A 1,153,433-nucleotide genomic window follows, 5' to 3' on the forward strand; every position below is an offset into this window, starting at 1 on the left:
AAATCCAGGGCCACACAGTAAGTCATTTAGGCTAAGTGAGCAACCCATGGAAAGCTTCTGTGTGCCTGCTTTCTTTCACTGTTTCTGCATGAGTGGTTACCCCGGCAGATGATGTAGACATTTAATGGGCCGTCTTCCATACCTTCCACATACTTTCTATGCGCATGTTCCTGCTAAAGAGCAATGATGTTGCTGCCACTGATTCTAATTTTTTAGCTCTTCATCTATACTGTTGCTCCACATAGGGCTAAGTTGTTGCTGAGACCTGACAGCCATAAACCCAGGGCTCTGGAGGTAGACCAGCCTGTACCGCCAAGACCTCTCGATCATTTTCCAAGGATGGATTTACCACAGGACCGCAAAGAAGATGCCAAGGAAACTTTGGTCCCATTTACACCACCAACCTGGTGTGTAGTTTTGACCTGACGCCAGGTCTGTGCAGAGCAGGAAGGATTCCACCCTGTCTCCTGCTGGTGCTAACTGCAAACTGCCTCATCTTCAGCGGGGGAAGGGTCACTACTGAATATTTCTGTGGCAAAGTTGAGCTGCTATATGGAGCAAGATTTGTGTCCAGCTGTACAACAAACTTTTGGAAGCAAGAGAAGAACAGGCCGTTCCCAAAGGCTTTATGAACTAAGAAAGTGCAGATGATCATCTTTAAAAGCACACAGCTCCTGTGTTCTCTGACATTGAACATGCAGAGTAGGGACTGCTAGGCTTGTGCAGCATCTTGCACATACCTCTCAGGGCATCTGCCTGCTGCCAGAGTATGAATGTATCTGCTAAGCTTGCAAATGCAACGAGCTACAGGTGCAAGATTGCTCCATGTCTTCACAGGACAGTAGAATTGTCTGAACACTGCTTTCATCATGGTGGGCTACCAGGTTGAAGTTCTTCTTCTACTGCATAAATCTACTGCCTCCTATTCATCTTTATTCTACCACGTCCTTCCCCCTAGTCCTTCCTAGCCTAGTCTCCATGGATCATCTTCTCTATCCTTTTTTCTGTGCTGCCTTGGAAGCAAGGAACATCTCTCTGAAGAAACTCAATGGCCACGATTTCTTACAGCACAAAAGTGGCAACCTCCTGTGCTCACACCTAAGCCTCTAATCATGGCTGAACATTGCTCATGTGTCCACCGCATATGTAGGTTTCTTCACCTTTATGGAATACACGTTAGTCTCTGTTTACACACACCACACACACACACACATGTACGCTTATGAGACCATCCAAAATTACATTCAGGATCCTGTCCTTCCATCTGCTGGAGCCCGTGCCCAGAACCACCTATAGCAAGGCAGTGGAGATATTTTTCCTACAGGTGGTAGATCTTTACAGCTATTGCCTCTGAGGCTGATCAATATTTTTAAAATTCCAACCCATATTTTTCTCCCTTGCCTTCCTTCTTGTTTCTATAGCGATTTCTCTCTTTGCTTTATGCCCCTGCACCAACTTTCTTCCAATGCTGGATGGGTCTGCTTTCCTTCTGCCTCAGCCCTCCTCTACACCGTACCCTGATACCAGCCTGCACAGAACTCCCCTTTGCCGACTCCTGCCCAGACTGTCCGGTGGAGGTGGAGGAAGGAGGTAGGGATCTCTAAAATGGGCGCCATCCCTGAGACAACCACTGCTAAGGTTGTCATGGGGAGTCCAAGATTAGGAGCCCAAAAATCTTAGAGCGGGACAGGTAGTGCGGTGAAGGGCACTTTGCATCCATGCTGGGATTAAATGAAGCCTGATCATTTACACTGGAAACCAATGCATTTACCTGGACTCTCGGGGTGCTATTTTTTAGGAGGAAAACAACAAAAAAAAATGAAATAAAATAAAAAAAAAAATTACGTTTTTGTCAGATGCTTCAGTTATAACATCTGAAGGTTAAAAAGGAGGCAGATAGTTTATATGAATCCTTATATACATGAATAGGCACACATACATATCATACATATGTATACATACAGAGGTACTATATATACATACATATCAACAGAGACAATGACACATATACAGACAGAGAAGCTAATGTGATCTAACGGGGAGATGGGAGTCCGGCATTTCAAATGCTAATATTGTTGGGTTTTTTTAAGATGCTTGATGGCCCTGACTCATTTTTCCCATTTATAAATTAAAGGTGACAATAAAAATTAGCTCTTAAATTGTAATGCCCCTCTGTCGAATAATCGTATGACTTACTTGCTGTGCAGTGTTGTTACTTGGATTGTTCTCATTTAACTATGTTACATTAAGAGCTGGTTGAAAAATGACAATTATTTTCCAAAGGAAAATTGTCATTATTTTGGCTTTCTTTTCTGTGAGTATTTCACTTAAAAAACAAAACAAATCTGGGCTGGGGGAGGCAACCAGAGGAATGGATTAATTTTTGTCTTTTTTTAATCAGTCTGAAATCCAGTCCATTTTTAACAGGAATTTAGTGTTTTGAAGGCCAACATTTTTAATCAAGGCAGTTTTGTTTTTTTGTGCTGTTGGCATTTCTTTTTTAATCTACTAGAATGAAAATTTGCTGCGGAAACATCCAGTTTGGTCAAAATGTCACTTTTTGGTCACCCCCTCCTCCCCCAGCCGGTTTGATGAAAAAATGTCAAGCAGCAATAGCTGTGTCACCTCTGATTTATCTATTTTTCTAGAGCCATTAGTCTCAAGCAGCGGATGAAAAAGCACCGCAACGGAGCATCCGCTCCTGGAGAAGCCAGCCCAGACAGAAAATGTCACTGGTTCCCTGTGCGGTGTTGTCTTTTCTCGCCCTGTCCCCAAGCGGTGGCAGGAGAGGTGGGCACAGTGTGACGGGGATCACAGGGTGGTGGAGGAAGCCCAAAGGAGGTTTGGGGGCGCGCGGCAGGAGGTTGAGCGGGGCTGGGGTGGGACGGAGTGGGGATGCAGGGCGGGTTGGTGCGGGGAGGAGCTCGGGTCTGCTTGGCACTGGGGTTGCAGTAGGGACCAAGGGGTAAGGGCTGAGCACTCACAACCTTGGTCGCCCTCCTCAGCAACATCCAGAATTTACTTGCTCATGCAATAGCCATGGCTCCCTACTCCTCTCTCAGCTGTGCTTTACCAACCAAGAGCTTTGCAGGCAAAGGTCAGTGCTATAAACTCAGGTCATTTTGGGAAGCAGGACAATAGTGATGGTAAAGGTCAAATGTACATTATGTGGCTACTTTTCCAGCAAAGCTTGTAGCCTCTTCCACTCCTGTGGGCCAGCTCAGTGCATCCTGTGCCCTGGGGATCATTTGTCCTGCCTCATATAGAGTGCTCACTCCTACTTTTGCTGCTGGTGAACATTAGGTGGGAGAGGAAATTAAGCTGTGTGGTAGCTACTTTCTGCACATAATGAAAGGTTCTTTATTACAAGAGGGCCTCAAGGAGTTTGCTATCTCCTGAGCATTGTACCAACAGTTTAATTAAAAAAATGTACATGGTTGAGAACTAAGTCTAATTGGGAAGCTCTGAGCAAGCCTCTGTGCCCAGTCTCCGCTGATTTGCTGTTTTCCCTCTGTAGATTGACTAGAGCTTATCAAAATGCTGATGAACTCGATGCTTCACTCTCCTGTTCTTGTTGCTGAGGGTTAGACAGAGATGCTATGCCCGTTCCCCTCTTCCTTTTCCCCACCAGACAAAGGCACCTCTTAGGATGGTGTCAAGACCCTTAATCAAGCCCAGCTCATGGATCTCAGCCGGTAGGGTTATGTTTCCTGTGACCTCCAAGTAGGTTGCCTCATACACCCTACCTGGGGCTCAAGTGCTTGCCCACACCTGTCTTCCAGGCTAAGGATGAGGGCTTTGGTCTGTAATTGCTCACTGGGAGCAGGAAGGAGTTGTTGGGGTGGTGCTTGTGTGGGGTTGCATCCAGGAAAGGAGGACACCCCAGCTCTCTTCCCAGCTGAAATCCCTGGCAGGGGTCCCCAGTGACTCCCCCATTCCTGGTCCTGTGCCAGCGGCTGGAGGCAGGGCTGGACTCGGGAGCTACCTGCCTGCCCATAATTAGGGTGGTGGGGTCACCCTGTGCTCCACAAACATGCAAGACTTCCCAAGTGCAGCAACTATCCATGCGCATTCCTGCCCTGCATGTCAGGACTTGTACCTTATAGCATCTCCCACGTGAAGCCTCGAACTTGTGAGTTGGCTTCCCTGTGATATCTAATGGGACTGTTCTCCAGGGGTGAGACGTCACCCTTCTTCTGCCAAGTCTGTTCAGCTCCTTGCGTAGCTTCTGTACCACTCTAAATCAGAATGCAGCCAGGAACACATACTCCCAGCTTGCAACACTCAATTACTCCTTCTGATATTTTATTTTTTTTGCCTGCAGCTTCAAATTACCTTCAAGGTGCACAGTGCAATTAGCTAAAAATATTTCCTGCTTCGTTTTAATTGCACTAAAACTCTAATGTACCTCCAGCGAGGAGCAGTAAGGTGGAAATTGGTGCCCCAAATATTTCAAATTGATTAAAGCCCAGGATGACTCAATAAGCTTACATAGTACTATTAATTATTAAATGTTATTAATTTTTTGTTAAAAAAAAAAAAACCCTTCCTGAAGCTACATTCTGCATGACGTTTCTGAAACAAGATACTTTTGCTAAGGCGATGGTAACTCTTTCTGAGTTTGAGAAAGATAAGACCAGAATTCCTCCATATAGTTGGAGCAGTTTCCATCTGAAGAATTCACAGCTCTTGGCAAATTTTAGTATCTCAGAATTTGATTCTGAAAACACTTATGTATGTGACTTATGTATGTGACTCATTTCACTGCTATAGCTGAGGTATTTATATGGTTCTAATTTAGAGCTGGATTACGTTTTTGTTCAAAGCCTTTCTTGGTGGAAAATGCAGGTGATCATTCAAACATTATGATTGCTTAAAAAATAATCAAAACTTTTTTGACTGAGAATTTAAAAAGAAATCCAAAACAAACCAATTTTTTTTGAAAGCACTATAAACCAAAGTGCTGGTTTCCTCATTCCTGGGATAGCTGGTTCATAAGATTACTTCAATGTACTTTGAAAAACGTATGGAAAATAAAACCTAAATTGCATTTGCGTCCACTGAAGAGTCTGATCAGTCTCAGTCATTTGTGTTTTTGGTTCACTGTCCCCTCAGACAGCCTGTGCTTATGAAGCCTGTCCCCTTGTGCCTGCAGCTGTGCTGTCTGGGAGTGCTATCACCCCCTGATCCCACAGAGAAGAACCTCAAGGCTGGACCCCTTTAGCTCTACTGCTGAGCTTTGCTTTGTAACCTGTTTTATTCTAAAACAACCTGTGCACTTTAAATGACTGAGGCAGCAGGTCAGTGCTGGTCTAGTTGACTTTAAATGTATCAGGAAGCTATCACAAGAGCCGTTCAGCTGGCAGAAGTGAGGTGGTGGGGGAGACACTGAACATCTGGAAATGGAAGCCCCACCAGCTGATCTTGATGCAGCTAAAAGCTGAAGTGTGGCTGTGACCATAGGCTGTTAAGCTGTGTCTGATGTTTCAAGCCGCATAAACTACCCTCGTAGTTTAATTCTCTAACGCTAATTTTAATGGTCTCATTTTTTGAGATTTAGAAAAATACTGCAGTGATCTGAGGTCCTGAAATTTTGTTGAAGGACCTCAGAAGAACTGCAGAAAGGAGTAATACCTGTACTCATTATTTCTAATACTATACTCTATATATGTAAATCTGATTTGTTTTATTTGGTCTTGTTTTACATTTTTCATACCAACATGACAAAGGCATTGTGGAGGGTGACCATGAACAGACTTCAGGAGTGAGAGCTTACACTGGTCAGTGTGCCTAGAGAGGCCATCCCCAGGGGTGCAAGAAGTTCTTGGCTCTCTTCCCTCCTCTAGTCCTTAGCTCTCAAATGCATTTGCCAGCTTGGGTAGCAATTAGGGCTGGCTTGTTACAGAGATGTGTTTAGGAGGAACCAAGGTGAGACCCAAGAGCTCATTTCACAGAGGCGGTCAGTGAGACGTCAGATAAGGCTTTCTGTGCTGCAATGAATTCAGCAAATTTCTCACCAGTCTTGTACAAATGACAGGCCCATGTTAGTCTAAGGTTAAGGCTAAGGGACTAGGGATTTACCTGAGTGAGGAATGGTGCTGGGGTGGAGATGGGATTGAGTGCATGTCTCACCCACTTCCATGGCTGTGAGTGAAGCCTGCTAGTGATGGTGGAGTCCACGGCAAATGTCAGGAAGATGCTGCCCATCTCTGCAGTCTCTCTCCCTCTCCTGCACTCTCCAGGGCAAGAACAACATCTGAACATCTCCACAGCAGCTCGTGTAAGAGTATCAATAATCAGTAAGAACTGATTCTTACACAATTTTGAAGGAAATTGGAGGTGCTCAGCCTCTTGCCCAAGGGCACATTGAGAAGATGAGTGTCTGAAAAAAAAAAAACCACCCTAGCCCCTCGCTGCTGGTGTGCAAGTCCATTCAGCTGCTTCCTCTGAAGCAAACTCCGGGAAGGCAGGTACTGGCTCCTCCTTCCCCATGGGAATACAGGAGACAGATTAAAGACAAGGGGGAAAAAAAAATCATTTCACAGCTAGTCTGCCCTGAACAAGAAAAGGTTCCCGACACCAACAAACTAATCAACGCTGAAAGCTTATGAGGTCAAGGTTTCCCTTCTCCTCCATTATTCTTTTGATTTTTTCTGACTGGCTGGGACTTGAGCGCTGCCCTAGCAAGTCTATAAATATAAAAAGCCTTTCTTTCCTTCCTCTGGAACACACCAAAGACCATTTGAATACCTGTGGGGAGAAGTTAAAACTAAACCAAGCCAAAGCAACTTGCAAAGAACAACTTGTCCAGCCAGTCTTCAAGTGCTGACCATAAATTGCTGGAAGTCAGGCCCAAGAAGCTTGTCTCTGCTCAACGTGAAATGGGAAAGGCAGCTCTCCCTCCTAAGAGCAGGCTCTCTGGATTCAGTGTTTTGTGTGAAGACTTATGGATGGGAATGCTAACGCAGAGCAACTGGCAGCGCTGCCCGGCGGGGTGTGGGCTGTGCCTGAAGGAGGCAGCCCCGGACCATCAGGGTTGAGCTCTGAATGTGTGGGCTGCCTGGAGCTCCTCAGTGCCACTGCCTCTTCCCCTGTGCTCCACGAAGTGCTGCTGAGCCATCTTGGGCAGCCATCAGTGCACAGCTTCTAGGACTTTCCCAAATCTGGCCACCAAGAAGATCCCAGCCTTTGTAGAGTTCTTTCCACTGGCACCTATAGAGTGTAAAATGCTCCTGAAGCCAAATGAGGAGTGTTTACAAAAGCCCCTTGGTATGGAGGGAAAATGGCAGAGGATGTGGGAATAGCTACAACTGTTGCTGCATTGGAAATATCGAGGGTCTCCATCCTAAGGTGCCGCCCATGCTCTCTGCACTGCAGCACAAGTAACTTTACTCAGCGGTCTTTTTGTGGGAAAAGCAAGGCTGGTACCTCCATCTTTCCTGTCCTTGGGCTCTCTGTTGGGGTCAGTGTCCAATCAGTGCATACGGTTGCTTTGTGTGGTAGAAAAGGGGAAAAGAAAAATGCCCCCTTCCCTACCAAAGTCTGACAAACAGGAATCATAGCTGCAGCATAAGCTTCTCTGATGGATTCTGCCTCAGCAAAATGAAATTAAGATTTCAGCAAACAAGCCCCAATTCCGTGGTACCAGTAGAACAAATGACATCTGATAATTGCTAACTCCTTTTGCTTATTCTTTGCTCTGTTCACCCCATCAGTCTCTCCAGATTATATTTTCAGCTGAGTTTAATGAACGCCATTTATTAAACTAACACCAGGGTTCTGCTCTGGCCTCAGACAGATGTGCCTGCTAATATGAATCATTTTGTTCAATTGGATTATTCTGATGGAGAGCGGATCCCCGCCACTCCAAGGAGCACAAACAAATGGGGAACAGCTCGCCTCCAGTTGTGACCAGCCGCTCGCGATCATTAGGAGGCAGCTCCGGGCTCCACGGGCAGCCTGGCAGGGTGGTGTCCCTGCCGCTCCCGTCAGCCGGCACTTCTGCTCCCTTCCATTCCCTCCTCGCGTACGGAGAGAGACCAGATCTCAGTGTGGCCCAGAGCCTGGCTTGTCGTGGGGACATGAGCATCACTGCTACCTTTTCTGTGTTTACCAGCTGCGTGGGCAACTTGGATTCACCTTCTCCTTTGTCTTGGCGAATGGTCCTTATCTCAATGCAAAACAGACCCCCCTAGCTGTGCATTCTTCCCTTCCCAGTGTGCCATGCCTGACCTCCTTTACATTGACACCTGAGAAAATGCAGGCTACTTACTTGCTATTGATCCTGCTTTACTCTGATCTTCTCCAATTATTTGGGCAAAAGGACAGGGATGATATGCTCTTAAAAGCTTGTATTAATCAGAGAAAAGAGATAAAATCCATCTGAAATCTCCCAGACGGAGATCCCCTCAGTCTATCGTTTGGGATTTTAGTCTTCAAAATTTTGGGTCAATCTGTGTAATACGTTGTGTTCAGGCACCAGACATCCATCTATCTGTCTATCTCAATACAAATCCTACCTTCTGTGAACCATAAAACTTCTAGCCGAGTGACATTACCACTTCTCACATCGACAGAACACACTGAGCACACATAACTTGGGGAAAAATTACAGAGGCAATTTGAAAGATCAGAAGAGAAAAAGCACAAGATTTCTGCTCCCTGAGCGTAAGTGGCCAAATCCCACAAGTCTTTAGCTGGCACAAATCACCATCGCTCTGTTAAAGACTATTTTTTTCACAGGTGAAGGGCAGGCCCAGTACTTCTCCAGCTACCTGTGGTCCTTAGGCCAACTCATTCCAGAGCATTCCTGAAGGAAGAAATTATTTTCATTTTAATCCTAAGCAGCACCCCGGAGTTACTTCCAGGAATCAATGGTGAATACCAGACGCCGGTCTGTCAGAAAGTGGGGCTGCACTGAAAGATAAAAGACCCCGAAGCCAACCATAGCACCAGTCCTTGTGCCTTTACTAAAGCTCCTGAGCATGCTCCTCAGCAAAGCCATCTACTGGGAAGTTAATTCCTACATTCAGGTTTAGGTTTAGAAATGCTTCTCCAGGAGTGAGGTGTTCCTTTAGTCCTGATCAGGATCTGTGCACCTTTCTCAAAATTGCATTACACTGGTCTTTATGGGGAACAGAAAAAAGACCTATAGGAATTCCTGATGGGATTTTTTCTAACAAGGTCTATACGATCTGCACCAAATAGTGCCCTTGTAAGCTAAGAGCAGAAGACAGAAACACTCAAATAGATCACCTTCTGAAAGCACCAAAGAATTGATGTGTAAGACCCCAGTTTCCTAAAGCAGTTTTTGGGCTGCCTGCTTGGCTCACTTTCTCAGCGACCAGTCTGCCATGGTAGAGCAATGTCTGCCATGCAAGAAGAATGCACAGAAAATAAAGAGCATGGCAAGCATTCACTCATCGTATGTCACAGGAGGTGGAATGCAACTTCTACTGATGAGTAGAGATGCTTCAAGAGCAGAGAAAAAAAGAGAATTTTATCCAGCAAAGACAAATTTGTAGCTGACTGCACAGCCTATGGGTTTCATGGCCCAATCATTTCCAAATTCTTAGAAATCAAGGTAATGACAACCTATTTTCTTTTGGAACAACCTGCTTTTTAAGATAGATAGTGTATTACAGCACTCGGACATGACAACCAGGGCCCTGGTCCACAGCACACCCGAATCAACAAATCTGTTGGCTTCAAGGACCAGGCCTCATATAGCCAGAAATCTCAAAGTCAGGTGTCTTGTTGATGTGAGGATTTTAAAGAGTTACCCTGCTCTGCACAGAACAGGTGCTTCAGACAGACCAGCTGCTGGACATGGCCTACATGGGAAAAAAGAGTTATATGAAGAGGCAGAGTGGGAGAGTATCTCTCCCAATAGTGGGAGAAATCTGTTTTCTAAAGAGGATCACTTGGGTGTGCAACTGTGGCTTTCCAGGCATGCAAAAGAATTTTTTACGTTTGTAAATCGTTGTTGTATAAAGGGATTTTTAAAATAAGCCACAGGGATGTGCTTGGTGAAAGGCATGTTCATTCCCGCATCTCTCTGCTCTAAAAAAACCAGAGTGGCCAGAGTGGTGACATTTTGTCTTCCTCTAGAATTACAAATAATTGAAACATCTCTGCTAGGAGAACATTTAGAATTAAATAAGTAATAGAGGGCCTGAATCCTTGGTTGCCATAAATCAGTGTCACTTCACTGACTTCAGAGGAGCTGGTAATTGACGCTGCCTGAGAACTTCACCTGACCATGGTTGTGGTTAGTACCTTTCCAGGCTGAACACTGAATTTTCATTCACTGCTTCTTGGTTGGGAAATGACTTGACTGCTGTTCTTCTTTCCCCTCCAGCTCAGCCTTCTACCCAATATTTCAAAAAGGTTGGATAAAGCTCAGCTAAGTGGATAAATGACCCATTTGAAATAAAAGCTGTCTGATCTCTAACTGCAGTCACAAGGCAGGACGAAAGACACTTGAGAGAGTTTATACTGTAAACCTTCAATTCTCTGCTACAGCGGAATCAAACACTTCAGAGACCAGAGTTTTGATATTCACTTGTATCTGGCCAAAGTTACCGTACCCATGAATTATTCAAATATGCAATTATTGCATTTGATATATCACTGGGTATAACTGTGGGAATGAGAAACAGTGTTCTAGTGCAGCTGATTGTATATGCCTTCCAAACCATAAGGACATCAATTTAAGGTGCTCACATTGATGGAGCACTCTGCAACCCCTTATTAAGATTCTTGCCAACTCCTGTAGCAGTTCCCCTGCAGAGTAAATTTCATGGAGTTTTTTAGCCTCCCTTTTCTTTATACCTACAGTGTAAGTGCCAAACATTACCCCATACAGCTTCAATTCGTGGTTCTGCAGTAGCTCTCAAAGGTCAGTGGCAAAAAGATCAGATCATTTTCAGCCTCCTGATCAATGCTGCACAAGTGACCTGAGTCCTGTGAACCATGTGTTGGAGCTGACTTGTAACTTTGACTTTATTGGGAGTTTCCAGTTTCCTGAACTAACCTTCTCTGCTAATTCACTTTTCCCTAGGGCCAGAGGGCTCTGCCCTGCCTTTGGCCTATACTGTCCATATCGTCTTTATCTGGACAAAACAGCATGTTCATGATGCTGATGTTTCTTTAGACTAAACACACCAGAAATGGATCTATCAGTCTTCAAGCATAGGAAGCATAGGGACCTCTAAGAAGAACTTCTTTTGCCTGCAGTCCTAGACCTTTATGGTCCCACACACTGAGCTTCAAACAACTTGCCCTTTGCTCTCTTCCCAAGTACTTGCATTTGCAAATTGATAACATGCTTCTTTTCTGTCTGCTCATTAGTAGGTACTGCTCCCCTCAGTGTCCCGGTATCAAAAGACTTTGCTGACTTGTCACTTAAATCAAGGTCCTGTAGGAAAACGACCATGCTTGTTTTTAAACCTCCTCTTAGATTTTCACAAGCCTTTTGCATTGTGGTCTTTACCCTCTCTCATTCTCTTTGTATCTATTTTATTTAGCAGAGGATTGCATTCTGTCACTGTTTGCTGCTGCTGCAACAAAACATTTTGGCTATGGGTATCTCTGGTGTTTTTCCATCTCTTTGCCTCTCATTTCCAATTATGGCTGCTTAAAACCCTTTCCTTTTCTTACGTTTCCCAGTTCCCCACTTTTCCTTCAAGTTGCAGTCCCCCATGCACTGGCCCAGCAAATCTCTGTGCTGGATGAACCTAATAAAGAAGTTCCTTCAAAGCCTACTGTTTTCAGGTTACTGCAGCTGCCCATGAACTGAAGCAATCAAAGCTCACACCGGTTATCTCAGAAAGGCTCTAAATCTGACCTACTCAGCTAATTTGCATGACATGGTCCGTATGAGATCCCATAGTAATCTTGTTGGTCAAGTGGCTGGATATATAACACTACCACCCTTCTGTCAACTCTGGGGCTTTGGGGGATTTTACTGTTGGAAGCCTTTGAAGGTCGCACAAGCATATCAAGCTCCTGGTCTTTTGACAGTAGGGACAACTGAGTAGGCTCTTTGCTGGCTGAGTCATTGGGAAAAGTTCTTACAAGCCTCCGAAAGTTTACTTTAGAACACCAGGACCAACTGCATCACCGTGGGATGAGAAATGGGAGGCTGCTTTCATATCTATTATTTAATTCTGAAATAATTGCATTATCTAACATTTAAAAAAAAAAAATGGGGACATGAGTTTTAATGAAGAATTCATGCTCCGAACTGAAGGAAAGTGTTATGGTATTGCATTGTGCTGCTGTATCACTCCCATGACAAATAGTGCAGATCCGTTAGTGACCTACATGGACTCATTTAGATGCAAACACAGCAATACTCCTGAAAAGCTGCCCTGCTTTGAGCAAGAACAAGTTCCAAATATTGCTGAATGGAATTCAGTCTCAGAGCAGTAATTACCGATTGTAATTTTGGAGTAAATGCAGTAATTAATTATTGTCGTTTTCCATCAGTGCATTATATTGTGTGCCAATCTTAGAATAACTACAATAATTAGCAAATGGGATTTTGCATGCTCTGGTATCGAAACTGTGGTTTATGGAACAGACATGAGAATTTTACCATAATAAAGTTATTAGTAATTTAAATGGGCAGGCAGGTTAAAGATGATCAGCCAGAAAAGAAAAGGGTTTCCTTGTCAGTTTTGCAAATATGTTCAATAGTTCTGTTTCAGCCTCCCCCAGTAGCATTCACTTCCATTCTTTCATGTACGAGGACAACAGCACAAAGTTTGGGTTACAAACACAGTGAGGGAAGCTTAATTTAGCCACAGTTGTCAGTGGAAATTAAAAGCAAAAGTAATCCAAAGAAAAAAAAAATATTGTTTGAGCTGATGGTTTTTCAGTACCTAAACAGACTTCCCCAAATGAAGCTGTGCTGATTTTGATCTCACTTTATTCACTTCATATTAAAGCTTGTGCTGGAGTACTGTTTTGGTGTAATTATACTAGTGCAAATTTCCATAATGTAAGCAAGTTCTAAATGATCTAAGTGATGACTAAAGGAAGGGAATGGCAATAATCTGTGCAGGAGGAAGAGGAACTTGTTAGCATGACTGTAGGAGGCATAACTACAAGAAATGGGGTTAGACCCTGATAAAGCATATTTTGTCCGAATTTCAAGATGAACAGCTTAATAGAAAACAGTAAGATCAATGCAACTGCAGAGTAGCCTCTCACTGACAGTAATACAAGACTATCTGAGAGGGATAAGCAATCCAAAATTCAGTAAAAAATACACTTTCGTTAGGACTTGCATTGAAGTGATCTGAAATGACAAGAGACAGCCAGAAATTTTCCATTCAGATCTTTTTGTTTATCGGCATCTGTAATTTTGCTTGTTTGTTTTATTTTTCATTGATAATGTCTTTAAAATGAGGTGTTTGGGGTTTTTTCTCTTATCAGAGCACAGACAAAGGGAAATGCTAAGTTTTCCAGTTTGGTAAGCTGTATATTCCAATGAAAAAAATATCACCTATTCCAGCCAGCTGCAGAAAGAAGCATCTCATACCTTCTACAGTATGTCACATACCAGCACATATTCAAAAAGCTGTGAAGAACCTAAATATCTTTTTTTTTTTTTTTTTTTATTTGATCTTTGGCCTATGTTATTTCCCTCGGCATTTTGGAGAAGCAGGTTGCCTGGACAATGCATTCTTTTAATGTTTTGCCACTACTCATATGAGCAAAGCTGAAAAAAAGGTCTTACTGTTGACCTTTTTTCTTCTCACTCTTCTGCCTCAGTTTTGTCTCACTCAGTTTGTCTCACTCACACTCGCTTTGCCTCACCCGGTTTCATGCCACTCAGTGCTCCCGGTCAGTCCCACCCAGACGTGTCTCCATGTTCAGCTTTAAATAAAACTTCAACAGCAGAGTACCTGTCTGAGGTGGTAAATAACCCTTTGCTAGTGATCAGTCACCAAGATGAAGCCACAGAAGGGGAATGGATAGTATTTTAACTGCCTTTCTCTGCAATGTCTTTTACGGGTCTATCAGCTGGATGCTTCTGTGCTACCCTGTGCTGCCCTTAATACAGGAAGAGCTGTGAATTATGGGGTTTTCAAGGCAATATTGTCCTATCATGGCTATCGTGACTTTGCACTGGGCAACTAGCTTTGAGACCCACAGCAGAGAGCCATAATCACACCAATCACTTCTGCTCCCATGGGGAGGACGAGAGACGCTCGTCTTTCTGCCTGTCCCAGCAGTCCTCCATGGGCTGACACGAACCCCCAGCCGCTGCAGGTTGAACCTGCAACTTTGCCATATCACGGGGTACTTAAGGGCTCCTAGGAATGGCCACCCAAGGGAGCTATGGATTTCAGGGTGCTTTTTTTCTTCATTATCTTGTGCATTTACTGTCTGAAAGACACGTGAAGCGCCTCCGAATCCTTGCTTCCTAGTCCTGAGGGGGGATTTGTAATAGAATATATTGATTTTGGCAGAGTTGACTCAAATGATCCTCCTCTCTTACTTTTTCTTTCTCCCCGCTCTCCCCCCCCTCCCCCCTTTCTTTTTTTTCCTACAACCACCTCTTTAATTATAAAGAAAAAAGAGAACAGAGGAAGCCATTTTGGAAATATTTTGCCATCTGAATTCTTCAGGGCTTTGCTTACTGCAGCTTGTGGGCTTATCTGCCACATCACAGAAACCCTTTCAGTGTTTGACAGCAACTTTAGAGCAGTTGCAAGGAAAACAAAGGACTTCAAATCACTGTGGCCTGGACTCTTGTGTCCCAAAAGGGAGATTTATAAGCTAAAAAAAACTGCATCCAGAATTAAAATTGAGTGAAGATCTTTCTTTCTTGGTTAGGAAAAAACACTCTGGTGGATTACATCAAACTGGGTGCTGCTTGTGTTTTTTGTTGGCAGCTTCTTATTTTTGGAAAGGAGTTCAATAAAACAAAGTTCTCCCTTAGAAAAATCCCAATTAAAAAGTTTCTTGAGCATCCTCTTGAAGCACATGAGTAATTGCCCTGATGTCAATATGGTTATACACATGCTTCAAGTTGGAATTAAGGACCCTGAAGAGCTGTGACCAAAATAAAACTAGATAAAAAACATACAGGAGTTATTGTGTTTCTGCCGGTTAAGGGAGCTGCCTGCTCTCAAGGTTTGCAATAGCTGTCTGTGCTGTACCCATGGTCCAAGACGGCTTTTGTCCTAGTGTTTTTAGGAAACTTCTTGTAGCAGCAATGACACTGTCTACTGAGCGTGCAAGTCAGAGAATTCCAGTGGTATTTTGCAGGCTGGATGGACGTTGCACATCGAACCAGCCATGAGGGTACAATAACACCGTGCTGAGCCAAGAACAGCTGACCTGTGTCTAAGTAAGGCTTATCACTGAGGGCTCAGCCCTGTGGTCACTGCTGTCGCACAGCCCTCGTGGGAAGATGAACTGTGACCGTCATGACTCAAATTCCTCTGCTTCTAGGGTGCTGGTGTGGATGTTTCCAAGCACTGGAAAGCAGATGAGCTGAAGAAAGAGCTGGATCTAAGCCCTTCTGGGTATCCTTGCTATTACCAAGTGTCCTCTCCAGTCTAACCTGGCATGGTAGTCCCTGTGCTAAATCAAATCCTTTCCTGGGATTTGCTTTTCAGTATCTTCCTGGGACCACATACTCTTGGCCAATCCCTTTTGTTAGGTGCGAAAAACACACACAGAATTTTTCCCTGGAGAACTCTCTCCTGCTAGAAGACAGGTACATCTTCAGCTCCTTCAATGGGCTCACCAGGGTGGGAGTCCACAAGAGAATAAGGACTTCTGAGCTGCATTTATTCCATTTTGGTAGGGACTGTCTGTACCTCTAATAAAGGCTCCTTAAGTAGAGGATGAAAGTGATCTGGTGGTAACAACTGAACTGATTTTGCTGGATTTTTAATACTGGTTTTGCATTAAAATAAAAATAAAATCCAGAAAGGCTAAAGGATTTCTGTTTAGAGGTCACAATTCAAGACTCTTCTCTTGCTTTGCAGAAGCAAAGAAAGAAAAAAAAAGTGCTCTAAGACAGAGAAACGGAATTTTATTGCCATTTTACTAGCTGATTTCTTGTTTTGGCATTTATTGGGGGGAAAAAAGAAAAAAAACCAAACAACAACAAATCTTAGTCCTACTACTGAGTGATGTTTTTATAGGAAACAAGCTGAGACCTCAACATCAGCCTGATCGTGAAAAGGTAGAGGCAGAGCACTTTATAATGATCCATGGTAATGAAAATACCATAAACTCATACCAGTCAGTCTTTAAAACCACAGGTGTCTACAGCCCTGCACTTTCTTATACGACCATTACAAACAAGTATATCCTCAGTGATCACAGCTATGCTATGACACAAAGCTATTGCTTCGCGCCAAACTAAAGAGACACTTGTGTTCCTCGATTCCTTTGCAGGTGTTATTGAAAATCTCCCTGACAAAGACATTCCCTGCTTTAACAAAATTGCATGCATGCATCTCCCGCTCTCCCCCAGCAAAACCTGCAGTAAAAAGCCGGTGTGATGAAGCAAAAAGCATTTGGATATGGAAACGTATTTTGGTTTCAAGCTTCCAAGAGGCCTTGTCATAAGCAAGGAAAAGAAAAGAGATTTTTGAAGAGGGAAAATGCATTGACAGTTATCTTCATATAGTCACATATAAAGGAGAGTCTAAACTATGGAGGCTATATCTTGCACGTGAACCTAATATGTTTATTAAAAGTTTTCTTAACTTGCTTCCTGTTGTCTTCAGTGCAGCACCTCTTTCAAAGACTTTTTGTTCCCATTCATTAATTCTCAGTGGAAAGGATACTGCTCTGAAGACCATTTTTTCGAAGATATTAGAGATACCAGTGAAAAATTAGCACACTTCAGAGTTCTTTGGAAGGTTGAAGATAAGGATTTCCTGCCTGTACCTTAGATGAATCAAAAAGGGCCTGAATCAAAATCACTGAATCTTAGACATTACATTGATAACAGTCTAGAAAGGTCACCTAACCCATCTCTCTGTCACTAATGCAGGAGTGCACAATGCTTGTTGCAGTTTAGGGCCACCCTGAGTGCTGGGTTTATTGGGGAATCTCTGGTGTGGAACAGTTTTAACAGCAGGGAGGCTTCCTCTATCTGTAACAAACACGTACAGTCTTATATTTCTGTTTCTCAAAGAATTATCTAATGGAAAAGCCAGCCAGCGGTGGAAAATATTTCCATTTTCGGAAACATCTCCGTTTTTGTTATTGGTGATTGGCTGGGATTCCAATGAAACAAGCTGCTGCTTCTGATACTTTTGACACTGTTACATGTACTAGAAGTTCCCTTGGAGCATCAAGCTGGCTCCTCTCCAACAACACACAGTACACGAGTCTAACAATGAGACCTTCGTTCTGATTTGTCTAGGTCCTCAGTCAAGCAAAGCTTCCTTGGCTTTGGTTGGGTTTTGTCTACACACTGAAGTTAACATTAACTGAGAAAGAAGTGAGCATGGATCCTTCTATTCATTTCTTGGGCTTGGGAAGAAAGAAATTAGGGGTTATTTAGTTGTCAGGGAGACATATTTACATAAAGTTATTATGCTGTGATGAAATTGGATACAGACTATACTGCATGAAGAATGAAGAATGCTTTGAAACGTTTGCGACACAGAGCTATTGAGACAGACACTGTCCCAGTCCAGTCAGCTGGGATGGAACTGCAGCCCGGACCCATTTCTTAATTGCAGATTTTCTTCAGCCACCAGAAATGCTCTCTTTAGCTGAGCAAGGGGAATCAGGACAGCTGCTGGCTCTCCTCTAGTGACCAGGAATACTTTCTAGAGATGCAGGATGCCCCTGAGGTGGGGAACTTGTCTCATCCCTCATTAAGCATCCTTCCACCTCTTTTTCTAGAGAGACGCACACACAAACGGTTCCTGGTTTATGTGTAGGTGCATATCTGTGCGATGTGGCTCTAGCCAGAGGGCTAAGTGAAAAAGGTAGAAGCTAGAGAGTCACAGAGCTGAGTCTTTTTGAGGGTCTACAACAAGAAAGGCTACAACCACAGCTGACACCCCCTTCCTCATGCAGTTACCTGTGCTAGTGCTTTGTATCCAGTTTTTCCCACAACTCTTCAGTAGGGACGATTAGCATCCTTTGGCCTCTTCAGCTGCACCTTCAGCCTCTTCATGCCAATCTGGAAACCATTCATAGCCTGGATAGCAGCTTGGGCACTGGCAGGATTGTCAAAACTCACAAAACCTGTCAAAACATGAGGCAAGGCAGGGGGTTTAATGAGCTGAAGGGGGCCAAGGCACGTACATGCAACGACCACTGAGAATGAACATGGGGGAGGGAGTGAGGCGGGTGGAAGGGAGGGAGTAAGCAGGTGGGAGGGTGGGCAGGTAGGCAGGAGAGTGAGGACAGGATGGTTGCCAATGGGGAACGGAGGGTAGGAGGGGTTGTTACAGATCAGCATCCCAGGACGCAGTGCCTGGTCTGAGTCCCAGTTTGGACACAAGATTAAGTGAAGCACAGGCATCCAAATGCTGGTGCCGCAGCATCAGCACACACAAGATTTGGGTCCTTTGAGCTGTGTCTCAGCAGATGTGATGCATGGTCTCAGGGCACACTGTCTTGCTCCTTTTCCCTCCATCATGCTCTAGACCTTCCTTCACTCATCAACATAACCTTTCCTTTGCCTTCCAATATTCACAATGAAAGGGAACCTGATATACCTATTCCTACTTCCTTATTATGGCAACATAAGTAAAGTGTGAATTTAATAAGTTCTCCATTATGGTGTTCATTGGCACGAATAGTTTGATTGTTGGCCACTTAAGCCATATGAGGAGCTTTATTAACTGGCAATTACTGCAGACTTTCTCTTGACTCTGCAGTTGAGAAAGATGAACACTAGTGCTTTCCTAACATGGTTTCCATAAGTAGTTTCATACCTTGCCAGCAAATCATCCAATGAGCCATGGAGCGCATCCAGCAGTAGAAACACCTATAGTGACTGAACATTGCATTTACAGGCCACCTAAAATGACATTCTTTGTCTCAATGGAAGCCTTGCTCTCTGGGGATCAGAAGACCCAAGATAGGCCAGAACCATACAGGATTCAATGAATCTAATGCATTCAGCTTTGGGAAGGGTTTTTGGTGTAGGTTTATTCCCCCCCCGCTCCGTTTTTTTTTTAATGTTAGCTCCAGGAAAAGGCCACATTTGCCCAGACTGTATTTCACTTTAGCTGGAGTGACCATGGGGCTGAGATATTAGCGAGGCAGGGGGCCATCACATCGTATAAGAATTGCTTCTGCTGCCTTTGCCAGAAATGTCCCTGTGTGCCAACAACATTTCTGAGCACAAACCCTGGGTAAGACTACCTTGGGCCAGCCTGCACTCCAGACAAAGCCATCTGTCTTCCCACCCCTGCAAAGCTCTGGCAGCACAAATCAACCCTAGGAACCCCGTGTCTCTCAACAGACAGGCTGAAATGAAGAGACAGTTTGAGAGCCCTTCAAAAAGCTAATGCTGAACATTTGCTGCCAGGTATACACCTGCTCCTGACAACAGCACCAGGCATGGCTCACAGCCCTGGGCTGCAGTGTGAGTGCGTTCAGCCGCACCTCCTCCCTGGTCTAGTTCCTCCTTGAAAACAAGTCTCACAGATGACACAAGGTGGCTTGTGTTTGAAAGAGACATGCACACACACGCACATATATGCAAGCACACCTTCTCACTCGTGCATTAAAACTGTACTCCCTGCCTTTGGCTACAAACATAAGTTTATGAGAGGTGATAAAACCTATGGTCTTAGCCTCAAAGTAAGACTACAGGTTAACTGAGTACGGCAAACGTGTTTTTAAGAGGGAGGCCCATGAAATAAACAGGCATCCCTCTCCAGCCTCCCCTCTGGAAGCCAAGGCTCCAAGTAACTGTCTGTCCATGCGGTTTTCCTACCAACCACCTGGATGAGGAGGTACCAACACTGCAGCTCTGAAGATGTGAGCAAAAGTGTTGCTCAAGCCTCACAGCAGTCATCAATCTCTAGGCAGAAAACTGGAGAGTTATGTATGGTGAGTAATGAGCTGGAGTATTATTCAACGGTAATAGATCTGCTTTTGCAATCACTTATTAGCCAGTAAGCCCCTGGTAATGTTCCCAGTTTACATTTGACTAGTTGAATAATCTACCAGTTAAGAAGGTCCTATGACTTAGTCTCAGCAAAGAAACAAACTAAACACCTCCTGACTTCACCTGAGCTGATTCACTCTTTAAATACTTCTGGAACCTGCCTTGGAAATGTTTTACTTGAGCTTCAACTTGAAATTTGCTGCCTAGCTACCTCATGTCTTTGAATACAGGGTGTAGTGAAAGCCAGTTATTTTAAAAATCACCTCTGGACTGCTAATACTCCTGTCCAAGACCCATCAGCTAAATCTATAACAGTAAAATAAAACTGTGCCAGGGAAGTTCAGAGAAACTGGAACCCGATCATCTGTACCACCGGATATTTACAAAAGTCCTTGACATAGTTTTGGCTTGTGCCTAACTCCAAACAATTCCTGGACAAATTCTGAGTTATAGCACAGAACAGAGCCTGGTTTTGGTAGTTAGATTGGATGTGGTCATGATATTCTGGAATGTAAGATAATTTAATAGTTTGGGTGTGGGCCATTCTGTGCCAGCTGGCGCCAGTGCTAGGGGAAAGTGCCAGGCATGTTTACTTTACTAATATATATGCAGGTACCAAGCATCAAAGCTGGGTTGGATGCAGCTGGATAATTGCTTATATCATGTCTTTAGAGAACCTAGCTTGTCTGTAAACTTTGACTTCTGCTCTTGTAACTGGCCCTGTTGCAACGTACCTCCTACTGGCTAAACGAGCACATCTAGAGTGTATCTACACGTGCATCCACTTGTGAGCAAATCACCTCGGGATCCTAAAACAATCAGTGGAGGTCTCGCCAATACAGTCAGTGGAGCGTTGGACAGGATTTCTCTCTTTTTCCAGGACATTCCTAGCTGTGCTCAGATGAATGAAGTCCCACTGGCTGTCTAGCAGGAACTAGTGCAGACTGCAACGAAGGCAGGCACCTAGCTTAAATCAAGGTACCTCTGCTGCGGTATTTACTTGGTTCTGCAGTTGGGACTGACATCTCAAGGAAAGGTGTTGTTAACTGGCTAGTGGCTGGGTGAGGCACTCCCTAAAGTGATGTTATTTGCTGAATCAAACTCCTAATTCATTCAAACCCCACCAGACCTGCTGACAAGTATGATGGAAATCTACTATTTGCCTACTTTTGCCAAGACTAGACCTTTACTTAGGTGGCAAGCCCTGGTGCTGGGATGCTGATACCATTGTACCTCTGCAAGAACCTTGCCTTTAGATAAGCTTACAAAACTACACTAGTTTTTATCATCACTTTGTTTTTAAGATGGAATTCTAAGGCCATTTCCTCATTCTGTGCAAAGCTGTAAATAATACAGCATTTTAACAAATGGGACTAATAAGAGAGATCAGAAGTGCATTTGCTCACTATATTTCATCTAGACCAGATAATGAAGCTGGGAGTTGTACTCTGTTGCTATTGGTATTAGTTGCCTACAGATTTGGACCAGATTTGGATTGTTTATTTTTTTCTCCTTAGTTATCCTGATGTCCACTGCTGTAATATAAAAATCTCCACTGGCTAGCAACTCAGGGTGGAGAGGCTGGAGTGGGAAGGCTGGGGAGAGAGAAGGGCAATTGCCAATAATTGTGCATTTTCCTTGTGAGCACGTCCTTGGGACAGAGCAGCTGATTCCACTGGCTTCATGTGACTGGTTTAGTTTCATGGGGCTTGAAACACTCAGAACTTGTTGGTGCATTTGTCTCTCCCCCTTCCTGTTATTTATGTGGAGTTGTATTTGATATTATTGAGCGTATTTGGATGGATACCAAAAAGAATAAAAGCTAGGGCTTATCCTGAGACTCGAGATGTCACACTGGTAAGGGATAGGCAGGCAGACAGACAGACAAGCTGTGTTAACAATATCATATTCCTTTCTCTTTTCAGGTCAGATACCTACTGGTAGATTAGATGACTTTTTTGTCCTTACATGTGCTATTGGCAGTTAGAATCACAGAATGGTTTAGGTTGGAAGGGACCTTAAAGCCCATCTAGTTCCAACCCCCCTGCCATGGGCAGGGACACCTCCCACTAGACCAGGCTGCTCAAAGCCCCATCCAGCCTGGCCTTGAACACCTCCAGGGATGGGGCTGCCACAGCTTCCCTGGGCAACCTGTTCCAGTGCCTCACCACCCTCACAGTAAAGAATTTCTTCCTAATATCTAATCTAAATCTCCCCTTTTTCAGTCTAAAACAGTTACCCCTCATCCTATTGCTACATTCCCTGATAAAGAGTCCCTCCCTGTCTTTCCTGTAGGCCCCCTTGTTTCTCCACACCAGTGTTAATGGTGCTGTTCCAGGCTTAAATATGTATGACTAGGAACAGAATGTATGTACTGGGAAAATAGCTTAAATGCTTTCTGAATGGCTTTAATGTTGGAGCCCATGACTATAGGGCTCAAATCATGATGATAGTACTACAGTTGCTCAAGAAACTATCTGTGTTTTGAACACCACCCCTGCATTGTCATCTGCTCTCTTGAAGGACAAAAGAGAAAGGGAAAGGTTAAAAAGCTTGAAGCTGTTTCTGTGCATCAGTTAATTAATAATCAGAGAAATATATGTTCTGGTCTGAAGATGGCTGGTAGGAGGACAGGATTTTGTGATAAATCTATTTTATGGGGGGGATGTTGTTTTTTTTCTTTTTTTTTCCTTTTTTTTTTTTCCACCCCGGGGATTATGTAAAAAGGCTGTTCTAATAAATGATTTATCAAAGCAACAAAGAATGAAGAAATCTGCTAGGACTGCAGCTCAGGGCATCTAATCTTCCTGGTTTTGCACAGCATATTCCAGGAAGGTACTGATGTTGTAGTCCATGTCTTCTCCTGACCTGCTTTTTTTCCTGTGTGACTGTGTTAATGATTAGCAGGCAGAAACTAGGGGACCATCTTGGAGGGTGCTTTGGTTTCTCCCCGTTTCTTCCACAGGAAGTCTTGGTAGTGGGGCATGCTGAGGGAGCTTCATGACCTTCTCATGATGCCAGCAGGATCACCAATGGCTTTATGTAACGGGGTTGACTCAAGGGCTGTTTTTCTGTTTTAATCAGCTGAGATGATAAAGAAGAGAATTAGCAGTCTATCTCAGAGTGAATTTGAAGACTGTTTTGTAACTGTAAATTTTTCATTCACAGTGAGTAGTGTCTTTGCATCATCATGAATTAGTTTGTACACTAAGTGCAGTCCTGAATGAGCACATCGTTAGGTTCCCATGGATCCCTAATTGGTCTTTCTGAGTTTTCTGTTGCTTTTTGCATGCTGCAAGGAGAATTAGCGGTTAATGTGCAAAACAGCCTTTTGATGATCTGCTACCAGGTTGGAATAACATGTTGCCTCTCTTCAGCAGAAGCTTTTCTCTGGATGGAACCCAATGCTTAGTAATACACTGAGCATCCCCCAAATAAGTAGTCAAGACCATGGTGAATGACAGATTTGGACAAGTTTTTAATCCAGACTCCTGAACAGGGGGCAGATGGTCCTGCAGCAGGTCCACTCAGGTAACTAGGCTGGTCTCAGCTAACGGAAAGGAAAAGAGCAACCTCAAAGCAACAAATATTTAACTTGTCTTAAAACTAAAAAGAGCTACTTGAGCTATGTTCCGGATGCTTTCTGCACAAAACTACCATCTCAGAGATGCTTAGCTTTCTTAGTCCAGAGATTCATTTTTCTGGTTCTGGCTGTCAGTGTATTTGTCTGTCTGCCATGAGGGAACTTCCTTGGCACTTCTTGTTCCTGCCGTTATGAAAGTCACTAGCTAAGGAGAGGATCTCATTCTTCTGAACTTTTCCTTCTTGTCATTCAACACATGTTCATCTCACTAGAGGGAAATGAGAATAACAGAAGAGCAAGGATCTGCCTCTCAGCTTGTGGAAGGCAAATTCCCATGCAGCAAAAGAGAAGAAATGTGACCGTGGGCTGGGTACTAGCGTGGGAGAAGTCCATGCCCCTTGCTTCCCTTACTTCTAAAGTGCTGCTCCCCAGGACATAAAAGGGGGCCTCAGCCAGGCTACTAAGATGGAGGAAGCTGCAGAAAGCACTGGCAATTAGTTAGACTAGAGGCCCCGCTCCTTTCCTTCCCCCAGGCATTTGAGTTCGTCATTAAGGAATTAGTTATTAATATAATTCGCTATGAATATAACTGTGCCCTTAGTGCATGGCTTCCTTGCTTTTGTTACTAACTGGGGAAGGGTGAGATCTAGGAACATCAGGGAGGCATTTTCTGCTGGGAAGGCAACAATAAGGGGTTCAAATCACATGAGTCTTCTCCTTTGTGGGAAGGGTGCTGGGGAGGAGCTCCCATCCTTCTTCCCCATCAGGACCTGACCACCTACATCCCAGCACTTCCCTGCTACTTCAGTCCATTTCATTCCTAAGATTGCTTATTTTCTCTTTCTCCATGTTTATTAGTCTTATCAGAGAATGGAGGTTTTCCTTTAATTGCCTTGCAAGGTCTTTACCTTGCTATGTTCTTTGCGCAATGTACTAGCTGCTGTCTTGCAATTTTGTAGTGCTGTAAAGAATTTCAGGATACAATCTGGATGTAAGTAGCTCTATAATGTATGTGTGCATTGGAAGGTATTGTACTGTAAGGTGATTTATGAGTACTGGAATACTCAATAAAGGAGTATGTCTGCAGATCAAGGGCATATCACTTCAGCTGTTTTCTGGTGTCTAAAAGGGTTGGATGGCTTTTTGGAATATTTAACCTTCCACTAATGTTTATTCATGCCTGAGCATGATCTGTCTATCCAGTTATCCATCCCATCCATCCCATCCATCCATCCATCCATCCATCCATTTTGTAATGTATGAACAACCAGTAACTGACGACTATGCTAAACAATCACTATTAAATATTTCACATCTGCGGGATAAGATAATTGAACCTCAGAATATTAGAAGAATTGGCTCAGAAATTTGCTGAACCATTGATGTTCATTTTAGAAAGTTATGGAATATTAGAAAACCTTCAAAGTGTTCCAGAAAAAAAAAATCCATTATTAATTTTTAAGGATGTAAACTAGATGATCTGGTAAACTCAGTCAATCTTTCATAAACCTAAGTAAAATTATGAAAATTTTGATGTGAGATGATACAGCAAAGAATTAAAAGGAGTATACAATTAACGCCAATCATCATGATTTCATGGAAAATAGTACCTATCAAATGAACCTGATTGCATGAAATCGCAAGTTTGATTAATAAAGTAATTTTTCATAGAGTATACTTAAAATTTTCTAGAGTATTTGAGAGCTCTTATTTATAGAAAATTAAAGTAGCCCATATCAAACTTCTTAATAATTGGATAATAGATAGACAACCAAAAACATTGTAAATTGTGACTTACAATATTGAGGAGTTTCTAGTAGGCTCCTCCAGGAACATGCTGGAAAGTCTGTGCTATTCAATTTCTCTAACATTACCTGGAAGACATCTGAAGTACTTACTAGTAAAATTTGCCAATTTTACAAAAATGGTGAAATGGTAAATAATGACAGAAGTAAGTCATGTTGACCTGGGGCATTGCTTAGGCTGGACTCCGTTAAAGAGTGTTCATTTTAATCCAACAAAATGCAAAATTAAGTATCCAGAGGAAAAAAGTGAGTCACTTATAAAAAGGGGAAATCTTCACTAGAAAACAGTGCTTCTAAGAAGAACATGAATGTCATGATAAACCCCAAAAGCACGAGCTCTCAGCTTTGTGTTGAAATATTGAAAGTCCCAAGACTCAGTATAGTCTTGGGATGAAGCCAGTCTCTGGGGAATATCCTTAAAAGTAGGAAGGCAATGTTACATCTGAGTATGGCTCAGGAAAGATACTTACTGGAATTCTGCATTTAGTTCTGGTGATTTCTCTACAAAAAATAAGTTTTCAGAATTATTAAGAACTACAAGAGTAATTCTAAGTCTGAAAAAGTAATGAAAGTTGCCACAGCTTATTGAAGAGAAGGTTAAATGGTCTTCTGACCATAGTCTATAAATAATTTCCAATAAAATATGGTTTTTTAATATAGAAAGAAAAAAAAGCTTGATGATTTCTTCTGGTTAGAAGCAGACTTTTGACAAATTTAAAATGGAAATAAGTCACTGAGTCTGCATTTTTTAAATAATGAAGGTAATTAACTATTTTGGAACATCTTGTTTAGCAATAGGGGTGGAGCACCTGTCAAATGAAATCTTGATGAAGAAATTTTCTAAAAGGTATGCTACGACTCAAGCAGAAGGTTTGAACTTGTCACATCAGTGGAGGTTATCTGGCATACGTTATTTCAGAATTCAGTCCAAGGGATCAGAATGGTCCCTTCTGATACTGCATATCTGTCTATCTGTCTGTCCATTGGTCATTTCACATTTCAGATATTTATAATATCAGTTCTTGCCTACTTGTCTGGCATGGACTGAGGTAACAGTCATGATAGAGGTGACAATTGATGTTAATGCCTTATAATAAATGGCCCCAAAGTGTGGGCTGCGGACCACTGAGACAGCTGACTGGTACTCGTTCTTCATCTTGCTTCCAGCTGAGAGAAACTGAACAGATGGGAAGGGGAGATTAAATGAAGAGTGAAAGTAGATGGCATGATTAACTTTCTCTAAAGGTCAGAACACCCACTGCAGAAGGTAGCTTGATATACATGAGCATCTTCCTTGTTTCACCTTTCTGTCTTCCTGTGCATGAAACTACTTCTATACATGGAGGCACCATGAACTGGAATGGGCAGACAATTGGTCCCTGTTATTGTGCATTGTCAGTTAGATGTTCTCCAGATACTGCCTCAAAGAAGCAGTATCTTTTCTGAAGACAGTTGAGGGCTGCAGATGCTGACCCTGAATATGGTAATTCAAACCGAAAAAGAACTTTCTTCCTATGATTCTTCTCTTTCACAGTCTGTTTGGATTTTTTTTTTTTTCCATGCAGAAATTACTGTCATGGCTCACATTGAAAGCACAAGGTTAAGATTCAAGATTAGACTAGAATTTGGACAGTTTAAGTTACTACATGGTCAGATCTGGGATTTTGCCTCATACAGAAATCTGGAACTTTTTCTAAAAGAGAGAAAAAGCATAAGCAAAAATCTCATATAGAAACGCACAAAGATTTCTCATCACAAGAATGGAGCTAACTCTAAAAACTTCTATTTTTTCCTGTAAACAGAGCGGGTCTAAAGGATGAGCAGCTATTTATCTGATGCTGTGGGTGTACCCATTCTACTAAGTAAGATTCAGACTTCAGCCATTTGTTGGAGATCCCATGAATCAAATATTAGGCCACTATATATACAAGTCTGCTGTGAACAAGAAGCATTGTGGTTCTTCTAAAACAAGCATAATGTTCCAACCCAGCTGATGATGATCTTCCTCACAAGGAACAAACTAGCTGTTGCCATATCACCCATAGATAGTGAATGGTATTTGGTCTTTTTTTGAATGATGATTAGAACTGAAGCAATTTCCTAACTGCTTTCAGAAATGGAAGGAACTCTTCTTCACTTGCTTTCTGAGCCTTCCTTGTAAATGTTTGATGTCATGATGTGTCAATAGAAGGTTTTTTGGGAAAGCACACAGATGGAAAAAGCAGATGAACTTTTGAGGAGACAAGGTCTTCTACCAGTGTAAAACTAGAATCAAAGAATGAGATTAGTGTAGGTTTTACACAAGTTATGAGTGCGATCTAAGTGGGTGCTCAGTTAAGGATGCACTGAGTTTGTTGCTGAATCATGATTAAGCTTTTTTTCACATTTATTTTGTTGGAGTTGTACAATATAAACAAGATGAAAAGAACTACTGAAGCTTCCACCAGCCATGTCACAGTCCTTTTCTTATCTAAATCTTAATTTCTTTGTTCCCAGGTTCTCTCTTGGATCAATTTGTGGGTTTGTTATAAAGAAGCCATGTATGAACACTGCAGCTACTCAAATCACCAGTCATGCTTCTTGGTCTATAAGAGACAAGCATCATAAACCATGACCTTCCTTTTGATAAAATTTCATAGTGGGGAAGTGAATTCCTTCCTGGGTTGATCAAGGGAAAAAAAAAGGAGAACCAATCAGGAAGGTGCACTGTGAATTGTAATAGTGACTAGTGACTTGTTTTTAATCAGTTCTCTCATGTCCCAGGGAGTCTCTGAAATAGACTCATTCTTGGTGTGGCAACGTATGGAATCTCCCCACCTTGCTCCCACTGACCATTACTTTGATGGACAACTAACTGTCTCTCCTCTTTATGTCATTGCACACCTGGTACCTCCTTATGGTTAGGTTGGGGCAACCCAACAGATATAGAAAGAGTGGAAGCTTCTTTTGTAGGACAGTCTGAAAGTTTCTATACATAAGCCAGAAGTAGTGAAGAATAGTTTTTGGCTGTGCTTTTCAAACCAATACTTTATTTTCTATGGAGGCCACTGTGTGAAAACCAGCTAACAAAACTAAAAGTGAAATCAACAGGAAAAAAACTTCCTCGTGCACAGTGAGTCATTTGGGAAAAAAAAAAAGAAAAGAGAAAATCTCTTCATATCTAGTGCAGGAGATTGCGAACTGGCACTGAACAGTGCTGGGTACCAAGAGGAGACAGAAAAGAGGTACAGAAGTGCATTTTAATCTGGAAGATAACATACTGTTCCAGATCCAACCAGCTGTTACATCTGTAGTCCTTTCAGTGTCAGTGTAAGACCTCTGTGTTTTCAACTACCCAGAATGGATAGGGAAATGATCTGCTTGCTTCTCTTGTCATCAACATCAATGGGAATGGAACACGTTCATGTTATAGCGTAGATGCTGATAAATCCTTGTGGGTCTGCCAGCAGAGCATTCACCATTAATGGGCTTTAAAAGAATACCCTGAATTATGGAGATCTCTGTGAAGTGCCTTCTGTAGTCCTTCAGAAGAGTTACTTTCAGTCTGTGCAACTTGAATTATATCATAGATTGACTAAAGCCTGATATAATTCTGGCTTCTGGGGCCCCTGCCCAATGGCCTGTCTGAACTCTTGATTGACCCTTGGGTGGGAGATGGGAAAATGTGCTTGTATTTTAATTACTGAAATAAGGAGAGTAGAAATATTGCTGGAAAACCCATTGATGAAAATGCCTTTGATTAGAAAACCTGAGAAAGGCCGGATGTTTCTTGATAATTTGGGCAGGGATCTTAATTTGAAAGGATAAGGTAAAAATATGAGTTGCCCTTAAAAAAAGTGGCTTGTGCATTAACTCCTAAAATCAAGTAGCAAAAATTCTTCTTTCATAAGCATTTCTAAAAGCCCAAAACACAATAATCCTTCTGGAGCCTGTTCAGCCATGTCAGGAGATGCAAAATGACCAAGATAAATACTTTACAATTTCTGGGAACTCTTCTAGAGAAGGAATTTAAAGGGTCATTAGAGACCTATCTTTAGAACAATCATATAATTTCATCTTCAAATGGCCAGAACACAATCAGGTTTATAGGTCATATTGCCAAAAAGGGAGAAAATCTGATGTCTGTGAAGTAGCCAAAGACAGCAGCTGCTCTTAGATGTTAGATGCACCTCTTCCCTTTTGTAACATTAAACATGCCTGGCTAAATATCAAGGGGACTGAAGCTCACTTGGTGAAAGGGGCATTGTCCCACTGCCTCTAGGTTTTCCATGGGTTTCACCACTGAGGATCTCATTAGATGTGTGCCCTGGCCTGCAAGGAAGGCCAACAGCATACTAAGCAGTATTAACAATCAGTTAGGGAAGTGATTACCCTCTCTGCTCAGCACTCATTAGACCACACCTGGACATCTAGTTCTGTGCACCTCCTCCCCCCAGCATAGGAAAGACAGTGACAAAAAGGAGTGAGTTCAGCATATGGCAGGATGGACAAGGGCTGGAGCCCTTGCCCCATGAGAGCAAGAAGACAGAGTGTCTTCACAGCGGTGAATAGTGGGAGAATGAGACACAAGGGGCATAAATTGAAGACAGAGAGAGGTCCTGACTGGATATAAGGAAAAGCTTCTTCACCTTGAAGGCCAGCAGGTTGCCCAAATTCAAACCGCTTGATCAGTGGATTTCATTGTTATTAATAATTTGCAGACATATTTGCTATTGCAGAAATATATATTTTAAAAATACATATATAATGTACATATGTCTACATATGGAACATATTACAGATCAAGGCTGGAGAAAGTAGAGATGAGGTTGAATTTGGTTGGGGATTTGACATACATGAAACTAGGAATGGTTAAGCAGGGTATACCTATCTTTACGGGGATCTACAAGTCGTTACCCTGATGACAACCTTTGAAGTTGTCAATATATGCTATTTGAAGATGTTAATCTCACCTGGGGATTTTTTAATTTTGGTTTGCTTACTTGAAAAGGGAAGATATCACATGCACCAATACATTAAACAATGATAAGGTTGCAAAATGAAGCACTCGAGTTAGAAATGCAAGAAATGATGTTACCTATAAAATTTTAATTCTGTATTGTTTTGTATATGCATTAAGGCACTGCTTCTAACCACACATTTCTGTATTTTTCTTTCTCATGGCATCCTTGTTTTAATTACTGTAGAGAATGAATAACATAACAGGGGGAGGAAAATGGCAATGTATCAGACTCATTATTGCAAGTGTTGGAATATAGACAGTAAATAAAGCAGGAAAAGGATGGTTTTGTAGTTGTACAACCAAATGCTGCCTTGGAGAACTGGAATTGATCTCTATTTCTACCATGACATCCCAGTTATATTGAGTAAATCATATATCACAAGATTCTTTCAATAAGATCTCCTAGGCTACTTTTTTACGAGTAAATAAAACAGGCTCTGAGTGCAAATGGTACATCATGGCTTCTATCTATGTGCCTAAACACACCTCTCAAAAGAGGGTGGGTTTGTCTCCACTGCTGTCTAAGGACAGTCCCTGGCCTTTGTCAACGCTGGTTCGTGCCCAAGCAACGTCCAGCCGTGAGTTAATTTTCATGGCCCAAATAGAGCCCATGGCATACAAACGTTAAAAAGATATTGATAGTTGTGACACAGTGTTTGAGCTGATATGCAAGGCCTCTTTAGTTTGCCAGTGAAGATGAAGATTTACTGTGTGATCCTCTTTTCTTGGTGCTCAGTGCGTGACCTGATATTTCACTGACAGAAAGGCTGGTGCCTGTGCCTGCATCTGAAGCGAACATAAACATAGCGTGCCCTGCATTGTGCTAAAGACTTTGAGAAAACTAGCAAACAGACTGATCAGGCTCATGGCATCTCAGATTAGGCATCCAAGATTAATAAATGGTTTTGAATATCTTTCTATGCCTCATCATCCCCTTGGTGAAATGAGGACACCATAAGCACTGGGAAAATGCTGTTACTTAGCTCTGTGAACCTCTCAAACGCTCTGCTTGGAAGGGCCTTAGGAAAGCAGATGAGGAAATAATAATAAATTCATATTCATAGCAGGGTTTGAATACTGTGAGGGAAGGAAGGCCTGAGGCCAAGCACAGAGCTATGAGGATGTGTTGAACAGCTGCTCAGTAACTAGCTAGCTGACAGACTTCACAATGCTGAAGAACAGTCCTGTGCAATGAATGAGACAGGACAGACAGATACAAAGAAGCTGAAGATAGATATATGGGGGGACGGATGGATGATTGGATGGACTGATAGAGACTCATCCATTCTTCAGTTCAAATTCACCTTGCAGGAGAGAGATCTTGGGAAAACAAAAATAAAAACAGATGTAATGGGTAGCCAAAATGCTGTGGTGGGTCTGCAGTCTCTCAAGAGTGGGATGTGGTAAGTCTGTGCACTGCAGATCAATCACCTTGAGTTCAGAAAAGGGGCTGCCCATTGGAGGAAACATTATTTCTGACTTCTGAATAGAAACTTCTGGTCTGAATGAAAGTAGCGCTAGGGACTCTCCTCTGCTGTTTTTAGACATGGGGGTGTTTGCATTTGAAACTATAATAGCCTCGTATCACTTTTAGGACTGTCTGTATGCAATTCAGGTTCATCTAGTCTATCTAATGCCAAAGGGTTTTTAGAGGAGGTGGCAGTAGATAGCACACTGTGCAACCACATGAGAGCCCGGTCAGGTTCTTTTCCTAGGTCCCAATGCTGATGGATTTATTTGAAGCCCAGAGTATTAAGTTTTAATCTGCTTAAAAACTCTCTTTGTTTTTACTCTTTCTTCTGGCATTAACTTTTAACATCAGTTAATTTCTGTTAGTCACATAAATGGCTGTCCCTCTTTGAAGGTCATTAAATGAGTAGCCGCAAAGACCCTGCAGTAATGAGTTCCTCCATCTAATTGCACTATGAGAAAAAAATGCTAAACATTTAAAACGATTGTGCAAATGTGCCTGTGAGTAGATATGTACAAATATATCCATAGCTTTCAAATATATTCTGGATGGATTATGTCTATCACTTGTGTGGAGAGATGGATAGAATAGTGACAGACACACGGACAGACAGATAAATAGAAGATAGATTCTGCTACCGTATTCTTGTCTAATAAATTGTTAAGCTACAAAAGAAAGCAGAAGTCCCTGTGTACAATGTATAGATTTTCTTTAATGTGAGTTATTGAGAAAAGACAGAGCTGTCCCTTTAACTGGAGAGCTGCAAACAGCTGTTCCTTATGCGTACATGCTTGCTTGGTCTGAAAGTTTTGGTAAGTCAGTGCATAACTGACAGTTAGATTTATCTCCCCAATAAGCAATCAACATTATAATAAAGGAAAAATGCTTTCAGTGCACCTTTGAGAGTGCATCAGAAATTAATCTAAACATCAAATTAATTATAGTTTGTAAATGAATAGTGGCTCACAGCCCTAATACTTCTCCCGCTCCTCCTCCTCCCCCTAAAGCCTCCCCCAGCCGACTGCAATGGCTGGAGGTGCTGTGCGCTGAGTTTTATGAACAGCTCCTTCTCTTTCGTAGGCACACAACTCTTTCCTTATCAGCTGGAGAAGAGTCCCATCCTTACTTTGCGGACCTGAAATCTCAGAGCCTGGATGCTTTGGAGCATAACAGAGACTAGCTAGCAAATAATAAACCTTTGTGCCTCGTTCCCTTTCCTCTGGGAGTCCTAAGAACCCCTCTAACAGTGTCCTCCTCCCCTTGGCTTACTTTCCGACTCACGAATCTCTCCTTGGCTGGCTGTCTGTGCCAGGTCCTTCAGAGTGGAGAGGACCACAACAAACTAGTGCTGATCTGAACCAAAACACTCCAGGGATCAGGCATGCTTAATGTGCCTGGAAAATTGTTTCCATATTGTCTCAACTTTGCCACTCAAATGAGTGGCTTCTTCCATGACACTCTGAGCTTTGGTCTGTAGCCGGTAGCTATGTGGGAATGACAATCTGATACTGTCCAGGGACCTGAAACAAAATGTATTGCCACTAGATCATGCAAAATAAAGGACATAGCCTAATTTCACAGGCTAGAGGGAGAAAGGCTTGGTAGAGACTTTCTTAGGAAATTTGAAATCAGTTTAAAGTCAAAAGAGAGAAAAAAAATCAAATTTAAACAGAATACTGGTAACAGCAGCAAACAGAGCTCCACGTCTCTCCCAAGTGCTTTCTAACAATTCCTCTCTCTGGTGAGAATCTTCCTATTTACCAAAAGAAGAATCAGAAAAGTAACCCAAAAAGACTTTGAGCTGATAAATAACTCTCCTCATCCATGGATCTTAAAGCCCTGTGAAAAGCAGTCATTGTCCTGCTGCAAGAGGGCGAGCCCAAGGCACACAGCTAGGTTGACCTATGGTTGTTCAGATGGGGCTGGAACATGGGACTGGAATTTCTTACCCTTACACCACCTTACTCCTGGACCTGCTCATGTCTCTCTATGAACTTAAGGAGAGATGTCTTTTTTTATTATTAAATGAGAAACTGCCAGATTTGGCAGGGCCTGTTGGAGGTACATTGTGAGCAGGTGCTGAGCAATATTTTTCTGATGTAGCTCAGGGTCTGTTGTTCTACTCCTATGTCTTATGGAGTACTGCCAATGCACTTCAGACCTGATCTGCAATACCCCTGGTCCCAGGGCCCTGAATAGCTTTGCTGATGTCCCAGTCTCTTGGTGTTTCTGTTCTTTCTGCTTCAGCTTCCAGGTTGAAACTCTGTAGACCATCATGACCTGCCTGCTGCCTTGCGTCTCCCACTCCACCTTTCTGCCACCACACTGCAGTCTTGAACTGCCATAATGTATTTCTAATAACATAATACAAGCTCTACCCAACCCTCCGCTCTTCTCCTGAGCTCCACTCCCTCCTGTGTCCAGTCCTCATTCTTCACTGCTTTTCTTGCCTTTAATCTCTCTCCTTTGGCTCCCCTGTTTCTTTTCACAAGGTAGGAGTGAGAAATTTAGTAGGCAATAGAAATATTTAACAGTGAAGGTAATTAACTAGTATGACCCTCATCAAATGGTGCTATCATCTCCTCTCTTTTGGCTCTTCAGAGAAGACTGGATGTTTTTCCAAATGGGGTGGAGCACTAGCAACTTCTGAGTGGACTGTCTGTAGGAATCTGGAATAAGACCTGATGTCCATGTTGTACCAAGAGTCAAATAGGATATTTCCTTTAGGCCATATAAACCTATGGACATACGAAGCCCTCGCAGCTTTTTGGTCAAAGCCAGAATGCTCCTTGCTACATTTATGTGGGACATTTCAAGAAGGGGTGGGACATCCCTACTGCCAGTGTGAAAGTACATCTGGAATGCATAGAAAAGGAGGAAAAAACCCAAGAATTGCAGTTGCTTACACTAGGGGTGTCATACCATGTTGAGTGGAGGGAAACCAGTGGGCATAGAAGAGGTTCTTCAAAGTATCCTGGAGTCATTGCACCATGGGAAGAAACTGAAGCTGCCGCACCAGCGGGTATGGGGAACAGGCACATGCCAAGGAGACACATGTGAGGGACAGGGTTGGGGCACAGAACAGAACTGGCCTGACAGTGTCTGCTGCTCGATGACGTGCAAAGAGCTGGCAGATCCAGGTGCTCACTGCTCTGAGAAAGAGGTGACTGGAGGAATGAATTTCCAAGTGCACCAGTAAAGCAATTCCTCCAACTTTAATTTATCTACATTTATTTGACACCTTGGGGTAATCATTTGGCCTCTGCTGCTCCATCCACATCCTCGTTTTTCTAATTTCTGTCATGTCTTCCTAATTAATATTGCCCAAACCTATCCTTTCTCTCTCTTCCCTGTTAAAACATTTTCCTAGAACATGCCTGTCTCCCTGTTTCGCTAGTTTTAACATATTCAAATGCCTTCTCAAACTATGTCTTGTGTGACAACAGTGAATGCTCCTGAAATTAGGACTGTATTGTAGCATCACCCTACAACATAGGTAGAGTTAGCCATGTGTGGGCAGAGTGAAGAATGGCTCTTCTCACATTGACTACTTGCCCTATCAGCCTTAACTGTGTCATTATACTGGAGTTTTCTTTTTGCCTTGTACACAAACTGGTCACATCTAAATTATCTGCATAACTGAGAGGGGAATTATCACCAGAACCACTGAGACCAGCACATAAATGTATTCCATGTCCTCTGACATTTAGCATACCTACACACAGAAGAACTTACACATGTGCAGTGGGAAGGTAAGAGACCCAGCACAGACTCTGCCTTGTGCAGAGACGAGCTCCAGGGTCCTGCAGAAATTGACATTCAGGCTGTGGCACTCCGTGCACTACTTCCTAGATCAGCCTGCTGTGAGAATGGGAGTCACTGTCTCCAAGGAGCATCTGACTAAGTGTAACTTTTCCCTGAGTGAGACAATGGTTCCTGCTGTGACCCTGCCGTTCCAGTGGGAACGGACAGCATGGCCCAGCAGGAGAAACATGCTGGCTGTAAAAGAAGTGCATGGGAAGTGGCTACAGGTATCAGCTGGGCTTTGAGTGAAGGACTAGTGAGAGAGGAGCAAGAAGGGCAGAACGGTGAGGAGCTGTGATGGTGAAATCAGTAAGTCTGAATACGAGAGGGCAGCGCCTGAGGAGATGCTGATATGGTCGGTGCGATGGAGGCTGAGGCCATGGGGATAGACAGGGTGTTGGTGGGTGGAAGGGAGAAGCGTGGTCTGCACTTGACCATGTTACAGCTGCATCATGATAGGGGGGGAAATAAAAGAGAGAGGTTTGAAAAATTGTAAGAGAAAATGAAGGATTTGGGTGTAGCCTGGATGTGTGCGCCAGAAGAAAAGTTGAAGGCAAAGCAGCCTCCCAATTTAAATGACTTTCTTCAGCGAGAAGTCAGGGTTGCTTCTTGTCAGTCTTACACGCTACAGCAAGCAGTCCTGCTATGGAAAACAAGAGACATATTTTGAGCACTGTCACATTTATACATGAGACCGGTGTTGGCTGTAGCTTGCATTCCTCGCTGCTCCTTGTCAGCCAGGAGGCGGCGGCCTCTGAATGGGGAAAGTCAAAGCCTTCGTGACCGCAGCATGCTTTCTTCAGCGCAGGTGCTAATGGTTCTCTGCAGGGTCGTGGACTCCACAAACCAGTAGCAAGGCTCGTGGCTGATCTCACTTTCTTCCTAACACTCCCATTGCTGCCCCTACACTATCCTGCCAGTAGCAGCTGAAGTAGATAACTTTGTGCTGGAAATGCAGGGGAGAAGTCAGAGCCGAACAGGAAGGAATAAAAATCCTATTTTGAGATAATGCTCTACTGAGTCACTCACTTTGGGCCAGCTGCTTACAGGTCGTTCAACAGTGAGACGAGAGCAGCAAATGAAGTAATTTCTGTTCCCATGGAAAAAAAAAAAAAACATGGTGACATTTTTCTCCATTGAATTTTTTAAGTTTGTCTAAAGCAGGACTTCTTGACAATTTCTCGACAACCTGGGGCTAGACTCTGTTACAGCAATTTACTTGGGATCTGCATAGCAGATACATTTTAAAAGGTCATATAATGGTGGAATATCTTTCTGGGGCCAGACAGAATTGTTCCCCCAGGCTACCAGTTGGAGAGATCTAGCTGGGTTAAAAAAATACAAATGCTATGTTTTTACATATTGAGTTTTGGGAAATGTTTAAGCAGGAAAAGGAAGGAGTTTTCTTACTTTCAAAGTTAACAAAAGCCCTTCTTTTCCTTTAGGAAAAGGTACCTTTTTTTTTTTAAAAATTGAATTTCTGAACAAAAAATTATAATCAGCACCCGCTTCAGTGGACTTAAAACAAATGGAAGGCCTGATTATCTGTAATACCCTCCACATTTTCACATTGCTCTGAAGTTGAAGGTCAGCAGGATGGGAGGTTTTGAAGAGCAGTGTGACATCCTTGTGATAATTAGCTACCTGTACTTCTATTTCTGTCCTTTTGCAGGTGGTGCACATGGCAGCATAGGCAACCTGTTTGTCTGAGACCAGCAGTCACCACCGGCACTCAGTGCTATGGGAAAGTAAGTTAACGCCAGAGAAAACTGGTGCTTGACACCTGGGACCCAAAACTGACTGGACATGGATATCCGTGTCTCAGAAGCTAATATAAGGTGGCTCAGATTCACTAGTAATCTCTGGTTCCTGCTTTTGCTTCCCTGTGCTCTTGAGTTTACACCTCCAAATGGCACCTTCCAGCTTTCAGGCTGGAATATCCTACCATTAGTTTTGAAGGTTGCTTCATCAAACAAGTTGATGTTTAGGTTCTCCCAGTAAGACTCAATGTTAAGAAAAATTTCTGCGAAGATCCCTCAGTTCCTGCTCAGCTATAAGCCTCGACCTCACAGTACCTTGGGGAGCAGCAATAAAGCCAACCCCACAACCCTGCTCCACAAGCTAGGTATGTGTTGCTATCCTCATGAACATTTATAACCAAAGAACCTTTGAGCTAAGACGAGTTAAGGTGAATACCTGTCCAGAAATACTCTCCCTTGCTGGCTTTGACTTTCATCTCATTTTTTCTCCATTTGCCTTTGGTCTTTCCACTTGTAAACGTGTGGAGAACCAGGCTCAGTAGTACCCTCAATATTTAGGATAGGAATGGCAATTTCATTGTCAAGTGTCCATTTCTAACCTGTGGGTATCATTGGAGCATTAGTTTTCAATGTCACCTAGAGCTGTGCTTGTCTGCTCGTCTTGTTATGAACTTTTATATGATTAAAGCTGTAAAAAGCAGGTGGGCTCTGGAGAGAATGGGACTAATTCATAATTTCTCACTTGAATTTCCCAATTGCCTCTTTACACCAAACTCTTTTGTCCTTCGTTCCTCTAGTGTTTGAGAGTGCAGAAACCCAAAGACTACTGGTGAAGGGGAACACTGTGTCCCCTTACATCGGGGGACAGGGGGAAATGGCCTGTTGAGACCCTCTGTGAACGGGCAGGAGGAACTGTGCATAGGGAAGGGGCAGGAAACTCTTGGAAGTACCGTCTGACATGCAGCAAAGCTAGCAAGGGATGAGGTAAGAGTTTTGGGAGGTGGGCTGTCCGGGAGAAGGAAGCGGAAGGCAGCAAGGAAGGGAAGCATAGTGTGGAGACTGAAAGTGGTTTTAAAATCGAATGAAACTCCAATAAGTCTTAGCTCTGGAAGTTTGCCTGAGAGACAGAGTCCAGATCAGCTGCAAGTAACAGGAAAAGAAAAGCAATAATTTGTCCCATTGCACTTCTCAGGGAAGGTCTGCAAAGAGTGCAGGATTGCACATCCCAGCGGTGGGCACATGGATGGTGGAGATTCCCTGTCCGCCAGGTGGGTTGGGATCAGATGTGGCAGGTTCCCCGTGCTGTTGCACTGCCAGAAGGGAACCATCACAGCAACACTTTCCCAAACGGTGGGATCCCACTCAGACACCATGCACTTATCACCAGGTGGCTGTTGGCTGGCCCAGTGCTCCATCTGTGGGTGCAGCTCAGGGTGTCCCTACCTGGTGGCTCACAGGCAGCTGAGACTCTGCTCTTTCCATGCTCCAGCTGGTGGATTGAGCCAGCAGTGAGGCCAGAGCTGTGTGAGCGTAGTGCAGCTTTCAAACCCGGCCTCTTAGCACGTCCTGACAGCTGAGGCACAGGGTTAGCTCGGTCTACCTGTATCTACTGTGGTGCTGGCTCAGGTCCAGTGGGCTCAGAATAAGGCTGCCTGCCGTCCGCCGAGCAGCCATCCCCCCAAAAGACCAGGCTTTCGGCTACTGTTCAGCCCTTGTCCCCTTGCATTCTAATGCATCACAGCTGCTGGAAAGCTGCCCCCACAGCTCTGTCTTCCCTTCAACCCCACGACTTGTCTTTCCTTTTCGTTAGGTACAGGAATTCCCCTTCTGCCACGTGCTCCCTCTGCTGACCCCATCAGCATTTCACGTACCCCACCAGCCCCCTCCATTTCGCTCTGGGTGCTTTAGTCTTTTCTATACCCTCCCCACCTCCCCTTCCAAGGAGGGAAATTTTCCACCCTGCCGCAAGCAGCCACAGCACCCTGCTGCCAAACCTTCACCTCTAAGCAGCGCACACAACTCTGAGCATGAGACAATTAGGAGAGAAAGAGGGAAGGGGGAAAGTATTGACAGGAGTAAATTGAGAGAAATCATAAAGCTTAAGCAGAAAGAAAGCAGTTTGAAAGGTAAAGTATTTAGAGAAAGCCCTTTCCTGGATGAATCTAATTGTTTTGTTATCTTTACCCACCAAAGCATTTACTTTGGTTTGTCGCCCGATCCACAAACACTTTCGAGGAGATGACATTACCGAAAGGCAGGAACATCTGCATCAGCTCAGCATCCCCAAACTCCTGGGGCAGATGGTAGATAAACAGGTTACAGCCCTCTGGTCCTATCAAGAGAAAAAGACGACCCATGAATGGAGAGAAATAGGATATGAGAAAGCACATGGTAGAGATTTACTTTGGCATCCCCTCTCTCTGACTGGTGAGGGGTCACCTGTAGGAAGCAGTCTGTAGTCTCAGAGGAATGGACAAAGCGGAAGACCAGGAACTCAGAAAGTCACCTAGAAGCTATGCTAATTTCATTAACCTTCCCAGGACAGACATCAGGATAAAATCTAGAGACAGAGGAAGGCAGCAACACATGTGGCCATGGAAAGACAGAATGAAGGAACCATAGAATCATAGAATCTTCATGGTTGGAAGGGACCTTTGAGATCATCGAGTCCAACCATACACACACAAAAAACCCCCCTACATTCTCTGTCGCTAGACCATGCAATAAGAACAAAAAGAATGAAAGAATGAAGTTCATAGGGTTTTTTTGCTCCTCATAATCTCATTTAATCTGTAGAGTTTTGGGTGACCCACACTAAATCTTGCCTCTTCTCAGTGTCTGCATGCAGAAGTTTCATTGTCCTTCTTGTGTCTGTGTGAGGATTGTGATAACAAGTAGAAACATATGCAAAACCCACAGGCTTATTTTGTTTTTCAGAATTTTACACTCAGCCCCCCAGCTTGCCTCCGCCTGAAGGCTCCCACAAAACTGGACAGTTTGGCCATGTCCCCTATTCTAGAGAGTTCTGCAAGAAAGACTACAGATGTATTTAAATTCAAATTACGAGACAAGAGGAACTGCCTTTTTCACCTCAGTGCTGTAACACATACTCTTACAGACCTAAGAAAGTGCTTGGAAAAATATCCAGAGTGGAGTCTTTAGTTGGAATATGCAGTTTTGTTAAAGTAGAGACCCTCAGAAAATGTTCTGTTGAAATTGTACTTTGGGGCAGAAGAGGGAGAATCTGCCTCTGGTCAAATAGCCTAGAATGAAACTTTTCAATATGACTTTTATTTTTAAACATGCAGTATGTGAGCAAAAAGTCAAAAGGGAACAGGTGCGTCCAAGTGGGTTTGTTGAAAAAAATAAGCATTTAAACCCCTTGCAGTGTTCACTAGCAGAAAACTGCATAGTTTGAGCAGGCAGGGATTGTTTTTGTCATGCTCTTATTTCCAAAGGTACTTTCAGCTGCTGCCCAGCTCTGCACTGACCTCGACAGGTAACTCCAGCTCTGCTTTGCTCATGGGGGTCGAGATGAAGGGGTGCAGTGCGTGTTCCTTGCTGTGAACGTAAGAGGACTGAGGGATGCAGGGTTTTCTCCTTCCTTCCAGCCCACGTGCCTGCAACCCTGTGGCCTGACTTAGACAACTTTCCCCCGTGTACATCTGGGGCAGAGTGTGGGGAAGGAGAGGGTTTTTTGAATACTCTCGTTTTCTTCATCAGGGCATAATTATGGTGTCATAACACAGCAAATTACAACTTTGACTTTCCTGTTAGGGAGAGGAGTTTGCATAGATGCTCCCACCTTTTATTAGCCATTACTCATCCCCCCGGCTGGCAGGAGAAGTACAGCAAAGTCAGGATTCTGACAGATGCCCATTTAAAGCTCATTAAAATTCCTGGGCCTCAGCGTGATTGAAGTCACAGGCTCTCCACATTTCCTTTTGGATTAATGGAAAATGAAGCCCTAATGAATATTTGCTAAGCACAATTTTCCCCACTAATTTGCTAAAAGGACTGTCACGAAGGAACAGCTGATCCTTTGCAACTTGTGCATTTCCTAGAGGTCATGAGGATGGTAACAGGGTTTCTTCCAAATGGGGGGGATAGTGGTATGGTGGGATAATTAACTAATTAGGCACCCGGTCATCTGCTTAGCTAAATTACTTTTGAACCTCAGTGGCCCACAATCAGGCTCCCCTATTTCATGCCAAGCTTTTCCGTCTTTCCCCCACCTCCCGTCTGTCTCTTCCTTAGTCTCCTCACTGAGTAACCATCCTCCAGTCCTTTCTGCAGTTCATTTCCACACATGTGGAGTTATTGGCATGATAAACTAGATATGAAGCGGTCTGAAAGTGTTAAACAAATACCGACCCCCTTAGGTGTCTGTTAGAATTGAGAAAATCCTGCCCAGGAGAAGACCATAGTCCAGAATAGCAGGGAAAAATTCATTCTTTCATCTGAACATGCCCCAGAGCACTTCTGCTGTGGGATTTGAGATCCACTTTATAATAGAATGGGTAAAATCTTGGCTTTGCTGCAATTAGTGGCAAAATTCCCACTGACATCACCAGAGCCAGCAGTTTGCTCTGCAAAACTGGCAAAGTCTTTCAAAAATGCCAGCTGCATTTCCTGGGGTCTTGGATGTGTTGTGCATGAGTAGGGATTCTGCCTGTGTGTGCTGAGAAGCACCTACTAAGGCTGAAGGCAGACCAGGAAGCACACAACTTCATCTACACCAGGTTTGGAGGTTGGGCTCAAGGAGAGAACAACCCTTAGTTCACCTTGAAATCAGCTTTGCCTCACACTGCTCACAGACCAAGAGGAAGAGACCAGGGAGGGTGTGAAAAAGCAGGGACCATCCTCAAAGCCCAGTGCAGCTCTGAAATGTGGCTGGGAAACCCGTGCTGCAGCTTCCCATACCAACCCAGGCATTCAAGGCCAAACCCACTCTGTTCCCAAACACAGAGCCCTTTTAGTGATTTCCAGTGTTGAAAACTGCACCTGCTACTTAGAAACAGCCTGGGATGGTTTGATTTGTTATACCATCCTCACATATGAAAATTCTGCTATTCGAATTTAACGACCAATTTCTTGTTAAATCCATCCATCCATCCATCCATCCATCCATCCATCCATCCATCCGTAAGTTACCTGTCACAGTTAGACTCCTTGCTAAAGAATTCAAAACCAAGCTCTCTCTACCTCGGCCCTTCTACCTTCTTGTGTGTTTTTTTATGCCTGAGTCAAGCTAATCTGTGCACTCCATGGAAGACTATGTGTTTATGTGTATGACCTCGTCTTTGTATATACATGTATATTTTTAAGAAACCAAAGGCATGAGTTGCTCAGCTTAGAATGCTGTGAAGAGCTAAGTTAGTTCTCAGTGCACACATGCAATGAGTTTTAAAGGATTTGATCAGGATCACTGGTGCGAGAGGAAAATTGCAGCTGGTATGGCAAAACCTTAGTGAAGGCTCCAACTATCTCATTGGAGAGAAAGGTCTTGTTTTGCGCTGAGTTAATGGATTGTTGGAGATCAGTATACTTGGCAGTTCAAGGCTGATACAGTGCTAAAATTCTTTACCACAGACTTTACTTCGGTTTTCAAAAGGGCTGTAAGTTAGCTCGAAATCTAATCTTCGTGACACATTATGAGAGTAGAATCAAGGTTCATTTCTACCCTGACATCTACCATGGCTCTTGGTTTTATGGCTTTAAGTTATAGATATTTCTGTTCATTAATACTTAAGCACAGATAGCCTTGATTTGGACAAAAAGGAAAGAAAACTTTTAAGGAATGCACAGTTTACGAATGGTCTTTAAATTACAGGCAAACCATGCTGGATAATGGAAAAATCCATGATTGAGAGCACAGAAGCACATGGTAAAGAATTCTGTGGTGGGCCCATGTTGATTTGGCTTGATTGGACCTGAGCTGCTAAACCACTGTTCTGCCTATGCTCCTCACCCTCCAGCTCATTGTTAGTTTTTTATCATGGGGACAGCTGCAGATCCAATCTATCCCTGGGTGTCCACTGGCAATATGAGTAAATATATACCCGTGCTGACAGCAGTTATCTATCATTGCATCCCCAACACTGGGAATCAGTGGCATAAGAAAAGGCTATGACTAGCCTATAATTAAATGGACTGTAATTAAAAGCCAGTAATTAAAAATGGACTGACTTGCAAGGTTGTAGGAAGTTATCCTGCAGCCCTTTGGTCAGCTACACACCGCACCTCTACGGCAAATCACCAGAGGCTGGAATTTCATTGCCTTTTCTGCACCTGCTTGCTATTCAGTCCCCAGTGTGTTTGAGCACAGGGCAGATGAGAGTCACAAGCCTGCACCACTTTATTTTAATATCTAAGTGTACTTCTGCTTTTCAGAAGCTACATCAAGATGAGTAATGCCGTACAAATTTTAAATTACCCCCAAGTTTTGCCTCGTTGACATGGCCTGAATCAAGACTTCATCTCTAGCTTTGATCATTTTGGATCTCTTCCACCCCAAGCTCCCTGTCAGCTGCCGGCAGCCTCAGTGCTCATGTGGAAGTAATGACTAATCTCTACAGGAACGCTGCAGCAGCCAAGCGACTCTGGGCTTGTTATCCAACCGGGATCTGGGAGCAGAGAGTTAGCGTTGTTATTAACAATGTGATCATTGATGTTATTGTTGTGGTAGGGCTGGTTCATTAACAAATCAATGTTTGTGCACGTCCTTGCAAACATAAAGTACTCTTCTCAGCACTAAGCATTATTATTATTAGAGTTCCCTCTTGCAGTGTTTTCATGTTAAAGGTTAGAGATGCTTAAAGGTCTTGACCCTCAGCTAAAAGGGAGTGTCGTGCCTTAGAGATACTCCTTCTAGTAAGCAACAGAGAAAGCCACAGCATCAAAACACTGCAGGAAAATGGAGGTCACTGGGAATGACAGTTTGCATTGTACTGGTGGTTCATCTCATATATCTGGCCCCCAACCACCCTCAATACCAGCTGCTTACAGGAAGGAGCAAGGAGTTATGAGATAACTTGTCCACTGGGTGACACAAATCCTCAACCCACAGACACACCACGCCTTGCGAACACGAGGGTCTTTGGGAAGTGGGTCTTCAAGGTGTGCACAATAGTTATCTCTTGCTTCTGATGGTTCCTGGCACAATGCTATGCTGAGAAATGATCTGCTCGCCATTTTGTCCTGTGCTTAATCTAGCCCCAGTAAGTAATAAAAAGCAAAGTCCTTCAGCATGGGGGAAACATCTCTGTAACGATACGTTAGGTCTGTGCATCTGTTCTCACAGCAGGGACATGTACTAGAGCTAATCAGGAGCTGGAAGTTGTGTTCCCCAGGAAATTCTGACATCGGAAAAAAATTAATTCCAAATTAGATCGAAATGCCGACATTTCTAATTTTCTTACAAAATGAGATTTCTCCCCCAAAGTAGTTCTAGGCCATCAGAATGTTTTAGTTTGATAGTGTAATCTTGATTCATTTCATTCTGACTGTTACACTATATTAAAATATTAAATGTCATTATATATATATAATAACACGAATGACATAGAATGTATCTGAATTAGTGATCTAACAGAGGATAGAAGTTGAAATGTAATTATTTAAAATTAGGGTCTCTACACTAAGCTGAAGCACCTGACTTAAATGCCTCACTTAGGTAAGCAGTCTCCTCTTCTTATCCTAAGGGAGCAGTGGACTCCCTGGAGGACAATTGGGACAAGCTGAGTGGATTGCCTCTGAGGATGCCACTGCTCCCCAGTGACTGTAAAGGGAACATTACGTGGCATGTTTGCCTCCCAAAACATTTACTTGCAGCAGTGGGAGATTCACGTCTCCTTACTTTTCATGTCTCCAGTGAGGCCATCCAGTCCTGAGGACTAGATAACCCAGGCTGCTGTCATAGTCAATGTAAAGAAATAGGTACTTTTACTACATGGTTTGTCTCTTTCTGATATAGAGATTGTGCTCTAGAAGGGATGATTTCTGTTTCCAGATTGTCAAAGAAGGCTGAAAGGACTAGATCAGCCTCTCTAAACAGCGGGTCTTTGTTCTCTAAATAGCAAGTGTCTGAACTTATGTTACTGGTTTCTAATTAAGGGCCACCAGTGCTTTGTTTCCTATTAAATTCTTTATTCCACTGAAATTGCATTTTTATCCGCATTCATGTTGCTTGTCTCAAGCACAGACCCCCACTGGACATTATTGCCTACGTTGCTAGCAGGTATTTCCATGGCCATTGCACATCAGCATGCTCCCCTCCCTGGGGACTGAGGGGATCTCAGCAGCGATTCCCCATGAGGGTGTTCCTGCATACTACTGTTAGCGCCAATGATGCCCTGCCACATGTGGAAATGGAGAAAAGACTTAGTGGACTGGGGATTCAAAGTAATTGGGCGTTTAATGGCTACTCTCTAGGTGTACGAGGAGGGGAACCAATGTGGTAGGGGTGGCATGCTGGGGCCAGAGAGGAGGACAGCCCATTTACTCACCTTCTCTTTGTTGCTGTGGGATCATGGGAGGTGGCTGTGGGAACGCTTGGCTAATCTGGCCATAAGCAGCAGGATAAGCAGCTATAAGAGAAAGAAAGGGAGAGAAGAAAGACAGACAGATTTCAGTGCTGGGAAGCAAGGAGGTTTCACTCCAAACCACCATACCAAGCTAAAGGTGGGCTTTTCCCCTGCATTTTGGCTCTGTGAAAAGCCATCTCATGCAGCCTAAGATGTGGAAGAAGCACCACAGTCGTGCCCCAGGAGGTGCCACCTGGCCCTGAGCACCCATCCTGCCTTCAGCTTCGTCAGCAGTAACACCGGGGACAGCCATGTGGTGTAAATGGGGGTCTCTGCTGAGCCACGTAGCCACCCCAGATAGCACTGGAAACACATTCATTCACGAGCTCAGCGCGGTGATGACCATGCTGACAGCCACGCAAAGAGCGCATGCACACGTTTCCCTATGTCGTCTCTCTTGTACCCTGATTAATTCACATGCTCATAAAAACTGTTCACATGTGTGCTTCCTCCCTTACCCTAACCTTCATATGCCCACACGCTGTATAGGCACAGTTGTACATACATTCTTGGATATACGTTTTCTTTCATGTCCATAGAGACTTCCTTTCTCTCACACAAACAGAGTGGAAACAGTGTGCAGCAATTAAACAATTTGCCCCACCTCAGCTCCCCCACCAAGCAGACAAGGGGAGCCATTCAGTACCACAGATGGTAGATGATGTGCCTTGCTGCTAAAAATACAGAGTACGGGTCGCCTGCGAGCCCAGAGAGAGGGGGATAGGGGCCATGTGTGTGCAGAGGGGTTAATTAACAGCTCAAAGGGTTGAGCTGCTTCCCATCTATCAAACCTCACAAGCAATAAATGACAATAACTAAAACACCGGCAAATGAAGCCCTACATGGAGAATTAAATTAAGTTTCCAGATACAGTGCTGACATCAGATAATAGCCATTCCTCAGCGGGAGCCCATGATTGCTCCAGTTACCACAGGAAATAATGACTTTGGGGTGGCAGCTTCCTCGCAACGTTGGCCATGGACACCTCGCGAGGGGAGGCTGAACACGGCAGGGTCGTGGTCTGCACCAGGTCACTTTGGCTGGTGTCAGTCCATCAACTGCAAAGGAGCTGCTCAGCATACAGGGCGGTGCGAGTGGAGCCTGACCCACTGGGAGTGATGGAGAAAGCTGCTGGGAAGTCAGGAGTACGTCTGCATAGCTCCTAAGCCAGCCTCAAACTAACTAGCTGGGGTATGGACAGTGTAGACATACCCTAAAATATGGGTAAGTGCAGACATACCGTACCCTGCTGGGCACAGCAGCAGTGGCTCTGCAGGCTCTGGTTGCCCATCTCCCCCTCTCTCTGCAGCACTCAGAGCTGTTATAGAAAGTGTCCACCAAATCTGGGACCCGATTTTGCACTTGTGCACAGTGCTAAGCAGGCTGGACCTGGTCCAGCCAATGAAGCTGCCCTGAGGTACAAGTCAGAGGGAGCCTTTCCCTGGGGAAAGGGAGGAGGTTGTCTCCTCAGGGAGAGAAGAACCTGGGCTTTATAGTTTTTTTGTGCAAGAACTGCAAGTTTAATCTGAGAGCCTCTGTGCCCCAGCTCGCCCCTGTATCAGCAAACATCTCCCTTCCCCCAGACCCTTCAGGCATGTTCAGAGATTAAAGGCTTTAGAGAAGAGAAAGGTTTATTGGGAGAAAGTGTTAATACTAACGACCTGCGTACTGCTGCACTCCAGCGTAGGCTTGCTGCAAGGGGTCTGCTGCAGTGGGGCTCTGTGCTGTGGAGACACAAGAGAGAGAAGGAATTAAGGGGTTAAAACATGACAGGCACTCTCCCTTCCTCTTCCCCCACCAACACGTTGTGTGAGACAAACGGACCCAGGGGCTGAAGGTCCCAGAAGAGGAGCAGCTCTCGCCAGGACTGACACTGTGCTAGGTGCTGTGCAAACTCAGATCTCAGCGACAGCTACAGTCACATGAAACTTTCAATCAGAGCAGAAAACAACAGTGGCATAGCAGGGGGAAGGAGAAGAGAACAAAGCAGTGTCTCCTGCCATACCAACAACCCTTCGAAGGACTGTGTTGCTGCCAGGCAGCCCCCTGTGAGAGAGGAGATGCTGCTTGGAGGGGAAGGGGACGCCACTTGTCTGCTCCAGGGAGGATGCTGTGAATCTCTGTGTAAGGCATGCAGTCCCTTGCTGGCTTCAAAGTGCATTTTCTCTCTTTACAAGTGTGTAGTCCTCCCCCCTAAAACTGTTTATTTTTGTGAAACTTTGAAGTCTAGCTCAAATACAACAAAAGCTAGTTAAGATTTTTTTTTTCTTTTTCCCCTTTGGATGATAGGGAGAGAAAAAGAGAGAGAGAGAAAGAGAAACGTGTTGGATAAGCTCTTTCTTTATCTGCAGCAATAAAATATTTAAAGCAAAGCTTGGCTGAACCTCCAGTCCAAATGTCACCTTGGACCTAATATTTCACCTCTTGTTATGAGTTTAATTTGTATTTATTGGTGCTGCACTGTTATACATCTAAGCAGTCCGTCCGGCTTCTTACTTGTAGAATGATCCCTTAGGGAGCTACCACTTTCCCCTTCATCCCACCTTCTTCCTTCCTACAAGCACAGAGGTGTGGCTGGAGGCAAGGACTTGGAACCTACAAAGGTGTGGGCCTCTTGGAAGGAAATCTGATGCCATTGACCTATCCAACAAAAGACACTGACTCCATGCCGCCAAAGTGTGGGGGAGGTTGGTAAACATGAGTGTTACAGACCCAAGGAACACCAAGAAAGTCTTTTGTTACAGATGCAAATGCCAGCTTGAGCCTTAACTTCAAAGATCACCATTGATCGTGTTGGAAGCTTGCAAGATCTTGCACTTTTCTCCCAAAATACAATTAGAAATGTTGAGAAGACCAAACTTTGAGGGAGAAAGCTGGCCAAGGCTTGGAGGGTTCTGTTTGTTATGGGCATTACTGAATTACACGGACCTGGAGGCTGGGGTAGTCACAGGAAGAAATATGTGGGATTTCAGTATTAGTTTGGAATTTGTTCGGCTGATTTTCTAGCTGACTTTTGGCAGGTCTCTCAGTATGTATGTATGTGAAATGGAGAAGCACTGCCATTATAAGGATTTTCACCCCTTGAAAAGGGGTGTGAGGACACTTCATTAAAACCTGTGAGAGATTAGTGGAAGGCATAGTAGAGATGCAAAGCTATATTTTTAAAGAGCAGATGCTCCAGGAAACTGGAGGAAATGATTGGAAAATATAAAAATTGTTTCCGCTTATTCCTGCCATCTTGAAAAAGAAAGCAAGTAAAGTCTATTCTTTTTAACCTCTGCTCAAAACTGTTTTCCTCTAAACCAGAATGCTGAGCATATTGTTCCAGAAGAAAACTGAACAGCTATGAAAAGTTGAGTAATACACCGGTTCCTGCACCACTTTGGGAGAATGGATCATAATAACTTGGACCCCCGAAAAATGACCAAGTCCCGTCAGGTAGAAGATATCTCCCAAGGAAGGTGAGGGGACATGTGATAAAGGGAGCAAATATTTATAAGATAGCTGTGGTTTTGCAGTCTGCAGTAAAGGAGGTGATCTACTGTGTCTGCCCCAAAGGCAACCGCCCTTCCTTGGTTGCACTCATCTGTTTATAGAGCTAGAAAAAGAAATTATCTTTGCTATTTCGGAGATACACTCACAGCACTTCCTTTCCAGCTGAGGCTGGACTCAGAGCTGAACTCAGAGCTGGACTCTCTGACATGCGAACAATTAGCAGTGATTGTCTCTTCATTGATACGGGAGAAGTCACTGACCAGTACCTGCCTGTGGTCCTTTCCTTTATTCCTTGCCTTAGCTGAGCACAGGTGGGAACTGCCCGCTCTCACAGCTATCGTTGAGTCTACGTCCTGAACAGGACCACCTGCCCCACTGCAGAGCTGCTCTCCTTACCCCATCTGTGGATATCTCGCCTGCCTTTGAAGTCGTCCTCTGTCCATTGTAACTAAGCCATTCTGCTTAGGAAAAATACACTTAAAATCATGGTTTACCTTTAAGATTAAATATTAAAACTGGACAAATGCTTTATTTAAAGGGTTTGGGACAACAGGCCTTTAAATGCACACTTTTTCCCTCCCACATAAAGCTTTTAGAGTTTATTATTTTCTGGAGTCTTAATGACTTGTCAGCATAGGTAGTACCTAACTGGGTGCTTCTTTCTCAGGAGGCTACCTTGTGCCCCAGATCACACAGGGAATTTCCTCCTGGCATGTAGCACATGCAAGCCGGTGGGAAGACTCTCCCCTGGTTTCAGTGAGCTTTGCTCCAGGCTGGGAATCACTAACTTACGGGTAAAGAAGATGCAAGGTGACAGGTCTAATACATAGGACCCTAACATTGACCCAGCCATCCCTGGACGGTCTTGAAAAAGAGTGAGTCAAAAGCATCCCGACAGCATGGGGAGGCGGCAACCCCTGGCTTGGGGCTCGGTGTTTTACTTATAGTCTCATTCCCTACCTTGCTGTTTGGGAAAAGCGGTTGTTGTGAGTCACCGCCTGCAGGAATTTAACTTGGCAGCTCTTAAAAGCTAAAGTGATGACCTTTGCTCACTGAAGAACTTGTCTTCCTTAGCTCAAAGAGTGTATTTATTCCGCAAATGAAGATGTGACTTCAGCACAGTGGATGTGTCCATGCTGGCCAACACGACTGGTGAAGATGCAGGGACACAGACTCCAGGGCCGGCCGAGTACCCCGGAACGAAGCCAAGGTAGCTTGGACAGCCATGAGCATATCTTCATGCTGCTGCTCACTCTGCCAGATGAATTAAACCCAGTGAAGGGCATAACTGCCTGTGCTCCCAGCTGTAGTGTGGGTGAAGCCAACAGCTGGTATCGATCCAGAAATCTCAAGACACGGATTAGACATTTAAGGAAGTTGTGGCCATTCGGTGTTCGGTAAAATGACAGCCCTCCTACTTAATAATCACCCATGAGAAGTTCAGCCAGGGCTCAGATGTACGAGGGGCTCACAATCCAGAGCCAGTCTGCCCCAGGGGTTACGTGTGGCTGTAGGCTGCAGAGCACCATGTGCTAAAATTCAAAGTGGGAAGGAGACATGAGTCATTTCTGTGTCTCAGCACAAGGAGACCATGAGGGAAGGTTGCTTTATTCCTCCATAAGATACACATAACTTAATAAGATGTACAACCCGTGGCCTTCACACAGATCATGCTGTGCTAAGGTAGGAGAGTTACCCTGTCTCAGCCATCCTTTCTATCCATTCAGATGGTCAGTCTTCTCTCTTACTGCAAATATTAGCTAAGCACGGGCATGCAGGGCTGGGAGGAGACCTCAGCTCCTCTGCATGCTGTCTGTGCCCGGGTATGAGCTGCCTGTGGCCCAGAAGCTAAATAATTGAGTAAAGGCTGGTAAGAGCCACAGGAATATAGGAGACACTAGATGAGGGACATGAATATCATAAAGCACCTTAAAGGGGCTTTTGGACCAGAAGTATCACATCTCTAAGTTGTAACATCATCAAAAGACCTTGGATGTGCTGGTGACTATCTGTGCAAATGTGCCCATAGATAACATTTGAAATAGCTTGCCTTATGGTCAGACTCATGAAGATCTTACATCCAACATACAGATATTTAAAAGATTAAACGTGATGTAAAGTACACACTGAGGATCAGCTGGTGAAGTGAAAGAGGCAGAGCGGCTCCTGAGAGGCCAGAGGACAACTATCAATCATGTCATCCCCGCTGAAGTCCATGTAGCCTTGCTGCTTTACAGAAGCTGAGGATCTGGCCTTGCCAGGGCAAACAGATGCTAATAGTAACTTCATTTGGCAGCTCAGGGCAAGAGCCTTATCCCTGGACATCGCATCTATATTAGTTTGATCATTTCCATATCTCCATGGGAAAAATCCTGCTCAGATACAATTGTCTCTCTGCGAGACAATCCTGGCCAAGATGCCACAAGGTGACCATGGCAGATAACCTTCCATAAACCTGGAGACATAAAACAAGCCAATGACCTACTATATGGCCATAAATATAAATTTAAGGAAGGCAGCACTTATTCATTAGGGAGAAGTCAAGAAATGACTCCCAAGTCCTTCAAAGAAAGTAGATCCGTTAATGTCACTTTCTGAATCCTCTGCCTGATGCCAAAAACCAAGGATGATTTCCCAAGTCAGCATGAAATACCAGTGCTTTAAAATTAACACCAGGAAGCTTTCTTACTACTGATATCTCTCTAGACTGAAATCCAACTTTTTAAAGGGGAATTCAGCTAGTGTTAGGCCCAACGTTTAGCTTTTGTCAGAGAATGAAAGGACGGAGGTGGCAGAATGAAGCACATTGTTAAAAATAAATAAAATCAGTTTAAGTGATGCTCTATAAAGAATCCTTTCTGAGATGCCGGTAACCCGGCTACAGTGTCTGTCCAAAACAAGCTGTTATATGGGTGCCCCAGGTGAACATGGTTGTAGGGAGAGAAGGCTGGAGCCTGCTGTGATGGTCAGGGGTGTAAATCAGGAGGAGCTGCACCGAAGCCAGTGGGGGTGGTGAGCTAAAAGGATGACGGTTACTGCCTAAGCCATCAAAAGGGGACCCTCCATCCCCCTCAGTGGGGTATGGGACAGTGTCCTTGTCCCAGCTCAGGGTAAGAGAAAGCCAAGGGAATCTGCTCTCTGCAGTCAGAAGGGCCCACTGCTTCTGAGAGACAAATCAGAGGGGCCCACTGCTTCTGAGGGACAAAAGCAGGATCTGGCATCTTTTGAGATGCTAAGACACCCTGAGATTTCACTTTGGTGGAAGGAGTCAGTAAACCTTACACCTATATGACATCCTCTTCACCCCCTGCTTCTGATTGCCTATGCATTTCCCAACAGACATGCTTTATTCCATCTATTTCACTCTATTTTGCAGTGCTACTCCCTGCACCAGTCTACAAAAACGCGTTATCACCCAGATCCACAGCTTTGTGCTCTGCCCCATCTATTCATTCCTCCCACTGTCCTGGAGGTATTTTACTCCTCTCCCAGGAGCTGCAGCTTAGCCACTGTCACCTCTAGGAGTCTGGATGGGGGAGGAAGACGATCAAAGAGAGGCAGTGCTATTCAGTCAGGGTGGGGGAAATAAAATAATGACAGGGAAAAAAAAATCTATGTGAAGGCCAGGATTAAAATAAATAAATAAATAACAGAGTGGGAGGGCTCTATTCACCTTCTCCTTAAATCCAATTTAAATCACTCTCTACAGCCCTAATCTATATCCATAATTATATCATTTCGTACAACAAGCTTGCGAGAGGTCTTAAGAAATTTATGTAGATTAAAATTCATGGGTGCCATAGTACAGATTCCATATTATTAAGATTGATTAGGACAGCTGATGCTGTGATTAAAGAAGCCAGCGTTTACTGTTGTAATTAATTAGGTATTCAGACACAACAATAACTGCAATAACAGAAAGAATGTGCTGATCCGGCAGAAAACAGAGACTGATCCTGTGTTTTATAGTCTCATTTCACCATTTAGGGGCCGGACACCACTCCGTCAAAGACACGTTGTCCCACTGTCTCTTCCCCTACACGTCAAAGGAGCCGAGAAATCCAGAGCACTTGTGCCCTCTACTCCATCCTCTTAGTTGGAAAAGCCCTTTTGGTGGCATCCCCAGGTTTTGTAGATGCTTGTTTGGGACAGCATATGGGCCTACTATAAAATTCATATAGTTTATCCCTGGAAATTAAGTTTATTATTTTCTTAATAGTCCCACCTCCACGCCACATCCCTAATCAAGCAGCTGCTGAGATGGGTGCTCTGCAAAAACACGATAGGAGTTATGTCTGGAAATGAAGAGTTTCCAGTTGCCAAAGCAAGAAAGACACAGAAGACTCAGAAATGCAGAGAGGTGGAGGTGGCTGGCCAAGGTGACAAATTAATTCAAGCGCAGAGTCAGGACCAGACTTGCCTCCTTTTGCCTAAGGCCATAAACACATAAGTCAGGGTCAGGTTTTAAAAGCTATTAAGGCACTTAACTCCATATTTTTGGTGAGCTTAGTTTAAATCACCTTTAAAAATAAAGCTCAAGGTCTTAACTCACTTAGGTGCCTCTGAAAACATCAGCACAGAGCCTGATTTGTATTTACACCTTCTTCCAGATCAGAGGAGAAAGCACTTTGGCTCTGGAAAGGCTCCCACAACAGCCTTAAACAACCTCATTCATTATGGCCGCAGCACGATTGTTGGAAGTACATGGCATCATTAAAGTAGCTTAGACTACAATTGAAGATGGCAACTTGTTATTATATTTTTAATGAGTGCATTCCTTCACTTATTTATTTTACCAGTAAAGCGTGGTTTATGGCACGTGGCAGATTGTTACAAATGGGTCAAATAAATGTTTCCTAGTCATAATGATATTTCAGGTGCTCACTGTTGCAGTTTTGGAACTGCTGATACAAAATATGAACAGGAAAGCTCTCATGCGGAGATTTAGGGTGGACAAAGAAAACACAGCCAAGGATTTCCTGTGGTAAGTAACTCAGCCTGGGTGCCATTGAGCTATGCACATTTCTAGGGCACGGTGTATGTCTGGACTGAGCGCTGTGGGGCTTGGTTTTCACCCTGGACCTTCCACAGGTGCGGGAGGGTCATTCGATTTCTGTTCTCCTGATTCACCTCCTCTCTAAACTCTCCTTGTCTGACTCCTTTCAGGGACGAAATGTCAGGTGTGGGGTAAGTCAGCCCCTTCCTCTGCCTCCACAAGTGAAGCCCTCATCTTGCCCAGCATCACTAGATGGTGTCTGTTGTGGTCGGGACTGATCCTGGGACCGACTGGCCCGGAGCAGCAGCCTGCCCATCAGCAGAGCTGCTAGCTAATTGACAAGCTAATAGATAAGGCTGTCATATTAGCAAGCCCGCAGCTCCTCCCCTACAAAATTAGCTTGCTTAATGGTAATAATTACAGATGGAGCTTGAATCCTGTCTCTGCTGGCAATGGGTGAAATTGGTTACTGCCTGATAGCTCTTTGTTGAGCCAAGGAAACTGAATTGATGGTCTCAGTTCAGTTCCTGAGACATGAGTTTCTACGGCACAGGAATTCACCCATGGGGGACACCTTTACTGCCAATCCCAATGGTGGCTTGGAAACCTGTGGGCATAAAGGCTTGGCTGCCCACTCTTACCGGCAGCTAGTCCTCCCTGGGAGGGGGCTGGACCTGAAATAGGGTATGAAGTGGAGCTTGCTTTCTTGCTTGCTTGTAACCAAAGGGGAGTGGGAGGGAATTCTGCAGAGAGGAGAGAGAGAGCTAGCCCTGGCAATGGTGTCCAGGACTAGTTTCAGAAGGTGTACTAGGTGGACAGGTTCAGAAGTAGAACCAGTAAACAAGGTGATACATTTATAATATGTTATGAGCAACAAAGGGAACTTTGCTTTTGTATTCCTCAGCAGCCTAAGTCCTGGCTCTGGTCTTGCTGGGCATCCCTTGGCCCAGGAGGAATAATTTTGTTTGGGAGCTGTTGGATGCTATGTGTGTATTTCTGCTTCTTCCTGGGCACATCACTGGGCAGAAGACCACAGAGCAGTCCTCACTCTTTTCTGAGGGCTCTGGTCTGTGCCTCCTTCCAGTTCCCCCATTTTGCTGATCCTTTGCCAGTCAATCCCTTCTCTCTCGTGTTTGCTGCCCTTTGCTCTCCCCATTTTCTCATCTTTCCCTCCCCTTCTCTTCCCAAGGAGGCTTTATTTTTGGAGCGAGCATTTTATCCAGTCCCTCTCAACTCAGTCCAGTAGAGCAGGACCTGATACTGGAAAGCAGAGAGCTGATGGTGTGAGACGCAGCAGAGACCGATGCAGATGGTCTCCACTGTTATTGTACGTCACACACACTGTCACAAAAGAGGCACTGGGCTCTGGGTGGCTAAGAAGCTTTGGCAGAAGAGCACAATCCCTGTTACTATGGCTAATATGGAAATGGCAAACACCCTTGCGCTGCTGCAAAGTGGCTCACAAGACCATGCCATAACAGATCATGCTCTTGTCCCCACTACAAGTTGTGACACATTGCCATGTTCAATGCCTCTATAAGCTGAAAGACTAAAGGGCAGGTATTAATACCCAAAAAAAGCCATCTCTCCAAAGGGGCTCAGACTAGCGGAAGGGGAAATATTTACTCCTTTGTGATTCTATCAAAAAAGTGCACTGTGTGGCATTACATACTGTCTGAGCTTGGAGAAGCTGAGAGCAAGGCTTGCAAAGAGTATGCCTGCAAGGAATGGTTTTCTAGTGCTACTGCATGATCCATACCCTGGCTGAAGCACAGAAAAAGTGAATTCCTGCAGGGAATGGGGCTGTGATCAGAGACCTGGTGAGTAGGGACTTTTGACTTACTCTTGCCTTTGCCCCAAAGCCATGGATGTTTCAGTAGCTTGACTCAAATGCTACTGTGTGTGTCCCTGCTCCAGACAAGGGGAATCTTAAAAAAAGAGCATAGGGGAAGACAGGAAAAAAAACCCAGTGGAACTACACAGTAAATACAATTGCATGCTATGGACCTTTTTTTATAGTGCAAAGACTGGAGTTCTTGGGTCCTTGAGATGCAGCATCAAAAATATTATAGTTAGACACAAAGGTGGATGTGTAGACAAACTGTACAATTAATGGGATTTATTTGGGTCTGAATGATGTGGATGTCATGCCTCTACAGATTTTGATTGTCCTGTTTTGCTATTTTCAGGCAACAAAGAACATTCTGCTACAGGACATAATGGTGTGAACCCACATTTGAGTTTTTTGTGGAGTATGAAAGAGTATCTGACAGCAAAATTCAGGCTTTAAACAATATATTGCAAGTCATAATCATAGCAAGACTATGGTTATGTACATAATACTGCAGCACTGTTGGCCGCTTTCAGAATGAGAAATATACCATAAAAGAAAGTTGTTTGGAAGATGCTGACTTTGAATGGGGACTGGCATGTTCTTTACTTCTCCATAATGTTAGTGCAATTGCATGCTCAGCTTTATTATTTTATTTCTACCCTTGCATTTGGAAACACAGACACGCAGAACCACAGGCCAGTGCCAGTAACAGATGCTACAGAGGAAAGTGTGAAAAATCCCATAATCAACAACGATGGAATAAGCTGCCCAGTGATGAAAATTTCTTTCTAACCCCTAGCAATTAGTGGCTGGCTTATATCATAAAGCACGAAGCTTTGTGTCCCTTTTACATTTTTATCCAGTCTAATGTGACTGTGGATGTTCTCATTACCCATATAAATGTCTAATCCTTTTTTGTTTTAATGCTGCTAAGCTGCAGGTCTCAATAGAACCTGTGGCAAGGAGTAAAGTTTTGGAGAGTGCATAAACGCTCATGAGAAGGAAGAGGATAAGATGGAGCAAACACAGGATGTGTCCTACACTCAAACTGCTACAAAGGAACTTGCTTTCAGTATTTCCTTGCCAGTGAGGATAGGGAGAAGTAAAAAGCGAGGTGAGGGTTTGGCCTCCACTGTTCCCTTTACGCCTCTGCTATACCTTAAGATGTCCCTAAGTTATCGGGAAGCTGAGCACCGAGAGCTTCAGCACTTATAGCTGAAGACACATCGAGGTAAATCCAAACTTTAAACAAAGCAGACTATTTGGATGTCAGCTTTACTGGCAGAAAGGAGCCTTTTTGCCTGCAGTGAAGTGGAGCGGGGATGAGTATCACCTTTCAATGTGTTAGGCTGTTGGTGTTTGTGCGGGGACTTACTGTGAATTGCTGGCTGAGCAAGTCTCTCCAAAACTCGGAGAGAATCAGATTATATAACCATGGATGAAATACCTAACTGAAAGCTTTCTTTAATCATGGGGGGTATTTGGAGATAGTAACAAGAGCTCAAGTCATTAAGATTAATCTAGAAATATCATCTGTTCTCGGATGTCTGCAGTAATGGCTCATGGAAGATTAGCTAAAAGGCGCTAGATAAAGCAGAAAAAAGATAGACATAGAAATGGATGAATAAACAGAGAGATGATAGACTGGCAAACAGGTAGATACTTAGATAGATGGATAGTTGAACAGATGGCTATATTTGTATAACCTTAAAGACACGGTGCTCTCTTGCTGCTGTGGCTGAGCTCACTGAGCACTCTAAGGACTCCTTCCAATCTTCTGATGCCTCTGTAAGCCTCCAAGAGCTCCCCATTCCTCTAAGCTGCTACAAACATGTATACGCATGCTTAACTTTTAGCACAGTAAGCCCCTTGATTTTAATTCTGGTTAAAGTTGAACTCGTGGCTAAATGTTTACAAGGTGGGAAAGCGGGAAATGAAAGTTATTTTTTCAATACTTCTGATATTTCTGGTCTTTCCTTTGCTACATTCACAGCGGTTTTTCCAGTGACATTGTTTGAGCAGTAACTAGGTAAGAGCTTTCTATTTCTACATTGCGTGATATTTTTCCTTGTAGCTCATGAAGTCCCCTGTGATTGTCCAAATTCTAGCTAAAGCAAAACTTGCTGGGTGTCCTGATTGTATTCACCAGACAAGTCGTCCATCAGATGAGCACTCAATTCTTCAGCATAAAAATTTTCCACCTCCAACATGCCCTTGATGTCTTTCATCCAGACTTATGTGTATTCAACTGTAGCTGGATAAGACCTAACTACCCCAATGCTAGAGCGAGCCTTGATGGTGTGAGGTATAATCCTTCTGAGGTAGCTCATGCTACACAAAGCCTGTGTATGTGGACAATCTCCCTAAGACTGAAGGAGGGGGTTGTGGGCCTGGCATTGGTCTGGCTTACCTGGGTAAGGGTGGATGCCATTAGCAAACACAGCTTCTGCGGCGGGCTGCCCATTAGCCTGCGGCGGGAGGCCAGTGAAACCATTCACCCCAATTGGAGATGGGATGCTAGGCACAGCTGGTGCAGTTATGCCAGGAGGCGTGCTTCCACCTGCAAGTGGGGAGGACATAAAATCAGGGCTGGTGAGTACTGGAAGCAATAACAACATGGAGAAAACTGCTGACACAACAGCTGTGACCCCCACACATGAGCCTTCTGATAATCCAAGACATAAAAAACCTCCCAAGTTGTCATGCTAAGAAAGGGACTCCCTGACATTGCTCCTCTATTTGGAAAGAATTTAAGAAAGGCTTGCAAAACTTTCTTCGACAGAATGAAGCTTTTGCTTGGTAATCATGGTCTCATTGCTAGCATCAAGCAATAGAAGACTATAGAAATATCAGTCTTCCTCCTCAACTTTCTCCCTGGAGTATTACCTGTTTAAATTGCTAAATAAACAGACATTTCTTTCCTAGATATCATTTAGCACCAGAAGCAAATTCTCAGTCCCGCCTTTCTACAGCAGTTCCTCTCAATTTCTCTTTGGATATGTCAGCTTTGGGGGTGTACCAGTTTCCAGGACTACTCTGTCTGCACTCTCTCATGAATACACAATTCACGTTCAAATCATTCTGAACATTTCTCAGCACCAAAGAACCTTAAAAGGTTTGGCAAGTTGATTTGTAGCCTAAAGGCAGCTGGTGATACCGTTTTTTAGTGTCACTCTTTGGCCCAAACTTGACTTTGTAGAGTTTTAGCAGAGATCTCCCACTCAAAAGGGGAAAAAATTGGTCTAGATCTCTTTCTTGCATGGAATCATACTTCTCCCCTTCTTCCCACATACATCCTGTAATGCTGCTATTTCAGAAGAACAATTTAGTCTTTAAGTTTTGAGTAGGAATTCTTGAATTTCTGAGGGGAGAATTAAATCCCTCTGCTACCCCATTGCCTTCTCCTATCTATGTTTAAAATGTCTGGGCTGTCTGTGCTTCTTGCAACATATTCAGGATGTTTTGAAGGACCAAAAGTGCGTTTTCAGTAAGTATGAAATCATATTTTTCTCTTACCAGCTGTGGGTGGGAAGTTAAACTATCTGATTTTCAGCAATATCTTTTATGTGTCAGGATATACTACTGATTGAAAGCACCATTTTTGCAGTAACCTCTTTTTAAACTAATTGCAGAAATTTTCTTCATCATAGCAGCAATTCCATGATGGTTTAGTCTAATAATACACTTTAAGGACTGCTTAAATCTGTATTGGTGCTTTAAGAAAGCCCATACAAATGCTTGACATGTTTTAATATGCTCTGATTTGAGTGGCCCAAAAAAGGCAGGCTATATTTCAGCTCTTTTCTTATACCCCAAGCAGAGAAGCTGCTGCTTTCCCTTTGCTTATTTAAATGGTGTTGGCCTTTAAAAATGTCCTCTGTGGAGGTACAGGGAGCCAGCAGTGGCAACTGAAGTCCAAAGGCAATGCTCTTAGCATATGCCATCAGCTTGAAAATCACAAAGGCTAGGTAAAATTTCGGTTGCTGTTCTGGATCTCTCCTTTATTTGCATAGACAATGTGAGTAATTTTTTCTAAAATTGCAGCAAGGGATTTGTGCTTGCTATTTTGTGCATGTCTAAGGAGTTTAGGCATATTCATTGCAATTCTTTAATTTTCTTCTTATAAAGAACCCCCCTGGAGAGGTCGGATCTGTAGTTGGAGTAAAACTGGCATAATGCCACCACAGAGAACAAATGGCAGTGATCCATGCCACTTGTGGGTTTCATCCCTGGTTTGAGATCTCTTGCTGTAGCTACACCAGTTGCAGATTTACAACATGAAGGGAAGGAGAAGAGCAGGAAGGAATCCTAAATGAAATTTCATTTCTAGCCCTTCTGTGCAATTAACAGAGGGGCAGACCCACTGCACACTCACTTTTCACCCTGATTATACAAATGACGGGAGAAATGCAAAACTTGAACCAAACTTTCAGAGATGTCAATTTAATTGCCTTGCAATTATGGACTGCCGTGTGAGATAAAACTGGCTCTTGATGGAGAACCATCAAAATGCCAGCAAATAGCGTAAAGTTTTTATGATCTGAATTGCCCACTGGGACTCCCTACTGCTCTCCATTGACTGCAGGCAAGCCAGGTGAGTTGTTTAAACTGTATGTCTAACTTTTGTACTGTTAAAGCCAGGTTAGATGGGTCCTGTATCTAGCCTGTTAGATTTGCCTGGATCCGAAACTCTTTAAGTTCACAGGTCCAATGGGAACTTTTGAGCCTGAGTGAACTCATGGCCATGTCCCAAGGAACCCACTCCCCTGTAGGTGGGAAGCACAGAAAACCAGCTGGATTAGGAGGCCTGAAGATACCAGCACAGAGGCACGGCGCTCAGCCAATACCTCCAAAGCCTCTAGGACTTCTGGGTTACCAGTGTCCTTTTTCTAGCACAATTTTTCTTTTGCTTAGGAAAGATCAAAACATTACTTTTTTTTTCTTTTTCAGTGTTCCAAACACTTTTTCTAATGCCTGTTTTTCAGAGAACTTTGAAATGTTTCATTTTTATTCCAAGTCAGAACAAAGATATACTTCAATGACTGGAAATCCTGCTATGAAGCAGAATGATCATTTTCCATTTGGCTTCCTGAATGCTAACAAAAGCCAGCAGGAGAATTCATGTTAGGCTTCAGATATCTCCTGGCTACTCAGAAATCGCTGTTAGTGTTGTAGGCTTGCTTGTTCAGACGTTATGTGAAACATTTTCTATGTGCCTTATCACAAGCTTTGAGAGTGCTGTAGTAATGCAAGGAACCATTTCAAAGTCTAAACATCTCACCCAAGGAATAATTGTCAATGGACATTTCCACAACCCATTACAGAGGTTTTTCATGAAGGAAGCTACCCATTCAAGGTAAATCCGCAATAATGCCAACATGCATAGGCTCCATGATCGAAAATATGTCATAAGGACAGTGCAAAATCTGCCACCGTGAAAGAGATCAAGGGATCATCTAAACCAGCATCTTATTTTCAATAATGACCGGTCATGGATGCTCTGGAAAGTATGTAAAAAACATGAGCCTTCCTCTACTGTGCTCTGACAATAAGAGTTTAACAGTCCCCAAGAGGTGCCGCGTACATCAGAGGAGGAGCAGAGCTTACACTGAAGAAGGGCCAGGATATCTTTCATGTGCTGGATACCATGGCAGGCACAGAATTTGTCTGTTGTACTGCTATTTACACACCTATGTCGCAGAACTTGTTCATTCTCAAGGCTTATTTATATGCAAAAGAGCTTGTGCGCTTTGTGGTGAGGCCATCACAAACCACCGCCTGGATTCAGCTTTCCAGGCCCTGAGAGCATTTGAATTCCAGGCAGTCTTTGTTTGACTCTCTCTGCTCCCACCAACACAAAACAAATCTAGCTAATGCAAATATGATAATCTTTCCAGCAGCAGGTTTAAAGGGTGCACATATAATTAAGCCACTTTTCTATTTGGATTTGCAGTAGCTCCATCGACTTGTTGTTTATACATTTATCATTGTGTAAACATATATTTCAAAATGTGTGGTATAAGATTTTTGAGTCAAGCGCTTTTCGTTGGCTCTCCGTAAGTTTGTGTGGAATGAGATCTCTCTCTCTCTCTCTCCTTTTTTTTCTCCCTCATATTCTAATGCAAGCAAAGGAAAAGATACCTATCTGATCGGTAGCTGCTGACATTGTTCCCGGCTACAGATTGCAAAGCGACGCTAAGCTGTGTGTGAGCGGGGAGGTTTTCTTTGGCAGACAGGTTAGCAGAACTCTGTTCGCTAGGAAGGGCCCCCAAGCCTGTACTGCTGCCGTGCCTTATGTCCCTGCCACCCAGCAGGGACATTACTTACTCCTTACTCAGGCCCTTTACTCAGCCAGGAGGCATCTTTCCTGGCTGCTTCGTCAGACAGCCCTTTCCTGCTCCCGTGCTGGTGCAGACCTCTCCATGTTCGGCAATGTAGCTGCCCCTTTCCTCCCTTGCTGCTCTGCTTTGCAGGAGTCCCAGATCCTGCTCTGCCCAGCGGTGCCTGCACCACCGCTGGCTCAGGCATAGCTCACTCCTCCCATGTCTCACCCCAAACCTTTCTCAAACTGGTTCCCTCCAGGTCAGCTTGATGTTTCAAGGTTCACACAAAGGTATTGGTATGCCATGTCTTTCTGAACACAGTCCCATCCCCAGCGCCTCTCATCGGAACAACCTGCATCACCCCCGGGGACACTTTTATCCCAGCCTCTCCTTTATATATTGTCCTCTGAAGATGTATCTTTGAGTCCTCTGCTTCCCTACCAGATTCCGCGGTATATTGCTAAAATGTCAAAATCCTGACTTCTTTCCTCTCATGGTTTGGCCCCACTTTCCCTCCTGCCCTACTTCCCTGCTGTTAGGCCACATGCCACTCTGTGACTATCAGCCCTGCCAGTTCCTTGACCTGTTCCTGCCCAAATGATTTCCTTCTGCTTCAATCCCCAGGAACGCCAGTGTTGTTTCTCTGCCTGTTAAGATGCCCTCTGCATCTTAATGCTCTGCCCACTGAATCATATACTGCAGCTCCTAGCATGGGCTTCTTGTGACACCTCACAGCCTGGCCAGATCCTGGCAGCCCTTCACTGGCCCTGTCTCCATTCCAGCAGACAGAAACCTTCTCACCAAACACTTGCATTCCAGGCAGCACCAGAGGTTTTCCCTGAGTACCTCCTGTCCTGTTTCACGGTAGGTAAAAGGCTTATGTGTCCCAAAGACATAGCTCATCTTGTTAATGATATTGCATCTCACCACAAACCTTATTTTTTTTTGTCTTGGACCAGCCTGACTGTGACAGCACCAGCACTGACCCCTTGGACATCTATATGCACCACCAATAAACAAGTATATGTCACTGAGGGGTGTTTGTGCCATTTGTGCTCAGAGCTAAAGGGACGTTGTGGAAGAGATGAGGCTGAGAGGGAAGGGTCAGGGCAGAGAGCCCTTTCCAGTGCCTTTGCTGCCAGCACCCTTCCTCCTCCCCAACAAGACCTTTGCATCCTGGCTCTGGTGGGTCTCAACCCTCTGGCTCTCCTCACCCACCAGTGAGTGCCACGCAGAGTGGGGTACAGCTAACAGCAAGCCTTTTGACTGTGCCCTTAGAGCTATTTCATGACACGGAAGGTGACCCCAGCTGGCCCCAGCCCTGGCAGAGGTGGCAACAGTCCTTCTCTGCCCCTTTGCCCCTTTCCCAGACCACAAAAAATTCTGATTGACTCCACTCCTCACTCCTGGTGGCCTTCACCAGGAAAACCAACATTTCTGTAACAACCCACCAGGGGTAAACCTGTCAATGAACATGTCCCGCCAGGTCTCCTCTGAGATGTGGCCATATTTACCTGCCCTTCGCCCTCTCCACAGCCCCCCAAGCCCCTTACCTGAGGTTGGTGTCATGGGGGCGGCCGCCAGGCCGTTCATGTTCAGAGCCGCCATCTGTTGCATCTGGGCTGCAGCAAAGGCTGCCATGGGGTTCAGGTAGCCGCCCTGTGCCACGGACGCCATGATCGCGGCTTGCTGCTGCATCAGCTGGAACAAAGAGAGCAGGGAAAAAATATCACGCAGTCACCAGCAGGGCAGCCCGCAGCACCCGCACCAGGATGGGGACCCAGTGTGAGGCACCTGTTTGGAGATGTCAGCTCACCACACTTGTGGTACCCCCCAGCCCTGGTCTTCCTTCTCACTATAGGAGGCAAAGTGCATCGTTGCGTCTTGAGGTCTTTATGGTTCCCACCCCCACAATGTGTTCCATGGTGTGGAGGTCTCCCATGAGTTGTACTCAGTCCTCTGACTACCTGGCCCTTTCCTGATGCGAAAGGCAGGGAAAAGAATAAGTTCCTGAGCGGACAGGTTTCATGGTTTACGTTGCTTATAGAAAAGCTCTGGGAAAGCACTGGTGGCTGCTGATGGGAGACCAATGTATGTGGAGCAGTGGGAACGGGGATCCCCTCTCCAGAGCAGCAAGCTTAGATAGTTGTCTGGGGATAACCTGATTTATTTTAATCTGTCAGTGACAAAAATCAGTTTTTCTTATGCTGCCGGGAGGCTCCCCGTGAGCACTGAGCAAAACCATGACCAAACCATCTAACCATATTACAGCACCTACTTCTAACATAACCAAACAGAGATTCCTGGAAGAGCTATATAAGAGAAAAGACGTCCCCTGCTTTAGCAAGATTAATACCGTGTAGTGGGAAAACCCCTTCCCTGTGGTTTTGATCTGTGATGATTTCCTTAATTTGATTTTTTTTTCCCAGAGAGTGACAAAAATGCTGCTTCTTTTAGGGCACATACAAAAGACAAAAATGAGGAACCCAGTCTACATTTTCAGGCATTTGGGTGTTAAAATTTTGGAGCAGAAGGCTGGTGAATGGTTATGCATGCTGGAAATGTTTTTTACATTAAAATAAGACTTTGCTATCGTCAGACTTCACTATTATTGTTTTACACTCTGAACCTAGCACACGGTCATTGCAGTCCATGTGTACAGTATGGCTGCAGTGGGCTTGTAAAATGCTACTGGTGTGAAGGAGAAGGCACCTTGGATGAAGCTGCCTCTTCTACCCTTCCCTGGAGCTGTATGAAGAGCCAGAAGAGGTATGTCTGAGCCTGTATCCAACCCCCACTCCGGACTGGTGTTAGATGCTTATAGAAAGTGTGGGGGAAAGAGGATGAGCAGAGAGCGAAACCTCACTCTGTTCATTCCCTAGCCTCCAGTAATGCGTGACTTGATAATAATGGTGGAGAAGGAAACTGTTTTTCTGTAGTGACTTTAGAAGTGACTTATGTCTTTGCTGTCTCCAGAATTGGAGGAACTCTATTTTGCTGCTGTCTGATTTCACTCTCTCCCATCAGGAAATCACCCTCTGATGCTGTTGGTTAAATACGCAGGACACGCTTCTCAGCATTAAATAGACCTCAAAAGTCACGGCAAGGAGCAGACTGTTCCCTACTGTTTGGTTTAATGTTGAAATATCAGCTAAATTAACTGTTCATACATACACACACTAAACCAAATCCTTGAAATCACTGCACTCATTCAAATGCTGAAACTTCCCTTGCTACCATCTGTGAAGAGACCAAAGGATGCTCTGCCTCTGACCTGCTGTACAACCATGCACAAGTTGAGTAAACTTGCCTTGGTTTCTCCAGAGACAAAATGGGACACAGGATACCTGCCTCCCCATGCAGGAGTGCCTTCAGATCTACGGGTGAAAAGTGCTGTACTAGAGTTGAGTACTGTTATTTTTTGTAGCCTAATGCAGACTGGTGGCGAGGTGGTGGCTTTCCCTGTGATTGTTAATTACCCTTTTTTATTATACACTGCATAAGACACTTTCACATTTTAATTAGTGATATCCTGTTCTTTGTAATTACTGATAGAGTGATTAGACAATCTTTTCTATTATAGGACAATGCTGATTCCCCTTTAAGGAGTACATTTGTTTCTAGGCATCATTTGAGTTTATTCTCCAGAGGAGGCACTGAGCAGGTGATTTTAGTAAGTATGCCAATGAAGTAAATGAGGAAGGGAGAATCCATCCATCTTTACCACTGGATTGACTCCAGCGCTGAGTGTGCTGACCCATATCTCATTTTCTGTGCTGGGTATTTTCACCTGGGGACAGCTGAGTATGTAACTGGCCGTTTGCAGAAATGATGGCCAAGGTCTGTGCCTATAGAAAATGTCTAGCTCCGCTGATCAAAGTAGCATCTCTCTGAGAGTGACGCAGTTGCAGGGGCTGGGGACAGTCCCAGTCTGGTCTTTGCTGATTTTCTCAGTCTTTCTCCAAAGCTGACCAGAGCTGCATGAACAAACCCACCTCAAAACACAGAGTGACATATGGCCAGTCATGCGTGTGCTGTGGCCAGTCTGGCTGGCAGATAACAGCCTGGTGCTTGTACCAGAGACTTTCTAGGGCAGGCAGGGGACTATATTTTTGTCATTTCTCTGCTGTCAGTTTCAGTAAACTAAATACAAATCGGGTTTCCTCTGAGCTGGTCACCTATTCCAGTCTATGTGATAACAGGCAGAGGAGCCTAGACCAAGATTCATCTCTCCCTTCTGTACCCAAATGCCTCTGGGCAGATGAATTGCACCTTTGTTTCTCCCTATTGACTGTATGTGGAGCCCCAGGCGATCAGTTCAGCTGCACATACCAATGCAGTCAGATGAAATCATTCCCGCTCCTTACTTGGCCCTTGGCAGATACTTTTGGATCTCAGTTCCCAACCATTTAAAAGATAAGTGCTAATCCTTTTTTCATTTGTGTTTCACCTGTGCTGCAAGAGAAGCAGGGCTCTATCTAAAAGATGCTGCATTGCCAATGGTAGTACAAATGACTGTGCCACTGCAAAGACAATTTCCATTTTGGACTCAACAGAGCCAGGCAATCACTTGTGACATTATTTATGGCTTACACAACTTTTTTTCCTGCTTATGGATGTCTCTAAGCTGTTCACAGTTAACTCCATAATGACAGGTGCTCCTCCTGGTTTGCAAACCAGGTAACCTGAGTGTGCAGGTTCCTGTGTACTCAGAGAACTTATAAATTTTCACTTGAAGATGCACGTTTGTAGAACATACCTTGCCTACATGCATGCTCCTTGTTGCAGTGTATGTCACTCATGCATTTCTGCCACAGACCTTCAGAAAGAAGGTATTTTCTGTCTCCTTATGAGAAGAACAAGATGATCCTAATCTGCTGATTAGTGCTGAAGGTGCAGGGTCCGCAACACAAAGCCTGGTGGGCTTCAGTGAAATAGCTGTTTAAAACTGGCTGTACTCCCACAAAGACACAATTAGGAGCATGAGAAGCAAAGAAGTTAAATTTAGCTTAGGGTTAAAAAGCTAATGCAATAAAAATAAAGCCTTAGCCTGTGACTTGGGAAACTAGATTTGGTTGCTTCTGCTGCAGTGGGCATCCCGCAGGGAGCAGCCACCCCATTTCTGTTATGCTCGGTGCTCTGAGGTTACCCAAGATGCCCTGGAGACCTGGAAACCCCCCTGGCATGGTGAAATGAGCTGGACCCCTGTACCTCATGACATGTACACCTTGCTGCAGCCTTCAGAGCCAGCCCACGGGGTAAACCAGGGTCTCCTCCAGAGCTGGAAGGAGTATAGGACCCCATACCTGAACACAGCCATATACGCCAGGTAACTGGCTTTTCTTCCTTGGCTAGAGAGAGGACCCCAACCATGTCTCAGACACATCTGAACATCACAGCCCTTCGCAACACTCCTGCCACCCTTCTGCTGTCACATTCCCCATTGATGCCCTTCCATCTCTGGTTGGAGGTGCTCAGGGGTAAGTGCTAAAGGGGAAGGGGAGGGGGGTCCTTCCCAGCTGCTGATGGCCACAGCCTGTCTGAGTGCAGCGGCATTGCAGGGGTGGGAGGACGGAAACTCGGTCACCTTGAAAGAAGCTGACGGTATAGACCTACCTCCTTCCCCCCAGGGTGGCTCCAGGGAAATTTACAAAAGAAGGGCAAGTCCTGTAAAGGTCACCAGTCTCCCTTGTAAAACCTCTGGGGCATTCCAAGCGAGCTCAAATAAAAGTAACCCCACTCCTTCCCCAGCTCCCCCTGAAGACGAATGTCCCATCCACTCTCCTTTCACTTTGAAAGAGGCCCAGTGTATGGTCCCAGTTAATAAAGCTGTAGAAAGTGAGGCAGTGACCCCACCAGAGGCAAATCAATAGCAGCAGGGCCCCTGGGTATTGTGTACTTTAAAATATGCCATTTGAAATGCAGATTTTCCCTGCCTGGGTTGGGGCCACAGAGCACTAATCAGAAAGGCAGCAGCCTTATTATCTCAGACTGATCCAAGGGGACGGAGAGGAGCCTTTCCCTTCCTCAGCTGAAAGGACGTATTCCCTTTTGCTTCCCCTACTTCCTTGGCGTGACCTTTGCCTCAGCATTTAGAGCTTTTTCCCGTCCAATTTTATAGACTCGTTCCCTCTTTCCTTCAATTTGGTCATCAGTATTGCTCAAATATTTATCTTCTGAGGAGACCAGGAGATGCTACTAAACTGGTTCATGCCCATGGGCAGCACCTCAAGAGCTGTGAACCTGCAGACCCCATCCCATGGCTTGACACCCAATGGGGCAGTTGGAGAGGCCCTGGTAAGGCCATCCAAAATATGGGGAAGGGTGGTAGTGATGGCTGATCAACAGAGATGGGAGGTTACAACTCACACACCCTTTTCCTACCTGAAGTATAGCCAGCTCTATTACCAATGGATGAATAGGCACCTCCACAGGCTTATCCATCCTATCCTGGCATGGGAGATTAAGATAAAAAAACAGCAAAGGATGCAGTTTTGCAGCACAGTTGTGTCAAAGCTGATGTCAGAGCTTGCTGATGTACCTCTCCCTCTCCATGTCTTGCCACTACCTTTGTAGCAGGACAGATGCACACCTGATGCTGCTGAGCACCAGCCCCGTAGCAACACCAGCAGAATGTTGACCACACAGCACAAAACCACAGCACTTGCTCCCAGTTTTCCTACCAAAAGTGGTTCCCTGTGTGGTCACTGTCAGTCTAGTGGCGTGGGGTGAGGACATGTGGCCAGAAATGTGGTTGGGAATAGGGTGGCCTCCTCTGGCATCAAGTGACTGTTAGACAGCAGGGTCATGCAACTGCACTCAACGGCAGCAAATATTATCCTTTTCTTACTGAAGGAATGGCATGAGAGATGAATTGACTTACTCAAGGCCAAAACTTCCTGCTAGTGATAGGACAAGGATGCTACAGCCTGCCTTCCTCCACCCCCAAAGAAATACATGTGAAACTGAAGAAGGGAAAGAGAAGAGAGAAGGACTATTTCTGATGCTGTCTTTTTGAAATGATCATTGCCCTTCGAGAAAGCTTACTCTGAACAATCTGATGACCTTCTTTTTTTTTTTCAGTGTTATTTTCTATCCTTGTCTCTGAGCCACATGACGTTTTGTTTGACTTTTCATATTCTTCACTCAGTAATAATAATAATAAAAGTAATAGCAGCATCCCACGCTTCCCACCTCTAATGATCTATACAAACACTTAGCTAATTAATCCTCATGGTATCCCTGTGATGGAAAGAGGTAAGTAAAGTGATCAACCAAGCTGTAAGAGGACTCATATTTGGTAAAATCACAGAACTGACCAATTCACGTCTGTTTTACGTAACTGGCCATTGGGAAATCAACCCAAAAATATCTCCCAAGCCTTCAAACAGAAGATATTCTGCAAAAAAATCAGAATGGTCCTTCATACATTTTCTAGTGTCTTCTTGGAAACAGAAATTCCTGCTTTGAAAATAAAATTTAAATTTAATTAAGACTTAAAAAAACCTAAACAAATCTACAACACCTGGATTCATGTATTTTAGTGTCTTTCAAAGTCTGACACACAACAGTTTGGGTCTTTAACTTCTTGAGAACTGTGGAAAAAAGCCACAGAACATAAAAAAACATATGCATATAGAGCCCAAATCTAAATGTTCGTTATTTCTGAATTACCAGGGAGCTGATGATCAGAAATATGGTATTAGCCCTGCTAGAAAACATTATGGCTTCAAAATAGCTTACTCCTCTGGAACAGATCAGAACAAGTGCTTTGCATAACAGGTAGTATTTACCAAATATACTGTCCCATTTTCGTCATTTAAATATAATAACTATTATATGCAAAAGATAGTCTATATTCAGTAAATTTTCCCTGATTTCAGAGGGCTAGCTGAATTTTTTAAAGTATCTTTCCAAAATAATTTCACAGTACGAATTGAATAAATATTGGAAGAACCGATTCTTCCCTTCAGCACTACCTCAGATCATTTAGCAGAAATATCCTTTCATCTCCACAGGAGCTGGGACAGGGAGGCGGGGGGGGTACCTCGGCTTTATGGTCAGCGCGGTAGTCACTGCTGCCCTGACTTCCCAAGGTGACCACTTATGACGATGACTGAATGCTACGCAGTGCTGGATGTTCCCACATTTGTTGCAGTTTTTGCCTGCAGTTCAGGAGCTGCAGACATTTGTATTTTTTCAGAGTGAAGGGGGCTGGGGTTTACTGTTGGGGAAGGACTTGCTCCAGGCCGGAGAGCAAATGTTACTGGTGCCTATGTTGCCCCTGTCCCCCTCTGTCTGTTTTTATTCACTAACTCTATGCCTGTCCCCTGCTGCAGGATGCAATCAGTCCCATGGCTGGAATTTGGCCAGGAGACCGTGGCTAACACTCCCACCCTATTTTTTATGCAAACTTGATTTATGACTTTGATCTTATTTTAAATAATTTAAAAATTAAATAATTTATACAGTATCTGTCACTTTCCAAGGCTCCTTCCTTTGTTCTTGCTTTGCTCTTCTGCATTTTCCCAACTTCCCAACCCTATTTAGTCTGTGTGCATTTCCTTTTGTGCACGGTGGGGCAGCAGTGACATGAGACAGGCACTATTTGCCACTTTCTTCATAGAAAGAAGACCTGCGGGAACTTCTGCCACTGTTGCTAATTTGGGCCAGGGCTATGCTACCACCATTCATGGTCTGGTTGGGTTTTTACTGCTCATGATTTTGGACTTGGCCACCCCATCTCTTACCAGGGACTAAGGCTGTGCTGCTCTGAGCTGGAGCGTGTGCTTGCAGGTTCGTTCTCCACTGGCAGCAAATCAAAGGTGGTGCCACCCCACATCAGTCTCCTTCTCTCCAGGCTGAGGTCAGATCTATACCTCAAGCTGGCCTTAACTGAGACTGCAGAAACAACTATCAATACCCAGCTGATGTAGATCCACAGTAGCCTGACCACAAAAAGGGCTAATGGCTGTGTGAACTACAATAAATAATTGCCTCCTAAAAGGAGAAGCTAAATGAGTATGGGAAGATATCGATGGAAAGAAAAAAAAAGCTGAAACAACCCAAAAAACCTGAAACAAATTAGTATAGGGGCACTGGGAGCTTTAGGGATGAAACCTGACTTGTCTTGAGCTGCATACAGAAGAGGTGAGGTAGGTCTGATGTGACTTTCTGTGTCACTGGAACAGCACACAGTGTTAGTGCCAAGCTTTGTCTGGTCTGCTTGCAGGTGGCACATGAGGACAGGAGGCAAAAACCACACACAGAGGAGAAACCCTTTTGCTTCCTGATTTTTTTTTTTATGTCTGTATCTGAGGCCATATGGCTGCTGAATCCAGGGACTAGTTTCTTAGCTGAGAGAGGCTGCCACTGTTATCAAGGTTAAAGTTGCTTAAGCTGAGGTTGAGTAGGTTGGCAGCAGCGGCAACAGGGAGTGAACTGTGACATGGCCATTTGCTGGGCTCCAAAGGAGGTGACTTAGAGAGGAGCTGGGGCCCAAAGCAGTCCTGGTGGCAACACTAACAGCTATCAGTCAAACACTGATGGACTGAGACCCTCGTCGCCTCTCCTCGGGGGTGCTGCTGGGTTTGCAAATCCACGGCTGCCCACTAATCTCTCAAACAGCTGCATTGTGTGGGTTTCAGCTGCACTGTCCACCTTGATGCATGGACACCTTTTTGCCAGAGGTAATGCAGCCCCAGTGATGTGCGTGCTGCCTCTTTAGGGGAGATTCAGCAAGAAACGGCTGCCTAGGGGCCTTGGCAACCTCCTCCACGGGGACGAACCATTAGAAACTATTGATTAACCAGCTGTCATGGGATAGCTTGGGAACTCTTATATGGAGACATCAGTCAGGACTGCAGTGGGATAGATGGGAGGACAGATTATGAGTACGAATCAGAGCATAGTGTCTCATGCTAGTCCTGGCCTTACTACTAGGCACCGAGGCAGCTCTTAAACTTGTGTTATCATCATACCCCTGCGTGAAAACCCATGGAGAGAAAGCACCAGAGACGGATGTGTCCCTGAGGGAGAAGGGAAAATAAATAAGTCTGATCATCAGCTTTATTTATACATTGGCAAATGAGACCAGGGGGTCAAACAATTCACCCAAGGTCACACGAGTTGCTGGTGGCAGTGGCATCAGCTGTAACTACTCTCGTTTTCACTGTTTCACCTTCCCTCCTCTTGACTTGCCTTAGCTCTTCAACTTCAGTTCGGGCTGAGTAAAACTGCTCCCCCTTTCCCTCTCCCCGCTATCGATCTCTCCATCTCCCGCTGGCATTTGCGAGGTGCCAATCACCCTGATATCTGAGAGCCAGCACTCCAAGGTGGATTAATCGGGACCGAGGGAACGTCACAGAGCCTCGGCGCTCCCTTCCTTCCCTTTTGTGTGAGACTGTGAGATGAAGCAGATAGGAAGAGACACAGATAGGGAAGCTGATTGAGAGACAGCATCTGAGCACACTCTGGGTGTACAGGCGCCACATGGAAATGTGATCCCATCGTTTAGACAGCTCTGAAGTCCCCAGGGTAATTGGTGTCACCAGCCTGTCATATCCAATGGGTCAAGATGTGAAACTTATTCTTTCCCCCTTATTAGCATATTTACCAGGAAAAAAAAGAGGATGGGTCCAATTCTGCTTTCTCAGAAATCAATAGGAAAAATATTCATTAGTTTCAAGTGGAGCGGCAGCAGACCCAGGAATTGTTTTCACTCTTTCTTCAGAGATAAATCCTCACTCAAGCACCTACTGTCACAATGTTCTGTATAAGCTGGTGAGAAATAGGCGGAGGGAACTTCTGTGATGTAAAAGTACAGACCTCATCCTCTTTTGCGTCAGTATAAACCTGGAATGACTCTATTATCATGGCAATTAGAATTACTCTAGATTAGAAATGATGCAAGAAGAGTTTTCGGTCCAAAGCATCAGGCAAGTGGTGTCTTTACCACCTCTCCAGCTGCCTGATCAATGCCTGTAGCATGACTCCAGAGCCACATTCTCCTGCCTGAAAACCTCTGCAGATGTTTGTCCCCAGCTGCCCACGGGTTGCCTCCTGTTAGTTCCTCTGGTACAAGGGTCACAGATGTTACATCCCCCTGCCAGGCTGCTGGCCACTGGCCTGGGCTCAGTTGTGATTTACTGTCTCTTCCCCTTCCTGCAGCCTTCCCCAGCCGGGACGACAGCTAAACACAGCCAGGCTGGGGAGGGGACAGGTCTTCTGTTGTGTGAGGAGGGGAGCAAAGGACGAGGCAAAGATTCTCTTTGATTGGGAATAAAAATGAATAGGGAAATATGGAAGGCAAAAGGGAATTTGTCTAGTGGAAAGAAAATTAAAAAATTCAGAATAGCACCAGGGGGTACATATTGACTTTACATGGCTCATGTAAAGGGCAGGTTGTGTTGTACCAAGTGTCCAGTGAAGCATATGACGCTCGGTGGAGGACAGAAATTTCTAGGCCCTCAAGTTAAAAAAAAAACTCACGTGGATGTGATGGGGAGTCCGTGTTGTCTATGTATGAGAAGGAAATAGGCAGGGAAGAAAGAACAGCCTTGCGGTCAGTGTGCTGGAGGCAGTACGGGCACACTGGAATGTGATTCTGAGTCGGCCCTGTATTACTCAGGGCAAGTCATTTGGTCTCTCTCATTCAGATGACGTTACTCTTGAAAATGTGATTAATGGTACTTCCCTCCTGCACGCAAATCCAGCACAGAGTGCAAGAGGGCCACATTTTACCACCAAAGGGATGAAGCACCTCAATGCACTGTCACTGCCTGCAAATACTCCTGTTTCATCTGCTTCAGAGAAGGCAGCCAAAGTCACCTGGCAGTATTGTCCCTGCCTGCTGCAGGGATCACCTCTACCTCCCTCTGAAGTATCTGGCAGAGACTGAGTAACCTGAACCTGATCTTGTCTTGCAGGTCCTTGTTAACTGTAGCCTAAGGAAAGGTAGTTATGCCAGAGGCATCCATTTCAGGGCTTTGTCAGGAGCCCAGCTCCCTGCACAGTCACATTTTCTCAGGGGCCCAGGGTCTGCGTTAGATATGTAAGTAGGATAACTGAAATTAGACAGTGCAACACTGCTTTACATAGCAGATGTGTTTTCCCAGTGTACTTAAATCATACTGTTTTGGGGAGCCGGGATTGTACATCTGCATATGTCTGCTCGACCATTTTAGTATTATCGAGCATGCTTCCATGAATCTAAAAGCATTCCTGTTAAAAGCTGCCATTTTATCCAGTGACCACCCCAAAGACACCCCTGGTGATGCATGGGGCAGCAGGGGCCTGGCCAAATGGAGCAGAGAGCCATCTACCCTGTTCAACCCAGTCTGTGTGGTCTCTAGCAGAGGACCGGAAAGGTATTTGTGCCTTCACAAACATTTTATAGCACCCAGTGATACTGACAAGGGACAGAGAATTAACATGAGCTGAATTCAAGGCCTATTTTATCCAAAACTCTAATGCTAGCTGTGTTTGGATTTCACAGCAATGGCTTAGACCCCATAGGAAATGTCTTTCATGGATACACACATGACCACGGTTTGGTTACTGCTAGAAGCAGATATTGCACCTCTGAAGGAGATGTCCTCTCCTGTCCCAGATGGTGTGGCTCAGTTTGCTCCCATCGTTTAACCAGTTTAATGGAGAAATCAGTTGTTCCTCCTCTGTTGTTCTGCGCGTATGTGCTTTGTGCCATTCTAGGTGTGACCCCTGTTCCCGTGAACATGAGTAGAGCCAGTATATATACTTACTGCCTGTGCATAGGCGCCATACGCTCCAAACTGGATGGCCATGGGGTTGAACATGCCCATTTGTCCTGCCATTTGCTGCATGCGTCTCATTGTACGCTCCTTATCTGTATCAGCAAACTTCACCACCAGGCTAGAAGAGGCTCCCTGCAGGACATGAGACAAAAGAAGACACACAAGTGAATTAGCCAGCTGCACACTGGCTCATGCAATCCATACAACTAACACAGATTTGGTGGCGTGGGATCCACCTGATGTTGATTTTTCCCACGTAACCTCTCAGACCTTTTGAGTTGGACCTTTGCAAGAGGCTGAGAGCTTCAGGAAGGAAGGAAAGGACCCTTGCGGGTGAACAACTGAGGCCAGCATCCCAGTTCCTAGTTTCCTCCAAAATTCAAACTTCTAGGCTGTCATTAATGATTCTCTCTGTTGCCTTATTGTTTCAACATATAGAAAATCTTCTGGCCCAGTAGGTTGTCCTCATCAGAGGACAAAGATCTGGACTCAGTGCAGAAAAATGTAGAAGCTTTTGTTGGATGACTGTGGTGGGATTTGTGAACTGATTTATTTTGATGGAATGTGTTAGCTCTGTCCATGCCAGAACGCTTGAGCTGGATTACCCTTTCACACTGCTGTTTCTTGTAACCCCCATGTCCAGTGAGAAATCCTTGTCCAGCCTTGGATACAGGATTCAGTATGCTGGGCAGGGTGTACATCTCATCACCAAGCAGCATCTCTTCAGCACTCTTAAATTAGGGGAGCAAAAACAGTACCTGAGGGACCCGAGTTTCCTCTCCATGAACATTTAATATTGCAATTTTCTGGGTGAGTTTTACAGTGTTTGGCTTATGTCTGCAGTCAACACTGGTGCAGAACTGGCTGCAGAAGTCTGTGAAAAATGTAGAGCCTTTGGGGATGAAAGAAATCCCTCTCCTCCCCAAAATCAGATGAAAGGTCAGTAACTGAGATTCTTAAATTTCTGATAGGAGGCAGAGATGGGAAGGAATAGATCTGCCAGGGAAGCAAGGCACTGATATTTTTTTGGCTGCCTCCAAGGACGTCCTAACTTCATGGGTTGGTTGATTCCCCACAGCGTGGTCTCCCGGGGGGAAAAGGGGTGCAGGGAGGGGGGATGCGGCAGCATCCCCGACAGCAGGCAGACAGTTGCCTTGGGAGCCAGGCTGCCACCGAGCCTGGGGAGATGGGCAGGTGAGCTGTCAGGAGACTGACAAAGAGCAGCCGAAATCATCACGCTCCCTGGGTACGCTTCCCTTTTGACACACTGGTATTCGCTGATGGAAATACAGTCAGTGGGGAAAATGCCAGCTCAGCCACTGGCCACGGCCATAGAGGAAGACGAGCTCTGTGCCAGAGCAGCTGGGCTGTTGCAGGGCCCTTGTTTTTCTAGCAGAGGTGGGATTGCCTGGGATTACACAGAGGGGAGTGTTATTAACTGGATTACACGCACCCCGATGTAGTTGCAACCAGAAAAAAAATAATCTTGGTGAAAGCAGAGTTGCTCTGCTGCAAATTGGGAACAGCACAGTAAACCATAACTATGGATGCACATATATATAAATCCAAGCTATGCATATTCAATAGCTTCTCCGGATCCTTGGTTATGAATAAAGACTTGAAGAATTAACTTGCTTAAAAAAACCCCAAAACTCTAAGGCCACACAATGAGCGATGTTCCCTGGATTAGCAGCCTGCTCTGAGAGGAAGTGATTTTCATTGGCAAAGAATCTTTCTTTTTGACCTGTTAGTCTCTCTCTAATAAATCTATAACCCACTCAAACAATGTGGTGAAGAGCAAGGGGGTGAAAGGAGTGCTTCAGGAAAACAAAGGGATGAATGTTCTATTCAAGGGTGGAGAGCAGTCTTCAGAACTCATTATGAGAGCAAAACAGAAAGGAAGGTGGGGGGGGGAGAAAAAAAAAATAGACAAAATTCCCCTGCATTTCCGCTCAAGGCTGGGCGACTTTTCATTTTTTTAAATCACATGGTGTAGTTATTGATCCTTCCCCAAATCACACTCTTAATTGCAGCTCATCGACAAATGAATATTTTAATGCATACATTTCCTGCTAATTATCACCTGGACCAGTCCTTAATTAGATTTCAACACTCATTTAATTAACCCTGATCCAAGAGACTGTTTGGTAACCTGAATCTAATGATTTAAACCTATTTGCAGCTGTATTGGGGAGAGGCACTGGTCCAGAGCAGATTGGGCTGTTCAGAGCTGCTGTCGTGGTTTGCAGAGCAGAGGCTGCAGCACGGTGGGCACAATGCAGCGCGGAGAATTTTGAAACTGAATGAGGTGAATGAGTATTCATCTCTACAAATGGGTTTTGAAGATGTGACCTTCTCTAGTTAGCTGGACAGAGAAGTGTAAATAAGTTGGTGTCTTCTTCCTTCCCTCTTTCTTTCTGTCTCTATTTGCCCTGGAAGTCCTAGGGCCAGAGAACTGCCTCAGGAAATTGCTGATGACTCACAGTGTTGAAAACCAAGCTATTATCATAGATGGCATCATGAAAACTTGGGTAACCTCCACATGAATTTCTTGCCCCTGGAGTGTTCTTCCCTCCTGATGTGAGTGGTAGTGACTGCACAGCAGCCGTTTGACCCAATGGGCTCTAAGACTGCTTCTTGTGAGATGTTTTTCTAGGTTGCCTGTCACAGCAGGACTTCAGGCCTCTTTGAACATCACTATCATATACGCAGGTCAAAAAGGCCATTGGCAAATAGAAGCAAGTTAGAGCACACGCTACAACGAAAGAGGAGAAAAAGGAAGGCTTTTTAAGAGTGCTCTGGAACAAGATGCGCATGTAAGCAGTTAAAGATAGGTAGGTAGTAGAGATGCTGCGTTGCTCTTGAATTGAAGGTTGGCCTTGGGGTTGATGCTTTCTGTATGTGGTTCCTCATGTGCAGCCCTTTCACATGGCCCAAAGGAAATCAGGCAGTAAACTCTATTAGGTCACCCAGTGCAGAATTTTTAGCAGAGCCAAACAGTGCTGTTCATCTACAACACCACAAGACTGCTTTCTACTCCAGTGACTCCCACTAATCCACTGGACATTCCCTAAAATGGGCCAGGTTTTCCATGGGGTAAAAGCTGCAGAGCCCTTCATCTGGACTATTTATTGCTTCCGCAAGCAGTTAAACCGTGGTGTAAATCAGCTGTTGTCTGCTGACAAAGGCAATAGGTCCTGTCTGCTCGGTCATTTATTAGTAATACATAATCTCTCTCTCTCTTGCCGGCTGTTGGACTGGACCTTATATTTCTCCAGCCCCCGGGAGAGTTACAGTGGGTAAGTCAATAATGTTTGAAATGTACTTTGAGATCTCTGTGTTAATTTTGCATTTTTAGCGAGGGAAGGACCTGTTTATTTCTCTACCTTGCAGATCCACAGTTGAAAGGTAGTATCATGAAAGTGAGCATTCCTGCTGGTGCCTCTGCAATAGGCTGCTTGGAATTGGCATTTATCTCCTTTCCCATCAAATCAACCTCCTTTTTCAAGTGCTTTGATATCCACTGATGAAAAGAATAATATAAGGGCTAAGTATTATTATGCTTTCCCTATTCTCTCTTGGGCCAGCAAGTCTACTTGACTATCTTGCTTCCTGTGTGATAATGAATTGCTCCCCTTAGTCAGCAGAGTCAGATGCTCTCTAGGCTGGCGGGGCGAGGGAAAAGATGGAGGAAAAATCACCCTGTGCCACACTCACTTTGTAATCCCTAATCAGAGTCCTCTGTGGGAAAAACTAATTTCCCAGCCTGTCTTGACGTGTGAAATAAAGTCATTCTTGAAAACAGGAGCTTGACAGGTCACTTGTGAAATTTCATATTCAACTAAAAATAAAATATCCATTCATTGATATTTCATTTAAAGGCGAAGGAAAAGAAATTTTTTGACTGGTTGTCGGGATTTTTTCCCATTAGTTATGGCCTTCCAAATGGAGTGTACACACAAATTAAGCAAAAGCTTTTCAGAAGACCAAATAATACTGCACGGCATCAGGAAAAGCTGCTTCTCCCTAGAACAACATTCGTAGGAAAAGTTTTGTGAAGATGTTTCCTTGCAGAATATATGCCTGAATTTTCTTTTCCTTTCAACCTTATAAGTCTCCTCTAACTCAGTAGTTTACCGATCTCTACAGACAGTTAGACATCTTTTTCTTGAAAATGTGGTGAATTTGGACCTAGTTTGCCAAAGCCATTACATCGTGTTTCACTTTAAGCTTAGTGAATGTCCCATTGGAGGTAAGCATCCAGCTAAGTACTTTACTGCAAGGGTATTACTCTCATACAGGTGGACTTTTACATCTTGGTTGGCTCATAGGGAGCCAGTCAGAAGTTCTGGGACAAAGATATTTAAAAAAAGGCTTGTTACATTAAAGTTCCAGTGACTAATGCTCTTGACTGTAAGAGATCTGAATGTGCAGATCCTATTAAGCACCTTCCAAAAATGTCAGCCATGCATACCATCCAAGATACTTAAATGAATAGGTGCTACTGTATACTTCTCATTTGTGCAATCAGACCACCTTTCTCAACGTCACCATGCGAATAGGATTGCTCGTGTTGGAAGTTTTGCCTTAGCACTCCCTTTGCAACTGCAATGTGGAGCAGGGAGAATGCTTATCTTCCGCAAACCATTCAGGGTAGTATTTGCACGCAAGGATCCTTGAAATTAAGGCCTGAAAGCCAAAGGAGGATTTATTTGCTTTGGGGTCTGTCAGATCAGGTAATGGTATGATACCTCCTAACTTTGAAAGCAAAACCAGGTGGATTTTTTTTAAATGCTTTTCTTTAAATGTGTAGCTCTACTGAAAATAGGGATGCTGAATTAGCCGGTGGGGGTTTGACCCCAACGTGGGATTTTAGACATGCAAGAAAGAAACTCGTGTCCAATGAAAACTGTAGAGCAGAAGGAATTTTAGCTAGGTAGAAATGTAATTACCCATGCTGTAAGATGGCAAGAAGACCAGGACTAACATCCCTACCCTCTTGTGAAATATGCTGTGTTATTCTGTACTCAGGGCTTCAATTTCATGTCTCATCTGCAAGATGAGTAGGATGGCAGTCACTAGGAGCGATTTCCACTGCACAGTCCTGAGAGCTGGTTTAGACACACTTGAGACGAGAGTGACAGAGACGGAGCGGGGAAAGGAGGCATTCATCCAGGGCTGGAGTGACAGACCCTTTGATAATGCTGCTCCCTCGGTAGAGGAGATTCTTCATGCAATGTCTAAGCAGAGAGAGTTGCTGCAGGAACTTCCCTTCACAGGTCTCCGGAGCTGTAATTTATTTGGAGTGGAAGCTTGATTTAGGTTTTACTTGCCCATACAACACTTAGCAGGTGTCTCTCTGAGCTAAAGTTATTGCTTTCCGCAGGGCAACAGAGTCATTGACTCCTGGTGGCACTGTACCCAATTCTAATTAGAAAGACTTCACTGTATAACCCGGCTATTAGTATGCCCCTCAAATCAAAGCCAGATATCCAAACAACCTAAACTTCAAAGCAGAGTTCTTCAAGCAGCTCTGCGTTTTTTAGCTCAGTCTATGGATGATAAAAGTCCTCACAGAATCATTTGCCTTCCTTAATGCATTATGAAGTGGAAAATGTTGTTATACTGGTAGACTGGAAATTCTAACCTGCTATTTAGGAATATGAAAGCAATAAATAATTCTTTTTTGTCTGTTTGAAGAAAAACTTAAAATCCAGAATTCAAAAGAAAATGTTACAGATTTCCCATTCCCAATAAGAGTAACATGGTTTGGAAGATAAGGTATATTTAGTTCTGTATTTACTAAAAATATACTTTCCCTGAAAATATTCTTACAGCAACGTATGCTGACTTGCCATAATTTTTTAATGAATTTTTATTGCTATTGGTAGCTGCAGCACAGAGTCCCATGAAAGCTAGTTACTGAATGGTCTGTCCTTCAGTCTAAATAGGCAAGGATGAAAATAAGAGAAGTGGAATAATTCCAGAGCCATAAAGCGAATTGTCTTTTGTCACAGCAAGGCAGCATCACAACCAGGTATGGAGCCCTTGATGCTTTGTGACTACGTTCACATGAGCTCCACTCTTCCTTGGCAGTTCAGGATGAGGATGTGAACATGCTAAAATGACTTGGAAAGAAACAGATGTTGAGGAAGGGCTGGCAAACTGGGAAGGTACGTTTCAACTGTGCATGTGGCATAAAAGAAGATTTCAGCAGCACCGAGTTGCAAACGTGCTGCACATGATTAAACATCCCAGATCACTCTCATGCTGTACGACTCAAGGCTATCATGGTGTAAAGCGTGTTGCTTGACTGGGATAGTAAGAAGTATTTGCATTTTTGTAGAATATTTAAACTAAACATCTCCAAGCAATGTAAGACCACAGGATCATTGATTGATAAATAATTCTGCCTGCAGGGAGGTATCGCCCATGCTTTAACATGGTGAAACAGGTGGTCAACCGAAGATGTGATACGGTGTAAACTCAGTGAAGCTCTGCTGGTTTTGGTGGAACAAGAAGTTGGTTTATGTCAAAGGGTCTGCCCTTACTGCATTCCACTCCACCGAGACTGAAATGTGTCTCCTTACTGGTGTGTGACACCTGACAACCGCTATTCCTGTGAGTACCACACAGACCTTTGGGATGGGAAGTCAAGCACATTCCCCTACCTGACTTTACTTGCCAGGGAACATCCGAGGCAAAGTCATTGGTGTTTGGTAGGATGCTTTGCATTTGTGCGGACTTCAATTGAGGGCCTTATCTGAAAGTTATAGTTTTGGTCTAAATACATCTTTGCCCTTTAAAAATTCATTTTGATCTTCGCAAAACACATTTGGGTAATAGCTACTGAACCACTTAACGCTGGCTATGTTTTGGATAGGGATAGCAATCTACCAATTACTAAGGTCTTTCTGTTCTCCTTACAAGAATGTGTGTTATCAATCCAGTGGGACTGAGCAGGAGCACACCTGAGCGGGACTTGGAAGGGAAACAAGCAGAAGCATCCAGTGATTTAACCTTTATTCAGAGCCCACTTAAATCAAAGGGAAGCTCCCACTGATGTAAATGAAGTTTGGAGCAAAAGAAAGAGGAAGGGAAGAAGGGGTAAGAAAGAAACACCCCCAAAGCAAGCAGGGAGGTAAAGACCTAATACTGACAACTTCATTCCTCTCTGTGGTAGGAAGAGCACATCTTTATTGGAGGAGGTTGATGGTGCCTGGTGGAACTCCCTCCAGCCCCCAGGCTGGGAACACCCCTGCCAGGCAGGGAGCATTTTATGCCTCCCGGACTGGAAGCTTATCAATGTCTCTGATATCCCAGAAAGGTTAGCATTTATGAATTATTTTAGCCCCTTCAGGTCTTAATCTCATCCAGATGAGGCAACTGTTGACTATAGCAAGCCTTACAGGGGCTGCTGCCAGTGCCAGGACTTGGGCAACACTCAGTGGTGGCATGGTCCCACTCCTGCTTTCCCCTGGCTAAATCCATGGCTGTTGGTTTGGTTCCCAACTCCCCCTGCACCTGTAAAGAGATGTTATGGTACCAATTAAATCCTTTTGTCTAGAGTGAGGCCATACAGCTCATGAGTAGTTATCCCTCTTATCCCATTTGGAGGCAATGAATGCTGCTGTTCAGAGGGAGCAAAGAAGCCTGGGGAAGATGGCAAATGAAGTCTGCCACATCCTGTGGGTCTCTTCATTGTCCTGCCAGATGCCTGCCTGGGCAGGGAGATGTGACTAGAGAAGTAAAGGCCACCTTTGATGCCAGCATCATTCATACCCCCTGTAAAGCAGCTGGGCTGACTGGATTTCTGTTCTGGGACACAGAAACATGTGATTTATCAGTTCATTTATGGAACAAGGGGGAGGCAGGGAACATGATTTTGCTTTTTATAGAAAAAATTAAGGGAAATTATGGTAACAGTGGGAAAATGCTGGCCCAAAGGTTGTAGAATCAGCTGTCTTGGTTGCAGCAGTGGGTTGGGATGGTCCATGAACCTTATCCGCCCTCCAGCCAGAACCCCCTCCTCAAAGGAAAGTGAGGCTGAACTATCAAGAGCCATTGGATTTTGATGGAAGAAATAACTGCAAATTATCATCTAGGTATTACACATCCACTGCTTCTTTCATCCCAAAGGACAACACATGACTTTATAAATGGTGTCTGGGTAGCATATTCAGAAAAATCATTCATTATTGGAAGGAGGGCCAGGCTTACTGCTGGTGAATTACAAATGGGTTCCTACTGTATTATTATTTTTAAATAGAAGGAATGTGTGTGCTGTGTCTTGCCCTGAGTTAAGCAAGCTAGTCTGTGTCTTACACAAAGACATGGCATTGAGGGCATGTTCTTTAAAGAGCAGAAGATCAACAGTGAAGAGAAAAAAAATTGGTCTAAGTTGGCATCTTTGTCCTCTTCTATCAGCTTCTCCAAAATCAACAGTGTAAAAGGAGGCCTCAGTCTCCTGCATTAATTTGAGCATATGGACTTGCATTGATGATACCCCACTTTGTCCTAGACTTTGTGACTTTGGGCAAGTAACTTTAGGGCAAATTCAACTGTGAGGCAAGAAGGGCACTTAGATGCTGGACTCCTATCAACCTTTGAAACACCCTGCTTTATATTTCTGTGTTGATGTAAAACTAAAGTCTAATGACTTTCCCATTTCCTATTTACCCTGACAGCCTGAGGGGGTCAGCGACTCTCTATCTCTCTACTGACTTTCACAAGACGGCTTTTATTAACTGAGGACTTGAGCCCATGCTGGAATCTAAATGAGAGTAAATTTTGTTGGTTAATTGATACTCTGAATCATGGTCTGTTTAATTGTTATCTATTTGCATTACGGGTTTGTCTGAGATTCTGTTTTATGCTACCTGGATTTTTTGAAGACCCCCAATGGGAAATGAGGTGGTCGACTGATCGTTTCAAATTTGACCTTCTTAATTCTATGTGTTCCAGGTTTAGGTAAATATTAAGATTTAGATGCTCAAGTATTCACTGGTTATTACTTCTCTACTGGGACTGGGAACAAGAATTACTGTTACTTTGTCTATGAACTGGTGAAATATACTGATTAATTGTGTATAAGACCAGTTAATTCCGAGACATTGTATTGTTGCTTCTTTTTCTTATATCTTGTGTCTTGTCCCTTAGAGGGACATTCGGATGGCCTAATTGCAGCCATTTTGAGTATGTATTCTAAACCATCAATTACTTAAGACAGACAGATGTCTCTCTGAGGGGCTAGTCTCTCTCCATCAACTCTAAGAGAAGTGTAGATGATAAGATTACAGATGACCCCAAAGTTTTATACTTTGACCAACACTTTCATGAAATTCAGACAGGTCAACCCTGGCCTTTAGTTGGTAAGCTGCCGAGTGTGGGAACTTTCCTGTAAGAGGTTTGTGTGATGCTTAGCACCCAGCAGTTGCATGTTAGTTCAACAATAACCACATATCCAACAGTAGTAGTCTAAGAGAAAATCTGCTAGAGTTTCTAAGAGGGTGAAGAACATGTTCCTGTTGACGCGAGACCTGCAAACACAAAGATGCGGCTCCACACACCCGACTCACAGATTTGGTTGACTTCCTGAAGATGTGTCTTGCTGGAAGTGGAATACGCTATAAGTTTTGAACTGGAGTCAAACTCCCCCAACTTTGTGGAAATGACAAACCCTCCTTCTGAGCGCTAAAGGCTGCCATGAGCCTGAGGGGAGAAGGGAGTGTGCAGCTGGATGTGTGTGCGTATTTGCGAAGAAGGGAGGAGAGACGAGGAAAGTTTCTCCTATGAAAGAAATGATCCAATTTGAAGCAAGTCCCTCATGGGAAGAGCTGTGACAGAGGCTGCTCTGTTCCTGTTAATTTTCACAGTGCAGCTGTCAGCGGGTCTGTAAATAGTACTCCGTGAAGCCAACACTTCCTATCCACACATCAACCATTCAATTAACAGAAGAACAGAAGAAGGAAATAAAGTGCACCACAGCCTTCTATCACGGCTTTGATGTTTCCCAGCAATTTATGAAAGTGTACACAAATCTAATTACAAGCCCCACTGCTTCCCATTTACATGGAGCTCCTCAAGTTCAGAGCTGTTTATATCAAAATAATTGTTAAAAATACCTCAGCTGATCTACGGCATTGTGGCCCCCCACTCACCGGAGCCACCACGCTGCTCCTCTCAGGGAGTTTCTGCCGACTCAGCGCTTTGGTGCCAGCGTGCACGCATAATAACAGACGCTTCCCCGCCGCTCTGCAAGCGAGGAGCCCAGGCAACAACTTCATCATGCCCACAAAGGCCCATTTTCCTTCTTTCCTCCACCTGCTCGGAGCTCCTTCTGCAGACTCTCGCTGCTTTCCCTTCCATCCCTAATTCACCTAAATATTCCTTTGCTGTGTTGACAGGGGGTGAGAACAGCTGCTCGGCCAGTTTCTGTAATGGGACTGTGTCTGAAGGCAACTTCACAGCGCTTTGCAAAGTCGTAACTGCACCGTAGGAATGCACAGCAATAATAATAGCAGTCATAAAAGTGAGCTGGGGTTGGTTTATTTGATGGGGTGCCTGAGCATCCAAAGCTAGGAAGATGGGAACTGGTGCCCTGTCTGCCAAGAGTTTGAGAGAGGGCCACTGAACATGATGAACTGAAAATGACGTTTGCTTCCTGGGGCAATTTTTGGTAATCTCACATTTAAGTCACTCTCACTTAGTAAACTAAAGAGATGAAAAATTCCTCCAGCTTAATTAATGGCAAAAATCTCTTACAGTATATTAAGGTAGATAGTATATTGCATAAGGCAAGAAGAGAATCCCTTCATCTGACTATTAATGGTGCTTGGATGGGAATTTTTGTGCCTTGAGCGGACTTCTAAAGAACATGGTTGGTGGAGGCTGAAAGTCAATCTTCTTCAAGTTGTTGTGTCATTCATATGTTCTTGATTAATAAAAAAATATTAAATACAACAATTAGAGATCTAATTGGTCTGTCACCTAACAACACTGAGCAATAATTGCATAATTTGACACAGGTGGTTCCTGAGCAGAGATTTGAAGTTGTTTTTGTCATTTGTGTTGTTAAGAGATGCACAGAAAAATGTTGAAATGAAAGCCCCCAAGTTAACAAAGTTTTGGGCTGCAGTACTTTTTTATTTTTTGAAGTTCAACTAAGTTGAATCTTTCTCTGTAAGGCAGACATCTGTTCAGTGCCTGTATCCAAGTCTCACATTTTCCTTTCTTTTCACAAAACCAAGGATTCCATCCGAAAAGTAATTTTCACGGAAGATGTTCAGCCAGGCGTAGACAGACTTGGGATGCTATCGCCTGGATGCAGGAGAAATGCTGTGGTTTCATGAAGCTGATGCAGACTTCTACAGTAAAACAAAAGAGGACCTGACTTGTGTGGTGGGGGAAGCCACCTTACATGTTTCTGGAGGTCTTAATGGTCTTAAATTTCATTAAATATACGATGAACGTAGTGCTGACAACTAGCGTGTTAGGCAAGTTCACAGTACATGCAACAGATCAGGAGTCAGAGGACTCATGCAGGACGCCTGATTTCTGAATCCCAAATTGCTTTAATTGGTCAGCAAACACCCAGAGCAGGACTCAGCTCCCCTTGCATTGGTTATGAAGTCAGGTGTCCACTCTAAGCCGCATGGTCAGGGCAGCTCCTTGTACGCTCAGTGGGGAGACAGATGGCGCCACGGCTCAGTCAGGCAATCTTAGACTGCTTGTCTGAGCTATGTGGGAGGAATCACCATCAGACAAGAGGCCAAGTGAAGAGCTTTAATACCTGACTTGTAGGTGGCTAGTATTATCTGGTATAGAGTCACCCTATATCTTTATCTCCAGCAAGATTACCATGGCAGCGACAAGTGCAGCAGAAGGATTTTGGGGTGGCAAGGGTCTATCACTGGTGAGCTAAGGCAATTGTGGACTCTGAGACATCTGCAGGAAGCAAGTGTTTTTAGCTTTTGTTTTTAAGCAGTATGGGTCTTTTTCCATTCTAAGTTGCACTTCAGGTGAAGAATCACTATTTTGGAACTGGGAGACCATCGGAATCTGACACCTAAAATTAGTTAAAAAACACACTTATATTTGGGTTTTAGTTTGACAGGTTTCAAAGTCTATTTCTGTAAAATAAAATTTCTCCAGAGGTATCTGTTTCTCTCTATCAATTACAATAGAAGCTTAGATGACAAACACTTAAATGGCAACCTCAGACATAGCTCCTTAGCTTCTGGATGTCTCAAATTAGGTGAGACGAGTCTCACCTCAGGTATTCAGTCTAAGGCCGTTATGGAGATCTCCATTATAATTAATGAAAAGGACAGGATGTCCAGAAGGTGATTTAGCCCATCATAGCACAGACAGATAAAGAGGAGAATGCACAAATCTACAGAAATATCTCTCTCTCTCTTTCCTTTCTCCAGGAATCCTAGACGGTATTTAAAATAGATTACAAACTTTTAGACTGTTAAAGCTAAATGAAATGAATCACACTCTTCACTTCTTCTCATCTTTATGAAGAAAATGTAGAAAACAGTACTGTTTTACCCCTTCCAGGAACTAATTCATAACAAAAGAAATTCTGAGGTGCCACAGTGGGTGAGGCAGTGAAAAAGATGCAACAGTAGCGTAGTTTTTAACCCTGTGTACTTTCTGGGTAGGATAAAAGCTGCTGCGATTTAGGTACGCGTGATGAAGTGTGGAGGAGAGTTTATTCCGTGTGGGTGGATGGACAAGGCCGTACCTTAAATGTGTTAGATGTGTTGTGCAGAACTACCCTTTGACATTTGGCCCGGAGACGGAGAAACAGAGAGAAGGAGAAAACCAAGCTGAAGATGACGCCTAGGTAGGAGCATGACTGACGGGCACGATGATAATGTCCACAGTGATTGGGAATGGAGGCGGAGGATAGAGGAGACAGGATTCGGGAGGAGAAGTTCAAGAGCTCTGTTTTATACATATTGAGCTTGATCTGACAGCTAGACATCCACTAGGAGATGCTGGAAAGACAGGCCAAGATTTTAGTTTATACAGGAGTCAGTCCTGCAGTAGAGAAGTGAGATCTGCAAGCTGTCACTATAGAAATAGTAGCTGAATTTGTGTTGGTGGATAAGGCTGCTAGGGACAAGGCTTGGATGAAGAAGAGAAGAGAATTGAGAGAAGAGACTTGTTTATGTGCCCATATGGATGGGGAAGAGACGCAGGAGTGGACAGGGTAACGAAAGCAGAAGGTAAGGGCATATAATTGTTATAAATAGATGAAAATTATGATCCCTCATAAAGGAGGACATGGAGGTCAAGTAACTCACAATGGTAAAGCTGATGAGTTGATAAGAAATATGATTTTAAAAGAGCCAAAAAAACTCTCTTGGCAGCTAGAAGGCACTTTCGGCCTGCTCAAAAGTAAGGGATTTTGGGAAAGTTATTTCTCAAAGCAATTGATTGTGTGAAAATTGGAAAGTTGTAGACCTTAGGAGAAACAAGTGCCTTGCATAGAGAAGTGGTCTTGTGACGGACGGCGGTCAGGCACCTGTCCAAGGAAAGGTTAATAAAAAAATTAAAAAAAAAAAGGAAAAAAACTTTCATAAAAGAAAGTTGCCTTTCGAAACTATTAGGCAACATATGTTGTGTGAACAGGAAGTCACAGTAGAGCAATAATCCTGACAGCTGTGGAGAAACAGGAGCCTGCCGCAGGAACGAACGGCTCGAGACCTGACAAGAATGATGATGGATGCCCCGTTGGTAGTACACGAGGACAAGGCAAGAGACGTTTAAATTGGCTGAACCACAGGAACAACTTTGAGCTGGCATCGCAGCCGGACAAATGAGGCCGGTCCTAATGGTGAGAGAAATGGGAGGGGGGGGTCTGAAGGAAGATGGCAGCAATGCACGCCTCCTTTCCAAGGACGAGGGCTACATCGCCATCTCACCACCAGGTGGCTGCATTTCGCTGTGAACATCCAAGCCCTGACAGAAGCTACGCACCCTGACGCACCATGAGAATGAGAATGGGAACAGAGATCGCTTGCAGGATTTGGCCCATCGCATGCAACGCGCCTCAAGCATTTTGAGGCCCTGTGGGAAAAACAGCGTGTGTCCCATGTCTTGACTCCCCCAAGTGGGAGTCACTCGACACATCCTCACTAGTCTGCTGAGCCGTGGTAACTGCCCGTGTGCCTGCTTGTATGGGAGATACAAGGCATCGCCACATAATTTGGCTTATAATGAAGAGGGTGAAATTTATAATTTTCTACTTGCTTTTCCTGTGAACCAAGAGTAAGTACATGGACTGCTGCTGATGTTCATCCATTTCATGGAAACTCATCAGACCACAGAAACTTAATTGTGAATCTAGGACATGCATCTAGTAAGGGCTAAATTGTGATGCTTTTTAGATGCCGTTTCAAGAACATTTCTAGAACAGGTATTTGAGACAAACAAATCAACAGAAAAAATGGTCCCATAAAAACCTGACTGATTGAAATGTCCAAATTCTTCATTGTTTTGCACATCTTAAGTTCAGCTGATGTCAGCAGGATGGAACTGAAATTTGCTCCCATGTGGTCAAGAGATGAGCATCTTTTCTTATTGAAAGTGTGCTGAAAATAGGAAGGACAAGGATAATTTGGGTACACTAGATCCAGATAAAATCTTCAATTCTTCTTGGGTTTTGTCTCTCCCATCTTCCTCTCACCTCTGTCACCTGAGTTTGCAAGCTTTGTGGGACAGGAACGGACTTTTTATGACACCTTTTTGTGCTACCACACCCCGTGGAATGGCAATTCCTGCCATTCAGTTTACACATATTACCACTTCGCATCAAGGTTTGAAAGAAAGTAATTAAAAGTACCTCTTTGACCTGTCTCAGGAAAAGTGCCCATAATATTTTACTATTGGATGTCAGCATCAAGCCCAGCATCTGTTTTTCTTAGAAGGAATCTTTTAGGAAGAGACTCCTAGAAGTATTGTAATACTTAAAATAATTGAGACCCCCATCTGTAAGGAGATTTTTTTCAATAGCGTCACTGGTAAACATGTACTATTTTTAACCTGATTTGTGAAAGATGGGGTTCCAAAAAATGAGATCTTGATGATTTGCTACTTTTAGAAACCTTTTCCCCTCTAAAGAATTTTCCATTTTCGTCTCTGCAAAGACCTAGAGACAATCTGCCAAGCCGACTTTAAACTTATTTGGATAAATTAATGAATTTACATTAGAGTCTCTTACTGAAAGGAAGACTTTACATTCTTAAATATCCTTTATTGAGCTTTCCTGTATCCTTTCCAAGTTGTCAGCATGCTTCTTAGCCTTTCATGATTTACACTGTGAATAATTAGTAACAAAAATAACGTACTATTATAATAAACCAAAACATGTTGGACCAGATCGTCTTTCCTTGGTGACAGTGGAACGCCTTACATTCCTCTGTGCCTGTGTGATGGTGTACAAATATAATTTTGCATAGAAAATACATTTCCATTTCTGCTTCCCTGAGCTATGAGGCTCAAAACCCCATATTACTAGATATTTGTCCAAATGGAATGAGCCCTCAAATGTTTTGTAGAAGATTCAGTAGTTGGTCTGACTGTCTTTCAAAAGTTGGATGTAGGGCACCACATTTATGCCTAAGTAAGCACTTTTGTACTAGTAGTGAACAATGCCCATCACTGTGTGATTTGTCTCTACCTTCTAGTGCTATCACGTGAACATGCTGCTCTCTGCTGAGTGCTGGCAAAAAGTTCTTTATCCTTCACCTAGAGGCAGGGACTTTTTGTGTAAGGAAACCAAAGAAGCCCTTAGACAGAAGTTCCTACTAGATTAATCCTTCTGAAACTTGAAAGGTTACACTCATGGTGAGTATGACCCAATGTTTTTGGTGTCTGTGAACCATATGTCTTTTTTCCATGTCATTAAAACTGCTGGTGACAGAACACAGCACCCCTTGGCGTTCTGTGCCCGTGTGAAATGGCAGTGTCATCCTGCTGAGCTAAGCACACCCAAGGCCCAGCATGCCTGAGCTGTTGTCCATCCTTCCTGGAAGATGAGTTGCAGAGCATAGATAAATCATCCCTCCTCCTCAATCAAGCCACAGGGCAGCAAAGGCTGGACTGATCCTCACTTGCGCGTGTTACAGGGCTACTCACCGGCATTGTCTGGCTGCCATGCAAGGCATTGATGGCTGCTTGGGCCTCTGCATGAGAAGAGTATTTCACAAATGCACACCCTGGAAGAGGAAAAAGAAGAAAGATAAGAAAGATTGCATGGCTACCACGAAAGTCCATCTAGCTGAGTATCCTGTCCTCAGAACTGACCAATAAGGGTGCTTGTGAAGAAAGTATAACAAGCAAACATGCTTCTGATTATTCCTTCCCAAACTCCAGTCATCAGCAGCCTGAGGACCTCTTAGGACAAAGCCGCATGCAGAATCCCCACACTGCTTATAGCGGGCTTTGACAGACCCAATCTTAGCAAGTATGTTTTGAAGACGCTTATGTTTTGACCTCCACAGTTTCTCATGGCAGAGTGCTGCACAGCTTTACTGTTTATAGTGTGAAAACGAATTTCCTTTTATTTGTATTGGACTTAATGATGAATGCTCCTCCCTCTGGTGTTATGAGAAAGAGTAAAGAGTTGCGTAACAGTTATCAGAAAGCTGCATGTACTTGTTACAGGCAACTACAGGACAGCTGTACAGAAAGCATTCAGATTACTCCAAATCCACAAGGTACCTTATCCTATCACTGTCTGGTAGAGCTCCATGACAGACTGCTCAGAGCGTGTCTTGACTCCAAGCAGCTTTAGTCTGACAAAGCATGAGAGAGCTTCTGATGAAGAAGCAGTAGTGGAAGAGATCCACGTGTGATGACTGACATCTTAACATCACCAAAATTTAAATCTTGGTCTTTCATAGCTACAGAGCCACTGCCTGTACAGGTGTTCTTCTCTGGACATTAGAGAAATGTAGGCAGTGCTTCTCTGGCCTGCATTGCCATGCGAGGGATCTCACACTGATCTCTTACATAAGGTTTTAGGGCAGAAAGGTGCATTTATGAATATGTGCTAGAATGCAGAAATGATCAACACTTCAAAGGGTCACATGCACCACTACAGTGGGGGAAAGTATTGCTAACACTCTTAGCTACAAGGAAACTGACTGAGAGAAGGGAAGAGTAATTTCCATATGCTAAGGCGGTTTTTGGAACAGATTGGGAGAGATCTGAGAAGTTCTGGCTTCCATCCTCTTCTATTACTACCAAAGACTTTTGAGATTTTAATCAATTTTCAGAGCCCTAGTTGTTTCCCTGAAGGGGTGCAGATCACTGCGCAGGGGATGTCCGTCCTGACAATGGGGCAGCTCTCCTCTGTTGCCTGTGCAGCCTCTTTAGAAGGTCCACACACCCTTATGGATCCATACAGTGCAGGGTGAAAAAAGTGTAGTGCTAGAACACCCCACTTGCAAACTAGAAGAATGAGCCCCAAAGGTCCCCAAAATCATCACTGCAGGCTGATAGAAGTGAGATTGAAGAAAGCAGTGATAGCCCCTTCTAAAAATGGTGCACACATATGAAATTAGCTCATAGTTAGGAGCCCTTCACTCCCTCAGCACTGTGCTCAGACTGCGTTTCAGGGAAAGCACAATGATTGTTGCTAATAGTTGGATCTAATTTATAAGGAGCTGAGAGGAGACAATCATGAGAAAATGAGATAGATAAACTTTAGCTGGAAACAATAGGGATCAATTATGACATAATCGCAGCCCAGCATTCCCGGGCTCCTGAGATACTGCGCCTTCCTCTTCATTAATCAGAGATAATCCAGAATTAGGGTGTTTAATTATTTGCAGAGATTCTTTTGTACTTTCTGCCTCTAAAAAGAAGATGCTGATTAGCAAATATACAAAAGCTTTCCAGCTCCAGTCACCCATTGCATTTAAAGAGGGATTTTTGGCTGCAGCGTTGCTGTCATGTTGAAGGCTTCACTCTCTTCAGGTGAAATTCACCCCTGTGCTGAGGAACCTGGTGGACCAGTGGAGCTGGATAAAGGTGAGAATGAAGGGAGCATCAGACATTTATCTTGTTTAATGCCCAAGATGCTAATGGGATCCCTCCTACTGCTTCCAGTCGGTTTAGAAGTAGCAGGGCAAGTGAAAACTCAGCTTTCACTAGTGTATGATGTCAAGGCAATAGCAGAGATCCCAACATTTTGTCTGGTTTTTTTGTGTGTTCAATGGGATGGCTTCTGTACACAACATCAGAAGTGCACGTAATCTGCCCTCCCATTTTCACCAGAACTGACTCTAGTACCTCATAAGCTGAGGACGTGAGTCACGCCGCCTGCCTCGGAACAATGGTGTCTCTTTGACAGGAGATCTGGAGTTTGAAGGGACTTTGACAAACAGAGATATATAACCTGTGCTGAACAGGGAGATACATGTGCTCAAATGTTTCTTTCCTTCCTTACTTCCAGACTATAGAGCTGAAAGGGCTGCTCTTTCTTGTCAGCTTGGACAAGACTGCAGAGTCAGGGCCTAAGGTTATAATTGCAAAGAGTGTTAAGACTCCTCTTGTGGAACTTCTGGTACTGTGGGAAATCTTTGCTTTCTGCGTTACTGAAGTAGACAACTGCTGAATGGAGTGAAAAAAAAAAAAAGGGGAAAAAAAAAACCAAAACAAAAGAAACAAGGCTGTCCAGAGAGCAGCAGTGCAGACCCTGTGGGTCCTGCTGGCTTGCTGAAATGAGTCCACTTCAGCTTCCTCACCTGAGGACTTCTGCGCTGCTGGATGCACACTGGTGAGCTTTACCCGGAGGGGTGCAGGAAGACTCCCTCTCCCACCTTTCCCAGGAGAGACAAGCTCTTTATTCCCCTTCAGGCAGAGAAATGCCTCAGTCTCAGCTCTTCTGCTACCTGGTTGTGTGCTCCAGCCACCATGCCTACCCCTGACTGACTCATGCAGGAGGCATTTCTGCAGCCCTATGAAGGGCATACCTCATGGCTCAGGGCATCACCTGTGGCTTCAGACAAGGTTCAAGCAGCTTTCTGGCTGTGACTGGACTGTGGTGGCTTTAAAGTGGGAAGCTGGGACCCACCTTCTGAGAGCATTGCTTGCATTGAGGTACCTGGAGGACTTAGAGACTCACTGCAGAGATGCCTGGTGGGCCTTCATGTAATGGGTTGGGTAGGGTTGAAGTCTATGAGATCTGATTGCTATCTGGCACTTAGACAATCTGCTTAAATCTCAATTTCGGTGGAATTTAAGCCTTATGGGTTTTACCCAAAATAAATAAATCACAAAAATTGTGTGTCACATATTGGTTTCTAGCAGATGGAAAACATTACAGACTGGGAATAACTTTGTGGGAGTTGTGGCTCGCCTGACTGTCTCCTAAGATAAGGGCACTAGCCTTAAGTTTTCTGTTGGATTGACTGCTCTGTGTGCATGTGTGCGTGTATGTAACTGTGTGTGTGTAAATTAGGAGCTTCACATTCTCAGTAAATAGCACCAGCAAATGGAAGCTGGTAATATTAACTCTGTCAAGGCTCAGTATTGATCCCGAACAGCTCAGTGAAATGCAAGCCTGAGACTGCAGCTCGCTAGCACTAATAATTAAACTGGTTAGCAATATGGAGCTGCCACTCAGACTCAGACTTAAAATGAAATTGTTTAACAAAAAAAAGAAAAAAAAGAGAGCAAGTACGAATACAAGTCTGTGGGTTGGATCTCCTTTGGAACCTGTTTCTTACAGATCTCAGGCATTATTGCATTTATTATTACGCTGTTTAACTCCTTTGTCATTAGATTTTGTTCCATACAATTCCAGGTGGAGGCAGACAGATATATGTTTTTTTTGCTTTTCCCCAATTTACTGATTTGTTCAGTGAATGGTGTGCTTAACCGCCTACCGTTGTGACGGCTAGAGCTTTTATGGGCCAACCTAGCCTACCACTTTCCAGTGGGGCAGCCCCCGTCTTTGGGTGTCATGAAACTAAAGTAGCCATACAACTGAAGAAAGGTGCCCACAGTGGATTTTTAGCCATTTATATCAGGAAGGCTGAGCTTTGCTGACTTACATCAAACAGCCACCCTATAATGCTGGTGTGAAGTCTATTTTGGCCGCCAGTGATTTTATGGAATAGCAGTATCTTTCTCCAGTGTATCACTGTGATTTGGACTTTTTGCCTCCCTGTTGCAAAAATATGCTGGTTGGTGTTGTCACATGTCAAAATATCCAGTGAGATATGAACTGTGTCAGCAAGACTGGTCTCTTCCTTAGTGCTGCACATTCCAGCACAGTTTATGATATATTATACGCAGATCAATATTTAATGGACACATTATACTGTCAAGAGAAGAGGGCTTCCTATTCAAATTGAAGTTACTTTGTCTAGAGAGTGATGGGAAAAAAAATTACCCTCACATTCAAGAGAGAAGCCTCATTCTTACACCTGGGCTGTAGGACATGATCCTTTATGCTAGCCAGGTAACAAGTAATGCCAAAAAGTGGCAGGAGGAGGTAAGGCACCTAGTTTTCTAATGAAACATTTGCACGTTTCAAACAGTACATGTCTACTGAGTGTAATATTTAAATCAGCACCTGTACCATTGCAATTATGACCACTGGTTGATGCGTACCTATGCAATGACCAACTGAAGAAAGGGAAGACCTGGGGCTAGTGAGTGAGAAATAAGCCAGGGAGTCAAGATGTAAAGTAGCAACCTTGGCTTTGGTTAAAGAAAGAATTGACCTGTTCAACAGGGTGGGGAGAGCACATCTTGGGCAAAAGTAAGGTGCTGGGTTCAGAGGGGAGGATCTGCCTTGCAAGCAAACAGCAATAGGCATCAGTTTGCACGTGATAAGACATAGCTTGTCACGGGGCATCTGTTTGTAAGTGCAATCATCTTTTCCTCTCATGCACAAGCAGACAGTCATCACCAGCAAAGAAACGGCCTCCCGTAGTGAATGTGACCCTTCCTAATGTAAGAGATGCTGTCCTGGAGGCTGTTTAGTGACTTTGTGACACCAGAAAATGATATATACGCTGAGAACAGGTCTAGCTTGACAGTAAAGCCAGGGTGTGCCGCAAGCCATCGCCTTACCTTTGCTGTTGCCATCGGGTCCCCGAAGGATCGTGCACTCCTCAATGTTGCCAAATGCCTCGAATAGCCTGCGCACGTCGTCCTCTGACTGCTGCTTATTGAGCATGCCCACAAAGAGTTTTCTATCTTCTGGAACAAAATAAAGAGATGCTTACCATATTTCAGGAGGGATATGAAAGCCAAGATGGCTCAGTATCACATGCAAAACAAATGGTGATTTCATTGAGGTGACATATTTCAGAAGCTGCTAGTCATTTCAGGTGGCTGGCTCAAAAAACCTTAATAGCATCTGACTTTCAATGAGTACTTGAAAATAATTTGGGAATTTAAAAAAAAAACAACCAGCAAACCAAACCAAACAGGTTTGGTTATATATAAACTCTTTAGCTTCTTCTCAAAATCTAGGCACTGAAGTCTTCCAAATCATCTTTTTCTGATCAATTTTTGCAGTCAGCTTGCAGTATCTGAAATGACAACATTGCTCAAACTGCGATCCAAGAGGAATGTGGATAAAGATAGCATATAGAAATACCAAGTGAAAAATAACATAAGTTAGTAGCCCTCACAATACTAAGTAAGATGCAGGAAAATGTGCTTAACGTAAGTTGTTTTAAATCAGGATATAATGGAAGCCACAGTCTGTAAATGGAGATTTGTCCTACTTATGCACTCAGAGACACATAGCTACAAGTTGTATTTTTAAAGTTCATTTGAAATAAACCCAACGTTTTTGGAACACATATTGTTTTTTGAAACAAAGTTAACTTATATGATTACTAATATCCAAGATAGCTCAAGCAGGTGGTATTTCCTGTCAAAGCAGGACGTGGTCTGCTAGTAGATAATTGTATTTTGAATGAGGAAGGCTATTTATGCTTGGACTAAGGCTAAGTATGGAGGTCTTCCGTCCAGTATGGAACACCTTCAGAAAATGTTGATGAAAAAAGGCCAAACTAATGATTGCTGAGTTGGTAGAAATGTCTCAAAGGGCACCAAGTGATGACTCCTAGATCAGGTTTATGTTTAGAGACTAATATGGTTACACCAAGAAAAAAAAAAAAGAAATTTACATAGTTTACATTGTGTATGTAAACAGGCCATTTGCACATGATTCATAAATGTCTTATTTATCATTCATTAAACACTATGTAAATGTGTGAACCAAGGATTTTTTTTTTTCAGAGCAGTTTACAGAGCAGATGTAACCAATTTGAATAAATATACGTAAATAAATAAATAAATAGTTTGATTTTTTAATTTATTTATTTTTAATGCACATGTTAACCTAAAGGTGAACAAAACATTGGTTTGCAACAACCCTTTTCTGGCTGACTAATTGGGCGATTCATGTTGCTTTTGTTCACCAGGAAATCATTGGTGTAGGCAATCTGTTCTGCTTCAACCAGTGTTTGATCAAAATTCCCCTCTCCAAGATGCACCTGCAAATTGGCAAATTATTTTACAGCCTTGCATGAGGATAATTTTTCATGTAGTGGATATTGAGTGAGGATATTTGAAGCTCTCAGTCCTGCAGTGGAGTTATCCACATGAACAAAAAGTGTACTGCCCACAGAAAACGGGGAGTTAAGTTGCATTCAGTTAGGCTGCCGAAATGGTCGGAAAAATAGGTTGAGGAGGGTACACATGCATTTCTGATAGCAAATTAAAAATGGGGATAGCCTTCTGATAGACACATCAGAAGCAAGAAATACGCCTACTTTATGTTGGAATTGATTAAACAAAGGGGCTTTTCTGCGTTTTTACTGGCAACACAAAGTTTAGGCTTTAATGGTGCACGAAGCCCTAACCAACACCATGTAGATTGTCTGCACATGAAAAAAAGGTGCTGTGGACATCTGAAAGATTTGTTTTCTTGTTGGCCAAACTGATCTGCAAAAGAGATGCTCAGAGGTGAGGTATAAGCCTTCGAGATCCAGCTACTGAGGTTGAGTGTGCGCTCTGTGGGGTATCTTTCAGTCTAGACAAAGCCTTGGAGAAAGAGTCTAGTCCAAACTCCGATGTTTTTACAGATATTGGAGGAAAACCCACCCAGCGAATGAGCCCAGCTGTCCTGGAAGATGGGAGATATTTTTGGAAGGGGGCAGAGCAGTGGGAATGAACCATGAACAACACCAGCAAAAGGCTTTGCCTAGAAAGTTTGTGCCTAGTAAATAATTCCAGCACAGAGGAAGCATCTGTTATATTATACTTTATACAGTTTCCCCTGTTTGAAATAAGCTGCATCAGCAGAAGCACTCCTATAGCTGTGTAACTGTATTTTCACCAGGCTTTTTTGCTAATATAAATGTATCATTAAAAAAAAATCACATCTCTCCTCTGTCAGCAAAACTCTCTAGTGTGGAACTGGCCTGAAACTGCCTTGTCTGGTTTAGTTTATGTGAAGTTTAAACCAGGTGTTTTAGGAACGACTTAATTTCATATTTTATTTTAATTTTATTTTAATTTTTTTTTAGCCGCCTTTTCTGCATCTCTGCGGGACACTAGGAGTGGTGATGCCTATCCCCAAAGCTGGCTGGCAGATGTGCTGCTCTGGTGAACTGCCCACAAGGTGGCCATCAAACCACCAGGAACAGGCTCTGCCAAGGGTCAGGACCACCTTCCCCATGGTCTGCTGGTCCAGCCACTCCAGGGGAGGTGGGATGAAGAGATCCCCCATGGCTAGACAGGGCTCAGAGCTGCCTGGACATCACCTCCTTCCCTGTCTCCAAATCAGCGCCCTGTCTCCCTTCTGAAAAACTGTGCCTTGGGTTGTCAGGGGAATCATTTGTCACACCTGCCGTCTCAGAAATCTACACAATCACACACTCAGCTGATAAAAAATGAGGCAGTTTAACAAGCTTTTTTTCTCTGAGAGGTTCCTCTAACAAAATGCTGCATTTACCTTTCACGTCCCAGCCCTGCCAAGGAGCTCAGCAGTGTGTTTTAACAATGCCCCTCACACATCTCCGGTGGGAAGAGAAAGGGAAGGGTCCAGCAGCTGGGACCATTCAGCACGTTCCAGGTCTTAGCTAATGAGTTTATCCTCTAATGGGCTTGTATAAGCCTCTTACACCATCAGGGCCCCAATATGCTGCTCTTCCAAGTCCCAGACAAAAAGCTGACATGCCATGAACCAGATTAACTACTTCTGTGCTGTAAATATGTCCGAACAAGGCCATGAGACTGACAGAATAAAATGAAGAGAAGGTGGCTGGTGTCAGTGGGATATGTCTGACTATATGTGAACACCACAGGTGCTCCCCACCAGAGTTTTCCAGTGTCCTTGAATGAGACTGGAGGGCAGTACCTTCCTGCCAGGTACTTGCTGCCATTGCTCGGGTCACTCTACATCCCACAGAAAACAGAGGCTTAGGCTGCATCTAAGTCCCTAGATCAAGCTGTCCCTGAGTTCTGCTTGTCTGTAGGGTGCATCCCTACCACACATGGCCCACTCATACCACCCCGATGAGTCCCATGCTTCCTCCTATTTCAGTGAGACCCTACCCAAAATCTATGTGTCTCAGGAACCACATCTGAATTTCAGAGCACCGGGCAGACTCAGTCCCACATAACCTCCACTCCCTATCTCAGACTGTGGGACTGAGGGGTAGAAAAACCTTCAGACCAGGCCCCCTAAGACCTGGGCCCCACAGCAAAGTGAACACACAGTCAAGGAGGACAGAAATACCACTGTCCAGGGACAGAAGAAAAGGAAAAAAAAAGACTGGGCACAAACCCATGATCTGGGATGTGGCCAGAGTAAGCTGTGGGCCTGACCGTGTCCTCCAGCGTAAGCTGGTCCATGGCCACGGGAGAGGGAGGTGGTACCTCGCAGTCTTACACAACAGAAGTGAACAGCCATGAGGAGCAGCCTCTACATCCTCCCTGTTAGGAAAATGAAGACAATGATCTTAGCTTGTCTAAAGGCAGGTTTGATGAAAACCTATTCTGTGGAGCTTCCTCAAGGCCATACATCAAGAATTGATACACATCTGAGCATCTCCCCTTTGCTTTTGTCAGAGAGGGCATCTTCAAATTCCTGTCTATGACACACAACAAAGTGACAGTTTCTGTTTCTTTCTCATGCCCAAATATTACATGTTAGTGAAGAAATCTCACTAACTTCACTGTAGAGGCAGTTCTTAATAGTTTGAGTCTGAGCAGTGACACTGCCCTACATCATGGGGGCTAAATGTGGTGTCCATGTAAACCTCTTCTCCATGCTTTTTTGCTTTCCCTCATTACTGTTCACCCTGTTACCAATCTTCCCCTGCAACCCGAGTCCATCATGCCTGCTTGGCCTGTGAAGATAACCATGGATGGTTATTCCACTGTGCTGTGGTGCCCAGAAGACCTGAGGTTTCTCCTGGTGCATCATGAAGCCTTCACCATGAGTGACCTGAGACACTTCCATAATATTGAAAATTAAGTTCAACTCAAGTCTACACTGTTTTGCCATCAACAAACAATAACAGACAGCACTCCCCATCACTCCCAGGAAGATGGGTAGCGAGAGAAAGGCCACAGCAATGGCAAACCAGAGTCCCCAGAGTTGTCTCTTTGGTGACATTTCCAATACCCCCATGAAACCAGGCTCCCCTCTTCTTGTCCACTCTGCCAGCTGCAGAGGCTTGCGCCCATCAGGAAAAGCTGGCTGCGAGGCACAGTGGTGAAGAAATGTAACTTGTCAGATAAATATACAGAGTCTATAAATCTCCCTGGCTGTGTTTATACGAAGCCTCGGCACCTTCCCCAGCGCAAATAGGGGTTAAATTATTCCCTGTTCTATTTGTATTTAAATGTTATGTTTCTATGATAAGCGTAAGGCAAAGGTGTCAGACAGGCCCGGGCGAAGGAGGCGGCATGAGTGAAAGGTGAAATAATAGAGCATTGCAAACCAAGTGCTGAGAGGAGATGGGAAGGGGGGACACTGGAGCGAGGGGGAGAAGGGGGAGGATGGGCACTAATTAAAGAGACAGAAGGGACAATGAGATGCAGGATGTTTGACCCTCTGTGGAGCAAGAGGACAAGAACAAGAATCACAGCAATTGTGGAGGGACTAGGGGAAAATTAGGGTCACTCACAGAGAGACATGACACAGGTTTGTGTTTATCCAGATAGCTCTCGCTAATGTATGTGCGAGCATGGGGGTACATTTAGATAAGAGCATATAAATACACTTGTGTTCTTGTATGCCTCATGCAAAACAAAGAGGTTGAATCCTTGTATCAGGAAAGCGTAAGCCAGCTTTACCATCTAGAACATTGCATCCAAGTCCTTGGAAATAAAGAGGGACAGATCTACCACCTTCGTGGCCCAGGCTAATCAGGAGGGCGAACCAGAAGATCACTGCAGTCCCTTCTAGCCACGAAACCCCTTATTCTAAAACCTATCAGCCTCCCTGTTTCATCCTGAGTTCATTGCCAGGGCATCACACGCGGATAGTGTTTGTGCTTCTTCGTGCAAGAACAAAACTGGTTTTTACATATTTCTGTATGGGAACAAGCATCTTCTGTATGCACATGGCATTCACCAGAGCAGCTCTCTGATGTTACTTGATGCCTTTGGCTTTCTAAGTATCAGGACCAGGTTGCTGGATGGCTTCGTTTCAGAAACCAGATGCTAATTAATTCCATTATTTATATAGCTAATAATTATTTGTCCCTGCTGCTATTCCCCTCCTCCCCAAACATTGCTTGAACACACAGTGAGGGACCAGCTGCAGTGTCTCGGTCCAGGCACTGGGAAGGCCTTTAAGCTTGTCTCCTTGGCACCATGACAGAACAAACGAGCAGACTAGAGAAGTTTTCTGTGCAGGTGCGGGTAAGAAGGAAATGCTGGTGCATAGGATCTAGTGGCACATCTACCAGGGAGGGCGCAAGAAGCAGAGCAGATCTTCCTTGCATGCTCTCCTGACTGGTCCTCAGCAGAGAGGGGAGAAGAGATGGTGCTGAGGGTGTCCATCACAGAAACATACAGAATGATAGAATGGTTTCAGTTGTAAAGGACCTTTCAGGACCTTTCAAGGTCATCTAGTCCAACCCCACAGCAATGAGCAGGGCCATCTTCAACTAGATCCGATTGCTCAGAGCACCCTCCAACCTGACCTTGAATGATTCCAGTGATGCAGCATCTACCACCTCTCTGGGCAACCTGTGCCAGTGTTTCACCACCCTCATGGTAAGAGATGGCTTCCCTCTATCAAGTCTGAATCTACCCTCTCTTAGTTTACCTTGGCCTATCGCTGCAGGTCATAGTAAAAAGTCTGTCCCCATCTTTCTTCCAAGCCCCCTTTAAATATTGAAAGGGTGTAATAAGTTCCCTCTGGAGCCTTCTCTTCTCCAGGCTGAACAACCCCAGCTCTCTCAGCCTGTCCTTACAGGAGAGGTGTTCCATCCTTCTGATCATTTTTGTGGCCCTTCTCTGGACCTGCTCCAACAGGTCCATGTCCCTTTTGTGCTGAGTGCTCCAGAGCTGGATGCAGTACTGCAGATGGGGTCTCACCAGAGCAGAGGGACAGAATCTCCTCCCTCAACCTGCTGGCCACGCCTCTTCTGACATAGCCCAGGACATGGTTAGCTTTCTGGGCTGCCAGTGCACACTGTTGGCTGATATTGAGCTTTTCATCCACCAGCACCCTCAAGTCCATGCAAAGGGATCAAGAATCTGCCATAGCCACAGTGGTGAAAAAGAGCTGTAAATCTGGGTTTTTTTTTCAGACAATCACGGGCAAGGTATCCTCCTCAGGCCAAAGAAGAAAGGAGGAGCTCTAGAGCAGAGAGGGGAGCCACAGGTGCCACGAACATTATGAAAGTTTGGGCTGAGCTCTGAACTCAAATCTGCAAGCTCAAACTGGCTTCCCTCTCGACCCAGAGTGCTCCACCGCTCCCCTCAACCCGTGCTAATCAGGCGGATCAATAGGCTAAAAGCAGGGCATTTCCTGGGGCCTGGGCTGCACACTCCTATTGCCATTTTCACAGCAGTCCTACAGATCCGTGATGATGATTACAGCCCTTTCCACAGGGGAAGCGATTACGAATTCTGTTGTAGCTAATTGTAAATTAGCTAATTATCTTCTCCGTGGTACCTTGCTGCAAAACACATGAACCTTGTAAAATGGAGGTGTTTCAAAAATTAGGACAGGGAAAAAAAAAAATACAACAACAACAACCAAAACCCCAACCCACTCTGGAAACAGTGGAACGCTACCGCTACTTAACTCCAAACAATAGCAACCGAACCCTCCTTCCATCTGCATGGGCTCATAATTCCCGCATTTCACACCCCCTCCCCATATCAAACAACACCCACAAGGGGCTAATGCTGCTGCAGGCTTTAAAATGTTTGCTGAGTTCACCTGTTCCTTGCAGCTGGGTGTTGTGGGGCATCCCTAATCACATCTTAGCAGGAGTGATTTCTTTGTGCTGATCTCTTCCCCTCCTCCCTCCCCAGTTTGCTTTTACTTAACAGATTCTTTATATCCCATACGTTAGCAGATATGATTGCACAGCTGCCGGTCTCTGACTGCTGGAGACAGAGGCTTTGAGACACCCGGGCTAGAGAGAATAACAGCTAATCTGAACAGCTGTGTGATGGGGACAAGCGCAAATGAATATAAACCCAGGTGTGGGAGCATAATTCTCCTGCACAAAGAAGGAAGCTTCATCCCACAGGTGCGTTACTCTCCACTGTTGCATCTGAAAAACTTAGTTTGAAGGATTTCTCTTATTTAATTGCTTGACTGCACTCTAGGCCTTGAATTGGACATGGATCCTGTATATGGAGTAAAAGAACAGCTGTGAGAGAGAGTGGGTCCGTCTGACTCAATGTGCTGCCTCTGGCAATGGCCAATTGTGGATGTCTAGGAAAGAGTATAAGAACAGGGTAGGCAGTTTTGTTAATCCCCCAAAATATTCTCCTAGACTCCAGTGCCCTGCAGTTCAGGGACATCTGGAGTCTGAAGCATTTTTTTATACGTAATAATTTTTGAAGTGTCTTTCTTCAATGTAATTGTTCAGTGGGCTTTTGAACCCATGTAAACTGTGAGCATCCACCACATCCCGCAGCAGGATGTTCTGCAGCTTAATCATGCGTTGTGTTAGGAACCGCTTCCTTTTGTTTATTATGAACATGCCACAAACTGTTTTCAACTGACAGGTCCTAGATCTTATTTTGGAAGAGAGTGGAAATCACTTCTGATCCAGTTATGGAAGAGTGGACCCATGAGGATATGCAAGAGCTTGGCCAAAGCTTCTGCCTGTGCATTTCAGTCTGGCATTTGGGACTCCTGGGTCCCATCTCAAGCCGTGCTCTGGATATTGTGGAAGGCAAAATCACTTTTCCCTTAGTGTGATTTGTTATTCCTGGTACCAGAGAGATGGATGACCATGTAGTTACTGTTACTAAATACTTACGATACATCTCTGCCAAGGACAGCAGCCTCAGTGGAAATATGGGCTAAATAAATTACCCAGTGGAAAAGGCAGCCTCAGTTTCCCCATCTGCAAAAAGAATAACTGGTGCTTGCACCAGGCAAAATTGGGTATTACTGAGGTTCCTCAGTATTTGCCGCAGGCCAGGAATACAGGGAGCTCTGGCAGTAATAAGGAAAGGCAACTGGCAGGCTCGTGGTCAGATCTATGAAAATGACAATTGTGTATTTTAGAGTCATCTTCCAGGGAGATATTTTAATGTCCTGCAGTGGTATGATCCCTAAAGACAGTGCCTGTGTTCAAGAGAACATAGATGTTGGCTGCTGTTGGCCCTGTGAGCGACTGGAAAAAAAATTAACGTGTTGCTTGCCAACTGATGATCCCAAAGTCTAGGATTATGTTTTTAAATTAAATGTGCCTGGGCTTTTTCTCTACTTTCAGGGTCGCCATCACACTACAGCCCTATCCTCCTGAGGAGAGGGAGATGCTTGGCAGGGAACTGGAAGAGGTCCTCGGTCTGCAGCAGCTGCTAAACCATGTCCAGAAGTTGTCTGGGAGAGAAAATATACGAGTAGGATGGCTAAAGTGCAGAGCTAAGAAAAAAAATGGATGGAGATGGAGAAGAAAGCTGGCCTGTGCTCCTGTGGCAAGACCTGCTGTTTACATGCACTGAAGTGAAATCCAACCTTAAACTTCCCGCCTCATCTGGGCAGTTCAGACGGAAGCACACTCAGGCTTCCTCTGTGCAGCTACAATGCAGGTTATGGACAAAACTTGGGCAACAGGCCAAGCAAACCCTGCCATGAAGACATAACCTAAATGATTCTTTTAACAGCAGAATCTTCTTGTACAGCTGAGAATATTATAACCCCAAGACAAACATCAGTATTTCTGACTTGCTGAACAGCACCGACACAACTGTCCATTGCCAAGAGATGCTATTCCCTGTGCAGATCTTAAATGACAGGTTTTATAGTGTTTGATATTGAGCTGGGAAAACAACTCACAATGACCCACTTTGTTAGTATCCCTTGCTTAGGGAAAGCTGGCGGTGAGAGCAGTCTGAAACCTGTGTCACGCAAAGCACAAAGACTCTGCCTGACTTCTGCCTGGCAGATCATAATTCTTCCAAGTTTATTCATTATCTGAAACACCCAACTGGATATTTCTCTGAAATATTCATGAGGTGATGCTTTTTAGGAGAAGACCCAGGAGTCAAAATCTGACCTTTCTAAATTCAATGTATAGCCCAAACACCCACTTTCTCTTCACCGTCCCTCCACAATAGGAAGAATATCTGAATTCAAATCAGCCTTCCAATTATGAAAAAAAAAAAAAAAAATCATGCCTCTTTCCCTAGATATTAGCAGCCTGTGTTTACAGTTCCCATTTCCCGGGAACACACATGGAAACGTTCATGGGAGAAAAGCACCTGAGGAGACCCAGCATCAAAGCAAGGATGCATGCAGTTGTGCTCTAACTAAACTTCGCAGGATTTTCCATGCCTATTTTGGCTTCTTCCTCCTACACATCTATGGATGTTTTCCTGGCCCAGCTTGATGGGTTTTCCAAAGAAGGAGGTGAAGGAGAAGACTGTCTTGTACTATCAAACGACACCTGAAACGAACACTGAATTACATCACACTTTTACACTCATCTTTCAGAGACAGCTCAGATTTGAATACAAGTCCTGCAGCCTTTGGTTCTGGGGAATTTAACACATCGTGATTCCTATGTGTAACATCCCCTTTTCGCTCTGTGGCCGCAGAAGGCTGAGGCTGAGCCTGAAGGGCCATTTGGTTTTCACACTCATTCAGAGCAAAGCTTAGAAGCTTCTTGACAAACTCCACAGGGTCAGCGGTGTCAAGGCTGGTATGTCAGGAAAATAAGTTTCAGTTCCTAAACTCGTCTCACTGGTGACCTGGCAGGGCTTTGAAACCCTTTCCAGAAGCCTAGAAGGCCAGGACATTAATCCGTGGTAGCACTCCAGCCTTGAGCACTGAGGACTGTTGGAAGAGCAAAGACATAGGGAGGAAGGGGGGGTGGGGAGGACATATTTTCACTTGCAGGAGCTGTGACGACATTTCAGATCAAATTAAACTTCAGTTTTTAAAGACTTCAGTGGAGGTAATTGAAACACTTCCTCACAATTGCCTGAACCTAAGTGTTATCTCTCTTTTCCTCTGTATATCATCCCTTTTCCCCCAAGCCTGAGACAGCCCTGCACGGCCACAGCCTCCTTAATATTAAAGACGGTGATTAAATGGGATTCGCCAAAAGACAAAGGGCTGAAAACCTGCCAATTGTTAATCCCTCTTTCGCTGTGCTTAAAAATTCCATTTCCTTCATTTGAAGAAAGGGGGAGGAAGAAAAGAGAATTATACGCCTATGTCTAATTTAAATTCTGGCGTCGCGGGTCCTGTTCCCTTCTCCCTCTCTTGACGTCTGAATATATTCCTTTATTACCATTATTACAGCTTTCTGATTGCATTAAAATTCATCCACACGCTTCTCTCCACATTCCACTTTTCTTTTGCCAGTTTTTTTGCTAATTCCCTTTTTCTCTCCCCCCTTCCCTCCCCACTTTCAAATTATACAGAATGTCATTAAAGATCTCCACAAAATGCCTCAACTCCTTTCTCTTTTGCTTTTATAAACTTGCTGGCTTTCTCCCTCTCCATCCCCTCGTCTACAAACAAAGAAAATGAAGGAGAGGCAAAAGAATACAATAATAATAAAGGAATCCAAGCAGTGTGTCTCATAGGTCTCAATAACACCTTTCCTACATCATACAGCTCCGGGCCTAATGCTCACTTCAGTTATGAAGCTGTATTTCACACAGAAGTTCTGTGTATTATTTGTTTGACGCTTGTACCTGGAATCCACAGCTAAAATCAAAAGTGGAGTGTGCCAGGCTGTGTATGTGAGGGTGGAAAGAGACAATCCTGCCCGTAACTCTGAGCGGAAAAATAAGGAGGTTGGGAATAGAAATGTAATTTCACCCTGCTTTACAGAGCAAGAACTGAAATCCTGTAAGGATTTCCTATGGATGTGAGCAGTGGAACTGGGCATGCAGTACATATGCCCAGTTGTAGGTGATTAGTTCCAGGTTTGAACTTAAACGGGATCCACCCATTTAATCCTTCAGACATCCCACTGACTGCAAGGAGACCTTAAAAGTGAGCTTTTTTCCCCACAAGGCAGATCACCTAAAAATATGGTGTATTTTTGCTTAAACCAGCCCCACTTTATCTAGGTGAGAGCCCCAGTCTGGGAATTTTATACATAATAATGAAGGTGAGAATTCGACCCCTTCCCTATACAGAATACCATCTGCCTCATAGGCATTTAAACTATAAAGTGGGGGCATGGCATAGTGCCAGTGTGATGAGGCTGGGGTGACTGTTCCCCTAACCTGTCTTTATGACTCTCCTAGCCCAGCTGGGAGAAAGAAGCTGCTGTTGTGAAACTTTCATTCATTTTCTTCAGGTCTTCCCAGAATGCCTAAGTAGGTTGGGTTTTTTTTTGTGTGTGTGGGTTTTTTTTTTACACTATTATTTTTGTTGCTGTCACCCTCAATTACACTGGTATAATGAAATGACTGAAACTGGATGAAAAACAGAATTTTCTTTCTACGGGAAATACTGATGTCTCAAAAATGTGCTTCCACTTTGAATTGGAGAGGCCAAAGTTCTTGTGAAATGGAAATTCTTCAGTTGTGAAACGTTACAGGGTATTGTCTCAGAGGAATAAGAAGACTTTGACTTAATAACCTCAAAATATAAAATATATAAAGCAGAATGGCTGTGGTTTTCAGCCAGACAAAAGAGAGTATGTTTTCACACACTGTATGAATAAATGAAAGACATTTCTGCCGTGGGATGTTGCTGCACACAAAAGTCGTAAATTAACTCCAAGGAGAATGAGACAGATTAGTGGTGGTTGTGTCCGCTCACTGCTATTAAACATGAAGATCCAGATGCAAAATTTATCTTAGTCACTAAACTTCCATCTCATGGAAGCTAGAGGATATTAAGGGAAGGGTCACTCTCTATAAAAGCCTGTTTTTACTCTTTCTGGGCACTGCTGGAGCAGAGGATCCTGGGCTAGACAAACCTTTGGTCTAAGCCAAAATGGAAGCCAAAATGTTCTTAGTGGTTTTAATACAATACAGACTTGAAACAAAATTAATCAAAGAGATCCTGTTAAAATGACAGGTTCGTACCTCCTGAAATGAGAACTCGATGCATTAATTTTAAAAAAAATGTCCCCTGGCAAAAATCTTATTGAAATGGACTTGTTCCAGGGGAATGCTTTGCCTTTTACAAAACTACACGTTCAGCTAGATAACCGTTCCTTTGAAATGCCTTGGCCAGCTCAACAAATAACCCAGGAAATGAATGGGTCTGCTTCAGGATGCCGCCTGGCAGGATCTGGCTTGACTTATCCACGTACTCATTTAGACCATTACTCCAAGGTGCGTATGCGAAGGAACATTATATTCCGGAGATGCTGCACCAGTGCTTGAAATAAACATCGGGGATTCGGGGTTAGAGCTGAAGCTTATTGAAGTTAATGAAAAAGAGTGCCACGGAGCCTTGCAGGCTTTGGATCAGACCCTCAATTTGCTGAGCGGCTGCTCAGTACGTCCCGGCTGCTGCTGGGGATTGAAGATTCTCCTTGGCGCAGTACGGCGTATTACAGCTGTGCCAGGGGAGGTGTGGTGAGCATGGGGCAGAAGGACAGCAGAGCCTGAACGGTGGCGATCGCACCTTTCGTGTGCTAGGGTTTGGGACTCTGTGTGTATTTCCCTGATTCCAATCTGCTCCCTTAGCCTCCTTTCGCCACGCTGTTGCAATAAGGAAAAGAAAACCAAAACTCTGCTGATATCTCCAGTGCGGGCAAAACTTGTCCTTCCTCTGAGTGAAAGATTTTCCTGCAAGCCTGACCCCGCGTTTTAAAACATCCGTGCGGAGCAACGAGGGAATGCAGGAAAGCTGCGACCAGACGGAGTGGCCCGAAGTGCCAGGCAGCGGTGGCGGCGCACGACGCAGGGGTTGCAATAAAATTGATAACAAACACACCCACAGACACAGAGGAACCTTCCTGTAGCAAAATCCATAATCAGCCCATGCCCGCCTGGACGCAAGGCCTGCTGGACCCAGCAAGAAGATACCCATAGGCGTGGGATGCCCTGTGCCCTGGTCTGCAGAACCCCCATGCACTTTTTCTCCCTGGATTTGGGCTCGTTCCAAACTCAGGGGAGACCCGTCCCACCCAGTGCATTGAGCCCGAGGTCTCTCCTCTCGCTGGGGAAGGTGAGACTCCTTTGAGGTCACTTAGCATCCCCGTGCAAATGTTTTATTGAAGATTATTTCTTCCACCCACCCTCTCGCCCCCCCCGCGCCCCCTCCAACTCTCAACTCCGACTGGCTTTAAATGCCACTGTCATTTCCATCTGCTGACAGAGCTCTTTAACTGCTGCGCCGAATGGCATTCGCTAAAACCAACTAATAGAGGGAAATGAGGTTAACCTTTAAGAAAGGTGAAAATGAGCCGGGTGCTATGCCAGCAGTAACGAATAGTACATAAACAGCCTCCTGCTGCAGAGGCAGTTTACTCCAGGCGCTGGCGTTGCCGGCAGCTCCGTTTGCAAGTGGGTTTCAGGGGTGAGCTTGGCCAGGAGAAGGCACGGGACCTCTCTGCTCCCACGGCTTGGTCAGCCCTTCTCTGGCAGGCCTGTGGGGACAATCCCACGACTCTGATCTTGGCTGTTGTTGTCTGAACTCACAGCAAACGGGCATTGGCTGCAGTGGATATGTACGACATAGGGGTGGCTTGCACCAGCAGAGCTTTTCTCCAGTCTTTTCTTCCCTAGCATGCAGGGACATGGGAGTGCTCAGGGCCAAATCCTGCCTCGCCTGTCTCCTTGCTGAGTTCCTTCTTTCCACTGGTCTTTTTAAATCTTCTGTGGCTCAGCCCAACTCTACCTATTAGCTCTTACTGACAGACTTATGGCTCTGCTTCTGTAAAAGTGGTATTGCTGGGTGGTCCTGCACTCTCTGAAGGAATATTAATGTCCTTTTGTTTTCTGTCAGGGTTAATGAACTTGTCTCCTCGCTCATCCAAGAGTTAGATAAAATCTTGGTTTTAAACCACAACTTGATCCTACATATGCTATTCCCAAGCTCATACCTGAGTCCCCCTGCTATGCGACTCATGAAGGAGAGAGAATGGGAAGAGCTGGGGACCAGAGACCATACAGTTCCATAGAACAAGTGCAACAGGAGGGGCATCTCTTTGTCTACACAGAAGACTAACAGCCTGGGAATCTTACATGAAGGAACTCAACGCCTTACCAGTCTGGGTACCAGAAGAAGGAGGTACAGCACAATGCCATGATGGGAACACGACAAATATTTATTAAGTAATTTTCTGTTGTCAGCACTTTGCTTCATCTAATTTTAATTAGACCAGAGACCCTGAAGGATGCGTGTACTACCAGCTACATTAACAGCAACTGGCACTATAGGACTGAGTTCATATGAAGTGGGGATACTGGTCTCTTGTTTTCAGTCAATTTTTCCCATTTGTTTTGTATAGATGCCTCTCTGTTTTTACAGAAGTGGACTGAAGTTGGTTCTTCGCTTTACCGTCGCATAGTGCTGACCATACTATTGTCTTTCTCTTGCCATGGTATATTATCCATGCCAAACGTACTTGAAACAGAAAATTATACACCTGAACCAAATGATCAGTAAGCATAAATCTACAAAGCGTCCTGAAAAAAGGGCTTTAGTAGGTATAAATCAACAATTCAGACATACACCATGCAATGATAGAATTATTTCTCCCACCAACACAGCTATGGCCTGAACAGCAAATACAAAAAGCAGTTATCCCATTCCTACCCAAGGTTAGTAGCTGTGGGAATTCATTCCTGATTCAGGGTAAAATCCGAGTCTCAGAAAAGCAAATTTCCAGCTACTAGAGCTTCAATGTCCACGTGGGAAAAGATAACCCACAGTAGGCTCTTTCCACCTCAGATTTCATCACCGCTAATAATGCTTTTTGATTAACAATGCTTTTTTGGGGTATGTGGAGAAAGCAGGGCTGTGCAAGCCAGATCTGAACCTGGCTCCGGTCCCTATTACTGCAACAGTACTGTGACTGTGCTAAGGGGAGTGATCTCTTCCCTTCATCAGTAGCCAGGACTCAGAGACACAGAGAGAGACAGAGAGCGAAGGTGCTGTTTTATAACAAGCCTTTTCTGAGCTTGAGAGCTCACTGTGCTATTATTTCCCCCTTTTTCCCTCATTTCAGGCTTTTTTGTGTTTCATGTTTGGCCCTCGGCAGGCTGAGAGACGTGCTGACAAGTTGTAACTCTCACTCGGCTCTGCGAGGGCTTTGTTCTCTGCGTGCGTGGCACAGACTCGCTTCCTCTTTCGAAATGTGACAGCGAGCGATAACATTGACACAGAGAGCCAGCGCCTGGTCTCGGCACGCTCCCTATGCTAAAGACCCTCTCCAGTGATCTGCTGCATCAGTCAGGAAGCAAAGATGGGCATCGTGCGGGAAAAAAACTAGCAGTGGCGACCTCTCCTTCGTCCCAAAACCCCCTTAACCCCAGGATAGTCAGAGACTCACAGGGCTTGTTGTCAAAAAGGGATTTTCAGTGATCTGGTCTCTCCCGCTGCGTACTGGAGATGCCCCCAGAGCTGCCCCCGGGAGCCTCCCATCCCGTGACCAAACCGCCATGCCTAAGCCATTCTGCAGCTGCCCCACAGCTATCTCCATAGGTTGTCTTTTGGCTAAAATGTGTGTCCTGGAGAGGGGTCAAGTTTTACTATGAGGACATCAGTCAGAGCAACGTCAGCATCGTAGTCTGCTTTGATGAGTATCCTCTTGTGACAAGAGGCAGTCTTTGACTTCTCACTTTAATGTGTTTGGCATCGCATTGAAATTGCAAAAGTTTCGGAAAAAAAGTTCGGCCTCTCTCCAGCTGATTTAAGTTCTCCTTGGTCATAGCCTTTTTTACCAGGAAAGGTACTGCCATAAAGACCCAAGACTTTCAGGCAAGGATGAGCACGACTCTTTAAGACTCACACTTTGATGCATCTGTTTCATTTACACAAGTCTTTTCAGAATCTTTTACAGTTTTTAAAAGGTGAACACCAGGATAGGATCAGTTTGTGCCAGAGTACTCCCCCACCAACACTACCTACTAAAAAGTCATCTTTGTCCTCCACTTTGCTTGTTTATACAGCAAGAGCTCCCATTAGATGCTTTTGCCCACCACCATGCTGGGAGCTAATGTTGACTTCCTCAGCCGTGCTAACCACTTTTCTAGGTCATTGCTTAGGTAGTTTTCTAGGTCGCTGTCTTATGAAATATAACCCCTCATTCTTTAGGCCTTGTTTTTAGCCTTATTCCTCCGTGAGTCAGCTTAGATTTGGTTCTGCAGAAACATGCACATAACGCCTCAGCCAGCCAAAGCTCGTTCAGTGTGACCTACGTGACTCAGATGACTCCGTATCAGAGTCCTGTCCTTACAATTTTCCATTTTGTGTTATCCACAGATTTTATCAGCCAGGATATTTAATTCCACATCATTCATGACAAAGCCGACTAGCATCAGAGCTGGTACTGATCCGTGCAGAACCCTGCTACAAATACCCTCACTCTATCATGCTTTCTCTTTGACAACTGCATTTCGAGATTTGTCCATTACCCATTTCTTAATCCATTTAATGTCTGCCCTCTTGAACGTCACACTCAGCAGGAACTACAAGGAAGTTCCAGTTCTAGAGATCCAACCTTTGCAGCTCATGATAACTTCAACAGATAAGGAAAACTCAATCAGTCAGTTTTGCCAAGGGGGAGATAGGATCTCAAAGACACATAGCCCCTCTCCTCCCTTCCCTTGCCTCTGGCATTGTTCCTTATCACCGGCTTGCACAGCAGGCCTTCACCTCTGTTGCAACACAGTTCTCTAACACTGGCATCTCTAACACTGGCATTTAAGGAACATTGTGTTTTCCTAAGTATGGGCCATGTTCTCCAGCCATTGTCACAAAAGCTGCACATAGTCCTTAGTTATGTCTGTTCTTCACTCTCTGTTATTATGGCTTATTGCTAATGGCTGGTTCACTCATAGGTTGTGTTTGCTATGCAGATGTAGACATTATCTTTGAAATACAGTGACTCACCTACCATGAGAAGACCCTGTTTTTTTCCATCATGCTCTTGCCATTATTGTGTCTGCAGGACCCTGGCATGAAATAGCCTCTACAAGCTAGGCCCACAAAGTGTGGGAGCTGAAGAGACCAGCAACTAAAGGAAAGCAAAGCCACAACTCTAAAGAGTGTTTCATGCAAGGGGAAACACAGGACACTTTTTTCCTTTCCATACCTCATCTTTTTCCTGGAAGCAGAAGTAATTGTATTGAATGCACTCAGAGATTGCCCTGCGCAGTGAAGCAATGTAAGGCAGTAGGATTCTTATCATTCAACTTCCCTGAACATATCTCTGAGCTAAAAACAAAGCTTAGGTCCCAGCTGGGATGACATTTATTTAGCATAGGTAATGTTAACCAAATGAAAGTCAAGGAACATGCACTGAACCCTGCTTTGGCTCTTCCACTGTTTAACTATTGGCTTTCCCTGACTTATTTTTGGCCTGTTCCAGCCACTTTCTCCCAGAATGAGGAAGGGGTGATATGGTGGTCCTTGGTCTCACAGGAGGCTGCTGGTCCTGTCTTTCTTTCAGGTAGCAACACGCACCTTGTCTGAGTGGAAGCTAGGACCCAGAGAACAGGGGCTTAAAGGATCTGGTGCAGGCTTTCCTGAATTTTAGCAAAAACACCGAAAGTTTGCCCATCAATAATCCACTCATGGGTAAAATACAACAGTTTGTCCCCTGCTCCCTAGGTAATGGTCTTACATTCAAGAGAAGGCTTTTATCTCCCTGTTTCTGTTATTAAATATGAGACTAGTTCTGGGCAAATCTCTTTGTTTTTGTTTTTTCATCTCTCCATCTGCAATCCAGGGAAATTTTGGCCTTGGTTGTTTTGAGGTCCAATTCTGAAAGAATATGCTATCACAGCAATAACAGCATAGCCATGACACTGCTCTAACATATTCAAATATTGCCCAAGTAGTAATAGATGGAGGTATTAGCCCCAATTCCGATGTGGGGAAACTGAGGCACAGTGAAGTTAAAGAGGGATATAGCCTGGAAGACACTCTGGGACTTGTGACCCCCTGCCTTGTAGTGCAGCCCAGCAGAAATCACGGTCCTTTCCTCTGTGTCTGGACTTTTCTACGGTGCTTTCACAGCCCTTGTCCATAATCTCGACTCCAGAGAGCTCTGCACAGACCGCTTAAATTACATTAAAGCACAAGATTTGGAGTTCAGTTCACTCAGAAAATGCATGTGTATATCTGTGTGTTTGCATATGGATGCGTGCAGTGTGTGGGTGTGATTCCTTAAATACAAGGCTAAGTGCCTACCACAGAGAATAGACCTTAAAAGGGGTTTCTGAGCTGTAAGTGAGAAACCAAAGCTGGGAAGAAAAAAATAAAGCAAACCGGCAACGTTCCCACCACCACCAGCAACTCAAATTAAAAAGCAATTGTGTGTGTACGAAAAAGAAAGCTTTGGAAATACAGGCATAGATGACATTTGTTGTGAAATGCCTCCCCCACTCCTGTCCCCAAGAGATAAGGAAACGAGCTGGATGCTGGGAGAACTTCAGGTTGGATTCAGGCAACAGAAACATTTTGACGTCAAGCTTCATTTGATGTTACCTGGAGTTCCCCCATTAACTGGCACTGGGCAATGGTGCCACTGCCATCAGCCTCCAAACCCTTGTGTCCCCACAACAGCTCGAGGGAGATGCAGGCAGGCACCCACGGGCAGCCAGCCCTTCCATGCCTTTGCCCCCACCAAACACCACCAAAATGACACCCCACCCTCTGCTTTACATGAGGTCCTGGCGTGTGATGGCATCTCCATCCTGAGAGCCTGGCACGGCTTTCCAGGGAGCAAACCTGCAGGAGGTCTTGGGAAAGAAGAGAAACTGCTTCCCCCCAGGAGAGCATCTCTGACTCAGGACCCTTCCAGGACTCTCCGCTGCTCTGTCTCACTTTATGGAGGAGCAGGGAGCCAAGCAGGCAGTGCTGACAACATCTGGGGATCTGAGGTGGCTGACGGCTGTCAGTCAGTGTTAATACAAGTGAGAGGGACCCAACCGAAAGGTGCACCAGCAAGAGTGGTGGGTGCCTAGCATGGGCGGAGGGAAACCAACTGAAGTATTTAAAACGCCAGAAAGAGTGTGAGAGAGTATTTTTTCCTTGCCTTTGGTGGAGTTGCGGTCACTGCCTCATCTCCATTCCCATCACCCACTGAGTCCTCAAAAACCTCTGCACGGTGCCGGATCCATCCCAGCACGGAGCGCTGCCTTGGAGGTGCTGGAGGGCTGTCAGGATGAGGGCTGCTGCTGATTTACTTCCTCGCTAGTGTTTGGGCGAGCGGCAAGGTAGGGAAGGGGGGATGATTGAAAGGAGTGGCGAGAGAAGAAGAAAGGGGGAAGAAAAGATAATAAGAAAGCCCCCACTGCCCTCTGCCATTGTGCTGTTCACTAGAAGGCTCCCTACAGAATTACGCTGTCGTCTTGCAGGAAAGCATGTAATAACTGAAAATACAGTGTCAAAAGGAATTTTTCAGGCTTTGACAGCTCATAAATTACAGTTCGTTGACTTCTTCCTGGGTCTAGATTTAAATTAATAGGCAGGCAGATATATATTTCTTTTGCTCCTTTCTCCTGAGCAGTAGCAGTTGTGGAAGTGACGCAGTTTCTTGCATCTCCATCTCCCCCTTCCCTCCCTCCCTTATGAGCAGTCTCGCCCCAACGCAGATCAGCTCAACTCGGTCTCAAACCCTGGGGTGTGTGGCAGAACTGTCCTCCCAACGCCGCCTCTCCCCAGCACACAAGCAGGGAAAGCAAAGGCAAAGAAATTCACTATTCCTGTAGCAGTTGGTGTCTTTACAAAATCAAGCCCTTTCAGAAGTGATATTTGGCAGAAAACGGTCATCGGCAAGTAAAGGTCAGAGATGCTCAGGTACGTCGGTGATGGCTGTTGCATTTGAAGTGAAAGCAAGTGAGAAGAATAGGCCTGCCTTCTAAATAAATCAAAATGAGATGAGATGGCCGTCGATGAACAAATGTGCATTGCCCTTTCCATGAAACTGTAGGTGTCCCCCTATAGTGAGAGTAAAGGTGACTGTGTGAATGGGGGGATGGATAGATAGTTGGATAGACAGACAGTTGTGTATAATGTCAAACAGACTAGACAGGGGCTCGTAGCTCCAGAAGGTAGTCATGTTCTTAAAGGGATTACACTCTGCCTGCCTGAAGTGTCTTGCAGATACTTCCATGTGGAAGCAATGTTAGCCTGCATGAAAAATCTGCCGGTCTCAGCTGAACAGCTACCAGCATTTTGCTGCTAGGAGAAATGATCCGAGAAGACGTGAAGTTTGCACAGCACTTGCAGTGCTCTGGTGAGCAGGAACGCTTAGCACCACCCTGTTTGCACAGGTCTGGGGTTGTTTGGTGGTGCATCAAGGCACGGTAGGTAGCTGGGGTGCTGGAGAAGACCCGTTGTTCTTTTGTATGGTGACGCATTTATGAGTTTGGGGCAGGACAACCTGAACTCTCTCAGTGCTCTGCAGTTACGAAATGCTCAGCCCGCATCAGTGGCGGCTGTGAAATTCCTAGGAGGATGTGGATTTGCAACATGTAGGTAGTAAAATGCATCAAATGCTTTTGGGTACTGCAGCTTGAGAAGGTCTCATGTAAAAGGGGGTAATTAATAGTACTAATAGTTCCTGCCAGAAGTTGTAGTCTGTAGCCACCTAAGAAGCAAGGGTGAATACTGGGCTATGGGCTCGGCAGCTCCTGTGAAACAGCAATCCAGGACACGGTGTTTTTTGGGAGGGTGGCAGTGACTCAGAGCTGGAAGCTGAATATTTCCCTCCTTTGCTATAGTAACACAGTGAAAGGAGTGAAAAGCACAGAGCCAGAAGGAACATGGGTCCTGGCTGCCCTTACGGAGGTGTGTGAAGGGACGAGTGTGATAATCACACATTTGAATCATCAGAAAGTTCTTTGCGCTCTCCCTACCGGCTGCGTTAGTGCTGGTGATGAAGGTCAGCCCCGTCCCTCTAAGAAAGCAGCTCCTTGAGATGCGCGGTGGGCTGTGCATTGAGTCATCTCTGGGCTTGGTGGTCCCTGTGAGATGCCCTTTGCTGTGGGGTTTGTCGAGCACAGACGGTGGAAAAGGGAACAGGATCGGGGAGCGATCTGGGGGTCTCTGGGGGTCATGCTTAAGCTGAGCACGGGAATGGCAGGAGAGACAGCAGTGCCGGGTGTCTGCCCTGCAGGGAGGGCCCCTGTGCACTGACACAAGGATGTTTCTCATCGACCGACACCGCTAGGAAATGGCCAGTCGTGCTGGAGTTCCACAAGATCTCGGGGTGCTCTCTGTGTGGGCTCTGGTACATTGACTGCAATGACACAGGAGGGATGGAAACCCAATTTCAGCTCATCCAGGAGGGAAATAACTGATTTGGTGCTTAAGGTTTCCCATTCTGCAGTTACCTAAGCTGTGAGTTTGACTGTTTAGAGGGAGGTGCTGTTTGGGTATGCTGGTGTCTTGAATGGAGAAAGTATCGGGACTTGGTGCTTAGATCTATCAGCTGTGACTCATTTCATGAAAACCTGCTCTGAGGAAGACACTTATTTGCAATGCGTCATTCAAAGGAGTACAGAACGCCCCAACATCGGTGATCCTGGCTTAGGGGGGTATTGGGAAGGGGGTGGCGAGTGTTGTCATTTGGATTTTAGATGGCGATTTGTGCAGGATGGGTAACTATCAGCCTCTCTCACAGCATCACACATACATGTATTAGCACACTTGATATTGGAGTCACTATAAAAACAGTGTAAATGAGTTCCAAATAAGTAAGTGAATTCTTTTGCAGAGTTTCACAAACCTGCTGAAGGTCCTTTTCCATGGCTCCTAAACCACCACAGACCACAACAGTGGAAAATGCTTTCAGCTAATAGATGCTGCTGCCAGAAAGACTGCAGTGATATCCAGCCTATGTCCTTTTGTCTTAATTTCAGCTCACAACTATTTCCCATCAGCTTTTGCTCCTGGCCCCTCACTGGGACTATTTCATCTGCTATGCCCCTACAGCCCTCTGTGCCTTAGTCTTGATGAATGCTTACTGCAATCTCCAGCTTTATGATTTGCAAAACAGCATTTTGCAGAGGACGCGAAGGCAGAAGTGACAGAGAAATAAGGCAACCTTTCAATCCATTTATCAAAGTCCTTGAAGTTCCCATTTCAAGGAAACAATCAGAAACAGGGAGCATAAAAATTGAATATGAAATCCAGGGCATTTTAAATAAATGGAAAGGTTAACAACAAAGCTGACTCCCCTTGATGATGATAAGAAAAAATCAGTCCTGAGACCTGTTGATCCTGGATGGATCTTGTTTATTAGGAAGAGCCAGTTGAATGAACGGATAGAAGAAAAGCACAGAAATATAATGTTTATTCATTTCCTGTTTCTGTTTTCTTAATTGAATGTTTTGCTTTGCAAAGTGGAAAAAAATAGGTCTAACATTATGCTGTAGCCAAGCGAGACCCATTTAATCACACTCAATGGGTCAGAGTCTACATTAAGCCATGCACTGTTGAGCTGCACCTGTATTCCCCTGGCAAAGGCTTCATTAGCTGGCAAAGCTCATCCTGACGTTGCTGAAGACAGAGCGGCATGTATGAACCACCCAACTCACACTTGGAAATGGCAATAGTTAAAGCAACAACTAGGCAGGAACCTCACAACTAGACTTGGGAGCTAAAAAGTCACGGCTGCTAATTTACTGATGCCCATTAGACTGTCTCCTGGCTAAAGAGAAGTTGTTTTTGTGATAGTTGTCTGGCATAATTATCTTCAGGCATAGAAACATTTAAATAATGAAGCTCAGAAGGCGTGATTTTTGAGCTGAGATCTCATCTATTTAGGTGTTTGCAGCACATGTGTCACAATGATATCTCAGCTTCAGGCTCAGTGAACCATAGAGACCTTTAAGAGGTCATATTCTCCCATGTCTGTGAAGTCTGTGAGGTTTCCTGTATCTTCTTGTGGAAAGTTTGATGCACTCCCTTCTAAGGAAAGTGGTACTGGACCACAGGACCACAGGTCCCACCTTCTGCTCATTAGATGTTACAGCTCCATGCTAAAATGAGGCATGGATGGAGCAAGCCCACAGCTCTTCTGGAAAGGGAAGTCCCCTTGCTGCCAACATTTGAGGTCATGATGTCTGTGCTCGGTTCCCTGCACACAAGTGTGCACAACGACAACCAGAGTGTCACAACTGACCATGTTCACCTGTGATGGCCTCAGCCAAGCAGCCGAAAAGTGAAAGAGTGAAGGAGCCCGAGCTCCTTTTTACCCTGTGATTTCAGGTCCTCTGGGTCAGGCCCACAGGAGGCTGGGGGGTAGATTACACTGCCTGTCTTGTGACTAAGGAGAGGACTGCTATGCCCAGGGCGCTCGGTCTGACATCTCTCACCATCATGAAATGTACTAATTGGGTTTCTGTGTGTGTATTTTTTTTTATTTAATGGTCCTCTAGGACACTGAACGGGCATTATGATCAGAGGCTGATGAGTTAAGGATATGGGGAATTAGGCTCAGCTGGGCATCTCTGCCAAGGGCTACAATAGCTTATTATAGTCTTTACAGTATTTCCAGCAAAATGCTTTGAAATCATAGAGCACCTTCTGCGTGAGGGACAGGGAACTCTTTACCATCAAGGAGGCAATGCGGGAAAGAAAGCAGGAAGCTTTTAACCCCTGTCAGTCATCTGTCTGCTTCTCAAACCAAGGCCCAGAAAAATCTCCCCCTCTAGCTGATGGGATGCCTTTGCCATGACACAGTCCTGACAGCTCCTCACTCCCCCAGCACTGAAGCACTCGATTGCATGTGTTTGTATGTGTGTGTGTGCGTGTGCGTTTAAACCCAAGCAGCTCAAGGAAAATCTGGCACCACCTACTCAGCAACCCTTTGATAACCAAATAAAAATAACCGGCAACACCTTCCCCAACCCCCAGCTTGTATTAAGGTCCTACCAACCCCCTACTTCCCCACCCTGTGTTGCAGAACATGTTATTTGCCTTGGCGTGCCGTGCAAAGGACTTTTCTCTGCTAGATTTTGTTCCACAAGGACTAGCTGTTTCTGAGACTCGGGAAGAGACAAAATATCTGTCACATGGGATGAAAGCCAACATCTAATTCAGGAAAACTGGCAAGGAACTGGATTGGTATGGGGTTATCTTAAAACTCCCTTCTGCTTCTTCTAGAGCACCTGGAGCTTCTGAAAAGCTTGATCGAAAACAGGCTACCAGATTAATTTCCTATCTTCGTTATCCAGTATTGCTTTAAGTATTTCACGTAATGTGCCCACCTTTATTTCTCCTCTGAGATCTTTCTGCAAAGTAACTAAGCATGCATGATCTGAAAAGGGGTCTGGATCCTTTGGAGATGATGACTCCAGGGTTCTGGCTCAGCAAAGGACAAGGCAGCAATATTTGCATGCTAGGGAAACCTAAAGCCACAAGTCTGTGCACGTCATCCGGCATCAGGTGCACACAAATACAGAGTTTAGTGAGGTGTGATTAAAACAGGAAAAGGAGTACTGGAAAGAAAGAAAGCAAGAGAGAGGGGGGAAAAAAAAAAAAGAAAAGAATGAATGTGATGGAGGAAAGCTTGCAGCAGTCAGTCCTGCATTTCTCTTTTAATACAGTGACAAGTGCCATGAAGGTGTCCGTGTCTAATAAAGTGGACATACAGAGCCAGGTCAGAGAACAACCTGTTCTTTAATCCCCTTGCTGGTCCACTGGTCCACTGATTCAGGGTCAGACTCTGCACAGGGTGAGGGCAAGTCCTGGGCAAGAGCAGGAACTCCTGGGTCTCCACATATATTTAGTATTCTGTTGGCTGTGCAGAACAGGTGATACCTTCCAGGAAACTAGAAAACCTCCCTTCTTTGAAGAAAGTAAAGAACAGGCAGGGTATTTTGAAACATACTGATTTTCTGTGTTTTTCCTCACTTTCACAGTCACCTCCACTGACTCCTGGGTCCCTGGGGAGTAGGAAGGTGCAGAGGGCAGAGAAGCCAGGCCTTTTGAGGAGGCCTTGGGGAGCACAGAGGCAACATCTGTGCAGCGGGGTCCAAGCACATGTTGATATAACCCTACAGCCAGGCTGAGATGCTCCAGTGCTGTGAGTGGGAGGATGCTCTTGGGATATTTATTGGGGATGAATTCAGGTGAGTTGCTCATGTGACTCTAGTACCGTATCATCTCTCCACACGCAGACAGATGCGGGCTACTGCCATCTTGTAAAGGCACTGGAAGGGTTTATGTGCATTGCAGCACCCTGCTTTCTATTGAACAGATATGGCACGTTGCACCAGATGAAGGCAATTTCCCCCCTCGATCTCGGAGGGTCAAAACCAATTAGCATAGTCCTTCCTACCTCCCCCGAGGGCAGGATAGGGTGTAATGTAGCCAAGGACTGATCTCGCCACGCAATATCATTGGGGGTGACACAGCTGAGCCTCTGATGAGATGGTTGCTGACATGTGTCAGGAAGGATCATGGCACGCTTCCCTACATGCCCAGGTGGATTGTGGGTATGCCAAAGGAGGTGGGGGGCTTGCACCATTTTCTAATATGGCATTTAAGACAAAAAAGAGTGAGCTGAGGCAGAGCAAGACAAATTAATGTAGGATGACAACTGCCTTAAGGAACATCAGATGTCCAGAGAGAATCAAAAGAATTCTTCCCTCAAAGACTCCAATGTAAATTTTTGTATGTGCATCTAAACATGCATGCATACCCCTGTGTGTGCATGTGCCTATAAAGGCAGATTGTCAGCTGATACTCAACGGTAGAGGTCCACTGAAGCAGAGACGGTACATGAAGATGCTTAAAGATATATTACCTGTTTGCTTCCTGCATGTATGAGTTGAACACGTTGACTACAAGTCATTTGTGTATATAGGTATGCGTGCGTCTAAATATTCTTTTCACTCTCTCATAGATCTTAGATACAGAAAGTTTTCAAAGGTGACAAGGAATAAAACTTGTATGTATGGATGTGACAGCTATCTGGAGATTTATCTATGAGCATCTAGATATAGAAGAATTGAATGGTGTGATTGATAGGGCTTCGATTGCGTGCAAGACAGAGAAATTAAGGAAGAAAACTTCCACTGAATGGCTTCTCAGCATTGAATTCCTAAAAGTCAAGAATTGTCTTAAAAGAAAGGGAGTGGAAATACCACAGTTTGAGGACTTTAGACACAATACAACAAGAATGCACAACTATGGAATAGCTGAAATAGGCAGAGATAAGAACTGGTAAATGTATATGGGTTTCATATTATCAGATCCCACTGTTCTTTGAAGTTGATTTACAAACACTGAGATGCTTACAGACTACTCAGTAATACAAAAGCCAACGTTGTTTAGCTGTAAGAAGCGTGGCACCCTCAGCATATCTGCCTGAATCAGATGACTCAGTATTCATCCCCTTAATGAAGCTGTGCTTCTGGAGTGAGATTTAAATTGCGGGTTAAAATACCCACATTTTGTATCTACAGACAGACTGGCCATTTAGATTGCCATAGCCAGTTGAGAGATAGTTGTACAGTTAGGGGATCTCAGTGTGCTATTCCACTTACCCTGTGCTAGAGACCTATATTTGCTCAGCTGCACGGATGTCTAGACCCCAGGCTGCACTGTCAAGATCTCTGTTGACTGCAATGGGAACAAAGGCTCCTCAACCTCATGTAGACACCTACATCTGCAAACCTACAAGTAGGTGTCTCAGTCTGGAGCTTTGTTACTGCTCAAATGATCCATCTTCTGTTTCAGTGTAATGTCGCTTCTGTTTCCAGGGCAAGGAGCATCTCTAGGGTCTGCAGAACAGGATTCAGACTTTTAATATCACATCAGACATCTAATCTGAGTACATCACTCCCACATCCCTTCACAGTCAACAGAGGTATTTGTGCCTCCAAAGGCTGATTCATCCTATCAACACTGTTATCTAAGGAAGGTCGGGCAAACTGCTCTGAGTGAGTGCCCATGTCTTTCAACTAAGTATGAAGTAAGTTTAAACAACTACTTTAGACTTAACAGTTAATATTCAGATGGCTAAATTTAGGCGAGATCAATCCTGCCCATAGCACATAAATTAAACACACATAATCTTCGATCCCTAACTGTGCCTCCAGGTATGTTCTTGGTGGAAGTGGTACAGATATATATCATAGCTTATCTGACTGATCACAAACAACCAACACAGATGAAATAGCCAATATCAAATAAACACAGGGATTTTCTTTGTGATAAAAATCTACAGAGGTAAAAAAAATGCTCAAAATGTGTGTCATAATAACGATCTAAAATTACTGTTTGATGAACCCATAATCTGCTTGCACATAGCACATGAGGAGAAAACCAAGTCAAAAGGAACTGGGGAAAAAACCTATTACTTGAGAAGTATTCCACCATTAACACAATATATAACTGCTACCTGCAAAACAACTTGCTTAAACAAAGGATAAAAGCATTCAAAAATGTGGCAATAGCCAGTAAGACTCTGCAGCTCCTGAGGTTTCAAGATATTTTAGAGAAATAATATTTTGCACATATGCAGCAGGTTTCACCTGACGATCTCAAAGCACTTTGTAAATATATATGCGTTAATTAATCTTCACAGCAGCTCTGTGAGGTAAGCACTGTAAATATAATTATCTTGATTTTACAGATGGTGAACTTGAGACTCAGAGCACTGAAATAACTCCCCCAAGTTCACACCGTGAATCAGCAGCACCGTAGTGACTGGAATCCAGCGGTTCCACTGCCACTTCTCTTTGCTAACCCAGATGACAAAAGTCCCTTTGCTTAAGGTAACAATAGGCTCCACAGGGAGAAAAGGGCTGCTCTGAGACTTCACACTTTCTTGTTGGTGAAGCATTTTCCACCCTTTGAATAGGGGACATGATAAATGCACACAGTGTTATTTATTATTAATATGCTCATTAGCATCTGCATCATTACCGCTGGAGGAACGTTATCAATAGTGCCGGTTACCAGGTCAGATCCTACACCCAGTATTGAACATGGCCAATTCGGGTGGCTGTTTGCTGCTTAAAAGGATGATTTCCTTAATAAGCAGTTCTTAAGAAGGCTTGGGCAGCAATCATGCTTCCTGCACATCTTTCGTCTTCATTTAGTGTGACATTCTTGTTGCATCTTGTAAATAATCTGTGGTTGTCCCCACAAGAGAGAAACACAGTTTGATATAATGTCAGCCTGAGCTGAAACTGAGAAAGCTGAGCTTGCTGTGAAGGGGAGGGTCTCTCAAGCGCCCACATCTGAAATCTTCAACCTACTCTTACCTTAATAAAAAGTCAACCTGCCAGCGTGTAAATGGCAGTGAACAAAAAGGGATGACATATGGCAAACACGGGCGGCAGTCAGTGGTAACGCTTGTGTGTGGTGGAGGCACTTGGGCTGTCAGTGCCGGGGGGGTTCTGCAGGGGCATGTGGTGGTCTCCTTTCTCCTTAAAGTAATAGAAATGCCTCAGAGGATGGGTGATACATTTTGAAAGCATTTAAAGAGAGCTGCCTTGGTGTTTTCATCTTAACTAAATTCCTTCAGATTACTTTATTCGATTCTGCTCTGTTCCTTACACGGAGCCCATCTGTATGGGATGCCTTTGTTTATGGCAATATGTGCTCCAACAGTGAGTCCTGATTTTTATGTTTGGTGAAAATTATCTATATTTATATATTCTAATATTATTTTCTAATGCCCTGGGATTTGATAATTTCACCAGGTGAACTCCCAGCTGTGTCCATGCAGAGCCATGTTGGATCTGAGTATCTGTGTGGGAATTCTGAAGGTTCATACTCTTTCAGACTATTCCCAGTATATTCATGTCAAATACTACTAGGCTTCACCCATTTCTCTCAGTACATGGTAGCTCAACCTCCATAAGAGTGTTTTAATATTCTACTTTCTGATGTGGCAGAGAACAAGGGAAAAAAAAAATCCCCCAAGCCACTGAGAAGGTAATTGGATCTTTTAAGGGTCATCGCATAGGGGCGTCTTGGGCTGACGTCGAATGCCACAGCTAGTCCCCACTTTGCTCCAGGAAGGCATCTCCCCTGCAGCTCAGAGACAGCTGGATGCCAAATGTTCCCCAAAGCCACTTCTGCCGGGATCTGTGATGACCCCCTCGCCCCGGTGCAGACACTTGGCCCTTTACTGTGGAAGTCAGTGGTGTAGAACCTGTCTGCCCGTGTTTCCTCTTGTGCATCTGAGTCTAGCAGAGGAGACACTTGCTTTTGCTGTGAAGGTTAGTATATGTCCTCCTTCCGTACAAATTCTTGGCTGAGGAAATCACTTGTGTGGGTGGCAGAAGGTTATGAGCGTCATTCAAAGCCAAATCCTGCCTTGGGCTCTGCACCATGCCGCCCTCTTGAACATGTGCGGGCTCGGGCGCTCTGTTCTTCCAAAGATGCCATGCTTCCTTTTTTATTTTAATATAGACTTAGTTTCAAATGCACCTCTCAGCTCTGCCTGCAGGGAGTTCCCAGCTGAGGCCAGCAGCAGATGTGCGGGCACATCTGAAAGCAGGGCTTGTCCCTGTGCTCCCTCCCATACACCATCCCGCTGGGATGCACCTTGGCTGCTGGGCATCACACAGGCTTCCTGAAGACAGCACATGCCCTTTTCACTCACTGATCTTTCTGGAAGTATATTTAGGGGAGAGGGTAAGAGAGAAGAGAGAGAGAGGAAAAAGCCTCCAAAGTCAGGTGAGAGATGTCAGCAAACTCTGTCTGAAGCATCATGTGATTCCTTCCCTGCCTTTTCTTTCCCAGGTTTGAAAGATGCCCTGAGGTAGGTTGTCATATTTGCATAGATTTACTTGTAAAGGGAAAATTCTGCTACTGCGCATATCCCTGCTGATTGCCACATTGTTATGGGCACCTAGGGAGTCCGTAAAGAAAAGCAAAAAAAAAATAAAATAAAAAAAAGTAAAAAAATTGCAAACAACAAAAGCCATACTGCATTTCCCAGGAAGCTCTGAAATAAAGATGCCACAGAGAGGAGGCACAGGAGTAAAGCTGACACACAAACACATCTCTTGACGTAACAGACAACCCCAGACCTGCATCCTATTCTAATTACCATCTTTGTTTACAAGTGTATCTGCTTGTGCGAGTGCTTCCAACTACTTTAGCATCGTTTCACTTTACTGCAAATACCGATCATATAAAACAGCTTGAAAACTGAACAAGGGAAGAGAAATAGGGAAAAAAACCCCACCTCGTCTTCCAACAAAACATGATAACTATCCGCCGCTTCTTAAGAGCAGAGCAATTTCCTCGCTGTGAGCTGGCGTGCCGTTCGGGAGGCATGGGCGCAGCCGGCGATACGTGTAAGCGGCATTGCTCGCCAGCTGCTAGAAAATGCTGCTTCTGGATAATTTGCACACGGTGAAGTTGCCACAGGACCTTCTGAAAACCTCATGCTCTTTGTCTTGTGGCTCTCATTTGTGACTGGAGATGGCTTTAACTCTCGAGGATGAAAACGGTTCACGTGTACATCCACTCAACCTTGCCTTGGAGGTTCCTCCCTGATACGGGGCTATTGTGGTTGTTTATACAAGAGCTGCTGAACTCCTGCAGTTTACAGCTCTCCTGAAAAGTTTAAACCACCACTGATTTGAGATTGCACCTTGGGTAACGACATCTGGTAAGAATCACTGCCCTGTGCAACAAGGACCCACAGCTCTTCTCTCTGGAACTGCCATGCTATATGTCTACCCTGAAGCTGTCAACGTTTTGGAAGCTGAAAAGAGTCTTCAGTGCATTATTTTATGATTGTACAAGTTGCCAGTCTTGAGGATCTTTGACTAACTTCTGCCTTCTCTAGAGATAAATTGGTCCTGATTAAACTGTGAGAAATGTCAGTGGTGCAAAACCAGCATCTAAAACATCCCCATGAACTCAAAAACAACAGGACTACTCACGGAAGAATAATCCATTGAAAACTACTGATACAAAGAAAGTACCTCTGGCTCAGGAAATCCCTGAGCTGCCAATTGCAGGAAGCTAGGAAAGTATTACTCTTGTAATTCTCCCTCTGCTTTATGATTAACTACTCTAGGAGATGGGATATGTGTGAGGATGACTGTTGGTCTGACTGACTATAGTTGTACTTATTGTTCTTATGTTCTGTTACTATGCTCCCTGGAAAAACTGAATCGGCACTGTTGGGAATCGAGGGTTACTGCAGCACCCCGTGGAGAACTGTCCCCAGCAGAGTGTTTCACCACGGCAAATTTGTAGCTGCCTCCTACAACTGTCATTGCTCACATTGCTAGGAAGAAGGAATGGGAATGAGCCACCCCCTTGTTGGGCTAAATCACGTGCACGACAAGGCCGGTCCCCAGGGTGGCACTAGCATGTACCACAGGGAAGAAGTAGTAGAAGAAAACAGGGTTTTCTTACTGACATTCTCCTCCCAACAGCTGCTCAAAAAGTTTACATAAAGAATATTTGCAGAGAAAGCACCAGGCATTTAGACTAACACACGCAATATGTCATAGAAATATATACTTCTCAGAAAAAAAAAACGGAGGCTTATTTGTTTTTTAAAAATGAAGACTCAAAAACCAAAGTTCTTTTCAGCTGGAAGTGGAAAATAAATAACTAGTTCTACAGGAATTCTTTGGATGTGCTGGAAAAAATAGCCAGTTTTACAAGCAGCTCTATTTGCAGCTCGTGTCTGTGAACAGGAAAGGTTGCGGCAAGTTTGGAAAAGCACTTTGTTGAATCATTAGAGTGTCAGCATGCTGATCTGGATTTGTACCAGAATGTGCTCAAGGACCATCAGACAGACAGAAATTTCTCTGTGTGATCACTAAGCTCTACAGTTCTGTTAGTAAACAAGAAAGTTATTAGAACTAATTAATAGCCCCCCTCCAAACCCTAGAAAAATCCTTGTTGCTTTAAAAGCCCTCAAAATGTTCACCAAGTTCTTGAGCATCAGCTCACAATGAATTTTTTTAGACACACTGGATACAAGGATGCTACCAGAAACAAGAAACTGTCCCCTTCAGTCCTCTACCCCCAAACCCCAGTCTTGACCAATTACAAAAAGCCGAAACGCAGCATTTACAAAGAGGAAGATGGTTTAACTCGGGAAAGCGAGCCAAAAGATGAACACATAGAGGTGGAGGTGGTTGGACTGATGTTGGATCAGGGAACTGCAGAGATGAAACCTGACTTTTGAAGTCAATAACTAGGTTCAGACTTAGCACTGTAGACAATTACTAAGATAAGATGCAGTTTTACCAATTGTACATCTGTATGTCAAGCAGAACAAATGAAATCCTTGACAGTCTCTTATAGGATACCAATCCAATTTAAAGTGCATGGTACAGGGATGAGAGCAGTAGACACAGGTTAAGATGAATCTTGCTGTTTTGCTGTACTTTCCCAGGTAATTTATTCAGTCCTTTTATTTATTTTTTCATACTATGGAAAATTCTGTGCATGCTCTTTCAATAATAAATTTGGGCAAGCAGTCAACACAAGAATGGGGATTGACAGATTGATCCTGCCTTTTGTGATGAGCTATTTTTACTCTAAGGAACAATATGCAATTCGCTGGTAATCCAAAGCGTTGCTAATTTGATATTAATTTATACTAATTTGATATTAATTTACACTGAGGATACACTCCCTTGAAAGATGCAACTGTTAGAGCAAAAGGTTAACCTCACAGCACAGCTCAAGAAACTGAAGCACAGGCTCACAGCACAGATAAGGTCCATGGCCAAAACGCACAGGGATATTTAAGAAAATGGGTTTATTTCAAACCACTTCTGTTTCAACCTTTGCTCTTCTGCTGACTTCAGCTAGAGAGAGTTCAGAAAGAACCATTAGACTGAGCATCAGCAAAATCACTCCAGATTCGGTACAGGAGAAAGAAGTCATTTCCTGGCTATGAGTTTACTCTAACACAAGAGATGGCCTAAAATCAACACCTTAACTGCTAGCCATCACTCCAAGGTCTTCGTTAAACACAAACTTAGCCAGCTCTGTCTAAACGTTAAATTAATTAGCTGAACTCACGTCTCCACGTGTGTAAAGCAGCATTTCTTGTTTCAAAATCAGGAGCTCTACATCAGTTACTACCTCAGTTGCTGTGTTCGACCCCGAAGGGCAGTATTTAAAGAGTAATTGGGTGTTATTTTGCATTTTGATCTTCTGTACACAATGACCACTGTGTACATCTGAGGACTTGCAGTTTCACAGTGGCATTTTCTACTCCTGTTTCAATGGTGCTTTGGAAAACCCTCTGTAACTTTTCTTCTCTCGGTTCTTTTTGAGAATAGAGTCCAAAATATTTCAATAGGGACACATGACTGCCTTCCACTTGGATGAAAAACAGCTCCCATTTAGCTTGTTCCAAATGAAAGCACTTTTCCTTTGGGTTTCCACTTGCCCCTCAACAGCCTTTAACTCTTATTGTCATGGAAAGAACTCTTATTGTCATGGAAAGCCAAATGGATGGGAGGGGAGGGAAGGGAGGGGAGGCTCCAGACCAGCTACCCTACACCAGCTGTGGTCATTCATGTGACACCAAAGCCTCCTTCTAGCATCCTCCTCAAGAAGTTGTACTAAAGGAAGGTAAGAGGGTAGACCCTGCTCATTGCAGCCATCAGCTGTGGGTTGGAAACAGTGTCCCAAGTGCCCAATGTTGGAACCTCACTTTAATGTTTAATTTCGTGTTTAATTTTTAAAATTTGATTTGATCATTACCATAAACATTAAACAATATTTCCTGTTTAAATATGAATAGGCTGCATTATTTGATTGAAATGAGCGTTCAGATGGCTAATGTGTTTTATTATGGCCATAGAATTTTACTGTTATTTCCCCTCCAGCTGCTGCTGTTCCAGGGAACTCGAAGGGATTCAGTTTTCAATAGGACGTGCTCTATTCGATGGCACGGTGTGGTACACAAGCCTTGCCAAGAAGAGTCTTTCCCAGCCTGGGGATACTGCTCCTGGTAGTTTTATAACACTGATGAGTGGCTGTTATGGTTCAATGTCTGAACAGGGACCTCTGAAAGGCTCTTCACAGCCTATCTCCCCCCTACCTAACATCTCTCATTTGCTATTGAATTGCCAGCTCCCATCTTTGGTTATCCTGTGATAACATCCTCTATCACTCAGTAATTGAATTTTTCAGACAAGTATCTCATTGTTTTCTCCCACGTTGCCCCTTCGTGCATGGTAGGAGCTCCTTAAAGACAGCTGCAATCCCATCTCAGGATGTTCCCTGAAATTTCTCCAAAACCTGTTCCCCTTGCTATCACGCTCGTGTATGACTTTGACAACACTGAGACCGTGAGCCTGTTGAAACCACTTCTTATTTTGCTATGAAACTTTTCTCATTGTTTTCTCTACTCTGTTTTCTGGTTTTGTCTCTATCTTCTCTTTTACTATCCTTGTGTTATAGAAAGTTTGGAGCTGGGTGTGCTTTTTACTGTTCTCTGTAAAGGCACTAGGAAGGTACAGTCCTTCCCCATGACAAGCATTTCTCAGCACTATCTTAATTAGGCTGAGGTGGAAAACAAGAATTCCATTTAGCAGAAAATGTCAAGTTTTCATACATAATTTTTGTTCTGGACCATGACCTTTCAGAAATGCTTGGGCTGCCATCATCACCCTTCCCCCCCCGAACACCCATGAGCACAGACATTAGGATAACTCAGCAGTGCAGGTGTCTCCCATGCCATCAGAGTACGGCTTGCACGTTGGAGCACTTCTACTGCAAAAAGTCCCACCTGGGCCTCTGAAACCTGCCTAATAAAAGCTTTATCAAATCCACTATTTTTGTCCCCAAAGTCTGAATCATGTATGAAAAATTATCTCCCTCAGTACTAATCGTCATGTGGATAATAAGTATTTAGGAAAGCAGCTTCTAGCAGGATGTTTCGATACATCCAGATCAAATTTTGCTGGCAGGCAAGAGTGGGTAGTGGAAGTGGAAATCAGCAACTGTTCTTCTCTATTACGAAAAAAAGCATTTCCAATTTCGTTAAGATGAAGGTATAGTCCAGTTAATTCTTAAGAAGGATTCCAGTAGGGAAAAAAATCTTTACTGTAAAGTTATTATGAAACTCCACCAGAAGAGATGAACTCACTTCTTGTGGCAGAAGCATAATTCTAAACATTTATAGGTGAGAAAAAACTAGTTATAAGACTTCAAATCCAACATGTCCATTAAAGGGAATTTCTCTATTTCTTTGTTTTCTAGGAATTTACTTCAAACTATCTGGCCAGACTCTACAAGAAACATGGAGAGATGCAGGTGAACTTCCATAAAGTGATTCTTCCTCACTTGCCTTAGGAGTGAATGAATGAATGACCCTATGGGAATACCCCTTTGCTTCTTCATTGGTTATTGAAGCATCTCAGATGACCAGCTAAAAATAACCACCTAACCTTCATAGGACAAAAGTTATGGGACATGAACTCACATGCCTCCCCTCAAATGACTTGCTCCCCAAAACACAGCAAGAATAAGACTCACATTCTGCTTTTCTTATTTCCAGACTTATGTTCTGCTGTCTGACTAGCAGTGACCTCATCAGTGGCAATACTTTTCTCTGAGAAAAAAACCAGAGCATATAACATTTCCAATCATGTATTTCTTCTTTTCGGTGCCATAACCATTTCTGATTGCTCTGAAGTCTTACAAAATATATGTATTTTGGTACATTTCGTTTTGTCCAGAGGCAGAAGCAAGTTCAAAGTGAGCAGGGTGAGTACAGTAGTGTCAGACCACACTATGAAGATGACTTAGGGTAATTAGAAATGGTTGTGAGGCCCTCTGATGATGTGGGACATTTCCCATTTAATGTTCAAAAATATTCTGCCTATCCTTATTTTAAGTAATGCTGATAAAAAGTTACATCTCCTGCCCTTGGGACTGTCATCCACAATCTGAGAAAATTCACCACGAGGACTTCCTTCCTTGTACCTTGTACAAATTCCTCTTTTTTTGAATTTTGCACGCACAATATGGCTTCTACTGCTTCCTAGTAGAGATTAATTACACAGATCTCTAAATTGCCTTATCGCAGAAGTTTGAGTGCACGCACACATATCCCATCCAATCTCGTGTTTGCCAGCCATGAAAACCACATATGTCCTTAAGCAATAGCAAATGCTTGCAGCAAAAAAATGCACGCTGCTGAGTTTCTGAAGGTACTATATCCTGATGGCAAATAGATATGACCTATCACACAAAGGCAGACATGAGAAAACTCGGAGCTGAGACCCTTTAAAGGTGTAAAGCAGGTATCCACCTGTGAACCTGTGTGCTCCTTGAACAAGATATGGTCACTGCAATAGTTGTTGTTACAGCACTGAGGTGGTTGCCTTGGTGTGGGAGGCTGAAGCAGAAAAAATCACTGCAAGTCCTTTCCAGCAGTAAGACAGAGTACGTAGCCCACATGATTGCGCTGTTCCTGTCTTCTAGATAGATATTTACAATATGCACTTACATGGTACTCCACATCGACAAAAACAGGCCTTAATTGTATTTGATAATCAAATCTGCTGCTCCACTCAGGTACTGTACAACTGGCAATTCAGAATGAATATAACAAACAGGTTCAATTTTTTTTTTTAGCACTCACCTTGATTTTCCCCTAAACCCAATGCAAAATACAGTAGGTATATATGATCCAGGAGGCATTCCCAGAGCTAAGATGTTTATATTAATAAAATAATACTAGAAATGGGATTATGTTAATGGAAATCAGTCCCACTTGCATTCTGAAAATATCTTCTCTTCCATCTTATGAGTAATATTTGAAAAAGAACTGATTTCCCTCTCCGTTTTTCTCTCTCCCCTCCTCCCTGCCTTCTCCCTGTGTCTATTACACGGATTTTAATAGAAAGACATTCAAATTGTAACACTCAGCAGCCCATGAGAATCAATTATTATTTTTTTTCCATTGCTGGTTACCATATTATTTTGTATAATTGTTGATGTCTGTCATCTAAATTATCTAGCCCAAAAAACGATCACACACGTTGAAAAATAAGAATAACAATAATAATAAAAAAAAAAGTCTAACAACCCTTCACAACCCAGACACAACCTTGAGGGAAGGAAAACACAAAACAAAAGAGAAAATAATAATAATAATAATAAAAAAGAGAACAGCCCATCTAGCTAATTCATCTGCCCAGTAAGTGCATGTGTGTGGTGGATCAGATAGGCTTGACGGCAGGTGATGGGGGTCGGGGCTTTGCACGCACTCTGAAAGGGTTTTGATGATTGCAATTACTCGCCCACGCTTTGACATAGCACACAATGAAAGACTACAATTAGACAACTATTATTGCTAACTGCTGATACCAATGATGTCCATACAAATGCAGCTCACTTTGTCATTGCATTATTCATACTTGAGGTGCATTTGTGTATATGAGTTTGTGAAGGGAGAGGGGTGGCAGTTGTTGTTTGTATTTGTGGCACTGTATAAATTATCTAGATTTATGCGCACTGTCTCTGTAAATCTATATTCAAGCACACAGCCATGTACATTGTTTTTCTGCCTGTGTCTGCAGACTTGCACGCATGGAGGTGCAGCAGGATCCTTGGGATGGCACAGTGCAGTTCTCCTGGCCTACGATCAGAGTCCACAGAAGGACTTACATCGACGTTTCTGGGTTTTGAATGAAGCCCTGGATGGGTATGTGGGAGACAGGGATGCAGTTTTCTGTCCTTGGCTTGTGTCTTTTCAGGCTCTCTCTTTCTTTGCACCACATTTCCCCTGCATCGCTGTGCGCTGAGCGGTGACTTCTGGATACGGCCTTGTTACAAAGAGGTTTACTTTAACTACAGAAGATTTCTAAGCTGACAGAAGACTAAGATTTTAAAAATTATTTTAAAACTGAAATTATTACTTCTGCTCAGCAGACACAACCCAGTGCTGTTGGCAACTTCTTTAAAGAGGGGGTGCAAGGGCTTTCACTGAAATCAGAGCACACCGGCCGTGGTATGCCACTGGAGACTCTGGGACATAAGTAAATGTGGGGACTTATTCTGGAATCGTTAATTTCTAATAACTAATATTAATAATGCTTAATAGTGAGAGAAAGTAATAGCTAGCAAGAATATCCAAAGTCGATTAATGTAATTTGGGCTACAGCAGTCTGGCTGGAAAAAAAGCGCCCAGACAGGGAATTAATTAAGAAAAGCTATTCTATGTTAAACGTACATTATACCTTAATCTGAATGAACATATCTGTGTAGAGAGCCCTTTCGATTTCTTTTATCCTCCAGTAAGGGGAATTCTAGTCAAACGTTGCCAGAAGGAGTTAAGTCACCGGTGGGACAAGGGCTCTGTGCTCTGCGTGGGAGCGGAGCTGCAGGATATGCCGGGGCCGGGTTTAGCCCTTGCTCGTGCCTTAGCTGTGTGCATAGCAGTTCTCACTGTAGACACCAGCAAGACAACCCCTGCATGAGTAATATATTGTTAGATTTATACAGCCTAACTTAGGTAATGTGAAATCCAGAGGCAAAAGCAAATTTGCCCCAATTTTACAATCGATCATGTTTTTAATTGATTTACTGCTGCATCATCAGGATGAAAACATCCACACAGCCCTGCAAAACACTCGTACCTCCTGCCAGTAAACATTTATTCATGAACATTTTTGGACTGCATGAAGCATTCGTCCCAGGAAAGTCAGTCACAATGAAATGAAATGCAAGCGTACCCATTAATGACCAAATCATAAGGCACAAAATAATACAAAACAAGAGTAATAAACCTCTCCAGGGAATTGCATCATTGTTAACGAAGCAAGTAATCAATAGACCATTGTTTGAAAGCGTTCCTTGTTGCATGACTGCTTAGATGGAGACTTGAGCAACAGCAGATGCCTGAAAAATGTTGTGTCCTGAAAGTAGCTACTTTGTGAGAATTGTTCAGGAATCATGAAATCTAGATTTAGGAGGTCTTTTGCTGATGGCAAAGATTTGCAAATTTACAGATTTGCTCTCCCAGCAAAGGAGGCAACACCCAACCTTCTCTAGCCCCTAAATTCCAGTTTGTGATGTACCAGCAGGAAACAGCAATTTGGGTACCGAGAGCAGTGAAGACCCAGCAGGCTGGGACCCCGGGAAGGTGCTCAGATGATCCGTTTGTGCTGATGTCTGTGCTTCCACCGGTCCTCGCGGTTAGAGGAGACAGGCCAAGGGAAAGCAGGAAAAGTGGCACACAGGGAGCCATGGCCAGGGATGACGCAAGGGATTGCAGTGCCTCGCGCTGCTCCCAGAATTGAGGGTCTCTCAACCAGGGGTTCCTCCTCTCGTAGGAAGAGAAGGAAGAAGGACAAGAGCTGGGATGAGACACCAGCTGTGTCTTTCTGTTTGTCTGTCTGCTTGCCTCTCCGTTTGCCTTTCATCGAAGCAAAACGTCCCTGTTTCACCCGGGGAGCCAGCTGCAGAGGTTTCCTTACACCGATGCATTTGGCCTGAGTCAAGGCAGCTCCTTGTTTTAAGTCTCTGGGGCTTTCTTCTGGGAAGCGGGAGTTGTTAATAACACGTCTGGCTTTCCCAGCTTTCGGGGTGGTCACATCGGGTGGCAAGTGACAGGGCTTGTCACAGTTTGTAAATGTCAAGCGGGGAGCAGGGAGGCCACGTGTCAGAGTTCAGGGCCAGGTAGGTATACGTTGCCTCCCACCGTCTTGTAAACTGTCCAGGCTTCTTTCATCTCCCCAGCGGGGTTTCCAGCCGCAGACATGCCCGAGAGCTGACAAAGCGGTGACAGCCCTGCTGCAGGGCGGGTGGATACACCGCAGGGCGGAGAGGGGATTTGCAGGGATGTTTTTGCAGTAGGACAGGATGGAAATAAGGGATTGGGGGTGCTGTCATGGGCTTGCTTTGGCAAAGCAGGTGCCACCCCATACAGTAGCACCCCACAGCACTGGTCCTGCCTCCTGCACTGGGTGTTTTCCAACAGAGCTTTGCTTTTGCAGTGCCAGGAGCAGAGCTCTGTAAAATACCTGCCTATCCATCTAAAAAGTAATGCACTGTGTTTTCAGTGCTGATGTCTAACCACATGAGAAACACCTGCTGTGGGTGCCTGCTCATAGGAAACTTTCAAGCTAAATTCCCCAGCGCTCCAGAAATGAGCCTTTGCTGGGTGAAACTTCATCAGCAAAAGGCTCATCCCAAGCACCTGGATCCTGGCTTGGATCCACGTCTGGAAGCCGCATGTCAGCAAGGGCACCCATTCCCCAAACTGACTGTCTGGGACAGATGTTTTCCTGCATCAAGGAACACTTTTGGCTTTCCAAGGCCTGAACAAAGGAAAGGAACTGCCATAGCAGATGGTACCTTGGACCCGGAGCAGCTTATGGGCATCACAGTCTGTACTCCAGCATTATACACCTTCTTTTGGAGATTATGGTACCAGCGCTTAAGCCAGGTGTGTTAGCCTTAAATACAAGAGCAGCTCTGTTGGCTCCGAGGGGATGGCACAGGATTTAAACTGTGCATGTGTTTAAGCACCTGGCATACGAGCCTTTCTCTCTAGTGCACTTCTCACTCCCCTGGGCTTAATTTCACCTCCTTCCGCTTTATAGTCTGTGGCCTCTGCTGTAAATTCAGAGAGCCAGGGAACTGATTTTTAAAAAATACTTTCTGCTTGAAATATTGCAAGTAAAGAGCAGATGAGAATATATATCAGTTAAATGCTTTTTTAAAGGCATATACGACATGACACGACACACTGGATTCTAAAATTAAGTACAGTAGCAAGGAACCCCCAGCTGGAATTTCCTAAAATATGGCTTTTCTCCTCCAAAACCACTTTTAATTTTAAGTGCTGACTTTCCTGACCCAGAATAAAGTTACAGGCAATGTTTACTAGCCAGCATAGAAAGGAATTGCTCCCTTATTGCATTCCAAGCGTGCAAGCCACTGAAAATCAATATAACAAAGTAGGAAAGAAAGAATAAGAGCATACCCCCTCATCTCCCCGCCTCCGCACGCACAGACAGACACATCCATAGACCTGTCTCTTTCCTCCCCACCATGACAGGTAATGGCCCTCTCTAACCTTAGAGGTTGGCACTGAAGAAAGATGAAGTTTGTCACATTGTTCCTGAGCAGTAAGTTGTACAGCTAGGTCACCTCTGATTTTTAGCTAGTCAGTCAAGGCTACCTTTCCACGAGCAGCACACAGCTGCCATTCCCCAACAAATAGTGAAATGATGAGTCCATGTCACGGCGGAGGACACCATCTAAACTCCTGGTATCCCCTTCAGTTCGGTAACATGATGGGAGATGACAGGGACATGAGACGGGGCTGATGCGAGCCAGGAATCTCCATAACAGGTCTCCTCGTGGAGGCCGCAAGAGGCTGACCTCTGGACATTTCAGAGACACAGGGAGCCGTGAAGAGGTGGAAGGTCACGTCTAAAAACTGCTACTCCAGGGCAGGGGGCTGGGGGAAGGAGGCTGATCACTACTTGATGCCAGAGCCTGAAGGCAGACAAGATGCTGCCGGAGCAGCAGTGATCCAGGAGACATTTTCCAGACATCTCCCTTTCTCAACGCACTTGGTGCTGAAGCAGGAGGAAGAGGAGAAAAAGGAAAGGAGGAAAGACTCATTTGTCAATCCTGCATCCATTGCTAAACTTCCTGCAGAAAGGCTGCACTGCTCTTCAAAGCGATTGGATCTCATGTTTGGTAACAAGGATCCTTTTGATTTCTGTGTGGCTTGCAGACTAGTTTGTGGGAGAAACACATGGTCCTGTCTGCTGCTTTGGGATTTATTTAAGTGCTGCTCTTTCAATACCAAAGCAGAGGACCGGTGCAAAAGCAATACTCCCCTCTGTCTTCCCATGGCACAGTCTAACTGGGGGCTGTGATCCTTAAGAATGGATTTTGTTTGCTGGAGGGGGCCTGAAAGTGTTTTTAACCCATGATGGCATGCAGGGGAGACGTCTTCCGAAGCAGACATCAGCTTCAGGGTTAGCAGCAGTCACTGTGTGTTAAAATTTGTCACGTGTGGGAAGTTAATGTAAGTGGCTCTGCCATCTCAAAAGTTTTTGTGCTGCATAGAGTTTTCCTTCCCCTGGTAATGCAGATGTAGGAGAAGAGAAATGCAGGGCCCTGATTATCCGGCGCTGTGAACTGAAGCTGACCCAAGAAGAAGTCTCTGCAAGATCAGCAAACCCACCCTATCCTGAGTGGTTCATTTCTGCCCTTAAAATACATCCCAGGATGTATCTCTAAGTGATGCAATCCCTGCCAGTCCTCAGCAGCCATAGCCTTGCCTGCAGCCTGACAACTTTATCACCTCCCTCCCTCCCTCCCTCCCTTTGCTCTCTCTCACTCATCCTTTGGTGCATGGGGTATTCAGGGCGATGGCTAGTGCCAATGTTAATGGGAATAACACTTGGAGGCTGCTGGAGGGAATCAAGGCCTCTGTCTTCCCAGGCCATCACTGCTTTGCAAGCTCTGGCTCTCACCTTTAATGTGGAGTCAGCTTTCTTGGCACATGGAGGATTCACCCTGTGGGATACTTTGCTGACTTTTCTATTCACCTTGACTCAGACATGCACAATAGAAATAGCAGCTGTGGACTCCTATGGTTTCAGACCCTGCCCTGTTTCAATTAGAGAGACACACGGGTTTGCAGAGGAGGCTTTCAAGGAGGATTCGTGGGTTTCCTTTTGAGTCTTAACACATAGAAAAAAATAGTTGCACTGAGCTGCCTGTTCCTCCTGAGCACCTACAAGCACCTGGCAAGCAATCAGTAGTTCTGCTACCCTCTTGTCTGATGGAGGAGCACAGAGTGTGTTCAAAGTGCATCGCCACCCCTTTGCACCGGTCACAGCGACACCGAATGGTTGGATACTGGCAAAATCCTTCCCCAAACCTTTGCAGTGAGCTCTCCCAGCAGAAGGACCTGCGGACAACACCAAGAGGTGAAGAGCATTGCTGAGAGGAAGTAATGCTGGAAAGGCAGAGTGTGTCTCGCCTCCACGTCACCTCACCCTGGTAACTGGATAACTTGGTGCAGGCTGGAGCATGGCTGTTGCAATGACAAGGTCACCTCTGTGAACAGCCCAGCCCTGGGGTTGTGGAGGATGTGACCCTGTGGCAGTGAAGAGCATTCTCTCAAGGTCTGCAGGAAAGTACCACCTCCCAGATATCCTGCTCCAGCCCTTAGGCAACACTTTCCTGGTCTAGGTACATCAGCTACTGGTGTGGAGCTGGGCAGAAGCTAATTTGGTCTCCCATCACCTGCTGCTGCTGCAGAGGAGATGGGAAAGAGCTGTGAGGGCAGTAGGTGGTGCCTGACAGCTGAGCACCCCTTGGTGATGATGCTCACACCATGGCACACTCAGCCTTAGGTTATCTTTGCATCCTGGAAGGTCTCTCAGAAGCACCCAGCACAACCTGAGTAGCACACCATCACCTAAAAAATGAAACCACTTGCACAGTTTTTCAGAGGTGCTCTTGTTAGTAAAGCAAGAATCTTCTTCTTGCGTTACTCCTCCACCTCCCTCACTAGGCTGGAGGGAAATAATGTAGATCACCTTCCACGATAAATGCCATCCTCATGCAGGAGGGAGTGGAAGAGAGGAGATGCTAACTGCAAAGATGGGGAGCTAGGGGAAACCCAGAGGTTGCTTGAAAAGTAGAGAGAATTTGTTTTGTATTTAGCCAGTCTTCTTTTTTTTCCCTTTTGTCTTTAAAGAATTGACATGAAACTATTGTAAAAAAAGTCAAGCTAGCATCTTCCCTGAGACACTCTCTGCTTGGCCCTGGGGAAAGTCTGCGTGCTGGCCCGGAGGAAAGGCTGTGTGCTGTGTAGCCTCCCACGAGGAACGTAACCGACGATGAGAGGTAGTGCCTGCTAGCGGGTTGCGGCAATGATAGGGCTTAGAAACCAATCAGGATTTTCACAGCAATCTCAAGCTGTTTGAGGCCTTGCCCTCTGCTGTCATGTGCACACTTGAGATTTTTTTTTCTTTCTTGTTCAATAAATCCCCAGTTTTCTAGACCTTAGAAGTGTACCAAAGTTTCAAAGTGACCCAAGTTCAAGCTAAAGGCTCAGCAGGAGACAAATAAAGGAACCTCAAACCTATTATTAAATAAGTAAAACCTCACAACATGTTTAGGTCTGGCTTACATTTTCTGAGTCCTTGAAGCTGCTAATAAACACCAAGCAAATGGCTGGAGCTTTGATCCTCAGCCCTGATAATGCTTGGGAATATATTCAGAAATATACCCATCAACATTTGGAGACTTTGGAAAATTCTCCATATTTCCAAGCTTGGGCAAGCTTGTGTACAGGAAGGGTTTTGCAAAGTCAGGTTGTATTGGTTTGGCATGGCAAGATTTTGGTAGTGGGGGGACTGCAGGCGTTGTTTCTATGAGAAGCGGCTGGAAGCTTCCCATATGTCTGACAGATCCAATGCCAGCCGGCTCCAAGACGGACCCGCTGATGGTGAAGGATGATCTCACCAGCAACAGTGGTAGCGCCTCTGTGATAATGTTCTAAGGAAGGACAGAAAAAAACCTGCTGCAGAGCAGTGGCTGGAAAGAGGAGTGAGAATATGTGAAAGAAACAGCTCTGCAGACACCAAGGTCAGTGAAGAAGGAGGGGGAGGAGGTGCTTCAGGTGCCGGAGCAGAGATTTCCCTGCAGACCATGGTGCAGACCATGGTGAGACAGGCTGTGCCCTGCAGCCCATGAAGATTAACGGTGGAGCAGATATCCATCTGCAGCCCATGGAGGACCTCAAAGGAGGCTGTGGCCCCATGGGAAGCCCACACTGGAGCAGGCTCCTGGCAGGACCTGTGGACCTGTGAAGATAGAGGAACACACACTGGAGCAGGTTTTCTGGCAGGATCAGTGACCCCACAGGGACCCACATTAGAGCAGTGTGTTCCTGAAGGACTGCTTCCTGTGGAAGCTATCCACACTGGAGCAGCTTATGAAGAACTGCAGCCAGTGTGAAGGAGCCATGTTGGAGAAGTTTATGGAGGACAGTCTCCCATGGAAGAGACCCCATACTGGAGAAGGAGAAGAGTGTGAGGAGGAAGGAGCAGCAGAGACAATGTGTGATGAGCTGAATGCAACCCCCATTCCCTGTACTGCTCAGGGGGAGGAGGTAGAGAAATCAGGAGTGAAGTTGAGCCTGGGAAGAAGGGAGGGATGGGGGAAAGTTGATGGAATGACTACATCAGTGGACAAGGGAAAAGCTACAGATGTTGTCTATCTGGACTTCTGTAAGGCCTTTGACATGGTTCCCCACAACACCCTTCTCTCTAAATTGGAGAGATATGGGCTTAATGGGTGGACTGTTTGGTGTATGAGGGATTGGTTGTGTGGTTGCATCCAGAGGGAAGTGGTCAACAGCTCAGTGTCCAGATGGAAACTGGTAACATGGTGTCCCTCAGTGGTCTGTATTGGGACCAGTACTGTTTGGTCTCTTCATCAATGACATAGACAGCGGGATTGAGTGGACCCTCAGAATTTTGCAGATGACACCAAGCTGAGTGGTGCAGTTGAAACACCTGAGGGATGGGATGGCATCCACAGGGATCTGGACAAGCTTGAGAAGTGGGCCAATGTGAACCTCATGAAGTTCAACAAAGCCAAGTGCAAGGTCAGGGCAAGCCCCGGTATCAATACAGGCTGGGGGATGAAGGGGTTGAGAGCAGCCCTGCTGAGAAAGACTTGAGGGTACCGTTGGATAAAAAGCTAGACACGAGCCAACAAAGTCCACTCGCTCTACTTTGCTCTGGTGAGACCCCACCTGGAGTATGGTGTTCAGCTCTGGGTCCCCCAACATGAGGAGGACATGGACCTGTTGGAGCGAGTCCAGAGGAGAGCCATGAAACTGATAAGAGGGCTGGAGCTCCTCTCCTATGAGGACAGGCTGAGAGAGTTGGGGTTGTTCAGCCTGGAGAAGAGAAGGCTCCAGGGAGACCTTATTGCAGTCTTTCAGGGCTTAAAGGGGGCCTACAGGAAAGATGGAGATAAACTTTTTAGCAGGTCCTATGGCAATAGGACAAGGCGTAATGTTTTTAAATTAAAAGGGTGTAGACTCAGACTAGATATAAGGAAGACATTTTTTACCATGAGGGCGGTGAAACAGTGGCACAGGTTACCCGGAGAGATGGTAGATGCCCCATCCCTGGAAACATTCAAGGTCAGATTGGAGGGGGCTCTGAGGAACCGGATCTAGTTGAAGATGGCCCTGCTTATTGCTGTGGGGTTGGACCAGATGACCTTGAAATGTCCCTTCCAAGCCAAACGATTCTGTGATTTTATGATTCTATGATTCTGTTAAGATGTTCTAAGATTTGCTTTTATTTAGCATTGCTCTACTCTGATTTGATTGGTAATAAATTAAATAGATTTCCCCGGGTTGAGTCTGTTTTGCTTGTGACAGTAATTGGTAACTGATCTCTCCCTGTCCTTATCTCAACCCATGAGCCTTTTGTTGTATTTTTTCTCCCCTCCCGCCCAGTTGAGGAGGGGGAGTGATAGAGCAACTTGTGATAAAGCAACTTGGTGGGCACCTGGCAGGGTCAATTGAACACACAGGATCAGATGCTCATATTATTTTTCATATTTCTAATGTGGAGTCAGTCAGAAAGAGCAACAGAGGAGTCTTAGGCGGAAAGCTTGCATTGAAGTAAGAAAGTAGCTTTTCACCAAAACACAGCTCTCCTTATCCTTATTATTTCAACTGTTGACCAATGATTAAAAAAAATAAATTCTTACTCACAGTCTTCAACATTGCTTTACCTTGCGATCCACTTTTTGAAATGGCCTAAATAAAAGTCATAGTCATGGTCATATATGACCTTGACCTACTGACACTCAAAATACAGCTCCTAGTCAGAATTTACTTCCTGGAGAGTATGATGAATTTAACCAAGCAGTTCCCCTGGACGAATCTCAACACAGACCAACACAATCTTCACTACAGGTATCATAAGGACCATGTTGTAAAGTAATTATGGCCAAATGCAAACTCTGAAAGTCCATGAAATGACTTTCAGCTTGTTGAAGCATTTTGCAGATATTAATTAAACTTTAGATCACCTGGCTTAAATCAGAATAGCAGAACTACTTCAAAACTAACTTTGAAGTTTGCCTGCTGTGAGCAGAAGGCTGGGCTGCATGTCCTCCAGAGGTCCATCCCAACCAAAATTACACAATTTCATGAAACCGACACAAAAATATTGTAACCTGGAAAGTTGGTTGCAGAGACACTGGAAGTTTCTTGCTACAGGCCACATTATTCTTCAAGAGCTAGAGACTGAGCACCATAGTCCTACCTCACTGTCGGCCATCCCCATCGTTCAAATGCCAGAAAGTGCCCCTGACACGAGCCTGGGGACACGAGCTGTCTCTCTGGTGAACAATTGCATTACTTTCAGAGGAAGTAAAAGCATGAAGTGTATGAAGGTCTCCCTATCTGAGCAGATTTGCATGACCAGTTCTGTTAGCAATCGCGCATCTCTGGCACGCCTGGGTAGTTAGATGCTCTTCAAAGATTTGCAGTGGGCAGTTTTAGCCATGCATCTTTTCATCTTTTATAGCTACGCTCCTTATGTCGGAGCCATTAGCAATATCTCTAAACTCCCTTTCAATCATGTTTTACGGTGCCTGTTCAGTGCATTGAGGTACCTTTTATGGTTGAGATGACACTTTCATTATAAGCTGCTGTTTTCAGTGGTTTATAACTTTCCCCCAAAATTACCTTTGGGGGTTGAAATTTTCTCACACTTTCTTATTCACACGCCAGTAGTGAATTTATTTAGAAAGTTGGAAGATAATCTCCGCAGCTATTTTGGAGTTATCAAAACTTAGGGAAAAAAAAAAGAAAAAGAAAAAAAATACTATTTTTGATCATTAAAAAGAAAAAGTACACATGTACTTTCAGCCTCCTCTAACACAAAAAACTGCAGTGGATGCAGGCTCCATGAGAAACCTGTTTATTGCGACTTAATTTGGGCAAAGAAAAGAATTAAATACAATGAGAAATCATAAACTGCTCGGATACAGTGCAATCCCCATAATAAGAGATGGAAAATGTACTTGTGGCTATTGGACACTGAAGGACCCATTGTGCTGGCTTCAGCATTTTGAGTTTCCTGAGCTTTGTGCAGTGGGCCTGTACTATGTCATCAATAAATGCCTTCTGAATTCATAAGCCAAACAGTCATAGCCACTCAACAAATATACAGGCAAATGCGACTAAAGTATTTATCCACCGTTATGAAGGTATTCAGTCACTTTTCAGTACATGTGTGTTCCAGCTGGTCCTTGGTAATACTTGTTGATGCCAATTATTTTCAGGCTTTATTTTGGATGAAGAACAGTGGTCACAGTGTGGGTATATGCTGTTTCCAATTGTGTTTACTTTCCGTTTCAGGAAAAGAAAATGCATACTGTCTTGTTTCCTTCTCAGTGCTTAAACCTGTTCTTTGGATATGTTTGCTTGTTTGTGTGACAGAGGCTTTCATCTGAAGACCTAAACACTATCAAAGTGAGGCTGCTGGGCGAGATGGACACCTGTTTTGATGTAAATTGAAATAATCTTCACAACAAACAGGTACATATTATTATGACCACTGCAAATCTACCTGGGCTTCTTTTAGGTATATATCAGAAGGAAAATAAATATGGAGACAGATTCAGTTTAGATTATTCTCCATGGATCTGCTCCAACATTGGCTCCAGCCAGTGGGTCCCTTTTCATTGGCTTTAATGGCTTTCCAATCAGGCTCTAGGGTCTGATTTTATGTTCAATGACCCGGTTGTTCGTGATGAGGTTTCAGCAATTTCAAAGTAACTGGAGTTGCCAAATAGTTTTAGATATAAATGGTTCACTTCCCTCATCAATTTTACAAAAGCAGCTCCACCTACAGGATCCCCCAAATTAGCGGCAGTTAAGCACCTCCTGCAAAAGGGTCTCTGAATGCTTGCTTGAGCTCTTTAAATTTGCATTAGCCTTCTGTTAGGATTCCCCTGTGCATTTTAACCTCTGCAGGACTGTCTTAAACAGCATCTCCTCCAGACTTGCAATAGTACCTCTCTAATACAACTAAACCCAGAAATCACCACTTCGAGTCTAATATTTTAATTCAGGGAACTCTTAACTATACCCCTTTTGAGTAAAGTACTTAACTACTTTATTTTCATTTCCAGTGCAAGGAAACTTGAGCAAACACACTCGCTTGTAGTTAGGCAGAGCTGAATGCACTCAGCAGCCAGATCCAAACTCAATGAAGCAAAAATCTTTTCCCCCACGCTAGAGGTCACAAATAAGATGATGGTTTCTCTTTAAAAGGCGAGTTACTTCATCCTGCAGTATGATATGCTGTATTTAACGCTTCATTTTAAGCTGCTTTGAGCTCAAATGAATATAAATACCCAATGGTCATTCTCTTTATTAAACTGGAGCTACACAGAGGACTAATAATCTGGTTGTCTTGTTGTTCAGTCTAATTATAGTAGGGAGTATGAGGAATCCCATGTGTCTCCTAACTTTGGATGAAAACAATTAGTCTGCAGGTTTCCTTTTTTGGCTTTTATTATTATCATTATTGCAATTAATAAACTTCATCTTACTCTGACACAGTCTACAGAAGTGCAGACTGCAAAAGCAGGAGAGAAAAGAGGAATTAGGTATTCTGTCTTTTTCACGTGATTTCTGTCTTGCTTTTTGGGTAAGATTTGTTTTGTATATTAGGGCAGTGAGCTCAAAGGCTGGATCCTAGAGAAGGATATTAGAACAAAATGCTCAAAAATGTTTTTTGTAATGGAGGCTGCTGTCAACATTTCTCAAGAATAGGCCAAGCGCAAACCTTGAAGAGGGGCCCTAGGGAGTGATTTATAGTACAGACTGATACAGTAAACGCAATTTGTTTTAATTAAGGCGATGGCTTATTGCATAATTCACATTGCGCTGGCTGAAATGACCGCACCAGGCAGTTTTGGAGAATTACAAGCCGTTCTCATAAATTCCATTAACTGTAATGCAGCAAATGTTGCAGGAAACAGAGTTTCATCAAAACACATAAATGCAACATTCCTACTTCTCACAAATTTACACCAAAACTAATTCTGCAGTATGTCTTCAGCTTTTAGCTCCTGTATATTAAGAAGTATAGTTTTTCACTCCCTTTCCCTGATACACTCAAGAAACCTGCAAATATGATCTGCATTCTAAACACCCAGCCAAATCCTTAAGAGGCAACAAACAGCCCTGGTGCAAAGGAGGCAAACATATGCCCAGGACCACCCAGCTGATTGTGGTCCCTGGACCTGAGGAGGATGTTATGCTGATGTACTGCAGCCTACAAGGCACCACCAACAACAGCATAATTTTGAAAACCGATTGCTGTTTTTATTTGGGAGAGGGTGTTCAGCACAACCTGAGATGCCTGTGTTGATTCACTCCAGCTTTGACTTTTGTACTCTCAAGTTTAGTAGTCTGCAAAAAAACCCCGCGTGATTATGCAATTAAAAAGTGTCTCAGGAAATCGCAAAACAGAAATACAATTGAGCAGAATTAAATTTGCCTCGGTCAGCCTAATATTGGCATTATCAAATGTCTTCAGAGACAATTTTGTACTATTTACCTTCTTTTAATGTCATGTTCTGCTTCTAAGACAAATATAAATAAATATACTGTCCAGCATATATATGGTATAGTATATACATAGAGAGAGCATAGTATTATATACAGTATGAATAGAGCTAGAAAGAACCTAGGGATCTGGAAAAAAAGGGTGCCATTTAGTTGTTAAATATTTACTATTTCAAATGAATCACTCATTGCACTTCAGTTACTCCAGTCCCAGAAAACTGCAAAAATCACATACTTGAAAGAAAACAACAACAACAAACATCTTACCACGTTAGTGAGGTAATTAAAGAGAGAAGGGAAGGAAGGAGAGAAGAAATATCTGGGATCAGCACTGGAATTCATGATTAGACATAACCTTTGTATGTATTTCCTCAGTGAAACAATGATAACCCAAATAAATGTGAGAATCTGATTCCTAATACCCTGTCATGGATTTACCTCACTTAATACCAGCTACCTAAAATTTACATGTCTATTCTGTCTATAAGCAATAGCTGTAGGTTTCCAGAGATCTATTTACAATCTGAGGATAGGGTTTTAAAACAAACAGGGTGAGCCACACACGCTAGCCAACAGAGAAGGGAATTTAGATGTGACCTTTCTGTGCACAGAGGCAAAGCATAGCTAATGTTGTAGGGAAGCTGCTTTTCTAAGGTAGGTAGCTGCTGCAACCTGCTGTGAACATTTTAAAATGTGACTGCCCTGGATGTATGGCTGCTGATGTCAACAGAGAAGCTTTTGAAGTCTCCAGTGAACGTGGGTGATCCCTAGACCATGGTGGCCAACTGGTTGGTCTTGAGCTACAGAGAGTTGGCAGAGCTCCTACTCCTGGTCTACTATATGGGGTTAGTGGTGGAAAAAAGCAATGAGGTACATGTTGGACTATCTCAATAGCTCTTTGTGAAACAAACCACTGGAACTTGCTGAAGCTAAAATTTCCAGCTTGTCCGGGCATCCAGTGGCATTGCTAGCCCAGCACCATCTGCCAGTGGTACTCTATGGGCACACTCAGCAATTGTCTTCTGCCAGGGGTAGCTGGGTCACCCCAGAGCCAGCCCTGGGACTCTCCAGCAGATCAACAGCACTGACAGATGGAGAGCTTGACTCCAACACACCTTTGAGTCTACATCTGTGTAAACAGAAATGTTTGAAGAAAAAATGATAAGCTTGCAATGCTCATGTTCAGCTTCAGTTTTCCCTTCCAACTGGCTAATGAAATAACCCTCTGTATTGTGGTGCTTCTTCCTTCGGTGCTTGCCTTATCTATTTATTTTGTTCTCGGTAGGAGTGCACAGACCTCTCTCTGTATTTCGGCAATGCCGCGATCTCAATTTGAGGAGGGAGAAGAGGCAGATTTAGATGTTGCCCATCTACAGAGGAATGTCAACTTATAATAAGTTGGTGGCTGTGCTCTTTCCTTCCCCTCCCACTATGCTGCCTGTGACATGGTGTTATCAGTTTCCCTCCTGTTCTTTCTTTTGGAGCATCGTAAATATAACAGCAAGCCAGAGATGCTTCTGAGCAAAGTTCCTCACTGCATTATACATGAGTTTGGAAACAAGAGGAGTTTGTTCTGAGTCCCACTTAGCCTCGTGAACTTCCGCAGGTGAATTTCAGGCCTATTTGGCTGGCTAAAGCTGAAGTTTGAATTATTGAAACAACAGGGGGGCGCTTTGGATCTCTTCTGCCAGGAAGGCTGAGGGAGACAGCATTTTATTTTCAGCCTTATTAAAACTTCTCTATAGAGAGGAAGTCGATCTTTTCAATTGCTCTTAATCTCCAGAGAAATCTCCCACTGATCCCTAAAATGCCGAACTTGCAATCCTGGAGCAGTTTTTAACCTGCAGCACTGGAATGTTTCTAATGTTTCCAATACTGCTTAAATGCATCTCCCTTTGCCGATTACCCTGCTGTGGCTGGATGCTGCCAAAGCCTACTATAGTGTTAATTTGCACAAGGACAATACTTGTTGTCCACAGACTTGTGGGACAAGCTGTGGCAGCCTATGTTACGAGCTGGACCCTCCGATCCCCGCGTATTTGATAGGGATGCTGAAGTACGAGCCTGCAACACAATTTCAGGCTCTCAGAAAGAAGGCTCCTCTCCCCTAACTCTGGGAATGGGATTCAGCTCCTGGCTGTGCACATCTACTTCGGACAAATGTCTGTTTTTATGCGGCTGTCTCCAGGTTTTGACAGACAGATTAGCCACATGTCCTACAGTAAGGTGTCATGTTCGTCTGCAAACTGCTGCCTGGACGGGACCCCCTGAGCCCAGGCAGGCGATGCGGTGGCAAAGGGAAGGGGCAGAAAGACAAAGAAGCAGCGCTCCTGGGAGAGGCTGGGAACCGAGAGAAAACTTCCCGTGATGTGTGTAGGATTCCTCTCCCGCCTGCGAGCCGGCGAGAGGGCTGCGGCAGAGGCTCCGCTGGGATGAGATGTTCTGCCTGAGGGGATGGAGCTGGGGGAGGAAAGGGAGGGGGGCGAGTTGTCAGCCGCTGAATCAAAATGAGTTTTGCGAAGACAAAAGACAACATCCCGTCCAGTAATCTGAAGGCATCAGCTGAGTTTTACCTGCACTTTTAACGTGTGCGGTTTAAAGATGATGAGCGTGAGATTAACAGCCTTTGTTTTCAGATTTTAGCTGCCTCCGTTCCCTGGCCTGAAGTGATTCTTTATCTCAATTGCCAGCTTTGCATGTCATTCAGTTCAACTTAATCGGAAGGATCCACAAATCAAGCGATTTCAGGCTGGGGGCTCTGCCTTACAAAGCCTTTGCACGTCAGCAAATAGGATTTTCTTGCACTTCCTCACGGACTTAACAAAGACATTTGCTCTCAGTTTACAGAATTTACATAGTGCAATTTGGACATTTCACAGTGCTGTTTGCATGAGGATCCTTTTGAAGTCAGAGAGCTCGGATGGCCTATATAAGCGAATAGGGATTAGTACTGCATGTACAAGTTGCATCCAAGTCGGAAAGCTCCTAATTTAATGACCAAGTGGTTAAATCAGATTCAGAGTCAAGATCCTCAACTGATTTGAATGGATGCAAATCTTGCACACTTGAAGGTTACACGAAAAGAAGAATTCCACCAACAAAAATTGCACCCTAATATTAGGTTATTAAACTGAGTTGCCATGAAACATTCACCATGATTGCTGCATGTATCCTCAGATCTTCATGCAAAATACACCTCAGTGCACATGGTTTACCAGAACTTTCAAAAGTGGGAGAAAACATGGATCTGAAAACATTGTGAAATTGGACTCCATTGCCTCTCAGTAGTCGTCGTACAACAAGAACACTTTAATAAGATATGCAGACCCAAGGGTACATGGAACACAGCTGGTTGAGAGTTTGTGGAGTCTTTTTGTCAGATACTATATTCAATGGAGAGGGGAAGTCTATATGAAAATTTAAATTATGTGTGATTTTGGATTAAGGAATGGTGACTAGTCTTAGCTAAAAATATTGCCCTTCTTGGAGCAAATGTTTGATCCTGGGTCAAAGTGCAATAGCTGGTGAATTCTTGTTTCGAAGTAATACTTAAATTTTTATCTAAAGCTTAACCTGACTCTAGAAGGGCATAAACGAGTTAAATAATCCCCACATTAAACACAAATGTATATCTCATGTAAAAAGTACATTTTGAGTTGACCCAAAATTAAAAAAAAAAAAAGAAAAAAAAAGACAGACTCGCTCTGGAGTACTCTCTTATGTTCAGGGGATTCATATCATTTTAGCAGAAATAAGCAGAGAGATGTAAACCACAAAGACTTTCAAGCCTTCTGATCCAGCATTATTATGTATCCAGCAGAGATCAATGCCTCAAAGAAAAGTGTAAAATCCCCTGAAATGCCCCATTAAAGACTACACATTTCATAGCGATTAGTATATGGATGTCTGAGGTTCCACCTCTTCTCCTTGTTACTAGCCCCATCTAATGTGATGTTCCCCATATGGGCTGCTGGGGTCACATGAATTTGTACAGAATTGCAGTGGAGAAAAGCAGAGAAGATGACTATATCCCAAAAAACTGTAGGTTGCTTTTCTGTCTATCCAGTGGATTCTTCTTTCAGAATTAATCGCTCTTGCCTAAAAACTCAGTTCCTTCTGGGGGAGTTGTGGCTATGCTTCACACCAGCATAACCAAGTGTTTAGGGCAGGATGCAAATTGTGATTTCTTAGCCAGTTGCCGTGGTTCCATGGTACTGAATGGGTATGTAGATAGGCATAACGGACCCTCCAAATTGGAATTTGGCTCTGGAAAAGAGTCTAGCTATTGCAGCCTTCCCCAAAGTGACATGTTATCTATAATGGTCACACGCTTATGTTTATAGGCTGTAGGCTGCGCCAAGGAATTAGGCACTGAGCTGTTTCACTGGAGCTATGAAAACTGCTTTCTACAAAGTTGGAAGCTTCATTGCTTGTAACCATCTGAGATCAAAGACAGAGAAGATGGGTTTATTGTTGGATCAAAGACAGAGAAGATGGGTTTATTGCTGCTTCTTGGTGTCTTGGAGAGTCCTGGCATTTTATTCAGATAGGCTGATTTGTCTGTCTCTGATGACATGTGTAAATAGCACATCAAAACTTGTACTATACTGTGTAAATGAATGGAGGGGTGACACGGAACTTCTGTCAGGATGAGGAAGCCCAGCATGTCTGATTATCACTATTCCACCCCAGAACCTCTCTCACAGATAGTGGATTGGGGATGGAAGAAGAGATACAACATTTATTTACGTGGATGCATGGGAATCAAAACCTCCTTGCCCTATCCAGAGCTTTATAAGGCCAACTGCTCCCAGGTCCTTAAGGAAGAACTTGTTTATTGGGACAAGCTGTGAGGCTACAAGGACTTCTTTCCCCAGGACCTACACAAACATGAGGAAGACAATCTCGGCCCAAGATGACTAAACCTTCAAAAAAGAAGCAGAAATGGGTAAAGGTGGGAACAGAGATGCTTTGCAATGGCCTAATTTCTGAACACATATCCCGTGTTCCCTGGGAGAAGAATGTCAACCCTTTTCTTGTCCTTTTCCCTTGCTGAGTGATAATTTCCCTCCTAGTGCAATAAATGTGGATGCAATCACCTTTCATAACCGATCAAGTCTACAGGCTCCATTTCGTGGTTGCTGAAGTAAAAAGAGTGGCATTGCTCTGCTCTACTCTCCCCACAGAGACAGCTGAAGCCTTAGTGGTCCCATCGCACCATCCGGTTTGTCAGCATAAAACCGCATCCCTCAGTGGTTTCCTCTCACTCTATAACTGAAGTGAGCTGAGAAAAACTTGTGTTTCTCAGTTCAGAGAGGTTTTGCCAGGCAATCTGAGCATATTTGGGATGACCTGTTCTGAAGCCAGTCTGTCCTTCTCCAAGCACAGAGGTGCATTCATGGCCACCGCAGGAGAAGCTGCTGGCAGATATATCAAAGCTGCTGCCATAAAAGAGACATCCCACTCTCTGAGCTGCAGAGCGCTCTGTCCTGTGACTTTGCTGTGCATGTGCTTTAAAGAAAAGCAAAATTAAACATTACACAGGCTGCAAACACGGATGCATGCTCAAATACATACACGCTGCATGGAAAGTAGCTACACACATACATACATGCACACAGTCCACCTTGCCAAAGCTGGTAGCAAAGACCGTTTTCCGAAGAGTTTGCATACCTCCTAGTGAGAAGCCTGTTTTGTCTTTGAGAAAAGTAGCTTTTGTTTTACAAATAGGGGCTATTCATTTAAGCTGTTTTTTGAGGTGTCAAACATAAAAATGAGATGAGACGTCAATCGGGGCCCACGGGGACGAGGAGGGGAGACAGAGAGCCTGAAAAATGCTTCCAACGCAGGCAGCTTGTTTAAGCACAGACCGTGTTGCAGCCAGCTGGATCTTTGGAGAAAAAGATGAATTTCTACCCATTTAAACATGAATAAGGTGAGATGAAGGGAGGGGGAAAATCCATGAAGGTGAAAAGCCTTTTTTTTTCTCTTTCCCCTGTTATGATGGATGATTTCAGCCTAAAGTACTGAGCCTCTCAGTGAACGAAATATCTACAGTGATTTTGATAAATAAATGCTTAGACCTTGCAGTTGCCACCTTGATGTTGGAGAGAAAGAAGTTTACACTTCATAGTGTGGGATTTTTTTGCACAGGGCTCAGAAGGAGCAAGGCTGGGACAGACCTTCTGCCTCTCCTGCATTTAAGAAAAGGGACTTACTCTTGGGCATCATTCGCCACTGTTTTCTTCACTACACAGGAAAAACTGGAGCACCCACAGAGGCTAGTCTCAAGATGACAAAAGGCAAACTTAGGATGGCATATGAGGCTGCCAAGTGCTCAGAACAGGGAAGGAAATGGGACACTTTGCCCTACTGACTTCCAGCCTTGGCTTCTCTCTTTCCCCATGTTTTTTAGCATGGTGTTATGGCCTGGCTGGTGTGCTGGCTGCCTGCAAGGAGCTGTGAGCAAACACCTTTGGAGCTGAAATAAACTTCCAAACCTCAAAATGTTTGTTAGCAGAGGCAGGCACACACAATCCTGGTGTGGATCCAGCTTGCAGGGTTTCTGAGGTGCAAGAGTTCCTCCTAGCTGTGTTCATGTATCACATGGGTCGAGGCAGTCCCTGAACTTTTTCTTTCCTTCAGACTGTAGCCCCTCACTCAGAGGAGCTGTTTTACCACCTCCTGCAAAATGTGGCTGTTTCTATGGCAGGGCATCAGGGGATCCACTAAAAAGTATTGCATTTATGTATGGTTTTGCAGGAAAATAAAGAAAAATATTCAGTCCCATAGTACCTATGATTGGCAAAACACAATATCCCAAGCTGGAATATAGCTCAAATCATAAGGAAAAGCCTGTACATGTGAAAAGAGAAGCCTTTGATGAACTACCCAGGACTTCTCTTTTACACGCCAGCGATGTTCCCGGCACTGCACTGGAGAAGTGTCCCAGGGAAGTGGTGTACTGTCATTCACCCACTCTGATTCTCCCCCTAGATCTCTCCCAGTCCTGCCTTGGCCAGATTTAACACTGCTTTGCTGATGAGATGTGAACAGATCAGAAGTGTCAAACTATGTCTTGGAGAAACTAGACTTGGGCACTTGTGTCAGGTCCTGCATTAGAAACAAGCATTGCTGGATTCCCAGATCAACTTTCATTTAAAAAAAAAAAACCAAACCCACCCCGAAAAAAAAATCATTCCTTAGCTTTCAGCATATTGGGCATCTGCTTGCATCACTTGTCCCCTGACTCCTGTTTCCAAAGCCCATTGAGATAGTTCCACATCAGCACATGGGAAAGGGCAAATGAGGGCAAAGACATATTTAAGTGGAGCATATACACAGTCCTTTAATTTCCTTCCCCAGCACGGGGATTCCTGATGAGGACAGCCAAGCTCCTACAAAAGGCCGTTGTAATTCCTCTCTCCCATTCCGGCCCAACAATGAAGGGTTTGAGCCTGCTCAGCATGAGTGTGGAGCTACAGAGGAGCAGATAAAAAAGACTGAGCTAAATGGAGAACACAAACACATCTCTGAGCTACACTAATGAGAACATAACTAATATGTTACATATTCCCAGCAGCACAAAGGAAACCTAAGGGAAGCACAGGCAGTCAGAGGTATCGTTTCACTAGCTGCAAGCTAGTTTTATTCACACAAGGGTCTATCTGTCTGTGTATTTAAGTTCCTCTACTGGTTTCTTATACCCTCAGAAATGCCCTGAACTTTGAATCTGAGACTAAATTGCTTGGCTGTATGTGCAAAGCTTCATCAAAACCCAGGATTCAAGGTAGAGTAGGAGGGGTGAGCTTTGGTTCAGTAAAGGTGTGGAGACACTCTTGAAATCCAGCACGACCCCTTTTATTCCCTCTGAAGTTTGCTCAGTTCAGTTAGTAATCAGAGAGCTTCTGAGAGGCTCCAGATTCACCCAAGCTGCAAGATGAAAGGAGGGTTAGAAGGAGGGCTATAAACAAGATATATGTCTATTTTTTCCCCTCTGCAGCAAACTGGCAGAGGCGGCAGCAGACAAGAATGCAGATGTCCATGTCATTTGCTCCCCAGTATATCAGGGGAATGACAGGTCAGCACTTCGGTTTGCGGTGATTTGCATTTCTGAGCTGAGCAGGGTGACAATTTGAGGTGACATGACAGCAGGAAATGTTTGTAGCCATATTGGCCCTTAAGAAACTGGGGACAGGACAGGCAATGTGACATCTCTTATTGGGCCGATGGAGAGACCCATTCGGGGGTATATTTCCAGAAGAGGATGCCCATCCTAGCACCTGAAAAAGATGCAGGGAAGGTTTCCTATTGGACCTGTCACAGGGTTTTCTTGTTGTGTGTGAGAGTGAGGATAATAATAAGAAGACAAAAAACAGAATTTTATTTTGTTCATCCACCCACAGAGTCACATCCTCACCAGCTCACTCTGCAGATGTGGATACAGCACAGCTTGCCCTCCTTTCCAAATTGGTGGCCTTTGGTGCAACAGGGATGTGGCAAACAGCTGCTGTCCCAGGGACTTGCTGGCAGACGCCATGTAAGATCACCTTTCTGAGGCTTTTATTTTTTTATTCCCTTTCCATCCCAGTGAGGCTGATTTGCACACAGGGCTCAACTGTCTCCATCAGTGCTTTCTGCAGTAGAAATTAATTTGTGTTAAAAAAGAGGTTTTACTGAGACATGGGTGAAAGCTGGAGGGAGAGGAGTAAGACATTGGAAAGAGATAGAAAGCAGGCTTCTTTCAGCGCTGTTCTTCCCTGTTCCACCTTGCAGATCCTACTGATGCCTGACACTGCTCTGCAAATAGCCAACTACTACTCATCGGTCTTGTTGGGTTTTGCACTCTCTCCTTGGAGGACGCTTGCCCTTAAACAAAGGCTCTTAAGCTGGCTGAAGGAGAGGGAAAGGCTGAGTGCTACTGTTTCTCAATCTGTGAGCAGGGAGATCAGAAAACGAGCCAAGTTTACGCTTGCAAGAACTTCTGTGAGAATGTTTCTACAATTTCTAATTGGAACACAAGCTTTTGAGGGGGGAAAAAATTAATCAAAATTGTGAAAGCTTTCCTACTGGCTCTAGCCAAGGTGGAAGATACTGTCCAAATTAAATCACATAAATCCCCTCAAACCTTTTGGCTAGTCTGCTAGGCAGGTGGCTTTTTGGCCAGGAAAAAAAAAAAAGTAACATGAAAATGCCTTTACTATGCGAACTGCAAAGGCTTCCCTGCTTTGTTCTTCACGTCGTGTTTAAGGGATGCCTGTTCTGGCCAGTGGAGCATCTCCATTGACTTATAGCAGCTGGAGAGCAGAACCCTGGGCAGATATGTGGCTTTCCCTTGCTGAAACAGCTGATATATTTCATTCCAGAGGAAATTGCCTTTGAGTACCTTATAAAGCAATACCAGAGTGTACATAGGAGCATGGTTTGAAGTCCTAACTCAAGCAAAAGCCCATGGCAAGGAAGAAAGATTTAGCTAGATAGGAATAAAGAATCCGTGCTTTGGAGGTTGACAAGACATTTGTGATGTGCTATGGGGAATGCTGGAGTGGAAAGGACTAGGCAAATGTAGGGTATCATAACTATTATTTCAAAAAATCTGTATCTAGAAACCCCAGCTCTGCCATTAACTAAAACATGAGCTCATCGGAGTTTCACAGAGCTTATCACTGTTAGAGTTTTGGGAGGACACGGTCTAGCTCTTTCTTAAACAGTCTTAAGCACATTTATTTAGTTATTTAAAATGGCACTAGAAATGAAGCTAATTTACCAAGTCCCAAATCATTTAAAACATCTATTACAGAAAATAACATTAAAGACAGAAAGAAAGTAAGCCGAAGCAAAGAGCCCAACTGAGACAGAGTTTGCCTATTAATCTCCATTTATGGAAAGTAGACTGGCATCAGAAGGACTACAGTGTTGGGTAGTGGGTTGTAATTAGTTAATGGCAAAGCTCTGTTAGAGAGAAGCGCTCCTCTTTTGAGCCCACAGAAACCCAAATGGTCAGGGAGGGGAAGAATTTTTTTTTTAGGTCATTTTAAGCTCACTTTATTCTGAAAAGAGAGACTTAAAGTTGATCTGCTACCTGCATAGCAAAGCACTGGGCAGTTTTGCAGCTTTCGGTGTGGTTTCTTGTGAGTTTTATGCTATGTGATTTTGGGAGAGGGCAAAAAAGAAGTATATTGCTGGAGATGACCTCCTGTGGGTTAGAGTGTGACTGCAGCAGAGGTAATGCCTTGTGACTTCTTGAACCAGAAGAATGCTTTGCAGGAGCATTCAAAGGTGTACTGTACCTTTGCTCCTAGCTTTCACACTGCCCCAAAGTCACATGTCTCCACCACACTTACTCATAAATATACCGAACTGTTCAGCCCTTGTCAGGGAGTTATAGAAAATGTGGTAATGAAATTAATCCGACAGATTCCCTCTGAAATGCGTTTGTTGCCTAGGTATTACAGGTAAGGAGCAGGCACAGACAAACCTGTCATTCTGACCAGATCCATCCTTTCTAAGGCTTCCTAGGCTACCCATGCACTATTTGAAGCCCATCTTGAATTTAATTTCCCATGACAGGACTAAGTGCTGCAGGGATTTACACCAGTGTAAGTCTGAAACCACACTGTTTATTTCAGGATAGCTGGGCTGGATCTAAATCAGCCTAAACAAAGTGTTCAAGGAAGAATGTAACTTTCAGAGGCACTTTTATGCTATCTAAAAGCATATTTTCCATCATTTTGCCTAGTCAATTATATGAGAGTGATAACTGTTCAGGGTAGAGGGATCTGCCAGGTTCTCAGGCTGCCTTTATGTGGGGAAGCTCAAGGACCAAGACTGCACAACTCTGTTTTCTGGTAGAGCACCCGCTGCCTTGACTACGTGGCACAAAGTGCTGGCCTGATTGAGAACTTGTGTTAACCCAGAGATGGCACTAGGATTGCATGCCTGTAACTCCAAACATGTATTCAGAGGAATAGCGCTCCCAAAACTTTCCCACAAAATTAGCACCCTTTTTGTCATTCTCAGCAAAAAAGCCAAGAACTAAGATTTGGCTTTGTTCATGTGCCTTCTTGTCCCTCTGCGCCACCAAGAAGTTCAGGTAAATTGGTGGGAAATAGAGTAAAGGAGCCACTCTGTCACTGCTCCTTCAGTGTATTGATGGAGGACACCAGGGCACTGGGGCTGGGTGCTCAGAACCTGGATATTCCCACAACGGGTCAGGGCAATTTGAAGCCTCTCTCTGCTTTGGAAAATTAAATGGCATCTGTGCACACATGCACACGTATATGCATGTTCTGTATGCAAATGCATGCAGAAACACCCCCAGTGTTTAATTTGGCAAAGCCCAAAGGTGTGTCTCTATTTCTGTATGGTCTTTTTCATCCACAATGGCATCTTTTTCTGTGCACATTTGACAGTTATGTTTTGGTTCTTTCCAGCTGGAATGAAACTTATGGTCCAAAAGAACTAAAAAAGAGAAAAGAGACATTGGAAGAGTAAGTGAGGGAAATATGAAGAGCTGAGTGCCAGAGGCTGCCATCCAGAGATTTCTTTTGGCTTTCCCCTTCCAAGAAAACCAGAGTGAAGCAATGTGCCAGTGCTGGCCATCAGATTGCCCTGGCACAGACTGGCTGGCTGCATAGGAAAGATGTCTAGGAATGCCATGAGCACCTATGTAGCTCATCTCATATCCAGGGAAAAGGGTTGATTTAGGGTAAGCAGAACATAACTTTCTTCCTACACCTTCCCCCTATGCTATGGTAGACTGGGACTTTTGGACATGGTCAGTGTTGGTCACAGTCAAATAACGTGGCCCTTTCCTGTTGCATGATTTGTGCTTTCCTATAGTTAGAGCAATATTTGGGAATTTGGGAGGTCTGGAATTAGTCTCGAGCTCTGTCATAAATTTCTGTGGCCTGGGGTAAGTCATCTTTTTCTTCAGCGATAAAATTTTTGCAACCAGCTTTGCTTACTTTTCCTTGGAAATCAACAGGTTTTCACTCCAGCCCTGAAGTGAAGCACAATGCTTGGCTAGGCCAGGCAAGATTGTTCAGTATCCTGTATCCTTGGAGCTGAGCTAGAAGCAGATGATTTTGGAGTAGGTCCTATTTCATAGAGTCACAAAATCATAGAATGGTTTGAGTTGGAAGGGACCTTAAAGATCATCTAGTGCCAGCCACCCTGCCATGGCCAGGGACACCATCCACTAGACCAGGCTGCTCAAAGCACCATCCGACCTAGTCTTGAATGCTTCCAGGGGTGGGGCATCCACAACTGTTCTGAGCAACCTGTTCCAGCATCTCATCACCCTCACAGTAAAGAATTTCTTCCCCATACCTTGTCTAAATCTCCCCTCTTTCAGTTCAAAACCTCATCCTATCACTATACTCCCTGATAAAAAGTCCCTCACCATCTCTCCTATAGACCCGCTTCAGGTACTGGAAGGCTGCTATAAGGTCTCCCTGGAGCCTTCTCTTCTCCAGGCTGAATAACCTCAACTCTTTCAGCCTGTCCTCACAGGAGAGGAGCTCCAGCCCTCTGATCATCTTCATGGTCCTCCTCTGGACTTGCTCCAACAGGTCCATGTTCTTATGTTGGGGGCCCCAGAGCTGGATGGAGTACTCCACGTGGAGTCTCATGAGAGCAGAGTAGACGGGCAGAATGACCTCCCTTGAGCTGCTGGCCACGCTGCTTTCGATGTAGCCCAGGATGTGGTTGGTATTCTGGGCTATAAACACACATTGCTAGCTCATATTGAGCTTCTCATATACCAATACCCCCAAATCCTTCTCCTCAGGGCTGCTCTTAATCCATGCTCCATCCAACCTGTATTTGTGCTTCAGATTGCCCCGACCCACATGCAGGACCTTGCATTTGGCCTGGTTGAACTTCATGAGGTTTGCATGGGCCCACCTCTCTAGCCTGTCCAGGTCCCTCTGGATGGCATCCCTTCCCTCCAGTGTGTTGACTCCACCACACAGCTTGGTATCATTGTTAAACTTCCTGAGGGTTCACTCAATCCCAACATCCATGTCGCTGACAAAGATGTTAAACAGCACCAGTCCCAGTACCAACCCCTGAGGAACGCCACTTCTCGCTGGTCTCCACTTAGACATTGTGACCATCCAGCGAATTCCTTATCCACTGAGTGATCCACCCGTCAAATCCATGTCTCTCCAATTTAAAGACAAGGATGTCATGTGGGAAAATGTCCCACACAAGCCCAGGTAGATGATGTCAGTTGCCCTTCCCTTATCTACCAACACTGTAATCCTGTCGGAGAAGGCCACTAAATTTGTCAGAAACAATTTGCCTTTAGTGAAGCCATGTTGGCTGTCACTGTCCTTATTTTCCATATGCCTTAGCAGAGTTTCTAGGAGAATCTGCTCCATGACCTTGCCAGGCACAGAGTGTAACTGTTTCAGATTAAAGTTGTGTTGAAGTAGGTGCATAAAAGCATCTCCTTCACTCCTTGCAATACCTTTCTTTCCCATCTTGGTATCGCTAAACATGCCAAGATTAACAAAATTGTTTCCTAAACACCACAGTGACTTGGACCCAAAGGGTAATGGTGTTCACAGATACATCAAATCTATATGAAATTTGCTTTCTATTGTAAAGTCAAGCAGTGTGGTGTGTTTCATCACATTTCCTGAGCTAATCATCCAACAAGTGTTTTTAAATGGCAGATAAAATGTTTCTCTGTCTATATTTGTCTCTGTCCCAGAAAGAGGAAAGAGAGCAGAGAGAGAACTCAGTTCTTGAAGCGGGCAAACAAAATGAAGATCTGGACTAGGAAATCAGGTAGCAGAGGGCTATCTCAGAGATGGCAACCAAGCAGGGCTTACAGCATCGATGTGGACAACTGCTGAAGGTCAAGCTGAGGGATTTATAACATAGTTGCTTGGTAGATACGGACTATGAGTGACCCTACAGAAAACATTAACCACTGAAGAGGTCATTGTCTGGGAGCTGAGAGGTGCAGGTACTGCTTCACCATACTTCATTCAAACTCCACACACTTTGCTTTTCATCAACTATAAAAAGGCTCTGGAACAGTCATATTGGCAGACAAATAAAACCTTCTACTTTACTCGATTTCATAGGTTGCAATTTACAAATATTTAGTGGACTGATTCATGTCTCTGATGCCTACATATAGATGCATTTTTGCCTTTGTGCACACACACTCATATATGCACATTTGTATGTAAACATATATACAATGTACAGAATGTTTATGCATGTTATATATATGCGTGCACACACACGTGTGTATCTATCTATGTATCTATCTCCCTCAAACACTTTTATTACGAGCATAATTTTCTCCCTTACCCCTAATGCAAGTCCTTTTTTTAACCTCCTCTTAAAACACCTCTCGTGCCTCATTCTGGTGCCTAATTGGCCTTATCATTAAGAATTTTTTTAACTAATGTCTAAGCTAAATGTTTCCTTTTTAGGATTCAAGCCATTGCTTCTTGTTATGCCTCTCTCAATGATGTCTACATAATATGGATTGATACGCTAGTCAGGGATGGTTTCAAAAAAAGCAAATAGCATCCATTAAGGAATGGCAATATAGGAATGAGTCATATAAAAATATCCATCTATCGGCATATATATTTCTCTCTGCGTGCAGATGGACACACAAACCATTTCAAGTATGCACACTCACACAAATCAGACTGCTGCATTTCAAGGATTTATGACAATTAAAATCCGTAGACCAGTAAGAGCATATTATCTCACCCCCCGCATATCCCAAACTACATGTGCATGTCCTTGCAGAAGTCCAGTAAGTTGTGGCTGACTGAAACACAGCTTGTCTGCTGCTAACTATGCCAATCATGCTCATTTTACAACCTTGTGATCCCTGCTTTCAGATTGGGAAAGTTAGGTGAGATAAATCCTTCCCAAACCCTGTAAAGCTGTAGGTCTGAAACTAGTCATTGTTTTAATTACACAGGTTTGTTGGCTCTAGTGAAAGAAGCCTCTGGGCTCTGATTAAGATCTCTATTTGCTGCTTTAATGCAAAACAGTATTATTAATAGTGTTAGTAATAAGCAGTACAGAATGCAAATCCTGGGAACACATGTTATCAAAGCCTGTGCAGACTTTTAATAGTTGAATGTTTGTAAAGTACTTTTTGATCTTAAAAAAAATGTGCAAGGGAATTGACTTATTATTATTATGACTTTAACTCCACTAACCATGCATTTTTCCCTCACTTTCCTAATTATTTACACAGAAAGTGATGGGCTGGTGATGGCAGCAGACTTTCCTCGGACAGGGTATGATGGTGTAAATACTGAGAGTGAGTAGTAAGGGCTAATTTTAAGATGGATAATGCAGCTATTGAGATCAGAGTTCACTTTCCATTGTAGGTGGTCGGGGTGTAAAATGCAAAGGACTGAGGTAGGCTAATGCTGCTAATGACTTTTTTCTTGTTGGTGCTCAGAAATATGTAAGTATAATCATTAGAAAAAGTTATTACTGTTATAATGAACAATTTGTTGCACAGTGATGCCCAAGCTAAAACTCTTTGATCATCACAGTAGACTGTTCCCTCTTTCTGCTCCCAAAGCCCATTAGAATAATTTGACTCACCTCAAGTTTCAGCACAGCTTGTTGTTACTGGAAATTAGCTACTTTGTCCGATCCAATTTCAAATTAGACAACATAATCAGAAGAGCTTCTGCCACTCCACTGGAAGGACCGTACTTCCACCATCAAAAAACCTCATCATTCTCTTACTTTCTCTGAGTTTTTCTTCATTTTCAGCCTGCTTTTAATTGCAATTTGTTTGGACCTCACAAGAACGCCACAGCTTCAATTTGCCCCCTCACATTCCTGTAGAGTTATCATGTTTTATCTGCTTGAAGTGATAAGTACGTCTCTTTGAAAATTTTTGCTATGCCTTTTTCTGACTTGTCTGTTGAGTTACACTTCTTTTTTTTGGCCCCAAAAAGAGAACAATCTCCTGTACACTGAGCGATATCACACGTACACATAGCCGGACCTTTATTCTGCATATGCCACACATTTACTACGGAGATGTTAAAATCTGGGGGCAGCTTTTTCAAAACCATTTCATTGCTCCATGGTTCACAGCTGATGTGTTTCTGGAATGACAGAAGACAAACTGACCTCAAAGGCCGGACCACATGAAAATGAAATATGAGCAGTATCTTTTCCTTCTAATCTTAGACTCTTACAGAGTGGAAACAAGGTGCTTCATCTCCTTCTTGCATCTGACATAAGAGGATACAAAATGAACGCTCAACAAATTTCATTTCTGAAGATTACCTCCCACAAATCGGAATATGAGATCTTAACTTTGCTGCTGTAAATTGATAAAAAAGCCCTGTAAGATCAAGCCATATCTGCTATAATCCTCCAGTAAGCACAGCTGTACTGCACAAAAAAAAGCAAAAAAAAAAAAAACCAAACCCAAAAAAACAACAGAAAACCAAGTGAAAAGCATGACAAAGGAACAGAACCCCAGGATGAATTTATCTCAGTTTGGGCCAGAGAGATACAAACGTCGCCAGGACAATAATCTCTGGGAAAAAAAAAAAAAAAAAACATGGCAGAAACAAATAAATTTATGTATGCCTGGAAAAACATGCTGAGCTGAGATGCTGTAAAACAGCTTTACTTTCATCAATTTCTCATACCATTGGTTAGGCTACTATTAAACATTGCATTTGAATGCTATTGGGTATATTGTGTGGTTTCTTTTGTTTCTTTGTTTCTGTATGGAGACTTAGTTATCTAATATTGGAAAAAGGGGAAAGAAAAATAACCTGTTTCTACAGTAGATCATATCGACATATTGGGATTTCATCTTGCATAGCTGAATCATTTGTATCTGACAGGTACAACTACATGGAAGATGTTAGACTTCACAGATAAATTAATTCTAAGAAATGTTTATAAATCTAGAGAGCTGCACCCATTGACTTCTGCTCCAAGCAGAGGGAGAGTAACCACATTTTCAGAAAATGGCTTTCCAGTGGCTGTGACAAAAGAGTTTTTGGTGGAAGTCATTCACTTTTTATTGCTTGAAGAAGACAGTGCCAGGGTGAAAAATTTCACTGTAATGTTCATGATGTTAATGAACATAAATCACAGGGCTATTTGGCCAACTGTAGTGGCTCTGGGAGAGCGAAAGGAATGTGTTGTGCTTTTGGTATCATTTAGTTCAGAAGACATAGAAACCAGAATCAAACTTCTCTCTTTGTGGTGTGCTGAAGAGCAAGTGCCTCTGGTCTTAGCTGGAGTCGATGGGTGAGGGAAGAGTGATGGAGGTAACAGTGACGCTAAATGGGGAATTTGCTGAGCTGAGGAGCAAGGATAGCAGGGACATGGGACAGAACAGGATGAAGGCAAGCTGTAATAAGGGAGTTAAGAACTGCCTTTGGTCTTGGGAGCTTTGAATGCGTGGTTTTCAGTCTGTTTTGACCACAATGAGCTGAACTGCCTCCTGCACGGTCATGGTCATCTACCTAAAAAGTGCCTGAGTCATTCGATAATTGATGGGGTAAAGATTTCCCTGGGCTTCATTCTATTGTTTACATTAAGTAACAATGGAAATGTCATCATTGAACTCATGTCTTTGTTCATGAGTCTGTGGATCTTGAAGAGAAAACGGTTCAAAGGTAAACCACTTCTTAAAAGGAATAATAGGTATGAGAAAAGGAAAGGAAGGGGGATTAGTGCTATTAAAAGATGCTATATATAATTTGTATGTTTTCACAATGACGTAAAATTAAGCTTTTTGCTGGAAGGTTGGAGCTGCGGCAGGATGTTTCTGATGCTTTTATTTCCATCTGGGTTAAGTCAACTACATAAGTACACGTGTGCATGCACACGTGTACTTCCTTTTTTGTACAACCATCCATTTCTTCACTGTAATCACTTCTGTTCTAATTCTACAAGATTTTCATGGCCTGAAAACAGTCAAACCAAAGTATGTGTCTAAAACCTATAGCTGAGAGAATCAAGCTGAATATGAAGAAAGGGAATGAAAGAATTCTAAAGTACCTTTTTTGGTCTACTAGCTAAACTACACTGTCCCTCCAGCATTCTGGCATAATCAATGCACAAACCAGCTCTTTTCTTATTTAACTTACTGGTGCTTGTGGTGGTGCTGCAGTGGTCATGGGCAGCTCTGCTCTCTGAATAAATCCTGTAGAGGCATCAAACCACCTCGGTATGCCACGGTGTCAGGCTTAGTATATGAATGTAGACTAGAGGTAGGGAACAAGGTCAGAAGGCAGAGATGTAAAAAAATTGATGATGATGCTGCTATTGGTATGTAAGAATATGAATGTGAAGAAATGTCATCGTTCTCCATGACCATTTAGATGTTAATCTCTTTTCTGAGACAGGACAAAGAATCAGCGCATAATGTTCTCTCAAGTTGTGGACCTCATCTGACTCTCCCCTTGCCCGAGCCTCATCAAACTCACTTCACAAGTGGATCTGTTCTGCCTGCTGCAGTGTCCTGAGGAGGACACTTCCAGATGGCTTCTGCTATATGTTGGAATCCAGGCTGTGGGTTAAGAAGGCAGGTTAAGATTTTATAGAAGTGAGGTTTCACATATGTCTAGGATGGGTCTGTGGAAGGATGCCCATTAATTTTGATGGACTTTGCATCATACACTTTGGAGCTAGAGATGAAAACCAAAAGATATTTATCTAATGCAGGAGATTGTCTGGCAAGTTGTCTTGAAGGTGGTTATCCCAAACAAGCTGAGCAGAAAAGCCAAGTCAAATGGCATGACTGAGTTTACCCAGATAGCGACACAGTGTGAAGTATGATTCGGTATGACAAACAGCAATGGACTGAAGGTCAAAATACTCAGATTATAGGCATGGTCCAGTATAGAACTGCCTGTATTTTTGAACATAGTCCAAAGTCATTGCAGAGTTAATGTTCACTTCTACCTGGCAGACAAAGCCTTGAGAAGTTCTTCTTGTTCCTGAGGTAACTCCTTACATAACTGGCCAGAATAGGAGAGGAGCAGAACTTTTATAATATCTTCCTCTCTGTATTCCCATGCTTTCCAGTCAGCCCAGAATATCTCACTGTCAGTGGATCTTCTCCACAAAGAGAAATAGATATCAGTGTCGCTAGGAGGTTTCCCTGAGGTGAAGACTAGAGGAAGGAAGGACAAAAGCTGAAGAATAGCTAAGAAAAATTATTCTCTTACAAGGTGTAGAGTTACCTTCTCAGAAAACAGAGCAGTGAGTAATATTCAAGAAACGTGACTGCAAGTGCCTCAGGTGCCTCCTGAATTGGTGGGTTTTATTGAGTGCCAAGTTCCCTCTCTGGCTAGACAGTCACCTACAGGAAGCTCTTGGCTAAGATAGTATTTCTGCTGGGCAGACAGAAATCAGCAATGCTGGGAGGATGGTCCCACAGACTGGTAATAAAATGTCTTGCTAATGAGAGATGAGTTGGGCTGCGTACAAAGATCATTGCAAGGTGCTGCTTTATATGAGGACATCTGTCAAGTGCAGTTCACCAGCCAGAAACAAGCCATTTTAGTTGGATATGACTCAAACTTCCTCTGTGTCTATATGATATTTGTACGCTTTATGGAATAAATGTTCTTGTTACCTTCGTTAGCATGTGTCATTGAATATATAATGTCCTGTCACTTTCACTAGTATGTTCTATTGACTATATTGCTGCTTGCAAAGCTCATGTTGAGTTAATGCACCCGATTTATTTATACAATTCATTTTGCTTTATTTCCAGAGACATGCTGTGACCATACTGTGATGCAGATCCTGTGAGAGTGACTGTAATAAATAAACCCAGTGAACAATTATCTCCCAAATACAGCTTCACTGACACAAATCAGTGGAGTATAGTTCTTCACTTACATTGAGGAGCTGGTGGTCGCATACCAAATGTGGAGTTTGACCAACAGGGAGCACAAGCAATGCATTTGTGATCAGAACTGGAGGGGCAGAAGGCAGAAACAACAAAACAGTTTCACTAGTAATAATTTGGAGGGGAAAATCAGTTTCGTCGTGTGTGTGTGTACTGATAAAAGCAATCTTTCTGAATGTCTATATTTTTTCCAAAGCTTTCTGGTGCATTGATAGGTAGGTATGGATGTAGGTAGGTAGGTAGATAGATTATTATTTTTTTTAATTGGCTTTTTTTCTTATGATAATTGCATTTGGAATTAAAAAACACTTTGTCCTTTGGCAAGAGAATGACACTAGTTTTTTTTCCTTCTGTCTGCAAATCTTTTCTTTTTGACTGGGTAACATTTCATTCTCTGTACATTTTCTTTGGACTACTCTTGCAGTGAAACTGCTCTATATGCTGGCTGAGGTAGCATCATACTGCTATTGATGAAAACTGGTAAGTTCTCCAGAAACTGGAACAAATTTCAAATTTCCAAGAGCCGAGTTCTGCGCATCTAGAGGAATCCTATAATCACTAACTTGTTCTCTCTGTAGTTTGAAATAATTCTGAGAGTGCTTAAAACTAGATGCTTCTGCTGAGGGACAATCATGAAATGGATCCCACCTAGCAGTAGATTTTACAGTGTAGGTGTCAACATTTGAGACAGGTGTCCAGATGCCCTGATAGGAAACTGAGATCTCATCAGTACAGTCAGTATAATTTAGAATATAATTCTTGTGACCAAATGGTGGAATCCACTTTGTGCTGAAATGAATCTTGGTCACATTCCACTGACCATATTGCCTAACTCACTGTTGACTACAAAGACAGCCAAGAGAGATTTGCTCACATGCAGATGCAGACACTGTGGACACACATATTCAGTCAAATGAATCTTGAGGTAAACAAATTGAGGAAGATGAAGCCTTACTATTCGGTTATTGTTGTTGTTGTTATTATTATGACTATTATTCAATAACTAGCATTCTGGGGAGTCTTCCTTATTCCATGACTTAGCAGTTACTTTACACTATCCGCTCTGGTGTTTGTAGTTCCTCTAGGCCTCCTGGTGACAACAAGGCATCAGTGAGAAGACAGCAGCTTTGATTGCAAGATTGCTCCAAAGCCCTGAAAAGCTAACAAATGTCTTACCCACTGCCATTCTTGCCACTCTGACCTTTGCGCTCTGAGATATTTAACTCCCACTATGCTGTTCTGCCTTTGCAGAAGATTTGCTAGAAGGATGGCAATATCCTCACATGGACAATGGCTGCCACCTGTGAGAGACCTGCACCACTGTTTCAAAATGAATTAATTTCCTCTCACCAGATGTGACTCCATTCACTGTCATGTCATGGTAGAGGTAAAGAAGAAAAGTAGGAGTAAGTCATATGAAAGGTGGGGGACCACCATAGTAGAAGGAGTTTTATTCTAGTGGGGCTTATCTGGGTGATAAACTCAGCCACTGGAAGATCAGGTTTCTCCCCCCCACCAACCCAGTGCGTGGGTCATAGCTCAGTCTGTCCATCTGCATCAGAGAATTGAGGGTCATGGTGCTAAAGGCCATGGTGCACCCTCATGCAAACACATGAAGTAAGTCCTGGCCTCAATCAGACTGGAAAGAGTGGACACTGAATATCTGTCAAAGAAATCCCAAGTTCTGTCCCTTAAGCTCCTGTTAGCAGCCATACCATGGTTTGCTGGTACTTGAGCTACTGGCAAGAACAAAAAAGACTGCTTTGCCACGGTAGTCATGTGCAGTGTGTCTCCTGAAAAGCCAGTGCACGGCAGGGTGAAGGAAGGGTAGGATTTCAACCTTCGCTCCAAGTTGCCTCGCTTTCCTGGGTTTATGTCAGGCCCTTAGCGTTATTTGAACATAGTTTTTGTGGTTTAATTTGCATAATTGATGAGATGGAAAATTATCTCCATGATTGATGGATGTTCTGCACGCACCAGAGTTTGTCACAAAATATAATGCATCTGTAGGATGAGCCTGCTGCTCCTGCCATGTTATTTCCCAACAGGGCTATAAAATTCTAACTTAACCCCGCAGGTTTTTAGGTTTCTTTTGTTTTTAATCTTTTACAATATAATGTGCAACACAGTAAACAAACACAAAGACACAGCATCAACTAAAGTTACCGTCTTTCTTCATTGTACTCCAAGGACACAGAGTAGTAAAAGGAAAAAATGATATCACGCTTGTGGAATTGATCCAGGAGTTTCCTACACAAAGTGTTCTCACTCTCAGTAAACTTGTACTATAGCTGTATCTATACATCTCCACCTGCTTTGGGTATGGTATATCTCTTTCAGAAGTTTGTATTAATAAAATTTTTGTGTCATTCACAATCGGTTAACAGTGTGTATACCACAATTCATGTAATGAGTGGACTTTATTTTGCTAATTGCTTGTTATAGATCTTTTTACAATTAAAAGATGATGTCAAGTGTAAAAGTGCTCTTTAGCAATTAACAGTGTTTCTTCCCAGCGGAAGCCTGGTTTGGTCTGTTCCTGTTCAGAAAAGCATTGAGACACATGGGTGACTTGAAGCATACCTTAAAGTTGAGCGTGGAATTGCATATGCTTTAAGTCCAGCAAGTTCTCTTTTGAGCAGAGATGGTTTTACAGACACATACAACTTCTTTGATGAACAGTGTATGTAGAGAGATTCAAGTCTCCCCTGTGCTGTCTGCAAATTAGTGGCCAGGAACAGCAGGCGTTTATGCTGTTTTCTTACACCAGAATCATATGGTGGATGGATATGCTGTGTGGGGTATGTCTTGGGTAATTGTCTCAGCTGGGACAAGGTAGTAGATGAGCCCCTCCCTATGCTTAAGGGTGGTCCAGTCCCTCTGGGCAGCCTGAGATGGCAGTTTGAGATTGGTCCTGAGACCCCAGGACACAGTCCTCTAGGGAATGGAGAAGGAGAGGTGTCTTTTAGTCCTACATGGGCTATATTCAGGGAGGATTTACGAAGAAAGAAGGGAGAGAAGGAGGTGACAAGAGAGTTTTCTTGATCCTCAAATTGATCATATCCAGAGACTATGAACAACATTTCTAGGGCACTTTCAAATGATTTCAGCAGACTAAGAGCAAAAGCTAAGCCTAGGATTATCACAGCACTTGAAGGACAGTTTTGCTGTGTCAGGTGAGTTTTCTACACAACTCTAGTTTTGGTATAAGGCGGACACAGCTGCACTGATGTCAGTGAGGCTGGGGAAGATGAACAACACTGTCAACCCTCCAACCACTTAAGAAAAGGTACCAGAATAAAGCATTTACCCCAGGAACTCTTTTCTGTGACAACTCATTGCACTGAATGAAAATTTGTTTCACCAGGAATTTGTTCTCTTAACGACATATAGGTTCCTCCGAACTTTGAATAGGCTTAATCTGCTTTTCTCAGTGATTTAATTTTGTACACGCTAGAGCATGTTTACAAGAGGATAAAAACATGTGTGTGTTATTAAGCCTGTATGTGTTACTATGCACTTTTTCCATCATCTAACATATGTCACTAATGTTCCCTGCAGAAAAAGGATAAATCAGACCAAGAAAGGAAAATAGTGTAGAACTGGGGGGTAGCAATTGACAATATTGTGTCTATGCCCCTAGAAAATGTCTCCAAACTTAAATGATTCAGCTTCTGAGCACTGAGGTAGAAAAATCATATAGTGATGGCCACGGTTCTTTTACAACAAGGAACTTTTCTACCAAGGAAAATGAAAGACATTCTCTCTGTCCCTGGTCCACGCACGACACTGCTCCAGTTTGAAGTGACAAAGGGTTGATTAGTTATGATCGGCTGCTACAGCTGAGGCGATACAGAACTCCAATCAATTCCTCAGCAATCAATTCGTTACACTGAACTCTCTTTCCCTCCATCTGCAGCTGCCTGACATCCATCAGGGTCCCCTTCTCCTGCCTGCAAGTCCTGGTGAGCATCTGAAGATAGCTCAGTGGGCTGAAATGGAGATCACTTGCTCGGCGTGCTATTGGGCAGATAGGCTGGCGGCGCTAACCCTCTGGAGCTGAGCAGCTCAGCTGCGCACTTCAAGTTTCCACTGTGATATTATATTTGACATTCAATTTGAAACCCTAAACTCCTTTAATGCAATATCTCAGCACAATGATAGTAATAAGGCAGTACCACTTGCCTTCGATTTAACTACCAAAGGCAAAGTGGAGGGGGAGAAAACAGACCCAATTATGTTAACTCCTTCGCTACTAGCTCAGTAGGTGACTTGCTTTGTAGGTACAAACTTCCATGTTAAAATAAACTGAGAAGAAACGTAGAGGAGTGCTTCTTTCCAGCTAGCAGCTAAAAAGCTTTGTTTTATTGTGTTTTGCTACTTGGAAGTGCCAGAGGCTACCGTTTTGCTCTGAAAATTTCAGTAAAACTGCATGGAGGTGGTACTGGTTCCCAGTAGGGCTATCACCTTGCATATTTGGCAGGAGACAAACAGTTAAAATCGTACTTTTCTAAATGCAAGGCCACGGTGTGCCTCGATGGGACCCTCATCAAGGCCCCCCTGATGCTGCAGAAGTCTGCCTCCATGGTTTTGTCATCATCCCACATCAATCGAGATTATAGCAGTGGTTTAAAATACTCTCAGGTCTTCTCCTTTCAGACAAATGGTTGTAAATCAGTGCACCAGCTCTCAATATCACTATTTTACCAATGGGGAAACCTGTCGAAACTGAGGCCCATTTTTGATACGAGATGGAAAAATTCTTCACTGTTCAAGCTGAAATACTGACTGTTTACATCCAGGGTTTCTCAAGGCTCAGATCTGGGACTGTCAGTTATGGAGAACTTCGAAACACCATTTCTAGCCCAAATTTGCCTCTAATCCTAGGGCACAGTAGGACTGTCACCCAGATTTTTGTCAACTTTCCAGGCTGAGAAAATATAAAATCTGTCTGTGTTACACCAAGTTTTCCTCAGCTCTTCTACTGATGCTCACCATCCATTAGACTCAGCAGATCTGAGCCAGTGTGAGTCAAAGCAGAGACCAGGGTGGCAAGAAGGGGACCTGGACATAGTGAATCAAGTCTAAAGGTAGCTAGTATTCCTCTTATGCATAGGCTTGTAAAGGTAATGTTTTTTTTCCTTCTGGTAACTTCTTTTCTTTCTCTTCTAGTCTTTTCTCATCTTTTTTTATTTTTTTTTTCTCTCCATGTATAAAGCAGCACTTTATACACTATTTCTTTGACCATGTTTCTAGGCATATGACACATACTGTAGTGGATGGTATAAAACTTCCCCAGCTGCCTCTTCCCAACTTGTCCTTAGACACCAAGTGAATGTCAGAGATCCAGACTCAAACTATTTAAAAGCATTTAGCAGATTTACACGGCAACTCTTCAGTCAAACTTTCTCTGCTTTAGGAAAGGACATGTCGCCCCTCTTGGCAAATCAATTATTCAGATGCTGTGATAGTCCGAGGCATCGTATCAGTAATAAAGTAGTGAATTATTAATCACGGCTTGTGCTGTTTCGATTAGATTTGGGAAATTCAGGATTAAATTTCTGGCACCCTGTGTCTCGGATTGAGCTCAGCCCAGCTGGCCTGACAGGCATGAGCTGGCTTTGTACTTGAGAGGAGGCTGGTGGATAAAAATTACTTGAAATGCCTCAGAACTTCAATTATTATTATTAGTATTTTGGAAGGAACTGGAATGACTGAAAATAGATTTCCAATCTGCAGGGCAGTTTTGGTTTCACACAAAACTTGGGCTGTAACAGCTCAGTCTTTCTTTCCAGTTCCTCTGAGCTCATCTGCTTGCTGCAAGAAAGACTAACTCGGCTTGAAAGACGAGGCAGTCTGGTGAGTCTGTGTGTCTGTGTACAGTATTTACACTTTCCACATTTAATCTGGGCTCTGAGGACACTCCAGGAGACCAAAATCATATTAATTAGAAGCACAGGACCAGCACTCCTACTGCTCTGGCACTATCTGCTGAGGGAGGGAGAGCCTTAATGCAGGAATCGTGAGCCTTGGCGTCCGGGAGACTTTGCTTGCAGCCTGTTTAGGGCCAGTGTAAAAGGGTTTTGGCTTTATCTGCCCTGTCCCCAGCAGACAGCCCTCCCCTACAGTGCCCTGCCACATAAATTCAACCTGACTTCACTCAAATGATATTCTTTATCTCTTGCCTGCGCTTGGTGCGGGCTGCGGGAAGCCTGCTCTGAGGTGCTGGTGAGCACTCCCTTCACCAGGGAAGGGTTTTTTGCAAGCATGGCTGCTACAGGAATGGCAAAGGCAGCCAGGAGAGGGGAGGCTGTCAGGAGCATGTGGGGAGTGACAGGTCCCCCGCGTGTTGCTGGGGGACACGTAGAGAAATGCTAGGAGGTAATGCTGCGTTGTCAAGATTGAAGCGGTACAGCTGAGCACGGCACGGGGCGATGGCGTGCGTGGGAGCTCGGTACTGCAGGGTGTTGGGGGGATGTGAGCTAAGAGGGACCCTGGACCTCAAAGCACCTGGAGAACCAAGGTGGGAGTTCTGGGCTGCTCCCAGCCAGAGCAGAAGCTGTGCCACAGAGCTGTGAAGAAAGAGCATTTCCTCTCCGGTGACTTTCATCCATGGATGAAATTTAATTTGTCCTTGTTGCCTATAGGCATAGCAGATTTGCAGAAGTTAGTAACTTCTTCAGCGGTTAGGCTGGGAAGTAAAGTAACTTTGTCCAGGCCTCGAGGAAATCAAAGGAAAAACCCAGGTGACCTGACCCTACACTCACATCCTTGTCAATGTGAACTGATAGCACAGGTCTGAAATGAAGCCTGCCGGGTTTCTCTCTGTGAAGTTGGCCTTTTGCTAGACATACAACTGAGGGAACAGCTTTTCCCACAAATGTAGTCCAATTCAAACCCCGAACAGGACTCAAAAGTGACCGAGTTGAAAACCCTTGACATGAAGGAAATAACATTTCACTCGGTGTAGTTTTAATTTCATCCCTCTGCCCTGGAGTCAGAGGTTTCTAAGCAGAACAGGGACTGTGGAGTGCATGTGCATTGTGGGGAGGAAACTGTGTGGGGAGATGCTGCATGTAGCTAGTTTCTTACTCTTAGAAGCCTTCATGACTTTGGGGGAAAGGAAAAGCAAAAAAAAAAAAAAGGTTTTAAAAGAATTTTTTTGAAAGAGGAGCTGAAAAAGACATCAAAACAGATCAAAGAAACTCATGGAAGTGGGAAAAAAAGCCAGCGAGAGGGAAAAAAAATAAAAAGAAGGAAAAGCTCCTGCAGTAACATTGGATGAAAATTAAGCTTCTCAGATCTGTTTAAAAGATATTCTGTTTGATCTTTTATATCTTCTGCTCTGATTATCCAGGTTCCTTTTGATGTTGCTGAGCCCTATAGAACTGATATGTAAAAATACACATACATATGAATTAATATAGTGGGTACACATGCACATGCACGCACCCTCTCACGCTGTCCTTGCTGCCTGTGAATGGGAGGTGGGAGATGCAGAGCCCATGGAGATGAAGTCACTTAGCAACAAGCTCCAGTGCTCTGGTCCTGTGTTGTGTGTCCCATGCTATGGTGTCCCTGGGGCAAGAAAAGCCTCCCTGCTCTTTTCCTGGGCAGGAACCACTAGGAAAACCTGCGCGATGAGACGCACAGGCTAAGGGTGGTGTTGGTTGACATTTTGAGTTAGGAAGATGCAGTCGTTTGTTGGCACACGAAGCCCAACTCTGTGCACCTCCCAAACCCTTGGGAAGTTCTGGACTGACAGTCATGATGATGTATGCCTGTGGAAAACAGTGATATCTCTCAGAGGCTGTTCAGAAAAAACCCACAGCCAAAGGGGCACCAGACATCTGGGCGTCTTGGAGCAGCTTGGGCTGCCCCACAGTCTCCAGCAGAGACGTCCCTCTTGGGCCTCTCCTGCCTCCCTACCGCTCCCCATGCTTTCCCAGGCCAGCTCCAGACTCCTCAAGAAACTGATTTTCTTTCTGCCCTCCCCCTATGGTAAGGGAGCGGGTCCGGCCCTAGGGCGGGTCACCGGTGCTATCAAGGAGGACGGGGAAGGATTTTGCAGAGCAGCAGAGACAGCCTCAGCATGCCACGGCCAGCTGCTGTTGCTCGGGTGGGAGGAGGGAGGTGGACAAAGGTTGCATTAAAATCTTCTTCTTGGCCAGGCAACAAGCCTACTTTGCCTCAGAGCCACCACCTGCAGGGCGCTTCTCACACTGGTGTGAAAACGTGACCACTTTGGAGGCAGCAGGACCCAACCCCGCCTGGCTGCAATAAACTCCATGTCCCCCCGGAGCCCAGGCTGCACCACACCGGCCTCTGGTCCCCACTGCCGCGACGCCCACATGCTTCCAAACCTTTAATCTGCTTACCCTCAGGAGGCCCTGTGAGGCAGGCAAAGTGGTGTTAAGCTCATTTTGCAGCAGGGGACACAAGTGATTTCCATATGAATATGGAGCAAGTTGGCAGCAGAGGTGGGACCCGCACTGCATCTACCTAGGCTCTTGCTCTGGGCAGGAGGGCAGCTCTCTGCCTCCCACCTCCACCTCTGTGTGCTTGGCTTTGCATGGCCAAGCATCAGCTCATGCAAGGAAAACTCCCTCCTTCCTGTCCCTCCTCCTCAGGGACCAGCGACTTCCACACCACCTTCCTCATCCCCCAGTCCTCCCATGAGGATGAGGCACGATGAAGCACTCCATCTGAATTTGGGCTCAAATCTATGTTTTCCTGCAATTTTAACACACTTCTAATTGTTATAAATGTTTGTAGAGGAGCGTAGGCAGCTGGGAGCAGTAGGTACAGCATTTTGGGTTTTCCTAGTTGGGGCTGGTACACTTGGTTGCTTCAGCCCCAGGGCGCTGGTAGTCTGGTCCCACCTCACTAACTGCAGTACTGTGTATTTATTCTCATTCCTTCTCTCCGTAGTCTCTCCCCCACCCTCATTCGGATGTTTCCCAAGTAGATCTGTCTACTGCCACTCCCCTTCTAATGCTCCCAATTTAAAGGAAAAAAAAAAAAGGAAAATATACAGCAAAATTATTTTAGTTTTACAGACAGCAATAAAATGATCAAAGGCTTATTTGTAGCTAACAGCGGACATACACCATTCATTGAACTAAGGTGGTGGTGGGGGAAACATTTTCTTCATCTCCCTACAAATGTGTTCCTTTTAAAAAAAATCAATGGAGGCAGATTTTTTAATTAAAGCAGATGCTGATCCTTCCTGCCCCTGATGCTGCTACATGTTTTGTTTTTGTTGTGGCTGTTGTTATCTAATCTGGGCCTTTATTTATTTATTTATTAGCCCCTGACAATAGGAGATTGTAGCTCTGATTTCCCTGCTAGACTTGGGGGAACACAAGGGAGGAGGGCTTGTCAGACGAAAATGTTTTTGTTTTTCTCCAATCTCTCTGCTACCCAGGTGAGGGTCAAACACCCCCTTCCTCGGGCTTCCCCCTCCTCCAGCTCTGTCGATGGATACAAAGGCTAAGCCTTGCTGTCTCCTTCCCTCCGTCCTTTTTACAGATGCAAATCCCCTCTGCTCAAGCTCAAGAGCATTTCTGGGAATGAAATGTGCTCCGTGGAAATGCCTTCATTTGAAAGTGTTATGGAGATCTGGAGCTGAACTGCTGAATGACTGACTTTTCTTCCCTTTTTTTTTAGTAACTCCTTTACTCCTTTTTTTTTTTTTTTTTTCCAGAAGAAAACGCCAATTTAAGGCTCCGATAAAATGATCAAGAAAGCCAACTTGAAAAATTTTCACCCTTCTTTCTGACCCATCACATCTGAATCTCCAGTTTCCTTCCTCTCTCCTTCACACTCTCCCTCAACGGCTCCCCTTATACATGAGATCAAAGGGTTCCCAACAAGGCTTTCATAATGAATGTCCAAAATAAACATGTTTGCTCCAAGCGTGCTGCAACTGGACCTAGCACTGGACTTTGTGGGGCTGGGCAGGACTGAGCACATGGTCCATTTCCTTTCCCTTACTGGTGTTCTGCCTGATGTCTACAAGGGACCCTGGTCTTTTGCTCTTCAAATTCAGGCAAGTCCATAGAGGTGGGCATTCACTCGCTGAAAATGACTGACAGTACCCAGCTGTTTCAATCATCCTAAAATCAAAAGCAGAGAGATGAAGCCTCAGAGAATCTAAAACAAGGATAGGTTCATCCTCCGTTTCAAGAGCTCCTGGTATGAGCTATGATCAGGTCATGACGGAGGGAGATGTCCTGTGCCTGGGCTTTCCTCTTCCGCAGGCCCTTCCTGAACACCATATTTCACTCCCCACAGATGCCTTTTGTCTATGGGACTCCCTGCCTGCCTTCATGGGTTTTGCCTAGACATAACCTGAGGGGTTCTCTTGACTTTCCAGGCGCAAAGGTGACCTGCATCAGCCAAAGATTTGGCCAGCGCATTTGTCTTTATATGTGTCAATAGGACATAAGATCAGTGCTGCAGGGCCTCGGGAGAAATTTGTCCTTTCTGTCCCCCACCACGCAGTTGGCCAGGTGCTGCCGACAGGGAGGGCTTCACACGCACCAAGCACAGACCACTGCTGGAGGCACAGTACCTGACCAGATGGATCGCTGGTCCCATCTGTTATGCAAACTTATACCTGTGTATGTGGAAGGAAACCGATAGTTGAAACTGCCCAGGGAGTGCTTTTTCTCTCCGTCTCATATGTTTCCACATAGCATCCATATATCTGTTTGAGCCTGACTTCCCAGGCTCTGCACACCCCTGACCTTCACTGCTCCTAAAGGCTGCCCTGGGCATGCAGGTCTTCCCAGCCCTACACATGGATTGAGAGGTGTGTCAGAGTGCCTAACTGCCTACTGCACTGGCCAAAATGCACATCATCAAAACAATTTTAAAAAATTATTTTACATTTTGCAAGAGTAACTCTCCCGACCCAAAATGGAACTTCTTTTCATTTTGTTATGTTTTGTTCCCTTTTCAGTAAAAGCAAGCAGATTAATAAGGGAAATTGAGAGAAAGCAAAAGAAAAAGCTTTGTTTAAAAAATGCCTCATCAGCAAAATAGAAGTTTCACATTTTCACTCAAATGAATTGATTGCGGTATCTTATTATTTGATAGGAGCATGCATATATTTCCATTCAATGCTTTACTATTACTTTTTTTCTTTTTTCTAATGAATAAAATATTTGACCCAAATCCTTCCTCACTTGTAACCCTGAGTAGCATTTTCCACTATGTCTACAAAGAAAACTAAATACTGATTTCAAGAATCTGCAGATTTAGAGATTTGCTTCTGAAAGGATGGGATCCATTTGGAGAAACATGTGTTTACAGCAAGACGTGCCTCCATCTGAGATAATCACCCTCAGCTTTCCTCTGTAGGGATCTGGTCTGCAAAGTTGAGGGCACAACTCCCATCCTAAGATAGACATCTACTTTCAGCCAAATCTCAGTTCGCCTGAAAAAGCACTTTTCTCTCTATATTGCAAGTCTTGACTGACTAGCTGAGATGGAAGGATCTACATTTTAATTAGATGTCTTAGATGTGGGTAAATTTAGGGAATACTAAATCTTCCCAACTAGTTTAAAAGTGAGTTCCTTCTTTAAAGCTGTTCAGGACACTAACAGGATTACGCAGAACCTGACGGGGCTGTGGTTTCCCTAAAGCTGGCTGCGCAACAGCACATGGAAATAAATGCTTCTAATTTCAGATCGAATGCCTATGGGCAGAGGCACCAAATGTGCACAACAGCGCACGATTTGTTATCTGCAAGTGCAAATATTCACTTTGTAGAGGAAACACTATTAGCTGTATCCCTTCTCTACTGAACCCTTCTTCTTTTTCTTAATATTATCAAGACCTTAAAATGCATAGAAAAATTATAAGTGAGATATAAACAGCTCCCCTTCCCCCACCACCCACACTTACATAAGCACACACATTCAAAAGAGGTAAACTATATATATCTGCGAGAGATAAAATCCACTTAAAAATGCAATCTGTAACCCTGTTCCAGCTTTTGCCTTTATCAGGTGGCAAGTAAAGACTTTCACACCAGTGGAGTGTAAATTCTGTTGATAAATTCTGCTACAATTTCTTTGAAAGTGTGAGCCAATAAAATGTTATACCTGGAGATTAAATTGTATCCAGCCTTAGTAGAACAGCAGTGACATCTTTTTGGTGGACCGGGGTTAGGGTAAGGGATTTTTAAGCATCTCTCTGTACCTTTCAAAGGGAGCTGAAGAAGGACACTTTATTCTCAGTACCTTGGGATAGGTGTGTCTTTCACTGCAGCTCCTTATAACTATCCATGTTTGGGTGTTATCATGGGAGTAGCTGCCTCGCTATATGCATCTTTTCTCAATTGCACAGTATCGATTGATGGTGTAACGAAGTTTTTGAGTGATAGCTCGACAATGGAGAAGTTCCAGACTCCCTCTCTCTCTTCCTCTGTCAGTGGAGGGGAAAATGTCTTATCCTCAGCATTAATTAAACTCTGTGAAGCCTGATCCTGCTATGGAAGACCTGTGGGTAGATTCAGACTCTCTGACAACGTGTTATATTCACTGGCTGGCATTTACTAGGCAAATAAATAAGAGGATCAAGCCAGCACTACTGTAGAGAGGTCAAGCAAAATCTTTGGTCTGTCTGTGAAATACATGGGCCAAGTTGTCTGCTCTTGCAAACCACCAGAGCTGTTCTGAAGCTTACTGATTTATGCTATGGAAAGAGGAGCTTCTGTAAAGGCAGTGTCTCATGATTATCAAAAATCTGGTGTCGTTAGCACAGTGCTGGCCACGACTCTTCTGAACCTCATCCAGTATGGTTTGGGAGATAGCACAGGTGGGAAACTGTTCCCAGTCTGCAGTATGGATATGGGCACCCTTTTTTGTGATGAAGGAGAGTGTAGCACTGTAAGTGTGAGCATACAACCTTTTGTTCTTATGTACACCGAATGTATCTACAGCGATTGACATATATTAACTGAGGACTCAAACTTTCTTTATTGTACAGATGCACTATCCATATTAAAAACTCTCTAAACAGAGAAGACGTACCTCAGAACACTGATTTTATATATTATCCCTGATTCTATATATTTTTGCTAAACACCTACTGCTGGCCACCGCTTGAAACAGGGTGTTGGATTAACTTTCTCTTTGATCAGAAGTGCTATTAACAACACTTATATTTTAAAATGTCTTTGTTGCCTTTAATGATAGAGCGTTCCTGAGCTATTTCTTCTAACTTTCCCACCCCCATATATACGCTCCTGCTTGATCAGCCCATTCTAACCACTGCATTTCTCCCCCTTGAAAATCAAGGGTGACTTTCAGCTCCCAGCATGATTGGAAAAAATGTCTGGCAGAGAATAAAGCAAAGAGTTGCTTTTCCTTTCCAGAATCTGTGTGGGAGGATGAGATTGGCACAAGTTATTGGCCAAAATATCACTTACGAGTGGCACAGCTCTTCCTAGGACAATCTCTTTCACATACCACTTACAATAACAACAATAGCCTTGGTATCATTTTAAAAGAGAGAGCAGAGAAGGTGTGGGGGTGGGAAGGGCAGGAATTACAGCCCTTATATTAATCAGATAGAAAAGCTCCGTCTCCCACAATTCTTTCATTAGCTGGCGAGACAGGTGCCCTCCGACCTCCAGCATCACTTACTTCCTTGGTAACAACTACTGCTGGCAGATGATCCCTCTTGTAGACTTCATCCATATTCAAAGAGTTGTCACATCCAACTGATGCTAAGAAGCTAATCAAGTGGAATTTTCTTTTAGTTTTCTTTCTCTTTTTGTTCCCCATTTTACTCCGTCTCTCAGGCTAGAAAGATAGTTCCCCACCATGCAGTCAAATTCTTTTGAACCCTGGGAAAAGGCCAGATCCATGGGGAAAGGGAGACAATCCCTTTTCTCTTCACACATGAAGTCTCTGATGATTTTTCCCTTTTTACATGTCAAGCGTACGACTGTTTTGCATTCACATTAACGGCATTTAAGAACGACCAAGCACAACCAGGGGCTTGACTAAGACAGCTGTCACACCACACTTGCTGTTTCAGGGCAGGTTGAAAATTTCCTGTCAAAACTTTTTTGAGATAGAAAGTTAAATTTCCAGTGCTGTCTAGGTTTTGGAGGGACACGGCCTTATTAAAGCATTTGATTTTACAACAGAGAGAAGATGAGGGGAGTTGAGTCAAAATTCCATTTTCCACAGAGAAGGGTAATATTTTCACTGATGTTTTCATTTTGCATGCTTTTTTCCCCATGGTAAGCCCATCAGCTATACTGTGCTTCCTTCCTCTGTTCAGAACCAGATTTGCCAACGTGGTTCTGAAGTATCTAGCAATAGCTTATTTGAGAATATTCTACGTGCATTTGATGCATTTTCTACAAAAATAGTTTCTAACAGAGATTTCATGGTCATCTCTTCTAACCACATGGAAAGACTAAAGTGAAGTAATTTCAGACATTGAGTATGAGAATGCTGAATCTGAAACACCAACTGCATAGGAAAATCTGACACACATATCCTTGATGAGAAAAAAGAACCAGAAGAATAATGAAGATGCCATTTCTGCACTTTTCCATTCTGAGATTTATAGATTTTGATCATTTGAATATTCATCTAGGGGGAAATCTGAAGCCATCGAGTTCAGATAGACAGTGAATCTTCATTCACAACTGTATGTCAGTGGTTGTCAGTCAAACATGAGGGAAAGGGAATCAAAGTCAAGAATTTCTGCTTCAGAAAATATAGAACTTTATTCAGTAAGAAACACCTGAAATATCTGATCTCAAACTTTTGAAAATGATGCATCATTAGACAGAGGCAATTCCTAAAGCAAGTCTCAGTTTTTTCTGAAAAATATTTGTAAGCAACTGACCTGAAGAATCTCTAATAAAAAAGCGTCATCTATAAACAATAGCTCTGTTACAATGCCACTGATTTGTACAACTCAGAGGAAATGCTGACATCCTCCATTCAAGCACTAATTTCAAGCTACTGAAAATGTTTTAAATCCTGACAGCATCTTCTTCCATGAGTTAATTCAAGGGGAATAAATGTGCAAAACAAAGGAAAGAAGGAAGGCAAAGGCACACTGTTACCAGACAAACACTGCTCCCACAAATCTCCCTTATTTCCACCATCTGCTGCGAGGCTTCTTGTTAGAATGTGCAATGCATAATTTACTCCTTGTGTCTTTCCTTTCATCATCCTGTGAGTACAGATTCTTCCATAGGCATCCTTGGTGTTACTGCCATTCCTGTCACTGGTGCAAACTGAAACTGGCTGGTGGATTTACTTACATGGGTGTGCACTCTGCGGGATTGCTGCTGCAACTTCTTAGCAGCCTCTGTCTTCATGACACTACTTCTGGACCTCCCTCTCACTCTCTCTTGTCTAGTAATGTCTTGTCTCATGGAGACTGGAGAGCTAAGTTCATTAAAATGGAATTTGGTGGGTTATTGCACGAAATTACCTCTATTTACATCTGCTGCCTGTCACTTTCAATGCTCTATGCCTTTTATCACTTAATACTTCCACTACATGTCCATGCCAACTTTCAGTGGGCAGCAGTTGTAAACTCAAGTTAGCATTGCTTGCGGCGTGCACTCCTTCCTATAGAAGCCTCCTTTAACGGTCTGTGTGAGCTGGTGTCTTGGCCAAGAATATTTGTTCATTGGTAAGACAGAGCTACAGCTGTGCTGATATCCAGAAATGCCAAGAATATCCATAAATGATTTTCCTAGGCTGAATTATAGCTCCTACACTGTTATTAACTCTTTGGCTACTGCAAAATGTCTTTGTTGAGATCAGCTGTGAAGCAAAGAATAAAACTGAAAGTAAGCTTTTGGCTGGAGTGAGCGCTGAACCTGAATCTTTCATATTTCAACTGGGCTGGGCTGCAATATTTCAACTAAAAGAGAAGTTCTGAATTTTTGCTTGTGGAATGCAGCTTAGCAGTGATTTGATGAGTGACTGCATAACAAAATTCACGCCTATAAGGCATTCAAGAGGTGGATACCCATTTGCGACCTCAGTGCCTTGAGTTAAAACGCTGGTTAGGCCCATGGCAGACTGTGTTGTCTACTGGCTGAGTCACAGCCTACAAAGCAGCATGTTATCCACATCTAGTATACACTCCTGGTTGCGCAGCACTGCTCCAGGTGCTAGAAAATCTTGACAACCAGCCCATTTTCCTGTCTAACCTGCTACATCCATCACCTTCACCTCTGTTTACTTGTGCGAGCAGTTCAGCAGAGACGTTGAAAGGATGAAGAGCAGCAGAGTGCATTATTTCCACAGACCTCAGCAGGCACTGGCTAATGTCCCACATCTGCAGAAGCTCAGGCAATTACATTTTTCTTCTCACTTGCTGTTAACATGACACCCAAACACCTAACTGACTACCACAGCAAAGCCAGGAAATCTGCGCCCATGAAAATTAGGCACATACCAACATGGGACAGCTCAGATGTGTCTCAGAAACATTGGCTTTAAAGGCTTCCTTACTCACACTTTCTTCCTGCCCTTTCGTCAGTGAGTTAACACAGCATCAAAGTGTCTGCCACCCTGATCTCTGACCATAAGCCTATTAAAATTGCATTGGAAGTTAACAATGAGGATGGAAAACAAAGATCAAATGAATAATGCATAAACAAAGCACTTCAATTAGATATTGAAGAAAATAATATAAATATATTAGATAGCAAAATATCTTGAATTATAAATTAGATTGGGAAATTCTTTTTTTTTCCTCCACTGGGAGGAAAAAATGAAAGGAAACAAAGATATACATAGTCTTTGATTGGCTGATGAGAATAAACTGTGGGGATATTTATACTTCTTTGCTGTTCAAGCTTAATGATTTCATGTGTTTTTGCAAGATAACACTTAGGTCATGTGATTTCATCAACCAATCGAGCTGCCAGGCTCTTCACTGACACTCAGTAATGAAGTGATATGGTAGGGTAGGACACAGTCACCTTATCTTTTTATAAATGCATTGAGTGGCATTTGGGATGCCTTCCTACCTTTCCAGTTCATTTGCATTACACAAGAACCCTCTAAATGTTAAAGCTTTCACTTGCAGCGGAAGTTTGACGCTTCCAGCGGCATTCAAGGATATCTGTCTTGGAGTGGCATAAAAATAATGATGTGCAGTTGTGTGTGTGGGGACGGGGCTGCGTACGCGTGTGCGCAACAGCCGTCTGAGACGCTCCGGAGCTGTCTCCGGCACCAAAGCAACGCGTGGCGTCCATCCGAGTTGACAGGCCTACCCAACCTGAAATCATCTGAGTGCAGTTTCTGAAATCGTTTGAAAGTGGAGTGTCAGGAAGATGTTTGCATGGCGGCTGACATCTCCTCCCGGCGTGGTTTAATGACATCCCTCCCTTGTCATAACTCTCACGCTTCACAAATAATAACAGCGGTGGAAGGACTTGGCAAGACGGAGTTGGGGGCAGGAATGGGAACCTGGGGAAGGGCTGGGAGGCAGGAAAGTGCAAATCACTGGAGACAAAACCACTTGAAAGGGCTTGAATCAGCCTGAACATTCGTACCTGCGAGGGTTGTGGGCTTTTCTTGCTTTCCACTTCGCTCTGTCTTGTTAAACAAAGGATACGGATTTTCCTGCCTTTGCCAATCAGCCCAATCTAGAGCAGCAGGCAAGGATGAAATCCTTCTCAGTATGGAGACCTGCCTATACTGTGCTAATTGTCTTTATGTATTTATTACAATATCTTTGGCAGGTGCAAGGAGGAAGAGGGCAGCAAACATGCTGCTGTGTGTGAGAGTTTCTTCCTACCTTCCCTGGGCTTCTGGCTTTGGTGGGACTGGGAGGTGGGTTGCATCTGGAGAGAAATGAAAATAAACACCGCAAAGCGAAAGCTGTGGGGTCAAAATGCTCCACTGAGCAAGTACATATGAGGGAGGTCATCCTCCCCCTCTACTCTGCCCTGATGAGGACACACCTGGAGTACTGTGTCCAGTTCTGGGCTCCCCGGTTCAAGAAGGACAGGGAACTGCTGGAGAGGGTGCAGCAAAGGGATACCAAGATGATGAGTGGACTGGAACACCTCTCTGATGAAGAAAGGCTGAGGGACTTGGGTCTCTTCAGTCTGGAAAAAAGATGACTGAGGGGGGATCTTATTAACACTTATAAATACTTAAAAGGTGGGTGTCAGGAGGATGGGGCCAGGATCTTTTCAGTGGTGCCCAGTGACAGGACAAGGGGTAACAGGCACAAACTTGAACATAGGAAGTTCCACCTAAACATGAGGAGGAACTTCTTTCCTTTGAGGGTGGCAGAGCCCTGGCACAGGCTGCCCAGAGAGGTGGTGGAGTCTCCAATTCTGGAGACATTCCAAACCCGCCTGGACACACTGCTTTGCAACCTGCTCTAGGTGACTCTGCTCTGGCAGGGGGTTGGACTAGATGGTCTCCAGAGGTCCCTTCCAACCCCTGACATTCTGTGATTCTCTGATTTTCTGAGTTGAGGGGTTTGAACTCCTGATTTAGAAAATCAGCTGGGCCGCCTTCCTACTGGCTTACCTTGGGTAAGTTGCCCCATGCCTCTGTGCCTCAGTTTCGCCTTTGTAAGACTGGGAGGAGAAGGCAGTGTTAGGATTGAGGAACGAAGATTAATCCCAGAGCAGACCAGACACATCGGGATGACATTATACATGTTACAACAGTGTCACATAGGGGATGGACATGGTTCTTTTAAAATGCCTCATCAGCACTACATACTCTCAATTAAATGCAATTATAGCCAGGAAAAATGATCAAGAGCTAACTGACAGACTCTATACTAATTTGATATTTCCCCCATTTCCAAAGAAAGAGGCACATTCTCCAAGCGTTTGCTAATTAACGTTGCCCACTTGTCAGTGTAAGACTGGGGAGCCAGACTTCTGCCCCCATTTTTGGTCAATTCAGAGCATGAGGAAAAGGCGCTGCCTCTGGATTCCTGGATGGGGATGCACCCAGCAGAACGAGCCACATCACCCACGAAGTCTGTGCACTGCCAGGCAGAGGAAAGACTTGTTTCTGTCAGGCGTGAAGGCAATGAGAGAGCCAAGGAGCTGAGGAACCAGGTACGCTCCTTCCCGCGTCTCCAGATGGCTGTCTCAGCTGTCTCTGCAGCCATAAGAGGCAGTTTAGGAACGGAAAGCCTGCACCTGCTGCTGAAAGAAACATGATTTTGTAGGTGCCTGGTGTCTGAGGGTTTCAGTGTGCAATAAAAAGATAATTTATAGTAATCGTAACAATCACAGGTGAAACCTTGAGGCCTTTAACAGTCTTTTGTGGGGCAGAACGACCACATAAGGTGGTGACAAGTTTGCTGTCTCAAGGACTGAGTAAATGAATGAACTGCAGTCCAAGGACTATCTCAGTAATAATACAGCAAAGGGAATGCAAAGACCCCCCCTTGCTTTAGCTAATACACCTCAGGAAGGGCTTCTGTACACCCAAATTTTGTCTTCTACCCTCCCTCCATATGTAGCAATCTTTAACATGCAGTCTAATAAGAATAGATGACTGGGGTTTTTTGCTTACTAACTTTGTCTAAAACACAGATATGCCTGTGTTTTATAGAAAAAGTTTGTTGGGCCAAATATGTCTCTGATGTAACACCTTTGAGCACAGTCGAGATCCATTTTAGCCACAGTGTCCAGCTATGCAAGGGGTATCTGAGGGATGCCTACAGCTCCTTACTGCCCCTTGGCCACATACACACCACAAGGTACATGAAGAAATCTCCCAAGCCCCTTTTTAAATGTCTTTCCTGCAGATGTACCGTGGGCAGGCACCTGTGAGGGTGGAGGGTGTCTTCTGGAGGACAGGAGCTTGCGTTTCTGCCTTTGGTAGCAGTGACTGACACCGTGGTAGCCTCTCAGGCTTGCACGTGCTCTGCCGGCCCTCCGGGAGTGTATTTACAAATTAAACGAAAGAGACAACAGATGCTTTCACGTTACTTCACAAGGAACTGAATGACAAGGTCAAGGAAGAGGAAAGAAAGAAAAGAGCTCTCTCAAAAGGAGTGTGTACCTCAGTTGCCAGGATTATCTTAAATGGGCTCACACCTACAGCACCGAGGGAGTCCCTGTGCACTGAGAAAGCCTGTCCTTTGTTCAGCTAGCATCCTTTCTCTTGCTTCTCTTGGCTCTCCAGACAGAGGATAAAGGATCCTAGTGCATTCTCCTTGTCCAAAAGGACTTAGTCCAACTGCTCTTAGTCCATCATTTCCCAGCGCTGCACAGCAGATTCCCTTCTCCGAAGCTGTGTGTGGGCGGATATACAACACATAGAGATTAGCATTTGTCCCAGTCTGTACACTGCTCTTCTACATTTCAGAGCTTGCAAGGAGTGCACGGGTATGTCACTGAGCAGAGCTGCAAAGCAAGGGAACCTCTCTTCTCTTGGAGTGCTTGCTGCTGGTACAAATTGTGTCCCCTGAAAACACTAGGGGTGGGTATGGCACCTGGTTGCTTTGCTGTGCCATGAACATGGTTCAGGTTGGAGGAGGTGTTTGTGAGAGTGATGGACAACACAGAGAGGCAACTGCAGCCTGAATTTGTTGAGGGCTTAGATCAAAGTCTGATGTAGTTAATAGAGTCTTTCCCTTGTCTTCACTGGGCTTTAAAGTAGTCTCCAAGCTCTTTAGGTGCGAATTTCTGGGACTCGTTTCAGCTAGCACCAAATACCTGAAAATTTGGAGTAAAGTCAAGTTGAACCATGCAAGTTCTTTCTATTACCAATGGAAAGATCCAGACTCCTCACTCCAGAGAGTGAGTCTACCCCAGATATGAAAGTATAACGTGAATTTAATGCCAGAAATTTATTCAAGTTACTGGAGGAAAAATGCACAAACCAGAACATCAGCATGAGTCTAGCTGAAACGGTACCAGCAGATACCAGAATATTCCGGTAAATCTTGAGGCAAGCTGAATGGACACAATGCAGAAAGTCTGCTAAATTATAAGTACTACCGTTAAGTGCAGAATGAAATCTAAAATAAGGCCTCTCATGTGGAGATCCCTGTGAATTTCTTACATTTCATATGGCTTGGCTTCCTCAGATGTCTCAATGACCCCGGCTAATGTTTCCTCTGCTATTCACCACATAACAGTACTGGGAAGAGTAGAGTTTAACTATAATTGCCAGAGGGCATTTAAGGTAAATACTATGCAATTCCTCATATTTAACTAAGTGTCTGAGGAGGGCTAACATGTCTATCTTAACCAATATCTTTAACAGAGAGGGTACCTCATACTGTTAGAGATATTTAGGATGAAGTACTTAAGTGTTTTAAGTAGATAAGTATGGGGAGAGTTTTGGTGGCATGTGTGCACTTTCTCTCTCTTTCTGTTTTTGGTTTTGTTCAGTCTCTTTTAATATAAAATCCACATAACCAAAGGGGGATTGCAAACAAAGCAAAGAACATAAATTTTACAAGTGAACCGAGGGTGCATGTAATTAAATCAGAATTATTGTTGAAAGGTTTGACTCTGATTCTTAATGGTGCTGCATCCCCATCTATTTTCAAAGAAATCCCTGGAAACTGACGGGAACTTAACACACTCTGAAAATTTCTTAATATCTTTTGGTCCAAAACACAAATTGAAAAAAGTAGCTACTTCATACTTTGACTACTTCATCCATAAGGGCTCTTATTCCTGAGCATCATCCTCATGCTTGTTTTACAAGTCTCTAACGACCCCAGAGCGGTTGGGATGTCTGTTCATGTTCGAGCTGAAAGACAGCAAGAGAGAGAGGGGCTGTGAAGGGCAGTCAGTAGTGAAGACAAGTTTTCAGTCTTCGAGCTCCTGAGCTTTTCTTCCTTGAGATGAAGGCGGCAAAGGGGCTATTCCCTGGCATGGGAACGAGCCTAGCGTAGTGGAAGAGAACGGCTGCTCACAAGCTCTTCTGATGCAGGCAGGTCCATCGGGAGAGCTCCTCCCGCATGAAAGATCTGTGCTGGCACTAATGAATTTCTTAGCGATTGATTATGGAATCAAAGCTCGTCGTTTGTCCTCAGTGGGCCTCAGTCTAATTTCTGCGTGTGTTAAAGAAGCAACTCATTTTTGTTGATAGAGATTAGGATTAAAACTCACAAGGGGAGGTGGGGAAAAGGATGGAGCTCAAAGCTTCCACCTGTATCTTCTCATCTTTGGAGCTTAGTTTAATAAACACAGAAAACATATGCAGGTGGCTGGTTCAGAAATACTTTGCCAGCATAGCAGCTGCTTAAAAGCTTCCAAATGTTCAAGATGTTTATGAACTGGGATCTATCTCTTGTCATCCTCCATCCTCCACACTCCCGCACACCTCCTCTAATTACAAAAAAATGAAACACTGAATAGTAAGTGCATTCAGATGAAGCTGGAGGTCTGGATTTGTCCCTCCTCACCTCCTGCTATGCTATCAAATCTAGTGATATGTGAGAGCAGTTTGGGCTGACACAGGCTGGTGTCTCCTCCTGTGCTGTCCATGTGTACCTCATGGCACTTCTGGTGTTTTAGAAGGTAATTTAGAGGGGAAATTAAGCCAGTAGGGGTATGTAACTCCAATTCTGGTGTTATAGTCCAAAGTATAAGAACTGCAAGACAACAGAAGAGGGTAGAGCAGTTGTGCATCAGAGGCATTGCATGGAAACTAGCAGTACATGTAGTGATGCTCTCTTCACCTCATTTCCCTATATCCAGGGGACACATCAGTCAATGCTCTGCATGAGCAACCAGAAACTCAGCTTTACCTACACCTTCGTTCCTAACAGAGGTATCTCTGCGTGGTTTTTGAAACAACCCTCCTTGTCTGCAGGAGGACTTTGGGAAGCACTGACCAAGGACTCTTCCTTCCGCAGCCAGATCTGCTGCAATCCAGGCACATTGAGCCTTGGTGTAGGCTCAGTAAATCTGCTCCACACACCAGGTGAGGGAGCAATCCCTCCCACTATTGCACCGTAAAGTGTGAAATATCAGATATTTCTTTTCTCGTCTTTTCCCCATGCCCTGCCCTGCCACCTGTGAAATTTCTGAAACTTTTTTCATTTACGGGGAAAATTAAATAAACAAATAAATAAACACCCAGAACTCAACAATTTCTTATTAAAGTTCTGAACATATGCTACTTAGGAAAAAAAAAATCTAAGTGAAATTGGCTGATAAACTAAGAATCCCACAAAGGGCTGTTCTTCCAATCATCCGGTATTTCTCCTGTAATTTCCTCAGAGATTGTGGAATGATTTTCCAGATGTCTCTGTTCCTTCCAGGTGGCGTGTTCAACATGATTTGGAACAAGGCCAATCTTATGCTTCTTCCTATACAGGGGGGATGATACTGGGCAAGGTACATACATGTAGATACTTCCATATTTTTGAAAACATAAATAGCTGGTTTTCTTGTCAGGCTAACAAAATTGCCCTGTCTAAGAAAGGTACCACATTTTCTGATCAATAAGAAGAAAACCAAGGGCATCTTTTGCTATGGGACAGAGTTTGTAAGGGGTCAGGAGGTGGCATGGTTTCCTTCTGCCCTTTAATTTGACTGACATAAAGCCTGTTTAGCCTCAAAGCTACTTTGGTTCCCCCCAAATGTTATATGTCCGTGCTTGCCTGGTTGAACATAGACTTGCAACAGAAACGTGCAACTGCAGAGCTAGGGCTGCAGGGCATGGGGCTTCTTATGGGGCAAGAAACCTGCAGCAGGTGAAAACAGTAACAGTAGGTTTGGGTCAGTCTGTTGGATCAGGCCAAAAACCCACGTCCTCTTCTGCCTATATTCAGTATCTTGACATCTGGGGCAAAGAGATCTGTTGGGGGGCCTAATCTTGTGGTTGATCTCTGCAGGGTGCACTGACGTTCACAGGAGCTGCAGGTGTGCAGCTGCTAACAGGGACCTCTGTCCATCTCAGAACCTCCTCCATCTGCAAAAGAGCAGACATATCTGCCGACAAACTGGATGATTCCTCACAGCAAAGTCTGCTCTGTTTTTCACCTGATACACTTTTTACCCTGCAAGTTTAACCGCTTCCCTGTAAATGAGAACCATTTTTATTTTTGGTACCGGCTCACAGCTCTGCTCTGCACTATCAGAGAGATTAAGCCAATCAGTACTACCAGTGGCCTCTGACTCCCTGTGATGGAGGGATACGGCAGTGCAAATGCCACAGGTGCATTTTAATACTTGCGATTTTTAAATGACGAGAAGGATCCTCACTGGGAGGAAAGACAGAGCCGGATTTTTGGCTGTGGCAGAGCTAGCTGAGCGCTGCCCTTGAGCGGAGTTTTCATTCTGCCTCCTCCCAGCACTGACATCGGCAGGGCAATAGCCACCTGTTGGGTTTTAAGACAAAAGTAGAAGGGAAAGCATTTTTCTCACCTCTGTATTGGCCCCTGTGATATGCTTAAATGCCTCCAGCATGCCAGCGTCATAAGCTAAGCGTAAGTGAGGAACCTTGGACCTATGTTTCTTCAGCTCTACGGTTTGCTGTTGCAGTTCCCTCAGTTCAGGCTCCATGTACATGTTTTTGCCATTTTCACTCATGTTTTTTTCAATCGAAGCCCAGACTTTTAATGGGCAAGTTTTTCCAGCAAAGTGCCTAAATGTCACTGAGAAGACATTTTCCTTCCTTCATAAAATAAGTGTGATTTTCGTAAAAAATCCTTAATCTTCTACTGTCAAAAACCTAATTTTAATTGAAAACTTGCATCACAAATGGAAAGCATAATACTTATCACCTATCTGTTATGTCCACCTGAGCTATCTATCCAGAAATGTTCTGTAAGGTAGTGAGGCTGCTACCTTGTGTGAATATAGTAAACTTTTAAGGAAAGTCAGGAAAATTAATTAAAAAAAATTCCCTTTTCTGAATTGGGGTAAAAGATGCAACATTTTTGCTAAACTGCTCCTCTAAAACTAAACTAATGAAGAAGAAAAAGCTCTTTCTCAGCTTAGGCTCACTGATACTTTCCATCTCCGTAATTATGTGAATACCATAATGCTGTGCTATGATTTTAACCCTTTACATTTTTTTCACTTTTTACAGTAACCCTTTCTTTCCTGCAGCTTCGCCTGCATTTAATATGTTTCTAGTACACTTTTAGTCCAATAGCCTAGTGCTTTCTTCAACAACAAAACCAATTCAAACATAAATATATATTTAAATACTGAAACAATGAATTTACACAATTTCCACCAAGGTACCTCATGACATTGGGAGATGTGCTGAAACCAACATTTTGCCTTCAACTGTTTTGGTTTTTACAACTAGCTTTTATATTCAAGTGTGGCATCCATCTTTTCCAACTGAGAATGTTTACAAGTTAGATTCTAAGCTGGTCATCCTAGGGTTCTTTTATTGTTATTTTGGATGTAGAAACACTTCCTGAGGGCAATTCATCTGGCTTTTCTTACATGCTTGTATCTGGCTGCAATGAAATCACTTCTGGAGGTGCCTGTTTTACTTTACTGATTGTAAGAAAAGCCTGACATGACTAACCCAGATTAGACATCTGGCTTTTAGGACACCTAAATCAGGGAAGACCAACCCTGCCCCAGCTGGATTGGCAGAAAATGCCACCAAGCCTGTTATTAGCATCCCTATGATCATCCCTGTGTCAGAAATGCTGGCTTCTGCTGACTCCTGGACATTGTTCGTAGGCAAATGAGACCATGCCTTTAAATCTGAGAACAGTGGGGAGAAAAGCCATAGGATGTCACCTGCAGTGCTTAGCTTGCTTAGAAGTGCTGCTGAAGGGCCAGAAAGTTTGGAGACTGCTTTCTACCAAGTCATCAAAGAGAGCACTGGAAGCAGACTATATTTGTCTCTAAAAACCTCTTTTTCATTTGCACCTCAGGTTTATTTCCCCAGAGTTTGCAACAGCCGGGTTCTAATTTTGGATACGTGACTATCTTTTACCGAGACGGTCACCAAGAACATGAAATTGACAATAAGTTTTTGGATGTGGGAATCAGCAACAAATTACTTTTTGAAAGTAATTTGAGCAACACTGAGTCGCTGATAGATTCAGGCCACAAACACTTTCACCCGAATCAAGACAACCTCCAAAACAAATACACCAGTCTGTAAGAAAAGAGCCTTCTCGTAGTGGAGGGATGGTTGGGTCACTGAGCATAGCAGTACTCATTATAGATAGAAAAACATAAGAGGAAGGATAACAAGGGAGATCTTATGTGGTCTAGGGAGAAGAAGGGTGTAGAGGGAAGTGCTGAGGATACTTGAGTTATTCTAGCCTGTTGAGATCTTAAATGAAAACTAAACGGGAGTCCAGAAAGATGAGGGAAGAGAGCAGAAAACACAGTCAGTTTGGCATCTCTGATCTCAGATCAGCCTGCAGTGAGTCTGAAAATGACCTCAGGCTGGAGATCTCCAGCTGTGACTCTGGCACAGATGGTCCCCCTTGCCTTCAGTGGAGAAAGGACAGAAAGAGAAAAGACTGGTATTTCCACCCCTGCATTTACTCCTTAAAAAAACCCAACACCCAACCCTTGTGCCCCAAGACAACAATAAAATCTGCTATTTCCCTCCTCTTTCTGCAGAAAGAGAGGAGTGACCTTGTGAAAACAGACCCCCTGAAGGAGAGGATCTCACATTTTGAGACCTGCAGGGCCATTTTCTTTCCCAAAAGCACCCATGCTGACCTGATCCTGCACCCAGGGAAGGGGCTGATAACAATCCCTCCTGACTGGAGCGGGGACAGACTGGCCGGCACGTAAGCTCTTTGGGAAGTGCTGCCGGTCTCTTGTACAGCTGCCCAGCAGGAGAGGGCTGTCTCTCAGCAAGACCTCGGTGGCTACATCTACATTACTCTGAAAGGGCACCATCTGGAGCAGCAGGAAACATGGCATACTCCACCTCCTGCGGGCTGCCTGCCTGTGGAGAGTTTGCTTGGGCCTGCCTGGTAGCACAGTAACCCTCCAGGTATCCCTGGGCATGCGAGGTACCGTGCGGTGTGGTGCGAGAGGAGTATACTTGACACACCTTAGGCCATTCTTTCAGGCTCAATATCTGCACAGAGGGTGATTTCCTGGTCTTGAGCCCTCAAGGCTCCCCTTAACAGCCACTGTAGACATCTAACATCAAGCGCTGTTCAATTCCACCTGTTCACAAGCAGTTCTTCCCCTCTTTTGGACATGAAAGCATTTTACTTCTGTGTCCACCTAGGTCATTCCTCCCTCCTTCTCTCCACCCAACTGTGCAAAACCGCACACCATGTCAGAGAAGGAAAAGCTGATTTACCATAACAGATCAGAGTGTGGGTATGTCGCATAAAATATGCTGTTTGTGACAGAGGGAGCCATCCAACCAATTTGATAGCTCTGGTCCCAGGGGATTAAAATGCCTCCTTCATCTCGGCAGAGAGCCTGTGTATGTAAAGAACCTGAATTAAAATCTACCTTTTGCTTCGATGCCTTCAAAACACTGCTGCCTCTCATGGGCAAAGCCAGACATAATCCTGGATTCAGCGTTCCCTCTCAGTACTGTTCAGTTTGTTATCTTACCTTGTTTGTTTGTTCCACTTACTTGTGTTTCCCTGACATGAGGATAATCAAAATCTCTGCAGGAGAGTACCATCCTCCCCGCTGTAATGGGTGGGGCTCTGCCTGCATCCCAGGCAGAGTGCTCCTAGGCAGTCATCAGTCTCATCTGGCTAATGGGTTTGTGGTGGTCCCCTAACCACAGCATGTGAGCACCTCCCCATCTTTAGCTACCCAGCTAGCTCACACTGAGCTCTGTCTTTTAAATAGCTAATGTTAGGTAAGCTAAATAAAACTCATCCTAGTTGACTTGATCAAGATAACACAGGTAGTCTGTCATAGAATAAATCATAGAACTTACACTAGAGGCCAATGTCCTCCGCAGCCTTAGGTTCATGTCCCTAATGTGAAATAAAACACATCAAGGGCTACCAAATAGAAAGACAACACCTTTGACTCAAGGATCTTTTGAACTACAAATCATGGGAGAAGGAAATAATACTTTGGGGAATAATCACTACCTGCTTGCTCCAGTTTTACTTTTTTTCTTAGACACATACTCTTGGCCATAATCAAAGAGAGGATACCAGGCAAGGCAGACGTTTAGGCTCTCCCAGTCTTGCCATTCCTGTGTTTCTTCCTATCTCAGACCTTGGGCTAGTCACTTAAGGACAACTTTCTAGTGACAACATTGTTTCCAGCTTCCTTGACCAAGGTCACATTGGAAGTCTGTAAAAGGTCTGAGAATTAATTCCAAATTGCTCAAGTGAAATTTCTACACATTGGACTGTCCACCCCCTGATTCATGGCTGCTGCAACTAATTTCAACTGCAGACTATCAAACTTTTTCAGGAGCTGTCTCTGATCAGTGGATAGTTATTTTTTTTTTTTTTTTTAAAAAAAAAAAGAAGGGGGGAACACATCAAATAAATTCAAACAATAAATAAGCCAGCTCAAATCAAGGTCTGCTCATGGATATTCAGTAAGCTGCAAAAGAATCAAAATCTGTTGGATAAATTATTCATTGCAAATTATTTGTTCATCTTGACAGTCATAAAATTATACAATCCATTAAAAAAAAGTCCAGTCACAGTATTTGACTGCAGCCCTATGCTACAGAGAAAAACCCACTAGGGTGGTATTTAGGATAAATGACATGCATGTGCCCTGCTGATGGAATCTGGGGGTGTCCAGCACCTCTTAATTCAGCCTGGGAGATGGAGTACCATACAGGTACCTGCTCATTGCCTCTGGGAGGGATGGTTTCCTTTACTCTTAGGGGATCTGAGGATACTCCTCCACATTCCTCCCTCTACCCCAGCAGAAATAAGAGGGTGTGGAGACCACCACTCTCACACATGTCAAATGATTTAAGTCACAGAAATCCACTTCAGCTTTGTGCCAATGGACTCTCTTCAAAGTAGGCTGTGTTTCAACACCTCCTGCTTAGACATATCTGTGGCCCTTTTTGCCACCTTAATTCAGGGACTAGAGGAAGACTGTTGCACGTTTCTGCCACCTCCCAGTGATCCTGTTATAGATTGGTCCTTGAGTTTGTTGCATCAGACAAAATGGAGAGCAAGAGTGTGTTTCTCTACTTCCTCCTGTCTCTGTCTTCCTCTCTTAAATATACACCTGGAACCTTTCCCCTGCACAACATGATAAATCTGCCTCTACACAAGGGAGGGGCATTGAGCTATGCTGATAACTCATGGCTGGGCACAGTCTTTGTGTTCACTTTGTATTGCCAAGTGTAGAGGGCTTGGACTGAGGTTGATAAGCACAGAGGCCATGTTAGCCGTCACTTTGCTGCAATTCATCGTACTTCTTATGGCCTGCATCACTGAAAATGCACTTTATTTTCAAAATGAGAAATACAGCAGAGCCCTTATCAACATACAGCAAACCGTACCAGAGGAGCACACACTTCAGTGCAGCGAGTGCCATACCAGGCTCTTATATTCCATGCATGGGCTGAAACAAGTGGAGATGACTTTGATTACTTTTACACACACACACACACGTACATTCACAGACACATATATGTATCTGTGTGCACGTGTGTGCAAAGCCCAGTGTGATCTGATCAGTATTAGATAAAGTTGCAGACGTCAGAAAGTAAAAATGCCTGTTACCAAAGCACAGAGAGAATAAGTGATTCTACTCTATTCCATGCAGCATCTTACATACTACCTTCATCACTGTGGTATTTATTTCTCTCTCTGATTTTTTCTTCTTTTTAAGGTTTGATCTCAGGCCAGGTTTTCTAATGAATTTAGTGAAAGGATCAAAGGATGAGAATCACCATCTGCCTAAAGAAAACAATAGTATTTCCAAATGCATGATGATATCTGGCAGGGAAGACAGATTGTTGGGCTCCTTAACTACATCATAGAAGGGAGATGGGAAGAGCAATAGAGCAGGAAACTTTATCTAACCAGATGCCAGCAAAAATTCAAGTCTTCCCAAACTACTGCCAATTATTTTATTTTGGTGGCTTGAAAGAGGAAAAAGAGAAGGGAAGGGAAGGGAAGGGAAGGGAAGGGAAGGGAAGGGAAGGGAAGGGAAGGGAAGGGAAGGGAAGGGAAAGGGAAAGGGAAGGGAAAGGGAAAGGGAAAGGGAAAGGGAAAGGGAAGGGAAGGGAAAGGGAAGGGAAGGGAAGGGAAGGGAAGGGAAGGGAAGGGAAGGGAAGGGAAGGGAAGGGAAGGGAAGGGAAGGGAAGGGAAGGGAAGGGAAAGGGAAAGGGAAGGGAAGGGAAGGGAAGGGAAGGGAAGGGAAGGGAAGGGAAGGGAAGGGAAGGGAAGGGAAGGGAAGGGAAGGGAAGGGAAGGGAAGGGAAGGGAAGGGAAGGGAAGGGAAGGGAAGGGAAGGGAAGGAGAGGAAAGGGAAGGGAAGGAGAGGAAAGGAGAGGAAAGGAGAGGAAAGGAGAGGAAAGGAGAGGAAAGGAGAGGAAAGGAAAGGAAAGGAAAGGAAAGGAAAGGAAAAAGCACTGTCATGTGAGAAGCAAGGAGTAGATGTATTTATCCTCCTCCTGGATTGAGCCCCAGCAGTGCAGAGGGACCGGCAGGCAGCAGTCAGACAGCCAGAGTTTATTGAAATGAACTCATGTACGTCCAAGGCAGCTCCTCTCCTGCCCCATTTTTTCCATCTCTTGACAGATCCCATTAAGCCGAACAGTGAGCTAACTGGTTTGCAGAGCCCCATGGGCTGTTGCAAAGGAGTGGATGCTTACACAGCTCTGTGGTCATTTCTAGGTTGGGGGGAGCTGTTGAAACAATTTAGCATTTGCAAGTATTTAGCAGGTAGAGATTTAGAGGAGGGAGAGAAATTTCAGATTTTCAGCCTAAGACCCTGGCAATGGTTTGGGACTTCAAAAAGCCATAAAATATACTCCCTTAATAACAATGCATTTTAATATGCCTGAGAATTAAAAGAAGTGCTAAAAAGATACTGAACAGCTTTGTAAATCTTGGCTTGTGAATGTGCATTCTGTAAACCACCAGGTCTAAGTGAAGAAGAGGGATTTCAAAGAAATTTAGACTTCCGAAGAGAAAACAATTCCCGTCATGGATTGCTGGACAACCACGGATCTTGGGCATTAACCTCAGTGTTCATCTGCACAGGGGCAAATGATGTGCCCATACCACCAAGCACCCAGAAATCTCAGATGAACACCCAGTAGCCTCAAATTCTATTTGCACACTGAAATAAAGGAGATTTCCAAGGGAAAATGTGGACGTATGGTGATCCTACTTAAAGAGGAATGATGGTGTTTCTGCTTTCTCCTCTGTAGTTGCTTTTGAAAAGACCACCAGACATCTATGCTCCTCATTAGGAGCCTCACTTCCTTTGGAAGCCTAGACCTGTGGGATTTGTGCATGGAGTGGCATCTGAGCCCATTCTCCACAAGACACAGCAAGACAGAGGAGGTTGCATCCCCAACCCTAGACATTGTGAGGTGTCATCTTTGCAAACACCATCTCTCTTTAAGAGAACAGTCCATGCTAGCAGAGTATTTCTTAATGTTGGTGTCAGCCTCTGCCTTCCAAGCAAGTTACAGGTACAGAAATGTAAATGAGGTAAGCAGTGGTGGAGTGAAAGGGGAGACACCAAATCCACAGCCCTAGAGAACAAGCTAAGCAAAGAAAGACTTGCTCAGACCTTTATTGCAGCATCCTCTCCCTGACCAGCTACTTGGCATTCCAGCAGGGTTGGTTAATCCTTTGCCTTTGATGAATCTTTAATCTTGGCACCTTGTGGCTGAAGCCGGCACTAACTAGCAGATCCTGGCGATCAAAGTCATGGACTTAAATATTTCATTTATAAATAAAAAATAATAAAATAAAAAATAAAGACTTGGCTTCATAATAGCAATAAGGAAACTCCAGGGGGGTTGTTATTGCCAATTAATCACACTCTTGGGACTAAAGAAGAGCTCCACTGCTCCTTGTAACTCTAATTGCCCTATGGGTGCAATTATCCGTACCCCCCTCTTCCTCTCCCTGTCCAGCCAGACCTTATGGCTTAATTCCAGGGTAGGCTTTCTAGTTTTTAACCTCTGTTGATCTAAGCTACCCTCTCTACAATCCAGGCTGGGGATGGAGATTGATAAGACTAATCCTTCTCCTTTTGTGTGAAATGTTCATTCTGGCCAGCTGCAATGCAAGTGTATTCACACCTGCTTCCATGCGCACAGATCCAGGCTGCCAGTGAGGACACACAGGGGAAGCCCTGTGCTGCAGAAGAAAATCCATGAGTACTATCTTTTTGGGTAGGCTCTGCAGCTCACGTCCTAGAAAACACATAGTTCTCACCTTCTACTCAGGACCTCAAACTTCCCACTGAAGCTGTAACCTCTACTTGGATCTCAAGGGCTGGACCTTGAAATTTTGAGCGTGGAAAGAAGCCTCCTCATTGCTATTTGTGTTACTTTGAATGTTTGGCAAATGTTAGAACTAGTCCTGTTAAAGACACACAGCCTGTTATTCAGTATTCATTATTGAACCCTTTCCAAATTTGAAGCCTGGACCTGACCTACAAAACATCTAAACCTACAGATAAATAGAGGCAAGTGTGACACTGCCATGGGACTAGCAGAAACAGATACTTGGGGAAAGGGAAAAAAACAAGGCAAGGAGAACACATCTAATGACTTTTTGGGCCTATTTATATGTTCTGCAAAAAGGAGTAGAACCACCTGACTGCGTCCCGTTAAAAATGAACTGCCCTGGATCCATTTTAAGTGTGCTGCCTGACAATTTCGTTCCGTGGACTCCAGTTGTTACAGTGGGAGAAGCAGTGAATGACTGTTCAGCTTCCCCGAGACGTTTTACATACGTCTGTCATATGCCAGTTTTATCAAGAGAAAATAAAGACACAAGTTGGCTCCTCAAAGAGAAAATTAAGAGTTAATGTAATCACTTTCTGTGGAGCAGAAATGTGAGAATACAGGGCTCTCTACTTTAGCAGATGGGGATTTAGAAAGAACCAAATTCTAGAGGATGAAGCCTGACATGCAAAGAGGAAATAAGGTGCCCCTTTTTAAGAGTGATTAACTATTAGAAATCTTTACCAAGGACTATAAAAGATAACCTGTCACTAGCTACTTTAAAATGGGATCAGATGTTTTTCTAAAATATATATTTTACTTCAACAATAGCTCTTGGACTTGAAACGGGAAATAATTCAGAGAAGTCTGAAGGCCTGTTTTATGTAGCAGGCTAGCTTAGATTGTCAAACCAGTCTCTTCTGGGCTTAAAATGCATGAATTATTAAGGTCTGATACTGCGTCTCCACGGCAAAGGTTGCTTTCTCTGAAAGGCTCAAGCCTTTAAAGGTTCACTTGTAGCTACTTGTAATGTTCATCACCTGCTGTAGTGGAAGCCCAAAGCTTTGAATTCAGGTCTTAAAGGAAAAAAAAATAAAAAATCAAGGACTGGATTCAGACTGTACGTGTTTTGTGGCTGATCTGAAGTTGTTCACCCTGCTATGCCTAACCACGTGAATTGAGGACTGCAAAAAAGCTGTCATACTGCAAGTTCGGAGCTCTCCGTTTCCTTGAAGAAACCTGGTCTGTAACAATAAAGTTTTCTTCATATTTTTATTCTTTACTCTATCCTCAGCTGGTGTAAGGGAACAGAGCTCCCTTAACTTCAGCCGAACTGTAGCAATTTACCACATCTGAGAATATGTCTCATTTCACCTCTCCATTCATTGATGGCATCATCTCTTGAGAGAAGAAAAAGGCAAACTTAATTCCCATCACCCATTCATTCCTTGCTTTCACTGCAAGGCAACTAACAATTATTGCTGATCACACATACACACAAAACTTTGCAGAGAGTCACTGGAGTTCTTTTGCAAAGAAAATGCTCTAGCTTTCATGAAAAACAGAGATTGAACAGTTCCTATGCCTTGTCCTTTCCTCCAGCATTTAAGGCCTGGAAAGCTTGCTGCTTGTGTTGTAATCTTACCCAGCTACAGGGTATGTGACTGTGTTGCTTATTCCTCCCCTGTGTAATGTAGACCTCCATGCCTCACATGAGCCAGAGCCTTGTATGAGTTATACGGCTATTATGTTATAAGTAGGACTGATGTATTACAGAATGCTGCCATAGATCCTATTAATGGCACTCGGGCTCCATTTTTTTTCTCCCTGTAGTAAATTCTGCACTTTTTTGGAAATGGACAGCTTCACAAAGATGCAAAGACCCAGCACCCAGCAGGGGATTAGGCAAAGTTTGGGGCTTGCAGGGTTAGGTGGTAGCAGAGCACCTCACTTCTCTGCAGTGCCAGGATTTACGTTGACGTGACCAGCCCCTGCTGATAAACTAGTGTCTTGTCCAGCCTTGAGCAGCACCCCTGCCAAGAGGTTCCCCCATTCCCACACATTTCACTCCATTGCCCGAATGGCTTTTACCATAATAATGTTTTCCGTTGTGCTGAATTTACAGTTACCTCAGCCCCTCACTACCATTCATTCCTTTCTGCCTATTGACAGATTTGCTGGTATCTGCCCTTTTTCTAACACTCTTCTACCCAAGAGCAAGATGTAGCCTGATATTCACATGCAGTGGATTTTTGTAAGAGATGAATCTGGACCCATTTTTCAGGCTCAAACATCTCTGATCTTCACTAGGTATGCATATTTCTGGGCTGTAGTCCCATTCTACTCTCAGTTCTTTGTAACAGGAAGAATCATAAAGTCCAGGATAGGCATATGTAGAGACCTCAAATCTCTATTTGGATATAATTTAGGCTTGGTTCTTCTTTTAATAATTAGGATTCAAACACAACATGAATCCTTTCCTTCCATGACAGTCTCATTCTCTTGGAACTCTCTTCTTACGAAGTTTGGCTTTTCCAGCTAGTTACTGAAGTAGGAAGGGAGTGGAGAGATATGAAAGGTAGTTGGATGATTCTTCCTCCTTTCCCAAATTTTGAAAAGAGGACAAAGACTTTTATGAATAAAAATGCCTTAATACTGTGGCTTTTGTCTGTATGTAAGTCTATCGGCTAAACCAAGTTGAGTCATGGAATCAGGCACTGTGCCATGGCCATCCTGATGGTTGCGGGCCAGGCACCCTTTCCAGGAAGAAATTTAGATTCACTCACCCTGTTCTGCGTGGAAGAGATTTTAGGTAGGTGGATAAAAACTGCACTGTGTCACTTGTTCCTTGGGCCAGAAAATGGGCCTTGGCTGGTTTAATTTACTAGTGTAGATATATGTTCTAAGATTGCATCGTGTAGTAATGATAACACGACAGCGAGACATGAAAGTTTAAAGATAACAGTATCTTCCTCAGTCCTGCTAACGGCTCACTGTGACTCCTCTGTATCTTACAGTTCATTTTCTTATTTCTTTCCCCTATCCTCCCTCCTTTCCAAGACCCAGCCAACAAGCACTATGTAATTTCTTACTGGATGCCTGGAAATGGGTTTGAAAAGAGACAGGTTCTTTGCTTGGAGGAACTGTGGGGTTTAGATATATTTAATGTTGCCTCTGCTCCAGCCTAACTAAACGTTCAGCAGTACAGCGAGCAAGTGAATGAGCGGTTGTAAAACCATGATGCAATCCCTGCCTGTCACATCTGATTTAGCAAACAAAGTCGGATGGTCTTGCAAATAAAAAAAAAAAAAAAAAGGAAAATAAGCATAACCAGTGCTTCTGTGTTGGAACTAAGCATTAAGAATCAGAGAACTGTATTGAAGCAGTGCAGCCAGCACATCCATCTTAGCACATCGGACCAAATGGAAATCCATGGCCAACAGATACGAGAAGCCTAAATACCTCAGTATTGGTAAGACAGACTCAGCCTGATTACAGGGAAGGCAGTGAGGCACAGAACTGGGGTCATAAATCTGGTGTGTAGAGTGTGATGAAGGCAGGTCTGACCAGGGGCTGGGATTCATACTGGCTTAGGTGAATGAAGTACAAGGGATTAGGGAATGCAGGTCTTCTTGAACATATATTGAATTTACCACTAAATTAATCAAGACTTTTTTCCAGATGCTCCAGATGATCCAGAGCTCTGACGTGTCTCTTATTGCCAATGAAATAAACTGCAATAGCATGTGGGGAGGGTTCATTGAAAATATATGTCTCAAAGTGACTCACTCTGGTGGTTGGAATGAAGAAGCACCTGAAGTCCAACGTTAATGCAAAAACGTTTGTGGCCTCAATCAGAGATGTGCAAAGGAGCAATGGTCTATTGATTTGTAACCACTTGCCCCATATCAGGAAAATATCTCACAAAAAAAAATGCTAACCTCTTCTGATTATCATCATGATGTTGGGAAGTTTCTGTCACTTTGGAGCCTGATTTGTAGGATTTTGGTGACGTGGTGTCCTTGTCAGGAATATATTCGCTAAATCCAGGCTCAGCTTTGACCCTGAGTCTTCCTGAATTGGATATGGTTTAATTCCTAGCTGGTGTATATTTTGCGTATATACAACACAACAAATCCTTTTTAATAAAGGGAAGAAAAGGCAGATGTAACAGGAGAATTGATACTTCTGTGTTTGTCCTGTTGGGTCCAGAAGAGAACAGATAAGTGATGAAGTAAAGAGAGGGTAGAAAAGAAAGAAAGGAAATCACAACCAATTTGTTAAACTAGCCTATTTTTCCATCATTCCCTGATTTGTCGTTTTACCTCTTTTTTGTTATTACTAGGGACATTAAGATGAAGGCAGTGTTCTTTCTGAGTTGCACTCCTGCAGCTCCTGCTAGTGGAGCATCTCTGAGTGCCTCGCTGATATGACCACACAAAACTCCACAGCACCCTTGTGAGAGGAGTCAATATCATTAAGGATGATTGTACGTTTCGATACATTTTCTAAAGCTCCATCTATGTTACAATTAATCTCCAATTCCAATCCAGTATTTGGTCTTCCAAGGTACACATTTACTTTCCATCGCGCGTAGTAACGATTTTCTGTCCCTGGTCCCGACTTTCCACTGGTGTAAATCTATAGAGAGCCTGCTCTGGCTCATTTTACACCGGCCCATCATCTCAGACTTTCTCTGATATTTGTTGTCTGGTGGTGTTGTGGGTCATTAAGATAGATGCTTGTGGCTACCTCGGGACAGGCGGATGTCAGTGTTGGGAAGATGTGTTTCCTTATATGTGGTTTGCTGCACTCAGTGGGATGTTTCAAGGTGGGAAAGACTATCTGAATGCAAAGTGGAATTGAGTGCACAGACTGCCACAACTGTTGGGCTAGAAGGTACCTAGAAAGAGCTCATTTTTCTTGTAAGAAGACAGGACCAGCTATATCTGTGTCGTTCGGGACAAAAGTTTGTCTGTGATGCTCTTGCAGGTCTGTAGTCCTGGAGAGTCTGTGCCCTGTGTGAATAAAGGATTTCAGCTTTTCATTGACTTTGCCATTGTATAGTGTGTCTTTTGCAGTAGTAAATTTTACCGTATCATAAATTTTATTACTTTTATTGAAATTTTATAAAACTAGCACCTGCAATCCTGTAATGAAGTGAGCATTATAGGTTTATTTTTACAGTAAGTTTCAAAGCATTATAATCACTGGACTTCCCTCTCCCCCTATTCCTCAGCTCTTGGAGGAATAAAAAAATCATCATATAAAGCAAGACATGATAAAACCTCAAAGAATTCCATATGTGTCTGTTAAAAAAAACCACCTCCAGCTTTTAAGCAGCTTTCATGCTTCTGTAAAGCTTGACTCCTGATTTTAGTTGTTTGGGATTGGGAATACTACAGTGGAAACCAGCAAAGAAAAGCATGGGCTAATTTGTCTGCTTGATGCACATGAGAACTGAGTATTACTCTTCCCAAACTGGAAGCAGACAAACTGTACAAAGCATCAGATGATAAGAGATGACTGTAGCTGTCACTTGGTTAAGCGGGCACAGACTGGGGAGAGGAGACAAGTGCTCTCCTCCAGCTTTTGGCTAAGTCTGTGATTCACCCACCTGGGGTCACATCTTCACTTTCTGGAGGAACATCCATAGCTCACACCGAGGTGCTGGGGAGCCCCTCACCTGTGTCTGAGGGAAGACTTGGGCTCCTAATTGTCTAGCATGGCTGCACAAGAAAGGTGTATAGTAATAATAATGCAGTAAATGAGAAAGCTGGCTATTTGAATATGACATCCTTTGTCAGCTTTATTTCACTTAATAATGTGGCATGGCTTGGGGAGGAAAAAAAAAAAATTAACCTTGCCATTTTTAAGACTGAATTGCTGGGAGTTTTTCTGCTGAAATTCATGTCCTTAACTTTCTTTGATATTTAACAAATTCTTAGTTTTGTCTCGATGGAAGCCTGTTTCAGGAGGGATAAGAGCTAAATGTCTGTGTATGTATGTGTATAGGGGGAGAGCGTAAAGCAAGCCGCCATTTGGGAATTGGGTGTAAAGTAGCCTGGCATTGATTAAGGTCGTTAAAAGAAAGTGGGAGGGGAAGTGTACTGAAAATGAGTGAAAGAACGGTATTGTAATCTGCTTTATTGCATTCCCGAGATGCTTGACTTAGCCTCATTGTCATAGCAAGATGATGTGTACCCTACGAGTGTATAAAAATATATGAACTCCTGGGACAATATAGTTCAATCTGCTCTGCTATTACCCATCATGCTCATCTGAGCACACTACAGCTATTAGATCTGTTTGTGAAACAGCTGAGCCCATGGATGGATCTCCTGCAAACGGAGCCTGAATGTACAGTTGAGACAGGGTCTGAATGTACAATACATGGAAGGAGAAACAATGGAAATGAATGTACAATGGGGATGACTGCACAATGGGAGGTGCCAGAGGAATGAATCTGCTCCAACTGTGGATATGTAATGGTAAAATAGACAGATCGCCATCTATAATTCATGGTGTTTGCTTCCCCCTTCCCCTTGTCAGATAGCCCTCAGTCAGTTTGACTTGCAGAAGCTATTCTTCACTACTGAAAGTTGTTAAAAAGCTGCCGTGTTTAACTCCAGAGGTAGTTGCAATTAAAACACAGGAACTTAGCTATGTATGTACAGAAAACCATGATCCCGTGCTCCTTCCTTTTCCAGAGGGGCCAAAGTAGGGCTACCTCTGGGTGGAGAAGAATGACATTAAAGCAGCTCTCTGCAACATGCATAAAAAGGCAAAACAGAACAGCATTCAGAGAAACCAAGCTCCCTGTTAAAATGATGTCAAAGGTTAAGAATATATACCAGAAACATAATGCTAATATTCTTAAAGGGGTTCCATCATACTCCTAAAAACAATTCATTTTTAAGGCACCTGAAGACGACTGTTGTGCCATAACCACTATTAACACTATCAACACTGATGCTTCGTTATCAGTGACACCATGAAGTAACTGAGTCACGTTCTTCTACGTTATGACAGCTTTTACATATATGTGCTTTTTTCTAATGATGGCATTGCTGAACAGACTGAAAAATACTAAGGTGTCACGCATTTGCATCTCTGTCTGTAAGAAAATTTTCTGCATTCTTACCACTTCAGTTTGGAAGTATTATAAATGCTCCAAATGCTTTTTCTTATCTATTCCTGGGATACTACTCTCCACCAGGGGAGGAAAATGAAAAAAAGAAAAAAACCACAAACTAATAAAAAAAGCTTGTCTTGTTATTTCCTTCTCTGGGTAATTGCATTTTCCATACCTCCCCCTTCAGAGGCATTTACAGTGAGTTCTGCCTTCCAATGCTTCTATTGATTTGTAGCTCTGCAGGGTGAAAGCCAGACCCTGGCAAAGCCAAAGGGAGTTTTGACTTCATTCTTTAAGAACACATCCACTGGTGTGCTGGATCAATGCAGAGTCAGAGCGCTGGCCTATTAAACTGGATTTGTAACTACTGCTCAGAGCTACAGCCATGCAAGCAGCCAAACCATACCGCTGAATTTAACCTTTACTTTTTGACTGCCTTTTTAGTGCCTGGGTAACGTGGATTAGTGTCAGGTGAAGGCCTGGGATGTCCCTTTCCACTCATACAGCTGATTTATGCATGGAGAGCTGCCCACCTGCTTTAGCCCTGCAAGTTGAGACCCGGTTCAGAGCCAACCAAAGGGGTACAGTCGAGATGCTGCCGCAGTGCTGACTACTGGTGTTGAGGTGCAAGGCCATACAAAGTCCCCCAGGCACAGATGCCCAACGCGGCATGCAGTAGTGGACTCTGTATGGTAGAAGGTAGGTTTGGCCCAAAGAAGGTGACATAATTCCCAGTACAGCCAGCAGAACTCCAGCAAGATAATTCACGACAGAGAAGGGGACAGAGTCCATTGCATCCTCTCTGAGACCACATCAAGCTTAAGAGCTGAATAAGCCGTTGACCTTGGCCTGTTTGTTGGCTATACCATCAGATCAATTAGATACAATTGTTAATAGCATAGCCTAATTACTTCCTAATTTCTTCAAGAATACCCCAAGCATAAGAATTCAATTAACTGCAACTATACAGAAAGTTTGAAGTCTGAGTTATTCTCTTATTGACATCATTTGGATGAAGAGAATGTGAGCACAGATGTTACGTTTCTTAAAGAATCCAATTTTTAATTAATTTTAACTTATAAGTTAATGAATAGGCTTCTCTTGTAAATTCTCTGGAAATTACTTCTATCCTCCAAAAGTACGAACACTAAGTTTGAGAAGGATAAGCTGCTGTTTGCTTGCGAAACATTGAGACAGAATCCCAGACTTCACTGCAAAGCACAAAATTTTAAATTACCAAATCAAGGCTATATTCCTGCTTTTATTAGACTTCCTTATGCTGTATGCCCTCACCCCAAATGAAAAATACAAGGCTGTCAGCAGCTTCTGGAAAATACAGGGAATTGTGATATTAGGTAATGCTTTGCCAGATTTTCCTTCTTTTCCTCTTAGTCCTGCTCCACTTCCTAATGGACTGTTAATGCAGTTCAGAGTGCATGATCTCTAAAATACTTTGAGGACTGCTGAAATGCACGGCATTATCTTAAGATAGCAGGGAAGGGATCTCATCCAATGTGTGCAGTGGAGTTTACTTCCAATGATAAAGACTCTTGGTTTTGGCAGGAAATTTGTGGAGGTGAAGTGATGGGAGTATAAAGTAGGCAGGGGTTAGAAAGCCGACACGCAGATAGTGGTAATACAAGCCCTAGCACAGGTAACACCATCCCCTGGTATCGCTGCATGGGGAAACTGCTCTCTGAAGGTCCTGACAGACAAATAGGGAAATTGGCATCCTTCCCCTCCCGTGATCACTTCGATGAAAATCCCATTGCAGTCCACCTCTCCTGGACACCACACTGGTTCACACACATATATGCTGGTTTACGCAGATATACACGGTGCAGACAGGTTACAAATAGTGGTTACTTTGGTTAAGACAGAGCCACAGTTACTACTTATCTCCCTGTTTGGGTAAATGCACTAACACGTGGAGGCTGGACATACTGCAGTAACTGCTGCAATGAGGATCAAAGGTGTATGGTTATCTCCCTTTAAGCCTTGGGATGACAGGAAACAGCTATATCCTCCCCTTTTCGCAGTTTCATATGTGGGCAGCTATTTGAGGAGGGTTCTGATTTTGTTAGCACTGCAGTAATAGTAGCGTAACACAGAGGTTCTGGCTTAAAAGCCTTTCATACTCTTGTCCCAGCAGGAGGCTGCACTACTTGAACATGCTGGAAACTGAAGGCAAAACAACTTTAATGCAAAGAGAAAGCTCTGGGATCATAGAACACATTACCATAGGTTGTAAATAAAAATTAATCTCCAAAAGATGAGCCTACATAGCAGAGCTAACTCTAAGAGCCCCGGGTTGGGTGTTAGCTGTGCAATTCGAGCAACATGGATGGCAACGGAAAGCGGCAAAGAAAAAAAATCCCACTGAGCTGCTGAAGGTGCCACCAGCCGTTTGTCTGTCCTGGGCTCAGTGTTTCTGCACAGCTCAGCTGCCTGTCGTACGTGTGCGACGTGGTGGAGGGTAAGCTCAGGTGCACCCACATAGGCTGCACTCCTGCATTGCGGGCAACAACTCATCTGAAGCCTGACCTGTGTGGTGCGTTGAGCATGGCTTCACTGAGTGACCCTAAGGCTCGAGATCCCAGACATGGTCCCCATGTCCAGTTTGCTAAAGGGAGGATGAGGAGAGACTCTTTATCAGGGAGTGTAATGATAGGACACAGGGTAACGGGCTCAAACTGAAGGAGGATAGATTTAGGTTGGATATCAGGAAGAAATTCTTTTCTGTGCGGGTGGTGAGGCACTGGAACAGGTTGCCCAGGGAAGCTGTGGATGCCCCATCCCTGGAGGTGTTCAAGGCCAGACTGGATGGGGCTTTGAGCAACCTGGTCTAGTGGGAGGTATCTCTGCCCATGGCAGCGGGGTTGGAACTAGATGAGCTTTAAGGTCCCTTCCAACCTGAACCATTCTGTAATTCTATGATTCTATGATTCTAAGATGAAGAGGTCTCTTGTACCTGACCTTACTGAATTTCTGTAAGACACTTGTGAACTCCGTAAATCCCATCCAGGTACTCTTGAGGTACAGGCGAGACCAAGGCACTGCTAATCTGACCATGTGTGGTGAAGGAGAAGCTGGACCAGATACCTTTGGAAGTCCCTTCCCACCAACACTCTAGTGATTTCCCTACAATATTTTAGCTGATATCTCTTTGTCCTTCTCTAGTTTGTCTCCATGAGCTGGCCGTTCAGTCTGGTGCACTGACGTCCTCCAGAGAGGACCTGGCTCCTCCACTGAGAATTGTGCTACCACACCAAAGCATCTCTCGGTTTCTCAGCAGTGCTCAGCACCTGGCACAACCGCGTTTCACACCTGAGGGTTAACATCCACGTTTATCTATTTTTTCCTATGTTGCTAAAGTTTGAGCATAATCCTCTCAGCCATTTTTTACTCTAGCGAGGAGCGAGAACAGGACGCTTTTCCTATTTGGAAAACTGTGAATCGTGTTTGCTTTTAAGCTTTGCTACAGAAAGAGAAAGCCAGCCGGCCTTTGAACCCTGACACAGAGGCAATTCTCACTGAAGATGGGTTGGTGTCTTCACTAGATTGCAGAAAAAGGAGGAGGGGCAGAGACAAGCATTTCAAAATGTGGTAATGAAAATGCTCACAGGAAATGTGTTAGATCAGTAAATAAACTCTAATGGCATTTGCACTTATTTAACATCCCTTTTACACATCCAGTATGGCTTAAGGGAGCCTTAATATAAATGTGAATTGGGGTCATAGAGAGAGAAACAGATACAAGGAAATGGGCACAAACTCGCAGTGATGCTCTCAACTGGGATGCACTGGGTATGTTCCCACACACAGATGCAGACACACAGACGCATGTGCTTTTCCTTAAAAATACTAAGCTTTCACTGGGCCCCGCTTCCCATTAAAGAGGACTTACATCCTATGAAAATTCATAAACTCTGCAGGCGTTTCCACGGCGATTTGACGGAGTAATCTCCCGTCATCTCAGCTTCTTGGTGACAATGACAAGAGGAAGATGGATTTATCAAATACACAGTGACATGTTTATGACCCTGTTTTGCATAAGCAGGAACCTGAGCCAAAGGCTGTGCAGCTTGAGATAGCAAGAGGGTTTTTATAAATATTGTGACAAGCAGAAGTGATATTTGGAAGAACATGAAAAAAAAAAATCTTTCAGTTTTTTTGAGACAGACCGCATTGTGTGGGGCGGGGGAAGAAAGCCTTTTTTCCCCACTTCTCCACAGTTCAATTTCCCCAAGAGCATGAAGACTTAGCTCTTCTTCTCACCTTGAAAAGTTTTCTGTTAACCCTTCTCCTCCCTCTGTGCAGAACACCCTTTTTATAAAAGTGTCGTTAGGAAGGGGGAAGAGGGAAATGCTCTCCATTTTTCAATGACACAAAAATAACACCGAAAAGCTGTAAGAACACAGATGGCACCAATAACTCCATTTATAACATGCACACAAACATGCCAGGCCCAGCTCCAGACACACTGCCGCCTTCACCAGCATGATGGGGAGAACCAAAACAGGGGTCTCACACTATTTAAAACAGTTTTACCCTATTCTTGCACACAAAACCTTACTATTATGATTATTACTGTAGTTCCTAAACAGTGGTCTAGATAGCTCACAGGGTCCACGCAAAGGACCTACCCTCTGAGGTTACTTGAGGCTGCAGGAAGTTTCTGTCTCTTTGAGGCAGGATTAGATCTATGGTGGTGTGAAAGAGCTTTAGTGCCCAGCTTAAGTAGGGTCTTGCAGAGACACCAGTTCAGTGTCCCAGGCTGGCCGCTGAGAGATGGACATAGTCTTCCCTGCTCAAACTTAGGGGCAGATGAACTGTTTTCCTGCATGTCTCCTTAGCAGCCATGCCTGCATGGGAAATAGAGCTGTCAAGGGATGGAAAGACACTTTCTTTACACCCATTCTTTATGGTGCCTTGGCCAGAGGGTGTGGAGATGCTCTGAACGCGGGAATCAGGAGTGTGCTGGGGTTTGCGCAGTTGTGCCATAGCCGGGGGGAGGGGGGGCAAGATGCACAGCAAAGGCAGAAGCAGGGAGCAGGGATGTTGCAGAGCCGAGGACTGAGCCCCACAGTTTTACATCCACGAGTCCCACAGCAGGGGGTATCCTGAACACTGCCAGATCTGGAGGCTGGCAGTGAGATAATAAAATGTTTGCGCTGTCTTTCAACTTCTGAGAAAAACAGGAGGGCTGGTGAAAATGCAGTAAATGAATCACAAAGAACTAAAGAAGGAAAACACGAGGAAGAAATGTGCTTGGATGTGTCTTTCCTCTCTGGATTCCATCATTTTTGTGATAATTTATACACTAAATTAAAGGATGAAGCTAAGAGAGCAACTGTGTGGAAGGAAGGGTTGTGGGTACCCAGAGAGCTCATGTGCTAGACAGACTCGACCAAGACCTGCAATGCTCAATGTAAAATACAGTCTTTGTTTTAAATTTGTTTTCCTCTCCCCTCGCTCTTCTTTTTTTTTTTCCTTCCTCCAGATAAATATATTAATTAAATGATCCTTCTTTAGAATTACACAGAAAAGAGAGTTCAGAAACATTTATTGAACCGACCTGTAAAACTAGAGCAAAATCAGCTTCTCTGTTGTTCTCTCTAAATGATTTTTCCATTGCATTTCACATCTTATCAGGGACTTGTTTGGGCTTGAAGCTCTGAAGCTTTTTCTGTAGGTCAGTTCAATAAGGCACTCAAAGCTGCTTTTCTCTCCATTGATTGGGATGTTGGGTATGATTTGGGGTTTTCTAGTTTTTTTGAACGTAAAATAATAATCTGGTTTTCTGTCTTTTATTTCTTTTATCTTTAAAGGAAAATAGACATATTCTCATTCTTGGCCCATCACAAAAATATCCCCTTTCTTAGAATGAATTCATCCCATTTTGTTAAATCACATACAGAAAGGACTTTAGCTTCTCCACTAAACTGCAGTGTTACAAAATTTGGCTCATAGTTTTGGACTCAAACAGTTATTTCACCACATGTGAGATAGGAATGAAACAGCAGCTTCATCAGCCCTTCCAGCCCATGGTAAATTGACCCTCTCTGTATGCACAATCTATAGCCTGTTGCACAAAATACTTCATTTGTCCCAACTTCTGTTTTTGACATCATCTGAGGAAGAGGTGGACACATAGGCTGAGACTGGGAAGGGACAAACATCTGACTTCATGAACAGTAGTCCACATCACAAGGTCAGAGACAGGCTCCAGACTCCCATCTGCCCCTTGGTGCCATTTTCCTCTGAGCGCCCTTCTAAATTTTCACTAATTAGTCCTGTTCCCAGAGAAGAACCACCAGAGCGTGGCATGGCTTCAGACAGCTTCTGGCATTGCCTCAAACAGCCTCCTGGGTCTACAGCAATGAGGAGGGCTACATAAAACCCCGAGGAACCTCTGTGACTCCCACCGGGACTTCTCTGGAAGGATAAAATCCAAAAGCCCCTCAAATAACAGCACTACACAAACACAACACAGCTCCTCCCCACAGCTCCTGTTCCATCTTGAGGCAGCATTACAATATCCCAGGTGGATAAATCCGAAATTGCTATAGCTCTATACAGAAGTCACCTTTCTTTTTAAGCATTAGTAAAAATTTCCTATCTCCAGTTGACTGATTATACATTTTATCTGTTATATTTCTTCTTCCTCCTCCCTCCAGCCTCCCCCCCTCACAGCAAACAGTTTTGTGCAAACCTTCTAAGATTTCTGTGGGGAGCGGTAGGCAATAGAACTCTGTTGTCTAATGGGACTTCCACCGGCATTTGGCATCCTTCCTGGCATTTCACCCTTCATATTATAATTTATAGTGTAATGTAATTTTTTTCATATCACGCTATAACATAAATTATTGCCAGTTTGTCCTTAACACTCAAGGAGACAGTCTAGGGCTTTTCAAACCAGGAAAAAGAATGAGAGAAAGAAAGAAAAAGAGAGAAGGGAGAAAGAGAAATGGAAGGAGGGAGGGAAGGAGCAGAGAGAGGGAAGGAAGCAAAGGAAGGGATAAGAGGGAGGGATGAAAAAAGGAAGGAAGGAGGGAGGGAGGAAGGAAATTTATTTACAGAAGCAAAAGCCCCCAAACCGAGCCAGTTTTTCTAAAAGTAAACTTACTAAACAAAATAAAATAAAAAGGACAACTCTTTGTCCCAATAACTTATTAAAATGCTCTGCTTCAGCCTAGGATATATCAATGAGTTCTCAGTGGATCAGACAGGAGAGAGTCTGAGGAACAGACCATCAGGCTGAAAAATAATATATTTTAAAGTTTCCTTATCTTTCTCACTAGTATGTCCCTTAAATTATTAAAAGTGAAAGACATTTTAATATCACTTGGAGGCTGTTTGTTCATTTTTGGCATCTCATTTAGCCTGGAGAATAACATTATGGAAGACAGTTTTACTGTCTATTTACTTTATTACTGTATGTTATTTCTATTATGGTCGCAGTTAGAAGCCCCATTGGGTTAGGTGCTGCACAGATGCATCCCAAGGCGTGAGCAGCCCGTTTAGCTAAGGACACTGCAGGGATGTGCTCATGTCCCCTCCTCTCAGAACTGGCAAAACCATGCCCTGCATGCAGCAATGCTGGCAGAAGACTGCTTCTGAATTCTTCATTTGCATCACTTGAAGAAATCATCACGCTCCACTGGTTAAAAATGCCGTCCCTCTGCTCATGTATCCTGTGTCTCCTTTTGGAAGCTCCACCAAGGCAGCCAGAGAGCAGCAGAGGTGCCCTGGTGTGGTCAAGCATCTGGGGACACTCTATGAGCAAGTCCCAAACTCCAAAATGAAGGGACAGACTGCCACCCTCTGCCATCATTAACTGGTCTCAGTGGCAAAAAAAAAAAAAAAAAAAAAAAAAAAAGAAAAGTGGAAATAAAATATTTTTAAACATTCATATGATAGTTTGGGGTTTTACTTGAGGTTTGAACTGTCAGGCCAGAAAGGACCATTTGACCCTTGAATGTGGCCTCCTGTATCCGACAGACTGGTCAGTCTCCCTGGGCAAACTCCCCATGTGAGCCCTAAGACAGTTCACCAATGTATTTAGGGCTGCACGGCAAGGCACGAGCTGGTTCCACCCTTGCCTGTGGTTGCCGTGCTGCAGCTAAGTGTGCTGCTGTGTGCCAGGAGGACTTGCTTGTGTGCCAGGACAGCTGGAGTTAAAAGCTGTAGCCAGCTCCCGCTCACAGCAACCTGGGCTCTTACACCGGCTTTGGGTGCTGGATCACAGCACACCCCACACCCCTACGCACAGGGGGACATCATGAGGGGAAAGGAGTTTTGGAGGAAGTGAGTGCCTCCTTCCCCCTTATTTTGGACAGTGCTCATGAGGCACCAAAAGCTGGGAAAATCTTTGGGCTTTTGATCAGGATTTTTGCTAGAGGCCAGCTCTCCCCTCGTCCCCTCCCTTCCTTCTCTTGCCTCTCTTCCCTTCCCTCCCAGTTTTCAGTCATTGAAAGAGAGCAGAGAGGTTACAAAAACGCCCAGAGCACTCCAGCTGCAATAATCGCTACGGCTTTTGCAGGATTTACACTCTGCAGTTGTAGGATTACACCTATAAACAGATCTAAGAAAAGAAAATTAAAAAAAAAATACTATGCCATCTTTTCATCCCTCTCCTTTCTCCGTGCTCTGCTTTCTGCACCTCCCTGGCCCAGAAGCTCTGACCACCCAACTCTGGAGTCCCAGTGATTTTCCTGCCTCTCTCCACCCTGTCCTTCCCTCACAGCCTTGCTCAGCTACTTGAGCACAGACTTTTAGGGCAGCACGTCACATAGGACTGCTCTTGGGATATGGTGTGTATTTGCCCTTTTCCCACATGGGTGCAATGTGTGCAGGATGCCTGTGGTTTAGCAAAGCCAAACACTTCACCATGTGACAATCAGCCACATACAGAGTTTCCCACCTTTCTTTCTGATGCGCTGCTCCAAGGCCTATACACCCTTTGCAAGGTCCATTTTATAAATAAATTTGCAAAACTGAAAGATCTTAGAAGCTGTGTTAGAAAGGAAAATCCTCATTGCTTTTTAGAGGAAGGAATATTGATAACTCCATTGGAAATAAGAGAAATGAAGGTGCAGAAGGGTCCTGTCACATCAGCCTGAGGTTGCCTGGTGGAAGAAGCCAAAATAGTGATCCCACTGCTAGAAGCCTCTCTGCTTCCCGGGAATTCCTCACCGACTTTATCCTCTTGCTTTGTGAGCAGCAATTTAGAAATTTCATCCTTGTTTCCAACTTAAGAAAGAATCCATAAAATCAGTCTCCCACTTTTTCCAAATGTCATTTTCCTGGCCACATCTGGTCTTAAGGCTTTGCTTGCAGCAGATCCAAGCCCTTCCTCTGTTTCACAAAGAGGGAATACAGGTAGGCTCCTGTTCTCATTCTGCTGCTTAATCTAAGGATTTATCTGGGTTTCATTTTCTACCTGATTGTAAATTAAGTTTGTCCATCCTAATCTTCTCTGGGGGCAGCTCACAAGAACCACAGATGCTTTCTGAGCCTATAGAGATTTGCACAGGAAGGATTGCAAAGTGAAGTTGCGCTCTTGAGACAGAGTCTGTAGAAACAGACGCACCGGTATTAATTACTTGGCTAAAACAACACACGTGCCTCAACTGATGCTCACTGAGTGGACCCAAACAGCACTCTCTTACCTCCTTCCATATACTTACTACTTACTCATATATTTTTATTGTATAAGTCTGTGTCCAGGTTTGTTTCCTTTGTTCTGTTCTGTCTTCAGATTCTGAGCAGAATTCAACTCAATGTGTTTCCTTAGATACTTTTTGTTTGCCAGCTGAGCAGAACCACTACATTATAGGGGCGCATGTCAGCCCCTCTTGGACTTAGCCCACTCCCTGTGTTTTTGACTTGACGGTTTTGAATTCAATCGATTGGTAAATGGCCAAATAGTGAGAGAAATTGCTTTCTCTCATTACTCTGCATGGCTGTGTCATTACCCTTTAATATTGCATCGTTATTGACTGATGCAGCCTGTCAAGACATGACCAGCGGGATGTAATGCAGTGGTAGAGATGTGCAAAATATTTCATTCAAAGTTTACTCCTCTAATGGGCGGCATGCTTATGGTTGACAGAGGGAGAAGAGGAGAAGTGTGAAACCCCAGCAACCAAAACAGACAAGCCTGCTCTTCACCTTGGCCTGGACTTCAATCTGTGATGAATGTTTTGGCAGAGAGTTGCCCTCATTCTTTGTCAAAAGGACTAGATCATATCTAAACCATGCCATTGAGACTGGAAATCCCCCAAGCTCGTCCTGCCCCTGACATGCCTGTTCCTTGACCTAACAATTCTGTGACTTTTCCCTTTAAATACTGTTATACCTTAATGTAACCAATTAGATGTGGTCCAAGAGATATAAACCAGAAAAAGAAGATAGCTTTCTGTTCTTGTTGAGCTTCACAGCTCCAAGAAATATATATATATATAAAAAAACACCAAACAGGTGGTATGAAGTTGCTTGTCCCCTGGGTTGGACTGGCCAGCCCTGGGGTTCCTGCCTCCCTCAGACACATGACATGACTTTGGGCACTGTATTAATGTTTGTAATCTGCTTTCTTAATTTCATTTGGTATTTGGAGACTTCTGCTAAATAGTCTCTTCCCATTCAAGACTCTAGTCTGCTACATCTACATCTGAGCAATGCATAGGAAATTAGAGAGGTCAAACACAAATAGAAGAGACTGGGGAAGAATTGAAAAAAAAAAACAAAACACAAAAAAACCCCACCCCAAAATGACTCTACAAAGAAAAGATGAAATATTAGAATCTGACATTGTGACATAAAAATAGGTGTTAGTTCACCTGTCCATGCTCAAAACATATCTATGTTTGCTCATTGCCTACTAACTGTAGTCATGTCTAAATTAACCCCCAAATAGCTGGTGGCATATGGGCATACTAATGAATGCCTGGAAAACACTGTTCGCCCAAAGTGTAATTGATCCATGGAACTCCTTGCTGCAGGGAATTGCAAACACGCCTTTATGTGTGTGCAAAGAAATGACCAGAGAAAGTCACGGGTGAAAAATCCACCCTGTGAAGCTAACTTCACAGGGAAAGTAGTGCAGCATGTCTTTCTCACTCTTACACTCCTAACTGCTGCTGGCTTCTGTGGATAGGTGGTACTGGTCTAGATAGCCTGGCTTGACGCAGCTGTTCTTATTTCCCTGTGTTCAGGTAGAACACGTATTTTGAAACAAAAATATATTGTTAGTAAAGGGACAGAGAAAAGTGTGAGAAAGAGATTTTAAAATCAGTTAAGAGAGAAAGCAACAAAGAAAAAAAAAAAAAAGAAATAGTGCCAGAGGGCTGGCTCTCTGCCCTACTATTCTGTTTCCCCTCCCCCTTGCCATCTTAGCCCTCATTTGGGAAAGAAGACCCGTCAAATTAAAGCTGCATAAAAACTCATTAAGAAACAACAGGCCTAGATGAAATTGCCACTGGGATTACACTGATGGGATGGTCTCCCCCTACCCTTTCTTTCGTTCAAAGATTACACACCCTTTTTCTCCTCCAGGGCTCTTGCCTCCATCCTGGTCCTGGCTAACTCCACTCCTGCATGAACCCCTGGGTTTGAAAGGTCCATGTGGGTAGAGAGGAGGAGAGAGTGGGCGTTGTTTGTTATGCCTCCTTTTGTTTTTAATTAACCTCCGGTGTTTTCTTTGCCTAGAGAGCAAATCCTCTCACCCTGATTTTTTACACATGCTTGCATTCAGACTGCAGAAAAGTTAGATCTAGAGAGAGAAGAACTGAAAAAGTTCGAGGGGAAAAAATGCTTCTCCGACAAAAAGAAGAACATTATACGGAGAGGGAATTGCAATCTGTGTAAACTTTACAGGCCAATCTTTGCTTATTAATCCTGGTGTGAAGCAAGCCCAAGAGGACAAAACCACTCACAGATTTATAGTGAGCTACCAGGCTTCTGCAGCTCAGGATTCCTGCAGCAAACTCGCATTTCAGGGGCTTGCAGATGAATATCTGTGCTGGGCTTTAAGACTGAGGTGTGAAACATAACCCACCCCTCAACCCCCCACAATGGTTTTTCTTGCTTTTTAACCCATGTGGTTCTTAAACATGGTAATGGTTCAACAAATACCAACACTGAAAGAGCTGTGCACTAAGCCAACTGATCTGTGGTTATATCTGCAGCACGTAGGGGTACTTTTGTCCATCTGTGCTCATGCCCTGTGACAAGACCGCCTGAGAAGATACCTAGAATGTCATGAGAGCTCCTAAGACAGTAGGGTAGTGACAGTGCAGAAGTGGCACATCACTAGGCTACAGTGGAGCTAGAAAAAAGTGGAGTCGGTGTCTTCATTGAACTGTTTAGACAGGAGTTCCTGGGATTGCTGGGGACTTTACGTACAGTTACAGTTTAGATTTCACGTGCCTTAATCTCCAAGAGTGATCTGAGTTCTAAATTTACAGGCACGCACTTGTCAATGGAGTTACTTTCCGAAATATGGGAAAAATCCAAATACCAGTTTGCGGATGGACCAAGTAGAGATCAAGGAGAGGTATAAAATATCCAACATGCCACTTTAAGAGGAAGACAATCAACTTGACTGACTCCTGGTCTAATTGTGATTAAACAAGAGAAAGGAATATTTTAGATATGTATTGAAACAGAAATGGCGGGTGGGGTGGGAAGGGAGGAAGGCAAGATTTTTGCCAGGCATATTAACTCAGGCATAGTGAAAGGCTGGAGTCATAATTTACATTTAAGCCTTCATTCCACATAAATTTAGGTTAAAGATATCTGCAGAAACTGAAGAGCAGATCTCCCTAAAAACCCATTATTTGTGTGGACTTGTTCAACAGCAACACAACATCGTGCTGTGGAGAGGTTGCTCACTTCAGCACCCTGAACCTCTCCATGTGTATTATCATCTTCATCTTTTTTGGTTTCTCCACTTTGTTAACTGTGCTGTTACATAAGGGAACGTACCAAACAACAGCTTTCCTGTGAAAAGCATTATCTTTCTGAGGGAGAGACAGCCCAGCAAAAAGCTTTCTGTCACTTTCAATAGGGACTTTGGGCTAAATTCTCAGCTGATGTAAATCGGTATAGCTTCACTTAACCTTAAGTTGATGAAGCAGCTTGAAACCACCTGATGTTCACCTTGGAGAATCCACAGGACATGTTGGCTTACAAGATAGGTATTAAAATAATAATGGTAATAATGACGATGACATAAATGGAATTTGCTATGGGGCTGCTGGAACACCACCAGCAAGTTGAAAATGCTGAGTTCCTGTTCTGTAGACCAAACTTGTGAATTCAATGCTTTGTGTATCTTCACTGAGTAAATAATCATTCCACTGCTGTTTTGAAACCAGTGAAATTCAGAAGCAGAATGAGTTAGAAGATACAGTAAAAAACAAAATATTTCAAATCCTCTGTAATTGAGTCCTAAACTCATTCACCATGTCTGCTATGACAAATTCAAGTGGGGGAGCCACATATGTAAAGTATCACTCATGCATATATATCATACTGAATACCCATAGAAAACAATGCTGAAATAGTTGGATTTTCATTTCCTAAGACCTGGATTTCTCCCCCCTGCCCTAAAAGGGAAATGCAGTCACTGTTAATGATAGCGGGATCTTTACTGTGAAGGAAGGACAGCCACCACTGAACAAGGTTACTCCCACACAAGGCAATGCAATACACGCAGGTTGTGTGAAGTGTGTAGATAGTTATGGTAGCCTTAAATCTCGTGAAATTGAGCACACTTCCCAGTCTTATGAAGCACTTGTAAATTGGTCCTCCTATTCTTTGCTTCCTTTAAGGACAATTCCATGCCATCTCAACCTCTTTTCTCTTCCAATACCAAAGAAACCCTGAGGGCTATGAGGTTAAGAAACTCAGTCACAAAGTCTTGGGTCTGTTGCCTATGAAGGGTGGGCTGGGACCATAGCGAAGGGTTGGCAGGACCCTGGAGAAGCTCTCATTGAACTAGCTCAACTAGCACAACGCAAGACCAGCTTCCACTATGCTATTACTGACAGTTGCATCTCTCTCATTTTTAATCTACCTCTAGTGATGGAGAGTCACAGCCTCCCTAGACAACCCGTTCTACATCTTTTCTTTCCTCACCATTAGAAAGGAGTTCTCTTAGTCAGAATCTTTCTCCATTCAATTTCCTGCCTCTTTCCAGTGGCAATAAGGAAGCGAATAGATCTTCAGACAAACAACAGAAACCTCGTTCTCTCATTAAAGATGTCCGTTGTAACAGCTGTTAAATGACTGGTGCCATAAGATGCAGACAGCACAGAGAGTTATCCTGACAGGGACAAGGGGAAGGACATGTCCTTCCACTTTCTTTTCCCAAACTTTATTAGAGCCAGTCTTTGAAAATTCAATATTCATTCTGAGCTCCTGCTTAATAAACTTGGCAAACCTGACATTTTTAAAACAAAACAAAACCATGCTGTTCACTTTCCCTTTTCATTCTTAATTGGCCCATCTAAAAGCAATCAAGTGAACATTTAGCTGCGGTAGAAAGAACTGCAGGAGACCTCTCCTCCAAATGCCATTATTCAGGAGTGCACAGGAGTGTGGATATGTTTATGGAGAGTGGGAGGCACTCTGCAAATTCTCTCTCAACGATGACACAGGAGCAGGAGGAAACCCAGAGCTGGGACCATGGGGGGAATGTAGGCATCGCAGTGTCCCAGTGTTGGGGACTAGCTGTCCGGGGGAAGTCACAGCCAGCTGTGCCCATGCCTTTGGCTCCTGCGATCAGGGGCATGAGGGGAAATAAGTCATTGAAGAATAAACTGTATAAACAGCATACTGAATGGGGAGCTGCCTGAACTTGCCAAAACAAAACACTACAGAAAAAGGGATCTCTTAAACCTCACCCTTCAACAGGTCTCAGTTGCCACCCTTCGTTAGGGGGTTGGCTGGACAGGATGTAGATGCATGAGATCCTTCTGGCGCAACATGCCCACCCAGAGGAGGGCCCCCTCTCAACTAGATGTGAAAGGGAAGGTAAACACCAGGCTCTAAAGCAAGAGAAACAGAGTTGTGTGTAAAGCATGGCTGTAAGCCTGTCTCTCCCACAGCTGAAATGCAGACCTGCTAAAGCACTTAACCTGTTTCATGTGGTGTTGGAGGTGTGGAAATCCTGGCTGGGCTGCTTGGTGTGTGCGGTGAAATACATCAGGTGTAGATCACCTTAACTTTTCACAGCAGGTAATACAATTTCTAGAAATACACACACAAGTGTGTCTAGGGCAGGAACCAGATTTCAACAGTGGAGCCATACAGAACGTATAATTATATTTTGCATTTTTAATAGACTTATTAGCATAATAATGCATTAGTCTCATAGAATATTAATGTGATGCAGAAACATTAGCATATTACTGATCCTTATTCATTAATATATTAGACCCTTATTGTATTAGTGGCACAATCTACTAGAGAAAATGTTGCTTTGTGTCTGATACTGCAATTCAAGAAAAAATTGAGATGGCAAATAGAGAGCCTCTCTGTGTCACAGGCATGCCTGAGTCTAGGTGTTAATGCAAGAGTTGAGAAGAAAATGCTTTTGCAGGCAGAAAGTGGTTGATATTTGAGCAGTTTTCTCACTTTCTTTGCATTCAACCTAAAAACATTTCAAGCTATTTCCATTACAATATGAAAAATTGTAGTGCTGTAAATCCTAAACCTTCAAGAATCTCAGAGCAGGAGGTAACAGAGTCCCTTTTCTGGCATTCAGATGCCCTCCTAAAATGTAGGGAACTGAGTTCATATCATTGCTTTCCCACCATTTCACATTCTGGGCAATACCTCCTCTGGGGACCTGGTGGCCTCCCTAGTGACCAGCACCCCCATGCAGAGCTTCCCTGTGTCAGACACTACCAAAAAGATCATCTCAGCAGCTTGTACCCCAATACCTTACGCTGGGGATGAGTGACCTGACTACCTGTTTACCTGATTTTCTGGCATTTGTCCACTTTCTATACCTCCAACCAGAACTGAGAACATTGTCCTAACAAAAGCTTAAATGAAAGTGTCCTATGAAAAGACCTGAAAAATCCTGTTAAATAAAGGCCCACTAAATTCCTCTGTATCTTTGCTAAGATTTTGCCAGATTGACATCAGTCCTGGAGTCCCATGACTAACCTGTTCTCTTCATCCACCCCTTATTGGGGAGGGGGACCTCTTTGAGCTTGTGTGGTTATCCGTGCCTTTGTGCTGGTGAAACAGACTCAGAGGGCATTTTTAAGGCAGGCTCCTAGGACAACCAGAATGTCAAAACAGGATCTCTTTTTGTGACAGGGACTCAACACCCCCATGAATGGGACTGTATAATGCAGTCGTCTGCTCAAGCTGTGTACTGGGCTGCATGACCCCGATGTCCTTATGACAACTGAATAAACATTCGCTATAAGCTACAGAAAACAAATATCATCTAGCGACTTAATCCCATGTCTCTCATTCACAGACAGACTGACAAACAGGACTAATTCCTCTTGTTAATACTTTGAGTATAGCCAGCAACACTGACCAAGATGACTCATAGGTTGGATTACAAGCTTTTTGCAGAAGAGGAAAATGTGTGAAACAGAAAAACGAAGAATGTCAGTAGGGATGCAGAGTCTTGAAGTTTTTTGTTCTCTTTTCCTTTTGAGGAAATGAAGTATAGTCCTTTCCAGAAGCAGATATTCTCCAAGCTCCAGGTAACCCTCACAAGTAAAGATAAGAAAGAGAAGGTGAAAATCATAATGTTTACTCTCTAGAAAGCATTTGCATCTACCTGGCATCTCTATGGCATCAGGATTGTTTTAAATTCCTTCTAAGGAGCTCAGCAAAGTAGGTATTTTGCTCCTAAAAATAATATACTAGATTCCCAATAAACAAAGCTGTTGAATTGAACTCACCATAGCGCAAATTTTTCTTAATCTTACATTAAAGCCAATAGACTATTTTCCTGTTTATTTTTTTTTCTTGATGCATTTAAACAGCAGCTTTTCTCTTCTCCTTGTGATCATGTTAAATGTTTAATTGCTCTTTGCATTTGCTGATGGCACAACATAAGCCCCTGCAGTAAAAGAGATTTGTGCTAAAACTCAAGTGCTTAAGAAATAAAGAAAGGGGTTATATTTTGGGTCAGTTCAATTATCTCTATTTTTTTGGAATTATATCTTAATTTTAATATAAGCTGCAGCACAGAAGTGCAATTAGCATTCAGACAAAGCAAGAAAGTCTTGCCTGAAGTTAACTGATGTGTACAATCCATGCAAGGGATTCAGGAAGGTTAGACGGTGCAGATCACTGCCATAACACAGCTAAGCCAGGCCCTCAGACGGTGTAAATCAGCACTGTCAATGGAACCGCTCTGATTTACACTGGATAATTATGTCCCCCCACTGCTATTGAAGATGGGCTCAAGATGACAGCATTGGAGTCATCACTAGAATACAGACTTTTTCTGTTCCAAATTACATTAAAGCCATCCAGTTAAGACTGAGAGCTAGAAACCCAAGCAAGCCTTTTATTAGCAGGTATCAAACTATTCAAAACCCATGTCAGTCACCCCAAATAAGCCTGATTTGAGTAATAAGGAGGCAGCCTTGCCTCCCCCTTTCCCATCAGTCCAAGGCAGATGCTTTTAATTCCCATTTTGAGCAAAACCACTACGTTCCCTGCCTGGCATAAAAGGGATGTTGAGCACAGGAGAGCCAAACTACTCTCTGGTGGGACCTATCCCCTTCCAAATTAATGCTTCAGGTAGCAATTGGTAGATATTTACCCTCCTACCACATCTGGCTCCACATGTCTGAATCTACTGTAACCTAAGTTTTTTGCCGAGCTAAGACTCTTGTCTGACAGAAAAAGAAAAAAGGAGCAAACAAACCCCCTTTGTTTCTAGTCTCAAAACTCCCAACCAGTTTGAGTTGGGAGGTTTGCTCAACGGTTTTGTCTAAGAGCCTTGATTGACAGAACCTGTCTCAACTCAGAGAATTAATGAGCTTGTATTTTGCAACGGGCTGGGAAGGGAAACAAGCCGGAGAGACCCTCGGTACGACCGTTAGCGCTGCTTTGTTCCCGTCCTTTGTTCAGCACTTGTATAGTGCCCAGCAGACAGAGGCTCTGCTGCTTGGTGGAGAGGGGGCCCAGGTGATCCTGAAATGCAATTAATGTGTAACAGCTCCAACCAATCCATCTAATTTACTGCCTGCATTTCTCCTGGGCTTGCATTCCCCTTTTTTTTTTCCATGAAGGATAGCCACTCATCTTAAAAAAAAAAAAAAAAAAGGTAAAAAAATTAGGAAAGAATACACAAGAAATAATGTGTGGTGGTTTTTTTTTTTTTTGGCTTCACCCTGCTTTTTCCCTTCCTGAGCACTGTTTGGGGACTCCTCTATTTAACAAAACAAGGTGAGCTCATCAGCACAAAAGCTGAAAGTTTCACAGGGTCCAAGACTGATTCCATCTACAGAATTACTTTTTAACACATTCTGAGTTAAAATTATCCCCTCTGAGCCAAATGCAGATTGACAGCCAAACACCAAACAATCACATTTTGTTAATCCATTTACAGAGGTGCAAATGCCTAATCCAACAGCGGTTTCCTCTGACACCACAGCAGTGTTGTGGGGCTTTTTTTTTTTTTTTTTTAAAAAAAAAAAAAAATTAGAAAGATTTGGAGGGAGACTCTTGTTACTCTTTAAGTGAAAAGAGGGATCCTAGGAACCCCTGGGGCTGTGGGATTGCTCACCACCATCTCAAGCCTGTTTTGCTTGTTTATAGTTCAGAATGCAGCTTTTGTGTCAAAAACTGAAGCCTTTAACATTTTCAAAGCCTGTCTTCCTCTCAGTTGTGGTGCACATGCTGATGGAGCAAAACAAGGGCACCCAGAGTTCAGTAGCTCTTATAATTGGACCTAAACCGATTTCAGTCTAAGGTCAATTTGAAGAGGAGGCTTCAGATGCCATTCAGAAATGACAGGAGAGCCCGATGTAAACCCTAATATTGCAGGAATAATACAGCACTGATCATTGCTGGAAAGTTGCTGTCAGGATTGTCTTGCTTGCACATAAGCTATGGATCTAGATCATTCAGACAGATAGACAGACAGACAGACAGACAGATATGGGTAAGGAGGTGAAATTCTGTCCGTGTCACTCAGTTATCCATTTGAACCTGATTTTCTTCTATGTAATTTTGTGTGCTTTAAAACAAAGGTGTCTATAACCTCATGACCTCATGGGAAATGTGAAATTGCACTAATCTGTAATAGAGGTAAATAGTTACATCATTCAACAGATGTGTACTTATTACTGCATACCTAACCCCTCTTACCTATTCTTTTACTTATGCATGCATCTTCCAGTTTTCAGTGCCGTGGAAGGGGAAGCATTCAAGGCTTAATATTTGTCTGCATTTTTTTTTTGAGCGGTCGACACAAACACAGACACACACACTCACAGCTCTGCAGCAAACTCAGCCCTTTTGAAAATGGTTCATCGAGCACTTCTGAAACATCAGTGTGAAGGCATTAGATCACACTTGGGATACTCAAAAGCTATGCCCAATGTTGAAAATTCACCTATCCTATTTGCTTCTGCATGGAAAAGCCACTACTCCATCACATGACCTTTAGAAAATAACTGGATCCCACTGTAGTTTGAAAACACATGTGCTCATGTGGGGGTTATTGCTTTTGAGGATAAATAGCAGGGCTGGAAAAAAAAGAGTGGAGGTATATGACATGGCCCTTTTGCAAACTAGCAGGTGTCTCGGTCGACATCAGGCACGGTTAGAGTGGTGGAGCTAAGAATGCTGCCCCTCATCATGCCTCCTAAGGACAAGAACAAATTTCCATCTTCCACCTCATCTATCCTTAAGGAAGAAAAGGCTCAAAGGGATCTGCTGACCACCCACTGTCCCGAAGATTCAGGGTCTGAGTTAATCCCATCACACTAACAGAACATAACAATGTGTTGAGAGTACTTACCACATTCCTTGAAATTGAAGAAAGTTGCTGTGGTTATTAGTAGCTCCTAATGATATTTGCATAGATTAACAGACTTTAATGCAATCATGAATGCTACAGTCCCGGGGAAAATAATGAAGAAATCCATTATGAGGTAATAAAGTAACTAAGTCAATACAGTAATAATTTGATCCCATATTAGTAATAATTTCATCTCCTGCTGCAAGGCAATTTTAATGCACATACCATTTCTGGACAGTTTTATAAATATCACCTTTGTTTGAGATAATTAATTAGCAAAATCAAAAAATATATTGCTGGTATTTTATACGATAAATTAGTCATTAGGTTTAAACTGGCAGGCTGTAATAAAACTTATTAAGATAAATGTGCTGGGATTCTTAACACTTCAGAGAAGCTGTTCTCCTCTGTCTTAAGGCTCTTCTCGTGCAAAACTATTATCGCTGCTGGGTGGTTTCTATGTATGTTAAAACCCAATTATGAAAATCATGTTTATAACCCTGACTTGCTTAGCAATAGGAGCCGAATGCATTAGCCCATACCTGCCCAGTGGACGAGGTTAAGGTGAGGGTGAGCTGCTGAGGGCCCTATTATCTCGCTTGCCATCATCACTCAGAGCCCAGAGCCTCCTGCAAGACTGAGCCGAACGAACTTCACCTCAGAGGAACTCAGGTCCAGGTTATCTGCTGATAGGGGAATGTTTCGCATTCAGAGGCAGGAGAGGGGGAAGAACATTAATCATTAGGGGGGTGGTTACCAATTCTAGTTTTCTACTTCTGCTCTTATTTTGTGACTACTGAATCATTTTGTGCTTTCCAGAAGTGCCTGGAAATCACAATGGACCTCAGCAACATCTGTGACAAAGTGGCCATGGGAGCCAAAAGCTATTACACTTTACAGTGACCACCATTTCCAGCCCTCTGAAATATTCCCTCCACGTGGCTGGGGCTCTGAGAAAGGCTTTGCTGTGTGTTTGGGGAACTGCCCCAGCCAGATGGCACAGGTTGGCTGAAACTGTCAGAACTGGATGGGGACCAGCTTCTTGCAAGGAACGCAAATCTTCCTGTCTAATGAGCTGGTCTTGGCTCCTGGAAGATTGTGCTGTGTGGCCAAAGCAAGGATTGCCATTCTGGGCTTCATGACACCACTATCCAGGAACAGGGGTATTAAATCATTAGACTGCCTTTTCAAAGGGCATCATTTGGTTCTTGCTTAGACATCCCCTGAGCCAGTTTGCTGTCATCTTCCCAAGGCATTACAATTTCCCACTCAGGCCAAACTCGGCCCTTTCCCCACAGTTCCTCATCTAGCTAAGGTTTCCAAATCCATGTCACTTTGCATTTGGAATGGTAGTAAATGACACAAATTCATGATCCATCAAACTCTAGTCTTCTGTATGGGCCAATTCTCAAAGCAAAACAGTGATGTCCCTAAAACCTCATTCTCATTTATAAAAAACTCAACAGAGAGTTCAACATTTAGCTGGGAGCAGGCCATGAGTGCTGCTGGAATCTACTATTAAGCCAATATTGTAGCCAAGTAAACAGCCAAAAGACGGAAAACGTGGCAGAACCCATTGCTCCCCCCATTCAGAAAACCACCTCTGGTATAATATCATTAGGGCAGCACAATACATTATAGAGCTAAGAAATTCATTCTACTCTAGAAATACTCCCTTTCCTAGTACACCACGGGTGTCACTCTCGAAATAAAATGATAGAATCAATACTTTATCATACTTGTTTAGCTTCTTTGGGGAGAACAAATGTTTTTCCCACCAAGTAGCAATGCCTTTACTTTGTGGATACTTTCTCATTGATGTACAAAGTGCTTTATGTACAAGCTTGTTTTAGGAATTCCATAAGCTCTGGAGTGCTGGAGGCTGGAAGAGCAACTGGGGCAAAAATAATTGTACAAGCACTTTGTTCTGATAGTTTTTGCTTAGCATGCTCTACTGGCCAATGTCAGGGAAAACTATTGGACTACATGGACCTTCGATATGTGACAGAATAGCAGTTATATAAACATATCGCATCCTGGTGCCAACTGGCATGGTCAGTTGCATTCAGTCTGTAGGCTGTATGCCTTGCTTTTCAATGAAACCTTATTAGACTTGAATTTCCAGTCCTGATATTAAGTATGTTAATTGGAAAGCTGTTTAAAAGTGTTGTGACATGAAGAGGACTGCAAGTCTAGGCAAAGCCTCAGAGATTATTCCGTTTGCTGTTATTTGTGGACACGTGTCAACCCCATTGTACTCTCTGTTCTGCTGGCTCTGATTTGGTGCTTTCGAATTAGATTGCTCAGAGGGGAAGTCATGTTTTTTCAGGACCCGCTTTTTGAGCGAAGGTTTCCTCAAAATGGTCTGAGACTCCTAATTATCCATTAGAGCTATTCCTTTGGCTGATCGCTGTTAGGCCTGCTGTGTGGTGGATGCGTGTGACAAGTTCTTCTCAACGTTTGTGACCCACGAGTCTTCTGGCATCTCCAAAATGATGCTTCAGTGATGTTTGTTGGGTGGATAGCCTGTTGGCTATTACACTTCTCTCCCCTGCCTGCTGCCTGAATTGAGATCATGGAACCAGAATAAAAAGGGACTATTTTTTAACTAACACATTAAACCACTGAACTATTAGGGAGAATTGTGTCTTACTGGTAGCCCTATCACTAAGGCCTCCTGGCTACACAGGATGAGGTGACAAAGCTTTTAAGGACTGCTGGGGTAGTCCCGGGAGGTCTACCCAATTTGGCCAAGGTGGAAATGCACCCATGCCGTTGGCCATTTTGAGCTTAGCCAGTTCATGACGGTTTCTGGGAGCCTTGCTGCTCAGGCCTGTTTTGCACCAGGGATCCTCAGCTCCGTGGTTATGCTCAGCACCTTTAAATCAGATGACCTCAGGGGTGAGGGGAGCGAGGAACAGGCCTAGGCATAATCCCTTCAGCATCTCCTGTGGAAAAGTGGCTTTAGCGACAAGCGTCTCACAACTGCCTTTCCCACAATCGTTCCCCTTGTCGATACGATGACCTTTCAGAGGCGGAAGCTCCTTTTTATTACTCTGTGCACTGGGGTAAACCAGGCCACACTGTGTTATCTACCCAATTTATCAACGCTATTTACAGCAGGTCCATTCCACTGTCTGGCTTAACTCAGTGCCCAGAGACCCGGCATTGAGAGAGGAGGCGGCTGCTGAAGAGAAAGAAATGTCAATTCCAGCCTAGTCCCCTAAAGTGAAATAAAAGAAACAAAGTAAATAAGGAAGGAGAAGTAAATACAGTATCTCCAGGGTGATTACGTCTATCTAGTCCAATACAGGCAAGCATGAAACCAATAGAAACACAGTCTTATCCTCTTAGTTATCACCACACACAGAATGTCATCTCTTGGTGGCCTAAAAAGAAAGAAGCATGCCACATCCATCTTTAATGAATATGACATATCTCTCACCCGCTTGTATTTCAGAAACTCCAAACTGCTGAAAAATGAGATAGGAGAGTCTGTTCTCCCTGTTTGCCCTGAATCATGAGGATGGATTAAGATGGGTTTTGTTCGGCTTTGTTTTTTAAGGATTACTTTGGCTAATTTTGTGCTTTCTGTGCTTTAAGTGTTCAGGTTTTTCAGCAGTTCCCCACAACTCTGTAATCAAGATGCAATCTTTTTCTAAATGAAAGAAGAGCAGACTATTATATGCACAAATGCTTGTGAAGTCCGAGGGTAATTGGAAAACACCAAGTGTCATGAGACTCGCTGTGAAATCACAAGGGTGGCAGTCTGCTCCCTCCATCACACTCAGATCACCTGAGACTTAGGCCTGCCTTTCTAGCAGGTTAGAATTCACTGAAGCGGCGAAACAGTCCCTGCCCCTTCCCCTGTGGTACCGTTGCCTGGTCTGTAGGATGCTTTGAGCCATGCAACGAAGGGGATGCTGCTCTGGTACTTTGCAATGTGTCTCAGCAGGTTTCTCCACACCACTTCTTCCTGCCATATGATCTGTACTCCCCTATCCCTTCAACAAGGATCATGCCATGGTCATCCATATATTCTTCAAATGAGTTCATATATTCGTTACATATTTCTCTGTCCTGCTCCCCTGCACCGCGGACCAGTATCAGGCCTTGACAGCTACAGTAACGCAAGACTAAACAGGTAGCCATTAGTACCTTGGATTTTGTCTTGTATTGTTTAGACCAGTATTGAACCATTGCATGGATGGTCCATGGGGACTGTCGCAAACAAAAGAATTTGTTTCCCTACAGCTGAAATATGGCCCCCCATAAACGCCATAGCTGTAATGTATCACGATGTCTGGCCATAGTCAGAAATCTAAAACATGTCCTCACAGATTTACAAATCAATCAGAGCAAAATCAGGAGACCAGGTAGAGGCTGCTTTTTTAAATCACATTTGAAATGTGAAATTAAGAGAATAGCAAGAATAAAACATGAAAGAAAAGATCTGTGTATAAAGAATAATTCAGTCAGGTTCCACTGAAACCAAAGGCTCTGTTCAGGTTTCCTACTATAATTACACTTTATTGCTGCCTCTCTCTGATGGCTGCCTAGGAACTAGCCTTTGACAGCCCTCCCTCTAAAGCAGGCTTTCTAATTTACTGCTCTCTTGGTAAGAGATACCTGCCTACTCCAGGCACCTAAACCAGATGTCTGGCTGAGACTCTAAGGAAAGAGTGTGCTTGCACATGCCTTGAAGTCAGAGCTTCATTCTAGCCACCGTGGACTTTGGCTATGAAGCTGATACAGCAGATGGCAGGAAAGGAGAAAACATTAGAGATCAAGACCACACTCCTCTTCATCCTTCAGCAGCGGAGCAGGGAACCAGGTGAGGATGATGCCTCATAAGGGGAGAGTCCCTGGACGCTGCACTAGGCTTGCTCACAGTGCGACTTTTGACCACCTCAGGTTCCCCGCAGTGGAAGAAAGAAGCCCTGGGACCATGCAGAGGCAAAAGAGAAAGCACTTAACGGGATTAGCTTGTACCAATTCCAGAACAGCCACCCCTCCTGTAATTCCCTTTGTAACTCCCTCATTTACCCTGGTGAGCAGAATGCAGTCCATCGCTGGTGACAAGCTGTTCCAGCGTCACTATCATTCAGCTTTTGGCAGCTGCCTCCTAAGAGTCTCATGGTCATTTGGGCACTGCCAATATTGCAAGATACCTTTAGTGCTCCTATCTGATTGGCAGTGAAGTGTAACACCACTAGCACTGAACTTTCTGCAGTGTCTGTTAAAGATAAGGGGGGGGAAACTTGAATAATTTATGTAGTTAGTTTAATTTAAATAATTTATATGCTAAGCATTGCAAACAGAGCTGGAGTTGATAATGAGTCTGAGAAGAACATTTTGAACTCAGTTGCAGATTCTACTGCATTGTAATTCTTGCAGGATACAGGATTTCCTAGCAGTATAAAGGCCGTGGAGTGTAAACAAGTAGTTGCTTGAAGAAGAGTCTGTACAGACTCCTTCTTTAACAATTACCACCAGATCATCTTACGTTCTCTACAGCTTGTTCAGTTTGAACCTCCCGAAATTATCAAGAGCTGCATGCATTTCCCCAGGCCGCAGAGAGAAGCTTGGCTCCATTGTTTGACAAATAACAGTTTGTAACTGGTGTAATCTGTAATCAGGAATCAATTAAAGAGATATCAACAGGAAAGGAAAGATAAGGGAAAACCAGGAGAAAATCAATGAACAACATGAGGGAATTGAACATTCAAAGAGTCTTTCTTAAGCCACTGGGTCCTCTCAGAGGATTCTTTGTGGCATGTCCCATAGGCTTTGTCTTTGCTTCTTCATCTGTTTTTTGGCCATTTTATAGGAGGAAGCCCTTCTCTTTAGCAGTGGGGAAAAAGAAAAAAAAAAGAAAATCCAAGGTTCATTGAGTGGCCACTGCCTTTTACACTTATAATGCAAGTGAAATACATCTGAGAGGTTGCTTGGAGCTAAAGAAAATTGATGCTAAACTTTGTGAATTCTTGCATGAATTCACAGCGAATATCTCCGGGAACACTTTAGAGATGTACATATCCTCTTCAGGGATGCAAGCACCAAAGAGATCACTGGCACTTACCTCATGAAAAATAGTTTACCACAAATCCTTACATCATTTAAGAACCATCTTTGTCATAGTAGACCAGTTATTTGCTATTGGCTTCTTTTATAATGGGTTGTTTGGTTGTTGGTTTTTTTTGTTGTTTTGTTTTGTTTTTTTCTTTCCTGTTTGAATTTCTAACATCCTTAAAAACATACTTACTAGTTTCAAAGAAGCCACTAGAACTGCAGTAATGAATCCATATTACCAATCCAGCAATTGCTTAGAGTGTCAGGATACTTTGTGTTGATCCATGACTGCTCCCAGAGTTCTGCTGTTATGTGTGCAAATCACAGCTTTCAGTTAAGAAATAAATACCTTTCCGGACATAAATGCTGTGAACAAAAAAAGGTTGAACATATGAACCAAGTCTGAGCCACAGACTTGAAAACACAAAAGAAGGGAAAAGAAACCACAAATTTAACCACTGAAAAAGAAAAAAAGAGTAATGTTTTTTGAGCAGATCAGTGTTGTGATTTTTAGGGGGTCTTATTCATCGATTTCAAACATCTGCAGGTTGCCACTGTTGTGAAACCATGAAAAACTTTTTGAGCTTTTTCTTGTAAAATGCTAAGATTTGTGTCATTTCCTCTCGTCATTTCTACAATATTTAGGGAATTCACATGCTCAGTGAAAAAAATATGGTCAAGCACAGAACTTGTTTCAGGGGCTTTCCAGGATCCCAAGGGGGTCAAGAACCAAAGCTTAGTGTGAGGAAGTCCAGAGGTTACCTCCCTTCCTAGAGTGCCAAGGAAGACAAAGAGAGCCCAGGCTTTTTTTTTTTTTCTCTTGTGCCTGACACACGGGCTTGTGAAAGATCATACACATACAGAAGACATAGTTGTGAGAGTATCTACCTCAGATGAAGGACATAGCAAAGCAAAATTAAGGAGACATGAGCTTCTGCAGTCCACACCTAATCTTTCTCACTGAACCCCTACCTTTTGCTTGAAAAAGCTTGTACTTCAATATCCAAAGCAATCGTTCCACTGCTGTCTGTCACTGAGTTTTAGGATCCCATGTGTAACAGGAATAATGGGGCAGAAATTTTGGTTTGGTACAGCCAGTATTTTTCTTTTCTGAAGAAAGTGTGAGATAGGTGACAAGGTAACTTACTCTTTACCAACAACAAACAAAAGCAACAAAGTGTATCTGGGTACCATCTCCTTAGTCCTAGTAGTTTATCTTATACATCAAAAGTTGCTCCAGCCCCTCCTGGTGCTGAACGAGATGATATCCAGAGGGCATTTCCAACCCCAACTATTCATTGATAAGCTGAACCTAATTGAACTAAGAGGGAAGAGGGGGGACAATCAGGGACTAGCCATCTTAGGTATGTGTCATAGCATTTCAGCATGTAAAGGTGGCTAAAAATAAAACTTATCCAATTGAGTTAATTTCTTCTCCAATTTTTCAGCAATCATTATCAAGACAGACAGTCTGGATTTACACTACTGACCAGAATTTAGCTTAGCCAAGGATGAGATAAAGCCTGGCAAGGAACAGTAGACTTATCTATATTTGCGTTAAGTATTTTGGGTTTTGGTTGACGTGCTGCAGCTGAAACACTGTGGGTATTAAAAGAGACAACAGAATTTGCAGTACTGAGCTGTACGGTGTTGGTCCTTGTCTTCTGCTCAGATGGCGTTTGCTGCCTTGGAAGATGGTGATCTCCCCATTTCACCCTCGTAATTCACTGGGTCAATCATGCAAAGCTAGACGGAGAGAGCAGGAGAATTATTTCCTGACCCCATGCACCATCAGTTGAGAGATTCCTTTATCTTTAGCTGGTGATGCCTTGATACCAACTGGAAGCTATTGCCACTGGTGGTAAATAAAGGCATTTAAAATCCATTACAGCAAGATATGTAATGGGTTTTCTTTCCATCAAGATCTCTTTGTCTTGTTCAAGACACATGCAAGAATGAGCCCTTCTCCCCGTGGTGGGTGGTAACAGTCAGAGCTTCTTTGACCTCCTTGCATCTGACAGCCCTTTCCCTCTGCTCTTTAGGGAGGGAAAGGTTAAATGTCACCTCTGCCTTTCTTGTTTCCTTCCCTGTTGCTCTCTGAGAAAGAAAGGCCTGAAATTCATATTGGTGACATCAAGTACAGGGTTTGCTGTGCTACTGCACTTTTAAATTAACAAAGCATCCAAGCTTATCTCTCCTCCTCTCTCTCCTCCTCTCTCTCTGCCTCTTGGCTTCTTTCTTTCTCATTCAAAGCTAAGCTGACCAAGCATTCCCTCTGCCTGATTTCCATCTAGGACTGAATGTCACTTCTCTGCCCTCCCAACAGCAGGCTCAGCTTTCCCCATTCCTCACTGATGATGGAACTTCAGCAAAACAGTGGGAAGAGGAGATAGAGGGGAAGCTGATCATATGCATCGGTCTCTCTCTTGAAAATCCACGTGGCATCACACAATACACTTCTCTCTTTTGCAAACCCATTTTTCCACACAGCCTAAAAATTCTTTCTAACCCACCCAGCCCTTTCCCTTCTTGCCTTTCCCATTTCCTTAAAACCCCTTTATACAGTCTCTTTTCCCCCTCACTTGCTCTGAGGGATTAGAGGAATGAGGTTGAGTTCACCAAGTTATATATTTAAGTCTTTTTCTTCCTTCTTACAATATTTATCACCAGTGCTAGCACCACTATCACCACTAATCTGGCTGCTTGGTGTTAAAATTTTGGCTGAGCCAGCATGGAGAAGGTAGAAGAGAACAATGTCACCATGGCAGGTATGGGGCTACCTCTTTCTTACCAGTTCCTTCTAGTCTTGGAAATAGCAAATTGAAAAATAAATAGAGAAGGAATTAAAAGGAGACATAGAGAAAAGTTCCCCTGCGGAGAAGATAGGTGTTTAGGCTAGGGGGCTGGTGTAATCCACTTGCAATTACTGTTCTTTTGCTAGATTCAAGAACCTCACAGACATGAAATATATCTCCTTCCCCTCTCCTGAACTACTGCATTCAGGACCTGTATTTGTGTATGATGTACATCTACAACCGTGAGGCTCCTCACTTGGTAAAGAATAGTCGTCACTTCCCTTTCCTGGACTACTCCCACCCACTGTACTGGTGAGATGTAACTCAATACACTTTGGAAAACAACATCTGTGAAACGTCAGGGTATTTTTATTTTTTCTTTTTTGAAGAAAAAAACTTACATGGGGAGTCTAAACAAAGCAACCTGAGTTGTTCAAGTCATTGGGTTTGCTCAAGCCTGAGGACTGTATTCATAATTATTATTGTATTTAATTAGTAATAACACATCATCATAAATTATGCAACAGAAAATAACTTTTATTCCCTGCCGTTAATGTCTCAAAATCTAGTAGACAAGATGCTTTATGGAAAAGCGCTGGTCAAACTGACTGAAAACACAACCACCACATCATATATAGCAAACAGTTTGGGCTTTTTTTATGTTGTTTTTTTCCCCCTTCAAAATTATGCACAAAACACTTAATACCACCTTTCAAGAATGTGTTTTAGGTCAAATGTCCCGTTTTCTCTGCTAAGCCCACAGATCATTTTCTCCTTTAAATAGGGATAATTTTCTATTGTTTGAAAAAAGGTAATTGAAGGACTTCTGATGAAAGCAGAATCTTCCCACAATTCAAATAATAGTGCTGAGAGCCATTTCTTGTGAGAGCAATAGTTTAGCTGTCTCACGTCCCCATCCTTCACAGGGCCGGGTTCCCCTGCCAGGCTACAAATCCCATGGCGCCCCCCATCCACAGCATTTGCCTGAGGCACTGCGACAGCTCAGGTCGGGCCGCCTGGAAATTGAATTTCAATTTGAGAAAAGTCTGAATGTTCTTCTTCAATCAAAGATGTCAGACTGAAAAAGTTTTAGCGTTTCTGGAACTCATTGTGCCAAGATGGGTTTTGATATTCTGCCTTTTCATTCCAATTCAGGACAAAATCAAATGTTGACAAAACTGTAATTGCTTAAGTCAGCTTTCCTATTTAGGTTCATTTTGTTGGAGCAAGGCAGGAGTCTGTGAGGACATTTCTACTTCTGCTTAGACCATTTAGGAACAGTTTTAAAATCAGGGGGAATCAGTTGCCCTCTTAAAGGAATTGTAGTGTTTGGATTAACTAGTTTACGTAAGGCCCCAGTTAAAAGGTAGAGTAGTCCAGGTGTACGGCACCTGCTAAAGGAGTACAAATGTGCAGGGCACATGAAACAAAGTGCTGATCTTATATACTGCTGGTTCAAATGTCTTTCATGTTTTTGGTGCTTTAACTGTGTTTCAAAAAGTTTCAGAGTGAACATAAAGTTCAAATAGAATCTAGGACTAATGCTCAGTTGTAGAAAATCTATTTTCTATTATTCTGTGTAAAACAGAAGTTGTAAAACTTGAAGTTCTGTGTAAAACTTGAAGTTTGTAGCCATGCTAACTAGCTTACTGATGTAAAGGCGGTTGCGTGCTCACACCTGATACAGATAAATTAACACTGCAGTGTTTTGTGCACAGTTTTTTATTAGAGATTTTAGTGCCATACATAGGCAATTGCCCTTTGCCAGCTGACCTGATACAACTCATCAAATATATGTCCTTAGCTCTGCCACCTCTGCGTGCAAAAAACACCATGAGAAGCACAAAAGGTGAATGGCAACTGTAAGCATTGGTATTTTGATAATATTAAAGCACGCAGCCACACTTCAATCCAGTGTGATTACACTAGTATAAGTCTGTTGCAGACGAAAACTGAGGTTCATTCCTGATTTTAGAGCCATGGAGAAGAGTAACTACAATATCATATACCTGTGAGACGGCACCAGTAATATTTAGTCACCTCCAAGTTAAATATAGATTTTCTTAACTGCTAACCCTGCCCAATCCAATTGTGATCTGAACACTAAAGTACCCTGCTCAGCTTTTGACATAACTGTAAAGAAATAAAGATGCCATACTTCATAACCTGCAAATGGCTGTACGGGGACAGATCGTGGATCCAGGCTAGCACATCCCATCTCTGACAAAGGCCAGCAGTGTCTGTGTGGGAAAGCTGTAAGAGCAGGTACTGATACTGCCTGAGGATTACTTTCTTGCCTTGAAACTTAATTGATAATTTTGTTGACAAGGCGCATGATGCAGAGCACCTTCATCATGCACTTTCTCACAGGGAGACTGCCGAAATGAAACCATCACCCTTCTGCTAGCGATGGACTTTGCAACTCGTTCGGCAGCCGACAGTCAGTCGCTGGGCTTTCACATTGCAGCAAGGGAAGAAAAGGCATTTCAAAACATGTTTGCAAGACAATCAGCAAGGGATACTCAAGGGCAAACATAGCACCCGAAACTACTTGTAATTCACATTTTGTTCCTGAGGAGGTAGCGTGTGTTGGCAATGTCCCTTTAACTGCATTGACACCGCCGCAGCAACACATTCTCCCTGCCAGAAACCAAGTCAGTGGCGATTCAAAGACACACCGGACTACAGCAAATGCAAGCATGCCACTTTCAGTGCCTTTACTGATTCATAGTATTTCTCTTCAGTCCCCTATTTCTCAGGGAACTTTGTGACTGGACTTTGTCTGGCATTGCAACAGCCATGAGAACAACTAACCCATTTCCATGCAGAGGAATGAAAGCAGGAGGATATCAAATGCCTGTCCTGAATGCACCTGAGACCCAGCAGCAGCAGGTATACACCTCTGGGATAACATGGGCTTGAATGACAGACATATCCCTTTTTTTTTTTTAACTGCTTAAGAATAACTGCATGTATAATTTAAATAATTCCGCCATGCATTATCATCGCTTAGTTGATCCCGACATATGTCAGCTGCTAACTAAACGAGTAACATAGGCAATAACACAAACAATGTCTTTTAAAACCAATCTAAGAATGGAACAGTTGAAGCAAGGCCTCGCTGTATGGATGATTACACTGAGGCAGAGTGAATCAGGTAGGAGCTGCCCGAGCTGCCCGAACTGCCCGAAGCTCAGCAGACCTATGGTCTCAATCAAAACTCTTCAGTGATTCTTTTAAATAACTAAGGTTGATAAAGTTAACAGTCAGTTAGAGTTATACTTCTGACTCATGTGGAGAAACTAGCTCATGTTCCCAAATTGCAACAAAACCCAGTCAAAATAAATCTTCCTGTTTACTCCAGTGCTTTTGGAAGATGCTCAGCAAGTACAGAAGTGACCTTTGCGGAACCACACAGAGTGACTGTCTAACAGTTCTCCTTTCACACCTCACTGAAGGTAATTCTTGATTTTGTGTGGCATGTACCCTCTGCTCTCTGCAGACCACCATTGAAATCACCTGAACCCATGCACAGGGAAGGCATTGACAGAGCGCGACCTCCAGTCTTCTGTTCAGTGTGGGGATTGACAAAGCAAGGCAGTCTCCTGCCCTGAACCCAAGGATAGCTATGCACTGAAGAGATCTCTTCTGATCTGGGACAAGCATTAAGATGGAGAGTTTGGAGATGTCTTAGCATCAAGGAGATTTTAGGGCAATTTACCTATTTGTGGGAATTTTGGGCAATTCCTTCTGAAAAATGCCAAGGGCTGCTTAGCTTCACTATTTCCCAAAATATCTGATAAAGAAAACAACAGACACTGTAATGGAGATGTGAGAAATGGCCATGAGCCATGTACTGGCTGCGTACTGTCCATGAGCACCAGCCACCTAACGGAAGTCATGCTGCGTTTGGGAGACCTTTACTCTCTTTCCCGCAATAACCAGAACCCCAATGCACCACAGACTAAGCTAATTCCACCTACAGGCAACAGTGACAGTCGACCTGAACATGCTTTCCTGGGACCCCAGTCACTGGGAGTCTTGGTGCTGAGCAGCCAAGCTATGCTTGCAGAAACTGTTCTCCACCCTACTGAGACCAAAACAGCTGCCCTGATCAAGGTAGGCATGATGTTTGAGAGCACCTTTACCAGGCCACACCTCTCAGGATGGCCAAACAGCCATGTGGCATGGTCCTCAGCGCAGAAGGGGGCTGTCACCGCCCAGCCTGGATAACTATGGTGACAGAGGAGGATGTTAACCTCCTCTGGAGGATGTTAATGTCATGACAAGGGCCAAACTTCCTTCCACTTGTTGTCAAAGTGCAGCATGGCTTGTGAGCAGTGTATTTCTTTCAGTAAGAAAAACTACTTTTCTGACTGGTGTGAGAAAAAAAAAAATCTGAAACAAACAAACAAACAAAACCCAGGGAGGCATTGGGAAAGAAAGGGGTGAAAGGGTCCAAGTGTGATGGTAAAATGTATGTCTCTCTCCCTAGACACATAAACACAAAACCCTATCTTCTGAACCAAAATCCTGATGTTGGAAGGCATGCAGGCTCAGAGGAAAATAACTGTAATTTGTGTGAAGAAGGCATTTGCAGCAATTCATTATAATTCCTTGCTTGCTGTCACCCGTCTCTAAAGTCACTGGCAATGCAGTACTTGTGTGAAGTTATTAAGGCCAAACTCTCTTTAGATTCACGGCAAGTGCCGAATGACAAGGCGAGAGCCCAGGCAGTGATAAAGTGAAGTGACATGCCATACCCCCTTCCTCTCCCCCACCCCATCACCACCATGCCAAGGATGAAAACACCGTGGATTTTGCAAATGAGAGACACCTCTCCTCTCCCTGCCCTTTGCTGGGCTCTGCCTGCCACACACACATCTCCTTGAAGCATGCACCCAGAGGAGGGGGCAGTAGGCAGCAGAGGAAGGCAAAGGAAAACGCGCTTTTCCTCACTTTCCTTCTACAAAGATCACACAGATTTCTCTCAGAGGTTCCCAGGCAGATGGCATATATGTGAGAGACAGAGATAGGCAGGCTGGGCGGGGGAGAGATCCAGGTGGGAACTTTTCCGCTATCTGAGATAAAGACGTCTCTTTAAAAAAAAAAATTATATATCTATATATATAAATCAATTGCTAACTTATCTATATCTAGGTTTATCCCTCTATCTGTGTTTTGCCGTTCATTTCAGTAACCCTCCAGACTAGACGGAGGAGAGATGAATCTCTTACAGCTGTACAGACTTCCAGCAAACAAAATGTGTAAGTAAAAGGTGATCACTCTAGGGATCAGGGCTCCTTTCAAACTACATTTCTCTGTCCCTTTCTGTTTTTTCTTGCATCCTTGGCCTCTACATTTTTTTTCCTTCCTCTCCCTGTCCCTTCTTTTCCTAAGCTGGGCAGAAAAATCAGCTTAAAGGATAATACTGCTCAGCTTTCAGTAGGATAACATAGCCAGCCCACAGGGAAGAGAAAACCTCAAACCCAACCAGAACGATGAAAACAAGCAGGTTATTAAAGGTCTTCCTAAAGCGACAGCTAAACTCGTGTTTGCAGATACTCACAGGCTGTTGCTCAGCAGTGAGGATGTCTGGTTCAAATCCGAGTACTTGCCAACAGCAAGCTTGTAGGGGGAAAAAATCCTCTCCTCTCTCCTAGCCCCTTACTCTGGAAAAGCCATATGCTATTTTAGCAGTGTAGGGATGCTCATAGGCTTTGAGCATAATCTGTCAGAAGCCAAAGAGGAATCACCTCGCCCAAAAGATTTCTACAAGTTAAATTAACCTGCAGTCAGCTTCTGACCATGTTAGGTTTAAAACTGCAGTAAAACCTATATTGCCAAAACTTCAAACAGATAAGTAAGGCTATTAAGAGGTACCTGATGGGACTAGATATTTAACTGGAGTCTGCTGTGTTCTCAAGCACTGGGTCATGGCCATCTCTTAAGTTATCCTTCACGCTATGGTAGTGATGACCCATCTCACCTCCCTTTAGGCTGGGGAGAACGTGTAGACCTTTTGATGAATGTCTGAAAATTCAACACATTCAAAATCTCGGAAAAGAAGGCTTGCAAAAGTCTTCCGTAATCGGTGCCTGCAGCCAGGGAAAGGTCTATCAGCAGCCACCCCTCACTGTTCTCCCAAGAGGAAACACCAGTGCTGTTGACTTCTAATCTTAGCATGGGGAGAGAGGTTTTGCCCCTCAAACACCTGACGCTTTTAGATGAACTCACCCCCTTGGCTGAAGCACAGAAGCCCATGGGGCATGGATGTTCCATGACAACAAAGGAGAGGGACCCTGACTCCTCGAGGGAGAAGGGCACTCTTACTCCACTGAAGGCAACAGGAGTTGGGTTCTGAGACGTGTTGGGAAACCCAGGAGTGAGTTAATTCTGAGCAAAGAGTTAAGGCTAGGGCACAACATAAATGCACCCACTTGTTTAAATTAAAATTCTCCATAACCCTTTTATTTCCTTGCATCTGATTCTTCCCTGGCAGATGACAAGAATTTGCTGGTTGGTTGTGTGTTTTTTTCTTGCAGTGAAAAGCCACAATCAATCATGCTTTCTTCTGACCCTGCAGTTAGAGGGAAACAGAATGACTCTGGGCTATATTTTCAGACTCCACAGGTTGCTCTGACTCTGTATGTTGTGCCCCCTCCTCCCTCTCTGCCTCCATGTTACAAAAGATCAGGACTCTCTTTTATAAAATAGTTCTGGCATTTCTATTATCACACATGCCTGAGAACAGGGATGCGATTGCACTGAGTAGTGTGAAAAAACGAAAGGAAAGGGGGAAAAAAAAAGAAGAAAAATCAAAGCAGAGCTGAGTTGATTATTTAAAGAGCTGGGTGAAATTTGCCATCCTTTTAAGGCATCCTGGGCTCTGGAATATCACTGTGTCACTTAATGTTTGCAGTTAAGTATTTACAGATCTGTTTCCATGGCAACCGATTCTTCAAAGTTACTTTTACAATTCTGTTTTCTAAAATGTGTTTCTTTGGTTGATTGCACAGGGATATTTGGAAAGCAGCCAGGTCTAAATCATGATTTTTTTCCCATTAAGGAGAGGTCCTTTCTAATCATGTTTAGTTAGTTCTTTGATGGCTTTATCTTGATTCGAAAATGTATTTTGTTTTTTGTTAGCGGGTGGGAGAGGGAAGCGGGGAGAACAGGAACAAGCATCGTGGGGCTTCAGCAAAAAAAAAGGTGTTGGAAATTAGGAATGTGAAATAACCTTGTCTGAGCTGATTTTATTTATCCTTTCATTGTTTAGAAGAGTAGGCCTTTAACCACAACAAAATAAATAAATAAATGCCCCTCTGACAGTTTGAATGCATTTTGAGGCCACAGGAGAAGATGACTCACTTATTAATTAGTCAGGGAGATGGCAGCGCAGGGAGGGATGATGAACACTAGAAACAGTGCAGAAACTGAGACAAGCGTATCCAGTATGTGTGAGGGTTGGTCGCCCCCAGTTGTACCGAGATACCTGCTTGGGGCCAGTGAAGGTTGGCCCCACTGATAAGGAGACACATCGTGAAGCAGTAACAGGGAAACAGTTGTGAGCTTCGCCACAGCTTCATTTGAAATGTGTCTTTGTGTAAACGTGAAAAACGTGCACAAGTATCTTGAGCCCACTGGCCTATGCTCTTGCCACCACTGCAGCAACATCTCCCCATCCCTCCATCTGGCCCCCAGTCCATCCCAAGGACACAAAAAGAAGCACAAGAGCTTAACTAGAAAGCAACACGTCAGGAGCCATACAAGCATACGGGATAGATGGGGAAGGGACGTACATGTTCCCTGTCACAAGGTATTGTCCTTACCTGAAGTAAGAGATACATTTAAGCTTGTCAGGATGTCTGAGAAAGCAGTGTGCTTAGCAGTGATTTAGGACTGGTGTAAACTTTAGGTGCATGTTGGAGGGAAAATCATCTCAGATGTGCTTGTAAACCTCACCACAAGCAAGGAGTCCTGCAATGCTCAACAAGCCACCTCCCAGGCAAAGGCGTTCTTGTTGATGAATAGCTTCAAACAGGGGAAAGAAAAAGTATTGAGCTACTTGGCTGGACCAACTGTTTGGGGTAGCTGAAGTTGAGCCTTTAGTAATCATTAATAACCCACTCCTGTTTTCCACCATGCTACAGCAGGCAGGAAAGAATATCTCAGGGGAAAGGATAGGACCAGAAGACAGCATTACAGAGTGATCAGAGTATCACTGAGCATTAAGCAGAAAAAATTGGTGGGGTATCTGGCATTGATAAAGTACATTATGGATAATTCCAATGAGATGAGGAGAGATGGGGAGAGGGATAGCCTGATCCGTAGTTTCCTGTGCTTTGTGTGAGACAACATCAGATGGTCAAATCAAGGAATGAAGAGTCAGGACTCCCAGGCTGTCTTTCTAGCTCTGCCACTAATTAAGTATGTGACCACTCAGGCACTCTATGCCTCCACTAACCTAAACTTCCAGGATTGTTGTCAGGTTCAGTTAATTACTGTCTGCAAAGAGCTTAGAAACCTACACAGGAAAGACGCTAGACAGGTACCCTGGTTTTAATGTTAAAGTTCAAAATATTATAATTGGAGAGCTGACGAGGGGTGTGGATCTGAAACTGAAGCAATGAAATTACGGGAAAGCTTATAAAGTGAAGGAAAACTAAGAATAAAAAAAAACAAAAACAAACAACTTGAAGAATGAAGAAAGGAAAATGAAGACTCCTAGGCAGGTGACAGGCAAGGCGAATTTTGGCTGACTGAGATAATAAGCCACACTTTTGAAACTTTTTCACTTTTTCCTCTTGCTGCAGAAATGCTCCATTAACTCTCAGAAAGATGTTTTACCATTTGCCCTTTAAAGGCAAAGCTGAAATAGTAGGAACATCATAGCAAAACATATGACCCAGCTTTTGGCACACCCTGTGGCTCCAAACCTTTAATGCACAACACAGAGCCTTGTAATCTGAAGGCAGATGATAAAGAGACGTTGCCTTGCTACCATGTTTATTAAATGGACAACAGCTACTAAGAGGACTAAGAGAAGTTGCAGGGGGCAGATTCCATACTCGCGGGGAATGAAGGGACTTGATTTCTCCTGATTTATTTACCCTTCAGCCTATTGGGTGAAAAGAGATCTTCATGACGCACGAGCCTGAAGACAAAGAATAAACAATGGGTGGGCATGGTCACCTCAAAGAAAACTCAGAAAGGAAGGTAAAAGAAGATGGAAGAGGAAATCAAAATCAAACATAATAATAATGGAGTTTGGCAGTGACCTGCTATATTATTAATTTTCGATGGCTGGTGGGTGTTCATAGCCTTGTAAAATGGGATCCAAATCACAAAACCAACAGGTAATAATAACTGCTCTTACCACCTTCTCTTTCTCTCCCTTATCAGTTACTGGCTCGTCCAGCTGAGTGGTCCGTGAGTAAGTGGTTGTGCTATGAAAAGAGAATGATGCAACCAGCTCTGGGTAACCAGCTCTGGGTAACCAGCTCTTGAGCCTCCAGGCTCAAGATCCCAATTGGAGAAGGAACAGAAAAGCTCCCCCATGCTCAAAGGCACAGATTTTCAGCTGCTGGAAATGAACCCTTCCTTCCTAAAGGCAGCAGAGGCACTGTCTGTGTCTGCATGGCTGAATAAAACAGGGCTAGGGACCTTTCTCTAGCGCCAAGGCCAATAGACAGCATCTGACTATGCGGGCAGTAAAGAGGTCTGCTATTTTGTGTGGGCTGTGCTCAGGGTAACGGGAGAGAAACCTCATGTGACAAATCACGGTTTTCAAAGCCTGAAAATGAGGGGTGGCATAAGGGTATATCAGCACCCATGAGGATGCAAAGCCTTCTGGAAATACAGTGGAGGACAGAGTAGGGTGGAAGGAGACAAACTTGGTAGAAATTCATTCACACTACTATTGGAAATTGTCCTTGGCATGATGTATGCCCTCATGTAGAGACCGGTGAGCAGTCTAGAGACAGGCCAAAACTGGCAAGTGACATGCTAATGGTTCAGTGGTGTGGGAAACTGTAGGGCAGGGCTCATGCCAGTCCATCCTGGACTGTTTTATTTACAGGTAGAGATGTAGGAGTTATTGCCCTACAAGACAGCAACCTGTTGGCTTCCAGTCCTGCAGTTGCACTTTGCTTTACACTCTGTTTAGAAACCCAACCCCAAAAGATTCTAAGATACAGGTTTTCTGGAGGTCTCTTTAACATTGTATATTATTATTTTATTAGGATACAAGTAAGGATTTTTCTTTGTATTTATAAGGGAAATATGTCAGTGAGGAGTCAAGACAAACTATACTCCATAGCACATGTTATGCAGACATCTTGGAAATAAAGTTTTCGAAGCCAGCAACTGTTTAAGACTTTCATATACAGTGTAATAAGTCTTTGTCCAGTCCTTCTGGAATGAAACAAGCTGACTTCACTAATAGTCTATTGAGTTCTCACATCTCTATTATAAATAATTGTAGTTGTAGACATTGAATTAATGTTATAAATATACTATTTATGATGTGCTTTGGGAAAGGACTAGTTCTCTCAGTATACATCATGTTTTGGTTCATTGTTTTACTTTGCCTTGCTGCAGTGGCCAGGTGCCCTGCAGGTTCCCGAGCGATCGCAACCTGTGCTATGGGGGCTCTGCCTTCATATTCATTCCTTCGCTGGGGAGCTGGGAGCTTACCATCTTCTTGGAGTCTTTAGGCATCTAACTTAAATGGAAATGAGTAGCATACAGATGAGGTTCATCTAAGGATTAAGTGTCTAAGAGTTAGATGCCTACCCTGAGCGTGTCACTTAGCCTCCCTGTGTAGTCAGGGGAGAGCAACAACAGTCTGGATACCTGCTTGGGGCCGGCTGGGTGATCTCTTTTCATGCCCATTTTTCTCTATGGCCATGAAAGAAAATCAGCTCACACTTCTTCCCCTGACTTCTAAATGCTAAAAAGAAAGGAGATGAATCCCACCCTTATATAATGAATAGGTGCCTCCAGATTTCTCAGGATTTGCTTCAGATAGCTACAGCTAGAGAGTATTAACACTCCCCTCTGTGCTCAGACTCTGATCCATCCCTGTGGCTGTTTCGTCTTAGAAATGTGCTGTCAGACTTGGATTTCCAAAAAAAAAAAAGCCAGAGGACTGAGAAACTTTGATGGGATGAAAGCGGCCATCTGTACCAGGCCCCAGTGAAAAACCTAGACTGAGTTTTCAGAATAATGCTATTCATGGAGTGGTAGGATTGCCTCCAACGGTGCACTTTTTTGTAAGAAAAAAGTTTGTTGGCTGCTTTGAGTAAGTTCTCACCATGCTTTATGTAGCGATTTCCATCAGAGGATCTGAAATATCTTACACAACTCAGCCTACAAGAGCTCAAAACTTGTATGATATTTGACATTTTCATGACCTGGGGTTTTCTTTTTTTGATTGAGTAAACTGAGGCACATTAAGTTATCAGACAACAAGGGGTGCACGAAGGGCCAATAACTCATCTGACAAAATATAAAGTTACATAGATGACCCTGTGGTTAAAGCACTCATCCAAGAATTAAAAAAAGAATGAAATATATTTGTTATTTTACATGGACACCCATTATGAAACAGAATATTTCATTTGATCTAATCTCTAGTTCCCCCCCAAAACACATGGAAAGACTCACTATGCCTTGATTAAGTAAATGTGCATGAGTAGTTTAATGGGGTTTATTCTCAGACCGTACAGCACTTTCCACACTGGACTCACTTCCAGTGTGGATGATCTGATACTACTGTTGTCGTTAACTGGAACAGCAAGTTTGTAATAAGGAATCCCTTTCCAAGACTAAAGGCACTAGCCTGTGTCCAGTGCAACTCTCCTTGATATCAGTGGAAGTTTTATATATGTGCAAAGCGTATCATTGTTCCTTGTATTCGTGAAAGTTGTTCTGATATATTGTTAACGTCCTGTAAGTTTCAACACATGCAACATGTGCATACACACACACGTACTCACTCACTCACTCACTCACTCACTCACTCACTCACTCACACACATACAAGATAGAGTCTTCTGCCACTTTCTATCTGGCAACATATTAATCTTGTGTTTTGCATTCTCTAAAAGCTTCACCATTATAACATAATTACTGCTGAAATTGACCTTTAAAATATATTCTAAATTTCAAATGTCTTTAAACCCCTCAGTGAGCACCATTTTTCAATTTCACATATTGTTTTCTTTTTTAGGAGAGGCGGGACAAAAGATGGGAAAGAGGATTAACAAATGAATGTCAGCATGTAACATATGCATCTAGTGATAAAACAAAATCTTGCAAAAATTTACCTGGGCATTTTTAATATCCAGTGTTCAAGCAGTTATGATTTCCCTTAAGGTAAATGAAAATGTAATAAGACTAACTAAAATGTTGCATTTGTGTCTCACCCTTCCCTGAAGTAATTCAATCAATCAGTTTAGCTTCACTAATATTCAAATCTGTATCTGATACTGGCAATATAAAAGTTCAAGTACTCCTTGGCTTCTAAATACATTTAAACTACCTTTATTAGAACATGCACTTTCCTAAATTTGTATTAGTACCTAAAATTGGCTGTGTTTCTAACTATCCTTAAAGGAAAACATAACCTTGCCTGCAAATGAGATGCTGAACTGTGCGTGGAGGCAGATTTCTGTAATGCAGCATCTAAGACTGAAAATGTGAATATTACAATGCACAAATGAACTTGCGTATGCTCACATTACTGTGCAAATAAGAAAGTATAAAAGCACGTGGTACAACTTCCATCCAGCAGTCCTTGCGTCCAGCTTCATTCCTTCAATTTCCCTACCCACAGCAAAGGGAGTGCAGAGGACCTGGAGCAGAGGGGAGCAAACCCCCATCTCCTGCAGGAACTCTCCACTGACAAGGTGTGTCCCTGCTCCGGTGTGCGGCATCCAGGGGAAGAACAGCCGAGGAAGGCTGCCATTCTTCTGGCTAGTGACATGCTGCCGTGGGTTTATTCACATGGTTTCCAGTTATGGGCTACCCGAGGGAAAACCCAGCTGGAAAAGATGGTTCGTGGACCTCTCACTCTGTCTTCTCCCACACAGGCAAGAGTATGGTCTGCACACCAGAACCACTTGTGCACATATAACTCTACTCATCCTTGCAAATATACGCTCAAAGGACGCTTTGCAATCTCACGCTAACAAAGCCCACTTAGGCTGGGTGGGAGGGAGAGGGATAAAAAGCGAGAGCGAACTGTACCCACAGAGCCCCCCAGCCTGTGAAGCACACGATGCACTTCAGAGGTTGCTTTGAGTACCCACCAGCACCAAGTGTGTGAAGGCGAGCGTAACTCTGGCTGTCCGCTCAACTTCTCAGGCTCCTTCTTATCCGCATAGCTGCCCACATCCCTGAGCAAAGCACCGGGCCTGAACAGCACCTGGCAGATGAGCCGAGGTATTGCCTGCATGCTCTGCAAACCTTCCCTCATGTTTTGTCCAGATGCCTTCCTAACTGCCCATGAGGATGCTGACACCCCAAAGGGATGCGACTTCAGAGAACCAGCTCCAGCCCTGGGAGGTACACGGGCAACATCAGGCAGGCAATCATACTGCAAAAGTGTGGATCGGGCAGCTCCCAGATTGAAGTAAAAGGGGACAGCCTCCCTGGAAACACTGGTTTTGTGTCCATTTTACTCCAGCTGAGGATCCAGTCCATTATTTCCAATTAGGTTTGATGGAGGATTAATCCAATCTCAAGTGTCAGTTTTCTGTCCCCTGACAGCTGCTTACGGCATGAAGTGCATGCTGTAACCTGCTGGCCCACCTTACCTTTCCCTTTATGAAAAAATGCCATGCAGAGTCAAGCTCGCTAGAAATGAAGACAAATGAAAAATCATCGGAAATCTCATTAGTGACCATCCAACAGCTTCGCTGAAAGGTAGAAGGTTTTCGCTTTCCTTTGCACACACCTGTTTTAGGTTGTGGGGTTTTGTTGCGTGTCATCCACACACACAGCCCTTCTCCGTCGTCCCCTCTATGGAGTGGTGAGGTAATGCAAATAAATTGCTCTGCCTACTTTGCACAAAGGTTTACATATTGTTCTGTTGATACCGTTTTTGGTGTGCCTAATAGATGTAAGGGGGAAATTTCTGTCCGTATCGCTTCTAAAGTTTGTGTATTATCTAACTAGCTCACACTGCTTTAGAGGTTTTAAGCCCTCCATAAGAAGTCCTTTTGCCTGTGAATCTTTCATGTTACACCTAGGTGTCCTCATTATAAGGGCTCTACTATTTGACAAGCAATGCTTGTCTCTACAGTCGGTGATGAACACAGCATGACAGGCAATGTGTGCCTCTGTCCAAGGCACTGAATCACAATAAAATGGTAAATTACTGTCTGTCATAGCTAGAAACTGCAGTGACTAATAACCAATTCCCTATTCTACATAAGATGAGGTGTGTGTGTGGGGAGGTTGCACTCATTTGGTGGTGGTGGGAAAAGCTCGTGTTACATTCCTCTTTATTAAATCCTTGCAATTGAAAACGTACCTGGACACCGAGAAAGAAAGCAGAAGAGGGGTTTTAGCAGGAGGAAAAGCATGAATTACTAGCAAATGGCACTGTTGCTAGAATATTTTTGGACAGCTCAGAATTTGTTATTGTTTGGGGATCATCAGGATAGAGATATTTGCAAATGGGATTCACTCTTCTCACTCTCTGGCAGAAATACGGAATTCAGTTTTGATTAAAATGCAATAATAATTGTGAGTTGGACTGTGTGTCACTGCTGCTCAGAAAGGCCCCCATTAGAGAAGCCTCTCTTTTAAAACAAGCCATTCATCATCACAGTATAATTTCCAGTAAATATATTGTTTGTTCAACTGTAATGCTAGAGATAATGTTTAAAATTCTCCCCTCATATCTCATTATGAAATAATTGATAGCAACATGGCCATTTCTTTTCATTTGTGAGGGTATTTTGTTGTTGTTTTTCTCCCCCTCTTCCTTTAAGGCAACCTCTTGAAACAATCAATATCAGCAGTTTCAAAAGTGTGATACAATAAATAAATCTCTCAGACAATGACAGAGAACATCCTTATTACAATAAATTTACCATAAATAAAACTGTGTGTGATATTCCTAAGAGCCATTTTACATGAATGCCTTCAAATTTTGTGCGAGGAGAGAGAGGAAAAGGGGGAGTGGGAAAGAGAAGAGGACAAAGATATGTATTCAACAAATTGCTTCATTCTCAAAATATATTACATTTGGCTTTCTGTATGGTGCATGCAGAGTAAACTCCTCCCCCCTTGCAGAAATACACTGTATTGTTTGGAGTTGTTTAATTAGATTTGCCTTGATTGTCATATATGACTGGATTATCTGCATCCTTTTTTAATAAGATACATTGCTACAGCAGAGTTTGTAATTTATCTGTTCTCTCACAGAACACTTTTGGAGTCTTTCTGTTGAAATATTGTAACAGCCCAAAATCAATAAGGACGAGCTGCTTTTTCCACTGAGGTCCAGCTTTGAAGTGACCCAACAAGAACATACCAAATGTGTTTAAATATCAACACAGGTCTGAAATGTAATTTATACCCTGCTTGGTACAGTACAAAAATTCCTACTTTGCAGTCTTTTCCTCTCATTTCATATGCCACAATCCGGCATTTCATGTGAGCTTGAATTTTCAGAGAAAATTTCTCCTCTCCCTCTCCTTCTCATCCCTGCTGGCTTACAGTAAAACTGGGGCTCCACTGAGAATTTGGCACCCAGCTTTCTCAAGCCTAAAGTACGTGTTTTAATTTAAGTACATAAGTGATTTGCTGAAGAGGAATCAAGCATATGGTTAACCTTACAGAGATGTCTTCTTTGACTTTGAACAGAGATGCTTCAGGTGTCTACACAAGAGACCAGAAGAAGGAAGGGCAGATTTTTATGGAAGACTTGCAATCTGTTAGGATTTTATATTGGTACTGGGACACTGTGGCATAGAGGTGGTAAAACACAGGCAGACGTGGAGAAAATGGGCTCCTCTGAAATTTTGAATTGCTTTTATCCAAATACTTGTTCTTTGTTGGAAGTCTTATGCTTTCCTACTGACTTGTGCTGGTGCTATCTGAAATTGATTTCTGAAGTTCAGAAATATGTCATTTAGGGAAAAAAGAAGAAATAATACCTGGTAGGTGGTATATGTTTTGTTATTAATAGTAATACTTGGCACTCAGATGTCACTTTTCATCTCCAAATCGCTTTACATAATTAACTAATTCATCTTCACCATCCCTGCATGAGGTGGAGTTTTTCACTGAGGCAGCACGGGAGCTCATGCATTCAGGACAGACACTGTTCATAGAGCAATCAGGCTGCCCAGATGGGACCACTTTTGGTTGAAAAACAGCTGACCTGTCCTAAGGACAGGGCTGCCTTAGGACACTGTGCACGGATACGTGCTAACGGAGTCTTTACTTTGAAAATGTTGGCATGTGTCTCCCCAGTATTCACCCCATAGACGTGCAGAGAGGGATGCTGTGCAGACCCTGTTCTAGTGACTCCCCTGTCCAGGGCTGTCCCTGTGTCCTGGTGACTCACTGGCCCTCTGGATACTTGGAGGGCACTGGGGATGTGTTACCAGTCTCACCAGCGTCTCCACACATATAGGACCTACATATCCATTCACAGCCGTACTCTGCCTTCAGGAGGAGCCGGTGGACACAGGGTGCCTCCTGGTTCAGGTTTGTTGTCAGAACCTGCATGCGAGGAAATCTACTGTGAAATCTGCCTTTCTTCGTGTTTAGATCGGCACCAGCATTTCTAAGCAAATCACGGCAGTGACAAAGGGCACCCTGTGGACTTGGCTGGAGGCCCCTTGCTCAGCAACTATATTTGCTGACATGATTATATTATTTTCTTCTACATTTTTTTTTCCCTATGGAATGACAGAACTTTTGCATCAGGATCCAATGCAAAGCACCTTGAAGTCTGCTTTTCTGCCCTTTTTACAATGATCTGGTCATGTCTATGGGCCAAATACAGATACCTCCACCCTCTCTGTAAAAAGCTTGGGAGAACAGTTTTAACCCTGCCAGGCGTGCAATGATGACTTCAGTGGCGCAGGTCCTGGCTCTGCACAAGAGATCATAACAGGCATCTCCCATCACTGAGCTCTGGGGAATAAATAGCAAAACAGTAGAAGCTAGTTTGAGGGGACAACACAGGACACAAATCCCATGCAGGCACCACGCTCCTTTCAGCTTCTTCCCCGTTGATGCAGAAAGCTCAAGGAGAAATGACTTTTGTCACAGGCTCCCTAATGTGGAACCAAAAATTAGGCTGCGCAATCTTCCTGCGGGTTTAGGCATGTGCTCTGCTGAATGTGGGAAGCGATTAGCTTTTTTCTTGGTGCGTGGCCATTCGCACGTGCATGGGAGGGCCTCTCTGCCAGAAGGTGATTTGTCAGAACTTGAAATGAAAGTCAAACCCTGCAATTAGAGGGAGCGGCTGTACTTAAAAGAGAGATGTAGAACATCCCAGCGCGTGCTTGGATTTATCATATTGAAAGAACATAGCCCTCTTTCTACGCAGTTGCAGTTTTTGATAAACGGCCTACATTAGGACACCTCAAAGGTGCACTGCATCATTAATTACCAGGGTATATGCTGAAGAAGAAGTTAATAAAACTTGTCTCTTGCATGGAAGTGAGAAAGCTTACTACCTGATGATTCCTGATGGAAGAAGATGTTTCTGAAGCCACATGTGCAACCTTGTACAGGTAATAATAGCAAAACACTCAGGGGAGTCTTTTATGTTTGAAGATGTCATTTTTCTTTTTGATTTATAGGATACTAATGGCTTTTCTCTTTTTTTTTTCTTTTTTTTTTTTTTTTTTTTAGCCAAGACCCATGGTAAAAAATCAACAAATAATGCTCAGATTCAGAGAGAAAAACAGAAAAGCAAAGCAAAGAAAAGAAAAGCAAAGCAAGGAAAAGGAAGGAAAGGAAAAGCAAGGAAAAGAAAAGCGAGGAAAAGAAAAGCAAAGCAAAGAAAAGCAAAGAAAAGCAAAGATAAGCAAAGAAAAGCAAAGCAAAGCAAAGAAAAAAAGAAAAAAGAAAAAGAAAAGAAAAGAAAAGAAAAGAAAAGAAAAGAAAAGAAAAGAAAAGAAAAGAAAAGAAAAGAAAAGAAAAAAGAAAAAAGAAAAAAGAAAAAAGAAAAGAAAAGAAAAAGCAGAACAGAATAAAATGGGACAAATACCAGTCTCTCTGGGAGGAATGCCAGCCACTAGCTCCGCTATTATTATACTGGAGAATCTTATAAAACTCTAGCCATTAATAACGGTCTGCTGCCAGATATTGATAATTTATTCAAATTGTAGGTCTGGATTTGAGGGAGCAGATGTTCCTCATGCAGACACTTTCAGAAAATGAATTCCAAAGAAACAAAATAACATTCAGTGCTATCAGTAGAGAGGAAAGGCAGTATTTTAGTGTGCAGTCAACATCTGGACTGCCTTCTATTTTTATTGCGCCTCTCGCCCCTGGTTCTCTCCTACCCATCCATCGCTACCACTGGATGATTCTGTTGCTCTTCTTTGATGTCAAGTAAATAAATAAATACTATGTTTTGTCTCCTGCTTGTGTTAGAATATATCACAACTGATTTCACTGGGAGTAATGGGATTCGACCAACTTTGAATGACTGAGCAGGAGCAAAGCCTCCAAACAAGCCACCTAATAGGAAGAGTGGAAATTAGTTTTGATACGGAACAAATTCCTCTAGTCATTGCAATGTTTTGAGGCTGCTCTACCCAATATGGGGCTTAGTTTTGCCCTCCAGCAAATTCACAGATGTTCTTTCTCTCTCTGATTCTCTCTAAGCCTTGCTAGGCTGGAGGAACACTGGGTATTCATAACCCCAAAATCTCACTGGCACAGATGCTCCAAATTGAAGCAAGCTGTTCTATCATCTTCTCCAGTTGTTGGCCACTCCATTTGAAACCATCCTAGACATGGGGCAACAGAATGTGCTGTGTGTCCAAAAACTGTTAAACATATTTCCTTGGGCACAGTGACAACTGTTGATGAACACTAAACAGCAATGCTTGCTACCAGTGGTCCTGTTCTCTCCAAAAAAGAAGCCAACCAATAGGATCAAATCCAGAGGTCATAGTGAGATCGCGTTGGCCAGATCTTATCCCTGGGAGGTCATTTTGCTTTCTACAGATCTGTGTAGTTCTGTGCTGCTTGGAAAGGTAGGTAGGTCCAAGACTGCCAAGGGAGCTAGGATGGTGGTCTAATTTTCAGCACTTTACAAATGACTGTACAGACTTACATTCCCAACCAGCCCCATTTTACAATTCCCATCCATTCCCAGCTAATCTCATGCACTAACTTGTCTTCCAACCAGTCTCACATTGCCATCTGTCTCTGCTCCTGACTGATCCCAAGTTGCCATCTGCCCCTGGCCAGCCCTTTTTATCTATACCCCATTTGGAGAGGTACACAAATGCTGATGCTCAGGGGTGTCAGGCCGGTAGACTCCAGTCCAAGCCTCTGACTGCCACCCGGCTTTCATAGCATGCAGTGACTGAAGGACACTGTGCTGACACTCCCCACCCCCCCCCCAACCCCAGCTGCCCCACAGCCTCCCCCTTTGCAGAAATTGCTACAAAGGATTGTTTGCAAACAAAGGGAACCAAAGACGGATTAGTCTAGGGAAATACACAAGACAGTGGGAAGTACCAGAGAAAAGCAAGAATAGTCACAAGCAATTTATTTGCAAAGGGTGTGCAGATGCAGTTGTGGGTCAATGCGTGTGCTGAATAATCCGAAAACTAGTTAAGAGTCCCTCTGTTTGCTCCCCACTGCCCTGTGTTCATTGTCAGTAATAACAGGCATCCAGGCTCCTGCCTGGTGGAAGGCTAAAAGACTAAATTCCTCCCAAAGCTTGAAGTATGGCTTTCCAGACCTCTTCACGAAGAATTCCCACTGCTTCTGAGGCTGCCTTGGTTGGAGGTCTGTTCACTTTGTGGGAGAAAGAAAGCCTAGCTGTCACAACATTCCTCTGGGGCAAATTGTCTCCCTTTTGTCTTCCCTGTGTTTAAGTGAGAGCAAAAACCTCCAAATTTCACTCTGATGGTGACGGCACTTCACGGCTGGATAGTAGAAGGAGAATGGAGTCGTTAGCTCACTTCCCATCCTTTGCAATGCTGCCTTGGCCGCCTCCGACGCTGCACTTCCCATGCATGACATGTGGAAAAGAGTGGAAGGATCAGGGCCTAAAAAGTCTCTTAATTTTTCCTGTGCCCAGTTACCAGCTGCTACTAACTTTGCAAACTTTACTGAATGCTGCTATGTCTGGTGCTAACTATCTTCAGACTTCATTCCAAGTAATGGGAAAAAAAAAAAAACTGAGGGGCAATCAGCTAGTTCCATGATGAATGAAGCCCATGTCACTCAGAGAAAATGAATATTTCTTTGCAATAATGACCAGATGGTAGCAAGACTCAGATCCAAATTAAAACATGCATGATAAATGCCAAGAAAACACAGAAAGACAAAAACCCAACCTGGAGTGAAATCTCTCTATAAATCTTTTCCCCCCTACAACACAGGCACTTCTAATGGGAATTAAATTATTAAGAGATGTTGCAAGGAGAATACAAATGTGAGAGTCTTCCTCCTTCTTGGAACTTTTTGAAAAGTATTTCAGCACAGCCAGCTGGCTTTTCTTCTCCATATGAGACAGCACTGGGCTGAATGGGATCTTTTCATGTAGAAGCATAGGCAAAATACTAATACAGAAAATAAATTATACATTGGAGTTGGCATAGAAACAGAATATATTTTGCCTCCTGCAGAGTTGACCTATGGAACTCCTTGCTGCAAGAAATTATTGCAGCTGAAGCTCTTAGAGGAATTAGAAAGGGGATAGTATTTGCAGATAGCAAAATACCATTCAAAATTATATTAAACAGAACAACTGTGGATAGTGGTTTTACAATATCTTAGTTCCAGGTGAATGCTAAAAATAAATTAATGGTGTTAGAAAGAAACACCTTTATGAAAAACATAGTTTTTTCATAAGGTACGTGATATTTGAAAGTGCTATGATCACGACAAAGGACAACAAGGACTTCTGGAGCTGATCTAACACGGCATTTGCAGGGATAGTTGAAGGAAGTCTGTGTCCTCCTGGATGGCTGCTGGGCAAGCCAAACTTAGCCCTTCATTGTCCAACCATGCAATACCCTCAGAAACCTTATTTTTAACTGTCTGTTTCTGATCCTGCATAATCTCTTCTATGTTCCCTTCCTTCTATTTGCAAATCTCACAGTGGTACAAAATGGATGGTCTCTCAGGGAGGGCTGGCTGGCTCCTCCCTGTCAGCACTGACACCTTTTGCGAGCACTAAGTTAATGAGAAATATTAAATTACAGGGGCACATGCACACTTTGGAAAGAAACATGGTGTTTGATCCCCTCAAACTGCCAAGCTCTACTTAAAACCGATAACAAATGTTCTTCCCCAGCAAGATGTGATTAGCTTTTATACCTGTGCAGATTGTACAAACACACAGGAGGGAGCTTTTAAATATCATTGATTTGCCTATTTGAAATTATTAATTTCAAATTCTGCTGGAACAACCTTTGCTAAATTACACTGTGCCAGTGGGAGTTAGAGGACCCACAAGTCTAAACTTAACTTAAGAATGGGAGGGGGGAGGGCTAAAGAAGAAGGAAAAAAAAAAAACCCTGAAACAACTAAAAGTCCATTTAAACTCAGTAGGTTTCCAGTTAATTACATTTTCACACCTATCCCAGTAGTTACAGATGTATTTATAATGTATGCCTGCCTCGGTGGTTACTGAATACTGCATTCTCCACGGACTCTATGAGCCAGGATTTCTTTCCTTCGTCTAAAAGACCTTCCGTTTTAATTGTAGTCACATCCAAGTACGGTCTCGGTTCAACTGTAATGGCTCAAACTGATTTCCTTCCCTCCCCATTTCTCCCCTGCTTTCCCTGTCTGTTCTCCCCTATATAAAGGGAAAAAATGGATGTTGTGTGTGGTGACATCACCGACATCTGGAGGAGCTTGTTTGAGAACTCACCCATCATTTGGCTGTGCAGTGGAACAGATCCACGCAACTATTTCTCACCACAGCGTTCCCACAGCATCCGCACAACACACTCCATATCTCTTCGATATTAACGCACCAACCACTCCCCTGTACAGGTCCTTCCCAGAATGGGAATGCAATCCCTCTCTCTCTAAAGGATTTCTCCTCCTTAATCCTGTGTGAGGCAGGACTCTGTTATCTGCTCTCCATGTTGTTGGTCCCACAAGAAGGGCCACAGCTGAGATTCAGCCATTCATCACCAAGTCAGAGCTGGTGTCCCGTGGCTCTGTGGATTGAAACCAGCTCCTTCAGAAGTCAACTGCCCTGTCTTATTTTTAGGAGAAGATGAATTGCTGTCTGTAATTACCTTTCCCTCTCTGCTGGCTCTAAAGGGAGACACAGGTGACTAGCTCAGTCACAGATAAACTTTCCCAATACCTAAGTTAAACCAGATGAACCCCACCCTAAGAGACTTAACAGGGCCATTTGAGGATGCTGTTGCAGAGAGGACTGAATGTGGGTACACCTCAGGGAGTGAAACCAATGTTACTGAGACCACTCGGTATTTGCGAAGGGTTTCGGCACCTTTGGGATGGAGGAACAAGGAGTGCAGACAGAGTTACTCTGCAAATCCCATCCGCTCTTCTATGCCTTCCTGTGAAATGATGAAATTTTTTGAGCTTGTCACCTTGGGTCAGAAGTTCCCAACTCTTCTGAGCAGCACTGGAGAAAAGCCCCATTATTGCACTCTTAAGCCTGTATGCATTTGGCCTCTTTAAATTTCTTCATATCCACCTGGATCCATATGAACGACTTCCTGCTAGCTTAAGAGGCTCTGAATGACAATGTCAGCCCTGAAACATCAAAGGCTCGCAGCACAGTCAAAGGTTTCTTAAGGGCTCTGTAGAGGCAGCTCCCACGGAAACTACAGCCATCACAGAAACTGACGCCATCACAGTTGTACATCTTTCGGTTGTACAACTAGGGACGCTTCCTCAGCTTGCCTTCTCTACTGCACACCTCAAGTGCCAACAACGAGACAGAATTCAAAAACAAAACCAACAAAACCAAAGTGATCATGCATCTAAATTTGCCCCCCATGAGTAGAAAATGAGAGAAGAGGCTGCACTGGAGAGAAACTGGTCACATTGCTTAATGCATGACTGGAAGCACTACTATGCTGGTGCTGAGGATGGGATGAAAACCTATCTGGAACAGAACAGCACTCAAGAGATTATTCACAGCCACAGCATAAACAGTGAAAATTTACTGGAGTATATAGACCACCCAAGTGTGCAGCTAAATGAGCTTCATAGTAATGAAATTGCCATATCCCCCTGAATTGTACCTCAGTAAGGCTACCCTGCTGCTTCAAAAGCAAATTCAGACGAGATGATAGGAGCCTAGATGATTAGAATACAAGCCATAGGGAGAAGATAAACCATCTAAGTTGATAAGGATAGCGTGGTCTGCTCTGACAGAGCAAAAACAGTATGAGCATTCAAGGAAACAAACAGGCTGTGGAAACACAGCGACGGTACAGCTAAGGTTGCAGGAATGCTCACCTGAAGTCATATTGTACTGTCTGAAAAAACAACCTCTGATTGCTGGAAAAGACAGCAATTCGTCTGGTGTCAATCAGCACAGCTCCATTGATGTCAGCCTCTTTTCTTGGTAGTGTAATGTGCTGTTTCTTTGCTAATATAATGCAATATAATTTCACACTTTTTTAGACTTCAATGCAGCTACGCAGACTTCCACCAAGTAAGGGTTTGGTTGACAACCTTATTATGATGCACATTCATAAGACAGCAGAGTTAAGATTACAGAAGCAACCTTAACCTCCTTTCCTGACATCTGAGTGCTCTACTACAGAGCCACAGCATTACTGTAGCGTGGTTTGCTCCCCAAACACATCAGCCCGTTCTAATCACTTCAATTTACAATCCTATCCCTGCACGTCTTGAAGAGCTTTATGAACACAACCGAAGGCAGTCTCCCTACCCAACTACCACAGCTGATCTGCAGGTGGCAAAACTGGTGCAGGGAGGTGTTGGCTGGTTCACGGAGGTCACGCAGGTTCAGGTTGCCTCTTTTTCTTACTGATTTTTCACTTTCTCCCCGATTACACCTTTTTACAGCCGCAGTCAGCACGAAGCCATAGCCAGCAGCTTATTGTTCCTAGGAGTAGTTCTGGAAGCTGGGGAGGGTCAAAACACCATGGTCGGCTTATTGTCCAAGGAGGGAGCTTGGGCTCAGGTGTTATTCTCTGGTCATCTCTATCATTTTGCTACTAGTGTACAGACTGGCACAGTGCCAGCCCTGGCCAGCTAGCCTCTCACAGGCAATACCTGGGCACCGTCTGCGGGGTACTACAAGCCAGGGGCCTTTCCCAGTAGGGAGAATAGATGTTGCTGTCTGGTTTTAGGGAGAAGAATATTTCCAGATGCCTGGGCATGAGTTATGCTAGTCCACTTGCCTGCAGAGCAAGAGGAAGTCTGGGGCTAGATCAGACGTAGCTGCTCAGATATCCCTCTCCTGGCACTAACGTTAGCACAGCGACTTCACCTTTCTTTATGCAGAGCTGTTTAAGCGAGGCGCCTCTACCAAGACATGGGGACAAAGTCCTACACAGAGTGCTTCGCAAGGGGCAGACGCTGCTGGGTGCTGAGAACATCCTGCTTCTGAGACGCTCGTCAACTGAGGGTTGATTTGGGTGTCCCTGATGTCAGCTCCTGGGTGCTGAGGCCAAGAGCAGCTGAGCGGGAAGGCCGCTCCGTTGGGGGACGGGGCTCAGCCACTCTCCCTGGCTCTGAGTGCTTACTCAGCAGAGGAGGGTAATGGGAGGTGGGGAAAGTCAGGGAGGAGGGAAAGCGAAAATAAACCTTACCAAAGCAAACAAAAATGTTTTCAGCTCCTGTCAGGAAAAGAAAGATTGGAAATGACATCAAGTCAACACTCATTGATTCTCTTTTGTTATGACCATTATATAGAGCCTTCCAATCTCTTATGTTTTCCTGACTGGCAAACGTTATCTGAGCACCTTAACCCAGAGTCTCTGGGCCACCCTCTCCCCTCTTCTCTTTTTTTAAATTATTATTATTATTATTTTTCTCCTCATTGTTTTTAAATCACTCTCTTTATAACAGTTGTTTTTCACATTAAATAACATCAGATGAGAGCTCGCCATAGTCAGAAGAATGAAACTGTCATCTCTAATTTGCCTGGCAGAAGCTGCGTTGACAGGAAGTTGTCTGTGGTTGTTTAGAAATAAAATAATGCTCTGAGGAGAAGTGCAGAAACTTAATAGGACTTTAAAAACAACAGGAGCCATGGGGACTGCAGATGGTTCCTAGGCCTAAGGACTAAATAAACAATGATTTTATAGGCAAGAATGTAGCCTAGGGTAGATGGCCTCTAAAGAGATGTTCACACATATTGTGTCCAACATCATTAGACTGCCCGGTGGGAGCAAACGTTCAGCAGTTAAAGACATTTTGAAAAGGAAAAATCAGCCTCAAAAGATGCTTTAAATGAACAGGAGGTGGAAGAGCAAACTGTCTGAAGAACTTCGCACAGCTAAATGACTCACTAAACATCTGTCTCAGGGACCAATAATTTGAAACTGATTGACTTACTGGGTGTAAAATATATAGATAAATGTAGAGGAAAATAAATAAATAAAAAACGTCCAAAAGGGAAGGTGGGATTTGCTGCGGCAAAACAAGAGATGGAGCTTGGTGAGGAAGGAGGGTAGGGAGGGGGAGATTCATAAATAAGTAGCGATAAAGGCAGCAGGGATGAGCGCTTTCAAAGGTCCGAAGCACAGCTCACATTCTCTCTCTCTCTGAGGTTTCATTTAAGCCTGGCACATCCGAGTGCAGAGATTAAAAAAAAAAAAAAAAAAAAAAAGACAACCTGATATTCACTGATTGAAAAAGCAAACACAGGGACCAGCTTCGAAAGGGCTCCAGCACTGCGATTTTGAAAATAAGGGCCTTGGAACACCAAGTGCAATCTTCTACCCAGGGCTGCTAAACTCTTTCTGCCAAGCCATTTACATGTATTAGGCCTTCAATCAAGTGTTTTTTTTTTCCCTTTCCCCCCTTCCCACCCCCACCCCACCTTCTCTCTCCCTCTCCTTTATGCAGAGTGCTCATTTCAGACTCTCCCTTTTGTTACACCTGTTTGCAACTGGGTATTTTGCAGTTAACTTCAGCTGGCCTCTTCATATTTATCGCTTTCAAGACAGGCAGAAGGTGGGGTGAGGGGGAGAGCACCCAGCCAGGCTTTTTGTAAAGAGGTGTGGTAAATTTTTCGTCTAGCATTTTTTGGCTGGAGGGTTAGCTACAAAGAAAGGAATGTTGATGCTGCAGCTGCTGCTGGGAGACCTCTTTGTGCTATGGATTGAGAAGAATGGTGAAAACCCTATTGTGTTAAAGCCAAATCCTTATTTTTGTATCTTGATAGCTATGTGTGTGTATATATATATATATGTGTGTGTGTGTGTGTGTTAGATTGCAAACATTTTCTTAAATAATTACCTGGAACTAAGGTTGTATTTCTAAAATAACAAATTCTTTTATAACTGGGAAGATCAGAATTTTTTTCTTGGCAGCAATGTCAAAATACAACATTTTGACAATTTCCTGAGATTTCTCTCTGGATTTTTGTTGCTTGTTGTTTGGGGGGTTTTTTGTTGTTTTTCTTTTTTTTTTTTTTAGGTGAAAGACATAATTTTCAATGATCTGGCATTTCCTAATAAGCTTAGCAACAAAAGAAAGCCATCCAAGCCAAGCAAAATATAATTTACTGGAAAATTCCCCACCCTCTCACTGGACAAGGTCTGCTTTTGTTTTTCAATCTTACTTTTTAGCCTTCCCCTAAAGTTGGCAGTTTAATTGATATAAACCAAGTTGACCTGTTTTTTTTTTTGCTCATTTGAGGGTACTTGGATCATACTCTGTGTCCCTTGAAGCAGTAGAAAAATAGCACCAGTGCTCTTGAAACTAACAGGATGTTCATCACCTTGGGTTTGTAAGACGAACACCAGATAAAGAGAATCAATAATCTATCTCAGAGCAGCAAAAACATCAGAGCAAGCCCTTCCACACAACCCTCAAAGGCTCACAGTGAGTCACCATCAGCAAATGCGGATCTTGTTTATGCCTCTCACACTATCAGGATAACACACTAGAAATAACACCGCTATTTAGATCTTGCGTAGCGTTTGTAGGAGGGAAACAAGCCTCTCAAAGCTCTTGGCAAAGGCGGTTGAAGTATCACTATCCCCATTTTGCAGACTGGGTGAAAGAGGGACCCTCAAGAAGGGTCTGAGAGTCATGCTGGAGACTCCTAATGAGCGGCTCAGTGCCCCACCACCGGCCCATGGACCCCTCTGCTGTCCCTGTCACCAGAGGCGTCAGTGGGGAAACCTACTTTGTCTGCAAGCACTCGGGGTGGACAGCCATTTCAAACACTCACCTTTGAAAGCATCTGACCCGTTTCCACAAATACTGTATTCCCAGGAGACAACTTTAGCCATGCCAGGACAGAAAGGGTGATTCCTAACTCCAAAGGTCCAAAACATCTCTAGAGAGGGAGCAAGTCTGTGCTCCTGGTTTGAACGGGTGCTGAAGAGCAAGCTTGGTTCTGCCCCTACTGCTCAGCCGCCATCTCTGTATGTGACCTTCATCTACTCTCCTACGCCAGTGTTTTCAAATGCGGGTCCCTGAAATTAAATGCCTGAATCCTTATTCAGACATCAAAATAGTTGGCCTTCATCTCAAAGTTGCTAAGCAACCATTGCTCGTGCAGGAGCCAACGGGATCTGCAAACACACAGTGGTACCATCTCACAAGCGTGTCACTCCTCTGGTCCCTAAATGATGAAGAAAGTTTAAGCACCTGAGTATGAACTTTTAGACCTTAATTTCTTCATGCCTTAGTGTTCCCTTCTATTAAATGGTTCTTGCACCTCGCTGAGTGTGGGGACCTCTCCTGCAGCATATCTGAAAAACACCTCAGACTGCTTGGGTGAAAGAAACTGCAGGCAGAAAAGGGGCAAAGCAGGGGGTCAAAGCAGATAAAAGCAAGTGAAAGCCCTCACACAAAACAATGTGGCATTGAGGTGGTGCAGAGCATAAGCAGCTTTCACTTTTCTGCAGCTGTGATATATAATTAAATCCTCGTATTAATAAATGACACCTCATAGACAAAGCCCTGGTAACTTCATATGCCCATGCAGAGTCCTCTAATAGGTGTTTGGAAAGCCATGTGTGGGGGCTGGCATGGGGAGGTGGGAGCCTGCAAGCAGATACGAAGTTCAAAGAGACTCCAAAAAAACATCTAGTGTAAGGATGGACAGCCTGGTCCTGGGGTCTGGCTAACAGTTAGGTTTATTTACAAGTGGGAAGGCAGACAGGCTGGCAGACCAACCAACTAGCAATGTGCTAGGGCAGGTTGTGTCTGAGGAGGGGAGTATGGCCCCAGGCCTCCTCCTGTGGGATGCACCGGGTCAAGTCGAGGGCTGTGCACACATTAATGCATTGGTCTAGTGCCCTGACTACCTGACTCAGGATCAAAGTAGTCCTGGTCTATTGCAGCGTATTAAATAGTGACCAAAAATTGTCCCTGCCACTGGAGCTTGGTAATTATATGCTTATACTGTTACAATGGCCCGCGAGGTGTATTTTTGTCTACATTACCTAGCGTTCTACTAAACAATCCCTTGGATGGTTAGGGAATTAAGATGGGCCAGAGACCATCCTTAATGTGCAATGTGCACGTGAACACCCTGTTTTGGAAGCGAAGGGACTTCAATAACTGAAAGCTCTCTGTGTTGGTTGGTGTCAGTGGTTGAGAGAGGCCCCGACAACATTTACTTTAACAGTCACCAGAAAAACAAGAATCTGGACATCTTTAATCTAGTCCAGTCTCCTGAATGCACCAAACTGAAGTATTTCACCCATTAGCTTCTGCGTGCTCCTTGTTTGAACCAGAGCCTCTCTTTAGAGCAACATTCAGTAGCAGATTTTAGCCATGGTTTCTTCTGTCACCCACACAGCATTCATAGATATTAGTCATGTGAGCCTCACAAAACACCTATGAAGTCATCTAGTGTCTTTATAAGCATTTCACAGGGCTAGGAGAGGGAAAGTGCCCCATGGACCAAGTACCCCACGAGCATGTGGAACCTCGGCAGAAATGGGAGCAACGCTGAGATGTAGAGATTCATAGTCTGTTCCACATTACATCTCTGGTGGGTGAAACTCAGTCTTGTGCAGATGAGGAGGGTGCTGTCTGGTATGGAGGTAGGTAGGGTGGGGAACAGGAGACAGTGTGGTGCATCATGGTCAGTAGCTGACAACAGCTGGGGAGGGTAAGAACAGAAAGCAACAGAAAGGAAAGGGGATGAGGGACATTATTAGGGATGCTTTTTATGGCAGTGCCCAGAGAAAAATCAGAACACTTGAAATTTGGTCCATCCCACATAGTCCAGGACATTTCAGTGGAATTCGTTCTTCCTTGATCATCCAAGACTTTTTCCCAAACTCAGAAATTCCTTCTTTGTTATTACCATTTTCTGTCTGCCTTTGCCATGTCTATCTTAGTCTAGACTGAGTTTAAGAAGAGCAGGAATGTCAAATAAATGAATACACCACTATTTCGATGTAAAGGAAAACCTGGATTCGGTGGCAGAGTTTGGGGCAAGACTCCAAGTCAGTAGTGTTCAGGTGCTTTCTTGTCTAGCTCCAGCTCTCTGGCCTGACCCCACTCCTCCCCTCCCCTCTCTTCTAGAAAATAAATTAAGAGAGATTCTGATGAGCAGGGACATGAGGAAGCTGTGACATATAACATGGCAGTCGCTGCCAGGCTGTGCTTGCACAAACAACCCCCTGGTGCTTGTGAGGGGGAAAAACGCAGGAAAAGAGAAAGCAGAAGCTATAAGCAGCCTGGCTATTTTCAGGTCCCGTTCCAGGCAAAACTGGTACTAAATTATTTACCAACCAATTGTGTGAAGGAATCAAATCCAGTGGCATCCACATGCGGCACTCATAACCTACTAACTGCATTAACACAGCTGAGGATTAAGGGAGATTTGAATCAAAGTAATGGGAAAGAAATCATGTGCTGAAGTATTTAGATGTAGCCACTTTTCATGCTGCCTTGATGCCTAGGGACTCATCTTCCCCCTTTCCTGGCAAGTGGCCGCAGCCAGCTACCAACCATCAGTGCTGACAGCTTCCAGCTCAGCCAAGCTTCCATTTTGGAGATCGAATTTGCAGACACACAGCTGGGTCTGGGAGGAAAAAAAAACAACAAACCCACAAAACAACAAAACCCAAACAAGAAAAGAGACAAAGGAAACTAAAACAAACTCCCAGCGCTTTGGGGACTATCTCAATTAGTAGCAGGGGGCTGGTAATGGGAAGGGGATGTCTGTTAAGGATCTTCCAACTTTTCCCAGGTGATTCTGCTCACCAGCCAACACCTTTTGCTGATTAGTGCCTGATGGGATGGGGAAATGAACCTGAATAGCAATAAGGCAGACAGCTGAAGCAGTTAATCTGTGAGCAGCAAACTGCTTTGGAGACAGGCAGTCTCCCCCTTAACTGAGGGAGAAGGAAGGAGGAGAAGATCTTATGATTTGGGGAAGGGTAGGGGGAATTGGTGACTGTCTCTAAGAGAGCCTCCTGCCTTTCACCAGTACTGAAGAGCTGCTACACCAAAGCAGACCTATAGAGCTGCAAATTTAATCACCTACCTCCAGTATTGGTAGGCTATACTGGTGTTGCATGGTGAAGGAGCGACCTGAGCACGGGATCTCCTACATCTGTGCTTTCTGCTGCAGAGCTCACCCGTGCTGACGAAGAGCTGGATGAGTAAGAAGCATGGGATGGAGCAAGTGCAGCACAAAAGCAGCTACAGAGGTGAGGATTTAGTCCAATGCTGAGTTACCCAGCATGCCTTTTTTTTTTTTTTTTTTCTTCAATGGGCAGGAGTAAGTCCAGGCTTTGGGATCAGGCAACATCCTAATGCACGCTCAATGCAGAGGATCTGCAAATGAGCGTCAGAGAAGCCTGGCTTTGAGAGTGGGGCTTCATCCCATAGATCACTACTCAGACACTGCGTGGAGTGGTGTTTGATAACAGTGGCGGCAGTGAGAAGAGTTATCTCTGCAGAACCTGTACACCAAGGACCCAGTCTGGCCCTGCATAGTTAAACCCTGGAAGTCATCATGCACTCAGCTCACATACGGGCCTCGTTTTACAGGGAGACGGAAACACTGGAAAAGACATTGAGGTGACATCTCTCCTGGGAAAGTTACACTGGGATCTTTTTAAGCTCTTTCTGGACAGCAGCCACTAGAGATGGGCAGGACATGGGAGCTCTGGTGAACGGCTTATCTGAAGGACGCCATTCCTAAGCATGCAGACCTGCACCCGGCAACAGCCTGGTGTTGAGAAATGGGAACAGATGGCTCTCCTTGAGCCATGTTAACTGCAGCCTGAAATCTTTATTCACTCCCAATACTCTGTGTAATGTGAGTTTTTTACCTGGCAATCAATGACACAGTTTCCAAGGATAGCATTTACTCTTTCCAGTAAAAGGTGGCAGGATCAGACCTTAATGGTGGGAGGGGAAGGAGGCAAATTGAAGAACTCCAAGCGTGCCTGAGTTGAAAGTTACAAAAATAGTAACTAGTCTGGACTTCCCCCAAATCCAATAGCAAATGAAATCCAGTGGGACTTTGCATACATTTCATCTTGCAAATGTTTCTTTTGCTCTCTCTCGTGACAACTCTACAAGACAGATCTATACATATCTCTTGTACATTGCATAGATCAGGGAACTGAGGCATGGGAAGGAAGGAGAAGAGGGACATGGCTTGCTCTGGATAGCTTGGGTTCATATTGGTGTTTAAACCTCAAGCTTGGCTCAGGAAAGATGCCGTATGAACTGACTGAAGTCTCAAGAGCTGGTCAGTATCAGCTGAAAACAGGACTGCCCATGGGATGAGATAGTCGCATTGTAGTAACTGGGTGTAGGGAGAGTTGTGAGAGCTGTGTACATGTAGCTTTTCCTAACTATATGCAACACTAGCTATAACAACAGATCTTCCAAACCACCCAGCACCCCTCAGCAAATCCTGTTTGAAAACTATAGTCCATTCCTGTCTGCGTGAATGATTAATGCTATGGCCTTGCACATACAGACAGGGACTCATCAATTTCTTTAAATGGTGATGGCTCTCGAATGCTTCACCTAATTTCAATGAATTTGCAAACCCCATTTCATTTTACTTGAGCCTGTCCCCCAAGGGCTTACATTTTGCAGTTTCTCTGAAATTGTGTATTGCTTTAGATCTGTGCTTTGTAATCGGTTAACCACCTACTTAGCAGTGCCTGTCATTTGGGGTTTTGGTTTTTTTAGTAGTCTTGAATTGTATCAAGACACGAGTCCTAAATAAAATCAAAACACGAGTCCTAAGTAAAATTCCTCCTGATAACTTCCACTTATGGAGTCACTGTTGGGGGAGCTGGGCAGCTGGTGGAGGATAGCAAAGCTGAGGCAAATGCTGCTATTTGGAATGGACAGCTTTGTATTTAATAATAAAACAAGTCACCGAGTGTTTAAACTCTATTTTCCTACACCTCTTAGCATACAGCCTGATCAGAGTTTGACTTTCCTCTACAGTGAAACAGCTGATTCAAAACCAAACTGACCTTCTTCGGTTAGTAGTAATAACTATGAAAAAAAGAAATAGCAATCATGGGCATCTCCTTAACAAAAGGAAGCACTCAATTTCATGCAGGAGCTATTACATTCCTTTACGCCAACACATTCTGAAGCAGGCTATAAATGAAAAAACCCAAAATATTAAAGCAGAACAGACTTGCCATATATTTTAACTTTTAATCATCCTATCAAACTGATTAAATAAACAAAGGAAGTGGAGATTTATTTGGCTGAGGCAAGAAGGGAAACTATGAATGCATTGAAGGATCGGATATGGTGCCAAACCAGAAGTCAGATAGAGAAGGAGGTATATCTCTGGGATAGTCTTTCCTTTCGATTACCCGGTTCCCAGCTCGTTATTGTGAACAGACACCAAATTTGCAAATGAAACAAGATTTAACTTACAGTGTAAATGAACCACCTGCCTCCTATTCTAGCATGATACTACCCTAGCAGGGGCTGACCCTGGAAAGAAACCCTGGATATAAACCCAGCAAAAAAGGTTCAGATCTGAGTTCTCATTTCAATCTTTTTGCTATTTTTGGCCCAAGTCTAACCATCCTAAACACTGGCGCAACTTGGAACAAGATTCTGGAACAACCTTTACTCTTCATATTATTAAATCTCCATCTGCTGTCAGATATCACTCTTTAATTTTGTTTTTACCCCTTGCACTTGAGAGTTACAGTTTGAGTAACAAAGGCTGTACAAAACACAGATGAATCATACAGGCAGGTTAGGGTGAACAGCTCTTGTATTAGTCACAAAAGCCTGAAGAACGAGATGAATTATGTGCGTGCCAGTCGTTGGGAGAAGATTCATTAGACCACTAGGCCTTGAGCTTGGTTAAAATCACACCCTTTTAAATCACCCTGGAGAGGTTTTCTGGTGCAGAGGATAACTCACTAGAGAGAGACTGAGGGAGCTGGGGTCTAGGCCGGCTCTGACATGGACAGCAATGTGACCTTGGAAAAGTAATTTTCACCTCTGTGCCTTTGTTTCCCCTCATATCTTCTTTGTGTGGCCTGGCAAAATCTATGAGTCAAGAACTACTACCTCTTAATAAGTGTAAATATGTCACTCAGGACTCTCAAACCACTCACAGAGGGCACTTGGAGTTGCTACCAAAAGGCAAATGGCGATGCTGAGGCTACACATGCACATACAGGCAGGAAAACTACAGTACCAAGGCATGCTTCCCATGGGAAAGCGTTTCAGAATGACAATGCAGTGCAGGAATTGCACTGGTCTTACCCACGAACACCAGGCTTTACGTCATCAAGCAAGAACCAGAACAAACTGGAGAGAGGGAGAAAGAGGAATTTAACTTAGAAGATCTGAACCCTTACCTGCCATATGAAAATCGAGATTGGCTCAGTAGCTGCAGAAAATTTTCACAACTTTCAAGGACCAACAAATACACAGGCCAGAGGCTGCATGTAACCAGCAAGCAAGATGCAAGGAGCTTATTAAGCGTTAAGTATAAACAAATACAAAAATGAAATTAAAAAGAAAAAAGATCCGAGATCAATACTCTCTCAAATACCTGTCTTATCATGTCTGGCTTGTTGATTGCAGCCCAACCAAAATGACCTGCTGTGAATGATTCCCAATCCTTTTCTCCTTCATTTTTATTTTTTCATTCCTGCACTCAGATAATCTTTTATTGATATGATACACGCTTGTAAGAACAATGCTGCAGAGATTGTGGACTTGCATCATTTCACAGGCAATGTCATGTTCAGGACTTTCACATCCTGTTTACCAAAAGTACAGAGGGACACAGACAGGCAGGATTTTCGAAGCCGTCTAACCCCAAACCAAATAGATTTAAGTAAGAGTTGGAAAACCCAAGACGACAATTAATTAAATTCACTGTGCAAAGTCTGTTCGGAAGCAGGTAAGAAGGGAGTTTTTGTACTCAGTAGTGTTAACTTACATCAGCGGACGGTCTGGCTCTTTGTTTATTGCTTCCATTTTAAGAAAGGTAAAACTGAGGCTCAGAGAAACTAAACTCGGAAAAAAAAAGGCCATAGTCATCTTGTTGAAACTGAAGGGAATTCGTGAGCATAATTAACCAGCGAGGGTAATTAACTGTTGAGACTAGGGATGTGGCAACCTCTCCATTGCTTTGAGACTTTTCAAGGCACTTATATAGCTCTGGCTGAGATAGAAGCTGTGGGACAGATGCAAGAGTCACTAACTGAAATTCTGCACGGTGCATGAGGCCAGGCAGAAGGGTCAAAGGCTACTCCTAGCCTTCAAACCACCCCTGAAGAAGTGCAAAATTTGGAAGTGCCGTCATTATTTGTCCCAGCCCTTTGCTTTTTACTCCCAATACAAGAGCCCAGAGTTTATCCATACAATTGCAGCTCCATCTCTTCTCCGACTAAAGAGTTGCAGCTTCTACAAGGAACTGGAATTTATGAGTTTTCCATCCAAAGCTTCTCCTTTAAAATAGAAAACAAAACAAATATCTCCTCTCTGCTTGCCTTACATTTGACTCTCCATCTCAAAGGAATTCACAAAGGAATGCCAAAGAAATATATTTAGATGGCATTATTTGGACACAGTAACCAATCTGATTAAAATTAAATGATTGCATGAACACTTTGCATGTATACAACAACTCATGGGCCATTACACCCTCTAATTGTATGAGTTTGGCGTGCTGGATGTTGTGAGGCAACATCATTGAAAACTCATGGAGCTGAACAAAGCAGAACCTGAGGCATGATACACTTCAGATCTAGAGGATGTTTTGATTTGATTCAAAATCATGCATACCAGCCAGGTTCAGGAAAGCTTTGTTCATCCCTTGGTCACATGGATGAAGGGATTTTCAGCCTTTTATGCCTCTGGAACAGCAGTCCACAGTTATTAGTGCTGTTTGATTCCAGTTAATGTCTTCCACATCTGCTGCTTGTAAAGGGTCGGAAAAAATCTCTCCACTGGCTCTCTCCTCTGTCCTGTCTTTGGACCCCATGCCCCAAATCCTCATAGTCTTGTCAGTCCCTCATGTAGTCTCTTTTCCCCTCTAACTACCATCCCTTCCTCCTCTTTAACTTCTCTATCAACCTGCTTTCCCTCAGCTTGAAATTTTCCTTCAGCTCCTCATCTCTGTCCATGTTTTTCTGCAGTCCTCAAAATCTCCCTCAGTCTTTTGATATGAGACATTGTTGCTCTTATCTTCAGCTGTTCAAGGTTTACTTCAGAGCACATAAATGTGGTTAGCTTTAAGAGGTTCTGAACCAGCACCTGCGTTTGATAGCACCCACTCTGTAAGCACCTCAGATCATTTAGCAGCACATTAATTGCCAAATGGGATGTGTGGGCTCCCACACATTATTTGCTGTCCTTAAGGAAAGCATCTTGGTCTTGCAGCTCTAACATTTCATTCATAGTTTGCTCAAAGCGTGCTGAGAAGGGGCAATGGGTAAAACAGTTGTCCTTTCTGAGAGGGATGCTGGTCCAAGGGGAACAGTTTTCCCTTTCTAGTCCTTTCCCATCTTTATTTTCTGTCCTTTTCCACTTCAGATGACAAAAGGAAGTGAAAAAGTCCACAAAGGTACTGGAGAAGCTTGGAAAGTCCCAGGAAAAGGACCTCTAAGAAGAGGCTGATAAGGAAGGTGGGTGTAGTTCAGGAAACTACACAAAGTAAGGGCAAAATTTGGCCAAGACACAGAGGAACCAGCCCCAGAAAAAAACACCAAGTAATTTCTGTAGCATCAGTGCATGTTTTTTGCAAGAAAGGCAAATGCAGAAAACTTGGGATCACACCTGAATCTATTGTAGGGAGTTATAATTGTTCCTGTCACTGAACAGGGTTAAGATGGGATTACCAGTTTACATTACCATTGTTGCCCAGTGGACTGGATAAGCTACCCAGGAGCAGGCCAACTTCAAACAAATGTGACAGGTCCCAGAAACACCACCCAGCTCTCAAGTGCATGCAGAAAGGGTAGGACACGAGCACCAGCCTTTGAATCACTGCAGACCAAGATCGTATCATCCTGCAGCTGTCATCCTTCCAAATATAGAAGGGGATTCACTGACAGCCTCAACTTCTTATCTTTGCTGCTGACCTTTACTGAGTTACACAATTGGTTTCCTGCGCTGAAGAGGACTCAGATTCACAGTTTACTATGCACCGGTTGTATCCACTTTTTGGTTTGCACTTTTACATTATTATCTTTAATTTTCTTCTTCCAACTCTTGAGTGGGTATTAGAAAGTCAATACAAAACCTATTCCGGCCTTTTATTCTAAAATAACAGCACTAAGCTTGTTTATTTACACTGAGACAAGATGATATTTGTGACAGCCTAGTCAATAGTTCAATGGCACGATGCTAACTTTTTTCTTTAAACTCAAATTCACTTTATTTGTGTGTGTTTGTCTGTCTCTCCAGATTAACTCTTGTTTTCCAGAATCAATATCAATATTCTCCAAAGAGTTGAAAAACTGCTCAGACAACAGCTGGTGAGCAAGACACGTGGCCTTCAAATGTCCCACCCTAGGGTAGAAGTGTGCTGATTCCCATGAATGAAGGATCAGCTACTCATGCACTGAATTTACAGCTCTCAGCTTGCTTAGAACTGGACCATTTGGCAGAATTTGCTTTAACAGATAACAGGGATTATTTCTGAAACTGTAAGATATTCCTGCGAAGGAGCCCCAGTATGCCCTTCCCTCTGCAAATTAAGACTCTTGGCTCCTATCACAACTTTCTGGTCATCCTGTTGCTGTTGACTAATACCTCTGGTCCTGGGAGCAGCTGAGAAAGCAAGGACAAGCAGGCAATATCGCTCAGTGCTCCCTTTGGGAAGAGGTGAATCATTCATCGCCTCCTTGATAGAGCTTAGTGCCCCACAGCAACAGAAGAAGAAAACCTTGGTCAATTCTGATAGTATTATTTTTCAGTCATACTACGGTAGAACGTCTTATGCCAGGTTCTATGCCTTTCTGTACTTCAGTTTCCCACGTGTGGAACAGGAGGGATGTAAAACAATGCATTGCTATAGATGTTAGTTGATAAAACTATATATATATATTCAAATTTTAAGTCTCAGAATGAAAGGTTTGATTTTCAGAGGAGCTGCACAACTATTTTGCCCAAGAAATCAAAGGGAAGTGTCTTCTAGCGATGGCAAACCCCCAAAGCATTAATAGTATATGTAATAGCTTCCCCACAAAACTTAGTGTTGGGGTTGGAGCCCTCAGCACCAGAGCACTGCTTCAGTCAGGGGTGTTACCCACTGCATGGCAGCAGTAGACATTTCTCTGATGTGGGACCACCACCATTGGAGGCTTTTGCTGCTCTCTTTTGCGGTTGGGTTAAGGTGTTCAGCTTGTCTAGGGGTCACTGAAAAGAAAGGCAGTCCCCCAAGAAAGACTGTTTTTCTCCTGAGAAGCTTAGTGTGGCTGAGATATAAAGCACCCCTCTATTTCTAAGCTCCTTAAAGCACTTCCCCCAGACTGGTTAGGTTTAAGGGGGCTATCCCCTCCTCCACTCCTGGCAGGGGAAGCTGAAGGGACCTGCAAGCGCACTGAGCCTGGGGCTGTTTCTAACAACACTCTGGGAAGGGAAAGTGGTCAGACCAGCCTGGACAAAGGAAATTTGTTCAGATCACAAGTTTTGACTCAGATCAAAAGCCAGAAGTGAGGTTGCTCATCTGAACGATGCAAACCTTCAAGCCTGAGAAACAGGTGTCTGAATCGAGGATGCCCTGTCAAGTCCCCTCTTCTTGACTGATAGAAATAAAGTCCCCAGGATATTATGTCTCAGAGCTCCAGGCAGCTGTATTGAATACTGGGACACTTTATCATGCTTTCCATATACTTTCCTAGATGCAGGTTATCTACCCCTTGCAAATCCAAAGCAGGTAGGCTCTTTGCTTTTGATTCAGGTCTGACTGCCCTTCGAGTCACCTGCTATGGCTCTGAATTGTTGCAACTTTGTGTGGAAGGACCATGATCCAAGTGTACATCCTCCTAACTAGATGTCAGACAGACACAAGTGCTGACTTCCCCAAATACTGAAAACCAAGGGCTCTGCCTGAAAGATTTTAGCAGATGTGATACCTACCACCTGGTCTTTCACATCCCTCTCACCACCTGTGAGCTTTTGTCACCATACAGTGGAAATCTATGCCACTGGAAATGTGTTAGCTGCAACTCTGTGACCATATTCATCCTACAAATCCTGGGATGGACAGATACACTGATGAGGTATAAAATAATGCAGACATTTTTTGCTGTAAGATCTGCAGTGTAAGACTCATCAGAAAGTCCCACCAAGGTAAGCAAGGTTATAGCTCTCCAGTGAGTCTGACACATCTGAAGTAGCTTGTGCTTGTGCAGCAAGCTTTCCTGACCCCAGTGAAGTGTTTGCCTTCATAAAGTGCGATCTACATTTGCAGAACCTGAAGCCTTGTGATCCTGTAAAGCATGACTGTCAGGAGAATCTGACTACCTTTCAAAGGAAAATAGGGTCTTGCCTGAACTTGGTCCATTTTCTTCCCACGTGGAGTCTGGGGAATGAACAAACCCCATAACCCAAGACAATGCTCACACCAAGTCTTCAAAAACATCTGATGTTCATCTTGAACATAAACTCTAACTTCCTAATTTCACTTGTTCCTGCACCTTTTTCATGTTCCACCTAGCACATGCAGGGCTTTTTTTGATCTTATCTGCTAAATCGGAGGCATCGTTTTGCCTGAAGCTTGTCTCAGACCATGGACCTGCTCTCAGAAATTACTGGGTTTCCTGTCCTGCAGCAAATATTTCACATCATTGCTGTCACCTAGTCCAGAAATAGCTGCCTTTTGGTACTGGCTACAAACAGCGGTCTGCCAACTTCTGTAAGGACACTGTGGAGAGAAGTCATACAACAAGGGCAGAGGTGGGTCATGAATTATTTCTGAACTCTGGTTAGCAGTAAAGTGGTGCCTGGGAATAAATGCTAAACTGTGGAATTCAGATGTGGCTGGCTGATTATTTCCCGTATTCTGTTGACCCTAAAAGTCAATAACGCTCCCATATGGCCCTTCTTTGAGATTCCCCTTTTCTCCCTATAGCAGTGTGATTAAAATACCCTAGCCTATTTTGATGGTGCCATGTGCCTCTTCCCCATGGATTTCTTCGCTCTGGCTGTCGGCCAATCAAGGCTTCAGCAATCTGATCAGCTGCATGATTTAATGAACCCTCCTTTTGTGGGGAAGGGCACATTCCTTTATAAAAACTGGTGACATATCACATTTCACAGGATGACCTCTACTTTCATAAGATGATGGGAGAAAATTGGTTTTGGAAATCGAGGAAGATTGCATCTTGTGAAACAGAATCCAGAGAGTGACACGGAGACCACCTTTCCATTCCAGTCCATTTAATTTTCAGGTTTTGATTTTGATGGGGAGCTAAATATAGTTTGGGTCACTAGACCAGAAGCACAAATAACGAACAATGAAAGAAACCCTTCTCCCATTCCACTTCTTTACTCCAGGAAACTCTCACACCAAATGTATATACTCATAGCCAAATAAAGAAATAGAGCTTGTCCTCCATGCCACAGCAGCAATCTTTTTGGGGAGAAATATACTTTTATTAACAATATCCTGAGATATTGTTCTGCTGCTATTGCTCTGCCCAAAAGGTGGATTTGAAGAAGTAGAATGCAATGGTCCAGACATTAAGACCTGAACCCAGAGGTGTTGTCTGGGTTACAAAGTCCTACTTTAAACCTAGAGACTTTGGCACCTACAAAATTTTCAGGGTCTTATCCTGAATTCTTGAAGATAATAGCAAAAAAAAGTTACTGTTTATAGCAAGTAGGATTAACTTTGAGAGTTGTTTAGAGAACTTAAGAATGATTCTCTTTCATGAGGTCATAAACTTGATGCTCTAGGCTAAATAGAGTCTGACAGGCGTGTTTGTTCGGGATACATTTATTACTGAGCTATCCAGGGACATTCACAATTACTGTCGTGAATCGTCTGATGATTAAAGAGCAGAATGAGCAAAACGGAAGATTAAAGGCATAGAACAAGGAGCAGAGATGTCTGTGCTCACTGAGAGCACCCATCTGACAGGAAATTTTGAGCCATTCAGGAGTTGGTGTGTGTACTCTGAAACTTGCTGTATGTTTCTTAGCAACCACCCTGCTTCCATCACCTTTTACACAAACAAAGGACCAGCAAAGGGCACAGATCTTATGGTCTCTGAGCCTTAGGTCTGCACCCTTAGCTCTTCAGAGAGCCCATCATGCAGAATTTGGACACTAGCAGGGACGTATCAGTGCTGCTCAAGTTTCTGCTTCTCTGTGTCCCTTCTATGATGCTTTCTAATCCCTACTACCTACAAAATACCTTTCATAATCTTTCCACTTTCTGTGTTACTGGCATAAAAACATAAGTGGCAGAAGTACCATTAGTTTCTACAACCTGGTTTCTTTCTCCAGCATTGTCTGGCTTCCAGTTTACCCTGTACAAGGTTAACCCTTTTTCTGAAGTACTATGTAAAAAACTTGGGAGGTATATTGTGGTAATACCTGCCTTACAGCTGAAGCTCAGTGACTCACCCCAGGGGTGGATGGAGGGGGAAGAACCTACCAGATTCCACCTGAAATGAAAGACAAAATGTTTTCCTCGTGTGCCCCTGTGCCATGTATTCATTCACTGTCCCTGTGACTCTTTTGAGTCAGATCTGCCTGGACTCGCTTCTCCTGGGAAGCTTCCCAGAGACGACTAACAATGATAAAAGCTCATCATCATTTAAGATGTGATTTGATCTAAATATGTATAAGGGCCAGCAAGTGCGCCAACCCCCAAGTAATCACGAGGATACATTCTAAAGAGCCTACAAGAGAGGAAAAGGTATATAAGAAGAAATAATGTTCCACCGGTAAACTGTGGGGTAAAGGGGTGTCCCAAAAATTTTACCTCTAGGAACGTTGAGACGACAAAAGAAGAGGGACACTTAATAGGACAGCCCACAGTTGGGACAATTCAGCACAGCTTCACCTATTCCTTCAGAATTCCTTCTCTACATCAATAGAGATGTCCACGTAAATACATCCTAGAAAAAGTGTGGGGACACCCATGAAACGGCTAATTCAGGACATAGCATATGAAGGGCCAGATTATATAATTGACTGCTAATATCTACCTTTTCATTTCTTCATTCCTCAAGGAATATTTTCCCTTTGTCCTTACCTAGAATGAGCCTGAAGAGCACCCTGCCTGCAAATGGGACTGAAACAAACACAAGAATAAAGAAAAAAAAAAAAAAATCCTCATCCCCAGAGTCTCTTCCCTTGCAAACACTTTTCTTTCCTTGTGTGCATGGCTACATGTACTGCAACTTTATGACTGTGCTAGGTTCCCCTGGGGAGCTTCAAACTTTCTTAATGCTTATGACCGCCAGTCAATTTCCATCCAGAAATATCCTCCATAGAAAAGACGTGAAATAGGCAAGGAGAAAACAAATATTCATTACTCCAGGAGTTAAAGTAGCATCCATTTGGACTGCACATCTGTAAAAGGCCAATAAATTGAAGGCAGTGCTCATAATTACATTGCAGGCCAGGCTGAAAAAATGATGCATTCCTCTGGAGCAATTTGCTATTGTTAGGGTTTAGGAAACTTCTCCCTCTCTGCTGCTGCCAAAAGAAAAAAAAAAAAAAAAAGCGAAAAAAGATACTTCTTTTTTTGGATGTTGATGATTAAATAAAAGAACACTGAATGGCAATAGTCATTAGACCAGCAGGAGGAATAAATAAAGAACATCATTGGTAGTTGTAAATAACGGATGCCGTTTTGAGCACAAAGCAACACATCTGGTAATTATTCTCAATTCCACTCCAATTGCTTTGATTTGGCGGTGTAAGGTGCCACAATGAATTCTGCCTTTATTTATTTATTTATTTATTTTCAAATCAGTGTTTAATTGTAAATTGCCTTGGAGGAATCAATGGGATTTATTGCTTCTGCCATGTGAGGTGTGAAATGTTTGCCATTACTGAACAATGGATTATTTTTTAATAATCTCTGCCTAACGTTCTTTTTGCTTATAATAGGGTTGTTTTGGCATGGGCAGAAGTTGCATTTGATCCTCCCCTTCCTCACATGCATTCACTTTTTGTCTCCCTGCTTAGATTTCTTTATGGCTGCTCATTTGATATCTTATGAACATTATTTCCTTTACTGAAACAGAGCTTAATCAAGACTACTCTGTGAAAGCCTCTTTATGTGACATTCTGCCTATTACCTTTAGGCAGATGTTTTGGAGGGGCATGTTTGGACCTAACTAACACATATAGCTCATTAACCAAAAAATATGATTTTTTTTTTTTTGTCTTTTCTTAGTCCTGATTATTTTTTCATTATGATTTGTGTTTGTCTTTAGAAAGAATCCCTCCTACCCATTCTTTCTCTCTCCTGAAATTCAAGATAAAATCCCTCCTTCTCTCCAAAACAAAGGACAAATTAAGAATTTTGAGCTTTTCTTTTCCCTTTTCCTTTTCAGTAATTATTAGGAAATTTCAAAATAAAAAAGAAAAAGGAATTTTGAAGAGATTTTCATTTATAAAAAATTTCTGTCTTTGACTAACATCATTTGTGGATGTCCCAGTCCTCTGTCAAGAATTTCAATTTACTCTTGCACATAGTATGTCCAAAGAGCACCAGGGTGGTGGGGACTATTGCACCTTTAAAATGTCTCTGGGCTTTGGCTTCTTATCTATGACACTGTAATAATGAACCCTTTTTTCTGAATTGTCTGCTGAGATTATAACCATGCCAGGACTTCTCTTTCATTACAGTGCGTACAGTACTTAGCAGAACAGGGACAAGTCACAGTTGCTTTCTCCAGATGATACTGTAATTACCACATTAATTTGTATAACAACCTTCAATCCTCTGGCTGGGACACTCCTTCCCCTGAGCCACACTTATTCCTTTACTGGACTGACACATCCTCTCTCCTTAGGACAGGACTCACTTTGGTTGAGTCTGAAATGCTTTGTTTTGAAAACTAGGCAGTGAGGGAAGATTTTTTTTATTATTATTATTTTAATTTTAATTAGGGAAAACTCTTTTTCCATGAGATTAGCTTTACTTTAAAACTAAACAAAGAAACAATCCCCACTCTCCAGGCTTATAGCACATCAGTTTGAACCTGATGACAGTATCTGTGGGGAACCAGAGCCCAGGCGGTTGCAGGCACAAGTTCTCAGACTGGACTGTGGCTCCCCAGACTTCAGTAGAACCCAGCAAGCCCCAGGAACAGTCCCAGAAAACCAGAAGGAAGATGAGGAGCCTCCTGTTTGCCAGCCGTGAAGATTCTGCTTCCCAGGGGATGACTAGGAAGCTACCTTCTTAAAGCCACTCTTCTGCAGAACAGCAAAGTCACTGGAGCTGGGCACAAAGTCCCCTCTCTCTTCCTCCGGTGACAATCACTGTGCCTTTAGCTCCGCCATGGAACGGAGCAGGTGAGCTAATTAACACAATAAGTCATAAAAAGACTGTGCCAGTGGGGAAAATGGAGCTGCGTGAGCTGTCTGTATTTGTACCCTGTGCAGTCCTCCTGTCACAAGACTCCAGCTGTATGATTAAGAATGACAAGCGGTAACCCCTCCGGTCTGGGGGTCTCCCGGCTCCCCGGCTGCAGTGGTCTCATCCCATTTTCTTTCTCAGAGTTAGAGCAATTAGCAACAGAAAAGACATATTACTTCATCTATCCCACATGCTCACTATTCTCCTCGGACAGAGCGAAATGAATCCCTATATTCGTGCAGTTCATTGTCCAGCCAATTTTCAAATGACTCAGACAATGAAGATTCCTTCAGAAAGCTGTTTCATTGACTAATGTCTCTCTCTCTCTCCGACTGATTAGCTCCCATACATGAAAGGATAAAATTTATTTGGGGAAGAGATGAAACTGAAATGTTCCCCTTGCAGAGCATTCACCAGACAAGGCTCCCCTGGGCATGGTTAACCCATATATCAACCAGTAGTCTCCGTTTTGCCCATGCCATGTTTTGTGTCCAGTCAACACTTCCAAATCTGGGATGCAACTTCTAGTCAACCACAGAGACAAAACTGGAATTCACATCGTTAGAAAAGAGTTCACTTGTAGCTGTTTTGTTTAAAACAAAAAGAAATCAGTCCGGGGGGCGTGGAGGGGGGAAAGTCTGCAGAGAATGGAAATACATGGTCCTGGTTATGTTCCCTCAGCAAGATTAAGCTGTGTTCAGGGCTGAGTGTGGCTCAAATCTAGACAGAGTCACACTTTAAATGTGTTTGGTTTTTTTTTTAATGGATTGCAGTAGTTGAGTATGTGGGAGGGAAGAAGAGAAAGGAACAGAGGAGAATGGAAGGAGAAAGGATTCAATATGTTGATCCAGATCATACAAACTCAGTGGCTCTCAGACCCTTATTTCCTCCTTGCAGGAGATAAGGATTAAGATATTTCCTATGAGCAGCTGAATCAGAGGATCATCTTTGTTATTATTTTTTTCTTGGAGCGAATGTCCCTGTTTAAATTCTACAAAATAATAATAATTGAAGACACACAGAAAAGCTAGGTAAATTCCAGGCACCACAACCCATTGGGAATGAATGCCGTTTTCAAGTTATATTTGTTTTTGCATTTGTTTTCCTTCTTTTTAGCTAACAGTGCCTCTTACTTAAATATCCCCTGAAGGGAAAAAAATATTAAAAACTACAGAATAGCTGACACAAAGAAAAGGACTGAAAAGAGCACCTGACGAAAGTGGTTATTATTATTCACCATGATACACACTCACAAATACACATAGACATTAATCCTTCACAACCTCTTTACTAACAACTTCTCTGACAGTTGAGAGGGTTCCACTTCAGTAATAAGAATTTATTGCACTTTATCAATAGCAAGATCAAAATTGCCCAGGAGTGTCCCTTCAATCCAACAAGCATGTGTGCACCCAGACATTTTGTAAAACTTTTCGGGCTTGATGCAGTGCTCATTGATATCCACAATGGTGTTAACATGAACCGTACTGGGTGACGAATGAGATATTCAGTTTTCTGTTCCATTCCCATTCATGAAAAAAAAAAAAAAGAATATTAATTGTTGAAGCCTGATTCTGGTGAGTGGGAAAAATCCTCAGCCCATGGATGGAATCTTTTTCAGTGAACTATAGAAATTAAACAGTTTGGGGGAGGGAGGGAACTATCCCTTTTGCACTAAAAAACAAAGAAATAGAACTCATCACTAGGATAGATCACTGCAGAAACTTCTGTGTCGGTATAACTCATGGCTTACATCTCCAGAAGATATAAAGAAAATGAGCCATCCAAATCAAGAACTGTTGCCCATTCCAGATTACAAGTGCTCACTGGTTCCAGACCTTACTCATGAGTCTGCGCAAACACAACAAAAGCCAAGTGAGAGAAAAATTGCTTCCAAGTCCCAGCTGAATCTCATCCTTAATGAAGCAAGAGACCTGGAGATGGGCATAACCTTCAAGCGCAAAGATGCCAGTTACAGGTCACCATGGAGGAGTATGGAGGCTCTGGGACTGCAAGCCAGGACTTCCACCACTCGAGCTAAAGAACAAACTACTTCTGCAGGGCTAGTGCCAGGAGTGAAAAATAATAACTATGGGGAGTTGTTCAAGCAATCTCAGCAATATCTCTTGGAGACTAAGTTTGAGTTAAAGTCTGACCTGTAAAAATCTAGTTTCAATTACTGTAAGGGTCAATTAGACTTGGGAAATATGTATTCCCACTAAAAAATTATGTGCTCGATCCATCATCAGAACAGGTATAGCCAAGCATGGCCTGAGGGAATCTGGTCGCTGGAGTATTGCCCCTGGTTTCCTAGCTCAGTGGTGTGTTCAAAGGCTCACTGTAAGATTGGGAGCAGGGAAGAGGAACTTGCATGAAATGTGTAAAGAAACTCTACAAAACTCTCGCAAGCCCCCAGCCATTTTTCCCCTGTTATTTCAGGGAGTTCTGCCAGATACTGGACGGCATAGAGATTTTGTCTGCTGCTTTATGGTTCTGTCCCTTTACCACAGAACATCTCACAGGGGTTGGTGGACATTATCCTTGCAGCATATCAAAGAACAAGACAAGTAATATTACTGTTTTAACATCAGCTGAGTGCAAAGGTGGTTTTTCCCCTGTGTGGTCTGTGCTGCTAGATGGCAAAGGCTATAATCCAATCCTGCTTGGCTGGGATATTGCTCTGAGGTTGTTCTTCCGCCAGTGAGGTTAAGCCAAAAAGGGATAGCCATAAGATTTAGGTAACTAGAAGTAACTCTGCAAACTTCTGTCCTCCTCCTGAGTAGTTTCTTCACACAGTCTGGAAGAACTAGAGATACTTGAGACAGACATTCCTCACCTAATTCCTAGCTTGATGTTTTGAGTGAAGAAATGAGATTACCTGGACCAAATAATCTAATTGCAAGTGCATGTGTGAGTGATGGTCACAGAAAGTGGCCTACCTTCAGCAAATAAACCTCATCTTCTGCAAAAGACAACGCTGGCAACACCTCCAGCTGTCAAGCTGCCTGCTCTTGTCTGGTTCATCACCTTGCACACATCCAGCTATAAAGAGGGTGGTCCATGGCGTGCAAGAGCACTGTGCAGAATCCTTCCCACCGGAAATGCCCTCCTTACCACCTGGCGGAATTACCTCCCTTACCCTCCCCCTGTCCCCTCTCTTCTCATTTTCTGTTCCCATTAATTAGAAGTGATAGAAACCAGCTCTTTTTGCAGTTTCATCCTGTTGGTCTTCCATACATATAAACAACTTCTCTGGCAGGATAATGTGTACCAAAGCCTGCTCTAATGTACCCCATAGTAAATCAAACTGACTTTTAAGAACTTTTGTGGAGTTACTGCTTAGTCACCGCCATTTGAAAAGAAGAAAACCTGGTCCTATTCTTTCACCTGTTTGTTATAGCTTCTAGAAATTATGGTGATATTACCTAAGGCAGGCAGGCAGTTGAAGACAGAAAGAAAAAAATAAAAAGAAAGAAAGAAAGAAATAAAGAAGGCAAGAACAAAAGAAAATAAGACATTCCTACTTCCAGTAAAAAGAATATAGGAATGAATCCTAAAAAAGAAAATACTTTGACAAATTGAAAATCAAACCCGATAATTTTTCTGCAAAATTGCCACTGACTTTTAAAAACTCTAAAAAGACATAGGACCTGAACAATGCATGTGCACACAGCCCACATAGTTATGTGCAAATCCACATATTCAAATCAGTGTGATTTTCTTTGAAAGAAGGCATTAAATTGACTTTTCTTTTACTGAGAATGCTACAATGAGGACAAATAAGTATACACTTAAAAAATCTTGATCTAAAGAAATAAAGGGAGGGAGCATTTTCTGATGCTCATGAAAAGCAGTAACTCTGACATGATGTTGATTTCAACTGGCGTCTCTCTGAAATACAGGTTGCCATATGATTGGTACCAGCTGGGGGTGTATTCCAGTTGTTGTTTGATACTGTCCTTGCAATAAAAGTTATATATATATATACACACACACACACGTATGTTTTTCAACTGCACTGATAACTTGGACTTTGTAGACAAGGTATATCAACTCTACACCAAAAATCTTTGCTAGAGAACTTCACCTATAGGTTGCCTGTAGTACGTTACACCGTATACTGTAAACACCTGTGTCCAGAGGTATGCTTGGGTAATGCCCAGAGATTTGACTTCCATCCTGGGAAACACAGGGATTTCAGAAGGTAAGCTGAAGCACCGTTTATCTTGTGGCTAGATACACTGACACACATCTGGGGCTTTGGAGGTCTGCTTCAGAGTGTGCTTTCCTGCACTTTATGATGAACAGAGATGCTTTGAGTTACAACTCAGATTTGTCTATTCCATATGACAAACATTCTAATGCAAAAGAGTTTGGAAGAAGAACTGATACAGGCTGGACCATGTCAAAAGAAAATAAGATTTGTTCACACACCTTTCTTAACCCTGAAGTCCATCTAGACAACTTGAAGATATGATTGAATAACAGAGAGAAGCTTATGTTTGAACAGTACTTTTTATGTTACAAATATGCTATAAATATGCTATAATATATGCTATGATATACCAGAACCATTTCATAAGCCCGTGCTCTTTTACTGTTACCTTCAAGTACTCCTCACTGAAAAACAGCCACTTCTGATGTTGTGCTAGTTGCTAAACAGTGCACAGGAACTCTCCCTGGTGGGTCTGGCTGGGGAGGGAAGGGAAATGCAACAAGCACGCTGACTTTTCTGCTGTGTGAAACACTGTTGAAATCAGCAGAAAGGAGCTAAGAAATCTGTCTGACATCCTGTTAAAACCAAGAAGCTGTTACTACAGAAGGCCTCTTGACAGGGTATCAGAGTGCACAAACTGAAACAAGTTGCTTCATGGGCAGCCGAATGTGTAAACCCTCTTCCAATGTCCCTAGTCCCATGAGTTCATTGATGTCTAATAAAAGATGGGCTTATGAGCGTTAATGAGAACTCTCTGCTCTGCCTGGCTGCCTATTTTCATGAAATTTATAGGAACACAATAGCTTTGGGAACTCTTCCACCCCATCAACGATAGGTTAAATTACCCAGTGGGTTCAAAGCTCACAGGAGGAGCCCTTGACGGATTGGCTGATAGATGGGCCCAGGCACACACTTACAAACAGCTTGATTGTACAAGTCTGATTTCCTTTGGAAAGAGGGAGCAGGGGTTTTATTGGTCCTAGCCAATAGATGGGAAAACTTACAGCAAATAGCCTCCTTTTGCCTTCTTGAGGCATTGCTTTAATGACAACTCAATGGCAAAGCACCTTCTGGCTTTTGAAGACATCACTTTAATGCCTCCCTGGGCCAAGTGTCCTTGCTGAGCTGAGAAGCTATGATACCATCACCGATGAAGGCAGTAGAGCTGCAAGTGTGCTGAAAGCAAAGTTCTGGAAGGGAAGGAGAGCTTTTCAGAAGCATGCCCTTCATTTTAAAGGGCAAGGCCACGGCTTTGAGAAGCTAAACAATTTCTCTGAAGCACGATTTTGTTTGTGCTGCAGGGGTATTTACTGTTCTAAGATTTTCTGCCATTTGGGTGGTATAGGTGGAACAGATTTAAATAAAAAGGCAGGGGAAAAAAATCAAACCTACAAAGGAGCTTTAAAAGGACAATATCCCAACCCACTGTCTGTCTGGGGGATTTTATTTGGACAGAGCTGTTGCTGAGCCTTTTGTGACCAGACATTTGTATGTGTTTTACTGCATGTTTGCACGGCTGCATGCAGGAGATAATATAAGTGACAGGCTAGTGATGATGGATTCCTACAGCACAGAGGATGCAAAGAGGTCAGGAATGGGACTACATCCTCTCCAGTATGATAGGACCACCTTTTTTTTTTTTATTTTTTTCCTGCAATGCCAGCAGCGAGATGTTCCGCATCCACAGGGGAGATGCACGTGGGTGGATGCTAAGGTTCTGACAGGCTGGCCTCAGAGGCAACTCCCCTCCAAGCTCCCCACAGATGCACCCCTATGCCCTCTGATTCACTTCCCAGCACATTTAAAAAAGTCAGAAGACTCATGCAAAGCTGTGGTGGGGAAAGAGGGCAAAATTAATAAAGAGGAAGGCCAAATTTAAGTAAGGCCCTGAATAGGATATAGAAGATATGACTTCTGCTCCACGGTGTGTAATGAAGTGCCGCTCCCAAACCACAGTGTTCCTCAGTTTCCTGGTACATGCACTGAGCAAGGCAAAGAGGCTGATATAATCCGAAAGAGGCTTTGAGAGCCACTGACAGAGCTGCAGAAGGACTAAGTACTATCTACATCACCCAGCAGGGCAGCATCCATTTCAAAGCCATCTTTCTGCCCTTCTTCACTTTGTGGGTAAAGGCGAGGAGCTTTACGTTGCTGGTCCAGCAATGGGAACAGGAAGGAACTGCAGTTTCACTTTGCATCCCACTCTGTTCTTTTCTGTGGTCAGGAAGATGTGTTCACCACTGGCTTAGAGTTTGAAGCATGTCTGTAGGAAGCAATGTTTAACTGTGGAAAGCTACAAGAACTGGAGGACAGAAAAAGGAAAAGAAGGAAAAAAACAGTCTGAAGCATACACACACGGGGGAAAAACTTCTGCACAATTTCTATGCCAATTTCTGCAATGCTCAACCTATTCTTTTTAACACCAGCTTGCCAAAATAAATTATAGTTTGCATTTTCAGTGGTTGCTTTTTTGGCTGTAGTTTTTCCTATGCTCACATCTCAGCTCAAAGTATATTTGCAGGAGGGGAAACCAATGTGTGCCCTTCCTGGTAGCAAATCCACTAAGTGTCTTTGCACTTCATCAGGCTGTGAAAGGCAGACTTCACACCGTGAGAAACAGTCCAGGATAAATCAGCCCATTCACTCTCCTCATTCATCTTTTGAATGTCTTTTGCACTTGTTCAGATTGTATCATGGTGTAGATAATGCTGAAAGACTCTTCAATATTCTCCTTTAATTGTTGGCTGTTACAATGTTCAGCTTTCAAAGAGGGAACGTGATTGCTGAAGAAAATCCAAATAAACAAACATCAAATTGATAGTAAGAGGATGCTTGAGGCTCAGGTACTTGGACTGTTCTCAAGGAAAGCTTCCATGGAGACATTGGTCTAAAGGCCTCTGGAGTCTGAGTAGGTTTTGGACCAAATCCTAAATAGTTTCCTGAGTACACACTGGTTTCGGACCTCACGCCCTTATCTCTGGAGGTTGAATTTTCAGAAAGCAGAGAGAAAACCTCCCCCCCAGTTAGGAGCAGACCGTCTGCCCTTGCTGTAGAAAGTCCTGCTGGCAGTCAAAGCAGCTGCTTACGTGGAGAAGATGCCATTAAAAGACTAAGTCATGAATTTCACCTGTCCTTTGAAACATGCAAAAAGAGCCAGACGCAACCAGAGAAGAGAGCGCACATTACACCCTGTCAAGAAACCCTACAAAATCTAAGCATTTATGACATGCTTCTGCAGGGGTAATTGAGCATTTGGATTGTGGATACCTGAACTGTAATTTTTCAAAGACGTCAACTGATGAATGTGAGGATTTCCCTGGATTTCCATCTTTACTCCGAAGGCAAAACATATGTGGTCTATGAGCTCTGCCAGCTCATGTGATCACAGTGGGTTCAACAAAGGGCCATATATTTGTTTACAATCTGTTTGGAGCTGGTACAGGACTATTTCCTGCTATAAAACCAGCAAAACTCTGACCAACATGTCTTTCTCTTTTTCAAGGGTGCAGGAGAGGACAGTCTTATAGCAATCTGCTTGTCCTAAGCTTCATGTCTGGTAGAGCAGCCCATGGGTTTCCCTGAGCCACTATGAGGTGGGATCAGAGTCCTGCAGCCTATTTGCTGGTTTTGCTGTGTTCAGTGTCAGGACCTTGAAAACAGCAGCTAGGAATAATGGGAACCTCAGGGTCAGATTGGCTTCAGGACTTTCCTTTGAACATTTTGCCCGCAGGAGGGCCAGCATATCAAAACAAGAGTCACATGAAGTATAATATTCTACCCTGGCACTGCTAAATGATAACATTCATGATAGTTCTTTCCCATTCTGCTAATTGAAATAGAAGCAGCAGGTACATGAACACTCACTAATGTCATCCTTTTTCTTATAACCAATGGAAAACTTCTCACACGGCGTTCTGCCTTGCACACTTAATCTTTACTGTACCCTGAGCGGTAGGGAAGCACAGAACTCCCTTTCTCCAAAGCAAGCGTCCCAAAGAAGCCAAGAGATACGTCCAAGGTAACCCAGGCTGTCAGTGACAGGGCAGACACATGAACAAAAAGTTCAGGTTGGCTCTTTAACTTCCAGGCTGTCCTTTTCTGCTCATAACAGAAACAAGTGACAGAAGGAGCCCAGCAACATCCACCGGCTTAATAACAATCATTACTATGCTAGGAGACCGGATGGATAATGCAGTCCCAAAGCATGGACATGAACTAATGTCATCAGCATTGGTATAAATAGGGTGTCTGCATTTAATTAATAAATAATAGGCTGCAATGCTAATCTCCTTCTGCTAACTCTTTTCTAAAGGTGCAATCTATTAATCACATGTCACTGCCAGCCTGGTCACTTCTTTTTTTAGATTCAAGACAGAAAAAAAATAGCTAGAAATAAATGGATCCTAAATACAGCAGGGCAATTGAATAGCACAGCCAGCATTATGATCCACTGCTGATTTCAATCCTTAGCTACAAGTTTTTCCCCCTAAGGACGGATATAATACTTTAAAGAGAGAGTGAAGGCTTGCGATGTTGTTAAAGGTCAGCATGTTACTAATGCCTGCAAAATGGAGGATTTTTTCCCTGATTATTTGCCCACGGAAATTCTGTCACTCTACAATGTCTGTCGACGTGTAATAAGACCCATTTCTGTGGGCACCGGCTCAGGCTGGTGAGATATTCTCTTTGAGATGGGGACAGCATAACTTTCTGAAAAGCACTGGAAATACCTCCCCTGTTTGGCATATGGTGAGACTAGGAAGCTAGAAACTCAAGGAGAAGAAACATTTGTGTTGGTATGGAAATGCGGTAAGAGGGAAATGACAGCACTGCTCATCTGGGACCATATAGAAGGAGCCATGCAAATTGCTTCCTTTGCATGTGAATATCCACTTTCCAGGAAGCTTCCCTCTCAGTGCTATGAATGAACTCCTTTGTGTCCTTAGACACAATGAAGATTTTCACCTGTTCAGTTTCAGGATTATCACCCTGCTGTGCCTTTTCTAGGGTCTCTTTAGAAAAACCTGGAAAACTTTGCCCCAGGAAAACATTGCCCCTCGTGGTTTTGTGTGTGTGTGGGGGGTAGGCATGTGCATTTAGGTCAAAAAGAAAGTTTCCATCCAAATTATTTTGATTGGAAGATACATCCTACTACTTTTAGTTGTTACACATAATTGATCTCAAAAATATATCCTTACTAATAGAACTGTATTTTCAAAATGATTAAAAGCTTTTCAGAAAGTTCATCTCCGCAATTCCAACCTGTTTGATATCAAAGAAGTTGTGCATAAGCCTCAAAAGTGTCATTCTCTGGCTAAATTTCTTTATTCTTCAGTCAAATGTAAGTCAGAAGTCTCAGCACAGAATGTCTGGGTGAAATTTTACAGTCAGTTTATGCAAGAGGTTAAATGAGATCTAACGATTCCTTCTAGATCTAAAACCTATTCATTTCCTTTTAATCTAGCCAGAAACACCAGGAGAATGGCTAGTGCTCCAGTGTTTTGGCCTTTTCCTCTCAAAGTCCAAACTTCAATAAGGGAACATTACAGGCTCTAATAAAAACCACATTGCCTGTAATACCAGGGAAGAGCGCTGGATCACACACTGAGATCAAGGACAGGCAGGGATAAATTCAGCTCATTGCAAACACTGGAGAATATACTTGCATCAGGATTTGAATTTCTGTTGTGAGACATTATGTTTGACTCCTGTTTTGTTCTAGGTGACTCTGGTCCCTTTGAAGAGTTCCCTGTAAAGAGGCAGCTGGCATTCAGGGACCGCTAAATGCCAGTTTCCTCCTGCACCCTTGTTTCTTCCACAGGACCCATGGACCTGCCGCCCCTATAGCGAGTGGCATGGTGTCACAACAGGCTCCCTGTCAGTGCATTGTGTCCCCCAGGCATCTGCTGAACCTCAGTTTCTTTTCCACTAGCAAACCTGTACACCAAAGACAGCTGCTTGGCTCTAGCTGTGACGAACTACACCAAAGAGGACCACATGGTATGAGTGTGCGGGAGGAGGGTCCCTGTCGAGAAAGAGGCCGTCCTATTAGCTTAAGGTCTTGCGTATGTTATTCAGAATGTCACTTGCTTTGACTCACAGAATGTGTCCCCAAAAGGAGCTTTGCTTTAAGGCCATCCTTAATGTCTCCTTTCCCTAGGTAGACCCTAACTCCACTGCCCCTGTCCGGATGTATTAGTTTCACTCCCAGTCGTGCAACCCAGCACAACACTTTTCTCACACCTGGAAGACACTGTATGACAGGTCTGCATCCAGACACTGTATCTGGTCTTATCTTTAGAGAGTAAGCTCTTAAGGAAAAGAGGGCCTCCATCTGTTTTGTATTGTACGATGAACCTGGTGTCATGGTTCATAACTGGTCTCCCAGGCGCTGCCGCAAGATAGATAGTAAATAATTAGATTTCTGATCTAGGGATTGGAGAGACTGCTTTGGTTCAGTCCAATCTCTAAAGTCATTAAACTCATACTATCTTCATCCCCCCTTGCCTGAGGTTCTGGCCCATTCTCCCACATCTCTTCTTCATTAGCTAGTCATAATACTAATAGTCATACTCATTTTGGAAAAAGAAATAATCCAAGAAAGCAACTTATCCAATGTAACTTACATTGTGGCAACATAATTTCATGTTAATTGGATGGCTGCTTGGAAGCATCGGTATTTTGTGGTTTACAATCAATGCATCTGGTCATTCATCAGTGACTCAGGAGATAGATAAAACAAATATTTGGGGGAATTAATTACGATTCATATGGCAGTTCATGGGCAGGAAGTATTTTACTAGCTATGAATTCCTGCATATTATGTTTGATGCTACAAGAAAGGCCAGTCCTGATGCATTTGAGTTACTTAGCCCGTATTTTTAACACTCTTCTAGTCCCGTTCATTGGGCAATATCAACATGTGTTATGAAAAATCCCTGCTCTGGCATGGGACATGTCCTGCTGCAGTTCCCACAAGCATGAGCAGGCAACGTCTCTTACAGGAACAAGTCTGACTTGACTCCACTGTAAAAGTGAGAGGAATGAGCCCCACAAAGCTGGCTCCGACTATATGGAAGAACATCATTATTTGGGGAGATTTTCAAAGGGAGTATTTAGACACCCAAGGCCCATTGGCTTTGTGTGATGTTTGAGTAGTGAAACACAGTTGACACTTTTGATCTTCTCTATTTATTTAACCAAGTTACTACTTTGGAACTAATGATCAGAGAACCTAAACACCTAATAATCTCTAATGTACGTAGCCTTGTAGCACCAATGCTATTTTATAGAAGGAAACTGGAATTAGAGCAATATGTTGGGCGAATTTTATGTATATGTTCAGACAATCAAAGATAATACTAGTTACCAGATAGAAATGGAGTGAGAATAATACCCTGACCCTAAGTAACTTCTTCAAGGTCAAGGAGAAACTCTGTGGCAAGGCAAGAAGGTAAGCCTCAGTCTTCCAAGCTGCATTCTATTGCCCTGTGTAGAGCTTTCTTTTCCTCTGTGCAGGATCAGGCTGCAAGACTGCCCTTAAAATTGAAAAGAAAGGAAACAGTGCCTCACTAATTGAAGCCAACTGTTTATCCTCCCTGGGGGAAAATGTTTCAGTGCAGTGCTGCCTTGAAAATTACCTCTCTACAAATGATATTACAAGGGGCCATATTCATTTTCCATCACAGATTCCAAAACAGGCTGGTCTTAAAGATAAAAATATTTCTCTTAATTATGAAAACACAATTTAAAGACACTGATGTTGCGCACTGCTTTTAATTTGAAGTTTGTTTTTTTGTTTTGTTTTGTTTTGTTTTTTTGTTTCAGTCCACATTCTGCCATGTGAATGGGAGTGGTTGCAAACACAAATACAAAAATAAAAACGGAAATTGACTTTAAAGAGGAATTAAAATTGATCAGATTATCTCTATTGCTCAGGCTGATTGGGATGCAGCCCTTCCTATTCGTCCTATTCTTCCCCCCCTATTCTTCCCACATTATAAAGTAAACACATTAATAGAGAAAGATGCCTTCCCTTTTTAGGATAAACCCCCAGCATCCCCTACAATCCATAGGTTTTATATAGCAATTTTTATTCATAGATCTTAACTGGGGTTTCAGAGAAGCCATGTATCATCATTCATACAATCCAGATGGAAAACTGTGACACGTAAAGGTGAAAGTTGCAATTCATCTTACCTCTCTTCAGGTGTTTAAAAGTGAGATATCTAAATCTGAGTTAATTGCCATAGGTTCATTCCAGATTCAGTGGAGAGAGAGAGAAGGAAAAATTCCAAGCACCATTTATCCCATCTGTTTTAGTACGGGGTGAATCACAGTTTAGAAGTGCCTCTCTGCCTCCACTGTCCATAGGAGGAGTCTAGGTGACTAACTCAGACTATATGCCTAATACTTAGGCACTAAAGCTAGGCAAAGCGAATGCTGCTTGAAATAACATTTTAAGGACAGTGGCACAGAAGCCCTATTTAAAATTTCTTCTGTCCTTAAGTCCAAGGCTCCTAAGAGGGCCAATTTCTGCGTAAAAGTACTAGATACAGTTTACTCAGAGAGCTAAATTATTTACATAGGGATTTTCTGCCTCCCAAACTGAGTTCACGTACGTACTGCAAACTATATATAGCAATTGGAAAACACTTTGTATGCCATGGAGAAAAGTTTTCTCAACCTCCAGAATCTCCTGAGCCCCAAAACTTCTTGCAAGCTGTGATACTATAATCTGGGATCTCGGCAGGCAAGGGCCAAAACCCTTCTCACTGAAATTCCCACTCAGAGAAGAGAGAGTTCTGTCTGCCTTGAAACTGCAGGGTTGAGCCGTTCTTATTTTCAACTGCTCAACTGTAACCTCTGTGTGCCAACAGTTGAGGGTAACTGACTATAGCCCAGACATTTCCTAATTCCTGCATCCCACTAAAACTCACTGTCCAGAAAGACTCTGTATTACTCCAGAGTGAAAGGTCTTTGCAAGCATGCAACAAACAAGTGACAGTCGTGAGGAAAGGAAACAGGCACACAGCATTACGTGCTGAACACTGGACTTAGTTTATACCCTGGCAATACTTTAGGCAGCAGTATAACTCTATGAACTGTACCAGATCTGGAAACAACAACTTTTAAAAGTGTTTAGGTGCTTTATTACACTTGGGGTTAGATGAATAAATGGATACGCATTAATTACACGTGTATGTCAGATGCACGAGACTGTAAGTTGACAGAAAGAACTGAAATTCAGACCTAGATTAATGACAGCAGGCAGGGGGAGAACCTTCAATAGCTTATAATATTTTTTTGTTGCTAACTATAAAACATGCCTCCTTTTACCCCAATTCTAAGTGACCTGCAACCAGTGAGATTTCTGCCCGCTGCCTCGGTTTCCTTTGCACTAATTCTTCTCTTTGTCATTCCTCCAAACATCCCATTTTGCACCAGACCTCTTCTAAGACCTCTGCCTTCTGCTGCAATCAGCAACAGCGGCGTTTTGACCTGAGGACAGAGACTGGATGTTATGTACTACAGGCCTCGCCCAGGGATCGCTTGTGCATTTTCATTACGGTATCACTTGGTAAAATACAGAAAAGGAACCCACACAACAGGAGTAAGGACAACACTAAGCCCCTCACACCTGGAGAGGGGCTGACTGTGTAGGGGATGTTGGTGCAACACTCCAGGAGCTGGGATTGGACTCAGTGTGAGAACATTTCGATCCTTTGTGAATGTCAGACCAAACGCACACGGAAGGAGCTTGGAAAATCTCAACAAGCAAATGAAATCTGTAAGGTGTGAGCATCAGTCACCCTTACTTTATTCAGCATCAGGCAGAAAAATGACCTGTACATTCCCTTTCCCCTAAATGCTTCTCCAAAAGAACAGCAAAACATGCCTTCCATTTTTTAAAGAAATGCCCATGTAACCATAACTACAAGTTCGTCAATAGAAAAATACATAATAAATGGCTTGTTATTTCGACTCTTTTGTGAGGCAGTTCATTAGAAACTTCATTTGTCTACATGGATTGCACTTATTCAGCTATATTCTAATAAAATGCACATTGCTTCCAATAAAGGGAATGCATTTGCTATTGATGTGCTATAAACTACTATACAGAGAGGTGTTATTATATCCCTGTGTAATAACAAGCCAATTATAATGATCAGCAAAACCTTTAGAATAAAGTCAATGCACGAGGAGTGATTATCATAATGCATTCCAACTGTTCAGTGCCATAAATGCTTTGCAATTAATTGTGGAGCGTATCTATAAATGTATTATTAATGCTGTATAAAAACCCATTGACAAGCAACCTTTGCATTAAAAAAAGATACTAGGATTGTAATGTGTCCCTGAGTTCACCTAGGAGGTTGAGTTGTATTTACAAAGGTGGAATTTTTTATAGGATTATATTTTTTATTTCCGGCACTCTGCTCCTCCCATCACTTCTTCCATTTTTGCTTTGCTGTTTAAAAAACTCCAGATACCACTCTGCAGTGTGAGGGCCCTCGATCATACACCATACTTGATTCTTGGTCCTGTACATATCAGTTTGGGCACAGGTACAGGCTTTCACTGGTGTCTTAACCCTATGACACTGTCGGCCTGACATGCATGAATGCCAAAGGCACTAGATGCAAGAAATGAGTGAATAAAAGAATATCACAACCTTAGCAGGCAACACAGGAAGGGTGAGAAGGAGAGAAGAATCGAAGTTACATGAATAACCAAAAGTTGTGTGGTAGCAGAGAACAGAACTGATATCAAAACCTCAACATGATGAGTTCCCCAGCCTCTGCCCAGGCTCTGCTCTAGACTCTCCTCCTTTTCTTGTCAGTAAACTGTTAGGTTACAGATGCTTCACAAAAAATCTGCAATATTGGTTTTGGGGGTTTTTGGTTTTTTGTTTGTTTGTTTGTTTTTTACCTTTTATTGCCTTAATACTTGATTTTAAAAGGTTGTCCTTAGGACATGTGCCAGAACAAAATGTCCTGTGGATCTTTTCCAGTTCCTATTGATGGGCACACTCCCATCGATTTCAATCAGAAGGGAAAGGGCAGACATGAACAAAAGTTTGATGTCCCTTATATGCTTTCAGCAGGTGAGTGTGGAATGGAGCGCATCAGCCTTCAGCAGAGTCATCAAATATAAAAAACTATGCACGAGGATCCGCCGGAGCCTTTTTTCTCCCCCAGAATTAAGTTTTACCAGACAGTGGAGTGCATAAATGGTGTCATCCTGGGCCACTTTGAATTAACTGATCCATTTGCATGCTGGTACATTCTTCCTGCTTTAAAAATACAGCCCTGTGAGGACACCAGTGTGTCAGCTGTCAGTAGGGTCATGCAATTCTAAATTTCCGCAATAAACCAGGATATTTTCGTTTCCCATTGACTGTCATCAGTCCCACAACAAGCCATGGATAGAAAGTGAAGATTTCCATGAGCACTAAAATGCTCTTTCTAGATCAGGTTTATCTTAGGGCTAAAGGAAAAACACTACAGATTTTTAGAAACATTCAGACCTGGAATAAAATCCAATGGGCAGGTTCCCTTTGATCCCAGTGGTTTTGAGCATTGCTGTAGAAGGATCCATTACACGCAATGATGTCTAAACCTTGGTTCTGCCTTACAAAGACTGTGGATTCACCTGAACTGAGAGAAAGGAGGAATGTCCAAATCTGGGTGAGTTTCTTGATTCTGCCCTGGCCTTGATGCATCCTTTTTCACATGAGGAGAAAACCAGGACATACAGGCCAGAAGGGGCCAGAGTGATGCTCAAGACTGTGGGATATCTAAGGTGACCTGAGTGGTTCAAGGCCAAGCTCCTTCCTCAGCCCTTGACTACATAGAGAGAGAGGTGAACACACTTCAATGTATTGATAACTCTCGCTCCCAATACTACAGAATGTCTGATAGCCATTCCTCAGGAGCCTGCCCTGTCAATGACACCAAGGTTTTCCGTTGGTCCTGATGCTTCCCCAGCCTCTGAGGAATGAAAGCTGCCTCTCAGTTTAATATCAAGATCTTTTGGTTAGGTCCTTGCTTTTTCTTTCTTCCTTTGACTCATGAGCTCATCTCAGAGGATTTTTTGGCAGAATATTGGATCATTTTTAAACAGTCATTCCTTCTCTTTACCCTTCACACAAAGATACTGCAACTCAGGACGAGTATGCTGTTTAATATTGGATATGTAATAAATAGAGAAAAGGTCTTTAGATTCAGGTGTGAGAGCATTTTTTGGTTTATTTTGGATTTTTTTTTTATTATTTTTTTTAAATCTCTCCTGCAAGAAAAGTCAAAAACAGATGATTAATCATGTTTGGGGCAAATGTCAGGAAGAGATCTATGAGACTTAGGAGAAGGATTTGGCATGGAGTTGGAAATCTCCTTTTAAACTGTAAGGGAAGATAAAGAGGAAAAGAGATGCTGTTTAAACTGTTGTGGGCCCCAAGGGAAAGAAAGGTGAATATGAGGCCCTGGGTGGACAAATGATTTGTCCACAGTTCTTGAGTCCAGACCTCATAAAAGGTGAAGACAGGAGCTGTTACTGTCCAACTAGTAGTCTTAGCCTTTCAAGTGCAATGATCGCAGCAAAGGCTGGCGCTTTGCAAGTCCCTGTTTGTGCCTTGCTCTACGCAGGCTATAAAAGGGTGAGTCATACTGGGCTCATGGCGATGTTGAAAGAGTTAATGGGGATGAGTTCATGTACAAGTAAGCTTGTATTTTTTCCCCCAGCTGTGAGAAGGAGGAACATTATCTGTCTCCCTGGAGTGTTTGCCAGTGCTATCTCCCTGCTCCTGTGAATGTGTATGGGGACCATAAAAGAAATAAAGATGAGCAGGTGAAGAAAAAGCTGGTCACATAAAGGTAGGTTGTATGGACTGCCACTTGGAAACAAGACATTCCCTCAGCCTGCTCTCCACCTTCTGGGGTGGTAAGGCTTTTAAAGAAGCTCATCAAAGGTACAAGATAGGGAACTGCTGGTAAAGTGGGTTCCACGGAGCTTGATGTGCCAGGCAACACATGTGGCTCAGTAATATGGAAGAGATGAGAATTATGAAGCTACAACTCTGATGTGTCCCAGACTTCAGGACTTGCATGCATGCCTGCATAGCCTAACCTCCAGCAGTGCAGGAGAGGATATGCTGAGCTCTGCCAAGATTGCTGTCTCCCTGTTTACCCTTAACTCTTTCCTCAGACCTTTCTGGTAGGCAACCAAACCTTCTCTTCTCAAAGCACTTCCAAGAAAGAAGGAAATAATTCTCTATAGCATTGTTATATCAGCATGAAGCCAAATTGAGCTCGAGGCAAACAAATTTTGCTTGACTTCGGCACCTAAAGGCCAGGATCTGGCTAGTACCTGGATGGGAAGCTTCCTGAGAGGTTTTGTCCACCAGCAGAAACCACAGAATTCTGATCAGTTAAAGTGAAAACAGCTAAATGCCAAATAGTTTGTGGGACCTGGGGCTGTGCTTGTCACAGATAAACCCTGCCAGCTGCATCAGAGAGCTAGTGAGAAATGGCCTGGATGAAACAAGAAATAGATCCAGACTTTTGTCCCAAAGGAAAATAGGGCTTAGAAGCTGTGGAGAGGCCGTTCTGCCCCCATCATCATTGCTGAGCTGATGGAAGGGAAAAAAATGGAACAGATCACAGTGTACGAGCAAGGCACCACTGTTTTGCTATTTACTGTAAATGAGCGCTTGGACATTTTGCTCTGAAGCTGGAATAAGCCATAACCAAGCAGATAATTTCAGAGCCTGCACATTGAGTAATGGGTAGAGGAACAATGCAAGTCAGTTGAAATATTAAGTCCAAACCTTCCAGCTGCTGCTGTCACGTCCCCTAAACCACGAACAAAAAAGGACACACTGCACATGCCTTCCCCAAACATGCACAAACAAATTTGCTTGAAAGCACAAACACAGAGAGAAGCTTTAGTAGATTTGTGAAGTCTTGCATGCACAAAACACTGCAATGTGATAAACTGCAGACTCTCCTGTAAATCTCTCAACACCTTCTCTGCAGGACATTGCACCCTCTCAACCCTAAACCACTTTGGACTTCGCCTTTTTATTTGCTTTAGTACAGGAACATTCTGTATCCCTTCCATAAAATGCAGGAGGACCCCAAAATCACCATGAACTGTTTCTTGGTAGAGGCAACACCGGGCATGGGTAGCACACTTTGTACATCTTTTCATGCCTTCCTTTACGGACCTTCCTCTGTCCTTTGAGAGGAATGTGGGAGCAATGGAGCATCTAAGCATCACTAACGGAGTGCAACTGGAGTAGCAGAAGAGTAATTTCCTTTTAAAAAATGTTACTCCCTGTACAATCTAGTGGGACCTCGGGGCTGTGTTTATCATAGGTTAACCCTGCCAGCTGCAGTGAGAGTTGCCTAGTGAGAGCTAGAGATATTGTGGATAAAATAAGAAATGTCTCCAAACTTTTGCCCCAAACCACAAAATAGACTTGAAATCTTTCCCTAAGTTTGCAAAACTTCAAGTCACTGATATCTACAGACTATTTTTTGATGTGAATATGAGACAAGGAACCAAGAAAAATCATCAGCTACAAGATGAAAATAATAGAAAATTCTATGAGTTTAATTAGGATTTGTCATGTTCAGAATTTAATATGGAGTTATAGCTGCATCCCTGAAATCATATCGGACTACCTAATCTATGGTGAAGTAGTTTCTGTGTAGTCAAGCTAAATTTGGACAACACAAAGGTCAATGAGCGTTTTTAAGATACCCTTAATAGAGCTAGAGTTGCACTGTGATTTTTCAGAAGGAAATACAGAATTGTTGCCTTTTTATCACATTCTATCAATTCCATCACTGCTAAAGTCTCTATAAAATGTCAAAGGACTCTGACCTTACTATCAAGTATTTGAAGCTTCATGAAGCATTTTGTAGAAGGAATACCCCTATATAATGTTTTGTAGCTTGACTATACACACATGAACAAACAGGCAGAAACACAAAATGCAAAATTTTCCCATTAATTTAGACTGTTTCCCTAGAGAAATGTGCTGAGAATACATTCATTTCTAGTTCCTGTGAGATTAGGCAAATGTAAATAATGCCAGTTTTTATTGAAAAGGATTGCACTCTTTGTCTTGCTCCTAGTCCAATATGGGGATTAACAAACAAAATAATAAAACCAGCCAAACTAATAAGGGGCACTCAGCATTTCCATTTTGTTGGGTTAAGCGTAATTTCTACTAAGCAATATTTTGGACTCTTCCCGAAACCTAGATGGTCTCATAGTCTAAATTCTTGCTCACGCACACTAAATGCTAACACACCCACTTTCAGTTCAACTGAGAATCAAGACCCAGGAAGCGTTAAAGACCAACAAAATCCTGACTCGAAAACAACAGGAAAAAATGCTGAGCAGAATCTGTTTGGGGGTTAGAGTAAATTTTAGGCTCCCATCAGCTTTGGGTTGTGGGATAACTTACGGGAAAAGTCAAAGATTCCTGTTTTAGCAAAATGCGGGTATTTGTCCCTAAATAAAACACAATCTCACTTCCTCAAGAATACTGCTCACCTTTCCCAGTAAAAGCCTCCTTGCAAGCTACAGTTTCAAACAGCACTGCATTCTTTCCTTTATACCTTGTCCTGGCATCAGAACTACCCATAAGCCAGAAGATAGAGGTGTACTCAGAGCATGGGCTTTGGGCAGACCTAAGACTTGTGCTGTGCAGAATTGCTGCTTCATCTTCCAAGCCCTCATCTTCCCTCACGTCCCATCCAAGTACACGGATGGGGTATAATAAGCTACAACTTAAGTTCCTTTGTTGTTGAAGTTGACCTTTATCTTGCAGCCCTAATGAAGTCTTTTGATGTGCTCCTAAGACACACGGCCTCCTTTTTAGCATTCTGTTTGCCATGCCTGCTTTAACCGGTGGGCTCACGAAGAACGTAAGTTTTCATACAATGCCTCCCTTGGGTGCCAATTGTTCTTTTCTCCCATAGTTGCCCTTGAGTCATGCCGTCCTGAAACATCACCAGCCCAGAAGCAGCCTGTCAGTGGGGAATTAGGACAACGTGTCTTTCACTCCAATGATGAGTGCACCCGCTTGGCCCCTGCATTATGATCACCGCCGATAGGAGTGATATGGAAGCGGAGAGGGTGAGAAAAATGAGGTTTGTGTGTGTTGGGGAGATAATTAGCTAAAATACAATGGGGAGGGAACCACTAGTGTGACGAATAATGTGGAATCAAACCGCCACCAGAGCCCTTTGCAGTTCAAACCACCCCTCCTGAAAGCAGCTGCTCTTAGCAAGAGTTTGAAAACCCTTCCCAGAAAGCCAGACATGTGTTCTCTATTAGTGATTTGCATTAAAAAAAAGAAAAAAAAAAAAGATTGGGAGCTACATACCCTGTAGGCGCACTAAGCAAATTGGCCAGCCTAATTATTATTTTTTGCTATGTCTAATTAAATAGACAAAAGGCCCTCCCTTCACTCTCGCTGTCGGCACGAGCTCCACTGGAATGTGCATAATGTCCCCTCATTTGCCCAGGCAGCTGAGCCTTTCCCTTTTCCCCTAGGAGATCGGCATTGACAACTGCCCATGGCTTACCCAATCCTACTCAGACACAGAGCCAGATCGTCAGACAGGATGGGAAAGGGGGTAAATTGACCTGCTTCTGTTAAAAAACACCGGACGATACCGTATGATGTGACATGCCTTTGTTGCAGGTTAGAAACATGCCGTGGCTCTGGATAGCAGAACGTGGCATTGCAGAGCCCATCAAATACTTTCTGCCCAGTGTTGGCCAAATTCCCCTGAATTTACTTTACAGGGACTCTGAAAGTGCAATATTTATCCCTGAGCTTTCTGGCGCTTTTCCAGCATTCAGCTCTTCTCCTGCTCTGCAATTACACCGCACCGCAGCCCTTCCTTAACAGAGCCTCCGTCAACCTGCCGGTTTCACCACTCCGTAACACCAGCCCTTTAACTACAAGCTACGTACAAAGTCTTCCAATGACTTGGGTCACTGGAGAGTTTCAGCCTCACACTGATGCAGTCAAAGCCTCTGGAATCCAAAGCTTTCAACTGAAAAAAGAACACAATTCCAGTGCCTTTCATCTGCAAGGCATTTTATTCCTTTCAAGTAGTTGTTGGTGGGGATTTCCACTAATGCCAGCACAAAGATAGTCGTCCCATAAATGAGGAAGCGTTTACATCTGTGGTGGAAATTAAAGAGTTTGCACACATCTAAGAGTCACATCATTACTAAAGGACAAAATTTACTCCCACGTATATATGATACATAACCACTAGTGTTTTTAATGCATATATGGGCAAAAGCCTCTCCTTTTTTTCCACAAGGAGATAGAGAGGAAGGAAGCACCATGTCATTCTATATGTGCGAGTATATACATATATATATATATAAAAATGTACAGATACACGACAAAAAAAAGCAAAATGGTAATTTATCCAGCATAATGGACCATCTCACACTTTCTCAGTGAGCTCTGTGTTTGATCTGACAAACAGGCCCCTATTAGAAGAGTAGGGTGAAGTATCACCACATCAGTTCTGGTAGAAAACCTTTTAAAGGAAACATCTTATCACTGGTGATCTATTGAACGGTCACTTAGCCGAGCCTTCCAAATCCACTGTGCAGGATGGAAAAGCAAAAGACCAGCTTCTCATTTCAGCTACACCTGTGCAAATCCCGAATAACTCCCTGAGACTGAGAGGAGTCTTCAGCTTCCACAACAGGTTTATCCAGATAAGCTGATAAAGGTGCAGAAAACTCTGCCACCTCAGAATTTTCTTTTTCCAAAAGCAGTGTTGCTTCAGTCCAAGCAGAAACAACATAGTCAGAGAAATCATAAAATATCTGCTTTATCCTAACCAAATTAAACACCTCTGCAGCTCAGCCCAACATAGGTCTGAAAAACCTACATTGCCATCACCGCTGTTAAACTTTGTTAAGTCAGCGCCTGATGCTTCACTTCTTAACGAGGCAGTTATTTGTTTCCCAGGCAATCGCTGGCACCTGCCTGCCTTTTAAAATCAAATAATAATTGAATATGAGGAAAGCGAGACGAAGTAAAGGAGATTTAATAAAGAGAATCTTTGCTGCAGAGGGAATTTCTTTGGCAGTGATTACGTTACTAATTGATCAGCACATTGCCTGAGAGAAGCCAGAGACAACAATTATACTTAGCACTGTGGCTGAAAGCAATGCAGTCAACTACCTCCTCGGCTTTCGCTGTCCGCTGGTTTCACCTGGATTGGTCTGTTCATCTGTAAGAAAGAGCAAAGAGAGAACACAATTAATGGTGGAATCAAACATTCATAGACAGAGGCTTGCTTTGTTTGGTTTTTTTTACCATGCATCATAGTTAAGACCAGAATTTACTCCATGAGAGGGGAAAAAGCACTTAGTAGGCAAATAAGTAACAAGAGAGTACGGGCTGTTTCTTGGTCCACGATAAATCAGTGTCACCCCATTTACCTGACAGAGGCTTTGTTGAATCACGCTGGGAGAGGGATCTGACTCATTTCACACAGGTCATGAAATATTAAACATAACTTTTTAAATTTCTAATAGTTTCCTCTGGAAACACTACCATGTCAGAGCAGAAATGCTTTGTCAGAACATCAGGATCAGTGAAACTTTAATTGCAAAAATTTCTTGAAATTGGCATGATGAAAAGAAATTGGAAAAGTGAATTCCACCTCCACTGCTAGCTCAGTAGAATAGGCACCTGTAACACTGCAGACTCCATTTCATACTTGGGGAATGGGATTTGGATCTGTTTTGTCCACATGTTAGAGGAGCGTTGGCTATTGAGATATGTTTTTTATGGGTGGGAGAGGGTAGAATACGAATCAAACCATCTCACTCTGTTGCTTTTTCAGGCACCTTTTTCCTTTCTCACATCAGAACATAAGCAAGTATAAAACCCTTGCCATCATGCTGCAAATAGGATTTCTGTTCTACAATTTGTCTCCCTCCCTCTCAACAAAAGCATTGGGGACCATCATGATTCCCAGAGCTGTTAAATCCCAGGATAGAGGGCAACAGATGTCCGCAATCATCTTCACTGGTAGTGCCTAACATGATGTGGGGGTCTGATGAACAGGGGTGAGGATATACCCCTCCTGCTAATAGCCGGAGATGCAGATTAGATCAAAACCACCTGAGATCTTAATCTGAAAGTCCTTCCTTGCCTCTTTTTACATGTTATTTAAAGCAATCCGTACACTATACAGATGGACGATTCAAAATATTTTTCTCTGTGTGACCACCCCCGAGTGGAATGAAATTATCCTTTAGATTTGGCAACCAAAGAAAGTGCAAGTTCAAACAGGCATCACAAGGAGCAGGAAGTCAGAAGGCAAAGGGAATCTTGCAACATATTTCTTCCCAGTAAAGTCAGACGACAAATTGGCTGATGAGTGTCACAGGGTGCCTCATGTGATACAGCCCCTCCCTTATTTGTGACTATTCACAGTTGGGCAGCAAGGCTATTAGTTTTCTTTTTTTCCTAATTTCCCTTTTTTTTTTTTTTTGAAAAGTAGTTCATAATCATTTAGATTTATTCTAATTGCTCTGCACACATATTTAGTAATAAAAAGTTATCAAGCTGGCTGACAAGTAGGTTAAGATGATGGAGAGCCTAGCGGATCCTGCTGCATTGTTGTCTCAAGAGGAAAATGTACTTAGTCATAAACTGACTGCAGTTAGACTCGCACTCAGGAAGAGAAGGATCTATGGCTCCAGACGCTACTGAGCAATTTCTGCTCTCCAGTATGCCTGTATCATCCAACATACTCCAGACAGGTGAAGTGCTAAAACCAACAAAGAACCTGGTACTGGATAAACTTCGTATCAGACCCTGCTTCTGCAACTGTAAAGACCTGTCACTCACACAGGTGTCACAAGATACTAGCAAATGTTTAAAAAGTGTAATTTTAAGATTGGTGTCTGAGAGGAAAGGATGAATGGTCTTCTGCGCTGCTTGTTCGTCTGCACTGATCATAAAGGCGGTCCATGCAGTTAGAGCTAGGTGAGATGAACCCCATCTTGGTTCTCATGCACAGGATAATGAAGACAAACTTCTCAGTTACTGTGCTTTAACTTCCCCCAGCTGCTCGACCACTGCGATTGGTTTGTGTTTATAGCAGATTGGTGTTGACACCATCTCTGCACCAAAGCCTGACTTGAGAGCTGTTAACTTTGGACAGTTGCACTCATGCTGTATATTATCAGTTCCTAATGTGGACACAATGGCTAATCTAAATCCAATGGTCAGAGGTCCCTGCTGCTCACTTCAAGACAGCCAGAACCTGCATCCCAAGCAGTCAGTAAGAGAAATAGTCACAGTAGCCAGGAATTTGCAGGAAGCGTGCCCCAAGAGGCAATGCCTGCAGTCCAAAATGGACACAGCCTTGCAATGCAGAACGCCAGCCAGCATAGGTGCTCATCTGAAGCCTGCTATGGGCCATGATAATCCCACTGAACTCAAGTAAGCTTTGGATGTAGCTGTTAGAAAAAACTAGACAAAACTCTTCCTACTTGTCTTTGAGTAGGACGTGGTCAGTTTGCAAAAGGCAGAGGAGATCATTAGACCTCTTAACAAAAAATGAGAGGAGACTAATAATTGTTTGTTTTCTGTTCGTTTCTTTTTTTTTTTTAATATGTATATATTGAGGCATGAGAAAAAGACAACAATCCTCAAGAAGAAAAAAATAGTGAGGGAAGGAGCATACAACAGAGGGAGGAAAAACTGAGGAAATTAATAAGTAAAAAGCTAGTGTAATTTAATGTACACTATGATTTATACACTTGACAATTTCTTTATAGACCAAAGAGAAAGTGCTGCCTGCATGAAGCCCATAATACAAATTGAGATCATCTTGACATGAAAGACACCAATTATAGGGAGAAACACTGAGAGGAAAATAATTAAGTTTCCTCTCTCCTTCTATGGAACTCTTTTTTTTTCCTTCATACAGACACTCTGGGAGCAAGGAGCTAGCATGGGGAGCAGAAAAGGGCTAAGTGGGGAAATAAAATGGCAGAAAAACGTACCTTCCCCAGTCTGGGAAAATGCTTTCTTAAGGACAAGGCAATTCAGGGATTCCAGCTCTTCGCTTACTCTTCAGCTGGGAATTGCCATGGGTTTATTGCTAAGAAACCAAAGTTGGTTCTTCTTCACTGCAGTGAAGACACTGCAGACTTCTGAATAGTGGCTAGGGGAATATTGGTATGGACATCTTTAATATCTGTCCTGTCTTGCTGGACCCTTAGAGTCTGATAAGAGAAAGAAGATTTTGCCAGTCAGCAAATCTCATTAATACCAAGGGTATCCACTGGGGATCATAGGAACTACAGATGTGGCTGTGAGGTTTTATTGATCCCTATGACTAGAGGTCTTCAAAAGAGATTTTGCAACACAAGAAAAGACCTAGGTAGGCTGATCCAGCATTTGAATTGACAGAGGGACTGGATGAACTCTGTTAGGCTCTCCTCTAGGATGTGTTACGCTTCGTCCATTGCAATGGTCCTTCTTTCCTCCGCTCATGGATGTTCTTTGTGCTCTCCTTTGAAATAAGATCATGATTCCTCATTCTAATTTATCCCTTTTGGGCTGCCAAAGTGAAAAAGTATACTGTTTTACCATTAATTAAGCCAGGAAGATTTTATCTCCTCTTTAGCCTCTGTCCTATCCTGTAGGACCTTACTGAAAATTTTTATTCTCTATATAAACTGTGAAGATTCCTGACATTATGGAACCAGAATGCCTAATAGTCATAAAACCATTATAAAACAGGACAATATGTTTATTATCATTCATGGTTTGGTTTCCTATTTGGACACAAATTTACTTTGAAGTGCCTCACTCAACAGCAATGCCATAACAGAGGTGTGCTGGGTGCCATTGAGACCCAAAGGGATTTATGTGACAGTCAAAAAATTTAATTTGGGTTTCTGGTTACATATGACAGACCCATTTTCAAGGGGGTGGCAAACAGATGGCAAACCAGAGTTTTATTCACAACTGTGTTCCCAGTGTGGCCTCGGGCAAAGCCTGTCTCTGATTCCCCATCTATTTTGGGAACTACGGGCACTGGGTGCCCCTACAGCTGTGAATCGGCCCCTTTTCAGGAAGAGAGGTTGCACATCCTTCTTCCACAAATGACATAAACGCTTGGGTTGATGCAGGAGCTAGATCTTCTGTTGCATCACACTTCTCATTTTACTTTGATCCTTTGCACATTCATCTCTGCTGAAAACCACCTTTACTATCACCTTTGCACACCTTGGACAAGATGATCGTACTTGTTACACTTCATACCCTTCATTTTGGCTTTTCCTTCTCTTTGCCTGAAACCAACCTATTCAAATAATGCCAGATGTCATCCCTTCATGCCAACTTGCCACTTGGCCCACCTACCCCCAACCCAATCCTCCCTGCAAGTAGAAACGCAACATCATTTTTCATGTCCAATTACAGCCACCGTGGTGCCACTGTTAAAAGACAGCGCAGGTACTCCTGTCAAAAAGGGTTTGAGTTACAAGAAGCGATGAATTACAGCAAGCCCTTTTTCAATTCTCTGCAGAAATGAAATGTCAGAGCTTGCTGCTGTATTTTTCTCGGCACCATCAGCTACAGGCCACTGCAGGAATTAGACAGGGGACAGACGCTTTTCTGCATCATGATTTTTTTTTTCCTAAGGTTGTCGTGTTCTCCCCCACCAACCTTTTACTGCTCCCTCTGGCTTTGATATTAATTTAGAGTAGGGAGAAGGATAACCTGGGAAAGAAGAGTAGGAAGAAGAGACAGCTGATTTCTCACTGTCTCAATCTTTCTTCCTCTCACTGTTCCTACTATCCTTTCCTTTTCTGTCTCACTCACTTTTTCATTAGTCATTAATATACCCGGTGTTTCTAGCCAGGACTAAGGCTTTACCAGGCTTAAGAATGGACAATGCAGAGACGAAAAGAAGAAGAAAGGGGAAAAAATAAAAAAGGATGAAGACACCTGAATCGCTTCAAAAGTGATCTGAAACAGGAAGGAAAAGTGAGAAGTGGACGAGACTACCTACAATCACTGAAATGACATATGGTTAGGAAGATTGTGTTCAAGGCAGAAGACAGCTGCATTGGAGATAATCTGCCAACTGTGTTTAAGGAAGAATGCACATCAGGAGATAAAAAGTGATTCTAGATTTTGCATGCTCTATAAGACCAAGGAAGATGACCACAGTGATCACCTGTAATAATAGTCCTTCCACCCCTCCTTAGAGGGCTTAAGAAACTTGAGTACTCCCTGAGAAAAGATTGGAGGCGTTGATTAAGACTCTGTATCAAAAACTGTGAGAAGAAGTATTCTATTGTCCATGTTTCCTGAAGTTCCCAAAGAGCCAGTCTGGTACAGTGTAGAAGATAGAGGTGTTAAACTCTGACAAGGTCTGTTTCCAGTTCTACACTGGCCTTCTGCATCAACTTGGACATACCATTACATTTGTCTCTTTCTCATTTTTTCTTCCCGTACAATGAAGATAAAAATACTCTAATGTACCATGAAGATGGTTGATGAAAAAAAATGTATCTAAGTGCTGTGTTAAACAAATAAACAGATAAATGTCCAGTCATTTCTATGCCTGAATTATGTGGACAGATATAATGGCAAATAACAAACTCTTCTTGCTCAGTCATGTTCTGTTGTGTTTGGTATTGTTCAGGCATCAGCCCTTTAAATCAATGATGAAACACTGCTGTGACCTAATCACAAAGGATAGGATGCTGATGTGAGCTAGCAGCTCTTAGCAAATGCTTATTGGGCACTACTGCATCTCTGTAGATGCTGGCTAGCCTCATGGAAAAACATCCCGTCCCAGAGCAGCTTCCTTCCTAAAGATACCATGTAGTTCTTGGTGATCTCATGACATAGCTCAGATGTTAATTAGAGGTATGAATAGTTTGATAACCGCTCTGAAATTTCCAGAAAATATGGTTACTCCTTATTTCTTCAGTGGGAATGCTTTTTCTGTTCAAAATCTCCCCCCAAAACACAACGAGGAATTTCATTTTACCACTCCTTCCAACTTTTTGGGGGTCTGCCATGTACGCAACAGTAATTCCTCTGAAGTCAACACAGCTATTTATGTGAGTAAAAGTACTGGCAGGAATGTGTTTGTAGGAGTGGGGCATTGAGCAAAACCTGCCGTGATTGAAGGCCCTAAGGAAATGTAAAGTATATTAGTGTCAAAGTTGGAAAGGCCAAGAAAATCACCTACAATTGAATTGTGAGTGTAATTGCAAAGTTCAAGTAAATCACTCTGTACCTGATTTTGAGTGACATAATTGAATTATAGTGTTCTAAACTAGATAGCCATAAGAGTGAATCCAAAGCAATCCCTCTCTGAAGAGAAAAAACAAAGTTAGGACCGAGGCCCTCAGCTCAGGGAAATTTCTGTGAATGTTGAAAAACCAGGATAGCTGCTTCAACGTAGGTTAGCTACACAAGCAGCCTTCTGGTTTTGCATATTGCAGCTGTAAGGCATGGAGCAAAACCTGCCACCATGGGAATAAAGGTCAATGCTGTGGTTACATGAGTTGCCATGTGAATACACATTACGTTTGTGTGGGCAGTGCGAATTGATGCAATGTGGGATTAATGGAAGAGTAGGGAGAGGAAATGTTTTAGAAAGTTTGGTGAAAAAAATCACATTGGCTTGCCTTGTGGCAAGCACTCACTAGTAATGTATTGCATCTGAAATTACTCTATCCCAAACCTTATCTGGGTAGTGGACTCTTAATTCCTCCCTACCACCTTCTTCCCTGCCTGACAAGATGTGTGTCATAGACATGTACACAAATAGATGAGAAGACCTGAAATGGGAATGTATGAGATATGAAAAAAAAATCTTGAAGGGTCTGACCTTTACAAATCAGTCAGTGCTCTGGTGCCTACCCCTGAGAATGATTGCTACTGGCCATCCCTGCAGTCTGAGAGTATTTTCTATATATCATATAAAACACATTATAATCCATCCGTCTAACTATCGATTCGTCTTTCCACTTGTCTTGTGTATATAGATGAACCTAGAGGGGGCTTAAGTTCAGTTCAGGTTCATGTGCAGAAGCCTGTGGTTTGAATTGAAAACTTTCTTACTACTAAACAGTTTGGGCTTGAGTTGAAGAAACTGCTGATCTTGTTAAGCAAAATAAAACCTTTCCAAACCAACAAAATCTTTTGTTTGTACTGGGGGAACTAAGCATATAGTGCTCAACCTCTTGGTGCCTCTGCTTTTAAATGAAGTGGGGAGGGGTAAAAGGGAAACCCAGACCTAGGCAAGTTTGAGGACAGTAAAAGGAACAAAACACGGGAGCTTGGAACCAGAAAGTCTTATTTTCCAAAACAAGAGAGACAGCACTTCTTTTTTATTTATTTATTTATTTTTATCAAGTACTGTTTCATATGCAAATGTGCATGTGAAGGAGACAGCAGACAATCCCCTTAAATCTTTTGGCAGTCACACAGTGAAAATGGTGTTCGATAGTCTACTTTCACCTTCTAGACTGTGCCACCACACACACAATATGCCCTAAGGTACTGGTGCCCTCTTCATCCAGATGGGTATTTATTTGCATGCATGGATCTTGCCTGGCTTGTGTGCTTAACCATTTCCTGGGAAAGAAGGGGGCCTGGTGGATGCTGACTTCAGCTTGGGAAATGTGTCTGTAGTCCAAGACTCCTTGCATATGTGAGAAGCCCCTGGACATTCAGTGAGTACACTCAGGCATGTAAAGAGTCCCAGGACTGTTCCACTGGCGATGCTAAGCTATATAAAGGGGTCTATTTGTCTGTGTATCCTGACAGCAGAGGTATAAGTTTTGAAGGGACAACGTGCTCATTAAATATAGTTCCCTGCTGCTACCATGAGCAATCACAATGTGAAATTCTGTTCATAAACACGTCAAGTTCTAATATAAAACTAAGTAAGTCTTTTGCTGTCCTTTCCTTGCTTCTTCCCCAGTATCAGTAGGGATACACTTTTCCACAATCTTGCCTCTCTTCTAATTTCCCACTTCAGTTTATTTCAAGATAATTTACATCCAATTTAAAAATACGCCCAGACCATCTTTTATCTAAAATCATTCTTCTCTATCCCTGGCATTTTCTATTAGCCAACTCTGCATGCATTTAGTAGAAAGCAACCAAATTCTCTTTTAGCCCAGGTAGTGTGATCCCCAATTCTGTCAAGGCAGAGCAACAGCATAGACCACACATAGGAAGGTAGTTCACGCAGACGCAACCAAGATGGCCTTAAACTACACAGCATGGATAACAAATATCTGTATCTGGGTGGCAACACTTAACTTAAATGAGCGATGCAAATATGTGCCAAGGGTGTTAGATCAGGTTTGCAACGCGTACTCAGGTCGGATGTTTGCAGTTGTAGGTTTATTGGTGCCTGCGCTGCCTAGCTGAAAGCTTGCTCTTAGACCTTCTCTTTGAGCTGTCCCACAGATGCTGTCTCTGTTGATCTGCTCTGGGGAGGCCCAGCACTGCCTGCAGCTGGTGCTCGCCCAGGCAGAGGCGCAGTTCGGAGTATGGTCAGGAGCTGCCTTGGCGAGGAAGTGCAGATAAGGGGAAATGTAGGGTGTTCTCTGCATATTGGGCATGTCATGATTTTGAGTGTGTTGGGAGCATTTCACAGTGGCCAGAGGCCTCTTCAGCATGGACGTGAGTGGTGCAGGCAGGCAGGACAGAGGCATTATGGACATAACCCCCGCCCTTCACTTAGAGATGAACATCTGTTGTCATCTTTTCCTTATCCTGAGCCCATGACCTCTGGCTGTTGGCACTTCCCTGCTGTGCTCATTCCTCTCTAAGCTTTATCTCTTCTTCTGAAGAAAGACCCAAATGCCGCCTTTGCCACTAATGGTTGCTTGGCTTTACTCTGCAGACTTTAGGCAAGGCCAAGCTCCCATTGACTTCAGTGCTTTGAGTGCAAAAGGAGCTTGGCCACCATCCATCCAAGAAGATTAGACCTTCTGTGCTTGTGGCTTTGTATGCCTGGCCACAAAGATAAGAACCACAGCCAGCCCTTTTGCCCATGGAGAAATGCTTTCCACAGCACTGCCATTTAACAAACAACTGAGTAAGCAATGTAAATTAACTAGCTGCTTTCACCCACTGCCAGAACCATGAAATAAAGGCTCTCTCACTGATATAAATGTGCAGGTAGCCTCAGGGCCTGAATTAAAGCATAGCCTCCCCAGGAACTCGAAGAGGCTATTCCAGGGTTAAAGTTGCAAGCAGGGTTTTCCTTGGTATTGGGTTAACTCTACTCTGAGCCAGAAAGTGATTTTCCTTCAACATTGGTCCTGCCTTCAAGGCTGACACACGTTCACCCTCTTCCTCCCACACTAATTTCCTTTCTCCCAAGGTAAGGGACCTTCTCTGTGGAGTAAGCTTGCCGCAGGATAACAGATAGCAGTCTGTGACCTCAGTCCGGCACCCCAGGAGGGCCAGACCTAAACCTGTTCCAAGTAGGTCACTGTGGCATTTCTGGAGCATTCCTTCTCAAGGCATATCCCTGTCATGATACAGGTGGTATGGCTGTACTCTGCTTTCAGTTCTATTAACAAACAAATATAGTCTAATTATTTTCAGATAACCTGAAATAAGTCCTATTTCAAGAAGAAAAACAAAACAAAACAAAACAAAACACAGCAGCCATGCCACCTTCTCCACTGGTTTGTCTAAACTGATTTGAAATCACACCTCAAATTAGATACGTGAAAACCTTGCCTAAAGATAAACCCCTTAGCTGTGCACTGGATCAGAGCTGCAGTTCCTGAAGGAGCTGGCAAAAGGAAAATAATAAAAAATAACTTAAAAAAAAACCCACAACAAAACAAACAAGCAAAGACTCAGGGAAAGAATAAGATTATCTTAATCTTGACAGCGCCCCTTTAAAGAAAATCTTCTGTGGAAGGACTTAGAGCATTACCTTTTGCTTCAGTCCTCCTTCACAGCTACGGAATGCATATCAAGGGGGTATTTTAAGCCCATCCAGCTACCCAAGTTAGTTCTCTGTTCCTAACAGCAAATGAATGAGCACAAGCAGGAACCTTTCTAATATTAGCACAGCCTTCAAAAAGAGGAGAACACAAAAATCATTATCTTCCCAAACATTTCCTGAATTGGGAAAAGCATGGAAGGCTTAAAAAACAAAACAAAGCCCCACAATCTTTCCAGATTCCAGATGCTCTGAGTCAATGCAATTCCCTGTGCTGGTTTCAGCCCATACAGAATCAGGCCCTCCAATGCACAAGGAGCTACCTCTCACCCCCACCTATGTATAACTGGTATCATCTGGTCCTATGTTTTGACAATTATCTATAACATAATTACCAGACTGATGAGTATCGCTGATTAATTATGCCATCCTTCAAAGTTGATCTGGGTACTTACAATAAACAAACACCCTGGTTGGGTAACAGAGGTGATTTCGCTGTGTCTGTTCCAGCCAGCAAAGGCTAGCAATCTCACTCTACCATGTAGGGATGTGGTCGCAGACTCCCAGGGATTTGTTTCCGATCTGTCATTCACGTAGAGCTGCTTCTCTTCTGGTCCCTGACTGCACCCTGGTTTCCCCCCTCCCGAATTATAAATATTTCCTCTCCGCTGAGATTTATCCGACAAGACTGATGCCTGATACTAACGCATCGCTGATGCTTTCCTCCTCTAATTACGTCTAAACATTGCCTTTATTTCTTTTCTTCCCTGAACAACCACTTTTTTCTTTTTTTTCTTTTTTCTTTCTTTTTTTTTTTTTTTTGCATCAACATGTACCAAAGCATTAAACAAGACATTCCATTAATTTCCTCATCATCATAACTTAAGCCTGGGACATACCCTTTAAATATTCATTCAGCTATGAAAACTGGGCATTAAAATTTTAATAATGTCAAGCTCATTTGAACTGAGCTCCTGGGGGACTATTACGATACAATTAGAATAAATATGATGATTGATTTGGTGTAAAGGTTCACCTGTCCACATCTGTTAGTGGCCAGAAGCAGCATGCCACCTCTGGCACCACAGCCAATGGCTCCAAGTTGCTTACTCCCTTCCTCTTTTGCTTTTCACTTGCTTGCGAGCTTGACCCCCTCGCTTGCTTGCATAAAGTGTTTGACTGGGATAAAATGGAAGAGGCAAACCAGAGAGGCCTCATAGAGGTGAGGCAACTCATCTGGCTGCGTTTTCCTCCCTCCTTCCCCTTCTTGTGCTGTGGCATTTGATTGAAGACGGAGCGTTGATCAGAGCCACTAGAAGTTCAGCTATAAACTTTCTGGCGGTATTAGCCATTAACCTTTTTACAGGATATGTCTGAACTCCCGGGGTCTGATTCTTCTGTGTGGATTGGTAGCAAGCCTAAGCAGCATTGACATGTTTGAACCAGTGTGGAAGAGAACAAGGCTTGCTGCTTTCTAGCAATGTTCTTCTGAAATGACAGCAGAGAAAAATTCTCAAGATGTGATGCTGAGAGTAAAAACAAAACAAAACAAACAAAACAAAAAAACACAGAGAGGGGAAACTGAGCAAGAAACCACATGACTTAAGGGAATTTCTATTTCAAACGCAGAATGTTCTCAAATACACAGACAGATAATTAAAAGATTTTAGTCCACTGGGTGCTGAGCATATATGAAAATTTGGGCCAGATTGTACTTTTTCTCCCTGCAGTGTGAATTGGGTGCTACATAGTGTAAATATGAAGTGAGAGAAACTGGAGCCATGACCGCTGAGAACAATCAGGGTTTGGGTTTTTTTTTTTTAGATCAGCTATTTTAAATAAACTACTCATTAATTCTTTGGGTTAGGTTATAATGCAATCCTCTCTGTATTTAAAGGCAACCCTGATATAGTCCTGCTTACAAGCACTGACTGTGTTTCTAGCTTTTGGGGCTTTACCATCAGTCTCCTGACATACGGCGCTTTCCTTAAACCCTCAACTCCTGGACCCGAGCAACTTTTTAACAAGAATTTTAATTCTGGAACAAAATAAAATTCTTAATGCTGAAAATACAGATCAAAGAAAACAAATACGTGAAAATAAAAGCTATCTTATTTATATTATCATATCATACATGATTACTCAAGATAATGTATAACTGACGCATCTTTACAGTAGGCAATGTTAATTATTGGAAGCATTATTAGCTTTCCGATGTTTTAAGCTGTTTCTTTCCTTGCTGTACTTTGCTTAAAGCAGATACTGATCTGATATCTGTCACTTTCTTTTTCAAATTCAAATCCAGTTCCTGTTCCTATTCATCAGCTCTACTTCTGCATTCTTTACTTTTCAAAACATAGTAAAAATATATGAAGCTGTCCCAAAAAACTGCTGAAAACTAAAGAAAACAAAAAAACTTTGACTGAACTTTATAGGGCAAAAATGTACATACATCAGTCTTTAGATAAAATCCTTACATTTAGGATCTGCTCTTATTGTCAACATCTTGTTGCTTCTGTATGACGGACTTGGCACTTTATTTAGTTTACTTAGCAAGGAAACATAATACCTCATGGTAACAGTCATTTGAGAGCAACAGGTCTGTTTTTAGTGTTGGATATTGCTCTCTAAGAAGACCTTTGTCATTTACTTTGTTACCAAGATAATTCTAACCATAATTTTTTGTGCACTGTATACAATGACTTTTCCCATCTCAACCCTTTTATCCTTGCAGTTTCTGCATGAAAGATCATAGCTACCCAGCTCTAGTTAGAGGAGCTCCCGTGACTATCCTCATTTGCTGTCAGATCACATAACTGAGGTGACACAGGTGAACTGTGGGTGTTTCTACCCTGACAGTAAAAAGTAAAATTTCTTGGGTTAACACAGCTGTGGGAAATGACGGCAATGAATTGGTGCCAACTCTTGAAACCATGCCTGTTTGATTCCTGAAAGCATCCAACAGCACAAGATGTCAACCACAGCTAGCACTAAAGGCGGTTACCAAAGGTGCTTATTTGTAACACGTGTAACTGACTCCTGCAACGTTTCTGTGTCTCTTTGGGTCCCCCTTCCCTGTCCCCCCACCCCTAAAAAGGAAGAGATGTTTTGAAATAAACTCCGCCCATTACACATTTCAATATGGAGGCTGGAAAGGGAGAAAATGGTCTCTTGACATTGATTTTCTCAGAAGGAACGGAGCAATTTGGAAAGTCTGAAGTCTACTTACTGTGAATGCAGAGTGTGAAAAGATACGGCCTTGGACTATTTTTTGAAGTCTATTACCTATCTTCTTCTTCCCCACTTAGTTTTCTCTATGGAAAAAGGGGTTAGACAGTAATCTTTACCTTCAAGGCCCATTGTGAGGATTAATTAGATATTATTCCTACAAAATTGTAAAGTTCTAAAATGCTATATAAGCTCTCAGTGTTATTATAACGTGCCATACTCTGCATAACGTATACTGTTGCAGTATTACCCCTTGGTTGTTCAAGACTACAGAACTGCTGCTTCTAATTGAGTTAATGGCTTCATAGGTTGGTAATTTAATAAAACAGACTGCTTAAACCAGCAAGGTTTTGATTAAATGGGGTGTGTGCAAAGGGGAATTTATATTTGTTAGAGGCTCCATAAATCCAAGGTATCAAGGCACAGATAATGCTGGTATAATAGTCAATTATAGAGAGAGGAAGGAAGGACAGAGCTGGAAGCCATCTTGGACATCAGTGTCATGTACCGCTGTAGTCAGATATTTTGGGCTGGTCTCAGGGGTATGCACAAGTAAGCGACGACGTGCACATACAGATGAGACACTGCAGTTCTCCCACTGCTCCCAGTGATTTTTTAGAGACAAGGAGGCTGGAGCCTGGGTTATCATACCCCTTACGTGACTTTAGAGAGAAATGCAATTGTTTCTTTCCAGTTGGCCTTACCCCCTAGTTTAGCTCTAATAGTGGAAGGAAAATTGGAAATTTTGGGAGAGGTCCTATTTGCTTAATGAAAAGACTTAGCTTGTACTTTAATCCCGGGTATCTCATGATATGCCTTCCTGAAGCAAATGCCTGCCCTTGCCCATACAGAGAAACGGGCTGCTTGGAGACCTCCAGAGGGAGCTCTTGGCTGCCTAAATTTAGACAACTAAATTATGCAGACCCAGTTTCCTAGATGGAGAAATTAAGGGTTTACTCCGGGAAGCCTGCTTCATTAGGTACTTAAAATGTAGTCAAAAGTTAGTTACTTCAGTACACAGGCTGATTCGCACCTTTGACTCCAGCGATTGCCTGTCTGCAGTGATTTTGGACTGCGGGAACAGCTCCAGGAGCTTCCACTGCCTGCTGGAGTCAGTGGGAAAAATGTGCCCTGAGCATGGAAAAGCAAGGGAAAGAATCCCTCCATCTTGACACTTTTCTGTGCTGTAAATGACAATTCATAGCTACTTCTGTGCCACAGGTCATCACCACTGAGAGTTAAAAGTTTTTTGTTCTTGCATCATCTCTCAAGAACTCCAAGTCAGGCAAATCTGAAACCAAAGCAACCCTTTCTTTTGTCCATCTGAGCCTGAAAAATGAAGTAAGCCAGTCACAGCTAGCCTGGCTATTTTGTATATAAAAACCAGCACCCATAAAGCTAATGAGAAGCTTTTACAGCTGTTTGTTGAGCATTGATAGATAATCAGGAACAGGTCCAAGCTGCAAAGTTTCATCTGTCAAAAGCTGGGCAGAAACTTTCCATAGTAGGGGCCAGCCACAAAATCCAGATCCTGACACAAACACAGCCAGTTTAGGAGGGCATATGGTGGTTCTGCTAGTGGCTGGGATTATATCTTGTTCAGAGATCTGGCTCAATTAAACAGTTACTCACTCACATCTTTATCTGACCCAGCCAAGCTCACCAGCCCAGACATCTGCACTTCCACAAAGCCCCTTTCAAACACAGGAAGCTGTTGGGGTTTCATCAGAGATGCAGATGCCTGACCCTGCAGATCCAGCCAGATGATGGGGACCTGAGGCCAGGTGTGAGTCCTGAGCAGGCTTTCTGGCAGGGCAGCCAGTATTTTGTGGCTCCAAAGGAGCTGATGTCAGCTCTGCCACTTCGTAGGGGAAGAGCTGGCTCATCAGAAACAAAAAAATAATAGGAGAGTGGGAAGTCTGACATCCGAACTGGATGTTTTGCCTTCTTCCTAAATATTTTGCTTTGGTCTGATGACAGGTTATTGGTCCTGTTATTTGCTAGTCTCTAGCCTACCTTATAGCAGGGGTCAGGTTGCCATGAAAATTGCCCTCCTCAGCTTTAAAATCTGTGAACTTTGCTGAAGTTCAGGAAAGGTTTATGCCCTCACGGAGCTTTGAGTAAAGACTCAGGACAATTTGCTTGTGGCTCCAGGTACTGTGCTCATTCCCCACAAGAATCTTATTAGAACAACATCAGAAATGTTGTTTCGATTAACATTAATTTCATGCCAGGCCAAAATACCCCTCTCCCCGCTGTGACAAGCTCCGTTAAGCTGGTGCTGGACAAAGGGAATTCAAAATTCAGCTCCTTCATGTGAGATGGTGTGTGCGTGTGTGTGTGTGCTTTAACTAAATCATTTATGGTCAATAATGCCAGGTTATTATAGGTCAATAACTTTCAATTATTCACTAGCCTTGCTGTGCTCCCACTGTCAGGCAGCACACCGGCATGTCGGCTCTCGAGAAGCAAAAAGCTTATGATGGGAGCTTTGGAAAAGCAAGCACGAACACAGCTTGAGCAGAGAAAAAGAAAACAGAGGAGGGGGAGAGTGTGAAAAGTTCTAGTTGCTCTCAGGAGTATCTTGGGGAACTAGAGTGTGACATGCTCTGTCTTTTTCATACATGCACGCACACTCAGCCCCAAAATTCATTTTTCCTGTGCTCCCAGCTGGTCAGATGTGAGGCAGTCCAGATCCCAGGGCTGCGTGACCACAGAGCTGGTCCTGAGCGAACATTACCTCTCATTAAGGTCTACAAGCTTGGGCTTAATGCCACAGTAGCCTGTGGGTTGTCTAAGCTTTATGGTGAACAGTTAATGCTCACAGCTGCCTGCTTTGTACTGGGCACCCAAGAGAGGAAGAGTATCAGGTTTTTGTTTTTTTTTTTTTCAAATCAGGGTGCAAATATCAAAACAAGAAGCAAAAAAGAAGAAATCAAGAATTGCAGGACAACATGAAAATTATAATTGCCCCCATCACTAGTGTACTGGCACTAATGCTCTGCCCTGTGTCTCATGAGTAAAAGTGGTCAGGAGCCTCGAATGGCAGGCATGTGTAAATAATAGTCTGTCCTGGCGGAGACTGGAGGAGCCAAAAGCCAGCCCTGTGGTTTGGCAGTGACTCATTTTGCTCCTGCAGAGGGTCTGAGCCTTCTGCTCCTGTTTTGAGATGACAAGACAGGACGCAGGAGTTGAGGGATGGACTCATCTCTTGTAAAGGGCAACCAGTGGAAAATGAGCTTCTGTATAGAAAGTGGAAAGAGAGAGTAAGTCAAAGCCTGGGAGGGGAAACAGGGAAGAATAATTATACTTTTTCATTGAAAACGAGGTATCTGCCTAGAAGCCTTTTTGACTTTTTGCTGATCAGTGCATTGACCCTGCGTCCACTGAGCACTGAGAAAGTGCCTCCTCTATGAAACAGCTCGGCACCGATCACACTCTATACATGAAGAAGGACTCGGCTTGGGGGGAAGTGCCTTCTTTTCCTGATGTCTCAGGCAGCAGCTACTACTGAAGCAGGTAACATCCCGGTCAGCCTTGGCTCTGTTGACTCCCATGTCTGCACAGCTGCCATGGGCAATGAGGAGTTAACAGGAGCTCTGAAGAGCTGGTCCGTTTTGAATGTGAATAATGGGAATACTCTCCTTCAATCGTGTATTCAGCACAGGGATGTACAGAGGTATAAAGTTAATCACTAGCTGGGCCACCCCTATTTCCAGAAAAAGAACTTTAATACCTCCTTTATCCAATGAAGTACCATTGTTATACCTGCATATTATGAAGGGTTTATTAAACCGGTGATAATCTATTCAAGATAAAGTGATCTGTATGGCCAACTGAGCACAGATCAGACAGAATGATGGGAGGTTATTGTTAAAATATGCAAATTCACATCCTATTGAAATGCAAACCCTCCAGATAAGATTTTTTAATAAATCTGGTCTTTTTTCACTGCATGAAGGTAACCTAATGTTTATTGACTTCAAGACCATATAATGGAACGTAATATCTATTAGTCAGATCCTTGCCTCTCTTTCGATTACTGGAGGTACATGTTCTGGCTCCCGAAGAATTTTTGTTTTATGGTTTGGTACAAAAGAAAAGAGATTAAAACCCCTGAAATTAATTAACTTCCTTCTACCCAACACCCCCCTTCCTCCTCAACTGCTGTCATTAGTTACCCAAGTAAAAGGAAGCAGTACCCATCAGCTGAGAAACTGTCCACTCTTTTCAGTGTTAGGAAAAACAGCCAAAAGGAGAAATGCTGCTAATGCAGAACACCTCTGTACAGCATAAAACAGAAATTAAGACTTTTGAATACCTTCCTTGGATTTACTGTTACCATGCCAGAGAAAGTTGAATAGAGTTTTATTTCACCCTTCTGTAAAATAGGACTATGAAACAGGTTGACCTGACTTCTATGTGTGTGTGTTTCTGGGTGTAAGACTTGTTTAACGCATATATTCAGACTGATTTTATGAATTGAGGGGGACAGGTAGTTACAGAACAAGACACAGTCAGATACCAAAGCAGCAGGCAAAATAAAGGCTTTTATTTTAGTGAAATACCAATGCTGTGATAACAAAAGTTGAGAACCTATTTCTGCTTAAAGGTCGCTTCTCCTCAAACCCTGTAAAATCTACATGCTGTTATAGATTGATCCGAAATTTGGTGTGTCTTGTGGAGGTGGAAAGTTCCAAACTGAAGGTCAGCAGAGTGAAAGTATCCTGATATATGGCTTCCTAGCATCTTGGAAAAGCCCTGCCCTTCTCAAAGAGTCTTTTTCATATTACTGATAGGCTCTCCCAGCTGTTTTGTGATTATGTTCGTATCAAAAATGGTCTCATCCACTCAACGTTTACCCCAGCGGGTTCTTGGTCATCATGGAGCGGATGCAGCGAGACAGAGGGAGGGCTGGGCAGGGACTGGTGTCACTGCAGGGGATGGGGCAGGCAGCTCAGCTACGGGCATGTACAGGAGGGATTCAACATGCAACTGAAGATGTGCAAGCCGGGAGGTGTAAATGTCTGCCTACACTTGGTTATCTGAAGCAGCTACGGCTTTTCTGACCCGTGCTGTTCTGCACAGACAGAGCTATACAACAGCCCAGGGGTAAATTTTCTAAGTACGGCCAAACACCTTTATAAATCTGGTCCTCTCTCTCACTGCAGACCTCCGGCTTCTGTTGTGGCTGAAGAATAACCCAAGCTAAACCTTTCTGGACAGTTCGCCTATTAGGCTGAGGAGGATGTGCATAAAATGTGCTGCCTGCCTGCGTGTCTACGGTGGGAACAGCGCTTCCCATCCCCAGTCTGCACCGCTGCCAAAACACAGACTCTCTGCCCAGGCACCCTTCTCATCAGTCACTTCACTGGGTATACCACCAGTTACAAATTAGCACTTAATCAAGATAAATCCCATAGGAAGGATATGGATAATATGCAATGCATTAAGCCTGCAAATTAAGATGGTCTGATTTAGCCCTGGCTTTAAAACTCCCAAGCTTGCATTAGGACTAATGATGAATGGATGTACGTCCCTGGTTGGACAGGAGCTCTGTCAGGGCAAGGCTGCCCAGCAGTGACAAAGCGAGTGCGGAGCAAGTGCTCTGCTCAATGTTCATTAGGCCTTCCACACTCTCCCTGCTCGGGAATGTGCTTTCCCTTGCCGTGGATGGTTGTAATAGTGACACTTCTCTAGGATCTATTGACTTAATGGTCCCGGAGTTCATTAATAAAACCTAACTGAGGGCAGTGGCCCTTGGCATCATTTTCCCACTGATCAGAGTGGGGAAACTGAGGCACAGGGGGACATATTTGGAAAGAGTAGTGTGCACTGTGCCCAGGGCTTTCCATTCACTTGCTAGCCAGGACCCTGTACGTTACCTTGCTTGGGCAATCTCAATCACATTTGGGAGTCTCTTGTTCTTTCACTAACTAGCTGCAGCGATGTAGGTGACATTTTGGCTCTCTCAGTGTGGCCCGAGGTAGTTACAGCTCAGTGTCCTGAATTCCCTTAGCAGATTAGTGGAGGAGCGGAGAAAGGACGCTTTTTCTCTCTCCATCTCCTGGGCTCCAGTATGGATGATGCGGCAGGATGATCCTCAGTGCTCTTTGCTCCAGGTACAAATACAGCTGTTCCTAATGAGCGCCCTGCTCCGTGGTGCAGCATGCTTTGCAAATACACAGTCGGAGACTGATTTTGTCCCTGTATGACTGAGCAGTCACAGAGCTCTGGCTAGCCTCTCGTCCTGCCTCAGCTCCTGTCAGACCTGAAAAAAGCCTGTTTTCAGGGATCCCATCTACTATATATAGTCAGGAAAGTAAACTCTGTGTGAGATCAGGGAGGAAGAAAACCCCTTAGCAACTTGCTCACCCATCAAGGTCAGGGTCCACATGGGCTGGAGTACACCAAGGTATGAATCCTGCAAAATGCAGGGGAGCTACTCTTTTAGAGGAGGTTCTCTGTCATGGAGACTTCAAAAGAAATCAGTTTAAGATTCACAGCTGGGGAGCCTCAGGAACCAGCTACAGTCTGCCAAGGGTTAAAGGTCTTTGTTCTGGCTGAAGAAGTACTTTAGGGAAGGAAAATTCTTTAAAATAACAAGCATGGTAAAATCTGTGGTTTTCAATGTACTTTTCTTCAGATTTGCACTAGTGTGCAAGCTTGTCACAATAGGGTATCTTCCCTGGGTGTCATACTGCACTTATTACTGGAACGACTACTTTCTACAGTGCGTCTCTACTTTATGGCTTTTTAAGATATGGATGCTGTCATCATATTCCCCAGAGATGTGTTCTGGTTCATGGAGAGGTTGTTTTATATAATCTCCCGTGAAAGATTAAAACAACAGCAGCAGGAACAACAATAATGCAACAGACTACCTCCTGAGAAAAACAACGAAGTGGTGGCACAGGCAACAAAATCTCATCACCCACTGCAAAGTGGCAGACTTAACTCAATTCACATGGCAGCACTTCTCATTCCACGGGAAGGTTGGATCACATTCATCTCCAAGAGAACCAGCCCTGTCACCTCACACCCCCACCCCCCACCACCCCCCGCCCCGGGAAGAACTAATATATATTACTTTATCAAATGACATTAGAGTTTTTCGCAAGATCCAGGTGGCTTGGGACAGGACACAGAAGTTATGACTGCACTTCTGTGTGACAAAAACAAGGCTCCAGCATGGCTTGGCGCCTGCTGGGTGCTGTGATCCACAATGCATATCTCCTGGTGCTCTGGGCTGCTGCTTATCTGTCCTCACCTCTTCCCAATCCACCCCACAGGAGCAAGGGCTTGCATTTGCTCAGAGACCAAACCCAGTTCACTGTACAGTAGCAAGTACACTACTGATGTACAGGAGAGCCTGAACGGTAATGAGCATGTGAGTGTACGCAAACAAAGGAAAGCCTGCCTCCACTGAAGCATGCCATCTCTCCACTGCTTTCCTCCCATCCAGTATCACCCATCTGTTCTACATTGCCATCCTCCCTGATGTGACGCCATCCAGCAACTCAGATCAGGTACCAGCAAGTGGAGCTCTCTGCCAGCCAGTGCAGATCCTGATAATATCCTTTTTTCCCTGGCCAGAAATTGTCAAATCTCACTGTTTATGACTAATTTTCCTTATGCCTCCCTCTGCTGCCAACAGAGCAAACCCCTGTTAAAGTAGAGGTGATGGCAGGAGAGAAACTGGGGGAGAAGACCCTACTATTGATTTAATCGTCCCTGAGGGCAAGGGATTACCCCAGGGTACCTCACCCTGTGATCCAAGGTGTCAACATGCCCCAGTCTAAGCAGAAAGTGAGATAAGCTGTGTCCAGCCAGAGGTCCGCAATAATTTGCCAGGAATTGCCAAAGCCAGAGGTTCTTATTATCACTGTGGCTTTTTCATTGCCAGACAGCACTTTAAGCCACATTCCAATAACACGAAGGCTGGTGTGCGTCTTATGCAAGAGGGGAAAGGTGTCTTTTTTTTTTTCTTTTTCCTTTCTTTTATTTACTTCCCCTATAAGATAAGAGGCCAGCAGCTGCCAATCTGCAGGAAAGAAGAGGGCTTTGTGACAAGGGAGCAAGATCAAGGTGGCTTCTGGTTAATTTTGATAGTGCTGGAGATGCATATTGCACTGAAGGAACATGATATGGCATTGTCCTAGGGTTGGTGTGGGTGTGTTTGTGTGTGTGTGTATGTGTGTGTGTGTTTCCCTAGCTCCCAGGCTGGAGAAAAAGAGGCCAAGCAGGAGAGATCTGTGTGTGCTTGCACTTGACTGTAACATGCCTCTGGCTTTACTTCAAATGCATATTAACACCATGAATTTGAAAGTTTGACCATGAACATGTGAGTTAAATACTTAGGGAAAAGACTGTTCAAGACAGACAAATGAAATGTGAAACTGCTGGTGGAGGACAAGGGAAGTGATGTAAAAGCCGGAAGACGTAAAGAGTGAAAACCAAAGACCTGTTGTATAAAAGGAGCTGAAAGAAAGGGGTTGAAAAAGTCTCATAAAAAAGAAGTATAACAAGTGCTGTCATGGATGATTATAAGGGTTTGAACCTGTCACCTACAGCAGCAAGAGCACTGGCCTTTCTCACTTGACCTGAGGAGATAATGCTGTTAGCTGAGGGTAGAGAGGGCAGGTGATGAGTCGCTGTTCAAATACAAAGCAAAGTTGTCCTTTCACTCCAGATAATTAAACCAAAAACGTAAGCAAACAAGGCCTGAAGTTGTGCAATTGCCTGGCAAAGTCCCTGAAATCCTCTAAGAAAAGCTGCTGGACCTTCTCGTCTCGACAGCATCCACCCATCTTTATGAAATAACATTATCTTGGGGATATTCTGTTCTTTGGCATCTGTTTAAAAAATACCAGTCTAGACCAAACCAAACTACACCTGCAGCTGCGTCCCAAAGAGTCCTGTGGTGCTTTACAGTACACCGAATTAATACAGCGGCTCCTGCATGGTGTTGCTGAAATGCAGCCATTTCCAGGAGGTAAAACAGACACCATTTAACCACACACTGCTCAGCTATGCACGACAGTAGAAGTGATGGGAGAAAGCAAATTCCTTCTTCAAAGGACAGGCGCAAATGGCTTATCATTTTTTCTTTACCTATTTTGTGCTCTTGCAATGAACATTCAAACACTTGTGTTGTATAGCAAGGAATATTCGAAAAACCCCACATTTCCAAGACACGTATACAAATATTAAATGAAGCTGAGTGCTCCATTTTCACACAGATAGGTGTCTGCTTATTCAATCCAGAATATGAAACAACTCCATAAGATTTTGGTGATCGATCACAACTCAACAACACAGCCTGAAAAGTGAGTATGCGTGGATAACAATCCAAATATGCAAAAAGGGAGAGAAAATGCAACTTATAGTTAAGAATAATTACAAAGGATGAATTAACAATTAGCCAGTCATTAATATAAATTCTTTGGGATAAGGAACTAGAGCGACCAGCTCTGAATATATTTAGCCTGGAAATTAGGAAAAGAATTATCTCCCATCAACAGCGTGAAGTCCTAGAGCAGTAGCCCAGCAGGAAAAGTGGAAAGCAAGGTACAAGAACAAGTTCAAGATGGGCCTTGATGAGTTCATGCAGTGGCAAGGGATCACACTTGCTGATCTAGGAATGTCTTTCACTATCATGTATTTTCCCCTTTTTATTTTACTTTTGATTTTACTCCAGAGCTATCAAAGCAAGGGTGCCTCTTGCAATACTGTTATTAGCTCTGAGGCTTGGCTTAGAAAATGCTTGGATTTTGATTTTTTCTTCATTTTAAAGTAAATGTTGTTCAGCTTTTCTACAAACACTTTAGATAGAAACTTAAGTTATATTTAATTATTATTAGGGTGAATCAGCACCAATTAACATGCCTCCAAAGGCAGGAGATTCAGGAAACAGATTAGCAACTGTTGTTGTTGTTGTTTTTTAATGATAAAAATATTGTGAGAACTGGCAGAACAGCTCAGGAGTTTCAGTTTTCAAAACCAGTTTCCAAAAACCTGGACAAAGATGTTTTGATTATCTCTTCATCTGTTCACGATACTTAGTTTTCTCATTTGAAAGTCAAATAAGCCGATGTCATTTGAAATGAGAGACACTGCCTGACGCATGTGAATGGGAGTCAAGGATTTCTGTGCAGAGTGGTTCAGAAAACTGCCAATTTGTGTGTGTGCAAAAGTAGTCACCACCCTCTTGACAAAGCCACTGAGTCTGAATCAGGGACCTCTGGAGCGGTGGGCTCCAACTCCACAGCTTGTCTTGAAAAGCTGGCAGATGCCAGCTGGAGGCTTTAAAAACTCATATCTTCTCAGAGCCAGAAAGGACGGGGCTCATAATACACGAGTTTCTGATGCTTTTAATTTCTCGCACACATTTTGGGAAGGGACGGGTAGGAGGCCGAGGAGGAGAAGGATTCAACAAAAAACTAAAACGCACAAATTTTTTTTTTCTAGTTACTGGCAAACATTTGGATTATTATTATACATAAAGAATGATAACATTTGAAAATGCAAAGACATTATTCTTTTAGTTGAAAGCTGATTTTGTTTCCTGAACTCCCCTCCCCTGGTATTTCATCAACACCCAGACAACTTCAACTTAAATAAAACAGCAACAACAAAGGCGTGCATTTCATAGCATTTATTTTGGCTGAAAAGCCAGTTCGCATATCCGCACATGCACAGTTTCAATCAACACATTTGCCAGTGCTGCTCCTGTGTCTGTATCTCAGCCCCGCTATTGTCTTTTATACCTCAGTTTCCCTACAATGAACATCTTAATCACCTTCCCTCCTCACAGGTATTTAATTAATAATTTCAAACTTCTTTAGAGATGAAGAACAGAGAGGCAACCTTGAACCCTGAATATTTACATCTATTAACTTTGGGGTCTGGATCTCAGTTTTGAAGTGTGGGGTTTACATCGAACATTGTAAGTGACATTTAAAATGCAGGGATAGGGATTTTTGGTGGAGAAATAACCTAATGATCAATACAGTACAAAAAAAAATAATAGATAGATTGAGAGATAATTCCTACTCTAAGGATTCATAACACCTTAAAAAAAACAAAACAAAACAAAACAAAAAAAAAGGAAAAAAAGAGGAGGAGACATTAAAAAGGAAAAAGAAATACCACTGAGATGTGCAATAGAACTGCCTCCAAGTAGACGGCTGCTCTAAGACGTCTCTGCAGGCATGATTATTCCTGGCTGGGAGAAAAGCCCCATTAAAAAGCATTTCTGCTCCCTCCCCTGGCTATGGGACATCACCCTGAAGAGAAATCATTGGCAAGCCTGCCTTTTTCTAAGAGGGCTAGTCAAACAAATTGTCTTTCTTGACAGAGCTCCTCTCCTCGCTTCTGCCCTTTTGTCTTTCTCTTTTCTTGTTATAGTTAGGAGTGAACATTTTGGCACGTTAATTAAAAATAGTAATAGCTGCAACAGAAGAAAAAAGAGGAGGGGTAAGTTGGGGGAAGCTGAAGGGGGACAGTAACTGCAGCCCTAATTAATAGAACTACTCTCAATTGAAAGCCAGTCTGATGAAGACTCTTGTCCTTGAACAAATACACTGTGTGTCTGCATATGTATGTATATGTGCATATATAGAGATGAATGTACACGTAAACACAGCTACTCTGTTGCTTAGCAGCCAGTAGTGCCCTTTCATGAGAAAAAAAAATATATATGTGACAAACTGTCTCAAAACCATGAAGTTCCATGAGCATACTTCTTTTTCGTAGCTATTCTGACACAGTGGAGAGTGGCCCTGAAATTAATGTCTCATCCAATGGACAAAGACAGAACTCAACTAATTGGATTCCCATCTGTTCCAAACATAGTCTCAACATCACACAATAATAATAAATAATACGGTAATCATGGCTAACAATTAATCTTTTAGTTTAGATTTTTTACGGGGTGCTGTATGGATCCTAATTTCACAAAAATATAGATTGTCGTCTGGACATATCCACTGGATGAAAAAGAAAAAAAAAAAAATCATAGTCTGACCACGCACAATCATGTCAGATCTTTGGATATATTTCAGGAGAGCAGGGGCTGTCTAATCTAAATGCCTCCTACAGTGAAATACAAACTGGAACTTAACAGAATCTAATTTTGATCTAAACCCAAAACAAATGTGAACCAAACTGTCAAATGACTATTTAAAGTCACACATGTGCTTCTTGTTTAAAAAAATTGTGGAACGAAGAAGCACTGAGTAAACCTTTTCCATTTCACCTGGGGAGAGGAGCAGTACACCTATGCTCTGGGGCTCACAGCATGCCCCTCACCACCTCCTTCTCCCTTCAGCATGTCTTTATGTTCACTAGTCCCAGCTGCAACCTGGTTGGCCCAACAACCGTCTCCTGATTCTGTACCAGTGCAATGGTAGCTTCAACGCAGGACTTTACAGCGGTAGAGGTAGCAAAGAGGGATTAAAAACTGGGCAAATTAGCTTTATAATAAACCAAGGAGAGATTACAGAGCTGACATTCCCTGATGTCCAGTTGCATGCCACTGCCCAAGCAAGAAGCCCTTCTGTTCGGTCCTCTCTGTGGACATTGCAATAGGAAAACTTCCACAGACACCCAAAAATCCAGCTGTAATGTAAAGGGGGACTAGGTCTGCCAAAAGTGATCTCCGAAGAGCCATTGCAAATCTCTGTGTCAGAGCTGGTTGTGGAATCAAGATTTTCTATGAACTTGTGAACTTCCCCACATATCTATTAACTTTTAATGTCTACAGCAGCTAGTGGCAATGAGATGCCTAACTCTGTTTTGCTACATGAAAATCACCTCCTCACCTTTTTTTGACCTGGTTGCTTAGCAGCTTTGTTTGATGCTCCTTAGTTTTAATTAATGCCAAAGTCAACAGAGCTATGGAAGAGAAGCAGGGCTAAGCCATGAAGTTGTTACTCCACATTGATGTGAGCTCTTAAACATCTGTTACAACCCAAATCCAAAATAGCCACCCTTTAGTGGTGAGAGAAATGTTCTCTATATGGCTATAGCTGTAAACAGATGGATAGATATAAGGTGATGTGTGGAGATGGAACAACCAGTTAGTAAAGTTTATAAAGTACTTTGGGGGTCCATCTGGACGGATAGTAGTTTATAAATGTAAGATCGTTATCAGTACCTCCTAACAGCACCCGAGTATCATTCAGCACTTTCTGGATGGACAGTTAAAGAAAACACATAAAATATATTCCTCGGTAGATGTTTTCAGTCAGACTCTCTTACTTGCAATAGCAGAGATCTGGGCTTTCATTTGTACAGACCATTCCCATTTGCAGTCACAGGGAAAAATCCGCAATAGCTCAACTCATGAAGTTGCTGGATTTGTTATGTTTGAACAACGAGGCTTCACAGCACAGCCCTGGAAATAAATGACTGGTTTGGGAATTTGCTAGTGGCAGGTCTCTTGCCATAGTAGGGGACAGGATGACTAAAGGGATAGTGATAGGAGAGGCATAATGGGTTTTGTTGGTGTGTTGTTTGTTTTTTGTTTTTGTTTTTGTTTTTTCCCTCAGGGGCACTGCCCAGAATTAAATTCAAGTTGGTAATGATTGGTAAAAATAGATCGCCTTTCTTGTGACAATGGGATGCCATTCACACAAATGTTGGACATCAGCAGAAGTTCTACAAACTCCTCATTTTCCCTGTCCTTGTGAGTATGGCTGGGGAAGAAAATGGAAGATATTGCTCCTGGATATGACTTGGAGATGAACAGAAAGTTCCTGAGGATCTCACTGAGACTTCTCCACAAGGTCAGGACAATCTTATTCCTTATAACACTTCTTTGGCTAAAGAAATCTGGAGGAGTGTTGTGTGGCTGCACTCTGGAGGAAGCCTGTCCTCTTGGGTCTTTGTCACCATTTAGTGTAAAATCAGGCAGTATTTTCAGAGAAATTTAGGGTTTGAGGTCTATGTTTTTTTCATGAAACAAATGTGGTGTCTATGGAGAATCTTTTTTTTTTTTTTTTTAAATCCTGAACACCCCAAAGATTTCAGTCTAGAGATGCTGCCAGAGGAAGTGTGTTTTCATTTCCTATGCTGCCATAATTCTGTGCTGTGCGATGGCTTCCCCAGAAGTACCACACCTCTCAGGATGAACTAGCTTTTTCCACTAAGACTAGAGACTATTATATATACTATACCCATGTAGTCTAATTTAGGATTATGGTTTATGGAAGAAGATGTAAACATGAGTTACCCGAATTACTATTCACAGCGTGGTGGTATTTTCAAAGATAAATATTTATTTATGCATTCAGTTATTATTTGTCCATGGAATCAAAATATTCCATGGACAATTTTAAGGACCTCATATAATTGTTTTTGGCAATTTTTTATTTTTTTTTAATGAGGAAAGAGAGCGTAAATGGAATTGTTTACATTTTTACTACAGACCTTACTTCTTTTTATTTGTGTTGCTACTGATGTGGTATTTAAGCCCTTGTTAAGAGATAATGTTGGAATAAGCTGTTTCTTTACTCAAACTTAATTTCCTGTTGCAGTAGATTGGAAAACCGATGATAGAATTGGCCCCTAGTTTTTTGTCTTGGGGATCAGTCCACTCAAATCTACATTTCTTTTTCAAAACCCATTTCAAAACTTTGACACTATCATTAACTGTCAAGATGAAGGTCAACCAAAATAAAGATGGCAGGTTCTCAGGGAGGTCTGCCATAAGAGACCAGCATGAACTTGTCTTTTAACAGCCTGCCCATCTACCTTTCATTAGCTCTGACTTAGGGATGGAAAGGAGAAAAGCAGACCTATTCTGACGACAGGGGAGCTACATGATCCTGCTGGACTAATCCTGACATTTCTGAAAGTCTTTACATTTGACAACTAGAAGACTGGATTATAAGGAAGTAGATGGGTGAGCAGACAGATTTTAAGTGTTATTAGTCACATGCTACCAAACCCATACATAGTCAAAGTAATAAAGCATGAAGGAGGTAACACACATGATGGCCAAAAGCCCACAGGTGTAGAGGCACACCATCATGTAAGCATTTACAAAGTACCTGTAACAACAGTACTATTTAGGTGCTGAGTAAAGTCGCTAGTCATTGCAGCATAAACGAGTTGCACACCCAGGACAGTTACATTGACCCCACAAGAACTGCAGAAGGAAGAGTAACAGACTATATACAGGATATGTACCATATGAATAATTGCCTCCAAAGAGGACTAAGACAAAGAGATGGAAGATGATGTCAAGGTCAATTTATTTTTTATTATTTTTTTTTTTTACTGCAGCAGCCAGACAGCTCTCAAATGGTGGATTTGAACAGCTCCAATACAACAACGTCATTAAAACCCAACAGTGCTCAGGGAATGACATAGCTGAGTAGCTACCAATGTCTTGGCAGGTGAATATGAAGGTTCACGCCATTAATGACTAGCATTTGTAACACCTGCTTTATTCCATTTCAGCAAATACTCCACTTCCAAAGGAGCACCAGGATAACGATGGGGAATTGAGTCAACATGCATTTTGGGCTCACACAAGCCAGCAGCCTTTGGCTTGGTCGCAGGAAGATCAAGCAGAGACCCCTTTCTACATTGTCACCAGCCAGCTCTCAACATTCCTGCTACAATGACTTTCACACCTGTGCCTATTAGTCTCATTAATACTCAGCATTTGCATTGTGAAACGGATTCTGGGCCCCACTTGTAAAGGGGCAATTGTCTGTACACCATCAATGTCACAACCTGGGTCCCAGATTCAGCAGAGAGCTTCAGCACGTGCCTAATTTCAAATACAGACATACAACCTATTCAACTCAGCATGACAGGAGCGTGTGTTCAACCTGCAGCATGGGGCAAGGAGGCAGCAGATGGGAAATTGGCACAGCAGGGACTGACACAGCATGGCTAGCTACATGTTTTTTTGGTTATTTATACCTGTAGGGATGAGTGGAGAGGGAAGGAGGGAGAAAGGGGGAAGCAGGCATGGAAACGGCAGGAGGAAGAAAGGAATGAAATCAACACATTACATGTCAAGGCACAAGGACTGAGAAAAGTTCTCTAAAAGAGACAGATTCCCCAGTGAGGTTTGGGTCTGGGTTTTTTTTTTTTGGTTTTTTTTTTTTTTGGCAGTGTCATTCAAGTAGCACAATGGGATGCTGAGGCTCTTTGTTAATAGGCATGAAGAAGTTTAGTCACTGGAGGAAGATGCCAAGGAATAGGAAGGAGGAGTGAATGTTTTATGTGAGTGACAGTGTTCTAGCAAAGCTAACTAAAATTTGTGGAATGAGACTTGTTTCCCAACAAGCACCTATTAGCGACAAGTGAGCTACTCAAACTAGTATGTGAATGTCTACCAGAGAGCTGAGTACATCCTACCATTCGTGGAACAGATAGTGCCACACTGACCACCACTGGTGCTACCTGATTAAAGTGTATTTGTTAGCAAAACAGAACAGGAGCTGCAATCGTCTACTTCCGAACTCCACTCTGATCTCCGCTGTGCACAGCTTTCCTAGGTCTAGGAGACAAACAAAGCCTTCAGTGTCCTGTCTCTCCAAGACTAGCTGCTTACTTAAAGTCACTTGGGAACTGATGCCGACCTTGTGCGATGTAAAGATGTGGTCCCTAGTCAAGGCAGTGTGGGCTGGATGTTAATAGTTCACCTGGTTTCAGAATCAAAAGGCACTTCTTGTTCTCGTCCATGTAACGCAGGGATTAGTAGTGTGGAAGCTGACTCAGACAGATAGGGAGGACTTCTCGCTCGGAGTTAATAAAGCAAGGAATATCCCACTGTGCTAGCCTATATCTGTCTGGCTCCTGGCAGATGCTGAACATTGTCTTCTGTAGGGCTTTTCTGGTGGGGTTGACCCATGCTGGGGGTAAGAGGGCAGCCTGGCTCTGTGTTATACTTGTGCCCCAGGAACAAACTCCCACCAAGGCAGTACCTTGTCCATACCAAGGCCTACGTGTCAAATACAAGGGGCAAACATTGATGCAGAGTCTGCAACATACACTGGTAATGAGTGGAAGAAGGGGGAGAAGCATGGGGAATACAACAGACCCCCTCACAGTCATATAACTCATTGGGATGAAGAAAGGAACTGAAACAAGGACACTGATCCACAATTTAACACCCTCCGTTCTAGATCAGGATGGGCCTCTTCAGAGACCCATGCCAGGAGCTTATTTGCAAGGTACTTCAACCCTGACCCCTAAAGCCCTTGGGAGTACACTGGGTACACTTTGGAGAGCCCTGCTGGTGCCTAATCTCTGCGTGAAACCAGCTCTGATAAAGAGCAACTCTGGTGGCCAAAAATGCCGCAGTGATTTTCAAGCAGACTACAAGCTAATCCCCAGGATCATGATTAACATGTTTATTTTGCTCAGTTAAACAGATTCTGATGTCCAGGGCTGGGTGTAAGCATTGCTAAGAACACAGTCACTACGCTGCCAGCTTTGGGTTGCCTTTGGTGATCTAGATGGACACCCCTGACTCTATAATAACCCTGAGCTTCTATAGAGTGGGGAGGTGAGGTGTTTTTCCTTTTTTATTAATTTTATTGTTATTTATTCAATTTTCCAGACCTAAAAGCTGCTCTGGTCTGCCATTGAGCAGTCTTTTCAAATATAAGGCCATTGTTCTTCTTAATTAGTCACTAATTATCATAGATTTAGGCAATATATTTTCCCTTTCATTTCTCATCTGAAAAGATGTTCACAGCCCTGGAAAATAACTTCCTTCTTCTTAGTAGGAAGTTTTATATATATATACAAATATATATATATGTGTATATATATATATAATTCCCTTTCTTCTTAGTAAGTAGTAGAAGAAAAGGAATTGAGAAAGATGGAGAAAATATCTCTCTATTTTTGTGGATGCTGCCAGGTTCTGTAGTCAGGGTTTCGCATAAGATGGGAAATGAAAGGAGCTTGGTCTCTTGGGCATTTGTTTGCTTTTTGCTCTCAGAAGAACACTTAAGTTACATGAGTTTGAAATAATAAATGGTTTACTTAATAGCCACTAATAAGAGAACATTCTTGCAACCCACACCAGACTTTTCCTGACTAAGAGCCAGGATATTTGGTTTTGTATGACTTGATTTACATGTTAGCTTTCATGATTAGTGGGAGGTGTTTTACACCCCCTCCCTTTATCCCCCAAGCATGTGATGGAAGAAGAAGGTATAAAGCATGAAGCAGCTTTTAGGGAAACCACACAGCAGAGTGATATCAGGAAAAGCAGACCTCAGCGAGAGATCATGAAGTACAGAACAGGAAATTTTCTGTTGTGCTTTCTGCAAAACACCATCCTGCTGCTGACATAGTCCAGATACCTCAGGAACTTTCTGTGCCCTTTGGATACCTTCCCATAACCAACATTTTGGGTGTACTGTGCACGAGCAATCACTAATTGCATCAGAGGAAATATGAGCTTAATTCCAATTGCACATACAATTCCAGTTTCTTCTGATCTACAGAGACCTAGGCAAGCCAGTATCTCTGCCTTCTTATGGAATCTGGTAGTCACTGACATGATCTGTGGTCCCTGATGCTATGCTCCGAACTGTCCTCTCTTGTGGTGTACCTTCCATGATGTCCATTTCCCATTCTTCTCTGGGCTTTATGTGTTTATCCGTCCATCACAACAATAGCTGGGTGACTGAAGGGTTACAGGCTCAAGGAATGACATAGCCAGAACTAACACTGCCTTGGGGCCTGAAGATAGGTTAGATAACCTCTGGGTGGCTCCACGTTTTATCATTTCATGCCTTATCCTCCCAATATGTTCCCAATAAACAGAAAAGTCAATTGAAAACTAAGTTTTAAGGGCATCTGAATAAGTCAGAAATATAGTGAGCATCCAGAATACTTTCTGTGAAAATAAGGGAGAAAAGGCTTTTGAAATACAGAAAATAGATGGAATTTTTCCCTTTTCAAAATGGCGTGTGTTTTCTTTTAAACCAAAAGGAGAGGACTGGTCTAAAGCCTGAAGAGCACTTCACTGAAATTCAGGAAAACGTGGCAGTACTTCTGCCTCTGCTTCTCCCTTGGTATTTTTTTTTGTGTTTTTTTTTGTTTTGGTTTGGTTTTGGTTTTTTTTTGTTTTTTTTAAAAGTTCTTTGTCTTTCATTTCTCAGCATCTTCTAACCTCGGAGTTGCTGAAATATCTATTTAAGGATAAGACCCTATGTTGGTGTAAACACAGAAATTGCACAAGAAGGCAGGTCCAATGAGAGGCATAGCTTCAGTCCCTGCTTTACACAGACTTTTTATGTGATCACGGATAGAAACTGGGCTTTCGTCTATAAGGGCAAGGTACCATGGCTCTTGAGCACAACCAGGGATGTCCATGCTGTCTGCCTGATATCCTGTATGTTGGGTATGATCTGGGGTAAGTCAAATGTCTTTCTAGGCAGAGAAACTCCTGCATGGACCAGAAGACTGGACCATAGCAGTGGTCTGCTTACTGGTATACAACTGGCTGAAGCCTGTACCCTGAAATTTTGAGCCCAAACTCAAGTGGTTTGAGCGTCCCTGCTCAGCAAGGGCAGCAGCCCTGTAGCAGGCAATGTCACTAAGGGGCTGCACGCACTCAAACCGCAGTGTGTTGACCCCATGGTAATGAGTCAGTTAAATTAATATCTGGGTAGATAGGTTTTCATTAATCAAGCATATGACATGGAGAACAAACAGTCATTGAAAACATCTAGGCAAGCCTGGAAGAGTGCAGCTGTTAACAGTGCATGCTACGTTATCACCACATATTTAGATTGTTATTAAGTGAACTTAAAGTAAGGCATTCTCCATTTGTCATTTTCCCCTAGTGAGTTCAGCTACCAACATTGATTTCTTTTTTTTTTTTTTTTAATCTGAAAACTTGGCTATTAACTTTTCAAAACTTATTAATCTGTTTTCACTCCATTGGTAGCAGCTTCCCCCCACCTTCTACTTAGCTTGTTAAAACTCAGAGTTGATTAAATATGACACAACAGTAAAATATTACATAAGCGCACAAGTAAATTTTTATTTCATTATCAGCACAAAGTGAGTCATCTTGAATATGACACTGGTTTGGCTCCATTTTCTCTCACTTTTCTGCTCTGGTTTTATATTTAATCACAGCTTTTTTCTCCCTCTCTTTGCGCATATGATTTTGTTTTTCAAATCCACAGCAGAACGATCCAACTTTGTTCTTATGCTATTAATTAACACCACGCTCTAGTTTCCAACATACTTAAATGATGAATAAGGTTAAATTCCAGACAACGTTCTGTACATTGCCATCAATTAACAATTTTCGAGGCAGTGCTTCATTAATAAACATTGATCAGCAGAGCCCTTGTGTGGAGTGCATTGGAGCTGTGAATTTGTACCAGAGCTTCTTTAATATGTGTGCTGGAGTGTGTGGTGTGGATGAGCGTGTGCACGAGTGTGTATGTGTGCGTGTGTGAAAAAAATCAATGCAATAACCTAGGAAACTCATCAGCACATCATCTCCTTAAAGGTTAATTAAGAATTTGAGGAAGAACAGAGGGGCTGAAGCAGAGGTGATGGACATCCGTGTCTCTCCAGATCATTAAGTACTAATTAGGTTTGGAAAGTCTATTGAGCTTCCTTGGTCTCATCAAGCCATGTGATGGTCCCTGGATACCTCAGTGTGAAATGCCATCAGCACTATATCTCCCTTTATGAACAGGATGCACTTCAGTCTCAGGTGCGCCTGCTGTCTCTCACTCTGTGTGTGTATGCCTCTTTCAGTATGTGCCTGATTAAGCTATTTCCTATACTGCATAAAAATTGGATGGAGAATCCCGACTGTTTCTGAATCATGTGTAACACAGCATTTTTACTGGAAGGCTTAAGAGGCGAAAAAAGGGGTTAAAAAAAGCAAGAAATGTTCCTGAAAGGTATAAATTCAGAACGAGCAGGGGGAAAACTTACAGGTCCATATGAACCCCCTTCTGTACTGGAAGCTGATTTAGGAAGGACTTCCACACTGGCCTTCCCTTACCTATGCTACCTGAGCTCTAAATGGAGGTGGGGCAGGGCGGGAGATCCATAGAAAAAGTTATCAGAGTAAGACCATGCAGCTTCAAAGAGACCATGATATGTATTTTGTTAATTAACTTTTTTAAAACACTTTTAGCAAGAAGTGCTGCACAGCTGTATCCCAGAAGTGGTGGCAGTTTTTAAGGAATGTCTTCCACGGAAGGTGAGATGCTGCTTTTAACTTAATTTCCTGGCTTTTCAGTATTTTCCAGTCTACAGGTCTTACAGGCACAGACTTTTCTCAGGATGTTTCCTTTAAATTGAATTGGAAATACAAATTTCAATGCTCAGCTATGGACAAGGATCTAGCAAGCAATCCAATCTGTGCCTGAAAGAAACCTTTGAGGTGCTCAGGGACTGAGTCAGCTCCCGGTGCTGATGCGCGAAGTAATACAAACCAGATGCCAGTGACCAGATAGGTTCTTCTGGCAACCAGTCTTGATGGTGCTATTAGGAAAAAAGCACAGCTGGCTCTGTTATGAGGGTTCCCTGAACTTGGTAGATCAATAATATTTGTTAATTTTAGCTTTTAGGCAGTCTTAAGCTAGTAGGATGACATAAAGCTGCTGAAAGGCAAAGGAAGAATATGCCTGGTAGCACTTTGTCACTGTCAGTCCAGAGATCCTTATTTAGGACTATGCAGGAGGTGTCTTCCTTATATTAAAAAGCTAGCCTGCACCCAGTAACACACCTATTGCCTTTCTCAGGATGGAGAGGAGAATAGTGTGCTTTAAGGTGTTAGCACTTATTTAACAAAATGATACTGGAAAGGGTTCTCCTCTCAGCTGGCATTTTCAAGGAACACTCGCTATAAGGGAGGACGTTGACACTGGGGATAGTTGCCATTGCCTTTTTGAGACCAATTGAACTTTGACTTTGATTGCACCCGATGGAATGGAAGTTAATGGTTCACTGGCTCAAACTGTTATTTATTTACTGTGCTATTAACATTTTGGTTATTAAGACCAAGTCCAGTTGCATTAGGAACGTTATGGGGGTGAAGGGAGCAGTCTGGGAACCACCAGGGTGTGGGTTCCTTAGGATGCTTCTAGAATTAATATCAACTGCCTCCCACTCTCACCACTACTGCCAACCAATTTTCAGCAGGAGATGGCTGAATGGAAAAGCAACTGATAATGTTGCAGCTTGCACGTCTGCTCCGGAATATCAAGGACCCCTTGATAAACCCACTGCAATGCCTGGAGCACTTCATCTGCAGGCGACTTGCTCTCTGCAATATGGAGAGGATTGCCACTAATCCTGGCGCATTACTGTTCACTTGACAGAAGTCGCCTGAAACAACTTGCGTCTGTTCTTGTCCTGATTTGCTGTCTGTATTTATTAAGAGCACTGTGTTTAAAATGGCACACAATGTAGCCTGCAGATAACATCTTTAGCTTCCTGTCTATACCAACAAAAAAACAAACACCCCCTCCCGAGAAAATCTCCTCCAAACATTGTCACTCCCCACTTTGTTCAGCCATGTCTCTGCTGCTGCTTCCTCCCCAAGAGGTCCCTGCAAGAGCAGTGGTAGTAGTAAGAGACACGTTATCTCTGGTTTTACTGATTACCATTCCTGAGCTGCTGTAAAATAATATTAAAAAATGAAGTTTAAAGCCACATGGTGATATAAAATGAAATATTAACCACTCAAATCATCTCTATTTCCATAACTCCAGTAGAGAAAGTTGTTAGACTGACAGAATCTGTGGTCTTCTATCGACCAATGAGACCTTCATGTTTCTCTCCTTTCTGGCGTAACTGACCATTAACCTCCAGGGACGTAAAGACACAACAGCATCTCTCAACATTCAATCTTAGCCATTGTGTTTATAAGTAAACAAGACTCACTGCTGAAGGCTGAATACAGTGATGGTTATATGATGGGGGCATTTATTTACCAAGAAAGAATGTGGTTTGACTCAATGAATCTTATAGTTTCCAGTAAGGGACCTACAGTATTTCCATCTGGATTGGTTACAAATGTTTCTCCTCACTTTTGATGCCTCTTAGTTTCAATATCGTCATAGACCAAGAAAAATTATCAGTTTGAGTAGCAGAAGACAGTTCCCAAGCACGCCAGCAAAAAGAATCTGTGTCTCCCACACAAAAACTGTGGTTCTGCCAATTCAACTCAAAACTATCATTTAGAAAAATAAGTCTGGGTGGAGATGGATAATAATTTTTATTTTTTTTTTAAACAAGGTAGTAGAGAACCTAAATGCTTTTTAAACCCTTTGTGCTTCCTTCACTAGCCCTTGAAGATTTTATCTCACTAAGCTGATATTTCATTGTTAGTGGAGAAAGTTTTCAGACCTATCAGATCCTTAAAGACCTATTTCTACTCTTGGATGGAGAGTATGCTTAAGAATTTAGCATCAAGCAAGATTTTTCTTGTTCTTTTTTGCTCCCAGCACATTGGTCTCATGAAAAATTTCACCGCTTACGCGTGTGAAGGATGTATGTGCATGTGTGAGGGTATGCATATGTATCAGTCTGGCATATTTTAAGTCTTTTTATATACATATATATATATACACACATACATATTTGTGGAGAGGACATGTGTGTGTGAAGAAGGAATACTGTCATATCTGTCCTGGACGTTTGTGTACTTTAGGCAGTGTGCAGATAGAGAATGGTGTAAGTTAAAGAAGAAAGTTTATATTGTGGTAACAGTCCTAGACAGCAAAAGGAGTTAACGGTAAAGTGTAATTCTTCTGATGTCTGTAATGCACTGGAAGACAAACCTGTGGAATATCTTTCCCTCTGTCTTTAAAATAAAGGACAGGTTTGCAAAGCAAGGCCCTGTACATCAACCTAGTCCGTGCAGCATCCTCACATTTGTCTGGGACAGGCAACATTAGGCATGGCAGACAGTAACGGCGCTTTCAACTGAGGGACAGATGGCTGTCCAACACTGACACCACAGGTGTCCAAGACTTTTAATTCGGTTTCATTCAGTAGATCTTTTGCTCCCCAGTCCCTTGCCACCGCTGTCAAACTCTTCCAGAAGCAAGAAAGACTGTGGGGACAGTGTGATAGAATTACAGAATGTGGTAGAGCCATTTGTTAATCCGTCAGGGAAATTAGTCCATCAGACAACACCCTGCTTCACAAACTAGATCTCTGGGAAACAGGTGTGTACTGTGTCTGTGCCTCTGTGTGTGTCTGTGTGTGTGTATGTGGGGTAGTGGTGGAAAGCTGTGGATGCAGGAGAGGGGACATAGAAGAGGACTAGCTAGCAAGCTTTAGGATGGGAGGTGAGGAAAATGACAGCCAGATCCTGATGGGATATAACAGCACGTCCAAAAGAGCAAGACACAACGTCTGCCACAAACCAGCCTCCTATTGGTTTCATTTGAAAACCTCAGCTCAGAGAGGGGCACAAGTTCTCTGGCACCAGAGAGATCCATCTGTCAATGTTCTTGTAGGTACCAGTGGGAGAAGAATGGAGTAAAGGTTCCCTTGTCCTTTTTTTTCTTTATCCATTCCCGCAAAGAATGCAGTGCTTGGAAGCTTTAAGCTTTTAAAGTTACAGATAGGGATGTCCCTGCCAGCACAAGGCAGTCCTTGTTAAGCCTAGATCTGGCCCTAGGAGTGGAAGATGCCTTGTGCCTTTTGTGCACTGCTGGCCTTTCACTGTGATGGTCTTTCTGAGAAGGCAGACCTGCCTGCAGCTGAGTGCTTCGGGAGCTCTCTGTGACAATAGCTATGCTTTGGCTTGCCTGATGAAAGTTCAGGGATGGAGCCTTCCTAAGCAACGTCTCCTCTCAGCTGGTTCTAGGTAAACCCCGTGTAACCCTCACGGAGTTACTCAGAGCTGGAAAGGGACAGGGAGACTCTGCCTTGTCTGGCCAGGCACAACATTTACAGAAAAAAAAAAAACCAAACCTCTCTGGGAGTTCTGAAGGCAATGAAACCAGGCTTCCTAAGGGTTTGTTCTGTGAGCACCAACCCCCTTTGGATTTTCTGGTGTCTAGTAAGAGGTGTGCTCCAGTGCGTCCCCTCTTTCTGTACAAGCACGGTGCTCAGAACTGCACATTACAGCGTATTCCTCTGTGTCAGCCCTCAACAGAATCTTCTTTGGGAAAAAGCCCCTATCCTTTTTGGGCTGAGAGGAAGGAGAAGCTTACTTTATGTATCTGCTCACTTCTTGAGGGATATTGGCATTGTGAGATACGATCCTCCAGGCCAGGACTACTAGGGTAAAAAACTGTCACGCTACGGGTTCATAATCTGCATGGGTTATAGATCTAAATCACTGTATGCATCCACTCTCCCTGAGGAGAAGGAGAGGAAGAGGGGAGGAATCATAAGTTGATACCTGAAAATTTTGATTATTTTTAAGGAGGAATCTACAAAAAGTATTTTCCCAACTTTTAGACACACAACTTTCCCCAGAAATCAGGAAGTATCAGAAGAATTTCAAAAGCATCTTACTAAGGATAAGTTTGTTTGGAAAGATATTTTCCATTAAAAAAGAATATTGCAAATGCTCACTTTTTTCTGTGTTTTGGACATAGTTTACATTGAATTGCCAGTCCTGGATATCAAGTACTTTACCTTTGATGGAATGATATGAATAAATAAGCAGTTTTCTTTGCATTCCCTAAGAATAACCGTATGTCCTCATCCTGGCTGCTGGGGATGCTAAGCTCCCCTGCTTCTCCAGAGACAGGCAATGCTGCAGGGGTATATTCCCGCCCATACAACCAAAGTGCAAAACATTCTTCAAGCATTTGTTCAGGGAAATTGCATATAGCATTTTGACAAGGCATGCTCCTTACACTACAGATGAGCTAGCTCAACTTTACATCAGCAGTTTGTTCACGATCTCTGCAATTTTTATTTTATTTATTGGATGAAAGGAGTTGTGATTTGGTCAAATTTGAAAGTTCAGATGATTTTTAGTTTTCTGCGTTAGAAACAAAACTCCCAGGCCTTCTCCTTTTTGCTTGTCTTTAGCTGAGGTGAACGGCCTGATTCAAATTTTTGCAAATATACTTCAGCTGGTCTCTGAGAGGTACTCCGCACTGCAGAGGAATGAGTCACGTTGTTGCTTTCACTTTTACACTGGGGATACTGCTCCTGCCAGGATCTTGCCATTTACTTGGAGAACTAGTCAGTGCTCCTTTTGTATTGCAGATTGTCATCCTTCCCTTCCCTTTCCCCCTTCCTCCACCCTCTGGGAACTGCAGGACAGCATTTTTCTACTGTCCTACGGAGACAGACCTCGGGTAAGTGACGTTGCCAGATCCCTGGAGAAGGAAGGAAAACAAAACTCCAGCAAAACAGAACCTGTTCCCTTTCACACCCCAAACCCTGATTACAGTCCCTTTGTGCCAGCTGCACCATCACACTACTGCGTTCTATCTTGCCATGATTCTTTTGGTGGAAAGCTGCCTATGCAATCCGTGAGCACTGTTGGAACAGCCCAATTTTACAAGCATAAAGTATTATGATTGCATTGATTTCCATCATAAATCATATTTTCCATCCTCTGTCTCTCTTTTCTTGCACTGACTGAATTAAGCCTTGGTGTTTTCTTTAGCTGCTGCCAGAGCTGAAGCTTGAGATGATATTAGGGTAATGATGATAAATTTTACCCTCAAGCCAAACCATTTCCACATTACAGATAATGTTTTTTTCCAAATAAGTTCTGTTATTGGAATCCAGGACCCACCACATCTGCAGGCTCAGAGGCTGCCTCAACACAGACTCTTTGCTGTAATGCATTTATAGATTTGAAAATTTGCTCTGAACAAATAAATGAGAGAAAAGAGGAAAGGATGAATGAAGGAATGGAGAGGGAGGACCAACCAGAAGCAGGAGAAAAAGAAGAGAAAGAAAGGGGGAAAAAAAGGAGAAAGGAAGAAGACAAAAAATAAGGCAAAGAAGAAATAGAACAATGGGGGGGAAAGCAAATAAGGAGAAAAATGAGATAATGCACACAGCAAATTACTAGCAAGCCTGCTACGAGCTATGTGTGTGTCTCTGGGAAGGGGCAAAGCTGGCCCTAGAGACAAGCACGCAGATCCACAGCGAAGCATTTCAGATTTCACCCCTACCTTCTTAAAAGACAATTCCCTGGCATCTCATCTCAGAAAGGCCTTGAACAGACTAATGTAATGTTCCTGCAAATTCTCAGCTGTCCCCACGATGAACTAGGATGAAATCAAGCTAAGCCTGACCCAACATTAGTATCTGTACTATGCCCTCAGTCTCAGGTGGTGTCTTACTGGTCTAAGGTTATTCTCATTTTTCTGAAGATACTGCAAAGCAGGTCATCTTCCAGCTTTCGTCTGAGTGGAATTCAGTCCATGCAATCAGGCCTGAAAGACAGTGTCCCATGCTCAGCAGAGTATAGATTCTGGGCATGGTGACCTTCAGCAGAGCAGATGAGGGAGGCCAAATCCATTACTTACTTGTTCTTCATCCACTATAAAGGAAGGCTGTTCAACATGTCACTGTGGCACCTTACCCTGTATAACCCTGTATAATCCTGTGTCACTCATTGGTGCTTCATCCCTGATTTGGAGCACGGCTCAATAAATCCTATGCTCCCTGTGTGGTTTGTAAGCACCTAAGTCCCTCTCTGTTCTGTTCCTCACATTCATCAGGCCATACCTGCTTGAGTGTTTTTTTCTTTCCTGGAACACAGGAAATTCCATCTCAACATGAGGAAAAAATTCTTTAAGGGTGGTAGAACACTGGAACAGGCTGCCCAGAGAGGCTGTGGAGTCTCCTTCTTTGGAGATATCCAAAACCCACCTGGATGCGTTCCTGTGCAACCTGCTCTAGGTGACTCTGCTCTGGCAGGGGGTTGGACTAGATGATCTCCAGAGGCCCCTTCCAACCCCGACCATTCTGTGATTCTTGTTATTCTACCGAATGAGTGAAGTCCCTCCCAGGGGACCACAGGCAGAGATGTCTGCTTCAGCAGCAGGCTGCCCTTGGAAACCAGGATGCCTCGGAGCAACACAGGAGTTCTGAGGAGATCTGGTTGGAGAAATCACCTACGCACACAGACACTCCCATGGAAAAAAATACACCTTGCTTCCTACTCTATTATTGTCATGGTTTGTCCTGCCAGGTGAGACTTTCTGAGGAAGCTGCTTAGCATCTGCCACCATTTATGCATGCAGAGGAAGAACAGTTTCAGATCCTTGTTTCATCTTAAGCTGTAAAATTGCATCTCATTAGCTTACACTGTGACAGTGGGATTCATATGAATGAAAGCAGGTATCTGTGACACAGATGTCTCCATCAGAGATACCCACCTCAGACTCCTTTTAGAGTCTGTGGAGGCAAACACGCAGTTCTAGCTTGCCATTGGTCTCATCGTATGGTGGACACCTAAGTCAGTCAGATGAATTCCCCACTAGCTCTAAAGGGAGTCCAGGGTGACTTGCTTAGCTATAGCAGCCTACATCTGTGATCAGGAGGATTGCATGCCGCTCTACCTTGCTTCTACCTGGTCCAGCTGCTTACAGACAACTGACTCGTCCTGTATTTGTGTGGCTTATATAAGCATCCCCAGCGTGATTCAAGCTGGCAAATAATACTACTGCACAATGAAATAGGTATACTGCACAGAAGCAGCAAAGAGGTGTCTATCAGAGGAAAATTAATTTAATCACAGTGCTGGAATATGAAATGAAGGTAGAGAAAAAGTGAATCCCACGTGGTTCGCTAAAGATATTCCTTGTGCTCAAAAAGGAGGCATGATCTCACAGGCAAAGGCTGACTTAGCATGACAAGCCTCTGGGCTAAATTCTCCTGAAAAGGACAAAGCAGAGCCCATGGTTTTAAGCTCCAGAGAGGTTTGGAGTTACAGCTCCCTGCGGACTTTGCTTCTTAGTCCTGGACAAGTTGATAAGTCTTCAAACTTTACCCCAATAGCTCTTCGCTCTGAACCCACACAAGCATTTCAAAACAATCTAACCTAATGAGCTAAAGGGAAATGTTAGACTCACAGGATTTTTGCCTGGGCATTCTAGTAGTGCACAGACATTTGAGTCTGGACTTTACTCTCAGTAGAACAGAAGCAAAGATGGTGGTATTGGCTCTAATACAAATCCTCTCCCCAGGTGTCTGGTATCTGACGCCACAGCTCCAGCAGTAGACTAAGTAGGTCTGGGCATGGGTTTAGGCACTTCACTGAGAGCACCCAACCAGTTTTATTGTTAGCATGGTCCTTGGCATGATTTTAGTTGATGCCGACTAGTGCTCTCCCACACCACGCTTTGATATGGGGGATAGCTCAGACTGGGAATGGTTCCAGATGAAGTCTGGATGAAACCAGTCTGTTTTGGGAGGAAGAGAGTTCAGCCACATGGATGAGCTTTGTTTTGTGCCGGTTGCCCTTGGGTCCAGAGAACAGGTTGTTTTAGCTGTGTAGCTGTTGCTTTACTAATCCTGTCCAGGTAAGCCAGCTACCTCCTGCAAACTTTTTTCGTCATGCCTCAGGTTGCAGAAAAGCAGAGGAATATCTGACATCCTGATTCACATTTCTTCATCTGGAGCTCAGAGTTATTGTTCTTCTCAGCCCTAAGCCAGAAGCCCTCACTGCAACAAGCCTGAGCAATGCTGAAATACAACCTGATGCAGATGGTAGGGGCCAGCTCTGATCTGGCCAACATATTTACAGCAGGGAGAAGGGAAAAAAAAATGAACCTGCAGAATAGGTAGGCAGGTGACGGGCAGTTTATTTCATTGGCAGTGCTGGAGTGCCTACTTCACGGGATGCTAAATGCAGTAACTGGGGAGAAGAACAAATTTAAGAGGGAAGAAAGAGGGAGTGAAACAATCAGTGCTCTTCAGGGTATGAAGGGAACATCCTGCACTTCCAGAGCAGTCTCAAAAAAGGAAAACAGCCTCACAGTGCTGCCTTTGCAGGGTCCATGTCTTTATTATTCATATCAGCCCCTAAAGAGGTGCTCTCTCTGAGGACATGAGTCATCTGGGAATGCCAGCAGCCCTATCCTGTCGCTGCTGCAAGTCTGGGTTGGCACAGAGAGCATGTCCCGAGCTAAGCGTGCCAGATGATATGTCCTTAAAATTGGGCTAAACCATTTTACATGCTCACCTGGATGAATCAAGTTCGGATCAGTCTGGTTAAGTCTGGCAATCCTACCAGCACCCTACAATGAAAACCTACCTGATACCTTGCTGCTACGGCCAGAGCCATCAGAAAACTGTGTTGTCCTCCATCATTCCTCAAGGCTAACTTCTTCCTGATAGTGCTGACTAACCAAATTAGACTTCCACTTTGAATCCATATTCCTATACCAAATCCAAAACTCCCTGAGAATGCAGCAGGATGCCAACAGGTAGCGCGGGACTAAGTGATACATTTTCCTCTATTCCTTTCTACCCCACAGTTTAAAAAAAATGAAGAAAGGCTTTATGAGTGTGCTTTCACCTGTGGAGTGCGTCCTTTTTCACCATGCTCATTGTAGGAAAGGAGGAACCACAATGAGAATGTGGAATTTAGGTGCAAACAATGTGCAGCTTGCTATACATGGCTCCTTTCAGTGAATGGATTGGCCGCACGGGAGATCGGCAAGGTGGACAATGCAGCTGGGAACTGCATGACAGCTGAGGCTGTAGCTGTGGAAACTGAAGCAGCCATAACAGCAAGCAGCACTTAGGCTTCAGGGTACAAAACTATGCACCTGCAGATACCAGGAATGACCACTAATTTGACTGACCAAGGCAGTCAAAAAGAGCCTGGAGCCAAGTGTCCACAAGCTTCATATCCCAAGAAGGGGACAGTACGGCACAGTACTCTTTCCTCTGCCTCCACGAACTGACCAGAAATAAAGGCACCATTTTTGCATTGCCTGATAACTATGAAGTTGCAAAGGCAGGAATCTGATCACCCTTCTAGGACCTCACGGAGAAGGTACCTAAGAGGACAAAGTCACTCTCACATTTACTAACAGCCAGTATTGCTGCTGGCAGGCTCACCACAGGGAGAAGCATTAGATAAAGCACAGAGAATAACCCCATCTTCCACCTTGTACAGGAGCATTTATAACCCAGTGCAACAGAGCACTTACATTTACTGTGGCTGTACCAGACAGCTTCAGTCTGCTGGGCTGTGATGCTAGGCCTGGTTTTGAATGAAAAGAAATACTAAACTAGATTGGGACTATTTCATGGGTGGTATTTTATTTTATTCCATTTGAACAATGTTTTGGTTTATCTTGCGTTTAATTTGAAGGATTGAGTAGTTTCCCAATAAATCCCATAGTAAGATCTACATGAGAAATACAGTTAAAAAAACCCCAACCCAACAACAACAACAACAAAACCCTTTCTTCTGCTGCTGCTGATAACAAGGCCTATTACTTCCCAGCCTGTGTTTCGTTTCAACACCGTATAATCTCTCAGCTGCAAACAAGAGACCAAGACAGCTCTGACTAGAGCTACCCTATAAATGATTTTGTCCTTGATGTTTGTTCTCACTGGACAGGTGCCAAACTCCCTGCCATGTGTTTAGGTACAGGTGGTAAATAGGCTTTTTGGCTGGTTCATAGGTAATTCACAGGTAGCTTGCTAGGGAAAGCCACGTTTGCACCCAATGACAAAAAAAGAACTGTTTAAAAAAACCCCTGTGTCCTGAAGTTTAACGCTTCAGCACAAGGCCCAGCACATTTTTTTCCCCATTTAGACACAGTGGATGACGTCCCCCACCTCGTGGTATTTTTTTCAGCAAAGCACCTAACCTGGGCAATACAGCATTTCATGAGGTTATATGAACCACACCTATCCTTTGCTGTTGCCTCTCCCAGGCACTTGCTGACGTTTCTCTCTTGATCTGCCCCAAAGCTGACAAAGGCCAACAGCAGTCTGGAGCTCCTTGGCTGCCCCAAATGAGTGAGAGTGTCTCTGTTTAAGCTAATGGGTACGGGCTGGCCATGATTAAATTTAGGCTAGGAATGAAGAGGAGACAGAGATGTGGAAAATCCTTCCAAAACAGAACAAAGAACGGGAGTGATCTGAACAAACCAGATGCCTATAGCTGAGCCAAGCCCCTTCTACTCAATGGAGACAATTAAGCGTCACTTATGAATCATCTCACCCTAACAAGGAATCCAAAATAGACAAGATGAATCACAGTCCAGAAACACCTATTTTTCTCCCCTCATTGTAAAAGCCCAAGGTAACTATCTGAGACAGAGACATTTACACTGTAGGTGGTTAAAGTTAGGTGAGTTGAATTAAAAAAAAATAAAAAAAATCAACAACAAAACCTTAACTGGTTTTAGGTGCAACAGGACACTCGTATGAAGGTTATTGACTGAATGAGATGATGCAAGGAGTCCACTGCAGGTCAAATGGGACAATTCTTGCAGCAATCTGTTAGTAAAAAACTACCTTCATGGAAACTGCTCAGAACCACTGCTATAAAAATCTGGATACTTTCCTTTGAAACTAACGCAGCACTTCTTGGTTTATGTCGGGATAGTGAAGAACTGTGTCTTCCCTGTTAATTTGAATTTAACATCTAAAGACTACAAGGTTTCTCTTCTCTCTTTAATTAATCTATTTTCATCCAATATTCCTCTGCTTAACAGAGATGAATCAAGGGGTTGATTTATATAAGGAAGAAGCAGAGATTTATATGGGAGTGAGGGTTCTCCTGACACCCTTTTCCTCAAGTTTGTCTCAAATGCCACCTTTCAAGACTCCTTTCCCCTTTAATAAAGTCAACTTTTCACATGGTTATTTCTGCTACCATTGCTGTCTCAAATCTCATAAAGAACATTGAAGTTTCACTTGCCAAAACTAATGGGAAATAGTGGTAGGCAATGGAGAGGAAAGATGGAGAAGATTCTGTGTTCTGGGTACCTCTCTTTAATGAAAGCATGTTGACCTTTTTTATTAAAACCTCTGTGTGCCTCTGGCATAGGTTGGATCAATCGTAAAGACAGGGGTGGATCCCAGCAGTGCATCCCAGCACACGCACAGTTTAACTGAGCCATAAAGGGGAGCCAACACACCTTGTCCCAAATGTATTTGTACCTTCTCCAGCCCAGGATGAAGTCCTGCCTTCTTGCTTTTGCTAGGAGTTAGCAGGATTAAATCACACTTCTCACACTAGTGGGATATTTTTAGACTAATGAAGCATCTCAGATCTGGCAATTGAATTCCCCTCTCGGTGTCCTTGTGTTGAAGCTGACAGAAATGGACTCCAGTTCTTTAGTTTGGAAGCAAGGGGGGAATTTTTGAAAGAGCATGAGAAGTATAATTCTGAGGTGCCTTTACTTTGATTCTCACAAAACAGACCACAATTACATGTAGAGGACCCTGGCATAAATCTCCCCGGGCCACAAAGTTTGAACCTATAGCTGAGAGCTTTTTTTCTGAGATTGGCCTCATCACTCGGGAGAACAGATCCTGAAGCCAATGACTGGAGTGACATGATTTTTTGCCATATTCGTTTCCATCCTCATATTTTTTCTTCACTTTGTTGCATATCTAGCATTAACAAAGAAATCTGTGTGCACTGCCTGGCTTGTCCAGTGTTTCAGATCTCCTGCAGGCTCCACCTCAACTGTTTCATCTTTCACAACAGCGGCTGGCACACTCTGAGTGCGATTCCTCTCCGACTACCACCTGTCTTGAAACCCCCATGATAGCATCGGTCCTGACACGTATGAGATAAAATCAAATGCTACCCCTTCTGTTTCTTCTTCCGAAACAGGATCTCTTTGCACTCCTATCTCACTAAAGACCTGAGTTTATCTGAGCTTGATCTTCTGCTAAATAATAATTTTTTAACATATCACCTGGTATTCCAAGTGATATGAAAACTGTTTCGCAGAACTCTGCTGAGGTTAGCTGGATGCAGGTGATTTCAGAGCATTACTTGGATCCCTTCAGAATTTAAGTTATCGTATAGGGAGAAAACCACCACCCACAGGCATCCTTGCCCCTGACACACAGGTAGATAGATGGTCATAACTTGCTCCTTTTCCTTTTCCCTTTCCCTCTTTCCGTCTCTATCTCCGTTTTTACAGGGTAATCGCCTCATTTGGGCACGAATGTAACTAACAATCGACTTCATGAGTCAAAAAGCCACAAGATGGCATTATAGAGCAATTAAACGGAAAATCTGTGCTGGAATCTGTTTTTCCCCTCGCCGGTGGAGGAGGAATTACGAGCAGCCGGCACTCGCTGTAAGAGGGGACAGGTGTTTCAGAGCAGCTTCCAACACAGCCACTGTCCCTTCTGTTGACGGTCTCACCTGGTTAACTCTTATTAACATTTCCAAGATTTCAGACGAAAGCTCTTCAGGAGGCAGAGGAGAGCGCATACCTCTTCACCCAACCTTTGTTAGTGTTATTTTCCTTTTAATGCACTGCTTTTTCTTTTTCTTTTTTTTCCTTCTATTCGTCCCTTGTTCATAGGTGTATGTGCTCGTGCTTGTGTTGGTTTTGCGGGGTTGTGTGGTACATTAGTCTGTTGTCCCTTGGGGGTGTGGGTATGATATAAAGTGCCTGTTTGACCACAGCATGTGCTGCGGACATAAGCATGTTGTGGATGAGCGTGGGGCCTGAAGTACCAAAGGAAAAGGGCGAGCGAGGGAGCATGTAGGGTGTGCTTGTGAATGGTCTGCACACACAGATGTCACACCAACTTCTCGAGGTTACCCGCCTAAAGCACACGTGTCCACCGTGCTGTGGTATGTCTATACTGTGGCCACCTGGTCTGGGAAACAGCAAAAGCTTTCAGGGGAAAGTTGTCTTGGGAAACAGTTGTAGGTGCCGTGCGTATTATTTTCCTTGCGCTATGGCAAGCTATGTGGCGATCAAAGCGCATGGCGAGTGCGCGGGTATCTCTCATGGCACAAAGCAGGAGTGCGTGTTGTGGTGGGGTGTGAATTATTCAGGCAAACGGTGCCTGCGTGGCCATCCTGGACACAGCCCTGCCGGCTTGGCCCTGCGGGGCAGCGGGCAGCACCGCCACTCCCACGTTTCGACTGTCTGTGGGGCGCGGGATTTACACGTGCATGAACGTTGTGGGGGGTACACACAGCTGGTTTCGGACAGTCAGAGCCCGCTGCAGCAGTGAGAGTGGGGAAAGGGAACGGGCAACATTCGTCTTGATCCTTGAAGCACTTGTCAGCATTGAAGGGGAAAAATGAGGGTGGAAAAAAATCCAGCCCCGTTGCTGACTTTCCCTGCAGCTTGGCAGAGAATGCAACACTCGCAGAAACAACCGAGCTGCTCACCAATACCTGATGTAGACCAGCTTATTTTTGCAAATAATATAAAGTCCCCTTTATTTCACACCGTGCATTGTTACGGGCCAGGTCAAGGAATGCATTAGGGCTGATTCCTCAGAGCATCCTGCAAATGAGACAGAGCTCAGGCTGAACATGCTTCGGAAATCAGCGATTCGAAATAAAAGCTGGGATCACCAGACTTCTCCAGTGTCTCCTTTCTCTTTTTTATGGTCAGTGAGGGCAGGTACTTTTCTTGGGGGCTGCTAGTGAACAAAGAGATACAAAGGTACAGATGTTGCTGTTTTACATGTGGTTCTGTTTGAAGGAGCGTGTGAAGGAACTATTTCCCTTTATATTAGAAGTCATCTTGGTATTGTTATTTTTATTACTCTTACCACTATGTTTATAATTGTTACTATCATTAAATTGTTTCTTAGTCACATTGGCTAAGGAAATCTTTGATTTTTTTTTCTTCTCTTTTCTTTTTTTTTTTTTTCTAGCTATAAAAGAGCTAATAAGTTGCCGCATTGGGGCTCCAAGGAATTGATGCGAGATTATTCCCTCTTGGATTACTTTCTTGATGTTTTGTCCGGCTTTATTTTAATATTAGTCATCATTGTTTCATATTTGCATTTTGTTCCAGTGAGGGATCATTTCAATACTGCATTTCCTTAAATACAAAGCTCCCAAAAGCTTACAGGCAGAAAAGAGCGTAAGGGTGGGCTCTCTGTGTACTGAGGTGCTATTTTTCATGGCAGTCTGTGCCACACTCGTTCCTTTGCTTTCCTTCTCATGCCTGAACCTCCCTGTTTTAGAGTGCAGCTGTGCACCAGGGCTCAGCCGGTGTTACAGCTCCCTGCCGACACTGGGACAGGCCAGACCCTGTCCCCCACCAACCTCCCCGTGGCCATGTGGTCCTACCACCCTCCTGTTAACACCACTTTTGTTCCTTGTAAGACACAGAGACGGTTCAATCGGTTAGTTCCATAAGAAGCTACTCCAACTTTATTTTTGTATTCAGTTGCCCTGTTAGTTTCCATCAACACAGTGAGCTGATTTTGCCCAGATGAGCAGCAGAGATAATGCCATGGAGGGGACATAACAAGTGTCCCCATAGAGGACCCAGCTTCTGCTTTCAATAGCACTAAGTTGTTACACTCAAGCAGTAACACAGTGTTTTGCCTTTACAGGAAAGCTGTGAACACTTTGCGGTGAGGTTATCCCTTTGAATGGTCCATACAGAAAAGCAGCCTGATCTGCCAACCTGCTGTGTGTGCAAGCCTGACCTGCTCTCTCCCCTTCCCCTCAGCCTGCCTGGAACCACCTGACCCATTCCAACCAGACGCGGAAAAGTAGGACCAGCTTCCAAGAGAAAGGTTTCTGAAGCAGATCATGAGAATAGGTGGCTGAGGTCTAGCAGAGGGTCTGTGTCAATGCCCCTGTTAAGGGAAAAGCACTGAGATGTCATGCCACAAGGGCACTAGGCCACTCGAGAGTCAACACAAGATGGGCAAGAGAATACAAATATTCAAAGGGCAAACATACCACAGGACACCAGAAGGCCAAACTGCAATGCAAAAAGCCATAGGGAACTACTGTAGATGGAGCGGCTCATCTAATCTGTGACCCCCCCGCCAACCTCAACTGCAGGAGCATCCAGGTCCTTATGGGGAATCCCAGACCCTATGCTACTACCTATTGCTACAGTATTGCTAATGCTGCTGCAAAACATAGATGTGAAGTAGAGAAACAGAGCAAAAGGGAGATGTCTGGGGCGCCGAGATCCCAGTAAAATGATTCCTCGGCATAACTAAAAGAGGAAGGCATCTTTAACACTAAGAGCCCAATATCACGGTTATTCATGTGATACGAAGAGACAGTTCTGCACAACGCCTTAGAGAAGAAATCCCCTCTCAGGAACACTCTGAGGTCCTGATTTAGCACAGACTTAAAAATGCATTTGAGTCTCACTATCTCGAGTGATGCCTACTTCTGTGTGTACACCACGGCTTTCAGAAACCGCACCAGGGCACGTAACAGCTTACACCCGAAGAGAAAGCAGTCGTAGGCACAACACAATTACTGACGCTGCGGGTTCAGGCTGCCTCAGAGACTTGTCTTTAGCAGCTACCCCTTTGCTACGCGCAACGTGGGGACACCTTTCTGGCAGGGTATCATCTGCTCCAGGTTGAAACAGCTTAGCCATTACGAGGACAAGGTGATCGCCCTTGTATGGGAGATTTCTGCTGAGCCTTGGCTCGAAGGGTCTCAAAATTTGCTCTTGGGAAAAAATTCCTTTCCACCAGGCTATAAGCTACACTGTAAGAGAGGGGAGAGAGTTGCACCGTCTACCTCCTAACACTGTGAAATTGGTGAGAAAAGACAGAAAGAATATATGGAGCAGAAGAAAGGGGAGTGACACGGGTATATCTCAACAGCTCAGAGATTAGCGAGCACACCTCTGAGTGGGAAAGCTAATGCATTTACCTTTTATCCAATGCTGATTTCATGTAAAATACATTCAGAAATGTATTTAAAAAAAAAAAAAAAAAGAGTGAAAGAGAGGCTGGGGTATTCTTCAAGAACATAGCCTATGTATATGGTTACAAAATAAGAAATAAATGTTTTATGCAATTATTATAGAAGACAGTATGATTAGACCTGCAGAGAAAGATAGAGAGAGGCAGATAGGCAGAAATATAAAAGAAAAAGCCAGAGAGCTAGCTAGCTGTTAGGAAAGCTGAGTATTATGAGAAATTATTGTGTAAAGTAGTAGTCGTGTAGAACAATAGATTAGGGAGAAAGAACTCTTAGCCTGTCATGGGGAAGGAAAAGTAGCGCAAGTTCAGGATGCAGCGAAGCATCCAAAGGATGGTTGAGTGGGTTAATAATGTCACAGCGACATAATCAAATTAGTAATGCTATCTTGGCGATGTGGTCTAGTCTATCAAGGCATTTACCTGGTTACATTGTTCAAAACAAGACCACTCGAGAGGCAGAGGGGTCCAGATGTCCTCCCCATCCTGCGCCCTGGGCAGGCACACGCCATCCCCTCTTACGTAAACCCTCACCGCAGGGAGAGGGGAGTTAATGGGGCAGAAATCGCCGCCCGGCTCTCTCCTCCCTGCCTCGGAGCTCCCTGCCCTGGATGCCAGCTCCCAGCAGCCTCGCTGGGGCGGAGGATGGGGTGAGTGTCCTGGCTGGCACAGCAGGAGGATGCCCTCTCTGAGACAGCTCTGGCAATCAGGGCTGGCTGCAGGGAAGTGGCATCAGCCTCCAGGCACGGGTAAAGCCAAGGCGAGAGGAAAGAGTGTCCCTGAAGCCCTTCCTAGAGGAAAAAGATCTACTTGGGGAAGGATCAGAAGTTTCGTTATGTATCTCCTCCCCCCCCAGTTCGTACCAAGCAGCACAGCCTCGCTAGGGCTGCAACACCAGCTTTTCTTTCCCCATCGTCCTCTGTGATTCTCTGACTACCTACTCCCACAGGGCTTCCAGCCCGAAAGCAAGCTGGGGGTCGGCATACATTTACTAAAGCAACTGATGTAACACAAACATTTGAAATAGAGAACTACGTCTTGCATCCTCAGTATTCTGTGTTCAACCCTATGGAACATGAGAAGATGGGAAGACACCTGAGCTAAGATGAATCTAGTTAGCCAGGAGAATAAGACAGGAATAATGGGATAAGGACTGGTCTTAAATGTTGTATCATACTTGGGACACCCCGAAGATAAAGCAGAAGAAAACACACAAGGATGTATGGTAGGCATACATATAGAGGGATAAACTCATTTCACAAGACTGGGTATGTCCAGGCTAGAAATGTATACAGGGAAGGGAGAAGGGAAGAGACATCTTACAAGGACAGTGATATGCGAAGGGGGCATAGGAATATTCTTACCGTTTCAAAGAACTCATTTGGGCTGCTGCTGTGTAGGAACAAATTCCCACGTCTCACTTTATCAGGCTGAGATTAAAATGTCTTTATATTTATATAGTTACCTTTCACAGAGGTGCTTCATTTAAATACATATATGTAGTGTATGCATACGTATATGGGAAAAAGAGAATCAATAGATGCAAGGGTCTTTCCTTCAAATTCCCACAACCTAGAAAGGATTGTAAAGGCCACTGACATCTGTGTGAGAAAGGGCCTGTCCCCAGCCCTCTCTGTCTGCTCCTCTCTCCCAGGACAGCAGGAGGTAAAGTAGAGAAATGCAGTTCTCCCTGTTCCACCTCAGTGAGGAAGAAGCAGCCCAAAGAGTCTCCGTGTCCATCAGCAGGACTCAGAGACAGGCACGGGGCTTTCATGGAAGAAAATAGAAAATAAAATCAAATTAGGCTTAATCCGAAAAGCAAACGTTTGCAGGGACAAAGCCACCGCAGGGATTGTCATTTCACAAATTGTATTAATCTGGGCAAATAGTGCTTCAGAAACAGTAACCGTGGTGTTTATGCTGAGTTCCCCCTCCTGACCTTATCTTGCCTCCCTGGGTCCCCTCAATATGGGCCAAACCCTTATCACTTTGCACCACAGGTCTCGTCCTCATCATTGCAATCACGCAAACCTGGAATTTGTGCATGAATCCGATAAGGAAAAGAGATGACTGAAATATGACTTTTTTCCTTTAGTTTAACAAGTAGTGGGAGAGATTAGTGGCTCAAAATGACAAAGCAACTGAGCACCCAGATCCCCGCGGAGGAGTTCTTGCACTTTCCAGGGGCCTTGTGTTTGTGAGTAGGAATGCGTTACCACGCTGTGCATCTGAGGTCCAAATAAATGTGCAAGACTGAGCAGGTAGAGGGAGGGTTGGAAAACTAAACCATACGTAAGTGAAGTAGGGTAAGCAGGAAGAAGCACGGACATAATTATAACCAGGCTTGCAACACTTCCTACACTCCTTTTTGGTCCAGCCAACACATTGGCCACCTGTTTGCCTTGCGAGATGCTTTGCTATAGCTGTAGTCCTGCATTTCAGAAAGGAGATCAGAGGACAGGGTTTTTTCTGGAAGCTGATGAAATATCTCTCCCTTTGCCTATCTCAGTATTTCACCTGATCACTTGGCATCTGGACACCTACAAATCCAAGAGTTTTCTATGTACAACTTTCACTGTGAGGAAAAGCAGAGGATAGTGGAATTCAGTTCTGTGGGTGGAGCCCGCACAGAAACAATAAAAGAAAAGCAACCTTTTTTTCCTAATAAGTACTGACTCAAAACAATACTGTGAAAAGAGTTCTTTGGCTTCTTATGCTACAAAATCTACCAGACCTCCTCATAAGCTGGGGAGGTGGAGGCAATTTTTCTTTGCTTAATTTCAAAGCCACTAAAACATCATGGGTTTGAACATTTCAGTTCAATCTCTAAAGCTATTGAGTTCATGTTCTGATTAAGAGAGGTAGAGAACAAAGGAACAGAGAGTGTGTGGGGGAAGCAGGTAAAAGAGTAAAACCTAGCACGCTGAAAAATGAGGCAGAGTGAAAAATATATTGAAACTGTGAAAAAAAAAGTGTTAGAAGTGTAGAAAGAGAAAAAAAAAGTTATAGAAGAGGAAAAAAAAAACCTATCTACTGTATCTACCTAACAGTTCCCCCTAATCTTATCTGTCATGCTAATTACCAGATTTAGGTGTTTGTACGTTATGCAAAGACAAGGGTGTGTGTGAGCCTGTGTGCCTGGCTCCTGACAATTCACACGTACAACCCGCTGATTTCCCCCTTTAGCCAGAGGAAAGGTTTTTATTTTATTTTATTTTTTTTTTTTCCCAATTGAATCACCGTCAGAATGAGCTGAATTACAGGAAAGATGAGGTTAGGCAGCTCATGTAGCTTTTGAGAAATCCAATAAAAAAAATCCAAAGGATTCCCCAAACCCCAGAACTCCAGGAAATGTGCTAGTTCCTGTGTATTACATTGTTTCCTTCCTAACATATTAACGTCCAATACGCAGCAATACGCAATGGCACGCTCTGGTTTACCTCTTCTTACTAAGACTTTCATTCAGCCTGCGCTTCCGTACAGCCTTCTGCACCCCTCTGAAGCTGCACTGAGTTTTGCCCCCACGTTTGCCCACGCCAAAAATCACTAGCTGTGTCTGAACCGTGCTTTAGGATCCAAAGGGAGCTTAAGCAGGGGAAGGCGTTCAGAGGGCAGTTGGTGCTGGTTTAGTAGCGCGGTGAGGTATGCAACAGCTCAAGTGACAACTACTCATTAGCAGCTAATCCAATCGCTCCTGCTAATCCAATCAACCTGAGTAGCTGAGAGTCGTGGCTTTGGTGGTTTTGCTCTCTCGAATACCCCGGGAAGCGGAGTGAGGACTGAAGGCAAACCGAGCTGGCCTCGCTGCGCCCAACAGGCTCAGCCCCGGCGCCGGGGGCATCACCTCCAAACTGGCCTCGGAGCCACACGGCAAAACTGCGACAGGGCGAAAGTCAAGGGCACCCCCTTGCAGTCTCTTTGCAATACCGCAAACAGCCTTCTCACTAGTTTACGAGTGCCGGGGACCGGCTGGAGGGTGGCTGGGGTGAGGAGGGGGAGGAGAAGGAAAGGGTTAACCCACCGCTGTCCCCTCCCCGGGGCCCCCACTCCCGCAAATTGCAATCCACCGCTGAAATTTTTCAGCAGCCGCATCGATATCATTCCACTGCGCCTTCATTACCTTCTAAATAAGGGCCAGTTGGGCTCAGAAAACATTATGTGGTGCTGTTACGACTGATATAAACCACCAAAGTGGCATTTTGCAGATGAGAAGAACGAGCAAAAGCCCCACAAAATCCTCTGCAGTTGGGTTTAAACGAGGGCTGTAACTTCTCACACATGTCCCGCTCCCAGTCTACAGGAAGAGGCTGATTAATCCTGCATGTGTTATGCCGGAATATTGCATTACTGGAAGCAAAGAAACCCCTTAATCATATTGCTGGTTATGCCAGAGGTCTGTTTTCTCTCAAGTGCATCACATTAAGAGCCATCCCTGGGCTACAGCACCATCCCAGGCTATTTTTCAGGTTGTAGCACTACACACAGGCTTTTTTGTTCTGATTTTGTTTTAGTGGCTGACTGGCTGGGCTGTGGTTAACCTTCAGATAACCATGAGCACCGAGGAAGTTTTTGAGGGGAGAGGAAGATGGGATTTTATCACCTCCTATCTCCAAGAGAAAGCCCGATTTGCAAAGAAGAGCTTTGCTTTTAATATCCCTTTGCTGCTTGTTCCAAAAGCAGGGGATGGAAGAGCTATATGCCGTATGCAGGATGGGAAGCAGTGCTCTGTCTCTCTCCTTCTCTACCCTCCTTTTCCACCCTGACCTGAAGAAAGATAAGAGTTTCACGGGGAGGACTGCTGCCTGCAGCTTCAGCCCTTTGTGAGGGCACAGTTCAATCCTGATTAGGCGTGTGCTAGCTGACAGGCCATCCTCCAACCTCATTCCCTCCCAGTGTAGCAAGGCTGGTCATTACTGAGAGGAAAACAGACTCCTCTAGACCATACTCACTTGGGAGATCTGCAGCTTTGGGAGTCTGTAATTCCTCCCCAGGGCCATTATGGGAATGGATAGGGAAAGAAAAAACACTGTCTTGCTGACACAGTCCTTCCCCAGGAAGCCCACGGGAGCACGAGAGAAATGCAGACGTCTTCTGGGATGACACACCATGCACCTGATCTCAGTTCCCTCTCCCAAAACACCCGCGGAGAGACCCTTCCCCATGCCAAGGAATAAAGGATTTCCTTCTGATACCACGGGAAAGTTCTTGTTCTGTGTTTAGCCCATAGCTGAGATTCAAATTTGCGCCTATGGCTGATCTTCTGTAAAAGCAGAAAAACCCTCCCACTTAAAAAAACCCTGCCCTTCCCCAACTAGAATATTTTCAGAGATCCGACAATCACATAAAAAACCACAACTAACATGGGAAGTCCTGGCAGCAGTTTCAACCGTTGCAAACACATAGACAAGACCCGTGACAAGAAATGATGTCCCACAAAGCATGAAACGAAGCAGAAATGTCTTTAGGGATGGCTGATTATTGCACTCAACCCCAGGAAGGAGGAGGTGACAGAAGGAAAAGAGCCTCTGTTTGTACAAGCCACTTTGGACTTTCCCTTTGAACGGGGCACAGGGGCACTGAGTCTTACGGCCTTTTTAATAGGAGCATCTGCTCTTGTTCCCATCCCAGCTGGATGGCATCTATGCATGTTTGCTGTTAGCGAGATGTGCCATGTGTCATGAGGAGGAACGTATCCTGGGCAGGGAGCACAAGCGTGGCTTAGAGGCCTTTACACCAGGGCAGCAGGTCCATTTGTTTGGCCCGGGCACTTGCCTGGGGGCAGCAGCTGCATTATCTGTCTACTGTGGAATTTCCAAATGGTAAAGCCCCCAAGGTTGGATGTCATTATGAAGGTAATATCTGTGCAAGTGAGGGTGTGGAGGGAGGGGGCTTCATGGGTGACTTCCACTGTGTCTTCTTTTATTTCACTTTATTTTTATTTTATTTCTTCCACTGACATCTGGAAAGTCCTCTCACTTCTACAGACCCTCTGAACTCAGGCCATCTGCGGGATTCTCCTCCCCGTCAGTGATCACCTGCCCCGCAGGAGATTGATGGTGATGGAGAGGGGTGTAGGAAATGTCACAGGGATGTCCACATGGTCAATAGCAAATTTGCCAAAATGGGATTTCTGTCTAGTTCAGAGGCTTGTGACACAGCTCCTAACACTTTGGTAGGTGGCACAGAGCCGGAAATGCCAAAACAACCCTATTTATTTGATTTGTGTTCTCCTTATTCCACCTATGCCCTTTCTGTGTGGAAATGTCCACCAGCAATTTTTAAAACACTCACATGTATAGGGCTAGTGGGGGCAGATGGAGAAATTCATCCCATCCTACCCCTTGTAATATATTTCAGGGGCCCCATGGAAACCTGCAGCAGCCTCTCTCCTCTGCCGATCAGCAGCAAATTTAACTGCCCCATCTGCCACCCCAGCCTTCCAACAGAACATAAAATGGGTCAGCCCTTATAGCTAAAGGACAGATCATACACAAACTACCGTATGCAGTGGCTTTTACATGGTTTAGTCCAAATGACTTGCAAGCAAGGTGGTCAATCCCCAAATCTGAAGTAAGAGCTGCCAAAGAATGGGGAACAGTTTCTGCTTTGTAAAGAAAACTTTGCGTGAGAAAGCTTACTATGAGGTTTGTAACAGGAGCCTGCATGTATTCGAGCTGGGTATTAATAATAAATCCAAAGAGCTACAGCACTGGCTCCCTGCCACCCACCTCAGCAAACCCGGCTGAACCTAGCAGACGCAAATACAAGTCAAACTCTGTAGGCTGGATGCACAACAAGATACTGTTGTCCCATCTGTAGCAGCGTACATGCCAGTGGATATCAGCCTACCACAAGGCAAGGAGATACACGGGGAAGCGGTTGCTTTTCTCCTTCCCACTTTTTTTCTGCTCTGAGCTGGGAAGGGAGCCTGGAAGTCGGTGCCATGTCCGTGGTGCTCCCAATAGACTGGCTTTGATATGGCAAACAGAAGAAGATGCTCAACATATGCTCTGTTTGTGCTACGACACAGGGACACACGTTATGGGACCAATGTGAGTGCTACCTGCGATGCTGATGCCCCAAATTGTTCACAGTGCCTTAAGATACTGATTAATCGGGCTCTCCCTGTTTAAACACCATGAGTGCCCCCAGGAGCCGCCAGCACCCATAGCAAGACCAACATCTCTGCAAAGGCCGGTGGGAAATTCGCTGGACATGACCTGGTTAGTGTCTCCGAGGCCTAATTGGCATCCTCTGCTATCGGTCTGGCTTCAGCTGCCAGAAGAGAGTAAACCGTCTCCTCCTTTCACAGATGGGATGGGGGAAGGGGTGACCACCGTGTGTCTGTGTGTCGGTGTCAGGGGATGGCAACAAAGGATGTCAAGAACATGGTGCTGCCAAGGCGCTTGCATATTTGGCTTATAACCTGATGAGTGCAAGGCAGGTGGCAGAGTCTATGTCATGCCCTGTGGGGAGTGGGGAGGGAAGGGAAAGAAAGGAGGAAAAAATAAGACTGGTGCAGATGGGAAGTGCCAGCTCTTCTCACTGGAACAGAGCTGTTCAATTGGGAAACCCAGCCAGAGAAACTTCAAAGGGCCAGGAGGGAAAGAGCAGAGCTGGTCAGTGTCAGCAAGCATCTCTGATCCTTCCCTACAGCCTGCTTCATTTCCATTGTAAAGATCTCATTTTGATAGGAAAATAAATTGAAAAAAAGGAAAATGATAAATGAGGAAAATCTCAGAGATTTCACATAAGTATGTAACATGGGGGGGTTGTGTGAGTGTGAGCTAGAAAGAGGAAAAGAGAGACAGAGATATTTTTTTTTTTTAAACCTACAAAAAACTTCTTGGAACAAAACACACATGAGGCAATGCCAAAAACTTGAGAAGGAGAGTGGTTACACACTAATTTAATTCTCTAATCCCCCTACTCCTGTCACTGTTTACTCACTGATAAATGTGCAGTAGCTTCAGCAAGACAGCCACATTTGCAGAAACTGACAGCCTGACTCAGAGACTATTTACCTAAAGACCATGAATATTAAAACAGGTTTCCAAAAGGGCCCCGTCTTGAAGGAGAAGATTAGCATGGGGCCTCTTGCTGACAGACTCTTCCCTCTCCACCCCTCCTTCCCCCACTCCGTGATGCATCTCTTGTGCAAACACTCAAGAAGTATCACCTAGCAGAAGAACTGAAATATTGGAGTGATGCCCTGGAGCTGTGCATTCAGCTTTAGCCTGACAGCAAAAACACCCATCCACCCAAGACAGAAGTTGGGGTTAGTCTTTGTGGGTGGGTTTTTTGGTTTTTTTTTTTTTTTTTTTAATGTTTATTTTTTATTTTTTATTTTAAATAAATAATTAAACACAAAAACAAAACCCAAATATTTTTGTTATTTTTTTCCCCTCTTTCTAGAAGGTGAACTATGAGCACAGACTCCTTTAATAGAACTAAAAAGGCAACAAAATTATATTCCAAAGTCCCCATCCTTAAATGAGTTTGTCTCTGATTCCTATGATGGTGTGTGGAATTCACTAGAAAGCTAGAAAAAGAATAAAGTAAAACTAGAAAGGGCAGAGAAAAGGATGACTGTAAAGATCAAAGGGAAGGAACAGTTTCCATAGAATGGGGAAGATAAAATGCGCTAGATACCCTATCTGAAATGAGACAACACAGTGGAAATGAAGTTGATGTATATTAAAAACATGAATGAAATGTCAAAGGGATTTTTAAATGGACAGCTAACAGTCACTTATTGTATTAAAAAATAAAAAAAAGGATTTAAACTATCTGGGAACAAGTTTGAAATGAAAGTAAGAATTTTTATTTGTTTATTTACGCAACATATATTTTACTGGAGGAACTCTTTGCCCCAGAATCTTGTGGGGACCAAAATTATAAATAAATGCAAGAAAACCTTAAGAAATTTATGGAAACCGTGTAAAAAGTGCTTTTAAAGGAAATGATGCAGGAGCAAAGAATCACAGATTGCTAGAAGAAGAGAGGCAGATTAGGCCTATAGCCATTTGGCAATGGAGTTAGAAGCACAATTTATTTACATGTCCTTTTGTTTCTCTCTTGCCTTATTACTCTTCCTCTCTGATGGGTATGAGGAGCACTGCTTTTCCACAGTGGAAGCCTCCACACACACAGAAACAGGGGTGTGCTTGTATAGGCCATGTGGGCATTGAGTATAACTCCCTTCATGTAGCCTGGGATACTAACATACAGCCTACTGGCCCACTGTCTAACCCACCCTGGTCAAAGAAATACGACTCATGCCTCTTACAATGGATGACAATGCGACAGTGTGATGCACTTGTCCTGATACAAACGGTACCACTTATCCTTGGAAATGGGTAAATATCCTGACGCTGAAGGCAATGACATTCTGCCTCTCTCCTAGGACAGCGAGCTATTCAGACAGAATTAGAGTTCGTGATTTTCCAGCCTCTCAAGCTACCCGAAGATGCCTTGATGTAGATGCTCGTTTGGTGTAAAATGGCACAGCTCTGTTGAAGTCAGTGAAGTTATTCTGTTGTTTGTTTTTGTCCCCAGCTGAGGGTCAGGTGTTTTGAATACAAGCCTTTGGGAGCATTTCTGCCAACTACATGATGGACAAGGATAAGACAAGGATGAACATGTTTGGCTTCCAGGGGAAAGGGCTAATAGTCCTATTTGCACTCCCCCAGCATCCCTGGACACCTCCCCAACTGCAACTAGGCAGTCCTTGTTGAGAAAACTACTCTTAGTAAGGTGGCCCTCAGCTTTGCCTGTAGCAGAAAAACAGATTTTGGGAGAACAGTGCCAGAGGCCTCTTGGTCTGAAAGGCTTTGCAAGTACATGATGACTGAACGTGTGAAAGAGTTAAACCACAAGGCAACCTGGCACACAGCTCTTCTCTGGCCAACGTCAGACTTCTGTCTCAACACCAGCCCCAGAAACATCCCCAGCCCCTTCAATTTTCATGATTCACACCTGCCATGAGGCTAAAAGTACATCTAGCCAGAGGAAGATGAAGTCTCCTTGTGAATACACTGAAGGCTACGGAAAGACACCTCTTGTCCAGAGAGGACAGGGTGAGGCAGGAGTGAAAGTGAATGGAAATATCCCCTAAAACAGATAGAAACCCTTGATGAACATTTCTTGCAGGCTGGAGCTGGTATCTCGTTAAAGGAAGACTTTAATTATAACCAGATCTACCACATGAACAGGCAAAGGTGTGTAATAAATAGATGGAATATTAGGAATGTCTCCTGGAAGCCAAAATGCACCATCAGAATGCAGTTGAAGTGAGAGTCCCTCTGGTCTCAGAATTTGGCTTCAGGACAGAGTGGCTTCTTCCAGCTTCTCTTTAAAGCAACTCCCTCTGCAACACCTCTTTCTACCACCTGAATGCACTTTAATTACTTTTCCCACCATAGGTTTTTATTAGAAGATGAGGAGCTCTGTCATGACCCTGAGTATATACTTGCATGGACAAATCAAGCCAACTTTAGGTCCAATTTTAAATGCAAGCTCTAGTCCATGCTCAACGGTTAAAAACTATGTGCTACGAAGCTTAAAATACGTAAGCAGTGTTTCTTGATGATCTAACAAGAAGCGTTTTTGCTTTCTGGGACACCCTACATAGAAAAGGTTTTGGAAGCCCTTTGCTTTAGTGATTGCCAGAACCTTGGAGTGGAGTAATGCAGGCAAGCGTCACTCCATGCTACATTTGTTTCTTAATGCTTTTTCTAAGCATTCCCTTTTAGATCCTTGAACAGATGGGTCTTGTGTAAGTTTCTCCCAAGGAGGCTGAACAGGTATGGTTTTCTGTATTGACTGATAGCTTATTGTGGACTTAATTATTAGGAAGTTTTTATCTATACGTTGTTCTCTGTCCATTAGATATGCATATCTACACATATGGAATTACAGCATCCCAGGCATATAGGCAATATCGCCTTGATTTGGGAGGGTCCTGTAGCCTTTTAATTAAAGCCATGCCCAGGCTCCCAAAGGGTAGACAAATCCATTCTCAGTCATTGCCCAATTGACTCAACCATATCACTTGCAATGGGCCCTCTCCTGTTGCCTGCAGCCTGTACGTGGAATGCCACTTTTCTACTCAGTGTGCCCAAGTGGTAGACTGACTTACTGTGGACCCATGGGTGCGTGTCTGTGTCCGTGTGAATTGCCACAGAACCACTGCAAGGTGGTGTGCCTCCTAGCCCTCCTTGCTTGGGGGAGCTCCTGTGATAGGCATATTACCCAGTAATGGCGGGTATTGCTCTCGTGATGTGCCTTAGCAGAACAATCACACATCCCTCTGAACGTTTCTGTGCTCCTCAGGCACTTCTGCACCCCTGACTCACGGTAAGACCCCATGTATAAAAATTAACACACTGGGAATGGAGAAACTGGAATGATCTGCAAAGACATCAAGGTACCTAACTTCTATTTAGATATTTTATGCCCAATACAAGGCAGATTAGGGTCCTAAGGAAGAATTTAAACACATTATCATTTTCATGGGTGTAGGAGTCTGTCAAGGAACATACCTCCAAGACTCTGAGGAAATAGTTTCTGCTTTAACACCCCAACCACGCATGCATCACCCAGTAGACATGCCGACAGTCCTCCTCTTCCTGCTCCCTTCCTTCGTCTACAGTAAAACCACACTATTCAAACTTTTCCACTATCTGTAAGAGAATCTGCCATTTACACATTTACAGAGCAGTAGACACAACACCAGTTTAATGATATAAGGAGAGAAAGAAATAAGGAGCGATCTGTATATAATGTATACACATATATTTTAAAGACTCAGCAGGATGGACTCTGCTGTCATTTTAGTTTATTGAGAAACAGCTAAATATTAAAGAGGGCCAGGGCTGATGGAATTGGATGGAAAGTTATATCTCTGAATCTATTTGTAATCACCTGCGTCTCTGCTTCTTTTCTCATAATACCTGCAGAGACATGACATACTGCTAGCTACCCCTGGAGCATCTTATAAAGAATGCAAGGGTTTTCCAGCATCTGGTATTCAGGTGGTGTTGGACTGGAGCACGCGTCAGCCCCGATAAGGCAGGAGGGAAGAGATCGGTTCAGACCAGGCGCTTGCAGAGTTTGCCCGGAGAGGGAACATGTGATGGCTACGCAACGGGAGGGATCACGGTGTCAGCAGCCCTGGTCTGACTGAGCCGTGTGACTGTAAGAGACCTCTAAATCTCCAGCTCTTGTCTCATCATCCACACTTGCTCTTTGCAGCTCCTGCACTGAGACAAACCCCAGTCTCATGTGCCTTCCAAGCTCTACATGTGTACGCACCACGTGCGTTTCTTTATCTCTGCGCGCCCGCCCTTTCCTTATCCTTTCATAACAGCTCCAGATGGGTGTGATTAACAACACATAGGCCTTACACACCTTCTGTGGGAAGTAGTTTTCAGCAAATTTACCCAAATTGCCTTAATTTCACAGGTAGGCAGAGGGAAAATGAATAACCCAAGTCATGCAGAACACCCAATGGAAAAAAAATATGGGAACAGAATCCAGATTTATTTTTTTCTTAGATTTTTCCTCTTTTCCTCTACTCTTTAGGCAATACCATGTCCTCTACTCTCTAGGCAACACTGGTATAATTTTAAAAATCACAGCTGTGGGGTTGAGAAAAGGACTGAGAGGCTTTTAGAGATTTTTTTTTTTTTTGATACATATTTTTTTGCCAAATTATTTTTGAGTAGATATTATTTTTTTTTAAGAGCTATTCATGAAGGTGCATGGGAGAGACATTTCGTGCACTACAGCTGGATTGCAGCCGTCCATCAGGAAGGCAAGACACTCAATACCCAGTTGTAGTGGATGGGTTTGATCAGACAAGGAGTTTAGCTGGAAGGATGGGTACTCGATTTAGACCTTAGTTCAATTCCCAGCTCAGCTAGGTTGCTCGTCCTGTCTCTAATTCCCCACATCTAGGACACTGAGTTAGTATTTTCCTGCTTTTCCAAAGTTTTTGAGGCAGTAAGTCAGCTAATGATAGAGAGGCACTTCCACAGTCTGACACGGGGAGTACAAGCACCTAGGCAGGCAGATAAATTGTTTCTGTTCTCTGCCTGGAAGAGCATAACTTTTGCAGTTGTGTGTTTCCAGTAGGAGCATTCATAATTATGAATTCAGCAAGTCACTGCTCCGTGCATATTCCACAGCTGCTCATGGAGAAATCATTGTCTGTGAGAAATGCTTCTGGTTAACGTGTGTGCTGCAACAGGCATAAAAATTGAGCACAAACGGGTTATGAACAGGCAGAACAAATTCAATTCGGGAGTCACAGGGCTATTGTGTCCTGTACAATCGTCTGTTGTCACAGAGCTCTGCATAAGATCCAGGGACAGACATAGGAAACTTTGACTCAATTTTCAAATTATTTTTTTAGTTTGATTTCCTAAATAAATGAGGGATTTTGTGATTATTGCGCATCTAAATGTCTATTTACATATCTATCTCTCTTCTCCTCTCCCCTCAATAACTTTGAACCAATTGGCACAGGAGGTTTCATTTGCAGCTTGATAGATAAGAAAGAAAGTAATCACGAGATGAAATGCTGTAGGGAAATAGTCTGTTATTTTTTCACTCTCCAAGGAATGTATGTTTTTCAAAAACTTTCCTGGAAAAGTGGACTTCTTTTGCAACATCGTCCTCTCTTACCATTAAAAATGAAGTGAATAAATTGAGATACTTACTTGAAGTAATTTCTAAACTGAGAAACGCAGCTGTTAACTGTGTTTTACTTTGTTTAGTAGGACAAAGCAGAGATCACCCAGCCCTTTGCTGACTGGAAGACTAAAGTATCGAGCAAGTGTTGTCTCCAGTACTTGGTCTTAACAGGTTACTCCTTTAATCTCTCATTTCTCAGACTGATGTTGAGGGGTCTTAAAGGCAACAGACTCTGAGCTCAGGCTTAGGAACTGCTGGCATAAATTAATCTAAAAATCACCAGCCAGGCAGTCATGTCTACTGCTCTATTGCCAGTCAGTCAAAAAATCAGTCTGGCTCCAGAAATTCATTCTGTGATTTAGGGCCAGTTTTGCAGCCATCCTTATAACTTCCTTAGGCTTCCCTATGTCTTGTCAATCCTTAAAGCTAATATAAATAACAGTAGCCTTCATGCTGTTCTGACTTTTATGGAGGAACAGATTCAGCCAAAGCCCAGTGTAAAGGACCTACACAGCCCATCTCCTCCCTGTCTCTGTATACTCTTCACTCACAGATCAAACCTGACCTTGCAGCAGAAAGACCCAGTGGGTAAAGAACCAGCATGGGACTTAGCTGCAGGCAAGTCATTAGCCATTTTCATCTGCAAGCTCATTAATTTCCACATGTCCAGGTGTCTAAACAATTTCCAATACCTGGACTAATGTACATCTGTGCCATGGCTTGCCACCTACCAGATAGGAGGAAAACCCACTGGTCTGTTTCACAGGAGGAGAGATTTCAGTAATGAAGTCCCATCCTATAGTGCCCAGACACTACAGAAACAGCGGTGCTACTTAGCACTGGTAGCAGTGCACATGCATCCTTGTAGATCCTCTCTTTGCCCCATAGGACAAAATTCAGCAAAGACAGAACCGGCTAAGCTCAAACCTTAGCTAGGGTAAACTGAGGTAGCTAATGAACTACCATTTTGCACCAGCCAGAATGCCACCTGCCTGGCTCTAGAGTAGCATGACGAGCTGTGTAAGCTGGGTGCTCCTCCACACTCCTAGGAAAACCAGTCAAGCAAGAATTCAGATTAAGAGGAGTGTGCACAAATGTTTTCTTAATAATAATTAATACATGATTAATAGGAACAAATTCTGAAAATAAATGATTATAAGATGTCTCTATAGCATGCCACCAGGATGATGGGGATAAATGATGCCGAGGCACCTGAAAGTTGAGAGCCCATTACTAAGCATTTATAAACGGGAATGCATAAAAATATTTATCCACGTCTTTCTGAAACGTGCTCTAATGTGTCTTCGAGCAATTTATCAGCTAAAAAGTAATTTTCATTAATCACTTATTAATTATTAATAAAGTGTTTTTAAGTGTCACCTTAATTTAAAGTGCTCCTGACTCAAGGTGCACTTCCAGACTTTCGTTCTTGAAGGAGATCTTGACTCCCAGACCTGAGTCCTTCAGACTCAAGTGACCTTGGTACATCCTTCTTCTCCCAACCCACTCTAGGCCCCCACAACTGTTAGGCTTGCAAATGGGACTAAGTCATGTTTCTGGAAATAATAATTTGTCATTTCAGAAGGAAACTTGATCAGATCCTCTCTGCCCACTCACAAAGCTGGATGCCCAGACCTGGAAACGCAGCATTCAAATGTTTCAATTTATCATTACAGTGGAACCCTGAAGAGATCACATCTGCTAAGACCATAAATTGGACAAGATCCCACTGCAGAAGGAGTAGGCTCAGCTCGATATTCCCATTCTTGAACAAGGGACCAATTAGGCAGGCTTATTTACCTGCCATAAAATGAGATGTTAGCCAGTGGGAGAAGTCACTTAAGGACAACAACAACAAAAAGTCTTTCTGATCTCTCTGTTAGAAATGGCTAGCCTAAGAAACAGCAGCTTTTCATGTTCTCACTTCAGCCTGTACATCTTCCTTCTGTTTCTTCATTCCTCCTTTCAAGTCAGTCCCTGCCTGTCGCTGACTTTTCCCCTTCATCTTACACATTTTGTCTTCTTCTCTGTCCCTTTTCTCTTTTTTTTTCTCTTCAGTCTTCTTTTACTTAGTTTTTCCTCCTCTTTTGCTCTCATTTTTACACATGCACACATCCAGATAAGATTTAATTTTGAGCTTTACTACTGAACAAGCAATCAAAAAGGTCTTACATCTCAGAACAGAACCTGGGCTACAAAATGAACAAATTGCTCACACTGCCTTCCCTTCATAAGATTTTACACTGAGGATTGGATCTTCCACTTGCCAAAACCTGGATTCAGGTCCCAAGAGATAGTAAGGGGAAAATCTTCAGGCTTAAAAAGTGATATTTCCTGCTTCTGCTCATAACCTCAATTCAACTTCTTCACTAGATGGATAATGGTGTGAGAGCATCCAGAGTGGAAGCAGAGAGAAGCAGACACACATCTGTCAGGGATGGTCTGTGTACATTTATCCTGCCTCCGTGCCGGGGGATGGACAAGATGACCTCTTGAAGTCCCTTCCAGATGTACTCGTCCATGAGTCCGTGATTAATTGCCTTCATGATCTGCAGTTTATCTATCCAAAGAAATAAGCCTCAAAATCTCCTGCAAATATGTATCCTGTGGGCTGCCGGAGGATATTGCCCCTCTGTCCCTGGAGTGCTGCACCCTAATTTAGACTCCACAGAGGGGATGTCTCCCTGTTCATCCCTGCAGAAATATAGCTCCTTTTCACATCCCCTAATAGCAAAAGAATTAAAGAATAAAGCTGATTTATCTCAGTAGAGAAAAGAAAGAAAATTCAGCCTCTAAATGGGAAAGAAAATTTCTATACTTGGCTTCCTCTGAGGACAGAGACAGGGAACTGAATCTTGGTGAGGGCTGCTGATGGCATATTGTGGTTTCCTAGCACTGCCTCTCCTCCAGTAAAAGCAAGATTAATTTGTGGCCGCCTTCCTGGTGTAATGAGATGTGGTGTGGCACAGAGCACTACCACCCCTGCCAGAGGGGAGACACAGGATAGAAGCTCGTGATCCCTCCTCTTTTCAGCCAGAGGCTGTCCTTTGCTTGCACTGAAGTAATGTTCATCCATGTAAGGATGAACATGGAAAAGGGTGGGTATATTTTGCCAAAGCTGGCCAAAGGGAAGAAAAGTGAAAACAGTGAAAAGGAAAGGAAAGATGACAATGAAGGAGGGGGTTGGACAGAAATCTAACATGAGTATCTTATGAAACACAGATGTGAAGGATGGGAACCTATTACCTGTCTGAAGAGATACAATTGTGAACGTGTCCACCTGAACTACTGGACATCTCCAGCTGATTTATTACAGGTACTTCTTTAACTGTGAGATACATTTAAGCCTAAAGTCATCTTTTTCTCTTCACAGGCCATGGTGGACCAGCTCAAATAGAGATTGCTGTGGTACTGACATTTGGCCAGATATAACTTACCCAAAGAGAATTTAAACTGAGTCTTCACTATGGCAGGGAGGGCTGGGAAGTAGCGGTGTGGAGAAGCTGCACATGGAACATTAATTTACTGAAAAGGTGCCTGGTTAATGAACACAATGCATAATAAAGATATTAAAGACTTAATGTTGCATCTTCAGACTGGCCAGATCCAGGCTACAAGGAGTTTATATTAACCTTTCAATAGTCATGGCAAAAATAATAGAGGAAATTAGTTTGGTATCACACTTTCTTCTGAATCATCAGAATTCAAACTGAGTTAAAAATTCATAGGGGTGAGATTCAACTCACTGAACATAGATACCTACAGTGGCTGTGTACATCTGAGCTAGCCACCCTCGACTCCCTTGTTAATCAAAAGAAAGAACTAAACACTTCCATGCACTTCAGCAATTCATTTCCTCCTAAGATACATATCTAAACCAGAGATCAGAGGATGGTATAAAAAGAGTCTTATTTATATCCATTGGCCATAATGGGAACTTACAGTAAACAGTTCAGATGCAGAATTCTAAAGGTAGATGGGATTTCTAATTTGTAAATTCCAAGTAAAAAAAAATAAATTAGAGGCAGTATTCTCCCATTCTACAGAGTTTTGCAGGAAAATAGCATCATCTCTATGGTTCCCTCTCTTTAAGAGCTATAGAGCAGAGATATGATTTTAAATGGAATATTTCCTGGTAATAGGAAAAAACCCTCACTATTTTAACTTTATTTTTTTAAATTCAACTCTCCTGACCAATTTTTCATTACTTTTCTTATTTCTTTAGTTTTCCCTGTCTCCTTCCAACAATCTTACCGCTTGTTTCTTCACTTACTTTTCATCTTGAATACAAAGAGCAGGTTGATCCCAGCTCTGGCCCTGGAAATGTCAGGCTGAAAATGTTACTCTTGGAGTGATTTGCATGCATTACAAAGTGACAGGTGACAGGAGCACACAACCTCGGCTAATAGATGATTAATGATGTGATGTTGGCCAGCACTGTTGACTCGTTTTCCTGCTCTTCGGGAAACTTCAAAGGCAGCTGGCATTTCTGTTGCCTTATGACAGGCTCATAGGCGAGTGTAATTGTTTAGTCCGTATGTGCCTAGCACAGATGTAGCCATGAGCATGTTCATGGAGCACATTTATCTGTATGTGTGTATATGAGGCAGTGTGCAGAATTGTATGCATGACCTCCTGCGTGTTTCTGTGTGCATACGAGCTCCTCATATACAAACTGCCTAGTTTCTGTGGGTTGCTGAGAGCATCATTATCCAGCTACTATATTCTGAATAAAATACCATGGCCCATTTGGGGTTACAGTCTAAAGGAATGAAAGAAACTCACTGGAATTTTAATCTGTATGGAGAAAAATCAGCCCTAAAGTAAACAGTATGTTTGGAAGGGAGCCCAGTAACTAGCAATCAGAACAGGATTAGAAATAGGTCAAGGCTGTAAAGTTGGATGTTTTCTTCACACCCCTTTATTTCTCAGAAAAATTTGGGACGGTCTAGGTCATTATAGAGACTAAGGATAGTGGCAAAACGTGACTTTAGATTTCAACCCCACCCAGAATTTGAGGCATGGGCTCACTTCTGATGCGTGCATTTTCACTCTGGAGTCGAGTTAAAGAAGTATTTGGAGTTTTCTAGAAGAATATTCTTAGCTAGGATCCTCCCAGCACATACAGATTCCAACCTCTGGATTTAAAATCCTTGTACTTGGCAAAGGTGAAGGAAAGATCATTTCCTACTCTACACATGAACGCCTCTGCCATCTTCCCTGGGTTTTCTATCCCACAGCACACTCTATTCAGGAATCTCTTTCAAAGTTGCTCAGCATTAGTGGAAAAGCAAGAAAACTGAAATTATAGACAAGAGTTAGGGTTTGCAGTTCTGAACAAGGATCAGCCAAATTGTTTTTTTTTTTTTTAGTAGAAATTAGTAGATTTATGAATCAAAATTCTGCACCAAAAGTGTGTTGGTTTTTTGTTGATGGTTTGTTGTTTTTTGTTTGTTTGTTTTTTTCCCTTAGATGGAAGAGAAAAAGTGTGAACTTCAGTCTCTCTTTAAAACAACAAGTTGCTCAAGAGCCAATATTGCATGAAGTTGTTGTAGCACAAAGGAGGCATGTCTTTAAGGAGAGCTTAAAACAGAAACATTTTGTCTTGTTCTTCCAATAGCTATCATTTGGAAAAGTACAATGCAGATATCTAAAGCTGAAAACGTATGAAAACCAGAGACAAATGGCCAGTGGAGGCCTTGAAAGTTTTGCATCTTTTTGTTGATTAAAAGGGGAACATACGAGAGTCGCTGACCACTGACTGAGATAAATCTTCCACACAGAATCACGTAAAATTGGATTTGAAAAATCCTCGAGAAATCAGCTGCGTTCTGGGCAAGAAACCTGTCCTAAGCAATTGAAGCCCATGTCTGAGCTCTGAGTGATCCCCAGCATAGGACACACTTGACAAATCAGTTGGACCCAGGACAGATTTTGAGCCTGTGTCTGAGTGTCTGCTTGAGCATCATCTAACGGTGGCTTCTCAGCTCTCTAACTTGGACACAGAGGGGAAATAGGCCTGCTAGCTGCTCACAACTTGAGGCAGAGGCTTTGGTGCTTCTGAAACTATCTCTTTTTTGGTTTTCCTTGGCTTTGCCTTCTTTCCCTACAGATCGTTCACTTTGTTAACTCAATCTAAAGACCTACCATGTACACTTCACCTTTCCCAGCCCTCACTAACCCTTCAATTTAAAGGACATCACCCACTCCAACTCAGACGCTGCTCCAGACTGGGCAAGACACAGAGTGTCAGGACACCAGAAAACAGAGAGAAAGGAAAGAGCTGGGAGCGCTTTGATCTATTTCAGGCCTGTCGGATTAAGCAGGTCTGGAGGTCTAAGTGATGGCACTTGTACTTCATGCTTGCTTAAGCAGAGTAGGCTTGGAGAAAGCTTCTCTGTGGTTGATGGAAGGAATTTGGTGGGACTAGGTTAGGTCAGCCTTTCTGAATGTTTTCCCCTACCCCAATTATTAGTAGTGTTTACAAGTCATACAAGGGATTTTTTCAGCCCAGCCCCAATAAGAAGACTGGCCTCCCTTGAACTAGCTGGTGAATGGAGACATCCCTTTGCTACTTAGAGTGGAAGAAGCCAGATCTGGGCTCACTGACACAGTCTTTTTTACCAAAGAGAAAGCTTTGGTAAAAGCTTTCTACTTCTGTCCTTGCAATGCTTGGCTTTCCCTCATGGTGAAGTTTTGTCAACATAATTCCTCCTATAAGCAGCAGCAAAAAATGTCTTAGCACTTTGGGCTTGTGACAATACCAGCTCCTAATCTGTGACTTTTGTGATATCCACATCACAGACTTTCAGGTTAACCTGTGTTGATACTAAAAATGTGTGTTGTTGTTTCTAGTGCTCCTGAAAATGCAGTTCATTGTAGAGATTTTATTCAAAGTCTATTGAATAACATGCATGTGCATGACTCTTTGTGTGAATGTGTCAAAGGGGGACGTCAGAGTGACAGAAACAAAAAAGGTAAAAGTCAACCCACAGAAATAAATATTTTAACTTTTTACTATTGTTATGGCACATGAAAACATAAGTATTACCATGGTAGACATGTAGGTGTATACACACATATAAACTAAGAAAAAGACAGATAATGAGATGTGGCCATTGACTGGTACTACTGATGATTTTAAAAACATTAATTGGTGCCTTTTTTTGTTTCTTAGCACTTTGAAAGACTGCTTTGAACACTTTTCCCTAGCTTATTGATAAGTATTAACTTCAGGTATATGTACCATGCTGCTACTTTCAAAAGCTTGAAAATTTAAAATTAAAAAAAATCAATTTTCTTCCAAATGAGCTTTGTGAAGACTAGTAAGTTCCAAAAAAGCTAAAAACAGAAAGTAAAGAAGGTTAAAGTTTTTGTCTTACACTTGTTTTTGATGGAAATTAGCACAAACAGCACTGGAAATTATTTTCATCTTCCCTTATTTCACCCTATTGTTTTAAAGCAAAATTTGCATGGCAACATTTAAGAAGAGTGGCTGTTTTTTTAATTTTATTTTCCTTCCAAAGCTTGTACTGAGCAAATAAGGCTGATCTGATTCCACACAGTCTTTCTGGCTGACATTAAGAATGGAAATCTGCAATAAAAAGGAAATTGTTTTGAGGAAGTTTTCGGCAAGCATAATAGGTCCTGCACCTGGGTCATGGCAATCCTAGGCACAAATACAGCTTGGGCGAAGAATGGCTTGAGAGCAGCCCTGAGGAGAAGGACTTGGGGGTGTTGGTGGATGAGATGCTCAACATGAGCAGGCAATGTGCATTCACAACCCAGAAAGCCAACCGCATCCTGGGCTGCATCAAAAGAGCCATGGCAAGCAGGGCGAGGGAGGTGATTCTGCACCTCTGCTCTGCTCTAGTGAGATCCCACCTGCAGTACTGGGTCCAGCTCTGGAGTCCTCAACACAAGAAGGACATGGACCTGTTGGAGCGGGTCCAGCGGAGGGCCACAAAGATGATCAGAGGGCTGGAGCACCTGTCCTATGAAAACAGGCTGAGGGAGTTGGGGTTGTTCAGCCTGGAGAAAAGAAGGTTCCGAGGAGACCTTATAGAGGCCTTCCAGTACCTAAAGGGGGCCTACAGGATGGATGGGGAGGGATTCTTTACCAGAGAGTGTAATGATAGGACATGGGGCAATGTCCTCAAGTAGAGAGAGGGTAGATTTAGATTGAATATCAGGAAAAAATCATTTATATAAGGGTGGTGAGGCACTGGAACAGGTTGCCCAGGGAAGTTGTCAATGCCTCATCCCTGGAGGTGTTAAAGGCCAGGCTGGATGGGGCTTTGAGCAGCCTGGTCTAGTGGGAGGTGTCCCTGCCCATGGCAGGGGGTTGGAACTAGATGATCTTTAAGGTCCCTTCCAACCCGAACCATTCTGTGATTCTATGATTTTGTGATTCTGTGAAATGGGAGAATTTCAGAGGGAAGTTGGTAACTGGCGATTACTGCTGACACTTGCTGTAGTACTGGAATCGTTGCTTATCTGCTACAGAATTGGGACCACCTCAGGATGGAATGCACTTGCACTGGGTCCTGTCATTTAAGACAACAGGAGTCTCGGCATGTCCTCAGTGGTATCAAGATTAGTTACTTATCCTACACAGCAGCTGAGTAGAGGAGGAACAGTAATTTCTTTTAAAGTATTTCTAAGTCTATTAGACATAGAAAGTTCCTGGTATGCTCTAGGACCAAAAGGCTTCCACTCCAGAAGTCCTTTGTTGCTGTCTTGGACGGTCCCAAGATCAAGCTCACTCCCCCTGGCTGGCATTATTTCAAGAACGAAAGTGGCAGCGCTATGAAACAATGGAAGTAATTACAAGCTCTTGAAACTATTATGAAAAGTGAGATGTAACATCCTGAAGTTTCTCCTCTGATCTCAGTCATAACTTCATACTGTTACATCTTCTACAACCCAGCTCCAAAGGACTTGCCAAAATGCTGCTCATGCCTTCTAGACACTCAGCGTGTGTATCCGATCAATCCATTTGATTTGTAGGTTAGGACTAAGTCTTACAGTCAGACCCAATGATCTCATTGCTGCTAGCATGAATGCAAAATACTTTGAGTGAAAACAAGGGGATTGATCTAAAAGGACACAGGTAATTTAGAGCAAAAGTTGGGCTTTTGTGTATTAATTAAAAAGTTCGCTGTAACCTATGGGACACATCAACTCTCTTCCAAAGGTTGTCATCTCTGTGCAGCCAGCCATTTGTTTTGCTTTCTTCCTGGAGAAACTTGATTTTCATGATGGGCTATGCCTTTTGCTACTATATCCTGTGGGAGAGAGGTCTGGTCAGATGATTAACATTATCTTCTCTCTTAAATATTACATTATTAAAATCGGGCAGGGGTTTTTATGGCAGCTGACTAATTAGCCCCACATCTCATCTCAGCTGTCAAAAATCTCTATTCATTGACAGTTTACTTTAAGTGGCTTAATTAGCATAACAAATGACTCACCAAAAGTTCTGTAGGCATCCTGTTGATTAATGTCATTTATCTTGCAAACCAGCAGTAGATTGCTGAGTTGCTCCTAACAATTATTATATACGTTTATATACATTATGTGTCACTCTCAGAGAAGGAATGCAACTTAAGAGCTATTTGCAGACTTTTAATAACAATAAAGAGCTTTCATCAGCTTCAACAAGATGGATGAATTAGGAACCAGGAAGAGGACGAGCCCAAGTTTCCTTGCACATCACCCTGCAAGCCTTCAAGTGATATAATGAACAGAAATGTCTAAGGACATGTGATCAGACTGAGGAGGAAAGAGCCTGATCAGAAGCCTTAGAGTCTGTCTTTTTGACTTTTGCCTACTGTCTGAATATGCCTTTCAGTACATTGGCCCGGTATATGGTACCTTTGCTCATGCTTTACATGCTCTGTGGCTAATGCACAGAAAAAAAGAAAAAGGCTGGGTTCTTCAGTTTCAGCTTCAAAGACTTGCCTTGGGATTTATGTGCCTAAAACTCTTATGTGATTTGGAAAGCCCAATGTCCTAAGCCACTGTGGCCAGAACTGATAGCAGATCAAGGGGCAGAGTACAGCAGCAGGGCTGCTAATTTCCTTTTATAACAGGACCCTTGAGTGACAGTGCATCAGTACTGAGCAAGGCGTGGAGGGAGGAGTTCGTTTTTTTCCTCAGCTCTGCCACTCACCTTTGGCGTGGCCTTACTTAACCTCCTCTCTGCTTTTTTCCCGTCCACTTTGATTTTATCCACGCTGCTGATGAGGTCTATGTGGTCCTTGCCACAAGGACAGTCCCTCTGTGGATGTTTACGCAGTGCTTTACCCCAGCTAAGGTCAGGGCCTCAGAAACCCTTGTTATATAAAAATACAATGCTTCACCACAGAGCAAATTCCAGGTATTCAACACTGTGGGGGAAAATAGGCTGATTATCAGCTCCCATCAAGATAGTGTCTCTGATCAGATGACAACGTTCTGAAATTTCTACAGATAGAGGTTTTCTGCCAATGAAATCGGAGATGGCCATACCTTACGCTGAAAGGCATTAGTATGGGTGCCTCTGTAATCATTATGAAAAAGTATGTGTGGGTTTCAGTTGTTTCAAAGTAATTCTCCTAGAGGAAGAAGCTTTTATCCCTGAACTCTTTAATAAGGGCTCTTCCCCCAGCCCCAGGAGGGACCATGCAAGCTTTAAAGAAAGTACAGCAAGTGCTCTCACTACTGAAGCTACTAGGAGTATATTTTATAAAGCAATATTAAAGAAATACTGAGAGCAGAATAATTTAATCAGATTCATGAAATCAAATACCCCCAAGGCAGCGATGAAGATGCAACTCAACAAGTGCTGGCATTTCATTCCACAGGAAGAGGAAAATGCATCAGCTCTCTTTTTTTTTTTTTCTTTTTCTTTCCTTTTCTCTTTTCTCCTTATAGAAGTAAAACTTGATGCTAAATAAAACTAAAGTCAAATAACACTAGGACATGAGGATTAGTGCAAAGGCACCTTGGGCCTCCGCTCAGTCACACTCTGTCCTGTCTCTCCTTGTTTGGGAGCTGGAAACTATTCACTACTAGAGAGTTGCAGGAAAGGTTGTTGTCAAGTATTTTTTTAAAAAGCAGGTTTCTGATAACATGATCAGTCACTGGCAAAATATTCTATCACCTTTTCTCTCTACTTGCATCTTGTTGCCATGACTGTATTCTCTTCTGGTAAAGGGCAACACAGCAGACCTCCTCCTGCTGCAGAGAAATGTAAAAATAATATATGAAAATGGAATTGAAAAATTAGCAGAGGGAGAACTTTCTAAATCTTGAAACTTAAGGTGCCCATGTGTCCTAAGTGTCAAAAATTTCTTGCAAGGACAGAGCCTATCATTTTGTTCTTTTATGCTGTTACTTGTACATTCAACTGATGGCTGCTACCCTTATTGGGGTTGATGCAGGAGAAGTGTTTAGTTCTATCAGTGTAGGCTATGGAAATGAGGAGTAAACTGACTTTGATGGCAACTTCTACTGCTAACTAGGAGGCCTTGGGAAAAGCTCTTGCTTGGGAAAAGCTCTTGGAGGAAAACAAGGTATGATTCCTCAGCATCTGCTATGGCCCCCTGAAATACCAACTGAACAACAGCTTTGAGTGTGTCTATCCTTGAACCACCTCCGGAAAAGTCAGTTTATTCTTGTTTGCCAGGTACATAACTAAGGCCGAGACATAAATTCATCTCACTTAAATTTCACCATCTAAAAAGTTGGACATAAGGTTCATTCCAGGCATCTCCACTTGCTGTATCATCAACAGGGAGTCAGGTGTCCCATGCAGTGAATCATCCTGTGCTGCGAAAGGTGGCATCCATTGCCTTACAAAGGTGCCTGTCCCTCCCTATTGACTATAAAAAGCTAAGAATAGTAGTTTAGACTGAATACCTGCCTTTTTACAGAGCTAAAATTAGCCGAGAAGGTCCCATCCAGCTGTATTCTCCAAAATAACACAAGGGAAAGTGGATAGCAGAGTAAATTATGCCTTCAGTTCACCAGGGATACGTACTGTGCAGGGGATCACCCTTCCTTTTCATATGGCCATCAAACCATCACTGCAGTGAGGGGATGGGGTTGAAACATCAAATCTATGCACCTGAGATCCAGATGAATGCAGGCCACAAGCACTAAATCTGAGTGAGTACAGAGGAACAAAACATTTAGGCAGTGCGTGATTCTGACAAGTGGCAACAATATCCCTGAGACAGATTTTTGAAGAGTATGGAGAGAAAAGCCTTCAGTTTATGATGCATATTTAACAGCTAAAATATAGCAGCAGTACTGTCCTGTCCTGCCTCATGGCTTCTTTTTCCAACAAGGCCCTCATAAATTCTGCCTTGAGCAAAGCAGAACTGATCGGACTCAATTTATTCTTCTTTAAAACACACACACACACACACAAACACATTCACTAGGGAAGGATATAGAAGTTCCAGGAAAAAGCCGTAACTCAATTGCCATTATAGAACAGAAAGATAATTAAGTAAATGTTGGCAGGGGATAGCATTGAATAACTTTAGCAGAATGAGTTCTTCTTAGCTTTGCCCTTTGCAGAAAGTATACCGCGTTCTCCAGAGACCCCACCCTAAATTGCTTTGGATAGCTTCCTTTTCCCTGAAGGAAATCAGAGACAACAGGGCTGGAAGGGAACTCCAAAGGTCAGTTTCCCCCACTACAAGGCAGGATCAACTCAAGCTAAGCGGGTAAAGATGCATGTTTTCTCTGCTGTTGGGCGGGAGATTGATCTGTGTGTTTTATAGGTACGCAGTTAACTCTTCCTGTATCACTTTGACCTACAGTTCAGAGCAAAGATAAGTTTTTTAAAAAGAAATTAATAATAAGTGAGACATAAGTAGACACCCTGAAATGTATCTGGCTTCTGATCGTGCCTGAGTATCCAGAGGACAAGGGAGCCATGAGCTACAGTTACTAATTATTTCCAAGGGCAGATAAATAGCAGCTCTGCTTTTTATTTGTCCCGTGTGGTGATCCACTGGGTTTGTAGACTTTGGCACATTTTATGTCTCAAATTTATCATGAGTTTATAGCCAGCCAATAAGTTAACAGAAGAAGAAAAAAACCCCATCATTGTAAATCTTGTAAAACTCTACTGTTTTTAACTAAAATATGAGAGAGAAAAAGCACATGTGAGAAGAAAAGGAAGAAAACAGAAAAGTAAAATGTTAAATTGGTTAGTCTGAGTTCATTCTCATTGAGGCAGGTAGGTTTCAAGCAAGGTGGCTTCTCTTTAATGTCAGTGGGTTTTGGATGCTACATTTCTAGCTCTTTCTGAGTTCATTGAAAGAATTGTATATAAAATGCTATGCGTGTGTATATATATGCACAGCTACCTTTAAAATATAACCATGTAAAATCAAAATCTTAGAAATAATTTATCTCACTTTCTATCATGGAAGGTTATTCAAGCTTCTGGGTTATGAATCTTTGTCTAAAACATATTCTGCAATCTTTGCATAATCATGTCACTGTATTTCATAGACTACACCTTCAAGAATCACCACATGATGTGTGAAATGAAGCAAAAATAGCAGATATCCTTAGATTGACTTTGGTATGGCAGTGTTAACTTCTCAACCTTCACAAAAACCAATGTAATCTTAAAGTTTCAAACACATAAACAAAAATACTTTTGAAGGGGAAACAGAGATGTACAAGTGGGCCAGTTTCATTTAATAGAAAAGTTACCACAAAGAAATTTTGGACTATCACCACACCTGAAATGTGTGGTAGGCTCTGGATGAGAAGAAAGGTTTCATGACTGCACACTCACAGGCAGTTTCACTCTTACATGACATCTTTACTGCTGCATTTTGTATCTTAGGGTCTGTTGTGACAACACCTGTTCAGAGAATCTCATTTAAAAAATGGTACTTCCAACAATGCTGTCCTGTGCTTTTATGGGAAAGAGAAGATGATCAATCCGAAAAATACATCTTACTGAATCAACAAAAAAGCAGCAGTATCATGCTTATCCAGGACATTGGATAAAAAGTATACACAGTATACACAAGGAAAAGTATACGTACTTAGCATAGGGTATATTTTATCTCAGTCAATCCTAACTCTAACATTATAGCATTTAGTTTGATCTAATCATTCTAGATCCTTCCATGATCAAAGAAAAACACATACTTCCAAAGAGAAATTTCTTTTGTTCTTATGCATAGCTGGAGGATGTAGAAGACAAACTTCCTTTTGTGATGGTCCTCTTTCTCCATTGACTATAGAAAGGTTCTAGATGACCAGATTAGCCTCAGCATCTGACTTCCAGACATCTAAAGGTTATGTATGTTGAATCCAACACAGTAAGATCTCTCATTTCAGCCTGAAGTGGCTAAGATAACAGTGGTTGAAAAGCAGCTGAAAAAACGTAGATGTTTTTGTTTAAATGCAGTATTGGAGAACATAGATGACCTGATTATAATTTATGATTTGTATTTTAGTGCTACCAGGAAGCTTAAGCTGCCTAAAGACTTTACAGTGTAAACATAGATGATGGATAGGAAAGGATGGAAAGTTACAGGAACTCTGGCAATGAGATTAAGTGGCTTCCTGAAGGTCATAACAGCTATCTTGTTTACGGAAAAGATAGGTATTGGAGCTGGATTTCTTGAAACTCAGCTCAGGGACCTAACTGCAAATCTCTTCTTCCTTCTTAAAACCATGCTGAACTACTTAAGATAGAATGACCGTTCCTCATGTATGAGTTGTGAACCAGAGCGGCACCAAAACACTAATAAGCATGATCAAGAGCCTAAAAAATATATATCAGATTGCTCCTGAGAGCCACAGTGAACTCAAACACCTGAAAGTGAAATCAGAACAAGAAAAGCGCCTCAAATGGGAAAAGCATCGGCTCCTAAGTCAGCAACACATGTTCCTTCAGATAAGCAGTTTTTCCACCTTAGTACTATGAAGGTATAGAGACAGTACAGCAATGGGTAGCTGGAGAGGAAATGGAGAGTGTTAGACACAGCTTTGTGTTTCCCTAAGGATTTGAATTTAATCACAGGTTTTGTGGGGCCCAGGCATTTAAGTTGGGTTTTGTTTGGGTTTTTTTGTTTGTTTGTTTGTTTTGGTTTTTTTTTTCAGGTTCTCTCTACATTCATCTGAAAAAATAACAGCACCTCTTGAGAATGAGTCAAATTGACAAGGGACTGAACTGGCACCTGGAATGCCCTTTCTATGCATGGACTGTAAGGAAACCTAATATTGACCCCACTGAGAAACACAGTCTCAAGTTTGATAGGGAGAAACTACCCACAATGATCAGGTGAATGGCAAAAAAAAATCATGTAATGTGGATCTGGATAATTTAAGAATCATTCTGTGGATGAGCAGGGTTTGACATTGGGCATAAAGTGTTGCCAGAGCTCTGCCACTGATTTCAGGAGAGCCTGGATTTTACGCATGTGTAGAAGCCCAGATGAGGAGCTCAGTTTACAGGTAGGACAGCCACAGGTTGTCTAAGCTTGGGACAGGTATCCAAAGGATGAATAGGACATCTACAGGTGGTCTAGGCTTCAAATAATCCTCTAGGAGATGATTACCAGCAGCAGATCTCTGTTTCTGAAGCTCATCTGTCATAATTTCTTAGTGAAAAAGAAATGAGGGAAAAGATCTGCCAAAAATATATATGATGGATCAGCCAAATTATTTCTAAATGGTACCTTAGTCAGAGATCTCCACAGGGGACCAGCAGCCAGCTGCACTACACTATAGAGTAAATGCTACTGCTTTGGAAAAGAATCAGTGGCAAGTGATTTGCATTAAACACTTTTTTTTTTCCTTTTTGTTGTTGTTGTTTTTGTTGCTATTTTTGGCGAAGACAGAACTGCATCAGCATGTGAAATTCAGAGAGAAAGTGCCCAGTTGCTGATTTCCAGTATATTTTTTGTCTCCATGTTTAGAGATTTCACTCCCAGCAAGGGGGGAGGAGGAGAGGAGTAGCAGGGTGGAGGCGGTGATAGGGAATCCAAAAAAACCAAGCAACCAGAGAGACCATCCAGAGCCAGAAACAGCTTTTGTTTTCCAACATTTTCTTTCAAGCTCATGAATAAACAGAAATCTGTGAATTCAGAACACCTGCAGTTAGCTAGCCTTGGAAAGGAGAACAGAAGAGGGAGAACTAGACCTGTGCTGAAAGCCACTGAACTCATGAATATGAACAGGGGGCATGGAAGCAAATGAAGCCCAGGGATTCATGGATCTCATCATGGGCTAGAGATGCTTTTAGCATATGGCTGGTATGCAGCAGGCTCTTGCCATTTTCCTGCTATTGAGGCTGCTTTGGGGACTGCTGCTCTCCTGCACATGTTTGTCCGGGAGGATTATTCTCACTGATACTGTGTGATGAAATTCATATCTAAACACTTGCTGCAAGTATATGTAGAGATGGCTTTAGCCATAAGCCTGGTCACTTGCCCAGAGCAGCACATTGCTAGGGGCAGTTAAATGGCTCTGCTCCTCCTTGTCTTGCCTGCTTTCGTCTAGGGAGGTGTTGGGTGTGCTGGGCAGATGTTAACGCACATCCTGCAGCCACCCCAGCTAAAAGGAAAGGTCAGAGTTTTGGGGCTCTGCCCCCACATCCACTCCTTACCTCCCATGACAGAAGCAGCCCGTCAAAACCCAGCTCCTCATCCTAGGAGCGGAAAACACTTGGATGCTTCCAAGTGTTATCTCTACAGATGTGTTTCATAGACCCAGACAGACATGGATTTATGTGTAAATACAACCACATAAGCATCTATAATGATTGCTATAAGGTTAAATATGTGGGTGTGTACATTAACATGCTTCGTATATTTGGACACATATGTATGGATTTGAAAGGCAAGAAAAGACATTAAAAGATTCAAAAAATCTAAGGCCAGGAAAGACCACTGGAACAATCCAAGAGGTATTCTGCCTTGCATTAAACAGCTTTTATTATGTAAAGTAAGGTCTGTTAGGCTACGGAACATGCTGAAATCATACAATGGGATGAGAAAAACAACAAGAACAAACAATGAAATATTTAATATACTCTAGTGGCACTGCCGCAGTCTTTAAAGCACAGGGCAGTGCATTAACACTGTTCACTATGCCTAACTCAAGTAGCTAGAACTCAACTAGGAGAGACAAAAAGTGGAGAACAGTCCTTTTGCACTGAAAAAGCCCCAGCCGAAGAGAGATTTGGGCACTGTACTTGAAGAAATATGTGTATCAATAAGTGAATTCAGAGAAGGGAGGGTTAGAGGCTGAGAAAATGTGAGCCACAAGAAACAGTCAAAAGAATTGTGCCTGCTTAGAGAGCAGAACAAAAGAATGAGTAAGGATATGAAAATAGTCCTTGAATATGTAAAGCACTTTGCTCAGAAAATGGTTATGAAGAGGTTTCAATTAAAGTATGAGATGCTTATGCCTGGAAAAGTTACATATCTTAGGGTAAGATGGCTCCTATCTTCTTGCTCTTGAGATGTCACTTTCTCTCCACTGCCTGTGGAGCAAGGGCCATCACTGGCAGGCTACGCTTCCTTTTTGATACCTTTTCCCTGAGTATGTGCCACTTGCCACAGTTAGACAGGACACTATTCTGTGAATCTTTAATCCAACTCAACAGGATAGTACATGTGTTCTAACATAAAAAGCCCTACCAGAGTATCCCTGAATCCACTTTGGATTGATGCGCACAGCATGAACATGAAACTATATCTCATTTGAGGTTCCTCGCCCCACAGACAGCATGTAAGGATGTAACTCACGTCCAAGAATCAACAGCCACATTTTAAATACACTGCAAATTCCTGTGATTCCTGCATTCCATTGATCAAATTAATGAAAAATTTCACCTGGGTAAAGCGACAGTGCCCAAGTCTGACGTGGAGACATTTCCTACATTTTAAAAGATCCCTGAGATTATGCGTAGGCTTTGATGCCTTACAGAGGAAACTCTGTTGGAAGGGTTTGGTTTTATTTTAGGTTTTTGGGCTTTTTGTTTTGTTTTGTTGTTTGTTTGTTGTTTTTTTCCCCTGTGAAATTTCCAAAACTCCACCTATCCTCAGTGAGATTATTTTGGTTGCTTGTCTTCCCCTGCTGCATGAGAAACACATTTAGAAGTTACTAAAACCAACTGATGCTCTAGCCAAATTTTGGTTTCCTTGGCCTGCCTGAAACATACTGCTTGTGTGCATTAAAAGGACACATGTACCGTGATTACCGTATCTGCTGTTCAAGCAGATCTTTTCTCCCTTGGTCTACCTGTCCTGGATGAGGATAGTTTGCTTTTAACTCCACCTGAGGCAGACTCACTCAAGCCTTCACTGTAGCAAAGGAATCAACTTAAAATTCAAACACCTGACTCTCAGGTGACTGAAGACTCTTCACTCCCGAACACTCTCTTGACCACCCAGCCACGTCTCCAAGGTATGTACCTCAAAGGCTGGCAGGAGCTTCCACGCACTAAGAGCAGATTTAGTAAATGGGACCCAGCGCTCAGACTGTAGGTGAGCTAATTCGGTGTCATTAGCTGCAGCCAGGCCTTCATCTCCTCATTAGGAAAGAGATAAATTATGCAAAGTGTACTCTCAGTACCAGCAGCAAGAACCAACAAACCCACAGAAAAGAGGGAGACGGAAGGAAAAATATGCTGCAAAGCAGGGCAGAGTAACTACAACATGGTGTTGGGAGTGGTGGGAAGGAGCACTCATCCTGTGTCAGCACCCGGCTGGCAACGTGGTTGGGAGCAAAAGGCTTTGGCTTCCTTGGCCCCCATTTCACTCTGCTGAGCTGCAGTAACAGTCAAGCTGAAGCAAGGATTCCTCCCTTGCATGCTTTCCTGTGCTCCAAAGGTCCCTTGCCGGAGTTACTGTTAATGCACCTAGGACTTTTGTAAGAAATTGAGTTATGTAAAACTCCAGAGCCCAAGAAGGAAAACTTTTATCTTTTGTATCCCAAGCAGACCCTCCAAAAGGGAGCCTTTTCGTTGACATCACTATGCAAAGCCTGATTTTTTCATAATAGCTGTCCCTTGAAGCATGTTATCAATGTGAGATCCTCTCTGAGGTTTGTTTATTTCATTTCCAGAAAAAAATACAGTAGGGAAGAAAGTGACTGTGTGAAATATCCTACAACCAGCTGAATAAGATAAACTATCCAAGGTGTGGGCAGGAAAGAAATGGTTGACTTTAGCTTAGATACCAGACCCTTCTCAATCCTGGCCCCTGCAGGACTGTCAACATGGTGACCAACCATTCTGGCACCATTCTGTGGGAGGGAAATCCTGCCAGAAGCTGGCTGGACTCACATTAATTTTGTCCTGGCCAACAAAGACTGACCAGATTGCAAAGACTGTGACCTTTATTTGTTTCCCCTCCAACAGCTCCCTGGAGTGTTTGGTTTCTCAGACTCCTCTCTGCCTCCTCCTCCTTGCCTAGCAGCCGTCACAGGGGCAGACAGAGCCCTGACAATGCACCCTGATGGCGAACCTGCCCCACCGGCTTTCAGAAGGAGCACTGGATGCTAATACGGACAGAGTCCATCACTCATCCCCCCAGCACAGGTAGGACTGGCTGGAAGGACAGCACATCAAAGACAGACTACATTTAGCTGGATACTTTCCCTCAATCACTGCATTAGCTTGTCCTGATCCTATAGTTAAAACCAGCTATTTATTCTATCACTACACGCTGGCAAAGATATATTGCACCAAGTCAGCACCTACAATTATTATAGTACGGAAAACCTTTGCTGTAGCACGTTTAGTGCTGCTATTTATCAGACACAAGGCTATTACATCCTGGCTCCCAACAAGGCTATACAATTTTGGCACCCAGGAAGACAGCAGGTGCTCTGAATTAAGCCAGAACCCAAAGACTTTCTCTTCACCTTCCTCTGGCTTTTCTTAATAGTCTAGCAAGGATTGGGGGGCTATCAGGAAAGCAAATGGTTGCAAGAAAGCACTCTGCTTATCTGACACTATGTCTTGGCATCATGAAATAACATGTGTAGGGGGGGAAAGTTTGCTGTGTTGTGAGGGAGGTGACAGGGTCTGTGGAAATTACAGAAATTAGAATCCAAGTAGGTTATACAGTTCCTCAAGGTGCCAAAGCCACCACTATTTAATTACAGTAGATATTTCTTTGTGAAATGCTTATCCAATACTACCTGCTACCCAAGAATATTACATGTCACGATATACCTGCCAATCCAGCCATCAGAAAGTGTACTGATAACTATCTTGCCAATAATCTGCACTTCGATTATTTTTTTTTTCATTTCTTCCAACAGAACGGTATTTAAGAAGGTATTTCTTAAAGAGTCCTCTCCAATTTTCTATCTTCAGGATTGCTAGTAAACTGAAAATTTGGTTCACAAAGTATGCAGATTTATTGTAGTGATTAAAAAAGAAAGAGAGGAGGAAATGCTAGAGAATAGTTGATTGATCAGCAAAAAGGGAATTGTTTGGATACTTTCCTGAAAGCCTGTTATTCCAGAGTTGTCTTTCTTCCCCTGTCACTAATTTTCAAAAGAAATTCAAGCCTGAATCTAAGAGACATCCCTGATGATTTCTTACTGAAAGATAATGCATTTTTTTTGCAAACATGATTTTTCAGTAGAAAAACGTTGTCAAAATTACTTTGATCAGCCCTTGCCAACATCTTTCCAGCCCAGAGTTGCTAGCGGCTACATCGAGTAATCTGGGTGTGGCCGCTGTGGAGATGTAGAAAGCACCATTGCTGGTGATTTTACATGTTCAAAATGCCAAAAGACACTCGACGTCTGTCAAGTCCAAATGTTTGTAGGGGCAGAAGCAAATCTGGAGAATTTCTGCGTTCTATAAGAGGGCCCAAAGGCAGAGAAGAACTTATAGGAATAGCTGAATGGGGATCAATACCTAACCAGGTACACAGGACTAAGTAATAATTTTCACTGTGGGTTGGATGCAGAACACTTTGGGTCACTGCTGTCAAAGATCTTTTCCTTAAGATGTTCTTGAGATACTTTAAGATAGCTAGATTTAGCTTTATTCTCACCAGCTTCCCACCAAAAGCATCTTTTCATAGTTGGTGCTGCAGGTCTTAAGGTCCCAGGCCACCTGTTGGCAGGAAGGGTGCTGTCATCTGAAGCATGTTCTCATCACATTGTGGAGCTACTACTGACCACGACTGCCTGATTGATTCCTTTGCAACATGATATAGGTTGCTCGTGGGATTTTGTGTGATTTATTTATTTAGGTTTGATGCTACGAGACCGCAGTGCCATTTTCATAGAAGAAATAAGCAGATCAGGCTGTATGACTGAGGAAAGTAGAAAAAAGAAATGAAAATATTCTCAATAATAATGGTAATATTAATAACTAACGCAAAAGGGAGATTTTGCTTCTGGCCACCTTTGCTGATGTACAGGACACACAGTGAGTGGATCTATTGACCTGATATTCCTGCTTACTGTGCAAGTGTTACTAATGTTAGGATGACTATATTTAAGAGATAGCAGCCCTTACGAGGCATCTGCTGATGGAGCTGCAGACACCACCAAAGATTCATGCTACTAACTAGAGGAGGGACCCAGACAGTGGAAATAATTTGCTTAAAAGCATGTTGATTCGGACATCACTAATCTCGGCATTGATCTCTGCCGGCATTAACTTTGCTGTTAATGCAAATAACTGAACATAAGGATGCCATTAATTGTATTGATATAATGGAAGGCATTGCCCTTGACTTCAAGGCCCCCCTCCTTGATTTAGAGCTTGCCAATGACTCAACATTTTTGTCTTCTCTCCCCCTTTCTGCTTGTCCAAAATGATGTTTTATTCCTTTTTATGTCCCTGTTATACTTGGAACATCCTGTCTCCACGTTCTGCTCCTTCAAATGGTCCTTTCTTCCTGAAGGTCCTGCATTCGCCTTCCCTCCCTTCCCCAAGTGCAATCTCACAACTATAACAGAAAAAAAGCAAGACCATATAACCAGAACACAACAAAAGCAACTTCTCTGAAGAATTCAGAGGGAATTCAAATTCCCTCTGTGATTCCTTGGACCAAGAGTATTGTGGGTTACAAGAATGAAGGCTTAATGAAGAAAAATCAACTTATCCATATGGTGTTTTTGAGTGTGTTACTTCAAAACAGTGCTTTTTCCTATTGCCTGGTTTCCAAACTCAATACTAATGAAAAGTGATGGATCTAGAAGAGTTAAAAAAATGGCTTGGGGATTTGAAACTTTTTTTTTTTAGGAATGGATTTAGGGATTCTACATGTATAGTTTCTACAAAAGAAGGTTAGGAAAATTCTGTTGCCATTTATTTTTACCTATCAGAAGCAAAAAATTCTGATGACAGAGGGCGTTTTAGTTTAGGACGTAAAGACACCACAAAATATCACACTAGACAAAGTAAGTCTAAAATTACAGTACAATTTATTTTAACTGTGAGTCGGCTTTCTAAGTCAAAAATCTTTAAATCAAGTTAATTTTCTGCAAGGCATGTTTAAGACAAGAAACAAAAAAGAATCATACATTAGGGAGAAAGTTATTTGTTTTCCCAACAAAAGTGTTAATTTGGACCAGACACTTACCAAATACATATAAGAATCACTTTCTCTGACCCAAAGACTTTGCAGTGCCAAAAGGGAAGAGAGAGGAAGAGAAATGCTATTGCAGATCTATCATGGGCAACTACAGTTTTCATTGAATAATAAAACAAGCATCAATTAACTTCACATTTTTCTCAGCCATTATTAATTGTTTGATTTCCCGAGGGTACTATTATGGTAGAAACTGGTATTGAGTGGATCTGAAGAAGAGAGGGTATGGGGAAGATGTCATATGTGTAAGTGGCTTCCTGGATCAGGAGGCCTTCAGGCTGTCTTTTTCAACCAATCACCACAGCTTAGTTTAAAACAGGGTTGCTGACTGTTTGAAATGCTGTCAACTTTGAAATAATCAGAGGCATAGCCTCTGGAAACTAGCACATTGTGGGACTGTAAAAGGAAGCCCCTGCAGGGAAGAGTAGGAATAGTGTACGTAGCAGCATTAAATTGGCATCTATTTGTCAAAAACATCCTTTGCCACCTCTCTTCCCTAGTAAAAAATTCCACTGCAAAAAGACCCACTTGCATCCTTCAGTTCTTCAATTAGTACCTGAATTGTAATCAATGACTTTCCAGTCCAGGAATCTTTGAAGAGATGGGAAAACGAATGTTGTTTTTCAAGCTGAACATGAAAATACAGTAATGATAGTGGGGTTATATTGGAGATGCATGCCCGATAGGAACCTTGGATGGGCTTGATCCATTTTAAATCCAAATCACTTTTGGTTCCTTAATCCAGAAAGCTTGCTAAAGAAGTATGCTACTGCTAAATAGTTCTGTTTAGGATCTGAAGCTGGATTTTCATGTACAGTTGTCTATCGTCATACATCTGTAAACGCATCTTCAACAATTGCCTTACACTTAAAAAGGGTTTTCTCTTTGCAAAGTAGTGATAGAAATGTTAATTTTGAATAGCAGTTCTGTAAGTGGGAGACATTTGATTAGCTCTATCTTACAGTTTGGAAAACTAAGGGACAAAGGGTTACTTGAGCCTAGTTTAAAAAAAAATAAAATTATTTGTATTAAAAGAACACATAGAGCTCCAGACATAAACCAAAACCCCTTAATAATCAGCACTGTAAAGAAAACAAAGAGAATTCCTGTGTCAAGTGGCTTTCACCCAATTATAAGACAAGTGCATATGGACAGGTGTATTATCACAAAAAAATAACAAAAGTTACTTTGTTCTTTCCCCTTCTTTTGACTGTATGGTATCCATGTGAGTCTTAGTCTCTCCTGATTTAGTGAAAATGGCAGGAATGTCCTGGTAAACTGAGGAAATGGGTGTATGCTCTTGGTTTAGCCTTGATTTTCTTCAATGTGGCTAATGCCACAGACTCCACTTGCCCCAAATTTTCTTTCTTCAAAGCAGGCTATGAGAAATATAGTCTGGGATGCTTCCGCCCAGCAAAGCAGCAGGATCTTGGTAGCATCTACCTTTTCATTAGCACATAGAATATAACATGATCTGTCTCTCCTTTAAACTAAGAATCAAGCCAAGTCACTCAGAAGGGCCAAATTTCATGCTGCTTTAGCTCCACTTCGAAATCCAAGACCGAACTGGAGACCCCAAATATGCCACAGATCAGTCAAATTTCAGTGGTTCTACAGTTCCTGAGGAGAAGGAACAGATGGACAGGAACACAAAGAGGCTGATTGCATAAATCCTGTTTCTTAAGAAACTAGACTAAAATTAGGTGTTTTAAAATCCAGATCGAGGGTTAATTTTGTTTGGAAGTAGGTGCCTGGATACTAACACATATGGCTAGGACAGTAGCTGTTTCTGTTACTGTTGTCAAAACCAGGTTCTTATATACCCAAATCAGTTCTGGTATCTCATTACAGACTATTATGTCATAAAATGAGGCCTGGATCTCTGTGTATCCAGGTAGGTAAGTGAGCTTTACAGTCATTTTCGCTTCAGCTGTGCAACCTCCTAACAATAACTTCTGGTTTCAGTCAATTACTTTATAATTATGTTTTAAAACGTCGTGTCTGATTTGAGCCAAACTCTTGGCTTTTATCTTTGCCAAGAGAAAGAAAGTGTGTGGCATGAAATTGCAATATTAAAAGCAAAAACTGTGCCATATATAGAGGTACTCACAGTTCAGGGCTATATTTCTATGCATAACTTGGGGTATGGTTCCACAACAGAAATCCTTCCATCACTGAGCCCTCAAAAAAGGTTTCAACTTAAGCATTTGTGAAATGATCCATTGTTAAAAAAAATACATTTTTTTAAAATAATTAAAACAAACAAAACACCACACCCCCCAAACCCTCAGTCCTAACTGAGGATGTGATCAGCAATTGATTTGATTTAAAGTTCATCCAAACAAGCAATTTTGTTGATACAGATGACAAATGAAGTAATCCCTTGTACAACGGTGGTGGGGACAGGAAGCTCTAACACCGAAGACTGGTAATGTGTAATGGTAATGTGTATAACTTCTTTCTGAGAGGGCAACAAATGATTGTCTATTCTGACACATACTGTAGCTCTCAAAATGCTGGGGAGACTCCTTCTTGATTTCCTTTTTCTCACCTCCCCAGAGGAAAGGTTCTGCCCTGTGATGAATTTGCAGAGAATTATGGAGAAGGTGAGCATCTTCAGTGCCATCCTCGAATATGCACGCTGTGCTACAGGGTTAAAACCTGCTGCAAATCATGATCCAGCTTCAGCCGACCAGGGCTTCCACAAATCTTCCTCCCATCGCTTCCCCCAGCATTCCCCTCCATGTGCCCTGATATGAATCATCCTTCATGGTAGGAAAGGAGGACGATGAAAATGTCTGGCAGTGCCCAAATACACTGGTTTAAGGACTGGAGCTGTAGTTCTGAAACTACCCTTCCTTTGCCCAAGGCCAAAGCATTCCATGCTGAGTAATCCATTAGGACTGCCACTAACTGTGTATTCATGGCACTCATATGCAGCGCAAATCTCCATCCTGGCTTTGAAAAATCTACCCCCAGTGTTATTCTAATGCAGCTGTTTGTCTCCTTGTGAACTTATAATGATAATAATGATAATAATGATAGTAATAATGACTGACATTTATATAGTACCTTTCATCCAGAAGGATCCCAAAGTGCTTTGCAAACTGATTTGCAAACGACCGCATACCCATATTAAACACCCCATCCCTATGTTAATGCAATGTTAATGTTGCAAATGTAAAGCGGCAAAAAGACGGGAGATGCAAAGGTTACAGCTTCAGGAACAACATGCCGTGCATCTTGCCTATGAAGGTCTACCATTCACAACGTCACCTGGCAAACACTGTGCAGCAAATAATGCTGCCCAAAGCGAAGGGAAGGTGCTCAAAATCTTGTGCATCTGGGCATGAAGGTAATTGGGTGAGTGAGGTGGAAATTTCACTCAGTCCCCTTCCTCAGATGCTGATGTGGAAAGCTGAGTTCTCTAATTTTCTATTTTTATTTGCTGCAATTGAGAGGGCAATACTAGCTGTAGATGCCCAACAGTTAGAAGTAATGTGGCTAATGATGCTGCAATTGGACAAGGGAGGGAATGGAAAGGATCCTGCTGACTTCAGTGAATGCTGGATCAAACATTTGTTGAATTATCTGAACACTAGCAAAATTTCACTCCCTTTCATGTACTTATTATTGTTATTGTGAATTGCTCTATATTTTCACAAAGGGGAAACTGTTCTTTCCTTTTTCACCCCTTTATTCTTCGAACTGTGGGGAGGACAATCTATTTTGGAACCAGATCTCTCATGGCAAGTTTCAGCTGAAAGGCATTTTACATCCATTTGAGCTATGTTCCTCTGTTGATAGAACAGATGAGCCCAATGTTAATGGTGCAAACGGTGCTGTTTTCAATGCACAATTAACCAGGTCAACACCGTGATGAATAAAAAATAAAGCTGGCATCAGGGAGGACCCCATGGAAGTTGAAATCAGTTGTTTAGGTGCTTGTGACTCCCAAAATATCCTTATCTCTCAACAGATACTTTTTTTTCTTTCAGGTAAGATCAAATCACCTGCAACAAAAGTCTGAAGCAGAAGTGTTTGAAAGAGAGGAATCTATGTTTGATAGTGAATGGTTTAGCAAAAACAACAGCCCCAACCCTTTTGACTCCAACCAGCTGTGAGTTGCTTTTTGGACCATCTGGACAGAGAGGGAATTTTTATTTTTCTTTTTTTCACTATTGCAAGATGGCCTGATGAACAGGGCAAAAGTGCAAGCACAATAGAAACTGACTGTATGCACAGGGCAAACACCCACCATCTCATTGCTATAGTTTCTTAAAAGCAAATATTAAAGTGAGGTTATGTGTTAGGGCAGTCATTTCTCACAAAATGGGAAGTAGATTCTGTCTATGCAGACCACTTACTTGTTCTGGCAGGAGTTTGGCATTAGTTTGGACTTGTCTGTCTGAACTCCTGCCGTACCTTTTATTGCAGAGTAAACCTCTCAGCAGAATGGTGAAAAATACGTACAATTTTATCTATCAAGTTCCTCAAGGCTTTTCTTGCTCTGTTTTGAGAGGATATTTCCTGCCAGCTTTGTGAATCTTCACACAGTGATGGTACACAGAGGAGAAAAAAAAAAAGGGCAAAAAAAAAAGCAGCAGCAATATATAGAATACAAATGATTTATTTTGAGCAGGACTTCAACCTGTGTTTGCCTCAACATCCATATCAGCTCACAAGGGTTAACATTTTCTCCCCTGTAACTGCTGCTGTTAAGGTAGGTGGTAGAGTGGCTTCCCAAATCTCCTGTAGTTACCCTGGGGGTGACTTTTGCTGATCACTTTTGCACCATGAAGGATTTCATCCCACCTTGGGTGAGATTCTGTTCTGGATGGCTTTGCTCAGCTATGGTAGCAGATTGGTTAATAGTGTCATTTTGGAATTTCTTATTAACAGTCTAGAAAAACTGCAAGGTTGACAGCACTATTAGATATGACAAAGTCTCCTTTAAAACACTGACTGTTTGACTGGTGAGAGAAAAAAAAAAATAAATCATGGCATGATTTATACCCTTCTGTACGAGTCACAGACTCTCCTCTATATCTTGTGTCCAAGGAATGATCGCTCATCTGCAGTCTGCAGTGTCCTCAAACAGCTCGTCACAGATCTCGTGTGTCACAGATCACACATCTTGACTCTATAACACTGAAACACACTCGTGTGTCACGTTACACTTTTCCTGGACAAATGAACCCCTTTTGGCCCCCGCCCCATAGGAGGGTTTCCTCCCAAATTGAAGTGTTTGTAATTGATCCTTACGTTGTCCTGAATGGGAATGTCATGCCTGTAACGGATGACGCTACTGTTTGGGGTGAAGGTTTCATAGCTGGATTGATAATGTGGGAGGGTATCTCAAACCAGAAGGCCACTTTCAAATGGGATTGATGAGTTTATTAAAACAGATTTTATGTATATACCTGGGAGTTTTTGAGTCACACAAGAAAAATGCATTAGGATTAGATTAGATGAGATTAGATTAGACTAATAAAGCACAGACGTAGTGAACCAGATCAAACAGTCGGTCTTAGTTCAGTAGACTGTCTCAGACAGTGGTCAATACCATCTCCTCTGCAACAAGCAGGGCACCCTTCAGTGGGCAGCTATGGGGATAACATACTCATAAGGACAATGTCTTCCTAAACCCCATTAATTAGAAGTTGGTTTAGGCACTGAAGCAAGAAAGCATTTATCCACTCTGAAGCTCTGGGATTGTATTTTTTTAAATCCTCACAGTTGTAAATCTGGATGTTCTTGCTACCTAATAGAAGTCTAATCCCATTCTCGCCCTTCCCCCCCTCTTCCTAAACTGTCAAAATTTTGGTTTCATAGACTAGGAACAACATTTTTAAAAAAGCCACCTCACTTGCAGCTTTTGCTTGGGTAGGACTGAGAAAACTATATAACAGCTTGCAATAGCTCTGCCCAGCCTTGAAGAAACAAGGGAGAAGAATGACTTCGGTCACTGAAATCAGAGATGACCAATTTTGTGTTATCTGGCTGTAATCGTTAAAGCAGCCTGAAAAATGCTCTTCCGTGTATTTTCACTTTTCACATTTAGCACCCATTTCCTTTATGAAACAAGTCTAGCAACTAAACCAGCTTGGAAGGGGTCCAGGGGACATGGTTAGCATTCTGTATTTTAGACATCTTAAGTGCATGTTTCTTGGCTGGGCCACTGTCTTTACACCCCATTTGAATAATACAAGGTTTTACTGAGAGGGAGAGGAAGAAGTATTGTCCAAGAGAATAAGGAGAGATATCAGCTCTGCCTCATTTCAAATGCCAGCCCAGTGTCTCATTTTACTGGATGAGTTGTGTAAGGTCAAAAGTACAACCACAGGGCTCAGGGAGAGAGGATACTGGTAGTATTTTTCTGCATGAAGCTTCAAAAAGGTTTAAAGACAAAACAAAAGGTTTTTTAGGAAATATCTTATAACTGCCAGACAGTGGAGGTTTTGTTAGTTTGGCCAGTGTTGCCTGTTTGCATTTCTCAAAATCTGTGAAGTGTGCATGTAGGTTTGATTATTGGTGCAGGGATTTCTAATGCAATCAATCGTATGAGATACTGTTCTTTGAGGTACTACATTTTTGGTTGGTTCACTCTGTTATTGTGGTATGTCCTTTAACTTGTCCAGCCATTAATTTGACCATCTATAAAACCTTATAAACAACAATCTGCCTCCTAGAGAAAATATTATTTTGTTTTTGCACCCCTGAGTTTTTACATAAGAGCCCAAATATTGTTCTCAAGTGGCTCCATGAGCTAGTGGGCAATTGCCAGAGGTCTCCTTTCCCCTCTGTGGGTAGTGATCTCCAGATGGACTTTGTATCTGGTAAGGAACTGCTCCTTTTAAAGCAGAGGAGATGAGAGATGCAACCTAAAGACAGAGTTCAGCCTACAGAGGTAAGTGAGAGTATGAGTCATTCCAACTCCCACCAGGTGTTGCTCCGACATTCTCTAATAAAAAATTGCAGCTTTCAGATGAAATATCTTATTTTTAAAATGTACTTGTACATGAAATGTTATATTTTTCCAGGTGAAAGGGGAACATATTTTGAGCAGATGCTGTTTTGCTATTTGCCCACTGAGTCCCAGTTTTGAAAGGCAGGACTTCCCATCCTGCCATCCAATCATGAAGAGGTGAACAGGATTTAACAGTTCAAATCCAAAGTGGTATAGAAGTCTTGGCAGACACCTAAAAAAATCTATACCCAGAAACTGTCTGAAGAACATGTCTCTGCTTATCTATGCTTTCATGTATATGTGGGGTTTTGTTTTATTTTGTAACAAGATGTATTGACTAACTGGGAGCATTTTATTAAAGAGAAAAGTCTGGGTAAAGCCAGCAAACTATTCACTGCCAAAATTTACCCAGAAGTACCTGTGTAATTGAATTTGGCTGTCTCTAGCAAGATATTTGATTTTCTATAATTGGATTGGCTAATGGGGGGAAGAGGGTGGGGAGAAGGAGGAACTGGAAAGTTATCTGTCTCCCTTGACAAAATGATCCAGTGACTTGGGAAATTTCTGTGCCCTCAGGGAAAGAAGGGCCAGATAAAAGCATGAAAACAAAGCAAGTGATGGACTGAAGCAAGAGGTAGGGCTAGAAAGCAGGGGTTAGCCCATGGCTCTGCTATAGACTCCTGTGATGCTTGTGGGCAAGTCATTTCATCTTCCTGCGCTTAAATTCTCCACAATGTGCCTGTTTCGTTTCATATTCTGAGTGCTTTGGGGTGCAAGTGTGTTGTGTGCTATAGTGCAGTTGGATAAGAGCTGAACCTTGCTGCATCACATAGCAAAAACATACTCTCCCATTGAATAAGCAAAAGCCAGTAAGTAAATGAGAATGTAGATAAGGGGTTTTGAAGGGCTGTCACATCTCCAACATACATCTCTTTCTACCACATTATTGTAGACATATTGGATTAGACAACTTGGGCCATTTATTTTGGGGCATTCAGCAGCCCTGGACATACCAGGGCTGTCATACCAGTTGTGTGTAGTACACACAACTCTACTGCCTGCGTGTGTTCGGCACGAAGCACCCTGAGGTTTCCCTTCAGCTCATTTCCTATGGTGATAGATGCCATTATCCTATCACAGGAGACTCATGATACTAAATGTTATTAGATATTTTTAAGGAATAAGAGGAGCTCTACTGGATCAGAGAATAGGCCCATTCAGCTAAAGTTCCTCTCATCAGCTCTCCCCAATAGTTGATGCTTAGGACAAATGAAAGTAGCAGAGATTATATTACACTGAATACTCTCCTAAACTCCAATCACTTTCAGTTCAGGAGATTCCTGAAATGTAGTATCTGTACAGTCAGTAACCTTTCACTGCACTCCCATATCCGTCCTGCATGCTGGACCCATGAAAAACAAGGAAAGAAAGCCAACCCCACCTTATACTATAGCAATGTGATTGCCAAAAATCTCGTTTCTAATAATATGGAGCTCACACTTGTCACCACGTCAAGAGCAGATGGGACGGGAGCAAGAATTTAACAAGGAGGATAAATACAGAGACCTACACCTTATCTAATCCCTCCCCACCCATACCAGTAGTACTTTTACCCTGGTGGTATGAATACATTGTGTTTGGTGGTATTGTGACTCTTTTTGATAACAGTATGAAGAAATACTCTAATGCTATCCTTATTCTTCATTAAAAATGCAACATTTTCATTTTAAAGCATTTTAAAATGTCTAATCAATCTTCCTAAAACATGAGACAGATTTAAAGCCAAGATGGAATAAAATCTTTGATTCTTGGACACAACTGTAGTTTGAAATGAGTGCTAGAGCCCTTTTTTAGTAAGATTTTGGTTTTCTGAAGACATGAAGTTGACGTGATCAAGTTGTGTGTGTGTTAGTCTATGACTCTTTCTTGGTTACAGTATTGCAAGGTTCAGCTGAATGTACATCAGGATAGGAAAAAAAAAAAGCCTCAAACAACAAAACGCAAGTTGGTACTGTCACAGAGGGGAGGGGTTATGTTAGTATCTCACTCTTGTTAGACACCAGAGAATCCACAAAGTGAGAACCATCGTGAACATTTTGGCCACAAGAAAACATTCAGCCACTGCACGCGCCTTTTTAGACACCTGAAAATCTAATCATCAGGCACAAAGTCAGAGGAATTCCAGATTCACACGTGCATGGCTTGCAGAATAAATTCTATTTTATTTTGTGGATAGATGAGCTATTACACTGAGGATTGTAAAACTTTTTGGAATTAAAACAGATAGAGGAGGAAGAAAGAAAAAGAACACATACCTTAATCTTTCTTTAAGATTTAATGACAGTCTGCTTCTAAGAACAACCTGTTGGGAGGGCTGGTTTTATAGCCTCACAAAACTGCAGTCTGGGTTACCCTTGGTATACCGTTCCTTGACTGCCTGCTCTTTGTAGGAAAATGTGCTCTCTACTATCAATATACATGAAGTCAACTTCCTTAATCAGTTTAAAAGCCTTTTGAAAATGTATTTTGTGGGTGTCTCACTAGCTGAATCTTTTATTTATAGGCTTGTACTGGGATGGTCATTTGAATTTTTGTTGTGAGTCCATATTTTATTATACATTTTATTTGCTTTTTATTGAAAGCTTTCTGAAGCACTAAGATGCTGGGCAAGTGATTGAGTAAAAGCAAACTCATTTCAAAACCCTTCCCTGATCTTTCTGCCTCTTCCCAATGCAGAGATGCGCACACGCAGACTTCTGCTCTCTATTTCATAGCACACACCACTACTTTCTTTTATTTTCATCTTCAGTGAAAACCTAAACAATCTGTGCTGTTTCTAAGAACAAGCAGCATCAGAATGCTAATAGATGTGATAGAAGTGGCACTAAGTTTATTTATTTTGAAGGTAAGTTTATTTATTTTGAACTAAACCTTCAGAAACAGAAGAGCGTCCTTATTTTCTTAAAAGTTTAGGGTCTTTTTTTTCCCATTTTTCAAGAAGATTTGTAAAAATTAAAGTTAAATATAACTTAAAGATTTTTTGGAAACTTTTAAATTTTAAATAAGATAATTTTGAGATCATTCTTTTTCCCTTCTTTTGTAAAAAAGAATCTGTAATATTATTATCAATTTTTTGCATGGGGAAGATACATTTTTCTTGAAAAGAGAATGAAAGAACAGTGCTGTTTTCTGATTTGCTTTGTATTTTCCTGTGCTGTTCCTCATTTACTGGCAATCCTTCAAAACGGGCTATTCCACAGACAGATGAAGTCCCAGCATCCAAGTCCATAAAGATACTTCCCATTCAGACCTCTGGCCTACTCTCACTTTCCTTTGGAAACTGATGAAAGATAAAATCTTACAGGAAGCCAGTGATCTGTTCAAGAGCTTTTCACGACTGGTGACCATGCTGCAGGAGGAAAACGCCCCAGGTCCCAAAATGCCATCACTTTTGAACAGAACATCTGCTGATAGAGTTACACACAAACATAGGAAGAAAAATGAAAGACATAGATGAATACCAAGGAGAATTTTCTCAAATGAAAAGTGTATTAGGTTGTAACCACCATGGGAAATAAAGCAAGCCCTTTTATTTGGGATCTTGAATACTCAATCAGACAGAACAAGAGGAATACCTAACAGAAAACAATTGGCAAAATCGCATTCTACATCATCTAATCCATCCTCCTAGCTCTTTTTTCAGAAATGTTGAGATTGCTGATATCTCCTGAATGTGTCTGTCCACAGCCATGTTATTGGACATTTACTCATGATGAGTGTCTCCACAAAACTGACCATTTATTCCAGATCATCCTGATTAGAGACAAAGGAAACCCTTCATGTTTATATTTTACTTAAAAGGTTCAACCAACATCTCTTAGCACGATAAGCTATATAATGTATATCCAGCTTATAAAAAGCCAACTTTCCAGGAACATTTTTTTTAGGTTTCTGTTACCCTCATTTAGTGGGTCTTTAGTACCAATGGCATGTATGTTTGTCAATAGATTTACAGCAGTGATCTTATAAATTACACAACCACATGATGAAGAGCAGAACAGGTGATTAACTGCATCAACCACACACCTTTGACCAGGTCACCTGCATTTTGTACACTGATTTATCACCTCTATGTGAGAGAACCAAACCCAGGATTTCAAGAAAACGGTAGAACTGCTGACAGGTCAGCCTTCAAAGTGCTCAGATATTAGTATTTTCTTCAGCACTTGCAAATAAGTGTCATGTGCTGAAGTCAGGCACATGAACTCTTGTCGCACTTTAACACCACATGGTCCAACTGGACACAGATTGACACGTGCCACATGTACAGTTCATGCTTTATTTTTTTTTTTTTAAAACATGCGTAATAATCTGAGACAGCTTGGAAGACTGAACACCTGTAAAGTTGTGATGCTTACTTTGTACAAAAACAAATATTTTGGTCTGGCTGAGTGAGCTAGAAATCTTGTAAGAACAAATTTCGCCTAAGTCTTTTGCATAGCTCTCAGGTCAGGAGGAGCTTTTCATCACACTATTACTTAAAGGTATAAAGAAGATAGCTGGAGATTAAATATTCTTTGGAGCAAGCAAGATTGGCCTGGCAGGGGATGGGGGGTTGAACACTAATATGACGATCACACTGTCACCACACAGCCTGATTTATACCTTTCCAAGAGGAGGGCACACTCAAATAAAGCGTCTCCAACCCCTTTTGGTAAAGATGAAGCCAGAAGAGTGCGTAGGACATGACTACATGATTTTTCACATGCAGATGCAAGTGCACCTTCAGTAATCTCTATGCACACAGGAACTTTTAACACCACGGATATCACAGCGCTGCAAAGAGCTAAGGAGTCCTATTGAGGAGTACAAGATAATAGTTTGGGTTTGGTGCCTCTAGGACATTTCTCATCCAGGAGGCCAGAGTAAGTTTAAGTTTATGCAGCCAGATGCGGTCATTGAACACGGATGACTCCATCTGAGCTAGTCACGTTTGATTTTCTCTATAATCAACAAAGAGAAATGGGTGCTTTTGGGATACAATTCATTTGACTGATTTTAGATTTCAGCATTAGAATGAGAGGAAGCACATCATAAAAGAGTATACTTCTCTCTACCGACTGTAGCAGAAGCCCATGCTGATTAGCTCAAATGTATATACCTAAAAATCTGTGCAGCTACAGATGATGCGTAGCATGTCTGTATAGACAGACTGTAATGGGAGTTCTAGTAAGAAAAGGTGGGACAAGGGAGTAATTAAATAAAATCTCATCTTTTCTTATTCAGAATTTAAATATAGAATATGGTAAAGTGGCTGAACAACAATTAACTGACAGAGTTAATGAGATAGGGGGAAAAACACTCCAAACAGAATGAGCGGCAGGTTTGGTGAATCAGGATTCCTGTGTGTACCTTGTAAATTTACAGTGTCAAATTGACATAATTTGAAGGAGATGGCAGACGCTATTCTAGCAAAAAAAAAAAAAAAAAAAAAGGAAAAGAAAAAAGCAGCCCATTTGTAATTTGCATATGCATATTTATTTATTTGATATAGCAGTAAATTCTGCTATTCTCTGAGCGGCACCTTTGCATCTTACAAATTTCTCCCCATTTACACAATTGGTGCTGGCAGATAAATGTGCCGGCTGGTGAAACATTCTCTTCTACGCTCTCCCCTGCCAAGTGCACAGGCCCTCTTGTTGAAACACAAAGGGTAACCTGCAAACTTGGGATCATAATCCAGTCAGAAACTATTTGCTGTGGGTCATGCAAAGTGGCAGGACCTCTATTGTGTGCTCGCCAATAGGGTGGAGAAATAGGCTATAACCTGCATGAGCTACAAAGAGATGTGTGAGGTCCAGAAAACACTATTTAGCATGAGCTGAACATGTGGTATGGATAGTGGTTAGGGCTGCGAAGTGTTGTCCTAAAACATCAACACCCCAGCTGCTCAATCAGAACTTCTGAGTTCTGCTTCCAGCTTTCACCTGTACTGTTAATTTGCATGAAAGATCTGAATTCCTCAATAGCTTTGTTTATTCATTAGTACAGCAGTTGTGTGCTGTACTACAGGCTGTAAAGCTTAACGGTCATAAATTCTTCCTTACTGCTCATTCCCAGAAGAATCAAACACAAAACTTATATGTTTCCTCATCTAAGACAAGTTTTCCTCTGTGTTACTCTTCCTCCCTCTGCAAAGTATGCCCAGAAAGACAAACAAAGGAAGAAAAGGTTAACAGGGATATCACCGGTAGTGGCCAAGAGGTACCCCTTGGCTACTTTCCTTAGGCCCCACAGACCTCTCCGGAATAAGGAAGTGATTTTCAATTAGACATCAAACTAATAAGGTACTTCTGATGCTCCATTCCTGCAGGAAGACATTAGTAATTTGTTTGTTCCAAAGGCGCCACTCATATTCACACAAAATGGCATTTAAATGTTAATCGAGTCAGGGGATGGGGAGTGCTTGCCAATCACTATGCAACTTAAGGTCAAGGTTTTTGTCTTAAAGGAGGACTCAATGTTAATTTTAAATTTAAAATTCTTGACAGATAGCAGGTTTTCAAATGCCTGCTACAATCTGGCTTGTTTGATTCATTTTAATGAGTAAGTAACTCCTGGCAAAATGAAGGTTTCCCCATGTCTTCAAGGAAATGGAAGGGCAAAGAGGCACAGTGGACTAATCCTGCATCCACTACAGGGAACAGCAAGCAAAACCAATTTAGACTCCCATTCATCTCCTTGCTCCCCACATAGAGACCAAAAAGAGTAATTTACATTCCCACGAACACTAGGCAATTATTGGAGGTTTCAGTTTAAAAGGGGAAAAAAAGAAAAAGTTCTCAATATTAAATTCAGCTTTGACTCTCTGTGTTGGAGGAACATTTTGTGTGCATGTCTCTGTACATCTTTGGTTTTGTTGTTTCTGTGCTTTACATTCTTTACATTCCTTGGTAGGTTTAGGTTGGGTTTTTTTTGGTTTGGATTAATTTTTTTTTTGTCTTTTTTTTTTTTTTTTTACACTTCAGAGTGTAACTTTTAAATGGTATAAAGACCCTGTGACCCCTTCCTGCTTTTTTTCCCAAATGTGTCAGTCCCTAAAAAGAGCCAGAGGGCTTTGCCGTATTTACCCCTGGCTGTTGTAAGCTGTGGCTGGGGCTGACATCTCTCTTGTGCAGTTCTCACCATCGCTGCACAGGTACATGGCAGACTGTCATATTTCCTAGGCAGCCTTGCAGAGGGTAATGGATTCAGGTTGCCACTAACTCAAACTTCTGTCTTGAGCCAGGTAAGAAGATACAAGGACTACTTCAGCTGATTTCGTGGCTGAGAGAAATGAGATTGGAAGGCAATGATCTGAAGGACTGTGAGTAATCAGTGCAATCACTAGAGACCAAAAGTTTTGCAGATGCCCTACAGAAAGGTGGTGAAGTTAAACTCTGTTTGTGTTCAGGAGAGAAATATATTTTCTAGGGTACAGTGCATGCAGTGGCAGATGAAGGAGGACACATGGATCTCATAAATGTAAGAGGTCGTATGAATGTCACTCAAAATAACTTAGGTCTTTCTGTTGATGATGTCCTCCATACAACTAACTCAGACACACAGACTGCCAAGTTAGCTGAAATGAACTCCACGCTAACTTGCATTGAACTGAGTTGCTGACAATCTCCCAAGGCTCTTAAAGTCTGCAGGACAGGAGAATGCTGAAATCCCATAAAACTAAACAAAATCAAGCACATAGAGTCAAAAGTAATCTCAAGAAAAAGAAACAGATCCAACTTATGAAATCACATGGTCCCACCTTCAGCTAATGCAGTACTGTTCCCCCAAAATTTACTGCTAAATTTGCTGTTATTTCAAACCAACCAAAAAGGCTTTGAGTCTCAGCTTTGATAGTTCCTGGCCTGTGTGATGGTGCTTAATGTGAACTTTTATATGTATATATAGATAGTCCCCATATATTGCAATTTATTTACTTATTTGTTACTATCTGTTTTATTTTTCCTTACTGTGTAATTAATTCTGAACTCCTTGTGTAATTTTTCCTTCTCATGCCATCACTTCTCTTTATGGAGTTACCTAAATTCTTATAGTTAATCAGGAAAAAGATTGATGAAATGAGTTGTCTTTGCAATTGTTCATGGAATGAGTAAGTTCAAACACACAGAAATAAATTCCTTACTGGTCCTGAATACTTTCTTTTATAAGTGACAGGTCACTTACTTTTTCTGCAGAGTGAATACCAGTAAGATGGTAGGATACAGAAATATGGCACTAATAAGTGTCATCACTGCTATCTTTTCTCCATTTCTCATTTAAGGAAACTAAAAGAATATCCCAGGAGCCCAAGCTGCCAAATAATAATATAAAACTCATTGTTTAAGGCAGTAGTAGAACAAGTGCTTTGAATGAAATAAGTTCAGTCTATGATTTTCCATTACAAAGAAAAGGAAATCTATAGGCTCCATCAGATTTAGTTAGTTTCAGATTTAGTTATTTACAGATTCAGTTAAGTCGTGTCAAGCTATTAATGTAATCTGCAACCTAACCACTGTGAGTTATCTACAAGAATTTTTAATTGGAACTTTCCTCAGATAAGTGTTCACATCATTGTGATGTCTTTGAATAAGTCTATGTCAAGAGTAGAAATAGACTTAGAACTAGATTGGAAATCAGGAGAACTAAGTTCCCATCCAGTTTGTCAGTAACCAGCTGTAATCTTGGGAAATGAATTTCATGTCTCCCAGCTTCAGCTTCTACCCCATGTCTTAATCCTTGTTAATTTTACTTGTAATTGGACACTGGGGACTATACTTGAATGAGCGCATGCGCAACACTTGGAACAGTGGGATCTTCATCTTGGTGGTGACCACTGGGTGCTACTGAAATGCACATCAATAATAACAGTCAAAGCAACTATCCTGCCTCCCTCACTCCACCTTCTCCTTCATCAGAAACAAACAAAGAGACAAAAGCTAAACCAGGCTAAATAAATTCCTAAGTGAAAAAAATAATAATTCAGTCCTTGTTCAGATTATTATATCAAGAAAAGAATAATAATAAAAAAGCATTATGTAAGCTCTTCAGACACTAAGGTTGGAGAATTTAAAATTCAGACAGACCATCACATTACACTGAAAGAATAAATTCTGCATCCTGACTGTTTAAGCTCTTCTCTGGACTTTGGTTTGTTAGCTTCTTTTAGATGCCCATTTCATATACAGAGAGATGGCCTTGTGTGGCCAAAAACTGCCCTGTTTTGTTTTGAGTTTTTTTTGGAACACCCAAATCTATGTAGTGACTTGTAGCCTGAAATATTACCATTTCTTGGGAAAAGCAAAATCTAGGGCGTTTCAGTAAGCATGGGAAAAAAATTACTTTTGTTTTGTCTGGGGAAGCAAGAGAAGGAGTTAAAGTTAAGATGAACCGAACACATGAATGCACTGCGCCCGCTGGGGTCTGGCTGTATATTCATTATACAACGTCAGGGTCTCACTTCCATTCCTCCTAGTGTAATTTAGGTAAAGCCACCACACAATGCCTGACCTTTCCATGGGACAAGCTCCCTGCCTCCCTCCTGACATGCTGCAGTAAATTTGTGTGTAATTAAACATAGTGTTCCGACACACTGGGTCTCTGCGGCCGCCTGGCCTCCCCTCTCCAGCTGACCTTTCAGATTGAATCCAGCACAGACCACCAAGGCCGGGAAATGGCTAGTATCAGAGTGTGGCACAATAAAGCAAGGTATGTCTGCTCAGATTAAAACACGGTCCCTGCTTCCCCCTCCAGTTAGGCTGGTGGACCCTGCATTTCCCTGCATGCTCCATGTTGAATCAGGAGCAGGAGTCATGGCAGAAGAGTAGGAAGGCAGCTTTGCTCCTCAGTGATGCTTTAGCTATCCTTTGGGCATAAGATCCCAGCTACGACGAAAATCCAATGGGCAAACACTAAGTATGTGGGAAGACCAGGTCCTTCTCTAAGGAGTTCCTGATCTGAACAACCATCTTTGGAAGGATGAAGGCTCTTCACAGTAGGATCCTTACAAGGTTACACATCTTGTGGCTGGCCTGGGCTGACCTAGCCATCTATCAGATGACTTAATGACACTGGATGATGAAGCTGGGAGGAGATGGGGAATGGTCAGATTAACAGTCTAAGAACTGCAAGAACCTCCTCTAGTCCTGGGAGTTCACCTAAAAAACCAGGACTTCTGGTTGCAGGAATCTGAGGGAAAATATAATGATAAGGTGCCATAAGGGGTATGTTTAGAAACACAGCTGCTTTGAAAAGAAAATATTATATGGCAAAACCAGGTGTCTAAAGACATTCTTTGGAGGTTGCACATACCATTCTGGAAAGGCTACAAGAGCAAGTAGCTGTTGCAGAGGACTTGGTTACAAGACTGAAAGTTAACTCACCTATCTTCATTCATCTATATCTACATTTGAACTAGCCTTCTAGTTTTACTTTATGGTCCAAGGAAAGAAACTGAAAATTCCACACATCTGTCCGGCCTGGACAGCTATGCTGGGTAGGGGTTTTTATATTTAAATTTAGATTAATAAGGATCAGTTGGGGAAATCCCACCCCAACTTCTTCATTTACACACTGACCAGTGAGCACAATTGCAGTGATATAAAGGGATCTTGAAGGTCCTTTAGGGCCCTGAAAGTCAGATTGTCTGTTCCCAGCTGTATCAACCTCAATATATTCAAGTGAAATGACCTCTTTGTGCTTCATTTTTTCTAATAAAAAAAAAAGAAGACAGTGTAACAATAATATGAAAAACTATGTTCCTCTAAATTACAGTAGTATATTATCACCAGCTATGACTAGCATTGTCTAGAATAATTGAGAGTGTGAGAAGCCTGAAAATGAACAATTTTGAATTAACATCCCCTCAAGCAAATGGTACCGCAAATCTGGGTATGTCCCTTGGAAACACTTCTTTGCTATGACAGGCGTTTAGGACTAAGATTAACTTCCTGTTAGTTGGAAACATCATTATCATGCTGGTTCTTTTCTGCATCAGGAATGAAGACACCACAAGGGAGAAGGCACTGCAATATACTTTGAGACCAGTCTCCATCATTAGAAACTCTGCTGTTTATCAGCACTGTCCTTCACAGACAGTTCTAACAAAGAAGTGGAGGTATCTCGGGCATCTAAATGACCTTTTTGGGTTCAAGATTTTCAGATGCACCATATCAAACTTATTACTAAAATCTTTTCACATAACCTTTCCTCTGCTTTGCCTTTACAGTCTGATGTTAATAATTCTCAATCCCATCTTGCTCATGGCTCATGATCCCATTGTCCTCTAGAAGTTTCATGATATTTTCTCCGCCTTTACATTCCATTATTTTAATGGGGAGAGAAGTTAGATTTATAGGATGGTAATTGCCAGGACCAGAAGTAAGAAACAGAAAAAGACCTATTTTTTTGTAGGTCATCCAGCCATTTCCCTTGCCAGTGTCTGAATGTTCCTTCCTGCATACGTTCTTCATTTTTGCCCAATGTGCCTGTAAGTCTCCTTAGCAATGGATTTTCCACCCTTTCCTTTGGGACCCCATGGCTTGATATACTCCACTGCCAGTAGGTGTTTTATTCCTGATATTTATTGTGAGTTTTTCTTTGCTTAATTGTATCCCATTATTCTTAGTTATATCCCCATGGACCATCTTAAATAATTCCTTCCGTCATTGGCATCTTTCCCCTTCAAGTTTGTGTATTTATTTCTCGTCCTATTAATCACTCTTTAAGAACAACACAATCTTTCAGCACCTTCATCCTTGAGATATAGAGGAGACATCTCTACCTCCACCAGTTAAGGTCATTCTTCCTGTTCCGAAAATCCCAGAGATATCTAGGCAATTTCCTCTGCCTATAGACACAAAGGATAGTTAAGAGAAAATAGATAAGCTTTACCACATAGTGGAAGGGTGAGAGTGTTAGAAGAAAAAGCTGAAAGAAAAGGATTTACATTAACGTGACCAAATCCATCTAGTAATCTTAAAATGACAACCATGGGAGTTCTCTGGTACTCTCTGCTTCCTTGTGGGATCTTAGGAAAAGTAACCCACATTCAATTGGTCTACTTAGTAACCTTTATTTTATCCTGCATCATGAATGATATATCAAAACACTCCTCTGAAAGACAAAATAAAACCAAAGATGTGAAAAGAAAATGCAGCATTTCAGGAGCATCAAACAAAAATACCTGGACTGATCAAATCTGAAGGAGGTCATCCTCCCCCTCTACTCTGCCCTGGTGAGGCCGCACCTGGAGTACCGCGTCTGGTTCTGGGCTCCCCGGTTCAAGAAGGACAGGGAACTGCTGGAGAGGGTGCAGCAGAGAGCTACCAAGATGATTAGGGGACTCGAACACCTCTCTTATGAAGAAAGGCTGAGGGATTTGGGTCTCTTCAGTCTGGAAAAAAGACGGCTGAGGGAGGATCTTATCAACACTTATAAATGCTTAAAGGGTGGGTGTCAGGAGGATGGGGCCAGGCTCTTTTCAGTGGTGCCCAGTGACAGGACAAGAGGTAATGGGCACAACCTTGAGCATGAGGAGGAACTTCTTTACTTTGAGGGTGGCAGAGCCCTGGCACAGGCTGCCCAGAGAGGTGGTGGAGTCTCCAACTCTGGAGACATTCGAAACCCGCCTGGATGCGTTCCTGTGCAACCTTCTCTGGGTGACCCTGCTCTGGCAGGGGGTTGGACTAGATGATCTCCAGAGGTCCCTTCCAACCTTATGATTCTATGATTCTAAGTAGTTTGGCTCTTTCTGTCCTGTTCCCCTCCCACAAATTAGCAGTTTATAAAATTCTCTTATACAGACTCAGAAAGAAGCAAAGTTCTTGCTGGATGAAAAATCTGTTTTCTGCCCACTTGGAGTTTTAAGTGTATATTTTGCAACTTCTAGGGATCTAAAATACAGGATTTCAATTCAATTATAAGGTGCAGATTTGATTGCAGAGTGCATATTGGTGCTAGGCTTCAGTATGAATATGACCATTGTACTTCTCCTTATATCACCAACATGCAGTGAGGATTGTTAGGTTAATGTCTGTAAAGGCCTAGGAAGTGGTGTTTAAATGTTATTCTTATGATCTTTTTGGGTTTTGGGGCTGCTTTTATTTCTATTGAAACTGTCACTAATACTTCCTTGACCTTTTGATTCAGCTGCAGCACCTTTGGCAAAAGAACTCCCTTTTGAGGCTGCTGGTATTTCATCCACTGGATTTACACCTGAACCTGGAGCACACTTATTTACAATCAGAATTAAAGTATGGGACAAGGGCTGTTGAGTTAGTTCCTCAGCCCTGGCCAAAAGTCTGCAACACAAAAATTATCAAAAGAGGAGGCAGAAAACAGAGATAAAGTGCGTCTGTCTCAAGCCTTTCTTGCCAATGTCCTCTTTTTGCAGGTTTTGAAGTGGGAGGAAGGGATGTAAATCAAATCCAACAGAGTGTTAGATAGAGTAGAACTGACATTTGAAGTTGCAATACCTTAAAGTCAATATCATTATCTCTGATATTTACTGTAGCATGCAATGCTTGGATGAAATGGTAAAGTTCACCTATTTTCCCCATACATACAATATTGTCATATGTGCTGTCGCACACACACTGACATACACACACACAGCGAAATTAGAACCAGCTTCACCTAAACATGCAGTGTAAACTTCCATCTAAGGACAACTGCTTCTGAGATTCCTCAGAAACATTGTGCTGGTGGGTGAGACACTTTTAAAATGTGATTCAGGTTATATATAGGTTATCTCACTCAAATGCTTTTTCCAAGCATAAATGTCGATACTATTGGGGACAGGTAGTTGGCGAAGAAGACTAAAATGGCTAAAGAAATACAGTATCTGAAGGGGGCAAATTTTGGGACTTGTCAGGTGGGTGCAAGATAATGAGAATCTCGCCTGTAGTTAGACATCTGCAGTCAGACAGTCAGGACTTTTTGTTTGCAGTCAATGGAAAGAAACAAGCAAGCCCTGGAAACACGCAGTTGAGTTATCTGAGATGTGTATTTCAGGATGTGATGAATCATTCTCAGGAGAGAACTATTTCTCTCCACTGACCATAAAGGGAGTCTAGCATAACTGGTCCAGACTTAGATGTCTCTCTTTTGGCCTTCAAAGTTAGGACAGATAGCTCTCACCCCAGGTTATATTTTTTCTTTAATAGGGAAAGATTATAGATCTTTAGTACAGGGGAAAAAGGAGAGTATGGTACCAAGGACTCCTGCAATTTCCTCATAGCTCTCTAACGAAGCTCTGGTGTGGTCTTCTGCAAACTTATCAGAATGGTGTGGAATCTCCTTCACTCAGCTTAGGCACTGAAATCACTGAGTTATTTCTAAACATATCCATCAATTTCCTACTTTACCAATGGGGTCTGCTGAGTGCCGCTGAAGACTTCCAGAGAAAAAACTTTGTTAATTTAACCCCTGCACCACTGCTGCTCAGGTCACTATGTTATTAATGGAGGAACTGAGTCTAAGGTATTCTAACCTAATGCAAGAATATCCTTTAAACCGTATATTGGGTACTATTTTATGTTTGTTGAACTACCTGTCATGACCTGACATACATTCCTTAAGTAAAGCAAGGTGAGAACAGATGTCTGCATTCCAAGCAAACTCTATGTTTGAGTCCTCTTTTCAGTGAATGAATACATCTTCCAATTTACTTTTCATATCTTTAAACAACATACTATATACTATCATCTCTCTTAATGAAAATCGCACTTTGACACCACTCGTGCCAAGCTGAGCTGTCTTACACTGAACTCAAATCCTCCTGCTGCAGCCATGCAGAGCACAGACCGAGATCTCACTAAGTGTCTGGTGTCTCAGACACTCACATCCTACTATGGCCACAATATTTTCTCAGACAGGACCCAATAGCATGGAGTAGTCTACAAAAGAGGTGCCTAGAATTTTAGTGGTGTGTTCGACTACTGCTGCTGGCAGTTGGTAAAGGCTAGTGGAAACTCCTGGACCATAGCAGAGAGAGATCCTGACTGATCACCTGAAAGGCAAGAGAGTTGTATGTTTAGAGCAAATTATGCTGGTGATTGCAGCAGATGACTGAGACAAGAATTTCTGTGCACAGATAGGAATTCTAGTGCTATTTCAAGGGACACCAGTGTTTCTAGACACCAGAATGCTCCACACTCCAAGTGACTTAAATGGTTTCTCCTAAGAAATTAAAAAAAAAAAAAAAGCCCACAAAGATACAAAAGCACCCTCCCTCCCAGCTCTCAGTTTCATTATTCATAAGCCCAGAGTTGCCTTCCTGAGAAATGACCACCAACATGACGTCAACTGTCTTGACTTCAAAAGGAATCCTGCTCATTTTCATGCCTTTGTAATTTTACATGAATTAAACACTTTAATGTGATCAAGAGATGCATTCATCATGTATGGCATTATCTTGGGAGATGAAGGTATTTCCTTTTTCCCTGTTTTCTTGATGGAAATATTCTTTCCATTACTTTGCCATTATTTGAAGGTTTGGCCTTCAAGAATAATCATTGCTATTGCTACAGCACCAGCCAAAGTGGAAATAGCAAAACACACAGAGAAACTGAGAAGACAACACTGGAATGAACAAAAAAAATCCTGCAAAGCACTTTCACTTTTTTAGAGGGGATTTAAAAAGCTGTCAATTTTCTGCTGCTAGCTGACTAGTTCTCTGTACCTCTAGCCACAACAAGCAATAATAATGAAACTTTCCACTTCTTATTTCTTTACCTGAGCTTCTCAAAACTCTTGACTAAATCTGAACTTGGCAGCCTGGCATCTGGGAAAGCTATGTAGGCTCTGCTATGAATTCTTTCTTGGCTGCTTTCAGGATTCATTATTCAAAGACATGTGCTTGGATGGCAGGAGTTGACTCTTTATAGGACAGAGGGCCAGTGCTGAAGTAGATTTGTTTTTCAAGACAGGGAGCATAAAAAACTCCAGTGGGAAATGGTGTTTCCTGCCTTAGACACATCAACTCCAATCAAAAGAAAATGGTGGCATCTCCTTTCCTTATTCGGTGATACCAGTGCTTACCCAGACACTCTTTCTCCACAGTTCCTGGATCTTAGCTTTCCATTTAAAGAGATTTGCTTGCTTTATGTGGGTGCCAAGGTCTGGGCCCCACTTTACGCCCTACTTTTTTTTCATTTATTTATCAAACACTAACAGTTTTTTGCTACTGGTTAGGGAGCCTTTCTCACTTTAGCTCTTGTTCTCTGAACAACAGAGTTTCTCTTACTTTCTGCCTTAAATTGCACTTGAATTTCTGTTTTTCCCTACAATAATGGGACTACATCTGGAGGTCCTGAGACTCAATTATGCTCAATCTGTTAATGATGCTCCACTTTCTCACTGCCCCCATCTTGAGGGAGCTGATATTTCATTCACCTGAAGTGTGACAATTTTTAGCTATTCTGGGACACTCTTTGCTTGGAAGCCGTTCTGCAAAGTGTTTTGTATCTTAAAGTGCAGATTAATGTTTCCCTTGTAAGAGCATCAGGCCCCTTAAATGAGATCATTCTACTCGTAAGGACTGCAGTCTCATTTTACTGCAGTAAGTCCATCAGGTCCAACCCCTGCCGATCCTATCGATCCACTCTGGCAGCCTGAAATAACTTTACAATGGGTGGAAGTCCCTGCTGGAGAATTCCCTCAGCCCTTGGATAGGAGGAGGAATGTACTCTGGCCATGCAGCTCTTCTTCATGCAGCTCCTGATGGAGGTATGGGAAGTAGAACCCAAGTTACAGACAATGTAAGGTTCCTCTACGTTTTGTCCATATATGCTCCAGCCTAGTCCCAAGCAGCTGGACACACAAAGATAAATAGCTTTTTTCCTATTTATCCTCCTCCTTCTCTATGGTCTCTCTTCTTAACATAGGAATAGGGAAAGAAACAAAAACTAAGGACTTCAATTTATGTGCTGAGACTAAAGCCCATACATAATACCAAACCTTTTGGAATAACTTGTCCAAAAGCTTCAATTCTGTTTTCCTCAGGGGTCTCCCAAAGCCCTATACTCCTAATCAAAAAGGAGAACGAATGGGTGAATACTCCAATATACTCGGTTAGATCATCCTGTACACCTACTGCTTTAAGTTAAAAGTTTTGTATAATTCTTCCCATCCCTTTTTATTGGAAAACATGCTTTACTTTGCCAAAGAAGAATGAGAAAAAACAACAGAAAACCGCAGGAGGGCTCATTGCTTTCTACTGCCAACGAACAGCTGCAGAAGAGACCAAGCAGGCTGTTGTCTGGAAACTGGAGAGGGCAAGGAGAGCTAAGAGACTCAACAGTCAACCAAGACCTAGTTCACCAGGAGGAGATCTGGTTTAGTTAACCGTATTGTAGGTGACCTTTGCATTTTGTGACTCAGTTGCCCTACCTAAAAAAAATCAAAGCAAAGATAAACTGAAATGTTATTGCTGCTTCAAGAAAAATAATATTGACTTCCTTTGGAGCCTGCATTTTGGAACTTGCTTACTGGACAACATAACCACCTCAAGCCAGATCCTAGTCTTGAGGTGTATATCATCAGTTCAATAGCTCCCAACACTATGAGGCCTTGACCTCAATTAAACCCATATCCTATGGAATTTAGGAGGAATAACATGGGTGTGCCTTATAAGGAATTCAGTCAGGCTTATAGTTTAATAAACAAATCCGGGTGAAAAGGGGCTAATAAATAAGAGAATTACTGAAAGAGCAAGCTGCCTTTTGCAGCCAGAAAAGGGCCCTAAAACAATCCAGAATTTTAGTTATGATAGCTACAAAAAAAGAATTTTTTAGGTAAAAGACAAAAATACACCTTTGGCAGCATTTTATTTACTCATTTAATTGATATTCACTCTCCAAGCTGATGCATTTTAGTATCAGAGTGGGATGATCTATTACTTAGCAAACAGAATGATCTAAAGTAGAGATAGAAGAGATCTACCGGGACAGATTTTCAAGAAATTTACATGCACTCTTATATACACAAAATATGAGCATCGTTGTACACATAACTATACATGCAAGTCTGCATCAATGCATATGCAAATCAAGCTATTGTGCAGAGTATTATGCCCAATCAGTGATTCAATTGGTGCAATTAACCAATTTCTACGCAGAATTCTTGTAACTGGGCATGCAAATTAATGCAACTGCATGCAAAGCTTACACCAGCATTTGTGTACCTAAATGTTCTGTGTATCTAGCCCATTAAATCAGGGTCTATTTTAATTAAAATGTGTAATTCAAGCCAGACCAGATCACAATGTACTTGGAAGTCCAGTAAATAGAAACAAGAACATGTTTTCTGATATGATATGTTGTACAAAAACACCACGAACCCCCCACTACTTCCCTTTTATTATGAAATCGCAATCACAGCCTATCAAACCTTAACATGGGCAAAACATTTCTCCTGATGTTCAGACTGATTTTTTCCTCGCTCAACTTAATCTTATTTCCTCTAGTCATCCTCCCACTCTAAACACCATCTCCCACAGAATCATAAAGTGGCTGCTGTGTTTGCTTAACTCAATTACAATATTTCTATGAAATAAATTATGTCTGTATGAAGAAAAGAGAACCACAGATATAGAAGGGGGATCCTCTTCTATGGGTTTTATTGGTGACAAAAGGGTCTTATCGTTTTGACAAGTCTTGACAGTGTCCCATTCTAGTAAAAGTAAACCTTGAATGGTACTCACTAGGCCTTGTATAACAATGCCCTAGGCTTTTCCTCAGTTCATCTCAAAGCCAGGCTCAAATAGGAACTTTTCTACGGATGGAGAAAGTAAAGCGGCAAAGAGGAAGCATTTTCCATGGGATCTAACTCTAAATCAGTAACTGAGCAAGAATGAAGTCCAGATCTCCTGAGACCAAGTCCAGCAGCAGACTCCAGTGAATGGGAGGGTTTTCCAAATAACCATATCCAAAGCCTTGTTACTTAAACTGGACCTACCCTAGTAGGTCACGGCAAACTCAGGCTGTGTTCAGAAACAGTGGACTGATCTCTGAATTCAGTTCAGGAACCCTTAATATAGTACAATTCAGCCCTCAACGTTGCAAAATCACAGAGACATTTGGATTGGAAGGGGGTCATCTGGTCCAGGCTCCAGCGGAAGCAGTGCCAGCTTACACCAAAGTCCCTTCCTTAAGCAGTATATGTTCATATAATACAAAGAGTGTTATATAGTTTCAATCCTTTGGTAAATGTGTTTTCTGTAAGTATGGCATGAAGGGAAAAAATCAAAACCTTAAAGGTGAAAACCTTGTCTAGCTACAAAGATGAGGTTTATCTACAGCTTTTGCTTATATGGGTGATGGTGCTAAACCGGTATAAACTCGTGGTACACCACTGAGTTAAACCCCCATAGTTATAAAACATGCTTTGGCTAATGGCTTAAAAACATTCTGCTTTATCAGACTTACGTAATATTCTGCTTTGCAGATCACATATCTTACAGCTATACTAGAAGCACTTATTCTATGTTCAAGGTCCCTTTTCCTATATATCAAACAACACAATAATGAAGAATTATACTGAGTTGCTAAAATATTAGAGAGAGAGGAGGAGGGAGAAACACATTTTTGCAATGTTTTGAACCGAGTGTCACTGGGATTTTTTAATGCATAAGAGGCAGAGTAATTTTGCTCTAGTTCCACATTAATTCCTGCACAATATGCATTGGGGATATTATTTTTTTACAAGACGTTTTAAAACCAGGCCTGAAAACAAGCAAAATCCATTACTGACTTACAGTAAATTCCTAAAGGATTCTCTGTACTTCTGTTCCTACTTCAAAATGGCTATACACACACACACACACACACAAACAGATTCAGCAAACATGGCAGTATATTTTAAGATTCACTACCCTGAAGAAAATAAGACAAGAAACAGTAGTCCCCATTCAGCAAATTTATTGTACTTCCTTAATTTCCAAACCTCAAAAGCACAATGGGCACTTACAGTACATGATCATTTTTAATTCCTAGAAAGTGATTTAAGATGGGAACATTCCTAACGATGACTTCCAACAAACCATTCAAACATGGCCCGGTTCCTAGATTTGAACACTCTGGTAAAGCTTGTAGCCTTATGGATGCTTCATATTTAATATGAAGTAGAATTAAGCTTTTAAAACTATTCTTTGCCATGAAATCAGGAAAAGTTAGTGGGTGAACTGTAAATCTGTGACCATATATATGCATGTATATACCCACACATGCTCTATAATACTGCAGTAATGGAAAGGCAAGTGGCAAATATGGTTTCCCTTACATAAAAAAAAACGAAGAGAAAAATGAAAGAAGAGATGCTGTGTTATACCTCCTAATGTTATACAGATAAGGAATGAAAATCGAAGAGTTTACTTAGATGTCTGGACAGACTGTACAAGCCATGTCTATTGAAGCTGTTCCTTGAGATTAAAGGGGTTTGGACCAGATCCTAAGGAAAGCTGTGGCTGCAGAAGTGGGAAACAAGTTGGAAGACTGGTGAATGAACCTCAAACCTTCAAAAGACTGAGAGTGAGGAGTTGACTTTGCACACCTGAAGGCCTAGGTACTAAAAAAAAAATAACATGGTAAAAATATTACGCAAGTTTTTACTTTCTGGCAACATTAGTTTGCACATGAAGTCTGGAAGTGCTGTAATGTCTGGAAAGATACCGGCAGGTGAGAACAAAATGGCATAAATAATGCCAGCACTGTCTAGCTCTTACCCTGGGTGATTTGGCTTAGGTTGAGGATTAGGCAGGTAACTGAATTTGCCATCAGACTGCCATGGCTCTTTGCTTGTTGTCAGTACTCAGGATAGCAAGTAGCACAGTTTAACAGCACTGCTTATGCTCACAGAATGAAAGGCATGGTAGATAAGTGCATTTCAGAAGTCTGCTTTTGAGACTGCAGATGGGAAGATGAGGCCAAGAGAGTTAGTTTTCCAGGTTTTATTCTGCAAAGGGATTGTAGTTTTGGATGCTCAATTTAAGTCTTCTAGAGTAAAGCCACTGGTTGTCCTGAGTCCTCTCTGAGCTCAGATTCCTATTGCTTCTCAGAATCTCACATCGTCTTTAGTCTGCAGTGGTTTATGTTCTGTTCCTTTCACCTCAAGCAGCCCACTTTAAAGTGCACAAAATCAGAGCCTGCTTTGACAGCTATTGCTCAAAGTCTCAAGTTTGCCATAAACACAGGGAAAATGCTTCAGAGTTGGGATTTGAATTATTAATCTGCCAACTTTTGTTGCTGTATTGTCCACAGCTGCCTAGACATGACAGATACGGCAAGATGAGACCTGATGCAAAGATAGGCTCTCCTTAATCCTTTGTCACATCACTTCACCCGTGGTGCATGCAAGGGACTGTGAGACACAGCACATACCCCATATATATGCACATATATAACCTCTCCCTTTGTTGCACATTCTACACTAAGCCAAAGTTTTGGAGATTAGAAGAAGCAGCAGTGAATTCAAGTGGAAACAGCAGAACAGAAAGGCATTTTGTTGTCACAGGAAAGATTTTTGGTCTCTCTCCTACTACTTCCCTGTAATGTTTTATTAATGTATAAGTAAAATCTAAACAGCCACCGAGATTTCCCCATGAAAAGCAGGGGAGGAGGAAGACTTCATCTCAGTTCTATTTTTAAAGCAAGAGAAGGAAGGGGGCGGGGGAAGTGATTTTATATTTAGACTTTCAGACAAAGAAAGGGAAGATGGAGCTAGTAAAATGGTACCTTCAGAGTGTGTTTTGGGTTAATGGGATGCTGATAATGCAAGCCCTCAGCCTTACAAAAATAAAAGATCCCTGGCTTCTCCTATAAATTTGCTGTGTCGTTTACATATAAACGACTCCCCGCTATTTAGCCTCCTCCTCTTTTTTTCCTTTGGACTTTGTATCTTCTCCATCTATTCTGCCAGACAATAAACCAGCTGAACTCATCACCAGAATTTATAGGCTAAGGATTTGCTCTGGTCACCAGCCTAGGGCAATGCAACACAAAGAGGTTCAGTCAGGTATAAAGGGAAGGAAGTAGCATGTGTACATGAGCATGTGACGGGGGAAAAATAAAGAAAGATAATTATTTCCAATGGTAATTCTTCTATAATGATTACAAGATATATGGCTGTGTATGTGCATGGTCACGTATATACAGCTGAATTTGGGTTTGTTGAGTAGGAGATTCTTCGATGTCCTATACCCAACTTTCTTGTGAAATAATGAACTTGCCTGCATGTAAAAGTCAGGTTTAAATATATAAACTGCACACAGTTCCTGTGGGAGGTCTGTTCCCGTGCTGCCTTGTCCAGCAGTGTGCAGGGGTATGAAATTTTATTCTGGTGCCTGAAGAACGTACGGAAGTGTGTTACAGCTACACGTATGTTAGCGTGTTCTGACTTGCTGAAAAGCCTTTGAGTGCTGCCTGTGAGTACGGAGGCTACATGCCCGTCAGAAAGTCTGTATGATCATTAGCGTGCATACCTGTGTATTCAGGCACGTATTGATACACACTGACTTGTATATGGTTATGTCACATTGTGTGAGTGCGTTTTGCCTTGTTTGAAAATCTCGGTGAGAGTGTGTATATCTGCCTTTAAAAATTGCATTGCCGCAGCATATAAATATTTATATATGTAACTGTCATAAATCTGTCAGCTTGGCAAACGTATGAGTCGCCAAGGTAACTTTGGGAGATTTTTATTGAAGAACTCATAAGCTGGAGTTGAGGAATAGCTGAAAGAAATGAGAATTAATGGCTACTCAACATCACTATCATAAAGTTAGTTATCCCAAGTTCCAGAAAATGAAACAGACAGCATATTGGCGACCACAGACACAGTTTAAGTACACCAGGTTGGCTAAAATCTTAATATTTTGACTAAAACTAAATGAGAGTACCAGGTCAGTGTGCTGTGTACTGCTGGGGAACACTGGGCAGTCACACTTGGAAACTGAAGGCTGTTGTCCTCCTGTGCTACCCTAGGATTGCTTTTGGAAGAGCCAACAGGATTTTCAGTTGGCTTTTGAATGTGTGGCAAATTACAAAAGGCCCCTTCAAACAGAAATGCTTTTTTAATTGAGACGTCACTTGCATATAGGCACGTAATCATTTGTCATTGTGCAGCTATATAGAGGCACTCGGTGACATAGTTAGCTTTGCTAAGTTTTAGTCAAAGGAAGAATGCAGCGATTTAATATTGCAAAAGATGTTATCAGAAACTGAGAACACCTTTTCCTTAGGGCTTGTCTACAGAGGAAAGTCTTTCCAAAGGAAGCTGGGCAGTGTTTTTTCACCTGCGGCCTCTGTTGGCTGACATAAAAAGCAGTTCAGAAAATAACTGTAAATTTTTGAATACACCCGCATTCACCCTAATTCCCAGTCCAGCTTCCCCTGCCTTCCCGGTTTTGCAGCATAGGCAAACACTTCTGCCATGTCCATGCACAAGGTGCTTTGTTATTCTAGGCCGAGCTCTTGTTACAAGCTTGGCATACCTGTTTGCCACTGGATTTGATCAAAGAAGCAGAGATCCAAGAATTGGTTTCATACCACCAGCTGCTACTCCCTCCAAGCTACAAGGGTTACCTCTGGTAGTACTTTGAAAGCACAGAGTTACAAGATATGGCGTTCATTGTTTTAGAGGTACACAGTAGTTTCTTAAATGTGGGAATGCTCATAAGTCTTATTCTTCCACTGGTTACTGGCTTGATAAATAATAATAAAAATCCTTGTGCATTTTTTTGGGGGCGGGGATAAAGTAGGTGAATTTTTAAAATTAAAAAAAATAAAATTAAAATATGTGCTTACACTTCCAGTGGACTACCCTGCAAAGCACACCTCTAAAATCTGCCAACACAGCTGGTGTTGGGTTGTTTTATGGCCTTTGGTTCACCAGCAAGACCACAGAGCCACAGGCCCTATTTGGACAGGAGAGAGGTTAGTGAAAATTGAGAGCATATACTCTAGGATTTGCAAATTAGCACAGGGGTGTGCAAGACTGAGACTGTTTGCACCCTGAGAGACATTGCAGGGACTCACCTCTCCAGAGACACTTCTGCGTCTTGGGGAGACTTCTGCAGTGTTGCAGATACAGCTGTCATAACATTTAAATATAGCAGGCAACATTTCATTTCCATGTAGGTAATTAATTTCCCTTCTATTATTATTATTACTTTTATTAGGCATTCACTAGGACTCCTGTTTCATGTCTCAGCTTAAGACTAAGTACTGCAGTCTCTCACAGACAGCTTCCACCTTTTCTTTCAAGCACTCTATCAATTTATTTATTTTTCAGTGCGTATTCTTCTTAATATCTTCTCTTTGGGTAGCAAAAGAGAAATCATGAAACGAAGTTGTTGTCTCTCAATATATTTGTACATATTCATATGTACAAATGTATGGAGCTGTAACTCTATATACATCCGTATTCATCCACTCATATACGTACACACCCACAACAGAAAGAAGCACATTTCTACAATTTTAAAACTGAGGAAAAGGCTTTGGTGGGATGGAGAATTGTTTGTAGCCAGCGAGAGCCTTCACTGTGGCGGGGGGAGCAGGATGAAAAACTGATAAGCTCAAGGACGTGGGAAACCGCCACCTTTTTCTCCCAGCACCTTCCCGAGTTGTGGACAGGTTCGCATCCCAGGCAGTAAGTTTGCCTGCAGTATGTGCCAGACCAAAACGCGTCCCTCAGGGACGGACAGCAGGGGAATGCCAGGAGCCTCTGGGATCGTGGTGCTGCTCTCCACTTGTGCTTGCAGGCAACAAGCACCTTTCATCCCTGCTAGGTCTGCCTGTCTGAGCAGAGCCTGCCTTCCATGGCATTGCTGTAACGATGCCTCGCACCGGGACAGCTGGCCACACTTGGCAGCGCTAGTGAATAACTTCTAAAGCTGAAAGCAGCTTTCGCCTTGATTTCCATGTAAGTCAGTCTTGCTTACTATTCATCAGACCCCTATCCCTTGCCCTCCTTCCTCGGGCATAATTGGCCTCTCATTATTTGCACATTACGGAGATATCTCACTTATCAGGGAGCGTAGCAGAGTCGGGGAATCAAGGAGAGAATGCTTCCTGCCTGCACTCTTCGCACAAAAAATCTTTCTGTTTCTTTATGGTGGAAAACAAACCCAAACCCCAGCCTTAAACAAACAAACAAAAGCCGAAGATGCAAGTTTTCAGACAGCATCCAGGCAGCGCGGCGCTATATCAAGTTGGATTTATGACATCCCAGAGTGCAGGACAATTCCTTAAAACACACTCACAGTCAGGAAAGTGACTCTGTATAAAATGCCATCTGGGGTTTCCATATTTTATTTTCTCTCTCTGTCTTTCTCATAACGCTTCCAGGTTGAGTTTGTTAAGTCAAAAATAATTTTTTTTCACTTCCATTCTCAGCTCTGGCACACTCCCCTAAGGATAGGTCATGTATTATCTAGCTCTTATGTCATCTTAGAGGAGAAAGATTCTGCCAGAAAAATGCAGTTTGATCATTTTCATCCTTACACCTTGTCTGTCACCTTGCAAACCTGTGGAACTTCTTCCAGAGAGCAATGGGAGGCTAAATACACCAATATTCCTTTGAACCTTTTTCACCTGGGGAAAATTATTTTAACTAAAAAGGCAGACAGTGAAACAGAAGAATTGGATTATTTTTGCAGATGTTTTACAGTTGAGTCTTGCAAACCTGCCATTATGAATTTTTTTATTATAAACAGCTCTAACTCAATAATGAAAAATATTTTAATCTAAAACATTTAATGATATATCATAGGTAAATTGAAATATTTATTTCTATTGTGCTGAGGGAGCATACAGCTGTTGTGCTAGCAGGGATGAAAGATATCATTTGGGTCAAAACAAATGTTTTTAAAAACTTTTTTGTTTAGTGAGAAAAAAAACAAACCAACAACTAGAATAAATAGCTAATTGTTCCTTGTTACTTGTAATGTTCCACTTTGGAAACGTGAGAAATGAGAAGGAATCAATGGTGCGGCCCAATGGAAAAAAAAAAAAAAAGAAAAAAAAAGTAATTTCTTAATTAAAAATTATGAATGTAACTTTTGTTGTATAGAATTCCCTACAGAATATCTCAGATCTTCCTCACTGTGACTTCCAATAGCTACTTAGAAAGCTGGCCTCGACATCAGTACAATTATGATCTTGCTGGCTAGCTAAAGTGAAGTGAGAGGCGTCTCTTTGTGCATTGAGCCTTTAATTAAGCAATAATAAATGAGATCTACCCATAATTCTGTGTGTCAGGCTTTGGCTTAGGAAATATAAAGACTGAGGAGCTGTGATTCATGTTCGAATATAATGCATGGTTAGGTAACATCCAAACTGATCAGAGAGGGGAGCCAAGGTCCTGATATAACCCAACCATTCATCACTTATCAGCTCTAACCTCCTGACAACCAGGGCACCCCTCCCTCCTTTGGTAATAGGTTAATTAATTACCAATTTAGAAGTAATCTTACAAATCAGCTGTTGCCCTTGATAAGAATTAATTGCAAATACTTTTTGGGGAGGAACATATTAAATGGACCTTTCTTTAAAAGAAAATATCATCAGAAAGCAGATGAGGAGTAAGACTCCTAGAGTGGTTCCAGAGATAGGAGAATTGTCTGAATCCTCTTTGGTGGGGATGTGGACGACAATGGAACTCATTAATTTTATTTATTGAGGAATTACCAAGATAGTGATAAAACTAAGCTCATTTACAAGCCTTCTTAGGCCACCCATGTTAAAATCCCTCTGAAAGAGGAACTTCACCCACTCCTCCTTCCAGTGGGGGATTAAAATACAACCTCACTTTCCAATGAAATTAGCCAAGCTTTTTAATTCTCTTGGGTAAGATACCTGATACTTAAGTTAGGTATGTGGAAGGTAGGTCTCTAAGCTCTTCCCCTAATCAGTGGAAATCTCTTCTCTCTATTCACATGGTGAAATGCAAGTGTCCGCTTTGGGTTGAGATGAACTGTGACCCAAACTTCAGTAACTGTCCTGTCTACCTACCCACAGACTGTAAAGGCAACCTCAAGTCAGTTGTTCAGATGAAGACCTACATATTTCAGGTGTACCAGTCTTTTTGGGTAGCGTTCAACTTTGCCCTTTAACCTTATATAATTTTTTTCTGCTGGTAACTTTAGACTTCCTTTAGAGGTAATAGAGGAAAACAGGACTTTTCAGGATGAGAAGGTTGCCCCCTTTTAGATATCTGCTTTAGTATGAGTATCATCTTTCAAGTGCTAACTCTTGTCCATGGGCAGAGGTTTAGAGATATAGGTGCTTATATCATGCAATGTCTACGTCTATGTATTCCTGCCTAGATAGTTTGGCTACCATCTGCCCCAATGCCACAGTTTATTGAAAAGAATAGATCTGACATCTGACGTGCTTGAAAACTACTTACATTAGACTATTTCACTGTGCTGAGACTGAGCTTTCACCACGACTGACCATAGGCATAGGCTGATCTTGGAACAATATATGAAATATGAGGTAATCGTGGCAGTCACTGATGTTAGACAGCAACATTGAAATCCAGAGCCAGATCTCAAAAATGCAAGCCTCTTCCAGCTTTCAGAGCTTTGAAACCTGAGATCCAACCCATCAGAAAGACAGGTACTAGCTACAAAGCATTCAGTAAATCTAGATCTAAACTCCTCCAGACTTGGAAGGGCTTTTCACAAGTAGAGTAGTCTTCTCTAATAAGAATTCAAACTCCCTGGACCTCCTGATGTTTATCCATTACTAGAAAAATATATGCTTCATTTCCCATTCCCATTAACATGGATAGTTGTGGCAAAGGTGCATGAGAACCAGCAGGTTTATAGATCTGTAGCCATATGAATTATCAGCAAGATGCTTCGACTCCACTGGAGTCCAATATTTACATCTCCTGCACCGAGCCATCATGAAGTCTATGCATCACTTGAGACCTACCTAAGCACTCAGCTGGGCTCTGCTCTCTCATATCCTGTGCTGCAATGAGATCAACCCAAAGTATTCTAACCATCAGTGATATCCGGCACAAATTTTCAGGAAGAATTTGAAGATTGGTTCCTATTTTATGGTTGAGAGTTTGCTTATTTATTACAATAACTAAGTAAATAAAAAGAGTGGCATATTACAGAGTCTTATAGTTCAACATTATATTCTCCCATTGGGTAATTATTAGATTGGTGATCTGATTTTTCCTTTCATTACTTTTTGGGGTTTTGTTGGTCAGAAAGAGCTGGAAATGCTTGCAAGAAGATTCTGCTAAAAAAGAAAACCTACCCATCTGTGCGGAGAAAATTGGAAGGGGAAAAAACCCCAACAACAAAAATAATAAAACTCCCACATGTCTATAATTTCAAAATAATCATGATTCAATTATTTCAAGACAGGAAGTGTTGGGTAAATGTCACTAGAAAATTACTTTTTGCTTTGAAATTGCAGTTCATACCTAAAGGACTAATAAATATAGTAAGATAAAAAGCAAGTTAAACAGTTTAAAATCATGATATTAAAATACATTCAGCTGATCTAATATGATTTTCTGAACAGTTTATTTGCCACATTTTTTCCCAATTTTACTTCCCATCACATCTGGAATGGAAAATATTATATAAAAAGAAATCTCAAAACCTCTCCTCCAATGGGAAGAAACAATTCCTGTCCTGCTCTGGTGTGTCACTGCCTAGTTTTGGATGTATAATTAGAACGACATTATTTAGCCATTCCACTGCTGATGAAGATTCTCCTTGAACTCAGTGGTAGGGGACAGCATTTGTGCCACAGGAAGACCTATTTTTCAAGCCTCCCTGTCACCAAGAAATTCTAAGTGGCCGCAGAAAGAAGCATAACAAACACCACGAAGTCATAGACACCAATGGGTCTGTTACAAAAGCGTGTGCTGCTAGGAATATGAACAGCATTGGTTCTATTTCTAACTACAGCACAGTTCCTAAAATGTTTTCCCTAGAGCCACGCAAGCCTGTTGTTGCAAGAAAATGAATGGAAACTAGGTTTGTTAGGTGGATTTTTATTTTTTTTTTCCCCCTCCTGATCAACACACGGAGCTGAAATTTGGCTCTTGTATAGAGCCTTCTGAGTTTGATATAAAAAAGCTGGCCTCAGATACAAGCAAACCATTTATTAGTTCTTGGGCAAGATTCAGAGTTTCATTTCAAATTGGGAAAATTCTGCTGGTGAAACTCAACATCTTTACCAGTCTCAGAATAGACAGGGATGTGAAATTCAAAGGGAGATTTTTATTTATTTATTTATTTTTAATCAACGAACCTGTCCGAAACTGGAACATAGCCTCCTCTGAACAGAATCCCTGGAGATTCACAGTCCCTGCTAACCCTTCAGCCCTGCATTCCTCACCAAATAGATGTCATACATCATTTCTGAAACTCAGACTGCAAATGGGAGCTGAGAATGCGCATTTCCTAGAGGCAGGAGTAAATGATTCCCCTGACATCTCTTTTTCATATATGGCGTTCCACCACCTATTGTCCACTCCGTATGCTTCCTTCTCCCTGGTAATACCCCCAAGAGATGGCTGATGTCCTGCAAAATAACCAGAGAATGCATCTTTAATTGGGTCCAGAAGAAACTTTATTACCCTGTAGCTAGCTTCTTTGGTTTTTTCTATAACAAATTATCCTAATGATCTGACCCAGGACCAGATGTTAATTGCAATGGAAAGTAATCAATTTCCTTTACTGAGCGTGAACTCATTTGCAAGGTTAGTCAGTGAGCAGATATGGAGTTCTTAATGAGGCAAGAACCTAGCAGACCTTCTGGGTTCCTTGTGTCGATTCCAGGTTTACTGCATTGCACCCATTTTCACTCTACCCATCTTTAGCCAGGCCACCCTAACAAAAAAAGTAGCAATGAAAAAAACTGCAATCTGTCTCTAATCACTTGGTAAAGGATGGAAAAAAAAATATTAAAATGCAACAACCACAGCCATCTGAGAGCGGTAGATTCTGAGAGACAAAATCACCCTCTGTATATGTATAAAAATAAAAATAATAAATATGTAAATCACACAGGAAATTATGGCTAACGGCATGTTGTTTAATAGAGGGTATTATTATAAATATGGGAGATGCTCTAACAACAAATTAAGCCTGCAGTATTCCGAGAAAGAGCTCAGAGGACGCAACCTAAATTCTAACTTGGCTGCTGTCTTCGGTGCTTCTGTGCATTCGTCTGGGTTTTATATTACCACCGAGCACAGCTTTAAGAGGGAAAGGTTGGGCCATCCAGAGCGATAAAAATATAAAGAGGGGAGGGTGGAAGCAGAAGGAGGTGCTTAATCTTCCAGTGAACTTCTCAAAAGATAGTTTTGTAAGAAAAAGAGCTTTCACTGTAGTTGGGTGTGAAGAGTATTTTCTGTCCTGGGGAGGACAGGGGGAGGAAGGTTATCTGTTCAGCAGCCACCAGGATGGCTGTAACAGTGCAACCTTTAGTGTATTTGCACGAATGGAGCTGAAAATTGGAGTAAACACCATTGTTGCGAAGAGCAGTTTAGCGTGCTGACCTAGGACTTGCAGTGGGGCAATTACACCCTACTGCTGCTTATGGTAAGTCTCTAGTCTACCCTAGCTCTATGAAACAACTTTTTTCCTTTTCTATTAAGAGACAGTAGCCTTGCCCTCCAGCTCTCTCTCAGTTCCTAATTCTAATGCAAGCCCTGCTACTTTCCAGCCCAATTTTTAGTGTACAAAATCCTGTATCTACCATTTCACATGTGAAAGGGGACCATAAATTTAAATCAAGGCCTCTTCCAACCAAACTTAGTTTTAAAATATTTGAGAATTAGCCCCACTGCATCAAGATTGAACCTCATATCTCTTTTAATTGGGAAACTTTAGATACAGAATGAAATAGTTGTTTCTTACAGGGTGATCTTCCACAAAATACTCCAAGGTATATGGGCTGTCATAAAAATTTCTGTCCCAAAGATACTCCTGGACAGGAGGAAGAAAAGTATGCTATCAGACAAGCGATAATAATGTCTAGGACCATCACTCCCTTTCAGAAGAAGGTGTCTCACATCTCCTGTCCCAGCAAATGATTCTGGGAATTGACATTTTTGTGGACCGGCAGTACCACTGCATAACTTGAGTGCCTCCAGACAAGAGGGCAATGTGCTACGCAAGCAGTGGAGGCAGGTGAGCAAGGGAAAGCTAAGGGAACAAGGATTAATTAAAAGAGGAGAAGGGAAAAAAAAATCCATCCCTATAATATATTTTTATTCATATATATTATAGCAGCTAATTGCAAAACTGAAATTTCAGTGGCCCCCAATGGAGTTACATAAAGCACTAGTAATTTTCAGTGCATTCAGCTAGAAAGGGGTATTGGAAGGTGCATTCTGCATCTGTCTACATTAATAAATAGCAGTTCAGTAAGAGGCTTTCTCAGTGACGAGGTCACCCCCGTGTTGTGCCTATATTAGAGACCCTTTCAAAGTGCACACGACAGGTTGTTCTGCTACGTCAAGGACAGGGTTGAACGAAGCCTGGCAGCTTCCCAATTTGGTTTGAGGTGAATATGAATCCTGGAGGTGAGGGGTGTGTGCCCATGGTTGAAAAGGAAAATGTGGTTTTCACTGTTGTCTCTCATGCACTTTCAGGGGCAAAACTTGAGTGAGGGATTTAGCATGGGGTGGCTTCCCCACCAGATTGAGTTAATGGGGAAGGATGTTTAAGGACAAAAAAGTATCATGATTCTTCTGTCTGAGAAGAGCAAGTGCATCAGCTTTGCTCACAGAAAAGAAGCTGCAACTTCCAGCGTTTGCCCTGGAGTTATCTCAACTCAGGGAGCAGGAGCAAACATGCTTTATAAAAGTCCTTTCCTAGCGGTCTTTCTCACCTGGCCTGTTTCTGCATTTAAAGTGAAAATCAGAGGAACAAGTGACTGTCACTGAATTTGTGAGAAGATAGGACTGATAACTACTCATGGCATTGGGCAGCTGAAGACTTTGGACCATCGTGCTGCAGAAGCAGCTCTGGCCACAGTCAGCCCTAGGCCTCGAGCCCATCACTTCGCTCTCTGCCTGCAACAGGGAAGGAAGAGCTGCCCCTGGGGCTATGAGGCACCAAGGTGCTTTGGCAAAATTGATAACAATGCAGTGAAGACCTCAAACCTCTTCACCTGGAGTTTGATATTATCTACTCACAGCTCTGCAAGCTCAAAGCCCGTTCATCTGCCTGTCAGACGCCAGCCCAGATATCTGCATGAGTAATCACTGCAGATCCAAAACACTGCATGTGACTTAGATGCCACTTTCTCCCTCGCTTCTCCTTTCTGACTGTTATTTTCACCTGTTCCCGAGAAGAGACATCCAAAAGCACTTCCTTGTCTACTTATCACCTCTCCTTTCTCCTCAGAGTCTCTGTGCACCAAGAAATAAACATTTTTTGCTGGATATTCAGTGAATATGCCCTGACTTTCATGAGGTTGCTTATGAAAAACTTTTCAGCAGAGGATGCTGAATGTTACCAGGGAATACACTGAGTCATTAAAATAAAGCTTCAAAGAAACTACAGGAAATAGCATGGGTTCACAACCTGTGCCATGAACCCCAGACCCTACAAAAACACATTTTCTTGCTCCACGAAGGGTCAGCTTTGGACACACTCAGACAAATTTATCCAGGCTTATTAGCCTGGGATCCCAGCCAGCATGTTGGAGTTTGCAACAGAGCTCCGAAGAGGGGCTTGGGTGCAAGGTGTGGGTGGTGCAGGAGGTGTGGAAGTGTAGAGAGCATGGAAAGAGGGAGGTGGAGGCAGTGACAGGAGCTTGGGGCACAGGGTAAGGATTCAGAGGATGCTCAGGGAAGGAAGGGGAGAGGTGGGGTCAGCATCCAAGGCAGCAAGGACACACGGAGGAAGAGGAGATGGCAGCAAGCGTGGATCGTGCGACTGCCATGATGCTGGGCTTAGTCACCCACTCCACTGGTAGCCAATGCGCCAGTGTCCCAGCAAAGGCGATGTCCACGTGCACGGCACTTAGCCAGTTGTGCAGTGCTGCATGTGGGGAAAAAGAAACTTCTTCCTGACCCCTGCAGGCAATCAGTTTACGCCCTGAAGCATGAGATTTGATTAGCCTCATTATCTCAGCTTACATAACTGTAAATGTTATTAATGGTAATAAAATTATCTAGCCTGTTTTAATAATACAGCCACAGTATTTGTCTCGATGACCTCCCGTGGCTGTAAATCCCACAGGGGACTGGCACACGGCAAAGTGGTCTTTTTTATTTATTCTAAATTTACCAGCGATTAATTTCACCAAGTCACTCCTTGTTCTCCCATTATGGGATGGAGTGAGAAGCCACCGATTAAGACTCAGTGCACCTTTCCTAATGTCAAACAGAAGTAACTCCAAGTCTGATTAATAAATTCAGGAGTAGACACCACCAGGCCTTCAAGCCTTGGGATTAATCCTCTCTCCCCAGCTGTCAACCAATGTATTCCCACGATATCATGAGACTTGGCCTGGAATCTTGAAAACCCACCGTGCAGTTAAGGAGATTTGGTATGCTAGATGTGAAGTCATCAGTTACTTGAAGCCTAAACTACAATTTTGTCTTCCAAGTATCCCAAAGTAACACAACTGCTCTGACCTCTGTGGAGAGGTCTTGCCAAGAGAGATACAACAGCATAACTTTAGATTTCAGACATAACATTTTACTCCATCTCTGATGTTCTGCTTTCTGCCTCTGCTGAAGCAACCAAGCAACAGTGCAAATCTCGCTCCCACCAGAGGATGATGTTTCCCCCAGAGGTCTTCCCCAGCACGTACTCAGGGAGTGTTCAAGAGAGAAAAAGCTGAAGATGGCCACAAACTCTTTTAGGTGATGTATATTTGCTCCATACTATAAGAGGTGAAGGAAACTCCGGCCTCGTCTCATCTTATGCAGAGAAATAGCTGGGTAAATCAGATAAAAAATGAAAGAAAAACTTATTCCTTGTCTTGCCTGCAGCAGATTGTACCTGCCTGTACAATTTTTATGGAAATGCTGAGAATCTGCTCCCATACCCACACTTTTAAATATAAAGGATAATATTATGGACAAAGTTAGGGATTATTTAGAGAGTAGAGGAGTAATAAAGAGATACTACTTTACTATTCTTATGCATATAGTGATGAACTGTGTTCTCACATAGGATGTGGGGGGAAGGACAATTTCAGCTTTTTCTTTCAAAAGTGAAGATACAATGATATAATTAATAATGTTTTTGGCTTTTTTCTTTTTTTTAAATGGGTTTTGCCTTCTTGTTAAAAATACCCTATGTAAACTTTTGCTTATTGTCACAAATGACGCTGCCCCTAAGTGACTATACTGAAATGATCCTAGATGAAAATAAACAATAAAGTCATCAGGGAGGTTGTGTTGTTGGTTAGCCTAACATTATTCACACCTTAGATTAAACCCTTCCATTTCTTGTTTCTCCATTTGGAGAAAGCATTTGTAGAGCCATTCCGATCCAAATGAGAAACTGGGGTAAAAGAATTGCTCTGGTTTGTAGGAAAGAGGGCAATTCTTCAGAGACCACATCAGGGGCAGGGAAGAAGCAGGTGGATGAAGGATGAACTTGCACTGTGCACCACGATTACAGCATTTGTTCACTTATAGCATACGCACACAGCGTCCCATTCCAGAAGCCGTTGTGTGCTATTCCCTCCTGAGGATACCACAGGTCTTCAGCAACAAACTGTGCAAGACCCAGATCTGTTATAACAAAAAGACCCCCGAGACTTTAATCTACATACCCTCAGTAGTTTTGAGAGGAGGGAGTGTGGGCTCCTGCCTGAGGGTACAGCTGCTAGTGTTGCCATTGGGCTGTTTCACCTGTTCGACCAATAGCTCTTTAATGTTAGAGCTGAATCCAGCCCGTGTCCTCAGGCGAGACAGAAGGATAGTCCCTCGTTTTGGGCAAGAGCAGTTCCCCAGTAAAGGCAGCAAGAGGCAGAGTGGCTCCTGCAAACCCCACCGCCTTTCAGAGCAAGGGGCAGCTCTGGGTAAGCCTTATGGAAAGTCAGCGTCCTCCGGGCCTTCGCCATGCAAATGCTGCTCCTCGTTACCACCACGACGGCGTAAATCTGTGTAGATAAACTCTCCACACTGAAGGCAGAGCTGAATTCCCAGTCCACAGCATTGACCTACTAGTTAAGCACTGCAGTGCCGTTTGCTGGATTCCCAGCGCAAACATATGCTTTCAAACACAAATTGGGATTCTTCTAGCAGATTAAAGCTGTTTTCCTTCCCTGGAAAACAGCCTGTGAGGAAGAGAGTTAAAGGCTCGGCTGCCTTACCGTGCTCCCTGGCTCAAGAGGATTTAATATTCAAGTCGCTCGTCTTCCATCCTCCCCCACCCCCCCTTCCCCTCTCCCCCCCCTGCAGACCAACTCCACGTCTGGTGCCTTCCTCCTACCGATTTCCCTCAGGTCAGAAGAACTCTGTCATCAATCCCCCACTGAGACTTATTTCCAAAGATCAGCACTGACCCAGAAGTCACTTGGCACCGCACCATCAGAACAGCGTGTGCCGGCGCTGCTGAGAGGAGAATCTCGCAGAGACCGGATTCAGGATGTCGGGCCGTCTGCTAAGCACTTGTCAGGCTCCCATATTTCAGAAAGAAGTCTTTATGCGGCTGACCTGGTGACTGGAGGATGTATTTATAAAACAATACACAAGAGCCAGTCTGGTTGACCCCGTCGTAATGCTCTGCATTGCTAAGAAGGGCCTGTGCTGGGTTCCCGGCTCTCACTGCTCTTGCCCAAAGGCAGGAGCAGGGCAGGAGGAGGCTGCTGTAGAGCTTGGAGCCAGGGTCGGAAAGGGGTCAAACACTCAGCATTGGGGATGAGGGTCTATGAGAAGAGTGGATAGAGATGGATGTGAGTTACCTTTGGAATTCTACACCCTGTCATGGGCAGTGGGCATCCCCGGGGTCACACAGAGGAAGGACCTCAGGGCTGTTGTGAGGTAGGGACCAGTTCAATAGGATTCTTCAGCTAAAGAGCCTTCACTAGAAACCCTACACAGCACCATGTTGTCTTTCCTGCTCTGGGACTTCAGTTGTTGCTTAGTGGACCACATCAGACACCTCCATCTGGCAGAGAAAGTCCAGGGACAAGGGAGAAGAAACAGCACTGTCCTGTGGATACACTCAGTCCAGGAAGACGCATGAAGATTATTTGTAAGCACAAGCCATAAGTTAGCTTAGACCTTGTGAAAGAACGAACTACAGAGCCCTATACTAAAACTTAAAAGGGAGGGACTTTCCCCCAAAATAGACAATGCAAGGAGATGCCTCGGCACTAAGGAACTAATCCTTCTACTTAGAGTTTTCCATCCCATTGGGATTATATCTGCAGCAAGTGATAGCACCTCCCAGCTCATCGTCTCTCAAGATAGTATATATCCCTTCAAAGGAGGAAGCCTTCTCCACAAGAATACCGAGTACAATTTGCAAACATCCCTCACACAATCTCTGTGGTCAGAGCCTGAACAAACTGATATATTTTTCATCCCAGCCCAAATACATCCCTTGGCTCCTGCCAGCTCAGAAGGTTTCCCAAATCTGGGTCCACTGGATTTCATCCTGCATGCAGGCGTGGGGTGGCTGATCCCACAATCAGAGCAGGACAGATGGAGAAAAGTGCCTTGCTTTGGATACATAGATGCCAACCATGAAGGAACTTCTTGATAAAAAGCAATTGCACTGACTGTTCAGAAGCTATCTGTAACCGTACCTTTTCGCTGCATAAAGGGAACCCATGCCAGGGACCATCAGCGCTGACTTTGCCAGTGTTAGTGGGTGTTTCTAAGCAGGCAAGCACCCAACAACAGTGATCTTTATTCAAGCAGTGTTGAGGGTGCACATCTGAAATTTGAACCAAAGCCTTTCGCTGTGGTTGGTCAGAGTATGACATGCCATTATGGTTCTGTCTTCTGGGGTGCATGAAATACATTTTTGCGGTGATATTTCAAGTTGTCATACTCACAGCTTTGAATTTTGCATTCTCTGAATAGTGTTAAATCCTCAAGGGCTTAAGCGTTCAGAAGAACGGAAAAGGCCACTAATGGGAGATGGAGAAAGAATTAAAAGGACCCAAAACTTAATGCACAGCTAAACACAAGCATACACAAACACACACACAATCAACTCAGTCCTAGTTTGAATGGAATTACTCCGGGAAGAACAATTCCTTTCACTCCAGGAATTACTGGGTGAATTTCTCCAGCCCATGTTATGTAGGTCAAAGCAGATTATTGCAGTAGTCCTCGGGGCTTTAACATCTATGAATATACCCAGCTGATTGCTGAGCAGGCCTTTGGAGTAACTTGATGTAACGTGTGCTGATACTGTTCAGACACAGGGGGTGGGTGCATGCCTGAGCTGAGAGGACTGTATTTTTTACTTATAACTCATGATTTTTAGTGCTGAGATGCCAGATTCGCACCCCGGTTCACTTACTTTCCCAGCTTTCACTTTGGTTTCTGTGCAGTCTGGGAAAGGGATGTGGGACTTCAGCTGCCACTGCAGACCCATGGTACAACTTTTCTTGGCAGCAGGCCTTAAAATCCCTTTTCCTACCCTTTTCTCAGGGTGGCACTGGTGCTTATCTGAGTCCACATGGGTCCTACACCAGGCCTGGTCAGGCCAGCTGCACGAGCTGGTTAGCCTCAAGCCTGATGGCGCGGCAGGGAGAGCACCAACACGCAGCTAAGGGCAGGAGATGGCAGTCCCCCTTTTTGTGGCAGGTCGCCATTGGAGCTATTTACTTATATCCTCAAAACACGTCCTTTGCTGTCCTTAGGAGCTCTGGTGATTTATTCAAGGCTGACTTCGGACTTCACTCCCCTCTAACTCAGCTAAGTGCCTCAACAGTGACAGCAGAAGAACCGAAGCCGCCTCCTTTCCCAGCGTCTCCGGCAGAGGATGGCTCCGGCAGGAACCAGAGCTGGCATCTGTTGCACGTTGTGTTAGGACCCGGGGCTGTAAACTGTAGCAGCATGGAACAGACATGCCTTCTGCTCCACCGCCTTGTCTGCGGGGAGCAGCAGACACTAGGGAGAGAGGGAGACAGGCACCGCTACAGACTCCTTATCATAAAACACCAGGAGCCCTGAGTCAGAGCAGGGGTCAGGTCACGAGGCGTTTTAATCTGCAGTCTTCCAAGCACAGGTCCAGCTAATTTTCAGGGTCCTTTTCTCCCTCCTCCCCTTCCACATAGGTACTGAGTTATCATGACCTCAGTATTCATCCCACGGTACAGGTAAAACCAACATTAATTCTTTGCTCTCCATCTCACCATTTCTATTTCAGGAGCTTGTAGTACCATGGGATGCAGCCCGTATACTCTGAGTTTGGCCCCCTGGTAAATCCTCAGAGGTGGCTGTACCTACTCTTTCTATGCCCATTACTTAAAAAAAAAAAATAATAAAAAGATGACCATATTAGTATGCAGAGAAAGCCAATTTATACAGGGCATTAGGCATGCAGTATAAATGAGGTTACAGGAAGAGCAGAGTGGATAGTGAATGTTTATGGAATAAGTTAACAACTGGGAATGATGTTGCATTTTCCATGCAAGCAGACAGACAGATATAACATGGTCCCAACAGGGAAGAATAAATCCCTGTAGTTTGTGGCCTACTTTCAGCTTCATTAATGGAATAAAGGCCAGGAGGCATGATGTCATGAAATTAGCTTCCTAATTAAACATTGCCTTTGCCTTTCTTCCCCTCCCCTCTGTGGATGAAGTCAGTGGCTTTGCTGGCTCAGTGCTTGCTATTTGTCAAGGGTTGAAACCCCTTCTGAGCAGGGTGTTTAGATGTCTTTTCCAGCATCTCACAACAGCATGATCTACAGTCTGAGCCCCAGGGACTGGCACCCTGGCTTCTTTTCTCAGGACACCTTTAAAGAAAAAGGACTCTGATTCTCAGACATACCCATTGCCTTTCAAACACCTGCCTCTGCAAAGTTCTCCAAGAACCTCTGAAGAAATGTGCTATGTATAGCTATTAAAGATCCTAAAGCAAATTTGCTGGCTGTGACATTTCAATGATATAGTGCTTACGCTGAATATGTTCTTCCACCCCAACTTTTCACATAAAGGAGAGTCAGAACACCAGCCATAACTTTGGACTGTACAACCTAAACTAAGTGATGAACTTGCCTTATTAGGTAGCAGGAGATTGGCTCTTTGTTGTTCTGTCCTCTCCTTGTTACTCCATGTCCATCACTGTTGAAGGACCAACCTGTCTGATGGCCTGAGGAGATGGGACCAGATTAAAAAATATTTTCTTTCCTTCCTTCTCCAGGCACGTAAAACAACGCTGAGGAGCTGAGTCTCTGCCTTGTGAAAGGAGACCAGAACCAGGTCATACCCATTCTCTCCAACCCTGCCTAAATGCAGTGAAGAAGTAAACCCAGAGGACATCCTACTAAAGAAGGGAAGATCTAGTGTTTTCCCTACTAAAGAAGGGAAGATCTAGTGTTTTCCTCTTTTTGTGCTTTTGCAATATTTTGATTGGTAAATCCACCATTTTTCTCCATGGTTTTTTCTTACTGTGGGTGAGTCATACACAAACACACAAAAAATATTTTTCCCTGTTACATAATAATTTGGTTTACAAAAGTAACTCCAGGAAGAGAACAAAATTCAGTAGTATCATTAAAAAAACTGGCCACAGGCTTTCAAACCAATCCAAAATTTGTGGCATCTTGATACACTCTTGTAATGCAATATCCTTAGATCAAATCCTTAGTATAGTTATGATCAGAAGCAAACAAGACCTCTCCCACGTTTCTGCACGTCCGTCACTGGCATGAACATGTTTGTTACTCTTTTCTGAATCTACAATATGGGGAGTGCACTGACCTTTCTCCCAGAAAATGTCCATACCTTTACTTTGTCCATTCAGCTAAAAATGCTGCAAATACAGTATGGCCATGAATAATAGAGAGCCCAAAAGTTGATGTTGCCAAAAATGGGTGACTCAGGAAGTGGTTCAGACATATGCATGAGAACATTTAGCCCTGCAATTCATCAAATGTGGATGCGTTGCTCATATTTATCATTTTTATTCCAATACCAAAGCAGAATCTACTGTATTTATTAAAAAAGTAGCAGTGCCTGCAGCAAAGTAGTTCCCTGAAGATGAGCGTACCTCAGTGTGAGGCCAAGATCCCACTCTCCTTGCCTTCCTCACTCAGGCTGTGTGAGGGGGATACACATGTCCTGATACATTTCTGTGTTAGAGTTGACAGTGTGGGCTTTTGGATGGCTCTGGTTTGCTCCTATTAATCTCCAAATATTGACCCCACACCTCTGGCACCACTCCAGTTTCTAATTGATCACCTATGGGCACCCTACATCTCCTTAAATCCCAAATGTAACAATCTAGGGTTTCAAAATTGAGCTGAACTGTAAATGTGCAAGTTCCATTGGAATGTGACAGATATTCAGGGGCTCAAACTCTCTTTTGCCTCAGCCATCTACCCCCCACTTGATGAACCATACAGATGCTGGCAAACTGAGAAACAAAGCAAGGAAGTGAGATGCACAAGGTGCATGTGTGCCAATGCTCCAAAACATAATCTGCAGCCTTAACCCCAAATCAAACACCCTATCTACGCTGCACAGCTCCTCCCTACTCCCCCTTCCTGCTCTGCAATACAACTCCCAGTGTGATACTACTACAGGGCATCCCTGTAATGTATGTTAAGTAACTGTGTGTCTCCGGGTGCGCTTGTCTCCCATCGAGATGGAGCTATTTTCTCTCACTCTGCATCTTTTGTGCAGGTGTGTGCTTTACAAACAGAAAAATCAGCACTCTGCAAAAGTGTTTCTGTTAACATTTATCACCCCTTCCCTTAGTCATCACCACAGCAGCCCTCTCTGGGGAACGGGAATGCTAATTCAAGGGAAGATGTAATGCTAGCCCGTTGGGAGCCCTGGATTAGAACAACAGCACAAAAGAGAGAAGGAGGAAACAAGAGAGAGAGAGAAAGGGAGAAAGGGTCCTTCTAAAGACAGAGTCAGAAAAAGAGTTGAAGTCTCATTCTCTTTTATTGCAGCCCCATGCTTTTTAATTGTTCCGCCTGAGTAAATCCTTCCTCTGTGATCCTGTTGTTAATGAAAAAGTCCATTGCGGTCATTCTGCTGGCTTTAAGCTTATGCTTGTCCAACGGTTTCTTGAATCCCAGAGCTGTTAATATATCTGGAGTGGAGCAGCTGCAGGGCAACCTATTTCTATGATAATGTGTATACAGAGCTTTTATCTTTTTTTCGGGGGGGGGGGGGTGTGAGTGTGGGGGGGTGGGGTGGAGGTAGGGAAGAGGAGAACGATGCTTAACTGTTATTCCCTTTCTGCTCCTTCACCTCTGGTCCTCCTCCTAAATATTTCCAGAGAGTCTACCCAGAGCCCCAGGTGTTACTATACAACTTAAATTTTGATAGGCCACTGTTAGGGGCTCAGACTTTATCTATATCTGAGCTGTATAAGGCTCAGTGTTGCCACTGCAAAATCGTGAGTGTACAATGGTTAATCTGTACAAAGAACTAGGCTGGTAAAATGAAAATCCCAAGCTATCCCAACGTGCTTTCAAACTGCAGCGAAACCTCTGGTTCTGAATTCCAAGAGCAAAATGATTTCACCCTCCAAGAGTTCCCATAGATACACAGTGACTGAAATTGAAATCCGGAGTTTCACCCTATAAAATTGTTAAATGTTACAACATAAAACCAAACCGTTTTTCAGATTCCATCCCAAACTGCCAGCATCTGTGTTTGAGGCACCTATGCGTTGTAGTACCACATGGAAGCCTATTATAATCAATGTCTACATGGTTAAATTTAGTGCTCATTTCCCTGACACACAGGTTTGTCGAAAAGTGTGTTCTCTTTTTCCCTCCATTCCTCTTTCTGATGAAAGTTTTAAAAATTAACATGAAACGAGGAGCTGAAATCTTTCCAAAAGTCTCTCATTCTCCTCAAAAGACAACAAACTCCCAGTCCCATCCTTCAATTTCCCCACTTAAAAGGCCAAACACTTTTTTGATAGGAAAAAAATGTAAAATATATATACATTAGCTACCATTTTCCAGTAGACAATATTCCTATTTTTAGCAAGAAGTGTAGTAGAGTAAGGATTGCACTACAAAGCTAAGCATGACATGTAAAAATAATCAGCACATCAAGACAGAGAACTTCACCATATTATCTGTAGAGACCCTTTGGATCTCATTTGTATAAGAAAGGAGAGACTTCCTTCATTATGTACATCAAAAACATACTCAATTTGAAGACTGTAGGACACATTATTTTCCATAAAACACTGCTAAAACCAGAGAGACCTGTGCAGGCAATGAAGAAGCAGTAAAGAACTCAGCTCTTCCTCTTTTACTTTTTAATATTGGCTAAAGCCAAATCATCCAAACCACAAACTTTTTTTAAGTGCCATCATCACAATCTCAACCTTGGCGAAGGGTGTGGCCAAAACACGGTGAAAAATCAAGCTGTTTCCTTTTGTTTTCCACCATGCTATAAAACAGATGATTGCTCTAACTTACCTCTATCCCACCCCCCAGTAATTATTTAGATGATATTGTCACAGAAGGGTCAGATAACAGAAAACTTGATTCAGAGTCTCATGGATGCGTTGGGTCTAAAAAGGGCAATGGCACTTCACTTATGTTGACTGAAGAAGTTTGCCCAACTTACTCAAATGCTTGTGGGATACAAGAAAAGTTGTATTTGCTGTTACAACACAACCATGTAGCAATGTAGATTTTGACTTTTTTTCCTGTAGCTTTATATTTTGAGGCAAATATTCTTCTGGTAAACCCAAGAAAATGAAAAATTCAATGACCAGTATCTTGATACTTTGCATTTTTCTCAACCTAAAGACAACACTGTGTCAGTGAAAGGTCTTGTTTGAGCATCTGGAGACCTGAAGATTTACATTTTTAAGCAGCATAGAATAGTTTGCCAATGAGAGCAACTTTAAAGGTGAAAGTAAAATTCAGTCTGAAGCTTATTCAAATCCTTGGCCCCGTTTAACTGCAGCTCAGCTGATGGTCCTTAAGAGCACTCTACCTGTCCAGTTGTTGCAGATTATACTCTACTAATCCCTCCCCATATTGAATTAAATTGACACTGTATTTGAAATTTAAAATAAATGGGAGAGAGCAAGGAAGCAAGCGGAACCTATTCGACAAAAAAAACCCCAAATGTTCATTTGTAATCTCATATATCAAACACACTAACTTTACAGTGGGAGGTGCTACTCAGTCAAGCTTGTGTTGACATGTTTTGACAAAATTCCTTTCTTCAGGTTGTTTGCTTGATCCTGGAGTTCATGAGATTAGAGCCGTGCTATTTTATACATTGTACAATCTCCTAATAAGGAACAGTGTCTGGTCCCTAGAGGATGTAAATTAAAACAGACATGACAGAGAATAGGAACAGTAATACAAGCAAAGACAAAAGTTGAAGGGCATCATTTTCAGAGAAGGCTCAGATAGCAAAAGCTTTCAAAGCCCAGTTCTTTTGATTGTCGGGCAGAGTACAGTGGAGTCTGGTGCAAACACCAGTTCTGGATGAGGGGATAGGGCAGCTGGGTTTTTACTGCTATGTGGACATGGCAGTCCTGGCCCCATATAAGCACAGGCATTTCTACCTCAGAGCTCCCCTCTGGTGCAAACACTGCTTGGAAATCACTCTGAAGTTCTTGATTTGTTGCTTTTGAAAGCCTTATTCAAAACTGATGCACAAGGTCAGCTATCGAAATCCCATCAGAACTGGAATCAGAATGGAGGTTTCCAACATCATAGGCCAAAGTCCATATCAGAGGAGAGAGAAGGTGGAAAATACCTTCTGAAATTACTGTGTTTTTTAAAAAGTGATTTTTGTCACTAAAACTATGGATGGTGAATAGATAGGGCTGAACTGCAACCTGCACTCCAGGTTTGGAGCAATATTTGTAGCTCAGACAGCTTTCTCCAGAGGTCAAGTTTTTCTGTTCTCTAGTAAGTATAGAATTCACATCTATAGTCACCATTGGAGACTAAAGACATTTGATTTTAAAGGACAAAACCAAAACAAAAATCCACCATAGATCCAACTGAGACTAATATATTTGGCTAGTTTATGGTCCAGGTCCTGGGACCTGAATCAGGTGGCTTGGGAAAAATATTTGTACTGTTTGCCTACTTCCATGTGGACCTTGAGTTGGAATGAAGGTGCTTCCAGAAAAGCTACAGCTGCGTGCAAGGGGAGGAATCACTAACTCAAGCCCAGGATGGTGATATGCAATGAACTGAACTGGTCCTTTTTCTCCTGCAGAAAAGATGTGTTAACTTGGTGACTTGGGGAGAAAAGAAAAGAAAAAAAAAATCGTAGAATCATAGAATGGTTTGGGTTAGAAGGCATCTTAAAGATCGTCTAGTTCCAACCCCCCTGCCATGGGCAGGGGTACCTCCCACTAGAACGGAAAAAAAACCCAAAACAAAACAGTAAAAGGAAGCTGGACCCACACCAGCTCAGCCTTTGCAAAATCCAGGCTTGGCCTCAACCTTGCCACAAGACAGAGATGAACAGAGCAGCTCCCTCTCTAGGGGGCTCTACCAGGCGTATCACAACGGTACCAGCAGAACTGCAGATGCTTTGTGGCAGGTATCCTTTAAGGACCTGGGAAGCCAGCCCAGTGCCTTATTGAGCTATTACCTCCTATACAAACATTACATTTACTACCCGCGTCCCCACCAGAGGCATTGCGGTTTCATCCTGGCTTGCTAGGCACAATGGCTACTGCTCTCCTCTTAGTCCTTCTCCTTTTTTGTTCTTCCCTGCTTCATTGTTCTTTCTATCCTCAGGAAGGAAGGAATACAGGACATTCCTGCTTCAAAGCCCGCTGCTGTCTACTGATCAGTGCAAAGCTGTAGACGCGTGTTTCCATTTGGCCCTCATTGTCTGCTCTGGATGAGCAAAACCAGATTAGCTTTACTCCTACCAGAAACTTTAGAACTTGAGAAAGCAGAACTATTCCTGCCTTTAGTCTAAAATTACAAGTATATCTTTATACACTCATTGCAAACCTACACTAAAGCATCATGGCTTTTTTAGCTGCTGCAAGGAACGCCAAATAATAACGCAGCTTGCAAATTATGATTTTCAATACAGTAGTTGCTGGCTCAGGCAAAGCAAGTAAGGGGGGGGTGGTGGTGGCAGAAAACCCAAAAGCATTCTGGGTATTTTTTTTCCTTTTACCTCATTAAGCTTTGCTTCCAATTACATTTTAATGATGCTTGATGTCTTCTGTATGCTAGCATTTACTGCAGTCTCTTTAAATTTAATCGTCTTGATAATGGGTTACTCTGACACTGCAAATTAGGGGCTGAAAGAAACCTTTTGCCACATCCAGAAAAAGCTCTATGTCCATTCTGCAGCCTGTTGCTACTCAGCAGGAAATAGCAGACTTGCATTGTAGTGTTCCTTCTGCCTCATGACTTCCTGCTTCCTAAATGGTGAATTAAGGATGAACAAATCACACAAGGAAAAAACAAGAGAGAGATTTCTGGAAAGCTGTTTTCTACCAGTGTGTCTAAAACCACTCTGGGGCATGGGGCATCATCTCAAGAAGCTCATTTTGCCCAATTTCCTCCACACTCATTAGGAGTTCTAATGGTTGTTTTCTTTCCATAACCGGTAGCTAAGGGGAATTAAAGGAATCATTTTTGAAGATAGTCTTACTTTTTTTCCAGCACCTCACATCCTCATACAATAGGCATCAAGATAGTATCCATTCAAGTTGTAAACTCAGCCTCATGTGAAAAGATGAAGATAGTGAAATTACAGGCTCATCACCCACACATTTTCACACCTACTTGTGCTGTATTTTGGATACTGCTTTTGCTAACGGTTTATATGACTTCCCATCATCAAAACAACTAATCACCTAACAACCGCTGGGCCAGGACCCTTTCTAGGAGTTGAACATTTTCCCATCCCTTCTTAGTTTAGGAGCACAATAAATGGAAAAAAAAAAAACAAACCAAAAACGTGCAGGAAAAGAAAAGAACACAAACAAAGAGGAAGAACACTTGGAGAGAGGGAAAAAAGACAAATGCCACAAGTCGTAAGTCATTTGAGGGTGTACTGGGATTTAGGTCCAGTAGAGTGTCCCCTGGCAGTTCTGAGCAAAAAGGGTTTCAAAGGAGCTTTATGGATTTGGCTTTTGATGCAGAAGTTGGTTACATTTCCCAGTTCTCTTTTGGTAATATTTTACTCTGCCAAATTATTATTTCAGTAGAAAGCGATGGCACCTCCAAACAGCACGAACTCCTTGGGCCGTTCAGTGGAATAGGTCCCTCTTCGGCCACAGAGACAAGCAGGGAAACAGCACTTTGTTAACACATCTGGTTTGCCTTTGTAAAAATGAACCTACAGCTTTAGCTTGATCCCAACTTTCCAAGTGTTTCCCAACACAGAACTCACAAATTGCACCAACAATGGTGCCAGTAGGCTCAAAAAGAGGGAATAATGGGGCAAAGACACTGGTTTCTTTCCAGCTGCTATGTCCTACTGATAATGGGGCACAGTAGTGGAACAGATAGTAGTGGTGGAATCATTCCCGTCCTCCATCTCACATAGGCACATCTTTTGCAAAGCAAGGGTGTTACTGAGATAGGCACATGATTTTGGTTCAGAAGGTGGCAGGCGGGTGCAAACAATGCAGATCCTTCTCATCATGTTTACAGAAAGTAACTAGTTCGCTTAATGGCTGTCCTATTAAAGACGATAATTAAATAGATTATGGAAGCTGAACTAATCTAACAGCTTCTATGACAAAGGCAAACATTTATTCTCTAGGTCTGATGGATCACATTATTCATTTTTTTTTCCCTCTGTCCTGTCTTTTTTTCCGGAAGGAACTGTTCTGGTACATCAACGACCATAGTTTCAGCCAGCACTGAAGGCCATGGTTGAAGCCTTGCACCTCTGGAGGAGTGGAAGGGATTACTCCAGATGTCCCTGTAGAAACGGCTCTTATGGCTAAACTCTGGAAAGCACTAGACTGTTTATATTTACATTATGGTTCTCAACTGATAACTGATTTTTCTAATTGTGAGTTTTGTAAACTCTAATCTCTATAAAATTGACCAAATTGATTATCGTATTTTTCTCAAAGTGGGAGGTGTCTGATCCACCATCCTTCCACAATCCCCCCCACCCCCCGACCCTGCTTCCTTGGAGGAGCATGAAAGAACAATGGGATGACCATGAATAAGAATATGTTTTTGCAACTATTTGAAATTTCTAAAGTGGGTATTAATTTGTCTCTGAGAGTTTACCATTTTTTAAGTGCCTCCATCCCTAAATTTCTAACTTACCATTTTTACCTCCATTGTTTTCTTTCCAACACATCTCTTCTGTGCTAAAACAAATTTAGAAAGTAGGAAAAAAAAACCAATCCAAAACTCACAAACCTTCTGATTTTAACCTTATAAATGAACTTGAAAGAAAATAATATCCATTACTGCCAAGATGTCTCTCTTACAAGCAAGCACTACTATTTTGGGGAAGCAGAAGGAAAATCCTGGCTGTTATTCTCAGTCTTAAAATAACCCTTTATTTTTTTTTTTCCAAGGGGTTGATTTTGTTTGTTTTTAAGGATCTGATTTAGGTTAAGTACGGTATAAAAAAGCAATCAATATCTCAAGGAAAATGTCTCACTTCAAACAACGCTCAGCCTAACACATCTCCATTTGTTCAGCTTCCTTTCCATTTCAGTGCTATTTTAATGGGGTCTCCTCCCTTTTGCTCTAAAATAATCCCTTTACATCTTTAGAATCAATTTCTCAAAGGCCCCAAATGCCATCCTGTTGCTTCTCTAAAACCCTCGGAAATGGACTGGAAACCAGAGAGGGTCAGGCTCTCCCTCCAGAGGTTTCAAACGCCCACTGATTCAAATAGGCATTGCTTTATTGAGGAAGGCTGCTCTCAGCACATTCGTATTTCTGCTTAAGTGCTACCCCAAGAAGTTGCATGAAGGCATAAAATGTAACCCTTCTCTCCTGCCTCCAACCCTAAAAATGGGTTACTTTTCTGGCTTTGGATGAACATGACTCTAATGAATGCAGCTTTCACCTGGGCCAGGATCAACATTGATATATGTGGGGAAAGTTTAGCTGAATCCAAGTAAGTTTTGCTTTTACCTCAGCTACAGAATTTGTGCTTACTTGTGCTACGCATTGGTATTTTGCAAAAAGCAGCTAAATCCTCCTATTTGCAAGTGGGGAAGTTAAGGGCTTTGCCTAAGTGCATTAAACAAATTGATAGCAAAATTAGGACTAAACCTCCATCCTCTGGTATTGTCCTTTTCTTCTGAGCCTTGCTAGGTGGTAAACTGCTCTCCTACAACCAGTTGATCTAGGGCCCGCATTCTCTTAATTATCAGCTCAGCTCATATTCCAGTCTAAAATAAATAAATAACTAATGAGGAAAAAGGATTCTTTCTTCAGATTCCCACTACCTTTAGTTTCCTTTCCCTCTCCACCCGCCCATTTATCATTCAGGGTACATAAATAATTGAAAAGAATAGTACATAAAATTAATTGTAGAAAACACAGGCTTTTAAATTCTCATCTGCATTAAAAAATAAAACAGGGATGCTTAAGCACTCCATTTTGTAAAGTCACTTCTAGCAGACTTTCTGCATCTGCATAGAATTAGCCGCAAGACTTAGCAGCACCATTCATCCTGTGAAGATGTTCTTATCTGACACCCATAGATCTTTATCATAGGAAAACATTAATTGAATATTTATTGACGAACACCAGAGAGAGGCGAGAAAGAGAGGCTGACAGAGTGGGATTAGAAGGAGACAAAAAGAGGTGAAAGTGCATTTGGAAAAGTGGGAATGGAAAGAGCATACAGCCGTTCCTTTTATTGATGGCCCTGACTGGTCTCCCTCCTGCTATATTCGTGCATTATGTGACAGCAAAGGAAAATGAGCTCAGTGCTGTTCCTCAGCAAGACCTTACTCTAGCCAGGACAACTGAATGCTATAACTTTAATAAAGGACCTGAAGAGAAAGGCTAGAATGCTTTGTGCTGTTGCCCTCAAGACACTCAGACATAGAGGAACCTGCCCAGGACAAACAACCACCACGATCACTACCAAGGACAACCTCTGCCAGCTGCCCTGAACAAGCCCATCACATGACCAGGTTGAATCCTGAACATTGTGTTCTACCCATTTTTCCTAAGGAAACAGGGCTTACAGAGACATGTTATGTTTATTACCTATCTCCTTGCCCCATTCTTTCTCTGTCAATATATCTTATAGCAACTGGGCAATTTTAACTCATTTTGACAGAGTGAAAGAAAATTCTTCAAGCCAAAAAAAGACATTACTTTCATAGACATTTATGAGATTAGGCAGCTGAGTGAAGGAAACCTTTGTAAACCTCTTTTTGAGAGAAAGCTGAAGTATGTTCACCTCTTTATATTAGACATTAGAGAATCCACAAAAAGAATGTGATAAGAGAAAGGAGTGAGACTGGATAACACTGGAAACTGGGCTCCATTCCTTCTGCTGCACAAAGATAAGTTATTTTTGTCACCAGCACTTAAGTGCCTTCTAAGCATAAATAAAGTGACATAACCGATGTCTGTCAAAAATGTTTTGTGTCCTCCCTCTTATACCTCCCCCATCCGAGGGAGAAGCATGTGTTGAGAGAAAAGAGTTTGCTCTGAAGATTTTATAGTAAATGGTTTTTGTGGGTTGCTGTAGAAGATGGGCTGATGAGGGGCAGCTGGAACAAAACACTCTAGGATACTCTGGAAAGCAGAAAAGTAGAAAGGGAAGTGGAAACTGGGGTGAAGCAAGAGACAGGGAATAAGGAAGGGATAAGGTGACAAGGTTGATAAGGGAATTCTGTTGGGGTCAAATAAATGGACTTCAGGATCAGTGAAATCAGGACTGGCATTAAGACATCTGAACCTGCAGTTCTGTCACAGGTTTAATACGGATGTGTGGTGTCCAATTTCCTCATTTCTCAGGATCTGGGGACATGGAAATGACGTGTAGCCATCTCTCAGATAGGTGGAGAGGGATTTTGGACTGGAGGAGAGGAGCACTGGGATGACAGAGCCCAGCTACACAAATGTCATTCAGAAAGAGACCTAGAACCAGGATGTTCTGAAGTAATACACCAATGATGGATTAATGCAAAGAGTAACAGAATGGCATTAAAAAAAGGGGACAATGCAGGATGAACACCTGGAGGGAGCACTCCTGGCAATGAGATGATGCAGTAGGTTCCTGAGGGAAGCAATGAAGGCTACTTGAGATGCTAAAAACCAAGCCAAATAAAACACTAGAAAACATTCATCAGGAGGTACTCCCACGTTGTCCTCACTTCACTATGGCCATCCTAGCAACTTTCTAACTGTAGGTGTAGAAGCCCAGCTTCTTTTCCCCCCTTTATTTTTCTGGAAGAGCTCCCAAACTTTCTTTCAGAAGATATTGAGATTCTCAGCTCACACTCTGCTATTGACAGAAGACCTCAGGTTTGTTTGCGCCTTGACTGGGAGTCAGATAATCCTGACACAAACATTGCATAGACACGGCGGCTTTGCTCTCGCCAGCAAACTCACTGATGTGTGGCCCAAGGGGGTGTGTGTGCCACTGTTGTGCTTCTCTTAAATCTTTGGTTTTTTTAGTGGAGGCATAGCAAAAAGACAGACATTAGCAACTCCAGCATGGAGGGTAGCTGCCTTCCCCTGTGCATCTCACTTGGGGTCTTCTCTGCTCATGGGCCTCTGGTAAAAAGGCCTGTCCTTCTCCATGTTGTTGTCCCTGGGTTAACTTTTGCTCAAAAACTCCTAAAGGTTGTTAGGAGGAAAGACGGTCCAAGCTGTCAACAGCTACCCGAAGTCTCAAGGGATGTGGTTTTAATTCCCTCTGTGGTTTCAGGCAAGACACTTAGCCCGACATCCACATAGGAAAATGTCAAAACACTGCATTTCAACACAGTCAGTGTTTCATGGTGAAAATGCCAAAGGAAAAATAAAACCAAAACAAAATCTTCGTGTTTGGGAATTGTGCTTTTTGTTTCAAAACGCCTTTGGTAAAAAAAAAAAAAAGAACCTTTTAAATGGGGGGCAAAAATGGGGGCATTTAGGGAAAAAACCCCAATAATTACATAATTTTCCATCATTTGCCCTATATGAAGCAAAGCAAGAACAAAGGATTTCAGGCTTCCCCTGAAAGAGATCACATTTTTTTCTTTGTTTCACACAAAAATCGTACATTTTCATTCACTCTCCAAACTGCAATTCAGCTTTGACCATCCAACACAAAATTCCAGCTCTAACTGGGAGTGTATAAAGGAAATTGAGGAGAACAAAGGAAAGAGTTGACAATGAGATAATTTCAAGTTGCTTCTTGTTTTGCAGTTGTTTTTTCAATCATAGATAAACAAAAGTAAGCCAGGAAGACAAATCTAATAGGGGTGAGAGTCTCTTTGAACGTATGTTCCTGACACAGAGATTTCTGAAATAAAATAGTCTGGCTATCAGCCAGTTTCTCTGCTTAAGACTGATGTGACAAGTAATTAACTGAGATGGGGAACATATCTTTAATGCAGCAGTTATGTATAAGCTGCTCTGTTTGTGTATCTGTTCCTTTTCTCCTCCCTCTCTTTCTGACCAGCAGACTACTTGTATGAGACACTTTGAAAGCCCATTGCTCAGGAAGATTTTGATCACAACTTTCCTGCAGTGGTGGAAGAACTCTGGGAGGGCATTCTGCATTTCATCCTCAAAGCGTTTAAAGGAAGAGAGAGAGAAAGACAGAAAGGAGGACAGAAAGAGAGAACTAAGGAATTCAGAGGGATGCATTATTCAGCGCTCTTGGAAATAACCCTTTTCACTGGCTCCACTAAGCCCGAATGCCCTGGAGGTTTTCACTATCTATCTTTTTCCAATGCAGCTCGGAAAAAAAGCTCACATCTGTCAAGATCACAGTTTCAAGAGTCCCAATTTATTCAGCTGAATGGGATAAAAGCGCCTGTTGGAAAAAGATTTGAAAGAGGGGGTGGAGGGGTGGGGGAGGGAGACTGTCCAGTTCCTACATCTATCTATCTTTCTAACTCTGTGTTCGTGTGTGTGTGTGTGCATAAAACACACTCATTCAGATATACACACAAGGAAAGCTGTCTGCACCCCTACCAGCACAGAGCTGTTTGTCTATCTTCACGCAGGGCAGTTCTGCAAATCTCACATCTGTCAAGAGCTGGGGAGATTTACATGCATTGACCTATAGATATGCAACCTAAGCACATATGGATATGGTATAAGGAGATATAGGTATATACGGAGGCTGGGAGAGTGAGGAGAAGGAAATATAAGGGAAAAGCTTAAAAATCTTGTTGACTTTTTTTAATCTCTGCCCTTCTTGATCTGCTAAATGCTGTCACAAAAACATTTATTAATATGCAAATTCTAAGTAGCAATCTGGAGCCAGTCAGGTTGCGCTAATTTGCACATTAATATCCCTCTTCTGGTTTGCCTTTGCTCTCCAACGGAGGAGAGGAGACAGAGGAATCTCGTGCTGTATCCTTTTAAAAGGCTGCCACGGCGGTGGTCCAAAGTTTCATTTGAAATGCTGATGCACATTTGAAAAGGAGAAATACAAACAGCGCCTAACTCAGATGCAGAGAACAGGGCAGAGAGAGAGAATGGAGAGGGTATGAGAGAAACCACTGCCAGATGTTTTCCCCCCAAATCCCATAATTGCACCATAATTGCAGGCTGCAAAGAAGGCAGCACCATAATGAAATTGGTCTCAGAAACTGGCTTTGGAGTTCTGATTGTTTTCTCTTGTGGACTGATTTGTGTTTTCTCTGGCCTGGTTGCCTCCTGGGACGGATTTCCCTACAGACTGTAGGTCACAGATGCAAGTGGCAGGGCATGGAGGAAAGAAATTAAAAAAAACACATATCTCTTTAAGGAAAAAAATGGAGAGGAGAGGAGAGGAGAGGAGAGGAGAGGAGAGGAGAGGAGAGGAGAGGAGAGGAGAGGAGAGGAGAGGAACCTTCCTTAAAAAAAAAATTAGCTTCATCGTTAAAACCTGGTTATAGCACAACAATCTACTCTTCAGCCTGGAAGAGACATAGCTGAGGTAGGAGGTAACAGAGGTCTATAAAACTCTCAGTAGCATGAAGAAACTGAATGATAAAGAGCAGATGATCAGTGCATGACTGGTTGATGTCCTTCCACCTTAGGAATAAGGAACTGTCATGTGAAATTAGCATGTAGTGGGTTCAAGATACAGAAAGGAAGTTAATTCCTCACACAGTGCTTAACTCATGAAATACCTTGCGTCCAGATACAGGTACAAAAGATATGCCTAAATCCAAAAGCTGTTGGAGAATTCAAAAGAGAGAAGTGTAGTCAGTGCTCCTAACTGCAAAAGAGCTCACCTCAGAGAATGCCCGAGCCTGAATTTGCTGAAAGAGTGCTGTCAGGACCTAGTAAAGTGTTTTTGCCTTCACCTTATACCTTTATTTGAGCATCCACTTACAGCCACTTTTGGAGAACAGGCTGCTGGATGAGATGGATTTTTGGTCTGAGTCAGTAAAGCTCTTCTTACAAAAGTTGGGCTTTTGCTTAGCAAACTAAATAAGAAAAAAAAACAGGAAGTAATCATGAGAGCTGAACACTAGAGCAATAAAGTGTCTGAACCTGTAATCATAGGAACATTCCTGCAACTTGCTTAGATAAATCCTGCTCCTATGGATGGTGCATTTTCTCTTGGGCAAGGTAAGGCTGAGGAATAGAGTCTTGAATACTGTACTTTATTAAGGCAGATAAATGCTTTAGACTGGCAGGGTTGGGGAATCTGAAACATTGAAACAAGAGACTGGCAGGTTCTTGAACTGTCTTTTGGAATTTTCCCTTCCGATCTTGTGTCACACTGGGAAGTGAAATAATTGAATTCTTATATATTCAGCCCTAAAATGAAGAGGAGTGGCTTTGTGATCTGAACCTAGTCGCCTACCCCTAGTATAACTTAAATTGATTGAGATCTCCATACCCTGGTCTTCTTTCTCTACAGGCTAGGTTGAGACCTTCAACGTGCTTTTATCATTTGATACCAGTCACTTTTGCTCCTGACTGCCCTAAGTCAAATGGAGTCCAGTGACCCTGAGGTGAAAGGATCATTTCCAGCCAACTTGATCAATAGCCTAAGTCTGTTTTGCAAAACTGTCAGGCAGATTTACCAGCCAGGTCACCAAGTGTACTTACCCAGACTTTCACTCATGACGTTGATTGTAAAGCTAATGATATTTTCTTCACACAGTGCAAAAAGGAAGAGTTCTGTTATGGGATCAAGCTATAAAGTCCTCGTTGGTGCAGGTACTTCAGTCCCCATAACCAATTGTAATTTTCTGGTAAACTGGTCCAATGTTATCTGCCTTTATTTTACACATATACATAAATGGCAGGTAGAGAAATGGAGCTACTCATCTCATTTATAAGTGCAAAGCAGAGTTAATGAGGATGAAACACATCTTACCTAATTTTAGCTACCATGAACATAAAATATCTACTTTAACCTATTTGTTCAGACTCCTTCTACCTTAAATAAGGAGAGACATCTCTGCTGGAGATTTATCCCATTCTGAGACAGTTACCTGCAGAGGATGTGAGAATGGACACACCTTCCTCATAACTGTCTGCAGAAGAAACAAAACAGCTATTTTGGATTATGTGCACAATTTTGAGCAGTCTGAATCCAATGATATGATCACCCCTCCTCCAGGAGCTAAAATGTCTCCAATCTAACCTTTGGCCTATACTGGGTCCACATTTATGGGGATTTGCACCCTGTGTCAACATTTATCCTAGGGCAAAGTCAGGTAAAAATGCTAGCAAAAAAGGACGGTGTTTGCTTTTACTCAGCACTATGAAAACAAGCATATGGAGAAAAGTACAAGAGCCACTACTGCTATCATGGGGGCTGATGCAGAGATGGTTAGAGAGGGAGATGCCTCTGGTGAAAGCTGGACCCACTGACAACAATCCCAGACAGGCAGGGGAAGGTGCAAGGTCAACCTGTATATCACTGGAAACTAAGCACTTCCAATCCATTAATTAATTACACAGCTGGAAAGAGGGGACTGCAAAAAAAAAGGTGAATACAATGACATTACTGACAACAGGAGCCCTCTATTTATCAGTCATAATGAGCTTCTTCCGCCCCATGCATCCTCCCTCCCCCAGTGCTGCAGCTGCACCGATGTGACTGAGCGCTTGGGCTCCCCTCTCCACTCCCCAGTCAGTCCCCTCCTTACCAACCTGAAGGTGACTCAGTTATTCATGTTACTTAGGCTCTGGGGTATCTCAGTCTGTATCAGGCTGCTTGGAGTGTAAACACCACCCCACCAATGCAACACATCTGCCTGCTTTTTCCTTGGGCTTCTTTGCCCAACAGGTCCTTTTCCTCCCCTTTGACATCTAGTGCAGTGAGCCCCTGGCTGGAAATGGAGGGCTGAAGACAAAAGTGCCACCACCTGCTGTGAATACTTGAAGCCAATGAAGTGTGCAGACAAGCATGTTGAAAGTAGGGGCTTTTTTCCACCACCACCCCCTGTCCCATCCCTCCCCCCCGCCCCCGTCCCCTCTAGTGATACCGAGTTAGATCACTTGTTGCAGGAGATGCTGAAACAACCAACCACAGAAACAAACTTCAGAAAGACTAAACAAATTCACTGGTCTATCAGTATCTACTGAGCACAATGACTTCAAAGCAGGAAGCCCTTACAACATTAATTTCAGGGGAAAAATCATTGCCTATTCTTGTATTATGTTTACAGTCACCTACAATCGACTGTTTTTAAAAATGGGATGCTAGGATAGATGGACCTGTGACCTCACCCACATCAGACCTACTCTTAAGCTAGCATGCTATGAATCAACACACAGAGCACAGAAGCCACAACTTAGACCTGAGACGACACCAGCATTTGTTCTGTCCCAAAGTGTTCCTTCTGGGCTTGCGGAACAGAATCCTCCACTGTGGCCTATTGCTGGAGAATGGCCTTACTATACATAAGGAAACTGAGGCAGAGCTAAGTGATGCACAAAGATAGGAAAACCTACTTTTTTCATGGCAGGAGTGAGAACACTTCCCTTTCTGTAAAGTGCACGCCTTTTAGTTAACACAATCTCTCTCTTCCAGTGCCAACTTCATTAGGTAGCTTGGAGTTCATGTTGGAGAGAAGTGTGCAACAGATCAAACAAAACCTCATATTTCTAGGAGGGGAGCTGCAAACTCATGAGTTTCCCATATGACCAAAAGAGTAGAAAGCTGTGAACTTGTCATTTGGGAGAAAGGAGCTGGGGTGCAGATGGTACAACTTTAATAGTCTTCTCTCATTTGCAAAGGCTAAGAAAAGGAACAATGCCTATTACTGTCTCCTGCTTTACTCCACACTAATGGATGCCTCTGAACTAGCAGAAGTCGTTCCCATTAAATTCCTGCATTATCAGGCCATTACTTGACAGGGCAAAGATTAATCGCAAACTTTCCGGGGACCATTTATTCCATTTGCCAATCTATCTCTCCCCGTTACGCTGCTTTGGTTGTGTTGTCAATTTTTCAAGTGCCAAGGAGTTTGGACCGATCCAGTTTTCTGTCCATCCATCTGTCACACACCTGTCAATCTGGTTCGATCTGAATGCGCTGTTTGCTTTGGGAAAGTCAGAGGGGGAGGGGAGGTGGGCGGGATGCTGGATGGTGTAGGAGGCAGAAGTCCCGTGTTTGAAAAATAAACAGAAAACAGATTAGCAGGCTGTATTATAAAGAGAATGGAGGATTCAGAGAGGTCATAGAGGTAAGACTGAAAATTTAACATAAATTTAACATTTCCCCTAGTGCTGCAGGCTGACTCATGTTGTTAGTCTGAGAAACTATGAATGGGGTACCTCAAAACACGCGTGGATTTATGATTATAGTTCATTTTGTTGTCCTGCTTGGTGCAGGGCAGTGTGTGAAATGGATTGAATGGGAGAACAGATCTTTTAAGAAAATAAACTTTCAACTCAGTGGTCTAAGTCATTATTCAACATCTTCAGAGCTTAGCACCAGGAGCGCTCAGGAAATGTAGCAGAGGGAAAGTGAATTGTACAAACACTTGAGAGAGGAGTTAATTACCCATCCTGATTTTCTTTTAATCGGTATGCATTAAGGCAGTGAGTTTGTTCGCCGTTAGTTTGCTTTTGAAGAAGACGACCTTTCCTTTCAAAGGTGTTCTACTTCACCACCAGTGTATTTGTCCCGTGACTAAAAGGTGTTCTCACCTCACTGGTAGATATCACAGAAGATCCTGCTGTTCAGCTCAGCTCAGAAATAGCACCCTGTTCTTTGCCACACAGTTTGTACAGATTCGTAATTTGGAAATGGTCTTGGTTCTGAATTACAATCAGAGTAAAATCCATCTATGTTCAAGAGTGATTTAATTGGACACAGTGGCCCAGATTCTTCCATGTAACTTCAGGTATTTAACTAAGATACTAAAGCTTGGAGTTCAGCCATCCTAAGCTCTCACTGTAGTCAGTGGAGAAAAAAATAAGCAATTCAAATATTAAGTGGTTGTATTCCCTCTGGAAATTACTCCTTCCCACCTTTAACAGACTATGGTTATTAGACAACCAGTATAAGTTTCTCAGGTAATTGCCTAAAGCTAGGTGGGTTGAGTCTAAGCCACAAGTCCATCTGGGATCCGCCTTTAGCTCAAATGATCCTGATCTCCAGGAAACGGGAAATCCTAGAGTTCAAGGGCTGCAGCATCAGTTTTAATATTCAGGACTCTCTTGACACTCTTGTTTATTCACTCCTATTTCACATCAAATTTACTAGTAACCACCTGGCAATGATTACCTTGCTCCTCCTCCCCCATGATAATTAACCAGACTTTGCAAATAGCTTGACTCCAGTCCAAATTGGTCTTACTCATACCTTCCTTAGAGCACTTGTGCTCGAAAACTGGGGACAGTTCCCTCAACAGGGACATCCTTGTGGATCCCCTCTTGGTTTAGGATCTTTAGCATGACAAAAAAGTAAGACCTAAACTTTGCAAAAGCATCAAGCAACAGAAAACCTTGAAGAAAAGATGACAAAAAAATTGCAGCTGACAAAAGTCAGGTTCAAAATGCTACACAGAAAGCTCCCATGACTGATGTCTGAAATCAAAGATGCACAACAGATATGCTGATCCCAAACCCAGATGAGCTGGAACAGCCAAATACCCCTCCATTCACAGAGCTGTAGTGTGGTGTCTCTCAGAAGCACCAGGAGTGGGGGACAATGATTTTTTTTTTTTTTAAGATTTCCTCTTTATTTATATGCATACAACAGTGTAGAAGACAAATTTTGATTTTTAAACTTGTCTAACAGTAAATGACCTCCACAGAGTTTATGCTTGTGAAGATCACTGTTGCAGAATTAGCCCTTAAGCACCTTTACCCCTTCTTTTTTGCCTTTTCCCTGTCTTTGAAACTGAAGGTTAAACATGAGACAAAGTGGAACGATGTTCTCAGACAAGTTTGAAAAATCAGACCTGCCAGCTTTATCCCATTGCTGTGGAATGCCAGCTCCACTTTCATCAGCCCACATTAGAGGTTTCTCACCTTCAGTCCATTCAATCAAGGGAAAGCAGTGCAGGCAGATGGAATAGGACAGTTGATCTAGCATCTACAGAGTCAGATTGGAACAATCCTTCCAGCAAAGCCTCAGTGGAGATGGAAAATAAAATAAAAAAATAAACAAACAAATAAATAAATAAAAAGAGGTCCTTCTGCATTCCTTCTAGTAACCCTCCTTCTCAGTGTTTCATCACTTCCTTTGTATGAAGTATCAGACAACAGTGTCTCCATTTCTGACTTCTTGCATTAGAAAAATTTGTGAAATGGAGGAAAGTTTAGAGGATCTTGGAATATTTCACACTCCTTAGGAAGCTTACAATCATGTGTTTCTTGTTTGTATCCAGCTTAAAGTGACCAACAGAGGCTAGAAGGATGTTGAGGTGACCTATCTGGGGTAAAGTAGGCAAGAAGTTTCTAATGGAGAGCCCTTGAGTCACATCTAAGCCTAACAATTCACAGCAATTTGCACTGTTGTAACAGGTGCATGAGGGAAGACAACTAGATAATCATAATGTTAAAGATAGGTCCTTCAGGATGGGACTGAGACATCCTGAATGAGGCTGCCTGGAGAAATCCAGCCTGGTGAGAACACCAGCCTCCAAACTTGATGATTCCAAACATTCGTCAACACGGACATGCTCAGGTAGGATATTTGGGAAAGAAAAAGGTGGGACAGTGACAAAATCTTCTTTAGAAATCCAGCCAGCAATACTCTTAGTGTCAAATGCAGGTGAAGTCTGTGGAGCTGCCTCCTGTTAGGCCCTCCTTCCCTGCCTCCAGGCTAGCACTGTGAATGATCCTGGAAGAGACTCTCTCAACACACGATCACATCAGGGCTACCTGTCACTCTCTGCTTCTTTTCAACTCTTTCCTCTTTACTCCAACTGCAGGTCCCCCCCCTTTCTTCTACCTTTAAAGTGGTTTGTTTGTTTGTTTTTCCAAAAATGAAACATACTTCTGATCTCCCCTTAAGATTCACTTCTTTCTTCCATTCAAAACTGACATATTGTGCCTCTCAGTTTTCTTTTTAAGTACTCACTCAATTACCAAACTGGTTGCTAACTTTGTTTCTAAAGCAGACTTTTTTCTCCATTTATGAATCCAAGTTTGTTGTTATTTTAAGCACTTTTTCAGCCGAAATGTCAGAACTTCGCACTTCAAAACAATGCAATGGGGGAAGCAGCACATTTCCCCTTGCTGAGTAGGGGAAAAGGCTGTGAAACAGCTGTAATAGTCATCAAAGGTTTAGAACAGGACAGGGCTTTGACTCCTCTGTCATGATCTTAGCAAAAAGATAGGATGTAAAAGCCTATCAGACAGTTGAAATAGCAAATGGTGTATTACTACTGCATACACAGGAACAGTTAGGGGCAAAATATGTAGTCACCTACTCTCATACCCAAAGCTGCCTCATAGCATGTTTATATTGTTCTGGTCAATATGATGCCAAGAGCAAACTAGACTTTTGAGGCACTGGATATCCACACAACAAATGTCCTAGTATGTAGCAACACTTTATTTGCTTAGATCAGCTAGAAAAAAGTGATGCAAATTCAAGGCCTCTGTATAGATCCACTATTTAGGCTTCCCGTGTGCAGCATTTCAGGCAGTAAGAGACAGCATCTTAAACTGTCTCTCAGTTGTACCTCACCGTCTCTCCTGCTTTATTTAAGTGTCAAGCCAGCGTCATTGAAAACAGAGGTCAACAACTGATTGTGCAGGTGCCAAAGATGGCATGGAGTAAGCCAGAAGAGTGGAGAGACGTGGCTTTCTGAAAGACACATTTGTGAGAGACAGGTGCCTCACACAGAAGCAAGATGTTGCTGATCAGCTGTGTGTGTCTTTCAGTGGCAGTCTCCTGGCTTCTGTTGGGTTTTTACCTGTACATGTAACCTCTAATTTTGGAAATAAAATGCCTTACACTGAAAAAAGAATAAAAAAAAAACAAACCAACATATCACTATTTAATGGTTGCTGATTCTATAGTTTAATTCATTATTGAAGTTTCACCTTGCTCTGAAACAATTATGAGTGCTCATATGATCAGTTACCAAGTCTCAGTTGGGAGGTAACAATTTATGGCTGAGAAGCTGGAGGTGACAACTTCTGAAAGTGCCTTTCAATAGCATCCCCCTTCAGTTGTGATAAATGTGTGTAACGATGTAAACACATATCTAGGGAAAAAAAAGTGTTACAGAAGAGTAATGTTACAGAAGAACCACAATCAATGGTGTATGCTGGTGTACAAAGGTGTATGCTGTATTATGTACAGTACAATAGAGTGAAATAGTTGCATGTATTCTCAGAGAAGAAAAAGACCAGTGGAGAAATCTAAATTAAGTCCAATTTTCTATTTGATGAAGCATGATGCAATGCAAAGCCTTTTGTAAACTGACCATGACTGCAGACTTGCATGAAGTACTGAAGAAAGATGCCCCATGAAGACCAAAAATCAGTGAGAAAGCAGTAAGCAACTAAACTAACAAGTGATACAACGTGAACACATGTTGCCCCCATCCTTTTAGCTCAGCAGAGAGTTAAATCTGCTTCAGGACGGCACCAATAACCTTGCCCAGCCATTCTTGTGTGCTGTGCTCCCACTGGGAACACTAGAATAGGTTCCAGGAGGGTGGGGATGAGCAAAAAGGGAGCAGGTTGCTAGTCTTCAGCAATACTCTGTTTATCCAGCTTAGCCATAAAGCAACGTAAATCAAGCATGTCATCCTACCTAATTGCATGTTCATATAGGACTTAATTGGTAATATTCCTGCAACCCAGCTCCTCAACCTTCATGTTGCATTGAGTTCCTCTCAGAGACTAATGAGCTTTATACAACAACAAACATTTAGGTCTGTTGTTCTAATTCATTAACATAATGGGCAATACAATGAGCAGTTATGATAATAAACACTAATAAGAGGTACTAGCAACACTTATTCCTAGCAATACCAAGGCTGTATGGTATGCTTGTACAGTGGCAACGGAGTGACAAAAAGGGCTACAGTCCTTCTCAGTGGTTACCCAGAGTATCAGTTCCGTGTCTTCCAGGTGAAAGTGACAGCACTTTATAAATAATTGCTATCATAGGTGATGAAACAGGACCAAAACATCACAAATGTAGAATTTTTTTTTTCTTTTTTTTTTTTTTTTTACAGTGAAAGAACTTGAGAAAGGAACATGGAAGACAAGGCAAAAATGCTGTTGAGTAATTTTTGGAAATACACTGGCCAATCTCAATAGCTATGGACTTGGCCGCTGCCTGAAGAAATTTAAGCTGGTCTTCTGTTTGTAAATGCACTTTAGTACGTACAAGAAATGTAAACGTTAACACTGAAAACGTTTGGATTTGTTTTTTTTTTTTTCCTTGCCACTCAGGTCAGCCATCTTTGACTAAAATTTATTTTCCGTGATCAGCTGACACTGTAACTAATCACTGGGACTATCTGGTCCCAAAATGCACATGTGTGTGCACATACACACTTGAAACATTTTTTTCAGACTTTGCTGAGCATAACTCTGGTTCACTGCAGCTTAATCCACTCTTATACAAATCTCTCTTGGATTTTGGATTATGTGTAGAACACCACGTTGCCAGCAGAAAAGCTCGTTGCCCTTTTTATTTCTTATACAGATAAAACCAGGTAATAAGGGAACCTTGCTGAAAACTGTGCAACATGATACTGATAACCTTCAGCACAAACCCATAGCCACTGCTTTGTTACATTTTAAGGAACGATCTAAACAAGCTCAGATGATACACTGTCCGGTCCTTTCAAAATTTGTTAATCTCGTGCCTCTTCGTCCTTTTTGGATCATGGCAGAAAATACTTTAATCTAGTTGGGATGGCATGGATAACCTGCAGGTAGGACAGACCTATAGAATCATGCTTTGTTCTTTGTCATGTCAAATAAACCACCTTGAATTAACAGTTGCATACTTGGGAAGCAAGGTATCATTTACCTTTTAACTTGATTGCTAAAAATGGTATCCCATTTACAGGACAGTTTTTTTTTCCTCCCTTTGCTCTGCTATGAACAGAGACCTTTAATTTCTACAGTCATACTCAGGTTCTTAGTGACAGACATTCCGTGAGTAAAGAAATATAATGCTACAAAAATGTATGATTTCTGAAACGTATGGCCAGAACTTTATCACAGTGGAAATATTTTTTTCTAATTGAAATCTGTGCTGCTGTTATGACACTAATTCAATTATTCCTTATATTTCATCCATCATAATTTTATCTGCTTATAAAAGAAAAGTCACTTTTTTCCCTGACATAGGTAGAGTTGATTAAAGAAGGAAGGGGTGAATCTGTACTCCAACAGCATCCTTTTGCAATTAAGCATAAGGGCAGTATTAAAATAGATTCATAGAATCATGGAATCATTTAGATTAGAAAAGACCCTTAAGATCATTGAGTCCAACTATTAAAATAAAATAAAACAGAATAAAACCATGTGGAGTAAATATTAAATATCCCAAAAGCTTACAAGAAAAGATCATGCAAAAAGCCACCTGACAGTTTAACTTCATATTCCTGAAAACCTGGATACCCCTTTGGACAGTTCAGATCAGAAATGTATTGGAGTTTAGGGAAGGTTGAAAAACGTTTTGCTGCAGTAAATGAGAAACTCTTTCAAACAAGTCTCAAATCACCATCAAAGACTTCTGGATGGTGCTGAGAACCTGTGATATGCAATGCATGGTATAAAATACGTCCTGTGCTGGCAGTGCATCATCTTTCATAACTCTGCCATTGCTCATGGACCCTACATATTTTGGGAGTCTGTACAATGACTCAGATTTTCCACATGCTTCCTGCCAATAAACAGTATTTCTATACAGGCAATGACTTTAACTATGGTGGGAGTTAATATCTGTAAGGACATGAAATGACCACTCTGTTGACAGTCTCAGATATTTATCTTCTGTGCCTGTGATTCATGCATCGTGGCAATTTCACCCATATGTTTGGCTGTGAAATTCACTTATTGAGTAACAAAATGCCATAGGTATAGCTATTTTTTCACAAAAGATCACCAATGAGTCTCTTGCTATGAGCCTCACTGGGGGAAAAATATCAAGGAGGTTGTTTTATTCTCTTACAAGATTCCAAGAAGACAGAGAAGAGTGTCTCGTCTATGCTATCCAGATTTTAAGCCTAGCCTCTAAGCTAGTCATTTATGTCAACACTGTAATCAATAAAGAGTGATCTGTACCTCCACAAAGGACACTCATTCCATCCTAAAATTGATGGTACTTTAGAAATATAGGTAATATTAGGTGTGTACAACTTTCAGATGGTTAGAGGGAATCTACTATCTTCTGTGAACTGCACAGGCAGCATTGAATCTGGCAGTCCAATGATTCAAAGATTCAACTATTCAATGCTCTTTTGAACTCAGATGTTGCATAAGACATAGTGCTTATGTTAGGCATCTATAGCAAGTAATCGGAACATGATCATCCTGGTCTCTTCAGTAAGAAAACCTAGCTTAGTTTCCATAGGGAAATAGAAAGGCACCTAGAGAAATGCTTTCCCTGAATCCCTCTCTCTCATTCCAATATGTGTCTTGTAGGAAACCTGCCCTTCAGAGCAGGAGATATCTTTTAATGTGGTTTGCACAATGTCAAGCAGACAATTTGCCTAAAAACCCTCTAACAACTGTTGCCATCAAACCATGCCTTCACAGACACGGAGATTCATCAGTTTGTGTACCATCCACTCGTAAAATCTGCTCATCTTTCTCACTCAGACTGTGAACCACAGCAGCCACAGAGGTGAACATATGCTACGCATCCTTTGGAAGGTTTTGGGTTTTTTTTTTTTCCAATGTTCTGACAATGTTTTTTACTGACCTGCAACAGAAGCAAGCCTGTGATTCAAGGAGAAAGCTTTTTTCAATTAATGGGGTATGGGGATGGGGAAAGACACATTCATTTGTAACCTGGGAATTCTGAGGGGTACCTTTGCCTCTGGATCAATATTGCTGGTGCCACAAATGTCTCTGCCATCCTGCTCTCCTCTCAACAAAAACACACATAATTTTTCTTCCTTTCAGGTCTCCTTCCTATTCATCCCAGAAGGTTTTACAAATCTTACCCCTTCCTATCAAAGCAAACTCCTAATGGAGTTTGGTTTTGGAGGAGGGCAAGTAGGGAGAGAATTTGTTTTAGTAAGGAAACTTATTCTTTGTTTTCTGTTGTCACAACCCTTTGTTTTCCACCTGGAAAAAATACACCATACTTCAAGGAAAAAAAATATTTCCCAGAAAACAAGAAGATGAGGATAGGACTCATTGGTAGCTTTGAATCCCATCTTTGACAATCTCACCATCCATTCATCTACAGCTTGACTGTGAAAGATCTATTGGCGGCAGCTCACTTAATGATTTTAGAACTAGTACTGCTGGTGCCCCAAGTCAATTTGCCATTAAACAGCAGAGACTTGGAGCCTTTCCACTGTACAGTCTAATTTCTGGAGGGAGAGGAGATGGGAATTGGTTTCTCTGTGTGTGATGAAAAGTTGACTCTCACCAGCAAAGATTAGAAATCTTAACAGATCTGCAGTTTTCTGATGTATATTTTAGAGGCATTTGACATTATTCAGAGTGCAAATCCATGACACACAGAAATGGAAAGCTAAGCCTAGCCAAGAAATGCTAGCTGCCACAAAAGCTAGTAAGCATTCTTTCTCTCTCTTTCTTTCTTTCTTTCTTTCTTTCTTTCTGAAAAGTGAACCCTAGAGTTACCCCCAAATATTGGCTGTAGCTAGAAACAAACCTCTCTAGACAATCATGCAACAGACACAGAAATATAACTTAATACTTCAGATGGGATGTCTCTGCGAAAATTGCAAATGGATTGAGTTTAGATATATGGTTTACAAGATATTGGACTGTCATTAAGGCCTGATGATCTTCCCACATCCTTCCAAAGGAACCCTGACCAAAAAAAACCAAACATAGTTATGTTTCCAGAAAGTAAGTGCATTCATTCAGATATTCTGAAGAACTTTAGACCCTTCAACTTCAACTGCAAATTTTTCAGGTGCCTCTTGCCAAATTTTCTTAAAACATGGCAGCACAGAGCAGTTGGTGTTAGCCCAGCTCTCCATCAGTGCCAAGCATAGCACCAATGCCAACAGTTCTCCATCACTGCTTTTGTCTGACCCTCTACATAGCACAGGGCACTGAATTTTCCCATTAGCTCTTTATTAAATACAAAGACTTTTTCAGTTAAAATTTATCTTCCAAAAGAGCCCTTGATTCTTTTTGAAGAAACTAATAGAAAGCACGCCACTCATTTTTCAATAGCCAGTTACACTCACCACTGCTTAAAGAAAACAAACAACATTTGTCTGATTTCAACTTCTGATCTTTGTTTCTTGCAATGCTTGCTCCGTTAGATTGAAGAGTCTTTTATTACCTGGTATTTTCTTCCTTCTGAGGGCTGGCTACATGGTTATGAGCTAACAAGTCAGTGCATTATGTACAGTCATCACTGCATCACGCACGTGCCTTCAGTTCAGACCTTTTACTTGGTGACTGCTGTGCAATAATAGTATGGCTGGCTGGCTGCTGTGTCTCACCAGGGTGGTGGTGACTTCTTCGGTGGCAAAAATATTGTTTGTGATCATGTAATTGCACTCAGTTCCTTCCCCTCTGTCTCTGCTTACACTCCCACTCCTCATCTGTTTGTTCATTTGGACATGTTGTTCCCCATTTTTTTCTTTCTAAGTTGGACCTCTGTGCCACTGTCTTCTCCTCCTCCTCCTTTCCCTTACTCCCTGACTTCTTGCTGCTCCCAAAACCTGCTTGCCTTGCAACACCACCTCCTCAGCTCCTGCTGGTGGGGCTGGCAGTTATGTTTCCTTGAGGAGTCAATGTTAATAATGGCAGAAAAATCTCATTAGCTTGGATTCTGTGACTTCATTTTAATGCCAGGGAGCTATATTTCAGCATCAGGAGACAGCGATTTAGACTGCAAGCTCTGTGAGACAGGGTCTTTACTCTGGTTACTCACAGTAACAACTTCTTCTCACTGATGATGTTTCTTCTGGGGGCCCAGTAACAATTACAGTAAGTGATTTATGTGATGAGCTGTGTAAATAATTAGGTAGCAGTCTCTTCCTCTCACCTTCCCAGGACCTGTCTGCACATGATCCCTGTAGCCTTTGATTATCAAAATTGTCCAGACCCTTCCTGGGTGACCGTGAACCTGGATTAATTCAGTCTGTGTCTGCCTCAGTTTCTCATGGGATGAACAATTATAATACTTCATGGTTCAAGGCTATGAGGACTAAAGTTGCAGTGTTTGCATCATGCTTTAGCATCCTTCAGCTCAGGATTAATTCAGTGTCTTGTCATTTCAGGATCAGAATACTGCACAACCTCTTTATTTTAATTTCATTTATGTTTCCAACATTACTGGATTTTTTGCATTTAGGAGCATATTTTTAGTGGCTCCAAGGAAGGGCAAAGAGGGGTTTGTCACTGAGTTTCGTTGGAAGATGGGAAGTCAATCACCTTTTGTCCTTTTGGAAAGCTATTAAGTATTACAAAAGGACTGGTAAATCAGATAAAACTTTCTGGCAATAAATGAGTGATTCTTCTTTCAGGTCAGAGGAGGGACAAAATCCTAACAGCAAGTGTCATAACCCTCTGTGAAATGAAACGGCTGAATTGCACAAAATTTCCGTCACTACCATTTAAACATGAACATACTAGGAAATTCACTGGTTTATCCAATCCTAAGGAATGATTTAAGTGGCAGGATGCAAACACTGGCTCAGGCATCTTTAGAGCAGTAAGAATCATTCCTGATTAACTTCTGGCATGTTGTGACTGAAACTCGCTTGGATGCCCAGGCTAATAATTCATTCTTAAGACCAAGCACGAATTGCCAAGGATCTATTCTAGACAGGATTTGGAGTAGGGAAAAACAGGAAGTTCTGTGTGATCTTAAAAGGAAAATCCCTGGACTTGTGTTATTCTAACAGATTCTGGCTCGCAGGCTTTATTTGCTTTTCAAATTTCTTAAGATCTCCCCATTCCTTCCTTTCATATATTCATATTCAGCTTTAGGAGAAAATTAACCCTTAAAAATAAATAAAGGAATTATAGCTAGATAGAGACATGAATTCTGTAGGTAACTGATGTTTGCTTGAAGCCTTTGGTGGTCCTTGTCTAGTTTCTAGGATAATGAGATAGATACAATTTTTATATTGCTATTGCAATAATAATAATTATCTTCATAAATTTATATTCTACTCACGGTGTCATCCCATCATCTTCATCTAAACTGTTTGGCACAGATCATTCTGTCTTTCTGGTGCTGGTCTAATTTGACATCTGGGAAATATCTCGTACAACTCACACCCAATTTTAGGATTGACAGATGACAAAAATCTGGAAACAGCTACCATCATCTAAAAATTCCCAAAGAAAATTATGGCATATGCCTTCAAGTGTAAATGGTACCTGGGTGTTAGTATTACACAGCAAAAAAAGTGGAAATACCATCTTTAAGAGAGATCTGAATGGGTCTGGGAACTGCTAGAGGATGATTTGGTCATCTACTACTAGCTCAATTCTAGTACCATAGACGGAACAGTCCAGCAGTTTTTAAACTTATGTCAGATTCCCAAGAAACCTATATGCTTCTTATCAGCATTGCTACCCAGTTTCTCTTTGTTATCCATATTTGAATTCAAAAAGTTTAAATATTTTCTTGAGGAAGAAAAACATCTCTCCTCCATCTAGTCTTTCACCAAAACACGATTAAATCTTTTTTACTTGAGTAAGTGGTGATTTTGTTTGAGGGGCAGATGTTGGAAGGCAGAGAGGGCTGATGTATCATTGAACAATGACAATTAAATGAATTTAATTTAGTAGGTCATAAAGTTAATGTGCCTAATTGGAACATAAGGATAGAAGAAAGAAAAGAAAAAAGAAACCGTTGTATTATCCTTTCTGTTTCTTTCCCGTTTCTTTTTAAGGATAGCCTATCATTAGTCATCATGAAAGCTCTCGGTGACCACTGAAACAGAGGAGGGACCTTTGACACAGCTTGATCAATCCTAATTGAATAGACCAGAGGGACAGCAGCCAAAAGGAGGGGACCCATTCTTTGCATTTGACAGCCTCGTCCTTTTTAGTTTGTCAGCTGTCAGAAAACATTGGGCCACTCTCAGGGTGCACGCGAATGCTTTAAGTTGCCATACAATATTTTGCTACATGAAGAAGATTGTTTTTAAGGCTGGAAAGGTGTCCTGTCTACTCGGAAGATCTAAGATTTGAATGTAGGGAGGTACCTGCTGGAGTCAGTGAAGTAAATGGAAACTTTTGCTATGTGAGGCCTTGCAACTTCTCAAGTTATCAGAAGGTTTGGTTCCAGTCCCCATCCCATATATCCCAATCCAAGTTGATCATATTACGCTTTTACCATTTTCTTTCTGCTTTGCACATGACTAGGGTATGAGGCAGAGAAGTCTGAGACTCGGTATTTTCTGTGACACGTTCCCCTTGAAGATGCTTTCTGAATACTTCTGCATTTCTCTTGAAAAGTTAATAGCTTAAGAGAAAAACAACATGAACTCCCAGAAAAACTGCATATATGGGAGCAGACATTCACTGTGTTTGCCCTGTTGTACACGGGCAACATCTTTTTGACTTGTAAGAGGATATCCTACGTAAGTCCTAGCACAACTATCACTAGACCTGAGCAAATACTTATAGGAATATAGAGGTGAGGGAGGAAAGGGGGTGGAGAATGTCTGCCTTCATTCTTCCTGGCCTCCCATCCTTTTTTACCCAGCTATGCTGGTATGGCATCACTGCAACCAAGGAAGTGGTTTCCCATGAGAAATTTCAAGCAGTAAATGGGGGAGTAGAGTAGGAAGATCTAGAGTTGGTTAAAAAAGCAGAAAAAAATCTTAGACTAAAGAACATCAGCAAAGACTTTTGTTTCACACTCACACCAAGCACTTTCATACTCAGATCTAAGGCCCGTTTACTAGCACTGACTTCCCAACATCTCCTCTTGCCTTCCATTACATGTAATTTTCTGTAATCAATTTTGCCTCTCCTGACTATTTTTTGCATCCAAGCACCAGACCACAAAGGGAATAAACTGCTTTCACATTGCTTTCATCTTGATGATGAGTTTAAAATGCTGAAAATCTCAGAAACTTCATCCTAACCCGGTCTCCATCACAGCTGTAACAGTCGAAACAACTAAAAAAGTTTGCAGGTGCTACCATCTTCTGTTAGTCAAGTCTCAGCCACAATTGCATCTCATTTCTTCTCTCACATTTTGACAGGTCAGAAAGGAACTTAACAAAGGTCCACACTCTTGTCACTTTCCAATCATCTCCCCTAGTGCATTGCTTATAAACCACACTTTCTTTTCTGCTGTAAGGACAGTCTCCCTTCATGTATTTGGCAGAGCAAGTGCACACAAAGGTCACAACTCCTCTAGCCATCAACCACATCAAGAAGACACCTTCTTCATGAGTTGTAGAGAAGTGAAAATTGTCACATTGACAGTTCCTCTGTACAAAGTTTGGAATTTTATATCTATTTCTACAATGAAGGATTTGCTGCAAACACCTGTTCTTGTATTGTTCTCAAAAGGACCCATCTCTAGGCAACTGATGCACTGAACAACACTAATAAAATTAAACCAAAAGAGCAACCACTTCAGCAAAACTGGAGAAAAGGAACTCTGAAAGTAAGAATGAATAACTTTAGAAAGGTCAAAATGGTCATCAACACTGTCATTACTGCAAAGGTCTTAAACGGATCCTGCATGGCCATAGAGGGAGCTGACAGCCAGAGGGAAGGTCTGAAGCAGGGCTGTGATGGTGAAACTTCCTGTCATATTCTAGAAAGTGTATCAACACTGAAAAGCCAGGTGAACTGAGCTGCACTGGAAGTACCATCTGAGCACTGACAGGTCATACCTGTAAAGAATTCACAGGAATCTGCTCTCTCATTATTCAGCTTATGCTGAGAGATATGAATTTCACCTCATTGCATTGGTTACTCCCGTGACAGATGAGCAGGGCTATGTGTCCAGGAACAGCAAAATGCTGTATTCTTTTACTGTATTTCTACTGACAAATGTCTCCCACTGTGGCAGCTTCACAGGATTTTAATTTCCGCCTAGAGCAAAACAGGTACTGATGTTGGCCACCAAGTCACTTTTAGTCCCAGAAAGGGGAGAGGCCATGAGGGAGATAGTGTAAACTATTTACAAACAAGTCTCAGGCTGTAATTTAGAGGACCCAAGTCTCTGCTGAATGTAATCCTCCAATAAATAAACAAAAATGATGTGAAACTCACGTTTCTTTGCCTTGGTGTTTCCAACAGAAACTTTTGATTCTCCAGCTGCCCATGACTCACAGACTTGTGTTGAAAACCAATTTAAGACCCAGCATAACTGAATACGGCACCACACTCAGCCAGCTGTGGAGATTCATGCCAGTGCTTCTGCCACAGGACAGATGATGAATGGCCGGCAGTGTTTGGGAAGATTCTGCAGCCCAGAGCATATTGCCTTGATCTCGAATGTCAGAGAACAGGTCGTCATACTGCTACCAATAATGGGAATGTGGGAATGTCTGGTTCCTATACCTCTTTTTTTTTTCCTTTTTTTTTTAATAGCAAAGAGAGGTTTAATATTAGGAAAAGCAGAAGGGAAGAAAAGCGTAAGGTTTGAAGGTGGGTGGCTATGAAAAATTACAAGCATAAGGTGCCAGGGTTGTTGGCAATGTTTTCTTCCAGCTTAAACAGGAAATTCAAAGGTGCAAGACAACCCTGTCTATAAGTAACACATCTCACTCTTTGGCTTCAAGAAGAAAACTCAATTTACTCAGGACAGAGATACATTCTGGAGAGAGGAGAAGAAAATCATCTGTGACTGTTACCATTGATGGTCATCAATACAATGATAAATCAGTTTCTAAATGTATATATTGCTCCATGTGGATTGTCCACCTGCTGCGGGAACCAGGAAGTCAAACTCTATAGCTTCTCATGCACAGAAATCTAACTAGATAATGGCAGTTTTCTCTACTGACCTTGACATGAATCAAGGACATACTGAGATCTTTTCACGTATGATGACATTTTCCTTCTAGTCTATGACCATATGGGATTTCCTCCCTTCTTCCCTCACATACACATTTCTCAAGTATTTGAGCACAAAAGTGTTGGATCATATATAAACATCTCATGGTGCTTTAAAGGCTTCTTTGTCCCTCAGCAAGGAAAAAAGTTCCCAGTTCAGATTCTCAAAAAGCACAAGAAAGAGAGAAATGATAGGAATAAAGTTGTGTCCTTCATACATATGGAAATATCGCAGCAGGGGGTTGAGGGCAGGACAGGGAGAGATTCAGAAACTGGAATGACCCGCTGGAAAAGACACATACTGAGTGATGGACAGACAGAGCAGGGTTAAGAAAAGGAAAGACCCAAACCAGCTGCTTTATAAAGGACACAGGTTACAGTAAAACCAACAGAAAAAATAAATATAACTTTTTCTTTTTTTTTTAACAGTCAGAAACAAAGTAGTTCCTATTTCAGTATTCCTCTCCTTGGACCTCCCATGTCCTACTATCAATCTAGTTAAGTCCAAAGACACGTGAACCATTTGCTAGTTGTAGCACACTTTCTAAGGCATATATTAACAAAGAAGCATCAGAAAGAGCAAACTGATAGAACAGAACTTAAATGTGTGCAGCAATCAGCACCTTACCATTGTGGGCAATTTGGGTTTCGTCACCATGGGTCTATGATGTTCTAGAAACAACTCTAAGAATTTGGTAGAAAGTATTCCTTGCTCAAGTATTCTTCAGTAATTTGGTACTGAAAATTTTATGAAACTGGTGAAGAATTACTGAAGATTTTATTGTGAGGAGAACCTTTGATAATAGTGAAGTTGCCATGCCTTTAAACTTCAACTGAAGAGCAGTAAAATTTGGTGTAATTGAGAAACAGTTGCTTAGCTCATTACAAAATCAGATGTGCTTTTTTTGCGGAAATTAATGTGAAGACAAGAGGAAAAGGGGAAAAAAAAAGACAAGAGAATCACTGTATGGCTCATTACAAGTAAATTTGATTCTGTTCAAACAACCCTGACTACAGAGACATTTGAATCAGCAAAATGAGATACTTAGCAAGAGACTGGTAAATCTCAGTCTTGCTGGACTGTCCTAGCTCTTCATCCCTGTAGTAGTAATCAATCGAAAAGATTCATTTGTATTTCACATCTGGTTATTATAGAGATGGTTTTTGTGTTAAGACCCTGAAAGTCCTAGATATGCTATTTCTAAAGCAGAAACAGAATAAGGAATGACACCCTTATTCTACAAAGTCAAAAAAAAACCAACAAAAAGTGAGCCAATTCTTGCATGATATTTACAATAGCAAGAGGAGACTCTTTGCATATTTTTGTGGTGTCCCCCACTCCATGCCTTTTGCATGGCACAAAGCTACATTTGTTTAACTCAATTTTAATGATAAAATCAGTGCTAGTATATTATTGCATTCATTAAAAAAATTGGGGAACAGTTAAATGTCAGCTTTCTCCAAATGTAAGCACATGTCTCTCCCTCTACTTCTGCTGCTAACTGTGCAAGAAAGTCTTTAGAAGGAGATTCTTAACCCAGCCGTCAAAACCAATACAGGCAGGCTATAACTTGTAATCAAAGATTGACCTCACTCAGATTGTATAGGACTCTAGGGAGAATCTTGGGAACTACAGATCGGTGAGTCTGACTTCCAACCCTGGTAAGATGACAGAGTTTGTAATAAACAATAAAATCATACAGTACATGAATTATATTTTCTATTGGGAAATAGTCAGCATGGCTCCTGCAAAGGGAAACCCTACCTCAGTAACCTGCTGGAGTTCCAGCAGTGACAGTAAACACATGGATAAAAGGCAAGCAAGATTCGAGAGAAGAGGCTTTTCAAGAGACAATTCAATAGGGATTGGTCCTGGAAGCAGTTCTATTCAATGTCTTTGTCCATGACCTGGAGAAGAAACAGGCAGAGGAATATCTAACTTTGTAGATATGATAATCACTTCTAGAAAGTCAAAATGCTTACCTGTTGTCAAGGAATTGCATACATCTCATAAAACTGTATAAATTGTTGTCAGATGAACTCTGGTGTGGATAAGCCTAAGTTAATGAAACTAAGAAAAAAAATACCTAAGCCATCACTGATGGTTCACAATGGTAAACAACAAACTGGCAGTTACAGTTCAGTTAAGAAATCTTGGGCTCGTGATGACAGATGTCTGAAATCTTTGGCTCAATGTGCAGCTGAAAAAGCCAATGAGGTACTGGGGACCATCATGAAGGTGTTGATAATGAAACAGAATACATCATTTTGCCTTTCCCTAAAAGGTGTGGTGTACCTGCATCTTGAGCACTGTGTGCTTTTCTGGCTTTCATACCTCATGGTAGACATACTGAAGTTACGCAAGGTACCATGAAGGGCAAATATAATGATCAGGGTGATGGGGAAGCTGCCTCCTGAGGGGAAATTGAAAGATTGGGACAATTCAGGAATCTGAGGTATCATTGAGATTTACAAAAGGTGAAACCACTGTATGAGCTGAATGTAGAAATGTTGCTCGACACATCATGCAATAAAAGAGGTATAGGAACAATAAAAGTTGCAGTAGGTTTGTTTAAAACAGATAAAAGAAAAAAGACTCTTTATGCAGTAAGTGGTTAATCTCTGGAACTTGCTACCATGGGAGATTGCGTGGAAGGACAATATCAGCTGGTTTATAAAGGAGTACATCTAGTAAGACGTTTGTAGACAATATGGCTGTAAAATGGAGACCAATAGGATAAGTCATGGGGGTACAAGAGGAATAGTCTGTAGAAAATGTCTGGTTTTGCATGCTCTCCCTGAATAACATCTTTCCGGATTCTGCTGCAGACTGAACACCGGAATAGATGAAAAATTGGTCTGATTCAATGGGCATTTTTTAATTTTTTTTTTACATCTATGTGCTACTTTGATGGCAGACATGATTTCCATGCCCATTTTCGAAGGCAGGGCCTAAATGCCAGTTCTGAATCAAAAGCGATGTAGCGATGGTCGATCAGTTTACTCCAAGCTAAATAGCTATACTGAAAATTAAGGGATACAAGGCCAAGCTCATACACAATTGCATGATCCAGCCTAGAGATGACTTGCACTTGGCCAGCTCAAAGCTGTGTGAGAACTAACTAAGGTCTACCTGAAAAATATTTCATGGGTATACCTCATTACAATCTGATATCTCCAGGGTCAAAGGTGTACCAACTATCTTCTGGGACACCAAGTCAGTTTCCCTGCTCCTGCAAACACCTTTTTATCTATATCAGGAGGAAGTTTAAGGTAGTTATTTTTCTGGGACTTTGTAAGAAGTCAGTATGATCCATACTGGCTTCTGACTGAGGATATATTTTGTGAAACATTAGCTCATTATTTATCTTCTAGGTCTTTTATACCCCAGGTGGGCCAGTGGCATGAATATTTCAAAAGAGGCTTTGTTTATCACTCTGAACATAATATAAGAAAAAAAAAAAAAGGCTCTTCTCAGAGGCAGCTGCTTCTTCTGATCCAAGAGTTTGGGATGACCTGTAGCTGTCATTTTTATAAACCTAGTCAGCAAGGGCACTGGAGTCTAAATGATACTGACTGATGCTATGGAAATAGCTTGTCCTTTGTGAAGGCATTTTATCATAGCCCTCATAATTGGAAGAGTGAGTGTATAGATCCAAAGCAGGGATTCACCGGGGAAGACCTGGTTATGCTGTTAGAAAAATCTTCTCCCTAAAAATAAGGTATCATTTATGACCTATTTTTGGTCACCAGCACATGACTGGGAATGAGGAATGGGTAAAATCCTGATCTCATCTAACCCTTTGTGAGTCCAGGACACAGTGATGCCCATCCGTGTTCCATTGCAGGTATGGGAAAGGGCCTGGCTTGGGTCTGCAGAGCAACAGACACAGTAAGTTAGGAACTATTTGAGCTTTGCACTTGGGTGAAAGTCATCCTTGGCACGATCCCAGTGAAAGACATTCAGTAGAAGACAGAATTACACATTCAGTCCATTTGGCTGTATGTAGTAACTCTACTTCCCTTTTAAATCCAGAAAGGGGACAGGTTTTGCCATCTGTTACTGTTAATGAAAGGTTGAGTGGCCCAAGACACCCGTCCCTCAGGTGGAATCCTGTCCACAGCTACAGCTACAGTATTGTAATCTACTGAAAACAAGAAGTGCTTTGGGCTTGTGCTAGCCGAACTATAGGTAGGATCCCCATCACCCTCTGTTTATGAGACAACTTGATCATGAGCTCCCCTCAAGAGTTTAGACTGGCCACTGTGTTCCCTCTGTGCCTTGCATTTGTCTTTCCAGAAGTACAAGCTTTTCACCTGGTTCATGCACCATTACTACACCTAAGGAGTGAGAATACCTCAAAGCTCCTTCTGGTCCACGTTCACAGCACTGGCAGTTCTGTATGGGAAGATATAGATAAAACTCTGAATTCTATCATCTCTTTCCAAGCAGATGGTCAAAAAACCCCCACTTTAAACAGAGGCATTAAAAGGCATGAATAAAACAATACATTTGTTTCCCCATAGACGTTATTGCTCACTTCTAAGAATAAAACACAAATAGGATGGTGCAACTAGCAGTAAATAGCACAAGGGTACCTGATTGCCCACATGATAGTTCCATGTGCAGTTTTTGAATAGTTTCTCAGAAAGGCCTGAAATGTAGAGAGTTTGAAGGGAATTTAGGGGACTTGCTTGCTGCTTGCTTCCACTCTATACATTTAAGATTAGGAGACAGACCAGAATATTATGTATGCCAACCGAATGCACCACAGTTGCACCAAGAAACCTATTTCAGCTGCAGCATAGCATGTTGCTAAATCTATAGTGAAGATAAAGCTTACTATACACACTACAATGCTCATCAATAGACAGTACTAATACTTATAGTAAAAGATATTTTTAAACTGGACACGTTCTGATGCATCCTCTCTCATATTCATTCCTCAGAACCTCAATAATGATCTGTGAGAACTCCTTTAAAACCCATCAGGCATAAAATCATTTGCAACAGCGTTCGTCAGCAAAAAGTATTCTGTAATAAATAGATAACTTTGGGGTCCCGTTTTTTGACGTACAATCTGTGAGATTGCCTTTGCATGCAATGATGATAGGATCAGAGCAGAAGATGTCAGGTTGCAGGAGAAATTTGGGTTAACACTTTAACCCTTTAGGCATATGGGTTATTTTATTCATGTTTTATACACATTCTAATTTTTGTTATGATAATGTGACTCCAGAGTCATTCATTTATCTGAAGACTTTTAGATTTATTCCAGTGAGATCAAAAGGAAGACAAATTAAACTGACATCCAACAAATAGCCTTCCAACTATGTAAATCAAGAGATATGAATCTACAGTTACTGATAGGTACAAATTACCAGTAATTGGCCAGACAAGGTAAGAGTTTTTTCCTATTCCACTTACTCTTTCTCAAAATTCAGAGGAAAGAAATGTAATGAATCAAAAAAATGGAAAATACCTAAGAACTCATCAGTCTCTTTCATTTATCCTAGACATTATTACAGACAAGTCTTACCAGTGTCATTGTCACTTTGATTTTCTAAAAAAATAAGAAATAAAAAATTAGATGTTACAACCATTAAATTTCGCTGAAAATGGGTAAGAAGACAAATCATAGAGAAGTTTGGTTTGGACCAGTTTCCAAATCATCTGTACAGACTGGTAAGTTTTGAATAATTCAGTTAGAGAAGTGTTTGACTTCCTGAGTGATTTAGATTTGTGAAAGAACCAGGTGAGGTTTGGCTTTGCGATCAAAAAAAGAGATTCCTTCTTCTTGTTTTCAAGTATTGCTTTTCTTCCCGAAAGGTGCAATATAGGATGCGTATAGGAGATGGACCATAATAAGAACCAGAGAGATATGGTATCTTAAAGCCTCGGAGAAGTCCTCATTTGAATTCTATTCTGAACTTCCTGGCTTAGGCCTCTGTCTACATCCTCCTGCTATTATTCTCTTTAGTTGTGCACTAACAACTTTAAGGCTCGTGCAGCATGTAAGCTGATTGCTTTGAATATAAATGGGTAGACTATTAAAAGCAGAATTTAGGCTTCTAGACTCATAAATCATAAAAGGAAGCATAAATTCTGTGTTTTAGTGGAGATTTAAATTCCTAAATGGGTTTTATAGGAGCCACATAAGACCTATTGACAATACCCCTTTATGATAAAAAGTAAATAGAAGTGACAAAGTCAGAATTCAAAATGCCACTGCTTAGCTCCCACTAGCCTAAAGAAGACCAAAAAATGGCTGGAGGAAATCTCAGAGGGAAACAAATGATAACATGAAATTAAATGTGTAATATTCCTTTTTATGCTGTGTGGGGGAAAAAAGCACTCAGAGAATGAGCTGGTACATTTGCATAACAAAGGAAATCAACAACAACAACAAATTGCCATCATGTTCAAAGCTGATAATTGCACAGATGACAACAAGAAAACGCCTTTCTTCTCAGCTCTCTAGGGGACGAGCCTTGTCGAGACGAGGAAAAAAGGTGGAAAGTGACCCCACTTGCTTTCATGAAAATTAGCAAGCTCACAAAATGTCTTTGGTACAAGGGGGTGGCCAGTGAATGGTGTGAATGCTAATGAACACAATGAGGGCAGAGGCTCAGCCAATGTTCCCATCAACTCCATCAGACGATCAACAACTGGCAGCAGACTCTTCTTCAAACCGCCCTCATCCGGCCTACCTACGTCCAACTCACCTTGTCAACAATCTCTTTTTGGAGAAGTGACTTTTGAGGGAGTTTGGTTTTTTGTTTTTGTTTTGTTTAAAATTATTATTTGTTTCTCTGTTGATGTTTTTTTCAGAGTTGCACTGAATTTGAATTCTTCAAGCCCTGTGAAATGTGGTAATCTCTCCTGTTTCTGAATAGCATGGTCCCAAGTAATGGTCCTCAATTTTCCAAAGACAGTTATCCGAACTTCTCACCTTACTGGGATCAAGGGTAAGGTATTTGCCATCACTATGTCCTCTGAGGTTCACAAGCCCTAGAAGAGCTCTTGCTCTGGAGAAAGAGGTACTTCTTTGGGCACCAGGAGATCACGAATTGTAACTGGTTTTGTCAGCATGAAAATAAGTATTTGCTTTGTCTGCAAGATGAAACATAGTTCAACTTATCTGATGACTTCCTAGAAATACCGTGGCTCCAGAAGTCTACTAAAAGTGCTGAATAGTAGTAGCTGGTTTTGTTGGGGTTTTTTTTGTTGGTTTTTTTTTTTTTTTTTTTTTTAAAATCATCCAGTGGTAGGGTGTCCTTGAAAAGAGCTATGAACCTTTGAAAGTATGTGACTGATGCTGAAAGTCCTAGATAGAGAGGCAGGCTGTAAGAGACCAGGACTAACTGATACATCCCTATTTGACTCTTTTTTACTATATCCCATCTCTGCATCACCAATGCAGCAGACAACAAAAACAAACGAAGTCACAAAGTCTTATTCTAGTCCTTCTTATTCTAGGAAAAGTTCTAGTAGAACAAATATAGCCCCCATTGGCAAGTCTCCATAGACTTAAGAGGTTTAAACTCTGAAATCTGTCCTTTAACCTTCTGGAAAATATAAAATTTAACAGAGTTTCAACTATTTCATTTTAAAAAAAGCCCCTTCAGAGTTTGAAGAGTTTAAGACAAATTAAAAACAATTCTAGAGATATAAATCATTGAAGTCAGTGTATACTCTATAAGGCAAAATGTGTGCTTGGATTTTAATGTCTTTGTTACAGAATTCAGCAGCAGTTTTAATTTTCTGTCATGGTCAATAGGATTGATTAAAAAGCAAACAGCTCCTCCTTCCACCTCCCTCAATAACGTAGAGAAGAAAAACACAAATGTCTAAAATCGGTCAGGTATTGTTTTGTTTTTAAATCCCCTGGGATTTTTGTATTTGGTTTTTGATGTCTAGTTTGCTTTTATTCATTCCAAAATAAATGGATGGCAGTCAGAGAGACCTTGAATAGACAGACGGTTAAGGTACTCACATGAGATCCCTGGGTTCAAGCCTCGATAGGAGACAAAACAGAAACTTTTGCCTGAGGCTTTAACGTGCTATGTATCTTAACCTGTCAGTTCTTCCAGTTGGAAGAGTTTTATCTTGAATAAATAATGAAACATTTGTAGGGAAAAGGGGTGGAGGCATGAAAGCTCTGTCATTGGGGGACTCATTTAGGAAGACTGAAGGCACAGATTCAAATCCTTCTTCACCAAAAAAGGTGAAGCAGATAAAAGGCTTTCCTATCACCTAGACAGATGCAGTATACCATTGGGCTGCATTCAGTCTCTCTCACGTGGGTGGATTTACCTTCTCCACTGGTGGCCAGTAAATATGAGAGATGGTAGCAGTATTCTAAATGATAGCTAGAACATGTTGAAACCTCAAAAATCTGTCATTGGGTAGAACTCTTTCTTTGCAATCAAAATTAGGCTCTAAGAAACAACTCTGAGCTGCTGTAGCAATAGAGGATTAGCTGACCAGGAGAGGAATAAACACCTATATGGGACTGGTAATGGATCCTCTAGCTGTCTGCAGAGTCCTCTTTAAAAGGATCTTCATTTTACTTTCTAAGCACACTTAATTGAAAGCAACTGTAGGAGTTCACTGTAAGACAAAAGAAAATTTTACTTCTAACTGCTCCTCTAAAAAGCTCAGATGTTTGCAACTCAGGACCATCATACTCATGCTATAGAGCACAGGCAGCTTTGCTTTTGTGTCTGCTTCATCTCCAACAATCAAATAAAAATGAAGTAGAGACCAGTTTCTCATGAGACCTCAGGAGCAGTCTGAGATATTCACCGGTTCTACATCTGTGACAAAATGAAAACATGAATCTGAATTATCTCAAGGGAACCCAGGACGCAAAAGTGTGTCTGTGTGTGGAATTGAACACTTTGTTGTTTCCTTACTTTATTTTGGATGGGTTACAAGAGCAGCTCATGAAGACTTAATCAGATAAGTGGGTCCTTTCTCTGCTGGTTTCCCTGCCTGGCTGATGAAGTTCAAGACCTGTAAGCAATGGATGAAGAACCAATTGGCACCTCTGTGGGTGCAGGTTCCACTAGATGCATCTTTAATGAGTTACTGCTGCCAGGTTTAAGTTGAAGCAGCAAGTCTAGGGTCTGCAGATAGATGAGTTTTTCCAACTGAGGATAGCAGGTGCACAGACTGGACTGTGAAAACAAGGGGGAAATGGGACTGGCTTGCATTGATCCTGGCTGAGCGCAACAATCTGAACCAGGGACAACTTTAATGGGCTGTGGGAGTTGTACTGAGAGTGATGAAGAGGGGGGCAGGCAGAGGGAAGATTGGAAATGCTTTGAAGTGAGAATCTTCAGCCTAAATCCATCACAATGCATAATCAAGTACATATGCAAAGCCAGGCTTGAGGTGCTGCCTGGAGGCCCATAAAATCAGTTGTATGCAGTGCTGGTCATTAGCAAAATGTTGACTGTTAATGCTGTTAATTTTCTGTAGTGTACTTCAGTTTACCGATATGACAGACAGAGCTGGAAGCTACTTCCTCAATATTTTAACCTAGTTCCTAAACAGGGACAAGTAATTTCAGACTTTGTGGAATTAATGAGGCCTGTTTGCCATTGGCTTGCTCGTGACTGGATTCTCTGATGTCTAATAAAGGAAGAGATCAATTAGCTGTTCCCTCAATGAAAGCACTGAAAGTGACTTTCCCCCACCATTCTACCTGCTTCCAAAATTCATGTTAGAACAGAATATATTCAAACTTTTTTACCCCCACTGCTTAATTTACCTGAGATCAGTTCAAAGTTACAAAGGTTGAAGGACAGACACAGACTGTGATCATATAGTCTTCCTTCCCCTTGAAGCCGGATTTGTAATTTCAGATTAAGTCAGAGCTGCTTAGGGATTTCCATGGCAGTACGATATCATTTGTCCAGTGAGCAGATTGAGATAACAAAATTATCATGACTACTCCTCAGCTGAGGTGATTAGCCTTTGCCTCACCAACAGCTGTCCCTGTTTGGGGGTCTGATCCCACCATGCCATCAAACCCTGCCCATGTGTATAAGGTAGCAGTCCCCTATAATATTTGGAAGGGTCTGGCAAACATTGAGAAATAGCACACCCTCACCAGAGAAGGAACTGGCATTTAACCCCAACTGGTAGACAGTGAATTGAGGGAAAAGGGAAAAATAGGTTATGTGAGTTGTTCAAACAATGAAGAAAATCTGTGGCATAAGACTACATTTATCTCCCATATATCAGTTTAGTACTTTCAATGATACCCCATCTTTTAAATGTTGGTATTTTGGTATTTGGTACAATCCTGCAGTACTTGCAGGGTTGAGTCTAGAGTTTGGTGTAGTTTTGTATCTCTTAAACCAAATTAGGATCTTTCAAGTGATAGTTTGCAGCAGGAACAGGACTATAAATTTTCTCTCATTAATTCACCTGTGTAACAGGACCATTTCCACCAGTCAAGACTAAATTCACCTCCTGCCCTGTGCCCTCCAGACAAAATGCAACACTAGGTCAATCTCCAGCAGAAGAGAGAAGGCAACCCTCCCAAACCCCATGTCCCTGTTCCCACTTGACATTGGATATATCTTCCCTTTATTTATTTCATTTCCTGTGCTCAGTGTGCAATGAGCCTCTCCAGGTTCATTTATTCATTTCACTTTGGCAGCATGTCACTATGCGGACAATCTATTGAGGAGGAGATGGAAATAATATTATGCCACTGAGCTGATAATACCTGACTTTAATATCTCTTAGCAGCATCTCCATTGTGCTATGTCAGTGAAACAGATCAGACAGTATAGGTCTCCAGTGTAAACCAAAAAGGGGGGGAGAATACTTCTGCTATCAAAATTAGACTCCTAATACATCAGCAACAGAAGGTGAAGGGGCAGCAGAACTGCAAGGGAACAGATCAGCTATCTTTCAAGTACCGCCTCTGAGCAGGTAGCTAATAAACATCTGTATTTAACTCCAAGCACTTTTCCTCCCTCTCATTTCTCCCATCTCCTTGTCTTGTCTGCTCCCACTAACACACTAGGTTGGTTATATATAGCTCATTTTAGTGACATCATAACCATTCCGTTGGTCATTATCATGTTACTTAAACAGATTTACAGTCTGTGCGTTTGAATAAAAAAAGGACAAAGGGGGGATGTTCAAGGAGCCATGAGAAAAGATATTCAAGAAGTGTGGTTAAGACAACCCTAAGAAGCTGTGCGAGTGGTTTGATCTCTAAATCAAGTCAGTAAGTCTGTCTTGTAGGTAAGACACAGGGCAGGGAGTTGGGACAACATGAGCATTGTTCTTGATCCTTCCTTTTTTTGGATATCTGACCTTCAGGGATTGTTTAGCTTTTCGGTATCACTGTTCCTGCATCTCCAGCTTGCGTGTGAGAGAGCATCTTCTGTGCTTTAATAGCTAGATGGACATGTAAATGCTAAACGTATTCATTCCTTTGATTCGCTTGGTATGGCAGCAGTGGAGAACATCATTCAACGCTTGGGTCCAATAGACCCTGATCATGGGTCAGATTTGATCCTGAATGCCAATAATTTCATCTGAGGATGAGGGTGGAGTTGAATAGAAGGATATTTCTAATCCATTAAATATCCTCTGCTGCCTCAGCAAGAAGCTCATCAAGGGAATCATTAACAGCGTGAAATTTTTAAATGTGTGTTTACAAATGGTTCTATAAAGAAGATGCCTGGAAAAGCCTTTCAGCTCTTCCAAGTGAATTTCATTGTCCACATCAGCTTGGATAAAATGCAGAAGGTTGAAGAGGTCAAGTCTGAAACAAATGGACCTCTGTTTAACTCTTCATGTTGTGGTGATGCTGGCTGTCTTCCTTCTGCCTCTCCACCGCTCCTCAACCTGCCTCTCTGGAATTCCTCTTTATAAGCCAATAACTACAACTTATCCCTCCCACACCGATTGCTGGCTTGCGTACCACTGACATCTCTGCCTAAGATTGTGAGCTATGAATGTGAAATCAGAGTTCAAAGAAGAATTAAAATCCTGCATCTCTGTTCCTACAATTGCCTCATACCTATTTATAGAGGAGCAGTCAGCATGAGGTGGTCCTGTTTGCTGTATTACAAGCCTGGTGGAAAGTGTGAATAAGAACTGTGTTAAGGCAAAATAATTTACCAGAGAGAAAAAGGCAAAGGAAAGAAAATAAAAAATAAAGTTTTTAATGGCTTTCTGTCTGAACTTTCTGAGAGGCTGCAGACACAGCATCCTAGTTTTTGAGATCTATGCACTGATGAGTTTTCCCCTTTTTCTTTTGCTGCTAAACTTCCTCATGCAGCCAAAATACAAGTGGTCCCTCGACACTGATTTATATTATTTTTAGCGATGTGCAGGCAGCAACAGTTTTAGGCCCTCAAAGCCTAATAATATTTTTCCTTTAAAGAAGAAAGAGAGAGAGAAAAGTGATCCTCCACAGCACATTGGAGCAGGAGGAGGTGACGGATAAAAGTTGGGACTGGCAGATTCAGCACCATACCCTAATTAGATGGGAACTTAGCATTTGCTGTGTGACTTCTGCCCTGGTAAAGCTCTCTTCTGACTAGAGGAAGGAATAAATTCAGCACCTCTTAAAGCCATCATGGTCTAAAATCTGCCCATCTCTGTAAGCAAACTCAAATTTAAATGATCCTGACTTCAAACTCCTAAAATAGCATGTTCTAAAATACATAAGCCACCTACTTTTAAGAGTAAGGTACTGGAATAAGATTCAGGACACCTCAGTCTTATTATCAATTCTGTACTAAAATTTCAAAGTCACATTGGGCAAGAGGCATAATTGAAGCCACATTTTCTGAATGGGCATATTCTTTTGCTTGTCTTGTTTCTTCAAACAAAAACAACTTTGGAGGGGGATTCTCCTGACAAGTAAGTCCATGATCTCAGGCTCTTCTAAGGAATAAATAGTCAGAAGTAATTCAGTACTGGCATATCTTCATCAGAACACTGGAAGTAACCTCATCAGTACGGATTTAGACATCTACAGTATTGGCATGTACATCTGAGATAGTCACCTAGGTCACCTTCACAACCCACAAGAAATAGTCAATTCTAGAGCACGATCCATTTAATTCAAGTGTAGATGACAGGAGAATCACTCTCTGGAATTGCCTATTTCTCTCCACTGACTGTGCATAGAGTCTAGGCAATTAGGTCAGATGTGCATTCATTACACATTTATCAGTGAATCCCAAATTGTGACACCCCCCCGTGGAAGACACCCTCCTCAAAGCATCTAGGCTTTCCACAATTGGGCTTGTAGTTAGTTCTCAACTGTAAGATCCTTACTAACCTATGGAGACTCCCCTGAGAGCCCAGATTTTCCATGATCTGCTAGATTTCAGAGGGTTAGAATAGGAATAAGATGAGTGCTGATGAAAATAGGAGTAGATTTGTGGACACTTTTAGGCAAGAGCTTTGAATTTCTTCCATAGGATAAAGACAAGCAACACACACCTCCAGATATGAGTAATTCTCCCTGCAAGGGAAGCAATGCACTTTGACTTCTTGTGAAATCTTGCTTTAAGTGTGAGCAGCAGTAGGCATTCTCCACGGCATCTCTACTAAGGCATCCCTTTCACAAAGCAAGAAGAAGAAACACCATTCTTACTCAGGAGCCTAGTTTCACAAAGCTGGTCAGAACTACACATTTAATTGAAACGGCCCAACAAGTTCAAAGGTTACAACTAGGGACAAGGCAGAATGGAAGAATAACAGACACTGCGAGAAAGATTTCTTAAGATGAACTGCAGAGGAAAAAAAATAAATAAAAGGAACCAAACATAAAGAAAATCAACAGCCCAGCCTGGAAATCACCCCACTGCCACAAAGGAAGTAATTCATTTACATTCGCAAGGAACCCAACAGCAGCTGGAGGTGTCTGGGCGCTGCCATTCCGCAGATGATGTCAGGCCTGCAGAAGATTTTTCAATTAATCTCTCTTGACCCTATGCCTTGAACCCTCATTCCTATTTTTAACAACCCCATTTTGTTGGATGACCTTGGGACCCAGTGACCAATAATGCCCATTTAAGTAACTGCGGGGGTGTCGGTAAGTATGCAAGGAGAATTTTCAAGGGGCTCATTATATAGAGAGTTAGTTACCACAAAGAAGGGCTCTCTCTCTCTCCCTCATTCTTGCCTGTAAGCTAGTAGTTGTGGACCTTAAGCAGAGACTCGGTCGTGCTAAACACACGAAAAATGCTATAAAAATGTCATTCTGCATGTAGATCATTATAGAATGTGGAGAAAAAAAGAAAGGGCATATGAACATATACCAATCAAACTCACCAACACCATGAAGAAAACCATATCCCTTCCTGCTACTAAAATATTAGATAGAAAAGAATTGCAACTAAAACAAACAAAAGAAGCCTAGGCCTTGTTTTACAGCACACTGCAGAACGTAGGCTGTTCCTGTTAATCATTTTGAAAGACTAACACAGGAAGGATTTGGCTTCAAGTTCATGCATGTACATGAAATGCAGAGAACAATTTTTTTTTAAGTCACAAGAGACAAATATACATCAAACCACTTTGCCTCACCAATTTTACAGAACACAGTTTTACGCTCACAAGACACGTGCTCCAAAACTTCCAGAGAGAGATCCAGCGATAAGTCTTGGATGCAAACTTAACTTTTATTACAGTATGAAAATATGTGTTGTACCCTTGTAAGCATTGTAAGGTTATGAATGTGTTCTCTTTACAGTCTTCAGTACATGTGTTTGGCAGGATGAAAATTAATATATTTCTGTGTTTTTTTAAAAAAAAAAAAGAAGAAATTGTCATCTGTTGAACAGTGCTATGATGACAACATCGGAACGAAAGCACTATGTGCTGTGATGCTATGCAAGCCTTTATGTACTCTTCTGTCGATGCAATGACAACCAGCTTGGTCCTCACTCTAGGATTCAACCAGCTCTCCTTTCAGCAAAACTCTGTGGATCGGAGAGGGGGAATGACAACAGGTATGGCTAGGCTTAAAGGAAAATGAATGATAAACCTGTTAGACAGGGCTAGATTCTATAATTCTGTGATTCTACGATTTGAAGATACCCACTGCAAGGGAAAGGAGAATTTTCTTTGTAATGTTTCCACTCTTGTGGTTCTGGTAGGTAAGAGCTGAAGAACAGGTAAGAGGATTTATAGGAGTTGTATGGGTGTTGTTGGATTAATGCTATTAATCAGAACGTAAAAACTGTCATCCTGGGTCAGACTAGAAGTCTGTAACAAAATAACCTGTTTCTGACAGTGACCTGTAACAGATGTTTGCAGAAAGTGTATAAAAACCATGGCAATTACAGCATGATCTTTCCCCTGGCTGTACTCTCATGTCTACAATCAGCAGTTTAGGAACTTCCCAGGTTTTTGTTACTGAAGCTTTCAGAAGGTCTGCATGTAAAAAGTTACGAAATCCACCAGTAAAGTCAGACATTGCTGATGTTTACCGGTGAAAAACATTCTCTGTCGTAAGTATGAATGAAGAGTGGACAGCTTGGTAACATTACTCCAAACAAGCTTAGGTCCTTGTCTAAAACCACCTTTGGCATATAGGGAGAGCATACCATTTTTCTCTGGGATGCCATTCAAGCCCCATGCCCACCAGATGATACCAAAATGCATGAACCTGGTGGATTACATGCTGAAAGGCTGGGCACGGTGCTGGAGCAGGAAGATTCTAAGGCTGTCTAAAAGTTCATAAATTATGATAAAACTGTTCATCCAGCATCTCTTGAAAAGCTCTTGTCCATGTAATTGTCCTTTTACCACTCTCGCTGGGTCATCGACTAGCAAGGCAGCCAATGCACTCTGCCCCAGTAGCGTTACGCAAAACTGATCCTAAGCAGCGATCAAAGGAAAGCAGAAGGGCAAAGCGCCAGCAGAACAAAGAAGATAAGGCCCACAGAAATCCATCAAATTTTAAAATGCATCGGATGCACTAACATCTCGGAGGAGACTCAGATAAGGACACAAGTAACTCTTCTTACATATTCCTTTGAGGCTGAACTTTGACGCACAGCCTCACCAATTCTCCAACAGGTCTGCTCACCTCTTTGTTCGCTCAAGAGCTTTTCTCTTCTAATGGAGGTATTTCATTTTGCTGAGCTCTATGGATTATTAAGAAATAAGAACTAAAAATCAAAATGCTGCTGTGTGCATTTCTCCACCAATCATACAAATCTCACTTGCCTCTGTTTGCTCTTATCACTCTAGTTTGATCCAGGAGAAACCTTTTGTGCGTTTTTCCAAAACAATCTTGCCACTGCTATGTTCAGATCTTGTTTCTATATTCTGTATATCCTGACATCAGGCAAACCCTCCCTTTTTTATTGTCTCCTCCGATTAATTCCTATTACAGCTTTTTTCTTTCCTTTCCTTATACCTTTTAATTCTCCTTTCTTTTTAATTCACTGGCTCTGTACCGGTGTCGCTTAGCTCTCAGGAAGTATTTTGGGACATGCTCGATTAAAAAAGATAGAGGAGATTAAATTCAAGCCGTTCTTTATTTTTATCTTGGTACTTCCATTTTCCCCTGTCAGTATAATATCTGTAATAACTGAAGTATTCATATATTTAGAATTTTAACAATATTTTTTTCAGTTCAAATATTCTAACTTCACTGTTTTAAAACTAAGAGATAGAAACTTATATGATGGATTTAAATAGGACTCTAAATTTCTTCTTTTAAAACATATTTTAGTGTTTTAATTGGATTATTATTTACATAACAGCTCTCATGTTTTCTGGAAATTTAAAATGAATTCATGTCAAAGTTACAAGATTTCTTTGATGTTATGTGGCATGCCTAAAGTATTTTGGGTTTGTATCTCTTTCTTTTCAAGCAGATACTAATGGAATTGCCTGATTTACAGAGATGTAAGTTTCAGGGGAAAAAAAATTAGACATACTATGAAGCTTTGGTCATTGCAAGTTTAACCCTCAGATAATCCTCATTCTCCTTAACTGAAAAAACAAATTTAATTGATTTTATTTGCCTGTCATTCTGTATATGGAAAGGTGTGGGGTTTTTCATCCATAAAAGGCTATGCAGTTATTCAGACACAACTCTGAGAAAAAAAAAAATAATCAACCTTCCACCTGGAGTTTTGACTCATGTTCTCTTTCCTTCAAGTCATATGCCTGACTTATTTGTGAAAACTTCCAATAAACATGAATCTGACACCCAGCCTAATATGCTGGAATCAAAAGCTATTATTGACTTTGCCATATTGATCAATGGTGGCCCAAGCCCCGTAATAGATTACGGTGTTTCTCTCTGAACACACTGGCTCAGCTGTTCCCTCTCTGCATTAAATGAACGTTCCTCTGTGAGGAAGTGTTAAAATGACCCAGTTCAGAGCCTCCTGCTCTGGGCCTTGCCCTCCCATGGATTGAGCACACAATGCACTTCCAGAGCCACGTGAACACCAAAGCAGGAGGTTGCTACTTCTGTTTGGAGGAGGATTTCATGTGGTTCTTTGCCACTCATCATTGCTATACCTGCTCTTAGCAACACATCCATCCCATTTCCCATGGCATGTCTCAACAGCGTTCATACACTTTTACTTCACCGTTCCACTGCATGTGCTATATCCTCATCGTATAGACTGGGAATGGAGCCACAGGGAGGCTAATTGACTTGTCACACAGAAAGCTCATGAATAAGAGGAAGTTTAAAGCCACTTCTTTCATGTCAACGGTGGGTGTATGAAATGTTGACTAGCTTCTCTCTCCTTGTGTTCCTCAATCTGATGCTCTTCTCCCAGCTCTACATTCCAAGACAGTCACTAGGTGAAAAGATCTTCTTGAAAAGTATGGGAGGATGGCTTTTCCATGACATCAGTCTGAGCTTATAGCAACACTGAGAAGGACTATCTTACGCCTAGAGGTAACTTACACTTCAGTAGACTGTAGTCATGGTCTTTTCTGAGCTAACTATAGGTGTTGACCACAATAGATCTGGGAACAACACTGATTGCCTCCAATAAGCAATAGCAGCAGCCATCTGGAAGGCAGCCCCTATGCTTTGCACTGCTCTGGGCTGGGATTTAGGCCAACGATCAGCCCATCTAAGTTCCTTATGGAAGCAACCTTTCATGAGGGGTACAAGAATACAAAAAACACAGGAAATTCTTCTATCTCTACAGCTGCCCCTTCTCTTCAAGCCAAAAAAAAAAAAAAAAGCAACAACAACTCATGTTTTGTGGAAATACGCAATTCAGAAATGCTTAAATGCAGAAATATCTAAGGAAATTTCTACTTCTCTTCTGAACAAAAAGGTGTAATCTGTACTGAGCAGCTAGTTGTAAAAATTGTTTCAATATTATCTTTTCACAGGAAAAAAATATACATAATGGTCAAGAGAAGTGAAATGAACACATAAATGCTGTTTTCAGTGAAACCTTATATTTGTCACAGGTTGTTTTCCTAAGTTAGAATATTTCCACTGCATTTAATCAGAAGAGAAGCAAAAGATTAAAGAAAGGCAGAGACGTTCAGTGATCCACTCAAGAAAGGTCACAATTTGTAAGTGAGACTCAAGCAGGTTAGGATCAAGGTGTGTACAGGAGCTACACAGAGGAAAGCTAGCATTGCTCTTCCCTCAGAGAAAGCCCTCAGCCAACATTTCCAGATCTATTAATCAACAGCTTTTCATTCAAACTGGAAGAAAACAAAACCGTGCTGTGAAGCAAACAATGGACATCGGTATTGAAATGAAAAAGATACGGAGAACATAGGAGTTTTAGAGCAGGTGGCATCAAACCCTTCCTGAGCAAGTCAAGGGCTCGGCGTCCCCAAAGCAACTCGGCAGAGAGCTCCCCAAAGCAATCTCTTACACAGTCTTCTGTAGTATGTAAATTTATTGAAATACAGTCCCCTTTGCCTACTGGGAGATGAGTGCGCTGTGATCCGTCCTCTCAACCCACACTGACACAGGCAGCTGACACTGGTTTTGAAGATTTCCCTTTTGTTTTTGCTGCCAGCTCGTGGGAGGGGGAGAGAAGGAGGAAAGGGAAAGAGGAGGGTGTAACGCGCCCGCGAGTGTGTGTAGGCAGGCCAAGAGAATCTGTGCCACCAAACACCCAGATGGCAGGAAAAAGTCACCTTTTACTAACTGGATCTGAGGCAGATTTTTGTAGTGTGTGGGTGTAAGAGAGGGCAGGGGCTGTGAGGAGGATGCAGGAAAGCAGAGCATGTAAATGCACATATGTTTGCCCCAGAAAGAGGGAGACAAGGGCACACAGTGGATAAACAGGCTTCTGTCTGCATGTATAGAGTGACAGAGTTGCACAGGGAAGAGGAGTTACAGAGACACCTGTCAGGAGCAGAAATCCAAGCACCTGATAAGCCTCCCCTTTGCAGAGGCACATGGGAAGTCTCAAGCTTCCCACTGCCCTTGCGAGGTATGTCACAGGACAATTTCTTTTTCCCTGCATCCCCTGAAATGGGCTTTAACAGTGGCAAAAAACTGTCTGTCTTGAGCTGGATTATCTCTACACCCCTCGAGGTGACACAGTCCACGTGCAAGTCAAGGGCCACATTCTGTCACTTCACGCACCTAACCGAGACTGTGCCCCCACCTGTACCTCTTTGCAATCTGAATTCCTGGCTTTAGGAAGAAATGAGCAAGCAGAAACCATTCAAACCAACTTTTCTGGGCTTCTATATATCTATGCTAATAAACTAATCCAGGCCATGGCCTGTTCTTTGACCCTGCGGGCACAAAACCCTTGCACATGTGGAGTTAAATTCTCTACCTTCTCTCCAAAACTGGGTGGGCTGAATCTCACTTGCCTGAAGCAGTCTGTGCTATCCCTTAGACTGTACCCAGGCACTGTGGCAGAGTGCTAATTAACATGGGCCCAAAACATGGCAGGGAGTGTGCTAATAGCAAAATAGTATGGATAGACCATTGCCACATACTCACAGAATGGTTGAGATTGGAAGGGACCCCTGGAGGTCATCTCCAGCCCCTCTGGTCAAGCAGGTTCACCTACTTGTCAGTGCTCAAGCCTGTGCCCATAATTTACCAGTGTACAGGGATCCTTGTGAAGGTCCTGACTCTTCCATCTTCAGGGGTTGAATCACACTTGCAGTTTCCATTTACCTGAACTATCTGAGATGCTGGATGGCTTATGGCTCCTGGCACATAAACACAACTCAGAGTGATGAGAAGACTGGCTGGAGCTGGTGAATCCCGCTTTGGCTGGGCGTATGTGGGATACACATAAACAGTTCTCTAAAGATACAATTAAATACCTCTAAATATCCCACATTAATTGCATGATAAAGATATATAAAGACCCTTGCAATTCTCTCCATAATAGGAGATGGAATGAAACGCATGCAAGGTGGCTTAAGGCCATGACCATTTAAGATTCGTGATTGTCAGATCTGTTAAAAGGCTGACAAGTACTTCCAGTGAGATCTGACCAGGCTGGGGAAGATGTAAGCCTTTTGTTGACCAAAAAGAGAAGGGATAGAGGGATCATTTCAACTTCGGTTGGAGTAAGGATGCAAAACTGCACAAAGAAAATCTGATAGACAATGATCTTAAAAGCCTTGCACAGAGAGTATGCTGTGATCTTACATCTCTAATGAACACAAGCTATGGCTCCTGGGTGTTGTGTCTCAAGCCGGAATGGACCATTTTGATTATTATTTTGACTCCCTGACAGCAGAATTTGTCAGGAATTCCGAGACTGAAAACCGTGCTCTGTATTCCTCACTCAGCAAAACAGGCCAAGCATCACCCAGTGCCTCTGCAAATAGAAGTATTCTGCTCACTATCTTTTTTTCTGATAACTGCGCAGGAAAAGATTGGGCTTCTTATTCTTGATTTAGACCCAGTCACCAAAGAGATGCTCTGCGTTGTGCTAACACGGAGGGATGTTAAGTCACCTCACATGCTGGCATGTGCCACAGGGGAAATCCTCTGGGAACACCTCGACAGTGAGTATCAAGGCAAACCTTTTTGAATGCCTTCAAGAGATACCAAAAAGCAAATGAAAACAGGGAAAAATAATCCCCTCACGTCTCCTTCTCTGAAGGCAGCAGATGCTTTAGAATTCACTAGGCAAGGTCTGCCATGTAGCAGACAGTGGGGCGGAGAGGGTAGCTGCTCTGTATGGCTTCCTCCGCTCCCCAGACCTGCTCCCAGGGATTGCATCTGCATGTGCCTTTTTGGCATTTCCATATATCTCTGGACAATTTTTATGCAGATCTTTGGTATGGGAAGCTGGGTTTGTTCCCTGGCCCTCCTTGGCCCTCCCTCTGCGAGGGAGGGAGCCTTGTGCGTGGCAAACAGCATGCTGTGCCGGCTGTTAGTAAGCCACCAACTGGCCAGCAACCAGGAACCGCTGCAAGCAGCATTTCCAGCTGACTCCAATGCTTTAATTGTTCACTCTGTGTTAAACAGAAACGCATTTCTCTGTCTAGGGATTATGAACACAAGGCTTGCCTCTCCACCCTCCCTCCAGCGTTTTTTCCTTGACCTGGGGAGGTTACTCCCTCTGAGAGGAGACACCCTGTTGTAGAGTTTGCTGCGACAGCAGGAAGGGACACCAGATCATTAGCACTAGTAATCGAGGGCGCTAACCTCAACCCTCATCCCAACCTCCCATGCTGCACATGCTCCTGCTCACGTTAAGTGAGAGCTGGTCCACGCTGGGTATTTCCAGATTTACTTATGATGAGCTGGACCTTAGCAAGGGCCTCATGCAAAGCCTACTGAAGCCAAGGGAGAGACTCCCTCTGTCTTCATGAGCTTTGGATCAGGCCCATAAAGAGTCGTCTTCAGCACAGCCAGTAGACCGGTTCATTAGGAGATATGGATCAGTGCAACAGCACCGACTTCCACAAAGTGAGGCCAAAGTACATTCAAAACTACATTTCAGGAGCTCCACTAATGGAGGAAAACAGTATTCCCTGTAACAATGCAACAAAGCTGCGACGCCTGGACTGAAAGTTATGTTGAGTCATTGCTGTAGCTCCGTATACCTTCCAGGAAGTTTTTAGGCAGTTTTGATCTCAAAAGGGGTCGTTTAAAATATATGTGAACTTCACTTGCAGAGTGCTTATTTCTCCGCCTTTGGAAAAGAAAAAGAAAACAACAAAAAAAACCAAAAAAACAAGGAATTTTTTGCACTAATGTAAAAAATATCTCAGAGATTACTTAAGTCAGATGTTGATACACAAAAGCCACACCTCTAAACATTTATTTTAAGGAAATACGCATATAATTAACTAGTCTGACCTCTTTAATACCACTGATTCAAGGTGATGCAAGTGTCAATTACTGAGTGAGTTACTCTGAGGTCTAGACCAAAGTCCCCTGTAGGTCCCCTGTGGAGTATGACAGTCCCTTATATCAGATTGTTGTCCCTCCTTGGCACTTAAGGTGTTGTCACAGACTTGCTAAATGGACCATTGAGGAAGCTGCATTCTGAGCAGATCCCTTTCTCCACACTGTCATGCAGGAACACATGCTATTTTACCAGCTTATATCATCAAGTATGGATCACATAATGCCAAATTCTGCCAATATAGAGCAGATTTCATGAAAAATTCGTTTTACACTTATCCACTTCATCCTGGATCAAAAAGCAAAAAAAGTGCCTTTTTTTCCTAAATACAAGCATTGGACCCCTCTGTGATACTGTGCGGTAGACATCTAAACCTTTGCCATCTGAATTTGAGATAGTCATCCCATTGCAGACAATTCATTTTGAATGAACTGTTATTGGACCCAAGCATTTAAAATGATTATTTTAAGGGCAGACAGGCCATTTACTCTCCCCATTGACCACAGAAGGTATGCAGATAATCAACTCAGATTTAAACACCTGCCTTTTAGACGTTTAAATAAACCCCATCCCTGAAACTCAACTTGAGTGGGAGATTCATATAGTGCAAGGGAAAAAGGCTTGATTTGTGCTACAGATTTCTGTGGACAACACTACCGGTAGAAGATCCCTAATCCTCACCATGGTGCAGATGAAGCTACTCCAGCCAGCTTGAGAGCTCGCTGTGCTCCTGGAGAGAGTCTTTGGCTGCCCCTGTGCCGTGAACAGATTTACTGTTGCATGTGTCTGTGCCAGGAAAACTTATAGTTTCTGAGATGTGTAAAGTCTCCTATCACAGATGAGACTGAACTGGCATCCATAGATATGAAGAAAAGAAGTTATCACCAGAATATTTTAATCTCTCTCTGAATACACTGGCTTTGAGTTCAGGTTCAAGTCAGTTTCTCCAGCATCTGAGCTCAGCCACACAATGCAGGATGGGTTTGACAGAAAACTGCATCCAGTTTCATGTGAAACCAGCCAGAAGAAAAAAAATCACAAAAACAATGAAGCGAGCAAACAACAGAAAAAAAAATATAAAAAAAAGCTGACTTAAAAACTAGGAAGAAAAATATCAAACAAAGCAAAACAGCTGTGCGGCAAATAACACGTCGTGTTTTTTGCTTTCATGCAGAAAGTTTCAGCAAAATAAAATAAAAACAAAGAATAAAAATGTATTTGTCTGTATCCTTATTCAAGATGAATTCCCAGCTTCTCTGAGTACCTTCAGAACACTCTTGGGGTTTAAACCTCAGAGCCACAAGAGTGTCTTGCTGTGGATAATGGCAGTGAGTGAAAGATTGCGGATTGTGTAGTGCAAGACTAACCTGGATTCCCACCTTACAGCTTTACTACCCAGCTGATTTCCCCAGGCACTCATGCAAACATCTGGGTGTTTGTGTGCGTGTTGACATTTATTTCTTTATTTTTTAATGCCATGGGGAATTGAGGATTAGGTTTGTTATTTCCACTAACCAGGCATTAAAATATCTTGAGCCGATCACACCCGTACCGAGTTTGAACTGAAAAGTACTAGGCAGAGACAAGATGACACAGACATAGAAAATAGTAAGAGAGATAAATGCAAACCACAGCGGTAGCACAAACAGCACCCAGATGTAATGCACCGAGTAAACTTGTGATTTTTTTCCCTTCCTTTCATATTGTGGTAGATTAGCCACCAGAGGGAGTCCAAGAGACCCCCCAAGATCTGCAGGATAAACACATCAGCTTTTGGCAAAATAAAGGTAATTAAACATTTTCTACCGGGGGATGCAGAGTTCAAACCAATGTGAGCTGCTTTAGGTCACTGCGAGATCTGCATCACAGCAAGATTTCTCAGAAAAGCTACATCAGACTTAATTTACAGTTTAACTTCTCCAAGAAAACAAAGAGAATAAAGAAGTAAGTTGATACTGTTAGTGTTATTGTTGGTGCTGAAAATGGTCTTCTCCCTGTGTATTTCTAATTAAATAATATTACGTGTTTATAGGTCAATGGAATGGAAAAGAAGGTCAGGAGACCAAAATCCAAAGGGCAAATGGTGCCTCATCTGTAGCACTACACACTTGCTCATGTTTATGGAAATGCACAGAGATATTTAAACACAAGTGCATTACTTACTGTTTGGTAACAGAGGAAGAGACCTGAGATTTCACACTGCCTTGCATCTCCTAGTCTGATTTCAATGATGGAGAAGCAGTTCTCCCAGGGGACTTGGAAGGCACGAAAGATGCCACAGGCTGCTGTTTATGGCCACATCAGGTTAGAGAGATACTACCACACACAAATTTAAATCATATCCCTCCTTATAAGGCAGGGCAAGAAGTAACACTGGAGGGCCAGAAGAATTGACATGACAAAAAAACTGGGTTGTGCTCTGCTGTAGAACTTTTGTGGCAAAAAGTAACCACATAAATGTCAGGAAATACATCTTCCTCAGGAGATCCTACTGCTCTCCTCTGGTCTAAATTGGGATTATGATCTTAATGGCCAAAAGCTGAGCATTTGTCTTCAACACTGAGCTACAAAATCCCCATCCCTACCTTCCTTCTAGAGCTCATTGGCTGGAGAGTCAAAAAGTTCCTTATTTCCCCCTCTCTTTTGTCCTACAGTGATGAAATCCTACAAGGCTAGTCTGAAAACAGATGGGTTTCTGCAGAATATTGACATTTTAAGCAGGAAATGCATACATATGTGGAGGAGGAAGGGACTCGTACTATTTCTAGGTAATATGGGGCTGATCGTGTTTTCAGTATCATGCTGGTAGTGATAGCTGAGCTGTGCTGTCCAAGAACATGTAGCTGAAACAGATAAGGCAAGAGAGAGGTGAAACAGGAACTAAGACATGTGACTATGGTCATAGAGCAGATTGCTGGCAGAGTACACCCTCATCCACTACACTACACAGATTGTTCCTTCATCATATTTGAATTTTTCACCTGTTAATACCTCACTCATGGTTGCATTGGGTTGAATATGATGTATCTACAGGACTCTATACAAGAGTTTTGAGCTGAGATATAAAAAAAAAGACGCACAATACTTAGCACAGTGATTTGGGAGCAGTTTGTCAAGGAGATCAGGCTGTGGTCGGAGACAAATGAGTGGCTCAGGCAACACTTACTGGACCAAAATCTGCCCAATCTTTGAGGTGAGACTTGAAAAAGAAGTCTGACCTCTTCCTCCTACACATGAGGAATGTGAGATAACTTTCCCTGGCAAGCTGTCTGTTCTCTGGATCAGCAGATTAGTTGGAGTGATTACAAGAAAAGAAAGGATATTTTCCACTCAGTTATTTACAAATTGGACCTAATGAATTATTGATCAGGTGAGTAGCCCTCTGCACAGCCCTCTAGGAATCCATCCTTTCCAAGTCACGTTCACAGCCCCCTGGCCCAGTAGGGCCAGCGGAGATGTTTCAGCCCTTACACTAATGCAGCCACTGTGGTTTTCCAATTGCATTCTCAGTCCCTGCCTGCAAATTAAACCATATTAATTTAGATGGAAAGAAACAGAAATGGGGAAAAAAAGCCAAAGTTATGCATCTGTATAGGATAGATGTTATATCCACCGCCCCAAATCAGAAGAAATATTGTCCCCATTGTTGAAATGGGTGAAGAATAAACATAAGACTCAAAATCAGGACACCTGAGGTCCTTTATTGTCTCTGCCACTGAAACACTGAACAGGTCGCTGACTATATTAGCCAATGTAATTAACTGTCAGCAATGAGAATGTACAGCCTGTGTAGGTCTCATTCATGTCTCTCTTCACAGTCATTGGGGATTGGACCAAGTGCCCCACCAGTCTAGAGTGCAACTCACCCAACTAAACACAGATATCTGCTCAAGGACAATGTGAATCATACCTTAAAACTCACCATCTGTCTTTCCTACCTCTCCATTAACTATAAAGGGAGCTTAGAAGTGGAAGCCCACACTGTATGGACCTAAAGGTAAATTAAATGAATACCACCACTGATCTATCTGTGTCCTAGTTCTCCAGCTGCAAATGGTACCCAGTCTCTCATGTTCTTGCCTATTCTGTCTCTGTGGCTCTATGTAAATCCTCAGGCTTTACTGTCACATCCATACTGGTTAACACAACACTGTTTCATCTGCATCCTTTTGTTTCAGTATTTCTTTGAGGAAGAAAATGCACTAAAAATACAGGCATCAGAATCTGGACTCTGGATAGAAATGTGGTCTTTGATTCCACTGCAGAAAATACAGTAAGAGCTCAGTTTTCATGGCTGTCCCTTAGTCTTCACACTCAGATGATAACAGCTTGAGCTGTTCCATGCCAGACCTTTTACCGGCACAAGGCAGTGTCACAACACTGAAATCAATGACACTACTTTAAATTATATGGTTGAATACCTGTTTATAATCTACACAGCAAACATTTATGCTTCACATAATGTCAGTTTTATTTTTTCAAGGGAAAAAAATATATTTTTATTTACTATTATTTTTTTTTGCATAGCTGGTGAGAAGGTTAGAGTCAGTCCTTTCTCTCTCCTCCTCTCTGAGTACCAGCTGTTCTTCATGGGGGGATATATGAGCAGTTTTATACAGTTTTAATATCCACCAGAAATTACATCTCACTGCCTTTAGGGACTGAACCTTTAAAATTCAATTTCAAATAAATATAATTATAAAATAAGGCAGGAAAAAAAAGGGCAGGAGAGGGAGAGAGAGTACCAGAATTCAGTTCCTCACTGTAAGAGCTTCGAGGCACAGCCAGTGGGACTGTGTTCTTTAGCAACAGTAAGAAAAACGGCCCAGGGCTCTGAGATTAGCATGTTGATGTTTTGGTCACCACCCGCTATATGAAGCCAGGGATGGCAGAATCCCATGCTGCAAAGGAGGAAGGTGAGCAGGAGCTTTGCAGAGGAAGTTTTTATATCTTCCCAAAATCTGTCATAATCAAAGAAACAATGAAGAGGTGAGAATGAAAACACAACATGAAACAGAGCTGAAGGGAAGGAGGACTGCTGAAGTATCATCTCAGGGTTCTTCCCCCAGAAAAGTGAGGTAGCTCCAAACAACATAGGGTCTCAGGAAGCAGAGCTGTAATTCTAGTAGGAAAAAAAACAAAACAAAAAAACTAAGCACTAAAAAAGAACCATCCCAAGGCCAAAAGCTTTTCAGCGTGTTAATTTCCCTCAAAAATGACACAGAGGGGATGATCTTGTTGTTAAAACGTAAGACTGGTGTAAATGTGCAGACATGCTAGTCCTCAGAGAGGCAGTGAACCTTACTTGCATATGCAGTGTTTCTAACAAACCGACGTTTTCAACTGGTGAAGACTTCACATTAACATAAAATTAAGAAAGTCCTTGTTTACAGATCTGAACAGCCCTGAGCCGATTCCCTTCTGCTCAGTGAAGCTAAGGGAAACAAAGCATATCTAGCATTTTGCAGCAGTGATCTGCTATTTATTGCTGGTAATACAGTAACGCTGTGCTCTATCACCTGTTGGGACCCCAGTGTAGGCACATCGTGAGCATAACAGCCAAGCAGGAAAGAGAAACAGACGCACGGAAAATGCAGGTGGGGGAGGCTGAGATTGTAGAGTAGGTCACTCGCAGGGTTTTGTGCCCTGTTCTTCGGATTGCACTTCATCCAGGGAGCACAAACGTACTGGGAGAGTTACCTGAATGCTGAAGATGGACTGGTTACAATTACAGCTCATCAGTGTGATTGGAAACAGAACTGGTGCTATCGATTCTACGAGGAAATTCGCGTTCATTTGGAAAATCCTTCTATCAAATGCATACAAAGAAGTGACTGTGAGAGATGAGGAGCTACCTGCACACTCCACGCTGGCAACAGATGCTGAAGGTGCTGAGCGACTTGCAAGACGACTTTTGCATGTAGGTGCCCCCTTCCATGTCTAGCACTTCCCCCATGTACTATCTCTGCCACACTTCCCGGGACGAATCTGCTTTATCCGAAGGCAACATTAACACTTCAGAAAAGATGTACATAGGATAGGGCATATGGCCACAGACTATTTGGACAATGTGTATGCTGGGGTCCAACAGCTTACTTCTGATTTTCTGGGCAAAATCCAAGAGTGCATGTTCCCTGGAAATCAAGGTAAAGAACACTTTATGGGAAGAAATTCCCTTTTCCTTTCATTGGTAATTCTCAATTTTTAGCCAATCAAATGACCCAGCTGTGAAAGACTGAGTATCGCTGAGGATTTCTGAGAACTCAAAAATCACATAAAAAGACGGAAACAGGATTTAACAAAACAAGTGGAATTACTAAGTCAGGAAACAAACTGAAAGGGTCAGACTCCTCATTGGGTCAGACACCTTGCAAAGTTGCTCAGAAGGCCAGGTAGCAGATATTATTATAATATCTTGTAGCAGATATTATTATAAAATCTTGTTCTGGGACTCAATGGTCCCAGAAAACCTCTCTCCTTTTCTCTAGCAATTTTCCCAGTCACTGCTGGGACCTTGGTGGAAATCCTTGGAAGCAGATTTCCTCTACAGCCTTTCCAGGTTATGCTCCAATGACCAACTTCTCTCAGCCCAATCTGCCCAACTGCAGCAGGACACAGTCACAAATCAGTCAGCATTTAGGGAGTCCCTTCTCTTTTATCTCACCTTGCTCTCTGTCTGCTACTTTACCAGGCCTTGTCCTTTCTTACACAACTTGCACATCATCAGATAACCAAGTAAATATCATTTCGGAGAGCTGCCCCCTTTTGCCATGCATCTGAATAAGCACCGGGTCTGCAGTTATTTGTTTAGCCACTGAGCTGAACAAATTAGATTAACACAACACATGCAGTGAGGGGAGGAGGACACGAGGAGGGGGGGCCCATCTAACAGAGAAAGGAAAGATGCTGGGGAAGTGCTGTCGTCATGGCAATTAACCCTGCCTTGGCAACAGTGTCCTTCGTTCCCCCAGAAAGGTAATTCCCCTTTCCTCTCCTTCACGTGCGTTGCAGAACTGGGACAGAGCTGCACAGGATCAAAGCTGCGCTTCAGATCTCAGGAGGTTGTGACAGTTGCATTTGTGCGAGGGGAGATGTGTGGGAGAAGCTTCCTTCTGCTAAATTCAGTGACACACTGTTAACAAGACAATACAACAGTCAGGGTTGGTTGCTGTTTTCTCTCCCTCTTTTTTTTTATTTTTATTTTTTATTTTACAGCCCAATGAGACCTTTCATTATATTTCAAACATGTTTCCTTTAAAACTGTTGTGAAGATTCCCTCCTACTTCTTCCACTGCTCTTCTTCTTTCACTGCAACTGATAAGCATCTCACTCTATCAGGTCCTGGATTACACACGAGACACACAGCATGGGGTTGTGGCAAGCCAGCTTGCTCTTCTCCCTTAGAGATGGGCATCTCACAAGAAGTCTGCTCTTACGAAGCCAACTAGTCACCGTCATCTCTAATATCAGGGAAACTTAGCATGTTCTTCACCCACAGAGTTGGAGAACAGGTCAATAACATAATCAGACTTTCTGTTGGTGTAAATTAGTGCAGCTCCTCTGAAGTCGAAGAACTTAGCATCAAGAGGGACCACATTAAAACACGCAAACATTGGAAAAGTTGTTATCCATATTTTATAGGTGGCACAGCAGAGTCAGAAAAGGGTGATTTACAAGGAATCGCTGTCCTGGCAGCAGCCAGAAATCTCCTGCATCATAAACCAGCGAGTCAAACACAAAACCTCTCTGGTATGAAACAGCAGTGATCATCTTACAAACAGTGCAGCGGAAAGCCCAGAAATAACCAAAAAGACTATACAGAAATTTCCCTGCAAAAAAACCTCTTCAAACTGCATACTACCAGTAACAAATGCACCCATGATAAGAAAAGGACCAGCTGTACCAAGGTAACTTAATCAGATTTGTCAAAAGATAACTTTGTGTTCTATAACTTCGACTTGGAGCTGGTACTTGTTTCAACTCTCTGCCCCTCTAATTGAAAGGTCTGGAGACGGTGGCCTCTCACTGTTGGAGACATAGCACTGGATTGTGATTTTCTATTTCTAAAATAAACTCTTCTGCAAAGGGGGAAAAACTCCCCCCAGCACATGAGAACATTTCAGTGATTCCTCTTCTACCACAGAAAAGAGTGGGCAAGAGCTTAGGTAATTGGAAAGGGGATGAATCTAATTGCAAGAAAAGCTTCACTAGATTAATCAATTTAATGTCACCTCTGATAATTCTTGAAGCAATTCTATGTAGATAATCAGGATGTATTGATAATCCAAACTAATGAAGAGGTGTGGAGAGATGGAAAACCTTTTTCCTCAGTGTACTATTGTTACAAAAGGCACTTTTGAAAGAATGAAACAAGAATTTTCCTCCTCTTTTTTTGTTTTGTTGGATGAAATTTGTCTCTAGAAAATTTTAGCTTGACAGAAAAGGATTGAAATATTTTTGTTTTTCTAATGAAACTGGAACAGTCCTGTTCTTTTCCAGGACTTTCCTAGATTCTGCACTATTTTCCAGTGGTCTTCAAACTGAAACAGGGCCCTAAAGCCAGAAGTTAATTAACTAGTTCATTGGCCTCAACACTAAATAACATTAACTGCAAGAATTCTATTTCTCAGTGGAAATTTGCAGGGGAAACTAGTGGAGATGGTGGTAGAAGGGTGACCTCAGAGTTAGATAAAACCTGTAAGGTGTAGTAAGGTCAGAAGCATCGAGTCTGTGCTCATATGAGGCAACAATGCCGGAATGAATTTGCTCTAGGGTCAGTGAAATGACCAGCCTTGGGGAACAGTATGAGCTTTTGGACACTATGACTAAGCTATGGTTCATGCCAGATTTAGGAGGGATGATGCATGTATGAACAATGTCAGAAAAAGCAGGGTAAAGGTAATCATTTCTCGGTGCTTTCCTTGCTGCAGGCACAAAGGAGGGCGTTAAATGTGATGCCTGTGAATACAAAGCAAAGAGTTAACTATCTTGTCTGCTGCTTGCAGACTGAATGATCCCCAGAGGCACTGCCTAATCTACTGGATTTCCCAAAATGTAATTCCTCTTAGCCAAATTCAGCAGAAATCTCTGCATTTTTCCATAACCCTGTAGGCTGCTGTCATGGTTTAACCCCATCAGCAACTAAGTACCACATAGACATTCGCTTACTTCCCCTGCAGTGGGATGGGCGGAAGAGGATTGGAAGGGTAAAAGTGAAAAAAACTCATGTTCCCAGGACGCTGGGAACTACTGCCCTGTCAGCCTCACCTCTGTACCTGGGAAGATCATGGAACAGATCCTCCTAGAAGCTATGCTAAGGCACATGGAAGACAGGGAGATGATACGAGACAGCCAGCATGGCTTCACCAGGGGCAAGTCCTGTCAGACCAACCTACTGGCTTCCTACAATGGAGTGACTGCCTCAGTGGACAAGGGAAGAGCTACGGATATCATCTATCTGGACTTCTGCAAGGCCTTTGGCACAGTCCCCCACAACATCCTTCTCTCTAAGTTGGAGAGATAAGGGTGGTGGGTGGACTGTTCAGTGGATAAGGAACTGGCTGGATGGTCACATCCAGAGGGTGGTGGTCAATGGCTCAATGTCCAGATGGAGAGGGGTGACAAGTGGCATCCCTCAGGGATCTGTACTGGGACAGGTACTGTTCAACATCTTCATCAATGCCATAGACAGTGGGACCTGTGCATCAAGTGTACCCTCAGCAAGTTTGCTGATGACACTAAGCTGAGTGGTGTGGTTGATGTGCCAGAGGGATGGGATGTCATCCAGAGGGACCTGGATGAGCTAGAGAGGTGGGTCTGAGCAAACTTTATGAAACTCAACAAGGCCAAGGGCAAGGTCCTACACTTGGGTCAGGACAATCCTCATTATCAATACAGGCTGGGGGATGATGTGATAGAGAGCAGCCCTGTGGGAAAGGACCTGGGGGTACTGGTGGATGAAAAGCTGGACATGAGCCAACAATGTGCACTTGCAGCCCAGAAGGCCAATTGCATCCTAGGCTGCATCAGAAGCATCGTGGCCAGCAGATCCAGAGAGGTGATTCTCCCCCTCTACTCTGCTCTCATGAGACCCCACCTGGAGTACTGCGTCCACTCTGGAGCCATCAGCACAAGAAGGACATGGACCTGTTGGAGTGGGTCCAGAGGAGGGCCACGAAGATGATCAGAGGGCTGGAGCACCTCTCCTGTGAAGACAGGCTGAGAGTGTTAGGGTTGCTCAGCCTGGAGAAGAGAAGGCTCCAGAGAGACCTTACAGTGGCCTGCCAGTACCTGAAGGGGGCCTACAAGCAAGCTGGGGAGGGGCTGTTTGCGAGGGTCTGTAGTGATAGAACCAGGGACAATGGTTTTAAACTAAAGCAGGGTAGGTTTAGACTACACATTAGGATGAAGTTCTTTACAATGAGGGTGGTGAGATACTGTAACAGGTTGCCCAGAGAGGTGGTGGAGGCCCCATGCCTGGAGACATTCAAGGCCAGGCTTGATGAGGCTCTGAGCAACCTGATCTAGCTGAAGATGTCCCTGCTTACTGCAGGGGGGTTGGACCAGATGACCTTTAAAGGTCCCTTCCAACCCAACACATTCTATTATTCTATGATTCTATGTGTTGAGATAAGAACAGTTTAATAATTGAAATAAAATAAAATAGTACTAGAAATAATAATTAAAAAATGTATTGAAAAGGAAAATAATAGAGAGAAATAAAACCCAAGGAAGACAAGTGGTGCAAATCACCACCAACTGACCGATGCCCAGCCAGTCCCCAAGCAGCAGGCTCCCTGCCAACCTTCCCCCTAGTTTTATTGCTGAGCGTGACATCATACGTGGTCAGTTGGGGTCAGCTGCCCTGGCTGTGTCTCCTCCCAACTCCTTGTGCGCCTGCAGCCTACTCACTGGTGGGGTGGTGTGAGGAGCAGAAAAGGCCTTGACTCGGTGTAAGCACGGCTCAGCAATAACTACAACATTCCTGAATTATCAACACTGTTTTCAGCACAAATCCAAAACATAGCCCCATATTAGCTACTATAAAGAAAAATAACTCCACCCCAGGCAAAACAACCACAGCTTCCATACTCAGCTGTACTATAGGAGAAGAGAGGGAATATAAATGATGTGCATGGGAGGCATCTGGAGAGCCAGACTCCTAGTGTCTGCTTCCATCACCAAAATGGCGACAACGCTTTTGTCAAATCTCTTAGGACAAAACTTTCAAAACTGGAGTGCTTAAATTCAGACACCTCCACAGGTCTGCTGAGGTCTGAAATCATCAAATGTAAGGCCTTTAGGTGCCCTGTAAGTGTCAAACCATGAATAAAGGCATTTATGCCACGACTCTGATATCGCCTCTAGGCAGCTCTGTCTTCCCCAGTTCCAAAAGGAGGCTAAAAGTACATATCCCCAAAGGGCTACTGCATGGAGCTGAGATGCTTGCAAGGGACTTTGGAAGAAGTGTCAAGAGGTCTGAGAAGTCAACCTCCCTCCCATCCTTTGCACTCTCCGGGAGTAAAATTTACTTCTGCAAAAAGAGTGTCTAAAGCAAAGTTTTTACAGGCCTTAATTTGTGCTGGATACTCCTCAGCAAATACTATTCCAGATGCCAAAGGCCAGCTGCAAACTCCACAGCAAGAGCTAAAATCAATTTGCAGCCAAAGTAAAAAGGCCTGGATATCTGTCCCTGGCCCCTTCGCTTTCCAGCAAAGCCATGAAATGAGCTGCTGCCTTTGGTTACATGGTTAATTTCAGAAATGAAAAGACCAGTAGCAATAATAGCATTGCTGGCTACATGGTGTGGAGCTCAGGAAAGAAGATGCCGGTAGCCTTTGCTATCCAAGCTGTCATATACCATCTCAGAAACAATTTCCTTCCAGTTTTTGGAAAAAATAGAACAGGGTTACTTCTGGGGAAGAAATTCAATCTTTAAAACATATATTCAGGTGAGTGAGGAAGGACTTAGATAAACAATAGCGTGTATCGCTGAGAGCCAAAGAAAGGGGCCAGAGATTACAAAAACAATGTCAAAATTTGAGGCACTCAGAGAAGGGAAAAGAGAAGTAATTTTAAGTGTCTGGGGAAGAGGAGAAAACCTTTTTTTATTTTTTTTTCTGCAAGATGAAAAATATTTCCTATTATGACATAAATGAAACTGCCCTTCAGTGTATCTGGAAGATGGGCATTTTATTTTCCTCTGTCTCTCAGACTCAGAACAAAACCAAAAAAAAGAAACTTTGTTTTCACAGTTCACTAGAATAGTCCAAATCCTCTAAACTGTGCTAAATCCAGCAAGAGCAAAGCCTGATCACCAGTGCCACATCTGCCATTTGACACAGGCTTTTCAGAGACTTCAGACACCAGGAGTCTGCTCTCCTGCTAAGTGAACTGTTACATTTCATGTTTGCTGTTCGTGCCATTCCTCTGTCTTTTTAGGCTGAAGAGGGCTGGGCTTATACACTTAAGGAGGAAGGTTAAAGTTTGGGTGATGTTTTGTTGCGTGAGGGTTGTTTTTGGTTTTGTTTTGTTTTGTTTTTTTTAATTTTGCTGAACCAGAACTTTCTGGATGATAGGGTAAAAACAAGTAAAGAAGTGTCTGGCATCCAGGAATATATTACACTTAGGCATCTAATATTCCTCCAAGGTGAGTTCATCCCTGTGCTAAGCACCAGCAGCAGGCCCATACGGTGAGGACTTTTCCTGTCAATTATGTTGTGAGCAGGGCATGGTAGGTGGATTCAACCAGTGATGGGTTTCTGTACCAAGGCTGTGTGTACCCACAATGCTGTTCAGGCAGGAACAATAACACCTACTACATGACCCTGGTATGTTTTATATGCTTAAAAGTGACTGCTGCCCAATGCCATTATATTTCTTTAAAAATAAAAAAAAAATATGTTTTTCCCCATGTAGTTTTCCAGAGGCTATAGTTTGTCTCAGTATTGCTCAACCACATTTTCCCTTTCATGACTGTTTCTTGATGTATCTGCAGTACCACTTCACAGTTGGTACTTTGTACCTCAGCAGCTTCAGAGACGGGAAATCCCACCTGCTCAGCATGGAGACAAGACAAAACACAAAATAGGGAATGTGCCTGAGTTGATTGTATGGACTTACTGTGTCCAAGCAAATCCTGCTTTTTAGTGTATTAACATCAAAATATGTCTGTGGTGAAACATCCCCTCATTTTATAAATAAAAAACAAACACAAAGGTAAAGTGGGACCAGATCTCCCAAATCTCAGGTTGGTGCCTTCACCACAAAACAATCTAACCCTTATGAGAGTTTTGGCATTTCTATAGAGGCAAGAAGGGCAAGAAAAGTAAGAAGGACATGGACCTATTGTAGCAAGTCCAGAGGAGGGCCACAAAGATGATCAGAGGGCTGGAGCACCTCTCCTGTGAGGACAGGCTGAGAGAGTTGGGGTTGTTCAGCCTGGAGAAGAGAAGGCTCCAGGGAGACCTTAGAGCTCCTTTCAATACCTAAAGGGGGCCTATAGAGGAGATGGGGAGGGACTCCTTATCAGGAAGCATAGTAATAGGACAAGGATTAAAGGTTTTAAACTGAAAAAGGGTAGGTTTAGATTAGATATTAGGAAGAAATTCTTTACTGTGAGGGTGGTGAGACACTGGAACAGGTTGCCCAGAGAAGTTGTGGATGCCACATCCCTGTAAGTGTTCAAGACCAGGTTGGATGGAGCTCTGAGCAACCTGGTCTAGTGGAAGGTGTCCCTGGCCGTGGCAGTGGGGTAGGGACTATGTGATCTTTAAGGTCTCCTCCAACTCTAACCATTCTATGATTCTATAAAGGTCTTAGAACTTGATTTAGAATAGTAAAACCCTAAATTAAGTCATGTGTGATTCAAACACATAGCACAACAGAGATAGGGGCTCACACAACCCTGTTCTCCATCACTAGCAGAAATACAGATTCAGGAGATGAAAAAATAATAATTATATATCTCACCACTACCTCAGTCATCCATGGTAAACATGAATATATAGAGCTATAGACTGCATGGTTCCTCTGCTATGAATGCTTCTTGGACTGGCAGATGAAATACCGTAACTCTTTAAAGGCTAGCCCAGTGAGGAGAAAGCCTTGACACTCCACTGTATTTAAAATGTCCATGTTTAACTCAAACTCTGGTATGAATTACGCTGCATATTTTTGGCTGAGGTTAAATTGATTCATAATGATTTGTGCCTCTCTCCTGCCTAGTAACTTTTCATTAGACACACAGATGTCTTAATAACAATTGGTTTGGCCTCAGCTTCTTTTCTAACCAATCTCACTCCCAGTATTTGCGCTGGTGGATGGGAATGGCTGAGATTTATTTATTTCTGTTACATGTGGAAAGCGTTAACTAACAAAGACTTCGGCACTGTCACATCAAGCCATGTTTCAGTCTTAGTTCCCTCTGTATAATTCAGTAACTGTAGCTTCTTCTTACAGGGGGACAACAACTCTGTGGCTCATGTTGGGTTATATCTCCTTTTCCTGACTGAAATAGCAAGCAATTGCCCCCAGCCCCAAGTATGTTGTCAGCATCATGGCAAGAAAGCTTACACATGACCAGAAGAGCTTAGAATCTTACATGCAAAACATGTTACTCCATCTCCTACCTCGTTCATCCTTAGAATCATCAACTGCCTGTTTAGAAATGTGATCAAAAATGAAACTGAGTGAGATGGTTTTCCAAAAGTTCAGAGACTCAAGGGTCTCAAAGAATTGGCAGAACTGAGTTGTCCTTTACTTTGACTTCTAAAGAGCTCCAAGTACTTACAACCATGCTGTGCATTGACCACCTTTAGGATGTGCCATCCATGCTGTAAGGATCAGATGTCTCACCCATTGTGCCTCAACTTTCCACCTGGAAATGAAGCTTTTCCAGCATTCCCCATTGAATTTGAAAGCTTTTTAGATCATTTTGCAGTTCACCCTAGATGCCTGCATAACGCTGACTGTACTGGGGCTCTGATTATTGGCACATTCTCTGCAAAGTGACACACTGTCATTGTGTATCAAAACCATATATATATATATTCCAAACAAACATAATAAGATACTGCTTTTTTGGGATGATTTTTACCATATTATCAAATTGTGAACAAAGGAAATAAAATCCTGTTCTGACAGTTCTGAAGTGTTTGGAAGGAAAATACAATGGCGCCCCTGCTCTCTTGGATTATTAGTTTCTAGAATTACTTCCCCTTCCCTTTTTTCTTCTGGAGGAGTCGGAGGGGGGGAGAGAGAGGGAGAAAAAAAGTATTATAAAGTGAGAGTTTAACCCCATCAGGACCTTTTTATAATGCTTGCACAGCAAACTCGGTGGCAGCAGCAATAAAAATAATGAAAGACTTTGTCTCTCTGTTGAAATGACACTCCATGTTTTATAAGCATTTCAAATATTTTCACTGAAAAAGTGTATTTCAACAAATAGCAAAATACACCTCAACAAGGTTCACAACACTTCCATCCCAAACATTTTCCTTTTTTAAAAAAACAAAACAAAACAAAACAAAAAAAAAAAAACCCTGCTAAAAAGTTGCCTTGTGGCACTTTTTCAATCTCTTCTAGCAGTCATGGTGATAATATTTTTTTAATTTTTCTTCAACCTGCCACTTTCAGGATAAGCCCTTCCATTCCACTCCCAAATGGGAGTAAAGGCATTGCCTTTGACAGAATGACTCTAGATTGGGACTAGTATTTGTGGGGCCTGAATGTGATTCAATAAATTTTCAAGTGCTTTAAATTTGAGTGTAACATCTCACCTTGGCTAACATTTCTGAGTTTTTTTCACTCTTCCTCTCCCTTTCCTTTTAATACACTTAATCTGTTCCTCGGTTTTGCTACAATAAACTCTCTAGATTAGTATTATTAATAAAACCCTACCATCCACCCCCTCATTCAATTAATCTATGCATCCTTTTTTTGTGTGAAGGTGTCTGATGTCAACTTTGATGATTTAGTGGCCATAAAAAATAAAAATAAAATAATAAAATGACCCAATAAGCTCTTAAAAATAAGGGGGAGAGGGAGGGGGTGAAGAGAAGGAGGCCCTGTGGTACAAAACTATAAAAGGTTAGATTAGACTTTAGCAGAAAAGTCTCTGTGATAATTACTGTTATCTGCTGATCCATAAACTCCTCACACAAACTGCAACAGTAAACCAAAAAACTGACACTTTAATAGCAATGTGCTTTGTAGCGCGGGGACATCTCTCCTCCTCCTTCCCACGTCTCTGTGCCTCCGAATGCTTCATTTCCTCACAGCCCTCTGACAGGCGGAGCTGACAACCCAGATTCCTAGCAAGCAGTGAGCAGCTAGAGGTCGGCACTAATTACTGCTAAACTTTTGCAGACTCACAGCATGATCTAGTTGGGAAAGGAGGAGAAGGACGGGGTGAGACGGACCATCACTTTGGTAGTTTGGGATATTTTTTTGGAAAGGAGAAGGAAATAAGGGGATGCCAAGAAAGTCTGGGAGAAAAGAGCTGAGCCTGTCCAAAATACAAGTCCCATCAAGGGTCCACCGTTCCCTGCCGACTCTCATATGGCATAAAGTGGCATGGCTCCACCAACCTGAGTTGGTTTACATTGCAAGCTGTGCACCAGTCCCCAGCACCTGCAGCGCAGGCATTTCTTGATTCAGAGCAGAACAGGATCTGGCCACCAAGTAGATGGAAAGGGAGAGATCCAGAAGCATCGGGAAATCTTCTTGGACTTGGCTTTTGTGACACCAAATAAAGAGCAGATTCATCAATGCCAACTTAAGGATGCAGCTCTGGACAGGGAAATTGAATGCTCTGCTTCTCATGTTTGAAAATCGTTTTATGAGTGGCAACTTTGTGCTATTCCTGTAGATTCACACAATATTAGCCTCTTGCAGATACCAAGGGGGAAATTGGATAAAGCGGGGAAAAAAATATAGCTAAGGAAGAGCAAACTTCAAAAGGAGGGTTTGAGTCAGACAATTGCACTATATGTAACCATGCAAAAAGCACTCTGAAGTTAACGATTCCATAAAACAATTAAAAGGAAATTGCAAATTTGAATGATAATTAAAGACTCTAGGCCAAAACATCAGCTAGCATAAATCATTAAGGGCAACAGACCTCTGCTTCTTTCCACCGTCCCCATCTTTGTCTCATTTCTCAACCCATTAGATTTAACAGGAAACTATCAGCTGTCCCTAAATATTTTGAACCACATAGTAAAATTCGAGAGATTCACACCCAGTTTCTCATGTCCTATAAGAATAGTGAAAACTCCCTCTGAAAAGATTTTACTTTCTGTTTTATGGTATCAGGTTTATTGACTCATTTTCTATAGAACACTTAAAATTTGATAACATCCTACTCAATTCAAACGGAATTTATTCTGAACAGCAACTTCTGCAACACTTTTATTTAAAATATGACCCAAACAAACCAACCAATAAATTTCTAAGCCAATAACAACTGGGACAATACTAACCTAACAACTTGTAACAAAAGCTAAACATAAAATTGGTCTAACAAAATAATTAACAACAGTAACAAAAAAAAAAAAAGTCACCATTTGTTCTAGATTCACACACTCTAGGAATACAAGGAGACACTGTGATTTTCAGTCTGACCTCATATACAAAACATTCTCATAGAATCTCACACAATAGTTTCTGCATCAGGTCAATTTATTTTGTCTAGGATAAAGTACACCTTAAAAAACAATCCGATTTTCATGTGAAGATCCCCTACTGATGGAAGACCCATCATGTTCCCAGATACACGGCCCAGCAGCATCCCTTTTTACGTACTCTTTTAACCCCCCCCCCTTTTTTTTTTTTGTTTAATCTTAACCTGCAACTCCAGAATCATGTTACATAAACTGAATGTGTACCTACATCTATTTTTTTTTCATGTGGTAGCAATATTCAGGCAAACACATATGCTCAAAATTTGAAGAAACAGGTGCCCAGAAAGAAATTCCTGAGATCAGAAAGCACAGTGTTTGTTCTTCCAGGAAACCATTATTCTGATCAGCAGGCTTTCTGTGAAATTCCTGCAAAAGTATATATATATGCATATATTACCAGTTTGAGGGAGAGTCTCAGTAAACTGAAAGGGAGAATGCATTTGAAGCAGACAAAAGATTTTTATTTATTTTTTAACTACACTGCATAATTACCCAGTGCAACAAATTGCCACAAGGTTCCACGAAAGCCAAGACCTTACCGTAATTCCAAATAGGATTAGACATTTATATGCATAATGAGAACATCCACAGTTGCACTATCTCGGATAAGAAATGCTAGGGAAATAACCCTCATGCTTCTAGGCATAAGTCAACTGCACAGGAACAAAGTCGAGAAGAAACTCAGTTTATTCTGTACTTATCCCTTACATGGAACTTAGCACTTGTTCTGTGACACCCAAAGGTGAGCGTTATCTGGAGGTAGAAATAGACCGTTGGTTTAGTCAAGCAGTTCTAGCAAGATTCAATTATGCAAGTGTAATTTTCAAGTCACTGGTGAACCCAGAAGGTCCCCTCCTCACTTGGATTAATCTTTTTCACTTACATAGCTATCTTGTGTACAACAGTTAAACTTACTGTCTACAGATAAACGAGAGAGCAAACTTGGATGTGTATACAGCTACAGGATTGAATTGAGTACGATCTTAGGAAAACCTTTAGGATGTATTGAACCATTCATAGACATCTATCCATGAGATCAAAACATTACCAAATAGACTACATGCCCTCTCAGAGCTGTTTCTACAAAATCCTGATGATTTCATTCCTATTGAGTTTTGTAGGATTTTGCCATAAGAAACTGTTAGGTCAAGAGTAGTGCTGAATTAGTCTCATTGTGCCTGTGGTAAGCAAAAAGTATATTTTCATCAGTGGCTGATGCTTCAATTATGGGTCTTTTTTTAAAAATTAAACAATGCATAGAATTGAAGGCTGCAATAAGCTGACAACTGTTTAGGACCTCACTGGGCTTTCTTGCTGATACAATCACCTTCTCTTTGAGGACCAACCACTAGGCTTATAAATCCACTTCTGGTTCTGCTAACAAGATAAATCCTCCACTGCAATCAAGCAAGATTTATCCTTTTAGACAGGGAGATCCTAGGTTACATACTGCTAGAGTACAAGACTACTGACAAATAGGTGTCCTTTGTATGGAACAATAGACCACATCTAACCCATTGTCTTCCTAAGTATTGCTCTCTGCTATGTTGCTTTAAAGAGCTCAGGCAGAAGACTCCCCAGAAACATCTTTTCTATCCATACTGAATGTCATGCTAGTCTTTGGCATAGTCCTGTCTTTTCTGCTTAGGTGTTCTGAGACTGACTCACTTTTTTTTATGGATTTAGGTAGGACTTAGCAATGTGGGTAGGTGGCTCCTCTGAGCTCAGTGCACGTTGTAAGTAAGTGAACCATAACAAAGTGAGAGAAAGTGACACAAAGCAGTTTGCCATTCAAACAGCTCCGTTTTGTGCAGCCCCCAAGACTGTGTTTAAAAACTCTCATTAGCAGTATGCCATTTGATTATTTCTAAATTGTGAGGCTGTAACAAAACTGGCCTTTAAAATCACCCTGCCATGCCCAGCTGGTACCCTATGCTGCACACAAGCCCTGAACACAACAGCCAGATCCATCTATGCCCTCGCCGTGAGCTTTCCATTACAGTAAAGTCTCATTAGTCCAGACCGAGAGGCACACAACAGCACCCAGCAACCAGCAGATCCCACTCAGAGATGAAGCAAAACAAAATCAGAGGAGGGAGGAGTGGGGGGTTAAAAATATCTCAGAACCTCAGCCTCTCTCCCGGGCAACTTTCAATACCATTTATTTATTTATTAATTAAAATCATTTAAGCCACGGAAACAATCTCTGGAGACGTGGAGGCTCATTTAGATTTTTTAGATTTTTTTTTTTTTCCCCTCCTTGCCTTGTTGGAGCATCCTGGAATGATCTGTGCATGCCTCCTGAGGGCAGATGTGGCACTAGCAAAGCCAGAGGCCAATTTTCAGGCTCTTGTTAGGCCATGAAAGACTCACAAGAGAGAGCCTCTTCTTTTCAACTTTTCTGTCTGACCAGAGCCTATGAAATAAGCCCTGAAGTTCTGACTCCACTGAAATCAATGGCAAAACAGCTACAGCTTCCCTGAAAACAATATTACAGTCAGGGCTCCTCAGCTTTGAAGATGGCCTCAGAAACAAGAGATAAACTCTGTCCACCTTCTGCTGCCCCTTGAAAAACAATCTCGAAGCATAACAGCATTAGGATAGTGGAACTAGGCTTTGGCTGAGAAATAAAATAGAAAATATAACATCCAGGTTCGAAATACAACGTGACTTCTTGAGATAGAGTTGGCCCAGCAGCCACTGACAGCAGAAACGAAGGAGCCAATAAAAAGCCAAAGACCCAAGTAGTGGTGCAGTAAATGGCTTCATACATTTAGTTTGCAGCTTCCTAATTCAAAGCTATGACCCTTCTCTGTGCCTGCAAACGAGGCTAGAAAACACTGAAAGAATAGCTCTTGATTTGGATGTTACAGTCACCCGCCCCAAAACCACATCTAGCTCTACCTCAAGTTACCAGCAAGTCTCCATGTCCCTTATCTCAGGGGAAATGCGAGGTCTCAAGGGCTGGGGGAAGAGACTGCTTCAGTGCAAAGGCCCTGAACTGGAGGGGGACAGAAAAGGAAGAGCAGTGGGTGCTGAATCTACTCCTGGTGTAACCTTATGGGGAAAACGAACCTTGGAAACATGTGCAGCTGTTGGCCTGAAATCACCGAGAAACAAGAGATGCCAACAGGAACCTAGCCCCTCTCCCCACTTCGTACAGAGCCTGGACTCCAACACCTTTACCTACCTTCAACAAGGACACACCTTTATCCCCTCCTGGAAACTACTTTTTTCCAGTTTAGCTCCATTCAGTTACTCTGGGTGCTTTTCCAGACACAGAGATCTCTGCATTCCTCTGGCAAAAAGCTCTGCAGCATCAAAGTCCTCCCTCTGTCTCTGTCTCTGTCTCTGTCTCTGTCTCTGTCTCTGTCTCTGTCTCTTTCTTGTTTTTTCCTTTTTTTTTTTTTCCCCTCCACAGCCCCTCACATTATTCATCATAATCATAAAACATTCATTTGCGCTTCTGACCAATTGGAAGGCCCTCGCGGGAGGCCATAAAGGGGGGGTGTCAGGGTTATAATGAATGTAAATGCCAGGTGTTTAAGCTGGATAATGTGCAATTTGCAACTCAAGCAATCTGCACAATAAGCAAACCTAACGTTATGGTACCTGATAGGGGCACGATGGCCATTCAGAGAGAATGAAACATTTTACGACCTCTATGTTGCCCTGATCTCATGATCTAATAATAGTCCAGACAAAATTAGTTCCTGCTATAATGTCTTTGAATGTTTGGGGGGAGGCGGATGGGGAGGAGGGATTGCAAGGAGTTGGAGAGGGAGATGAAAATTATATCAGGTGGCTGAGCTGAAGTTTCAGAGGATCAAAGGGAATTGCGAGCTGGATATGCTATTTAAGACAATAACCTTCTGCTGAAAGTGAGGAGGTCAAAAATGGGTCTTTCATAACTATCTCGCACACACATATATACACGTATACACAGAGCTGTTCCCCAGGATTTGGCTGTTGATGAAAAAAATAAGTTGATTCTTGTGAAAAGGCTGATTTCCTGGCAGTGAGAGGCTGGACTGCCTGATTCCCCAATGCCTAATGGATCGTCGTCACTCAGAAATTAGCTAATCTAGGGCTGGAAATAACTGAAGAAGAGTTATTCCCATCTCGCCCCCCGATCCCAAAAGCGACTTTCATTTTGTTTCTTTCTTCCCTGCAAGACCATGTCTGGCCTGGCAAGAGAAGGGGAAAGGCAGGTCTCCATCCATGGCTGCTCTGCTCTGGTAGAAGGGCGACCCCAAGGAAAGCCTCTCCTCTTAGGACAAGAGGTAATGGCCTCAAATTGCACCAGCGGAGGCTTAGGCTGGAATTTAGGAAAAAAAATTCTTCACTGAAAGGGTTGTCAAGCATTGGAACAGGCTGCCCGGGGAAGTGTTTGACTCACCATCCTTGGACGTATTTAAAAGATGTGTCAATGTAGTGCTGAGGGACGTGGTTTAGTGGTAAGTTGGCAGTGCTAAGTTAAAGGTTGGACTTGATGATCTTAAAGGTCTCTTCCAACCATAACGATTCTATGATTCTATGATTCTTTTCCCTGCAGTCTGTGCAATGCTCTTTGAAATGTTGTTCAGATTGCAAGGAACACTGGAAGGAAAGAGAAAGAAAAAAAAAAAATCTTCCAAACAGGGTGTTGAAAGCTTCAGAAAGCGTGGTTCCCTTTGGGGAATTTGGTCAGGTTTTTTGGTCTAACCCACATGATATAAACACTTTCCTCTCATGGTACAACAGCTCCAGACAGTGCTCACTGTACCTCCATGGAGCAGGAGGGGAGTGCAGAGGCTAACTTGCCAGCTAGGGAGAGCTGTCAAAACTGCAGGCCTGGCTGAACTCCACCAAAAAATCCTTCTTATCCTTCCCTATCTCCACGTCTTGGCTTCACTTTATCCATCTCAGCCCTGATGTTTCTCCTCTGGGTGAGCCTCATGACATGCACAGACCTTCCAGCACCCACTTTACTCCATCTAACCACAGCAGCCTCAGAAACTCTGCTTGGCCTTTGGACATCGCAGCTTGTGTCCACCCTCTACTGCAAAGACCACTTCATAAAGGCATCAAAAGAATATCAGAAACGGTAACATGAAATTTCTTATCGTTTTTTTCTTTCCAAAGCAACGTCACAGCTCAGCACAGCCTCATGAGCAGCATCCAGCAAGCTGGATATACTCCAGGAGTTCACATCTATTTCATTTTATAATGTGGCTTTTTTTTTTTGGATTTGAATCCAGAAGAGAAACATTAAGCCTGCTGTTTTGGAGCTTTTTTTTTTTCCCTAAACACTTTATGATGAATTCTTCGTCTACATATTTTGTGTTTCCTGTTGTGTAGAAATGTGTATGTGTGACATTCAGATAGATATCCCACCTGTCTGAAAGGTCTAGACAGCTGGATTTGATTCAGATGTTGCAAAGCTGAGTTTACCACTGTAACTGCTGAAGAAAAACTGCCATTCTGCTCTTGTGAGTTTTTCTTTTTTTTTTTTTTTCCAGAACCTCACTTTCAGAAAATTTCTATTGGACTGAACTAATTTTAAAGTTATGTTAAAACAAATTTTGTGCACCAGCCACCATTAACATATTTAGAGTTTTAGGAGATAAATGATGATAATTCAGCCACAAACTCTCCCTGAGTTCCCATCAGAAATTTCCCGCACACATGACTATAATAATTGCCAAACAAGCTGTGATAAAATTTGGCTTTTTTTTTTCCCCCTGAACCTTTGTGAAATCAAAGGAACAAGCCAAATGCAAAGAAGCATCTGCCATAGGTCTGATGTGCATACCAGCATCATGCAACACCACACAGGGAAATTGAATGCTCTGCTTCTCTTGTTTGAAAATTGTTTCATGAGTGGCAACTTTGTGTTGTTCTTGTAGATTCATACAATATTAGCCCCTTGCAGATACCAAGGGGGAAATCGGATAAAGTGGGGAAAAAGATACAGCTAAGGAAGAGCAAACTAAGGAAGAGCATCACACAACTTTTTCTACCCAAGGCCTCTCAGTGTTCCCTCAACCATTTTTTCTTGCTGCAGTTTGCTAAAGTTGTGGATCAAGGCTCCTTTCCCTGCAACTTTCCTGTCCTTCCGAAGTCTACAAATTTAGGTATGAACACTGTTTCCTAGAATACACACCAAGGTTTGCAACCTGGCACACCTTCCTTCCATTCCTATGTCAGCTTCCCACAGGCCTTACTGGCATTTAACCACACTTAAGCATATAAATCTCTTAAAACCTTGAGAAGTCAGCTGCATGACATTGCCCTCCCACTTGTACATCAAACGTAGAAGATAGAAGATGAGACTTTATCCATATCATGGTCATAAAGTGACCCATGGTGAGGTGCCATTTCATTTGAACTTTGGGCTGTCTTAATCCTCAGCCCTTTACCACCTGAAACCTCTGTCTCAGAAACTACTCAGGGCTTCAGCTAGTCTCTATGAGTTCAATAATTTCAGGTGACCTGCAAATAATAATGTCTACTTGCACTCAGGCATCTCTCTACAGTTTTGAAGACAAAATCCCCAGGGAAGGGGTAGAATTGCCAAAACTATTAATCATAAGGATTTAAAATTTGAAAGAGTTGTCCATTCTGTGCAATACAGGATAAAGACCAAAGTGGAGTTATTTCTTGTCCTTCTTCAAGCTCCATCCCAATCCTTAATGATGGAATATCCTTTCTAGGTGAGCATCCTGTATCTAATATTTGCTGCCAAAGAGATTTAGACAACGAATAGCAGAACCTGGCAAAGCTCAACGACTCCTTTCTCGTCTACCTGTGTTTCAACAACATAGCCCTAACTAGCTGACATTTTACCAGAAAGAGGGATGAAAGGTAGCTTGATTTTCTGTTATAATTTACTGGTTTGGCTTTTTAATTGTGTGTGTGTGTGTGTGTGTGTGTGTGTGTGTAAAAATATGTCAGATCTTGGCAGGGCAAAATGCCCCTTCAGAACTTAAATTCTGCGGATTTTATTTTCTGGAGCAGATGATGGTCTTTGTTTATAAGGAAAATTAGGCCAAATCCAACATTTTCACAGATGGAGGAGCCTGAATTATTTATCAGAGGTTCATGATTTTTCTCTTCTTTTTTTTTTTCTTCTTTTTTTTTTTCTAACTGGTAAATAATCAAGTACAAAAAGGCTGATATTTATTTCAAGACTGGGATCAACTCCACACCAGCAAAGCTAAAACAATTTCTCTCCATTTTATTGCCTCCCTCTTTCTCTCCCTCTCTTCTTTTGGAGATACTCCACTTGTATAAATAATTAAACATTCATTGGGCCAAGAAAGAAGGAGGAGGAGAGAAAGAGAGACTGACTTTTTGGTGTTGCAGTTGAAACACACACAGAAAAAAAGTTTCATACAATGAAAAACAAATGAAATGGCATAAATTAGCTAGTTCCAGCTGTTTCAATTGAGGACACAGGGAACACTGAAGTAGAGACTGATGAGATAATATGTTCCCATGGAAACTTTCCTCCTAATGCCTAATCATTAAAAGGTTGGTTTAAGTCATGCATTTGGAAGCTTTGCATTTTTGGAAGCTTTGAATTACTCTGTCTTAAAATGTTTCCTTCTTTAATTTGCTACTTTCTCCATGCATTTTTCTCTTCTTCTCTGTGTTTAAAGCCTACAAAAAATATTATCATCGACTGTACTCATATGTCAATATGCGTTCCACTTGCTCAGAGTCTGGAGAGACACAAATATCCCTGGAACAAGAATGGGGAATGTCTATGCTAGGTCCCAAATTATAACTTTTTTTTTTTTTTTTGGACATGTGCCCTGTCCTAAAGCCACAGAAGTTGCAGAGTACAATTGGATGTTTGAAAGAGATGTAACAGGAGAAGGAACAAAGAAAAAAACCAAACCCAAACAACCAGGAGCTCTTATGAATTGAGGCTAATGTGAATTAACAAGTACTTTGCACTGAAACCTTACACTGACATGGAAATCTAGGTCAGGGTATATTCAGATTACTCATGAGGAATGCTGATCAAAACCCTACAGGAAAATGCAATCCTTATCAGCTTGATCTACCCATATCATACTAGCCTGGTGGTTCCCAAACCTTCTTCTTGGATCCACTTCTAAGTATTTAACTCTGCTCTACCAAAAAAGAAACTAACGAACAAACCCCTCTAACATACTACTGTGGTTCTCGCTTATGGTCAAGATTGGACCCTTTTGCAAAGATCAGTTTCAGAAAGAAGCAGAAGCACATGGAGCTAGCTAAAAAAAAAAATAAATAAATTACAGCACGTGAAATATGTTACTTAACTTTAGAACTCACTCTCTGATGGAAATGAATTATATATCCAGAAGACAATAGTTTGAGAAAATTGTGGTATTTCAGTTAGGTGATGCCTCTTTGACACTTGAAGAGCAATGCAAGAATTCCAGCAGGTTGAGGAAAGGATAGATCCCTTATCTGTACCATGAAAGGCTGACATGAGAGTCCTCATGCATACACATAAGTCCAAGCTTTGACAGCACCTCCTGTGAAACACCCAGTAACTTATTTTTAGCACAAAGAACCAGTAGTAAAGGGACAGCTGCGAGAGATCATTACTTGAAGTTTAGCAAAGACTTGGCACAACAACCAGAAAAAAAAAAAATATCTGATCAGTCTGCTCAAAGTCCTGCAGATGCACTCCTTTCAAAGCAGCTGAAACTAAATTGGTTTTCCCTTTGATGGCCATTAAACCTGGGTTATGCTCCACTGATCAGTTGATCTAATGGAGAGGTCAATTTTCATGAGATGTGGTGGATAGGAGAGCTAAGGAGATGGGTCATTTTTCATTCAAGCATCTGGCTTTGGCTTTAACAGAAATTGTCTTGCAAGAGGAGTGAGATAAACACAGAAAAGTTTAATGAACGTTCTAACCTCTTTCCCTATAAACTTCAACTCCATCACACTATTATGCTTTGCTTAATCTCAAGCAAATAACCTTAGAAAAAAAAGCAGGGTGATGTCTGGACCAATCACAATCACAGTACTACAAATAACGCGTTCGCCAGTAATTTATCAAACATCCCATTTGCACTCCAGAAACTTTTTCCCATGCTCGTGTCCTCACAAAGCTCTATCTGCTTCCCTGCAGAACATGGTAGGGGTGGATCACTTGGGGATGGGGGAAGCAGGCATCCCTGCAGCAGCAGCCTTTGCTCCCCAATTCAGAACAGTTTCAACCAAAGGAAAAGATACAGACCTGAAAAGGATAAAACTACCAGCAAGTCAAAGCATCTGTTATGTGAAAATCGTGTGCCCTGGGAGCATAAGCCAGTTTTACAAAATGCCAAACAATCACATCTGTCCTTACAACAAAGGAGAGAGGAGTCCTTCCCAGGAATACACAGCAAGGGACCTTTTCCCCCTACATAATTGTGAGTTCTGTCACCCAGGGATTAGGTACAGGCTTTGCACACTGTCGCAGAACAAGGAATTTGGCTATCCAAATGGATTTCAGAACACATTTAGGAAATAATTATTCCATATCAATTTTATCATTTCCTTTTTTAGAGATACAAGTTAAAACTAGGATATTTCATTTAACAAAAAACTAGATGGATATTCTGAGATCCAAATAACTAATAGTTCCAAGTTACATTCACTTATCTTAAAAGAATTAGAGCAGTTAAAAAAAAAAAAAGCCATAGGTCTTTGAACTATCCAAATACATTAAAAGAATATAGTATAATTAAACATGTATTTTGCCAGGGATACCATGTCAGAAACAACCACGTAGCACTTCTCTGCAAACATTTTTGGTCTAGCTGGCTATATCTACAAAACTAAAACTTTATGAGATTTATTCTTTGAATGAAATGTCAGTGATAAACTAGGATAAAACTCAGTATGTAGCTAAAAGGCTCTTATTACATACCATTTAACTGTCACCACTCAGTAATTGCAATTACAAATTACTGTAGCTTTACAGTCACCAATCTGAGATTAAATACTCGGGAAAAGTACTGAATAGACACCCCAAAGTAAATGATCTCTGTCCTAGTTTGTTAATAATCTAGGCATTGAAATGCTTGGATAAAATGGACTGATGGGGTGGGTTGGGGAGACTGGTACAATGAAAAAAAAGGAATTTGCTAGGCAATCCCAAATCACAGATTGTCACTTAATCATCAAAGGACACACGGGAAATACCTCAAAGGCATGGACTAGGCATGTGGAAGAGACCTAACGCTGTACATTGTGGACTGTATTTGACAAGCTCTGAAAGACTGACAGACTTTTTCTCCATATGGATAAGTTAACTGGGAACCATAATTTTCAAGACAAATATAGCATTTTGGAACAAACACAGGAACAAAGGAGCATTCTGGACACACCAATTTCTTGTTGCCAATTTAAGCTCCTGCCTCAAATGCTCAAATGGAACAGCACATGGATTGCAAAGGCAGAAACAAAAGAAACCCTATCAAAACACTACCTCCACTCACTCTGCTGGGGAGATGATGATAAAGAAAATAAGATACCGGTGACATAATAGCCCAGCTGGTTAGGACACTATTGGAAAGTGTTCAGATACAGCAATAAGGGGATAAGAAAAGTAGAATTGACAAGAACAGCACGGAGGGTGAAAGTATGCTTAAGGAGGAGTTTAGGAGATGAATGTGACAGCAGCTTTGGAACAGGTGATGCCAAAATAATCCTGCTTGTAGAGCTCAGACTCCAATCTGGCTCCGTATCCTTGGCATTCAAAGGACACGCCTGCTCCTGCCTATGGCTCAGCCAGCCCACGGAAAGAGCAGCCGTCACCACCCATCTCTGTCCAGCTCAGCTTTCCAACAGAGTGTGAAATCGGCATTTGGATTTGAAAGCCCTGATTCAAAGCACCTGAAATTTGTATCTGCAATTTTAATTGACTGAGAGACCCTTAAAAGGAGGGAGCTAAGCACAGCCTGCAGGTACACAATGCCTGACAGCCAGTGTTAACAAGGACATACTTAGCTTGCCTGAAGAAACAAACAAGCACAGAATTGATAACTATTTCATGAATGAGCTGTAACGTGTTGTTTTAAAAAGATGCTGTCAGAAGAAAGATACAAACAAAACAACACATGTTATTGAAGGGCAGCTGCTATTATCTGGACTATTAGCAAATGGAAAAAACTATTAAAGCAGAAACAGTGTTAGAAATCTAATTCACTTTTCAGCATTAATGCTATTTACTGCTTCACTCTTCTCTTAAGTTGGAACAGAGAAAACGGACTAATCAATTTTCTGTCCTAGTCCTAGCACAATTTCTTAGCCGTGCCTGAAAGAGTGTGGTTTTGGACTGTATACTCAGAGCTTACAAAGTAGGCAGACATGGTCTCAACAGACAAAAGCAGTTGTAAGGGATGGAGGAAGTTTAGAAGAATGTTGACAACAATATCAGGCTTAGTTAATTTCATCATTTCTGGGGATCATTTAAACTATAATTTATAATTAATTTTTTATTTTCCAGTTTCACTTAGAGTGTCCTAATATGTTCAGGACTCTGGTGTGCTCAAAACTGTTCCCAGAAGAAAACGTACTCCCTCCCATTCAGTAGCATATAGCTAGATAAGATAGCTAATGAATTTGTGAAACCAAACGCCACACCTCTCCCTAACTCCTTTTCATAAAGTTCTCATGTCCCATCAAGGCTCCTAAAGAAATTCTGCGGCACAGACAAAACCCAGCTCCTGAATCCTATTACTTTAGATAAAATCTTACTGCTTACACTCCCTGTCAACTTTAACATCTGTGGACCTTTTGAATGTAGGGGACTATGTAAAAGGAAGAGGTAACACGACTTCTGGGGCACAAAGAGGACAAAAACATAAATTAAAATAAGGATTTCAAATTTTACTGACTCTTTAGTTTTAAAGTTTGGAAATGCTTCTGCTGAACTTCAGTTTGTGTAAAATCATGAGTGTTTGAAGCATAGGATAAGCACTTTAAATGCAAGCCAAAGGAAAGCAATATACTCACAGTACTATTTCCATTTAAACTGCTTAGCCACACACTTGCAGACATGAAACAATTCCGCCGAGGTCCTTCTGCACTCAGGAAATTCTTCCTGGGTCACTGACCATCATTTAAAGGGCACATCTCAGCCCAGTGTCCAGCGTGAATTTTTCAAATTAGCCTTCAATTGCTGCCTCTGCAGTACACATGATTGTGCTCAAAAACCCTGAGCTTTTCAGAAAGGCCCCTATACCCGTTTAACAACCAAAAAACAATACAAGAATATACACTTACTATATTTCACATGCTGTGCTACCACAAACAGGCCCTATAAAAGTGAGACACCAGCTCCCTTAAAGACTTTTTATTAGGCTTGCATGCCTTTCCAAGAGAGCTGCTGTGATTCAGCCCAAGTGACGGGGGCCTGGTGCAGGAATGACTGTAATCCCTTGGCCTCTATTAGATCTAGAAGGTCAGAAGAAATGATGCCTTCTGTCCTCAAATGCCTCTGCGTCCTTAATATTGAGGTAGGCATGGGAGAGCCTTTTGCAAAGGTTGGTTCAGATAAACATCCTAACAGCATGGTAGTGTTGGCTTAACCCCAAAGCTATGTCAGCTGTTTCTACTGTCCTGAGACCTTTGTGTATCAGGGATGTGAAAGTCCTGCCAACATCAGAGGCATCTACTACAGAGTCTGCCTTGCCATCCCTCCTTGAAACTCACCTTTGCAGTGACACTTCCAAACCACTCAACACCCACGAGGCAGCTGGTGTGCTATCACTGCAACTTCCCAACCAAATCATAATCCGCTCTCTATTACCTTGCTCTCCCTCCATCTGTTTGCTGTGGCCTCTCTCAGGTGTTCACATCTCTGAGCGGTTCGGGTCAAGGACCATCTTTCCATTTTGCATGTGGTAAGCACTAAGTTCTTTAGGTCTTTTACCTTCAAATAGCACCTTCTCCTTTCAGGGCAATGCACACTGTAATGAATCACCAAAAACGGTCCTGAGGACTAGCCCAGCTGTGAAGGACTGGAGTAGCCTGTGTCAGCCTCAAACACCTTCAGGTTTCCCACTTCTCACTTGTTGCTCACAGCACAGCAGGGATGCTGCAGTGGCTCCAGAGCAGTTTCACGGGCAGCCCCCAACCAGAAACACGACACGTGCCTTGCAGACAAAGAGAGAAAACTGTCCGTCCTCCTGCACCATGCCCTTGCCCTTGGTCCCTTTGGACACTGCTTCCATCAGCTCAGTGCTGTCAGGACTGTAATCTTTGGGTTTGTGTCAGGGGCGAGTGGAAATTCCATCAAGTAACTAATGTGGATATAAAAATAACTTTACTTGCATTTCCCCCCCCCCGCTAAAAACAACAGCAGCAACAAAATGTACTACTTTCTTATTTCAGTGCCAGATATCTGATAACCTGCAGCACCAGCATTAAGTCTCTGTTTTGCTTTTTCTTTTTCTTTTAATTAAAACATAACAAACCAAAACAATCTTCTTTGGTCATCCATGATTTAAAAAAAAAAAAGAAAAAGGAAAACAAACAAAAAATTAGTTGGGAAGTTACATTGGGAAGGTTATAATATCCTGTTCCAGTACACTTAAAGCTTCATTTTATCCAGAGAAGTAAGTTAAATAAGGTATAATTATTCTATTTACTTTAGAAATATCAAGTGATGGCTTGAATCAGACCTTAAGAGGGCACCATCTTCCCCCAAAGTGCTTAAACTGGTATCCCCTCCCCTGCTCTACATCTGGTCAGCTCTGTTTGCCCACTGCAGAACAGATACCTTTTTCCACTACTTCACTTACCTAATTTGATCCTAACCTCTCCAGAGCAGAATCCATCTCCTACATACTTGAACTCGATCTACCTCCATAGATCTACCTCCATGAAAAAGTTTGGTGTTCCCAGATTTTTGCTGGTGTCCCATGCAGGGTTTTATGACTGTTGAAGTCAAGGCATACTCATGTTCTTTTATGGCATTGTAAGATACTGAAGCAATGGGTTGCAATGGGATCTAATTTGACTCTGTGGGAAGTCCTGTCTGTTTACTCCTTTATTGGCCTTGAATATTGTGCACGTAGAGGCCCAGATTTAGGAAACAGTGGTAAGTACCTGAGCAGATTCTTCCCTCTTCAGCATTTAAGCATATCCTTAGCTGGACGTACAGCATGTGTTTCAATGTTGTCTGAAATAGGGTTGATTTCCCAAACTAGTGCTGCAATTTTTAGGCCAGACTGATACTGCCAGTGTAACTTTGATTTTCTTCTTTCTCCTAAATCCTTTGTTTTACTGTCACTGTCTATAAAAAGAAAGGCTTGAAAAGCAACCTTAAAAATACATAGAGTCTCTCTCCTTTCGTTTCCATTTTCGGTGTCATGGTCTTTAAACCAGCCTGGTGACTTTGAGTTTCCTGACGCTATTCCTGCTTTCCAAACCCGGGCTTCGGACATATTGCCTGGAAAAGTGAGCAACAGCCTGGGTTTTTGTGGCAGCGTTGCCAGCGAGCCGTTTGGTAGCACACTTAAATCAGCCACAAACCAGCCGGCCCAGCCTGTAAGGGAACGCGCTGGGCTGCTGAAACTCTTCTCCCGAGCGGGCATAAAATTGAGTCGTGTCCACTTGAGGGTAGGAATACTGCAGGGTCTTTTTCACAAGCATGCCCCAGTGATCGGGAACAAATTCTTTCCTTTCAGCCTGTCCCCCTGGTTTCTATGCACTGGGTTATGTCTGTATAAATATTCTAGGGACCTGGGACTTGGGGGCTGAGGTAAGGTGGAGGAAGCCAAAGAAAATACATTTTAACTAGCAAGGACAGTCGCTTCTCCTCTTTCTGTCACCTTGTGGGCTTTTGCAATAGAAGAGATATTTTATTTGTATTTAATAAAGCCCAGCGGTAGAGCTGCTTATGAATCAAGCCGCATCATGCATGGAGCTAGAAAAAATATATATTGGGATTTTCTAGCTCGCTAGAGTTATTAATCTGGCTCAAAGCCTGCAGTAGGATTTAATATATTAAGTGAAATTGCAGGCCTTTGCCCCTGTCTTTTCGCTAAGACAACAACATACATACGCCATATTAGATTCCATTTTTTGTACATTTCAGATAAGGAGTGGATTAAATAATGAATGAGATTCCCATTAGCTTGAAATTTTGCTTATTTCAGGCAACCTTCTCCCCCCCCCCCTTTTTTTTTTTAATCAAAATGACTCCATGGTGGAATATTTTTGCATTGATTTGAAGGGATTTTTTTAAGAGCTTATTAAATTTGCATTTACACATCTGACAATATTTTTTTTGTCCCAGACACTGAACACTGCATTTAAAGAAAAAAAAAAAAAAAAAGAAAAAAATGAAAAGATAAAGAGAAACCCACCCTGCTTTCATCTTGAGTTTTGTGAAATATTTCTCTGACAGAGTGTGTAAAGATTGGAAGAAGTTTGGGATTCCCCATTACTTGAAAAAGTCAAGTGAAAGACTCCAATGTGCCTTTGGTGGACATCAGATGAGGGTCACTGTAATTGAAACAAGAGATAGAAGACACCAGTGCTTCCCATTCTATGCACTCCTATCAGATTTGAAAGGGATTGTCCCTTGCAAAGCACATTCTGGTATTCTCACCAGAATAGTGGCATTCTCACCTCAGGCCCCCAGGTCCTCAGCTACTGGCTTTCCACCACCCTACTAAGAAGATGTCTTTTCTTGGGCTGGTATTAGAAAATGCCTGTTAATTTCAGTGAGCACTAATATAGAATTGCGTATTGAATTAATCCCAGATTGGAAAGCAGAGATGCTGGCTTCAATTTCTTTACCAACTAAGTGGCAAGTTTTCCCATGTTATTCTGACTACAAACCGCTACCATGAGAAGACAACCACATCTTGTGCTTGAGCTGCCTAGGAAAATGTTCTACCAATCTGTTTTTCTTTGGAAATGCCAGCAATAGATGACCAACAATTGGCTTACACAACACTAGACCAGGCAACATGGTCAAGGTCTAGTCAAGTTGCTGTTAGGATAAAAAGTCAGTTATGCTTAGACAAGGATTTTTCCTCATCTCTACTTCTCATGTTGGAGGGAGAAGTTTCCCATCTCTGCACTAAGCCTTTTCTCAAATAGCAAGATAGGGTAGAAAGCAATCCTTCCCTATTACCCAGAAACATTGGATGCAGGAATCCGCTTGCCACCATTTGCCCTTCCTTGCTATCAAAACACTATATAATTATTTATCATCGTTATCTTACTCCTAAAAAAATTCTCTTGACATTCCACTGAAAATTCCCTTTGCTCAATTTCCTACTACAACTTCTAGTAAATCTCCCTTTGTACCATCATAAGCAGTTCATCTCCTGCCTTGGAATTTACATCCTTGCAAGTATATGGAGATAAATATCACCTTCCCTTCCTTCCCCTCCCCTCAGTCATCCCTTAACCAAGCTACATGTATTTCGTTCTTTTAATCTCTCCTCATAAGTCAACTCTTCACAGGCCCTGCATCATTTTTGTGGCTCTTGTCTGAACTCCCTCCAATTTGGCCGCATCTCACTGGTGAGAAGACGCCAAAATGGAAAAAATGGGACGAGCCACTTTCCGCTATGTTTATTGCAAACTTGCTACCGACACTGGGCAAGGATCCCTCCGTAGCCCATGGGGCAGGTATCATGGAGGCTGGTTTCTCCATTATGATATTCTGCTGACAGAAAATGATGCTCTGAAACTTCACGTGAAAATAAAGTTGTCCTAGCTTCATAGCAGCCATGGATATATTCTTTTTTTCTCTCCCATTACTTTTTTCTGTTTTCTGTGTTAATAATCAAATGGTAACTGAGAATGTATTTTCATCAACACCTGACTCAATGAACACAAGGTGACCCAGTGTACGGAATAGGAACTAATGACCGTGCTGTCTTAAAGACCAGCCACACCTAGGCTCTGTTCTTCCCTTCTCCCTTTAAATTCCCTTTTGGTCCAGGACCGTGCAACCCAGCGACAAAGGAAAAGGTCCTCAGTGACTGCATTTCTCTGCATTTTAGGGCGTTGGAGGCTTGGTTCACTAGAGCAGATAAAGCACTGAGATCCCCAGCCAGGCGTGCAAATCCTTTCTTAGCTATTGGGATATACTGGCTTTTGTACGGCTTCTTAAAGCACAAATGCAGTCAGCACAGTAATGACCTACCACCCAACACATAATTGTATATTTTTACCATTTCAACGTCCTCAAAATCTTCCTTTTGAATCAGAAAATCTCTGTGCTGGGTGCTGGACAGGCAAGACATAAAGCAAAAAGCCATCTGCCACCCCCTCCACACACACACTTAAACTCTGTTTCAGCTCAGTGCCAATAAATAGCAGAGGTATGCAAAAGGACAGTTTTGGTCAGCCTGAAAATCAGTGATTTCCACATGGTGGCAGCTGACTATGGTTACTGGAATTTTATTTACAGCAGTATGAAAGCTTTTTAATTGTGCAGGAAGTAAAACACCAAAGGACTCCTCCCCTCTATCCCGTATTTGCAGCAGAAAGATTTAGTTTGCAAATCTGTCCTGTAACAGATCCTTTGCACTTTTATTTTTCCACCAAAAGATATACTGGTTATTTACAAACACAATTAAATGTGGAGAGGAGGGACTGTAAATTGCAGGGACTCAAGAGGAAGGTCTACCAGCCAGGCCCAAATTTAAAAGCTGGATTCAATGAGTATAAAGTGTGGCAGTCCCCATGCAGCTTAGTGAACAACCACTTTGCAGAAACGGGGAGAACAGAGTGAAAAGCCTGAAAAGTTGGGGAAAGTCAGGACACCTGGGTTCTTTTCGTGTCTCAGTCACTGTGTGATAATATTAAGTCATTTTTCGTCTTTGGGACTCAACTCTTCTGCCTTTAAAAAGCCAGATCTTCCATCCATAGAAATTTTGGGAGGTCAATCACATGTATAAGAGAGGGTCGGGAGAAAGGAAAATGAAAGACCTATGTTTCTTTGCCTCTCTCTCTTCCTGATTGGCACAAATGGCCCCCATATAGGCGTTCAGATCCATTCAGAAACACATGCCACAACACAAGGGATGGTTTATTTCTTTAGCTGGGTTAAATTTTCCCCTGATAGGGAAGGCCAGGTCACTTTGGGGTCTGCCTGTTTCTGCTATCTTCCAGGGAGTCATCGTGGGCTTACACACACAGTTGATGCTACTCTTTAGATTGGAAATTCTCACACATTTCCACTGATGCCCTCCTTAGCTGTGGTCCCAAAATGTGTCCTTTGGGAACTGCTGCTCCAGCATTTGTGTCAGGGTGGATAAAAACCCTCCATATTACAACAGCCAGCGGAGATGCCCACTGTGCACTGTGCTCCCTTAGAGTCCCAAGGCTCACTCCACTAATGGGCGCTGCCCGGTCCTCTTGAGGAGGCCAACTGTTTAAAAAAAAAAACCATGGCATGATTTGGAAATAAAACTGACAGCGACTGCTGGATTAACATCTATTAGCCTGAACCAGAGAGACTGTCAGTCTGGGCAAGGCATTCCTCAGGTGGCAGCTGCAGTAGCTGAAGTCTGTCGTTCTTAACGATAGCTCAGTAGCAGCAGCAGCAGTTCAGAAATCTAAATCTTCTGATGGATCCACTGGACTGCTGGATTCTAATTATCCATCAATTAGATATGTCTGGTCCTGCCTTGCAGCTGAGCAGACGTTCTTTCAAGATCCTTTCCAACTACTGCACTGTACTAGGATTTTCTTGATAATGATTATCTGTGATGTAAAGCTGATGTATAGAGCAAGAAGGGATGGACAGACAGAAAAAAATGATTTCAATTTGCGTGAGAGGTGGGATAAAGGTCAGTGAAACCAACAAAGTAAGGGGAAGCTCTTTCCTTTTACAGATTTTGAGCAAACAGCTTCCCTGTGTTTCTTCCTCCTTTTCTTGCAGAAAAGAGACCCCTCTGTAAAACTCAGAGGCAGCAGAAGTCTTTTGTAAGAAAGCAGGAAACGAATGATAAATATAGCTTAAAAGCAAAGGAGCTGAGCTGGCAACTACTAAGAGATTGTTCAAAAACTGCTATTCACCCAAAAGAAAGGGATGGGAGGAGGGTGAGAGTGGGTGAAGGGGAATCCACTGAAATGAAGACAAATAGACAAAAGCAACTGTCATCTGCTTTCATTCTGTGTTCATGATAAGCTCCTGTTTCAAACTCCAGTGTCCGACACTACTGGTTTGGTTTTCCCTGTAACCCCAGAAAAAGTACTATTGTCAAAATCCTCTCTGCCCCTGCACCACAGCCTTGCTGGAACGTCCCACTCACCATGGGCAAGCTGTGTTTGAATGGGACAAGAACAGTTGTGGCTTCTCTGACATGCTCTGGGGGAGCTCTGGGCTGCCACCTCTGTGTCTGGACCCCTCACTGTCCCTCAGCACATGTCCCAGCAGCTACATCAAGCTGCCTTGCATGGTATCTGGAGAAAGCAAGGAAAGGACAGGGAGACGGAAGAGGTTTACTCCATACTGTTCTCTCCTTTTCCCCCACCACCTTCATGGGCAGCTGTGGAAAAAAAGATATCCTACTGAATGCTCGGCCATCCCATGGGTAAAGCAGTTATCCAGACTCCAGAACCTTAATGGGGAAAATCATCTCTCCTGCTCCTGCCTGCAAGGATGCACTTTTTGTGCTCTGGATGTTGACACCAGAGAGAACACTAGATCCATTGTAGTCAAACAGAAGTTGTTGCTCAGAACGAGAGAAATGGAGATGAGCCAGCCTCTATTTTTCCTATCAGACATCTGACCAACACAGATCCTCATAGCAGGTATATCTATTCATCCTAGAAAGAAGAGAAAATTGTTCATATTAGGTCATACAATCTGTGCTGTCTGGTACAGGGTTTATTATCCTTCCTTCATCTTGTCCAGGCAATATCTGCACTTTTCACACCAGCACTGTGTTCTGAATGGTAAGATGAAGTATGCTGCACCACAGGAACAAAAGTCATCCTGATAACAAATGGTACCTAGAAAAGCTGTGGGCTGGGACCACTGGATTTCAAGGGAGGCATCAGTTCAAACCTTATAGGGTTCCGTGACCACCGTCCTGCACAGAGGTGACACAATGGGCAGAAACTTTCCTTTGAGTGATGCACATTCTCTCAGGGTCCCACTGAGCAGTTACTTGGTAGTTCCTCATCACCGTGTGCAGAAAGTGGTAAGTCACTTTCACTGAGTTCTTATCAAAACAATTTAATCTTGAATTTGGAAAGAAAAATACATCTTCATATATTTAGCCACAACACTGATAGAGGAGACTCTAAACAAAGTAAAAGTTTGCGGGGGGGGGGGGGGGTTTGTTGGTTTGTTTGTTTGGTTTGTTTAGTTGTGGTTTTTTTTTGAAAAGGCAAGATCAGAAGTTCACCATAGACTTCTTCCAGGAGGTTCTTGCAACCTTCCTTGTCTCAGTTTCCCTACTCACACACTAGGGCAGTAACAATTTCCACTCTCTCCATGAAATCCCAGCAGCCTCAGTACTTTTAAAACTACAGTTACCTAAGGAAACGTGCTACTGTTATCATCAAGTTGTATATTTTTGCCTTTCTTAAGCAAAATACTCCGTATTTTCCAAATACTTTGAGATTTTCATGTAGCTCTATGGTACTGAAATATTTTATGATGTGAGAATACCTTTTTACCAAGTTTTTGTTGCTTTTACAAACAAAAGACTGTGTGGAACCACAGACAGAATAAATCAGCAAAACCCTGCTGATGTAGCCGTTGCAATAATCAAATTATTATGTACCAGGAACACTTCACCCTTTGGATCTAATCACTGCAGTTGTCTCTTCTCCTGCTTCACTTTTGTTTTAAACACACCTTTACAGGTCCTGCAGGGACCCTGCTTGCTGTCTCCCTGGCGGAAAGTTGTCCTGCTTTTATGAAGTGTGAAAGCAGCTTCTTTCCCTGTACTCTTCTCTATTATTTGAAGCTAAGCCCCTGGGAGAACACACGGCTTTTCAGATAAGACCCAAAGGAAAGTATGTCACCAGGAGAAAAATTTTTGCATACTTCAAAATACCCTATGACATTATTTTTAATCTCTGCAATAGGGTTAATGGCCTCCCACTTGAATTCAAGGTTCCAATGCCCATTTATAAAGGTCATCATAAACTGCCACAGTTATCAGTTTTTCAACCCACAGCAGCTTTGTCAGTCTGCCCATGGTTCCTGCCCAATGAATCCTGGTTCAAGCTTCAATCCTTGCCTAAGTAGCATTCAGAATACCCAAAAAATGAGGATGAAATAATCAAAACAGCAGTGCTGGACACAACTAATTATTCCTCAAGCCCAGCACCTATTTCAGACAGTAATCAGGAGATGTTTATGGATGAAGGATAAGAAAGAGCACAAGTCAATCCCTCCTAGCCAGAGCCTCTTATCCTCTGGATATCAGCAATTATGGAAATTTATGAGAAACAGGTTATGTGGGTGATCATATCTGAGAGTCACCACTGATTCCTTCTCTGGAAATTCGCCTACTAACAATTTGCCTAGTACTTTTTTATTAGTATAATACTTACTGTATTAATATAATATACTTATTTATTATTGCCTATTATTTATTTATTTATTTAAACCTCCCACTCCAGGAATAATTTTTGATCTTCACAATGTCCTGCAACAACTAGTTCCACATTTTGATTATTGCTTAGGGAAGATTTTTTCTTTTCAACAGAGCAACTTCCGCCCCATATTTAGATCTTCATTTCTTTACTCCAGACTACCACAAAGTGGCCGCTTTGCTGGAGCCTAGCTAACTTTTCCTCTCTTTGCCTCAATGCACTCAGCACTGACTGTACATATCCTGGGTCTTTCAATGATACTGGTATCTTTCAGGGACATGGCATTTTTCTAAGCTAAGTGGCATAACTTCCATGTACTGTGAAAGCTTTGGAAGTAATGATTGCTTTCGCAAAGTATGAAACCAAACTAATGAAGCTTGGCTTGCTACAGATTTGTATCTTAGGCCTCCCATGCTCTCCCATCTTAATAATCCAGCCTGTTCCATAAGTTCCACTACGTCCAAAAGACTGTGAGCTCTATAGCTAACCATGCGTGCCAGTTGCGTTGGCTGGTGTGTGGGTGCAGATTGGGCAGCTGCTGCCCTGGCTGAACTCTGCCCACCACCTTCTCAGCAGGGAAACGCATTTATATCCATTTTATCTGCCAAATTTTGGACAACTTGTGGAATTGCAATTATCATCAAAACCTTCAGAGTTTTCTAAATTGTGGTTGACCAATCAATAGGTTCAAAAATACCATGGGGGAGTATAGGCAGAAATGGGGGTAACGCGGAAGCACGTGAACAAGCACATGAGGTTTGACTGTGTGACTGAATAAGTTGTGTTTTCTTTGGAAACAAGGCCAAAACCATAGCTCAAATCCAAGCAAAATGAAGGTTTGCCTCACTCCATTCCTCCCACTAGACAGCTCCAATTGGAGCCAGTCTGTTTACCGAAAGCACTCGTGTGTTACAGGCTACTGCAGTTGGGCAAGTGAGAGCAGGAGGCAGCAGAGCCTTTTCTGCAGCCTGGGGTGAGCCTCTCATATGTGGTCTCGCTGAGGAGCAAATCCTTCCTCTCCCTTACGTGTCTGGTGTATCAGATGCCTCCTCTCTCTACACCCACTGACATTTCCTCCTGAAGAGGAAGAGCAGAGATGAAACTCCAATGACGGCGCATTTCCTTATCATGCAGGTCCATTTAGAGTGGGCAGGGAAAGGACATATCCCTTTCCAATGTTCCCAACTACTGAGGATTCCCTATCAGTGTATTTCCATTTTTAATTCTTTGAGTGGGTCGATATTTGGGTGGGTCAGTAGGGAAAAGAAGGGTGTGAAGAATTTAATCCTGTCTGTTTGCCAAAAAGCAACACAAAATCTGCTCCAAACAGAAACAGACATATTTGAAAGAAAAATGAGAGAGAAAGAAAGTAAAGAAGGCTTGGGCTGTGTAGGGGGGTGGGAAATCTTTTTCACAGATACTACTGATGTTCAAGTTGAAAGGACTGCAAGAAAAGAAAGTCACCATCAAGAATGAAGACTTCAAGCTAGGATACTGAGTGGTCTCAGCTCCCACCATGCCAATGCCAGGATCGCACAACTTGTCCTTCTTTGAGTTCTGCTATTTGATTCATTTCTTCAGAGTCTAAACATGAAAGCAATAAAAGCCGTTGATTAGGGTGGCAATGATGAGTCAGGAGGATCCTTCTCCTCTAACACTGAGCTTGACTATTATAAGGAAAGCAGTATTATCTCAACAGTGGATCTGTCTGTACCTCAAATCTTTTTGCCTCATTTCCTGCTACAGGTTTAAAGCAGCAGCTTGCATCCTTTACATGTCTCCTCCGCTTGCAAAATTACCACCAGAATCAGCAGGTCCCTTTTCAGATGATCTTTGTTTCTTCCCTTCTTCCTCTCAGTCTTTCTTATCCCCTCTATCAGAAAGTGTAAAACAATGGCCCTTTAGGTCAAAATCTTTTGTTTAAATCTCTGAAAGATGAGACTCAAAATGGATTTTAAAAAGGTCAGAGATCTAAGCCTCCAATTCTCTGTGAACATGAAAAGCCTGAATCTGCTCTAAGACTCCACTGAGCAGAAAGACATGGGGATGGGAAAAAATTTACAGGGAACTGCTGTTTCTGAATCTGGTTTATCATTTTCCCCCTCTTCCCAACCTACCACCTCCAAAAAGTGGCCACAGCATCTTCCCTCTGCAATTCACAAAAATCAATAATGAACAGGGAAATCTGTATTCTTCCTCTCCATGTTGCACTGCCCTTTTTCTGTAATGGCAACACAGAATACCCCACTGAGGTGTCTGTCCTTAAAGACAAATAAAGCTAGAGGGAAGGGGAGAGGGAAAGAGAAAAAAAAAATACACACTGAAAAAGATAGGGAAAAAAAAAAGAAGCTGGAATCATCCAACAGGGAACATATTTCACAAGCTTTAAAGTGTTCAAATCACAACTGTACCTGATTACCACGAAGTACATCACTCACTTTAGAACCAAATTTACCCACACAAACTTGGTGTTCTTTCCCTGTTTATTACTGTAAGTTATTGCCCTCCAAAGTGCTGACTCATGAAACTCAGCTTATGGAAAACGTTCTATGTGTTAAGGCAGCAAATCCTCACACCATCTCTGCTGCTGCTGTTCATGTCTCTCCTACTACAAGTGTCAGCCAGGACATAAAGCAAGGGATTTGGTACTCCTGTTTTCTTATTCTTGCTTCTAACATTAATGATTTAAGTGATATTGGGCATGATACTCTAAATTAGACTGCCCCTTTATCTACCCAGTTGTCTATAAAATGAGAAATGAGTGCCCTAATCTCAAAAAACAAGCATTAGGACATACTGAAATGCTTCCCTTAAAAACTATAAGCTTTTTATATTTTTTTTCTCGATTTTAAGATTGTACAGATTAGAAATTTATTTCTAGAAAAGATGTGAATTGGAAACTCAGCTTCATATATAATCATGTTTCTAGGAGGTGAGGCTTTATGGGAGGCCCAAATATCTTCAGGCAGGTGAAAAACATATACAGAATCAGAGAGGAGAACAGGAAGAAACAGCAAATCTGAAAGCCTTTCCTCAACAGAGGAGTCAGTTCTCAACAGTTAATGTTATCAAAAGTGCTTTGGAAGAATCTCAGGAGAAAGGTGTAAAAAAAGTGTACAATGGTTGTTATTTGCTTTCTGAAAGCTAAATATCACATATTAAAGGCCAGAAATTCACAAGTCCAGAAGGGTTTAGGTACCAAGAGGGTATCTCTTCCAGCCAAGCCCAGACAGACTAGAACAGGGAAGACTTACTATTTACATCTACTTTACAATTAAGCAACAGTACAAACATAATATTACAGCTTCCCTTAGCTCAGTGCTAAAGCTCCTGGTCCCAATCCTGCATGGGCCTCCTGTACATACTTAACTTGGTTTTCATTGAGTTCAAAGGGATTACTCATGCATGTAATGTTATTCATACGAGTGAGTGCTCACTGGATCCAGGGGGGGAAAAAGCAATGCTTTTCAAAGATTCAGAATATTCAGCAGCCTTTATTATTAATTATCACTCTGATTTACTTTTCATTTAATATCATGCTGCATTTCTTCTTCATATTTTATAAACACACACGCAGAGATCAGCATCTGCTGTTGTGGATTTCAGCGGGAGCAAACCCAATGAACTACCACGAGAAAGACTCTTCTCGGTTTTCGTTCTGGAGGAACAAAACCCAGGAAGCCCTACAAATCACACCTGAGAGAGACCTTCTGCGTGAGTTTTAGTCACTAGAGGTCTGGATGGGAAATGGATTTTCCTATGTACTCAGATAAAAAAAAAGAAAGACTGAAAAAACAGCACTTTAATTGCATTCAGTCTATGGGAAACATCAATTTTCCATTGAAAATCAAAATATTTTTTTTTTGCCAGAACTTGATTTGCTTCTCCACCTTTCCCTTTTAATTTATCAATACTAAATCACTACTTTCAGGGGAAAAAAATAATCTTTTAATAAAAACTAGCTAGATCAAATACCTAGTTACTCCCAAATACGGCTTTAATAGAACAGTTTTACTAATCCTTATTTAAACACAATTTATGAACAATTCTCTGCTTCCTTTTTGAGGCCCTCTTCTCACCTTTTCCGAATGATACCTTTTCTGGTGGGAAGCTGGAAAAATCAGACCTACCTCTCTTACATTGCATGGGTGCTCTCTTTTTTCTCAAGCTTGCCGCATTGCTCTGCCACAGATGATCTATGGTCTCACACAGCTTAGCAATGGTAGCACACGTTATTTTTTTTGGGGGGGGGGCAAGGGGTACTGTCTGTAATGGATATTCTCAAATGAGCCTTGTTTCAGAAATATGGGAAAATGTCATTTACAGTGACAAACTTGCCTGGTGACACAGCCAGGCTGAGGATCCTACACCCCTTTGTCAGCACTCGTAAAGTGCTGGTGAGATGGGCCATCTACAATCTACAAGGAGTGGGTCTTCCCTGTGGACAAGTCATTGGGGTTACTGCCTCTTCCCAGTGTAGAATGCGGACAGATATTCCCACACACACTTTATACAAACTCGGCTGGACAAATCGGGTCCTCCACAGGAAAGATCACCATGTTTCTGCACTGAAAGCTTTCCCCTAGGAGACCCTCTCACTTTCCACTGACCATACAGGGAAAGCAGGGACCTGTAACACCAGGCTATACAAGCACTCCTTCCTGATCCTCCCCCGAAAGGTGAAGCAATCTGCCCGGTTACGCAGTAAGTCAGTGGAAGCCTACATCTTCCGGGTCCCATGCTAGTGCCTTCTCCACAGCTTTATGCTCTTCCCTTTGTTTTAGCTGATGCCCTCTAAACTGACAAGACCAACTTCCAGAGCCCTTCTGGCCCCGTCTGTCATCCCAGCTGAAAGAAACTCCATTCAGGCTGTCCAACTTGGGCCAGCCCGAGCAAGTGGAGCTCACAGATGGTTAAATGCATTTGACATTTCACTGCAGGGCCTGCAGCAGAAATCCTTGCCTGCTGTAGCTGGAGCCCTGGATAGTAGCGAATCAAGGCTCATGGCTCCAACGCTGTGTGTGCACACTCTGCTGTGAGTTAATATTATTGGCTCGCCCCTCAATCATGCCTTTTCCAGCTAGCTGCTCCTGTCAAAGCACATCTCATTAGGCCTGAAGGCTCAATGAAATGGAAATTCATGTTTAAATTTAAAAACAACATATTGACCCTGGGAGCCAGTGATGTCTACATTTTTAATAACTTACTGAGAATAAAAGGAGTGCATGTGTACGGAGGAAGGGGGAGGGCTGGGCAGCAGGAGAAAGAGGGAATGAGCGGATAGGGCAAATAGCCAGCCAAGGACTCTGGTCCTCTCCGCTTCCCTCCAGCTTCATTCTCACTTTATTTGTCCCTCTTGCTGTGTGGAAAAGAGCTCAGGCTTCACTTAAAGGGACCTCATAGCCTCAGCAGCAGAGCATGTCCTTATAAATCTTATACTATATACTTATACCATAATCTTATACTAAAACAATTAGGGAGGGAGAAGAGCATTGTCTGATGCAGCCTGGACACATACATACCCATCCACAGGCATGTGCACACACACATCTGAACCCTGGTCCCTAAGCACCGAGCATCCCAGTGAGATGCATTTTGCTTGTAGAGAGAAGCAGCGCGCTGAAGAGCACGAGCAAACACGGAGCCTTTTGGAGGAGTATGTGAAGACAGCCGTGCTGCATGTGACTTGCCTTGTGGCACCAACCCCAGCCCCCTACACCTCGTCATTCCCAGACAGAGAGACAGGCACAGCTCCCTTGCTCCTTCCACCATGCTGGTTGGGTAACCCGAGGGGGAGGCACAGACAGCATGTCTTCTCCTCTGTGATTACAGAAGGAGTGATGCTCATTCTGCTGGGCTTCAGTGTTCTCTGCTAGCACCCAGGGAGCCAGGGAAGGGGAGGCGAAGGTGGGAGGTCCTCTTAATGTGTGATCACTGTAGACCCCATGGAATTGCTTTTTTTTGAAAGCAAGCAATCTGACAACGTCATCTTGGCTGGCATCCAGCTTGGGAAATCACATGATGCATGGATAAACCCGCTCTGGCTGCTGCGTCTCCAGATGGAGACGGGTCGCTGCGCTGCTGCACAGTAGCAAGAGGCTCCTTGTGCAAACTGCACCTCAGCAGGAGGTGAAAATCAAGACTACTCATTTTTTGGGGGAACATGGAAAAGAGACATTTGCAACAAGCTTTGAGATCTTTGGATGGAACTGCTAATCAAGGAGCAAAATTTGCCTGTCTAAAAAGGGAGAACTGAAATCAGTTTCAAAGAGCTCAGTTGTTTCTCCTGTGCTCCTTTCACTTTCTCAGCATGGTATTCCTAAAGTACTGAGAGTCCTCTGGTGATGCCTCTGGTCTGCAGCTCAGCCCTAGTCATCTGTCTAGTTCAGAAGGACATTGTTGTCTGTGTACCAGGAACCTGAACAAAACAGGACTGAAGACTGCCTGACCTACGTTACTGTTCAAAAATGTCCACTGCAACTCAAACTAAGCTCTAAACATTGTAGGCATGTGAATTCCTCAGGTTTTCCTCATTTTAACATGACATCTCCCGTGCTCTATAGCTTATTCTTCTGTTGTCCTGCAAATTATCCTCCTATCCTTTCTTTTAGACTGTTTACCATTAGCCCTTGGTTCCACATGGCCTTTCCTGTCTTCCTTCTTTGCAATCTTTACTAGTTTGATGATTTCCCAAGCATTTTTCATTCTGACACTGATGGGTTTTGTTTCATACTGTTGTCATTTTCCAGATGTATTCAAAGACTGTTCAAAGAGTTTAAGGCCAAATTTCTCTATCTCGCCTCCTTGACATCACACACCACAATTTCCCCTCACTTACTGAACACTTTGCTCTTGGCTAAAGCATCTTTTCTAGGAAGGCATCCAAATCTTGATTTGAAAACCTGAGGCAATGAAAAATTCACCAATTTGAAGTTGTGACAAAGTTCAATTACACTCACTGATCACAAAAAAAGCATACCTTACTTATCATTTTTGTCTGGCTTCCATACACAGGTGTTAGTTCTTGGTGTCACTTTCCCAGATAAGCTAGAAAAATGTTGTTGTTCATGTCATCTAAGTTATGACACTCTTAAGCACTTTTCATCTTCTGCAGACCTGCTCCGTCTGCCTCACCTTCTCCTTTGTGGCTCACTGAGTGATTTTCCATCCCCAGCACCCTTTTCCTGATGTCCCAGATATCACCACAAGCCCTCACTTGCTGTCCCTCATCACCCAGGTGCACTGGCGATGTGTGGTTTACATCTATAAAGACCTATGGCGTCCATTCAGACTGGTGTGCAGGGGCTGTGAATCCTCTTTGTAGGCCAAATAGCAGATACCTCTGAGCCCCTTCAGACAAGAGCCTACACATCTTACCAAAAAGCTACAGAACTCCTTCTGCATCCCACCTAACTCTGAGGCCTCACGTGCAGTCAGGAGGGGGCAGAAAATCTGCAGGGGTCACATGTGAATGCCATTAAATAGCCTTTAGGTTTCTATTTTATTTATTAATTAAGCTAGATGAGGAGTGCAAAAAGGGATGGAGGTACTTTGTTTCTCAATTTGTGTCTATTATCTATTGAAATTTGACATAATGTCTCCACAGTTCCCCTTAATATTCCGCTGTATATAGAATGTGACTAGCTCCACCATCTAATGTGACAGCTTAGGAAGATTAAAAAGAAAAGCTAAACTAGCAGTAGTTGGAGATGAGGAAAAGTAGCACATTTATGAATAATTTCAGTTGAATTCTAACAACATTGCATTCCCTGGACAGGACACATTTATTATCTTATTCACCATGACTACTGCAACATTAGTGATTTGTTACTGAATCAATTATTAATTCATATGAGTGAATAAGGCTCTGTCACTTAACTCTTCAGCTGGCCGTGCCCGTTATATACTGATTGCGATTTTTAACTCTATTTTCTCTCCCCTTCAATCATTCTCCTTATCTTTATCCTCCCTGCGCATCCATAGTGAAACAAAATGATGCTTTCCATTTCAGAAATCCATTTGACAGCAGCCGCTTGTTTTCCTTTTAATTGTGAGTCTCTCCCCTGCAAAGCTCCTCTTTTGACACACCAGCTTTGTACCCAAATGGCCAAGGAGACAGTCTCAGAATCTGCTTGGATAAGACCCAATCTATGAAAAACTGGTTAAAAAGATCAGTCAAATAAAGACATTTTCCCTCAAAAGCTTCTTAGGTTCCCACCAGTGAAGCTGCAGGAGCAAGACTTTAAATTTGACTTTGAGATCTTCTGTCACTAGAATATAAAGCATGCTACAACAAAACATGTAGATGGCAGGTTTTATTCTCCAACAGAGAGATACAGGAACAGGTGAACTCATGGACTCAGGGCCATCAACCAAAGCAGAAGCAAAGATACAAGTGATACCCACACCATCCAACCTCACGCTTGCAGCTAGTACACGTCTGTCTGTCAGCTGGTTAGAGAACCAGGCAACACATTTGAAAAGCTGGATTGTAATCAAGGCTCCGTCACTGATTTACTGCCATGGGCAGTGATGGTCACATGTGAATTTTGTCACCCCACTGCCTTTGGAAAAAAAAAAAAATACACACACTAGAAAGAAAAGGGAACATACTAAAATCTTCACGATATCCATTACAAGCAATTGAAATGACAGTCATTACTTACTCCTTGTCATGTGCAAAGCACAGCCTACCTATCAATGGTCATTAGGCAGAAGGTAAAAACAATCATTTTAACAGTAACTACTGGCAATGAAATATATTGTGATTGAGCTTTAAGCTGTGCTTAAACCTTATGTGTACAGTGACAGAAAAATGCAAGCTACTTAGCTCCAGACCAGGACTAGTTGTTATCTGAATTTCTCCTATATTCCACTGGAGCAAGCCATCAGCAGTTCATCTCTGCCTGATGCAGGTGAAGTGCTCCCCTAGCTGCATTTCTGGTCTTTCAGATCAGACTGTGTCAGCTCAGGGTGGTAATCAGCCAGTCCTTAGTGTTGACCAAAGCAATGGCTGTCATATGTGAGTGCTGCAAACGTAGCCACCTGCCCATTATAACAAGGAGCAATGTCCAGCCCTAGGGAAAGGAAAAGATTGCAGCATCTCAAGAGTGCTCTTCTTGGATCTCCCAGAAGGCTTGAGTCTGTCCATGCTCATTATTCAACAGCACAATCCGCAGATAATGCTATAAATGATATATATACTCAGCAAGCACCCTGGGCCCCATACCAACATGCCTGCTTGAAACTTGTTGGTTTTGTTTCATAGGAAAGTGATTTTCACCTCCTAAACCTTTGGAAAGGATGAAGGGTGTTATTTTTTTTCTTTACTCTGCCCTTCTCAGTCTCTCCCCAAAAAGTTTCAGCAGGAGAAAGTTTCAAGACAAGTAAAAATGATTTGGTGTAAAACCTAAGCCAAGATCTCGCAAAGGGAGTTGGTTATGTTCGCTAGAACTAGGTTTCCAGAAGGTAGAAAAATGGTAGTTCCCATATAACACTTTTGAAGCACATCAACATAAGGCCATCCTCCAGCAGTGATGACTGAAAATAGAGGGCCTTCCAATATCTATCAAAGGGACGCAGTCTCTGATTGGAAACACCCTGGCATCCTTTGGATTAGCAGAATTGTCCAATAACATAGATCAGTATAAAACTAGAAAGATAACACTGAAAACAACAGAGATCTTCCAATTGACTTCACTGCTACCATATATGAAGCCTTCAGGACACATGGCTCACATCCTTCCTACCAAAGAGAATTTCTTTCACGGTACGGTGCACATCAAGGGTCAATGCAAAACCTTACCAGCCAGTTTTGCAAGGGTAGTATTTAAATGAAAAATTTTCTTAAATTATGCTTTGTAGTTCTTTAATGAGAGACAAGAGAAACAAGATAACATTTTTGGGGAGGTGATTCTACATCATGCTTACAGTGAGTAATCAGGTTGCTCCTTTCACTGTTGTCACCTGATATAAAAGTTTCTACTGCCACAACAGGACTAAAGGCATCTGACTTATGAACAAAGTCTCTCTTCCTCCATCCTCCTTGCAAATTCACTGCTCAAGCTGGGAGCACCACAAGAACTAAAGTAAATAGCCTAAATGATGACAGGTCAATTAGAGGATTGAAATCATGTCCGATTTCATAATCTGAAGCGTTATAAGTAACACAGAAAGGATTTATCTATATGCGCAAGAGTAAATATTTGATTTTTATCTTGACATTGTCCTTTCAAGGAAAGTCAGAGAGGGGAACAGACAGAGATTATAAAGAGGATACTAATGTATTGAAAAGCAAATGGTTTATGGTTAACGGTGAGGTAGCGTAAGGGGGATGCCACCAAGTCACTGTAGTTGTCGGAGAAAGGGACCAGTCCTGACGATATGACCCATTCTGTCTACTAAGGGGTTAAAAAGGGCCTTGATTAATTACTCTGTGTGACATCAACCCTCTCATGCAGTCACAACCAATGTCCTCTGCTTCTGCCCCACACATCCTGCAGTCACACAAGGTGGTACACAGATTAACATTCACATGCAAACACAAATACATGTTGCACTGCCTGTTTTGCTCAGAGAAAAAAGTATTTGCTACAGTCGCATGAGGAAGTCAATGGTAAAAAAAATAATGCTCAACCCTCTACAGTCCTATTCCAGCTAAAACTGATCAATATCTGGCTGCTTATTTTGTCAATTTTTTGTCAAATTTTTGTCTCACACTTGGTCTCACCACACCTGCCTCAGTATTATCCAATATTACAGTTCTCTCTCACGTTGACAAAAAAAAAGGACGTAAAAGTCTTGAAAGTCATTTGCAAGAGTTTTATTCCATGCTTCAAAAACTGAAATTCACCCTCAGTTTTACACAATTCTTATTATAATTAAAATGGCTGTGAAAGACAGGCAAGGTCTCTGCATCAGCTGAGCTGGCTTGACATGGACCTCAGGAAAACAAAGCTACTCATGGAAAACGTTTGTTTATAAAAGCCTAAAAGGACAAAAATGGAAAAAAAAAATCCTCTATCATTTAAGCCTGACCATAAATCTCAGTAAGACTGCAAAGTTGCAGCTTGCTTGGTATATTTTATAGACAGAGATCTTGCTGACTTGGCTGACACTAGCTAGGAGGCGGGGAAGGCAGGAAAGTTGAGATTTGGGGTGGGTAAACATTCCCATCCATCAAGCGATTGGATTTGCAACTAAAGCTGTGAAAGCCACATCAGATTAACGTTGCCAGGGCAGGAATGATGTGAAAATCATCCGTCTTTAATGCAAGTGACAGTAGGGACACGGAATACACACATAGGGCCAGGGCAGTTCTGGTCCTTCCGTATGTTCAGGCCAAGGTGCCATGCAAATCCACCCCATTTCTACTACTGGAGTACCTCCTCATCTCTTTGCACTTGGTGGGGGGCAGGGAAGGGAGGGTGGAGGACAGTGTCCGACAACCAACCCTGCAATTTCCCTTCAGCCTCACATCTGCTTTTTTTTGGAGAAAGTTGCCCAAATCGTGCTGAAGCACGTGAAAGGAAACATACTGGGGCTTTTGTTCTCTGGAGTCTCTCATCGAAGGAAAGAGTTGAGACTGGGAAATTTAATTCGCTTAGGACCTTTGTGTCTTAATCCGTGGAGGAAGTTTTTCAATCAGGTGTTGGGGGACAGGGGAAGGCGGCTCTGTGCGGGCTCCGTGGGGCGCAGGCGTGTGGGTGGAGGGCAGAGGGAGGTGAGGGGCTGAGCTGCGATCAGTCACAGAGCTCCCACCCAGCCCAACAGGAGCCAGCCAGGCATCGCTGCACACCAGCCTTCAGGAATGCAAAGCGGCTTTTGTGTGTAGGTCATTTCAGGACGATAATGATAATTAAAAAGAACCCTAAAACACACTCACACACCAAATGATGAGGGTAAGTGGAGACTGTGGGTAAAAAGGGAATAGGTCCAACTCGTCCCTAGGGGATAGATGGAAGATGCATAGGAAACAAATTAGCTTTAAAAAAAAAAAAAAAAAAACCACATACAAGGAAAATCTATGGGAAGGAGGAGGCTAGGAAAAGAAAAAAAAAAACAAGCAAAAAAACCAACACAACACAACAACAAACCAGAATAGAGTGGGACAGTATACATTTGGACTGAGACAGCAAAGAGACAATGAAAACTGGCCGACAGCAGCCCAGGTTGCTTGACTTGGGTAGTACCTCATTGTATCTAGGAGCTACCTGCTTTCTGTCCTCGGCCCTTTCACACCTATGTAGCCTTGCAAGGGCACGGACCAGGGTGGACCCTGGCATTGAAACAGGCATAAGTCCACTGGGGTGTGGCAATGTGAAATGACCTCCGGTCTCATGCAGAATAGGATGTGCTTCCCCCCCCATCCTCACCCACACCCTGACTCTCAACATCTACAGCTATCAGAGTGACATCGCTTCCCCTTGCTGTTTACAGCTTGGTTCTGCAGAAAAAGGACCAGTGGCTTAAGATTTGTACGGTACTTGGAAATCAGAAGCAGGCTGAGGAAACAGCAAAACATTGTTTGGATGCGTGACACCTATACATACACATAAACCCATCCACGTAGATACAAACCCGCCCCTCTCCACGCCTGACTTTATAAAAGGTTTGCTTCTACTTTAAGGACATAGTTCAGGAAGGGCAGCTGTTGAATCACATTTCTCCATAGAGCACGCAGCTCTGAAACAAAATGTTATCATGAAAATCCCTGTGGGCTGAAGCTGGGAAGGAAAAACAGACTCCTGACCTGCAGTTGTTAAAAATGGCTTTTTGCAGATGAATGGTAATGTGAAGCGCTATCTTACAGAGGGTAAAAAAATAACACTGGGAACTCAAATTGCGCATACTTTCAGCACCTTGAAAAACAAAACAAAACAAAACAAAAAAAACCCAGCACAGTCTGTAATCACTATCAGAAAGTAGTATTGGCACAAGTCTGTGGTGTGCTGAGCACCATGCATCTACTCCTCAGATAACCTGACAGTGATACCATGGTTAGAAGTTGTATATCTCTGCTCAGACCCGGAGAGATCTCTACCACACTGTGCACGTGCAGCTGGTGGTCAGGCCCATGACAAGATGGTGAAAGAGAGAAGTTTGAGCAAGAAAGAGAAGGGACTAGACCTGGTTCCTCCTGAACTCTGAGTGCTGTAACTCAGCCAGCAGAGACACAAGAGCCACAAGCCTTGAAACGTCCAGGTGGGTCTCTGTGATGGTTTTGAAGCAGCCAAGGTCATGGGTCAGACAAGTGACATCAGGATTTGGCAGCAGCTGGGCGGTATGTTTAAAGACATCCATCTAGATGCTGACAGCAACACCCTGTAGCAGTGCTTTTTCTGCCTCCTACCCCTGGATGTAAAACATCAGTATCTTTCCTCCTTCTCATCAGTCTTCTCTACCAGAATCAAGGACTTCTGTAATATCTACAGACAGATCCTTTTCACTCATGATCCTGACAGGAAACTCTGTAAATGATGAAATATAAGCAATATTTTCCATAAAAAGAGAAAGCCATCTCAGTGTTACTGTAATCATCAGAAATGAGCTGAATTCAAATGTTAGCAAGTACATCTACAATTGCGAGGTGGAAACAAAACCACTGCTTACATCAGGTGCACTGTGCCCCTGACAGTCATAGCAACACTTTCTTGACAATTTTGGGGAGAGAAATGACTGTCACCCACGGTTTTCAAAAAGAAATCAGGACCCCTGTGAGCCCAGAGAGCTACTGAGAGTCTGATCTGAATTTATTGCTGCAGACGGAGGGGGAAGTAAATGGTGCTTTATGAACTCCATCATTTATTGACTCACCAACATTGTTTGCTTTGGGGAGGCCAGCGATGCTTTTAAAACCTGTCTTTCTTCACACTTAAAGGGATCTGCATTTGTTTGGCTGGCTGTACTGACCTGATGTAGCCAGCGCCACCCCTTCACGTGGCCAAGCATGCTCCTTCTCCCTTGTCCAAGTACTGAAAATGCTCCTTTTCACAGCTGTTTTTCTTGAAGCCTCCTGACACCCCTGTAAAGACACCTCTCGGAAACCCCATGCTTCTGCTGGTCCAGAAGCAAGCTGTTGTACATTAAGCAATAGTAACTGGGAACAACCAGAGCTTTTGGGAGCCTCCAGAGAGTAGATAGTGTCCCCTCTGTAGCCTGTCCTGAGCACAGCCACAAGAGCTGCAGGAGGTATCTACTTAAGCTCTTCCTGCCTCAAACACTGGTCTAGCAGACTGACTCGGGTTTAAGATCCTTACATGACCTCAGGCAAACTGACTCACATAGGAATCACCTTCCCTAACTGCAGCCAGCTAGAAGTTAGGCTCTACTCTAAGGCAGCCATCAAGCTCTTTTCAGAAGCTAATAGAGACAGACAGCCACCTCAAGAGATGCTTTACCTCACTTGTGGATAGGATGGTCTGCTCTCCAAATGTTTCTCCCCATAGACAACAGAATAGTCTAGATGACAAACTTAGACTAGATAATATCCCAGCTTTAAGGGGGTTAGAGCTCAAGGAGGTGAATCCTGCACCCCTAGTCTCTCTGCTTCACTTCTCCACTCAGAGAGCTCTTATTCCGACACTTGTTTCAATCCAGTTAACGTAGTGAAAATGTAGCCCTGAAACTGAGATCCTTAAAAGGTAGGAAATAAAGGTGGCCAGGCATCTAAGGCAGACACAAGAAATTACTGCTAGAGCTAAAGGAAAGAACATGATGAAAACACTGCCTGTGGACAAATAGGAGTAATGGGAAGGATGACTTAATCCAGAGGCTCTGGCCTCTACACCCAGTTCTCTCCTCCAACTCTTCAACATCTATGTGAGGCCAAAGGACAACAGGCCAAAGATCTTGGTCTTGTCTTTGTTGCTGTCACAACCTCATCTAAACAAGGGTCACTGACTATCCACACTCAAATGTCTAGGCCCAAAACGTGGCCTTATTTCCAGTCGGTCACTAACCACTCTATTATAACCAGTGCATCTTGCATGATTCTGACTGTGCAGCACAGCTTGGACTCTCCATGTCCCAAACGCAAGCCCAAAAGAGTTGGTCTTTGCATGATGGCCTCAAGGTACAAACAAATATCTCCATAAGTTTTGAACTAAGAAGTTCTGATTTCTGGTACTTGCGTATTTAATCATTGGATTTCTTGATGTCTGTCAAAGATAAAGTAGCAACTAAAGCTCCAAGAGTTGGACAATGTAAAAAGTTTCTTTTCTACATGTCTGAAAAAATGAGTTCAATCTGGGTTTGGTTTTCTGCAGGAAGCTAAGCGATTATCCTTTTCTCATACGAAGATGAAACATGTAGGAACTAAACATCTTTCAAACCTATACATCAAGTGCCGTCAAATTAATTTCAAACCCAGCAACAAGTTCAAAAGCTATTGCATGGGAAGAGGAGGTGGGAAGGGGTGGAAGATGTGGAGAGGCATAGGGAAAGATAAGGAGTGCTAGAAAATGAGATGTTTATTGAGGAGCATTTCTGCACAACTGTTAAGTTACCCTAGAGAGAGACAGGGCTGGAAGAATTACTAGAAGAAGAAAATCTCAGTGAGAAGAGGAACTATGGTCTCATAGCCCCTAGGCAAGTCCTGTTTCCCCCATGTATGCCGTGACTCTGAGGAAGGTGTGGGAGCAATCTTGCCAGCTCAGTGCTGAGGGACACGTCTTCTGCTCAGCTCTTAATGTCCACTCCCACTTAAGCTGCCACAGAATAACCTTGTGCTCCCCGCTGTGCCACTGTGCAAGGGCTGGCAGGGGAAGGGGCTCGGGGATAATGAATGAAGCTCTATATTAGCCACAGAAGCACAAGACAGTCAAATGAAAAGGTAAAAGTATGGTCATGAAAGACAAGCAGTCACTCCGACTGTGTGCTGGAGGTAATTACTGCTATATAAATAAACCAGAGGAAAAAAAAATCTTTTAAAAATCTAATTACCATGCAGCACTGTGGGTTTCAACCTTGGTCAAGTACAGGCAGACCTGATTTATGCTCCATCATAAAATCCTAAGCACGAGGCTGGTCTCTCTCTCTCTTTACAATATGAGTCAGGGAATCAGCACAGGACACTTCTCAGAGAGGAGCTGCCTGATAGATAGATGTGCCTACATCTGGGTGGGTCAGCATCTCCAACAAGCCCAGGACTACATGAGTAAACCACCTGCACGTACATTTATCACGGTTTTCCCTATGCAAGGAATGGCAATGCCTGTTTTGGGAAAAAATAAAATAAAATAAAAAATGCTCTCAAACCTCTGTTTCACTGGACTTTTAGTATTTCTCATGACCTTCAGTAAGGCTATTTCCCTTTTATTCAGAGCTATCTTCTTTCTTTCAAGCATGTCATGAAGGCATTTCTATGAAACTATTATAATTGTGTAGGAAAGGGAAACTGAGGTAAAGGCTTTATCACTGAGACTTTTGGCTCCTCCTACTCAAGAAAGAGTTTTGTGCTCTGCTTTTCTGAAGACCTCAATATGAACATTTTACCCTCCATCCCAAGACAGATAATGACCCAAAGTTAATCTTTATTTTCTGTGTATTTGCTTGTTGCAAGACAAATTTCATCCAGGAAGAACAGCAGGTGAGTAAAATGCAGCAGCTAACTCTAAATGTATCATCATTTTGAACTTGCAGAATTGAGGCACATTCAACAGCAGAGCAAAGTAAATCCTAAAGCACATCTGATTCTCCTCATGTGGAACCAAGTGCTACACTGCAGCCTCTTAACTGCAGAAACACTTCTGACAGCAATCAAGTTCAGACTGGATTTGCAGCTCCATGTTCAGAGCTGTTGATATAAGTGGACAGGAAGCAGATTTCCTATCAGGAGTGAACAGGAGACATTTTTTCCCCATCCCAAACTGAGAGAGAGAAATCAGAACCTATTAAGTTAATAATTTGTATGTCAGTAGACATGCACACACACATATAATGATAAATCTGTTAGGTCAGTGAAACATCTCATATAAATTTCAAAGTGTAAAATTGTCTTAAAAACCCTGCAACTTTACTCATTTAACAGGTTTCGAATCACAGAGTTGTTTAAAATCTGAAAGCCAAGCACTTTGCTTAAAGCCATATCAAAACAATATGCTTCGATAATTTCTAAACATAAACACAGATCTGAAAGTGGTGGGACATCCTGGGGAAAAAAATAGCTCATTGTGTCACCTAATTTTTTCCAGCACTTTTGGAAAACAAACAGCTAAACCAGGATAACTATTAAACAGTAACAAAAGTTAGGAAAAAAATACTATCACAGTTCAAAAATAAGATATTTTCCCTATCATCGTTAATGAGATTTATTACCCAGCATCTGTTATCCTACCTTTAAAAAGTCAAAGCCCACTTTTAATAATTGCTTCTTGCTTTTATTCAGTATCTGGCAGTCACACAGCTTCCTTGATTAAACCTCAAAGCAGGTAAGCGCTGTGATTCAGAGGAAGAAGGATTCAGAGGTAAAACAAATTGCTCATAGTTTCAGAGAAATCAGTGCCAGAGCAAAGAATCAGAGGTCCAAGCTCACATCCTGTATAATAAACCACCCTGCGGCTAAAGTCTTGGCTACTATTCCCCACCATTAGAGCATTATTCCCCACCATTACTGTATTTTGCAACCTTGGTGGCAGCAAAACCTCTGTAGCTGGAGTAGTTACACACAAACATAAATAGCCTCATCAGAAGAGACCCTGGCTGTTTAAACAGTTAAGCAGGTGGGTGCTGGGGTTCACGGGGCTGGTCATGCATAATACCATCGGAAAGAAACCAATAGGTGCAAACAGGTTGCAAACGTCTTTAGACCTGAAGGCTTACAACCTGTGGGGGAATGAAATTCTTGAAAAGCCCAAGTGAATTAATACACAGCTTTACCAAAGGCTGTGACGTGGTAGCAGCACTGGGAGGGGAGGGGAGTAGGTAACTGAGATGCCCCACCTGGTCTCATGTTAAAGACGTTACAGGAGAGCGTGTGGGGTGGGGAAATAACTCACCCATCTTGTACCCACTTCTGACAATCATCTTTTTTTTTTGTTTTTAAATTAAGATCTCACCGTATTTTGATGAATTTCATATTGGACAAAGCAAGCAAAAATATTTGAGCTGAAATTTTACTAGCTGTGAAAATCTCAGCTGTGAGAGATAGCACTCCTGTAGCAGCAATTCTTGAAGTGTGTTTATCAAAACCATGACCCATGCCTCTAAATTTTATCCTATCTTCCTGCAACCCTTTCAATCAGGGAAAATGTAAGCAGAGAGTTCAAACTGCCTACAGATCCACTTACATTATATTCAAAAGTATAAAGAAGGGGACAAATATTAAAATGTTTCCACACAAGTAAAAAGATAGAGAAAGCTCTAAAAGCAACTGGAATAGCTCTTGGGAACAGCTCTTGTCTCTTGAATAAATACTTTGCAGTTTACAGCTTTCTATAAAAAAAGATATTTTTTTTTCTCCATCTTTCTGCTAGCTTTGTGTTGTAAAACAACAAGGAGTTCGATAAGCCTGAGAATGTGCTGCCTGTATGTGTGTCTGAATATGTGCATTTTAGACTGGGTGTAAGAAAAATGCATGTAGAGCATGTGCCACATACCGAGACCGTCCCTGCTCTAGACACTTTGGTACATGCCCGCAATTCAAGGAGTGCACGAGAGGCACAACGTGGAGTTTCGTAGATGAAAGACACCAGTGGAAGGCAGAACTGCAGGGACATCAAGAGGAACTCAAATCTTTCTCATCAAACTGAAGTACTTACTTTTTCTTCCTCTGTTCTCCACTCTCACCTTCTTTCTTCCCTGTCTGGCTGTGGCCTTCACACTTATAGGCATCTCTACTATTTTGAGCATTCACAGTTTACTGGACTTTTCCCAGACAATCCTTGCTTGAGAATAGGATTTCATTAAAAAAAAAAAAAATATTATTCATGTTAGCACTGCAGGAGGGGTCATTATTGCTTAAAAGAAATCAAATAAATCTACATAAGCTGATTTTGAGGAAGGCAGGCAGTTGTCAACTCGTAACAGAATAGCGCCGTGGTCACGCACGATGAACACACTCTCTTATTGGGGTGATCTCTCTCCATAGACTGGCCAACGAAGATTTTTGCTCACTCCTGTCTGATTCAGTTCACCTCAGGCAACCTTTCCCCAACTTGTCACAGCGTAAGAATCATCAAGAAAAAAAATGCAGTGTGAAATCTGGAGAAGTTCAATAGCACACAAAATTTTTATTTGTTCTTTTAAAGAAATAGGATGTGCCACATTTATAAATGGTCCTTCGGGTTCTAGAAGTGCCTGACCCATACAATAAAAGAGCAAACGTTTTAAGTGTTTAGCTCCTACTTTACTACGTAGAATAAGTGACAAGATGTTCAAGTCTTGAAGGCAGAATATCCCTGTGAACAATAGGAATTGCTCAGTAAGAAACAATCTCTAAAAAAAACGTACAGGGACCTTATCTAGGGCAAAAAAGACTATGCAGTTAATATCTAGGCTATTACTGTTATTCTTTTATGTCACATAACTTATCCTGTGATGCAGCCTTCCCATCCTGGAAGCAGGGGAAATATATTTATTTTTGTTTTAATCTCACAATAAAGTTACGTGGACACAATCTACTAGAATTTCCTGAGAACAGTGACTGAATTCCTGAAAAAATCCTAGCCTTTATTCTGATTCTTAAATTCCTTTAAATGTGTTGAACTCTGAACAAAGACTATTTTTTTTTCTTTTATCACCCCATTAATGTATATTTTTAAAGGAAAATAAGATTTTATATAGTACTTCCTGCATATGTCTCCAATGTTGCGCAGAATTAATAATAGAAGTTCTGAATTGCAAAACAGAAATAAATTCTAAATAAAGGCATAATTAAAAATGTAAAAGGGCAGACTTAGGCAAGAATAATTCTACTCCAAGAGCAGGAGAAAAAGTGAGTCCAAATCTCAGATGAAAACCTGACCACTCAGCCACAAAGCAAAACTCAAATTTACCAAACCACAAAATTAATATATTTATTCCAGCCTTTATAGCCTGCAACAAGGGGCAGGACAAAAAATGTGCACTTCTAAGTCTGCCGTCTTTCCCTAACAAAGGATATAAGGAATGGTTAGGAACTGGTTCTCTTGTAAAGTATCAGAGGAAGACACTGAGCTACTTAGCTAACTGTACTTATATGATTAGTGGGATGCAGCAGAATCAGGCAATTTAACACCAGTGTCTTGGAGGGCTAAAGCCTTCATCACTCAATAACACAGTTTAAAAGAACTTTGCTCTGAAAACGCGTAGAGCTTAGCTAGGGAGCCCAGGCTTTACATGTGCCCCCAGGTTTCTGCCCCTCTTTCTGGCAAAGGACCTCCAGCCCCTGGGATGGCATCACAGTGTTGCATCAGCGACACACCCAGCTCATCAGGAGAGATTTACAGCTGTGTCAGGCTAAAGGAGGCTGAGCGAGGGCAGCCGCACGGCAGAATATTTATTGTGCATCACTTAGGAGACGCAGAATATTGCTTGGACACTTTAATAGATGCATCAGTGTTAACTGATTTGCTCTAAGGCACCATATGCTAATCAAATGGGGTGCGATGCATAATGTCACATTAATGTCGTAATAAAGGAAATCTCGATGTGTTCCGTAATGTCTTTATGATTACCTTTAATTTTAGATAGCTAGTGAAAGAATGTGTGTTCAATACCTGGATCTGCTGTCTAATTACCTAGGATATAACAAGAACCAAATGTACGATAAAAGGCCAGGGTTTTTATTGGAGATCACTGGTGACAACATAAACCATAAATAAGTCTTACAATCTGTACAAGCCTGAAACACCACAGTCTGATCGGCATGTGAGATTGTTTTAGGCATATTTTGATTTCTTTTCATCTTTAGTCACCAACTGGAAAAAGGAAATATGTAGACACAGAGGGATATAGCTTCAAAGCCGCTCCCAAGAGGATTAAATACACGGGTCCAACAGATGTTTTACATTTACTTCTACAAATAAACATACTCACAGTTCTGTCATTCAATTCAAGCCACCCCTTATGCTTTCAACAGCCTTTCAGGTAAAGTCACCTTAAGCCTGCTCATCTTTTTCATAAATTGTATTAATACTTCCCTTCTTAACACACACACACAAATACACCTACCACTTTGAATTAACTTCTGAGAGTTTGAAGCAGTACACAGAATAATCTCTTATAAACAGCATTTGGGTTCAAGATTTTTTGTTTTATGTAATTTGCCTAATCCTTAATGTATTCTTCATAGGGCAATGGTAATTATTCTCATTTTATAACTGGGGAAACTGAGGCACAGAGTTTCAATAATCTGATCCGTGTGACAGTATTTTGGAGGTGGGATGAGGTGCCAGGTCTCAAAACTCCTAAATCACCATCTGAGCAAATAAGTGTTTGGGATAGAGTTCTGCACATCAAATAGTATATGCTAGAAGAAAATTTTGGCTGTGTTGTGTCAGGTAAGAGAGGGATTAGGAGTCTTGTACAAAAGAGACACTGATTTAAAGTGCTGTCCTTGTTATGAAGATTCTCACCCCAAAACTGGTGTTTTTGCCTATGGGCACAAATCATCTTTTTACCCTTCTTTTGTAGTAGAAGCTTTCAAACCAGGGCCCCTGAGGAAAGGTTTTGCAACTGAGACAGTGAAATTGGAAACAGAACACAACTGAGAAGTTATGCAGGAGCCTTCCCAACCAGACCTGCTCGATGGTGACGTTGGAACCCCTTCACACAGACTGGCTCCAAGGTGGCTTCTCCCCAAATATATTCAACAGGCTTACAAGAACAGAGTTATTTCAGGCTGGTGTAGATGAAACTAAGATCAGGATCCAGCCATTATGACTGAAACAGAGAGGAAGGATGGGAACGAGTGAATTCTGGATCTCTGAGTTAACTACAGTCTGCTGCACTAGTATGAACCGGAGAAAAGACCTGCAGGTCAGTGGAGTCACAACAGGGTGGAAGTAGTATAAAACTAGATGAAAACCAGGCCCAGGAATTAAAGCAGTAATGCTGCCTGGGCCCTAAGAGACAGACAGAAACCCTTTGATAGACTAAAATCCTGATATGCTGCAAGAAACAACCTGCAAGTGAGTTCCCTATCGGCATCATTAATGCATTCCCCAAAGCAGAATTCAGAAGGCTCTTTCCAGAGTAGCAAAGCTGTAGAAAGAGGATCCCTGTTTAATGACACCAGTGAATGCTTTACCTGATGGGGAGACAAAGAAATTGGCTCCTGCTCACTTGATATCAACACAGGCTTGGACTGGCGCAAAATTCATGGTCAGAACAGGTGCAAGGCACAGAGAAAAGGGGAAAGGGGGAGCCACTTAAGTAGTAGGGCAACTAGAGAGTGGTTTTACAATTTATGACCCCTTCTGGAACATGGACTCGCTTTCATCATAATCTGTTCTTCTGCCTTCTGGATTTATGGAAAATGTGGAAGAGGTGCTCAGGATCAAGTACAAAAAAATCAAACAGCCCTGGGGACAGTCTTGGCCTCAGACAAGAAAGAGATTTGAACTCTGCATCTAGGCTAAGAGTCAAGTTTTCAGCTCTTACAGGATTTTAAGTCTGGACTTTGGTTCCAGCCAGCTCAAAAAGCATAATGCTGATACTAGGTACAGGAGATTTCCTTCTGCCTCTTCTTTTCTTCAAAGTTCAGGTCTCAAATCAGTGTTGCTGTTTCTAAAGCTAGTAAAGAGAGCTGTGAGGAATCCCAAAAGATCAGCTGATCCAAAATGAAAGATCAACAACCAGTCGTTCATGGATGCTTGTCTAATATCATCTTCACAACCTCTATGGACCAAGGCAGCACAACAACCCTAAACAACACCCTTGTGCTTAACATCTTTGCTGGTCAGTTCCACATCACTTCAGCTTTCTGCAGCTCTTTTTCTATATTTTGAAATTACTGTTCCCAGTAGTAGCTGTAAAATGTCCAAACACAGAAGTTAACCAACTCAGTAGAAGCACATCTGCCTGACTTCTACGCTATAGAAGCCAACAGTCTGTTTCTCTGTCATCCTTACTTTTTTTTAGTCATTAACTCTACTCTTATATTTAATGATTCTGTTTTCCCTCATCTTACTAATGCAACTCATACAATTTCTACTGCCACTTTCTGTGTTTATATGAAGTTTAATTTGCATGGGGATGCCCTGATTCTTGAACTCTGCGCACTGCCTCAGTGTTGGATACCAAGATATAGGTTTTAGCATCTAAGTCAGATGGATGTTTGAGAGGAATTTGTCACTCTGGTACAACTGGACTGCTCAACATTAACACCGTCCAGTAGGTGATTATGAAATAACTTGTAGATGACCAATGCCAAAAGGAGACTGTAGAAAGGAAAAATCTTGGCATAAACTAGAAACAAAAACAGACAAGGAAGAGAGATTATAAAATAATTCAAAGCCTTATGACTAGTTTAAAGTTCTCCCCAAGTACAGCATAGAAAAGCACTGGCTGATATAGATAACGCAGTTTCTGCTTATCCTACAAATATTGCTGCACCATAGTCAAAAATTAAACATAGCACTTCAGCCCACCTCCAGACGAAACTTAAGTTGAACCTGAATATTTCTGTGTTTGCCTAACCTGTATTTCTAATGCTGTTTGTTCTAAGTCAGCAAGCCCTAGTTTCCACAGGGAATGTTTGAACTTAAGTCCTAATCCATATGAACGATGGCAAGAACACATAAAAGCGGGAATCGTAAATCTGAAGCCTTTTATTTTATTTTATTTTTCATTGCCTGATCGTTCCATAGCCCTAAGCATTGTGGTTTCCACAGAGGGTAGCAACGCATTGCCAGCAGCATATCTAATTAATTCCTCCTCGCCTGTTCCATGTGGTTTCCTCACTCCCCCATCCAACTGACCTATCGTTTCTCTTCAAGACAGGCTAAATTAATGATGATGAAACTAAGGAAGTGAATTATTTAATTCCAGAAATTACCAAAGCTTACATGAGCTCAACGTCAACTAGACCAGAAGGATGAGTCCATGCCCTTGGGATTGTTTTTCTGGGCTACTCCCTATCTTCCTATCCAAATCAATGGGAATTTAGCTTGGTCTTCAGTGGGTGACCTTTTGATTCTCAAGAGGTGTATAACACTTGGCATTTACTCTGTGTAGTCTCTTTCATGAGAAGGGCTCAAAATATCTCTCCACATCTAGCATCACAAAATCCTCAAGGGGAAAGTAAGCATTATCCTCATTTAATTAATGCATTGCCAAAGGCTAAAATATGAACTAAAGGAGACTGATTCTTCAAGGTATACAGCTTGCTCAGATTCTGGTGAGGTTGGTGGGGAGATGACCACAGTCAACACCAAACAGGATTATCCTGCAAGACAAAGGTCAGTTTTCAGATCACAAAATTGTGGTCCAGCACTCTTCATCCAATGTTTCGATCAACGCCTTCACCCACTGCTGGGTCAAGACCCAAGTGATAAAAGTGATAAGATACATTTTAAATTAATTTGTTTGTGTTTGTGAGCATATGTACATAAGCTAGCCAATCCTGCAGAGAACTTCAGAAGCACATAAACTGATATGGCCCCTTTCTCATGCCAATCAGTAACTAGAAAGGCTCACTAGGAAGCCACCAACCTTCACAGGGCTTGGATTCCATTCCTTCACTGGCCAGAGCCTGGCACATGGCCCTGTGGTAAGTCACCACTCTCAAATCCTCTGTTCAACTCCTATTTCCATCATCTTGACAATAATGATGAGTGTCTTACTATCAGCAATGTGCTGCCTAAAAGCAAGTAAGAAGGAAGCAGAACTGAGGCATAGAGAAGCTAAGTAACTTCTTAAGTCATGTAGGATGTCTACTCTAGCCAAGAAATTCAAGAGAGTTAACACAAGTCTTTGTGGAATTAAAATTCTGTCCATTAGACCCCAAGGAAAGAACCAAGATGTAAACTTCCCTCTGCCTATTCTCGCCTGCCATTTACCCTTTCCCTCCTCCTTTGTGGTCACAAAGCTGCTTATTTTCATTACATCCTAAATGGTTCCAGGCTTTCTTGCGACATTTGAAACATACTTGATGACTTGATTGAGATTCATAACAAACATGTAAGCAGACAGCCCCCTAAATTAGCTAGAGAATCCTGTTAGATGTATTGTTAAAAGAAAAGAAGGGAGTAATGGGGGAAAGGGAAACTTTACCATGGTGCAGACCAAAGTCAAATGTCCAGAGTTCTACTGAAACCCAGCATATTTTTTTTTCTGCATAGCAGCTGTAAAACAGAATTAAGTTAGCACATCACTGAAAACAGGATCTCTGCTATGGAGGATAATGCCTACCATTATCTCAGAGCAATTTGCTGCTCTATATTCAAAGAACTCCTGAGTTTCTACAATAGGCAGTCTAATTGCAAACATTTGGCGTTAATGTTTGATGACTAGAAGCAGAACAAAGCTAAGGTGTGTTTCAGAGTAGTATGTGTGCTTTCTTTGCATCAGGGGCAGGATAAGACATCCATTAGAGGTGAAGAGATAACTGCAATCTTCTTGGAAGGTTTTATTACTGTACCAGGACTTAAAGAGGTGTTCCTAAACGCACCTTAAACAAGTCCAGGTGTGAGACCAAGTCACATTTAAGTATTCTGACAGAGGCACTCTGAACTGGGGAACAAGGATTTCAGCATCTGAAGCCAAATAAACAAAGAAATGAAGGGGAGGGACAACCCAGTAAGTCAACCACCAATCATAAGTCTACCAAGCATTGTGCAGCATGCGCTGTCAGTTATGGCTATCAACCGGTTTTACTGAACTAGCCTGAACTACCTCCAGCACAGCCCTGTGAATGTTAGTTATGGAGAAATTAAAGTTGTCAGCTTGATTAATGCCAAAAAATTTCTTCAAAATCTGATTCTCCAGTTGTGTGTTTGTGTTCTCTTTGGCCACAACTTCTGTTGCCCATAAAACGCAGGTTCTGCTACAAGAAAGTTCAGCTGTGAGAACTTGCATGTTTTGCAGAATATTCATTAAAATATTCATGAAAATTTAAAATTCAAGTTTCTGTAATGTTTAATTATTATATTATTTTTTGTATTGAGGCAGTTCTCTCAAGTATGTATAATTTTGTAATGAAAGCTATTAAAACAAACACAAATAAAATATGTTTATATTTTGACAAAACGTTTTTTTTTTTTTTACCTGAAATTCCATGAGAAGGCTACCATATGAGTACGTGTTTAATACACAGAGTTTATAAAAGAAAAGGAGTCATGCAAATCTTCTGTTAGAGTACCTTCCTTAACTGTTAGTTAGGTATTCCTTAGTGTGTGCTCCAACCAAGTGCCACTGTTATAAACCTATAAACAACGTGACCCATAAAAATTCAGCTCCAGCTTCCAGTTATATATTGTTACTTACTATTTACTTTATTATATTAGACATCTCCCATGCTCCAGGTATTTTACAGCTCGTAAGATAGTTAATGCAATTTAAATATATATAGTGACTGTACTGAGTTCTCATTCGGGAAAGGAACTGTAATCTATCAGAAAAAAAAGCTAATTACAGTTTATCCCATTGATTTATTTCTCCCCAAGCCTCCCCTCCCAATTTTTTGTAAGCATTACAAACCTTAGGTTGTAATTTTGATATATGTTTCCAGATAGATTAAATACCAACTAATTCTCATATAAAACTGGTAGTTTGATCAATACAGCTAAAAACTTCATTCCTCACATATGTATTTCTCGGTTTCAGAACTATCAATTTTAATCTCACATGTCGGGATTAGATAATAATCAGGCCAGGAATTCAGATCAACAAAATTCAGCAAAACCTCCTGTTTGAATTCTTTAGTCAGAAAAGAACAGTTGATCTCTCTTTGGCATAGGAAAGATGTACTGGATAACCTCACCAGGCTCTGTCCAAGGCTACATCCTACTCTTTTACCATCTCTCCCTTGCCTTCCTCCCTCTCCCTCTGCTCCCTCTCTAGGGAGTAACCTCCTAGAAACGGATGTGAAAGAAAACACACAAAGTAAGCTAGACAAGGCAATTTCTGAGATTATTTGCTTCCCAGGCTAGAAACAAAAGAGGAGATGGGGGAAACCACCAAGGTTTGCCCTCACGTTCTGCAAGGAACTGAGCAAATCTGTTTTGCCCTTCCTGTACGATACAAATGGATTTCTCGTCGAGTGAGTCATTTCATTTCCGAGATAGCCCCTACGTCCTTCTTATGATGGAGGACACAAGAGAGAAGAGAAAAAAACAATAAATAAAAATCACTTGGATTCAGCAGTGATGGGTGTGATGTGGGAACCTGATTAGAATGTCATAATGTAGCCCTGATATAGGAAGCTAAATAGAATAGAGCAAGCAGCCTACACAGCTTTTGCTTTCAAATAACATTTGTTGTCACCCTAAAAAAAAAGAAGGAAAAAAAAATAAAAAAAGAAGAAAAAAAAAAGAAAAAAACAACCAAGCAACAGAACTGGTGCTGGATCTCCAAAACATTTTCTACAATAACTTTGAAGAAGGTCATGTGAAGAGGAGAGGAAACTGGAGCCCTTTCCCTCCACAGAGGAAAACAAATGGGTGACACTATGCTAATGAAGACAATTCACTCCCAGGATGAGTCATTCAACATCAGCAAGGTCTCTCTCCTGCCTGTTGATTCATATTCTTTTCTCCCTAGCATCAAGAAGTCGTCTTAAATGGGTTGGCTGGGTGACCTACCCACTAACAAGTTTGGGTTTGATTTTGTTATTTATTTGGTATTAGCATAGTGTCACCCCCAGGAGATTTTCCCTTCAGTGATGGAATATCCTCTAGGTTATCTTCTGTGGGGCAGGATGGAGTGAAACTTGAAGCAAGACATGATGCCAGCTTGGCCTCCACCTTGCAGTGAAAAAATTAAGAGAGAGTTTTGTTTGGTTTTTTTTGCCTTGAGATCTCATTGTCGCTGTATGAATAAATCCTAACAGTTCTGTTTCTCTCGTCTGCTTTAACACACAGGAGCTTTTAAATAGATCAGCCCCTTGGATGTGAGAGCCCAGATCTGAACTAGCACAGTGGTGGGATATAGGTCCAATTATGGAAAGCTTCCTTGAGTAAAATTATTTAAAAATTAAAATAAAATGACAGTGTCCACAATGCTTGTTGTTACAAGAGTATCAGCTGCACTAGGACTCTACATCTGACCCAATCGACTGCAGCAGAAGAAATTGTAAACATTGTCCTTCATAGCTAGAGCACTTTATTTTCATTTAATGACAACTATGATGGTCTTTTTAAGCAGCAAGCAAAAATTAAAGTACTATTTTTAAGTGTGTATTTTTTAAATGTACCACTTTATGGAGATATTACTAACCAGATAGCTGGTATAAACTGTCATATTTCCAGTGACTGAAGGCAGTTGAATCAATACTTCAAACTAGGTTCAATATTTGAATGCAGCAGTAAGGAAGGTGGTGTAATCCACTGTTATAGATTAGATGGCAAGTCAATCGCAAATTGCACATTACAGAAGAATCTTTAGTTAGAGAGATTTTTATTCTAAAGATAGCTGTTTTGGTTTTTTTTTTTTTTTCTGAATGGTAAATATTCTTTGTACTAAGTCATTTAGTCCAGGTTTTCCCTGGTGTCATGCAATGCAGGATTTGTCTCATGCATCTATCACATTGTCAGTAAGACTCAATAAAACATCAAATTAATTATCAAAAAGTATTTAAGATCAAAATCTTTGATTGCCCGTAATGAGATGTCCAATGATGCTAATCGCAGAAAAAGTGTCTGTCTAGAACTACTTATCAGAAACACATTTCAATGTGAAATAAGCAATGATCAGTATGACAAGAATAATAAAAAAAAAATCAATTGCACATATATTAAGCAAGGACTCTCGTACATTAAATATTCATTTTATGCTTCACATTAACAGCTATAACTTAGTAAATAAATTTTAATGTTTATTGGGGATTTCTTAAATTTCAGCAATGATCTTTTGAAAGAAAAACTCAAACCTATTTAAAGAACTTTATGAAAAGATGACTTTCAGTTCCATAATTCAGATGAATGCTTTCCTGCAAGTTGCAAGAACACTGATAAAAAGAAATCCCTCTTTACATTTTACTCCTTTTTGTTTAAATGGTTGATTTTCTGTCAACCAGGACGCTGCTTCCGTTCTCCATGAAATTAAAGGCAAGACTCCCATCTGCTTCAGCAGAAGCACAAAAGTGGCTCAAATTCACCATGTACCCTCTCTCTCAACAACTTACAAAACGCTGCACCGTCTTTTCCCTGTCCAGACAGGCCGATGCTACGTTGCCTGGACAGAGAGCTGAGCCACAAAGAGGCATCCAGACTAATGTTTCCCAGCTTTTGCTATACGAGTAAGAATCCCATGTAACTAAACAAAAGCTGAGCTGTGCTACACCAGAGTTACCAAGTCTCAGTGGCAGCAGTACCTGGCTCTGATATTACATAGAAAGCCACTGGAGGTGACAGATCACTTGTGATGGGAAAAAACTACCTGAGCTTTGGAAACTTTCCTCCTCCCTCTTGTTTGAATAGCAGAGACTGTGCTTGCCTGGAGCTGCTGCAGGGGCAACCCATGGATTGTACTCCCTTATATCATCATTAGCCTAAAAAACACGTGATCCATGCTCCAATTTACCAGTAAGGGCTGGATTGATAGTTCTGTTGAAGGCAGCTATATCCTGACAGCTCTGCTGCAGCAGCAGTGAATGGTATCTCGTACTGAGGTTGGATCAGCATATCTGCTCTCGGTGAAGGTTTGGGATGCAAGAGGGACAAGTAACTCCTACAGAAAAGTTTATTTTTTGTTTGGATGGGGATTTCTTGAGAAGGGCGTGTGGGTACATGGAATGTCACTCTACTCTCTTCCTGGTATACATACATAGTCTCCTTTATGGATAGGTACATCGTGTCTCCACAACTTCTCTTATCCACAGCTTTGGATGGGCTCCTGGGCACCTGTCCTACACCTCTGTGTAGAATTACTGGGTGCTGATCTCACAGCTGTCATACTCCACTGCAGAACCGGGTCCTGTGGGAAACACTCTTGCAACAACTCTTAAGATGGTGACAGAGCCCTCATTTGTTTAAAAAGGAGGAAAGCATTTCATATGAAGCTCTAGTAGTGTAGTATTTTTCCATACTGGTAAATTGCTTGTCCCTGCTCTCTATCTCATGGAGACAGTTTTGAGGAAAGGTGCAGTGACCTGCCATGGTGGTAATGTTTCCACAAAGTCCTGATTTAAAACCACTTTGTGGTGTTGCTAGGCCAAACTGGACATCCAGGTGAAAAGTGGGAGGTTCTCTCTATAGTCAGTATACAGTTCTTTTACTCATCTCTCTCCTTGTCATTCTTTTTAAAATTTATTTTTTATTTAAATAATATTACATCTGTGAACGAGCAGATTGCTAGGAATTTTGCAAGCAGGTGCACAAATGGTGGAACTAATGAACATTAATTTTCCCAATTTTCTTTCCAGTTTGGATTCTCTGGTGTCAAAATAATATGTTTAATCTTAACTGAGGTTTTTCACTCTGTAGGGATTAGGCTTTCCCTCCTCTATCCACAGTGCTATTTTCATTAAATTCGTAGAAAACAAATACTTTTGAGAAGGCTTATTGTAGACAAAAAAAAAAAAAAAAAAAAAGAAGAGAGAGAGTAAGCAAGCACGAGAAACTTAACTTGTCCACTCAGTTCAAAAGTTTGAAAAAAGGGAAGAATGGAAAATAGAGCTACAGTACAGAAGTTTAAAGCCTGTGTTCTCAGAAATCCATACTTAAGAAAAAATCAAAAAGTTTTTTGGTGATTTCAAAGGTGTAGCATCTTGATCTACTTATTACTGATGTTATTGACTCTCATTTTATTCACTTGATTAAGAAAAAAACAATAGATAAAGAAAATAGATTAAAACAATAGGTAATAAAAATGGATGACAAGTTCAAACAAAAAAAAAATGGTTATATTTGTTGACTAGTTAAACTGCATATATAGCCAGCTCCTGAATCCTGACACTGAAGTCTCTCTGTCTCCTATACCCTCTCTTGTGTATTTTTCCCCCTCTTTCATTATCCTACAAACTGATCTGACATTACAGTACAAACTGGTCTGGCATACTTTCTAAACACCTCTGAAGCTCTTGAGCTTTGGCTGCAACCACTGGCAGTAACTATAGGTAACGGTGGCTATTCCTGTCCTTGATTGCGAAACGCTAGGAAACAGCATCAGGAGCGTAGACAGAGAGCAACAGAAAAAGTCAAGGTATTACTAAAGCAAGGAGGTCTGAGTCCTGCCTAGGATGAAAAAGGCTCTGTATGCCTAAAATGGAAATCCATCTCTTTTCAAGACAGAAGAGCCTCTGGCCGTACATAGCAAGTTCAAAGTGGTAGGTGCAGACCTGCCATGCCAAATGGGTTTTAACTTGTGGAGGGCAGCTTAGTTCCCAGTTTCAGTGGGGACATGTCGGGGAAGGATTGAGCCTATAGGTGTTTCACACCAAATTGGAAGCAAAACACACTGTTTCTAATGCAGCACACAGAAAAATAAAAAATTATCTGTACCTGTTTTCTCTTGGTAAGACTCTTCAAGTAAAACAGTTTTCCTGTGCAGTGTTGCAAAAATGACAGCTGCCTCAAAAGTTGTGTTTTGTCACTTTTTGCAACATCTCCTGTTTGCTCAATTATTCAGTGGCCCAAGGGAACAAGCTGAGTCTGGTCTTGTTCAAAAGCTCACGGACTGAGCTGCTGATCCAGAGCAGACTCTTTTATTCACAGGTAGTTGAACAGCAAAGTTTCTGTTGAGACAGAGGCCACCTAGTGCCAAAAAAAGTATGATATTCTGCAACATGGACACTCTAGTACTAGGCTGAGGTCTCCCAGGAAGTGTGGGAAGAAAAGCAGCTAGCAATAAGAAAAAAAAAAAAAACAAAAAAAAAGGAAAGAAAAAGTAAAAAGATTATTTTAGACAGATGATTTTCTGTTGAAACAAAATTACTCATTTTGATTCAACCAGAAATCTAAAGTATTGACTTATTTTCAGGTCATTTTGTAATTTTAATGCTTTTTCAAAAAAAGAAAAAGAAACTTTCTGAAAGGAACATTATGAACTTAACTTTTTGAAAAGGAAGAAAGCAATCATTTTGTCACCTTCAAAGTGCAGCCTTTTATCACATTTCACATCTTGTTATTATCCAAAATGGCCATTAAATTTGACCTAAATTAGTTAAACCCACATCCACTTGTTGTTGAGCTTAAGATTTAACAAAAATGTTTAACTCTGCCCTTAAATCTTGGGTCATGGGGAAATAAGGATCAAAATCTTGGCTTTATCACACGTTTTCGGTGAATAACATGAAGAAATTTATTATTCATTATACATTAGCTTGTTCAGCCCTCTGGATCATTCTGGAACCCTTCTATGCAAATGCCCTCAGAATCCCTGAACAGTTTACAATTTGAGTCCAGGATACAAAAGCAGGAGAAGATAAACAGGAAGGAAAAACAATGAGACAATCCAGAATTGTGCATTATGTATAAAACATTTCCCTTACCATGCTGCTGTAGATTTTGTCTGTATATATATATATATAAAAAAAAGTCTTCAGAGCAGACATTATTTCGTACTGAATGTTTACAGAGCCACAAGCACAACAGATCACAACAGCTAAGCAATACAAATAGTTCCAACTCTTACCAAAGAGGCCTTTGAAAATATGTATCTGTTTCTAGATTTTGTGAATTCTGAAAAACAGACAAAGTATTGCGCATCGTATGAGCAAAGGTAAAAGCTTTAAACACACCACCCAGTCTTCTTACTCCACCATCTCTTACATGCTGCAAAGAGAGTAGCCCTTCTGTGTTGGGCATCTAATTCTTATGTTCTGCAGATGCAGACCTTTAGTTCTTCATCTCAATTCTCTGTCACACTTAAGCCATGTTCCTGCACTAGGCAGTATGAAACCCTAAATATGCAACTTCAGTATAAAAACGACATTTCACTTTAAGGGAAAACTAAGCTACTTTACACTTTGCCAGAATGACCATATTGCTAGGTGGGGCAGAACAGATGAAGGTCAAAAACTTGCTCAGGGTTAGGACGGCTGATGTGCCTAAGCATGTGCAGCCAGCAGCACAGCAGGCAGTGGCTACCACAACGTCCAGGCACAGGATAGACACAGAACATGTAAACTCATACACTTGTTTTTTATAGGTTAAACAGCTTCTCTAGACAGCTCATTAACTCATTGCTTTGCTTGTTAGTTATGCTATATTCTTCTGAGAAATTGACAGAAAGGTATTTTCAGTTCTTAAAAGTTAGCTTTTTTCACCTATGCCTTTCTTTTTTTGGTCCATGCAACTGCTATCAGAGGTGAGCGGCAAATTTCTAATCAACACATTTAATCACACTGTCTCTTCAGAGAGGCCACTGTAGTGCTCACGTAATCTCATTTGTCTGGGTTCCTAGAAATTACTTGGAAAAACAACAGTGTGCAGCTGCAGAAATGCTGCAGGGTGAATAGGGAAAAGAGGTGCACCAGCGTCTTCCTCAGCTCCAGCATTTCTCCCTCAATTTAGAAAATGCAGAGGATCCAATTAGCACCACTGAGTGGGGTTTCTAGAGCTATTGATGGGACTCTGCATGGAGCTCTTCACCCAGTGAGAAAAATAGCATATCTAACCCAAAATACAACCCATACTACTCACAGGTTTATATTATATTGGCTAACTGGTAGTGGAGAGACTAAAGTTATCATCACTGTTGCTTAGGGTTTGTTATATGGGGACATCAAATACATGTTGGAGATTTCAATGGACAAAACTGACAGCAACTTAAAGGGGCACCAACTGTTCAATTTATCTCATTAACTTCAGGCTCTTAAGTAACCTGTCCTTCAGAAATGCTTCAAGAGATTTCATTGACTGCAGAGTGAACTGAAGGAGATTAGTTTCTAACTTGACACCTCAGCTGTAGTGAATCAGAGACCAGCAGTCAAAAACATGAGACTGAATGGCTGGTTCTCTTCACAGCTGTACTGCCGGTGACTTGTGAACAAGCCTTTTTTTACCCCACTTCGCTGTCATCCCTCTCTGTTCCTTCCTTAAAATGGAAGCTCCCAAAGGTGAAGGACACCTCTGCACATTTGTGAGATACTAAACCCTGTAGGCTCCCGACTTTCACTGGGGCTTGTGGCAATTATTGACACGTAACTTTAGAAGCGGAATTACTACATCACCAGCAGAACTCATTTTGACAAGGCAACAGTACATGTTAAAAAAACCCACCCTCTGAATTAGATGATTCTAATGGAAGTACAATCTTCTACATCTGAGCAGAATATTAATGTAGAATTGGAAACAGCACCTTAGTATTAGGAGCCTAGTCCCTAAGTTCAATATATAATGAATGAACAGAGATTGGCATAGCCAGATGGCAATTCAGATCCTAGGTAGGCTGAATTGACCCCTGGAAGTGTCTGTGAATATTAACAATTCCCCTTAATGATTTGGAAAGCACGTCTTAATTTACACTGAAGCCTCTAGTGTATTTCTTTCCTTTCCCACCCGCCTCACAAAATGTTGACATAGAAGACACCAAAGCAGAAAATCCCCAAAAAAACCTCTTAAAGATATGATTTTGTCTTCTTCTTTTTGGAACTCTCTATGCAACAGATTGGTTTAACCAGCTTAGTTGTACTTTCCGGACTAAAACACCATGGCAAACTAAAATTTTATAATTCTAGATTTCAAGTAATAGATCAAAAAGCATTTTGTGCCATACAATACAAAAAAAAAAAAAAAGGCAAATTCTGTGTCCATTGACACAAATGTCAAAGGTCTCATTTTTTCTAGGTTTTAGCTATAAACGGTAGGGCCATCACAACAGTATTGTCAGAATTAGGACTATGGTAAATGATGGTGGAGAGAAAAAAGAACTTCATGAAATGAAGTTGCCCTTGCACCAATATATCGTTTTTCCGTGCTTCCACAGAGCATAGCAGTTGAAGAGGCAAAACCTGGACATAGGCCTATTCATATGAACAGCTGCTCCTGCTAATTACCTGTCGGTTTCTAAACTCCTCATCGGAAAGCAAGGGAACGGCATTCCCACCACTAGAACTATTAAAAGATCATCTGTTTCTATCATCAAACCAGAAATGGAGACACATCTCAATAGGATGCTTAGTAAGGAAATTTGGTAGGGAACTGTAGTGGACAAGGATTCATTTATCTCAAATTCTGCCATTGTATTTCTGCCCAAGACCTTTTCTATTACTACCTCCTATAGTGGGGGATTCTGCTCTGAGAGTACCATGACTGGGGTTCCATTAGGAGCTGCGCATTCATGAGTAACATAGGAGGGCAACAGGGAGGGAGTATACGTGGTTGACCAGAGACATGAAAAATGAGATGGGAGTAACATTGTCTGAGAGAAACACTGTCCTTCAATTTGAAACTCACTGAAATCTTTTTCACTAGCCCCTTTTTGTTTCAGGCTGGGAAGGAAAATCCCAGGCTATTTGCTTTCATGGGCCTTTCACAGTCATTTCAAGCCTCTGCTGTAACTGTAGGTGTCAGGTATCCAGGAAGAGTGGAAGCAGAAGGCAAAATATAACTCATGAGACCAGCAATGTTTCAAAAATTTTAAGAAAATCTACTGGGGCCAAATAGATTTTTCCTGGGACACTGTCATCAAACCATGAAAGGAGCTGTTCAGATCTTCCAGAAACATCTCGGGGAGGAACAAAAGTGGGATCCAAAAGACTGGATCCAAACCCATTGAAGGTAATAGAAAGATTCCTGCTAACATCAGTGAGGTTTGGATCAGGCTGGCAACTGCTTACCAGGCATTTGCACCAAGTCTTAACACCCCGTGCTAGGAAATAATTTAATGCATCCACAAAATTCAGATGGTTTTATGGAGATACTTCAGTCATGTTCTGGCTCAGACTTTAGAATATATCCAGTCTTATCCAGTTTATGTAAAGAGCAGACATCATGAAAAATGTAATCAGCTCAGTAAAAGCTTAGTATTAGCCACTGTTAAAAGCCCACAACGCTTTTGTTCAGTATCAATATGTGATATCAGATGCAACAGAGGAAAGGGTTGGTGGATACTGTATACAGTATGGATTTTTCATGCTGACAACAATTAATTTCTCCCACAAATGAAACACCTTTCATATTATTTTGTCAGGGAAATACCAACTTGCCATCAGTAGGGTCTTTTGGCAGTGTAATTTATACATACTTTTTACCCATCTGTTCGCATTAAGGCTTTCTGTTGTTTTGGTGGTGTGGGTTTTTTTGTTGTGTTTTTTTTTTTTTTATATCCTCTTCCAATTCTCCTTGAAAATTGAAAGGGATTAGGTTAGGATTAGGTTAGTGTTTTAAGCAAAAAGTCACAAAGATGGATGAAGATACTTTCAAAGAGATAATACATTGGAGATTCCTCACTACCAATTGTCCCTAGGCAGGAGAATTTTCTGTATTTGTTTTTTTTTTTTTTAAAAACCTCTATATAGTTTATAATCATTTTTTGTTCCTTCTGTCAAAGTAAACTGAATGAGGTATCACTTAGCTTCATTTCCTGAGACCTGACCAAGGGTCAGCAATTACCTTGAACTGATGTCTGACATTAGCAAATAGACAATCTCCTCTGGTTTCCCACTTGGTGAATCAGCAGTCCCCATGCTAATCGCGTCGACAGATTTTGCTAAAGCAGAGGAAGGGGAATTCCAGGCTGACAAATAGGTCCCTGGAGAAATGCACCTGTCAGTTACAGGAGAGCCTACATGGCTCTGCAGAGGCAAAAGCAACAGGACGGGTCCGTGCCACTGAAAGTGATATTCACAGGGTCATGGAGAGAGCGAGCTACGCTGATGCACACAGGTTACCGGGGCAGCATGCAACCAGTAGGTATTATCCACCACAGACGCCAGAAAGAAAACCAAAGCAATGCATCATTTAAAAGAACAGCAGTGCAGAAAGAGGAGACGCACTGGTCAACTGACCTTTTGCTCCTTTTGTTGTTTCATGCTGTATTGCTATCCAACACCTATACACCGTCAACATCCTAATAGTCTTTAGCTCTGTTACCCAAAAACATTCACTCAACCAGTTGTCCCAGAGAAAAACACTAAACCTTCTAAAACTTGCTACCCTCCTAAAATATTTATTTTTCAGAAAAAGGCCCTATTTTATTTTTTTTTTTCCCACTCAAAACCCAACCACCAACTCCTGGGACAGGTCCTGAGCCAGAACGAACTACAACATTTGAAATTTTAATCTTGCAAATGGAAAATCCAGAACTGCTACACTGTTCAACGTTGGAAGAAAAATACAGGCAGAAACAACACCTTTGTGACGTGTCCTGGGAAAGGTGATTTTAAAAGGAGTATGAAAGATGGAAACAAAGTCAGGAAGACAGGGATGGGAACAAAGAGATTGGGCATGGGTTGTGGTCTCTCTTTCCTCTTCCTCCCCACTCCCTGTAACCATTATCTCTGTCACACCAAGATGAGCTGGGGACCTGCCAGCACTTTAAGACTATTTCATCCCACATTGGGAGGTGCAGCACTGAAGGTACAAAATTCCTCCCTTGACTCAGAAATCTCCATTAACTCCCCACTACTGGTGCAGCTCTGCTCACTGAAGCACTTTGCCAAGGAAAATGAGTACCACTATGAGCTGGGGAGACCATCTCGCTGATGTCTCCTTCTCCCCACAGAGCAGGAGCCAAGTCTGTACAGTCCTACAACCAGGACCTGGCAGGACAAGGCAGAGTGAAACACAAAGTTAATAGCACCAATATTGCTATTATCACATTAGCACAAGCTCCAAATCCTTTTGAATTACAAGCCCATCCTGGGATCAGCTTTCTCAAACAAGTCATGGAAAAGCAGGGAATATACTTCTCCCTAGCTGTCAAATCGTTCCCTCCTCTCAAGCAAAATGTAATTTTTGCTTTCAAAGAAGTGAAAAAAGAAATTTCATAGGAAATTGGCATTTCTATACTAATAATGAATCCAATCCAATTTTACTCATTAAGAATAGAGAAGCTTTAAGAGTGCCCTGAATTTCCAGTATTCAGGTGGCCACTGATGCCCAAATTAGCTCTGTTTCACAGTTGTTATTAGTAGTGCTTTGTACCTGCTTCACAACTAACAAAACAGTTTTATATTAACACAGGGACCTAAATAGATTTGTCCATTAAATGCTAGTACATTAGACCCAAGGTGTCCCTTACAAGTATCCCAGTGGAGTTTTCTAAACAATCTTGGCTAGAGCAACCTTGGGAAGCAAGTTTACTGAGAAACATTGCTATTAATAATAACCCTTCCAGGGCTGAATCCAGGGTCTAATGCAGAGCTGTTCTGGAAGTGTGACTAAAGCTACACCATCCTAGTGGGAAGAGGGAAAAATAAACTGTTAGCAGTAATGTGAAGAAAAAAAAAAATCCCAGCAGAGAATGATGTGATCAAAGATTTAGATTCAAAATGCATTATATTAAGTAGGGTCTTTTTTTCCCTCCCTGCATTGAAAATGATATTGCAAGAGCAACAAAAGTATATTCCTGACAGACCAAAATAAGATTTTTATCTCTAGAGGGGAAAAGACTTGTTAATTTCTTGGTGGGCTGGGCAAAGCAATGAGATTCATATTGTTGTAATTATTAATTTCTTCAGTAAAGTGTTAAATCTCCAGGTACTTTACCTATTGGCTACATTTTTTTCTATTTCCAGTAAAGCTATTTCATGTCTCATCTTCTCAGAGGAAAGATATCTGAATGGAATTAAGGATGCATGATCACAGCTAGCAAAATGAGCAAAGACAGGGAGAGGGACAGAGAGAAAAAATTAAATTCCTGATAGTTTAGACTGCCCAGGAACAGCAGTGGAAAAATATTCTCTGCAATGTTAATTTGTCCTTATTTTGATAGATTCTGCTATCCTGCATACAGTCATTTTTCACCACTTTGGTTGTGCCAATGAGTACATACTGGTTGTATCAGACCAAAAATATTCTCTAGAATGGGATAGTCTTTCAAGATAGTATTGACCTAGAAGAAGCACACACAGGCAAACACACCCAGTCTGAATACAAGCACACACATATGTAATTTCTGCCCACAATTCTTTTCTGAAAAGCAACCACCAGTAGCTCTGATTCCTGCTAAGTTGCGCTAGGATCAGAGACTTTGTGACTGCAGATCTGCCTCCAGTTCTTCCTCTTCCTGAGAAAGCTTAACTGGTACAGCCAGGAAGAGTAGACTGGACAGAGAAAGGAAAGTTGGACTGATAATCACTTGCTGGAAGTCACCATCCCAGTCTTTCCCTACTCTTCACTCCAGTCAACAAGCCTGATCCAGGCCCTCTTTCCCCTGGCTGTGACCTGCTGTGGCTCATTTGGCAGGATAGTTGGGAACCAGTAGAGCCAGTGGTTTCGGCATCCTGCTGGTCAGGGGACCAAGAAAGGGGCCACCAGGGAGCTGAATCCAGACTCCCTTCATCCAAAGCCAGCGCCAGGCCAGAGAGGATTAAGGTATCAAAATATGTGATGCACTAAACAGCAGTCTGCTCTTTTTAGCAAGTGTCTTTAAAAAATATTTAAGTCTCAATTAAGGAATTTGTTCAGCCCCAAATTATTTAATTATTTTTTTTGTTTGTTTATTGAAAATGCCAAGATGATTGTGCTGAGGGACAAGCCAAAAGGTTTTGTTTTTAATCTTTCTTTTTTTTTTTTTTTTTTCTTTTTTACTTTCCCTTTCTTCTTTTTGCTTGCTCAGTGCTATTCATAAAGCATTACCACCTAGGGACAGGTTGCAAGGGGTCCAAATGTGATGATGGTTTCCATATCACTACCTGAGACTAGGAGAGGCCAAGGGGGAATGTACTTCGTACCAAGCTTAATATTTTCAAGGAACAATGCCCGTTACAAACCCACAGTGCCTCTGGGCCCCCGATTCTTTTATTAAGAATCAGTCAATGCAGCTCCACCTTGGGAAAAATCAGTCTCCAAGCCTCAGCCACGAGTCTTTCTCAGAAAAGAGGGTTCTTGCCATGCCCTTCTGGTTCCCTCCTTTGGCCTCGCTGCAGCAGACCAGGATGCTAATTGGAAAAGCAAGGCTAATTAAAACCAGAGAGGCAAAAGAAAATGGGGGGGGAGTAGTGGAGGGAAAGGGGGTGGGGGGGTGGGGGGAAGTAAATTCAAGCACATCATAAAGAACATTTCTGCCCTGCTGTTCCTAGGAGGGATCTCATAACAGTGGTGCAACAGCCCAGAGGCTACAAGGAAAAAAATTAAGCTACTGTGTATAACAATGAAAACATCAAACCCTTTGTGTACCATCAAAATGGAAACCAAGAAATAAAGTTAAGATGCTAAACATGTGTTTGAGGAGCACTGAAGCATGCGGCATGTATTTGACTTCCACCTTCTGGGGAGTGCAGGGAGGCATGACTGAGATCTATTAAAACCAGTGATGGCCGAATACTCCGCAGGTGCATACAGCTCCAGTCAGGGCACAAACCCTGAAGTTCAGACACACAGATTTTGAAGGGTCATTCCCACCAGGCAAACACACTGCCTTCCTTTCCTCTGGAGAGAAGTATCCATCATCTCCTGGGAGAAGGTGTCATAACCTTTCTCAGTGAGGATGCTTTTAGATGCTATGTATGCTCATCCTTCCACCGGACACTTTTGCTTCTCTCACTCTGGGACCAGCCTAGGTCCCAGCTGCCACAGCAGGGAAGTGACTTTACATGCAAGGAAGTCACATAAGACCTGAAGTTTACAGGAAACCTCTCCTCGCAAATCTGACACGACAATTCCTCATAGCGTCTAACGCACTGTTGTATACAGCTTGCTGATGTAAAATTGCAGTTGTAAAATCAGCAAGGCACAGAAAATGTGAATATCAGGATCTAAAAGGTAAGAATAGAGATGCTATTTCTCCTCTCTAATTATAGACTTTTTTTGTTCTTCTCTAAGAATGACAAGGCCAGGCTAAATCTCAGGTGAAGTAGAAATCTTTCTTTTTGTCCAGCAAGTCAAAGGGGCAGAAAGAGGCAACGACAGGTCCAAGATTGACTCTCATTTTTCTCCTTGCACATCCCCTTCTCCCCTTTCTGTGGGGCAGTTTCACATCTTTTGCAGTCCCCAAGGGTCCCCAGTGCTGTTAAACCCTTTGCTATCTCCACACAGTGCTCACTGTGTTTCCTGCAGGTCACTGGATTCTCCACGTCCCAGCCTGCACATCCGAAGGAAGACCTTGTGACCACAAATATGGACAAATATGGTCATATTCCTGACCACTCTGATTTCAGCAACCCAGAGGTGACAGCCTTCCTCAGTCGTACAGCTTAAGCCTCACTTTAAGGCCATTCAGACACAGGGAAATTTAAAATTCTCCAGGAAATCCAAAGCTTGTAGGAATACATTCAAGGCTCTAAATAAACTGGTAGGAAAGACTGTTTCCCCCCCTATAGGACCACTTTCATTTCAGCTGAGAAAGGTCTTCCTTTGCTTCCTCACCAGGATCACAGTGTGATAAGACCTTAAGGACAAAGAGAGGAAAATAAATAAATAAAAACAGGCAAGGACAATCGCAGAGCGGCCAGTGTTAATGTCACCATATAAAGGGTCTGTCAGCATTTCCATTAGAAACTCCTATTTTCACAGGTTTATAACTTGGCCATAAAAATTCACTCTGAGCAGCAGCTGGAAACTTGGCAAACAAAATCTCACTCAGCTTTGATTGATTTTTCTTTTTCTTTCTTTCCCCCTGTTCCCCAACCACCTTCATCCTCTATCTTCCCCCGCTCCCCCCTTCTTTTCTCCCCCTTCTAGACATTAAGTTTGGGTTGAGTTAACCAACGGAGTGCAAGAACAGGCATCCTCCTATACGTTGTCAGATGCACTAACACTGCCCACATTTTGCCTTTTGTGGTTCCTACTGCTTTGTTTATAGGGCCTGCAATCTTTGGGGGTTTTGCTTGGCTTCCAGACATTTTGAATAATGCATTCTCCAAAATTTTCAGGACAGAGCTCTACTTTGGGCTGACTGCAAGTATCATGTTACAAATGCACCAAAAACCCTGCAACTTCTTTGAAGAGAAATAATTCATTAAAAAGAGAGAGATTCATCATGAACCTGCATGTTGCAGGCAGTCCTTCACGGCATGTGAAGTCCATCCAGAAATGTCAGGATAGCTCAGTTAGAAATAGGAAAAGCTGCGTCTCCTGGCCTGTGCTGGTTTTGACCCACCAAATCCCTTCTCCTGTCATACGAAGGCTCATCTACATGGGATGTTTAAGTGAATATGACAGCAGCCATCTTGGCTGACACTTGAGACTAAACTGGAGACTCTAAGCATGATGCTGCGCAACTTGAATTAAATTGCCAAGGCGGATGGACCAGGCACGGAGAGGGGACGCATAACATATGCTGAACAGCGGGAAGGCAGCTCTGTAGGTGTAAGGAGTGACTTGAATTAAATGCAGTTTGCCCTGGTACAAGTCACTCCCCCAACAGCAGCTCTGAGTGTTCACAAATAAAGGCAGGGAGAGGAAGGAGGGAAGGAAAATAGGTGCAGCAGTATCATTGGACAGGGAGATTTAAAAAGAAATCCCACCGAAGGCAGTTTTTTCAGGTGATGCCAAGCAAACAAACATTGTGAAAGTGGAGCAAGGAGACTGAAAAGGGAGGCACAAAAGGCTGAGAGTTCAGGTTCAGAAACATCCCAGTGTTTGAGATGCTTCTCTGAACTGCCTGAGTCAGCAAAAAGGAGATGATGATGGGGAGGCAGTGGCCTCTACCATGAAATTTTCCATCCCAGTTTGTATTGGCAAGAGCATAAACTCAAAATAAAAACAAAAGAGAGATTAAATGAGGAGGAAAAAAAAGACTAAATATTGACAATCTGAATTTTGTGTCATCACATATCAGGGGTCTATGTGGGATTCTATCCATGCCTGCACACTGGCTGTTGAATCCCACTGAAGGTTTGTTTTGGGTTTTTTGGGTATTTTTTGTGTGTGTGTTGTTTTTTTGTTTTTTTTTTTTTCCCCACCACATGTCACAATATAATTCAAGCTGGACAAAATGAGGTGACAAGACCAAAATAGCTGTGGTGTGTATTATGGATCATCTGAAATATTCAGTACACTCTTTCTATTTTTTGCATCAATCTAAGCAAAATAAACAATTATATTAGAAGGGCATAAGGAAATGACATCACTATGGAAGTAGCCTCTTTATATCGTGATCTCATTTTTCAGACGCTGCACATAGAATTATCTTTAGAGTGCGACGTCTCCCTCTGCTTTCTGTTTTGCACATACTAAAACTGCCTAAGAAGAAATTTAGGGCAGTGTCTCTGTCTTCCCCCAAGTATTTTATATTTCTGCATCAGTGAAACAGGAAAAGTGAGTTTAGATGCACACTGAATGCAAGCTCTGTCAAAATTGATATTCACGGTGTTTTTATCCAAATTCCATACAATCATGTCCTGTCAATGACCTAAGATGTAACCCTGCTTGCTCAGTGGCTTAGGGTTTATCCAATAGAACACACGAGCTTGTCTAACTCAAACTCATATGTCTCAATTATCCTGCATGCAAATAAGATAACAATACTTATCTATCCTTTGGAAGAAATGTTGTAAAAATTGGTCCTTTAAAGAAAATAAAAAAAGTCATCCTCAAATTAAACACGAAGACAAATTTAGTTAAAAATCATATGCTCATATTTCTGTCAGAGTATGTAAGCTCAGCAAATGCTTATTTTCCCCTGTTAGAGTAGTGGTGTCCCCTAGCAGTGAAGGAAAGGGCAAGCAAATAAAATGTCAGGAGAGAATTGAGGCTGCAAGGAAGCTCGCAGAGAAAAGAAGGAACGCAGTAATTAGGAGAAGGACTTAGGGAAACAGTTACACCATCCCATGGAGTAAGAGATCAAGTGGAAAGGAGAGGAACCAGGAGAGACTTTGTTTTTGATGTTTTTAATTGATGCAATGCATGGCTGGTGCCTGAAGATTTGCTACCAGTTTTGTTATTCTAATTAGTGAAGTGTACAGACAGGCAAACCAACATCAAAACCCTGATCCATCGCGGCAGACCTCAGGCAGCTTCAGCAGCAACTGAGGAGATGCGTAAAGCACTGTGACACCAAACACCTACACACTGAAAAAAGAGATTTATGGGCTAGCGTGCAAGAGTGGCAGGGAGACTGTCCCTTGTTGTGGGACAGAAGCACCTTTGGCAAGATATAGCTGCAGCACCAGGAGTAAGGCTGAGCATTAAAAGCACAGACACAGGGCTACGAGCTTAAGCCTGCACTTGAGGGGGGTGGGGGTGGGTGTTTGCTTTTTTTTTTTTTGACAGGGTTTCATGAATATGTTTGATATGTAGATGTAGATTTATATCAGTTATGATAGGCTAAGTAAAGTTACCAGATAAGAGAGGCTAAGGAGGTGTATGGTTAGGGATTAGAGTGCGATGATAAATGATAATATGGTTTCATAATTAAAGCAAATCTTATGTTAAGAAGGACTAGAGTCTGTTTGACTGGTAGATAGGGTTTGGGGTCTATTTACAGTCCAAAGGCACATTTAAACTGCTGAATCTCCCAGTCCCAAGTAGATCCTTTGATTGTGTGATGAGCATGTTTTTAATTTTCTTACTGACTCCTCCTTATTCAGGGCACATCCTGGTTTCTGAAGGAATGAGTTTTTTCTTCGTGATTGCTATCCAGGAGTTGAGCTTGGAAAATGTGACCTACTTCTGTAAATATTTGACCTCCCTATCCCTTGCACATCCCATTCTCACCTTCCTCCAGCTCCCCACACAAACTGACAGCCAAACACCTTCCTGATGGCTTCATCTCTCGTGGGGTAGGAGAAGGGCAGCAGAAAACAGAAAAAAATTGCACACAAAAAGTAGCGATGCTGATGTTTTCCTCTGAGGGTGTTCATTTTACAGTTCACAAAATGGCTACCCAGCTATAAAACCATCAGTGAGGGATTTAAGTACATCATATATATATATATATATATATCAAGACAAAATAAACCCAGATTTAACTGGGTATATCACAGTCCCAAGTAAACAACTCGAGGCATCGTGGCTATGTAGGAAGCTAATCTTGGTATCATATAATCCCAATTACCAGTTTATTATTTCTTCCACTTCCATTCAGAGATGTATTTTCTAGTCTGATAAAGCATATGCCAACTTGAAATTAGGAATTGGGGCTATTCACATGTAAGAGCTGGACCTGAAAATTATTCTTTGACATCTTAAGTTTGGAATTTTTTCAACAAAAATGAAAATAGTTTTAATAATCTAGTTTTTGTTATTTTTTTGTTTGGTTTTTGTTGTTGTTGTTGTTGTTTTTTCTTTAGAGGGAGGATATATTTTGATCCTTCACAGAGCTCCTTAAAACACAAACAAAATAAATCCCTTTAACAGTAATCTCCACCTCTGTAAAGATTTCCTACTCCCTGTCACCCCAGTCTTCCCACCATTCTGCCTTTTTTTTTTTATTTTTTCCTTAAATGACTCCAGGAAATATTTTTTTTATTTTTTTTTTTTCAAAACCTTCATCTCACCCCTCTCCCTGAACAGTACTTCCCTCACATAAATACCACGAGGTTTATTTTTCTCTGGGGAATCCTTCAGACCATTGCTAGAGGTACAGCATGGCATTCAGATGGTTTTAGTTTCTTTGGATTCAGGCTAACTTGTGGCACACTGTTCCCAAATTTACTTGTTAGATTTAGCTAGACTCCTATCAGTGCTCAGTATACGATACCTGCAGCGTCGTATACAAGCCTGAACACGTACCAAGTTACATATGCTTGTGGGTGTATGCACATTGTCACACAGATGAAACGCGTTCTCAGTTGACTATCAAGCATCTTTTAATCAAAGCCCCTAACTTATTCTATGTAGTCTTATGATCACCTCAAAATACTTTGCTATAGAAAGAATGGGGTAGCCTGACGTGATCACTTACAATGGAAACAGGAACACTATGACCAAGGAGACCAGTAGAGAATGCAGGATTGAAATAATAAATTTCAGGAAAAGTGATGCCTTTCAGCAGCCAGGCAGTCAGAAACAGAGCTGTAGGGAGTTATCTGACCTCTGACAACCGTGCCTGGGACATGGGAGTTTATGGACATCATCACACACTGCTGGTTTCGCTGCCTGCAGCCTCCACCTACCCTGTCCCTCAGGCAAAAGCATTCAGAGACAACCCTATTCACTTACTCAGGGGAAATTTTGCATTCCCAAAAATGCAGATCACAATGAGATTCCTTCCCAAAACAGAAAGTTCACAGGGTCCCCTGGCACCTATAATTTTACACACACAAAGAGAAAGAACAGGAGAACACAGCTGTATTCACCAGCACAGATTATTATAATTTCAAATAAAAAAACCCAAAGGCCAGCCAAACACTCTCTGGACATCCACATTAGTATGGTTTATGGCAGGTCCAAATGTAGAGGCCATTAAAAAAAAAAAATCTCTCTCTTAGAAGACATGTCCACAGCTTAGTGTCTTTTGAATAACATCGTCGCCTTCAGTACACAGCATTTACTTTGTGAATCATATTTCCCAAGAGCAGTCCTTCATTTTTTCCTCCTCATCTTTCTTCTTTTTTCCACGAATGGGAGGCTTAAGCCCTTGAACACTGGTTCCCCACAAAACTAGTGTCATCTGTGGCACTTTATACAGATACCAGATAAGAACCATATTAATTATGATGTTTTCCATGCTTCACTGCATTACTACAGGCTCCACAAAGAGTTAAACTCCTTTGCTAGAAATGATGTGTAGCAAAACTGGTGTGGGAGTCTAGTATATTCACAGCTTCAGACAAGTTACGTGTGGTATCTCAAAAACCCCCACATTCTTTGAGTCAAACTTGCAGCAAACGTTTACTTTCAGCACAACCAACTAAACCAAAGCAGTGATAATTCCCCATGGACACAGTGAAAGGTCTTCACACCACCCAAGTAGACCCAATGCAACTTCTTACATAGGCAGAGAAAACCAGTTAGCTCTAAAGAGTGACTCCAAAGGCGACAGTCAACATGTCTGCTCCAAATAGCTCTCAAAAGAGTCCTGTCCCGTTGACTATGAAGGGACATGAACCACAGATGGGGAGCTATACTTCAGTGGTCTGAGAATCCATTCACCCATCTCCCATTCCTTCTCCAGTGACCTGACTATCTGCAGCAGTTTATGAGTGCTTCTGTCCACTGCACCAAGGAACCTGATTCTTTACCAGCCAGAGCGGCACTGACTTTGCTCTGGGATGCAGAAGGCCCATATCCAGCCTGAAGAGGTGACACTCCAAGGAGCACTGGGTCAAGACCCACCACAGTACACACTTACTATTCTGAATCGAGGAGAGACATGTGTGTGAGGATGGCTGCCTGCAGGAAGACAGAAAGAGTTATCTAAAGGTTAAGTGACTTATTTCAGAACTTGATGCATTTGCAAGAGACATTTAATGCTAGGAAACAGCTCCTATTTCCTCCTTAATAGGAAGGAAAATTACAGTCTCTAACAGTAACCTGAAAAGATGCTGGAAGCTAACCCTGGAGCAGGGGTTCCTTTTCTGGCTATGGATGTTTTTTGCCACACTTCATTAGAATGGGTGGTTGTGAGAGGAAAGGCAGTAGAGAAGCTTCAGTGCTTCAGCATCCTTCACAACAGCAAGGGCTTTGCAAATTCCCGTTTCTAGCTCAATTAATATGGACGTACATAGGGGCAGCAATTTAGGTGTGAGTTTATGTACGGCTAGATAGATGCAGATATCCACGCAGTATGCTTGCATATAGATATATATTTATCAATGTAAGTATATATAAGATCTTCAAGACAGATAAAATGCACACAGCTGTTAGCAGCTGAAGCGGGCCTTAATTACACACAGGTTGTCATGGTAACATCTGACAAGCTTTGCCTTGCTGGATGGGAACATTTGCCCTCTTGGAGTTTCAGTGTACCAAGAGAGAGCTTCTAAGGGAAATTAGAATAAATTTCACAACTTTCCCTGGCCTTTGTGTCTTCCTGCCAAGGCAAAAGGCTGGGAAATGGTATTGCTCCACAGGCCTGACACATCAGAACAAGGCAAGAGTGAAATGGTACAGGAATTTAAAGGATGCTGACACTTAAAGTACTTTGTTTTACTGAGAACTAGCATCCAACCTAAGATCCCAAAGCATTATCATCATTATTTTTTAACTTATATAAGGCATCATTAATGTCAATAAGTCTGGTACATGAAATCATCAGTGGTAACATCTGAGCTTTTATTGATATTACTCAACTAAGAAGACTGATAGGAGAAGGATGTTACCCATTTCACCCATCATCTTGTATCAAACCAGTGACACAGTCAGTAAGGGAACTTAGGTCCGTTCTAACTATAAGTCCGTATTCTCTGTTTAAAGGCAGCTGGTTTAATATGCATTCATTGATGTCTTACAGGACTTCTGAATAAATTCTGCCTTTCAGTGGAATAGCATTAGAAAATGTTCAAAACTAGAAAAAAAACCCAAAAAATACCAAACAGTCACACAACCAGTAATGGATCTGATTCAGGAAAAAAACAGAAATCACTTGGGCTGTTTATTTTAGTAGCAGTTTTCTGAGAAAATACTAAATAGTGAGGACAAAACCCTTCGGAGTAGAGACTTGGAAAGAAAGTAGCAAAGCAAAACTCTTGCCTTTCCCTCTGCCAGAATCAAGTAATTCTTTGTTTTCCCTTCAAATGCGTTGCAAAGGTATTTATTCCTAAGAATAAGATGTTCAACAGACACCCCCCCCTCTTCCTTCCCATATCTTAAAAAATGAAATAACACAAACAGGAGAAAATGCCATGTATCTAAAGCACCACACACCAAGACTGCTTTAATTCATCTGGCTCACATGTGCATTTTCCTGAATAGTTGGCAAAAAAGCAGCACCACAGTGCACTGCTTCAGCAGTAAGCATCCAGCTGGTGAGAGTGGTTTCAACACGTTCAGGAAGCAGACAGTGGGAGTCAACGATCTGAACTTGGACTTATAAAGATAAGGGGACTTCAAGTTTTAATTAGTCAACCTAGACTTCTCTTATAGGCAGAGGAGATCAACAGGCACAGAGGAATGTGTCTCTGAATGTGCCTGTCCCTTTCCTGGCTATAAAATGTGCCCAGGACAGCCCACTTGGGCATGGACAGTTGACTGTCAGACGTTGGAGGTTGGGCAAGGTGAACCTCCTCCAACAGCTCTACAAAAGCCAATGAACATACAACAAGTGAGCGTGTCAGTGGCAGCTCTGCTTAAATCATGCAGATGTGGCTCAACAGCCTTACTTTGCTCTTGCACAAAAGGATGTTAGCAATGCAGAATTCATGTGTTTGTACAGCAGGCCTCCAAACACTACTGTAATACATCTAAGAAAGAAGAACTGAAAAACCTAATGAAAGCAAATTTGCATACAAATGAAAGTTATTTTTGTATGCACTATTCCCCCACCTCCAGTTTCATTCTCTTCTCAGAACCTCAAGGATGCATAAGACACGAGGAATTACTGCTGGACAGAAACCTTGTTTCCATTTCCCACAAAAAGAAGAAACAGCAAAATTTTTCACAAAAAATACTTGGCTATTACTATACATTGATGCATTTAAGTAAAACGGAGAAAAAAATCTATCTTTTTTTGTAACTTAAAAGGGGGAAAGAATACTGTTTCAAAGTGGAAAGTCAAAATGCTTCATTTCAGAAAACTGAAGCAAAAATGAGAAAAGGAATAATCCCTCTGAGCCTCCCCAAAAATTTCAGAGGTTACAATGCTCTAAAAAGTTTTATTACAAGATGACAATTTTACATTAAAACCTCTCTTTAAAACAAAAAATATTTTGAGAAAAAAAAAATTATTTTTAACTGAGCATTGAGTATGTGTTATTTTGTCTCTGAAGGCTTCTCGCTTATTAACTAAGAGATTTTTGCATCATCCTTTCCTGGGAACCTATGTTTTTAACTTCCACTCTTCTCTCTCTTCCTTCCCCTCCCCCCTTTAATTTTATTATTATTTTTTCTTTCATTTCATAAGCTCTCAGCTTTTTAATATGAGAGCCTTTTATTTCTATAAAACTGCAGCTGCTTTCATTTAGTTTTATGGATTTAATGTATTTAGAGGTTCCAAGAGAAGCTTGGAGCTGGCGGTATTATCCAGACGTTTGCTGCTTAGTGCCTTTTCTAATGACAAGACTTATCTGATTCAGAACATTTCATATCTGTAGAAAAATTAATTCTCTCTCCCTTTGTCTTTAGGCCTCAAGATTTAATTTGTTCAGGGGATTCTTTCAAGCACTTTTTTTTTTCCCCTTTGCAGATACCCTGATGACTTACTTCCAATGCTGAAGTTGTTCTTCCTGCTGGCATTTACGTCTGAACCATTTGCAACTTGGTACTTATGTACCTTCCCATCGTCATGGCATTTGAGTTCCTTTCAGTATTTAAAGTATCTTGTCCTCCTGCTCTGTGATGTAGAGGTTGCTATTCTCACCATTTTACATACACGGAAATGAAGCAAAGAGGCAACTAGACCTCATATCTACAATTGATCCATATTGATTTCAATATGAGCTATGCGTCTAAAATACTCTCCTGCACGTAACCTTAAGTGATTTACTCAAGGTCAAACACAAAGTTTGCTGAAGGAGTGGGAGGGAGCGAACTTGGGCAGGTATTAAAGGTCACCATGCTTTCTACCAAAATACATCCCAATCTATGGAATGGCATCTCTGGAGGCATTGTTTATGGTAAGCCAAAGACACGTGCCCATGAGATAAAATTGGTCAATGAATGGTTGAAACTTTTTTGGACATTGACTTCAATACTGAGAAGACAGTAAGATATGTTGGGTAATTTAAGATAGTTCCAGAAATTAAACTAAATAAGCTAAAACTGTCCTGTGCTGGTTGCAGTGGACAGCATATGAGGCAACCTATCAACGTTCACAAAACCCTAGGTTCTTTTCATGGGTTTGATCATTAGACAAGTATATTCATTTAAGACTACTTTGTCCTCTCATCAGAGTAACCCAAGGACAGCAGCAGGATGCTAAGGCATGGACCAAGACTTTGCAATTACTGAAACACCAATTTAGTTATCACTTGCTATTACTCTGTCACCTCTGTAGCACAGGAGAAAACTGCACCTGTTCAGAAGCACAGTTATTATCCATATCTATTTTCTCTATTTCATCTCTCTACTTTTTGTCCTCAGCAATAACTCGTGAGGACCTTTAGAAGGCCTCATACTAGCCTTCCTCTTCACCCCATCTATTAACCTGATCAGCAATGAAAAAGTTCATTGCAATATTCATCCATCATTTTTAGGCTTTATGGTTAATATCCTTTAATACATTTATGGGGAATTCACACCTTGCAGAAGCACCATTTCTAATCACTTAGGACAGTTCACTGTCTTGGTTAAACTCTTCCTGCATTTTTCTTGCAATATTGAGAACTAAACTGGAGATACTGGAGATTCCTTATGAACAGTTTTCAGGTGACTATTTCACCTACACTGCTGAAAAAAAAAAGTGTATATTATAAATTAACAAGAAAAGCTGTTGTAATTAGATCTGAAATTAAATCTCTGAAGTTGTGAAGTGTTTGCAAAAACAATATGGAGGAAAAAAGAAACCAACCCTAGGATCAGACAATAAACTTTCCCAAAAATCATCAAAACTTTTCTGCCTGTCTTTCAAGTAAACTACCTGTGTCTCCTACTTCTCAGAAAAAAACTGAAACCATTTCAAGATTTGAATTTGGGGGGTGGCTGGGACAGGGACTGCGCAGAGGCAGACAGCATCTTTAAGAGCTTACAACCCAAAGAGTTAGGACAGCAAAAGGAGGTGACAGCAAGTGGCTTTTCAAGGATCACAGACAAAAAGGTCAAGCAAAGGATAAGTGGAAGCAAAAGCGAAATTTTCATCCCAAGGGAGTCCTTGAGTAAGGTGTAGAGAGAGATGGTGCCTCTCTAGCTGCTAACTCTACACATGGGCAACTTCCCTGAACATGCACATTTGGGCAGAAACTGCTGAGGGAAGCGCTGCCTTGGGTACTCTGGAGACATGAACAGCAGAGGACTGTTCTCCAGCTTCAAGATGTGACACACAGGCATCCTTCCTGGAAATCCACCCAACTAACAAAACTGTCGCTCTTTGGGCCAGTGCTTTGCAGTTCTCTCATGCAGGGTCTAGAGGATGGGGAGTTTTTTCTCACCTGGAGGAGGTGATAGAGATGTGATGGGGGTATTATAGCGGTGGGTATTCCCATGCATCACAGCTTTCTGGGCTCCTCTGCAAACACATTCTCCCTTGTTTAACTCCCCAACAGAGCTGCACACAGAGCTGAACTCTGTATGCTCCATTTCATATCCCTTCCCTTATAAACCTTTATTAAGGCTTTATGTTACACAACTATCACCGATACAAAACTATTGCGTTTAGGCTTCTAGGCGACCGAGTGCATTAAAACTCCTTGCGTGGAATGGCAGGAACCAATTCCTCATTTTTACTGGCTGGGAACTGAACCTTAATAGGCCACAGAGCACAAAACTCATAAACCACCAGCGTAAGGGGAGGAGGAGAGAGGGGGAATAAGGAGGGAGGAGGGGGAGAAGTTTGCTGCTGAGGTTTTGAAATTATAACAGAAGAAAACAAAAGATGTGAAGCAGGGCGCGGCGAGGAATTCTATCCACGCATGGTGGAGTTAACCTTGCCACCAATGCCCAGCAGCTGGAGGGGAAACAAATAAAGTGGGACCATGCTCTAAACAATAGAAAACATCGCTCCTTGACAATGGAATAGCAGCAACCTTCATCTCCAGCCCTCAAGCTCCTTGGGAGAGGCTGGGGATTGCTGGCTCAGGCATGAGTTACCTTTGCCTAGCAACCGGTGCAAAGTCCTTCTGTCACAGTGGCCTACAGTCGCTTCGTCCCACATTCCCTGCTTCTGCACGCGCTATGCAGGGTCTCTGAGCTCATTTGTCAGACTTTAAGCCCATTTGAAGAACGTGTTGCCTTCTGTAGTGACTGCAGGTAGCATGATGGTTTGCACCTTTGGGTAGTTCTTCCTGTCCCCCTTCATCTTATTCCGCTTTTGCAGCCCCTCATTGGGAAGTTCTTGGAGGAGGGACTACCTGCTTTGAGAAGATACTTAACCCACCAGACTCACCTAGGAGGCAGCGCCAAACACTCCTGCAAGTACACACTTCTCTTTCTGCCTAGCTATGATGTTAAAATGTCCATTTCTGCTGATGGAAACACATTCTGCGTGCAATGATATTTTTAAAGCAGGATGTGGGACAAAGTGAAAAATAAAAGACAGTTGGAAGCTAATTTGTGAGGACTGCTCTCCCTGGTACATATCAGGTGCTGTAAATGCAGAAACAATTCTGCAGATCAGAGAGGAAAAGTCAAGTCTACAACTCGGAACACTTCCCAGTTAAATTACATTCTGCAGCCATTTATTTTGATGCTGAAAGTTACTGCCGGGATCCCGCCACGCTGTGTCACTCTGACCTGAACCACAACGGGCTGGGGACAATACTGCTTCCTGGAATAGCGAGAAGTCATTTTACCCCCTTGCCCAAGAAAGGAACTTATTAGGAAATTAAGCAAGCTGAAATGCAGAAGGCAAGCCCAGTAAACGCAATTGTGCTCCAGTCAGCATCAGAAGGGCTGGCCTGTCTCCAAAAGTTGAAGCAAGTTAGTCCCTGCGTCAGGGTTGCTTCAAATCAGAATGGAAGATAATCACCCACTTCAGGCACTGGAGGGGTATTTACTTAGTGTGTTCTGACTTTCAAAATGGAAAATAGTGAGATATATGGCAGCAGTTACCTTTCAGAGCTTAAAGTTATCATAATGCCATTCTTCTAATTAAAAATCAGAATTTTAAGCACAAGGGCCGAAAGGAGCCGGATTCCAGAAGTAAGCGCAGCCTGTATCAGGTAAGATTACCTCAGGAGCTGCCTGGTATCATACCCTAGACCACCATCAGGAATCCTCTCCCCTCACCATCAGACTCCTCTTTCAAAGTATTGTGTGTTTTTTCACGTTTTAAAACTTACAGGAAATGATTTTCAATTACAAAATCTGTGTGGACAGAGGGAGAACATATGAAACCAAGGAGAGATTTTTGGGGTTCCCTCCACCAAAATGTTTTTAATTTGAAAATAAAATGCAATACCAGGAGGCTGCTGTACAGGTCAGATGTACCAGGCCTTGGCAAATTATACCCACAATCCAGTCTGGTGGCCAGCCTCAACTCAGTGCTATGAGCTGCTGAATTCAGCCATGCTAACCCTAGACCAGCACTGACAGGCGGTTACGCTTGCCCTGCTGGGTTGCTAGGGCAGCACCAAATTTTCTCATCAAAAAGCTCTTCTCTATAAAAAGGTAGAAGAGACAATGTTTTTTTTAACATTTTTAATGATACCAAATTCAATTGAAACGAGCTACTTTGTCATCACCGCTCGTTATCGATTGCAAGCTGAACATTCTCGGCAAAACTGGGACGAGCAAGAGTAAATCTTACATAAAAAGCACAGTTCTATTGATCACAGCAGCCGCCACTGGCCCTCCACTGAGGCAACAACCAGCTACTTTAATAAAAATGTAATCCTCCAGTAGAGAGGAACCCATCTGCCTTCCAATCCACTCTGCATCATACTCTTCCAAATGCTCTTGAGAGAGAAAGCAGACCAGTCCATCCCCCTGATAAAACACTATTACTATGCAGTGACACCATCGCACTTGATTTAAGTACATCTGGCATTTTCAGGTGTAATGCCTGAAGCAATAATACTAAAAAACCAGAACAACGCTAGTAACGCCCTCTGGGAGTTGCATGTGTGTGAACTAAGTAACTTATAGAGTTCCTATTTCCATAGTATCAAGCTCTTAACATTCTGTAATGTATTTATCCAACTACTACCCAGGGGAAGGAGAGGTCAGTGCTGCTCCTGTTGCTTTCCCAGCACTTACTTAGATCTTCATTTTCTATTGCATGGGAGCTGGAGACCTGGGTCTCGGCGTGCACTGTGGGCTAAGAGCTTGGTCGTGGTCAAGTGGGAAGGCATTGCTGTGGCTGAGACCTGGCTTTGACACAAGTCACAGGTCAGACTCCAGGCTCTGCTGGAAGCCATTTGGTCAAACCAACTGTGATAATTACAGCAGGTGTCCCTGAGGATGAACCTCCATTTCTACTGCTAGGAAATGATATCCATCTCTCCACAGACATTGTTGCACACATTTCCCTTACCACTATCCACACTGCCACATCAGCGTGCACTTTTAAGCTAAACACAGGGAAAAGGAGGACAAGAACCCCCTGCTCTTATGCTGAAGCCCATAAGAAGTCACTTGCCCTGTCATTCTCCTCTTCTTCCAGTTTTTAGTCTTAGACCTAGGAGCTCTGACTCCAAATGGTGCCTGTGAAGGAACCTTGGTGACCCCTCCTGTTCCCCATCCTCTTCACACTCTCCACAGCCCTGCCTTTATGCTCGCTTGGCCCATTTCAAAGCAAGGATCATGACAGCGGGCACACATATGGATTCAAGTTTGCTCTTCTGGGCAGTACTGGGCAGTCTGGATTCAGTAAGCAGATGAGGTTTGGGAAATGACCAGGGGTGCATGGAAATGAAGAGACGGATTTTGATCTCACACAGAGCAATAGGGCAGGGAGACACAAAGACTGATGGAAACCCACAGGGATATGCAATTGTCCAAGAAGATAAGTTGAGCAAGGGAGCCAACCACCCTGCAATCGTAACTTAAGAACAAGCCTGGTTCCCTTCTTGTGGTGTAACCCAGGAGCAAGTCCTAGCAAACGTGGAGTTGCCACTCGACGGGAAAGGGGATGAGGAGATGGAGCAGAAGCGGGTGGGGATGATCAGTTCCCCTCTGTCACAAACTGTCACACAATAAAGGACGCACAGAGCTCCTGCGTGGCCATGTGATGCCGGGGACTTCAGGGCCTCTGCTCAGCAAGCTGAGGAGTTAATAGAAGCAAAACAAATCCCCCTTATTTGCCTCAGGGTCAAGGGTCAGTGTAAGTAAATCATTAATTAACACGCTGGCGCCTCAGTGCTATTGACAGGGTTTTGTGTACACAGTGGGACTGTGGCACCCCCTGCAATTAAGCAGGCAGTGAACTTTCCTCCTCCTGCTGTCTCCCGCTTGGCTCAAGCAGGCTCACTTACTCCCCTGTCCTTATGGGAGGCTCCTCTCTGTTCCTCTGCTCAGCACAGGGCACCAGCCTCCCTCGTGCTCACACTTCTTGCCTGCCCAACACAGCTATCTTCAGAAACCAAACTTCCTCATTTTGTTGCTTTCCAACTTCATGCAGCACCTGCTTCTTTAAAAAAAGCCTCACTGGCTATGCATCCATCAACATATACATTTATTTTACCTCCCTGCTCGGGTAAAGCTGCACCTACAGCCTCTAAAGGGCTCACAGGTGCCTAGTGATAATAAAAATCTGGGATCCTAATACCTTCCTAATGGCACCTGGATTTTTTTTTATTTTTTTTTCCTTCTAATCAAAACAGGTCTGTTGATAGCCTAGCCTGATTTCTATGCCAGCTGGGAAATTGCCATATAAAAAGCAGTCATTTCAGAAACTCCACAGTCGCAGATCCTTTTTAACAATCAGGTCCACGGTGTCAGAGGAACTCCTAAGAAATTTGTTTTATACTTTTCTTCGCAGAGGAGTTTGCTTTCTTTTGGTTGCTCTGGGTTTCAGAGAGGTCTTGGCCTGCTCCCTGAAGGTCTGAGGTTGATAACAAAGACCAGCTGTCTCAGAGCTACATCGTGCTGAGATCAACACAGGTTTTGAAGCTGAACTTTGAGTCCCAGGGAACTTCATCTGAAAACCCAGGATTGGAGTTTGTCATTCCCAAACCCAGAATTAAACATCCCATTGGTGTTACGAGATGGGACAGCCCACAGTCTGCCAGTTCCCAAACTACAAACCAGAGACTGTCCTGGCAAAATCCTAATGTATAATTGTGCAACTATTAGTTGAAAACAATTGCAGATGCTCTTATATACATTTGAAATAAAAGCGGCTGGACAGACACCTTCCTCTACTCTTGAAGCATTATATTACTTCAACGTCATCTTAAAATCTTGGACATACATTTCATGTAAGATAAGAATAACATGATAAACATGTTCTTAACACGGTAGCACTTCTGAAAATCCCCCCCCCCCCAACACCTACAAATTGCTGTCATATTAATCTGATTACCACCACCATTTCCCCCCCCACATCTATCTTTTCTTCTTTTAATTATTTATTCATTTAATTAATTTAGGAAGTTCAAGTAAGCACACGGTCAATTCTTCATTATACCATTGAGAAATTGCTACTTTGGGGAAACAGTATGGTAAAGGTGTCTGGCACAAAGTTGGTAAACTTTCCCCAGCATTTTCTAGAGGGAAAACAAAACCAGAGTCTGTGCAAAGCCCCTTTTCTCCCTGCCAGTTACAGGCACTGGAAGGTCTGATGAAAATTTGGAGGGGGAATAATATGGCCGAGTGCCTCCAGAAGCTGTGCAAGGGCTTTGCTCAGGTTTCGAGGCACCTTAGCTATCACAGACTAGTACGTCCTCAAGAATTTAGATAACTCAAAAGTCTGCCTCATTTCAAAGCTTAAATGCCAAGATATCAGTAATTTTAAAGGTGCCTCCAATGCATTAGAGACAACTGAAATTTCAAGTATGCTTGCACTGCCTGTCCCAATTTATTCCTCCTTTATACCCAGGTACTCTCTTGCACATTGTTACGAGAAATGGTAATCTTCAGTGGTATACTCTATCTGCATGAAGACAGCGTCTACACGCTGCAAAATTTCTCCATGCACTGCACTTGTGGCTTCTGCATCCTGGTATTTCTGGTCACCAGGACAAAGGTTGAGGGAATCAACACTTTCCTCCTCTTTCAGAGTATTCCACTGGTATTTGCTGTCTTTGTCTTTTAGCATCCAGTTCACAGCCCTTGTGCTAGTTACATGAAAATGCCACCCTGTACGTTTCCCGAATCCAATGGATGTCTAAAGCAGAAAGCTGCTAGCAGCCAAATTAACAGCACATAATTAGTCTCATGCATAAACCTCTTAAAAAAGTACAGGGCATTTGGTGTCAAGATTAGACAATTAACTTTGTCAGAGCACAGGAGAATGCGCTGAAACGCTTACATTTGCAACGTAGTCTTAAGTCTGCAATTCTCACCGGGACTCATGTGAGTAAATACTCTAGGTCAAAGCCTTGACAGCCTTATTTAGATTTTGCTCACTTAGTGCAGGCTCTGCTCAAGTAAAGACCACATATAATCCAAGGGAAGACTTCAGAGCTTGGCTCTGTGTTTTGACAGCCTGTAAAAGACCGGCTGGATCGTACAGGATCAGCAAAAGTAAGCCCTTCCATATATGCAATTCTGTCTGAAACCAGTGCTGTTTTACAGGCTAGCCAAAACATGACTGTTCACTGCAGCATATTCTGCAGTGACCCAGCCAGCCAAGCTTTAAAAATATCCCAAACTGGGGAAAGGCTTCTGCCAGTTCCCTTTATGGTGAGATGTGGCATCAATAGAGTGATCCATCAGCAATTCGTATCTATGATCAAATGGACCCTTTCCCCAGGGAGTGGCAGACCCAGGGAGATTAGCACCTGTCTCTCTTCTGTTTATCACTGGCAGGTGCTTAAGTGAAGCAAGATATCGGCTCTGCTAAAGTGAACAAAGCTCCCAAAAGATAAGATGGATGTACTGGGCCACTGAGCTAACGCTCACTCAGGAAATAGAGCAAATGAGTCTCCCTCAGTTTAGCTAAGGTGGCTTTATGAGCTGATAGGAAGAACATGGCAATTCATTAATATGGTAAGTATTAAGAGTCAGTGTACAGTTACTAGGAGAAAGCCTTCTGCAGCACAAACAAAAGAAATTTACTGGCCCTGCAAAATCTGGAGACCTGGGTGACTCTACAATGTCAGGCACAAGCTAGCTCTGTTCAAGCTAATCCCAGAGATGAAAGATCAAGGGATCCGGGGGCAGAGGCATGGTCATGAGGCCGCTCTGATCTGGAGGCAGTCTGGCCTCATTCGTGCAGCACCTGGGCTAACAAACCCCCCCTTCTCCCCAGATAGCACTCCATGTATCTTAACTCTGTCAGCCGGATAGCTGGATCTCTGTATCATATTCTGCTTTGCAACCACCTGTTGTAAATACCAGATAGCTGAAACAGCTTTTGTAAATAGGATGTCTAGGTTAACTATTATAGGAATCTCTTCAGCATTGAAGAACTCAGGTGTGCGGAAGGCAAGGAAACAAGGAGCGAACATAGCCACTAGGTTTGTGGTTTGATTAGACCATGCAGAAGCTAGAAGACGATGTTGTCATCACTATGTGAGTAAGGAATGGAGCAGAAAAAGCATCCCCCTTCTTTCAATTTTGCTTATATGTTATCTAGAGATCTGTAGAAGCACACGTGTCTTTTCTTCAAATTACTAAGCATATAGCAACAGAACAGCACAAAGGTTGCACTCATTCATTGGGAAGCAGAAGTTTGGTATTGTGATGCTGTTTCTTGAACCACTGAAGTCTCCAAATTTTAACAACTCAGAGGCTTTGCAAAAATGTTAACCCAGAAGCACTAAAAGACTTGACACAAGAACAGAATTGCCTGTCAAAAACTCTGACCCAAAATGCTGGTGTCTATCCTTTGTAGAATATAGATAAGCCTTTAACATAGTAAAAGTACATGTCTTGGCCTTCTCAGTTTAAGGAAAAAATAGTTCCTTGTGAATTTGTTTAATGTAAATAAAACCTCTATTTATCTTTGTCTTTAATAAATTCATACATTATTAGAAAATCCTTTATACAAGAAGACCCACTGAGCTATATCATCTCATTTTAAGAGATTTCCTGTTGGTGGAATACAAAGCAGCCACCTGCAATCGCCTAGTGCTCGAAAGGATTTAAATAAACACACACAGATAATTAGATCAGTTAACCTTGCAAATTAAAACAAGCACATTGCATTATCTCCAGTTTATCCTAAAAGAAAATATGAAGTTGCCTCAGATAAATAGTTTAATAAAGACAGTGAAGAGCTTATACAAGCAGCATAATGCTAAATCTTCTAAGCATGTGGGCTAATAGGATGAAAACCCACTTTCTGACTAGCTTCGTTTTAGAGAACTGGCTACCGGTTTTCACAGGACCAGGGAGTCAATTTTAATTCACAAGCCATGTTGTCAGAGCAGTTTCTCCTAACATCACTCAGACAGCCTAAGCCACTGGTTTTGGGTCACTCTCTATTAAATGGAAAGGAATGGGTAGGATGATGGGCCACATTCAACTACTGCTCTCCAACGGCTGTAGAAGATAGCCAAACATTTAACCTTCATAAGGCTGAAGTTAGGGCAGATGAACCATACCCAGGGTCACAAAATGCCACTTTATGACTCAGGCATCCACTTTTTCTTCATAAAGTAGTAATTGAAGTTGAGGTAAACTTCCTTACACAACCAGAAAGCTAGGCACAGCTCATTAGTTACACTACAGAGAAAAAGTGGGTTGCTCTTTTGATTGAGAGTTGCTCTAGCATCTGCGTGACACCAATTGTGCATTAAACATCAGTGTGCCAGCTTGGGTCACAGTAGGTCACCTACACGCAGAGAAGTTTTCCTTGTGGTTGGCAGCTTAGGTGTGCAGCACACAAGCTGCACCAACAATTGCCTACCAGTGTCAGTCTCCTAGACATCATCTGTGTGACCATCCATGACCAGGGCTGGCCAGAAAAACGCTATTCCCTTTAACAAACATTTCAAGGCTATGAGGTGTATTTCTCTCTTCTGAAGAGACCTGTATTTTAAGACGAGAAATATCACTGCGTATTATCCAGTGTTTAGATGTGATTTTAGAGTAGAGTTTTCTACCAGTTTCAGAGCAGGTTTACTTATTGGTTTCTAATCCCAGATGTCATCAAAAAAGGATAAACAGAACATCTTGGTCAAAACACTGTCCTGGATCTGCGACACCATCACAAAAAGAAGTAAGCTGAAAGCAATATTGTTTCAGAAAACATTTCAGGAGGAAAAAAAGAAAAAAGTTTTGTTTGCTTATCTTTCCATCATCTCTGCTTGCAAAAATTTGGCAGTACCTTATGTTTTAAACAGGAAAGGAAATAGTTACAATTTTAGCAGTGAACTGGACTGCACTACACATCCTGCACACTGGTAGCTCCTATAATCACATGCCTGATTGCACCTGTTTTCATGACCAAAACTGATAACCTCTCAAAAACATTTCAAGAAAACCTGCTCTCAACGACAGATTTAAGCGTCTTCTGATTGATTTTTGGTTTTGCTTGATTTTTTTTGTTTTGTTTCTTTTTTCTTCATTTGTTTGTTTGTGTGTGTATATATACATATGAATGAAACCCCACACAGCAGAAGTGAATGCCATTCAAGTACCAAGAACAAAATAGATCTGCTGGCTACAAGAGTAGCAACATTTTTGCCCTAATATTGACCACAAAACAAGTTTGTGTAAGATTCGGAAACAAGGCGATTCTATACTGAGGCTAGTTAGGAGATCTACAGAGAAATAAGCTGGTACCCTAAAAAAAATAAATAAGTTTAGAGTGAGCACTTGCTGCTATATCACCTAATCTGACTTACTGTGTCACTTGTGCCACTGAGGTTCGTAGAGGTATTACAGGTCCTAGCAGAAATTGGTACCTGCACAAGTAGCCTTCACAGAAGTATCATAGAATCATAGGGTTGGAAGGGGCCTCTGGAGATCATCTAGTCCAACCCCCCTGCCAGAGCAGGGTCACCGTAGAGCACAGGTCACCTTAGAGTTGCACAGGAACGCGTCCAGGCAGGTTTTGAATGTCTCCAGAGATGGAGGGATCATGGGGGTTGAACTGATTCTTTTTGTTCAGGATGCATTTAGGTTGCACACCAAGCATATGCCAGAATCTCAGTTTGATCGTCAGGCTTATTTCTGTGCACATAATGAAATTCCTAAGTCAAGGCTTGATTACCCACTGCCCTTGGTTACCAAATTGTTCTGGTTAGCCTAGCAAACAAGCCCAAATTTGCATCTGCTGCTCTGCAGATAAATCCCCTGGGCTGGCACAGGAGAAGGTCATGGCATTGGGAGTGCATCTCTTAATGCCACAGGCTGTTCTATGCAGCCCTGTAAATAAACACAGGGGGCTTAGTTACCAAGGCTATCCCTTCTGCACCTCTCACTGGAACTTGAACGTTTAGAGGAAAAAAAAAAAAAAAAACAAAATGGAAAAAAACAATACACAACACCAAGATAAAAAAGGCCAGAAAATAAACTGGCTGCTGCAATTCTAAGGAACAGATCTTTCCTCATCTATTTTACAACCCTGCTTTCCGCTGCAGATCCAACATACTCAAGTTTCATTTCAGAAAGTAAAGCTGCTAAGCAGCTACCAAATGACCTTTGCCTCTCAGATGAGTATTTATGGCAGGCAACACATACATCAACAACAACAAAAAGTTTCCCCAGTAACGAAAATGTTTCTGCCAGCAATGTGTCTTTTACAAGCTTGCAAGATGTACCGAGAGTCTAATAATCAGATTAAAATCACATCAAACTATGTTGGGAAGTCAAGGTGAAGGCCTTTGGATTGTTCTCATGAATAGACCTATCCAGACCTACCAGGTGATGATAAATTCAGGTTTTTGCTTGGTTGGTGTTTTTCAAATTTATTTTATGGGCTTACAGTTTTTAAAAGCCAAGAGGTGGGAAAACAGTTGATGTTTTAGCAATTCTTGCCAGCATCTGACAATAGTGAAATGGTTAAGAAAAAAACATGTTTTCTTCTGTGCAGGGGTGGCAGTGGGTCTGGTAATAAATACTTGATCTTTATATGCCACTTTACAAAAGAATTCGAGAGCTTTGTCTTCCTTTTACAGGTGGAAGCTGAAGCCTCAGAGAGACAAAGTGATTTGCTCAATATCATTCATATTTCTAACAGTTAACCTAGGAACAAACTTCAAATCTCAAATCCCAGGATGGGGTTGTATTTCCTCTTCCCAGGATCCCTGGGAACCAAATTAGCGAATGGGTTTACAGCTTCTATTTGCTGCAGAACCTGAATGGTCAAGAATTTTAAGTTGCTAAACACAAGGAGAAATGCTGAAGTCCCAGTGCTTTATTTCGGTCTCCCCTGGAGTGCTTGCCTGAAAGCCTGGTTTCAATCTTTCATTTCCAGATAGCATACAGAAGCCTGTGTATAGGTGCTTGAAACGGATACTACATCCACGTTGCTCCCTGCTTTCCCCTTCCCGCAGAAGGCCACCTGGGAAATACAGACAAGCATTGACAAAAGAAATACTGTCCTCTGTCAAGGTGGATTATTAGGTATGAAAACAGGAGTTCAAAGTGTTAACACCTGCTCTGCACATGTAAAGAATAGTAAAAGCCTACCCAGATGTCTGTGGTACCTGAGGTGAGCAGTACCCACTCAGACTAGCTACAAGTGAGCATCTAAACTACAAAAACCTACCCAGTTTATGGCAGCGATGCCACAGTCACCCGTGCATCTCTCTACAGTACAGGGAGACAGTATTCTTGCCTTCAGGCTCAGATTAAACAGGTTTGTACAGATCAGCAATTCAAATAGCTTCAACTACCCATCTGATTGTGCACAAAGCCAGTTTGGGAAGGTTCAGGTGAGAATGCAAAACCAATGGCCAATAATCTCTCTCACCCCTTTTACTTAAGTCCAACAGAGGACAACTGTCCATAGCCTGTAGGAATATGCATCAGGGCTCTCTACATTATAAAAGAGTCAGTGAACCATGGGAAAAAGCCGATGCTGAGTGCACCCAGGAAGCTGTAGGACAGCCTTGGCTGTCTATAAGGATGCCTATAACTTACTTTGCATTCTCTCTGGCCTTTGATGGCCAAACCAGCCAGCCTAGAGTTAAAGTGCTAAATCCCAGGGAGAGAGGTTTTGAGAGAGGGACAGGTAATAGCTGGATAAAGAGACTGATTTCAGTGAGCTCACACAAAAAAACACTGCAATGCTAGAATATCACACCCGCTTTACCTTAATCTAAAAGTCAAATCACATGACTGCATTTTCCAGTTTAACTTGCACGTCTGCCACCACCAAGCCAGCTTCTGAGGATCTTATTCACCTACTCACTGCACAACTCCCACCAGCTTCCCAGTATAAGGAAAACAGCTTCCTTGGAAATAAAAGAGCTCTATCTTTAGTGAGACTTGAAGAAAGCTCACTAAGCCCTGTTCGTCTTCCTCCCACACATACTGAGAATGGACACTAGGGATAGCTCACACAAAAAGAAGGGTTTATCATGCCATTGACTTAGATCTACTTGCAGGGAATCCAGATGAAGTTTTTTCACTTGCTCCAATGGGAGCAGAACAAAACAGATACTGAACATATATTTAAGAAAAGTCTACCCACCTATTGCCAGAAAATCCAATCTACTTCATCCCTTCCCCCAGTACTAAGTTGGGTTCTCTGCACAGAAGTGAGTCATTTTTAATTGACTAATCTGCAGAGATAGGAAAACCAGCTACAGAGAAAACCTGAAGAGTCTCCTCATTGTCTTTCTTCTGGAAAAATTCTATTGTGCTTTAATTCCAACTTCATAAAGCCAGTAGATTTTCTACACAACTGCTTAATCCTGTGGGCTCCCAAGATGACATCAGCCACCAGTGGGACTTCACCACATGGAGAGGTGGCCTCTCCCAGACACGTGAGCATTGGTTGTGGAGGCATCAGTGAGTCAGCAGCAAGCAGATATACAACGTGTACACACAGGCCATATGCTACTGAGTGTATCATCTTTCTGTAGTAGATCTCACAAGCTCCAACATGTTCATGGAGGTCCGTGCCCTACTCTAGAGAAGTGGTCACTCACGTCATTACAGACATACCCAAGGCTGGTTTCACTACCAAACCAAGCAGAGTGATGTCAGACCTGAATCACCTGGAGCCTGCGTTGAACACCCAGGGACCAGTGCAAAGCATTATGAAACAGTTCACCCAGACCAACTTGCTGAGCTTCAGCAAGGAAATTGGCAGCTAGTGAGAAAGATGCCTCAGCAAACCCAGTTGTGCAGAGCAGTTTTAGATCTGACCAGTGGAAAGATTTGCCTGTGATGATGAATAAGCTTGTGGTGGAAAGTTGTCAGTGCTTCCTGTGCCAGCCCTTTGAGGACTGTGCTGACCTGGTCCACACAGTCTGGGTCATAATCTAGAGAGCTTAATATAACAGGATTTTACCAGTCTCTTCCTGTTAGAGTCTTCTCCTACCGCACTGAAAGATGTTCCAGCACTTCTTGATGTATTCCAGTTTAGTGAGGGTCCTTCTTTTCTTTTAAATCACTTTTAAATCATTCTTTTACTTGTTTTTCATAAATTTAAATCTTAATCAGAATTACAAGCAGTATTTTCATTTAAATGAAGCTGTTTTCATTACATGAAATTGCTTCAGTGTACTTTTGAAGGAGGTTTCCATAATGCTCATTTTCATAGAGAATCTGAAAAACTATGAATGCATTCCTTTCCAAAAAGTCAAAATTTAACTCTATTTAACCATACCAGCTTTCCTATTTCCCATAAAACTGTTTTCCTAGATTTCCTGTTGAACATGTTTCTTTGAGGATAGGCAAGGAGGTGAAATTACGGTCCAGAGGTGGATAGTCATCCGTAAAATGGATTTGAAAATTTGTTAAAATTTAGATTGCAGTTTATAATTCATAATTATTTTAACAATATGTATCCTGTGCTGCTGTACATCTGAGTTACCGTATCAACTATCTCTAATGAACGGTGGGGATTCTTCTGGTGAAATAAACATAGACCCTTGTATAGTTTACTTTGCAAGGCTCATGAGGAAAGAATTTGAAAGAATTAGCTGTGGGAGAGAAAGGCATGCTGCCCTCTCACTTTGAGTATGTGCTGATAACTTTGTCTCCGGAATGTTTCATCCAAACCAGCAAACAAAACAACTCTTCAGAGGACTAGCACCTCCTCACTTCAGACAAGATAGAAAATACACTTTATGTAGCAGGAAAATTAACAGTTATTTACCCTGCATACACTCTAGAAGAGAGGCCATTGAGGCAAGCCAGGAAGTGTGTGATCTCATAACGAGTAATCACAGACTGAAATGGGTTCATGTCTCCTACTTCCTAACAAACACTTTTTCAAAGCATATCATCTGCATTTTTTCCTATCTTCTGAGGACCTGTGTGCCAACTACTTGTACCCTAAGAAGAGTGGATGCTTAAAATTAGAGAAGAAATGCTAACTAGGAATGAAACTAAACTCTTCAGGCAAATAAACAGACCCTGATGAAGTGGGCATCAAGGGACGATTTCTAATTTTCTTCTTGAAAGCAATATGTTTCATCTGTATGCCACTTATGAGTAAGTGCTTCTTTTCTTCACCATGTATCAGGATGAACCAGAACGGTACCAAACCCAGTAACACCATAAGGAAACTAATATCCCTGAACTATTAAAAAGAGCTGTTTATTGATTGTTTTTTAATAATAGAATTAAAATTATGGGGTATGAGGGTTATTTGTTCAGAAATATTAACCAGAAATTATTTTCCCTAGAAAAAATATGGATTTTTCTTGCGTTCATGTGGACAGGTGTATTACTTATTGTTTAGACTCCTTACTTTTGCATTTTCCTGACTGTATAGGTAGTGGCAAAGAAAAAAATGCTGTTGTTGTTTTGGGTTTTTTTCCCAAGGTCCAAATAGAATTGTCTTGTGAAAAGAATTTAATTTTTTTTTTATCAAATTTTCTGAGACATAAAACACAAACAAAACCCAAGTTGTGCAGCAAATAGTGTTTTCAGAGTACTGGAAACTAATGTGAACCTCTACTAATGGGATTTGCAAAATTATTATTTGCATTCAATTTTCAGTGCCTATGTCATTTAAATTTTGAGAAAGCTTTTCAGAAGCCCCAAGAGATAGAATACAGAAGATGAGAGCTAGTCAGAAAACTGTACATTAATACTTATATTTTCAATGCATTTCCTTTGAAGGTTTGCTTGTAGCTATACGAAGAAAAGACTCATAGGAAATAGTTGCCTATACTAATTAATATCCTGCATTGAAAACCATTTATCCAACTTTCAAAACATATTCTGGAGCCACCTATTGCTTCAAACAATAAAGGTTATATTGAAGGGCCATTTGAACAGGGAGAATCTTATAGGGAAGGAAGGACCAAAAGATATTAAAAAATACCATCAGAATGGCGTGACAAACACTCAGGCAAGTTTCTCAGTCCTCTCTTTCTTGCTTTTTACCTGAGATACATTTAGTCCATTAAAGTTCTCTATCTTTTACTTAATACAACAAACAAAATGTACAGCATGGGTATATTAAATATTTCTCCAAAGTTTTAAGAAAGATGTTCTGCCTTTTCTTTCAGACAAACTGAGCCTTTATTTCCCTCCACCTCCTTCTGAAGAATAGCGGGGGAAGGGCAGAAGAGACTTTCCTTGTGAAATCAAAAGCTACCCTTGAATCAAGTCTGATAGGCTGCTGAAAATGCAGCACAGAAATGTGTTTCTGTCAGTGAAAGACCTTGTTTGTAACCGTAAGGATTGCATGCAGCACGTTGTTTGATCCTGGGAGGACTTTGATCTATGCTAGCACCTCAAATATAGCAAAGGATGTCACTAAGCTTTGGAAAAAAAAGGGAGAGGAGAGAAGGAAAGGGAAGGAAAACGCAGAGCAGAGCAGGTTATCACACCTCTGGAGGGAACTAGGTTTCACTATCTACCCAAAAAAATACCATTCAGAAACAGAAACGATTCAGTGAAAGCATCTCAGAGCAGCTCTGGGCATGCAATTTGAAACAAATAATTTCTTCACCTACATGACTTGACTTCAAGGCCTTTTGTGAAGCATGAGTGAAATGAAATTCAGTGGTCTCTCCTTGTTTCCAGTTGTCTCACCAGAAGTGAATGAGAGTTGACTGAGGCTCAGTGCTGAAAGTATTCTTGAGGGCTAGAAACAGATGCTGATATACAAAAGGGTAGGCAGATCAGGACTCCTGGGCCACCACACTGCTGTGAGCACTGATCCAGAACGGGTAGGGCAAGATGTACAAGGCAGTCAAGGCCAAGAGACGACTCTACATGTGAACAAGTCAGAAGTGGGTGCAGGTCTGTGATAGCCTGTGAAATGTTGTGGTGTGAGTGGACAGCGTACAGCTATGGCAGGGAATCTCAGTGCTGAGACAATACAGTTAGGACCTATTCTGCATACGGGCAGGTGCCTAAAGTTTGTGCATCTGTGAGCAGACAACACTGAAAGGAAGTTACCTATGACCATCTCATTCATATGCCAATGTGCCATTCCCTCATCTCTCTAAGACACTGTTCATTCACAAAAAAACCAACGTGCAACCTCCCCATGAAATAATAACATGAAAAAAATTCCCCTTGACAAAAGTTCCTCTTTCCTGCTTCAATTCTCACCCAGATAAGGGGAAAGGACACATACAATAAAGCAAGACAGTGTGAATGCTCCACATTTTTCCTGTGCTCATCAATGCTACAGTAACTTTGAGGAGCCTTGCTTCCTGCTAACCAGATTCCCTTTCTGTGACCTTTGGTGAGATGTGGTGGAACATGATAGGCATCTTGTATTATGTCTGGAGAGAAGCAGAGAAGAGAGAAGTGAGGAATACTTAATACAATGCAGAGGTTCAGTGCAGTGACAATAGTCTCTATTATTCTTGACATGACCCTAATACGAGCATGGGGCTGTTTGTAGGATGCCTCTTTTTATTGAAAAGTATATCTGACCCAAATTTTATTACAAATGTCAAATACAGTATAGACAAGTACAGCATGAGTCTAAGAGAAATTCTCCTTTTAAAAAAAAAAAAAAAAAAGAAAAAAAAAAGCAATAGTAAGAATGTCAGTCTTCCCTTATTTATTTTCAGGTCAATCATGAGAAAGAGGAAAGAGACAGTCCCTTTCTGAAAGGCAAGAATCATCCTGAACCATCACCTTATATTGGAAGAAAGCTTTTCCCTCCCAACAGTTATCATCCTTTGTCAGCATCACAGGAATGTCTAGGACGCTGTAGTCAAAAGCAGGAGCTGTCAATGCTAAGCACTGTACACAAACACAGATGCACATGAAAGGAAAAATCCTACTCTGGAGAACTCTAAATGTCTACTAATCAAAGAGGTAACAGTTGGGGGAGGTTAATTAGCCCCATTTTGTAGGTAGGATATCAAGGCAGAGGTGGGTTCATTGACTTCTGTCACATAGGTAAGTACTGAATCTAGTTTTCTTAAAACCTGATTCTGTTTCAGTCCTGAAAACTATACTTTATCATAGGTATTTTCTCTCTACATTTTCTCACAGCCTCACTTTCCCACCGGAAAGAAGACAAAGGAGTAGTTTTGAGATAAACAACTGAGGAGCTGCCAACGTCTTAATGAAATCTGAGGTCAGCTACAGTAAATTCCCAGTTTGTACGCCTCATCCCCTCTCATTACAGCATGTGAAGACCCTATATATTCTACTTAAAATCAACGAGGTCTGCTATCGTGCCTCAATGATCAATACAAAAAACTTCATCCATGCAAAAAAAAAAATAATCCTTAGTATTTCAAGTAAATTACTTTGTAAGTTCCATAAAAATAGAGGGGAGGAGGAAATAAAGGAAGCACGTGTGCAAACGTGTTCAAACAGCCAAGAATCAGGTGAGTAGGAAAGCCAGCATCTGTTCACTTCTTAGTTTGAATTAAGTAAGGCAGGGATTTGTATCAGGGAAGCTCCATATGTCAAGCAAATGTCATGCCTGCCTGTTTGGGTTGATTTCTGCTTTTCTGGCCCTTTCATTTGAACAAGAATTTTCTAACAGATCCAAAAACTCAGTCTCAAATAAATGCACGACAAAAAACACCATGATCCCTCAAATGGAAAGGTCTTGAATTGACATTTTCTAGAGAAAATACTTTCATTAAAAAGAAAAAAAAAAAAATCAGACGTAAGGCCCTAGCAAAGTCTTACGCATTTTCAAGCACACTGCCTAGGATGGGACAAAACAGGAAAAAAAGAAAGAAAAGAGAAAAGGAGGAGTTAGATGATAAGATGACAGAGACTAATAGACCTCCGCGTCAAGACAGCAATGTTGATTTCCTCTAGATATGCAGAATCAGTATCTAAGTACAGCATTTGGGAAGCATAAGCATTGCATATTAGTGTTATCATTGCAAGTGTGAAGGAAAAAGACCCACTTGCACTTAGACTTCTTAAGGAGAAATCAGGGTCAGCAGTCTTATTTGCTTCAGTCAAAGGAGAAATGATATGAACTGCTCATTCTGGAAATGTGCCTTTCCTCAAAGGATGAAAAGTAACTTTAGGATGGACAAACTGATATGTATGGTAACTCACACTCCAGGTTCAAAAGAGTGAATAAAGGTTTTAGCAACTGGGTGAACTGGTGGTTTTAAGTTTGCAAGAGAGATACTACAGACTTACTGGCTTAGGATTTCCGTATATCACTGACCTAGCCCCTGCTTCAGAAGCTAACCCCCTTAAAGAAAAGCAGTTTCCATTAAGTGGAACAAGAAGAAAATTGGAGCACTGTTTCTATAAAACTAATAGTAGACACAAAGAAAAGGAATGGGTGTGCAAGCAGACAAAGGTAGTTGTACATTGATGTGATCTGCAACTGAACGGTTGTGCAGTCCCTATATGCTGAATGAAGTTAGTTGCTAACTGTTGCTTTAATTGTAATTTTGTTGAAGAAAATGCTCCATGACTAAAGTCTTTCTTGGGAGAAAAGACTCCAACTGTCTTCCCCAAATACCTGGGTTTCGATGAAGGTTTTCTGGGAAGTTATTTTGTGTGTGTGTGCACAGGCTACCAGATAGAGAATGATAGGAAACAGAACTATTTCTAGGGGAAAAAAAAAAAAAAAGACAATTTTCTCTGATGGAATAAATGCTTCCCTTTATAAAAATTATTTTTTTTTGAACACTATTGAGTTCACCTGATACAGATCTGATTTTATCCCAGTTGATTTAAGTGCTTTAAAAATGAAGTAAGGAAAAAAGGGTCATTCACTTTGATTAAAAGGGCATTAGGCTAGATTTCAAAAAGCCATAGGGTAGCATATCATCTTAGTTAAGTTCAAGGTTAGAACTGGTACTAAAAGGCAAAGCAAGTGAAATCAAGAGGGCTGCTGTTAAATTTGGCTCTTATAATAAAGAACTCTTCTGGACTCTGGACAAGACAGTGGAATTCAATAAGAGTGAGCAGAGACTTTCTAGGACTCTCAAGGATTTTTTCCGAGATATAAATGCAGAGACCTCCAGTGGCTCTGATCTGTATCATCAAGACACCACAGATAGGTGCAAGACTTCAAGTAACACCTCAGGAGCAGTCCTGCCTGACTGGATGGGCTATGAATAACCATAATAACAACGATTATAAAGAGCGTTTGCACATCAGTGCGAAAGAATGAGGAGCAAAGAGGATAAATGTGACTCTTAATCTTCAGCTATCTGCATGCGAAAATATGATTAATAACTAGAGAGGCTTAACATAACCTCCTCAGATAACGAGTGAGGTGGCCTTCTCCGAGCCCTGATTATCCTCTTCTAATGGCCTTCATTTATTGTGTAAACTAATAACCAAGGCCTAAGCACTGAACACTCCCGGGTCTGCAGGAAGAACACTGGGACCAAATGTGACTAAATTGGTGAAGATTGCCCAGCAACACAGTGTGTTTCTTGGGGGAGGATGGGGAGGGTGGGGGGTCTGGGAGGACAACACCAGGAGGAGGGAAGGAGAAGCAATGTATCCTGAAAAGAAACGAAGCAGAAAGTAGCAGTGATCTGCCTTTAAGCGTCAATCTGCTGGTATAAATCCCCTGCCTTTCAACTGGGATTGCTATGAGTTTTCAGCTGGAGTTGGTGGAAAGCCAGAATACAGGCCCAAGGTGCTAATACCAACAAAGAGAGGCATTGGTAATGAGAGGATCTGATTGCAATGCTATCCAGAAAGTCAGCAGCAATGCCAGATCTGGAGAGTAACTCGAGTTGTCAGTCAGAGTTTCAGTACTGGAGAGCAAAGAGGCGCTCAAAGAAAGCTGGATTCCCCAAAGTGAACAAGTTCAACAACACAACCCTGGCCCAGAAAAAAAAAAGAAATGACCTTCCAGCTCCCCTGGCTGTATCTCTAAAGTGCAAGCACAGCTGAAGGGAGGCAGCTTTGCAGGGCATCCAAAGAAAGAGGATAAGATTCCCATTTGAGCTGCACTGGTGTAAAGAAGCTTAAACTCTGCAAGAGTCCACGGAGTTACTCTGAATTTACACCCAGCAGACAAGAATACAGAATGAGATCCCCCTCCCCTCACTAGGAAGCATATTTCTTAGCTGCACAGTGAACATCACATTAGATTATCCAAACTGAAATAATTGTAAATACCCAATTTATCTGGACTCATTTGTGCTGTCTGCTTAATTGTTGCACTTCACTCAACAAGGACAATGAAATTAGTTTGGACAGGCTCACTTTAGAGGCATTACCACTGTGCTATGGCAGCTTGAGTTCAGAGTGCTGATGGAAAAGGTTTAAGGCTTAATAGAATAAAAATAAAAGAGAAACGGATAGCAATATTGATAAATTTGGAACCTCCACTGGGACATGAGACACCATCTTTGAAGGGTGTCACATCTGTATTTTACTCTTTGTAGTGTACCCACATTTGTCGAGCTTGTACTATAGTTTCCCAAAAACATGCAGAGCCCACAAACATACACATTTTCTCAGGATCCCAGTCAGCAGCAGTCTGCTTGTTGAATGCTAGTGACATGTTGTGCCCAGCTTCCCCAGGAGTGTTATAGCCTCTCCCCTCCCTGGTGAAAATGTGTGTCGTATCAAGCAGTGTGAAGGTACAGTGGTAGAAAAAATAACAAGCTGGGAGCAGAAGGCTGCTACCATCAAAACAAGTAGCCTGCAAGGCTCTCATCCCCACATACACCCCACCTTCCTTCCCTTGTGCAGAATAAGCGCGTGCACAGAAATCAATGCCTAGTCACCCCTCAGTTGCTCTAAGGAAGAACAGGCAAGAGAACACCGCATGAACAACCCTCTCCTGGATGTCTTGTTTCTCTTGGGCAACATGAACATACACAGAAATGCTCACATACGCTGAAAAGCTCACATACACTAAGCCTCATAATTTCAAGAAACATGAGATTTACAACAAGCCAACTCTGCTATCTATACACATGTAGCATCACAAAATGTGAAAAGGATCAGCAACCTAAGTCTCTCCCTTTTTCTGGAAAAAAATATGCAGTCTCCCAGGCAGAAGTAGTTGGGAAGAACAGTGTTCCTCCTCATCAGCTGTAATCTCAAATCATTTCACCAGGCAGGCACTACGTGAACACAGGGTAATGTTCGCAGAAAATCTACAAAGGAGATAAGAGATGGCAAGGACAGACATGCAGAGTGAAATGGGACAGAGGAGAAAAGAAGGAGAAAACACTGTTCAGCCAGACATGAAGTACGAGTGTGACTTTATTGAGAAAGGACACCGCAAAGTAACGCAGAAGACAGAAGCAATGTCTCTGATGTTTACCAAGTAAAATCTTGACAGTGAGTCAACCATAAATACAAAGACCCAGAAAACCTGATTCCAGTTTTACCACCCAGGAAACAAAATACTATTCCATTGATCAAAGCTATAAATGAAATCAGGAACTCATGCCAGCATGTATTATAAGTTACATATTTACCACGCAAAATCACTATAGTAGCATAGAAATGACTGAGCCATTCACAGAACAAGAGAAAAGTAAATTCACTCCATCTGTTTGAAGGAGCAACTGGAGCTTGGGATGGATTAGGTATAGCTGGACATGACTTGCTCTGCCAAAACCTGCCTTCAAAGCCAGAGATCAAAAAAGTCTTTTTTTTTTTCAACGTAACAAATAAAATATGCACTAGAAAGTAGCGGAGGCTTTGAGGTTTGTGGTTTAACATACCTAAGGGTAAAGAAAGAGAACAACTTCCTTCTAGCACTATAGGATTCATTTGGTGCTGAAAATGTATGCATCGACGTCAAAATATAGTCCAGAACTCAAAAAACATGTTTTTAAAAGAAATTTTATTTTAAAAATATGTTGGGTTTGTGTTTGGTTTTGGTTTTTTTGGGGTTTTTTTTGTTTGTTTGTTTTTTGTTTTTAAGGGGTGACATGGTGGGAAGGGGAGGAGAGAAACAGTATGGGAAACAAGATATAAGAAGTTCCCATTAAAAAGAAAGAATGAGAAATGCACATTTCTTCTTTGAAAAACAGGTTAGGCTTAATTTTGTCCTTGTACTTACAGAAACTAATCAGAGAGATTTGACATTGCTGGGAACCTGCCAAGTGCAGCAACTCGTACATGCAGTGCCACTGTAAGTCTCTCACTGCAGCTACTCGACAGAGCAAAGTCACTTCAGATATCTACTTGCCTGAACTGATAGTGCAATCTCATGGTCAGTCATTCTCCACCACTTTCTCTCTGCCAAAGTAAGATTGCAGCAGAAGTGAAGCACAGAAGCTAAATGGGTTACATCGTGTCAAGTCCTTTCAAAAGTTATCTGTAAGTGGAGAGACGGGACAGTTTTTGCCACTCCCAAAAGCATTGCAGCTCAGCTAGTTATTTAAAAGGTGTTCTTAACTTTAAACACAGCTTTAAGCTTAATGCACAAATCATGCTCTTAGACTATTGAGTAGAGGATACTTTTAAAAGATCTGCAGCCAGTGGTTGGATTTCACATGGTAAGGCTTGTAGTCTGTCTACGTTGCAAATGAGTCCGTTATCAACCTGCGTAGATGTTTCTAATCTACATAGCATAAGTAGCACTAACAGAAATAATGTTTCAGGCAAGTTTCAAGTCCTTATTGTATAATCACCCCCCAGGAATTACAGTCATGGAATGTAGTTTCTCCACAACATTCCAGTCTGGAGTTTGTGTTTTCATTGCTATTATACATGTTATTTAAATTAAACTAGACCAAGACACACCTCTATGGATTTAAATTATAATAATTTTGGTGGTGGACATACATACTCTTGTGTATGGTCTTCAACTTTTGTACTTTAAAAAACAATAAAAATTACTTTTGTCTCTCTGAGTATCTGAAAGATTTAAAGACATGTATACATGGGATGAAGAAATATAGGGCAGACAGCTTACACCAGTGTAAGCTATGAGTAGTACAGCTACCACTGGTAAACTTGGTAAGCAGTAAACTGGTATAGGTGGGCATACTGCCACAGGTGGAAGTCCAAATGATATAATTATACAGCATCTTCATCTAAGTGCTTTATTGAAAGCTTACATTGGCCTTGCATTACAGATCACTGTCAGCACATGCTTCTCCATTACTATGTAGCACAAATATGGGAAGTGGTTGTTTATGGAAAGGTTAGCCTACGAACAATGACCTCTGGACAAGGTAATGCCACATAGTATCGCCCATATGACCGAACAGATGAAAAGTAAACTAACTGCTAAAGAGTGCCTCTTCGTTTCTTTATCTGTCTCTCTGTGACTGAGAACACAGGATGAGAAGCATAGAATTACTGCTTGCAAGTTATTCCTTAGCATATCCCATCATCACTTGAATCAGTAGGGTGATGCAACTGGAAACTCCAGTGTTTAAGGTTCATTAGTATCTAATGTCAAACACTGTTGAAACACCAAGAAGCCAACCATCTTTAATGCCTATAGTTTGGAGCTGGGACCTCTCTCTAGTAAAAAGCCCATGGGAGCTACTAAGTGGCCCAGCAGGTGTCAGGGATGCTCAGCATTTTGTGAGATCAGATATTCAGAAGCAAAGATTCTTGGTAGAAATATGCTTCCTCATTTAGAGCTATGGTACTGTTCAAGATGACATCATTTCAGCAGTGACAAATATAGCTGAGTCTGCGCTTTCCTACGCCATATAAATCCCTTGACCTCAATCAGATCACTGCTGATTTACACTTGTGTAAATGAAGTCAGAATCAAACCCATGGCATTCACAAATGTAGGCCAGAGTAAGCATTACTCACAGACAAGAGACAACCCTTCAGAGGAAGGAAAAAAGATCATTTTCATGCAAATATCCTTATAATAAGGAACAAGAGATAGAAATAAGAGTATGAATGAAATGCAATCAAGAACTGCTCTGCGATCAGATTTGCTTCTAACTTTATGATGCTGCATCAGCTGCTCTTAAAGTAGCTTAAGCCCAAAATTTGACCTACCTGAAACTTGTTATATATAATTTTTCATCAGGGATCTCTGAGATAACTCAATCCCTAGGCTTGGCTTTGAAGGTAGCTGAAGGTGCACAGTTACTTGCAGGATCTGAAAAGATTCGATTGCTGTGTTCTATGAAAATGGAAACTTTCTCTTTTTGCTGAGATACAGGTTTGCCCTCAAATCGTTACACATTATCTATTTATTTATGCATAAACAGTGGCATTATGGTTTGGAGAATAGGGACCCTTTGATGGGAGGTAAGCTTGACTAGCCTATGGGAGTTTACTGCTATGCATATAAATGAAGCCATACATACAAATATGCAGAACAGATAAGTGAAAATATACAGCATCTCTTTAAAATGAAATACTTTGATTGCTCCAATCACAAGAAGCTGTAAAACTACCCTGAAGAATTAACAGCCTCAGTACATGCTAACTACATCCATCATAAATTCGTCTTTAGTTTCTGTTATCATATCACTCTCTCTTGGGACCCCCAGTCCTGTCATCATTTGCCCTTTATAATTTATTCAGCTTGTACTTGCCTGAATCCTTTCTACTTATCATTCATCTTTACAGTTGTACATAAAATTAGATTGATCCTCCTATGGCAGACACGTCAGAGAGAAAAGTTGTCATTGAATAACACATAAAGCAAATGAAGGTCCAGCAAAAGCTTTTGTTGAATAACTTGGAAATCAGCCCTGGAGAGCCCAAAGGTGTCAAATTAGAAAGACAAGAAAACACTGCCTTTATAATTTGTTTTCTGCACACCGTTTTCAATTGCAACCTAATTGCAAACACAACTGAGAAGCCTTGTTCCCATTTTGCATATCAAGCTAAGCTTGGTTAGCCACCACAAATGTGATGAATACACCAGCCTCAGCTGAGATAACAGCATGCGTCCAACACACTGGTTCTGTCAGAATGCTCACACTATACCCTTTTCCTCCAAAGCTCTTTGGACTGGGTGGCAGAGAGAGAGAGTTTACTTTGTATTCTAGAGGCTGCTGTATAGGGATACAGAAGCCAATCTTTAACTAGTGAAATGGAACTTTAATGTTTACCAAGCAGATAGGACCCAGGTGTTTCATCTCATCTGGTGAACAGAACAGCACTCTCAAACTACAGGGTTTTTTAGCAAATGGAAAATGCATATGGTTTCCTCTCCCTCTTTTGTCCCCTCCTTTCTCCAAAGCAAGATCCAAGTCATTTTACTGGCTGGTCAGTCAGAAGGAGGAAACAAGGGGTAAAAAAAAAATAATAAAAAAAAAAATCTTTTTAACCATGACATTGACACCCCAAAAATTTAAAGCACTGGAGGATTTCTACAGGACTGGTTTTTGCAAGTCTTTTACCTCAAATCTGTTTTTATTCCTTTTCATCTTCATTTTTAACTTCAGAAAACAGACATGTTTCTCCCAAGGGAACAATTAAATGTGTTTTCTTTCAAAATCTAAAGGGCATGGTGAGCAGACTGTGTGTTCAGCAGGCTACTTTAATCAATGGAACCCATCCAGCCTGCCACTGCTGACCAAATTGCAATTTACATTGGTAGAGAAAACTTTTGAAATGGGAAGGTGTGGGAATATAATACCATTTTTGGCATAGAAAAGTGTGCAGGGTGATATGTGCTTTAATGATTTTCTAAAAAGCTTTTGGAAAAATCTTTGAAACATTAAAAAAAGACAAGGAGATTGTAAAATTACAGCAATGTCTGCTTGAATGGTGAAATTCATGCTATATGCACAGGACTTCTGAAGTCCACCTGACACTTATGACTCACTTAAGCCTTAAGACAAGGATTCCAGAAGGGCTAGATTTTACAAGACACCCTGTCCCCTCCCACCTCCCCATGCTCAGTTGTCTTTCCTCACATATACATAAGAATTTCAGCTGGATAAGACCAGTAGCATTGACCTTTTTTTTATATACTTTTTTTTTAAACTAAGCACAACTTTAGTTTCATTAGAGAGGTGGGTTTTTGTTGTTGTTTGTTTGTTTGTTTAAAACTGGGTTTAATATGAGTTTTATGAGCTCACCTGTCTTACAATGTTAAAGATACATATTTTTGCATATGATGAATAAAGCAGAATACACTTTTTTCTGGATGGCAGAAGAGACAAAGGATATCACAACAGTTAAGAAGAAAACTAATTATGTTATGGACTGAAAAATTTTGCTGGCCAGTAGTACGACTCTCCCTTTCAGGAGGAATAGATACAGTAAGAAAACCCAGTCTATTTCCCAGCCTGAATAAGACCCGCAGATTGCTGAGGTTAACAGTTTCCTAGCTACTTAATTTCATAGTTATTCTTTGCAAGTCTTACAGGGAGGTTTTAACATTATGCAAAGAGGCAGTGCTTCCAACCAAGGCACTATTCGCTCCCATTGCCTGAGAGAGCCGCAAAGAACTAGAAGAAAAAAATGCCGCTGTGCTTATCATACATGAGCTCAGTTTATTTGTGCTATAAATAAAAGTAGATCATGATAGCGTAATTACATTTCTCAGCATTATCCTCTGCCATTCGCTTCAGAAAGAAAAAAGAAAGGGGAGAAAAAGTTGGCTTCACTATAATTTGTAATCAAAATGACTACACTTAAAACATAATTTGATTTCCTTGATTTCATTTCCTGTGGAGCTTTCTGGGGCAAACAGATAACATTATACCAAATCTGCAGGCAGATCATTCTCACATCCCCTGCACTGTCATTGTGTAGATCACTTTCCTCTGCTCCCCGTGCTTTCCCCAAGACCATGGGCTGTGTTTTTGATATTGGATTTTATCATCAAAAGATATATCAGCAGCAGAAATCCCAAGAGTGAAACAACTTTTACTTTCTCTACTTTCTCTCTCTTGCTCCCCCAAATTACTCTTCCTTGCCTAATTTGGTTTTTATGAAGTTAGAGGTGGGAAAAAAAAAAGAAAAAAAGAAAAAAAGAAAAAAAAAAGAGTAGTTTCCCACTACGAAGGATTAGCACAGATTATGGTGAACAGTGTTAATTATAGGTGGGGAAAGAGAATAGTGCATCTCTCCAATCTGTTCTTGATTTCCCCCGTGTCTGTCTGGCTAGTAATAAGCCTCCTTTAATCTGGCAGTCCCCTTGGTGAAATCAGCACCACGGACAGCAATATTGATTGCTTCTGAGAAACCATCACAGCTGCTCAACCAAATTACCTTTGATATGTGACCTTTAATGTAATTACTGCAACATCAAAGCATTTCTATAAATTATTAAAGAACTAATATACTTCATCATCCAGCTACTCTATTATATGTAAAATAAACAATCACAAGTAAACGCTAGAATTTGAATTGTCCAGCACTCCTGAAGTGCTCTTTGCACATACATACACACCCTTTTACGTTAACCTTCAGTTTTAGGCAAGAAAATTTCCAACCGTCCAAAACAGACTAATGCATTTAGATGAAGAGTATTCAACTAATAATTTTATGTTTTACATTCCATTCTAGTTGGTTCAAAATATCTGTCATGATTCCTGCCCGCCCAAAACCAAAGTGCCGTAAAGACTTTATTAATCAACACATACCTGCTTGGAAGTCCTTTGATTATTCCACAAGATGAGTTTATGTCCCACATATAACATAGAAATATGTGAAACATATTTCTGTCATCTTACAAAGCACATCCAGAAAGTAATTACTGTAAAATATGTGCATGTAGCCACTCCACTAAAAACAAAGTGATACATAGCTAAGAGGCAAGGCGCCTGAATCTGGACAGAAACTCCTCATGCCTCACCATTTCCATACATTAGCATTCATGTGCATACTATTAAAAATGACTCAATTCTGTGCTTTATAGTACAAAGAACGCAAACAGCAATATTGCAAGAGCAGGCAAATACACAGTTTACTGGGGGATGGTAAAGAAGTGTTGTGATTCAATGGCTTACTCAAACAGTACTGTTTTCTTTTTTCCTATACCAGGTTTGTTAATTATTTTTGATACCTCCTCAGTATTGCTGTTTGTGTCACAGACAGTAAAGGGTCAAGAGAAGGTGTTATATATGTATCATTTGTGAACTCATGTGAATGAGGACTTAGACCCCTGACCTTCCGAGTGCTTTTTATTTTATGGTGATGAACTATGCTTGATATTGTTGGTGCATGTTATCAAAAACAGTCAGGTAAATCATAAATAATTCTCTGCTGCTCACATAGGAACCATAAAACTGTATCCAGGCATGATAGTTTATCAAGAGACAAGGCTGGTTTCCTTAAATAAACTACAGTGACATCATTCAGAAGATGAGTTCAGAAACTTGGCAGAAAGCTGTATGCAGAGGGTTTGCTGGTGGAAAGTAAACCTTTATCCTGAGACAAACAGAACTGGAAATGAAAGAGATGGAAGAAGTCAGTGCTCAGAACTCCCAAAAACCTGGTTGAGGTTTTAGGCAGAGGATTCATCATTCCCAATTCAATCAGATCCTGATGTGTCACCTCAAAGTGCAAAACAAAACAAAAAATAAGCCTTCTGAAGTCAGCATGTTCAGTATGGTCTATATGTGATAGAACCGACATAAAGCAAAGAAGAATATTTTGCCTGTAGCCTATAATCAGTCAGTATAACCTCTGAAGGAAGTCTTGATCCTAGTGAAAAAGCTGGTTGAATTTTGCCACTGTTCAAGTCATGAGTTTTCTCTTTAAGAGTTTTGTGATTTGAAAGCTTTAAAATTCAGACTGAGATTCAGAACTGTGGACGTATAAAAAAGTAAAAAAAAAGAAAACCTAAATCATCACTCCCCAACTCTGAGCCCTTAGTCTCACTGACCCAGTGTCTTGAAGATATTCCCATCACACAGCTTCAGCATGAGATTTTAACCTCATAGGGAAGATATGAGTAAATGATCTGGCTCCTAGTGAGGAGAGCAAACAGCCTCAGTGAAAAATATTAGAATTCCAATTAGTATCTTTTAAATACACAATACTCTATTCATCACAAGCATAACTCTAGTTTTGATAAATACATATTTGATTTCAAGCATTTTTGCTTGAAGAAATATTCTTCAGGAAATTTCAGGTAAAATGTTACCTGAAACATCTCTATTCAAAATATTTTCATTTTTTTCTGCATCCAGTTCTATACTTCAGAGGAGAGAGAAGTAGAAAGAAAACATCACCTGTTAGGGAAAAAAAAAAAAAAAAAAAAAAAAAGGAAAAAAAAGGAAAAAGCTAAACCCCAAGACTCAAGTTACTTTCAATCTGTGGCTAACGGGTTTCTAGAAAAAAATAATTCAGAGGGAGTTGTCAGCTGACAGAAATATATTTTTAGGGAATGAAGTATGTATATATTTACATAAGGTATGGCCTTTAAAGCAAAGATAGATGTAGATGAGCAAGTGCGTGGGCATCTCCATACTGGCAAGGTGGCATAGAAATAGGTAAATAGACCCAGGATGATGGAAACAAGCAGAGCAGAATCAACACTTTCTTCAGAAACATAGAGCAAGTGATGTGTCTTAGGTTTTGTGGAAAGGTAGGTTATTGGTATGCAGGGCTCAGTCATTCAACACGAACTAATAAAGGCAGACTTTTGTATCAATTTCCTCTCAGTTTAGATGCAACCTGGAGCCCTCAGGATCCCACTTTTAATTACTCGATCACTGACTTTTCTGTTGTGGTGAAACCAGCGCTTTTCTAGCCACAGAAGTGCTGTACTCGACTGTTTCCGATCCATGTAACCTGGCTGAATCTAAATGGTCTCTCTCTCTCTCCCTCCTCCTGGTTACTGCTAAACTGGAAAACCATCCCAGCAAGGCAGGTCTTCCCCATATAATGCTGATTCTATTTTTAGTTCTGCTTGTGTTGTCTGAACCTTAGATCTTGCTCATGTGAATAATTTTCCTCATTATCTTGTGTTCGTCTCTCCTCTCTCTTCTCCTTGTCTCACCGCCTTTCCAATCTGCTACAGCTGCTTGAATACTAAAGTAACTGAGTCAAACCACTTTGTCATCAGGAATATGTTTTCATTTTGTGATAACTCAATAATGTGATCTGTTTCTTGATTTCTTGCTGCCACACCTTGCTTCAGAGAAGGAAAATAGTAAGAGGTCGCACCTGGTGAGGGCTTCTAATATTTCATTTTAGTGGTCAGAATCCTAAAGCCTTTCCTCAGCTGAGTAAGGCTGGTAGAAACCAGCCTATAACCAGTTAATTACTGTTTTCCTGACTCCCGATAAGAGCAAAAAGCTTTTCATTTTATGCATGGAAACCGTTTGGGTGGGTTGGTGGTATCTTGATTTTATTAGCACAATGCAAATAGTGAATCATCCAAGCAACTGGAGACATTATGCTTCCAAACCCAAGATAAGAAATCCATATGTAACCCATTTTAGATTTTTTAAAAAAAGAAAAAAGGTATCAATCTGGACTCACCCCTGGCAGTGTCTTCTGTTCATGCAGTGCACTCTGGGCCTTTAGAGCAGACTCCCTTTCGCAGTATGTTAGGAAGGCACAGCCTGTAAAAAAAAGGCAAAACCTCAGTAAGCACAGTGCTTCAGAGGGGATCTGTTTAAAATTGAGACATAGAGCAAACCACTTTCCTGTCATCACCCCATTCCCAGTAAAAAAATAATAAAAATCTCCCCTTAGTATGTAGTAGTAAAGAGTCAAGAAATGAAGCAACCATCGCTTCCTCTTGAGCCCTGATGAAAAGGGAGCAATAGCGTGGCTGTGAGTACTTATTTTCATGCAGAGGGCTGTACAGGATTAGGGATCTCAAAGAACCCACATGGTGACAAGGTGGGGCATGAGGTCCCACTCTTACTCCAGCAGCAGCACTGGGAACAAGCCCCTTAGTGCCATATCATGCCGAATGTCTCATGCCTTTCTTTTGTACCAAGTACTTCAAGTAAAGGGCACACAAGGACTTGGGACTTCCTACTGCAGGTGACTACACGTATTGCTTAGCCTGACTTGCATCCACAAGTAACCTCCCTGTTTGCATCACACCAGAAAGCCACCACACTGCACTTGCTGCTGCAAGGGCTTATTGCTTCCAGCCATGCATACAAAAACAACTACAGAAAAGCCCAGGCAATCAATTCACAACACCCATGTTGCTTTACAGGTCATTAGAACTTCAGAGGTGCTCCAATGCAGCATGTCTTTGATTCTTCAAAAAAGTTTTCTTATCAACTACAAAGGCTAAAGCCCTGTCATGGTAGGGCAGAACAAAAACCCCACTTTGCCTTCTCTCCCCACCTCCATGCTTGCCTTCTGGTAAATCTAGTCAATGTTGTAATGTCTTACACCAGTTGTGTGTGTGTCTGATGTGATAAGATTATTCTTTCTTACTGCACTATACTGAAAACCTGCCAGTTCCTGCAGCAAAAGAAGTGCTTGTTATGCAGAGGACATTTTCTCTGAAGTTGCTACAGAATGTCCGCAACCTCGCCAGCTCCTTAAAATGGAGGTATCATATCTTTCATGGTTCAGGCAGAATGTCCATCAAACTGTGGGCATCTTCCAAGAGTAGCACAGGTAGAGAGACTGCCAAAGAAACAAAAGTGTCCCATAACCTTATCTTCACCCACCCACCTTCTCCCCATGCATATAAAAAAGTATGCAACAGGTGAGTAAACAGTAAACTATAACATTTTTTCAGCTCCAGTCACCACTGTGGTATTTTTGTCCATAAAATGTTCACTGTTTTATCAAAGTTGTTTCCTCAGGCAATATTACTGAAGAAATATGAACTTGTTCTTTTCTTCTTTACAATGTTTTTAATAGATTAGTAGGCACAAAGGACTAGGGAGATTTTTTTTTTTTTCTATAAACATGCATATATATTTTCTTGAAGATTATCTTGTGGAAGTCACCATACTCCTCTCACAATGCAATTACAAGCTGGATGAATGTTTCAATTGGGCATGGGGAAAAAAGCCCTATTTTTCCCTATTTCTTACCCTATATTCCTTTCTGAAGGTCTTGATCTTTTCAATTTATTTAAGCCAATCACATTTGTTATGTCTTAATAATTGAGACTCAGAAGCAGAAGTTGATAATCAAGGAAGGAGAACTGAACAACAGCAAAAGTTTGCATACCCTAATGGGAATTATTTGGATTCATTCCCCTCTAACTTTAAATGGATGAGTTTTCAGTTAATCTGCGTCTACCACAGAAGAGGAAGAAACTGTGGCAGCGTATACAGCCAGTAGAAGTAATGGATTGAAAAGGATCCTTAAAAGTCACCCATAGCTTTATAATCAAATGGAAAACTGTGCTTAAATTTAATTTCACTGCTAAATCACGGGCTGAGGCCTCTCTGTTGACTAGACACAATAAGAAAGTCTCCCTTTAGTAGCAGACGTGGAGCAGCTGATACAGTCTAATTAGGCACATCATAGTGCACTGTTATAGAGATAAGCTATGCAGTGTAAAGCTCCCATAATGATAGCTATATTTTTATCCTCATTGTGATGGCCATGACAAGAGTTCAGGGTAACAGTGTCCTGCAACTCCTGTCATATCATGACTGTAATGCAGGCTGAGTAGACAGAAGACTACTCCTCTCCCAAGGAGCAAAGTTTCTTTCCAAGATCCACGTAAGGTGTGAGTGTGAGCAAGTTCTCATGAGGGAGAAACCTCCATTAAGTCCTCTCCAAACATGTTTACAAAAGTAGTAGAAGTAACAAACTCCCAGAAACAGCACTTAGTAGAATGCATCCAAACATCACTGATTTTCCAAACAAGGTGCTAAGTACAGAAAGACGTTGAAATGAAAAAGAAGATATCAAGTCTCCCGTATGGGGAGACAAAGAAAAAATATGTTTTTCAGGAACAAAAAAATAGTTTGTGGAGGTGTCTCTTTTTCTCTTGCTCCTCAAAAATATCACGTACATGAATTACACTCTATTCCACTCTTTTTGGGCAAAAAGTAATTTATTTAGGAAACACAATACCTCATTTATTTTAAGAATATCCTGATTGCTTAAAGACAGTAAGAAGTTCCTTTCCAGCAATGGTCAGATGGAATAAAGTAGATCTTAAAGTTCATAATAGGCCTCAAATCTGAACTGGAAAAGGCCAGTTCATGGGTTTTTTTTGTCTTCCCTTTACTTATGATAAGATTGCTCTATAAAGCACAAACCCAGCATCAGCCATCAGCTAGAGCAGTATTTTTCAAATTAGCACGTGGCTTGTGATAAAACAATACATCTGTATTATTCCACCCTACAAGAATTTCCATATTTCAGCTCCTTGTGCATTAGGATAAAAGGCAATAAGATTTCTCCCCGCCCTTAGAAACATCATAATACTTGATCTGTCCTTTGTATTGTGGTGCTTAATGGAATTACAACTGTAGCACTGATTTCAGGTGTTACTTTTCCTAGGCTACCTCTTTCAATATGTGTATGTATGACCCCTCCAAAGGATTCTTCCTTCCTGGAGAATGTTTCTTAAAGAACAGAGCACTGAACACTCAGATTAACACTATAGGATACAAAACCCAAAACAACTGAGTGTTGAAATAATGTCATATGAAATAGCTGTATTGGTCTTTACAAAGAAAAGTGAAACTAATGAAAAAGGTTATTTTTTTCATTTTGATTTCCCAGATGGAAAACAATTTCAGAACAATTAATTTTCCCCACTGAAACTTTTGATTGCGTACAGAACCACTTATTTCTCTGAAAACAAAACAAAACAAAACATTTTATTAGTAAACTCTTACATAGCTCAACTTAACAGCTCACTTGCCATCAGCTGTTTGGGCTGGATGTGAATCTGATTTCTGGATGAAAGGCTTCATATTCCATGACAAATCATTTGTACCATCTAGCTTCTTGGAACAGCCTATGTTCAACAGTATAATGAGTATTTCTGAACACATCTTTTAAGGAAAGATAGAGTGAAGGCTATGCACTATTTCTGTCATCTACCGGATGATAATGACTGAGTGAGTAAAATGCTTCAGAATTATATTTGAATTTGAACAAAAAAAAATATCTAATTGACTAATTATTGATAATGAAGGACTTCCTCCTAGCTGTTCCTAATTTCAATTCCATTTCTCTCAAACATGCCAAGTTTTCCAGACATATGTCAATCAGCTAAAAGATTCTTTGTGTATTTCCAGCTGTTCATTTCCTACCAGTGGACAGCTCTTTGGGCTAGCGCATAAACGTCTGGAAACTCCCAGCTGGCAATTAACTCTCCACCTATTGAACTGCAGTCTCTTGGAAACATGAGGATGTATCAAGTGGTCTCCTGGGAAACAAGGTTCTTAAAGAGAAGGGGGAAACAAAAACAAGAGCTTGAGATGGAAAAACAACAGCAAAAAAACTATAAAAAGAAAAAAAAAAAGCTCTATTTTAATTTTACCTCCAGGGAATTCAGTAACATAAATAATAATTGCATGGAATACAGATGGATAATGATTGCACTTATGGCAACTTCAACCCCACAGTAAGTCTCCTGGAGATTTTGCACAAGCCTGGGAGGCAAAACAGTCAGGAGACGCATTCTGAGCTGAACAGAATAATTCTGGAAACTTAGAATCATTTCACCCCACTAGTATTCAGTTCATCCTGGGACAAATGAAAACAGAGTCTTTACACTTGACATATCAATGCTTATCACTTCAGTGAATCAACTGACTCTCAGTCTCTTTAAACCAGATAAGTAGTTCTGACCAGTTAAAAAGCTCTGGCCAGCTAACTCAAATTTCGCCATTTATAGTTAGTTATCTTAAGGTCTACTTGACCTAGCATACAGTCGAGGAATAAAGCTTTGGAGAAACCTTTGCTTTACATTGGGTGTAAGAACTATGCACAGCCATACCAGGTGCAGGCTTTTAGCTTCAAGGTTGCATCTTCACAACATCAGATTCCACCTGCTACCTCTAACCTCCCAGTTACCTCAAGTATATTCATTATCTGTACATAAATTAATCCTTGCTATATATGGTGGGAGATGAAGATGATGCATACTGGAGGTCTATTAATAACTGTAATTAAAGGCTTTTTCCCCCTTTCTTGTTTTATTCTGGCAGAGCGCCACAGGTATCCTGGCACAGTTTCTCCTCTTTGCCCATTGTTTAGATCAAAGAACAAGCACTTAGTGACTTATGACCCCTTCTTCGTGTGATGTGTTATGGTGACAACTTATGATTTTATTAGAACTACATAGCCTCACACAAGGCATGCCTTTAGCTTTTCCATACAACTTGATCCAGAGGCATTGTCTAAGAGCTAGACCATAACCATGATCATTTCCAGGTATTTGCTGTCTGTCTGAACAAGGCATTAAGGGTCAGGTCTAAAACTAGTGAAAAAAAATGCTTTATACACTTCAACAGGCTTTGGGGAAGGGGCCCTTAATCTTTCTGGGCCTATGTTTACTTTTTGGCATTACAAGGGAAAATTAAAAAGTTTGTTAGGTGCTTTAAGACTCTTGGATAAAAGCCGAGAACTAAAGCAGACTCTGAGCTCAGGGGTGTAAATCCAGTCAAGGGGAGAGCTTGCATGTAACTCAGCAGAACTATGCAATTACACCAACATAAAATTAGGTTCATGATTTGACCCATAATCTATTGCCTCTCTCAGAAGAATCCTTGGCTCAGACACTGACCTCAGCTAAATTGGTGATAATCCAGAACAGTTAGGACAACCCTAGATTTTGAGAAGGCTGTGGTGCAAGCCAGTTTTGGTTTCACAAATATTTTTGACTGTAGAGTATGCACCCAACCAGTTATCACAGCTCAGCTGACAGGCAATAACTTCTGAAACAACAGCCCTTCTGACAACTGTAGATAAAATCAGAATCATTCCCTAAGAAAAGATAAAACTATCCCAAGGCCATCAGATTTTTTGTTAGTTTTTCTTCTTTGAGTCCGTTAACTAGCTTCATGCTCTTAGTTACAATAATATTAATTGACTTTAACAGTGAGGTTTCCTAAATTGGCCATCCTATGTTATTTTATCTTAGAGTCCTGTATAGCGTATGAATTGGTGAACAAGATACCCTTCTGTTAACAGTTGCTCAAGAAAGAGCAAAGAAATCGGTTCATAGTGTCTACTACTGTAGAACCTTTTCTCCTACCAACTTTAATGTACCTAACCTCCCAAAACCCCAAGGCAGAGAAGCCAAGAGCTTTACTTACAGCAGCACACTATGGAGCTAAAGACAGCAAACTGCAATTCAAGCACAACTCTCCAAGACCTTCATGCTGTATACAGAAAATGGAGGCGAGTAATAATGTTGCATACCTTAGAGCACATGCTAGTTCTCATGTCTAATTTAAGAATAGCTACAGTCTTGTAGACGAGCTGCTTTGAGAGCAAAAAAACTTGCATCCCTTGGAAATAGGAACTATCAAGTGGCCACAGGTCTGAGAATGTCATTTGGTGGTGCTTCAGTCTCTCTGTGCCCTAATTACCTTTAGAACATTTAGAACAAAGTGTACAAGTTATCTGTGGTGGACCAGGGGTCTGTCCCCCATCTTCCAAGCTCTAGGTTTGTGTTTAAGAGAGCTCTCCCTCTGAAAATAAAACAGTTCCTTGCTTCAGGATGCAGGGACCTGTTACACAGAGAAAGATTGTAACACTTAAGAAAACTCCTGCCTTAAAATCAACATCTCAGATTATGTCTCCCAGCTAGGATTTCAAAGTGAAAAAGAAATCTTTTTTCACTTTAACTATCCTAGCTCTACATGTCTCGTTTTGAAACAATTCTCATTTGCTCTGTCTACAGTGAACTGCCCAAGGTTTAATCACTTGAGGGTTTCAGAGATTGAGCTGAATTTTCTTGAGGAGGACACAATCAATAAAGACTTTTGGAACTGGAAATGTTTTATCCAATTTCTTCATCTGTTTCTCTCTCAGTGATTAACTACCTTCTGACAAAAGTTAACATCTTTGCTGGTAAAAACATTCACTTGGCTAGAACTTTCTTTCTCCATATCCCCTGCTGCACAACTACTGAACACTAACTGTTTAGAGAAAAAGATAGGAATAAAAAATCTTCCTAGATATCAGCTTCCCTGTCAATTATATTGCAAGGCAGATTAACATCCGAAATGCCCTGCTGTGTGGAATGTTAATTTTCTTTTTCCTCTTATGTTATTTTCCATTAACTATTATGATGCTGTGATTTTCATACTATATATAACTTGATAGGGGTCTGTATGTAAAATCATACATAAGGCATGCTCATATACATCCACGAACCAATATTAAAAAAATAAATTAATTAATTAAGGGGCCAAATCTGGAAGCACAGAAGTTAACCATATTTACAGAATATTAGCTCACTCAAAATGCATTTGTGATATTTCAAAATGAGACATGGATACGCACAATCCAAATCAGAGTCCTTCCTCAGACTAAGCAGTGCTTAATTACATTTAGTAATGTCCAGGCAGACAGCAGAGAGACTTGAGTAACTGTCAGCGTATGTAAACGTTTCAAGAACACACAGACAATGGTTTCGTCTTGATTTTTGATAACAAGTAGGTTTTTAATGAAAATACCAGTTTTAAAAAGCTCATATTTCTCATAGGATGTTTCAGTGAAATATTTCACTAAGAATTGTTTCTCGTCCCTGTGATGCAATTTCTGATCAAAGCCTACCACAAGAGAAACTTATTTCAGGACAGTCAGTAGCCCAGACTCTAATCTGAATCAGGCAAGCAGTGTCTTAAGCCCAGGACTTCTACATATCAGAGCAGAGTGCATTGTCACTGACAGACCCCTGAGGGTCCATCTCTATTTCTTCTTTGGTAACTCTACAGATACCTTGCCTCCATCCCACCGCAAAACTGGAAAGCTTTTGATGTCTCAAACTTCTTTCCTCAGGATGAGGGAACAGTTTCTGGATGAAACTCACACAAGGATAAGTTTGTCCTGTGGTCTTGAAAGTTTCTTGCAAGTTGCTTTGAACCATCCTTTCCTGACTAGTACGCTCAAGATAAGGTATAAAATGAACCATTGATTTGACATAGCATACACAAGGTGTTGTTTTCCCATAACTGCCAACATTTTAGCTTTAAATTTCATCCTGAAACCTCTAAGATACCTTTGATCATGTGAGCCCAGGACAACCCAAGATTCACTGCTCAAGTTTCTGCAAGTGTAGCCACCCAGAACATTTTACTTCCCAGAAAAGGTGTCTCATTCCCACACACAGAGCAAACCATCAATGAATAGACATCCCTATAGAGAAACAAGAATAATTACTGGTTAAGGTAGTTGTCAACTCAAGAGATTGATGAAGAGAGGCCTAATAGGGCCTGCAAATATTTGATGCTTTGAATTACAATAGAAAACTTATTTTTAAACAAACCAGCCTCACTTCAGCTTCTTATTTGTTGCCTAATAATTGTAGACTCCATGTTGCAAGGAGAGATGCATCTCCTCAGACCCTATCCATCAAACAATTAGGGCATGCTTTTGATTTTAAAGTATAAAAAGGTTGACACTAAAGTGAAATTCATGATCAAGTGGTTTTCCAGGCCAAGCAACAGCATTCCCAGTATTTCAGAACTCAGTCACTGATGAGCAATCATGGCCAAACTCTAGGGATCACTTAAGTGAGGATGAGAATAAGTAGGTTCCAGCTTCTACTCTGTAACGAAACATTAATTTTAAGTTAAAATCCTGATCACCTCTAAGCTTGGTTCACTTCAACCTACCTATTCAAAGACAAATCCAAAATACTTCTGTTATCCATTTTATATTGCAACCTCAGAAAAAAAGTTAATAACAATTTAAAAATTATAATGAAATCTTCAAGTTTTCTTGTTTCCAGGGTGGTGATAAACAAAGGAAACATAGAAGGTGGGTTTTTTGTCTTGTGATTCACTGGTGAAAGTCAAGAATATAACTAGAAACAATCCTGCTGTTGAAACACTACGGCTTGCATTCAGACAGTTATGGGTTAAACCTCCTTAGAGTACATGCATTAATTAGGCTCTGTACCTGCTCTTCTGGGTCCTGCCTTTTGAATTCTTTCTATTGTTAGCAGCATATGAATAACTCAGTGGATTCTCTAAAACACTTAGCTGTTTCAGAAACTTTCCCCCCTCTTTATTTTATTTTCGTTTTTCGATCCACTTCTTTTGGGAGACTTCTTCAAAAATTCACAACTAGTATCCAGAGGTTATGCTACTGTTAAAAAACATTCACTTTGAATGCCTTGAATCTTAACAAAACAAACCTAAAGAAAACCACCTTTAAACAAATTAGACAGTTCTGCCACATACAACTTTTTCCAAGCCTTGCCTTTCTGCATCCACATAGGGTTGTTTTGGTTTGTTTGTTGGTTTTTTTTGTTGTTGTTTTTTGCTTTTTATTCATTTGTTTGGTTTTTGATTTACTGCTCATTATATTTCACCAGGGTGAGGAACAGACTTTTCTTGGAAAATAACATCAACTCAGTGTACAGGAAATGTTAAAAACATAAGAAAAGTTAGAATTTTTACCCTTAAAAAAAATGTCAGGGCCATGCAGTGAACATCTTGTTGATTGCACCATCAAATGATTAGTTATTTATGCATTTGTCTCAGAAACAAGCAAGTAATCTGTTCTAAATGCAAACTTCTATGTTTTCCAGTCTCATATTCCTTCTTCTCTGAGACAGGGCATATGTGTCAATATATACTTCTGACATTTCCAGCTCAAGGTTGAAACCAAAAGACAATGAAACAACTGCAGGAAAGAGCTATTATTAGACAACTTCTGGCCCATTCAGAAGCAGACTATTGTCATTATCTAGCTGGAGTTATTGTTCTTACCGGGTTTGCCAGCCCATGTTTTTCCAATTCAAGAAGTTCAGATTCAGAGTGAACCTTTAAGACACCTCTCAAAATCGACCTCAATACCTTTCTCCTATTTATGATCAAGTTTTTCTCCTCACCTCATATGCAAGAACTGTAAACAGGACAACATTAGAATCTCTTTGCTAAGTTACACAGGGTTTTGTTAAGTTTAAATTCAGGTAAGTGCATCTGAAGCCACCTTAGGGCTTTTATGTTACAAATCAAATCAAAACCCACAAAGAATGTATTTCCAGATTCCAGCTGATATAGTAATGAAAATCTTCAAGCAGCAGCTGCTTCTACAAGATGATAATCCTGAGACTGGAAGTCTCCAGAAACTTGTAAGAGTCACAATATGAGCCAGAGAAAACTCTCCAATACCAGCTGGCTTCATCAGATTTCTGGAGACAAATTTCAGCTGTCAGAACAATTAACATCCAGGCTCCCATAACCAGATGCTGTTTTCCATATGTTTTGACTTTGAATAGTTTCTTCTATCCTCTAAGTGATGTTAGGAGCAAACAAGTATTGTCTCTTATCTCCTATTTCTTTCTCCTTACCCTTCTTTCTCAATTTGACTTGTTCGTTAACTATAGGCAGTGGAATAGAATGAAGTAGGATCAAGTTCTGCAAGCAGCCAGAGATGAAGTAATATTAATCAACAGACCTCTCTATACTTAGGGCTGTGAACCACAAGACACATACTCTGTGTGTGTGCATGAGAAAGAAAGCGAGGTGAAATGAGGTGCTCTAGGAGTACGTCACGAGAAAGATGGGAAAGACTTCTCAAAAGTCCTACCTGTTATAGCACAAAGACAGAGAGGGAGGTGCCAAGAACAAGGGCGTCCACTGCTTCTCTGGCAAAAAGCTCTAAGTTGAGCCATTGTTGCATTGTACAAGCTTGCTTATGAGCCTGGCTCAAGGATAAATTACTTAGGTACAAGACAAGGCATGCAAAGGCTGGAATAAGATTTAACTTCCTGTCCAAAGCCACACAAATAGTTTAGAGTAAAGGTCAACCTTGAACTAAAACCTCCCAAACCTCCCAGAGCTATGAACACCTATCAGTCTGGTTTTTTTAAATGTGGAAAAATTCCTGTGTAGACTGACAAATACATTATGTCCTTAGTACATTCTCTCAAAAAAGGTGCACTTCCCCATCCCCTATTGCTGGACTGAGTTCCTGGATATGTTAAAAACAAACAGTGTGTAAATTTAAGACTAAAATGTCCAATTTTTACAAAAGGTATAAGGATGTCATCTTTGAAGTGAAAAAGAAGCAGTGAAATTAATTACAGCAAGATCTGTGTAATTTACAAAGCTTCAGTGCACTGGGTTTAAAAGGGCTCTTGTCAGTGTGAAGTGAAGGAAGTACAATTTCCTGATGAATAGAGAACATAAGGTAAAGTGTGTAGTAATCACTACCGGAGAGATATTTTGATCTTTTTTTTTTTTTTTTTTTTTTTTGTTGATCAACTTAAAAATTAGTGAATAACAAGTATATAGTAGATTGTTTCAGTTAAACATTCAATACAGCTCCCAGTAGAAATTTTTGTTTTGAGAATTGAATTCATATTAGGTTGGATGAACAGTGTAGCTCCCAAAGCATCGAGCACTGGCAGGAGGAATGTGCATGATAAATGTCTGTTGCATCAAGATGGAAGAGATATCTAGGAAAGCAGAAGATCTGATCTTAAATTTAAACAGTGCAGCAACAAAGATTTCACACATAAAGAGGAATAGAGAATTAATCTCAACAGATCCTAGAGGGTTCTAAGCCCCTTAATAATGTGCCCAGTCATCTCAATCCCTGCTGGGGAGGATTAGCCATGCCTAGCACCTTGCATGATTCGTATCTCAAAATACAGGTAGAGAATAGCCATAGAGGCAAGTATCTGAATGTTCAACAGCACATATGAAGCTGGAAGGCAGTAATGTCAAAAGACACTTTCAGATGACAGCGGACAATATCACATAAAATAGTGTGTATGTCACTTCCAGACCAAAGACACCTCCTTCCTTTGGTGTCAATAAAAAATCCACATCTAAAATGATCCTGTCAGCTATGATCATCTGGAAGTGTTCCAAAACACATGGAAGGAAAAAAAGGAAAAGAAGAGATGGAATTTAGAGATAAGTAATAGAAATTCTTAATGGGCTGGAAGGACTGACTGAGGGAAGATCAAGAGAACTAAATATGTATATCTTAGGTAAATGATGACTCAGGGGGATAGATGATAACCAGCTACAAGCCTTGGAGGTGTAAACACAAAGCTCAGAGAAAGGTTGTTCAGGGTGATACTAGAGAATAATAACTAGGAGTAACAATACAAAATTCAACAATAGAACATTTACTGTGAGCATCAGGAATGCTTCCTAACTGTTGGGAATATCAGTGTTTGCTCACCCCGCACAGCCCCCAAGGTGGTTTTGCCTCTAACTGATGTTAGGAAAGAATATATTTAATTTAATTTTAATTTCAGTTTACATTTACGGGTGTAGTGCATGACCACATAACCTAAGTTTTTCCAGATCCTACAAGTTAAGGGACAATAGTAGAATAATCTCTCAAACGTGGTTGAGGGGTGTCAATGTGTGTGTGTGTTGGAGGCAGGGGTATAGAAAAGGCAGGGAAGGAAACGGGAGAAAGAAAATTTAAACTAAAATGCCTCTCAGCGCAAACTTTTAACTCAGCAATTTTCCAACATCTTTCATGCCACTGTTCCACAGGAGTGTCCTGTAAACTGTTTGTCTCCCTATTCCACTGTGAAGCATAAGGAGAGAGAAATGCTTGCAACCCTAGAAAAAAATCAAGACCACAGATTCTTATGCGATTTAGGACAATTGCAAGTTATAAGATGGAAGTTTATGACCCTGCAGAAGGTAAAAGTAAACATTACTCACTGTCTCTCCCAGCCATTAGAGCAAATCAGTCCTTCATGGAACTTTTATTACTCAAGTCACTTGAAACCATAAACAAAAGTTAATACTGATCCAAGAGCAAAAACATTCAGAGGGCCTCCACTTCCTTACTTCTTCCTATTTGTAACATTTACAATTTTATCCAACAGTTTAACACATTGTCTCACCCAAGAGAAAGCCCATTGTTGTTGAAAGTAAATCAGAATGTCAACAGACTGGCATGGAAAAATGTATTAAAATGCAATTCATCCATGGTCAGCTGGGCAATTGCCTACAACTTTTAAGGGGCTGGACTGAGCATCCAGTCCTTGACCAAGTTTTTCCTGAGTGTTGTATTTTTTTTATATTATAAAGAACAATTTCAGGGAAAAAAACCTGAGAATCAATTCTTAAAAAAGCAATTATAATTCTACTAGTTTTTTGTTGAAGTCTAATATGACATCTTGCTTGATATCTATTTCTCCACCAATTTAATATAGATGAGAGAAGCTCTAAACCAAGAATGAACACAAAGGCATGTCTGCAGCAACACAGTACTATCAAACAGTTCTCAATGGGAAAGTACTCAAACTGTAGAGCAGTTTCCTCAAAAGAGGCTAGTGGAAGCCATTTTGCCCAAAACATTAAAAGACAGATGAAAGAAACTTTCTAGGATACTTCCTGAATACAGTAGCTTACCAAAACTTTCCCTGTTAGCAGTCTATGAATCATGGGCTAGTGGATGCCTGGAAACAAACACACATTAATGATGTTTTTTCACTTTATTATTTTTTCCACCAGGAAAGCTAAAAATAGTGAGACAGCTGCTGAGCATCTCTGTGAGGCTGAAACTCACTGGAGAATCCATGCTGATGTCAGAAAGTAGGAGAGTAGATTTTAATGAGTTTAAAAAGACCCAAACAACAAACAGTGTTGTCTTCAAAAGGAGGGGATTAGATCATGATATAAGGATGATGGTACTAGGTCAGACAAAGTCCATCTCATGCAATATCCTGTCTCCAACGGTGGCCAGAAGCAGATGCCCCAAGAAGAGCGTAGGCAGAGGATGTACATAATGCCTCCTCTGGGTATCCTTCTCAGTCTCCAGGCCTTGTGGCTCAGGGACTTCTGGGCCGAATGTGATCTCTGTGTATACAGTAATCACTTCATGAAACTGAATCTCTTATTTTCCACAGGCATTTATTACATTTTAACATTGCATTTGTTGTTTTTTCTGCAAACAGATTTAAGGGGGTTTGTTGGTTTGTTTTGTGGTTTTTTTTTTTTTTTTTTTTATGATTTATAGTGAATAAGTTTTCCAGGAAAAGTAGTACACTCCTGCAAGCTACATTTTAAAAAAACATGCACCATAAAAGCCTGCTTCCAGACTCACCACCTGTAATTTGATCTTATTGAGCAGTCCAAAAGGTGAATCAACAGCTTACAACTTTAGAAGTGTGACCCACAGGGCTCCAGCGTCTTACCAACCCATTTACAGACAGACAGGGAATCTTTCAAGGCCCAAGTAGATCAGCCAGCAGAAGCTTTGAGTTGAAGCATTTGTTAAATATTTTGGTTCCAGTAAATCAACATGGCTTGATACAGAACTAATTTATCACAAAATTTCTTCTCTAGTTCTACCTCTGCTGATAAACCAAATTTCTCATGATGATACCTCCTGCATGATAATAAGAGAATACACACTAAATAATATCCCCTTAACCCCCCCCCAAAAGATTATATATATACCCACCCGCCCTCCAAAGACTATAAAATCTCTGCATGGTCCTTACATTTTTAAGAGCAAAAATACAAGATTTTCTAGACAGTTTTTTAGCTGGTTTGGGGTTTGGTTCTTTTTGGTGGTGTTTTTTTAGTGCAAATCAGAAATCAGGAAACATTAGAATTTAAATTGTCCCTATAGCAAAAATACATTAATATATGTATATGTTACAGGAGTTGTCAGTTATACGATTACACGCTATTTTTCCATTCTCTGTACTCTAGCTTCTGTCACTGGACTGTCTTTGTTCTGTACTTGTACAGATCCTGGCAGATCAGCATCCTCATCCAATTAAATGCATGCAGCCACTTGCTCCAGTATAACTGAAATAATTCACCATGTGATATGATCACAATATGATTTAATTGCAACAAATTATGTTTATCAGGATAAGTAGAATGTTATGCTATGGCTAAGAAGGCAGGATTCCTTACCTTGGGAAAGAGTGGAAACCAGAAACCTCTTGTCTCAGTTATTATTAAACAGCCCCAATACTGGACATCTCTGAAAGGACCATCTCTTCCTCCTAACCTGACATGCATACAACCTTTCTTCACACCACTCAGACTCCACTCAAACAGTACTTTGTTTTTTCCCTCTACTGTCTCCAAGGATTTCAGAGATGTATTACCCAGGATGCATTCTGTAGGAGTTTAATACCCAAAGATAATGAAGACATGTTTTGTAGATGCTTGCTTCAATTCTAAGTGTCTTATTAAATTTAACAACTAAATGGACAAAAATTAACATCTATAGCTCATGCAATATCAATGTATTTCTTTGATATCTATATATTATGATTCAACATGGCAGAGTGATAACATGACATTTAACAATTTGTGCTCAGGTATGTCCAACTGAAAAGCATTCTTCAGTGACACCTCACTGACACACTGGACTGGGGGCTGATCTCTATACATAATGACAGTATTACTCTACCTCTTGTCTTTGCCCTCCATGGAATACACCCAGGTATCCACAAAGTCTCTCATCTGCTCTGCATTATCATGTCTAAGATTTTCACAGCTCTTGAGTGAATGCCCTGCAGCCACACCACTGCCCCTTTGACTATGATTCCTGCAGAACTCATGAAACTCTGTCCCCAGAAGGACTCCATTTGTAAAGGCTTTACTTGCAGCTCACAACTCACACCAGGAAGGAATACATGCCATCAGTCTTTCCCTTTACACGTGATTTTGCACTATATGTTACTTTGGGAATGAGAAGGCAAGCCAGAGCAACTTGTAGCTACTTTTTCTTATGGTTCTGATCATCATTCAAGATCCATGTTGGTCTTTGCAAGGTCAGAGACTGCCTGGAAAGGTAGCAAGTCAGTGGTCATCCAGTGAGCATTACATGACAGGACATGTTATGACATATCAAAACATCCAGGGGTGTTGCTATTCCAAACTAGTCTTTCAAGATCTTAGAACTTTCCTTCCTTCAAGAGCAAAAAGAAAAGGACAGTAGCTTCATTGCAGTGTGTTTCTCTAATGCTGCCTCCAGCAGTTAAAACAAAGCCTGTGCAAAGAGTAATATTCAACATCAGGGAAAAGAGTACCATTGCCATTAGCAAGGCTGTTGTGAGACCTCAGCATGAACAGGGAGTACCATTCCCCCCAACTGCTTTCCAAAACGTGGAATACAAAACCTCAAGCCAGAGAGATGTTACAAAGTTCGTGTTTTATGCAAGAACTAAGAGCTTGCTCTGTCTGTCTAGAAAATGGAAAAAAAAACTCAGCATAGATAGGATTGCTAGCTACATCCCCACAGTAAATATCAAGGAGAAAAAAAGAAGCATTTAAAATAAAGGACAATGTTGCACAAGGACAAATAAGTATAAATTGACCATGAATAAATTTGATTTGGGAATTAGAAAAAGGTTTCTAACCATCAGAGGAGTGATGCTCTGGAACTGCTTTCCAACAAGGCTAGTGAGAGCAAACGACCTAATTAGTTTAAAGATGAAGCTCGATAAACTTATGAAAGGGATTATGTGATGTGGTTGTCTGCAATAGTAGAGAAGAGATCCTGATGATCCAGGATTTCCCCCCAGTCCTGTGCGCGGGGTCACATCCTGTCAACCTAAATTCTCAGCTGCAGTGCAGTGATTTACCAGGCGTTACCCTATTCTAAAACAAGACTGGCTTCTGTTTTCCAAAAAAACATAGGTTTCAACTTACATTGAAAGGGAACATTTCTTACAAGGCTGAAAATGCAAGAAAAAAGGGGGGGTGTGGGGTGTGAGCAGAAAGCTCCTAAAAAGCTCTATAGAAGGTGTGAAATGAGAAACTTAGAAATTTGTCATTGAAATTAAGGTGGGGGAAGAAGGGAAAGATTATTTCTATTGGAAACTTGGGCAAAGTACTCCATTATTTTGAGAATGCATATAAGCAGAAAACCATCTTGATATTTAATAAAAATAAGTCCTTATATTTGTAGTTTTTGTTGCAAGAGATAGCATGTCCAGATAAGCATATTAGTCATGCAATCTATATTTTCTGTTCAACTCTACAAACTGAGAGCAGCACTTTTGGCTGTGTAGCAGTAGTAGGTGAATCACAGAACTGTCAATTCATATCAATTACTATGAATTGGAGCTTGGGAGGTCAGCTCATCCAATTAGATACCAAGACACATGGCATACGTAAACCATTTAACATTTTTTGTCCAATTCATTCCTAGAAACCTTCAGAAATAAATAAATAAAATATATCTATATTTTGGAATCATAATGCAATATACACTGCCTCAGTCTGAATCCTACTGAGCATTAAGGTGGCAGGTAGAGGAGATTTAGAATATAACTATTCCTCCTTTTTCAATAAAAAACTTTATGCTGTACTTGTCTAAAGTTAAAGCTGTCCCAGGATTACCCCAACACTAGTCTTGATATTAGCCATTATTTTTTTCCTTAAGGTAACTGCTGAAGTTCCCAGGAAAGATCAGTCTTGATATGCAAAGTAGTCTCACACTTCAAGGAAAATTATTTTCTGATAAGAATACAGAGCAAGTACCTCTGGACTCTTGAGAGATCTTAAGGGTGTCTTAGATTCACCAGACAATTCACAGGGGATTTTTGCCTTACCACTCCAACACTTAAATGCTTCCTGAATTAGATCACTGCAATCATGGCTATTAAAGCCATGGGGACAGACCTCCCCATTTCTATCATTACCAGAAGGAAACCAGGCTGCACGGACACGACCCAAGGTCTAAGTTCTCATCTCAGCCTTCACCTAACGTAACTGTCCTCTATACAGAAATGCAATAGTTGATGAGTAAAGTGTATTAAAATTCCTAAACCATAGGATTTTCTACCCATGTTGCAAGAGTCTTTCGCAATTTCGATTCCTCTTCTCAACCAGTGCTACGGAAAAGGAAGAATTTGCTATCCCCATTTCACAGATGTTGAAAGGATGTTTTAGAAAAAAAAATATAAAAAAAAAGCAGAAAAGCTCTGACTACCTTTCCCATCTATGCTTATAGAATACTTAGTAGGTCAGGGCTGTTTATCCTAGATACCAAGTTAAAACCAGTATTTTGCCTCTTTCAGTTTTTCCCAACTTGTCCATAGTGCATTTTACCTTCTCTCAACTTAGTCCATAAAGAGATTTGGGATCTTTTCTGGAATGGAAGATGTTCTACAGCTACAAGCTGTTATAGCAACCAGCCTGCCTACTGCTCTCCTGGGCACCTGCATTATGCAGAGCTTGGTGTTCTCACTCTTCGCTTCAGGATTTGGTGCGACACTTCTGAAACACAGCAGACTGGAGAGGATATTTAAAAGATATAAAAATCCTTAAGAGTAGCTTCAAACATGTAACTTTTCCAAAGTTGTTAGGAAGAGGAGTTTTGAAATACAGATGTGTTGGAGAGAAGGGCAGATGGTAGGAAGGATGTAAAGTAGCCAGAATGATCTGGTGGCAGACACTGATGTTTTCCCACCTTGTCTCCCCTGCTTTGGTTTTACACATTAAGAAAGAGGAATGGGTTCCTCTAAAACCTGTCCTCCAGCTCACTTTCAGGATGCATGACCAGTCTTCATTCAGCAGATTTATCAAGTCTCTCTGATTTTGATCTGTGGCAGAGGGCTGATACTTCCAAATACCTAAATGGTTCTTGAACATTTAAACACCTGAAATGAAAAGTAAACAGCTCCTTCCTTCCCTCCCACTGCAATGTCAATGTCTTTTCCTAGCTCTCTCTTACTTCTGCTACACAATACTCTGCAGGTTTACGTTAAAGAGAAGCCTGTTCTGGAATCACACACACACACCATTCTTGCAGGAACAGAATAATATAGATTCTGAAGCTCACTTACAAAGATGCTTAAATGTATGTATAATGGCTCATCATTCTGTATCTTTAAGAGATGAACAATGAATGTCAGAATCTTCTTTAAATTATCCTAACTCCCTTAGGAATCACTCTGGAAACTTCACACAATGTTTTATTCCTTTACTTATGCCCTTTTAAAACCTGCCAAGTTGCATCTTTAAAGCTTGGGCTTTATTCCACCAGTTGTGTGAACACAAGCCATTTGTGACTCAATTCCCTTAGGCATGCAAGGGTCAAAGAATACAAACATACACTAACTCAGACAATTTCAGGGAGGTTATTTGGGAATGGGGAAAGAGAAGGAAGATGGTGTAAGGTCTAAACAATGACATTATTCCTGAAATAAAAGTCACAAATTTGAAGTTTATAAGGAGTTTTGTTCTGAATGAAAAGGCTGTGATAAATCTTTTTGTTCAGGGCAGGAGGCAGAGGGACCAAAAAACCTCCAAACAAAGCCTCATTTTAGTATGAGTTATTTCTCTACCCTTCCATGTTCTTGTTTGGGGCTTTGACTCCTGACGTCCACTGACAGAGATTTGCTTTAGGACACGTTGCTTACAGATCCCGTCTGCTTTGCAGCAGCAGATGTCAGGCTCTTTCAGGAAGGATTTGGAAGCATCTCCTCCACTGTTTGGTGTTAATCAACCAGCATGGCTGCAGGAAACATTAAATAAGAGACGGGCCAGACAGAGCAGACCGGTCCCTCCATGACACAGGTAAATATGCACTTTAAGCACAAAGCCTTTATTCCCTCTCTTTCCCTCTGTCCCTTAGATCAAGCACACCATGGGCTTGCATATGCCCTGTATTGATGGCCAGCAGGTTAGGACTAGAGTGCAGGCTTAGATCCAGCTTCCTTACACAGTGCAGCGGTACCCTGAGGCATTTGAGGAAAAGCTACGGTAAGACAAATCCTCTTGCTTCCAGCACAGAATACAGACAAAGCGACAGCAGATCTGGATGGGGAGCAGTTGGCCTTGTTACAAAGTGTGAGGAGTGAGAGCAAAACTAGGCTCTGGGCCTGCCCAAAGTTTGGCTCTAGTCCTCTGTGGCTTTATTCCTGCTGCAGCTACAAATGTGTGAGTCTACAATTTAGTAATAATATACTTCTTGACTGACCTTTCCTGGCAAGTTAATGACAGGAGAGAGTAATAAGGACATGCTTTTTAATCTAACGTCAGTCAATAATAGTATACAACTAATAGATTTAGACATCATACATTCAATAATTGTTTTTACTTAAAGCCCTTACAGTTTGCCCACTGAGACACAGCATGTCAGCAGCAGTCGCTGCCTATTGATAGGCACCAGCAAGACATTTATGCATACCTTTCTGGCTAGTTTACCTTCTCCAGGAGCATCCATCACGCGAGTATCTAAGCACTGAGATATACACTCATTTATATACCCACACATTTTGGCTCAGCTGCCACAGAAGCTGGGATCATTATAAGTTTCTCAACAGAAAGCTAGCTCCCCTACAAGTACACCCATTTATTTCATCTCATTGTAAGAGGAGCTTATTTATACCTTCTAATACCTAGAAATTCCAACTAGAATCGGTACTTTCTTCATGCTAAGAGGCATATGCGTACCTGGGACCACATTCAGATAGGCTGAACACAAAGCTTTTTCCAATATCTACGTGTGTCTAAATAATTCTTCAGAGGATTAATTAATCCTTCAGGGGATTGTTGATGCTTCACTCAAAGTCACCCATCAGGGAACAGCACCTAGATTTTCATTCACCCAGCACTGATCTACAGTACTCCTCAGCTATTATTGACACTCAAACATCAATCTTTTTGGAGAAAAAGAACAGATTATCAGGGCTTCAGTTAGAACTGAGGTATCTAGAATGACAACAATTAACTTACGGGGGTCTTTTTATGCAAGCATTATTATTCTTCTTCCTTTTTGTAAGGGGCAGGATACACATATTAATAGTTAGTTATTTAGATAGTAGCTGCCCCAGGGTTAAATTGCTAAAAACACCCTTCTTGCTTGTTATCCTTATTTTATTGGAAGGATTAGGTTATTCTCATTTTACATGGGAAAGATGAATGACCCAGTCCACTGGCAAGGTCTAAATTGCAGCCCTTTGCATGCTGAAGTCTTCCACCACTTACTCTTGTCACAAACAACACCCTGCAATCCATTTAGTTTCATTTACAGCAGATTAATTCCTCTGTGACCTTTGGCTCTGCTGTCAAACAGGCCTGAGACAGACAAGAGCTTAGGAACAGCAAGTGCATTTGATGATGTCAATCACTGGACCTCAGGGATATTCTTAACTTCTCATGTGCCAGAATACCACAAAGGAAACCTGTCTCCTTCTTCTTCTGGATGCCAGTGTCCACACCAACTGTGTTGTTGCTAAGCCAGCCCTACACAGCCCCCATGACCACCCATAGATGAAGATGGAATGCAAATATTTTACGTATTTTAAGCTTACTTTCAAGTCTCCCTCTACTCCTCCTCTGACAATCAGATTTATTTTCTTAAAGTTACATTTTAAAGGCAAATTCCTTGACGTAAGGGTCACACTGCTCAAATTGTTACTTCAGCAATTTTATTGCCTTATTGCCATCTGCCTACCATTACCCAGTGGTCCTTGCACCATCATTACTTTGCGTTAAAGACTCTACATCTAAGAAAAAAAGCAAGCTATAGTCACTCTGCATAATGAAAAGAATAGCTAAATTCAACTAGTGCCCATAATATTCTCCAATAGAAAGGTCTCTCTCCCATTCAACTCCATCAGGAGTAAATTCAACATAATTCCTATCCAGAAGCGAGATTTTGTCCAGAAGAGAGGGAAGACAATTTTCTTTCTGAGGCACAGGGATTGTCTGTGGTTAGAAGCTAGGAATTACTTCTGTCTGTCTTCCTTCCAAAAGGGGAATAAACTATTGACATCAACTGTCAGAGCTCTACTCTTCATTGGACTTCCTCGAGACAGAAAGCAAGGCTGAAAGAAAGGGAAGGCAGTTAAATTACAAGGGGTGGTTGGGCTCATCTGCAATACTTTGCTCCCAACTCAGCAGTGCTCAAGAGCACGATGGGAGTTGGACTCCTCGCTATTTCCAGGGCACCACCTGGCAGAACCGCAGGACTTCTCATGTCACCTGGCCTCCGTGCCAGTCTCTTCCTGCCGCACTACACAAGTTCTTAGGCTTTCTTTCTCTCCTCCATGAATTTTTCATGGAGACTTCAAGGTTTACTGCAGAAAGTTAGATATTTCCATTAAAGAGAACACCCTGAGTGGAATCAGAAGCATCTTTTCAGTCTCTGTTCAGGAAGTCCTTCTGCAGAGCTGGCAATCGCTTGTGGAAAATTATTTTCCAGAGCGCATCCAGACCCTCTTCCTGTAGCCATATGTTAAAAAATCACGCTTCATAGTCTGAAAGGCCCAAAACGATTTGAAGGTCTGTCATTTTTCCTTTCTCACAACTGTAAAAATTCTTAAAATAAGTTCCCCATTACCAAAAAGAACTTAGATTTTTCAAAAGCAAGCAATAAAGGGAAATTTGCAGAACTGAGTCATTTCTGCCAACATGTTTCTTGAAAATAATGATCTCCCTCCTCCAGCAGATACACTTCCTCTTCCAGAAAAAAAAAAAAAAAAAGAGAAAAAAAAAAGAAAAAAAAAGTGTATCAATGTAGATAATTCTCACCTTCATTTTTAACTATTGCTTGTTACAGTTGGGACAAAATACAAACGTGCAGCAATAAGAGCAGTTTCAGCTATTAATCTATTACAATAAGCACTCCCACATCACTTACATTTTTCCACATCACTTTTTTGAGCAACATCTCTGACCAGTCTTTCCTCGTCTCTTCCATTTATAAAACTATTTTAGAGTACATTTTGTTTAGTAGCTAGTGCAATGGGCCCACTGATTTCAAATGCTACGTTACTACATCAAGTGATAAGTTAAAACATTAAAAAAATCCTAACACAAAAGCACACTTTCTCAAATCCTTCCCTGTATTTTTTTGTATTAAGAACACCTGATTGCACTGTGTTTCAAGAAACATTATTAGATTTCATTGGAGATTATTTATTTAATTTAAAAGAAACCTTGCCAGGAATGGAATCTGGTTATTTCCAACTCTGTCAACACTTTTCTAACTTCCTATGTCAGGTTTCTATATGTGTAAGAGAAGTTTTAAGTGCTTTGATCTCCTTAGACAAAAGACCCTGCATGGTTCTGAATGATTATTATTAAGAGTACTGTGTAATGTTGTATGCCTGTGAATTTATATGCATGACACTCCAGGCATATGAATGGGTACAGGAACAGAGATATGCAATGTTGTATAAAACCACTAATGCTTAGCACTTATGTACTGTCTTTTAGTCAAAAATTTTGAAAATCTCTCCAAAGCTAAAGGAAGTGTCAGAGCACAAATATCACAGGTAGAAAGAGACGCCAAAAGTCTCTTGCTCAGTGCTAACTGTGAGGTCATATTCAACCACCTGATGAGTATGGTTGTGTCCACACCAGTCCACCAGTCACCTTCTTTAACCAGGAGTTTTGTTTCTCAAGGATGTGTGAGAGGATAAGAACAGACAAGGGCGAGTGCTTAAAGAATTCACCAAATATCTAACTATTTCACACTTTTCTGACCAACATGAATATCTTTTTCCTCCTTCCTTCCCTTTATTCTCACATCCCCAGCCTGTCCAATTCTCTCAGAAGGGATCTTATAAAATGTACCTAAAAACTGAAGCATGTGTTTATGCACTGCTCCTTTTCTAAGGCCAAAAAGAAGTAAAAAAAATAAGTTGATTTGATATACTGATGCGTGCCTTCTCTTCGTGCTCCCCCCACCCCTTACACAGATCTTCCAAAAGCAGCAGATGCCCAAGTGCCATAATGCGACATGGGGATTTGCTCTGGGAAATTTGTTTTATATTTAAAGGACTGAATGCATTGGAGGGTAAAAGCTTGCCTACGCCACCAACACATGCCTGCCTCTTACTGTTGTCTTGGGGCTTCTGCAGCTTATTTTATAAAAATGTTTCAGTTTTTTTGCCTGCCTGAGCTGGGGCTTACTCTTGGTGTCTGCTTTCCAGATATAGGCAGTCTCCCATGGTCCAGAGCCTAGAATTATCGGAACAGAACTGGGGAAGGCAAAAATTTAATTTCAAGTGGCTTGATAGAAGAGAGTTTAGACCTGTCTCAGTTTGATTGCTTGAAAGATTCCCTTTTCTCTCCCCATCTCCAGCTGAAGAAACATGCTACAGAAGCTACTCATATCATATTCATAAAAACTGGCTATCACATGTTAGAGACACTACATATCCAGGAGATTGCTCAGCTCCACCACATCACTTAACAGGCAAGTGGACAGTTATGAGGAAGTTTTACTGTTCTCCAGATCCAGTAATCCGGAAACCAAATCCAGGTCTCCGGATTTCCTCCCCCTCCAAAACAACAACAAAAAAAAAACAACAAAAAAACCCCAATCCAACATGTAAGAAGGAACAAGTGTCCTGGTTTCTACCTTGGAGTTGCATGATTCACCCCTAACCTCTGAGGTGGCCCCGGAGAGCTAACTTCTTGTGTCTCACACAGGAGATTTGCAGAAAGCAAGGCAAGGATGACTCTTCCACTTCTCCAGGGGAAATCTGAAACCTCTCTGTGGTCATAAAAACAATTGCCTGAAACCTGTGAACTCACCATTGCTTTCATAGGCACCCTCTAGGTCACTACAAGAATACTCCATCCCCAGAGAAACAGCTATCTCTGAGCCACACTGTATTGCTATAGCTGCTCAGGACACAGTGTGTCATGTCCTAAATAATGGTACCCTGTTTTGCACCTAGATCTCTTCTGACTTATTTTCAAAGGACAGTTCTTTGTTTCCGAACAGTGGCAGATTCTGTAGTTATGTACAATTAAATATGAAGGGGGAATCAAGAGCAATTTTAAGGGCATATGGATCTGGTCTTCTGCCAAAGTGCTTTATTCTATAATGAACTCTTCCTTTTAAGCCACTTTGCAGACACTTTGGTCTGAACCCAATATCAATAATATAGGTTAAATTTCACATGCTTAACAATATTTAACCCTGGGGCCTCTTCTTGGGCCGTTAAACACCAGACAGTACACCAGCCTGGGGTACTGGGATAGGAGGTGAAATCTGGGAAGGTAGACCATTGATGGGTAACTAAAAAGAGAAAGAGAAACCTTGACCTCAGCTGTACTAGTTCAGCATTGCAAACAGTAAAGCAGAGCTTCTCTTTCGGGCTGTTTGTAGTCACATTTAAATAGTCAATAATTCATCACTTACAGTGAGAATGTTAAATGCAGAAAGCAGCAGAATGTAAATTGAAATGGCTAATCCTTTTTAGCATGATCCATTAACAACAAAAAATTAAAGGTGAATGGGAGAATGAGAAGAGACTTCATGGGCGAGTGCATTGGCCTTTTGCCTCTGAGGAAAGGTCTGTACTCAAAGCTTCATTAGGTCACAAGTATAAGTGGGTCACACAGGTCTAACAGACGTTTATCCATATCACAAAACCAGTGACAGTCTGCAAGTACCACCCGGAGCCTCAGATAAAGCCGAGGTTATGAGAGGACCCTGTTCAATTCTGTGCATCCCCCAAGCTGTGTGTGGTACTGAGGACACTGCTTTATTTCTTTAGCCCTGCCCCGCATCTGCAAGGGAGTAGTAACTCCTGTGCATCTCCATAGTGCTAGAAGGATAAGAAAGTTAAACCAAATGCTTGGGGATTATCATTATGGGGGAAGGGAGAGGATATGACAAGTGAAAATGACACTATCTAAAATACTGATGTCACTGTGTGTGAAAACTGGGATGTAGCAGCTGAGCTGGAGAGTAAGGTAGCAAGAGAGGATGGAGTTTAGGATGCAGTTTTACACTGTTACTGTGTTTTCATTTAAAATCTTAACAGAACAGTACCATGTCAGAGGCAAAGCAGCTTAACAAGTACTCCCTGTTGATCTGGGATGACAATCTCCAAACCCTTAAAACAAATCAAATGATCAACCGTCCCATTTTAACCAGGATACTGAAAGACTAAAGGACCAGCTCTGCAAGTGGGCATTATAACTTTTCAGTGCTTATGCTTAACCTATTCAAATTGAACACTGACATCACTACAGATGTTCTCTGCAGGGCCAGAAGTTTGGTGCTAGAATAACATTTTCAATTGTTTGTTGAGCTACTAGAATTCTAAAGAACCAGAAAGTATTATCAGAGAAATATATCAGAATGGGGCCTGAGGGGGGCTTTTTGGAGGGTTTGGGTGTGTTCCTCTGGGACTATGCTCATTCATCTTCTCTCCAGGACAACTTATTTACTCCAAGATTTTGTTGGGTTTTCATGACTTGGGTACCTCCCACCCCACCACCACTTTTCTGAAATCTGTGCTCCGAAAACAGTCCTTTCTAGGCAGTGCTCCAGAACCATAGCATTTCTACTGGGAAATGATGACTGCAAACAAACATAGCATCTACTTAGCAACAGAAAGAAAAAGAAAGAGAAGTGGGTTTTCTTTTAGTTTTTATAAAAGGCACAATAATCTCTCGCCTGAAGAGCAGTGTAAGTGCTTCTCATAAAACATCATAAAACAATACAGTCCTGTAAAAACAAACAACATGTCAAAGCCCTATTTATTCCTTTCATTAACCTGATCTAATCCCAAGAAGTTTCTAATGGAACATGCATTGAATTGATGAGTCTTCCTCCAGCTCCTCAACTTACCCAAAAGAGATGGAACAAATATAAATATATCTACACTTTACACTCAGTCTTAATTTGTTCAAAGCTTGGAAGAGCTTAAAAACCCACCAGTGCCTCATGGAAAACTGACAAATATTCTATTTAGAGAGATTTTGGCTGCTTGTGCCCTTGTTTTTCCTGTGGTGTTCCCTTCCCCCGCAGCAAGGGCTTATTCACATTGAGGACACGAGTGTTTTATTGACATTTGCTGAGAAAGCCCTGCCATCCAGCATAAACCACCCCCCTGCTAGTGGAGAACTGTTCCCCCCAGCCCTCAATTGTGGTATGAATAGTCAGGTAGACTACATCCCTCCTTCTCAAGACCTCCCCACCCACTTGCTATGCTTTTTCTCGAAGAGAAATACATTTGTCAGATTTAATTAACATGTTCTCCCTGACCTCTGTAATGTTCATCACGGGTCTTCCCCTGTTTATTTTCATCCCCAGCTCCTTATGAACCCCAATTCAGAACCCATCTCCCAGTAACTAGATTTTCTTTCAAAGGTCTTGCTGCATAAGGTTACACAGGAGGAAGACGGGATGTGATCACTAGAAGGGAAGGGTCTATTGAGGGAAGAACTACGCCTCCAATTTTAAGGAAGTATCTTTGTGATGCCGATAGCTGTTGGAAAATAAATGGATGTATTTGATCTAGCTCAACCTAGGAAGAGCAGGCAAACATACTGCACTTCATAGCTTTATCTCTACCAGAAAGCAAACGTTAGCAAGGGTGCTGCTCTGTGGAAGGCAGCAAGAGTATATAAGCAGATGGTGTTTGAGCATTTAACCACCGCAATCCAAGCATGACTTGGCAATGAATATACTAGAGGCCTTGTTTACCCTAGAGCTTTGGACAGTGCAGCTGCTACTCCAGTTCTGGTAGAAATTTTCAAGCACAGGTATGCTTGGTGAGGGGCATGGATCACCCTAGATGGGCAAGAGGCATTGTCTCAAATTTAGCAGTGTACTCTGCACATAAGCTCTCCAGACACTCTACATTGGTGGTCTGCACACTGAATCCTAACCCTGGTAGATGATAAGTGCATCAGCACCTGAGTAATAAGAAATATTTGGCCCACAAAAGCTGTGTCAACCAGTACTTCTCTGTCTTCTCATCAACCAGGAGTGGAGATGTGTTTTAACTGACCAGCTGTAAACTTCATCCTACCCACACCTTCCTCACACATTTCTTCTCCACTAGCTATCTGCATGAGGGTGAGAAGATGAAGCCTGTCTTTTTTTTTTCTGCCCATGATGAAAATAGCCATGGATGTTTGGAGATATTACTTACACATATCTAAAGATGGGAAGAGAGCAGGATGGTCTATACAGGAATAGAAACTCAGGAAATAACCAATAGCTCTACATTCTCAGGCAAGAACATGAGTCTCTGAATGAATTGCCTGTGATTTAGTCTAAGCCTATTTCAACAAACATCCTCTTTGGTCATAAAGACCAATAGGATAGATAGAAATCTAGTTCCCTACTGAAAAGCCCAGAACTTGACCTCCAAAATCAGATCCCAAATATTCCCTATTTCTTAAGCAGCAAACCAAATATAAACAAGTGCAAAAACAAATCCAAATTGCCTTGATGTCACACTGCCTGCAGTGCAATGGAGAGGTGATCCCTCGCCTCCCATTACCCACCCCGATAATTCTTTTATATGGAGTGTGAAATAATTAGGAGCAGCAAAAATAATTTAGGAAACAAGAAGAAACTAATTGTATAAGCTTGTTTGGGGAAAACACAAAGGACAAAAGCAAACCTGGTAGAGATGCTGACAGATACAGTACCGGTATATTAAAGCCCACACATGTATTAATAATAAGCTAACTAATGGTCCCTTGCACAATACACAATGAATTTACTACACAGCAGCCTGGTGCTGTGGTGCACTGTGACTCCATACCACAGAAAAGATCCTGGTTTGTGAAGCAGGAGAGTTTAATATTGTGTCCAGTCCAATGACTTTACACTGCGTTTAGGGAGAAACCAAGGTTTCAGAGTGCAGCTCTGGGAACCCAAAAATCTCCAAGCCAGCAATGCTGCTGATTACATCTTCCAGATCCAGGCAAGTCACAATGTGCACCTCTTCAAAATGTTAAAGCCACATACCTATAAGGGGCATTACTCCACAGCAGCACTGCTCAGGCCTCTAACTAATGCTGCGGGTCAAACTTCAGGGATTAAATTCATCTTTCTGCTTCAAAATGCGGGCCTTCTTGACTGAGCTAAAAGATGCTCTCCATCAGCAAAACAAATCAATGGCAACATTTGTTAATACCTGAGATCCTTTTTCTCTCCTTGGAGCATGCTGGCAAGACAAGAGGTTATCTTAGCTTGCTAAATGGAGAAACCAAGTTATGGTGTTAATTGGAAAGCTTGCTGAAGATCACACAAGAAGCTGAGGAAGTGAATCCACAGCTACTGCATCCATCTCCTACCTTGACAGATAAAAGATCTTCAAAAACTAGGGAGAAAGTCAGAAGCCTGAGGTCAGATGGTGTGTCCCTGACTGCTAAGCACGAAGTCTGCTTGACTGGACCAGCAAACCCTGCCTCGCCTCTAGTAACATAGGCTCTTCTTGACAGCAGGTCGTCTGTAGGCTAGACCACATTTTAACTTCAGGACAGACATTTGCACTCTCTTTAATATTGTTTTGTACCATGTCTATTTGTGCCCAGAACAGATGGGTGCAAAGTGCGGATTTGCAGTGTGAATAGGGGTGTAAACTGGTCACAACCATTCTGGAATCTGCTATGTTCCAGGGTAAACACTCCCCCATGAGGAGTCTCTGTTTAGAGAGGTGATCTGCAACCAAATAAAATTAAGAAACCCCACAACACACACAACCACACAATCCCATAAAACACAGTTTTGGCCTTATGCTAAAAGAGACAGCATCTCTTTTAAAAGTCTCACCAAAAAAAATCAACTTCAACAGTTTTAGGCATCCAGTCTAGGCATTTTAAACTTAGCCAGTGATGAAGTTGCTGACTGTCTATAAACACCAGCCCAGATCTGCTTGCACAGTATTGTTGTCTCCAGCAGTGCAACTTCACTGGCTGAGCTCACACTGTATCCTGAGATTTAACTGCTAAAAAAAAGCCCTTTGCTCTTTGAGTCACTGTCTCAAAGAAACTAGCCAAGTACACTTGATCCTCCAGAATTACCTTTCCTGATCATAAGCCTCCTAGATCAACACACTCGTTCAGAAACAACAAACTAACACACTTTGAAAGCCCCTTCCAATTTTTCTGACCGAAGGGCATTCACTCAGGCATGCTGCTAAAACTCACCAGAGTTGCCCACCCAAAACTCCTCTACCATTTCAGTGCACTGCTGCTTCTTTCTCCAGCACCCACTGCATCTGCTGGGCAGCTGTTTGTTTGCCCACCTACAGCACATCACCCCAGCAGTGGCTGAATGTCAGTGCCAGGGCTAAAGTTTTCCTCTGTGCATATGCGCAGTTTTGTAAAGCACTTCAAAATCAAAGGTGCCAGTGAAACACAAGGGTATTATAAAGCCCATCGTTTCCTCACAGCCAGCTTGTCAACTAATTACAGTCGTGTGCTTTGCTGAGAAGCTCTGAAAGGTATCAAGAGCAAAACCCCATGGCATCATCTGACACTGACAATGCTGTAGCCAGGAGTGCTGCCACTTTTTATGCTTTCTTGACTGGCTTTGAACTGGACGTGAACTTGCATAGATATGTGCCTGATGCACAAGTCAAGTGCACCAGTGCAGTGATCCACCAGACTTTCCATCACTTTACACTTAACCGCATGCCAAGCCTTCATAAATTACACTTGCTGCTTTCCAGTCTGCCTCTGACGAGTGCACAGTCGACCTCAGTGTCACTCGTGCCAGTGGTGCAGAGCGCAGGCAGCAGCTTGGACAGAGGACTCCTCGGCAGAGCTTCTCCTTCTGAAGGAGTCATCACAAACCCACTTATTTCTGCCTTGCCCTCCCTGAAAAGCTGCAGGTAATCTGCAGTATGGATGGACTAACAATGTAGAACTTGACAAGAAAATGATTCGTCTGAGGTTACTTAGGAATAGTCCAGGAAAAAGACAGGAGCACAACTTGGTCACATGAATCTCAGTGCATCATCTTAGACACTGGCCTTCTCTTGAGAAAGGACTGGTATTTCAGCACCAGTTACTCTTTGTTTGATCCTGCCTAGTCTCAAACACATGGATAACAAGTCCAAGCAGGTGACTGCATGGGTAAATTGAGTCGGGAAAACAATAAACATCTTCCAACTTCTCATTCTAAATGCTTTAACAACACATCTCCATTTCTTTTCACTCTGTATAAGAAACAACAGGGGGTTGAGGGTTTTTCCATCCCCCTCCTTCCTCACAATCACTTAAAAAGAGATTGTTCTGGCTTTTAACAGATAGTTTATGAAAGGAATTAAATGACATGGTCGCCTGCAATAGCAGGGGGGCAGACTCAGTGACCCAGGGGGTCCTTTCTAGGGCTGTGTCAGCCTATGACTAACGTCAATAAAAATGATTTCATCCCAGCTTTTACATGTAGGCAGGAGAGCAAACAACAAATTAATGAGAACAAGAAGCTCTGAAAAGCTGGAGGGAGGGGGGTGGAGGAGAACGACAAAGCACACGCGCAATGTTCAGTGAGGGGAAAGCAAGCGTTCAACTTGGACTAAAATATGACTTACGAGGCTGTTCATTTCCACCCCTACTCCCACGTACCTGTAGGGAATAGAATTTAACTGTCCCAGCTCTGGCTTTGTAAGTGATTTGACAAATTGTTTTCTGTGCTGCTGCCACAGTCACCCAAAATAGGTAAAATATTTCATTTCAGAAAGGAAAACATTTACATGAGGACTTGACCTTTAACTCAATGTCAGAAGCTCCCTAGGTGGGAGGCGAGACTGATGGGAGCTTCAGCAGAGTCTAGAAACCTCCTGGAGTAATTACTGTCTCCATGGCAACAAAACACTGACATGGGAAGGTGGGGAAGAAGGGAGAAGGGGGTTACAGACCTAAAAAAACACATGGGTTCCCACCCACATACAACTTCAGCCATTAAAGAGTCCTGGGTCATTCTCCTAGAGTGACAAGGGTTTGGACAGCCCAAATGGGCTTCCCTCTTGTCTGAATGGGGGATTTAGCATGGGTGCACCTTTGGAGTACCACACTGCAAGGCATGGCCCCAGGAGAGAAGCAGGATGAGAGCAGTCTCCACCCCTGCTCATTGCTCAGCCTTCTGCTGAGGCTCTCAAACAAAGGGTAAAGAGGGACAAATGCAGAGAAGATGCTATGAGCTCTAGAAACTGCAGTTCATCTGCAAGTGGAGCTACAAAGCAACCGAAAATGAAGTACAAATTTCTAATCAGAACTACTCAAAAACTTTCCATTTGGGGGGGGCAGGAATAATAAAAACAACAAAAACAACACCACAGAAGAAAAAGTTAGAAAAAACAAACTTCCTTTCAGAGTACTGCTGGCCTGCTCTCTGTTCTTATCATCACTTAACAAGAAAAGTGGACTGCCTGATTTTTAGATGCTTCACCATAAAATCAGAGTTTCTGTCCAGGAATTTCCACAGAGCAGGGGGCATTTAGCAAGTCACCAAGACAGGAAACAGAACTAAACCCTCTAAAAACCAAAGCAGTGTGCATAATAATGACCATCTTCACAAAATAGTTGAGGCTGGAAGGGACCTCTGGAGGTCATCTTGTCCAAGATGACCAAGACCTTCCCTCACGTTGGTCTGTATCACACGGAGAGGTGATGTATGGTCTGCTCTAACTCCAAAGGCACTCTGCGTTTAGGAAAATGCCATCTGCCACAGTAGCAATGCTATGTTCAGGTCCTATGTGACACTGTGTACTCAAGCCTCTTAACCCAAATTCCTTTCTAATGTAATGGCTGGAAGTGCTTTGAGAGAGAACGGAAGGTGGTGGGGGATGAACAGAATTTTGCTTCCTGATTTTAGTGCAAAGAAGATAATATTTTTCATCTTGGTGCTAAGCAACAAATGTTTCCTCCTCTTCCATTCAAGGTTTGTGTTTTAAGCCATTTTCTTCTCTTTACTCCCTTCTCTTCCTCTCCTCCCTCCATTTACTTACAAAAGATGTTCCATTCAGTTTAATTGGAACAGATGGAAATATAGAAAGTTCCTTTTAAAAATATAAATAAATTATATACACACACACATATTATGATCCAGAGAGGGGAAAAAACATCAAAATCTCTGAGAGCAGAGAATACGAAGAGCTAGTACTCATTGTTCTGATGCTGAACTCTAATTTTAGATGTGTTTACAAATGTGTGCCTCAAAAAAAAAAAAAAATACAGAAAGTGCTGCTCCATAATATATGCTTTTGCTTCTCTTGCAGCTAATGCTTTTTGCTAGGAGCTAGTAGTTGAAATCTTCTTGCAAAGCAATTCCATCCCTCAGAAATAGGGAAGAAGTGGCCTATGAAGTTCACCAAACACTTCCCTCCACACACACAACTTGCGTCACCACATAAACAACTTCCCTCGTTTTCCCACCACCCCCTTCTTTTGACCCTGGTACATTTAACTTTTTCTACAATTAGACATTTTGCATCTGAATTTAATGCTTCTGACAAGTGACAGCTACTGGATTGACAACCTGAGAGAATGACATCCTATTTATCCAGAAAAGGGGTACAGGAAACCATAGCTCTCTACCTACCACATTAATTCTACCATGCTCTTGGAAAGGCTTTTTCATGGGTAAATCTGAAAGCACTTAAGGAGGTCAGTATCTTTACTCCATTTGCCAATCAGAAGACAGACTCTTGGAGGAATGTGAAGTGACTTGCCCCACATCAACCAAGAGATGCATAGCAAAGCCGTGTTTGCAATCCACCTCCCTCAGGATGAGTCCTCTGTACAACTTGCCCACCCACCCCTCCATCATAGAAGGCAATACAGAAACATAGAATGGTTTGGGTTGGAAAGGACCTTAAAGATCACCTTGTTCCAACCTACCTTCCAGTAGACCAGGTTGCTTAGAGCCCCATCTAGCCTGGTCTTGAACACTTCCAGGGATGGCCCATCCACAACTTCACTGGGCAACCCGTTCCAGTGTCTCACCACCCTCACAGTAAAAAATTTTGTCCTAATATCTAATCTAAATCTCCCCTCTTCCAGTTTAAAACCATTACACCTAATCCTATTGCTACACTCCCTGACAAAGACTCCTTCACCATTTTTCCTGTAGGCCCCCTTCAGGTATTGGAAGGCTGCTGGAAGGTCTCCCTGGAGCCTTCTCTTCTCCAGGCTGAACAATCCCAACTATCCCAGGCTGTTTTCACAGGAGAGGTGCTCCAGCCCTCTGATCATCTTTGTAGCCCTCCTCTGGACTCATTCCAACAGTTCTATGCTGAGGACTAAAGAGCTGGATGGAGTACTCCAGGTGGGGTCTCAGCAGATCAGAGCAGAGGGGCAGAATCACCTTCCTCGACCTGCTGGCTACACTTCTCCTGATGCAGCCCAGGATGAAGTTGGCTTTCTAGGCTGTGAGCGCATGTTGCCGGCTCATGTTGAGCTTCGCATCCACCAACACCCCTAAAGTGTGTTTACTCCTCAGGGTTTCTCTCAAACCATTCTCTCTCCAACCTGTATTTGCATTTGGGATTGCCGTGACCCAGGTACAGGACCTTCCACTTGGCCTTGTTGAACTTCATGAATTTTGCACAGGACCACCTCTCAAGCCTGTTCTGGCCCCTCTGGATGCCATCCCTTCCATATTTCATGCGTTACAAAGGCAACATAATCCAGGAGTGCAGCACAGGCTGGGATCTACCAAGCTGGGGAGCAGCTCTGTGGAAAGGAAACTGGGAGTTCTGGTGAACAAAAAACTCAATATGAGTGAACAATGTGCTGCTGCTGTGGCAAAGAAAGCCAACAGGATGCTGGATTGCATCAACAAGGGCATCACCAGCAAAGATAAAGAAGTCATTATCCCACTCTACCCAGCGCTTCTCAGGATACACCCGGAATACTGTGTTCAGTTTTAGTCACGGCTATCCAAAAAAGATGTGGACAGGCTGGGGAGCACACAGAAGGGCCACAAATGTGATCAAAGGACTGGGAAGCCTGCCATATGAGGAAACACTGAGACGGTTGGTTTTGTTCAGCCTTGAGAAAACAAGGCTTAGGGGAAATCTTATCGTGTTCCAGTATTTAAAGGGTGGCTACAAAGAAGACAAAGACTCCCTTTTTACAAGGAGACACATGGAAAAGATGAATGGCAGTGGGTACAAGTTACTCGTGGGGAGATTCCGATTGGACACAAGAGGAAAACTTTTCACAATGAGAACAATCAGCCATTGGAATAATCTCCCCAGGGAAGTGGTGGATTCCACAACATTGGACACTTTTAATCTGCCCAGCTGGGCAGGGTGCTGGGCCATCTTGTCTAGACCATGCTTTTGCCAAGAAAGGTTGGACTGGGTGATCCTTGTTGTCCCTTCCAAACAGGTATTTCCTTCAGCTCTTACTCCAGCCTCAAAAGTGTATTTTGAGATCAGATAAACACTCCACAGACAATGCAAACTGCAGAAACCACTGGAGCTGTCAAAGACTTCTTCATGGTGTCCCTCTGCCTCACCATGAATAGTAAGATATATACTCCCACTCATTTCCTGTAAGCTATTAAGACAGCAATTAATAGTATTACTGCCATCGTGAATAACCCTCATTTTATACGTTGCCTCTTTCTCAGGCATGAGGAGGATCAAATTTGCAGACAAAATAAGCCTGACAGTCTATTTGCATATCTCCTCCCAGCACCACTGAAGACCTCTGAGCAGGAACATAACACCTGAAAGATGCTACCAGTCTTCCAAGGGACAGAAAACCAGAGCAGAAGGCTGTATTTCTTTCACATTGAGAAATTCAGACTAGCTGAATTTAATTTACTATTTAATTCTATGGTAAGAACACCACAATTAGCAGGCTTTATTAGCCCTGTTGACTACCAAAGCTCATTGTTCATATCATATAACCACAGCTAAAACCTCACAGTACCAGCCAGAAAGCAGAAAGATGAGAAATGAGGCAGGGAGGAGTCAAGGGCTAGTCTTGTTTGGGATGTTTTGTTCACCTGAAGATACTTGATGTCTTTCTACCTGCACTGTACTACAAAAGAACAGTAGATTCCCCAGGATCTGCAACTGACAGTTAGAAGTTGCTAGGAATATACACTTAATACAGGTGGAAAGACAGAAAAAAGGCTGAACTTTCTTTTTTATTAGTACTCTCTCAGTGAACATTTTTCCAACCACAAACCTCCAGAAGGAACAGGAAATCCGAGGTGTAGAATAGCTGAAAAACGTACAAACAGCTCAGGTTAGCAAGACTCATAGGCTGTACCTTGAGGTTTCTCCAGATGACTCAGACAGTGTCCAGATGGATCTCTGCCTCACCCTTGAATCTTACATTGAGATTGTTAAAGGAAGCCAAGATTTGTACTAGAACTTTGTTGAAGATGGATCACAAGTGACCTGGATGAGCAAGGAAGCAGAGATACATGGATCTTTTGAGGGTGCAGAGGGGAGAAAGAAGGAAAGTGAACAAGTATATGTTAGATGTAGATAGGCAGCAAGGTCAGACTCCACCACTCCACCAAACATCCCCTGTCTCTCAAGCAAGATGTTCCAGCCTCTGCTATAGAAAACAGTGCAAACAAGGCAAAATACTCACAATATGACTGATGTCTCACCACCCTTCCAGTTCTTTACATAAAACTTTGAAATATTTCTACCAATTTTAGACCTCTCCCTTGGGCTTTCTGTCACTTTCTGTGAGTTTGCATCATTAGGTAGTTTCCTGGCTAAAGGAAAAGAGAGGAATTGATGTAAATTTGCATCCCCTTGATGCCATTCTAAACCAACCCTATCCCTCATTGAAGCTGTGCCAGTCAAACACTGCAGGAGAAGATCAACGCCATGCTGCCTGCTGATGTGGAAGATGTGGGTTCAATTCCAATCTTCACCACAAGCTTCCTAGGTGACAGGCAGGTTTTATTTTCCTTCTGTAAAACAAGCATTGCATTTCATTACCCCACAGGGAATTTGGGATGATAAAACCCCAGTGATGTTTCAGCAGCTCAGATTCAAAGCTGGTAGAAATTTTCTATTAGAAATACTTTGGAACTGGGGGAGCAGAGCTATTTTGCCCCCCAGAGTAGTAAAAAAAAAAAAACTCCACATGCTCATTTCTGAGGTTTTTGGTTACTACAAAAAAAGAAGGAAAAATTAAAGGCAAAGAAATATTATCACCTCTGTGTGTCCCTTAGGCCAATTTATTCAACAAAAAACAAGGCCACATGGAATTTGAAGAGACACGTACCAGCACTATTTTTTTATTTTTATTTTTTTTTAAATTCTTGTTCCTTTTTAGGAAAACAGTATATTCTGGTCAATTCCTGAAGAAAGGTAAGGGCCACCCTAGAGCCTCACTCTCTTTAGACATATCTTGAGACAGCCATTCTTTTTCCGCTCCGCTGACAAACAGCACTGTTGAACTAATGTGTGAAGATCAGAAAACCTTTCCTCTAAACAGGCAGGGCCGATGAAACCAGGAGTTACAAGGTAGAGGGTGAATAACTAGAGGAGACAGAAAGTAGTGTAATTTCATACAGAGGCAGATCATTCTAATCAGACAGACAATTTAAAGATGCATTTTGTCTTTTCTTCTTTATTGGTAATGAACATAAATCACAAAGGTAACAAAATCCTCGGTGCTCCCCCTCCCCCCCAATTACCTGCCCATAAGCTCTAAAAGAACGGAAAGCATGAAAGAAATTTTGGCATGTTTTATTTTGGACCATCAGGCAGCAGTTTGTACTGATAGATGTATTTTTGAGAGCATACAGCTGCCTTATTCACTAATTAAAGCTTCTGAGAGTGTAATGAAAAACTGTGTGATTTCACTGCATGGCAAACGGCCAGCACAATTTGTTCCAGATACACAAAAGAGATTTGAGTTGCAGATTATTTGAGCATGGGTAGGGTGAGTTTCATGCAGGTGTGCAGTAAAGGCAAGGGAAAGGGGGCTGGCACCGTATTCCCAGCACACTTGCAAATCCTACCATTGGAATTTTTTCCAGAGACAAAACCCCACAAAGCACCGGTGACATTTACCACTTGTTCCAGTGTAGCAACCCTTACCTAAGTGGCAGACAGTATATGCCATACGTACCTGATAACACTAGAGGGAGCGTGTAGAAGAGGAGGGGGAAGAGGAAGAGCAGCTACATTTTTGTTGAGAGCAGTAAATTTGAAACCTAGTGTAACTTTTATAATATGCCAAAATGCATGGTCAAGTAAAGGGCAGGATACCTGCCTTCCATTCCTTCCCTTGAAGTATATTAGCTGGTGTGAAAGTCCCCAACCATTAAACATCTTTTGTTCTTGCTACCAAAGGGAAGAGAAAAGCCTCTTTCACATTGTGAGAGGAGACAACCATAAAACAGTTTAGGCTTGCTGAAAAGTGAGCAGCACTCATGCAACACAGTTCAACAAAACAGTCTCCAGACAATGGCTTGTGTATGAACACGTCTCCGAACAAAGTTGGTGTTTCAGCAGTCAAAAAGACAGAGGCTAGGCAAGACGCCAAGACCAGGAACCCCAAGAATTGCTGACCGGCTAAAAAAGCACCAACTCCACAACAGTATCTATCCCAGAACATCATTGCAGTATATCACCCTGACCACACTGGCAGCAGCCCTGAGCTAGCAGAGAGTATGAAAGATGCATGCTATCAAATTTGCATACATCAAGCAGACAACAATATGACCAAAATTAAAAAGCTACTAATACATAGCAATCTGCCAAATTGAAATTCTGGATTGTTCAGATGTCCAACTCCATGTCTGTATCTATTATATTTAGACATAATCTCTATGACTATCAGCAGCTGGAACATACGAGGTTTGCTTTCTTTGGGATTTGGAAGAAAGCCTCACTCTTTATCCCAGTGCTCCATAAATAGTGCTTTTCCCGCCAATTTCTCTGCACTATAATCCAGATTATATCCCAAACCTTCAGTCAGATGCCATCAGCTTTCAGATATTAAGAAGAATACTGATCCATGGAGAGAAAACCTGTCAGAGAACCAGATCACTTTCACTGATGGAAACAAACATATTTTTGGGGATAAACCACAGCTTCAGGCACAGTTTTGACAATCTGATCAGTACAAGGAAAAGTCGTCACTAAATACATGTAGAATCTTTAAGGTAAGCTGTTCACAACAGGAGAAGGAATAGGCGACTTCTTACAGATTTGTTTAAGTTTAGCAGAGGGCAATAGGGCTGCCACAATCTATATTTTTAGCTATGCAGTTGTAGAAGTCACTGGGTTTTTAGAAATGGTGTTGTACTTAGAGAAAAAGAATTATCAGCGAGACTTTTTTTTAAGGGAGTTTGGAAGACAATAGCATTGTCAAATACTGGACACCCCCACCTAAACATCCAAATTCCCTGTAAAGGCACCCTTCACTCTTAATATAGCTGCAGGGAACAGCTATGTTTCTTTGGTAAGTTCTTTTATTATTTCTAAAACACAACATGATTTTTTTTGGTTTTCAAAAAGTTAATTTTGTTTAGTTGCCTTTCAAAATAATTATTTGTTACTTAACAAAGAAAATCTCATTAGAACTTGCAATGCATTTGTTTCCTACATTTTTTTTTCCTCCTCAGAATAAAATTTACTATTTTCCTGCCTGCTCTAGCTCACAGTGAAATCAGTCAGCTGTCCTATGCCTCAACAAATCACGGCAATTAGCAACAAACACCACCACAGCACAAACATTTCTAAAGACTGTCCACAAAACACATCCAAAGACAATATTCAGAACACATGTATCAAGAAGCTCTTAAAACACCAGTCATGGAAAACCTAATTAATCTGACTCAAAACAAACACTGTGGCCAAACGCTAAGTCACATTAACCAGGCTGTAAAAGACTTCTACAGGAACAAAGTGAACCTTTGACATGGTCAGTGAAGCAGTACTGCGATTCAGAGAGGGAGGGAGGTTGGGGGGATGGAATGGTGCAAACGACAGTGTGCTCAGCGTAAAACAAGCACGAAAGAAGCTCCTGTTCAAAACATATGAGTTCCATACAGCCCTGGTCTAGGTGTATTTTACCATGAGAAATTATGGGAACTACAAACCAACTCTCCCACTAAAACAGTGGCATGATTTTTCAGAACTGCTGAGCACAGAGATGCTCCCATTGACTTCAGTGGGATCTGCTGTGTATTTGGTATCTCTGAAAGCTAGGTCACACACTCAGGTGCCTATATATGGCCTGAAAAGTCTAACTTTAGGCACCTATTTAAAAATAAGTTACAGAAAACTCAACTTCTGTTCCTGGAAGTGCTATCTTTGAGTAAAGAAGTGAAGCCCAGAGGGGGCCAAGCTTTGCCCCTGGCATTTCAGATCCTGTTGCCTTCCACACAAGAGTAGTATTCAATCTGTTGCTGTGGCTGTAAAAACTCTGCAGGAAGATACCATGGGCCCACCTGCATTCGGGTTGAACAAATGGTTCATGGTTATGAAAGAATGGGGAAACAAAGACCCCTGCCTGGATTACTAAAAAATATGTCAATATTGTGATGATGGTCAACAACAATTTCTTCAGTCCTTTATTCTAGTCAGACCACATGTCCTTAGCTACTAGCTAAGGAACAGTGCCACAACATGGTTAAAAAGCTGTTATGCACCACCCCAGAGTATGTGCATTTCCCATCTTAAAAAAAAAATAATTTAAAAAATCCAGTTTATAGTGAGAATGGCAGGTCACCTTGAAAACATCAGGAAAGAATATAGCACTGGCAGGTTCACACGATTTAGAGATGTTAACTAGTGACTTTACCAGCCTGCATAGCTTCTGTAGTATGTTAGGTGCTTCAAAAAGTTTATGACATTGCCTGTTTTTAAGCATGATAATATATGAGGATATTACCTCTGAACAACTACCGTGCTTCATTTGACAGAACAGGTCATAACGAGCCTTCACTTTATACCTTTGAAGCTTTGAATCAAGGGTAGGATTTTTGTCCATTTCTGTACTAAAGATGCTAAAATGGAAGTCCCTTTTCTCTCCTTACCAGAGAGCCTACATTTTTTCCACAGCTCTAAAAAAAGTGAATACTCTTAAATCAGGGACATATGTTGTTCTAACACCTGATATTAAGCTGTTACACCACTGAAATATGAAAGGATCGAATGCATTGCTGTGTTGCCACACTGATGAACTAAGGGTTTATACAAGTCCAGCTTTCTTCAGTAAATGGTTTTTCATTACCAAAAGGTGGCAAAGAACTTCTGGGTTTTGGAGAGCATTTGCTATTGGCCAATATGGTTTTAGTTTTTACTTGACTAGAATAGACCTGGAGACAGAGATTCCTCCCACCTCACTTTAGATACATGACTGACGCTCTCAGAACAGAGTGTGATGGCCCTATGTTATTTATGCAGACAGTGAATGAAGAGAGAGGGGTCTCAGGAGGGTTGTTTATAACCACAGCCTGCTGGGTCAGGCCCAATGTCCATTTATCCCAGTATCCTGTCTCTGGCAGTGGACAGTAATGGCTGTTAAGTGGAAAAGCACAAGAACAGGACAAATACGTACGCTCTCTCCCTAGTATACTCTCTTAACCTCTGCTACCTACATCTCAAAGCCTTGCTGACCCCAAAGTAGCAACCTTAGACTAAAAAACCCTGGAATGGAGTTATCTGAACATTTGCCTTGTCACTTTGAGTTGGGGAACTTTTGCCAACCCCATCAGTGCATCAGAAGCTCATCAGTGCATAGGTAATGATATAGAAACCAGTGCCATAATATCATTGCTTCAAAATCTTGGGAGCATGTTCTTATTCCATTGCAAGATACAAGCATGCCTCTGGAATCAGAGGTAGAAATGCCACAGAACCAAGATCAAACTACTTTTTGAGCGTTCAGGTAACCCAATAATGCAGAAGAACTGTGGGAACGTCTAACAAGAGAAGTCACCAGCATTAGTCTTATTTTGCTGGAGAGATGCTGTCAGAGTGCCTTGCTTCAAGTTGCAAAAGAGTTAGGAAGCAATGAGACTCCTGACCCTCTGCGCCGCTGTGTCAAACCCAGTCCAGGCATCTTCTGTCACATCTACAGTAACTATTTATCAGGAGCAAAGACACTGCTGCATGCTGGAAAGGTTTCTTTGGGACTTCCTGGGAAACACTTTGAAATATTAAAATGCTATTTTCAAAGGCGTTTTCTAAGCAATATATTTAGCTTTATAAATTCAGCTCAAGAGCCCAAAATTATCATAGGGTTAAAAAAAAAAAAAAAAAAAGCAAATGCAGAGGACTTTGGAGATTCTCAGGAAAAGTTGTTTAACAAACCATTTTTCCACAGTCTGCCTTTCAGCTAGCAGCAAACACACGGTTGTGCTACTCTTCAAAAGGCTTGCAGCGAGTCTGTCAGACACCTCCTATGTGATGCCTACAATCCCCAGAATCCTATGTAAAACACTTTCAGGTCCTACAGCTTTTTGCTCCCAAACTGATACACGGATCCAATAAGCAAGTATTATGTTATCTGTTTAGCCTGTCCAGTCAATACATTGCTATTTAAGTTGCATTATCACTGAGATATATTTGGTACAACATCCGCAGGGACTGTGTTTCAGAACACTTAATTGTTTGCTACCAAAACGCAGGGCTATTCAATCCGCCCCATGCTAGTCAACAGGAGGCCTTGAAACATGACCCTATCTCACCCCATATCTGCGTTGATTTCCCAGACAGCTTTAAGGAGAGGACCTGGTCAGTGTCTTCTGAACTCCAGTACCAGCTGCGACTGCAGCGGACTGCAGAAAACTTAGTCCTTGTATGTGCAGAGCTCACAGCACAGTACTGAAAAAATGTCACAGAGCTGCTCAATGCACTCACCCTCCACTAAAACATGGTTCGAGTTGAAAATCAGCCAGCGATGCCCAGTGTGATTCATAAACAGTGCTTTAGGACAAAGTGAAGGAGGAGAGCAGAGAGCACTAGTAGATGGCTAACGTTTAAAAGGAAGAATTTGGGGGTGGTGGGGGAGGCAGGACTTTGGGGAGGGCTGGGGGGTGGAATAGTATTTTAAATTAGCTCTAAGTTAGCAGTGTCCGACTGAAAAAAGGGAAAACTCCTGCAGTCACAGGACTGACTGCCTCCTCATGGATCTGATAGCCAGGCGCAGACACAAGGGAAAACATTATTATCTTCTGCTTTGCATGAGTTGCTTATTACCATGTTCCCTCAAAGCCTCCCAAACAGAGAGAAAAACATCTCTCACCATCAGGCTCCACCAAGGTGACATGGTTGCTGGGAGACTCACAGTTGCAGATACCTACTACAGAGAGGTAAAAAGACAAATCCATTCTGCATGTGTGACCAAGGCTTGTGGCTCAGCCACTTCCAGCTTGCTGCTGGCAGCCTCGATATTACCTCTAAGATAAATGAATAAGAGTTTAGGTCTTATTGGATTACTGTTTATTGAACTTTATAAATTCCAATTAACAGACCCCTGAGCAATAAGAGACGTGTAGTGTACTCTTCATTTTATAGTGCAATTATTACTGAGTTTATCCTCAGCTGAACAAGAGGTATTAACGGATAAAACATGGGAAAGAAGACATACTAATAGATAAAAGCAGATATTGGAGACAAGGAGATAAACAGATACAACTAGGAGAAAATGCAGAAGGCAAGAAAGAGCACACGTGTTTGGCTGATTAGGTTATTTCATTGCTTATACTACTATGCGGAGGCCTACAGGAAATAGGTGAGACAGTTACACAGATGAGTAAGTGTCCTAAATATGCAAGCAGGAGGAAACAGATAGGTAGGGGGAAGGGGAAAAAGAAGAGGTAAACAGCAGTCAAAATAGTACAGAATTTGGAATTTACTGTTCTGTTTTGGTTTGTTGTTTTTTTTTTTTATTTGTTGCTCTAGAGGCATGAACATGTTGAGAAAGATCTCCCTATTCAGCATTTTGTCAACATGCAGAGAAAGTTCTACTAGTGAAGCTTTGATACTATTTAAAGGAAGGAAACATGCTCAGGGTATTCAATCATCAACTAATTTATACAAACAAGATGCAATGCAGTCCCTCCATTCCCACCCCAATATCAGAGAGAAACCAAGCTGCTAACACAAGATCTATGGAAACTCAGCTCCACTAAAAGCCATGATGAAAGGAAGGTGGTTTTAAAGCACTGCCACTACAGGTCTTTCAGGCCATCCTTGCCCCCCTCCTCATTCCCACCTGCCTTTTTTTTTAATTTTTTATTTATTGGGCCTGTGCATACTCTCTTTTTCAGAGATAAGAGAAGTATGTATGTGTATAAACTCTAGCAGTTACTAACTACATTGATCCAGTCTTCATTGCCAGGGTTTCCCGGTACTTTCACGTGCTAAATATAAGAGCTCCCCTACCTGTCTGCTGCAGGTATTATGAAGTGGAAAAAGGAGAGAGATTCATGTCATCTTCACATCATGCTTGAACTTTCACGTTATGATTCTCTGCTGCTGGGAATATTAGTTTGGTAGTTTCCAGTTCCTTCTCCCCCATCCCACCATGGTCTCGGAGCCCAGATGCCCTCTACAAATTTAGGTGTCCCTCAGAGAACTTGCAGCTTACAAGATAACGCAAAAGGTGGATGGTGGGTGTTTTGCTTCCTAAAGACCCAGACACAGTTAACATCAGTTAATTCAACTCAGGGATCCAAACGAAAGGTCATTTCTAATGTTGGACAGCTTCTTCTTGTCCCATAGAAAAATTGACCCAGCAACACTAAAGCAAGTTGAAGACATGGTTTCATTGGCAGGCCTAACATTCTCCTCCCTGTGAACTGACGTCAAGGGAGATGAGGATCAGGGAGATGATCAAACATGCTATGCAATCACTAGCAAGTTAAAATAAGGTCAGGTGGCTACGCCTAGGTTTTGTGCATACTTGTGACGAAAGGTGGCCGTGTCTCAGCCCAGTTGCAGCCTGAACACAAGGCTTGCAAAGAAAGGGTAGAACGGCAGAGCAGCACACAAGGAGGAACACTGTTGTTATGGTATTTAACTTCTACCACATCTGTGACTGAGCTTGAAACTAGTCCTAAATCTGTTCGCCCACAAGTTATTTCTTCTCGTTATAGACGAGTTGCAAGGAAGAGCTTGCCATGATCTTGTTCAGTCTCCCTGCTCAAAGAAAAATAGATTTAGTTGTCACAGCCTGGTCCAAGTTTTGTCTTTTCCTAAGGGTCCTGAATATGAACTGCACTGGAACTGCTGGTGTCAACTGCAGTAAGTAACGGACTGCAGCAAATACCCCACATACTAGTAAGAGACCCAAACCTTGATCACCCTCTCTGAATGCTATACTATCTGGCAACTTCTGCCCGTGCAAAGGAGGTGTTAGAAGTTTGATTTGGTATTTCTTTGAATGAATGAACCTTTTTTAACATGAGGAAGAAGATATGAAATAAGACAAGACTTATAACTCTTTTGTAAAGCTTTCCTCCAGACATCAGGGTAATTTTTCCATAATGCAGGAACAATCGAGTTTAAGCAACTTGATGGCCTCAGTCCTCCTTTTTCCAGCTCCCATCCCTGCAGCTACCTCCAGCCATGTCAATCACAGGAGTTACCTACACTTCTCAACTACTTTGCTGCGCTCTCTTCACCTTTAGACACTTGGAAGATGTGAGGTCCATCCCCTTTAAAGCTATGCAGTAGCAAGTAAAAGCAAAATATTTCTCCAAGAGTATGTCTTGTTGATAAAATACAGTGGGCTTATGCAAACACTGACACAACACAGTGCCATCATCAAAGCTGCAAACTCTCCTTCAGGTTAGAGGTTGCACAATGCCTCAACAGCTACATGAAAGACAGCAAACAAGCCCCAGGTCAATGACAGTTAATCTACTCCAGGAACTTAACATATCTAAGAAAGTATGGCAAACTAATAATGGCCAACCCCCTGCCTACCCCCTGTACCACCTCCTGAGCCCCCCGATCCTGCAATAGATCATACAGAATGGATTACATTAATTTTCTATAAACTATATCAACTTGAGTGACATGTCCTTAAGGGTTAGGTGATTGATATCCACAATGAAGTCTTATAATCTAAAATCATATTAATATTAATATTAAAGATTTTCTGTCCTTTATGTGCATCATTAAATTCTGAGTATAAGGTGAAATTGACAACATACATTTTGACAGCTTATCTATAATAAATATGCAAATCTCGATACCAGCATGTCATCACAGACTTTGCTGCTCCTTGAAATATCAGAGAGATCCTTTCTTTATATGACATTTACAGTGAAAGATCAAATATAAAGCATTTTGTATGACTGAGATTTTCATTGGCTTAGTCTTCAAGCACAATGATAGGGGCTTCATATTCCATTGGCACCAGCATCACCCCTCCTCTTGTCTCCTCTTCATGACACCATGGTGGGGAAAAAAATTTCAAGTGCTTCCACTCTTTCTTTGCTGTTCTTGCAGCAAATGAATTTTAAAACAAAAATACTCTCTGAAGGCATCCTAGTAACACCTTCCCTTAGGTTCACATATATTACCAGAGGAGATGATTCAACACAGTAGGGTTGGATTTAACCCAGAAGAGGAATTAAAATGAGTTAATAGACAGGATGCCAGCTGTCCTTAACCCTGTGAGAGCACCTCAGACCTGTACAATTCCCTATACACGGCATAGGGAATTTAGAAGCCCAGCCCTGATGGAAGCAGCATTTCAGAGCAGTGCCCTGCCTGTTCCTGCCCAATAGTCACACAGTCCTAACCCACAGATACCCACTCTATCATATAACCTGGAACACAGCATCTCATGCTTCTGTATGCACAGAAGTTCAGAAGTCCGGCAACGTGGTCTTTCTTTTCTACCCTGTTTCTTCCTAGGTCTGTGCACATGCAGTGTGAGACAATGCCCCTCCTGAACTGCAGCACAACGCTTGCAGTGAAGAGATCCAAACCAGCTGTCCTGGGCTGACTTTAATACATTTTGCAGCCCTCAGCCCTTTCCTACCTTCACAGTCCTTATCAGAGGCTGCTGCCAGACAACAGTGGCAAGAACAGTGCTTTGTTATGTGAAATTGCTGTGACTAGCACAGCAAACATCTAATTTTGATTGGGAATTTGAAGCATAACTAATCTAAACAACTAATCACAATTTTTACACTACCTTGAGAGAGAATGTGCACACGTCCATGTGCACATACAACTGCTCTCATTATCTCCTTCTAAATTAGTCCTCACATCTTCTTTCAGCAGAAAAAGAATTGAAAGGAAATATAAAGAGTTTTTCAACACAGACAATAATTCATAAGAAACCATCCTGAGGCTATGAAATTTATTGTTTCAAGGTCTGTTATAACTGTTTATTCCTGACAAGGGCAGGGCACAGGTAGAACAGGAACAAAAAGATCAAAAAACACTGGTCTGTCTTTACTTCTGATGTCTTCTGGCCAAAGCCTGACACTGGCCATGAAATGTGGGATATAAACAGGGCAACATAAAAGCCTGAAGGGTGCGATAGGAGCTTCGCCATAGAGTCCATATGTTTATATGGACAGTTGTGCTGAGCAGGAGATAGTAATGCAAGGTAGCTCACCCGACGCTCATTGAGGGATTAAACACTGAGCCTTTTCTATATAGCAAAAGCGTGAACCCCAGCAGTTTGAACAGAATAACCCCCTTCATCCTCAGGGAAGGCAGAAGATTTATAGTTTGTTCAGGTGTTGAAAGCTTCAAGGTCTTTTATTACCAAAAAATGGGTAGGGATTAGCCAGGGAAGACTAGCCTCTTTTCTATAGATTTTTCAGTGCTGCCATCTCACTATCGCCTTGCAGCTACCACTACTCACCTTTTACTATAGTCACAGGAACCTATATTTAAAAAGCATCTAGTTTTACTCAGTAGCATCTTCCCGGCCACGACAGGGTTTCATGGAGATTTAGTGCTTCAGAAAGTCCACTTTCCAAGTTGTTTGAGGCCTGTAAGGGAAATCCTGCTGCCAGAGAAGGAAATCTGTGTCAAATAAGGCATCTCCCAATTCATCCTGTCAGCAGCCAGCCTCTGCTCTCAGCCACACCACACAGCAGCTACACACCGTGAGATGTGGTTGAGGGCTGCCACCTTGCCTGCCGTCTCGGAACCAAAGCACCAACTTCCTAAGCTAAGAGATGCAACTCCAAAACCTGAACTATAAAGAAAGTGAACTCTGCAGGAAGGTCTGAAATCTCTGCAAACTATGGAGACACATATCAACGGGACATGTTGCCGATGCTGACCCCAAGACAGCCTGCGTTCTTCTGAGAAGGAGGGGGGAAATAAAAGAGGTTTTATTTCTTCTTCCCCTGCACCATTCTCACAGTTAACACTCAGCTCTTGTGTTGCATTCATCTCTGACTAATCCTTCCCTGCTTTATTTTTTATTTGTGTTGACTTGACACGCCTTAATCCCTGAGTCAGCTCCTATTTCTTGTTAAACCAAAGGTAAATTATACGAAGCCTACCCAGCAATGTTAAAGCCAGCAGGATTTATAATGCAAAGCACCTGCTAAAAATACCCAGGCGAGCATACCAACTGCAAGAGCTTTCTACAGTGTTAGAGACAAACATGTCACACCCATAAAATGCAAAGCAAGATGGGGGTAAAGCAATGCAGCTTATGAGAGACCAGGGTCTCTGTCCTGCACCTGGGACCTCATGAAAGAGAAGGCAGAAGCAGGAGAACTTCCCTTTTGGGCCCTGCTCATGCAACAATTTTTCACACTCCCTTCCCCTGGCACCATGGTTGTGCCACCCCTCACGTGAGCATCCCCCGGGTCACTGGCTACACCATGCCTGCGTAGTGCCTTGGAGCAGGCGGTGTGCTCGCTTGCCATCATGCACGTATTCCTTCTCACTCGCAGGGACTCTGCACAGAGGTGTTTCATCTCACCCAGGGCTCTGCTGTGTGTACTCCCTCACCCTCAGCTCGCACACGCTTCATCACTACCATTCTCCTGTACTCTATTTTTGCCTCTCTCTCCATTTGTGTCACCGTCTCGGTGTCCAACACCTTGCCTGCCTCTGCCTCTTGTACTTGGTACACATTGATGCGTTCCCCCTACATCCACGTCCCCAGCGCTGCCTGCAATTTGTGCTTCCTCTCCCTTCCTCCTGCCTGTCGACATCAGTCTCTCTTCCGAGCTTGCAAGAGCCCATGTGCCAGGCAGGAAGACGGTTTTTTGATTCATCCACATTATCAGCAAAGTGCATCCAGATCTGAACAGTCCTGTCAGCTCTTGAGAAATGAAACAATAGCAAGTATCTGGTGAATTTCATGGTTATCAACACTCCTAATCAGGCAGATGAACTGGAAAAAAAAGCATTCATTACTTTGAACTAATGATTCCTTAACATCTTTGCTTTTCGAGACTTGACTAGCTTCAGTCTCCTATTTTTATTTTTAAATGAAATGAAAGCCCTTTTTGCCCAGGGATTTCTGCAGTATCCCAGAGCCTGAGGTCTCGTTCGCTCCCTCCGCTCCTCCAGCTTCTGTTTGCGGAGCATCATTATCATTATGTAATGATGTTTCTGTTGAGCTTGCAGAGTTGCATAGTAAAGCACATTAACCTGGCGATAACGGATCACTTACATTTTTTATCATGATCTATTGCCGAGTTAGCACACCGGGCCACTTCCAACAGCACCGCACACTCGATAAATTAGTATGCTGGCCTGGAACCCGTGATGGAATATTGTTTGGATTTCTGGTGGCTCTGCAACTAATCGTATTTTTCCCCATCTGTTTGCTTTGCTTTGACTCTGGGCTGTCAAGGGAGGGGGTTATAGGTGTTGGGAGAATAAGAGATCTCTCTGTCTAAGATTTATCCCTTGGCACTAATTGCCTCACCCACTCCTTCATTAGGACATGTCCCATCAACTCACTCCTGGTTGATAGCCTCCAACGCTGCCCATTAGAGGCAAGGTGGTGAGCCTCTCTTTACTGTTTGTAGGGACAAAAAGTTTTCCACGCCTGCTAGAAGTTTCTGTAATCAGATCAGCTCAGGAGCCCTACATGTCTGAAGTTGTCTCAGTCACATCTGGAGCAGGATTGTGCTCTCCAAAGTTTTGACTTCCTTCTGTATTGGTCTTGTTTAAACCCACATACCTCAGAAAAAAAAAATAAAAAAAAAAAAACAAACTTCCAAAGTGTGCCTTAAGCGAAGGGAGAGCTGCCTGTGTGACCAACAGCAAATCCCATCTGACTTCCAGATCCTAACCCAAAGTAGAAATTATAATGGTTTTTGAACTCAGTAGGTTTTTGTGGGGATAACAACAGTGGAGAGTCTTTCCAGGCTCAACAGTCAAGACAGGGTCCTTGCACAACAATGGCAGGACCAAGAGATGGACACCTGCAGTCATTGGAGCTGACCTTTTGGGCCAAAGAAAGGAAAAACCTATTGCTGTATCCTCTTTGCTCATAGTTTCTGCAGTGGACACACCTACCACAGCTGATACAGAGGGGGCTTTTTGTCTCCCTTTTCTTGAAAGCCTTGTTTATTTTCCCTGCACTTCAACAATCAGGGGCAAAAATAAATTGCATTGCCACTGTTTACGTGGGGCCTACAAACCCATATTATGGCATTAGGTATCTCTATTCATAGTCCATTGAGAGCTGCCCTGTTATTACTGCAAGCTAAGCAGGTCACTAGAAAGACCTAGAGGTCCCAATTCTGGAAACTTATGCATGTAATCCTTATGCCACTGCTGACCACAAGTTTATTTGTGTACTTAAAGTTAAAAAACTTCATGAAGTGCTTGCAGGATCAGAGTCCTATTTCCCTGGATGGTAGTTCTGCTGCTGGTAAATAAGTGCCAGGAAATAGAGCAGATACATGCTGGTTTGTGCATCCCCAGGCACACAGAAGACAGAAGCAAACTCTAATATTTACCAACCTGAAAAAACTGTAAAAACCTGGAGTTTCCAGCTTCTCTGACAGTACTAGCAGCAGAAGAGTGAAATAAATTAAATAATCATGCCATAAATACTAATTAATTGCCATTAAAAAGTACTCAAATCGTTTAAAAGAAAAATGCAGCCATTAATCAGAATAGCTCAGGTACCTAAATAAATATTTACTATTATGCGTGCATATTTAATCTACCTACCCATCAAAGACTAATGCTCTGTTCCTTGCCAGTGAGGCTTATTAACATCCTAGAGGGATAAAACCATGCCCTAGAACTGTGCAGGAATGGGGCATAGGGATTTAGGAGTAAAACAGTTGCATAGGTAAAAGCATAAGCCTGGAAATGTGGTCCTATATATAGACTTACATACGGGAATAGCCTCATCTTATTACTTGTATTTAAACTAACAGCTCTAGGCCTTAATACACAAACTCATTGTCCCAGGCAAGCCCTTCTTAATGGATAGATCCCATCCTGAAGAGCTCCTAAGCCCATACATCAAAGTCTTCTCAAGATCAGGATTTAACATATTGTATTAATGAGAATTACTTTCCAGCGACTGTGCAAGAACAGGTCTATCTATAGCTTTCAGAAAACAAAAAACCTCTATGTTTGAAGTCTGCTCAGAGATGATTTGTTAGGGAGGTGGGTTGAAACAATTTTCAGGAGAAAAAAAAATTCAGATAGGAAAGTAAAACAGAATTTCTAAGCTTTAAAGAAGGGGAAAAAAAAGACATAACTAGCTTTGTTTCAGAACACACAATCCAACTCAAAGCTCACAAACAAGAATTAAGGATACTCACCATCTGGAACAGAGAGATTTAGCAGTCTACTGCCTACTGCAAAATGAACCCTTTAGGGCCTTTGCAATGCTTCTGCCCCTCATTTTAAAGGGTCATCCCCAAAAAAAGCAGACTAGAAAGTGCTCTCATTGAAGGAAAACTTTAAGAAGATAGAGCTTGGTGGAAAGAAATGATAAAAAGAGAGGACATTGGGGGCTTGTTTAGATGCTATTATGTGATGCTTCTGGGGTTGTCCTGAACTTGTGTGCTCCTGCTTTTTGAGCAAATTGCTTTTCCAAGTGTCTTTAGGGGAAATTAAATATAAACAATTAATAAGTATTGGAAAGATTATTTTTAAATGTTCTCAGTAGGCATTTGCTGTGATTGCTATTATTTCTAATAAAGGAAGGGGGAGTGTTTGAGGGATTTTTTTTCCTAATCAGGCTTTGCTAATTTTCTTTTTTTTTTTCAATGAAATACAAATAGGTACTTCATTAATGACAAAACTAAGAAAGACTCAAAGAACAAGCAAGTATGTTAAGCTTATAAGTGGGCCTTACTGCAATAGCTTGTTTGGTCACTTATCTCAAACTTTTGCTAACTTCTTACACAGAGAGAGTTAAAGGGTTGTAAGAAGGCAGGGGCTACTCTAAGAACCAGGCTTTTTAAACACTACTGCCAGTAAAACAGCACATATTTCCCCCACTTGCTAACTTCTCTGATGTCTTGTTTGTTTCTGTTGAAAGTAAATTTCAAAGCTTATGTATTCTTTAGCAGTTTGAAGACTTACTACCTGATAGCTCTAACTTTCCAAGGGAAGCTCCTATTCTTCCTGAAAGAAATGTTAGAATACTACATTCTAGGTAGCACGTTTAGGATAAAAAACTTACATTCATAAACAAAGAAACAGGAAGTACTCACTTCTTAGTGACTAAGAGCTAAAGCCAAAACCAGTCAGGTACGTATCTCCAAAAGGATTTCAATAACGGGTTTACCATCTCCATAACTTTATAGATGCAACTCTACATCATTCTCATTGTGCATAGATCATCCACTCATGTATAAAAGCCCAGGAAAAATAAAAATACAGAATCATAGGGCTGGAAGGGACCTCTGGAGATCATCTACTCCAACCCTTATATGGCCTTATAACGAACCCCTCAGCTGCAGGGCATCTGTCTAGCAGATGGAGGGAGGAGGTGGAGGCCATCAGTGCTGTTTTGGCACAGAGGGAAGGAAGAAGACTCTCTTGTCACTCACCTTTCAGTAGTGTTGAAGAATCTCCTGCTTTTCATTGATGACATTGTGGTTTTGTTGCTTTGTTTTCCAAACAGCATATGTACTGCTCTTGCCTTCCTCGTGGCTCTGAGCTGTGGCTGTACAGCCAAACAAGGGAGCAGAACATGGAAGTGGCTCCATGTGGTTCAGATGCCGTCTCGGACTTGCACATGCAAGGAGGGAGCAGGTGTGAAATGTCACTATAACTGTGTGGAGTCCCTTGCATGAGCAGTCCAGGGTGTGTGTCTGTCTCAAATCTAAGTCAAACTTCCAGCTGTGATGTTTTCCAGAGACATTTGCAGGAGGGGGATAAACTAACCTTGGTGACTATGGCATCCCCTTGAGGAGAAAAGTCCTCCTAGGCTGGTTCAGCAGGAGGATCTTAATGTGAGCAGTTTAGAATGACTGTAAAATGGTGAGTTTTAAGGTGATATAGGTGTGTTTTTTGCTGATTCCTTCTTAGGATTTATTGTCTTTCTTTTTTGCTTTAAGTGTAAGGCAGGTTCAAATCAATGGTTTAGAAAATAGCACCTTGATTCTCTGTCCTTGACCCCAGCCTGTTTTTCTCTGCGAAGAAGCAAAGTTGTTTGTTGTTTTTTTTTTTGTCAGCTGTTAGAGAAACTACAAGCTTTGTGTTTCCATGACCTAGCCTGGTTTTTAGTGACAAGGAAATTTTAAGAGAAAATCTTCAAAAACCCTAATGCCCTAAATGTTTCGGGTGAACATTTATCTCATGTATGTGTGTGGAGAGAGTGGTTTTGGTTGGAGGTATCAGGCATACAGGAGGGCAGGCAGCTGACCTAGGAGTGCTATGCATAGTGAGGGGACACTGGTGCTGGAGATGGTTTTCTGGGCTGATACAGGTGAGCAAGTACCCCACCAAGTACGTGGCAGTGATTTGATATGACAGCTACTACTGCTCCCAAAGCAAATGGTGTGCACCAAAAAGAAACAAGACGGTGCTTTGGATGCTGCATTAGCAGGGGATAAAGATGTTTTGCTGCTTCTTGTATTTTAATTCTGGACCAGAGAGAGCTTGAGAGAACGATGCTCTGGTAAGGGCATTTATGCGACCCAGAGGAGACCTCAGATCTGGGCCCTGTTCCAAAATATGGATTTGTTAGAGAAGGCGTATTTATGCTGATGGAATAGGTGCTTTTGGGGTTGAGTAGAAACTGAGCAGGGCATTTGAGGTTGGGACATAAGCACCACAAATTATGGTCTAGACATTTTTCTTTATTTATTTATTTGTGGCTGTAGCTCCAGCTTTTTCCTATATCTCAATTCCTCTTATGCAACTGGAAACAGAAGCAGTTTTTACTTTCTAGGGGCAAGATAAGAATGTAGGTTGTGAGGTGCTCCTGCATGATGATGATGGAAATTCTATAAGTGTATAAAACTCTTGCTGACCTCACTGATGGCACAGTGCATGGTACAGCAGAAGGAACACCAGGCTGGTGGACAAAAAATTTAAGTTCATTTTTTCCCTTGGCTGCTGAGTTGCTGCATGGTCTTACGTGTGTGACTTCCTCTCTTCTGTTTCTTTTGGCTTGCATTTTTGTTAAAGCATGAACAGCACCTTGCACTGTGGGGCACTGATTGCAGCTGAGCTTTCCAAACACAACCATATCACATAAGGCAAACTTATGAATTATTTCTACTGGTTGTCTGATAGAAAACAAATTTATTCTTACTCTTGTAGTAGAATGTCATTACTATTGCAAGGAAATGGAGTTTCTCCCAGCTGTGCAGAGCTGGTGACAGAACTAGGGAGCTCTAGATTTCATGTGAATTTGTTAATGCGTGAATTGTCACTGATTGGCAAGTAGAATTTTCCTTCATGCTTGTTTGTGGGTGAAATTCATTCCTCTCTGTTTAGGCTTATATAGGTATTTAAGCTGAGACTGATGTAGAGGCCTTGAGGATTGCATAGGTCTGCAGTTGCTCTCTACAGAGGAGTTCAAGCTTTTAATTTCATATCTGGTCTTAGCTGTCCTTTAAGATGGGGTATGTGTTGGTGATATTGGAAGTTTCTTCAAATCACCTGGACTTTGGAGCTAGAATCAGATTTGGTTTGAAGAGTTAAGCAACACTGATTTCAGTGGAGCATTTATTTACAGTAGTGTCCTGAATCAGGCACTGGGAATTTCAATGACTCTTGGTTTTGCATTGGTTGACTGGAAGTCACATACTGTTTCCTGCCTGCTGTAAGGCCAGAAAGACTAAAAGGTCTGCTTCCTTTTGCATATCAGCTTCTCTTCTAATGCTAGACAGAGACACTCATTTAGACCCAGACCTCACTAATTTTGAACCCAAAGACTAGACTAAAGTTTTCTGGTCTGCTCACAGGAAATTCAGGGTACTGTGTATCTTTGTAGACTACCAGAAGCTGTTCTGTGGAGAGTGATCAAGACAGCTTGTGTGGGGCAACCTGTCTGACAGCTGGTGTTACTCACTTACCTTCTCTCCATGGAAAGAGGATGGCATTTTAGCTTAGTTTTCAGAAGACAAGGCCTATGTGATGGTGATGTCACTGCCTTTCACTCTCCGCTTCTCCACTCCTGTGATTTCTGAACCTATTATCTAACCTCAGATAACTTGACTAGGTCAAAGATCTGAGTGACTAAACTGGAAGAAATTTTATGAAAATGAGTGTCTGGGTAGAGAAGAGACATTTAAATTAAAAGTGCCCTAGAGAGAGACCACAGGGAAGGCTGGGAAGGCTCAACCATATTTTAGCTGAAAGAACTCATGTTCTATTAGGCAAAAAACCTTCCAGGCTTCCCAGCACATTTAGCTGTCTCAGATGGCACCTGTTGAAGGACTGCTCTTAGTGAGGCGTTTCTTATCAACACCACCGAGGAATAAGAAGGGAACAAGTTTGGTGCTCTTGGGTGACAAGTCAGTGCAGCCAGAACTACTTTCTACCAGGCTCCTTGTTGTCCATCCTGCATACTTAAGGGTCAACTTAATTCCCTTCATAGGTCAGACCAGGCACGGATAGGGATTGTCTACATTATGGTCTGCTATGTGCTCTTACAGGACTTCAATTCATCCTGTTTCAAGTACTTCCTAACACACCAAGATTCGTGGTCTCATTCTTAGCTTAGGCATTTCTGGGCATGACTGGGCTAGTGGCCCCATGAGGTTGGATGTGAGCTTGGATGTGAGCTTGGATGTGAGCTTGGAGAGACCAGCATGGATTTCATCTACAGAAACAAGAAAACCACTCTATGGCCTGCCTTCTCCTCCGGACAGTATGAAAATTTCACTGTTACCCCCTGCCTGGCATGAGCCCTGCTTTTATTTCCTTCACTCTCTCATGACTGTTGTTTTAGATTCTTCCGCTGACTCCAAAGTACTGCATGAAGCTCCAGTGTCCATGGGAGTTTATCCTGATGGACTCCCTAAAAAAATAACGTCAGCAGATGGAGCCGTGTACCTCTGCCCTGAGGTTCCTAAAATCATCACATCTAACTTGGTCCAAGCTCATAAAGTTCCTTGGATACTTGATGATTCAACAATTTGCGTACCCTGCTCGGAAACAAACACTGAACCTGTTTACAAAATGTACAGGTGCTGGAATGTGCCTTCCTCATCAGGGATGCATCTACATGAAAACAGACAAAAGACGCCTTCCAGCAATTATGCCAGTGGGTACCTTTTAAGCTGATTTCTTAAGGAAATGTGTTTTTTCAAGCACCTATGCTGTCTGCCTACCTAGGAATGGCTCTGTCTGTCAGTCTGTCCTTCCTGTGTAACCCTGAATCTCACTGGGCAAATTCAGCACAATATGATAGAGAGGAGAGGTCTCAGAGACTATTATAAACTTCATTAACAGGATGACTGATAGTGAAATCACTGAAGAAAAGGCTACTAAGCTCACCCTTTAGTAGACATTAGGGAATCTTCATGGAGAGCGAGACATCAAAAGTGAAGCATCACCAGTTTTCTCTGCTGTCTGAACAACTTGTTTTTAGCTCTGCTGGACCTGAGTGAGACAGGGGAAGGACGGATTTAATTCCCCCGCCCTGGCAAGGGAATATGCTTAGCCCCTGACATCATTATAGACGGATCCCTCTAGGGATATTAAAGATGGAGAGCATAGTTCAATCTTGGTGGCGTCATGTCCAGAGGGCCAGTGGGAGAAATCCTCCTTGCCTAGTTAGGCTTAAAGGGAAACTTAACACGAGGAGGATGACTAAAGTGCATTTAGAGCGAGTGATTTATGTAAAACTATAACCTTTATAAAATAGGATTAAGTGCCAATGTGCTTACATTTGGATGGGGAACGCTTGTTATTTGCCCTGCAAGAGTTATGGCCAATAGGTCTCTGCAAACGGAGACCAAGGAAGAGACAGAGAGTCTCAGCTGCTTTTTCTTTTTCCCTTTGCTCTTACCCCCCTCCTTCTTTCATTAAAGCTGCACATCATACGAAGTGGCACCAGCCTCAGAGAGTCTCTGACAAAGCCATTGCATGGAGCCTCAGGACAGAACTTGCTGCAGTTCATGTTCTCTCCCTCTGCCCTTCCTCTCCCTGCCTTTTGCTTTCCGAGTGTACATCCAATAAGTCAGGTGAAACTTAATCTTGTTTGCTCTGTCTCTAATTCTCTCTCCTTTCTCTCTTCTCCTTTTCTCTTGCTGCTCTGTTTCCTTGTCCCTCCTCTGCCCTCCAGCTTCAAGTTGTGTTTTATGTTGCTCTAGAACAGTAGCACTTTTCAGGCTTACCTTTATTCTTTCCTGTTTCTGGCCTTCTCCCTTAGTTGCGGATCAATAAGTGCAAACAGTGGGCAAGAGAACATCAGTGGAATAAAAATGAATTGATACAGCTCAGTCCCTATTTTATGTCTCTGAAATTGTCGAATGGGCTGATTTTACAGCAGAGGTGTGCTTGGAGCAGAGGGAGCAATTCTGCTTGTTTGCTCTGAGGCCCACAGATATGGGGTGCTCCTGCTCAGAGACTCAAATGCTGTCTCGAAGATGAACCCTTCGCCCAGGAGGTGAAGGGTGTTGATAGAAACGATGCACTGGTCTGTGATGATTAGTAGGGAGCTAATATCACAAGGCCTCATTTGCCACCATCTCTCTGTTCATATAGCACAGTCCTGGGTACTTCAAGATCTGCTTTGGGTTTTTTTTCAGGTTCTAGGTGCCTGTAAAAATCTACCGACAGGAGATCTGCTCCTGGGTCATGAACTCAGATCTCTAGTAAGATGAACTGTCATTGACTTGCATTTTTTATTGGTTTTTTTTGTTTGTTTGGTTGGTTGGTTGGTTGGTTTAGTTTGGTTTTGGGTTGTTTTGGTGTTGTTTTTTTTTTCCCCCAAATATCATTTAATTAGCGGACAAGGTGTGCTATAATTACTGAGATGGGAACTCAGGATGGTACCTTTATTTCTGTGCAAAAACTTTCTCCTTTTTAACACCACCTGTGGAAAATGGAAACATCATCCACCTAAAGTGATGGAAGTGGTGAGCTCAGACCACTTCAAAATAACCACTGCCCAATGAAATCTGACTCCAGTAATTTCTTGGGTTTAGGCAAATCTTCCCCTTCGCACGCTAGTGGGAAAACAGAATTATTGGTAGACTTTGCTTTTCACATCTGCTGCTGCTATCTCAGAAGGAAATTGTGAGTATAAATCAGCTGGGGGCTCTGATCCAGCTATTCTCTCCTCTTTTTGAGTGCAGATTGCTATGTTTTCCTCCCTATGAAATGGGAATTAGACTCATGGAAATGCAAGGCCTGTAAAGCTGATTCTTATCACGCTCCAGTTTTCTGCTGGTATTATTGCATCGACTTCCGCGTTCTTTGCTCCTGGTATATATCGGTATTTATGAAGATAAGAGTTGGTGTAATAAGATTCCTCAATATTAGCGAGAATAATTAATTTCTAGTCTGATCCCTAACATGACATGTGCCAGTTATTGATGGATGAATAGTAAAAGGGGCAGGGCCTTCGCTCAATTTGAATTCTGTCTCCTCCAAACCTTTTCAATATACTCTCAACTTTAGCCAGGAGCTGCGATGTTACATTTCTGTAGTAAGTCCTTTCTCAATTTTTTCAGCTTGACTCTGTATGATCTCTCTCTCAAATGGTTACCTGCAGCTGTCAGGATTAGGAGCATTGATCTGCTCTCTAGACAAAATATGAAGACACTTTCACGACCTGGCTTTCTCAGATTTCCCGTTCTCATGCTCTTGGCTAAGCTGGCCATACTCTTGACTTTTCTTCCAGTGCTTTAGTGCTGGACCTCAGAGCACCACATTGAGCAGGAAGCCAGGAGAGCACAGAGGCAATTGAACTCCCCCCTCCCAACACCCAAGATATCCCAAATCAGTTTGATTACAGTTTTGCTTGAAAGCTGCTGGGTTCCTTTGAGCCTAAATGGTTGTCATGTTTTACAGATGGATTATTCCAAATCCTTAGGGAGGGGAAAAATTAACAAGGAAGATAAAGGAGAAAACCACTGTTGCAACAATCACACCAGCTTCAGCTACCCGATGGCTGCTGTTGTGTAATGCAATCCCCATATACGGTGCATTACCGACTTCCAATATGCGGTAATATTTGCATTAGCATTAGGACACCATCAAGCCTTTACTTATCCACATAGTTAAAATTGTTATCTGTATATGAACCCCAGAGATGATATATCTAGTTGTCAGCAGTGACCTGATGATAATAGCAGTACAATTTAGTTACAATATACAATATCATTAATCATCCAAATGTAGCATAAACAGAATGGACCATTTGCTAAGGTCTTGCCGGGGGTGGGAGGAAGGTCCCTCACTTATAACAGCTGTACACGCCAGAGACTTCCCTAAGGAAAGGGGCTGGCAGGATGGGGGGGAGATTTTCCATCGAAATCAGAATCACCTTCAAGGGTGGTACATGCCTCTATTTATTAGCATTATGCTACATATGCTAATGGCAGACTGTACACTATTTCTGAGCATTAACATCTGCTCAAAGCAACAGACTTTCACTTACAGAAACTGATTTAAACTCAGTGAAGCAGATAAACACAGAAATCTAAGCAGGTGGCTGCGACTGAAGGAAGAATTCTCAATTCCTGCACTCAACCGATGAACTTCACTAAAACCATAATTAATATTCAGATAACTATATTCCGACACATAGAATAAACAAGATCATTTAAAGGATGCAAATGTCTACCTGGGATGAGGGGAGGCAGGGGCTTGGGTTTGGAATACAGAGTGGTTTGAATAGAAAGCCAAAGCACTCCGTAATTTTGTGCTGCTGCATTTGATGTTGGCCTGGGCCAGAAAACACAAATAGCAAGAGGATGTTATAGTTTCGTTGACAGTCACAAAGTAGGAATTAAACTTTTAAACAAGCAGTTTGTGGAAGGTAATGACAGAAATGAATCTTTCCTTTCAGGATGCTGGATGGTGTAAACATCTCGTTACAGAAGTGCTGGTAAATTCGGTCACTACTTTTAATACCCCAGCCTTTCATTTGGGAAATGTTGTACAGTCATGATAAAAATATGAACAAAAGACATCTTTTTTCTTTCTCTCCAGACACACTTACTCAAGTTTTGTTTTGAGCTCTGATAGCTGTTTCCAAGTGAAAGACTCACCAGTGTTTCATCCACATGATAATGTTGCAAAAGCAAGTCTTCCATGTTTCTCAAACTCCAGGCTCATCTGAAAGGTTAGATGGACTTCAAATCTAATCTAGCTGAACCTGAAGCTTAGAGTGAAATGTTAAATGGGGGTGAATTTTACATGGATTCAGCTTTTATTGCAGGCATTTGATCTGGTTCCAGATATACCTTTTTTCCAAACAATTATGGGATAGTTCTTTTTCTTATACTAGGGGTATATATCCTTACAGCCAGTCCTAAAAGACATATTCAAACCTTGTATGCTCCAGCTAGGTCTCTGGACTGGTATTTCCTTCTGGGTGCTTCCAAAAGACTCTGCTCAAGGCTTTTTTGTACCATCTGAATTACTTTTCTCCTCTCTATTCACTGGACGCACGGAATTAGGTGAAAGATGCAGTGTGCATATGGTACTGTTTTGAAGAATTGTGGATCACTTCCCCACAATGATGAAATTACTCATTATATTTTATTACATGAAGAAATGAACCATGTCAGGCTTTGGAAATCCCTTGGGCTGAAAATGGTGAGAGGCTGGGAGAATTTTTGAGGGAGGTATTGCATATACTTGCCCTGTTCTTACCGTTCTCTTGGCATCTGCTTATGGCCACTGCTGGGTGCAGAGCGGCCTTGTGTACTCCATACCTCTGAATCAGTATGGCTGTACTTACATTCTTAATAAAGCAACATTTTTCTTTCTTTTTTCTTTCTTTTTTTTTTGTTTTCATCTTTAGTGTTTAAAAGCTTTTCTAAGCAACCCTCAAAGATGTAAGCTTTGTTTATAAAGCCAGCACCTGTGTTCACTGGACTCCACAACAAGGTGAATGGGAATGAATAGCAAGTAAAGTAAAACTTAAAGGATAATTTTGAGACCTGAATTTCAAAATAAGGCATCATGTGCATACTCAAAGAACTAATTTGCCATTCTTTTTTTGGTACTGCTCTTTTCCAGTTTCTACAAGCCTGGTGTGCTTTGCTCTGCTTCCCCACAGCCAGCTTCAAAATGTGTGAAAATGTATGAGAATCTCTTTTTTTTATTATTATTTTTAAGTACATTTTCCAGCCTGTGTGTCAACTGAGAAAAACTGACTCTTAAAGATTGAAATAGTGCAAAACAACAATTAGAAATCTCAAAAGGTAGTGTTTTGAGATAAAATGTTTGAAGGTCTTTCATCTCAAGATTTTTAATCCAACATTATAATTTGGAAAGTCTGTTCCATTTTTATGAATGCAACAGACCTGGGAATAAAGCTCTATTAACCTTTAAACTCAGATTTCTTGTTTTCCTTGAAATCACAAGTAGCAACTTCATGACCTTCCAAACTAATAACAACAGTGTACACTCTTCTGTGTACACTGGGAAAGAAATGCTATGCTATGCTGATCTTTTGGGAAAAGTCCTAGGATATTAGATACCTAAGATACCTATATATGAAGATGCGAAGTTTAGTCCTGTTGATCCACCCTCCTGCATTTTCACTACCCAGGTACAGGTCCCCCTGTTGTCCCTCTATGAATTCTGGATGTTGGAGCCAGCTAGGTATTTTTTGTCCTACAAATTACCAGAAATGTGAGGGCAAATTCTGCTACACACATACAATCCGTTTGACATGAGTGAGGCTGCACCCCATTAAATACTTCATCATATGCTCAACAAAGTCAATAATAAAGCTCCTACTGGCTTCAACTGTGCAGGATCAGGGCCAAGCTGGGGGCAGAATATATGATGTTATTATCACTTTAAAATTATTACCTTCCATATGTTCCCAAATTTGTGGGTATTTAAAATGACTGTTAGACACATGCATGACTTTTTGAAATTATGTTCAAAAGGATTTGTTACTTCAGAATATTAACAATCTGGAGGATTTTTCAGATGAAATTATTAGGCTGCTGTAGTTTTTTCTTTTTTTTTTTTTTTTTTTCCCCTTTGTGCTTAATTGTATGCACGCGAATGGTTTCATTGACTGCTTTAGAGGGGTGCGAAAAGATCTGCCTGAAAAAGTGTTCTGTATAAAATCACAAGGGGAAAATGAAAAGAATGCCTACCAATCTGTTAAAAAAAATAAAATCGCCCAAGTGTGTGGTATCAATTTGCAGGGAAGAAAAAAAGGGTGTTTTCAAGAGCCCCTAATGCAGTCCTAAGTAAGTCTTCGCTGCCAGTTTAGAAGAAGAATTTGTCTGAGGAAAAACAAAGCAAAAGCAGCCACCAGAGAAGGAGCATGCCTGCAAAACCAAACTTTCTTTAAAAAGCATACTCGCATCCATTGCCAGACCACACTGCAAAATGTGATGCAGTTACAGCCATCTTTCCCCCCTTGAATTCCTCTACCTTTTTCTGAGCGTGTATTAAATGCCTGGCTGTTATCCACTCAGCGCAGTAGGGTCACTAAAGATCGGATGATATTCTTTTAGAAAGCCACGACTGAGTGAAAATACAGCATCCGTGTTTGAGGACAGGGCCCCAGTTCTGCACCATGTTATTTATCCAACCATCAGGAGACACAGACTCCTGTTGCCTAGAACAGGAACACCCATGGGGTTAACGTGGAAGGTGTGGAGATGTTTTCAGGATGGGGGCTGCTGGCCTAGAGGGCAGGAAAATGTGTGTGATGGGTGAACTGACTCTGCAGCTAAGCCATCCAACTGCCCAAAATACGTGGGTGACTCTGTGCCCCAGGGTATCCCTTTGGGTATCGTGAATGCTGGTACTTTTGTCCTCCCCGCAAGCGAGGGAGAGGTATAAGGTTTGCAAAGCAATCAGAAATCTCTTTTTGAGCAGTAGGACAGCTGTACAAAGATGTATAGTTATTATAGACATATATATAGCAAATAAACCCGACTGGAATCAGGACATCAAAAGACTGATGCTCTCTCCCAAGTATTCATCCTTTAAGTACTGTGTCTTTCTTTCTTTCTTGTTTTGTTGACTGCCTATTAGTGTGCTAATCTCTTGGGGGAGATTACTGAACAAATAGCTGTTGGACAAAAATAATGACAGGGAAGGAAAGCATGAAAAAAATGTAAGAAATGGAGGAGGGGCCAGTGAAGGTAGAAGCAGAGGCGTATGAAATCGCTGGCCAGTTTAAGAGTGAAGGAGGGCAAAGAGAAACAAATAAACAGAAAAGGGAAAGCAGCTTAACACAGAAGGGACTCAGAACCCTTGTAGGGTCTGTCCCTACCTTCCCCAAAAGGTATAAAACCACGTCCTATATGGGAGTGGTAGCGGACCATGCCCAGTTCCCCTCTTCGTGGTTCCTGCAGGGGCAATGGTTGCTGTCCCCGTGAACGCTTCAGATTAAAACAATGACTTCCTGACCTAAACACCCCGACTGGGACGTGGGAGCCATGACAGTTGTCCACGGTTCTGGTGTGGATGGGATGCACGCAGCTCACCCTAAGCCATGGGTGATGCTGGCCACCGGTTGTGCCCTCCACCACCTCCAAGCCCAGCATCCTCAGCCCCTGCTGCTGCCCAGCCCTGGCCCCACAGGAGGCGCAGCTGAAGGCAAGACAGGGCCCTAACTGATTTTCCAGCTAACTCGTTCAGAAAACAAATCTATTTTCCACATTATGTGTCACACAAATATTGTCGCTTCCCGGGAGGAGCTATTTATCTATATTTGCCTAGGATTGCTTCTGAACTGGACATTGAACCCACTTCCATGCAATGATTAACACTGGTGGTGGAGCAAACAAAAGGAAATAGCTTGGAGTGAGCTGTTTTGTTTGTTGGGTTTTTTTGTTGTTTTTTTTTTAAAGAAGAAAAAAAATCCCTGTGGTCTGCTAACACTACAGTCAAGGGAAAGCATTCTGTAATCTGGGAACAGTCCTATATATAGCAATATGCCTGAGTGCCTCTGGGGAGCTGAAGCACTTATAAATCTCACGTATTAGATGGAGGCAGAGTACAGCACTCTCTCTGTTCATATGGAGGTGGCTGTTTCTAGTGGTTCTTGTGCATCTCAGAGTAATATCCCCATACTCCAGGCTGCCGCTTTAAGAGAAGAAGAAATCCTTTTTGCTTTTTTTCTGGCCTCTTTGTCTCTTTCCTAAGTTCTTTTCTATTTTGTCTACTTTTTGCTTAGTTTGGAGAGACTGAGAGCAGACCATTAGCTTGATGACTAGACTTGCATGATTTTTTTGTCAGCTGATATTTGTAGAAGAAAAATAGCTTAGCAGGAAGAAAAGCTGTTCACAGATTTGGAGGAAATTTGGCAAGTTGTTTCAAGCAGGACATAAAAAGGATAAAGTCAAAACATTTTCTTTGATTTCTAAAAAAAAAAAAAAGTTTATGTGTAGGAATAATTTCTTTTCTTAAATAGCCAGGACACGGTGTTGTTATTATTTTTTAAGAAACGTATAGATGCAAGATGCCCTACCGTGAAAGTGCTCAAAATACTTTCAGATTTTCTTCTTTACTTAGAAAATAAAACAAATTAATTTTTGAGCTTAACCTAAATTTTTTTTTTCATTTCTTTTTTTTCTTCCACCACTGGTAAAAAATATCCTGAACCTCCCAAGCCAGACTTCGTTTGCAGGTCTGTAATTCTGATTCATCCCTGGAGCTGCAGTCTCTGGCTTTCACTGCCATGTTCATCACTGATGTGCCCTGTGTCCTTGGTCAAGTCATCAAATCTCTCACTGACAATTTTTTTCTCCACACGTGGACGTGCAGCACCTTGCACAGAGGTGACGGGTCTTGGTAGTGACCTGAAGGTGTCACTACTACACAATGAATACTGGTACCCTCCACATCCTGTTCTTTAGCAGAAGGATGGCTGCACTGCAGTTACAATGAACATGCAAAAAATTGCAATAGGTATCACAAAGTACAGTTTTAGCACTTAAAAGACACCAATATATTGACCCATTTGTGTCGATATTTATTCTTTAGCAGCTGCATTACATTGGCATATAAGCCCCTATCTAGCTTCCATTAAAATCAGTGACAAACTCCCATTGATTTAAATGGTGCAGGATAGAGCCCTAAATCTTTAATGTAGTCGTGTGTGTGTCTGTTTTTTCTAGATAATGTAACCACTACAATGTAAAAATGCATCTATTATGTGCACTTTGCTCAAATATCTGTAAATGTAACAGTAATCACCCTTTCATATTACATGCTCTGTATCAACAAGTTATTTCTACTTAGTGAGAAGGAAAAAAAAAAGTTCTTTAAAAGTTCCAAAAATGCAAATGTACCTCTGTATAGAAATTCCCAGCTATCGCTATCTATAAATATTAATTCTTCATAGCATACACCAAGGCTGTCTCACACTAGGAATTTCACTCCGAAAGATTCAATCCTTACGCAGTCACTGCATGCAAATATTCCTCGGTGCCTAAACATCCCCTCATTAACAGCACCAATTGGGTTAAGATAAGGCTGGCACTTATGCTGAATGCTATCCCCAGGAATGCCAGATCCTTTTCAGTCTTACTGCAGCTTGATCCTGCAGTTAGGATCAGGTTATGGATGGTTTTACTTGCCGTAATCAGCAGCTGCTCCTGAAGTGCCTTCCCCACTGCTGCCCCACAGCGTTGTTTCCACTCAGCGACAGTGAGGAGGTCTTCTGATCTGCCACGGCTTCCGGGTTTGGTGGGGAAAGGATGTTACAGTGATGCCTAAATGTCCCTTTTGGGGGACACAGGACCTCACAGGACCAAATCCTTAGTAAGTGAAAAATCAAGCACTTTACCCTTCTATCTGCTGGGGGTTTGGTTGTCTGGAAGCAAAGAAATGGAGAAAAATGCTTTCCCCAGACATATTTGCAGCCTTTCTCACACACTGCCAGCTTCCCCTTCTTCCCTGCCCCACCCTGTTGGTGAACACCTGCAACTCCTGATTCCATAAAAGCAAAGGCAAAGGATTGCAGAGTTGTCCCCCATGTGAAAACACATGGTTAAAGCAGACCCTCCCAGGCCACGTTATCTCCCCAGTGCTCCTGTCAGAGTGGCCAAGATGCAAAGACATCCCTCTGTCCTGCCCTTTCTCAGGTTGGGGTAAAGAAGAGGTGGAAGGTCAAGAAGGGGCCTGCTGGGAGACATCCCAGGGTGGCTTTCATGTTTGCTGGGTTAATTATCCAAGACTGAAAGCCATCCCTCTGGCTGCCACCAAGCCCCTCTTCACCCCTGGCTCTTGCCCGGGCACCTGGAGCAGTTGGGCTGCTGAGATGGCTGCCAGCCACATTGCCGAATATCGTCTCAGCGTCTCCTTACACTTCCCCTGTCTGCTGGTATCCATCTGGTGTCTCTTGTCCCCTGCTTGGCGTCCCAGTGCCTTGAGGCAGGAGTTATCTTTTTGTCCCCCATCTGTACAGCACCCTGCACAGGGGGGCTCCTGGCCTTATTGGGGGTGACACGGGGGACAGCTCTAGCCTACAGCTGAGCCAACCACAGAATACGAACACACCGTGCGAAGCAGAAGGGTGCATTTAATGCAGAGAGGAGACTGAATTTTCCCGCTTCTATCTGTTTTCTTTACACCATTGTGTGGACTTTCTTTCACCCTAAGAGGAGCCACGAGCTCATCCTGGTGTTGGGGTGCACCCCAAAAGCTGGCTCACTGTACCCTACAGAAAAGAAACAGCCTTGCAGAAGTGCAGCCAGTTCCATGGCAGTGGTGTCTTTCAGCCTGGTCTGCAATAGGATTTGGAAGATGGGAATTAACATGCATTAATCCTGCAGCCTTGTTGAAGCAACGTCTAAATAGCTTATATGTATTAAACACTCACAGCATTTGCTGCCTGAGCCCATTACTGCCTTTCAGCTAACACCTTGAGAGAAGTTCCTAACCAGACACCAAGGCAGAAAACAAAATAAAATTTTTGACAGCTTAATCTTAGGCAGGGGTGCTTGGAAAGGGAGAGTTAGGGGCACAGATTACATCTCAAGTGACCCTGATGCTGTTTTAACCGGCAGGTTTCCTATAGTCCTAGCAGGTAAAAGCACAGAAAACCATAGCTATGCTATAGTGACTCATGCTCCTCGAGAAGACTCTCCCTGCATGCTCCGAGTCCTGACTTCAACCTCACAGTATCAGAGAAGAGCCAGCAGGCTTGTAGGAGATAACTGAACTTAAATCAACACCTTCAGCATAATTTTTTTGGTAGGCTTTAAACCTGTTCCATGAATTGAAGGAGCTGTATTGGCATAAGGGCTCTCCCACCCCATCCCCCTATAGACCTGCATCTAAACTAGTTATCTGTCAGGGCTGTGATTGTTTTGGGATATATAACATACATGTTTAGCTTCTGAAATACCTTCTAGCCTTGGTGATTTTGCAGTAGCTTTCATAAGGTTTGGCTCTGGCCCCCCTGTTGTTCTGTAGCTGCATCTCTGATTATGTGAATGTTAGTGTCCGGGGAAGGGAGATCAAAAAGGTCCCCATTTGTCCTGATTCTGAGAGGCTCGGGCCTGATCCTTCCCTGCTAGTTGCCGTGAGTAACTCTGCCCTGCCAGCCCATCCCAGGCAATAAGGGATTGCTTGCGAGGAGTAAAGGTGGAAGAAGAGGATGTCAGACAGCCCCGCCTGGAAAGATTTATAAATGCACCATAACCGACTTCACAGGCTTAGTACCTTGGAGAATAATTGAAAGAGATGTTCCATATTGATCTTTTCAGAAAGTTCAGTTTGTCTAATCCATCCCCTCCCTAGAGCCGGGTGAAAAATGTTTGAACTTGTAGTGCTGGGGTTGGATTCTGCTCTCTGTCACCTGGATGTAAACCTAGGGAGAGAACTCTGAAGGCCATAGCAAATTTCATGGTGTAAGGGAGTGCAGAAACCAACCCCAAGCGCAGACAAAGTGTACTGGTGTGTCTGTAGCTGGACTTGGTTTGTGGAAAACCAATTTTGTCATTGCAGGTTTCCAGTGATGCTATGGGATGGGCATTATGTATCCATGTTGTGAAGTGAATGCCAGGGATTTATTGCATGAAATATGGAGAGGAAAGATGATTTTGTGATTAAGAAATCAGACCAGGACTTGTATAATCTGTGTTTGATTCCCAACCCAGCTGTAGATTGCTCCTCTGCCCTTGGATAAGTCACTTATGCTCAGATCCATAAAGCTATTTAGGTATCTAACACCCATTGATTTCAATGGGAGTTGGGCTTTAAGTGCCTTTAAGGATCTGAGTCTTAATCTCAGTGCAACTCAGGGTTGGGAAACAAACCTATTAGATCATGATCTGGTACTTCTTTTCTCCTACTGGACATGTGCTTGTTTGTGTCCATTTGCAATATGGTAGGTCTGTACGTGTCTCAGCAGCATCTAGCACCATGGGGCCCTGGTTTCAGTTGTTACTGGAAAAATATAATACAAATGTGATCATTTCCAAAAACAAAATTAAAAATAAATAATCAAAAGCTAAACTACAAGAAAATAATCTAAGGACCTTACTATTACAGTCTATATTTGAATGTTCTCTTGTGCTTTAAAAAAATATTAGCAAACCCCATGTCTTTTGCTGTGCATTGATCTCCTGTGGCCTTTAAAATTATTCAGCCTTTCTAGCGATCCTTCCTCAAAGCATCTCAGTTATTTCACAAGTGTGAATTAGTCTTTGCATCCTACCCTTCCAGACATGGGTTATTATCTTGCTCACTTCACAGTTCAGGAAACTGAGTCACAGAACTTTGCCCCAGACAAAAAGTGCATAAATAAGCACTTAGGCCTTGAAACAGCACAACGTCCCAGTAAATGCTGCCCTGGAATGGAACCTTATTTCAATCAGATCCTGGAACAGTCCCCTTGTTTCAGTCAGAGTTACAAGTAACTTTAACCAGGTCTCTGGGGATTGGAGTCCCAGTTCCACTCCTCTGGTTACTAAACCACTCTTTTCTGATGTCTCCTCCTGCTCTTCACTAGGTTTGTTCTTCTATTAACAGTGTTCTTCTCTCTAAGGTTGTACTTCTCCCTCAATAAGAGCATGCAATGTGTGGTCCTTCGTGTGATTTTATGCCAATAGTAACATAAAACCAAGCAGTCACAGAAAACACATTGTTTTCAGGGTTGTGGAGTCTTTCCGAATGGAAATTGTATAAAACTTTTACCAAATACACCATCAGATGTCTGCCAGTGTTTGTACAGCATGGGGACTGCAGGTGTAGCCTTTGCTAATAGCCACCAGGGAGAGATGGAGAAATGACGGAGAGTTTTCTCTATTCTTATTCCCCCAGGCTACCCCATGCTGCACATGAGATGTGGGGAAATTTCCTGCTTGCCGCCAATGGTTGGGCTTTGCAGAGACTCAGGCATAGCTGTGTGTTATCACACTTGAACATGAAGAGCCAACCTCAAGATCTGAGCCTGCTTCCAGAAAGGGTAAGACACTTCTATGAATGAGCACTGGATTCTTTTTGTCTGGGGCACATTTTGCCCAGCAATAGCAACTAACCTTGGTATTCATGGATAGTTTTAAAGTGTAAGTAAGTTCCTAAACTTGCAGTACTGCCCTCCTGCTCTTTAGGTTTCAGTATCCTAAAGAGCCAGATCCTCTCTGAGGATTCACTGCAGGGAGGCAAATCTGGGGAGCACCAGGGGTGAATGAGGAACCAGAGACATCCAGTGCTTCCTGGCTGTAATGGTTCATACCATCCTAAAAGAGCAAGAGGATTTTGAGGGGGCGTTATGGCTTTACTTCAAAACAACCTCTCAGTATAAAGGAATTAATTCATTTCCTGAATTAAAAGGAGACTTTGAATGCTTAGTGGAGTTTCAGTACACCTAAGACTTGCCTAACCAGGACAAAATGGGTAGAATCATGCCAGGAGGAAGCCATTATCCTTATCGTATCCAGGAAAATGGGAGCAGTTCCACCTGGCATTTAATACATGTGAGTGTTGCTGATGGGTTTAAAGCTCTTCTGGTTTTCTTGTGTGTGGGGAAAAAAACAACAAAAAACGATGACAGAGCTCTCCAAATAAATTAAAGGACTTTCTTTCCTCTACTTACTTGCCCTCTCTGTCACATCCCTCACTTTCACTCCTTCCTTTCCCTCCTATAAAAAATAATCAGTGCAAAATAAATGAGTGAAAAGCCAGCATCTTACCAAAGCATCTTTGTGGAAAGGTTTAATTTCCTGCCCTGCTGTGGTTTTGTATGTGTGTGTGTGTGTTTTTCTTTTCCCAGAGGAGAGAAGGAAATAAAGAAAAAAGCAATGGGAGAAAAAATAAGGAGAATAAAGAACTTGACAGCCAATAAAGAGAAGGAACGTTTAGGAAGAGCGGCTTTATCCTGCCCTCATTTCTATGAATATATTTTCCTTGCACCAAAAGGATCATCCACCTCTATAAGGATCTGGAGAGGGGGTAAACGTAAAGCAGGCAGTGTCAATCAGAGAAATAAAGTTTGGCATTCCTACACCATCCCTTCCAACTCGGAGCATCTTTGTAAGAAGCACCAGCAGCCACACAAGACAAACTATGGGAGCACTCAAGGGGCTTGTAATTTATGACCACTGGCAAGGGGGTCTTTTTTGGTCTCTGCCTATTGTGCAGGCAAGTGGGGCTGGGTTGCATCCCCGGCCACGCGGTGAGTGAGTTGGAGTTCCACCGTCCTTCCCTGGAGAGAAAACCAGGATGCTGTCGTTGCAGGATCCGAGCGCCGGGCGAGTGTGTGCGGCAGAACAGATAGGAACGAGCCACAATGTGGCAGCATTGTATCTGGTGTGTTGAAGAGACAGCGAGAGTCAAGCTAGGCTGACCTTGGTCCTGCCTATATCAAATGCGAGCTGATTTATTAGGAGCGGGTCAGTGCTGAAGGAGACATATGAGGAGTAAAGTTTGTTCTCAGATACTTGTGCCTCAGTAACTATCCCTCTCTGGAGAAGAGGAAAAAGGAGAAAAAAAAATAAAAATAATGGGGTGGCTTAATTATTATTCACCAAAACAGTCCGGATTCCCTTGAGCAAGAATCTGGCAGAGATCTGCCTGTTAGGAAATATCTGTTAACACAGTATGTGCAAGTCCAACAAGGTCTGATCCCTGATACTTCAAGTGAATGTCAATTTGTTAACTTTCTGTGAGATCTCAAAAGTTCTTCATGGGGAAGTTTTATTTATCCAGTTTTGTAGAGCAAGGATCAGAAACACAATGCCGACAAGTTAAAATATCTTGAGTTCTTTTAAATCAATCCCTAACTGACAGTGTCCAGCTTGAAACACCAATTGCAGTAGGGACCCCCCTCCCCAAAGCACACACACAACGAGCATACAAAAAAGTAGGCACTAAAAAAAGTGACAGCCAGTTTTAATTTTTCTTTAGAAATTACTTGCTCAGCGTCTACAGAGTAAACCAACAGCTGAGCTAGTGATAAAAAAAAAAAAGACATCTCTTCTAACTCCGAGCTCTCAACAACACCGTAATGGTGCGTTAAAAGTCTAGATAGGGCTGCGAATCAAAGACTGTCCTCATGGCAGGACTTGGGTGAGGTGCGTGGCTTTTCTTGGCTCACCCCAGCGGCTCACCTGAAACACAGAGGGAATGAGCCACCAAGACAGGCTGCTACCTTGTAAGGTTCATTTTGTCTGCAGCTCCTCAGAAAGATTTCTGTGCCACTCTTTCTCCACCCCTTAGAGTAAGAATGGCCCCCATAAAGAGAAAAAAGAAAAGAGAAAAAAAAAAACAAAAAGAAGGTAAAATGCATTTGGGTTGTATAATTTTAGCACGAAGCTGACATAAAAATAAGGGCTTCAGCATCTGGGCTTGGTGAGGGAGAGGAAGAGGAAAGAACTGGAGGGGGGGTAAGGGAATAACAGTTTGCTGTCACCTGAAGAATTGTTCAATGCTTTACTTAAAAATGCTGATAGCTTCTGCACAGCTGTATCCACGATAGAAGCAGCCTGCTGGCACATTGATAAGTATTAACACGAGTGCAGATCTGGGCATGATACAAAGAGATGCAGCTGAATTAAGGCAATGCGCACAAAGTAACCATTACCTGGCAAAGGATTGTTTTGATTCCAACGTCTTTTGTTTTGATTTCAGATCAAAGGGAGGCTAGGTGGTTTAGGGCTGGTGCTTCGAGCTGCATGGCTAACTTATCTGTGCCATTCAAGCAGGCATCACATTGTCTGCTTGTAAGGAGAGAAAGATCTGAAACACACGAGGGAAGGATGGGGAGACAAGGGGGAAAAGCAACAACAACTCCATACTGGGGAGAGGTGTAATCTCAAGTCCTGCAGAAATGCATTTAAATACCTGGCTTTCTTCTTTACAAAAGTTGGGGTGCAAAGTCCTCCTGCTGTTCTCAGTCTGGATAGTCTCACGCCAGATCCAGATCTGAGGTTGTCTCTGTTCTTAGGAAGCTCTGGCTCCTGCACTGGGATACGCTCTGGGTCCGCAGCCCTGAGCCAGCATAACACCACCTTGTTACCGAAAACATTATCCCAATAGATCATGGAGCGTGGGCACAGCAGCACTGGTGTAAAAATGCCTGATGCCAGCATGCTTTTACCTTCCTTCTCCTATTAGCATGTGCATATGTGTATTTAAATGTCAGTGAAACCATTTATATACAGGTATTGTAATGCCTCTAATAGAGAAGTTTGGTCATTCTAATCATGCTGCTGCAGATAAAACAGTGCAGATTTTCTTCAACAGACCTAAACACAGTCCTCCAAAGTGTTAAGCCCTGTCAGTTCCTGCTGGCTTCAAGGGAACCTCAAAGCCTCTTTTGAGAGGGTCTCAGCAACTTTCTCTTCACCCCGAAGGAAAACGGGGCCCCAGGTTAATGAAAAATAGGACAACCTTATACTATCAGCTGTCTGAGAGGGTGCCTGGTATTTTCACAAAGAGCGACAGAGAAAATTCAAGTTACAAAGGCGTTGCACGACCTCAACATAGTGAAGGTAAATGTAAAAATACAGGCAGGAGCCAGACACAGCTGTTCTAAGACAGGCTCACTACGTGCCCTGCCTCAGTTTCCCTTTGAATTTGAGGCAGAAGATGATGCTGGCTTGCACAAATCAGCATGATGAAGATGTTGCAGTCAAGTTTTCTGACATGCTGCTAAATGACCCGCTGTCTCTCTACCATGTGAATATCTTGTTTGTGTTGCATCAGAGTCAAAAAGATTTGCTTTTCTGCCGCCCCTGCTGGAGCCCGCACAGAGATGAGTTGCGCGGTGTACGATCCCATTCCAGCCCATGCAAACTGCAGAGGAAAAAAGAGAACTCCGACTCTTTCTCTCCGTTCTTACTCCCAGCAGACCGGGACAAATCCTGATCTCATTTATATCACCGTAATCCTGAAAAAAATTCACGGGAGTCAGTTCTCTAGATTTACATGGGCATAACTGAGAGCAGAATTCATCACAACGTCTTCATAGATGGCTCCTAAGCAAGGAAAAATACTAAGGCCTCCTTTATCTTGACGGCACAAGATGGCTCAATAAATGTAAAGCACGTGTTATATAACAGTAGAATAATCTATGGTATTGAGGGCTCACAGATCCCGAAAGTCTTTTCCGCTTGCAAGGGGCGGGGGGGGGAATTAAATAAGGAGAAAAATATATATTGAATAAAGTGCTTGTTGCAGAATATTTTTTTAAATACTGAACTGTGAAACCTAAAGTAGGGCAATACCCTCCCTTTCAACAATACTTTGACTTCCTACAGTCAGCAGATGCAATATGCATAGGATTCAGAAAGATCCCATTAAAATTCATTAAACCGTGTTTCCAGCTATTTAGTAAATTTTGAAGAAAAGAAACCTATTGCCTCTTCTGCTCCATATGATGGCCTCTTTGAATGTAATTAACCCTTCATTCATGGGTCTTTCTATCCAACTAATCTCCCACCCCGTGCCTTCCGCTGCATTTTTAATACCGCAGCTAATACCGCCACCTAAAATCCTCCAGCAGTCACCATGCAATAGAGCTCTTTGCACAGGCAAGGTACTGTAAATCTCCATAAACAGTGCTTGGATGAACAGCAAATTCAGATAAGTGATGTGTTCTTTTTCATGCCTTCCAGTTACAAACGGGGGATGCTCTTCATCCTTCAAGGTAGATTTTTATCCAGGAATGATGTTGGTTTCATACCTGCCCAGGGGATTTAGCTGCTGGGTTTGGGGATGCTAGGCAAGAAAAGGTGTAAGGAGGGACAAAAGGGCATAAATAAATAGTGAATCAATAAATAGTGGCCTAGTAATACACATGCAAATAAACCTCAAAAATTAAAAGGCAAAATAATAATGGATCCAGGAAAATCAAGACATATTTTCCAAAGTGTCAACTTTGTCTAAGGTGTAAAACTCTGGTCTCTTTATTAGGTGGTCGATAGAGACTCAGGACCCGATCTGGTCTAGTCCTGACTGCGATAAACTATGACCAGTTTCAGATCAGAGATCCTATTTACGGAGGTGCTAAGCGGAGAGGGGGATTATATCATGCAAAACAGAAGCAACCAAAAATATTCCTGTTCCCCCCTTCCTTTTTTCCCATCTGATAAATGAGTTGGTTTGTCAAAACAGGGATGGGAGCTGGAGGGGCCAGGGAAAAGGGTTTGGTTTAGAAAAAGAAAACTGAAGATGAGAACTGAAAATGTTCCGTGTTTCTCTTTGCTCAGAGCAAATCCCATTCCCAGGACAAATCTAATCAGAAACTGTCCATAAAAAAAAAATCAGGAAGGAAATATTTTGAAATATAGGAAGGGTCTTAGCCCAATCCACGCTGCAAGGTATACAAGGTACATGGTGTTTCTTTCATGATTTCAGTGTTCTGCCACAGCTATGAAGGAGTGTTATTTCTGAGTCACAGAATTATGCTTTTCACTTGGCTTCTGTAATACCCCTACGCTTAATTATTTCATCTGAACTGCAGATTTCCACAGATCCAGCAAAGCATTTAAGCACCTGCTCAACTTTAAGAACCTATTGCGTTCTGGGAGGCTTTCCACAATATGAATTAAGCGCACACTTTGCTGGATGGACGGCTCTATACCATAACTACATTTCATCTGGAAGAGATACAGGCCTTTCCCAAGGGGTTTGTTGCCGTTTCGTACATCGGTCTAAAATTTGTCCATGAGTGTATATGCCTTTTTTATTGAAGACTTTGTCATATCTGATTGAACTCTGGCACAGTGTTTGTGATCAGTCTTGGACAACTCGGAAAGGACTAATCCTGGCACTGCAGGAGGGATGCGAACGTTACAGCTTGTGTATCGGATGCGAGTATCACCCTAAGCCACTGGGAAGCCAATCTGAAGTCTGCCTGGTTTACAGAGAGGCACTTCCATTGCCTCGCACTGCCAAATTTTAAAAAGAAAGAGTGATTCTGTTTAAAATGCACAAGCCATCTGTACAGAGGATGAGAATTTCAAAGTACGGCACAAGTCTTACTTTATAGGAAAGTATTATTGTCATTGTTCTTCTAGAGCTGGAAAGGAAAGAGAAAAAAATGTATAGGAGCTCAACTCTGCAAAATTTGTGGACATAAGTGGCAGGCTAAATGCTACACAGCAAGCTGTGGAAAAATATCAGCAATCAAAAGCCAAAAATCTGGTCTCCGAGCTTCCCGTTGAAAGACATGCAACGTACTATCCTCCTACCCAAGAAAGAGTAGCAAGTACGCGCTAAAAATTTAGAGGTTAAACACCCGTATAGGGGGATATGTTAACTGCTCCAAATTCCACTGGCACTGGGCATGTTGCCTGTAACGCCATGGAAATGTGTGTACAAGTTAACAGCAAAGTTCAATCGCTGTGAGAAGATGAGTATGGATTCGTCCGCTTTAATTGTTTCCATGATTTAAGCGTTAGGCACCAGGAAATTAATCTGGGCAATAGTCAAGACAATCTGCACAAAGCTGGGTCCAATGTTGCTAAAACAAGCTGGCTGAAATGAAAAAGTGCAGCTGTGACTCTCCGCCTGATACCAACACACACACACAAACACACGCACGCACACAAAAACGGCCTCAATTATTATTCTTATTATTTATGGACACGGATGAAAAGCCAAAGGGGACATGGTAATGCACACAGATGCTGATTAGCTGGAGATTATATTGATGATGTAATAAAAATTCACTTTGTCTCTTAAGCTGCACCAGGACAATCAAAGAGAGATTAGATAAAAATCAGAGAGAATGAATAATAGAAGGGAGAGGTAACATCGTAAACCATAACTCCCTGCAAAATGTTCTACCTCTGAGTACCCCCCGTCAGAATAAATAAGGGCTGGAGGGTGTAAATACAGACCAAATGTACATAAGAAGGAGGCAGATGTGGCTTTGTACGTGTACTATTTATCAATAATCAGCCAGATATGGGCATCTACCTGCACGGGTTTGCAAATACACACACATACGCATCTAGATGCGTGCACCTTTCTAACTCAGTTGAATGGATGATGAGAGGGAGTGAGAAAGAGAAGGTATTGTATTTGGAGAGGGACAGATGGACACAGAAAAGCGTATGGGGTGAACAATTAGAAGCGTATGGGAAACAATCTGAGCGAGAAAGGTATAAACTTGCAGGAAAAAAACAACTCAGTCTCTACTTGACAGGGTAAGACACACACATGCAAACCCCCACATGCACATGTATTTACCTAGACATACACCAGTGTGCATCCCTGTCTGAAAAAAGGATCCCTCCAGCCACAAAGAAATCACGATCAGAGGGAGATGGGAGAAAACTTTCTCCTCTTAGAGTCCGTGCTTGAAAAGGAGCAGAACTCCTGCACGTCCAACGTTGGTTTAAGTTTACTGACCATGTTTAATATTTGATTAAACCTTTGGCATAGCTGACTATCCTGATCTGAATAGATGATCCGATGCTTTCCCTGGTAGTAAAGCCAAGCATAAGTAATAGCTGTCCTCTGACTACTGCTGCCTTATGCATACGAGTAGAATTTTGCCGCGTCTGGAAACCTGCTACCTGCTTCTGGATTCTTTTCAGCTGCTCAGTATTTTCAGCTGCGCTTTATGAAATCAGACAAAAAAAGCCCAAAATGCTTCTCCCAGACATGGAGGGGCCTGCAATTTATTTGTAGCTGAGGGAAAAATTCCTTCCTTCCAAAGTCTTCCCTGGCTTAAGTATTTTACCTGTTATCCTCGCTGTACTTTTTTCCTGTGGTTTGCATTATTACTTGCTAAATACATTAGCAAATGCTCATCAGCTTGCTCGGCAGCTTGGGGATGTTTGTGTGGTTGCCCACACACACACACGCACACACACATACACGCAGCAATTTTATAAATAAATCACAGTCACAGGGGTGAGGAGAGGGCATGCGGTGCTTCGTAAGGGAGCAGAACAGCAAAAAAGAAAGGACATCTCCAGGATCAGAAAACCGGGGCTGTCAGAGTTTCTCTGCGCCTCTTAACGCCTGTTAGACGGCCACTGCTGCTGACCACAGAAGGTGACAGAAGGGGACTCCAACGCAGGCTGCTTTTCCCCTGGCCACCTAGGTGAGGAAGTGTCTAATCCCTCAAGCCAGACAAAAAACAGGCCTAAATAATCAGCCTACATGCTTTACCCCTCAAATGAGACAAGGATTGCTGGGAGAGGTAATATCTTTTATTAGACCAACTGATACAGTTGGAAAAAAATAGACAAGCTTTCAGGCACACAAGGAAGTCTGTCGTTTTTTTCCCAGCTATATCAGCTGGACTAATAAAAGATATTACCTCTCCTTACCAATGTTGTCTCATTTATAACCTTAGACCATCACCGCTAAAGCTACAGCATGACTTCTGCCTTAAATACACACAAAGCTCTTTGCAAAGCTGGATATCATAAATTCCTCTTTACACATTGCAAACTGAGGAAGAGCAAGGTCTAGGAACAGGATCTGGCAGGACGCAGAAGGTTAGTAAGAGGGCTGGGCTAGAAATGGGCTCCTAATCCCTTCCAACCTACCTCTGAATGAAGAAGACTCTGATGCAGCACTACATCAGAGGCTTATTTTGCCTTCTTGCGTTACTTTGCGATCGCTAGAGAAGGGTCCTGCAGCCGAGGGGTAGTTATGTTTCAAAACAGCAGGGAAAAATATATTTGCAAGAAGCTGAACTATAGTCCCAAAAGGGGCTGCCAGGAATAGTTAAGAATAAGATCACGATTTTAAGAATTCAAAGGAAAATGTATGCAGGATTTTTGTTCAGGTGTGAGAGATCTGCTGCTGATTTAATGGAACAAGAAAAGTGAAAAAAGAAAGGTGCGATTGCCTTGGTGAAATTATAGACTTACTGCACTGTTTTGTTTTTTTAATCTTTGAAAGAGGACATTAAGCTTTGAACCTCAAAAGAAAAAAAAAGACAAAACACCTTTTCTGTGTACTCTCTCAGGACTTTACATACAGAAATACTTATGTTTGTGTATCTCCGTGTACGTGTGTGTACTTTGTCGGTGCAGTTCTGTCTGCCACTACCCATGGCCCTTTTTTTTCCTTTTTCGTCTTTTTTCTTTTTTTTTTTTTTGAGAATACTGGGTTAGGTATGGCTCCCTTTTTCCAAACCCTGTTCAGGGAAGAACTGAGAAAAGGGAGGAGAGATAGTTAACGTGGTCTGAGAGAATCAGAGTGGTGACTCGCGACATGAACCAGTGAAGTGCTCTCTACAGGGGTGACAGCCAGCGACAGCACGAGGGCAAAACGGTGGTGCAGAGCTGAACTGAGGGAAGAGGAGTGTGAACAGAGATGGCGAGAGCCGGGGAAAAGGGTCTGTAGCGACAGAGGTTGGCTATGGAAAATAAACGACTCTTGAGCACAGGTAGGCTGAGAAGGACGTTGCAGGAAACGAGCAGAGAGCCTGGAGCGGCACCTGGGGAGGGGACCAGACCCTGGGGAAAGGTTTGAGTTTGTGGTCCACGCACACACACTTGCCCCTGCAACCAGGGGAGGAAGCTTGAAGGGAGGATGAGAAGGTGGTTTGGATGCAAACTGGGCCAGCAAAAGCCCAGGTGCGGCACATGGAAAGCAAACACAGGGGTCGGGGTTGGAGAACAGAGCCTGGTGAGCCAGCCGCTCACCTGGCAATCGGACCTGTGTCTTTTGCCGGGTAACAAGGAGCAGGCTCACTGTGCTCACTAGTGGCTCAGCTATTTCCTTTTGGGTTAAGAAGCTGCTGCCAGAAGTCCTGTCCCTGGATCAGCATAAAGGAGAAGACAGGGGAAAGACACACCTATTGTGCAACTCCTTTTATGAATAAACTCATAAAAACTAATTCTACCAGCACCTCTCTGGCCTTTTTCAATGAGCCGGTCAGTAACAAATGATCATTTAACAGCACAAAGTAGCCGTTATATGGGAGAACAGATTGAGGCTAATACAACACACGTTCTCCTCCAAACAAGAACCCAACATTCCTTCTTCAGTTTCCGCCCCGCCCCCGCCCCCTCCATCTGCAAACCCTGTGGGTAAAGCTGAGTAAATATATAAATAATTAAACAAACAAATACTTTCCCTGCTGCCCCCGGGCCTTTGAAACTGAGACTTAGTTGGATTTCAGGCAATCAAACAGCATCACGTTCACACACTCACACTGCACGCACGCTTCCTCTCTGCCTTTGACAGAATATCATTGACTTGAGTGCACTGTGATGATTTCAAATAGACTAGGGGTTAGATAATCGACTCTACAAACATACATACACACATGCACACTCTAGCTCCTCCATTTATTTCGAAAGACATAAGCACAGATGGGATGGAAACAAACACACACAAAAAAACAACCTCACATACATTGCTATTGATGAACTAACAAAAACTGCAATTGAAATAATTAAAAAAAAAAAAAAAGGGAGCCTGATTCACTTGCTTGTGGGATCTTTGTTGTAGAAGATCACCTGAAACTATCCTTTTAAATGAAAAGGTTTCTAAATTAATTTTATTGTTACTGGGTACTTGAGGTCACTGGAATCTTGTTTATTCCCCACAATAAGCTACTTCTTATGTAGCGGCAATGAAAACTCCCTTCTGGACTACCTTGCTCTGCCAAAGTCAGGGACATTCACATCCCTGCTTAAGGATGCACACGGTGTCTGCCTGTTGTTTGTGAGGCTGGGTCAGAGTCTAACTATTGACTTCAGAGAGTGTTGGGTCGGTCCTCAGCAAATGGACGACGACTGCCAATTCCATCTGCCCATACTGAGGGCAGGAATACACTTGTCTAGAGAGAACTTGCTCTTTTTACTGACCCGGTGAAGGCAGATGCCTTCAGCTTGATCCAAATCATATTGCAAACAATAGGTTTGGATCAGGCCCTTAGAGAAGAAAGGTGGGATGCAGCCCTTCGTCAAATCCTTGAGCTTTGCAGCTCCCTCAGTTGCCATAACAATGAAGAGTATATATGTGATTCACTAGAAGAAGAAAGAAAAAAAAAATCAAGATCCTGAATCAGTGAATGATATTCCTGCAGAAAGAGAATTACAAAGGCTGAATCCTTCTTACACAAAGAAAACTGGCAAAATTGCCATTGACCCTTTCTTAGCTAAGCAGGCACAAATATATATTTACAAGTGAAATGAGCAAGGCTAATTTTCCACCTCTCCACTGCATGTTTTTTGAGAGCATGTTTTCCTAATCTGCACTGAAAGGGGCTCTGACGTAACACATTTGTCATCAGAGATGCACCAAAACCTTTACTGAGACAGAAAAAAGTCAAATTTATGCCATTAACTTCTCCCTCTTAAAAATAAATAAATAAATAAATAAATAAAATAAAATAAAATAAAATATAAATCCGACTGGCCTAATATTACAGATGGGGAAATGAAAGATCAATAACTCACTGGAGCCAATGGGAATCTTTCCATTGATTCAACAGGTTTCAGATCAGGCCTGAAGGCACCGAGCTTAAGTGACTCCATCAGAGAGTGTTGGTGAGTAATTATCCACGCTGTGATTAGAACCCAGGCATCCTCACCACCCGCCCTCACCCACCAGATAATGCCCTTCCTTTGAATGAAGCTGCAGGCGCAGGCAGCAATTTAAAAGGGGCAGCACGGAGGTGTATTAGAGACTAGGAAATAATCCAGAATGAATGAATGAATGACAATGCTTGATTTTCTTCTTTCTTTCTTTGCTTGTTTAATTTGCTGTTAACTTTTACTAACCCATAGTAGGATGTAAAACCTAGGACCACTCTATCACCCTTATCGCCTGCAAGATCTTTATGTTCATTTCCTTTCAGTGTTTCTATGGGTTGGCTTGCCCCCCCTATCCCCCCCCTCCGCCCCCCCGCCCCCGTCTATGACTAAACTTGAAGTTAAATCGTTTGTAAGATACTCTTTTCTTTGGTATCAATATTGGCTGGATCTAGACTCTTGCAAATAAACATGCAGCAATGGTATGCTTTTAAAGACTTTGCCAACGAATTTTTGTTGGTTGTCTTGCCCATTTCTCACTTCCACTCCTACTTTTCTCATTTATTGCCAGTATCTTGAATGAGATTTCTTTTCCTTAAAAGAAGAAGAAAAAAAAATCATCCATAATATATATAAAAAAAAAAAAAGGAAGGAAAACAAAGCAAAAAAAAATGACCAGACTCTCTCCGAATGCACAAAACCAGAAAAAAACCCACAGGATAGCATAACTGAATAACAATATATCTTTATAAAAAAGGGTGAAAAATTGCATCCTCATCCATGTATTATTGAAGACGGAATGCGATCAAATAAATTGCTTTTAAAAGCAATTAAATGCTCACAAAAGAAAAACACTTGCCCTGTAAACTGAAAAAAGGCATAATGAAATGCAAACCATCTTGAAACTACCATACGGAAACTGGAATGAGACACTTCGAGCTGAATGGTATAGTGGAAAAAGCGAACTAGCATACCTAGATAAGGCAGCCTATTGCTGAAGAGCGAGTAGTTAAGAAATTCAGAAACAAGCAGGTCTGCGTATATGGATTTAGACAAGTTAACAACCTGAAGGCAGTCACAATGCATACTATCAGGTATCTTGCAGAACTGCCCGTAACTTAGGACCCAATACAAACACTGCTGCAGGCAAGGTAGAGTTTTCCTGAAGACTTTGGAGCAGGTCTGTAGCTGTTCTGCAAAGTCCTTTCCCGTCAATTATAGATTATGCATATCATAGAATATACGTTACTTCTACCCTCTTTTTCCCTGCATTTCTTAAATGCTGCTAAAGAAGTGAAAAAGTAAAATAAATCAAGCACTTTCATTGCATTGCTGTGTTGAAAAAGAGTTCTCTGGGATTAATCCTGTTCTGACCAGGGCTGAACTGGTTGACCAAAATTGTCCTGGATGCTCTGGGTTTCTCAGGTCCCCGGCTCCTCAGCTGCTGCAAGACAAAGACCCAATCCCAGAGAAAAAGGTATCTCATTTTTCTGTCTGGGTGAGGTGAAATAATGCGCAAGGAACAGACCCCTGCCTGTAAGAGGCAAGAAAACTGATTTTTCTCTGGGTTAGCTTTCAAAGAGGTGCAAGCCAGTTCAATATACTCAGCAAAGGTATCTCCCTCTCCCCGCCCCCCCATGCACCATTTCAAAGAAGTGCATCTTTACCTTATTATATTATTAGAATCAATCAATATTATTAATATTACATGTGGGCAATTCTGTAAATTCCTCATAGTTCTCCTCCCTGCCTGTTAACAGCAGGTACATTATACAGTCTCTGGTTAGATTGGTCAACCAGGCTATCGATAGTCTTAATAAGCAATATCTATATTGTGACCTTTGCTCACAGAACTGAATCTCTCCTATAGGGCTGTCAGATTCCTTAAAGAAGTATTGATAAGCTCATTACTGTATTGCTACATATAATTTTAGGTGTGATTTTCACTCACCCCCAAGCATCTAGTAACCTAATACTTTTTTTTCCCCCTCCTAAAGCATTGGCCTTTTTACAATTGATCAAATAGTGAATTAGAGCATTATAGAGAGGAAACATAATCAGGGGATTTCTACAAGCACACTGTGATATATCTTTTGATCTTCTGACAACCTTCATCCCTCTGGATCCTAGGAAGGAAGCACTGTTTTATAGGATATTATTAGGCTGATGCTGCTTTATACATCTACCTGCAAGAAGCTACTGAATCCGACAAAGATATTTGTGTGCGTTTGCAGTGAGTGATGCATATTATGTGATGTGAATCTATCCTTAGGGACTGAAAAGGAGAGGAACTATGTGCAAATGTAAGTCTACCCTTTCGATACATGTGTGCATACACAGTCTCTGTGTATTATATACACAGGCATTTGAATTAGAAACAGGCCAAATATGCAGTCAGATCTCATCAGACCAACTCTGTCTGCAAAGTTCCATTTTTATTCTGTTTGAAGAAGCTTCATGTCCAGAGTTATCTGCCCCAGCACATTGGGAAGTCAGCCGGGTTGGGTTGCCTCTAAAATATTTCGGAGACTCAGACGCAATGCACAAATAAACCAGAGATGGATTAATTAAGTGTGACTGTATCATTAAATTAGTATAATGAACAAACAGCTATGTATCATATTAAACTCTGCATATAATTCCAGGAATAGCCTGTTAAGTCACCTGCCACTGTCACGCAAGAGTGTGATCTCTGTATTGTCTTTTAGAAAGGAACTATTTACAGACCTATATCCACCTGTCTGTACTGAATGCATGTTTTTGTTAATATGCATATATAATAAACGCATGTGTGTGATATACAAATGTGGCAGCCACACTTCTATCTCTCTGCATATGAACATTTCACATAAAAGTTCATTGTCGGACGCACCTTTCATGCAAACTATGTCTTTTTATGTTTTCCAGACTTAAACAAGGAAATTAGAGACCTCAGCCACGTAAAAAGGAAAGAATAGCCTGCATTACAAACTGCGTCTGCACTGCACCTTGGTCTACCAAAGTGTAATCAACTGTCTGGCACCAAAATACTTTGAGAGACTTAACAGTGAAGGCCCTTCTCACCGGCAACTGTATATCCCAGGAAGCATCAATGTTGACAACAAAGCCATCTATGAAATAGTTAATGTTAAACAATGATTGTCCATGTTCAACAAAGGAGGGAGAAATAAACAGATAAGGGTGAGGTAGATCGAAATCTGCATGCCTCATTGGCTGAGCTGTCGGATATTTCTAATGCATCTGAAGGGTTTGTTACTAAGAACCTGTTAAGTAACTTTAAACCTTTGATCTGTAGCCAGTCTTAACAAAGGTGACAATTAATTAAAGGAGAGTGCATTGCAATAAAGTTACATCGTGGTCAGTTTATATATACTGTCCAAAGCTGGTTCACAGAAGTCACTGTCAATTAAAGTCTTCTTGGAGTCCAGTTCATTATCAATTTTTCCCCCTTGCCTTGATCAATATTTTTTGGCTGCTTCTGCTTGACAAACTTAACACAATGTCTATATCTATATGTCTCACCATTCATTTACATGGAATAGATGGACGTATATGATTTATTTTTAGCTACTACGTATGGTCAGGCACTTTATTTGAGAGGTTTAAAGCTCTCATCCATCTTTATTTTAAGGAGCGACAATAATAAGCCCTCTCTTCCATCGAGGGGATGTCAGTTGGACATAATGAATGCACATTAAAAGCTGCATTCACCTGTGTGTGCATTCAGGCTGTGGCTCACGGTGACAAAAGCAAACAAATGCAATTTCTGTGGTGACATCCTGACTCTAGCGCACACCAAGTGCTGCAGCATAAAGTGATTCAATAGATCCTGCGATCCCCAAAATGTGACGATGCATCTCAGGGAGTTACAGAGAGAGATATGCCCCTATAATATATACCCCAGCTCAGTTAGTGAAGCGACGGTGGAAGAAAAGCCATAACTTTAGCTCTACATGGTTATTATTTTTTCCTTTTTTCCATTGGAGATTTTAATACATAAGGGTCAGTCCACCATGACAAACCACGGCAACAGTCATACGGGCATCGGTGGAGCAGGTAAGTGAGTGAGAAATCTGGCAGGGGTCTGACTTTTGTCAGTTCCTCAGCTTTGTTTTAGTTTTAGTTTTAGTTTCATTTACAGAAGGAAAGCTAAGTTAAAGGACAAGCCAGCAAGCCTAGAAGTTGGTAGCATTAACTGCAAGTGTCGTGGCTTGCTGTGTGAATCCCTAATCCAGAATTTTAAAGGGAATGTGAAACACCGAGTAAATGCAAGCCCACACCAGGATTTCCAAACGTGAACCCACCGAAGTCATAGCAAAAATCTCACTGACTTTTGCCCATCAAACAGGCAACGGACCTTCGCTCCCTTAAGTAAAGATGATGCTGGGATTAATGAGACACCAGCCTGTTTGTTAAGGCTGGGATCCAGCTTAGCTCACTTAACACCTCGCCTGCTTGGTGCAAACTCTTACAGGGCAGAAACCAGACAACACTTGGTGGACAGGTGATTTTGAGCCCTGCAGCCTCCTGCAGGAGGCTGCAGGTTATGGAATATTATTGCAAGGCTATAGCCAGCACCTACGTGAGTCTCTGGGCATCTGATGATTTTTCTCTATTTTAAATGCAGGTAAGCGGACCAACAGCCTAGATCATCTCCCCGACTTTTTCTCCCTTGGAACCATTACTGCCTGTCGCATAAACCCGCCTCGGTTCACACTTGATTGACGGGAGGGATGGTAACAGCTCCTTTAGTGTCGTTATGGTCTGTCGGGTCAGTGCGGCTGGTATGCAGGCGCACAGGGTATGCATGATAAAAAACACCCTGACGACTTTCTGAAAAATGTGGCTGTGTATTTCCAGCTCTTAAGGGTAGGGGTGGCCCTCCTCGGTCATCCAGCCCCTTCTGCCCCTTGCTCTTGTCCACCGTGCACAGACAGTCCTCTGCCCGCCCTCCTTGACAGGTACAATCCACTTTTCGGTTGAGCACAAGACACTTTCTACAATCTCACTCACTCTTTACCCAGGTAAAATTTCCAGATACTTTCTGACAACTTCCTTCAAAAGACTATTCCATCAGCTGCCTGGCTTTTATTATACTATGCAATTTGAATCCTCTGCTAAAGAAAGCCCCGTCTGTGTCACTGGACACTGGCCGATGCAGGATATGGGACCAGATGAACCATGCTTTTCATCCAAGGTGACAAGGATCCTCAATTTTTTCCCCTACTTCAGTGCTGACAATCCCGATCTCTTCTGGCTGAATATAAGAAAAAAATAAAATAAAGTAAAACCAAACCGTCCCCTGTTTCTGTTGTAATACTTCAGAAATTAATAAGTTCCTGATTCACCCTTTAATTAAAACCATCTTTTGGACAAGTAAATGCAATGAAATTTCGTTGTTGACACTATTTTTTTAAGAAAAAAAGAAGAATCTTTTTTTTTTTTTTTCTTCCCTGAAATGCCCAAAGGCACCAGTATATGTAGATATTGAGGGACAAAAAACAGTCGTAATCTATAAATGTGTAGGAAATATAAGTCTAACCTGAAGAAAGGTAAGAGAAGAAACAAAAGCTCTAGAAACTCAAAGTTTAATTTCTTTCTTTCCTCCACATTATGTAACTTTAAAGCAAATCCATTCTTGTAAGGATGATTAGTTGATATGGTAGTGGGTCTAGCTGAAGAACAGCTTTCAGTGCAAAACTTAACAGCCAAGCGAGAGATCCCAGAAAATTGGAGTTTGTATTGGAAATGCTGACACAACCGTAACAACAACATAATAACTGGCTGCAGCTGCTTTTAGAAACCAGAATCCATGTCCAGACCCCTGAAAAAAGAGTTAACATATAACCTTCTAATTTATGAAGCAATCTGGGCTATCTGTTTGACATTATCAAATGCACATGCATGCTCATCTGTACGGAAGATTATGATGTACAGGGGGTTGCTTTTTTCCTCTCTCTTCCATCAGGCTATCCAATTGCCTTTTGATTGTTTTAAGGGGTGGTTCTTTAGACCTAAGGCATAAAGCTTCCTCTGTTTTATTCCAGTTTGTTTGTGCATTTACCTCCCTAAAACTTGTTTGGTTTACTACCGTACTAAATGCTGTATGTGTTGCTTTCACCCAGGCAAGCCTTATGTTTCAATTATGGAGGAGTTTATTCAGCACCTGTATTGCGTTGTGCTTCTTTTCAACTAAATTTCCATTTCCCAAAGGCTATATGCATGAAAGTGTATACATCTCTTTTTCCTATATGTATACATACACACAAATCTATACATTTATACATATATATCATCTTAACTAAATGCTCATTTTCTTTGCGCCTTTGAATTTCTGAGTTATACAAACCCTTCATAAACGTCCTTAAACTTAACAAGGTTTTAATTTTTCTATCATCTATCTTTGTAATCAAACAGAACAGAATATAATGAATGGAAGCTTTGTTTACCTACCCCTGAGGTGTCTTAAATTTCAAAATTATTTATACTTTTGAGAAAGTAAAGCAGCAAAAGAACTAAACTATTGTTCTCATACGGCGTTTTTCTAGCTGCGTTTAATGCTTACCGAGTGTGGTTTGGGTCAGGTAGGAAGACTGTCCTAACCACAGGATTCCAGTGGTGGGTTTCCAGGAGGTTTTGGGGGATTTTGTGCTTTTTTCCCCCTAAATAAGGGTTGAAAGAATGCTGTAGCTCTTAGGTCTATGGAAGAGTCTTGCTTTCTCACTGCAGACTATCTCCACTCTTTAAGTGCACTCACCCGCATGTGTTTCAGTAAATCTCAGTTAAGTGTGGAATGTTGATTTCTTCTGACTTACTAAATAGAATATTATGGAGACCTGTGTGTTTTAAATTAAAACACATCTCAGGCTCTGGGTACAAGCAAGCTTCGACAGAACAGGCTGTTTAAACCTATGGGGACAATCCTATATTTAGATTACATTAATTCATAAATATTATACTAAATACCACTTAAATTGGCCTTAAATGACTTCAAAGATAATGCATTATAATATGGCTGTCCTGAGAGCACTAACCTTTATGTCTCCCAGTAACTCAGCCTTTAAGCATACTCCACCGCTAGATAAGAAAGGGGGAAGTTATGAATGAATGGCTTGCTAAATTGTTCAAGTGTGATTAGTTAACTCCATGTGTGCGAGTGTGTGTGTGTGTGTGCGCGCGCGCGCGTGTGTGTGTGTGAGCGCGTGGGTGGGTCAGCTCAGCCCTGGTAGATTTCTACCCGTGGATCTCAGCACACAGTCTCTTCCCAACCCTAGACCAAAGTACCACAGCAGAAGCCTGTTCCTGCCCCGTGTGGAGAGAAGTGAGGACAGGGGAAACATGCAGCAGCTATGCTCGTGCCATGAAAGCTTGTTTTCTTGGGAATCTGGCAAGCCTTTCCCGCCTTCCCTCACACACTGCTTCCCCCGTACCCTCTTCTCTCTTTGCGTGTCTGCAAGAGAATCGTGTTCCTCTGCCTCTTCCCTGGTATTTGGCCTGGTGTCAGCCGGGGCTGCTGGTAAGAGAACCTGGGACTTCACTCTCCTTTTGCAATAGTTTTTTTGTGAGGGGGCATAGTCATGTACTTTATCTTCAGGTTCTTAATTTGCAGTTTCCTCACGCTATACAGGAGAACCACAATAGGAACTCTTCATAATATTTTCAAGAATACACATCCTGTGCTCTCATTTCAATGGTTTTACACCTGAAATTACTCTGGTTGCTGCTTTTTTACTTTAAGCTAATTCCCGTCTCTTCTTTCCTCTCGACACAAACCCACCTTCTCCCCTTGCACACCCAAGGTTTGCTCTCCGTACACTTAAATAAACTACAGCCCACTATTAACCCTTCAGGGTATACCACTGCCACAGCCTCATCCCCTGGATTAGGAATGAAATCAACTGAAAGTGATGGATCAATTAATGTATAAGCATTATGCATCACTCATGGAAATCATCTTGGGGTTTCATATTGCCATCCTACCCCTGAGAGCCAAGTTGGACTATCTTTATGCAATTCTTCACCTATGCCTGCAAAGCAAAGCCAAAATAAGGAGATCAGAGTGAATACTATGCTTCACATATCTGCATTTAGAGAAAGGAAAATTTTAAAAAATAGATTAAAAATGAAATAAAATGAAATAAAAAAATAAAAAAAGCCAAACACAATCCTCATCCTTCAAAGCCCCGTCATGCTTTTTGACTTAATAGTAATTAATCACTACTGGCAAGAAAGTAATTTTTTTCCAGGTAGCCAGAGGCACATTTTTATCAGGATTAGCTAATAAATCAGCGGCATCGCTAGAAAGGAGTTCAAACTCTTCTCGGATGTACTAAATAAAACCGATCTCTGAAACGCTGGCAACTCAGTGTCTATTGAAGCTTCACTCAAACCCTAGCCTGCGAAATAACAATCATCATCATCATTTCTCCTTACAAAGTCCAAAACTTCTAGGAGGTTAAAAATGATTGTTTCTTTTTCAAGATGAACTCATGCAATTTGATTTGATGAGGTGACAAGATTTTCCACCTGGCTTTTTTCCTAGGTTGCAGCTTTTGAACAGAAATGAAATGAAGGGAAATGAAGTTAGTATCTTGCTTAATTCAGGAATATGTGTTAAACACATCCAAGCAAGATAAATGATTCCTCTCTCCCTCCCTCCCTCTCCCCCTTCCTGAGTTTGTCTCTGTGAATACAAGCATGCAGTAAAAGAAAAACTGAACTGAAAGAGGAAGAATTCACATCTATGAAATAGAAATTAAAGTTAACGCATAGATTGATTAATTACAGGTTTAAGATTGAACATAACAAAAGAATAAAATCTCATCAACAAATCAAAATAACCTCCCTCCACCACAAAAATGCTTTACCGAGGTGTTAGCTCAAAGATTTCCTCTACACTACGTTGAAGGATTCTCTTCAGTGTAGCTTTTACTGTTGTTATTTTTATTTTGCAGAAAGCTTAGATAATTTTTGCAAACACATGCGTGCACACACGAGCTCAGTGGCTACTCTTACTACGCCTCATCTATTAGACGAAACCTCCCAGGACCTTTCCTTCCCTGTGCTTCTTACTATTATTTTTATTGTTATTATTAATAATTATTATAGTATGGATGTCATGTTTAAATGATGCCCATCAGACCTCGCTGTGGCTTCTAGGAAGCTAGTCTGAAAAGAAAGCAAGGTTCGAAAAGGCAACACTGATCGTTGCAAATATGAGAAGGGTGTTTGGAGCGACCGGCAAGAAAAGAAAGAAGAGATATCCTATAACTTAGACTGAGTCCCCGGTCCCTGAGCCCTGAACATTTTCTGTAGCCTGTGTGAAACTGGTACTTTTCACTGTCAGGGTATATTTTCACTCACATTTCCTGAGGGTGGAAGAGAGGAGGGGAATGAGTGGGAAGGGGGAAGAGATGCCTGCTAAACATGCCGTTAAGTTCAAGATTTACAACTCGCCAAGGCATCTGGAAAGCTGGGAAGCCAGTAATGCCATTACCAGTGACTGTCCCTGACAGGAGTCCACCAAGCTGGAGTAGACACCGCTACTGAACCTCTCGTGTAACAGATGCAACTTCCACTCCCCCTGTACCCCCCTCCAAACCCTTCCTCCTCCTGTACTAAATCTGGAGTCACACCCCAATCACTTCTGATCTGATCTCTATTTTTTTTTTAAATAACTATATATTTAATGAAATAAGCACACATGCACAGACAAATATATATATGCAGAACATGAGTTAATAAAGTGGCTCACTTCACTCCTGAGTCTCTCCTGCTCCTAAGCGGGGCTACCATGCAAATTATCTTCAACTTCCTCCCTGCGAGTCCTACTTTCCTACCCGAGCAACTGAGAATCTCTCCCCCACTACACATACCCTCCCCCACCCCCAAAACGTAGCATCATCTAATCTGAAATGCACCTCCGGAGAGCCTAAGCTAAGCAGGGAAAGGAGCGGGCAGAGACGGAGAGAGCGAGGCATCGCGTGGGGAGTATGTCTCCACTGTCTTTAAAGAAAACCTAAAAAGTTCCCGGGATGGACTTTGGGCACATTAAAGTAGTGCTTGGAATATGCCTGCTCAGAGACTTCTCCCTTCTGGAACTAAACTGCAACCCATCTCTTCTAGCTCACCCTCTCCAACACACACACACATGTCGTGATTTCGTACACCACCAACCCCACCACCCCCCACCCCGCTTGAGATAGATAGGCTTTTTTATTGTTGTTTATGTCCCCGTTCCCACGCTGAAGAAAACCAAAATTAAATACTCCCCCTGGAGCAACTCACTCTCCTCTGTCTCTGGCTTTGGAAAGGACTGCAAATAATAATTGTAACAGCAGTAAAAATTAAATTTTAAAATGAAAAAAAAAAAAAGGAAAGAAAGAAAAAGAAAAGGTGCCGGTGCCAGAGACACAACAGTTGTAAAATAGGGGCTTCCCAGCTCCGCGCAAACACACGGACACACACACGGACACACACACACCCCTGGCTGGAAAATGTGCGGCTCCCAAAGATAAATAAAGAAATCCTCTTCCTCTTTTCAGCACCACCGGCGTGCGGACAGCTCCTGCCCGCCCCGCCGCCCGCTCCTGCGCTCGCGAGTGGCGGCATCTCACCTCCCAAAAAAGAGGGAAAAGAAATAAAAATACTAATAAATAAAAGCTGACTCCCTTCCCTGCCTCTCTCTCTTCTCTTTCCAGGAGGGTCTATTATTTCTTTCCCTGCCCCCCAAGCCTGCCGCCTCCGCCCCCGGGCCAACCAAAAATGAAATAAAATGAAATGAAATCGAAAGGAAAGAGAGAAAGAGAGACCCAGAGAGGGAGCGGGAGCCTGCCTTCCTCTCTCGATCTCTCCCGGGAAAGTTCAGGAGGTAACTCACCTTTGTGCATGCCAGTGAACCTGTCCTTCAGCACCGTCAGTTCATAGATCTTCCCGAACTCCTCGAAGAGCGGTTTGAGGTCTTTCTCGTCCAGGTTACGGGGGATCTGCCCAATAAAGAGCTTAATGGCATCGTGGTCCTTCATTGGGATGGTGGATGGGTTTCCGGGACTATGGTTTAATCCGTTCATATGCCCGTTGGTGCTGGGGTTGCTGTGATTGCTACTCAGGCTGGTATTGTCTGGTTGTCCGTTTGCTAACGTGGCCATCTTTATATACATAGAGAAAATCTTCTTTCCTTTTTTTCCCCCTCTTCTTTTCTCTCTCCCTCCCTCTCTCCCTCTCTCTCTCTCTCCCTCTCTCTCGCTCTCTCGCTCCCTCTCCCTCTTTCACACACACACACACACTCACACACACACACACTCCTCCCTCTCCGTCTCTCTCTCTCTCTCTCTCTGGGTCTGATCTGATTTTTTTTTTACATTGAAGATCTGTGTCCTTTCCGTTTAAACAGGCTGGATCGGTTCAAATTCCCAGCCAGACTAGGGGGTGGGGTGTGAGTGTGTGGATGTGTGTGTGTGCGGGGAAGGGAGGCTGGGGGTGGGGGATTGCTTTTGCCTCTACTCTGGCTAAACCCCCTCCTCCCATCCAACCACCCCCCTGTCTGTCTGCCCGGGAGAAGCTTAATGGTATCTTCCAACACAGCCCCTGGCTATAAATAGCACTAGGCGCATGGCTCTTTGAGAGACAGTCAATTTCTATTGTGCCAAGTGAGCAAAGGGGAACGGTTGCGTTTTTAGGACCAATGATGATGATTTTTTTTTTTTTCCTTTTCCTTTGCAAGCCCTCCGATCAATCGCTGTCGTTATAATTTCAGTGATCATCAGGAAATCTGCCTTTTTATTTGAGAGGGCGAAAAAAACCAAACCCAAGGTGTTCTGACTTCTTCCTATTATGTGATGTCTCTTATTTATTATTTACTCTTATTATGATCTCGCAATTGATAATAAAAGCAGTTCAGATACGGACGAATCCTCGGGCTCAGAGGTTGCTTTTACTGTTGTTGTTGTGGTTGTGATGTTACAAGCTCTCTTTACTATATCTGTTCTTGTTGCATCTAAAAAAAAATGCATGCTCTTTAAGCTCTTTTTTAAAAAATTATGCTGATGATGACGACATCAAGCTAGGAAAGGCACAAACTGTATTATTGTAGCTCTTTGGAGGGAGAAAAAAATATCGGGATGACTATTGTTTATTTTCATGCTGCCGATATTTATTTTACGTACAATCAGTGCGGGCGTTATCTCCTATACTAGCTGCGTGTGGGGTGTGTGTGTGTGTATTGGAAAGGGATTGATTAGATAAGATTTTGTTGCCCGACTTTCAAGCCATCAGAATATTCTGTCTCTCTCTGATGGAAACATAAATCGTATTTTGTAGTCATCAGGGATCGGGAGTTGCTTGTCCGAACAATGCTCTCTAGACAAAGTGTACTGTATGGTGGAAATGAAATCAGCTCTCCTTTCACAGCATCTGGGGGTGGGGAGGGCAGGGAGGCTCGGATTAAGGACACAACTCCCCCTTGTCCCCCAAATAATAATAACAGTAATCCGGACAGTAACAAAACAAGGCTCTGCGTGTGCTCAGAGCAATTTTTCTTTTCTTTTTTTTTTCTTTTTTTTTTTTTTCTTTCTTTCTTTCCTCCCCTTTCCCGTGCAAGCTGTGCGGAGATGAAGCTCGGAGAAACACCAGCAGGCGAGCTCGGAGCAGCCTGCGAGTTACCTGTCCTGAACTCCCCCCTTCCCTCCCCCAGCCTCCGATCAAGCTGCAGCCACAAGCCTCCCTCCTATCTCCCATACCCCGGGGGTGCCCGCAGCCTCCCCCCCGCTACCTCCCGCCCGGCTCGGGCCGCCCCCCGGCACCGCGAGTGCTCCCAGCCATTGTTCCCGGCGCCGCCGGCTGCTCCCCGCGGCGGAGGCGGCGGCGGCCCCGGGGGGCGGGCTGGGAGCGGGCTCCCCCCCGGCCGCCCGTCCCCCGGGAGCGCTGGTAACACGTGTGACTGTAAACGGAAGGGGCAGCCGTGGAGGAGGGAGGTTATTAGTTTAAATTTGCAACGTTCCTGCATGTTTTATTGACCGGAATTTATTTTTATTTGTGTTTTTAAAACAAACAAACAAAATAAAAAGGGGCAAAACGACAACACCTTTGTAGCAGTTTTTACTTTATTTGGGTTTTGTTTTAGTAACAGAGAAGCAAGGCAGTGTCCTGCCCTCCACCCCGCCTTAAAAAATAAAAAGAATTAAAAAAAAAAAAAATCAACCCAATGCAGGTGTCTCAGCTATTACAACTACTCCTGTGACTGCGAGTCCGCCCGTGCCTTAAACGAGCGCCCCTGCCAGGAGACGAGCGCGGAGGGGCCCGATGCTGGGGGGTGTACATCAGGGCTGCGCCCCTCCCCTGGACGACCGACGGTCCCCGCGGGGGCGGATAGTGGCGTGCGGTGGGGCGGGGACCGGGCGCTCCGGATGCCCCCCATCCTCCCCTTCCCCTGGTGCCCGCACCTGGGGGCGACACCCGAGCCCGGCCTCCGGCAGCCTTCGCTGCTTTTTACGGCTCTTTAAATATCTTTCGCCGCTAATGGGGAGGCAGCTGCTGTCAGGCGCCTAATGCCGGGCTGGTGGCAGGCACCGCGCATTGTCTGCTGTCTGACCAGGCATGCTATTTATTGGGGTCTAAAGAGGGGATCTGTCTGTCTTCCCTTCCCGGGCACGCACTTACAATGTTTAAAGGCTAAAGATGCGGAGGTCTGACAGCCCAGGAGTTGCGGGAGGGTAAAACCCTCAGACGGACCCTCTCCCAAATTTCCAGCCCCATGACTCACCTGCTTTCAAATCCTGCCTTTTGCCTTGGCCTGTGATAAAAGAATGACGACAACAACAACAAAACCCGCATGAAACAAAATCTTCCGGAACCCCCCCACCCTGAACCAGGACACTAAAAATCTTAATATCCACTCTTTCTGAACCGTAAAACCGCACCTGTGGTAGAGCTAGGAAGCCTCATTAAAAGAAGACTTGTTAAACCTTTTTTAAAGAAGGAATATCCACTACAGTGAAAAGTGAAACAGCACCCGGCACTGATCCATCCCAAGGATAGCTCTGTTAACACCTTGTCCACGAGCAGGCCACTCTGCCTGCAATCACAGCTTATCCCAAATGAAAGCCAATTAAAAGAACAGGGCAGTGAAAAGAGTCGTTTTTTTGCTCAGTGAGGGTGCCCCTCATACAACAACATATATTTTTTAAAACTTTGAGCTGGTCCACGCCCCGTTTTCACAGAGCCGTAAGTATAGTCATTTAGAAATGGATGCCGTTCAAGTACAGCCCCCTGGTGCACAGGCACAGCTGTGAGGGGTGGCAGGATGAAATAATACGGACACAAATATTGCTACAAGGGCTCTGAGATGAACACAGCTGCTGCTGTGGATGGAAATAAGCTATACCCCATAAGCACCTTTACACATGTACAACGGGCTGTACTAGATTTTAAACAGATACAGGCAAAGGAGGAGTGAAATTGTTATCTATAAACCAGCCTTTGCCGAACAGTTCCCAAGTGAGAAATGTTCCCAGTGTAATCACAGTGGGTCCAGTTCAGCAATCCATAAGCAGGGGAGTCTGCGGGAATTTTATAAGAATAAGGTTTTTTGTAACAAGCTCCAATTTCTCCCAGAGACTAAAAATTATTTATCTGCTTGGAACCAAAATAAAGCAAAATAAAGCACTTGAAGTTTCTCCCCGCCCCCCCCCCCTTTTTTTTTTTAATATGTGTCTACTTGCAGGAAAAAAAGCTTCCCTCTTCCAAGCCCATTTACAGCCCTATTTGCTCCTACTCCTCACTCTGTTTAGTGCATTTTGCGGGGGGAGGAACACAAACACTATTTATTTTGGAGTAGATCACCAGGAATTCATACCTCCTCAGAAGAAAAGCTACCCCCCAAATTATCATATCCAGAAGAATGGCCTAACACTGCCAGGGCAGGAGCAGGGAGATGGAGCGGGACCAGCCACAGGTACGCACACACCTCGTGTGGGAAAGGGTTTGCAGCACCAGGCTTTGGCTTTTAACGTGCCTTTCAAAGGGCTTGATTGATTGCTGTTAATCCTGTGAACAACTTCGGTGTTGTTAACAGGACTGCCCGCATTAGTAAAGGTACTTGCATGCATTAGTATGCTCCTCGTCCCCATGACGTCAATAGACAGCTTTCCAATGACTTCCAGGAGGGCTGGATCAGGCCCTTGCTAGCAGCAAGTTTTTAATGAACACCGTTTGGTGCAGGGAAGGGGGGCATAGCGATACATCAGTCCTGAATATCTTCATTCTCCAGGAAACGAGCAAGTACAGAAGAAAGGCAGGAATAGGCCAAAAGGTTGCTGGAGGGGAATTCTGCTGAACTTCAAAACCCTGGACCCATAGCACACAGAACCGTCATTCACTGAATGCTATAAAATAAATTGCAGGACAGTTTTGTTCCAAATAAATAAACAATATGCCTGAATTTTGTTTTTAAATAGAGAAAACAAATTGCAGGCAAGTTTCATTTCCAATAAATAAACAATATGCCTGAATTTTGTTTTTAAATAGTAATTTATCCTTTTTTAGACCTAGGTAGCTGAATCAGCCCGTATACTCCCAGATTCTCTGCTAGATTTGCCAAATAAAACACGAGACGGTTAATAGCAAAGATACACATTCTGATCACAGCTCAAAGATACAGCTCTCAGCCACTCTTAAAGGGCCCAATCCTGCCAAGTCTTCTAACTTATCTGGGATTGTTTACTTCAGCTTGTTAGGCTTTCTAGGGAGCGCTGACAGGATCAGGGCCTATTAGCTGTGTAATCAAATAAAATAATTGAGAGCTGCATGTGAGCCTGTAATTCATGTAACAAAAGGAGAAGGACCATCATCCGCTAAACTCCGGGTGAGAACCCAGGGATCAGGGAATGGGCTCGATCCTGAAAACCTTAATCTGCATTGTTGTTAATCAGTCTGCTGTGGTCAGAGGGATTATTCATCTGAGGAAGGATTACTCATGTGAACATTTGCAAGACTGGTCCCTGAATTAATGTGTAAATCAGTGTGCGTTGTTTTTTTCTTCGTCTTCTTTTTTATTTTTTTTTCCTTTTGCCTTAGAATCAAGAAGGTTGATTGAGGAGAGAAATGAAAAAATATTTGTATCCAAAGGAGCTTAGTACAGGATTGTAGTCAATGTAGGCAACAAAAGGTATCACTGTAATAAAAGGGAGCTTTGTTTGTGGAGGCCTTTTGTTATTAAAGTAGCACTGGTGAGTTTCAGGTGGTAAAGTGAAGGCAGCATAGAAACCCGGGGTTAATACAGGACAGAAAAATAGAAGAGAGCGTGTATGCCTGTGTTTGCATGTATGTTTAGACACAGGATTTGTGCAGAGACATACTTACACATCATTACACTCCACCCAATGGATTCTGCTATTTAAATAGAGCTCTCCAGAATATTCCTATTACCCATGCTGTGAACTCTGTAAACATGTTGTAATAGTCCTTTGAAAAGAATATCAAGTTTATTATCTCCCCATCCGTTTTCCATAATATGTATGTCCCTGTACATAATGAGTAATGAAAGCAGGCAAGCTTGTATTGTAGGAACAATAATGCTTCATGTTAATATGGTCCTTTTCATCATCAAATCATTGTGCAATCATTAACAAATTAATGCTCACAGCGCCCCTGTGAGGAAGGGAGATTTCGGTTTAATAGGATCTGGTAGCACCACTGCCAATTACAAAGGTTGCCTGAGACTTTCTGTAATAAAATCCTGTTCAGCTCTGATAAACTGTGCATGTTTTGGCTGAAATTCTCTAATTTGGGTGCCTGCGTTCAGTTCAAATTCTTTAGTTATTTCTGGAAAATTTCAGCTGGCGCTATTTGTCTGTCCCTGAGAACGACCCAGCGGAGAACCGGGCTGGTTTGAACAGAGTCAAATGAGATGCTTTGTAAAGCTCTCCTGTCCTCATGCTTTACAGCATGATGCTAAGAGCTGTCAGGAGGTGAAGCTCTTTCTCAAGTCTTTTTGCTATCTCGGGGAAAATCTGCCCCAAAGTGGCCAATTAAAAGCCTTGGGAAAATGGCAGTTCTCACACGCTCACTAGAGATGCAGATTTCCAAAATCAGATTCCCCAGTGACTCAGCTCTCACCAGGTATGCTCCAGCAGAGACAAGAGTTATTCCTGTCTTTGCAGTACTGGCCTAGGACAGACCAGGAAAAAATGGAGTCTGGATACCTGAGACAAAAGCAGGGAGTTTGTCTTCCCTGAGCTTTTGGGGACTGACAAGGAAAGCCAAGAGTGAGGCTAGAGCAGAAACTAAAAAGAGACAGCTGGGGGGAATATGGAAGAGCTGGAAAGACAAAGGAGGTTGGAGTATACTGGGATGGGTTGAGAAGATACACAAATAAGGAACAGATTGGGCTTCAGACTCAAGGATGGTATCTGTACTGCCAAAGGAACCAAGTCCAGAGCATGTTTTGTTTTTTTTTTTTTTTCTATTAATTGCCTTAATATTTGCACAGTTTTTGATACGGGTTTGGCCCATATCAGCCTCCCAGGCACCTTCTGGGTGCAGTTTGGAAGTCTTCACAGACCGACAGAGTGTTTCCAGTAGGCACTACAGACAAGGATAACGTATTTTTTGGGAAAAGAGATTTTAGCTATATGGGTATGTGGTGCCATGTCATTTGGAGCTAGAGTTAAAGAATATTCCATTTATTTGTTTGCATTGACACAGTTAGCCATGGAGAGCGAGGGAGGAAAGGTTGTGCTGAGACACAACAGTCTGCTTCTCAGTAGCAAGAATCTTGGAAAATGGTGAGAAATGGGAGGGGAAATGGGGAACCGTCTCTGGTAGGGTAACAGATAAAAGGGAGGGATTAATATAAGGAATGTAAAAGAACATTGTAAACTGTAGAAGGTGTAGTGGATCTGAGAGTTTGTGGGGTTGGCAAACTTGGACAGAGCACCGGAAAGCTAAGTCAGAAAAAAGAGACAGATTTAGAGGAAGCCAAAAAGTGAAACCGGATATGGGACTGAAACTGAGAGAGGGAATACAGAGTGAGAAGGGGTGGGTCTGAGACAGGGATGAGTTAAAAGAACAAGAGGTCATGCCTGGAGGAGAATATTTGCCCCCAAATGCCCACTCTCCTGCGTGCTTGAAGCAGGAAGCAGAATCCTCCAGTCCTCTGCAGTCGACAAACGACACTGCACATGCCATCTACTCTGTGACTGATCATGTAATTAAAGGCTGAATTAGAATGCATCTGTACAACAAAGGAAAATCCAGGTTGTGCACATAACCTCAATTCTGGGGGCTCTTAATATTTAAGTGCTTGTCTTTGCAACCAGAATAATTTCCTTTTAATTAGGGCTTGTGTGCGTGTTATATGTGTGTATATGTGTGTTCACAATTATATTTATTAATTAAGATGATGGACATGAAGCAAAGAGCTGTAAGGAAAAAAATGCGCTACTTTTTTATTTTCTTTTTTTTTTCTCTCTCTTCTCTCCAGTTTGGGATTAGGGGAATTTAACTTAATTTAGGTTAAAGATGGATTTTAACCAAGCTTTTTGGGAGTGTTGGCCTCCCACAACTGTAGTCACAGTCAGCGCATATTCTTGAAAATCGGGCCTAAGTCTGGAAAGGACTTTAAGCAGCTAATTCATATTTGGGCACCCAGCTGCTTGCTGAGCTTCAGAGAAAACCAAGCGTGGAGATTAGGCGTGTGACGTTAGCATCCTAAGTCAGTTGTCACTTTTCAAGTGGAGGTTTATAGCCTCAGGGGAAGCAATGACAAAATCAGTGCCCAGATTCAGAGCACCGTGATATCCCATGGCATGTTTTACTTCTGAAGCTATACCCAGTCTCACTTTGAACGATATATGTTGTAGGCACAGTCTCAATGTTGGATTTGTTTGCATGAATGAATACTTGTTTTACAAAACCCATTCTTGATCCTATTTTATTCTCCAAGTAGCCAGAGGGAATGTCAGTCAGGGTCCAGCATCAATGCTGCTGATTTCTCGTACCTCATTCTAATGCAGATGCATGGCAGATGACCAAGTGCTGACAGTGTGTGTGTATGGGGTGGGGTGGCTGGGCTGGGGGGAGTGCACGTGTATGTGTGCATCCACACATATGCATGTATGTAAATACTGTAGGCAGAGAAGGAGGGGACTCTGCAGTTAAGCGTGCAGAAAGGGTCCTCCTCAGCTTTCTGTTAGAATTTCATAGTATCCTTAAAGAAAATATTTTTTCCTTGTTTTGTATGACCCCTCTCTGTCTCTCTGCCTATTTCACTATCTCTCTATCTGTCTATCTATATATCTACAAATCTATCAGTACTTTGCTGTCTGATAGATGGTATCTCTACCTGCATTATTTGTTAGTGGTGTTGCAAATATGCTCAGTTTCCTTAATGGTCAATTGTATAAATCCATCCTAGATTTTTTGGGTGTAATAAACTTTAGATCTGGTCTTATACCTTTTAAAACTTCTATTTCTTGTTATTTTTGACTGTTTCTGTCCAGGATAGTAAATCATCTATACCATGGACGCTCTTCTAAAGGCCAGACATGCAGATGGAGGCTGTAAAGGAAATAAGCAAGGATACACAAACTGTCCAGGGGTTCAACAGCAGAGGGAGAAACTACTCATGGTTACCTGTTTAGCCAACCCACCATTAATAAGCCTATGGAACAAATACAATAGATTGTCTGGCTGCTGTGTGTGCACACAAGTGTGTATTCTCTAAGAAGGCATAGAGTCTTGGTCACTTCAAAACAACTTCTCCACTTGGGAGTAGTTTTCGTCTCAGACACCCTTCTGGCACCTCAGGAAAACTGCACGTTGCATGTACCTCCCCATGATCTTAAAGTAATAGTTATAGCACAAATGACAGCGTAATACAAAGATTCAGCCTCCATTTGTTCCATTGACTGCAATAGGAGGGTGAAGAGGTCTTTTCCTCTATTTCCAGCTCATGGGTTGTGCTGGGCCTGAAATTAGAACAGACGCTTTTTCATCCTTTGTGCTTTCTGCATGTATCCATTTAATTTAGGAGCCCCAGTTACTTCTGTAGTTGATGCTGAAAGACAGGTGTTACCGATGGCTGTTCATCCCTCCAGACCTTTAGCTGAAGGGGAAAAGGTAAATTTGAATTTAGAAAGCAAAAGTGGCAGATCTCTAGGAGGCAGCATATGAGAAAAATGCTTAGAGAAGTTGTCAAAGGAGGGAATGGAAAAGGGGAAGAGAGAGAAATTGAGAGGGAATGTAGAAGTGAAGAGAAAACTATAACTCACGGGGAAAGCAAGAGAAGGCAAAAGAGCTACAGTTTGCTGGAAGAACTAGGAAAGTCTTGGTGAGGAAATGGGTTGAGATAAAAATCCAGAGCTTATCAGAAAAGAACTGGGTAGGTAAGAAAACTGAGGCCTTTCTGAGGAAGCTCTGAACAGGCACTTAAGGAAATTACATACAACAGCTTAGAGGCATAAAAACAAAGTCAAAGAGGTCTAGCATGGGTTAAAATGTCAAAAAGGGTGTAGGCTCTTCCAGAGTCCATAATGGAACAAGATGTTTCTGAATCTTGCCGTACTTCCACAGTCTTCAAATTCATCTACAAGACTGACAAAATGCTCCAACACTGTCCACAGTGTCTCCTCCTGGAAACCTTCTATCAGCTATCGTGTTGTGACAGGAAATAATACAATGAGTATAAAGATGTCACAACCTTTGTGAATTTATCTACACCAAAAAAAAAAGTACGTAAGATAATCAGAGACATTTGTACATGAATTTACATACGTATGTTGACATTGAAGCTTAGATTATGCCAGTATTAGTTTCGCGTACAGTTGGAAGGCAGCCTTTTTGTGTGAAATCATGGGGCAAGTTTAAATACGAGTTTAAACTTCCTCGCACTGGACTGACTGGAAGATATCCCATCATATTGATTGACAAGTCATCTCAAGCACATGGAAGAAGTCAAGTGAAATACTGGTATCCAAAGTAGGATCAGTTGAAGACTGAGAGTAAAAATGGGAGAGTTCCTGTCCCATAGTTCAGTTTCCATGCATTGGCTTATACTGTGCTTCTGCTGCCCTACTAAATCCCAGATTGACAGAATCAGACCTTGATTTCCAGGGTCAATTGATTTTGAACAGAAAAGGCCTGGTCTTCTTCCCAGTCTGTGCAGAGGAAAGGAAATATTAACTTTCTTCTTGGTTTTAACTGCAGGAGATGTCCAACTGACTAATCAAAGGCGTGCATGGTATCTGTTTGCAACGCAACTTGAACAGAACCAAGACCCCACAGAGTGGGACATGAAGATGAGGCTGTACCATTCTTTAATCAGAGAGAGAAATACATAGCAAATGGCGGTCATGCGTTTTATTACTGTTGCCTATGAAATCAATGGGGGGGAGAGGCTTCCTTAGCAATGCACCTGAGAGAGAATTCTGCTCCCTTGAAGAACCAAGATCAGGCCATGGGGAAATCAGCTAGCTATACGATTTTACATGGTTGGAAAACATTATGTAATGAGATTATATCAACATATTCACTATGTTTGGGGTTCAGTTGTTATGAAATGGAACATTTTTAGCAAAGAGATGTCTACCTCTAGGTTATTTTTTTCCATCTACACAGTTCAACTTTTTTAACTCCATATAGCCTGTGAGCCTCAGGCCTGAGCAAGCTTGTCCTACCGATGCGTGGTCCAATCAAGCTGTAAGAGCCTGAAATGTTGGTTGTCTTCCACAGTCATCTCAAGAGGTCAAATTAAGGAAAGAGCCTTGCTGGTGGCTTGTGAGTTTCCATTACAGAAAGAGGACTGGTCTGGGTTTCAGAACACGTAGGAGTTTGTGCTTAACTGAAGATGTAGGTACGATTTTTGGTGCCTTGTATTCTGCAGGGAATTTGCTTCCCAAAGGAGAAAGTGCTGCTGTCCCAAGGCCATCAGTTCCTTCTATCTTTGCATCTCCTAAGCCTTGCAGAAAACCTAGATCAGGTGTCACACGCCGTCCCAGAAAACCTCAGCTTTTTAATCTTAAAGCAAGAGCTCTTTCAAGTAAATGTGAATTGTGTCTCAATGACTGTTATAAAATATCTTTGTCTACATTGTGTAAGGACCTGCTCTTTTGTGACAAACAATCCAATAAGAAACCTCGCAGTTGTTTAGTTCCTCTATTCTATTTCTTATGAAAATAAGAACTGTGTGAGGGAGAAACCTCTGCCTGAGCACATAAGACCCAAAGCCATCATAGCCCAGCATGCACCTCAGTTTCAAAACACTAAGATTAATCTCAAGTGTTTTTAAGCATTGAAAGTTGCAAGGAAATCTTTATTATTACCTCTCAAATATACACTTCAAACATACACTTCAAATACATAAGTATGCATTTCAAAAGAACTCTTTCAGCTGTGATATCCCCTTTTCCTTCTTTCAAAGCACTCAACTTGGTCAGCAGCATATTATATACTAAGTCATCCCCAGTTATCATATCTCATTGATTTTGTTCTATTTGCCATAAAGCTTATTGAAGGTTTGAAAATCAGAACTCAATAATGCCAGGTGAGTTTACGAGGGCAATGTACCTTCTGATAAACCAATTAATCAGCTGAACAATCTCAACGTTCACCCTAATATTTACCTTAATATTTAGAGACATTTTTGCCACATACAGCTTCCAATGGTTTTAATGTCTATTGTGACATTATAGGATAATATTCTTTTTGTACTTAAGCTTCTCTAAACTGGAAGACACTCTGTTATCAATGGATTTACATGTGAGTTGGGGCCAGGCTGAACAATATTAATTACTTAACTGAGTACTGAACAGCTTGTAGACCCAACAGTGTTTCTGTGTCCCTGAGCTCATATCAGAATGAGATTCAGGACCGCATCAAGGTTCCTATGCCATCGTTTCCATGGAAAGAAAAGCGAGACATGCTGTCTGGATGGGAACTACTGTGTGATTTTTTTCAGATCACTCTGGTTTGGGCAATCAGGGGATTAGAACAATGATGATTTAACCAAAAAAAACCCCCAAAAAACCCAAACCCAAATCAACAAAACAAAAAAGAATTTGCTGGTTAGTTTTTATATATGTTGCCTAATCTGAACCCTAAAGAACTCAGTAGACTTTACAGGGTTCCCCAGACTTACATTGTGCTGGAAGTGAGGGATGTGAACAGAGTTTCGTTCCTGAATCTAACATCGCTCTTAGTAGGGCCATCATGTATTTACACTGACCTCCAATTTCCCGCTTGTACTGGGTAATGGACTCAGCAATGAAGAGTCATTCTGAGTCTTTAATACTGATTAATTTGGATTTTGGGTTATACAAGACCCCAGAAAACAGGTGGTGAACCTTCAGATGAATCTCTGGATGACATTTTCATTCCTGCGTAGTAAAATTCAGGTCGTGGAGATGCTTTTGTCTATTCAGCACAGAGTGTGACACAGCAAGACTCACAACTAGTCACTAACTCAAGTGAACTCCTAAAACCAGGCAGGAAAGCTTTAGTCCTACGTTCATAAGTGGTCCTTGAATGCACAGACAAAAGGTTATTGTGGTGCATAAATACTGTATGATACATAGCAGTTCCCCTGGACACAATAATTTCCTGGGAGATAATTTGATGGTGATGGACTGAGGTGCATGGGAATCTTAGCAACAATGAAACGCTCTTCTGCAATACGATTCAATGCTTGTAGATAGAATGAATGCAAGGGGCTGAACGTAACGCTGTTGCTGGCCCTTACCCAGTTTTCTGATTGAAGAACAATCTATAGTCCAGTACACACTCAATCAGCCAAGGTCCAAGATGACAGAAAAGAAAGAAAAGACCATTACAGTCAGAAATGCAGTGTGCAATATGAGGACTTGGCCATGATTATAGCCAAGTTTATTTTTTTTTAAAGAGGATGGAAGGTATGACGCTCTTGAAACCATCCTCTCAGACTCTGTCCAGGGGGAAGTTCAGCATCCCTTGGCAACAAGGAAACAGATTAATATAGAGTTAATAACGTTCCCAAGGCCAGCATTCTTCTCCTGAAACAGATTCTAATATAGAAGGCTACATGTGAGCTATTTTTGTGCCTACAATGACTGCTGTGTTTGCCTCCACTCCCGGCATCACTCTCATTGTACTGTATGTAAAGCACTTTGGGACACATTGGCTATGAAAGGAAGTTCAATTTGTGAAACCAAATTCTATTCTACCCTCAGTCATTGCACACTGAGCCGGGTCAGCTCTGCATTCATTTCACTACTTTTTTTTTTTTTCAGAATTTACAGCTCCTGCCTGCCTTCAGAGTTACCAAGGAAGCACACATATGATTTTATGTAAGTCATACAGATATTACATTTTTATGTGTAAAAATATATACACAGTTACACACACATACACACACACACACACACACAGAAAATCTGTAGAAATGACTCATAATGAAAAGCAAGAGATGGGGGGGCGGGGAATATCAGTTCATGCCTTTCTTTGCTTGAAATTTTCTATTGCTTTTCTGCTGAATGATGTTCCTGTACTATCTACATAATGAGTACCCTCTTTCTTCAGATAATTAAAGAGATGCTGCCCATATGCAGCTAAAATTATATATTTATACATGGCGACCTTCTATTAATAAACATGTGAGATTGTTACAACTGAACAAAACCTCACAACTCTTCATTATTTCCCACCACTTAGGCTCTTTATTATCCTTCTTCTTATGCATGTAGCATTGGTGAGAGATGCCAAAGAAACAGTCTCAGTAAAAGAACAAGGCTGTGCAGCCTGTTGTCTCACACCTGGAGTCTGATGATTTGGACTGACTCCTTGGTTCTGATTGCTGGTGTGGCTGTGGACCAGTCTGCTGTGTGTTTCATGAGCTCTGAAATGGGAATAGCATCATTTCCCCCTTACCTCTCTCCCACACGCAGTCTTTCAAGGAAACTTAATAGAAAAGCATTGTCTTTTTCAAGGCCAAATACTTGCCCATCTAATATCACTGGTTGTCTCCAGACTGTAATCTTATGTCCCCCCACCACTATTTGAAAAATCTCCCTCAATGTGGTGGCTTATTTTGGATTCCATTTTTGTTGTCTTCCCTGTAACATTAGAAACAGAGAAAGTTATGTTAGACCAACAGATGCAGCTGGGAAAAAGTCTCCAAACCAACCACCAAAACTCAAACCCATGAAATTCAGTTGCATGTGCTTGAAGAGATCTCACGGGTGAGGGACTATCTATTAGGCTTTTTTTTTTTTTTGTTTTCCTTGGCAATATGGCTGGATTAATAAAAAGATCTGTCTACTTTCTACTCCAGCTCACCTTATTCCTATGCTTAAATCATCCTCAGTATGAAAACACTATCACCATAATGTATTGCACCTCTAGAAGAAGAAACAAGCAATACTCACCTCTGTAAAACAGTCTATAAGAAAATTAACTTTTCCTTTCTCAACACACAAAATATATACAAAGCAGCCTCTCACCTTCTCTGTGCTAAGGAAGCTGACATCAGCTGCTCTTGCTCCAGACCAGTGGACTCGGGTGACCCACAAGGAAGAGGCTGAAGAAGAAAGCTAGATTTTTTTCTTTGGGTTTCCCATTAAATGAATACATGAAGAATAATCTCATACACATCTCTTTCTGCATGACTCTGGCCAAGAAAAAATGCAAATAATGAAGTTCAAGTTTAAGCAATGTGGTTTTTGCCTATTTCCCACAGCCTGGCCTCAAACCCCAGCAAAAGGATTTACTCCACTCTTCCTTTCCTGCTCAGCATTCATCATTTCATCTCATCTTCCTGCTCCCCTGCCAAGGTATAGGTTGGTTTTTGGTTTATTGTTTTTTTCTTTTGTTTTTGTCTGTTTTGTTAAGCCTGTTTACAATCATTCCTTCTTCTCTTTCTCCTGTCTTCTGCAATCTGGAGCCCAGGAGTTGGGTTGCCTGAAGGTCTAGTTTGGTGTCCCTTGTTTTATTGTTTTAGCTCATTTGGTAGCCAAAAAGCATTTCAACTCACATTTCAGTTCCCCAATAAATCCTGTTATCCCTGCCCAGTTGACAGCCTTCTCACTCACTGTCATTATTGACTACATCCTATTTGCCCTAATCTAGTTATCTAGTCTTTCTATCAGCTTATTTTACCAGCCCCCACCCAAGAAAAACTCTTTTGATTCCAGTAGCAGGCTGAGGCAAAGGTGTTTCTGTCCTCTTTGGAGTGGATAATTCAAAAACTCATAACATGTGAAAAGGTAGTTCTGAAAGAAGACTTTGAAAACTTCAGTGCAAAATATCTCAGGACAGTGGTTCTCCTCAGAGGCCACATGCTGAATGATTCCACCCAAGCCATGCAACAAGCAACCACCTAGGAGTAAGATCTTTGAGACTTTACTCCATAACACCACACTACCTAGCCAACAAAATCCTCCACTCCTGCCACAACTGGCAGAAGTATATCTCTACACTTGCCCACTTCCTAGCCTCTCACAGGCTTTTCCAGGTACTCACTGATGAAAAAGGCTGTCTTGGCAGAGAATGTTTTGGCAAACTACATACTGTATTCCTATCTCCCATGAATAATATAATGCTTTTCATCCACCCTCATACATAATTATGTGCATCTGAGCCTGGACTAAAATTTTGTGCTAAACTATGACTTCTGATTATCTAAAAGGAATATCTTGAAAAGTTTGAATTTTGTATGTAAAACACCACCTTTTACATGCCAGGCCCTTTGGAAAAAGTACTTAGAAGTTCTCTGTGTTCAATCAATAACCCCTAAGTGTCTTAGATGGCAGTGCAATGTTAGACATGTCTTTTTCAGATGAGATGTAAAACTGTGGTCCTAAGAGGCCAGAAATTGTTGAGGACAGTGTCTGTTTGACAACAGCTGGAATCCAGGCAAGGTTTTAGATCTGTAAGTGAAGGAAAAATCTCTCCTTCACTGATAATGTAGCATTAATACATGGAGTGTCAATGATTATTCTGTTTGGACTTTAGGTGGGACAGACTGTGGGATCTTCAGTAATTATCAGTAGGCGGGACTGGATTTGATATCTTGTTTGAAGGAAGGCATCTGCAAGATCACAATATCCTTCATGACCTCAGCAGAGCCCTGCTTGGTAACTGGCATGGGGTGGAAAAGGAAAGAGGTCTTTTACTGACTCATTCCCATCTCCTGAGTCACTCGGGTTTCCCTTGCAGGTCTCCAACTAAGCACTATTCTAAGGTTGTATTACTGGCAATGCCATAATTAAAACTGAGTTGTGATACCTTATAATGTAAATTTCTCCCGCATTACACTGTAGTGATTGAATTCTTTCTCCAATTTTTGGCTCAAATTCATCAAAAGAAAAATACATTTTCTAATATTTTTCTCTTCCACAGTAAAATATACTGATGCTTTTACCAAGAAAACCTTTAAAGACAAAGTATCTGAAAATGTGAATATTTTTTTTTCTGACATTTTTTCAGTGCCTCCATAAAATTTAAGACAATCTCTCCATGCTTCCTATTTCACCCTCTGACTCATCTTTAGGATTTCTCAGTCATCTGCTGTGTGGTGGGAGTTGAAATAATCAGAAGAATAGGTAGGCCCTTGTCCCCTTCCCCCCCCTCTAATGTCATAACTGAATCAAGATATGCCAAGGAAAAACCAGAGACTTGACAAAGATGCATTAAAAAAAAAAAAAAGTTATAAATTAGCTACAGTGTTAAACTAAATGAATGCAGAAGAATCAAATTAATAGTAGAATTGTTTTTAAACCTTTTGCTCTTGTGGAAGCAAACAATTCTAACAAATAAGAGGGGACAATTCAACAGCTATAGTCCAGGAGACGGAGACTCAATTTCCTCCTCAAACACGAACTTTCTGTGTGACTGTTTCGCTTGCCTATATGTCAGGAAAGAATTATAGCATCTCTTTCCCTCACAGGAACATTGGTAGGGTAAATACATTGAGGACTGGGAGGCACTCAGGTCCAGACTCGTCCTGCTTATGTCTAACACCTGTCTGAGGAAACCAAGTAGAAGTTTAGTTATTCAAGGACACAGTAAGTTGAGGCAGAAGGACAGACACCTGCAGAAGGCAATTCAACCTGCTGGAAATGTAAGACATCTGCAGGAACTGTTTATCATTTTCCATTGAACCCCTAGCAACTATATACAGAGGGGTGGGATGCAGTTGTCTGAACATAGGTATCCAATGATCTCTCAAATGCCCAACAGTAGATGACGTAGATGTGCTTGGGGCAGACAGATATGACACAGGACTTCCAGGACAGAGTGGGATGTCCCACAGCTCTTTCAATGACAGTGGATGTCTATGTTGAAGTAAAAGAATTTTGCTCAAAGTGTTTAACATAGGTAAATAACTTTGGCCTCCCAAACAACACCAGTGAAAAGGAGTTAAAAAGGGAAACTCAATTAGATGTAGAAACACCCAGTTGAAGACTTCTGCTGTGAGAATATTGTGGTTACATTGGAAAGTGTGTCGAACCTCAAAGGTACCTTTCCGGTTCATTTTCCCCTCTTCTTTCAATTTTCAGTTTCACCTAAACTGTTTGTTATCCATAAATTCAGTTGGGAATAAGGACAGGTAGAAGATGAAACGGGTAACACTATGTTACATTACATGTGATTTCCTTATGGTCTCTTAGAGTAGTAACACTTCCCAACTAACCTCAAAGGAAGTGTTTTCTATACCTCTGTTCTCAGACTGGTGGTTGCTCTGTGGGTGCACAGGCATAGCTTTGTCCCTCAGCAGGTTTTGCTGTGCTGGTAAAAGTATGGGTGATCTTGCAGCTCTGTTAAGAGGTAGCAAAGATACCATGTAAAAAAATCTAGATCATCCCTGGAAATGCCATGGAGATGTTCCTTACCAATATTTCCTGAGCATGTCATTCATAATGAGCATCTTACGAGGAGTGACTGAGTGAACTGGGGTTGTTTAGCCTGCAGAAAAGGAGGCTGAGGGGAGACCTTATCACTCTCTACACAGAAGGAGGTTGTATAGAGATGGGGGCTGGTCTCTTCTCCCAAATAACAAGTGATAGGATGAGAGGAGATGCCCTCAAGTTACGCCAGAGGAGGTTTAAATTGAATATTAGGAAAAATTTCTTCACCGAAAGGGTTATCAAGCATTGGAACAGGTTGCCCAGGGAAGTGGTTGAATCACCATCCCAAGAGGTATCTAAAAGACAGGCAGATGTGGTGCTGAGGGGTATGGTTTCGTGATGGTTTTGGCAGTGTTGTCGTTGATGGTCGGACTCGATGGTCTTAAAGGTCCCTTCCAACCTAGACGATTCTACTATTCTATGATCATCTTAGTCTCCCTGTGGGTGTATCTATGGCCCTCATTGCTCTCGCCTTTGAAGAGACCCTTCATCTCAGAAGGTTGCCGGTCTTAAGAAATTTAAATTAATAGGTTGGTTGCTGCCAGCTCCCTGTAAAGCCAATGGAGAGAGACAGAAAGCCCTAGTCAGTGATCCATACCTAAGGTGGGCCAAATTCGTCTCCTGATGTGCTGTCTCCATCAGCCTAGAACACCTCTGCACCCAACCTAGGTACCCCAGCTCAGTTACAGTTCTGCAGGCCACAGTGACTTAAAAAATTTATATTTAGAAACTCCAACAAATTCCTTCCTCACCAGTGGAGATACAACCCCGATGTATAATGTTATTCCCTCTCCCTATCATTGGTTTCTTTCCCCATCTCTCAGCCCAGAGCCTTGCCTCTGCTTCACTGTATCTGAAAGATTATAAACTTTCTTTTCTGCCCTCTTGATTACTCCTTCCAACCTTGCTAATAGCTGACCAGCTTTCCACTGCACTGTAGCACAGTATATAATAACCTGCAATTATTGTCCATTTAGGCTTTCCCCAGGGTCTGCTTTATTCCTGCCATCAGTGGACATGTACACTGCTTTTCTGCTGATTTTACTACCAGATTCATTGCTGCTGAGAAGAAAAAAAAAAAAAACACTGATGATCTACAACCTGTTATATAATGTTCCCGTCTGTCGTTCTTTTTTTTTTTTTTTCCCCCAGTTCCTTGGCCTACTGTAGAGACTTTAAGAAAATTGCTTTATAATAGGCCTTCCTCAGCTGTTGCATTCTGTTCTGTATTGGATCACTCCTTAAGTATTTTGCTGCTGCCTTCTGTACTTCTTCACAGCAGTTACAGTTTACGTGTTACCTGGAGGTCAGTGTGCACAATAGCTTTGCTGCGTTTTCACCCTCTTTGACTGGGCTTCTCCACCCTCTCTTCTGCTCTGGACAGCCAAGGCCACTAGAATGCTAGCTCAGATATTAGTTTATTGTCTTTCATTTTCATTAGGAGGTAGGAAATTATTACACCGTGTCTGACCTATTTCTTAGCATCTGCACATGAAATTTACTCTATTGATAGAACATCTGTCTCCTGTCTTTCTTCTTGGTCTTGGATTATGGTCCAGGCCCAGGTTAGGTAGGCTAGTAAACCTTTCATCCTATGAAACTCTTGGATTGAAATGTAATGAATCTCTCAAGGCAAAGCCAAGTGGCAGTTATGTGACTTATAAGCCAAAGAGTTGCTGGTGGGTGTAAAATGTCTAAACAATTCAGAGAATTCAAGCTATTGTACACATGAATTTGCAGAGGCACACTGTTGTTACACCTACCTTTTGCATGTGTTTAGTTGGGTTTTTTTGGTTGGTTGATTTGGGTTTGGGTTTGGTTTTCTGTTTGTTTGTTTTTTTCAGTATACCACTGATTAATTCCACTGTCTTTGAATTTATCCAGAAGCTGTTCCTGTAAACATTACAGTTGGCATTCTGTGCACTGTCATGCAGGTCCACATATATGCTGCTCAAAGGGTTAAACATATACCGTTGCTCAAACCAACCTTTGCTGCAAATCATTAATATAAATATATCCGTACCCTTCTTTAGCTCCCCTAAACCACACTTACGCTTCGTTAATGGGCATGGTCATTCATGTCTAGATCCAGTCAGTTCAGAGGTGGCTTCACTGTGGAGTTGAGCAGAGGCAAGGAGTGAACTTTGATCTTTTGTTCACAGCTTTACACTGTTGCTTCACACCCTTATATGCCCCATCTGTCCCCCATAGGCTTCCTGGGGGTACTTGGACCTTCTCTCCAGGAGGCTGTTTGTGCTACCCTCTAGTGGCCAAAGCACAAAGAATACAACGAAATTAAGAGCACATACCAATTTTTATGCAAAGGTGATCACAGATATTTTCTTTTGACAACATGAAATCAGAGCAAACCATTTTGGAAAGTGGAAAAAAACCCACCAGATATATAAATCTGTTTGAAGTCAAAGGTTGGGAATGAAGTGGAACTTTTAAAATATGAGTGTCTTCTAAATATATGTAATTTGCATAATACAAAACCTTGATGAAATGGAAGGTGATTTTAGAGTCTAGGCAGGGACTCAGAGTATTTTAAATATACCAGAGATTTCTTGTGTGAACAGAAGGCAATAGTTTGATGTTCCCACTCAACCTTAGTAAAATATGACAAAAATACTGAGTTTCCCCCACTATTTGTCTCTCGTTGACTGTAAACTTTTTCAGTGACAGAAACTCTCCTACACTGTTCATACAACTCAGTGAAGTTCTTTGCTTAGTTGAACCCTACCACAACAGTGAAAGGAATAAATAATATTTGATGAATTACAAGATTGTAGAAGATGAGATAAGCTAGGACTTGATGTTGGAGACTACTTACCAAAGAGAGATGTCTGAGAGCTGTGGAGGAGCATGAGACAGTGTTTCCAAAGTTATTGAGCCATCGGAGGTGCTGGATACTACTGTAGAGCTCATGTAGGGCAAGTGAGATTCAGGGGAAGATGAGGAATGGTAAAGGGACAACACAGCTAACAATCCACTAAAGAAATATGGCCAAAACACATGAGACTTTAAGTGCTGCCAAGTCCCAACTGGCACTGAGATTTAACATTTATAAGAAAGCAACCAAACATCCCCTGGTATTCCTATTCTTCCTAGTCCTCACCAACAATTCTTTCAAATGTCCTTTTAGAAATAGGCCTATTCTGACTCTTAGAAAGTCATAGATTTTTGTAGAGAAAATAGGCTCAACAAGAACCATTCAAAATCTTGTGGGGCAGAACCAGCAGAAATAATTTTCTTTCAGTCTTGCTTTGCAGACCAGTGGAAGCAACACTTGGCAGAAGGCCTGTTTTGAACCCAAACTTGAAGCAGGGATTGTATTTCTTCTTGTAATGTTGCTGGGAGCTATGGAAGAAATGTTCCCACACACGACTGGACTAAAGTCCTTCCAAAAAGCTAAAGGCCCTTTAGTAAAGAGCTTCAGAAATCTCAGAGGTCTCCTCTGTGCATCTACAATGAGGAAATTTAATTACTAGTTGTTTGAATATTCAGATGGTTCCAATTGCTTTCAAAACACAAGGCTATTGATTTCCAGTAACAGTTGTGTTCTCACTTGGGATAATACCAAACTACTGTTCAAATGACAAAGGCACAACTTAAGCAGAAGTTAAGACCATTAGTTTAAGATAAAAAATCCCCAAACTTTTTAAACTGCTTTAGGTAGCATGAGGCATCATCTAATTTTATTACCTGGTAGTTCATAATCATCTTACAGTAATGTGCCTAGGCAACTCTCTTTCTTCTGCTGGATATGTGGAAGAGGGTTGCCATTTTGACTGGGCTTTGCTCCTGGAGAACTATCTCCTATGGGGCTATTTTAGTCTCATGAAATAGTAACCCTTAATGTGAGGGGCTTGATGCAGTAGATAAAAATCAAAATAAGATTCATAAAAAACTCATGAGTTTAGCAAATAGAGGATAAGACAGCAGCTGAGAATTTTGAATTACAAGCTTAGTGGTTAGATCACAGTTGCTTAGTGTTTGTCTTCAAAGCTGTACTCCCAGGAAGGAGGGCAGGCAACCTAGATATTAAGTGGAAGATCAGATTAACCCTGACGTTTCTAGGTCAAGGGAAGAACTGAGGTCATGCCTTTCCCATGCCCACCAAAGTCACATCTGTGTTGATCAGAAGTGCTCATGGAAGTACTGATACAAAATTCAGGAGGGCAAATGGTGCCACTATTCTTTAAAATGCAACATGTCAACAATTACTTATGTTTTCACTCACTACATCACTATGTATGTTCTACCCTGTCTCTCTAAAGCAATCTTATAAATCATTGAAGAGAATGGTTCTATTTTTGCCTCAAATATCCTAGCCTTAAATTCTTAGGTATATTTTCTAAATTAGGTCTTCAGTTTACTAGATCATTTTATTACTTGGAACTGGTTGGTTTTGGTGTTGTTTTTTTGTTGTTATTTGTTTGTTTGTTCGTTTGTGTTTTTTTTGGTTTTTTTTGTTTTTTTTTTTTTTTTCTGGTGCTTACTTTGAAGAATGATAGCTTGGAGGCAGAACAATCAAGAAAGTAGCTACTGTTTGATGAAGTGCAGTCATCCTTTCAGGTTTCTGGAATACACTTATCTCCTGGTTTTGTATGTTACGGAGAGTTTCTGCTTAAGAAGAAATAAAAAGTTGACTTTGGTTAGTAACACATGGCAACTAACTCAGGGTTAAACTGTAGCAAATCTAGAATCATGAAATAATCTATGCTTTTGTCCTTCTAAGGAAGATTTTCTGCCTATTGTAGGCCTGATACTTGTTGACTGTGTTTTAAAGAACCTCCAGCAATGGAGATGTTACACACTTTACAGTTTACTCAGCTGCTTGACTATTCTCTGTCAGGAGAACATTTTCCTGTGTCTAATTTAAATCTTTTTCTTTGCTGTAATTTAAATCCATGCCTTCTTTTCTTATCCACAGTGAATCTGAAGAATAATTCGTCACACTTGTCTTGGCATCTCTTGAAGAACCTTGCCTCCCACTAGTCTTTTTTCTAGACAAACTGCACCAGTTCCTTCAATCTTTCTTTTGGAGACAAACAAGACAGGTATAGCTTAATCATGTAGCAACATATGTATGTCCATGGCCCTGATTTTAATATCCCATGTTGTTCTTTTCTCATTAGGATCATATTTTTGTTAATTCTTGTTTCACATATCAACATAAATAGGAACAATTTTATATTTGGCCTTGATTGCCCCTCTGCCATCTCACTGTAGTTTAGAGAAGATGCTACAGCATATAACACCTGTAGTGATGTCTTTTTCTGTAACTCCAGTACTAGTAGATGTAAGGACTTCAGGAGTCTGTGTGTAGTAACTGTAGGTTTCAGAACAGTGATTGTAGCATTTCCATAACACAACTGCAGTTTTCCATAACAGAAACCCCAAGCTGTAGCAGCCAGTAAGTGGGGACATTGCTGCATCCCTGCAAAGCATTGGCGCCTGGCAGTGGGCAAACACTTCAGTTTATTTCTAGGACTTATGGAGCAGAGAACAGTTATCGTCCACCTTGCCATGGACAGATTAAACGGAAAATCCTGTTCAGTTACCTTCTGTGCTACCTGTATAACTATGGGTAAGTCATTAAGTATTCTCATCTAAATTTCCTCTCTCTGGAGCATGGAGAAAAAGGTTTCTTGACCTCATAAGGAGGAAAGAATTTAAAACTGTATAATGGTACTAAAAAAAATTATAAGATGCATAAGTACCATTACGGCAGGAACAACCACTCTGTAACAAACTGTGAAGCAGTGACACCTTTCAGATTATGCACAAAGATCCACATATACGAAAGCAAAGGAATACATTACAATGACTATGGCTTTTACTGTTTAACTCATAAACAAATGTATTTGCTCCAGGAAAAGGTCATTATATGTATAAAAAAATACATGCCAGTTTACCTTAAATGAGATTTCACATACATATTAATTTTACAATGAATTTACACTGGACAAATTTCATTTTCTGAATAGTATACTTACGTATCAAAATCAGCATGAGAAATAAATAAAAAAAAATGAGTTCTTATTGTAGCACCACTTTAAATGTCCGTTTCCTGATAACTACTCGTTTATTTGTCTATTTTGTGGGCAATGTGGAAGTCCCAGTGTTTTCAATAGGTAGGATTTTTAAAATATGTGATTTGCAAACTATGCAAACCATGGCAATTTGTGACTTTAAATGTTCCTTAAGTGGAGAGTTTGTCATTTTGTAAAGCAGATAATAGTCCCAGATAATGGATTCTTAAGGAATTGTGGGATCTTGTCACCTCTAAAAAGTAGGTCATTTCCTCCCAGATAAGCAGCTCTCTTTGCTGTGTTATTCCTAACGTTCATGACACGTCCCATTATAAGGCCCTATATCCAGTTTCTTACAGCTTTGACATGTTGGGTGTTTGCTTGTCTTTGTAGGAAAAAAATACAACACACCAACATAAAACCCCCAAAACCTAAACCACTAGCTTTTCTGGAGAACAAGTCTAAAGAAAAGTACATTACTTGTCTTATCTACAAATTTCTGGTAATATTTTGTTAATTACGCTCTAAAGCTCTGATAAGCTGCAGTAAAGATTCAAGATCTCTGATGATGCCCTTTGGTTTGGAGATGTGCCCCTTGCTGTGATTAGGACTTGACTGATGTACAGGCTTCTAAAATTCACAAGCTTACAGAGCTCTTAGAGATATCTTAAATTTCAACTGCTAAATTCAATTTCAGCTCCAATTGGAGTTCAGAATTTTGAGCTGCAACACTTTCACTATTTCAGTACCTGAATGCAATGTCTCTCCTATACTTTCTCTGGTTCTCCCTCCTTTCTCCTCTCCTCAGATGGGTCTCACTGGAGAAGATGAGGCAATTGCTTCGGGCAAATATGGGAAAGAGAAGATTTGGCTTGAGAATGGTGAAAGTAGCTCGGAACAAGGAATTTTTAAGGAAGGAGGAAGAGAGGAGGAGAAGGAGTAAAAAAGGAAAAAAAAGAAACTGCAATTAGGTAATGGTGGGAGGGAAAGGGGGAAAACTAAAATGGACTGGACTGGACAGTTAAAGGAAATACGAAGATGGATCTAATAAAAAAAAATGGTTTGTGAGACAAGAAGACAAGAAAGGTCTGAGGATGGATTCTATGCTGAGCGCAGAAACCACTGAGGGCAAAGAATATACGTAAAGAGGGAAATTATTTTAACTGACAAAACTGCTGAGTCTTCAGTGACAGATGAATTCACTGTAGTTGGATTTTGAACAAGAAAACACAATATAAAGTGAGTTATGCTGAAAGATCAGGTACCGTCCATCTCAGTACCGTACTTGCAAATTTAAACTTTAATATCTCAGTGCCTCAGTTTCTTACTATGTAGGACATGCAATCAAAGCACTGAGGGGTTGTAAAGTAAAGCCCGTTCTACCCATGCATTGAAAAGGAAGGTAAATGTCTTAAAAAACTTCTTAAAAGAAAGAAAAGGGGTTTTGCTTGTTTGTTTGTTGTTGTTGTTTTTTTTTCCCCACAATTAAAATGTTTTATTAAAATAATGACCTTTTCATTTATTATTAAAATAAATTTTTAATATAATGGTTATATAAATTTCCCAGTAGGAAAAAAAAAATCTGACAGTTAAAAATACACCTCCGTCCCTCCCACAAGTATTTAATTATATGAAAGACTCTAGTTTTCAGGTTTACTTATATATGCTGCCTGTTTTCCTTAGAGTCATGTGAGAGGAGCTAGAAATAAAATCTAAGTCTGTGAAGCTTTTCTGCTACAAGCCAGAAAGCTGCCAGTGCAGTGCTTCTTGATGCAATGGGAATGGTGGTTTTCCTGAGATGAACATTTGCAGCATCTAAACTCACTTCCCCAAGCAACCATCAGATGGTAGCAATGCTTGTTTGCTCTCTACCATGGACTCGATTCAAACTGGGATGCAGAAATCGAGGCCATTATCACTAGTCCCTACAGCAACCCAGTTGCCTTTTGAGAGTGCCCTGATGTTAGCATTTCAGAGGACACAAAAGCTGCAGATCTGTGTGTTAATGCTGAGGCAGACACTATGTAAAACAATCTGATCTCATATGCACAGAGTTGTAGCCAATAGCCACATGCATGAGGGAACAGATGAAACCCAAGGGAAATGCAGATGTCCTGTCCCTGGTTTTGTTCTCTAGGTTTTGGTTTGCTGCAAAGAAGGACTTTAAGGGGTGCAGAAATAAAAGGAGTGAGAAAATTACCTTGGGACCTTGAAACTAACTGTAGTAGAGACTCTTAGGGAAATCGATCCAATGTCGCAGAAGGGTGATAGAGCAGACTCTGGCAGCATGTAGGAGTCCTTGGTGAAGTGATAAAAAGCTTTCTTATTGAAGACCTGGCCTGAGATCACTGAAAACAGCCCTCTACCATGGATACTGTTAGTCACGCGTCATCCTTGAAGCTGAGCACCCCAACTTTAAACGTCAAACAGTTAGACACCTGAGCTTGACTTCCCATCTGTGTTCCCTGTATAACTCATGGGGAGACAGAGACCTCGAGAGAGAGAAAAAAAAAGTGCCCAGGCTTAGGTTCCTGACTTGAGGTGTGACAAAGCAGCCTGTGAAGGTGGCTTTTTCTCTCTTCTGACCAGAAACAGATCTTGTTTGACTTGCTAAGATTTTGGCCTTAATTTTAGGAAACTAAGGTAGTATAAATCAATACCTGTGATTGCCATTGAAAGGCATAGTTCCCAACACTGCTTCTGCTTTCTCTTCCTAGCCAAAAAATAAGAGTAACTATATAAATACACACACGACATGCAGTCACAAAAATTTGTGACCACCATATTCAGTTCACTGACAGTTTTAAATTAATTAATTCCTCTCTAGTTGCTTAAATTACTGATTTTCTCCTGAGATATCAGTGCTATTAGGACTTTCATCAGGAGTTAGGAAGTACGTCTGTTCACTAGTGCTATTTTTGCCAAGATCCCATCATGTCCAGGACTGACTCCATTAACATGTGCCTTTGCTGCTGAGAGGTGTCTGATCCAACTGCCCTGGGAGAGCTGCCCTTTTTGGGGTCACTTTGCTTTGCTGCTTGTTGCTCATGTGAGACCTTCTTTGGCAAAATGTCCCTGTTATTTCCCCGCTGGCCCCTGTCCCCTTCATCTGAAAATGTCTCCTGCTCCATCTTTCCAAGGTGGCAGCTTCATTAAACCACAGGATGGACACTTGGGGCATCTTTACTGTTTGAGACAACTAATCCCCATCAGTAAATTACTAAACTGTAGCCCACTGTCAGACTTTATGATGGCAGGTGTACTATATTTAGCAAAAATAGATTTGGCATGCCTGATTACCTGTTTAGCCGTAGTGTCTCCTAGTAAGCTCTGAGGGAAGTGAGAATAATATTCTAGAACAAGTACATTTTTTTTTTCTGTCAGCATAATCAGACCTATGTTGGCTTTGCTCCAGAGAGATTTTTCTTTTTCTTTTTTTTTTTTTTCCCCCCTGAGTCACTGACATTGAATTTTTTTACTTGGAATGGGCTTATATTTTTGGCATGTATAGCAAGTCTTGACAACTTCTTAAATGTCAATTTATATTTGTCTATCATAGTTTTTTTTAATAACTCTTTGGATTTTTTCCTTAGATTTTTCAATTCTTAACTGGTTATAGTAGATTCCCAGAATTAATTGCAACATCTGGGTCCAGCCATGAACCGGGTCAAATGGAAAGTGATCTGGGCTGGTTACTCCTATTCTACATGCTTGTCACCAGGCATCTCAGACACCTTGCTCACCCTGGTGGTGTCTTCTCAGGACTGGGATATTATGTTGTACCTCCCCAGATTCGTGGGTTCTCTTTCTGAGTTGTTGCTTTAGAAGTACAGTATGAATTTTGTCAGGCATTTGTTTGCGCTTAATCAAAGAATAAGCTCATACAAAACCTTTGCACTGTGCTGCTTTGCACTTCCAGGACATGTTCCAGGGAGAGGGACTGAAGTTTTAGCTGTCTGACAACTTTGATTTTGGCTTGCAAATCATATCGAAACCAAAAAAATATATTCTCAGCATGGTGGTGGAAGCCATGAGATGGTTACATCTGCTCAGGATGGAGAATAACTGCATCATTTATTTACTACATTTATATGCAAAGAGTAAAACCTTATTCTCCATTTAAGTGCGTCAGTATGATGAACTCTGTGTGGCTTACCCTTGGTTTTCACCATGCTGTTGTAAAAGATCATTAGTGGTATCTTCCCTAAGCAACTGCATTTTACACTTACTGTAATAGCACTTTAGAGTGGGGTCCTTCCAAATGAATGTATTGTGTCTGCATTTTTTTACTGAGATTTGCACCAAGTATCCAGGGGGCATCACTGCCTGGCACTGGTTTGGATAGCTGGACTGGTGGCAACTTTTCTGTATTGCTCATCTGTACATTTTCCCTTTCTTTTGCAACAGGATGATTGGTGATGATTTACGTGATTGACTTAAACACCATGTTGAATCAAGTCATATATTTGTCTTTGTGTTCACAATCTTTTGAGGCTGCCCAAAGCCTTTGGTTATGCTATTCTAGCATTCCATCCAGAGCTACAACTGTGAGCTATGCAGACCTCTGTGCTGTCCAGAGCGTTACTGAGGGTTTTTTTTTCCTGCTTGATTGTTGTAAATGCTTACACAGTGAAAAATAAAAGTGTAGTTCACACAGGTATATATCAATAATGGGAAGTCCTTTTGGTTAATGACACATGTAAGCTGCTGCTAATTCTTCCCTCTCAGCAGTATAGAAATTCAGAAACTTACATATATACAAGCTGCGAACTTAGTTATGGACATGTGACCTTACTGCATAGTCTGAAGCTGGAAAATTTCTCCCCATGATTGCTCTACCTGGCTCAAACCCCTATGACTGAACCACAACACTTCTTTCTGAAAGTAGAACCAGTTTTTGTCTTGTCACTGCTATAAAAGGGAGGGAAGTGAGCATACATGATGCAGGTGCTGATGACTCCTGCTATGTTTCTCCTCTCATGGCAGTGACAGGGCTTATGGCACGATGTGGGCTTTGAAAACCCCAGCTGTATCTCTGAGCATGAGATGTTATAATATAAGTCTGAGCAAACTTGTTGGAAACAGTATTCTTTTGACTTGCAACAAGAATAACACCAGCTGATATATATCAAGGCCTCTATTTATTTTAGCCATTTTTTTTTTGTTGTTGATAGAGTGATGACTAACATTTCTTTCTTGATGGAGAACAAAATAAGGCGGATAAAACACAGTGAAAAGTTAAATCAGAGGCATCTGTGGTTACTGAAAAACAGCATTCATCAGTAGGGAAACACATTGAGAATCTGGGAGTGCTGGGATTTCTCTGCCTTCAGTTTAAATGTCAAGCATCAATATGATATTTTTCTTAATCTATAGAATTTAGGTTCAGAGTCTTCTTTAAAAAAATAAAAATAAAAAAAAAAACGATTCCAAAAAATTTCTGATCCCTGTGTTAAAGATCTTATTTAACCTTCACTCAGTTATCCAGTGTAAAGGGGAGAATGTCCAAGGACATAAGTGGAGAGTCGATGCATGCGTGAAAAGCAGGGCTTCTTCTCCCTTTAGACAATGTACTTGTCCAAGGAATTCTGCAAGAGGTGATTCTGAAAGAGGTGATTCATGGTTTGAAGAAGTTGAGAGCTTTTCAGATTTTTTTTTTTTTTCAATTAATAATGAAAAGACTATAATGTAGAAACTGAAAAGCTTACAAAAATAACAGGCATCTGTTTCTCTTACAATTTAGAAACACCCAGAACATTCCCCCCTTGAGTAAAATAACCCATCTGTGTGCCAAGAAAGACAGAGAGATTGCTTCCTCTTCACTGTTGGTAAGACTTATTCCCAGTTTCAAAAGATAATGTATGTGGAGGGAGAAGAGGAAAGAGGAAGTCATGAGGAGGGAAAATGTGATGAGCAAAGAATATCCACTGGCATCTGTCGAACCAGGGCAGCTTATTGTCAGTCCTGCAAGCTTCAGTTATATCAGTGCAGATTTCTCCATTATGTTAGACATACTTGATTTTAATCGAGGAAGATTCTCAGGTGCCTTGAACTGATTCTGTGGTAAACATGAGCAAACCTAAATAGCTGCCTTATTATAGTTTATTGTGTAAGTGTTGGTTCATAATAAATCATTGTACTCTTTAGAAACAAGCTTGAAACAAGTACATAAATATTAAATGGCCTCAGGAATAAAGACATTTTTAGCAGAAATATTGAGTGTGGTTTTCCAAATCCATTGGGTAATCCAAAATCCCCATAGTCATTTAAGGACCAACATGTACTGCCATTTATAGTAATGTAAATTCAGTTTAACTGTGTTGAAGTCAATAGAGTTATTCAAAATTAACATAAAAAAATAAATAGAGTTTGGCCTCCAAAATATAAACAACATAATTGCCTGAAATTCTATCCATTAGGATAAAGGAATAAGAATTCTATACCTTTGCAGAAATAGGAAGTAAAGTGATCTATATTATTTGTGCATATTTAGGCAAAAAAGATTATACTGATTTCATTCATGTAATTAAGCTCTTATACCCTAATCAGAAACCTTCAAGCAGAAGTTATTCATTAAAAAAAAAAAATATTGCTATTTTACATTTTAATAATTCCAACAGAAAAATACCAGCTCTGTGTCTTTTGCAAAGTAGAGATATTCAGACCAATTTCAGTTTGCAGGCCCTTCTTCTTTTAGGAGTAAGTGGTAGAAAAAAACCCAGAAAAAACAGTTCCTGTATCCTCAGTTGCTGATGCTCTGTAGACTTCTCACATCACAGGGCATAGTCTCTTAAGGATGTACGTGTTGGGCCTCAGTTACCTGAAGCCCAAATTACATTTGCACAGGTTGTCCTCATATATACACTTACAAGATACAGTTTGCCTGTGTATGTGATGAGTACATAGAAATGGGAGACAACTGAGTCCATGAGAGACATGTAACTTAAAGGCATCCATCTGCAGTAACACCAGTCATGTTAAAGTCCTGCCAGCATAGGGGAAGGAACAAAGAGCTGGGGGTCCTCAGTGCTTTTGGGAACTCCCTAAAATGTAAAATGTGGTTTTTCCCCCCAATACAGAGCTGACCACTGAGAGTGTGCAGGAGCATGACCTGATTCAGTATAAAGATAATGCTTAGGGACTGTGGCAGTGGAGGCATCCCAAGACCTGGTCATCAAATGGAAGATCATTAACGCTCTTCTGCCAGGTTGTGGGGATGTTGTGAGGAACAATACATTGAAGAATGCAAGCGTTTACTCAATGGTGGTATTGCAGTTCCTGCTGAAAAGTGGAGTAAAAGGAAAAGGATGCATGTAGAATGATAACACCCTCTCCTTAGAGTATTTACTTATACATTCATAAGTAGTTAGGGCTCAGTTCAGCCTAGTAGGTCTATGCCACTCAATGTCCTGTTGTCCAGGACCATCGTTTGAGGTCCAAACAGGGACCCAAAGTCCTGTGGGTAGCCTCATAGAGCACAGTGGACACCATTGCTGAAACCTATCCTCTTAGGACATGAGAGCTGACTTTCTGCCCTGCCATCCATCAGCAACAGACTCAGTTGCAACTACATGGGACAGAAGGCAACTTTGGGATGATGTGTTGTATATTTGAGTGCTTGATTTATGAAACATAGTAAAGGCAAACAAAAGCTGCCAAAACTTGTTCACAGGGAAGCTCCCCATGCTTCAGCTAGGAGACATGCCTTTAAATACAACCTCAAAACATTTATTAAAAAACCAGAACAATTTGTATTGTATTCAATAATGTTTTCAAAGGATTGTCAACCTCTGTCTGCAGGTGCCTTTTCTTACAACATATAATCTATAGCACTCATTTCTACCCCCCTCAATAACCATATAACAGAGATATGCATTACAGAAAATGTGTATAGGTTTGCTTCTATTATAGTCATGATCAAAAGGCTATGATATATTGAAATATTTGCTTTGTACAAATACATCTGTTATCAGAGGGTTCTTTAACATAAATGGTGTATTTTCTATAATGTGCTCCGTCTAATGAATGGTTCGGCGAAAGCATGAGAACAGAGCTATGTGTAGAGAATGCAGTAATTTCTCTTTAACATGCAGGAATTCTGAATACAAGTAAATGCATGCCAAATTTTATTGCTTCTAAATCTGAATAATTGTATTTCTGAGCTGTGCATCTGGGTAGATAATAAAGCCACAAAACAATTTAATGAAACATATAAAAAATCAAATGACATTACTAAATATTATAATATGCAGAAAATATATTTTGCATATTGTCACCTAATCTTTCATCCACATACTAACAAATAATGCAACAATAATTGAAAGTCTTATTATCCATCTACGTAAATTGAGACCAAATTTACCTTGTTTCCTTTTCTTTGTGTGTGTGTGTGTGTGAACATAAAAGTGAGATTGATCTTATTGCTTTATGTTTATGGTACATTTTTTCCATAATAACTAAGGTGACCAACATAAGTCTTTTTTCCATTCAAATCAGTCCTCAACTCATATTGTGATTACGTTACCTAGCCAAGTACTTCTAAGAGGTAAGACTTGAATATGTGGCCTTCATTGGTTCCTGTCTTTGGTGCATAACTCTGCAGGAATGAAAGCTGGATTACCATAACGAAAGTGGGAGTCCTCATATATAAATTCAATGTCTAAAATTCACAAGTATGAAGTGCCCTCACCATCCATTATAGGCAAAGAGCAGATATAGGTAATGCAGAGGGCAGTACTGCTGACTCATTCCAGAGCCTATTTTAGGATGAGGTGAACTGCCCTTTTGGAGGTGTGTGTTTCTTTTGACTCTTAAGGAATCCTAAATGTCTAGCTTAGGCTTAGAGGTCTAACTTTTAGAGGACCATGTAAGAAAACAAGAACCTCACCTAAAGAGGTTAAAATACTCACAGGCTCCAGGAGGGAGGGATCTCTTTTGTTCTTGCAATGATTCTAGCACTTTGTCACTGATTTATTCTGCTCTGCCATGGAAGAGGTCACTGCAGACTTCCAGCTGCTTGTAATGTCTGGATTTAAAGGACAGTGATCTGAAGCGTCTGCTGCAAAAATGTCTTTTGCAAAGGTAAGCCTGTATCATCAAAGGCCACACAAACAGTAGGAAAAGGACTGAATTTCCCAAAGACCAGAGCTTGGTAATATTGTTCTGGCTTTACTCGAGACGACTGTCTCCCCTTTCTTTCCTGTGATGTGTTGGCCCAGATTTTGACGTGTTTCCATAGAGCAGTGTCCCATACCACAGGATGCTCAGATGAAGTCAATGCAGGAAATTGTGGCAGGTTAAAGGGGGTAAGACTCTGCCTTGTTTCAAGAATATAGAATCAATTCCATTTTTATAGTTACCACCTACACTTACAGAGAAGGATTACCACCATCACATCTGTGCCTTTGCTGCTGGAAGGACATCTGTTCTGTCTTCTCTTCTTCACTTTGCTTTCCTACACACACCAGGTCAAATTAAGAGTCTTGAACCGTACTTCATAAATTCTGGAAAGGTAAACTGGGGACTAATAAACACCCTGACCCAACTAGTAAAAAAACTTCTCTCCTTGTGAAGGAAGGAACTGTCCTCATTGAAGACAGAAACTCCATACTGTGAGATGTTTATTGTATTGAAGACAGTACTTTTTTTTTTAAAAAACACACTGTGATTGTGGGAAAAAAATTCTGTAAGAATAAAGTTCCATTGTATAAATCATAAACTTTCCACTCTGGGTATCAAATGCACTGTGTGATTCCTTCTGCTGTTCTTACAAACAACTTACACTGCCTTGATATAAGATAGTGAGTTAAAAAATTTGAATTTTCTTAACAGAAGAGAGAGTAAGAAAGATGTAGACATAGCTAACCCTGGTGTCCACATTCCTTGAGGTGATACCAGAATGAGTAAAAATTCTTTGGGAGGAATATAAGTATAAATATGCTGAAAAATAGAGATTAGGAATTGCCACATAGAGATTTGCTACAATGAAATGGTGAGCAGAATAATCAATGCATATAAAAATATTCCCCTTCCTTGATTTAAGAATGAAATGCCTGTAGACAGGTTTCCCTCTCATTCATACTGGAGTGTTTTATTATATTTCACAGAATGCAGAAGAAAACTTGGCCCTTAATCTGTAAAAGGAAGTTTTCAGGATGAGGAATTTGATTTGACTTCAAAGAATATGAATCAGTTCTTTCTATTCTGTAGTCAATTACTTCCTTTCAATGCAACTCCCATTGGGAATTAAGCTTTCTCTGATGAGATGTAGCTTTATAGTCCACACCAGTTCAGCCCTGCCTCTGAGATTCTTTTCCTTCCTTCCTTCCTTCCTTCCTTCCTTCCTTCCTTCCTTCCTTCCTTCCTTCCTTCCTTCCTTCCTTCCTTCCTCCCTCCCTCCCTCCCTCCCTCCCTCCCTCCCTCCCTTCCTCCCTTCCTTCCTCTCCCTCCCTCCCTTCCTCTCCCTCCCTCCCTCCCTCCCTCCCTCCCTCCCTCCCTCCCTTCCATCCTTCCTTCCTTCCTTCCTTCCTTCCTTCCTTCCTTCCTTCCTTCCTTCCTTCCTTCCTTCCTTCCTTCCTTCCTTCCTTCCTTCCTTCCTTCCTTCCTCCCTTCCTCCCTTCCTCCCTTCCTTCCTCCTTTCCTCCCTTCCATCCTTCCTCCCTCCTCTCCCTTCCTTTTCTGTCTTCGTACCTTCTTTCAAACCAAGATTTTTCCAACAATTTATTGATGATTTATTTAGACAGCCGCTATATAAATCAAAAGTAAAATTCTGATAAAAGAGTCACAATTAAAACTTTGAAGCTTAAATGAAGGAAGTTATATTGTCCAGTATGTCTAACAGGAGATTTATACTTCAGGTATTTGATTTATACATGATTTAAGATGTCATACAATCTTGAAAAATAAAACTCCAACAGGTCAAGATCTAGGATTGAATAGCTCTCTACTTATTAAAAGAAGAGGATATTTTAAAAATAAATAAATAAACAAACAAACAAATAAATAAATAGTTCAAAGCATTCCACCTCATTAATTCTAAACTGAATTGTTTATTTGAATGAGTGCTAATGGTCTCTAATATTGTTAGTATGTTAAAACATTAAAACTGTGCATTTAAAATAGAACACATAGATATAATATACTTTACATATTCTTAGGCAGTATAAACATGAAGCACTGTGTGCCTGAAATACATCTCCTTACAATTTCCATTTGTGATGGTATGGAAGTGATGAATTTTTATTTATTTTTTTTTAGGATTAATGTGAATTAGTATGAGTTTTTGAGTGGGGTCCAAATTTCAGGTTTTTATGGAAAAGATACATTTGGAAGTGAAACACAATTGTGAAGTTCAGTCCTAGATTCAAATTTGAATGCTTTTTTGAAAGTCCGAAACATAACATTTTGCAGCTACATTTTCAAAAAACTTACTAGTAATGAGCTTAAGTAATGAAACTTAATGTAATGAAACTTAAGTAATGAGCTTCCCCTCCAATACTTTCCTCTGCCCCCACATGTGATCATTTTCAGATGTTTAACTGGAAACAGATATATTTACAAAATCTTTCCCATAGTTGTAAAACCAGTGTTTTTAGCTCAGTTAAATGGACACTGTAAATTTAATTCAGGATTAATATGTAGGCTTGATACACTTGCTATTTTCTGTAATTTAGTTATATCTAATCCATCTTTCTCTCAGCCATAAAATTGGAGAAATATACTCTAGTGAAAATTAAGCAGGGGCTATCAAAAAGATCAGAACTTGTTAAGAAAGTGTGATTTCTCTGTTTCAAAGTGATGTATAAATGAGATGTGGGGCAGAAAAGTGGAAAAAACATATTTTTTCCCCCTATTTTTAATTTATTTTTAAACTTTCCTAACAGTACATTAAAAGTGTCATTTTACCTACTAGATCTGCAGTGTTAAATATCTCCATATGATGTCTTAAATGCAAACAGCAAAATATTCCAAAATTGTAATTGGAAATGAGGAAGTGAAATAGATTGTAAACCTGAACTGAAACTGATTTTCCAATTTCAGTGTCCCATTATGCAGAAGCATAAAACACAACAAGTAAGGAGATCAGATTCTTCATTAAAAAATTGAGAATAAAATTACTCAAAATGGAGTCATTATCTGCAAAGGGGGAAGGTTGCAGACATCTTGGGGGATTCATATAGGGAGAAGCTATGCTTATCCTTTCCTCTTCATGGGTGAGAGAGGAGGCTTGGTGCTTTTTGTTCTTGCTATATAGCTTCATGACATTGGAAAAAGGATGAGATTCTGTGATCTAAGGTGGAATTTATCCAGACAAGGAAACATCTTTTGTTTAGATTCTTAGCTTTACTTTCATGTTCTTCCCCTTTAATGTTAAACAGGTCACAGGACTTACAACCTACCCACCTTTTAAAACTATCCATGCTTCCTTCCGCTGCCTGAGATATCCAGCAGTGATTAGAATTGCTTAATATTTCAGGCAGAAGTGTGGGGTGGAAATGCTCTAGCTTATTGGTAAGCAAAATAGGCAGCACTGGTCTCACTGGTAGCAGGAAGATGAGTGGTTTATCATCAGACATTATATACTTGGAAGAAATAAAAAAAATCAGGAAAAATATAAATAAAAAAGAGTGCAAAGTTTTATTGTCAAGCGCGGCTGTCACTTCATGAAACCAGAGTCATATATAAGATATATGTGACATACTAATAGGAAGTAATTTACCCAAGGATGTTTTTGTGCCTTGAAGTGCCTTCAACATTTCTGCTTTGAAAACTTTGCAAGTGTGTATGCATCAGAGCAGTTACCGAGACGCTGAAGTTCCCAATTTGTGCACAATGTGACTTTTATAATGCTATTAAACTCATCTCATGGAAAGCGGTGTGCACAAAACAATGATACATGAGATCTCAAGGAGGCTGCTGAGCAGGGGAGAAGGCTGGAGTGAGGAGAAAGCTTTTATAAAGTCACTTTGAGAATGCACCTCTGCTCCAGAAACCTTCTGTTTATTCACGTTGCAAATTATCTCCTGCGCTTTGGGCTGAGATTCGTGCTGCTTGCATTCCTCACTCCCTCTGTATAATAAATTACATGCAATTTATTTTTTTTTTCTCTCTCTTTAAAGTAAATTTCGTGTTGATGAGATGCAGCCGATTGACAGTCCTGGTAATTGAACTCATGTATTTATCTCTAGCATGGGGTAGTGACAGCCTAAGATTCCCTCCTGTCCCATGAGCTCCAACTTGAAGGAGTGGCCTAAGATGAGGACGCAGTGTCTGTAACTCTACTGGTCATACAATCAGCTCACCATTTTCCAGCTGAAGTGTGACCTTATTCTCTCTTACCCTTGCTCCTTCTTTGCCCACCTGCCCTGCCCTTTTCTTTTTGGCATCTAGACTTCAGTGGGTTTTTGTAACCTGTGAGCAGTAACAATCACAAGGAGCACAGTTCTGGGTACATGGATTTCAAGTAGTTTATTGGAACACAGGTAAAGCTCACAACTACACAACTGAAAATGCCACCTTTCCTCATGGTTGCATGCTGGAACAGTTCTGAGCACTACTTTTGTCCTGTGGGAGCCAAACCGAGGGCACCAGATTCGTTTGCTACAGAAAAACTGCGAGATCATGATAACTCAGGGAGAGGGGACACAGAGATTTTCCTGTGTGATAGGAAAGCCTAAAACTGTGATTTTTCTTTGTCCATTCATAAAACACAAACAAACCCTGAGATCAAACAAATAAACCTCTTTCTGCAAAGTGAAATTCCCTGGAAAAATAAATTATGAGGGAGGTGAAGGTCAGCCCAAATATTTCGCTGCCATAAATTCAGAGTATTTCATTCAGACTAAAACTACAGATGATTTTTTAAATGCTCTAAACCAATGGTTTTTTAAGCTATTTCAGAACTTTAAAAGAAGTATCCTATGTGGAAAGTTTTGGTACAGAATACTTTGTCACCATCATTGTGTTTTGTATTATTCCTCACAGGAAATTTGCTTGAAAACAATAAATATTTAGGCATTTTGAAAGATGTAACTTTTATTACCAGGCAGGCATTCTGACAGCACTCCTTTGAACAGTTTTAAATGACAGTGACTCTGGCTCTGAAACACTCTGCCCAATTTAAAGCATCTAAATTAGGAGTACAGTTACTGTGGTCTTCTATTGTCAATGGAGAGAGAGAGAGAGAGAGAGAGAAAGAGATGCCTCCAAAAGCAATTGAGGATCTTCAGATCTGACTCTCCAGACTCCTCTGGTCACAGTGGCAGAAATGAAGCTATAGTAATACAAGCTTCAGTTACCACGCACGCATCCATCAGATCTGGTAGACACATGAAGTCCATGTGAACTCCACAACTACCACTGTTTTGGTTAGCCAGGTGAAGACCAACAAAGGTATGGCTGTACAAGTCACAGTGAAAATTCTGGAGTGCTCTGTCAGTACAGCCCTCTGCTTCATGAAGACTTAGGATAGATAGTCCTTAGTCATGGGCTTAAATATGTTGGATGTACTCAGGCTTGAATTCAATAGCTAGAAATGAGTAAAACACAATACAATTGGGTTTAGGTATAGGAATATCTGTTTAATGAGAAAAAGATACAGTCTTGGGTCTGTCCTTTTTCTCGACTGGCCTTCAGAGCTGATGTAGGTCAGCAGCAAATAAATGGTCTAATATTAAAGCAAGGAAAAAGCAGTGGAAGGTGAGCCATGATAACTTAAGACCTAATCCTGAGATGGTGCAGTTGATAGATTTCCTTTTGTTCATGTATTTTTCCTCCTAAAGACACACCTTGGGTCTTTGCCTGGGATTTGGAGGTGGAAATCTCTATATGTCACCTCCAGTCCCTGTTTATCCCCCGCCCCCTTCAATTTACTTAATGGTATTCAGGGAGAGTCAGACTTTTTATTTTTCAAATGACATCAAGGCATTCTATTAAATATAGGATTTGGGACTTGCCAAATCAACAAGCATATTGTCTCCCGTGGAGACAAAAGGTGACTGAACAGTTTAGCCAGCAGACATACAGGCAAAAGTAATGCTCCACAGTAAGAGGATTGCTGGCTCTATTGTTGGGCCCACGACAGGAACCAACTTATTGCAACATTAATTTCCCATCTCACATGGAAGTTATTTAAGGGAGAAGACTAACAAGCAAACAGTGCCCACAGTCTAATCCTATTGTCACCCTGATGGATTTATATTTGCTACTGGTTGTAGGGGTGGAATGAGGCTGCTTTGTTATTATTTGAACTCTATTTGTTGGGGGAAAAAGCAACCCCAGGATTAGGAAAACATGGCTTCTGCTACCTTTAGATAGTCAGGAGCTGCCGTTCTGTTAATGTAGGTATAAGATGACTAAAATTATATCTTAGTGATGCAGAAATTCTTCACTCGGGGATGAGAGAAATATTTTTAACTGTAATTAAGACTCATGAAATGTCTCATTTTTTGGCTACATCCGTTCTTATGACTTCATGTCATTTCTCATTTGCCTTTTTCCAATATCTGTAGCATCAGTCACAGCAGTACATTGGGCCGAGTGTAGTAGTTAATGCATGTAGTGCAGTTTCTTACTCTCTGCATCTTGGAAATACCTGTAGAAATTCACCTATGGGTGTATATTTTCTCTGTAACCCCAAGATGCGACATTAGTTAGTTTTGCAGTTACAGGCAACTACTTTGTCTGCTTTGAACAACAGCAGACATCTCCATTAGATTAACCATTCAAATATTTAGTTATCCAGGTTTGGACAAAGTTTCAAAGCCTCTAGTAATCCTTTTTGCACAAAGCTATTTAACTTTACATGCACAGAAAGATCATCATATCTTTGGATCACCAAGTAGATATACGATAGATTCAGTTTCGCCAAATCTTCAGCTGATGTTGGTTGCTATAATTCCACTGAAATAAGTGTCACAGTGATTTACATAAGTGAGAAAACTAGACCAGTAGCTTTTATGGCTTTCTTGGAAGTGATTGCTCTTTTTCAAGGTATTCATGGTCGGAGTGAATAATACAGGAGGAAGTCAGGAGTTCTCATTGTTTGAGTCAAAATCACAAATCCAGGTCATTTACAAGTGGTCACCATTTCTTTTGCTTAGCAATGCCAGAGAAGTTTTATTTGGTAAAAAAACAACAACAACAAAAAAACCAAAACCAACCAACCAAAAAAGAAACAAACCACAGAACAAAACAGAAAAAGACAAAAACTGCACACAAATGTTTTGGGGTGAAAATGACCTCCAATTTTTTTTTTTTTTCCAGAAGGTTCTATGATTTTTTTGTTGTTATTTTTAAAATTTCCTGAAACCCATTACCTGACAATGTACTCAACATTTTTACCTTAATTATGCTTAATAGGAAAAAATAGAAAACAGAGAAACCCCTAACATTATAAATTGCTTGTGAACAGTGTTTACTCATTTTTCAGCCAGTTTTAACTGAAAAAAAATATTTTTCCTGACAGGCAACTGGCTTAAAGCAGAATCTTTCCTCCTTGAGGCATATCCAAACGCTGTCTTCCTTTCCTATTTATTTGACTGCACCAGACTAGCATTCTGAATGGCACCATGGCTCTTTCTAATGCTCCTCATTATGTCTTTTTATTATGTATATGGTTTTTTTCCCATGTATGCATATTATATTTTTTGCTGCTCAATACTTTATTCCATACAGATGGAACACATGCAAGGGCCTGTCAGCCTGACAGTCTTTCTCAGTCTTCTTTAAAAATAATCTCTTTAAGTATTTCTTGATCCAGATCTCTGCCTTATGCTCTTTGGAGCAAGGAACATATCTGATTTTTAAGTACAAAAAGTTCTTTTCTACAATTAGTAAAAGCATTTTCAAGGGTGGAAATCTGATACACAGTTCTCAAAAAAGCCCAAAATATGCAAAATATCAACCAGTCCTGTTTGCATAATCCTGGTGCTAGAATAAAGTTTTTATACTCCATAAATACCTTCCTTCACATAGATTTGAAGCATTTGTATTGGAAGTGTCGGATTGTACCATTTTAAGTCCTGTGTGAGGTCCCCAATCTCCCCTTATAGCCCGTTTCTGAACTTTAGCAGCCATCATCATCCAGTCCAAGACTGGAATCTTTGATCAGAAATTACTGCAGACCCCAGCTCAGTGGCTCATTCGCACTTCATATAACCATAGCTATTTGAAAATTATGAATTTGGGATTCATTTTGCCTAATTCTAGTTATGTGCAGGGTAAGTGTCTACATATGAGCTGGTTTTCTGAGCTCTAGTTGCTAAGATTGTGGGACTCCACAGAGGGATTCCTCTGCTCAGATATTGTGCCTATTTTAGGCGGAGCTTAATTATTCTCCAGAATACATTGGCTGTACCTGGAAAAGGATCCAAAGTGCTAAGCTCGTATTGCAGGACAGAAGGTACTTGATAGTCTTGTATTTTATCTGTTAGCCCAGTGTGAATGCCTTGGATAGTCAGTTAGTCAGTTAGGTCAGTTAGACTTGAGCCCTAAATGTCCAGAAATTTCCAAGCTGTCTTGGTTCCCTCTGGAATCAGCAAGGAGAAAGAGCTGAGAGGAATTGGCTTTAGGAGGTGGGCATTGTTCACTCTTCACTGTAAAGGAAAATTACATGCCTAACTTTTAAGACTGCTGGAGTGGTGTGCTGTGAAACCCACATTTGGTTGCGTATATGGGATGATGTCAACCTTTTAATAGTGCTTTTAAAGAAACACATCCTTTTGTCATGCCTTGAGAGTGAATCTTAATCTACTTTTATTTGGAAGATTGTTTCTGGCCTTGATTTGTAGAGAATACTACGCTTGCTTACTTATTTATTATTAATTTTTATTTACCTAAGCAGTGGATAATAATCTCCCAGGGATTTTATTTATTATTAACATTGATACAACACTGATTATATACAAATATTTAGAATCACGTTACGTTAGACGCTTTAAAAAATAAATCAAATGATACAATTTCTATTCCACAGAATTTGCAGCCTGAAAGAAAATATGTAACAAAAGTGTCCGAATAAAGAGGTGAGGTTAGTAAGGAAGAACAAAATTAATTGTACTAAATCCATAGCCAGTCAGCAGTAGCAATTATAAGTCATTACCTGATATTCTTCAGTGTTTTAACATGTTTGGATGACAGTCTCTAGACACGCTAATGCCAGTGTAAGTGAATCATATGGGGGATGAGTGCCTGTAAGCAGACTTGCTATATTTGGGAGAATAAATATTTGTGTTATGAAAACAAACAAAACCAAAACAAAAACCAACCAAACAAACAGAAAAAAACAACAATCAAAAAACCCCAAACCCTAAACACATTTTCTTTGGAAACTTTGCAACAGAATTCCATTTATATTTAGTGAAAGTCATTGTTATGGAAATAAATTACTTTACATTAAATGTGCAACAGTTCAGCAAAAAGTTTATGAACGTATTTTGATTTTTTTAAAAGAAACATATTTTTGCAGTGCTTATAGTAAGTTTGGTCTTGTGGATTTGATTCGAGAAAAAATACACCATGAGAGTTGAAACAGATTACCTGTGGAGGAGAGGGAATATATGTTAGACTAAAGTTAACAAACAAAACATTCACAGAAGCCTACACCAATTTCACACAACCTTCTCTCTAGAACAGTGTCATGCTGTCAAGTGTTAGGTACTAAGGCACCCATGCTGGCAGGGCAGTTATCTTAGACAACATCCACAGGTATCAGAGAACAAGAGTCATCTATTGAAAATTATTTTCAGCATAGCTGAGGTGAATCTCAGCCGAAAGATTTGATGCAAAAAGACTAGATAGGTGCTTGAGTTTATGCATCAGGAGCTGATGTAGCTGATTTAATTGGACAATATAAAATAATTTACTAATTTACATATATACATATGTACTGACATATGCAGGACTGTGACCCAAAGCCACAACACAAATGCGATAGACTCATGCACTTGTTTAAGAACAGGATTATACTTACATATTGTCCTAACTAGAACATAAAGTCCAACTGTTGCAGGATCATCTGTACTATACAAACTCTAGTTTGTATCCTATAGTCCATGAGTGAAGTATCCAGCTAAATGAAAAATGTATATGGCTGTTGAGGGAACAAAACAGATTTGTGACATGTACAAAGCACAGCCTGACTTCTCCAGTTTGGATGGCTGAGCTGGTTCCGTCTTACAGGGAGTTTCTGCTGCATAAAGGTGCAGCCATTCTTCTACCTGGCTCACGGTGCCAAGAAAACTGCGCATACTGACAACATAATGCATACTTTCTAAAACTAAATAATAACTTGTTTTTTTTCTTTTTTTTTGGTGCACCACCATGTATTTGTATAACCAGTCACATTAAGTTCATATACTAACCCTGCTTTATAAAGCAAAAAAGAATAGGCAAGTGGGTTTGATTTCACTGAACTTATAATATCTATAACATGGGCTTCTTCATTGGAACTATTCATCTAGACAGACTGTAGAGTCAATAAAGAGCAGTATGCTGAGGATGTGATTGCTTTGTCGTATTTCAGTTGTTAGGAACATCCTATAGGTGCCTATATCTGTGCACTGACAGTGGAGTGAGGTCCTATGACGTACAGAGACGCAAGTATGTACCTGTCCATTGGTAAGTCTCACCTTCATTTCTATTAAATCTCTGTGCAAAATGTGATATGTGATAAAGTCATTGACTGAAAAGGTTTGTATTTGTTTAATTACCATCATTGAATAAATACATTGGTCAACTAAAGATGTTTCAAGAGGAATAGTTCTGACAAAGGCAGCTGCTCTGTATCTTGCCTGGTGTGGATTCCCTGGTGTTTAATGAGAGGTGGTGTTACAAAGTTTTCACTTGCAGTGCCTTTGTGTATTTAGGCCAACAGTTTCTTTAAAGGTGCAGAAATTCAGTATTTTTTGTTACTTCTGTCCCTCTGGCAAAATTAGTTAAAATTGGCTAATGGATTCAAAAACTACTGAAATGGAGATTGAAAATCTGACACTTATGCTTTGTGATCATAAGCATTGAATTTCCTTAGAAAATTGCTGAAAAAATTCAGCTATCTCTTAAAGTTGCCCAAAAATATAAGAATGGTTTGAAGTCTACAAATGATGACATCAATTTCTTAACTTGTGTGTTATATGTATTCTCCCCTGCTCTCTAAATTAATTGTTTGCTTTGTTCATTAAAAAAAAAGAACAAAACAAAACATTTAAAAAGGCAAAACTGGGAATGGGTAGTGTCTCAGTCTTGCCTATCATAATGGAGTGCCTCTCTTGGTTGTTCTTTAGGTGTTATCATGCTGTATCTAATAAGTAATAGTGACAAACTGCAAATACCATGGAAAGTTGCATTGATTATAATATTAATTAAGAACAAACAACATAGTTTTTTTTCTTTAATTCAGGGGAAACAAAGCACAGCATAGAAATTGAACATAAACAGAGTTGGGATCTGCAATTCATTTTTCTTGTTTACTATGAAATTGGGCCTAGTTAAGTTTCAAAAATGCTAATGAGGAAATAAATTAGGTAGCAATTTTCCAAGGCAATATCTCATTGGATTTGTATTTGTTTACTTTTATCTATATTTATCCTTGTTAACCCCTTTTTTTCCTGGCCATTTAATATCATCCATTTTGGTTTTTCCCTCTTTCTGTATTTGCTTATTTGTTTGGTATGATTGCATTTATATGTTTCCAAGAAATGAATATCTAGACTTCACAGAAACAAAGCAGAGAGAAAAAGGTAATAACCCACTTTGAGGGTCCTGTACTCTATTCGTGTCTCACTGTCAGCTGAATAACCACATAACTCATGCTGGATTTCCAAAAAGCTCTTGACATTTGACTTCTATTCACACTGAAGTCAACGGTAGTTCATTGAAGCCAGTGAGATCAGACTTAGGCCAGCAGTAATCACTTTTGAAAATTCTGTCCTTAATCTCCAATAATTTCTATTGACCTTTGTGAGAAGCTTCTCTGGAAGGAAACTTGGACTGTAACGAAACTTGAAAACAAGAGGCAAATTAAGATTTTTTTTTTTCTTTCTTAAGGCCAAACTATATACTCATAAGATTAAATACAACTGTCCTGTAAGTATGGCTTTTTTTCAGCGGGAACCATATTCACCATCATAAGAAAGAGTTTAAGAGTAAATTATTGCATGACATGAAATGTACATGGCTCAATGTAATGTCATAGCACTGTAATTCCCTTAAGTTTTGCTCTTGGCAACATACTTAGTACATGGGCATTAGTCTGGGTAGAGGAAAGGCAATGTACTTGAATCAGAAAATTCATCTGCAATGCAATTCCTTTCCGTTCCACAGGATTGTCACCATTATGAAGTCAATTTTCAAACCACATATAGTGACTTTGAGAATGGCACTCGAGGACCTGCTGATATAAAACCTATCATTAGCAGGTCAATCATTTCCCAAAGCAGTGACAGATATTCAACATTATTTTCAGAGATAAATGAACAGTCTTCATCGCAGCTCCTCTCCTTGTTGGCAATTTCAGTAAAGAGGCCAAGAGGTGAATAGCCTGTAGAACTTGTTCTCTTTTCTTCATTCCTGGGGTTGACTTTTTTGAGTTAAAGACCTTTTGGAGAAAGTTTGCCCTCTCACAGCCTTTTTGCAAAAAGTGGCCATGTCTCTGAGTTTCGAGCAACCAGCAACACCCATTGCTAAAGGGCAGGAGCTAACCAAGGAAAGGTCATTCCAATTCACAAAGGGCTTTGATATTTCAGAATAGCTGACTTTGTTATGAACTGAAGGAGAACCTCACATTTGAAATTCTTTGTGTAAAAGAAAAAATGTCATGGTCCTCAGGAAACCCACCAGAAGAGCCATCCTGAAGGTATGAATAGTGGAAGCTCTTGGGAGGGTGGCTGTACAGAGGTTCCACAAGTTTTCTGTTTCTCTTATTCTATACATTAAAATGTGAAGCCACTTTGATGAATAGCAAGATGCAGAGGGGCTAAGGTGTTTAGGAAGTTTCCAAGCTTTCGTCTCCCCTTTTATGTAAAGAGGCACAGTGGGATCCCAGCAATCCCCATAGCCAACTAATGAAGAAAATGGAGAGAGACCCTGACCAAAGAGAAGAGAACTTTTTTAGTGGAACCCAGTCATAGATTCCAACACAACTCTGTCAACATACAACAGCTGTCATAAAACATTTATATTTCTATGAATCATCACTTTCTGAGGGAATAACGTTCCTCGGGGAATTTCCAATGAGCAATAATGAGGATGCAGCACTTCTAGAGGTTAGGTGTTGTGTTGCTGTTTTGTTTGTTTGTTTGTTTGTTTAAATTTATTGCTATTCTATGTTAGCTGCTTAAAGATAAATTTATGGGCCACCTGAGGCACAGGGACCCAGCTTTAACAATACTTTCCATGCTTATTCATTCTTTCATTTGTTTTTCAGAATGTTTTACGAGCATATACTTGTATTAGCAATACATTCAATGTCAAATACAAGGTAGATTCAGACAACAGTGGGTTTTTTTCAGAACTGGAAAGTGAGTGTGGCTCCCTTCTATGCTAGATGTGTAACTGAATAGATAGACAAAAAAAGAGAAAATTCTAAAAATAAGGCCTTATAAATGTTTTTTAATGGAGTGGAAGACTTCTAAAGGCTAATTGCATCCTGGGCTGCATCAAAAGAACCGTGGCCAGCAGATCCAGAGAGGTCATTCTCCCCTCTACTCTGCTCTGGTGAGACCCCACCTGCCGTACTGTGTCCAGCTCTGGAGTCCTCAACAGAAGAAGGACATGGACCTGTTCAAGCAGGTCTAGAGGAGGGCCATGAAGATGATCCAAGGGCTGGAGCACTTCTCCTATGAAGACAGGCTGAGAAAGCTGGGCTTGTTCAGCCTGGAGAGGAGAAGGCTCCGGGAAGACCTTATAGCAGCCTTCCAGTACCTGAAGGGGGCCTACAGAAAAGCTGAGGAGGGGCTGTTTGCAAGGGCATGTAGTGATAGGACAAGGGGCAATGGTTTTAAACTAGAGAAGGGTAGGTTTAGATTAGACATTAGGATGAAGTTCTTTACAACGAGGGTGGTGAGATACTGTAGCAGGTTGCCCAGAGAGGTGGTGGAGGCCCCATGCCTGGAGACATTCAAGGCCAGGCTTGATGAGGCTCTGAGCAACCTGATCTGGCTGAAGATGTCCCTGCTTACTGCAGGGGGGTTGGACTAGATGACCTTTAAAGGTCCCTTCCAACCCAACACATTGTATGATTCTGTGATTCTAAAACACAGGGGGAAAAAAAAAAAAAAGAAAAAATACATCTACATGAGGAAACATGGTTTTTAGTTCTCATTATGTTTCTGTTTAGATTGTTCCTACTTGCATGACCATCGGCCAACACATCAATTAGATTTTTAAGGAGCTCCAGCCAGACTAAGACTTTTATTTTATTTTTTGGAAAGCCTTATCCCTCAGAAATGAAACAGGTCAATATAAGTTCTGCATGTAAACTAGATCCATCCCCTGCCTGAAACTTCCCATGGAGGCCTCTCTGTAGCTGTCATATCTCTCTGACAAAGCACAGATACTCACAAATAGAGGATCACCCCTTTTTCCACTCTGATGAGGTTTTTCTCTACCAGACCAAGACTTCCACCCTTCTCTTCTATACTGTCTAAATGCTTGCATCAAGACCTCATTCCTTGAAAGAAGAAAAGGTGCCTGTTTCCTGCTAAGCATCTCTTTAACAAGCTTCTTTCTAAATAAATATCATCCATTACATAACTGTGTGTGATTTATACTTTTCATCTAGAAAGGTGTGCTGATCCAGGCACCAAATCCAGATTAAGCTCCCTTAGGGAATGAATTCACCCTTATGAAACTTCATCTTCCAACTCCATTTCTCATTAGAATGAGTGTTTCCTTTTCCTCTTTCATTCTGTCCTGCACTTTATTGTCTCTTCTCCTCTTCCTTTGCATCAAGTGTGGTTACCTTACTCTTCTTACATTAAAACAAACAAACAAACAAACAAAGCTTTATTAAAGGCAACCTTTCAATTAACTTTTCTAAGTAAAATGACTGTATTGGGCAAAAGTTGGTGCAGTAGCCAATAAAATGTCAGATAATATTGAACCCAGTATTGGACTAACTTTGCAACCCAATAAGTTATTATGTGCAAATGTTACAACTTGATTTTGAAGAGAATACACGTGTATGATGAAGACATTTTATGGCTAAGCTGAGTGATTGGTTACAGCATTCTGATCCATCTCAACAAGATATACTCAGATAAAAGAATCTGCTGATATTTAAGACTTGACAATTTGTTATCCAAAGACTACTCTAAAAATGATTTTGTGATTCTCTTCATTTAAGTGTGGTTTTTGTGAAAGTAATAAAACATAGTTTCCACAGTAACTGACTACAATCAGAAAGTCTTCTTGCTAGCTAGCAGTAAATTCCACTAAGAAACAAAAATGAGACAAAACAAACATTACTGGTTGTCCTAGCTGCTTCTTGAAGCTGTTGTATGAAAGCTAGTCAAATGGTAACTTGGATTTCTGTTAAAGTTTTAAGCCTTTTCTTATGCTTAAGATTTTGTTATGGGCTAAAGGGAAATGTAACAAATATGTGAAGTCAAGAATTTATTATTAATAAAATTGTAAGTTTAACAGTATAATTAGACAAATATTATTAGTTCAGATTTCTGAATTACAGAATAAGAAAATAAAGAATACTTTTACCAAGAAAAAAGTCTCAGGAATATAGCAAAGCAGTTATAATTTTTATACACACGGTAGTACCTATCCCTTTTTAAAACATTATAGTCACCTTTCCTCTATCCTTCTGGATCCTACAACACTAGTCTTCCTCAAGCAAGGAAACATTTAGACCAGGTTATCAGTGTTCAGAGTTCTCCAATTGGAAAAGGGTGATGTTAATGACGTTCTTTCTTTTTTGAGGGACTGACCTGGGCTATTTTTGTATTTTCTAACATATTTATACACCTTGCTCTTTCTTCCTTGTTTGCAGCTTCATATTCATAAAAATACCAGTTTACTATATATAATGTGTTCTACATATGTTAGATATTTGTTCTTTGCTGTCTTTGTCACCCTTAAAGTTGATTTCACCCAGCTTCAAGTCTTCATTTCTTTCACCATTGGTGACCTGCTTACAGCCTTGAGATCCAGAAATAGACTGTAGAGCAGAATCCATTTTTCCTAACTTATCCCATTAAAAGTTAAATCCAATCTTTGATTGAAAAGAGTGAGAGGAAGAGAAGTACTTCCAAAGGACCAAAAAAAAGGATACAAAATTGTATAGATTGAATTACATACTGGAAGTTCTTGTCTTTCTTACTTCCTGAGAGTTATACAATCATAGAATAGCCTAGGTTGGAAGGAATCTTTCAGATCATCTGGTCCAACCATCAACCTAACACCAACAAAAAACATTACTAAACTATCTCTAAGTGCTATGTCTACCCGTCTTTTAAGTACCTCCAGGGATGGTGAGTCAACCACTTCTCTGGGCAGCCTATTCCAATGCTTGATAACCCTTTCAGTGTAAATTTTTTTCCTAATATCCAGTCTAAACCTCCCCTGATGCAACTTGAGGTCCTTTCCTCTTGTCCTATTGCCTGTTACTTGAGAGGTCAACCGTCACCTCGCTACAACCTCCTTTCAGGTAGTTGTAGAGAGCAATAAGGTCTCCCCTCAGCCTCCTTTTCTCCAGGCTGAACAACCCCAGCTCCCTCAGCCACTCCTCACAAGACTTGTGCTCCAGATCCCTCACCAGCTTTGTTCCCCTTCTCTGGACCAGTTCCAGCACCTCAATGTCTTTTTTGTGGTGAGGCGCCCAAAACTGGACACAGTACTTGAGGTGGGGCCTCACCAGTGCCAAATACAGGGGGATGGTCACTTCCCTAGTTCTACCCACTACACTGTTCCTGATACAGACCAGGATGCTGTTGGCCTTCTTGGCCACCTGGGCACACTGCTGGCTCATATTCAGCTGACAGTTGACCAACACCCCCAGGTCCTTTTCCACCAGGCAGCTCTCCAGTCACTCTTCCCCAAGCTTGTAACGCTGCATGGGGTTGTTGTGACCAAAGTGCAGGACCTAGCATGTGGTCCTGTTGAACCTGATACCATTGGCCTTGGCCCATTGATCCAGACTGTCCAGATCCCTATGCAATGACTTTCTACCCTCAAATAGGTTGGCACTCCCACCTAACTTGGTGTCATCTGCAAACTTACTGAAGGTGTACTTGACCCCCTAGTCCAGATCAAAGATATTAAAGAGAAATGGCCCCAATACCGAGCCCTGGGGAACACCACTCATGACCGGCCATCAACTGGATTTAACTCCATTCACCACCACTCACTGGGCCCAGCCTTCCAGCCAGTTTTTAACTCAGTGTAGAGTACTCCTGTCCAAGCCATGGGCAGAACTCCTTCTTATAACTCCTTCTTTTAGAACCAATTATAGAGGGAGTTTATCCTCCTTACTTTAGTGCAATGTTTAACATTTAATGGCATGTCTATCCCGTCAATCTACTGTGCTTTCATTGTGCTAACAAAGATCCCAGACTATTAAGAAAATATGAGAAGTTTTTTTCTGAAAAACATGGCTAGAGCTTACACAATCTTTCCCCTTCATCTTCAGTATTGGCCAGTCTCTTTCATTGCCCTCAGATTTAACTATTTTAATTTAGTTGAAGAGAAAGAAAAACCACCAACCCTCCAACCCAAAGAAATTGTATGGAAAGCTCCTACTGATTTCCCTTAGAACTAGCTTATTCTGTATTTATTGGTGTATGCAGGCATTCTGGATTTCAGCTAAATATTACCTAAACTGACTCTGGTGATCTGGAAAGCAATATATTTTGGTGACGTGGCTGCAAGAGTAAGCCAAATTTCTACCATTGGGACTTTTTTCTTCTATCACTCTTAGTTCTATTTAGTGTCATCAATTCAATGAAATATATTGCTCTAGAAACAATTAGAGCCAGAAGACTTTGTGTCCCTGCTCCAACTCATTTTCTCTCCTTAACCTTGGGCAAGATTTTTAATCATTATTTCCTTCCATATGTAATACATAAAATGGGGAAAGGGGTGAAGCCTGATACCAAAGATAGCAAATTTCAAGATTCTGGAATGATCTAACTACCATATGAATACTGATCTGTATATAGTTCTTACACATATAAATAATCATAATAAATGTTGTAATAGGTAATAATGCATTTGTTTGCTGTGCCTATTCCTTCAAATGGAGTACAACCAGAAGAACAACAATAATTGGTATGAGTAATCAACCATCACAACAATGAACATTTCAACTGAAAATGAGTACCAGATGCTGAATGAAAAATAGTGCGATAAATGGATAATATTAACCTAAAGGTGCGAAAAAGAAGCAAATTCATTTCATCAACAATTTCTGAGATGATGAGGTTGGGCTTTTTTCTGAACTGGATAAAATATACCAAAAATGTTTAAGATTACAAGGAAAAATAGTATTACATCTCAAAAATAACAAATTTTCATCTTTATTTAAGTCATTAAAAATTGTCTATATATTAGAATCTAAGACAAAATGTTGTAGAACATAAAAGTCCTATTACAACACAAATATCAAGTTTTTGTTCCACAAATAATGAAAAGGGACATTTCAATGCCATTAGAATCCTTCCCATATTACGTTAAATTGAACTGTGAATTAAATCAATCTTATTTCCTAAAGCTTTTCCATTTCAATGGAAACCTGTACCCTTACTTTGTACAATTTGTCAACATACTTCAGACCAGATGCGGTCATAACACATATTCAATTAGTCCTGATTCTGTCAGCTACAGAAGCTAAGATTTGACTTCATCCCACATTGCTGCATGTAAATGAATGTCTCATTCAGGGACTCTGTCACCCATGCCTACTTTCTCACTGAACAGACTGAGACCATCATTCAACAATTCACATGATAACAGGTTAGATCACCCTCTGGAGAGGGTCAGATCTCTCTGTGTTGACTCTAGGTGGAATTTAGACCATTTAGACCCCTAATTTAAAACCTTATTTATGCTTAAGCTTTGTTAAGAAGAATATAAGATCTTTATCTCATGTTTTAAAGATTTCTAGTGATTTATTTTGTGTGTGGATCAGTACTGAAGGTCATCAATGTAGCTGCAGAGAGTGTTACCATGGAACTCCTGGATTATTAGGAAGTTAGCAAGACTATACCAACATTCATAAAATAGCATATCCTGCCTTTGGAATTATTATCCAAGATAATTTAACTACCTGTTAGTGAAGGTTTGTTTTTCCACGCATTGAGGATATCCAAGCATAGCTAATTTTTTTGGTGATGTTGCTGTTGAGCACTTGGGTGAAATATGCTGGAGTTTAAGGTACTGTTGCTACCTTGAACCATTTCTGGTTTTAAAAAAATTCCTGTATAATACATCAGTTCAAATACATAATTGCATTTCAATACCATCTGGAAATGCACAATTGTTTTGACACACTTTCAGTTTATTTTGGGGCAAATCATTCTCCGAATCCCAGTTTACTGAATCTCTGTTTCTCACACTGTGAGTGAAGTTCAATACTAAAGCTTTAAATTTTTGTGAAGAAAATAATCATCCTCAATACATCTCATCCCAAAGCAGCTGCACTTTGAAGGAATAAGACTTCCACCACCTTGTCTTGGCCCCTGATCTGGTGGAAGTGCATTGCGCCTTAGGCTGAAAGAAGTGTAGCCGTTTCTATTCACAAGCTGTTTCTGGACTTTGGTGTGCAGAGACACTGGATGCTGTCAAGACTGGACTGGTTTTGTGCAGGTCAAGAGCTTTTTGATCCTAATGATGGTTAACAACAAAAGGGGAGGCACTTCAGCATTGTTCCACCAGCTGGGCACTGACTGCCTGGGGAACAGCTTTGCCGAAAAGGTCTTGGGGGGCCCTGGTAGACAGTAAGTTCACAATGAGCCAGAAATGCACCCTTTCAGAGATGATGGCTAATCACATACTGGGCCACATTAGCAAGAGCATTGGCAGCAGGTTGAGGGAACTGATTATTATTTTCCATTCAACAGTAGTGAAACCAGGTCTGGAGTACTGCATTTCACCTGTATGAGAAAGATATTGAAACATTCAGGCTTGTCCGGCAGAGAGCTACCAAGATGTATGGGTGTCCAGTGCGTAAGACATACAAGGAGAAACTGGGAGATCTGGGTTTATTTGGTCTTGAGAAAAACAGAATAACTAAATGTCATTAAACACACATTAAGTAGTTAAAGAGAGCCAGACTCTTGTTAGAGGTAGACACAGAAAGGAGAAGAGGCAATGGACACAGGTTACAGAAAGTGAAATTGATTAGAAATTAGGGAAAATTAGTGTGGTCAAACATTAAAGAAAAGGCCCAGACATGAGGTGAAATCTCCATTCCTGGAGATATTCAAAACTTGTCTGAACAAGGCCTAATACAAATGATATAACTTTTAAATTGTTCCAGCTTTGAGTCATGCTGACCCTCCAGGAGTTCCTCACAACCAAGACTACTCTATGATTCTATGATCTGAAATGTGGGAAGCTGGAGTTCAGAAATCAAGTAATCTGGGCTCACAGGTGCTGACTCAAATGTCTAATTGTAGATGCTCTATTGAAAATGACAATAACCATAAAAATAACCATAAATCCCATATGGTTAAATTCTGTCCGTATCAGCATAAAATTAAAGCAATACCCAAATTAAAAAATATGAAAGAAAAAATAAATATTGAAATAACATTTCATTTAAAAAAATCCCAAAACAAACCAACTAACAAACACTTCACATAGAAGATTTTAAATATTATACTAAATAAATAAAAAACAACCTATGTGTTTTATAGTTTAATCCTTAAATGAACTAAATGGTAAATAACCAAGCCTCTAAAAAATACTAGAAAACTCAAGTGAAAAAAAACACTTAGAAGACAATATTTTTTTGTATTTCCTGGATGACATCTGAAAACAAAACCAACAACAAAACCAAGCCCAAGTAACTAATGTTTCATACCTCCTTAGGAGCAAACGAAGGAAAAGAATTCATGTTTCTTGTCTGGGATCACATTCCTCTTTCCTGTCCAGGAATTCAGCTTCTTTCTAATGTCTAGTTGTGCAGGAGCTCAGGGCAAGTCTCCCTACTACTTCATAGCCATGCAGACTGTAAAGAATGTTTCAGCTGATCATTTATCTCAAGACAGACTGAAAAAGAAAAAAATGGACCCAAATCAGAAGACAGTTTCTTTCTATATTTTTATTATGTAAAGGGGGAACCTATAGGGATTTATGGAACAGGACCAGGAAACTACATAAAAGTGTTTTACCTGAGAATGATGTGACTTCTGTCAGGTGACTTTTAATTGTTTCTGCACCTTCTTGTGTGCAGTGTGTTCAGTGGGACTATTGCACTGATAAGCTCTACTGCTTGTAACATTTGCTGACATGGATACATATTCCAGCAGTTCAAAAACATTCTGAGATATCTGCACGTATTCATGATAACAACCTGCAGCTTACAAAACAGAGTGTGAAGTAAGGTGAATGAGAAATATTGCCACTCGGTCACCGGTATTCCTTAGGTCTCAGTGGCCAGATTTCCCATTAAGAAGTTGTGAAATGCCCTAATAGTCTCATTTGGGGTCTCATTATGTTATTACAGCTCTTCCCCACTTCCCTCTGGAGTATGACTTTGTGGCAAGGTTTTATACGAGAAGGGTAATACATCTCAACAACTGAGTACTACTTATCTTCTCAACTGTTCTTCTGTGCAGTATCCCAGAGCCAAAAGAACAGACAGGAGTACATACTGAAAAGCCTGTTCCTAAGAAATTCAGAGCACCCAATTGTATATGAACAGATGTGAAGGTCAGTGCTTTCTGATGTTCTCTGGGTTTTATATGCAGATTAAGTAGGAATTAATATTTACCCTATCTATATATTGCAGCCTAGAAAGACTGAAAGACTAAGACTGCCAGGTGATCTTTGACATCATACGGAACATCTACTCTATCCATTTAAATGATGCTTTTCCCTGGGATGAGGACAGATCTTTTTTTTTTACATTTTCAGGGGATATGGTAAGTCTCTTGGAGATATGGGCTGTCCTTTGTGTTGCAGGTTCCTGCTTTGCTTTCCTCTTAGGATCCAGAAAAATCCACAACTGCACCTCCCCTGCTACTATATGTACTCACAGACAATTTCCAGCCTCTCATTTCTATCAGAACCATATTGAACTTTCCTAATCTGATGTGCAGAATCCATTGGCACCTCTCAGATTCTCGTTAGGAAAGAGTTAACCTGTCATACAGCTTCATGGACATTCACCACATCCATACTTCAACTAATATTGTCTTCCCTGTGAATGGTACCACTTTATCATGGCTGTCTGAAGATAGAACTTTTTACTTCCCAGGGAGGCAGTTATAAAGACAGGCTTTTAGTCTTTTCTGGCCTGGAAGGGGAAGGACCAACAAATGCTGCATTTACTAGGAATATGAGACAGAATTTCTTCAAGGCAGTGAAGGCATTTAACATGCTCATCTGTCACTACAATTTGACTCTCACAACAGGGGCAAATTTTTAAATTTAGGGATTCTAGGAAAGCCCTGACTGTGGAGAGGTTTAATAAATGTCCCAGACTGGGTAAAGAAAGATGTATCAAGTTATTATTTCTGATTGAAACAAAAACCCAAATATAATACTAATTCTACTCTGCCGGACACATAGCACACTGGAAAAGGGAAATATAAGCTAAAAGGAGGGAGCAAATAGTTCCAATGTGTTTAAGTGTCCTGTGTCAAGGATTCCAGAGAGTAAAAGGTGATTGTCTTCAGGAGTTTGGCATAATAGAAATGCTTATAACATCAATTGTAAGCATCCATAGTGCTAAGCAACACAGTAAATAGGAGTCATGGGCACTAATAAATGGGTAAGCATCTGTATCAGAACCTATCAACTTAAGCTCCTTTTATAATTAAGGGAAAGATAGATCAGTACATCCAACGGATGGTTCATCTCATCCAAAACCAGCTAACTAAGGTAGATCAGCTGGATTGTCATCTGGACATGCCACCTTTCCTTCAGTGACTGTGAGAGCCTAAACTGACCTATATGTCTAAGTTCAGATGCCCAAATGTAAGTGATAAAAATCATACCAATGTGACTCTCACAATAACACCAGTCATTTATCTTAATGATGGAGTGAAACAGTCAAAGAGTGTAATAGAACAGCCATAATGTCGGTCATTTCACAAAATGTCTGAAAATTTCAGTTATTTCATGAAATGACTGCTTTCACCATCTGACTGTAACATACAGCTAGAATTAGAAATGAACAAGCTACAGCCACGTTCTTAGTTATTGCATTTGTATCTGAGCACAGTTGTTCTCTCACTGTGGCTAAATCCTTATGTAGGTTCTTATCAGGAAACTTTGCTATTGCAGTTGCTCTTTAGCAGATAACAATTTTTGCTGTTCTGTTCTTTTTTCCCCTCCTATTGTTACCAAAATAATAATGATTATAAACATCACTTTAAAAGCATGCCACGCTAGGGATGGCTGTGCTGCAATATATCATTCTGAACTCTACCTTATTCGTTTATGGTGAAGCATTTTATATTAATGTTTCCATTGCTTATCACAAACACTGGCATTATGAGTGCTTAAGTCAACTCAGCTCAGTTATTTATTAGGATGGGTTTCACTGCCATTTCCTAGAGTAAAATCCTTCCTGTTCCCATTCAGGAGAGCTGGTTTATTCCTGCCAGTCCCTGCTATTTGACTGTCTTTATGCATCACACACTTGAGTCCATTGACATTAAATAAATTGATAACACATTGGATTAATGGTAATTAATAATTATGCTTTTCAGACAAGCAACTTCTTCAGATTATGTGTACAGGTTAAAACACTGAGAAGTTTAGAGCAATTAGAAAACAATCTAACACCTGAGCATCCAGTCACATGCAAAATTTCAGGTGCTAGAAACCTCGACTCTTGAATTCCAAATTCAACACTTCTGGGTTATTCTGATTCTTGTTATTCCATACAATTTCCTGAAATACACTTAAGGCCTTGACCTTTGCTGATGAATATTAACTAGTCCAAGGCAGTGTTCGTAAGCTGTGCTTTCCTGTCTTCCTTGGCAACTTTCCTGTGCATCAGGAAAGTTATTTTTCCATGGTGAGAAGCTCAGGTGGCAATAGTGAGATGATTTCTTTTTTATCTGATCCTTTACCTGTAAGCTGCATTTCTTAGGCTACTCTTGAATATGCATTTTTTTCTTCAGTTTCTTTTCTTGAGTGCCTCACAACAGAGAAGATTTTGTATCACGGTCTTCTCTGTTATAAGCAGAAACTCTTATGCTGGACTGATGATATTCTTTACCCTCTAATCAGCTTCTTCTCAGGAAAGAAAGAAACCAGACCAACTTAGATGTGAGCAGTTGAATTTGATAGCAACCAAACATAATTCCACTAAATGAAGGGTGTCAAATGGAGCTTTACTTTGAGGTTTCATATTAAAAAAACTCTGAGTCCTGGATTTTGTAGGATTATCTTCAAATCACTTCCCCTCCCCCCCCCAAAGCTATATGTATATTTTTTAAATGAGACAGAGTTGCTTCTCCTTTTCCTTCTCTCTCTCTTTTTTTTTTTTGTCTGCATCTTGAAGAATTGTTCTAAAAATGCTACCTTGAGTGGAGAGGTGTAAACAAAAATCCAATGGTATTGTAGTCCATGATATATCCTATTATGAGGCAAAAAATAACTACCAAAATGCATGCATTGTTTGATAGCTAATCCTAACAAATAGACAGACCTGTGTAACTAATTGATTTTTCACTTGGCTGGTAGACCCAAAAAGATTTTTCTTGTCCTCACTGAAAAAAAACAAAACCAAAACCTTGGAAAGAAACAAAAGACCAATTTGTTTTGTTTTCATATCTCTTGTTTGAATTACTGAAGGAGCTTTTTAAAAAATGAAAGTTTCATTTTTATTTGAAAATACTGAAAGGAAATAACACGTTTTTGCCCATTCTGGAAGCATGAAATTATTTTTGTACTTTATGATTCAGTGTGCAAATAGTTCTTGTACTGCAGCATATCAGCCCATGGGCTGACATCCCATCCTGTCCCCAGGGTCCTGCCTGGCCATCCTGGGGCTGTGTATGACACTTGCTACTCACTGTGAGCCTAATCCTTGGCCCCACCTGTGAGCTTAGCCTCACCCTGACACCATGGTCCAGACAGATCATGGTGAAAAACAGAAAAAAGAGCTGTTATGTGATTTTATGATGATATATATTGGGTTAAATGGTCGTAACATGGCAAACATACCAAGTTCAACTTCAGAAAGCATTTACATACGTGTATAACACAAAGTCTGTGAGACAGTATTAGTAGTACTAGTGTTTATACGATTTAAATGAAGGAAGTGCTTAAGTTCTTTGCTAGGTAAAGGATTTTAGGAAAATAAATTTTGTGTAATGAAAAAATCTAGTAGTGCAATGCACACAGTAATGAGCACAATCTAATAGAAAGTTGTACTGAAAGTTCAGCAGAAGAAGAGATTTCTGGTATATCAAAAGCAATGGTAGTTAAGTTTACTATTTCCTGGTGAAAGAAGTATTGAAAGAAAAAATAAACACAATTGCTCCATGAAGGACTACTTTCAGAACAAAAGAACCAGTAGTTCATAGGGCATGTGTCATTACTTGTCAAGATCAGCAGTAATTGGTTTAATTTTATCCAAGAAAAATACTTTGGAAAAGTAATTGAAAATCTGGGGAGGAAACAGAAAGGGAGGAAAATGAGTATAATATTGATTTTTGAAAAGGAAAAAAAAAAAAGAATGATCATGGTAGTTATCACTTCCTAGGCCCAGCTGAAAACTACACTGAAATAATGGATCAGGTACTACAAAATAATAATTAGGGAACTTCTAGATAATTTCATGAGCACAATAAGCACTGTGGGCTTATTAAAGGAAAGTAGTGGAGAGACTCATAGCTTGGATCCTCACTGCACTGCACCTAATATATCTTTCAGTATCTCTGCAAAGATAGAGAAAAACAGATTTGTGCCACTAGTAAGTCAAGAGTTTTCTCTGAATTGCCTATAGAGCCATCCACAGGAGGTGTCCTGAAGATGTGGGAGGAACCTACATCAAAATTCTTCTGCTGTGCATTTTGATAAAACAGTTGAAGATGCATTTTTCAAAACAGCATTATGTGTCACAATTCCTGAGGTGTGCCAATATTCAGATGTTAAAGAAAAATGTTTTGGATTCCTGGTATGAAAAGGAGGATATTCTGAAGTCCAGAAAACAATCAGGAGACAGTAAGAATATTTTTCAGACCTTTTAATTTTCACTATAATGGTGTTTTGCACTCACTGAGAAATTCGTTTAGAGTGCATGCTTTATTTGGGACAATGCCATCTCTCTTGTAACATTATTGGATGCCACTACATGAATCATATTGCATGTATCTGACTCTCTGGGAGCTAGATTTTGAAGAGACCTTAGCTGTCCACCTTTGCTGAAAATGTCATCAGTCAACTTGAGTCTTTGCCTGAAGGTGTAAAGCCATGCTGCCAAAAATGACACATATACAAGTAGTCCTTCCCCACCTCACCTCCAAATAAAAAAAAATAATACTTAAAACATAGCCAAGTGGCATCAAACTTTTGCAGCTCTTCCATCCTCATAGTGACTGCTTAATTATTTGGGTTGGCAAGAAGAAGTCTGGCCTAAATTGGTATATATTCCTTCATAAAGAAAAAACATTTTTCATTTAGATGTCTCCTTAAACCTCAAGAATTGAAAAGCTTTACAGATATTAAACAAGTCATTCTTAATCATGTAAACTTCTCAGCTGAGTAATTCTACTAAGGTTGATAAAACTACTCACAGGAGTAAGTGCTACTGGCTGAAGTAAAAGTGGTTGGGAATGAGCCCTCACTTTCACCTTCCCTGCTCTGAACTACAAGTGTTATTACGGACCATTACTAATCAAAATCTCACAGAAGGGGAAACTGAGCCATCAAGAAATGATTTATTAAAGGTCATAGAATAAATCCTGGTTGCAGAAGATAGATGAAGTGATTTCTAGCCCTTTTCTTTAAATTTAAGATTAACATTTCCCATCATAAGAAATTTATGCACTTGCGAAGATTCATAGAAATATAGTAATAAGTAAATAAATAAATAAATAAATAACTGTACGTATGAATATATGAGATCTTAGGATTTCCAAAGCAGAGACTTCTCTACTGCTTTAACTTGATACAAACTACCTTGCTAACAGGAGGAATGTACTTGATTGAAAAAACTTTTTGATTAATGTGTACTCTGGTCCTATTTGTTTGTGGGTCAGAAGGAAAACCACAATCATTTACTTTTCAATAAATTTTCAAGGTCATAAGAAACTCCACTTTGATGGTTACCTGGATTTCAGTTTGTGCTGGGCCTATGGGGTGCAAGAAATGGGTGATGAGCCGGATGAAAAATGAGTAATTGTTAACAATAAAAAAACTGGTCATCTAACACAGATTGAAAGCAAAAATTATTTTTTAATGAACATAAATAGCCATTTAGCTAAAAGATCTGGGAACAAAGGGCCCAAAGGAAGGAGCGCATAGAGAGTAGGAGACATTTTAGTTTTGAGTTTCCAAAATTGAAAGTCAAAATAGAAAGAAACAGAAAGATCCACAAAGACATCCAGTTAAATGTCATTCCCTTTTTCCAGGTGTAAGTCAGTTATGATGCCTGTAAAGTATTTGGGATCTTTATGTTGGTACAGAAAAATAAATAAGAACAAATATGTTTCAGAAGACTTTGACCAGAGGTATGTTACACTGTATTTTTAGCTACAAAGACATCTGTTTCTTCTCAAAGAAAAAAAAAAAAAGGAAAAAAGAAAGAAGACAATTTCGTTAACCAACCAACCAAAGAACCTCTATCCCCCTCCTGTCAAAACAGGGAGAAAAGAAGTCTTGAAAAATTTTAACAAAGGGCCAGTCTTTGGTGTAAGTTGCTAACTCTGCTGATTTACGCTAGATGAAAGACATGTTCAATATAAAGAAGAATGAAAAAAATATAATGATAATGAGCTTTTATATAGATCTCAAAGCTATTTCATAAGCTTTGTTCTTTGGGAAGCACCTGGCACAGTCTGGGGGCTGCAATAACCTAAAAAAGAAATAAGAAAGGATAAGTTCTGCAGAGGCACAATGATTTTGCCATACAACATATGGAAAATGGAGGACTCTTAGTAGAAATGTTGATCACTGGATGGTTAGGAAAGAAAATCAATAACATATCCCTAAGACATATTACAATGTGCAAATACTGATATTATTGCAAATCAACATGTAATACTGTAGCATTAAGTTTTAGCTTGTAGGCTCCTTAAGGAAGCTTTAGGTTGTAATCTCTTTGGGACTTAGGGGGAAGTTCCTTCTCTGTTGTATGCACAAGCCAGCACACTGGAGTTTGCCAAAGGCCTGGGGCTTTTCAGCAGTAGCATAACACAACAAGTTTTGTGAAGATATCTTTAACTTCATCCAAGACAATTACAAGTTTTGGATAAGTCAGGTTTCATTGTCTGCTGCAGTAATGCAGTCCCTCAACCAGCAGTCAGAATATAATAATAAAATACCATCAATGACTGCAATATTATGCTCTATACTTGCAAGCATGAATCCTGGGAGATGCTAGATAAGCTGCCAAGAATCTCAGGGGATAGCAAAGTTGCTCCGGACTTTGTACAATTCTGATTTCTAACTGAACTTTTATATTAACTTTAACCTTTGATTTTAGGGTTGTTTTCTTACTTTTTTTCTCTTTTTCTTTAACTGATTTTGGCTCAGTCAGAGCAGCTGTATGAAACTAAGGATGCTGGAGGGAGCTGAGACAGAGATTCCATATTTTTCCACTGAGCCAGACTGATAGAACTCTTAGAATCATAGAATCACAGAATCATAGGGTTGAAAGGGACCTCTGGAGATCATCTAGTCCAACCCCCTGCCAGAGCAGGATCACCTTAGAGCAGGTTGCACAGGAACACGTCCAGGCGGGTTTTCAGTGTCTCCAGAGTTGGAGACTCTACCACCCCTCTGGGCAGCCTGTGCCAGGGCTCTGCCACCCTCAAAGGAAAGAAGTTCCTCCTCATGTTGAGAGGGAACTTCCTATGCGCAAGTTAGTGCCCATTACCTCTTGTCCTGTTGCTGGGCACCACTGAAAAGAGCCTGGCCCCATCCTCCTGACACCCACCCTTGAAGTATTTGTAAGTGTTGATAAGGTCCCCCCTCAGTCGTCTTTTTTCCAGACTAAAAAGACACAAAACCCTAAGCCTTTCTTCATCAGAGAGGTGCTCCAGTCCCCTAATCATCTTGGTAGCTCTCTGCTGCACGGTCTCCAGCAGTTCCCTGTCCCTCTTGAACGGGGGAGCCCAGAACTGGACACAGTACTCCATGTGCGGCCTCACCAGGGCAGAGTAGAGGGGGAGGATGACCTCCCTCGACCTGCTGGCCACACTCGTCTTGATGCACCCCAGGATGCCATTGGCCTTTTTGGCCACAAGGGCACATTGCTGGCTCATGGTCATCCTGTTGTCCACCAGGAGTGCCAGCTCTCTTTCAGCTGAGCCCCTCTCCAGCAGGTCAGCCCCCAACTTGTACTGATGTATGGGGTTATTCCTCCCCAGGTGCAGCACCCGACACTTGTCCTTATTGAATTTCATAAGGTTCCTCTTTGCCTAACTCTCTAGCCTGTCCAGGTCTTCCTGTATGGTGGCACAGCCTTCTGGTGTGTCAGCCACCGCCCCCCAGCTTTGTGTCATCAGTGAACTTGCTGAGGGTGCACTCTATCCCCTCGTCCAGGTCATTGATGAGTAATATATTGAAGAGGACTGGACCCAGTACTGACCCCTGGGGAACACCACTCATCACTGACCTCCAACTAAACTCTGTGCCCCTAATCACTACCCTCTGAGCTCTGTCTTTCAACCAGTTTTCTATCCACCTTACTGTCCATTCATCAAGCCCACTCTTCCTACGCTTCACTATGAGGATGCTGTGGGAGACCTTGTCAAACACCTTGCTTAAGTCAAGGTAGACCACACCTACCGCCCTCCTCTCATCTATCCATCCAGTCATGCCATCCTAGAAGTCTATCAGATTAGTCAGACATGATTTCCCCTTGGTGAATCCATACTGAGTACTTCTGATAGCTTTCTTTTCCTCCACGTGCCTTGAGATGACGCCCAGAATGAGCTGTTCCATCATCTTTGCAGGGGTGGAGGTGAGGCTGACCGGCCTGTAGTTCCCCGGATCCTCCCTCTTGCCTTTTGTGAAGACTGGAGTGACATTGGCTTTCCTCCAGTCCTCAGGCACCTTGCCAGTTCTCCAAGACCTTTCAAAGATGATGGAGAGTGGCCCAGCAATGACTTCTGCCAGCTCCCTCAGCACTCTCGGGTGCATCCCATTGGGGCCCATGGACTTATGAATATCTAATTGATCTAATTGATCTCTCACTCAATCCTCCGCAACCCAAGGGAAGTCTTCTTCTTTCGCTGTTGCTCCCCCCAATGCCTGGGACTCCTGAGGGTGGGGCTGAGCAGTAAAGACCGAAGCATAGAAGGCACTCAGTAACTCCGCCTTCTCCGCATCCTCCGTCACCATGGCTCCTGTCTCATTCAACAGTGGGCCCACAACTTTTCTGGTCTTCCTTTTGCTTCCAATATACTTGTAGAAGCCCTTCCTGTTGAGCTTGACATCCCTAGCCAGGTTTAATTCTAAGGCGGCCTTGGCTTTCCTTGTTTCATCCCTGCACGCTCTGGCAGCATTCTTGTAATCCTCCCAAGGGGTCAGTCCATTCTTCCACTTATTGTAGACTTCATTCTTCCACTTGAGCTTTTTCAGAAGCTCCCTGCTCAACGATGCAGGTCTCCTATGTCCCTTGGCCGATTTCTTGCTCTTAGGGACACACCGATCCTGAGCTTGGAGGAAGTGGTCTTTGAATATCAACCAGCTTTCTTGAGCACCTTTGCCTTCCAGAGCCCTGGCCCACGGGATCTCTCCAAGCAGTTTCTTGAAGAGGTCAAAGTTAGCTCTCCGGAAATCCAAGGTTGTAATTTTACTTCTTGCTGTTTTGTGCGTGGTACCCATGATCCTGAACTCTATCATTTCATGATCACTACAACCTAGGGTGCCCCCAACCTTAATGTCCTCCACCAGTCCCTCTGTGTTTGTCAGTACAAGGTCCAGGAGTTCTCCTCTCCTCATTGGCTTCTATACCACCTGTGTCAAAAAGTCATCACCAATGCACTGGAGGAGCCTCCTGGACTGTGCATGCCTGGCTCTGTGGTCTTCCCAGCAGTGATTGAAGTCCACCATAAGAACCCGTAGGCTCTCGACCCTCTCTTCATCCGCCCCGAGTGAGAACTCGATGCATTCCAATTGCTCTCTCACACAGAGTGCAATTCCACCACCACGCCTCACTGGTCTGTCTTTCCTGAAAAGGACGTAGCCATCCATGACAGCATTCCAGTCACGTGAGCTGTCCCACCACGCCTCAGTAATTGCAATGAGATCGTGGCCCTGCAACCGCACACAGATCTCCAGCTCTTCCTGCTTATTCCCCATGCTGCGTGCGTTGGTGTATAAGCATTTCAGAGAGGGAGTCGTGTGTGTAGTTTTGACCCTTGAGATGTAGTGTGCCTTCTGGCTCTCAGAAATGCTGGCACACTGGCCCACGAGCGCTGAGCAGCTACGCCCTGGCACCTCACCAGCAAGCCCAGTACCGTCCCCTCCCCCCTTCAAATCTAGTTTAAAGCCCTCTCAATGAGCCCTGATAACTCTTGTCCTAGAACCCTTTTTCCCCTGGAAGTCAAGGTATTCCCGCCTGCTACCAGCAGGCCAGGCATTTTGTAGATCAGGCCGTGATCAAAGTACCCAAAGTCCTGCCGGTAGCACCAGGCTCTAAGCCATGCATTGATCTGCTGGCTCCCCCTCTTCCCTACTCTTCATTTAAAAATCTGATTAGGCTGAACTGTGTGTTGTAACAATGTGGCATTCAATGAAAGGTCGATCTTTTCTGTAAATTCTGCATAAACAGCGTCATGACAGAGTAAAACTGGATATGATCAGGTATACAAACACATTTTTGGCTTGTCCAAAACAGAGCACAATTGTTTTGCCACATAACCAAACCCTTCTGTACAAATATTTTTGAACAGAAAAACGACTCAAAGCAAACCCTTTTTACTTGGGTCCAATGGTGTTTTCACCCTCTAAAGGGCACTGGGAATTGACTCCAGGTACCAAATACATCATTGATAAGTGGGAAGGATACCAGGAAGGAAAAGGGGGAATTTATGGAACCAGAATTACCTGTCTGTAAGTATAAAAGGAAATAAAAAGGCATCTGACAGCGAAACAGACTCAATTTGAATTTCACCTTCAATACTTAAATAAGTAAATACTGGTCTTGGAAGCATTTCTTGCAAGAGCCATAGGAATTGAGAAATACGGGGCCATGCTGCCTCCCTGCAAAGAATCACCAAATGTCAGGACAATAACTAAATGATTATTTTTCAAACTCAGCCTATATTTAAGATCAGAATTACTAGGGAAGCACTTGCTAGTTATTGCTGATTCAGAAAGAAAAGCAAGTGTGACATGATGTAAAACTGCATGTTGAAATTAGGGTGTACATGGATTTGCTTTTAAGCTCAGCATGCTTAGGGCCTATGTAGTTAAGGCAGAGTAAAATCCTCTGGGAATTATTAGCCAGCATCACATCAGCCAACCTTTTCTTGATTGACTGGGTTTCTGAGTCTGCAGCAGAGCAAACAGCAGCATTTTCCTGTATTCTGATTTCCCCTTGCTGTTACAAATGGTTATATGGGAGTGAGGACATGCATCGTAGTGAAACCTCTTGGTGCCTAATAATGGATGTTTCTATATACAGGCAAGTGGTATCCTATTATTCTCTACGTCCTCTGTGCAGGGAGAGGGGAAAGATAGACTATCATGAAAAAAAGTTTGTATTCATTATTTCTTGGCCTTAAGAAAATGTGCCCATCAATCCATCAAAAACAAATTTTATTCTGTAATATTAACGTTTAAGGCTATGCTCTTCTGGTGTATTGATTCTCCATAGGCAGAAGGACTCTGAAATGGAAACAATTTTAGAAATGTAGTTTTCAGTTTCCTTAATATTGTATGTTCCTGTTATGAAAGAAAATGGCTTTTCCTTCACCCTTCTCTTTTTCTGTACTATATATATTAGTCACAGGGAAGTCGGCCTTGTACAAGTCCAAGGACCTTACATCTCTGTGAAATTTCCACAACCAGTTTGTTTCTTAAATAATTAAATGTCATCACATCTTTTTTTTTATAAACATCGCAATAAAATACTGGCCCAAAGTCAGGATTACAATCAGGATTTCTTTTTTTATTTTTCACTGAGCCCCCTGCCACAGGGCAACAACTGAGTCAGGAGATCAGTTAAACATATGCTTAACTTGGACTGTGCCCTCAAGAATTTGAGCATTTACCACTTCTAAAAGATGGAGTTAAACTTGTGCTGAAAATTTTCCTTTATTTGTGTGATTGGGGGGGTGTTTAGGCAAAGGAAAGGTGAATCTTTAACTACTTTGGAACCAAAACCTTGTATTTAAGGAGCACTGCGGATGAGTGTTAGGGAGTGTTACGGAAATAAATGGTGCCATCTTGAAAAAATTTCTGGGGAACTAAATTCCAGATCTTTAAAGTTGAGGCTGGAATTGGGATGGCAGCTAAAATCTCACATCTCTACATCTGGTGCCTCTATATCGTGGCTAACATACATGAATGCTTCCACTGCCAGTGCCTCTAGTGTGTGACGTGGTTTGAAATCTGTTTTCCCTGTTGGGGAACAGAAGGTTTAGGTCTCCAGCTCTGTCAATTTGACACCTCTTGACAGCACAGACCTCCCTCTTTGGCACTGTGCTTCTTAGCTTTTCCATCAAATGTCTCCTGCTTTTTGAAGAAAGAAATCACTTAATTCATTATGGCTGAAATGCAGTCCTCTACAGATTGCCAGCATATGATCTGTACAACCCTAGGGCACTGTCTGCCAGGATCTAACACAGGGCCTTCAAAAAGGACTTGGGAGGCATTTTAGAGGTGAATGGATCTTGTTCTGGACTACTGACTACAAAGAACTTCAGTGCAGAGGAAGAAAATGCGCATGAAATAATATCACAGATTTCATCCAATACACTGTTATTTATATAACAGCTACTGATAACCCACAGAAGGTGTCTAAGCATGGCTTACCATAGAAGATTGTGTAAACAGGAACACTTGATAGACAGCTGTCCTTTTGAGCCAATAAAAAGAACAAATGTAGCTTGTTTATAAACTCTGCTAAAATGAGATCTAAATGGCATTAAAAGAAAAAAGAGAAGAAGGCCTATTTATAAACTCTGCTTCCACGCTCAATGTAAGTCTGCAGGCTAGAAGTGTGAAAAGTCTTCCACCATACGGGCTTGCAAAACACATGGAAAAATAAAGATGTGTGTATTTACAGAAAATATCCCAAACTCTCAGGCTGCTCTCAGCTCCCAGGCAATGATCACAGTTGACGGGTTCCATGGTGTTGCTGTACTACTCATTATGTCAAGCATCCATCTTGGCTCAAAGATTTCATATGTCCCTGCCTGCATATTGCTGCTGTGATTAATTCTCTAATTCACCAGAGGAGGAAGTGCCACAATAAAAGATAGGTGGAAGGAAAACTGGGGTCGGCATTATGTCTGCAGTGCTGTAGGAAAACATAATTCTTTGTACTCATCTGTTAATTGCAGTCAACACTAAATACGTATCTCTGAACAATTACTCCAAGTGGTAATTGTGCGGTTTTCAAACACCACACAGCCTCACACAGCTTTCCAATTTCTCAAACTCAGTCACTGGCTAGATGATGGTACAAACCAACTTCCAGATTGCAACCTCCCGCTCCAAGCAAACCCAGAGCAGATAGACCAAAGCCAGCCACATCACTCTGGTGCACAGCAGCCAAGCTGAGACCAGACCCTTGCCACAGAATCACAGAATCACAGAATGGTAGGGGTTGGAAGGGACCTCTGGAGATCATCTAGTCCAACCCCCTGCCAGTGCAGGATCACCTTAGAGCAGGTTGCACAAGAACGCGTCCAGGCGGGTTTTCAATGTCTCCAGAGTTGGAGACTCTACCACCCCTCTGGGCAGCCTGTGCCAGGGCTCTGCCACCCTCAAAGGAAAGAAGTTCCTCCTCATGTTGAGAGGGAACTTCCTATGCGCAAGTTAGTGCCCATTACCTCTTGTCCTGTTGCCGGGCACCACTGAAAAGAGCCTGGCCCCATCCTCCTGACACCCACCCTTGAAGTATTTGTAAGTGTTGATAAGGTTCCCCCTCAGTCGTCTTTTTTCCAGACTAAAAAGACACAAAACCCTAAGCCTTTCTTCATCAGAGAGATGTTCCAGTCCCCTAATCATCTTGGTAGCTCTCTGCTGCACGGTCTCCAGCAGTTCCCTGTCCCTCTTGAACGGGGGAGCCCAGAACTGGACACAGTACTCCATGTGCGGCCTCACCAGGGCAGAGTAGAGGGGGAGGATGACCTCCCTTGACCTGCTGGCCACGCTCTTCTAGACGCACCCCAGGATGCCATTGGCCTTTTTGGCCACAAGGGCACATTGCTGGCTCATGGTCATCCTGTTGTCCACCAGGAGTGCCAGCTCTCTTTCAGCTGAGCCCCTCTCCAGCAGGTCAGCCCCCAACTTGTACTGATGTATGGGGTTATTCCTCCCCAGGTGCAGCACCCGACACTTGTCCTTATTGAATTTCATAAGGTTCCTCTTTGCCCAAATCTCCAGCCTGTCCAGGTCTCACTGTATGGCAGCCTTCTGGCACGTCAGCCACCCCTCCCCGTTTTGTATCATCAGCAAACTTGCTGAGGGTACACTCTATCCCTTCATCCAGGTCATTGATGAATATATTGCACATATATATTTTAAAGTAGGTTTTGTTATGAGTGTTCTTCACTTAACTGAGATATGCTAAAGTCAAGATAGATGCCTTATTGGGACAGCTCTCAAAGACCCGATTTAGCCAGTGCTAATGAACAGTAATGCCTGATGCTTAATCAGTAGATTATTATAGGGGGAAAACCAGTGCAGCAGAGATGTGCATTTAACGTATGCCAAGTGATTAAGTGGTGATTAACCAGGGGTTGAAATTCTGAGCTCTGGACTTTTAATAAAGTGTCAAATAAAGATTAAAAGGAAGAAGAAAGAGTAGTCAAAGAAGAAACTCAGTAAGCTTCCATTTCATTACTGTCTTTTTATTCAATGTAGGGGTTTTTTAAGTCCTATGTGTAAAATCCTGTAATAGAGATGGACATTTAGGATTCAATATTCAAACAAAATGGATTGGAAAGCCTGCCTGTTATCAGGTTGTTTTCCATGTTACCTATGTTTTCAATGCATTAAATGGTATCCTAGTTATTTACAGTATCACTTCACAATATAAATAAATATCTTTGTTACATTATTTTTCTTAGCTATATTAAAACTCCACTGCAAAGCATTTAGTAACTTCACAAACCAATGATCACATTCTGCAGATTTTATTCAGCTTGGACAACAATCACTCGGGAAAATAGCATTACTGAAGTCAATGAACGGAGGCACCAACGCTACTGTGCCATGAATGTGGGTCGTGCAATCAAAACCTGTGGTAGCCAAACTACTTTACTGACTCCAGAGCACTTATTAGCATGCAGTGGAAGCTTTCAAGGTGGTTCTACTCTCCAGAGCTAATGATTCATGCCAGGTATTATCATCATGCCTTGAGTGCTGTTCAACTGCTGTCCCTCTCATCAGATGCAAAGGATTTCATTTCTGGATAGCACAACATGATAAGTTTTAATTCCTGTTTTGTACAGGCAGAAGTGGTAGGTACCTTAAACCCATGTGTGGGAGCAAAAGTTCCCCTGCAGGAAAAAGAAAGCAACGAGAAGCAATAAATTACCTTCATGTTTTTCTTCAGCCTCAGGACTAAAAATTATGTGGGCTTGAAGAACCAGGCTCCAACTACCCTTGCATTTGCGTAGTGCTCTGTGTTGTTGTGCGAAGGTGGCAAATTACTGCTCAGTGTTCCCTGTGCAGCCACTTCACGGTGCTTCCCAAATGTTTCACTGCAACGGGAGAGGAGGAATATTAAGCATCTTCTCCCAAGTGATGCTCCCTAACGTGGGAACTGCTGTGATAAGGTGATGAATTTACCACAAACTTGCCATGCCAAGTGGACCCTGAAGGAAGCACCTTCAGAGTGCAACTGAGGTTGTACAGTGAGTTGGACAAGAAATTAAAAGTTGCCTTAGTGAATTGATTCTTCATTTTTAGAGTATTTCTGAAGTAAAAACAATCAAATAAACAATTAAAAAAAACAGCAAAAAAAAAAAGATAGAGAAAAAATGATACCTTTATCTTCTAGACCTAAAATTATCATGATTGCTTTATCAATACTTGGTTTCTGCAAATAGTCTGCTGCTTATACCTTAACTGCTCCTACTGCAGCTGAAGACTGATTTTTAAAGGATTTTAATTGCCATAATTAAAATCAACATCAATGAAAGTAAAAGTAGCTCAGCATCTGTGTACATCAGTCTATTATAAAGTTATTATGTCATAGCTGATGGTACTGTGTAAATCATTTCCCAGGTAGTGTTACACTGCAAATGTCCATGCATTGAACCCAGTGGTAGTTATATGCAGAAGTATTCTTTGGCAAAGAGAAAAAAAAATCAATCCAAGAAGAAAATCTTTATGCTGTGTGGTTTTCTACAAATTCAGAAAAGGCTGGACTGCAGAATTTTCCAGTGATACTTGTTCACTTTCATGAGTGTAAAGAATTAATGACTATAAACACCTTTATCATTCAATGAAATAGGGTTTTTTTGGAAGACATGACATGGATTCCCTAGTTATTCTACTGTATTCCTTGCTTCAGCTAGCTGAAGAAAGGATTCTTTCTCAAACATGGAAAATCTTTATTTCTTACACCAAATTTGCCCCTTGAGGTTGTAGAAGGGTTCAACCTACTCTCAGTTTGAAAAGTGGGGAACTTGCCCCTACAACTAATAAAAAGGAATGCTACAGCAGGGCTGTGCCACCTGTGGTTCAAGCCAAGCCAAGTTTTTGTAGCAAGAGTGTAAAATGAATAGCCATATTTATCATGATCTTGAGGGTCATGTTTCCACTTTTGACCATCCTCACCTCTCTGTATATCTTTTCTGTCGCCATCTGGACCAAGCAGGTACTAGCATCTGGTTACTGGAACACATGGAAATCACTTTTTTAAAGGGTTCTTTAGTTCTTCAAACTATTGACCAGTCAGATCCAATCCAGGATCAGATAGAAAATGGATAAATACAGACACTGTCACCAAGAAAATAATAATTGCTTATCCATAAAGTCTTTAAAAACCCCTGTGTCTTTCTCTCATCTTAGTAGTTTTTCTATCCTTTGCAACTCAGTCCTGCAAACAGTCTTTTGATGAAAACTTGTTCATCTGGTCTTGACTACTGGTATTCTACAGCTGGGAATATACATGTAACACTGCAGTGGAGAAGTACTGAAATCAGAGGGAAAAAAATAAATTTTTACGAACATAGCAAGAATATGCAGAATGTTACCTTTGCCTACTCAGATTGCTGATCGCTGTTTCTCCTTTTTTCCAGTGACTTAATCTCACAGGATTTTGAATTTTAACAAAAGAAACCACTGCCATTAAACTCTTCAGTATTCGCACTGATCATAATATTGGACACTTTCGGGGATTGTATTCATGCTTTCCCACTGGAAATAGCTTTTTGAAAAACTCTGCTGAATTGCTTGTTACATTAATGTAAAAGAGTCAGAGGTGAAACCTGTGGCCACTGGCAGAGACATACCCTTTGTTTCATCTCCCATTGTCACTGCCTGGCCTGCAGTGCTGGGCACTATTATCAGGAGAGACTTGTTTGGATAAGCAGATGCCATAATGTAACAGTCATAGCCCATTTACGAATCTAACACAGGCAGCTTAACATAATAATAATAATGAAAAAAATCAAACATAAAATAATGGGAAAATATGTGTATTGTTTGCTCTGTTTGACATCATAAAAAAGATGCACACTTGGGATGTTTATGCCCCAGATTGTTATTTTCTGATAATGTACCTGGTTAAAGTAAAGTTTTCCCTCTGGATGCATATATAACGCTTAGATAAGAACAATTCACAAAATCCTATTATAGTGCTGCTATACACAAACACATTTTCGGATGCTTCAGATAATATCAGGTACATATATACAAGAGGAAAAGGTATTTCTAGGAATATCATTATTGGTGGCACATCTGTTTAAGTTTCTATATGCACTGGTGGCTCTTTCTTTGAGGCAGACATTAAAAACATTAAAAAATAAATTTGATTTTTTGAACTAACATTCTATTTTAAAGAAATAAAGAAATAAACAAACTCAAAGTTTTAGTATTCCTCCTCCCCCCTAGCTACCATGTTTACTTCTTTCTCCCCAGAAACAAAATTATCACCTTTAGATCTCCAAGGTACTATTTCTTTTAGTATATGTTTAATCCCACCCAAGAGGTGGAATGCATGAAAATTTTGATCTGTCAGGAAACATAAAATGAACTTTTTCTTGCCTTTTAATAGATACCTAAATTAGTATTATGTCTAGCTCTTACACTCTGGGAGACACTGTTTTATTGCTGTTGCACTACTCTAAAGGACTCTTGCAGTTCCCTACACAGCACAGGGGAAACCAATATCTCATTGTTGAACCACTGCTTCTGTGTTCCTATAGACCTGCACTGTAACATCTGTACCTACCATAGATGACTTTCATGACCCCATACAAACAGTTTAATCTATCTTTTTCATCAAGACTTGGGGGGCAGTCTTGGGGAAATTTCTACGTTTGCCTCTGGTTTCCATTTGGCAAGTCATTTCTCTACTTGCGTTTTTGTTTTCACAGCTGTGTCTAATGAATTTGAAACTGGCACTAAAGGGCACCAAGACATACAAGCATACAGCAGAATGCTAGAGGCGGAGCGCAATCACTGCCAATCCCTGAATACCTGTAGGTAGTACTGGAACATATCCTTAGCAGAATTTACCCTGGGTAGTTAGTAGTTTGCTGGGAAATTTTAAGATAGCTTTGTAATTGTTTTAAATCTCTTCTGTTTAATATAGATTTAAAAGTATCTGGGTGTGTATTTTACTAAAATATTCAGGCTATCCAAATATTCAGGCTAATTAAAAATAGTCCACACTGGTCCTGTTTCTTTCATCCGAGAATCTGCTGTACAAGTTAAAGGAGATAATACCACAGGCTATAGAACGGCCAGTATTACATGAAGTCTAAAAAATCAGCTTCTATAATTATAACATGTTTTATCTTTCACTGTCTTCAGCTATACTTGGCAATATATTTATAAATATTGAATATTTTATAGCACTTAAGGAAGAAAACACTTCCAATAAGAAAATCATTAACATCTTTTTAGTAGATTTAAACTGTAACTTAAACTAAAATAAGTATTACATTTTGTGATTTGTGTAGAGTATTTTATACTGTAATTGGAAAGTTATAAATGCAATGCAGTTGTAAAGCTAGGAACCATTTGGTCAAGAATCAAGCAACTAACAGGAATGTCTCTTCAAAGAACAAGACTCCTTGTACTAGACATCCAGCTGGTATAGACATTATCATAATCTCACAAAAACAGATTTTATAAAATATGCTTTAGAAAGAATACTGACTTTCAAAAATGTAAAGAGCAAAGAGGAAAGTAGGGGTATGTTAACAGAATATATCATAAACAGCTCTCATTCCACACTGTAAAAAAACTTCTTGTTGAAATCAAATCAAAACTTCCTGATGGTTCCTTATTGAACGTGGTTTTTTCTAAGAGTGCTCTAAGCTTTTGAACTCAAAGAAACATACATTTATGGCTCAAAAAGGCTCTAGAGGAGAAGGTGATTACTTCTGTACTACTCAAGTTTTCTCTTCATCTTACAGATGCCTTTTATTTTGATCTCCTGATAACCATGAAATAGTAAAATTCTTCTGAGATGTCTACCTGGAAATGCTAGATTTTAGTTTGTACACGATATGAGCCTAACCTGTAGCAGTAACTGAGGCAGTCATCATAAAATAAAAGTGTGATCTGTTTTACCACATTTTACTACCTAGCAGAAAGGAGTTTAATCTAAACTAGCCTCATAGGCTCCTCCTGTAGTGAATAAAGGAATACTGAAGCTTTCATCTTTTGTGACGTTTGTCATTTAAGATGTGTGGTATATAAAATGAAGCCAAGCAAACAAACTCCTGCAACTACCTGTCTGATGAAGGGGACATCTAAGTTGATTAGTTCAAACAGTTGAACATTTCAGCAAGTCAATAGGAAAAGGTGGGTATCTGAGGGGAGATTGGGTCCAGCTAACTTAAATGCCTAAACTTACATACATATTATCTGTCTCTTACAGCCTTCAAAGCTTATTTCCTTCCCTTAAGTAGAGAAATGAGAGACTTTGTTTGGTGTGTTGCTTCAGGAGGCATACACATTTAGGGCCAGCTTTGTCTCGCCTCATGGACAAGAAATGGAATGCAATTGTGGAGTTTGAGTGGTTATTAGCAGGAAATATTTGAAATATAAAAAGGTATACTGTTGGATAGTGTATACAGTATCAAATCAAGACTTTGTTAGGAGTGTATTCTTTTTTAGCACTGGATGTACTAAATAAGATATATCTACACTGAAGATCAGTTTGGTGAGAGTTTTTTGAGCCCATTGCTGAGGCATAGCAGAAGTGTGTTTTAAAGTTGTATTGCTGAACAAAATTAAACATTCCTTCTCAATAGTGCTTACTTATTTAAGCTTAGTGGTTTTAAACCAAATTCTTACATGTTCTAATCAACTTAGAAAAGTTAAACCCTTCTTCCTGCTTGCAACTTATGTTATATATATACCCCTTCTTATCAATTGGGGGGGAATAAAAAAAAAAAGCTAAAGCTTGTGTACATAGGTTACTAAGGAAAACAGCAATTTTTTAAATTTTTTTTTCCTTGGTTATTCGATTTGGAAAGCCCTCTTAAAGAGCAACCCTTTAAAAGACTCCTCTGAGAAGTGGAAGAACATTTCCTTACTGTTTTATAAAAGGGATGTTCACTGCAATTTACTTGAAGCAGAATTTCAGCTTGTACTAAGCCTTATGAAACTAAATGGCCTGAATAAATGTAAAAAGTTAAAACCTTGCCTTGAAAGGAGCTCTGAGTCATTCTTACCAGACACACATACACACAAAAGCCAGTCAGAAGTGTAGTACATATCCACTGAATTGACTTCTGTCTTGAGCTACATTTCTAAGGCCATGGAGGTGTTAAAAGACTGGATGAGAAGAGATAATTTTGAATCCAGCCAAGCCTGAAAGAGATGCACATTTTTTCCTTGTCTAAAGTAAGAGAGAAGGTTATAAAATCCCCTGAAATAAAGAGGCAGCTGTCCTTCTTCTCAGCTTTATAGTACGGCCAACAGCTCTTCCAGTTCACTCCTGGGAGTTTGCAGTAACCAGAGGCCAAAGAAGAAGAACTGACAACAAAAGACAATACAACTTGACATAAAAGAGAAGTGTTCAATAGCTCAGTGTTATTCCTTCCATGAGATGACATCACTGAGATTACATTAGAAGAGGAAATGTGCAGCTGGGAAGCTTTGTCACAGAACTTAATTTAAATTCTCTTTAAACAATTTTACCAGCATGTTGAAATACTATTGTCATGTAAATGGCTGAGGGCTTCTATTCTTTAACTCCAGCTTTTTTAGAATATATATTCCTGGAGAGGACACTGAGGCTAAAATTTGGTAAACAAAGATTAGTAATGGGATTTAATACAGATTTAAAGTTCTTGATATTCATTGATTTGCCTGTCTCAAGACAACTGCTTGACTGGCTTCTTTTGATTAACTGACTTAAAGGCTTTCTTTGGTTTCTTAGGATTTATTTAAGATTAGTCACATTCGCCCGCTTATAAATTGCTTAGGTTATCCATGATATACTAAATAGGATTCACCAACCCTTTAATGAATTTTGCCCCTCTATAAATTATTCTAATTACCTGTGATACAATATTACTTTTTCTGCTACTAATTTTGATAATAGAGTACTTGGTTCCCTCAAGAGTCAGCTGACTCTCCAAGGTGTAATACCTTTCAAAAACCCCTTCTAGAGAAATATGCAGGAGACCAAAGTAATCACTGTTTGTGTACTGTTTTCCTTTCAGTTTAGGTCCTTTTTTCTGAGAATAAAATGATCATAGCAAAGAATCATCTATGTCTTCTTTTTTTGCCTTTAATTATGACATGACAAAGAACCCTGTTTAAGAGACTAAAAGAAGGGAATCAACCCTGATTCACCATCCAGAAAGCTAGATATTAAGATTTATCTTCTGCTTTTATAATTTCTTCAGATTATAAATAGCCTGCAAGTTTTCAAATAAAATGAAATGGCACTTAGTAACTTGAAATAACTCCTTCTTCTAGCCTCACAGTATTATCAGCAATCAAAAGTACTTCATGGTCATCTTTAATTTCATTACTAGTTCTTGCTAAACAGGACCTCTTTTTGTCATGGCTTTCTTTTCAGTTTGAGAAATGGGGAACTGCAAACCAGCATGTGTGATGCGATATCAAGCAAATTGGAAGGAACTGTAATCAAGAACAGAACTGGCAGACAAATAGATGGATATAATGTAACGTGAAAGAGGCAAAAAATTTTATAGGAGGTAGTTATCCCTCACAAAATTTGTTAAGAGTGTTTTTAAAGAGTCAACAAGCATATGGATAAAAAGCACACTTGGATTTTTGAAAAGTCCCTTACTAAAGGCTTGTAAAGAGACTAGGATATTGCAGAAAGAAATAGGAAAGACTTTTCTTGGGTTAATAACTGCTTAAAGAAGTAGATGTGAAGTGTAGGAATAAATGGTCAGTTTTCTTGTTGGAGGGAGGTGATCAAGGGAGTTCCACAGGGATGCTTTGCTTTGCAGTGGAGACAAAATCTGTTGATGACATTGAGGCAGTCAGGATAATAAAATAAATCTAACAGTCAGGAGCACAGATCTCATGATGCTGAATGATCGGACAACAAAATGGCAGGTGAAATTCAATGTCGATAAATGCAAACTAATGAAAAAGGGGGAGAAAAAAACTAACTATGCAGAGACTGTGCTAGGCTGTCATGTCTCAGGAAAGTGATCTGGGAAGCACAACAGAAAGTATCACCAGAACATCAGCATATTGGTCAGCAGAGGAAAAAACTGTAAATAAAAAGAAAATATCATTATGTCATTACCAGTATAAAGTACACCTGTGTTCTGAATCCTGTGTACATTTCTGTTTCCTCTACACTCCAGGCTAAGAAAGGATGTAGTGAGTAGAAAAGGGAGAGAGAAGAGCAAGTAGGAATAGTAAGAGCTGTGATAGAACTTCTGATAAGGCAGTCGTGGTACAGATGTACCATATATAGATGGGAGATCTCAGTGGACTGGCGGTTAGCAAATGTGATGCCCATCTACAAGAAGGGCCAGAAGGGGGATCCAGGGAACCACAGGCCTGTCAGTCTGACCTCAGTGCTAGGAGGTTATGGAGCAGACTGTCTACTTAGGCCCTCACTACAGGAAAGAGTGTGTGTGTCCAGAGGTGGGCAACAAAGCTGAGGAAGAGCACAAATTTTATGAGTAGTGTCTGAGGGAACTGGGGTTTCCAGCCTGGAGAAAAGGAGGCTGAGGGGAGACATTATCGCTCTCTACAGAGTCATGAAAGGAGGTTGTAGAGAGGTGGATGTGGGTCTCTTCTCCCAGGTAACAGGCAATGGGACAAGAGGAAAGGACCTCAGATTGCGTCAGGGGAAGTTTAGGTTGGATATTAGGAAAAAATTATTCACTGAGAGGATTGTCAAGCATTGGAACAGGCTGGCCAGGGAAGTGATTGAGTCACCATCCCTGGAGGTATTTAAAAGACTTATAGAGGTAGTGCTTACAGACATGATTTGGTGGTGGACTTGGCAGTGCTAGGTTAATGGTTGGACTCCAAGACCTTAAAGGTCTTTTCCAGCCTAAATGATTCTATGATTCTATAAAAACCATGAGTGACATGGAGAATGGAAAATAGGCATGAATTCTCAGTGCTTCTCACAGTTTTGGCTGTAGAGGGCAAGAAATTATATGATCAGGAAAGTGATTCAAACCTTTTCTAAGCATTAGAAATGCAACTTAGTTAAGCAGTTACTAGAGACTACAGCAGTGTTTGCGGAGCACTTGTGTGCATTTAACTCATGCAGACACACATGCATCTCTCCATAAAAAGTATGATAGCGACATATTTTCCTTTTCTGCACAACTGTTCATAATACCTACATAAGAATAATCCCTGTCTATTAAAATGCACACCTGCTAGGTGTCTCTGTTTATACATGCATATATTTATATTGGGACTACCAAGAAAATATTGAATTCCTAACTTCAGCAATCCTCTGAGGTGCTTAAAGCAGAGATTTCACTGGATAGAGAACTTTTTTATTCTTCTTTAGTTTTGAGTGACATGCAGGAGAAAGACGCAAGAAGCCAGATTGCAACCTCCCTCCCCCGAGCAAACCCAGAGCAAACAGACCAAAGCCAGCCACATCACTCCCGTGTACAGCAGCCAAGCTGAGACCAGACCCTTGCCACAGAATCACAGAATCACAGAATGGTAGGGGTTGGAAGGGACCTCTGGAGATCATCTAGTCCAACCCCCTGCCAGAGCAGGATCACCTTAGAGCAGGTTGCACAGGAACGTGTCCAGGAGAGTTTTGAATATCTTCAGAGACGGAGACTCCGCCACCTCTCTGGGCAGCCTGTGCCAGGGCTCTGCCACCTTCAAAGTAAAGAAGTTTCTTCTCATGTTTAGGTGGAACTTCCTATGCTCAAGTTAGTGCCCGTTACCCCTTGTCCTGTTGCCAGGCACCACTGAAAAGAGCCTGGCCCCATCCTCCTGACACCCACCCTTTAAGTATTTAGAAGTGCTGATAAGTTCCCCCCTCAGCCATCTTTTATCCAGACTGAAGAGACCCAAATCCTTCAGCCTTTCTTCATAAGAGAGGTGTTCCAGTCCCCTTATCATCTTTGTAGTTTCCTGTAGCCACACAGTTTGATGAGAGCTTGCCACCACAAAGCTTCTGGAATAAGAGATTACAGTCATATGACTTAAGCTCTGAAAGTTTCTGACATTTAATATCAGTAATTAAGAGTTCAGATTGGTGGCTGAATCAATAACCCTTTGCAGTTATTGATCAGAAACTGTCGCCCTGCCAATCATGGAGCACAGCTGACCTTATGAAAGCTGATCTGTGCTTCTAGCACTGTCCCTGTACCACCTTCCTACGGCCAGCATGCTTCAGAAGTGCTTAAAAAGATATGCAGATGCTGTCATCAGGATCTGCTTTGACAAGGGTCTGCGAGGGTGCTCAGCAGCGTCTGGCTGCTACAGTTCAGTTCGTACGGAAGAATCTTCAAAGGCCTGAAAGGCAGGACCACTGAAGAGGTGCTCCGTCGGGCCCCATGGACCGACCCGCCTCTCAATCTGCCATCTCTCTGCTGCCAACCCAGAGCAGCTGTCCCCTCTCCCCAGGCTGAGGCAGCACAATCCTTTCTCTCCCACACTGAACACAAAAGTGCTTGATGCACCCTTTGCAGCCCAGACACCTTCACACACTGCAGGATGAAACATGTCCGCCATCCCTCCCCACCGATCACTACCTAGGAAACATCACTGGGCACCACAGGGCAGTACACACTACGAACTGTGTATGGAAGGCACTTACCTGTGTGTGCAAAAAACACTTATCCAGAGAAACACCCCACTGAAAAGTTCAACTGGGCACCAGTAATTTTTTTTTTTCCCTGTGGATCTCTAATGGCTTCCATAAGCAAGTTTTTAGATTTTATTTCCCATCAGAAGTGCAGGAGTATCAGTAAAGTTACTATCTGGCAGTGGTTAAAAAATTAACGGTAGTATTACCACTACTACTACTATTAGATAATACTAATCATCATCATCATCATCATCATCTATCAATTAATGGAGTATTGTAATATTTTATAAAAGCAGTCTTCTTTCCAAAGACAATATTGAATTTTCATTCACCAAGAATAATTGGCTGGAATAACTCCCTTCCCCCGCCTCCAGCTATTATATCAACGATCATAAATATCTTAATTCACAAGTCTTTCTCTTGGACTGGTCTACCATGGTTAGCTTAGTTCAGAGAATCTTTTACTTTAGCATTTCCTCTCTTAGCATGTAGAAGCTCTAAGGTGCAATAGAAAACGCAGTTCAACCAGCCAATTTAGCCAATGAAGGAAAATGAACACATGAAACATCCCATAAAACCTGTGAAACCTGTGACTCCCATGAAACACCCAGGGGACATTCTGAATCAACATATCTCAAATCTTTATTTTTAAAAAGTTGTAAAACTTTGGCAGAAAGTAACCCTAACAAAGCAAAACAAACTCCAACATATAATCTATTTTTCTTTCTGGATTCTGTAGTAGCAAAAGGATACTGCCACCTCTGCCGTTTCTTTCACTGTGACCTGCCAAATTGGTCCCAGTTAATTAGCGGGGAGTTTTAAAAGATTCGCAAGCCAGTGTTCAGAGTCTTCCCACTACTGAGTAGTATGCTTTGTCTTTGCTGCCTTGTGCCGTTCCCATGAGTGGCATGTGACAGTATTTCACATCTTCCTTCACACAATACATCTCTACAGCCTGGTTTAATACCTCGTCCTGAAGGAGAATTAATAGTTACTTAACTTTTTTGGACTAACAACAGGTAAGTATTTTTAGACTTGGAGATATTTATAGATCTGGATTTTAGTCTTTAGAGATATTAATGTCACAGAAGGGCTTAGATGTTAAAAGCAATTTTGATTAAACTTTAAATTAAGAAATATCTGCAGAAGTGGGTATCTGTGGAAAGCAGGAGAGAAAAGCATGAACAAGGAACAACACCGGTTATCTTCCTTTCTCTTGAGACAGCTCCCCTCTGAGCTGAACCTTCTGAGATGGGACATGTACACAGTGCACCTCCTTCAGAAGCCAGCTGGGAGCAATAAAAGCTGCAGGATGCTGTAAATCTGCTCAATCAGCTAATGAAAATTAGCTCTGCTGATGTACAGACCAAGTTGAGTATGTACCTCGCTGAGTGCAGTGAGAGTTAGCTATGGATGAGGAAAAGTCACTGTGCTTGTCTCCACTGTATGCTGCCCAATTAAGCCCAGTCATTATGTTTACCCTAATTCAGCACTATGCTTCAGCTTCGCTTGGCAGGGAGTGTCACATGAAGCAGAAGAACCTAGCAGAGGGCTGTCTGATAATGCTTTGAAAGCCTGTTTCATAGGAAACACCTTGCTGGTATCTTGTTGGACTATATGGCCTTTAAAGGTCCCTTCCAACCCAAATCATTCTATGATCCTATGATCTCACCAGTCTAAACCAGAATCTTAATGTTCACTATCAGACATAGTCAGGCTAGCAAGCACTGTCAACATGGGGAAAATGAGATGTAAGTTGTTGGTCACCTGAAGGCTGTTTCACCATTAACATGTTTTAAATGAGAGAAAGGCTGAAATTACACTCAAGACCTGAAACCTGGGCACGGCCAACCAGACATAATGATTTTGCCACTTCTGTGTACCATAATATGCAAATACTGAGATAAAATCCCCATCCACACAATAACCTAATAAATGGGGACAGGACTACAAAGTAGGGTTTCCATTTTTCTCTGTTACTTGCTCAGTCCCTAGGGTACAGAATATTTCCACCATGGATATCAGGCATCCTATCTATCTCCAATTACCCTATGTTAGTACAGGCTTTCAGGAAGGAAAAGAAATTGCTTCAATTCACTTCAAAAAGACTGAAGATTGAAAAGTTAGTCACTATATTCCTGTGTGAGCACTTTCTTTTCTGAACTTCTGGGTAAAAGGTGCCTTTCTCTAGCATAAGAAATTGTCAAATGCTTTAAGGATGTCTATTGAAAGTAACTTAGAAGTGAAACAGACACTGAGATGTTTAGTATCCCCAGGACCTAGATGTTTTGGGCCAAGTCTAGGAACACATATAGGCATCCAGTGACCCTTTCTATTAGGAAACTGGATCCTTCCGAGACGTCCGAGATCTCCAGGACTGAGAGAAGAGTTTTCAAAGTTAAATGTTTTCACTTTCTGACAAAAATGGCAACAGGTACTAACATCACCTGTGTTTGTTACACACCTTTTTGTGCGGTGACCCATCTGGGACCAGAGAAGGATGTTTTCTCCACTGAGCTTGCCTGGGGATAAGGGTGCTTTTGTCCTGGGAGGTAGTTGAGGGTTTGAGCCCACTCTGGATGAAGAAAACATGCTGTTTCCCACTGCCCATGTGAATGCACCAAGCAAAAGGTTTTTCATCACCTTGAATACTGTGTCCAGTTTAGGGCCCCTCACTACGAGAAAGACATTGAGGTGTTGAAGTGTGTTCAGAGAAGAGCAACAAAGCTGGTGAGGAGTCTGGATAACAAGTCTTATGAGGAGCGGCTGAGGCAGCTGGGGTTGTTCAGCCTGGAGAAACGCAGGCTGAGGGGAGACCTTATCGCTGTCTACAATTACCTGAAAGGAGGTTGTATAGTAGCAAGTGATAGGACCAGAGGAAATGGCCTCAAGTTGTGACAGTGGAGGTTTAGATTGGATATTAGGAAAAAATTCTTCACTGAAAGGCTTGTCAAGCATTGGAACAGGCTGCCCAGAGAAGTGACTGAGTCACCATTCATGGAGGTATTTAAAAGATGCGTAGATGTGTTGCTTAGGGGCATGGTTTTGTGATGGGCCTGAGAGTGTTAGTTTAATGATTTGACTTGACAATCTTTAAGGTCTTTTCCAACCTCAACAATTCTATGATTCTAAGAAATCGTGAAGGATCTCCAAACAGGAGGAGTTTTCACCAAACCTCACTGAAACAGTAGGAAAGACTCAGGATCCAAAGGATGATCCAGAGTGTGATGGGGCCATAAACACTTGTTGTCCATGCTAAACCTTCTGCTGTCATATGCTCCTTGTTGCATTACCTGTGTTAAGCAAATGTACCAGCATATATGTGCCTTTCCTTATGCTGTGAATATACCTTAATTTTTTGGTGCAAACACACCATCAGCTGTTCTGCTCCTTAGCACCCCATCTGCAGAAATGGAGATGACAACACTTTCCCATTTCAGTGAGCCTGATAGTGGAGGCCTTCGTGATTTCAACAGATGGTGCCTTGGAATTTAGGGGAGGAAATCAGCTGGTGATCTGGATTTGGAGAGCTACACACACTTCATTTCATGCATCACATTGGGACAAACCTCCTGTTGCCTGTTCCTCAGGTTGGGAGCTTGCCCAGGGGAGGGCTACCTAGATACTTCATTTCACACAGTGGCTATTTCAATTTTAGCCCTTTTTCTGCACAGAGACAAAAGGCTTAATTTTACAAATAATGGCAGAAAGCGTCTAAGGCAAGAGAATTTAGACAGATATTGGCTGATGTTTGAGAACTGTAATAAATAATCTCCTCCTCACCCACGCCTCTCCCAAAAATCTACATACCTTTGTGCATATTTTATAACAGACCCTAATAAAGAAATAATCCAAAATGGCACCTGTTAAAAAAAAAAAGAATAACCCAAAAATGTAGGTTATTGAAATATGAGTGTAATATAGAAAAGATAGCAGTGCTGATATTAATGACCTATCTGTCTCCTGGTGCACTTAAAAAAGTCTCTCATGTATTTTATTTTATTTTTTATTAGAAAGTGTATCATTAGCTCTAAAAGATCTTACTGGGGAAGGCGAAGAGAAAGATTTGACTTTTTAAAAGCCAAATTCAGCTAGACTTTTTTTTTTTCTTACTTAAAAAAAAGATTTTTCATAAACATTTTTTTCCCTCTGGCTGGAATATTAGGACAGTATATTAAATTCCCGCCTCCAATTCCACAAAAGGAAGACCCAGCTACATTTACATAATAATGTCCCTACTGTGCTTTTGACAGATGGGTTTCATCGACACAGACGTACTGTTAGGGGCTTAGCAATAGATTAAAAAAACAACAACAATACAGTGTAACATAATAAAAGTGTATTGTAATGTACATCATAACTTTTGGCCAAGGTTAAATTTCCAGTTGGTGTATGAAAGTCGTATTCTATTAGACAAAATGGATGTCATGCTGCAAAGCATTAAAGATGAGTTGACTGAGCCATTTGTTTTTATTTATATTACATTATATTTTCCTTGATTCTATTTATGCAGCTGGTAAAAAAAAAAAAAGAAAAAAAAAAAGAAATCCTTCAGTCCCTCTTACTCACCTACAGTTCTGCACCACAATGTTATTGACAGTGAGTGTTTCCATGGGAGGCTGCCCATGGTGCAGGATGCTATACCAAGCCACCAGATTCACCTGCTGTAGTTGCAGCAGTCCCACGTAGACATACCTGAGGCGGCAGCAAGCTCTTACACGGTTAGCCAGCCAACCACAGCAGTACCAAGCTCAACGAGCAACAACCTAGACTTCCAGTACAGCTCTGTCCACACTATTCCAGTCACCTCTGTAGTGAGAGCTGGTTCGTGCTCTGCTCTGCTTATAATTTGAGACCTGACAGGAGTTCGTGTTGCAGCTCACTAGCTCAGCTGCCATTGAGATCCCAGCTGTCCCCGCTCCTCACTGCCTGCTCTAAGCCTCACAGAATAAACAGCTTTGTAATATAGGGACTCTTGGAAGAGATATCGAGGTGAATTTAACAGGGTGGGATGTGTAGTCCTACCCCAGGAGTACCATTCATTGCAGACCCACTCTGGGCCAATTTACAGGTGGGTTCTGTGCATTATCTTCTCCTCATAGCACCTCTGCATCTGTATCCAGTTATCAGGAGATTCTCCAAAAGCCTCTGAAGAGAAAAGAGACCAGCCTGTGTCTTATTTTTATTGTTGTGGGTTCCTTCCCCTTTCCTCCCCCCTCCAAGCTCCAGCGAATTTGTGCCTTTCTTCAGTAACGGCTTTGTGCAGCTTCACGATAAAAGTCATTCACCAAAGAGACAAAGCGGTTTTCTCTGCATGTCTCCCTGAAAGGTGCTCTTGGTTGTGAGAGCTTCACAGCCTCTCTTTAATGTCAAGTTATATAGTTTTGGGGGCTTTCCCAACTCCATCAATCCCCCTGACGGCACAGACACTTTGAGTGGAGTGGTGAGGACAGAGCTGATAAACTACAGCCTCCTCCAGTACTGGACTCTGTCCAATGAGACAATAATGCTCTCCCCAGGAAGCGGTTTATGCTCCTTATAAAAACATTTTCCAACCAGGAGGTGGTAGCCAAGATGCACATGGAGATGGGTGCCACCAGGCATCAAGTGAGGCTAAGCTCGCTGGTGACACCATCCTCTCCTTAACAATCGGAGGCAATGACCTGAGGCAATGGCCACCTTGAGTTGTTCCTTCCGTTGTCATGGCAACATGCAGCCAGAGGGTCTCATCCTGCCTTGAAGAAGCCATCGTGACACCGTACGCAGAACTGTAGTGGAAATCACTGAGAGAATCCATTCACTGGAGAGGAGGGGTGAAGGGAAGGAAACTTGACATTTAAAAATTTGGGAAGTAAATGGTTAAACAAGGAGTGGCTGACCCTGCTGGCTGTCACTCTAGGTTTCCACCAGTATCTGCCCATTGGGCTAAACACAGTATGGCACACGTAAAGAGAGTTCTCATGAGAAGAATCTCACAACCAAAGGGAATAGACTTGTACTAGAAGAAAGGATCTTTATTTCTCTGCTCCACACGGAGAAGGCAGAGATGGACTCAATCTGTTATCCTGTTTACACTTTGTGTTTGCAGAAGAGAGAGAAAATGAATCCCAGATCATCCATAAGGCACAACAAGTGTGTTCGTTCTTATATACCCCTTCCCATGAACTTCCAAAATGACCCCTGGAATACTAAGAGGTTAAGTATTATCTGAGCAGGCTGGTGTTCCTGGTTCGTCTTTTGGTCATGACAGACAGACAGTGAGATTGTAGGTACATGCCTAGTCAAACAAGTCATTGGGATGGATATCCAGACAATGAGGTAGAGGCAGTATGTTTTATTTTCCCTCTTTACCCTGTGTTATAAAGTATAAGAGGTCACACAACCTTTTGGTTCTTTCCAGTCTCAAATTCTGTGCTGCCATAGCACCACGATCACGTCAGAACCACAACTTGATTTACTTCTTATTCTGGAAAGGGACCCTTTTTCTGACATCACATTTCTGAATTTGACTTCTGATACTCAAAACCAAATACATACGCACGCAGAATTGCATTTTGCAATGGGCTAACATGGCACTAATCCAAATTACTCTTTATTTACAAGTAGAAGTACATTACATATACCAGAAGGAAGGGTGGTTTTGCTTGTTTTTATTTCCTAATCACATTCTGAAGAGGTCATATGTGAAACATAGCTGCAAGAAAAAAAAAAAAAATCTATTTTTTTATCATCTTTCCTCCTCATTTGTTCTTATAAGGTTTTACGACTCTCTGCTTTCAGTTTCCTACCTAAAGCATGTCTCCAAATTATAAATGAATATTTTTTTTTTCTTGTTCAAGTCAAGTTTTAGTCTCCAATTAATGAGGAAAATGCACTGAACACCAGTGTCCTGTTCTAGGGTTGTTGATAAAGTGAAATCTAATTATATTCTGGTCTTTGCACTTGTTGGAGACTTTTAGAACTTGCTTATACTCAGAGTCTATATTCAAGGTAAACCAACGTATCATATCTGTGTTTTGACAATCTGCATCAACTTTCACTACCTGAAGAATGCGTTAGTGACCTAGCATCTGTCTGCACAGGGCTGCAAATGGGAAAGAAGAAGGAAGAGGCCATTGTGATGTGTGCAGTTTAACCAGGGAAAACTAAGTCCAGCCATCTGAGGATAGTGATGCTTGCCAAACTTGCAAATGAATCCACTTTCATGAAAGATCTGTGACACTGGGATAGGCACCAGGGAAGGATCCAGTCATTCTGATTAATGCATAGCTCAAACTTACAGGCAAATCTCTGGTGGAGATACAGGTAGTTCTTTCCAACAAAAGATGGAAAGAAATTCTGCGATGTCTAAGTACTCATTGTTTCCCCAGGAAAGAAAACAGCTTTCGTTTCAGTATCTAAACTCTGATGTGCAGTGGGTAAAAAGAGAGTCATCCATGCAGATAAGAAGATCCTCAGATGCTGCTGCAGGGCTAACTCAATTGCTTTCCTCCTGTGTTTGCTAAAATTGGTACCTCCTGCGCAAAAGCCATGATAAACAAATAGCTGTATCATTCCAAATGCACTGTCATCATCATCATCATCACAGGCCTCCTCCTGGCCACTACAAGATGAAGGCCTGACCTTAAAAATGGCACCCCTGGCTCGGACCAAATGTGACCATTTTTGTCCCTGCCATCTGTCTATTCATCTTGATGATAGGCAGCCCTGGCTCTGCTCACTGCCCATCCACTATGAATAGACGAGTGCCTGCAAATGAGGTTCACTTAAATGGAGGGAGTTGATACCAGCCTCAGGAAAGTATTTTGCACATCACAGTAGGAAAGGGCTATTGTTTCTGTTCAGATTTGGTTTTTATTTCTTGCTGTGCTTATAAGAAAGGAAATTTTCTTCCTTGGGGGTAATGCAGAAGTGAGTTCACTGTTTGTGTGGGTAAACAGTTAAGGGACAATAAAAAGGTTTCAGGAATGTGGTCCAAGCAGAAGGGGCAGAGTGGGGCAAGGATTGGAGATACCTGAGAGAAGAGTAAATGAGTGTTTTTTCTGAGGTAAATACTCAGAAGTAAGACCATAGGGAAGGTAATAGACCTCTGGAAGGCATTTGGGATTTATTTTGAAAATCATCTGATTAAACCATGTTCCTCATGCAGCCAGTAAAAACACTGAGCTTTTTTCTCACAAAAAGTCTTACCTCCTGGGAATTAATGGAAATTTAGAGACTAACATTCACAGAGAGAGGAAATAAAGACCAGTGATCAAAATGCAAAAAGACCTGAATTAATGTTCCTGTTCTGCCATGAGTATCTTTTATAAATCTGGACAAAATATCTCAACCTTTCTACATCAAAGTTTCACAGGTAGAGACCCACAAAATGGATGTTATAATACTTATTTACCTTACCAGACCTTGGAAAGGGCACACAAATGGGAAGAATCTAATACAGGGGCATAATTTTTCTACAGACATCATTGTCTTATCATGCTGGGTCACTTTAACACACTTTAATAATAGAGTGTGTTGTTCAGGCCCCAGATTTTACCTTAAGCTCACACTGGTTTCTATTTCTACCAGGACTGCAGTTGGGCATAATTTGTTGTTTGACCATATAATACTGATTCTGTAAGTCTCTCCTGTCCTTGATGCACAATAACAGTGTCGTGGTTGTAATCCCTGGAAAATGTGTCTGATGGAGAAGAGAGGAAAAAAAAAGGGCAGGTGTTAGGCAGGATGTGGACAGCATATTCTGGGAGGCGTATGAGGCAACCAGGGGAAAAAATATTAGTGTGATAGGAATGGGGGAGGAGAGCACGCTGTATTACAGAGAGTGGACTGGAGGACTGACAAAGTGAGCTGTGGGTCCTGGGCGGGAGTGGGGAGGATGGCTCAGACAAGAGTGTCATTGTGTGCTGCTTGGCTGCTTCTCCAGATGGAGACTTTTGAGGCCAGACGTCACTGACAGTTTGCCCATAAGTGGTGTGCCAGCATCTGAGATATTTATTGGGTCGGCACTATTAATCCCTCACTTACACAAGCACTTAAATTTGCTGACAATTGTTTAAAAGTCATTAATAACATTTAACGGTGCTAAGATGATCAGCTTTTTGTTTTGCCTCTAAGCATCCCTAATGTAGGGGACAAAGCCAGAGGAATACAAAGCAGGCGTCACATCAGTACAAAAATACTGGCATTTTGCTTTCAGCGTGATCATTATTATTTCGGCAACAATTGTGTCTAGACAGCTCAGATGAGACTGGGGTCTGTTGGTGATCAGTATGAAACAAAACAGACTGCCTTGAAGAGATGGTCATATAAATGGGCAGGGCAAAAGTAAGGTGGGAGGAGAAAAAAGAAATGCAGAGAAAAGAATTGTTCCAGGAGGCACAGCAGGTCTCTGGTCAAGAGAGGAACAATATTCAGATCTACTGATTACTAAACTGCTATTTAAACTACTTCCACAGACTTCTGGCATTGGGCTGTAGGATGACTGCCTAGTGTACTGGGAAAAAAATCAGAACTGCATTATAGGATGAAGACGTACTTCCTTGACTGCATTGTGCATCCCCATACAGATACTCGGTCAGATCACCTCTTTTCTTCGGGCTTTTCTGGTAGTGGGTGAGTTTGGATGGTCTTCGTGTGAGAGGGAAGGACTGGGAAAAATTGCATGCTTTGTACGAAAATACAGGGCACAAGAAGGACCTACAGGATCTGACTGGAATGACAAGACATTTCCCGTAGCCCTGGACAGTTCCAGTGCAAATGATCCTTTCACTGGTCTGGCCTGGTTGCACTTTACCAAGGTGAGATGTCACATCATGAATTCTTGCCTGAATTTGGAATTACCATCCCCCCTTTTGAAAAATGTTAATGATGTGCATCACTAATCAGAGCCACTGAATGCAGCATCTGGGGACTTTATTGGGCAGTTGGAATATCACAGGAAAAGTGAGATTGCCTCAGGATTAGCCCACATTCATGCATACAGCTGCCATTCATGCAGCTCAGGGACAGTCCTAGATGAACACTGTTTCGGACCTCCTGTTCTTCAGAAAGTGAATCTCTCCCCTTTCTTTGCCCAGATTCTATCACAAGACCTTCCCATCACAACATGGTTAATGAATCTGGTCCTACCAGTAATCTGGTAGGACAGAACTGGTTACAGAGGAGATGAAAGACATCCACCAGGTTGTTTAATAGCTCGACTTACCTGGCCTGAGACTCTCTATGTGGTGACTGGATCTAGAGGTCTGGCATTATAGATAATTTCCCCAGATACCATTTGTGTGCCTCTACTGCCCATTTGAGGTTTTGGATATGTGTGTCCAGGAAACTATAGATTTTAAAATGCAAATCCTGGAAGGGATGGGACACAAAGGTGGTAAATCCACATCTAGATTTCAGAAAGAAATGGAAACATCACCTTAGCCAGGAACTTAGATCTTGCTGCAAGCCAGAATACAGCACTTTAGCACAGCACATTACCTAGATTTAGGTGGCAGCTTGTCACTGTGGGACCTTGTGCTGCCTTTCTGTTGTGACTAATGAGCCTGTATAGCCAAGTGGGCTCCTTGTGCGGCTACTAGAGGGGAAAGAGAAACGTGATCTTAAAGTTTATGGGGTTGAATAGAGCCCTTGAGCACATAGCCTCACTTTTTTCCTCCTGTTGCTGCTCCAGATTTCATTTTACTTTATAAAGGAAAGAAAACAGCAGCAATGTGGTGAAATTCATTAATGTCTCCGGTTGCACAGGTGGGATAACTGTGAAACTTTGACAGATTGCACCAGAGGTGAGCAAGCATGGGGATCTCATGGCCTTGGTGTAGGCAAGAGAACCTGGGGGTGGAATTCTGGTCTTGGTATGCATGACCTAAACAAGTTACTTCAGGGACTAGCTTCCCCCTGCATGACTACACATCATTGTCTCCACTGATGAAGCAGAGAGGAAGGGTTTCAAATGAAAGCTGATCTCTAGAAATCTGTGTACCTGGCCAAGGGATCATCTTTGAGATGGAGGGCTTGACTTAGACATCCCAACTAAAAGAACAATAAGAATGAGGAGAAAAAAATAAAAAGTCATCTTTAGTGAGGGAAACATAGTTTAGATCTTTTTTATAATATTGTAGTAATTTTCTGCCAAAACTTTTTTTTTTTTTCCCCCCTCTCTGCCTTTATAAAAAATGACTCTGGATGCAATAAGAACAAGGTGTTCTAATTAAATAGATTTGTTTACATCTCCTAGCATGAAAAACTAATTCAGTCTGATATACTGTAGTCTCTTGCACTATCTCTCTCCCACTTCATGTAAAATTACCCGTTTTAAGTAGTATTTTATTTAAGAATATTTAAAAATGGCCTTGATTAAAGAAAAAGTGATTTAAGTTCCATACTGTTTATTCCTTAAACTAAAGGTTTCACTTCAGGGTGCAAGAAGACGGGAGAGGGAGAGCAGGATCTGTGATATCTATAACAATATTTCCTCCCTGGTTTATTGCATTGCAAAGGTCCCTACCTTTACTAGTCATGAGAACTCATAGCCTGTAGCTAGAACACGTTTTTATTAAGTGAAGGTTAACACCAGGGCCAAAACAGATCTGCTGTAATATGCTTACAAACATAATATCCTGGCCCAGACCTGTGCCGTAGTATCAACTCCAAAACAGAAGCAAATATAACGCTTCCTGAATGTAACTGTGTTCCTACCAGTGTAAAGTCTTCTGCATGTTCTCCACCCAGACTGAGCTGGAGCATCCTTAATGGTGGCACAACAGGAATTATGTGGAGGATAAACACTGCAGATGGTACGAGATCCATCTGCAAAAACAAAGAAATGAGAACAAACTTCAGCAACTCACAATAATCTTTTGCAGGTATATAGAACAAGGCTGGATGAAGCTGCTGCAGGGAAGAATAATACTCCAATGAATTTGTTTCTCATGTTTTTGAGGCACTACTCACAACAAGATAAACATGAATTTTTACTGCCACTCAGACAAATTTCAGTTCAGGGACAGGGAGCTTAAATGACCTGCCACTGAGAGAAGCAGAACCCAAGCGTCCAGTCTATCCTTGAACCAGAAAGACAGCAATGTCTGGTAGCAGCACAAATCAAGCAACAACGTTATGTACAGTACAGTCCCTTCTATGTGGGTTGTCAATGGTGAAAGTAATGGACTACTTGAAGTAGGGTTCAGATCTAAGTGAAATTCCCCTTGTAGAAACTCCAGTTTAAGTGCGTTTCCTGAGACTGTCAAGTGCCATTGCAGCAACGCCAGGGAGGCTGAGGACCCTCAGTAGGTAACTGCTGCATGATCCTTTCATTCCTGGCCCTGCATATGGCCACTGTAGGCATCTGTATTCATCCTGAAACTGAGCTTGGAAACTGGTGGCTGCAGAGAGACTTGGGTAGTTCTTGGACACAGGCAGAATGCTGTCTTAGTGCATATCCCTAGTTGGCGAAGGTGCACAGTCCTTATGACAGCCATAGGAACACATCTATTGGAAGAGAAGAAAATTGAGAACAGAGCCTATAGACGGCTAGGCATAATCTAGTATTGAATGAAGATCTGTGTCATATTCTTCTCTGTAGACTGAGTAATCAAAGCCTTTTTTAACATAATAAATGCAAAATTTATATCTAGGGAAAACAAAGTTTTGGAACAGTTTATTTCTAAATCATAATACCTAAATGAAATTAAACTGTGCTAACTTCCGAAGTTATTTTTTTGAGGGCTAAGAAAGTTGCTTTTACAAGTTCTCACTCTGCTCCAGCTCTCTGGCACCCAGAGTTGCAGGAGATGTGGGGATGCTAAGGAACTTGGCTTGTGCCTCCCTGGCAGCTGGAGCTGTAGGGAGGGTGGGAGCCTGTTGGGAGCTGGGTGTTCAGCCCCTGGCCCCCTGCCTGCTGCAAGGCTCCTGCTTTTGTCAATTGCCTGTCTGTGCACTGAAAGTTAAATTGACAAGAACCTTCTGGGGGAAGGATAAAGGGAACAGCCAGAGAAAATCATTGCCATCTCTCCAAACCCAAAAAAGAATTTAAAAAAAAAAAAACAAAAAAAAAAGGAAAAAAAAAGCCCTTGAAGTTGAAAATTTCCACAGAAATTTAATTTGGATTAAGAGAGCATGTTCAACCTGGAAATCATTCCAATGGGCACGGGAAGAAAATGAATCATGCAGAACTCTCCCAAGCTTCTGATGGTCTCAGTGAAATGTTCCTATCACCTTTCAGGATAATGATCAACACTTTCCAGGAGACACTTAGGACCTTCTCAGGATTTTGCGTTAAGTTTGGTGTAACTCAGAGATAAGGCACACAGAGGGTAAGAGCTCCAGGGAAGAGTAATTTTCACCTTTCTGGTGCTTACAGCATGATAAAAAACTTTCCTCCGTGCTTTTGAATTAATTCCTCAAAAGTTCCAATGCCTGCACACCCATTTGTTTCCTCATTGTTTTTATTAAACAAGAAAGGCGAGCTTTATTACTGCGCAAATGAAAGCATCACCAGAAGATAGATACTTCCCAGATTCTTATTAATCTCTAAGACTTATGAGGCCGCCTAAGTTCCACAGAAATTAACATACTCTACAGATTTCTTCCAGCAAATCACTGAGTCCTTGCCACCCTATCTGGAGAGAAAGGAAGCCAAAAAAGCAAAATCAAAGGAGAATAAATCTGCATTATTAGGAGGTTGTTGCAAGTCAAAATGTGCATGTGCATGCATGTCTTTTTCTACAGATGTAGGGCAAGGCTCTGTGTTATGGTGTGTCATCTACAGCACCATTATAGTAATTTACCATAGACTGTGGTTGTATAGATTGAACTGTGTGCCACATGTAGAGGTCATAATCATAATTAAAGTACAGCTGGATTTGCAATTCAAAATAATTTAAGACTAATCTCCAAAACTGCAACTGTGCAAATTAATACAGTAGGGCATTGAATTTATTCTTTTCCCTACTTTTCAATGTAAGATTACCCGTGTCTAACAGCAGGCACCCTTAATGCCTGTATAGTAACAATGTTTAATATCCTTAGCAGAGACCAAGGTCCCATAGCAGTGACTATCATCACATGCATGAGACAGACCCTACCCCAAACATAAAAGTCAAGAAAGAACCTAGAGGCACAGCAGATAGGTGAAATCATTTAATTATCCAAGTCAGTAGCTCAGTAGCCAACTGAATACTCAAACCAGAGAATTCTACCTCTAACACCTTAAAAAGCAGAGTAAGAGAGAGAGACAAGCACAAACAGCACAGCAAGCCCTATCCTAAACCAAGAAAACATAGCCCAGGAGCGCAGTACAGGTTGGGATCTACCCCTCTGGGGAGCAGCTCTGTGGAAAGGGACCTGGGGAAAATAAGCTCACTATGGGTGAACAGTGTGCTGCTGCTGCGGCAAAGAAAGCCAACAGGATGCTGGGTTGCATCAGCAAAGGATCACCAGCAGAGATAAAGAAGTTATTATCCCACTCTACCCAGCGCTGGTCAGGCCACACCTGGAATACTGTGTTCAGTTTTGGTTGCCACAATCCAATAAGATATGGACAGGCTGGAGAGGGTCCAGAGAAGGGCCACAAATGTGATCAAAGGACTGGGAATCCTGCCATACAAGAAAAGGCTGAGAAAATTGGGTTTGTTCAGCCTTGAGGAAAAAAGGCTTAGGGGAGATTTTATCACCATGTTCTAGTATTTAAAGGGTGGCTACAAAGAAGGTGGAGACTCCCTTTTTACAAGGAGCCACATGGAAAAGATGAATGGTAGTGGGTACAAGTTACTGCTGGGGAGATTCTGATTGGACACAAGAGGAGAATCAGTCATTGGAGTAATCTCCCCAGGGAAGTGGTGGAATCTCCAACATTGGACACTATAAGATTCAGCTGGACAGTGTGCTGGGCCATCTTGTCTAGACCGTGTTTTTGCCAAGAATATTTGGACCAAATGATGCTTGAGGTCCCTTCCAACCTGCTAGCCTATGATTCTATGATACAATTAGGGTAAAGGATACTTATGGCACTGGCAATATTCTTTATATTTTCTGCTCTTTTCCAGTGGCAAATTCCACGGTTTGTAGCTTTTTGCTTCTTGAGTTACAGGGATCTGGTTAGCTGATAAGGATGTTGTGCAATGCTGGGAAGGTTTTTGCACTTTTTTTCCCCATTTGAAGTAGATGTTTTTTTAATTCTTGTGATGTAAGTGGCTAGAAAAAAGTTTTTCAAGACAAGAGGTGACTGAAGTATATGTCTCTTGTGATCCTTATGTGGCCTGTGTTCCCCACTATGTTCCCTTTGATCTCACCCACTCTGCTGACTCCTATCTATGCATCATATATTTGCTGCAAGTCAGTATTCGTTAGCTAGTGAATGTGAAACAGAGAATGGGAAAATTAAGAGTGCTGATTGCTGAGTATCATGAAAGGTGTTCCTGATGCACCAGCAACACCTCACTGAGTCATGTAAGGTGTGTCTGGACTCTGAGTGACTGTGACTTGGCATAGACAGCTCTGATGTTGATCACCAGTAGGTTCAATCTCATAGTCAAAATGCTAAGACTTAAATACATGATGCCTACACTTCAGTAACTGGTTGTTGCCACATGAGCTTAATCAATGGCAAATAAAAGCAGGTATGAATTAGTGATGCAGTCTTGTACAGAAACCTAAGATCCACTGTGCAGGTAGAGTTTCTCAAAAGTCTTTTGCAGCAAAACATTTGTTGCAATAGACTTTGCATGACCAATGGGAGGCATTTCTGGGCCCCAAAACAGCCTTAATAGAGAACTCATGGACAACAAAATAAGAAAAAGGAACTGGTTTTGTAACAAAAAGTTGTTACTGGCATTTTAACTAATAATTAACATAATTAACTAATTCAACAAAATTGAGCAAGCTTGAAGACTGCAACAAATAGGAAGAAATACAAAATGAAGGTTTTCTCTCTGTGGTGACCCTGATAATGCCTGTGACTGGAAGGAATGAAGTAGCTCAGGTTAACATTCATAGCCTATAAGGGGTGCCTGATGGGAGGAGGGTCATGGAAAGGAAAAAAAAAGGCCCTGACATAACATTGTCAAAGAACAACATATGTCATACCATCAAAAGAGGGCAGGATGTCCTGGGTTCCCCTGAGGTGGCATTAAAATCATACCTTGCACCTTCACAATCTGTATCATTGCTTATTTGTGACCGATGCTGAGATATTTCAGCACACCATGCAGTTTTGATAATAAAGTCACACTGACAGTAAAGTCACACACTGGGTGACTTGTGACATAGTGTGTCACTCTTTGTTCCTGGAAGTGTTATGGTACACTGGAATATCTGTCTGAATATTGGTTGTGCAGAACACCTCATGTAAGTACCAACCGGTCTGCACATATTTTGCCACAGTCACCTTCCCTGGCTGGAGAGTAGCAGAAGACCACCACTGATGTAGGTAAAGTTCAGTTGACTTCTGCTTGCCCCATATTAGGGGAGCACATAGACAGTAATAAAGATGAGCTGTTCTGCATCAATTTAGGATGAGGTAAACATACAGTTTCGTAATTAAGCCAATCTCTTTCAGTTGAAAATCTTAATCCCTGATAACTAATTTAAACTTTTTCCTGAAGAAATGAGACACAATTGTTTGGTTGTCCTCTGTTTAGTGTGTTCTTGTAAGAGCTTTTTGTTGTTGATCTTTTTTTCCCTCTTCCTCCCCCCCTCCCCACCTTCTTTGATTTTTGGTTGCTGAAGTTAGCATTTCCAGTGTTCCTTCTTTAACAAAAAATTCCAATGTATACGCATTGTGTTCCTCATTTATGCTTCCCCACTACCCAATTAACGTCACACTAAATTATATACCTCCAACAGATTTAATTCCAGACCACTGAGCTGTCGCTTTTAACCCTCTGCATGTATGTCTACAATATTTATGAGAAAGCTGTACTTACTTTAACAAGTAATGAGCGATTTCTATAGGTTTTAACAATTCAATTTGTTATAAGAAAGAATATGTTCCTCCACTGAAATCTGTGGGATGGTTCCAAATACATACAGAAGGATTTTGATATCTATTCTGTTCTCAAGGTTTTAGAATAGTTTTCCCAAATCCCTATTATGCTGCTGTGGAATGAAAATGGATGGATGTATGGCTAGAGTTAAGCAGAGATCTGGGCTCATTTCCAAGCTCCATTGAACTCTTCTCAGATGACCTTGAGCAAAGCACTTGAGATGTGGTCCAGAGTGTTTATTTCAGTGTCCAAATGGGGCTTTGAATGAACTTAAAACCTTAAATTCCAGGAAGCTGTTTTCAAGGGATTGTCTAAGCTTAGAGACACACAAATCTCACTGCAAATTTCCATGATACTTGAACTCAGAAAGGATGGGGCAATCACGAGTTGCCTGGCCTGAGGCACTGGAGTGCAGTCAGGCCCTTCACATAGATAGACTTCATGAAAAAAATTCTAAACATGAAATGCCTCTCACCACTCCATTAATGGTTCAACTTGAAATGAATTTATTGTCCATGTTAAGGAAGAAAAAAAAAGAACAAAACCAGGCCCTCAGCTAATTGGTGCAGCCTGGTTTGTGCCTGTATTTTCTGGAGAACTCTGGCTGTGGCCATTAAGTTTATCATTTGGAATTAAACCCAGAGGGCTCAGCATCAGTCTGCTTTTAAGAACTGGGCCCATGAATGGACTATATCAGCAACATTTTTGATATCTTGGAGAGAGACCTTTCATTTCCCTCCAGGTAGGATCTAATTATCCTATACTCAGTGTGATGAATGGGGTGTTAGGTCCCAATGAGAGGCGTGAGCCATTTTTACAATGCAGACGTAACACCAGAGAAGTCTAGAGGTGGTAAGTGACTCTTGAACCATTCCCACACAACCTCTGACATGAGAATCAGGAGCTCTCCCAGCTCAACGACCAGCATAGAATCAATGAAATTGATTGTTGGCCATTATGAAGTGAAAGTGAGTACTCTGAGTCTTGCTTTTAAACTTTATTGCTACATCTCCAAATATATTGCTATATGATCATTTCAAAAGGAAGTACGAGGTTAAATACCTTTTTGGCTTGGCCCTCTCTATCTCAGTTTCTTTCATGTAAAATGGAAATAGACATACTTTCACTACTTTCCATAGCTATTGAAATGGAAAATATGCGACAGTCTGAGGAAATCAAATCCCATACTTCCAAGAACATAAGAAACTTACATAGATAAACACTGGTTGGTTTTGACACCAACAATTTTCAGAGGACATTTTTGGGGGGGAGACACAATTTACCTCAAATTAGGCAAGTATGAAAATTTTCAGTTCTCATACAATCTTTTGAAAACTTTTTTTTCACTTCCATCCTACCTTATCCCAGGCATATTCTGCTTCATGCATATTTTTAGTATTCATGTAGTGGTTACAGTCCTTCAACTTCACCAGACTTATCTGTATCTCGTAATCAATCCTTTGCATCTCCTTTATTTAATAAGGAACCAAATGATATCCTGGTATTTCTTAAAAAAAACCCCCAAACCCCAAAACCCAAAAGTATTAGCAAACATTTTCAACAAGACAAAGTCCATAAAAGCAACTGCAAAAAGCTGAAAATTACACTTGCTCACTCTTTATGCCAGATCAGCCAAAGCAGATCTGATTCAGATGCTATTGTTCAAACTTACCGGTATTTCTATGTGTTGGCATGAACCTCCGGTAGTAAGGTTACCCAAATCCTCAGCCAGGTCTGGCCAGTACTGTTAGCCAGGCGGAGTAAATGAGCCACCATTCGTACTTATTTCATAGCTATTCTTAATACTTCTGTTACTTAGTCACTGTTGATGAGGGAACAGAGCAATCCACATTTTGAAGTTTTGATTGGTTTTCATTATCATTCAGAATGACAAGGCAAATCTCCGTGTACCTGAAACTTCTGTTTTTTCAAGGAAGCCCAGGAAGAGTTCCTGATTTTTTGTTATAATTCCTGTAAATCATCAAAGTTCTGGGAAGAAGAAAGCAGTATGGTCATCTTCCCTTTCCAACTAAGGGCAAATGAAAGCATAAGAAGGATCAAAAATGGTACAAAGGCCCTGTAGTTTTCAATTAATTTATCTTAATTAGGAATCTAAAAGTTAGTGGTGTGATTTGGCTCAGGGATTAAGACATCTAATTTTAGATGTCTGCTTGTGAGATAAATGCCCAAGTTCCCATTATAGAGAGTAGAGGTCTAGTCAATACAATTAGTGGTTTAGAAAGAAATGAAACTAATGTCTATATCTCGTCAACCAATAGCTCCCCAAGCTTAGACACCTAGCTTATATGTAAACACCTAAATTTAGACATATAGTGGCTTGAGTCAGTTGCCTGAAAATAGAAGTCTGACGACACTTGCAATGTCCTTGCATTTTGGAGACATCCACACAGAGCTGGCCCACGTGACGCAGGACTTCAGGGAGATGCCTTCTTTTTTTGCATTGGACACTGGAGGCCAGATATCATGCCCTACTACAATTTAAGTGACCCTAATTGTCTGTTTGTGGTCTACTGAAAAAATCCCCCAGCCACTGAGCTTAGCCTAGATTAGTCCTAAGACTTTCAGCTGTCTGTGTACAAGTATCTAGAGGTTCCAGTCTATGGGAAACAGCTAAAAAGGGCTGGCAGATACCACATAAGATCAAAGGTATGCTGTACCCAAAAGATAGAGGTCGGCTAGAATAACCCAGGACCTATGTTTAAGCAATTGAATTGAGTTCTAAGTGTTAAGCTAATCACCTGAGGCTTGTTTTCATAGTCTGTGGAGAGAAATACAGAGAGAAGTTCATTCCATTCTAAGATACAGGTCAAAGCCAGGTCAGATGAATTGGCCTCCAGATTTCTCTCAGCTGACAGTAAAGGGAGCCCAGTATGGCTAGTCTCTGTTTCCAGTTTGGGAGACAGAGTTGGTAAAAATGCAGGTTGCATGGGAGTCCATATAGCATGCTAAGCAGCCAGGACCCATCAGCCTTCTAACAAAATACTCAGATATACCATATGCATTTATACTGTCACTATATGCCTTTCAAACTCTATTACTGACAACTGACTGAAGAGACTGACACACGATGTGTATTACAAACATCTATATTGGGATGAAATCTCTGGCAACAGTGCCCATCAGTACAAAACAAACCACCATATCTCGCAGTCCTGAATAAGATCCAGTGCATAGATCGCATATGACAAATTTGCAGACAGCTTGTTTATGACCAACAAGCCATTTTTTTTCTGTGTTTTCTTTACAAGCTAATGCAGTTAAACTGCATGGAGCTTTTCTCCCAGAATGTTCCCAAAGTATTTCATAAATTGAAAAGATGCAAAGGAGCTGGGCAGGGGAGGAGGAGGAAATAGAATAAAAGTTTCAGCACTGCTGGGAAAACGAAGCCCTTTTTTCTGGGTTAGGGGTCTGGCAGTTAAAAATGGTAAAGGACGTTGGTAGCAGATATCATCTGTGAGCAACATCAAAAGGTTAGTTCTCAGATAAAGTGTGGGATCTTTTAGTAATATGACGTGGTACAGACTGGAGGGGTAAGGCCAGAGGCATTTACTGGGTTTGATTTCCCCTTTGATTTCTCCTTAAGCACAGGGTCCGATTCTCGCTGCACCTTTGAACCAGCTTAGCTAGTGGAGGGAAAGGAGAGAAAGGCTCAGAAAACCTTTTCCCACATGATACTAAAGCCATCTGCAGAGGGAATCATATGCCTTAACCAATTGCTCAGTGTGAGGTGTGTTATGTGTCTGTTACATGTGGTGTATAACGCAACACTGTTTAGATTTCACTACACAGATTCGTGTCTTCATCCTGGAAATCCCTGTGTAAATCCCACTCCCCTAAACTAGCTAAACTAACAGACATCCCTAGGGTTGCGGCTGAGCATATTTCAGTCATAGTTTTCAGTCATCATCACCGTCATAGATGGTTCCCTAAATTTCACCTGCCTTGTTACTGCTTCTTACAGGTACTAAGTTTAACAAATGCTGAGAATCAGCAGATTCCCATTTTCTTTGAGGTTTGAGTGATCTGTACACTGGTATTACTATACCAAGAGCTCTTACAGTCATAATCACTGAGTTCATTAAAGCCAGACACTGCATTAGGTATGGTCTTTCATATTCAATAAATGAAGCAAAAAGACTTCTTTCTGAAAACAAACAAACAAACAAACAAAACCAAAACAAACAAACAAACAAAAACCAAAAAAAAAGCCCAAAACAAAGAGATTAGAGATCTAAAGTCCCAAGACGTGTATTCATGGGAGGCAAAAGGGGGAAACTGGCTGGCCCAGGGGGTTCTGCTACTGCAAACCAAGGACCAAAGGGCTGTGAGTGCAGCCCATGTGGCTGCAGGCTGGACAAAATCAACCTGGATGCAGATCAAAATCAAAGCCATGGTTTAGAGTTTATGGGAGATGCAAGCAGGTTTTTAGAAAGAAACAAAATATTGCAGATACACTCACTGCCTGCAGAAAAATGAGGTTTTCTGATTATTTTTTTTTTTTCTACGAGACTTCCATTGCAGGGTACCTGGTTTCTACCACTGTGTTCTCGTCCTATCAGACAAAACCATCTGAGACCACCTAAACCAGATGACAGAGGGATGTGAGGTTCTTGTAAGTCCACTCTCTTTTGACTGACAGCACTGAGGCAACTGCTGCAGGAACAGGAGCTCACCTGGGGAAGGAAAAGCTCTCCTGATTCCAGACAAGGGTGTGTGGGGTCTAAACTAAAATAAATATCTCCTAAAAAGGACATTGATGTCAAAATGATGCAAAGGCCTTCTTCCAGTGGTCAGGCCCAGGGTCTGCAGTTCGGCTCACTCTGGAACTCCACTTTCTTCATGGGTAACTGATCACCCACCTGGCAGCTTCTTCTCCTTTGCCCAGAGGACAGACAGCTTTGTCTGTCCACAGCCTCTTCACAAAGTCACCAGCTCTTCTCTCTGCTCGGTTCCTGCTCAGTGCCCTGTGCTGCAGCAGGAAATGTTATTGCACTGGTGACATTTCCATGTGCAGGTTGACATTTCCCTTTGGAAGAAGCTACTCACTTTACAGTCCCTTTTATTTATTGTTACTTTGGCTCATGGGCCACCATGGAGGTTACTTTAACATAGCTGTAATTAAGGATCTATGATGATAAGGTCCTTTAAGTAGGGATCTGCTATTTTTATTCAACTGTAAAAATTACATACACCCACAGGGACTGTGTAAACCATAAATATAGACATGGTTGTGATTCAGAGCTCAGCAACAGTGGTGTACATCACAGTAAAAGCACTATATTTAGGAGACTCTTACTGATGCAAATTAGAAATAACTAATAATATATACTATTAAGCATTCTATACTTACAAATTTTGAAATATTGTGCTGGGAAAATACAATTTTTTTTTTTTTATTTTTTTTTTTATGATGGATAAAGTTGCTTTAAGGTCACATTCCAAGTCAGTCTGGTAAGGAAACTAGTATTTGTGAAATCTAGGTCAATAAGTAGTATTTTGGATTAGTGCAATCAGTAATTAATTGGTGTAAGAGTAAGAATACGCATTATTTTTTATTTGTTTTTTACTTGAAGGTTGAAATAGAAAACTACAGGGTTAGAAAGGAGGAAATAGTATCAGTGTGAAGCTGTTTTCATTATTTTCATTTATTTTCACTCACATATACATACACAAAATGAAAAGAACCTCAAACTGAAGATTGACGAAAATATTCAAATAAAAAGTTAAACTTTTTCTTTCATTTGAACACGCAGCAGGAAGGAGAGGATTAATCTTTGAAGGGAATTACAGAAAATGATATTTTGGAAATGGAAAGCTGTAATGTTTCATTCTCAAATATATCAAAATATGGTATCATAATAAAATCGACACTAAAACTTTATTTTTATTCAGACAACAATTTATTTTTTTTAGTAAAACCAAAATAAAATAAACACTTGTAAAAGTAACAAGAGATAGGACAAGAGGAAACAGCCTCAAGTTACTCCAGGGGAGTTTTAGATTGGATATTAGGAAAAATTTCTTCACCAAAAGGGTTATGAAACGTTGGAACAGGCTGCCCAATGGAGAGGTTGAGTCACCATCCATGGAGGTATTTAAAAAATGTGTAGATGTGGCACTTAGGGACATGGTTTAGTGGTGGATTTGGAAATGTCAGGTTAATGGTTGAACTCAATAATCTTAAAGGTCTTTTCCAACCTAAATGATTCTAAGATTCTATAAAATTTTTTTTTACTAGTCTTAGAAATTCCTTGTAAATCCAGGTTCTTAATAGTTGTTCAGAAAAAATGTTGATGCTTTCTGTGAAGCAACATAAGAGATGGAGCTCTGAATTAAAAGGGCTTAGGGGCTTTAAGATACAAATTATTGTGTTCTTTTGTAACATTTCAGATCACTTAGTGGACCTTGATTAACAGATTTAATATGAAAAAAGAAGTGATCCATTACATGTTGTAATTATTTAGATACTTACAGAATCGTAAAAATATTGTTTGGGAAACATCTTTTGAGGTCTGTAAGTCTATCTGCCTATTCAAAGTGGGACAGTTGCCAGGATTGTATTAAGTCAGGCATGGCTTACCTGGTCTTGAAAGCATCCAAGGATGGAAACTCCTTCAATTTCCTGGGTGATTTGTTCAAGGGTTGCACAATCCCCAACTGAGGACATTTTCCCACTGTCCAGCCTGAACTGGCCAAGCTGCACCTTGCAATTGTTCTGCTTGTTATAATATCTGTTACTGCCAATAAAAGTTCATCTTTGTAAAGGGAACTTTGTCAAATTATTGTAATTCTTTTATTTGGTTAATATTTTCTAATATTTTTTAAAATAAAATTTAAGGTTAATAGAATTAGTTACACAATCCCCTATACAGACTATTCTTCCATGCTCTTGCATTCCATATAATGAATGATGTGTTAATATAAAATAAATAGAAAATAAAATAGTAATGGTCCTATAAAACTTTCTCTTATTTTATTGGAACGCATGGAAAATTGAACATTCTAGGCAAATGAAGTTTATATGTTTTCATCACCTTCTCTTTGGGGCAACTCAAAGGGTTTTACATCAGATTGGTGCAGCATAAGTAATTTCAGACTTAAAACAGTTGTTCATTTTTTAGGAATATATTGGGTGTGACTTAGTCCTTGGAAAATTTAACCCCCTGTGGACTTGTAAAGTGCAACAGGCTAGAAACAAGGAGAAACTGATTCAAGGGTTTTCTAGTGCTGCTGAAAATCCTGAGACATTTAGACAAAAATGAATAAAAAATGTTGATAACTTTTACCACACTTTAAATTTTTTTCACCTCTTCCGTCTAAGCATTGGTCCTTTGAAAATATATCCTTGAGGGTCCATGTTGCACATGGACAAAAGTAAGGCTTGTAATGGTAAATTCTTATAGAAATCCTGATCCAAACCCTTTTATATCAAAGATTTTTGTCTGTAGAAATTGCTGGCCTTTAGATAAGGGCTAACAGTAAATTCTACTTCAACTCTTTGGTGCCACAATTACATTATGTATTTGGTCTGGGTATAGCTCAGAGGAGACTGAGACCAAACTGGAGACTCCAGATGTAATCATATTCCCATCATGCTCTGATGTTTACCATTTCTTTATAACCTTGACATCAATTGTTTCAAATGGCTTACCATGAATACTGGAAAAACATGAGGAAAACACATTATTTATCTTAAAAATGTCATTCTGCAAACAGAATCCCTCTTAATGCAGTGGGAGGGTAAAAAAGAGGTCAGATTCATTTAAACTTTTCTTGTCCACAAATCTGAAATATAATAAATACTACCATTCATTGAGAGGGTAATGATAAACAAAGAACACTTCTAAAACCAAATTAAACAGCTGGACTAAATCATAAATACACTGAATTAATTTTTAACTAACTTTCGAACAGGGGTGCATTTCTTCTTTAAATTTGCACAAAGAAGTACATGTAAACTTAAAGTACATATTTGCTTATTTCTACTTCTTTATATTGTCCTTTTTAAAAAAACAAACAAACAAAAAAACTACCACCAACAACAAAAACCAACCCAAAACCAACAACAAATCTACTGGAAGATGCAGCATAGTGATCAACTCTCAAAATATCAAATCCAGATACTAAGAAGGGGACTATTCTTAATGAAAAGCAAACAAACAAAAAAAATACAAACCAAATGAAACCAAAAAGCACACACTATTAATAAATACATTTTGAAATGGCCTAAACAAAAGATTACATTATCAAAACAATCCCATTGGTTCCTTATGCACATTTCACTTCTTTGTTGTAATAACCTGTTGGTTTCCACTACCAATTGCAGAATCTCTGGAATAGGGATCTTTTTCCAAAAGATAGGTATGCAGTGCTTGATATAAGTAGACTATGTTTCTTATTTGGCATGGTAAACACCCTCATCGCTGTCATTGTCTTAGGAAAAAAGAAATAACAACCACCTGGAAATAATAGAAGGCGAAGACTTTACATAGAATAACTACATCATCTTCAAAACCTCACAAGATGCAGTCCATATAGACCAGCAGTTTTAAAGGAAAGGACTGCAGCTGTTGTTCATTTATTGACAACAAACAGCTGTGACTGGTGAATTCACTATGTCATTTATGTAGAATTGAAGTTCCCTTCAGCTTCTGGTTAACCTTGCATCTGGCACAGTCTGTAGGTAACCATCATCTCTGATAGTTTCCAGACTGATAAGCCGAGTACATGTCTTAGCTTCTGTGAAGTGTCTGCTTATAAAGAGAAACATAGCAGGTGTCTAGCAGCATATTAAAACTCTTGCCACACTTGTGCATGGGATTATATAGGTTTCCTATAGAACAACTGGTTGAGAAAATGGCCATAGCCCTTTTATTCAGGATGCTGGGGTTCATAAATCCAAAACTCTAGCAACATAGCTAACATTTTATTCATCTAGTCAAGATTTTCATAAAGGAGGCAGCTCTGTCTGTTACAGTCTTTAATGAATTTTGAGAAACGTTCACCTGTAACACTTTAATTTTCTCATTCCTTTGTGTTTTGTCTCCCATATTTCTCTGAATTTCATTAAAAAAACAACAAACCATTAACCAAAACAAAAAAACCAAAAAATCTCAGAAAAAAAAATCTAGAACTTAATCACTTAATGCCACATATATATATATCTCTCTACACATTTTTAAAGTAGAATATTTGCCCTTAAAATTGGCAGGCTGAGCTCTGTGAACTGTAAACCCGGAAACAAAATTTCTGGTGATGTATCAGGACAAAGTTATGGTAATATTATATCTCTTTAGGGGTATAAAACATGTCCGCATTTACAAGAAAGGGTACTTCTGTAGGGTGCTTCACAGAAAAAAGGCAAGCTGCATTTCCTTGTGCCAACTGGAAGGCACAAAAATGAGGCTACTGAGACTGAAGCAGTAATAAAGGGGCTAGATTCATTAGCTCAGAGTCATCACTGTGCTAACTATGTTCACTCAGCTTTGGGACACCTCAATGTGTGTCAAGAGACATCTCCCGCCCACCTGTACCACCTCAACCATGCAGAAATCTGTGCTGAACTATGCCTTTTCCTTAAGAAATAAAGAATATTAAGAAATAAAACTTCAGCCAGAACACAACTGAAAAAAAGTCTCCTCTGATTTTGAGGATACTAAACAATGGAGAAAACACTGTTTCCTTCAATAGTTTGTGCCTCTGGTTAATCATCTCCTCCGTTGTGCCTAATTTCTAATTTGAATTTGACTGGCTTCAGCTCCCAGCCATTAGTTCTTGATGTGCCTTTCCCCGCTAGATTAAAGAGCCCATTAATACCAAGCGTTCTTCCCCTGTGAAGGTACTGATACGCTGTACTGCAGTCACCTCTCAGTCTTCATTTTAATAGGCTAAACAGATTGAGCTCTTTAAGTCTCTCTCTGTGAAGCATTTTCTCTGGACCTGAAATCATTTCCATGGCTCTTTTCTGCACCTAGCTCATTTTTTTTAATAAACTCCTATTTTTCTTCATGCAGATGCCACAGTTACATTGTACTGTCAGCCCTGTGAACACTGAATGCTGAAATAAAATATTTTCTCCACTCCTTCCCTATTTATGCATCCCAGGATCACACAAGCTTCTCTTTTATAAGTGCCAAGTTTAAAACTGTGGTTCAGTTTCCAGCATTCTGTGCTTCATTCTGTGTGTGGAGTGCATATGTTGTTCCCTTATATACAATTGCATTTAGAGAACCAAACACAGGAAAACTAAATATCATGGGTGGCAGAGAATGGTTTACCAAGTAACACAGATGCCTTTGTATGGCTGCTTGAATGTCGTTAATATTTATCCCTCTACGAGCTAATGGAAGGATAAATATAATGTCTTTTGTAAATGCTATCAGGAATGATTTTATGTTTCCTTCGAGTTCCCTGTTTAAAATGCTGATGAGCATTAAGCCTTTCTCTAAACTTCTAGTATTCACTGGTGATTCTCTATTAGTAACATTTTTTCTCACAGCTGTCAGTTGACCAGATCTCAGGGTAGTAGAGAGAACTGTGTGTGCTTTATTGATGCTCTGAAGTACATATTTTTAATCAAAATGGTGTGCTGAAATAAGGCATACTATAATGTATAGCACAGTAGTAGAATTACTTTTACCAAGCAACTTCTAAGCCCCTCCAAACATAAAACCAGGTTTGCTTTATGGGACCTATTTTCCATAAAACCTTTATTATTATTATTATTATTATTATTATTATTATTATTATTATTATTATTATTATTGTTATTGTTATTATTATTGTTATTATTATTGTTATTGTTATTATTGGTTTTGACTATATTCTCCACTTTAATTTTCTATTTGCTGAGTGTCTTGTAAAATTTTCCATTGTCTTACCCAGAATTGACACCTAACTTTTTTTTTCTCTTTAATAATGGAACAATAGTGTTATCTTTCTTGAATGCTAGGGCACTATTTTTCCAAAAAACTATTACAAGTTCCCATTAACAGGAAGATGGGCACTTAAGGCCCACGCTCAGGTTCTTGAGATGAGAATTTCAGCCCCCCTGATTTGTATATGTCTATGCCTAGAAAGAATATTTCTCTATCTTTATTAGTTACCACTGGACTGAAAAGTACTTCATTGACCTCATCTGATACAAGTGTTTCATATTGCCTCTTTCAAATATGAAAGATAACTTTTCATAGAAAATGTCTCATTTTGTGCATCCATATTATCGTTTTGTCTATTGCCATTTAGTAATGGAAATATTCCAATCTTAGGATATCTTTTACTCCTACTACACTTAAAAAATTGACTTTTTTATTGGCCTGAGCCCTGCAAGAAACATAATTTTTCCTTGAGGCCTTTATGAATTTTCTTTGCATTTTAGCTTCTATTCCAGACAAACGAGAATACTTATAATTGGGATATTCAGTTAACATACTGTTAGAGTTGGCTGTACCTGGTTCAGATGAACTTCCATTTCCTACAAGCACTGGGAATGTCTCCAGGATTGAGCTGTTCCAAATATACTGCTTTCAAGCTTTTAAATTGCTAATATTTCACTTTGAATAAATATTGTAACATGCAAAAAAGTGAGATTTTTTACTGTGGTGCTTCTATAGTGCAAAACATGTTCTAAAATTAAAAAAGAAAAAAAGACATGGATATTTTATAGTTAGCAATCCTATTTTTATTTCTATTTCTGACCAACCTTTCTTTTAATATCTGACAAATTTTTCCTACTTATAACAAAAAACAAAAAAAAAAGATTTAGGGGATTAACGTTTACTAATGGGGGGTAATGGGCTTGGGTTGCTGAAAATGGCTGTTTGTAAGGCTCTCTGGAGACCTGTAAGTGACCTACTCAGGGGATTTTGCAGAAAACAGCCTCAGTTTCTCTCCAAGATGCTAAGTCAGTTTGGTTAAATAGGAAACATCTCCAGATCCCTACATGATCCTTACTCACCATCATCCCTTTGCGGCTCATGTGGAAATAATAAAAGAAAGGAAATATTGGCATTAACTGTCAACCCAAAAGCTGACACAACTCTGAACATTGCATGAACATTCTGTTGATAAACAAGTTGAAGATATGTCTATTTGCACAAGAATTTGACCCTCTTATTATCACTATATCTTTCCTTAAAATTGCAGTGCAGCAAACCGAAGCCTGTCCTGTGTTACCAGTTCTTCGGCCCGGGCGTTTAAGGTGTTTGGGATCCCTTTATTTTGCTGTGGTAATTTCTGATATTTCTTTCTTTGTCCCAACAAAACATCTTTTTGACAGAGACGAGAGAAGGTAAAATACGAAAATACTGAGAACTCCTATCCCTAATGCTCAAACATGCATAAAACCACATAAGCAGTAGTCTGAACAGGCATTAATTATAACTCTTCAAAATGTTTGCATGGCCTATTTCTTCTTTCCTTATGTGCATATTTATATGTATCTGCATGTATTTGTATATATCCACACAAAAGTATGCACATGCATATAAATAAGTACAGATTGAATGTGCATAAATCATAGAATCACAGAATCACATAATTCGTTAGGTTGGAAAAGACCTTAAAGATCTTCTAGTTCCAGCCCCCTGCCACGGGACCTTCTTCCACTAGACCAGGTTAGTCAAAGTTCCATCCAACCTGGCCTTGAACCCTTCCAGGGATGGGGCATCCATAACTTCTCTGGGCAACCTGTTCCAGTGTGTCACCACCCTTACAGTAAAGAATTTCTTCCTAATTGCTAATCTAAATCTACCTTCTTTCAGTTTAAAAAAGTTGCCCTTCATCTATCACTCCAGTCCCTCCCTATCTTTCCTTTAATCCCCCTTTAGGTACTGGAAGGGGCTATAAGGTCTTCCCAAAGCCTTCTCTTCTCAAGGCTAAACAACCACAATTCTCTCATCTGGTCTTTGTAGGAGAGGTGTTCTAGCCATCTGATCATCTTTGTGTCCCACATCTGGACCCACTCCAACAGGTCCATGTCCTTCTTATGTTGGGAGTCCCAGAGCTGGATGCAGTACTCCAGGTGAGGTCTCATGAGAGTGTAGTAGAGGGGCAGAATGCCCTCCCTCGACCTGCTGGCCACGCTTCTTGTGGTGCAGCCTGTCTTATCAATATAATATCTCTCTCCTCTCCCTCTTTCCACATGAACTATTAGGAAATTCTAACTTTGCTTGGTTTAAATTACCTTTATTTATTTATTACTTAAATATATATTCAGATATGAGTAGAGACCCATCTGTTTTCCTGAATGAACTTTTATCAGTTATGCTTCTCAGGTTGCTCAGGGAAGACTATAAAACCTGGGTGTCTTCCAAACGGTCGTGGTCCATGTGAAGGGCTATCTGAGGGACTGCAAGAACATGGTCCACATTGCCAAAGTAGCAAGTGAAAGGCTTTGAACTGAGAGGTGAGACAACAGGTGCAGGAGGTATCTGTTTTTTTACTTTACAGAGTCTCTGTTGATGTTTTTCCTCTTTACATTCTCAATCTTAACATGGCTGGATTTTTTTTGGAAAAAACTATGCAAAGTGGGATTTTTCAGTGCAGATCATGTGATACATGGGATGCCTCCCAGGAACTTAAATCCGTGTTGGTGCATTCTGATGCAGAATTTGTGTCGATGCTAACATGTCGCTTTCCCAAATGCTTCAGAGTCCTTTGGGCTTCCTATGAAGGTAAGGATTTATCTTCTACTCTCAGAACCACTTTTTTCTGTCTGGATTAGCCATGAGCAGGAAAGTCATTAACATTTACGAACTGGGGATTAATAACACTCCAGAGCATATTATATGGTTTGTTTATCCCCTGCCCAGCCCTTTAACCTATGTCTGAAATAGGTGGGGGAAAAAAAAAAAAGATAGCACAAGCCCCTACTCACTTGGAAAGATAACTAAATCACAAAATAGCTGAAGTTGGAAGAGATGTCTAGTCCAACTCCCCTGATCAAATAAGGGTCACCTATAGCAAGTTTCTTAGTACCACATCCAGACGGGTTTTGAGAATGTCCATGGGTGGAGACTATGCAACTTCTGTGGTCAATTTATTGCAGTGTTTGACCACCCTCAAAGTTAAAAAGTTTCTTCTTATGTTTAAATGGAATTTCCTGTATTTCCATTTGTGCCCATTGCCTATTGTGTGCAAACTTGCCGAGGGTGCATTGTCCCATCAGTCAATTAATTAATACAGATTTTAAACTGTATCGACCTTCCTTATAGACCCTTGGGATAGACTACTAGGAAATGGCCTCCATAGACTCTGCTGATCACAAGCCCTTTCAGAACAGCAGTTAGGCAGTTTTCAGACCACCTCAGTGTCTATTTAACCAGACCATATTTCATCAGCTTGTCAATGACAGGCAATGTCATAAGCCTTGCTACAGTCAAGAGAAACAAAATCCACAGCTCTTACCCCATCCACCAAGCTTTTCTTTTAGTCATAGAAGGTTATCAGGTTTGTCAGGCATGATTTATCCTTTGTAAATCCATAATGACTACTCCCAATGACCTTTTTGTCCTTTATGTGTTTAGTTTCCATGATTATTTGCTCTATCATCTCAAGGATAGATATAATGTTGACCAGCTTGCAGTTCCCCAAATCCTTCTGATTGACCTTCTTGAAGACAGAAGTGATGTTCGTTTCCCCAATTGCCATGACTTTTCAAAGATTATTTGGAATGGTCTCACAATGACATTGACTAGTCAATATTTGTGTGTGCATCTGATCAGGTCCCACGTTGTTGTGTAAGTCCACTCTATAAAAATGTTCTCCAACCTGATCCTCTTCCACCAAGAGTAAATCTTCTTTGCCCAGACTTTCCCACTGCTCCTGGGGATTCCCCAAGGGCTTTAGGAATCCTGATGTTAAATCTCAACAGTAAAGACCAAGGCAAATACAGTGTTGAATACCTCAGCCTTTACCTTGTTGCAACTCCCCTGCCCTGTTCAGAAGCAGGCCTAAATCTTCTATGAGTTTTCCTTTTTGTCGATGAAGAAGGTCTTATGTTGCCCTTCATGTCTCTTGCCAGAGTCAACTCCAAGGGGTCTTTCCTAAAGCCATAACTACACACTCTGTTTCTACATTCCTCCCAGGTCACCTGACCCTACAACAACTTCTTGCTTTTCATATCTGAGTTTTGTCAGAAGGTTCTTGTCTATCCATGCAGGCTTCCTGCCACCTTTGCTTGATTTCCTGCTAGTTGTAATGGACTATTCTAGTGCTTGGAGGAGGTGGTCTTTTAAAATCAACCGTCTCTCCTGGACCAGTCTTCTCTCCAGGGCTGTATCCCATGTGATTCTTCCAAGCAGGTCCCTGAACAGGTCAAAGTCTGCTGACCCAAAGTCCTTCTGTTTGCTTTTTTACCTCCTTTCATGGTTGTGAACTCCACCATCTCATAGTCACTGCAGTCTATCTCCCCTCAGCCTTCACTTGTTTAAGCACTGGACTATTCCTCTGCTAGTGCCTACCTCACTCTAACTGAAGAGTCAGTCTTAGAAACAAATAATGACAAGTACAGAGCTCTCTTTTGTTTATTAATGTTGGACCTCTTGTGAGATACTACAGCAGAAATTATTATGAGCCTGATCCAAAGGACATGGAGGTCAACAAGAAGATTTTCAGACTATGCTTTACATGTTACATTTCATGACCATTTTTTCAACACAAAAAATAGAGGACACCAAATTTAATCAGTAAAAGGCAAACACAAGTCTAACAAATGAAGGGTTTTTTTCTGATTGTAAAGACTAAAAGCTTGACGAGTTGTTGAACTCCTTGCTGCATGAACATTTGGAGATTGAATATCTGTATAAGTTCATAAAAAGCCCTTCATGAAAGAAAAAACTGTCAAGACTAACACACAAAAAGGCCACCCCTTATTGGGTGCCTCTGCACTGCAAATTGCAGTCAGCTTTGGACACTGAAACAGAATGCTGACAAAATGCTGCTATATGTTTACCTTATCGGGGCATCCACAAATTGTCAATATTAGAGAGAGGATACTCACTTTGGTGCATTCCAATATGCCAAAATATTGTCATACAGAGTGCTGATGTAAGATTCTAAGGTGCTTGGGGCAAAAATATCTGAAATGACTGGGAGATTTTCCATTGTATTTGATGGAGTTGAGATTCAACTCTCACCAATTCATTTTTGGAAATCTCTCATACTTCAATGTCATAAAACTAAAACCTCTGCATCAATCCATTATGGCACTGTGGGTCAAAATTTCAAAGATTTCATACTTGTTAAAAGGACCTACTTTTTAAAAAGGATGAAATTTGGCTGGGCTTTTTGAACACCTCTCCCGTCATCAAAATTTGAACTTCTCAACAGGATAGAAAGGTAAAAAATGTTACTTCTTACAACAAACGCCAAGAGTAAATATGATGCAAGAAGTTTAGTCTTGGTATTTATGTAGGTATAAAATAAATAATCCCACCTTGAAGTGGTTTCTTGGTTTTCATGTTTGCATTTCTTTTATACAAGAAATTTTGCAGATCCAGATTAATTCCTTGTGTAAGTCCATGAAAAGCTCTCCATCGACAGAAGGGATAGGTTTGCTGGGTAACCTTTTTTCATTCCAGTCAATTATAAGCCCAGAACTTTACTCATTGTTTCTCTTTGTGAACTAATATACAGTATTGGATTTCCTCTTTGTATTTTCATTCTTCCTTTGTGTAGGCATCTGTTTTTCTCCTCTTGTTAGTTTCCTCAGGGGATGGCACAAAGGAGTCATTACCAAGAAAGCCTTCAAAACACATCTTTTTTTTTTTTTTTTTTTTTTTTTTAATTAAAATAAAGTATGTTTCTCCTTGTATTGAGCAACATTTTACAGATAATATTTTTTGTTGTATTGCTGGACAGGTTATTGGAATTATTAGTAGCCAGAAGACAACATGCAACTATAATGATGTAAATCACCACCGGATTGAGAAAGAGGAGAGAGTAAGGACAGAACAGAGAAGAAATGAGAGAAAGAACAATGACAGCAAAAGCAATGGACCGTATCTTCCACTGTTGTGAATCATACATATGCTTTTATTAACAAATATAGACTAGTTTATGGTGCTATTTGCTATTGTGTGTATCCAAAATCATTACAGAGCAGTTTTGCTTTATTACAACTGAGGTCAGAACCAGGATCATGCGGAAGAAGTGAATGACACATGTCCTCTTGTACACTGAGAACCTTTCTTGTTCTGCCTGGTCTGGTTGCTGAGGACAGGAATGACATTTTCATTTGTATTTAATATGTACTAAATGCTAAAACTAAATCTAGCTGAAGTTTCTTAAATTGACACTGTTACCTGGCAATTGACGCAGTTGTCATTTAGCATTGTACACTTTTAGTGACAGGGTAACAACAGTCTGACTTCTGTTATACAGCACCAAGCAGAGTGTAGGGTCTGGTCTAGAACAACAGTACTGGGTACTCAGGAATACAAGTAATGTAAAGCTTGTTGAATTTTGAGAAGAATTATAACAAGAGAAGAGTCAAAGTAAAATACCCAGGACCCTTCCTGTCCTATATTCTTATTAAAACAAAATCTTTCTCACTTTTATCCTTTCTTTACATTTCTGTGCTGAAGAAATATATACCTGGTAGCAGTATAGTGAGCTTCCTCTCACCAGAATTTCATCCTATTCTACGATTCATGAGATGAATCCTCTGGTGGCATCTATTTTACTCCACGGATCACAGAGATAGTCTAAATACTTCCTTAGAACTACTCATGTCTAACAGTAGGTGACATGAACCCTACTTCATATATCTATAAAATTCTACACTCACATTTGGACCAATTTACTTCTAAAAGTAAAGCCTGGCTGCAAATGTATTTTCTGTTTTGCAAGAAATTTTGTTATTTCCATTGTTTTCACTCTTTTTAACTGGATGATAATAATAGAATAAATGTAAAATTTACTTGGGAATAAGAATCTGAAATAAAATAATAATGATTTGTATATAAAACTTACTTTTTCAAAGAAAGTGAAATGATTCATTGCAATGCTTATGTTTGACTTTATTCACTATAAGCAGCTTTAACATGTTACAAAAAAGGTTGTACTGAAATGGGAACATATGGAAATTCTGTTCCATTATAAGCTTATCAGAACAATCTTCTCAGATTTCTCCATAAAATAAATAAATCAATAAATAAATTCTATTAGACATTATTAGGCACTCCTCCCTCTTTTTTATAAAAATGAAATTAAATAAAATTAATCTTTTGTGGATAAATATTACAGCTCAGCCATGCGCAGTATGAAGGGAGAGGCTGCTCTATCTTGTTGAAGAATCAAAGAAACATTTATGAGAGAGAAAAAAAAAAAGTGGAACATCCCACTTTTGTTTCTCCTGCATAAATAATGCAACCCAATGACAATTAGCATTTGGAGCATGGTTTCTCGTCATATCAAGCACCACTTCAGAAACCAAATGATATAGACAACTCCCTATTACAATGGAAAACACAGTAGGACAAAGGAAAGTATTTCACTTCACTAGGAAAAATCCTTTACTTAAAGGCCAGCTGCAAAAGAGACAATGATCTTTGCTCCTGGACACCTACTAGCCATTATCGGGAAAGTTCCTCTGAAAACATACACATGCACTTACAACTTGGGCTCTAATGAGGGCTTTGCTGTTTGATGACGACACATCTGGCATGCTTTCAGAACTCTGCAGTCCCAATTATAAAGCTGTCCAGCAGGAACACCCATTACAGATCTGAGCTGCCAGGCCTTCGAAATGAGGTTGAAGAAAAAAAAAAAAAAAAAAAGAAGAAGCAAAGGAAAGGGGTTAAAGATGAATAAAAAAGGAAAAAAAAAAAAGAAAAGAAAGTAAGGCTTGATTTGGGAAAAAAAGGGGGGAAAAAAAGGTAAAAGGTAAAATGCCTTTAAAGAAAAGTTGTTCCTAGAGCCCCCTATAATGTGACAGAGCTAATTTGTGCCTTCAAAGATCTAAAGAACCTGCTAGCTGTAGGTGGCAAAGAGGTTACTTCTGGCATGGACTGTGGGCATCAGATAACATAACACAGAAAACTTCTGTCCCCCATGGAAAAGTTAATGAGATCAACTCTTTTAGGATCCCCTAAAAGAGTTCCTTCAACCTCGCCCCATCCACATTTCATTCTTGCACCCAAACAAAAAGTGTCTGGTTGAGTTTAATTGGCAAACCAATGCTTTGACAGCTGGGTTTTTTTCCTTGCCCTTGGGGTTACTCAGTGTAGCAGAATTAGGCCAACTTGTTAAAACATGAAGTCAATTTTCATGCATTTTTTTGTTTTGTTTTGGTGAGGGAGTGTGTGTGTGCATTTTAATTGCTATTGAAAATCTTGGTTTGGTAATAAATTTCTAGAAATAGCAAACCTTTTAAATCTGTCAGCTTTCTTGGCGTGAAGTCCCATCATTTCTAGTGAGGTTCAAAGTTTCTCCAAGGCAGCTCTAAGCAAAGCAGACGGAGAATGAGAAGTGATATATGTTTCCTGAGGTGGTATATTCTAATTTACGTATGTAAGAGACACAGTTACAATGCTATAGGACTCAACTATTATGTCCTTTATGCGTTGAACATGCAGGCTATGGAGTCAAAACAGGGGGATGACCACATTGCATGGAGCTGTGCCAAGGAACCATTTCTGTAGTACCTGAAACAGCAGTCCCTACATAGAAAAACTGTACACGGTAACTATTCAGCAAATTTATTCCACATTACAGAAGCCATGATACTGGTTTCTGTTACAGAACGACAAAGGATCAGATATATAAAGCTAGAGGGAGTCTCTATAACATTAAATATTGGTCTCATGTAGAACTGCTATCTCAGTAGTGTCCTTTAGCACACTGATCACTGGTACCCTTGGTCTTCCCACTATGAGTTTGTGTCTGTAGCTTGAGTTCAAAGCATATAAACTGACTAAAAGGGTCTGAACTCAGGACACGCACGGAAAGGATGGGCTGCAGGGCATTTGGTCCCAGCTGCATCTTTTCTGTTCAGACGATGTCTTCTGAGAGCTTGCTTTGAGAGTACAAAACATTCTTGGATGTTCCCTAACATGGGAACTGGAGACGATGGCCTCAGTCCATGCCTGCATGGAGGCCATATGGAAAAGAGAATGTCTGGGTTAGAACTCAGCTTTTCCCAGCAGAGGACTGTAGGTATCTTCACATGAGCCTTGGGAACTGAAGTAAGTTCTCTGATGTACTAACCTCATGATGGTAAAATAATATTTCTTGTTCAAGTAATCTCTCCAGATGAAATGCTTGGCTGTCTAGATTCACTGCAGTGCCTTCCACAAACTCTACTTTTCCCTGGCATTCGTTGAGTCATTCCCCTCCCTACTCTGTACATCAGACAGACAGAGAGGATTATTTTACTCCTTTACCCACCTCTATGGTCATTTATCCAGGCCATTTGCCCCTCTGTCAATGGGGCTAAGGGAAAGCAACCCTCAGTGTGCTATGTCTCAAAGTATAATCTTTCCTTTTTTTCACCTCTTAGGATAATGTGAAAACATTTTCCTTCAGAAAACATGTTTATGCAGCATCAGCATCAAAAAGCCATTTTCTTGTTTTCCCTAATGACTTTATCAGACACACAGCAACACAATGAAAGATGTTGTTATTCCTTTCCCTTTCCTTGATCTTTATGTTTTCATGGAAACATCATTAGTGAGGATAATAGTTATGCCAGAATATATGCAATACATGGGCCTGACACTCTCATTCCAATGTGTCGCCAAGATGATTTTCTTTATTTTTTTTTTCCTTTTTAAACTCCCCAGCATTCATCAAAGGCTCTTTCAGAAGTAGAAACACTGGGTTATCCCTCTGCCATCTTTTAGAAGGGAGGATGTCAGAGACTTCCCCTTTACCTTTCCATGTACTGGAATTGGTATTTGCATAGGCTGGTGGCATCTCAAATATCAGAGATTTGAATTCAATTTCTTGCTTTCTCCAACCTGCTTTGTGAATTGCTTTCTCCCTGGAGAAGGAGGAAACTTGGTCTATGCCAGCTATGCTGACTACCATTATGATGAAGTATGATCTCCCTACGAGTGCTGGCAGAAATCTCTACTATAATTAAAAATGATATAAAAAACCAGCCAAAAAAAAACCCCAAACAAATTAAAAAAAACCAAAAACAACAAAACAAACCACAACTATTTTCCATTGTCTGTTTGTCTTGTTATCCGTCCTGGCTAACCCAGTTCTTTTATTATTAAAGTTTTTGCACTCAGGGGTGGTGATTAGAGTATGTCAATCTAGGTCCCAGCTTTTCTAAAGTAATAAAATCCATAACTAGGAAAACTTTGCTGAGAGGTGTCACCGCATTTGTGTGCTACCTAGCAGCTGCTGAAGAAACCATGACTTTAGTCTCACACTATGAGCACAGTCATTGTTCAGGGAATTATATACAAATTTTGGCTGCCTGCATCTCCATTTGTCTGTGAGATGTTAGCAGGGAGTGCCTACAGGAAAATCAATACCTAAAGAAGACAACCGAGCTCAGCTGTGAGGCAGAAACAGCCCATGTCCTCAAGAGTTTAGAGACCCGTTAGACAGTGGAGACAGAGAGTAAATAAGGACATAATATTACACACAGAGCACACCCAGGAAGAAGAAGAACTCACTTGACTGACTCCCAGTGCAACACTGCTTTTATATATAGCACTTAGGGCATGTCTTCAGAGAACAAACTTCCATTAATTTGTATTTGGAAGCTATGTAACTTAAACTTTTTGTGAAAGAGTCCAAATAGATAAGCTTTACTTTTCATGGCTTGCTAGCTTGCAGTCAGGAAGCAGAGTGGGTTTATTCCTTTGTCACACAGGGAGGAAGCGGATGCAAGTCTCTGCCATGGATTGGTGTATCACCTCCCAGCCACAGGCTCTCCCTGACCTCTGAGGGCACCCACTCAGCCGTACTCTTTGGCCATGTGCTGATGAGCATGTATGTATGGAACCAAAATGGCTGACTGTCATTTGAGCTTGCTACAGTAGGTCTTTATTTCCTTAACTTTATGGGCTAGTTTGCAGAGAATTATGTATTTTTTGGAGGGGTGTTTTTTGCTCAAAGGAAAAGGTTAGAAATGCACATTACTTTTTGAATGCTTTCTCAGCTGGTCTCTTAAGAAGAGACTCCTGCAAGCCTTCCCCCTCAGCAGAGAGCCTTTCTCTCTGTATATCACTGTAGTCCCCTGTTCACAGTTCATCTAGAAGAGAGTGAACAGCTCAGACTCACTTCATAGCTCTCAGGTCCCAGCTGAGATCTGTTCATGAGATGCTCTACAGTACAAATCAAGGGACCCTTAGGGCGCTGTATAAATTCATAACAAGAATAATCCATTTTCAGCATTGCATGCAACAGCACTTAAAAAACAAAATAAAAGACTGTGGAAAACACTGGAGGAAGGTAGAACCACATGGGAACCGCAGCATGGTGTTGTAGAAACACCAAATCCTCCTACACCCAGTGCTGTCAGGGTGCCTGACCAGTAGGCAGCACAGGTGGGAGCTGGGCAGTCCGCTTTACAGAAGGGGAATGGGGGCACTGTGGGGCAGCGGGTGGGATCCATCCACTTCAACAGAGGATGTGCCCACGTGAGGAGTGGGATTGTCCTAGGTTTTCCTTAGAGATAATGGTGGGACTTGAGAGTGCAGCTCAGACCTGGAGCACTTTCCAAGGGTGTGTCTCTCTCTCTCTCTGTTAAGTTTGGAAGGAAATAGGGTAGTTAATCATCTAAAGAAGATAAATATCTAGAATCAAGCAGGATGAGGTAGGCCCAGGTGCATTACCAAAAATTAAACAGAAAAACTGTGATAACACTCAAATTATGCCACAGTTTATCAGTCCCTGGAGTAGACCTGAAATCATTTTTTGGTTACAGTCATTTTCCTCCTCCTGCCATTCTCCTCTTCTGTTTTGTAACCGAGAAATAATAAAACTCAGTAATGTAACCGGATCTTGGGACATAGCAAGATGAGTGGAAAGCCTCCTTGCATAAAGGAATCCTGAAGCAGTTTGAGACAGGTAGACCTAGGTTTATGCCTCATACGGACACCTGTCTCAGATATTGGAAACAACTGATTTTCACTGAGGAATGGTTGAAAAATTATGCTCCTTCCATTGTATGGAGCTCATTAAACAGTGTTTGTACACTGAATTTGTCTGGAATAAACAGGACTAGCTCAAAGGTTCTTCTAACCTGCCCTGCAGCCAAAAGATTTTTGTGACAGCCTGCAAACCACTGAATCAGTTTGAGACAGAAACCCTCCAATTCTTTACTCTTTCACTAATGCTTAGCACAGCACTTCCAATGTGTCCAGTGTTAGTGTTGCATCTCTGACCATAGCAGGTAGCAAAACAGGTCATGGACTAGGACTCTGTACCACCAAGTGCTAGTCAGTGTTTCAAAATATGGAAGATCTTTTGAGCATGTGCTTAAAATGTCTCACAGTTTGGGTTTATTAAGCAATCTATATCCAAACTTGATTAACTGTCTTTACTTGGACTGAATTTTGGCAGTTTAATGACAGCACTACCTCATGAGATTTCCCATAGTTTTGAAATTTATCCAGGAATATAAGCTCTAAGAACTATTTTCCTTGTGTGTTACCATTATTTCTCTTTTCATTTCTGACAGAAGACGTGTGGGGAAAAAAATGGATGAAAAGTTGACCTAACATGTTTGAACGACCCCAGAATCTCAAAACTAATTGGATCCTTAAGACAAAAAAGCACAAGTAAACATTGATACTGGAATGCCAGGTACTAATTTCCAAATAATCATTAGATTGACTTAAAAAAAAATAAACTTTTTTTTTCTTGTTTAAAAAAAGAAATCTATAGAGTTTTTTCTTCTTGCACAGTCATTAATTATTTAAGTTAATAATAAAAACATAAATAGGGGCTGTCCAGTTTCCAGGAGTTGTAGATTCATCAAGAACTAGCAAAAGTGAGAAACAGCAATGGGGAACAGACTTTATTAACACTCTAAAAGCCATTGTAGCTTCTAAGAGTTCAGGAGATTTAAGTATAAGCAAACATGTTATAGGGTGTGCTGGCAAAATAGGGGAATTAGCGCTGAAAACCTCATCAAAAATACACTGAAGTCAACGGAAAAACTGCTATTAACTTCAGTGGGCTTTGAATTAGGATTTGAGTTCAAGTGCTTTGACAGGGCTGCAGGAAAGGATGAAAAAGAGCAGAACAATAAAGAATAAAGCGGGACTAGGGTGAATGGTGTAGACTCCAATAGCAAGAAATAGCACGGAAGTTGGTCCGTAGCAGGCAGCAGGACTGTCAGGTGACTGCAGAGCTCTGTGTGTGAATTCACGTAACATCCATTTACACCGTTTCTCATATGCTCACTTTTCTGAGGAGTAAATTCACTCAACTTTTTTTTTTCTTTTTTAAAATATATATTAATTTATTTTTAGGAAAAGAAAAGCATGCTGTTGAATATTGGTGGCTGCAGGATGCTGAGTAGGAAGGTAATGATTTATAATACATTATAGGAATGGGCATGATAAAAGTCTGCAAAAAGATTCCATTGCTTTGCAGCCTCTGGTCTCTGCATAACTTAAGCAACAAGGTGCCTCTTGCAGACTGCGTGGTTTTAACCTGAAGCTATTACCAGCATTTGAGATAACATATTGTTTAATCCTTCTAACTTCAACATGAATCATTCAGAGGAATGTGGGGAGGAGGGGAAAGACTGAGGGGAGGGAAAGAGAAGGACTCTCATAAGAATTACTAGAAGTGTGAGCTGCAGGATCTGATGATAAGGCAGAAAGAGCTGCTGAGCCATCTGTGTCGGGAAGGTAGGATACTATGTGACAGCTCTCGGTGATCTGTGAGCACACCTACTCGGCTGCAAGATGAGGAGCATACAGTGGCTTGCCCCTGGGCTTTGCTCTCTGTCAAGGGGTATTTGAATCCCTGCCCAATGATGTCTCTTTTGAAGCCATTTATTTTCCTTCAGCAATGACCACTGCTGATGTCATTGGAGCCCTGAAGTCTTTTCCCTATGGTGGGTCCATCTCCATGGTGAATCTGTCATTACTGCCAGTCAGGGCCACATCAGAGCAGACCGTGCATCTCACCTCTCATGTCCCGCCTCTGGGATTAGAAAGACTTTGGGGCCTTGCAGTGCCCTTTGGGACTGAGCTGAGATCTCAGGGATCCAAGCCAGGTACACTTTTGGAGCAGACTATTTACATGCAATACCCACAGGATTTCTTGCGGCAGTATAGGACCAAAACCAAAGGTCAAAACCTTAGTCAAAACTGTATGCCCAGCATTCAGGGAAGCTCTCTGTGCCAAAAGCACTGCCTCTCTGCCTTTTCTTGGGCTCACTTTCACCACCTCTTGGCTTATTTCTTCCTGTTTCAAGAACACTATAGAGTGCAAATCTTGGTGCTCTTTTTACAGGGAAGCCTCCATCTTACATATTCCTAACGTGTCAAGTACTCTAGTTTCAGGGCTTTGATACAATCCAGCTGTTATACTGCAAAGAACAGCTTGTTTCCTCTTTTTGCTGAGCCTGAAGGATGTTTTTTGGCCAAAACATTAGCTTTAAAACATCAATACATTTAATGAGATTTATATCTGCATCCAAAATTCACCCGTGGTGGCCTTTCAGCCTTTCAGTCAGGTGTTGGCAGCCTTACACTCTTGACTATTTGTTTGAAATTCAAGCTCGTAAAGAGTGTTTCTACCCATTAAGGTGACACGAATTAAATATTCCCTTGGAGTTGACTAGTGTATAACCAAGAAAAAGTGTTTTTTTTTCCTGAAGGCAGGAGAAACAAGTAGTAGCAAACAGTTGCACATCAGACATACAATCTCTGTCTTCTTGGTCCTATTTGTGGCCACAGAATGGAAAAAAATCTGCATTATTTTTCATCCTGAATCAAGGTGACTTTACTTTATTGACCCATTGGTCTTAAATTGCAGTGCAGAGGAATCCTTGCAACAAAGAGATCTCTATTTCCTTTCTGACTAATGTGTGTATAAAACTTGCATATAAGATATTTTTTGTCTAGGCAACCTTGCAATCTTCTCTTCACAGTGCTGGGCAGAGTTGCGCCCTCTTAGGCAGCTGAGAATTGGGCCTGAGAATCCATAAGTGCTTCAACAATTGCTTGTCGTTGTAGGTAACTGCCCTGATAAAGCTGTGAGATAGCTGGACTGTGGTCTGACAAGGATGATGGCCCTTGACTCCAGCTTGAACCTCCTTGATGCAGATCTCCCCCGTGCAGGAGATTACATAAGGCAAAGGGTTCAGTCCAGCTGTTTAAATGTGGACAGCTAGAGGCAGTGGGGAGTCTTCAGGGTGTCTGCCACCTATACTCTCTCGGACTGAATAAAATATTACTTTGGGCAATCGATCTTGTATAGATCTGTTTTTCTGGGCTAGGAGAAGGAAATACGCAGTTCCATGCTGGTTTCCCATCTTCCCTTCTGTCAGTATTTCTCCTTCCATTTCTGTAGTAATATTTTCAAGGAAAAAAAAAAGCATCAAAGTTTGGAATACAGGCTCATTTTATCTCCATTATGCTTGTTATTATTACTACGAGTAGTAGTACTTAGCTTTTTATAGCTCTTTTTCTTGTATATTTCTTAGAGAACTTTGCAAAACAAGAAAACAAGGAAATGTTCTTATCTTGGCTTTTCTGAGGCACTGAAACACACAGAAAAATGGAATAATTTGCCAATCGTTAAAATGGAGGTTAGTGCTGTGGCTGGAAATAAATCATAGGTCAGGTGAGGAATGGTCCACTGGTCAACATGGTAGACTAGCAGTTTCCAGGGTAAGGTTACCAAATGTCTGGAAGACTGCCTCATTTTCTATTAGGAATTGTTCTTTACATCAGAAATCTCTGTTTTAGATGAGAAGAAATAATATGGGGCAATGCACCAGGGCAAGTGTCATATTAACAGGTAGGAAGAGAAAAGAATCTGAACTTAAGAGAAAGACAGAAGTGACTGGAGAAATTAAGTTGGATACAAACAAAAAAATCTGAGAAACCTGATTCTAGGTGATGTTGCCTCCTATTATAATTGGGAATTCAGTCCCATATTTTGTAGAAAGAGGAAAAATATTCACACATGAGTCGTCAGCCCCTTTATAGACACATGAACATCCTTTTTGATTAGGCTGAAACCAGGATTTTCTCTAAGCGTATTTCAATCCCTGAATCTCTGGTTCCTTTTTCAATCCTAGATATATTTAACAAAAAATAAAAATAAAAAAAAAAGAAAAAGGAAAAACCTCTGCACACTGCCAACTCCATTGGTATCGTTCACAAATGCTTACAAGGATTACAGCGCGGTAATGAGCTTTTGTACTAATGGTACATCTTTTAATAACTGCTATCTGCACTTCCAGTTGTAAGTGATAAGTGAGGCTATATTGTTAATGACAAAATGCCTCACCTTTCCCCTCCCCCTACCCTGATACTTCGTCTCTCTCTGAATTCCTCAGCTGAAGGTTGGAGAGGAATTAGAGTTAATTCTGAAGGTGTTGCCTGAGACCCGATGATGCTGTTGTATGTGGCTGGCATCTCCCAGCTGATCACAGGGCTGAGCTCCTGCTCTGCTGGGTCCCTCTGGGCTGTGGCACTGGGCACTTGCACTGGAACGTGGTGAGGATGCCCAAGTGAAAAACAGTGACATGGTTCCTTTCATGGCAGAAACAGATAACAGCAGGGAAGAAGAAAATGTAATCATAATAGCCTTGTTTCAGAGGCAGAGAGAGCTGTGAAGGATCAGAAGGTGGGACTTAGGCAAAATGACTTCAGCTTTCTGCTCTGCCTTACTGTGTGATGTTGGCCAAGACATTTATTTTCTCAGCGCCCCCTCTGAAAAAAGGCTAACAACACTTCCCCATCTCACATGAAGGATCGGAAGGGAAAGGGAATGGATATACAATCATTCAGTGAATGTCAGGTCATTACTTATTGTGATGGAGACATAATGTTGTGAAACTTTGTTGCTCTGGAGCTTTTTAAGAACAGATTAGACAGTGTCAGCGCCAGACTGCATTGCTCATCCTCCCTTGGGTGCAGCTAGGTCCGTGTCCTGTGATTCTGTAGCTGCAGCTACATCTGTGTTTAAGCTTTAACTTCCCCTCCTAACACACCCTTTTTTTTTTCTTTTCTGTTTTTTGTTTTTTGTTTTTTTTCCTCTTTATTTGTTGAGGTTTTTTTTGGTTTTGTTTTTGTTTGTTTGTTTGTTTGTTTTTGGTTTTTGGTTGTTGTTGTTGGTGTTTTTTTCTGAGAGAGATTTAATTTCCATAGAGTTTCACAGAAGAGCAGAGATCCAGCTCACATTGTAGGCTTGCACGGTCTCTATTCATCTTGAGGCTTCCCTCTTGGACAGCAGAGTCAGTATTGAGCCAGGCTCTCTGGGGTCTCAGTCTATGACCGTATCCCCTCTCCTAGCACAAGCTATAGTCTTTACTCATACCCTGATTTTCTTCCTCATCTCTCTTGTGTATAGGAACACTTCTACGCAAGGTTCAGAGCTCAAAGAGTTTCTGGAGTGTTGTCGAGCAATGTCCTCTAACGTGGGTCTCTGGTCTGGCTCAGCACGGTTCCAGCCACAGTCCCAGCAAACTTGGTCCACAGCATGGCAAATTGCATGAATGGCAAGGGTGGAATGGATTCATTCCTTTTCATGGGAAGAATAAGACCTTCTACACAGAGTTTGTAATGATAAGGAGATGAATAAAACCTTCTGGAAAGGATTTTTCATGGGTATCAAGTGGAAGTGCTACTTATATTTGTACCGGATGAGCAGTTCATCTTGTTACCATTCTTTATAATCAAAGAAATAAAGAAAAAAAAAAAGCCTTAAGAAACTCCCTTTATTATTTCAGTGATGTATAGAGCTGGCCAGAAAATTGAATTTTCAGAAAAATTCCAAGTCTTAGTGTCTTTTTTTTTTTTTTATAGTTTTAATTTAGAACAAAATGTAGTCTGGAATTTCATGCAAAAGAGAATATTTGCAGAGGGAAATGTCAGAAGCACAGTAAACACAGCTATCACTACCACCTGGAACTGTTTAGAAAAATTTCCATGGAGAATTTTATCAAAATTAGTACATTCCAGAAACATTTTGGTTTTGCTTAAATGGCATTTTCAAGCAGAAAAAGGTTATATAAAAATAGTTTGAGAAGTTGTATGGCTTTATTTTATTTTATTTTATTTTATTTTATTTTATTTTATTTTTTTATTTTATTTTTCAGTAAACCCATTTGCTTGGATTTTTAGAACTAGAGATAGAAGAAAATCACTAGACAATGTAAGTGCGGATAATAATCCTACCCTGGGAGAGAAATGGAATATTTTAATAATGTGAGGTCCTTGTGATCTCTGCCTGCTAAGATTATATGGTAATAATATTTTTTGATGCAGAAACAAGTGCAAAGTCTTTACTGTACAAAATGTCATGATGGAGAAACCGTACTATACAATAGCAATACAAGACCTCAAAAAACATTTAGGAATGCCCCCCTGCAAATACCCATAAAAATCCTTGCTTCAAGTCTATCAAAACATTTTGTTGAAAAATATATATGTATTTCTGCTTATGTGCACATTTATATGTGCATTTATGTATTTCATATGAAAAAAAGTAATTTTCTTTGTTCAACTGTATTTTGAAATGTTAAATTTAAATATTCCATTAAGATGTTCAAACAGAATGAGTAATGCTCAAAGTTTCTCTTAATGTACTTCAAGCCAAAATTTTCAGCAGTATTTCATACTGATGTATACGTACATGCACACACACGCACACACACATACACACGCGCACACACACACACACAGAGCATTTTTATTGAAATAACATTTCTGATTCAGTTTTAAATATCTTCTTCTCACCAGTTCTATTGAAGAGCTAGCAGGTGAGAAATGTTGCATAAGAAGGGGGCAAGTATGTAGTGTTATTTCTCCAGAATATTCCCCAAAGACTTCTCGTTTCAGGCTGTTCCTGGTCCAAAGGCAGTATCCTTGGGCATAATAACTCTCAATGGATTTTTATCTCATTCCATCTCTTTCCCATCTTTCCCATAGGAAATTTAGCGTACACAACATCTTGTTGCAAGGAGTTCCAAGTAGTACATCCTTTTGTTTATTTATAAATTCCCATCTGCCAGTTTCATTTCATGCCTTAGTTCATATTTTGAAAGATCCAGTAAACAATGTTTTCATAGACCCTTATCATATCATGTCTCAGTCATCTCTTTTTTAGGCTTAGAAGTTTCGTGCATGGATGCTATTTCATGCCTGTAATCTTTCCTGTTGCCTTTTTTCTGTATCTTCTTTTTTGTCTTACTTACTTTAAGAAATGAGGAAAGTAGAACTGCACACAGCATTGTATGCAGGAGCACTGCAGACTTGTATTGCTGTCTCTCTCTTGCATTCCTAAATTTAACTACAGGTGAGCTGGTATTTTCTTAGCAGTATCTTTTATCATCCCATCACCTAATTTCTAAATAGTTCTGAGCCCATCATGGCATAAACAAAGTGAAGATTTTTGTTCCCATGTTCATCAGTGAACCCTGGGACTGAGTTCGTTTTGTGAGGAAAAAGGAACATAAGGGACAAAAACTTCTAGGATGTAGTAATACCTCCAGATAATAATCCTAGGCAAGAAGTTCTGGATGAAGACCATGACAGAAAGCTGTTTTCTGCAAGAAAGGCTGAGTGAGCTGAAAGGTGATGAAGAGTCTGATGCTGAGGGTATAAATCATTAGAAAATAAAAGATGAAAAAAGGTTAAAATAGGAATTAAAGAAAGATTAGCATTGTCTGGAATCATATGTATAGAACACAGTCTGCTAAAGGAGAGCACTATGGTGAAAAAAAAATTCAACATAAAGTCTGCTTACCCAGAGAAAGAGAAGAAACTGAGGCAAAAAAAGTGCCCAGAGCTAGACACTGTTATCTCTGCTGCAGAACTGGCAGTTCATTTAATAACTTTCAAGCCTATGTCTTGGTATTACAAGCTTTAAAAGCTCCAGCTGAAAACAATCGCTATTAATAACCTGCCTGCTTTGCAATATGAAAGCAGCAGGTACAACAGTGAGACACCTATAATCCCCCCATGTTAGACAGCAGCAGAACAGCACTCAGCCAACCATGGAGGAGAATCCTATAAAAATACCCAAATCCATCTCTCCATGATGGATGGCCTTTGTACAAGCACTAAAGTGTATTCCCTTTAGTACCACTGTCTATTGATGCTGAGCTACTAAGTAATCTGAGGGAAACTAGGAGGCGATCGCCATGATAAAAAATAAAATGGATTGGGGATAAAGCTGGAATTTCGTTGAAACCATCATGATCAGAACAATATTGCCTGAGAAATGGGGGGCTTTATATCTGTCAACATGTCAGTGTTTGGACAGGAAACCACAGTCTTGGAGATTGGTGTCAGAAGAGGGATCTTTTTCTTCCATAAGCACCATGCATGTACCAACATGAAATACAAATGCAATCTTGCTGACTAGAATTCATGACAAGTAGCTCCTGAGAGAACAGTCTGAAACCAGTAAGACTGCTCTGATATTCCTAGAAGACTTCTTATATATTCACTAAGCATTTACTCGGCATTTACTCATGAAATACATTCTGCTAATTCATAGGACTCTTTTCTGAAAAAATCAAAATTTATTTCTGATTTTTTAATTGAACCCAATCCTGCATATCTTGTGTGAACTAATGAGAGGGAATCATTAATGCTGACAGAATGACTCATAGGATCAAGCCCTACACAAGTACTAAGACAAAGATCCTGATAGCATTAGTGGGATATGAAGCTGATTGAAAGAAGAATTAGAAACCAAAAAAAAAATCAGGAAAGATGTGTTAACATTGCGATTTTGAGAAAGAAAAACTGTCAACAAAGTCACATAGGAAAAAGTTGGGATTTGACAGCTGAGGGCCACCCAGATTTCTGAACAGTATGGGAACAGAGATGAATGTCCAAAAACTAAGTCAACAATTCTGGAGGAATAATAACATCATGCCAGGAAAGAAAAACGGACTGAAACATATTTCCTCTCTGCATGTGTAGTAGGGATTCAAAGCTGGGAAGAATCATAAAGTCACAGAATATGTGAGGTTGGAAGGCACCTCTGGAGTTCCTCTAGCCCAACCCCCAGCTCAGAGCAGGGTCACCTTGAGCAGGTTGTTTAGAACCACGTCCATTTGGGATTTGCACATCTTCAAAGATGGAGACTCTACAACCTCTCTGGGCAACTCATTGCAGTGTTTGACCACCCTCACAGTTAAAAAAGTTTCTTCTTGTGTTTAAATAGAATTTTCTGTGTTTCCATTTGTGGCCATTGTCTCTTGTCCTGTCACTTTACTACCCCTCCTAAGGAATTTATACATGTTGGTATAAGATCCACCTGAGTCTTCCCTTCTCCAGGCTGAACAGTCCCATCTCTCTCAGCTTCTCTTCATATGCCAAATGTTCCAGACCCCTCATCATTTTTGTGGCCCTTTGCTGGACATGCTGCAGTATGTCCATGTTTCTGTTTTGGGGGGCCCAAAACTGGACCCAGCACTCTGGATGTAAGCCTGCATTCTTTTTCTGCACTAGAACCACATTAGGTCTCTGAATAGGAAAGAAACTATGGAGCAACGTTTTGTAGGCTTTTATCAGGATGATTTAAAATAATTTAATAGAACCACTGGGAAAAGATTGGCAGAGAAGAAGAAAGTGAAAGCTATGTGAGCAACTCTTACATCAGCAAGGGGAAATAGTGTCCACTGTCTGTTAAAATGTTTTTAGGAAGAAGTTTGGTTGAAAACACAAGATTTCTGAGGCTTCCAGGTTTTTGAAGTCTCCAGAGGGACATTCATGAGCAGTAAGCCTAGAGTTCAGCTGCTCTGAACTTGATCATTTGATGCAGAAACCTCCAGTGCCTTTCATGAGAGTATTGTCTGGCTAAACTCTGAATAAGACCCTTACAGGGCAGTCTTAGCACCTGTAGCAGTTTAAAAAACTTTTGGGGATGGGGAAGATTTCTCTAGGCTGAAATGCATCTCGCTCTCTGAGCTGAATAGATTTATTTTGTGCAGAAAATGCTTTAAAATCTCTAGGTTTGAGTTATCTGCGGTTGGGGAATTGCAAGTACTTTTCATGCCTGAAGACCATTTCAGATGCTTTGCTTGTGCACAAATAATTCAGTGTTTGGGGAAGCAAAAACTTGGCATGGAGATCATCTGCAGCAAGGAGCAAGAGACCAGCTTCTTAAGGAAAGGAATAAAAGGACTAGAAATAACAAAAATGAAAATATTAAGGCCACAGGGCTGGATAGCGTGTTTCTCCTAGAGAATGTCATGATTCAAAGGATGAAACACATACTCAGATGAGATGAATACCAAGAATTTTAATAAGTCTTTGCCAACTACTATCTTTGAGGATTTAAGAAAGAATATTTTCTTGGGGGCAGGTTATTCAGTAACCTGTAATAGCCTTTTTTATTTGGGGTTGGGTTTATTTTTGTTTGTTTCGTTGTTGTTGTTTTTTTTTTTTTTCTTCTGTGTCTTGTGTTGATGCTTACATTTTTCCTTTGAGGCAGGCAAGCTTCTTCTTATGGAGAGAGGACACTGAACCCATTAACTCTTATTCTAACCCAGCAAAATGAGTCCTGTGTTCGTCTATTACATGTTACATACTTTTGTTCATATGGATCATCCAAATGAAGACAACACATGGAAAAGCATATACAATCATCTGTGCTCTGCGGGCGGAATGGGGCATAGTTTTGGAGTTGGGTTCAGGTCACCTAGCCTTTTCACATTTAAATACCATCTCTAGGATGGCTTGCGTAGGTTCTACCAATATTCAGTAGAGGGATGTAGGCAGTGATATGTAACTTCAGTGGTGTCAACCTAATTTGAATCATCTATTGCTCTTGCCCTGTTCCTCCCATTGCTATTATCACTGCTTTAATGATTAGCACAGACTAAATCACTACTGATGTGAAATCCACCCCAAAACTTGAATAAATGTGTAAGCAAGAATTCATAGAATCATAGAATCATAGAATCTGTTGGGTTGGAAGGGACTTTTAAAGGTCATCTAGTCCAAGCCACCTGCAGTAAGCAGGGACATTACTTCATATTGGAGGGTTATAAGAAATCTGGCTGCTTTCTGAAATGCATGGGAGTAAAAGGAAAGGGAAATAAGCACCAGGAGGAGGAAGAAATTATTAGGTTAAAGGATACAGTTGATGCAACACTACCTGGAGGTAAATTGGCAATGAATAAATGTGGGATAGAAAGGGAGAGAAAATTCCTAACGTAAAAAAAAAAAAAGTTATTTTTAATTTTTATTCAGAACATGGATCTTCCAGCTTTGTAATATGAGAAGCAGAAAAAGGAAACTTAATTCTCTTTTAATTTAATATAAAATGAAAGCAATTTTCTGAGGCAGCACCTGCACTTTGTGACCAGAAAGTCCCTACTTTCCTGTGGCACTGATAGTGCAAGCAGAATTTGGTTCATATAAATTTATTTCCATGTGTTTCACACATCTTATGGGAATTAATCCTTTTTTTCTTCATTAGTGTGAATATTCATTACATATTGCTTTTATTTCACTGTTTAAATGTTTATACAACTGTAACAAAGTCAGTCAGAGAACCATATTACATTAACCCAAGTAAAAAATTTCACTGAATTTTTAAAGACTTTAAATTAAGTTAGTGAGAACTTTAGCATTTAAAATCAGAAGCCTCAGTGTGTATTACAAGTCATCGGGGCTGCCAAGCCAATTGAAAGTTCCACCTTTCCTTATAGAGGGATCTGGATAACTGTCCTACCCTATGATATCTGACCTTAGCGTTTAAGGGCCTCCAGGCCTGCAGGGGAAAGATTTAATGAAAATAAGAAAATCAGGTTGCAGATTCATTTCTAAAAAGTTTTGGGCTTGTATGACTCAAAGGATCACGGGTTATGCCTTAATGCCACTCTTGAGAAATAATTTCTGTCAGGAAAGCTTTGTATTTAACTGAAAGGTATGATGGAGATAAGATGGCGTGTTTCACATGCCTTACATTGGTTAAGGATAAATTTAAACTTGGTCCTGCATATCAGTGTAGAGATCTCACATGACACAGCGTGAAGAAATGAGATCAGCAGAATAGATCTGAGCAAAAAAAAATTGCCTTGTGACGTGCATGTTAAAGTCAATGGGAAAAGCAAAATTCTTAATTCCCTGACTTTCATGCATATCAATTTTGTAGCTCTGTAGTTGCATTATTTTGAACTTATTACGATTTGGAGGTTGATTTTTATAACATTTTCAACTACTATTAGTTTTAGACCAGAGTTTGGATGCTCAGTACACAATCTCTTTTCACTGCAGAAACCATAGCAAGATCAGTCTGTGTAACTATCATGTACAGGAAATTAGGATAGAGAGTTTTCATAATTCGTGGGCTTGCATACAAATCTCCAATTTCTGGAACACAGAGAGCACTTGCCTGTGTCAGACCTGAAGATAAAAGCCTGTGAGTGATTCTGAGGTGGTAAAATACGAAGGAGACAAGGACCAGATAAAAATCTTAGTAGATAGGACAGACAGATATAAACACTAACCCTGGATAAGATTTCAAGCAATAATCTAATCAATAAACATGTGGGCAAATGAAAATGCAAATAAGCCACAGAGATATAAATGTTCAGGAAGAAAGAAAGATTTCTGTAATACTTACCTGTATTGCATTGACTTCAAGTAGCCCTTAAGTGGAACTGACGGTATTACAAACACAATAAGCACTTCTAGACAAACTGGAATAACAATCACTTCAGGAGCCTGGAAGCATTCACAATTCTGCTGTTGTCAACTCTTTCAGTGGCTTTAATTTTCAATGGTAAGCACAACTCCTATATAGTGTTGTCAAAACCGCAATGAAGTTATGTCATTGAATATTAAAGCGCTGGCCTGCAGAATGCCAAACACACAGATTTGAATTTCATGCTCTCTACTAAACATCAAGACAAATATGTCTAATTTCATAAAAACTTCACAAGCCCAGAAAGGCTGACAATCAGGCCCAGCGTTACCACTTTGCCAGCTGAAACAGGAGTTTCTACTGTAGAAAAACTCTTCCGAGGAGATCTGAGGAGGGGAGAAGCAGCATGGGGTTAGGACTCACGGATGCAGCATGAGATCAAAGCATAAAGAGGTTGGAGTACTAAAAGTACAATTCATCACTGAACAGAAAATACATATTTGTGTAGGAAAATGTTCTTGTGCTGTTCAGAAGAGGTTGGGAGGTGATTCAAGAAGTGCATAAGAAAATTGTGATATTTACCCCAAAAGACAGGAGTTTCATTTGCTGTGGAGTTTTCCTGATTCCAGCCTTGACTTTTGAACCATGACAGTGACTTTTCAACAGAAGGTGCAACACACTTTTGTCCCTCACCAGAATCCAGAGGGTTGCTGTGTCGCAGGCGGAGTGAATAACTTCACTCGTAAGAGAGTAGTGAAATGTTTATTAACACAAAACAGTGATGTAACAAAGTTAGTAGTGAATGCGACAGTGTTTTACGAGATTCGATGCCAGGGTACACTTGATTATTTGCTGCATAGAGGCCAGGGTCAGACAAGCTCTCAGGGAGACCCTCCCGTTGAGGCACGAGGTTCAGAAAGGACCCCCTTGCTTTCTAAACTCCTTCTCAGAGAGGAGTCTAGGTGAGGCTGGATCTAATCCTAGTCCCAGACCTGCTCAACGGTTTATGTCTAAAGGATTAGATATGCTCAATCAATCCTTAGATCACTTAGCTAAGATTTCAAAGTTTAGCATGCTATCAGTCACTTACTGAGAATCTGTTGGGGCAAGGAATCTCTCAGCCTCGAGGAGAAGAGCCTTAAGTGAGCGTCCCCACTCAAGGGGAGATCCTGTCATGCAGCCTGCTGCCGTGCAGGAGAGCTCAAAGGGCTCTTGGGCTGTCCACTATTTATGGAGTAAGATAATTGACCTATAGTCATATTCTCATGGGAACAAGATACTTAGGTCCCCATTCCAGATGGTGTTTTGGTTATGTTGCCAGCCATCTCCCACAGTTCAAGTGCGACTCATAACAACTCCCGCTGATGGCCATGGCTTGAGCAGGAGCCGGGGGGGAAACAGGGGAGAGCACACTGCCACATGCTGCCTCCCTCACCCTTTGTCCCAGTGCCACCTTATGCTCCAAGATGTACTCAGGGCCTCTGTTTCTCCCTGTCTTCCCATGTGTTCATGAGACAAAAGATAACTTTTGGTAACCTTTTTGGAACCTGTAATTTCTCTGTTAAATCCACTTATATCTAATATATGCTTTGTCGTAGGTTTTGTTCATGTGCAAGATTACAAACAGTAGTGAAGGGCTGTTACCACTAGAAAGATGCGGTGGGGTTAGATGAACATGAATTTCATGGTAATCTCTAGACTAGAGAGGTAGTTTTCTTCTGGGATGTTTTTGAAAAAATTATTGGTTTGACTTCAAAAGTAGAATTTTGTACCCCCTTCTATTGGATGAAATGCATCTATTCAAGGAATAGATGCCCAAAGCTTACTCGATGCTCAAAATAGTCTGGACACTAGATATTCTGGACAGAATGAGTTCCATGCTGAAGTATTCCTGGCAGGCAACAAAATAAAGAAAATGAATTGCTCAGTCTTATGTGGTCTACAGTTTATAGATAGCACTGTAGAAAGAAGTGTTCACTGCGCTGGGTTTGTGCTCTGTGACCTCTCCAGTCTGCGACTGAAATCCACTAAACTCTTTTCATCTAGGTATCCTAAAGCTTTGAAAATTAAAAATCATTAATTACCCTGCCTGTATTTTTATTGCCTAACAAATAATCAACAATTATAATAATTAGTGGGATTTTTTGTTGTTGTTCCATACAGCACCAAAAGTGTATTAGAAACACCACATTTCTCCCAAAGTTACATTAGTTTCGAGATATTTCCCTCTGATAATTTTATTTCCTTGGGGGGGACATCTCTATGCTCACAGAAATATTTTGGATGCTCTGTTTTGCCAGTGCTTATGCCCTCTGAGATCTTACATTATTAATAATACTAATTACTGCAATTATTTATTATTAGATGAAGGATGGGAGAGTTTCCAGCAATACACAAAGCACAGAAGAGGTTGTAAGCCTTATCCTGCACGGGTTGTGGTTGAACTTTCAGACCCTTGTGTAGTAAGAAGCCTCTGAAAGAGAGGAATTATACTTAGCAAAAGAAGCTGCTAAATAGACACAGAAAATAAATAAAGACCGCATACATCCCTGGACTTCTTACTCAAAAGGTCACACTAGTGGGACTGATAAAAGAAAGTATAGTAAATGGTATAATAATCCAGAATACAGATCAGTATCTGGAAAGGATGATTAACATCTGATAATTTCATGAGGTATACTTTAATTTTCTGTAGGAGATGTCCTCTGTCTCTTCTGGAGGACAGAGAAGTGCCTGGTCACACAGATGCAGGTGTACTGAATGAATAACCATAGCTCACAGTGTACACTGTTATGCAAGTTTTCTGAGCTAGAGTGAAGGTAAGAGAGATGCCATATCTGCAGATGCAGAATCAGAGCTCACAAGCCAGTAGGAGAGACAGAACTCAGACACCAAACAGCTTAAAGTAATGACCCAAGACGGTGCAATGTCATAGGGTAGTCTGACTGGCACAACAATCTGTCCTAGTCAAAAAGAAAATTTCACATCTTAGATGTGCAACAAAGCCTTTTGTTGTTACGGATAATGAAAGCTCAGAAATGGAGGATAGAGCTTTGAGAAAAATTATCTTCAAGGAATGTGAAGTTGAGGAGGGAGCATGCTGTCTGGAAGGCTGGCCCACCACATCTCCTTTTTTTTCCCAAGAAATAGAGAACGACATCTGGTTCTTTTCCTGTAACGTAAAAGTGGAGGTCTTTGACTCATCTAAGAGGTGAAACAAGAGCTTAAGCAGATCTACACATATTTTTAAGATTTTTTTGGTAAGCAGACATCTGTTCATCACTATATAACTCTGATTAGATAATTTAAAGGAACTGTATTGGTCTTCACATAGAACTGGAAAGCAACCAGTAGTTGATATAAATCAAATACTGTGTCTTCAGCTTTGTCTAATGCTGGAGAAACACAAAATGCCACCTGGAAACTACAGAACACATGCAGTACACCTAAGCAAAGCATGTGAGGAGGCGAGACAGAGAAAACAGACAAAATCATCTCTGTAAATATGACAGTGATGTTAGTGACTTACAGAAGATTTTAGGTATTATTACTCCCTTCAAAAGACAAGTGTGCTTCCCCTGTTCTTTTCTTTCTGACACATGCCTTCCTACCAAAGTGCACAGCAAGTAATTTTTATATCTGAAACATATTCTATGGAATAAAGAATAACAGATGGACAATTGGAAATGGATCCAATCCAAAAGACTGCTTCTGAACAACATCTGACTCAGGAAGCTTTTTCTTTAAAAAAAAAAAAAAACCAAACAAACAATCCAGAAAGAGAGGGGTTTTTGGTTTGGTTTTGTTTTTTTTTTTTTCATGTGGACCTACCCCCACTCCCCTGTATGCTGAAGGAGGAGTCCTACTTTAGCTTCCAAATGGCTTATTGCCAGCAGAGTATGTATTAGATACAATCACAGAAAAATAGCATTGCAAAGGATCTTAAGAGGGCGTGTAATCCATGTAGTCCTTTCCCCAAGGCAGGATCAACTACTCAAGCCATTTGCAAGAGAAGATTGTCTATTTCTTGTTCTCATAAAGACCACTGATGAATTGCAAACCATGTACTTACACATTTTACACCAGAATTTGGAGAGTACAGGTCAGATTAAAGTCTTACTTGCTGACACTCTGCAAACTCATAAGAAGAAGCAATTCCACTTTCAAACAGCTTTCAGTCTCAGTAGAAAAAGCAGCCAAGGGAAAGAGATGTAACATGTCATCGTGCTTATTTTATATGGAATTTCTAATTTTTTTGAATTAGCCTAATCCATCTTTTCTTGCGGCTGACAGTAAACCTCCAGTTGACCACAAATGGAGTTAACAAAGGGACTACAGTTCTGCACAAGGAACATGCAGAAAAGACAAAAAGTGCACATGGCACTCCTGTATAAGCCAGGTCTCTCACATCTCAATATGGTGCCAAACACTTCTATACCTAGCCTAAAATTTTTGTCTCACTGCGCATTTACAAAAGAATATGGTGCCTTTAAAAATAAATAAAAAATAAAGCATAGTACATGATGGAGTTTTCCCAACACAGCATGCAGCTGTGGAGCCAAATAAGATTATCCACATTCCCTGAGCGATGGTTTATGTTTTGACATTGACTAACTCATCCATGCTCAGGGCACAGGCACTCAGACAATCTCCATCACCAGTTTCCCATTAGAAATCTTGATCTCCGCTGAAACAAGCTCAATTCCCTTCATTATTTCCCAGCCGACAGACGGCTTGAGAGGGAGGATATTACAAGTGTCAGTCTCTTTGCCTCTGGACAGGCCATAGATGACACAAGAAGGAGAGAAACAAACAAATAAAAAATATCTCTGTTTACGTGGCAACTTTTTAATGTGTTTGTTGTACCACTATGCTTCATTCGTTCTCCCAAAACTAGTTTACCAGGATTGTATTCTTGGAAATCCTTCAGCAAAAGTGTTTTCTCTCCCCCTTTTCTCTAAATTTTTGTTAGGCTCTTGTTATTTCACTGAAAGAAGGAGCTGGCAATCCATCTTGAAGAGCTACTTTGTTATTAGAAGGAGTTATAGAGCTCCTCAAATTAATCTTTGTGTAAAATTTAAAAAATATTTTTGAGAAGGGTGTTGTTTTCTTACTAAAAAAGACAAAGAACAGTAAGATGAACCTTAATGTTGACTTTTCCATAAATATCTTCAGAAGGATCATTTTATTTGTATTAATACTTGCATTATTTTGGCAATGAGAGGTCAAGATCAAGGTCTGTGAGTTAATGAGCATTGTCACAGCTACATTAACCGCAGCAGAGATGTGGTGCTTTGTGCAAACAGTTAGTCATAAACACAGCGAAAGATAGTCCCTGTCCTGAAAAACTTATTTTTCAAAGGTAGAAAATAAGCAAAATTGAGAATAAGCATGAAGCAAAAATAAAGTGTGTTTTCCACTTAATACAAACAGTATCAGTCATTTGAGGAGAAGAGCTGGTTCTGAAGATACATGCAAGTGTTTTCTCATCCTCTGCTCTTGCCCCTGTGTGTTTGTGGTATACCCCATAGTTTTCTGTGTGGAGGTGCTCCAGAACTCTTCTTAGTCAGCAGCATTAGAAGACTCTGTGGCTATGTCAATACAAGTAAATTAAACATTTGTTGGTCCATTCCTGACTATTGAATCTGAATGTCATGAAATGGCCCTCATACATACTATAGCACTTTCTTGTCTTCTAAAAGAAGATTTTAACTGCCTATTAAGAATGGCCCCTGAGCTATGCTAGACACCCAAGCCAGGCCAAAGAATAGCTTGAGAGACCGGTAGTTGTCAAATGCCAAAGCCATATCAGGAACTGTTCTAACTGTTTAGTAGTATCAGTAATCATGTTCTAGTGCCCATGAATGTTCCCAGTCTGTATTTTATTCATTAACATATCCATTCCCTACTGTCCCCTCAGGGGAACTGCGTGATGGCCAGTGAAAAAGCATCAACACACAGGAGAGTTTTATTAAATGCATGAGTAACACCATCTGAGAAGAAAGATAATAAAAGATTGGTAGTGTAGGGATGTGAGTAAGGTAGTTATCACCAAAGAGATTCTGTAGCCTCTGGAATATGAAAATACTAGTATGGACTACATTAAAAATTAAAACACTTTCCCTTAGCTGTTCACCATTTTGATGAAAGTTTTCATTAAAAAAATAACCATTTTTTAATACATTAAAAACCCTCTAACAACAGGCAACAGAATTAAAATATCAACATTTTGGCATTAAAATAAGGAGGAGAAACAAGAAATACAGAATCATGGATAACAGAAATGATGCAAAATAAAATAAGTCAAGGAAAACTAAGGGAGGATGTGTGTAATGTCTCAAGAAATCTAGTAGTGACCTGCTAGAGGATGGAGGAGGAGGTGTGTTTTACTTTATTGTGTATTTCTGTAGAGTGCAGTAAAAGAAAAATTCTACCATCTGTCATCTTCAAGAAATTGGCATGCTATGACATTGGACAGGTTTGTTCATACTTCCAATCTGCTGCTCGCTTATTTCAGCTGAACATTTTTGTTCTCCACTTCTCCCACGTAATTTTTATTTTTATCATTATTATTATTATTATTTGGAAGTTGGATCATGTTCCATTATTTTTCTGTAGCTTGAATTCTTCAAGCTAGAAGAAAATAAAATGATAATAATGATAAAAAAGAACAATCTACCAAAAAATCCTAGACTGCCTCCATTACCCGGCTTGATCTTTTTTTTTTTTTTTTTTTATTTTTCCAGATGTCATTTAAGTATACTTTTTAAGGTGGTTAGGCTTCCCTAACCCACTGTTTGGGATGCAATATTAAATGAAATGTGTCACAATGAACATTAATGTAACATTAATTTTTACTTACATTAAAATCCATAAGGCAATATAAATGAAATTTTTGTAAGTAGGTTATGTCTCTTATTAGGGAAAGTATGTTTCTTCAGAATATAGCAGGAAAATGTCTCTGTCAGAAGTTACAATTGCAAAGCCAAAAGACAGGATTCCCTTGCTGTATGTCACAGAAAGCCCTAGATGTGGAATTCACCTAACCTAGCTAGCCCAGCTGGGTGATATGTGGATATCAATTCTCATCTGGTATCCCAACTTGGGATATCTCTACCTCCATTACATGCTCCAAAGGGAGGACACGAAAAAAGAAGAGCTTACCATTTCTCACTGACAACCAGGAGGACTTAGACAACCATTTCAGGGTAGAGGTCCACCTTTTAGACTGTAAAGGTTAGAGTAGAAAAATCTACTCCTAAATCACATCAGGATTGCCAGGGTCCTAAGTATGCTACGTCAGGGATTTGAGAGGGGAAAGCTTTAATTAGTTCCTGTAGCTACCGAAGTTTTTCTTAGAATTCATCTCCTTCTTCATATTCCAGATTTCCAGTTATTGGTACGTCTTCATATTTCAATCACAATTTAACTAAAAAGCAGACTTAAGGAATGTCCACGTGGCTTTCAGCTGAAATTTTAGAGTAAAATTTTAAGGTCAACCAAGTTATTTTCTAGAAAAGCCATATAGGAGTAGAAAAAGATACAAATTCTGAATTGCTGAATTAAGCAGGCCCATATGATAAATAAGCATATTTGAAATAGACCACTGAAAGAGCATTTCCTTGGTGTTTCAGTAAAATAAGTTTTCATCATTATTGAATTTATTTATGAACCAGATTTCTCATTTGTACAAATTGGGATAGTTACATCATTTTTGGTGAACTGAAATTATTATAAATATGTAATTAAATGAGGATCTAATTTTTTGGGTGGATGACTTTTTGTTCAGATTAGGGAATATTTTGTGTGGTTTTCTTTTGACTTGAAGGGAAAGGATGAGGATTTGGGATTATCAGGGAAGGCAAAAAAAACCTAGAAAAAGATTCATTAGGCTGAAGCAGCAGATAGACCCACAGAGAAAAACTCCAGACTCAAAACACTGAGAGTGGTGATGACTCAGGGGAGTTACACTAGGCTTGGAGCAGTGAGTCTTATAGCACAATTTGGCCCATGGCCTGGAAAAGAGTCCTCTTGCTGTCTGTCAATGTTCGAACGAATATTCTTCAAACTTAGCACTCTTTTTATAGTGTCTTCCATCTGGGGATCTGTAACATCAAGGTGTAAGAGAGATCAAAATTTGGCCAGGTAGTTTATAATTCAGGGAAAAGTGTTTCTAGCCCAGTGACACATGCTATGTAATCAATAAATAACAGTATTTACAACATCTGTGAAAAGAATTGCCTTAGTAATTAAGATATAGGTAGACACATTTCTCATAAGCTAGGTTTAAGCGATCAGTTGTACCAGTATTAACGATTGAATGTAGCTTCTTTTTTTTTTTATTTTTTTGAGGGGGGGGGCGTGTAGGGGCAGGGAGGGATAATGGTTAGAATGTGGCATTTGTGGAAATTCCAGGAGAAACAACTGAGTTCTAGAAATTCCATCCAGTGAAAATTAATACAAGCAAAGCAGATAAACAAACAAACAAACAAACAAAACCCAAAAAGCGAAAAACACCAAAACCCAACCAAAACTAAGAAAAGAAAAGTGAAAATTCTTTGATTTGTCATAACCTCCCTTGTAAAGAATCTGTCTCCACATCCTTTGCATGACACAGTGCAATATTTGACCCAAGAGTGAAAGTACAGAAGTTCTATCCACTGTCTCTGGAAAACTTTGATCATCAAAAATGACCCGATCCTGAAGTCATTGTGTGAGCTTCAGATGATATTATCTTTCAGTTTTAAGTGATGGAAGAAATTGAGACAGGCCAACTCCTCTCCAAGGACTTCTAAAATTCACCCTTTTTTCCATCTCCTTCCTCTAATTAAGCAAAAAAAGATGAAGACAAGAAACAGAAGAGAAAAAATAACAGAACTTCTTTGGCCCCTGGCAACCTTCCTGGGGAAAGGTTTCTGGCTCCAGAACTGGTGCTGAGTTTGACACCCAGCTTGCAAGAAGAGCAAACAAACCCAAGAGGTACTTCAGCATACCCTCCACAGGCTTTGTACAAATGCTCTCACTCGTGATTTGTAGTTGACATTCAGAGGAGGTGAACAAACTAAATTTTTCATCAGGCAAGGGTGGAGAAAAAAGGGAAGGGAAAAATCCTTCCTGAATGGACAATTCAGGTAGTGAGAAGAAACCATGAAGCATGCCATTAGCATATATACCAGCAGACGACTGCCATACCTCCTGCCAGTATAATTTTTCTCATCAAAAACCCCTAGTTGTTCTGACTGTGACAATACTTGGTTGGCCTTTTGTTACATTCTCATCTGCTTCTGGTTATCCAGTCATTAGCCATCAAACTCCGCCGTCACAAGCCACTACCATGCAATTTTTTGGTTCACTGTGGGTCAAGGATAACAAATATTTTTGATTACATCTTATTTTCTTGGTGTCTTGGAGGGGGGAAAAACAAACAGTTAATCTATTTCATTTTACTGATTACCATCAGGAGTTCTGGATGGGTAATTTTGTGTCGTTACTCTGTCCCCATCTCATAAAGTTTCATTTACTGCCTTTTTAAACAAATGATGACTCCAAATCTATTTGTCACACAATAGCTCTCAAACATGCCAAACAATAACTATTACTATTCTTGGCTTGTTTGATCCAAATGGCATTTGCAGACATTATTCCTTCCCTCTCCTTGATATGACTTGAATAGAAACCTTTAAATAAATAAAACAAAACCCAGAGCAAACCTTGAAAACAATAAACCAACATCCAAGCCCTGCAAAATAATCACAAAAACAGTGGCTGTTACTGTTGTAAGTGGGGAAATCCAATTATGAGATGCCAATATAGTTCTCTTTTCAATTGCTTCAAAAAGATTCATATGTGTATAATTTTTAGGTTGATTTCATTGGCTTTGTCAAAAAGAGACAGAAATTATGTAGCTGAAAGAGGACTTAACCCCCAAAATTCTTCATGTACATAAACATGCAAATACACGCACAGACATACAAACACACACACACAGAGTGATCGATATCAATTTTCAAATGTACTATTGATTTCAGTAGCCCTTAATTTCAAGACAAGCAATAGTTTCTTTTGTAATTTCCATGCTGCTCATATAACTGCCATCATTGCTGACCTGTATGTTGTCAAATAATATTGATTGGGTATGAAATGAAGCAAGAAGGGGCTGGCAGCAAGGTGTGTGATGGGAGGGGAGAGGAAAAAGGGTGCCTTCTTGTTAGCTAAAGGAATGAATAAAAGGGATGCAACAACTCTATAGGTCAAGTAGCTGAGAGGGCTGGGTCCTCAGGCTGGGTTTTGATCTCCTTGAGATACTTTGCATCCCTGCACAAACTGTTATCCCTTCCTGTGCCTCTGTCTCCCCCTCTCCCATGGTGGTTTCTTCTATCTTTCAGACTGTAAAACTCATGCAAGGGGATTTTCAGCTTTAATTCATTAAAAGTACTTCTCAATTAAGCCAGGGAAGAAGGATGTTTTTATGACTAAGCCACTGGGGCCTTAGGAGCCACATGTATTCTCTGTGCTCCACGAGTGGCTGATGAATCCAGAAGCATGTTTTCTAGATCACTGACAGTTCTGCATGGTCCCTGTGCACGACCTTCATTCTCCAAGGTGGGGCTACAATTTCAATTTTTTTGTCTGCCTTGTCCAGTAAATTGTACAGTTTTTATTATAAGGTGTGGTGACATGGACCTGTTGGAATGGGTCCAGAGGAGGGCCACGAAGATGACCAGAGAGCCGAAGCAACTATGCTATGAGGGCAGGCTAAGGGATTTGGGGTTGTTCAGCCTGGAGAAGAGAAGGCTGCGAAGAGATCTTACAGCAGCTTTACGGTACGTGAAGGGGGACTACAGGAAGGATGGGGAGGGACTCTTTATCAGGGAGTGGAGTGATAGGACACGGGGTAACAACCTCAGACTGAAAGAGGGTAGATTTAGATTGGATATCAGGAAGAAATTCTCTACTCTGAGGGTGGTGAGACACTGGAACAAGTTGCCCAGGGAAGTTGTGGATGCCCCGTCCCTGAAGGTGTTCAAGACCAGGCTGGATGGGGTTTGGAGCAGCCTGGTCTAGTGGGAAGTGTCCCTGCCCATGGCAGGGGGGTTGGAACTAGATAAGCTTTAAGGTTCCTTCCAACGTGAAGCATTCTGTGATTCTGTGATTCTGTGATAATGATTGAGACACTTCATACGGCTCTTATGGGTCCCTGTCCTTGAGCTTCCGGAGGCTGCTGGTCTACAGATATGTACCTGGAAGTGCTGTAACCATAGCAAGTGCCATAAGTGCAGGTGCACTGTCTATGGACCAGACAGCAGCTTCAGGATTAGATTTCAGAGCTCATTCAAGTGACCAGGTGACTAGAGCATTCACCAGAATTGTCAGATCCCTAGATTTACTTTGCTGGACTCTATCAAGTATCTTGTGCTCTCTAAATCAATATTAAATCCGAAGTATCCTCATAATCATGTCTAAACTTGGAGTTATGGATATTTGAAAGAAGCCTCTGGCACTCATACAGAAAGGAGAATACTCATTCACTTGCCTGGACCACATGCTGACTGGTGTAATTATATTCTTCCATCTCAGATTTCTCCAGCAGTATCTGCTGGCTTTGATATCACTCTGAACTTCCCATCCTGATCTGCTTTGTAGTATTGCTGTGCGTTTTAAATCACCTGAATCATCCATGTATCTGCAGCGATGGTACCACAGCTGAGTCACGCATTAGTGTACATATCTCAGCCCAATTAATCATATGAATAAGATCTCATGACTACATGTTATCCAGAACCTTTCATCCTAAAACATTTTACATGTAGCCAGGCTATATGTATATGCACATACACATACATATATTTATGTATATAGACACACAGTGAAAGAGAAGAAAGGCCAGTAAAGCAGTGTTTGGATCCAAATTTGGGTCATAGCTGTAAAAGATACAGCTTCAGGGTATCCTGGTACTCTGTGGACTTATTTACACTAACAGTTCACTTAACTGACTTCATTAGGATTCAGGAGAATTTAGATGCAATATACCAGGTTAATCTATAGCACAGATATGAGCCGATGGGTAAAATCCTAGGCCCCTTTGGAATCAACGCAGAAATTCCCAAAAGACTGAAAACTCCTTTCTGTCTAGGAATTGTTCCCTTCGGCATGACAGTGCACCCCTCACTGGAGTGGGAAGCAGCTGCAAAGCTTTAATGAATGAAAAAGAATATAATATCCTGCTAAAACTAGAGTGGGAATTATAAGTAGTCAAATCAACCAGCAGTTACTCGAATTTAAATCTATTGAGGATGCTGGGGTTAATGACTAGTTTATGCACTACATTTCCTTCCTTTAATATTATTTTAATATTGTTGTATTTTATTTTAATTACATTCAATCTTAGTTTTTCTGTTACTTTACAGAGGAAGCACATTTGTGGTCGCTAGCTCGGGAAAAAAGCAAGAAGCAGTGTCGAACTTACACCATCACATGGGATCTAAAGCTTGGTTTAATTCTGGTTAAGACAGATACAAATTAAAAACTACTTTCCTTTCCCTGCAGACCCCTTATTTAAAGATGACAGGTCCCTGAGTGTGTATGTTTGTGAGACTGAACGTGCTACTGAAGGATCATGAACAGAGCCCAAGAGAGATGTACAGAAAAGGAACAGACAGATGTAATGGATGATTTCAGATACTAAGTTCTGTTTGAGCTTCCCACCCTTTTGAAATGTGTCTGTCCCTCTTGTTCTGTGTGAGAATGTCTTTTACCTTTCAGTCTGCTTTGGAGAACAGCAAAGTAACTAAAAGAATCACACGGCATATGGAAAATGATGGTACACATGCAAAGAATCTATTGTAGAAGCAATGGGTCTTAAGTCTTAAAACTGTGCATTCTGGTGTATGATAAAGGAAAGCTTGCATAGTTTCAGAAAATCATTACTATACTCTCCAAGGATTTACCTATTTAATGATGGGGAAAGTGCAAAATATTATGAAGACTCACAGAGAGAAAAATCTCAAATATTATTTCTTGGTTGCTAACTGCTAAAAAAGATTGTTCAAATTTTGTTACATTTATAGAAATGTGTGCCAGCAAGAAAAAAATAGTTAAATAAATAAAGGAAAGATAAAATAAATGTGAATGCAACTGAGAGCATGAGGTTGTTCAAATCGCTAGAAACAACTGACAGCTTGGGAAAGAAAATTCTATGGACAAATTCATTTTCCCCCACCCCTTAACTTCATGTGGTCGATGAATGGCATTCCTTCACAGTTTTATCAATAGAATGTAATTCTGGCCAGATCATTCTGTCAAGAAGGAACAACATGAAATCATTTTGTCGGTATAAATAAATCACTTGCTGTTTATTATTTCTTTTCTTTGTGGATGAAATGGGGCTATTAAAGTGTCTTCTGTAGCCCAACATAAGAATGGAGGAAGACGCTTCATTGTAGACAAAGCACAAAGTGCAGGCAAAATTGCCATCATACAAAGAACTACAGAATGCAAAAGATGCAATAAAGTGAATGCAAAAGAGCCTTTGATTATCCAGTGCCTGATTTTTAAATGGATCTGTGGTGATAGTGATGTTTTGAGGTTTGGGTGTGGAGCTCTTTGATATAAGCACAGTAAACACATAAAATCATAATGATCATTGTACTGAAGGGCTTGAGAGGCAGTTGTCATCACCGATTAATATATAAAAAAGTTGTGAATGTCCAGTTCAGTGGACATTCTTGGTCAGATGGTGTCTGCTTTTCATAGAAATGTTTCCAATTTTTCATCCCAAATGTTTCCAGTTTTCTTGTGAAAATTCAAAAGTGTTGGTATGTGTGTGGGGGCGTTGATCAACCATCTTTTCTGGAAGTTACTTCCTCAAGCTCATCTTTACAGTGGGACACTGCTTTATCCCGCTCCAGTCCTTTCTCCCACCCACAGGTTGCTAACTCCTCCCTCTTTCAATCTACTTCTCAACCACCTGTGGCTCCATCAAGGGAACGACAGAGGTCAGAGCACCTCTGTTAGTACTGCCCAGCTCCTTAACAGTATGAGCTCTGCATCACAAAGCAAAGAAATACTGTAGAAGATTAAAGTTTGGGATTTTTCCAACTGACATTTTTTCAAGCTAGAACCTCCCACATTTTTGTTGATCCACGTTTATACACTTCCATACGCTCATGGAAACATCTGTGTCATAATCTGGCATGCCAAAAGAAGAGATGGGTGAGTGTCATAGAAGCATAGAAACATAGAATTGTCTGGGTTGGAAGGGACCTTAAAGATCATCTAGTTCCAACCCCCCTGCCATGGGCAGGGACATCTCCCACTAGATCAGGTTGCTCAGAGCCCCATCCAGCCTGGCCTTAAAAACTTCCAGGGATGGGGTTTCCACTACTTCTCTGGGCAACCTGTTCCAGTGTCTCACCACCCTCATGGTGAAGAACTTCCTCCTAACGTCCAATCTGAATCTTCTCATCTCTAGTTTTAATCCATTCCCTCTAGTCCTACCATTACCCAACATCCTAAAAAGTCCTTCAACAACTTTCCTGTAGGCCCCCTTAAGGTACTGGTAGGCCACTATAAGGTCTCCTCGGAGCCTTCTTTTCTCCAGACTGAACAACCCCAACTCTCTCAGTCTGTCCTCATAGGAGAGGTGCTCCAGCCCTCTGATCATCCTCGTGGTCCTTCCCTGGACACGTTCCAGCACGTCCATATCTCTCTTGTAGTAGGGGCTCCAGAACTGGACGCAGTACTCCATGTTGAGTGTAACAGACTTTATCTCCCTGTAGGTTCCCAGAACCAGGTAGGACAATATGGGACAAACTGTGCCTTATATCAAACAAGGACGGGAAAATTGAGAGCTGTTTTGCTAAATAATAAGCTATTAGTCATCACCAAAAAGAAAAAAAAAACACAAAAAACCCCCACAACAACACAACCCAAACAGTAGATTCATAAAGATAATGCCTTTCACTTCAATAAATAATTCAGGACAAGAACTCACCAGGATACTCTATATATCACAGCAGAAAAAGAAACAGACCTAGCTGTTGGTAACCCAGGGTACGCTTTGGATGGTCCTTACTCTCATACCAGGTGTTCTCAGACTCTGGGACTCTTTGCAAATAATTCTAGCTTTCTGCAGGGCCCTAGAACTTCAAAGAATACAATCATTGGAGTGATGAGCACAGCAGGACATAGCTTTCACATGAAATTGCAGCATGCATTAAGGCAACATAGTTTAATAATTTTAAATGAATATGTGAAGAAAGATGAAATTTTGAGTTCATGTTCTTAGAGCAGGATGCATGTAAACTAATCAGTAGATTTAAAGTTGCCCTTCTCAGGAAGACAGGTGCCTAAATCTGGGTTGCCAGAATGATTGCCACCTTATATTTAACACCTGTATCCGCAAATGCTCTTTCAAGTCTAGTCAAGTTGGTAACTGTAAGTTCACTGCCACCTCAGTAGTTGGATCACAGTTTAGTTTCCCTCTGTGTTTATAGTGATTTAAATTCAGACCTCCTCAGTTGTGGATGACTGAACTAACTTCAAGACAGTACATTGTTTCATGCATGGAAATGTTTTATTTGTGCCAAGAATTTCTCAGAGGTGTTCATGAATGAGCTGAGAAAGTACAATGAGCTGAGAAAGCTTCAGGACAGTCTTTTCATTTTATCCAGGCTGGCAAAGAAGAGATATTAATTAAATTCCCTGAATAAACAGTAGTCCCACTGCCCTTTTTGGTATTTCCTTAGCCTCTTCAAGATTTAAAAAAAATCTGTACAAAATGAAACTGTTTCTATCAGAGGACTTGAGCTCAAGCCTGTTCAGAGAGCCCAAAGCCGTGCAGTTGGGCTATAGTTCTAGGAAAGAAGCATAGAACAGGTTCTTAACTTACAGGCCTGAGTGTTGTATGACAGCGAATTTGGATGCAGAAGACTAAAGCAATAACTGGGCAAAGACTAACCACAAACTCCTTTCATTAATCTAACTCTGCATCAAGCAGCTGACCATTGAGCGCTGGAGGCTCTTAGCCTGAACCAGCTGTCCCTTAGACAAGAGCAAATATATCTGTTGCCTGCAACCTGGTTGCTGCTCTGGAAGAGAGCCAGGGTGGGATGGGGGAAGAGCAAATGATCCAGGCACTGTCAGGCAGGGCGTCTTTCATTCTGGATAGATTGGAGAGCTGTGCTCCCAGGGCAGAGGCCCTGGGGAAGGATAATGCTTCCCTGTGCCCTAGTCTTCCTGTCTCTAGTTTTCTCAGTTATATTTCTTCCCCTTGTTTTCCACACTCCCCCATGTTTATTGGCAGGTCTAGTCCATGCAAAAACAAACTGTAAATGCTTTAGAGTTCATTTTTGTTGTTGTTGTTTTGTTTTGTTGTTTCTTTTCTTCCTCAAGTCCCCAAAGAAACATCAAAGTACAAAGGAAAGAAAGCAATACTGAGAATAAGAGTGAAAGCCAAACAAAAAGAAGGAGGGAAAAAAAAAAGAAGAATAAAAGAAGCTAGTGATGGCCCTGGGGAACTTTCTTCAAGGGGGTTAGGCTTCCTTCAGAGAAAGTTTAGATATATGTTTGTTTGTTTGCATTTTCAAATTGGGCCTGTTTGTGCAAATTCAGAGGAGAACAAAAGCAATGCAAATTTCAGGGGAGGTGTTTAGTGTGGCAGGCTGCTGGCAGGGCCACCTGGCTACTGTAAGCAGCCCATTGCCCGCTGTGCTCACCTGCTTAAATATTAACAATGAGGGGGGAGAGGGAAATGTATCAATTAAACATCAGGAGTGTCAGAGCAGGGAGATGGATTGTTTTCAGAACACAATGCAGGCAGTTGCATACCCTGTCTTCTGTTCCTGGCTACTTAACCCTCTGAATATTAACCCATGTTAACATGTCTTCCCTCCCTCCCCACTCTTCCCTATGAGGACGTGCTTGCAACACAAAGGGAACAACATTCATTTCCCAAAAGTGAGGAAGAGAGATTCAATATTAGTCTGGAAGCTGACTAGAGCTGACTGCAGGTCCAGATCAGAATCTGGCACCTTTCTTCTGCAGAGTCTCCACCAGACTAGTCAGGTGTTTTGCATAAAGTAGAAAAGAGTCACACAACGTTAAGTCTTAGTGAGTGCAAATTAAACAGCCTGATAGTTGCTGAGGATCCTGCCTTCACTGTGTGACAAAGGAAATCTGTGCCAAAGCCAGGAAGCAACCTCTGATCAGTCTGAACTGGAAGACTTTACTTAATTAGTCTTAACAATAATAACATACTTGATCAGAGTTAAGATCCATCAGCTCCAAATCCTGAGTGCTACCAATAATGGGTGTCTAGGGGTAAGTGTAAGAAAAGACTTAAATATATATGTGCATATTTATATAAATATATATAAATATATCTATATAAATGTATGTTTCTTCTGTACAAACTCCTGAATGACATCCTGAATGTAAACTGTTTTCTATATCTTTAGTAACTCTTAATTGAGTAATTTCCATGAGCTTGTTTTTCCTTGAATGCATGCGGACTACTGACTTCCATGATACCCTGTGGCAAGGAGCTCTTCTAGTTACACGGTGCAGCTTAGGTGTTAGATGTTAAATAACACATAGATAAAATTGTGGTCAGCTAACAAAAACACTTTAGGTAGTTGTATTCTTCCAGCATATTCATATTGCCACATACACCAGGTTTTGAAAACCTATGAGAGGTTACTTCAAATTGTGGCACATTTCTTGAATGGGCTTTAAAAGAGGTTAGCCTGGAAAGTCTAAAGCAAAGTTCGTACACAGCGATCTGGATGGGTGATGGCTTGAAGTCATATGTAGTGCCACTCAGCCAGTGGGAAACATGCTTTCACCTACACGGATTCACCGGTAAGCTTGGCGGTCATTATGGCAGATGGTCTGGTGGTCTTAATTTCCAAAAATCCTTTCAGATCTTATTAGTACCTTAATTTCATACTGGCCTCATTTTGGATTGAATTTCAAGAGATTTAAACTAGAACATTTTTACCTCTTCAGCTGGTCCATTTAAAATACTTGCTGATAGTTCAAATCTGCAGATAATTTACTCTCCCAGTATTTCTAAGAACTAATTACCTGTGTGTATAAAATGATGAAATCTCATTATATTTTCTTTAAAAAACCCACCATGCATTTCATTACATTATCCAATTACTGCTGTGCTTGTACAGTATTATGTTACTGCCCGATCACAGGCTATTTACTGTACAGATGTGTTACTTTAATTAAACAAATGCAACTAGTCATACAGAGCAATGTTTATTCGGAACAAAATTCTCAAGCACTGGCCATTGATCCTGACTTTAGTTTAACCACTGAAGGGTGAATTCAAGGCTTAGTTTTGCAGAAAGATTTGTCTTTCAGTTTCCATAAACTTTTTAGGAGCAGTGGTTGCTTGGAGTTTCTTCAAATCAAAGTCGACAGTCTAAAGCTGTATAAAAGATTTTTGCCCTGAGATAAAACCTAGAATAATGTATTTAAAATTATCATTATTATTTTTCTATTTGCAGTGGTGAAATCAGATGAAGTAAGGATGAATGAAAACATGAAGCAGAGACATCCAGAGAAGATGAAACACAACTGAAAAGGAGAAAGGGAGCAAAGAATGACAACATTTGTTGTTCAAGGATCCTCACTAAGTCAGTTACACAGGAGGTAGACCTCAGTTCTCTACAGGCCCAGAGCAGTGTTGTACCCTCTTAACCAAGCCAAAAACTTACCATAATCACAGAAGACCAGCTCATCAACTGTGAAAAAAAATACTGTTGACTTCCAAGAAGATTCTGTATTTTAAAACAGATGAGCAATTGGACAATAATACCTACCTGCAAAGACAAAATATAAGAAATTTTAAAAGGGATTGATTAAAGAGTGCCACTTCTTGCATGTAGATATCTTGGTCTTGCAGTTAGTCTTCTTCTGAAGGAGAAATCAATGACTGCATATAAGGGTTCAGCTCATATAATGTATTGATATTATATAAATTAGTTTTTTAACAGACCTGATCAAATCAGAATTTGGACAATCCCAATTTCAGAAACTTCAGCCCACCTCACTGTATGCAATTCTGTGTTAAGTTAGAAAAGCTATGACAGAAAAAACCCTTCCTGAGCTGCTTGCCACAGCTCCCCACAAAGGAACTGCAGCAAAGACTTAAGGATGATACAGCATTTCTAAAAAGAGAAACTTGCCACTACTCCAGTGGTGTTGGCAACTCCTGAGGCTGTGTGTGAGTGCCATCTGCTGACCCCTGCCATGGGAAAACAAAGCAAACCCTAGTGGTCTCACTGTTCCTCTGGATCTGCAAATGCTTCCCACCATATTGAGAGCAAACCTGTTAACCTTCCCCATAATGCAATACATTCTCTAAGGCGGTGCTTTCTCCAGTTATTCCCACTTATTGTCTACCCCTAAGAGTTCATAACTGTACAGTCATGCAACCGCTCTACGCTGCAACTGCCTTTTAATCTAAACCCTATTCCAACAGCCATCCCTCACTTACTGTCTTGACATAAGCCTGAAGATTTCCTCAGCTCCTACAAACATAATGTCTGCTAGAGCTTCCTGCAGCCAGGACATACCTGGAACCACCTCTTCTTCTTACGTCATGCGGAAAAAAATAGCATAGTGGGACATCAAAATCCATGCATTTGTTAAATTTTGCTTATATAATATATGAATGATGTTACAGCAATAAATATGTCAACCTGGGATTGAACTACGAGCTCTGTATGTCCTAGCTTTGCCACAGGTTGTTCATGTGACATTGGGTTTGTCACTGAATCATCCAGTGACTCAGGTCTCTATCTGTAAAAAGGGGATAAGAATATTTCCTCTACTTGCCTGATCTGGGTGGATTGTGAGCTCGTTAAGGCAGGCAGGCAGGTACTATATCTTTTTATGCATTTCTTACAGAATCTGCCACAGCATGTTCCCTCTGTCATTGTGAGGACTTCACAGCTGCAGTACATACAAAAATATGGTAACATTAATTTAAAACTCTTTTGAGGACTCACATAACGCTGTTTTTGGATTTTCTCTCTTTTTTTTTTTTTTTTTTTGGAAGTCTTCTTCACAGGGGAAATTTCACTCAGAAAGAACAATAGAGACTAAATTAAACTGCAACACCATTGGGAGAGATTCAACCATTTCAAGTAACTGTATTGATATCTATATGCATGATCTAGCTACAGTGGTACAGGATTGGCAAGTCTGGAAAAACAGAAAAATTGTCCTAACTTAGAGAAGCAGTAGCGTCATGCCTTGCTCACAGTCTTAACTTGCCAGAGAAAATCCTCCTCTTTCAGATTGCCTTAATTTTTACATCATCCAGACCCTTCCCCAGAAAGCTTAGTGTCTCAAGCAGAGCAGGGATTTGCTAGCCTTGTTCCACAGACAGGAGTTAAAAGCCAGAGAACTGAAAGGGCATGTCCAAGACTGCAAACACCGTCATGCTGCCAAGAATGGGAATTGAACCCAGACCTTCCCTGCATTACACTGCAGAGAGACACACGTGCACTCCGAGCCAGCAGTATTTACATCTGTTGGTCCTCTAATACCGTGTGATTGTGTTTGCACAGAGCAGAGCCCAGGTGAATAGGCTGTACCTCTTGGCTGGGCTCGAAGGCTTGGGCATGCTGACATATGACGTGTATTTATATAGGTTTTAGTTGGCCTGGAATATATGCAGCAAAAGAGCTTGACACAGCCCTCAGCGTACAGCATCAACACATCCCAACTCTTAAACTTTGGCCACGAGAACAGCTTTTAAGAAATTGCTTCTTTAATGTAGAAGAGAAAGTCGAATAATACATTTCTTCCTAAAAGCCACAGAACAAAGTGAGAAAGAAAGAAAAAAAAAAAAATGAATCTTCCCTCCCCCACCACTTCCAAACAGCAACAAATTTCCACCTCTGTAGGCACTACATTTCCAGCCTTTAAATAAATAACAACAGCAAGGCCAACCTTTCTATCTCCCCTATGTAAGAGGAGAAACATTCTGGCTTTGCCACATGTCCTGTAATTATGGGTCGAACCCCTGTTCACAGGGGTATCGATCTGCTGCTAGCTGAGTCTAACTCATTAGGTATTCCTTCATTGTTTCCTATGCAAATTAAGTTAATGAGAATTAGGAACATAATGGAGCCCATTCACCGTTCTAGTTGGTGGAAAATGGGTTTGACTACCAATTTTCCATTACAGCTGTTTTGTAATTACTCTGGAGCACTCTGCATTCTAATGGAGATCCTGAGCTGATCTGACAGTCGCTTAGCTTTTTTTCTTCTTTTCCCCCTTCCACTCTCCCATCTTCTCCTTCCCAGAAAAATGTAAGATTTTTTTCCATTAAAGCTCTGGAATTTGATTTCTATTGTAGTTGGGGGGAAAAAAAAAAAAAGAAAAAAAGATAAAAAAAGATTTTTTCCTTGAATAGCTTGCCCTTTTCTTTTTCCTGAAGTCTGACTTGGGGGTTATTCTGGTTTTAACGCTGGAGTTAGTTTGCCGTGGGAAAAACAAAGGAAAATTAAACCTAAGGCATCATGGATTTTATTCCTTTTTACCCTGGTTTCTGAAGGAAATGAGGCTTATCATGGTCAAAGAGCACGTGCACTTCTGCCTATCTGTCTGTCTGTCTCACTTTACAGACTGATTAGCTCATTTCAATCAAATTTAGCTGAGGGTTGGAGGTGTCAAGGATATTAAATTACTACAAGCTTCAGAGAAGCAGCATCTGAGTAGCAGAGAAACACTCTATGAGCACGGCTGTTAAAGACAGGCTGCAGTGTGAGCCCGCTCTCATTAGACACAAAAGAACCCACACAGGAGAACGTGGTTTTGAACATCTCAGACACAGGATCAGGGTTTGCACCTTCCCTGACACAGCACAGTCCTGCCACGAGACACAAAGCCAGCGAAAACCAGGCTTCATTAGCTCTGGTGATCACAGAATGAGTCGTTTTTAAGCCATTGAGTCTAAAAGCACCCTTAAAGCTGCAAAAGAAGTTCAAGGCTTCAAGTCTTGGAAACTAGTCTCAGCTATTTCTCTGCAGAACACATATTATTAATCATGTTAATTACAACAATGCCTATGGGCCAATCAGGTATGGGGCTGCACTGTGCAATTAGGCACTGAATAAACACTGAATAGTAGCTGATCCTGGCCCTGGAAAGCTTCTTAGTCTTATCAGACAAGTCACATATGAGGATAGGGAGAAGCTGTAAAATGTGGAGTCAGGTGTGGCAGTGGTGATGTTCCCATCTGTGTTGAGAATAGCAGTAGCTACCCTCGGGTTCTTCCCTTCACCATACAGGGCATTAGTGCGCTGGAAACTTTCTACATATTGGGCTGTGAAGTTCCTTTTACTTTTCTGCTTCAGAAGAAAATGGCTGGGGTGTGATCCCGAAATAAAATGAATGAATATAATTCTGAAGAATGTCGAAGTAAGATGCCTTTCCATAATTCTTCCATGAAGAAATGAAAGTTACTAACACCAAAAATATTTTTGCTATTAACAGTAAACATAATTTATATGGCCAAAGATCATAAAAGACCTTGACATGATCAAGTATGCTGCTGTGCTCAGAACAACAGAGTTGGTTGCTCTTGCACAGTTCTTATGAATTGCCTTTTTGGGCTTCAACTCAATTCTAGGGATCTCCTAGAGTTCAGTAAGGTAACTTGAAGGATTAGCAGCTTGTGATTCAGGGTCCACAGGTCACCTTGCAAAGAACAAGCCCAGATTTTTGGGACTGTTTACCATTCCTTACATCTTTTGAAAAAATGGGTACATCCAATCCCACATGGTTTCATTACTGACTCCAGTTAGTGCAAGATGCGTAACAGACTTGTTCGTAGTAAACAGAAAAATTCCCCACCTTTCTTAATGACAGCAGGATGAGACTGATGGTCAAGAAAGGCCCACAGCTACATGGAAGGAGGCAACAGGAATACAGCTGGATACCTCTATACAAGGCCAAATGCACACTAAATACGTCATACCATTTGGATTACGAGGGAGGTTTAATTGAAATGCACAAACCAAAAGGTCAAATTCATGTAAAATTTAAAGGCCATTTTTATTATTTGACATGGAACAAATTGTAACTTTATATTGCCTTTAGATGCAATTTTGTTCAATGAAATTAGATTAAGCTAAAATAAAACACGCCCTTTAAAGTGTTAAGATGAAATATTAGAACTTATTATGGGTGGAAAGAGATTTTGATTTCTCTAATAAATACCAAGGAAAATATTTGGTGGAAAGTACAGCCACCTAATTTGCATTAATACAAATGAGAACTATTAAGTTTAGCTGATTAGCATATTCATATATACTGTAGGCACCACATATTCAAAATAGACTCTGATTACTAACCTAAAGTACTACATTTAAAAGCAGAACCTTTGAAACTCAGAATGCACCATTCATTATATTTGGAACACGATACCAAGGGAAGGATTTTTGTATTTATTCACAAAATCTCAGAATTTAAAGAACCTCACAGTTTTCAAAAAGAAAGATAAATGAGGTAAGGCTGACTGGTTTGGGAATGTTTCTCTTTAAATGGAAAAATAAAATGAAAGAGAACGTTGTCAAGTGAAAAGAAAATCACAAATACAATGGAGACGTGGTTTCTTGTTGATATGGCATCCAGACATTAAGGCATTTTATCCTGATAATATTTTAATTATTGCCCTTGTTTTCACGTGAGAGGCAGGGTAAGTGAAATGACTACCTAAAAACACAGAGGAAGATTTGAGCTCAGATAGAATCAAATACGTTTTTTTTTTTTAATTATTTTTTTATTTTGTTTCATCTGCAATTTATGCCTTATTTGATATCTTCCTCTGACTGGGCATTTTCTTCCATTTGTCACAACATGCATCACTCAGTCTTGCAAACCAATGTGGCACGTAGTTTCAACTCTCTGAACTAGCAAGTCTATCTGAATAGTTCCATTGACTTCACCAAAACTAGTTATGTTTAATGATCTTACACATCCTAAATAGTTTCATGGTATAAAATGCTGGCAATTTCAATCCATCAGTTACCCTTTTAATTTGATTGTTGGTAAGTATAATATATATATATAAAAAAAAAATCTTTTCACTCTTTGGCTCTTTTACCTAGGTGGTTTCTATTTATCTTATTTTAGGACTTCTTTTCTTCCAGTAGCTGAAGGATTTAATCATTGCTCTCTGATGAAGAAACAGAGGGGGAAAGTCACTGCTGTGATCTATCCAGACCCTTAAGGAAAGAGACAGAGGGAAAAATTACTTTTTTTTTTACTTTTTTGCTCTAATCACAGTTAATGCTAGTGTTGAATTGGGGTGGCTATTTAATAATGGCCATGCAAATTCCTTGAAAAATATGGGATGTTGACACTATATTCTCTGCTTTAAGTTTTCCTTGGAAAGAACTGCATGGCTGCTGGACTTCCATCAGTGAAAAAAAATTATAAATTAAGAAGACTCTTTAGGTGTCATGACTGACCTTTAAGCATGTAGAATTTAAGAATAGGAAGGTCTATTCAACAGTGAACTTGTCATGTGGTATACCAATCACAAACTGGAATTTCAGAGCTGATTGCCCTGATGAAATCCTAGTGTTGTTTTAAACCTATGATTTTAATAGGAGCTTGGGAGTTTTTTCCTTCCTTTTTTATTATATTTTTATAAGGCAATCATTTCAGCATTCAATTCCCCATCATTGCTGGTTTTCGTTTGTTTGTTTTTTGATTAACAAGGAAAGTGAAACAATTTTCACAAGGCTACTATGGATGCATTCAGCCACTGAGATAAGATACACCATCAGAGATTTACCGCTCAGATTTGTATTTTCGTCTCCCTCTTTACAGTAGTTATATTCAAATCTGGCAGTTTCTAGCCGAAAGATTAGACCTCCAGCTGTCATAGCAAATTTAACTCTAATAGGATCTTAGGCAAAAATAACAACAGCAACAGCAACAAATTGTCCACTAGTGAATTTTCATGGTTCCACTTCTCTGCCCAACATTTCTGGAAACTGGATAAACTGCTGATATAGAATGTAAGAGTGAATCACTGAAAAGTGGTTCAGAGAAGTCCTTCCTGGGCAAATCCTATCCCAGATAAGGGAATAAGAATTCACACTAAGAGAATTTCAATGAAAACCATAACATCAAGATGTGTCCAACACAGCAGTTCATGCTTAATCTCCCAGTGGAAAGGGCTAAAAGAAAAATCATTGGTAAATGTATAATAGACTGGATGTGGCAAAAATCCTACAAAGATACATATTAAAAACGAAGTAGACAGAATGAAAGAGATGAGTGTATACTCATCCCATTCTCATAATATTTGTACACATCAATCTCAGATGCACCCATCTTCACAATATCTCACAGGTATTATCATCCTTATTTTGCATACACCGAGGCACAGAAAAACTTCTTGTATTCAGGCCTCCAGCTTAAACGATGTCTCCTTCCCTTCAGTAGAATTAAAGCTAGCATTACCAGCACAGATTTCTCTAAAATAAAAGGAAAGGTTCAAACCCTGGAAACTAGAAGAAGCTAAGCATTTAGTAGGATAACTTTTTGCTATGGATACCTCAATGGGAGTTGTAGGTGTGCAGCATCTTTGAGGATTTGACCTATCACTTTAAAAACAGGCGGTGTGAAGCTTATTTTCTCCTGTCCTCACTCACCCAGACTGTTCTTTGTTAAGAACACTATATTCAGACGAAAAGATAGTTTTGGATTTCATACTCAAAAGGTGTAACTTGAATTCCTGAGCTAATTGAATTAGATGAATGGTTTTCCCTTGGACCTTACTGCGTTCAAAACTTGTCATTTTTCATTTCCATTAATGAGATACCATAGACATATACTGGCAGCAATTCCGGCAAGAATGAAAGTGGAAAGAAGAGCAAATGGTCAGACTATCCTTTTTAAACTTAAACTCTGAAGGCTGTTAGGGAACTTTTCTTTCCCTGCCTTACTACTGCAGATTTTCTTTTTCCTTTCTCTAAATAATCCACCATTCATCAGAGTAGGAAGAGTCCAAATGAAGAAACACAGCTCTATTACGGCATCCTTTACAAAAGCTTCAAAACTTCCTGTTTTCCAATTTTTTCTTGTACAGAATAAGACAGGCCTAGGTGTGACCATATTTAACAAAACTGAACCTAGAATTCCTCATTAATTTTCAGCACTTTCCCAGCACAGCAGAAAGTTTCCCAGGAGAAGCTAAAAAGGGCTAAACCTTCAGATCAAAGCCAAAAAACCTGGTTTTGTTAGGGGAAAAAAAGAAAAAAGGAAAAATGCACTTAGAAATATAACTTCAATGGAGCCCCTGGGAAAGAAAACAGTTGGGTTTTGGTATTTTTCTGGGTTTTTTATTTTTTTTAAAGGAAAATTAAGTCATAATAGAGGATTTGGAGAAATTATTTGGAACACAATGCAAAGAGCTGCTGAATGGACAGTATTAATGTAAGAAATAAACTGGCACTTTGAAGTAAATTGGCACTGGACCAAGAAGCTAGGAGAGTTTTTGTCTTATAGAGAACTAGCACACTCTCTGATCAGGAGGAGTGCTGTGAGTTGCCTTTAAAGGCCGTATTTGGAGGAGTGCAATTTCCTATTGCAGTAGATGTGATGCCAGTGAAAAAAATCGCACTGATTCTTCAAGAGGGAAGCTCTTTAGACTGAACTCATTGGAATACTTCAGTGATTAAAACCAGCATGGTCAGGCTGGGTTATAAGGGATTTTGTCTTCCAAGGATCTGCCTCACATGCAGAAAAGGCACAGTGATGTTAGGTACCATTTCCAATGGGACATTGCTGTTGTTGTCTGCAAGTGCTCCTGGTGAAGGATGACAATGTATTTCAAGTATTAATAAAGATTTGACTTCCATTCTCTGTGTAAACTGGAGAAAGCAAAGTACTCCCCTGACCACCATTACTGCTACTATTTTCTCCTCCTCCTCCAAGTTGAGTAAATATTCCTCCTACCATATCGTTTATGATTAGTATCACCTTGTGATTAGAAATGGAAGACTGCAGCTTTATTGGGAATTGGGCTTGCACTTTAATCCAGTCACTAGCAACACTGCCCATCATTATCTCTTTGCTGGGAACAACATTTAGCAGATGAGAGGGAGACAGTGTTCCCTGTTTCTCTCACCCACTGTTAGGTACTCACCCATACGAAGTCAGGATGTGTTTTTTAACAGTGGCATGACCTGTTTCTGCTAGAGTTTTTATTTTTCTGCAGCCAGAAGCTTTCAAAGAAATCTCTAGCATTAATTTGTTTGTGTAACACCCTTGAGTAATGAAAATGTTTGGACTTTGGGCTGAAACGAGTAACCCCCCTTTTGAAAAAAATATTAGTGACAAAATTAAGAGCAGGACCATAAAGCCACAATCTGAAGCTACAGGGCAGGTTAGTGCCCCTTGTTTAGACTAAGGCCTATTCCCTTTCACATTCAAGAGTGCAATAATATATTAAATGAAAGCACCAAAACGTAATGTAAATTGGTACTGTGTAGTCCTTTGTGAGTAGAAGTCCACTGAAAGCCGGGAACCAAACAGTCTGTCTCTAGGTCCGTGAGTTTCATGACTTTGAGAAATAGCATACATCACATAATATCCTTCAGGGAAACATTTAAGTGCCCAACTCTATTTTCTGCCTAGGGCTGCTTGGAAGCATTAAATAACATTCCTTCAGTTTGGGGGCTTTAAAGAACTTCCAGGTTTTTACTCTAAAACTCAGCAAGACAGATGTAAAAAACAGTTGTTTCATAATTTTATCCAACTCTCTTAGTCCTTTGGCAAAAAAAAAATAATAATCCTTCCTTCCTCTCAAAACAGTATGAACTACAATGCCTCATATCCAGAAGTTGCACTTCTTATAGTCAGTCAGCTCTCCAATACAACTGAGAGTTGGTTTTACTGGACTCAGAATGAATTTATTTTTAAGTCACACAGGCAAGAGAAGCTTAGGCAAAACAGAAAGAAAAATGATCTAATTCACCAGGAGATTGCCATTTAGTTTTGGATCTTGTCAGCAATTATAAGTGGAGGTGCATCAGCATAACTGTGGAAATATTGATTCACTTTATGTCTTTGGTACTTAAAAAACGAAGATATACAGCATAAACTAAGCTAGATCTTCAGTTAGGGGAAAGTGTCATAAATGTATGGAAGAAAATATAACTGCCCTTGTTTACATTAGCAAAAGGACTGGCTTATGATAAACTCAGAGAAAAAGATGAACAAAAATTTCAAATTTTTGCATCTATTTATATACATATATGTGTACATCTAGATAGTGCTTATTAAGTTTATAAAGTCAAGCACTTAGGCATTAGTAAACACCAGAAACAAGGTTGCCAGTGCTATTTGCCTTTTCTCTCATTGTGGCTGTTGATTATGAGGCCAGTTTTAATTACATGAAGACATGTTGTTCACTCCATGGGTGTCCTGCCTCACTCAACACTCAGGTTGAATAGGCCTCATTTTGTACATAACGATCCCGCACACACTTTCCCACCATGCATTACCAACCATGGGATTCACCTTGCCTCCTTACAGAGATTCCACAGGTAGACATTTATATCTCAGCTATCTGCTCCAGGCTCCCCCTCTAAACAGGCATTTTAAGAGCTGACCCATTTTAAATGTGTGTTTTAGTGTGAAATGAATCACCCCCTAAGGAGAAGCACTTCTCTCCCTTGACTATAAAGAGACTTTGACTAGCTCAGATAGAGCCCTCTGCACTGCTGATGCCTCCCAATGTATGTGACTCCAGCTGTTATCTAGCACATAGTCTTTAAACCCTGTTCCGAACAAAGAGATATTATCAGTCCTGTGGGTAATCTGGTTGTCCCTGTAACACCACCTGAGTGATTCCTGTAACACATTCACACTGCGGGCAAGAGGGTTCAAATCAGCCAGCTTCCAGCACTAGTGTTTGCTAGCAGAGCTATCAAGCCCATCTAACCTCATGCCATCAATAATCAATGGAAGGAGAGAGTTCTCTCCAGAGAACAATTCTCCACAGACTCATGAGAGAGGGTACAGGGATGTGTTCTGTGCTTAAAGTTGAGCGAACTGAATAACTCTCTCACCCAGGACTTCCTTTTTTAGACTACTTCATGTAACATTTTACATGCTGAGTGCACAGTTCCTCTTTCCTTTCATTACTGCTGTGACCCAGCACACACGTTCACAAATCAGACCCCAGGGCCTGAAGTCAGGCACCAGAAAATGAGGAAGAAGCCATTAGTGACCACACCTGAGAAGTTCAGTTCTTCAATTGCAGCACACACAAGGTAAAATCCTGATCTCCAAAACAGGTCAGTGTCTTTTTTAACTCCATGCGTCCATTTACAACAGACGAGTATGGGATTATTTATTTTTTTTTTCTAATTTCACAATCCTTTCTAACCACCAGGATATATCCATCCATTAGAACAAAATGAAGCAGAGATTCTTAAGGCCTCAAACCAAAGAGAAATTCTCTCCCTTGGTGTTGTTATGGCATCCACGTAGACTTTTTAAGCTAGAAAAAACCTGATAAAAGGTAATGAAACTGCCAAGTTACCTTCTTAATCTGTCAGATGGCATAAGCACATCCGTGGCCCCTGCAATTCTGTTGACCTGTTGTTTTTTCTCTTTTGCCTGCAGGCTCAGACTGTCCTATCCTGAAGCTTACAGCTAAGAACGAGGAAGTGTCTGAGAAGAATGGATCTGAGATGAATCCAGCACAAACTCAGGCACAAGTAGAAATGACAGTATATCTTCTGTGTCTCTGCAGATCTATATTTTATTTTTTTTTGTGGCCCTGTCATCTGTTTCTTCTGCATTCTTGCTGTATCATTTTACAACTTAACAGAACTTTAACTTACTACTCCTATCACTTGTTTCATTTGTTTTCTTCAGTCAAGCTAAAGCTTTAGTGGTCTTCATCCGCCTGACTCCTGGTTCCCATCCATGCAAAGGGATGCAGTGTCCTATCACTTCCAACTCCCTATCCAGTTGGTATTCAAAAGCTGGTGCGGGTTTATCCTGTCTGTTCTGTTTGTCAAAATGTATCACACACTTCTGGGTTTAGTTCACTCCGAATTCCACCAGAGACTTTTTACTTCCCTGAAGTGTCTGAAAATAGCAAGAAAGTCACTAAGAAGCAGACTATTTCCCTGGATGGATGACATATCCAAACCTAAGTTCACTGTAGTTCACACAACAAAAACTAGAATGCCCTTCAGGTTCAGACTAGAGCATGCTCAATGGGAAAAGAAAATGATCAAGGTATTTAGCAGCGACAATCTCTGTTCTCATGTAACCTGTACAAACTGATGTTTTCAAAAGCATGTGAATTTCCCTCATTGGGGAAAGTTTGGCTGTCTGGAAGAAGGTACATCACTGTTATGGGGATACTTTGTGACTGCCAAATTTTGACCATACTTTTACCAAAGCATGGAGGTATTTAGTCTTTTCCAAAACAGATCAAATTATCATTCAGGAAGAAAAAAAAAAGCATGGTATTTTTGTTTCCTATTTTCATCCATAGAATAATGAACCATGTTGTCTGAGTTCAAAAAAGCAGAATTAAAACCAAACAGATCTCACCCACAACTGGAGGTAGACACACTTCTGGGACAATTTCAGTTACAGAGACTGAAGGTTAGCACTTATTGTTAGGTTATATGACAAAAGCTCATTGGCACACCCACATGGGAGCACAGAGAGAAAATAGTGGGTGAGGAGTCCAAAAAAATTCACAGCCAGTTTACTTTCATGCCCACCACAGGGGACATCAACCTATCATAGGCTGATGTCCACGAGCCCAGAGGAGCACAGGGGTACAATGCCAGGCAGGAACCCAAAGCAAGGAGTCCCAAGAAACAACTACTCTGTCTGCCCCCCTGATCCCAAGCTGTCCAGCAAAGACTTCACCCTACTTTACAGGTGTCACACCCATCACCATAAGCCATCAAGACCAGCGCTTGGGATCACCTTTTGGACAAAGAGGGAGTTCTTGTCCAGCAGTGTGAGACGTTACAGAATGCAGAGGAAAAGCATTTTGAGATTGTACTGGATTTATTATGGTATATTTAGGGGAGGAACCAAAGGAAGGAAAAGGGAAGGATTTAGGTGATTTGGGAAGGAACAAGTGTGGGAAAATAGAGGGATAAGAGGCTAAAAATGCCTGGTCAGTGCACTTGTCTGGCTGTGACCTGCTCCTGCAGCACAATCTGTTATATCTGTTATTGTTATATTCTTTTCTTTTCTCTTTCCTGGGTGAAGGCTCTGTATCCCATGTGCGCATGTGTGCTTTGGGTTTGAATCCAGCAACTAGAATCAGACCATGGGAGGGACCCTCTGTCCATTTGGCAGCAACTGGAGAAAGTGCAGGTGTGGAAGTAAGGTTATGAACGTCAGAGAGGATCAAGCTGGACGGGAGGATGAATATGTGAAGTTGCACAGGGGGTGTCAGCCACAGGACCAGGGGAATCCCATGCAGCTCTGTGTGCGATGGTCTGTATCAGCAGCTGGAGTAGGGCTGCGCCCTCAGGAGTTCATAAGTCAAAATGCCAGCAGCTGGCAAGACTGATATGCAGGGACAGCTATTGGGTAGAGTAAGTGTCTGAGGCCATTGCTGGAGATATCCACCCTGTACATATATACATATCTATACATATACCCATACATATATGTGTTGTCACTAGTGGACCTCTACTCTCCTCAGCCAGGCGGGGAGCAGGATAAGGCTTTTGGTGCTGGCTATATTTGTCTGAGTGCTCTGACTGTCTGCCTGTGATCTTTGTGGCCAGACATATATGTAGATATGAATATATGAGTATATATATATACACACATGTGGTGTATGTGTGTGCTCTGTGTATGTGTGCCCACTGGGAATGCATCCTCACCCTTGGTACTGGGTAGACCAGGGAATGAGCAGCTGTAGCAACCTCACCTCTCTTCGGCTATTGGATCCATGTGATAAATTTCTCTCTAACACTTGTAACTAACTGAATACACACCATTAATAAAACGTGTAGGAGAATGGTAATGTTAGGTATTGGTACCAAATGCTCTCAAAACAATATCGAAGAAATAACTTTCCTAAAACTCTGCTCAGAAGACCACTTTCCACAAGCTAGTCAAGACTTTTCATGGACTAGTGTGTTGGCAAAGATCTAGAAAAGTTTATTTAATGTTTTGTGAATTGTCACACAGTCCAGATATGATCAGTGAAACTTCTGGTTACAAACATCACTATTAAGTCTCCTAAGGAGGTCTTGGTATATTGGGACAAAATGGTACAAACCACTAGATTGAAGCTGGAGTAATCTAGAAATTAGAAAATATTATTAATTTGCCACTGCTCATTTACAGGAAAGGGAAAGAGAAATGCTTGATATGTATTTATGTGTGTTGTTTCTTTAAAGACATATAAAGTGATGTGTTTTTTTTTTGTCTGGACATGTCAGACTCTCCAACTGATGGGTAATATTAAGACGACCAGAACTACTGTCATTGTAAAACCTGAAATTTTGATCTGAGTCAGGAGGGAGCTGGGACAGTTTATTAGATTATTAATAATGTTTTAGATAAATATACTCGGAAATCTTTGGAAAGAAAACAATTTTTCATTATTTATCAAAACAGAGAAGGTGGTTGTGGTTTTTTTTTTTGTTTAACCAGTTTGTTTTCTCATGCACTAGCATTTTACTGTGACATTTACTGGGATTTCCCATTCTGCAGCAGATATTGTGTAGCTTTCTTCATGTCAAGTGACTGCTTCTTTTGCTTCAGCTGCAAAGAAACCTCCATCTCAGGCTGGATCGCACCTGGTTCGTTCCTTGGTATTGGAAACAATAACAATTAGCACACCCACCCCCTCACAAGGATCTCTGGCTGGGATGCTGAATGGCTTGAAGATCATACACTACTGTATGACATTCTCTGGGTCGTGTGCATCCCAGTGCTTTTCTGTTTGCAAGTATCTTTAGAGACAGGTTGGTAGGAACAGCTCCCAGGTTTGATAGGAGGACAAGAAGAAGAAACCAGCAGCAAAAAAGATTGAGCCATACTCTGCACGGTAAACTAATAGGAAAATAAGAAAACACCTCAAGGCTTGTCATGTCAGGGCTGCAGCTTTAACCGCGTCTGACTCATGGTCCCTGAAGTCACACTTTTCCACTCCAGCTCTGCTACCAACTGGGAACCAAGAAAATGAAGTCTTTTTAGGCAAGGGACAGGAAGCACAGGAGAAGAGGAGAACATGGAGAATGGTTTGAACTCTTAACTACCATGCAGGAAATATGGATTTAACTGACCCAGAAAATCTGTAAACGAAAATTCAAGCCCACTCTAAGGAGTGGTTAACAGCATCAGCAAAGAAACAGGCAAACACACTTCAGTGAGGGATAGACTCATCTTCGTCGCTGACATGAATTTGTATAGCTATGACTGCAGATTATACTTACATGTTCTCTCTTCCAGCATAAGGACCGGGCATTTTCTTAGTGCTAAGGGAAATCTATATGATAAAACAGGCCCAGAAAAGGAGGAAGTAACCTTTCTTTTCTCTTTTTACCAGTTGTACAGTAATAGTCAAAGACTAACCCAAAGCAATATAGCAAGCACTTGAGGAACCTTGAAAAGGACTTTCAAGTTCTCCATGTGTTTCAATTTTCCTTACTATCTCTTTATTCTTGCCATCAACAAGAATGTTGTCCAAAGCAGGGGTGGAGATTAAATGAGTGGTTTTCCCCTTACAGTGCACTTCACAGACATTCACTTTTATGAATGGCTGTCAGAAGTGAATGTTTGTCTCAGAAGATTTTATTCACCCCTTGTTTGTCAGTTAAGACCCAACTGCATTTGTTATGGTGTCTGTGGCACAGATACAAAAGAGTAGAGTAAACCAGAAGATTTCTAATGAAACATTTCCCAATTTGAAATAGTTAATCTGTCAAAAATCAACATTCATTGTAGGGATCTGAGGACCTTTGTTTAGAATACAGACCTGTTTTCCCATCAGCTTTCCCACAATTTGCAAATTTACTTTTTTATTCTACCTCAAAACAATATATTTTTTTAAACATTTGGGAATGCATTGGGATTTTATCCCTTTGTTTAACTCTACAATCAATGGTGTGTTTGGTCATTTAAGAGCCTACAGTCTAAGAAACTCATTATTGTTAGTAGTGATTGGATGTTGCATCCTGATATGGACTAATGCATTTGGATCTCTTGAGCAAAATTAGTCTAGTGTTACCAGGCATTTCTTAGGATCTTATATGTACCATGAGAAGCAGAGACAAAGCAGATGAAGTGACCAACTGAGTCAGTGAGTCTGTCTGTTCATCGCTGCTGACATACATGTAACTAATGCACTGCTGTACATCCAACAGGTTTCCTTTATAATCTGCTGGGCTTCTTGACCTTCTTGTTCTGGTTGAATAATGTTTGAATAAATAGATATACACATAAATGGAGTGACAGAGAGTTGAAAATACTCTGGAATGCATTTTGATTTCCTTTGCTTATGATCTATTGAATATACCTGATGCATTCTATGTGTTCATTGACTTTTCTATTTGTTTCATACTTGTACTCATTTTTACTGATCACCATCCTGCCTTCTGTAATGTCAAGATATAATGAAAAATCTTCCACCAACAAAGGTGTCCTTTGATATTTCTTATGGCTTTTATATATTTTTTCTGGATCTGTGCCTGTTGCTTTTTGATGAAGTTTCAATTGCAAGCACGCAGTCATAGCTCAGGATTTGGCAACTGGTTTTTTGTCCTTCCTTTCATTGTATTTTTTTTTTCCTTAGCTATTTTATTCAGAATTGCCGTAGTTGTGTAGAACATTTATTAAGGATATTCATAATATCGTTGCTATCTGACTGATAGGGAACTAACAACTAGGCAAGTTAGTGTACTAATGAAAAACGTAAATGTGAATGAAGGTCAGTTATTTTTTTACCCAAATAATTGTCAAGTGTGACAATATTGACCAGAAAAATTCATCTATTTAAGAAAGGTAGAGTGTTTAAAAGGTATTAGTGACTTCACGGTCCTTTTGCGTCAAAACAGCTTATGTGAAACACAAATTTCTTATACAATTTAAAGACTTTTTAGAGAGTGTTTTCTAAGTGCACTGTTTTGTTTTGCTTTTGGTTTTGTGTTTTCTTATTCGTCTTTGCTTTTCCTTTATTTTTTTTTTCTTCTATGTTTTTATTGTTTGAATATAAAGGACAAAAGGACCCTAGAGGGCAGACTTAAAAGTGGTGTTTTCTCACCTTCACACACACAGTGCTCTGTAGTGAAGGAAAATACTTAGAGCAGCTTTCCGGGAAGGAGGGGAGGAAGACTTTCTAAATGCATTTTTCATCAACATTTCTACATTCTTCCTACCCAGGAAAAAAAAAAAAACAAACAACCAGTTTGATTCAAACATCTGTGAATTAACATGTGAAATCTGGTATGAATTTAAGATAGTTGTTAAAAAAACCAACCAAACAAAACCAAATAAAAATCCCTGTAAGAAATGGAAAACAGAGGTTCCTTGCTGGGAAATTTCCTTTTTAAAAGAGAGACCTGCATGAAAACAGATTGCAAGTGCCTGTTTTACTGGACAGGAAGGCATCCTAAGCAGAAACAAGGAACAAAATCTTTTCTGACTGGCACCCTCAGTAATAATCCCAGAGGCTGTGAAAAATGGCAGTGATCTGAAAGGTCTGATTCCCCCATCCTGCACTGGCGTGAAACAGGGCTATGGATTCCAGTGGATTTATCTGTAGGCAAACCTGCTGTTCAGCCAAAATAAGGCATTTGTCTCAGAAGACATGTTTACCACAGGTTATTGGGTGTTGTACATGAATTACGGGGTGAAGCTCCCCTGGCTGTACTCTGCAAATTGATTGCTAACTCCCATGATTTCAGTTCATTTCTCATGATAATTTTTTTCTCTTTAAACATCTACGTTCTGGAGGTAAGCGTTTTGGAAAATGTTTGTGTTTATATCTGTCTTTTCTTAAGTAATTTGTAGGCCCTGTAGCCACAAAATTAAATACACGGACGCGAGAAGAGAAAAATCCTAAAAAATACCTGAATCAACCAGAAAGAACCAGGAAAGTGTTTGTCAGCACACCCTTACAATTTTCAACGTGTTTCATGATTCGATAGCAGGAAGGGCTCAGTCTTGGTATTTGTATTCCTGAATCGGGGAGCAGTGTGGGTAACGACATCTAATAGCCTCAAAATCTGTACAAGTAAAATATATCTTTACAAATAAACTTCCAAAAAGAATGTCAATAACAATGAATGCTTGGGTGAAAAGGGTGAAAAAGTCTGTCTTGCTCATACTATGCCTGTTCAACAAATAGAGGAAGAATAACAGACTGTGAGGTGTCAGTCTGGTGCCCTTTTTTTTTTTTCCTACAACTAATTAATTTTGTACATGGAGGAAAAATTATTTAAGTAAAAAAAAAAAAAGAAGAAAAAAAGAAAAAATAAAATAAAATAGAAAAAAACCTTTGTAGAGCCTGCCTAAATCTGATTAACTTTCTTTTGTAATTAAATTGCTAGAAGTAACCTAAAGTACAGTTAGCTAGACACATACTTAATTACTACATGATAAATAAATATCCTGAATCAGAATCTGACTTCTTGGTAGAGGAATAGCAGACCTGGGTAGATAAAGTGGTTGAAACAATGAAGGAGATGTGAGAGTGTGGCTTGGATCCTTCTGCTATATCTAGAACCCTTCGCATTTGAATAGAAGAACCACAGATTATAACTTCCCTATTTGATGATGATGCCATCTTCACAGCATCTCCCTCCTAGTCAAGCATGGTGAAGTGTATGGAGAGAGCATCTGGGTACTCATCAGAGTGGGTCTGTATCTCTTCCCAGTGACCTAACAAAGTTTGACAGTAAATATGACAATAATTTAACAAGATTTGATAGCAAGATACACTTGATTATTTACTGCAAAGAGGATAGGGTCAGACAAAACTGTCAGAGAGACCCTCCCATTGAGTCAAGATTCATAGAGGATCCTCTTGCTTTCTCAACTCCTTCTCAGAGAGGAGTCTAAGTGTGGCTGGATCCAATCCTTGTCTCAGACTTGGTCAATGGTTTATGCCTAAAGGATTATACATGCACAATCACTCTAAGACATAATCTTAGTGAAGTGAAGCTTCAAAGCTTAGCATGTTATTAGTCATTTATTGAGGATCTTTTGTGACAGGGAATCTCTCAACCTCAAGGATAACGTTGAGAGGCATCCCTACTCAAGGAGACATCCTCGTGTGCAGCCCACTGCTGTGCAGGAGACCTCAAAGGGCTCTTGGACTGTTCAGTATTTATAGGCCCCATTTCTCATTGCGAATATAGTCACTAAAGTGCTGGAAAAATTCTTGTTCTTTAAATCAGTGCAGTGCTTTCACCAGTACAAGTCTTATATGATATTGTCTGTTCAAAGGGTGCTTGCTATGGTTTTGTTTCTTTGAAAACAGATTGAAGAAAAGTTTGAAGGATGCATCTTCTTGAGCCTCACAAGGCTGAATTCAAAGTTGTCTCCACATTTTGAATGAAGCTTTGAAGAAGGTAAAAAGCAATGTGAGTTCACTCCCGCCTGCAATTATACTGCTGATAAGATGTTAATGAAGAGAAGCGCTGAATAGAGTCTGCAAAGTAGTTATAATCAGGTCTTGTTGTAATTAAAATTGTCAACAAATTGACAAAGACTTTTAGTGACTTGTACTAAAACTGCTAAGAAACTGGAGCTGGGAGCATCTGTGCACACACTAAGGCCACTAGCTGAAGAATTGCGTTGTTTCAGGATGACCTTTTCCTTAGGAAATTGCCCATATAGAGGGTCAAGTTAAAGGTCTTGTCAGCCTAAAGCATTAACTCTACCTCAGGCCAACTGCATCTATTTTGTGAAAGTGTATAAGAAGTCAGGCAAGCACAGAGTGATGCTTTGCCTCTTTGCTTCCCCTGGCAATACACAGTTTCAGGACTCAAGACATTGTGCAGGTGTCCAAGCTCCTAAAACTTCTGGATACTTTTAGACCTGCAAAGGAACTGAACTTTCTCAGTGCTGAAATACCTGCATGTATGTTTAATACATATCTAAGCACCTCCATATTTCAGTCTACCCATGCAAAACTCATTATGTACATGTTGTAGCAAACACAAGACCTGAAGTGTAACGAAATGTCAATGTTGTGTGTGTACAAGATAAAAATTACATTCCCACAATGGTAGTGGAAGGGATCTTCTCAAAGTCTTTTAGAGGCTCTGTAGAGTAATGTAATTCAATAAAAGAAATCTGTGGTCTTTTATTTGCAGTGAGGGTATAACCCAGGGAAACCATGGAATTAGTACATTTCATAGGAAATTGGACTGGGTTTGGTTAGTATGCAAGGTCAGGCTGTGGATGACTATAGAGGAGATTTGGTTGCCAGGCTGCAGTTTTTCTGAACGAGGTCATCTCAACGAGTATAATGTTATATTTTTCTCCTTCTATCGTTGCATCAAAAGTTCATGGAAAATCATTAGTGGCAGTTTCACAACCTTCAAAAGGTATCACCCCTTTTATTCCACTGTAGAAGAAAACACACTGTGTAACTCTCAGCCTTTCATCCTCAAGTATTTGCCACTTAAAAACAAGTTTGAAAGCAACTTAAATGTACAACACATCATATATTTATAAGCCAGGAGATGAAATCAAACAGCCTAGGCTTGAGGGAAGGCTGGAAATAGCCCACATCTCTTTCTATAGATAGACCCTTTTGCATATGGCACCTAACTTCTGAGTCAAAAATATTCTAACACGAGGTGTGAAATAAATCCTTGCTTTTGAATAGGACAAATGCAACGTGATGTGATTAAAAGAATGATTGTAATATTGTATGTCCCGAAACATTAATAAGCTGGCATTACAAATGCTCCCTGGTAACCGATTTTGACATCAGCATTATTAAATGTTAATCAAGGAAGAGGAATCACTAGATAAACATTAAGCAATAGTGATCATGGAGTGTTAGTAAACATGGCAAGGAACAATATGTTCGCACATGTGGCTAGAGCTGGAATCTGCACCATATTTTTTATTAGTGTTATTACTTTCTGCTTCTCTGGCTGGCTTGCATCGCTGGACATTCTGGGATCTTTTTCTTCTAATTTTGGTTGGGGGAAGAGGAAGAGAGAATTTTCTTTTCTGCTTGAATTTTTCTTTCTTTTAGAGCAAAATAAAAACATTACTAGTAAGATTTGTGAGGCTTAGAAGTTTGTAATTATTTCTTGCAAAATTTTTAACACCTTTTTTAAAGGCATCGCTTCTTAGTCCTGCTAGTAGTAAAGAACAAAGAGTGATGGAAGAATGTTCTGAAAAAGGATGTTTTCCATTTTTTTCATGTTATCATTTGTGAAACTGAAACTGAACATGAATTAAGTGTTCTCAAAGTTTGAGTTCAGAAAACTCTGTGTTATTAAAAAAAAAAAATAAATTCAGTTTTCCATGCACTTAGTAAATATGCATTATGTTTCTTCAGGTTTAAAGATAGGCAAGTCAAAAAAACACACCAAAACAAAACAACCCCCCTCAAAAGTAGGATAGTTCCTCCTGAAAAGAGAGCGAAGGGTGACTTCACAGCAGTTCTGCTTTCCCCTGTGCTGGCAGAGGCTCATTCAGGCTTATTTGCAACCTCTGAGAGGACAGCCACACCGATTAAACACTTCTGTCAGCCTGGATTCACCTGAGAGGCATTGCAGTCCTGCTCTACTTCTTCCTCCTTTCTACACAACTGACATGTCCCTCAGCCTGGGGGGGCTTTATGTCAGTTGGGGATTCTTCCCTGATGGGGAACCCTTAGTGGCCAGTCTAAAGCAGCTGGAGACATCCTTTAAAATGCTAGAGCAGTTGTAAAGGGAGAACTAATCAAGATGATTGTCCTAAATTTTGCTTGGAAAACTTATTTGCTTGGCCTTTAGGGACAGAGCAAATAGGACAAAGAATGGACTTTTGTCCAAGCATGAATTGTGGTTTTCGTACTGTTTCTTTTTTAGATTCTTTTTGATGACAAAATAAAGTCTCTCCTTTATTACCTGTTCGGTATTTTGAACGTGTTTTTCAAAGCCTGCCAGTAGATGTCAAGACCCAGAGGACAAGTGCATTTTAACAACACCCCATCAGACATACAGATAAAGGTACATATTTCTGGTTGCCGCTTTTCCCTGTGCTCTTGGCTGCACTACTTACAGTGTCAGAATGACACGAGTGCTGAGTTGTCACCCAGTTCTCCCAGACAAAGGCTTGATAATATACAGTCAAAAACCTCCAAAATACTTATTTTCTATTTCAGAGTACATAACTGCATAATGTAAGCCCATTCATTTTAGGATATGTAATCTGAACCTGTTACACCAAAGGGGAAACCAAGCCTTCCATGCGCCATTCCCACTTCAGTTTTCAGTGCTGTCTATTTCTTCAGCCAGACACATGGAGTTTGTGTCTGTCTCTTATTTAAAGCAACTGACTCATGTTCTGTACCTGAGTCCTCTGAGGGTATACTCCAGGTAAGGACCATATCCATGCTTAGGCACGAGGGAAAAGTTATCTTGATGCAGTCAATGCCATGAACACAGGGAATTGATGACTTGGCATTCAAGTGCCGAGTCATCAATCATAAAGAATCAATCTTCACTCCCTGAGGAGCTGGCCCCAGGCAAACATAATTCTCTCTCACTGCCACAGACCTAATAGCTCTTGTCCCGTTTGTAGGGAGTGTATTTGTTCTTATTTCAACATTGATTCACTTGGCATTCAGGAGTATTTTCCAGATTCCCAGAAAATGTCACCTAATTCATCCTCTCTAAAAGGGGTGGTGATGCTTGTATATTAAAGTATCCTAATACTTGTTTTCCCAGTAGTATATTGCACTCTAAGAGCTGAATGGAAAACAAGATCCTGTTGGCTCCCATATTGCCTTTTGTGCATGTGATTTGAAAAAGGGGAGTGGTAGACTCACAAGGAGGGCTCTTAAAAGCCTTTGAGTGCTTTTAACTCAGTCAGAATTTTTGTAACTGTCAGCAGGTAGGTTAATCAGTAAGCCTTATTATTTGTATTCCAAATGCAACTCAAAGGCTCATTCTGGACTATGACACCATTGGAGTCAGGACTGGTAGTAACCACAGAAGGAGAGCTGGTGCCTACGTGCTTAAAGGTTACACTCTAATTTTTAGATCTCATAATTTCTTCTTCTTTTTTCTATTTTTTATTTTTTTCCTGGGCCAAAATGTCCAGAAAAATGTCAAGGCAAGCAAGCCCACTAAATTCCAGAAATTTGGAGTGATGACTCGGGAGCATAGTTACTATAGTCATCAGACAAGGGAAAAAATATTTTTCTGGTTTTTTTATTCTTTTTCTTCCACTTAGATTATTCTTAGTCTTAGACAGGGAGGCAGAATAACCATCTCCCAAGCACCAGAATATGTAACTAGCTAATTATATATGAAAGAGAGGAGTGAATTTAGAATGCTTTTTTCTGCATAGATTTTTATAATAATTTGTGACCTCTTGAAAGCTGGTATTTGGAGCTCCATAATGCCCATAATTAAAAATCTGCATCACATTTTTGTCTTTAGAAGCAGAGCGGGTACTCAAAACCTGCTGGAGAGATCACTTTTCCAGAAAATGGAAGATCTTTTTCAATGTTTCTGCCATGCTTTGGGAACAGGAACTCACATCTCCTCCACAATGAAAACCAGTCTCTATCACCAGGGCATGCAGTGCTTTAGGACATTCCTCTCCTCAGATGTGGCTTTCCACTTGGCCTGAACTGATCTAACATTGTGCTACAGGCTAAAAGGGTTATCTCAAGCATCCCCTGCTCCTGACTGTGATCTCCTGCTGCTACCTTACATGAGTTCCAGAAATCATGCAACCGTGGAGTGAGATGATGCAGTTCACTGCTCTGGCTGAAAAGGAATTCAGGGGGAAAAAAAAAAACAGAAACCTAAATGTTTGATTTTCAGTCAGAGAAGCAAACTGATGAGACTCACCTTGTAGTCACCAATGTGCTAAATCTGACACGAGGTCAGGAATGGGGATAGAGGGGAAGGATGGATGACTTCTTTCAGGTACAGCCTGCGTTAGATCATGAAATGACAGTGCCCACACTTGAGTTACTGTGTAATCAAGACTGACAAATTCACGTGTTTAGAAGTTGGTTGTGTAAGAGGATGTAGGAGGGATCAGACGTCTTGACAACTTTGAATGCTACTGGAAGTACAAAGCAATGTAAAGTTTTTTTAGGCAGTCATCAAACTGTTCTCTCCTCCACTTACTAGACAATAGGTCAGATATCTAATCCTGCTCCTCATTTCTTACATTTCTAACATTTTTCACAAAGTGGAAAATCTTTCTTTTTTTTTTTTTAATATTTAAAGGAATTATGGGGAATAAGCCAAATTAATAATAAACAGTTTGAGAATTTAAGCAGTGGAAAGAATCCAGATTCTGTTTTTGTCATTTCTCAGGGTGAGATACACTGAAGTGGAGCTAGAATCTCTCTTTTTTGAGATTCACTCTAGATGAAATTAATGTAAGGTATGTAATGGCAGCAACTTAACCTTCAAAATTTATCTTAAGTTGGACTTTCATAGTGTGGGAATATTGTGTGGGCTGTTCATATAGGTCTGAAATTCCCTTCTTACAGATAGCTGGGGTAATGATAGCAAATTTGCACCTTGTTACTCTGTCAATAAATTCCTGGTCTACAGGGAACTTGATAATTACTTTTCACTTGCATAGAAAAATTTTTGTTCCAACTGCTTTGCTGATCTGGAATAAATAATTAGCAATACCAGAATTTAATGAAAAATTCTGGTTTACCTTTACAGACACAAGAGTTTCAAAATACACTTACATAAAGTTTGAGCAAGTCTCTAAACCGAACCTCCGAACCATCCAAGTTTTGTTCATCCTAAGCTTTAATGCTTGGGAAAGTGACCAATGAGGCATAAAGCAAATCTTATTGCTTCATCAGATGGTGAGTGCAATTTATGATCTACTGACAAACCCAGCAGAGAATGCTGAAATATTGTGGTCACGCCTAATAAAATAGCAGGTACAGTCTACAGATAGGGCAAAGACTTATCTCAGCTTCATGCACTAATCTCAGCGGAAGCCAACGGGATTAACTTCGGCCTCAGTTCAACAAAATATTTAAGCACATGCTTAAGACCAGCCTGTGACTACAGGCTACAAATGAAAGAAAGTAGGAGTAAACTCTCAGGGAAACTGGACAAGGTGGCCCTTTTCACTCCTTTTACTAAGTCCCATAGCAGGTGATCTTAAATACTGTTTAAGTCTCCTTTGTAAGACTTTTTTTTTTTCAGATTTGAAAGGTTCTTAAGTATATGTTTTAAATTAAGGTTTTCCGTTTAGCTGAGGTAAGTTTTGAATAGAAAATTTGTCCCACAGAACTAGGACAGTGATGATAGGCAAGTGATCAGAAGGTTCTCTGGCCAAAGAAACACACATTAGATCTTTAAAAAGTGGTTTAATTAGCCAGTAGGTTTGCAGGAGACCCAGGCAGCCATTCGCAGTCCTTGCAGTCTTCCTGAGACAATGAGGGACCTGCTTGCATGATGAATCCATGATTATCTTTCTCTCCACACATTTCTGCTCGTCCTTCTCACCTAGCTTAGGAGAGCTCTTTTCAGAGAGAATTTCAAGGGCTGCTTTATTTGTTAGGAGACAAGGAGGCACTAATAAATTCCTCTGTGTGAGGTATTTAATTACATAATAATGTGTACACTAATCAAGGTAAATGTGTTTGTGAAAACACCTTGATATGGGAACAGTTAATCACCCAAGGCATTGCTTCTTAACACACCTTGGAAGTTAACTTAATTAAATTAATTAGAACAATGAAAAAAATGAACTGTTTATTGGTCTACAATGGCCCGAAGCGAGTGCTTTTCCACCAATGCTAGGAAATCTCCCAGACTGCAAGTCATTTTTTTTTTTCTAAGCCTCCAGTTCTTGCACTTACAGCAACTTGTGAGGAGCCTGAAACTGATGACATTATCCACTATAGCCTTAACACCTGAACTGTTTGTCTGCAGGAACCAGGTGATTCTTACCCAGAAGTACTGTATCTGATGCCAAGACCCACATCACCTGTGGGCTGGTCTGTGCAGTGATGTTCTATTTAGGAAAAAACAGTTAATAGGCAGGGGATATGCTTGCTCACAATCAAAAGCCAACAGAGACGTGTAGAAAGACACCTTATTATCTCTAGTAAACTTTGTATTGGATCTCATTATCCATTATCGCTTTCTACCTCCAAATATTGCATCCAGTACAGCCATTTGCTAACCTGTTTTTCTGGTGGATCTAGCTGACAAATACGATTGTGTTTTCCCCTGTGGCTTCAGCAAAGTCTTGTTGACCACAGCTTTGACAGACATACAGCTGGTCTATAGGAATGTGGTTGTGTGTTTGGTCACACATGAAGCTGCTGTTAGCTGTATGTGGACGCCAGGGCTGACTTAAGCTGCAGATTCATGTAAAATTTAAGATGCTATCAGAACAACATTGACATAGGTAAAACCAGACGCATTCTTCTAATCTTTCTTTCCTGTTCCCTTGTCTTCCCCTTTTTCGCTCTGGAGAGAAAGTTCCCATAGCATTATGGAGAGACAGATCTGCTAGATGAAATAGACGTATTTTGCTTGCTTACCTTAAACGAAAAAAGCTCCTTGACTTTATTCTGTGTGGCAAAACAAAGGTTTGCTTTAGCACATGATGGAGAGGATATGCTTCCGGAGGTGGAAGGAGGGGCTGGGTGAGCATGCTATGGGTCTTCTTTATGAAAGCAGTAGCTTATGCTGACTTAAATCATGCATGAAATTAATACTGTAGCAAGTCACGCTGAGTGATGTAAGCAAAAGGTTTGGCAATCTGGCAGACAAATGGTTGTTCATAACTTTTGCTGTGCCTTGACCTTTTGGAAGTGACCTAGATGACTCTTTCTAGGACACCCAGAGGGGGCTGGTCAGGGACAGTAAGGCCCATTGATGCCTCAGGACCCTGACAACTCCTTTTCATTTGCTCTCAGATGAAGCGAGGGAGAAAGGGCTTCATCTTTGCCACCAGTCTGAGATAGGGATTAGTCTTTCAAGCAAGGGAATAGACCTTCTTTCTTCATCATGCTCTCCTGTTTGTGCTTGCAAAAAGCAAGATGTAATTTCTGAGTGGACACATTTTAAAGAGATGTATATAAGTTATCACCAATACTCAAGGAATAATAATAATGGGCCAGGACTGCCTTGTTCTAGGCATTTTGCAAATACTGAACAAAACAATGGGCTTTGCTCCAAACTGGTACTCTAGGGTCAGCTGGCGTGCTTTGTGTTTGCCAGTCTGAAGAGCAGAATGGGACTATGCACTCAAAGGTCCAACTTGATGATCTTTCAAAGCTGGTTGTAATTCTTGATAAGACACCAATGGCAGCTTCCAGTCCTCCATAAAACCCTGTCTTTTGTAGTTCCCAAGATTTTAGTAGCTGATGCGACTGTCCATTCAGAACAAAACCAGCATTCTCCCACAGACTGATTGCTTCACATTGTGCATCCTAGGAACTTGTGCATCCTGGGAAATTATGCAGATGCACAAATGGATCCAGAAACAGGCTAGATGTGTCAGTGTGGCTTTGAACCCCAATCCATGTGTCCTGCTGCTCAGCTTTGCAGTTTGAATGCAGGCACGTGTTCATATAGACAGATGAGTCCCAGCTCCAGAGCTGACATGGCCAACAGCAGCCCAAGGCTCTCCTCATTATGCCCTGTTGGTGAGTGTTGATGTGCCCTGTGTTATGGAGATCTTGATTTACTAACCTGGAGTGTGTTAGTGGCTGAGTCAAAAATGAAAAATACCCACAAAAACCAGCTGTGAAAACAGTGCTGGTATTTTCAAAACCAATTAATGATTTTGATAGACAGTTTCTTCCTAGAGAGCAATTGTTTCTGTCAACTCTTGTTTCGTTATCAGGACCTTTGAAGGCATCTGTAACCAGTTTAAGAAATAAGGACTGTGAAGAAATGAACTGCAGGTACACTTCTGGCTTTCATTTTTTAGCCATGTAAATTAATGTGTCATTGCAGTACCTGACTTCTACTCCTGTTCTTGCTCACCTGATCCAGTCTGCCTCAATGTCACAATTGAAACACAGCATATGGAAAGAGGGAAAGGGAAGGCATTCCTTGAGTATGTGACACCAGTGTTCTTTGCTTGTGTTTCCTAATCATACGTTTTCCAAAATCTCTATTTTCTTCTGCTTCCAGGTTTTATATAGACTGTTTTTCTATGTAGGTGTCAGTTGTTCTCGCTTTGCTTTCTTGTTCTTTTTTTTCCTCTTTATGTATGTTTTTTAATCTTAGAATATTTTCTGTTAGTTTGTGTGCGTGTGCAAACACGTTTATAATTTTCCTGGGACTCTTTCATCAGAACCTATTATCCCAAACCTGTGTTGTTGCTATGTAACGAAGCCGTGCTGCTGTTTCAACATCTTTTTTTTTTTTTGCCTTTTCTCTGTTCTTCTTTCAGTTCTTAATTCTCTCTCTCTTTCTCCCAGACCTTTTTCTATTCCTTCCTCCCTCCTGAAGAAGTCCAAAAAGCATACACCACATAGACACATGCTCATAAACACACACATAGGCACACACAAACACAAAGAAACACCAGGGGAAAAATACTCTTCGATTCCTCCTATACTGTTTGGTGACTTATTTATTTATTTTCAAGGTCTCTCTTGGAGCTGAGAAATAAGACACGACAAGGCGTGTGTTGTGCTGAGATAACACATACCTTGGGGGAAATGTGAAACACAAGGCAAAGAGGAGTGCCTTCAATGACCCAAGATGAGAGTTATCTTGTGGTAACACACACATAGATGTGTCCCATTACGGCTGTGAAAGATGGGGATGGAGAGAGTGGAAATAAAAGGAATCCTAGAACTTAGATTCCTTTTATACTTATTATTTTTAAGTTAGTCTGCAGCACATCCTTCTGTCATTAAAAGGAGAGTAGGATTCTAGCCAATAATCCTACGGGAAGTCCATTATAATCTGAAATAATACATGTGGAGATGATAAAGCCAGAAGGGACACTCACATTTACTCTTACTATGGATAGTTCCATATCACAATTTATTAAATGTCACTGAGTTACTAAGCACTGGATTCAATGTATTTGATTACATACCTTCCCAAAAGGCATCCCTACTACTTCTGAAGACATCAAAACATGGGGAATCTATTACTTACTTACGTAATTTGTTCCAATAGTTTATGAACTTTACTATTAAAAAATTGTGCCATCCACCAGATTTGATTGTCTGCCAGTTTGAACGTGTCCAATCATTTGTGCTTGTTCTATCATATCCTACCTTGTTCTACCTATATTGTAGTCAAGTCACCTTTTGGCTTTCATTTCAGAAAATTAAGTGAATTCAGTTCTTTTAGTCTTTCATTAAGACCATTTTTGAATCTTTATGATAATTTTTCAGACTTCTTTATCCATTGCTTTATGTCAGCACCTTCATTTCTCAGAATTGTCATGACTCTCATCTCAGCAGTACCATTTACAGAAAATATCATTTCCCAATCACTACTTCTCATTCCATAGTTTAAACACTGAAGGAAAGTTTACATAGGCACACTACGTATATGTTTAAAAACATCAACATGGGAACTCACAATGAGTTTCTGGTTTTCAAAAGTGTTCAGGGTCTCCTTTCTAAAGAAGGTAAAAATGTTTTGGACCTTCTTTTTAGGGGTATGACCTTGGCTTGTGTTGCAATGAAACATTTTTATTTGGCCACGATTTTTTGAGACAGCCAGGCAATTTCCCTGTCCTCATCATTATTTACCAGCCTGTCAATCTCTGCGCCATCTGCAGATTTTAGCTGTAGTGATGTCTTATTTACTTTCACATCATTGATGAAAATATTGAATAATACTGCACCAATTACCAAACCCAATTAGAAACAGCTCCCTCCTAAATCCTGGGATGATATAACATTAGGTACTGCATTTTGAGATCTGACAGTTAGCCAGTTCTTAATCCATTTAGCATATGTTTTATTGATATTGTATAGTGATAATTTTTAAATTAGGCTGTTGTTCAGTGCTCAGTTAGAAATATCCAAACATTTTAAAAAAAGAGTTTTACGTTTTATTGTCCGTTTCAGCCATCCTGAAAAACAAACAAAAAAAATCAACCTAAGAGACTCTATCTACATTTATTTGCTTTAACAAGTGGCTTTTCTTTCTAAAATGCCAAGCTTTTGATGTCACTGGAATCTGCCAGGAAAGATGGCTGATCCAAGCGAAAAGTAAGAGAAGATTGCTGTGGTCCTTCCTTTGGTGCATGAACTCGTCTGATACCACGTGCAAAATCCTTCTAAGTGCGATCTTAAAAACAACTGTTTTTCTGTGAGACCTGGGTGAATTGAATTCAGTATTTGTTGTAGCAAATTGTGCTCAATGCCCCACTAGAACAAAATCCTTAGATTAATAGATTTTAAGGCCGGAAGGGAACATTATGATTATGTGCTCTGACCTCTTGCATAGCGCCGGTCATGGAATTTTAGCCAGTAATTCTTGCCTCGGGCTCAATATCTCATGATGCATAACAGCCTATTACTACAACAAGTGTTGGACTTTAGTGCTGCCTACATGAGAGTCAACTGCTTTCAGTACCAGTTTGGGGGTAACTTGGGGCTGGTTATGCAAATGGCTGTGAAGGGAAGGTAGAGCATTTCATATTCATATATATATATATAAAAAAATATATATATATAAAAAATACATATATTACATAGAATCATGGAATCATAGAGTCATGGAATCATAGAACAGCTCAAGTTGGAAGGGAGCTCCAAATATCATCTGATTCCACCTTTTGTAGGAAAAGGAACATAGATGACATTATGACTTTGTCCAGTTGAATCCTGAAAACGGTCAGTGTTGGGGACTCTACAAATCCCTGGGGAGGTTGTTCCAGTGATTGATTGTTCTCACCATAAAAAATTTCTTTCTTATATTAAGATGAAACTACTCCTAGTGCAACTTGTTCCCATCCTCCTTTGTCTTCTCCATGTGGCTCCTTATGAAGAGAGAGCCTCCGTCCTCTTTGAGGCTGACCTTTAAGTACAGGAATACTGTGATGAGATTCCCCTAGGCCTTCTTCAGGGTGAAGGCCTCATTCCTTCAGTCTTTCCTCACAGTGCAGGTTCTCCAGTCCTTTTAACCTTCTTTGTGGCCCTCCTTTGGATGCTCTCCAGTCTGTCTGCATCTTTTTTGAACTGAGACCAGAAATGGACACAGTACTCCAGGTACAGCCTGAAAAACATTGAGTAGACTGGGATGATCACATCTTTACCTCCACTAATAATGGCCCTGGAGATGCAGCTCAGGATTCAATTTGCCTTTGTTACTGCAGCAGCACATTGTTGACTCTTTTTCACCACTGGGACCCCGAGATCCCTTTCAATAAGGTTGCTCCCCAGCCACACAGATCTTAGCCCATGCTGGTCTCTTTGGTTATGTCATGCCAGGACATTTCCATTTTTTAAGTCTTGTATTTCTCTTACTTTTTTGTTTGCTTTGTTTCCTTCCCTCCCTCCTTGCCCCTCCTCCCCCCCTGCCCCACCATCTTTTACGTTACAATTCCTCTGTTCTGGAGAGATAGCGTGCACCATGCTCTAGCTGTGGACTTGACATGGCTCAGGGTATGTCTATCCTGACAATCTAGTTTGGATCAGGAGTGTGTTTCTGAAGCGACCTTCTGGATCTTTCTCTATTATTGCACTTTGGTTCACATCACAAAGTGAGGTTGGAGTGTGTGAATGGGATCTTTTTTGGACAAAACTGCTCCCAGTGATGAACCTTAATAGAACAGCTAATGTGCTTCTGTAGCTTGTGTTTATGGGACCAGCTTAGGGCTATTCTGAACAAAACCAAAACCAAAAACAAAAACACCTTGGAAGGTACATAATGTGGATACTGGGCCCTCAGCAGCAGTTGATTCTGCATATCTACTTAAGTTGCATCCTGTGCATCATGCTGCTTGCTAATGTAAATGCATCCTCAGATATCTCCACATCACCCCACTCTGTGCAATGCTCTGAGGCTAAGCACACTGCTTTGCAAACAGCAAGAGCCAGTCCCAATCCAGAAGCACTCTTTTAGCTTTATCTGTAAGCAAGTAGGCCATGTTGGTCTCAGCCTGCACTAGGAGGTTAGCTGCTTTGAAGTTAGCTGCAGGGCATGGTTTATCTACAGTCTGAATAATTATGTCATCAATAAATGAAAGTTGAATTTTTTGCTGTGGTATCTTTCTATCCTCCAATGATATATTGCTTCAGACAACAGCTCTTCAATGTCATCACCTTTGCTGAGCCACAGACAAGAAGCTGGGTAGTTCCATTTATGTCATGCATGAAGACACATATTTAGAGGGTGTGAAGTTGTTCCTTCAGATTAAAACCTGATGGCACTGACTGTCAATGACCTGGGGTAATCAGAAACTGTCTTCTAACACCTTTTTACTTTAAAAAGAGAAAGATGAAATGTTAGGAGTCTTAGAAACCTGGAATAGAATGAGATTTTCAATCTCGTGGTACCTTAAAGCCATGATTCCAGTGGTCAGTGAGTGTGTTTCTTGTCTCTCTGTTTCTTAGGATATCAGGGTATGCATCCAAGCTGACAACCTGATTGGTAGTCCCAGTTGTTCATAACCAGATCATCTGAGCATGTATAATGAACAAACTACATACACTAGAGGCTAGGAAGATATAGATGGAAATTTTGATGCTGTGAAGAATGTGCTTTCTGAGCCAGCCGAAGATTTGAGCATTCAGTGGGACTGATGTACCTCGTGTAACATACAGATAACCGCTAGCAATTTTTCTGACTGCCCTTTCTTCAAGGACAATGAACTTGTTGTTGCTTCACAGAGAAAAATTTAGATCTCATATACTCCTTTTTTAGTTCTTCACTCGATTCTCACGATGCTGGTCAAGAAGGTAGCCTTTGCAAATATGAACAGAGGAAAAACATAGTAGGGATGTAATGAAGTGAATTCTTCAGCATGTAACAGTAACAGATTTTTATACCAGTCCTGCCAAGGGCTCTCACCATGAATGACATGCACAACACTAACTCATATTCCCAGGAACCTAATACTTAAATTCTTTTGAACACAGCACTAGAAACAGGACATTCTAAGGGGTTGTCATTCTACTCAGTAATAATGCCATATCCATTATTATCTTCAAATGCCCCTTTTAGAACTTTGCTGATCCCATTGAATATTCTGGGTAGCTGAGTTTTCAAAACATATTCATTCCCAGTAGAGCTCTATGCTCTGTTGATTGGCTGCCTCCTTTCCTGATCACGCTGTGAACTTTAGTGGATGAAATTTTATACATAATCACGCTGCATTCTTTGCTGATTGAGCCGCCTATTATCACTGTTTATATAGCTATTACATTCTGCATTTGCCAGTCCAGTTTCAAGCTTGTTTTTCCCCCAATATATTATGCAAAATAAACTGAACAGGAATTACAGTATTTCCAACCTGCTGTGTCTTCAGAATCTAAGATAGCAAAATGCTTAGGTTTTCTTTCAAATAGTGGGATAAACGCTTCTCCAAAGATTGAAGCTGCTGGTTATGGAAAGCTTGTGCCACTTACTATATGCAAAATAGGGAGATTTACAAAGAAACTGATTGCATCTTTATTTGCTTTATCAAAGAATCTAAAACCATAGCTGAAACTATAGAAAATGCACTTTAGTGGTCTTAAAACAAATGATATCCCCAACAGATTTGTCGACAGCTTAGCACATAAGCCCAGACTGCTGAAGCAAAAAGCATCTGGAATTTCTACTGCTAGAATATGCACCTTAATAAGGAAAAGATTCAAAAGTTCAATGCCTGAATTGTACAGCTTGGTCAGCGGAGTTTTTGCAGCTGAACAAGCGTTGTCAGTGCAGCTGGCTTTACCAAAAATAAATAAATAAGGGGAATGAATAAACCGGCACTGAAAAATATGAATCTTCCCTAATAATAAAATATGCAAAAATGATAGTAAACTCTCTCCATTTATTAAATTAAATTATGCATCTCAATCAGCAAAGTGTGCAACAACTGCACTCAAGAAGGGCGTCACTAAATCAGGGGAAGATACAGCCCAATCAGGAAAATTTAACAACTCGATCATTAAATTAGGCAACACTATCAGAACCAAGGTAAATAAAAAGGAGATAAACTGTGCAGGATGATCTTTGCAGGCTAGAACAGTGAGAGGGAGACTGAAAGACACCATTGGATAATAAATAGGTCAGTCTCCCAGGGGACCAGACCTTTAGGTGATGTAAATGGTTATTTCTCTAATGAAGTCACTGGAGCTTTATCTGTTCTTCTGAAGTAAATACCTGGTACAACAATTGTGTTGCGACTCTTTCCTTGTAGAATGTTACTTCTTTTGTACACTGATGATCACTGCTACTGCTACTTACCCCAACAGGAGCCTACTGCTGCGATAAGCACTATAAAGCTAAGCAAGGAATTGAAGTTTAGTTCTTACTTGTGCACTATTGCTCTTTTGTGTCTTTCCCCAAATAATTTTTTGTTAAAAAAAAAAAAAAAGATAAAAAATGTTGGGTGATCAAAATCCAATGTAAAAATCTTTCATAAATGCTATGCAAAAGATCAGTCTTCATGCTCAAATGTTTTCTGCCAGCCTTGAAACTGGTAAGTCTACAGGGGGTTTGGTGTAGGTGTTGCAGATAGCTACAAGGGGCTAAAAGGTATAAGGGGAAAGTACTGAATACAAAGAAAAAGGCAGTGACTCTGAGGTGGTGATTCCTGGAAATGAACAGAAAGATTTGAATGGGACAACGGTCAGTCCACGCAGCCCTTGTTGATAATTTTTTAGCCTCTCTAATGAGACAACCTGTTGTAGGATGGTGTGTCTTGATGGTAATTAGAGGATCCTTGGATATTGCACATTTTTGAGAAAATAATAAAACCAGATAAGATGGTATCAGTGGTTTGTATAGCAGGAAAGGTTTGTGTAGCAGGAAAGCCTTACAGGCAGAATTGTCAGTAAATATGTCACCCTTTACTGCTAATTTCTAAGATAGGACTGACCTCTTAATGATGGCTACAAAGCAAACATGCCCTTACATCATAAGAGCCAGCCACTGCCCTAGAGGGTTTGCAGTTTGCTAGACAGATCAAATGGAAGTATGAAGAGATATGAAGGGATTATGTGGCCAAATTGAGGAACAAATGGAAGTCAGTATCAAAGCTGCTGAATCACACTGTCCATACTTGCTCACAAACTTTAGTCCTGTAACGCAGGACTCAGTAGATGATTGCCTTTCACTAACCTGAGTCGATGTTAACTGTCAGTCGTCACTGATGGGCATCCTATCTGTTTCTGAGGACTGGGAGCCTGAATATTTACCCAGGGCCTTTGGTGGGTGCATATAAGTTTTTCTAGCCTGTGTCAATATGTCGTTGCTATTATCTTTACCTGTATCAAGTAGGCTAAAGGCAATCTGTTCTGAAATCATGTCTCCATTTTTTTGGGTAGACATATGCTTAGTCAAATCCTTAAGGAAAGCTGCCACTAATACAGTGTATGGAGGAGCTGAAGTTGCTGAGAATTACAGGTGTTTATTTAACCTTGGCATACATGGGAAAACTATAATGATTTGTTTTGTACCTGAAGCCCCAGAGAGGATTATGCTGCCCGTCTACTGTCTGTATGCGAGTTGTATGAGCAAGGCAACTTAAAAGCCACAGCCAATTTCTGTGCTTCATCAGGATCAAACATTTCCATTAAAATACTAGCTTTTAAACATTAACATTAGTCTGAAATAATTATAAAATAATGCTCCCTGCGGCCATTACATCCTTAAGCGAGACGAGCTGATCTCTGCTGTTAGTATTCTCAGTACTATTTTTCCAGCTTTCTTCTTTAACAGTTCTTTTCAATAAATTCAGTGCTCTTGAAAATCAGATACTAACTAAAACAGCCCAAGAAGGCAGGTGCTAGAGAACACTAAACACAGATATGCATAAAAATGTGCACACACACGTACACATGCATATATACACACAAAATAAATGTCCTTACGCGCACAAGCATGCAGAAGCTCTCTGGAGGCTTTGTATTCTTGACGGTTTCATCGCGTGTCATATTTTACAGGTCATGGGGCCACAAGAGAAATGCATGCACAGTCTAAATTCAGCTGTCGGAAAATGGCAGAAGCCTGAAGGAACCATAGTTTCAGGAGCTGACAGAGATACAATTCACAGGAGTTTAACAGGGCTTTGAGAGTTAAAATGTCCTTTCATCTTCTGCATGTTTCCCATGGTAAATTACTATTCTGCTCCCACTCAAATCTACTGGAGGTGAAATATGCAGCACCTCTGGGGCAGGGCTGGGTGCCTGGGAGACATTGATTCACCAAACACACAGGCATGTGCTTCAGAGCCACTGACTTCAATAAGAATTGCCCACTTGTTCTCGTCCCTTATTGAAACCAATGGCTCTGAAGCACATGCCTGCGTGCTCTGTGGAGATAAAACCCGAGGGGCTATCATGTTCTAATGCTGATTCGGATACAAGCATGCAGATCCCTTAAACTGACTTAAAAATCCCATGAAACGTAGACACACACATTTCAGCACTTTGTCATGCCTTGAAAATTAAGGCATCGGTAATCAAAACATCTTCTCTGTAACACTGGATAATGCATGAAAAGGTAAAATACATATGATAGGACACAGTTTTACCTGAAATTATTCCTTAAGGAGCATTAGGTCTTTACTTAATGGTGTAACCTCTTGTTATAATAAGAATTGGAAGTTTGTTTATTCATTTACTTACTTATTGGAGGGTATCATTATTTAATTTCTGAATTCAGTGTTGCACTAGGGACGTAGAGGATTGGGCAGCACTTGCCCTTTTTCCAGATGCAACAAGAGGACAATTTATATGTACATTTGGTGAAGGATTCTTAAAAAATGTAAAATATTTCATTAATCAGAAACTTACCCCATTGGTTCGTTTCATTTTTATACTTTACAGAAAGGAAGCTGCTGCCGATAACTGTTCAAGGCAGCTGGTGTCTTATTTGAGGTTGTTAGTTGCGAATGGACGATCATACATGTCCATGTATTGGGCAGAGTTTGTAAATCCTCCTCAGGCTGGATCTCAGCATTGGAAACATCTGCAGACTTCTACAACTCCCAGCTCACTGCAGTGACTCAGTTCTTTGCAACCATTAATGAATCAAATAACCACATCACAGTATTGTTAGTGCCAGGAGAGAAGGTGTAATTAATTTCACAAAATATAGATGTTTATATACGAGGTGGTCAGTTCAGGACATCCCTACAGTCAATGGACAGAAAGAAACACATTAGATTATGTAGATGATTAAATTCGTGTAGGATAATTGTGCTCTTTTTTAAATTGATTTTTCTAAACTGTTGCAAAAAAACCCCATGAAAGACACTTTGGAAGGAAAGGGCCAAAGTTAATTTTTCAATGAAGACTCTTTGGGAGGAATACAAATAAATTAAGTTTCCCTTAAGCCTCCTCTTCCTCCCTCCTCTCCCTTGTACACACCCCAAAAAAATCCTTTTTACTATAAGGGAAAATCTTTTGTCTTAAGGGAAGATTGTGATGAACATTTTGACCAAAGTCATTGATCATCTTATATATTGATATAACTGTCACAAGCTCTGCCACTGTTTCAAAATTGTATATTTCTTATCAGAAAATGGTTTAGGCTATGTTAAACTTTTTTCTGCATGCCATAAAAATCCACTGAATTTACTGGTATTTATACATGTTCCTAAAGGCAAGGTTTTGGTTTCAGCATTCTTCTGAATGTGAGTTTCTGCTACTCTAAGTATGCAAAAGTACTAATAGATTTTGTAAAAAATAATTTTAGCTGAACACCAAAATAGACATTAGCTTTCTGAGTCCCCACAAGGGGGCTGAATCCTTGCTGTTCAGATACTTTTTGAAGTACTAACTTTTAAGTACTTAAGTTTGCAACTTGATAATATTCTTGTAGCACAATACGTGTGCAAATTTAATGATATCCTCAGCATTCATGTATTGTACATTTAGAAGGCCTTTTTTAAAACAGATACTTCTCTGAACAGTAATTTATTATTACAGTATTACAGTACCTCAGAAGCTGTTTCTCAGAAATACAGAGCAATTTTAAAAAGGAATAATTTTTCATATTAATTCTTGTTTGACCATGTCCCTTCCAGTATGAAAAAGCATAATTACTTTATTTTTTCATGTGACCTAACCTCAAACTGTCTTTAGAAAATATTACTTTTACAAAGTACGTATGCAATTTCTTTAAAATATATTGTTAAGATGTTTCTTTAATGAGAATCTGCGTGCAAAATTTATACTGTGTGTTACTATCATTATATATCTAATTGGACAAGTGCACAGAAATGGAAAATGGAATTTTTCTGTAAGCTGACAAAAAGCGTGTATGTTTCCAGGTGTAAAGTATTTAACTGTATTAATCTGTAGCAGTATAATTGTATTGCTGAGCCAAACAGGCAGTCTTACAGTCATTGAAAATTAATCTTGAAATTTAATACTAAATCTCTGCATTTACTGTTCCATTTTCTCTATTACTGAATGCTATATTTCCTTCTTAGAACAGTGCCTATGTAAGTAGTAATTTTCACGTAAGTACTTTACTCTGGTGTATGAAAATAACATGCAATAGTATCATAAGATGCTAAGGACAGGATTTATCGTTCCTACCTTTAGTTGTCTAAAATTGGGTACGTGGTCTAAGCTAGATAGCTGGACTCTCTTTGTATTCAGTGGAGAGAAATGGGCACCCTCAGAGACTGATTTGTCCTGCCTGTGTCAGACATCTGGCTTAAGTTGGGACAAATCACTATTTGAAGTTGTCGGTTTTTCTCTGCTGACTGCAGAGAGACCCTAGGTGATTATTTTAGGCCATTCACCTTTCAGACAGCGAAGGTTAGTTGAGATGAATCCTATCTCTAATTGTGGAAACCCAGATGGCAGGGGAGGGGAAAAAAAAAAAAAGAAAAAAAAAAGAGATGAAACAAGAGAAACAAAACAACAGTAGCTAAAATATGTTTCTTGCATTTATTCGAGAAAGAACAGGCAGACACTGTATTTAAAACCAGTGCATAATGTTCTATGTTAATCATGTAAATGCCACAGAAAGAAAATAGTGTTCTTCATGTGTGTGGATACGTGTAAAGGGACTAAGCAGTTTAACACATGCTTATGCTTCCAAAATATCTTTTGGATTGGACCCAAATTAAATTTAGTGAGGCCCAAACACCTGTTTAAGGCTGTGATGACACTGCCATATGGTGGGTCAGTTGCTGCATGCATGCAGACATGATCAGGTTTATTTGGTCAGTTCAAGTAATAATAACCCAGACACCTCTCCGGGAGCCAAAGCATGTTTTTGGTGCATGAGATCCGTAAGATCCCCAAGGCAGCTAGCTTACAGCTGTCTTGGGCTACCTGCCTGTGCTATAGTAACATCTTGCTTTGTGGAAATACTTGAGGGCTGCCTTGTGCTGTCACAAATCTCAACAACACAGGGTGCAAAAAACTCACGTCCCACTCCTCCAGCCTCACCTCTACCTCCATCCCCATGTACCAACGTACCGATGTACCAATACTCGCAGCAGGGTATTCAGTGTAATGTCACATGTGTGTTCATAAAATCTGAAACGGTAGAATAAGTACATCACAATTTCCAGGCTTCAGGGTTTCCTTTGTACTATTTTGGGTCTTTTACCAAGCATAAAGGAAACAGAATGCGATGTCACACTCCCACCCTGGATGGCTATGTCAGGCACTGTAGCATGATATGAAAAAAAAAAGAAAAAGATCAAAGCCTTGGCCTTTACAGAAAAAGACTGGGTTCAGCAATGTTTTTAAGAAAAATAAGATAATTAAAAAAGCTTGTTCCTCTTGGACTATAATTAAATGCAAGCACAATTATAAAACTACTTAAAAATAGGGAAAATTATTTAAAACCAGTTAATTCAGGATTTGGAAGTAATTTGCATTTCACAGACTGAAAAAAAAGCCCCAAAGACAACCCTAATCTGGGGTATATTTTTGTTGGTATTTTTGTTAATCTCTAAAAAAAATTGTATTTCAAAGAGAAATTAAGCTGTAGTGAAATATATTTACATTAGTGTAATTCCATTTTTTTTGCCTTGAAAATATGGATATTGAAACAATCAAACAAAAATCCTTATGATACCAGCAACACTGACTATTTTTTTTATTATTTGAAGAAATAAAAACATTTTAAAACAGATTTTTAACATAAGTATTCTACCTGTAAAATGTTTAGCCGTTTGTAACTGCTATGAGTGGATCCAAATGACCGTATATAGCACAGACCATGTTGTAGGTTCAATCTGAATTCACATTGGCTGCTGTGTGTGACTGGGATACTGCAATGATGTGCATTACCAGCATTTTACATGTATTCTCTGTGTTAATTTTTTATAGTAAACATCAGTTCCTTTAAAGTCAAGGGAAAATTTGCCACTCACTCTTTCTGCCTTCAGTCTTTCAAATGGATACTTACCCATCAGAATTCTCAATTGAGGGTTCCCTTTCTTTCACCAGAGAGTGGAAATCCTCGTTACTCTTTCTAGTTTACTAAGGACCAGACAATTATTCATAAGGCTAAATGTATTTCCACTTTTTCCATTCCATTCCAGCTCATTTCCATCTGAGGTAGTCCCCTATGTTCCTTTGTACTCAATGAACAGAAAGACAAACTCTTTGGTCACAGTCCATCCCATCCTGAAGTAACTGGCTAAAATTTCTCAGATGAACCATACCCTAAAATTGCCTGGTTCTCTACTTGACTCTGAAAGACTTTAGGCCAATTGAGTCAGTGTTTGTTTACCAGGTTCAGGTAACTATAACCACACTCGATGAGCCCTGCCTCTTCCTTTGTCTCAGCCACTGCAGTCCAAGATGACCAGTCTCTTTTCCCAGCCTAGGTCGAGCTGTGCCAGTCATTAGAAGTAGCTGAAAGTTGCTCTGCTTTGGTTATTTATGTTTAACACCACAACAATAAATGGGCTCAGGTATGGCTCACGGTTTGAGAAATCCTAATGATTTCAGCAGGTTGGTTTGAACTCAATTTGACTCCACAGCCCTACATCTAAAAGGCTAAGAGTTAAAAATAGACCTCTACTGGGCAGAAATACTGGAAAATCTGGCCCCTGATAGGACATTATCTTTACCTATACTGTCTAGTAGGGCTGTATGAAAGAAATGTAACTGTATGAGCAAAACAGCTGGTGCTAAGAATTTGATGGCCACACTATAGGCACTTCAAGAGTATTTGTTTGGGACTACCCATAGTCTGAACCCACAGATTGCAGTCCCATTAGCAGACATAATGCATCTGAAGAACGCCTGGAATATATCTTCTGGTCTAATTTAATCTAAAAGGAATACAGTTTTCATGCTCCAAGACTGTCACGTAATGCAAACGAAGGCATGGTAATGAAGACAATTGGGAAATTTGTTTCAGAAGCACACTTCTGGTCCAAAGTAAAACACTGATGTAGATGCATCCACTAATAAGTGTGATTAGGGCTTATTATTATACAAGCTATGTGCAGTTACTTACAGTCAAGAAGACATACTTTACAGATGTAATTTAACAATGTAAAGGCCATAACCTTAGTGGTGAAATGTTTTCTTATTCATTTCTCTGTCCATAGTAAAAAGTACATTTATGTAATCTGGACTGTTTGTCCTTTGAAGTGATGTTAATGTATTGTCAGGAAACAAATCCTTTTTGTTAAGAAATCTGATTACATGTTTGAGTTATTGACCTTTTTTTTTTTTGGAACTTTTTTTTTTTTTTAAGAAGATGCTCATTAAGATCTTTTGTCTACAAAACAAGTATGTTTTCCTATGCCATAGAGCAACCAAATTCTAATTGCTGGCTTCATTATACAGAAAAGTAGAAGTGTAACAATCAAGAGCCTTATTACACATACATAATTGAGTTTCATTGCAACTTATGAAAACATAAACTGTCTTAAACACACTTGCAGAAAATGTTGCATCATCAAATCAACACTTTTATTATACAAAAGTAATTGTATTTAAAGACACCAAACATATGTTACATATACAAGAGAAAAACCACAACAAAACAGAACTCAAATATGATTCAGAAGTCTTAGTAATTCTCACATCTTCAAGACTGTTTTTATTTTGCTCTTTAAATTAATATGACACAACATGAAAGTCAGTGGAACTAATACCAATTCAATACACTGCAGTTCCTTTTGGACAAAGTCATTTGAACAAGGTCTCACTTGGTACAGAAGATAGGATTCATTCAGAAGTCTGCAAGGTAGACATCTGCAACTGAGTTTATGGTCTAACCTTTTTGTCCATGTTAGTAGCTGGAGATAAGCTTTTACTGAATGTATTTAATTTCATTCTAACCCAGACTTCAAAAATAATGAACACATGAGCCATTGTCTAAAATGCCTACTTCTTTCTATGCAATCAAATGTAGATACCTGCATTGTATAAATCTCAAGCTAGATACGATCAATCCAACTTCTATCAATCTTCAACATGAATTATTAATAGGGTTTGAACTGGAACCTTCAGTCCAAATCAAAGGTGACACTGTATTGCTGGACTCTCTTAGTAAGAAGAGGCATTGTATGTATTGTGAGACATTGTCAGCTCATCTTCTAATATTCAATGTCTTCCACTTTGGAGACTCACTGAGAGTCAATCAGTTTGTCAGCTAAGATGGTAGCTTTCAAATACACCTTTCCCACTTCAAGTCTTGATGTAGACATAGTGTCTGGTCATTTATCATGATATTCTGTTGGAAGGAGTTGTTAACACAGGCATGTCACTCGAGTCCAAGCTTGCTCTTTGAGTTTGGACACATTTGGGGTTTCCCTTCTGGAACTCCTGAGTGAAGCAGGCAATCTTTCGTAAGAGTGTTTTTCGTTTTGTTGGCATGTTTCTTCATTTCAGCAATGTGATTTACATGGGAATGAGCCTTCAGGTATGAGATAGGCCCAGATAATTTAGAAGGGAACAATGCAACACCCCAAGCAAATTCATAAGAAACAGTGCACGATTAGGGGAGCTAGATACCCAAGTTTCACTGGTTTGCAGTATTTTCTCCACATTAAGGATATATAGGTATATATTTATTTAATATATCATCTATTTCCCATTGTCTGGCATTTTACATTTTGGATTAAGCTACTCTCATTTTCAATTTTTAAATTACCTCCTAGAGAACAATTAAAAATCCATATTTAGTGTTTAAATTTCACTAGTTGCTCTGAGTTTAATTACTATTTCTAGTGATATTTACTCCTAATGCCAGTATTATTTTAGGTTATTAGCCTTGTTTGAGATGTGAATAAAACACATAGAAGGGGTCAACTCTCTAAAAGGACAGTCTAGACTCTGAGAAGGATATCATAAATTGGGATGAATGGACTTACCAATAGCAGGGAAGAGATTTCCTGGTTCCTAGGTCAGAGTCTTCTCTGAGAGACCACCATTCTAATTCAATCTTATCTCAATTAATCTAATCATTGGGTAGTAAGTTCCATGTTACATCTTTTCCTGATCCTTAGCAATAAGTAATTAGCTCAGTATAAGCATCTGACATTTTCTCCTGACCATTAATAAAAAACAGTGCAGCTATTCATTCCAGTCAGTAACACCTTGACTGTCTTCCCCCACAAATAAATGGTGAGAGCAGGAAATAACATAAAGTTGTTTTTTTTTTTTTTCCCTTGGGACTCGCAGTGTCTTCTTTGCCTTATCCATCAACTCTTTTGCTAGTATTTGTAATGTGCCCTAATGTGACATCTTTGCTTGGTTCCACATGTTTTATACATCAGTTCCTCTAACATTCAAGCAGACTTTATAGAGATCTATTCAGAGACTGATATATGTGCACTATTAATTGTATATATTATATATAGTATATGAAGCGAGAGGGAGAAAGAGAGAATCTGATTACTCTAGGGCATCGGCTCCTTTCAACCAATAATAATTTAACATCTCTATTAACTACCTTTTGATGTTCTCTGTAGAGGGTACATACTGTTTTATATACAGGATGCATAATAAATTCCTATGAGATTATGCTGCAATTGAGTAGAAAGTCTATAATGCATAAGTGATGGAGCTGCAAAGCAGCTAGGAAGGATTTTCCTTTCAAAATAAGGTCACGTATTTATATCTCAATAGGGCAACATGATGGGTGCTGAGGAGCAAGAGGCACCGAGTGGCACTTTCTGGTGTGCTAAGCCTTTCTGTATATTCACTGTTGCTGGAAAATGAGGTGATACATGATAAGAAGAAGACAAGTAAGAAAAACTCATAACTTTCTGAACCTCCAACCAGGGATTTGGGGTGACTTTCTTCAATATAGAGAAAAGAGAGGGTGGGATTAATCTGAGCTATCATGAGCTGAATGAGGGATCTCTTCTCAAGGAGGCTACCACTTTTAGCCACTTTTAGCAAGGGGGATTGCTGAACCCTGAGAGATGTTCACTTGTGCTACAGGCAGTCTCCCCCTTAATGCCAGAGGGAGCCTAGGGAACTTGCACAGACTAGAAGCCTATCTCTCGCAGGCAAGAGGTTGGCAGTGGGGCATCCAGCTCACTGTGTGAAAGAAAGATATTCTACATCCCAGCTGTATCTCTGATTCTTTGAGACTTCAGAAAACATTTTTACTTATTGTGGCAAAGAAACTGTATGTTGTGACAGGTAGCATATCTGCCTCGGAAGAAAGGGAGCCATATTCCAGTCTGTGTTGGCATAAGACAGATCAGGGACTTGGTTGGTTTTGTGAACTGCAGAAGGGTGATTGATCGTGCCTCCTATGCAAGGAGCTGACACTCACTGTTGCAGATCCCATCCTGGACCAGCATGAAGTTCTGTTGAAGTGATACGTTTCCATAGTAAGTTTTGTTTTGGACAAACCAGTGTTTTCCCTTTGAGAGAAATTTATTGAACGAAATGCCAACCACCTCAGTTGGCTAATTCTGCCCTGAAGATCTTCGCTTACCTTCCATCAGTTGGAAAACAATCTTGTTTAACTATTTGCATTGTTTAAATTTGGAAGTATAGTCACAAAATATTGTGTTTTCCTAGAGTAATTGTATATTAGAAAACAAATTTTCTGATATTCTTAGCGAGAAACGTAATAACAAATGTTATTTAACTTTATTCAGGGAGTCCTGAAAGTTTTTATTTAGAAGTAAGGCTCAAAGAATTGTCAATTTTTAAATGTTGTTTTCAGGAAATATCAGTTTGTCGTAACTAAACTTGTCCAAAACCAGAGTTCATTCCAAACATAGAAGCCTCTCAGCTTCTATGAAATGGAAGAATATGCATAACTGCCAAAACGTTGTATGTTGCTTTTCAAACCAAACAAATAAACAAAATCAAAAGCCAAAACAAAACAAAAATCCCAAGTTGGGCCAGATGCTTTATGTAATTTGCCTTTCAGGACATAAGTTAATGCGTTAGAACGTACCTTAAAAATTAATTGAAAAAGAGTTGGAACTGAAAGGACAAACTCAGATTCAATCAATTTTTTTAAGCATCGATTTTTAAAAATCCCGTTTTCCTTATCTGAGGTAACATTGATTTTTCATATATTCCCAGTTGTCACAAATTTAGAAAACAGATAAATTCTGGCTTGGTTTTAACTAGAACCATTGTCACATCCTATATGCCTTGGCATTTCTGTATATTGTCTATGTTTTTCAAAGAAAAAACCTATGAGTCTGTGGTCCAGTTAGGAATACAAAAGTATAAGATGTATATGCTTATGCATGCTTGAGAGAGGGACAGAGACTATGTAGGGATCCATATGTGTGTAGGGACTCTGAAAACAGTCTGATTTTTCTTTTATTCAAAGAAATATGTACACATTTGAATGCATGAGTGAAGTCTCTCTTTCAATCATCACTACTCTGTAAAACTAACCAAACGATTTCATTGAGAAATGTAGGATGTTTCTATCTTCTCCCAGGTAAACTGCCTTATGCAAAGCAGAGGTGGAGAAATAATAATTTGTCCAAATAATAAGCAAAAAATAAAGTATCTAAACATGAGAAAAGATTCCTGAAGCACATGACTGAGCGAGAGGTTTCTATCTCCCCATGTTCCTCTTATCTAAATAGGGGTAAGGGGGGTAGCTCTGATTCCTAGCTAATCAAAAAAAGTTGTGAGACTCTGATTCATTCAAAGTCTGGGTGTGGATCCATATTCATCATTTTCTTAAACTGAGAAAAGAAAAGAAAAGAAAAGAAAAGAAAGGAAAAGAAAGGAAAAGAAAGGAAAAAGAAAGGAAAGAAAAGAAAGGAAAGAAGGAAGGAAAGAAAGGAAAAGAAGGAAAAGAAAGGAAAAGAAAGGAAAAGAAAAGGAAAAGAAAGGAAAGGAAAGGAAAGGAAAGGAAAGGAAAGGAAAGGAAAGGAAAGGAAAGGAAAGGAAGGAAAGGAAAGGAAAGGAAAGGAAAGGAAAGGAAAGGAAAGGAAAGGAAAGGAAAGGAAAGAGAAAGGAAGAAAGGAAAGTAAGAAGAAAGGAAAAGTAAAGAAAGGAAAGAAGGAAAAGGAAAGGAAAGAAAAGAAAGGAAAAGAAAGGAAAAGAAAAGAAAGGAAAAGGAAAGGAAAGAGGAAGGAAAGGAAAGGAAAGGAAAGGAAAGAAAGGAAAGGAAAGGAAAGGAAAGGAAAGGAAAGGAAAGGAAAGGAAAGGAAAGGAAAGGAAAGGAAAGGAAAGGAAAGGAAAAGGAAAGAAAGGAAAGGAAAGGAAAGGAAAGGAAAGGAAAGGAAAGGAAGAAGGAAAGGAAAGGCTTTTCAATTCTGATTTAAGTTTTAGCTGGGCACAAGCTAGAGTCATGTATAGCTTAAAATATAGTTTAAAAACAGAAATCTCAATGTAAGGCAGCTTAAAAAACAAACAGTGTGTGAGCAACTGGTTCCTTTGAAGGATTAGTGGTCTCTCAAGAAGGATGGAAACCTTATTTTCAGTTCTTCAATTGTAGTTCTAACAGGATCCTCAGGAAAGTCTCTTTCCATTCCTTCTCAGGCCTCACTGTGTCTATATTCCCTGTTCATCTCCAGAGCCCGCCTGTCTCAAGGCTGCCTCTAAATGTTTTTCTGCCAAGGCTACCCCCCTGTCCTCTAGAAGTTTCTACAGAGGAATAAACTCAATTAGATTTCAGGAATAAGTTATTTCCCCTCTATGTACCACGACAACAGCTGAAACAGGGCAAAAGAGAGCTTTGCTCCATATTGTGTAGTCCTCTTTTAAACCAATTTGAGCTGTAGGACACTTCAAGTTGACAATACAGGAATGTCTTTGCCACTCAATGGGTTTTAGGTTTCTCACTGAGAAGTCAACAAACAACAAACAAATGACACCAGTGAGAAAAACAGTTTCCAGGCAGTGTAAAAGACATTAAAGAAAAACACATTAAAAAAATGAAAGGGAAAAGATATTAAAAACCAATGGGAAAAATAAGCATAAATCTGTAGATTATTAAAACTTCAACTTTTCCTTCAAAAAATTATTACTTTATATTTTTAAATGGTTCTAATGCTAATGTGCCTCGTGCACTACTCATTTTGACTAGTCAGCTATAATAAGCGCGACTACATTGTGGGCAATATCATTTAAAAATGTAAAACCAGTGCAGTACAAAAGGCAGCTGGCTCAGTGGTGCAAGACTAATGCAAGCATAGCCCTTCATTTCTTGTTACCTCATGTTATGCACTCATTTCATCCTCCTGCTGATTCAGATGCTTTTTAACTCTGTGCGTGTGTGAACACGTGTGTGTGTGTGCCTGCACACATGTATGAGAATGCATGCACGTGTCACACGTGTATGTGATGTGATGTGACTACCAGTTTAGGGTCTTCGAGATCAGAATGGCACAGAATAGAAAAGGAGAAAAGACAAAGGCATTGCTCTGGCACAAAGGAAAGCACTGAGTCAGGACTGAGTCACCCAATCTTGAACCTCCACCCACCCCCACCTCTTCAAAATCCTCCTGCAGGTAAGGACACTGGTCTAAAGAGGTATTCACCTGGTAAAAAAGCTTACATTTATGGAGAGTGACTGGCTGGGAGGAAGGTAATGAAATGTGATATTTCACATGACGGTGCAGTGCAGAAATCATGCAGAATGACTGTCAAGTGTCAACATTCAGTGAATAAGACCAACTTGAAGACGAAGTCACTAAATTATTTTTGCGCTGCACTGAATATCAAGACAGAGACTGGCCTCATCATGGCCTCAGATCTCCAGTTACATTTCACAGCTACGCTTGTGTCGCCATTGCTTGCCCTTAGCTTTTCAAAGCTCTATATTTTAAAGGCTCAGACAACAAAACCCACTGTAAGGAAATAGTGGCAAACTATTAAGTCGTAACCAAGGATAGGCCGTGAGCAATATTTTAAAGAACACAATTTTTCCTTTTGTATTCTATTTGTTGCTGCTTCTTGTGAGATGCATATAGGTTTTCTGCAGATTTTGGAAGTAGATGATCTGTCTTTTTTTCTTTTCTTGTCTTTACCCTAAAACTGACTTTGAGCAAGCTGCATTCCTACTTCTCATGCTTTCACTTCCCCATCTTTTAAAGGAATGAGAGACATTTTTAAAGGAAGTTTGATAAAGGCTGGAAGACTCGAGTGCATGTGTTGCTAATATACAGCTTGGGGGTTCTCCTAGCTGTCACATATTCCTTTATAGGACTTGCTGAATAGTAATTATGAACTCATGCTTCACATCATGAGTGTGGTTGTTATGATTATTTGGAGAAAAAGAAGAACATGAAAAACTCCCTAAAGTGGCTGCTTGTGCAGGCTTGGCCCTGCTTTTTCACTGCCTGCTTTTTTCTTTTGTTCCTCTTCTCATTCAGTTCCTCCATCTTCTACATCTCAGAATATCTTCTATTATTTCTGAAGAAGAAAATCTCCCCCTTTTTCATGGCTGTAGCTTGCTGCTTTCTGTGATTTTTTCCTCTTTTCTTTCCTTTGCGTACTTACAGCTAAATCTGCCTCACTTCAGCTTCTCTTACACCTTTTCGTATAAATGTGTCATTCTTCTGCTAGTACTTGGATGCTGCTTACTCTTTACAACTTCTGCTATCATGTTGTGCCTATTCTATCCCTGGTAACCTCTCAGGTCTTAGCTTCCACAGCCATCACCCTTGCTTTCTACCTCCAGGACTATTTTTGCAACATCTGCTTCTATTGATGGTCTCTCTTCCACTGCTGCTGTTGTCTCTTCTATTACAGAATGAGAATTGAATCTCACCTGAGCCCTGAGGGTTTCTCCTGCACTCCTGGGGATGCTGTTTAGTCACTGACATTTTCCCTGCTAAGAGTTGTCACTGTGATTGCTTGTACATGGCATCTCTTCAGCATGAGAAAACATGCCCTAGCAAGTGACATTTGCCTTTGACCTTTTGTAAGTCTTCTGCCTACTATGTGACAATTCCTCAAGATAAGAGAACTCATAGTTTTCATGCTGCCTCTTTTATATTTAGGTGATTACAGTGGCCAAGCTTTCTTCATTGAATGAGAGATCCAAAGGAGCATTTCTTTGGAAGAGCTCAGAGGAATCAGATATCATTTCAGCTCTTTGGAACCGAGTGGGGTGAGAACCTTATGCGTTGAAACATTGCAATGGTTTATCCTGAAAGGACGTCCTATTTGCTCAGGCAAAATATTATTCAAAGATATATAATATAATATAATATAATATAATATAATATAATATAATATAAAGGAATTGTTTACTAAAGGGGTTCTGTAAAATTACTGGGAATTGACTTTAGGCCTGAGGATATCCCCTCTAATCATGCGTGAAATCCAGAGAATGGACTCATGGACCATGTTTTGCTTCTAGATGATAACTAAACTAAGTTAAGCTAGCTCAGTCCTTCTCAACCTGTGATCCATGAAGAAATCAAGACATAACCTGGCAAATCATTGCAGGAAATCATCATAGCTTCTCATTTACTTTGCCTATTTAGAAGGTCAATTCTCCAAGTCAGATATCTTCATTCTGTACCTGCATGACAACCTGCTTGAAGGATATGGAACTTCCTACTAAGATGTGTCAGACTCATCTACCTTGATAAATTTATGTCTGAGAGACCCCTGATAGAGCTGGGACCAAACTGTTCAGCCTATAAAGCACAGGGTGATTAGCTTGGGTGACACACTGGGTGGATATGTGTAGACGGTTTCTATTTTTGGCATTTACTTATTCTGAGCTAATCTCTCCAGAACATCTGAAACACTGCTCAGATACCAAGAGTGGAGTAATAGATGGTGATTGATAGTTTTCACTTTGCTTGCACAGTGCATCCAGCTCCCCTCATTCACTGCCCATTTAGGTAAGTTGCTTTTTACATTTTAACAATTCAGCAGAGACTAAAGTTGAACTCACACCATTACAAAGCTGGCAAAAAAAAAAATGTCTTTGTTCTGAATTGTCAGAGGTTCTTTTCTATCTCCTATTGCTTCCTTACAGGATCTGAGATGAGTCAAAATCTGTCAGCCTTGTTTTATTTTGAAAGTAAAGTCAAAATGCTTAAGGAATTTTAGAAAAGCCAAGTTTAAAGGGATGAGAAGAGCTATAGCAAGCTTGTATGGACTCCATAAAGGCAACAGTATAGATATTTGGAGTGTCACAGTATAGGTATTCATGATCTCATGGGAATCATGAGAGAGAGAAAGAGAAATGTTTTAGTTCTTCAGATTAGGATATCCAAGACATTATCAATATCCCAGGCTAGAAGAGCAAGAGGCAGAATTGCACATGCTTATGCAAACCAAAGACGCCTGGGGAAAAAGAAAAAAAGCCCAAAAGCTTACAACATGGGCAAATTTGTAATTATTCTGACACTGTTAGTGATTACTGCCAATGCAGTCTTTTGGAATGGCTGCATCCCTTAACAAAGAATAGCATACCAGTGCTGTTAGGGTAAGCCTTTATGACATGTGCTTCTGCAGAAATGTTTGAATAAACAAATAGTGTAATAGTTGGAACTGCTTTATTCAGTCTTAATAGGCATCTCAGATACACATGCCTTCTTGACAGGCCTGAGCAAATGCACAAAAGCCACCTTTTTATTTTTTTATTTTTTTTCTTTTGTGTGGCTGGTATTACAACTATATGCATCTATGACAGCCCAGTTGCTAACAGACCACATGAACACAAGCCCCATTCCTCCCTAAATCCTGCTTCTCACCCACACCCATCCAAATGCACAAGCATGTCTGGCTGGACATCCTTAAGTACAGTAATGAGAAAATGATGGAAATCTTTCGCGTAATATTGCCTTTGTTACGAGGCAAATATAGTCCAGCTAAAAGAATATAAAAGAAACATAACAGATAAACAGTGTCTTCTGCAGAAAGACTAGTTTAAAGCAAAATAGTGCAGCCACAGTTTCAGTAGCCTTTCCCTTTTGGGGTTGGACTAGATGACCTTTAAAGGTCCTTTCCAAACCAACACATTCTATGATTTTATGATTCTATGATTCTATGATTCCCTTAAACACTTGGCTCTACACATAGATGTCAGATACTGGTTTTCTTGGATATGAGTCTGGATGAAGAGAAGAGTTGTTGAGGTTTCTGACAAAGCAATTCATTTAACTTCCTATTGACTCCCCGTACCTGTGAAGAAGTGGGGAGAACTTCATACAAATAATTTTTGTCATTTTTTTCGAATCATGGCCCCTGATACAACTGAGTTCAGGATTCAGCAGGGGTCTCTGGTTTGTATAAAACTACAAAGGGCAGCAGTGATGCAGGAAATCTAACTGTAACATACTGTTTGAAAGTGTCTATTTTTCCTAACTTATTGGCATTTTGTTACTATGAAACACAAGAAGAAAATTTGGTTTGTTTTTTTTTTGCTGTGGAGCTGTTTTCCATTTAAAATATTATCTGGATTAACAGCTCCCCTCTGCCACACACATGCATCCCCATGCCTTCATGGCAGCTTTGCTCCCAAGTTTCACCTTTAAATGCTTACTTGCAGCAAAGCTTCTGAGTGACCTGTGAACCATACAGAAAGTCTCTGAAGCCCCAGGGCAAAAGGGTTAACTACAGATGACAAAGTGCAACCGTCACTGCTATAACTAACCCTTCATGCCATTTTTTCTAATAGGCTTTTGCACTTTCAAATTGCTCCGTTCTCAACCCGAAAGAAAAAGCTACTGATCCTGGGGCAAGAGCAAGTCAAAAATAAATGACAACTTGATTTAGCTGGGATGGCCTGTCACAAGCAGACTGGTGATTTGTTGCTTTCTGCAGTTGTTTAGTATACTGTAGCCCAGCCAGGTACAGTCATTTATATGGGAATGGGCTGGCAGCATTTGCTCCCATTCTGAGGAGCCTCTTCAGAAATGTTTCTGAGTGTGCAATCTGTATTTATAGCACCCACTGCACTGGTGCAACTCATAGCTTTTCCACCTGACAGGACCTCCATGCCACAGGTTTTGAGACACAAAGCCCTCTGTACTATTCCTATCGTATAAGGTCCTGGGGTGTAGCAGCGGATTCCCACGTGGCCACATCGCCACCTCCTTACCAGCACCTCTTAGTAAAAGGGTTTGTTCATGACTCCATGTGCATTCAGCTTCCTTATGCTCCACTCTTCCACTCCATGCAGCGCCATGTTGTCTAGTCTGCACCTTTAGACCAGACCACTGAAACATGGAAATAATAGGACTGGATTGAACCAGTATCCAGCAGTATCCAGCTTGGCCAATATATTGTCTCTGAGAGTGACCTAAGCAAATGCCTAGGGAAGAACATACGAACAGGACAACTATATTTGATACTCTCTCAAATACTCTCCCAGCATGTAGCAAAACTCATTCAAAAGTCTCCTAGTCTCCAACATTTTGAGGGAATTCCGCATTCACATACATGGCCTTTAGTTGACAGCTTTTAATGATTTTTTTTTCCTATAATTAGCTCAATGAGTCATTCAGTCTGTGTCATCCTTTTGCCTTTGTACCATCTTTCAGTGAGGAGCACCACAGCTTCATTACATGAAAGGACAGAACCTGCTAACATGCCCATGTCTTGCCACCTATGTGTCACTCACCACTTACACTCTAATTTGGTGTTTGCTCTCCCTTTTTTTAACAGTCCTGAATGGAGGTGAAAAAAAGAGACCCTTGCAATTTCTATAAATGTCTAAGTACACAAGCTTTACATTTAAAGTATTTGTCTTTGTCATCCTAAGGCATACCATCATTCACCATCTCAAAATTTATTGTCTAACTGTCTCATTTTCCTATTTATTTGTCTCAATGGTCTCTGGTTGCACTGATCTCACATTCATAACAGAGGCCTAGAGTCAAGATATATAGCTTTCTGTTTCATCAGAATCAAGGAAAAACTTTGATTTTCCAGGTGGAAAACTTTGAGTTTCTATTTGCAAGGAAAATGGGTTGAACCACATTATCAAGGGAGACAAACCACATTTAGCTTTTTGACTCACCTTTATAAATTATATTAATCTTTAATGTGAAGGATGATTTTGATATAAATCTCTGAAGTTTTTCCATGTTTACATCAAAGTGAAAGACGTAAGTGAGAATGTTACATGCTCCTTTAATGCTGAAGCGCTCATGTTTAGAAAAGACCTAATGGTTCATGGCCACTCCTCAAGGTTGATTTATCACCTGTAGTAATGAGGCTTCTAAATTAGATGCCTTAACTGTCTAAACTTAACTGTGATTAAACCGTGATTACATCATTAACTAAACTACAGACCTCTTAGATGCAATTTCTTTACTTTGTTGTTGAGTGCAAAAATGCCCCCAAGCCCAAGCTTCTTGCATTGATTATTTTCCATAAACATTTACAAATAAATGGAAGAAGTGCAATAGGTGAGCATGGCTAGACATGAGGGCTTGTAATATATCTATATTTTACATAATATTCTTAAATTGCAATGTTTGCATCAGGGACAGGCTTTGACTCCACTTTGGTACAATTTCTGGTGCAGTGCAGCCTTAACCCATGACTATAGTTTCTAGTCATTACTATGTTACAAATAATAATTTGTAGTAGTAGTAAACAATATATTTAAAGGCAGAAGACAAATATAACCAATAGCAGAATTGTGCAATGCCAAAATGGCATTAGGAACCAGTCATCTGAAAAATAAATCTGTTTGAAGAGATCATATTATGATGCTCTGACTTTACTGATTAGAAATTCTATAGGCCAGAAACGTAATTTTGTTCAAGCCACCAATAATAATTAGTGATATAGAAGTCTAATTATTTGTTGCTCTTTCCTTCAGAAATTCCATTTCAATCATTCAGAAAGTCTTTGTTTATTTATTGCTAACTAGCGTAAAAACTCCAATTTATACCATGAAATTAAAAAGTGGTATTGGTAGGAGCTGCCTTCATGCTGCAACTCATATCAAGGAGGGGAAAAGAAAGAAGGAACATAGTGCTGCTGTTTGTTAATTAATAATAAGGCAGCCAGGCATTGCAGAACACTAAATCCACTCCACTACAGCTGAGATGTAAGTCTCCATTTTCCCTTATTATCTATATTTCAGTCATTTCTAAAAGCTCCTGACTGGTTTCAGGGTGCCATTGTACAGATACAGAATTGATGCACGTCCTTGAAGAATGCCAGCCTGAATATAGTCAAACATAGAGAGAACTGAGCCAGTGAAGCAGCCTGTCCATTACTACCCAAAAATAAAAGTAAGGAAATAAATGTCTCCTTTCTTTTAGTCTAGGATGCAAGTCAGTGCATCCCATGCCCTCCACCTATGTAAAAACTGAATTCATTTTTTTTGACTCACGTATTTCCTCTGTTTCTCAGAGGAAACAGAGTATTTCCTCTGTTTCTCAGAGGAAATTGTTTTAAGGTAGAAATTAATACATTTTAAAGGAATCCTCATATTTATTATTGAACTACTATTTTTCTTTAAGCCATTTATTGTAGTTACTAATATCCAATTATTCAATATTAGAAAACATTAAAACCATCTAAAGCCAACAATATAGATGATTAGCAAAGTGAGATTAAAACCACAGCCAGGATATGGGCTGCTTGTTTTTAGTCATAATAATGAAAAATAAGGTGACTGCTTTCTAAGAGAGGAAAATTCAGAACTGAGAAATTTTTCAGAACTGAGAAATGGGCTGGAAAATTTCTGTGGGCTGTGATCAGAAAGCATGCTTAAAGACAGATCACCTCTTGCTTCTGCTCAATAGGATAATCTTGTATTAGTAGCAGTTATAAACATTTTGAGATAGTATGTTAAAAATTTTATTAAGACAATTTAGAATTAGTAAAAAAATAAAATTACTTTTCTCCATATTAAGAATTTTAAAATTTTGCTTAAGTTCTCGGGTTTAAAATGGTGCTGCTTTGACACCGAAGCTCCGTTCCCATTAGGGTTCACATAAGCAGATGTTCCAAAACCTTCCTTGAAATGCAATCCCCAAGTATACATAAGTGAGGTAAGATTTTTTTCCTCTGTAATAGATTGGCCACTTTTGAGTAGTCTTCAAGGTAAAGCTTAAGTTTTTTTCTTTGTCATTAATCATCCATATAATCAATCGCTTCACAAAAGTCTTGAAGCTGTTGTATATGAATTCTTCATCTCTTAGTTGTACTGTGTTGTTATTTAATTAACCCTCAGGATTTTATTTAAGATATTAAGATGACTTTTTTTTTTGTTTTTTTTTTTGATTTAATGTATCTCTTCCTTTGAAAAATCCCATTCCTCTTTGCCTGGTTCCCTGAATTTTCAGACTATGTCTGGAAATTAATGTTGGTTTGACCTGGCCCTATGTAAACTTCTGAAATTTTTCAAGGGCATGAAAAAGCATGATATTTTATTTTATTTTATTTTATTTTATTTTATTTTATTTTATTTTATTTTATTTTATTTTATTTTATTTTATTTCTTTTTTACTTTCAGTCCATGGTCAGAAATAGATCATTATTTCTGTACACTTATAATACAAAGTTTCAGCTACTTATAGAGTCACTTTTTTTTTTTTTTTAAATTAAGACCCCCAGAGATCAATTGTTATTGAAAAGAAAAAGGGTCTCTTTATTAATTCATAAGCTTGTGTTCTGCAGGGGCCTTTTTGCCCTTAAACGTTTGCACATATCTATATCTCACAGTGCTTTAAAAATAATATTTCCTAAAAAAACAGAAAAGTAAACTAAAAAAGCCTGTATGTTGTTTTTTTTTTCCTCTCAAGTAATTTTAGACAGTCATATTAGAGGAAGAGTTGCCTTTGTTTCCTCCTCTGTTCAAACTGGGGAAAAATAAACATCCACCAGGTGCAGGTCCCTCAAATCTCAGGAGTGGTCAGTGAGTCTGCAGTAGTGCCTTTCCTCTTGCATTGACTACAGAGAAAACTTAACCTGGTGAAGTTCTTAATATGGAACCTCCTAATTTGGCATCTTTGTTAAATATCTCTAAATAGACAGCATAATTCTTTGTCAGCTATGCGATTGGCTTAAAATCACTGTTTTAAAAATCTGGAGACAGTTCAAGCCATATGTATTCCAAGCCAGAACTACACTGTCTAATTTATTCCTGAGGCTATGTTGTGGTTGGTCAAATACTTGAGATATACCTATTTGGTTTGGTCTGAAAGCAGGTTTGTTTTTTTTCCTTCATTTTTTGTTCAGATTACAAAGCCTGCTAACTTTCTGTGTTTACTAGACAACAGTTCACACTCTCATGAGGCTTACTTTACACCACTCACCTAGGAATCTGGATATAATTTTCTGATAATGAGCCCATTTTAGATGTCCTTTTAATATTTTATGTACTACAGAAAAAATGTTCTTAATTGTTTGGCAACTACCTTAACTTCATAACATATAATCAAAAGTACGGGCACTGAATATCCCATTGCCAAATACCATTTGACTTAACCAGACAAGCAATGTGGCAGAAAATGAAATGACATGGCCAAAGTTGTGATTTATAAACTTCTAGTTTTGCCCACTACTATTGTAATTTTTTGAGACAATATGGGAGCCGGTTTTATTTTTTTGTTTGTTTGTTTTAGTTCTGTCCTGCGTACATCTTCATTTATTTATTTACCTTTCCATAGGTAAATGTCAACTGACTTATCACTAGAGCAAAAGTTGAAATTCCTAGCTAAACAAAGCATCACATTTCCTTTGCTTAAGAAAAAATAAAAATTATAATAATAATAAAAAAAGAGGATACTTTTCACCTGGCTATTAAAACACTCTAACAAATCAGAAAAAAAATATTCTGGAGTAGTATGTTAATAATAGAAGGAATGGCGTTGGAAAATGGACTAACTTTAAAACGGGACATGATAAATATATAGATTGAATTATCAGGTGTAACTGCATTTGGTATCAGAGGACAGGAGCTCAGATGTCCTCTCCTACTTCTCTATGGTGTGTTCTCTTATTGACTCAATGCTTTAAATAAAGCTCTTCGTATAAGAGATCATAAGCAGGCAATTGAAGAAAGTCCACCTATTTGGACCACCTGCATACATCCTAATTTCTGGTTATACATCTTGATTTAAGCATGCCTCTCTACTGTCTTGAGCCACCTATCATTTTTGCAAAGCAAACTTTATGGCAGGTATTAACAACTTACTACATTCAATATGCTACTGTTTTACTGCTGCATTGTCCAGGCAGAACTCAGTATTGAATCAGATCCAAAAATGTTGTAAATTTCAGGTATACTGGCAACTAATAACTCCGGTATACCTATAGACAGAAGTTGTTATACGGATCTTTTTTGTTAGGGTTCTGTTTCTGTTCATTTCATAAGCAGAGTCTGCCTAGTAAACACAGTAACTAGAAATGGATAAGGAAAACTGAGTAAGGCTCTTGCTGGAAAAAGTATCTCTTCCAAAAACACCAAGAAAATGATACAAAAATATAAGTGATAAGGAAATAATGAAATATAACCAGCAATAGATATGGACACATCTTGATCAACAAAATGTAGAGTTAAAATACAATAAAACCAATACTGTGTATCTTACTTGTTGTATGTGCAGAGACACCTTAACTAACATAAGTAATTTTAAAGAATGAAAGTCAAGGGGAATAATGTTTAAGGGCTGTCTAAGTAATGTTAGCTGAATATTATCTGATGAGTTAAGACAGAAAATAATGAAAATACCAATTCTTTTTTTCTTTATTCAAACTCCTCTTGAAATGTAGGGAGGTAAATTGCAGTCAGAGGACTCTATGGCCATCAAGTCAGTTATTTTACCATTCTGCCTCCATTATCTTACTCTACACCTTTATGGAGATGCAAAAATGGCTCTGATCTCTCTGGACATTACAAGGTCAGCCTGCCTTTCAGTTCAGTGGACTCCTTAAAGTGCTATTGTCAACTCACAAGGCTGAGTCAGATAAGCTGAGTCCAGGTGGCGGCTCTACAGGAGAGAATAACTGCCTTTCCCCATTCCCCTCCCACCCTTCAGTCTACACTGAACCTGAGGAACCGCAGGAACAAGCCATGGATCAGTAAATTGGCAGAGCTCAGAGATCAGCCAGTCAGTCAATCTTAAGAGCAATTTATTCTTGGATTTGTGGATGCTGTGCAAAAGGGTGCTTAGAAAAATCTAGGATAGGGTAGTTATTAAAGGAGATTAAAGGGTATTATCGAGTGCTTCAGCAAGTTATAATTAAAAAAAAACAGGGAGAGAGGAAAAAGAGAGAGAGAGAGAGGGAGAGTAGGCTAATTTTTCCAGTCAGTGAAGTTTCAAGGATGAGAAGCCTAGTTTTGCTTTGTTATTGGCTTCAATATTAATTATACAGTATTTTTTCCACTTAACAAAAAGAATCAGCTCCTTCAATCCAAACTCCCTAGTTAATTTTTTTAAGGTAATAATGCATACATAAGACACAGTCTCAATGTTTTTGCCAATTAGAGGTGCATCAGCCTAGCACAGCTGCTGAAAATTTAGCCTTCTCTTAAAATTGAGTGCCTCATGACACACAGATAGCCCAGGTATGAATCCTATCTTCTTAAATGGAAAAGGTAATTCAGCGTTTGCTTCAATCATGTAAAGTCTGATACAGGACAGCATCTTTCTGCCTCTTCATCTGTAGAGAGAACTGTGTGAATTTTATGGTGCTATACATAACTTCAGACTACATAACCTGAAGGTCTCACGTGCCCTTAAAAAACTGTCTGTCTGTCTGTCTATCTATGTAATGACCTATTCTTTTGCACATTCACCCTCACTATAGCATCTGATTGCCCTCAAACCAAGATATTTAAAGCCATAAGATGTTCTTAGAAAGCCCATACTAAACATGAAACCCAAAGAAAGTAAAATAAATTGGAAACCTTTCAAACTCCTAAGGAACTGAGCAATTTTTATTTTTATTTATTTAATTATTTATTTTTAATCTTGGGCCTTGATGATACTTACTTGGTTCTACTGCTTTTACCCTGGCCAAGAAGCCAAATGGCAAGACCTAGGTTCTGTGGTCAGCTGAAATCTGGGAGTGTTTTGTTTTTCTAGAAAAGATACATTTTTTTTCAAAACTACACAGCAAAATCCAATCTTAGAGCATGAACCTCTTTGATTCTCCACCCTAGTTTTGTCTTCAGAGGTTGTTTCATTTTCCAGATAGGTGATGGAGCATAATCTGCTTTCAAGATTCCTGGATTTCTGGACTGTGGATTAGGACCCTTCCTTACCTAAAGATGAGGATATTCCCATAGACATTAACATTCTCAACACTGCAATACACCCTCATTTTTCATATGCAATGTCTAGGAATGGCATGCAGCTGATTAACACTTGTTGACCATGCTGAAACCTGGTAGCCATAGCTAATTCCTCCCCTTGTATTCAGACCGCATTCAAGATTCAATTAAAATCTTCTCAGCAGGTGCTGTATCTTTCACTTATCAACGCTAATGACCAGGTCTTGAAACCTCCACTATACTGTGTGGTGCTTTTTGCTTCCCGGAGCTGTGCAACACAGAACCTGACATAGCCAGAGCTTGTAAAGACCCTTTACGTCCTTAGATTCCAGACCTGCAAGGTCACTTCATCAAACCAAAGCTCATTAAAAAGAAGGAAGAAAGGTGATCTACCATTCTGACCTCGGATATTGTAGCTGAAAAAGCCCTTTGCCATTTATATTTCAACTTTCAATGAGTATATGACTCAGTACTGGAAGGATTTGTAGCTGACACTCAATAGAAGCTGCTCTCGAATTTTGACAAATCCCATCTTGAGCCGAGAAGAGAAACAGATATTGATCCTAAGTGTACCTAATTCATCTCTGCACTTGTAATCCCAAAAGAAAATGGCTTCTATGACCAGAGGGCGTTCAATATTTTTTCCATCTTGTAAAATAAACAGCAGTTATTTTGGTGTGTCTTCACGCGTCAGGAGTAACATTGTAAGTAAATAAAGCGCTGATTTTTTTCTTCTCCTGTTTCCTGAGCAGAGTTATAAGAACTGTTGGGTCTTTTGATTGGACTAATTAAATTGTATCAAATAATTCAGACTGATGAAAGTCTGGAGGCCACAACACCACAGCTGAGATCTATGGCTCTGAAAGGAAGCTTAGCTCCTTTATCAGAGAACTGTATTTTAGTAGGGATCATGTAACAAATCATGAAGAAATTCATTTCACTCAGATGATCTAGCCTCAGTAGCAGTGTGGTGTCACTACCACTTGAAGGGTACTGAGAGTGATGACACGTGGAGAGATAAGAGGCTGAGATCTGTTGTCAATTAAACTCATGTAAATTTGGGGAAATCCTATTGATTTTACTGGTGTTGCTTAAGATATAGACTGAGATCAGAATCTAGTCCCAAATTTTATTTAATGATGTTGCTTTTTTCAGCATGTCATATAAGAACAATTGTAAAATATAAAAGGTCCCGAGAGCTGCTCGTGACAAGAGTCAAATAGAAGAAACCAAGCATCCTACCTGATGCATATTTTCAGTTTTTAAAGCACAATCAACTAAGAAGGACCTAACTGTGCATATTGTGCATTAAGTCCTCCTCTGATATGGGAGAAACAGTCTTTTCTGGAGAATAACCAGAGCAGGCATTTGAACTTGAGTCTCCTACCATTATTGGGATATGGAATTTTAGGGGACAGCTGCGACTCTTTCCTGACATAGCTAAGATTCACTAAATATGGTTAGTTCCTGTGAAAAGTTTTCATTTCAATGAATCAGTCTTTTCTGTCAGGAATGACAATAAATGCTGAAAAAATTCCTATCAGCTCCAATAACCGTGCAAGAGAGCATCTGGCTGCAAAAGACTGGTGAGCAGGGGTGAGCATCTTATAGACAGGTGAGCGGCATAAAGTGCAACTTAGCAGGGTTTTGACACTTTTAAGCAAGAGACTGTTATGGGAGGGAGAAAATGAGGAATTCAGTCCACATTTTAGATTTTTAAGGGCATTGTTATCTTAGAAACAAGGGTAACATGGTGTACTTTTGTGTATATGGATGGTTATTGAGAATGGGTGTCACATACATAAGCACCCAGATTTTCCCTTTCTAGATCTGATTTCAGTTTGCTTTTTTTTTCACTTAGAATTTCTTAATTCGTTGTTAAGTGCTTGTGCGAGTTCAGTGGCATATAAAAAACATCTCATCGGTGTCCTTTTCCTGGACTAAAATCTCAACCTTCTGGTGAAACTACAAAGCCCTAATTCAAACAGGTACTATGAACACGCATTTCCAGCAAGACCTTCCAGAACGTCTGGTTATGTTCAAATCAATGGAGGTATCTGTCTGAAAGAAAAAGGTGCATCTCAGTAAGACTACATTCATGGCCTACTAAAGCCATTCCAAAGTGGTTGCCTATTAGTAGCAAGACAGTTAAGGTAGAGAGGTGGCAGGTAGGAGGCAAGCTTTGGTGTTCTACTAGATGATCCAGAAGCAGCTGTAGAGATCTGACCCATGGGACCCCATGGGGTTGCTGGATCATACCAAAAGTGAGTGTAATTGTCCCACTCTGTCTCCTACAACAAAATTCATCTAAGACGAAAGGAAGGGGAAGTCCTGGATGCTGACATATAGGCAAGTGAGGGTTCACCTTCAAGCAGGAGTCCATAGCTTCTTTCAGGAATATCAAATGTCTTCTGAATTTTCAGCTAGCAAGTGGACAAATATGAGCTAAATGATGTCAGAACAGGAAAAGTTCATCCTGTAAATTCAGCAATATTTTTGTTCAAAAAAGAAGGATTTAGTTACATGTCTTGTGGTCAGAGAAGTGCAAATAAGGAATTTATTCATTGTCGGTTTTGTTTGCCAATATCTTGCTGTTATGGGTAACTTCTAAAACATGGGGGGCAGCAGAAACTATTTCTTCATGATGAAGAAAACACAAAATGTGTGGCAAATGGGAAGTTTTGGGAGAAAAAAGATAAAAAAGAAATGCAACACATGATTTTCTTTTAAAGACAGTTCATATAGAATATTTGTCTCATATTTTTCACACTTCCAAAGATTTTTATTGTTTTATTGCTTAGGGCAACATTGACGATGATGATGCAGATAGCAAGCAAAATATAGGACTTAATTTTCTGTGGATTCTCACGAGTAGCTGTCAGAAACACCCAGTTATTTCCTCAGCTGAAGTATCACATAGCTCTGCTGGAGTTATCAAAGTCCTGCTGCGGAACAGCTTATAAATGATCTGGAATTAATACTGGACAATAAACAAAGGAAACTACTCAACCATATTTTCAGACTCCTATTGTAGGGGTAGGAGAATTTGAAAATAGATGGGACTGTAAAGATGACTTGGAAAGCAGGCATCATAAGGACAGCGTGGAATGGTGTCACGGGCGGAGTGAATAACTTCACTCGTAAGAGAGTAGTGAAATGTTTATTAACACAAAACAGTGATGTAACAAAGTTAGTAGTGAATGCGACAGTGTTTTACGAGATTCGATGCCAGGGTACACTTGATTATTTGCTGCATAGAGGCCAGGGTCAGACAAGCTCTCAGGGAGACCCTCCCGTTGAGGCACGAGGTTCAGAAAGGACCCCCTTGCTTTCTAAACTCCTTCTCAGAGAGGAGTCTAGGTGAGGCTGGATCTAATCCTAGTCCCAGACCTGCTCAACGGTTTATGTCTAAAGGATTAGATATGCTCAATCAATCCTTAGATCACTTAGCTAAGATTTCAAAGTTTAGCATGCAATCAGTCACTCACCGAGAATCTGTTGGGGCAAGGAATCTCTCAACCTTGAGGAGTGGAACCTTAAGCGAGTGTCCCCACTCAAGGGGAGATCCTGTTGTGCAGCCCACTGCCGTGCAGGAGAGCTCAAAGGGCTCTTGGGCTGTCCACTATTTATGGAGTAAGATAATTGACCTATAGTCATATTCTCATGGGAACAAGATACTTAGGTCCCCACTCCAGACAGTGTTTTGGTTATGTTGCCAGCCATCTCCCACAGTTCAAGTGCGACTCATAACAACTCCCGCTGATGGCCATGGCTTGAGCAGGAGCCGGGGGGAAAAAAGGGGAGAGCACACGGCCACAAATGGTCAGGTTATTTAGGTATTCTGATCATCAGATGAAGCCATGTGAAATCTGTGACATATAGAAATGAACCATAATGCTAGTTGTATTTACTTCCTTTGCTATACCTAATTCCCTATTAAATAAATAAATAAAGCCATCTGGCAAGCTTACAGAGTATTGGACATAAACATTAATGGCAGTGCTTTTGCACTTGCATATCACTTTTAATCTAAGGTTCTTAAAATGATGCACATTAATTAAGCCTTACGACTCATTGTTGAGGTCCATAAGAAAAGGCAGATAATACTTGCTGACACTCTCCGAATGTTAGGAAGTTAAATCAATAACAAAGATTCTCAGTTAGTTTTAAAAATATAAGCTGATTAACTCAGAGGTTTGTATCAAAATCCCAGCAAACAAATGTATCTATACATTTCTCACTTTTTAGTTTTGGGTTTTTTTTAAGTGACTCTTTCCAAATTTTCTGTTCCTTAATTTCTGGGACTGTTTTCTTTATCCCTTTATGAAAGAAAGGGAAAGATGAGCTGCCTGAGATCCTGCAGGATTCTTCATTCCGAAAATGAAGGACCTGTCCAGGCTGTATAACCAAACACTAAGGAGCACACTCACAAAGGCCTAGGTTCATTGTTCCCTAATCACCTGATTGGTTATAATTATACAAAATACACTGAGGAGCACATTCACAAAGGCCTTAATTCATTGTTCTTTAAGTACCTGACTAGTTATAATCATACAAAATACTCCATGATGTTAAAAGCAGGAGTTTAATTTCTCCAGAGGTTAATTCAGCCTTCCTCTGATCTCAGTTAACTGGTGAAGGGACTTACCTCTTCTCATGGACTAGACAGGGAGCTGAAGGGAACTATATTTCAATTTAAAAGCCCTGAGATGCTTCACAAATTAGCAGGATTAATCTAAGTCTAAGTCTCTATGTGTGGCTGACTCCTTCAAATAATGTTTCCATCAGAAAACCAGCTTGAGAGTATATGTATCTAATTGAAAGCAACTTGAGTGACAGTCAAAATAAGAGTCTTCTCAATGGAAATTCAGTTTAATTGAGTAGAGTTTATCTAGAAAGATGACAGTATCCTTAAAAACCCAAGATATTAACCTGGTTCCTCTGTTTCCAGTAGGAAATTTTACCAATTGTTGTGCAGCCAAGATTTCACCCCATTTGTTAGTGGAAACTCCCATTTGAAACAGGTCTGGGTCACCCCAGCCCTTCAGCCCAAGTCAAGAGATTCTTAAATTGCACTCCAGCAGTTTATTTTATGTGTCTTCTTTCTTTTCCTTTCTTTCTACTGTGAAGTTTCGGAAAACTGCTGACCCCTCTGTTCTCTGAGCACTGAATACTAGACAGTACTTCTACTTTAATACAGAATTTTCTGTAATATTGTCCTTGGCCAAAATCCTTTCTTATCATTATTAAGCACATTGTTGATTCTACTTGACTCCCTTTCATGTACATGCAGGGACACACCATACTTATATACTGTATGTAAGTACATATAAAGTATCTTCTCGCATCTATAGACCCATTAATATAAATTATATTATTCATTTCTATTTCTTCCAGATGAATACAGTAGAATCAAGAGTATTCTTCCCTATAGTAGGAACAACAATATATTGTTGATAGAAAGATACCTTAATAAGACAAAAACTACATTCAATGACAGGAACAATAGATTTCATTGGAAACTATGACAGGAAAGAGGCATTGCATTGTTTGAAACACCTGTGGTTAATTATCATAGCTCAGTACATTAAAATCAGTTTCCAACCTCATATATCTTCATAGACTGTTTGGCGATATTAAGTGATAAAGGCTTAATAATCAAAAGTACTGAGTTAGCAAATGTTTTCTAATTTTAATAACTTCTTGTTGTAATTACCAAGTCTTGGAGTGAAATGATTTAATTAGAAAGTAATCAAGAAGTGTCTACTGTTAATTGAAGGAATTATAAAAGATCTACATTTTTAATATATTTCTTGGGTAATAAAATTAAAGTCTGTGATAATTATTTTATAAACCATGCTGATAAGAAAAGTTTGATACCAAAATGAGATATTGTGTATAATAATTCCCATAGCTGCATTTGCCTTTGGCAGGTATAACCCAAAGCAAGGATACTTTGGACATATCCATTATCTGTCATTTCACATCTTAGAGTACTTAAAGAATGTCCATTCATGCTCACAGCTCCTATGAGAATAGCAATAATTATTATTATACCTATTTTCTCAACTAATAAAGTGAGGTTAAATGCATCAGGATAAGTCATGGCTATTTATAGGTTATATTGAAAAATTTCTGTCTAATCTCCTTTTGATAGAAAACTGGATTTCTAATTAAGCTGTTTTTTAAAAGAAATTGAGATGATTGTCTCTTCATAAACATTTTAACTTTTCAGAAAGGACAAAGGTACATTTCAAATCAAAACAAGAAAGCAAGTATCAATGCTTCAAAAATGTCCAGCTAAACCTGAAATAATTTGAATTTAGAAAAAGTCTGCAGATCAGCTAGTAGGATTCATATAGTTCATATTCTTCACCTTTTCATTATTCTCTGACAGGAGTACTGAAAATGGATAGTATTTCCCAAAAAACCTCCATGGTTACGTGTTCCCATGCTGAACCATACTCAGCAAGGAGGGTGTCAAAAATGCTGAACGTGTCATAGGGATAAAACCTTTTTTTCCTGACTGCTGCTTTTTCTGTTAAACATTTCAAGACACTGATCATCCAATTTAAAACTTCTGTCGTGAACTGCTATTCCCTCTTGGGTGTCTGTTGAAGTTAATTTGTCAATGCACAAGAAGCACAAGGTAAAGTTCTTCTAACACAGGCTTGTCTGAATAGAAATGGTATATGTAGGTATCTGAAATGGTACATGCTCTTAGGTCCTAGGCTTGCATGAAAATCTTGTATTCTAATAAATAAATGTTATTAGAAAATATGTTTTCCATGAAAAGGAAAAATGACCTGCTTGCAGGAAAAGTGATAGAGCTAAAAACACAGACAGAACTGTTTTCCAACCTGTTACAGAAATAATTGGAGAAAACAAATACATTCTAAAAAATGAGAAATTAACTCATTTTTTTCAGGAAAATGCCATTATAGGTTTAAAACTTCTAGTTATTTCTCCTGAAAAGCACACCTGTTTAATAACAAAACCAACATCACTATTCTTTTGGTTTCTGTTCTTAATCCTGAAGGACTTTTCAGATTGTCAACAAATGATGTCATATGACACTTATGGTCAGCAGCCACTAGTGGGATGAAAAGTGACATCTGAATAGCTGACCAAAATTCAAATGATCTCTTTGACTAACAAGACTGCAAGATGTTAAAGCAGTGATTGACAAACTGTCAGGCACTTCAGATCAGGTTCACAAATGCACGTATATTTTATTCCTAATTTATACATGCTGTTAGTACATTTGTAGGTGCAAATAAGACACTCACATGCCAAAAGTGTACTAAGAGCAGGAAACTCTTGGTTCACATACATATGTGAATTCTTTTATCAATTCAATTGGCTTCTCTGGACCCATACCTTTTCTTAGTTTGGTAAAGCTTTAAAAACCCAGCCAATCAACCCAACAAAAATACCCCAAATATTTTACTTCTCTAGAAGTGTTCAGAGCAAAACTAAATGTAAATTATTTGACCATAAAGAATAGCTGTTTTGTTTCTGTTCTGCCTTAGACAGAAGAGATCACCTTGACATAAGGCATCTATTTGGAATTAATGACTGGTTGGTGATAATGCTCTCTAGGTTTTCTCCAGGCCATCAGGTCCTACCAGCTCTTCACTAATCCCCAGGAGCTACCTTTGGTCCTGATCATTATTGCTTAAATAAACACATCTTGAAAACTTAGGAGGTTACTTTTCGTTTACCTGCCACCTACATTCATTCTTCAGAGACAATCTGTCAGCAAAGGAGATATGAGTCTGTGTCTTCACTGTGAAAGAAAAAAAGAAAAACCTCACTCTATGGCATGTTTTATATGAAGGAGAAAAAAAATAATGATAAGTTACCTCTAATGGTTACCTTGCAATACCAAATTTTCTGGATGACTTCTTTTACAGAAGGGGAAAATCTATTTTACAAAAAGAAGCCCTCAAAAACTTGGGAAGTGGAGGCATAGGGGAACTTTTTCATCCTTTTGGATACAAAAAGGGGAGCATTACAAAGACTGTTCCCAACTGGGCATGGATTTATATGTTACACAGAGCACCCTTATTTACTGAAATACAGAAGTATATGCATGAGGAATTCCCAGCTGCTGACATTTTGTGAGCTTTTAATAGTACCATTAGTCAATATATCAGTATGCAGCATATCATATTGACTAGAGCTGATGTTTATAGTGGAAAGCTATTGACTTATGGGATGAAAAAGTGGATATAATTCAGCTTCAGGCATTATTGCCCACTGGAGGTTACTTTTTCATGTACAGGGACAATAATTTGCCCTGTAAACTGAAAACTCTAGGCTCACTATATATTTTACTATGTACTTTAATAAGACTTTTTTTGCCCTAAATGTGTTTTACATAGAAGCCTGAACTTCAGCAGTAGTATAACCTATGTTACCGTAGCTGATACTAAAAAAGAAAAAACGAAACCAAAAAAAACCAACAACACAAAAGACCTTAAGTGGCTCACTAAAATATCTTAATTTTAGAAATGGTCAATAACACATCTAGATATAGATGTAAAGGTGTAAAGGGATACTTCCTACATATTTTTCATACTGTATGATGTTGCCAGTATTCTTGAGGTTGGATTTTAAATCCTAAAGTGACTGCTACTCATTTATGCATCCTTAGTACGGGATCCTTGGTATAGGATTTATCTCAGCTAACTCTGTCTCTTCCAAGCAGCCAAACAGGTTGTGCATAGAAGTTGTGAAAATCCGTGAGTCCTTAAAGATTTTCCCAGATCCCTAAGCAACCTTGTCTGACTCTACTTTGAACAAGAATTCGGACAAGATGGCCACTTGAGATCCCTTACAACCTGAATTCTCCTATGATCTTATGAATTCAATCACTCTAAAAATTTATACAGGCTTTTTCTGCATTCAGTGGAGAGACATAGACAGTTACAGAAGTTAGGTCACATCAGCAAAAGATAAATGTCTGTTACAATTGGGAGGAAATTCTCTCTGGACCCACTCTAGAGGGAACGCAGAAGATTAGTCTGTATTAGGTAATTAACAGACAGCTAAAAATGGTGATATGGCGAGGCACTTCACCTTGAGTACACAGATTACCCATAAGTTGAGGATCACATGATTATTCCAAGATGTTTTCTTTATATGGGGCTCACTCATCCTTGATCACAATTGATGACTTAGGCGGCTACCATAATACAGGTAAAAAAAATGCATAGAAAAAAAGTATCATATACATTGACTGACGAACTAATGGGATGAATCCTACAGTTTTAGTAAAAGACTGGCTTGCTAACCACAAGACGCATACACTTCAGCTGACAATAGATCTTGATAAGCTAAAAAAATCCAGAATTAGCTTGTCAATAGAAGAAATGAGTCAATAGTAGAACAAATGCTATCCACTTCTAATCATAGTAATGGCACAATAGACAATATTCATTATCCACCTGTCAAATCTTGGTGTGAAAAAAGGCAGTAAGAGATCAAGGATAATATAACTGTAACAATAATAGTAAAAAAACCAGCAACAGCAAAACCAAAAAAACCCATCATATCCTAAAATTAGTGACATAAATCAATGAATGTTTTCTTGTGTCAATTCACATTAAAATACACTGTATGAGACATAATAACCCAGAGTATTTTAACACAACATGACATCCTGTTTTTATTTCATGAATTATAATTTGACTTGATTTTTTTCACCCATTGGATAGCTACTTACTATAACATAATATGTTCAGGGATTTTCCTCAGGTTTCTTGGCAGGATACTCACTTATCTAAAACATAGGAGAAAAAAAAAAAAAAAAAAACAACAAAAAAACCCCAGTTCTTTCCTCTTGGTAGCATTCATCCCAACAGTGATACTGTATAACTGGACTAAATAGTTTCAATCGTAGTTTGACAGCTCAATGCTAACTTTTTCTCATAGGAAGGAAAGTCTTTTGAACTAAAGGATAAGATGAGACAGTTTTGAGGGCTTAGGTAAGCCAGGTTTCCCTCTTTGTAGAGTTCCGGTGTTGTTTTCCTGCTAGGCAAAGTATTTCTTCCACTACCTGCTTGGCCCTTGATTAGTACTGACAGCATTATAGGGTGAGCCAAGATGGTGTTGTTAGCCACATCGAATTCCATCACTTAAAGGCAGGTGTCTGCATTGCAGGTGTCATATGTGGGTTGACTATCTGAGATCCCATTATAGTCAAAGGGGATTATGGTCAACGTGGACAGGTTACTCTAAAATAGACAGACACACTTTATTTTTTTCAGGCAAGTGGCTTTCTAGATTTTTCAGTGCATTGACTGAATTGCCATTAACTGCAATGAGAACCAATTTATCACCATTGCCATATGTAGGTTTCTGAATCTGGAGATGAAACCCACCTGTAATACTCAGTCTAGTTGGCTACACATGTACATCTATAATGTCATTTGAGATGCTGCAGTGCATCTAAAATATTTGTGTGGGGTTGGCAGATGTGACGCAATTTATAGGTGGGTAAAATTCTTCTGTTCTTTTGGAGTGGCAACCAAAAGGGACACCCAAGGGCATCTCGAATGACACTAGATAATTATGTCTAGGCAATTTTACTTTATACTTAGTGTCTAATTTATGACAATCATTAAGGATATATCTATACTGAGAAATTAAATGGGACTAGGAACATTTCTGGTCATTGGGGTCAAGCAACAAAATAAATTTGGGTCTATGCTCGTGAATTCTCTAAACTTCGAAGAAGGTGAGTGCACTTGGAGTAGTTATTAGGAGTGGGTAGTTCTAACTCCTAAAATGCTCCCAGGTGTTGGCAGTGTGTTAGCTGTTATGAACAAAATCTGGATAAGAGACAGTCCTTATAGCTCACTAATAGGGTCAGGCATGCTTGAGAGTCCTTCTGGGCATTATTTCATTTAACAGCCATCGCTTAAGTGCCTAGGAATTGAGCCATGTGGGTAGGCATTAACAGATAAACGTTCCAGGTTGAGAAACTAGAAATCATAAAAATTCTCATCTTCCCACCTTCCCACTCCAATATATCTGCACCTCAATATATCCAAAATAATTTCAGTCCTTTTAGATAATGTATCTCCGGATGCATCAAGTTCTACCAGAATTATTTTTCTCTCTTTCTCTTGAAGTAACTGTCAGTCAGCCCTGGAGTTGAGGTATTGCAATAGGTTTGTATAGGTTTGGTATTTCATTCACTCCTCTCTCTGTCTCTGTTTTTCTCTTTCTATTCAGACACAGAGCACAATAGGATTGCCACTGCCAAAACCCTCACTCCACTGGAGTGAAAACCATTCATTTGTCGTCTCAATTTTAAGATTCCTGACTCCAAATGCAAGGTTATTCTCCATGGACGTAATGGGACATTTAGCAATTCATTCATTTTCTTCACATGCTACTTATTTAGACACTCAGCAGTTGGCAGCTTTGATGTGAGTAGTAGAAATTATAAAGACATTACGTATCATAAAAATATAAATGAAAGAAAACATAGGCCCTGTTTTATATCAGACTAAATTGACTAATGTCATACTCAGGATATTTTGTTTTATAAATTATAATCGTTAGAGGAGGTGTTTCCTTGAGTGAAACACTACCTGTCTGTTTCACGTATTACACCAGCTCTTCACTTTTTCTCCTGTAAAGAAAGTGCTGTGCAAGACTTCGACACAAAGAAGTAAATGTATAAACTCAGATAGCACACATATGAATAGCATAGAGTACGCTCGTGTTTGACATCTTCAACATAATTAAGATCTTTGAGTGTCAGTGAAAGAGAAGAAATAGTATATGGAAGGAGTAGTAAAACTCAGCTGGAAAAGTCAGGCTATGATTGTTCTAAAATATTTACACCGAAGGGGAAGAAAAAAGAAAAAAAATCCAGCAGTTTTTCATGCAGTTGTTCTGTCCTATTTTCTGGCCATTTGTGGTGGTTTGACCCAAACAGCAACTAAGTACCCAAATAGTTGCTCACTCACTCCTACCCACGCAGTGGGGCAGGGGAGAAAACAAGAGCAGCAAGAGTGAGAAAACTCATAGATTGGGATAAAACCACTTCAATAAATGAAGAAAAGTCAGGAATAAAACCCAGCCACAAGTGATGCAAAGGCAATCAATCACCACCTCCCACAAACAGACTGGCTCCCTGCCAATCTCTAAGCAACAGCTACACTGGAAGACACATCCCTCCTCACTTCAGTTTTTAATTGTGGAGCATGAAATTGCATGGTATGGAATATCTCTTTGGTTTCTTCAGGTCAGTTGTCCTGCCTGTGTCCTCTCCCAACTTCTTGCCCACCTCTAGCCTACTTGCTAGAAAGCCTTGATGCTGTGCAAGCACTGTTCATCAATGTACAAATCATTGGTGCATTATCAACACTGTTTTGGTCACAAATCTACAACACAGCATAATATGGACTCCTATGGAAAACGCTAAACTCCATTCCTGCCAGATTCAGTCCACCATTATAAGTGCTGTTCTCAAAACAGTGACCCATTTTGATTACAGAGCATGTATATAGTGAGACAAAACTGGTAGGTCTACTCTGGGGAGTGAACTTCTAGACATTTGAAGTAGTTTTTTTATATTGCAATTCAAATAAAATGGCATATTAAACCAAGGATCATAGTAAGTCAGATCACTATGAGCCAGATCCCACAGCCAGTAAGAGTGATGCAACTAAGGCTGGATAACATCTTCGTCAGCGACATGGACAGTGGCATGGAGTGCACCCTCAGCAAGTTTGCCCATGGCACCAAGCTGTGTGGGGTAGCTGACTAGCTGGAGGAAAGGGGTGCCATCCAGAGGGACTTTGACAGGCTGGAGAGGTGGGCCCCTGCCAACCTCATGAAGTTCAACAAGACCAAGTGCAGGGTCCTCCAACTGGGTCGGGGCAATCCCAAGCACCGATATAGGCTGGGCAGTGACTGGCTTGAGAGCAGCCGTGAAGAAAAGGACTTGGGGGTGCTGGTAGATGAGAGGCTCAACATGAGCTGTCAGTGTGCACTAGCAGCCCGGAAAGCCAATTGTATCCTGGGCTGCATCAGGAGAAGCGTGGCCAGCAGGTCAAGGGAGGTGATTCTCCCCCTCTACTTCACTCTCGTGAGACCCCACCTGGAGTACTGTGTCCAGTTCTGGAGCCCCTACTACAAGAGAAGTGTCCAGAGAAGGGCCACGAGGATGATCAGAGGGATGGAGCACCTCCTTCTATGAGGACAGACTGAGAGAGTTGGGGTTGTTCAGTCTGGAGAAAAGAAGGCTCCGAGGAGACCTTACAGTGGCCTACCAGTATCTTAAGGGGGCCCACAAGAAAGCTGGTGAGGGACTTTTTAGGATGTTGGGTAATGGTAGGACTAGAGGGAATGGATTAAAACTAGAGATGGGTCGATTCAGATTGGACGTTAGGAAGTAGTTCTTCACCATGAGGGTGGGGAGACACTGGAACACATTGCCCAGAGAGGTGGTGGAAACCCCATCCCTGGAAGTTTTTAAGGCCAGGTTGCATGGATCTCTGAGCAGCCTGATCTAGTGGGAGGAGCCCCTGCCCATGGCAGGGGGGTTGGAACTTGATGATCTTTCAGGTCCCATCCAAACTTAACAATTCTATGATTCTATGATTCTATGATATACCTCCTTCCTTCATGCACTTTTTGATTTGGGTCTAACCGCCTTCCTCTTCACTATGCATTTTTTTCTATTAATTTTCTTCTAATTTTTTTTTTTTTTTTTCCCCCAAACAGTTTCTCACTGGAAGCTCGAAAAGGTTTTGGAATCTCCCTCCTTGTATATATTCAAGACTTTGCTGGACAAGATGCTGAGCAACCTGATCTATGTTGGTTTGGCTTTGAGCCAGGGTTGGAGCAAGGGACTACAAGATGTCCTACACAACTGATACCACAGTTCTGCTCTGTGTTTACACACTTCTACGACTGCCAGCTATCCTATACACAGCTACAATCATTTAGATCACCATTTCACCAATTTCGTGGTATCTACAAATATCCAGACTCTCCATGAGTGGGTATCCTATCTGTGTTGGCGTTCTCACTGCCATCTCAATTCTGTGATTCTGATCTAATGTCAATTACTGTGGGAAAATCAAACCACTTATATTAAAATTACTACTGTCAGACCTAATGTCAATCATGGCCAGTCCAGCCTAAACCAAAACACAAACCCATCACAAGTTTCTGAAGATTCAGATACATATAGTTTAATGTTCTCTTTTCCCCAAATTCTTGTACTGATGTCAGCTGGAATTTTTTTAAGTGTTTTTTGTCTTTGTTTGGTTGGTTTTTATCCTCTGCCATTTCATTATTTTTGAAGTCATCAAATAGTATTCTGTCCACAGAGTTAGGTTGAATTGGTAAAGTGTATGGCTGAAATGTATTTGAACAATTCTGGGTTTATATTTATTCTGCTCCTTTTCCTCAATGCCGCGTGAATATTTTAATTTTGCTTGAAAAATAAAGTATCTATTTACTATTAAAGCTTGATAATTTTTGTCTTAATCTTTATCTCTTTTGCTAATGAGTCTTGAACAACTTCAAGAATATGTTTTTTCCTAGCCTTTTGATGTCCAATACAATTTTGCTGTATCTACATATTTTTTGGCTTCGGTTGCTTATTAGTGATTCTTCTTTCCTTACTGATTTTTCTGTTATATTTTTCATTCAGTATAGTCTAGCAACATTTTATTTGAGTTTAACTTTTGCTTGGGATAGAACTTTTCAGAAGTTTCCTATGTTGGAAAAGGAAAATACTCTTTATATTCTTGTTCTGGATCTGTTCCACTCAGCGGATTTCTCTGCCTAATTTCCTTTTGTCTTTTATCTGTGAAAACCTTAGTTACAGACCTACTTTCATCCTTTCATTTAATTTGAATAGCATAAACTTAAAATCATTATATCCAGGGTTAATTTTCATGCCTGCCTTATTGTCTTAACACTACCAGATCTTACAGTGGGATCAGAAATCTTTCAACTCTGGCATGTGACAAACCTGCAGGTAGCTAGGACTGATATGCTATCACAGTGAAAATATTCTGAATAAAAGGTATGGCCAGTACAATTTTGATTTTTCACAGTGCTAGGAATGTCTCTACAAGTATAAGAAAGAATAAGCTGCTCTAACCAGGATTAGTATGGGAGAAGGCTAATTGGTCTTTCACCTTATTTTTGCTGTCATTCCTTCAGGGATTAAGTTAAGCCTCAGTGTATGTTTCATCACAGAATCACAGAGATTATACTTTGTATCTCTGTCTATCATCCAGACACTTCCTCTAATGTTGACTAGATTTTTATAAGCCTCACAACTCATCATGCGGTTCCTTTTAGTCAAAATATGTATATAATTTATGGTACCAAAGGCAGGTGTCAGGGTAATAGAATGCAAGGCATAAGACAGTAACATGATGGCTAAATCTTTACTAAGTTTCCTGATTTCCCACCTTTTACCCATGCTGAATCTCACCTTACCTATGGGATTTTTGCATCTTTAAATTAAGAAGATGTTAATGGGGTGTCTATGAGTCTGACCTCAGACACATAAAGCATTCTGGGTAGAACTGAGATTGCCTACTATAGAGCAATATAACCCAAAGTCATGACCTGGTCCTTTAAAATAAAGCTCCACTCAATGACAAAATAGAACTGTTGTAGGAAAATGTCAGTTACTCAGCAAAATTTAAATGAGTCAGAGAGACCAACTCTTTTTCTTTCAGTTCCAGCTAAGAATCTTCATGGATATTGTGAAATTGTCTATCATTGTGATATCTGAATCCTTAATTATTCATAGAATTTCCTGCTAGCCTAAAGGCCATGAAAAATCATTGTATTAATTTAACATGGGTTTCATCCTATACAGCTTCAAAAGACTACAATCTCTGCAAATGGGATAATCATACTTTCAATCTGGTACAATCCAAGAAATCATTAGGGAATGATTTCTTGGCCCTACTTAGAAGTCCACTTTAGGATAAGCTGAGTTATGCCCTAGAAATAACAATTTCTGATTTTGACTACAAGATGGACTAAGGGTAAGACCAACTCTAGATATCCATGTTTATTCAGACAAACCCTACCCTTAACCTCCCTGTACAACTAACGGAAACAGGTACGTTCAGAGGATCATTCATCCCACATAAGATCCTTGTCTAAGGAAACTGGAATGAATAGCCATGTGAATGTGTTAGTCTTTCTCTACTGAATATGCAGAAAACTCTTTTTATATAACCATCTTAGACAAAATGCCTAATTTCCAGTCAATTAAAATAAGTTAATTGCATTTGAACTTTTAACTGCACTTCAGACAAAGACAGGACTTCCATCAAAAAATTCCAGCTTTAATTCTGGGATCTATGCTTGTACAGTACATTCTATAAACAAACAAAAGCTTTATTTCCTTATTTGAAAGTACCAGGTGACAAAAAAATCTGCTATAGTTCTTGATCAGTCATTCTACTATTTTCTATCATTTTTGCTAAAAATTGGTATTTCTTTGCAGAACCAGTCTGCCAAGTTTCAATTCCTGACCACTGGGTCTTTTCAAGTTTTTCCTTCTAAGACTGAAGAAACCTCTATTATCACATTTTTATTCCTTCAGTGGGTATTTATAGACCATGTCTAGTTACGCCTCTATCTTCCTTTTGAAAAATTAAATAGAGCATGGAGTACTTCATTGCACAGTGTTTTCAAACCTGTAATAATTCCCTAGGAACTTTTCTGAACACTTTCCAAGCTTTTTCAATATCTTTTCTCAGCTGCAGGTATCAAGACTGGACAGTTTTCCTGTAATGGTCACACCAATGCCAAGTACAAACTAATAAAAAGATTCCTTTCTCCTGTTTGATATATTTTCATTTATGTGTTTAAGGATCACATCAGTCCTCTGCAACATAACACGTTATTGGATCCCATATTCTGCTGATGAGCTACTACTGATTGTCGTTTTCTCCTTCAAGTCTTTTACAAGATCACAGCTTCTCAAGGTAGAATTTTCCATCCAGTAAATATAACTTTGATTTTCTGGTCTTGGGACAGAAATGCAGCTGACTGAGGTCAGTGTAATTCTGTTCTCTGCCATTTTCTGCTAGATCAGGATCTGAGCAAGGATTTTATTTCAAGAACTTGTTATATGAACTTGATAAAGCCCTTTGCTTAATTTTACGCAAGGAATTAAAGCTAACCTTAATGTGGTCTTAAAGTCATTCCTCCTGAACATCTAAACTATATGTTCAACTTTATCTTCAGGAGCCATCCATGATGATCTTGGAAACTCTGATTCACTTCTTACTATGCTGGTCTGTTTCCCGTATTTCTCCTAGTTCTTCCCTGTCTGAACTGTGCTTTTGACCTTCATATTTACCACAATATTTGAAAGCAGAGAGCTGTTCATCTACGATAACATATTTTTCTACTCCCAATTTCCTTTCCTCTTATATCCCTTCTCTACTTTCCAAATTGTCTATCTAAAAAAAAGCTAATAAAAGTAATTTAAAAAACCCAAACCCTATTGCGTAATTTCCAAAACTATTCCACTTCACAAATCAGAACCACAATGTAGGTAAGATTCCCTGACTACAGGACTGGGAAGAGTAGTTCATGTGGCTTCAATCTTTTGGAGGCAACCATAGATTTAATTTTATATATCTATGTAGACTTACATGGTATCTCTGTAAGCTTCAATATTTCAATGATGATATCTTCCTATTTCACAATATGATTGTAGGGCTAAATGAATTAGGAGCTTGTAATGAAGGATTCACGGTGTTGCAAACCAGGAATTACCTCCAAGTACCAGGCCTGCCTTGTGCAGCTGCTTTAACAGATTTACAGCTTTCTGCAAATGATATGCATGATGCTTCTTCTATTTTGAACCGAGAGCACTTGAAGGAGATACTACAGTTTCCAGTGATGTGGATGCTAATTTACATCCTATTGGCAGGTACTTAATGTTATCAGGTGTACTAGGTGAAACTTAATAAAGGATTAATGAAGACAGCATGTTTCTTCCTGCTTTTATTATTGCTCCATTAGACTTTCAGTGCATTACGTTTTTTTTTCCTTCAACTTCCCCTCAGCCCATGAACAAGTCACAATCAGCCAGAACCGAGCACATCAGAATGGTATTTTCCTACCAGCTCCTCAAAAAGGATGGTTTTCCCTCCTCACAACCGTTTTTCATCTTGTCAAATCTTCTCCAAGGACTTAGTCCTCCTAAGGAATGCTGCTATTTTCTTCTCTTTTCTAGTTCATTGTAGTGTCATTTTCTCTGTTGCCTGGCAGATCTCTCATCAAGAAACAAGCCTTATTTACTTGTGATCTCCACTTTCCCTCTTCCTAGCCTCTGGGGTGGGTCTCTAAATGTATGAGACCTCTCCTGGTTGTGATGGTAGCTCTCATAAGCACTTCTGCACTGTGACGACAATATCAACTTGAGATAGGTAGTGGCAAGTATCCAATCCCCAACTTTGGGGAGAAGCGCTGCCCCTTCCAGCAGACACTTATCCCACTTGCCCCAGAAGTGTCCCCCAGCACTCCAGTCACAGCGGCTCTGTACTCCATCATTTTCCACCATTTCAGCCTCCATTTTATGGCAGGGAGACACCATTTTTTATAAGGTCCTGATCCACATGTTTTCATAGTGCTTTGTGATTGGCTGGCAGGACCGGGAGCTCCCTTCCACTTTCCCTGGAAGTGCATCAGAGCAGAAAGCTCCTGCCCACATGGACAGGAACATGCACACGTGCAGACTGCTATTTTTTTGACATCATACCCCTATGTGTTTTCATAACATGCTGTGGTTGGCTGATTGCCATTTCTTGAAAATGCCATACACACATGATCTCAGAACAACATTTGATTGGCTGCTCATTTCCTTTGACCAGGAAGTACTCACATATATACATTTTACACATATATCTGTCTCTGTATGTGTGCAAATATGCATAAATACATGTATCATTTATACATACATACACTTGATATATATTTATTTATATTTGTATATATATAATGTATACATGTAAATATACACATAAAGATATGTAATTTAAATATATATTAATAAAAGTGTAGCAATATAATGTACAAAACATTCTTTAATAAATGGTAGTGAAATTAATAATTAAAATGTGAATAGAAAGTAATTAATCAAAAGCAAAAGGAAGGTTTGGAGCCCACCGTTTTGCAAGTCTCTTAAACAAACCCTGATATGTTAGGGGTTGGGAGAAGTTAACAGAGGCTTGCTTGAGTGTCATTTGACGGGGGACGTATGAAGATGTTGGAACATGTCTAAGAGCTTCACACCTGTCTTAGGAGATGGCCAAGGCTGATGCCGTGTTTTCCAAGCACACAATGATTTTAAGTTCATCTTAAAAACAATAGGCATTATGCAAGTGTACTTGGACTGTTGCTCTAAAAGGCAAAACAGGTCCTGAAATGGCTAGGACTTTTGAAACAATTTTTAGCAGGTCATGCATGTATTCAGAAATTACAGACTGACCAGGAAAAAACATATTTGTAATAATTGTAAATAAGCTGTTAAAGCAATATAATGTTGACCATCTTATTACTAATATATGACACTGATAAGGTGAAATCCAATACCCAGCTGACCTGTGCTGCTATGTGACCACTCCACTTTGGAGTGACAAAAAGAGCTAAAGCATAGCTCAAGAGAGGGATTTCAGCGGGTGTCCTAGTGGTGGTTGAGAAGGAGCTGGCAGCCATGGAGCTCTTGGGATGTGATTTCCCACAGGATCCAGTGTACTCCTACACTCTGACCCTGCAAAGCTGAGGCTGGAGACCCAAGTTGCTGGGCTGGTTTCCAGAGTAAAGCTGGAGGCAGCCACAAGGAAGCTCACCAGGCAATTCCTATGGGTACAGAGACAGTCCTCCTGTCTTTTCTACTCATAAATATCTAGGTCATAATCTGCCTGGTGACACAGCGCGCACCACTGGAGGAGGAAAAGAAAGTGGCACAACCACCGACCAGCTTTTAGGGGCATGGCAAAGTGCTTTTGAGGGATTTTCTCCAAAATGATTTATTTTGTCCCCACCTTGCTGGGTGACAGGCAAGGCTGGAGTTGTGAGAAGGACACTGGGTGGCTCTGGAGAGGAAGGGGACATTAAAGGGACATGTTTCACAACAGGCACAGGCATGTGTGACACAGGTACCTGGTAGTGTGTGGGGCAGGATTAAAGAGAGGCTGGGGAAGGCCTTTGCTAGGTATTGGAGGTTAGAGTGCCTCCTCAAACAGCTTGGGTCACTGCCTTCATGGCCCACCCTCTGTCCGTGTCTGTGTCCACGCATCATGTCTTGCTCATGTCCAGATCTCCCTGTGCTGATTCCTGGCCCCTGCTCCCAGATGACCCAACATTCTGTCTCTAAGGAGAGCGTCCTTCCTAGCCTTGGTGACTTGGTGTATGCATCTGCCTAGCTTTTAACAGACTTAGACTGGAATTCACAGATCTGCATGAAAACGTCTGCTCGCTGAAGTAAATGGCAGAGTGTTGCTGACTTCTGGGGTGCTGAGATCTCATCAGGAGACAGTATCTCATCCTGGGCTTCTGTTCAGGCACTGGCATTGGCTTAACTTTTTGCCAATCCAGAGGTCGCCAGTGTTAATGTTTATTTGTTCAGTGATCCCACTGGACTATGTATTAATCATTATGGAGGATATTTGCCTCACCCGGCTTTAGACACCCAGCTTATTTGTTTATTTATTTATTTACTTATTTATAGAAACCTTTATAGATGATGAGAATAAATGTTAAAAGGGTGATTTGTTCTATTTTAGGTACATACCTATCTTAGGATGGGATGGATCACCCTGTGGAAGTGTTTCTTCACAGAAAGAATTTAGATTACCATATTAGCCCTGGAAACTTTGATGGTTAAAGGTAAATCTTGACCTACATGAAAGTTTGAAATACCATCTCAAGATTTCTTTACTCATCTGAAGGAAGGAATAACACCATCTACCTAGTACTAAGTCTTGATTTATGATTTCTAAGTAAAAGGTAAAAGCAACATGAGATTTTTCACCACTAAGATGATGACAGAGTTTCCTTTCCTCCCCAGAGATTACACTTGGTCACTTAGTTTAAGTGAAAGATGGGTATTTATGACCAAGTGATAAGAACAACAATTTGAAATTGTAAGCAATATCTATACAAATTCATATCTGGTAACTATAAGCAATGCTATTTTTTTTAAAGAAACCAAATAATGCAGCTGGTCTGACCCAGGAGATCACTTCTTGTCACAGCAAAGGAAGCTCTGCTGTAGGGTCCAAAGACATCATGACATTTAACGGAGAGACTTTTAAGTTTCTGCCTGAATACCTTGCATCAAGTGATGCATCATCACTTTCCCCCACAAACCTATCAGCATAAACTTTGTGCTGTTATCAAAACTCTGCAGATTGCTCGTCTGCTTTTTGAGACTCCTATTTCTTGATATGAAGCTTCCATGTTGCCCAAAGCTTAACTGCCTGGATCACATTTTTGATACATGGTGTCGTACAATCCAAGCACATGGGCTATCTGAATAATACCACATTGCTCATTCGCTTGCCTCCCACCACGGTTCAGCTCTCATCAGCAGCTTCAAAAAAGCTCACAGCACGACATGCTTTTTTGCTTTTGCTTAGACTGCAGTGGTCAAGCTGAACAGTGAAAAGTCTGTGCCAGATCTTTTCTGGCATTTGGATCTCATCAACTGCCAGACCCTGTAAAAGAAATAATCTCCCGATTGAAGACAGTTTGTGGTGGAATATGGTGATGGGGTAATTGTTCGAACAGCCCAATTTGTCTTTCAGAGCCAGAGTTTTCCACTGTAAAAGTCACTGATTATCAGCTCAGCCAGTGTAGGAGGCTTTTTTCCCCCCTCCAAGCTACAGGACATTGAGTTCCATAATTGTTTACAGTCAAATGCCTATGCAATAGTTAATTGCCTTCTGTAAGCTGCTTGGCGAGTGGAGCAAGAGGAATGGTTAGATGAGTAGAGCTAGAGTCCAAAACACTGTGGAGCTTGCAGCAATAGGATCCCTGCTGATAAGAAACAAACACGACTGCTTCTGTGTCATTGTTTTTTTGGCTGCATCAGGCAAGTTTTGGGAAAGTTATTGTCTCTTAGCAGGCGGTGTAATGGGCAAGCACAATGTACTAGTTCACCAGCTTTTCATCTCCAAACCCATGCTCAAATTCTGGCTCTAGCCACTCTTCAGATTTACTTTAGTACACCCCCATTTATGCCCATTTCACACACAGTGGCTGATGCAGTCAGGCAAAGTTTGCTTCAGGTTGCTGCTGAGGTGCCCAAAAAGAGTCTCGGAATAACTATATGCTGAAGGCCAGTACAGAGGTGCATCAAGAGCAAAGTGTGTGAAAAGACAAGGGCCAGACTAAGACAGAGACCAACAGGCAGGTTTGGGGTATAAAAAAACAGTATATCTGCAAGGGTGCAGTCCTGGAGTAGCAGAAAGAGTTGTAAATCATGACTGAGGAGTATTATCTCTCCAATATGATTTTCAGAATGGGTAGAATATTTTACAGCTTGATCAGAAAAAATAAAAAAGTCTTTCTTAATTATAAAAAAACAACCAAACAAAAGATTTCTCTTTTCTTTTTACTGTAGCACAGAGCTGTGTTCAATCCTGCAGGGAATGTTTTTGAAGATCAGGGGATTAGCTATGTTATTGTGTACCCTGAAACCTGAATTTCTTTAAAGGATTTTTCATGCTTGCTTCTTTTGAAGAATCTTGTAATTTACAAAGATACCAAGGAAGAAAAACAAAACAAATTAAACTTAGGTGTAAAACAAGTCCTAAGGTACTTTTTAATGGCAAGTTAATACAGGCATATAGTTAACATGATGATACTATTTCTAGAGTAAAAGGTATTTAAAAATATTACATCTCTTGCTGGTGCTTAACTACATAATAGGACCACATTTTTAAAACACTTGTACATGTTCTTAGCATTAAGTAATTAAGTAGTTCCATTATTTTTACAAATATATCACTATTTAGTTCCATAGCTTTAAGCATATTACTAGTTTCATTACAATGTTAACTAATATCAGAGCAGTAACGGACACAAGTAAAACAAGATATGTCTTTTCAGGAACTAAATTTTACCATTCCCATGATCATTGTACTAAAAATCTAATCTTAGATGGCCTGGGTAAATCAATAGTTTAGCTAGTAGAAGTTAAAAATAAAAACTAAACAATTATTTTTAGTAAATATTATTTTTTTCCACATATTTTTGCAGAGGACATATGAAGATTTTTTTTTAATTTATTTTCGAAAAACTTAAAACAAAAAGTATGAACTTTGATTTAAATTTTGATATGATAAACTAAATATGTGACTTTGTTGGGTAGTGAGAATGAATTTTGGAGGACATGAAGATAGTAAGGAAAAGCAAATACATTAAAATACCAACTGCCCTTTTGAAGGGGATGGACTGAAAAATAAAGAATTATTTATTTTCTAAAACCTTTCAAAGAAGGCCATTCATATTTACCGGTGTTAGCTTGTTAGCTTGTTACCAGTGTTAGCTTGTTACTTTAATTCTCCTATGGAAATCACTCCAATGAAAACCCTTTATGTCCAGAAAAACCCATTTCAACCATTAGTATTTTCCCAAACTTATTGTGAATTTAGACCATCTGTTAATGTTCAATAGGAGGTGTTGATTTTATTTTTGTTAGTTTTTCACTGTTTGGGAATTTTTAAATGAGAGTGGGGAAAAAAAAAAAAAAGAAAATTCCCAACAAAATTACTTTCACTTTCCATTTGGCTACTTGCCATCATTAATTACTCAATTTGTTATATGGAATTCCTCAGTTCTAACAATAGTCTTACAAAGGCAGTGTCAGAATGGATACGTTTGCAAAAGACTGTGCTGGCCAATTAATGTATGACATATTCTACTTGTTGGAGAAAAAAGTGTTGGTGATACTTAAAAAAAAAAACCAATATTTTTGTCAACTTATGTCTTTCTGGATGACAGAAGAATTAATAGTAAATGCTGAATAAAGTTCTGAAAAGGAATTGAAATACCTTGGGGCAAACATCAGCTGCCTGAATATGAATGTCTAATGCCTTTTAATCCATTTTGCATCAATAGCTGAATGGAAGGGGGATAACATATAATATTGAAAGCAAGAGACCAGTGTTTGGGCAACTGAATCACAGTCCTAAGATTTGTGACTTTGAAGTGATTTAGGCACCAAATGTCTGCTGAAATCAAAGGGATCACAGCACTTCAGGGTGAAGCAACCTACATTTCATCATTTTTCACTGATATTTAACCCATACATTTATAAGCTCTGTAAATACAGTGAAAATTTGGTATCTGAAATTTTGGTTTGTCTTCAGAACAGTTTTTGTCACATTAAAGACTAAAAAAAATCCCAAACCCCAACAAAACTGGGATGGCTTCATATACATTACATACACTGGTTTTTTTTGTTGTTGTTTTTTGTATTGTTTGTTTTTGTTGGTTTTTTTGTTGTTTTTTTTTTTTTTTTAAATCTAGGACATCTCTATTTTGTAGAGCACAGAAACAGTGTGTAGGTTAATTTTTTATCTACTTAAACATTTTGAGCTGCAAGTCATTATTGCGGTGATTTATGGCAGCTGCTCTATTGCCAATCTTAACACAGTATTTTTCTTATTACTTAATTGTTCTAGTAGTGCTTTAGCCATTAGTTTCGTAGTTCTGAAAATAGGAAACAGGAGTTTTCTATTACAGATGCTTGGCTAATTAGTTCAGAGTCTGTCTAATGGGGACTATTAAAAATGCAAATAAGGAGTGATCAAATAGTGCAAAGTTTTGTCCTGACAGAGTATACTAATAAGTTTCTGCCAAAATAAATACATAAAATGATGGAAGAAAATAAGGCTTTAGATGGGACCCTTAACTATAAAGGGGATAGCACAAAGATAACATGGATGACAGCCAAATACCTTACGACATTTAAATTTGGACATAGCTGTAACAATATTCCTTGGGGGAGAAGGGAAGGGAGAGAATCCTGCACTGGCTTTATGATAAAGGATAAAGAACAACAGTAAGTTTCTCTGTCTGTGACCTGAGCTCATTCATAAAACATCAAAAGGTTGGGCCATGAAAACCTCACATTTTTTATCATTGTGTTATATAAACATGTACATCCATGTAAGCAAGAAAATACACAAGGTGCTGTGAGGGAATAGCGATCAAACACTCACAATTTAGCCTATCTTTTATTCCTTTGTAAGATCAAAAACATTGTAGCAACTCTGTATAAGTTGTGTCACATGCCTTTAGGAGGAATGATCTTCGGACCTTTTAAAAAAAGGTTGAAAAAGCTGGCATAATGACATAAAAAGTGAACCTATAATTTTCATGATGCAGTGAATGTACTTTTCTGCAGTGTCTCAAGAAACCAGTAGGAAGGGGCAGAAGTTAACTGGGTGGGAGGCAAATTTATTTTCAATTCAAATTAACAAATATTAGTATAATTTTATTCACCTTAAACAATGTTACAAACATGAGGACCATTGTGGACTGCAGTGTGCTAATCAATTTAGACAATAGGCTTGGTACAATTTTCATGTTACGAATTGTCCAGAAATGAAATGGTATCTGTCAGATATCCTGCAAGGAGATTTTCTGCCTATATATTTCAGGGTTACTTTTCCTTAAAAAGAAAATATTTCTAAAGCAGAAGAAAGTCTGCAGAAGGAGTGAAAAAGTCTAGAAATGGATAATACTGGAAGAAAAACTCAAAGGAAGAGGTAGGATTGCTAATAGATAGAAAGGACCTTTGTAGTAATTTGGGATTATTTGTATTTTTGCTTTGGTGAGATTCACTTCACCTTTGCTGCCAACTTTGTCTAGGTCTTCTTCTTGCTCTTATTGCGTTACTGAGATGCCTTTTTATTGACTTCCATGCTATTTGTAGGAAAGAAGTTTTGAAATCTTTCCCTTCTCTTCCTTTCTGCTCTGCTCCACATAAATCCCAGTCTAATGTTTTACTGCTCAGTGGTCCTTTATTTGTTCCCTATTATTGTTCCCACTGATCGGAGAGTCTTATTGATTTCCTCCCCCCATTGCTACAGTGGGACTGTCATTTACGTGGCTGTCATACGCTGAAACCTCAGGGCCAAATTCTTGCCCATTAGCAAGCTGCCTTGCCCTATTTAAAAAAGACGTTTGGTGTCCTGCCTGTCTTCTAAATGGGCCTCTTGCTGGCTGTAGCTCCTGTTGCAAGTGTCTCTCTCTGTGCTGATTAGAGCCTAAACTGAACATTTGCTAAGGAGGTCCAAGACAAACTTCTTTATGCACAGGGTAAGCCATGCATAAGATTGGATCCCAAAGGCAGCAGTACAATCAGCAATAGTTTATATACAAGTTAAACAAACACTCAGAGGGGAAAAGGCTTTACGGGGTATAAACATGAGCAGATAACTAGGCTCATGACCTCCTTTCCTTGTAAAATGTTACTCTTCAGCTGTGGTCATGAGCTAAGTGACTTTGCCTTCATGACTTTTCCTTGAGCATTAGTCCCTCTGGATTATTTTGGTGATTTCTATTGAAACAAAAGGAATAGGATCCGGTGGATTTGGGTGGAAGGGTCTGTAATGAGCAAGCTGTTCCCTCTGGAGATTGCAAATGCTTTTCTGACTCCAAAAAGGCATATGGTGGCTTTAATAGGGGACATGACCTGCATTCACTTAACAGTGTTCAGCATACCATCATCTTTCTCTCAATTCTTCTTGTTAAAGCTCTTCTACTCTGTGTACATTTTTCTATGTACACACACATATACGGGGAAATATGCTGAATAATTTCATAGTAAAGTAACTAACACACTCACTTTAGATAGGAAACAGTTCAGAATAGGCAGAAAAGAAACTCAAAACCTCAGTGCCCACATATCCTATCTTCCAGACTTACCGGCAGATGAGAAGCTTCTGCTTTCTCTGGTTTTAATCACAAGCCCCAGTGGGGAGCTGAAAAAAAATTCTGTGACAAAAGTTTCCTCTGCAATGCCATATCTTCATGAAAAGTTTCAGTTTTGATGATTCATCATTTTCACACACACACAAAAAAACCACATTGTGTTGAAAGATTTCTGACCAGCCCTAGTAATGAATCCATCTGCTGCAGTCAGCGAACACAATTATGAGACAAATCACCCACCTTCAACAATAAAGCTGAGAATAGAACCCCGGTTCTTTTTTAACACACACACACACAAAAAAAAAAAAAAAAAAAAAAAAGAGAGAGAAAGAGAAAGAAAAGGCACAGACTGTTACCTTTTGATCTTGAGGAGCTTTTTACTATCCTCTATTAGCAGATCACTTATTCTAGTCTCCCAGGCATGGCCCAGCTGCAAGAGACAGACATGATCTTATACCCACACACAGATGCACACAGAGAAAAAGAGAGAGGGAATCTGTGTATGTCCTTTGCCTACTCTGTGATCATTAAAAATCTGATAACACTTCTGTTCAAGAATGAAGGTTAGACCCCACCTGCTAGTCATTCTGCCCAGGTATCTGCTAAACACTGTCTTCTTTATTCTCAGTAGTATGGCTAGGTAGCTGTTATATACCTGCTGTGCTCTGCACAAGAGACGGCTGCATATGAATGGGCAGCGAATTGCTCTTGCTTTGTGCCCGGTCTACCTTACAATGCATCAGTGTGAAAGCCCATTGCTTCTGAAAATGATAAGAAAGTAAAGAATGTTATTGAAAGATCAAACCTGAGGCCAGATTTTGCCTGAAGACTAAACTGCTTTATGAGCAAAACACTGAGGTTCAGGTAATCGATGTTCAATGTCCATTTCTACCTCAGATTTCTTTCAGCCCACTGGGGACACCATTTAATTTAGCTGTTTGCTGTGAAACAGAGATTGTGCTCATTCTGCCTCTACCCTCCAGCCTCTCCCTGGTCTTCTCTACTTACACTGTAAGATCTTCAAGTCAGGGAATTTAATGTGTTTGTACAGCACCTCGCACATGAGGACCCATCTCCCACCTGGGGCGTCTACACATCACAAAAACCACACAGCAACCATTTGGAAATGAGAGTTTAAACACAGAAGTTGCCATTGTTTGCGCCAGCGTAGTTAGAGTTAACCCGTTCCAATACCCTTCTCCTTCCCTCCCCAAAATAGAGATATTCCACTGTACCACATCTGGCATTTGGGGATGGTGTGGAAACCAGGTAAAAAAAGAACAGAAATAATCACAGGGCAGATACCACCTGCCTGGACTTCTCCATGGGAATGAGTGATCTGACAATTATAGACTTCAGGTGCTGTGAGGAATCATCTTTCCAAACTGCTGCTAGGGGGAAAAAGACTAGTTCTGATCTGATATCTAGACAGTCTAAGAGATATTTTTGTCCTTGAAGCCTAATAGTGGGGTAGTGGTAATTATAGGAAAAAAAAATAACCTGGAAAAAAGGTGGGATATCTTTTTTATTTCTTCTCCATCTATTCAGTTCTACAGAAATGTTGTGGGGTTCCTATACATGAAGCACCACTTTAAGGAGACTTCAACCATATTATTATTACAAATTTAAAGACGTCTGTTCTGTGAGATGCTCTTTTTAATCTTAATGTTTATATTATTGTCGTAATTTCTCTTTAAACTGCTGCAGAAAGCTGCTACAGCACTGCCCAGAGAAGTGGGTTTATCATTTTACACAACAGTGCCTTGTTCTCGGAGGAGATGGGGAGATACCCCTACTGCTAGAAAAGAGGGAAACAAAATATGAAAGCCACGAGCAGTTGGGAGAGCAAGAAAAGGAACTGAAATGAAGGAAAGAGGGAAAAAAAAAAAAAAAGAAAGTGGGAAGGGAGGAGGAAGAAAAGGGAAAAAAAATAGACAGGAATGGGAGAACAGGATAACAAATATGCCCCATGAATATGGGACGCCTCAAAGAAACCTTTCTATATAATACCTTAAAAATTTATTTCATTTTATTTAGGTGTGGGTTGAGTGTGACCTCGAAGGTGTCTATTTAAGAGCCCTAAAGGCTCCCACTGGCTATTCAAGCTAACAGGAACAGGCAGCAGCCATCTGGGTCCCTTGCTGCACAGAAAGTAGGAAGAGGAGACTGCCAAATGACCAACAGCAAAAAAAGCACAACTTCCATCTCTTTATTAGGCTTTCAGGACAGTTCACTAAAAGTCACAGGTATCACAAATCCATTGGCACCTCTGGAAATGATAAGGGAGAGGCAGGGGAGGACAGGTACTTGTCTGAGAGAGCAGGCGTAGGCCTTCACGGCAAAACTTCTTGTTGGAGGCTCTGCACTGATCCCATTGATTTCAGTGGAAAAAAAGCAGATCATTTATCATCACATCATACCCTTTATACCAAGCATTTCAAAGGAAGAGTGGGATGGGAGAAAAGGAGCAACAGGATAGGGAAGAAGAATGTTGATGAAGGCTGAAGTAGATGAGTAGGAGACTATGGAATTTGGAAGTGGTGGAGAGCCTGGATTTGAAGCAGTCAGCAGAGGGCTCCAGCAGTGAAATCTGGGCTCCAGCCTGATTCAGTTGCAGAGATGCTGCAGTTATTTGCTGAGCTGCCTGGCATTGTTTTGAACTATCTGAGAAACCAGTGGCATTCAGGGCAAATTACATCTAATTTTCTGTACAAATTGCCGAACTATCGGACCCAGCAAATGTGTTTATTAAAAATCAGAGGCATAGGCATGGGTCACATCTTTGTGGCACCAGATAATCAGACAGACACTAAGCCCACTAATATGGACAAATTGCATTTGATTTTTCATGCTGGAAAGGTAACCAATAAGGGCTCCTTCATCCTTGCTTTCACTGTCCTGAAGTATATGAGGCCCAGAAGGGGGTGCTTGCCTATTCCAGTGCTATTGATTTATTTGGGGACCTCAGTCATTGACCCACACTCATGATTAGGACTGAGTAAACATTTCTTTCAATTTGTAACTCATGATGTTTCCTAGCAATGTGGAAGTAACTACAGAGAACTGAGATTGAGCTGGGAGAAAAGTGTGACTCTTCAGAAATCTCTCCTTCCACCTTGCAGTGGATATTCAAGGGTCCTTGATGTGATGGTTGTATCAGGACAGGTGATGAGAGACATTTTGGAATTTATAGAGGTGTTTAAGAGAGGGGCTAATGTTGAAACACATGCAAAGCTGCTGGGAGCAGACCTGTTATCCAACTGACCTGTCTTGTTTCTTTTGTTAAAAAGTATAGGAAAAAGACCTGTTCATTTGTGAATCTACTGGTTTAGGTCATATAGTTTTGAAATTCAAAAGGTCAGCAAATCTGTTACTGCTAGCAAACAAACTAGGACTTGGTGTTGAGTTTTGGTGGCACATTTTAGTTTAAGGAATGCACAGGGTCTGAACAAATTTTTCTCTCCAATAAAGGGGAGAACAATAGTTTGGATGGGTTTTGTGTGTTTGGTTGGTTGGTTGGTTGGTTGGTTGCTGTGGGTTTTTTTGGTTTGTTGGGGTTTTTTTTGTTTGTTTTTATTTTTTTTGTTTGGTTGTTGTGTTTTAGGTTTTTTTTGTTTGTTTTTTTCTGGGTGGTTTTTTTTTTTTTTTTTTATACAAGGACAATCTTCTTTGAAAGGTTTTAAGGAAATCGTCAAATCCTGAGTTGTGAGGCAATTCATAGAATCTTGATCCCTCTTAATGTGTCTACATATGTACAGAAATTTGAGTTAGATCTAAACAGAATATTACATAGGAAAATCCCCCACACATATATGGATAGTGATGGTAGACAAAATAACTAATTTAGAATTAATTGGGTCTCTACGATAGAGACAAATCCCAATAATTAAAAAATTAATAATATTTTTTACATCAGAAGGGAAACTGTGAAGGACTCATTCATCTTGACTCTTCCTGTCCTAAATGTGTGGAGATCCAAGTCATAAGTGTTTGCATACACCAAGACAATTAGTTAATTGAACCTTAGTTACAGACCTAGACTGAGATTTGTAATTTGATTGGAAATGAATCAATTTGCATAGGCTTATGTTGCTCTGTTAATACCTATCTTAAAGGGATCATCTCATCCAGACTCTTGTCCTACTGAGAAATGATCTTTTTTGTGCCAGAAACGTATCATAGTGCAAGGTCCCAGTCTTTTAATGCTATATTTCTAGCCATAAATTGTATTTTTCAGTTAAAATTAGTTAAGTGCTATACAATGGCATTTGGAATGGAAAAGGCATGGACAAAATTTTCCATATTGAATGGCAAGAATATTTTCTGATAAGACTGAAAATTCTTAAGGGATAATTTGTAGAAAAAGTGGTGCTATATATCCAAAGTGAAACATTGAAGCCAAAGCTTTAATGAAGGAAAAAAAAAAAAAAAAAAGAGTAGAGGGGTTTTTTTAAGTTTCGTCTCCACCTTGTTAAGAAGGGACAAATTTGCAGCTGGACGTGCAATTCTCCCCTTCTACAATGGTGCAAAATAATTATATGGATCACTGTAGGCATGTTCGTTCAAGGTTCTCCTAAAAAGCTTGATTTATTCAGAATTGTAAAGCCTGTGTTTTTGATTCTAAAAGGTCTTTGTTTCAGTGCCCACTTATGTAATAGCTGTCATCTTGGCTGACATTTAAGGCTTGAACTGGATATAGTCAAACTGAAAGTGTTAACTGTTATAGCTTGAGTGCAAGTTCCCGGGTCCTTTTGTTAAGGCTGGAATAGGCTCAGAGCATCTGCAGATTGAGCACACAAGGAGACCTGCAACACATAATCTCCAACCTACTGTGAGTCCTCTGAACAAGAATTATGCTGGAGCATAAATTTACGCACTATAGGCATGCACAATTCCTATTGGTAAACACATATATAAGAAAAGGATAAAAAAATTTTTTCATAAGATCAGATGTGTTGTCATCAATCCACCTCCCTACCCCCCCCTTTTTTTTTTTTTGTTTCCCCAATAATTGTTTGTAGGGAAAATTCAACTCCCAGATAATATTCCCAGAACCTATCCATCTGATGAAAAATATTCAACTAAAAGCCAAAGGTGGATGGAGGTGTGAAATTTTTCCATGATTGTGATGCAAATGATGGATAATCAATGAATGTGCTGCTTTTGCAAAAATATGAATCATCTCTGCAATGTTTTTTGATCAACTCTTTAAAGCAACAATGATCATTTATGTGCTTGTGTGCTCTGATGAGACTCAAAGGCTTGAGTAGTCAGTAATTCTGTTCTGCTGGGAACTCGTGACCTGTCGAAAACACAGCAGCATCCAGTCCGTAAATGAGCAAAATTTCCAAATTTACATCTTGTGCAATTTCTAAAATTTCTGCATAGCAAAAAAGAGTACTTATATAGATTTGCACAAACCCTTCTCAACCAGACAAATCAAGGGCAGCATTTCTTTGTCAGCAAGGGTTTCAGGTTGAGCTCCTGAGGAAAGACTGAAAGCATCACCATCTAGAAAGGTTGAAAAGCTGTAGTGAAAGTGAACATGGGTACAAAATTGATCAATGTAAATTGACAATATAGTGAAAAATGACAGTGAGGTTTATCTGCATCACAATAATTTTTGTATGATATATTTCACAGAAGAGATGATAGAATATTGTTTAAATGAATGCTTCTTTAATTCCAAATATAAATGGACAAAGAGCTTGAAAAAATATTTTTTTTCAAATACTATCCAGACCTGACTTCTGAACATATTCCTATTCAAAAAATTCTTATTCTTATTTTTCTGTATGTGAAAAAAAAATTGTAAACATTTTTTGTCATAGTACAGTGTTCTCATTATCCATTTTGATCTCACATGGAACTTAGAGTATCAAAGTGACCAGTAAAAGCTGATCCAAGAATATTTTCTCTACTGGTGTTCATTGTGGTCACTGCTTGAAATATGGCTACTTGACTGAATGCTAGAACACATCTAGGCATCAAAAGAAAATCCACTGAAGAGAGAAGCAGCATCCCAGGAAAGTCTCCTTTGGCAAACAGTCATTTAAGGTAAGTCAAGATTTCAGTATTTCTACTAGATCCTCCAGATACGCAAAAGTCTGGTTTCTTTCCAGCATTTATTAATAACTTTTTTTCTAATCTTTTTGTTTGTTTAAAATACTCCATCCTGTCATAGAAATTAAAAATCTTCTCTTTCTTAAACATATTATAAATAACAAGATTATGTACATGGGAATGACAACATCAATGCTTAGGAGACTCTGCATTGACCACTTATCTGAATCATGTTTGCCCAGAAACATGACCTGCCATGCAGCCTGGCTTTCTGTAATATGGTAGGCAGTGTACACACAAAATGTAAGGTTTCAGTTGTTAATCGCAAGAGACATTTTTCAGTAGATTCAGGGTCATGATATAGGCAGGAGCACTATCACACACTTGTCCAGCCTGTTTAGTTGTGAGCCTGATTCTTGGCATGGTTTTATCTTAGTTTATCTACCACTTCTCAGATCTGCCATATAATTTGCAATAAACACTGCACACATATAATAAGAGAAAATACAGGTCATAAAATGTGCTTAATGTTTTACTGGAAGGTTCTTAGATACGTCTGCGATAATGATATGAGAAATTAAAGTGAATAGAAAAGAACCAGTATTCTGGATTTGGTAGACTTCTGGTTTGCTGTCAAATTAAATTTCATATGTTTATAGGCAACGTTTCCTAGGTGAAGAGTTACACCATAATTTTGTCACACCTTTATCTACGATGTAATTCATGAGGTTTTGTTGATATGTAGGATTTTAATTAAATTGGCTGGTAGAAATAAGTATCATTTCCACAGCATCAGTACATATGTAGTTCTCAATGACAACAATATTATAACTAATGTACTAGCAAACTGTGCAAGACCTAACCACGATGCTTTTTATTTTCCAGGTGTCTGAACTCAGCTAGATTCATAAATCATGAATGTTGGACTCTGGAGGGTTTCTTGGTAAGTCTGTTATGTAATGATGCTTGGCAAGATGAATTTCCACATTTTAGATAGGAAACCAGTAACATTCAAAGTAAGGTAGTACTTGCCTTGATGTTGGCTACTATGAAGAGAACTGAGGCCACATTTAGTTGTGGTGGCTATCAGGGATCAAATCATGACTCTCCAGAGTTTTCTCATGTTTTCATTAGTCTCACCAGGCGTAAGGGCTTTATACATGCATGAGGCTTAGGATGGGTGTGCAAAATACACACCTATCTGTTAGTTGCATGTATGAGGTAAATAAGTAAAAGAAGCTGTGATTTTCTAACGTCAACTTGCTTGTTCTTCATAAGGTGAGCTCTGCATTTTTGTCCTTTTTTCTTGTAATCACCTGACACACAGATCATACACCATAGAATATATTTGAATATTTTTCACCATCATTTATGGGCAATAGTTCCCTCAATTTGATTGCCACAACACTGGGAGAGAACAAGGCATATGTTTGTCCTAGTCTGTAAGTGATCGTTAGTAGAACAGTCATGTTGTGCACGAGTATGTGTCCTGCCATTATACGCTGCCATTCATAGCCATGCCCAGCATCCTGAGTAGTCTGCAGAAGAACAAACAGTAGTCCTTGGCCTGCGTGGCCACAGACTGCAAACTAGGGACACATTGCCCTGGCAAATCTAGAAGAGGCAATCTTTCAGTGATTATCTCTGGAATAATTATCATCCCCGCACAAAATCAAGGGTTCTTCTAGCCTGATATCTGATCTCTGAAAGTGACCAGCAGAAACAGTATAAATGGTAGGAACATAAAAGGTGGGACAAGTACAGAATTATTATTTTCCTGCTATAATACTTCAGCTTCTATCATTCTGACGATCTTCCCAAGTTCACTTAGTAGCCACTAGTGTCACAATTTTTTTCCATATTTTTTTGGCTTTAGCTACCACAACATCATATGGCAATGAATTTAATACTCTAATGCCATGCTTCTTTTTATTTGTTTTCAGTTGGCTTCATGATTATTTCATTGGTTCATTTTTACATTGTGAGAAATACTGAATCATTGTTTCCCAGTTGCCTACATGATAATAGTCACATCCTCTTTTGCTTTTTCAGCTGGCAGACAAATAACTTTTAAAATACCTTTATACACAAATATCTTCTTCTAGAAGATTTTCCAAAGTAACCTTGGCAAAGTCTGAACTTTTAACAGATTAAGATACTGATTTTCAGAGAGAAATTAATTCTCTATCAATTCTGTAGGCCTGCTGTTTTTCTCAAATGCAGCATGTTCTTTGCAAGGCTGTAAAGGATAGTTTCCCTAAGTGTGTATTCTGAAGCCACTGTTTCTTAATACATGTCTAAAATTATACAATCTCACCATGCCAAAACAATTCTCTTGAATAAAAATTTCTAATACAGAGAATATTGCAATAGTGAAAGCAGTCATTATACTGTTCACTTTTCTTATATAGTACTCCAAAATAATTGCATTTGCCCCTTGTCATGTTCTTGCATAGTCCAGTATTGCTTAAAACTCTACAACCCAAATGTTATATACCATCACCTCTTTTTATGACTACGATACATAAAAGAAACATGGATTTCAGAAAAAAATAGCCTTTCTCCTACCTCTCTCTTGCTGGTTCCCTCCCATTGTGACTAATCTAATTTTACGGATGAATAGTAACCTCATGAGGATGGGAGGCTGAAGGAACTGTTTTTCCAGGCTTAAGAGAAGGCTAGGGGGAGAACTTTAGGTTGTCTAAAGCTACCTAGCAGGAGGCCATAGAGAAAATAGAGCCAGACTCTTCTTGGAGGTGTGCAGTGGAAGAATGAGAGTCAGGGGACACAAGCTGGAGCATGGGAAATTCTGACTAGATATAAGGATAATTTTTCCCCCCTATAAGAGATGCCCACAGGGATGCATCCTTGGAGATACTCAAAATTTTGACAAACAATGCCTTGAATATTCTGCTTTAATTGGATTTTCTTTGAGCTGACCTGCCTAGGCCACTTCCAGACTCTATGATTATGTCATTTTATGATTGTGCGTATCTTCCTGATGCAACTTCAGCCTACAGCTGAGCCGTAAATGAGTTCCATGTATTCATTTATAACAGTAGGTGGTGATAGTTTCTTACAGTTGAGGCATAATAATTTATATAATGGACAGCAGCCTGTTTCTTACCAAAAAAAAGTTAAAGGAATCAAGATGACCCCCCCTCTTTTCATTACATCTGGAATAAGAAAAGCATAAACATGGGTAATTAGAATTTAACACAGATTTCCAAAGAAGTCCAACAAGTAACAAAGGGATTGTGGGAAGAGGAAGCTCATTTTATTTAAATGGGTGAGTTAAGACATAGAGAGGGATAGCTCAGAGTAGTCTTGATGTGAAGAGTCAATATGAAATAACCTTTCATCTAAGTTGCTGAATTTACAGAGCAGTTATGTCCTTCTGGTTTTGTTGAATCCCTGAACAGCTAACACCTACAGCAGAGTGTCAGCTGTACTTTTGTAAGGGACCATGATTTGGAAAGGTACTTTGCAAAGAAGAGTTTCAAAGGCTAAGAGATCTGCCAGTAAAATATTGCAAAAGTCAGAAAAGGATGAACAGAACAGGATTGCAAAGAGAATGGTTTCTGTAACAGAAATAATAACACATTGGGAGGAACGAAAGAGGAATGAAACAGAAAATGTGAGAATATATTTTTAGTTAATATCTTAAATGAAAAGAAAAATAAAAGAAAACGAGAGGAATTCTTTTATGACTACTGTAAAATACTCTTTCACTCAATGGATTTGGACATGACACAGCAGGCTGTGGAGTCAAGGCCAGTAAATGGCCCTGGAGTCAGTCTGCAACATTAGATATTCCTGTGTATGGGCACCCATTTCTGTTTATAATGATATTTGTGACCATATAATTTATAATTTACATTTTTAGAATAAAGTTGTCTGACAAATTGCCCTCCTTGCTTCATGTCTTCAGGTCTCTTATGTTCCAATCAACTGTACGTAAGTTCAATTCAAAACAGCTACTTAAGAATAGGTGGTATTACTTGCTGGTTGTCCATATTTTTGGAGGAATCTACTGCAGAAATAGAGGAGTGATTTAAACAGGATTTTTTTCAGCTAAAATCCTGCCCCTTCCACAGACATCTGAAGGCGGAGGCCCTTGAAAAAGGAGGCACATGTATTACCCTATTAAAAGCTTGACACATGTTCCAAATCTTTTCTGGATTTTGTTCCTCTTTATACCAGAATGGTATATATACCACTTCTGTATATATTGCTATTACCTTAGTAATGCTTTGGATTTCAGAAACTTTTAATAAAGTCATGCAAGGCTCACAGTTTAAAAGCAATAACTGACAATTATCCACTTAGGGGGTTAGAAAACTGCCTTGAGAATGTAAAGTACACTACCAATCATATCTTTGTTATTTAATGGAGAACTACTGTAATTTAGTTGGTACAACTGTCATGTAATGGGCCACAGTAAATTCACTTGAGAAAAGAAGACCAAAGGCAGGATATACACCACTGCAATGGCTCTGAGGGTCCTAAATTTGTATTTTCCTGTAGTGCTAAAGAGGTTTTTCAACTCATTTTCCTTTCCAAAGCCTAAATTCTCCAGACTGAATAAACTGCCACTCATAAATTCACTATGACAAACAAGGAGGCGAGTGTATGTACATGAAATATAGATTTAATAAATATTCCTCATATACAGGGAAACTGCTGATATGTCTATAGCCTACTGGTGTCCTTTCATGGACCTTTCACAACATGTAACTGGTAATATGCCAACCTTTCTGGTAGGACTCCTGACAACTGACTTTGTTACATTATTTCAACATTGCTTTTTCCTGATATACTAAAACATGCAGAGGTCCATATTAATGAGATAGTGTGGAGACACACCTCAGAATCAAAAGACTGATTGCAAGTTACATTCAGTGCTGGAGAAATGGTTGGAATATTTCTTATATTAACCAATCCATTTAATAGTGGCTAGTTCCAAAGTTTCTTCAGCTTATTAACTCTCAGGTCCACTTGTACTTTTTAATTATTAATGCAAGAATAAAACAATGTGGCCTTTTTGGACTGCTGAAGCTCTGCCAGTTTGCTCTACATGTCTGTCTATCTAGATGTAAGCCCAGAACCTCAGACTTTGAATACTTTATTAAATTAAGAAAAAGAAAATACAGCTCTTTCTTCTTCCCAAGACTGTAAGCCTTCAGCTAAACTATTCAATAATATAGCATCTTTATTATTCACTGTATGATTTGTGATTATATTATCAAGAATTATTATTACACAATTAATCATAGTGACTATACTGAGGAAGATAGAGAACTGAAGAAGTTCTGAATAGACCTGCTTCAAAATATTATTTGTACATTAAAAACAATTTTTTATTATTATCTTATACACATTTTTCAGTAAAAAATATCTTCCACATTACATTTATTTGAAAGAACAGCAGGATAATAGAAAAATGCAATATAATATCACTTTTGGATTGTTAATTAAAATATTGAAAATTTTGGCCAAGGTAGGAATTTTTCTCAGGACAGGAAAGGGGAAAAAAGAAAGAAGTCATTAATTCTTCACAGTACTAAGAAAACTTTGGCAATGTATTTGGTTCTGTAATAATCTTGCTGTCTTGCCACAGACGCAGGAGAGTTCAGTCTATGGAGCAATTTAATGAATAGGGCTGGAAACCAAATTTCTACAATTTTCTGTGGTTTTATTTGACATAAATAAACATTACTCTTATGCGTACATTCCTTTATAAATGCAATCCTTTCTCACTTTACTCTTTAGTAATGGGTAACAATCTGTATGAAAGAGTAGATTTTGCCTTATTCTCATTTTATGCTAATTTTGTTCAAATTCTGCCTCAACCAGTATCTGCCTGTAAAGAATGTACCACATTCTGGGATTAATGTGCAGTTCAAAATACACCAGTGATTGCCTGTATATTAGAGCTGGAATATTTTAAAAGCTACCCCATTCTAATTAGTAATATGAAAGATTCTTTACCTTGCTTGACTCTACAGAGGAGCTGTGATTGCAGAAGAGGTTACCATTAATGTGAGATACAACAAGGGCTAATCAGGAACAAGTAAAACAATGTGTCACCTTACAAGAGCAATGATGATTTACTATCAGAATGCTATTGAATATCCCCTTTCACCACCCTTTTGGTGAGAAGAAAATCCATGTAAAAATATGGTGTCTTATTAAGTAACCGAAGCACACGTCTGTAAAATAAATATATCTTCAGAAAAAAAAGGCACTTTAAAAAAAACAAGACTTGCAACTCTGTTTGTGTAATATGAAGGACACTTATCTTATTCACGAGACCATTTTTTTTTCTCTAGAATGTAGACATTAAAGATATTACAATTTCCAATCTACTTGCAGTGTAATTGATTCTTTGATGTCTGTTTTCTGTGTGACAAACATTAAACAACTTGTCGGCAGGTCAGTATGATTTTTATTTTAGTGGGAGCTTATAGTATTTTTTTTTCTGTGTAATTGATGAAAGCTTTCAGTTATTTATTTATTTTCTTGAGACTACACTGTATGACTTAAAATCCTGTGTTCACTATAAAAGAATGAGAATTTTGAAGACACCTGATTTGGATTGGTTACTCTGTGCTTTCCTTACATGAGAAAGATATAGAAAAATTGCAAAAATATATGATTAAAGCCACTGAGAAACTAAAGCAATCAAAATATATAAACAGAATTTTAGAAGAAAAGATTAGTCTGGATAAACAAGAGATGATCAACATTTTTTTATGTCCTATAAAAAATGAAAATATTGAAATATTTCCTGTCCTGATTAATACCAAGAAGTCAGCATTTTGAGAGCTCTTTTCCTAATTTAAAATGTGCAGACAAAAGATTCTTGTGTCTATCAAACTACTTAAACATTAATGTTTTGTCTTGACCTTCAGTTCTTTTCTGTACTACTTCACTTAATTTTTGAATAAAACCAATTTCTTATTTGGAACAAAGAATTTTCCAGTTTGGCAAGATCAAAATGAGACATTTGAAACATTTGTTTTTGAAAAATTACTTAACCAAGAAATCTGAATCCTAACTATTCCTTATTAAAAAAAAAAAAAAAAAAAAGGAAAATGAAATGAAGGGAAGAAAGTTTAAATACCTACTTTGTTGTTTTTTTTTTTTTTTTTTTTAAACTGTTCCTGGGTATCTACTCTCCATAGAAGAAATGGATTTTTTTAAAAAAAATCTTAGTATGATAAGTATCAAGTAAATAATTATTAGTGTATGTATTTAAATACCCAGATACACAAATACTAAAAAACAGAAGTAAAAGGAGGAACTACCAACAACCACAGCTCTCAGGTCACTGATTGATTAATGGACTGTTGAATGGATGGGTTGAAGCTTTGAGGAAGTTCAGCTAGAATGAGCAGCAACTAATAAGAAGAGGGGAACAAGGTTATTGTGAGTTTCAGGGGAAAGAGCAGATTTATTGTGGGATATTTGAAAAGGCTTGTGGTGTTGTGCAAAATGTATTTTGGGAAGTTTAGAGGAAGGCCAACAGGTAAGAAAGGGAATGGAATGAGCCAGGTGGGTCAGAGAGGAAACATAGAAAATGGAGAAGATGGGGGATAAAAGATGTGTAAAGAAGATGCAGATCGGTGTGCTTTTGCCTAGCCATTCCCTCTGCCTGACAACCAGTCTGGTCTTCCTCTTATCCAACTCACTCCTACCCTGTGAGAGTGCTCTGTGTGTGTGTGAGGTTAATGAACCTCAAGATCGAGTAGTTAGAATAGTAAGAGATCTGGGAACCAGCCACCAGAGATACCAGTGGTCTGAAAGTCTGGAGGGAACACAGGCCTCTCCCACAGCAATGGCAGAGATCTCTTTATGTTTCACCTGTAAACATGTGGAGGAAAAGAAGGTTACCAGGAGTGGTCACCAAGGGGAAGTCATGCTTGACTAATGTGATAGCCTTCTGTGATGACTATGTTTGTGTGAGTGTTCTTTATGTATATGTGGTGCCTCTAAGGGCGCTCTCCCTGTGTTTGTGTTGGTTAGTTCTTGTTTGTTCACATGCAGGATCAGCCTTGCTTCTGGGTGAACTGAAGGTCTGGGGTCTGGAGCAGCCTGTCTGTAGCAGGCTGGGAATGAACCACAGCTTCCCATGGGAGTCTTGGTGCCCAGCAAATTTGGATTCCCTTGGATTTCCATTGACTGTCTGCAAATGTGTAATAAAGTTCAAGTCATGCAAGGATACTAACTCACTATAGCCATGCCATCATCCGGTGTTTCACATTACCCAATGCAGAGAATCATGGAGATATCACAGTTTCTGTTCTGAAGTTCTCCAGGTGTTTCTGCTGACATTTTGCCTTCTGGGTATAGCCATAAGTTCCAGAACACAGAAGGGAATAGGTCAAGTTTCCAAGCCTCCTGTGTGGCCCATGGGTACAGTTCAAACTCCATGCAACGCCTGGCACCTAAACCTCTTGACCCGATGTGCTAGAGCTATTGAAGAACAGGGACAATGTAACATATTGCCTGTTAAACTTTCTTCATGATAGTGTCTTCTTTGGAAGTATGAAAATATGGTGAGTGGCTTTCTAAGGTTAGGAAGCAAATTGATTATGAACTGGAGTTTTGTCTACCAACAATTTTTAATATGTAATCTTGTCATGAGTGAACTAAAGTCATTAATAATACAGTAAGCAAAATGTGCTACAGTTAACCTTAAATTATAACTTACAAAGAGCGTTCTTGCAGTTTCTGCTATGATTTATGGGCTCAGTTTATTCTATGCAAATTCATGCACAGTTTCTAATAAGAGGGAGGAGGAAAGATAAAAGAGCCCTGAATATTTTATAAGCTTTTTCCACTTACCTTAATTTAGAAATATGAAGCTGAATATGTAAGTAGAGAATAATTACCTATTACTAATCTCCCACATAGTTTATCTATTTCAGCTCTGAACATCCTGAGCAATGCAAAACATAACTGTTTTACTACCTATACCACTGTAAATATGATAATTAGGTATACTTCAGTGCTAGTTTTTGCTGATACATGAGAAGATAGATACTGTAATATAATCAGGCAGTGCTTCGCTGTTGTTTTATATCCCTTTTAAAAATAATATACCTGCTGTTCAGTATTTCATTCATTGGATGCAGTAAAGTTAACTTTTAAGAGGATGATGTCCTAGATAAGTTCCTTGAGCATGCTTTTCCAGATGCAATCCTTAAATTCTAGAAATGGTGTAACAAATTTGGGATCGCCATAGAAATCCATATGAACAGATGCAGCAGAACTCAGTACTCTTTACTCTGTAGGCCATATACTTCAGTACTCAGATGAGACCCTGACTTATAAAGGCATTTGGGCACCTATGTCATATGTTAGACAACTAGTTCCAACAGAGCCATATGCAAGCCACCTAGCTCTAAAACAGCAGTATGCAAATGTTATTCCAGTCTGTTCCTCCCATTCCCGTCCTACTTTGGTATGACTGATCAATTGTGAAACACAATCAGAAAATTGATGGGCCTTGATGTTACATATCAGATACGCCACCATCCACCCAGCTTGGTGTCTCTCTGGAGGACTGCCATAGTCCCAAATCCTCATGTTATCTGTGAGCTTCAACAATTACAATACAGTAGAAGGATAAGAACTGTGGGTTGTATTTCACTTCCAAATATCTGAAGGAAGCTAAAGTTTTCTCTCATTGTTACTGACTAACACTAATAGAAACCTAAATGAAGGGTGCATTGGTGGTATTTGAAGTCTCCCAGCAAAGAAAAACGTACTGATTATGTTATTCAGTAAATAAATACACTTTTGAATCCAAGAATCCCCATTTTTGCAGAGAACCTAACCTGACAGTAAAGATTCCCCTGGCTTATACTTTTTTCACATCACCATCAATTCTTTAAGAATACTTGAATTATTCACCTATGTTGTTGTTCTTCAAATTTCAGGGAAAGAAAGAAAGAAGGAAGGGAGGAAGGGAGGTATGGAGGAAGGGAGGAAAGGAAGGAAGGAAGGAAGGAAGGAAGGAAGGAAGGAAGGAAGGAAGGAAGGAAGGAAGGAAGGAAGGAAGGAAGGAAGGGAGGGAGGGAGGGAGGGAGGGAGGGGCTGGGAGAGAGAGCATCCTGGTTTATCCAAAAGTATAATGAACCATCTGTGTACTGAACTGTATTTTTCTTTAGCAAGCAAACAAGCCAAAATGTTTTTCTGTTATCTCCACTTCTAGCAATCACGATAAATTAAAATCAAATCACAAATGGCAAATAGACATCCTCCAATCAAGGAGAAACAAAAAATAAATTGTTTTGCTGTAAATCACAATCTCATGTTGCATTACCATTCCCCTCTCCAGTCTATTTGACACTCACTCTTTTTCATGCACTTGCATATCTAAAGCATAAAACCACTGAGACCTATCTCGCAGGCGAGACTTAGATATGTGGTAGTCTTTAGCTTTTGCTGGGATCTTAAAAAAGCAATAGTTGTCTTTTCTGGTTTGAGTCTCATGGCCTTGGGTAGTCTCGTTTGCCACACTTAGCTCAAGACATCTATTTTCTGACGCTTTCTGGTATTTTAATCCTTCCTAAACCCTGATAGGAACCTGAGGGTGGATTTTTTTATTGCTACTTTAATCTCTGAATCTGGAGCCAGAACTGTTGGTCTAAACACGGCTACTGAAGCTGGCTTCACTCAAAGACCAATGAGGAACGTCTGGATCAGAACCAATGTGATTTTATTTGGGGAAAACCAGGAATCCCTGGTTTGGAACTGCACTTTCTGTGACATGTCCAAAAACTGGGACCTATATCATCATCACAAATTTTCAGACTACCAGATGTCCTGATGGATATGCACAGTTTAGTCAGTGTTAACTTTTGAGAATATCGTCCCTTTTGGTCTTAAGATACTCTGGTTATCTTTTGTTTGAGGGGGAAGAATATATTTCAGATTTAAGTCTTCAGTGAGATTTGAGCGGGCAAAAATAACCTAAGAAAATTAAAACTATAAGATTATTCCATTCTCAGAGTTCACTGGGATCCTACTAGAAGATTTTTGTTGAGTGACAGCTGTAGCCAGTTGGTAATCTGCAGCTTTTCCCTGTGGCAAATTCATGTTTCACTGGACAGCTTACCTGTTATTGAAATTTTCCACTGATAACAGAACCCAACCAATTATCCTGGATATTTTATTTGTGCCTTAACTGGAGGGTGAAAAAAAGAAAAAAAAAAATAGCCTCTGCCTCTTTAGTGACATGCAAAGTCTGTTTCTTTTTTCCACCAGGGAGCAGCACAAGTGGTTTGGAGTGAAGAAACCCAACTTCCTTGACTTTGTCTTCCTTCTCAGGAATTATAAGAGTGACACTTCAAGGTATTAGATGCTCTTTTCCTAGCAGAGTCTAGTCACAGCTGAATAACAATTCCTTCCATCTTACTTTTGGCAGCTAACTGAGCTACCTAAATTATCAACTTACTTGCCCTCTGGCTTTTACTAGTTGGTGGAAAGAAATAATCATCCCTAGATATGAGATCCTTGTGCTCTACTTTTAAGTCCTAAAGCAAAAAATAATACTCATTTAGTTTATAATTTTAACATTAGTTAATAGTATAATTAACAGAATGAGAATCAATATAGAAATGGAAAACGGATTCCTAATTCTTAACTATACTATAAGGTGTGTAATTACATTTGTGCAAAATGAACAATGAGTCATCACAGTTGAAATATCAGCAGCAAAGTGGCATAAACACTAGCATACTTTGTGAATTCAATGAAAGACTTTTAAACAACAACCTTTACCACAATCTGTGCTTTTGTGAAGGCTGCAAAAGCTCTAAGTCATTTATCAGTTGTTTTACTCAGGGCTGTCATAGAGAGTGATGCGTTTTTTCTATCTGTCCTTCCTCCATTCAAGAATGTTTGCCCAGTAACATCCTGGAGTTTTCACCTTTTGTCCAAAATTTTCAGACATCTTTGAAATGGCTACAGAGCACCTGAAAGCATCTAACTTCTTATGTTTTATGGATAACAGGCTGAAATTGTTAGCTTTATCTGAAGACTGCTGGGAATACTCACTGAAGTCACTTGGGAACTTTGGTTAAAATAGTTTATCAGGTCTGGAGTCAGGAAAACACATTAGGGAAAATGCAGCTCCAAGATATCCCTGTAATGAAGAGCTACATGCAACAAACAGAAGTTCAGGCTTCTAAGTTTCATCTCATCTACGTTATTAGTACCAGTTACTGTCATGGTCTCCCTGACATGCTCCTGAGCACTGTCTGGAAGAGTGTTTGGCTCATGGGCTGAGTACCAGGGAACATGCTGACAGCTGACCTGAATTGGCAGTCATGGAATCATAGAATTTACGGGGTTGGAAGGGCATGAGGCACCATTATGAGGCACTACTCACACTTTGTAGGGTTTGTTAATGTAGAGCTAGCCTAAGCAACTCACGAGCAGAATTTGCTGGGCACTCCTTCTTACACAGAAATCTTGTCTATCTTCTTTTCCAAAGATTTTTCATTAATGGACAGATTCAAAAGGTCTCAGTTTGCATGGAAAGAAAACATATTTGGAAGTCATGACAAATGTATGTACATATGTGTACATATATTTGTGACTGATGGCTTTTAGCCTATCTGTGTCTTGCTGATGAAAGTGTCATCACTTGCCACTTCTCAAGTTTCATTCTGAGAGATGGTAATAAAGTAGAAGCAGTTAAACAATAGCCGAGCACGTCAGGTGCTAAGAACTTTACTGGAGATTGCAAGGCCCATCATTTCTGACTGGAGAGGAACCAGTATCCTACAGGGTCAGACCCATCAGTCACAGGAAGAGAGGTGGGAGACCACAATTTATTGCACTGATTGCCAGCGACTGGAGAAAGAACGAACAAACAGGCTTATTAGCTCCAGTTTTATAGTGGAAAATTAATATAACCTGAATCCTTGGATGAGTGGAACACAATGAATGTCTCTCTCTCTCTCTGTCTTACACACACTCATGCACACACACTTCACACACAATGCACTTCATTCTTTTTTCGTTTTTCTTCCTAAGATGTAACTGCTCTGGGAGAAGGAAGATTGCATTTCTTTGTCAACTGCATTGTTTATAAGAAGCTGTCGGTATTGATCAGTAGTTAAAGCCGGCAGAAAAAAAGTGTTTTACACTTTCCATTTTAAATGTGCGAAGACTAAATAATCTAACAAACAGTGCTGGATAGCAGCTCCCTCCCAATTCCACTTCCTTCCACTCCTTTCCTTTGTTGCCTCATACATGGTTGAGTACTACACATCTCCCAAAGGAAATTCAGCCACGGGACCTCCAATCCATGGTGGGTGGTAGACCCTTCTCTTTCCCACTGCTACCCTCACAATTATATTTCTTCAATAATAATAAAACACATCAAACTTTGTTGCCTTAAATGTTTACGTTGTATGAAATAAGGACAGGAGTGGAAGTAAAATGTGCATGTGCATAGGAAGTAGGTGAGAAGTAGAAATTCCCTGTGTATTTTTTTATTTCTATCTGAACAAAAAGGGGGTAATACTTGTTTCATTTTCCTTTGTTTCAAAATGAATTTCTTTTCTTTTGGTTTAGATAACTTCTGAGAAATTAACAAAATTTTGCTCAAATTTCAATAGCTTTATGACTTCTTGATCTGAAAGAACTTTTTTTTTTTTTTCCTGGAAAAAACCGTCCAACATTTTTTTTTGGCTCCACTCCCAAATTAGATTTTTAGCTCTTTCTTGGGCCAAAATGTAGAAAGATTTTCTGGCATGCTGGTATTGTCATCTAAAGTAAACCATTCAGTAACGCCAAAATAACAGCCAAAGATCACACATTTAAGAAGTGTAAACCCTGCATATATCTTCTGGAGTACCGAATTTTGCAGAACAGTGTTTGAGTTTCTCAATTGACTTTGTGTGCATGAAAGCTAGTGTATACCACAGGGAGTTCATCTTTTTGATTTTCCTGGCTTATTCTTATTACAGCTGATCCAAAATTGGAACTTTTTGAATGACTGAATGCACTGGGGAGCATTGAACATAAATGTGGCTAATGAAAAGACTTGCTAGCCATAGCAATTCCAAACTCAGACAGAATTCAAGGGGATAATTTATCTGTTGATTCTCCATAGGTTTTTTTGAGTATTTCAGTGTAAAAGGACCAAAAATAAGGCAGTTTTTGAACCCAAAATGGTGCAGCAGGCAGGATTCAAATACAAATTTCTGTGGAAATTAAAAAAAAAAAGGTATTCACCAAGGGTCAAAATCCCACTGGCCTGTTCCCCAGACACCAGGAGAGACCATTTAAGTTTCCCAAATACATAAAGAGGGTGACGGGGGGGGAGAAACAAAAAAAGGAAACCTACATTAAACAAAGCCACTGCTAGAAGGGAAATGCATATTCCAGCTAAATTGTGGGTATAGATGGAACCTGCCAACCGGTCAAAATGTTTCATAGCACTCCTCCATGGACCCAAGGGAGGAATTGGTTATGCACGAAAGAACGGCTAGCAAGACCTTCTAGGGCTTTTATGAGGCTTGCTATTGATCACAAACCTTTGTTGTCGAGGAAAAAGGTAAAAGAATATCTAGATAAATTGGAATTGACAAAGCTAGGCAACTTAGAGACAGAAATCTCTTGAGTCATCTGTAACCAAAGAAGAGATATTGAAAGTGATACAATCAATGTAGCCCAGGAAGACTCTGGGGGAAAATGACTTTACCCATCAAGTAACCATAGCTGGAGGCAGGTGGCTGGTATCAGTTTGTTTTGGATGATGTACTCAATGAGGCTTCAACCCCTTCTACATTTCATACTGTAATTTTGGGATTTATTTGTGTTCAAATGGAGACCATCTTAATAACTTACACAATTCTACAGTCCCTTTCAGTTCTAGGGGACTCAGCAGTCTTTACAGCAGTAGGAGAGAGGTCTAACTTGGTTTGGGACAGATGTAAAACACAGGAAAGGGAAAATGGGATTACTCTGTGCCATCCCTTTATTTGTTCCTCCAGAGGAACAGAGAGAGATTGAGGATATCCAAAGAGTACAGATGCCTTCAGAAACAGGTCTTGAAAAGAGGAGTGGTTCAAAATGTGTAACTTAAAAGCCACTGAAGGAAAGGGAAGACAAAATATAAACAGCAGCTGGAGTTAGGCAGGCTATTGAATTCACAGAGCTCAGGGTACTAGAAAAGGAAGAAAAACCTGCAATTTCCTGCAGCCTTCAGTTTTTATCCTTTATCCATAAATGAGGCTAATCTCCCTAGTTTGTTCTGTGTTTATTGGTGAGAGACACATTTGTTTGGAGACCAGTTTACAGCCAGACTTTAATTTAGATCCTTTCTAGATTTCTGGTCTCTTTAAAATGACAGTTTTTCATTTTTTATAAAGAGATCATGAGGAATTTAGCTTGGCAACTATCTGGACAAATCAAAAGATTTTAGCTATGTAGAAGTACTGCACTTGAGCCACAGTCTCAGTAGCACATTTTAGGAGCAAAATGAAACCATTCCTCCTCTTCATATGTGCATAGGCCATATAGAAGAGTATAGTAAAAAAGTAGATTTGTTTAATTTTTGTGAGTTGTTTGAGCTTGTGAGGGTATATTTAGAGATCTCATGTGCAATACAATTTCAATGGATTTTACAGTATTTCAGTAGATTTTACAATATATGCATAGCTTTTCCCTGAGTTGTAATGATAGCCCTTTTTTGTATATCAGATGTGGTTTTCAAAAGGAAATTCAGGTAAGATTCTATCTTAAGCATGGATTGAATATAATATGGTGTCCATTTTTAACAAGGTCTCAACTTTGTTTGCTGCCAAATAAAAATGGGTATGCAAGCAATCTAAGTTTCAACAGTCAATAATGGCAACAAGATGTGTCCAGGGCATTCTTAAAATGGACCATAGGGAGTCCTTATCCCTTCAAGAAATTCTGCGATTCTGTAACTGTTGTATAAACGACTTCATCTACTGACACCCATTACTCCAGGTGAACTGAAACCTCCACAGGAAAAGATCTCCACTGTTTACTTTACTGTTAGCCAAGAAGAAAAAAGTGACAAAATGGACAAGGACTCATCTGTACGCAAGTTTCTGCAACAGTCTGGGGTACAGTTACATTTTGATGTGTGGAGATGGGCGCAAGGAAGCAAGGTGGACAAGGGACATGTGCAAGTCATGTGGAGTAATTAGAGAACAAAGGAGAAGACACATAAGATAGCCCATCTGGACTCACCTCCCGTTAAGGGAGGCACTGGCCTATGGCTCCAAAGATATGGAGATGTCCACCTCTCTCCATCAGTTACAGAGGGCGCTTAGGATGTCCATTTTCCTACCTAAAAGACTCAGTTATGCACTTAAAATCAGATGAGAAGAATCCAAGCTTTTATGCATATGAACTTTGGTATATTAAAATTAAATTAACTCTCCTAACCTCAGTTCACCCTGCCACAGCTCCCAGACACTGTATATTTCATATACAGTACTGAGCGCTTACAAAGGCGAATCACTGTCAATGAAAGAACCAATGGGCAGGATGAATCTTCAGTTTTATTGTTTGGTTGGTTGTGTTTTTGTTTTTGTTTTTTTTTAAATTTTATTTATTTATTTCCCTGGGAAGGGAGCAGACAATATTGTTTCAAAATTCTTTTTCAGCAATGCTGTGACAGCCAAGTTGAGACCTCTAACATTTGAAAGAAGGAGTATGCATAGATGTCTCTGAGTCTAGATCTAGTTATCTATATCCATGTGAGAATTCACCCATGTCGTCCAAAGGTAAGGATTATGGCATTGGGACTGGTACAACTTCAGAAGAATACACAGATCTGCATATAACTTTATGCTGAAAGGTACAAAATTATAGCTTCATTGGAAGAACTGCAATGCCTAGAGTGGCCCTTAGGGCATAAAACCCTGCTGTATCAAATGATACAGCCTCAGCATGTGAATATAAGGACCATAATATTGAAGGTTTTACATATTTAATTTCCTGGCAGAGACCAAGCTGCAGTGATTTAAGCACTTGTTTGCCTTATCCAGGGCCATTTGCCTATGCTGCTTTTAGTACCAACGATGATATACTAAAACCCTTTGTTTGTGGGGGTACAAAATAAGAACTTATCTCCTAATAGCAGCAGTTTTGCTATGTTTATGTCAGCGCTGCAGTACATGAGGACTGGCATGTCTCTGCTGATTTAAATTCTCCTGAATACAAGCCTTCCAGAGCTGTGAATAGAGAGAGGTTAAGGCCAGATCTTCCATCTCAGATGAAGTTGCTTCATCGTTTATTATCGTTCAGTTACAATCAAATTATTGATGTTCTCAACTTCGCTGGGGCTACTGCATGATGCAAACCACATGAGTGAGATCAGGGGAAACAAAGAAGAGAAAAATAATAATGTACAGAAGAACAGAGCTCTTAGCACTTGCATATGCAATCATATGGGAAATAAAGCCCAAAATGTTGCGGCAAAACCATGCTTATTTTTTTCTCTTTCCCTTTCTTCATGCACGATTTGAAAATCCTTTGCATGGGAGAAGAGAAAAAATAAATATTCTCAGGAATGTTGAGATGTCAAAGTGCAGCTTTTTTCCCTTAAGCATATAAAATATTAAGAATCCTCAGCAAAAGCCAATAGGGAAACTACTTAGATAAGAAGATGAAAAATTAATTTTAATGCACGGAAGACTAAGTAATACACTTATTTCACAACGTCAATCAATTTTAATATTTTAGTATTTAAAAGTAGTGCTTCTCCAATAATATTTTAAAAGTTGTTTGTGTCTCTTTTTGATAACGCTCAAAGTTGTTCTGTTTCTCTCTTTGCCTTTCTTGCTCTCATTCTTTCTTTCCAATACGAATAAGAGACTGCCTTAGACACATTTCCTTCTTGGTAGCTATCAGTATAGGGTGATTAATGGATTCTTCTCTTTCATGGTGTGGTATTTCTTCTCTGCTCTTCTCACATTTGAGAATAGAGGGTTCTTGCAAATAAATAAAGGCCAAACTCAGTGCACTGAAAACACTCATCTTCAACAACAGCCCAGCTAAATTGCAGTGGAAGATTGCACAGACATAGTCAGAGTACTTCTCAATTAATTACTTTGAAAAAGTAACATATAGGAGCCAAGGTTTCAGTGCAGACTGCAAAAATGCAGCCAGGAACTCAAGCGAAGATAAATGTGTTTAGGCCAAGCATCTCCATGGCTTTGCGACTGTATTACCATTACTGTCTGAACTATGCAGTTTGAACCTATCTCATGCACATCTGCATGGGTGAGTTGCCCCATTAGAATACAATACAGACATGCTTAGAGAGGAAATCTTTATCTTTCAATTAAAACCAAAACAAAAGCAAAGAAGATAGTGGAGAAAACAAACAAACAAACAAACAGACAAAAAAAAAAGACAAATTTTTGATTTACACATTGGTAAATCTGTCCAGAAATGGCACTAGAAAATAGAAAAAGCAGCTTTAAAAATAAATTTGAAATCTACAAGTTCTGTACTGATTTCCAGGTGGATCCCTGAAGATCAGGGAATCTTTTTTTACTTCTAATGCTACTTCTATTGGGTGCCTGGGAAAATGTACTCATCATAGTCATTAACTGCTCAGCTATCAGTGAAAGGGGTTAAGTTGTCTGGCTTAGACCTGCATTTAGGCATTTATCTCCACCACCACATACCTGGCTCATTTTGTACCAGAGCTAGTGATGGCTAAGTCATTTCCTCAGCATTCCTCCCCATAATTTTATTTGAAAGCAGCACAGATTAAAGTTGATGTGAACAGAGAAATCTCTGAAACTGTGTTCCTCCTATGCGAAGAAATACTCTCCTTATTCATGCCTAACAATCTTAGACACAACTGGGTAATATATGAACAGAGCACTGCACATCAGAAAAATGGCCCTGTGTGTTACAGGCAAATATACCAGCCTTTACTTATCACATTTTCCTCTTCTTTATACTAGATTGCCTAATTACCATACCATAATAGTACTTAGAAAAAAATTGACTAAATACTATCTGTAGTGCTATGGGAGGGAGGGATGGTATTTTATTTTATTTTATTTATTTTATTATTTTATTTTATTTTATTTTATTTTATTTTATTTTATTTTATTTTATATTTTAGTTTTCAAGTTTCATTCACAACAACTCTGGAATTCAGAATGATATTCAACAGAGAGAGATTCAGGAAAGTATAAATATTTCTGATGGTATGTACAACTTATTTTTTAAAAAAGTACCAGTATGGCTAACTATGAGCATTTACACAGGAAACAGCTTTTACACGTTCAAAGATGTAAAACAAATGAAAGCAACAGCAGCACACAGTAGCTCCCAAACATAATCTATCCTAACATTATTTCCTTTTCCTACTTGACAGGTTCTCATCAAAATAGGAAGAGGCCCTTTACAAATGCCATTCAAGTTTTTGTTTATTAAATGTATAACAGGCAATGATGTTTTTGGAATTTCCCAAACTATTCTAACTAAAGAATGATAACTCAAATGCAGCCCAAATATTCCTTCTTCTGCATGAGCACTTTATAGTTACTTAAGATCAGTCTAATTCTTTTGTATACTTGCAAATATTTATTACAATAGAGTCTGTCCTTTTTTTTTTTGTCCCCAACACCTGAACAATTCCATTTTTAAATTTTTTTCTTTTCCCTTTTTCTCCTGATATTAAGGTGCCTGAGCCTATTTGTGACGCTGTAAGAACAATCTCCTTAACGAGGCAGCTGTTAGGAAACACAGCTCTCTGGAGTGTTATTATTATGTGAACTCTGGTAAAAATGTATCTCTGCTCCAGAGAGTCTAGTTCAGACACATCCAAGATGGATATGTAAGGAATCATGCTAGAGATAAAATATTTCGTTGAAAACTGCTTGTTTGTTTGTTTGTTTGTTTTTATGTTTTTCCTTTGAAAAATGAGTTTTCATTATATTCAAACTCATATGTAGGACTGTCCATTTTGATGATCTTTCTGATTTTGGAAAGCAATACTTTGGAACAGGATAAAATATTTCTTTTAAAATCTCAGTTGAGACCTAACCCTTTCCTTTAGAATTGGCATTTGAATTAAAGCAGATTTTGAGTGGCATGTCAATTTATGATACAATTTGATACAAAATTTATGCTTCACATCAACTTTTCAAAATGAAACATTTCATTTCAAATCAATGTTTTGATTCAATCTTTCATTTTAACCTGTCAAAACATTTTGTTTTAATTGAGAAAAAATAAAACTATTTCACCCTACTGTATCCATTTCTTTCTGAAACTAAGTTTTTATCATTCCAACCTGGTTTTGTATTTATGAAAAAAAGTCGTAACAGAATTTTCAAACACATATAAATGCTATTTTAATGAATACAATTTATTCTTAAAATTGAATAAATAAAATTACTTTAAAATTCTGAAGAGAAATCTGGAATTTTCAAAAAACATTTTAATATAACTACATCACTTCCTAAAGTAATCTTTACTTTTCCTTTGATAAACTCGGAATAAATTAGACAGGTTTATACATTTGGTGTACACATCATGATGAAGTGGCTCTTAGATGCCTACAATGATTTTAAAACATTGTGAATAAATCCTTTAAATTCTTTGCAAAATAAGTCAATTTTAAAATAAGCACAATTATAATAATGAAGTGAATTATTTGCATGACGTAACTGGAGAAGGTAAATAGCTAAGACGCAATTAGAATCAAAGAAGCTGTAAGTTTTAGTATTAATATCATTTATGCACCTATTGAAATCCGAATGACATCACAATTGGTATTTTTTAAAATCCTCTCCAATTATAGTTTTAGTTTGGACTGGTTTTTTTAGAAAAATTGAAAAGATATTTTTGTTACTTTTTTTTCATTAAACATAAAGTTTCATAGTTATTTTCCAATTTTTAATTAACTTTTTTTAAGAGCAGTTTCATGTAAGATTTCCCCAACAAAATAAACACACTTTGAAAATAACAAAACAAAAATAAAACCAATGTTATCAAACATACTTATATGAGAAGAGGCAGTAGGAATTATTTTTGTTATTAGCCAAACCAATTTGCTCATCTTCCAATAGCAGTGTCTGTAAAACAGGATTAACTTTAGGTCACAGTCCTATTTGCAAACTATACAACTGGAGAAATTATGTAGCATATGGTACAGAAAAATAAAAAAAAAAAACAACCTGTGCACTTATTTTTCCTTTTTTCCAACTGCTTTTCTTACATTCTTCATAAGAGGGACTAATACTGCCCTACACTCCTATTGTGGATAAGATTTTGCACATAACTATAGTAATTGATAACTAAATGTTGCCTAGATAAAACACAAGCCTATTAAAATATTTACAAATCTTAGCAGAAATAAATATGCATAATAGACTTCATCCTATTCTGATAGCCATTTTGAGAAGCTCTTTTCTATTTGCACAATGAATTAAAGCAATTATTGTTCATTCTACTGTAAGCCCCAGAGGCTCCATTATGTTACATAGTCTAGAAGTATGCATAAAAATACACTTCTTGTCCTGAAAACTTTATGGTCTGCACAGAGAAAAAAAAAAAAAAAAAGAAAAAAAAGATAGGAAAAATTAAGACAGACGAAAAATGTGCAAAAAGTAAACTGATATTTTTGCAGTTGCATAGAAATTCTTTAGAACGACCAAGGAGAAAACGGAGGTTTACTTTCCTCAGTACTGTCTTCATGCCTAAGACCACAGCTCAGCACTTAAGGAAAAATTAAGAAATAAGACTTCTTCAACATTTTCTTTGTTTTTAAACTAGAAAGAGAGTGGCTGACTTCCCCAGCCAGGTGGGGCAGGTGATGTTGAGTGCTTGCTATTGACTCTGCAACTCACCTTTGTTAGTCCTATTAGCGGGTTTAGCACTCAAGAAAAACTAATTCTCTGCAGATACCAGACTGAGAGCAAGCTGACATACACACAGGATGAGGACCCTGGATAATGCAGGAATGAATTGACTTGACAACCTAAATTCACCCTAGAGACTTTCATTTGCTCCATCAAACCTTTTCATACATGTAACTGTGTTGCTTATATTAGGAAATATTTGTTCTAGGCTACCTGTTCAACAAATGCAGAGAGGGGCATCACTGGATGTCAGCTAAATCCTCTAGAAGGTCTTGTTTGCTAGAATGAAATGCCATTCCTGGCCTCTAAAACTGCATGTGACATGTAGAGACTAAGGTGCAAGCAGGCTCAGTACAGGCAAGTCTATTAACAGCTGGAATCGCTCTAGCATGGAGTAACTTGATATTGTTGAAAGCAGTGGTAGATCTCCATTGATATCAACACAGGTTGGATTTTGTTTTCCATTAGAAAGATAATGGTTTTATATTTATGTAATATTCATCAAAAATGAATACAGGGCTTTTTACTCGCACAAAATTTCTGTTGCTATCAAAACATACAGAAGGATGTGATACTGAAGTGTGTCAATAAACTCAAAATATGATATTAAAGGGTTTGGGTTTTCTTAAAGGTTTTTTTATGTTATTCACTGAAAGAAAATTTAAACATAAAACCACAAAAGGAACCACTTTGACTTAATCAAGACGGAACATTCATTTTGGCTGTAGACTAAATATTTTTGAAACTAATTGCAGGAAAAATATTTCAAGAAAAACATTTTTTTTCCTAATCTGGAACAGGTAGAAATATGTGACAATGGTGGTATTTCTTGACAAAAAGATATTCTGATCTTACTTCAGTCTTGTCTTCCAGATGTATGAATCTTTTTGTTGTTGTTATTCCAGGCCAGTATTTTCAAGCTGTGTTTCTTTACTGTATAAAGCAGCTATTGAAATAAGTCCAGGAAGATTTTATACAAGCTACATACACAAATCATTGTGCTCCTCACACATTGTTCCTTCTTGTCCTCCTTCTGCCTCCATCTAATTTGCTACTCTTGTAGCCTCTTATGAAACCTGCCAAACACTAATTTTTAGTAATCAGTTCTCTAAATTAATCACATACAAGTAGTCAGCTCTGTTTCCCCTAGAATTTTGCCAAAAGGGAATAAATAAAGAAAAAAAGATAGTTTCATATTGTCATTCAGTTTTGCTTCTGTTCTTTTTCATCTCCTATTTTCATGCAGCTTATTTTGCTTGGCAAAAGAGAAACATTCTCCAATTACTGTACTGCTTAAATGATGCATTTTTTTTATTTTAACTGATACAATTTTCAATATGTTCTTAAAGTCAAAATAGAAGGATTATTTATATATTTTGGTTTTTATTTATTTTATAGAATGGGGTTTGAGAAGGTCAGAACATTCAATTACAGCAAAGGCTGGTAAAGCCTCTACGGACAGGGCATCATTACTGGAGTTTTTACTGCAGTCCAACTGTCAGCTCCTGAGTGTAATTTCCTCCTTTCTGCCTCACACAGAGAATTCTTGGAGATAGAGGGATACTTTTTAAACATTATCTTTTTTACCATATACTGCAGAAATCAACCTCTGCAGCCTTCTCCCACTGCCCAGTGAAGGAGACGTTGAGCTCTCCCTTTCTGCCCCATGCAACATATAATGGGGCACGCCCCACTGAATGGCATGTGATGGAAATGGACTCCCACAGCAGAATGGATTAAATTGGATAAAATAATACCTGACTGCAGCACTGCAGTTTGTTTCTGATGTTCTTTATTTAGCACACAAGATGAAGAAATGAGAAGCTTGTGCATTGTTCACCTGGCCTTATATATAGTGCAAGAAATGAGAGGAAAAATTAAAATTTCTTTCTCAAATAAGATTTATCTTCTATTGGGAAAAAAACCCCAGTTGTTCTTCAGAGTAAGATTGGGTTTCCAGAATAAGACGTTCAAGCTCAGTTGTCTACATGGAAGGTAGGTGCCTAAGCTTTTGTTACAGAGACCCTGGAAGGTCTTGTCAATACAGGCATCAATTCCGTTTAACTAGTAGCATTTGAGATGTGTTAAGGTATTAGACCTATCCACACAGGACTGGTAGATATGGTTTGGGACTATGGGATACCCTTGGCTTTCCACACCATTATTTGTAGACTAGATAAGAGTGCCTCAGGACATCATGGTTGTTTCTATGCTGCGACGTCCCACTCTCAGTAAAGAGCGGGGGTAAGTGACTTCAGATTCGTAAATTCTCAACAGTGGGGACTAAGGTGAGATAAACCTCAAGGTCCATATACAAACATTTATTAGCTTCCCAAAATGGTTAGTATTGGTCTTAACAAGTCCACGATAATTGTTTAGGTATATAACAAATTATGGCAAATGGTGAGGTATGCTTTGTGCATAGGACAACTTAAGGCAAGAGGTACCTAAGGTCGTACTTAAGGTAGTTACTTAACAACTGTAACTGTTACTTAACAATTCTAACAGAAAAGAGAAACTGAGGGACAGAGAAAGGAAAAGACAGAGAAAAAAAGACAGAGATAAAGACATCACCGGTCCTGGTTTCAGCGTCTTTTTCAGGGAATCTTCCCAGGCATAATCTTCCTCTTTCTTGGAAAAATCTTCCCAGGCACAATCTTCTTTTGTTCCTTCTTTGTTCCCCCCTAGGGGCACTTATTTTCCCCTTTTATGTTTGCTGAGTTAGCATGGCCCACCCCCCTTGTTGAGGAGAGCCTCATCTCGGGTTTCTCCCTTCTCCCAGCTGATGTGTAGCATGATTTGGGTGGAGAGACAAGTGCCATAGTCATACATGTTTAGCATGATCTCTATAATCTTTATTAGCATATGCAGGGTTGTGCGCTTTCATATGCATTTTGTAGATAATGAAGCAAAGGTCACTCATCGGACACAACGGCTATGAGAACTGAGAACTAGCAACCTCACCACACGAGTGGCAGAACGATCCTGTCTTCACAAGACAGTTCTCCCACAATTTCAGGCACCAGAAGTGTTAGCCTTATCAGTTCTTTGAAGGAGAGGCCTGCATTATTTATTTCCTTGCGAGTGTTTGAGGCATTCCATTGAAGGCTTGGAGGGCATTCTGCCCCTCTTCAGGGAATTTACAGTCCGTCCCTTACATACACCCTGTGTTTTAAAAGTTCAAGCAAGCTCCCCTGAATGTATTATTTAGATCTCCACTGAAAAAATCTAGCTTACCTGTAGGTACTTATGCACTGTCTTAATTTGTTTTAAGCTGTGAGTTGCATCTCACCCCTACAAAAAAAATGCATGCCATGTCTATAATCACTGGTGAATTTACAAATTTTTCAATGGTGAATCAAAACTAAGACTAAAGAATTATTCCCCAGCGGTAATGTTCTCTAGGAAGATGCCTAGATAAATGGATTTTAGCTCAGCAAACTTTTTAGATGTCTACATTTTGGAAGGATGAACACAGGCAGTTGTGGTTGGGAAAAAAAAACAACAACTAAGCAGAAACTGGTTAGTTCAGTGACGGTTTCCATTACCATCTGAGAGTGTGCTAGCTGACTATAAGGCATGTGCCAAGATCAGTGAATACAGCAGTTCAGGCTCTGAAATGAAGCTGAGGCCATTTTTGGCTAGCTTCCCGTTTGAATCAAGCCGAGCTGAAATGGAACCTAGCATAACCTAGCATCTGGTGGTGGTTTATGGCAGTAGGTCTCACACAGCTTGCTGATCTCCAAAGTACAGGAAGGCTATGCATTGGGTTGAAAGGATTAAGCACAAAAATAGAGAGTTTCAGCAGTTAAATCTCTGTTGCTAAGGAGATCATTCTGTGATGATCTCTACAAATGTGCCAGTGCTTCCATTCTTTCCAGTGTCATCTTATTTTTAAAAGATGCTAATGCTTAAGTCTTTCAGCGTTGTGTCTTAATGCCATCTTTATTAGAGACACAACGGAAAATGAGGCAACCTGTGTGGCTATTCTCACACTGTTAGTTTGTAACCCAAAGTTACCACCTTGAATTTAAGAATTAGTTTTTTCCTAAGCTTTACTTCTTATCTCCTATTCCTTATTTCTCCTATCTTTTTTAAGTATGAACCAATTTAATTGATGGCCAATGTCCTGGAGAACTCATGATATGGATTATGACACTGTACATTGTATAGGATGAAAGAATTAATTATTGCTCCACCAGTACCAACTCCTTACTTTTATAGTGGTTGCAATCAAAAAATATCACACTGGACATGAGTATACTTCCTACCTTTTTTAACAAACCTATTTAAAATAAATAATTAAACATGTAAGAAACATGTTAAATCACTGAATTTCCACTAGGAACTAATGTTGTACAAACTATCCATGCAAATAGATATTTGGGCAAATTGTCTGCTGGTCCAGCTTCATTGGCTTTAATCAGTAAAGAACTCAGCTGAGGTTTCCCAAGGGAAGATGCTGGATTTTAAACTGATGTTGTGTTTGAGTTTAGCCAAGAAGCTAAGATGAATTAAATCTATACTCAAACATTCTGATGATTTTTTCAGTTCTTCATATGTCTGTGCATTTCAGGTCATTTCCCTTAAAAAAAAAAAAAAAAGAAAAAAATTACTGCAAAATATTTTTACTTCCCTATTTCCACACCATGAATTCATAGGAATGCCCATTTGTTAATATTTAAATAGAATTATTTGGGGTGGGATGCCCAATAATGGGGAAATATTATGTTGGGAAGAAGGAATGTGAAATATAAACCATCTTCCCGTTCCTTATAAGTGAATAAAAAGCCTTACTCTGCCTCTCACTTCCTTCCTCATGCCACCCAAAAGAAAACTAAACAAAACAAAAAACTATTAATATATAGGGAGAATTTTCCTTCAATAATGATATTCAATTGTTCTAAGAAGAAAAAAAAAAATGGTACTAAGTATAATGAGATGCCAAATACAAAAAAGCCATGCTGCTCATCTCTAAGCCCTTCTGTTCCTTGAAGTGAAAACTCATTTTAAGAAGATTATGCTGCATATATTAGAAGATGGGCTGATATTCTGAATTCATACTCTACTGGGGCTTTGGCAGTAAAAGAGAGAGAGGAAGAGAAGGAAAACAACAAAGCTAAAAAACAACATTTGTTCCTATTTACCTAATATACTAATATGAGGCATAAGTCTCCTTTCATTCATTTAAGCTTGAGTATATATATAAACTTATGGATTCTTCAGTTGAAAAGGAGTCATATAATATTTTTGATTAGCAAGGAGACTACAGAGGGGAATAAGGTAGTATTTGAATGAATTCCAAATTCAACAGGAGCTACAAAATTTTCCAGGTTTCAGAGAAACAAATACTGAAAAAAAAATCCTTTGATTGGAGGAGAAGGGCTCAGATTCCCCACAAAATACTTCCAGAGTTGTAAAAATGTAAGAAGGTTTAATTTCTTTACTGCATGAGGGGCAGGGAATATATCTCCAAAGAACAAGTAGCTGAATGTGAGTTCCTTAATGAATTTGTAATGAACAAAGCCTTTTCAATTCATACCCAAGGAAGTAATATTGCCTGGGTTGGTGTTGAAATTTTAAATAAGAAATTGTATGTCTGTTCTCCACCTTAATTATCTCTTAACAATATTTTTGCTATGGGAATCGACTATAAGTTTTCAATCTAATGATTTAGGTTTAAGGTAGAAAACTCGACAAATAAGATTTGGTTATTTTTTGAATTATTATAATGTCAGTTTAGCATTAAGTTTAGCTATCTGTGGTTACAAATGCAAGACTTACTTTGTCCAGATCTCTCTCCTAGACCCATCTAATTTATTTTTCAAAAGAAATTAATACAAAATTATGTTACTGACCTCATGTTATACTGAACTCATATTACGTTAAGGTCCTGCTGTGAGTGAAGGCTTGGGCCAGATGACCTCCCACCCCTCTAACATAAATTATTCTGCTTGTTTGGCAGTTATTTCATCCAAAGACTTGTCACCTACTTTATTTCATTTTATTATTACTTTTCCTTTCATTTCATTAGTGTCAGTAGCAGCATTCTGGGAAGAAATAAGGGTCTGATCCTGAATCATTACATTTTGAATGACTTTTGCACTGTGCACAAGAGGAATTAATCTAAATTGCAGCTGGACAAAAATAAATTAGAAATTTTTTCTCTATTGCATTTTCCACCTTTTTTAAAAAAGTATAAATAAAGCATAACTTAAAACATTTTGTTTTTCTCAAAAACAAATAAATCAGAAATATTTTTCCATACAATAGATTTATACATGCACACACCTCCTTACGTACATATGTTGTACACACACACACACACAAATACATACATGCACACAGCTTGAGATAAAACAAACGTGTTAGATGCAAAGAAGTTATACATTTAAAAAGCCAAGTACTTAAAGGCTTTTGGAGTCAATTTAATTGTCATTTGTGTCTTTCGTGCTTAAAAGTCTCCTTTAAATTGAAATACAAGGGATTTAGACTTCTGATTACTAGGCTACCACTGAAAATTCAATTTAGGCTCCTAAATCATTTATGCATTTTGAAAAACAGAATAAAACCAAACCCTTTGATCTTTTAAAATGTGCTGTGCTGGTGTTGGCTGAAATAGAGTTAATTTTTTTCATAGTAGCTGGTATGGGCTATGTTTTGGATTTGTGCTGAAAAGTGTGTTCATAATTCAGGGATGTTTTAGTCACTGCTGAGCCGTGCTTACACAGAGACAAGGCCTTCTCTTCCTTTCACACCATCCCACCAGTGAGTAGGCTGGTGGTGCATAAGGAGCTGGGAGGGGACAGAGTCGGGACAGCTGACCCCAACTGACAAAAGGGATATTCCAAACCATATGACATCACACTCAGCATATAAAGCTGGGGGAAGAAGGAAGGGGAGGACATTCAGAGTTATGGCATTTGTCTTCCCCAAATAACCATTACACGTGATGGAGTTCTGCTTTCCTGGAGATGGCTAAACCTGCCTGTCGATGAAAGGCAGTGAATTAATTCCTTATTTTGCTTTGTTTGCATGTGTGGCTTTTGCTTTACCCATTAAACTGTCATAACCTCAATACGCAAGTTTTCTAACATTAACCCTTCTAATTCTCTTCTCCATCCCACTGCAGGGGAGTGAGCGGCTCTGTGGTGCTTAGTTGCTGGCTGGGGTTGAACCGTAACCTGTGCATATGTTTATACAAGTTAAAAAGATTTAAAATGAAGCTCTTCCATTATTAAACTTACATGCTCTGACCATAGCTGTTTAATGAAATGAGGAGAAAAAAAGAAAAAGAATTACATTTTAAACTGGTCAGAATACATTGTTTTTTAAAGACAAATTTTTAATTCAATTTTCTAACTGCTGTCTAAGAAGTTAATTGAAATAACTGTTTACAATGTGTTGAAATAAGAGAGAATATATATATATTTGCTTTTACTGAGTTACTTCTGTCCATTGTACTCCTCTAGCCACTCTAAACCTATGCCTAAGGCACCTGATCAGAAGAACTTTAAATGCAGTTCATGAAAGTTGAGTGGTCCGGAAAACATACGATCCATCTAATGTTTTATGCATACCTATAGGTCGATAAAGTTATTTATCATTACAGCATACTGGCATGTAGACAGAGCCCAAGAGAGGACCACAGGGCTATAAGCTGAAGGGAAGTACAAACAAATGACAGCCCACTACTGCAGTGCATCTATTTGGTAGCAATTATCAGTTTGTGAGTAACTACCAGAAAAGCTGTGGAAGAAATGACCCAATGACAACAGATGATACTTAGAGACCTCTGAAAGTTGTGTGGAATAATACTGGAAGGAACTTGCTAGCTATGGGACAAAGTAAATTATACTGAACTAAGCAGTAGTAAAAAAAAACCCACAAATTGTTTCAAAGCTTGCATGTGTTCCTTGCAATGACATCATATAATGTCAAGAAATGCTTTAAAATTAACACAAGAAACAAGTGTCCAAATTAGTGAGATTTTATTGAGTATTTTGCTTATTTATGGTTGCCATCTCAAATCTTAATCAGGTAAATCAGTTAATGTCTTCCCATGAAAGTAATAATAAAAGTAACTCAAGCTACATTACCTAGCATGCCACACGTATGAAGGAATAAATCATTGCAATCCTGAATTTCCTGCAGGAAAATAGTGTATCCACCTCTTTCAAATGTTACTGCGCACAGAGGCTAAATTGCAGTGACTGTCAGCCATACTGATCACAATCCAGCACTGGACTCAGGTTTTCCTGGATAAAAGGTTGAGAGGAAGAAGAAATGCCTTCAGATATCTTGTCCACTTCTTGACTACAGATGTAAGAGAAGTTGTATTCTGCAAACTGAGCCCTAGGGAATTAGGAAGGGGGAAGACGTGAAATAAACCCAACAGTGGAGGAGGAGTTACAGAAGGTCATATAATGAATTGGCATTAGAGCTCAATGGTTTAGTAATTGCATTCCTTTGAGCTTTCCTCTGAATGATGTCTTTGCAAATGTTAGTCTGCAGAGCTTTCTTAGGTGATCTCCAGAGATAGTCCTCTCAAAATGGCAAGCTCAATATCACATTTCTTGAGCTGACACTCCCAGTTTATTGCAGCCCAGCGTGTTACGTACTAAGAGTACTGTGGGATGTTATTTTGGGTTTCTCTTGGCTAGGTATTTCCTTATCAGGATTGTGACTGCAATTTCTTACACAGAAAACTTCACATTTGAAGGAGGTTCTGCAAAAGAAAAAAAAATCTGAAACTGAGTTGCTGGAGAAATGAAAGATTCAAGCAATCTAGAAGTCTTTCCTTCCAGAAGGTCCAGATAGATTCAAATGAGGGGTTATAATTAGTAGATTTCATTTGTTTACTTAGAAAACTTTCATTTTATTGAAGTTACTTTCATCATAGTAACATGTAGTCTAGTTGTCACACACAAGATATGAGAATAAGCTCATACCCATCATGAGAAACAGAACTGTTTGTATTGGTCTTCTGATCTATACAGAATCACAGAACCATAGAATGGTTCGGGTTAGAAGGTACCTTAAAGATCATCTAGTTCCAACCCCCCTGCCATGGGCAGGAACACCTCCCACTAGACCAGGCTGCTCAAAGCCCGACCCAGCCTGGTCTTGAACACCTCCAGGGATGGGGCATCCACAGCTTCTCTGGGCAACCTGTTCCAGCGCCTCATCACCCTCACAGTAGAGAATTTCTTCCTAACATCTAATCTAAATCTACACTCTTTCGGTTTAAAACCATTACCCCTTGTCCTATTTCTCCACTCCCTGAAAAAGAGTCCTTCCCCATCTTTCCTGTAGGGCCCCTTCGGGTATTGGAAGGCTGCTATGAGGTGTCCCCGGAGTCTTCTCTTCTCCAGGCTGAACAACCCCAACTCTCTCAGCCTGTGCTCATAGGAGGAGGTGCTCCAGCCCTCTGATCATCTTTGTGGCCCTCAACTGGACCCGTTCCAACTGGTCCATGTCCTTCTTATGCTGAGGACTCCAGAAGTTCTTGCAGTACTCGAGGTTGAGTCTCAACAGAGCAGAGTAGAGGGGTAGAATCACCTCCCACAACCTGCTGACCACATTTCTTTTGATGCAGCCCAGGATATAATTGGCTTTCTGGGCTGCAAGCGCTCATTGCTGGCTCATGTTGAGTTTCTCGTCCACCAGCATCCCCAAGTCCTTCTCCTCAGGGCTTCTCTCAAGCCATTCCCCACCAAGCTGTATTTGTGCTTGGGATTGCTGCGACCCAGGTGCAGGACCTTGCACTTGGTCTGGTTGAACTTCATGCGGTTCGCACAGGCCCACCTCTCAAGTCTGTCGAGGTCCAGCTAGATGACATGCCTTCCCTCCAGCATGTCGACTGCACCACACAGCTTGGTGTGATCAGTAAACTTGCTGAGGGTGCACTCAATCCCACTATCCATGTCTCCGACAAAGATGTTAAACAGCACTGGTCCCAGTGCTGACCCCTGAGGAATGCCACTCGTCACTGGTTTCCACTTGGATATTGAGCCATTGACCACAACAGTTTGAGTGTGGCCATCTAGACAGTTCCTTATCCATCCAGTGGTCCATCCATCAAATCCATGCTTTTCCAATTTAGAGACCAGGATGTCATGCGGGACAGTGTCAAACATTTTGCATAAGTCCAGGTAGATGACATCTGTTGCACTCCTATTATCTACCAATGCTGTGTCAACATTGGAGAAGGCCACCGAATTTGGGAGGCATGGCTTGCCTTTGATGAAGCCATGTTGGCTGTCACCAATCACCTCCTTATTTTCTATGTGATCTATTTAAACTAGTTGGATTTCTGAATAGTTGAAGAGGGAATTAATTCTGGTGTTACCATGACAAGAGGGTAGTTCCTGCCTTACTTTGACCTTCTTGTCCATCTAAACAGTAAGACTGTAACTACAGATTTGACTGAGGTTCATATTTGGCTGAGATCTGGGACCATAGTTGCCTTTAGCTTTTTCAAATGACTTGCAATGACCACAGAGAAAGCCTAATTTAGGTGCTTTAGTTAAGTGCCTAAATTAGGATGGCATGAATCTAGTCTTAAAGATTGTGATTGTCCCTTAAAGAGTGGCTGGCGCAATGAAAAGGGCTGAGTAAAACTGTAATACAAAATAATATATAGTAATAAGCTGCATAACGATAAGTGAAGTTGTTTATTACAAATCAAGCCAAGTGACATCTCTCAGCCACGAAGCTTGATTTACTTCCTTTTTCCTGGCATGGCTTATGGCATGTGTTAGCACTGTTAGCCATGCATTATAAATATTTATTTATGTATTTATATTTTATGCTTTTACAGGCCAGTAAAAACAAATAACTGAACAAGCTTACAGGCAGTTACTTTGGTGTTTAATGGAAATAATAGTCTGCAAATATCCTGCTTTGTGAGAGTACTGAGCTGAGCTTCTCCAGGGAACCATTTATAGGAACTGAGATTTTTCCCTCTGGGTGCTGGGACCCAGTCTTTGAGTCCCTTTTTTATTCTTTACAAAGCAATGAAAACAGCAAAATTCTGCCAATGGCACTGAAAATTCTTAGCAATTCTTCCGTTCAAGGACGTAATTGCTGTATCATTGTCAGAAAAGTAAATGACAGCAGTTTGACAAGTAATTCAGAAGTAATTCAGGCTCTGTCCTGACTGATAAATAATATTAATGAAAATTCTGGCTCTTGGGTTTTATAATAAAAATATTTTTCATTTTGGAAAAAAAATATTAATTATTAAGACATTTTAAAATTAGATATTCTCCTTCACTTTCCCCCTTTTCTAAAACAAATGTTACAGAAAGAGGAAAGAAAGAAGAGGGAAGATTTGCGGGGGGGGAGGGGGGAAGTGAATGTAAAGACAGACAAGAGAGAGTACTTCCAGAAAATATAAACTGGAGAAATTTCAGTGGCCCTGTTTTGATTAGTGTCTTGTTTAAACCTGGATCAGGCTTAGTAAATCAAGGTAGCGAAAAAATGATGGAAAGACCTATGTCTTCCTCATTTCTGTCTGAGGAATATAAATAATCATTAAGTCCCATGTGAGGGAAATCTGTGTAGCAAGTTGTCAGCAACTGTGCGCATCCATTTGTCCCAGAGTAAGCAATTTCATCATAATTCTTCATCAGCAAAGCCTTTTATTGCCTTGAATAAGATGCTGCTGTTGTTCTTGTCTTTGGTTTGGATTGGGTTTGGATTTTTGGGGGGTAGCTGTGTGTTTGGATTTGGTTGTTTTTTGTTGTTTTGGTTGTTTTTTTCATTTTAAATATAGGGTCTAAATTTATTTCTTTTCTGTTGTACTAAAAGAGAACGGAAAACCCAACTGAATAGTCCATTACTTTCTCCTACCTCCTTTAAGCAGTTCAGAATTCAGCTTTCATTTTGATGGTGCTTTAACAGCACTTGATTAAAAAAAGTAAACTAATTACAAAGGAAATGCAGCTCTGCAAAACTTTTAGAAAAGCACATTATTTTGTTTTAGGGTTCAGTTAATATACATTCATTTATCATCTTTATAAGAGATGTACAGGGCAATGATGAATAATCCCTGGCTTCCAATCAGGAAATGCAAATTATTCTTCCTTTCTTTTTTATCTTCCCTTTTTTTTTTTCTTTTTTTTTTTTTCCAATGAATAATGCATACTAGTAAATTTGAAGCGGAAAAAAACCCAAAACATGGTGCCAAAAATCTGGCAGTATGTAATGACAAGCAAGAAACGTAATGTGGTATGTTCCCAAAAAAGGCTCTAAAGAGAAGTGAAATGCAACATTTCCTTCAATCGCAATTACGTCATCAACCTTGAACTTAGGGGAAAGTCTGCAAAGCATGACAGTGAAAGAATGGGGAGGAAAAAAGTTCTCTGTGAGAAATAAAACAGGTAAAATCCAACTTCTAGTTTTGGAAGCTTTCTTTGCTTTGACCTGTTTTGTTTTGTTTTGTTTTATACTGGGGCCCAAATCACATCCCCTAACTTGAAACTTCTATTTGCCTACTTGAAACACTTTAATCAAAAGTGCCAGCGATATTGGGTCTCTTTATAGAGAGACAAATCTGCACTCTTCCTGTCACAGAGATCTTAGGTTGGATGAACTGGTTGAGCTCTCAAACTTCCTCCAGCATGGACTGAAGGAGTTTCTTCAGTAGATTGGGCTTTTACCTTAGATTATGTCTTTAAAAGATTAAATTTACATGGGCTGGATTTAGGTTACAGCTTCATCCTGCTGTCACAGACAGGAGTCAATTCTAATGAAACCAGCTGAATAATCACAGTTTAAACATATCACAAGAGGATCTCAGTGGAAGATTTATAGCTATGCACGTACCACAAACAAAGAACTATAGCAAGGTCTCATGAATTTCTCTGAAATATTGAAACTCATTGAAGGCTTATTCTTCTGCAGAGTCTGCTACTTATACTGAACTCTTGACTTTAAACCACATTATTGGCATATCTGAATCACAAAGTGCATAGAGAAAGCATTGTAAAATTTTTAATTTTTTTCTCTTAACTTTTCTTTTTTTCTTTTTCTAAAGTCAGACTTATTTTGGAGTGCCCTGATTTAAGGTCTTGAGCTACTCAATTCCTCTGTGGCATTTGCTTTGTGAACAAGTGTTAGAACAGTTTGATTTAACCGAGACGGTTGAGCAAATATGTTATAATACTCAAGAAAAGCTTTTGCCTTGTCTTTTCTTAAACAAAGGCGTAGTTTAAAACCCTCAGGTGTTCATAAAACTAGGGTCAAGAACTAGTCACATGAGATCCTTGAAATTTTAAGGCTTTTTTGTTTTTTTCTTTTTAATGTAGGCCTCTTAACTGTCTCAAAACACAAGTTTTGAGTTTTGATTTTGAACTAGTAATATAAATTAACTATAAAAAATTAAGAGATAAGAAAAAATCATCCAAATAATTGCAGGAAGAACTGAATACATAGTTTAGGGATAACGATAAGTTGGCCTAAATATCTTTCATGTGCATATCTCATTTTTATTACAAAGCAAAAAAAAGAAAGAGTCTTTCTATTTAAGTTCAGTCTACATTCATTCTCCTTTGTGTCTTTCTGGTTTGGATGTTTTTGTTGTTTGTTTGAGGGTGTAATTGAACAAAAAAAATAAAGGTATTTTAAGAATTATACTTGAACAAAGTTTTTTCACTTAAAAATAATGTTCCTTTGAAAAAAACAATCTTTCAGTTACCTAGGAAATTGAGCTGATTTATTACTAATCTTTGAAATCTACATATAATTTGCTTTCAGTCATTCAGAGGAGTGTTTGTGATGAGGAAGACGATAACCCACAAAGATATAATAAACTCAAACACGGCACAGTAGAGTTACATAGAGAAATTTTTTGAAAAAAAAAATTTCCGTATAGAGATATATATAGAGATATATATAAAGCTTCCTTGAAATGTTTTCATCATCCAGACAAAACCCAAAAATGTTGCTTCTCAGTTTTGAGTGCTTGGAGATAATCGTGGGCACATTTTATAGTAGTTAAGCACGTGGGAAGGTGTTTAAAGAAAATGGGCTGCTAAATCACATTGGATTTCAAAAGGTTTTGGATCACTACACTTCTGAAGATTATTTTATATTTCTGAGCTTCCTTTACAGATCTATGAACATCTCAGACTGCTGAATAAGCATTTGCATCTTAAAACTAAAACCATCTGAGCAACCACTTGAAGTGCTCTTCATACAAGAGTGCTCCTGCACTGAACCTAGGAAGGGGTTGTATCTCACCCCTATTGTCCTTCCTGATAGCCACCACCATTGCTAGAAGAAGCTGCACAGTTTATGAGTTTCTTACAGTTTACTGGAGTAGTTTCTAGTTCTACTGCTAAAGGACCATTCTTTCAGTGTTGAACAGATGGTTTGAGTCCCTTCTGATGACCATGTTACACCCATTTTTTTATACACAAGTGCACATCCAGGGCATAATCATTAAGATGGCTGTTGATAAACACAAGCTGTTTCCAAAGATCAGTTTTCTTCTCCTTTTGGTAACAACTTTGAAATGATAATTTTTATTCTTTTTACTTGCACATTTTGTTGTTGCTGCTCTTTATTTATTCCCATCCTTTCTATCCCCAAGACCGTCACAAATCCCTGGCATCAATTGCTTATGTAAAAAGATATTTCATGGATGGATAAAGGCCAAGATCAGGTTATTTCATTAAAACACAGCAAAATGTCTTCTGGCATACCTTTAAAAAATCAAGAAATCAAGGCAGGATGGGACCTCTCATTGTGTTAGAAGCCAAAATATATTTATTGTCCAGATGTAATTTCAGTTTTATTGCCCAGATCACAGGTCATTGGTTAGCAGATGCTGGGCAGGGAATCTAGCCGGTCAGCTAATAGCCTCCCCACTGCTGAAATTAACTAACAGTCAAAAGGTTTAATAACCAAAGGTCACAATAGGCTGTTTGAAGAGTCGGTAGGAATCCAGCTGATAAATTATCTTCTTCTGTTCTGGGGGAAATGCTGCTTCACCTCCCTCCGTGATATAAAATGAGAATTAGAAAAGTAAACTCCTACTCCAGGCCTAAAAGTTGATTTTCACAGCTTGCTAAGTCCTAAGAAGTGCACTTCCTGTCCTAAACTCTTGCCTGTGCTGTTATTGTTTATTCTGAAACCAAAATTGATCATATTAGTAAGTGGACCAAAACCCTGATTAATGGATTAGGAGTGAGTGAAGATTTTGAGTGTTTTTTGTAAAAGGATTTGAGACTATCAAACAGAGGATAGCATGCAAGCATACAGAATCCTTGTGTTAATTTTATGTGTGCATTTCAGTTACTCTCCCAGTATATCATGATAGGGTTAACAAAACCTTGGAGAGTTACGATTAGAGTTCTCAAAAAGATTATGATATAAGAATTTATCATCAAATTATACCAACCCATCAGTCTTGAGTCTAATTGTTAGAGGCACATAGAAGTATATTTTGTCACCTCCCCTGTTAACTTCATCATTCCCGTCTAAAATGCCAAGAAAATGAGAATCTGCAGCCTTGATAAGTTGCTAATGTTTTCAGTAAAAAATGACCATTAATGAACAATGAATGTTTCATGCTTATTAAAATTACTTTGTGTGTGTGTGTGTGTGTGTTTAAGTTTTCCCTGAAGAAGGCAAAGCTTATTTTGTACACCCTTAAACAAAGTCTTACAAAACATTGAGGTTTGAAACACATATTGCCACTATGGAGCAATTATGAGCAGTGAGGAGAGGGAGAAAACTTTTGTCTGTTTTCCCTTTATTAACATCATCCTTACGTGCTCTCTTATTCATACGATGGAAGAATTGCCAGGTCTCCTGTCATTCATATCATGGGTCTTTTTCCATGTGTTATAGAAAAGATCTGAAGTGTAAGATGACTAAGACCATGATGTTAATGCTAGTGGAGAGATGCAGCAGATTCCATTAAGCTTACCCTATCAAAATGCCTATTCTAGGCTTGAGCTTGATCTGCAAACTAACTCAGCTCTCATCAGTCATGTCCATACTTCCAACAGCGGAAGAGTCTGCATCCAGATACTCAGCATCTGCGTTGATTCTTGTGCCTGAATTTTCCTATCTGGCTGATCTCCTAGCTCATTCTACATGTGAATCAAGTCATTGTCAGTGTGAATAACTGATAAGTGTGATCTAGAGCGTAAGCCTGAGTACCAAGAAAGCATAGAAGCAGAGCTACCGTCTGAGCATGTGAACCTGATTAAGTAACAGGAGTTGGCTTGCACAGACAACTTGTAATGATGGCCGAAATTCAGTCACTAAGATTTGATTTTAAAGAACAAAAACCTTCCTGGCTTGGAGAAATTTCATTGATAGCCTGTAGGATCACAGCTTATTTTGTACTTTTCAACACTTTCTCATATCCCTGTGCTGCACTCAGGTTATAATAATCACCTCTTTTTCATTTTATATTCACACCCTGGTTCAAGGACTCTGAGGGAAATGAAATAACATGCAAACCTCAGAACCAATGCTGCAAACACACATATAAAGGAGAGCATGACCATCACTTCAAGCAACTATGAAATATTGCAGTAAACAGACAATCCCTTAGCAAAACACAGAGTGAACTCAACACACCCATGTGTGCAGGCAGGAGAAGATTTATGCAGAGACCACTGGACTAGAAAGGAAATTACAATCAGCTACACACTAGGGCTTGTGATACTGCAGCAAAGTACAAAAATTTGGGGTTTTCAGAGTGGCAAGAAAAGTGAGCCAGTTCAAAAAGAGAGTGAGAGTCATTGATCCTTATGAACTACAGCCCACAGTTGAAAAGAAGTCCTTTTTCTTACATTTTGGGTGACATGCATGGCTTCATGTTAGGATTCATGACAAGAAATTCACCTGAAACACGCATGTTAAAAGAAAAATGGCTATTTTGCTGTGAATGAAGGCTGGGAAAGAAGAAAGAAAAGGGATGTAGAAAGAAATAATTAAAAAGCTATGTTTCTGATGGAACAGTTTGGATCACTATGTTGGAGTCATTTCTCCGAACATAGATGAACTGATCAGTAAATGCTTCTAGGAGTCATTGACTCATTTTAAGACATATATCAAAGCTAGATTAATATGAATCAGTTTCTGGAAATGTCTGTTTCTCTCTATTCTGGACTCTCATGAAGAAAGTTTTAGGTAATGAAATCAGACTTAGGCCTCTAAATTTTAGACAGCTGAAGCTAGGGAAGGTGAATCACATCCTTAATTATTTGTGATAAACTAGTCCTCAAATAACCCAGCTCAAAAGGATGCACACAACCTGTTTAGGTAATAGCACAGTCAAGGGTATGGGCGTTACTCTATAAAAAAAAGAAAAATCTTGAGCATTTTTTCTGTTTGGCAGAGTATCTAATAATTAATTACCATTATAGAAGTTGACTTGATAGGTATAAATCCCACAGAAAGCATTGGTGCTTAGGTTGCAAGTGACCAAAGTTATTTGTTGCAAACATTCTGTGAGTTTTAATAAGAGTTGGGTGATGTGGCCTCCATCTCCCATTTAGGCAACAGCTTCACCTACTGAAATGTTGTGAAATACCTCAGAAACAGGGAATATGTAGAAATCTCAGGCAGGTAAAGAGCTGTTCTACATTTAAAGACTTCTCTGCACTTGCACAGCGATTTTGGTGCAGGATCTTGAGATGAACGCTATTTTAGCGTTCCTTTAAAACTGTTCCTTTTCCTAGTCAGCAGGTTTTCTCTTTTAGTCCCACACTTCCCTTGGCCAATTACATTAATGTGTGTTTGTCAATACTGAATTTCATTTGGTCCATAACAGCTCAGAGCCCAGCAAATCTTGTTGAATTTTCCTTGCCTCTTAAGCCTGAGTTCTTGCGTCTCCCCAGCTTTGTGTTGTCAGCAAAACTTAACACATTTACAATCGGTCTCTTGATCTAGGGCAATTACAGAGAGAAGCAATAGCAGGTGCAGGAAGCTTAACAAGAGGCGGATGTTGTACTATCATTGTGGTCTCCAATCCTGCCTTAGTATCAGGGTTGTCAAATTGGTTCAAATTAAATTGACATGGTGGTAGAGTAGGTATCACACAGTTGCTATAAATCTGAGACTTTCTTGGCTCTAATGCCTTGAGAGAAGACAGGGAGAAGGAGACAAGCACGTGCAGAGGCATCAGGAAAAGGCAAGAGTGAATGAGGGGAGAAAAATGCAGAAAAGAAAAGGCTTTAACAATCTACCGACTACATCTGTGGATTGTCATAAGAAGAAAATTGATGAGGACATACACAGTTCAGAACACAGGAAATGCATACATCATTATTCAATATTTTTTTTGCTATTCCCAAGGCAGAGAATGAACATCTGAAAGCTTATAAAAGATGAAAATCTCTGTAACTTGATGCCACATCACCCAGCTTTTCCCCACAAGGCCACCCCGAGGAATGCAGAGACCTGAAATGAAAGCATCTGGAGCACTTTTCTGGAAAGAGGGAGCTTCTAAGTGAAGATTAAATTTTATCAAGGTCTCCCATAACTTGAATGAGTCCTCTGTGTCACTACGGTGCTATAAAACTGGCATTCTCTAACTGCAATATAACGCTTTGGGAGATTTGATTCTTTTAGCATTCAGTAGACTCTATAAGAGTACTTCTAACAAATGAAACTCTTCAAAGGACTTATGGAAGCAATATTCCTTCTATGAACTAGGAAAAAGGTAAAGAGCCTGTCAGACTGTTGCATTTTTGGGCATACACAGTGAGAGAACTCTGATTCCTCAAATGTGCCTGATGAAGCGTAGGTTGTTCATAAAGGTATTCAAATTAGGAAGATAGTCACTTAGAAGTCCAGACAAGTAAATATTTCCAGAATATGAAGAAGGCATCATGAGACAGCATGAGTAGTCCAGCAGAGGAAAATGTAGTCTTGCACTTGGGGGAAAATAACCCCAGGTGCTGGTCAGTATGTGCTTGGGGCCAAGAAGGCAGAGAAGGAACCAAGGGTCTTGGAGGACGAGAAATCGGGTGTGAGCCAACTATGTGCCCTTACAGCAAAGAAAGCCAAGAGCATTCTGGGCTTTATTAGGAAGAACATTGCCATCTGTTTGAGGGACATGATCCTTCCCCTCTACTTGGCACTGGGGAGACATCTGAAGTACTGTGTTCCTTTCTGGGCTCTGCAGTACAAGCTACATGTGGGTATAGTGCATCAAGTCAAGTGAAGGGCCACACAAATTATGGAGACATTAACTGTCCACATAGAAAGCACACATTTAAGTTTCCATAGTAGTTAACAGATGTTGATCTGAATACAGGTAGTCCAAAAATCTACATATTTAATCCTAAAACACATTTAATTTTCATAAACTGAATAGCTCTTAGGCTTTATAATGTTTGTAAACTAGCAATTTGATTCATCTGCCTAAATGAAACACCTACTGTTATTTGAGTTGATGAGAGAGTATGAAACCTCCACACGGGTCTGGCAGGACTACACAATGCCTACTCTGGGCTGGAATTTGGAAGCCAGAAACAATTATCTAGAGCATATTGAATGGCATTAGACACCTGTCTTAAACATCTCAATCAAATCTCTGATTTCTTTTGTCTGTAATAGGAGTTTAGAAATTTAGTTCAGAGGAAGACCTTTACATCTAAACATCTACATTTAGGTTTCCAGTCTGTGAGTTGAATCCCACCCCGTATACTGAGGTAAATTAAATCTCACTTGGGGTATGATGGAATGAGCGTGTGTAGGAACAACACTTCCTCGATAAGAACATGCATTTGTGCTAAAATAATATAAGAACAGGAAAGGCAATAAAACCAGACAATACCTTACTTCACTTTCTGCATAAAATAATTCTCTTTTTTGTTTTATCCCTTGGTTAGCTGGAAAGAAGCTTACTCATTCCTATTAAGAGCTTTCCCAGGATCAAGTGGTTCCTCAGTAAATCAGGAGTTAAGGCACCGACCCTGAATATGGCCTTCAATTTCCAAACTCTACCCATCCTCACTGTCCACTAAGTGGAAAGAAATGGCCTGCTCACAAACCAAGGCATTCAATGCTGCATGCTGAGTTTTAGGGTAGAAATGAAGCCGTGGTTGCCTGACTAGACTGTTGTGTTGGTAAATCACCTAAATTCCACATTTTGAAGTATGTTTATGTAAGAGACATTGCGGTGGAGGAGACTGCTGTAAACAGACTGGCTTCACTCTTTGAGGAAAGAATTTAAGCAGAAAATTTGTCAGCTTAAGGGAATATTTAACCATTAAGGTCATTATGTTGACATGGACTTTCTTTTCATCTTCATCCGTCTCCTTAAAAAACAGGTTTTTTCCATAAGGACTTATTGAAGTTACTATAGATTGAGTGCCACTCAATATTTATCTTTCTGATAGATTTAGTCAGGCCATTTCGTTTAATTTTCCATATGTTTCACTGCAAATTGATTATTTCACCACCATCACTCACCTGTTTTTTCTCCTCCTAGTTTGACCTTCTCAGCTTTTAGGCTGTGCATTACAGTTACTTCATTGAAATGTTTGCATGAGATTGAGATTATAGTCTATCTCTTAATCACCTGTCCGGCATAATTTAACAAAGTGATATACATAAACAGACACACAAACATATTAATGCCCTCTGCATCACAGCTACCTATTGGTATCCTACAGAAAAGAACCAATTACTTAAAAAAAACAAATCCATTACTCAAAAGTAAATCCTTTTGCAGTTATGCACTGCTCTCTGCCAGATTCCTGAATTCTGACATCAGCCGTTGACTTTGGTTGTAATGCAATGAAACGATCCCTCTCTCATGAAATCTCTCATGAAAGCACATCTATAATTTTATTGCAAAATACTCACGAACAAACGCCATCACCGTGAGAATTAATTTTGCTTGTTGTTTTATTAAAGACTGGAAAAACAGACTGTGTATCTATGAGGGTGAGGAAGATTTCCAAAGTCTTTCTAATAGCATTTTGTTTAGAGTAAGGTAGTTTTGTTTTTTTCTTTTAGAACTACAGGTATTAGGAATCATAGAAAAATTTTAAATTTTTTACTCCAATCCAAAACCAGAAGGAAACTTTTACAGAAAATGCTTATCCATACTACTGAAGAACAAAGTTTTTGGCCAAGTAAAGGCAGTGCCAAAAAAGTGGGGGAAAAAAAAAATAGATAAAGGAGTGTAGTCGTGATGGAAGACACAGAGCATTCCATAGAGCAAATGATCAGCTGAAATGTATACTGTGGAAATATTTGGTTGGCATGTATGATTCTCCCAGGGAATGTTGGGATATTCTCCAGCAGATGTTTCATTGTTCAGACATTTAAAACGAGATTAAGAAAAGCAATAGGAAAGCAAGTGCAGTGAATAATCATTCAAAAGATGGATGAGATTGCCATTGGAACAGATGAACTGATTCAGTGTGCCTCATTAAATATTAAATATTTGATTGCTATGATCCTGACATGCCCTATAATTCTTCGTAACTTGTTTGTATGTTCTTAAGACATTACCAAATGGAACAAATAGCACATATGTGGATTTATCTCAAATCTATCAGTAGATGATATCTTTTGTATATTAAATTAAGAATTATTAAATGAATACTATGATGGGTTCACTGTCCACATTATGACATAACTCAGCAGTGTCAATGACCTTTATACTGAGTGTTTTATATACATATATATACACAAAGTGCAATAGATGAGTTATTTCACCTGCCCCCTTCACATTGTCTTCCTCCACATAATATATCCTTACAACATCCACCTCAGCAAATCTCTTGGGTTTTCATGCCCCCATGCCATCTCTAGGCTTCTAGGACACATTATAGTCCCTGTCCCCTGAAAAATACACAGGTACCATCAAACGGAAGCAACTCAAGACAGAACACTGAAGCATAAATGCTTCTTTCCAGACAGGGCTCTGTGATTTTTGTGCATATGTGGGTGTGTGGACTGTGTATGGTGGTAAGGGGAAGCTGAAGACTAAGGAGAAATAAGACTGCACTTGAAAATTAAAATTACAACCCCACTAAATGCAAAACAGAAAGAGAACAGAATTTTAAATAGGTTGGTAGATAACATCAGCTCATTAGCAGTTCTATTACAGCTTACACTGGTTTGTTTTCTCTGAGCACAAAAAAAAAAAAAAGTGATATGTTTGTGTCTGTGTGTCTATTTGTGTATGGAAGGAAGTAAATTAGGCAGACATAGCACAAGTTATTTTAGGACAGTCTGAAAATTTAAATGCACTCTTCAAGAAAACTGGGGATGGGAGGGGGCAAGATTGCTGAAGCTGATTTTCCAAAATGTTTATATATCTTGGGTGGACTCATGTGTTGTGCAAGACTTCCACTGCCTCAAACTGACCATAATTTCTTCCTAATTTAAAACCACGCTGTTCAAATTCAAGAACAGTTCCAGACAAATGGAAGTGAGGGCCTTGCTCCTGTGGCTTGTGCCACAGCAATCAAAGTCAAGAGGGCAAGGCAAAGCAGAACAAAGGAAATAGTATAGAAACTAATTATTTGCATTTATAAAGAAAAATACACCACACTGAAAGGGTTTTTCTTTTCCAGATTTCCTTAGAAGAAGTGAAGTAGCCACAAGGGCAAATTAGAGATGTTACAGTACGAGAGAGAAAAAAGTCCCTTCTTACTTTAAGACTAAAACTTTCATTTTGGCTAATAGATGCTATCATACAAGGTCCGAGAACTCTGCATAAGATCTTACTGCTATTGTCTCTGTGATAACAAGTCAATATGTATCAGCTTAATAAAATGAAGACTGAACAACAGCTGCATGCAAATATTAAAGCAAGATCATTAGGAGACAGAGAATGGACAACCAAAATGTGAACAGGACTTGAAAGATTTTAATGGGATACCAGAAGGAAGAAGCCGTGAGGTTTCAATGATAGGCTCAAATAAGATGAAAATCATAAAATCACATGTAACTTTTACTTATTTATTTGTTTTCAATTCACAGGGATGTTTGTTTACAAACACAAAAAAGCTTTCTTCAAAGGCTGTTCCCATTTTGAATTTTACAAATTTGTATAACTGTACGGAGTCTAATCTCAGTGATCACACATGGATCAGCTGCACCTCAGAGTAGCACAAGTAGTTTTCCACTGAGATCACCTGGACTTTAATTTTGTTTTTAAAAGTACTATTTCCTTTCTTTTAGGAAAAAAATATACTTAAAGACATGTCCCATTTACTACGTATAACCATTTTTTCAAAAAGTATTTTGGAACCTAGTTCACATTGAGTCAACAGAACCTGAAACTAAATTAAGTTCACAGACTGTGGTTGATAAAAGCAACCTCTACTCAAGGTGAGAAAGTCAGACAACCTAAAAATTTAGATATAGATGCTTTAAGTGGGCTGAATATGTCTAGTATAAAGGACACTAGGCAACAAAACATTCTGGCTGCTTCACCCTGTTGAGGATCCAGATTGATTTTCACCTTCTGGGTCCTGAGAGACCAATATGAATATGGGTGAACAGATTTAACTATCTCCTGATTAAAATACAGGTGAACCCTCAGCAAAAATAAAATGTGATAACTGTACTGGGTTTGGTGGAATGACACTACTCAAAATTGCTGAAAAGTATTAACTAATAAGTGCTTTCTTGATAAAAGGAACTATTGGCACATTGTATAATTGTTTTCATGCTTCTAAGAAGAACTAGGGACATTAGACAAAGAGGCGTTAGAGGTCTTCACCTAGTGTAGGTGGTGAGATGCATCTGGGTAGGTGTATTGCATTGGGTCTGAAATATCCTCTAACCAAACCAGAGCAGTTGTTCATGGCACTGAGGCAAGGAATCAGGACTTCAGTTGATGGTCTCAGCGTCAAAGTTAAAGGATACATCATCTGATCTGCAATACATTTCTGTGCTTTTTGGGTGATAAAAAATGATGTGAGTTCATGAGGAAGGCTGGACAAGTTTACAAAAAAAAAAAATAAAAAATTAAAAGTCACAAGAAAAATAAAAAATATATTTAAAGAGAAAAGATAAAAGAGAAAAAAGAAAGAGGAAAGAAGAAAAGAAAAAAAGAAAAAAGGAAAAAGAAAGAAGAAAGAAAAAAGAAAAAAGAAAAAAGAGAAAAGAAAATAGAAATAAGGAAAAACTAAAAAGAAAAAAGGAGATGGTTACTAAGTTCCCAATAAATGCTTCTTGCTCAGGAACTCCCTGTGCTTAAAGTGTTTGATGGCCAGAGAAATATTGAAAGAAATTATCATTCTTACTTGAATAGCTTAACACAGATAAGTCCATAGGGTCAAGTGCACCATAGTGAAGACCCTAGTATATATTTATGATTTGTGTTGGATGGAGGATTCTGGACAATGAAAATTAGTTCTTACAAAGTACATTTGCCTCAGTTATCATGTGCATAATTTTCATCCAGTAATGGGCAATACATATAGGTCTAGATAATCTCGAAATAAAAATTCCTTATTTTCTCTATGAATTACAAGGCAAGTTATGAATAGCTCAGACTTAGGTTTAGTGAAGTAATTTACTATTACTCACTTATTACTTAAATGTTTCTAAGACAGTGAATATTTGCGTTGTTTCATAGCAACTATATGCAAGAATATGATTCAGGTCTCAGTTCCAAGTAGAATCAATATGGAACATCTCCCTCTCTGGGGTTTATTTCTCTAGAATTGGTTGTTATCCAGTGGTATTGAACGACAAGTCCCCTGGAATATTTCAAGAAGCAGGAAGAAGCAAACAAACAAACACTGGAAAGCAGTCAAGTCACCACAATGACCCCACTCTTGTTACATATAAGTGAAGTCTACTATTCTGTAACTTACCACTAACTGTATTACATGGTATGCACACCACAACTTCTCTTCCTCACCAGTGCAGTCAAAAATATAGAAACACTAGGGCAAATAATAAAAAGCAAACTTAAGATTATATGTATTGAGTCAAACCCCTATAAAAAACTTGAGGTATTCGGAAACCCTAATTTAAAAAAAAAAAAAAAAAGCATTTGTTGCACTTCTGCTTGATAGAAGCTATTCTAAAAATCTTGCAAGCAAAGGCAGATCCATATCTGAATGAACATGACAGAAGAAAAGGAGACACTGTGTGTAAAAGTAACAGGATATTTTGTTCTTTTATATGTCCAAAGAAGGGTTGCTTTCCCAATAACAGATATTGGAACAGTCCGAATACTTTGGCATGTTCCACAATGACCTTTAATCCTATGATTTCTGGTGCCAAAGTATTACTTTCACTTCAAAGAATTGCTTTGAGTTAGTGAGAAAATACTCAACATTTCTCAGCAAAAGCACTGTATTTACAAACATAAAACTTCTTCTTTATAAAAAGAAATGGGAAGGGGATGGGAAGGGATGGAGTGGGATGGAGGGAAGGGATGCCATCCAAAGGGACCTTGACAGGCTGGAGAGGTGGGTCCATGCCAACCTCATGAAGTTCAACCAGACCAAGTGCAAGGTCCCCCATCTGGGTCGGGGCAATCCCAAGCACCGATATAGGCTGGGCAGTGACTGGCTTGAAAGCAGTCCTGAAGAAAAGGACTTGGGGGTGTTGGTGGACGAGAGGCTCAACATGAGCCGTCAGTGTGCTCTAGCAGCCCAGAAAGCCAATTGTATCCTGGGCTGCATTAGGAGAAGGGCGGCCAACAGGTCAAGGGAGGTGATTCTCCCCCTCTACTTCACTCTCGTGAGACCCCACCTGGAGTACTGCATCCAGTTCTGGAGCCCCTACTACAAGAAAGATATGGACATGGTGGAAAGTGTCCAGAGAAGGGCCACGAGGATGATCAGAGGGATGGAGCACCTCCTTCTATGAGGAGAGGCTGAGAGAGTTGGGGTTGTTCAGTCTGGAGAAAAGAAGCCTCTGAGGATACCTTCTAGTGGCCTACCAGTATCTTAAGGGGGCCCACAAGAAAGCTGGTGAGGGACTTTTTAGGATGTTGGGTAATGGTAGGACTAGAGGGAATGGATTAAAACTAGAGATGGGTTGATTCAGATCGGACGTTAGGAAGAAGTTCTTCACCATAAGGGTGGTGAGACACTGGAACAGGTTGCCCAGGGAGGTGTTGGAAGCCCCATCCCTGGAAGTCTTAAAGCCCAGGTTGGATGAGGCTCTACGCAACCTGATCTAGTGGGAGATGTCTCTGCCCATGGCAGGGGCTTTGGAACTTGATGATCTTTAAGGTCCCTTCCAATCCTAACAATTCTATGATTCTACGATTCTAAGTGGTATAGAGAATCTTGTAAATAAGTTTTAAAATAACGCCAGTAAACATGAGGCAGGGAGATGGAAATCAGGAAAAGCTGGTCTTTATGGGAGCTGAAATAAGGCTTTGGAAATGAGGGGAATCAAAGACAAGGGAGTGATGATGGGAGAAAGAATTTGGGGCAAATCTTCCTTTATATTTCTGATATATACATACAACATGTTCTGTTGCTGAAACACTGCTATTGATTTTTTTTTTTTTTTGTCAGTGAAAAAAGGGGATATTCATAGAAATATGGATAGGTACTTTGCATTAATTGCTTTACATACATTCTTATGTGTCATTTCTGCAGAAACAGGATATTGACTGGATCCCTGAGGGTAGAGTAATGCTAGTTTCCGTGTACTCTGAACACTCTAAAATCCCTTTCAGAAGTCCCATTCCATACCACTCTGGTGAAATATTTTCCCATAGAATTATTTGCAATTTGCTATTTAAAATCAACATCTAGATTCGTTTTTTTTAACGTTTTTTAACGTTTAAATTTTTAACACTGCTGAAAGAAATCTTACTTAGAGGTAGTCAGAGAAACATCTTTGATTTCAGTGGATCTTCATGGACTCATGTCATCCAGAGTTCTGACTCTTGAACCCTCAGTGTCAGAGACGATCCTTTTCCTCTCCAGATTGTGTACAAAAGCAAATTCAGACCCCTTAATCCAGTGGCCTTGGAGATCCACTAGAGATACTGATAGTGAAAATGCCATCTTAAAACAGTGTTCAAGTATTATCTTTCCAACAAATACCTGTAATTGGCAATAACCCATGAACATGAATTTTTACATTAGGACAGTTGAATTTAATCTTCCGATTAAGATTTGAAGTTGATAGCATACAGACGACTTTTGTAAGAGCAACCAAATTATTTGTTTGATGTTTCTGCAGTGTCAAAATGCAGGTAGGCATGGATACTCCATATTTTTACAGAATTATAACCTCTTTAAAAAGACAAAGCAGCTCAAAAAGTCTAGAATCATTCTTTCCAGACTGCAGAGACAATAGTCATGTTTGTCAGTGTTTACACACAAACACAACCTGTGACCCGAATACTTATGAACATCAGGGTAGCTAAAATAAATGAGATTAGAGGTCTGTCCAGCTCAATCTCCTGTCTCTGACAGAGGTGTAAAGCAAATGTCTTGTGGAGGGTAAAAGATCAGGACAAGTAGATGAAGGAAAGAGTCTTTAAGTCCTTTCTGAGCTCCTTAGCACTTGAGGCTGAAGAACTGGGGCAGTGTCTCAGTATATTCAGTGCTCTGAGAAGGATTTCTCTGCCAGGAACTTTCCCAGTCTCCCTTGAAAACACGTACCTTGTCAGCATTTAGCATTCAAAACAGGTGTGGCAAAGAATAAAGTGCTTTTGCGCTGCTAAGGTGGTCAGCATCGTTGTCAGTGCCACAGAGAATGAAACAGGCAAATCTGGAAGAGCAAGAAACTCGAATGTGCAAAAGCAGAGCTACAGGTTAAGCCTCTCCAATATCTGGTTGCAGATCGGAGAAGCCAAACTTTCGCAGATCTAGCAAAGAGGAAGACATATGTCACACAAACTGCATAACCAAGGAGTTTATATTCCAGCCATAAACTAGCAACTCTCAAAATCGTTTGAAAACAGTTTGGAGTGCTCTTTAGACAAACATAGGCCCAACAGTATCTTTGTACTTCAAACCAACTCTACTGTGAAAATTAGAGTGACTTTGAGAAAAAGTGACACATTCTCCTCTGCTAAGAAAGCAGTGGTATTCACCAAAGTTTGCGATCCTTCCAGCTTGCCCCAGATGGAGATTTGGCCCAGTAATGCCTCTTCAAACTATTTTAGCCCAGTCTAGATGCTACACTCAAACAGTATAAAACAGGCATCAGCCTGTTCATGAAATCACAGCTCATATCCAAAGACAATAGTGGAAATAAACAGCATTTTTTATGGCAAAACTCATTCGAGCATTTTCAGGCACCTAGTGCAAAGTTAGCAAATCACCTCCCAGTAGTGCGTGTTTTCCTCCACTGAATACAAAGGAGTCCCAAGTGATGAGATCAGCAGCAAACAAGATTTGCCCAGCACTAGGTGTTTTTGTCTTTCTTTCAGTGATGACAAAACTGAAACACAGTAAATTTTAACTAAGCAGGAACACTGCTGGAACACAACCCAGCCTGGCAAAGCACATCCACTGCAGTCCCTCATGCTGGAGAGCACTGTCCACAGCGTCCCACAAGCCTGATGCTACCCCAAGACAAGATGGATCTGGAAAGAGCCTGCCTAAATCCATGTTTTCCTTTGTTTATTTTAATTTTTTTCCTTCTTTCAAGGCTGGCACTGCGAGTTGCTCTTTCCATTAAGTTTGAGAAACAAGCATCAGTTTTAATAGAGCTTGACATGTTTAACAGACAATGTAAACTATGCCTTCAGATTGATTATATGCACTTTGGACAATTTTCTTTCAGTGATGACTTTATGGGGGGGAATAACATGCTTCTCATTTTTCTCAGCATGATGCAGTTACATCCTGTAGGGCTTTGTGTAACACGTGCACAGCAAAACACATTTGGCTTCCTTGACAATAATATATTTTGGGTTGGAAGAAAAATGAACCACTGCATGACTCACTTTAACTTTGTACACTGGGTTTATTTCAACTTTTGTAAACTTTATATAGGCAAGCCAAAAATTAGCTATAAAATTCCAGCATGATTGTTTTTTTTCCTATTGTTTCACAGTAATTTGAGCTCTGAGTGGGTCCAAAATGTATTGGCTGTAAGCAACTGCTCTGGCTTCAAGGACAATAGATCCTTGTATCGATCCAGAAGCTATAATTTGTTTATTCAAGAATTTCCCTCACTGGAATAAGAAAAATGAGTATTCAGCTTTTTAATAAAGTTTTAATTGCAGATGCCAGTCCTGATGCTGCTGGATAGGTGTATCCGTCAAAGAATCAGCTATTGTTTCTATCGGTTGTAAGAGGATGACTGGAAACTCAGCATGCAATGCATACACAGCTCTAAGCACATCACTAGAGCTGAGAGTCAGGTTTCCAAGAGCATGTAAGACAACATACCTACTTTGACTTAAGACTACGATCAAAGTGAGGGCAGTCTGAACAGTGAGTGGAACAGCTGTTAGGATGGGTTTTGCCCTTTGCTGGATCTCCACTGAGAACTCTGGATTATGAAGAATCAAGTCCACTGGACATAAGGAGCAAACAGTGAAAGGAAGAGACCTTAATGAAAGCTTTACGTAGTGCTCAAATTGTTCACGGTGCGGTTGCTTCTTTCCTGTTATGTGTTTTTGTAAGAACTCAAAGTTATGATCCAAGCAATAATGACAGAGGGAGAGTGTAGGAGAGAGTTCGTGTGGGTTTTGAGGTATACTAATACTGCAGAATTGTCAAGATTTTTTTTTTCTACAAAAATCTTAAAATGTGAAATAGTTATAACTTGTAATATTTGCCTGAGTTTAAAGAGAGGCTGAATCACTTCTCCAAAACACAAAGTGCTTTCTTGTTGTCTTGTGGATCAGCAAATTTACACTCTACCAAATCAATCTATCTCTATATATATAAATATATAGAACTATAAAGACAGAAGAACATATGGCTGTGATTCAGATGCCAAGTGATTCAGATGCACGACAATATTGAAATTTTACTGAGCAGATCCAGTCTCCCCAGTTTAGACTGCTGAGTAATTCTAAACCTGCAGAATATGTACAGACTTGCATGATAGTTAGGGCAAGAAGTTGGACAGTTCTTAATGATTTATGTAGCACGGGGCACAGTGGACATTGAAGGAAGAGTTAAATGGAAAGCCATCAAGCATAAAGAAATGTATTTTGAGAAAGGATTTATAGAATGACCCAGTGGATGGACCCTGACTGATTGTAATCTGCATATGAGGCCAAGGCAGGGGGGAAAGGGACTAACAATCAACACTAGAGTAATTTGCCTGATAATAGAAAATTAAAGAACTGAAGAGGCGTGCAGCAGCCTGCAAAATTCATGCAGATTTGGATCTGCTGTATAATTAGCCACAATAGTTAAACGGAAAAAAAAAATTAAAAAATGAATGACATCAAATTGGAGAAAGATTTCTGTAATATACAATAAAATGGCAGAGTTTATATAAAAAAGGAGGCTTAGATAGTGTGGAGAAATTTAAAAAGCTACCAAAGTACTCATAATCTGAACAGTAAAAAGTTTTGATATGGATAGACAAGCATCTGTGACTTTACAGTCAGTACAGGTTGTAGTGTGATAATGAAATAAAATTGATGTACAATATGCTTGTACAGAACAAAACCACCATACAAACATATATTTCAGGGGTGGGTTTGAATGACACTCAAAAGAATGCAGCAGTACAGGCAGGATTTGGAGTTTTGTGCCCTGCATGCATCTTTAGTTATATTCTGAAAATGAAATGTGCCAAAATCTTATCTTGTTCTGGGCAATGTATATGAAAGCTAAGTTTCTCTGAAAATTAGGTCAACATAGCATAACACTATTGGATTTATCTGTCTTTGAGACAGGTTCTTCCCATGGGGTGACCATAAGTCTTGGTCTGTGAAATCACCTGGCCAGAGGAACTGCTGCAATTTCTTTTGTACACTGTCACCTGACTTTCCTTCCAAAAAGGAAATAACATTCTTTACTAGATTTCTGTCTATTTCTGCTCATAAGATCATAGAATCATAAATGGTTCAGGTTAGAAGGTAACTTAAGGATTCTCTAGTTTCAATCCCCCTGCCATGGCCAGGGACACCTCCCACTAGACCAGGTTGCTCAAAGCCCCACCCAACCTGGCCTTGAACACTTCCAGGGATGGGGCATCCACAGCTTCTCTGGGCAACCTGTTCCAGTGCCACACCACCCTCACAGTAAAGAATTTCTTCCTGATATCTAATCTAAATCTGCCCTCTTCCAGTTTAAAACCATTACTGCGTTGTCCTATCACTACATGATCTTATAAAAAGTCCCTCTCCAGCTTTCTTGTAGGTCCCCTTCAGACACTGGAAGGCTGCTAGAAGATCTCCCCGAAGCCTTCTCTTCTTCAGGCTGAACAACCCCAACTCTCTCAGCCTGTCCTCATAGAAGAAGTGCTCCAGCCCTCTGATCATCTTTGTGGCCCTCCTCTGGACCATCTCCAACAGGTCCATGTCCTTCTTATGCTGAGAACTCCAAAGCTGGACGCAGTGCTCCAGGTGAGGTCTTACTAGAGCGTAGAGGGGGAGAATCACCTGCCTCAACCTGCTGCCCATGCTTCTTTTGATAAACCCCAGAATGCAGTCGGCTTTCAGGGCTGCAAGAGGTCATTGACAACTCATGTTGAGCTTCTCATCCACCAACAACCCCAAGTCCTTCTCCTCAGGGCTGCTCTCAAGCCATTCTCCACCCAGCCTGTACTTGTGCCTGGGATTGCTGTGACCCAGGTGCAGGATATTGCACTGAGCCTTGTTGAACTTCATGAGGTTTGCACAGGTCCATCTCTCAAGCCTGTCAAGGTCCCTCTGGATGGCATCCCTTCTCTCCAGTGTGTCGACTGCACCACACAGCTTGGTATCGTCGGCAAACTTGCTGAGGGTGCACTCAATCCCCCTGTCCATATTGCCAACAAAGATGTTAAACAGCACCAGTCCCAGTACCGACCCCTGAGGAATTCCACTCGTCACGGATTTCCACTTGGACATTGAGCCATTGACTACAGCCATCTAGCCAGTTCCTTATCCACCAAGTGGTCCATCCATCAAATCTATGTCTCTCCAATTTAGAGACCAGGATGTCATACAAGAGATGCACAACATACAGCATACAGGATGTCGTTCCTATATGGTTTCTACTATGATCGGAAAAATTGCAAGTGACTGTTGAATTAATACGTGTTTGTAAAGAGCTGATTCATAGAAAAGATGCTCAGAAATATGCTGTAGAGTCTCTGGGTTTGTAGAACAACCTGTATCTCTGTATCCTCTTTTGAGCACCTGAGTATTTGAGTAACCTAATACCAACATCTGGCCTCGAGTCTAGGTAAGATACGAATACACAGTCAAACACTGTTTATTACAGGAGATTAAAAATTTACTACTTATCTATATTGATACCTTGGAACTCAAGCTAGTGAAGACTGAATGCCTGTATACTCCCACCAACTATAAATTGAGCCAGCTGAAACATAAGCCTACATACTCAGGCTACCTATATATACACTTTTTAATGATGAATTTATTTCCCTTTTTTTTTTCCCCCGATCAAGTTTCTACTTAACCAGAAGCATGGTGCAAAGTTGGAAGTGAAAAATTTACCCAAGCAGAGAGAAATAAGAACAGATTTACTCTCTTGAAATTAATTACCTTCCTATTTTCTCTCTTTTTTTGAACCCCACCATCACCATGGCAAGCATCTTTTCTATACATAATAATAAGGATAAACAGCAATACACACTAAATGAGCAGAGTTCTGAACGTTAACATACTGTCCACTAGAGCTGCTACAAGAGTCTGCATAACATGGCCACCAGCAGTTTGTACAAAGTGGAAGAGTGTTGGTTAGAGAAATGAAATCTAATTTTGTCTCTCTTTCCTTTCTTCCTCAATTTGTTAACTACCTATTAGGAGGAAGAAAAAATAAAAGGGGTAAGAGAGACTTGAAACTGAAGGACAGCTAGTTCCAAGTCACCAGAAACAAACTGCAGATTAAGTCTACCCTTGCTTGTTATAACAACTTTTAGAAGCTTTTAGAAGTTACAACTAAACATATATGAACTTCCCACTATCATTTATATATGCATACGTTTTAAAATAGAAAAGACTGTATTCCATTTTAATTCTGGATATGACAGCTACTGATCATGTTTTGGAGCATCATTAAGCATGGTATACTGCAGAGAACAGATCTGGTCTTGGGGATATCCTTTATAATTAACAGAGGTCAGAAAGAACAAGTTTCACTTCTTGTGAGTTAGAAACAGAAAGGAATACTGGGATTTCAAACAGTGCAAGGTTTAACTGTGGCAGATAAAAAAAAGAATTTCTCTAGTCTCAGTTTCTGGAGAAAATGAACCCACTTCATATTATGATCCAAATCATATCTTCATTCAAAACTGAGACTTATTTAATGGGAACAGAGACTGACAAATTTGCAGTGTGGAAGAAAGTTCCTGGCTATTTTTCTCCCATGAAAGCAGTAAGAAAAGAAGTTACCTTTGAGACATGGTTGTTTTTCCACTGCATTTCCTTACCTGGATTTCTCTATTTAGTATCCCCTACAGGCAAATATTCTTTTTGCTTTTAACACCACCATTACAGTTCATGTTTCTTCCCTATGAAAAGCTGATTCAATTTTCTTTTTGGACATTGTAATAATCAGAATTTTGATAACTAATGCTGTTCTTAGAAAAGCACTTTTCACAGAGTCGGTCATTACCAGCTGAATGTTAGGAGGCAAAACAACCTCCCATTTCTCTGACAGCAGTGTCTCGTGAAGAAGTTTTTTGTTTAATATTCAATCAAATCCAGGACATTTCACTTGGGACTGTGGTTAGTCCTTCCTTTCCAATTATAATATTTTGTGGAGTTCTGCAGTATAATTAAGGAGTTGGCCCTCTCCTCTTCTGTATTGGTCTCATATATTTCCACTCCTAAAATTTAGCAGAAATCCACTTATCATCACTAAAATATTTGATGGAATGTAGAAAAGATAGAGAATTAAAACAAACTCAAAAAAAATATCTACAGTACCTAACTTTCAACACTTTAATTCATCTACCTAAAGTATTTATCTAGTCATCAGCCTATCCATCACTCTGTGTATCTATATTAACTGTCACTGTACCGTAGGTAAGATGATAGGAAAGAATATATCCCATCAAAATTGAAAGTCCAGTCAGTAACTTCAGATAAACCTCCAGGTTCTCCACTTGTGTAAATAAAGAGTTAAGTTAAATAACATCTATTTCCATTGTAAAACATCCACAAAAGAGTTTGGATGTTGTCAAAGTTAAGAAGCCAATCTTCAGCCTCAAGAGATACATTCACCTACTTTCAAGCAGAGGCTTTCATTTCATGGTCAGGATGGTATTTAAATAAGTAAAAAAGGGAGATTTTTTTTTCTGTTGTAACTGTGATTTAGTTACTGAAAGCAACTATTTTTTATGCAGAAATTGAAGAAATAATTTACGCACAATAGCATATAGTGGACTTTCTCTAAATGGTTATCAACAGGACTAAACAATCAAGACATTTCATGCAATTCATTTAACTCCATTTCCATATGTTAGTTGTGATTTTTTTATTAAATTGGTTTTATTTTTTATCTGTATTATATTTTTTTCAGATATTTTTGGCGTGGCTTAAAGTGTCATATTGATCAGCCTGTGGACTTATCTGATTGTCTTTTAGAATAAAGTCCTCTATTTAATTAACAGTGCAAGTAGAGAAAAAGAAAGTGTACTATCAGCTGGTACTATGCGTGCCACTCGCAAACAGTTGGCTCAACTTTCCCTCCAGAAAAAAGATGCTTAAGGCTTGAATACAAGACCCAAAGACACACGGACTGATCTGCTTTTTGATGTGCTCTTGTAGTTTCCCACTATCAATGTGTAGAGCCCTCATGAACCTCAAGTTGCATGAGACCATTGTCAATGATGAGATCTAGCATCCATACACTTGTCCAATCTACTTCTGATTTATAATTTACAATTTTGGATGTACTGTGATATTCTCACAATGAGTTTCACACTACGATATCTTGTATGAGAAAGTTGTTTGTGATGCCTGCTTATTTTACTGGGTGCCTGTTATTATTTTTCATGTGGGGTATTATCTTCCTGATTTCAGTTTCTTTACCATTCATGTGGTATGCCCTTCCATCTGTCCATTCTTTAGTCTGAAGATTCCCACATGGTTTCTTGTATTCTCATCTGAAAAGTCCTACCAGGCATCCTACCATCCTCATCTCCCATTTTTGTAGCTTCTCCAGCTCTTCTAAAAGTGACTTCTATCCAATGCACATTCTTGGTAATAGCAATGCAAGATAGCCTTATTTGGCAATGATAATTTAGCAATGGTGACTTGTAGATACAGACCTGAAAATGTTCCAAACGTGGTGCTCACATCCTAGTCTGTCACACTCTGCTTTTATAATTGCTGGCAAGTCATTCCTTCTGTAACTTTTTTTCCCGTACACATAGTTAGACGTTTGTTGTTTTTTTTTTCCCCAGGGAATTTTGAGAACTTGAAGACAGGCCATATATTCAGTCTGTATAGGCTTAACCTGGATGTACAATCAGAAATTACAACTTTCAGTTCAGTTGGGTATGATAGAAAGATGACAATATATATTTCCATATGTAGTAGAGTGACTACTCATTATTGACACAAGTTAGTTGAACCATTCTGGGTAATAGAATGGTCAATTCATTTTGCTGCTGTCTATATCCAGCTCACCTTATTGTAAGGTGAAAATAATTATTTCAGTGAAGAGTGGGCTATACCAGTTGTCTGCCTCTGTCGTGAGTGAAAAGTCTGAAACATGCATGTATTCTGTTGCTTTTGCTATTTCTTTTCCCTTTAAGTCCAAATGTACCCTACCTACTTTAAAGCAAGCAAAGAAATAGATCCAGAGAATGTAGTGAAGGATTTTTGCAGGACACTTAAAGCCAGTCTCCTTTGGCTAATTTGCAAAAAAAGTTTTTGATTTAAAATAGAAGGATGGCATATCCCTCCCTGTGAGAAAACTCGCATCCGCTAATGTTCCTCCAGAAGTGAGTTATGAGAAGAAGCCTCAGATGGATTAGAGATGAAGGTTAAATTCCAAGGCACTAATTTGTTGAAAAGGTGAAGGTAGCTAACTAAAGGAAAAAATTAAAAATTGACACACCAGGTCTGCAAAATCTTTCCTCTCACTGAATATCACTGGGTAACTTATAGATCTCAAAAAGAACAAATGCCGTAAAATGAAGCAAGGATGTTTCCTTTATGAAATATTGGTGCAGTTAACATAAAGACAAATACACATCTTTTTGACTTGTTAAGATCTTTCTATATGAAATATCAATTTTAATTTAATAACTTAAGAAGACAAAGAGATACCATTCACTTTCAAAATCTGGATAACTTCTTTTGGCCATTTTAATATTCATTTGCCTCCCTAACATTTCTCACAGATTTAATGGCCCAGTTTCTGGTGTAAATCAACATAGCTCCAATTATGTCAACTATGTTAAGCAGATAATATTGGTCCAGTATTTTATTCATAAATGTACATGAGGTCAAACTTACTTGGGAGTTGAAAGTCATTGAAGAAAATTCTGACAGAAGACAGAAAGGATGTGGCTGGGTAGGACCAAGTGGACAAGGCCTTCATGCCAGCCCTTGATCTCTTATGGCCCGTGCTTAAAACTCATTCCTTTCCAGATATGGCTATTTAAATGTTGTTCTGATACACACATGAATGTCCCAGCAGTAACAGGGAATAATGAGCCTTCAAACCTGAAGAACATTTTTTTTTTTTACTGCTTCACAAAAAGGACATCTCTGTCAGTAAAGTAGTAGTGAGCTATCTCTGTCCATAAGCTATCTGCCTGAACTTAGGCAGCTATAAGTTAAATGTCTGAGTCTGAAGAGGATTTATTTAATTGGTTGTTTGTTTTTTCTTTTCTTATGCTTGTCATACCATCTTTCTTCCTTTCCTCCTCACTAAGATTCCAGAGACAAAATACTCCTCCTGCGTTTCCTTGTGGTGTTTTTCCACCAATACTGAAGTCTTCTGAATTATAGAGGAAGGTGCTCGAATAAAAGGATCAAGTCTTCTTCTGTGTGCCAGTCTTTTAAAAAGAAGAGGTCTACTATGTGTATAGTTGCAGAATGATATTAACAACAGCCATGTGATTTCCCATGTCCAGTTAAAAACTGCTGTTTGGTCTGGGTCCTTATTCTATGAGCCCTGGCATGGCTCCTCAAAGCAGGGAAATATCTGAAGATCCCATAACACTGTGATTGGAATCTGGGGAGACGATGAACCAGTTTGATCAGTCAATATGTTGACTGCCCCTAAATAACATTAACAGAAACACTGCAGTTTACACACCTCTCCAGTCTGCAAAACTTCTGGAATAAAGTTACATGTAAAGAAGTATCTTGAAATTACTAGGCCAAGAGTTAGCAAGGCTCATGGACAGGGCTTCAAACTAGAAGCGAAGGGGGAAGGGCATAAAACCAGGCCCACTAGTAATGAGCTTAGGGATAAAGGGCCAAGGATGGGGGTGAAATCGGTAGCCCAGCTCAGGTGCAGCTACACGAATGCACGTAGCATGGGCAACAAATGGGATGAGCTGGAAGCCATTGTGCAGCAGGACAGCTATGATGTAGTCACCATCATGGAAACGTGGTGGGATGACTGTCACGACTGGAATGCTGCAATGAATGGCTATAAGCTCTTCAGAAGGGATAGGCAAGGAAGGAGAGGCGGGGTTGTGGCTCTGTACATTAGGGAATGTTTTGATTGTATAGAGCTAGATTCCAGTGATGATAAAGTCGAGTGTTTATGGGTAAGGATGAAGGGGAAGGCAAATAAGGGAGATCTTGTGCTGGGAGTATGCTATAGACCACCCGACCAGGTTGAGGAGACAGTTGAAGTATTCTATAAGCGGCTGGCTGAAGTCTCGCAATCACCAGCCCTTGTACTGGTTCGGGGACTTCAACCTGCCGGGTATCTGCTGGAAATATAACACAGCAGAGAGCAGGCAGGCTAGGAGGTTCCTTGAGTGCATGGAAGATAACTTCCTGACACAACTGGTAGGGGACACTACCAGGGGAAGTGCCTCGCTAGACCTACTGTTCACAAACAGAGAAGGACTAGTGGGAGATGTGGTGGTCGGAGGTTGTCTTGGGTTTAGTGATCATGAAATGGTCAAGTTTTCAATTCGTAGTGATGTAACGAGGGGGGTTAGCAAAACCTCCACCTTGGACTTCCAGAGGGTGGACTTTGGCTTGTTCAGGACACTGTTTGAGAGAGTCCCTTGGGAGACAGTCCTGAAGCAAAGGGGTCCAGGAAGGCCGGGTGCTCTTCTAGAAGGAAATCTTAAAGGCCCAGGGGCAGGCTGTCCCCAAGCGTCACAAGTCTAAAGGGCAGGGAAAATGGCCAGTCTGGATGAAGAAGGAAATTCTGATGGGATTTAGGAATAAAAGGAGGGTTTACCACCTTTGGAAGAAGGGACAGGCAACTCAGGAGGAGTACAGAGATCTCGTTAGGTTATACAGAGAGAAAACTAGGAAGGCAAAAGCCCATCTGGAGCTCAACTTGGCCACTAACATAAAGGACAACAAAAAAAGCTTTTATAAATACATCAACAAAAAGAGAGCCAGGGAGAATCTCCATCCCTTACTGGATGTGGGGGGGAAAGTTGCAACCAAGGACGAGGAGAAGGCTGAGATACTTCATGCCTTCTTTGCCTCTGTCTTCAACAGTCAGACCAGCTATCCCCAGGGTGTTCAGCTTCCTGAGCTGGAAGTCAAGGATGGAGAGCAGAACAATCCACCCATAATCTAGGAGGAAGTAGTCAATGATCTGCTTCTGCACCTAGACTCACATAAGTCTATGGGGCCTGATGGGATTCACCCAAGAGTACTCAGGGAGCTGGCGGGAGAGCTCACCAAGCCTCTCTCCATCATTTGTCAACAATCTTGGTCAACAGGGGAGGTACCAGATGACTGGAGGGTGGCTAATGTGACGCCCATCTACAAGAAGGGTCGGAAGGAGGATCCAGGGAACTACAGGCCTGTCAGCCTGGCCTCAGTACCAGGAAAGATCATGGAGACGATTATCTTGAGTGAGCTCTCATGGCAAGTGCAGGGCAGCCAAGGGATCAAGGCCAGCCAGCATGGGTTTAGGAAAGGGAGGTCCTGCTTAACCAACCTGATCTCTTTCTATGACCATGTGACTCGCCTTCTAGATGCGGGGAAGGCTGTGGACGTTGTCTATCTGGACTTTGGTAAGGCTTTTGACACCGTCCCCCATAGTATTCTCCTGGAGAAGCTGGTGAATCATGGCATAGACAAGTGTACTCTTCGCTGAGTTAAAAACTGGCTGGATGGCCGTGCCCAGAGAGTTGTGGTTAATGGGGTGAAATCTTCTTGGCAGCCGGTCACCAGTGGTGTTCCACAGGGCTCAGTTTTGGGGCCAGTTTTGTTTAATATCTTTATCAATGGTCTGGATGAGGGGATTGAGTGCACCCTCAGTAAATTTGCAGATGACACCAAACTAGGTGGGAGTGTTGATCTGCTTGAGGGTAGGAAGGCTCTACAGAGGGACCTGGACAGGCTGGATCCATGGGCCAAGGCCAATGGTGTGAGGTTTAATAAGGCCAAGTGCTGGGTCCTGCATTTTGGTCACAACAACCCCAAGCAATGCTACAGGCTTGGGGAAGAGTGGCTGGAAAGCTGCCCAGCAGAAAGGGACCTGGGGGTGCTGGTGGACGGCCAGCTTAACATGAGCCAGCAGTGTGCCCAGGTGGCCAAGGCGGCCAACTGCATTCTGGTTTGTATCGGGAATAGCGTGGCCAGCAGGAGTAGGGAAGTGATGGTGCCTCTGTACTCGGCACTGGTGAGGCCTCACCTCAAGTACTGGGTTCAGTTCTGGGCCCCTCTGTACAAGAGGGACATTGAGGTGCTGGAGTGTGTTGTCCAGAGGAGAGCTACCAGGCTGGGGAGAGGTCTGGAGACCAGGTCATATGAGGAGAGGCTGAGGGAGCTGGGCCTGTTTAGCTTGGAGAAGAGGAGGCTGAGGGGAGACCTCATTGCCCTCTACAACTACCTGAAAGGAGGCTGTAGAGAGGTGGGTGTTGGCCTCTTCTCCTGGGTGAATAATGACAGGACCAGAGAAAATGTTCTGAAGTTGCGGCAGGGGAGGTTTAGATTAGATATTAGGAAGAATTACTTTACTGAAAGAGTGGTCAGGCACTGGAACAGCCTGCCCAGGGAGGTGGTTGGGTCACCATCCCTAGAAGTATTTGAGAAACATCTAGATGTGGCACTTCAGGGCATGCTCTAGTGGCAAAGGTTGTATGTTGTTTGATTGGACTCGATGATCTCAAAGGTCCCTTCCAACCATGAAGATTCTATGATTCTATGGAATATATGAGTTGAAATGCTAATTTCAAAAGGGATGTGGAAAGCTTATCTATCACGTAGTTGTGTAACCATAACTTCTTTGATTGTTAAAATTACTTTTAAAAATACATCTTTAGTCTTTACCTCTGCTTGGACTCCCTATCTTTTTAGAGTTGGATAGCTAAGAGTCTTACCAGCCTGTCAGGCAGCTTCCTAGAGCAGTAGAAGAAAACCAACAGCATTGAGACTTGCACCTTGTTTAGACCTGCACCACTACAGTCAATCTCTCTTTCAAACAGGGTAAGTCCACAACCTGATTATGATCTGAGTAAAATCTTTTGTATAGAGACACTGTAAGCATATATCAGTCAATTATTTATATGCTTTTCCATACTTGAAGCAGTTTTGCCTGCAGTCTTGATGTCTATACATCTTGTATGTTTGTAGGCCCAATAATCAAGTTACCAAAGTTTAACAAGTTAACACACATTGTATCTCTGCTTATGGAAGTCCTTAGCAAAGGTGAGATAATGAAAGGGCTTTAAGATAACTTTCATTATGACTCACCTGTTACAGACTCATAATGTGCACATCGAACAGAACTGAATCTCAGCTGATGCTCAGTTATCTGATGAGCTGCAGGGACTTGACTGTGTTTACACCCTGAGAATGGCAAATGTATCCATCAAAGCAAGGTTTCTATGCAAATACAAAAGGACCAGCATCAGAGAACAAGATTTGATCAGAAATACTTAGTGGTCCTCACATCAGTTGGAAATGTAATAATGTTAAAAATGTAAAGCATGGTACCAGTGAAAACTTTGCCAAGGAGGGTAAAAACCGAGAAAAAAACCTCTTCCTTTTTCTTTTCTGATATCCCTGCCCTTTTTAGCCAAATATTTCAATATACTTAATGCAGCAGAGAAGTTTAACTAATACAAATGCAAAATATTAGTGCTGTGCTACTCTGATTTCAGGCCATCATTTATGATAATAAAATATAGAATACCAAGGTTTTCAGTAAGCAGAAGTCTCAGGCTCTAATACATACTTAAGCTTATTGATTACACTGGTTTATGCGATAATAAAAGTACAAACATATGCACACACCTTTTGCAAATAAGAAAAATCATTTGTCTTGGGCTATCTCCTTCTTTGTGCTTTCACAGCAATTCAAAAGTCATAATAGATAATGGGAAAACAAAGTGTTTGCATTTCATGAACGACCTTGGAAAAGTTGCCAGATTTCTCTGTACTGCAGTTCTAGCACTGGGTAGGAAACATTCTCCTGCTGTAAACACTTGTGAGATCTTAGAATTCTTAGTGGGATGAAAGCAAAAAGACTTTATTAATTTTACTTCAGTTTTAACTATTAGAAACTGGTAAAATAGATATATAATTGTGAGTATACATTTTTTTATCTAAAAAAATAATAATTTTAAGACCAAATGTGTTTTGCCCTGTTCAAAAAGCTATTTACTTTTATTTTTAATTCTGCTGTATATATGAAAGTTAAATGTAATGTAGGTACAGTACATATAGGCACATAATTTTTGAATGAAAAATCAATATAAGCAGACATCTTAAAATGTTTAATTTCAAAATCTGAGTGGGTTTTGGTGATAAGTAGGGAAAATATTTTCGAGAAGAGGTTCTGATCTACTCTCTACCTATAAATGGGGTTAATTTTAGCTGTATGTTCTTTTTAGTAGTTTGTCCATGTAAGCTTTGGTATTTCTGAGAACTAGGTATGTATTTCTTTTTTGATTTCTAAGTGTACCTTCTGTTACATTTGGAGATCAGTGTGGTATTTGCCATATATTCATCTTTGTGGGACATTATATGCTTTTTAAAGGCCAAAGTGTAAAAGATAATGATATTAAAAAAAAAAAAAAAGAAAAAAGAAAGAAGTGATTTGCACAAGAAAGCAGGCAATTCTAGATGTTGATCATATTGTGCCTATATATAAGGGAGATTTAACCCAAAATGTTTCCAGCAGCCTTTGCTGAGATCCTGAGTCTTAGCATCCACCCTGAGATACTTATAAGTACACAGCCTGGTGCAGGATGGTTGGGTGGATTGTGGTTTAGACACCATCACTGTCCTTTCAGTCTGTCTCAGTAAGTGATCTCTTCTTGCTCTTAATGTAACTGATGAGGGAATTTTGCTCTTTTTATCCAACTCAGATGGCACTACAGGTGCAGATGCTTTCCCAAATGTTTATGAATGTAACTTGCCTGCCCTCAATGGGTTGTACTCAGGTGCCAGATGTTGGGTACACCAGTGGGTCAAAGGTTGCCTGTTCTGGTGAAGTAAACTAGGTTTCTACTATCACTTTCCATAGGAGGAACAGAGATACAGCTCAGCCTTGAATGCAGGTGCAATGGGAGATACGACACCTAAGTTATGGTCCAGTTAGTGTATCTTATGGTCTGCAAGGTGCTCCCATGTCTGCTAATGAAATGCAGACCTGTATGGGATGGAGCCACATACACCCTCCTCCTCTCACCCCAGCCAGACTTTGCTTATCCTAGTGCAGCCTGAGCCCAGCACCTTTTATGAACCTCTAGCTATGACCTATGGACTTCTGCAGGAGAGTGAAGCACTGGAATGCCTTAGGGCAAGCGATGTTTTCTATTTGTGTTTCATTTTTTTTTTTTATATTTTATTTTATTTTATTATCTTATAAAACAGTTTAATCAATGAACTCAAGCAGGTAGTAGAAACTGAGACTTCTGTTTATGGGGAAACTTTTGAGATTTATTTTGGCCATTTGTAAGTAGTGCCGATATCTGAGCTCTGAAGGAGGAAGAAACAGAAAATGACCTGATGTGCTTTTTTTGGTGTGTGATGAGTGAAAATTTCTTTTCCTTTCCAGGGGCTTTACAAAGCAGAAAGGTGACAGGATTGTCCTATTTATGATGCTCTTTGTGCATCTGTGTGAAAATAAATAGATTATTCCATATGAATTCCAAATAAAATATATGGCTAAAGTAAATTTTACTTATGGATATTGATTGTATTGACTGAAACCTCCTCCTTACAAATTCCCTTGTTTGTATAACACAAGTGTTATCACTTGGCTAAAAAAGGATGTGTATAATGAATTTCAGCATTGCATATTTTACTTAACAGTGAACTGAAAAGCTTTTATTCTTCAGAGATTTGTGTTCTGATTCCCAGTAAGGTGGTGGTGGTGGTGGGGAATTAGTTGTCTTTTTTCTTTTTTTTCAATAGTAAGACTTAGTATAATCCCAGGCTGGTTTATTGTAGATTGTCTCTACAATCCTGCCTGCATTTTTGCACTCAAATAAACTGTAATACGAAAGGTAGAACAATTGTTGAAACCTGTTCCTGTTCCTCAGGAGAGTACAGAAATTGTATTTCTGATTTCATCCATACTAATAAAGAACCCCCCCCTTTTTTTTTCTTTTTTTTTTTTTTTTGTTTTTAGAAATTTGCTAAATAATTTTTATCTTATGCTGATCAAGAACATCAGTATTTGTTAATAATGTCATGGAAGGTCAAAATTAAGTGCAAAAGAAACTAAACCCCAAAAAGCATTAGTCTACGTTCTCATGTGAGTAAAGTTAAATTACTCCCATACTACTCAGCTGAGGTGATGGCATATTGTTTATTTTTTGTCTCTGGCTGCAATCTCCTGTCTTCATCACATACAAGGTTATATATCTTCTCACAGGAGAGCTTTGTTACAAGCATAATCATAAGCATAAGACAATGATAGCCACTTAAAATCTTCGGCACCTGCAAGGCTACCTGTCTTCCTCTCAGTCGACTCCACAGAGCAGATATTCCTAACTCATATCCCTAGGTAGTCAAATGAAGACAGGTGGAATGAATTTGGACCAGTGTTCCCAGGACATATCCAGGGAGAGGCTGTTAGCCCAGAACACATACCCCTACTCAAGAGAGAAAGAGAGAAGCAGCAGAAGAAACATTGGGAAGATAATGTGAGGTTCAACATCAACTAGCAGATTATTCTCAGTAGGTGCAACATTAATGAAAATAGTGCAACAGGTACAACATCTGGTTCACCACAAGGCTCTGCAAGTAGAAAGCTAGTTTTTAGAACAGTAAGTTCATGTAGATGTGGAAACTCTGTAGACCACGGGAAACACAACAAAGTAAATCATCTAACATAACACTTCAAAGTCAATTTCATTTAGTAGCAAGTTAATATATGTCAATGATAATTAAATATGTTGTGCTTACTGTCAGTAGAAATGAGAGTTGAGGTGGTGTGAGGGCTTTAACCTAAAAGTTTTAATCTGGTTTATTTATGATTCTCCATTTTTTTAACTTTTAGATTTAAAAGGGAACTTTTAGGAGTAACAATGGCCAAACTGTGACACATCCCGTTACACTGATACCCAGGTTTGAACGGCACTCTATTTCAATCTGCTTTTGTCTGCAGTTTACTATATGCAATGTTCAGAACTCCTCTGTCTCTCATTGAGCTGTAAATATACAGAATGAAAAACTTTTTCACGTTTTACGGTCTACAGAGATGACAGGCAGAGGGTGCGAAGGACTGACTGGCTCTACACTGTAGCTGATGGGGGGTGTAGGAGCAGTTTTACACACAAAACCCTACCATCTCCCAATCACATGGCAGACTCATAATCTGCAGGGTGCATACCTGGGCAGGCATGAGTGGGGCATAATTTGCTGAACTAACTCAAGCGTGTAAATTCGCATATATTCCAGTTGTCTCTGAGGCTGTACAAATATATATGTGTGTATATATATGTGTGCATGCATATAAATGGAATTCTCCATGGCAAGTTCATTTTGTCCTGAAGAGCCTCTCTTCAGCAAATAGTTATGGAGATCCATTTTTCATCCTGCTGCATACTGAGAGTCTAAAGCACCAGACAAGTAACTGAGCTCATGAGGATCAAAAATCTTTGTCAGAATCAACAAAGTAAACCCAGATCTCTTCAGTCACAGTTTTTGCTGCCACAAAGTGTATTATTTTACCTTTGCACTCATCAGTTTGGTAACAATGATGGTGGTCTTAATATGTGAAACCCAGATATGACACCCAAATGTTTCAAAGAAGTCTGTCTAGTCAGTTCGTTCTTATGCCACGGGTAAGCACCTAATCATTCTGTGCCTTAGTTTACTGATCTGCAAAATGGGAATAGGCTAAATCTGACCCTAACTCTGTGAAAAATTCTGTCAGCTTCACTGACTGCATAAAAACTTAAGGATTTGGCCCTGTGCTGACAGTCAGTAAGCTGGAGTGCAAATGTTCTACATGTGCTATTTGACCTCTACAGTTGAGGATTTAAAACTTTAATTATAGGAACGAGAAGATGAGAACAGATTCTGAGTTAGCTACTTTTTTTGAATAGATATTCAGACTCCAGGGGGAATAGTGATTTGCAGGCTCATTGAGGGAGAAAAAGGATGTCCTTTCTTTCCTAGGTGTACGGGGGGAGGAACAAAAGGGGGCCTTGATACTGTTCCATTAAAATAAATCACTTCTCAATCCAGGCGAGAATTTGTATCAGAATATTTGATAATCGAAACTTTACCAACAAGAGCAAATCAGAGAGGGCATTTGATTACACAGGGCCAGATCCTGCTAAACCTCCCTCAGAGTTGTATTACTGAATTCAGGAACAGATCAGTATGCAGAAAGTTACCTGGATAAGGCTGTTAGACAGCATAGTCTATGAAAGAGAGAGCTGTGTCGCTTCTTTGTTCTGGGGAGAGTTGGCAGTGGACAAATTACAAGAGTACTAATCATACAGCCCGACCTCCAGCTGCCATTGAAATCAGTGAAAAAAAATTTCCTTTGACTCCAGCAGAGACAAAACAGGATCCTTAGGGTTAATTAATTAATTACTTTCCAGAAAATACTTTGAGATCCTCTGATGTAGAGATCCTATATAATGTCAAAGTGGCATTGTGATCCAGAGAGATATTTAGAGAGCTGACATTCATTGATACCAGAATTCAATCATTATAATTTAGTAAATCTGCTCATTTCCTTCCACTAGGGCAGAGAGGTATTTTTAGGGTTTAAATTCTGTAATCAACAACAGAAGAAGCAGTTTGGGAACAGGGGAGGGAATGAAACTAGTAAAAAAATTGGTCAATGGGTCTGTATAGAAACAAAATGTGACATAAATATGCTGAAACAGTCAAATACTTTGCAGAGACATTGTCTTAAAAAGGTGTGGGTGTGTGTGTGCATGGAATATTCTTGCTTCATCAGTAGGATATTTCTTTCTGGAAGTGAGCTACACACAATATAGATTTCAAAAGGTAAAAACCATACCACCATCACTAACAAAATATTCCAAAAGATAAAATCTTTTCTTCCTTGTTTTGTTGGTTTTTTTTGGCAAAGTTTGAAGAGAAAAATAACTTCGAGTACCACAAAGCAATTCTCCCCTTCTCACTACCCCACCTACCTTTTTAAAGTTAATCCACTTCTATGTATATATTTATATGCACACCCACGCACTTATACACATAGATATTCTCACAGCTTTACTTTCTGTGTCATTTTCAGATTCTTAGAGAGAAATTAATCCAAAGTACCCCTGAAAATAAACTTATAAGCCTGAATATATATGTATATATTTAGAAGACATAAAGTTAAAGTTCCTGCCCCAAATTATTATTAGCAGTAACAAATGGCCTGTCTGCATTCTCTTTCAGCTATAGATTGCAGTACATCTTATAAGCAGTCATTTAGTTTTGTAACACCCTGACAATGTTGTACAATATTACCATTCCCATTTTATAGATGAGAAGAACCAAGGCAGAACGATTAAGCAAGTCACCCAAAGTTATACAAGGTCTGGGGCAGAGCCAGGAATAGAATCAAAGTCTCTTGAGTCCCTGACCTTCATATTAAACACAAGATCATCCTCCCTCTGTTTCTAGTTAGAGCATTCAATTCACCCCATCTGGTGTGCATGTGTAATTTGTACCGGAGGGGTAATTCATCCCTAGAGGAGGGCAGGCGGGGCTTGCAAGGGGTGTCAGCTGTGAGCTCAAGATTTTCATAGCCTGAACATTCATCGAAATGAGAATTTCTCCCAAGGAGCATCTCTGGCAAACACATAAAAAGGGGCAATGCAAAATTCTGTTTAGACCTCTCTAAGCTTTTAGAAGGTGATTTTCCTCAACTGTTTTCTTCCTTTGATTGTGAAGCTAAAAATTAAGTTTATCCCTCAATAACCTCAGGCTTCATTTACTGCCTTGAAACTGTCATTTGGTGTTTGGGACAGGTGATCGTTTAACGTCTTCTTCTTAACCCTGCAGGGGACAGGCTGTTGATGGTGAGTGTGTGCTGCTACAACCAATCCTTTACGTGGCCTTCACATGCTTAATTAACCAGTGCGAAACGAATGCCTCTCAGCTATCAGTGTTGTTGTTGGAACTCAGTAGCATTCCTTCCTAAGGACCACTAAAGACTGGAGGGAAATAATTGCAATAACATTAAAGAGAACCTTAAATTATGTGCGTGTGTGTGCATGCACATGTGCATGTATACACAAGAATGTACATATTGTTTGGAAACTATATAAAAGTTCTCACTTCATATTTTAAGAAAACCTTGCTCAGAAACAGGAATTGTTTCTTTTAATGGCAACAAGTGAAACCCAAAACTGATCTAGTGTGGTAGGTTGTCCTGGGAAGATTCCCAGCCAGATGGCTCAAACTTGGGATCTTCAAATTAGGATAAGAATCCTAAATTTTTGATGCTTATCTAAAATGGAGTATTAAAATTGTTCAGAATCATCTAGAACTAAAAATTAAAGCACACATTGTCAGAAGGTGGACCTGTCCATTTCCACTTCTGCATTTTTAAAATATTAGCCACAAAAAATTAAAACTGATTATGCTCTCTAATCAGGTTCACTGATGATGTAATCCTGCTGTCATCAAGAGCTTTCCTCCAGATTTATGTCACAGATACTGAGAATCAGGCTTAGAGCAAAGAGCAAGATAATTTGATTTGTTGTTTGGCATTACAACAAGCAAAGTGTCACTCACTTAAACCCATAAGTTTTACAGTAATATCAGGCCACTTCCTGCTGAGGTTGAATTCAATGAGTGTTTTCCACATGATTTCAGTAGTCAATAGGCTCATATTTGCTTTAATATTTTTCGTTCCCACAGGAGCAAACCACTTCTAGTGACTTCCCCTAAGGGGTCTAATCAAGCAAACCATTATTGACAATGTGTTTTCCTGAGTTTGGCCCTTAGCAGCACGGAGCAGGAGGTTAGCTGGAGGGCAGAGGAGTCTCCTCTCGCCTGTGGGGAGCTGCCGAGTCCTTGCCCCTCTTGCAAGTCTGCAATACTGTCCGCTTGATCCAGGTTTGTGGAGAGGGGACAAAATATGCCTTCAGCCTTCTTCAATACCTTGGCAGAAACTTCAGTTTGTTATTCCACCCCTGACCAAGACCACCTCTAAAAGGGGTATCTTGGAAACATAATATGTTTGGGAGACAGTGTCTAAATGGGTGGAGATCGTACATTCACCCCTTTCTCTTCCCCATTCACAGCCTTTCCCCAGATCAACAACTGTGTAGAGAGATTGACAGCATCTGTGCCTGCTCAGGCACAGATTTCTTCAGAGGAGATGGAGCTACTCATATGAGTAAAGCTGAGCTGGATTGGGCCCAAATTTAGTATTAAATCCTGGTAGTTCCAGAACTGTAGCTTTAACAAGGCTTATTTGAGATGAAGGCACATTTTTCAGTGCTCATAACAGCAGCAAGATTCTTATTATACAACATTTAAAAGCAATAATTTCTGCAGATTTAACCTCATAGATTTTCTAATACAATAAAATTAAATTTAAAAAACCCTGAATGCAGCAGATATAACCCCTTCATGTGCAATTAGCAAATTTTAAATAGAAACTTTAATATTAACATTATTCTTTATGCCTCGATGAGTGGAATATTATTTAAATTGATATAACATAAGAGGATATAAATAATTCCTAAGTGTAGATCTAAACTAGAATTTCAGACCATATTGAAATGGCGAAACATTATCAATTCCCTATTTCCCAATGTATCATTCATTACAAGCCTGATGACACATTTTTTTCAAAGAGATTAAATTAGCATTAGAGTGCTGATAAACATTATAAATAAATACAAAAAGCTATTCTGAAAATCCGGTGTAACATAAAATAAATGCTTATGCTCCACCAAATTTCATCTTTCTGGTAGCTAAGAAAGCGTTGCAAGCAGACACATAAGTTGAAAGTGAACCACTGCTCTCTTCACTGCAATTAAAATATAAACTTATCAAAACCTGGAAATGTAATTTAATTAAGGACAATTCTTTATTCCAAATAAACCTATATTTCATAATGGAGAGAACTAAGATTGTAATTTTTACTAAGGAAAATGAATTAAAAATGTTCACTGTGCTGTTTTGTACAAGTTAGATGAAATAGTTGTTCTCGCTTCCACAAGGTATAAGAGTAAACCTGTAAAATCATGACAATCCATGACCAGAAAAAGCCCTATGATCCATATATATTTTTTATCAAAGCAGTAAGGTCAGCTTGAGGAGATCAGATGTATTCCAGTCTGAGATGTTACTTTTCATTGACTATTTTTCTTCACAATTTCAGTATTGGTTGGGTTTGGGGTTTTTTGTTCGTTTGTTTTGTTTGTTTGTTTTTGGCTAGGTACTTCATCAAGAAATATACAGCTAATGAATGTTATTTTTTTTCGGTGTGATGGCAACATATCCAGCAGGTACCTGACTTGTGTAATTTTTGTTCAAAGTCACTTCCGGCTATAGGTCTCTCAGATTTTTTTAGGTGAGTAGTTTAGCGTACAAATCAAGCAATCCTTTGCCAAAATTTCCTCTAAATTTAGTAGGATTAGGCCTTTGCAAAGTGACATTTTAATTCTGCTTGTTATTAAGCAGATACAAAGCACATGACCATCAATGGTCAGGTATTACCTAAAACTTCCTTTCTTCAAGATGCTTAATAAAGAAGTTTATATGAGTGAGGAAAACAATATCTTGCCTAAAGCTTCTCCCTCTACTTCCCACAGTGGTCTTCAGAAAGTCAGAATACATTTTCCTTCACAAGACTATCAGGGCAGAATAATTAACCCATGGTAAAGTTCATGGTTGCTTGATATCTACAGCTACAAATGCAGACAGCATTCATTTCTAACAGATGAACATCACTTTCCCCATACCCTCAATTCAAGGTCAGAGTTTTTCCCACTTAATTTTTAAGGTTATGTTACAACCCAGTCTCCCATTTGATATTATTCTTGAGTGAAAAATCCACTTTCCAAAATTCCTCAAAACTTGAATCACGTGAAATAGGCCGGACCCAAGTAACAACACAAAAAAGACAGTAAAGAAGTGGTCTCAACAGACCATGCACAGTTGATGGTGCTGAATGACATGTTGTTTGTCGTGAGGGGCAACTCGTGTACATGCCTCACCCGTGTGACAGTCAGTAAGCCCAGGCATGCACGCAGGTGCTTATATAGAATCATAGAATTGTCAGGGTTGGAAGGGACGTTAAAGATCATGTCGTTCCAACCCCCCTGCCATGGGCAGGGACACCTCCCACTAGATCAGGTTGCTCAGAGCCCCATCCAGCCTGGCCTTAAAACTTCCATGGATGGGGCTTCCACCACCTCTCTGGGCAACCTGTTCCAGTGTCTCACCACCCTTATGGTGAAGAACTTCTTCCTAACGTCCAGTCTGAATCTTCCCATCTCTAGTTTTAATCCATTCCGTCTAGTCCTACCATTACCCAACATCCTAAAAAGTCCCTCACCAGCTTTTCTGTGGGCCTCCTTAAGATACTGGTAGGCCAGTATAGTAGGCCATATCCCTAATAATTACCTTGCAAATTACCTGTGCCTTAAACTCTTCATGAAATTATAAATGCCTGTAATTCCATGACCTTGCCATCATAAATTCTTACAGGCCCCATGGCCACGTCTTCACCAAGAGTAAATTGCCATAATGCTAATGAAGTTGATAGAGCTATACTGAATAGAGAGAGTTAGTGCGTCTCAGAGCCTGCAAGTCAAAAATAACTAAAAAGAAAATAAATGAATGCTGAAAGGAATATATAGGTTAACACAGGACTTTGAAGATTAACAGAAAGAATATGGTCTTACATGGAAACATGAGAAAAAGACAGGGAAGGAGGGCGGGGAGAAGGGTCAGGGTTGGGAGTCTTAAGAACCCAGACTTCCTTCTGGCTATTGTTACTTAACTATGAGGGTTAAAAAGCAAACCAAACCAAAACATACAACACTTGCCTCAGTTTAGTTTCTCCGTGAGTTAAATCACAACGCAAAGATACCTTAATATTTGCATTCCATAGGTTGAAAGCAAGAGAGAACTTCTCTACCTCAAGGGTTCATAGAAGAATAATCCATTTTCAGTTATAAAGCATCATAAGAAGGCAGGTGCTTCACAGTAATCAGGAGAAAATAATTTTATTTTCTAATGCATATCAAAACTTGCAGGCTTCCCAATGTCTCTGAAGAAATAGAGCTGTTCTGCACAGAACACTTCTCAGTACTACCACTAGTTTTCGAAGTTTCTGTGGCAATTGAGTAATGGAAAAAATAACAAAAATATCCCAGAACCAACATGAACTCTGTTCTTTTTGCAGCTAAGAGTAGAATGGCAAATAAGGGGAAGTGCTTCCAGACACACAAGCTAATCAACTATATACTCTGAAGCATAAGATTTGATTAACCTTAGAGTGTGCAGGTACAAAAGCTGCTCTGAAGGTAACTTTATTTTTCTTTACTTCTTCTTTGCTTTGAAGTGATAAGGACAGGTTTTCAGTCTAGCTCTGGTCACTATTTCCTATTCTGTATGATCAAGCATACAGTCTTTGTAATGACATCCACTATGCACACAGCTCTTTGAAAGCATAAAATAACTCACCAAACCAGTCCAGGCCTTTTAAGGACAGGCAAAGTTCTTCCTGTTGACCAGGACAAAATTAGGAGAAACAAGTGTTAGGGATTCTAGAATATGTATTGCAGCCAAAGGCTAGCCCCATAGTATATTTGGCATTGTACATACCTCAAATATTAGGAAATCCATGAGTCAAACTATTAGGTGTCTGAAGGCACATGGTGGAAATGTGTTTGGACTCATAAAGTGTTTGAAAAACTGAGACATATAGTGCCTCTTGGCTGTGTGTAAACATGATCCCTCCAAAATACACCAGCGATGCAGCGAGCTGCTCACAATGTCAACAGATCAGCAAAAAGATGAATATGGTGAAATGAAAATGGTTCCAAATTCCTAACTGTTATTTCTCCTTTCTCTGGGTTAACAGCAGCATTATCTTTCAGCTGTGCTAAAGCAGGAAGATTAGCTTTGTTTTCACTCCAAGGCTGGTGTAACAGAACTGGCCCACCTCTAGTTATGCACTTTAATGGTTAGACTTTATCCTAAAGAGAAATTCAGCTTTCTGTGGATTTGCTTCTCCTAGTCTTAAGGGAGTCTCATAGTTGGCTCCTGTTGGTACTGAGTGGATAATACTAAGTGATCATTTAATAAAATATTGAAATGTAAATACTTAGGCACAGTTAGTCGCTCAGATTTCCTGAATAATCACCCCCATGGAGGGAATGAACACAGCTCTACACATAAAGCATTCAAGGGAAAAGCCATCAGAAAAGGTTTCTCTCTTTCAACAACATGCAAATTAGTTTCTTAGCTCTGTAGGGAGGAAGCAGAACCACCCCTGCAGTCTGTGGGAGAAGAATAATACTCCTAAATCCTAAACAATACCTCTCTGTGATATTGGCTGGACTGGTAGATCTAGTTCAGAATTTGCAAAAATGTTGAGAGGAAATAGATGGAAATGTTATCTAAAAAAGCTTCTAGGCTGGTGGATAAAGAGCAGATCACTTTATTGTTAGCTGTTTGGGGGAGATCTGTAATATTGGCTGCCTGCAGTTCTGTGCTTAGCGCATTTTGCTATGAAAACTATAACCCCTGTAATGAAGAGTTAGCACCTTATGTTACACACACATACACACACACATATGCACGCACACACACATGCACGCACACACACGCATGAACACCTTGAAATTGGTTAGCTGGGCTATCAGACTGCTCTAAAAAACTTTTGGAATGTGCAATGGTGCAAAACAATGAGCATTTCCACAGGTTTTCCTTTGTTTAGGAGGTTTTTGTCTTTTCATGGCTCATGTAACTCACTTTTGCCCACTGGGATGTGTCTGCCATTGGAGCCAGCATTGTGTATGGTGTGTCTTCTGTTGGCTTAGTCCATTGAAGTACACCAGCTCCTCTTTCTCTTTTAGTACATGGAATTCTTTTCTTACTCCCTTGCATCAAGGTCTCTGTGTGTCCTTTATTCTCCACTCTCACATCTCTTTTTTTTCTATTTTCCCCTCAAGCAGGGGTGTTCTGTGCCTGCCATTCAGATGACTTCAAATCTCTGTTCCCTTATACTTGCTTACTTCCCTTGTCCTTTACTTTTTCCCGGGTAAAATGCACATATCAGTCATTCTCCTTTTCATCGCCCTTGGGAGGGCAGATATTTCTCACTGCCAAGTTTCCCAGTCCTCACACTACCAATCCATATTGCCCCTAAATTGCTCCATGTTTACATTCCCATTTTTATTCCGGTCCCTACCACAATTTTTATTTATCTTTAAACTCCATAGGAAATAATGAACAATTTTAGATGATACTAGCAAGAAGAATAAAACTGAGTCTGTAAGAGCTCACACGAAGAATGGAAATAGATGATTCTTCCATTTAACAAACACAGGACTGACACTATCCAGTGGTTATCACTTGAACAGTAACAAATTTAAAGGAAAAAAACCAAAACCATTAAAAATAAAATTGTAGTGGCAGTGGTAAAATCTGTAGTGCTGGCAATTTGAAAAGATGTTTTCCTTCTTCTCCTTCTCCTTCTCCTTCTACTTCCCCTTTGTTTAATATCCATTTTAATTCCATGAAGTATTAACTTAAAGCTTCATGAGCTGATTCTATGTTCTATAGAAGATTGTGCTGCATGACTATGATAGCCTGCTGACATTATAAATCATGTAGAGGTTTATAACAGAGGGTGATTTTAATGGCTGCCATGAATGGTTTCTTTGACTGCTACAAGACTATAGAAGCTGGGGGGCCTACTGAAGTGATGTGAGATTCTTTGTGTCTCTCATGCAAAGTATAGCTTTTCCCCAAGCCCATTGACAAGCCAGATCAAATAGAAAAAAACTAAAACGAAGCAGTTTTCTTTCTCTTTCCCTTTTTTTACTGAGCATGGTATCTTCTTTTCTAAGATATCTCATGTAATTAAAACAGTGGGACAACTTCTCTTAAATTTTATTTTTATTAATGTTCTATTAATGCTAATTAGTGTTATATTTCAATATTGGTTGGGAACCTCAGTCATACATCAGGGTCAGATATGTGTACTTCTAGAGTACAGTACACAGTCCGGTCCCTCAGGCACTGTTTTTTATGCTACCCCACGGAAGCAAAAGAAGCCACTCATAACTATGACCAATGCAAGAAATAAGTGGAAGAAAATCCTTTCATATGGAGTAAGAAGGGTAATTTCCTGATAGTAAGCTCCATTGGGATTAAAAATAGTCGGACAAACAATACTATGAAGTCTTCCTTATCTAGGGAGCTCAAAACTGAGAAGGAAGAAGCCTGGAACAGCCTAGGGGAAGAACACCCTGACGAGGGACTGGGAGCAACTTAGCAGATACTCTCTTCCACTAGTCTATGTGGTTTAGGACTGTCAGAGATAGCATGGGTTATTTCTGGCAGTGTGTTTTACCAAGTAGTGAACAGAAACCTTTGTTAAAGAAATTTTACTTCTTTGTATTTGCTTGCCATTCCTACTCACTAAAAGGAATGTTACCTTTCAAACTTTACCACCCTTACAGCACTCCTGCCAAGCTTTCTGTCTCTGCCTACAAAGGTCCTCTTCAGTTTTATCATTGTAACTTGTGTTTTTCCTTTTAAAAGCGTTTTCAATGACTTGGCTTCAATGACTAGGTGATTTTTTAAATCTGTAACATATTGGCCCATTTGCAGTCAGTTGGGGATTTACTGAGATGCAAAGGCTCTGGAACAAAAGCATCCCTACCTGTATGAGTATGTTTGATCCAGGTCTTGTCAAATGCTCAGAAATGGTTATTCCCTTTGCTTCAAAGACTAATGACAAATAACTGTCCAGTTTATTAAGGCTTTTTGGACATCGTAGTCTTTTCTATTCCTCCAACATGGATATTTTTGAAGTTGGTGGGAATATAGGATATCAGGCAAAGAAAATAATTCAGGGTTTGAAATGAACCCAAGGAACTTTTGTCTTCATTTATTTGATAGTTACTTTCTAATTTCTTTTGAAAACAATCACTAGCCAAATCTCATGATTTTTTATGCCTCACAGTATTAAGGATTTTGCTTGAAGGCTAAACATAAAAATTATAGGAGTTATGAATAACGTACATAGGGTAATCTCTAATACAGAAAACACAGCTGGAAGATATGTTGAGAAGCCAAGTAATCCATCCTCAAGGACTCAAATCTACTTCCTTTAGAAAAGATCAATTCTATCCACATCATTCCTTTTTAGATGTTAAAAATTTTTTGAAGACCTCCAGTGATGAAAAGCCTACAGCTTTCCTTTACTAATCATCCCAGGACTTCACTATCTTTATCTCAAGTATTTCTGTTCTTCCACTACTTTTTCATAAAGTGTCTCCATCCTCTTGTGTTCTGTCTGTGATGAACAGAAAATTTCCTTCCTTTTTAGAGTTTAAAATTACAGCTAAACCTTTACTACTTTGGAGTGTCTTCTCTGTTAAGACAAAGTGTTTGTATTTTCACACAAAGTGAAGCCAAAAGGGCTGTAAACAAGAATCACTTCAGAAATTGCTTTCTAATTCAAATTCATATTCAGGGTTCTCTCCTGTCTCAACCAGGTTTTTTCTGAAAAGAAAATATTTTTGTTTATGAAAGATGTAATATAAGACTCAGCACATTTTCCTATTTCTTTTCCCTTTCCAGATTTTTGTATAATAAACAAAAACTCTCAAATAAATAATTAACAAAAAATGACTTATTTATAATTAGAAATGTTTGGCTACCAGATGGTCCAGAGTATATCTTCCCATAATAGGATCTCAAGTATGGTTTTAACTCTGCGGGAACAAACAGCAGAATATTAATAAAATGTCAATTAGTTTAATTTAGTCTCATATCTATTGAATATATATATTGGCACCTACATGGTTTTAATTTATTTTGGGATTCCAGCTGCTATTGAACACAGAAAACTTTTAAAGAAGTAAATTAAAAAAATTGCAAAGACAAATAAATATGTCAAAGGGTGGAAAGAAATAATTTTAAATGAAGATGACAAGATGCTTTACTGGGAATGTAAGAACTTTTTGTGCATCTGCATTGTTAATGTTCTTGATTGTTTTCTTTCTGACATTAAACTGAAAGTCTTATCCTAATTCAAAATAGTTTTCATTATCAGCATGATCCTGAAATATTCCTAAAGTCAGTGTTTCTCCCTGCTCCCCACTCTGCATTTACAGGCTCCTTAAGTTTTTTTGATGCATGGATAGATTTCTGTATAGTTTATGCAAAGTCAGATTTTGTTGACTCCTCTGAAGTCCATTCTTAGATCCTAGACTGGAAGTCACTGTTTTATGTATTTTTTCTGAATCACACTTTTGTTAAAAGCATCTCAGAGAAATTCAACAATTATAATAAACTCACTGTGAGTTAGTCACGAGATTGTATTTGACCCTCTCAAACACAAAGTATTTGAAGGATGAGGCTGAGAATGGGTGATGAGGGCAAATATATCAAACTGAAACTTAACTTTACCTGCTGTACTGGATCTGACTGGGATGGAAATAACTTTCTTCACATCAGCCTGTATAGTGCTGTGTTTTGAAATTGTGACTAAAACAGTGTTGGTAACACACCAATGTTTTGGCTGTTGCTGAACAGTGTTTGCTGTGTCAAGGTTTTCTCTGTTTCTCACTCTTCCCCTTTGCAATGAGTAGGCTGGGGGTGGGCAAAATGTTGGGAAGGACACATCTGGGACAGCTGACCCAAACTAACCAAAGGGATATTCCATACCACATGACATTGCGCTTACCAATAAAAACTGGTGTGTTTGTGAGTGTGGGTTGTCTTCCAAGTTAGCTATTGCATGGAGACTGGCAGGGCACCAGTCTGATTGTGGGAGGTGGCAATTGCCTTTGTGTCACTTGGGTTTTCCCTTCTTTTCATCTTTTGAATCATGAGTTTTCTTGCCTTTACTACTCTTCTCCTTCTCTTGAACGATGCTATTCTTACTTTCTTGCCCATCCTGTGGGGGACAGGAGTGATCAACAATCTGGGTGGGTGCTTTGTTGCTGGCCATGGTCCACTTACCACAGATCTTAATCAGTTGAAGTAAGGGATGCAAAATTTAACTGGGAAGGGTGTTATTGCTTCATGGTTAGCCAGGGCTGAGCTCAATGCTGTTGTAAAAGTACTATAAGTACCTGAGTCCATTGGGATTATATTTACCTACAGCATTAGCATTGAGTTATATATATCGAGTATCAAGACCTTTTTGTTTTCTGACACACACTGGCTGTCACCTGTCTGTAGCCTGGGCTTGATAAATTGACATTGCTCCTAAGAAGAGCAAAGATGGCGATGCTTGATGTAGGGCTAAACTGTCATACGTCAGCTCTCTGGACATCAACTATGATGTGAGTTCATGGTGCAGGCATGGGTCTAATTTTAGAGTTTGAGATAATCTAGGATTCATTTCACCCAAGTTCCAAAACTTATACTGGGGTGCCCCACTCTCACTGAGGTGAGAAAAATTACTATGTCAGTGGTGATTGAACTCTGAATTAAGAATAAGCTCAGATCTGTGCTTAAATTACAACGTAGTCCTAACTTTTAATTTAAAACTAGAAATGTCTACAGTGGTAGATGTCAAAAATGACTGCATTAAAGAAAAACCCTTAAGACCGTATTTCAGGATTAGTTAACTTTCTGTCTGTGCTGCAGCATGAATTTCAAGCCCTGCACTTCTCTGAGAGTTCAGAGAACATCCACAACTGTGTCCTCTGTAGGATAACTCCCACATTTCAACTTAAAGTGCTGTCCCAGAAGAGTCTAACCTCCTGTCCTCGTAGTGCTGGATGTTACAGTTATGTAGATAGCTCTCTCTTTCCAGACTCCATTTTCTTTTACTTTCACCCTTTTCTGTGAAGATAAAACACACAATTTCATACTCTCTGGCTATAGTAATTTCCTTTAGGGAAGGATGAAGTACTAGGGTGAACACAGCTATCACTGCATTATCTGAGTCGAAAGCATGCACAGTACACAGGGAGGTAGTAACAGAAAGGACCTTGGTCCCCTCCTTCCCTCCAACTCTTTTCCTGAGAAGAAATCCATTCCTGTATTTCAGGCATACTGTGCTTTTTGAACACCAGGTTGTTCCATTTATAATTATTATTTTTTTATTGGAACTCATATGTATTTTACCTCTAGATAAAAGCCCGTGTGCTTGTACTCTTATTAAAGCCCATATGATATTTTATCCAGGGCACAGGTTTTTGCCGTGCTGCATTGCACTGGAATTGCTGACGGCACTTAAATATTATATTGCCAGGGGATAGTTTTGTTTATTTCTGTGATCTAGATACTGCATATAACCCAGAACCATCTGCAGCCACACTGGCTGCAGAAACGTAGATTAACATTATCTCCAACGTGGATCTTGGAGGTTTGTTTCAATTATTATTTGTAGGATATTCCAACAAAGAACAGAGCCCTTTGCACTTAGGGCTGTATAGACATGCAGCAAGGGATGGTACTTACTTTAAAGAGTCTACAATATAAATAGACAAGAGTGGGGAGGGAAAGATTGCTCAAAGGCTTGCCTAAAGTCACACTGCAGGGAAGAGCTGGGAATAACATCTAGGTCTCCTGATCCCCTCAGGTCTGCTGCTTTATTCACTAGGCCGTGTTGTCTCCCTCCATTTAACTCCCTTCTTTACTTTATTCTACTGGATAAAATTAATCAGAACAGGTTCCTATATGCAAATAAACATTCAGTTAAGGGGGGCAAAACCCCACAAAAACCAACCCTCTGGAAAAACACTCCTTCTATTGATTTGTTACAATGCTCTTTGAATAAGGTAGCAGCAATATTCATGACTTTGCCTCTGGGATATTTGTATAGGGAACTTGAATGTATTTTTATTTGTAGTCTTTGAAGCAGTGGTGAGATTAAGATGACATGCAGTTTGTTTGGCCTGTATTGTATGCATGTGCATGTTTACTAGGAATTTGTCATCTGTGGGATAAAGGAAAAGAGTGGCATTGGGTGAGAGGGGGAGAAAAATAAATGTCTTTCAATATTTCTCATTATTTCTTTTAAATACCGTGCATGTCTAATATAAATTTAAAGAACTTCCCTTAAGTTCAAAGCTAATTAGCATGATATCTCCAGACATCTCCTGGTATTGCTCTTAAACTCTGCTGGAAGATTTTATTTATTTATTTATTTATTTCAAAACAAGATGAAGATTCAAACAGCCTTGAGTAAAATTTCTCGGTCACATGACACATGCTTGACGACTGGGCATTCTTGATATCTCCCATGCTTTTTCTACTTAGTTAGTCATTTACAGGAGTGTAAATTAAAATCACATTAATGCATAGGTTGTTTTATAAACTGTGGATCTTGTACAGCAGTGAGCACAGAATGCTGTAAATCAAGCTGGATTCTCCTCACTGGAAAAGGTTTTGTTGGTGATCTTTGCAGAGGACATTTAAAGTGGTATTTTTATTATGTACAATAAAAACAAGAACCCTTTGTGACATTTTCCTTGAGTTCTTCTGAATTCTGTGTGAGCAGAAGCCTCAATCTGAGAAGAGCCACTTCAGAGTGTTGTCCCTAAAGCGATTTCCCAGCAGGTGCTGAGCACACCTGTAAGGAGGGCTGTGCTGTGATCACTGCTAGCAATGAGCTTCCTTCCCCTTTGATACAAGTCCCACAATTTGCAAGAGAGGGTCCATAAACCCCATCAAATGCTATATCCCTAAATTGAGTTTGAATGATGTATCTCAGAGAAGACAGTTGTGTGGCATCAGCAGTGAGATCTTTCTATGGGCTGAGGGATGTGCGAGAAAAATACTGCAGGTGGTTACTCTGGTGGGAAAAGCTACCTACTGATCAGAAAGACGATTACACAGCTAGCTCGTTTGATATCTGAGTTCAGTCCTGTGTCTTCCCAGAGATTAGTTGTGTTACTTGGGACAAGTGAGCTTCCCAATCATATAGCATCTCTGTTCTGCGTGTTGCAAAAAATAGGGAATAACAACTACCCTTTCCCTTGTTTGCTTAAACAGCAAGTTCTGCAGGCAAGACAGGATTCTTTATTATGCATATGAACAACATCTGGCCTAGTGTGCCAGGTGCACAAATCATTTATTTATGTAATTAGTTAAAACGTGAGCTAAACTGTGATAACAAATCCATGTAGACATTCTTAGTCCAGGATGAATATATGGTAAGCAAATTCCCTTTCTTTTAAAAGCTTAGTGCATATTACCTCATATTTGCTACAGGCTAAATACACGTGAGCTGTCCCAGAGGATCTGACACAGGATCATTCATTATTCCTTTTTTCCACATGTTCTAGCCTTTACACACCTGACTATAATGCTCTTAGTACAGTAAGGGAAGTTCACAATGTTAGTTGTACTAGACTTGACTTTGGAGGATAATTACAACTCCTTACCCTTGCTTAGGCAATGTCTGTTATTGCCCCTGGGATACTTCAGGGATAAGGAAATTGCAGGAAATTCAGTTCCTCCAGAGGAGCTTTTGCTCTCTGATCAATCAAATGTCAATAGTATAGGCAGAAATTTGGGGAAGTAAGAGCTGACAATCAGTGCAAAGACTACCTTTTCTGCACTGGTAAATGGATGTGTGTTCATTTATCTTCTGATCCAGAGCGAAGTCAAGCAGGTTATCTCAAACCATCTGTGCTTTGCATTAACTTATTTGTCTTCAAATTAGAACGGGGCAGAAGAGACAAGCTTTTACATCCAGCTACAGTGCTCAGCTGAGATCTAGCAACCAAAAACATTGTTTTCCAGGGATTATGGTGCTTGGTCTGTTTCAGCTCAGAGGTGTGTGTGCTGTAGATATAGCACATAACTAGTTAGACAAGAGCCAGGCAAGCCCAGCACAAACCCAAAGTATGCACAACTGCTATGGTTTTCCTGATAATTAGCAGAGTAAGTAAACATATCATCTCAGATACTTCTGCATTTTGAGTAGATGATGTAAATCTAGAGAAGTACATTAAATTTTACTGGATTCACACCGACAAAATGGTTGATTGTGTAACGTCAACCACAAGTGCTTAGCAGGAGCAGAAAATACTTGCTTTCATTCTAGAAATACAGTGATAGCAGATCCTTGCTATGTGTGTGTCATTTCTTCCCCTTTATTTTTTCTAATTCTGATTAAGTACACCTTTAATGAAATTAAATCATTATTTTTCACTTGTACTTCCTTCTCCCTATGTAGATTAAGCTGTAATGTGGTGTGTTGGTTTTTTTTTCCCCTTGTTTTTTTATTTTTATTTTATTTTAGTTGTTTTGACTTTGTCAACCAACATTAAGTGGGACTGGCTTTTCTTTGTATCTTTACTGACAAATCTATATTAATAACAACATCAATACTGTATTAAACCTGAACTATGGGAATAATTTGTAATCACACTGAAATTAGTAATGTCACATATCACATGGCAAATCATAGAGTATGGGAAGTGGAACTACTATTAGCTTGGATTATTATTACATTATTATTATGGCCATATAAATAAGCTGTAATTCTGGGAATTTAAAGGTCATTCTGATTTATGCTGTTTAGTTTGTTATGTGTTTAGAAAACTAATTAAAGAACAAACAACATGGTTATATCACTCTTAATGGCATATATATGCGTGAAGGGGCTACTCATTCTGAAACTCAACAGAATAATGAACATTGTTATAATTTTCAACATTCAACAATAGTTCCACTCAAAAATTATCATTTTTCCCTGGCATTAAAATGGTTTCATGCAATTTTGCTCTTAATATTTTGAAAAGGGTGTCCTCTGAATATTTCCTCCCAGGCCTGGAAGACTAAATGATCTCTAGTGTTAGTTTGAGCTTTCAGAAAAATGACAAAAATAAATAAATACAAAGAAAAAAAATCTCTGAAATAACCTTTAATCCCCATGACTGACCTACAATTTGTTCGCAAAGTAATGACTGTCAATTGTTTAATTGTTTAATGTCTCCACTGTGACAGCAATTCTTTTGCACTGCCTATTCAATGAAGTATCCAAGCTTATACTTATGCTCAAAACATTCAGGGATACCTTTAGCTTCAAGAGTCTTGAGCATCTATAAAATTGTAAGCCAGGTTTAAACACTGTGTTCAATAGGGAAGGATGTTTACTCTGTTTTGAGTATTTTGCAGAACTGGACCACAGCAAATAATGCTGTTTAACCTGGCTCTGATTAGAAGCCTGCTTTAAGATGGACTGTGACAAATATTGACCCACAGACCCCAGGGCATGGCTATGAAGCATATTTGTGCAGAGGTAGATGAAGCTATTGGAGAGATTTCTATCTAATAAGTACAGAATTCCCCCCAAAAAATAGTGTAGCCATGACAAGAAAATTCAGATCCTGATTTTACATTAAAAAATGTCATTTCTCTTTCGGCCACCAATAGCAAAATGTGCCTGCTTCTCCAGTTCAAGCTTTATGTAACAATGCTTTACTCCTACCCCTTTTTACAGCATCAAGATCAGTGTCAGATAAAAGTCATACTCCTTACCACATTGGCATTAATATGAAGGCTTCCTATATGAAAGGAGCCAAACAGAAAATAAAAAAGTTTATTAAACTTGGGCTAAGAAGTAGCAATCAACAATTTTATTTTGTGGTTTTGGTTTAAAACTGAATATTTCCATTTAGAAATGTTTCCCCAAGGCTGTGGAACCCTGTGGAATTAAAAGGTCATGTGCCTTTTTCAAAAAGAAAAAGAAAAAAAAAAATAATTCAGGATCCTATTTTTTCTTTCAAATAATAATAATAATAATAATAATAATAATAATAATAATAATAATAATAATAAAAATAATAATAAAAATAATAATAAATTCTATATTTGGGGTTGTCCCACTGTTGAGTCAATTCAGCTTCCACTTAACCCTAAGGGGTCTTCTAGAATCCTAGATATTAAGCCTGCAAATGATCTGTCACGTCAATCCAATCCATCTTCCTGCAAACGTACGGTCAATGTCCAATATGAGCCCGTTACGCAACACCTGATGCAAACTCAGACGAATACTCATGTGAACCTCCATTTGCTTCTGGAACGGGCGAAAGAAAGGCAGGGTCCACACTGAGAGATATGGAATATGTGGCAAAGATCTCAAATCAGCTTTGCATTCAGATGGAATTACAAGAGGCTGGTCGAGCGTCTAACTCCATTCTACTTTTGCCAGAGCCAGAAAACCTATTGCTAACACAAGTAATTATTCAATGTCTTATCTAGGAACTGGTGTTTCTTCAAAGCTCAAGATTCTGGTGCTGGTGCCAAACATATTTGGCAGGGGAGAAGTGGATGCCACTTGTGTGTCATCAGCACCATTTCCCACAAACCTGGGGGATGTCACTGTAGCTCTTACTCAAAAAATGACCCTTTCAGCTTATCCAAGGAGAACTGGCAAGGTTATCACCAGAGGCAGGTTGCTAGAGGCCCCAGCTGACAATAAAAATAAGGGTATGTGAACGTTAATATCCAAAGAGACAGCTACCTGCTAGAAGCACTTGCCTGGGTGCAAGGAGGTGCAGGGACTGAGGGGAACACCTGTATAAATATAACCCTCTCCTTATCTCATCCCAGGAAGTTTTGAGGCTAACCTCAAGCTTAGTTTTGAGGCTAACCCAAATCTTCAGTAGCTGGGATCTAAAAGGAAGCAACGGGCTTGTCCTTTTGTTATTGTGCTCTCAATAAATTTTCCACGTGGAAAATTGTTAACCCTGGCTATTGCTTCTATGTCTGCTTATATGCAAGACCTCCGCCAGCAAATCAATCCTTACATTGTAGTGGCACTCACTTGACAAGATGTGTTTGGCTTAGTGCACTGCTATTTGTTCTGTGCGTAGCATCACAGAGGATGTGATGTGTAAGAGAACTGAACAGAGGAGCTTGTTGACATGCACAAAGGACAGAGAGAACAACAGGGTGGTGAAGTGGGGAAGGACTCAATTGCCCTTCGTGCTTTGTGACATACTGATGGTACCCAATGGTGGTTTAAAACAAAAATACATAGAGACAGTGAATTCTGAAGTCACTGTGTCTTTCATAAATACTGGTCTCTATTTTATTCTGGTGATGTGCCTTTGGCTTTATTCATTCATCCTCATTATCCTCTTTTTCCTTAATAAGAGCCTCCAGGTCTCCCAAATAATGGATTAGGGAGCAGATTGCAGTCTTGGAGAACTAAGGGGGAGAGGATTTGATTGATGACTAAGTAACACCTCAGGGCACTGCCCTGAAAATGCTACGTGCACAAGCTTTCCTGACCCAGGAGGCACCGACCATCAGAGACATTTCCCTGAAGCACTCCAATGCTTCTTTCTTGATCTGCCAAGTGGAGAAGCAAATGGAAGAGGAGAAACTTCCTATCTGGAAAACAGAAGTCCAGCACCCATCTAGTTCAGCCCCAAATTGACAGTGCGGATGAATACTCCAGTTTCTCTGTTCTCTCAGTTTGACTGCTGCCTCTGGATGTCTTGGAGAGGAACAGCAGAGGTTTTGCAGCAGTCTGAAGTTGAAGGGTTGGACAGATCTAAAGCCATGCTCCTTCCTTTTCTCCCTGACACTCCACAACCAAGACAGGGAGAAAAGAACCGTTAAGCAGAATGTAATGTAATGTAATGTAATATTATATTTTATTCCATTTGATTTATTTTATTTTGTTTTGTTTTATTTTTATTTTATTTTATTTTATTTTATTTTATTTTATTTTATTTTATTTTATTTTATTTATGTTTTTACTTTAATTTCGTTATTTATTTAAATATGACTCCTGGCATGGAATTGGACTGTGAAGCTGTAGTCCATTGCTTGACCCTAAAGTTTTTTGTGCAACGAGTTTAACTGAGGTAGCGCAGAGCTCCAGAAACGCTTAGCCTGGCCTTAGGCTTGTTCATGCAGCAAAAGACATTGAACAGCAGAGGAATATTAGGCAAGATGTGGAAACAGTAACAGGAATCTCAGTTCAGTGCTCATTTACCTACAAATATTTTCTTAAATAAAAGAAGAGGAGCAGAACATATACCTTAAAACTTTTTTGTTTCAAAACTTTTAGGCCAGCCTCTCTGGGTAGTCACAAGAAATTCTGAGCTGTCCTTGATTCCGTTCACATAGCACAGCAATGTCAGTGCATTTCTTTCTTGCAAACTGGGATTCAGCTGCACATGCGTTGTATAAAAATTTCATATCATGACAAAGGAAAACTGAGCTAGCCCTCACCTGTCACCTCTGAGAAACATGGAGTACAAGTATAAAGCCTGCTCCTTATTAGTTGACGTTGATGGAAATAGACCTTTTGCTCTTTTTCTTTTCTTTTTTGCACAAGTTAAAGAAAGAAATGAAAAAAGATGCACCAACAAACAAACAAACAAAAAACAACAAAAAACAAACAACAAGACAGCTAAAGAAAAAACAATGATAGAACAAAGGCTGGAACGAGTGGGCCAAGACCACCCTTAGGTAAGTATGTCCAATATCACACAAATGAGAGGTGTATTCAGAGGGCAGAATCTCTTCATCAGTACTCTGCTCTGACCATGAACTATTCCTTTCCTGATGTGAAGCTATGGAGTATATCAGTTCTCCCCTGACTTTTTAGTACCTAGGCTTGATTTCTTTTCTACACCAGAGTGAGAGTCCATGCCACCTCTGACCATTGCTAAATAATACTAGATGATACCTGATCGTACAGAACACCAGGGCTGTTTCTCTGATGCTTGAAGTTACACCTCCAGGTATGCTTACAGTTTTCATTTATTTTTTTCTGTGGGTAGAAGTGAAAAAAAAATGCCTTCAATATGAGTTGACCAAGCCCAAGACAACTTCAAGCTATGGGTTGCTTGACTGTTTTACAGTGGCATTACACTTTAAGCAGCACTGCAGAACAGCTAATAAGCTGTGTTAATGCATCTCCACCTCATCCAGGAAGCTCAAAGGACAGAGAGGGTAAGCTCCCATCTGTCTACAAAAGACTGTATAGACTTCCACTGAGTCATGAGCCGGACTTTGTTAATGTGTAATGAAATTAATTAAAACCTCTCCCTTCCCCCAATATTGGTTAAATATTATGACTCACCTGGTTGCCTTCTGAGCATAATAAAACTTGACAGGATTGAAGGAGAGGGGGGATGTGGAGGAAGGAGGGGATGTGAGATGTTTCTTCCTCTTTGTGTCTTTTTGGCTTTTCAGTGCAAAGTCACATTCTGTCATGTTACATACACACCAAAATATTTAGAAACACACAGGGCAAAGATCAGCTTGCAAGCGTGAGTTCACGAACTCTGCCAGCGTGCAGATCTCTCTGCCAGAGCAGCACAGCATCCCAGAGGCAAGTCAAATGAAAACAGTCAGAATAATACGCTCAGGTAACAGAAAAGGCAATTGTACAGCCAGAACCGATCCTGAACAGAATACATTTTGGCACGTATTGAGACCTTGACAAAAGGAAGCCTCCAAGGTTACCAGCAGAGTTGACTTAGTTTTTTATCTACTTTTTTATTATTTTTTAAAGGAGAAGGAGTGTTTAATTATCAGTTCACAAGCAAACGGTGGTTCGGCAAAATGTCAGATCTCCAGCTGAGACGCCACCAGTTTGTGCTTGGGATTGTGTGCCAGGCGGCTGTATGGACAGGCGAAGACCTCCGACTGTTCACTGAATGAATTTCCACTCGTGCCTCTCGACATTGATTGAAAGAGAAGGCTGCTGTTGGAGCCCTCAGGCTGTCTTAAGAAATCCATCCCTCCCCATGCTAGATCCTTGATGAGTGTAACTCCAGCTTCAAGAGAGACCAGGCGAAGTGGGAGGAATTTAACCCTTCTGGCCCCTGGAAGCAAAGCACTATCATTGGTTTGGGCTGATACTCAAAGCAAAAGAAAAGGAAGGAAAGAGAATAATGAAACAGAAAGAGTCCCAGAAATATTTTTTTTCTTTCTTTTTTTCCCCCAGTAAGACATAAAAGACATCAGCACAGAATCCGTTGTTAGATGTTCTTTTGTTTTATAAGTTTAAGGTAGAACTTCTGCTCTGAATGCATTTTAATATCAGACCAAAAAGAAGGGGAAAAGGAAGCCATGAATTTGGCATGGAGAGTTAGCTACAGTCTGCCAAAAGAAGACAAGTTGGACTAAATATCGATTGGTGTAAATCTATCTCAAAGCTCACTATGATAGTGGTGCTTAAGCTATTTGTACTCACTGAGGATCAAATTTGTGTGATTCTGATTGTAAAACACCAAGTTTGAGCTAAATAGCATTCCATGAGGTTCATGTGTGTTCTAATAGAAACACCTGACAGCCAGATCGTACCTAGGCATAAAGGGGTGCTGTCCCATTAGTGCCACATGAGTCCATTCCTTGCAGGAATGTAGCCCACAAAATGCACCAAAAGTATTTGTTCATGGCAAGCAGTATTTCGATTTGCTTTTATCATCATGTATAAATCTCCTAGAACTTAGTCCTTTACATTATTTTTTAATACTGGGGATGAATTGCCATAAGAGCTAAATAAGACCGCAGTCTATCATATCAGGTAATGTTGTACGTTGCTTTTTTTGTTTTGATTTGGGCTTTTTTTGTTTTCTTTTTCTGCTCCCCTCTCTGTATTCTCCTGCCTCATATTTCAGGGGCCATATTTTGATTCAATAGCTGTACATCATGTAGCACAGTGGGGTGCTGATACGTCACTTGGAAATATTACAGTAAGTCTACTAACAACTGCAGACAAACCAAGAAAGCCACTGCCACTGCAGACCACAGACACATCAGGTAGAAAAAAAGAGAGTGAAACATTAAGAAAACATCCTCCAGATAGCAAAGACAAAAATCAGAGTTCATTAAGAAACTATACCAAAAAAAAAAAAAAATCTGTCTTGCTGCTAAAGATAATCAAACCCACCTTTGATTATCGTGGGATTTTGTTTAAAATTTCACCCTAAATTCCTGACATAGGCATTCCCTTTTAAACCAAACTGCATAAATGTGTTTTACTTTGTGCCTTTGGATCTTGGTAAAATTGTTTCATGTAATAAAATCCCATTTAACTTTCACCTAACCCTAAAATACAAGTAACATACAGTTTTCAAAAAAAAAAAAAAATTTTTTTGTTTTTAACAGGAATGAAGTAGGTTAATCTGCTTGTATTGTTTTGGGTTATAAATCTCATTAAATTTCACAAAAAATGCTTATTTTTTTAAAGTATATTTTTTATTTTTCTCGCCTTTCCCCAACAGAAAACCAGGGAAGTTATGTAAAAGTGAACATTTTCACTCAAAGCGGAAGTTTTCTATGCAAATAGCCTTTCAGTATAACACCAAACCATCCCCACTTGCTTCACTGGGTGATGGATACAACGCTAATTAATGTTCTTGCAACATGTGAGGCTTAAACTGCTCCCTACTGAAATTAATGAAACGCCTGCTATTGACTTTAGTGCATGCTGGATTGGTCCCTAAAAGAGACTGATGAAAAGAGGAGGGAATCTAGGCTTGGTTTCTGCCCCAGACATCCCTGAAGTCATTGAAAACTCTGACATTAACCTCAGCCTCTGGACCATACATTAAAGCCAATTAGCTTCACCAAAATAGAGCAATTTGTGCAGATGAGATGGAGAAGCACTGGTGCTGTTCTCCAGTGGTGGAAATGCATAAAATCACTGAACCTTCCTGTCTGACCAGAAGGTTCATCCATAGTTGTGTTCTCCTCTGCCACAACAGACACAGCCAGGACATTAGGCAGAGAGATCATTCATTCTTCTGAATCAATATTGGAAATACCTGACCCCTCTCCCACATCCTGGTCTCTTGCAAAGGACACAGCTGTAGTGCTGTCACTCCCCTGGTGGTGCTCACCGTATCGTGGTTTCTGGTTCTAGTCTCTACCCCTGAATTGCCTTGGTTTCCCATTCAAATTGCAAAATACGTATACAGCCTTAGGCACCAGAGCTCTCCCCTCAGAAGCATCCCACACTCCCCATGTGCTTGCCTCCCATCCGGGGACCCTCACAGAAGAACAGGGATTTTGGGCTCCTATTTATCATGTCATAGCCAGTGAGAGATCAGAAGAGAGGTGTGTGGTAAAACACCTCTCGCGTTCCTTAAAGGAAGTGAGACATATGCATTTAACTCAAAGAAGAGATGTACGAGGCTGCCCCTGATGAGGGGTCTTGGCTACCAGATACCAGATGATTGAAGGCAGCTACCTGCAGTCTTGATCAGGAGTCTGAGCTCGACATATGGCCAGGATTTTCTGACAAACCCCAGTGTTCAGTGTGGGTCTTTTTTCTCCTTTCTTATCCCTTGACTTTTCTTTCTGAAAAAACTCTTTGAGGTGCCTTTTACTTTTATTTCATCACACAGAACAGCTGAGGTGCCCTAGAGGTCCAATAGTCTATTCTTTGAGGCAAGGACTGTTAAGTTACCACCTCTTTTTTTTGAGCACCTTCCACATTAAGTGTGTTAAACGGCAGGTAAAAGGACATTGTTATCAGGCTGGTACCTGAGAGTAATTAGTACACATAAGTCATCTGAATTTGTTTAAGGCAATAATGCGCATCATAACTGCAACTCACATTTGCTACTGTTTTTCCCTCCATAGCTGGCAAATATGAAAGGTTTACTCTTGCATAAACCACAGCAGAATACCCCTTCAAAAAGTTTCTTTGGTATTTTTGTTGGAGAAATTAATTTTTCTGTCAAAAAAAAAAAAAAGACAAGAAGGAACCAGTAAATTAATTGAGACTATAGGTTTGCACTCTGGAAACCAGCCTATTTTCAATACAACTTGAGTCTCTGTATTTGCTGTCTGTTACCATCAGAACCACCACACCATGCAGGACAAGTAAAGGGAGATTTCATTCAGACAGATACTTCGGCTCATGCATAAAATTAAGTGTGTGAATTTTATTCTGCTGAAAACAGGATTTTGCAATGTTGAAGGAAAAAACATACGTGCAAAGTCTGCTTCCATGCTTGATGCTGAACAGAGTGAAGCACCTTGTCTGGTTGGATTGGGATGAAAATGCATCATAGGTTTACCCACACAATTGTCTGCTGGAAGTTACAGACAAGCAAGATGAGATGGCAGGGAGCTGTATAAGCTTGCACACTTCTGAGCTCAGGTTTACAAGGCCTTTATAGGAGCGTAATAGCTAAGTTAGTTTCTTTCCTCCTAGTTTAGAGATGGCCTGTGCCCTCTAGCTTGAATATAATTTCCAACGTATAATGAAGAAATATCTCTAGAAGTAGTCCTGCAAATGCAAACTTCCTGTTGTATGTTTACTCACATCAGCAACATTATTCCTACAAATAGCGTTAGATGAGACAAGGATCGCCTAAACTTGGTATAAAAGCTCTGTGAATGTTCACTTAACTGAGTTCTGTCACAGCACGGATTTTTAGAAGCATGTAAAGAGGTTGGAGAAAATGAATTTGGAAAATAAAGACATGAGGTTTCATCCTCAGCCTTAATGGGTGACCTTAGAGCGATCATTCTGGAAAAAAGGGTTTTAGCAACTTCAGTAGAAGTTTGGGACTGTAACATGTGAAGTAAAATGGAGCCCTGTCCTGCCTGCTTATGAGAGACACTTTTGCTTCTTACAGGACAGGAGCAATATTTCGGTTAGCTCATGCAAGGGTTTTTTTAAGTTTCCATTGTAAATAAGTGGTACTGTCATTCATGACATGCTATTAGAAAGTGAAACCTGTTCCATCCGGCACAGAAGCTCTCATGTTGCTAGTGGTGTCTGCGCACAGCATTTTTCTTCAGAAAGTTTTATTTGGAACACAAAGAAGGAATTATAGCAGACAAAGGACTAGACAGACTGAGGAAACCCACACTGCTAATGCTGCATTTCCTAGTTAGGGGCCCTTGCCAGTTTTTGCTCCTGGCCCTTTCCTTCCCCATCTATTTAGCTCAGCAATTATTCAGCATGGAGAAAGGAAAGAGTCTAAAAGTAAAGATGAGTACTCTGCTTTACCCTGATGAAGAAAATGAGACAGTAGTGTTTAACGTCTGTCTGTTACCTCTCATTTTTTCATTAGACACCTTCAAGAATAATCTGACTCCATATTTTTGTAAGTACCTACGAGACAGTCGAAGACACGCAAAAAAAAATATCCCCTCAGTCATCTTCTCTCCAGCGTGAACAGGCTCATATCCATCTGTCTGTTCATCTTCTTCTCCACTTCCTTGACCATCTTGATGGTCTGTCGCCAGACTCTCTCCAGCGTATCCACGTCTCACGTCCTGGGGAGCAGAGCACTCCAGATGTGTCTCACCAGTGCTGAGCAGAGGGGAAGGATCACCTCCCTCAACCTGCTGGCAACACTCTGCCTAAAGGCTTTGCTCTCTTTGATGCAAGGGCACATTGTTGTCTCGTGGTCAACCAGTAGCTCAGGACGATCCCAGCTCCTTATTTCGCAAAGCTGCTTCCTACCCTCCACTCAAATAAAATAACAATTTTAATAATAGGAAAAGCATACAGACAACTCTAATTAGCAAAGTTATATCAATATTTCCTTTGCCAGTCAGGAAGCCAGGCACACTGAGAGCAATCCAGCAGGGGAGAGACATGGCCCTCCTTCCTCCGGGGAATCGGGGGCCAGGACTGCCAGCAAGAGCGACGTGGCTGCCTCCTGTGTTTGTTTTCCATAAGGGGAAGGGAGTGTTTGCTGATCTGCTGTGCCTGTGTTTAAACTGACTTTAGGAGTCTAATTGCCTGGTGTTTTCTGGAGTGTATTTGCTTGCTGTCTTGACTTGGTTTGGACTGGAGTGAGCATGTTTGTTCTGAGTGATTTTGGAGTTTGTTTGCTTTAAGGGAAAGTGGGGATTTATCTAGACTGAAACTTGCAGTCTGCCTGTGCCAGCTGCTTTGCACAAGGAGTTTCTCTTCGCTTGAGGCATCACTTTCTCTGGAGCTTTGTCATGTTTCCTCTATGCAAGTAAGGGCATCTCATGCAGAAAGGGGTCACTACATTTTTCCATTTCAGGTCCATTGCAAAAGGAATCTTTTTAGGGAGGAAGGAGAAAATTCCCTTTGAGGTCATTTCTAAACAGATCCTTTATGTATTTTTCCAAAACAACAAAGTGGATACATTCGTCATTTTTAGACATAAGGACAGTACCTCTAAAACTGAACAAACAGCCACAAATTAATTTCCTGTGAGGAATGTGTGAATTAGACAAACAGAATATTTAGGGTTAATTATATATAGTCTAAGAGTTTACATCAGCAACTAGCCTGCCAAGGGTAGGTAAGACCCAAGTTTTTAACAAGCAGATTTCCTTATTTAAAAAACAAAACAACACAAAACAAAACATAACAAAAAACCACCCCAAAACAACAAAACCACAAACAAACAAACAAACAAACAACAAAAAAAGAACCTACAAAAAATAACAAACAAAAACTGAGAACTCAACAAAACCTGGACAGATAAGTTGGACAATTTTCAAGGGGCTGGGTGTGGGGGGCAGGGAGCAGAAAGAAAAAGAAGAAGAAAAAAAAATCTCACTGTTTCTGTTCGCTCGTCTCATCTGCAGTGAAACACCAAGGAAGTTTCAAAGTAATAGAAATCAAAGTAAAACAGAATAAGAAACCATAGATATGTTTATTGTTTTGGGAGTAACCCTAGCCCTATGAATTCTCCGCAGTGAGAAATTTCCACTGTTTTTTTCAGGGTCAGAGAAAATAAGCATTAATTGCTTCAGTGTAGCCCTTTTATTTTTAATTGTTTGTTTGCTGAAATGCATTGTGAGTGATTAGACAGGAATATATTAAGCAAAGCATAAACCAAGGAGGCAAAAGACGAGCCCTAAACTTTCTCACAGGAGCGAATTATAGAAAGGGACCTCTGAAGCATCACACGTAGTTCGGTGAGTGGGGAAATGTTTCTTTCAACGAAACGAATCCCTAATATCCCACTTGAAAGGACTGGGAGAAACGGATTCTTAAAACGTCAAGAGAGCTGAAGCTGTTTATATGTCTTGTGCGACTACGAAAGAACTGCATGCAATTACATGTTTATTTGCAATTTATCAGTCAGCCACTAGATGTCTCTGATTATTGCATACAGTTTCAGGCCATTTCAGTCTCTGGTAAACAAAGAAGACAAAAGTGTGTTTAAAGAGGTGAGAAAGGCTTTTTATATAGATCTCGACGTATATATTTGCTATGTTAGATAAACATCCTCCTTTTAAAACGTCCCTGATCCTGCATATTACAGTGATATCTATTTTTATATATACAAACTTCCTTTTATCACAAAATATCCAGGTATGTTTCTCCTCCTTCTTGTGACTTCCTGACCGTGTAAGTAAGTAATTTTTTTTTTATTTTTTTTTTTTTATATTAAATGAAAACAAGTCTGAGACTCCACATGGTAGCTATTGTGTAGGTTTAACAGCTTGTCCCAAGTTTGTCCCAAACCCACACTATTTATTTACGGATGTGCCACCTAAAGAATGAAAAGTCTTCAATAAATATATCTAAAGAATGAAAAGTCTTTAATAAATATTGATTGTGTTCACTGAAAATGCCAAAGTGGTTCTCATGCATGCGCAGTAAACAGTTGAGAGTGACATACTGGTCAAATTCAGCTGAGGGCATACTGTGCATTACCCATCTAAAATCTCCTGGAGCTTTTGACTGAAAAGGCAATATATGGCATATTTTTCCTAAATGGAGAACATCATGTTATAGGCCAAGCCTTTCCAGTCCAGAGTACAGATGATAAGGAAAATACTTTTATACACACATGCATGAAAATCTGTGTTTTGTTTGGTTTGGTTTTGGTTGTGGTTTTTTTTTTTGTGTGTGTGTAAGTATGTAAATATAAGGGCGGACTCTTTGCTGCCTTTTTCTTGGAAAACCAAGTATAGTGAGTTTCAAACTGTGTATAATATGGAATTACTCTGGGCCTTGGCTGGATAGAGCTGTATAATTAAAAACAATAAGGAAAACTGAACAATGTACTGAATATAATGGAATTCAGGAGCTATTCAATCTGTACCTGTCTTTTTTGTTCCCTATGGGTCCAAACGGGAAGCGATATCTCAAAAAGGAAGGAGACAGGGTTGGCACTTCGTAGAAATCTGCAGGTTTAACTGTTTACCTTTCTAAAAACATTCCCTCCAGAACAGAGAGAACCTGAGTCTTACAACCCAAGTGCCACCTCTAATTTCACCAATTCCTTAATAATGTTCTGAAGTGGGTTAAAGCCTCTGGGATGTGTTAAATATATCACTTCATCATGATAATGATCATTGGAAAGGTTTATTCATTGCCATTGCTGGCAACAATTTTTTCTCTATGCTGTGCCAACCACACCGAAAGAACGCATCTCCCTATTCCACATTGTGATTAAGTGTGCTGCAATGTCAAACTACAAAAGGACTTCTTGGTAGAGAGCAAAAGTGATAGAAATAGGAACTGAGATTCTCAGGGAGATAAATGAGTAGGAAAGATTTATTGATGAAGCATAGATAGTGCTAAGAGTAGAAGTTAAAATAGCAGAAAATGAGGTTCAAGGGAGTAAATTGAGGGAAGAGATTTGTACTACAGGGAGAAGCAGCAAATGGAAAGTGTGTAGCCATGATAAAATAGCATGAAAAACATGGGCAAGAAACAGACATGCGAAGCTATAAACATCTCCTGGCCCTCCCGTGTGGGTAACCCATTTTAGCAATCTACCTGTAGTGTCATTCCTGGAAATGAAATTTGGTATTTACATGATGGCTTTGAAAGGTGGTGGGCCACATGTATTGCTTCTGTAATCCCACTGGTGTCACCACAGACTGTGAAGTTCCTCTGGGGGGAGCACACTTGGATGTTACACCTGCAGTTAATAAACCTCAGCACATCTCAGCCCCTCTTTTCTGATCAAAGTCAGTGGTTCATGATAAACCAGACAGAACAGCTGGCTTGAGGCTTTTTTGGCTGCTCTTAGGAACCAGGCTCACTGGCAAGGTTGGCTCCACTATTTAGCTAGTGTAATTCTTACTCTATTCCTCAATTTACACCTACAACAGATTTGATTCAGAGCTGTAAAAACTTAGCTTGAACAGCCTTTGCTCTAGTTATCTAGCACAATGATAATTATTTACAGTGGTTTTAAATTCAGGGTGTTAGAACCATAAATGATTACATTCACTTGGATGTGTCTGCAGATAAGGTTTGTAACACAATTGTAATGAGCTTTGACGGAGAGAGTCTTAGCTAATTCTGCTCTATTGAAAGGCAATAATTCATTGCAGAAACAAAGGCATTAGATGAGAAAGATGTCATCTGAACTGTAAACGCAAAGAAGATTGACTCTTGTAAGAATAAAGTCAGATGGATAGACTGCAGTTTGGGTTACAGAAGCATAAACTTGATGTAACTATTTCTGCATTGGTGAAGCTTGAATCAGAGCTCATTGTGGCTCAGTCGGATGTTAGATCTCATTCAAGCCCAGGGCATGATTCTTACCACTCGCTTAGTATAATACTGATCACAGAGCTGCTCTAAAGATACCATTATTAAAAACAAATTAGACAAGGTACCAAGGTCAGAGATTTCAAACTAATGCAGTACTGCAGTAGCTAGCAAGGCAACATGGTTTATCCTGACTGATCCAATGGAATTAGGATTAAGTGCCTGCCCTTTGCAGTGGAAGCACAAACCAGAGATATGATCCCAGGTATTACATCTGGCAAAGAAAACTAAGTACCTCCAGCACCCAGAGTAATAAAACACATAAACTGCCTGAAAAACTGCTAAGGAGAAGGCTCCACCCAACCAGGACTGAAATGCCTTAATCTTTGCTATAGGCAGGCAGGTAAGGCAACAACACTTTTGTTTCAAAGTCAGAATGGGGAAAACCTATTTATTCCAAAGTCAACCAGAGTAGGCTGCACTCCTTTCTGTTGCAGTGGTTAGACCTGCATGGCTCCAACTGTACTTTCATCTACAGGTAATATGTTCAAAGAAAATCCTACCTATATGAAGAAGTCCAACCTATCAGTTGGCTGGCTATACCAGGCTTGACAATGTTTACCAGATTGATAATTACTTGACTATTCTTATTTAAGCGAAGGTAAGTGGGAGAAAGATTAAAACTAAACATGAATATTCAACCTGGTAACAATGCCGTCCGAATAGGAAAAATATAAGTTGTCAGCAACTGAAAGCAGTAGGTTGGGTCTTGAGTTCTGTTCTCCATGATCCCCAGATATCTGGCTTATGAAGAAATAATTAAGATAAGAAGTTAGCCTTCGAACAATCAGTCATTGCAATAATAACAGGAAAGGTTCCTCTATTCATATCTTGTCTGACCAGTGAGTTCCTTCAAATTACGCAGTTTTTCTAGGCTGGCCAATGCTTTCAGACAAACCACATTCAAAGCCAAGTGCAAAACTCAACTATACCTCAATAATTTCTTCATATAAGTACCTATAGAGAAACAGCCACAGCCACAGCTCAGCAAATCAAGCAATTTCTCTCCTCTGGGAAAGAAGAAAAAGAAAAAGATTATAGCTGTCCTGTCTAATCTGAAATATTTGAGACATACTGAATTACTGCACTGATGAGACCTATGATTTCCACGAGAAAATGAGACATGTAGGTTCCCTCTGGGAAGGTGTTTGACTTTAACAGAAACATGCATGTTCCCCCAGGCTGGGATGTGACTGGCAATGTACCATCGATCCGTAAACTGACTGATTTCTTATCCTCCTTGCCATGCACAGTGTTATCATCGAAGAAGCTGTTCCGCATTTAGAGCAAGAAGCCACTGCAGAGCAGTTCTGGTGGGGGGTCATGAGTGTATCTGATATCCTATATGCCATATTTGAGGAAAGGAAAGGAGATTAATGTCTTTCAGAAACTTTCAGCTGCTTATGCTATACTCATTTCAAAATTTTTGTGGGGTCCATCAATCCTATGCACTCTCCCAGCTATTTGTCAGCCATGAAAAGAAGTCAGAGAAAGGGCTGTTCCATCCCAGATTCTCTCCTTCATCGCACCTCTACTGTCTGTAGCCTCCAAATAGAGGAAGAAGTAAAATTTTCACTCCTCGATCCAAACAGTAAAGCCTAAGCTGATATCCAGGTGAATAATCAGAATCATCAGGAACAGTTTGACAACCCCCTGCATTAAGAAGACACGAAGAATATCAAATTAAAACATATTGGTGAACCTGAAGTATTCCATAGTGACACATGCCTCATACCCCGGCTGGTCCCCCTGACAGACCCATCTGAGATATCCACAAACATCCTTAGTCACATCCTCTCCTTCTCCAGCAGTATAACCCTTAATGCTGAATCACTGGATAGTCTGTCCTGAGATTTGAGGTGAAATGAATGAAAAAAAGATCAACAACTGGAAAAAAAAAAAAAGAATTTCAAGTAAGCCTCCTTAGAAGCATATAGTCAAACCATAGTACTATTAGGTATATTTTACAGGCATGTTCATAATCTCTGATGAAGAGCATGGAATTGGGATACAGCAGTTCCCGTTTGACTGTTATTTCACCATTTAACACCAGTCAATACACTCCATGTGTCTCTCTGTCAGACTCCTCATCAAAAGGAAAATCAAATCCCCAAAACAAGACAGGTCATAAATCTCAAGTCCCATTATTGGAATTAATTGTAAAATGCTATAACATCTATTGACAAAGTTTTATTAGAGACTGGTGGTTAGTAACAGGTATGAACTCCATGTTTTCATCTGAAAACCAACAGACAATGGGTTCGAGATGGAGAGAGAACACTACATTAGAGGAATGAATGAATGAGTGGTGAGAGAGACAAACAGTGGATGGATAAGTAGAAGGAACTGATTTTCATCACTGGAAGTAAATAGAGTGTTCCTTTAACTTCAAGCCAACGAAAATGGATGTGTATGGGTTAAAAAAGGATATAAAGCATGAAATGTAGGAACTTGTCTTCCAGCCCATTGTTCAGGTGACAGATGACTTTGTAAATGTCACACAACTTTTTCCCTCCCATATGAAAAAAGAAAGAATCTGATCAATTCCTCCCCGCCCCCCTCCCCCCAGCTTCCCCAGGCAACTTCTGCAACCGATGCAAAGCATAGCATTCAGTGTCAAAGCCTGTTACATGCTGCTATCTCCTAATAATATTAAAATGAAAATGAAAGTAGCTCCCCAACAATCTTTAAATCAATCCTAATGTGATCAAATTGAATATCTCCCTCTTTCTTTTCCTCCTCCCTTCTCCCTTCCCTGACTCTTGAACGTTTACTACAGCATTTTGTCTGCAGCAATGGATTCAATTGTCACATTGCTGATTGGTGTCCAGTCTCTCAAGTTTGACATAATTGTTCTGTTCAAAGGGTTGCTGTACCTATCCTTTTAATGTGATTTCTTTTTTTTTTCCTTTCCCTGACCTGCCACATGTTTTTGGTGTAATTGAACTGACCGTAAGAAGATAAGAACTTTCACAGTGACAGGGAAGGAAGTAAATTCTGCCTGTTCTGGTCTAAGGATGGCCTGTATTTTCCAGACCTTGTCTTTCTATGGGCACCCTTGATGCTTACCAGAACTATTGTTTCTAGATACTCCCTCCCTGTTTTTTGCTACTGCTATGAAATATCCAGGATAGAAGTGTCCTTTGACACTTTTCAAAAATCTCATCTGCAGTTGACTTGTTCTGGAAAACTAAAGGCATTTGAAGAAAGCTGGAAAAATGTACAAAATAGATGCCATATAGATATTCTTGTTCTCCATCTAAAAGAGACTACCAGCTGATTTTTTATGATCAGACATTGTGAAATAAACTAAATTCATTTTTACTTCATCAGTCATTATGGCTTGGAAAGACTGATGTTATGGTGAGCAACCGCAAACTTCAAAGTCGTGGCCAAGGTCTGGCTGATTATAAGAACATTATTGCAAGAAGAAGTTAGAACAGTTCTCTAGGAAATAGGGGAAGAGGGAGTTGGTAGTGCTGTTTTTAATAATTAATATAGCTTACTTTGCACAGATGAAAAAAATACTGAGTATTGGATCCCAAAATATCACATAAAATGAGCAATCAAACCCTCAAAAATCCTTTCAGTGGAATTCCAGATAGGTCATGGTTCATAACTATCATTATTAAATAATTCTAACAAGGACCTTGGGAAAAAATAATAAACAGAAAATCATTACTGAGAATATTTTCAGATGACATACATTTGGGTATAACAGTAAATAATGAGCAAAATAGATGACTTGCTTGGAGTTCTCTAGATTGCTTGGTAAGCTGGGTGTAAGCGAACAATTGGGACCAAGTGTGCCATTACAAATCCAGGGAAGAAAAGAATTAAAGCTGACTATACAAACAGAAATATAATGCAAGGAGGTAGTGACCTAATTTTAAACATGGCTGTAACTGCTGCTCTTCCAGATTCCATTTGTAAAGTCTGTTTCGCACCAGGGTTCAGACATAATTTTTTCTTACATGGCCCCCTATGAATACAGTATTTCATTTGATTTGGCTTGGCAGAGGTAAAACATATGTGGAGATTTGATTAGTCTGTAAGTATCTACGTAAAGAACATAGTGGACAAAGTTGCAGCAATATTCAAAGGCTGGTTGTTAAAGCTACAAAATTCAAACTAAAAATAAAGCATAGATTTAAACAGTAAGATGATTAACCATGGGAACTATTTACCAAAGATGATGATGGACTTTGCATCTCTGGGTGTTCTTAAAATGGGTTTGCTATTCTTTTCCTACTTCAAACATAGATTTTGGACTCAGTGTAGGAGTTAATATAAGGAACTCCCAGGGCTTTTTTTGTGGAAAGCGGTTTTCCTTTATCCAGAGAGGTAAAGAAATTACACTGTCAGCATTGCCTTGTTTGGCCCAAGAATTAACCAACTAGAAAAGTGACCGTGAGGCATTCACCCACATGTATTTTAAACCAAGCCCAATTCAGCTAGCTCTCTGGACATGGCGCAGAGGACCAAGGGTGCACTATTAATTGTCTATCCGCCTTTAAGGTAGCACCTATTTTCCCTGATACACTCAATCTTTTCAACTCAATCCTGAATTTGGCACTGCTTCAAGCTATTTATTATGATTTAGAAATAAATCCTCAAGTCTCATGACACAGCTGCTTTTGTCACAATAATCAGCTGGGCACAACGTGTTCCTGTTGTGCAGGAAAAGCTTGCAACCGGGTCTGAGATGCTTGGATAAAAGTGGTAAGTATTGGGTGAAATCACTGTTAATATTCTTTAAAACCTCTCAGGTATAGTGGCACCCAGTTAGACATGCTGAGAACATTAGCAGAGTATTAGTCAAGATATACATCAGCACCTTTCTCTCCTCAACCTTCTTTTCTATTAGAAGAGAGAATTATTTTTTTTTTTTCCATAGATTCAGCACTGAATCATTACGGCTGGAATAGGGACCCTAGTGGGTGGCATATCTTGTGCTTGAGCTTCACAGCAAGACTGAATTCATTTTCCTTAAGCCATTACTGTTAGACTGATTATAAGTCCGCCCTTGAAAGCTTCTAAGTGAAACTGGTTTTGTGACCTCCCTTGGCAGTTTGTTCCATGGCTCTAGCTATCCTAATAGTTATAAAGTTTGTCTTAATCATTAACTTAAATTTCCCCTTTGTTGCAGCTTCATCCCATTACTTCTTGTTCTGACCTTGGTGACTAATTAGAATAATTGGCCCCTGACCTCCTTCTATTATTCTTTATATATTTGGAAGAAAGATGGGTGTAGACCAGAAAGTGCGGAACCATATCCTAATGCCCTGACAGCCTTAGGAAAACATACAGCCTTGGGACTTCTGTTTGACCTACAGGAAGGTTAAAAGCCACATGTAAAATTTAGAACAGCATCTTTAAAGAAGCTCCCTTGTACTAGAGTTTTTATGTAGGCTGATCAGATTGGGAAGCCAAAAAGGGGTTGCTGAGCTGAACTGAACTTACATGGCCACAACTATTTGGTTACTCAAGTCAGGTCTCCCCTTACTCAGCCACAAAGGTAATAGTGAGACACTAGTAGCTTAGAGCGGTACACAGATTTCCATCAGAGGAGCTTGCCTGGAATTCACTACCATAGTACTTGAACACTGCCAAATATTAGCAGATCCATCCAAGAAGGCTGGGATTTGTCACCAACTGCTTTATGGAGGAACAACAGTGAAGATCAGGTTAGATGCCCAAAGATATTTGAGGAGATATTCTTGCTGGTTTTGGTAGAGAAACTGAATCCATGACTCTCTGAGATACAAATTTTTATGTTAATCACACCCTTCCCCTCCCTCTGAAACTTATCTAATGAGTTTAGGAGTCAAGATCTTCACCAGAGTCACAGGTAGTTTTATTGGATCCCTTAATTTCTGAGATTAAGGTTTGTTCAGATTCAAAACATTTGTCTTTTCTATGGCAGACATTGGTCTCAGTAGTGACAACTGACTATTTAGAAGAGTCATTTTTCATGAAATAATTTTCCACTTTTATTATATATGTTGTCACTAGCACGAATTTTGGAAAGATGGTCAGAAGAGTCCATTTCTTTCCCACAGAGTTTATAATTTCTGTTCCATACAAACTGGCATGTACTTGATGCTATTTTCCAATGCCATGAGCTCTACTGATGGAGATCATAGAAACTTTAGTAATCTCTTAATGCATAGCATTAGCATGTCAGGTACCCTCAGTCCTCCCATTCAGCAAATATGAAGATTTTAGAGGAAAAGGTACTTCTGTATTCCTCGTATTGGATTAGAACCCAATGGTTAGATCAGCCATTGGCATTTTCTGAAGGTGCCTTAAAATATTGTAGATATTAGGTCTTGTTGATAGGTTTTATAATATTCATCAACAATTTAAAATTATCAGAAAATGTAATTTTTAGAAATTAATACAGTTATTTTGTAGCTAATGTATACTTTTTGATCATCTGTGGCAGATTTACACAAGATTGGTATAGTAATCATGGGAAAAAAATAGATATTTACCCCAGTGCCTAATAATTTCCTTGTTTGTTCTGTGGTTCACATACTGAGGGGAAGAATAATCATTTTCTTATACCCCTCTGTAGCAGTTTTATTTTAAAGACCTCTGCTTCTTCTCCCTTATCTGTGGAGATCTAATATTATTGCACTTGGTTGTACTTCTCTGCCACATTGACATTCTTGGGGTCACTGAAATCTGTAATTCATTGAGTTCAAGAGGAGATATGGGAGCAGACCTTTCTTCCTCTGATAAATGGATTTTTCCTCTAAATGGTGAAGGAATAGAATTCGGTGCATAGAACAGCACACTAAAATTCAGTGGCTACTCACAAGTGATGTGTAAAGAAATCAAACAAGATTTCTTTAACTTCTACTCCATTAACACAATACTTCCCTGGAACAGTATGGCAATGGTATATTGAAGCCTTGGTCCTATATTAGGTAGGTAGATAAGTAAATTTTACCAGTGGAACCAGATTTCATGTCCTGCTTGACAGTTGTGACAGCAGGTAACTTCTGAGTTACAGCATCTTATCATTCATGACACGTCACAAAATATTAACACCCTTGAGTGTGATTAAGTAAGTGACACATCATAATAACTTATCATATATCTTGAAGTAAGTCAGAAGTCAGTGCTGGCCTCATTTGATCATCTCAGCTCCTAACAAACATGAAAAAAGTTAAACACTGTTTGCGAGCTAAGAGCCAACATATCGCCAAGATATCCAATGAAAGGCTTCTTCAGTAATAACTAAAATTAAATGGAAATAGCCCTATGAAAGGCAAGGAAGAACTATGTAGCCATCAACATAATTCTTGTGTGTGAAGTATACATTGCTCTGAAATGTAATGATAGGTTTTGCATACAGGTCATTTAACTTGGAGACAGAAGAGGGTAACATAGACTCATAAGGTCTGAATTCCCATTTGGTGATGGTCATTGCCTTATCATGGGAAGGAGGTTGCCATACTGATCTATGATTATGCAAATATGTTTGCTATGATTTGAAATAGAACAAACAAGAGACAGAAACTTTCTTTTTCTTTATTCACAATATTATTTAGGGTTATTGAGATGAATGTAATGAATAAAAATTCCTTTCTGTCAAAACTATTTTTTCTAAAATATTAAAATTCTGAAAATGTTATTTACAAATACTTATAAAAAGAACACTAGTTCTTTTTTTATCAAAATAATGACTTTTTGTTGCCAAAACCCCAGCTATTTTTACCTATTCAGTTCCTGATCATTCAAAAAGACTGCAGGTTTATGGATTTTTTCCATAGCATAGGGCAGAGAACAATTCTGAAGAAGATTTTTGATGTAAAGTATAATAAAATATCTATTTTTCAAAATCAGTCATACTGAAATGCAGACTTCCCAACAAGCTTTTATCTCTATTCATTTGAAACCTTCAAAGGGAGGTATCAAACAGTCTTAAGAGTGTATTTCTTACCATTTACATTAGTTACTTTGCAATTCCATATTTCATTATTCAGCTTGTATCAGGTGTCCTGAGATTCTTTCTCTTTGTATTGTGGAGTGTCTTGATCACAGTTCATCTAAGGTAGAGGATCACTTAGCTTTTCTTCACAGGACTGCAGCTGAGATCCACATCTCCCAGGAGGCCATCTGTGATATAAGGTAAGTGACTCCCAGGAGGATGTCACAGAAATTTACATCAATTAGTATGTTCAGACACCAGGAATATTTGGTAGCTTGTGAAGGGGACTAAAAAAAAAAAAACAAAAAAGGCAAAAAACCCCCTCCTCCTCAAGGTTCATTACTGTTCTTTTTGAATTACTCTGCAGGATTATGAAGCTGTAATGGAGAACCATGACCATGGAACAGGTGGTACTGCTGCCTCTGAGTGTCTCTGATGCCACTCAGGCATATTTCCATAAGCTTGGTTGAAGGTTCATATATTTAGACAAAGTGCAATTTATTCCTATCTCTTCAAGGCAAACAATCCTCCCAAGATTTAAAAATGTATAGTCTGTGTTTTACAGTTCAATAGTATGGCACATTTTAAGCTGAAGATTGGGTAGAGACAGTCAAAGGTTGCATAGACAGAGACAGAGCCACAAATGGAGAGTCCTCAAGGAGGAATTTTTGTCATCCCAGTATGGAAAACCAAGAAATTTCATGCTCCACTGCTAGAAATGTCCCTAGTGCCAATCTAAAGTGCGTAAGGGTATAAAACTTTAAGACAGGGAGTGTGAAGCCACAAGTTCATGAAAAATAATACACTTTTTTTTAGTTTTGCTTTGCTATCTTCATTGAGAGTCTTCCATTATCATATTTGGGCTCCGCATTAACTATTCAAATGTTATTAGTCATATACTGTGATATGGGTTAGAGATGTCCTCTGTGAATACTGCAGAAATAGAGGAGAAAGAAAAAGTCATCAGAAGAATATCAAACTACATCTGATCCTCAGAAGTCCAATGGTCTTTGCTGGTTCTACAAAGCAATCTTAACTCAAATGCCGCTGTGATACATGTATCCTCCTAGACTATATTCATAGCACTTCCCTAGAAGGTAGCGAAGTACCATGATGTTTCTGATAAAAAGAAACTCAAAACAGAATAAGTGGCATAGTCATGACCATACAGAATATAAATGGCAAAGCAGGAACTTGAATGAGCATCTCACCATTCCAGCATTGCTAATCTACCTACCTCTACTTCCTAAAATAGCAAACAGAAAGGTATCAACCAAGCAAACTAGAGACACAATGTATGAAGAGGAGTCTGCATGGACTCAAGCTGAGGAAATCAATTACTTAAGCTGTTGAAAGAAGATGGATAAGTATAGATAAAATCTTCACATTAATTATTAATTCCTTTCAGCTTTTTATTTTATCAGCAGAATGGAGGAAAAGGGAGAAGAAAAAAATAATAATAAAAAAAAAAATCTCTGTATAAGGAGTGATCAAAAAGATTTTTTTTTCAAGAAAAGCTGCAACAAGGCTTCATCAATTATAAACCAAGAAAGACAGGGGCAAGAAGAACACTTGGCAGGTTGTTTTTTTGCTTTTTTTTTTTTTTTTTTTTTTTTTCCCTTTCCTTCTTCCTTCACTCTCTTTGCTCTTGTTCTCCTTCCTCAACCAGGAGCAGTTCTGCCACAGCGAATGCACACCTGATGTACAGCACTGGTTCACTGGTTCATGGTTAGACAATTTTGACAGCTACTCTCTGCAGGTCTCTTTGGTGGGGCAAGGCGGGTGGGAAGAAAGGAAGGGGGCTGTCTAGGCTCTGACAGGGTGTAGGACATTATGCTTCTGTGGCCTTTTGCCAATGAGTGCATTGTCCTATGTCCAGTCTGGAACCATCAAAGTCACACGTGCAGAGACCCTCCAGTACTGAGATCTAGTGACAGCTATTAATATTACTCATCTAAAGGGGAGGAAAAAAAAGTCTTTCAAGGTCTGACATTAAGTTCTCTTCCGTCTGCCTGCACCATGACTGCTTTCAATTCTGCTTAGGAAATAAGTTGCTCTTTCTCAGTCCAAACCTCCTTTTTCTTCTATTTTCTTCTTCTTCTTTTTTTTTTTTCTTTTTCTTTTTCTACACCCCCCCCCCCCTTCTTTTCTTTTCTTTTCCTTTTAGGTTCTCAATTTTTCTTTTTTATCTTCTACCTCTTTGTTCCTCTTCTCTGTGGACCCCTCTGCCAAGATCAGATTTCTTTTGTTTTTGGCAGTTTCATTTTCACTTTCTAGAACTCATTATTTCTTTTGATGACCAGCATTCATCCTTCTAATAATCCAGATATAAAGAAAGACAGTATATAAAGAGAATAGCTAATAACTTCCCCTGTTAATGTTTCAGTCTGCAATGGGAGCTGACATCCTCAGCAGGACATGGTAACAAGTTTTGGAGAAACTTGTGAGGTATCTGACATGGAAATTAACAGGAGAGACCCTTAGTCAGAAAGAAAGAAAAGCAAATTCTTCCTTGGGCTGGTGACAGCCCTTTAACTCATTTGCGTTTTCTTCTCAGAGGCATGGTAGAAAAAGCCTACGGATGAGAAAAGGGGATGCAAGGATTGATGTTCAAATATCATGAAAATGGACCAGATCCTCAGCTGGCATAAATCAACACAGACCCACAGGAATCAATGCAGCAATGCCAATTTACACCAGATGAAGATGTGGTCCAATAAATCTATCATGATCTGGATAAAGGAGTGAGTGGGGAGAGGGAATGTATTATGAATTAATGCATTCAAATTAGTACAGTCAAGTAGTCAGTGAAATAGAAACACAGCTCCTGCTTGTTGCAGAGGGCTAGGTCTAGTGGAAAATACTTACTTTGGGGAGCAAGCATATCCCTCAGGACTCACTGTGCCCTTCTCTCCTGCTCCTCTGAAAGCGAGGATGCCCAATGTAGTACCAGGAGTGCTTGCCCGAAGGTTCAAAGGAGTTGGAGGCATTGATTCCACATTACGCAGAGAGGGCTATTAAGAAGTAGCTGTTTAAATGTAAAAGAAGCAACCCTCCTGCAAGGGCTCTTCCTCACGCATATCCACTCTACCCTGAAAGCCCCAGCCAGAGTGTGTCCTGAGCTGGTGCTCAGCATGCAGCATCACCTCTACCAGACACACTGTTGTTAACCCACAGCTCTCCAGTATTTGAGCATTTTGTGATGATTAAATGAAATACTGCCCCTGTTCTTCACCTTTGGTGTCTCTTTTGTGTTAAAAATAATCGTTTGGGGCTTGCTTGTGGTTTTGAGCTATGTAACGTGAAGAGTGTGACATCTCTGAGGTGTTGCTGAAAGACAAATAAACAAGGATATGAACCACTTACCTTTATTTCTTTCTGCTGGTGCTTTCCTAATATTGACTCTTCCTCACTTTTTATCTCCCATAGCAATATAGTTAATAGGAAAGTAGGAAACAAGAAGAAAAAAGACTGAAAGAGCACAGAGGGTTTGTTTTGGGTTTTTTTTTCCATTTGAGGAGTAAAAATCTTAATTAAAAATATCACAGAAAAACCAAGCAACTCAAGTTGAAGGTAGGATGAATAAGAAGTTTTGCTCCTTGAAAATGCTTGAAAATGTAACAATGTTCAAAAATGAAGAGTATCAAACCACCAAAGCAGAGAACTTGTGCCACAATCAGACCAGCACAGCAAACAAGCGCAGACAACCATGTTTAGCAGGTCATGAGGATTTTTAACAATTTAATTAAGAAAACAACAAAGGAAAGTAAAGAATTGACCTTAGTGGCCGAGAAGGTCTTCTCCAATTTTATGTCTTTAATGAAGAAAAGGCTGCTTTTGTTAAAGTATTTTGGGGTAAATCTTTCAATGTCTGTTGTTAACAGGCAAACTCAGACAGACCTACCTGGGATGAGAATTTTACCATGTAAATGCTGATGCTTGGTTTTCCTTCAGAGACATCTCAGGGATAGAAAGAGCCCAACCTATCTGCCTATACTCAGTCTCTGCAGGTTACTGAACTACAGAATAGACAGAAACCCACATATCCATCCTCTACAAAGATATGAAAAAGGTAATTCCTCTTACCTAAGCAATTCATGAGGATATGTGTGGAAAGCCAGGGTGAGTCTGGATCTTGCTTAACTCCAGAGAGGAAAAGGAATAAGTTGTTAATTATTTTTTTCCTGTTTATTGACTTTAACACCTGCACAAGCTTGATTTCTGAACACAGGAAGACTTCAGTTACAGAAGGAACTAATAGCTCTTCTCTTTGCCAGGGAATGGTCATATTATTCCTCCCTCTGCCATTGTTTCCTCTTTTTTCTTAGACATATTTCCAGTCCTTTTCTGGCTCTCTGGCCCTTCTCTATTACTTCTATTTCTGCTTCTACCCCTTGCCCCTTTTCTTCCTGCCCCTTCTCTGCACAGCTGCAAACAAATCCACTCTCCCTCCTTCCCCACCACCGCTGTATTCTGATTCAGACCACTGTGACTTTTTCCACCCATGTAGTCCAGATCCCTGATTTATTTTAATGTGTGGCCTGTATTTGGGGCAGTGGCTCCCATTGTTTCAGCCGCTTCTAAACAAAGGTCTGTTTAATTGTTCCCTCATTTAGCTCCAAGAGGAGGTGGCTGATACACACACTCACTTCCCTGAGGTTTCCCCCACCATAATGAAGCTATTTTGTTATTTTCTTCAAGTTTAAAATGCAAGACAACAGACTAAATCTATTAGGGCAGATCAAACTCCATGGAGGGGATAAAATATCAAGCATTAAAAAAGGAGAAAGAAAGCGAGAGAAAGTGGCTACTGAATAGAAACAAAAACGTGAAGATAAATGCAGATTTAAGTTATAAAAACGTTCTAAAAGGTCCCCAAGGAGGGATGCAGGACTTTATTCAGAAGAAGGCAGTCTTATCAGGGGTTACAGTATATAAATATTGAAAAGCTCCCTAACAGGTTAGCCACACTGCTAGATGTCAGCGCATTCTTTTCAAGACCCAACTTGCAGCAAATTGACTGTGAAAGGAAGGAGGAAAAAAAAAGAATAAAGAGAAAGAAAAGAAGGAGAACTGCTTGACAGAAGGCCTTCAACCCCCTTTTTCTTTTTCCCCTCATTCAGCCACACTGCATACAAATGCACTTAAACATCTCTGAAATGCCTTGCTCATACGACCCCCTACAACTTCTGTCTTGGACTATGATTTCTCAGAAACCTGCCTCTTTCACTTCTGGAAGAGAGGAAAAGAAAATTCTCCCTGCCAATAACACCTCTGTGAAATCTCCTGTTGCACCTATGTTTTTCCTCCACAAGCTGCCATCTGCTGTAATGCATCTCTATTTTAAGCTTTAGAGTCACGTGACTTAAATCCACATAAGTGTTGATTGTACATGATTGCCTTTATTGATTCTTCCTGGGACACAACTTGCCTGTATCCAGCTTCATATATAGTTTTACTCTGGACTTTTCTTCCACTCTTTCTCTGATATGTTCTTTTTCTGTCCTTCCATTTTTATGATTATTCTTTTTACTCTGGTAGTGCCTGGGAATTTCAGGCAGTTAGGAAAAAGTCTTCTTATGCTATATGTGCAAGAAGTGTTTCTTCAAGAACGTAAAGAATACCTCTGTCTTGCTCTGAAGAGTACCTTACGTTGTAATAACAGCCAGTAAATCGGAAAAGAAAAAGCAGCCTGAGTAATCTAAATTTAGGGAAAAAAATACAAATTATTCTAGTGAGGAGAAATGAATTTATTAAAGGGTAGTTTGAAACAAGTGTTGCTGTGTTTTTGGTGAGGATAAGTAAGTAAGATCATAGCCCGTTTTGTTTTGAATCATTAGATTACTCGAGAAACCAGATATCAATGCTATTTCTACCTGTCTTTTCCCATACTACTTCCAGGAGGAGTCTTTTGGCTTTCTGTTATGGTACTTGAGACATTTAGACCAATGATTTGAGACTTTTCTCTAGGTTTCTTTTTCTGAACAGCAGAATCTGGGAACAATTACTCAGTTATTTCTCTGATTTGCTTTTGTTCTTACTCATCTCTAACAAATTCAGTAGTGATATTACTTTCAGCATTAGTTCTATTTTGGGTATCCCTATATGGATCTGAGTTTTAATATATAAACTCATGTTCAGCTTCTTTCAGATTTTCTTAAAACTAAAAACTGGCTAGTGCTTGATCCACAGTTTATAATTTACATCCTTTTTGCATGCAGGGATTGAACAGGTATCCTAGGTGACAGAGAAATCCTGATCAAATTAGCCTATTACTCATATGCTTAGAGTTAGGCATCTGGTTACACTGTCTGCCTAGTGAGCAAGTGAGTGAGTGAAATGGCTCGTGAACATCCTGAGAACAAATCTCCAGATTTATCTCCAAAAATAGTTGCTAATGCTTTAAAAATACAGTTTCCCTGTATTCAGTCAGGAGGGAGTGTGACTCCTCCTGGGCAGGGTATGACTTTAGAAAGTAAATAGACACTTGAGAGGAAAGATCCAGAATGTTTCCTGCTTTTATTTTATACTATTTTTTTTCCCATTTTTTTCTTTAAATGATGGACTTGAGCTCAGATCATTTGCAAGACTTTTCGATACAGATCAGCAACTATACACAAAGAGTATGAATCTTGAATCTTCCATTTCACACTCTGCCTGAACAGGGTAATAGCTTGAGGTGCTGTCAGGACCTTCATCTGCAAGAAATGATGAGAGTAGCAAACTTTCTGTGATTACACAGCTGGGGAACAGGCCACAGGATCTTTGGATGACTGATCCACGGAGAACTAAAAAAAGCATTTGATTTTTACTGATGCTACATGTATGCACGCTGGAGCTGGTAAATTAAAGGAACAAGGACTCTGTATTCCTTTGCTGGACAGGAGGAAGATGAGGAGATAAAGTACAGTGCTAAAACTCAGCTAATTCATGGTGTGACATTGCTATAGGCTGCTTAGTAGTCTTGTTTGATGATGGGGTAATCAGTGATCCTGGCTATGGTTGTGGGTGTACAGGGAGAGGGACAGAAAAAGGAGTCATGGGAAACATGACTCCCAGGTTTATCATGTAGAATACGCTCTGGAGAGGTGGCCAGGAACTAAAGGGGTCTGTCTGTGGTGTGTTTATGTATTCCTTCCCTGCCTGGGAATCCCCCCAAAATCTTGGTAAGTCAGTAGATTTTGTCTTTCATACCACAGGATTCAATAGAGATTTTTGCTCACTCTTTCATTATAGGTTAAATTTAAAGAAAATCAAACATCTCAGATATTTGATTGAAGAGATCCTGTGGAGTTTAATGTAGAAGAAAAGTGACGCACGGACCTCAAGCTGATTGTCTCTGGAAAGATGCTTTTCCTCTAGATTTTTTCAGCCAACACTACTGAAATATATTTTGTGTGTAGGTAGCATGCAATCATATATCAAAACTAGCTAAAAAAAAAAAGGCTATCTAAAAGAACAGTCAGTTCAACATGTTTGCTGCAGCAACTAGAAATAGGATTTTTATTTTGTTTTTAAGGTGAGAGAAGCTTTAACATTTAAGTAAGTTGCTATCAAGAGGAGCCACTGAATCACATGTCTTTGGCTCATCACTACACATTAAGAATGGAATTGCAGAAAGCTGTCTCGGACACACCAGGCCCAGCAGAGTACTTGTGAGCTAATTCATTATGGGTGGTTTTTCCTTTTTCTTTTTTTTTTTTTTTTTTTTTTTTTGGTTGTAATTTAGAAGAATGCAATTAAAACTGAACTTGATAATTAATTCTGAACCGGTGAGAACCAGTTCCAGAGATTATGACTATAATGCTATGTAGCCATTGATATAAATATTCATGAGGTTTCATTGTTTTACGTTTTTTTATGAAGCATACAGCTTATCTGAAGTAAAATTAAAGTACTATTATTTAACATTACAGTGCAAATAAGACTCAATAGAGACAAAAATATATGCACAGTAATATGTAACATACATATTCTGTAAATATGTTTATGGGTATTTGTGCATTTAAATGTGTATGCTGTATGCTGTGTTATGTACTGTATATTATGTACAGACATTATATAGCTGCATTATTACACACTCTTACAAGCATATTCAGAATCACAACATATGAAACTGTCGCACTCAAAAGCACGTGTATACATATTCCCAGAATCATAGAATCATCGAATGGTGTGGGTTGGAAGGGACCTTAAAGATCACGTAGTTCCAACCCCCCTGCCATGGGCAGGGACACCTTCCACTAGGCCAGGTTGCTCAAAACGCCATCCAGAATCTCCATCATCCATAAATACAACAGAGAATTAGGAAAGAATAAACATACCTGGATCTCAACCTGGGCACTGCCTGATGACTGAAATTCATAGAAATCGACTTATTCTTCCACCAAAAATCAATCAACATATAAAACTAATCATGTGTAGTTGATGACAGAGTAAGAAAATGGCCTGTTTTATTCCATTCTCATCTCAAGATGTTCATCATAGGTGCCTCCAGAGTAAAATCCTTTTTAAACATGGAATCTTCAAAAATCCTGGAAAAATAAAAATATGCTGAAAACAGTGCCTAAAGGAAACAATAGGGCCAGAGGAAAGCTCATTACCTGGCTAGATTGAAACAGGCAAAGAAATAACAGAGAAGAAAAGCAAAATAATATGCAAAGGAGAAGTTTAACATTCAGTATATTGTTTGAGCTAATTTAATTTTATTTATTTATTATTTTTTTTTAACTTAAAGTAGAGATATAATGGCTTAAACAAAATTGCTACATGTAGTGTTGGAGAGCTGGGGAAGCTGGCTGTAGCTCAGGCCCTCCAGTCAGTGAACACAATATTCAAATTGGAACAAGATTTAAATCTGGTTCACTGGTATGTTCAATTCATTTATTGTGAGGCGCTGAAAAGTCAAATTCAGTATTATGTGATTAAGCTACATCTGTCTCAGCACAAGCAGTAACCATATTTCTTTAAGTTCAGCAGGTGTTTTGCAAAGAATCTAAAGGATTTTGCACAAAATTAGTGCCTATAATAAAGCACCAGTGATGAAGAGACAGCTCTTTATATCACTGATATATTATAGTTTCGTTCTAATAAATGTCATTGCCAGATATTTCAAAACCTAAAACAGGTTTGCTGACTGAACTGTTTTGCAAGCATATTTGCTATGCCTTATTGCAAAGATGTTCTTTTATAGACATACAGTTTAGATATTTTATTTGACACTGCTGACTACTAAATTAGCAGCTTTTCAACTTTGCCAGATTCGTGCAACACAATTGAGATAAAAGGTAAAATGCATAACTTCTGCATTAATTCTTGTTGTCAGTGTCATAAGAATCCTCAAGATGTGTTAATTGAGCCTAGAGTATGTGAAACAAATGACAAAGCCTCCCTCCCACCTTGAGCTCCTCTCTCGCCCCTTCCTCTCTCATTTTTTTCAATCTGCACTGTCTGTCGTTACAATGTATGAATGCAGCCCGAGTACAGTATGGCTTGCACTGAGGCATGTGGCTCTCCAGAAAGATAACAAGTCTTTGGTATACTGTGTTTCTTGCGATCATGTTTGCAAACTTCATTTGCAGAAGTTTCAGGACGCAGAATTCAATGGGTTTTCTTTAAAGTCAGCTTTGCAATGAGTATGTATTTTTTCATTATTGATCTTTATGTAGAAATCAAAAATCTCTTAAAACATAATTTTCAATGCCTTTTTTTGCTCCTTTCAACAAAAGGAGGGAATTGGCAGAAAAAAACCCAAACAAAAACACAGAAGCAAAATTATCTAAATTTTATAAAAGTATAAAGGTTTGAGAAGGAAAAATAAAAGATATGCTTTCTGTGGTTCTTTTTCTTTGGTTGACTTCCTCCTCCCAGAATCCTGTAGCAAAATTTTATGACAATTTTTTCAGTCATTTGTTTTCACTATTTCAGTCATAGTTTTCACAATGTCCAAAATCCTGAAGAAGCTTGGGACTATGTGATGACGAGTACGAAATTAGAAAAGTAAAATATTAAGTGAGAGGTTTAGATTTCATCACATGTTTGGCCAGCAAAGGCCTGAGGAGGTCACTTGGATTCCTGTAAGTTCATATTGAAAATTGCATTTATTATTTTTTTTGTGTATGTGGGGAACTTGACGAACCTGAAGGTGTGCAAGTCCATGGGACCTGATGAAATCCATCCACGGGTCCTGAGGGAGCTGGCAGATGAAGTCCATTATATTTGAAAAGTCATGGCAGTCTGGTGAAGTTCCTGCTGATTGGAAAAGGGGAAACATAAACCCCATTTTCAGAAAGGGAAAAAAAGATGACCCAGAGAACTACAGACTGGTCAGTCTCACCTCTGTGCCTGGCAAGATCATGGAGCAGATCCTCCTGGAAACTCTGCTAAGGCACATGGAAAATGAGGAGGTGATTGGTGACAGCCAACATGGCTTCACCAAAGGCAAATCGTACCAGATGAATTTGGTGGCCTTCTATGATGTTGCCACATCATTGGTAGGTAAGGGGAGAGCAACCAATGTCATTTACCTGGGCTTATGCAAAGCATTTGACACTGTCCCGCAGGACGTCCTGGTCTCTAAATTGGAAAAGCATGCATGTGATGGATGGACCACTCAGTGAATAAGGAACTGGCTAGATGTCTGCACTCAAAGGTTTGCTGTCAATGGCTCAATGTCCACGTGGAAACCAGTTACAAGTGGTGTTCCTCAGGGTTCAGTACTGAGTCTGGTGCTGTTTAACATTTTTGTCGGTGACATGGGTAGTGGGATTAAGTGCACCATCAGGAAGTCTGCCGACGACACCAAGCTGTGTGGCATGGTCAACATGCCGGAGGGATGGGATGCCATCCAGAGGAACCTTGACAGGCTTGAGAGTTGTGTCTGTGCGAACCTCATGAAGTTCAACAAGGCTCAGTGCAATATCCTGCACCTGGGTCACAGCAATCCCAGGCACAAGTACAGGCTGGGTGGAGAATGGCTTGAGAGCAGCCCTGAGGAGAAGGACTTGGGGTTGTTGGTGGATGAGAAGCTCAACATGAGTTGTCAATGACCTCTTGAAGCCCTGAAAGCCGACTGCATTCTGGGGTTTATCAAAAGAAGCATGGGCAGCAGGTTGAGGCAGGTGATTCTTCCCCTCTACACTCTAGTAAGACCTCACCTGGAGCACTGCGTCCAGCTTTGGACATATCAGCATAAGAAGGACGTGGTTAAAGGACAAGTTAAATCCAGTTGGTGTCCAGTCACAAGTGGTGTCCCCCAGGGCTTGGTGCTGGGACCGGTTCTCTTTAATATCTTTATCAATGATCTGGATGAAGGGATCGAATGCAGCCTCAGTAAGTTCACAGATGACACTAAACTGGGTGGGAGTGTTGATCTGCTTGAGGGTAGGTTGACTCTGCAGAGGGATCTGGACAGGCTGGACCGATGGGCTGAGACCAATGGTATGAGGTTCAACAAGGCCAAGTGCTGGGTCCTGCACTTGGGTCACAACAACCCCATGCAGCGCTACAGGCTTGGGGCAGAGTGGCTCAAAAGCAGCCCGGCAGAAAATGACCTGGGGGTGTTGGTTGACAGCTGGCTGAATATGAGCCAGCAGTGTGCCCAGGTGGCCAAGAAGGCCAATAGCATCCTGGCCTGTATCAGGAATAGTGTGGTGAGCTGGACTAGGGAAGTGATCATCCCCCTGTACTCGGCACTGGTGAGGCCCCACCTCGAGTACTGCGTTCAGTTTTGGGCCCCTCGCTACAAGAGGGACATTGAGGTGTTGGAGCGTGTCCAGAGAAGGGCTACAAAGCTGGTGAGGGGTCTGGAGGACAAACCTTATGAGGAACAACTGAGGGAGCTGGGGTTGTTTAGCCTGGAGAAGAGGAGGCTGAGGGGAGACCTCATCACCCTCTACAACTACCTGAAATGAGGTTGTAGAGAGATGGGGGCTGACCTCTTCTCCCTGGTGACAAGTGATAGGACGAGAGGAAACGGGTTCAAGTTACGTCAGGGGAGGTTTAGATTGGATATTGGGAAACATATTTTCACTGAAAGGGTTATTAAACATTGGAATAGGCTGCCCAGGGAGGTGGTGGATTCACCATCCCTGGAGGTGTTTAAAAAAAGAGTAGATGGGGCACTTAGGGACATGGTTTAGAAGTGGCTTTTGTCAGGGTAGGTTAAAGGTTGGACTTGATGATCTTAAAGGTCCCTTCCAACCTCAGCAATTCTATGATTCTATGATTCTATGGACCTGTTAGAATGGGTCCAGAGGAGGGCCACAAAGATGATCAGAGGGCTGGAGCACTTCTTCTATGAGGACAGGCTGAGAGAGTTGGGATTGTTCAGCCTGGTGAAGAGAAGGCTCCGAGGAGACCTTCTAGCAGCCTTCCAGTACCTAAAGGGGGCCTACAGAAAAGATGGGGAGGGACTTTTTATCAGAGAGTGTAATGAGAGGACACGGGGTAACAGCTTCAAACTGAAAGAGGGTAGATTTAGATTGGATATCAGGAAGAAATTCTTTACTGTGAGGGTGGTGAGGCACTGGAACAGGTTGCCCAGAGAAGCTGAGGATGCCCCATCCCTGGAAGTGATCAAGGCCAGGCTGGATGAGGCTCTGAGCAACCTGGTCTAGTGGGAGGTGTCCCTGTCCAGGTCAGAGGGCTTGGAACGAGATGATTTTTAAGGTCCTTTCCAACCTGAACCATTCTGTGATTCTGTGAACTTCATTGGCTTTCATTTGCCACCTAATATGTGCTAGAGTAGGCAAATGAAGCCCACCAGACCCAAGATGAGGTTGGGCATGTTAGTTTTTTAGCTTTTAATTGCAATTGACATACAAATAGAATTTAAGAAGTTGCCCAATTTTTTATTCAAGCTATGAGAGAGCAGCAAAAAATTGATCATTTCAGTGTAAGAAATATAACCTTCAAAGAAAAAAAACCAAACACAAAACAGAGGAAAGTGCAGCTTGAAAGTGCAGCTCAAAGTTCCACAGTTCTATGTTAAAATGCGCTTCAAATACTGTCTTGAACCTTATTTAACTCATCATTATTTTGCTGTCTGAGCAACTTGTATAAAAAGACCGAGATTTGACTGATGTAACATAAAATATCTGAGGTACTTAAACTAGGAATGCGATTACTTTAGGTTCTTCCCACTGTCACTAGAGAGAAATAAGTTGTTCTCAGTTCCTGGGTGAGCCAGTCCACCTTCCAGAGGCACCTATTTCTTTGCATTGATTATGGAGAGAGCCTACTGTGGCTGTGCTTCTAACTTAGTCATCTTAGTTAGGTTCCCATAGCTAGCTAGGATGAATCCAAGCCAAAATCAATACCAACAGCAAAATCTATGTTAGTCTTCTGGAAAGAAAAAAAAAAATATCCCAGCTTCCCCCTCTCTCCTCCTTGACTCTATTGTCCCCTCTGAGAACCACATAAACCAGGAGCCTTCCTTCCGTGTGCACTTCCTTTGGAGCACTCCAGCTATTCTGCGTGGAGAATGCTGAAAACAAGGAGAAAATGCACAGTGTTTAGCTCCAGAAATAACCTCTGCAATGTGTCCCTAGAGTGCAGCTGGCTCTGAAGAGAGCCTTTCTGGGTTTGATGGACCATCTCTGTGATGAATGGTGGCTGATGGACAGGACTAAGAAATTTTGTATACATTTTATGGTGTTGCTATGAATGGATGTCTGGAATTTACTTTCAAATGAATTTGTCTGTGATGACCCTGAACTACTGCACAAGAAGTTCCTTGAATACTCAATTGGTTCACAGGGTTTCATTGAAACACACAAAAATTAACACCAGAAAACCTTGTATTTCTTGTTTAGTTTTTTGTTGTTGTTGTTTGTTTTGTTTTTTTTCTTTTAAAAACAGAAATAAACAAGGTAAACAGTATATGAAACAAAGACAGTTGTAAGTTTTGTTCTCAGAAATCTGTATTATTACAAAATATTTTAATCACATTTTAAAATATACTGTTGAAAGCGATAAACTTTTTTAACTAAAGCATACATTTATGGAAAGGCAAAATACTGTAACCATTAAAAATTGAAGGATCTAGTTAAGCATTTTGTTTATTATGAAGTAGTTCTTCTCTCTTTTAGTGTTAAAGAGTTTGCAATAATATTTTCAGTGAATCACTTTTTCTAGTAGGAAAAAAAAAAAAAAGAAAAGAAAACCACAATGAAACAAAATGTTAAGGAGGTTACCATCCTTTCCATCTACCTAATTGTTATGCCTTGATAAAAGTTTAACTATAAGATTTTATTGCTCAAATCTTCTTTTTTTTTCCTTAATAGGAAGTCAAAATACTTAATGAGTTTCATGTAGGAAAATGCACCTCATTTGTAGTTAGCAATCTGGCAATAAATTGTATGTAATATGAAAAACAAAGCTATATAAAAAGAACAGAAAATGTATTAGAATTAATGCTTGTGCCAATGTTGTGAAAAAGAATATATGAATCTCATGATTTCCACACCTGCTCATAATGCAGTGTGTCAGGGAAACATCAGATAGGTAGACAATTTTCTCTCTGTAAGGCCAGAGTTTGCAGTTTAGCTGAATCTTTCACTTTGTTTTCAGTAATATACTTCAGGAAAAATGTCCACCATCTGTAGAGACTTTGGAAGAAGAAATTATTGGAGAGTTTAGAAATATGTCTTTGGGTTGCAATAGCACTATCAAGTCCTGCAAAAGATGGAAATAATCCCTTCTTCCTGTTATGACAGACAGTTCATTTAAATTGCTGCAAGAGAAATATCAACTATGAATCAAGAAACTTTTCCAGTCGTGAGGCGAGGTAGGGCCCGGAATATAGTTCCATAGGGAAAAGGTGGGGGTCCAACTTTGAAAGACTTTCAGAATAATTTAGACAACTGTGAAAACAATAGGGGTGGTGTCAGGTTTGGCACATACCTGGCACACAGAGTCAGCCCATCTCACCTCTTGACATTTCTTTGAGACTGTTTGTCTGTGATCCTGTGAAGAACCATTTGGGGATAAAGGCACAAAGGTGAGCATTGATAATAAGAATTCAATTTACAGCTCTTCCTGGATTTTCTGTGTTCTGCAGCAATTATCTTTCATCTTTTCATACCTCAGCTTCATAAAATAATACAAATTCCTTGGGTTTTAAGGCCAGAAAGATGGTGATGAAATAACATCTGAGAGGGTGTCCAGTATGGTGGTAACTGTAGCTACAGAAGAGCCAGGAGAGATGACATAGTGGAGATTATTATAACTACCTGCTCAACCTGAAAATAGACTGTATTTATATATTCATAAATAGATCAAGATGTGCAAAAAAATATTATCAATACTGGTTTACAGGTAAGAAATCATAGGTCCTTTAAAAAGGATCTATAGTGGGGATTTGCTACAGGCAGCCCTGGTCCTCATGGGGGACTTTAATCACCCTGAAGTTGAAGGGACAACACTGCAGGACGTAAGCAATCCAGGAGGTTCCTGGAATGCATCAATGATAAACTCCTTCTCCAAGTAATAGAGAACAACCCAGGAGAAGTGCTATGCTTGACCTTGTTTTCACAGATAAGTAGGGGCTGGCGGGGAATGTGAAGCTCAAGGGCACCCTTGGCTGCAGTGACCATGAAATGGAGGAGTTCAAGATCCTTAGGGCAGCGAGGAAGGCACATAGTAAGCTCACTACCCTGGACTTCAGGAGAGCAGCCTTTGGCCTCTTCAGGGATCTACTTGGCAGAGTACCGTGGGATAAAGCCCTGGAGGGAAGAGGGGCCCAAGAAAGCTGGCTAATACTCAAGGATCACCTCCTCCAAGCTCAGGAGTGATGCATCCCAACAAAGAGGAAGTCAGGCAAAAATGCCAGGAGGCCTGCATGGATGAACAAGGGGCTCTTGGACAAACTCAAACAGGAAAAGAAAGCCTACACAGGGGGTATGCGAGAATAGGTAGCCTGGGAGGAATACAGAGAAATTGTCCAAGCAGCCAGGAATCAGATCAGGCAAACTAAAGCCATAATGGAACTAAATCTGGCCAGGGACGTCAAGGGCAACAAGAAAAGCTTCTACAGGTATGTCAGTGATAAAAGGAATACTAAGGGAAATGTGTGCCCTCTCTGGAAGGAAACAGGAGACCTGGTTATGCAGGATATGGAGCAGGCTGAGATCCTCAACAACTTTTTTCTTTCAGTCTTCACCGGCAAGTGCGCTAGCCACACCACCCAAGTCACAGAAGGCAAAGACCAGGAGAATGAGGAATTGCCCACTGCACGAGAAGATCAGGTTTGACACCATCTAAGGAATCTGAAGGTGCACAAGTTCATGGGACCTGATGAGATACATCTGTGGGTCCTGAGAGAACTGGCAGATGAAGTTGCTAAGCCACTACACATCATATTTGAAAAGTCGTGGCAGTCTGGTGAAGTTCCCACTGGCTGGAAAAGGGGAAACAAAAACCCCATTTTTAAAAAGGTAAAAAAGGAAGATCCAGGGAACTACAGGCCAGTCAGTCTCACCTCTGTGCCCGGCAAGATCATGGAGCAGATCCTCCTGGAAACTCTGCTGAGGTACACGGAAAATAAGAAGGTGATCGGCAACAGCCAACATGGCTTCACTAAGGGGTAATTGTGCCTGACAAATTTGGTAGCCTTCTACAACAGGGTTAGAGCTTTGTGAATAGACAAGAGCAACTGACATAATCTACCTGGACTTGTGCAAAGCATTTGACACTGTCCCACACAACATCCTTGTCCTTAAATTGGAGAGATATGGATTTGATGGAGCGACCACTAGTGGATAAGGAATTGTCTGGATGGTCACACTCAAAGCGGTGCCATCAATGGATCGATGTCCAAGTGGAGACCAGTGTCAAGTGGCATTCGTGAGGGGTCAGTATTGGAACCGATATTGTTTAATATCTTTGTCAGTGACCTGGACAGTGGGATTGAGTGCACCCTCAGCAAGTTGGCTGATGACACCAAGTGGTGCAGTCAGCACACTGGAGGGGAGGGATGCCACCCAGAGGGACCTGGACAGGCTAGAGAGGTGCACAGGTGCAAACCTCATGAAGTTCAGCAAGGACAAATGCAAGGCTCTGCGCCTAGGTCGGGGTGATTCCAAGCACAAATACAGGCTGAGTGGAGAATGGATTGAGAGCAGCCCTAAGGAAGAAGACTTGAGGATGTTTGTTGATGAAAAGCTCAACATCAGATGGCAATGTGCGCTTGCGGCTCAGAGAGCCAACCACATCCTGGGCTGCATCAAAAAAAGCATGGTCAGCAGGTTGAGGGAGGTGATTCTGCCCCTCTACTCTGCTCTCATGAGACCCCACCTGGAGTACTGCATGCTGCTCTGGGGAGCCCCACATAAGAAGGACATGGACCTGTTGGAGCGGGTCCAGAGGAGGACCACAAACTCCTATAAAGACAGTCTGCAGAGCTGGGGTTGTTCAGCCTGGAGAAGGGAAGACTCCAGGAAGACATTACAGTCCCTTGCAGTACCCAAAGGGGCTACAGAAAACATGGAGAGGGACTCTTTATCAAGGAGTGGAGTGACACAAAGAGCGGTAATGGTTTCAAACTGAAAGAGGGTAGATTTAGATTAGATATTAGGAAGAAATTCTTTCCTGTGAGGGTCATGAGGCACTGGCTTATGTTGCCCAGAGAAGTTGTGGATGCCCCATCCCTGGAGATGTTCAAGGCCAGGTTGGATGGGTCTTTGAGCAACCTGGTCTAGTGGAAGGTGTCCCTGCCTATGGCAGGTGGGCTGAAACTAGATCATCTTTAAGGTCCCTTCCAACTCTAACCATCCTATGATTCTATGAAAAAAATACTCAGAAAAGGGATTTTGAGAAAATATTTAAATATTTGTGGTGGGTTAATTTAAATGTACTCTTTAATTACTTCTCTGAAACAGATAGACTGGGTATAATGGATAAATAGGATAGATATTGATGCCAGTGGTTATATTTCACTTATTTCAAACGGGAAATAACCGCAACTGTACAGTATCTCTCTCTTCAACCAAGAACTTCATAAAAAATCCCAGACTTATCCCTTAACTTCTTTTCTGAGTGTTAGGGTCCATTGGCAGGTTGTTTGAACTACTCTTTAGGCAATGTTACCTGTGTTCTATTCCTGCAAATGATGTGCTTACCTCCCTTTCATAGTCTTTGCAGTCTGACGACTAAAAGGCACCCATCATTGAAGTTCAAAGCTTGCATGTAGCCCTGTACCATCCTGCACTGAGCCTTAGTGACTAATAACGGGAAAAGGGTAAAGGTGGTGTATGAATGAGCTGGAATATGTTTTGAAACAAAAGTGAATTTAAAGTGTTATTGTAGTGCATCAGCTTTTGTTTTCTTTGTTGTTTTGTTTTTGGGTTTTTTTTAGAGATATGAACTCCCTGTTATTTATGGAATATTGGATACATAAAGGGCATATGAAATTTTAATGAATCAGGTTTCCAAAACAAACAAAAAAAATATACAAATGGAAACCAGACCCTTTACATGTTATCACAGCTACAGACATATTCATTATTTAGCAGTAAATAATGTAACCCAGACATTGAGTCACCACATTAGGATGGAGAAGAAATAGTGACTCCACTACTAAAGTGCAACTGGTGGTTCATTATAAACCTAATTCTGAATCACTCTTCCCACCCGTTCTCCCCAAACACGTGTAGGAAATGACTTGCAGATAGCTTGCTTTTACTTCAAAACTATTTTACAAGTTTTGATGCAGGGGAGGTTTTCTTTATTTTGCCAACTTTTAATTTAGTCAAACGAGGTCACTCAGAGACATAAGAGACGAGCCTGAGACATTTTCCCTTTAGGTAGGTGTCTCCTAATGTTTATGGAGAGGACTTCAAGGATCAAAAATGACACTATCCTATGTCAGCAAATGGATTACACTTAGGTTTCTGCAAGAAAAAAAGACAGTAGCCCGGACTCTATTCAAGAAAAGGGACTGAATCTGTCTGCCTTTCCTGTGGAAGAATCAATCTTTAGAAACTTCTGAAATTGCTGTCCACTGCCAAGCTCATAAACATGGGTCTGCAGTGAGATATATTACTTCCTTGCAGCCATACATAACTGCATTAACTGTATTTAAATTCTGAATTGATGTATATTAGTGGGTCATACAATCGAAAGGAGCATAAAGACAGCTCTACCAAGTCAGAGCATCCATTTATCCTGCCTCCAACAGCAGTCAACAGTAGATGGCTGATAAGGAATATAACAATATGTCAGCCATTGAATGGCACTTTAACACAGTACTCTTCTGGCCTCCAGAAATCAGGGACTAGAGGATTTTTTTTTGAGAGAGGTGGTATCTTTTTATTTAGTGCCCTGAAAGATATTATTCTTTCATTAATTTCTTTGTCTTTTGAAACCACATAAAATTTTAACATTCATTAATTCCTTTTTACATGCATATCATGTGAAGAAAAAATTAATTGAAGTGAAGAATAATTTAATTTAAGGTGTGATAAGTTGGTAAAGACTATGAGAAATTGTTTTCTATTCACCTTCTTGATGTCACCCATGGTTTTGTTTAGTCAGTCTGGTATGTACTGGCACTACAGAAGCAACTTATTTGATCTGGCCAACATATGCAACCTTGGCTGCCTATATTAGTAGAGTTTAATTTACAGTTTATCATTCAGGCTAAAAAAAAAATAAATTATTTATTTTCTTTGATGCTTAAGAAATACTGGCACTTACCTGCTTTAAACAGCATTGGAAATGTCATCCCTAAAGATAACATTAATCCAAAAAATCCTCCCTATGTTCAGTCATTTGAAACCCATGAGAGTGCTAAGTTTGTAAAGCCCATTAATAGCAGACCTACAGAGAACCAGGAAACAGAAATCACATAAGGCTTTAAGGACCTAAATATGGTTAAAAATCCCAAAAACATGCTTAAACATCTCAACCGGATTAACTGTATTGAGGAGAAAATGTTTTACATTTATGAGTGCATCTAGTCTTTTCTCTTCAGAGAAACTCTTTAGTTTTATGTTTAGCTGTATAGATAGCTCAGCATCATGCTTTTATTGTATGGTCTACTTGTTACTGAAGTCATGCCTGTCCAAGTCCTATGCTCACTTACAAACATCTGTTTAAATGAGGTCAGCAACGTGATGTACTGAGTAGGGATTCATAAACAGAAGCTGCAACCATTTAATTAAGAACATATTCATTGGTTTGGACTAAAGGTATCTTGTCTCTGGCAGTTGTCAGTGCTGAGGCAGCATTTATCAGAAACTAAATAGGCAGATAGACGGAAAGACACACACATTCACAGATGGATAGAGGAATGGATATATATGTATGTGTATCTCGATCATTAACCTGAGAAACTTCTAGCTGCTGACAAACAGAGAAAACTTGGATGAGAGGTTCTATCCAGAGCCTGTTTTTTGCTTAATGTTGCTACATGATCTTTAAGCGCTCTTTAATAAATAATTTCAATCCCTTCCTGTTTAATTCCTTCCCTCCCTTTTCTGAGGTTGTCTAAGGATGCATTTTTTCAGATTTAGTTTTTAGTTTTATGTTGCTGTTTTCTTTTTAATCTTCCTTTCAAGCACTGCAGGCTACCCATTGTCTCCTGTATACATTATGTACTGCACCTACCACTGTGGAGATGTGGTATTATCAGGGGATTCTAGACATTACTGAAACTCAAATTATGATAATTACAGTATTGCAGCTGCTCAGCTGGTATTTTAGTGTGGAGCCAAAGAAGTTCCCCTCTCCTTTCCTCACACCCTATTTCCATTTTTATAGATTTGCAGATGTAAAGGGAGGAAAACAACAATAAAAAGCCTTTGTGATTTTTTTTTCTGGAAGGGACAATACTTTTATAAATCTCACTTGAAGCAGTATTTGATTTTGTAATAAGTTTTTCTTTCTCTGGCAATGCTCCTCACAAGGGGCCACACATGTTTCAGGGACTAGGGGGAGAGGTTGCAGGGGAGAGAGGGAGAGGAAGGCAGAGGAAGGGATGCTGATAGCTTTGTAACTAAAAATGATGTCTTCAAATCCTTTAAAAAAAAAATCTTCCATGCCCTCAAGTGCCCATTGCAGATCAGACGTTTGCAGACTTGAGTACCAAACCAGCCATCTTCTTTTACAGCAAATATCTCTCAAGAGGTGCCAGCGATGTCTGCAATTTCAACATTATTCACATAAGGAGGCCGAATTAAATTCCTTGGATCCTGGCGGAGCAGGGAGGAGGGTGGAATTTACCTACCATTGTTCAAGCATAGGGTGATAGCAAGGCTGCAGCTGCTTGGATCCCTCTTAAACAAACCTCCTAACCAGCCACCATGGAGCATCTTTCACTCTGTTCCCATGGCAACACCTCTATCCTCTGGTGCCCATGGTGTCTCTAATGCTTTCGACTAGTTGGATTCCTTGGCACCTGCCTCCAGTGCCAGGTCTTGTCAAACCTTATTAGACTGAGAATCCATTTCAGCTGCACTAGTGGGAAAAGAAAGCAGACAAATTTAGTTCACCTGAGATCTCTTTCAAATCCCAGTAAAGTCAATTTCTCAAGTTTCCAACTAAGAGCTGAACTTGCCTAGGGCAAAGATGAGCATGTGAACACACACTAATATACAGAATCTCCTTTCATCACGTGCACTGTTTCTTCCTTCTTCTGTAGGGTACACATGCATGATCACAGTGTCTTGTGCTCACAAACTAATACAGATGCTCTTGCTTTTTTTTTGGCAACAAGAAACACCCTAAAAAACTGGTCTTTTGTGAATGAGCAAACTGTCATACACAGGTAACTTGCCCTTCGGTTTTTACGCATTAGCTCATCACAAGCTTCCTTGCACATACGTAGTTATAGGAACTACCTATCCCTCTCCCCTGACACACGAAAACTTTCTGTTTTACAAGCGTTGATATGATTGACACATGCAGAGTCACAATACAACACACTTTATCTTTTCACACACTCACTCTTCTACACTCACGATAACTCCTATAAAGTCATTATGCTTGTATAGATACAGATAAAACCACCAATTTAGTGGAGAAACAAAAGGCACATTTCTAACCAATATGTATGCCCACTGAATAGGAGGAAGAGTGTTATAAGTGCATCTGGGTATGGTTACATCCCATGCTCATAACCCTCATTTCCTACTACCTACATATGTATAAACATATTAATATGTGGGAATGACCAATATGCTGGTACCTGCACTACAATTTTGATGGACATGTTTTGCCAGTTAGGGGGATATCTGTTTTTACATTGGTCCCTGAGCTGACTTTTTCAATCAACATCAAGTTCGGAGTTTGAATTTAAGTGTTTAGCAGAGACACACTGTTACTCTGGCCTCTGTCTGTATTTAATGTTGTAGACTGATGACTTTGTTTAGTCAAGTCTGAACAAGACCTGTCTAGTGGTGTCTAATCTAAGTAAGTCATCTAAGCTCTTTCTACAGAGACAGAAAAGAATTGTAGAAGATGATTCGGTACACTAAACTTTGGCTTAAATATCTTCTTTTTAAAGGAACATAGATGATTGCGTACTTCACTAAACACGTAAGTTACATGCATAAAAATGAATCTGGGGCAAAATGGGTATGCATTTGAATCCTCTTTTGAAGGAAAAGCCAAGAGTATTTTCTTCAGATTAACTTCCAATGTGCAGGATTCTTTCAGCAAAGAATGCATCAATTTTCTCTGTTAATACCCTTCCCTTAGCAGTCAAAGAAAGCAATAGTTTCTTAGACCTAGGCCCTCACTCTATTTGCTAGGACATTACTTTTTACGTAGCTCAGTGATAAGCAGCTCTGGATCTCTCTGAACAAATCTATTTCGTTGAAGACCTTACTATCTTTTGAAGTCTATATTACTACATGTTTATGTGACACGATTCAGAGTACAACTGGTCTGGATTATCTCCAGCTTTTAGGGAATGTTTAAAGCGAAGTGTTGCTCTTAGCTCTATCAGTGTGCTGAACCATGTCATTCCAGAATGTTTTTTCATGGAAACACCACTCTTCGTCAAACTTTTACCTCATGCAGACCTGTTTTGTTATCTGTGTTCTTAAATAGGTTTTGCAGGAGCAAAGAACACAGGTATGAGAGGAAAAATTAATTTTTAAGTTATAGACGGTTTCATAGTCTTCTCGGTGTCCACTCAAGGATGTGTTAGATGATTTAATCATGAAGACCAGTCTACACAGAAATTCTTGTGGCATCAGTCCCCTAAAAGAGTAGTGGCATCTAAAATGTCTGCCCAATCCTAATGAACTTTGCTGTGGGGAAGGCACACAGGAAGGATATCAGACTGCCTGCTACCTGATATATCTTGTGTGTCGGTTTTGTGTAAGTTCATGCATATGACCGGACATGGTTAAAAAATGATTAATTCATTTTAATCTCTCTGCAGTAGAGGTTAAAGGAAGATTTTAATGTTTGGTGAGAACATTGCAGAAGTAAATCTGATAATTACACTGAATGCACAACATTAGTGAGACATGTTTCCAGTTATTTCTTTAAGACCCCTCTCACTGAGGAACGACTCAGTCTCCTTCATAACATTTTTGTCAGAGACCAGCTTGTTCAGTGGGATGTCACCCAGCACAAGACACAAACTCCATTCACAAAGCTTCTCCAAATTTTGTTGCTATGCCGCACAGGACAGACTTCTGTTTGGAGGATGACAACTGAGCCTGCGTCTTAAAAGTGTGTTTCATCCATTAAATTTGAGGGCAGTGCTAACAACCGCTACTTCTGTCAGAAGCATGCTTTTCTAAACTCTATCATGTTCACTACACCCCTTAGTGCCTTGCTTACATGCATCAGAACTCTAAATAGGACTTTCTAACATACAACTTCCTTTCCTCTCAGGGCTGAGTAACCAAAAAATGCCCCTCTGTTTTCTATTTCGCTGATACCTTTAGTGGAACTCACGATAGTTAGATTTCAAATTTATCTAATTAAAACTAATCATCAAAGAAAGCCAAGAACCTGTTTACTCAAAGAACTCAGTGGCTATGCAGGTATATTAGCTTGAGTTATTTCTTTGATTCTTATACTCTAATTGAAAGGTTTGATTCCTCCAATCTCTCCGGTGCCTCCTAAAACAATCCACAGTTCGGTTTATCTAGTTGTACCAATTATGTAGTTTAAAGATAATTGCATAAAATCACAGTAATATCACTCAATTCAATTTCTCCTTAAGAATTCATAACTCATAAACATAACAGAAAACTAAATTAGCTGTAGGGTATTGTGATTGTTTCTCCATGACAATTTTGGATAGCTTTTCAGTTTTTCAAGGCTTCCCATTAAGTAACTATGTGTCTGTAACCCCCAAATCAATCCAGAGGTACCAAAACTTTCAAGCTTCTAGTTTTAAGCAATCCACCTTAGGAGGACAGGGTACTGATTGCAAAAGTAGAAGAGTTCTTTCTACAGGAAATGCTGAAATTCTTTTCCTTCAAACCAACATATAGACTTTTTTTTTTTTTAATCATATTTTCGTCTGAAATAGAGTCATGAGTTTCAGACAGCATTGGTTTATTCCTTGTGCTTTTGTGCAGCCAGAAAAAGAGATTTTCCTAATCATATTCTGTTTTGTAATCTCAGTCTCATCTGTGCATCAAGATAACCTGAGACCACGACATTCTTATGTTAGCTGAGTTTAGAGGTGATGTTCCTTTCATCAGAAAAGTTTTAATCCCTGGAGAACAGGGGCTCTGTATCTCCCTCACAAATAATCTGGGCAGAAAGATGGATAACCTTGATAACTGAAAATTCAACCTTGCAAAAATTCATCTGCTGAATAATAAGATGTAACTTGTACATGCACTTGTTAATTCCATTCAAAGCTCTGTCAGTGATGTTTCAGTGGCTTCAGTGCATTTAACTAACCCAAATTGTATACTTCAATACTTTAATTTCACATTCAAGACTTAAACCAAAACAGTAACACATTTAACTAAAATTTAGAAACCAGAAAAGTTATCAGAAAAGGAAAGATTGACTAATTTATTTTTGTTTTGTAATTTTGGGGGTTTTTTTGTTATCTGCTGTTTCTAAAACCCAGTTAGTATTGTATATAAATCCCACAATATTTCTTCTCTTAGTCTTTCATATTTTTGTCATTTTTAAACCTGAAAAAGTTATTCTTCCTTCTCCTTTGCCCATTTTGAAACTTTTATCTTTCTTCTTGCCCATTTTTTTTGAATGCATGGCAGAAGGTCTGTGGCTGGAATTGACATATAGGGCAAATTTCAGCCTCCATTTCAGCTACAGGCTTCTCAACTGTCTGTGAAGAAGTGATTTCTATTGTGATCCTGAAAACCTTTAAATTTAAGCACATGGAGCAAGTGAAGCAGAAGATTAATTGTTGGCAAAGTCATTGGTAGATGCTGGTTCATTCTGTTTGGTGCTCCTGGTAGGATGGGTTCCTATGTGCTTCAAACCTGCAAACTGGGTATAGCTGTTCCTTAACAAAATTAGGTACAGTCCTTCGGGGATCTGAAAGGCCACTGAAGGTATAACAAAACTGGGTCTTTATTAAGCATTTTAGGTTGAAAAGAAAGACTGCAGCATCAAATGAACCCAGCAGGTTTGCATCTGGACACAGTCTTATGAAATTCTGATTCCATTCTATGTCACGACACCTGAGAGACCCACTGAGTTTTAACTCAACAATTTGTGTTCTGTTTCACATTGTCTGATGCAGATATATCAATGTGCATGTATAAAATGTATTTCAAGGGTGTTCTTGCCTTGATAGTACCCTCTAAGATCAAATGTTCCAAAGTCTGAAATGTTCTTACTCCTTGAACTGAGTTCATATTGCTACATTCTCTGGTCCTTTTCACTCTCAAATGTGGGCTGGAGCAATACTTTAATGGAAAAAAATTAAGAACCCAGGTGGTGTTGGAGAAGGATGTTTCAGATGATGATTACCCCTAGAGATCTGTTCCCTGATTAGTGACTCCACTGGCTTTAGCTGGAAACCATTCCATTGCTTCATCCCATAAAATAATTCGGACCTCTGAGATGCAAAAGGAACATGTACCTTCTCATATTAACTTGGTATCTTGGTAACTTCCCTTCTGAAGAAATGAGGCGTGTATACCTAGGCTCTGTCTGTAGCAAATTGATAGAGGAAGAAGCCTTCAGAGATACTTCAGGTCAGGTATCTTAAGGAGCTTTCTTAGGACGGGATGTCTCCATGGCAAAGAGAGAGAGCCTATGTTACCAACTTAGACTTCACATCTAGTATTTACCCACTTAAGTAGGTGAGGTGAAACACATAATTGACTTCCTTGGTTCACCTATAGACGGTACTTACCTCCTTATGTATTAACTCAATTGTTAATCCTTTTCCTTTCCAAACATAGTTGATGATTGTCATTATTAAAGAATAGTGTTACACAGTTGAAATTAATGGGAGTTTGTCACTGGCATTTGAAAACTTAATATATTCTGCCCAAATCTAGGTATCTCTATCATGAGTTGAGGGTATGCTTGCCTCTTGGATTGTTAGGACCCCTTATTAAAAGAGCCTACGTTAGGATTCTTTAATGAAGTATGCTCCTCCGTAGAATCTTATTATTGTCTTTAATGTTACCATTAGTTTTATTATAATTTTAATTTTAACATTCACACTACAGCAACAAGAATTAAAACACTATGTTGAATAGTAGCAATAATCATTGTCAAAATAATAATGATCATTGTATATCATACTAGCAAAACTGTGAATAACCACTGACAGCAGTAATTAAAATAATTGTACTATAATAAAACTTAGAGCTGAACCAAGGTGGTACTGAGCAAACTGTCTCTTCTGCAATCCTAGAAAATTTAGATGCTAAATGTCCTTAATGTTCACCAAAGGAAATACTGGACTGAAGAAGACAAACAAGTGAGCCTTGTGTGGCAGGAGCACCCACAGCCCCACAAGGGCTAAGGGTCTTAACATAGCAGCCACCAGCACTTTTGTGCCCTTGCTTTCGCGCTACTGGCAGTGCACTGCAGCTTCTGCATGTATGAACCCTGATTGGGTGCAAACCAGCACATACCACCCCTCCTTCATCAGTGGGAAAAAGGAGGTGGAACACCTGGTCAACAGATAGGGTTCCCAACCATGGAGGAGCCTTGGGAACATGACCAATAGATGACCACACTTCAGATCTGACCAGGCTATAAATTGGGGCCCCTGCTGGAGGCACCCTTTCAGTGGTTCCCCTTAGAGCAGCAGGTCTGTGGTCAGAAGCCCTCCCTTTGGGTCAAGATGTTGTCTAAAGTGATTTCCCAAGATTGAGTGTCCTTACCACCACTTGGTGAATGAATACTTCTGGATATCCTTGAGTGAGCCCTCACCCCTTTGGGTAAGCTATTACATCTTCTGGGTTCCCTTGAGTAAGAGACCTTCCTTCATGCATGGGTGAGTGTGTGCACACTTCAGAATCACCATTCTTATGTGCCATTGTTCGTATGTGTTGTACTATGGTAATAACTTCCACAGCTGGTACGTCGAACCTAAAATTTGTTAAATGTTTTCTGAACATTATTTCTGCTACCCCTGTTGTCTCATTGATTTTGTCTGTTCGTATTTAGTTACAAATTAAAGTTTGTTTAAGTTTTTTATCCTTGTGAAGTTATTTTGGTGTGCCTCTGTAACACCTTGGAAAGAAGGTTTTGGACACAAATCAGCAAAGTTAGGAAGATTTGCTCAGTTCTTTGCTGGCCGTTATCACGATTTATTAACCAAATATCCAAGGTCTGGGTCAGCCATATGAAAGAAACAGATTACCAAGATTTTAGAGCACTCTGGTATCCATCAAGATGGATGTCAATGTACAAATACAATGTATCATTACTATTATTATTGCTGCACATTACAAATAATGTTTGTCGAGAATCTTTTCTGAAAGTGACTGACAGTGGTACAATCACTGATGTTCTCTGTAATGGGAAAAACAATTATTTTTCAGTCATTTTCCTGCCTGAGAGTGCTATATGCTAAACTACATCCTTTGTTTTTCAATAAAGAGACTCTGTAAGACTTGGTATTTCTGTTGCAAGACTTTCAGACACTAAGGGTGGATCTGTTCCCTTTGCTTGCTGTTTGTGTCACTGTTTTTGGAAGCTATAATCATACTGCAAGCATATAGGTTTGAAAGCACTCTCTGATGATTTTCCAAAGCCCCTGCTGATGTTCTGGGGAGTCAGATATGTGAAACTCAGTGAGGAGCCTCAGGGAATACTAGCGACAATGTGACCTGGATGTCTTTCTAAAAGACTGCCTCTAGCACATCCAGGAAAAAGTCCTCATGCAAGAATTACTTGGTAAAATTTTTTTGCTTATGTTACTTAGGAGGTCAGATTGGATGCTTATTATGGGCTTTTTGAGCCTTAACAAATTATCTCTCTAACCATTTGTCTGTGGTCCCTGGCAGCAAGAAATGCCAAGAGGATACTTTGAGAGAGAAATCGTACACACATTTATGGAGGAAGAAACATGTACCTATTTCCAATATACACACAAAGTTTAAGTACTTACCTGAATTATGTCTGTAATTTAAACCTCTCAGAAGGTCACAAAGCTTCTGTGCTCTGGTGGAAATATTCTTCCTGATCTCTAGAGCTGTTACCTGGGCCTGTTTATTGATGAAGTAGTTTTTCCTTGCCCCTCTAGTCCAACTGAGAATCCAGGACAGATGGAACAACGTGAAAAAGTCGTGAAAGCTTCAGTTAGAATTCCTTTGAACTAAATATAGGCATGTAAAACATGGTGGCTAAAGCTGAACTAGACTCCCTTTCTAATCATGTCATAACATACATTGCCTGGAGCAAATTACGGTATGTGAGGGTGAATTTAGACGATTTTGTAGGAATTCCTTCCCATGAATAAAAATATTACAACAGTTTATCAGAGAAATATCAATCTTTATGATTTAAAATTTCTGTATTCAAGGGAAAAATGGCAAAGCCTTCTCTAGATAGGTAGTGTTGAGTCTTCATTTGCTCTTCAAACAAAGTATATGTCCTGAAGATATTTTCTTGGTATAAAATATTGACATAAAGATACTTGACAGATTAAACCAAGACATTTACATTCATCCTGGCCTGCATCAAAAGAAGCGTGGCCAGCAGGTCAAGGGAGGTGATTCTGCACCTCTACTCTGCTCTGATGAGACCCCACCTGGAGTACTGTGTCCAGCTCTGGAGACCTCAGCACAGGAAGGACATGGACCTCTTGGAAGGTCCAGCGGAGGGCCACAGAGATGATCAGAGGGCTGGAGCACCTCTGCTATGAGTGGGGTTGGGGTTGTTCAGCCTGGAGAAGAGAAGGCTCCAGGGAGACCTTCTAGCAGCCTTCCAGTACCTAAAGGGAACCTACAGGAAAAATGGGGAGGGACTCTTTATCAGGGATTGGAGCAATAGGACAAGGGGTAATGTTTTTAAAATGAAAGAGGGTAGATTTAGATTAGATATAGGGAAGAAATTCTTTACTGTGTAGGTGGTGAGACACTGGCTCAGGTTGCCCAGAGAAGTTGTGGATGCTCCATCCCTGGAAGTGTACAAGGCCAGGTTGGATGGGTGTTCGAGCAATCTGGTCTAGTGGGAGGTGTCACTGGCCACAGCAGGGAGGTTGGAACAAGATGATCTTTAAGGTCCCTTCCAACCTGAACCATTCTGTGATTCTATGATTCTATATTCAGATGTTACCTGAACAAAGGGCAGGTCCTTACAGGTCTCTGATAAATTTTACAATATAAATTATATGGGGGAGGGGGAATCCCTAAAGATGCTGTGAGACCTTGCACATAGGTCCAGTTTCAACATTTTTGTATTATACCTGTTGGATGTTCTGAAATTTTCCTCCAGCTAAGTTAGAGTCAAGTTTTGTTTATCGCAATACTTTCAGTTAATCTAAAGAAAATCTGAACAATGAGAAGGTCACGTCTTTTTTGTATCTATCTGTATATAAAGCCAAGTATTTATTGTTAGTATAATTGAAATCTTACCAGTCTTATAATTGTTAGTTCAAATCTAATTATTTTAGAAAAAGAATAATTCTGTGCAGAAAAAGTTTCAACAATAATGACAATAGAGTTATGAAGTTATGAAGCACTTAGGTTTTACTTTTTTTGGTGGTATGTTAACTCTTCTATTGTTCCTCATAGACCCAAGGTCGCTGGCTTCATCCTGTTGTAGTGGGGTGTTATGGTGAGTTGTCAAGATCAGGAGTCTTTTGCTGTTTATTGCAGTAATAAATCTATGTAAAACTATGGGTTTATAACTAAACTTGTTTAAAAAACTTAAAAGTTAAAACTGTAGTCAATTTTAATAAGTAAAACTCAGTACATCCTAAATTGTTGAATTTCCTCTAGTGTATTGGAAAGGGGGATCAGATTTTCTAATAAAACTCTAATCATACGTGGTTAATTTGTTTAGAATGTCTTAGGCACTCTGCAGGCACCTATCCTCCTAGTAGATTAAGCTTGTTATTTGGTGTTGAGACAACATCCAGGCCTGGTTTCTGCTTCAGAGAGCTTACTGTCTAAGTGTAGGTACATGACATGGAAATAAGAAGTGACAAGTGAACAAAAGAAACAGCAGGGGAGAGAGGGAGAACAAAAGGATATGGTTTACAGAATTATCATAGAGTTTCTTGAAGGCATGTTTCATCTCACCTAAATTTAGTCATCAAAGTTATATAGAAGACCATTTCTGCATGTGGTCAATGAAGCTAATCAGCTGCTTTAATTTAATTTAGAAATTTATTTTAAAGTGGATGGATGATTTTCTGGATGTCACTATTTCTGTACTCCAACAATTGAAAGACTTTCAGCTTGTTCTACTCACCTAGCTTTCAGTTTGTAATGTTTTATATGACAGATCTTTGGTAAGAAAGACCATATGGCTAGCTAAGAAAGGATGACAAAGTAACAAGGCAATGATGAGGAATTGCCTTAGTGAAAGATCATGGAGGTTCATCTTGTTCTATACACCATTTTAGAAATGTTTTGAAGAATGACACAGATTGATCCCATCCTCCTTTCTTAATACACTTAAATTTAGGACCCTGTCAGCAGTGGCTTTTCTTACCTTAGAACAGTGTTCAGTGAGGAAATTCTCACTCAAGTTCAGCCCTTTGCTTTGGCAGAGTGCATAGAGAGGGTGCCTCATGCTCCCAAATAGCGATGCAACCATGCAATAAAATAGTTTAGTATAAAGATAAAGCAGGTGTTTTCTCCTAAACACATTAATGTCCAGTGGTAAACAGCCCGAGAGACCTGGCACAATGTGGATTTTCAGACTTCAGAGAACTCAACAATTCCAAGATTGTGTGCACCCAGCTGAAGTTTACATATTACTCAGCTCTTACAAGCTAAACAGCGTAGGGGTGGCATTGCAGGAAACCTTGAAAATTAAGCCTCTGTATTAATCTGTGTTGAATGAAACTTGTTTCCAGGGGCTGGGCAAAAGAAGGAGAAAAATGTGACAGATGCCAAAAATGAAATTTCAATTGTACTCCTAGACCATGTATTAGAAGTAATTACTGGCTTAATATATGGGACTGTTTTACTTTGTATAGACATTTTGACATGAAAAAAATCTTGTTTTCATCAGGGAGTCTGCAAGATAAGTTATGATTAGAAGGAAAAATATTAGCAGCCTATTCAGACTCTGCAGCCCTTAAAAAGCAGGCATCATACAAGTAATTGAGAACCCTTGGCTGAGACATTCGCTTCTTTCTATTGACTATGTAAGGAGTGCAAACACTTCTAGGCTCCTGAACATTGCATAGGAAGATACTTAAGGCCTGTGAGTGTCTGAACCAGGGGTGAATTAAGTCTTCCCTGTGGGCATCACTATCTTTTCAGTATTCAGAAGGCTAGAAGTGTTTCCAAGGTTGTATGCCTATTGTGGGGAAAAGAAGAGGATTGGAACTAAAATTGGATGTGGGCGGCCTGGGTATAGCCTGTAGTGACTTCAGAATGGGGGACTGTCTTCCAACATAAGGCTTTGATCTGTGGCTAAAACATCTCCCTTCTGTAAATGTCACCATTCTTTAGTCTGTAAATACCACCTACATGTGATGTAAGGATAGGTTTTAAAATGGACAGATATAATGCTCCTTTCTAACACAGGGGGTTTATTATCATCTAAAGGACAACATTTCTTTTTTTTCTCTCTTTTTTTTTTTCTTTTTTTTTATGCTGCAATGAAAAATGTAGGTGTAAAGCAATACTGTGCCAACAGCCTTTACACATCACGTGTAGATGAATTAAAAATAAATAATTGCTGGAAAGTCTTCTACACTCATACACAGAATTCAAAATGAAACCTGTCCCCTCACTTCCAAAGGCCTCCACAGTCTATTCACCAGAAATTACACATGCTGACACACTACCCTTAGCCTCTCAGAGGTACTTCTCCACACATTGTGTAAACACATAGCAGCTTCCACCTTACAAACTACATTTAGATATGTACTGGTCAAAAAAAACAACCTCAGATCCATTTCTGCACCCTTACGCTAAGACTCTACACACGGTCAGAGACATTCAGTAAAACATGCACATAAACTTTGCTGCATTTATTCCACATAGACTCACATTACGGAATCATGCTTAAAGAGTATGGGTTATATATCATTTAAATTTTAAAAAGTGAGAGATTTGTTCTTTTCAGTTTAGACATTCTAGAGGACATTCAAGTACAGAAAGATGGAATGAACTTAGTGAAAAATGAGTGGAAGTAATGGATTTATTTTTTGCTTAGATAATATTTCCACAAAGCTTGTGAAAAAGAAAATATATTTGATGAGCCAGACATAGCTTTTATCTGAAAATTTTGACAAATTGAAATTTTAAAAATACATTTTTGATTTGAAGTAAATGTTGCTTTTTATCCACTTTTTCAACCCTTTTCAACAACAAAATTTGAAACAAAGAAATTTTGAAATATGATTTTTGTTTGAGTAGGCTTTCTGAAAAGGAAAATCCAAAAGTTTTATATAAACAAAAACCTTCAAGATAAAAATTTTTATTTTCTCCAAAACAGAAATTACAAAACAGGGAAGCCTAAGTGAAAAGATGGCAATGCAGTTTACTGCTGACAGTCTGAATACTCTTCTTTCTTAACGTATGAGATCAAAAAGTTCTCTAGGGTGTAAGCATCAGGATTTTCAGCCACAGCTCTTGAATATAGAAGACCCTTCTTTATTGTTCTTGATTTGGTCTCCTGGAGTTTCTTCAAATATACTTAATTTACCATATCAGATCATCGTGTATCAGAATTCTGCTCTTGGAAACTGCTGTACCACCCTCAAATCAGCTTCTACTGCATATTTCACTCAATGGTCTTTTTTCTTTCCATTAAAGTGTAGAGAAGTCAAGATTTTAAATTTTACAGGGAAAAAAAAGTACTAAGATTTAGGAATATAGCTGGAAATATTCCGATTAAATTATTTTTCACTTGAAAATGCTGATACATTGACTTGAAAACCTTGGAGTTCTCATAAAGTTTCTTTTGTGCAAATTCTCTTTGTTCTAGTCAGAGTTTCTATGGACTTTCATTCTTTAGCAGAGTAGAACAATTGACCAAATTTGGGGCTGGTAGAGGTTCTGAATTTGTTCAGTTTAGTGAGTAATAAACAAATAAAAAAATTTTGCTTTTATTGCTATGGGTTGCAAGAAAAATATTTGAAATTCGGAAAAAAATCTGTCTGCACAAATAACCCCTGTATGTTTAGTTCTATTCAGAATTAGAACTTCTACCTGCAGCTCTGATGACATATGTTTTCTGAGCTTCAGTTCTTTTCTTCTCCATGACTCAAATTTCTCATTTGTAAAACAGGAATAAGTATACTTGTTCTGATTATACAGAAGATGTAATTACAACTTAATGAAAACTGACAGAATTGCCAATTTCAGCTGGATATGGCTTGAAAGGAGAACTGAAATTGTTAATTTCTCATCAAGAAAAAAATCTGATTTAGATAGTTATGACACATTTGAAACATTTCAATTGACTTTTTATCATTTGTATTATGATGTAGTATGTTATGGAACAGTACTGTATGGTGTGTTATGCAATATTAAAACACAGAAATGGAAAGTAATTTCAGAATAAAAAGACAAAAAGAAAGAAATAGCTTATTTCAACAATGTCAAATGTAGTATTTTGAATTGTGAGAGCTTTTATTCCATTTTTCTTCAGAACAATATTACATTGAATCTGACCCAATTTTGTGAAGTGTTTCATTTCTGAGTGAACTGTACATTCCTGATGGGAATATAGTTCTGTCAAAGACTCTTCTGCTTCCTTGAAAAGTGCTATGTAATCTAAGAGTGAAAAGTGCTATATGAAGGCCAAGAATTACTATGATGGGTCTGATCCCAACCAGGCTAAAGAACGGTGACAGCTCAGATAACTAGCTCCTCTCCCTTTACATGGTTATGAAAATACCAAATGCACTCCGGTTTCTTGATCTCTGAAGAAAGGTTAAAAAAATCTGGCCCTAAATCCTGCACCAACTGATACAGAAGAAACACGTAAGTAGCATAAGTAATAGAACCTTGTGCAGTATGGCTTTATTTCATGGCTGGACTTTCTGATGTCTTGTAAAGTATGAATATTGATTGCAGTACTTCCTGTATGTTGTTCCTAAGGGTTGCAAGAAAACTATTTGAAATTGAATTTCTTATAGCTCCTGTTTCCCATGTGAGCTCTAGTGTGACTATTAAGGATAGATTTCATGATCCTACCCCTCAGATGATGATATGAATTAATAAAATCTTTTCTTTTTTCAAACATTATTTTCATGGAACATATTAGAACTTAACAGTTGTAAATGCCTTCTGTATTAGTTGCGCACAAAACGGAGTAACAGGTTCGCAAGCTGTTGAAGAGGGAGCATTGACACATGGAGGAAAAAAACCAGCAAACTTGCATACATTGACATAAATACAGAATATTATTTTATCAGGTTTGTTTGCTTAGAAAACCAGGCTGGAATATACATAAAGAAACAATTCTACAAGTTTGAGAGATGAGAATGTGTGAATTTTCCAACATCTAACATGCAAGTTGAACCAAGCCATAGACCAAACTAATACTTACAGTAAGGTTGAAAGAATAAAATTGTATTAGTTTAAGTTGCATGAGAAATGTCTGTGTGTGATTGGAAATATTTGGATCAATACTTGAGTGAGAGCCTGGGTCATCTGCAGTAAAGCCATTGCCTGAGTGCTCAAAATAAACACTTGACTCTGCCAGAATAGGATGTGTATTCTAGGAAGTCAAAGTGTAATCTCACAGGGTGAAGCATCATGAAAAATCCAGTAGTTATGAATGAGTGACACTAGCAAGGATAAAACAACAGGGGATCTCAACCCTCCTGCTTCAGGGCATGAATTGTTTAAGAAAGATGAAAGGCATTTTCACCCCTTTTTCCTTGAAGTATAATACCGAACAATTGGTTCTTCTGGCTGCATGTCAGAGCCTGTTGCTCTCAAGTATCAAACACTGACTATCAAACACTGACCATCACTGACGAGAGGGCAGTAGGAGAGTAGGACCCTTGGGTGCTGATTCTTCTTTGCACACAAAAGCAAGGCATGCAAGCAGATGGATGCTTCAAAGCTGGGGAAAAGCTGTGTGGCTTCTTCTGAGAGCTAGAGGTTGAGACATGCAGATCCTTGTGCCTCTAGGTTAAATAAAGTTTTGTCATCCTCAGCCTCTGAAGTGATTAAATTTGTCCCAGTATCATTACAAAATGGAATTAACAGCAATTCATGGAGCCACAGTAGCCTGGGGGTGGTTTTAGCGGATACGGCTACACCACTCTAATGACAGGGGCTGAGAATGACATGTCACAATTACTGTTGGTGTTGCTGTTGATTTACGTCAATGCAACGGTTCCATGGCAGCTATCATTCAGTTTTACGCTGATTTCCTGGCAAGTATTTCTGGGCATGTAAATGTTACCAAGGCTTTGGGATGCACTGGTGGGTCATGGAGATAGATCCATCATTTTGTGAAGGCAATAATGCACTGAAATTGGACATTAGAAAGAAAGTTTTTGACAATCAGCTTTCAAATGGGAGAACTGAGGATAGAAAAGAATGACAAAAAACCTTAACACTTTTAAAAGAAAAGTTTCTGTGTTTCTGAGAAGAAAGACATGCCACACTCATTTCTTCTTTGTTTAACTGTGTCAGTTATAAACTGACCCTCTTAGTTCTTTATTTCCTCTTTTTTTTTTTTGACAATAGGAAGTATTAGAAATTGAGCTGATCCTCTATGTCGTTTTTTGTTGGCTTTTTTTTTTTTTTGAAGTCCCAAACCATAAAATCTATCAAACTTAGTGTCACAATAAAATACTTTCTTGACACAAATCAAGGCCAAGTTCCTAGTCAACCTTAAGTGAGCTTTAGTTAACCTTTTGGCTTAGATAGAAACAGTACAAACACTGATTTCATTTCTCCAACACAAAGTAAACACCCATCCAGTCATTGCAGCAGCTAAGAAACAGGTAAAGGTTGTGTTGATGGAGACAAAGACTGTGTCTGGTAACCATGTCAACAGACAGGATTCCAAAGCTTCAGATTAAAATGTATTTAATGCCAACAAAGAAACAAAACAAATGAGCATGAAGATTGTGGCATAATTTCTTCATTTCCAACAATATTTGAATTAAAACCAAGAAATCCTTCCAATTCTTCCTACCTACCTTTCCTCCTATTCTGTTTCTACACTCATTTGAAAGTAGGTGCTTCCTTTCTCTTAATCTCTAGTTTCACTGTACCAGTGCAACACACAGGAGAGTGGCAAAATCTGTTAGATATCCCAGGCCTTTTATATCATACTCTGAAGAACAGAATCAAATGTGACCTTTGAAATGTTTGGAGAATTCATTGTGTAGAAGCCTTTTTTGTTTGTTTGTTTGTTTCGTTGTTTTTTTTTTTCACATGAAGTAGCCTGAAAACCTTGTCTCTCTTACTGGAAGTAAATTCTCACTGAGCAAAATTAAATGAAATGATCCTTCTTTTGGCAAACCAAATGTAGTTCCAGATTGGCTGAGAAACAGAATTGCAGGCTTGAGAATTAAAATTATTCCTTAGCATGGAAACACCAATGTAAAATATTTAATTTTATTTAATTTTACTTTATAATCCTTTAACAACCTTCTTATTGCCTCCCTACCTGAGCTCTGAATTTAAAGTTAGTTGGAAGAAGTGTTACAAAAGCACAGCAGCTTTAAAATTCTTCCTAAGACCCCGTGTAACCTCTCAAGTCCAATTTTATAATTGTCTGAGCACTTAGATTTTTTTTCTTTGCAGCTTTCTTGAGCTGACATAAAGGTTGACAATCCTGGTGACATAACGGCTATTATTTCGAGTAGTTTCTAAACAATATCATTTTCGTGCCCTTCTGCTTTCAATAAAATTATAGGTTTCTTTATTTTTTATGAAACAATGGCTCACAGCTCCCATGCTATATTTCCCAGGCAAATTTCCAATGAGACTGCCATGACTTGCTATTAATGCAGTTATTGCTGTTGACGTCAATGGAAGCATTGACTACGCTGAGGTCTCCATCCATGGTGTTACTTGTAAGGACAGAGTTATAAACACTATCTTGTTATTTAGCCTGCCTGTATAAACCAAATAAATAAATACAAACACTATGAAATAAAACAAGCTGCTAATTCCAGATACATTCAGATAAATAAGAGCAATATCTATAGAAATGCACTGGTGAGACATCAGCTGTGAATGTGAGCGAGGAGCTGATAAATTCTCATTACCTTCTTCGGGTTGACAACTGAAATGACCTACTAGGCATCCGCTGGAAATTCAATCAGGTACCTGCAAATAGCAGACATCCCCTGCAAAAATCCAACATGTGTAGGGTTTCACTTAGTGTTTAGGTGTTCCATCCCTGTGCAGTCAGGAGTGGAGGAGGCCTGTCAAGATTTCAAGCTTGTCTAAGGCACAAGGAAACTTTAAAGGGCCTGCTTTTTCCCTTTTTCACACTACTTCGTCCTATTGTGAAGTTTGTGTGTCTTAGGTCTTAGTTTCTAATAAGGGAATCAAAACTTACCTTTTTTTTTTTTCTTTTTTCTTTTTTTTTTTGACAAAACTTTATTTTTAATGTCCTTTAGAACCAGCCAAAAATAGCTCATGATTATAGGGCAGGAGGGTATTGGCTCCAGTCAGATGATGTCGGCTTCACTCATATGAGTCTGCAAATGCTTAAACTGAAGGAGGAAGTGATAACCGTGTTGGTGATGGGCACAAAGTTTTAGGTGGCCTTAGGAACTTCGTGCTGGATCCACCAGTGCTGGAGGAACTGCCTCTCAAGTCACAAATCCCTCTCTAGCTCTCAACTCGTGTTCTGAAAAGGCCCAAACCCTCTTACTGAAACTCATTAATATCCTTCTGCTCAGTTCTAAAAATTTACCACAGATTCCCAGTAAACTTATCTCCTTCTCTGAGATCTCAATGGTTTTCTTTTATTGAATTGCATCACATATGGGCTAAAATAGGCTTCTTTTAGGGAAGAAGGAAGGACTAGTATAGTCTAAGGCTGCATCCATCCGGGGGTTGAGAAGATATCTACAACAATCCCAAACTAACGTTAGGCAACTCTGAAAAGAGAAAGAGAGAGGCTGAGCTAACGCTTTTGTAATCAAAAAAGTGAAATCAAAGTAGAGTATTAATGCAATTCAGAGAGCATTTGGGAGAATTGCCCACACACATGGCAAGACTTGTCCAAGGAACATAAATGCCAAATTGGATCAAGTTGCTGAAAGGCTCCAGGAATGATCTAGAAAAGGAGAACTTATTTTATTAAATTAATATTAATTGTTAGATCAGCAGAATGAAGACAGAGGGAATAAACTGTTCCCTGTTAAAGAAATAAACACTACCATAGTAGTTCAGTTAGTTTTACTGATGTCCTGGTAAGCTGAGGTATTTAATACAAACAACTAACCAAAGATATTTCTGTTAGAAGTTAAAGAAATTGCTAACCATCAGAGAAGTATTATTCTGGAAGAGCCTTCTAGCAGGAATACTGAGTGCAAAAGACCTAGGTAATCAGAGATTTCTTTGCTATTTTTTGCTTGCTGGCTTTTTTTTTTTTTTTTTAAGATTACGACTGGAACCAGTTCGTTACTGACATTATATACCTTAGTTTCCTATGTCAACAGGGGACTGAATTCTGTGAGTGTGACTGAATCCCTTCTGTGAAAGGGAATTCTCTGAATTCCCTTTCCATTGTGTGTGTTCTTATGCATTATAATGGTATATACCATTACAACAAACAAACGAAAAACCTAAACATGTCCTTGATAGAATGGATATATGTTTACCTATTCTGAAGTAGCTAATACTGTCAAAAAATTTGCAGATGAGACATATCCAAATGTACACAATTAACAACACTGCAGTACCTTTTACCTGGTTAAATCAACTATATATAGCAGAACCTTGAGTTCATTCAGGCAAGCAAAATGGTGCTTATGAATTTTATCTGAATTTTCTGCTCCAGATCCTCACTCTTGAACATATCTTAATAATTTAGTTGAACAACAGATTTGTCTGCGTATGACTATTTAGCAATGCATTCTATTCTACTAAGTAGTCATTAGGCTGCCTGCCCTAATGACTATGATACAGATGTAGAATTCAAGGAACCTGGGTTTTATTCTGTCATTAATTCAATGCACAATTTTTGAACAAGTCACTCTCTTACAATGAGAACTTGCATAACTATGGCTTATTCTGCGGTATAGGTGGATGACAGCTGTCATGTGCATCCAGCCACTCTTACCCTTGAAAGGTGCTGGTTTCTCTCCATTAAATATAACAGGAGCATAGACTGCTGGTCAGACTTACACATCTAACTTTTAGACACTTAAATTAGATCAATAATGCCGGCTGTATATTTCAAAAGGGATATTTGTGTTAAGAAGCAGTAATTCATAACCTCAAATCCTGCAGTGTGAATAGTGTCTAATTTGAAAAAAAAAAAAAAAAAAGATAAAATTTAGACATTCAACCAAATAAGAAAAAATCCCCAGGGAAGTCCAAAGAAAAGCAAAGCAGAGAGTAATACCAAAGTCAGGAACTCTATCTGGAATATCATCCATCAGATAAAATGAATGATACATAACATTACCAACCACAGACATGGAGAAAATTTGGGGTTTGGAACAGTTTCTCACCCTTCCTTTTATACAACAGACAGGTAGATCTATATATAATTTAAAATAAATATTTTGTCTTCAGGTTGCTGTGGTTACTCCAACAGATTTTGATGTTCCCCCTTTATCTCAAGCCTTTTTTACCCAATATCATTGTCCAGACTGAACACAATTTATTGTGGGATTACATACTTGCTATCCTCAGAAATGGTCCAACCATGCTGCAACAGCAGGTTTTAATAGTGGTACAACACTACCTGAGTCATAGTTTCCATACCTTAGTATCCCAATTGACCATAAATAATAAGGACCTTCCTCAGAACAGGATTTTGGAAATAAATTAGAGCCTTTGAATGATTATTTTTCTTAATGGAGAAGATGGGGTTCTTTAAAAGAGACTAGTGATAATGGGAAAGCAAATGCTTCTTTTCTGGCAGCATAGCATTGTTGGGCAAAATGAAAGCTGCCCAAATTGCTACTACAGTCAAACTTGTTTATCTTTAACTTTACACCATAAGTTTATTTCACACATTATCCAAAAACAAACCAGACAGACTAAAAAATGGAGGACAAATTGGGATCAATCAGTTTTCTTCTTCTCCAGACTTAGTAGATTCATATACGGCCTGTATTAATTAGGTACATAAAAATTTTGTGTTGAGTGAACTGGAAAAAGTGTAAGGCTTGGCAAAAAATTTAATTCCTTTAGGGGATTCTGTTCCATGGACAGTGCCAGTGTTTGTCTGCATGCAAGTTTCTCTCACATGAAGACAAAATAGAGACAAAACCCCAAACAATAACAATAAAAACCCTTAGCACCTTCTCTGATCTAAAATCACTAAAGTCACATAAGTCATATCAGTAACTTGATCAGATTCATATCAGAAGTTTGGGCAAAGTGAAATGTTTTCAAAGAATTCCCCTAACTCCAGAGGACATTTTTCTAGCTCAAACTGTGATAGAAGAGTGACAGTAAAATTGAGATCCTAAAAGCCTGACTGGAAAGACAAGAACACCTGTTTCAGTCCCCACAGCAAAAAGGAAGGGAAATTGTAATATCAAGAGATGACATATTTGAAGGTTGTATTTTTCTCAGTTCATTTCCATGATGTTGGACTCGCCCTCTGTGACAAGGTCTGAAGAAGATGTAGTTTATGAGGGTGGTTCAAGTGCGATAAAGAAGCTGCAAGTTGAGGATGTGAAGGGTTAGGTGCCCTTGAGGAGCGGATGGGCTCGAGTGCTCTGCAAGGATTGATGTTATTAAATTGAATTATTATTATTAGCACTTGTACAACATACAAAATGGATGACGAAAAGAAGAGAAAAAATACACATGAGCAAAAGTGAAATTAAAATGTTGCACAGAAAGTATTGCAAGAAAACTGCTAATACTGTGTAATTATAAATATATATGTAATGTACGTTTAAAAAATAAAGTTGAAGAAAACACCAGCATGCCAGATAATCTTCATACCTTCTTCAGACTGTTCCTTAATATCTGTTAATAATATCTTAAAATTGGTGCTGGTTACCTGCCTTCCCACAAATGCCTCCTTAACCCCTTGTAGCTGGGAGCAACACTATCTTCAGTGGGAGTCAGCAGGCACTTGCTGATATAGGGCAATTATGCTAGCCAGTTTATGGAGATAGATAATGCTACATCTAGATTTATATAAATAAATAAATAAATAAATATTTCCTATAAGTGTCTCTGAGCACATGTGTGTGTGTATATATGTATACATATATATGTGATTGTGCGTGTATGTGAGCACATAGGAGGAAATATATAAATATATATTCAGGAAAGAACAGCTCTGCTTGGATTTGTTAAAGGATAAATGCATGCTATTAAATAGCAATCCCACTGTTTCTATCAGAAATGCAGTCATGCACTAACCTTAAGATATTAGATGTTTCTTGTCATTTCCCACATCTTTTTTACTCTGCAGTTTGAGCTGTTTGGTCCGTGATTTGTGTCTTTTTGATTTTTTTTTTTTTTATCACTTATGTTTCAAATGAAGAAGAGGTAAAGGAAGGGATCTACTATTCACAATGGCTTTGATGAACCTTACTAGCATGTGCACCAGAAGACAACATTCTAAATTGCATATCATGGCAAAGGATTGATGGGGCAGGGTCATGGTTTCGTCTGGGACAGAGTTGACATTCTTGTTGGCAGCTGGTGTGGTGCTGTATTTTTGATTTGGGATGGGAGAAATATTGATGGCATACTGATGTGTTTGGTTGTTGCTAAGCAGCCAAGGCCTTTTCTACTTCTCACACTGCCCCACCAGGAAGTAGGCTGGGAATGCACAAAAAGTTGGGAGGAGACACATCCACACAGCTGACCCAAAGTGACCAAAGGGATATTCCATGCCATATGACATCAAGATCAGTATATAAAGCTGGGGGAAGAAGACAGAAGGGTGGGACTTTTGGAGGTACGACATTTTGTGTTCTCCAGTAACCATTACACATGATGGAGTTCTGCTTTCCTGGAGATGGCTGAATACCTGCCTGCCAATAGGAAGTGGTGAATGAATTCCTTTTTTTTGTTTTTCTTTTGTGAGCAGATTTTGCTTTACTTATTAAACTGTCTTTATCTCAACCCACAAATTTTCCTTATTTTTTCCATTTCTTCTCCCCATCCCACTGAGGTGGAGGGGGGAAAGTGAGGAAGTGGCTGCATGGTCCTAGTTGCCTTCTGCGGTTAAACCATGACAGGTAGCAATGAAAAGAGAACTCTGTACAATCATTATGTCTATAGATAAAGTAGGTGGTGGAAGCTGTTACAAGACAACTACATATCTAACACAGAAATATGTCGACCTCTCCAAACTTATCGTTGCCTTTAGGTAGGCTTTTGCAGACTCTTCTTAACGAACCTTCAGGGTTTTGGACTTAAAGTCATACTAAACGTAGCTCCTAGCTCCCTTTCTGGAACTGGATCACATTTGAAAAAAACAGAGAACATAAAGCTCACGTTCTGCTTTGAGTTCATGCAAAGTGTAACGATAAATAATTGGTACACAAACTCACACCTGCAGATTCTGTGAACAAATAGTTCATACAGTTTCCTACAAATACAATGAAAGTATGTGTTGGTTTAACCCCAGCTGGCAACTAAGCACCACAGAGCCGCTTACTCACTGTAACCCAGTGGGATGGGAAAGAGAATCAGAAGGATAAAAGTGAGAAAACTTGTGTGTTGAGATAAAGAGAGTTTAACAGGTAAAGCAAAAGCCGCATGTACAAGTAAAGGAAAATAAGGAGTTCATTTGCCATTTCCCATTGGCAAGCAGGTGTTTAGAACCATCTCCAGGAAAATAGGGTTGCATCATGCATAAGATTACTTGAGAAGACAAAATGCCATAACTCAGAGTGTCACTACTTCCTTTTTTTCCCCTCAGCTTTTATTGTTCTGCACATCATCATATGGTTTGGAATATCTCTTTGGTCAGTTGGGGTTAGCTGTCCCAGCTGTGTCTCCTCCCAACCTCTGCGCACCCCTAGCCTACTCACTGGTGGGGTGGTGTGAGAAGCAAAAAAAGCCTTGAAGCTGTGTAAGCACTGCTCAGCACTAACTTAAACATCCCTGTATTATCAACACTGGTTTTAGTACAAAGCCAAAACATAGCCCCATACCAGCTGCTACAGAAAAAAATAACTCAATCCCAGTATAAACCAGCACAATGTACCACTACTTTTAAGTGTAACTTCTAAGTGGTGAGGGACACTGATGATGATATCAAAGTAAAATTATTTTGGGTAGCTCACGTTAAGTCTTAAGTATCTATATGTCAAGCACTTCTGTAATTTTGACCAGTTTTCTCTTCACTGATTCACAGGAAGAAAATTTTCACTGTGAGGGCGGTGTGACACTGGAAAAGGTTGCCCAGGGAAATTGTGGCTGCCCCATCCCTGGAGGTGTTCAAGGCCAGGTTGGATGGGGCTTTGAACAACCTGGTCTAGCGGGAGGCCTGCGTGCCCATGGCAGGGGGGTTGGAACTAAATGACCTTTAAGGTCACTTCCAACCTAAACTATTCTATGATTCTATGATTCTTCGATCCTTATAATGGCTATTTAATAAGAGCATATCCTAGAGAATATCTCATCTGTGTCACAGCTCGTGTTCCCACTGGGTCCTTGTTATGGTGTTTCCCACAACTGTTGGTGTTTTACCATTACAAAACTTGTTTGCCAAAGAGCCAAAGGGATGATTAGAGAAATGTGCCATTCATAATCACTGCTAGCCATGGACAGTACCAAGGAACTCTCACCCTCGACTTACCAATAAGTAGGGGAAGTCTTAGCATTGTGGAAAGCATCAAAACGTTCTACAGCAAAAGTAGATCTGACAGCCCTGCATGCATCAGGTCCTCCATGGCCTGACAGTTTTAGAACAACGTGCATTTCTGCTGGGTAAATATGTCAAAAACCTAAAAGGAAATTGCCAGGGAAAAAAACAAATCAAACCAAAGCCAAAAAATAAAACCCAAACCACTCCCTACCCCACCCCACCCCTTTTTTTTTTTTCAGGAAAGCACTTCAAAAAAAGGAAAGAAAAAAAAAAAGTATTCATAAAACTACACCGCTTGAACTGACAATGCCAGATAGGTCAAAAATCAGGACAAGGGACAGACAGTGAATGAAAGAAAAAGAGAGTGGCCGGTAAATGAGAATGATACAACTGCCATTAAAGCTAATTGGATACCAGCCCATGGTGTGCTTGGCTTATTTAGTCCAACCTAAATCTATTCCAAAGGCAAAGTTCACACTGAGGAAAATCAAAGCCAGAAGACCAATTGTCCCCAATCACATTCCAAAGTTTGAGAGTCCATTTATCACAGCTCAGTCTTTCTCTGTGTATGCTCATGTCTTCATGAATTAATGCAGGCCTACATATGAAAATCAGTGTTTCTTACACGTATAAACACTGCGGATCCGAATCAATCTCTCAAAGCCAAAGAGGGTTAAATATTTAAACAAGCTGTGTATTGAAATGCATTTTTAATGCCGTGAAGTCATTCTGATGAAAGATTACTCAAGAGCCTTCATTACTGAGTTTAGAGAGTAATGTGGTATTATTCGAACAGATGGCACAGCTGTGTGCAGCTTCAGCCTCAGCCCTCCCCCCCGGGGTAAATCCAAGTGCCACTCCTGTGCAAACTCATCCGCTGTCAGCCAATGGACTGAATGGATGGATGGCTGCGTCTAGCTTCCACATCCATACATGACAGCCAGGATGGGTAAAGTCTTTAAGAACGGGCTCCTTAAAGAGAACGGTGCCTTCTGTAATCCCTTGTTTCCTACGTGCAGCGGAAGGCACAGAGGGGAAGAGGGAAGCAACGCCGCAAGCATTGAGAATGAACTTGCTGTGCTGCTCTGTGACTTAATTGCTAGGATTATGTGGTATCATTATGTCAACTGCAATTGTCTCCGTTAATTTCAAGCTGGCATCTCCCCCACCCCCACCCTGCTTTTCTTTCTTCCCTCCTCCTTGCCGACTGAGTGAGTGTGGGTGTTGGGAGAGTAGCAAAGAGAGAGGAGAACCATCCGGACACATTTTGATGATTATTAATTAAAAAAGACAAAGGAAGAAAGAGGCAAGTGTGAAGTCAGGGTCTGTGCTGTGGCGGTTCAGGAAAGGATTAGCTGCATGGCTATTAACACTGTCACAGCTGAGGGTAAGAAGAGCCTCTCATCTCAGGAGAGTACTTCTGGAGCTTTCCCTTGCATTGAGTTTTCAGTTAGACACAGGTACAAAGAATGCTGGTTTATGATTGAGGTCCCGGCTTCTAGATTTGTATCACAGTACCAGATTAATCACATTCCCTTTAGTCTATATTTGCAATATGGCATACAAAGAGGGTGCACAAAGACTCAAGATGCCTCTCTCCTGGTCTTGCACTGATGTAATTTAATTGCTTTCTGTGGAAATATTTCTAGTTTATGCGTGCACCTCTTTATACACCTAGTGAATAGGCTGAGCATTCTGAAAGGTTAATATTACAGCTACTCAACATTAACAACATTCAGCCATGCTGCATAGTATTTTGGAATTGAAGCCAGAATCCAGACTAAAGGAGAGGTATGTTTGGGCAGTGTCTGCTGGAGAACCGTTGGCCTTGTAGACTCCATCAAAGCATGCTCCCATAGATTTAAGCATCTGCAGAGAGCTGAAGTACCTACATGGGTGCTGAATATCCAGGATGGAATTAACATGTTAATTTTTAAACCTAGAAACTAACAGGAAAGATACAGAGCCTTTAGTGATGCCCATTATGTTCTGTGGTTCTTCCAGAGGTTTCCTTTCTGATATCAAAAATATGTCTCTCCTTATTTAAACTGTCTTTCTACGGCTCTGGTGATGCTCTTTCTCTATCAAAGTCTTTTTCTGAGTGAAAGTGGCAAGGATGGAATTCAATATTCTAGGGGAGATCACATAACTCACTTTGATAACATTAGCTCTTCCTTACCACTACTAGAGAATATTTATTTCACATCTGTTAGGACTGCATTTGCTTTTTCCATAGGCACATGGATGCTTCAAAGTCAAGTTGTAATCAAATAAGACAAGCAAGCCTTTCTTTTCCTTTGGACTTTACCAAATAAATAAATTCCTGGCTTTTTGTAAAGTTTTAATTTTTTAATTCTTCAGCACACTGTCTTATATCCAATGTTACTTCTATTACTTCAGTTTCTGAGGCTATCTCTTTTATTTTGGATGGTAAATAGCAACTTTTCTTCTTTAGCATTCCCTCTTAATTGTGTATTACTAGGAAATTTCTTTACCTTGATGATCATTTACTTTGCTGGCCATGCAAGGTTCTGCACGGGGGTCAGGTCATTCCCAAGCACAGATACAGGCTGGGTGGAGAATGGCTTGAGAGCAGCCCTGAGGGGCAGGAGTTGGGGGTGCTGATGGTTGATAAGAAGCTCAACATGACCTGGTAATGTGTGCTTGGAGCCCTGAAAGCCAACTTCATCCTGGGCTGTATCAAAAGAAGCATGGCCAGCAGGTTGAGGGAGATGATTCTGGTCTTCTATTCTGCTCTTGTAGGACCTCACTTGGAGTATCGCATCCAGCCCTGGTGTCCCGAACATAAGAAGGACATGGACCTGTTGAAGTGAGTCCTGAGGAGGGCCACAAAGAGGATCAGAGGGCTGGAGCACCTCTCCTTTGAAGACAGGCTGAGAGAGCTGGGGCTGTTCAGCCTGGAAAACAGAAGGATCTGGGGAGACCTTATAGAGGGCTTCCAGTACATAAAGGGGGCCTACAGGAAAGATGGGGAGGGGCTCTTTATCAGGGAGTGGAGCAACAAGACAAGGGGTAATGTTTTCGAACTGAAAGAGGGTAGATTTAGATTAGATATTAGGAAGAAATTCTTTACAGTGAGGGTGGTGAGGCACTGGGACAGGTTGCCCAGAGAAGCTGTGGATGCCCATCCCTGGAAGTGTACAAGGCCAAGTTGGATGTGACTTTGAACGAACTGGTCTACTATGTGGCGTCCCTGCCCGTGGCAGGGGATTGGAACTGGATGATCTTTAAGGTGCCTTCCAACCCTTACCATTCTATAATTTGAAACATAATTATCAAAAAACCACCAAATACAAAACCAATTCTTGCTCTGTTAAAATTCTTAAACTAAGATTTCAGAAATATCAGACAAGTAAGTAAAGCATCAAATGAGGTTCAGAGAGAGGAAAATACATTACAATAAGAAAAAGGATTTTCCTAATTTAAATCCTTTGCTTGTCTACGTGGTTGTAAGTAGCACCAGATTTAGGAATCTAATATAAGTAGATTTATACTAGCAGCTTGGGTTGCCAAATGTAAAGTAACATGGTTATATCTGGTAAAATACCTAAAATTTGTATTCTTTGTGCACTCAAATTGCTGGCTAATGTCACTTAATTTTCACTTCACCAAAGAAAGTTATGTTACCTAACTTTTCATTTGGATTAGGCTAAGAATATATGAGCAAACAGTTACATTGCTCAGCTGACAAGCAATAACTTCTGAAACTGACACAGTTCTATTGATCTCTAAACAATACTAGATCACAGTGATTTGTAGGCATCACAGAAAAGGTAGAGTTTTGAATGGAGATTTATAAAAGGACACAGAGGTGGCAATGTAGATTTTGATTTCCAGGATTCTACAGCAGTGAATATTTGATCTCAGGAAGGATAGTATTTATAAGGAAAAAAGAAAATAGAAATTTTTTTGTATGTTTAAGGAATTTTTCAAGCTCGTTGGAACATGGGAATTTGCAAACTGATTTAGAAAAAAGGGGTGTTGAGTCCTGCCTTGGACAAAATCTAACATTTTCCATTCAGATAAATTTGCAGCATTGTTCATGGAGCTACCCAAAGAGATATATTCTCATTCTCTAATGCAAACTTGCAGAATGTTGCTGGTAAATTTAAAATAAGCACCTAATCCAAATGTTATGCAAGTGTACTTTAACTTTTCCACTTGCTTTATGTGGTTTTAAATCAATGGCATTTCCTAGAAATCAAAAGGCTGTAAGGGAGATTAAAGAAAATGGAAGGATTCAAACTAAGATACAGCACTCAGAACTGTGATGATCATCAGACATTTTAATGGCCTTAACAATTGCTGCAATTTGTGTTGAACTGTACTGCCAGGCAGACATGGAAACAAGTTTAGAAGGTTCTACTTTGCTAAAAGAACTCTCTATTAACAGGGTAAGATATCACTGGAAATGGAGGCTTCATGTGAATTGCAGCATCTTTGCAAAGCGAAGCAACTGTCTATGATGATTTACTTGCTTTATCTTCACATTCATTATAGGTTTTCCTTATTTTCCCTGCACATTCTCATGAAAAAAAACAACCACAAAGACCCTGGTTCCATGGCTTGCTGGAGAAAGTCTTGTGCAGCAGCTGGTAATGCTCCCAACTGACTGCCTCTGAGCCAAATCTGACCCAAAAGCTCCTCACTGCAATAGCTTGGTACCTAGAAAATTACATATTATCTTGGTTACTGCAGTGTGTTAATGTAACTACACAGCTTCTGTACCTGCGATGGTTTATGTCTTTTAAGTTTCAAGCAAGGGGTCTGCCCATGGAGACATGCCCCACATTTATGGAACTGCTTCAAACCATCTTTAATTTCCAGAAGTGCTCTCTTCAGATTTCCACTTTATTTATGTGGCTTCCATTCTATTTACAAGGCTGCAAGCATTAATATAAAGAAGCTGGCAAGCAACAACTCTTTTTGGCTGGAAAGGTAGTGGAATTTTGCTCAGTTATTTTACCAGGAATAGAGGATGATTAGCACTAATTACAGCTTGAGACTCTGAGAGAAATTTGGAGTAAAAATACAAGATGTCCTTTAAAAATAACTGTTGCAGTAACAATGTTATTTGTCTTGAGGCAAACAAATGGAAAAGGCTTTCTGTTTACTGGATTTTTTTTTTAAAGTGTCATTTCATAATATACTTGAACTTTATAGAAACTGATTCATATTTTGAATCATAGGAGCATAGAATTGTCTACGTTGGAAGGGAGCTTGTTTTGTCACTTGGGGTTCAAGCTCACCAGTAATTTCAGAAAGAATTGAACAGCGTTGGGCAGGCAGCAGAGAGAAACATAGAATTGCTAAACAGTATAACCATACATATTTATCTATGTAAGAAGGAACTAGAAGAAAACAAGCTAATTTTCCTAATGCTTACTGAGGGACGTAGTCAAACACGTATCTGTCCTACAGACACAGCGGTTGACCCATAAGATACTCACCCTGTTTTATTGGTCCTGTATGTGATATTGGCAGTATTCTACTAAACTGAAAAATACTTAACCTGCAGTGTAAATAACAGAGAAGCAGACACTAGCCTTTAAAACAGCAGTGGCAGCCCTGCTCACAGCATGGAGGCCTGAGCAGCTGCAGGTGTGCAATTCAGAGGTGACTCTGAAATCCAAAATTGCTACAGCTTTGCTATAGCACCATATAGGAGTTTACGTCTTGTGAGGAAGTTCTATCTACACACCAAAGAGTCTGTGAACGGCAGCCATCAAGGACAGGTATTTGAATTTTATTAAGGAAGACAGAACTATTAAACTGGAAATGCCCTAATGGACTACAGTTGCAGCTGTGCTTCTCTGTGGAATGAGCAGAACTGTCTCACAAAAGGAGGTGGCTAGTTATTTCACATTCAGAAGGACGTTCCTACTTAAAATTCATACACTTTAAAATCAGTGCTTCAAAAGAATACGCATAATTTTTTTAATATGTTGTTTGACTTTTTAAAACACTATGATCAAAACAGGCACCTTTGTCCCATCGGCAGCTGATGACAGAACTCGCTCTTTCCCATTCAATATCTTCAGCTTAAGTTGTTTAAAATAGGAAACACTAAAATTCCAATCTTTTCACTACCTATGTGTTCTTCCCCACTACAACCTCCCCACACTAATATCCCATTTTTTTCCCTTAATTTCTTCTGTAATAGACTGTAATAGAAAATAAACTCTTCAAGGTTGCTGGTTTGGTTTGTTTTTTGGGATTTTTTTTGTTTTTTTTTTTCCCCTAATCAATGACTCCCAGGTGCTGGGACCCTGAAGCAATACTTCTGGCACATGGGGCAAACAGATGTTTTTGCAAGTGAGGCCTTGAGTAATTCCAAGAAAACATTCCTGCAGGTGAAACTGAAAAGTTTCTCTTGTGTTAGAACAAGAATATCTACAGCAGTCGTTCTCAACCTTGGAGAACTGGAGTGCCACTTCATCACTGAATAGAGCCACATGCTAATTATCCTTCTACTGCATTATGCTGTTGCATCATTTTTGAGTCAGTATGAGAAACCATTGTATGGCAATTTAACATGTCATTAGGTCCAGGATGAAAAATCTTTAGAAACAAAAAATAAGAAGATTAAGAAAATGGTGGTTTTACCCAGGGTACTTATCCAGCACGTGCAGTAAGTCAACATCATTGTATTTTGCATTTTCAGTTTCTAAGCCCTTCTCTGCCTTTTGTTAGAAGCCTTCCTCAAACTGCTTTTAAGTCAGTGGAAAGTTCCTGATGGCGGACATCATTTTTGGAATGGACATTGAAAGAGTTATAATAGGATAAAACACTGTGAAATTTAGTCTGAATATCTAATTACTGTTTTGTTTTTATATCAATGATTTTCCTCATGTTGTGTCAGAAAAATGCCTTTCTTGCTTTTTTCCTAAGGCATTATGGCTTACATGGTCACACTGTCCATGTGATACTGAATTGGTCCATGTCTCCACAATATCACTGAACCCTCTGGCCAACTTCAATCAAATTTGACAGAAAACGTAGAAGTCTGAGAGATATTTCAGTTCATAAAAATACTATGAGGAAAGGCAATGAGTATAAAACAGGTTTTTTTCCTTATTAGTTACTGAAAGAAGGGCATAATGTGAATTCACTCCATATCGAAGGTCCCTTCCATATTCACTCCAGGAATCTGAGTGAGAGAGACACAGAAAAGGAGGGAAAGACAGATGTCATGAGACCTGAAAAGAAAAACAAAGCTTCATTTCAACATTAGCCCTCATCTAACGCCCATGAATATATATATGAGATACAAAATCGTACATAACCCACCCTCACTCAATCTTTTGTTCACAGGACGTGTGTTCTTTGAGTACCATTTTGCACAAGGGATTCTTTTAAGCACAAAAATTACATAAGTAATATAATATAAAAATGGTAAAGAAGAGAGTTCTTGTGGGGCAACTGGTGGAAGTCATTTAATACTATTGTTTGGGCTGAATCTGAAGGGCTTACAAGTAAGGTCTGCCAGTCTTTCTGACCAGTGAGGAGCAAGACCAGGAGGCTGAGGAGTGCTTCTAATGGCTTCCAGCCTGGCACAGAGGCCAAACTCATCCCATTTACTTTCTGAGATATATTGAGTATGATTACAGGTTCTCTGTACAGACAATAAAAGAGTTCCCCTAAAAGGTGAAGCATCCTTTCTCTTTGCTTCTGGGAGAGGTGTTCCACTTAATGGCAGCTCATAGTATCCCTTGGTATGGAAGGGTGGTGTAGTAGGTTGGACTAAAGTAACTGTGAAACCTTCCAGATTGACCTTAAATCCCAGGTCTACCCACATACAGATTTTAAGATGGTTAATACGTTACAATTCATAGGACATAACAGAATGAGACAAGGGGAGATTATCCTAGGGTGAGATCTCATCTAACAAGACCTATGAAGATTAAAAAGTAATTGTACCCATGTGGCTAGTCTGTACCTGAGGTAAAGCTGGTAGATCACTGGCACTGAGCTATGTGGACATAACAGATCTAATCACCACAACATCAGATACTTTTGTGTTATATTCTACTGCCTGCATCCCCGGAGAAATAGTCTCAAAATGAGTTCTCAAGTCAGGTGCAACCATTGTAGTAAGGCTTGCTGAAAAACACAATCTATAGAAATTCACTAAATCAACAATCATTTAAATTAAGTGATTTATTTTAGGTAGGAGAAACAAATTGAAACCTTACTGCTTTCACTTAGAAGCTCTTAGTAAGGGAACACACATAACAATGCATTGTAAATTTGTTGAACAGTGGAAGACTGCTTTTATAGAACAAAAAGGAAGGAAAAAAACCACACAACTTCTAGTCTAAATAGCTTAAAGTGATCTGATCTAACTTGAAGTACCAAAATGAAATACTTCCAGGTGTAATCACCTCCGTTTTCCTCAGTAGTTGGAGAAGAAAGATTTAGCAAGAATGGTTAAGGTACCAGGTGGATGGAAAATACATTTGCTCAGCATTCAGCATCTGAATTTCATACATCTGTTCACAAAGCTGAAGAGCCTTCTATTAGCAAACTTCTGCTCCTTGCAAGGACATTTAAAGCAGGATTCATGTCAGTTAACTTTAAGTGTTGGCTTAGCCAAAGCTAATTGGCTCAGCTCCCGTTGTAGTCAGTGCAGTGAGAAACAGCCTCCTCCGGAGGGTGATACATTTCAGCTGTTGTAGAGCCTAGTGAATCACTGCTAGAGACAGCTCTATGATAAAGCAAACAGTCTTAGACTTTGATAACAGTTAGAAGTGTAGATGAAAAGGTGAATGACTGTCTTAGGCCCAGTCATACCTTTAACCTTTTTCTGTTTACCTAACGAGATGGAGCTCCTTGAGTCTAGCAATAAAAGCAGGCTTTCACTCAATTTTGAGGTTCTTCTCTGCTTTCTTTCCAGTTTGCAGATCTCCTTATTGATCTGCAGAGGTAAGAAATGAACACAGTATTCCAATCACAGCTATACCAGTGTTAAATAAAGAAATATTGCAACTGGCTTGGTCTAATTTGCCCTCTCTGCATGTTCAGTTTTCACATTAACTCTTTTGACCATTCTGATGAACTCCTTTCCAGAATCACCCATTCTCAAAGTTGTTTCCCTGCTCTCTAAGAATAGCTTATGTTCCTAATTTCTGAAAGTATCGTTTTATATTTCATTATGTATTTTTATACATATATGTACATTCAAATCCATATAGATGCATATATTTTTGTGTGTGTGTGTGCTGTTCACTTGTCAAAGGATCAGTTCCAAAGGCTTTTGCTCTTCATTTTTTAACGGTCCCCATTAAGAAAACATATCCAGGGACGATGTTCTGCTCAAAAGCATTTATGGGGATTCCTCAATTTCATAGCAGTTTGAGACCTAACCTATTTTGAAGATAACATGTTGACTTCGTAGTGCTCAAATTTCTTGACAAAACTATTTCTGATATCAGATTGAATCTTTGGAAGTTTAAACATTAGATAATAAGAATTGGCATCATCACTCTTCACTTGTATTTTACAAAAAAATCATCAAATTACTGTAGGTCTATCTTTACCAATTTTATTTGATAAGTTATATTACCTTCCTTTAATTCTATGTTAATTAAATCTCATATTAGACATTTTATTGTTTGCCTTAGGTTAACTTTAAACTGACAAAAGGACATTTATCAGGGTCATCCCATTTTCTTTTCTAAATGTGTCTGTACCTTGAATTTTTCCAGATCTTTAGGGATTTTTCTGTGTTACAAGAGTCCCTGCTATCCATTACATTCCAGAAGAAACCTCACCCGGGTCTTTTGAAACTTGTGTGTAAATACTAGGGTTTTGTGGATGTCCTCCTTCACTTTCTCTACAATTACTGTTTCAATACAAAGCGTTTCAGTTCCATCACTCAGTGATCTGAAAACAATTTCTATCTTTTCCCCAAGTACAGGGCAGAAATACATTGATTCATAAGCACTAATCAATTAAAATTTCTTTTTTTTTTTTTAATTTTTTTTTTTTAAGATGGGTTGCCATTCTCCTTTCTCCCTTGTCCACTGTATCCTTCTTTAAAAGGTTATATCCTTATATCCACTTATTTTAAAATTCTAGTCATGCAACTCTTCCCACCAGGTTTCAGTAATACCAACTAGGTCAAATTTATGCTCATAAATGAGCAATTCCAATTCCCTGTGTTTATTATCCAGGCTCCAAGCAGTGGTGTACAGGCAATTAAATAATTTCTTCTCCTCATGTCCTTCAGTGTCTTGATTAATTTGGTTCTCAACATTCTGATTTTGTTCTAAGTGAGTACATGTTTGTTCCTGCTTTTCACCTTCTTTTTTTTTTTTTCTTAGCTTAACACCTGCCTGACTACAATTATTTACAATTATTTCTTTGCAGTAATTTAGTTTTAATCAGAATAAACTAATTGGCCAAACCTAAAACTTTACACAAGAATATACAAGTTTCAATTAAACACTCATCTAAAAAGATTTTAATTCCCAGGATAATTTCTGTTCAGAAGCACAAGTCTAGAGTAGCCACTAGCTGGACATTTATTCAGTTTTAAATACAATTTCCCACAAGAGTGTTCTAATCTGCAGGATTTTTTTTTTTTTTTTCAAGTAATCAACTTTCAGCCTTTCTAATTATGATTTTTCCAGTGGGCATGTTTGTTTACATATGTGTTTAGTTGTGGATCTACAAATTAAGTAATAATTTAAAGTATGATTTGATATTCTATATGGTATAAGAAAAATATTTGAGCCAATATAATTTTGGCATGTCCTTTTGGCACACTTCACTTACTTACCCTCATTTAAATATACACCGATCCACATACACTTAAATATGAAACTTTCAGCCAAATATGGCACAGGGAAGTGTTTTTAAATGAGTATTTTGTCATATGGGAAAATAATTTTGCACTCTGGGCTTTTCTAGACAACTTGCTGGTCCACAAGCTTTTTTCTAATTTCTGAAAGAGAAGTGATCCAAAATCTAAGAGCTCTCATTTAAGACAAAATGCACAGATTTCATTGACAAATGTGTTATAATTTTAGGGGGACCATATTTACACTGTTTTTCACTTCATGTGTTTTGCCTTTACAAGACAGAAAGGATCTCCGAGAAAATTGGATGGATAATCTTCTCTTGTAGCGTTCTTTTAAGATCCCTGAAATGTCTTATATAGGTTGTATGACATTTCAGAAGCATTGCCATTAAAGAGAATATACACTATTAATAACAGCTAAAAGACCTTTGCACGCTAACTTTAGGATTTTCTACAAGTTTTTATCCATGTCTCTAGTGCCTTGGCTTGGGAAGACTTGAGGCTGTCCTACTCTTTGTGTTTCAGAATATTGTTTCTATTCCTGATAGTAAAAAATATCTCAGAAGCTTTGGCTGTCTCATTCAGATGGACACCTCATTTTACTAGGATTTGAGTGGAACCACTACCCACAACTGTACATTATATATTTCCAGTTTATTTCTCAACTGTGCCTTTAGACTGTTTTCCTCATTTTCCATATTGAAGATCTGTTGATAACAGAAATGGCCAGGCATGCAGAGTGCTTGCTCATCCTTTTCTTTCTGACAGTAAATCTGCTCACCACCTTGTCTCAAGTCATACGGAATGGTAATTAAATGTGTTGCTTATGCTGGACAGTAGCTGCTAGCCTCCCACTCCAACAGCTGCTAGCCTCCCACTCCAATGCTTCCCTCACCCTCTCTTGTTTTAGTGTATTTTCCTTCCTAGAATCAAAGAGCATAGCCCTTGTTTGCCCAAGAATTGTTATACTCTATGATTCTTCATAAAATCAGAGCTCTGGTATTTAGTCTTCCAATGTAAATTCTCTTGGTTTTGAATACAGTTCAAATATCAAAGTTCTTTATATTTTTGAGAAGAAAATTAATAAATAAAAATGAATAAATTAATTCATTCATTTTTCCAAGTCAGAACTAATCTTTCACCACAACTTAACACAGTGTGTGCATAACACAGAACACAAAAAAAAAAAAAATCATAATCCTTCGCAAAATCTTGTTTCCTCATAAATTCCCTTTATAACTGGCTTATTCAGTAACACTCAATCCTTAGCTCTACCCCTTTATTAACAGTGGAGAATTAATAACTGATTGATAGCATCTCAAGTGAAATTAGGACCCAGCATTCTGAATAAAAACTACCTCCACACCCACCACCCATTTCAAATCACAGCAATACCCCTTAAACAAATCCTGAACCAGGAAAGAATCATAACCAATACAGTTTCACAAAAGTAGAATGTCCCCTAAGTTAACAATGGTTTGTAAACCACTTTTTCTACAGGAAAAAAATTGCAGATAGAATGAAGCTGATTAAAGAAATGTACACTGCTGCGAAGGAGATGCTGCTACAGTTAAGAACATGTGGCTCTTTAGTGAGGGAGGAGGGAAGAGTAAGCTGTTTCTCACGTACTGAAAACATTCAAAGCCTTGTGTGTGTTTGGTATCATCCAAATGTAATTTGAGAAGCTCACTTCTAATCTAGTTTGGGCTCTGATGATAACGGCTTCAATTTATACAATCAGAGCCATTGCTGAGTGACTTTGCCTTCCCCTACATCAAAGGTAATTATTATTTTTATAGTTCAATTAGCAAACATTACATTTCTGTTTTCCTTGCAAAGGTGGCGCCACCTAATTTAACAATAACATACTTATCCCTGATGCCCTCTCAGGGACATGATGTTATTATAATAGACTCTTTTGGACTTATTGATTCCTAGGAGCAAGTTTCCTTCCAATTTGCACCTTTCAACCCTTTTCTTTAAACTTGCACTAATAGGGCAATTTGCCAGTTGCAGACCATAGCTTGCATTTTTTAAAAAGAAATCTATACAGCATTTTGCACCAGAACAGTTCTTTTAATACCTTTTTATCTTACTGACCAGAAAGAGCAAAGATGTGTCTATTTCTTTGTATATAGATCCAAGGAAGAGATGATTTTCCTTTACTGTAATAATTATTTTACTGAGATTTCCAAAGATGTTCATGTCCTGTCCTCAAATGAAACCAAGAGTTTCCCCGCCCATGCGCCAAAAAAATAAAAAAAAAAAAAAAAAAGGCAGTCAAAAGCAGGAAAAGCACTATTGCATTAGGCCAGCTCTAAGGAGATTTATCCAGAGCCTGTAAGACTGATCAGAACTTCTGATTTATTTACAGAGGTTTGACATTGGGTCACCCACCTCTCAAGTGAGCTTTCTAATCACTCACACAGGTGAATGTCTATCAGTCACTCAGTCCACTGTGTGTTGATATAGTTTCCTAAAATGGAATAGTCTTAAGGTAATCTCATGTATTTTTAGGCCTTAATACAGGATGCTTAGTTGCTCTGTCATCCCTGGAGAGTTAAACGTGAGAGAAGCAACTACAAAGGTCAGTCAAACTTTGGATGGGCTGAAGCTACTTCTAGAGAAAAAAATATGTCTCTCCTCTGACTGCAGGGTAGGCTAACTGGATTGAATCTATGACAATAACACTTACAGAAAAGAATAAAAGAACTAGCATAATGACCGTTGTTTATTAGAATACTCATCTAGAACATTAATGGTTTTTGTCCTTGATCTGATGTAATCAGAACCAGATTTTTAGCTTGAACTTTCATAACATAATACCTTAACTATTTTATTATGATGTGGGATCTTTTCTAGAGTTTGAGCTTTGCCCAAAAATTCCACTGAGAATCTGAGATGTTTTTCTAATGACAGTTTAGTTGAAACAAATATGTCTCTGTGGGAAATTTATGACTCTAACAAAACATTTTCTCATTAAAGAATCTGTTTTCAACTGGGGGCAGTGAAGGGAGACAGCATGAAAACTCAAAGTCCTAAGCAGTTTCTTAGGAGGCTATTCTCCATTCTGCAGGAGTTGGTCATAATTTCTAGTTACCCTAGGTACTCTGTATTGTACTTTTTATTTTCCTGGCTCCTGCGATGGTGGGGAAACCTGAGGAATGCTGACAGGCTGCTTCTTGGGGTTTACAAAGACTATTTCTTCATATTTTTCCTTATACCAGTTCAGCCAAAGCTTGTCTTATGCTTCCCTTTGTTATGACACTAGCAAGATATCCTGCTGGTATCTGAGAGACCCCCATCACCTTGCTTCTGCCTTAACCTTTAGGCTTTAGCTAAACGTGTTTAAATAAGTCTTTGTCACATTCCACTAGAGCATGTTTGCATTGATTATGCACAATTATATCCTTGCATCATGGCTATTCACCTGTGCACACTAGCCCCTACCAGAGTGATTTATTACCAGCTAAATTGTTCCTAGTAGAAACCTGTTTATCACTGTCATATGTGTAAGCAGCAGATGTGAGTATCTGTATGATCAGCCTCTGTGTGTGTGCACGCATGCGAGTGTGTGTGCATGTGAAGGCACGTAACATTGGGGTAGATGAATGCACTCAAGTTCATGGACATTTCTGATTGACTCTGTCAAGTCCACCCCCAGTCCTCTACCACCCATCACCGCTTTTCAGTTTCATGCCATTTCTAGCACAAAAACTGGTGATTACAGGAATCTCTGTTGATCCTGATGTAACTTTATTGATCCCTTTCAACCTCCATCCATATAATGTCATTGAACAGGTTCTTAAGGAAACGAGACAATTAATCAGAACACCAGTTAATTAAAGATCCACAATGACACTGGAAACTTTCAGAAATGATGGAAGGACCTTGGAAAATAAGGACATTTTAACTTTCAGGAAACATGCTTGCTTATGGTTCTCCTAGCACTTCTCTTAGATTTTAACAGGAGTGGACAACTTAGGGGACTGTTTAACTCCCTACAGAAAATGATCCTTTACTCTTACGTGTGTCTTACTGCTCTTTGTTAGCAAAAAAAGGGTGCAAAAAGGCATAGTAATTATTTGCTTCACATCAAATTTTAAATAAAGATACATTCCAAAGCACTAATGCCTTAACTTTTTACAAGCCAGATATCCATTGAAATATCTTAAAGAAGCCAGCTGAATGACAACATGTAACAAAGTATAGGAGCCTAGATGTGCTGTTCCCTACCTCCCCTTTCTTTTGCTTCACAGCACACTACCTCTCCACTTAAAATCTTGTGCTTAGTTGTACCTAGTTTTTTCACTTTCTAATGTGATGGCTGTCCGTGATCCTCCACTGAACTGGTAGTCTCAGACCAGTGAGCACATCAAAGTGCGCATCACACAGCTGGCACTACCCGGTACCCTGGTCGGCAGTCCCAGCTGAGTGGTGGAGGATCTGCCCACTTGCTTTGCAAAATGATCCCTGAAGAACAGTTTTGATACCTGACGACATGAAGGAAGGCTTTAGGCAGGGAGCAAAGCTCCTGTTTTGCCCTCTACCTTTTCAATGACTAAAACCATACAGACATGCCATTGATAGGAAATGTAGGCAACAAACAAGGTCTAGATTCAGACTTTCCTGAAGTCCCTGAACAGTCTGTATCTATTTGATCTGGATTTATTTAATAAATGTGTCCCCATAGAATGCTTGGCAATGGCTTAAAGTAAAGAAACACATTTAATTTATTGATGCATCAAACATATAGACATTCAGACTAGTGGCCTAGAAGCACCATGTCCTCTGCAGCCAGGGTGAAATACAGAGGATTAGTCATTCCAAATCTGAAATGAAGGCATCACATCCATTTTGTTCAGAAAGTAATTGACTTTTAACTGGTTTTAATGCTCAGATTGCCAAACTATGCTGCCAAATTATTATAGCTCCAGAGTTGAAGAAGTGTTTTGAAATACTAACACTGAGTTTTATGGGATTTGGCAAAATCACCCACTCTCCAAGTGTCAGAACTTCTAAGGAGGGCCTATATTTCGTAGCTAGCATGATACCATCCCATATATTTTTAAAGCCAGCTTGTGCTCTTTTTGTTAACAATGTCTTGTTCAAAGGTCTAGACAGTCATCAAATATTCAACAATTGAGAATGGTGGTTTTGTTCTGAATCCTCTTTAACTCATGTTTTGTAAGCTGGACATATCTGTGTCTTATCCAAACCCTGTTTCTGGAAATCCTTTAAAAATGAAACTTCTCTGCCCAAAGGACAGAAAAATATTTCCCAAGCTTGCTGCTTAGCAGTACAGGAAGACAGGTATTTGAAAAAATCCAAAAAAGAGATTCTGCATGGCTACATTCAGATATCTATGTCAGACACTTAAGAACTTTTCCTGCAAGTCTTCAAAGACACATAAAGCACCTGAAAGTTAGGTACAAATTAGGTACCTAACTTATGCAGGATAGGTTCCATTACAGACCATTACAGAGAGATAACTTCCTTTTATTTGAGTCTCAGCAAAAAGCATTTTCACAAATTTAATCTTTTTATCTGAATGACTTATCTGGAATTTACTTTGTTCTTGGCATGAAGGAGCTCAGACTGACAGGCCTTTCAGCTGGATTTGCAATAGCCATGTCTTTACTTAAGAATTAATATTGACTGGCTAAGGACAGATGATTTATTATGTAATTCTGTAATAATTTCTGTCATAGAAATAGAGATACTGCATTAGCAGTTAATGAGCTTTTTTTCTTTAATATTCAGAAGCACTCAGAGATGGAAATAAGCTTCTTCCATGCTGCAGAGAGGGATATATCAAAATAAACAAGCCCTAAAAAAATTCCCTTTGAAAATAATTTTTCTCCAAAAAATCTTTGTCTAATTTAACTAGCCAACCTAATTGAACCTTGGTAGAAAATAAAATATTTCTCGGGTAACATTCCGATTCAGATTCAAAGACTTAAATTTAAGTTTCTGCATTATAGATGTCTATACATGTCCTAGTTATCTAGACCCCATTAGAGACTCCACCATTGAGTCCAGTACCAAAGACACAGTATAGTCTACACAGCTATGCAGACATTCCAGAGAATCTACTTCCAGAGATCTGGCTGGACAACAAGTTCATTGAGCAGTTAGTTCTGCAAATGATATAGTTCATATACAAGCAGAGAAGTTGTGGCTGCCCCATCCCTGCAAGTGTTCAAGACCAAGTTGGATGGAGCTTTGAGCAACCTGGTCTAGTGGGTGGTGTCCCTACCCATAGCAGACGTGTTGGAACAAGATGATCTTTAAGGTCTCTTCCAACCCAAACTATTCTATGATTCTATGATTTAGTGTCATAACTCCATACTATCTGAGACATCAGTTCAGATTAAAAGATATAATACAGGCCCTCTTGAAGACCCATTATTTATGAAGTATCAGTAGGGCTTCTAAAATGTCACTAGTCATTTACAGTGGTTGAACTGTACCTTCATGACTAAATGTCGACACCGGAAGCTTGAATACCAGTCTAACACGATTCTCACAGATACTTGAATCTGGTACCAAATCCCACATGGTGACTTACTCAAGTTTTCTCATTGTCTTTTGGGCCATGATGTGCTGGGCTGAATACTGCAGTTTTCTTAGCCTTATCTTTTAAGAGGAATTGAATCTTTCCAGCCTGGGCTGTAGTTTGAATTGTCATCTTCATGGAAATTCTTGATATGTAAATAGTAATTCCATGAGAGAATAGATAGTCTTTTCAGGGATGATTTTTTACAGCACATAGCTCATTTTCTGGATCTATTACATTCTTGGGGCATGAAGACCATGTTGGAGGACAAATACTAAATAATAGTAGTAGTAATAATAATAATAATAATAGCAACAACAACAATACCACCTTATAACTTGCAATAATTTCCTGGCGCAGAAGGTATTGAACATATTTACTTAGAAAAAGTAGATGCCTTTTTTGGGAAAGGATGGATGATTTTTCCTGTTAATTTTTGCTATATTCTTTAATTTTGTCTTTATTTTTCTCTTGTGATAAAGGATATATGTAAGATCTCTCCTTCCTATCAGAGGAATGGCAGGCAGTCAGCTCCACAAAGGTTTCAACAGTTAAATGATTAAATTAAAGTTGTCTAATTTAAAATGTTATTATCTAGACACAGGACAGAGAGACTTATGGGCTCTGTTGAGGCAGTGTGGATGTGGAGTTTTATAGCATCAGCATATAGAGGGAGTGATATAAGGAGGCCATTACTTACTCTGGGACGGACAATCTTTTGCCAGTAATAGCTGTTACTCAGGAAACAGACACCACCTGCCTTGAATCTATGATAAAAAAATTTGTTGGACTCCAGCACTTAGAGGTAGTGGGCTGTAAAATGTCAGTAAATCAAATTATTAACATTCTATTATTAGCTAGGGATATTTAGAAATTTGCAGCTGTTTGAAGATAGCAAAGTATCTACAAAATGTAAGGAAGAGTTAAGGACTGAATAATAGAAGATTAACTTAAAATAGAATAAACTCAAGATAACATTTGCCAGCAGGAATTTGGAGTAGAGGGAGACTTTCCTATCTGATTGCCTTATCTGCAATTTTTGAGACATCCTACCAAAAATTTGCAAAAAATATTGGGAGAAAAAAAAACAACACAAAAACTATTAACAGCCAAGGTGAACGTAATTTGGAGTTTTTTCTACATTTGTGCAGGGTTGTTCTACTTTCTAATTATCTATAGGAAACATTTTCATTATTTGAACAGAGCTGATTATCGACCTGCTCCAAAGTCAATCAAAAGTCAACAGAAAGATAAACCGACATTTTTCTCTGTCCAGCAAGACTAGAAAAACTTATCTCTTTTCATATGTTGATTATACTACCTGAGCATTCTTCATGCATTAATTGATTTACCTTGCAAAAAGCTTAGCTCTCTCTGGGTAGAAAGCTAAAAGACACATTAACTTGTCCAAAATATGAAAAAAATATCTTTGGCAGAGCCAAACCTCGAATCAATGTATTCAAAATCCTAGTCTTTAAAATATCTTTGGCAGAGCCAAACCTCAAGTCAGTGTATTCAAAATCCTAATCTTTATGCTTTTTTGCTTTTTTTTCTAAGTATTTTTTACTATCATCCAACCAAAGTTTAGATTTTATGTTTGCTTTTTTTTTTCCTTTAGGCTACCTACAGGAAACATGTTTGTGTTGTAGTTGCAGAGTATATCCAGTCGTTCCACCTCTGCTGATAAACGGTAATTCATTAATCCCTTGAAACCTGATTGTTTATGAGCATCTGCACATATTCTGAATCTTAGATACACGTGGACATACCTTCAAAGTAGGTTCTCAAAGTAATTTACAGTGATTAAAGAATTAATGTTGTCACATAGTTTTTGAGCAGGCTAGTATCAATACATAGCTGATGAAAGAGAACCACGAATAAATTATGTCTGTAATACAATGCAGACAATTTTTGAAAATATAAGAAACAAAATATAGATCTGACTGCCAAGTTTTCTTCTTTATGGCTAAGGTAGAGAGTAGCCATTGTCCAGGGGATTTCCACAGGAGAAGAGACAGGGGGAATCACAGAATCACAGAAATTTCAGAGTTCGAAGGGACCTCTAGAGATCATCTAGTCCAACTCCCCTGCTAAAGCAGGATTGCCTAGAGCACATTACTCAGGACTGCATCCAGGCGAGTCTTGAAAATCTCCAGAGAAGGGGACTCCACAACCTCCCTGGGCAGCCTGTTCCAGTGCTCTGTCACCCTCACCGTAAAGAAGTTTTTCCGTGTATTTGAACGGAACTTCCTATGTTCTAACTTGTGCCCATTGCCCCTCGTCCTGTCACTGGGAACCAATGAAAACAGTCTGGCAGCATCCCCCTTCAACCCACCCTTTAGATACTTATATGCCATAATAAGGTCTCCCCTCAGCCTTCTCTTCTCCAGGCTAAAGAGTCCCAGCTCTTTCAGCCTTTCCTCATAAGGGAGATGCTCCAGTCCCTCAGTCATCTTAGTTGCCCTACGCTGGACCCGCTCCAGTAGTTCCCTGTCCCTCTTGAACTGGGGAACCCAAAACGGGATGCAGTATTCCAGTTGTGGCCTCACCAGTGCAGAGTAGAGGGGGAGAATGACCTCCCTCGACCTACTGGCCACAGTCTTCCCTATGCAGCCCAGGATGCCATTGGCCTTCTTGGCGACAAGGGCACACTGCTGGCTCATGGATAATTTACTGTCTAGCAGGACCCCCAGATCCTTCTCCTCAGAACTACTTCCCAGCAGGTCCACACCTAACCTATACTGGTGCTTAGCATTCTTCCTCCCCAGGTGAAGGACCTTGCACTTGCTTTTGTTGAACCTTATTAGGTTCTTCTCTGCCCAGAATGAATGCTAAATAATTTGAAATAAGATAAGTTATTATGTATTTCATAAAATAAATAGATAAATGGGCAATAGAGATCAAGCTTGTTAAAGGTTGCTTAATCTTTAGTCTTTGCTTCACATTTAGAGAGTGTGGGCGTATAACGGAATAAAAAGGTGAAAGAAAATAGTTTGTCAGCATTAAAGCACAAACCAAACCCATCCTTGTGTAAATGAATTTGATTTGGGGAATCAAAAGAATTTTGTTGTTTTAAATAAAGTAAAATCTAGTTAAGTATTTTATTGGTTGCTCCACTTCAGTTCTTTGACATCTCTAATTTCAGCTAGAGTTCAGCTTCCAGTTTAAAAAAAAGAATGCTCATGTATTCCTTTATTTGTAAGTGTTTGTATTTGTAAATGAAAATAACATAAATAAGAAATAGTGGGAGATTTTTCCCGGAGAAGTGTTGCACTAAGGACTGATGTGACATTCCTGGAGCTGACGTGATAATACAAAGGTATGGATCAGAGACTAATAGGCTAAATATTTCCTCAGGTGGGTGTTCCAGACATGACTGGACTGACTATGGTTCCTAGGAATCGCATTCCAGGGGCAGGTTATGAACGTCCAATTCATTCTACTTCATCCACAAGTAATCTCTGTCCCCCTTTCTCTCTTTCCCTCTCTTTTAATCTTTCTGGGGGTTCCGTACTTCACACACACAAAGTGACTCTGCATTATCATAATCATTCTCTCTCTAAACAGCAATACGTTTTTGTTTGATCAAGACCAGACACTGCCACAGAAAGCCAGTATTCCCAAGCCTGTGAGACTGACCTCTCTTTCTGTTCAGAAGGCTTTATCTCAAGTGCGCAGGCTGACAAAAGGTAGGGTACAGTAGAATTCACTAGCCTACAATCTGCAGCTATGGCGGGATAGTTTTTTCATTAGGTTCCATGGGGAACAAGATAGAGGTTTTCCTTATTCCCTGCCCCCTTCCACCTCCCCCCCGCCCCCACTTTTTTTTTTCTCTCTTCAGTGGTAATAAATTGGCTTATTTATTCTGGTTTGACCTTTGTTTTTGTTCCCTTGACGTGCTAGCTACTATCAACTGTAAAAAATGTCCTTTCTCTCTCCCCCATCCCTTTCTTTCCTTCCTTCCTTCCTTCCTTCCTTCCTTCCTTCCTTCCTTCCTTCCTTCCTTCCTTCCTTCCTTCCTTCCTTCCTCCCTCCCTCCCTCCCTCCCTCCCTTCCTTCCTTCCTCCCTTCCTTCCTCCCTTCCTTCCTTCCTTTCCTTCCTTCCTTCCTTCCTTCCTTCCTTTCCTTTCTTCCTTCCTTCCTTCCTTCCTTCCTTCCTTCCTTCCTTCCTTCCTTCCTTCCTTCCTTCCTCCCTCCCTCCCTCCCTCCCTTCCTTCCTTCCTCCCTTCCTTCCTCCCTTCCTTCCTCCCTTCCTTGTTCTCTTACTCCCCAGTCTTCAATGTGTTACATATGAACAATAAATATATAACTCTAGAAATTCTATTAGTAAAAATAGTTTCTGATTATTTCCTGTACTGCAAGAAGTTGACATTATATTACTTTAGCATAGATTGCACAGTCAAATCAGTAGTACAAGTCTAAGACTACTAGGAAAACTAGGGGAACAATATAGAAATTTCATCACCTGAAGGCATTCACCCCGTCTGAACAGCTGAGGTGATAAATGCTCTATAGATATGATAGCCAGCCAGCCAGAAAGGTTACAGCATGATGTGTTCCTTTTAGACCGTAATGATTTCCTGGCCCACCTTACTTCCCTGAAATATAACAGTATGCTTTACCTAAGGAACTGGAATGTATCCTTTGTAATCACGCATTATGACTCTGAATAAATCTTAGAAATGGCACAGGTTCTCAGCTGCAAAAGTAGACCTCCAGCAAGGTGTTTTCCAAACTGTAAGTTTTTAGAGCATGGGCTCAAAATTTTGCTAAACTCCGTGCTCTTACATATTTATCTCATAAGGGCAGGAAAGGAAGTTCACTATAGTTCAAAAGCCTTATACCTGTTAAATCAGAAAGAAAAGATTTTTCAGTAGTAACTCCAACTGAGTAACTACTCAACTGAGTAGTCTCCAACTGAGGGCAGCATATTTTTGGGTGATTTTTTTTTTCCCCAGTTATGTATTAGCTATTGAGCTGAATATCAGAGTAATTTACTGAATCTTACTGAAGTTGTTTTATTGCAGTCGGTACTGATTTGGCTTCTCATGCTTTAATACATTTTTGATAAATAATTTAAAGGGAAGTTCAAACAGGAGAAGATTAAAAAGAAAATAGCCCTAATGCTGGCAAGAACAAAAACAATAACAGAGAGTCAAAAAAGGTAGAGTAATGTAGTAATTTTGTAAGATTCCATTTGAATAAGAGCTTGAATATTGAGTGAAAGTATACGTCAATTCTTGTCAGCTCTCCTTTTCTCCCTTGCTTAAATTTAATGGGAGCTAACCTGGCAAAGTTTTGACATGGAAAAAAAGAGTTCCTGTGGCCTCTGTTTGTCCTTAGAAATGTTTAGCATTGCAAGACCTGTCCTTTCTTCCCTTTCCCCTTTGTTTGTTTAAGAGGGTTTCATTGGATTTCTTGCATATCATGTCGCTTGGGCTTACAAAATATTGGCAAAGCTTTATAATAAGTAGCAAATCATTATTACGTGCTTTGGTGTTCATTGTAATACAATTAATCATCACAAATTTGCTTTGGTATATTCAAGTGGATGAAACAGCTAATTTCAAAGACAGCTTAATTCAGAAAACCATCCAATTTATTGTTATACTATCACCTTTAAGAGCACAGAAAATATATTTTGCACAAGCTACATTGAATGGGCATTATTAGATACATGATGGACAGAATGGAATAACTAACCAGTCTAGCATTCAGTTTCATATTGGTGATAATTTATTTACTGCTAAAGAGTAAGTAATGAGACCATGTAAGGTCCTTACTCTAGAGCTATACTAACCTTTCTAGAAAAATGGGAGACATATGCTTGACATCCCAACCAGATTTGATTTAATGGCCTACTACAAGGTCTTATTTATTTATTTATTTGTTTGTTAGTTAGTTTGTTTGTTTGTTTGGGTGTGTTTTTTTGCTGAAGTCTGATGGGAAATTTAGTGGGGAATAAAAAGCAAGGTCTCACTACCAGCTCTGTACCACCTTCAAAGAGGGAAAGTATAGCAGCTGCTCCTCTACATGCAAGGAGATTGGTGAGAGTGTAGGGTCGTGGGATATATCACATTATGAAGTCTGGCAAGATGCAGTCAGGCAGAACTCTAGATGTGGCTCTGTGACTTCCATAATTCTGATACAGTGGTTAGGTTTTTAACTGTGGGCTTCAGCTGAATCAGCTTAATTTCTTCATGGCCTTATTAAAAAAATAGTGGACAAAGGTGGGAGTTTTTTTGCTAATTTTTTTTTTCCAGAATACCTCATGTTCTTTGCCCATCATCAAAGCCCAAAGCAGGATTTAGAGGGAATTTTGTCTGTGCTTCATCTATCCTAGAGATGGGGACTCCAATTTACCACTCTGGTTCCTCTACAAAATTAATATTCATTTCAATTTCACTGTTTCTTAATAATTTTTAATAAATGTAGGGTTTTGGCATGTCTAAGACGTTTCTTTTTTATGTTTGTTTTTTGTTTTTTTTTTTGTGTTTGCTTTTTGTTTGGGATGGTTTTTGTTTTTTTAATGGAAGAGAATTATGGTTCAATATAAACCCAAAATCATAGCCAAACCTGAGTCTCAGTTGTTTTTGGTTTTCTCTTCTTTTGTTTATTTGTTTGTTGAATGTTTTTTTTTGTTGTTGTTTTTTTTTGGGGGGGTAGTTTATTAATGGACTGTCTTTTGTGGTCTTTTTTTTTGCTTATTTAGTCTCTACCACTAAGCGGACGTTGACAAGGCATTTATGTCCTTTCTGTTCCCTATGTGTAGTATAGCATTATCAACAATTCTCTACTTATACAAGTGTTATAAGATACATACAGTTTTTCAGATATGGGGAGAATGGTGTAATGATTCTTAGATGCTCACTTGGCTAGTAAGCATATAGTTAATTAGGAAAAACAAACAACCCCAAAATAAACATAAGAATTGAAGAGGTTACTTTCTTCTTCAAATGTTTTAAAACAAGCACAAAGTTTGCAGAGAGATGCCTCAGGCACAGAGGTGTAAAAGATACCATCAGTAATGACACCTTTCTTAGAAAAACAAAGCAAAACAAAACAACCAATTAATCAAATAATCAGTCAAGTTGTGACTCTTCAGAGAAATGCAAAAACCAGGCTTATTCCCCAAGTTCAATCTCTTTCATACTAATAATGTATTCCCTTATGTAAAATAGACATGAAGTTGAGTCCTCAACTTTTGTGGATCCATTTGACAGCCCATGAGTTACATCTATTAATTTAAATTTCCATAGAATCATAGAATAATAGAATGTGTTGGGTTGGAAGGGACTTTTAAAGGTCATCTAGTCCAACCCCCCTGCAGGAAGCAGGAACATCTTCAACTAGATCAGATTGCTCAGAGCCTCATCCAGCCTGGCCTTGAATGTCTCCAGGGATGGGGCCTCCACCACCTCTCTGGGCAACCTGTTCCAGCATCTCACCACCTTAATTGTAAAGAACTTCTTCCTAACATCTAATCTTAACTTACCCTGCTCTAGTTTAAAACCATTGCCCCTCATCCTATCACTACATACTCTTGCAAACAACCCCTCCCCAGCTTTTTTATAGGCCCCCTTCAGGTGCTGGAAGGCTGCTATAAGGTGTCCCCGGAGCCTTCTCTTCTCCAGGCTGAGCAACCCCAACACTCTCAGCCTGTCCTCATATCATAGGTGCTCCAGACGTTTGATCTTCTTCCTGGCCCTCCTCTGGACCTGCTCCAACAGGTCCATGTCCTTCTTGTGCTGAGGACTCCAGACCTGGATGCAGTACTCCAGGTGAGGCCTCACAAGAGCAGAGTAGAGGGGGAGAATCACCTCTCTGGATCTGCTGGCCATGGTTGTTTTGATGCAACCCAGGATGCGATTGGCCTTCTGGGCTTCAAGCACACATTGTTGGCTCGTTTCCAGGTTTTGATCCATGAGTACCCTCAAGTCCTTTTCCACAGGGCTGCTCCCTATCACATCATCCCCCAGCCTGTATTGATAATAAGGATTGTCCTGACCCAAGTGTAGGAGCTTGCACTTGGCCTTGTTGAACTTCATAAGGTTTGCTCGGGCCCGCCTCTCTAGCTTGTCCTGGTCCCTCTGGATGACATCCCTTCCCTTTGGCCTGTCAATGACACCACTCAGCTTGGTGTCATTGGCTAACTTGCTAAGGGTGCACTTGATCCCACTGTCTATGTCATTGATGAAGATACTGAACAGCACCGGTCCCAGTACCGATCCCTGAGGAACACCACTTGTCACCCTCTCCATCTGGACATCAAGCCATTGATCACTACCCACTGGATGCAACCATCCAACCAGTTCCGTATCCACCAAACAGCCTACCCATCAAATCTGTATCTCTCCAACTTGGAGAGAAGGATATTGTGGGGGACAGTGTCAAAGGCTTTACAGTAGTCCAGATAGATGATATCCGTTGGTCTTCCCTTGTCCACTGATGCAGTAACTCCATTGTAGAAAGCCACTAGGTTGGTCAGGCAGGACTTGCCCCTGGTGAAGCCATGCTGGCTGTCTCAAATCACCTCCCTGTCTTCCATGTAAGAACATGCAGGCTGTTTGTATTTAGGCAGATTCTGCAGAGCTAAATAACAATCCCATTTGAACCAAAGAAAAACAGAGGAGGGCCATAATGTAGAAATGTTGGAGGGATGTAAGAAAAAATACAATTTTGCCCTTGGACTTTGATTAAATTCAGAGTGATGATGTGGTGGCATTTATGATGATAGCATGTATTATGTTGGCTGGGGACATTTATTATCACAAATACTACCTGGAAAAGGGTGGGTTTTGTTCAGATTTGTGGTATTTTCATGACCATTTTGCAATTCAGATTTACAATAATTAAAAAAAAAAAAAAAGAAATTGGAAAAAAACCCCAACCCTGGAATGAACCAAATGGGGAACAGGAGCTAAATATCAGGATACATGTTATACCCAGACACAATACTAGTTTGTATAATCAGATATATGAGAGAAAGTGAAGGTTTCTATATGGAGTGGAAATTTCAATATTTCAATGTATGTTTTACCTCAGACTCTCTATCTATCTAAATCTAAATTATCTCTCTATCTAAATAAATACAGATTAATCAGAAAGTTAAGATAACTTGCATTCAGAAATCACTTTTCTTTTGATATTTTAGCATTGCTGAATTGAAACAGTTTACTTTGGCTTGTCTGTTTTCTGAAATCTAATCCTGATTCTCCATGGCTTTGGTATAAATATAGATGTGTTTAAACCCCTGCAGTATCTCACTGGATATATAAGTTGGGTGTCTTAGGAGAAAGTTCTTTTTATCTGAATGCTGTTGAGGCCACAGCATGCGCACCATGAACAGGATTAATACTGCGTAACTTTCACCATCTAAAAGGTATCTATCATAAACTAGTAATTTGTTACACCGTTCATCAGTAAGGACCCTCAGGAAGATTACTCGTTACTTCCTAAAATATTTATCCAAGACAGGTGGACAAATTGTCCCTGGAAGGCACACCCCCCCTCCCTTTTCATTCACTTGAAGTGCCCAGTTTGATACAGCTGAAGTTAACCAAAATGTATCTCATCATGGTCATGCAGCCAGGGAGAAAATATTAGAGTTAGGAACATGTGAATCCCAAGTCATACGATAATTTACAGCAAAACAAGGAGCTAAGGCCAGATACTGTCACACTTATCCTAGGGTCTAGAGATCAGGTACGTAACCTTAAATTTTTCTAGATGTGATTGATTTCTGAGTCTGCCCTCAGAAGTCCAGGAGACATTAAGCAAAAAACTGCTTAGGTAAACAGCAGGCTGACTTCCAACTTTGAATTTAGAAATTTTTTTTTCAGACTCATCTGCCACTAGCAGGAAGCTCTCATTCATGGAAACATGTCCATCTCTCCATGATTTATCTGATAGGCTCAACTATTCTCATGAACACACGCTAACCGTTTCTATTTTTGCAAGAAGGGGGTAAGATCTGGGATATTCGTTAAGATTCAAGAGGCTTCCACCAGGTTATTGATTATCATAAGAAAAGTCTTTAGCATTATTGAATCTTCTTTGTTATGACAGTAATCAGCAGCTCCTTCCTGGATTACTGGGAGCATTTTTGAAGGGTTTATGCCTTACTTCTGATGTAGATAAATGTTTTTAGAACCCATGGTTTTGCCTTTCATGAATAAAAAGGTGATTGAAAAAAGACTGCATTCATCATTCTATCGCCCTGAAACAACAAGTGTAATTTATAAACCAATAATACTTTTTTGTAGTGTTATACACATGTTCTAAAAGAATGGATCAAATTAATGCAGGCCCAGAAAGCAACACCAACACCAGACTAATACATCCAAAGCCTTAAGGGATTTGAAAGAATCCAACCAGCACGGTGACTTTGATAAGTGTTTTGTGGTTTTTCATTTTCTTTTACTTCTTTTTCCCCCCATATTTTAAAAATAAAATGATGGATCTCTTCTAATATTACAACAATTCTCTTAACATTAACATAGGCTATGAATGCTTATCCCTAACTAATATTTTCAATAGTAACCCTAGGGTGTGTATACATTAATAGAGAGACACTCTAAAGAGGTATATGGTTGTTACTTGTCTGGATGTGAAGAACTATCTAGAATCAAACCTAACCCCTTCTCTGTAGTCCCCAGAGAGGCATCACTATGTACATCTTACTGGTCCAGAAAGGGGGACTCTGTTTTCCGTTTAACATCCTGAAGAATTCCCAAACTAGAAATGCATACGCACCCTGTGTTTTACCAGAAGGGACCATTAGGTCACCAACTCATGGTTCCCAGTATATCTCACACTTCTTCCACATTGGACTTCAACTCTCAAGTAACAAACTCCCAAGTAACACATAACATTCACTGAGGGCAGTCAGTGAAGACTGAAGAGGCAAATCTCTGAAGATAAGCGACTTAAGAGATGTCAAAACAGGAAGGTCTGCCAGATCTGTCCAGGATCACATCTATCCCTTATCCCAGAGCATATGGTTCAAGGTATTTCTCCTGTTGACAGAGAGAAAAAGACTTCACTGAGAGGTTCAAATTAACAATTTATTTGGACTTCACTCATAGGTGCAATATGCCACTATTGCAAGTTCTTATGGATACAATGGAAGAATGCACTATTGCAATTTAAGGATAAAGAACAAAAACAATTCACAGAATACACTATTACCACCTAAGAAGTGATCCTGAAAAGTAACAACACAAACTACCAGCACGCTAGATCACTTACCTTCTGTCTCGGGTAAGGCTACTCAATCCTGGGAAGTTACCTTGCACAGTGTCCTGGACAAGGTGGGCAAGAATATCCTACAGGCCAGCTGTATCTTTGGAAGACTCCCCTTTTTGCTCCCCAAAACTTTGGACTTAAATATCCTGTTTCAGGACTGTGCCTGAATAGATTGCACTATCTGGGATGGTTATCTCTGGTGATTTGATGGCCCCTCAGATAGCAATGTTTATTTTGTGATGTCTGGTCTCACACTCACTGAATAGTGGTGGAATGTGACTCAGGGCATTTTGTTTGTTAAAGGCACCATTCGGGTTTCAGTTCTGGATTCTTATTGTAATGCAGTGTTGACACCACCCCAGGCTGAGCCATTTCCACAGCTCCTGGCAAGTTATCTCTGCATAGATGGGGATCAATAAGCATCTGACAAGGCGAGATGGTGCTGAGTCGAATGACAACTCCCTGCACCTCACATTTTTTGTTCTGAAACCGGTTTGGCCAGGTGCTCCCATTCACTCCTGGCAACAAGAATTAAATTGCTTGTTAGAATTAAATTCCTTGGCTTTTAAAGACTAACCATCCCATTGCATGCAATTCTCTGTTTAATTATTCTCCCTTCTGAGAAATTAGATTCTTTTCCAGCTCTGAACTTTGTTAATTTCTGTGTCTAGTTGACTTTTGTTATGCTTTGGTTGGTAAGAATGAAAGTCCCCTGAGTAACTTACACTTTTCCTTGTGAAAGTGATTTCAGATAAAGGTGAAGTCCCTCTCTTTCTTCCTTTTGGCAAGACGACTAAACTGATCTGTTTATGCCTCAGCCTGTAAAGCTATTTCTCAGCTTTTAGATGCTGCCTCATACCTCCCTTTGTTACAGATGGTAAACTTTATATTTTATCCACAGTATCATATGGGATGGCTACATCCACCTACTACATTCCAAATACAGAACAGAAATATATACTGTATATTTCTGATTTTTCTAAGTACCTATTTATATTTTTACCATCTGCAGCAAGTTCTTTTTGGTTCATATTAAATTTTAAAATACTTTTTTCTTTCATAATCTCTATCAGTCAACAAGATTTTTTGACTTTAAATTCCCTATCTGATGTCTATATTATGTAACTAACAATCCATTTTTTTTATCATATATTTCCTTATTTCCATATTTTTAATACTGATTTAAAAAAAAAAAAAAGAAAAAACAAACATACTTTCACGCCTTGATTTAAATTGGATGACTTATCATCATATATCTCTCTCTTTTCAGTTTCTATATTTTGGAATCTGACTACTGATGGACGATGTGGAATATGTTTAAATAGTTTCAATGTTTTTATTTCTATTTCAGATTTGAAACTTTTGTGAAGAATTATTTGAAAAGGTATTTCTTTTTCTTGATTTCAGGGTAGCTTTAAAGATAACTAGAAAGATATTACAAAAAAAAAAAAAACAATGTAGAAAGATTATAAATTTAGGACCTAGATGACTGCTAAAATTCAGGTCAACAAATTACATTTTACTGTTTGTGAAGGGATTTGTCATAGTGAGGAGCCTACAGGCTGGTTTTAATATGTAAGTATGCGAAACTTGAGTGTCGTAGTACCATTTTTCCTCATTTATGTTGCTTTAAAACTCTCTTGATAATCCTAGAAAATCTATTAATTGTGAATGCTATCCTGTATAATGAGATTACCCTAAGAAGTGTTTTGAAAGAATAAGAGGCAACAAAAAAGGTTTCAAAAATATGTCTCAGATGGTAGTCCCAAACCTGTTCCAGTAAATTTAAGATTTCCCCAATTCAAGGTAATCAAGCCAGTTTTGAATAACATAGGACAATCTTTATTTAAACTAATTTTGGCACATCAATATCTCCCTCTTTCAAGATGAATTAAAGGTTTAAGATATGCCCGTCTACCGAGATTTGAATACAAAATTTGTCTATTGCCAATAATCTAGCTCCTGTATACTCCTCTGGCAAAAAGATGTGATGCTTCCTGATCCATTCTGAAACACCTGAGAATACAGTCACGCATTAGATGGTATATATAGATTATGTAGCATAAATAATAGTTCACGTAATGTTTGGAGTTTTAGATGTTTTTGAGGCAAATAAAGACGCATCCTGTTCAAAGTCATATGGGAAATGATTCACTCCATTTACATTCACTTGATTAAAATTTCTGACATCTCACCAAAGTTAGTTGTCCTGGCTCCAATTTCAGTTAATTGAGAGAAATAGACATATGTATAAGTTCATTTGTTCAGTGGTAAGATAGAGGTGTGTCTAAGGAGTTGTCCTGTGAAGTTCCCTTTCATCATTGTTCATAACAGGAACTTAGATAGTTTGAACCAGCTTCTTCCTCTTGGATGGCTAAAATTGGATAAGATCAACCCCATCTCCAACAATTATGACTTTCCTAATAACATATAATGCAATTTCTTTCCTCTGTTGAAGCCTATATGCCTAAGAATCTGAAAGCGGGCTAAACAATAACATTGTGAAACTCCTTGCTTCAGGATGCAACGGTTATTGCAATTTTATATGTATTACAAAAATGATTGGATGTGGTCATGGAAGAGAAATTTACTGAAATTTGTTAGATGCAAAGACACAAGCTCTAGGGAAGAAAGTTTTTTGGGTTTTTGTTTTTTTGTTTTTTTTTTTTCTGAAAATCATTGCAGCTATAAAATTATTCTGCACAGTATTGCAATATATTTATTTTATATTTGGAGTCTTTCCTGAGACTTGACTGTTGTAAATGTGTGAGGTGGGATACCAAGATAAGCGGTTGTTTGTCTGCTCCTGTACAGTTATTTGTATTTCTAAGTTCAGGTAAGGTTAAAGTAGTACTACTAATTTAAAATTAGAATTCATAGGTCAGTGATTTTTACATAAGTTGAAGAAAATAAAAATGCTTTCTATATCCTTCATCTCTGGGAACCAGAAAGTGAAACTAACCTGTCTACTTTGATCAAATGAGATAAGTGAGGTGCAAAAAGTACAGTACACAAGATTTTTTAAAGTGTGACAGTCTTTGTTTCAGAAAATAAAAGTAGAAAAGTAAATATCAGTGAAAGACTGATTCAAAATCTATTTTGTTTTCTCTATGAGAGGTTTTTAAGGACATCACAACTTCCTATCCTTTGGGACAGACCCAGGCAAAATTAACAGAAATGGCAAAATTTATATGAGATGAAGATTTGCTCAAGTATAGCTCTCACTCAAATAAGAGAATAAACTGGCCATGATACAAGTAATTGGAAACAAGAATTCTGTTTAAAATAAAAAGAAAAAAAAAGTTCTGCATTTTTTTTCTTTCTACTATAGATGCAAAATAAAACTCTTTTTTGTTACCGCAAAAAAAAAAAAAAAAAAATACCCCAACCAACAAGCAAACGACCAAAATGCTATCAAACAAAAATAAAAGAAAAAGTATGTGGTCATGGACTATGCAATAACCCAGGACTAAGGGCAGTTACATACATGAGAGACATGGAGCTCTCAGACCATGTTCTCTAACCATCGCTTGTCAGTAGAATAAACTGCTCTCTCTCCTGTTGAAGTTGTTCAATTGCCTATAAGTACTTTAGTCTTTGGCAATGTTAATATGGTGGCTAGAGTTGTTATGCAAGAGGTCATAGCTACTCAAAAACCAGAGAAATCAGGGCTTGGGGCTACACAAAGCCCATTCCTCTCAAGAAGTTTCTGTAGAGATTATTTCTTGACAAAACCTAGTAAAACTGAGGCACTGTGCAGTCTGCCGAAGTGCACTCTGCAAGGACTTTGGCTGCAGGGAGATGATATTTTCTGAGGAAAAGAGCATATTTCACCATTACAATACCTACTGAGAAGCACAGGTTTATTTATGAATTTGAAATATGCTACAAAATTAGAAGGACAATCAATCAGTTAACTAAATCTGAAATGTGCAAACTGAAACTGTTAGCTACCTCTACAGGACATGTAACTATGGATTATAATTCTCCAAGTTTTGTAACGCTACAAGTCAATGACGGATAGTCAAAATTTACACAATGACATGAATGGACTAAAGTCTGTTTAGTTACTCTGATTTATTCACACCAAATATCTAGATGAAGAATAGGCTACTAGTGTCTCTGAGGTTTCTATTGTAGTAGCCAATAACAGAATGGAACTCTGGTGACATTTGCCTACCATATCAACTATCCTTCCCTTCTGAATGCCACAAGTTTAGTCACATAGCAAGTTGTGACTTCACATTCAAGTTGCGAATGTCACAACTTTAGTCACATAGCATTTTTGTCAATAGGTGTACAGAACGAATTATAACTTGTTACTACATCTTCCATATGAAGATATATATTTAAATCGAGATAGGTGTTACCATTGAATCAACCTTTTGTATAAAATTTATGAACTCGGTATGGAGCCTTTACAAATTTCCAAGCATATGTTCACATATCTTTTATTCATCAGACTAAAATAATCATAGAATCATAGAATAGTTAGAGTTGGAAGGGACCTTAAAGATCATCTTGTTCCAATGCCCTTGCCATGGGCAAGGACACCTCCCACTAGACCAGGATGCTCAAAGACACGTCCAACCTGGTCTTGAAACTCCAGGGATGGGGCATCGACAGCTTCCCTGGGCAACTTGTTCCAGTGTCTCACCACCCTCACAGTAAAGAATTTCTTCCTAATATCTAATCTAAATCTACCCTCTTCTAGTTTAAAACAGTAACCCCTCATCCTATCACTACGCTCCCTGACAAAGAGTTCCCCCAATCTTTCCTAAAGGCTCCCTTTAGGTACTGGGTCTCCCCAGAGCCCTCTCTTCTCCAGGCTGAACCACCACAACTCTCTCAGCCTGTCTTCATAGGAGAGGTGCTCCAGACCTCTGATTTGGCCCCAGAGCTGAACACAATGCTCAATAATATATGTGAATAAGGAGATTCACTGTGGAGAGCATGTGTAGTTATTTTCTTTCTGTTCTTTTGGTAAGTTAGTGAGAACACAATTTATTTTGTAGTTTTGCTCCATCTGCATCAGCAGATAAATGATATGTTGACATGATCAGGTTTGTCAAATCAGCAATGCACTTAAGCATAAATCTTGATGTTAAAACCACTGAAGTACATACCTACTCTAACCACATATTTACAGTACATTAACATTCAGGTATTTAGGTCCACTATGAAATAAAGCATATACACAAATATATATATTTTTTAAAAGAATAATAAATAAATAAAAAAACCCAACCCAGTAAGTTATTCTGTATTTTCCTCTAGCAGGCAAAATAAGAACTTGTTTTCCATGGTTAATTGTTTTGGGTTTGTTTTGTTTTGTTTTGTTTGCTTATCAATGCTATTTGCAGCTTCTACTGCTGTATTTAAGATCATATCTGAGTCGCCCAGTACAGTTTACTACTCCAATAAGGTATTTGTTTTGATATAAGATTTATAGTTTCGCTAATTTTTAGTTTATTGTGAACCTGATCCAATGATATTTAAATCAGTTGGGTTTGGAATAGACTTTTTCTTTTCTTGTACGACTGAAAGCAATTCCTGTTGCAAATTGTTTGCAATTCCTGAAAGCAAATCCTCCAAATATTTGAATTTCAAGTATTGTCAGTGATTGAATTACAGCATCTTATCTCTGTTAACCAAATTTGTGAAGAAAGGATATTTCAGCAAATTTACTGAAACCCCAGCCCCTACAACATATGCACAGACAAACTGTAAGTTTCTCAGTTCAATCAGATTGAAATTAGAAAAGTGTGTCTTCTTTTTAAACTTTATGAAACCATTTGATCCTTTAGGTAAATTACAGCAAGTGCAGGAAATTCTCTGAATTCTCATGTGATTAAAACACCCAGCAGAAACCTTTCACTTGCATAAACTTTATCCTTAGAAATGCATATATATTTTTAAATGAATAAAAGAGAAAAAAAAGCATCATTTTCCAATGAGAGCTATTAATATTTTATGTCTTGCTGAAAAGCTGCTTCCTTTTCTCTTTCTTCTTGACACCAGAGAAGCTATTAGCGCTTTATTTTTATGTCTCCCTTTTTCTCACCCCTACCGTGCCCCACAACCCAAATAATAACAACAAAAACTTCAATCTGCCTCTTCCTGGTCGGGACACCACACTCACTATCTTTCCACTTTATTAACTTAAGCATTAGCTTTTTGAAGCGAATAAAATTATAAATGACATGTAATCCTATGCTGGGTGGCAGAGGGCTGCTTTCTGAAGCCGTGATTGACTGAGGTGAACAGGGAAAGGGAAAAATTTGTTCTGAGGGTTGCAGAGTGCCAAGTGATATGTCATGGCCTCTGGCAACAAGAGCAGCATTGTATTTATAATCAGTGCAACATGCTGAGAGGGCAAATTAAGCTGCAGGAAGCCCAGCTGTGGCAGTGACATAAGGGGACATACTTTACTCCATATCCTTTCGCAGATGTTAGCTTGTACTGGAGCCACAGCTCCAGCAACGTATTTCGGGTCTCAGAGAAAGCAGGCTCAGCTCATGGATGAAGAATCACTCTTTCTCAGCTTGCGTGGCGTGGATCTTTGTATTTCACCAAGCCGTTTAGTTCTATAAATCCCAATGGCTGTCTACGCTTATGAAAAGTGTTCCAAAACAGGTTGACGGACCCTACTGTAAATTAGGCTCTCTGTTCAAGTTGGGCCGAAGTAATAAAATGAAGGCTAGTGCAAGGTCAGACCCAATAAAGCAAATGTCAAAATTATGTCAGGAGGAAAATATGGAACTGACGCATCTTTAGGTCTTCAGAGATAAATATCTGTCTGTGATGCACTGCAGGGTCAGTGCCTGGATCACACAGCCTTTGAAAGAAGGAACGCAGATTTTCTGCACAAATGCCAGTTTTGCAGTTGCAGTTCGTATTGGAATGAGGCTGAAGTCTGGACCCACAGTCAGTCCACTTGTGATGTTTCTGCTGTGCAATGCAGCATGAATTTTAAACCCTTTGTTGTCAGTTACCTTTTAATCTCCATTTCAAGACCTGAGAGACGGGAAGTTTTAGCAGTACCCAATGCCATGCTAGTACCTGGAGAAAGGGAGGCCAGAACTCCAATAAAGCTTAAGGAAGCAAAGTGCCAAAAACCCATGTTTGCCCAAACCTAGAAACTGTCAGTGGTAGCTCCATGTGAAGTGACCTTAAAATTCTTTGAAAATCCCACATCTCAAAGAAACCTCAATTCAACCAAAACACATTCAGGTCGGTTAATTTTACATCAATGAGTAGAGATCAAAGTCCCCTTAGCTGAGATTAGAGATCTTGATGTTTGCAATATCAGCCCCAAATGGCATCAAATCCTGCTCTGAGGAGCTTTGGAGTTGGATACATTGTTAAAAATATCAATGATGTTATTAGTTACTTGTAAAAAGAGAAACAAAGAGAGGAGAGGAAGAGCATAGCAAAACTGTACTTGAAAATAGGCAACGGTAAGAAACAGTTTAAATCTTATATTGTTGACCCAAACAATATAAAATCATTTGTCCAAACCGAGCTGTTTTCTTAACTCATGTCCCTTTAAAAGTCTGTTTTTTCTAGTTTATAATATGGATTAGCAACTGGTTTGCTACTGTAGAGTGCATGAACTGCAAACATTAATTATAATTGAAAGAAAAACTTCTACCTCTTCCTGCACACAAAGTGGGGTGTAGCTTCAAGCTTTAGCTTAGATGAAGCTATAATCCAGTCTGGGTATTTTTTATGCATCTTGGACCAGGCATGATGGTAAGTAGTTGAAAATATGTTTTTTTTTCTCTTGCTATTAAGGTTCTGCAGATAGTGATAGCAAATCAGCAGAGAATCCAATCGTTTTGTGATAATAAGTATTAACTCTAGTGAAATCATACAAAAATGTGTTTTAAAACTCTCCAAACTAATTGACAAATTTAATTCTTTCCAAATCAGGAGAGAAATGTCACAAAATTATCAGAAAGTCAATTTTCAGAGGAAAAAATATGAAACTATCAGCATGTTTTGCAAGGAAAATTTTCTGACATTCTTGGCTCAAATATTTGGATTTAGTTCAGCCTTTTAACTCTGTATAGATTTGATCCATTAGGATTAGCCTTATGATCCTGATTAAAAGTTTAACAGGATGATGTTACTCCAAACAAAGTATCCTTGAATTGAATCCAAAATCTTGAAATAGCCTTTCCATTATTATGTCCTTGGAGCCTTAAAAAACTTGGATTTTTTGGCCTTTCAAATTTCCTCATTTTTATATAAATACCACTGAATTTCTAGCCATTAACTTGCTGTAAATCAAACATTCATGTTCGATGGAATATGTACAGTTTTGAGGCTTCAGAACTTGGCATGATATTTAAATACCATCCACACTTCCCTTTTGTGCTATCATTTGCCTCCCAAGACCTGCCTGGACACATATTTGCATATCTGAAACATTTATGCTAAACTACCTTAAGCATGGCTCATTGTTGAATCTGTCAGGGAGTATTTTCTTACAGCATCCATCACGCAACACCTTGTCTCTACCAAATTCTAATTGTGCAGATTCTAATCTATCTGCTTCCCATGCACTGTCTGGGATCAAAATGCACATGGAAGTTTAATCATATCTGAATTCTCAATAACTTAGCTAAGGCAAAGTTGTCTTGCATGTCAAACACTTCGAAGAAAATAAAGATCTTATTTTGTCACAGACATTAATTAACTTATTCATATGGCATTTAGCTACCATCTAAAGTAATTAGATAGCTTCCATTAGTGTATAGTTGTAGATATTCATCCCCACAACAGTTCCAAGAGGCTCCGAGAAACTGTGGCCTAGATTTATTCTACCTAATTTTATGTATTTTGTTGAGAGACTAAATAAAAGGCTAGTCACCTTGAGCTCTGTCTTCACGACAAAACATGGATATGTGTCTCCAAACAGTTATTTAGCTCAGAGATGGGGTGAATCACCCTCTGGAAGTGCCTTTTTCTCCATCAGCTACTAGGGGTGTGGATTAATTACAATTTGAATTAGGCCCCTCTGCAATAGTTTGTATGTTTCTGGACCTAGATGATGTGTCTAAGAAATGTGTGGCAGAGCTGAGGATGGAAACAACCCAAAAAAAACCCCCACACTTCTGTTAAGTTCTGCTGTGGTTTCCTTTCCTTACATTGTTCTATTGACTCTGCTGTTTAAGTTATGTTGGATTACTCAGTAACTGAGACTGAACTGTATTTAAAGCCATGAAGAGAGTTTTTCCATATGATACTGGCTGCTTTGAGAAATGCCATAGTAGTCTACAATATAAATAAGTCAAAAACAAATGAACATCACTAAATATACTGTTATATCCCTTTTTTAGAATAAATTCAATAAATACATCCATATTAAAAAATCTAATAAGAAATGGTAGAGAGTGATGTTGTACAGATACCTACAAGAATAAATATACCAAGAAAGGGAAAACAATCAACATATTAAAAAATTCTGAAGGAAGATGTTTCTTGATGGAAGTGTGTTCTGATCAATATTATTTATTTTAAATAATACACTGATTCAAAGAACTGAAATGAAACAGTCAAATTACACTGATATTTCCATTTCAAAATGACCTTCAGGAAAAAGCATGTATTTTTCAAACACAATAAAAAAGGTTGTATAAATGTTGATGTTTATTCCTATTGGGTTGTTTAATTTTAAGATATTTTTGACATTTTTACTTTTACAATTCCAGTCTGAATCATTCAATGTTTATTCATCAGTGATAATATTTAACTTGTGCTATCACTTGGAATGGAGATTCATTTTTCAATGTTGGCATTTTTGCATAAAAGTGAAAAAAACAAACTTTTTTTTTTTTTTAATAATGTTCAAAGGAGAAATGGATGAAATGGGAGGCTAAGTTATGTATAGCAAACTAGGGTTTCTCTTATGTCCTGACATAAACTACTGAGACTTGAAGCATGCTCTACCACAGTAAAGATTGCCTTTGATGTTGACCATTCAGCTGAGTCATCCAAGATGTTCACATTTTTCTCTGTTAATGCATAAGGTTAAAGGATGTTGTGATCAATACAGTTGTGATACCATTTCTAATATTACTAATGCAAATACATATGTTTTCAAGTCTGTTTCAGATTTATTTTTTTTAATTTTATTTATTTTTTAAATGTCATAATTGCTAAGCAATCAGAGCAGCTCCTGGAGCAGTACATTTCAAGGAAGATTGTGATTCATTTTGCCAGTAAAAATATATAAGACCTTTAGTAATTGCTGGTCTATATCAGAGATGGTGGACCCATTTGTAACAATTAATTTAGAGGTTGGTAAACTTCAATATTTTTGAGGGTCCCCACAAGTTACTGATATACCTGCTTTGTCTTCCTGTTGTTGTTGTTGTTGTTGCTGTTGTTGTTGTTGCTGTTGTTTTTCCTTGTAAAAGTGCACTTTTGTTCTTTTAAGTGCACAACTAGACACTTAACTTTCAGTTTATCCACAAAAAAATTGAGATGATGATCTGCGGCAAGCTACATATATCTGGCTATAGATAGCACATCATGATTTTTTGCAAAACCCACAGTTAAGCTGTGGGATTTAGTGCTGTAGGATGTAGTGTGTGTAAAAAGCATGCATAAGTTCAAAATGGAAAAGAAGAAATGGAAGAAAGAAAATTCTAATGAGCCTTATACAACAAAGAGGCCATTTATGTCTCAGAAAGTTCCTGTGAGCATAAGTCATTGATGTCTGGGAGAAAGTATCAGGAAAATGTTTGTCCTAATCTTATTTGCTTCTCCAGGCAACCAAAGCAGCCAGCATTGGAAACAGGACACTGGGCTAGATATACCTTGTTGTGACCTGCTCTGGCTTCTCCTTTGTTCGTTCTTCTTCTGTCTACTTGAAAGGATCAGAAATCAGACCGTTGCTCATTCACACCTTGGCCTCTCTGCTGTGTCTGCCCACAGAGGTCTCAATTAATGGCAATTTCAGTGATAACTTGAGTGATGGGCTCCCTGATGGCTGAATTCTCTACTGATCAAAGTCGTCATTACTCCATTAACTACAATACAGCAATGCCAATTTATACTAGGAATGAGTAAAGCCCTGAGTTATTGAAACAGGTCTGTAATCACTACATTCATTTTAAATAAGGTAGCAGGAGGCCATTGGGATCAGAGAACAACAGCAATTGTTATCAGTTGTGCAGAAGAGGTTGAGGGCTGCACCCTTGAGCAGAAACGGTATTCTCTTCAGCTTACTCAAATGACACACAACTATCAATGTGAGTGAGAAAAGAGTTCCATGAAGAACAGACAGTTTTCTGTAATTTTTTTTTTTTTTTTAAATAAGAAAACTGTTCTCAGATGAAAATAACAAAGTAAGAGACTATTTTTTTTTATTCCATTATAACCGAAACTGATCACATTTGGATAAAGGCAAATGGGTAACCAATTAGCTGAAATCCTTTACAGTATTTTTGTAATATTACCTGATATGCCTTTCTTAATCCCTTTTATGAAACATGTTTTCACTTCTCAGTAAGAAATAAATAGCGTAAATAGCAAGTTAGGTTTTGTTTTGTTTTGTTTTGTTTTGTTTTGTTTTTTTTTTTCCTTGCTTGAAAAATAATGCTGAAGGAATTGCTTTGCGGTTGAAAATTAATGTAACCCATTATGTCCAGGAAATTTCTTCAATATATTACTTGCCAAGTCTTCGGTCCTTGCTAAGAAAATAATTTTAATTTATCTCATTTTTCACAACTGAGCCAATGATTGTTTAACCTAAAGTGCCATTGTGACTAAGTAGAGAAATATCAGGGTTCTTGGTCATTTTATTGGAGCTCAGCTATTAAGTCCATTAGGTTAGCACTGAGAATCACAGAAATTGCCACTTCAGAAGGAAAAAGTCCTAGAGAATGTAACAGAGGATGAAAACATTTCATTTGTTTTTGGTTTGTTTTTTAGAGCATTAAACAGAAAATTATATCTTTGCTATAAAACACAGAAAGGTGGACAAAAACAAGCTATAGGAAGGTTATAATTTTCAATTAAATGTTGTAAAAGTTTGGAGTTAATTTCTGATATGTTTATGTATTTTTTAGCCTTTAATTAATTAATAAAACTATTATTATTGCTTTATTGTTATATCCTTGTCATGAAGGTCTTACAATCTCTAAGCAAAAATGTTGTCCTGATGTTAACTCCGGAAACTGTAAAGTATTGTTGATTTAATGTACATGGTTAGTATTTTCAGATTCCCCTTGAGGATTTAGATAAATGCCTTCTACTAAGTCATATGGCTGAGGTCCTACTGTAGGCACTCATGCTTGTGTTCAACTTCATGTGCTTTCAGCTGTTCCACTCAAATCAATAGCTCAGAGCTATAACTCAAGCCAATTGACAATTCTGACTTGCAATTTTTGTCAATACTCTGAAATTCACCTATGGAAATTTAGCTCTTCTGCCAAGGTAGTTATGAAAAATATTCACCTTCCATCTGTTGTATTATGATAAAAATTCAAAAGCACATGTTATAAGAATAGCACTGTAGATGCCCAAATCAGAGGCAGACTCCCATTAGAGCTGTGTTTTGCCAAGTTAGCTAAAAGTTATCTCAGTTAAAGTAACAGAACTATATTATTTTTTTCCCGAAAAAATGTGGCATTTTCATGATTTCTAAGGGACAAGGGACACATTTTTATTATGGTTCTAGATGCATATTTAAAATTAAAAATGACAGGAACAGGAAAAACCTCAAGGAAAATGTTGATCTAGAAATGAAACCTTTCCAAATTATCCAGTTAAATATTTTGATTGATTCTAAAAGTGCAGAATAATCTGGCTTTGTGAGTTGCACGTTTTCTTGAAACTCGACATGACAAAGGTTTGGGAATGGTAGCTCAAAAATATTTGCAAGGCTATTTCTTACCCAACTCTATCCATTAGGTTTAGAGGGCTTAAGGGTATAAGTCCTTCCTGCCTTTGCAACCTACATGTACAACAGAGAAAAAGGCTGATAGTTAGAAAGCCTTCACAACATGTTGTTCAGCTATTATGCACAGCGTGAGAATGCCTAAAAAGAAGCTCGAGTGCCATTGTTTTGATTTAACAAGTGTCAAAACCATGTTATACTCAGATACAAGTAGAAAAATATTTCAAGAAAGGGTGGAAAAGTCATCTTCAGGTTTGTAAAAGGATTGTGGGTGTCTGGGCGATTTATTAGAATATGATACATCTACCCCAATGCTAGGAACAGAATCCTTTGCTGATCTGCAGGGTAGTACCAATATGAAGGGGACTGTCTAGGCTCGCTCTGAGCACTGCCTTGCCTAAAGACCTCATACGTCATGTGCAGAAAAGGGAGACGGTATAGGTCACAACCTTTTATTCTTTTTTATCATTAACTGTAATTAACCCTTCTTGATATGAATCAAAAGAAACAGTAGATAATAATTATAAAATAAAAAAAAATAATCACAATTAAGATTTTTTTAAAAAAGGGGAGAGAAAGAGATATGCTTATGTTTTCTTCATGCCCTGTGGGTAATAAATAGACAAATTTTAATAATATATACATGAAATAAGAGCAAGAGAAAGCAAGAAAATCCATGAGAGTGAGAAAGAGAGAGAGAGAGAGAAAGCAAATATGCCTAAACATTTGATGCAGACTTTCAAGGCCAAAAAGGAATTTAACAGCTTTTCAGAAGAGAAACTATGAAGAAATTTGATCTTTAACCACACTAAATCTTAGGGGTCCCTTTCTACAATAAGAGCAAGAAAATGCAAATGAATTTAAGTCAGATGAAAATCTTTGATTATACAATGCATTAGTCAGATCCACACTTAGATTACAGCGATCAGTTCTGGTCATCACATTACAACATAAAATGTTGAAACTCTTGACAAGGTAAAGAGACAGGAGATGAGTTTGATCTTATGCTGTGATTATATTGTATTAATGACTTCCTATCATATTACTGGCTTCTCTAACTTATCAGAGAAACATCACTTCCTAATTGAGTAAGAAGGCAGCCAAAAGAAGCATAATTTTAGAAATTGTTAATATTATTGCCTTTTTGCCATTCCTTTTCATAAACTGTATAATCTATCCTTATTTAAAGAAAAGGACATTAATGTAGGCTGTATGTTTCAATTGGGATAGTGTGATTCAGTGATCGATAAACCTAAACAAGAGCAGAGCATTACATATGCAAGTCATTCAGTCAAAATATCTCATGCTGCATCCCAGGAAGAAGAAGCCATGCACAAACGAAATAGAAGGCAGCCTTTAAAAATGAAGGCAGTGTGCCAAGAATATAATTTCATTCCCTGATAGAGTTATACCAAGTGACTTGGTTACTGAGGTCTAGTTCAGTCAAACTGTGAAATGTGCAGTAGATAAACTGTTCTTATCTGTGACCCTGACATATTGTCATTCCTCTGAAATTCACCTATCAACAGAAAAGAAATGGATCACGGGGACAGAGTAAGGCACACCCTAACTCAAGGGATGCTAAAAAAAATTTCAGTACCATAAGGATTTTTTTTACTGCTGATAGAATCATCATTACATCATAAGAGAACAAGTGGGCAGCATGGGACATCTCATCAATTCTTACAAAGATCTGATGGTGGGGTGTCTGGAGGATGGGGCCAAACTCTTTTCAGCGTTGCTTGGTGACAAGACAAGGGGCAATGGGTACAAACTGGAACACATGAAATTACATCTGAACATGAGGAAAAACTTGTTTACTTTAAGGATGACAGAGCACAGGGACAGGCTCTCCAGACAGTTTGTGGAGTCTCCATCTCAGGTGGTATTCAAAACCCGTCTAGATGAGTTCCTGTGCAACCTGCTCTAGGTGAACCTGTTTTGCCAGAGGAGTTGGACTAGATGATCTCTGAAGGTCCCTTCCAACCCCTACCATACTGTGATTCTGTGTGTTAGCAGAGGGAGCTACTCAGCCCATGTTTGTAACCTGCCCAACATTAAAGCTCCACATGCTGTGGTTCTCCTCACCATGGAAGATTTGAGTAAGAAAAATCTTCTCAAGACTAAACCAGAAAACTAACATTCAGGACCTTCAGTTCCACTGCCCTTTCTGTGGATAATGTCCTACTCCTTTTTAGCATTTACTGTTGCAAGATGATCCTTGTAGCACTAATACTTATATGCTCAGACACAAATATGCCGGTCAGAGAAACAAATACAAACAAACAGATGAGCTTGCTTATTTGTACTCTTTCTGTCATCAGGAAATTGGATTAATATTTTTCTGGGAACCTAACACTTCAGAAATTTTAGGAAACTGTGAAATCAAAGCTCTAACTCGGACAACGGAAATCTCACTGGCATTCCTTTTTTTTTTTTTTTCCTAGAGAAGAAATAGAAGAAAGAGAAGAAATAGTTATAGAAAATTAATCAAGCTATGAAAATTATAGTGCTGCATTGAGTATTTGCATCACATATTAACCTCTCCCCAAAATTATTTTACTTCCTTTATTTTCCCTTGCTTGAGGGAAAGCAGTTATTTTCCTTTGACATTAGAGTCATACCCTTTAAACAGAAACAAAAAATTTCTCCCACAAGAGAACTTTTGCCATCTAACATGCTCCCTCTTCATCTTGAGTTAGTTTATCAAAATAATTTGTAGTACCACTGTTTAAATAGGATACAAAAACTTCATGCTGGAAAACATAAACCACAAAATGGTTGCTTTTAGTCTTATGGGCATCTGTCTTTGTTCAACAGGCATTGGAAAAGTCTGTCGAAAAAGATCCCCCAGAGCATGATTTGGAATGCTGTCTGGACTCTGAATTGTCCCAAAGAGAGACGTATTCCTCACCATCACTGTAGAAGAAGGCCGGGCATTAACCATATTAGTCTATGTGAATGACCCATGTTGTTCCCAAAATGGGTGTGTGGGGGGGTGTGTGTGTGTGTGTGAAGGAAGATAAAGGAGAAGTAGGGGGAAAAAATATAATTAAAAAAGCCCCAAGAACATCAAAAAACCCCAACCACAACAGAACACAGTCGAACCACCTGGTGAAGTAGAGCACATACTGGCTAAAGTAAGTTTTTCTTTAGTTCTGAAGGCCATTGCTCAGAGTGCAGTGACACCTCAGACAATGGTGAGATAGTGAACCACAAATGAAAACCAGTCTAACCTACAAGAGTGAGGGATTGAGCTCTTCAAGCAAAAAATGATCCCAGTCAGGAAATGACAGTGCACAGGTGCAGATTTACCAAGGGGTTAAGAGTGCTGTAGCCTTTTACAAGAGAACCCTCAGTTTCAAGTGATGTTACAAACAATCATCCGTGTTGCAGCCCCACAAAACCTTAGTCCACTCAGCATCAATGAAGTCAGTGCATTAGGCCCTTTGCTTATTCTAGCTAAACTTAGTAAATTCCTCTATATTCCTTATTTTTTTTATTATTTTTATTTGTGTGCATTTTAGTCCCGGCTGTTGTTGTTGTTCTCTTGTTTGTTTCTCCTTTACTCGTGAACCACAGTGGAGTTTTGCAATAACAGCTGAAAACATTCTGTTTTGGAAATGTCCTATTTCCTATATTGTTTCTGAGAGTGTTACATTTTGAGATTTCTTTTCTGTGGAAAATAATAATTCATTGTCTTACCAGGGAAAGAGGAAAAAAATCCCACAAAGGTAGAGAAACAACAGGCAGCCAGCAGTACGGTGGATGTTTAAAATACCTTTCAAGTGTAATAATTCTTTCAGGTTTAATTTATAGTCACCTCTATGTTTTGAATTATATAGGATTAGGCTGCAACAACCGTATTTAAATTCACAGGAAAGTGTTTTTAGGGGGAAGAAGGAGTAAGCCCTCCCCATTGCCCTACTTAGTGTTGCTGCACTTGTATATGGGATTACAGCAACTACTCACCCAATATTGCACCCAGTGAGGAGCTGTCTAGGCTTCAGCCTTAACTTATTCATCACCCAGAGAAGCCATCCAAGCACAAAGCAGTAACATAGCTCTATGAGGTGACTTTCTGCCTCAGAGCGGTAGGCAACTGGAAATGATCATGCCCATCCAGCCTTCAGTGATTTCTGTAGTTTTTTCCTACATAGTGTGTTGGCACGCTGACCCTCAGAGTAGACAGTTACAGGTCCCTAAAATTTTGAGCCAGCCCGTAGCACATACGTTCTGGGTCTGGGAGCTGTCTCCTGTTGCTTTCTTTCTGCCAGGAGTACCACTGCAGACATTTAACTCATGTATAGGCGCTGCAAGGCACAACTGAATAGAATACAATCCAATAAAACAACAAAACAAACCAAAGAATACAACAGTGGATGAATAAGTATTCCATGGAACTCATGCCAAGGTTACATGTTTAACAGTTTTCCACTTTATTGTCAATCATTTGAATCTCTTCGAGTGAGGGCAGACATTTTTATAGCACTTTCTGTTTAGCATTGGACATTTGAAGTGGCAGAGCAGAAAGGAAGGTGAGTTTTTAGCTATAAATTGTGTTTTGCAATGCGAAAGCTGCATAATAATGAATGATATAAGTTTTTTTCGATTTCCATTTTTCTTCTTTACCCAAGAAAGGACCAAATCATTCTGAAAACACATTAGAAGTCAATGACAAAGTAATAGAAAATGCTGACATTTGGAAATATCTTTCTGAGAAAGTTCTGTAAGTGCTAGTTTTCAGAATCTATTCCACCCATGTAGATAAACCTGGAGGCAAAGAGCACAGGTGATGTCCTTCATACTGATTGAAAAATCGAATCTCATTAACATGAAATGAGCAGTAGCTAAATATTTTTTTCATCACCAGAGTACTTGTATTTTTTCAGATTGTTATTTAGTAGCATTATTATTGATAATAACTATCAGTCATATCTTCACAGTTATACAGTGCCTTTTTGTTTCAGAAGGTCCCAGTGCCTGGGCACCAAAATCACTTCCTTAATCATGGGGCTGCAGCCTTGGTTTTTATCTGTGACCTGTGATGCTGCACAGCAACTAAGGAGACAAATCCCATGAATACTAAAACATTTTGTGCAATTCAATTTGCTCTTGTGAGCAAAATCTTCAGTTTCAACCTTTGCTACAAAGCAGTGGAATACCACAGTCTAACTTGGAGTATTTCAGAAACTTCATGATAGCAACAGTGTATCTCCCCTGTTAAAAAGTTTAGCTTGTACTTAAATAGTCATCTATCTGACTTAAGCTTTGCTACCAAGAAATGAGCTGTCTAGTCAAGTCGTTCATCTGTGTCCTCTCCATGTCTTGGAACGAGGGGAGATTCTCCAGGATATCCATAGTCTCAGCCTGAGGTCAATACCTAAGAGACCTGTCATGAAGATCCCTCTGCAGTCATTCTCCAATAAACGTACAGGAAGCCAAGCCAAATGAATTATTCAAACACCCAACTTTAAGAGGTATAAAATTAGTTGAACTGGATCTTACCTTAGTTAACAATATAATGTTCAGAATCCCTGTTTATTGACTGCAGATTGTATATAGGATACTTTATATGGATACACACACACACATATGTTTATATCTATTTATGCAGAGATGTATAGTGATTACAAATGTCTGTGCCTAAAGTATTTAGGACATTACTTTGCAGAGATGACTAAATGTAGGAAACCTGAAACTTGTCACAGGTATCCTATCTAGTGAAAAAATGTATGCAAATCAATGACTAATGGAAACAAACAAACAAACACCAAAAAAACCCCAGCAAAACAAACAAAAATCCCATCAAAACTATAACATGAAGAGAAAAATATATATTTGTAATTATAGATATCTGTTTGTTATCTAGATATAATTGGCTGAAGTATTAAACATCAACAGCTGAAATGAATGTGTAACCTTTTCAGAACTTATATTTTATAATGAAGTCTTTTGCAGAGATTATTGTCTTCATCAGAGCTGTTGCTATTGCTCAAGGAAAAGTATGTGCTTTATGAAAGAAAAAATCCAAATGCAATAAGGATCTTGAAGCTGAGTGCTGTTTCCATTGAACTGTGAACTTGAGGTTGAATGTAAGTTTTACACTGACTTGACTGTAGTTGTCATGTGAACTTCCCATTTTGTAGAAGTATTAGAACATGGAGAAAGACACTGAGAATGCCTCTGTGCCTGAAGGAAGAGGGCAGGCTATGTATAGTAGGTTTTCTGTCTTTGGAGAAAAAAAAAAAAAGAAAAGAAAGCATAAGCAGAGGTGAAAGTACTTATTTTGTTAAAAGCACATGCAACTTGAATACATTGTATTTCAAAAACAGAAAGCTGAATCTTCTGGATTTTTTTACTACAAGAAAACACTTCCAATTGAAATTTCCATTTTCCAGATTTATTTTGTGTATATAGATACACATAGACATACAAACACACATCCTTAACAGTCACATAGCAAAAAAAGAAATAACCAACTCAGCTAACAATCACCACTTAGTGTTTTCTAAATACTCTATAGTTACTACAAGGAGCCAGTGAAAAATTCCTATACAAGCAGTTCTTCAGTGAATAAGAAAGACTTTATTTTTAAAAAAACACAAAACACTCACAGCAAGGATGGGGGAAGGAATGGAGAATGGTGTGGCTGAAGCCAGGGGTAGGGTGGTAATGATAGGTATATTTATATTATATTTAAAATATTTTCATATATTTAGATACATTTACATAAAATATAATATATTATATATATTTTTATATAATAGGTATATTTAATATATTTTAACCGAGACAGCCTTTTTAAGGCTACCATAGATAGGCCACCTAAATCTCTACTGTGAGCTCCCAGTAATCCCAGAAGAGTAACAGTTCAAAATATGTTTATAGTACATCCACACTACTCATGTAAAAATATCCAGGGTTGCTCTTTGGCACTGATATGAACAGGAATGGAACAATCACCATGTGAAAGACTCTGCAATGCCTCAGCACAAGGTGCCATGCTGACTGAGAGAGAATTCTGTGGAGGAACACCCCATGCACATTAATTAAGTTCAAGAGTTTGTGAATCTGGCACTGTTTAATTTACTATGGTAAACTTAGAATTTAGGACTGTTCTACTAATGCAGCAGAAATGGGAATCATTAGAGCTCATGGTTAAATCCTTACCTGGGTCAAGTCACTCAGGAAAAACTCTTGATGTAAGACATTGGTATGAGAAATGGTGATGGGACCTGCTCAGATTGTAGGGGGAACAATGGAGAGGGAACCACACGTCCCAGACATTCTTCCCATTTTGAACAGACTTATTGACAGTAAATTCAGGTAAGTATGACGAAGGCTAAGTAGAAGAGGAAGAAAAGTGAAAGTTTGGAGCCTTGGGTTTTTTTTGGTGTCCAAAAAAATCTGAGAGAGAGAAGGGCAAAGTGAGCAGGAAATTCAGAAAGTACAGAAGGCAGGAAAGTGATGAGGAAGCTAAGTTTTGACAGAATGGAACATTTCCTGATCAGCTTCAAGTCATGATTTGAGGGGTAGAAAGAGCCTCAAACTCACATTGCAATCTTTTTGAAACATACTTGCTCTAATCAGAACCAAATTTTATGGCTTGTTGATGGACAATTTACCAGCAGCTCTTTTCCAACCCCGAAACTATTCAGACAAACTAATTGCAACCAACCAGGAGGGGTAAGAAATAGCAAGAAGAAAGCACAGTTCATAGGAAACACTGAGAACAGGACATATTGTTCTGCTGATTGTTCCTTTAAGCATGGATAATCATGTACAATGATGTATTCACTTTAAGAGGATTCTCCATGTGGAAAATGTTCTTGAAAGGTTTAAACACCGTGAATGATCCTAAACTCATCATAGTGTCATGGGAACCGGGGCAACTTAGAAAGCAGCTATAAAAAAAGGGAAAGCAAGAGGAAGATGGTAAAGGAGAAGAGAACTTTGCAATTTGATGCAGACACAATTAAGGATATTCTGAGTAGGGCCAAACAGCCTTGACTGATGCAGTGAAGGTTAAGCTGTCTTTTGGGCAGAGGAAAGTATCTTTCAGGATGCTCTCTTTGAGTGGTTAAAAGTCTAGCTAAACTGGGGTGGCTGCAAATATAAGAAATGAAAACTCCCAGGAGGAAAAACTAGAAAAATAATTTGTGCTATTTAGGAGTGGTCCTGAGAAGAAGTTGCAAATGATTTCATAAAGCTCCCTGAAAGTGACAAGTATACAGTTCAATTAAATTTTGTCAGTCCTTCTTTTTTCTTTTTTTTTTTTTTTTTTTTTTTCCTCTTTTCTTTCTTTCTCTATCTGTGACCAGCCTGGACAGAACCAGGCATGACAGCAGCAGTCCTACGCAGAACCCAGAGACAGTGAGGAGAGGAGCGCTATGAAGTGAGTGCTTGAACTGCCTAAGCCAAGGATGCTCACCTGGTACTCAGAAGACAATGCTTTTCATAACCACCTATGTTTGAGGAGGTCATCACTCGTCTCAGGAAGATACATTTCGTATTCTTTGCACATATTGTTTCTCCTTAGCTGGGCTGGGTTGTGAGGCATTTCTTGCATCCTCTCTGAGAGCAAAAATCATCCTGTTATTTTTAAATCAGATCCCTAGCCTAGGAAACTATAGACCAATTGGTCTAGACTCATTAGTAAGCAAGGTTTTAGAATATACTTTGAAAAAAAATATTAAAGACAGAAAGATAAGAAAGATAAAATAGGTTTGCCAAAGATAGACTGCCAAACTGAACTGATACCATTCCATGATAAAATAACTGATTTTCTAGACAAGTGAAATTTAATAGATCTAATCTGCCTGGAGTTCAGGAAACCATTTAATATGGTCCATGCTAGAAATTATTACTGAAGCTAGAGGGGATGGAGATTATTTGAGGAGTTAGCTGAGGAACTATAAATGTGTAAGGAGCTGGCTGGTGAATTATTAGACAAGGGGAACAGTATTCTTGATCAGATAGGCTAGAACCACTGTTCCCTTTCATTACTTGGAAACGGGAGTACGTTATTTCAGACTGCTGATGACACAAAACCAGACACTTTGTCAACACAAAGGGGAATCGGGACTGCAGAAAAGGAGCAGACGGAGGAATTAAGTAATAGACCTAGAAAGGAATATATTAGGAAAAGTATAGTGTCTCTTACTGAGGCACAAATAATCTCATTTGTGCGGTGTTCAAAGTTCTTGAACTGTGAATAACAGAAAAGGGAAGAAACAAGAGAACATAAACTCTATGTATTAGCCAATCAGAAGCTGTTGATCAGAAATGTGAAGGTGACAATAATAATAATAATAATATAATTCTATTCAAAGGAAGCATGACTGTGATTTTATAAGTCAATTGGTATATCAAGTAGTGTCCCCCTTTCTGGTCTGAAAATAGTGTTAGGAAAAATCAGTTTTGATTGGACTAGAATATTGATTTAAGAGAGGAGTAAAATAACTTGTGGGGTTTAACCTGGGAAAACAAGGGCTGAATAAAGGTACAATTTTTCTCTATACATACATTGAAGTGAGAATATTGTGGCTTTTAAGGAGAAGTTATGCAAGCTAGAGACAGTGTTGCTGAAATAAAAGGTTCATATTAATTTACTCATAAACATTAAGGCTGAAGATTAGCTTTCCAGAAGGAGAAACAAGATTCCCCATCATGAATGGCTGCAGAGAGATGGGATTATGAAACTGAAGTTTCCTACCTCAAACATAGGAACAGCCCTGATAACTTGTGATGATAAATGATCTGTCCCTTACCTGTAGCTTACTTTGCTGGTACATTACATCTTCAATGTTTTGTAGCTAGTGGACCCTCACAGGAAAGAAGATGGACAGTAGCACATTACCAACTTAGTATACGGTCAGTGTTTCTTCTGGAAGCTGTGTATATGGGCTTACAGATAAAAATTCACTCTGAGATGAGTCATTGTAACCACCTGGCTTTGCTTTCCTGGTACTGTTACCACACCTGCAGCCAGCTTCTGGAAATTAAATTTCTAATTGTTACATACTGCATATAAACAGCTGGAGTCCTTTTCTCTGCTCTACTCCAAAGAAATGAAATCACAAGAAAATTACATTTGGTTTGAATAATTGTCACCAGTTAGCAAAAGAAAAACATAAAATGGTAAAGCTGAGGCATAAAACAGAGATACACGCAGACACTGTAGAGGTTGTAGGGGACAGGGAAAAAAAAAAAGTAATAAAAATATTTCCCATCAAACTGAGGAAAAAAAAAAAGAAGATGAATGAAGGTTTCCTTAATCTTTAGTGAATAATCTCAATGCCAGTGATTTCAAACTACAAAGTTTTTTGGGATAAGAAACTAGTCAAACACACAGGTTCATGTTTCTGGGTTTTTTCAGCCTTTCTTTGTGACTCCAGGCAACTTGCTGAAGGTAAGGTACAAAGTGAACCCATTGGACACTCCAGCTTTAGCACTGGACTATCTTTGATAAATCTTATGCCTCTTTCCAGCAAAGTGATTTGTTAAGCCAAGCGTCAGGTCCGCAGACACCAGTGCAGGGACTTTGCATGTAGCAGCTTACAAAACCCATATGTTGAGCAGGCAGCAGTGCAGACCTAGTCGACAGGCAAAACTAACTCCAGGAACATATCTGAACTCTCATCCTTCTTAAGGTGAAAAATGTCTGAATTAACACTTCATATCAGCAATATGTCCAAGATTGAAAGAATGGGATACCTCCTGATAATGATGGCTGATAGAGAACCTGGTGCATTGATACAGTCTACCTCCTACCACAAGACAAAAGCCCACAGCTGGTCAACTCAAAGCACCACACGGACCAAGAAAAGACTTCTGTTAAATCCTACTCAATGGGTGTTGATGAATTACCTTTGCACTCTTAAGCCTTATGCTGGATGAACTGATGACTACAATTCTAACTTCAGGCCAGATCTGTGATCTTCTACAGGTGGGATACAACTAGCCTCAAAATATAAATCTGTCACTTGTCTACTCCAATTTGAAACCAATGGCTTATGTGCTCTCACCTGATCTACACCAAACTTGTACTGCTGCATAAATAAGGAGTTACAAACATTAAAGACAGTGGAACTACAGCCTGAAAACAGGTAATTTTTTTTGAGGTGGAAATGACACAACTTTGGCGTGCTCACCTTTTGGCTAATGAACACACACAGAGTAAGGATCCTTAGCAAAAATGAAGGCAAGTGTTCATCATCCACTCTGTGTAGAATTTCTTAAACACCACATTACACAGTCAAGTCAATTATCACAGAATCACAGAATGGTTCAGGTTGGAAAGGACTTAAAGAACATCTAGATCAAACCACTCTGCTGTGGGCAGGGACACCTCCCACCAGACCAGGATGCTCAAAACCTCATCCAGCCTGGCCTTGAACACTTCCAGGGATAGGGCATCGACAGCTTCCTTGGGCAACCTGTTCCAGTGTCTCACCACCCTCACAGTAAAGAATTTCTTCCTGATATCCAATCTAAACCTACTCTCTTTCAGTTTGAAGCCGTTACCCCTCGTCCTGTCACTCCACTCCCTGATAAAGAGTTCCTCCCCATCCTTCCTGTAGGCCCCTCAAAATTATGGGGTAGAGGTGTTGGTCCATTCATTAAGAAAACAAACACGGAGATAGCAAAAAGACAATCTGGAGTGAGCTTGACTCTATTTTATGCTGCACTGTTTATAAACTCCCCAAATTATAACCCCCCCAGATTCTAGAAATAAGCCAATGCTGGATGATTCTGAATTCCTTTCTTTATCTTGAGGACATAAATCCTGTTCTGATACTGGAAAACATTTCAGACCCAGTGTCCTTGCACTTCTGCCTCTTACTCAGAAGAGTAGAATAAGAAAAAACACCCCACTTCATAAAGATGTTGTTTAGAGAAGTGTATAAATTATTGAGATCTGTTCTGATACAGAGAGGTCATATATGTATGTGTGTCTGCATCAGAGGTAGCTAGCTAGAATTGATTGCTACATGAATAAACATTTACAGCTTCAGGCCCTGCAACAGTAATACCCTGGCTCTCGTCTTGCCTCTTGAGTTTCTAAACGGTCATTTCCTGCACAACTCTTTGCAGACTGTATATTGGAAAGGGCAAACTCTTGCTATACTGTACACTAAGCCCTTTCTGCCCCCATTACTGTTTGATCTTTTACAAGGTTATCCTGCTATGAATTATAGGATGTAATTAAGGAAGATGGTATTAATCCTTCTCTTTGTAAATGTACAATCTATTTATACAAGAACCAGCTACATAATATTGTGAATTTTGTACAGTCTGTAGCTGAGGGTGACCAAACCAATTTCTCTGGATAGAATAAATCCTCCTTACCCTCA

At 40.9% G+C, this 1,153,433-nt stretch overlaps 1 protein-coding gene across 38 annotated transcripts; it reads right to left on the minus strand.

The window, feature by feature from the left end:
- Window positions 1-18,115: 18,115 nt before the first annotated feature.
- On the minus strand, window positions 18,116-705,450 carry CELF4 (CUGBP Elav-like family member 4). 38 transcript variants are annotated; one of them, XM_054185286.1, is made up of 15 exons: window positions 705,156-705,450; window positions 613,556-613,638; window positions 303,107-303,155; window positions 173,497-173,509; window positions 127,866-127,885; window positions 96,659-96,784; window positions 91,706-91,785; window positions 75,545-75,685; window positions 64,334-64,481; window positions 58,868-59,017; window positions 47,794-47,856; window positions 46,326-46,331; window positions 46,055-46,135; window positions 39,796-39,879; window positions 18,116-18,243 (listed from the first exon to the last, which is right to left on the minus strand). In XM_054185286.1, the coding sequence occupies exons 1-15, from the start codon at window positions 705,433-705,435 to the stop codon at window positions 18,116-18,118; spliced, it is 1,452 nt and encodes a 483-aa protein (XP_054041261.1). In that variant the 5' UTR covers window positions 705,436-705,450. The 38 variants fall into 38 exon arrangements, with proteins under 38 accessions (XP_054041261.1, XP_054041241.1, XP_054041260.1 ...); XM_054185266.1 differs by having other exon boundaries at window positions 75,542-75,685; window positions 705,156-705,435; XM_054185285.1 differs by lacking the exon at window positions 39,796-39,879 and having other exon boundaries at window positions 705,156-705,435.
- Window positions 705,451-1,153,433: the final 447,983 nt, after the last annotated feature.

The sequence above is a fragment of the Rissa tridactyla genome, chromosome Z (assembly GCF_028500815.1).
Source record: "Rissa tridactyla isolate bRisTri1 chromosome Z, bRisTri1.patW.cur.20221130, whole genome shotgun sequence".
NCBI lineage: Eukaryota > Metazoa > Chordata > Aves > Charadriiformes > Laridae > Rissa > Rissa tridactyla.

What these genes read in the sequence shown, in the direction of transcription:
- CELF4 (XM_054185249.1), bottom strand. Translation starts at nt 705,435, where the DNA reads ATGTATATAAAGATGGCCACGTTAGCAAACGGACAACCAGACAATACC. An exon ending in AACAGAAGACACTGCCAGGG is followed by an intron (nt 303,156 to 613,555) that starts GTGAGTCCAGAT and finishes TCTTTCTTACAG; the next exon opens with ATGAACAGACCAATCCAGGT. An exon ending in TGGCATCCACCCTTACCCAG is followed by an intron (nt 47,857 to 58,867) that starts GTAAGCCAGACC and finishes GTGTCTCCACAG; the next exon opens with CACAGAGCCCCACTGCAGCA.